General features: G+C 45.0%; 18 protein-coding genes and 3 long non-coding RNA genes across 42 annotated transcripts in view; 11 read left to right on the top strand and 10 right to left on the bottom strand.

Moving 5' to 3' along the window:
• Window positions 1-6,954, bottom strand: part of LOC101286953 (uncharacterized) — a 16,462-nt gene extending 9,508 nt beyond the window's left edge. For 2 of the 4 annotated variants that reach the window (XR_007474075.1, XR_007474074.1), the window contains exon 1: window positions 6,442-6,954. Coding sequence is in view for 2 of the 4 variants with exons in the window: in XM_049702802.1 (XP_049558759.1) it covers window positions 1,452-1,521; window positions 6,442-6,548; window positions 6,844-6,903 (237 nt within the window). In the remaining 2 variants the exon portion in view is untranslated. Of the gene's footprint in view, window positions 1-1,339; window positions 1,522-5,347; window positions 5,831-6,441 lie in introns of those variants that run through there. The other 2 variants (XM_049702802.1, XM_049702801.1) reach the window with 2 other exon arrangements.
• LOC117199103 (uncharacterized) lies at window positions 6,693-17,770 on the top strand. The gene is made up of 3 exons (XR_004480290.2): window positions 6,693-6,831; window positions 15,108-15,249; window positions 16,736-17,770. It is a non-coding gene; the product is annotated as an uncharacterized LOC117199103 (long non-coding RNA).
• On the bottom strand, window positions 11,381-12,320 carry LOC101286687 (metallothionein-2). Its single transcript, XM_004286376.4, has 3 exons — window positions 12,162-12,320; window positions 11,801-11,866; window positions 11,381-11,584 (listed from the first exon to the last, which is right to left on the bottom strand). The coding sequence occupies exons 1-3, from the start codon at window positions 12,187-12,189 to the stop codon at window positions 11,493-11,495; spliced, it is 186 nt and encodes a 61-aa protein (XP_004286424.1). The 5' UTR covers window positions 12,190-12,320; the 3' UTR covers window positions 11,381-11,492.
• A 37,164-nt stretch (window positions 17,771-54,934) lies between the features above and the next one.
• On the bottom strand, window positions 54,935-57,233 carry MT4 (metallothionein 4). The gene is made up of 3 exons (XM_004286374.3): window positions 57,094-57,233; window positions 55,719-55,784; window positions 54,935-55,192 (listed from the first exon to the last, which is right to left on the bottom strand). Exons 1-3 carry the CDS (start codon window positions 57,122-57,124, stop codon window positions 55,101-55,103), a joined length of 189 nt encoding a protein of 62 aa, XP_004286422.1. The 5' UTR covers window positions 57,125-57,233; the 3' UTR covers window positions 54,935-55,100.
• Window positions 57,234-87,830: 30,597 nt separating this feature from the next.
• BBS2 (Bardet-Biedl syndrome 2) lies at window positions 87,831-119,527 on the top strand. 4 transcript variants are annotated; one of them, XM_033417574.2, is made up of 17 exons: window positions 87,831-88,247; window positions 93,111-93,338; window positions 97,751-97,876; window positions 98,367-98,429; window positions 99,242-99,319; window positions 102,626-102,730; window positions 102,814-102,900; window positions 105,586-105,721; window positions 105,953-106,092; window positions 107,004-107,148; window positions 107,234-107,405; window positions 108,168-108,231; window positions 109,464-109,595; window positions 110,083-110,220; window positions 111,584-111,696; window positions 118,204-118,352; window positions 119,081-119,527. In XM_033417574.2, exons 1-17 carry the CDS (start codon window positions 88,131-88,133, stop codon window positions 119,185-119,187), a joined length of 2,100 nt encoding a protein of 699 aa, XP_033273465.1. In that variant the 5' UTR covers window positions 87,831-88,130; the 3' UTR covers window positions 119,188-119,527. The 4 variants fall into 4 exon arrangements, with proteins under 4 accessions (XP_033273465.1, XP_049558757.1, XP_033273466.1 ...); XM_049702800.1 differs by having other exon boundaries at window positions 87,836-88,247; window positions 93,111-93,342; window positions 97,755-97,876; window positions 108,102-108,231; XM_004286373.4 differs by having other exon boundaries at window positions 87,846-88,247; window positions 108,102-108,231.
• Window positions 119,528-125,600: 6,073 nt separating this feature from the next.
• Window positions 125,601-155,997, bottom strand: OGFOD1 (2-oxoglutarate and iron dependent oxygenase domain containing 1). The gene is made up of 13 exons (XM_004286372.4): window positions 155,735-155,997; window positions 153,839-153,984; window positions 149,742-149,788; window positions 146,472-146,572; window positions 132,376-132,492; window positions 131,698-131,789; window positions 131,364-131,492; window positions 130,950-131,063; window positions 128,921-129,000; window positions 128,331-128,641; window positions 127,083-127,205; window positions 126,584-126,642; window positions 125,601-126,091 (listed from the first exon to the last, which is right to left on the bottom strand). Exons 1-13 carry the CDS (start codon window positions 155,886-155,888, stop codon window positions 125,930-125,932), a joined length of 1,635 nt encoding a protein of 544 aa, XP_004286420.1. The 5' UTR covers window positions 155,889-155,997; the 3' UTR covers window positions 125,601-125,929.
• A 145-nt stretch (window positions 155,998-156,142) lies between these two features.
• NUDT21 (nudix hydrolase 21) lies at window positions 156,143-174,369 on the top strand. Of its 3 annotated transcripts, none has more exons than XM_004286371.4 (7): window positions 156,143-156,415; window positions 159,374-159,574; window positions 160,432-160,495; window positions 162,854-162,943; window positions 167,307-167,382; window positions 168,044-168,158; window positions 169,435-169,714. In XM_004286371.4, the coding sequence occupies exons 1-7, from the start codon at window positions 156,300-156,302 to the stop codon at window positions 169,454-169,456; spliced, it is 684 nt and encodes a 227-aa protein (XP_004286419.1). In that variant the 5' UTR covers window positions 156,143-156,299; the 3' UTR covers window positions 169,457-169,714. The 3 variants fall into 3 exon arrangements, with proteins under 3 accessions (XP_004286419.1, XP_033273458.1, XP_033273459.1); XM_033417567.2 differs by lacking the exon at window positions 169,435-169,714 and adding an exon at window positions 169,018-169,413 and having other exon boundaries at window positions 156,166-156,415; XM_033417568.2 differs by lacking the exon at window positions 169,435-169,714 and adding an exon at window positions 174,116-174,369 and having other exon boundaries at window positions 156,167-156,415.
• A 2,673-nt stretch (window positions 174,370-177,042) lies between these two features.
• AMFR (autocrine motility factor receptor) lies at window positions 177,043-218,911 on the top strand. Its single transcript, XM_004286370.4, has 14 exons — window positions 177,043-177,517; window positions 184,810-184,902; window positions 188,204-188,368; window positions 189,730-189,882; window positions 192,609-192,649; window positions 192,815-192,947; window positions 195,021-195,154; window positions 196,000-196,110; window positions 203,309-203,499; window positions 205,306-205,409; window positions 211,217-211,351; window positions 213,038-213,121; window positions 216,339-216,523; window positions 217,296-218,911. Exons 1-14 carry the CDS (start codon window positions 177,251-177,253, stop codon window positions 217,441-217,443), a joined length of 1,944 nt encoding a protein of 647 aa, XP_004286418.1. The 5' UTR covers window positions 177,043-177,250; the 3' UTR covers window positions 217,444-218,911.
• Window positions 218,912-221,319: 2,408 nt separating this feature from the next.
• Window positions 221,320-240,714, bottom strand: LOC117199106 (guanine nucleotide-binding protein G(o) subunit alpha-like). The gene is made up of 4 exons (XM_049703804.1): window positions 239,838-240,714; window positions 226,930-227,083; window positions 223,612-223,827; window positions 221,320-222,577 (listed from the first exon to the last, which is right to left on the bottom strand). Exons 2-3 carry the CDS (start codon window positions 227,075-227,077, stop codon window positions 223,640-223,642), a joined length of 336 nt encoding a protein of 111 aa, XP_049559761.1. The 5' UTR covers window positions 227,078-227,083; window positions 239,838-240,714; the 3' UTR covers window positions 221,320-222,577; window positions 223,612-223,639.
• LOC101284566 (guanine nucleotide-binding protein G(o) subunit alpha) lies at window positions 230,088-389,559 on the bottom strand. 2 transcript variants are annotated; one of them, XM_033417566.2, is made up of 9 exons: window positions 388,719-389,559; window positions 388,458-388,500; window positions 304,676-304,817; window positions 247,674-247,834; window positions 242,765-242,893; window positions 240,749-240,878; window positions 236,701-236,854; window positions 234,759-234,855; window positions 234,391-234,530 (listed from the first exon to the last, which is right to left on the bottom strand). In XM_033417566.2, the coding sequence occupies exons 1-8, from the start codon at window positions 388,834-388,836 to the stop codon at window positions 234,803-234,805; spliced, it is 930 nt and encodes a 309-aa protein (XP_033273457.1). In that variant the 5' UTR covers window positions 388,837-389,559; the 3' UTR covers window positions 234,391-234,530; window positions 234,759-234,802. The 2 variants fall into 2 exon arrangements, with proteins under 2 accessions (XP_004286415.1, XP_033273457.1); XM_004286367.4 differs by lacking the exon at window positions 234,759-234,855 and having other exon boundaries at window positions 230,088-234,530; window positions 388,719-389,555.
• Window positions 300,887-311,811, top strand: LOC117199109 (uncharacterized). 2 transcript variants are annotated; one of them, XR_004480294.2, is made up of 4 exons: window positions 300,887-301,654; window positions 304,152-304,280; window positions 308,980-309,031; window positions 310,649-311,811. It is a non-coding gene; the product is annotated as an uncharacterized LOC117199109 (long non-coding RNA). The 2 variants fall into 2 exon arrangements; XR_007474441.1 differs by having other exon boundaries at window positions 300,887-304,280.
• A 186-nt stretch (window positions 389,560-389,745) lies between the features above and the next one.
• On the top strand, window positions 389,746-624,174 carry LOC117199107 (peroxisomal membrane protein 11A-like). Of its 4 annotated transcripts, XR_007474439.1 has the most exons (5): window positions 389,746-390,015; window positions 391,428-391,531; window positions 563,460-563,590; window positions 618,358-618,617; window positions 623,057-624,174. XR_007474439.1 is itself a non-coding variant. In XM_049703805.1 (3 exons), exon 3 carries the CDS (start codon window positions 407,023-407,025, stop codon window positions 407,329-407,331), a length of 309 nt encoding a protein of 102 aa, XP_049559762.1. In that variant the 5' UTR covers window positions 389,746-390,015; window positions 391,428-391,531; window positions 405,019-407,022; the 3' UTR covers window positions 407,332-408,776. The 4 variants fall into 4 exon arrangements, 1 of the variants encoding a protein (XP_049559762.1); XR_007474438.1 differs by lacking the exon at window positions 618,358-618,617 and having other exon boundaries at window positions 623,057-623,412; XR_007474440.1 differs by lacking the exons at window positions 563,460-563,590; window positions 618,358-618,617; window positions 623,057-624,174 and adding an exon at window positions 473,703-474,430.
• Window positions 624,175-630,339: 6,165 nt separating this feature from the next.
• CES5A (carboxylesterase 5A) lies at window positions 630,340-688,700 on the top strand. Its single transcript, XM_049703640.1, has 14 exons — window positions 630,340-630,356; window positions 634,557-634,695; window positions 636,146-636,279; window positions 639,711-639,864; window positions 640,322-640,426; window positions 642,078-642,182; window positions 643,526-643,681; window positions 646,394-646,462; window positions 649,415-649,562; window positions 659,437-659,597; window positions 661,540-661,586; window positions 661,651-662,843; window positions 686,713-686,917; window positions 687,023-688,700. Exons 1-12 carry the CDS (start codon window positions 630,340-630,342, stop codon window positions 661,889-661,891), a joined length of 1,476 nt encoding a protein of 491 aa, XP_049559597.1. The 3' UTR covers window positions 661,892-662,843; window positions 686,713-686,917; window positions 687,023-688,700.
• Window positions 668,460-669,078, bottom strand: LOC101284064 (60S ribosomal protein L21-like). The gene has a single exon (XM_033417573.2). The coding sequence runs from the start codon at window positions 669,073-669,075 to the stop codon at window positions 668,593-668,595; it is 483 nt and encodes a 160-aa protein (XP_033273464.1). The 5' UTR covers window positions 669,076-669,078; the 3' UTR covers window positions 668,460-668,592.
• A 1,911-nt stretch (window positions 688,701-690,611) lies between the features above and the next one.
• LOC101287207 (liver carboxylesterase-like) lies at window positions 690,612-729,571 on the top strand. The gene is made up of 14 exons (XM_049703639.1): window positions 690,612-690,663; window positions 693,589-693,793; window positions 697,190-697,334; window positions 699,764-699,897; window positions 701,868-702,021; window positions 709,143-709,247; window positions 711,107-711,215; window positions 714,456-714,493; window positions 719,674-719,814; window positions 721,426-721,506; window positions 721,779-721,926; window positions 727,771-727,902; window positions 728,844-728,916; window positions 729,194-729,571. The coding sequence occupies exons 1-14, from the start codon at window positions 690,612-690,614 to the stop codon at window positions 729,375-729,377; spliced, it is 1,701 nt and encodes a 566-aa protein (XP_049559596.1). The 3' UTR covers window positions 729,378-729,571.
• A 19,935-nt stretch (window positions 729,572-749,506) lies between these two features.
• Window positions 749,507-872,165, top strand: NUP93 (nucleoporin 93). 8 transcript variants are annotated; one of them, XM_049703794.1, is made up of 23 exons: window positions 749,702-749,716; window positions 766,673-766,779; window positions 783,782-783,974; window positions 795,927-796,044; window positions 833,112-833,174; window positions 838,792-838,920; window positions 849,842-849,916; window positions 852,576-852,665; window positions 854,394-854,533; window positions 858,038-858,170; window positions 859,598-859,755; window positions 860,841-861,006; window positions 861,277-861,370; window positions 862,186-862,377; window positions 863,099-863,225; window positions 863,338-863,410; window positions 863,704-863,748; window positions 865,302-865,418; window positions 866,174-866,292; window positions 867,059-867,176; window positions 867,617-867,700; window positions 869,156-869,284; window positions 871,889-872,165. In XM_049703794.1, the coding sequence occupies exons 2-23, from the start codon at window positions 766,722-766,724 to the stop codon at window positions 871,997-871,999; spliced, it is 2,532 nt and encodes an 843-aa protein (XP_049559751.1). In that variant the 5' UTR covers window positions 749,702-749,716; window positions 766,673-766,721; the 3' UTR covers window positions 872,000-872,165. The 8 variants fall into 8 exon arrangements, with proteins under 8 accessions (XP_049559750.1, XP_049559753.1, XP_049559751.1 ...); XM_049703793.1 differs by lacking the exon at window positions 871,889-872,165 and having other exon boundaries at window positions 749,507-749,716; window positions 869,156-871,804; XM_049703796.1 differs by lacking the exons at window positions 863,704-863,748; window positions 871,889-872,165 and having other exon boundaries at window positions 749,562-749,716; window positions 869,156-871,804.
• LOC101277317 (39S ribosomal protein L34, mitochondrial-like) lies at window positions 778,391-779,101 on the bottom strand. The gene has a single exon (XM_033418985.2). The coding sequence runs from the start codon at window positions 779,091-779,093 to the stop codon at window positions 778,806-778,808; it is 288 nt and encodes a 95-aa protein (XP_033274876.1). The 5' UTR covers window positions 779,094-779,101; the 3' UTR covers window positions 778,391-778,805.
• An 11,558-nt stretch (window positions 872,166-883,723) lies between the features above and the next one.
• SLC12A3 (solute carrier family 12 member 3) lies at window positions 883,724-925,296 on the top strand. The gene is made up of 26 exons (XM_004264913.3): window positions 883,724-888,779; window positions 889,217-889,363; window positions 890,852-890,927; window positions 891,633-891,728; window positions 892,045-892,184; window positions 892,577-892,687; window positions 893,681-893,792; window positions 894,611-894,741; window positions 899,304-899,388; window positions 900,319-900,473; window positions 900,756-900,863; window positions 901,330-901,453; window positions 903,091-903,192; window positions 904,113-904,268; window positions 904,941-905,040; window positions 906,247-906,358; window positions 906,699-906,839; window positions 907,909-908,015; window positions 909,472-909,554; window positions 910,689-910,766; window positions 911,456-911,557; window positions 912,456-912,567; window positions 914,891-914,977; window positions 917,514-917,649; window positions 919,138-919,205; window positions 924,352-925,296. The coding sequence occupies exons 1-26, from the start codon at window positions 888,498-888,500 to the stop codon at window positions 924,491-924,493; spliced, it is 3,093 nt and encodes a 1,030-aa protein (XP_004264961.1). The 5' UTR covers window positions 883,724-888,497; the 3' UTR covers window positions 924,494-925,296.
• Window positions 914,752-919,617, bottom strand: LOC125962749 (uncharacterized). Of its 2 annotated transcripts, XR_007474444.1 has the most exons (4): window positions 919,489-919,617; window positions 919,099-919,217; window positions 917,256-917,321; window positions 914,752-915,074 (listed from the first exon to the last, which is right to left on the bottom strand). It is a non-coding gene; the product is annotated as an uncharacterized LOC125962749 (long non-coding RNA). The 2 variants fall into 2 exon arrangements; XR_007474443.1 differs by lacking the exon at window positions 914,752-915,074 and having other exon boundaries at window positions 917,185-917,321.
• A 16,201-nt stretch (window positions 925,297-941,497) lies between the features above and the next one.
• On the top strand, window positions 941,498-953,128 carry HERPUD1 (homocysteine inducible ER protein with ubiquitin like domain 1). The gene is made up of 8 exons (XM_004264915.3): window positions 941,498-942,004; window positions 945,041-945,118; window positions 945,206-945,280; window positions 946,628-946,758; window positions 948,874-948,996; window positions 949,553-949,903; window positions 951,244-951,346; window positions 952,365-953,128. Exons 1-8 carry the CDS (start codon window positions 941,870-941,872, stop codon window positions 952,527-952,529), a joined length of 1,161 nt encoding a protein of 386 aa, XP_004264963.1. The 5' UTR covers window positions 941,498-941,869; the 3' UTR covers window positions 952,530-953,128.
• A 28,164-nt stretch (window positions 953,129-981,292) lies between these two features.
• LOC117199441 (uncharacterized) lies at window positions 981,293-988,116 on the bottom strand. Its single transcript, XM_049703638.1, has 4 exons — window positions 987,397-988,116; window positions 986,475-986,631; window positions 985,390-985,551; window positions 981,293-984,210 (listed from the first exon to the last, which is right to left on the bottom strand). The coding sequence occupies exons 1-4, from the start codon at window positions 988,114-988,116 to the stop codon at window positions 983,576-983,578; spliced, it is 1,674 nt and encodes a 557-aa protein (XP_049559595.1). The 3' UTR covers window positions 981,293-983,575.
• Window positions 988,117-1,008,758: the final 20,642 nt, after the last annotated feature.

Raw genomic sequence — 1,008,758 nt, 5'->3', positions numbered from 1 at the left:
TCCTTTGACGTGTTTTCTTCGCGATCCGTTTTACTGACCAGGGTGAAAACTGTGGCAGAAAATACAAAGAGGTCTTTCCAGGGTGTTTTAGACGCAAGCCCCGTGCAGAAGTCACACGAGAGGGGTGTGGGATTCCATCCCCTGTGGGTACTTTTCTAGGCTCTCATCACCGAGCGCTGAGTTTGGCAGGGGCCCCCAGAGAAGGAAAATGAGAAATGGGCAAGTTTCTCTGCAATCCGTACTCCTAAGGGGAATAGAGGGAGTGTGTCCTCTGTGTGTCCAATGCCCTATGTCATCTGGCGAGGGTATCCTTTGGAGCTGAGAAACGGAAGCTCAAATGAACCTAAGCGGCTAAGACGCTTAGTGTGTGTGTTTTGGGGGTGTGGGGTGTGTGTGGGGGGTACTCTTTGGTCCAGAGCCGAGGTCTCTGCACGTCCAGTCCAGTTCCCCACGCCAGCCCTGATGGGCACGGAGTCTCTTTGTCCAAGACAGACCAAGGAAGACAGAGCCAGAATAAAGTCAACAGCTTTTATTACAAGTCACAGATTTCATAGAAAAAGGAATGTAGCGTCAGGTCCGGTTGTACGAAAAACGGTAAAATGCAGGTTTGTCCTGGTTGCTCTGTGGACACCCGGGGCAGGCTCTCCGCGACATCAGGCACAGCAGCTGCACTTGTCCGAGGCCCCTTTGCAGACGCAGCCCTGGCCACACTTGGCGCAGCCCACGGGGCAGCAGGAGCAGCAGCCTGGGGAGGCAAGGGCAGCGTGCGGTCGGACCACGCGTTGTCCGGAACCACCCTTCCCAGCAGCAGGCCTGGCCCCAGCCGCTCTCGGGCCCAGACCCTGAGTTTACGATGGTGTCCTCTGTCCTGAGGTAATTGCTCTCAGACACTAGGTTCAGGTTGCCCGGCCCATCTGTGCCCAGGACAGGGCACAGCGCCTTGGAGAGACAGTGAGCAGGGCCTCTGGGGACAGGAGAAAGCCAGCCCCCAGCACCACCAGTGATGTGAGCCAAGTCCTCAGGATCAAAGTGGAGGCAAAGCCCGCACAGAGCAGCTCCCGCTCGGGATAGGGAAGCTCTGGGCTGCTTCGACAGGAAGGGGCTGTACCAGGTCCGAGAAGCCACGCACGGCCACTGGTTCCTGTCCCGAAAGTGCTTCAGTCCCTGAGAGGATTCGGAAGCGGGACTCAGGAGGCAGGAGGACTAGTTCTAGTGACAGGTCTGAGGTTGTTTGTCGGTGACCCGTCTGGGCCTCAGTCTCCCTGGTCTCTAGTGCGCGCCTGGGTCTCGGTCATGCCGAAGGTGATTCCAGCTCTGACTGTGAATCCCTTCCTGGTGAGGGGGGTGCCGGGAAGTCTGGTCACTGTCCTGCTCCTGCCTGCCTGCTGAGCTCTGGGCCCCCTCCTCGCACTCAGCCCAGACCCCGCATTCCCAGAGAAGGCCCCGCACACTCACTCTTCTTGCAGGAGGTGCATCTGCAGGCTTTGCAGGTGCAGGAGCCAGCGCAGCCGCAGGAGCCGCCTGCCGGGAAGGGAAAGGAGGCCAGCAGTGAGCAGGGACGGGGATGCAGGAGCCACAGCAGACGGTCAGCAATGCCTCCCTGAGCCCTCCTCCTCTGTCAGGACCCAGCCCTGGGAGCTCGTGTCCACTCGGGCGGATAGAGAAGCCCCAGCTCCTCTCTTCTGGTCCAAGGAGAGTAGGTCCCCTCCTGATGGGACTCCACAGGGAAGGTCCCGGGCTCCAGACGCAGCCCAGGCCGACTGGGGCCGGGGGCCGGGGCCCATGGCCTGAACCCCAAAGAGGCAGCGTCCCCTCCTCCCATCAAGTCCTGGCAGCTCCGAGGCCTCCTCCAAACGCTGCGTCCCGGTCTAGGAATCACCTGACCTGCTTAGTGACCTAAAGAAAGACAGTCTTGAGCCTCTTTACTCTCAAAAATAGAGGCTGGAAATCTTTGTCGGTCTAGTGGTTTGGAGTCAGCGCTCTCACTTCCTAATGTCTGGGTTGAATCCCTGGTCAGGGAACTAAGCTCCGACAAGCCGAGTGGTACGGCGAAGAAAAAGAAAAAGAAAAAATAGATTGAAAATATCCTGTCGCTGCCCTGGCTAGGAAGAAAGCACTGGGTGAACCGTGGGCGTCCACTTGTGCTCAAATTCAAAATTCTTCCTCATGTAACCCCAGGGCCACTCTGTCTTGTGCCTGAGAAGCGGGCATCCAAGACCCAGAGCCAGGGGTTCGTTACCAGTGGCGCAGGAACAGTTGGGATCCATTTGGAGGCGACGTGAGGCCGGGGATCGAAAGCAAGCGGGCAAGAGGCACCTGAGCTGGTGGAAGGCGTGTCGTGCCTAGGAGCCTGCTTGCAGTGTTTGTTCCCAGAGGAGGCGGCCCGGGCGCAGAGGTCCCACCCACTCCTTGCACCCTCCCCGCGTCTGCGCCGCCCGCCCGCAGCGCCCGGGGCCGGGCTGTGAGCAACACTTGGGGCCGAGCGCAGGATTCTCCCAGTGCGCATGGGTCCGCTCTGCGCACGGGAGAGCCGAGTTTGGTGCCTGCTCGCGTGTAGGGACTGTTTGCCAGGAAGTACGCGGTGTCCTAGCCTCCCTGTCCGCCCCTCCCGATTTTCCCGAGGGCGGCAGCCACCTTGTTCCCGGATTTTCCAGCAACCCAGTCTCTGCGTCTCGCTGTCTTCCCCACCCCCGGCCCCCGCGCTGTTGTCTTCAGGTTCACCCTTTCCGGAGCCCGTGTGCAACCCTAGTCTCGCGCTCACGTCCCAGGCGTGGCAGGATCCTGGGAGTTGTGTGCAGAGACTGGTGGTGGATGTGACCTTCACCACCAATCCTCCGACTCCCTCTTCCCCCACCATTTCCTGTCGTGGTCCCCACGATGGTCCTTAGGCAGCGTTTCTCTAACGTTTCTCCGAAAGAGCACCACGGCCAACTCAGGCCTCTGCCTCCCATCCTTCCTTCTGTTCTCCACTACTGAATGGATGGATGGGCACATTTGTCCCTATGCTCCTGGCCTGAACTTGCCAGGGGTTTTCCTGATCCTAGCCAGTCCACCCTGCTCCGGGATGGAGGTTCCCAAAGCATGAGATCCCACCCCATGGAAGGGATCATTGTAAGTGATGGGCAGACCTGGCATTAAATAACAAAGCATGAAAAGTGGTTATTTCCCTTTCAGTGTTCAGCAGTGGGGAGAGCACTGAGCAGGCAGTCAGATCCCTCTGCACAGCTCTGTGACCTCTCTGGACTTCAGTCTCCCATCTCTGCCGCCAGAAGCACAGCTAGACTGTCTCAGAGGACCCTTCCAGCTGTGAATAATGATAGGCAGGACTCAGCATTCAGTGACCTCATAATCAGCGACCTTTGGCAAGGAGGTGAGACAGCCTTGCTATAGGTTCAGACCTCTGGATATGATCTGTGTGCCCTTAGGCAGGTTGCTTAAACTGGGTAGCTGGCACAATCATTCCAGCCCCTGCAGGTTCACTCTGTTACTGGTTCATTGTAGATCAAGTGATATGAAGGGTGGGCATTGATTTTGTGTTTCTCCAAATGGTGTGGCAGCATCTTATCCTAGGGGGGCTATTGCAGGGCATCCACACTCCCCCCTGCCAGTGGATCAGTAAATTTGCAATCAAACTTTAACCTCCAGCCTGGAGTAATGCTTGCAAAACCATGAGCCTTTTCCCCAAGAGCTTGTTGGAATTAAACAAGATTCTGTCCCAGTAAAGTCACTGTGAACAGAAGCATCATAATAGACACTGTTTATTAAGCCCTAGTGAGGAGCTAGGCCACTCTCAATACCACATAGGGATATAATCTCCTTTTTATAGGAAATGGAGACTTAGAGAGGTTGAGCGACTCATTTAGGATATGCGGCTGGTAAGTGCCACTGTGGTCTGTGAACCAAGACTGCCTGACACCAGCACCCATGCACCCAGCACAGGCTGGCTCCTGAAATCCCCTCTGCACACAGGACACCTGTGGGTGAGTGTGGGCCTGACACTTGGGCCACGTGACTCCTCGTTCTCTTTGACTTTACATCAAACAGCAAATCCATCCAAAAGTTGTCAGGAGGACTAGCTATGGCCATTATTTACAAGTCACTGAGCGCCTCACTCCTTCCTAATAAATACCACCACAACTTTGTAAATGCAGAATCTGACGCTACCCTGCACAGGCAGACGTGAAGTCCTTCATCTGGAACCAGTTTCCAGGTACTCTGCCTCTTGTTGGGAAATGGCTGGGTATTACCTGCAAATTCCTAGTCAGTTTGCTGGTTTCAAGTAACCAAGGGCTGGATTTTGAAGGTAGAGTTCAGCCTGACCTTAAGGAACTTCCAAAGATTCAGAGCCAACTCACCGCAGGGAGCTCTCAGGGGTAGCAGGTGTCCTGTCACTGGCACTGGGCCAGCCAAGACACATGTTCCCTGTGGGGATGGGGGGGAAGAGCTACTCCAGGTGTGGGTGGTCCACACAGTGGGGTGTTTGAAAGTGTTTTCAGCGTTCAACATACTCCTTTGATGAACACGTGGGTTTTTTTAATAATTGAAGTATAGCTGATTTACAGTATTGCGTTAGTTTCAAGTGAACAAACATGTTTTTACTTTTTAAATTTTTCCTGTATTACTCTGTTCTTCATATATTTATTCAAATTTATTGAATCAAAAATTGGGTTTTGTATCCTTTTAACTTTTTCTTAGTAGTTCACTTAATTTTATTTTACCACAGTTTAGGTTTGTGAAGTTGGAAAATAAAAACCACAGCTAGAAAATTCACACGTCTTTCAGTGCAGGGAGTTTGAGACTTCCGGGTAACTGGAGGTGTGATTCCAACTTCTTTAGAGTCTATCAAGCCTAAAATCTATGAGGAAGTGAAGTTAGCCAGGGAAATCAGAGGATGGGAAATGAGGCATTGAGAAGCCACCAACCCTTGCCATGTCACCAACCCTTGACATGAGAATGGAGGGGACCTTGTATCTGCTCGACACCCTTAGAGCATCTGGTCTAATGCTGTTCCGTGTTACGCAGATGAACCCAGTGAGAGAGTGTGTCTTGTCTTAGGCACTCAGTTTGCTAGGGACTCACATTTTGTTCCAGTACCCAAGTCTCTGCACTTCTCACCCAGTCTCCTACACCAGCCCTGGATGGCACAAAAGCCCTTATTCCCAATGCACAGAAAAGAAAGGCGAGTCGGAATAGTGTCAACAACTTTTATTACCACTTACATATTTCATAGGAAAGGGAATGTAGCAATCAAGTCAGAGCGGTATAAAAACGCAGGTCGGCCCGTGTTCCTCCATTTACACCCGGGGCAGGCTCTCCGTGACATCAGGCACAGCAGCTGCACTTGTCCGAGGCCCCTTTGCAGAGGCAGCCCTGGGCACACTTGGCGCAGCCCACGGGGCAGCAGGAGCAGCAGCCTGGGGAGAGAGGGGCGAAAGCAGATGTCAGCGATGACTTTCCCAGGCTCCTCCTTGCCCACCAGCAGCCCTGCCACAAGCCCTCAGATCCAAAGGACCCCGAGTACAGAAAAACATGCTCTGTTCCAAGACAGTTGGGAGGACCTTGGGGCTTGGCTTCCACTATGAAGTGGCTGCCCTGCCCCAACTAAGCCCAGGACAGGCAGAAAGTCAGAAGCAGCAGTGACAGGTGCCGAAGGGCAAAGGAAGACCAGCCCCCCCGCCAGAGCCATACACTCAGAGCCCGCTCTGGGTTCCCTCCCTCACCGTAGCTGCAGCCCCCAGGTTCCCAGAGAAAGCCCTACACTCACTCTTCTTGCAGGAGGTGCATCTGCAGGCTTTGCAGGTGCAGGAGCCAGCGCAGCCGCAGGAGCCGCCTGCCGGGAAGGGAAAAGCCAGCAGTGAGCAGGGAGGGGGATGCAGGAGGTACAGCAGATGGTCAGTAATCCCTCCCTGCAACCTCTTCCTGGGTGCAGGGCCCAGTGCTAGGGACTCCTGTCCAGCATAGAACAGACAGAAGTCTCACCCCTCCTTCTCTGCCCTTCTATGCAAAGGGCTGTGTACTGTCTTGTATTTACCCCACAGGTATGGTCCCAGGCTCCAGAGCCCATTCAGGATGCCTGGGTCTGGTGGCCAGGACCTTTTGTCTGAGCCCATAACAGGCAATGTCCCCTCGCACCCGGCACAGGGAATGCAGAGGCCTGGACAGAGCACTGCGGCCGACCCAGAAGCCCCCTGACACCTGCATGATGTGGCGCAGAACAGCCCTGAGCCTCAGGCCTCTCGCCTCTGAAATGGAAGCCCCAGTTGGATGGAAACACTCTAATGGGGGATGAAGGCGCTTGTCCAGGGAGAAAGCACGTGCCGGGTTAACTACAGACGCCTACTTCAGCTCAAGCTCAAAATGTTCCTCCCTCCTCCAAACCCAGGGATGCTTCTTGGTATTGGGGAAGGGGCATCCTAAGTTCCAGAGCCAGGGGTTCCTCACCAGTGGGGCAGGAGCAGTTGGGGTCCATTTGGAGGCGAGGTGAGGCCGGGGGTCCAAAGCAAGTGGCGAAGAAGAGGGTCTTGGGCCGGTTGGGAGCGTGTTGGAACCTAGCAGCCGGCGGGTTCAGTTTATGCCCAGAGGAGGCGGCCCGGGCGCAGAGGCCCCGCCCCGCCTTGCACGCGGCGCGCGGATCTGCGCCTGTGCAGCCGGCAGCCCCCGTTCCGGCTGTGCGCAGCCGGGCGGGCCGAGCGCAGGGTTCCGTGAGCAAGGATTGGGTCGGTGTGCAGCGCTGCGGTCGCCCCTTTGGCGCTAGAACTCGCGGAGGGACGGTGTGCTGGGCGGTTCTCGGTTTCCCAGCTTCCCTGCCCGCCCCTTCCCAAATTTCCCAAGGTAGGCAGTCACCTTTGTTCCGGGATCTTCCAGGAACCCAGTCCCCCCTCTCTTTGCCACCCCAGGCCCCATTGCCTTGGTGCTCAAGTTCGTCTTTTCCGGAACCCGTGTGCGCCGCGCCCGGCCCTCCTCCCCCTCCCCCCCGGCCCCCCCCCCCCGGCCCCCGGCATGTGCTCACGGGCGGTGGAAAGAGCCGAGGGAGTTGTGTGCAGCGTCCCAGCTGCGGATGTGACGTTTGCCTCCCAGTACTTTTCCTTTCCCTGTTCCCAGAGGGACTTAGGCCCTATTTTTCTGTCTCAGTTTCAAGGCGGACGCTGGCCTCTGTCTGCTCCATCTTTCCTCCACTCTCTAAGTTTGAAAGGATGTATGGGCACATATGTCTGGATCCTTTGCACAAAACTCTCCAGAGACTCTCCACAGCCTAGCCAGCCCACCTCACTCCAGGGAAGTTGTTCAGAAAGTGGGATGCCCCCAGGGGAGGGGTCATTTTAGGTGATAGGCAGATCTGGCATCTGCATATCAAGAAAAATAATTGTTTCCCTTTCAATATTACTGACCATTAGACAGCATTGTGTGTGTGTCCCACCTGGTTAATTGTTTATCTTTCAACCCTCACAAAGACTCAAAAAGAGGAATACTGTTATTTATGAGCCCATTTGGCTGGTGGGAAAGGTAAGTCACAAGGATGTTAAATAACTTGCCCAGGGTCACAGAGCTGGGAAGTAGTGCCACCGGGTCTGAATCCAGTCAGCTTCCCAAGGGAAGAAGGTCAAAGATAAAGTTTTCCTTTGGCCCAAAGTTTTCTTTTGATGTATCTTCAACATCAGTGTACTGCTTGAAATCTTTTAAACAGAGAGAAGCCTCAAGCTTATCAACTCTCCAGGCCCATATCATGATTTTGTTTTCAAGGACCTAGATTGCCTTTTCCTTCTGCAAGACATCATACTGGTCCAGTACACTGATGATATTATGCTGCTCGGAGCTAGTTGCAAGAAGTAGCAACTACTCTAGGCTTATTGGTTAAGACTCTGTAATGGCTATAAAAAAAAGCCTGTGGAATAGAGAAGATCCCTTAGGGCATCTCTTAGTACTACCCTGCTCTGTGATTAAAGTCAGTGAAAAACTACTATAACAACCCAATCAAGGCAGGACTGATAAAGGCTCAGACCTTTCAAAAATGAAGGTTTGGGTCACCCCAGCATCGTAAAGAACCATGACCAACTGAGATGCTTGCAGGGAGCAAAGGGGATACAGAATAGGTAGTGTAAGAAGATGTTTATAAATGTCAGCTATAACCACATGACCAGTTCCAGAAACAGAAATGACAACTGTAATTGTTAGGAGTACTGCTTCATTATTTTGTTATAAATATGTTTATATATATATGGCAAATATCTTTGTTTTCTTCCCTCTTTTATCCCCTTCTCATATAACATAGAAGGTATTGACTTTACATTGTAGTGTTTACGTGTTGTTAACATCACAGTATTTGTTACGTGATATCAAGTACAAAAGTGACCATCACCCAAGGACTTTGCATCCTCCTCTGGGGATGGTGTTATACATTTTCAGTTGTAGGTATGATAGTTGTGTCATGTTAGGCAGAAGTATGACCTTGTTATTGTCTTTGTTGGGAGATTAAGTGCGGTTTACGAAGTTGTGTGGGTGCTAGTTTGATAAGTGGTGGTCTATAACGGTTAGTTTTATGTACCCACGTGTTTTAGGCTGTCATACCCAATCCTTGGTCACACGCTAGCCTGATGTTGCTGTGAAGGTATTTTTCAGATGTGATTAACATTTAAATCAGTAGACTTTGAGAAAAGCAGATTACCCTTCATAATGTGGAAGCAGATTACCCAGTCAGTGAAGGCCTTAGAGAAAAACTGAGGTCTCTTGAAGAGGAGGGAATTGGGCCTCCAGACGGCCTTTAGACTCAAGATTGCAACCAACATCAACTCCTACTGGAATTTCCAGGCTGCTGGCTAGCCCTATAAACTTCAGTTGTGCCAGCTTCCACAGTTGCATGAGCCAATTTCTTAAATCTCTCACTCTCTTTATCTGTCTCTCTATCTACCTACCTACCTACATCCTGCTGGTTCTGTTTCTCTGGAGAATGCTAATACAAATATATTTTAAAACATATAAGTCATTAAAGGAAAAATGTTAAGTAAAATACTGGTGCAAGTGGTAGCAAAGGGCACAGACTGTTTTGCTCAGGGTTATAAATCCCCAGTGCTGTTCAGTTGATGAGGACAACATAGGACACACAGCTAGGCACACCACCACTGCTTCTGTGTCTAGAGGTAAATAAATACGCTCTATGTTAACAATAATAATAAATGGCTAACATTGTAGCCACTCACCACGTGCCAAGCACCATACTAAATTCTTTACATGAACTAGTTCTTTAATCTTCTGAATCATATGCTTTTATTTTGCCCCTTTAAAAGTGGGGGAGACCGGGCTTCCCTGGTGGCGCAGTGGTTGGGAGTCTGCCTGCCGATGCAGGGGACACGGGTTCGTGCCCCGGTCCGGGAGGATCCCACATGCCGCGGAACGGCTGGACCCGTGAGCCATGGCCGCTGAGCCTGCGCGTCTGGAGCCTGTGCTCCGCGGCGGGAGAGGCCGCAGCAGCGAGAGGCCCGCGTACCGCAAAAAAAAACAAAAACAAAACAAAACAAAAAGTGGAAGAGACTGAGCCACAGAGAGATTATGTCCTGTGGCTGTAAGTGATGCAGGTGAGATTGGCACTCATGCAGGCGGACTGCAGCATCATGCCCTCACCCACGATCTTACACCAGGACTTCATATGACAGATGAGGATGTTGAAAGCTGGCACAGGGGCAGCTCAGGAAGAGCACTGAGCAGGCAGTCTGTATAGTTCTGTGACCTCTCTGGAATTCAGTTTTCCATGTGTCAAGCCAGGAGCACAATCTGTCCATTTCGAGAGGTCCTTCTAACTCTGAATAGTGAGAGGCAGGATTTAGCATTCAGTGACATCATTATCTGCCAGCTGTGGCCAGGGCGTGAGGTCAGCTGTAGTGTGGGTTCAGACCTCTGCCCTCTGAGCTGTGTGACCTTGGGCGGGTTGCTTAACCTCTCTGGAATCAGCACAATCACTCCAGCCCCTGCACATTCACTCTCTCACTGGTTCCTGTGCAGATCAAACGACATGAAGCATGGGAATGGCTTCTGAGTCTGTCCAAATGCTGTGGCAGCATCTTGTCCTGGGGGTCTCTTTGGAGGTCATCCGTACTCCCTTTGGCACCGGATCAGCAAATTTCCAATCCCATCCTTAACCTCCAACCCAGAATAATGCTTCTAAACCAGTGAGCTTTTCCCCAAGAGCTTGTTGGGAGCTAAAAGGATTCTCTCTTCATGAATGTCAGTGTGGACATAATGATCATAACGGCCACTGTTTATTAAGCCAGGACACTATCATTTAATCCCCACATAGAGATATCATCTCTTTTTCACAAATGGGAAAATAGAGACTCAGATGTTGAGTAACATGCCCAGGCCATACCACCTGTGGCAAAACAGGCTGTGAACTGAGACGCCCATGCACTCAGCACAGGCTGGTTTCTGAAACCCCCTCTTCACACAGGGCACCTGTGGGCAAGCATGGTCTTGACCCTTGGGCCACGTGACTTGTCTTTCTCTTTTATTTTACATCCAATAGCCATTCCCTCCACAAACAGCCAGGGGGACTAACTGCTGGCATTAGTTACAAGTCACAGGGCACCTCACTCCTGCCTAATAAACACCACCGTACCCTCCGAACTGCAGAATCTGCCATCACCCAGCATGGGCAGACGTGAAATAGTCCATCTGGAACCAATTCTCAGGCACACACCCTCTTCATGGGAAATGACTGTGTAATTCCCTCCACAGCCCTAGTTATTTTGCGGCTTTCAAGTAGCCCAGGGCTGGATTTTGGAAGGACAGATTGCAACGGTGCTCAATGGACACCTTCGATGAACACGTGTGCGACGTTTTTAAATCTCTGATTTTGTTTGTTTTTCATATATTGACTGAAATTACGTGTGTGGAATCTGAAAACATGGGCTTTGTATTGTTCTGTGGCATTTTTATATATTTTTTTGTTTCTCTTTTTTACCAAGGTTTAGGTCTGCAATGGATGGGAAATGAAATCTGTTCCTTCACCACAGGGATTTTTTAGACACCCCATTTAGATTCAAGCAGGTGAGGGAGTTTTCCACCCCTTTAGTCACTGAAGACTAAAATCCAGCGAGGAACTGCAGTTGAACAGGGAAACCATGGAGAATGAGGATTCTGGATTGAGAAGTTTCTGTGCCACCAACCCTTGACTTGAAAACAGAGGGGACCCTGTATGTGCCCAGTGTCCTTATAGCATCTGGCCTAAGGCTCTTCCATTTTACAAAAGATGAAGCCCAGTGGGCTAATGTGGCTTGAACAAGGCACTGGGTTTGTTAAGGGCTAACATTTTGGTCCAGAAACCAAGTCTGTGTACTGCTACTCCAGTCCCTCACCCCAGCTCTGGTCAAGTTAAGGAAAACAGCCAGAATAAAGCCAACCACTTTTATTATCATTCTTGTATTTTATAGGACAAAAAAAAAAGAGGGATGTAGGTTTGTCCTGGTTGCTCTATTTACACCCGGGGCAGGCTCTCCGCGACATCAGGCACAGCAGCTGCACTTGTCTGAGGTCCCTTTGCAGATGCAGCCCTGGGCACACTTGGCGCAGCCCGGAGGGCAGCAGGAGCAGCAGCCTGGGGAAGGGAAGGAGGCGGCAGAGATGAGCGCTTGGAACAGAGGATTAATAAGGCTTCCGGTCCTCTCCAGTGGAGGCGCCACCGTTCCTAGGGAAGGGGTACCTACTGCCCTATTTAAATTCCCTCCATGGTGTAGAGGGCTGGAGGCGTGAGGGGCGGGCCTGGCGGAGGGGTGGGCGCGTTAGGGGTAGATGTAGAGGAAATTCCACTTACTCTTCTTGCAGGAGGTGCATTTGCAGTCTTTGCATTTGCAGGAGCCGGGACACGCGCAGGATCCGCCTGCAAAGAGAACGGCCGACATAAAAACGGTTCCCGGAGACTCGAACGCGGGCATGGGTGCTAGGAGCCCGAGTTTGAGTCCCAGTTCCACAACCAACTCGTGGGAACCTGGGCAAGCCACGAACTCTGATCTCCTTATCGGTCAAACGGGATCTCCTAGTTTAACTTAGAATAGAGGCGGGTACACCAAAACGCTTTCGAAAGGGGCAATTTGTGCCCGGAAAGTGAGTGACGAGTCAGAAATTGCTTCTCTAGTTTTACAATTGACACCCAATCCCGAACCAGATCTCCTTACCCGCGGTGCAGGAGCAGTTGGGATCCATGGCGAGACGAAGCGGAGGCTGGGGTCCGGAGACTGCGTCACGAAGTATGGCAAGGAAGTCGAGGGGGCGTGCTGGAGCGGAGGGCGCTGTGGGCTGCCTTTATAGCGGGAAGGAGCCGGGGCGAGTGCAAAAGCCCTCCGGGGCGGGCGTCGCCTGCACACGCCCCGCGCTGAGTCACTGGCGGCCCGCGCGGCGCCCCGAGCTGTGCACACGGACCACCCGGCACCAGTTCTCAGTAGCCGCCCTAGGTGCGCCTCGGCGAGGGAGGGCCGGGTGCAGAGCGCGGACCGCGCATGCAGGGCTGTGCTGGGCTGTGCGCGGAGCACCCTGACCCCTGTGTGCGCAGTTCCCGCCACCGCCTTCGCCCTACCCCAGCACGCCCCACCCCAACCCTCCCCACCGCGTCCGGTACCCTGTGCTTGAACCTAAGAGAGTGGGTCTTGCGGATCCTGCTCCGGGGGAAAACCGGTGGGAAGTCAGGACAGATTTAAAAAAAAAACTCTTTGCACCCGTCAGGGCTTAAAAATTGTGTAGCATCATATTAAACCCGTGGGCTGGTTATTGATGACATATGCTGTATATCGAGTGCTTTAGCATGCGATAGGCAAAGTGTAAGCGTGTTATGTGCGAGCTCTCATTTAATCCTCTAACAACCCTGTGAGGTAAGGACTAGTCATCATTCCCATTTTAGAGTATGGAGGCCCAGAGAAGTTAAGTAACTTGCCCGAGGTCGCAGAGCTAGTGAGTGGCAGAGCCTGGTTAGAATCAGTGGGCCCAGCAGATGCTGAAGTCACTCTAAGGGTAGACATCACCCACAGGGGAGAATAAAGATCAAGAAGCCATAAGCCTTGTACCCAGGAAACTCATAGTCATTGGGGCAGCCTCATAGGTGCGTGGGGAAAAGTAATACCAGGGTCATGGCTAGGATGGAGGCAGGGGGAACAGAGGGGAGACCCAGTCCAGCCTGAGAGGAGGTGGGCCAGTCAGGTGGGCCCTTGCCTTGGGCCTGAGGGTGAGAAAGTCTTCGCCAGGCAGGGGAAGAGGAAGGAGTTGCATTCCAGCCCGTGGAAGAAGCAGCCGGGTGGAAAGTTGGCATTCCCATGGAACATTTGGAAGGGAAAACCTCACAAGAACTTTCTTCCCCAGTGGATGCAGAGAAGAGTAGAAGTGCGGTCCAAATTCCTTTCTGGGGAGGTACATCCTGCTTCCCTGCTGGCACATGTCTGGCTGCTGTGAAATGGATCTTAGATCGTTATCCTGGGATTGTCCAGAGTGTGTCATCAGATGAGCAGGTTACTGGAAGGTTGGTGGCAGGTTTAGGGAATGCTGGTTGCTGCAGTAGGGAGTTTAGTGAGGGGGTGGGCGGAGGACAGGCCGTCCTCACAGCATTTACTGTAAAGTCCTGTGGAAATGCCTTCACAGCTCAGCTCAGACGTCACTTTCTCCTGGGAGCCCGTCCTGACCCCTGTGCTAGGTCAGGATGCCTGTGGAATGCACTGGTAAACAGCTTGTCCTTTCCTTCCTGGCACTGCCCATGTCTGTAATACATAGGAAAGTGTGTGATTTTGCGACCTTTGTCCCTCCATAGCTACCTACCACTGAAAACACCAAGAGCGCTCACTGCCCCTGAAATGTGCTTCCAGCCCTCCGCCCAGGGCCAAGTTTACAGTTGGCGCTTAATAAATATTTGTCGAATCAATTAATAGGGGTAAATCCCCTGATGTGTCCTCCCTTCCCAGCCCTGCCTCCCGGCATTAGGGCCGATTACAAAATGAAAGTAAAAAACTTGTTTTTCACCACTCTGGGATCTGTGTGGTCATGTGGTCACTCAGAAACTCCAAGCAGGGCAGGAGAGTTGAACTGTCAGAAGGACTAAATTCTAATGGTCACTCTGCCACTCACTTGCTGAGCGACCTTGGGGCTGTTATGGGCCAGGGCTCCCCTGAGCATCAGTTTACTCATTTGTCAAATGATCAGATTGTACTAGAATTTGAGGGTCACATGCAAACACGCTCTGATGTTAGAGCCAAGGTCTCAGAAATCTCGCTGTGTCTGGCAGCCCCGTGGACTGAGAGCATGGGAGGGCTGCTCTTTGGATGGTGGGCAGATTTTGCTGTTGTTGTTACATACGCACCCACACTGTATGCAAAATTCCTGGTTTCTTATAAACCAGATGGTCCCTTGTCCACTCAGGGGAAACAGTCCAACTCACTGAGGAGACAATAACGCTTATTTTTGCCCTGTAAAGTATTGAATCAAGCCCTGGGTTTGGGCCATCTGTGTTGGCAGTAAAATTTGTTTTCAGGTCTAAGCTGTCTCCCTTAAGTCATTTTGACTCTGAGAGGAGAGGGAGGACCAATCGGCAAAGGTGAAGGGCAGCCCAGGCCCAGGTTTGCTTATCTCTGTACCCATGTAAGCCTTGCGGGACAGAGGTGGAGAGTGAGGCCTTTCTAACGCCTGCAGTCCTCATGTGGTAGGAAGTGAGGAAAATGAAGCCAAGCAGCATAAGATGAGGAAAAACACCCCTCTACAGTGTGGTGTGAGCTATCAGTATGAGGCAATGATGTGGCCCTAGTCTGCATTACTAGAAGTATGCCATCCAGAATGAGGGAGGTGACTTTTCGTCTCTTTTTAACTGCTAATGGGGGTATTTTTAGTTCTGCTGCTGAGTCATCCATTCATCCTTACCCTGTGACAGTACCCTTAGGTTTCCTTTGTAGAACCACTCTTCCCTACTCCTAATCCACGTGGACTAAGGTGGATGGATGGAGTAGGCCCCATTCGTGGGCTCCCAGGAAATTCCATCTTCCTGGACATAGTGATTGGCTCTGATTGAGTCACCTAGCCATGAACCAGAGAGAATCAATGGAACTCCTCCTGGAAATGCTAGGAGAATGACAGATACTCTTTCCATCTAGACTTCAACCTGAAAGCGTGTGAAGCTGAGTTCCTAGAGCCTTTGTCTCCATGAGAAAGAGCCTGAGAATAAATTTATTGTAAAGGAAATGGAGCCTGACAATATCATTGGAGCACCTGGAGCCAGCCAAGCCTGAAGCCACTGTGAGTCCAAAATTTCCTTTTTTGTTTAAATCATTCTGGATAGATTCTTAACTGGCACAGCTGGGCAGACCACCCTGAGGGCTGTGTTCATTATTGGGCTTCAACAGTCCAGAAGACAGTTGATCACAATAGTCCTAAGACTCAAAACCCCATCATGTGAGCAACAACTGAGAGGGGTGGGCAGGCTCAATCTGCAAGAAAACAGTTACCTTCGGATATGTGGACAGTGGTAGCTCCTGTAGCCGTGCAACAAATCACCCAAAACTGCAGTTTAAACAACAACCAGTTTATTGTCGCTCCTGGTTTTGTGGGTCAGGAATTTGAGAAGCACTCATTTGGGTGATTCTTTTGTTTCATGTGTCACTGTCTGAGGTCACTTGGTGGCATTCAGTTGGTGGATGGGCTGGTCTGGAGGATCTGAGACAGTTTCACTCACGTGTCTGGCACCCTAGCAGGCGTGGCTGGATGGCTGAGCTCAGCTGGAACTAAAGACCAGAGCTCCCTCCTGTGGCCTCTTCGGCATGGTGGCCTCAGGGTAATTACATTTGGCACAGGGCGCCAAGGGTGAGAGTCCCAAGAGACAGGAGTGGTAGCTGTGTCTCTTAAGCCCTGGGCCCTGAAACTAGCACAGGTCACTTTCACCACTTTTGATTGGTCAAGAAGCCACAGAGCCTGCCCAGTTTCGAGGGGAAAGGATGAAGACCCCAGGTCTTGATGGAAGGAGTCAACATGTTTGCAATTATCTCTCATCTGCCGTAGTAGTCGTGGGGCGTAATATGGAGCACGTACTAGGCATCAGGCCGTTCTGAGTGTATTTCACTTAGACCTCGGCACAGCCCTACAAGGCAGATGCTGTTAGTATCTCAGTTTTACAGATGAGGCACTGAAGAGCTACATGGCCTGTTCAGGGTCACACAGCTGTAAGTGGCAGTGTGGGGATTTGAACCCAGGACTTTCTGATGCCACAACTACATGTTTATGCCATGCTGAAAAGAAGAGAATAGACTTGTGCTCTGTGGTCCCAAGGGCAGTACCAGGAATAAAGATTCTGCTCTGGGTGGGAAGGGCCTTTCTTGCAATTAGAGCTGGTGACGACTGGAAGGGACTGCCTTGGGAGATAGTTTCCTGTCACCATGGCAATAGGAACAGAGGCTGGTGGATTCTGGCATTAGATGGTGGGATAGAAAGAATAGATATATTTATTGTGAGAAGATCATCAACATTGTGGAGGTGATGAACTAGCCTACCTCTGCAAGATCTCCTTCCAAATCACGACGCCCTGAGCCCCTCTGTCACCACCATCATGCACACGTTCATCAAAGACACCCTTGCCCATACACACACACACACACACACACACACACATACACACACACATACACACATATATAAATTTCTCTTTTAATGTGATTAGCATTATACTATACATATACCTTGGGTTTTCTTCCCCGCTGAATGGTAAGATGCGGTGGTCTTTCCATTGCAGATGTGTTTTTATCAGATGTTCATTATGACCACTTTTATACTTCACTCCTGAAGGATATTTAGCTTGTTTTGAGGCTTCTGCTGATACCAACGATGGGACAGTGAACTTCCTGGTTGAAGGTATGTATGTTTTAAATTTGAGTAACTACTGCTAAAATACCCTCCAAATTTCTCTTCAAGACCCTGCTTTCAATTCTTTTGGGTATATACCCAGGAGTGGAATTGCTGGATCATAAGGTAATTCTACTTTTAATTTTTGGAGGAATCACCATTTTACATTTCCTCCAATAGTGCACAAAGGTTCCAATTTCTCCACATCCTTGCCAACACTTATTTGTTTTTTTGTTATTTTTGTCTTCCTGATACTGGTCATCTGCTACGGTCTGAATATTTGTGTCCTTTGGGGCCGTTGAGAGGTGCTTAGGTCATGAGGGTAGAGCTCTCATGAATGGGATTAGTGCTTTTATAAAAGAAACCCCACAGAGCCCCTAGTCCTTTCCACCATGTGAGGATGCAATGAGAAGTCTCTGACCCAGAAAAGGGGCTTCACCCAACCATGCTGGCACCCTAAACTCAGACATCTAGTCTCTCAAACTGTGAGAAATAAATTTCTGTTGTTTATAAGCTGCCCAATCTCTGGTATTTTTTTACAGCAGCCCAAAGGGACAGACACTATCCTAATGGGTGTGAGGTAATTTAGCTTTGTTTTGATGCTTTTTGTAACACAAGGCAAGCCAGAAACAAACAGAGAAGACAAGCATGGTTAGATTTAAGAGCCTAGACTTTAGTCAGACAGCCTGGGTTCAAATCCTGGCTCTACCACATTCTAGCTTTGTTGCCTGTTAAGCACAAGACAGCAGGCTCAAAATGGAGTTGCTTATGCTAAGCCCCATGTCACCAGGGACTTCGGCCCGCCCAGAAATCATTAACCAATCAGGAATCACCTGATCAGCACTAGTTAGGTAATCTGCCTGAGAGGCCCCTGCCAGCCCTTGAAGGAAAGTAACTGCAATAACCAACCTGCTTTTTTGCCTGTTATGACTTCCTTGTTCCCTTCTAGCTATAAAAGTCTTTCATTCTGTGCAGCTCCTCTGAGTTCCTTTCTATCTGCTCCATCGGATGCTGCCCAATTTGAATAGATATTTGCTCAAATCAACTCTTAAAACATTGTAATATGCCTCAGTTTATCTTTCAGTAGACTGCATGCAGATTACCCTAAGCCCTATTGCCCCATCTGTAAAATGGGTTTACTAATCATACCATTCTTCTAGAGTTGTAAGGATCACGTAAGATAATGTACTTAAGAGAACTTTGTACAAGATAATCTCACATTTATCAACCTTTTTGGCGTCTTAGTTAAAAGAGGTATCTCTACCCCAAAGTAATAAGCATTCTCCTATTTTCCTCTTCCAAATTCTCTTACAGCTTTGATTTTGCTCCTGGGTGTTTAAGTCAATTGGAAATTATTTTTTATCTGATATGCAAAGGGGTAGCCCATTGTTTCAGCACTTTTCACTAACTAGTGTATCCTTTCGCTGATGATTTCATGTCTCTTACTTGCAGCTGCACTGGGGTCTATTTTTGAACTATCCTCTCTGTCCAACTGATCTATTCCTGAGCCGACACCACTTCCTAGAGCTTTAGAACAAGTACTGGTATGCGGTTAGAACAAGCCTTTTTTGTTGTTCCTTTCCAACACTGGCTTGGCTTTTCTGGCACTGTTTTTTGAAACTCAGCCTGTTGGGTTAAAAAACAAAATCCTGGTGGGCTTTTGAATGGACTGTCCTGATAAAGCAACTTGGAGGAAAACTGACATGTTTGCAGCACTGTGTTCTCTTAACTGGGAAACTTTTCTCTGCCAAAATTCTATTTTTCTTTTCCATTCAACCCAGGTAGAATCTGCGTGTTCCCTTTTATCAAGGACTGTACCACAACTCCTGTGGATTGAAGCACTCATTACCCTACTTCCCCTTGAAGAGGGAAGGAGCTGGACACAAACTACCAAATGAGAAGGTTTGAAAAGGAGCTGAACGATCTGTTCGGGGAGACAGGCTGCTCAGGGCGGTGACCTTGGAAACGCAGCTGAACGGTTTCCCAAGACAGGCCTCCTGGCCTCTCCTCTAATGACCCTGAAAACAGGCAGCTTTGCAGGAGCAGCTAGAAAATTTCAGAAACTGCAGGCCTTTGGGGCTGGGGGCTGGTTTTAACTTCCCCCAACCCCATTGTACAGATGCAGAGAGTGAGGCTGAGAGGCAGGAGAAAGAGACAGACCCATATGGGTCTGGTCTCCCCTCTTTCCCCAGAGTTAAGCTTGACTTGGCAAGAGGGTCAAGTGGCATATGAAGGTGCGGGAGGATGTCCTCAGCCCCCGAAGTTCCATCCGAGTCCCAGAAAGACCAGTGGCCAATCTCAGGATTTTATATTTCAACTGAGCTGTCCCCTCAGATGAGGCTCCTTCTACCCTCCATGTCCTGCCCCTTTAAGAAGAGACCAATCCTTGCTTTATGTCATTCATAGGATTTATTGTCACTTGCCAGTGGCTAGCAGGGGAAGGGGACACGCTGCCGAGCCTCACCACGGGGACAGGTGGCGCTGGGCCACCCAGCACTATTTACACACATTTCGCACGGGGCACGTCCTCACTGGCAGCAGCTGCACTTCTCCTCAGCTTCGGCGCCCTCTCCGCCTTTACACACACAATCCTTGGCGCATTTCTCACACTCTGCGGGGCAGCAGGAGCAGCAGCCTGCAGATAAAATAGGGGCACCCAGTCTGATGGCCTCGCCTCCCCCATCTGTCCCCATCAAGAGGGAGGGGGGAAAAGGAGGGAGGCCAGAAGTCACTGCCCCCTTCCTAGTCTCACACCTGGGTTGACTCAGCATCTCTGTTGTGTCAGCTATGCTCTGGGCTACCCTGGGAGAGGGGTACCTAGTAACTAGCCCACAGCCCCTTCTGTGAGCACAGGACTCCCCGGGATGGAGGTATTAGGCCCACGCTGGGGAGTTGTAAGCCTGGAGGAGAAAACATCCAGGGTAAATGGCCTTGAAGGATAAAGCTGCAGGAGCAGAGATGGTACAGGTGTAGGGAGTCCAGAAGATTCATGGCCAGGGGGTGGGGTGGGGGTGCTCCACACCTAGTCTAACACGCAAAGAAGAAGGGCGCCTTCCCCCCACCTCCTTCTCCCCCTGCGTGTTCAACTGCTTTGGGGAGATTCAGGGGAGGTAAAATCGAGGGGATCCACAAAGGCCTGAGAGAGCCCAAGGGACCCCAACTCCAGAGCTAACCCCCAGCCTCACTAATGGCTCCCCAGGCACTGGAGGTTTTGAGGGGAGGAATTGGACCAGGACAGCAGTTCTCAATCCCAACTGCCCATTAGAATCTTCCGGGAATTTACAAAAACATCTTGCCACCATAGGGCCTAAGGTTACAATCACTGAGGGAGGGGCCCCTGCAACTGAGTCTTAAGGCCTCCCGCGTGGTTCTGTTAGTCAAAGCAATGTTAACAGGGGGCCTAGGAGTCGCTCTGTATTGCGTGGACAGGCCTTGTGCTCTGGGGAGCTCAGCAGGGAGGGGAAGGGCAGAGGGGTCCCCACACTCACTCTTCTTGCAGGAGGTGCATTTGCATCCCTCACACTTGCAGGAGTCAGCGCAGGTGCAGGAGCCGCCTAGAGAGGGAGGTACCACAGGAAGGGTTAAAGTGGCAAAACTTGGGGTGGGGCCAGGCCCCTTGGGGGAAGTGACTCCCTTTCCCCAAATGTCCTTGAGCAAAGGCGTAGGGCACGGGGTTCTTTGCAAGTAAAGGGGCGCGCTGTGCCGCAGGATGGGGGCGGGGGCTCACCAGTAGGGCATGGGCAGGTCTCAGGATCCATGTCGAGAGGAGCTGCCGCCGGAGGAGGTTGAGTTGGCTTCTCGGGCAATTGGACGCACTAGCGGCAGCAGGTGGCTAGGCTTTTATAGCCCCAGGCGGGGGCGCGTAGGCACAGCGCTCCAGGCGCGCGCGCCTCCTCTTCGCCTGGGAGCACGAGCTTGGGCGGAAGCGCGCACTGCGGCAGCCGTTCCCCCCTCCCCCGCCGTGTGCACGTTCGGGCGCTGCCCCCGCCCCCCACCCCCACCCCCGCTGCCTCGCGCACAGCCGGGTGCGCGCAGCCACGCACTTCCCACCGTGTGCAGGGGGAGACACTGCCCCACCCGCCTGCCTGCCAGTGTGTACCGCCGCAGATGCCTACCCGCAGACAGTGCACACTTCCCGCCTCTGAAAGCCGAGGGAGAGAAAAAGGCTTTGTTATTCCCCAGCCCTTCCCTGCCTCTTATCCCTTCCACCCCCCTTATCCCTTATTCTAGGATTCCTCATCCAAGTGGGCTGCTGAGCCACCATGCTGCTTTAGGACTCCGTTCCCTGTGTGTCTCATGGGGAGAGAACACCACCGGAAGGGCCCTCGCAAACTGGCTTCGGGAGAGGCCTGCTCTGGGAGGCCTAGAGGGCAGGTCTGGGGTGACTAGTGGGAGTTTGGGGACGGAGGAAGGGTAGCGGTGCCAGGTGGCTGCATCTCAGATTCAAAGGCAAGCGGATCTCCTTTCATCTGTTCCTTCTGCTGGGTTTCTGAGTCCCTTGTACTTGTGGTAGGCTGAAAAATGGCCCCTCAAGAGCTATCCATGTCAAATCCTGGGATCTGCGACTATTACCTTATTTGGAAAAGGGGACTCGGCAGATGTAATTAAATTAAGGATCTTAAGGTGAGATCATCCTGGATTATCCAGATAGGCCCTAAATCCAGCGAGGAGCATCCTTAGAAGATCCACAGAGAATAGAAGAGGAGGAGACAACGTGACCACAGAGGCAGAGATTGACGTGATGTGGCCGGCAGCCGCAGAAGCTGGACACAGAACAGTTCATGTCCTTTGCTAATAAGTCTGTGTCCTCACTCAGCAAATCAAGACACTTAGTCCCTAGGAAACAGAGGAACAAAGGACAGCATTAGACAACTGGTCAAGGGTTAAAGAAGCAGGAGAAAGGATTGCTAATGGCATTTCAGACAGGGCAGTCACATGGCGACCCCCATGGGGAAGCTTCACTTTTCCTGCTTGTAGTGCAAGTACCTTTCTCATGGTTGTATTGGGCTTCACAGGGGCAAGGCTCATCTAGAGACAGTGAAAAAAAAAATTATCCCAGGACTCCTGCAATAAAATATTTGAAAGGTGAAGGTGGGAGAGGTTAGCATCCGGCATTTGGTTGGAACACCTATTGCCTTGCCAAGAATGGAAGTTCCTCCACAAGCCCTCCCAAAGGGATCTTATCACCTCTCACACCCAATTTCCACTTTTTTAAAAGAGATACTGAGATAGGCTGGGACCTGGGACTCTCTACCAGAGTGCTTGCACTTGAACCTGGACAAACGTCTCTTCATTTACAAAGAAACTATAAGAGGGACTTCCTGGCTGTCCAGTGGTTAAGACACTGCACTTCCAGTGCAGGAGGCACAGGATCGATCCCTGGTCGGGGAACTAAGATCCCACATGCCGCACTGCGTGGCCAAAAAAAAAAAAAAAAGAAACTGAGAGACGAAAAATAACCTCGCATGCGCAGTCGGGGCAATTGTGAACAGCAGGATACTTTGAAAGGGCCACAAACCAACCGCCATTTCTGAAGTGCCGAGAGTAAAGTCAGGGTACTGCGCATGATCTCTGCACACAGCACCACCCTGGGAGTGGGCAGACCACCTAAGCCACCCCTCCGGCCCAACCCACCAAACGGCCCCTACCCTCACCCCATTTAAGGAACCAGCCCACCCTCCTTGGAGAGCGAGCAGGGGCACCTGTTTCTCGTTTTCACTCCCTTGTGCTATAGCACTAGCCCCAGTAAAAGCTTGCCTGAATTTCTCATCTGGCCTCTTGTCAATTTCTCTTGATTAAAGAGTCAATACCTGTGTAGGATTTGCAGCCCTCCCTCTTTGGAGGTGGTCCCAAGGCTGCTCCCCAAGGAAGGCGGGTCTGGTGAGTCCCCGGGCTTTGGTTCTGCTGAGTGGGGGAGACTGAAACTTGCTAGGAGAGAGTGGACCTTGCTCCGAATCTCCCACATGCAAAGCTGAGCCTCTTCCAAATCTGAGCTGGACAAAGCAGTTTAAAATGTTGGTTGGAAACTCCCCACCCCCAAAATATTAGCTTCCAAGTGGCCTCCAATAAGGGATTGAGCTAGCTTTCTCCAGGCTTTTGCAAGCTTGCTACGTGTTGCTCCACAAGTCTTAAGCTTCAGTAAAGTCGAAGGAAGGGAAAAAGGGAAGAAAGAAGAGTCCAAAGAAGAGACGATATAATCTTATATCCCGAGGTATTTAACGTGAAGCCCGGGTTGGTTCTCAACAGTGGCTTCCTGCAGTTTCAGATCGCAGAGCTCACCATCTCTAGCACTACTGTTTATTTCTTGCTTGTTTGTTTTTGTTTTGCCTGAGGGCACTCCAGCCTCAGACTTGCCTGGCCTAGGCCCTAGCCTTGACCCCACTCAAGGCCTCACATTCTCAGGCTTTCAGTACCAGGTGAGATGTGTATCCCAACACACTCAGCTAAAGCTGCCTCCCGGCCATTTCCCTTCGGGGCTCTCAGATTTCCTCGGGATTTAGACTTGAGCTGGGAGAACAATCTCTGCCCCCCACCCACCGTGATGGGTAATTTTTTGCCTCAACCTGACCAGGCTCAGGGATGCCCAGATAGCTGATTAAACATTACTTCTGAGCACGTCTGTGAGGATATTTCCAAAAGAGATAAGCGTTTGAATCAGAAGACTGAGTAAAGAAGATCACCCTTACCATTGTGCGTGGACGTCATCCAATCTACTGAGGGTGCAAGTAGAACAAAAAGGCAGAGGAAGGGTCAATTCGCGCTCTGCCTGAGCCGAGATATCCATCTTCTCCTGCCCTCCGACTCCTGGCTTTCCGGCCTTTGGACTTGGACTGGGATTTCCACCATCGGCTCCTCTGTTCCCAGGCTTCCAGACTCGGGTTGAATTACACCACCGGTTTTCCTGGGCCTCCAGCTTACGTGTGACTAATTGTGGGACTTCTCAGCCTCCATAACGATGTAAGTCGATTCCTAACATCTCTCTCTCTCTCTGTGTATATGTATATCTCTCACTGTTCTGTTTCTCTACATCACCCCACACCTAAGGGTGGCCAGGATATTGAGAGATCTGAAAACCGCAACATCCTTCGGAGACACCCTCCCCCCAATTCTTCACATGGCCAGGCTCCTCATCCTTCAGTTCTCAGCTTCTGTGACCTCTGAAAAGCATTTCATGTAGATGTGTCACTCCAGAGGGTTCCCCATCACCCCCCCCTTTATTTCCCTCTGACCCCTTGTTAATTCTCACAATGTAAACTGATTTTATGCTCCCTCCGCCAGTGATGCTTCTTCCCCAGGTATCCACATGGCTCATTCCCTTCTTTCTTTATCCTACACTGTTGCTCAAATCTTGCTGTCTCCATGAAGCCCACCATGATCACCCTGTTTAAAATTGCAACACATACCTCAAACCCACAGGACTCCTGATCCCCCATACTTTGCTCTATCTTTTCTTTTTTCATAGCATTTAACACCTTCTAATGAAGTAAATTACTTATTTGGAAAGCTTATGTGCTGTCACCCCCTGCTAGAATTTAAGCACCGTGATCCGATAAGGAATCATTTCTTTTGTTCACTGACATATGAAGTGCCTGGAACAGTGTCCTGTACATGGGAGACATTCAGGAGATATTTAGTGAATGAATGAATGAATGAATGGCTCTGAAGTCAAGTTGTTGCCTTTGTTACCTACCAGGATTCCTGGCCTCCTTAATCAATAGAAATTGATAAGAGGCCAGACAAGAAATTCAGGCAAGGCTTTTATTTTTATTTTTTAATATTTATTTATTTGGTTGCACCAGGTCTTAGTTGTGGCTCGAGGGCTCTCCTTAGTTGTGGTATGAGAACTCATAGTTGCGGCATGCATGTGGGAATCTAGTTCCCTGATGTGGGATCTAGTTCCCTGACCAGGGATCGAACCTGTGCCCCCTCAATTGGGAGCACGGAGTCTCATCCACTGCGCCACCAGGCAAGTCCCCAGGAAAGACTTTATTGGGGCTCCTGCTGCAGCAGGAGGGGGGTTCCCTTGCTCGCTCCCTGAAGGGGGGGTGAGCTAGTTCCTTATATAGGGTGAGGGTAGGGGTGGGTCCGGGGGTCGGCCCAAGGGGTGGCTTAGGTGGTCTGCCCACCCCTTTGCTGGTGCTGTGTGGGCTTTTGGTCTCTTTGTATCTTGTTCATAATTTGCCCCAACTGTGCATGCACGCAGTTATTTTTAGTCCCCTATAGTTTCTTTGTATTTTGTTGCTGGAAGAGAGGTTTGTTCAGTTGCAAGCACTGCAGCAAAGGGTCCCAGGTCTCAGCCTGTCTCACGTTCACAGTCTGACTCTGCCACTTACTAGTAATGTGACAAGTTACTAGCAAGTTGCTAACATTTCGTGTCTTGGGGTGCTCCAGGGTAAAATGGGAGGTTTGTCAAGGGCTTAAATCGATGGCACTTGGAAAGCTCTCAGAGCAGGGTCCTAACCATGTTGGCTCTTACCAACCATGCAACTAAATCTGAGACTCAGGAGGTCAGGGGAGGACTCTGCAGGAGCCTGGGATCCCTACAGCTCCTACCTGACACCCAGCTTCAGTGTTGGCCTCAGTTCTGTGCTTCTTGAATTGCAGCTGCCTGTGATTAACATGGGTTCCAGGTGTCGGCTTGGACCAGCTAGGTCACAAACATCAGTCCTCACCCTGGGCCCTGCAGCCAATCTCAGTGCTTCCTGGGAGAAGGGAGCTCACTGAGATGCTTATCTTTTTAATTAGATTGGGGCCAGGAGGCAGGATCAGGTATGTTGAGGGGTGGAGATCATTCAGGGTCACACCAACTAATGGATGGAAAATCCCCAGGTGATCTCAGAAGAAAGCAAGGAGTCCAGCAAGTCCCACCCCTGGCTGAAACTCTTTCAGTGCAGGATTAAGACAGTTGGCGTTGCTCTTACAAAGACTTCCCCAGTTTATTATCCTGGGACTGAAAATTGGGCAATAGTTTAGAAGGCTGGGTAAACGGTAGTGTACCAAACGAGTTTACAAACTTGCTCATCTGCAAATAAAGTCATTTCTTGGAGAGATCTGGACACTTATTAGTAGAATCATTGTTGAATGAGCAATGTTATTCACAGGAGCAGCCGAAGCAGGGGAAGAGGCACTGGTCTAAGAGCCCCATGTTTCTTAGTTCCAGCTCTTCCCATAACTAGCTTTCTGAACTCACGAAAGTGTCTCTTCAGTTTTCACATAGGTTGACCAGATGACCACTAGTGGCTAATATGGATAACGTCCACCACTTGCTGGGTGATTACTATGCATATTGAGGCACCATATTGAGCACCATGTGGAGCTAAACACTCCACATATTATATCACTGACTCTTTCCAATAACCCTGTGGTAGGCATTGTTAACCCATTTTGTAGATGAGGAAACTGAGGCTGGGGAGAGTAGGTGATTTGCCCTGGAGGCAGAGCCAGGACTTGAATCTAAGCACAATGCTATTCAGCCTGCCCTGATATCTTTAATTCAATTTGCCATGAGTTCCACTTTTTAAGTGCCTATTATGTGCCAGGCTTGTGAATAGCCAACTACGGTTTTTTTTTTTTTTTTTTTTTTTTGCCGAATACGTTTTTATATTCCAAGCAAATTTTGTGGAATTGCAGAATCTTCAGGTCTGCAACAAAGAAAGTCATCCTGCCTCTTTACCCACAAGGCATGTCTGAGGCCCCTGAAAATGCCCCTTATAGGCCGTCCATGATGTGCAGTGCCCTGAGTCAACCCAGCCCGTCCAACGATACAAGTGGTTTTCCACACCTGAGAGCGGCAGGAGGCCATCAACGCCCTGACTTAGACCTCCCAGTGGAGAGGGACCCTCCACTCTAAGCCAACCCTAGCCTGGACCAGGTCCCACCCCTACAATGTCAGGGGCCCAGTTCTCATCTCCAGGGGACCACATCTCTGAGCCGGGGGCTGTCGTGAGCTGCAATAACTAGGTGGAGGGGACCCAATTCTAGCCTTTTGTGACATTAGCTTCCCAATTGCCACCAGATTATTGATGCACCTGGGGTCTTACCTTCGATTTGGCAAAGTGCCCTTCCCGTCCCTGTCTCATCCTTGCCCCACTCGCCTCAGGGTTTGAGCAGTGGTTGAGGCTTCTCCCAATAACCCATGCCATGGGTACCATCTGCCTTATTATTATTTTTTTTCCATCTGCCCTGTTTTAACAGATGAGGAGACCCAGTGACAGCAAGGGTCTTTTCCAAACTCACACAGCAAGGATGTAGTGAAGCCAGAACTTGAACCCCATTTCTTGACTCCAAGTCTAATTCCAGTGGTCCAGCTTCCCAAAGTGAGATGAATTTATAAAACAACCTGGACACATAAACACAAGGTTATTCCCCTTTCAGTTCTCCCTCAGTCTTCCTAATTACCTCAAGGAGATGCAATTTAGTGCTAGGATGTCTTCAGTGCTCGTCCCACACTTGCCCTGTTCTTCTTTTGAACAGAGAGATAGGGTAAGGAGTCAGGGAAGGGATGCGGAGGGAGCCTCAGCCTGCTACAGAGCCTGGCTAGAAATGGCATAACTTTGCTTCATTTCTTCTCTGTCTCCATGGTTACGCCTGTTTATGGCACACGATGCAATTTCTCGTCTATAATAGCGATACAAGATTTCCTTTTCAGATGAATTTAAGTGTAATAATAGACCAGGCGATATGTGATGACTAAAATAGTGCAGGTGGTTCTCAAAGGACTGTAGTTGGGGAAATACTGCCCTACACCAGGCTGACCCCGAGTGCTCAAAGCCAACCCGGCTGCTGGTTCTGTCTCCTCTCCCCTCCTGCGTCCTCCCTAGCTGAGCAATGGCACCTTTGTGTGGGGTCGAAACGCCACAAGGAAAGCCTGCGCTTCTCTTTGGTTGTTGATGGGATGGGGGTGTTGGAGGAAGGAGGTGAGGAAGGGCTGTCTCCATGCTTTCAGGTTTCATAAGGTGGCCAGGGTGACCCCAGCATATGTGCCAATATCTTGGTGCTCAGTGTGTACGCCCGGCTCTGCGGACTGTAACTCGGAGTGTTCCCTAGAGGCTGAACCTCCTCAGTAGAGTAAGGACAGAGGGGGCCTGCCATCCCCTCTCGGTGGGGGCCTGGGCGAGTAGCTATTAAACCCTGAGAGAGTTAGAGGCTCAGGCTGAGCTGATCTTGAGGCTTGGTGGGTTGGGATTCAAGGGCCACCCTATCGCGGAAGTTCTTGTTCGGGGCTCTGGCTGCTCCTGTGTGGCTCAGAGGGAGGGCGCTACGATGGGGGAAGGGTCCCCTTTAGCCGGGGCTCCTGAACTGCAGGGGCTGCTCTTGGGTGTCTGCTGGGCTCCCGCAGCAGAAGCACAAGGGGGTTTCTGCACTGCCCACATAACCCAGAGCACCCTGACACCGCTTCCGGAATCTTCGAACTGCAGTGAGTGAAGACTGCAGTTGTTCAGAGCGACTGGCTTTGGTGTCAGACAGACCTGAGTTTGAATCTCCCTAGTTCCCCTCAGCTATTCAATGGGGATAATAACACTCCTTACCTCTTGGGTTATGGTGAGCATTCAATGAGAGTTTAAAAACATTTTATTAAAGTATAGTTGATTTGCAATATTGTTTAAATTTCTGCTGTACAGCAAAGAGACTCAGTTATACATATATATATTCTTTTTCATATTCTTTTCCATCATGGTTTGTCACAGGATACTGAATATTGTTCCCTGTGCTCTACAGTAAGACCTTGTGTTTTATCCATCCTGTATGTAATAGTTTGCCTCTGCTAATCTCAAACTCCCAATCCTTCTCTCCCTTACCCTCCTTCCCCCTTGGCAACCACAAGTCCGTTCTCTATATTTGTGAGTCTGTTTTTGTTTCGTAGATATGTTCATTTGTGTTGTATTTTAGATACCACATATAAGTGATATGGTATTTGTATTTCTCTTTCTGACTTTGCTTAGTATGATAATCTCTAGGTCCATACATGTTGCTGCAAATGGCATTATTTCATTCTTTTTAATGGCTGAGGAATATCCCTTTGTATGTTTATATATATTTATATACCACATCTGTTTTATTAGTTTATCTGTTGATGGACATTTAGGATGTTTCCATGTCTTGGCTACTGTAAATAGTGCTGCTGTGAACATAGGTGTGCATGTGTCTTTTTGAAGTATGGTGTTGTCTGGGTATATGCCCAGGAGTGGGGTTGCTGGATTATATGGCAACTCTGTTTCGAGTTTTTTGAGGAACCTCCATACTGTTTTCCATAGTAGCTGCACCAATTTACATTTCCACCAACGGTGTAAGAGGGTTTCCCGTTCTCCACACCCTCTCCAGCACATTAAGTGAGGTTCGTCCAGCTGATGGCCTAACACGTAATATATGCTCAATAAACAGTGCTCAGTGAACACTGTTCAGAAATCTTCTAGGATCTAGAACTTGCAAATGATGGATGCCGGTTCCCCTTAGCCTACTTTTCCAATCTCTTCATTGTCTGGCCCCCACCTCCCCTAGCAACCAAATGTAATCCATGCTAACCCAGAAATATGCCCCAAGCTCTCCTGCCTCCATGCTTCTGCTTCTGCTGTTGCCTCTTTTTGGAATTTCCTGCCCACAGTTTCTACCTGTTTAAAATCCTTCGAGGCCACCTCCTTCAGGAAGTCTTCAGTCTTGCCTACAGCCAGACGTAATTGCCGTGTTTGGAACTTCTATGGGGGTTTGTCTAGATACTTTCTACCCTGTAGGATAGGAGACAAGTTAGTCTGACAGTCTCCCTAGCGGACTCTGAGGTCCCGGAAGGCCGAGGCTGAAAGAGGCGATTCCTTCCTCTCTTCTTGATTCTGTGCTTTAGCAAAGCTCCCTGCACACCTGAAATGTCCTTTGATTGTTTTGGATTTTTTTAAAATTTTATTTAATTATGTTTGGCTGCTTTGGGTCTTCATTGCTGCGTGCAGCCTTTCTCTAGTTGTGGCGAGCGGGGACTCCGTTGTGGTGTGCAGTTTTCTCACTGCGATGGCTTCTCTTGTTGTGGAGCACGGGCTCTAGGCCCACGGGCTTCAGTAGTTGTGGCACGTGGGCTCTAGAGCTCAGGCTCAGTTGTGGCGCACGGGCTTAGTTGCTCCACGGCATGTGGGATCTTCCCAGATGAGGGCTCGAACCCGTGTCCCCTGCATTGGCAGGCCGATTCTTAACCTCTGTGCCACCAGGGAAGCCCTGTCCTTTGATTGTTGAGTGAATGAATCAATGTGAGAACCAAGAGAGCTCGACTTTGGGCTCCGTTTTTGTGGGACACTGTTGAAGGCTGGGTCAGGAAAAGACTCAGGTGGAATTAAATATGTATTAATGACGTTATCCTATGGTCCCCAGCATCCTGCTTTGCCTAGTGAATGTGGTGGTGAGTTCTTTCACTTCATACCACAAATATTTATTGAGCTCTGGCTTAATGCAGACATTATTCTAGAACAGCAGACACAAAGCTGAGTAGGACAGTGTCCGTCTTCTCCAAGAACCCACCGTGTGGGTAAGGAGCTGTTTAATAAAAAGTCAACATAAGATGAGCACTGTGTAGAGTAGTAGCTTTTTACACAAACCAGTCTCCACTCTCTTCCTTCCTTATTGGACCCCCTCCCCGTCCTACCCCAGTCTGGGGACAAGTGGCATCGCCTAATCCAAGGAATGACCCTGGGGACATTCTATTTCACATCTCATCTTACTTCAGTGTTTCTAACCTGTGGACGATTTTGCCTCCCAGGGGACATTTGGCAATGTCCAGAAACATTTTTGGTGGTCACAACCTATCCGGGTGGGGAGAAGCAGCTATTCCACTGGCATCTAATGGGTAGAGGCCAGGCATGCTGCTAAAGATCCCACAATGCATAGGAGAACCTCCCACAACCAAGGAGTGCCCGGCTCCAAATGTCAATAGTGCCGAGGTTGAGAATCCCTGCTTTACGTTTACCCTATAAAACTGTGAGATGAGTGTTAGCAGCTCAGACATATAGGGAAGGGAGCCAGGGGAATCAGAAAGCCTGCTTTCCAACCCCTGCCTTATCACAAACTTGTATCGGACCTCTGGTTCATCCTCCATCAAATGTGGATGGTCAGGGCTAGCCCTGCCTCCTTGATGGAGATATTTGGGGGCTGAAATATGCGCAAGCAATTGAGAGCACCTGCCAGGGAAGGTGGATGATGAGGCTGGGCTTGGAGGGGGTGGGAGGCCCCCATCTAGCTAATGTCTATTGCAGACACTTGGCCCAAATTTTCTAAGAGAGTTTCAATTTCAAATACTCTGCCCTTCCCCTGTCTTCAAAAATAAATTGTACAAATCAAGCCATCTGTGCCTCAGATTAAAAGACACCTGGATCTAGCTCCCTTTCCCTTCTTTTCCCTTTTTTGTTTATTGTAGAAAATTTTCAAAAATTAAAAAAATACATACGTAATCCTTTCAAATATAAAAATAGAAGCCTAAAGTAAACACTGCTTTACAAATGACTTTTCCCTTGCTTCTCTGTAGATTATGAACATCTGTCCATGAAAGTAGTTTGACTTCTACAATTTTATTTTAGTAGATTCATTCCACAATCTATTTAACCGATCCCGAACTTTGAAACATTTTTGTTGTTTCCAAATCTTCACTATTATACTCCGTGCTGTGATAAACATCTTGGTATCTTTTGTGTGTGTCCATTCATAATTATTTCATTAGGACACAACATGCCTTGAAGTAGAATTTCTGGCTCAAAGTACACATATTTTTTTCCTTTTCAAACAGTATTTATTTACTTTTAAAAATGCTACTTCAGTAAAATTTGTAAAATTCAGAAAAATAGAAAGAAGGAAAAGTAAAGAATTATCTTTATCTACCATCTGACCACAACCACTGTTGACATTTTAGTATATTTCATTTCCATATTTTGTATGGCTTCCTTTTTCTTTTCTATTCTTCGGTTTTTTTTTTTTTCTTTTTTTTTGCGGTACGCGGGCCTCTCCCTGTTGTGGCCTCTCCCGTCGCGGAGCACAGGCTCCTGACGCGCAGGCTCACCGGCCATGGCTCACGGGCCCAGCCGCTCCGTGGCATGTGGGATCCTCCCGGACCGGGGAACGAACCCATGTCCCCTGCATCGGCAGGCGGACTCTGAACCACTGTGCCACCAGGGAAGCCCTGGCTTCTTTTTTCAAAAAAAATTCCTGCATAATGAATTTGTAGCCTAATATTTATTTAAGATTGTTACCGTAATCATTTCCTGTGTTTTTGCATTTTTCATGGTTGTATCATATCCTGTTGTGTGCACAGACCATGGCTTAGTTGAGCAGGTTCATGGACTTAAAGTTATTTCCAGTTGTTCACAATTGTAAATAGTGAAAATGAACCTTTTTGTGAGTGAGTGAGGCTTTTTTTTTTTTTTTCCCCTCTGAATTTGTGGTGAACGCCTTAGAATAGATTTCCAGAAGTGAAACTACTGGGACAAATGGGAACGATTTTAGTGTTTGACGTACATTGCCAAATTATTTTAAAAGCCTTATGCCCTGTGAATCTGGGTGGTTTGCACCTTGTTGAGGCCTTTTCCACCTAAGGCCTAATTGGCCCTTGGAGAACTTGTCCCGATTTATCCTCCGGCGGCGGTGTCTGAGAGTTCTAGTTCCTTCCTGGGATCTTTTGGGCTCCAAACCCAGCCAGACTGAGGTGGGAACAGATATTCAAACACTCCTCCCCGCTCCCAACCCCAGGTACAATTCCTTGGGTCTCAGGGATTACCCAGGCCGCCCTTGCCTCTGTGTCTGGAGCGCCCCCTGCAGTCCACGTGAGGAACTTCCCTCCCCGTCCTGGGACCTGGGCTCCATTCCTTTCCCACCAAACCCTCTTCTGGTCTCCATCCAAGTTGGAGTGTGGCCTGAGCAGGTGCAGCGTCTTGTCACAGCCTCTCTGAGGTCTCCATTGTCCCTTAGGCAACACAGGAGCACAATCCATGATGTGTCAGCCTGCTGACACAGTGCTTTCCTACTCCACATGGCTCTGCCATGAGAAAGCTCTTCTTTTTCTTGACCTAAAATCGCTTTCCTTGGTGGTTTCCTTGCACTGCTCAAGTGTTACCCATTCAGGGCCACGTGTAACCAGTCTGCTCCCTTTTCACTTCGGCCTTTTCCCCAGCTCATTTTCCCTTACGATCTTCAACCTTCCCTCTCAGCTGGTCCTGCCTGAGTGAGGGGAAATGTCCTTAACTTCTCTGAGTCTAGTTTCTTCACCTGTAGAATGAAGATAATAATCCGTATCCTGCAGGGTTGTTGCAGACATTCAAATAATACCAATAAAAAGCCGAGCCCGGATGTTTGGTTCAGGATAGAAGGCTGAGCATGTGCGTTTACCTGTCCTTCCTCCTGAAAATCCATGGAAAGAAACTAAAGAAAGACAGAGAGAAAAACGCCGAACAGCAGAGAATTGGTGTGGGGGAGGATGCCTTGGATCAATGAATCAGATTTTAACATTTTTCTGGAATACCGGAAGGGGTCGATTCACATTTATGGGTAAATGGGATCAGAGGAAGCCACAGCTGAGATCAAGAAGTAGAGAAGCCTACGGGGTAGGGGTGGGTGTTTTGTTCTGTTTTAGCTGGGGAGTCAAAGTGGGAGAGAAGAAGAGGAAGGAGGTGCAGGAACCAGGGTGGTGACTGACGGGAGAAGAGGCTGTCGTACTGCCACATGGCTTCCTTCACTTCTACTTGTTTGGGTCCACCATTTTCCCCCAGGCTGAGACCGTGCGATATTCTCCAAAGAAATGAAGTAACCAGTCTAACAGGGGCCAAGCTCCCACGTGAGGGACAGAAGAGGGCCCTTCTTGTTTTGACGCTGAGGCACAGGCAAGAACTTGCTGTCAGCTGCCTACCTGGGCACGCTAGAAGCAAGTCCGCCAGCCAAGAAGTCTAACTCGCATGCACAGAGCCTGCTTTCAGCTCAAAGAAGCAGAAATAGCTCAAGAAACTATCAGAAAACTTAATAATGAAAGTAAAAAACCTTTAACTCATCAGGGAGATTCAGGAAATGTCTCCATTCAGGAAAAATAAAACCTGGGTATTATAATGAACATTCAGAGAAGGAGTTCTTATATATTAAAAATATGATTGACAACATTTTTAAAGATCAATAAAAGTATTGCAAAAAGGCTGAGAAATTTCTCAAAAACAGACTTACGGTGAGAAATAAAGGTCATGTTAGTGTTCATAGCCGCAACACTGAATGTTGGAAAACAATGGAGCAATACCTTCAAAAGGGCTAAGAGAAAATGATATTGGACTTAAAATGTGACATCCACCCAAATTATCAGTCAGGCATGAGAGAAAAATTAAGGTGTTTTCCAACATTTAGGGATTCTGAAAGTTTCCCCTAATTCATCCTTTTGGTAAAAGATTGCTTGAGGATGTACTACAGCAAATAAAAGTCCAAGATAGAGGATGACAGGGTATCCAAGAAGCAGTGAATCCAACCCAGGAGAGCAATGTAAAGGGAACCCAGAATGACAGTCAGACAGACGATCAGGAAGGAAGGTAATGGATATTAGATCATTTACCAAATAGAAAATTCCTGGCAATTAGAAATGCCAGGAATAACAGAAGCCCTGTAAGAAAATGGTAGTCCAAATATGAAGCAAACTAAATGTAGCCTGTATCCTGATTCTGAGCATGTCTCAGAAGAGAGTATCCTTCTTATCTCCTTTCTCCTTCAAGTAGCTCAATTTCAGTGACATCAAGTTACATATCGTTCTCTGTGGATCCATTCACCCTTAGTTCTCCAGTAAAGAGTATTTATTTATTCATAATATCATAAGAACTGTTTATTTCAAGGTCATAATCAGTCTACAGGCAGAGCATGAAGGGCTTAATCATCCTTACATGATGTATCAAATTGCTTTCAGCTGCACAGTGGCTTAGGCAAATGAGGTTATTCTCCCCGTGTTCAAAGAGGACCAGAAATGGTCGAACTTGCTGAAGGAGGCTACCAAGGACATCTAGTTTTTTCCATCTAGCTTCACTGTCCTATATTATTTAATTTTATAAAGAGTTAATGAAATTTTAATAAGAATTTTTATAAAATTGTTCATAGTTCTAGAGTTCAATGTGTATCTAACTGACAATTTATAAATATGTGTAGATATATAAATTTAAGAGTAGTATGAAATGTTTAATATTACAAAATATTCCTCAGTTGCATTGTGAAACTTCTACAAATAGCATAAACTCATGAATGTCCTGGAAACACAATTTAGAACACAAGGAAAACTAAGAGCAATTCATGTGTCACACCAATGGGAAATTATATTTTATTACATGAGAATCTATTGCGTTCATGCTTTTTGAGGAGAAAGATTTATTAGTTAATTTGTCATTTCATCTGTTCCACTCAGACCCACCCTGCACTTTTTTTTTGTTTGTTTTAATTTATTTTTATTTTTGACTGCGTTGGGTCCTCGTTGCTGCGCATAGGCCTTCTCCAGTTGCGGTGAGCGAGGGCTACTCTTCGTTGCGGCACGTGGGCCTCTCATTGCGGAGGCTTGTCTTTGTTTCAGAGCACAGGCTCTAAGCACGTGGGCTTCAGGTGTTGTGGTATGTGGGCTCAGTAGTTGTGGCACACGTACTTAGTTGCTCCGCAGCATGTGGGATCTTCCCGACCAAGGCTTGAACCTGTGTCCCCTGCATTGGCAGGTGGATTCCTAACCAGTGCACCACCAGGGAAGTCCCCAGGCAAGGCTTTATTGGGGCTCCTGCTGCAGCAGGAGGGGGGTTCCCTTGCTCGCTCCCTGAAGGGGGGTGAGCTGGTTTCTTATATAGGGTGAGGGTAGGGGTGGGTCCGGGGGTCGGCCCAAGGGGTGGCTTAGGTGGTCTGCCCACCCCTTTGCTGGTGCTGTGTGGGTTTTTGGTCTCTTTGTATCTTGTTCATAATTTGCCCCAACTGTGCATGCACGCAGTTATTTTTAGTCCCCTATAGTTTCTTTGTATTTTGTTGCTGGAAGAGAGGTTTGTTCAGTTGCAAGCACTGCAGCAAAGGGTCCCAGGTCCCAGCCTGTCTCACGTTCACAGTCTGACTCTGCCACTTACTAGTAATGTGACAAGTTACTAGCAAGTTGCTAACATTTCGTGTCTTGGGGTGCTCCAGGGTAAAATGGGAGGTTTGTCAAGGGCTTAAATCGATGGCACTTGGAAAGCTCTCAGAGCAGGGCCCTAACCATGTTGGCTCTTACCAACCATGCAACTAAGTCTGAGACTCAGGAGGTCAGGGGAGGACTCTGCAGGAGCCTGGGATCCCTACAGCTCCTACCTGACACCCAGCTTCAGTGTTGGCCTCAGTTCTGTGCTTCTTGAATTGCAGCTGCCTGTGATTAACATGGGTTCCAGGTGTCGGCTTGGACCAGCTAGGTCACAATCATCAATCCTCACCCTGGGCCCTGCAGCCAATCTCAGTGCTTGCTGGGAGAAGGGAGCTCATGGAGATGCTTATCTTTTTAATTAGATTGGGGCCAGGAGGCAGGATCAGGTATGTTGAGGGGTGGAGATCATTCAGGGTCACACCAACTAATGGATGGAAAATCCCCAGGTGATCTCAGAAGAAAGCAAGGAGTCCAGCAAGTCCCACCCCTGGCTGAAACTCTTTCAGTGCAGGATTAAGACTGTTGGCGTTGCTCTTACAAAGACTTTCCCAGTTTATTATCCTGGGACTGAAAATTGGGCAATAGTTTAGAAGGCTGGGTAAACGGTAGTGTACCAAACGAGTTTACAAACTTGCTCATCTGCAAATAAAGTCATTTCTTGGAGAGATCTGGACACTTATTAGTAGAATCATTGTTGAATGAGCAATGTTATTCACAAAGCCGCTGAAACAGGGGAAGAGGCACTGGTCTAAGAGCCCCATGGTTCCTAGTTCCAGCTCCTCCCATAACTAGCTTTCTGAACTCACGAAAGTGTCTCTTCAGTTTTCACATAGGTTGACCAGATGACCACTAGTGGCTAATATGGATAACGTCCACCACTTGCTGGGTGATTACTATGCATATTGAGGCACCATATTGAGCACCATGTGGAGCTAAACACTCCACATATTATATCACTGACTCTTTCCAATAACCCTGTGGTAGGCATTGTTAACCCATTTTGTAGATGAGGAAACTGAGGCTGGGGAGAGTAGGTGATTTGCCCTGGAGGCAGAGCTAGGACTTGAATCTAAGCACAATGCTATTCAGCCTGCCCTGATATCTTTAATTCAATTTGCCATGAGTTCCACTTTTTAAGTGCCTATTATGTGCCAGGCTCGTGAATAGCCAACTACGGTTTTTTTTTTTCTTTTTTTTTCTGCCAAGTATGTTTTGATATCCCAAGCAAACTTTGTGGAATTGCAGAATCTTCAGGTCTGCAACAAAGAAAGTCATCCTGCCTCTTTACCCACAAGGCATGTCTGAGGCCCCTGAAAATGCCCCTTATAGGCCCTCCATGATGTGCAGTGCCCTGAGTCAGCCCAGCCTGTCCAACGATACAAGTGGTTTTCCACACCTGAGAGCGGCAGGAGGCCATCAAAGCCCTGACTTAGACCTCCCAGTGGAGATGGACTCTCCGCTCTAAGCCAACCCTAGCCTGGACCAGGTCCCACCCCTACAATGTCAGGGGCCCAGTTCTCATCTCCAGGGGACCACATCTCTGAGCCTGGGGCTGTCGTGAGCTGCAATAACTAGGTGGAGGGGACCCAATTCTAGCCTTTTGTGACATTAGCTTCCCAATTGCCACCAGATTATTGATGCACCTGGGGTCTTACCTTCGATTTGGCAAAGTGCCCTTCCCGTCCCTGTCTCATCCTTGCCCCACTCGCCTCAGGGTTTGAGCAGTGGTTGAGGCTTCTCCCAATAACCCATGCCATGGGTACCATCTGCCTTATTATTATTTTTTTTCCATCTGCCCTGTTTTAACAGATGAGGAGACCCAGTGACAGCAAGGGTCTTTTCCAATGTCACACAGCAAGGATGTAGTGAAGCCAGAACTTGAACCCCATTTCTTGACTCCAAGTCTAATTCCAGTGGTCCAGCTTCCCAAAGTGAGATGAATTTATAAAACAACCTGGACACATATAAACACAAGGTTATTCCCCTTTCAGTTCTCCCTCAGTCTTCCTAATTACCTCAAGGAGATGCAATTTAGTGCTAGGATGTCTTCAGTGCTCATCCCACACTTGCCCTGTTCCTCTTTTGAACAGAGAGAGAGGGTAAGGAGTCAGGGAAGGGATGCGGAGGGAGCCTCAGCCTGCTACAGAGCCTGGCTAGAAATGGCATAACTTTGCTTCATTTCTTCTCTGTCTCCATGGTTACGCCTGTTTATGGCACACGATGCAATTTCTCGTCTATAATAGCGATACAAGATTTCCTTTTCAGATGAATTTAAGTGTAATAATAGACCAGGCGATATGTGATGACTAAAATAGTGCAGGTGGTTCTCAAAGGACTGCAGTTGGGGAAATACTGCCCTACACCAGGCTGACCCCGAGTGCTCAAAGCCAACCAGGCTGCTGGTTCTGTCTCCTCTCCCCTCCTGCGTCCTCCCTAGCTGAGCAATGGCACCTTTGTGTGGTGTCGAAACGCCACGAGGAAAGTCTGCGCTTCTCTTTGGTTGTTGATGGGATGGGGGTGTTGGAGGAAGGAGGTGAGGAAGGGCTGTCTCCACGCTTTCAGGTTTCATAAGGTGGCCAGGGTGACCCCAGCATAGGTGCCAATATCTTGGTGCTCAGTGTGTACGTCCGGCTCTGCGGACTGTAACTCGGAGTGTTCCCTAGAGGCTGAACCTCCTCAGTAGAGTAAGGACAGAGGGGGCCTGCCATCCCCTCTCGGTGGGGGGCCTGGGCGAGTAGCTATTAAACCCTGAGAGAGTTAGAGGCTCAGGCTGAGCTGATCTTGAGGCTTGGTGGGTTGGGATTCAAGGGCCACCCTATCGCGGAAGTTCTTGTTCGGGGCTCTGGCTGCTCCTGTGTGGCTCAGAGGGAGGGCGCTACGATGGGGGAAGGGTCCCCTTTAGCCGGGGCTCCTGAACTGCAGGGGCCGCTCTTGGGTGTCTGCTGGGCTCCCGCAGCAGAAGCACAAGGGGGTTTCTGCACTGCCCACATAACCCAGACCACCGTGACACCACTTCCCGAATCTTCGAACTGCAGTGAGTGAAGACTGCAGTTGTGAAGAGCGACTGGCTTTGGTGTCAGACAGACCTGAGTTTGCATCTCCCTAGTTCCCCTCAGCTATTCAATGGGGATAATAACACTCCTTACCTCCTGGGTTATGGTGAGCATTCAATGAGATTTTTAAAAACATTTTATTAAAGTATAGTTGATTTGCAATATTGTTTAAATTTCTGCTGTACAGCAAAGTGACTCAGTTATACATATATATATTCTTTTTCATATTCTTTTCCATTATGGTTGTCACGGGATACTGAATATTGTTCCCTGTGCTATACAGTAAGACCTTGTGTTTTGTCCATCCTGTATGTGATAGTTTGCCTCTGCTAATTTCAAACTCCCAATCCTTCTCTCCCTCACCCTCCTTCCCCCTTGGCAACCACAAATCTGTTCTCTATATTTGTGAGTCTGTTTTGTTTCGTAGATATGTTCATTTGTGTTGCATTTTAGATACCACATATAAGTGATATGGTATTTGTATTTCTCTTTCTGACTTTGCTTAGTATGATAATCTCTAGGTCCATACATGTTGCTGCAAATGGCATTATTTAATTCTTTACTATGGCTGAGTAATATCCCTTTGTATATTTTTATATATATATATATACACATATATATATATATATATATATATATATATACACACCACATCTGTTTTATCCATTTGTCTGTTGATGGACATTTAGGATGTTTCCATGTCTTGGCTACTGTAAACAGTGCTGCTATGAACATAGGTGTGCATGTGTCTTTTTGAAGTATGGTGTTGTCTGGGTATATGCCCAGGAGTGGGGTTGCTGGATTATACGGCAACTCTGTTTCTAGTTTTTTGAGGAACCTCCATACTGTTTCCCATAGTGGCTGCACCAATTTACATTTCCACCAACGGTGTAAGAGGGTTTCCCGTTCTCCACACCCTCTACAGCACATTAAGTGAGGTTCGTCAAGCTGATTGCCTAACACGTAATATGTGCTCAATAAACAGTGCTCAGTGAACACTTCTCTGTTCAGAAATCTAGGATCTGGAACTTGCAAATGATGGATGCCGGTTCCCCTTAGCCTACTTTTCCAATCTCTTCATTGTCTGGCCCCCACCTCCCCTAGCAACCAAATGTAATCCATGCTAACCCAGAAATATGCCCCAAGCTGTCCTGCCTCCATGCTTCTGCTTCTGCTGTTGCCTCTTTTTGGAATTTCCTGCCCACAATTTCTACCTGTTTAAAATCCTTCGAGGCCACCTCCTTCAGGAAGTCTTCAGTCTTGCCTACAGCCAGATGTAATTGCCCTCTTTGGAACTTCTATGGGGGTTTGTCTAGATACTTTCTACCATGTAGGAGAGGAGACAAGTTAGTCTGACAGTCTCCCTAGCAGACTCTGAGGTCCCAGAAGGCCGAGGCTGAAAGAGGCGATTCCTTCCTCTCTTCTTGATTCTGTGCTTTAGCAAAGCTCCCTGCACACCTGAAATGTCCTTTGATTGTCTTGGATTTTTTTAAAAATTTATTTTATTTATTTATTTTTGGCTGCTTTGGGTCTTCATTGCTGCACGCAGCCTTTCTCTTGTGGCGAGTGGGGACTCCGTTGTGGTGTGTAGGCTTCTCATTGCGGTGGCTTCTCTTGTTGTGGAGCACGGGCTCTAGGCCTGTGGGCTTCAGTAGTTGTGGCACGTGGGTTCTAGAGCTCAGGCTCAGTTGTGGCGCACGTGCTTAGTTGCACAGGCAGGAACTTGCTGTCAGCTGCCTACCTGGGCACGCTAGAAGCAAGTCCGCCAGCCAACAAGTCTAACTCGCATGCACAGAGCCTGCTTTCAGCTCAAAGAAGCAGAAATAGCTCAAGAAACTACCAGAAAACTTAATAATAAAAGCAAAAAACCTTTAACTCACCAGGGAGATTCAGGAAATGTCTCCATTCAGCAAAAATAAACCTGGGTATTATGATGAACATTCAGAGAAGGAGTTCTTATATATTAAAAATATGATTGACAACATTTTTAAAGATCAATAAAAGTATTGCAAAAAGACTGAGAAAAAATCTCAAAAACAGACTTACAGTGAGAAATAAAAGTCATGTTAGTGTTCATAGCCGCAACACTGAATGTTGGAAAACAATGGAGCAATACCTTCAAAAGGGCTAAGAGAAAATGATATTGAACTTAAAATGTAACATCCAGCCAAATTATCAGTCTGGCATGAGAGAAAAATTAAGGTGTTTTCCAACATTTAGGGATTCTGAAAGTTTCCCCTAATTCATCCTTTTGGTAAAAGATTGCTTGAGGATGTACTCCAGCAAATAAAAGTCCAAGATAGAGGATGACAGGGTATCCAAGAAGCAGTGACTCCAACCCAGGAGAGCAATGTAAAGGGAACCCAGAATGACAGACAGACGATCAGGAAAGAAGGTAATGGATATTAGATCATTTACCAAATAGCAGGAGAGAAATTTCCTGGCAATTAGAAATGCCAGGAAAAACAGAAGCCCTGTAAGAAAATGGTAGTCCAAATATGAAGCAAACTAAATGTAGCCTGTATCCTGATTCTGAGCATGTCTCAGAAGAGAGTATCCTTCTTATCTCCTTCCTCCTTGAAATAGCTCAATTTAAGTGACATCGTGTTACATATCGTTCTCTGTGGATCCATTCACCCTTAGTTCTCCAGTAAAGAGTATTTATTTATTCATAACATCATAAGAACTGTTTATTTCAAGTATCATAATCAGTCTACAGAGCATGAAGGACTTAATCATCCTTACATGATGTATCAAATTGCTTTCAGCTGCACAGTGGCTTAGGCAAATGAGGTTATTCTCCCCGTGTTCCAAGAGGACCAGAAATGGTCGAACTTGCTGAAGGAGGCTACCAAGGTCATCTAGTTTTTTCCATCTAGCTTCACTGTCCTATATTATTTAATTTTATGAAGAGTTAATGAAATTTTAATAAGAATTTTTATAAAATTGTTCATAGTTCTAGAGTTCAATGTGTATCTAACTGACAATTTATAAATATGTGTAGATATATAAATTTAAGAGTAGTATGAAATGTTTAATATTACAAAATATTCCTCAGTTGCCTTGTGAAACTTCTACAAATAGCATAAACTCATGAATGTTCTGGAACACAATTTAGAACACAAGGAAAACTAAGAGCAATTCATGTGTCACACTAATGGGAAATGATACTTTATGACATGAGAATCTATTGCATTCATGCTTTTTGAGGAGAAAGATTTATGAGTTAATTTGTCCTTTCATCTCTTCCACTCAGACCCACCCTGCACTTTTTTTTTGTTTGTTTTAATTTATTTTTATTTTTGACTGCGTTGGGTCCTCGTTGCTGCGCATAGGCCTTCACCAGTTGCTGTGAGCGAGGGCTACTCTTTGTTGCGGTGCGCGGGCCTCTTATTGCAGAGGCTTCTCTTTGTTTCAGAGCACAGGCTCTAGGCAGGTGGGCTTCAAGTGTTGTGGTATGTGGGCTCAGTAGTTGTGTCTCGCGGGCTCTAGAGCACTGGCTCAGTATTCGTGGCACACGGACTTACTTGCTCCGCGGCATGTGGGATCTTCCCGGACCAGGGCTTGAACCTGAGTCCCCTGCATTGGCAGGTGGATTCCTAACCACTGCACCACCAGGGAAGTCCCCAGGCAAGGCTTTATTGGGGCTCCTGCTGCAGCAGGAGGGGTGTTCCCTTGCTTGCTCCTTGAACGGGGGTGAGCTGGTTCCTTATATAGGGTGAGGGTAGGGGTGGGTCCGGGGGTCGGCCCAAGGGGTGGCTTAGGTGGCCTGCCCACCCCCTGCTGGTGCTATGTGGGTTTTTGGTCTCTGTATCTTGTTCATAATATGCCCCAACTGTGCATGCACTCAGTTATTTCTAGTCCCCTATAGTTTCTTTGTATTTTGTTGCTGGAGGAGAGGTTTGTTCAGTTGCAAGCACTGCAGCAAAGGGTCCCAGGTCCCAGCCTGCCTCACGTTCACAGTCTGACTCTGCCACTTACTAGTAATGTGACAAGTTACAAGCAAGTTGCTAACATTTCGTGTCTTGGGGTGCTCCAGGGTAAAATGGGAGGTTTGTCAAGGGCTTAAATCGATGGCACTTGGAAAGCTCTCAGAGCAGGGCCCTAACCATGTTGGCTCTTACCAACCATGCAACTAAGTCTGAGACTCAGGAGGTCAGGGGAGGACTCTGCAGGAGCCTGGGATCCCTACAGCTCCTACCTGACACCCAGCTTCAGTGTTGGCCTCAGTTCTGTGCTTCTTGAATTGCAGCTGCCTGTGATTAACATGGGTTCCAGGTGTGGTTGGACCAGCTAGGTCACAAACATCAATCCTCACCCTGGGCCCTGCAGCCAATCGCAGTGCTTCCTGGGAGAAGGGAGCTCATGGAGATGCTTATCTTTTTAATTAGATTGGGGCCAGGAGGCAGGATCAGGTATGTTGAGGGGTGGAGATCATTCAGGGTCACACCAACTAATGGATGGAAAATCCCCAGGTGATCTCAGAAGAAAGCAAGGAGTCCAGCAAGTCCCACCCCTGGCTGAAACTCGTTCAGTGCAGGATTAAGACAGTTGGCATTGCTCTTACAAAGACTTTCCCAGTTTATTATCCTGGGACTGAAAATTGGGCAATAGTTTAGAAGCCTGGGTAAACGGTAGTGTACCAAACGAGTTTACAAACTTGCTCATCTGCAAATAAAGTCATTTCTTGGAGAGATCTGGAGACTTATTAGTAGAATCATTGTTGAATGAGCAATGTTATTCACAGGAGCAGCTGAAGCAGGGGAAGAGGCACTGGTCTAAGAGCCCCATGGTTCCTAGTTCCAGCTCTTCCAATAACTAGCTTTCTGAACTCACGAAAGTGTCTCTTCAGTTTTCACATAGGTTGACCAGATGACCACTAGTGGCTAATATGGATAACGTCCACCACTTGCTGGGTGATTACTATGCATATTGAGCACCATGTGGAGCTAAACACTCCACATATTATATCACTGACTCTTTCCAATAACCCTGTGGTAGGCATTGTTAACCCATTTTGTAGATGAGGAAACTAGGCTGGGGAGAGTAGGTGATTTGCCCTGGAGGCAGAGCCAGGACTTGAATCTAAGCACAATGCTATTCAGCCTGCCCTGATATCTTTAATTCAATTTGCCATGAGTTCCACTTTTTAAGTGTCTATTATGTGCCAGGCTCGTGAATAGCCAACTACGGTTTTTTTGTTTTGTTTTGTTTTGTTTGCCGACTACGTTTTGATATCCCAAGCAAACTTTGTGGAATTGCAGAATCTTCAGGTCTGCAACAAAGAAAGTCATCCTGCCTCTTTACCCACAAGGCATGTCTGAGGCCCCTGAAAATGCCCCTTATAGGCCCTCCATGATGTGCAGTGCCCTGAGTCAGCCCAGCCTGTCCAACGATACAAGTGGTTTTCCACACCTGAGAGCGGCAGGAGGCCATCAAAGCCCTGACTTAGACCTCCCAGTGGAGAGGGACCCTCCACTCTAAGCCAAACCTAGCCTGGACCAGGTCCCACCCCTACAATGTCAGGGGCCCAGTTCTCATCTCCAGGGGACCACATCTCTGAGCCTGGGGCTGTCGTGAGCTGCAATAACTAGGTGGAGGGGACCCAATTCTAGCCTTTTGTGACATTAGCTTCCCAATTGCCACCAGATTATTGATGCACCTGGGGTCTTACCTTCGATTTGGGAAAGTGCCCTTCCCCTCCCTGTCTTATCCTTGCCCCACTCGCCTCAGGGTTTGAGCAGTGGTTGAGGCTTCTCCCAATAACCCATGCCATGGGTACCATCTGCCTTATTATTATTTTTTTTCCATCTGCCCTGTTTTAACAGATGAGGAGACCCAGTGACAGCAAGGGTCTTTTCCAAAGTCACACAGCAAGGATGTAGTGAAGCCAGAACTTGAACCCCATTTCTTGACTCCAAGTCTAATTCCAGTGGTCCAGCTTCCCAAAGTGAGATGAATTTATAAAACAACCTGGACACATATAAACACAAGGTTATTCCCTTTTCAGTTCTCCATCAGTCTTCCTAATTACCTCAAGGAGATGCAGTTTAGTGCTAGGATGTCTTCAGTGCTCATCCCACACTTGCCCTGTTCCTCTTTTGAAGAGAGAGAGAGAGAGAGTAAGGAGTCAGGGAAGGGATGCGGAGGGAGCCTCAGCCTGCTACAGAGCCTGGCTAGAAATGGCATAACTTCGCTTCATTTCTTCTCTGTCTCCATGGTTACCCCTGTTTATGGCACACGATGCAATTTCTCGTCTATAATAGCGATACAAGGTTTCCTTTTCAGATGAATTTAAGTGTAATAATAGACCAGGCGATATGTGATGACTAAAATAGTGCAGGTGGTTGCTTCTCAAAGGACTGCAGTTGGGGAAATACTGCCCTACACCAGGCTGACCCCGAGTGCTCAAAGCCAACCGGGCTGCTGGTTCTGTCTCCTCTCCCCTCCTGCGTCCTCCCTAGCTGAGCAATGGCACCTTTGTGTGGGGTCGAAACGCCACGAGGAAAGTCTGCGCTTCTCTTTGGTTGTTGATGGGATGGGGGTGTTGGAGGAAGGAGGTGAGGAAGGGCTGTCTCCACGCTTTCAGGTTTCATAAGGTGGCCAGGGTGACCCCAGCATATGTGCCAATATCTTGGTGCTCAGTGTGTACGCCCGGCTCTGCGGATTGTAACTCGGAGTGTTCCCTAGAGGCTGAACCTCCTCAGTAGAGTAAGGACAGAGGGGGCCTGCCATCCCCTCTCGGTGGGGGGCCTGGGCGAGTAGCTATTAAACCCTGAGAGAGTTAGAGGCTCAGGCTGAGCTGATCTTGAGGCTTGGTGGGTTGGGATTCAAGGGCCACCCTATCGCGGAAGTTCTTGTTCGGGGCTCTGGCTGCTCCTGTGTGGCTCAGAGGGAGGGCGCTACGATGGGGGAAGGGTCCCCTTTAGCCGGGGCTCCTGAACTGCAGGGGCTGCTCTTGGGTGTCTGCTGGGCTCCCGCAGCAGAAGCACAAGGGGGTTTCTGCACTGCCCACATAACCCAGAGCACCGTGACACCACTTCCCGAATCTTCGAACTTCAGTGAGTGAAGACTGCAGTTGTTAGGAGCGACTGGCTTTGGTGTCAGACAGACCTGAGTGTGAATCTCCCTAGTTCCCCTCAGCTATTCAATGGGGATAATAACACTCCTTACCTCCTGGGTTATGGTGAGCATTCAATGAGATTTTTAAAACATTTTATTAAAGTATAGTTGATTTGCAATATTGTTTAAATTTCTGCTGTACAGCAAAGTGACTCAGTTATACATATATATATTCTTTTTCATATTCTTTTCCATTATGGTTTGTCACAGGATACTGAATATTGTTCCCTGTGCTCTACAGTAAGACCTTGTGTTTTGTCCATCCTGTATGTAATAGTTTGCCTCTGCTAATCTCAAACTCCCAATCCTTCTCTCCCTTACCCTCCTTCCCCCTTGGCAACCACAAGTCCGTTCTCTATATTTGTGAGTCTGTTTTTGTTTCGTAGATATGTTCGTTTCTGTTGTATTTTAGATACCACATATAAGTGATATGGTATTTGTATTTCTCTTTCTGACTTGGCTTAGGATGATAATCTTTAGGTCCATACATGTTGCTGCAAATGGCATTATTTCATTCTTTTTAATGGTTGAGTAATATCCCATTGTTTCCATTGTCTGTATGTGTATATATGCATGCATATATATATATATATATATATATATATATATATACACCACATCTGTTTTATCCATTTGTCTGTTGATGGACATTTAGGTTGTTTCCATGTCTTGGCTATTGTGAATAGTGCTGCTGTGAACATAGGTGTGCATGTGTCTTTTTGAAGTATGGTGTTGTCTGGGTATATGCCCAGGAGTGGGGTTGCTGGATCATATGGCAACTCTGTTTCTAGTTTTTTGAGGAACCTCCATACTGTTTCCCATAGTGGCTGCACCAATTTACATTTCCACCAATGGTGTAAGAGGGTTTCCTGTTCTCCACACCCTCTACAGCACATTAAGTGAGGTTCGTCAAGCTGATTGCCTAACACGTAATATGTGCTCAATAAACAGTGCTCAGTGAACACTTCTCTGTTCAGAAATCTAGGATCTGGAACTTGCAAATGATGGATGCCGGTTTCCCTTAGCCTACTTTTCCAATCTCTTCATTGTCTGGCCCCCACCTCCCCTAGCAACCAAATGTAATCCATGCTAACCCAGAAATATGCCCCAAGCTCTCCTGCCTCCATGCTTCTGCTTCTGCTGTTGCCTCTTTTTGGAATTTCCTGCCCACAATTTCTACCTGTTTAAAATCCTTCGAGGCCACCTCCTTCAGGAAGTCTTCAGTCTTGCCTACAGCCAGATGTAATTGCCCTCTTTTGAACTTCTATGGGGGTTTGTCTAGATACTTTCTACCCTGCAGGAGAGGAGACAAGTTAGTCTGACAGTCTCCCTAGCGGACTCTGAGGTCCCAGAAGGCCGAGGCTGAAAGAGGCGATTCCTTCCTCTCTTCTTGATTCCGTGCTTTAGCAAAGCTCCCTGCACACCTGAAATGTCCTTTGATTGTCTTGGATTTTTTAAAAAATTTATTTTATTTATTTATTTTTGACTGCTTTGGTTCTTCATTGCTGCACGCAGCCTTTCTCTTGTTGTGGCGAGTGGGGACTCCGTTGTGGTGTGTAGGCTTCTCATTGCGGTGGCTTCTCTTGTTGTGGAGCACGGGCTCTAGGCCTGTGGGCTTCAGTAGTTGTGGCACGTGGGTTCTAGAGCTCAGGCTCAGTTGTGGCACACGGGCTTAGTTGCACAGGCAGGAACTTGCTGTCAGCTGCCTACCTGGGCACGCTAGAAGCAAGTCCGCCAGCCAACAAGTCTAACTCGCATGCACAGAGCCTGCTTTCAGCTCAAAGAAGCAGAAATAGCTCAAGAAACTATCAGAAAACTTAATAATAAAAGCAAAAAACCTTTAACTCACCAGGGAGATTCAGGAAATGTCTCCATTCAAGAAAAATAAATCCTGGGTATTATGATGAACATTCAGAAAAGGAGTTCTTATATATTAAAAATATGGTTGACAACACTTTTAAAGATCAATAAAAGTATTGCAAAAAGACTGAGAAATTTCTCAAAAACAGACTTACAGTGAGAAATAAAGGTCATGTTAGTGTTCATAGCCGCAACACTGAATGTTGGAAAACAATGGAGCAATACCTTCAAAAGGGCTAAGAGAAAATGATATTGAACTTAAAATGTGACATCCAGCCAAATTATCAGTCTGGCATGAGAGAAAAATTAAGGTGTTTTCCAACATTTAGGGATTCTGAAAGTTTCCCCTAATTCATCCTTTTGGTAAAAGATTGCTTGAGGATGTACTCCAGCAAATAAAAGTCCAAGATAGAGGATGACAGGGTATCCAAGAAGCAGTGACTCCAACCCAGGAGAGCAATGTAAAGGGAACCCAGAATGACAGACAGACGATCAGGAAAGAAGGTAATGGATATTAGATCATTTACCAAATAGCAGGAGAGAAATTTCCTGGCAATTAGAAATGCCAGGAAAAACAGAAGCCCTGTAAGAAAATGGTAGTCCAAATATGAAGCAAACTAAATGTAGCCTGTATCCTGATTCTGAGCATGTCTCAGAAGAGAGTATCCTTCTTATCTCCTTCCTCCTTGAAGTAGCTCAATTTCAGTGACATCGTGTTACATATCGTTCTCTGTGGATCCATTCACCCTTAGTTCTCCAGTAAAGAGTATTTATTTATTCATAACATCATAAGAACTGTTTATTTCAAGTATCATAATCAGTCTACAGAGCATGAAGGACTTAATCATCCTTACATGATGTATCAAATTGCTTTCAGCTGCACAGAGGCTTAGGTAAATGAGGTTATTTTCTCCTTGTTCCAAGAGGACCAGAAATGGTCGAACTTGCTGAAGGAGGCTACCAAGGACATCTAGTTTTTTCCATCTAGCTTCACTGTCCTATATTATTTAATTTTATAAAGAGTTAATGAAATTTTAATAAGAATTTTTATAAAATTGTTCATAGTTCTAGAGTTCAATGTGTATCTAACTGACAATTTATGAATATGTGTAGATATATACATTTAAGAGTAGTATGAAATGTTTAATATTACAAAATATTCCTCAGTTGCATTGTGAAACTTCTACAAATAGCATAAACTCATGAATGTCCTGGAAACACAATTTAGAACACAAGGAAAACTAAGAGCAATTCATGTGTCACACTAATGGGAAATGATACTTTATGACATGAGAATCTATTGCATTCATGCTTTTTGAGGAGAAAGATTTATGAGTTAATTTGTCCTTTCATCTCTTCCACTCAGACCCACCCTGCACTCTTTTGTTGTTTGTTTTAATTAATTTATTTTTATTTTTGACTGCGTTGGGTCCTCGTTGCTGTGTGCAGGCCTTTCCAGTTGCGGTGAGCGAGGGCTACTCTTTGTTGTGGTGCACGGGCCTCTCATTGCAGAGGCTTCTCTTTGTTTCAGAGCACAGGCTCTAGGCACGTGGGCTTCAAGTGTTGTGGTATGTGGGCTCAGTAGTTGTGTCTCGCCGGCTCTAGAGCACAGGCTCAGTCGTTGTGGCACACGGGCTTAGTTGCTCCGCGGCATGTGGGATCTTTCCGGACCAGGGCTTGAAGCTGTGTCCCCTGCATTGGCAGGTGGGTTCCTAACCACTGCACCACCAGGGAAGTCCCCATCCTGCACTTTGAAAGCAGTTTCCGTCTCTGACATTGGCATTGGGACCATCCATAAACTCTCTTGGCATACAGTCACTTTTTTAAAGTAGGCTTTATTTTTTAGAGCCATTTTAGGTTCAGAGCAAAACTGAAAGAAAAGTATAGAGATTTGCCATGTGCTCTCTGCCCCCACACATGCATAGGCTCCCCCATTATCAACATCCCTCACCAGAGTGTGCATTTGCTAAAACTGGTGAATTTGCATCGACACATCATAATCACCTGAAGGCGATAGTTTACATTAGGGTTCACTCTTGGTGTTGTACATTCTATGGGTTTGGATAAATGTTTAGTGACATACAGTCACCATCAGAGTATCATACAGAGTAGTTTCACTGCCTTAAGAATCCTCTGTGCTCTGCCTATTCATCCCTCCCTCCACCAACCCCTGGCAACCACTGATTTTTTTAATGTCTCCATAGTTTTGCCTTTTCTAGAATGTCATCTAGTTGGAATTATACAGTACGTAGCCTTTTCGTATTGGCTTCTTTCACTTAGTGATATGCATTTATCTCCTCCGTGCCTTTTCATGGCTTGATCGCTCATTTATTTTATTTTATTTTTATTTATTTATTTATTTTTTTTTTTTGCTCATTTATTTTTAATGTTGAATAATATTCCATTCACACTGTGGGTGTCCCACAGTTTATCCATTCATCTACTGGAGGACATCTTGGTTACTTTTAGATTTTGACAATTATGAATAAAGCGGCTATAAAACATTCATGTACTGGCTTTTGCGTGGACGTAAGGTTTCAACTCCTTTGGGTAAATACAAAGGAGCACAATTGCTGGATTATATAAGAGTATGTTTAGTTTTGTAAAAACTGCCAAACTATCTTCCAGAGTGGCTGGACCATTTTGCATCCCACCAGCAATAGATGAGAGTTCCTGTTGCTCCACGTCCTCGCCAGCATTTGGTGTTGTCAGTCTTCTGGATTTTGGCCATTCTAATGGGTGTGTAGTGGTATCTCCTTGTTGGTTTAATTTGCATTTCCCTGAAGACATATGATGTGGAGCATCTTTTCATATGCTTCTTTGGCGTCTGTATATCTTCTTTAGTGAGGCATCTGTTAAGGTCTTTGACTCACTTTTTGTTGATTTGAGGACATAGGACAAGAGCTGGAGGAGTATTTTCTTAGGGAACAGTGTTAGACACAAGAACAGACCAGGGTTTAGGGTTCATTGATCACATTGTGCCAAATAAGTACTAGCTCGTGAGTGACAGAGGCCCCCAGGTATTCTTTAATAAATTTGTGTTTTGAGTGTTTGGATATGTAGGCTCTCTAAAGCACAAGGCCCAGGACAGGGACCTCTTATGCCTGAGTGTGGGGCAGGATTACCTGCAGCCTTCTCTCGGCCCCATCCATCTAGTATAGGCCTGAGCACAGCCTCTATGTCATGCAGCCCTAAATTCAGGTCCTGGGTCTGCCCCTTATTAGCCTTATAACTCTGAGCAAACCATTGAATCTCTTGAGCCTCGGCTTTGTCATCTGTAAAGTGGGGTCATAACAGGATTCTTCTCCAGGGTTGTTAGTGGAGGCCTCCCCCGAACACTTGCTGGGCTTGGGGCAAAAGCAAAGGTGGAGGATTGTCCTGTAGTTCATCTCTTCTCTTCCCACCCCTGCCTCCGTTCCACACTGTAAACATCAAAGTGCAAGCGCTCGGTCCCTATCCACACATCTCCCATCCTTGAATACCGCTGCCCCTTGGCCATCCCTCAGCCCTAGGAGTACACAGACTGATGGCATGGTCTACCCTCAGGCAGGACCAACCTGGGGAGGAGGCCCACACAGACTCTGGAATTGGTCCCAGGTACCCAAAGCCTTGTCTAGTTGGTGGGATGGGGACAGTGGGGGAGGGACAGGTATGAGAGTTCCAGGTGGATGTGTCTCCTTGGACCCTCAGACTCCTCACCTGTGGGGAGGGGGACCAGAGACAGACCCTCTAAGGCAGGGGGTCCATAGCAGGGCCCTGACTGTCCAGCTCTAAAGTGGTCCTGATGGTGCAGGGTCCATGAGATGATGTTCAGAAACTGCTTAGCCCAGTGCTTGGCACTTGTGAAGTGTTCAGCACTCAATAAATATTAGTTGTTGGTATTATTATTATTATTATTATTATTATTATTATTATTAAAGTGAGACACTGAGGGCTGATTCTCCCTTCAAGATGTGGTAGAAATAAAAGAGATTCTTCAGGTGAAGCATTTGGGTGAGATGAGACGGCAGTCCTGTGTGCACCGGGGCTGAGGTTGCACAGGGAGTGGCCAGCCTGCTTGTTGGAGACACAGGGGACCTCTCTGCCCCCTGGAAGGTGTCATTACCAGCACCGTGTCCTTCCCAAGGGGCGTCAGAGCTCTGCAGTCACAGAGAAGGACTTGGCAGGGGCCTTCTCAGAGATTCACAAACAGAAGCCTAAGAAAGGCTGTAGCCCTATGACTCCCTGTTTACGGAGCACCTGCTATGGGCATAGACCCTATGCTATGGTTTTTCCCTATGAGGGAGGGACACTTTGCAGATGTGGAAACTGAGCCGCAAGAGGTAAGTGATTTGGTCAAAGTCATGCAGCCAGGGAGGGTAGAGCATCTGACTCCCAAGGCCGAGCCCTTTCCATTGCACTGTGGTGCTGCATCTGAAGCACAATTCATGGACGGAGGGGGAAACCCTCCCAGGGAGGCCGCAGATGATTTCCAAACAGAGAGGGTGACAGTGTGGATTATGGAAGTGCCCAGTGCCAGGAAGCACACAGTAAGTCCTGCTCCTTGTTTGGCCCACGGAGCCCAGCCCCACAGGGCACCCTTGGAGAAGGCTCCATTCTCACCCGCTCCTGCTTCTGGGCCACCTTGACCTAGGCCGGGGGTGGAGAAGGCTGCTCCTGGCCTCTTCTGGGTCCTGGTGTCAGGCCCTTGGCAGCATGAATGAACAATCCCCCAGAGCTTGAGTTTACCTCCCGCTCTGCTGAGGGTGGTGGTGTGGGTGAGTGTGGGCTGCGTCTCCGCCTCCTCACCAGGGCCAGCCTCAGGGACTTCAGCCTTGACCGCCTTCCATCCTGGAAGTTGTTTCTGCACTCTCAGGGCATGGCTTTGGAGTCTGTTGGACCTGGGTTCAGATCTCAGTTCTACAAAACTAGATGAGTGGCCTTGGGCAAGTCATTTAACCTCTGCGTGCCTTGGTTTCCTCATCTGTAAAATGGGGTTGATAACGGTACTGACCTCGTGAGGTCGTGTTGTGACAATCAAATGAAGTAATGTGTAGGCAGTGCTGGACCCAGTGCCTGGCAGGTCTTAAGTGCTCAGTATTTTAATCTATTATTAGACTACTTTATTCTTTTAAGTAACAGATCACATGGACCTTAGGTTCTTAATCAGGGTCTTCTGGGGGTTCCAGAGATGGCTTTGGGACAGCCTGTGAATTCCCTGAGATCATATGTAAGATTGACTGAGGTTGTTCATACGGGTATTTTTAGGGAGAGGAAGGTTTATAGCTGTCAGTGAATTTTTAGGGGTGTTTATGAGCCCTGCTCTGAGGGGTCCCAGGCACAGTGCTAGGCTTGGCGGGTCGGAAAAAGACCAAAAGATGTAGTCACAGCCTCAGCTGCCTTGGGCAGCGCCACCATGGCAGAGTTGTGTGTGGAGTTTTCTCTTTGTCTCCCATATTTTCTTTAACCCTTTTGTTTCATCTATTTTTTCTTTTGTCCCCTTATTTTTTGGTTGTTTAAGCTCTTAATTTTTTCCATCTACCTATTCTTTTCTCTTAAATGGAAAAAAGGACCTGGCAGAGAGTTTACTATATGAGAGAAAACACTTGCCAAGTTTTCAAGGTAAATAGTGTGTGCTTCGGGGTGGGGCAGATGCTGTGTATCATCGGTGCTCGTGCAGCCCCAGAATATCCCTGGGAGGGCACACCAGTAAGTGGTGACAGTTGACTTGGGGAGGGGGGGACTGGGGCGCAAATGTGGGAAGGAGTCTTACTCTCTTTGTATCTTTTATGTTTTGTATATTGTGTATGGAGACCTAGTTAAAAATAGGTTTGTTTTTTTGGGGGGGGCTTCCCTGGTGGCACAGCGCTTAACTTAAGAATCCGCCTGCCAACGCAGGGGACACGGGTTCGCGCCCTGGTCCGGGAAGATCCCACATGTTGAGGAGCAACTAAGCCTGTGCACCACAACTACTGAGCCTGCACTGTAGAACCCACGAGCCACAACTACTGAGCCCGTGTGCCAAAACTACTGAAGCCCACGTGCCTAGAGCCTGTGCTCCGCAACAAGAGAAGCCACCGCAGTGAGAAGCCCGCGCACCACAATGAAGAGTAGTCCCCGCTCGCCTCAACTTGAGAAAGCCCACACGCAGCAACGAAGACCCAACACAGCCAAAAATAAATAAATAAATAAAAGAATCTCCCAGCCAATTCAGGGGACACAGGTTCAAGCCCTGGTCTGGGAAGATCCCACGTGCCGCAGAGCAACTAAGCCCATGCGCCACGACTACTGAGCCTGCCGTGTAGACTGAAGCCCATGTGCCTAGAGCCCATGCTGAGAAGCCACCGCAACGAGAAGGCTGTGCACTGCAACGAAGAGTAGCCCCTGCTCGCTGCAACTAGAGAAAGCCCGTGCGCAGCAATGAAGACCCAATGCAGCCAAAAAATAAATTAAAAATAAATAAATAAAACCTTACTTAAAAAAAAAAGATTAGGTTACCCCGAAAGCGGACCCTGTACAAGTAGTTTCTTTGCGTGGGGATCCCAGGAAGCCCTGGAAAGAGGATGGAGAAGTGAAGCAGAGAAGGAAGGAAGCCAATACGGAGTATGTTTACGTCTGTGGGCTATCGGAGTTCATTGCTGCTGAGGACTTCTGGAGGACGGTGTAGAACATGACTCAGATTTGTCCCATTGTAAGGGTAAAAACGCTGATGTTATGAATTCACTAACTCCTGTTTGTCATCTGTTAAGGGCTGTTCCCAGGGACGGCCTGCCCTGTGCATGCGTCAGGCAAGCTCGTGCTGCACGAGAAAACCCTCAGGCAGAGCAGTAGGACCTCGGGGTTAGCACCCATCTGCAGAATGGGTACAGGCTGGCGCCTCCTGTATCTTCATGGGACCAGCCCTTCTTGGTCCTGCTGGGCTAGGGTAAAACATTGCTCTGAGCCACCAGACAACCACGAGTGAAAACTTTATTGCTCCAAGCACTTTATATGAATGTCACCACCACCTGACCTGGGCAAATATATAAAAAGCACAACCTATTGTACAGTCATTCCAACTCCTCGACTAATGCACTGTACAGGTGCTTCCCAGGCCTTGTCCCCAGCACGATGGATGCATTTCAGTGGCAGCAGCTGCACTTGTCCGAAGCCCCTTTGCAGATGCAGCCCTTGGCACACTTGGCGCAGCCCGGGGGGCAGCAAGGACAGCAGCCTGGAAGGGGCAGGAGATGGACAGATCAGCTTTGGGTCAACACTCTTATCTGACCACTTCCCCCTTCACCACTTAGAAGGAAGTAGAAAAACAAGAGCATGCTACACACAGGTTCCGATCCACATGAGCAAAAACCCTGGGACAGGAAGTGGTGGGATGTTAGAGCTGGAAGGGACCTCAGGGGTCACCAGAGTCCATCAGAGGCCAGGGAGGGGAAGGGGTTGGCCCACCGCCGTTGGACAGTGGCAGAGCCAAGGGCTCCTGACGCCAGGCCATTCCCTTCACTACCGGGCAGGCTGGAACCTCCCCTCGGCCCTCTTCTTATCCAAACCCCTGAAACACTGAGGATGCCCTCACCCCCAGGTCAGCTGCAGCCCGCGGGACTCAGCTTTCATTTCAGATCCCTCCCAAATGGGTAAAGGCATCCAGGACCCCCTCAATCCCACCGTGGCTGGAGGGTTGAGGATGACAGAAACGGACTCCCAGCTCCCCGCCAGCAGTGCATGGCCCTGGTCACTAGACTCACTTTTTTGACATGTTTTACAGCTGCAGGTTTTGCATTTGCAGTTGTCTCCGCAGCTGCAGGTTCCTCCTAGGAGAAAGGACAGAGCCACAAGCATGAGCATCGAGGTGGAGCGGGCACACAGGCGCGCCACAGGCCATCTAGGCGGCCGGGGGTCTGGGCTGCCCTTGGTCAGTGGATGGACAGGAGGTTGAAGATGCTGGTTCCCAGTCACAGTCCATGGAGAGAAACTGGGGGGGACTACATCAGAATCCCTGGGGGTACTCATTAAAATGCAGATTCCTAGGGCCAGCCTTTGAGATATTATGATTCATAGGTCTGGGTGGAGAAAGGGAATCAGTATTCTTTAAAAAGCAACCCAGGGACTTCCCTGGTGGTCCAGTGGTTAAGACTCCTCGCTTCCACTGCAGGGGGCATGGATTGGATCCCTGGTCAAGGAACTAAGATCCTATGTGCTGCTCAGTGTGGCAAAAAAATAGAAAAAAAAAAAGCAACCCAGATGATTCTGATGTACAATCAGGTTTGAGAACCACTGAGTTAGGCCAAGCCCAAGGTCCCCTGGGGACTGTCGAAAACTTTAGGGTATCAGGCAACATGGAGATCCTGAATGTGTAGGAGGAAGGGCAAAGGATATAAACAAGCCCAAAGTGAGAGTCACAGCTACCACTTGTTTCCATATCATAAAACCATCTATATTTAAAAAAAGAAAATCACCCGCTTCTTGTTTTGAGTTTCAAGATGCTGGAAGCTTCTGTCTTTTTGGCAAATTTTGGGGACAGACATGTCCTGTTAGGAACCAGGGAGGCTTGTGAGACTTCTTGATGCCGTTTCCAAAGGTCATAAAAACCAAGATGGCTCTGAACCCTGACTCACTTCTCCTGGCCAACATGCTTCCATGGAATTAAGCAGTTTCAGACTTGGAGATCCGCATATGCTTCTAATAACTCCCCGGACATCTGCAAATGCTTTATGATTTTAACCCTTTCACAGCAACCCTAGGAGGTGGGCAGCTGGGGATAAGTAACCCTATTTTTCAGATGAAGAAACAGGCTTGGAAATAATAAGTGTCAGGAGTGGATGGGAGCAATGGACCAGAAGCAGGTTGGTCTGGGCCAGAGCTCTTCCCCCGCCCTGGTGGCTGCTCCCAGAGGCTTGCCGCTAGGTCCCACCACAGTCATTCCTAAGCCAGGTTATTAATTCTAGCAAATCAAGCTGGTATCCAACAGAGAGCGGGAGCCGCCGCAGAGGTGGCCAGTCTGACACAAACCCCATTGGTGCTTCTAATTGGAAGAAGAGAAGCATTAATCGCAGTCCTGCAGGCTCCCTGTGGGAAGCTGGCGAGAGGTCACAGCATCCCAGGGTGGGCATCCTTACTCACCAGACATGCAGGTGCATTTCCCAGGGTCCATGGTCCAGTTGTCTGAGAGGCTGTGGTGCTATCACAGCTGGTGAAGTGAGGCTGAGTGAGCCGTCACCAGAGGCTCCTTTTTATGGCTGTGTGGGTGTAGACCTGGGCTCGCCTCGCCTCTCCCTGGGGCTAGACGCTGTGCACACAGCCCAGCCATGGGCTGGGTGTCGGCAGAGGAGGGCAGAGGAGAGGACAAGCAGTACAGTCATTTAGGTGGCTTTTCACAAAGGGTGCAGGTGGCTGTACCTGCCACCTGCTGAGGTGTCAGGGAGCCAGGCTTAGGCTCAAATTGCAGTCACATCATGCAGATTGGGAGCTACCTGTGTCCCCCCCAACTCCTACACATACTGTTATCTGCCATTTCTGTTCCTTCCTTCACAGGGGCTGCTCCTGTCCTGGCCCGGGGTCTCATCTGTCTCCCCTGGTTGACTATGAAAGCCCTTTACCATGTGCAGGCGGGGGCCCCTATTCTGTACCCTGGCTTTAGAAGGCCCCCAAAAGTCAGGGGCAGGTGCCCACTCAGAGCCTGTAACCTCTCTTTCTAGACCACATGTGGAGCACCCTGGGTGCTGGAATCTTCTGTCTTCCCAAGCCTGCTTGCTTCTAAGGATTTGCTCAGTCCTCTTCCCCAGGCTCCCAAGGACAGGTGTGCAGCCAGTGTGCGTCTCTCTAGGCCTGAGAGGTGGCCGCGGGTGGCTGTTTGCTGGGGGTACAGACAGAGTTTGGATGTGTGGGCTGGTGCCCACAGGGGTGTGTGAAGGAAGGAGCTGGGGTGGGGAGAGAAGGGAGGGGGGCCGCAGATTGGGGGTTGGGGCCATGGGGCAGATCGCCAGGCACCTCTGCATTCTAGGTTGCAATGTTAAGGTAGGAGGGTAGAGAGTATTTTATTTGTTTATCTGATTTATAACTTTAAAATATTTTAGCCGGGGGGCTTTCCTGGTGGCGCAGTGGTTGAGAGTCCGCCTGCCAATGCAGGGGACACGGTTTCAAGCCCTGGTCCAGGAAGATCCCACGTGCCGCAGAGCAATGAAGCTCGTGCGCCACAACTACTGAGCCTGCACTCTAGAGCCTGTGCACCACAACTACTGAGCCCTCATGCCACAACTACTGAAGCCCTTGCGTCTAGGGCCCGTGCTCCCCAACAAGAAAAGCCACTGCAATGAGAAGCCCGCGCACCACAACAAAGAGTAGCCCCTGCTCGCCACAACTAGAGAAAGCCTGCATGCAGCAACAAAGACCCAACGCAGCCAAAAATAAATAAATTAAACAAATTTATTAAAAAACCCAAAAAAACCATAAAACAGCTAATGGTACAGAAGGGCTGGAGGATATCTCAGCCCAGGAAACCCATGACCTGGCAGGGCTGTTCTCAAAGCCCAAAGGCTGGATCTGCCTTCCCATGCTTGCATTTACAGCCCAGTCCCAGCCCATCTCTTGGAAGGTCCAGCTTCTTCCCCCTTGCCCTCCACTCTTGAGTGTGCGCTGTAGCAGATATGAATGCCTTGGAAGGTCTGGCCCAACTAAGTGAGGCCAGAGAAAGGAAAGGATTTCCCTTCCCCCTTATCTAAGCCATCTCTCCTCCCTGCTCACTCTCTGAGCCAGAAGTTGCTTCTTCCTTGGATGGCTGACACTGCAGTGTTGCTTAAGGCCTCAACTGAATGATAGTATCAAAATCCAATCCCCAAGCTTTTTCCGTTTCTGGGCTGTGTGGATTGAAACAACCATGTGTAGCATCAGGTGGTAGAGTCCATGTTGACTGCACCCGGGCTGTCCAGTTCCTGTTACATGATGTCCCCTAGGGCCTGGGGAGGCGTATCCACAGACCCCGTCTGCCCCTTTTGGCCACCTTCTGGGTCTCAGCTCCTGATCTCTGCATGGCAGCAGGAAAACAAGAACACACACGCCACCCCGGGAACATGGAATGGCTGGGGGACACAGCTTAAATGGGCGCTTAGAAGATAAACATCAGTGCCACTGGCCCTCCATTCCCACGGCGGTGGGACCCGCAGCTGCAGAGGGTGGACTGCTCGCTGTCTTCTGTACGGGACTTCGCTATCCGTGGATTTTGGTATCTGCTGGGGTCCTGGAACCCATACGCTGTGGCTACTGAGGTATGACTGTGTTTCTTCTCAGGGGATTCAAGGGGCCCTTGAAAATCTGATGAAAGCTCTACCTAGGAAAAAAAATGCACAAATACATGACGTTTTCCTGCCGCAAGTTCAAGCGATTTGTGGATCTCTGAAATCCCGTTGCTGGGCCTCCTCCCACTCTCCCCAGGGGCTCTGAGGTAAGAGCTCCTCTGCAAAGCAGCAGTCCTGCTTGAGCAGCTTTTCTGTGGCCACACAGCAGTTGTAGCTCCTCTGAGCCACTCAGCCCTAAATATCTCCTTCTCCACTTACGGCCTCTCCATACGAAAAGTCAGGTGGTTTTTCTCAGAACAATGAAATGGCTGTTCCAGAGGAGAAGCTAACGCTCCACCTCTTAACCTAAATGACTGCGTTGTCATCTGCTCCCCCTCCCACAAAGGTCAAAGCTAGACACCCGCCGTTCCTACGTCCAGCAGTTTCTGCCAGAAGTTCTGGGACTCGTGGCCTGGGAATGGAGGTTCAGCCACGATGACGGCAGAGAAAGGTCCTGTGCTGTCACTCCACACCCTGGTCCACGTTTTGCGCTTGGGTCACCACCCTTCCCCATACAGGGCCCCTCTGGACATAGGTGTCTCCCCAGGAGCAGCCTGGAGCCATTGGTTTTTATAACGCCAGTTTATAAATTGGCCTCTCTCTACACCACAGTCTTCTCACAAACAGAGGCTGTGCTTCTTCATCTCAGCAGCCGTGTGGCCAGGCACACTGAGTGCTGCCACACAGTGGGTGCTCAATAAATATTGATGAGCTGACGATGAATAAATGACTCAATAGAGTTCCATGTAGGCTGTCTTCTCCAGCTCTTGCTGAAGAGATTTAGAGGATCTTGTCGCTCACCAAGAGCAGTCTAGAGCTGGGGATCTGGAATCGTGCTGCCTGGGTCCTGATCCCGGTTCTGCTGCCTGACTGGGGGCAAGTTGCTTAACCCTTCTGAGCCCCAGTTTCCTCATCTGCAAAGTGTGCCTCATGAAATGATAACCCCATGGCACTGTCGTGGTGAGGGTTAAATGAGAGAATGCATATTCAGCACTGAGTTCAGAATCTGACACATAAATATTATTATTTCGCTATTAATATTATTATCTGTGCTTAATACAGCTGACAGATTGGTTCAGCCACTCACCCATTTGTATGTTTCAGGCTCACAAACTATTCTACAACTGGTCCCAGGGTCCTGAGTGGGATGCGTTCATCAGCAGTAAATATCGTAAAGAGTTTTAGTCTCTGGGTTCCCAGCTTTTAAGCTCAGCCTAGTTGCTTTCGGGTCCCAGGGCCTGGGGACCATGGAGCACTGCCCTTCCTTTCTGACGTCCCTTGCTGCAATTTGCATCTGTTTGGAGTCAGAGTTGACCTTCCACCTACAAGGCCCACTTATAGGGTATTTTGGGGCTTCCTCTGTAGGACTAGGCATAAGATATGGGTGGACAAAATCAAAGCAGGTCGGGGCCCCAGGGGACACCAGCTTGAATCAAGATGGTCAGTGCTGGAAGAACCCTGAGAAGTCATGGGCCAACTTCTTGTCCAAATGGGGACACAGAGGCCCAGAGAGACAGGGTTAAGCCCTGGTCACCCAGCTTAGGTTCGTGGTGGGGCGATTTGAACCCGGCTCCTTGACTCACTGCCCGCACCCACTCTTGAGTTCTAAGGCAGGACTGTTCAGCCATTTGGAACCTTGTGGCTTTCTCTACTGTTTATTCATTAATTTTATTACAAAAGTTCAAACATACTAAAAAGTACAAAGAACAGTATTACAAACAGCACGTTATCTACCACCTGGAATTAACAGATGTCAACTTGGTCATGTTTGCTTCAGCTCTTTTATTTATAAGACATAAAAAATTATCAGGATCATGGCTTTAAATACCACCTATGTGCTAGAGACTCCCCATTTACACCCCCAACCTGGGCCTCTCTTTTGAACTCCAGGCTCATGTTTCTGACTGCTACTCAACATCTCCACGTAGACGTCAGACAGCATTTCAGACTCCCCAGATGAGCTTCTGCTCCGGGCATTGCCTCCAAGCACACCAACGTCTTGTCTGCCTCCATCTCTGTCACCTAGTTTGAGCCACCGTCACCTCCCGTGAAGATTCAGGACTCGTTTCCTAACTGGCTTTCTTGCATCTGCCCTTTCCCTGGGCCCTTTATACCACATTTTCTTTATTATAAAAATGCTGCTTTGGGCTTCCCTGGTGGCGCAGCGGTTGAGAGTCCCCCTGCCGATGCAGGGGACGTGGGTTCGTGCCCTGGTCCGGGAGGATCCCACATGCCGCGGAGCGGCTGAGCCTGCCCGTCCGGAACCTGTGCTCCGCAACGGGAGGGGCCACAACAGTGAGAGGTCCGCGTACCGAAAAAAAAGAAAAAAAAAATGCTGCTGGGGAATACCCTGGTGGGCCAGTGGTTAGGACTCTGCGCTTTTGCTGCGGAGGGCCCGGGGTTCGATCCCGGGTTGGGGAACTAAGATCCTACAAGCTGCGTGGTGTGGCTTTGGAGAGGGGGCAGGAGGCGCGGGTCGTCCATCCTTCCTTATTTCATCCTCTCCTTCCTTTCTCCTTCCCTCCTTCCTTTCCTCCCTTCCCCCTCCCCCTTTCTTCTTTCCTTCCTCCCTCCATCCCTCCCTCCCTCCCCTCCTTAATCAATTACTCAGCAAACATATTTGGGGCCTACTGTGTGCCTGGCTTTGGGTTAGCCCTCTGGATGGAGTAAGAGAGCCAGACACAGGGCCTGGTTCTCACAAGCGTGCTTTCCAGGAGGGGTGGTGAGCATGTCCATAGCTATCAGAAAGGAGAAAGCAAGCAGGGTTTCTGTGAGGACACACAAATGCAGGGCGGCCTTTGAACGGCCCTGAGAGTGAGTGTCTCCCTAAACGTTGGCCCCGAGGTGCCTCCCTTGCCTCACCCTAGTCTCAGCCCTTCATTTCTCCCCGTCTAGGTAACCTCTGGGTTCCTCATGGAATATTGGGGCTGGACTGGAGGTTTTTGCACTGTGCAGGCTCAGAGCCCCAGGGCTTCACAGAGGTGTGTTGCAGGGGCTTCTGTGGATGGGAGGCTAGGTCCCATCCCTCTCCCCTCCCCCTATTTAAATAGGGCAGCTCCTCTTTCTAAAATCTGTTTTGTCTTATGAAACCCACCCTCTCAATCCCTCTTATAATGATTTTATCTGGGGGCTGGGGGGAGCATGGTTTGCTGCTGCTAGGACCAGTTGGAAAACCACTGAACACAAGCCATGCCTTCCAGGTTAGGGGCCTTGCCCAGGGGAACAGTGGGAACTTCCAGATCTGCCCCTGGAATCCCAATTGGAACTCAGACCCAGTGTGCTTTCCTTTTTTTTTCTCAAAAAATTTATTTATTAATTCTTTAAAGTAACAATAATAAACCTATTACATGTGAATCTAAATAACATTAAAAAATTTATATTATAGTTGATTTACAGTGTTGTGTTAGTTGCAGGTGTACAGCAAAGTGATTCAGTTATATATATATATCCATTCTTTTTCAGATTCTTTTCCCATATAGGTTATTACAGAATATTGAGTAGAGTTCCCTTTGCTATACAGTAGGTCCTTATTGATTATCTATTTTATAAATAGTAGTATGTATATGTTAATCCCAAACTCCTAATTTATCCCTCCCCACCAATGTTTCCCCTTTGGTAAGCATAAGTTTGTTTTTGAAGTCTGTGAGTCTGTTTCTGTTTTGTAAATAAGTTCATTAGTATCAACATTTTTTAAAGATTCTGCATATGTCATATCGTATGATATTTGTTTTTCTCTATCTGACTTACTTCACTTAGTATGATAATCTCTAGGCCCATCCATGTAGGTGCAAATGGCATTATTTCTTTTTTATGACTGAGTAATATTCCATTATATATGTATACTTCATCTTCTTTATTTGTATGCTGATGGACATTTAGGTTGCTTCCATGTGTTGGCTATTGTAAATAGTGCTGCAATGAACATAGGGGGTGCATATATCTTTTTTTTTTTTTTTTTTTTTGCGGTACGCGGGCCTCTCACTGTTGTGGCCTCTCCCGTTGCGGAGCACAGGCTCCGGGCGTGCAGGCTCAGCGGCCCTGGCTCACGGGCCTAGCCGCTCCGCAGCATGTGGGATCTTCCCGGACCGGGGCACAAACCCGCGTCTCCTGCATCGGCAGGCGGACTCTCAACCACTGAACCACTAGGGAAGCCCTATCTTTTTGAATTATGGTTTTCTCTGGGTATATGCCCAGGAGTGGGATTGCTGAATCATATGGTAGTTCTATTTTTAGTTTTTAAGGAACCTCCATATTGTTCTCCATAGTGGTGTTTTCTCTTTTTAAAATTATTTTTTAAACTCGGGATGATTTCAAAAACAGATAAGAATAGAAAATTAAATACAGAACATTCCGGTGTTATCAGATATTAACATTGTCCTGTTCATTTCAATCGTTAAAGGAACAAAATAATCAGAGTGGAAACCCTCCGTGTTAACTTTCCAAACCTCATTCTTACTCCATCACCAAATCCGGGAACCAATTTCATGAAGTGTTTATCATGCCCATGCATGTTCTTCTAGTTTTATTACATATGTATCTATAAAAATTACACACCCTTGTTTTACAGGTTTATAAACCGTTTATAAAATGGCATCATTCTCTTTGTAGCCTCTTACAATGTTTTTTTTTTTTTTGCTTTTTTGGCTCAGCGTTTTATGATTTTAACTGCTTTATATTATTGTGACTACTTTGCAATTTATCCAGTTGATGGGCATGTAGGTGTTTCTTTCCACTTTTTTGTTGTTATAAGCACTGCTGCCGTGGATATCCACATATAGTGTTTCTGTATGTGACATGTGCCAGGGTTTCTGTAGGGGGTATACCTAGGAGTAGACTTGCTGGATTGAAGGGGACATGCTTGTTCTGCTTTACTAGATCTTTCCAAATTGCTCACCACAGGGGTTTACACTCCCATGACCAATGTACTCAAGTGCCCAGTTCTCCACGGCCTTGTTAATACTTGGTACCGCCAGCCTTCATTTTCGCCAGTGTGACAGATGTGAAGCGGCATGTCCTTGACTGTTGATTTGCATTTCCCTAATTACTACCAAGGTTGAGCTACTATCATAAGACTTTTGGTCCCTCACGTCTTCTCTACGTGGTCTGCTCTTCTTCCTAAAATGCTGCATTCCTCCATCATTCGGTAGGACGTAGCGCTAAGCAGTCCCACTTTGGCATCAGTCTGTATATTATTTTCTCAGACATGTGGCAAGTCTCTGTCTTCCCACATTGCTGGTTTTTAATCCCCTGTTGGAGGCTCAAAGTGACCTTGGTTGATAAAGATGAACATCCGGTGTAAACCCAGGAAAACCACTCAAGGTGTCGGGGGGCAGGAGGTGAGAGTCGAGGGGGCTGCATCTTCAGCCTTAAGTCCTCTGCAAGCCCACTGGGGCCCAGTCGGCAAAGCTCATTTCAGGCTTCTGCACTTTATCCCCTTTGTTTAGAAACCCTTCCTTCAGGTTGAAATTGATTCCTAGCAAGGCGTTCTGGATTTGCTCTGTAATGTTTCTGGAGAATTCTTGAAAAAGAAGGAGGGAAACAGAAGAATTCCTGGAATTAACATAATTCTAGAGTACCAGAGCTGTAAGGGCAATAATGTGGTGCAGACCTTGTCTCAGTGCCAACCCCATTTACAGATTGGGAGCCTGAGGCCCCAGAGGGGAAGTGTCCCGGCCACCAGTCCATCCACAGTGCGAATCATCTGGGCCATGTGATGAATTGAGGAAGGAAACTTCCCAGGGCCTTCGAAACCTCTTAGGTGACTGTGGAGTGAGGCCATTCGCAGAACCACCTGCTTGGGTTAAGCAACCGGCGAGGGCCTCACACGGTGCCACCTGCCTTACCCAAGGGTACAAAGAAGAATTGTGTAATTGGGGAGCTGAGACACCGGAGAAGAAACCATTGGTGAGCATCATAGACGTGTGTGCTCAGATGGTGAAATAAATGCGGCTGCCTCTGTGCCCATCTATCCCTCTGCCTCTTCTGCTTGCCTTTCTTCTTTCTCCTCCTCTTTCCTCCTTCTTTTCTCTCATTCCCCCTTTACCTTTGCACATCTCACTTTTTCTCTTGTTTCTTCTTTTCTCTCTCCTGGGGCAAGAAGCCCAGCCCGGGAGTCAGGGCAACTGAGTGCTCTAAACTCACTCACTGGGATTGCTCACTCACAAGTTCACTTCCCTGCCCTGGGCCACAGTTTCCCCGAAACAGCGACGAGGTGTCAGAGCTGGTGGTCTGTTCCGGGTGCAGGTAAAGAGACAGCTGTTTAGAAGATGCCTGTCTCTAAGATTTCTAAAGGAGTAACCCCTCAGCCAGCACCAAAGCAGTCTGTAAATGTCTACAGCATTGGGATCAAAGCCACATTTAGGAGAAAATTCCCTAATTGTTAATTGTCCTCAGGCACTTTTAGCTGTGCTTTCCTTCTAAAGATGTGGGAGCCAATTCAGCAGCCCAGGCCCTGCAGCCCCTGCAGTGTGTTCTGGGCTCGCCAGATCACTGTTTTCTCCAGTTCCAAAATCCTTGGGGTCTGGGGACTTCTGTTTGAACAGGCCCCTTAGATAGAGGAACCAAGGCTCAACCCACAGAGCGCCCCCCACACACCTGGCAGGGATTTCACTAACAACTCAGAACCATAGTGCACTAGTTATTGAATTTGTTGGTTTCTCCAGTATAAATACATAGTTCTCTGAAAATAATCGGCTCATCCCCAATTAATGTTAGGGAGAAAAACCAAAGACAACAGTTTGAGGGTTGTATAGAGGAGAATAATTATCCACTGCAGTCATTTCCTGCATTGTAAGGGGTTGATGACCGAGCTTGTTACCTCTCCTCAGCACCTGTGGGGTTACTGCTGTCTTTGTGAAGTTTGGGTCTGGGAAACCCAGCGTGAGAACCGGGAGGCATGGCCGTGACAACCCAGCTGGGCAGGAGTGCCTAGGTGTGCTTGAACTCCTGGGCCAGATGCGGGTCTGAGTGAGCCTTAGATGGACATAGACTTACGCTGCCACTGCTCTAATTCCGTCTCCCTCTTTCTCTGTATGGCCTTGGACAAGCCATTCGGTCTCAGTTTCCCTGCTAATACAACGGGGATAATAACACACTTTTCTAAGGGTGCCTCTTAAGAATAATTGGCCAGTCTTTGCAGTGCACTTTGAAGAAAATTGCTGTGAAGATGTTCTGCTGGCCCTGGAATTTTCCTTGGTGCAAATATCAAACAGACGAGGATGATTCTGGCACTCCCAGCGGAACCATTTTCCCCGGTTCAGTTGGAAGAGAGCAAGATGGGGAGGGGCTGGGATCCCAGCCTGGGCCTGCCTGGAATATTAAAGGCACAACCCTGCCTTTGATGCCTGCCTGCAACGCTTGTTAATTTTAATAGGAAGCCAGCAGAGGCAGGAAGGTTCTGCTTGGCAGAAGAAAAGAGGTCAAGACTGAAGAGGATTAGTGCCAGTTCAACTTGCATCTTGTTTGGCTTTGAAGTCCTTGGCCCCAGCGCTGGAGTGACAGGACAACTCCTAGATGTCAGCAGGGTGGAAGGCAGGGGGCTGGGGAAAGTGTGGACCCAAGGCCCCTCAAGCCCAGCTCCGCCAGGAGCAGACGGCCCCTGTCTCAATTGGGGAATCACCGCAGGATCTCCCAAGCTGGTGATTTTCTGGGGAAACCTCAAATAGGGGTCTCAAACTGAAGTGACTTTGGGAGCTAGGTAGTTAATGCATGAGAGCAAAGTCAACTGATTCTAGTAATAGACAGTTCTGGGGGCTGTGGCTAATCGTCTAAGCTCCAGTTGAATATTGGGATTTGGGAATGAGGCTCAAATTTTGCCATCTGTTCTAATTTTTTAGGAGAAATGGAAAACTGGATTTTGTGTACGTGTGTGAAATATTGCAATTTTTAAACAGGAATCAAAGTTGTTTGTTTATTGTTTTAAAATACTCTCCTCATCATTTGTGTACAAACACATCCATAGGCCAGAGCAGCCCATAGGCCTATTTTGTGATCTCTGTCTCAGAATTCTAAAGCTTCAGGAGTGCAGAGTCCCTTAAAATTCACTAAGACTTTTGGTTACTATTTTCTAGAGACTTCAGACCAGTCCCTGGTTGAGGGTATCAGAATTATCCAGAGAAAGCTTTTTTAAAAAAACGAATATTTAGGGATTCTGATTCAGTGGGCTTGGAGTGGGATCTGGGGAGGGTCTCCTATTTTTTTTTTTTAACTCCTCAGATGTTCTGATGTGCAGCCAGGTTTGGGAAATGGTGACCTCATCAGTTCTTAGTGTTTAAATTTTTTTAAGTCATAAACACTTTTGAGAAGCTGAAGAAAGTTATCAACACTTTCCCTAGGGAAAAAAAGATGCTCACCCAGAAAAAATTTTGCATACAATGTCAGGGAGTCTGAATACCCTCCCTCTGAAGGCCATCCAAGACCACCCATTAAAGAACCTTGTCAGTACTTGATGCTGGAATCCCATCTACAAGTGCCATGAAAATAGCCTCTGGGGTCTCCCTTGTACTCCTCCAGTGACAGGGAGCTCATTACCTTTGGAGAAGTTCTGTCCCCTTTTGGGGGGGAGCATTAGTCTTCAGTAAAGTCCTTTTTGTGGTGAGCAGAAACTGGCTGTCTCTTCTCAGAGCAGCCTTCTCCAGCGCCCCTAGCTTTCACCTGCAAGTCCCACATTCGTCCTCTGGCTCATCTTTCTGGTTTTACTGGGGTTTAGAGGGGAGAGCTGCCGCAGGAGGCCAGGAGAAGCTGAGGGGTGGCCCAGGATGAGGAGCTCTTCCTCTTGGGATTTGAGACTTCAGGAGCAGATTATTGACCAGATCCTGGTGATTCCTGTTCCTGACACTTCATCCCTTTGTCCTTTTTAGAGACCCCTCTCCGTGAATCCAGCACGAAATGTCAAACCTACTTCATCATCACAATCCTCTCCCTGAAGCTTTCCCTGTGGCTCTCTCTCTTGGAGTGGCTGACGCCCAAGCTTGGGAGATGAACTTTTTCCACATGAGTCAGGTACAGCTTGGAGATACCAGAAGCATCAAATATGCGATCACTTGAATCCCTTTCGCCCAGTACTCTTGCTTTGATCAGGGTCTAGTGGGCACTTGCAGGAGAGGAATGATGCTGTGACATTCATGCCATCCCATTCATTCAACATTGGCCAAACATTGACCACACGGTTGTAAAAGGGCCTCCAACCTAGCCTCAGATCTGTCACCTATTGACAGATTTGAAGCAATTTGAAGCCTTCTTAAACCTGTTTTTATTCTTGGCCCATCCTACCTCTGCCTTGGGGTAGGAAACATCATAAGGTCCTTCTGAGCAAAATAGGTTGGGGTGTGTGTGTGGCTTTTCTTTGCCTTAAACTCTTTTAAACTTCAAGGTGGAACCTCTCCTTCTTCTAACAGTTGAGGTTGGGTGTCCATCATCCCTCCCTCTGCATCCAGTTGGGATTTTATAGATTTAATTTAAGTCTCCTTTTCTCTATCTGGAAGAAGCCTCGTTTTGAAGCTCTGTCATCTCATCATCCCTTTGATCACTTTAGTCCTCTGTACTTGCCTGACAAATGTACCCGGGTTTGAATGCAAATGCCCCTAAGTGCTTTCACTCACCTTCCATCCCAGAGCTTCTGGAAAAAGGGAACACATGGGCCTGCCCAACATGGGCTTGAGTGAATCCCACAGGGAGGCTGGAAAAATGCTATCCTCTTACTAACCCTGCCGGAAGACAGGGAGGATTGGCCCCTTGTCATTGAACGGATGCTCATGGAGCTGGCAGAGTCCCACTCATGCATTCCAGCATTCGTTCATGCATTCATACCACAAATATTTACCAAATTCATAAGATGGGCCAGGTTCTGGGCTGCATGCTGCAAATGCAGCAATCAATAACACCAAGCAATCCTTGCCCTCCTTGGGTTTCTATTTTAGTAGGGGCGACAGAGACAAATAAATAAGCACACACATGAATAATTATAAGTTGTCATATGTGATATGAGAGATAATCACAGCTCCATTAAGGGGAACCCAATTCAGACAGAGGAGGTAACCTTCAGCTGAGACTGGTGGAGGGAAGTGTGTTGCAGGCAGAGAGAACAGATTATGCAAAGGCCCTGTGACTGAAAAGAGCTTGACTTTTTTGAGAAACCCAGAGAAGGCCAGTGTAGCTAGCAGGTAGTGACTAAAGGGGAGGAGATACTTCAAGAACTGTGATTCGAATGCCTACAGGGTTCAGCAGGTTTCATGAATGAGAGAAGTGAGCCAGATGGGAGACAAGACGGAGCAGTGGGGACTGTGGCAAATTGGTGAACACACCCCCCCCTGTGTAAAGGAGGCAGTTACTGCTCAGCTCTAGCCAGCCTTGCACATGTGAAAATGGAATCCTGGCCAGTATTGCAAGACCTTTTGATTTTTCAAGAGAACTCTCAGATCTAGATTTTTATTAAAATATCTTTTATCTTTAAAAAACATTGAGGGGACTTCCCTGATGGTCCAGTGGTTAAGACTCTGTGCTCCCAATGCAGGGGGCCTGGGTTTGATCCCTGGTCAGGGAATTAGATCCTGCATGCATGCTGCAAGGAAGAGCCTGCATGCTGCAACTAAAGATCCCGCACAGGACTTCCCTGGTGGTCCAAGAATCCTCCTTGCAATGCAGGGGACGCGGGTTCGATTCCTGGTCAGGGAACTAACATGCCCCGGGGCAGCTAAGCCCGTGCACCACAACTACTGAGCTCACCCGCCTCAACTAGAGCCTGTGTGCTGCAAAACACAGAGCCCATGCACCCTGGAGCCTGCGCGCCACAACTAGAGAAGAGAAAACCCACACGCCACACCTAGAGAGATGCCCGCGCGCCACAATGAAAGATCCCACATGCCTCAGTGAAGATGCCGCCTGCCGCAACTAAGACCCAACACAGCCAAAAATAAATAAGATAAATAAATATTAAAAAAAAAAAGATCCCCCACGTGGCAATGAAGATCCCACGTCCCTCAAAGACCCAACGCAGCCAAATAAATAAATAAATAAATATTTTTAAAAAAATAAAAAACACTGAGATCTTCACAACACGTTTGAGGGCCGAATGTGACCTGCCTGAGTGCTGCCTCTCGGCAGCCCCTGAGCTAAGTAAATCCACAGTAGCGAATTAAGGAATTATAGAGTGCAGGGTGTCTCCTCACCCAGGGAAGTAAACTGAGGCCCCTAGTAGTCTCTGCTTCCAGTTCTTGCTCCACCCAGTGGTTTCCTGAGGAATGAGCCGCCTTTTAGGCTGATTTCCTTTTTGGCTCCAGGCAAGCTTTGAACTGTGAGGCTCAGTTTTTCTAATTTGCAAATGGGAGGATTGAGGCCAAGTTTGGTGGCTCCCTGGGGCTCTAATGTGTGGGGTAATTAGGGTTTGAAAATGACTTTGAAGCTTCCAAGGGTGAAATACCCACCAAAGTTCAGAATGGGACTGTTCCTTAACGTGCCACCAAGTTGTGTATCCACCCGCCCCATCTCCAGGCCTTCCCCAGATAGCAATGCTGTGGGATTCCAGGGAACCCCCAGTACCTCCCTGTCTTCCCCACCAGCCTGTCCTTTCTTTCCCTCCCTTCTGTTCCCTTTCTGTCCTTGCCCAGAGACTCAGTGGGTCCAGTCACAGGGAGTCACAGTGTCGGCTCTAGGAATGCATCCTCGCGGAACTTGCAGCCCAGCAAGGAAAACGGAGAGTCAGAAATGACGTATGCAGTGCACGTTACAAGATGGAAATTGCAGGGGGTCTAAGGAGCCAATAATCCACTCTGGGTTTCAGGAACCCCACCCCTGATCCCAAATGAGTGATGGTTCAGTTGAAAGCTGAGTGTTGAGCAAGGGTTAGCCAGAGTGGAGACAAGAGTGGGGCAATATTCCAGGTCGAGGGAGCTTCCAGGATCAGGAGGCTGGAGGAGGGGTGAGGGTGCTCTAAATTTTCCTAGACCTGAATTGAGGCCCACACTTCTGGGACCTCAAAGCCCAAGGCCAAGTGGTAGATTGGTGGTTAGGAGGGTACAGGGTCCTGCTTACATGGGTCTTAGGAGGCAGGGCAAGGATTTTTTTTTTTTTTTTTTTTTTTACCTTGAGAATAATAGGGTTATAAGAAGTTGATGAGTTTCAGCCCCCCCAAAAATAGGATTTGATTGTATCATTCCAGAACTCAGTGGTTACTCCCTTGGTCTCATCTCCTTCGAGGAAAGCCTGGCCAATGAATACCTCTTCTGTGATCTCCAAACACCCTTTCTGCATCTTTTCTTCGAACCAAGACACCAGCATCTCACCTGCTAAGTAGGTACTATATTGTAGATGCATATGGGGATGAAAACACACTTGCTCAGAGAGGTCATCCGCCAAGGTCATCCAGCCAGGAAGGGGCAGAGCAAGGATTTGAACCCCTGTCTATCTGTTCGGAACCCCGGGCTTTGTCCACCAGGTGTGCATGGTCAAGATAATGACTGACACCTGGAAATAACCACCCTCAGCCACGTCCCCAGGTAGAAAAAGCCCTGGTCTGTGGAACTCTCCTTGCAAATGCTGGAGGGAAAACAGTCCCCCTCTAAAATCAACATCTGCACAGAGCTGGGTTGAGTGGGAGCTCCAGGAGCAGAAGCTCTGTTTGCATATTAAGGAGGCAAAGATGCCAGTGGCTCATTAATGATGACCTGGCCTCCAGGGTTCTTAGGATGCCAGCTTCTGTCCAAGTCTTTTCTCTTTCAGAGAATACTGAGCTGGTTCCTGGAATTGATGCAGCACAAAAGGGCAATTCAGGGCCTCCTTTGAATGCAGTGTTCTGTTCCCACCACAGCTTTCTAAAGACGTGGGGAGAAAATAGAAACCCAGAAGGACTAAGAAGTTCTGTTTCTTGGGGTAAGCGGCAGGAGTGCTGCAGAGACCGAGGACAGGCCTGCCAGTGGGACAGGCACCTGCAGCCTGCTGGTTGGAGAGCTGGGGGCTGCCCTGGGCCTGGGCTGAGTCACCTTCCTGGTACCCGTGGTAAATTATCACCCTTGGTTTACAGCTAGAAAACCCAAAAGGAGACTTGAGTCATTGAGCATGACTGTGATCTGGACGTCCCAGAAGATATGGGTCCTCTTCTTTTCAGTCCTCTGAGGGGTCCAAAGAGGGCTCAGCCTGGGTTTCCCTGTGGGAGGGCTAGATCTGTGTGAGAAAACTTAGACCACTCATACAAGTATAGAAAAAATAATACAAATGGCTCTTGGAGCAAATGATAAGATACTCATCTACACTTATACTAATAGAAATGCAAATTCAAACTACAACCAGATAACATTTTTTTAAAAAAAAAATCTATCTGATTGGCAGGGATCCCAAAATGTGAAGTATGCTGTGTGGGAGGGCAGTGAGGAAACAGGTGTGCTCTGTCATGGATGGTGACATGCAAACTGCAGGATAATCACAATAGCTCCCCAAATTTAAAAAGCACATGCGTGTCTAGGTGCTTGGGATATATCAGTGAACAAAACTAATGAATATTCCATCTCTCAGGGAATTTACATTCTCAGGGAAAAGCAGGAGGAAAATAAACATGGGACTTCCCTGGCAGTCCAGTGGTTAAGACTCTGCCCTTCCACTGCAGGGGGCATGGGTTGGATTCCCGGTCGGGGAACTAAGATCCCACATGCGAATAAACATAATCAATCAATCGATCCTACAGTTTGTTCGGAGGTAATAACTGCTATGGAGAAAAGGACAAGTAGAGAAGAATAAGAGGGATCAGGAGTTGCTGGGGGCAGGGGACACGTGGCATATGCAATAAGGTGGTCAGAGTAGGGTCCTTAGAGAAGGTCCCTCAACAGCCCTGTGCAGTAGTCCCCATTTCACAGATGGTGCAACTGAGCCAGAGGTGAGTTTAGTGACTTGCCTGGAGTCACACTGCCAAGAAAGGAAAGGCAGGAATTCTAACCCGGGCTTGAATCTGTGCATTTCACCACCTCATTATGTAAGAGCTATTAGGAACCTGGAGATGGGGAAACGGAGGCCCAGAGAAATCAAAGGGACTTGCTCAAGGTCATGGAGCAAGAGGAGGAGTGGGGTTAGTGAATCCTCTGCTCACCAGGGAGAGTGGTGCTCTAGCCTGGGGTTCCCGAAAGGGAGAGGCTTTAAGATGGTGTGCTGAAAAACGTCGTTGTTTTAGTAGTTTTAATTGACATTAATGTGTATTAGAAAGAAATGCAACGAACACATGGAATTTGTAATTGCACAAGGTTTGTGCTTAGGATGAATAATTAATTAATTAGGTTGCTCCGGGTCTTTTATTTTCCAGATTAAATCAAAGCCTTTATTAAACATCTCTCCTTCAAACCACCTGCATTTAAACCTATACCCCTCTCCCAACTTGCGAACTGCTAGGGCTATGTGTGTGTCATTGTCACCTGGAGGGTCAGATCCAGTTGGGCTGCACAATGCTGAAAAGCCACACCAAGACACACCACGCCGGGCAGACCGCGACGGTTCTGTGCCCCTCAGGATCTAGGCAAAGGTTGGCAGCACTGGCCCTGGAACCAGAGCTCAAGCACAGGAGACCAGGAAGCTGCAGTCTGAGCCTCCTTGTTCCAGACCTAGCCATGCAGAGCGGACAAGCAGCTCTTGGCTACCACTGTGCACCGGGTCTTAGTTGTGGCAGGTGGGCTTCTTAGTTTCGGCTCACCGGCTCCTTAGTCGCGACACGCAGTCTCCTTAGTTGTGACATGTGAACTCTCAGTTGCAGCATGCATGTGGCATCTAGTTCCCTGACCAGGGATCGAACCTGGGCCCCCTGCACTGGGGGCGCGGAGCCTGGATAAGACTTCCTGCGCCACCAAGGAAGTCCCAGGATGAGTAATTTTTAACTGAATCAATGTAATGGAAAGACTAAGTAAATTATAGCACAGGCAGAATGCAGTTATGGCAAAATTTGGGGGGAGTATTCACGGAAGACTGAAGTTTGGACAACTCTGCCTTAGATTGTGGCTACCTCTGGGGCCATAGAAGAAAATTTGGGGAACAGCCTGGAAGCTGAGCCTCCTGGCTCAAGGCTGCTCTGACTAGGAAACCCTACCCTGTTCCTGCATTGTCATCACCGCAGCCTCCCCCCAGACCGTCTCTGCACTGTGGGAACCAGCCCTTCGTTCGGGCAATGTCATCTTCAAATTGCTTTTGGCTTGTTAATTGGCTGTGATTCACACCAAGCTGACTCAAGATCCCACATAGCCCTACAGAGGAGGGCTGATGTCAGTGGCATCGGGAACACCCTGCCAGGCTGGTGGCCAGACCCCACCCCAGAGACCAGCCTGGGAGAGGATCCTGGCTTCACCCCCACTGTTTCAAAAATAATATTTATCACCTTGGAAGAAAATCCCCAAACAGTCAGCTCCTCTAAGTATTTATTTATTTAAATTATTTGGCTGCACTGCACGGCATGTGGGATCTTAGTTCCCCCACCAGGGATTGAACCTGTGCCCCCTGCATTGGAATCGCGGAGTCTTAACCACTGGACAGCCAGGGAAGTCCCTTCACCCCTTTAAAGCATCTCTGGGAGCCTCAGGTTTTTTCACCTATGAAATGCGGGTGATAGTAAGGTTGTTGGAAGCACTCAGCGTATCAAGCATCTGGTGTGGGACAGCTGCTCCATAAACATTGCTTCCTTTCATAGCCAGACACCACTTCCTTCATGGGGCATTTCGAGGTTCCTCATCATCCCCCCTCTAACTTCCAGAACATTCCATAGGTTCTTCTCTTTTAACACCGATTAGTTCTCTGTTTTGCATTAGGGTGAACTGTGCCCCTGTTTCAATTAACTCTCTGAACTTGGGGCTTTTGTCAAAGGCATCGTTACATCTCTCTGGGGAGGAAGCCCAGGGCCTGGTGAGAAATTCCATAAATGTTTGAGTGCCTGAGAGGCAGCAGGGCAGCGGGCCGTAGTGAACAAGAACAAGGGCCCTGGAGCCCACTCTGTGGGTGCAGTCCCAGTTCTGTCTTTCATTAGCTATGTGATCTTAGGCAAGTCACTTACCTCTTCATGCCTGGGAGTACTGACCTGAAAGATGGAAATCATTGATAATAGCACCTACATCATAAGGTTGAGGATTAGATAAGTTAATGTGTGTAGGACAGAAGCTGCCACGTGTTAGGAGTTTCATAGCTGTTGACTATTATTATACCAGCATCTCATAAAGGACCTTTTTCCTGGTGTGGCCTCCACAAATATTTGTGGGGTTTTTTGTTTGTTTGTTTTTTTGCGGGGGGAAGGTTTTTTTGGCTGCGCTGCGTGGCATGCAGGACCTTAGTTCCCTGATCAGGGTTTGAACCCAGGCCCTTGGCAGTGAAAGCGTGGAGTCCTAACTACTGGACCATCAGGGAATTCCCCATAAATATTTGTTAAGCTGAACTGAAAAGACTATATCCTCACCTCTCATTATATGCTCAGCAGGTTTCTCAAATTCTCTCATTCCTAATTCATTCTCTGGAGTGAAGACATTGTGCCTTATTAAAACGCAAATGTTGTCCTCTTCAAATGTTATGTGAACACTTTCTGTGTAAAAGGACTTGCACAGGAATACCCTCTGTGGTCTTAAAAGGAAAATGAGGATGCTCTCCAAAGCATATTGTTAAGTGCAAAGAGCAAAATATAAAACCCTGAGTCTAGTATGCTACCATTTATGGAGAAAACAAAAGCTAGGGAGAGGGGTATACATAGGAAGAGAGGACTTACCTATGTAGTCACAGACCCTCTTCAGGAGCCCCAGGAAATTGGTCTCAGGGAGGTCTCCAGGGAGTGGATTTTGGTGGCGAGGATGGGGGGTGGGAGGGGGACTTCCTTTTATTGTATGACATTTTTAAAAAATATATATATTTTTTATTATGGTAAAATATACATAACATAAATGTTATCACTTTTAGCATACAATTCAGTAGCATTAAGCACATTCACGGTGCTATGTAATTCTCACCACTTTTTAAGAGCTTTTTCATCATTCCAAAGAGAAACTATACCCATTAAACTCTTAACTCCCCGGGACTTCCCTGGTGGTCCAGCAGTTAAGACTCTGTGCTCCCAATGCAGGGGGTCTGAGTTCGATCCCTGGTTGGGGAACTAGATCACACATGCATGCTGCAACTAAGAGTCCGCGTGTAGCAACTAAGAAGCCCGCATGCTGCAACTAAAGATCCCATGTGCCACAACTAAGACCTGGTGCAGCCAAAATAAATAAATAAATAATAAAGAAAATAAAATTAAAAAAATAAAGAGCAAAAGTGTTAATTTAAAAAATAAATAAATAAACACTAACTCCTCATTCTTTCCTCCCCTCCAGCCCCTGGTAACCTTTATTCTATTATACTTTCTTTATGAATCTGTCTATTCTAGTACCTTATGTAAATGGAATCATATAATATTTGTCTTTTTGGGTCTGGCTTATTTCACTTAGCATAATGTCTTCAGGGTTCCTCCATGTTGTAGCAGGTTTCGGTACTTCATTCTTTTTTATGGCCGAATAATGTTCAGACGTCTATTATCGCATATAGCCATACTTATCACATCTTAGTTATGCATTCATCTATTGGTAGACACTTGGGTTGTTGCCACTTTCGGCTATTGTGAATAATGCTGCTATTAAACATGAACATTCATGTTTAAGTACCTGTTTTCAAACCTTTTGGATATATACCTAGGGGAGGAATTGCTGGGTCATATGGTAATTCTATGATTAATTTTTTGAGGAATCATCAAACTGTTTTCCATAGTGGCTACATCACTTTACATTTCCATCAGCAGTGCACAAGGATTCCAATTTGTCCACGTCTTTCTGCATATGCTTTGATAGATTTTAATTTGTTATGATATCAAAGTATTACATATTCAAATCAGAAATAAGCATTTTAAAAAAGACATTGTGCTAAAGAGGTTAGGGTATGCGAGTCAAAGGACAAGACAACAGCAATAAAACCAAAAGCAGCCCTGATATTCAGAAGGACTGCATGACTCAGAATCCAGAGGGTTGAATTTTAGTCTTTGCATTTAATTAGCAGCATTGCTACACCCCTCTTTGGCACTTGGTTTCCTTGGGGGTCAAATAAAAGCGTTGGATTAGGTACCCCTGAGTTCCCTTCCTGCTCTATGAGCTGAGGATCCCACATAGATAGGTCCCAAGAGAAGTGTGGACAACGCCCACCGGTAGGTGGATTCTCCATGTGTATCTCCCACCGCCCTTACCCGAGGGCTTCCACTGGCTTAGGCGCTACAGGAGACTTGGTGGATGGGGCGAGAGCAGTGGGGCTCCTTATTGCTTGGCTCCCTGATGGCATTGCCATCTCTATGAATACAGCTCCTGCCAGGCGCACCCTCAACTGGGCTCCTGAGACGTAGTTTCCTTCCCTTGTGTCTTTAGGCCTAGAGGTGGTGTATTCATTTTCCAGGGCTGCCGTAACAAAGTAGCACAAACTGGGGGGCTTAAACAACTGAAACACATTGTCTCATAGTTCTGGAGGCTAGAAGTCTGGGACTGAGGTGTTGGCGGGGTTGGTTCCTTCTGAGGTCTGAGAGAGGCATCTGTTCGCTGCTTCTCTCCTAGTTTCTGGTGGTTTGCTGCCCAGTTTTGGTGCCTCTTGGTTTGTCGAAGCATCACCCTGATCTCTGCCTTCACCTTCACATGGCGTCTCTCTGGATGTGTCTGTGTCCAGATTTCCCCCTCTTCCTAGGACACTAGTCATACTGTATTATGATATCCTAATGACCTCTTTTTTTTTTTTTTTTTTTGCGGTACGCGGGCCTCTCACTGTTGTGGCCTCTACCGTTGTGGAGAACAGGCTCCGGACGCGCAGGCTCAGCGGCCATGGCTCATGGACCCAGCCGCTCCGCAGCATGTGGGATCTTCCCGGACCGGGGCACAAACCCGCGTCCCCTGCATCGTCTGGCGGACTCTCAACCACTGCGACACCAGGGAAGCCCCTAATGACCTCTTTTAATTTGATTATCTATGCAAAGACCCCAGCTCCAAATAAGGTCACATTCTGAGGCACTGGGGGTTAGAAATCCAGCATATCTTTTTTGGTGGGGCAGGGAGGATACAATTCAGCCCATAACAGGTGCCTCCTTTTCCCGTGTTGGTTTCCCAAGTCCTGTCCACACCGTCATTCAGTTTCTCGCCATCCCAGCTGAACATGTCTTCTGTGTCTTGCAGGGACCCATCAAGCCTTAGCACTCTGGTCATTTGCTCTTGTCTAGTTTTCAAAAAAATAGCCCTGATCTTTATTTCCTGGTGTTGCTGTTGGAGAATTTCACGGCTGCCTGACACCCCTGTTCTCTGTGTGGTACTGCTGTCATCACCTTGGCCTTGTCCCTGGGAGCTTGAGGCACGTGGAGGGAAAGGACGTCTGTGTGTGTAGGAGGAGAGGGTTCACAATGTGTCACATATGCTTTAAAGTTCCTCTCAAAGCAGCCTCCTTAAGGAAGAAGTAATGGTTAAGTGTGTCCAGGTAGGTAAAGGAACTAGGAATTTCATCCCCCCAAACTCCCAAACCCTTGAAGGATCCACCTGGGGGTGTTCAGTATAAAGAAGCCATGGAGGGAAGTTGATAAATCTTCAAACTCCTGAGGGTCCCACATGGGTATAGTGATGAGGTCAATCTGTCTATTTCTATAGAGAGACGGATACATGACCCAATATAAGTAAGAGATTTCTGAGAAACGTGTTCAAATGTAATGGCTTCCATGTGAGTCATAAGCCCTTCAATCACGGGAAGTATTCAAATAGGGGCTGGATGGTGATTCTTGCCTTGGTTAGAAGCCCGGGCTGGCAATCTCTCGGGCCTCTTCCTACTGGGAAATGCCATGATTGTAGAAATGGAACTTGGAGTTCCCTTCAGCTTGCTCTGCTCCCTGAAGATAGAATGCTCAGATATGGGGTCTTCCCTGGTGGTCCAGTGGTTCAGAATCCACCTGCCAACGCAGGGGATGCGGGTTTGATCCCTGGTCGGGGAACTAGGATCCCACTTGCCGTGGGGCAACTAAGCCTGCGTGCTGCAACTACTAGCCCGCGCACACTCTGGAGCCCGCGCACCACAACTAGAGAGAAGGCTGCGCGCCACAAGGAAAGATCCCACCTGCCGCAGCTAAGACCTGACGCAGCCAAATAAATAAATAAATATTAAAAAAAAGAATGCTCAGATCTGCAAGGCTGCACACTGCTTTCAGCTACAGGAGCTCCTAAGAAGGTAGAAAAACTCAAACTTTCCAGACCAGTTGCCCCAGAGGTTGTCTTCCTGCCCAAATAGGTGGTTATGAAAGCTGAGACAAGCCTTAGCCAGCGTCCAGTGCCCACACCCATGCCCACACCCATGTATGGCTCCAGGAGGCTATAAAGAGCACACTCCTTGGAAACTGTGACAGACTCCAGCTATCAGCTTTGATCTGAACCCTGGGGGTGGTCTGGGCCACTTCCTCTGCTCCTTGGATTCTGGGCTTCCTGCATCCTGTGTGGCCTCCTCTAATTTCAAAGTAACTTGAAGACTCTTGGGTCTTCGTTGCCCTGGCAGAGCCGACTTGTCACTGTCAGCTCACCTCTGGTCACGCCTCCCCATCAATCAATACCATTTACCACCATGGGCTTGGCAGGTGGAGATGAAAGTGGGAGTAGTTTTTCATCAATCACAACAACAAAAAGATTAAGGAGAGTAGATTTGCAGATTAAAAAAAAATCACAACTCATGTAAGTTACATAAGGATTTCAAAATCAGGAGCTTATGCTTAAAGCCAGAGAGTATTAGAAGAACATCAACAAAAATTAATCAAAATCTGTTTCTTTGAGCGAATTGTTTGACAAGGCTGTTATAATATTTGAATCCTGCTAGACAAAAATCTTTACTTTCTTAAAGGGTCTTTAAATGTAACTTACTAAGTCTTTGAATAACTGAGAATGTGATGCATTAAAGCATTGCTTTATTGTTGTTTCTCTACAAAATAATAACTCTGGTCCTCATATGTGTGCAAATGGTAATCATTCCCTCATGGCTTCCCTTCTTCGCTTCAGGAGGCTCTGGCTCACCCAGAATCATGAATCGTGCTCAGATCATGCCCAGAATGTCAAGCATGGTCTTGTGGGTGTCATGGCACAAAATAAGAAAAAGGAAGAGGCGTCAGTTCTCAATTCCCAGTAATACAAAACCATACAATCTGCTTTGAAATTTTCAGTGGGGAGAAGTTATGTCAGCCGGTCCTAGAGAGTGGACCAGGGTCATGAGAGAAAGAGATGGGGGCTCCGGGCAGGCCTCTCTGAGGAGGGAAGCGTTGAGCTGAGATCTGATTGACACATGGGAGTCAGGCTTGCAATGCTTTGGGGGCTGAGCATTCCGGGTGGAAGGAACTGTAAGGTGGTTTAGTAAGTCCTGACAAGTGAGTTATTTAAGACGTGAATGTTGACATATTTATATAGACATCATTCATTCACCAAATATTATCCATCATGTGCCAGGAACTGTTGAAGACACTTGGACGACGTTAGGCTGGAGTATCCTTTGCGGAGGCAGCAAGAACATTGCATGACAGTCCTGGTGTCTTTTGTTCCTGCTGCTCTGCCCTGTCTCCTGGGGTGTGCAGCTCAGCCGCCCCCTGGGAGCTGGCCTGCCTATTCCCCCAAGGGTGGTGAAAGAGGCTTGCCTCCCAGGACTTGGCCTGTAGTTTTCCAGTGATGAACAAATCTCCTGATTCTGGTGTTCAGGATTAGGAAACCCATTTTCTGGCAAATAGAAGTCACATTCTCCATTATCATTTCTTTTTTTTTTTCTTAATAAATTTATTTATTTATTTTTGGCTGTGTTGGGTCTTCATTGCTGCGCATGGGCTTTCTCTAATTGCGGCGAGTGGGGGCTACTCTTTGTTGTGGAGCATGGGCTCTAGGTGCGCGGGCTTCAGTAGTTGTGGCACGCAGGCTCAGTAGTTGTGGCTCGAGGGCTCTAGAGCTCAGGCTCAGTAGTTGTGGCACTCGGGCTTAGTTGCTCCGCGACCTGTGGGATACTCCCGGACCAGGGATTGAACCTGTGTCCCCCGCATTGGCAGGCGGATTCTTAACCACTGTGCCACCAGGGAAGTCCCTCCATTATCACTTCTCACAAAGGAAAAAGTAATACACTGACCTCCATCTGCCTGATTTCTCTTTCTTTCTCTTGAGGTGGGGGTCGGGAGGTACTGGGCTCCCCTACCAAAAGTGGGCAAGACACTTGAATTCTAGTGTGGAGAGACAAAAAAAACAAGTAAAGAAATAAATAAAGAAGATCATCTCAGAAAGAGAGAAACACTTTGAAGAAAATAAAGCAGAATGATGTGAGAGTGAGAGAGATGGAGCAAGCGAGGGCTGGGGCACTGGGCAGGTCTCTCTGAGGAGGGGAGCTTTGAGCTGAGATCTGATTGACACATAGGAGCCAGGCTTGACAAGCTCTGGGGGCTGAGCGTTCCAGGCAGAGGGAACTGTAAGTGCAAAAGCCCATGAGGGGGCTTCCCTGGTGGCGCAGTGGTTGAGAGTCCGCCTGCCGATGCAGGGGACACGGGTTCGTGCCCCGGTCCGGGAAGATCCCACATGCCGCGGAGCGGCTGGGCCCGTGAGCCATGGCCGCTGAGCCTGCGCGTCCGGAGCCTGTGCTCCGCAGCGGGAGAGGCCACAACAGTGAGAGGCCCGCGTACCGCAAAAAAAAAAAAAAAAAAAAAGAGCCCATAAGGTGTGTTGGGATGATTCACAGACGCCAGAGTTCTGTAGGCCAAGTTAAAAGTTTGGATTTTGTTCAGCTTGTAATGGGAAGCCGTTGGAGGATTTTATGTAAGGGAGTGACATGATCTTATATTTTGATTTCAAAACGTAAAAAAAAAAAATCTACTTCCTAGAGGCATAATTCACATACCATAAAATTACTTATTTTAAGTGGACAGCTGATGAATTTTGATGAAAATGTTCCATTTTAATATGTGTTTCTCATTTAGTCTGACTTTCAGCATCTCTTCCTGAGGTTATTCACAGACTTAAGCTACAAGCATCTGAGCACCATTGTGGACCCCGGCCTCACCTGGGGATGTGGCAAGAGCCCCAAGAAGAAGGCAATGATGCTTCGAGGGATATGGGACCCTGGGCGCTGGGATTTTTGGCCTCTCCAAGACGTTTCAAGTCCTATGGAAGTATCAGAGAACCCCCCATAACAAGAAACCACTGAGACCTTGGACAAGGATATTGGCAGCAACCACAGGAGACTGGGGGTCGGAGACCCCTCCCCCCATTTTCTGGCATCAGTAGGCCTCCCTAGTTCTGATGGGTCTCTGAGGTTGGGGTGTGGTAAAGTGGGTGATGGGGGGGGTACCTAACACTGATGGATGGCATTTCCTACCAGTTCAGTGAAATGTGCAGGTTGGGGTGGAATAAGGTGGGGAGTAGAGGAAAATTGGAGTTGAAATTAGTCTGTGCAAAGTGTAAAATGGGGATAATAATATTACCTCTCTCATAGAGTTATTATGAGGATTAAGTGAGATAAAAATACAAGTAAATAATTTAGAGTCTGACACATAGTAAGTGTCCAACAGATGTTAGCTCCTATTATTATTATTTAGCTTTTCCCTGTCTGCTGACCAGAGGTTAGCTGTTCCTGTTTTGTGTAAGTGACATGCTGTGAAGTGGCTTTGCATGTGAGTCTTCTGCTTCTCATTTCACATGTGTGAAATGGGCTGACAGAAGAGACCAACATGAACGGCCTCACCTTCACGGCCCCCAGCAGTCGCATCCCAGAGTTACCAGGGAGTCATGTGATGAAAGATTGAAGGATGGAGCGTCCGGGAGGGCTACTTGTGAACCGTTCTCACAGAGCCAGGCTCTGTGCCGTCTGCTCTGCCCAGTGGTCCCCAGCCCCTGCCCCTCCATGGCCTAATGGTCACTCGCTTTAAGTTTGGGGAAACTTAAAGCTGGGGTCCTTTATCGGCAGGTTCTGGGGCAATGGGTGGGGAGAGGCTGTGGATCTCTGAAGTTCACAGACAGTCCCCACCCTCGCACTCCTTTATTTTCAAGTTGTGCTTATGTGTTAATTACAAAAGTAAACCAAACTCACTATAAAAACAGCCAACACCACGGTGCGTAAAGATAAAGGCAAAAATTCTCCTCCAGCTGCTCCCCTGCCCCAGTCCACTTCCCAGACGTCAACTCTGTGACTAGACTAGTGGAGGCCACAGGTCCTGGGGGCCCTCTCACCCCGCTTCTGTCTAGGCCTTTAATCCTGAGTCCTAAAGAGCCTCCGTTCTTTACACCTGCACACCCTCTAGTGTGGGTGCTTTGCATAGGCGAGGTGAGGACACAGAGATAGAGGCAGGTGGCAGGCATGGCCCCTGTAAGTCAGGATCTAAATTCTTGGTCTCAACTAGGTCCACCTGCTTGACTGGTGAGGTTGGCTTTTCTAATCCCAGTGCTGAGAGGATATTTGGAACAAAGCTACCTGCTAAAAAAAAAAAAAAAAAAGAAAGAAAAGAAAAAAGACACCAACTTTATTACAATAGCAGCCCTAACAAGTCAAAAGCAGCCTTTTCAGCTATAGGTAATAATAATAACCTTATAATAACGACGATAATGACCATTTATGGGGTCCCTTATTAAGTGCCAGGCGTTGCTTCAAGTCGTTTATTTATATCCGTTGGTCTAATTCTCACAGCAACATTCCCCAGAAGTAGTGCTATTAATCTTTCTCTTTTCTAGAGAAAAGTGCTTGGGGTGTTGACTGAAGGAGACAGGACGTGCAGTGGTTAGCGGCTCAGGCTCTGGATCCCAGACCACCTGGGCGAGCCCTCCTGGTTCTGCCACTTCCCAGCTGTGTGACCTTGGACTGAGGTTATAAAACAGCCCGTGACTCAGTTTCCTCTCTTGTACAATGGGAGGATGACAGAATCTCCCTCACAGGGTGGCTGCGAGGATTCAGTGAGTTAGTGTGTCCAGTGCCTGGCACAGAGAAGGCATTCAATACGTGTGGGCGTGAGGACTAAATGATGGGCCCCAGTCTCAACTAGTGATTGACCGAGGAGGAATTTAAACCCAGGTCTGCAGGTTCTCAAGGCTTGTGGGCTCACCTGCTATGGAATGCTGCCAACCTGGAGCCCACAGGCTCCTCCCCTCCAAGTCTTGGGTTCTCAGGAGCCTCAGATCTCCCTGATGTGAAGATGTGTCCCCTCTGAAAAGCCAGTGATTCCTAGTGGGTGGTGAGAGGTAGAGAAGACTGTTAGGCCAGCCTCTCCTGGCCATGGTTGGAAGGCCTCCAAGTCCCTGCCCTGATCAGCGCTTGGCAGGGAGGACGGGGATTCTCTACCCTTCTGGGGAATCCATTGCTGTTCCTAATTAGGGTTGTGATGCAAAGACTCAAATACCCCCAATAAGGCGAATGATAGACTGCTGGGGGACCCATGAAAGCACAGAGAGGAAGGGAGGCTACCTCCCAAGTGTGGTAGCTGCTGTAAGAGAGACCGTCAGACACGACTCCCTGGAGTGGTGCTGTCCAACCTATGAGGTGAGGGTGAGGACATTCCAGGCAGAGGGCTAGTGTGAGCAAAGGCGGAGAGGCTAAGAAAGCAGCTGAGAAGGGACTGGGCTTGAGGCAGGAGGCAGCAAACGCAGAGGCTGCAGCGGCCAGCAGTGGTCAGAACTTGGAGATCTTTGTGTAATCTGTCAAAGGGCTTCAACTTACTTTGGCCGCAAATGGGGAACCAGTGAAGAGCTATGAAGGGAGGAGGTGACTCTGGGAAGGTTTTGTCATCTGTCAAACGGGATAACAGTGGTATCTGCCTCATAGGGAGGATTAAGAGAGATGATCCGTATAAAGTACTCAGAATGGCACCTAGAAAATGCTCATTAAATGTCAGTGATGGCTGCCACTGCTGCTGGTACTGTCCTGTTGGGAAGAGCGAAAGCAAAGTTGCAGGCCCCCAAGGCAGTACACTGAGTGAGCGAGGCTTCACCGGGTGGATGGAGGCCAAGACCAGCCTTACGTGGATATCCAGCAGGCCATGGACTTGTCTGCCTGCTAGAGACTAAAACCCAAGCTCCTTGGTGTGGCTCACAGACCTGTGTGTTGTGGCCCCTCCTGGCCTCTCTTTCTCACTCGCTAGGCTCCCGCCACCTTGTCTTCTTCCTGATCTTCAAACGTGCCCAGCCTGGGCCTTTGCTCTTGCTGTTCCCTCTGTCTGGAATGCCCTTCCCTCACATCTTCTAATGGCTGACACTTTCTTGTCATAAAGCTCTTGGTTCAAATGTCACTTCCTCTGAAAAGCCTTTTCTGAGCCTCAGCACATCAGCCATATCAGAGAAAGTGATCTTATTTGCTTTCCTGTTCAGTGTCTGTTTCTCCCTGTCCCCTCGATACAGGCTGAATTGTGTACCCCTCCATCCAAATTCATTTGTTGAAGTCCTAACACCCAGTACTCAGAACGGGCCTATCTGGAGTTAGGACCTTTAAAGAGGTGATTACGTTAAAATGAGGCCCTTAGGGCAGGCCCTGATCCAATCAGACTGGTGTCCTTACCAGAAGAGGAAATTTGGACACACAGAGAAGGGTGCATGCACAGAGGGACAACCATGGGACGAGGCAGCAAGCCAAGGAGAGAGGTTTCAGGAGAAATCAATTGTTTCGGCATCTTAATCTTGGACTTCCAGCCTCTACAACTGTGATTGCATAAATTTCTGTGTTTAAGCTACCCAGTTTGTGGTATTTTGTTATGGTGGTGTATTAGCAAATGAATGCACTCTTAGATGTAAATTCCATGAGGGCACAGATTATGTCTTCCTTGTATACCATGGTGTCCCTAACTACTTGAACACTGACTAGCACCCTTGATACATGTTTGTCAGAAAAATGAAGACTGTGAGATGAGCTTTATTAGAGATTTATTCCTTATAAGCTGTTCCTGGGAGGGGTGGCCTGTCAGCCTTGTGATCAGCTATTAGCAAAATGGAGTGGATTCAGTGAGCTGATGCCTCCCTGGAGGCAGAGTCTAGGGGCTGAGGGGAAGGGTAACTCACAAAGTTCTAATGGTAAAAGGCAGGAGGACAGACCCAGGGCAATTTCCATTACAGGGCTGGTTGGGTAAGTGCTACAGGACTGTGGGGTCTAGGCAGTGAAGCAGAGACACTGGGGCAGAAAGGAGCTGGGAGAAGTCAGAGGCAGGGCCTATCAGACGGGGCTTATCGGGCTATTGGCTCAGGCCTTACATTCCATCGAGGCCCTCAAATTTAGTCTTTTATAAATTTACTTATTGAATTTATTTATTTTATTTTTGGCTGCATTGGGTCTTCATTGCTGTGTGTGGGCTCTCTCCAGTTGCAGTGAGTGGGGGCCACTCCTCGCTGTGGCACGCGGGCCTCTCAGTGCGGTGGCCTCTCTTGTTGTGGAGCACAGGCTCCAGGCACGCGGACTTCAGTAGTTGTGGCACGCGGGCTTCAGTAGTTGTGGCTTGCAGGCTCTAGAGCACAGGCTCAATAGTTGTGGTGCATGGGCTTAGTTGCTCCGTGGCATGTGGGATCTTCCCAGACCAGGGCTCGAACCTGTGTCTCCTGCATTGGCAGGCGGATTCTTAACCACTGCGCCACCAGGGAAGCCCAAATTTAGTCTTTTGACATTATCTCCAGAAGAGAATACAACTAGTCACAGACCACCCCCAGTACGCTTGAAAAAAGATGCTCATTTGTACGGCTGTAATTACAAAATGCAAATATCAAGAATATTCTAGAACCCATCTTTCAAAACCCACCTACAGCATCTGACACTCCTGGCAACACTGTCTTCACTTGGCTTCCTTCTCAGTCTCCTCTGTTGCTTCCCATTCATCTCGTCCCTCATCCCTAACCGTTTATTTCCAGAAGGCAGCCAGAGCAAGCCCTCGGTACCTTTGCACCTGAATTTCCTCTGCTGGAACCCTCTTCCTCAAAACTGACTCCCTTACTTCTTTCAAATTCTTGCCTGGACGTGACTTTCTCAGTGAGGTCTCTTACCCACCACCTTATTTAAAACTGCACTACCTCCAAACTTCTATCCCTCTTCCCTCCTTACCACTTACTACCAAAAGACCTCCCACATGTATTTCTCAGTTAGTGTTTGTCTCCCCCGAAATGGAGGTCAGCTCCAGGAGGGCAGAGGTTTGTCTCATGTTAACTACCATACCTCTGTTGTCTAGAACAGTGCCTGACACATAGTGAACCCTCGTAAATTATCTGAATGAATGTCGAGAAGTTTAATGACTTTTCAATTTTTCGTGTTCGCATTTAAAATTTATAGAGCATCTTACAAAGGAGCATGGACCATTTAAAGGTGAGAGTTTAAAACATTTTTTTTAAAGAGTCTATATATTTAGTAACTACTGTGGGCATCAACATAACAGCTAAACTAAGGGGAAGAGTAGTCATTCAAGGCATGTTTCTTTAATTAATGACCCTTTGGAGTGTGGTTGACGTGCGCGTAGTCTGCAACGGTGCAGCAGCTTGGTTGTAGTGCTAGAAGAAGCCCCAGGTGTGCGCTGGCTCAGATACCACCACTGCAGACCTGTTAGTTGAGTCGAATCCAACGCGGATAAGTTACAGCTGCGAAAAGACACGACTCCACCACCGAGACCCAGCTTCAGCCTCAGCCGCGCCTGAGGCCCGACCGCGCAGCCGCAGAACTAGGTGGGCGGGCCTGCGCAACCGCAGAAAAAGCCGGTGGCCGGGGGTCCAGCTCAGTCTCGCTCAGTTTCCCGCCCGGCCTGGTCACCGCTTTCTTCGCCGCCGCGGGTGAGGCCGGCTTCGCTGCACCGGTATCGGACCGCTAGCCCTCTTCTCCTGCGCTGTCGCCATCATGCTGCTGCCTGTGTTCACCCTGAAACTGCGCCACAAAATCAGCCCCCGCATGGTGGCCGTAGGGCGCTACGACGGGACTCACCCGTGCCTGGCGGCCGCTACCCAAGCAGGCAAGGTAACCGCTCCCCCAAGTTCCCACCCGCACGGGGCCCGGGCCCCTGGAGTCCCCACGACCTCTGCCCGCTAGGTCCCTGCAGTCCAGCTCCTCATTCTCAGGCTCCTCCCCCAGCCAGGGTTGCCCGGCAACCGCCGTAGCTCTCCATCCTGCGCACACATGAATAATCACGCAGAACGGCTTTTCTGAGCAGTTAACTTGTCTTCAGGCACTTAGACTCGGACAATGTTGGTGTCTCTCTACAGACAGGGAGCTTACGGAAGAGAAGACCCCAGAGGGGGAATGGCTTAGGGTTAGCAGTAATGGCAGACCCCAGATTAGAGCCCAGGGCCTCTGCCCTTCGCTCTGGAACTCCTGCTATCTCAGACTGCCTCTCAGAGCCAACAACTTTACGGGGGGCGGGGGGGGGGGATCACAAAGACCCTTAATTTAAGTGATTAAAATTGCACTTTCGGTCTTTATCCACGTACAGTCACGTCTCTCCCTATAATTTATTTACTAAGTACCTTTTAGGGGCTTACTATGTGCCGGGTGCTGGGCAAGGTGTGGGAATCACAGAGATGAAAAAGATATGGTCATTCAGCATTCACCAGACTTACTGGACACCTCCTTCGTGCTAGATCTTGGGGATTCAGAGATAAAGTTGGAGTCCTGACTTTCAGAAAGCTTATAGTCCAGAAGGACAGCAGACAAGGCAAATCAAGAAACTGTGTGTTGACGGAGGCATGCCCCCAAAACGTGGAATACTATGACGCCAAGCGTAATAACTTCTAACAGGTGCAAAGCCTTATTACGTTAATCATCTCAGTATCCTTGCTAAATTGCCAACCGCTGCCATATAGCACAGGTGTTGTAGATTGTGGCTCCAGTACCTACTAAGTTCATGACCTTGAGCAAGGTACTTAGTATCTACCGCATAGGGTTGCTAAGAGGATTAAGTAAGTTACTACTGATACATGTCATGCGCTTATAGGCAGTGGTCACTAACTGTTAGCTGTTATTTTCTTCTTATTACTCCCACTTTACTGATTAGAAATAATGGTTCAGAGAGGTTCAAAGCAATGTTTGAGGCTGTTCAACTGGAAAGCGGTAGAAATGAGATTAGAGTGCATGTTCTCTGACCCAGTGTGGATTTAATAAGCTAACATTTATATAATGATTTACAGTTTTCGAGACACTGCCACCTATGTTGTATGTTTTCTCATATGCCATGCCTTGGGATACATAAGTAAAAAGTAATGATTCATTTTCATTAAGTTGTGTGATGGAGGAAAGCATTTAGCACAGAGCCTCGTACGTAATGATGTTAGTAGGCACTGACAAATACCAAAAATTCATATTGGTTCTGCTGTAGGTGCACAGCAGCTACAGAAGTGGGTTGAAAAGATCCCATTGATATTAGCTCAGCCCCTGATTTATTGAGGGCTTGCTATGTGCTGGGCACTGTTCTTAGCTCTGCAGTTACAAGGGTGAAGGTGACAGACAAGTCTCATCCCCTTGGAGGTTACTTTGAGAGGGGGAGCCAGATAGTTAACAGAAACACACACACTGTCTCCATGGGAGAAAAACAGAGTAAGGGGTTGGGGGTGATGGGAGATTGCTATTTTAGACAGGGTGATCAGATAGGCCTCTGATAACTGTGGATCAGAGGTTTGAAGCAAATGAGGAAACCAGCCCTGCAGATAGGTGGAGTAAGTGTATCAGCAAGTACAAAGGCTCTGAGGTAGAGATATACTTGGTGTGTTCCAGAAACACAAGAAAGTTGCTGGGGCTGGAATGGATTGAGGGAAGCAGTGGGGTAGCCAGCGGCTGGATCATATAGGGCCTTGTAGGCCACTGTAAAGACCTTGGTTTTAATAAAGTGCGTGATGGGATTCGGTTTATGTTTTAGATAAAGGATTACTGGCTGGTGCTGCAACAGAGCTGCAGGGAGGGGAGTATAGGAGTGGAAGCGGGAAGATCAGGCAGAGGTTTCTATGGAAGCACTTTCATTAGAATGTGACCTGGAGTGGGAGGCAGGGACGCTTGACTCTAAGTCTCTTTCTGAAGATGGGGGGAAAAAAAGGAGAGAGAGAGAAGTTCCTGTGTCCTGTGTAGTTGGACACTTTACATTCAGAACTTCAAAAACAAATCTGAAGTTCTGACCTGATCTTTTATCTTTAGACTTAAAGAAAAAATTGGTACTATTTTATGATCCAAATAGTACACAAATATATTTTCCTTTAAAAACAAACATTGCAGGTAAGGCTAAAGCCCTCCTTGACTGTTGGGGTCCGTGTCTCTAAAAACAGGATTTTGTCATTTTCAGTGGGACTCTGTTGTGAATGGGGGGCTGACTTATTTGGATCTGGTCTCTGAACCTGAGCAAGGATGTTTTAAAAAGGGGTTTCTTGCAGGATGAACATTAGTTCATCGGGGGACAGGTTTCCTCTCACCATGGAATTGGAGGGCCTAGTTGGAATTTATATTGTCAGCAACACTCCCTCAGCCAGAACAGATACGTGAACTTCAGCCAGTCCTTTGGCTGAAGGCACTGGGAGTGATCTATTTGTTGTGTGACTGAGCCTGAGGGACAGGTGAGTCTCCAGGGCACTGATTGCTGTATGCAGAGAACAAACAGCAGGAGGGGAACTAGGGAGAAACTAGACTCCTGGGACTCTTGTTGATGACAGCAACCTCCAAACTCTTTTCATCCCAATAACAGTGAACATGAAGTCCACAGGTTATTTTTCCTCCAGTTCTTTCTCAGCCTGTCTAATTACTAGAAGACTCTGTAAGAATTCTTTTGTTCAGAACTGTTATAAAAGGAAGGAAGATGTGGCTAGAGATTACTGGAGCCAGACACCAGGCTTGCATCTTAGCCCTGTCACTTATCAGTGGTGAGACCTTGGGAAAGGGCCTTAACCCTTCTGACCTCCTCTGTATATCAGGAGGACCAAATGTTGTTGTGAGGACCAAATGCAGTAATGTTGATAAAAGCATGTTGTAAAGTATTACACAAATGAGAACATGAACACAGTATTCAGTAGCTACACACACTATCTCTATGTTTCTAACCAATCTTTTAAAAATTATTTTTTGTCGAATAGGTTACCTTGTTTAGATAATAATTTAAAACTAATCCTGCTTGGATTTAAAACCGAGTCTCCTAAAACTGAGTTCCTCTGCAGGAGTTTCTAATTAACTTCTCTATCCCAAACTTTGTTTCCTTTCTTGTTCCACACCTGTTCCTCCTCAGGATTGAGGATTATCAAAGAAAAGCAGGCATTGTAACCAAGCTGGACCCTATGGGGCCTTCCTGGGACAGACCCCTCCCCTCCATGTCCTCTACCTGCCTCTTGTTTGTAGAAAAGCTTTAGTCTCCCAGGCCTGTCCTGAGTCTCAGAAGGCTGGCTCAAGAGTTAATTATTAGGAATGGGAAGATGGAGAAACAAGCTGTTGAGCTGGGAAACTGGCAACAATTTAGACTCTAAACCAGCCATAAAGAGTCACGGGGAGCTCCCAGCTCCCAGTTCCCCGAAAGCTATAAAAGTCTGACACACATTCCTAAGCTGTTTTTACAGGGAGCAGACTCCTACCAGATGAAAACTGCTGATCACAAGCACATAGACCCCAGACCAGTTGAAGCCAGAAGATAGGTGATGCTTGAAACTTCAGCTTGTTGCCAACCAATCCAGGAATTGTGCATGAGCTGCTCATGCACCCTGCGGATCCCCCCCTCACACCGCCTTTAAAACCTTTGTCTCCTAACTGGCAACTTGGAGGTGGTCTTAGGACATTAGTGCACCATCTTCCCAGGTTGCTGGCCTCTTGAGTAAAGCAAAGTTTCCTTTTCCACCAACGCTTGTCTCTCGAGTATTGGCCGTTTGAGTGGAGCAACCATTCTGGCCTCACCTGGTTACAGGTTTATACCAAGGGGTGAAATGCTCATTTAACATTAGCAAATTTTAGAACTAGAAGGGGCTTAAGGCATCTCTAGTGCGGTTTCTCATCCTTTTCTTTTTTTCCATATTGCCTCCCATGGAGCTTTTTTCAGAAAATTAAAATTTCCCTAATGAAATTTTAATACCACAGATGTGCAGTGTATCAGTTTTTATAGAGACCCTTTGGAGGCTACAAGCCATTCTAATGTATAAGATCCCCCCCACCCCAAACCCAGCCACGCGTCTTGAGAGCAATATCTGAGAATGCATGTGTTAGTCTAAACCTCCTTTTACAGAAGCCCAAGGAAATTTAAAGATTTGTAGGGATACTCAGATGATTGTTTATGACAGCTGAAACTGCTAAATTCATTACCTTTGAGCTAATAATTTAATTCTGTCTTACTAGTATACACTATGAAAGCCTTCAAGAAGCTTGCTTTGTGTGACTCAGTTTAGGTTTGTAAGAAAAATCTACTACCTACGAGTTTTAAGGGTTAGGAAGTGAACTAGTTAGGTGCTTGGATGGAAGATACTAAAGGAAGTGTTTATTATTCTATTTTCTCTGATCTTCGTGTGTAGCAATCACATGGTAGCTGGTAGCAGCTTCCTACAGGTTGACCAGGAAAAGGATGGTTTGTAAGAGTGCTTTAACACTCTACTGGTGGGTAGTATATAAGCTGCCCTGGGAAGCAACAACTAGATCTTGGCTATTACCTTGTTCTTTATAAGGCTAAGAACCACTGGGTTTCCACAGTTTGCAGTGACTGAAAGCCAGCCATGCACAGAACTGTGTATGGGCGTTTTAAGTTTTGTAGATGATTAAAGTCACTTCTTGTTAATGTTGATATCTGTTAATAACCTGAGTCTTTTTTAAAAAGATGTATGTTAATTTTACATTTTTGGTATTTTAAGGGGATGTAATTAACTGTTTTTGTTTTAGGTTTTTATTCACAACCCTCATACCCGGAGCCAGCATTTCAGTGCATCCAGGGTCTTCCAGAGTCCCCTGGAGTCTGATGTTTCACTTCTCAACATTAACCAGGCAGTCAGCTGCCTGACTGCAGGAGTACTGAACCCTGAACTTGGCTATGATGCTCTTTTAGTGGGGACACAGACTAATCTTCTGGCTTATGATGTCTACAATAATTCAGATTTGTTCTACAGAGAGGCAAGTATACCCCTTTATAACCATAAAACTTCCGTTACCCATTAGTGTCCACTTTTTCTTTTTTATGATTAAAAGAGATCAGACATTTATTTTGGATTTTTATGTGGTTGTTGTAGTTGAAAAACATGCGGATTTTGCCATTTACATCTCCTTTGTGTACTTGACATTTTTTTGGTCATGGTTGGTAACCACTTTTTGACACTCCAGTTTATCTCTCAGGAGGTATATCTGTGCTACTACCATCTGTCAAGATTTGCCATTGAGAGTTCTGCCAACAGCCAGGGAGCCAGCAAACAGGACTCCTGATGGCTTTGCATTAAAGTTTAGTATAGTAGTTTCTAGGAGGAGCACTTACTGTAGCCTGCCATCTACAGGCTACTGCAACTTTAATACTCAGATAATCCAAATTTATTATAGAAAACATATAGAAGCAAAATAAAAATAATTACGCATGGTTTCTTCATTTGGAAATAGCACTTAACTCTTGAATTGAGTTATCCCGACTTTTTACTAAGTATTTGTGAGTGATTTTTTTTTTTTTTTACAAAATGGGATCATACTATATACATGTAGCCTTTTACTTTTTTTCTATAATAGCTTTATTAAGATATAATTCATATACCATACAATTCACCTATTTAAAGTATACAATTCAGTGGTTTATTCAGAGAGTTGTGTAACTGCACCACAATCAATTATAGCACATTTTCATTATTCCAGAAAAAAACCCATACCCATTAGTAGTCACTCCCCATTTTCCCCCAACCTCTCATCCTTAAGCAACCACCAGTCTACTTTCTGTCTCCATAGATTTGCCTATTCTGGACATTTTCTTTTATAAATTTATTTATTTATTTTTGGCTGTGTTGGGTCTTCGTTGCTGCGCGCAGGCTTTTCTCTAGTTGCGGGGAAGGGGGGATACTCTTTGTTGCAGTGCATGGGCTTCTCATTGCAGTGGCTTCTCTTGTTGCGGAGCACGGGCTCTAGGCGCGTGGGCTTCAGTAGTTGTGGTGCGCAGGCTCAGTAATTGTGACGCATGGGTTTAGTTGCTCCGCGGCATGTGGGATCTTCCTGGACCAGGGCTCAAACCCGTGTCCCCTGCATTGGCAGGAGGATTCTTAACCACTGCGCCACCAGGGAAGCCCTATTCTGGACATTTTGTTACATGTATCATACTTCATTCTTTTTATGGCTGAATTATTTTCCATCGTATGTATAAACAACATTTTATTTATCCATTCATCATTTAATAGACATTTGGGTTGCTTCTACTCCCTGGATATTACATGTGGCCTTTTTATTCAGAAATATGTGTACTGTATTGAACTTTATATTGAAGTTACTATATATCTATGCTTTATTCTGATTGGCTCTATAGTATTTCATTGTGTTAAAATATATCATAATTTGTTTAACCCTTTCCATATTGTTTCATATTTATGTTATTTCCATAGTTTCTCTATTACAATTGATAATTTCATAAGCATATATCTTTGCCAACTTCTCTGATTATTTCCTAAGGGTAAGTTCTTAGAAATGAAGTTTTTTTCCTTTGGTATTTTTTAATTGAGGTAAAATGTACATACAGTGAGATACACAAACCTTAAGTGTTCAGTTCAATGAGTTTTGATCCCTGTAATCAACACCCCCCAATAAAAATATATCGGGGGTGTTATGGAAGCATCTTATGGAAAAACCGGAACGAACAACTTTTTGGCCAACCCAGTAGAACATTTTCATCACTTCAGAAAATTTTGCTGTGCCCCATTCCAGTCAATTCCTATTCCCTGTAGATACTCACTGTTTTGATTTCTGTCACCTTAGACTAGTTTTCCCTGTTCTTGAACTTCATACAAATGGAATCATACAGAATGTACTCTTTGGTGTGTGGCTTCTTTCACTTAACGTCTGTGAGAATCATACTTGCTGTTGCATTTAGCAGTAGTTCTTTTTTTTTTTTTAATATTTATTGTGGCTGCGCCGGGTCTTAGTTGTAGCATGCGGGCTCTTAGTTGCAGCATGTGGGCTCTTAGTTGCGGCATGCTGACTCTTAGTTGCTACATGCGTGTGTGCTATAGTTCCCCAAGCAGGGATCGAACCCGGGCCCACTGCATTGGGAGCATGGCATCTTACCCACTGGACAACCAGGGAAGTCCCTACCAGTAGTTCTTTTTTGTTGCCGAATAGTAATTCCATTGTGTGAACATGCCACAATTTGTTTATTCTTCTGTTGATGGACATGTGGCATGGACATCCGGGTTGTTTCCAGTTTGGGGCAATTATGGATAAAATTGCCGTAAACATTTTTGTCCTAGTCTTTTTGTGGACGTATGTTTTAGTTCATCTTGGGTAAATACCTAGGAGTAGTTGTACCGTTTTACACTTCCATCAGCAATGTGTGAGAGTTCCATTTGCTCCACATTTCTTGTCAGCATTTGGTGTTGCCAGTCTTTGTAATTTGAGTCATTTTAGTAGGTGTGAAGCGGTATCTTACTGTGGTTTCATTTTGCATTTTCCTTGTGACCAGTGATGTAGAACACTTTTTCTTGTGCTTTTTTTTTATTGGTATGTCTTCTTTTGTGAATCATCTGTCTTTTGCCTATTTTTTATTGGTAGTTTGGGTGTATTATTGATTCGTAGATGGTCTTTGGATATACTGGGTACAAGTTCTCTGTCAGATTCATGTGAAATAAATATTTTCTCTCAATACGTGTCTCATTCCAATAGGTAGGTATCTTCTGATGAGCAAAAGTTTTCAATTTTGATGAAGTCTTGCTGATCAATTTTTTCTTTAATGGTTAGTGCTCTTTCTGTCCTAAGAAATCTTTGCCTATTTCAGTGTGACAAAGATACTGTTGTATTTTTGTATAAGACTGAAATTGAGTTTAGGACTGTATTAGGATTCTTCAGACAAACAGAACCAATAGGATGTGTAGATATATAGAGAGAGGGAGTCGAGATGGATTTATTTTAAGGAATTGGCTCATGCACTTGTGGAGGCTGGCAAGTCCAAAATTTGCAGGGTATGCCAGCAGGATAGAGACAGGAAAGAGCTGATGCTGAAGCTCAAGTCCAAAGGCAGTCTGGTGGCAGGATCCTTCCTTCCTCAAGGCAGGTCAATCTTTTTTCTATTTACGCCTTCAACTGATTGGATGAGGCTCACCCACATTCTACAGGGTAATCTGCTTTACTCAGTCTACAGATTTAAATGTTAATCTCATCTAAAAAGTACTTTAACAGAAACGTCTAGAATAATGTTTGACCAAATATCTGGGTACCATGGCCTGGCCAAGTTGACACATAAAATTAATGATCACAAGAATTCAGCTTTACAATTGCTGAGTTAAAAACCTTTTCTAAGTGAAATTTTTGTTAGATATTGCTAAACTGCTCTCTAGAAAGACTACTGTTTTCCCACCTCCCCCTCAGAATATGAGAGTGCTTGTTTTATCACACCCTAACGAACAATAGGTCTCATCTTTGCTAATCTGAAAAGTGATGTAGAATGAACATTTTTTCATACTTGTTGGCTATTTGTATTTCTTGTGAATTTCCTGTTTATTTATTTAGTTTTGCTTGGGGTGTGTTTACCCATTTCTTATTTATTTACTTTGTATTAACTCTCTTATTAACAAGAAATATTAACTCTTTGTCCTATGTATTGCAGTTATTTTTCCCAGTTTATTTTTTTTACCTTTTAACTTGATTGATTGATTGACCAGTTAGTAGTTTTGGCTTATGAATTCTTTTCTTTCTTTTATAGCCAATCTATTTTCTATAGTTTTCCTACTTAAAGATTATGTAAGTAAGGACTATTTTCCTATACAATAAACAGTGTTTACAAAGATGTCCTCGAATCTTCCAAAAATAAATTAAATTGTGCTTATGTACTTTATTCAAGAAGTCAAGACACTTATTATTTCTGGATGGTGGGTCTATAGGTGTTTGTAGTTTTTAGTACTTTACAATTTACTGTACAATTAAAAAGAGCAGTAGTAAGAGAACTGATTAATAAGTATTAAAAAGATTTCCATCTCAAATAGTTAAAATAGGTTACAAAAGTTTGGGTGTTTAAAGGCATAAGTCTTGATTCTCTGGGGAATTTGGCCTTTAGAACCTGGTGTGGTCCAAGAGAGCCTGGGATTTTGTAGTAGGTTATCGTAGCAGGTTAGTGTGAGAGACCAAGGGCCTGAGTTTATCCTGGGTCTGTGCTCATCCTTGCATGAGCACGCATAAGCCACAGACGCGGTCCTCAGTGGACAGCCCTGGCCTGCCTCTCAGGAGACCATGTGGCTTCTCAGAAATGATGACAGACGACTCTGAGTATCTAAATAAAAAGAGGGATATATGTTATCTCCAGTGTGCCCGTGCAGCATTGTGTTTGAGAGTTTCTGTCTTTTTTCCCTTCTTAGGTAGCAGATGGGGCCAATGCAATTGTGCTGGGGACATTGGGAGACATTTCCTCTCCTCTTGCAATTATTGGTGGAAATTGTGCTCTGCAGGGTTTCGATCATGAAGGAAATGATCTCTTTTGGACGGTATGAAGAACGAAATACTCTCTTTAGTACTCTTAAATGTTTTTACTTTTAATATTCTTTATGTCTTGTTTGTTTTTTACCACTAACTGTAATGAATAATAGAAACAAAATAGAACAATGTTTATAATTCTGTACATTTTAAAAAAGGATATGAGGGCTTCCCTGGTGGTGCAGTGGTTGAGAGTCTGCGTGCCGATGCAGGGGACACGGGTTCGTGCCCCGGTCCGGGAAGATCCCACATGCCGCGGAGCGGCTGGCCCATGAGCCATGGCTGCTGAGCCTGCGCGTCCGTAGCCTGTTCTCCGCCACGGGAGAGGCCACAACAGTGAGAGGCCACGTACCGCAAAAAAAAAAAAAAAAAAAAAGGACATGAGTAATTAGAATTAGAATTTTAAATTAGTGGTTTGTATCATCCTCTCTTTCATGTAGCTCCTGTGTTTGGATTAAGTGAAAAAAGATGGTATAGTAATGATTTTGGTTCTATTTTCAGGTTACTGGAGATAATGTTCATTCCTTGGCCTTGTGTGACTTTGATGGTGATGGGAAGAAAGAGGTATGTGCGGGAGGAGATACTTCACTTGTGTATACTTCTCAGCTGAGTACAGACATTTTCCCATGATGGTGACATTAGTGTTGAGAGAGCTGTTAGCTTCTCACAGGTGATTTTGGTGCTCTGTTGCCTAAATGATGAGCTAACTGGCCTCATTCGTCTTTCTCCTCTCTTTTCAACAATAATTTACTTGTGTTTGTCTAATACAGAGATCAAGACCATGATGTTTCAAAGACACCTGACAGGGAGAGAAGGCAGAACATTTGATGGGATCGCAGTCACATTCACAGTCTCATAACTTGATTCCAATGCTTTTAAATTGTACCTAGTTCTCAGTTTTAGCCAACTCTTTCAGGAATCTGAAAGTTTTAGAGATTGGCTCTTAGCCTTTTTAAACTATTCTAATGGTTTCTCTAGAAATTAACTTCTTGAGCAGCCCGTGAAGTACTGTGTTGGGCATTGACTTACCCTCCACTTGTCCACGGATACTGGGCTCTGGCTTTTAAACAAGGCTTCCACCTGCAGGCAGACAGACACCAAACGAAGAACATTTTCAGGTGCCTGGTGAAAGAACTTGTTCTGGGTAGGAGGTGCAGCCCACATGGCAGGGTCTATAGTAACCACTTTTTCTTCACTGACTGAATCTTAACCTTCTCAATGGAAGGAACCTTTCTGAGCATCACATTGCTGGGAAGTTGGAACTCCTGGGTGGCTGTAGGAACATACAAAGCATCATGCGATTTTTTGGTTTTATTTTTGGAAATTTTGCTGTGTTCACTCGCTGAACTAAACATGTATGATTTTTTTCCTTTCAGCTTCTTGTTGGATCTGAGGATTTTGATATCCGAGTTTTTAAAGAAGATGAGATTGTGGCAGAAATGACAGAAACAGAGGTAAGAAGTGTAAGAAGGTATCAGAGTTATGATGACCTTGACAGATTAGCATGGTCAAATGTAACATTAAAGGAGAGTGCTGGCACATCTTCTCACAACCCAGACAGTTTTAGGGTAAAAACTCTGGGGATTAAACAGAGTTGTGCAATACAGAGAAAGAAGCATTTTAAATATCATTTATCAAGATATATCTTGAAAAGACTGATTAAATAGAGAAAAACTATTGAGCACATAAAGGTATTTCTTTTAATGAGCTAATACATACTACTGATAATAATAGCAACCATTTATTGTGCACCTGAAATATGCCAGGCACTGAACTTACTCATCCTACAACAACCCTGTTATGAAGGTATTATTAGTTCTCATTTTACAGATGAGGGAACACGTTAAGTTTCTCTCACAAGCTCATGGCTGTTAAGTGGCATATGGTCAGGATTTGAAGCTTTGTGCCTTCTCCTCCTCATGTGTCTTAAATGGGGTTGAATATTGAATAAAGTGTGTAAATGAGATTTTTATACTTTTTCTCTTAATTCAAATTAAGTACTTCTTAGGCACATTTCTATAGGTAAACTTAGAAATCAGATGTTAGAGAACTTGACTAGTTTCTTTGTGATTAGAATTACTCATGTAATTGAACCTGAGATGTTTCTTAAAGAGTTTTTTTTTTTTTAAAACAGTGAAGATTACTCTCATCCTTTGTAGTTTTGGTATTCTTAGGATATTTATTTGCTGCTGGTTTTCCAGGATTGGGCAAGATGGAAACAGAAAAAAGAATTAGGATATTCTGAATTAAGGAAGGAGAAAGGGATAAAGGAGCAATGGCTGTGACCATTGTAAATGGACAGAAAAAAAAAAAAAAAACAGAAGGAAGTCTTGGAGATCAAAATGATGGGATTGTGCAAAATTGAATCAGGTGGTGCTTGGGAATCTGTATCAGAAAAGCTTGAGGGCACCAGCCTCAGAACTCACCCTGGCTACTCATCCTCGCTTCTCGCCACTTACAAAGCTGTCTAGGGACGTTAGGCTTCTATTTCCCTGACTACAGAAGGGAGACCACAAAGCAAAACCTGCATATTGATATATAAAAGTGTTATCAATCAGTTTTAACTGGTTTACCTTTATTATAGATTTTTACTTCGACTTACTATACTTTTTATGCAGTCTTAGTTATGGTTGTAAACTAATAGCTTTGGATGGAGGAAAATGAAGGGGAGAAGTGAGTGCCAAAAGCAACAGTCTGAAGATGTGTGTCCATATGGGGGCGGTTTTGTTTATGTGTATGTGTTTAATGTGTGCTTTTCTAGAGAGAAGATCCTTAGCTTTCATTAGATTCTTGAAGGGGGTTGCCACCACCCTGTTAAAAAAACAACTTGAGAATCACTGGCCTGTAGGTGCTGTGTCCTGCATTACCATTTCCCTTTCATTCAAATTTGTAGTAAATTGGGACTTCCCTGGTGGCGCAGTGGATAAGAATCCGCCTGCCAATGCAGGGGACACGGGTTCGAGCCCTGGTCCGGGAAAATCCTACATGCCATGGAGCAACTAAGCCCGTGCGCCACAACTACTGAGCCTGTGCTCTAGAGCCACAAGCCACAACTACTGAGCCCACGTGCCAAAACTACTGAAGCCCGCGTGCCTAGAGTCTGTGCTCCGCAACAAGAGAAGCCGCCGCAACGAGAAGCCTGTGCACCGCAACGAAGAGTAGCCCCTGCTCGCTGCAACTAGAGGAAGCCTGCGAGGAGCAACGAGTACCCAACGCAGGCAAAAATGAATAAATTAAAAAAAACTTTTTTGTTTAAAAAAATTTTTGTATTAAATCTTTTCTCTTTTAGGGAATCATTGAGGTGTTGTTGGAATTCTGTTTATTGTCAATACTAGATGTGAGGGGAGTGCATTCTTTGAAACACCTCTTTCCTAAATCCCGGAAAAGGACAGAAGAACATGAAATAGAGCAAGGGATTTGAGGTGCCTCTTGATCCTCTAGTCCGCAAAAGAAGAAACTAGTGAGCTAATGAAGGACTAAGGGACCGAGGGAAACTGGGGCTAAATTTACGAAAATGTGGACTTCATAAGATTGTGCATTTCAGGGCTGTTTTCCTGTCCTCTTGGTTTAATTTTGCTCCTAGTTCAAATGTCTTTTCACACATCAGCAAAATTATAATTTATTTGGCAATTGAACAGCACTGCCAAAAGAATGCCTTGAGCTAAATAATTCTGGAGTCCTACCCAGCACTTTGTATTCAGTTAAGTGAAGTGGGTGGTTTTATAGAAAAGCTGTAGGTGTAGAAGAAATTACATAACTATTCTCTGCTTTACACAATTTATTTCTTTATATCTCTTGTATTAGTGTCAGAATTAGGAAGTAGATCTGCAGGATCATAGATATCATTAAACTTTGGTTTTAAATTTTAAGGATAATTTTTTTCAGTATCTAAAATTTTATCCTCTTAAGTATGTTAAATCCTCTAATAATTCTATAAATATTTCAGTATAATATATACATTATATATATTGTTAGATACATACCGAAATCCACGTGCTGGGTTTTTGCTTTTCAAAGGATTATGTTTTCTTCTAAAAAATGTCTTTCATCTCTAGCAAACAATAAATTATGTCATAGAAAATTATACACTTAAAAGATGTTTAATTGTGGATTTTACAAGTCCTTTTAAAATTTAGACTGTAGGGTATCATAAGTTAAGGAAACTGGAATAATTAAAACATTTTGGGTTAGTGTGTATAACATCTATTGTACATATTCCAGATCTTGTGTACGTGGCTTATTCCCTCCTTAATTCCTTAATTTTATTATTTAAAAAATACTAATTTGTTGAAACTTGCTACATATGCTCAGTCTAAAACAGTAAATTTTGTGAGTTTATTTAATTCTGATTATCCAACTCTGAAATAGATGACACGGCTCATAGAGAAGGGGAATGCATTCCCCTCTAATGGTTTGGAAGTGCATTTAAATCTAATTTTAACATACTTATAGCAAGGCATGCAGTTTTTGTTTTTGTTTTTGTTTTCGGTATGCGGGGCCTCTCACTGTTGTGGCCTCTCCCGTTGCGGAGCACAGGCTCGGGACACACAGGCTCAGCGGCCATGGCTCACGGGTCCAGCCGCTCCGCGGCATGTGGGATCTTCCCGGACCGGGGCACGAACCCGTGTCCCCAGCATCGGCAGGCGGACTCTCAACCACTGCGCCACCAGGGAAGCCCCCAAGGCATGCAGTTTTATAAAGCCACACTTTGCACTAAATTGAGCCTTAATGAACTCTGTGTTTATCATTATTTTTTGCAGATAATCACGTCTCTTTGTCCCATGTATGGCAGTCGATTTGGTTATGCCCTTTCCAATGGCACAGTTGGAGTTTATGACAAAACAGCCCGATACTGGAGAATTAAAGTTAGTATGATTAAGCCTCTGAGATTCGGGGATTTTATACTTATTGAGAGACTTATGTACTAATTGTTGAAATTCCTTTTCAGTCCAAAAACCATGCCATGAGCATTCATGCTTTTGACCTTAATTCTGATGGAGTGTGTGAACTGATAACCGGTTGGTCCAATGGGAAAGTAAGTTTAAACAGAGTTCAAGTATGATTTAAAGTAATAATTGTCTGAGTTACATTGGCTGTATGACTCAGCAGTAACACGAGAATATAAACTTGAGTTCCTTGGCTGTGCTTTCAAATGTAACTTTATAATCTTCCCATGTATTTTTATTCTTGCTCTAGTTATCAACACTGCAGTGTGAGTGAGTGTCCTTTCCGTCTCATAAGCGCTATTTGGGGGAAAATCTCTAGGAAGGTTCTTTCTAAATCTCTTCCTTGAAGGAATGAGAATCAATTTAATCAGGTTGATCCTAAGCATAAGCACATTAAAAAAAAAAAGGATTTTTAATAAGCTAATAGTGAACTGTGTATAGCTCTTTTCTAGTAAATCTTCAAGTCTGACTAAAAACAGAATTAATGGGAAGAATTATGTTAGCATATTGTTTTCTGAGCTAGAACTTCAAAATGGAATTTTTTTGCTTCTCTCCTTTTTTAACTTCAAATCAGAATTTTCTACAGTCTTTTGGCAAGTCAGGATTATCTTGTTAGCAACTGCTTCAGTAGCTGTCAGATCTCCATGGATACCATTTGCCCTAGCTCTTTCATCTGTCAGTGCCGATTGCCTGGAGGAGATCAGCTAATTCTATCTTTTCTTCTTTGCTTTTTCTTTACTTTTGGCCAGTGCCTTGTAACCTTCCTTTGGTGTTGTGTGAAAAACAGATCCTAAAAAACTGTTACGTTGGTTGCTACTTCTCCACTTGGTTTTGTCTTTGGTAGTGGATGTTAAAAATGATAAAAGAAGACCATGTAGTTGCTTATTAAGAAACTTGAAAATCCATAAAGGGGACCCTGTTCTGGAGGAATATAAATTATTATGGTTGATTCGAGAATTAGAAACTACTTGGCTTGAGAAGTTATCAAAAGTAACCTTCAGATCTGACTCTGGACCTAGATGTTTTTCTCGTTAAATGCTTTCAAAATTTTAAGAAATTTCTATTATATAATCTGTTGTACGGCACAAAAAAGATAAGAAAACTATACAGTTCATTATATAAGTAGAAAAGTTGATATCTGCACTTAACAGAAATAGCACTGAAAGGAAACTATACAGATCCAACAGGTGAATATAGGTACAAAATTACTAAATTAACTGCGACTAGTCAACTGACTTTTTCTTTAGTAGGTCATTTGTTGAGTTGGAGGCTCATCTTCTCTTCCAAGGCAAATCCTTCATGTTGGATAAAGCAAAAGAATAGAAAATCCACAGAAATATAGATGCGTAGTCCTGTTTCTTAGTTAGCAAATGAACCCCTTGTTTGCTAAATATTGTGGAAATGCAATGCTGAAGGCCATGGAGTAGGAGAAAGAAGCAAGTTCAGTTCAATCTGAGTTCGCGCGTTGTCGCTGTGCGAAGAGCTTTGGTTGATACGGGCCATTCATTACCTTACAGGCTTTAGCACCCATAATTTTCAGCCTTAACTGATGTTGTTATTAAGAGCATGGTATTCTTCAGACAAGGGGTAGGAACTAGTAGTAAGCGATGACCTAAATTAGTGTTTTTCATTGCAAAGTTTTGCCCAGAAGGATGTTTATGAAAAGACAGAAATAGTGGTCACTGAGATGCTTGCCCTATTAGATTTTCTGTAGCTAGGCTTTTATTAATATAATGCATATGTTCTTGCTTAGAACAAAGTCATCATTTTAAGTGGTTATCCTTCATTGTCGTTCTGAGATGCTTTTGTTTCTGATGGGTTGGTTATTTGCCTCCCTTGGGAAGAGGAGACTCAGAGGATAGTAGGGCTCTCCGAGGTGTCTCAGTAGTGTATGTGGGAGAGGGACTCTTTTTTAAAAAAAATATTTATTTATTTATTTATTTGGCTGCACCACATCTTAGTTGCAGCATGCGGGCTCTTAGTTGCGGCATGTGGGATCTTAGTTCCCTGACCAGGGATCGAACCCGGGCCCCCTGCATTGAGACCACCAGACCACCAGAGAAGTCCCGGAAGAGGGACTCTTAAACAGGGCTATTACAAAAGGTTATATGGTGGAAGATTGGGCTAGGTTGGCATTTTTCAAACTTTAGCTATAACTATATTGTATACATTTACATATAGTAAAGATAAAATTTGTATATAGAGCTAACATGTCTTGTATGCCTCTATGTGCCAGGCCCTGTTCTGAGTGCTTCCCACGTGTTAATTCCTTTAGGCCTCATTACACCTCTGAGGTGTGGATACAGTTATTTTCCTCATGTTCTTATTATTGATCTCCAGATCAATCAGTCATTGACCTCCAGATGAGGAGGCCAAGCACAGAATGGTTAAGAGACTTGTCCAAGATCCCACAGGCAAAAAAAGCCCCCAGTGGCAAAGCTGGAATTCAGACCCACGCAGTTTGGACTTTTGCACTGTCCTGTATATTCTAAATGTACTGCCTCTCAGGCAACCCACTTCTTCAAAGGAAGTACTATGTGCAGGCCAGTATGTAAAACAGCTTTTACTTAATAAGAAAAAGAAAACAGAGCTGATTGTGGCCCCTTGGCCCTGATGGTCGTAGGTACGTCCTGAGAAGCCACAGGGCCCCATGGAATACTCTTGAAAACTTCTAGACCATAGCTGACTTTAAAGCTGATTCAACTTTAAAATTTTGTGTTATTTTTAAAAAACTGTAGCATAAGCTATTTTTCAAGTTCTTGTTTTATTTTTAGGTCGATGCTCGAAGTGACCGAACTGGGGAGGTCATCTTTAAGGACAACTTTTCTTCTGCAGTTGCTGGTGTGGTGGAGGGAGATTACCGGATGGATGGCCACATACAGTTAATCTGCTGCTCGGTGGATGGGGAAAGTAAATCGGGACAGGAAAAATCCTTGAAAAGTCAGATTTTGATTTGGGTCCGAATACCGGGAAATTCCACTATAAAGTGTTTGTGTTGATATCCTTTCATCCTAATAAGTTCACCCATGTTGGGGAAATGAAAACTTAGCTTTTAAGAACAGGTAATTGATGACTTAAAAGTAGACCTGGCTGTACCTGGGCTTATCCCTCAGTCTGGTGAGTGTTGTTTCCTCTTGTCAGTCCGGGGCTACCTGCCAGGCACGGCGGAGATGAGAGGGAACCTCATGGACACCAGCGTAGAGCAGGACCTGATCCGAGAGCTGAGTCAGAAAAAGCAGAACCTGTTGCTGGAGCTCCGTAACTATGAGGACAATGCCAAGGTAGGTCCTAATGTGGAGGGCCCATGGGAGTCTGAGAAGTTGAGAATGACCAGGAGGATTGGCAGCTGTGAAAGAAGAGTTTCAGCGTCTGCCACGGTGTGGGCTCCCCCTCCCCGCTGGTGGAAGCCCAGATGGTTTGCCTTTTTGCTAGTGTCAGAATGAAGAGGGTGTGTATCCTTTAACCTAGAAATTCCACTGCTGGGCAGCTAAACTATGGAAATATTTGCATGAGTGTTCAGAGACATTTACTGCAGCACTATTTGTAGCAGGGAACAGTTGGAAGCAACTTAACTTTTGATCAGTAGTAGGGACTGTGGGCTGGGGAATATTAAGCAGCCCAAAAGAATGAAGTATATATATGGGGACTGATATGGAAGGGTATCTGTGGTATTACTGAATGAAAGGAAGCGAGAACGATATGTATAGAGTAACTTATCTTTTTCAACAACAAATAACATAAAAATTGACAACTGCAGAAGCTCTGTGTGTGTGTGCATGCGTGTGTGTGCACGCGTGCGCGCGCATGTGTGTATATGTACATGTATGTGCCAAACTGGCTGGAGGATGAGCTGGGGAGTAGGATTTTAATTCGTCCCATGATGCATAACTGTATTTGAATTTGCTATACTAAGTGAATTTCTTTAGTTACTAAAAGAAATGCAGACAAATGTAAAAGACATGCTGGGGGACACTGGACCCTAACCACAGGAAGGGATGAGAGTATTTTCCTTTGGGGAAAAAGCCAGGTTAGAGTGAGAGCACTAATGAGGTGAGTCCTCTGAAGTCTAAAGAATCAGGTGAATAAGATGATGGGGGATCTGTCTTCTGAAGCTAAGTAGCCATGTTATTTAAAATTAACATGAGTTCACTGTTCCGATGACTGATCTGGAGGTGGGTGGGGCGTTTTGCAGGCCGAGCTGAGCAGTCCACTGAATGAGGCTGATGGGCATCGGGGCATCATCCCGGCCAACACCAAGCTCCACACTGCCCTCTCCGTCAATCTGGGGAGCGAGGCGCAGGCTGCCCATGCAGAGTTGTGCATTTCCACTTCTAATGGTAAGTCGTTACTTGGAGCTGGTGTGTTGGCACCTGTGCCATCTTGGAGTGGTTCTTGGACTGCTGTCTTCTCTCTTCCCTGCAGACACCATCATCCGAGCAGTATTGATTTTTGCAGAGGGAATTTTTCTAGGTGAAAGCCACGTGGTGCATCCCAGCATTCACAACCTTTCCAGCTCCATCCGCATCCCAATTACACCTCCCAAAGATGTCCCTGTGGATCTGCACTTGAAAACCTTCGTGGGCTACAGGAGCAGGTGACCCTTTGCAAGTCACAGTTCATTTCCAGAGAGCAGTTAGAGAGCAAAATGTGTAGATTTCCCATTATGTCATGGATTCTGTGGGGCCGGAGAAGCCGTTTAATGGTTCTTCCCACCCAGGCAAGGTTTCCTGTGACCTCTTATTTCTCTAATTTGAAATCTTTCAAAAAAAATAACGAGTATATAAGTTTAAGATGGTTATTTCTGGTTTTAGTCAGATGATCTCATATTCACAAAAGTTCCAAAAATACATTTAAAGGATGATTTAGTTTTGGCCACTAAGACTACAAGGTTAGGTTGCACCTTTACATGAGAGTCATATGTAACCTCAGCTAGTGAAAGAAAACCACTAGATTTTTGGAAGATAAAAAACCTTTTCACGTTCCTTTTAGTGTTTTAAACCCTTGGTGCAGGCATGCATTGGGTTGGCCAAAAAGTTCGTTCGGGGTTTTCCGTAACATCTTACGGAATGAACTTTTTGGCCACAGACTCACGATGTCACTAAACCCCAAACACCATTACATATGGGACTTTAACCCTCAAGTCTTTTTTGGGCAGGGGGAGTTTCTTTATTGAAACCCTTAAATGTCAGCTTGATGACCTGGTAGTGACGTTACATTTATTTTCTGGGCCTTGCCCTTTGAAATAAATTCTACATAAACAGTTCTCTTGTGTTCCGTTGGTTGGCCACAGCACCCAGTTTCATGTGTTCGAGTTGACAAGACAACTCCCCCGTTTCTCCATGTATGCGCTGACCAGCCCGGACTCTGCCAGTGAGCCGCTCAGTTATGTCAACTTTATCATCGCAGAACGGGCACAGAGGGTGAGTATCTGGCTTTTCTCTTTCAACACTTTTGCACTTTAGAATCCTTTGGATGTTTTTTTGTAGAAAGGGGGAAATTACATGAATGTGTTATTTGGTAGCAGTAAATATGACATGAAAGGGTTATGTAGCCTGGTGTTGGATTGTTTATAACCTGTACCAAAAATGTTGCTAAAATATCTTCTCCCATTTTGAAAAATTATTCAAAAATATTTATTTTTGATAATCAATTCAGAAATATTTATTTCGAATAATTTATTAGTAATAATTAATAATTATTAATAATTTATTACCTAAGCAATCCTTAGTCACAGGTGAATTCTTCCCAGTTTTCAATTCCTCTCTTTCTTATAGTCTTAGTGTGGTTGGATCTAGTGTTCCAAGAGGAGTGTGCATCAGAATGGAAAGAGAGTGGAGACTTGGAAACGGGAACATTTTTGGGGTTCAAGTGCTACCTTAACTAGTAAATTCTTAGCGATCTTATGGAATTCCCAACAGTCTGAGCCCCAGTTTTCTTATCTGTAGGTGAGGATAGTCTTACCTCACAAGGGGGCCCCTGAGGATTACATAATTGGTATAATAGCATTTCGTAAAGTTTAAAGGACTAATTAATACCTGTGGATTTTAACATTGGCTGGACTTTGGAATTCTCAGTGAGGCTTTCAATCATGTAGATTCTCAGGCCCCTTCCTGGCCTATGAAACTCTACAGGTGGCCCCTTCCAAAAGGCCTCACAGGTGGATCTTATGTGGAACCTGTGTTGCAAACCACTGTAAAGTATTATTATTTATATTAAAATTAATTCTTTACTTATAGTGTGGATGTATCTCTGTGTTTGTGCTGTATGTGTGCAAACTTCATTTAAATTTTTTAAAGAGTGGAATGGAATGATTTTAAGCAGGATATAGCCACAGAAGAGCTACCATGTAAACGGAATTACCCTCATACCTGAATCATTTCCACATTGCATATAAGATTATGTCTAAGTAGAAAATGCTATAAAATTACGCATGCTGTGGGACCAGACATAATTATGAACGTTACTTAAGAACATGCATGGGGTGGGAAAAAGGAGTGTGAATAGTGTTTTCTTGGTGGGGGTGAAGTATAATTCTTTGTTTTTTGTTTGTTTTGTTTTGTTTTTCCAAGGAGTAAAACTAGAAAGCAGGATAACTCTTAATAATGACTGTACTTTAAAAATGGAAATTCATTTCATCCTGTTCATCTTTAAGGTTTTTATGTGGCTCAACCAGAACTTTCTGTTACCAGAGGACACTAACATTCAGAATGTTCCATTTCAAGTGTGTTTCACATCCTTACGGAATGGTGGCCAGCTGTGTATAAAAATAAAACTTAGCGGAGAGGTAATTTTTACTGTCACGGGCACAGATTTCTCACATAACATTTAACGTTCAGTGTAAAGTGAGGCAGGTGAAAACAATCTGAAGATCATAAAACCACGTGTTTCAGCCTAGTCTGTTAGTGTTATCATCTCTGACACGGGCGTATAATCTAGAACAGTGGTTTTCTGCCTCTCTCCCCGCTTCCCTTCACCCATTCCTTGCCTTATTTGGGACGGTTAGGAATACAGAGGAGGACAAAACATTTTCCCTGTCTGAATGACCTTGTTGTTCAGTTTATAAGGCAAGAGGATTGATTTTTTTTTTGCCTGCTGCTAGAAATAATTAATGTGGTTTGTAATTTCCTTGAGGGCTAGACCTTATCTTTATTTATCACCACATATACATTTATGTTCAATAAATGTGCTAGATATGGGGAATTTCAGGTAGTTCCAGCCAAGTTTGTCTTTAATGTCCAAGGATGCTAACTTGTCTTTTTTTCTCTGGATAGATCACTATAAATACTGATGACATTGATTTGGCTGGTGATATCATCCAGTCGATGGCATCGTTTTTTGCTATTGAGGACCTTCAGGTAGAAGCCGATTTCCCTGTCTATTTCGAGGAATTACGAAAGGTGCTAGTTAAGGTGAGGGCACCTGGTGGGTGCATTTCAGAGAACATTGTGGTCTAATAATGTTTGAAATATTTCTTTTAAATTAGTGGTACTACAAATGTACATATGTTACATGATAGTCATGTTTTAAAGAACTTTTGAAAATTCTTAAAATAAAAATTTAGCTAGTATTGGAGAGTTCATGAGTTAAAAAGATACCTTTTATAAAAGTGAGTGGTTAGCTCTTGCACCCTGCTTTCTGTTTGGTTTGGAGGGACACTTTAAAAACAATAAATGAACATTTTCCTTTGCTAGCCTTTCATCTCATCTGTTGTATCTACTTTGCTTTTTGGTTCAGTGCTTTCCAAGAACCCAAAATCAAAAAAGAAAAGGATTGTGATTTGTCCCCACTTATAACAACATCCCTACCCCAGATCTCTAAAATGTTAATATTTGTGTTGTTTGGGCTCACGCTGCTAAGACGTGGGTAAGATTCACATCGAATGTCATTTTGAGTGTTGGGGGCAGCACAGGAGGAGATGAAACCCGGGAGATAGTTAAGATGGGGCAAGTGAACGGCAGAAAGAAAAGGGCGGGGCTCCCCTGGTGGCACAGTGGTTAAGAATTCGCCTGCCAGTGCAGGGGACATGGGTTCAAGCCCTGGTCCGGGAAGATCCCACATGCTGCGGAGCAACTAAGCCCGTGCGCCACAACTGCTGAGCCTGCGCTCTAGAGCCGCGAGCCACAACTACTGAGCCCATGTGCCACAACTACTGAAGATTGCCCGCTTAGAGCCCGTGCTCCACAGCAAGAGAAGCCACCACAATGAGAAGCCCATGCACCGCAGCGAGGAGTGGCCTCCGCTCGCTGCAACTAGAGAAAGCCTGCGTGCAGCAATAAAGACCCAACACAGCCAAAAATAAAATTAATTAATTAATTAAATAAAAAAGAAATAAAAGGGCCTCGGTATATAATACATAGGGTCTTTTCAATTTATCTAGCTTTCAAGACGCTTGTGAGGCTTTTTTTTTTTGTGGCCATACGTGGGCCTCTCACTGTTGTGGCCTCTCCCATTGCGGAGCACAGCCTCCGGACACGCAGGCTCAGCGGCCATGGCTCACGGGCCCAGCCGCTCCACGGCATGTGGGATCTTCCCAGACCGGGGCACGAACCCGTGTCCCCTGCAGCGGCAGGTGGACTCTCAACCACTGCGCCACCAGGGAAGGCCTGTGAGGTTTTTTTTTTTTTTGGCCACCATGCGGCATGCGGGATCTTAGTTCCCTGATCAGGGCTCAAACCTATGGCTCCTGCAGTGGAAGCTCAGAGTCTTAGCCACTGGACTGCCAGGGAAGTCCCTGTGAGGTCTTTCTAATTCCTGGCTGTTCATGGTCTCCAGGTGGATGAATATCACTCAGTGCATCAGAAGCTCAGTGCTGACATGGCTGATAATTCTAATCTGATCCGAAGTTTGCTGGTTCGAGCTGAGGATGCTCGTCTGATGAGGGACATGTGAGTATTTACCATGGCTAGGACAGGTACGTGGTTGAAAGCATCAGCGATATGGAGTAACATCTCTCAGATGCTACTAGTAGGAGTGTAAATAGGTACAGAGACTTTGGAAGGTAACTTGGCATCATCAGTAAAGTTGAAAATGTGCACACCCTATGACCCAGCAATTCTCCTGGTTTATAACCTCGAGAAACTTGTGCATATAAACCAGGATATTAGTTCAAGAATGTTCATAAAGGCGTCGTTCATACGAACCCCAAAGTGGAAACAATTCATACTAATATAACTGATAAATTATGATATATCTGTACAGTGGAATACTACATGCAATGAGAATGCACGTATCTGGATGACATGTAACAACATGGACAAATCTTACAAACATAATGGAGATTGAAACAAGTAAGACTCAAAAGAATATGTACAAAATGCTTTCATTTATTTAGTTTGGAAACAGACAAAACTAAGCTATATCATTTGGGAAGCATGCATAGATGATAAAAATATAAAGAAATACAGGGAAGAGATTATCATTTAAGATAGTATATTCTCCTTGGGAAGGAGGGGACTCTATTCAGAGAGAACACATTGGGAAGCTTCTTGAATGTTGGCAATGTCCTATTTCTTGACCTAGTTAACAAGCATTTGTTTTGTGAGTTTTTCTGAATGTGTATTAAAATATTTATATATTTTTAAATTTTTTTAAACTTTGGCTGCATCAGGTCTTAATTGCGGCACGCAGGATCTTCGTTGAAGCATGCGGGATCTTTCGTTGTGGCGCTCGGGCTTCTCTCTAGTTGTGGTGCGTGGGCTCCAGAGCACGTGGGCTCTGTAGTTTGCAGCATGCGGGCTCTCTAGTTGAGACGCGCGGGTTCAGTAGTTGTGGTGTGCGGGCTTAGTTGCCCCGTGGCATGTGGCATCTTAGTTACCTGACCAGGGGTCAAACCCATGTCCCCTACATTGGAAGGCAGATTCTTTACCACTGGATCACTGGGGAAGTCCCTGAATATGTATTATATTTTAGAATAAAAAGTTAAAAACAGGGGCTTCCCTGGTGGCGCAGTGGTTGAGAGTCCGCCTGCCGATGCAGGGGACACGGGTTCGTGCCCCGGTCCGGGAGGATCCCACATGCCACGGAGCGGCTGGGACCGTGAGCCATGGCCGCTGAGCCTGCGCGTCCGGAGCCTGTGTTCCACAATGGGAGAGGCCACAACAGTGAGAGGCCTGCGTACCGCAAAAAAAAAAAAAAAAAAAAAAGTTAAAAACAAATTTGTGCACGTCTGGCTTCTTGCTAAGATGCAAAATTTATCTCGGCAATAAAATGTACTGAGGTGGATTCAGTAAAATAGTTCACCAATGATAGGTGGAGTTTATGTGTGCATTTTAGAGGCAAGAGTTCGCCTAAGGGGCTGCTTGTTTTTTCTGAAAGGCCTGAATCATTAGCAGATAGTTAAAATGGTCTTGCTCAGAAGTAAGTGATTTCTGAAAGTTATATTGTTGAAGATTTCAAACACAAAAGTAGATTGAATTATATAATGATTTCCTCTATAGCAGCTACTTAGCTTCAGTAGTCATCAACTAAGGGCTCATCTTGTTTCATCTCCACATTCACCTTCTTCCTCTTCTAGGTACTGTATTATTTTGAAGCAAATTCCAGACATCATATAATTTTAGCCACAGATATTTCAATGAACCTTTAAAAAACAATAACCACAATACCATTATCACACTTAGAAAAATGTAAAATAATTTCTTAATATCACAAAATATCTAGTCGGTGTTTAAAATTACCGCAGTTGTCTCAAATGTATGTGTGTGTTTGGTGTTTTGTTTTGTTCAAATCAAGATTCAAAGACCAAAGACCATGCATTGAATTTGGTTGATAAATCTCTTTTAATCCATATGTTTGCTTGCTCACTTTTTCTCCTCTCTCCTTCTTCTGTAGTTTCCCACCTTGGATTTTGTTGATTGTATCCTGTGGTAATGTTTAGTATTATTCTTCTGTCCCCTATATTTCTGTGAAAATGGTAGTTAGATATAGAGGATTGATCAGATTCAGGTTCAGTTTTTTAGCAAGAATGCTTCATAAGTGGTGCTGTGTACTTCTGTGAGGATGCATGTAACGTCTGGCTGTCTCTTTTTATTATGTTATCAGCTGTTGATGATCACTGCTGAAATATTTCTTCTGGGGTTTGCAAAATAGTGATGTTTTAATTGTTATTTTTTCTTTGTAAATTGGCTGAAGTACTTCTATAAAGAGTAACATTCCCTCATGAATTAATTATTTGGTTCCCTGAGGTACAGTTTGTACTGGAATGACACACTCTCAGCTTTAAAATAATGAGTTGGTTCCCTAGCATCTCTAAGTTGACCAATGAGATTTTTAAAATCCTATTAACATTTTTAATGTGCTTCAGGCCATTTCAGTTATTCTTTATGGTGGCTCAGTTGTCCTGTCTTTGGCCAGTAGAAGCCTTTTCAGGTTGGCTGCAGTTATCAATACCTTTGGACAGACCTATTAGTTTCATTAGTTTGTTTTCTTGTACAAGATTTTTTAGGCTTATCTGGTATATATCCTCTTCTGAATCTGGAATCAGCTATTGCTTCAATCCTGGTCCTTTATAGTGGGAAATGGAGATCACAGTCTGAGCATTAGAGATGCTCATTGCTACTGGGTTGGATATTGATTTGAGACCTTTTCCACAGATAAAGCTAGGTAATGTATATATTTTTTTCAGTGAGCAAATATATCATGAATTCATACTATTTCCAATTCAAATTTATGAATACAGGCTCTTAATTTTGATGTTAATGGTGTATCTCTTCTCTCTCACAGTGGAAATCATGTCTCTAACCACTGTCAACATAACTATTGGCTTTATCTTATGGTACACACACAACATTTAAGGATAGTACCAACATTACTGTCAACAATATGACTGCCGAAAATGGTGTAAGACTTTTTTCTAGTTCTTTGTGTCTTTAGAGTGTGTTCTAGTAGGGAGTTTTAGTCAAATGACTATATTTTAAAGTCATTTGAAATAATTCCTCTTTTTTTGGTCATACTACAAGTGTGATACACAGTTAGATTCATTTGGTTCATTTTGCTGTCAATCTTAGGGGACTGACATTTTTTCCTTTTTGGTTTGATTTTATTACATATTTATTAAAACCTTATATGGGGGCTTCCCTGGTGGTGCCGTGATTGAGAGCCCGCCTGCCGATGCAGGGGACACGGGTTCGTGCCGCAGTCCAGGAAGATCCCACATGCTGCGGAGCAGCTGGGCCTGTAAGCCATGGCCGCTGAGCCTGCGCATCCGGAGCCTGTGCTCCGCAACGGGAGAGGCCACAATAGTGAGAGGCCCACGTACCGCAAAAAAAACACACAAAACAAACAAAACCTTATATGGGTCCAAAGTCGGCCCTAAAAAACATGTGCAGAAAAGTCTAACTTCTCTTTCCCGTCACCTCCATCCTGTTTCCTCCCTTTCACTATAAATAACCAATCAAAAATTTAAATATACATACACACATCTCCTCACATGGTAAGTAAATCATAGCAAATTACTCTTCTCCACCTTGGTTTTTTTTTTTTTTTTTTTTGGTACGCAGGCCTCTCACTGTTGTGGCCTCTCCCGTTGTGGTGCACAGGCTCCAGACGCGCAGGCTCAGCGGCCATGGCTCACGGGCCCAGCCGCTCCGCGACATGTGGGATCTTCCCGGACCGGGGCACGAACCCGTGTCCCCTGCATTGGCAGGCGGAATCTCAACCACTGCGCCACCAGGGAAGCCCTCCACCTTAATTTTTACACTTAAAAATATATCTTGGAGTTCATTCCACAGTAGTACACAGAGATACTTCTCATTTGTTTTTACAGCTGCACAGTACTCTATTCTCTGGATATTTATTCAGCTAGTTCTCCACATTTGGGTTGCTCTTCTGCTATTATATTGCAGTGAATAATTTCGTTACATAAATCTTTTCATATTTTTACTCAGGTATCTTTGGGGAAAAGTTCTAAAATGGGATTGCTGGGGAAAATGATAAAATGTGTATACAGTTTTGCAAGATTTTGCCAAATTCCCCTCCATAGCTGTCAAATCATTTTGCATTCTCCTCTGAGAGTGCCTGTTTCCCTTAGTCTTGTCAATGGAGTATGTTGGCAAACTCTTGGATACTTACCAATTCAGTGGGTGAGAAATGGTCTCATTGTTGTTTTAATTTTCATTTATTATGAGCAGTATTGAGCATCTTTTCATTATTTTAAGCGCTTATTTGCGTTTCTTTTGGTGTGTAAATTCTTTCTTTTTTTTTTGGCCATAGCAGGCAGCATGAGGGATCTTAGTTCCCCAACCAAGGATCAACCCGTGCCCCCTGCAGTGGACGCTTGGAGTCCTAACCACTGGACTGCCAGGGAATTCCTTGTAAATTGTTTATTTCTTTAGCCTATTTAGATTTTTGGTTTTGCTTATGAAAGCTTTTAAAATTTTTTATGTAGTCAGATTGATCCATCTTTTCCTTGGTACTTCTACATTTTGAGTTCTAGTTACAAAAGTTTCCTTACTTCCCATTTGTAGAGAAATTCTTTTAGTATTTTGTATATTTACATTTAAGTCTGTTACAGTTGGAGTTTATCGTGGTGTTCAGTGTAAGTTATAAATTCAGTTTTATCTTTTTCTATGTGACTGTCACATTGTTTCAGTAATACTACTTTAAAAGCCTGTTTTCCCACTGATTTGAGATGCTGCCTTTATAATAATATAATGTATTTCCATATGCAGTGGGTCTATTTCTGGATTTTCTATATTGCTCTATCCGTCCGACTTGTCTCTTCATTTGACAGTGCGATTCTTTTCTTAAAAATGCCTTGTGTGTTTTAATGTCTGGTATGGCTAGGTGCCCCTCTCCCAACCCTTTTGCTCTTCTTTTTCATGGTTTTCCGGGCTACTCATGCTTGTTTGTTCTGTGAACTTTATCAGTTATTTTAGCTCCAGAAAAAAGTAGGTAGTTTTACTGGGATCACATTAAATTTATTAACTTAGGAAGAATTGACATTGTTACAGTGATGTTCAGTCTTACTAAGAATGTGGTATGTCTTTATATTTTGTTCAAGGCATGTTTATGTGTTTCCGGAGTTTTATGGTTTTGTTCATGTACTTGTCCAGTTTAGGTGTAGGTATTTTCTTTTTGCGGTTGTAAATAGGCTCGCTCTTCCACATTGTATCTTCTAACTGGTTTTCGTTTGTCTGTATGAACACTTGATTTTTCTATGTCGATTTTGTAGTCTACTACTGTACTGAATTATCTTATAGTTTAGTTTTTCCAGAGATACACTGTATTATTTGTAAATTGAGATAGTTTTACCTCTTTCCAGTTCATTTTCTTCCCGTTGTTTTCTCTGAGGTATATAAGATTTTTGCTTTTTTTGCCAACTTTATCTATAGAGCTCCTTTTTTTCTCTCTCTGGCTTTTTTTTTTTTTAAGTCAAAGAGATGTTGCTGGCTTTAGGCATTTGACTGTGCTAAACTGGAGAGAGGTGACCAGCAACCTCTAAATTCCTTTTTTCTTGATTTATTTATATTTCATTTAGAGACTATCAAATATACATTGTATTTTTTAAAGCCAGGTTAGTTGATATATAATTTATAATATACATGTAGATAATTCACCCTTTTTAGGTTTACAGTTCAATAAAATTGGGGAAATTTATACTACCAGAATCAAGTACCTCTCCTAACCTCCAGGCCCTGGCAGCCACTGATCTGATTTCTCTTCCTATAGTTTTACCTTTTCCTAAATGTCATATAAATGGAATCATACAAATATATAGCCTTTTGGGTCTGCCTTCTTTCACTTACCATAATGCCTTTGAGATTCATCCATATCGTCGCAAGTTATCAGTAGTTCATTCCTTATTATTGCTGAATAGTATTCTATTGTATGGATATCCATACTTTGTGTATCCATTCACCAATTAATTGACATTTGGGTTGTTTCCAGACTTTGGTGATTGAGAATAAAGCTGCTATAAACGTTTGCATACAGGTTTTTTGCAGACATATTTTCATTTCTTTTGGGTGAAATGTGGCATAATGTGATTGCTGTGTTGTATAGTAAGTATATGTTTAACTTTACAAGAAACTGTCAGTATTAATCTGAAGCTTGGAAGATAGCCTATCACCTTACTCACTTCTCCCCACCCCTCATATCATGGGCATGATAATTCTTGGTTCCTAAGTTCAAACAAACCATGGATCAATAACCAAGGAAGGCCACTTGTCTTCCATTTATTTGGAAGAAGCAGAGTATTTCATAGAAAATTCTCAATGTTTTCAAAGCAGACTTTAGCAGTTACCCTGTTTTAATGACAGTACAGCTAAAAATCTGGTTTGTTCCTTTTTTTTTTTTTTTTTCCTTTTTTTAATGTCTAAGAAGTTTGCAGGTCTTTTCATTTAAGCCTGCCATACTGAGGTACAGTGGTGTTAAATTTCTCTTGATGTACACAGGAGAACAATGAAGAATCGCTATATGGAACTATATGACCTTAATAAAGACTTGCTCAATGGATATAAAATTCGCTCTAACAATCACACAGAGCTGTTGGGAAGCCTCAAAGCAGTAAATCAAGCGATTCAAAGAGCAGGTCGTCTACGTGGTAAGTCTCTGTTTGTAGCACTGTATTTCGTCTGTAATTTTGGGGTGAGAACCATTGAAGATGGTGGTAGCTTCAAGAATTCGTATCAGGGCTTGTATCTATAAAGATGCCTTTCATACTGAAGTTAGCACCGTTCACTTGAGTTGCAGTCAGCCTATTGTTTGGCTTAGTCTGCAGACTTCAGAGGGAAAGAACACTTTCAGCTCCTTTTCTTAGATCTTGCTGCATCCTCTAAAGAAAAACCTAGTGACATATACTCAAGAGGAAAGCCTTAAATACTCCTATTAGAAAAAATAAAAAAGACTGAAGATTAATGAGTTAAGTGTCCAACTTAAAAATTACAAAAAGAACAACAGAATAAACCAAAGGAAGCAGAAATATCAGCCAGAGATTTATACTTGGAATCTGCTGTTTTGGGTCAGTGCTTTGACCTCCTTTTATAGAAAAGGATCAAAGCTCATATCCACTTAGCAAAGATTATTTCTAAAACTGACTCTTGGTTTCTAGGTGTGAGATAGTTTCTAAGCTTGGTTTGTGTTTGTGATAAAGTCCCTTACAAGGGTATGTATCTTTTTTAGGGAATGGTAAGATAAATCTGTTAAATTTGTACTTACCTATAACTCTTTTCTACCCTAGTTTTATGTTGTCTTTATAGATAGCCTCTGATTCATAATCTCACTTTTAATAATCTTTTGGCTCATATGGATTTGATGTTTCTTCTCTTACAGTTGGAAAACCAAAGAACCAGGTGATCACTGCTTGTCGGGATGCGATTCGAAGCAACAACATCAACACGCTGTTCCGAATCATGCGGGTGGGGACAGCTTCTTCATAGGAGAGGAAAGAATAGGTAACTAGGTTGCTAGAAGGGGTTTCTCCTTAAACTTCTAGGCTGGTTTGCTTTGGATCACATCCCGGTGAACCCAAGGTTCTGGGAGCGAAAACCACCTTGGTGAGTTGTACAAATGAAAGACAAAGCATTGCATCTGAAAAGTGTATTCACTTTCTTTTTTTTTAAAATCAGTAGTACTGTTGCAGAATACACTACGTTTGTATGGAGGGAAATGGATACTTTTGAAACATTAGGGCTTCAAAGTCCAGTTTTTCTGTACATATGTAAAGTCAGTGTGTAGATGCATCTTTTTTCTTGAAATTGTAATTAAAGTAGATTATCTTTTTCATTAAAATTTAAAGGTGTTGCACTATGTGTTTACTGATTGTAAAATCACCACATCAGAATTGCATAAAGCCATTTGTGTTATGTGGAGAAAAACAAAAATTTGGATATTCAATTTGTGCCCCCTTTTTTTTAAACCTCACGTCATTTTATTGAATATATACTTATTAAGAACTTATTTACAGTAGGAATGTTCTAGACTTTGGTCCAAAGATGGGCCATATATATAATTCTCTGTATAACAAAAAAATGTTTGGAATTTTCAGAGCTGAATGTGGAGAAGTGAGTGAAGTCTAATGCAATTATGGAGGTTTCGCTCAGAATATCTGTTCCAATTTTCTTCTAGTGTGACTTCCCTTTCCTGTGAAGAGCAGGAAGCTAAAACAGAAGTTTCTCCAATTCGTTTTCAGCTGGTGATCCAGGTTTGATTCAGCTTGCATTTCAGATGCAGTCACATGAGACTTGAAATTTGAACTGAGATAAAGGGATATCGGGCATGTATTTGATCAGTGTGGATTATAGCAAATGTAGCATGGTTCTGGAGCCAAACTCTGTCTCTGAGGCTTGCCGGTGTAGCAGAAATAGATTCTGGGTAGTAGAAAAGCTGGCATGACTGGGGGACCTTGAAGCTGGAGTGGCAGCTTCCTGGTTTTGCACATGAGGTCTCCTGAATGGAGCACTGTGATGCTGTTCTGGAACTGTAAATGGTAGCTGATTTAGTGGCTCAGCCTGAGGCAGTCCTATGTTTATCTATGCAATAAAGGGTGCCTCCTGGTTTCACAAGCAGCTTCCTGATCTGGCAGGAGCAGCTGCTTTGGCAGCCTGGTTCTGCAGTACAGACTTGAGCAAAGATTCTGGAATTGCATCCTACAGGTTTTTATTCGACAGCCTTAATAATTCTGTAAACTATCTGGCAGGCTGTAATCCTTTTATTCAAATTGTCTAGTGAGGAATCTGTTCTCTGCATCAGAATACTGACCTGTATGAAACCCCAAAGAGACTATACAGAACACAGGCCTTTCCTCTGTGGTAAGTTAACTTCATAGTTTCCTCCGTTTGGCCACTTAGGATTACCTCTTCTATTTCTGAAATGTGAGCTTTAAGGAGCCCTAATTTTTATGAGACTGTTAGGCCCCTCTAATACCTTTGTTTTGCATTTTCAACCTGTAAGCTCAAAAGACATCCACATATACTACATTATCTTCAGTAATCTCCAAAGTAGTAATCTTTTATACCTGCTTCAGAGATGAAGAAACTGAAGCGCAGGGATCAATTACTTGCCAGAGCCACAGAGCTACTGGCAAGACGCAAGTCCCACCGTGGGGTCTTTTTCTGTTTTAGCCATAGTCTAACTTACACCCTTTGAGATTAAAATCTCTAGTTGGTGCTGGTTTTAAATTGTATGGCATTATTCATTTTTAGGGACCCTTAAAGAATCATCTCATTAAAGGTCATTCTGTTGTACTTCAGCCCCAAAACTTCCTTCTTACACCTAAAAATATTCATGGACAAGGCTTGAAGGAGTCGACCTGCAGCAAGATTATTTTTTTAAGAACTTTCTTTTTTTTTTCTTTTTTTTTTTTTTTGCGGTACGCGGGCCTCTCACCGTTGTGGCCTCTCCCGCCGCGGAGCACAGGCTCCGGACGCGCAGGCTCAGCGGCCATGGCTCACGGGCACAGCCGCTCCGCGGCATGTGGGATCCTCCCGAACCGGGGCACGAACCCGTGTCCCCTGCATCGGCAGGCGGACCCTCAACCACTGCGCCACCAGGGAAGCCCGAGATTATTTTTTATAGCCCTGACTTACAGATTACAAATAGGTTATTTTCACATTAATTTAATCCTCTTGGTATTAGTGTCTCTGAGCTCAGACAGGCAGAATGTTTTCTACAGGGTCCTACAGCTTGGTTAAGTCGCAGTGTAGAAGTTGGAAACCAAGTAGTCATGGCCCTTTCTGCTATTTCAGACTGCTCCCAAGTGAGTGAAGACTAGATGAGATGAAAATGTTCATAGTATTCATCCTTTTTATCCTCTTAGAAGTCATGTTCAGCTTAGGGAAGAGAACAACTGTTTGGTTATCAGCTACTTCTCTATTTTGTTGCCGTATTTTTCTGTCCTGATAGAATCTGAGTGCCTTCTACAAGCTACAGCTTAAGCTCTATTTTGTTGCTGAATTTTGTTGAAGCTTTAAGTGAACACTCTGCCTTCATTTAAAAGCTGATCTTGAGGATTCTGGTATCTGGGAGAAAGCTTTTTAGTCATTTTTAAAGCATCCCTTTTAAAGTCACCCCCCTTATCCCTAGATTCAGGTATTCAATATTTTAGAGAGAGTATGGTCTTTATTCTTTCCCACCATGTCTGCCTGTTCAAATACTACATCAAGGCTCAGTTCAAATGCTCTCTCAGGAGACCTTTCCTCTCCCATGTCTATTTTTAACCCTTATTACATTTTGTGTTTATATATATCTCAATCCCCGATTGAGAGCAGGGGCTACATCTTAACCAGCTTTGTCCTCCCCATGGTGCTAAGCCAGTGCCTTGAGCATAGAGAAGCATCTGCTGCCCCCCATGGAAGTGTTTGTCCTCAGTAAGCCTGTCAGTGGCTTCAGAAATCAAAGAACTAGGAACTTTACAACTATTAAGCAACCCTAGAAGTACTTCACAAGAATGATTTTCAACATTAACATTTCAAATTTTATAATTAGCAGTTATAAATCTGCCAGTGCAGAGTCCTGTGATCACAAAACTAAATTATCTCGTTTCACTTTGCCACTAAAGTACAGTAAGACACCCACTGCAGCCTGGTGTTTTGCATTTTTGCCTCTTCCCCATCCGACCCCTGCCCACACTATATGCTCCAGCTCATGAGTCATCTTTTTATTTGTGTGGTAAAGAAATGTACTATTCCTGACATGAAGCTACATGGACAATTTCCAAGTAGTTTTCAAAATTGGCTATGTGGACTGATTTTTTGTCAGTCAGAGAAGGAATTATCTGTTTTTGTAGGAATGTCCAGTTCACGCAGGCTGGAGAGCCTGCCGCTATCATTTCTCTCTATCAAGGACTCTTTTAACAGGGTTTGATTTTCTCATTCAGTTGCAGTAGTGGCCAGTATGTAATGGTACTGAAGAGGTACCGCAGCCAAAACTTACTTGCTGAGGAAATGCTGGTCTGGGAGAGGCAGCCCAAGCATTGATTTTTTTTTCAGTATTCTATGGGAAAGAAACACCACATTCAGAGGAGTTTGAGGCAGTCAGTGAGCTGTAGAAAAGCCAGGTTCAAAACGTAACAGCCTCTTTCTCTCGTAGGTTTCGTTTCATTTTTCTACATCTTTAAGTGAGGGACTGAAATTAGATTTATAGGGTTCTTCCTTAAATATTTTATTTTTCCTTTGCTTAACAGAAATACTAATATGCTTTCAAAGTAACTTTCTGAAAATGTTCTTATTTACATAATGGTTAACATAAGGGGAATGTGTCATGGGGACTTGACCTTACACAATTGTAGGAAGTGGCAAAGTGTAGTCTGTCAGTTTTCTAGTCTGATGCTGGAACTTGAAGCCCACAGGACAGGCAGTCAGAAAGGATGTAGAGTTGGGAAGAACAGGAACAAGCTGGAACCCAGAGGCCATGAGCTGGAGCCCACAAGGACACATTAAAATCTCAGTTCTTGCCTCTGACCTTGATGGTGTGGGGAGACCCTTCATCAGAGAAGCTGAAGGAAGAGCCAGGGACGGTGGAGCAGTTGGAGGCGCAGACGTGGAATCACACTGAGAAGGTGAGCCAGCAGGTAAGCTACAGTGTGTGTGAGCTACAAAATGGCTACTGCTTCATTCTGGCCCTCCATATCTCGCACAAGGATGTGTGGCTCATCCTAACTGGAAAGAGAGGGAAGGGAGTCCTGGGAAATGTAGTTCAGTCTAGCCAAGTTGATATATCACATAGCACACAGTGGCTATCACAGTATGGTGGGATTCCAGGTGACCTTTACTTCATATTTTTTCATGTTGTGTTCTTCACAACAAACATGTATTATATAGATAATCTAAAAAAAATATATAAAGCTATTTGGGAAAAAAAATCTTCCTTTATTAAAAGGAATTATAAGAATTAAGAGATGACATATTTTACAGGTGAATATCATAGCTTTTCTCTGCAAGAAGTATAAAAAGGATGCCCATGTTTTAATTCCTCTGTTGCTACTTAACAGTTGTCAGCATCGGCTCTAGACCCTAAAAGTCAAGATGAAGAATGAAATGCTGAGGAAAAGCAACTTCTTCATCACTGGGTACCTTCAGTGGAGAAAACTGACCTGCGAGTTACACCATCCTTCACAGTCTAAGAGGTACCACTGTAAATGATGTAACTAACAGCAGCACCACAGTCTGGCTCTCAGGGATTCTTTCCCCTTGGGCACCAGAATCCTTTTTTGTAGTGTGTAGACGATTCTGCTATGTTGACAGACCATAAACACACTGAGATTAAGGAGAATGTAATAAACACATTTTCATGCTTGTGTAGGATGCTACGACTTAGACTCAGTGCTCCAGAACTCTTAGATGTTACCTACAACCATGAGTCTCAAACTGTTTTCTAAGCTTGGCACACGTGGTGGTTTCACCTGCTCAGCCCTATTCCCCGGGGCTTCCTGGGGTTATGCCGCTAAGACGGTGTTAACTATCTGCAGGAACTTAAAAGAAAAGGCAAGCTTTGAAATTTAAACCATTAGCAACAGAGTAGTACTTGTAATCCCACTTGAGTGTCACCACACTATGGTTAAAAAACTGTGCTCCCCAAAACAGTATGCATGTAAATGCTCCCCCCCATGTTGGTGAGGAAAGACAATATGAGAACTAGTGCTAGGTATTTCTTTTTAGCTCACGTTTTAAAAATTAGTGTTTGTTTTATAACAACTAATACTGAATATTAGTACATGTGTAAAATTTATAGCTAAATATCCATATAATGAGCATACGTGCTACAACTTTTTTTTACTGATTGGGTACAAGATCAAAATTTTGAAACCATCAACCTAAAAGAAAGTGCAACTCATTTTCTTCATTTAAGTTCAAATTTTAGTACTCAAAGTTTTAGGAGATTAAAAAAAAGATAAAGCCAAATGCTTTTCCTATTAATGAGTAAAATCCAAAATAAAAGCTACTGCAATACCTAATAATACACGTAAGAGAAGAGGAAGTTAACAGGGAGACAGCACTGGAATGGAATGAGAATAGCATCTTTCTACTAAAGATGCAGTGACACCTTACACCTATCCATGCACGCCCATGCACATGGGTAGCAGTTATTATATAATCCCCTTGAACAGTTCAGGGGAAAAAGAATGTAACAAAATGGACAGCTTCTTGGCATTTTGCCATGGTCTTTAGTATTTGGTCTCTTCAAGAAAGGCAACTAGTTTGATAGTTGACCCTACAATATTTAGGAAATGAAAGCCATATGTGAGATTAGAAAATCATATAGTCATAGTGGAGGCACAACTCCAGGATGGAAGAGCAGTGGGCACCTGAAAACTACTGCACATCTTCTTTACTGACCAGAAGTTTCTTGTGGCCATGTGGTTTTAGGCCAGGCTTTTTCCAAGGGAACAGACTACACATCGCCTAGTCCATACAGTCCACAGAGAGTCACAGTGGAACAAAGCCACAGGCAGTGGGAGGAAGTGCAATGGGCCCAGAATGAACAGGGTGTAAGGTTCTGTAATCTTCTAAACCTGTGAAATTAGGAAGGACAGAATCTGCAGTCATAAATTCATGAGTCCATATTTTTTAAAAAAAGTCACTGGAAACATGGATGAACCTTGAAGATTTTATGCGGAGTGAAATAAGCCAGTCACAAAAGGACAGACATTCTATTATTTGTCTTATGAGGAATATGAGTTGTCAGATTCATAGAGACAGAAAGTAGAATGGTGGCTGCCAGAGGCTGGGGGGAGGGGAAAATAGAGTTACTATTTAATGGGGACAGAGGTACAGCTGGGTAAGATGGAAGAGTTCTGGAGATGGATGGTGGTGAAGGCTGCACAACAATGTGAATGTACTTAATGCCACTGAACTGGACACTTGAAAAAGATACATTTTATGTCACGTATATTTTACCACATATTGTTTTTTAATCACTGAAGAAGCCAATATGGAAAATGAACTGAATGTTAAAGAAAAAGACAAAACCCCTTTTTATTTTACATCAAGAGATGAGTACCTAGCTCCAAGCTCAAGGTCTAGGTTGAGGATGATCATCATGAGCCCTACTAAAGGACAACCACACACAGCTTTAAGAACGCTGTCACACAGCTCACCTTGTAGCTCTCCTTCACTCGATGCCTAACTCTTCCAGACGTCCCAGTACTGAGGAAGGGTCTCCTCTTTCCAGCTTTGCCCAACCTTATTCATAATAGACAAATGAAAAGTCCCAGAAACCTGTTCTGTTTGGGAAAGTTTTCTTTTGTTCTAGGCTTCGGTGGTTAATATGCTTGACGAATTTCAGAGTTTCCCTATCTCTGTAGACCAAGGCCAAAGAATTGTTTTCTGGATTCACTGTTAGCAGCTGAAATAGGCAAATACAGTGATACATCAGAACACGGAGATTATATTCTCACCTCTTTTCTTAAACAGACGGTTCCATATCAAATACTCAGCCTCCGGCAATAGAGGATCCTTTAAAGTATCCTTTACTAGGAGGAGCTATTGATCTTGCTGTCCAGACATTTTCCAATAGGCCCCATTCCAGTACATACCCAGAAAAGTTTTACCTAATGCATTGATTTCTTACTACATTGAAAGATTCATGGGAATGCACCATCTGACTCTTAATTTATTTGGAATTTCTTTTAGCTGGGTAGAATGCTTAGTGATTATCCTTTAGCCTCTTTATTCCATGCTGAATACTTTCTACTAGAAATTAGAACCACTGCCAGCCAGACCAATGTGGATTTATCAGCTAAAGACACTGGCAGAAGGTCGTAAAAGTTGCGTCTCTGAAGAATGAAAGTGTCTTCAAGAACTAAAAAAGGATGGTTTGCTATCAGAAGCAACTTACCTCTTCATCTTCTCCTTTGGCAATGTAGGAGGTAAAGCCACCATACTCTGGCTCCCAGCCTTATGAAGGGAAAACAAAGAGCATTCAGAAAGCTCTCACTGCAAGAGTTACATTGATCTGTTTGAATCACTGATCCCATGCTGCTTAAAACGGGGATCTGGGAGTTGAGTAGAACTAACTCTGACTTATGAGCCTGAATTTATCATTCAACCAACACTGAATAAGAACTGAAAACTAAGAACTAAATACAAAATACACCTAGAAGGACAATTACATAAAAGTGCTGGGGGGTTCATTAGATGGAAATTATGATTTAGTTCATCTCCTATACCTTGGTCACAGATACAAATAGTACTTTGAGTTGGGAGATGACTGAAATTCATGACCCCTAAGATCCCTTCCAGCAGAGCTCCTGTGATCTGAGATCCTGGCCAAGGCGAATTACTTGTGATCTTGGTTCAGTTAGAGAGGGTCACTCAGGAGAGACTGTCCCTCTTACCTTCACAGCCACAGTAGAGAAGTAAGTCCAGGGCAAATTCAGTCTTGCTGTTGTCATGGATTAAAGTGTAGTGACCAGTCTTCCAATGCCTCAGTTCCCCCTGGCATGTGGGAACACTTGATTCTAAGAAAAAAAACAACAGAAGGCCAGAAAAAAATAACCTTGATACCAAAGAATGATAATTAGGAATAGTTATAGCACTAAAGAGAAACTATTTCCATAAACCTTCAGCTGACCTATTGCTCCATTATATTATTAAGTATGTAAGCCTTATAATGAAAAAAAGTTGACTTTCTATTTCTCTTTACCATGATTTTCAGATGGAGTATATATTTAGCTGCCAGAAATTTTCTCTAAAATAACATGAATATTATTGTTAACTAAACTTTACTTTTTAGAGCAGTTTACAGAAAAGTTAAGTTTCCCAGAAAGTACAGTTCCTCTACTCCTGCCACACACAACCCCTGCCCCTCCCCATCAGTTTCCTCTATTATTAACATCTTGCCTTAGTGTGATTTATTTGTTACAACTGACCAATATTGATGCATTATTAACTGAAGTCCACAGTTTACGTTAGGGTTTGCTCTTGGTGTTGTACATTCTACTAGTTTAATGTCATGTGTCCATTCCATCTTGTTTGGAGATGATTAAACGTCCTCTGCTTTTAATAATTTCCTTCTACCTATCTGTCCAAATTCAAGCAAGTTTTTCTTAGGCTGATATTGGTTCTTAGCAGAAAGAAGCCACTCACCTTCCTCTTTATGTTCTTGTGTTTCAAAGTAGGTTTAGGTAACGCCAGTCATATTTCTCTCCACCATTTGTACTACTGTTAGCCTAATAAAATGTACTAGCTGTTCTTCCTACCCGGAATGCTGTCCTAGCAGATCCTTCTTGTCATTCAGATCTGAGCTTGGATGACAGCTCCTCAGACAGGCTGGTCCAGATTGCCCATTCACCTAAGAGGCCACCCAGTCATTCCTCAGCACATACCCCTATTCAGATTTCCTGCAGAGCACCTAGCCTTATTTGATGTTTTCTTGTTGTTCGTGTATCATTTAATCTCTGTCTTCTCCTACTATCAATAGACTGTAAGCCAGGGAGAGCAGAGACCTTGTCTGTCTTCTTCTCCAGTTCCAGAAATGGGGCCTAGCATATAGTAGGTGCTTAAGAAATGTTTGTTGAATGAATAAATGACTGAATTGTGAATACCTAATAGTAAAAGAAGGACAGAACGTAACAGCAGCTTACCTTTCTTTGCATCGTTTTCCTCTGGCTCTGGGTCCATCTGTTCATTGCTCTGCTGACTGCTGTTGCTGATGGCCACCTGCCTGCTCTCTGGCTCAGAACTGTGGCTAGGCCCTTCTTCAGTGTTCTCAGCAGCAGAGGCTGCTTCTCCCTCCTTTTTGTCCTCAAGCTCACCTTCTTCTGAAGGGGCCAAGAAGTGAAGTTTCAGGCCTGTGAAGTTGGAGAGCAGCAAGAACATTGCCTCGGAGCGAAATAATGCCATGCAGTCCTTCAAGATGTCAGGAAGTTTGCTCTCCTCAGCCTTCTCGTAAAACCTGGAAAGCAGCGATGCCAAGGTGTTCATCAAAGCCACAGATGTAATATTACTCATGGGATGAAAGCTGATCATTAGCTTTGTATCTCTCTCCCTAAACCTTGCATAGCTTACTAATGTCCAAGTTGTTACAATAATGAGGTTTTGTTAGGGCCTGCTACTGGATGTCCCTGGGAACAAAACATCATTAGGGCAAATGCCCTATTATTGGAGGTGAGCCTTGCAGACAAACAGGCAGGTGTTGAATGCAGAAGCAAATGTCTTGGATGATGGGTTCTACCTTTTGTTAGGGGGACCTCGGCTGCTCCATTCCACATCTCCTTTCTCCAAAGCCTCACACACCTCTGCAAATTTCTCAGGCTGGAAAAGGAGCAAATGAAGCAGCAGTTAGCAGATCTCCCTATGATCCCACACTGGTCTTGCAGGTACAGCAGCTCTGCGGAATCATGCTGGCTGATTCCTAAAAGGGCCGGGTGACTCTCATCCCTTTCACACAACCTCCCCCAGTCCTGATACGCTGAAGCCAGAGCAAAGACTGGATAAATCGTCAGCATGCTTTAGCCAAGTCACCTGAGTGTCAATTTGGGCCATTTCCTTAAGTAGTAGTATGTCTTACGTCAAATTGGTAAACCTCTCAAATTCCTGCATTTATTATAATGAAAATGTCTATATAATAATACAGATTCTTTAGGCCTCAGCTCATTCCCTTGATTTAATCAGCATTCTAAACTTAAAAAGTCCAGTGTAGTACAAGAAGCTGATTAATCTGTTAAAATATTCTCCATAAGAGCCTTTATAAGTACTTGTTTAATGCAGTTTCCCAAGAGTATTCTACAAACAGTAATCCTATCAGTTATAAAACAGGAAAGAGGATCCCGAAGGATGGTTTAGGTGAGCTGAATTAAATAGGGTTAAACAAGTTTATTTACTATTAATACTTCTCAAATTCCTTAATATGCTATGTCAGCTATATAATTCAGAGACAGAGGCAGTATGTAGTGTCTCTCAACCTTTTTTTCAAGGAGGCACCAACTCTTGGGACTGATTCCATGGGACCCAGGGTCACCTGGGAAAAACCACACTCGCATATGTGATCTCATTTGGCCCTCACAACAACTCTTCAAGACAGGCAGGGCAAGTATTATCCCAGTTTAACTGATGATGAAATAAAACTGAGACCTTAGTAATTTGCTCAGGTCAGTAAAACCACGGAGCTAAGATGTGAATATAAAGTCTTCTAGGGCTTCCGTGATGGTGCAGTGGTTAGAAATCTGCCTGCCAATGCAGGGGACACGGGTTCAATCCCTGGTCCGGGAAGATCCCACATGCCACTGAGCAACTGAGCCCATGTGCGCCACAGCTACTGAGTCTGCACTCTAGAGCCCACGAGCCACAACTACTGAGCCCATGCCCCTAGAGCCCGTGCTCCGCAACACGAGAGGCCACCATGGTGAGAGGCCCACGTACTGCAGGGAAGAGTGGCCCTCGCTCTCTGCAACTAGAGAAAAGCCCACGCACGGCAATGAAGACCCAACGCAGCCAAAAATAAATTAAAAAAAAATAAAGTCTTCTAACTTCTAACCTGGTTCTCTCTCCACTATAATGTGCTACCTCATCATTCTCAAAACATTTGTTACTAATTTGTTAATCAGCAATCTTTCTGTTATTTAAAAGTAATTGGTAAGTACCATAGTCATCAAATGACTAGGATGGGAACTACACACCACTCATCCCCAATATAGAAGTGTGTGTGTGGGACTTCCCTGGTGGCGCAGTGGTTAAGAATCCACCTGCCAATGCATGGGACACGGTCGAGCCCTGGTCCAGGAAGATCCCACATGCTGCGGAGCAACTAAGCCCGTGCACCACAACTACTGAGCCTGTGCTCTACAGCCTGCGTGTCTAGAGCCCGTGCTCCGCAACAAGAGAAGCCACCGCAATAAGATGCCCATGCACCGCAACAAAGAGTAGTCCCCACTCACCGCAACTAGACAAAGCCCCCATACAGCAGTGAAGACCCAGTGCAGCCAAAAATAAATAAATAAAATAATTTTTAAAAAAAGTGTGCGTGATTAAGATTCTAGAGAACTGGGGAATACCCAAGGGACTCGACCCACTAACATACGACTGATACCAATGTTAGCTATTATCATCATTTCTATACTTAATTTGAAGAAGAGGATGACGTAAACATGCTAACCAGGAACAAAACAAAAAGCAACAAAAGCTCTTAGTGATGCCTCTTCACCCACCCAGGAAGCAAGGCTGCACGCCAAATGTGGTATATCGGACAGGATTTGCTGGCCTACCTTAAGGAACTCTTTTAGGAGAATTTCAGAGCTTTCTTCAAATTCTTCTTGAATTTGAACTTGGTACTCCATGTCGAGATAAGTAGGGTTGATCCAATCATACAAAATTTCATGCTACAAAGAAGCAGCAGATGCAAAGGGTGAGTTAATAATTCCTACTGCTTTTGTTCTGAATCATTTTACACTAGTAAAATATATGCAAATCTTCACTTTATAATTTTCTCCTTGTTAAATAAAGTTCTGGAAAGCTCTGCCTTAGACAGACACTATCAAAAGTGTATCTAAGAAGGGTGGAAAGGCAAGCTCAAAGCCTAGTTCTGTTAGCAGGATGAGCCACTTTTAAAACCAGAAAAGCAAATGATACGCCACAGCTTTTCTAAGACAAGAATCCCAGCAACAGGAATTTATCCTTACATCTTGTGGGACGTGAGGGCTCCGAGGTATGAGAGGTTCAAAGTAGGTGGGAGGCCTGGTCAGTAAAGGACCATGAAACCAGCCGCTGATGGACAAACGCGACTTTTCTTCAGACAGGACTTCAGAAACCTGAAAGGACAAGACCAGTAGCACATCAATGCAAAGACCAGCAGGGAAGATTACCAGCCAAGGCTGACTAATTTCAGGACCCTTCACACTAGGTGTGAAAACAACCTGGCCGGACAGTCCAACCGGAAGCCGTCACATTTAGAGAACGGGCGACTGAAAAGCATGCTCTTTGGCCCTCTATGTATTTGTGGTTCACAGTCTTTACCTGGTGAAAGGATACTGGAGACACTTCAAAGAAAACCAGTGTGTTCCACGAAGGGATAAGAGACTTGACAATCTGCTTCGGCTGAAAGTGTTCTGCGTGGGGCGAGAACACATCTGTAAATGTGCTTCATCGTCATTAACCACTTCCCGGCCGCCTCGTTTCACCTTGACAATTTGCCAATTTCTAAGGGTAGCTAAATGTCCCCTCCAGATCCCCATATGCCACCCGTTCCATCTGTTTTATATAGTTCTGCTAGGTGATATCTGTTCTTACTCCACCATCCTCTATTACTGATGAAGGCTGGAAAAGGTTCTGAACGTTTTCTGGAGTCGAGCTCTGGTGTCAGTCATTAAAAAAATAAAAAAGACCCTGACCTCCTATCAGAGGCACTGGTCCTGGCAGATTCATAGCCACGGGTGGCTGCACATGTTCTCTACCCTCCCACAGCCAGCATTCAGAAGCAGGGTCTGACTATTCCTCATCTTAACTCGGCTCTAACTTATCTCTGGAGTAATGATTATTTCAGGCACAACTCAGGAGAGGTGGCTGTCAGGGCTGGTAATTATTCCCCTGCAGTCACCACTGTAATGAAGAGCTTCCATCTCCCGAGGCGCACAGACAGAGCGCCTAAGGACCCGGAAGTGGCTGCTGGTGTTGAAGAGCACGCCTTTGTCTTACCGTCAACGTTGTACAGGTCCAGGGTGCCCCCCAAGCTCCTGTCCCAGGGAGGAACCAGGTAAAGAATGAAGGCAATCCGGCGTCCTTCCAGCTCGTCGTCATGGCAGAGCAGGGCATCTGCAATAGTTCAGCGCACACCGTAATGTCCCTGTGCGGCAATGAGCAGCGGACATCTGACTCTGTGCTCACTATCAGTCCACCTGCTATTCCTCCATAACGTCAGCTCCTCCAGCTTTAAAATGACACTTACTTCTCCTCTTTTATAATTACAGAAATAAAACTGTCAATATAGAAAACTCTTAAAAACGCTGAAGAACATATATGTAGACTCAGAGACAATCACTACTAAAATTTTTACATATATTCTTCCAGTATTTTTCAACATACATGTATTTGCTTTTTAAAAAATTGCATCCTACAGTGGTTGTTTTGTGGCTTTTTCTTTTATTACATGGCAAATGTCTTTTCTGTCATCTCTTTTAATGGCTGCATAGTTATTCTAGGACTGAGCAAGATAGGCATCCGGGCAAGGTGGGAGAGGGGAGGGGATGCTATGGGTGAAGTGAGATCATTCCACACGGAGGGGTTGTTTTAATAAACAAACATATTGAAAATAATGGAAGGCAGATTTCTCAGGGTTGAAGAATGGCATTGCAAATATGGAAAAGGAGAAATCTAGAATGAACCCTGTGGTGTGGAAATGAAACCAGAGGAATCAATGTGACTTGTCTAGAGCACAGGAAATACAAGATAACCCTGGAAAATCTTGTTTTGCTAGGAAGTAAGATATAATAAGAATGATGAGTGAAAGTGAGTGAAACCCACGTAGGGGCCTTCTCGGTGACAGACCTCTTGGTGTTCCCTGCTTATTGCTGATTGGAAAAAGAGGCTATGGAAATAAGCTGTGACTTCCTAGGCCCTCCATGAGAAGCAAAGAGCAGGCCCCAGCAGCTAATGACTGAGGAATAAAGAATGCAGAAACAAAGACAGGGCAGGCAGATGAGAGTAGCCATAACTTAATAAGTCAGTCACAAGGAATCCCAGTTCTGCTTCAATGGTAAAGGTAAGTCTGACACACATTCCTAAGCTGTTTTATAGAAACCAGACCCCCCACACCAGATAAGAAGAGCTGACCACGAGCATGTAGCCCCCAGACCGGCTGGAACCTGAAGATTGAGGATGCTGACCCCTGTGACCTCACCTTGTTACTTCACCATGCACCAATCAGAACTGTGCACGAGCTGATCACACACCCTGTGACCCTCTCCCTTACCTTGCCTTTAAAAACCCTTCCCTAAAACCCATCAGGGAGCCTGGGTCTTTTGGGCATGAGCAGCCCGTTCTCCTTGTCTGGTGCCCTGGAATAAACTACTTTCCCTCACCACAACCTGGTTTCAGGAGATTGGCTTTGCTGTGCATTGTGAGCAAACCGAGTTTGTTTCAGTTAACATGAGGACATGCTAAAAGGATACAGAAGTCAGCTTAAAGGGGCTCCTCTTGATCAAATCAGGGACAATATGAGCATCAACATAATGACAGTAACCATTACATAAACAGTAATCCTTAAATTCACACTGACATAAATGAGTGGGGAGAGGGAAAGGTTTTCTTTACAGTAGAATGACAACTAATAAAGAAATGATTTTATTAGGAAAGAAATCACCATTTGGCAACCTGCATAGTAATACTGTAGTAAGAAATATCAGTGGGGGCACGAGGGGAAGATGGCGGAAGAGTAAGACGCGGAGATCACCTTCCTCCCCACAGATACACCAGAAATACATCTACACGTGGAACAACTCCTACAAAACACCTACTGAACGCTGGCAGAAGACCTCAGACCTCCCAAAAGGCAAGAAACTCCCCACGTACCTGGGTAGGGCAAAAGAAAAAACAGAGACAAAAGAATAGGGACAGGACCTGCACCAGTGGGAGGGAGCTGTGAAGGAGGAAAGGTTTCCACACACTAGGAAGCCCCTTCGTGGGTGGCGGAGGGGGGGAGCTTCGGAGCCGCAGAGGAGAGCACAGCAACAGGGGTGCGGAGGGCAAAGCGGGGAGATTCCCACACAGAAGATTGGTGCCGACCGGCACTCACCAGCCCGAGAGGCTTGTCTGCTCACCGGCCGGGGCGGGCGGGGCTGTGAGCTGAGGCTAGGGCTTTGGTCCGAGAGCAGGGAGAGGACTGGGGTTGGCGGCGTGAACACAGCCTGAAGGGGTTAGTGCACCACGGCTAGCCGGGAGGGAGTCCGGGGAAAAGTCTGGACCTGCCAAAGAGGCAAGAGACTTTTTCTTCCTTCTTTGTTTCCTGGTGCGTGAGGAGAGGGGATTGAGAGCGCTGCTTAAAGGAACTCCGGAGACGGGCGCGAGCCGCGGCTAAAAGCGCGGACCCCAGAGACGGGCGGGAGACGCTAAGGCTGCTGCTGCCGCCACCAAGGGGCCTGTGTGCGAGCACAGGTTACTATCCACACCCCTCTTCCGGGGAGCCTGTGCATCCCGCCACTGCCAGGTTCCCGGGATCCAGGGACAACTTCCCCGGGAGAACGCACGGGGGGCCTCAGGCTGGTGCAACGTCATGCTGGTCTCTGCCGCCTCAGGCTCGCCCCACACTCCGTGCCCCTCCCTACCCCCGGCCTGAGTGGGCCAGAGCCCCCGAAGCACCGGCTCCTTTAACCCCGTCCTGTCTGGGCGAAGAACAGATGCCCTCAGGTGACCTACACGCAGAGGCGGGGCCAAATCCAAAGCTGAGCCCCTGGGAGCTGTGAGAACAAAGAAGAGAAAGGGAAATCTCTCCCAGCAGCCTCAGAAGCAGCGGATTAAAGCTCCTCAATCAACTTGATGTACCCTGCATCTGACATGAATAGACAACGAATCATCCCAAATTGAGGAGGTGGACTTTGAGAGCAAGATTTATGATTTTTTCCCCTTTTCCTCTTTTTGTGAGTGTGTATGTGTATGCTTCTATATGAGCTTTTGTCTGTATAGCTTTGCTTCCACCATTTGTCCTAAGGTTCTATCCGTCTGTTTTTTTTAAAATTTTTTTCTTAATAATTATTTTTTAATTTAATAACTTTAATATATTTTATTTTACTTTAGCTTTTTTCTTTTTTCCTTCCTTCCCTCCTTCCTTCCTTCCTTCCTCCCACCATCCCTCTCTCCCTCCTTTCTTTCCTTCTTTTACTTCTTTTTCTCCCTTCCTTCCTTTTCTTCCTTCCTTCCTTCCTTTCTTCTTCTACTAATTCTTTCTCTCTACTTTTTCTCCCTTTTATTCTGAGCCGTGTGGACGAAAGGCTCTTGGTGCTGTAGCCAGGAGTCAGTGCTGTGCCTCTGAGGTGGGAGAGCCAACTTCAGGACACTGGTCCACAAGAGACCTCCCAGCTCCACATAATATCAAACGGCGAAAATCTCCCAGAGATCTCCATTTCAACACCAGCACCCAGCTTCACTCAACGACCAGCAAGCTACAGTGCTGGACACCCTATGCCAAACAACTAGCAAAACAGGAACACAACCCCACCCATTAGCAGAGAGGCTGCCTAAAATCATAATAAGTCTACAGAGACCCCAAAACACACCACCAGATGTGGAGCTGCCCACCAGAGAGACAAGATCCAGCCTCATCCACCAGAACACAGGCACTAGTCCGCTCCACCAGGAAGCCTACACAACCCACTGAACCAACCTTAGCCACTGGGGACAGACACCAAAAACAACAGGAACTACGAACCTGCAGCCTGCAAAAAGGAGACCCCAAACACAGTAAAATAAGCAAAATGAGAAGACAGAAAAACACACCGCAGATGAAGGAGCAAGATAACCCACCAGACGTAACAAATGCAGAGGAAATAGTCAGTCTACCTGAAAAAGAATTCAGAATAATGATAGTAAAGATCATTCAAAATCTTGGAAATAGAATAGACAAAATGCAAGAAACATTTAACAAGGACCCAGAAGAACTAAAGATGTAACAATGATGAACAACACAATAAATGAAATGAAAAATACTCTAAATGGGATCAATAGCAGAATAACTGAGGCAGAAGAACGGGTAAGTGACCTGGAAGATAAAATAGTGGAAATAACTACTGCAGAGCAGAATAAAGAAAAAAGAATGAAAAGAACTGAGGACAGTCTCAGAGACCTCTGGGACAACATTAAACGCACCAACATTCGAATTATAGGGGTTCCAGAAGAAGAAGAGAAAAAGAAAGGGACTGAGAAAATATTTGAAGAGATTATAGTTGAAAACTTCCCTAATATGGGAAAGGAAATAGTTAATCAAGTCCAGGAAGCACAGAGAGTCCCATACAGGATAAATCCAAGGAGAAATACGCCAAGACACATATTAATCAAACTGTCAAAAATTAAATACAAAGAAAGCATATTAAAAGCAGCAAGGGAAAAACAACAAATAACACACAAGGGAATCCCCATAAGGTTAATAGCTGATCTCTCAGCAGAAACCCTGCAAGCCAGAAGGGAGTGGCAGGACATACTGAAAGTGATGAAGGAGAAAAACCTGCAACCAAGATTACTCTACCCAGCAAGGATCTCATTCAGATTTGATGGAGAAATTAAAACCTTTACAGGCAAGCAAAAGTTGAGAGAGTTCAGCACCACCAAACCAGCTTTACAACAAATGCTACAGGAACTTCTCTAAGCAAGAAACACAAGAGAAGGAAAAGACCTACAGTAACGAACCCAAAACAATTTACAAAATGGGAATAGGAACATACATATAGATAATTATCTTAAATGTAAATGGACTAAATGCTCCCACCAAAAGACACAGATTGGCTGAATGGATACAAAAACAAGACACATATATATGCTGTCTACAAGAGACCCACTTCAGACCTAGAGACACATACAGACTGAAAGTAAGGAGATGGAAAAAGATATTTCATGCAAATGGAAACCAAAAGAAAGCTGGAGTAGCAATTCTCATATCAGACAAAATAGACTTTAAAATAAAGACTATTAGAAGAGACAAAGAAGGACACTAGATAATAATCAAGGGATCGATCCAAAAAGAAGATATAACAACTGTAAATATTTATGCACCCAACATAGGAGCACCTCAATACATAAGGCAAATACTAACAGCTATAAAAGGGGAAACTGACAGTAACACATTCATACTAGGGGACTTTAACACCCCACTTTCACCAATGGACAGATCATCCAAAATGAAAATAAATAAGGAAACACAAGCTTTAAACGATACATTGAACAAGATGGATTTAATTGATATTTATAGGACACTCCATCCAAAAACAACAGAATACACATTTTTCTCAAGTGCTCATGGAACATTCTCCAGGAGAGATCATATCTTGGGTCACAAATCAAGCCTTGGTAAATTTAAGAAAATTGAAATTGTATCAAGTATCTTTTCCGACCACAACGCCATGAGACGAGATATCAATTACAGGAAAAGATCTGTAAAAAATACAAACACATGGAGGCGAAACAATACACTACTTAATAAAGAAGTGATCACTGAAGAAATGAACGAGGAAATAAAAAAATACCTACAAACAAATGACAATGGAGACACGACAACCCAAAACCTATGGGATGCAGCAAAAGCAGTTCTAAGAGTGAAGTATATAGCAATACAAGCCCACCTTAAGAAACAGGAAACATCTCGAATAAACAACCTAACCTTGCACCTAAAGCAATTACAGAAAGAAGAACAAAAAAACCCGAAAGTTAGCAGAAGGAAAGAAATCATAAAAATCAGATCAGAAATAAATGAAAAAGAAATGAAGGAAACAATAGCAAAGATCAATGAAACTAAAAGCTGGTTCTTTGAGAAGATAAACAAAATAGATAAACCATTACCCAGACTCATCAAGAGAAAAAGGGAGAAGACTCAAATCAAAAGAATTAGAAATGAAAAAGGAGAAGTAACAACTGACACTGCCGAAATACAAAAGATAATGAGAGATTACTACAAGCAACTCTATGCCAGTAAAATGGACAACCTGGAAGAAATAGACAAATTCTTAGAAATGCACAACGTGCCAAGACTGAATCAGGAAGAAATAGAAAATATGAACAGACCAATCACAAGCACTGAAATTGAAACTGTGATTAAAAATCTTCCAACAAACAAAAGCCCAGGACCAGATGGCTTCACAGGCAAATTCTATCAAACATTTAGAGAAGAGCTAACACCTATGCTTCCCAACTCTTCGAAAATATAGCAGAGGGAGGAACACTCCAAATTGATTCTACGAGGCCACCATCACCTTGATACAAAAACCAGACAGGATGTCACAAAGAAAGAAAACTACACGCCAATATCACTGATGAACAGAGATGCAAAAATCCTCAACAAAATACTAGCAAACAGAATCCAACAGCACATTAAATGGATCATACACCATGATCAAGTGGGGTTTATTCCAGAACTGCAAAGATTCTTCAATATACACAAATCAATCAATGGGATACACCATATTAACAAATTGAAGGAGAAAAACCATATGATCATCCCAATAGATGCAGAGAAAGCTTTTGACACAATTCAACACCCATTTAAGATAAAAACCCAGCAGAAACTAGGCATAGAGGGAACTTTCCGCAACATAATAAACACCATATATGACAAACCAACAGCCAACATCATCCTCAATGGTGAAAAACTTGAAGAATTTCCACTAAGATCGAGAACAACACAAGCTTGCCCACTCTCACCACTCTTACTCAACATAGATTTGGAAGTTTTCGCCACAGCAATCAGAGAAGAAAAGGAAATAAAAGGAATCCAAATTGGAAAAGAAAAAGTGAAGCTGTCACTGTTTGCAGATGACATGATACTATACATAGAGAATCCTAAAGATGCTACCAGAAAACGACTAGAGCTAATCAATGAATTTGGAAAAGTTGCAGGATACAAAATTAATGCACAGAAATGTCTTGCATTCCTATACACTAATGATGAAAAATCAGAAAGTGAAATCAAGAAAACACTCCCATTTACCACTGCAACAAAAAGAATAAAATTTCTAGGAATAAACCTACCTAAGGAGACAAAAGACCTGTATGCAGACAATTGTAAGACACTGATGAAAGAAATTAAAGATGATACAAGTAGATGGAGAGATATACCATGTTCCTGGATTGCAAGAATCAACATTGTGAAAATGACTCTACTACCCAAAGCAATCTACAGATTCAATGCAATCCCTATCAAACTAGCACTGGCATTCTTCACAGAACTAGAACAAAAAATTTCACAATTTGTATGGAAACACAAGAGACCCCGAGTAGCCAAAGCAATCTTGAGAACGAAAAACGGAGCTGGAGGAATCAGGCTCCCTGACTTCAGACTATACTACAAAGCTACAGTAATCAAGACAGTATGGTAGTGGCACAAAAACAGAAAGACAGATCAAAGGAACGGGATAGAAAGCCCAGAGATAAACCCACGCACATATGGTCACCTAATCGTTGATAAAGGAGGCAGGAATGTACAGTGGAGAAAGGACAGCCTCTTCAATAAGTGGTGCTGGGAAAACTGGACAGGTACATTTAAAAGTATGAGATTAGATCACTCCCTAACACCATACACAAAAATGAGCTCAAAATGGATTAAAGACCTAAATGTAAGGCCAGGAACTATCAAACCCTTACAGGAAAACATAGGCAGAACACTCTATGACATAAATCACAGCAAGATCCTTTTTGACCCATCTCCTAGATAAATGGAAAAAAAAAAAAAAGATAAACAAATGGGACCTAATGAAACTTCAAAGCTTTTGCACAGCAAAGGAAACCATAAACAAGACCAAAAGACAACCCTCAGAATGGGAGAAAATATTTGCAAATGAAGCAACTGACAAAGGATTAATTTCCAAAATTTATAAGCAGCTCATGCAGCTCACTAACAAAAGAACAAACAACCCAATCCAAAAATGGGCAGAAGATCGAAATAGACATTTCTCCAAAGAAGATATACAGACTGCCAACAAACACATGAAAGAATGCTCAACATCATTAATCATTAGAGAAATGCAAATCAAAACTACAATGAGATATCATCTCACACCAGTCAGAATGGCCATCATCAAAAAATCTAGAAACAATAAATGTGGGAGAGGGTGTGTAGAAAAGGAAGCACTCCTGCACTGCTGGTGGGAATGTGAATTGGTACAGTCACTATGAGAACAGTACGGAGGGTCCTTAAAAAACGGAAAATAGAACTAAGGTATGACGCAGCAATCCCACTACTGGGTATATACCCTGAGAAAACCATAATTCAAAAAAAGTCACGTACCAAAATGTTCACTGCAGCTGTATTTACAATCGTCCGGAGATGGAAACAACCAAAGTGCCCATCATCGGATGTATGGATAAAGAAGATGTGGCACATATATACAATGGAATATTAGCCATAAAAAGAAAGGAAATTGAGCTATTTGTAATGAGGTGGATAGACCTAGAGTCTGTCATACAGAGTGAAGGAAGTCAGAAAGAGAAAGACAAATACCGAATGCTAACACATATATATGGAATTTAAGAAAAAAAAATGTCATGAAGAACCTAGAGGTAAGACAGGAATAAAGACACAGACCTACTGGAGAACGGACTTGAGAATATGGGGAGGGGGAAGGGTGAGCTGTGACAAAGCGAGAGAGAGGCATGGATGTATATACACTACCAAACGTAAGGTAGATAGCTAGTGGGAAACAGCCACATAGCACAGGGATATCAGCTTGGTGCTTTGTGACCGCCTGGAGGGGTGGGATAGGGCGGGTGGGAGGGAGAGAGACGCAAGAGGGAAGAGATATGGGAACATATGTATATGTATAAATGATTCACTTTGTTATGAAGCAGAAACAAACACACCGTCGTACAGCAATTATACCCCAACACAGATGTTGAAAAAAATAAAGTATGTTTTTTAACACGTAACATCAATAAAGAAGGGGAGAAAATTGAGGGTAGTGAAGTTATGATATTAAACATAGTAGAAAGAGTCTACAGCAATATAAGACTGTGAACTTGTATTTGACAAATAGATGCAATAATGAGATAAGTTGTAAAAAAAATTAATGCACAGAAATCTCCTGCATTCCTATACACTAATGATGAAAAATCTGAAAGTGAAATCAAGAAAACACTCCCATTTACCACTGCAACAAAAAGAATAAAATTTCTAGGAATAAACCTACCTAAGGAGACAAAAGACCTGTATGCAGACAATTGTAAGACACTGATGAAAGAAATTAAAGATGATACAAGTAGATGGAGAGATATACCATGTTCCTGGATTGCAAGAATCAACATTGTGAAAATGACTCTACTACCCAAAGCAATCTACAGATTCAATGCAAGCCCTATCAAACTACCACTGGCATTCTTCACAGAACTAGAACAAAAAATTTCACAATATGTATGGAAACACAAGAGACCCCGAGTAGCCAAAGCAATCTTGAGAACGAAAAACGGAGCTGGAGGAATCAGGCTCCCTGACTTCAGACTATACTACAAAGCTACAGTAATCACGGCAGTATGGTAGTGGCACAAAAACAGAAAGACAGATCAAAGGAACGGGATAGAAAGCCCAGAGATAAACCCACGCACATATGGTCACCTAATCTTTGATAAAGGAGGCAGGAATGTACAGTGGAGAAAGGACAGCCTCTTCAATAAGTGGTGCTGGGAAAACTGGACAGGTACATTTCAAAGTATGAGATTAGATCACTCCCTAACACCATACACAAAATTGAGCTCAAAATGGATTAAAGACCTAAATGTAAGGCCAGAAACTATCAAACCCTTACAGGAAAACATAGGCAGAACACTCTATGACATAAATCACAGCAAGATCCTTTTTAACCCACCTCCTAGAGAAATGGAAAAAAAAAAAAAAAAAAGATAAACAAATGGGACCTAATGAAACTTCAAAGCTTTTGCACAGCAAAGGAAACCATAAACAAGACCAAAAGACAACCCTCAGAATGGGAGAAAATATTTGCAAATGAAGCAACTGACAAAGGATTAATTTCCAAAATTTATAAGCAGCTCATGCAGTTCACTAACAAAAGAACAAACAACCCAATCCAAAAATGGGCAGAAGATCGAAACAGACATTTCTCCAAAGAAGATATACAGACTGCCAACAAACACATGAAAGAATGCTCAACATCATTAATCATTAGAGAAATGCAAATCAAAACTACAATGAGATATCATCTCACACTAGTCAGAATGGCCATCATCAACAAATCTAGAATCAATAAATGCTGGAGAGGGTGTGGAGAAAAGGGAACACTCTTGCACTGCTGGTGGGAATGTGAATTAGTTCAGCCACTATGGAGAACAGTATGGAGGTTCCTTAAAAAACAACAAATAGAACTACCATATGACCCAGCAATCCCACTACTGGGCATATACCCTGAGAAAACCAAAATTCAAAAAGGGTCATGTACCAAAATGTTCATTGCAGCTCTATTTACAATAGCCCGGAGAGGGAAAGAACCTAAGTGCCCATCATCGGATGAATGGATAAAGAAGATGTGGCACATATATACAATGGAATATTACTCAGCCATAAAAAGAAACGAAATTGACCTATTTGTAATGAGGTGGATAGACCTAGAGTCTGTCATACAGAGTGAAGTAAGTCAGACAGAGAAAGACAAATACCGTATCCTAACACATATATATGGAATTTAAGGAAAAATGTCATGAAGAACCTAGGGGTAAGACAGGAGTAAAGACACAGATCTACTGGAGAATGGACTTAAGGATATGGGGAGGGGGAAGGATGAGCCGTGACAAAGCGAGAGATTGGCATGGACATATAGACACTAACAAACGTAAGGTAGATAGCTAGTGGGAAGCAGCCGCATAGCACAGGTATATCAGCTCCGTGCTCTGTGACCGCCTGGAGGGGTGGGATAGGGAGGGTGGGAGGGAGGGAGACGCAAGAGGGAGGAGATATGGGAACATATGTATATGTATAACTGATTCACTTTGTTATAAAGCAGAAACTAACATACCATTGTAAAGCAATTATACCCCAATAAAGATGTTAAAAAAAAAAAAGCAAAAAAAAAAAAAAAATCTAGAAACAATAAATGTGGGAGAGGGTGTGTAGAAAAGGAAGCACTCCTGCACTGCTCGTGGGAATGTGAATTGGTACAGCCACTATGAGAACAGTATGGAGGTTCCTTAAAAAACTGCAAATAGAACTACGGTATGATGCAGCAATCACACTACCGGGCATATACCCTGAGAAAACCATAATTCAAAAAGACTCATGTACCAAAATGTTCACTGCAGCTGTATTTACAATCGTCCGGACATGGAAACAACCTAAGTGCCCATCATCGGATGAATGGATAAAGTAGATGTGGCACATATATACAATGGAATATTACTCAGCCATAAAAAGAAAGGAAATTGAGCTATTTGTAATGAGGTGGATGGACCTAGAGTCTGTCATACAGAGTGAAGGAAGTCAGAAAGAGAAAGACAAATACCGAATGCTAACACATATATATGGAATTTAAGAAAAAAAAATGTCATGAAGAACCTAGGGGTAAGACAGGAATAAAGACACAGACCTACTGGAGAACGGACTTGAGGATATGGGGAGGGGGAAGGGTGAGCTGTGACAAAGCGAGAGAGAGGCATGGACGTATATACACTACCAAATGTAAGGTAGATAGCTAGTGGGAAGCAGCCACATAGCATAGGGATATCAGCTCCGTGCTTTGTGACCGCCTGGAGGGGTGGGATAGGGTGGGTGGGAGGGAGAGAGACGCAAGAGGGAAGAGATATGGGAACATATGTATATGTATAAATGATTCACTTTGTTATAAAGCAGAAACTAACACACCATTGCAAAGCAATTATACCCCAATAAAGATGTTAAAAAAAAAAAAAGAAATATCAGTGGATGTTAAAAGAAGTGAATCAAAGTTTGATGAGAAATGGAATATTTACATAATCTTAAAGTGTCTCCCCACAAAATACTTATTAAATAGAGGAAAAGAACAAGTTTACAGTGGAAAAACTTGATGTCAGCCACCAGCTTAATTAATTGATCAAACTTAGTATCAGTAGTAATAGAAGACACCATCTACCACTTGATAAGATGCAGTAAAAAGAACCCATATCTGGGCTTCCCTGGTGGCGCAGTGGTTGAGAGTCTGCCTGCCGATGCAGGGGACACGGGTTCGTGCCCCGGTCTGGGAAGATCCCACATGCCGTGGAGCGGCTAGGCCCATGAGCCATGGCTGCTGAGCCTGCGCGTCCGGAGCCTGTGCTCCGCAATGGGAGAGGCCGCAACGGTGAGAGGCCCGCGTACCGCAAAAAAAAAAAAAAAAGAACACATATGTAATCATGAGAAAGCAGCAGACAAACCCAAAATGAGGAAAGTTCTTCAAAATAACTCATCTGTAAATCTTCAGAAGCATCAAGATCATGAAGGTCAAAGAAAGACTGCGGAACTTTTCTAGACTGAAGGCAGATGACAACTAAATGCTATGTGCAACCCTGGACCAGATCCCTTTGCTATAAAAGACCAAATCATAGAATTTGAATGGAGCCTGCAGATTAGATGGGAATAATGTATTAATCGTAGTTCCTGATTCTGATGGCTTCTTACTGTCACATAGCAGAAGTGTCCTTGTTGTAGGAGTTACTGAAGTACTCAGGGGTCACGGAGCATCCTAAGGGCAACCTACTCTCAGGTAAAATGGAAAAAAACTTATTTAATGTACTATGCTTGCCAGTTGTCTGTCAGTTTGAAATTACTTCAAATTAAAAAAAAAGTTAAAGAAAAGGGCATATGGTATGACTCTTCATGTGTCTAAGTTATTCTCAAAATGCTGTTACCAATTTGTACTTCCCTAGGACAATGTGGGAGAGTAAACCCAAAGCAGAATTTTGTTTAGTAAAACAAAACAACACAAAACACTTTTCCTTCCAGATGAAAACCAAACATGTTATCAAAAGGACATTTATATGCTCAGAAAGGTAACAAGAAGGATGCACCCCAAACTGGTGACAGTGGACACATCTGAAGATAAAGAGGGACAAGGAGAAGGTGAAGGGGACTATTGTGAATTACACTGTATTCTATATTGTTTGATGTTTTTTCCTTAAGAATATATTCACTCATTACCTTCAAAAGAAAAAAAAGACATTGAGGGAAATATGTGTTTCCTGGGAAGTTTAAGAGTAGTTTACACCATCACCTCTGAATTTCCAGATACTGTATGCAAAGTTGGTGTGTATGTGCATTATTGGCCTTTTTCTGAATATACTGAAACCAAGCAGGACCCTGCAAGGCCTTCCTGGGCACAAAAGCCCCTCTGTGTCCCTTATTTCTTGTTTATAGAAAAAAAGACTTCAGTCTCCTGGGCCTCCCCCAGGTTACAAAGAGCAGGCTCAAGCAGTTAATGATTAGGAAACGAGAGTCACAGGACTCCTAGTTCCTCCTGAAGGGAGAGAGATAAGAATCTGATGCATATTTTTGAGTTGTTCTGCAGAAACTAAGAAACCCCCTCACCACCCAGGTGGAGGATGGCAATTATGTGCTGACCACAAGCACACAGACCCCAGACTTCCGGCTGGAACCAGAAGGTCAGTGATTGAGATTCCTGAAACATCATTCTGTTCCCTCACCACCAACCAATCAGAAGGAAGTCCACAAGCTGATCATGCATCCAAAAGCCCTCTCCCCTGTCTTTAAAGACCCCTCCCTGAAAGCCACTGGGGAGTTCACATTTTTTGAGCGTGAGCTGCCCATTCTCCTTGCTTGGCATCCTTATTTTGCTACAAACACCGCTGTCAAGAGCTTGGCTTTGTGTGCCTTGGGCACACAAGCCCTTGCTTGGTTACAATATGTTCATAGCTTTCAACATACTCCCAAAGAGAACCACTGCCTTATACCTTCCAATAAGATGGGCATTTCTATACATGAGCTGGGTCAGACTGTACTCATCAAGAAGATCCTCATGCTATGCAGTGACACGAAGTCTAGGATTTTGGAACACTGACAACTGTCTTCCCATCATCATTTAGTTAAAGCCTTGAAATCTTAGCGACAGCAAGATTTTAATCTTTCTTACCTGAGAATTCATATTTAGCACAGGACATGTCAATGGTTGATTCCAGGTCAATCTTTGAAATGTCTGAAAGCCAAGCCCGGAAGTGTTCAAAGAGAATTTTCCTAGAAATGTAAACAAAAGATAACTTGTTACACCATAATGTGGGCTCCATTTGGATCTATGCCACAACTATTTTTTCCTGGAGGTTTTGGTTTATTTAAGATCTATTCTTGAGAACGTTCCTCACTTTAAACTTGCAAAGTTTAGGAGTAACAGTCCCAGAGAAATAAATGTAAATCTCTCTACTGCAATATATTTTTGCTCTACTGTTTTCTTTTTTTTTTTTTTTTTTTGCGGTACGCGGGCCTCTCACTGTTGTGGCCTCTCCCGTTGTGGAGCACAGGCTCCGGAAGCGCAGGCTCAGCAGACATGGCTCACGGGCCCAGCCGCTCCGCGGCATGTGGGATCTTCCCAGACCGGGGCACGAACCCGTGTCCCCTGCATCGGCAGGTGGACTCCCAACCACTGCGCCACCAGGGAGGCCCGTTTTCTTTTCTTTTCTTTTTTTGGCTGCGCCATGTGGCATGAGGGATCTTGGTTCCCCAACAGGGATCGAACCAGTGCCCCCTGCAGTGGAAGCGCAGAGTCCTATCCACTGGACCGCTAGGGAAGTCCCTCATCTTATTTTTCTTACTCTTAAATTTATAGTATTGCCTTATTGTGACAGTGGTCTGGCCTTTGTCATAGGAACACCAATGTTGCAGCCCGAAGTCACTGATTTTTAGAGCTGTTTTTCAGCACCAATACTAGCACTGTTGTTTAATGAACACTTGGGTGGGTGACACTGTTGTAGATTAAAATAATGGTGACTATTATGCTAATTGTGTAATAATAAACTCTTTCACAGAAGTTCTGATATTAACAGGATACCAAAAAAACAAAGATGGTTGAACATTTCCATTTACCAGCTAAAGTGGCTCTGTATAGAACTCTAACACAATTTAAAACTTACTCAGTTGGCAGTCAACTTTGAAATTATGTTAACTTTGATGAATTAACATTTTTATGTCAATTATATCTCAATAAAACTGGAAAAACATTTTAAAAAACATTTTTGAAGGGTTTATGTTAGTTCAAATTTTGCACATGAAGAGACAGTATTTTTTGGATCATTCTAGTCCAAATGTACATCACTGAAATCCCCATAAAATGCAATTATACTGCTAATAACTAGATACCAAGTCTCCAGGTTGATGCCCTGAAATTTTATTACCAAATATCTTTTTACACTGTATGCTACCCAATCCGAAAAATTCCATAAAATATTGTGCTTGGTTAGTCCAAACAAAAGTGCCATGTAACTTTTATAGGCAGAGTTGCAAATTAGACATAATAGGTCAGCATAGCAAACTGCTAAACCAGGCTTCAGGTAATGTAGGTGGTCAACATTTTCACAAAATCTTGAATCTTGATGTTTTATGTAACTAGTATTATCAAAGCCTTCACTCCCTCTGTTACTGGTAACATCAGCTTCCACAAATTTATTCCATAGAAAGCTCTTTCTCTAGTTACCCTATGAAAGTGTCACGACAGGGTTATTTTCTGCCGTCATTCTCATTTGTTAATTGTATTCATGAGAGAAATCACAGAACCCAATTGGGAAATAAAAAGATCACCTTTCGGTAAAGACCAAGGAATTACATCTCTCATACCATCTGGCTGTTATGTGTTGGATACAGAATGTAACTCAGTCCCATAGGAAAGAAATACTTACCAGAGGTGTGGTATGAACTAATGAGATAGTGCTTTAAAGCATGGTCTTGGGGGAAAAAAGGTCTAAAATAAATATGAAATATTATGAGTTACAGTTAACACGTGAGCAATACTTCAGGATTTAGAAGAAATAAACTCTGCAGACTGCTACCATTTATGGAAATATTGCAGAGAAGAAAAGAATGAGAAAATATAACGTATACTGTATAGATGAAAAACAGACAGCTATTACAAAGTAACATGGGCTTACTGTAGCAAAACTAGGAAAAAACCCTATTATAGGTAAAAAGAAACTTTAAAAAACCTGTAGTCCTACTAGCCAGATTTAAACATTCCATCCTTCCAAGTCTTTTCCTTTGTACACACGCAGGTATCCAAATATACGTCTCTTTTTTCATATGGGATCCACCATGTGTGCTATTTTAACTTTTCTCTTGATAAGTTTATTTCATCTAGCCTAATATGCCTTTGCCTGCAAGAAGTATCATCATTTTATACATCACTTCAAAAAATAGGATACAACAATAATTGTGTGAGACACTGAGTCTCAGAGAGGTTAAAATACACACACAAAAAGCACCTTAGAATGATGAAATAACTTTACCATACTCATGTGTTAAAAGTCACACACATTGGGACTTCCCTGGTGGCACAGTGGTTAACAATCCACCTGCCAATACAGGAAACACAGGTTCAATCCCTGGTCCGGGAAGATCCCACATGCCGCTGAGCAACAAAGCCTGTGCACCACAACTACTGAGCCTGCGCTCTAGAGCCTGCGAGCCACAATTACTGAAGCCCGTGTGCCTAGAGCCCGTGCTCCGCAACAAGAGAAGCCACCGCAATGAGAAGCCTGTGCACTGCAACAAAGACCCAATGCAGCCAAATAAAAAAAAAAAGACACATCATACTCAACGATTGTATAGTTTTTCACTTTGTTTTGTACCAGTAGCTATATATATCTTGATGGGTGGGCATTTAATTTGTGATTTTTCAGTGTTAGAAACACCATCAAAATAAACAATCTTGTATAGAATTTTTGAGCACACCCTTAATTATTTTCTCAGGATAAATTCTTATAAGTGGAATTACACTACAAAAAGACAAGCATCATTTTAAGGGTTTTGATACACCTTTCAAAACCATCTTCAAGATTGCGGCACTGTATAAAGGTATCTACCCCTCTGTCAACACTGGAGTTTTTGTTTTAAATACTTGCAAACTAACATGTGAAAGATGGTATCTCCAGCATCAATTTGTTTCCTTAATTACTAACGGTTGAACATTTTATCATTGAGAACTTGGGCCCTGGAATCAGACAGACTTAGGTTTATATCTTAATTCCCTCAATTTTTACCTAGTTAACTTTGAAGACGTTACTTAATTTCTCAGCGTCTGTTTCCTCCTCTACAAAAGGGGACAATAACGCCAACAAAGGTTGTATGACATAACATTTAAAACATTTACTCCTCTGTCTGGCACATATTATGCACCCAACAAATATGAGCGCTTGTTTACCTTAAAGCACAGATGTGAGGCTCTCTTCTCTTCTTCAGATCATCAGACTTGATCATGAAAAAAAGAAAAAAAAGGATTTCCTTCATAAATCAGACACACAGAGGAGACTAGTTTAGGGAACACTCTGGCAGTAAAGCATTGTCGTTAAGAGCCTGGACTCTGAAGCCAAACTCCCTGGGTTTCAGGTATGGCCCCTCCATTTGGCAGCTCTGTGACTCAGGCAAGTTACCTAGCCTCTCTGTGCCTTATTCATTCAACAAATACTTACATAGTTATTACAGTGGGACTTATATTCTTGACGGAGAGGGACAACAAACATAAAAAGTCGATTATCAGTATAAAAAAAGGTGACAAATGTCGAGGGAAAATAAAGCAGAGTACGAGGGACCAGAAGTGCTGAGAGTGGGGAAAGGTTTGCAATTATAAATTTGGTGGCCAGGTTAGACTTCACTGAGGTGAAGCAAAGGCTTGAAGGAGGTTGGGAGGTGTACCAAGGGAATATCTCAGCAAAGTGGATTCAAGATCCTGAGTGTGAAGAATGCCTGGCCTGTTCAAGAAATTGCAGGAGCCTGTGCAGCTGCAACAGCGATTTGGGGGAGAGCAGCAGGAGAAGGGGCCAAAGATGCAATGGGAGCCTTAGAACCACTCTGGCTTTTACTCAGAGAAATGAGAACCTTTGGAGATTTGGGGCAAAGGAATAATATGATCCCATTTAATTTTTAAAAACTGAGATAAAATTCACATAAAATTTACCATTTTAACCACCTGAAAGTGTGTATTCAGTGGATTTTTAGCATACTCACCTGCTGTGCAACTATCACCACTAATTCCAGAATATTTTCATCACACTAAAAAGAAACCCTGTACCTATCAGGCAGTCACCCCCCATCCCACCCTCCCTCCCCCCAGCTCCTGGCAACCACTAATCTACTCTCTGTCTCTATATGTTTTGCTGGTCATCACATATAAAAGGAATCACACTATATGTGGCCTTCTGTGTCTAGCTTCTTTCACTGAGTACGCTTTCAAGGTTCATCCATGTTGCAGCAGTACTTAGTACTTCATCCCTTCTTCTGGCTGAATAATATTCCATTGTATAGACACACCACATTTGGTCTATCCATTCATTAGTTGACAGACGTTGGGTGTTTCTACTTTTTGGCTATTATAGATAATGCTGCTACAAACATCTATGTACGAGCTTCTATGTGAACAAATGTTTTCAATTCTCTTGGGTCCATTAACTTTTTTTTTTTTTTTTACTTTATTAATTTTTATTTTTGGCTGCATTGGGTCTTCATTGCTGCACACAGGCTTTCTCTAGCTGTGGTGAGCGGGAGCTACTCTTCATTGTGGTGCGCGGGCTTCTCATTGCAGTGGCTTCTCTTGTTGTGTTGCGCTCTAGGCGCGTGGACTTCAGTAGTTGCTGCATGCTGCTCAGCAGTTGTGGCTTGCTGCTCAGCAGTTGTGGCTTGTGGGCTCTAGAGCTCAGGCTCAGTAGTTGTGGCACATGGGCTTAGTTGCTCCACGGCATGTGGGATCTTCCTGGACCAGGGATTGAACCTGAGTCCTCTAAATTGACAGGTGGATTCTTAACCACTGTGGCACCAGGGAAGTCCCTCCATTAACATTTTAAAAGAACACAATAGCTATAGGTGGGCAAGGGTGGAAGTAAGGAGACTGGTTAATATGCTAAGAGGATAATCCTGGTGAGAGAAAAAGATGGCTTGGATCAGGTGTTGGCAGTGGAAGTGTAACGAAGTGGGCTTTTCTGAATATATTCTGAAGGTAGAGCCCACAGGATTTCCCAATGGACTGGAGATGAGGTATGAGAGAGGAATCAAGGATAACCTCAGCCACTGGAAAGATTGTCGTGAACTGAGATGGGGAAAACTGCAGGTGGAGCAGATTTAGGGGGAGAAGATCAGGAGTTTAGTTTTGGTAAGTGTGAGACACTTCATAAATATCCTAGAGTAGAGGCAAAGCCATGAGACTCTCTGCAATCTGTTTGGAAGTGATCCAAAGGCTAAGCCCTAGAGTACTCTGTCATTAAGAAGCCAGGTACAAAAGGAAAACCTACCGAAGGGAACTAAGAAGGACTCACCTGTGAGGTAGAAGGAAAATGAAGAGAGGATGGTTTACTGAAAGTAAGGGGGGGGGTCGGGGGAGAGTCTCCAGGAAGGAGGAGAAACAAGGTAGGTCAAATGTTGCCGAGAGTCAAGTAAAACCAGGCCTGAAGACTGATGACTGGATTTACTAATGTGGAAGTTGTGAGTGACCTTAACAAGTACAGTTTCAGTGGCGTGTAACAGGTGAAAGCCTAATAAAGTGGGCTTAACAGAGAACAGAAGAGGAATTTGAGACACTATACACAACTCAGAAGGAATGCTACTGTCAAGGCAAGCAGAGGAATGGGGTGATAGCTGAAGGGGAAAGTTAGGTCAACAGCATTTTTTTCCTTAAGAAAAGAAGAACTAACAGCTTTCTTTCTTTCTTTCTTTTTTTTTTGGTATGTTGAAGGGAATGATCCAGAAAAGAAGGAAAACCTGATGTAGTTTATCTGTGAAACAGGAACCAGTAATGTATCATTATAAGGATTTAATGAATTAATAAATATAAAGCACTTAGCGTGGCATAAAGCATGCACTCAGTAATGCTTGCTTTAAAATACAGAGTATCAGGCTACTCCTAATGACAAACTTGGTTAGGAGGACTGGAAGTTGTTATAGACCCAATTATCAAGTCAATTCACAACACAAGCAAAGAAAAAGGGATATAAGTGAAGTTTTACGGGACAGGAGACTGAAAGCAGGTTTTATATTTACTGTCTTAGGATGAAGAAGTTCAGTCCCAAAGTGAGCATAGTAAAAATTATTCACAGCAGAGTTTCACCAAGCACCCATGGGGATCTAAAGTAATGGCTGCTTCTTTTTCCTCTCATTACCCGGGGCCCTTTCTACTATTTTGCCTCTTACCGACTTCACAATTAGAAGTATTTTCATCTACCAAATTGCATTAAGTAAAAACCACTTTGATTTCTCAATTTCAGTAATCAGATGCATATAGCCCCAAATCAACAAAAGAGGCCTAGTGTTATCAAAGCTGATATAATTACAAAGGCAGACAACCATGGTTTTTAATTAACCTATAGGTTAATTAAAATCTTACAACTTTACTATGGACAAAAGTTATTTTTCATTAGATTTTCTGAATTATTAAGAGTAACATCATTTGTGTATTTAACCTAACTTGGTTAATTCAATCATATGTATAAGGCCCAAAGATAGACCAGGGGACACAACCAGCTCTAGTGTAAAAGAATAAATGCAAAACAGAGAATTGCTACTCTTTTATCCCAGATAAAAAGAAATCAGTGGGAAATGGAAAGAAAACAAAATACTTCTTAATCTTCATTTTTATTTTATTTTTTGTGATTTTAAAGGCTGATGTCCTTGAGGTTCTATAACAATTTCTAAGAGTGATGTACGCCATGTACTAAAAGATATTCCCCACAAACTGGGGAAACCAATGACCTATATGTTTTTATTCCTAGACTGGGCCTGTCTCCTAAGAGTAGGAAAACCAGCCTTGATTTTGAAACAGTCTTTTCTGCCAAATTCAACTGTCCACCGATTTAAAAAGAATAGATCTAACTCTCTGCAGGACATACTGCAATACAGAAAGCCACCTAAAACAAAGACATGAACTCAAAAATTTAAATGGTTATTACCTTCCAACGTACTACTCTCTTCATTATACCACTCCCCAAAATGTACTTATTTTTTTGTTTATAATGTATTTACTTACTGGCTTACTGTATTTTCTGACTATCTTTCACCATCACTATCACCTCTATTATTTTAGATTTTAAAGGCTTTCAGGGTAGGAACTGGCAAAGACTGCCATATAATAATTAAAGCACCAAACACATAGTTAACACTCAGCTTATGTTAAATAAATGAATGCTTTTAACAACGTCAAGGCAAGGACCCTCAATGGCAAACCCAAACTAAAACCTCAAGTCTAAAGGTATTCAATGATTTTATAGAAAATGAATTTCTGAAGTGGAAAAGCTAATGTGAAAGGGCCATAAATACCTGCTGGAACTTATATAAATCATTATACTTTTCATGGAAGTCCAAGTTCAAAAGTTCCTTCTGAAGTCCTTCCAAGAAGTTTTCGCTTTGGATGAAGTTTGGGATCACACAGTGAAGAAAGGGGTCCATGTCCATGACAATGGCTTCTGTGGGGAGGAAAGCATTATCTGTGACTTTTCCCTTTTGTGTATATATATATTTTTTTGCGGTACACAGGCCTCTCACTATTGTGGCCTCTCCCGTTGTGGAGCACAGGCTCCGGATGCGTAGGCTCAGCGGCCATGGCTCACGGGCCTAGCCGCTCTGCGGCATGTGGGATCTTCCCAGACCGGGGCACGAACCCATGTCCCCTGCATCGGCAGGCGGACTCTCAACCACTGCGCCACCAGGGAAGCCCCCTTTTGTATTTTTGACCTGTGAGCAGCACAGTAGAGAGAATACAAAAGGGATGGTCGTGAATTTTCAGAAATCTAGTACCTAAAATTTAAGATTTTGGGCAAGAATTATAGGCTCTTCCTTTTTTTTTTTCCTCCACTTAATACTACTTTTTAAAGGTACTGTGCTTAAAAATATTAGTCCTTAAGATGAGTACAAACGATGTCACTAAATTAAGATTTCTGCTCTTTTTGGGGTTTTTTAGTTCAACGATTACTTATTCAACTGAATGTATTTTACAGTCTTAGTTCATTTCCCCCCAAACTTCAAATGAGAGTAGCAAATTAAAAATTAGAATAACAATACTGGTAGCCAATTTTTCTTCAACCCTTTTTCTTTGCCTAAGTTACTGCTAGAGGAAGTTAAAAAAATACATACTTCTTAAAAAAAAAAAAATCAGGTCAGGCATAACCTCCTCTAACTCTTTGAGTTTTACCTCAACGTTTTACCCACTGCTTCTGGTGGGACAGATTACGTACCCCTCTAATACAAACCACCACCACCTCCCACCAGCTGCCAGGCACTGTGGTGCTTTAACATGCATTATCTCATTTAATCTTCTCAACAGTTCTAAGGTAGATGTCATCACTATCTCCATCCCACACATAAGGAAACTGAAAAGGTCCCTGAGTGTCCAGAGCTTACACTCCAAACACTAAGCTACCACTTTCTATGTGCATCCGGGACACCAAGGACTCATCTCTTAAAGCACTCAACCACTGAAACAAAAATCATGGCAAACTTTAGAAGAGAAAGCACGATGCATTAAGCAGAGTTCTTATCCTATCAGGTGATATTTGAAGCTGAGGCTGGAATCATTTGATGAAGGTTCCTTCCTTTGGTCAAAACCATGTTTACCTTCATGGGTCACGTTGCTGAACTACAGACCGGCAAAACTGAGTAAGCTCAGGTGCCTGCTATTTGGCAGCTCCCAACAAATGCTCTGGCTACGCTATCATGGGACAAACGAGCGTTACCTTCGGAGGAAAACCGCAAAAGCCCTCGACTATGTGTCCAAATGTTTACTGGTCCTTACTCAGAAAAATATGTACTGATGCATACATAATTAGCTTATTAATCACACTCAACATCTTTCTGAGGGAAATACTATTAGCTATCCTACTTTACATAGTAAGGAGCTGAACCCATTGCCCAACGACGCACAATCAGTGAAGAAGATTCTACCTCACCTTTAATTCCAGAATTTCCATGAACTTGCATGCCCTGTACTTCCCGAAATTCCCTGGCCTTCATTTCTTCCTCTTCTAGGTTTCTAAATCCAAACTGAACTTGGAAAAGGGACAGCAGGCCAGGCAGGAGAGTCGGAGGTGGCAAAGTCACGCTCTCTCCAAGAGCCTCTTCCCCTGTGGCCTCGCTGCTCAGGAATCGGCTAGAGTGCCAGGACTTTTTCAGAGGCCCCCGACCCGGCGCTGCGCCTCCCCCTTCACAGCACCCGCTTACCGTGGCGGAACGGCGTCCTGCGACTCCAGGCCTCAGCCACCTGCTTTTTCAAGGTTTCCTCCGTGACAGCATCCGAAAACTTCGCCATCACCTCCTTCTTTCCCTTTTTCCCAGCCCGGCCCGTGACGGGCTCAGCAGGCCTCTTACCACTCATCTCCTCGCAAGCCGCAAGACCCACGTCACGCTAACCTAGCGGCTTTTTTCCTACGGAGACTGCAATTCCCAGAATGCCTCATTTCCCGTGTTTCTCCACCGCTATCTAATAGGAAGTACCCAAGTAAAGGGAGGCGGACCCCATACCCGACTTACCATTGGGAGCTCCAGATATTGCGGCCATCCCAGCAGCGATTGGATCGATGTTGCTCGGTCGGGCAGGCCACCGCCTCTCTACTTCCTGCCGCCAGAGGCTCTGGCTGCACTTCCGGCGTACGTACGCCTCCTCGGGCGCTTTCTTGTTAATGGCGGGCGGCGGTTGCTGAGTGGGTTGCAGATAACGGCTGCCCGCACAGGGAACGTCTCCCTGCCACTCCTTTTCCGCTCGCCGCTAGTGCCCGAGCTCGCCAGCATGTCCGTGGTGCCGCCCAATCGCTCGCAGACCGGCTGGCCCCGCGGGGTCAACCAGTTCGGCAACAAGTACATCCAACAGACCAAGCCCCTCACCCTGGAGCGCACCATCAACCTGTAAGTGCGGCCTGGCCCTCGCGCGCTGTCCTGTCGGCATCCCCTTCGTAGTGAGCGCCCCTAAAGACTCCAGTCCTCTCTTTCTGGCGCGCCCTCGGGGGATTCCGCTTCTTCGACCTCCAGCACCACGGGGCTAGAGTCCTAGTTGAGAGGGTTTTCCCTTTTCTGGAAAGATAGCTTGTTCCCATGCCCCTGCATTCAGTCATTGTAGGAAAACCCCCTTTGCTGTGAACTCATTCTTTCCTCATCTCTCCGGAGATAAGCGGCCGCAAACCGTGGTGTTTATCCTTCAGCATCGCGTGTATGGTATCGTATTGTGTGTTTTTATTTGGCATGAGTGGTATAACGTAGCATCGCTTTTGCAGTTTTCGCTTTGCTCTAATAGACTTCGAGATCTAGCTATAATGCGCGGGTTTAGTTTTTTTCCTCTGTTGCTTTATTGCGTTTCAGCTCCTGAATACACATTTTATTCGTCTGCTCAGGGCTATCTGGCTTCCCCCTATGCATTCACGTGTCTTCCCTGCCGCAGCGACAGAATCCAAGCGCCCAGGAGGGCCCATCTTGGGAGGGGGCTGCGGCTTTCATTGTGGTTGGGCTTTCAGACCGTGGCGAGGACCACAATGAAGCTCCAGAGATCCCATTGCGGGCTGCGTTTATTTTCAGCATCTTTCTGTTTAAGCTCTTCAAGCCATTGCATTTCGAAGCCGCTCTCAAAAGTAACCTCGCTGTGACAGGGAATTGACATTCGGGCTGTGTCTTGCTCAAGAAATTATGTGTGCTTTTTTTTTTTTTTTTTAATAACCTCTGAAAGTTTGTGAGGCACCGTGGTGCTGACTCTAATGGAAGAAAACGGCCAGTTTATGCTGGTCAGTATTTAAAGGGTGCAAGGATTTACTGATACTGGTGTTTCGGTAGGACACTTTAGGTGTTTCTCTATTTTATATTCAAATAAATGAACTTTCTTTCCTCAAAAGCGATTTGAAATTGAAAAGATGGTTATTGTTGTTTTATTTGACAAAACAGGTACTGGAAATTTAGGTAATAAAAATGTTGGGTTTATGAAATCTGGAACTAGTAGATATTGTACAAGTTAATATCTTTAGTTATTACACTAACATAATAGCATTTTAATTTCCTATGATGTCTTTAGAAAAATCCTCGTAATATTCCCATGAAATGGGAAAGGCTAAATGTTTTTCTAAAAAATGTGAAAGCACAGCTTCTGGATTACTTTCACTGGTAATTAGAACTAGGACTCACAATTTTCCCTTGATTTACCTTGATTATTGGATCAATTTGCATCAAGCCATTATATGGAACTAACGGTGAAAATGTTCTAATTTTTGCTCCATTAAAGTTATGGGTTAATGGATTTGCAGTAGTTTTCCTCTCCTATATAAACACAGTATTCAGAAATGATTGTGTTGTGAACTCAGTTCACGTGGGTGAGTGATGGTCTGAATTGAAAACAAGTTCTCTCTTCTCCAATATATTTTATTAGGAAGTATTGCATGAGATATTGCATGAATGCTTACTTTGTAGCCAGCACTGGGAATAATGCTGGGTATACAGGGGTGAGGAAGTAAGGTGTAGTCTCTGCTTTACAAAGCTCACAGTATGATGGGAATACTACAGATGTATCTGGGCTGGCACTCATTTCACAGCTGAAAATTCTTATATTTCATCTTGATGGCATCTCGTGATGGGAGAGCTGGCTTTTACAGTAGAGATGTGTTATAGCTGTCTTTAATTCTTTCTAACTCAGGTTGTGAGAACTAAATGTTAATATATATAAAGCATTTTCTTTTTAATTGCAGGGCACACAGTGCTGTGTGGGATTGCTGCTGCTAGTGATGAAGATGTTAGATTTAGCACTGAGTCTACTGGGGAAATTCTTAAAATCTTTAAAGCATCTTGGAAATAGTTCATTTTAGTTATTTTAGAGCTGCTTCACTTATGCCTAGAATTTGGCTTCTGGGATTAAAGTAATTTTATAAGTTTTGGCAACCTTGATTTGTTCCCCTTTCAAGAATAACTAAGTGGATTAGTTATGCTGTTGTTGATTTCTAATGCAAGGTGTTTTGGTAGACTAAATGCATTGGGGACAGACAGGTGTGGCCAAAGCATTCTTACTCAAAGGCTTATAACCAAAGGCTTCTTACTGTAAGTCTTATGATCGAGGGGTTACAAGGTAGTACCTGTGATGAAATATAAATATGAGTTTTTAAACTATCTTTAAGGAAAAAATCTTACTAGGCAAGAAGAAAACTGTCTTCAATATAAGTCATATTTTGAATTCTTGATAAAGGAGGAGAGAATATTCAGATTACATCTAGTGGGCAAAAGATTCAAATGAGGGGAAAGGAAGAATAGGGATACTGAATAGAATAAATGCAGAAGGCTAAAAGGCTTAGAAGGGAAAGAAAAGTTCATCTGAAAAAGAAAGGTATGAGAAAAGTCTGAAGATTGTTGACTGGGAGAAATAGAAAATAACTGGGGAGATGATGGAAAGTGGTGACTCAGCTTGTAGAAAAAGAGAGATTAACCATTAGCGCCCATAATTAATAGAATTTATGATTAGATTAGTAGAGGAACCCAAGGGCGCATTAGCCAGGTTGGCAGTGTTAGTGTAGCATCCATGATCTAAAACCAGAAGATTACCAGTTATTCAGATAGCCACTCCTCTAAGCATTTAAGGACTTTAAGGATACTGTCATCTGTGCTTGAAAGTTCAAGTATGAAGTAGCAGCTTGTTCTAATGAAAACTCTGGCCTTAGAGTCCAAAGAGCTAGATTCTAGTCTCCGCTGTTTTATTAACTAGTTGTTTAATTTTGGACATATCCTATTGTCTCTGAGTGTAATATATAAACTTTTTACCATGGTTTCCTTATATGTGATTGGTATCTGTCCTGCTAAGTTATGTTCTACAGTTCTCTGATGTTTGTCTTTGGATCACAGGTACCCTCTAACCAATTACACTTTTGGTACAAAAGAGCCCCTCTATGAGAAGGACAGCTCCGTTGCAGCCAGATTTCAGCGCATGAGGGAGGAATTTGATAAAATTGGCATGAGGAGGACTGTAGAAGGGGTTTTGATTGTCCATGAGCACCGGCTACCCCATGTGTTACTGCTACAGCTGGGAACAACTTTCTTTAAACTGTAAGTGTCATTGGAAATTAACAACTTTTAATAGGATTGCTGTCTCTGCAGCTTTGGAATACAGTTTTAGCTTTTAGTCATTTATCTCAACAAACACTGCTGTTAATGGAGTCTTTAGAAAGAGAAAAAGCATTTTTTTCTCCAGTGCAGTGCTCATTTATTGCCTAAGTACAAATCTGCATGTTTCTGTGTATTGTTGATGTTAGTGACTGAGCTTGATAGGAGCCCTATGAAACAAATGAGTCTGAGTTCAATTTCTAGGTGTCTTTGTATCATTACTAAGAACAATTGATATTATTTTCTGCTTAAGATGAATAGTGTTTCCTATTCTTAAAATGGGTTACATTTTTATAGATAATTGTTTAGTTTTCTCATTTAAGCTCATAAATCTCTCAATACGTGTTTAGTCCACAACTATTTGACCAGATTGTACCAAAAAGAGAGTTCTCAAATACCTAGTTTGGAAATTTTGAAAAATGCCCCATTCTTAAGATCTAGAGAATGTGGGTCCACTGCTTTCTGGGCGTTTATCGACTCCATTATCACCAGATAACGTCCAGAGAGAAAAGAGTGGGATGGACTGGTTTCCAGCAATTATGTGATATTTATGTAGCGGTACCTATTTTGTTTATTTAAAACTAAGGTTTGTGTACTGTAAGTCAGGCGACTTAACATTATGAATTCAGTTTTCTAGCACATTCTCCCCCTCCATTTGACATTAGTTTGCTTTGATTGCCTTATCATGTGATACTGAAATGTGTTATGCAGTTACTTGATAGAAATAATTATTATTGTGTTTTTTCTGTTATCCCCAAATTGTATTAAGTTGAAAGCTGAAATTCTTAACCTTTATACAGACCTGGTGGTGAGCTTAACCCAGGAGAAGATGAAGTTGAAGGACTAAAACGCTTAATGACAGAGGTATTTTTCTATTTAACCACTTTGAGGGTTTCATTAATGCTCATTTAAATACCATCAACTTAATGCATAATCAGGTTTTTTTATGTCTTGAAAGGGATGAGTTTGTTTTAACTATTTAGTTTTCAATAAATATAACTTAAACCTGAGAATCTTAGTACAATGTTTATTGTACTAAGCAAGTTGCAAGTTATACTTATACTTCCTTTATCTTAACATTATTTTACATTGATATTGTATATACAGCAATAATGGTTAATGAAACAACATTTACTGAGTACTGACTGCTAAGCACTTTAAGTGCTTTACATGCGATAATTCCTTTACTCATCATAACAGCACTAGGAAGTGGGTACTATTATTAATCCTGTTTTACCGATAAGGAAATTAGAGCACAGAGAGTTCAAGTAACTTGCTTGATGTTATACAACTAATGTGTCGTGAAGCTGGAGATTTGAATGCAGGTAGTTTTATTCCAGAATAGGTGTCAATAGAATTTTGACAAGGGAATGATTCCTGTTATATACCTGTTTTCATTTTTGCCCATATCTTTTAGGCTTTGCCCAAGTTGTGCTACTTCTTAGAAGTTGTTCTAATGTCTGTCTCTAAAGACTTGGGGCCAAATGCATATAGATGCTGGAGGTTTTTGAGATTGTAAGCTGTTTTCATTATTAAATATTTTTCTTTTTTAGCATGCAATCCCCCCACCCCCTTAGTTACAAAACTAATACATATTCTGTACAACAGGTTTGTCAAATACAGAAAGTAGGAGAGACAAAACTAAAATCACCTGTAATTCTACCACTTTGACCTATTGGTTTGTCTTTTTTGTATTTTTTAAATGCATTACAACTCTTAAATATTGTGCTGTGTTTGGACTTTCATTTACATATGGTAGATTGAACCTACCTGCTTACCTCAGCTTTTTCTCAGAACTCTACCGACAAGTAGTAAAGGGGTTTTAGAAAGGTAAAAATCCAGTAGGATTGAGGGAGTGCAAAATGAGATAGCAGCAAGAAAAAACTGTTAGAAGCTAGAAAGCAGATGAGCAAATCATAACTGACTTAGCCAGAACCTCAGCCCAGCAGAAGGGCAAGTCCAGGACCCAGCACTGTAGAACACCAGAAAGGCCAAGAAATTGGGAGTGCCTAGTGCCAGTGAAAGAGGGGGCATGCATGGACTGAAAACTGAATTGACTGGCAGTCTGTATAGGATTATTTATATACCTAGATCGTCTTCCCCACTCTGTACATTTAGGCAAATACTGGCTGCTGATTAATTCTCTATAGAGATTGAATCAGAAAACACAAAACAATGAAAAAGTTGAGGAGGTAGGGAGAATACATGAAAGTTTACATCCTGAATAGGGAAACTTACAGACTTCTACCAGTTTAATGGAGGGACATTCTACAAAATACCTAACTAGTACTCCTCACAACTGTCAAGGTTATAAAAAATAAGGAAAGTTTGAGAAACTGTCACAGTCTAGAGGAGCCTGAGGAGAAATGCAAATATAATGTGATATCCTAGATGGGATTCTGGAAACTGAAAAAAGGACATTGGGTAAAAACTAAGGTCATCTGATTAAAATACAGACTTCAGTTAATAAGGAGGTATCAGTATTGGTTCATCAGTTGTGGCAAATGTGCTATCCTTATGTAAGATGTTAAAAGTAGGGAAAACTGGGTATGGGATATATGGGAAGTCTCTGTACCATCTTTTCAACTTTTCTGTAAATGTAAAACTGAGATAAACTGTCTATTTGAAAACAAGAAGAATGCTTTTAAAAATAGAGGCAAATATTGGGGGAAAACAGCTAAAAGTTGAAAGTTATAGCCAGTGGGAGTGGTGAAGTGGGACAGGGAACTGTTCTTTCTCATTACGAATTTTTGACCAATTAAAATATATAGAATATAGCTTTGATTAACCTTAATCCTATGTTATACATATTTATAGAAATGAAAATTGTGAATTTTGCACACTTATTTCTATAGGTTGGTTAGATGGGTGATTTACAAAAGCTACAGTTGATTCTAGAAAAAACTATTGTATGCCGTTGGCTGGTGTAGGTAATTGATCACCTTTGGTTTTCCATGCATAGCAAGGACATAGAGCAGATGTGTTGGTCCTCCATGGTTATGTTGATGCTAGACTGCTAATTTTGAACTAATAGTGTGTCTTGGGCAGAGTGACACAGATAATAAATAATAAACAAATTATAGAAAGGAAATCCATGTGGGAGGCATATTAGCCATTAGTCTCCATTAGGAGTGCTGCCAAAGATATTTTCTTCACTGAAGACGGATATTCATGGCTATGTATATTTAGTTGTTTACTGCCTCTATCATTTCTTTTTGACAGATATTGGGTCGTCAAGATGGAGTCCTGCAAGACTGGGTTATTGATGACTGCATTGGTAACTGGTGGAGACCAAATTTTGAACCTCCTCAGGTTAGTGTTCAGTTACATTTGCTGGGCATTTGGGGAAGTAGGAAGCTGATTTAATTCCAGCCATTTAAAAAGATCATAGTAGAATTTGACTTGAAATTTCCTTTCTTCCCTACTTAATTTAAATTTAAAAAGCCAAGTGTTTTTTTCTTTTAAAGGAAAATTTCAAATATATACAAAAATAGAATAGTAAAAGTAAACAAACCTCATTACCTCTCATCCACCCTCAGCAGTTAGCAACTCATGGTTAAACTTCACCAACCCTATCCTTCCCCTGACTGCTCCATTCCTGCTGCCCTCATCTTGGGTTATTTTGAAGCAAATCCTAGATATAATTTCAGTTGTAAATATTTTAATGTGCATCTCTAAAAAGTAAGGATCTTTTTAAAAACATAACCACAGTGCTACCATTATCATACTAAAAATAAATAATTTCATAATATCATTAAATGTGTAGTCACTGTTCAAATATCCCTGATAGTTTCAAATTTTATTTTTATAATTTGTTTGAATTAGGATAGTCTCTTTTTTAAAACTTATTTATTTATTTTGGCTGCGTTGGATCTTCATTGTGGTGCGTGGGCTTCTCATTGCGGTGGCTTCTCTTGTTGTGGAGCATGGGCTCTAGGTGCGTGGGCTTCAGTAGTTGCAGCACACGGTAGTTGTGGCTCACGGGCTCTAGGGTGTACCGGCTTCAGTAGTTGTGGCGCACGGGCTTAGTTGCTCTGTGGCATGTGGGATCTTCCTGGACCAGGGTTCGAACCTGTGTTCCCTGCATTGGCAGGTGGATTGTTAACCACTGCACCACCAGGGAAGTCCCTAGGATAGTCTCTTAAGTCTCTTTTTCTTCTGTAGGTTGGCTCCCTGTTTTTCTTTTTTTCCTTGTAATTTATTTGTTAATGGAGACAGGCCATTTAAAGTCCTTAGTGTTTTCATTGCTGATTGCATTCCCCTGGTATTATTTAACACATAGCTTTCTCCTCCGTGTCCTATATAAATTGCTTAGTTAGATCACGAGACTGGATTTGGGTTCAGTTTTTTTGCGAAGTGGGTACAAGGCTTGTCATAGGTGGTATATTATTTATCTATTGCTGTATACGTATTTTCCCAGAACTTAGCAGCCTAAAACAACAGACATTTATTATCTTAGTTTCTCAGGGTAAGGCATCTGGGAGCTGCTTAGCTGGGTGGTTCTGTCACCCAGCTAAGTTACGGTCAAGTTCTTGGCCGGGATTACATTATCTGAAGGCTGGACTGAGGCTGAATTATCTGATCCGAAGCTCACACATGTATTTGTGAGCATACCTCTCATTTCCTCCTGGGCTATTGAACTGAAGGCTTCAGTTCCTTGTTGGCTGCTGACCGAAGGCCTCCCTCAGTTGTTGTGAGAGCATCTCCATAGGGCAACTCCTAGTAAGACAGCTGGCGTCCCAGTCTGTTATAACCTAGTCTTCGCAGTGACATACCATCACTTCTGCTGTATGCTACTGGTCACACAGACCAACATAGTACATTGTGGGAGGAGATACCATGAGACAGGAATCATTGAGGGTGATCTTGGAGCCTGGCTACCACAGGTGGTATTGTTTACTTCCATCAGGAATTTTCTAATGTCTGGTTGTTTCTTTTCATAATGTTAGTAGCTCATGGGTAATAGTTTCCTAGATCTATTAATTAATCAGGATTGTGTTCCTTATGTAAAGAAAAACTTACCAATTATTTGTTACCCTGAGGTATAGTTTGTGTAGGAAGAAACAGATGCTTCTTTTCCTCTACTTACTGGTGTTCAGAAGAATGAGTTAATTTCTTAGCATCCTCCAAAGTCATGACTTTATTCAAAAAGAGAGTGAGACAAAGACTTGGGTGCAGGTAGTTTGTTTGGGATGTGATCCCAGGAAGCAGCAGAGTGCAGGGAAAGGGAGACCAGAAGCAGCAGAAGTTGTTTTTTTTTTTTTTTTTTTAAAAGGTACATAATTGATCTTATTACACCTGTGAGTAACTGGATTGATCCTGCTAAGGACCATGAGGGATGCACCTCAGAATTGTCTGTTGGAAGGATGGAAGGCCAGGGACTTCCATCTCCCATTGGATGAGGGTTGTAATAACTCCCTTGCCCTTTCATGTTGAGACCTATCACTGGTTGAGAGAATTTCCAGGGCTTTGGAAATGCTTTGAGGCTGAAAAGCAAGAGTGGGATGTTGGAAGCAAGCAAGGGAGCTTTTTGACACTTTAAAGCACAGCCTCCCTGAAATTTGAGGTGGGATGAGAAACCGATGAGAAGCACAAAAAGCATCTCTTTTGGTGACCTTTTAAAGTGTCGTTTGACCTAAAGGGTTTCAATATATTTGATGTATTTTAATCCATTATAATGATTGCTAATGTTACTAATGCTCAAATTTTCCTATCTTTTGACTAATGGGAGCCTTAGTAAGTTGGAGCCTGAATTCTTCTGACAAGGCTCTATGCCTTTGATAACTTCTTTGCATGATAAGATGTTCCAGGTCAAGAATTGCACAGAATATTAGCCAAGCAGAGGACTGTTCTGTTTGTTGTCTTCTGACTCTGGTGTAGCTGCAGGATAGAAAGAGAAGGTGCTGTGGAAGCTGGTGCTCATGCTCACTACCTGAGAATTGTCTTGGCGTTAGGAAAGTATAATTTCATCTGGAAATAGTGAAGTTTCTGGTCCAAAGATAAATAGAACAATTATTATAAACTTTGTTTGGTTTCTTGAACATTCCTTGATCTAACTGGCAAATGCTCAGTAATAATACCAACATTTTCCAGGCTACTTTTCTGAATACCTTCATTCACCTCCCCTACCATGGTTCTAGGACAGTTCTCTTAATTCACTGAACCCTAAGCTTGGCTCTGTTAGTACAAGATATGACATAAGGATTGTGTGTTTATTTAGTAAATTTAGGGTATTGGTTAGGTGTCAGTGGGAAAAGAGCATCACACCATGTCCCTGGTCTTTTTGTGTAAAGTGCAGTTGGCTTAAACACCAAGATGAGGAATGGAAAAGAAAGGCTTAAACAAAAAGGAACATATAGCCTCGAGTAGAAGAAAACTGGGGTAATGCTGGTCACTGGTTTGGCCATGGTTTGGGAACTTTTGTTGTATGTGAACCATAGGTCTCACTGTGCTGTTCAGGCTCTTCTCACTTCTTTGTCTCTGTTGCTGCCAATGTGCCTGTTTTTCATGATTGTGTAGGGTACCTCCAAAGTCTAGGATAACTGTCTTGATTCATTATACCCTAGGGATGGCTCTGGTACATAATTATTCTAGCCAGAGTACTGGTTGGGTGCCATTGGGACAGCATAGTGGGAAATAACATAGGCTTTTATAGTTAGATGAGAGTTGGATAGATTCAATTGAATCCTGGCATTGCTGCTTAGCTGTATCATCATGGGAAAGATACTTAGGCTCTCTGCACAAGTTCCTTACATAAAATGGGGGTGATAATACCTCCTTTTGGCAGCCACTGTTTTTATCCTCCTTTCTCATTACGCCTATTTTCAGCACTTGTTAATTCCCCTGCCCTCAAATACTCCAAAAGAAAAGTAGATTTTTCTGAATGTATTATGGGGAGATGTAGGAGAGGTTTTCATTATACGCACACAGAACAAAAAGAAGTCTCTATCTTAGACTTGTAAAATTCTCTGTGTTAAAATTCTTCTTTCTCAGGTAGCAACCTTCTCTCTCTGATTCTCTTCATCCCTTTAAATTCTTCAAAATATTTTCTCATTTTTCACAAGCAATTTGACTTTGTCCAGCTGACAAAGACGGCTCACCTGGTGTTCCTGCAGCATGTGTCCCATATGCGTGTGTGGTTGTTGTGGGGAGGAATGTCCTGTTAAATACCTCACGGGCTGTATTTAAACTTTTAATATAGTAAACATGTCCACATCAAGATTCTAGAAAATTTAACTTAGTGATATATTTTTAAAAGACAACTTTTATTAAAAACATTAATATCAGACTTCATTGTGTTTAAACTTCTCAAGCAATAAATCCTATGTGTACATATTTAATTGTCTTGAACAGTTGAATGGTTTACTGCTTGATATTTTATATTTATTAAAGCATTTATTTATTAGTACATCTGTTAGGTACCAGATCCTGGTAAAGGGAAGACTAGAAAGGATTCTTCTTCTCCAAGCAGTTTACAGTATATTGGGGAGTAAACATGTAAGAAATAAATGAAGCCATGGTATACATGTTAATATTTTGTTGGGGTTATGAGTAACTTGGTCTCAGAGGGCTGATATTTGAGCTTAATGTCTGAAACAGGAGAAGTTGGTCAGTGGAGGCATGGGAGGTATCAGGGATGTCTTGGCAACTACAAATTATTTTCTTGTTATTTTAGTATCCATATATTCCTGCACATATTACAAAACCTAAGGAACATAAGAAGTTGTTTTTGGTTCAGCTTCAAGAGAAGGGTAAGTTATTTTGTTTTTGAAGGCAGCCATCTAAAAACTTTTGCAGTGTAATTTCAAGGATACTTCTATTTGTGTTTTTCCCAAGTTCCTTGAATTTGGGGATTTATCATTAAACTAAAAGCACATACCGTTTTTATACAGAATTACCTACTTTTTCTTGGATCTGCCAGTCATGTTACAGGGAAAAGTAAGTAACTAGAGCCTAAAATACCAGATTATAGTATTGTTAATAACTGTTTAGCTGTTTGTATTGATTTTCACATTGTGATAAACTGAAAATTTTAGGAGACAGATGAATTGATTTTTTTAATATAGTCTTTAGCTCTGTTGTGTATATTAACAAATAATTACTTCATTTTTTGTTACTTTTAAAATGGAATACAAAATGAATTAGAAGCTCAGGGGTCTTCTCCCCCTTCTCCCAGGGCCAGCACTCATAAGGTGCTCGTGGTTGTTAACAGCATAGATCTCTTTGGAGAGTCAGTTTCAAAGCTGTGACTATGAACTTTGCTTAAAAGACACAACCAAAGTGTGTTAATGAGAGTTAACTTTTTCCTCAAAAGTTTCTCAAATGTAAAATTGGTTATACTTTACTAGCGAAGTAGAAGCAGTGATTATATAAGAAAATACAGAAAATGAATACTGTTTTATCTTATTTTAGCCTTGTTTGCAGTCCCTAAAAATTACAAGCTGGTAGCTGCACCACTTTTTGAACTGTATGACAATGCACCTGGATATGGACCCATCATTTCTAGTCTCCCCCAGCTTTTGAGCAGGTATGGAAAGTTGGATGTTTTGTGGTTGATAAGTCTAAACTGCCAGATTTAAAATAATCCAAGCCACTTGAGGAGGAACAGTTCATAAATTTTGGTCTTCAAGGAAACTAAGACAGTAGATGGATCCTTAGGTCTTGTGCAGATTAAGCCAAAGATTAAATATGACTGTGTCCTCAGACCCTAAGTTGCAGCATGACATTCTGGTGTTTGTGCATCTGTTCTTCCCCAAATCTGATATTCTCTACAGTTAAGTTTGAAGTCTTCATTCAAAGAAGAGATGGTAAAATAGTAGTCAGAAATGTATAATAAATATGAGGATAATAAATATGATGGGAGTTACGTATATAAAAATGTGGAGAATTGAATCTCTAGGTATAATACATATTCTTTTTCCATTTGGAAATCTATTCAGGCCCAAGTTGGGGCATGTGGGATTAAGTCCTGAATTTTTACATGGAATTTGATTTTTTTTTTTTAAGGCAGATGGAGTGATGAGAAATGTGTGTTGTTTTGTTTTTTAAATTGACTTGTACTGGTTGAGGTCCTTGAGTCAATCAGAATAACATAGTGGTTAATAATATGGATTCTACATGGATTTGAATTCCATCTTCACTGCCTCCTGGCAATGTGACCTTTGACAAATTATTATACCTGTTTCTTTATCTGTAAATGCGGATGGTAGTCCCAGCTTCATAGAATTGTTAGGACTAAATGAAATAATACATATAAAGCGCTTAGAATAATGCCAGGCACCTGGTAAGTGCTTAATAAATGTTAGTTTAAAAAAATTTTCAGTAGTGATTTTGGCCTTCTATGAAAGCTTGTTTAGTATGAAATTGGTCTTTCTATTTTGGCACAGAAATCAGACTTCATCTTTTGCTCCTCTGCTTTGGTCTGCTGATGGGTTACACGGTGAAGTATGGGATATGAAAAAAGAGTCATATTATTCATTTATTTAAACACTACTTATCAGGTAACAGGAATTGTGCTGAGTGGTCAGAATACAATGAGGTATAATAACTTTTCCTTCCCTCAAGGAAAGTGGATAATTAATCAAATTTACACTCTTAAAAGTTTTTAAATTGTAAGTATTCAGCGATACCGTTATATAATGTGTAAGATGTGACAGGTGGAAGAAAAGGGTGTCTCTGTGTAGAAAATGCCCAAAATGTCAAGGGAGGGTTGAAATGTCCAAATAAATTTCTTTATCAACTAAGGTAGAAACTATGTAAATAATACTGTTTTTAATAAAGATATTGTTCTTTTTAAAATTCAGGTTCAATTTTATATACAACTGAACTCCTGCGCAGCAGAGAAGTAAGGGAAGCCATCTCTGTGAGCACAGCTATACACAGTGTAGAGTAAACATGCTAGAAAAGTTTTTTTGGTTTTATCTCTTCCCCAGTCCCTAATTACCACCTACTTTCTGTTGTTTGAATGGTAAAGTTAATATGAAAAATTTGATTGTGGTATAAACAAATGTGATAATGTTTAATTTACTTTTGGTTCTACTTATACTTTTTTGTACAACATTAAAGAAAGTGGACTTCTTTCTATTTGTTTTTCTGTTGTTGTTTTGTTTTTTAATTTCACATTAAACTTGTAAAATTCTTACAGGCAAGGATTGCTTTTCCCCCACTAGGCAGGTGAATGTTAAGAGACAATGGCAGGTTTAGGTCAATAAAGTTTGTGGGACCCTTGCTCTGATACCATTCTTGGGGGTATACTCCAAAACCGTGTTGCAGATCTTTGTGATGAGGATCTTCTGTTACTTTTGGGAGCTAGATTTGCTTGAGTGAGTCCAAGGTACAACTCCTGTACCAGTTTTACACTCTTAATGAGTTGTATTAGAGCAGAACTCCCAGTGTATTACTGACTAGTACATTTTATACCAGTATCACCAGATCTTACTTCACAAACAACAGATCCTAATTAAACAGACGGGAAACTATTAAAATTGACTAGGCTGGGGAAAGTTTTGGGCATTGGTATAAAAAGAGAGAGATCCAGCACTCATTAGAACCCTCCCCCATAATGCACAAATTCCAACATTTGTGCTGTTGGAATTTATGTATCTTAGTTATTCTTACAACCGTGGTAAAATGGTGATCTGTGAAGGTGAAAGAAGTTTCTAAAAGTGGGTCTGTTACGTTTTGAACTCTTGGATTGTAAAGTTAGTTATTTCAATTGACGTGAAGTTACAGTGAAAGAGATGAAAATTTGGTTTTAACAAGTGACACAAAGCCTTTTCAAAAATATTTTGGAATGATCTGAATCAGAATTAGATTTTGTCAGCCTAAGAGAAAAATACCAAATTAAAAAATCTTTTAAAAACACTGCTAAATTAGGATCAAATTTGAGGGAATTAAAAAATAAATCTTAAGGCAAAAGAGTTTGCTGGTCATGTTATTGCTTAATGGTATATTGTGTATGCCTTATTACAAATGATTGACTGTAGGTTTAATGTAGAGGAAATCTTATAAGATGCAGCTACTTAAAGAGATTGACACAGTTAATGTTTTTAATAGATAGAAATGACCTTTTGGTTAGTTGTATGTCTTTATGGTACTGACCACAGGGCTGTTCTCCTGAATATTGGGTGATGTGAAAGATACATCATACATTATTCCCTATTTAGACTTGAGAAAATCAGACCAAGAGCAGTTGAGCAATTATGTTTATAAACATTCAAGTTTATTTAGTTGAGGTCCTGTCAGATCTTCACACAATTACGTATCTAATAGTGACTATAACTGTGCCCATGCTTAGTAGTAGGTGAGCACCGGTCTCCAGGACCAAAAATGACCAGGGATCTCCTTTGAAAAAGCCCCTAGTTTTGTGGACAGTCATCCTCCTTCAAGTGTAACAGTCCAGCCCTTCTGGTTTACATTCACTTGTTTCTAACTTAACTGTAATTTTACTGGTGAGCTCACTGATGAATCCTACAAGATTGGGGAAGGCAGAGATGGAGATGGCTCGATCTAGCCCACCTTCCATGATTGTTTCTGGAATCCAAGTGAAAAGCTGCAGTGATGACTTGCAGGTGTGTTAGCTCCTGCCATTTGGGGAGAGTGAGGAGAGGCAGACTTTTTCTTGGTGTGATTTATAAAGTGCTGTCAGTAAGGAGTGTTTGAGTTGAAGAGTCATCTGATTCGAGGCCACTTGTGTCCTTTTGTAACTTAAGCTTTGACCTAGAAATTCTTTCTTGAGCATTACTTCCCAGTTGTATAAGTGCTTGAGTCAGTCATCCATACCCTGGGGCTTAAGTGAGAAAAACAGTAAGTTGGCTGAGTTAGTAACTTTGGAATATAATAGATCTGGTTTTGAGTGTAAAATTCATAACACAAACACAAATTTTTAAAACTTGTATTTGAACTGGTTAGTTATAGTCGTATCCCAATGCTCTCTTGTTAAGTTTCCTGATGAAAATAGTAGAACTAGGGAAGTTCAAATTTGATGTATTCCATTAGAAAGAGGGTACAAGGGTACTGTTTAACACTTGCATTAGGTAAGTTCTTATCACACTTCTTCAAGAACCAACAGTCTTAAAATGTGCATTCCAATTTTCTAAATAATAAATACTGACTAGTTTTTAAATGAGCTCTTGATTAACTTATATTTTTGAATGCCTTCTATATTCCAGGTTTGTTTGTAAATGAGAGCCCACTTTTGCATTGTATAATTACAATATATGCCGTGTTCTTTTCCCTGAGTAATCTGAGTAGTGAATACTCTATATAAGACTACTAAATGGCATTGGAAAATACTCAGTAGGTTGAGGGAAAAACTAAAAAGTTTTACTCAAATGTTTTAAATCATATTTAGGATTGACATCCCTTTGAAGAAAAGTGAAATCTATTTTTTTCTATGTGATGAAGACTTGTGATTTTTTAAAACTAGATAATACTTAAAATAGCATTATGATAATTCTGTGTATGAATTTGTACTTTTAACAGTAGTTAAGACTTCTTACTTTTTATCATTGTCTTCCCTTGTAATTAGCATTGTATGGTTCAGTTATTATTATTATTTTTTATTTTTTTTTTTTTGCGGTACGCGGGCCTCTCACTGTTGTGGCCTCTCCTGTTGCGGAGCACAGGCTCCAGACGCGCAGGCTCAGCAGCCATGGCTCACAGGCCCAGCCGCTCCGCGGCATGTGGGATCTTCCCGGACCGGGGCACGAACCCGTGTCCCCTGCATCGGCAGGCGGACTCTCCCCACCAGGGAAGCCCTATTTTGTATATTTAAGGGTTCTGTTAAGTTAGCATTTTATTTGGATAAAACATACCCAAACTAGCCAGTCTGTTTTCTTACATGGTTAATTAGAAGTGAGAGGTAGAGGTCCTCCTTTAAGGCAATCAGCTTAAAATTCCCTTTCTTAAATGGTGCGACTCTTACACTCTCAGGTTTTTAATGACTTCATTTTTTGAGATGAAATTCGTGGAGTACCTTTTCCATGTTTGAGTTCTTCAAACCTGATGTTTTCACTAGTTCATAGTGTTTGGAACAGTATGTGCCCATCACTAAGACTGCTTCAGAGAGTGCAAAATTTTGTATGTCCCATTGTCAGAGAAGGCCTAGTGGGTTTTACTTATATAAGCTGACTGTAATACAAGTCAGCTTATATAAGCATGAGGTTTGATTTCCTATAATTATTCCACATGTTTTACATTACTCATTATTTGGGTTAAACTGGACTCATTTGAAGCAGTTTGCCTTTGCTAAATATGTAATGACAAGTATAATACTGTAATTTGACTTGAGCCATAAAACACATTTTAATATTAGCTTGTATTTATCTAGCTTGTTTTTGTGAAAAAACTGACTAAAACCTAAGTAAATCTAGATTAAGCCAGTTTAGATGTAATTTGTATTTTAGTGATAGATTGTATTGTTAAGACTAGAGCTAAATTGAGAAAATGTATTATGTTCTGTTAAGGGAAAGATCAGCGCATTTAAAAACTTAAACTTTGGTTGCTGTGTTCACATCATAATGTACAAGCATCATTTATAATTTGGCTTTGAGAATTTCTCTGGCATTAAGTTTATAGAAAAATGTATAAAAGAAACAAGTTTTGGTTATATTTTTATATTTGTAAAGTAAAAGTTTGATTAAAATGGTCACTGTTCTTTTTTTATTTTATTGTCATTTCAATAAAAAAAATTAGAATGACTCTGTGATTTTGTGTGTGGCTACTAATCTTAGCGTGCCATTAGAAATCCTGCACGGTTCTTTTTCAGTATCATTGGCCAGAGGCCATTACATTAGGTAAGAGACAACTTGAATAACAGCAAGGGCTTGAAGACCTGGGACATCCATGTTGCCCTCCCCTTGCATTCCTCCATTGTGTGTTGGCAGTTGTCTTAGGCAGATGCGGTTTCCTGCAATGTGAAAGGGTCATTGGATTTGGAACCTGAAGACTGGCATTTAGAAGTTGCCATGCAATTTTGTTAACTGTGTTATATCATTGGGGACTCAGTTTCCAAAGAGAGTATTGACTTTAGTTTTTTTTTAATCAAACTTGCTTGGTGGTCATGATGTGCTGTGACACCATGCTTGCTACTTTTGTAATATTGGGTTGGCCAAAAAGTTCACTTGGTTTTAAGTAAAAATTTTTCATTTTCACCAAGAAATTTATTGAACAATGTATTCGTTAACCTTATGAACTTTTTGGCCAACCCAGTACTTTGCAATTTAATTTCATTATTGTAATAGAAATGGTTTACTCAAAACGTGAGAATATATGTGTAATAAAACCATAGCCTTGAGACTTTATATCTGAACAAAAGTTGAACAAAACCTGATACAGTTATTGCAGAGTTTTTCTGAAAATTTTACTAGTTTATAGCAGGCACCAAAGAGCTATGAAAAATTATGAAAGAAAAGCTAAAAACTGAAATGTTCCCATTAACTTACTTTTTTCCCTATGAACTTGATAATTTTTCCCCTCTGCTAGATTTAGTAATGGAATACATTGGTCCAGCTAATGAAAACACAAGCAGAATTCCATGGGAGCACAATGAAGGCTACTGGATTAGATGATGAAGTTCAGTTCCTAGGCTGCTGAGAACCTTAAACAACACCCAGACTACTCAGCATTTCTCACGGGATGGTGAAAATCAAATGAGGTCATGAATATAGAAGGCTTTTGGATATTTTTAAAAATGAAAAGAGCAATAATGTATCTAGATATGAATCTTCACAACTCTGGTTTGTCTGAAATGTTATATTTATTTCCTTTAAATCAAACCAAATCAGAGCCCCCGTCTCACAAAATGGCAGGGAATTCAGTCTCAGTCATTATTGGGAATAGGGGACCTACCCAAAGTCATACGAATCCAGAAAGCGTAAATGGTACTCTGAAATGAAGGTGGGGGTGGGGAGACCTCTAGCTTCCATCATGGACTCCATGGATATTTGTCCAAGCTGAACTAGCTTCTTAAGTCTGGATCCATTGCCTCCCTGCCACACTTGGGCCTTAGGATGCAAATGATGCAGGTGGCCCCTATGCCTATGGTCCAGCCTTCCTGGCCACACTAGTAGTTATCTCCCTGAGTCTGGTCTCCTTTCCCACTCCTATCATGATGTAGGATGCAGTACAAAGAACCAGGAGCATTGGTTGACTTTAGAAGGTGGGTTCTGTCCTTGAAAAAAAAATCCTTGAGGGAAGGATGTGCAAAAGCCTGGCTACCTTCTTGGAATGGGTGAGGACAAAATGTTGGCAGAACAAATACTAATTATCCCAGTGAGATGTCCAGATGCAAACCTTTAAGATCTTTTAAAATGCAAATAAAAAATAACCTTATATAGTTAGGTTAATGTCACCTATTCTCATATTGAATCTTCAGAAATTACAAGCTTCTAAAAGTATAATATTTAGACTATAGTTTTTATGTAGTCAGAATCAAATGTTAAAAGTTGCTATTAAACACAAAGTCATTCCAGGAAACAGGTTGCCTGAAGTTTTAACACTTAGAAAGTAGTGGTTCTCTCAAAATATAACTCAGAGTATAACACTTTGAATTCAAGATGGTGGAATACTGTACCTTAATAAGGACAGATTTATTAACAGTAGCCTCTTATGGTGACAGGACAAGTTTGGTATATGATATTTTATGACTATTGTGGCTTGGATTGAATTTGGATAGTTGGATAGTGTGGTTTAAAATTTATGGGGGCTTGGATAAAGTAGAACAGTTACTTGTGGAAAATCACTATCCTTTTTTTCCATATAAAACTTAATTTACCAATAAAGTTGAAAGTTTAGCATTTTAATCAAATGTCTGCAGGTAGAGAACCAAAGGGAACTGAAAGTTTAATCATATAGATCTCATATAAAAAAGTGTGTGTGTGTGTGTGTGTGTGTGTGTGTACGCTTATCCTCCCTCCCCAGTAAAAGCCAAACTGTTGTGTTCATCACAGGCCCTTTAATAGGATGTTTCTAAAAATTACAAATTGGATAGTAATAACGTTAAGCTGAGCGATCTTTTGTTTTCTAACAAACTTTTAGAATTAGAATATTAGGTATGAAAGAGACCTTGAATATATTTTAGTCCTTTTCTTTTGAAAGTTTGTAAGATTCAACAAATATTTGCTGAATACCTACTCTGCATCAGGCACTAGTACAGGCCTTGGGGATACAATGAGGAATAAGACCTCCAAGATAGCACTTTTCTTTGGTAGTGCTTTTCTTTCTTTCTTTCTTTTTTTAACAGCCTTATTGAGCTATACTTTACATGTTTCACCATATATACAATTAAAGATTTTTTAGTATATTCAGAGTTGTGCCACAGTCACCACAATTTTAGAACACTTTCATCACCTCAAAAAGAAATCCATGTTTAGCTTTTATACTTCAGTTCCCTCATCTCCCTAAGCAACCAAATAATCTACTTTCTCTGTCTACCTATGTTTTTGCTTGTGCTGGACATTTCGAATAAATGGAATCACGCTGTGTGGCATTTGTGTGGCTGCTGTCACTTAGCATGTTGTCAAGGTTTGTCCATGTTGCAGCATGTATCAGTACTTCATTTTCATGGCTGAATACTATTCCATTGTAGGGGGTATAACTTAGGTATCCATTCATCGCTTGAGGGACATTAGGGTTGTTTCTACCTTTGGCTATTAAGAATAACGTTGCTACTGACATTTGTGTGCACATTTTGTGTGGTGGTGTGTTTTCATTTCTCTTGGTTATTTACCTAGGAGTGGAATTGCAAGGTCAAATGGTCACTCTTCGGTTTAAACTTTTTGAGGAGCTGACAGACCACTTTCCAAAATAGTTGCACCATTTTACGTTCCTACCTGCTGTATGAGGGAACACATTTTTATTTCCTGCTTAATCAGATTCGTTTTAGACTCTGCTGGAGGTTAGGAGTAAACAGCAGAAACTTTATTTGCGAGGAATTTAAGACCGTTGGTTAATTTTCTTTCTATGGGGTCAGGGCCTCTATTATTCCCTAAGCACCATCTCCTCTTTCAGCCACCTAGGAAGCTCCTAGGCCCGCAGGGGGTGCTCCGGGGTAACCTGCTTAAGGGGGCGTTTAAGGAAGCAAGGGAAGGGACAAGTGGCCGGACGCCCGGTGGTGGGGGTCCCCGAGTCCCGCGGATCGGCCACGCGGCCAGGGCTTGACCGCTTGTCAGCGCCGTCGGGCCTGAGTGACGCTTGGGCTCGGCCCCGTTCGGGTGCCCCGTGCGTCCGCGGGCCAGACCGAGCTGGGGTTTCGGCGGAGGATAATGCTGGGTTCTGGGCTTCAGGGCCTGCGGCCGTGGCCTTCGCCAGCCAGGCGGCGGTGCGACCGATGGGGGCGGGGGACGGAGGCCGCGCCCCCGCGCCCGTCCCGCCCGCACCCTGCTGGGGGCGGCGGCCCGCCCCTAGCCAGCCAAGGCTCTTCCGCGCCGGCAGGGGCAGCAGCGGGAGCGGCGCGGGGCGGAGCGGCGCGAGCGGCCAGGAGCGGCCCGGCCCGGCGAGGAGGCGGCGGCAGCGGCGACGGCAACGGCGACGCCAGAGCCCGTGGGCGCCGTTAGCGAGGCCGTCGTGGCCCGGCCGCAGCGCGGGGAGGCTTGGGGGCTGGAAGCCGCCGCTGCCGCCATGCCGCTGCTCTTCCTCGAGCGCTTCCCCTGGCCCAGCCTCCGCACCTACACGGGCCTCAGCGGCCTGGCCCTGCTCGGCACCATCGTCAGCGCCTACCGCGCTCTCAGCCAGCCTGAGGCCAGGCCCGGGCCTGGGCCCGCCGAGGCGGAGCCGGTAAGGGCCCCGGTGCAGCCAGACCCGGCCGCGCTCGTCCGGCCGAGCACCGGAGGACCCCGTGCCCGCGACGTGGCCCAGTACCTGCTCTCGGACAGCCTATTCGTGTGGGTGAGCGAGGCTGCCGGGCCCGCCGAGGAGGAGCGGAGAGGAGCCGGGCGGGGGATTGTGGGGACCGCCATGTCACCCATTATCTGTGGGGGGCGTGGCTGGGGCCGGGGTCCCCTCCCCCCGGGACCCCTGAGTGCGAGGCCCGGGGGGCGGGGCCCCGCCCGCGTGCGCGCCACTGAAGGACCCGGTGAGGGGTTGGGGTGGGGTGGCTTTGGGGTCGTGAGGAGGGGCGGGTCCCGAGGGCGGGGTCGCCTTTGAGGGCCTGAGGAAGGGACTTCGGGACGCGGTTGGGGAGGTGCAGGGGGCGGGGCGCGAGGGGACGCGGCCGGCCGGGGAGGGTCAGGGCCGGGGTGTAGTGGGGAGGTGCTGGGGTGGGTTGGGGGGAGAAGTAAACGATGGCGGAGCAGAGTTGGGGTTCTGAGGGACCACCGGGAAGGAAACAAGGAGCCCTCAAAGAGCGGCTTGACCTGGCTGGGACCGGCCAGTCAATTACCCCGGCTATTTTATTAAACTGTGGAGGGAAGTTGGAAGGCTTTTCGGACTCTGTCAGACCCGGAAATGTTAACAGGTTTCCCACGAAGAGAGGGAAGAGACAATTCGGATGTTGAGAATAGGAGAATTTTAGGCATCTGGGTGTGTTCGGACATTCCTGTTTGGAGAGAGGCCTTTTTTTTTTTTCTATTTATTATGTGATTGTCCTGTTTGGGTAGAACAAACACACAAACTGTGCTTCCTTTCCTGCTGCTTTTACCTGGTGATTCATGAAAGTTTCCTTTGATGTCTGAAGGCAGCCAAAACATTCGGAGTCAAGAGGTGTCTCTCCATTTGAACTCAGGATTTTTCCTTTTAGTGATCCATTTTAAAACACGGTTTCCAGTTTGTCTGCCAGTGTAAGATAAGAAGCATTTACAAGGCATAAATGCTGGTTTCACTTATTAGAACAGATAATTTCAGGCGGGTAGATCAACAGTATTTTGGCTTAGGAGCTTGGCTTATACCTTAGCCTTTGAATGCCTCACGGAAACGCCACGGCGATCAGAAAAGTTGTTCCAGGACTGAAGTCTGTCCCTTGGATTTGCTGTGGTGTCTTGGGTCCAGAGTCTTGTCTTCTGTAAATTCCCGTTTTGGGGTGAGAGCCGGCTGTAAGTGACTGGGATTAATATTCCAAGTATACAGAATGATACACAACTCATTTGTTATAATTAATCCCACTGTGCTTCATCAGGAAGCAGTGGGATTTATGAATTGCAGGTGTGGGTCAAGTCTCTTGGTCCTTCTGACGAAGAGGTGAGTAGAAGGCAGTGAAGGGTGAAGTTCCATTCCTCCACTGCTGTGTAAAGCTGAACCTTACAGTACAGAAGAAGGGAGAAGAGAAAGAACTCAGCCACACGTCTCTTGTTTAATTTCTATTACACATAGATTTAAAAAATCTATTTTTGCATTTCAGTTGGCAGGTAAACTGATGTGGAGAGTGATTTTGCCAAATGTTGAGAATATAATGTAATCTTTTATATAAGTATATGATACAAGTAAGCCTTTGAAATGGAACTGCTGTAGTATTTAACAACTACTAGTATTGTTTAATGATCTCCCTACCCCTCCCCAGAGTTTCTTTTTACAAAACTCATGTTCAAATTCCAAGGTTAACATCTCTTCATAAAACATTACATAAAGCCTGTTGATTTTCTGTGAAAATTATTACTTTTTTTTTGAAAATTATTACTTTTAAGAAAATTTCCTTTTCTTCCCAGAGGTCTTGCCTCATGCGAGTTTGTAATTTCTTCCTATCTGCTGATGATTTTTTTCCTTTCTCAGTTGATCTTGCTGTTTTTCTTCCATCTTTCCTCTGTGGTTTTCACACTTATCTTGGTCTTCCTTGGTTCCTCAGACCCTCCATGTATGCATTGTCAGTTTTCCTCATCACTCATTACTTAAGTTTCTGCTTTAGTAGACTAGTGGGAGTCAAAATCTCAGATGCCTTCCTCTGAGGCCTGACAGATCGCATTATTAGGTGAATATATGGCGGGGCCTTTGTCAGAATGGATCCTTTCTTGCCCTGCCCAAGGACACTCAGATTCAATTTTTTAAAAACCAAACAAAGGACTTCCCTAGTGACGCAGTGGATAAGACTCCTTGCTCCCAGTGCAGGGGGCCCGGGTTCGATCCCTGGTCGGGAAACTAGATCCCACATGTGTGCCGCAACTAAGAGTTCACCTGCCACAACTAAGGAGCCCAACTAAGGAGCCCGCCTGCTGCAACGAGGACCCGGTGCAACCAAATAAATATTAAAAAATAAAAAAGGCAAGACGAAACAATCAATTGATCTTTCTGCCAGTTTGCAAATCCTGCTAGCTATTATTTTGCATATTGGAATCTCTAAAACTTATCTTTGTAGGGCACAGTTTAGATGAATATAGATACTGATATAATGTCTTCATTTTGATTAATGTCCTAGGTGATTTTAGGCATGTTAATGGTTGAGAAACTGATGAGGGAGAGGATGGGGTATGGGGTGAAGGTCAGATGCTGTAAACCTTGCCTGCTCTGTTAAGGAGTGTGAACATTATTTCATGGGCCAGAGGGTTTAAGTGGGAGTGAAGGGGAGGAGGGGCTGTCATGACGAGATGATCTTTTCAGGGGCAGACCTATAACTGCAGTGGGGAAGGTGGATTTATGTAGACAGGGAAGAGGCCAGGAGATGTAGTGACCTAAGCCTCCAGTCCCCAAAGGAAGTTCTCCAGGTGGCCCTCTGGCACTGACATTGAGAACAGGTGTGAGGGGAGGTTCCCAGGGTTGTTGCACTAACAAATACCCAGCTTTGTCATGATTATTTGTTTCTTCATGTCTTTCTGGAACTTTCATTCCAGATTAGGTTTTATTTTGTTACTCATTTCTCGGGTAATTTTACATTGTTCAGATGTCACTTCCATTAAAGTACCTCCTGATCAGTTTCCATCATTGTTTTGAATTGTTCAGGTGTTTTTGGCTTTTCAACTTCAATTAATCTTACTCATTAGTTTCATTACTTTCTCCTGGTTTTTTTTCAGTTCTGGTTTTTTCTTTTTCTTTTTTATGTATTTGCTTTTAAAACTGTAAGAGCTGGACATGGTAAAATGGAGAAATAGACATATGAAACAAGTTTTAAGGTTCTGGTGACTTAATTATATGCAAATGAAGTCGTTTAAGAAGTGTCAAGGGAAAAAGTCACCAAAAACGAAAATGGATAAAAGTGAACTGACCGTTGAGAGCAGGGATTGGCAAACCGTGTTGCCAATTTGGCCTATTAGCTAATAATGTTTTTTACATTTTTAAAGTTTTTTTTTTTTTCCGAAAGGAAGAATATGTGACTGAGAGCATGTGGCCTACAGAGTCTAAAAATATATACTGTCTGATAGCCCATTAGAGAAAAAGTTTCTGACTCCTGCTTCAAAGAGCCCATCTTCACATAATTATACAACTTGAGAACTGAAAGTAATTTACTCGGTTTGAGTCTTTATGAGATGAATATTCCAAAGATGATTAGAGAAAAATGTTAGCTCCAGAAATGTTGGGGCAGCTGAAGAAAAAGACTAAACTTGTAAATAATAGGATATAAACCTAGATAAACAACTTAAAAATATAGGAAAAATCTTTATAGTGGGGGGGGGAAGGAGATTGCTATTTGATTGCTCGCTAGATGTATGCTGCATGCTTTGTATACGTAATCTCATTTATTTCCCTAATGTTGTGCAAAGAGGAGCACAAGCATCAGTATAATAAGGGGGAGTTTGCATTACTGGCATTTTATACTTGTCACTGGGAGCCTACAGAAAAGTAACATTCCAGTTGTCCTTAAAGGAGGAGACTGATAAAAGGTGTGTTTGCGGGGGGAGGGGATAGTTAGTGCTGGTGTTAAGTAGAAGACTAAGAAATACCCAGATTGATCAAGTAGACACAGTTCACATCTACATATTATACAAATATATATGGTATGTATATATATTCTTTCTTTTTCATACACAGAAGGTAGCGTAGTAATCACATTTCTACACTTTGCTTTTTTTTCAGTGAGCAAGTTATCTTGAAGGTTCTGTATAATGCTAGTAAATGCAGAACTGCTGACTTAGTTTTCCTGGCTTCATTGTATTCTGTTGAATGGCTGTTTTACGGTTTATTGAACTAACCTCACTGATGGACATTTAATTGGTTTTCATTTTTCTGCTATTATGAACAGTGCTCTAGTGAACCCCTTGTACTTAGATTTACTTACATTTAAGTTTGGATTCTGCTCACAAAGAAAGATTAGTTAGCTGTGTAGAGCAGAATGAGGTTAGTACTTTTACTGTGGTCTGCAAGGATAAAGTGAGGTGAGAAAGTTTGTCCCAATTCCGTTGGTTTAAATATGGACTGAAGTGTTGTTTCTGTAAGGATATCACTGATGACCTAGTGGGATCTGATTTGGAAATTTATTTTAATTTTTATTTTATAATGGAGTATAGTTGATTTACAGTGTTGTGTTAGTTTCACATGTACGGCTAAGTGATTCAGTTATACATATACATATAGCCATTCTTTTTCAGATTCTTTTCCCATATAGGTTATTACAGAATATTGAGTAGAGTTCCCTGTGCTATACAATAGGTCCTTATTGATTATCTATTTTATATATAGTAACGTGTATATGGTAATCCTGGGATTTGCTTTTAAATGAGGAATGGTACAATTATGTTTCTTTCTGTATCTGCAATTTTTCAACCCTTTGTCAATTTTAAAATTGAGAATTTATTGGAATGATGATATTTGTGAAATTAAGACATTTTTCTGTAAGTAGAATAGAATAAATAGTTAATAATTATTGAGATGTTTTTAAAAACACTTCATTCATGATCTTAAAATAATTTAGTTGCTTCCAATCCTGTATAGCTTTCACTTTCATTAAGTTCACAAAAGGTTATCTCTTTCCTTTTACATAAAATCCCTTTCTCATATCAGTTTACTTTCTCAATCTCTTTTTCCATTCTTAGCTGTGCTGATTTTTAAATCTTCCATTTATATTACAATAGGAAATGTTTATCTACTGGTGATGGAATTATGAGGGACTTCCACTTGTTTTTTTTTTGGTAAATCAAAGATACAAAATTTTTATACCTCTTTTTTTTTTTTTCTTGCGGTACGCGGGCCTCACTGTTGTGGCCTTTCCCGTTGCGGAGCACAGGCTCTGGATGCGCAGGCTCAGTGGCCATGGCTCACGGGCCCAGCCGATCTTCCTGGACCGGGGCACAAACCCGTGTCGCCTGCATTGGCAGGCGGACTCTCAACCACTGCGCCGCCAGGGAAGCCCTATACCTCATTTTTGAACTTAGAAAAACTTAAAAGTTTTACCTGAGAAGTAATACTTTATTTCTTATTTTGTAACCCAAGGTGTATGAGAATGCTGTTTAAGGTGGAGAAATGATTAAGCAACCCTAAATTTGATTTCTCCTCTGTTGTTCTCACAGCAGCTGGCTTGGTCTGTTAGATGCTTACCAAGTTCTGTGTCTTGTAGATCCTAAAAGTTCTTTGAGTGCAGGGTCCAGATCACCCTCATTTCTCTTAATGTCCCACATGCCTTGAGCAAGTAGGTGCTAAATGTGTTGAATTTATTTCTTTACTTTGTAAGCCTACCTGCAAAAACAGGAAGAATTTTAAAAAACTGCTTTGTAATTAGGCTTGGAATGTTTGGCTGATTTTAAAAATCCTCTTCAGCTGGGGGATATGGCATGAAGGATCGGGGCTGTAGTTTTGTCTTATGACATTTTTTCTTAATTAACATGATTGGGGTTCCCATTAACTGGTTTAGAGCACAATGAAGATTAGCCTTTTAAACGTCTATTTCATCTCCTTAAAATTTAGTATTCTACACTATTTGTTGGAATGTTTTGAAGAGGGCTGCTCCACAGGGAGTCATGTTAGGGAGGTGGGATGTTTTGGATAACTAATTTGGGTTTTTTCCTGGCTATTTGAAGGATTTAATTACCAGAAGAGTTTCATTTTTCAGCACTATTTTTGTTTCAGTTCTTTGAAAATACATCACATACTTCCTTGCCCCATTAGACAGGCAGAATGTAACTAAACATAATTTAATGAATCAGGGCTACCATTCATTGTATGTAATGTGTCAGGGCTACCACAGGGCTGGATGGTGTGAAGCACTAAGGGGAACCTGAAGAGATCTTAGGGAGTTTGCTTTCTTATCTTACTCTCTTCCGTCACCTTCCTTTTATTTACTTATTCTTAAAATATCATTTGCTTCTTTTAAAAGTAGATGGAAGAATGACCTGGAAAGAGGAATATGGCCACCTTCCTGTAAACTTAGTGAATCAAAGATTGAAGCAGCCTTTACGTTGTTGGTGTTTGTTTTCATTTGCTCTTAATAAAAGTCCTCTTTACCGTCTTCATCAAGGCCCTTTTGGCTTTTTCAGGTTCTGTGGTTTTAGAAATCATTTGAACATCAGTAATGTGATGTGCCACACTAGCCTTTGAGTCAGGGGCGGCCCACGTTTTCATTTTGTAAGCATTACATTTGTTGTTTAGGTGTAAGGCGATCCCTCTCTTAATTACCAAGAAAGTTTTCCACTTGCTGGTGAAGAAGGCTTTGGATTGTCATTGCTGTTTCATGGTTGCCTTTCAGTTCTCAGCTCTTCCTGCTTTCTTGATTCCACTCCCCTCGAATGCCCCAGAACCTTTACTTTAAGGCCAACACCAACCACAGATATCTTTTGTCCCATTGCAATACATTTGAAAATGTGTATGTTTTTGATTCTCAGTTCTTCATGATCTTGTGAATTTTTTATGACCATCCACACTCTTCTCCACGTGTCCTATTTTTCTGACAGGGCAGGGCAGGATGTTTGGGTGCTGGACTTCACTGTTCACGATAACTGCATTTTCTGGAAAAGTTTTCTTCTAGGCTGTCAAAATCTTAATGTGGGAAATGATGTACCTAGGAAACACTTATGGTTTTTTAAGGTGCATACAGTACAAAGTTTACACACAATTCAGTTAAGACTGAAGGGGAAGATGGCCTTCTGGGGGGTACATGTTGGGACAGGGCTCTGTGAATTAACTGCTGAGTTGGTACCTTCCTCCCCACTCCTCATCCGTACCCTGCCACCCATAAAATGTGCCCCTTCAAATATTACTTATCTTGTACTGGTAGAAAACTGGAAAGTCTCAGTTATTAGAAATGTTGGCTGAATTCCTAATATAAAATTTTTAGAGCTGCTTTTATTTTTCAACTGGAAATAAACTTCCTTTCTTTGGTTTGTGTACAGGTTCTAGTAAATACTGCTTGCTGTGTTTTGATGTTGGTGGCTAAGCTAATCCAGTGTATTGTGTTTGGCCCTCTTCGAGTGAGCGAAAGACAGGTAAGTCCAGATAGCAAGGATGCATTCTTGTGACCAGATTAAAGAAAAAAAATTTTGGTATAATTTCAAACTTACAGAAGAGTTGTACAAATAATATGAAGAACTCCTATATAGACTTCATCCAGATTCAGAGTTATTAACATTTTTCCCCATTTACTCTAACAGTTGCCTTTTATTTATATATACATATTTTTTGTGATCCTTTTGAGAGTAAACTGGGGACATCATACCCCTTTAACCTCAAGTGCTTTAATATGTGTTTCCTAAGAGCAAGGACATTTTCTTATGTAACCATAGCACAGTGATCAAAATCAGGAAATTCAGCATTGATGAAATACTTTATATAGCCCACAATCCATATTTAATGTATCCAGGTTGTCCCAATATTGTTCTTTATAGCTATTTCCTCATGAATTTTATGATGTAGTTTTAAAAGAATCTCAGACTTGTTTTAGTTTGAGTAATTGTATATATCATTCTTTAGAATATGGGTTCTTTTCCAAAGGAATTTACCGAGAGATTTTGGTTTTTCCCTTTGGAAAAGTGTATTAAGAGTCATCATTCTACAAGCAGCGTTCAGGTGAGATAGTCTGACATTTGAATATTACTCTCAGAATGCGTGTATGAGCAGGAGGTGCTTTCATTAAAGAATTAATGTCACAAGCATACTGTACAGATTGGCAGTTCCCCAAGGATTTTAGTGGATGGAGTGTAGAATAGTGTGTTTTACAGTAAGAATTTAGAACTGGCCTTTAAAACAATAACATAGAAACAGAACTATATTGTACTTTATCTTATCCCAGTGGTAAGACACAGGAACCTACTACATTAAAAGTACAACAGTGGCCTCACCCCTTACGTATCCTTTTCAACCCAAATCTCTTGTTATTAAATCAGCTGAGGTCCTAGTTTAGAGTTGAAATGCATTTACTGTGTGATTGAGCCCTTGGATGCTATTAAGGGCAGGACTCTTTGTTTTCCCAGAAATTTTTCATTAGTGAGTATTCAGTACTTTCTCCAAAATATCGACTCCAGAGGTCTCCCAGATGGGATCAGTAGAACATAGAGGGTTTTTTGGTAGGATACAGAAGCTTTTTTTTGATGCTTCTTTCGTTTTCAAGAAAAACTTTTGACTTGTGGGCCAGAAATTGGTCAGGCCAGGCAAGCAACCTAATTGCTGGTGGATTGATCTGGCACCAGTGGGCCTTACATACTGCTTTCTTTTTCCTAAAATGTTAAATATCAGTTCAAAATTTACAGAAAACATAACCTTGGAGTATTATAGAGATTTTTCAAATACCTGGAGGTAATCATAATGGGCACATTTGTCACTCAACTCTACTTTAAGTTTTTTCAGTATAGATCACGTCTTTCATGTTGTTCAGTGATGGCAGTTTTTTGACCAGTGTCATCCAGTAGCATTTATTAAGCGCCGTTTTTTTTTTTTTTTTTTTTTTTTTTGGCGGTACACGGGCCTCTCACTGTTGTGGCCTCTCCCGTTGTGGAGCACAGGCTCCGGACGCGCAGGCTCAGCGGCCACGGCTCACGGGCCCAGCCGCTCCGCGGCACATGGGATCTTCCCGGACCGGGGCACGAACCCATGTCTCCTGCATTGGCAGGCGGACTCTCAACCACTGCATCACCAGGGAAGCCCTTAAGCACCGTTTTGAGTTAGAATGCTACAGAATTGACATGGGTTTACTCTCTGGGTGCTTAAACTTGAAGAAATAGAGTAATGCTAGAGGCAAAGACATTGACTACCTAAAATTGGACAAATATTCAACAGTTAAGTGGCAGTGTAGAACAAAGAATTTTTTAAATGCACTTAATGCCTACTATGGCACTTATCTAAGCACCGTACATATATTAACTTACTGAGTTACCCCAGCTATTTTATGAGATATACGCTGTTGTTATAAGACCCATCTTATAGATGGGGAAACCAAAGCCTGGGGATTGTAAGTAACTTGCCCAAAGCCACACAGCAGATAGATGGTGGAGTGAAGGTTCAGAACCAGGACACAAAATGTTCTAGGTTCACTTCATGCTTTCCTGCCCCAGATCTGGAAACAGACATTCACCAAGGATTCCTAGTTCATTTTGTTCTCTGAACAAAGGGTGTACAGTCAGAGTACAGTGTTTTAAAGTTCTCAAAATAACTCTTATCTTTAAATAGTCACATTATCAATATGTTCCACATGTAGGTTCAATTATTTCTGTTTTTATTCAATTTTGCTTTTCTTTCTAAGTTTTTGAATTTGTGAAACATTCACATGGTTCAAAACTATACATAAAAATATACTTAGGAGCCATATTTTCATCCTTATCCTCTGCACTCAGTTGCCACCACTCCCACAGATGGCTTGAGGTATCTTTTAATATCTGTTGGCTAGATGCCCCTCATTGCCCTTTTTTTCAGGATAGTAAAGATTTTTAAAACTGGACATCCTCAGTGTAAGAAAGAGTACAGTGAAGCAGATATACTTCTGTGGGAGTGTACATTTATATAACTTCTTTGGAAATCAGATGGATGTTACTTATTAGAAACCATAACAATATCCGTAAGCTTTGATTCTGTAATGCTGAAAAAATAGAAACTTGTACAAAGATAATCATTGTAACATTTTCTGAATGGTGAAAAAAACATTTCGGTGTCCATGTGTAACCACTAAAGTGGTCTTATTCAGACAGTATTCATTGGCACTGGTAAGGTTCTCACAATGTAAGTGAAATAAAAGTATACAAAATCAATGTTTTACATTTAGGAAGAAAAATGCATAAAAATGTTAAAGCATCATTTTTGTTTTAATTTTCTTTGTACTTTTTCATACATTATTGATTATGGCTGGCAAATGAGCATATGTTATTTTTGAATCTGAAGGATGTTTAAAAAAAAAATGGAAGAAGAATGTCCAGTCTTTTGTTTGTTTTAAAAATCTAGAGAGTAGAAGTATTAAAAATGATACTTGTAGCTCTCACCATTCTTTTTTATTTTGTGTTAGAAGTATATGTATTATTAATACATAAGGTACTAAACTAATATCACTCCCCTTTTAATGGCTAAAATTTCATAACTAAGGAATTCAATCCTAAATCTGTAGATTACTTTCTAGGTGTCTTCCCTTTATTCTTCAGAGGGCTCATTTTTTCTTTGCCTTCTATGGATATTTTCTTGTGGACAAGTGTTAGAAAGCTGAGAATAGACTATTTTCTCCTTAGAAGCCAGCTTTTGTTATGTTACCTTCTCCTTGAATGGGTTAGGTATAATGGTAATCACCTTTATAAATATTTTTCTTTTTAGCACCTCAAAGACAAGTTTTGGAATTTCATTTTCTACAAGTTCATTTTCATTTTTGGTGTGCTGAATGTCCAGACAGTGGAAGAAGTGGTCATGTGGTGCCTCTGGTTTGCTGGACTGGTATTTCTGCATCTGATGGTTCAGCTCTGCAAGGACCGGTTTGAATATGTAAGTTTTTAGCCAAGCTCTTTTCCTGCTTAGGCACACATTTGCCAGGTCTGAATTGTGTAATGTGAATGAGCCGTGACACACGTGTGCAGGATAGCTCTCCCAGGGAAGGCTCCTGGATCAGGTACCTCCTACCTGTTTCTTGAGGAACTTTCTGCAGCAGCCAAGGAATGCAGGAGCAGTGTCCCCTAGGGAGGTTTCCTTCCCCTCCCCAGTAGTGTTGCATTACAGCCCCCGTGAGGTCAAATCACCTACACAAACTGTTTTGATCACAGTGCAAGGAAACTTTAATATATAAACTGAAAAAAAGCTGGTCTGTTCCAGACGTTTTCTGTTCTAATCTCCTTCCATTTTCCCCCTTCTTACTCTGGTTCTTGGAGCCCTTCTTTCTGACTAGCTTGCATTGTTTTCACCCTGGGCCAGGACTGAATTAGCTCTCTTGGCTTCCTTGGTCCCTGGAGAAGTGAACCTTTTCTGTCTGGGTACAAGATCTGCCTCTTGGCTTCAGAGTTGTGTGGGTGAATCTTCATTTGTTAGTAGTCCCGAACTAATCTCGTGGATCCCCAGTAAATGGACGCCTACAATCCTGCCCCTCCATTAAACCCACTCCACAACCCTGCTTGCCCCTTTCTTTACCCAGTCCTCATGGACCATGGTGGTCCTTGCACGTCTGTGTGAGTTAATCTCAGTTCCAAAGCCTTCAGCTGTTTCATAATTCAGCCCCCATCCCAAGCCATGGACAGGCGCTTCTGACCTCCCCGACTGGTTTGGTATCTACACCTTCCTGCTCAGGAGTCACAGCTCCAGGCCTTCCTTGCCAAGCTGTATACTGTTAACATAGCATTATGGTGGTAGTCAGTCTGCACCTGGATTACGCTTCAGTTGTCCTAGCCGTGAGCGGGCTAGGAATGTCCTCCCAAGTGACTTTGAGGGATTAGGGCTAGAACAAAATTGTGAAAGAACACAACAGAATGTGGTGCTGCCCTGTTGAAGTTGAGTCCTGTTGAAGCCAGAAGAGAGAATTACATTCCTTTGGCAAATTGTTTCTAGAGGTTTATAATCCCACTGGTAGGAGGATCCTTGAGAATTTGAGATGCAAATATAATGTATATTCCATAAATTAAATGATAAAGATCTCAAAATATCAGCTCATACTCATATTTAGGTTGGTTGGAGAATTTTGACCATCTGGTAATGGGATACTTTTTTGGCTTCCATTTGGCCGTGTGGCTACGCACAGATCTCCAAGCAAAGACACCAAGGTTAACCTTGAGTTTAATTAACACTGCCATGCTTAGTCAGGTTTAATTAACACTGCCATGCTGAAGAGTGAGCTTCCTTCTCCTGTTTTGCATTTTTAGCTTTCCTTTTCTCCCACCACACCAATGAGTAGCCATGGTCGAGTTCTGTCTCTACTGATTGCTATGCTGCTTTCCTGCTGTGGATTAGCAGTTGTCTGTTGTGTCACAGGCTACACCCATGGGATGCACACATTGGCTTTCATGGCTGCAGAGGTAAGATGCAGAGACGGGCTTTTGCTCTGATTATGTTCCTATGTGTTTTCAAGGAAGCTAGAGGATTATTGACAGATTATTTTCACCCAGGGTGGATATCTGGTCTTCATTTTAACAAGCATTTTTTGAGTTCCTTCGTTTGGGGTTGGGTATTGGTACTGATTGCTTTTACATATGTTATTTCACGTAATCCTTGCTACAACATAATAAAAAGTACAGTTGACCCTTGAACAACGTGAGTTTGAACTTTGTGGGTCCACTTATACATGGATATTTTTCAGTAGTAAATTCTACAGTACTACATGGTCCCTGGTTGGTTGAATCCACAGATGCAAAGGAACTGGATACGGAGGCCCGACTATAAATCATATGGGGATGAACTCCCATATTGCCCAAGGGTCAACTGTAATTATTTTTGCCGACATTTATATAGTGCTTACTATATGCTGGGGATTGTTCTAAATACCTTACATATATTGACTCATTTTATTATTCCTGTTTATTAATGGGGAAACGGGCATGGAGGGTGAAGTGAATTGCTTAAAGTTCCAAAGTGGCAAAAGTAGCACAATCCAAGTTCTGTGACTTCCAAGTGGGAAGGGTTTTCTCCTTAAGATACTGTAAACAATGATTGGTAACAATTAGTAAGGAAATATCCTGTAATTGGTTATTTTAGATAGGCCATAAATTAAGATTTTATAGAATAATACAATGTATATGCAAACTGTATTCATTGTTTTGAAAGAATAATCTGAGATATTCATGTATATTTTAAAATTTACTTTTAAACCCTTTCTGAAAATACTAATTTCTGTTCAATAGAAATCAAATTTTTTGTATGTTCTTTATATTCAGTGGCTATATTTGCTTTTTTCCTCAGGCCAAAGGCAAAGTACTTTTATCTTGTCCATAATTGCTATTATTAATGGAAAAAATGAAATAATAGATATCTAATATCAATATCAGTAGATAGCTAATATCAAAATACTGAGTTTGAACTACTAATTGGGAATTGTTAGAATAGGGTTAAAATTTATTTTGCTTAATAGCATTCACTTCAGAGTATAATATAGTAGTGTAAGAAAAATAAGGAAAGAACATTTAAGTACTTAATAAAAACATATGCAATCCTAGTTGAATACTTTCTGTATGTGAAAGGTATACAAATGTAAAAAAATATGTTTAAAATTTTATTTACTCTGACATTAATTAGTTTGCTTTAGATATATTTTACTATAAATCACCATTTGAATGATACTGGGTTTTCCTTTTTTGTTTCTCTAACTTTTAATTAGTATTAGGCCAAAGTTTGAAAAAAGGTATACCTAAAATTAAAGACATTTGAAATAGGTCTGTTGGGTCATAGGGCATATTTTAATTTTAGCTCATTAATTTTTTTAAGATAATTTATGTTACAGGTTTGATATTTTGAACTAAATCATATTTTTATGTTTATAGTGTTTCTCTTCTATGTAAAATATTTTCCATTTGTAAACGGGAGTTTCCTGATCTCAAACGTAAAGAATGTTAACAGTTTTATTCTGCTAGATTAAGAAGAAATTTTTCTTAGTATCAGTTTCTTTAATACAGAATACTATGAGGGTCTTATTTTGTTATTGATTTCCTTCATCTGTTTTCTTCTGTGTGGGTGAAGGGGGTGCAGAAAGCATTATATAGAGAGCAGGGATTCATATCTAGGATAGTAGTACCTAAGCTGTACCTTGGGTATAGGGTCACCAAGTATTCAGACACCCTCTTAGGATAATCAATTATGGTGACTTAATGCAGTATAAAATATAAGTGATTGTCAAACTCAGTGACCTCAAGATTGTAGAAGGCATGCCCAGGAGATGGACAGGTGTAATTGGTTGCCACCTATTAACAGGAAAATGCTCAATATAAGTTGTTTCTAGGTCATGAAAATATTCCATGGAAATTTGAAGCACATGAAATAAAATGGTCGGTAACTTGCTTTTTTTTTCTTTCAGTTTTAATGAGATATAATTGACATACAGCACTGTGTAAGTTTAAGGTGTACAGCATAATGACTTGACTTACATTTGTTGTGAAATGATTACCATGATAAGTATCATCGCATATTCATACCCCCAAAAATGTTTTTTACCCTGTGATGGAAACTCTTAGGATTTACTCTCTTCACAACTTTGAATTATACCATACAGCACGGTTAACTAGAGTCATCATGTTGTACATTACATCCCCAGGACTTATTTATCTTATAACTGGTACCTTGTGACTACCCTCCTTCAAGTCCCCGACTTCCAACCTGATTTTTTTTTTTTAAAGAAGATGTTGGGAGTAGGAGTTTATTAATTAATTTATTTATTTTTGCTGTGTTGGGTCTTCGTTTCTGTGCGAGGGCTTTCTCTACTTGTGGCAAGCGGGGGCCACTCTTCATTGCGATGCGTGGGCCTCTCACTGTCGCGGCCTCTCTTGTTGCAGAGTACAGGCTCTAGACACTCAGGCTCAGTAGTTGTGGCTCACGGGCCTAGTTGCTCCGCGGGACGTGGGATCCTCCCAGACCAGGGCTTGAACCCGTGTCCCCTGCATTAGCAGGCAGACTCTCAACCACTGTGCCACCAGGGAAGCCCCCCAACCTGATTTTTAATTGAACTAAGAACTTTTATCACTTTGTAAAAGTAAATTTGGTCTGAGCAATCCTAAATTTTACTAAAAAGAAAAAAAATCTCTCTTTTTTTAAATAGTCTCTTCTTGTGACAGTGAGGACTGCTCATGTGATTTTACGGTGAGTAGAAATTTGGGAGGGTGGTGATGGAGGTCTACTCATACAGTTGATTTTAAGATACAGCATATAAAAAATTTATAAAAATGTGACTGTAGTATATCATGTTTAAAACAAATTCAATTGTAACAGTAAATCGTTAACATGATTCTTCTCTATTCACTGCAGATATGTAATTCACCTCTGGGACCTCAACCACGAAGGAACGTGGGAAGGAAAGGGAACGTATGTCTATTACACAGATTTTGTCATGGAGCTCACTCTGTTGTCCCTGGACCTCATGCATCATATTCACATGTTGGTAAGTTTCCCAGAGGGAGCTCTAACAGACAGCTAAGTTTTTTAGAATCAGGAACCCTGTTTAGTACAGAGTTTAACAGGTGAAACATTTGTGGATGACCCACTTAAAGACTGTAAAAACGACGCAGCTGTTCCCCTCCCTTTTTTTTCCCTTTTTTTTTTTTTTCTGGCCAACAGGTATAAAGCAGTGTGGAATGAGTTTGGTGCCCAGCTCAGGAGGTGTTTGCTGTCTAGGAGACGTAGGTGACTCTGCTGACCAAGTCAGTAGATAATGCTTTTAGCATGAAATTAAGGGAATTCCTCTCCTCATAGTTTCTGTGGCTTCTGATATTAACAGTACTTTGTAGGTGGTAAAGGGAATTCCCACAGTGTTAGCTACTTCATGGATTCATAAATTTTCTATCTTTGTAATTAAAAACAAAGTCTTTATTCTTAATTCCTCCTACTTCATTGTTTACATTTTACTTTGGTGTGCAAGAAATCACCATGCTGAAAACCTGCTTCATTGGTTTAGCACTTCAGTGATCTGTGAATGGCGAGAATCAACATATTTGGTGGGCAATTTATTTAAATTGTAAGCCTATCAAAGTAGAATTTAAAAATTTTGGGGTTAAACGTAGAGCATTTCTATAAGTCTACTTTTTAAAAGTAACTTTCAGGGCTTCCCTGGTGGCGCAGTGGTTGAGAGTCCGCCTGCCGATGCAGGGAACACGGGTTCGTGCCCCGGTGTGGGAAGATCCCACATGCCGCGGAGCGGCTGCGCCCGTGAGCCATGGCCGCTGGGCCTGCGCCTCCGGAGCCTGTGCTCCGCAACGGGAGACGCCGCAACAGTGAGAGGCCCGTATTCCGCAAAAAAATAAAAAATTTAAAAAAATAAAAAATAAAATAAAAGTAACTTTCAAAACATGTTAAAAAAAAAAAAAGTCCCCCCCCCAAACAAATATCCAGAGGTAACTGTTGACATTTTGTTGTGTTTACTGCTTCTTTATATATTCAAATCCATACATTCATCAATGGAGATTGTGTATTGGGCATATAGTTTTGGCTTTTTGTAGCTAGTATATTATGTACATCTTCCTATGCTAGCAACAATTCTTTTTTTTTTTTTTGCGGTACGCGGGCCTCTCACTGTTGTGGCCTCTCCCGTAGCGGAGCACAGGCTCTGGACGCGCAGGCTCAGCGGCCATGGCTCACGGGCCCAGCCGCTCCACGGCATGTGGGATCTTCCCGGACCGGGGCACAAACCCATGTCCCCTGCATTGGCAGGCGGACTCTCAACCACTGCGCCACCAGGGAAGCCCTAGCAACAAAATTCTTCTAAATCATTTTAATACCTTTAAGATAAAACTTCCACGGCATAGAGGTGCGATGATTTAATTGGAATAGACCATACAGCACTGTTAAAACTATAGTCATCATGTTGTACGTCTATCCCCACTATGTATTTATCTTATAACTGGAAGTTTGTACCTTTTGACCACCTTCCTCCTATTCCTCCACCCCCAGCCATTGAACAGCCTGCTCCCATAATAGAATATTTAGATTGTATTCAGTTGTTTGCTACTTCACATCTTTGCATACCTTTTTTTGTCACATATTAGTTTTTTTAAAGTACTTTTATCCTTTTTCACTTAAATATTATTTTCCCATGTAATTAATCTTCAAAATGTTATATATAAAATATAATAATAGGATATAATTATATTTTATAATAAATATAATGAGTATATAATGTTACATTATATGAGTTTACAGTATAATTATTCCCCTACTGGGCATTGTGTCCATTTCCTGATTTTCTGTTTTATAATTGCATGGAGGGGCATCATTTTCATAAAACTTTAAAATTTCTGATTAGTTCCTCAGGAAAGATTGCTGTTGATGGAATGACTAGGCCAAAGAGCTTGTACATTGTTCAGGGTAGTGAGAGAAATATGCGCATTTGCTTTCTGAATGACTGCTCCAATTCACCTTCGCCCACAATTCAGAGCGTCTGTTGCATACCTCACTCTCAGCAGTAGCAAGTTCACATTAACTTTTATTGTATATTTTATTCTCTTTCCCTCTTGTTAAGTTATTTGGCAACATCTGGTTATCCATGGCCAGCTTGGTCATCTTTATGCAGCTGCGTTACCTGTTTCATGAGGTACAACGTCGAATCCGCCGGCACAAGAACTATTTGCGAGTGGTTGGAAACATGGAAGCCAGGTAAGTAAGCACAAGTTGACGTTGCTCATGTTGACTCATTTGAGATCTTTAATAATAATAGATCCCAGATTATACGAGAACCTGCTTTTGTAAACTGTTAACGGAATGGTGAAGAGTATAGGCTCTGGAGTCAGACTGCCTGGGTTTGAAGCCCCACTTAGTTGCCGTGTGATTTTGGGCAATTTACTTACCTCCCTGTGCCTCAGTTGCTTAAGTCTAGGGATGAGAGCAGAACCTTCTTCCTGGAACTGTTGGGAGGATTCAATGGGATAATGAAAGTAATATTACTTAGAACAGTACTGGGTACGTAGTACGTGCTCAGTAAAGATTAGGTTCTTTTATTAGGTCATTATTTTTATCATCATTATTATTAAATGGATGTTTCCTTTGGCTTCTGCCCTTTTTCTTCCTTACGCATGCGTGCTCACACACACATACTCCCTCTCATACTCTTAACCTCAGTGGAGGAGGTACTCACTTGCCATCCTGAGGCTAAACCAAGCCTGAAAGTGTGAGATCAATGGGTATCTTTTTTGTGTCCAAGGGAACAGTTTGGCTCTCTGAGGGGTCTTAACTCCTCTGATTTACCCAGAAATGTTCGCTTAAGTCATCACTAACAGGAGCCATTGTTAAGACAGAGTCAGTTTCTGTGTATAGATTTCTTGCTCTTTGGTGGGCTATGAAGAGAATGCAGGTGTAGTGTTTTTCGTGGGTGGAGAATTTTTACTGAACACGATTCCTCTGTAACTGTGCTGTTAAAGGTGAAGTCTATGAAGTAAGTGGTGCTCGGTATTTGTGCGTGGAATTGACGGAGATCCCTGCCAGTTGCTCTTTGTTTTTTGCAGGTTTGCGGTTGCAACTCCAGAGGAGCTGGCTGTCAATAACGATGACTGTGCCATCTGCTGGGACTCCATGCAGGCTGCGAGGAAACTGCCCTGTGGACATCTTTTCCACAAGTAGGAGCTTTGCAAAGGGTCACATGGGACTGGTGTTCTGTCCAGGGGCATGTGGGTGCTTTTTGTGCTGGGGCTTAAGACCAGCCTTAGCCAAGGAGTGGGGACGTTCCCTCAGACTGGCCGTGGTGCTGGTACTGAGTGGGATGGGGAGCCTGGGTGTGTCTTCCTTATTCCTCAGCCTCTTCCCTACACGGCAGGACTGTTCCCCACTCACAGGTTGCCATCTTAGTTTCTGGGTGTGTTAGCTATCTTCATATTCCTTCTCCATTTAAGTTCTGCGATATAGCAAATACGCCTGTAAGACTTAAAGGGGTGGGGGGATCCTTGCTTTCTAACAGCTTATTCCCTATTCTTACCCTGGTGAGAATATATATCTCTGCATTTTGCACATGCCCTAAGGCAACATAAAAAAACACACCAGGGAAGTGTGCTGAGATGGGGATCAGATGAGAAGCACTAAGCAGTCCAGAACTGTGACTGTTTTATCAGGAATTAGAAAATGGGATCTTCTGCAAACCTTCATGACTGGACTAGATCTGTGTGTGGTACAGGCTGTTCCGTTCTCACAGAGTCCTGTTGTCTCTGTTGTAGTCCTCACTGCCTTATATTATTCATTTTTAGAGATCTCACAGGAACTGTGTCTGTCTAACCTAGATCATTCTGTTTATAGATTGGATGTTTTTGGTTTTGATGGACCTTGAGGTATCTTTTGGCCTTTTGTATCTGTGGTCAATTTTGCATATTGAGAAAGTATAATCTTTACATCTTTAATCTTCCTTTCCTTATTTTGTATTCCCTCCTTTTTAATATTACAAGGACTTTGGAGCTGGAGTATCAGTAACTCAACACATTTCTTTCTTTCTTTCTTTCTTTTTTAATGTGCTGGGTGCTGTGTTGGGTTCTGGGGAATTAAATTAAAATGACAGATGTGGTCTTTGCTTTCACGAAGCTTTCAGCCTAATGGAGGAGACTGACATGAATTAACCACACGCGTTTATGAGCATGTAATGATGAATTGAGATAAGTGCTCTAAAGAAAAGGAACGTGGTCCTTGAGAGCTTGTAACAAAGGAACCTGACTCCCACCTGGAGAAAGTGACTCTTGATGATGAGTAGGAGTTAAGTCAGCAGAAGAAGGGATCAGGTGGAAGAGCAGTTGAGACAGAGGGAACATGTCTGTAGCAGGAGGGAGTGTGGCGTATCCAAGGAATTAAAGACAACCCATGTGGCTGGAGCTCAGAATGTCAGAGGAGGAGTGGTGTTTGCTGAGGCAGGAGAAGCAGGCATGAGCGACCCTGCAGGGGCTTGAGGGCCACTTGATGGGGTTAAAGTGGGGGCTCGGGGTCAGGGATGCAGTTTGAAAAGATCAGGGGGACTAGTTAGTAAGGGCTGCAGTGGTTCGGGTATGTGCTGAGAGGAGTGTGGATTGGTGTGGTGGAAGTGGAGCTGGAGGAGGGTGGACAGACGTGAGAAGGATTAGGAAGCACGTGGTGCTAGATTGGCTGTGAGAAAACGAGGAATATGAGGCGTTGGGGATTCTCCTAGTTTTGCAGCTGTGCGACTGGATGGGTAGTGGTGCTGATTGATGAGGTTGGAAGACCAGAGAATTCACACACATTTCTGAAAAAACTTTCAGGTAGTTCCTAAGGAGCTTGGGGACAGTTTGGAAGACTAACTCAGAAGAGAGTGTATTTCACCCCAGAAGAAATGTTTTTAATCACATGATTAGATTAATTTTAGGATTTAATGTTTTTGGTTGAGGCAGAATTCACATGACATACAATTAACCATCTTAAAGTATACAATTCAGTGGCATTTCGTGCAGTCACAGTGTGGTGCAGGCCACCGCTCTTCTCTAGTTTCGAAACCTTTTCATCACTCCAGAGTAGTACCTCATAGTCGTTAAAGTAAGTCACTACCCACTCCTCCCTCCCCGTGTTACCTGGCAGTCACTAATCTGCTTTCTGTCTCTGTGGATTTGCCTCTTCTGGACAGTTCATGTGAAGGAAATCATATAATATGTGACTTTTTTGTGACTGGCTTCTTTTACTGAGCATAGAGTTTTCAAAGTCATCCAAGTTGTAGCATGTATCAGTACTTCATTTCTTTTTATGGCTGAATTTAAATTTTTTAAAATAATAAACAATTTGTTTATCCATTCTTCCATTGATGGACATTTGGGTTATTTACACTTTTTAGCTATTGCAAATAATGCTGCTATAAACATTTGTGAACGGGTATCCGTTTGAGTACCTGATTTTCTTTTAGGTATATACTTAGGAGTGGAATTGCTGAGTCACAGGGTAATTCTATGTTTAACTTCTTGAAGAACCACCAGGCTTAGCCACAGCAGCTGCACCATTTTATATCCCATCAACAATGTAGGAAGGTTCCAATTTCTTCACATCCTCACCAATATGTATTTCTGTTTTTCTTATTATAGCCAACCTAGTTGGTAGGAAGTGGTGTTTCATTATGGTGGATTTTTTATTTTATTTTTTTAAATTAATTAATTTATTTTTGGCTGCGTTGGGTCTTCGTTGCTGCGCGTGGGCTTTCTCTAGTTACGGCGATTGGGAGCTTCTCTTCGTTGTGGTGCGTGGGCTTCTCATTGCGGTGGCTTCTCTTGTGGAGCACGGGCTCTAGACGTGCAAGCGTCGGTAGTTGTGGCTCATGGGCTTTGTTGCTCCGCGGCATGTGGGATCTTCCTGGACCAGGGCTCGAACCCGTGTCCCTTGCATTGGCAGGTGGATTCTTAACCACTGTGCCACCAGGGAAGCCCTATGGTGGGTTTTTTAAAATGATAATTCTCAAATGTTATGCTTTCATTGTGGTAAAAAAATACATACATAACATAAAATACATAACATAAAATTTAGCTTTTAACCATTTTTTTAACCATTTTAAAGTGTGCAGTTCAGTGGCGTTAAGTACATTCACATTGTTGTACAACCTTCACCACCATCCATTTCCAGAACTTTTTCATCTTCTGAAACTGAAACTCTGTACCCATATAACACTAACTCCTCAATCTCCCCTTCTCCCCAGCCCTTAGCAGCTACATTCTATTTTCTATGAATTTGACTGCTCTCACACAGTAGCACATCGTACAATATTTGTCCTTTTATGTCTGGCTATTTCATTTAGTATGATGTCTTCAAGGTCCATCCATGTTGTAGCATGTGTCAGAATTTCATTCCTTTCTAAAGCTGAAAAATATTCCATTGTGTGTATATATCACATTTTGTTTATCCATTCCTCTGTTGATGGACACTTGGGTGGTTTCTACCTTATGACTATCGTGAATAATACTGCTGCGAACGTGGATGTACAAATTTCTTTTCAAGACCCTGCTTTCAATTCTTTTGGGTATATACCCAGAGGTGGAATTGCTGGATCATATGGTAATTCTATGTTTAATTTTTTGAGGAACCATCATATGGTTTTCCATAGCGAGTACACCATTTTACATTTTACACTAGATAATAGCCATCCTGAGGTGTAAAATGGTCTCTCATTGTGTTTTGATTTGCATTTCTTTAATGACCAGTAATGCTGATCATTTTTTCACATGCTTGTTGACCATTTGTGTATCATCTTTGGAGAATATCTATTCAAGCCAAATTATCCTATTTTAATTGGGTTGTCTTTCTGTTGATGAGTTGTAAGAGTTCTTTATGTATTCTGGTTACTAAACCCTTATCAGATGTATGATTTGTGAATATTTTGTCCCATTCTATAAAGTCCTTTCACTTTTTTCTTGGTAATGTCCTCTGATGCACACGTTTTAAATTTTTAATGAAATCCGGTTTACCTATTCTTTCTTTGGTAGGTCATACTTTCAGTGTCAAATCTAAATCCATTGCCAAATCTGGGGTCATGATAGTTTTTTTCTAATAGTTTTATGGTGTTAGCTCTTACATTTAGGTCATTGATCCATTTTGAGTTAAATTTTGTACATGAAGTGAGGGTAAGGGTCCAACTTCATTATTTTGCTTGTGGCTGTCCAGTTGTCCCAGCACCATCTGTTGAAGAATTTCTTTTTTCCCCCATTGAATGGTCTTGGTATCCTTGGCAAAATCATTTGGCCATAGACGTTTGAGTTTATTTCTGGACTCTCAATTCTGTTCCATTGGTCTATATGTCTATCTTTATTCCAGTACTATGCTGTTTTGATTACTGTAGCTTTGTAGTAAGTTGAAATTGGGAAATGGTGCATCTTCCAACTTTTTCTTTTTTTATATGTTTTGGTTATTTGGGGCTCTTTGCAATTCTATATGAATTTGAGGAGCCGCTTTTCCATTTTTGCAAAAAAGGCCATTGAAATTGAATAGGGATTGCATTGAAACTGTAGATTACTTGGGGGGAAGATTGCTATCTTAACAATATTGTTTTCCAGTTCATGAACATGGGATTCCTTTCCTTTTATGTAGGTCTTCTTTAATTTCTTTCAGCAATCTTTTATAGTTTTTAGTGTCAAGCCTTTCATCTTCTTGGTTACATTTATTCCTAGGCATTTTATTCTTTTGGATACTATTGTACATGGAATTGTTTTCTTAATTTATATATTTTTTTGCGGTACGCGGGCCTCTCACTGTTGTGGCCTCTCCTGTTGCGGAGCACAGGCTCCGGACGCGCAGGCTCAGCGGCCATGGTTCATGGGCCCAGCCGCTCTGCGGCGCGTGGGATCTTCCCGGACCGGGGCACAAACCCGTGTCCCCTGCATCAGCAGGCAGACTCTCAACCACTGCGCCACCAGGGAAGCCCCATGTTGCTCTTTTACTGTGCTGCTTTACTGAATTTGTTTATTAGTTTTATGGTAGTTTTTTTTGTGTGTGTGTATTGTTTAGGGTTTGTGTTGCTTAGGAATTTGTCCGTTTTATCTGTATTATCCAATTTGTTGGAGTACAATTATTTCTAGTATTCTGTTTTAATCCTTTAAATTTCTGTAAGGTTGGTAGTAGTAGTCACACTTTCATTTCTGATTTTAGTTATTTATATCTTGTCTCTTAGTCTAGCTAAAATTTGTCAGTTTAGCTTTGATGTTTTCAAAGAACCAACTTTTGGTTTCATTGATTTGCTCTATTGTTTTTCTATTCTCTATTTCATTTATTGCTGCTTGAATCTTTATTATTTGCTTCCTTCTGCTGGCTTTGGGTTTCATTTGCTCTTTTTCTAGTTCCATAAGTTATAAAGTTAGGTTGTCGTTTTGAAATCTGTTTTCTTTTTAGGCGTTTTTAGCTATAAATTTGCCTCTGAGCATTGCTTTTGCTGTATCTCATAAGTTTTGGTATATTGTGCTTTTGCTTCTGTTTTCTTTTGTCTCAAAATATTTTCTAACTGCCCAAGTGATTTTCTCTTGACCTAGTGGTTGTTTAAGAGTTAGGATTTAATTTTTAAAACACCTGTCTGCCTGGGGTTTAGTGAGCAAACAATTGTTAGGATCTCTTCTTGGTTTGCTTTACTTTATAGCTTTGGTTAATAGATTGGGGCAGGATTGTATGATAATAATCTATGACAGATTCATTTGTCATAAAGCTAAATGTCTAATTTCAACAGATTATAGCTAGATAATTTGTTGCTGTAGGAGATGTCTTTGCAAGATTTCAGAGTCCAGTAAATATTTAATTACATTGAAGTGTCATACTTAGAGAAGAAAGAATCCTTCAATAGAATATTATAATTATGTAGAAATACAACTGTTTTCTCTGAAGTTTGGTTTCTTTAGCTGTGGAAGTTTGGCATTTTTTTTTTTTTTCCAAGGAAGGCAACTATATCTGACCAGTTGTACTCACTTGGAGTTTTTAGGCTATTGTACATAATGTGGGAGGTTTTTGCAGAGTATGAAGTAAAATTAGATTTGCTTAAGAAAAGTGTGTCACAGGTAGCATTATTGGAAGGCAAGGATTTTACACATTTTGGTAGTCTCCCACAAGGCTGATTTTACTAGAGGTGTGATTTAAGGGTGTTCATTAAGGGGAAATGAACTTTAAAAAATATAATCATTTATTTGGCTAATAGTTACATGATCACAAACAGAAATTACAGGTACTTTGTTGTTTCAAAATGTGATAGAGTTGAATGTACACATTCATTATTTTGGAACATTACTGTCATACATTTTTCCAGCAGAGAGATAGTAAGAAGTAGCTTCATCTTGGCCTCTGGGAAAGTTTTGGTACTTAAGTACCATTTGGTTGCTAGAGACGCTGAGGATCATCACGTTTTAGTGAGGTTCTCCTGTGTAACCTTATGTGTGCACATGTTCCCAGATACTAAAAAAAAAAAAAAGGCACAGAGGAAGTAAGCATTTTTATTCAGTGCCTTGTTGAACTCTTAGAAGAAAGATAATATATTATTATGGAACGGAAGGCCCCTTGAAATCTTAGGAGAAAGATAAGTATTATTATAAATTGGGAAGGGACCTTGGAGATCACTTCATCCAACCTTCTCATTTTTTTTTTTTTTTAGTATACTTCCTTTAATGGGCAGTATTTATTGAGAGACTACCTTAAATAGGGCATTATCATCTCCTGAAAAAGGGCACAAGCAGCTTTTCAGCCTGGTTGGGAAAGCAGAATACAAATATAAGAGGGTTGAAGAAGTTGGGATTATGGACGTAAGGTTGTAGGTATGCTGGGTGAAGACAGAAGTAAGGCTCTGGGGGGGTGTGATGCTTGATGAAAAATGGATGGGGAGGTCTTAGCAAATAAGAGGCAAGCTGGAAGGAGAGGAGCTTTAGTTGGAGAGTGAGATCTTTGAAGTCGTGATTTTGAAGAGAAGGCCAAGGTTAGTGGAGGCTAAAGTAGAGTGAGAGAACAGATCATTGGAAGAGAGGATTCAAAGACATGAGAGGCAACGGTGTTGGATGGTTCAGCCACATGGATCTTAAGTTAGTCAAATAGAGCTGGAGAGGAGGATGGTGAGCCAGGTGACGAAGTCTTACTGAAGAAGGGTCATGCCCAGGAGCTTGGTAGATGACCACGTATGTTAACAAATTAACGTTCAGAGCAAGATACACCAGGAGTACATTAGAGTGAAGCAGGACAAAGAGGTAATGTCAGCAAGTGTTTCTCAACGTTTAAATCTTGCTAGTGGTAAATAGAAAGTAAAATTGCAACTCATTGATACATTCAGAGTACTTCTGGTGAATTCTCACAAAATATGCTAAGGATATCTTATTTTGGACTTTTTGGTAGCTCCTGTCTTCGTTCCTGGCTAGAACAAGACACCTCCTGCCCAACATGCAGAATGTCTCTTAATATTGCCGACAATAATCGTGTCAGGGAAGAGCATCAAGGAGAGAATTTGGATGAGAATTTGGTTCCTGTAGCAGCAGCTGAAGGCAGACCTCGCTTAAACCAACACAATCACTTCTTCCACTTCGATGGTTAGTTGGTTTCAACCTCTAAAACCATCCGCCAGGGGTTTTCTCCCCTTAGGGGATGATGTTTTAATTATAACTTGCCCTGTATGGGCGAGTTCAATGTTATATTTCAGTTTTAATTGAAAATGTTCGGTAAGTATAGACAGCACCGAGGGGTTATTCTGTGCCAGGCATTTTGCTAGATTCTGTGTGAATTGGGGGGACGGGGGGTGCGAGGAGGTGAAAGTAGTTGCAGTTGAATCAGTCGTGACCGCAAGGAGCATGCTGAATCAGCTTAGTAGTTAAACCGCTGCTAGTAATTTATTGAATCCGTGTGATACTTAAGCATATAATGAAGGGTCATTGAGCAGCCTTTCCAGTGGGTACCAGAAGGAGAATCAGAACTAGAACCCTGTTTCTTTGCCCATAAAATACGAATATTCCATCTTCCAGAATATTGAAAGGAGTTGTAATAAAAACCACACTTAAAATTCTAAGGTCATGGGCACCATGTCAGGGGCTGGTTGATCATCCTTTGATTCACATTACATCAGGCTGTTGTCGATTTTCATTAATTCCAATACCATTAAATTCTGTGGGTTCATATTTCCTACTCTGAAGTAGGTATCCCTGGACTATTTAAGAGGAGTGCTCTTCAGGTCTCTGATTTGAGTTTCTAAGGGTAGAGCATGGTGGGAGTGGCAACACATTGAAATCCCTGATAGGAAGGACCGAAGGAGTATAGTGGAGTCTCTGAGAGGAGGGGATGATGGCTGCTTGGCTGGCTGGGCAGGGATGCTGGGCAGGTGTAGAGGGGCTGCTTTGTGGCTTTGTGGCTGCTAATTACGGCCTCTACCACGTAAGACTTCTGAAATAGACTAGCAGATCTTGGACATGGTTATGTAAGCTATTATTTTATGAATTATTACTGAAAACTTAGTCAAAATAGATAAAGGTAACTTTATTTCTCCCTAGTAAGTACATGAACTAAGTACCCAGCTTTTTATTGGGTACAGTCTATCCAGGCAAGATCTTTGGGGTGGCCATTGAACTTGTTTTACATTCCAGGCCTCAGTGCTTCTTTGTGAAGGAAAGGGAAATCCTCCTTAAATGTGTGCTTGATAATGGAGTTGTTTACTGCTGACACCTGGTGGTGGTATATCTTAGGATCCCCTTTCCTTAGTGAAATGACAGAAGCAGCAGACTTCTTGGTACCATTAGTCCGCAAACCTATGTTATAGAACTCTTTGAAAAGAATTTCGAATCAGAAAACTAAAGTCTTTAAATCAGATTATTAAGTAAAAAATACTTAATGAAAATGATGTCTCCAAACGCGTAGTATTTGTGTGTAGCGTGAAAGAGAGGGGCAAATTCTCATCTACTGTAGCAGCTTTAGAGCCCTGAAAACCTTCCTTATAGTGTAGCCTGAGAGAGGGATTGAGTTCGTGTGGATCCAGGGCCACTGGAAAGTAGGAAAGCCCCCTGGTGAAGTGTTCTGGAACCTGACTGGCTTCAAGTCCTGGTCACCATAATTAAATGCTTTGATCTTGGGCAAGTTACCTCAGTTCCGAGTGCCTTGGGGAACCAACAAGAGCACTAGAGTCAAATCTCTGAGAAGAGTAAAATGGGAATAATAATAATAATAATAAACCCATGTGGGGTTTTAGTGGGGATTGAATGAGCTAATCCATATGGGACAGTTGGTCAAAAGGCCTGGTGTAAAGTAAGCCCTCAGTGAGTACCGGCTGGTACCATAGAGTGGCCGACTGCAGAGCAACTGACAGGGGAAAGAGGTCTCTAAGACTTGTGCTGGCTTCTTGTTTGTTTTAGGGTCCCGGATTGCGAGTTGGCTGCCAAGTTTTTCAGTCGAAGTGATGCACACCACCAACATTCTAGGAATTACTCAGGCAAGCAACTCCCAGCTTAATGCAATGGTAAGGACCGCTCACTGCTTTGAAAAGGTGATTAATAATCGGGAGGGAAGGAAAAGCTGGAGAATGTGTGCAGTGTGCATGACTCAGTTGGTCTCACTCTGCTCTGGCAGAACGGTGGGATTTAAAAAAAAATGCGGCAGGATTTTCAGGAGCATCTTATTCACTGGGATGACTTCAATCCCTGCGCTTTAAAATTTGAAACTGGTTTGGAAACCAGCTTTCATTTTAGTTGTGTGGCAGATAATCTAACCTTTTCTGAGCACTACTAAGTTCACTCTCATGATCTAGGCTAGTGTTGGGACACCTCTTGATTTTCACCAAAAAATATTTCGGGAGTTACTAGCTGGAGTGAATGATGTGACTTTTATTAAAAATTGTCGTAGGCCTACTGAATGTGTTAAAATTTTAACCCCCTCTCCCCCCTTCCCAAAGTAAATAAATGAGTATACCTTCACATACACACTTATACATACATACATGCCTGTGGATATACATATATAAATATAAATATATACACACACACCCCTTGAGATATTCAAGCATGCTCTTGGTTCAAGGATATTGTCCACATACTTCAAGATTCTTCGTATTTTTCTAAAGCTTTGTCATATGGTGTATATTTTTATTTTACAGTGTTGGAGAAACATGGTTCACCGTTTTTGAAATGTAGTGTTCATTGTGATGATAAATGCAGGGGTCTTAAAAATGCAACCTGTGTTAGTCCAACAAACGTGTACTGAAAGCCTGTTCCCAAGACGGGCACTGTGCAGTGTCAACAAATTGCGTAGCACCTGTAGTGTCAACAAGGTGGACAGGAGCCCTTCTCTTAAGAAGTGTGAATTCTACATGGGGTGGGGGGGGAGGAGGCTGATTATAAACACCAACAGATAAGATCGTTGCGGATGGGGATGAGGACTCTGCAGGCAGTAGGGCAGGTGATGTGGTGGAGGGGTGGGTAAAGGCTGTTCCAGAGGAGACATTCAGAGAAGTCTCAAGAGGTCATATTTAAGCTGAGACATGAAGGCTGAGAAGAGAAGGAGGCAGATCGGGGGAAAGAGGCAGTGGAAACAGTAGGTACAAAGGCCATGAGGTGAGAATGTTCTGAAAACAGAGAGGTGATTGTGGTTGGAGCCTGCGAGTCGGAACCAAGATTGTGACATAAATTGAGGTTGCAGGGCCCGGTCATGCAGGGATTTGTAGGCTACAGTCCAGTTTAGATACTGTAATGAAAGTATGAGAAGACCATTCAGGGCTTTTTTTTCCCTCCCCCAGGGGACTGACAGGACAGTTAATAGAGAATAATTTACTTCTGAGAGAATGAATTTTAGAGGGGCAAAAATGGAACCAGTGAGACCAGTTAGGAGACTGTTGCAGTAGTTCAGGCAAAAAAAAAGATGGTGGCTTGGACCAGGGCATTGGAAATAAAGATGAAAAGAAGTGGCGGATTTCAGATGCCTTTCGAAGATGAACTGATGGACTTGACAGTGCTTTGATTTGGATGTGGGGTAGTGGGGTGAGGGGAGTGCTGGTTTTCAGTCAGGCAGATGAGCAGTGGTATCATGTATGAGATGGGCAGGACGGGAGGAGGAACAGATGAAGGACAGGGACTCAGCCTTCTGTTTGGCTGGGGAAGTTGGGGTGTCTATGAGACATCCAAGTAGAGATGTCATGTAGACAGTTCTGGACCTCAGCAAAGAGATCCAGCTGGAGAGAGACATTTGGGAGCTTTAGTCTGTAGGGGACTGGATCTCTTCGAGGGAAAGAAGGTAGCTCAGAAGGAGAAGAGGGCTCAGGACTGAGGTCTGGCTGAATGGGAGGAGCCATGGCAGCGATTGAGAAGGAGGGAAACCAGGAGAAGCGTCAAGTCAGCCATGTGGGAATTCTTAGAAGATGAGGTCAGAGAAGTGCATGTTGGGTTTGGCAGAGTGGAGGTGGTTAATCAGCTGGAGAGGAGCAAGAAGTTTCATTGCTCGAGGTGCTGAGTACTAGATTGTTGGATTGGAAAATGAGTGGGAGCTGAAGACACCCAGTAGCTGGCAGTGTGTTATAAGAGGGAGTGGAGAAGTAAGGAGGTGGCTTGGTAGGGGTGTGCCGTCAGAGGAATTTGTTAACATGTTTTTTTAAAGATTTTTGGGCAGGCCATTTATCCACAAATTTCAAAACCTGTAGAGAGTATCCAGTGAAGTCTTTTCCTCCATCCGCCCAGACACCCTCCTCTCTTGCAATAACAACTTCAATTAGTTTCTTCTGTGTTGTGCTTTTCCAGAATGTTTACATACACATATAAGCAAATGCTAAGTATGTATTCTTTTTCTTTTCTCCACGGGTCTTCTTTTTTTCTATTCTTTAAAGTGTGATAAAATACACGTACCACAAAATTTATGATCTTAACCATTTTTAAGTGTACAGTTCAGTGGTATTAAGTATATTCATATTCTTGTGCAACTATCAGCCACAATCCATCTCCAGAACTCTTTTCATCTTGCAAAACTGAAGCCCTATATACCCAGTAAACAATAACTCCGCATCCCCTCCTCCCTAGCCCCTGGCAGCCACCATTCTCCTTTCTTTCTCTGTGGATTTGACTACTTTAGGTACCTCATATAAGCAGAATCATACGGTATTTATCTTTTTGTGACTGGCTTATTTTACTGAGCTTAATGTCCTCAGGGTTCAAGTATGTTGTAGCATGTGTCAGAATTTCCTTCCTTCTTAAGGCTAGATAATATCCCATTGTATGTATAAACCACATTTTGCTTATCCGTTTATCTGTCGGTGGACACTTGGGTTGCTTCCATGTTTTAGCTATCGTGAGTAATGGCGCTATGAACATGGGTGTACAAATATCTCTTGGAGACCCTGCTTTCAGTTCTTTTGAGTACCCAAGAGTCTTCTTAAAAAGATTCTAAAACATGCTTGGTGTGCGAATAGGAATGATTACTGGAGGGGGAGAGATTGATGGTACAGAACAAACAGAAAAGTTAACTGAAGGCAAAGACCTGAGGTGGAGGGTGGGCTTGGGAGCCGGAGCCAGGAGAGGAGCATTCTCACCTTTGTTGGGAGGCGGGATGGACGTAGCTACAGGCGTGTCGTTTTGAGATACGGTTTAAAAAGAAGGCATGGCTCATAATAACCATTTAGGTAGAAGCAGCCTAAGTGTCCATCAGAGATGAATAGATTATGAAAATGCTCTGTCCACACAGTGGGATATTATTCAGCCTGAAAAAGAAGCACTCTGAGGGTACTATGCTAAGTGAAATAAGCTAGTCACACAAAGACAAGTACTGTGTGACTCCGCTTACACGGGCCATCTAAATTACCCAGACTCCCAGACAGCAGAACGGTGGTTGCCAGGGGCTGGGGGGCTCGCTGTTCAGTGGGTGTAGAGTTTCGGTTTTGCAAGATGAAAGCGTTCTGGAGACCTGTTGCACAGCAGTGTGTGTATAGTTAACATTGCTGTACACTTAAAAATGGTTAAGATGGGCAATTTTATGTTATATGATTTTGACCATTAAAAAAAAAAAAAGACCTGGCTTCCCGCGGGCTTCTGCTTCCTCAGTGAAGCACTCAGCCAGGTCATCAGCAGAGAGTGAGAGTGACGTTGTGAGGGCGGATGGACTGGGAGTGCGCAGCCCTGCGTGGCCGACGACGGGCTCGGGTCAGGCTCTGCGTCGGTACTTCAGGGTCGGGCAGCTGTTGAAGCTCTTCAGGTGGATCACCTCACCTGCCCCCTTAAAAAAATCAGAATTCATGGACATGTAACCCTCCCAGGAATGAGAATTACCTTCTTGGAGTTGGTGTGTTTAGAATTCTCAGGCAGGCCCTGGTGTTCTTCCTCCCGTTGCATGGTGGATTGGGATAGGCTATTTTTAGCACAACTAATTTACTGTCACAATACTTTTTTTTTTTTTTTTTTGGCGGTACGCTGGCCTCTCACTGTTGTGGCCTCTCCCATTGCAGAGCACAGGCTCCGGACGCGCAGGCTCAGCGGCCATGGCTCACGGGCCCAGCCGCTCCGCGGCATGTGGGATCTTCCCGGACCGGGGCACGAACCCATGTCCCCTGCATCAGCAGGCAGACTCCCAACCACTGCGCCACCAGGGAAGCCCTGTCACAATACATTTTTTATAAAAGTCTAATATATAACTTGCTGGATTTTCAGGAAGAAAAGCTTTGGCCCAGTGAACTGAATCTTGGACTTATTTTATTTGGGAAATGAGAGGGGACCTTTTTAAGAAGAGAGGAGAATGTTATCTGATTATTGAGGTTGTTTTGGACTCTTGCCCAGTTAGCTTTGACTTGACCTGGGTTTTTAAAAATGATCAACTCACCTTCATAGAAACAAAGAGGGGATCCCAGGTCCATGGAGCTCCGGGTCCTTCTGTCCTACACACTTGTCTTGTCCTCCCTGCCCCAACGATGACCCAAAGCGAAGCTTTGCACAGGTTTCACCCCGGTCTTTTCTCTCTAGGCCTGACACTGGGACACGTTCCTCTTTTTCTACATGACAACATATTCCTTGGGAGCCACTATCCCAACAGTAGACTTTATTGTGCCCCCAAAGGAATTATATGTTTCCTTGTCGTTTTTTCTTTTGATCATTGGGACTTTTCCACAAATAAAACCTTGAACATAAGCATTTGCAAAATAAATATACACGTATGAGAAAAAAGTCTGGAGCTGCTCGGATGAACGTACCGGTGGTGGTGCGCCGAGATCTCTGCCTGCTCCCCTCTGTACACGCACCCACCGTAGAGCCCTGATGGCCTCCGAGATGTTTCTAGAGTACAGTTTGAAAACTGCAGCTCCAGAGCAACATTAGCAATTACATTTATTTTTTTATTTTTTACTTTTATTTATTTATTTAATTTATTTGGCTGCATCGGGTCTTAGTTGCAGCATGCAGGATCTTCGCTGCGGCGCATGGCCTTCTCTAGTTGTGGCGTGTGGGCTGCAGAGCGCACCGGCTCAGTAGCTGCAGCATGCAGGCTCTCTGGTTGTGGCACGACTAGGGATCGAACCTGCGTCCCCTGCATTGGAAGGCAGATTCTTAACCACTGGATCACCAGGGAAGTCCTAGCAATTACATTTTTTGTAGTCTTTTTTTTTTTTTTTTACGTTGAAGTAAAATTTATATACAATAAATTCACCTTTTTTAGTTTCCATCTCTGAGTTTTGTCAAACTCATTCAGTCATGTGACCACCACGATAATCAAAATATAGGACAGTTCCTTTCCGCCTCCCCCCAGATTCCATTATGCCCCTTTGTAATCACTTCCTCTCCCACCCCCAGCCTGTAGCAACCACTTATCAGTTTTCTGTCTCTGTAATTTTGCTTATTCTAGAATGTCATATAAATGGAATCATAGGGTACATAGCCTTTTGAGTTGAGCTTCTTTCACTTAATGCATTTGAATTTCACCCATGTAGTGTGTATCAGAAGTTTGTTCCTTTTAGGAATTAAATCTTTAAGCAGAACACGTTTATATACCTGAATTTTACTGAGCTTTAAAATGAATGCTTTTTAAAACTGGAATATTCTAGTTCAGCCTGTCTCAGGCTTCAGTGGATTTCAGGGCTTTTTTATTTGAAGTTGATGTTGTCCCCAAGTTTTCTGTTTGGCATTCTGGAAAAATACTAAAAAAACCTGCAGTTTGACGGTGATCTGTGGCATAGAGGTGGCCCCTTACTTGTGTTTTCAAGGCAGGTCACCAGGTTCAGTGCCCAGAGGCTGCCTTACCCCATGACCTCAGTGAGTAACTGTTGAGAGTGAACATTTCATGGCTTCTTTGTTTGTATTCCTATAGGCTCATCAGATTCAAGAGATGTTTCCCCAGGTTCCATACCACCTAGTACTGCAGGACCTCCAGCTGACACGCTCAGTCGAAATAACAACAGACAACATTTTAGAAGGACGGATTCAAGTACCTTTTCCCACACAGGTAAACTGAGGTTTCAGACGTGACAAATGAATTCTGTCCTCACAAAGGTTTTATCTTCTAGATTAACGTTCTAGTTACTTAACAGCTGAATATCATTTATGATTTGATGAAGGGTTTCTGTGAATTCCCTAACTTTCCAGATTATGACTGAGAACAGACCCATCCAAGAGGCTTGGATTAAGACAAGGACAAAACTATTTGCCTAATTTTTTGTGCAGATATACACCCCAAACCAGCCTGCCCTTGCCAGTCCAGGAGGTCCTAGCATCGGTTCCTTTCGGAAAAGGATTGGCAGTCTTTCCCTATAAAGAACAGATTGAAATATTTTAGGCCCTGCAAGCCATGCATATCTGTTGTAACTTCTCAATTCCTGCAGTAGCACTGAAGGAGCCATGGACAATATGTAAATGAATGTGCATGACTGTGTTCCAGTAAAACTTTGTTTACAAAAACTGTTGGAGTGCTTGGCCCACAGGCTCTAGTTTGCTAACCCCGGCTATAGGAGGTATCGCCCTCTGTCCCTGGCTTTGCACATTGGTGTGGCTTTCCATTGGGTATAATTCCTATCTGTGAGGCTTATATTTTTGACTTTTTTTTTTTTTTTTTAAAGATCCTATTTCCTGGCCCATCATGTAACCTCTTTGATAGGTACAAAAGTATTGACATTTTAAAGAAAGTTTTCTGGCAGGACTAAAGGATATATGTGATTAGGGAATCATATACCAAGAAATTACTCAACTTAGGTATGCAAAAACATGGAAATCTGTTAATAAAATCTTCAAGCGTGAGAATCTTGGAAGAGGGAATGAGCCTCAACTTGGGAGTCAAAGGGGCTGAGGTATTAGAGGTGGCTCAGTGGTCCTTACCTGTTTGACCTGGCTGTGACTTTGGGTTTCCCCAGGAGCAGACCCTGAGACAGGGATCCAGTTGCCAGTAGTTAATTTGGGAGGTGTTCCAGGAGACATGGGAAGTATTCCAGGAAACACAGGCAGCAGGTGGGGCTGTAAAGTGGATAAAGGGTTTGTTATCCAGCAGTTACCATCGTGGGCAGCTAGAGCTTGAGCCCACTGGAGGCCTCTGGGGTCCAGTGTAGAATGCATTGTTCCTCCTGAGCGGGGAGGAGCTGGGGTGCTTATACACCAGTTCCCATCAGTTGTTGGTTGAGGGCTGCCTCCAGCGGGGACCAGGTTCTTTCACACAGCCAGAGTGTGTCCTTGGGTGATGCAATACAGAAACTGGGCAGCCAGCATGCAGCGGGCAGACCTTCAGGGACAGGCGCAGGGCCCCGAGGTGTCTGCAGCGTGGGCCGGGATCTCAGCCTGGACGAAAGTGAGAACAGCAGTACCTAGTTCACAGGATGTTAAGGAGATGAATGCGATGATGGTGTCAGTGCTTTTCCAAAGTGTCCTGTCGGTGTTAACTGCTGTTGTCGTTTTGTTATTGTTGTGCAGTTACTGTTACTGAAAAGGAAATTAAACGTGGGCCCACTGATGACTCTCAGATTTAGGCCTCAGGCTCCTTTGCTGTGTCTTTAAGCTCAGTAGCACTCTCATGTCTTCGATGCTGTGGGATTTGCTGAACTCAGACGGTTGGGGTCATAGCTCCCCCATGCTCCAGGTCCCCCCCGTACCCGTTCGCCGAGCTCAGAACGGCTCTGCACCGTCGGTGCTGCTGTCTCTCTTTCAGCGGTCAGAGAGCATTAGGCCTGCATTGAACGGTCCTATGGAGAGGCCAAACGGCGAGCAGGAGGACGGAGAAGCTTCCACCCAGGTAAGGCCTGCATACTAGAGAGAGCGCGTCCGGGATGGGGAGCAGCGGGGGACCTGGCGGGGGTCTGCACCCTGCCTCTGACGTTTGTACGGCTGAGGGTGAGAGTAGGGAGGAGGCCGTATGCCAGCGTCGTCTCAGTGTCCAAGGGTAACAGACCTTGCTGTGCCTGGGCGTGGCCTGCAGCCCCCTCCCTGGGGACTGGCCTCAGGACCTGGAGGAGAAAAGAGTCATGCTCTGCCGGGCTGGCCCTGCCGCTGTGGACTTGAGTGGCGGCGCTAGGCAGGGCGGCGTGAGGCTGGGCCCAGGACCCGGGGTGATTGCGCTGGGCTCCGCTCTCTAGGGCCGAAATCCTCAGCTTATTCTCCCCCCACGCCTCGCTTGTCCACCTCAGCATTTGCAGGGACTTCATGCATTTCACAAAAACGAGACCCCTGGGGTGGGGGGAAGTGTGGTTCTCCTGGGAACCAGGTTTGCCTAGATAGCCACGCTGGGTGACCCGGGGTAGCTGCGTGCACCCGGAGGAAGCTCCCGGGTCTGGCTTCCAGGGCAGAGGTGCCTCAGCCCCACCCCATGCTCTGCCCCACGCAGCCTGGGGTTCCGGTTCGTGTCCCTTTTCTGGAATTCCCATTTGCTTATTCAATTACCGTGCTTTGCAGAAGTTTTCTTAAGAGACTGAAGAAGCCCCAGGCAGCCCTATTTTTGTGTTTCCTTGTTGGTGTGACACGTGGGGCTTCCCACACAGGAGCTGGGGCCTGAGGATGGCGCCGCCGTCTCTGCCAGCGTTGGTCAGGGCTCTGCTGGAAGCAGCTGCTTTCACTGACGAGTGACATGCAGGCTGCTTTCACCTCACGTGCCTTTCCCTGCAAATAGGAAACAGTAAAAACTCCTAAGAATTCTTCAGATCTGTTGCTGAGTTAAAATTTTCGTATCCAAATCTGTAATTGGGTCGTGCAGCATTTGTAAAATGGCATCTGGCTTCTGAAGAAGGGGCTCATTGTGTTTCCAGTTTTCGTAGCTGGCTTAGCTCAGATTTGGATACTAGGCTGGCTTGGGGGCCTTTTGGGTACAGCACGTTCGATTTCTGTCTTGATTCCCCATCTCTATTTTTAGAGTGAGCATGAAGGTTTCTGAATTTTTTTTAACATAGTGGAAGGAAAGCACTTGCTTCACAAAGAAGCTTGCTATATAACACTTTTGGCCGTTCTCAGGAAATAAAAAGTTCTTGGATAACAGTTAATAAACAGTTTATCCCAGTCATCAGATCAGATCTGCCCGTTGCTTAATTCGGGGTCTCCCCTCTGCCCAAGCTCAGGCCTACATGAATCAGGCTTTGAGGGTGGCCTTCCATTCCCTTCCTTCCACCTCCACCTCCACCTCCACCTCCACTCACCAGCTCTTCTTTCTAACTTCCTCTAGGGTCGGACTCAGGGTTAAGATGGGCCATGTGACCCCAGCGTGTGTGTGTGTGTGTGTGTGTGTGTGTGTGTGTGCGCGTGTGTGCGCATGTGCACAGCTGTATATATATGTGTTACAGCTGTTATTGTAGAGCTCTCCCTGTCCTGTCTAGCGCCAGAAGCCTCGACTATACTTAGTTTGAGCTTGGGCTGGCTTTTTATGACCACCCCTTCCTTCATGAGGCTCCCTTCACCCCTCCCAGTGGTCCTCTTGGGCAAAGTCAATTTCAACAGCCTCAGGCTGGTTCTCCCGCAGGACCTATGTCCCCTCCCCCAGGACACACACAGCAGTGCCTTACAGTCAGTGGAAGTTGAACTGGCTCCCAGCAAAGCGTTTTTAAAATCTGCTACAAGCCAGTTTCTTCCTCTTAGATTTCTCAGGTGTGTGTTAGTCACCACCAGTCTGTGTGTCCCCCAAACTCTAGGGCACATGAGTCAGGCCACATGGTTCTCTTTTTTTAAATTATTATTATTTTTTAAATTTTTTGGCTATTGGGTGTTCGTTGCTGAGCGCGGGCGTTCTCTAGTTGCGGCGAGTGGAGGCTACTCTTCGTTGTGGTGCACAGATTTCTCATTGCGGTGGCTTCTCTTGTTGCGGAGCATGGGCTCTAGGCACGCAGGCTTCAGTAGTTGTGGCGCGCAGGCTCAGTAGTTGTGGTGCACGGGCTTAGTTGTTCTGTGACATGTGGGATCTTCCCCGACCAGGACTCGAATCCATGTCCCCTGCATTGGCAGGCGGATTCTTAACCACTGCGCCACCAGGAAAGTCCCCACATGGTTCTCTTGAAGTCCCTCACTCGCTTGCCTGAGGGCAAGGAGAGGTGGCGAGGGTGGGGAGAGAAAAGCGCACACACCAGGAACTCTTAAAAATAGCCTCTCAGCCTCTTCCTCCTCAACTCTGCTGTCGCCTGGAGGTGGGTGCTGGACTGACGCTGGCCAGCCTGGGTCTGGGCCTGAGTCTGGGAGCGTGAGCAGTAGATGGCCAGGCAGCTGCCTGAGCCTTTGGGGGCTCCTGGGCATCATGTTGGCCTTCACAGCTGCAGCCAGGACAGAGACAGTCCCATTATTATATCCTGCTACGTGAGGAACCACATGATATTATATCGGTTTTAACAAAGATACTTAGAATTTACTTTTTTTTTTTTTTTTTGCGGTACGCGGGCCTCTCACTGTTGTGGCCTCTCCCGTTGTGGAGCACAGGCTCCGGAAGCGCAGGCTCAGCAGCCATGGCTCACGGGCCCAGCCGCTCCGCGGCATGTGGGATCCTCCCGGAGCGGGGCACGAGCCCGCGTCCCCTGCATCGGCAGGCGGACTCTCAAACACTGCACCACCAGGGAAGCCCAGAATTTACCATTTTTTATCTGCCTAACTGTTCTCAGAGTCAAGTGAGGGTATAAAATTAGTGCAGTATATGTGATAAGACTTGTTTAAATTTTAGAGCAATAAGTAGCATTGAACAGAAAATTCCCAGAATGCAAATAAGCAGTTAACTTTGTTATCTTCTGAGAGTACAGTTTCGAGGTGCTTCTGTTTTCATAATGGTAATCATTCACTTATTCCGTAATGTTGAACATGCCATGTGAGTCAGGTCCTGCCCTTCAGGAGCCCATGTCTGCCGTTACACATGTGCCCGCGGTTCCCTGCCGGGCAGCCCGCCTCCTTTGGGGTCCAGAAGAGCATTATTTGGGGCACCGGTCAGATGGGGAATCTGCCTGGCAGGGCAGCCCGTGCTCACGGTGGTCCCTTGCTTCCTGCGTGTCCAGACCGAGCGGGTGCCGCTGGACCTCAGTCCTCGGCTGGAGGAGGCACTGGACTTTGGCGAGCTGGAAGCGGAGCCCAGTGAAGGGGAGGACTTTGAGGCCCGGGGGAGCCGCTTCTCCAAGTCTGCTGACGAGAGACAGCGCATGCTGGTGCAGCGCAAGGATGACCTCCTGCAGCAGGCGCGGAGGTGAGCGGGTTCCACAGCCCCCGCCAGGCCTGAAGGCCCTTGTCATGGATGCCAACGCTGAAAACCTATCACCTGTCAGCTAAAACTTCAGGTTTCAAACCTCTGTTGAAAAACCTGAGGATCTGGTAATACTGGGCCCAGGTAGTAACCTCTGGCTGGTGCTGCTGGCGTCTCCTTGTGGACGCTCTCCGCCACACTTACACGGTTAGCACTTCTGTGCCAGTGTGTTCTAGACCCTTTATGTTAATTACTCTAATTCCCTTAACTCTAAGAGGGAGCATGGTAATTACACCCATTAGACAGACTTAAAGCTGAAGAAACTGAGGCCTAGAGAGGCTAACACTGGCCTGATGTCCAGCTCTTGAGTCCTCCGTCTTGGCCACTCTGCGTGCAGCCGGCCTCGAAGTGCCGACCCCCAGCCCCAGGCGGGAGCCGCTGGAGCGGGACTGTTCTGTCGCTGCGCAGGTGCTCGTTACTTAAACTCTCGGGGACGGGGCCGGTGTTCTGTTCCCGTGGGTGGGTTCCGTGCCCAGCACAGGCCTTGTGAGTGGGGACTTCGCACTGTGTGTGTAAGTGGAGCGGCCGCCTGATGCGGAGAACTTCTGCCCCTCTGTTCAGGGACAGGTGTCTTTTTCACGGGGTGGTGCTGAGTGACAGCTTCATGACGGTGCCGGGAAAGTGGGGGAATTAAAGAAGCACATTGTATGTTTCTCTGTGTGTGCATGTTCCAGAGCTTCCCTGATTCCTCATTCAAGTCCTTTGTTTTTTGTAGGCGTTTCTTGAACAGAAGTTCTGAAGATGACTCAGCCTCGGACAGCTGCCTCCCCTCGGAAGGCACGACCTCTGACCCCATGACCCTGCGTCGAAGGATGCTGGCTGCTGCCGCGGAGCGGAGACTTCAGAAGCAGCAGAGCTCCTAGCGCCTCCTCCCGAGCCGAAGAGGCCTGTCCCCAGCTCTGCCTGCTGAGTGAAGGAGTGGGCTCAACTGCATTGCGCTGTGTAAAGCACGTGGTCTTAATAGTGTGTGGACAGCTGACAGATTTAATCCTTTTTTGTAATACTTTCTATGTGACATTTCTCTTCTCTTTAGAAACACTGCACATTTTAACTCTAAGCATGATCTCTTGTGCGTTGACTGGACTTCGTAGGGGTGGGGGAGGATCAAGAGGAAGTGGGCAGCCAGAGACCCTGAAGGGGGCCGCTTCCATGACGGCTTTATGCAGAAGTCATAACAAATGCTGGTGTCTTTAGCTCCAAATGTGGCAGGAAGTGGGCGTGGGGGGGTCGGGGGGGGGGGAATCGGGAGGCGCAGGGGGCGGGATCCATAAAAAGCGGTGTGGAGGTGTACAGCCTGAGCCTGACTCCACGCCACTGGGTAATTTATGTTGTCACACTGCTGTTCTTGGTGCGGAGGCATTCAGAATGTCACAGAGGCCAGACCTATGGGCTCCTGGACCCCTGGGCCGGCAGGGCATCTTGGAAGAACAGTGCTTGGTTTGATACCTGCAGCAGAGGGGAGGAAAGCCCAGGGACGTAGCGTGAGGAGGTGATCCATCGTGTCCCAGTACATCCGGGACTAGCTTTCTGAGCCCCCTATCCAAAGCTGGCTTTATTTCCGTTAACACTGGTGCTCCCGCATCTCACGAGTACACGCTGTGTCCTCTCCTCTCTGCATTTCATTATCCCCCCCACACCCCCAGACACGGGGAAAGGGTTGAGCAGCAAGCCTTGGTTCATGAACGTTTTAATTCCTTGTTAAAGTAAATTAGGCAATGCCAAAGGCTGTGGGTTTGGTCCTTGGAAAAAAAGTGGGCCTTAAAGATGGGAGAGTAAATTTTGGAGGGCTTTATTGAAGAAATAAAAGACATCTTTTGTATCTTTCTTCCCCGGAGCCCTTCATTTTTGTAACTGTGTTCCTGTTGGTTTAATTAAACATAGAAAGGTAAGATGTTGAGTCCACCTGCCTTGGAGCAGACCCAGGTCTGAACTTTTTCAAATCCTTGACACATTTAACTTGAAGGATTTGAAACACACAATCATAGGTTACCTAGTTCAGTTTTATGTCCTACTGGATTGAGTTTTTTTTTTAATGTTTGAAAGCATAGTTTTATGGTAGTCCTTCTGGGAAGAATCCAGTATTAACTAAAATTATTGGCAAAGTTAAATGTATTTTACGTAACAAAGTTTTTAGAATGTTGAGAAGTAACTGAAAATAGAGTGATGTTTAGGCTGAGGTAATTTATTTCAATACATCTTTCAAAAGCCTTATCTTGAAACGCTGTTAGTAAATTTCTGTGATTATTTTTCTTTTTAAATTGGTTTTGCTGAGAGCATAGCTATTTGTTTTTATTGTAAAACAATAATAATGATAATAAAAAGCAAACTCTCCTAGTGTGTTGTGTGTGGCTGGGAGGTAAGGCAGTTTTTTTCGGAGGTGCGGAGATTAGAGCGCGTTTTGATTTTGTGTGTTCCGTTCTGGTTGGAGGGTTTTTTCATCCTTATAATTATATATGTGTGCATGTTGTGCACATTTAAAGATGATACCAATTCCATGTGTTCTTATGTTTCAGATGTGTGAAAAGAGAAAATGTTTTGGAGTCAATTTTAGAGGGTCCTGAGACATTGGAATACAGCAATATGACAGTGATCAAAGTGGAGCCATGCCTTTAAAATGACCCCAAAAGAGAAGTCCTAAATTCACCCATAGATTTTACACCTGGATAGTAAAGGGTTCTGGGCACTAATTGTATTGTCTCTTGAGTTTGGGCACTTCTTGAGGGCATCTGCGACAGATGCCAAGGGCAAGGGCAGGAGGCTAGACCAGTGTCCCGTTCCATCAGGTGGTCCCCATCCCATGGCCCCTTCACTGTGCTGGCCATCTCCAGGAAGGGAGCCTGTCCTCGTGCTCCGCCACGTAGCCCAAAGCGGAGGCCAGGCTGCTGGTTCACGTTTGTAAACTGAGTGTTTGGGTGCTCTGTGAATGGTGGTGGAGGTGCCCTTGCCCTCTCTGGGCTCTTTTGGAAGTGCTCTCCCTCACTCCCTCCATTTTCTTTTGGCTCTGCTGACATCTTGGGTTCTTGCTTTGTTTTTTTTTCTCCCCCTAATTTTGAGGCTTTTATGTACTGTAGAGATCGATGGTCCTTGTGGATGTATTTCTTGTGTTGATATAAATCCAGGGTGCCCAGGTGGCCACTTGGACCTGGTTTCCCACTTGAGCTGTGCAGACAATATGCTTTTTTATCTTTAGCCGGCAGACGTGGTCCTCTCTGGGTGCGCCTTTCCCCACTACGGGGAGGAAGCGGAGAGCTCTGTGGAGCAGGGCCTCACCTGCAGGAGGAGCCGTGGCCCTGCCGCCAAGCTGGTCAGGGAACAACGCCTGCCTGCCCTGAAGGCCCTCCGTCACCTGAATGTCTCCATCTCTCGGTGCCCCTGACTGCAGCTTAGACTCGCTTGTGGAGTCCCTAGAGACTATGATGCGTAGGCTGTGCCGCCACGTGTCTCATCTAATTGAATTGGTCTTTCCCTGCACCCTTTCCCAAGAAAATGCTTCTGGATCCCATTTTAAGGAAGATAAGGCAAAGAAGCTTCCGTTGTTTTTATCTACAAAATTCATATGCAAGAACAGTTATTCTATGGCTCATTTTTTTTAAGAGAAGTTCAGGTACGCCATATGTAGAAGTCACGGCATCCTGCAGCCTTTCGTCTGCATCCCCCCAGACCAGTGTCCTGAAGTCAAGCTGTGGCCAGGAGCGCAGGCTTCCCATCAACAGAGATGGCTGTGAGCCTCCCTCTGCAGATAAGTTGGGGCGAGGGGAGCTGGTGGGAGCAGTGCTGGGGGAGGGGTGGGCCTGGCTGGCTCACCAGCAGGCTTGTCCTGGCTGAGGAGCTCCCGGATCTGTTCTTTGTTAACAGGAGGGGACTAGCCTCTTGTTATGCCATGGTCTCTGCAGCAGTATCAACCCCCACTTTCCATCCTCACTAGATTCAAAAGGCCACTGGAATTGCCAAGGAGAGGACTTCCTGGGCTCTTGGTGTGCGGAGGATTACAATTAACTGCCCTTGCCCAGACCCCGCCATCTCCTAGGTGGAGCACTCGACTGCTTGGCTAGTAAGCGATCCATGGACATGATGCAAGGATTTTGATGAGCTGTGTTACCTCCAGGTCTCAGTCTCAACTGATGTGCAACTAACTGCAGTAGAAACCTGGCAACCCAGTGGAGAGGTAGTGAGACCTGCCACCTGGAGGAATTGAGAACCAGATTCCGTACACCAGGCTGTGCTCAGCTGCTCCGTGTGTGTTCAGCCTGCCGGGGACTTCTGGCATCCAGGTGCAACAGGAGAGGCTTTTAAAGCTGTCCAAGTGAGTGCACGTGACCCCTTGGGTACAGAGGGCTGGGGCAATTTGGCCTCATTCTCGGGACCACCCATTCTGCTGTGGTGGAGCAACTGGGTACAGGATCCCGTATTAGCAGGAGATTTGGGATCACCTGCCCTCCCCCCCTTCCCCATGCTCCATTCCATCCTACCCTCGAAAACCAAACCAGCCGAGCATGAGGAGATGCCGGAGCTGGGAGGAAGAGGGCACCTGCAGGCCCGAGAGACCCATTCCTCTGCCCGCCCTGCTCCCAGGTGGCTGCACCCAGCTGGCTCCCCTTGATGGCGGGTGGGGGTGGGGGTGCGGGGGATCCTTATCCGGCACCTACAGCCCTACCCACCAGCCTCCCAGCATCTGCGACCCAGTCAAATCCCTCCTTCCCTTTCCTGTCAGAATGAAGCCCGAGGGCGAGACTCAGCAATACAGACAAACATTCTCTTTATTGAGCTACACATGAATTTTCCATTAGTCAGAGAAGTAGACTGGCAGTGTGTAAGATATCACAGAAACCTCACCGATTGGGAATAGAAAGGCTTAGAAAGACCCGTGGGCTATTTTTTTTCCCAAGTTTTTTTTTTCCTGCATTTTAAATATTTTGTGTTTTGTCTTTTTGCCTCTTTATCTGAAATGGCTGTGACTGGTCTTCAGCAAATATTAAGTCTTAAAAGTGAAACCGTGAAGGAGTTTGGATACTAGTCAAAGTAGAAATGACATTGGACTGATCATGAGAACTGTGGCTTTCTTGTAAACATTACATTCCATCTTTTTAATTTTTTTTTTGTTTTTTCCATCTTGTAGTATTTAAAAATTTTTGTTTTTATCTGCAGCACAAACATCCCCACATGAGAAAGAGCGAACACAGGTTACTGAAACAAAGGAAAAGGTGGAGGGGCGCACGCACACAAAGGGAGCATCCATCTGAGAGACGGAGAAGCAGAATGTCAGCGGGAAAAACCACAACCCGGTTCCCAAAGACTATGAAAGCTGATCTGGTATGTAATACATAGTGCTCATCAGGACAAAAATAAAACCAAAATCTAAAACTAAAAAAAAATGATAAAGGTACTCTGTAGAAAGGGAGCTGGGGGAAACTGTTTCCTATAGGGCTCTATTTATATATATATATATATATATATATATATATGTTCCATATTCTTTTGGGGCAGCTACTGGCCCGTGAGAGCTGTGCTTTTTCTATGCAAACCTGGAGTGAGCGTGTGGTTGGAGTGGCTCGGGCCTGGGCGGGGGGAGGGCTGTGGACGGTGAGGCCGCGTCTGGAAAGCGTGGCCTGAGCACACTCCCGGGAACCGGCGCCCCGGGTGCGGACAGGCGGCACCTCTGCAGGTAGGATGGGGTGGGCATGGGTGCAGCTGTGGGTGTTTATTTCAGAAAGAAAAAAAGATGGATGAGATGCTGAGTTTTCCTTTATCCTTTCCTTTTTTTTTTTTTTTTAAGCTACAAAGCACATGGGAAATGTTCTTCTTTTCCTTTCAAATTCTAGATGTAAAGACTCAACTAAAACCGGATTCTACAGCATTCTACAGAAATACACAGCCGTCAGTCACTCTGGGTTGTAGGTTAGACAGGGGCTTGATACAGAAAGGCTGTGTGTCTTACAAAGGCCAAAAGGTCATGCTACCAGGAGATCAACGTCAACAGCAAAGAGTCCGTGAAGCAGTCTGTAGAGAGAGAGATAAGGGGTCCAGTCTGACCATTTTCCTTGATTTAAAACACCAACCACCCACCCACCCAACCAACCCTCCAACATGTTTAATAATGTTGAGGTGGGGCAAGATGGGGCAGCATCGCAGGGGGATCAGGAATCCAGGGGAAGTCTAGCCTGGGTCTCCTGGGAGGCCTCACCCCTCAGGACCCTGACCCAGCCAGTCTGCAGATCTGCCCTCCCCTCAGCCACTCCTGCCCGTTCTCCACATCACTCCCCTTCTCTTGCCAGCCCTCTTGGAGGGGGAGCCGTTTTGGAGGGAGGAGCAGCTTCAGCTCTGCAGGTGACCTTGTGCTTTGCACGGCCGCCCCCTCAGCTGCTTGCAGAAAGCAGCCAGAGTCTCCCTTTTCTCTGACTCTTGCCTTGTTAACATGAATAAAGAAAACTCAGGAGACAGAGAGTGGATTGGGCAGAGCAGTGACTCTTCTAAATTCTTGAAGTTAACCACCTCTACCACCCAAAAGAGAAGCATCCTTAATTTTTCTGTCGGGAGTATAGGGCAGGGAGACATTTGGGATGCTGGCCATTTTTTAAAGGGTTTTGGAATTCGCACAAGAGCAGGACAGAACTGACAGCACACAGCCTCAGCGTGTGGATGCAGAGGAAAAGGCTGGACTAAGGCCAGGCCTTTCCTTGCCCTCTCCCTGCTCACAGAAATGGGTCTCAGAGTGTAAAATCATGTGGCTGTTCTTAAAAGGATGGACTCCCAAATCAGGACTGCCATCGTGACGTACGTGTGTGTGTGTGCGCACGCGCGCATGTAAGTGCATGCTCAGGTGCTGTCCCAGGAAAACCTTAATGATCAATGGAATGTTGGTCAGTTCTGTCTGAAGCTCCTTCTAGTACAAACTAAAAAAAAACTTAATATATATTTGTCTGTCTATATATAAGGTTTGTTATGCCTTTTTGAAGTTAATTTACCAACTTGCATTTGTTTGTTAGTGGAGTGTGTATGTGTGCAAGCTTTTCTGTGAATGCTGGAATCATTACCAAATAGGTTGCTATACAGGACAAGAGGTCAGTACAAGCCGCAGCCCCGGAGGTTGTTGGCAATGATGATGTCAGTGACGGCGTCGAATACCACCTGGATATTATTCGTGTCTGTGGCACAAGTCATGTGACAATAAATTTCTTTGTTGGGTGAGCGGTTTTTGCTTTCAAATTGTGCTTGGATGTAGGCGGCGGCATCTTCATAGGTGTTGGGGCCTGTAACGAAACAGAGCAGAAGAGTTGGGGGGAGGCCCTGGTGAGAGGGGGTGGGTGGGCTGGAGATGTGGGCCGTGACCTTCTCCAGGAGGCTGCCTGGGGCCCTTCTCCAAGGTGGAGTCGCATCTTACACTGGAAACCACATGCAGCTGAGCACTGGCCTGGCTTCTGACTTGCCCAGGTCTTTCCTTCTGTGTTCACACAGGGTCCCCCCAGGAGCCCTGGGCGGACAGCAGCCACAGGCTGTCCGTTTTGCTTTCTAGATGAGCACACTGAGGCTGGCCAGTCCGCCATTCACAACACTCACCCCTGGTCTAAACCGGTCCTACTGCTTCTGATGCATGAGTTCCCTGCGGGGTGGTGGCCGCGGGGGCGGGGGGGGGGGGGGGCGCTGCGCCTACACTCCTTCCTGGATGCTTCCTCTTAATGAGAAGGGCTGGGACTGTCTCTAAGCCGTCCCCGTTCTTGGGTGAGTGGCCAGGACAGGGGGCATTGGGAACCTCCAGGTGGGCCGTTTAAGGGGCTGGCAGTGTTGTAATGCCAACTGGAGCCCCGCTGCCCCCCCCGCAATTCCTTGAGTGTTCCCTTGATCCTGGCCGGGGGCTGGTGGGGGTATCTGTGAATGATGTAAGGACAGTTTGCCCACCAGCTGTAACCCAAACCCTGTGGCTCTGTCCTGTAGTTTTCAATTATCATAAAACGTGGACCAACAGAGAACTGCCTAAAAGCCCATCCAAGTTAGGCTGCCCCATTTTCTGCAGTGCCCCTGGGAGCTGGCCAATATGGAAATGACACGGTCTTATGCTGAGGGGGTGGGCCATGCCCCCTCCCTGCCTGCGCCATCCTCCAGCCATCCTCCAACGGCTGGGTGTGAGCCACAGTGGGGCTGGGGCTTGGGTGCCGGAAGGCGTCCGCAGCCAGATAAGTGTGCGGGGTCAGGGCTACTGGGTGGGGGGGGACAGGGCGGAGAGCAGCTCTGACAGCCCACGGGGCAGAGCCTCCTCCATGCCACCGTTGGCTGGCCACCAACACGGTGAAGCCATCAAGTTAGTGGCAGCTCGCAGACTAGACACAACCCCACAGTGGACTCCATCAAGGAGCTTCTTGCCCAGAGGGTGCTAAGACGGCACCGACGGGGGTGAAAAGCGCCCAGGAGTAACTCGGGACGTCCAGTTCCCGCCTTCTCAGCGTCTGCTCAGTCCGCGCCCTTACACGGCCTGGCGGTCCTGCAGAGCTCCCCGTGGACGTCCAGACAGCCACCTGCACGCCCCAGCCCCTCCAGCCTGTTCTGTCCCCACAAGCCTAGGTACCCCCAGGGGCCACCTCACTGGTGACCATTTGTCATCCAGCGTGTTCTCTGAACTCAAACTGGATCCCTCTGGAGGCCCTGAAGAATGCAAATGTTTCCCAATCTCAGACCGACTTTCCCTGGGTGCATCTGGCGCGCCATACAACACGACAATGAGACTGACCGCTCCTTGGGCCACATCCCAAATCGGGCTCCAGTGAGGCCAGGTCCCTGGGGACAAGGAAGAGCCCTAGGCTCAGGCCGGCCCCCTGAGGTGGCACTGGCCTGAGGGCCTGCTGGAGCTTGCAGACTTCCGAGCCCCATCCGGTCACCGCAACTTTATCTAAAGACCCGAATTGTTCCTGAAGGGCCTCTGCTGAGGCTGGGAGAGATGGCTGCCAAGGGGGCTAACGCCCGGCTCCACCCACAGGCAGGGCCCTCCCTGGCCTGTCCTGTGCCTGCATGGACTCGCTCCACCCCACCCGCAGAGGGCGCCTCCTCCACGGCCAATCCCCCTTGCTTGGTTTCCATCCTCTGGATGGTACGAGGGCAGTGATGGCACCTATGGTGCAGACCTGGCACCAGGCACCATTCTCTCCGTTCATTCCCCCACCTCCAGCCCCGCAAGCAGTGGGCATCATTATCTGCTGTGGTGCCCGGATGACAAACAAGGCACAGGCGATTAACTTGTCCCAAGTTGCAGAGTCTGGGTCCAGAAGCTGCTTTAGCCTGCCTGTCTGCCTGTCTGCCCGCCTGCCTGCACCATGCTCCTAACGCCTGTCAGCCCCGAGAGCCTGCCCTGTCTCCCTCTCTGCACCCTGGGGAGGGCAGGAAGCTGGCAGATTCACACAGTGGAGACAGGCTGCGCTCAGAACAAGCCAATGCGCCCTCCACACCCAAGGGTGAGGGCAGACTCCCCCCCTCCCCAGGAGTGGAGGAGGGCGGAGGGGCCAGCATCCATCTCTTCTGGAATCTGGCTGGGTTTGGGGACCCATGTCACCCTGGGAGCTGAGCCTAAGCCCTGATCTTTCACTGGGGCTGTCAGGGAGTGGGTTCCAGACTGAGCCCACCTGTGACACATTCTCTACCGCCACGCCCCAGGGGCCTCTAGAAGCTTCCCAGTCCCCAGAGCGACAAAGGCTGGGCTCCGGCCTCCCGTCAGCGCTGCCCTAGCCTTCAGCAGCAGCCCAGAGCCGGGCCACCCTACACAGCCAGCCTCCATCCGCTGCCAGAGACAGCTTCCCATGGGGGGGGGGGGGCACACTCCCCTGGAGCCAGAAGGAGAGGAAAAGCCCTGGAGAAGGCAGAAAAGAGGCAAGCGGAGATGGAGAAGGCCTGCAGAAAGTAGGGGTGGTTTGGGGGAAAAGCGCAGGGGCGGAGAAGAGCAGGGAAAGAGCAGGCGGGATGGGGGTGGAGGTGGGGAGAGCAGGCCCCATGCCGTGGGGCGGGGGAACTGCTCTGCTGGCACCAGCAGGGCTACCGAAGCAGGAGCAGAGAAAGCGGGCGGGGCTGAGGCAGCCCAGGCAGGGGTTGAGAGGGGGGAGACCAGGGAGGCAGGGGACCAGGACGGAAGAAGAGGGGGAAGCTGTGCGCCTGTCCTGCCTCCTGATCCTGCCACGTCTCTCCGGAGTCACCTGCTCACAACCCACACGCGTCACGAGGGTCCATTCCCCACCACGCCCAGGGCAGTGCCCTGGGAGGGGCCAGACCTGGTCACTCCCTCGCCTCTTCCTCTACCCTCTGCCAGCTGCCTGCAGGGGTACCCGTGCCCGCAGGGGAGACACAGGTCCCTGGCAGGTCCGCGCGACACCTACCTGTGTACTCAGGAAAGCAGATGGTCAGAGGTGACTTCTTGATCTTCTCACCAAAGAGATCTTTCTTGTTGAGGAAGAGAATGATGGAGGTATCGATGAAGAACTTGTTGTTACAGATGGAGTCGAAGAGCATGAGAGACTCGTGCATGCGGTTCTGCAGCCCCAGGCGGGGAGGGAGAGAGCCAGACAGACAGCGAGAGGGACAGACACGGAGACAGGGAAAGAGAAGATGGAAGTTAGGCTTGAGAGGGAGGAAGTGGTCTACTCGGCAGCTCAGGCAGGGCTCCCTGGCCCCCACGGCTCCTCAGCTCCTCGGAAGGCTGACAGAACGTTCTCGCACAGCATGGAGCTTCGCATCTCCAGCGTTCAGAGCAACCAACACCCCTGTCTCAGGGCTGGTGGCAGAGACTGGACTGGGAGCCAACCCGGGCTCCCTGAGTGAGGCTGAGGACGAGCTCTCCAGTCTGCAGTCTCCAGCCACGGGAAGGTCTCCGTGCGTGTTGGCGGGGGGTGGGGGTTGCTGGATGGGAGCCTGAGAGCCGGGCTTTGGCCCTTCCTGTCCAGACCTGTCCTGTTGGGCCTAACCTGTGGGTTGGGGTGTACTCTGGGAGTGGTGAGGGCCTCTAGGCCCCTCCTGTGGTCTGAGGGGAAGTCACGCCAGGCTCCTGCAGGAGTGCCTGGGGCTCTGGCCATACCCCCTCGGGCCGGGTCAAACTCAACCACGACTGGTCACGCGAGGAGCTTTAAGCACCGCAGACGTGGAGAACTGCTTTGCGCACAGGAGTTCATTTAGCAAATGAGTGAACACAATGGGCACTCCAAATCAAGCAGGATCCCAGGGGACAGCCCTCTGTCCGGGGCAAGGACGGACTTTTCCTACTGTGGGATGCCAGGCACATGAACTTGGGCGGTCTGTTCCTTGGCAGTTTGTTCTCTGTGTACAAACCCGTTTCTGCACAGGAAGGTGGCTCCCTCGTGATATAGCTCTCTGGGGGAAGGGAGAGCTGTTCATTTCCCGCAAGAACCCTGTCCTAACCCTGGAAACTTGTCTGCCCCAAACCTAGCTCCATGGGTCTGCAGGTCAAGTTCAGGAGTAATTCCAGGCTACACGCTCCCTCTGAAGTAAGAAGACTGAAGCAAATCATAGGAGAGAGCAGAGCAGTGGTGTGGGCATCACTGGGCGCTCATCACTGAGATGGACGAGCAAGCAGTGGCGCTGAGTAAACTGCTTTCCGACATCTCCCTCCAGCTGAGTGGGAGCGGGAAGCAGATGAAGCGACCACCACCCATCACCAAGCCCCGCTCTGCCAGCTCTTCCCCTGCCTTGTGTCATTTAACCTCATCGATCCTTAGGGGACAATGAGAGGTGACAAGGCTGGGATGAGGAAGAGCAGAGACCTGCACCCGGCTCTGGGCCAGACCAGAGCTTCTGCAATGCAATGGGTTGGTTTCTCCAGCCAGAGTGAGGAGCCTGTGGGCTTTAGAATAAATGATCAGAAAGTCATGGCTAGCTCCGCGTGCCTTCCATCATCTTTTCCATGACTGGTGACCTGGAAAGGGTATTGGTGCCAAAACCTTGTCCTTATGGTCAAGACCAGTTGGTGGAGAGGGCAGTCTAGGTTCTCAGCTGCCTCTCGGGAGCCCCTAGACAACCGCACGGATTTACGACGCCCTCTGGGATCTGTAGTAAATAAATGGCATCGTCCTCTCACTCTGCCGCGCATATTCAGCAAACTCCTATGATCTTATTACCCTCCTAGCCTCAACCAGTCAATTTCATTCTCAGTCTCTGCAATTTCTACTGGTCCGTCACTGCATAGTCACGCTTAGGGAGGCATGAGACACTTCCGCCCGGTGCCGTCTCAATGGAGGCTGTTCAGAAAAGGGCAGGCGGAGGTTTCCTGGGAGGCCAGGTGGATCCACGCGCAGGGGGGTGGGGGCTGGGAACGCCCAGGGTCCCCGAGCCACCAGGGAGCAGAGGAGAGCCAACGATTCGATAGGAAAAGCCTCACCAACACACGACACCACCTTGTCCTATCGCTGCTCAACCAACAGCTGGAAGGCCTCAACCAGAGGCAAGATCCCAACTCACTGCCCAACTATCTCGACTTGATCTAGACGTTGGGGGACACGGTGGAGACATATGCCCAGGGCACTCCCAGGACCAGAAGGGGCCACTAGGGAGACCCAGGCTGAGAGTGCGGACTGTGCCCATTTGGCATGTGGGCTGAGCTGAAGGTCTGGAGGCCGCCAAGCTTAGGTCCGAAGGAAAAATCCAGGCCAGCTGCCTGGGCTCCAGAGTTCCACTCGGCTAAGGCTCGGCCCCTCCACGCCCCAGGGCTGCACAGCGGGCACTCTTTCCACCAATACCAGCTGGATCTGTGTGCAAGGCCCTCCGTGGGGCAGCTACGGGGCTGTAGGAACGACCGGCACAGTCTCCTGCTCTCCGAGAGCTCACAGTCTAGTTGGGGAGAGAAAATGCACACACATGAAAAAGTCCCGGTTCCGAGCAAGCGAGCGAGCGGCACAGAGCAGGGGCGGGGCCGGGGAGGCAGCGACGCTCCCCAGTCAGACCTGGTCCGGTGGGGAGGGCATTGGAGTGAGCCTGGAAGGAGGGGCTGAGCCTGGAGATGCAGGGAGGGCAGTGGGGAGGGGAGCCGCTGCAGGGAGGGGAGGCGCCGGCACCGAGAACCCCTCCACACCCCACAGGCCTCACCGCCATCCCTCCAAACACACTGGAACCCATCACCAAGGAGCCAAGAGCCCAGCTTGTCCATCCAAGCTTCCCCGGAGAACACGGATGCAAGAACACATTCACAAGAGGAGTTGTCAGCATGTGAGAAAAGAGAAGGGAGCCAGGGGCCACAGCCAGGCGACAGCACCCACCCCTGCTGTCGTCACCACCCTGTCTCTCCAGTCTCCAGCAGAGCGTGGCCAGCGGCCTGGCTGCCGCCACTGGAGCAGAGGCGTGGCCGGCACCAAGCACAAGGGATGGGACAGACCAGCTTCTGCCCTCACGACAATCCCGGTCACCTGGAATCCTGCCCCAGCAGGCTGTGCCCCTCTGCCAGGTGGCCCACAGTCCGGCCCCAGGACACGTGTCGTGCGGGGGGCGCCGGTGGAAGCAACTTGGGCACTGACGCAACACACCACACTCGTGCTAGGAAAAGCTGGCACATTTTATTAATGGTGGGTGACTAATAAATACATTACGGCAGCCAATAAATTATTACAATGACTAGAGATTAAACCGACGAGTCACTCTTCTTACAAAATTACAGTTAATATGGGGTGGGTGGCGCTGGGGTCAGGAAGTGGGACCACGGCACCTAAGAGGGGTTTGCTAAGAAAGGAGAGGGGCGCCCAAGCCCACCTCTGCCGGGGACGGGGAGGGGAAGAGGCACAGGGCACAGAGGACGCAGGGACTAAGACAGAGGGGACCAGGAGGTGAAGGGCCTGGCTGCTCAGGGAGGCCACGGGCACGGGGCGGGGTGGGGGGGCAGGGGAGGAAAGGATGGGCCACAGGAGGGGTGGTGCCTCCGAGCGGCTGGCTTTGCCGGGGACGGGCGGTGGGTTCACGCTGGTGCCCTGGGCACCCTGGGCCTGGATGGGCCTCCCTTCTGTCTCTGCCCTGAGCAGGCCCTCCCTTGACAGGGGCCTTCATCTGGTTGGGGGTGCAGCGTGTCTGAAGCCCCCAAGGGAAGGCCCCACTTGGCTCCTGGGAAAGAGGGCTGAGGACTCACCTCGCTGGGGGCGGGCGGTGGGGGGCAGCAGCTCACACCCGGGCCCTGATCCTGGTCTGGATGCTGTGTCCTGTCTCACTGCTCTGGGCTGCTGGACCCTCCACTCTGTAGGCGCTGTCTGGAGGGTGCTGGCCTTTGGCACCCAAGACTGAATCTCTGATGGCCACGGAGCCAGAGCCTCAAGCCTCAGTTCCTGAGAACTGCCAGGCTGTGCCTGAAGGCTTCTGGAAGGCTTGGGGAGGCCAGAGGCCACCCGAAGAGGCCTTGTGCACCAGACTTCTCAAAAAGGGGGCTGGGCAGGACACTACCTGGTCTGGAGGGAAGAGGCTGAGGCCCGGATTGCGGTGGATTTACTCACCAAGAGGGCTGAAGAGTGTACTAGGTCAGGCCAAGGGAAGGGGGAAGGAGCCAGGAATGATGCAGGCCAGAGAGGAGAACCTGCAGAATCAGCCAGTGGGGCAGAGACTGTCACAGGGTTAGGTGGAAGCAGTGGGATATTCTCTCCCCTTGCAGGACTCTCCCTGGCAGAGGTGAGCTAGGTGAGCCGACTCCTGGGTGTTCCGTGTTGGGGGTTTAAGGACCCTGGTCATGGGGGCTCTGGGTAGGGAGGGCAGTCGTGGAGGACAGGGGTGCCTCCAGCTCCCATCAGTGGGGCGGAGCTGGACTCGGGGGAGAGGCTGGGAGGAGAGCTGCCTCCTGGCACCATATCCGGTGCTGGCCTTCTGCCCGGGCTGCGCCCACCGCCCCATGGTAGGAGCATGTGCCCATGGGTCCTCAGGTTCTGCTGGGACCAGAGAGGAGAAAAAGGGCCAGGGCACCAGGCGTCTAGAGCTCCAGGCAAGGGGGCCATAGAACCAGAATGTCAGAACTGTTGGTGCGCTGTCTGCTCAGGGCTGGAGCAGACCCTGCACCTTCCTCAGGCCAGAGTCCACAGGCTCCACAGAGCCCTTCCTTGGGCCTCGGGCACTGCCCCCTCCAGGCAGGCCGGAGAGCCTTGGGGGCCTCTCTCAGTTCTTGGTGGGAAGGCTAAGACCTGGCTCTTGTGAGGGCAACTGGTGCAGGGCACAGAACCTGCCCACAGGCATCTAGACGGCAGGCATAAGTTTCACGGGTCTGGTAAAGGCGCCCCTCCTAGAGATCAGTTTCCCTTTGCCCTGATAAACTAGAGGCATGCAGAGAGTCGAAGCATAGCCTCTTTGGGGCACACACGGGGCCACTGTGGATAAGAGAATCACCCACGTCCGGTCACTCATAACATCTCCCCCACACCCACGACGGAGCCAAAACTCATCTGTCCCCTCAGTCGTTCCTCCCCATGGTGGAGCTACCTGTGACGACGTGGATGGGAGACGCAGAGGACAGGGAAGGAATTTCACCCTGGATACCTGCTCCTTGGGGGCTTCAACTAGACAGCCAAGGACCCCCTGGGCAGGCCAGGGTCAGAGGACAAGAGTAGCATAAGCAGCTGAGCAGGGCAGAGCATCTGAGAGCGAAAAGGCCCCCAGGGCACGGAGGGGCAGGAAGGCTCCAAGCACCCCGCTCCCCAGCCTCCTAACATGGCAGACGGGGTGGGCTACGGCCCGGGGCCCTCAGCCTGGCTGCTGCCCTGGGCCTGGAGAGCAGGTGACTCCCACCTCCAAGACAATGGCCTTAGAGGTGGGGCTTGGCCAGTATACCCTTCTTAGCAGTTGCTTTTGAGTCTGGGTCACAGGGCGGCGTTAGGGGCACAGCTGCCCACACCCAGGGTGGTGCTGCCAGGAAGTAACTGCTACGCCTTCAGTGTCGGGCAACATGGCCCGACTGGCCCTGGCTGCCCGTGCGGGACACTGCGGCTGTCGGCTCCAGGGGCCTGTCCTCTGCCACGACCCAGCACCCTGTACGAGGCGCAGCACACAACGAGGCAAGCAAAACCGAAATGGAGCTGGGCTGCCTGCTGATCTCCCATGAGGCCAGGGGCAGCAGCAAGACAGCCAGGCAGGGATGGGGCTCACCCCAGCAGCGCCCACCCCTGCAGGCGTCTGGCACTAGGGAAGGTGCCCTGGGTCTCCCGTGCACTACCCAGAGCTCCGGGTCTGTTGGAAGCGAGAAGCCCAGAGCTCCTGGCTGCGGGGCAGTCAGCGGCTGCGCTGGGAGGGCAGGGGTCCTGCCTGGCCCGGGACTGAGCAGAGCCCAGAGCGGGTGCTGGAGGAGCAGAGGGCTTGAGGAGGGAGCCAGAGGCCCCTCAGGGGTGGCCCCTCTCCTCCTGTGGGCACATCTGGCTCCCCAGGCAAAGCTGCCATCCAAGCACACAGGGTCTGCCTGGGGTGTTGACTGGTGGCATCCGCCAACAGGAGGCGCCCAGGAGAGAGAGAAAGAGGTGTGTTCATTGTCCAAGGTCAGCCAGGGCCTGGGTCACCAGGAGGAGTCACCCCACCCTTTTCTCCTCAGGGATCTCTACAGCAAAGCCCCTCCAAGGGGTCTCAAGTCTCTCTGTCTGGGGAGGGGGCTGGGGCTGTGTGTGTGTGTGTGTGTGTGTGTGTGTGAGCCAGGCTGTGCCCCTCACAGCACACACAGTATGATGGGCCCGTACGTCTGCCCTCCTCTGCCCCCGGGGGCTGGCGGGACCCCAAGGGCTGTGGACAAACTCTCCGATTTCTTCACCAAAACAGAAGGAAGCTGGGACACCGGCTACAGGGGCCATGCCCACACCTCCCCTGGGCCTGCTCAACTACAGAACCTCCAGTCCCCAGGCCCCCTGCTGCCCCAGCTGGTTTGTGTTGGATTCGCCGTGAATTTGCAAAGAAAAAGCACATCTGCTCACACTCCAGAGCGGCCTCCCAAGCCCCGGGTGACTGACGGGAGAAGCAGATAAGCCACCCTGGGGCCTACAAAGACCGGGTGGGAGGCCCCCATCCCAGTCAACGCAAGAACCACTTCCTCCGGCCTCCCCTCCCCCACCGTCTCTTCCCCACCTCGTCCAGGCACCGCAGGACTCAACCCCGCTGACCATCTACCACGTGCCTTTGCAAGAAGTCGGTCTCAGAAGCATTTCCAGGCCTGTGAGGAGTCGGGGTGGGGGTTCCCCAGCAGGGCACTGGGGAGCCCCAGAGGTGTGAAGGGAGGGAGGCCCAGAGAAGGAAGGACTGGCGTCCGGGACTGAGGTCCAGGGGGAGGAGGAGGGAGGCATTGCCGAGGCCTGAGCCCCCGGACCCACACGCGGTTGGTGGCCTGGTCCCACCCTGGCCTTTGGTGACAGAGCTGCCCTCGACCAGAGGGACCCCAAGAAAAGCTGAGCAGCAGCTCCCACTGCCCCCGCTCCGGCCAGCACGCCGCCCCACCACCTGCACAGCTTCGAAGACAGGAGGGGACCCTGGGACCTCAAGCCCGAACCACTGCATGCAGAGCGCGCCCATTCTGGCCCGGACGGCGGCGTGGGCCCCATACACCTCTCTCCCAGGGAGACACCCAGCGATGGCGCGGAGGCCAGCGGGCCGTCTGTCTCGGCAGGTGTGGGCACTCGGCGCCCCCGCCAACCCCGTTACCACGTGTTCTGGTGTCTGGGGCAGGGGAGGCCGTGGAGGGCGCCTCCTCTTCCCCACTCAGTGCCATCTGCTGGTGCTCCCTTGTCCAGGGCAGGGGTGGGGCGGCAGGCTGGGCAGGGTGGTGGGCAGCTGGGTGGCGAGGCCAGGGCTCAGTAGAGGCCACAGCCCCGAAGGTTTTTGGCGATGATGACGTCCGTCACGGCGTCAAAGACAAACTGGATGTTGTTGGTGTCAGTGGCACAGGTGATGTGGGTGTAGATTTCCTTGTGGGCCGACTTGTTCTTGCTCTCGTACTGCGCCTGGATATGAGCCACGGCTTCCGTGAAGGTGTTGGGGCCTGCGGGAGAGACCAGGTCGGGAGCTGGTGAGACGAGGCCCCCACCTGGGTGCCGGTCAGGCCACGGGCTGGGGAGCGGACACCAAGGGCCTCTCAGTGACAACCCTGCAGGAGAAACCTGACGACAGCTCAGCTCGATCAACAGTGGGTCATGAAACCAAGTCCATGGTCCACATCCAGTTTAAAACCAATGATGGAAACAAGAGATCAAACCTCACCAGGCCTCACCTGTGCTAAGGGTGAACACTGTTTCATGGAACTCCTGTTTCTTTTCACAGATGCATGTACGGGCTCCTGAAGCAAACATTCTCTCTTCCTGCGGGTCCTGCCCAAAGAAATCTGAACCAGCCCTCACACAGGTGCAGAAGTCTGCGCCAGCCCCTGCGGGCTGTCCTCTCCTGGCTGTGACTCCTCGGAGTGGGCAGGGACACCACCTCCCTTGACTGCTGCTGGGCAAGGTGGGTGGAAACTGCCGCACCTGGGAGCCGCCCTGGCCTCCTTCCTCTCATCGCCCCGCCCTCCTTCCTTCCCCCTTCCTCCTCCTCACGTTCACCCTCCAGGGATTAAGAACTGTCTGGCTTGCTGACTTGCTGCCTTCTTTGCTGCCACATCACTCTGTCCCTGGTGAGTCCAGGGAGAGGCGCTTCCAGGAGAGCAGATGCCGTTTAGGGAGGAACAGAACAGGACTCCTGGCTTTGCCCTGAAGCCTCCACTGGCTCCAGGAACCCCGGCCCAGGCCCAGGTCCAGGCAGGGCTGTCACAACCCACTGAGGGAGCGGGGGGGCGGGCTGGACTTCGGAGCCACAGCAGGACGGACCCAGCCCCTCGGCACATGGGCACAGGCCACCGGGCCTGGCCTTGAGGGTCTACCTAAATCTGGGCCGGAGGTGAGGGAGAGGGTCCCTGGGACCTCGTCAGCACCAAACGGCCTTGGTGACTGACTCACCTTGCTTCTTTCTGCTGCACCAGGGGCCACAGCCCAGGTCACCTAGGGTGGGATCCACAGACCCCCCAATTCAGATATGACTAAAAGGAGGCTGATGGCGTGTGTGAGGGGTGCTGAGCCCGGCCCACCTCTGGCTGCATGCTGCTGGGGCCTGACCCACGGGGCAGGCAGCCTGATCTCGAGGAAGGGGAGACAGAGTGAGCTGTGCTGCTTGTCCGGCTCCAAGCCACGGCCCCCACGTCCACTCTCGGGGAGCTGGGGTTCAGCCCGGAGGCTTACCTAGCAGGCTCACCTTGTTGGGACCCTGTCTACCCTTGGCTCTCCAGGCTGGGGGGCTGGTCAGGCTGGGGATGCCCGCTTTTGCTTCCATTCGCCTCTCTGACCAGTCTCTGGCCATCCTGAAGAGCCAGTGAGCCCGTGGGCTATTCCAGGCACCCTGCTGCACCATGAGGGCCCTGGCCAGGCTGCCCACCCACCCACAGTCAGGTAAACCCATGGCAACATGAACAGAGGTGGCCTCCGGCACCCTCAGCACCCTCCGCAGGACGGCCCTGGTCTCTGCTGCTCGCGAAGCTCTCTCATGTTCAACAGGCCATTTGAATGGGGGTGCTGTCACGATACTTTTTAGCATCACAGTCATAAGAGCAATAGCGAATGTTTAGTGAGCACTTACTATGCAACGACTGCCATGCTAAGCCCTCCATGCTTCTTAGCTCACTTTGTCCTCTGGCAACTCTGGGAGGGAGGGTGGATAATCACAGTGATTGTTCCCATCTCACAGACACAGAAACGGAGGCTCCGAGAGGTTATGTAACCTGCTGTGAGTGGCAGAGTGGGGGCACGAGCCTTGGGCTGTCTGACTCGAAGCCCCGACCTTCAACCCCATCATCATCTTGGTATTGCCATTTTACTGATAAGCTCTATTTACAGATGACCAAGCTGATGTCCAGAGGTTGCCGAGATCACACAGCTCGGAAGTGGCAGAGCTGGGATTCCAGCCCTGCTTCCCCTGACCAGGATGCCCCAGTTGGCTGCCCCACCCCCTCGCAACAGCATGTTGTGGGGAAGGGAGGGGACCCGCCTTCGGTTTTGTGTTGGATTCTCCAGGGCAGAATCTGGTGTGTCCGCAGAGCATGGTGAGGGGGAATGAGCTCCCTCAGGAGCTGGTGTGGCCCGAGCGGCTGCGTGGCCCCCGCGGTCCCCGTGGGGAGTGGCAGTCTCTACCTGTGTACTCAGGAAAGCAGATGGTGAGCGGGGACTTCTTGATCTTCTCTTCGAATATGTCCTTCTTGTTAAGAAACAGGATGATGGATGTGTCCGTGAACCACTTGTTGTTGCAGATGCTGTCGAAGAGCTTCAGCGATTCGTGCATGCGGTTCTGCAACAGAGTGGAGAGGCAAGTGAGGGCTGGCGGTGCCCGGGGCCCTGACCCACCGCGGCCAGTGACAAAGCGGGACAAGCGAAGGGAAGGTCCACCAACACGGCTGAATGCACCACCAGGGACGGAGACAGGAGGATCCACAAGGACAAGGACATGGTCCCTGCTGCATTCCACACGCAGGTGGGGGGGCAGGTGGAGCAGGGCACAGGGTGGGGAACGCCACCCCCCCACTGAAGAGGGCTGACCCGGGCCAGGGCAGTGGGGTCACCAGAGGGACTCTAGCCCATGGAGAGGACATGCACCATGCATGCAGGGGCAGGGGCCACGCCACCATCCACACGTCCACACGGGACCTCGGGCATGCAGATTTCTCTACTGGGGTCTCATTTGGTTTCGCCAGCAGGGGTGGGAGGGTGCACGCATTCAGTTGGGAAACATTAACCGAGGACCAAGAGATCCTCAAATTAATCCAGAGTTGGAAGCAGACACCAGGGGGACAGCGTCGGGGGAGTGATCTTGCTGTGGCCTTGGTGTGGTTGGAGACTGGGTGGGTTAGCTGGGCCGTGGGGTGGCTCTGGATGAGCTGCTTTTGAGGCTGGTTTCCTGGTAGAGGGGCCAGAAGAACCCCAAGATGAAAGCCAGCAAAACAGACGAAAACAGAGAGGAAGATAAAAACCCAGCAGAAAACATGAGAGAAAGAAAGAGAAAAAAAAAGCAAAAAACAAAATTGGTTCAACCGGTCTCGGGCCAGGAAGTCGAAGCCGGTCCCTCCGGAGGCCCCCGTGCAGGCTCTGGAGGCCACGGCCACCCTGGGGCTGTGGACTGCGTGGCTGGAGATGGAAGGCGAGGGTGGGGAAGACCAGCCTAAGCCCAGTGGCTGGTGAGGAGTGTGGACGCGGGAGTGGGGGGCAGGCTTCACAGCAAAGTCACCCGGCGGTGCCCTGGGAACCTGCTGCTTTCAACTCTTAGCTGATGGTGTCAACTGGAAGGAGGCGCTTCATACCTGCCCGACTTGGAGCGTCTCAGAATCTGCTCATGGTTTTGGCCTTGGTTTGGCAAGTTAAGGCCCTGCAGGTGGCGGTGACGGCACTGGCGCTGAGAAGTTGTGGCAGGTGAGGCCCGGGGCCGCTGGGGTCTGGGCCACAGTGGGCAGGGTGGCCGGCCGGTGGGCGGGCAGCCACTAGCCCCAGGGGTCCTGGCTGAGCTCCAGGAGCCTCCAGACACCTTTCTCTCAGGCAGTCCCAATTTTTACCCCAGGCTTGGGAGGGAGGGGCAGGGCCGACCGGAGAGGAAGGTGGAGGACCAAGGACTGGTCAGCAGGGTGGAGCTCTTGCCTCGCGGGGGCAGAGCGTCCTCGTCCCATAGCTTGTCCTTGAGCCGTGTGCCTGGACAGAGCCATCCCACAGCTGCCGCCTGCTGAGTGGAGAGTCCTGAGGGCAGGCACTCTTGCAGCTCCGAGCCTGCTGGTCCTCACAGCCGCCCAGAGGCTGCTCTGCCACGGGCTCCATTTTACAGAGGAGCAGGTGGAGCAGCTGCCACACTCACCGGCGGGAGGGGGCGGGGCTAGACCGCGGGCCACATCTGCCCAGACCCCCAGCTGCCCAACGCTGCCACCTGGCCCTGGACACACAGGCGTTTTGCTCAGCTCTACGGCGCTGTTCTTGCTGTCACCGTGGCAATGAGCTGCCTTTGTGGGCTCTTGTTAAGTGGTAAAGCCAACTCCCGTGCCCTGGAGGGGCTGCTGGTCTTTCCTGGGTGGACAGAGCCCCAGGAAGAGCCTGCTCCTGGCTGTGGCCCCATGTGCTGTTGCTTCCCCAAGGTCCTCTGCTCCAGCCCTTGTGAAGAAGGGCGGGGAAATGGGGGAGAAGGAGGGAGGTGGGAGAGAGACAGTAAAGGCAGGAAGGCGAGAAGGAAGGTGCCCCAGGACAGGCCCTGCTCCGGAGCGAGGGCTGCCTGGGCGAGCAGACCAGAGAGGCCATCCGAGGGTGAGGCTTGGCACCTGCCCGTGTTTACTGGAGACCCGAGGGCCATGGAGCTTGGGACCCCGTGGCTGCCAGACCCGCCCAGACGTCCCTCTGCTCTGCCTTGTGCTCCAGAGGTGAGTGCGAGCCCCCTGCCCCAGGGCTGATGGGCCTGGGACTTGGGATTGAGCTGAGCGGGTCCCCAGGGAGAGGCCTGGGGCCCTTGACACCCCAGTGCTTCAGTTTGTTTGAAACCCACGGCAGGATCAGCTCTTTGCTCACTGCACCAGCCCTGCTTCCCACTCCCAGGCGCTGCAGGAAGAAAAGATGAGCCACCTGGATCTCAGACCACGTGAGTGGCCAAGTGGACCGTGAACAGTGGGTCCAAAAGCAGAGTCAACAACGGACCAGTGAGAGACGTGCTGGGGCAGTCCCTGCACGCGGGTGCCTTGTGGGGGCAGCAGGAGCCGACCTTTGGGGCTTTGGGGTGGTCAGTGGGTCCAGGTCTGGTGATCTTAGACGCCACAGCCAGCTGAGGCCACTGAGAATGATTACGGCGTTACCAGAAAGAACTGCACAGCTGGGGCCCCAGAGACTCGCCCTGGAACAAGGCAGGGCTTGGGGGGCTTTGCTGATGCCTAACTCAGGAGTGTACCTGGGACTGAAGGAGAAAGGGCAAGAGGCACAAGCCAGCACGTGGCGCGAGTCCAGATCGCCCACCCGGCCAGCGGCCCTGGCCCCAATCTTCCCACGGCCTCATTGTTGCATAAGTCCTGTAGGACGGCGGCTCCTCCTCCCCACAGCACTGCACCCCAAAGTTCAGCAGATGTTCGCAGCAGTCCCAAGGGACCAGCAGGCAGGACTGATGAGGAGACAGGCCCAGAGAGAAGACAGGCCTTGCTCAAGGCCCACCGTGACGAGCCCAGCCCCAAACCCTCAGTGCCAGGGCTCTGTGCCTGCTTCACACAGCAGGAGCTAATGATCGCCAAAGGTGTGACCCCACAGCCCAGGAGCCCTACCGCGGCAGGCGCTTGTCTCCGGAGAACCCGTGGTGTGCCAGGCCAGTGCTCGGCTTTCCCTGCAGGCTCTGCAGCAGGCCCACCTCTCCACGGGCAGCTCAGTGGGCCCCCAGCTCAGCACAATCCCCAGTGATAACACAACCACCCGCTCGGCGCTGCTGTGCCAGAAACGGTTCCAAGTACTTCTCGCGGATTCTCACTCCATTGCCAACGCCCCACCAGGCAGGTACTACGGTTACACCCCTTAGACAGCAGACAGTAACCGAGGCAGAGAGGGTGTTGCCTGAATTCCGCAGCAAACCAGGCCCAGGCCCAGCCCAGGCCCAGAGAAAGGCCACGCCCTCTCCAGGTGAGGGCCCCCCTCTGAAGCCAGCCTGGCAGGTCTCTGAGGCCCCAGACTGAAGACGCATTGACGGGAGGCGGGAACCTGGGCTGGCGTCCTCCAGGGGAGCGGCCCGCGCCACCGCTGTCACTCGCCTACATGCCACGTCCCGTTGCCCTTCCGGCTACCAGCCCCGTCCACTGCTCAGGGAGGGCCGTGAGGGCTAAGAACTGCTATTTCTGTCTTACGTACATTCTTGCTCGACTGCACCCTGATTTCGTTTAGGATTTGCTTAATTTGGTTCTGGCCTGACGGCCTCTGTGACTCTGCTGAATTCATTAAAGAGGCACGTACTGCCCGAGACCCAGAGTCCGCAGAGACGTTTGTCACCAGTCTGCATGCAGCCTCTGAGCAGGGCGGCCTGTGGCTGCCTTTGCTGCATTGGCATCACGAGGCGTTTGCCCCGCAACGAAGTCAGAAGAGGGAGCCCGGGCATGGCCTGGCCGACAACGGAACCCCCGACCACCGCAGCCAGCCCCACCTGAGAGCCGCCTTGGTCCATGAGGCCAGGCGGCCCAGGGCCACTCACCGTGGTCTCGTCTTCGTGGAGCACCTGGTCATAGCCGCTGAGCGCGACGCAGAAGATGATGGCCGTGACGTCCTCGAAGCAGTGAATCCACTTCTTGCGTTCAGATCGTTGGCCCCCGACGTCGAACAGCCTGCAGGGGAGACAGGGAAGCTGGACGTGGTGGGTGGTGGGGCCCCGGTCAAGCAGGCGGCGGGGTGGAGGGGGCTGTACACGCAACGAGCCTCCCAAGGAGCCTCACTCCGGGTGCTCAGGGCTGACTGCCGCGTCCCTGGGGCAGGGTGGCCGTCACTGCTTCTGCCCCATGACTGGGCTGTGCTCCCACAGAGACTCAAAGACCTGCCCTTGCATCTCAGGACTTTTACTAACGCCTCTGCAAGGTTCCCGAGAAACACCTCTGCGAGGTCCTCTCAGGGTAACACGCACATCCTGTCCCTGGCTTTCTGAGCGTGTCTGTTCACGTCTGTGGGCTGTGAAAACTCCAGAGCAGCCCAGGAGGGAAGGAGGGAGGCAGGGAGCGTCACCTGCTACATGGAGGGACAGTGAGGCACCAAGGGGTTAAGTGCCCAGGGTCCCGGCAGGAGTTGGTGTGGTAGAGGTGGGGTGAGACCCAGGTCTGTCTGCAGACAAAGCCTCTGCTCTGTGCCTCCCCTCCCTCTCCCCCTCTCAGACACCATCCCCCAGGGGGCAGGAGGGCCGTGGGGGTTGACTGTGGCAGGTGCGGCTTGGTTCCTGGAAGGAAGAGGTCAACCTCACACCTAACGCCCTGAATGAAGGTCCACTGCCTCCTAGGCCTGGGAGGTCTGCTGGCACACAGCTGCCGGGGTGGGCTGGGCCCTGACCTCCCGACAGAGGAGAGTAACTGCAGGCAGAGCCCAGAGTGGGCCTGCAACAAGGAAACAGGCCTTGTACTCGTCCCATCACCACCTCCCTTGGATCCTGCTTCCCCATCTGAAATGCTAGGCACAGGCTGATGGTCTCTGCGGCCCCTCCATAGCGCTTATGCTCAGACTCTGCAGGCCGGGCAGCCCCGAGCCCAGCCCCGCACCCTCTGCCCCCGAGGGCTGAGGGGGGAGAGACTGGAGAGAGTAGGGGGCAAGAGGCACCTTGTGGGGCCTCCGTGCCCATCACTGTGCTCCCCAGGTTCAGGGGAGGCCTAGGGGTCCGTGTGCCCAGTGAGGCTCGTGCGGCCCTGCGGAGATAGAGACAGAACTTCAACGCCCTCTGTCTCAGTGAGAGCGGGCAGGGGCTGGGCCGTGGGCTGGCCAGAGGTCCTGGAGTCCAGCCCTCCCAGGGTGGGCAGGGGGCCAAGAAGCGGCCTTACACAGGCCACTCCTCCTGTTCTACCTGACACCTGGAAACCACACATGGAGGCAGGGAGGGGCAGGATGGTGGCTCCCAGGCCTCAGTGCCTGGAGGCTGCCCCAGGTGGTGCCACAAGCCTCCAGCAGGGCCTGTTCTGAGGCGCTCAGACCCCTGGACTTGAGCTGTGTTCTGTGCTTGGGGACCGCCTTACTCCTCCCAGGCCTCGGTTTCCCCAAGTGTACCCGGAGAGGGTGGGTCAGCTGATCTCCAAACCCTCTCCAGCTCTGAGATGACATGGGTCCTGGGGTTGCACACATGTCGCTTGGGTTCACCCACCTTATTCCCCACCCCTCTCTTGGCCTAGGTGGCCAAGGGGCCACCTAGTTGATCCCCCCCCCTCCTCCTCCTCCTCCTCCTCAGAAATCACCCAGTGACAGGACTCCCCTCCCTTGTCCGCTTAAATCTTCCCTGTTCCTCAGAGCCCCACTCCAGGACCCCTCTTCCAGGAAGCCTCCCCGCTCACCCCAGCCCCCGAACTTGGTGCAGGAGAGGTACACAGATAGGCCCCTTCTCGTATCTAACTGCCTGTCCCAACTCGAACGCTCCCCGAGGCAGGGCGACATCTGGGTGCTCCAGACGAGGCGAGGCCGAGAGGCAGGCTTTGCCCATCTCTTGGCACCCTCGCCAGGGCTCGGGAGCCTCCCTGGGCCTCACCTGAAGTGGAGGTTCTTGAATGTGAAGTGGGTTTCTACGATGCCAGTGGTTTTGACCCTGGTTCGGAGGATGTCCTGCTCGGTGGGCTGGTAGTCGGCAGCCCCGATCCGATCCAGGCTGTCCAGGTAGCTGGGGATGGCAACACACAGGGGACCATAGACCAGGTACTGGGCACCGCCCTCCCCGAGAGCCAGTCCTGACTGGGGCTGTGGAATGATGGCTCCACGCCGTCCAGGGCCAGGTGTTGGGGGGGGGGGGGGCAGCTGAGAAAGAGAAGCTCACGTCCCCACCGCACGCGCTCAGAGCCTCTGGCTCAGACCGACGGCTACGCACACGGCTCCAGGCACACTCAGACAAGGCCGAATCTTTAAATGAGACTAACGTGTTTATAATAGTGTTTGTCGTTTCTTCATCTTAAAATAATAATAGGCAACAGTTAGGTTCTAGTCTTTATATGCATCATCATGTTTCATCCTTAATTTCCTAAGTTAGATGTACTATTTCACAGATTAGAAAACTGAGGTTTTCTAATGAAGGTGAGTGCCTCACCCAGCTGTGAGCCAGGCATTGGGATTCCACCTCTTAACAGTTCCCTATGGTGCTTCCCAGAGGCCCTCTGAACCTCCGCCTGCCTCTTCCATGTTCCTTAGGGTTTATCAAGGGGGCCATCGTATCGTCCCATATGGTGCTCCTGGGAGGCTCAGAGGTCACACAGCCAGGCAGGGGTGGGGCCTTGCTGGGACCCAGGTCTTTGGCCTCAGAGCCCCTCCCACACCAACACTTGCCCTGTAGACAGACCAGGCCTCTGCACTTCGCCCGCCCAGGCCACGCACTGGGAAGGGCTTTAGGGGTCGGTATGGGCTAGGTTTGAACCCCAAGCCAGGTTGGGATCCAGGAAACCAGAAAGGGGGGAGCTCAGTCAGGCTGGCAGGAAGATTCAAGGACCCAAAGGGCCAGCCGGGCTACCCATCCCTGTGCGGGGAGAGCCCCACACACAGCCCACGGGAAGCGGCCCTGAGGGCCTGAGTCATGGCATGACGTGGGGTCCCAGGCTGCGCGTGGAGGGGCTGTGCTTTATTGGCACCTGCCCTGGGACCCACTGGGGGGCTGGCTCCCCAGCTTGTGGATGTCCACAGGGCTGGGAAGGGTAGACGCCCTCACCGAGGAGGGTGTCCCTTGGTAAACCAATAACCCAGGCTGCCTCAAATCCTTGTGAGAGTTCTCCCTAAGGAAATAAAGCCGACGGTGTGTTCCCAGGCTCAGGGAAGGCAAGCTTGAAGCCACACTCTTAGAAAGAGGACACTGCTGGGACTCGAGCGCGGGTCTGCCTGACTCCAAAGCCCATGCTCTTAAACTGGCCTGCAGGCCTCCTCTCCCCTGTGGAAGGAGAGAGGCAGAGGCAGCAGAGCAGACCTGAAAGCTCTGGCTGCTGCAGAGCCTCCTCTCCAGGCCTGTGGGCATCTGGGCAGTCTCTGATCTCAGCCTGGAGGCCCCTTCCCGCCCTTCCCAATCCTCCCAAACCCTCTGTGCATGCCCCTCCCCACGCTCCCACTGCCTCTGCTTAGAAGCTGTGTTGGTTTCAAATCGAGCCTCCTCCTGTCGTCTCCAGCTGGAGACCAGGGCTGGGAGCCTCTGGTCTTGGCCCCCATCCCAGCTGGGGAACCTCCTTTAGACAGACAACCTGGCCCTCTGTCTCTCGGTGCTGGCTGAGCCTCACGCAGGGAGGAGGCCATGGCGGGGGTAGGGTGAGCACAGTGGACCGTGCACCTGCTGTGTGTACTGTCTGCCGACTGTCCTGGGTTCCCCGGAGCCTGTGTTCCTGTGTGTGTGTGTTCCTGTGTGTGTGTGTTCCTGTGTGTGTGTGTGTGTGTGTGTGTGTGTGTGGTAAATAACAGATGAGTGAGCTGTACAACATGTCAGGAGGTGATAAGTGCCAGGAGGAAAGAATCAGGCTACCAGTAAGTGGGGAGGCTGGCTGGGGGCGGCGATTTGATATCAGGTGGCTGGGGAAGGCTTGTCGAGCAGGATGACATTCGAGTGCAGACTGAGGAGGTGAGGGGATGAGCCTCTCATGCCCCAGTAGCAGGACCAGGGGGCACAGAGGCCACGACCTCAGTGGAGGAGGAGCCCAGGCTGCAGGCGCTGGACGGGAGGTGGTGGGGAGGCTGAACACGGGGCAGGTGCAGGTAGCGGCGAGACTGGAGGGGTGATGGAGGTGAGGGGGACACAGCACGTAGGCCCCTGTGGTCACTGTAAGGACTTGGAATTTCACTCTGGAAGGCTCTGACCAGAAGAGCGTTGGAATGATGGCTCTGCGGCTTAAGGAGAGCAGATGGGGAGGGGGGCAGGAAGACCCGAGAGGAGGGAAGGAGAGGACGCTTTGCCAGCCAGTGCTGACCTTTAGTGGGGACCTCAGTCTGGGAAAAAATAATCCTACCAAACCACAGAACTACGTCTTACAGCTCCTGCTGGGATGTGCTCAGGTTTCTGGGTTTCCAGGACCTGTCTCAGAGCCATCATTCAGAAGGGAAAGGGGAGGGCCAGCCGTGTTCACCCGCCCCCGGCTCATGACACAGAGAGACCCGGGTGCCCTGTCTCCCCGAGAGCCCTGGAGCCTCACCAGTAACATGAGAGGACGGGCCAGCTCCCCAGGGCTGGAAGGGGACATGTGGTGACTGAGGCTCTGGGCCTTGGAGAGACACTCACACAGTCTAGGATGTGACTGGTGCCCCCCGGAACTGTGCCAGGCGACAGCCCTACTGGGCCTCTCCTTTCTGTCACAACAAATCTACGTTGAACTGTTTCACATTTTGGGCCTCATCTCTTGTCAAAAGACGAGATTTAGCAGCTGAAACTACAACAGCAAAGCAACCCTAGACCAGAAAGTGTTTAAGGTCCTTCCAAACCTGACTGCCTGTGGGTCCCGCCCTTGCCCGCCTCGGAGTCCCGTCCCAGAGACGACAGAGAGAGGAGGGTGGGTCTCCTCAGCTTAGCTGGGGGGGAGTTGACAAGTACTGACTCAAGTCGTTCATTTCAAGTTATAAAGGTAACCACCAGAAGAACTAAAAATAATCCTGTAAAACTAGCAAAAAACTGGTGGTGGAAGTGGGGAACAGCAAAGGAAGGTCTGACTCCCTCAGCTTTCACAGCTGGAGGTCATTAAATACTATTTATAGTTGGAGGGTCAGGTTTTTCTGGACAAGTAAATGGAGATAGTTAACAGCAGGAGGGGAACAGGCCTGGGAAGAGGATTCACTATCAATTTTATACCTTTCTGTATTGTTTTAAAATTTTATTGCCATGGGTTCAAATTATAATTAGTTAAGTGGTAACAATTTAAGTGGGGGTCACGATTTGATGCCCTGAGGAGCCCCTGAGGGTGGTGGGGAGATGGGAAGGGCCTGGACTTGGGCAGAGCAGTGGGCACAGAGGGGGAGACGAAGGGGGGGACTCTCTCCAGGCCTGAATGGCTGTGCGTTGAGGGGGCGACCTGGGTTGAGGTCTGTGACCTGAGTGTACAGAGAGAGGTGTGGACTTGAACCTTTGGGCTCGCACCCCTGGTCCACCAAGGTGTCCTGGGGGCTCATCAGTGGCTGGGGCCTGCGTCACTACCACCTGGGACTCACGGGACCCAGGCACCTGCCCCGTGGACAATCTAGGTGTGCAGAGATGGGAAGACAAGTCCCTGGTTTGTTAGCTCTCGTCACAGCCAATGGCAATGTCCCAGCATCCACTAGTGAGTGCTGTTTTCTTGGAGTTAGCCTCCGCTACATCGGCACCGTGGAGACCAGTGTTTCTTAATCTTGGCGATACTGACATTTTAGGTCAGGTAATTCTTTGCTATGGAGAACTGTACAGTGTGTCTGTAGGAAGGCAGCAGCATCCCTGGCCTCTACCCCACTAGACATCTGTCGCACCACCCTAGTCAGGACCATCGAAAATGTCTCCAAACATTGCCAATGTCTCCTGGGGGCAAAGTGGCCCCAGATGAGAAGCGCTGGTGAGGAAGCTGAGCAGATCCGTGTCGGAGCACAGGTGTCCTAAGATAGTGGGGTTTAAGCCCAGAGGCTCCCACTGAAAACCTGGACATGAGACTGTAAAAGTGGGTGCGTTTCCTGAAAGCTGGAGTGCAGGGACAATGTCTTCAAAACAGAAGGCGTGTCCCCGACCACCACAGATCATTCCCAGAGGCCTGGAGCCCCCGATCTAGGGGCCAAGGGCATGTAAACTTCCAGACGCCCGGAGTGACAAGGCTGCAGCAGGCAGTCCTGTGATCCCCTGTCACTCCCTCTGCCTTCCCCTCTCCTACCCCTCCAGCCCTCTCTGGCTTTCAGCTGCTTCACCACCTCTCCTCGCCTGCCCCACCGGGCCCCTCTCTCTCCTCTGTCCTTTTCTTCCCCTTATTAGTTATAACACAGTATTAAAGTGTATGTTTGATTATTTATTTTACTTATCTGATGGGTTACATATTCCTTATTTTTAATTTTAAAGATAGAGGAATGGAAAGGGTATTATTTTCTCAAAAAGAAGACAAAAGGGCACCATGTAAGTTATTTTCTATGTTGCCCTTGATTTGTACTTATGGGGTCAAGGGTTCTCCAGGGGCAAAAACACTGCTACACTGACAATCTTCCTTCTGGAGGGCCAGGCCCCCTCCAGAGCAAGCAGGTGATGGCCCCTGGGCCTCTGGGAGCCCTGTTGTCGGCTTGTGCCCCCCACCTCCCTGGCCTCCTTCTCATCCCGGGGGCAGGAGGAGAAGCCCCTTCTCCTTCCTTCCTGACGCCCGAGGCAGAACACCTCACAGCGGTTCCCACCTCAGCAAGGGCGCCTCCTTGCCCCACTGACCCCAGCCCTTCCACGCCCGCACTGCTGCCCCACTCTCGGCCTCCCGCCTGCCTGGGACACTCACTATTTGGCGGAGTCGTTGAGCTGATACTCCCGGGACCTGTTGAAGCACTCCTGGATCCCTGAGTCGCCCCAGAGTCGCACCATGGCAGAGAGCAGCTCTGGAGAGAAGGGCTCCGTGTCTTCCATTCGACTCACCACATCACACACCATCTTGGCATCGGCCTGTGAGGAGACATGGACGGCGGCTTTGAGGCCTCGGTGGGGACAGAAGCCCCGGCCGGGCACCTGCTAGGGCACCGGGACAAGGGCTCAGCCCTAGGCCTGGTCAGGGAGAGGGGAAGCAACAGAGGGTCCTTTACTCAAGGGCACGGTAATCGTCACTAGACCACTGCTCCACTCTCGAGCCCTTTCAACCCTGCCGCCCTCCAAGTAAGCCAGAGACCCAGGCTCCCCAGCCTGCCGCACGCGGCTCAGGAAGCGAGCGGAGGTGCTGGAAATCTGCAGGTGTCCTTCGCGGTGGGAGAGACACGAAGGAGACAAGGTCAACGCCTGGAAGACTTGTAGCCAACAAAACATTCTGCACCAAGGTACGTGGGGCCAAAGCCTTCTGTGGAGACTTCCGGAATCAAGCTGTCCGGCTAAGTAGCTACTTATGTCTCAGAGCCTGTCTACTGCACAAGGTCAATGGGAAAACGCTGGCACTGTGTCCCCTTCTGCCTGCCGGCCCTGGGAAGGAAGCCACAACTGGCCTGGAGGCCAGCAGGCCATGCCCATGATGTTGGCCCGGACCTAGCTCCCTAGGGACTAGTTGTCCCGAAGACATCAGCCCTCGGATTCCCAAAGTCACCCTCAGCTGACAGGGAGGGCTGCCCACCAGGAGAGCGTGGGTCCCCGTCCGTCTAGGAGATGAGTTTCTTCAGCACCGCAGCCTCCCCTGGGGGCAGCCACCTGCAAAGCTGGCCCTGGGACTGAGGCGTTGGGTGCCTTAGGCAGGCGGTGACTCAGGGATGCAGGCGTGGGTGAGCAGGGTTGGTGCCTCCACCTGGGGCTAAAAACAGGCCTGTGAGTCAGGGCCTATGTGCTGATGCTGCTCCTGTGTGCCTGCGTGACCTCGGGAAATCTCAGCCTGCTTTCCCACCTGTGGGATGACTGTGACAAACCGGGCCAGTTTCCCAGACTTCCTCCTGTGGACCCCTCCTTCCAGGTTCCTGCCTGATCTGTGAGAAGGGAGTCGGGACCTGAGGGATGGGTAGGGCAAGACTTCCTGCTGGGGGAGAGACACCCTCCCACCTAGAGCCGCACTGTGCCTCAGCCAGGCCACTCAAGGGTGTGGTGTAGAAACCATGGGCCTCCACAAAGCCACTTCGTGCTCCTCTGTGTGTGGTCTGGAATCTTGGGACTCCCACTCCAGTGGGATGCAGTGCATGGTTTGGGGAAGGCTGGCCTGGCGCTGTCCTCCCAGCTCCATCTCCTCACCGAGGTGTGGCAGAGGCGGGGGTGGGGCAAGGTCCTGTGCTGGCGACACCTCTGTCTGCCCTTCTGTTTCTCTCCCATCGTCCCCAGCTCAGTGCACGCCACAACCATCGGCCCAACTGCTCAGACTCAAAGACTAGGAGCCATCCTTGATCTTGCCACCTCCCTCCCAATGTCCACTTCTCCCCATCTCCTCCTGCACAGCCCTGAGTCCGAGCCACCACCATCTTTCCCTGGCTGCCCCGAGCCCCCTCCCAAGGGTTCTTTGCCTCCCTCTTGCTTCTCTTCAGTCTGTCTGCCACATAGCAGCCAGCAGGAGACCGTAGAGAAAGAACCCACAATTTTTTTAACTGGGCACACTGATATCCGACTTAAAGACTTCTTTTCCTAATTTTGCTTGTGGCAAAGATGTGACCATGTGACCCGTCCTACCCATGGGGAGGTAAGCCAAAGTGTAGTGAGGTCTTTGGAGAAGTCTTTGTAAAGGGAAGATGCACCCTTTTTCTCTCACTTCCTCCTTCCTGAAGCCTGTGATGGCTGGAACTCTAGCAGCCAACTTGGATCATGAAGACAGGTCTACACCCTAGGGACAGTGGACAGGTGATCTAAAAACAGGTCCTTGACGACTTTTTTTTTTTTACATTGAAATTAAACTTATACCTCATTTAAATCACTATTTTCTAGGTCTCGGATATTCACAGTCAAACCTGATCCTAATGGACACAATAACTCTCCCTGTTTAAACTCTTTCAATAGCTTCCCATTATCCCTAAATTCCAAACTCCTTACCTTGGCCTCCAAAGCCCCTGCCTACTTCTCGGTCCTAACCACCCACCCTTTCCCCTTTCCTGGGCCTCCAAGCACACAGCCTTTCCTTCTGTTCCCCAGGTAGCCAGGGTCACCTCACCTCAGGGTGCTCCACCGCCCAGATCATCCTTCCCCTGGCTCTTCCCCATCTCAAGTGTCACTGCCTCAGGGAAGCCCTCCTCCACGCCCCAGGCAGAGTCTGCCCCCACGCACACCAACCACTCCAGTCACAGCTGGTGCTGTGTGTGCCTGTTCCTCAGGGCAGGGATAATCTCCTGGCTTTTCACGGCACCCCCACCTCACAACGCTCTGTACATAGCTGTTGGTGCTCAGCAGCATTTGTGAGATGAATGGGTCCTTGGCATTTTACTGTCAGGCACAGCCTCGATTTCTCACTCCACCCTCTCTATCTCCCAACTCCTCTCATCTTGTCCATTTCAACAGCACTGTGTCTCGTTCAACCATGACAGCAGCTCTGCCCGGTAGCCATCCTGTTTAACAGATGGGGAGAGACTGAGGCTCAGAGGTGAGGTAACTTGCTCAAGGTCACACAGCTAGTAAATGGGAGAGCCTGGACCCAAGGTTAACCTCTACTGTGCTCCAGCCAACAGCCCTGGACTTGCATCTCAGACATTGGTGTCCAGCCCCACCCCCTGATCAAAGGTAGGGGAGATGGGTAAGGAGGAAGGTAGGAAGGGTCAGGCATGGCGGGAGGAAGGGGCCTTGCCGATGCACCCTGGAGGACAGTGGCAGCTGTCTGGCTGGGCCAGCCCTGTGGGGGTCAAGCTTAACAAGCAATTAATAGAGCCAGAGGGGGGCCTTGCCCCTTTGTCTTCCTGCCTTTGGGGCCCTGGGGGATGCGGCTCACACTGGGCCTGACCTTCCTGTCCAGGTCCCCTCCTGGGCCGGTGGCGGGGTGGGGGGAGGCATTTTCCAGCACCTTGCCCTCTGCTACAGCCCCCATGGCGCTGCCACCTCTTGCTGGTCAGAGCACGCCCAGCTGTCCCGGCAGCATGAGGCGTGACAAAGCAGACACATGTACCGGGGCAGACCCGCTATGTCTGACCTGTGCAGTGTTACTCAGTGGAGGATGCCGGGGCAGTGACCAGCTTCAAGGTGGCAGGGAACGGCCCATCCCCTCTGATCTGCTCCATCCTTTTCTGCTGGATGGCTGCCCCCTCTACCTATGTGGCTTCCATTCCCTCCTTTTGGGGCACCAGAACCTCTGCTTGCCTGAAGGAAAGCACTCTTTCCCCCGACTCAGTCTGAGCAGTTTGGGTGGGACTTCCTCTGTCCCACGGCTCCAGCGTGGACACAGGGTCTGGCCCTGGCCGGTCCATCCTGCTGGCCTTAGTGAACAGTCTGGGGTGGACAAAGAATCCAAATTTGTCAAATGAGACTAACCCTACCAGCTCCAGGACACCTGTATAAACTATTAGGAGAGAGAGACCCTCAAAGGAAGGGCCCACCTGAGTGTGGAGCCATCACTGAGGCAGAGCTGAGAGAGGGAGGCACGCCGGGTCCCCATAACATGTCAAAACACCTGGGTCCAGCTGTGCCTGCGGCCACACATACCTCTGGCTTTCCAGCTACCTCAATCAATCCTCTGACTTGTTCTTAACCTAGTTAAAGACTTGGTTTATTTTTGCACGTGCACCCCGAAGAGTCCTGACAATACACTGCCTGGTGTGCCGAGGCCAATACCAGGCTTACCTCCTCCAGGCAGACCCAACCCGTTACTGCGGCCAACACAGTTCCTCTGGCATCGGACTCCCCTCCCCTCTTCCTGTCATGCCTGGGCACACGTCCATGCCCTGGGCACACGTCCGCGCCCATGTGCTGCACTATGTTTCCTGTGTCGGGGGGCACTAAGATGCCCTGTGGGCACTGGCCACGTATTGGACACTAGAGGCCATCTGGTGGGCTTCTGGAGACAGTCCTGCAAGGAGCTGAGGGAGGCTGTTCACTGACACCGTGCCCGGCAGGGCCCTGCACGGTTGGGCTGAGTGGGTGCAGGACATTCGTCACTGTGTGCCGCTGTCACACACCAGCATGCCTGGCCCCCAGCCACTAAGTGCCTGTAGTGCCCCAATTACTGCCACTGCCACAGACACCTCACAAATGTCTAACATGCCCCTGCGGGGCACCGTTTCCACTGAGGGTCAGTTAGGGAGCCATCTGCCAGCCCGGGGCTAGGGAAGTGGGCCCCGCCTTCTCGCACTGCCCCCAGCGGCAGAGAGCAAGGGAGGGGCGCTCCCTGCACGTGACAGAGAACGTGACCACTGCCCTTCCTCAGACGCACGGGCCTGGGTGGCTTGGGTCTGGCACTTACAAAGTACCCAGTATGCCCACCCCTCCCCGGCCGCCATTCTCTATGGGCTGGGGCTGCCCGTGCTGTAACGTCCAGTTCCCATGCCACCCCCCGCCAAGACTCACTCCTTTCCCGACAGCACCCTTTGGTCACCCCTGCCTCGGGGCTCCAGTCCTGCTCCATGTGGCTTTCTAGGGGCTCCGGCCACAGGCTCAAGGCACCACCCAGAACTGGGGTCCTGGCTTGAGCAGGGCCTTAACGTCTCTGGGCTCAGCATCCTACCCTGAAAAATGGGGTGACAGTATCATCATTCTCTTCATAGAGCTGTCGTGTGAGCCAACAGAGCACTAGCACAGGGAGGACCTGAGGGGCGGGCCGTGCTGCCGCCCCAGCTCCCCGGGGACCAGAAAGAGAAGAGGAGGCCAATCTGCCTGCCCTCGGGATGCCTAGGGGTGGGGGCGTGGGAAGGGGTGAGACATTTAAGGACATGCTGAGACCCTGCATTTCTGAATGTGAACCACAGGCAAGATGCCATTTTTTGTTGTTTTATTTATTTTTTATACAGCAAGCTCTCATTAGTTATCTATTTTATACATATTAGTGTATACATGTCAATCCCAATCTCCCAGTTCATCCCACAACCACCACCACCCAGTTTTCCCCCCTGGGTGTCCATACGTTTGCCTCTATTTTTGTGTCTGTGTCTCTATTTCTGCCTTGCAAACCGGTTCATCTGTACCATTTTTCTAGGTTCCACACATATGCGTTAATATACGATATTTGTTTTTCTCTTTCTGACTTACTTCACTCTGTAAGATGTGGATGGACCTACAGACTGTCATACAAGATGCCATTCTTCTGGGTTTTGGATCAGGAGGCTCCAGAGAGCCTCTCAGGGACACCTGCAGGATTCTTCTCACCATATCAATGATTTAAAATCAGCGTTAACATTTCTTTTCATCAGAGCCAGTGTTACCTTTCTGGTTAAATGACATCTTAACGGTGACATGCAGATGTCCTGAAGCTGCTCTAGAAAGAGGTGAGATACTTTTGGAAAGCCCTGCAACACTAGAGAACCCCACAGAAACCCTACCCATGAGCATCTGGAGAAAGGGGTGGGCAGGGAGAGGAAGCGGCACACGGAGATGGGGGCATCTCCAGCATTTGGTGGGGTGGGGAGCTCAGCACAGGGTGCCTCCCAGAAGTGGGCTGCCCTGGGCCAACGCTGGGGAGCAGGGTGCCCAGGGTGGTGATGGGAGCAGCTGCCCCCGTGAACTGACAGTACACAGGGGTCCCTCACTGTGACATGCAGCCCAGGGCCCCCTGCCACGGGGACATGGACTACTGGGGACTGGCCATGAGTGTGCTTGGGAAGCAGCACCTGCGATCCAGGGGCCTGTCAGTGGGGCTGCCTGCTGGTGTCCAGGGGTGAGGGGTTCTACTTCCAGAAAGCTATCTCTAGTCAGCCAGCTGGTCCTGAGAGCCGGAACCCATACTATGAGGAGGGGTGTGGGCTTCCATGGCCCACAGGCCCCTTCCCGCCTGCCCACTCTGGGCCACAGAGAGCCCCCCTGCACCAGCTTCTCTTGCCCAGTGTCTCCTGGTCACCCTTCTCAGAGACGCAGCAGGTGCCAGCCTGTGCTGTGCCACACCAGGGGTGATGGTGGGATGAGTGGTGACACAGGGAAGCTGGCATTGGCCTGGCTGAGCCACTGGCAATGAATACCACACATCTCTGTGCATACGCCAGGCACTGCAGGGCCTTGCAAGTGCCCTGGTGTATTCACCATCTGAAGCTGGGACTGCCAAGTGCATGTTAAACACTTGGGTCTGCAAAACTCTTCCCCTCTCCTCTGAGCAAAGGGGCTTGGAACTAAAGTTTGAGAGAGAGCCTTTTCTCTCTCAAGAGAGGAAACGCAAAGGATATGGTGGGGAAGCGAATAGGAATTTTCAGTCAGGTGACCCAGGTTCAAATCCTGGCTCTGCAGCTTTTTTTTAGCTTTGTGACCTTGGACAGACCACTTAACCTCTCTGAGCCTCTGCTCTCTTATTAGTTCCCACCTCACAAGGTTGTTTGTGCAGATGAAAGAGGCTAAATCGACGTGACACAGCTTTGCAACATAAAGAGCCCCACAAATGCTAGTTACTATAAGCAAAGGTGAGGTCTCTGAGACACAAACAACAAGCTGACATAAAATAAGCCTACTTTGTACAAGATTTCTCAGGTAAGCATGATAATCTTGATAACAATAATCATAGTAATTATAACCGTTTCTGTTTGAAGAGCTGCTTTGGATCTTTCAGAGTTTTCCTCCTTCTCTCATCTTTTAGACCAACTAAAGTGTGACTGTGTGCATGTACACACACACACACACACACACACATACACAGACACACACACACACCAGTCCTCTACCTGCGGGGAAGTCTCCATTCTGCCCAGCCCTGCCGCGTGCACTGCGGTAGCCCCAGCTCCCACCAGGGGGCAGGAGTGCACAGGCCAACAGGAGAAAGAGGGCAAGCTGGACAAGCCCAACCCAACAGACCAGGCAGGCCAGGCCCAGTGGGCACAGCTGCCTTGGGAAAGAGACAAACAGACTCCTGATGTTGGAGGCCCAGCCTGAGTACTGCAATGTCAGCAGATGGAGAATGGCAGCGTGCACATTCTGGGCACTTCGTACATGCTACCCAGGGCCCTGCATCTGAGAAAATGCGGCAGTCACATTCTCTCTTGCACGTGCAAGGGAGTGACCCTCCCTTCCCATCTGCCGCTGGGGGAAGTGCGGGAGAGAGGGGCCCCCTCCCTCACCCCTGCTTCCCTGGTCTGAGCTGGCACATGGCTCCCTAACTGTGACTCTCAGTGGAAGTGGTGGTCCCCAGGGTATTTTAGACATCTATGAGGTTTTTTTGTTAGTGGCAAAACTTGAGGCACTACAGGCACTTAGCAGTTCAGGGCTGGGCATGCTTGGGGCTCTTTCTTCACTTGGACTTAGGAGTACTTCACAAGGCCTGTGCCTAGAGCACACTGTCAGGCACAGGGTCTCTGGGGGGGAGAGGGGGGCACCTCACAGGCCTACCACTTGCCTTAGCGAAGGGAACCTTCCTGGCTCTCCAGAAAGATGCTACAGCAGAACCAAGGGTTGGGTGCTATTTCTAATCTTGCCTCCTTTCAGCTGTGCCGTCCCTTCTCAAGCCATCCATCCACACATCCCTCACCCCCTATCTAGGGTACCTACCCATCCAACATCAGGCGTCCACCCACCCATTACATCATCACCCATCAGCCACCCTTGTTCATCCATCAACCAACTCACTCCCACAACCACCCGCCCATCCCTGCACCTCCCTTCTATCCTTCCACAGCGTCTGCCCATCCCTTCAGTCTTCATTTGTGCACCCTTTTCATTCCTTTCACTCCTCTTTGATCTATGTAGCCACACACCCATTCACTCACTTATCCATAGTACACCCACTACCGAGTGGGGTCCCCACCTTAGGAACTTTCACGTTTGCCAGAAAGAGAAATATTTAGGCATAAGGAGAGACTGTCTGCATCTCCCCAGCCCTGAACACATCATGGGACAACTGCCCCCTTGACGTCCCCTCCCTCTGTCCCATGGTCCCATCTTTGTCAGGAGCCTGGGGCCTTGTAAAAGGAAGACTCTCCTAAGACCTCCAGCTGGGTTCAGAGGATTCCTCAGGGATTGATTTGTCCTAAGCCCTTCTGGAAACCTTCTCTGTTTTGAGCCCAGGCTGCCTCCTGAGGAGGGAGGAAAGACTTGGGTTTTCTGAAGAACCTCATTTTCTGAAGGATCACACCCTTTTCCGTCTCAAAACCATTGGATCTTCCAGTTGTTTAGAAGCAGCTTTTCCTTCTGGCTTGCTATGTATCTTCAAGAACCAGGGGGTTGTGGGGATGACTTTGGCCCGGGTTCCAGCGCTCACTGGTTCTAGCGCTTGACACCTAAAAGCTTCCACTCAGAAACCATCTGCCAGACCCTGTAATTGGTGTGGGTCCCACCCCTGGCCCTGGCCCAAGTTAAGCAGAAGGAGCCAGTGCTAGACCAGCGAATGTTTGCTCACCACAGGCTGGCTGAGCCCAGGGCTGGGTGCCGGGGATACGGCAGCCAGCAGGATCTGGAAACTGCCCACCCAAGCCTGCTGTCCAGTGAGGGCGTCAGACACATCAACCAAGCTGTGGAGTCCGGGAAGGCTCCTCCAAGGAGGCAGCCACTAAGTAAGGGCCACAGCTCAAGGAGAAACTGGTGCGGACGGGGGATGCGAGGGGGGTATGACTGGGAGCAGGCAGTCGTGGGTCAGCTGTGCCCACAAGGCAGGCACAGTCCAGAGACTGCTCTTCCCTCACGGGGGAATTAAAGGGGAAGCCGAGGGCCTTGCCAGGAAGCAGTGGATCCTGGAGGGCATCAGACACCCCTCCAGCTATCAACAGGACCTTTGGACAATGGTGGGCTCAGAGGTCCACACAGCCCACGGACATTAAATGAAGAACAGTACCCAGCCCGCACAGATGGTCCAGGAGCTCTCACACAGACCGAGTGCAGTGCGAACTGTGTACCCCCAACCCAGGGAGAGCGCTGGCAGCAGCCTGGGCCCCACTGTGGGCAGCTCCAGGATGGAGCCTTACGGAGCAGATGCTAACACTCCCTGAGTGTGGGTCTGGGGACATTCTCAGGCCCCCGGCCCTTCTCAGGAGGCATGGCTTTTGGCCTTCTCCCCAGCTGTGCTGTTCATAGGTGAAGCCACTGCGTGTGTCTCCTAAAACCACCCTGGCAGGGGTTTCAGGGCCAGAGGTGGGTAGGGAGACTGTCGGGTATGGGGCGGGAAACGCTGAGGCCAGTGTAGAAGGGGGCGAGCAGGGCCTGCAGAGGAGGCCAGTGCCCCAGCCAGCGATAGCCGGCGAGAGTGCAGAGGGGTGTCCTAGGTGGGTGACTGGCAGAGATGGGGGGTGCAGGACAGCAGCTGTCCTGGGCCCTCTGGGGCAGTGGTGTGTTTATGTCGCCACGGCTTCCGATTGCTTCAGATCCCAAGGATGGAGTGGGGAAGCATGCTTGCCTAAAACCCCAATCAGCAACCCCTCTGGAACAGCCTCGCGTGGTGCCACTTTCTCTTGTTGCCCTTCTCCCCTTGCTGGGTCCAGACCTACCAGTCTATACCTCCTGGGAGGCTCTCCTAGACGGCGCCGGGGAGGACAGCTGAACCACCAGGCAGGCACTATTCAGTCCAAAATAAACTTTAAGATGAAAGGGACAGAAATTTCCAAATCCTCTGCCTCCTTTCCCCTGAGCTCATTGTCCTGAGATGGGAGAAAGAACTAAAATTGGATAGGCTAAATTTCTAAGAAACGAACAACGGCAGAATGAAATTACCCACACAGAGCTCAGTCAAAGGGAAAGAAAAGTGATAATGGACAACCTCTTCTCTTCAGAACACAAAGTGATGGTGGTGAATAGATTAATTAGAGCCGCCTCAGCTGGGAGACATCAGTGACACAATATGGAAGAGAAAAGATGGAAGCTGAAACAGCACGTACATGATGGGAGGCCGGCAGGTTCTGGAGATGACAGGTTTGACTGATGGTGCCTCTCCTTGGGCTTATTCGCTGACACCCCTTCCCTCCTCGTCTCCTCGCTGGAGACATCAGTTCCCGCACCATCCATTAAAGTGACCGGGGGCTTCCCTGGTGGCGCAGTGGTTGAGAGTCCGCCTGCTGATGCAGGGGACACGGGTTCGTGCCCTGGTCCGGGAAGATCCCACATGCCGTGGAGCGGCTGGGCCCATGAGCCATGGCCGCTGAGCCTGCGCGTCCGGAGCCTATGCTCCGCAACGGGAGAGGCCACAACAGTGAGAGGCCCACGTACCGCAAAAAAAAAAAAAAAAAAAAAAAAAAAGTGATTGGATGATGTTTTTGTTTGAAAAGGAGCGTGTCACTTGTTTCTTGGACCTCAGGGACACAGCCTGGGGCAGTGCACCAGGTGTCCACGTTCTGCCTGACTGACCCTGCTACCCTGGGCAAGTCTCATCTGTTTTCGGAGTCTCTGTCCTCAAAGGCACAAGGAAGAGGTTGGCTGGATCAGTGATTCTCAAAGGGTGGCCCGCACACCCCTGGGGGTCTCTGAGGGGTCCACAAGATCAAAACTGTTTTCCTAACTCTATAACGATGTTATTGGCTTCTCTGCCTGCACTGATGGTACAAAAGCAACGGGAGACAAAACCGCAGTCCCTTCGCAGGAAGCAGTGGCACCTAACTGTACCAGCTGCCATTCTGTTCTCTGCCACTGTTCAGTCACAATAAAACCAATGCCAGTTCTACTTAAGAATGTCCTTGAGGAAGTGGCCAAAATTATGAATTAAAAGAATCTCTAGGGACCTCCCTGGTGGCGCAGTGGTTAAGAATCCACCCGCCGATGCAGGGGACATGGGTTCAAGCCCGGTCTGGGAAGATCCCACATGCTGCGGAGCAACTAAGCCCATGGGCCACAACTACTGAGCCTGCGCTCTAGAGCCCGCGAGCCACAACTACTGAGCCCTCGTGCCACAACTACTGAAGCCCACACGCCTAGAGCCCGCGCTCCGCAATGAGAAGACCGCACACTGCAACGAAGAGTAGCCCCCGTTTGCTGCAACTAGAGAAAGCCCATGTGCAGCAATGAAGACCCAACGCCAAAAATAAATTTAAAAAATAAATTTATTTAAAAAAAAAAAAGAATCTCTACCCTGCACGCACGTCTTTTTCATATTCTGTGTGATAAAACACGAAGTGTGGGGCAAACGCAGATGATGGTTTTCTGGAGGGAAGGCACTTTTAAGACTGCCCTGCCAGCCCAAATGGTCCCTTTTTTTTCACACGACACCACTTTTACTTGAAAGAATGCCTGACAGACAAACAATGGTAATTCAGACTTGGTCTTTGGAAGACATTTTCTAAAAGACCAAGCGAGCCTATCACTTCAAGGAAAGCAACTAACAAATTTGTTACCAAAATGAAAACATTCCAACTTTCAAGCAAAAAATCAGAATTCTGGAAATTTGTATTTAACACCATAACTTGACAGCTTCCCAATATCTGAAGACTTTTCTGATAAGATAGATGTTGTTAACAAATGTGAGTTCTTCACATTCTCCACTGAAATACGTCAACATTTGGAAGATGTGCATAACTTTGAACCAGTATTTTCCAAATGATCAAAATGACGTTAAGAATCATGCACAGTTGACCCATTCAAAGTGCAAAGTAGACCAATGGATTTTTAAAAGGAGACTTAGCTGAGAGGACGGTACAGAGGTTTCCCATAAAACCCCTGACCCATGCATGCAGAGCCTCCCCCATTATTGACATCACTCACCAGAATGGTACACCTTATTTATTTTTAAACCAAAGATGAACCTACATTGACACATTATAATCACCTAAAGTCTGTAGCTAACCTTTGGGTTCACTCTTGGTGTAGTACATTCCATGGGTTTAGACAAATGTATAATGACATACATCCATAACTGTGGTATCATACAGAGTATTCTCACTGTCCTAAAAAATCCTCTATGCTCTGCCTATTCATCCCTCCCTCCCCCAGCCCCTGGCGACCACTGATCTTTTTACTGTCTCCATAGCTTTGCCTTTCCCAGAAGGTCATATATTTGGAATCATACAGTACGTAGCCTTTTAAGATTGGGTTCTTTCACTTAGTGATATGCATTTAAGGTTCCTCCTTGTCTTTTCATGGCTTGATCACTCATTTTTTTTTTTAATGCTGAATAATATTTCACTGTCTGGGTGTTGCCCAGTTTACTTACCCATTGGCCTACTGAAGGACCTTTCGGTTGCTTCTAAGTTTTGACAATTATGAATAAATCTGCTATAAACATCTGTGCGGACATAAGTTTTCACACCTTTTGGGTAAATATGAAGGAGCATGATTGCTGGATTGTATGGTAGGAGTATGTTTAGTTTTGTAAGAAACCACCAAACTCTTCCAAAGTGGCTGGACCATCTGGCATCCTATCAGCAACGCCTGAGAGCTGCTGTTGCTCCACATCCTCACCAGCATCTGGGGTTGTCAGTGTTCCAGGTTTTGGCCATTCTCAAAGGTGTGTACTGGTGTCTCGTTCTAATTTGCATTTCCCTGATAACGTGTGATGTGGAGCATCTTTTCATATGCTTGTTGGCTATCCATGTATCTTCTTTGATGAGGTGTCTGTTAAGGTTTTTGGCCCATCTTAAAATCAGATTGTTTGCTTTCTTACTGTTGAATTTTAAGTGTTCTTTGTATATTTTGGATAACAGTTCTTTACTGAACCTTTCTTTTGCAAATATTGTGTCCGAGTCCAAGGCTGGTCTTCTTATTCTCTTGAGAGTGTCTTTCACATAACAGTTTTTAATTTTTATGAAGCCCAGTTTATCAATTCTTTCTTTCATGGACTGTGCCTTTGGTGTTGTATCTAAAGAGTCATGGTCACAACCAAGGCCATCTAGATTGCCTCCTAAATCATCTTCTAGGAGTTTTATACGTTCACACTTTACATTAGGTCTGTGATCCACTTTGAGTTAACTTTTGTGAAAAGTATAAGGTCTGTGTCCAGATTCACGTTTTTGCATGTGGATGTCCAGTTGTTCCCGTACTGTTTGTTGAAGAGACCAATGGATTTTAACGTAACAGAGTAGGAAATGGTCACTGATATAGTTTCAGATTCTACCCTTTAAGAAACTACTGCTTGGGGGCTTCCCTGGTGGCGCAGTGGTTGAGAGTCCGCCTGCCGATGCAGGGGACACGGGTTCGTGCCCCGGTCCGGGAAGATTCCACATGCCGCGGAGCTGCTAGGCCCGTGAGCCTAGCCTGCTGAGCCTGCGTGTCCGGAGCCTGTGCTCCGCAACGGGAGAGGCCACAACAGTGAGAGGCCCGCAAAACGCAAAAACAAAAAAAAACAAAAAAAAAAACAAAACACAAACTACTGCTTGGGACTTCCCTGGTGGCGAAGTGGTTAATCCACCTGCCAATGCAGGGGACATGGGTTTAAGCCCTGGTCCGGGGTCCGGGAATATGCCACATGCTGCGGAGCAACTAAGCCCGTGCGCCACAACTACTGAGCCCATGTACCACAACTACTGAAGCCCTAGGGCCCGTGCTCCACAACAAGAGAAGCCACTGCAATGAGAAGCCTGTGCACCGCAACGAAGAGTAGCCCCCGCTCACCGCAACTAGAGAAAAGCCCGCGCGCAGCAACAAAGACCCAACGCAGCCAAAACTAACTAAATAAAATAATTTTAGTGAATTTCAAAGAAGGACTATTTGAAAAGGCTGGTAAAATACTCCCTTTTCTACCATGTGTTTGTGTGGGGCCAAATGTGATTCAGACTCTCCGACCTAACAACACATCACAATGAACTAAACACAGATGCATGTGTGAGAAACGCACTTGTCTTCCATTAAGCCCGACATTAAAGAGATGTGTAAAAATGTGAGACAACGATATTCTGCTTACTGAAGTATTTTTAGACAATATATTGAGATTAATTTTCATAAAAATGTTATTTGTATTAATATGTAATGGGTTTATTATAGTTACTTTTAAATGAATAAATACTGAAAAATTTGTCTTATTTTTAATTTCTAATGCAATAAAGATTGATAGCTATAACCTACATAAACAAAATGTTTACTGGGGTCCTCAGTAATTTTTTAAAAATTATAATGTGTAGTGTAAAGGTGTTCTCAAGCCAAAAAGTTTGAAAACCACTAGACCAGATCATTCTTTCCCAAACATTAACCCTTGAACACCTTCTAACTTCTGCCCAAGTTCTGTTCCACCTGATGCCCATCACTTTTCTTAGACACATCTTTGTACTTACGAACTTCATATCTTTATGGTAAACGGAAACCCTGCATGAAGTGATTTAAATAGAAGACACCCAGCAGAATAACTACAAGGAAAGCTCAACACTAATGTGAAATTCTAGCAGGACCCTGCTCCCTATCTCCCTTTGTTAGCAAGGGGGACCATGCAGACGGAGGCTCCCAGCTGCACACGTTGAGGGCCAGCTGATGAGGTGGAACTGACTCACACCAGACCTTCTCATGGGCTGAGAGGCGGGGCTTTGAGCTACAGACAAGACGTCTCAGGTAGAAAATCAGGAATTATGAGTTTTTGCCAAAGGCTAGTAGTGGTGGAAGGGTTGGGGTTGAGGAGGGACCTCTAGGGTCAGGGGCCAGGGTAGGCCGAGCCAACCAGCCCAGAGGACCAGCAAGCCTAGGGCTGCAGCCTCCCTGGGGTCTCCTGTGAGCCTAGGAGCTGATGACTTAGTCACAAAGACACACAGAGACACACAGATACACACACAGAGAGACACACCTGCTCAGAACTCTGGTGGTCAAGGAGTCCTAAGAGATAATAGCAGTAGCTTATATTTAGTGAGAGCTTCCCAATGGCTTTATTTCATTTAACGTTCACCAGTATTATCGTTTTCCCCCCTTCTATAATTGGAGAAACCACAGCTCAGACGGGTTACGAGACCAGCCCGAGCTCACTCAGCTGGCGGCGGGGGCAGACTGGGATGTGCGCCCCAGCTGCCTGCCTCCAGGGCACACGCTCTGTCAGCACCACGCAGCATTGCTTCCCCTGGTTGCTGGATGACCACCCCCGGGCAGCGCCGGGCCCAGAGCCCTGGTCTTTTGACGTCTCTGTGAGGGTAGGGTCTGGAGAGCTGGCACACTCTCTTGCTGCCATCGCCTGCTCTGCTTGGTCCCGCTGCTAAGGGGCTGGAGCTCCCCAGGGGCCCGCTGGTGCCCATCCTGGGGACCAGTGTCAGCATGCTGATGCTGCAGTATTTACAGTGAGGCAGGTGGGATGGCGAAAGGTGTAAAAAACAAGGGTGACGGATACGCGGGTTAACCAAAAAACAGGTGAGGCAGAGTGGCACCTGCGGCTGTGCACCAGCTGGGCCAGGCAGAGGTCCCAGCGGGCCACCCTGGCAGACAGGAGGGGGAAGGCACAGTGGGGCCAGGCTGGCTGCCAACTCCCTGGACTCCCAGCACCTGGCCACAAGAGGAGCGCGGGGCTGGGGGAGGCTCGGGGCTGAGCGAAGCCTCCAGGGGCCTGTCTCTCATGTGATGTTGGCAGGGACGGGGCTGCAGCAGCCTGGGGGCTGCCACCTGAGCAGCCTTCTCTGAGGCCTGGGATCAGGGCGCATGGTCTCCCCTCTCCACTTATTCCCAGCCATTCTCATCTCCCCGACATTGACACTGGGTGATCTCAGGTACCACGGACACGGGGTGGAACAAGTCTGTACAGACCTGGGCGTGGGACGGTGGTCAACTGCCCCACCGGGCAGCATCCCAGGCCTCAGCTCGGCCCTATGCTGAGGAAGAGCTGCAGGTGGCACATGGTGCCACCTGGGCTCAGGTTCCCCTCTCTCTCTCTCTCTCTCTCTGTCTCTCTCCCCTCTCAGCCCTTTCCATGCCCTGCTCCCCTAGCCCTGGCCAGGGTAGAGGCCAGTCCACACAGCATCTTCATTGGGGTTAGAAAAAGGGAGTTTTTCCTCAGGCCACATGGTTCGGTGAGAGGAAGGTGGGCTGCATTTCAGCCCTCTCGTGGCCCCTGGGTTCGGGATTCTCCTGCAGGCTACAACCTGCCACGTAACTGAGCTGCAGTCCGTGGAGTGTGAATGTGCAGTGCGCTGCTCTTGGACCAAGGCTCTTCAGGTGTAGGTGTGCTCCCCGCCCCCTGAATGTAGAGGATGACAAAGTCCGTAAGACAGAAGATCCAGTGTCATGAATCACCATGTGGAGGAGAGCCACACACCCACCCAGAGCACCTGCCTAGACTATTAGCTGAGCAAGAAATAACCTGTTGCATTTGAACCATGAAACCCTTGGGGTATGTTTTTTGTAGCAGCTGGTGGTACCCTGATCGATACAACCTGTTAGTGTTCTTCCTCTTCTGGTTTTTGTTCCCTATGTGACATCTGGCCTCTGTTTAGCCCTAGGTTATGGAGTATCTGGGACTGTTCCTCTTCTATTGCTTCACTGAGCAAGACGCTGCCCTCTCCAGAAGACTGTAAGCTGGTGAAGTTTTCTGGAGTATCAGAGAATCTGGGTCTCCCCCTCCGCTCCCGTCTACTCTCCTGGAAAAAGGAGAAAGTTGTGCCCTGAAGCAGTGTTTCTCAAGCCTCAGTCACACACCGACCACTGGCATAATTTTGTTCCATAGGACAATGCATGGCACATAATAGAAGCTTGATAAATGATGGTAAATTTTTGTTGTGTTTCTATACCATCTACTATAATTTACTTAATATCTTTCTTTAGACTTTTATCCACTTAAAACTTATTGTACAAGAAAGTAAATTTAGTATCACTAACAAAAATATCTGCAAAATGATATTTGATATGCTAGTTTTAATTTTTTTCTAAAATGCATTAAAATGAATTACTAGCTACTGAGATAAACATCAACATGTTTGTCCATCATGCTAGCTCAAACCTGCCCACTCCCTCAACTGGGAAGCGCCGTCCCACGATAAGCAGCATGAGACAGGTACACGGCTAGTGCGTCCCCGGGACGCAGAACAGAAGGAGTACGCCCAGGAGTGGTGAGGCTGGTTCTGGGCCCTGGGCAGGGAGGCTGGAAACAACCTGCTTCACACTTACAGTTCTGCACGGCCCTGACCCTCCTCTCACCATCAGGGCCTCTGCTGCAGGTTCTGTGAAGCCTGGAGGACCACCCTGATTTACTGGACATGTACACTGCTTGCTGGTGGGCAGCATAGGACAGGGGGCAGGCCATGGGCTCCAGTTTTCACCAGCTGCAGACCTCCTATTTCCTTCTCTGTCCTTGCCTCCCTCCGTGGTTCTCTGGCTTTGGCTTCCAGAGGGAATGAGCTCACTGTCGGTTCCAGCTCCCAAGGAGCACGTGGCATTCTCATGGGAAAGGAGGGGCATCTATGCCTTCCTTGCCTTGGGTAGGGGGATGGCAATGGCGAGTCTGCCCAACTCGCCCCATCTCGCCACTGTCAACAGCCAACTCGAGGGCTCACCTTTGTTAAGAGACAACTGCCCCAAGTTGCCTGGATGCAGATGCAGGAGATCCAGGGGCTCTGGCCTGTTAAGGAGCTTTGTTGTCATGACTTCTGGTCTCCTAGCTGCCAAAGTCCTCTTGGAAGGGAGCGGGAAGGTAAGTGCCCAACCCCCAGCCCAGCAGGGAGGACAGAAGGAAGGAGGGAGGGACCCGCCCTGCTCACCTGTCCCCAGCAGCCCTGCGGCTGAGTGGGCACTTGCCCTCCAGTGAGGTGGCCGGTCCTCTCGGCCTGCCTGTGGGGAGGCCAGAACAACCTAGTCCTGGGGGCCACTGAATCCAAACCTAGGACTGCCCCCTCTCAGGCCTACTGGACCACCCCCCAGCCACCAGATGAACTTCAGCCAAACCCTGAAAGGAAAGTCACTGTGCCCTGCATCCCACGTCAGGCTTGACCTGCTGAAAAGGCGGGGATGGAGGTCTGGTCCCACTCCATTTCTGTTGACTCTTCATCCTTGCCCCACCGCACCCCCATCTACTCCTTCTCTCCTCACCTTCTCTCTGCACTCATGCTCTGGCCTCCTCAAACTAAGCCCCTCCTCTGCCCCTGTTCCCCCTTCAAGCCACTGTCCTCCTCTTCCTCCTTTCGTCCTGTTACCTCCGTCCCCACTCCCGCCAGGGGTCTCAGTGTCCTCTCCATCTCCGGCCTGCCCTCTGCTCACCTGTCTTCTCTCCGGGCTCTGGGCCCCATGGGTGCTGCTTCCTGGACAGTGAGCTCCTCTGTCTCCCTTGTGGGCCCCATTCCTCCACCAGACTTTTAAGTTCCTCAGTCCTCAAAACCCTTCTTGCTTTCTCAAGCCACCTTCTTGGTGGGTGGGATGTCACCAGATCCTCCTCTGTACAGACTCTCTGTGTAGTGACCCCGGGTTCCTGGCTCCTCCACTCAACTCAGCATGTTCCCGGTCAGTCCCACCCTCCCCCCGCCCCTGGTTTCCCATCCCACAGTCTCCGTCACCGCCTTCCTTCCCATCTCAGTCTCAAGATTTCTGCCGTACCAGCAAATGACCGTTGCTATTTTCTTAATTTTTAAAAACGACATTAAATAAACTCATTTAAAAAAATCAGCTTATCTAGGACTTCCCTGGTGGTGCAGTGGTTAAGAATCCACCTGCCAATGCAGGGGGCACGGCTTCGAGCCCTGGTCCAGGTAGATCCCACATGCTGTGGAGCAACTAAGCTCGTGTGCCACAACTACTGAGCCTGAGCTCTAGAGCCCACGAGCCTCAACTGCTGAGCCCGCGTGCCGCAACTACTGAAGCCCACACGCCCTAGGGCCCGCACTCCGCAACAAGAGAAGCCACTGCAATGAGAAGCCCGTGCACCACAACGAAGCGTAGCCCCTGTTCGCTGCAACTAAAGAAAGGCCGCACGCAGCAACAGAGAGCCGATGCAGTCCAAAAAAAAAAAAAAATCAGCTTATCCTATAAAAGAGTTGTAGTACATATATACAATGGAATATTACTCAGCCACAAAAAAGAATGAAATAATGCCGTTTGCAGCAATGGATGGACCTAGAGATTATCATACCAAGTGAAGTAAGTCAGACAGAGAGAAACAAATATATGATATCACTTACATGTGGAATCTAAAATATGACACAAATGAACTTATTTACAAAACAGAAACAGACTCACAGACGTAGAAAACAAACTTATGGTTACCAAAGGGGGATGGTGGGGGAGGGAAAAGTTAGGAGTTTGGGATGAAAATATCACACTACTATACATAAAATAGATAACCAACAAGGACCTACTGTATAGTACATGGAACTATACTCAATACCTTGTTAAAAACCTATAATGGAAGAGAATGTAAAAAAAGAATATATACATTTATATGTATATATATACATGTATAACTGACTCACTCTGCTGTACACCTGAAACTAACACAACATTGTAAATCAACTATATTTCAATAAAATTAAAGGGGCTTCCCTGGTGGTGCAGTGGTTGAGAATCCGCCTGCCAATGCAGGGGACACGGGTTCGATCCCTGGTCCAGGAAGATCCCACATGCCGTGGAGCAATTATGCCCGTGTGCCACAACTACTGAGCCTGTGCTCTAGAGCCCACGAGCCACAACTACTGAACCCACGCGCCTAGAGCCCGTGCTCCACAACGAGAGAAGCCACCACAATGAGAAGCCCGCGCACCGCAACAAAGAGTAACCCCCGCTCGCCGCAACTAGAGAAAGCCCGCGCACAGCAACGAAGACCCAACACAGCCAAAGATAAGTTTAAAAAAAAAAAAAATCATCTTATCCTAAACAATAATATCAGTGAAATCAGAGGTCAGTGTGCTAATTTTTCTAATATACACTAAAATACACAAAACTACTCAAACAGAAGATACTGGTCCATGTGAACTGCCAGGTCAACTTGTGTGACCCCAGGAGCGCCTGAACCACTCTGGGGACATGCTGCCTTTCCAAAGGCAACTCTGTGTTTCCCATCACACAAACTAGAGACCCCAAGGCCAACTCCATTCTCTTCTTCTGTCCCTGCAGCCAACTGATTCCCAAGAACTGACATTTGCCCACAGAAAGGTCTGACTCCCCTGCAAGGCCACCCCTGCCTCCCCTGCATGGATGACAGCAGGGGTCCGACCAGCCTCCCAGCCTCCAGGCTCTCTCCCTTTAAGTAGGCTACTGCCGAGAGAGCATTTAATCACCCCCGCGAAACCCCACTACGCTGGAACCAAGGCCTCGTCACCTGCCCGCTACCTGCTAGAAGTTCTTCCAGGCCCTCGCTAGTCAGCCACCCCGCCATGCAGCCTGCCTCCCTGCGAAGGCCCTGGAGAAAGACCTTCGCTGAGAGAGTGAGATGGAGACCAGAGGGAGGGAGGGAGACAGAGACCTGGGTGACTGATCAGGAGCCAGGTGGGTCGGGGAGAGTCCAGTGGAGCAAGAGACAGAGTCCACGTAAGATTCATGGAAAACGCAAGGATTTGGCCTCCAAAGATATGGGCATGTCATTTCAACGGTTTGTGGCTTAGTTTCCTCAGCTCTAAGCGGTGGTGCTCTTCACGCCATGTTCCCCTCCCAGGGTTTCTGTGAGAACCCGGGGTCTGGGGGAGTTCACAGCTCTCTGAACTGTGAAATGCTTCAATCATGGCGTGCATGCGTGTGCGTGAGTGTGCCTGAGCGTGGGTGCATATGTGCAGATCAGTGTTAGTAGTCTGAGTTGTCCTAACAATAAAAGTAAGTCTGCCTAGTTGAGCCACCTTTGTGAGATAACTTGGGGTGGACAAAAGCAGGCAGGATACGCAGGAGCCCCTGAGGGCAGCTGGCACTGCACACACCTGTGGCCGCTTGTCTGGAGAGCCCGGAGAGAACTATCTTGCACCCTGGGGGGATGGGCCAGTCCTCCAACTCCCTCCAACTCAGAGACCCATCCACCCGCCTTCCAAGTTGAGAGGGACTGGGCCTGCCTCTCCCAGGATTCTGGGAGGGAGGCAGCCGGCCTTCTCCACCTGGTGGGCCTTAGAGGCTGGCAGGAGGAAGTCCCCTGGAGGGAGTAGCCCCTCCCCAAGAGGGTGCTAGGGGCTGTTACTTGAGAACCAGGCCTGTTTCTATGGCACCAGGGAGAGACCCGGGTAGGGGGGAGGCCTGCAGCCAGCCCAGGCCAGAGCTCTGCCTGGTGAGTGCTCCCACAATGGCCCAGGCTGGACAAAAGCTCACTCTCCAAGGACAAGGCCACTGCCTCAATTAGCTCTCCTCCCAGGAGCGGCTCCACTGATCCCCTAAAAGGCACAGCAGGCTCTCGAGGGCTGCGTGCACCTCCCCCCCCACACCCCCACCCCCACCCGCCTGCCAGCCTTTGCTGAGTCCTGGCCACATTGTGCCCAGAGGCCCCCTGCTGATCTTTTCACTCTCTTTCCCCAACCGGCGCTGCCTTTGAAGTCAGGTCCTCTGTTCCAATTGGAAACTTTGCTCAGAACCAAAATTAGAGGCTGCACAATCAGCTTGCAATTTAAAATGCCACCCAGGTGTCCCCCTACCCCGCTACCCCCTTTTAAAATGTCATCTTAATTAGACGAAGCTTGGCTTCATGTTTTCTGAAGTTCAAGGTAATTTCTCTAGGACATTTCCCTCCTTTTAGTTATTTTTATCTGTGGCATAAGGGTGGGGTGGGGGGGAACCACCCAAGGCTAATCTGTGGGTCTGCAGACACCTTGATCCTCCAGCAGCTGGGGGTCGGCTGCCCCCTGGCTCTGGAAGCTGAGAACACACTGCCCTGAGGGGTTTGGAGAAGGCAGGTGCTGAGGTCTGACATGGATTCTTTCCTCCAGTTAATTCAGCACAGGGCTGTCTGGGCTTCTCTCTTGGGCAAGGGGCTATGCTAGGGGTTGGGAGAAAACATGAAGGAGCCTGGGTGGGCTTGGCCAGCCCCAGCCCCCCTTCCTTACCCAGCTTGTCACCCACTTCCCTGCCTAGACTCTGCCCTGCCTGGCAATGTTGAAGGAGGGTGTCCCAAAGTGTAGGCCACTGGGGACCGGCTGTAAAAACCAATGAATCACTCAGGGAGGTTTCCAACTCTCAAGGATTCTGATTAATCGTGGGTAAGAAAGTCTCAGTTTGGTGCCATTAAGTCTTTGACACTCTTAAACATTTGTTAATTAGCTCTTTCAACAAAGAGGGAGCAGGGCTGGTTAGGACTAGGACTGTCTCCCCTGGCCTCCCAGGGCATTTGAATATGCTGATCCAAAACCACAACCCTATCCTCAAAGAGGATGTCAGGAAAGACCCTGGTTACGGGCTGCATTATGTCCCCCTCAAATTCATACATTTAAGTCCTAACCACCCAGTCCCTCAGAAAGTGACTGTATGTGGAGACAGGTCTTTAAAGAGGTGATTAAGTTAAAATGAGGCCATCAGAGTGGGCCCTAATCCATTTTGACTGGTGTCCTTATAAGGAGACTGGGACATACAAACAGGGAAGACCATGTGAAGACACAGGGAGAAGACAGACTTCTACAAAGCCGAGGAGAGAGGCCACAGAAGAAACCAACTCTGCTGGTATCTTGATCTCAGACTTCCAGCCTACAGAGCAGCAAGAAAATTTCCCGTTGCTTAAGCCACCGAGTTTGTGGTACTTTGTTGCGACAGCCCTAGCAAACAAATACAGCCCAAGATGGGGCTCTCCTGGGGCTGGGAGTGGGGGTTCTCCCTCCACCTTCCCAGATTCTACCTACAAGGCCACGGCAGGGTCTGGGTCCTGCTTCGCCTTGAACCTCATCCTGAGGCTCCCTTGCCCTCATTTACCTGAATCTGCCGGCCACCCAACCCCACCCCCCCCAGGCTTGGCAACACACCTGCCAAGCTCATTTCCACCTCAGGGCCTTTGCACGCCTCCTCCTGCTACCTCAAGACTTTGAGAGATTGGCTCTTCTTAGTTTCCAGTCTCAGTTTAAATGTAACACCTCCGCTCCCCTCAAAGCTTTCCCTGATGTCCGCCCCTATCTAAAGCAGGTGCTTCCTGTTGTTCCCACCAGCATTCTTTCCTTTAACAGAACTTATCACAGTGTGTAATTAGATATATTTGTTTCCTCACTATTTATCTTCCTAGGGAGGCTGTGAGTTCCATACAGGCAGGGCCTGCACCCGCTTTGTTGACTAGTTTGTTCACTTATGGAATGAAGAAATGAATGAATTCTGGGACATAAGCTGAGCTGGGTACCAGGTGCCATCTCCTTGTCCTTGGAAGGCCTGGCAGCACCAGGGTGAGCCAAAGACAGGGTCAGGAAGCAGAGAAGGGAGTGCCCAGTCTCAAGGTCTCTCCTCACCTCGACAGGAAATGCAGGAGAGCCAGGTTATAGGGCAGACTAGTCTTGAGAGGAGCTGAAATGTCACAGGTCTGAACACAAACCCCCCTCTGTCCTGGATGCCTCCAGAGCAACTGGAGGGGAATGTGCTGGCTCTGCTCTAGGAGAGGTGGACCGCATCCCTCCTAGGTGCCCACCTATGCCAGCTGAACACTGACACAACCACATATGTGTGGGACACACATGCAGGGATGGGCCAGCTCACCGACTCTTGGCCAGGCCGAGACAGGTGGTCAGTGGAATTCTGGAACTGAACTGTGCATGGGATAGGGCTGTTTTCAGGGGTGAAGGGATTTGTTTTATTGTCTAAATTTCAAATCCTCTAATATTCCTCCCAAGAAGTTGTCTGGTTGGAAGTACTGCAAATGAAAACCGAAGAAAGAACACGAACTGCAGAAAAGTGGAGAATGTTTGCCAACATTTAAAAAAGAGAGAAAAACAAAATGGAACTTGTAAACTGACTTTGGAGCCTACCTGTGTAATCACATCCACCTGGGCCCCTTCTCCCCTCAGGGATTGTGAGGGACCAGTGTTCTCTTGTTACAGATGATGGACACGGAAGCCAGCTACCCAAAGTTAAAACGCGAGGTTATGCTCGGTGTATCTAATATATCTCTGATTTTGAACAATACAGGAAAAATGCCCATTAACAGAAAACCAGGGTTTCCATGGACCCACTGAATAAATGATAAAAGACACCCCAAAAATACTGGCTTGAAGAGGGACCAGGGATCTGCCTGCCTGGGATGCCATGGGTCTTAGTCAGCCCTGGAGACAAGACTGGAATTTGGGGCAAGGATTTCAGCAAGGAGTGGCAGAACACAGGCAAAGCCCCTGAGTGGGGCAGAGACAAGGGGCCCACTGAAGCCTGGGGTTGCAAGGTCTTGCTCCCCTGATGAGGGTGGCACCGAGTGTGGCTCTCACCACGGTCTAGGGTATGTGTTTCCAGGCCTCCTCCCCTTGGACCCTGAGCTCTTAAGTCAGGCGCTTTCTTGCATTCAGGACCTACCACTGAGTGGGGCACACACCAGGTACTCAGTAAACACTGGATGAACAAATGAACTTGCTAGGGAAGGAACCAACGAGCACTGCACCAGGGGCTTACAAGACTTGGGGTGCAAGATGGGTGTTCTCCCATATGGCCTTCCAGCTCATTCTCCCCTGCCGGCCTCTAAAAACAGGGAGCTGAACTGGGCAGACCAGAGGCAGGAAGCTGGTTTCAACTTGAAGGCCAACTCTGACCAACTCAGTGGCCGCCTGGGGCACAGCCACCATGACAGGACTCTGAGGCCAGGCTCAGTGCTGTGACTGATGGGCAGTGACTGCCAGGCATGAGGGCTGGGGGTCAATGGCAGCACACGAGCCACCTCTGTGCATCTCCTTGGATGTCACCATCTCTGAGGTGGCCGATACCATCACACCGTGTGACGCTGCACAAGCGTGCGAGTATCTAAGGGGCTCTCCTCCCCCAGAAGGTGAAATCTCTACCCAAGGCCTTGCCATCTAAGATACCCACTCAAGCTTTGCCTCCTGTAGGCTGGTCCCCTCAACCTTTCCCAAGTCAGGGTCCAGCAGAGAATGATGGCATCTGTACAGCACCTTCCGTACACATAGGAGGGGATCCCTTGGGCACACCTGTAACCCACCTTGTGCTCCAGGACACGCGGCAGGAGAGCCTCTGCTCTGGGAAGGCTCTGCGCCAGCTCCCATGCCTGCCTCTCCTCTGAGTGCCTACACTTGGCTCTGAATCGCACCAGTTAGTTGCCGAATGGGCTTCTGTGTGTCGGTCTTGAAAAACAAGACTTTGATCCCTCTGGGGGCAGTTTCAATGTCTGGAAGTGGCAGGATTAGCACTTGAAGGCTGCTTACGACTCCTGTGTCCCTTCTCCACCAACTCTCCACCTTGCCTGACCCTGGAGGTCCTGTTTCAGGCCAGGGGGAGTTCCAGTGACGTCTGGACATTCATGAGCTGAGTCTGGGAGCACCATGGCACTCATCAGATATGTGCTGGGGGCTTGTCACAGCACTTCATCCTCCCAGAAAAATTTTAGGGGTAATTATTTATGGATAGGAAAAAATGTTCTTCCCATGATTCATTCAACTAACCATAAAGCAACTGTTTTTAATAATTTGGGACATGTAAGAAAAGGAAAATGTCAGGGCAAGCCATAAATATAAGACTGAGGGCACGGGCTGGGTGAGAAATCAAGACACACAGTGATGATACCAGTAATGTGGGTAACGGGGCCTTACAGCAGGTAGGTTGGTGTGCTGGCTGTGCTCGAGGCGCCTTCTGAGCGCAGCCAGTGTGTGAGCCCCCAGCCCCCATCGGGGCACTGCCGACCACGGAAAGGGGTTCGACTTTTATTCCAGGTGTGGTGGGAAACCACTGGAGGGTTTAATGGAGGGCTGAGAAATGCTATTCTGGTTCTGAAAGCTCACTCTGGCTGCTGTGTGCAGCCAGACTGGGTGTGGGAGGGCTGGGATGGTGGCCACGGAGAGAACACCAAGGAGGCCACTGCAGTCAGCAGACGAGGGATGGCGGAGGTTTGCAACGTCGGAGCTGGAAGGGCCCTTAGAAATGATGCTGTCTACACTCCCTCATCATACAAGTTGGCAAACTGAGGCACAGAGAGGAGGGATTACAGGGTCTCTGAAGGTTCAGCTGGTGGCTCCCAGCAAGGAGATAGGACTAAGCTCAGGCTGGCTGGGAAGTGGGGCACGTCAGGGGGAAGGGGCGGATGCTGGTGGAAACCCTTTAGGGAGAGGCCACAGTTTGAACTGCCAAGTAGCTGGGGCCCGGGAACTTCAGTCTGCCTGGGCTGGCACTGGGGTCCCTGAGAATTGAACGTTGCAGGTGGGAAGGGGCTGTCCGTGGGGCTAGAAGGAGCAGATTCTGAGCTGCACATTGAGAAGACTGCTCACATCAAAGTGAGATGGGACACAGGTGCCACTGTCTGGATAAGGCAGGGGAGGACCCTCGGGTAGGGGCACTCAGGGCCCCAGGCCTCTTGGCTACACCCACGTTTCCAGACAGCAACACGGAGAGAGTAACTGGACCCTGGAACCATGCCTACTTAGCCTCTCTGGGTCTCAGTATCCACATCCGTAACATGGAGGTGATAACAGCATAGGATGCTGGGTGCTTTCAATGTTAGCGCAGTCAGGCGCTCAGCGTGACAAAGAGTAAAAACGTAACATAACGGCCACTGTGGTCTATGAGTCACACAGGACTGCTGTGACTGAACCCCTCAATCAAGCAGAACAGTGGAGCTGTGTCCTACTTGGAAGAAATGCACAGTGAAATAAGTACAAGTCAGGTGGTTGGTTAAAAATAACTCACCAAAACAAAACAAAAAACCCACAAACAAATATGTAAAAAACCCCGATCTCCCTGTGCACATAAGCACACACATAGCAATAATGAACAAAATTAGCTACTCTTGTGATAAGTGCTTAGAGGGTTAAGCGCAGAACAACCCTACCTCCTACAGCCCTGGATAAATGAGAACAAGGCAGAAGAAAATGAAGTCAAGAGACAAATGAATGACGCAAGGTCCCAGAGCTGGAAGCTAGAGCTGGGGTGTGTCTAGATCTTTCTCACCCCCAAAACCTGTGCTCTTGGCTCTACCACACCCCTTCTGTAAGAGCCTTCATCTTTAAAAGCACATCCAAGTCACCCCAAGGTACTTAATGAAGTGTGTTACCGCTTCCATTAATACTCTCAGAGGGGTGACATCAAAAACCCTCCATCAACGGTAAAGGCTAAAGTGGCCCAGGCTCTGTTTTCTAGACCACTGTAGCTATCTGATGCTGTCAGCCTAAGTGTAACCATCAACCACTGTCAGCATCAGTCAGCCTGTGTTCACACTGGCCACACAGGCTAACGTCGGAGCTCCCAAAGGTCTGAGGAACGAGGCCTGGCACTGGCTGAGAGATGTGAGCCTGTGGCCACTTGGCAACGAGCAGGTGGTGAGAACCACCACCTCAGGGACCGGTGGCCGTGAGTGTCAGGCTTCTGGAACTAAAGCTGTCGTTCCCTGGAACTCTGACAGGAGAGTGGGAGACAAGGCAAACTCTCCAAGTAGTAAAATGAGGTTCAGGTAAAATTCCTCACATTGGTGGTTCCCCTGGAAGCCCTGAAGGGGTCTGAGAAAACTCGGGAACCTCTGTGGGCCCACAGACACACCATCAGCTCCACCTGGGGCTCCTTCACGCCTATCTGTATAAAAGTTTATATTTGAAAAACTATTCTCTTTGCTTCTCAGGGATAAGCTGCTGAGTACAGAAGCATCCCATTTTTACAGATGAGAAAAATGAGGTCTGGAGAGGGAAGCGTTTTACCCAGGGAGGCATTTGGGCAACCCTAGATTTCGGTCTGGCTCTCTCACTAGCCGTCTGTGTGACCTCGCCAAGCCTTACCACCTGAATCTGTGAAACAGTCCCAACTTCTCAGGGTGCTGGGATGCTTAAAGGAAATAATATAAGCCCTTTAGGACAGAGCCTGGCACACGGTGAGCTGTCAGTAGATGTCAGCTGTGGCCATGTCACACGGTCGGCCACAGCGTGAGCTGCGGCTGGAAGCTGGCTGGTTACCACCTTGACTTCAAGCAGCCACCCATTCGTGGAATCTGCTTATTTAAATCCTCTGCACTGCTTGGCCACTATCTAGCTTTTCTTGTTTATTTGTACGTTTCTCACCTCTAAAGTCTAAGCTCAGTGAGAATTACTCTCCTCAGAGGCCTCAGCTAGCAGCTTACATGGCTGGCACATGGTAGGTCTTTAGCGTAACCTTTTTAGGATTGTAGGAGGCCCCTTTGAGAGCTGACAAAAGCTACAGGCCCTTTCCTTAGAGAAGGCACATGGTCAAACACACACAAACTACACAGCCAAATACACAAGTGTGTACACACGTGCACGCACCAACTGCCTTGTATTTCTGGGGTTGCAACCCCCAGAATCTGTGGTTAGGTATCCGGCCAACTATAAAACACAGGGACCCAAATGGTTTCTAAGCCACAAGATTTGCTCTGATTGTCTGACTGCTGCTCCCCCATTCCTAGGTAAACTGGGCTGATTTCTCCCAGTAGAGTAATAGGCCTGGAAAAGCTGCTTGTTTGACTATTTCTGTCCTGCTGAAGATGCTGTTTCCTCACCGTCTATACTGTGTGGAAGAGGTTACTCTGTCAGCCTCCATGCAAATTTAATACTGCTCTGAAATCTCAGCCCCACATAAATATAAATGTGTTTCCAACTCTGAGGTTTCAGTCCCCAGAAGGAGTCTTTCAGAAATCATTCAGGGAGTTACTTGATATACTGAGTTGACAGCTTATTGGAAAAAGTGATTCAGAGACAAGAAAGGAAGAAGAAAAGGAAGGGCTGGGAGAGGCCAGGGAAGAAAGGAAGGGAGACCAGGAGGGCCCTGGGGGTGGGTGGAGCTGGGCCGGGGCCTCCGCACACAGAATCCTGGGCATCGAAGCTCTGCCAGGCGCTTTCTGAAAAGGCTTTTATTTGAGGGAATTAGACGCGGCTGATTAGAGAAAGCAAGCCCAGAGCCCCCCTCCCTAGAGTGGGACTCACCTCCATCAACCCTTCAGTGAGGAGCTGGAAAAGCCTTCTTTCCTCAGCGGACAGCCCCAGGAAGGCTGGCCGGTAGGCCAGCATTGGGCCCTTCACCTGGAGCATGAAGGCGAGAATGTTCACCTGGGCTCTGGGCTCTGAGCCTTGCTGGGGCAGCTGATCTGCCTTTGGAGTCAGGCAGGCCTGAGTCCTAGTCCTGGCTCTACCACCTATCAGCTGTGTGACTGTGGGCAAGTCACTCAACCTTCCTCAGCCTCAGTTTCCTGTCTGTAAAATGAGCATAACCATATTACTTACCTAGCTCACATGGCTAAGGCAAGCTTTCCCAAACTTCAGTCCTTTCTGTCCTGCTTCCGTAATTTCTGCCCGTTCTGTGTAATACCCCTGGCCTTATGTGTATAATATGTTTCTTTTACTTGACTCACTTTTTAAAAAAGTTAAGCCCCTACACTGGCCTTACTCTAATATCTGGGCAATCATGAGCTAGATGGGCTACATACTTTTTGGATTCATATTAAAATAAACATGTCATTATTAAAATGAAGAATGAAAATGAAGAACATCAAAAACAACGGTGTCTGGCACAGGGCCTGCCTGAGTGTGCCCCTTACACGGGGTAGCTGTTACTCCCTTGTTGGCATCACTGTCACTCAGAAGTACAAGTGGAGTGGGGGTGACTGTGGGGTCTATCCAGGCACCTGTTCAAGAACCCTTCCCCCATCTGGGGCTCCAATCCCTTCCTGTCAAAGCCTAGACCCCAACCTGGGTTCCTCCCTCACCTGCTCCCCCTACCCTTCCCATAATACCTCATGTCTGCACATATAAAAAAAAAATCATGCTACACAAAGATAACTAATTTTGTTGTTGTTGTCTAGTTCTACATAAAGGAGGGAGTCCATCCTCTCTGGCCCAGCCCAGCTGCACAAAATTTTCCCATCTTCACAACTTCCTGAACTTCAAAGGAGGGGAAAGAGTACTCTATCCAGCACTGCCTGGTTATTTGTCAATTCTGCCTAGCTGACTAATCCAGAATTTCCTAATTACAACTCCACCAGGAAGCTGTAACAGTTTCATTAAAAAAAAAAGAGAGAGAGAGAGAAAAGAACCCAAATTCAAGCCTTACAAAAAATTCTCACCTTATAAAAACATACACACACACACACACAAAACAAGCCAATCGAACAAAGCAGGTGCACTGTGTCTGTGGCCTCAATGCAGTTGGAAGCTGTGTGTGCAGAGGAAACAGGCTTGGGCTGGACTCAGAAGTCCCAGGGCCAAGTCCAGAATCTGCATTCACCGGCAGTGTGGCACTGGACCAGGCACTTGACCCCTCTGAGCCCCAGCTGCCTCGACCGACTGGGGGTAGCGGTAGCTGGCCGGTGAGGCTGCTGGGTGGCCGAGGGCAGGGTGTGAGTGCTTTGTGAGGTGTGGAGCACCACGTAGACGTCAGAGGTGCAAGTATTTTCTAGTCTGAGGGGTCACTTTTGGGTCTAGCCTTGACTGAGCTGAGAGGCAGGTGGAGTTCATCTGACCCTACTCTGGGCACAGGGAATCCCACATCCTACTCCCAGAGGGCCATTTTCTCAGTTAGCTGATGGCTAGTCCCCACTGGTAGATGCTTTTCCCTCCAGGGGTATTAGTACTTTACCAGGACTCCTAGAGACTTAAAGGCTTTTAAAATCCAGAAGGCTCCATCTCTACTTGGGGCACTTTAGGCACGGGGGAGATGCTTTTGAGTGGGGCCTCATCCCCACTCTTGGATAATATGCCTCCCGTAGGAAGAGTTCTGGGATGGCTACAGCTTCCAAACAACTGGAATCCTCTCATTTTATTCCTAGGGAAGGAACCTGGGTTCTGGAACCAACTCAGACTCTGACCTAGAGACCCGGTCAGCTCCCGTCACAGGCTTTGTTCAGTTTCCCAGAAGTACCTGAGAAAGCAAAGCACTCTGGCCAGAGACAAAGGTCTGCTCTCCAATCCCCTCCTGCCCGAGGCCCTGGCTGTTGGGGCCCAGCAGCTTGTCATTGCCGGCCAGCGCTGTAGGTTCTGGGGAGAGAGGACCACCTGGGCAGAAGCACCTCAGGGGCTCCAGTCTTTTGACCCCTTGATCCTTGGCCTCTGTGTGCTCCCTGGGCTGGAAGCAGTGAGAGCCCAGACACCCTGCTGAAGCTACTCCAAAGTGACCAGTGAGAGAGCCCCTTCTGTGTCCCTGTTCATTCAGGTGGCCCTGAACGCAGCCTTGTGGAGGGCCACTATAACCCGACTCTGCATGGGAACAAATGCTTCAGCCTTCAAAGCTGAAGGACGTTGTTTAGTTGAGCTCAATTCTGGAGCCTGTCACCCTGGCAACGGGTCTTTGGGGGGATTTACATCTCATGCATCACAACAGGGGAAAAGCCATTCAGCAAGTTGGAGGGGTGGTAAAAACGCCGCAACACAAAACCAGTGTGCCCCCTCTTCCCAAGAGCGCGGCCACAAAACAAAACAGAATCAACAAAAAAACTTCCCACAAGCCCATTTGGCCTTGGCTGGCAATCAGCCAAACAGGAATTCAAATTTAATCAAACTTTCATGTCTTCCTTGTAAAGCTCAGGAAATCAGTAACTGGTTTTATAATTGAATTTTCTGATCACGTATCAAAGGAATGGGTCCTGCCAAAGGCCAAGGAATGGCCTGTCTCCAGTAAGGACGCTAAGGTCCTTTATGGAGGCTCTGCACTGTAGGGGACAAGAACTAACTACCGGTGGCCTAAGAATAGAGCCTGTTATTTATAACCAGAGAAGCCAGTGACAGCCGAGCCCTGCCCTTATGAAGTGGTCTCCCGCCAAACATCCACCCCAGGGCCGCAGGGTTCTGATTCAGAAAGGAAGCCTTTGGCAACGCAGGATGGAAGACGGGGGAGGCCGAAGGCAGGCAGACCATCTTGCTAAGGAGCTTTTCCAAAAGCATTGCAGAGGGAAGGAGGCCTGACCCGGGGCAGAGGCCTGGGCAGAGAGAGGAAGGGGCTGGTGCAAGAGCCATTCTGGAAAAGGAAGTGGGACACAGGAGGGGAGGGAGGAGTCCAAGGTTTTCGGCCTGAGTAACTGGGAGGAGGGTGGAGCTTTCAACATAAAGAAGGAAGGTAGTGTATATATGTCCATGCCACTCTCTCACTTTGTCCCAGCTTACCCTTCCCCCTCCCCGTATCCTCAAGTCCATTCTCTAGTAGGTCTGCGTCTTTTTTATTTTTTTTGCGGTACGCAGGCCTCTCACTGCTGTGGCCTCTCCCGTTGCGGAGCACAGGCTCTGGATGCGCAGGCACAGCGGCCATGGCTCACCGGCCCAGCCGCTCCACGGCATGTGGGATCTTCCCGGACCGGGGCACGATCCCGTGTCCCCTGCTTCGGCAGGCGGACTCTCAACCACTGCGCCACCAGGGAAGCCCGGTCTGTGTCTTTATCCCCGTCTTGCCCCTAGGTTCTTCATGACCATTTATTTATTTATTTTATTTTTTTAGATTCCATATATATATGTGTTAGCATACGGTATTTGTTTTTCTCTTTCTGACTTACTTCACTCTGTATGACAGACTCACCAAATGTAAAACATATAGCTAGTGGGAGGCAGACGCATAGCACAGGTAGATCAGCTACGTGCTTTGTGACCACCTAGAGGGGTGGGATAGGGAGGGTGGGAGGGAGGGAGACGCAAGAGGGAAGAGATATGGGGATATATATACGTCTATGTATAACTGATTCACTTTGTTATAAAGCAGAAATTAATACACCATTGTAAAGCAATTATACTCCAATAAAGATGTTAAAAAAAAAAAAAAAGGAGGAAGGTAGAAGCAGCCGGCTCTGTGCTCTGTGCGGCCTGGTCTGGCCTGGGCCGGGGTGCTGAGGGGCCTTGGCAACGGGAGTGCTAACAGGTACAGCTCAGCTCTTCTGTGCCCTCGCTGGTTGCTTTACAATCATCCTCTCATTTAATCGTCACGACAGCCCAAGAAGATGATCATTTATTGTCCCCATTTTACAAAGCAGGAAAGCAAGCCTCAGAGAGCAGAGGTGAAGATCTGCCTGCTCATGAGTCCTGGAGCTGGGACTTGGACCCAGGACGGTCTGATCCCAGAGTCCACAGTTCAAGCCCTAATGCCACGCCGCCTCTTTACCTGCAGATAAAGGTATCTCACAGCCAAAGAGAAAGAATCAGAAAAGGATTCCGAACACTCAAAAGAGAGGTGTGAGCTAGAGATGGAAGCTTGAGAGTCAACAAAGCAACGTTCATTCATTAATCCACTTAAAAATGTTCATGGTAAAGGCAAGCCACAGACTGGAGAAAATATTCACAACACATATCCAGGATATATTTTTTAAAAACTCTTACAACTCATTAATAAGAAGACTAACAACCCACTAAAAGGGAAGAATAAAAAGGTGTGAACAGATACTTTACAAAAGAAGATACACAAATGACCAAAATGGTGCCAAATATCATTAGTCATCAGGGAAATGCAAATTAAAAGGCACAGTGAAATACTACTATATACGAACTAGAACAGCTAAAATATAAAGGACTGACAATTCCAAGTGTCGCTGACAGTGCAGGACGATAGGAACTCTTTCATACACTGCTGGTGGAGTTTTAAATAGTACAACCACTTTGGAAAGCAGTTTGGAACTTTCTTATAAAGTTAACATACTCTTACCATATGACCTAGCAGTTCCACTCCTAGGTATATACCCAGAGAAGTAAAAATATATGTCTACACAAAAACCTGTACATCAGGGCTTTCCTGGTGGCACAGTGGTTGAGAGTCCGCCTGCCGATGCAGGGGACACGGGTTCGTGCCCCGGTCCGGGAAGATCCCACATGCCGTGGTGCGGCTACGCCCATGAGCCATGGCCGCTGAGCCTGCGCGTCCGGAGCCTGTGCTCCGCAACTGGAGAGGCCACAACAGTGAGAGGCCCGCGTACCGCAAAAAAAAAACAAAAAACAAAAAAACCCCTGTACATCAGTGTTCTAGCAGTATTATATATATTAGCACTAGAAAGGAAATAACTTAAATATCCATCAACAGATAATTAGGCAGACAAATGATGGTCTATACTTGGGTTAAGTCTGAAGTTAAGTTGGTCACAATAAAGCACCCAGGTGTTATGGAGAGAGACAGCAGCAAGAATCCACAGCCAGGCAAGGGGTTGGGGAGAGGCAAAGTTTGTAGGCATCTGACATCTGGTCCAGTTCTGTTTTTATTTTTGTTTTAAGCAAAGGCGTCTGCTGTGGTTGAAGTGAGAATACCAGCCCCTACGCTCTGCAAGCCTGGTCCTACACAAACCACTAAGCTGATCCCCTGCCCCTGCATGTAGGAGGCTCGGAGAAGGATGGGGCCTGCCCAACTTGGCCTCCTAAGTTAGTGCCAGAGCCAGGACTGCAACAGGACTCCCCCGGCAGAGCCCAGCCTGGAAGTCAGGCACACCGGGGGCCTGGCCCTGCTACTAGTTGGGCAGGTGACTTAACCTTTCTTTGCTCATCTGTAAAATGGCAGTAATAACACCTACCACAGGATTGTTGGCACAGTTAAATGACAGGATGCCGTGTTTCCTAATAACTAACATGTAGCGAGCACATAACATGTGCCAGATACTGCTGTCCATCATCTGACACCCTAACCACCCTACGCTCTATCTGCATTATGGGAACAGGCTACTGAGGAGAAAAGTCGGTGCAGAGGGGTCACACGGCTGGCAAGCACTGGAACCACGGTTCCTTAAGGCAGTCTAGCATCTGAGCCTTTTCACCCAATGCCATGTTCCCAAGCTCAGTCATTCAGGTGTCACTTTTTCTTCCATATCAATAGAGCCCTGAAATTAGCCTCATCATAAATGGTAATTTAGGTGAAATTATGAGTTTGATGTGTTAAGTGGTTTTTTTTCTAACACTCATGACAATAGACATATAACAAATTAAAAAAAAAAAAAAAGGTTTAGGGCTTCCCTGGTGGCGCAGTGGTTAAGAATCCAACTGCCAATGCAGGGGACACGGTTTCAAGCCCTGGTCCGGGAAGATCCCACATGCCGCGGAGCAACTAAGCCCGTGCGCCGCAACTATTGAGCCTGTGCTCTAGAGCCCATGCTCCGCAACAAGAGAAGCCACCGCAATGAGAAGCCTGCGCACTGCAACGAAGAGTAGCCCCTGCTCGCCGCAACTAGAGAAAGCCCGTGCACAGCAACGAAGACCCAACGCAGCCAAAAATAAATAAATAAATTTATAAAACAAAAACTACCAGATGGTTAGTTTGTTTTTTTTTTAAAAAAAGGGTTTACATGTGTCTCGCATCCACCAAAGTATGTGCATCAGGCTAGAGAAACAATGACTTAACATAGAAGCTCCTAGAACACAGCACCTGGAATCAAAGTTCCAGGGCCATCACGCATATCAGTGTCAGAAGGCGGTCCATCTTCACAGAGCTGGGACAGAGGAGATGGGGGGCGGGGAGGCTCTGCCACAGCTGCCACCAGCAAGTGACCTCAGGTTTGCTCCATCATGTCACAGAGCAGCGACGCTCTTTCACTGCTCAGCCCCCACAACTTCGCTGGGTCCCCATGAGAAGCAGGGGACAGACAGGCCCGGAGGAGCCACGAACATGGACCTCTCGCCACGCTCGAGGTGGGGCTTCAAGGAGCAGGAGGCGATTTGGCTAAAATTCCCACCTGCGCCCTGTGCCAGGCACTGCCTTCCTGCAACGACAGCATTTTGACTTTTCTTCCCGAGGTCACAGCTAGACACTTTCCAGACCCCCTTGCAGTTGGGTGTGACCAAGTGACCAAGTTCTGGCCAATGGAATGTGGCCTGGCCCTCCCCAAACTTTCCTTACAACCTTCCATGCATTTCCTTTCCCTGTCTGCTGGCCTGATGTCAGGAGTCCAGCAGAAGACCCTGAGGCTGAGGGGTTGGCAAAGCCACAGAGCAGAGAGGAACTGCCTCCTGGTTGCATGGGCCAGAGCACCCCTCACCTTTCACATCACACTGTGATGTGAACAAGAAACATTCCTTTACTGTGTTGAACCGCTGAGATTTGGGGGTTGTCTGTTACACCAGGTAAGGTCAGGCGTTTTCTGGAATGTCAAGGGAATTCCGTTGCTACTATCCTGGAACTTAGTCCTAGGGAGGTACCAATACATTCTCTAGAATTTCTGAGCAACACTGGGCTCCTCCCAGAATAGACATTTACCAAATAAGACAGCAGAGGCAAACTTGTTGCCCGTGAGCCATATACATGCTGTGTACTCCGACACCCCGGACAGCAAATCCTGGCTCCATTTTATACCCAGGAAAGACAAAATACTAGCATCTTTCGAGATTGTTCTGGGAATGTGATGGGAGAGCACGTGCAGAGCATCGAGGGCTGAGCGGATGCTCAGTGTATGGTGGTCACCTCTCCACTCTGCCACACTCGTCCCACGGGGCTGTGGGCACAGCTCATCACACAGACTCAGAGCCCCCAAACCCAAGGCAACCGCAGTCTGGGTGCAGTTCAGGCTGCTGGCTGGGCAAGAACCTGTTGGGAACGTTGTCCACGAAGCAAGAAAGAGCCAGTTCCTGTAGCTCCAGGAGGGTGCAAGTCCCCAAGGGAGAGCTGGTAAGAAAGATGAGTAGGACCAGAAAAGAAGGAGGCCCAAGTAAGGTGGCAGGGGAAGAAGTGGGTGAGACTTCAAGGGACACTATCCAGGAAGGGGAAAGATAACCCACAGAAGGGGAGAAAAATATTTTCAAATCATATGTCTATATAGGACTGGTGTCCAGAATGTATAAAGAACTCTTACGACTCAATAGTAAGACAAATAACCCAATTAAAAAGTGGGCAAAGGTTCTGAACAGACAATTCTCCCAGGAAGATATACAGATAGTTAATAACATATGAAAAGATGCTCAACATCCTTAGTCATTAGGGAAACACAAATTAAAACCACGCTGAGATACCACTTCACACCCACTAGGATGGCTATGATAAAAAAGATGGACAGTAACAAATATAAGCGAGAATGTGGAGAAATTGGAACACTTCTATATTGCTTACGGTAATGTAAAATGGTACAGCCGCTTTGGAAAACAGGTGGATACTTCCTCAGAAAGTTAAAACAGACTTAGAATATGACCCATGAGTTCCACTCCTAGGTATACACCCAAGAGAAACAAAAACATGAGTCCACACAAAAACCTATGCATGAATGTTTACAGCAGCATTATTACCAAGGTAGCCAAAAAGTGGGGACAACCCAAATGTTCATCAACTGATGAATGCATGAGCAAAGTCTGGTGTTTCCAAATTCCAATACAATGGAACACTATTTGGCTACAACCTGGATGAGCCTTGCAAACGTCATGCCGGATGAAAGAAGCCAGACACAGAAGAGTACATATTGTATGATTTCATTCATATTAAATGTCCAGAACAGGCAAATCCACAAGGACAGAAAGTAGATTGGGGTTGCCAGGGGCTGGGGGGGGGGGAGTGGGGAGTGACTGCTAGTGCGTATGGGGTTTCTTTTTGGGGTGCCTGCCCTCTGTGTCCTGCCTGAAGAGGGGGCCTTGTTCCAGGGGAAGATGCACAGAGCCAGCTTCCAGTCGGTATCACCTCCCGCATGTGTGACCCTGCTCCCCTTCCTACACAGTACTAGGGCAAGGGGTGTGGTTTCCATTCAGTAGCTGAGAAAACTCAGGCCTGGGAGATGGCCTATGAACAAGATGGCTCTACAGTACAGGATCCAAACTCATTCTGGTCCTCCACAATCTGATTTTTGACTCTGATCTCACAGGGGGTCATACCAGTGGCAGAAAGGGCAATGGGCCAGGTTCTGAGATATCTGGGCCCAAGAACAACCCTGCCACTGACTAGCTGCTTGACTGTGGCCCAGTCATTTGAATTCTCTGAGCCTCAGTTTCCTCAAGTGTAGATACCAGTTATGCCTGCCCCACAGGTGGGAAGTCCAGAGCTCAAAAAAGATGGCAGAAGTAAAAGGGATTTACTTTTGCGCCAAACCCAGGGCTCAGAGCTGGGAAACAAAGGGTGCCTGCCCTCACAGGGGCTCATCACAGAGCTGTGTAATTGGTAGAGGCCTCAGACATGCCAGGCAAGTTCACTACCAAGGGCCAAATCAGGGTAGTAGATCATAAAGGCTAAATCCTCTCAGTAAGAGTGTTCTAGACGGAACATACGTGTCGGCCAAAAATTCGCACGTTGAAGCCCCAACCCCAGTGTGGCTGCATTTGGAGTAAGGAGGTAATTAAGGTTAAGTGAGATTATACGGGTGGGGCCCTGATCTGACAGCACTGGCATCCTTATTAGAGACCTCACAGGGCTCTCCCTCCCCCTCTCTGCAGTCACGTGCCTAGGGAAGGCCAGGTGGGGACGCAGTAAGAAGGCGGCCATCAGCAAGCCAGGAGGAGAGCTCTCACCAGAAACTATCTGAGCCAGAACCTCGATAGTGGGCTTCCTGCCTCCAGAACTGTGAGAAAATAAATTTCTGTTGTTTAATCTATCCAGTCTACGTTTAGTTAAGGCAGCCCAAGCCGACTACTACAAAGAGCTCACGCATACTGTTCAAGCCCTTTACGTTGTCCCAAGCATGAGATAAGAACCATTACTATCCCCATTTTACAGATTTAAAAAGAGAAGCACAGAGCAGATCGGTAACTTCCCCCAGGTCACACCTCTGACAGAAAGCAGCATCGGGCTCAGCAGGGGGCAGGCTGGCTGCAGAGCGTGAGCCTGAGCACCGCTCAGTGCGGGAGGGAGACAAGTCTGTGAGCTCCTCATGCGCATGGGTTGTGAGGGCTTGTCCGCTGCCAGCCTGGCACTTACCAGGTGCCCCGTAAATGCTAGAGAGAACGTCCAGGCCCAGGACAACGATGGGCACGGAGTCTGAGGGCCACCAGGGCCTTCTGGCTCCCACAGAGGAAGCACAGTCTCCATCCTCTCACCTCATCTTCTGGGGGGTGGGGTGGGTGTTGAAATCCCAACTCAGGGCCTGTGAGTGATGTAGGGAGTCCAGGTCAGTGGGTTGAGCTTCTCAAAGTTATTCTGGCTGGTTCTTTTGGTGACTCTCTCTGCTACACCCACGGGAAGCCATCTCCCTGCATATCTGAGGATGCTGTGTTCCCCCGGACCTCAGCATCTACACAGTCAGCTGGCCAAGATCCAGTACGAGCGTGCATTCTGGGGTTTTCAAAGGATCACACAGCGAGCTACAAACAAAGCTGGGCCTGAAACCCAGAATTCATACTGTCACCAGATTCTTCTCAGGCCAAGGCCTGGGGAAAAGGAAAGAGCCTGGCGAGATGTCTGAGCCCCTGTCTCTGCCAGGCCCACAGGCCTCACAGTGCAGAGGCGTCCAGAGGGCTGCTGGGCTCCATGGTGGCTGCTTCTCGAGGCTAGAGCACCAGAGAGGTAGCCAGACCTGTAGGCTGAGAGGCTGGGCAGGGCAGAGCCTGCCAGTGGCTGTTTCCTGAACAGCGACAGTAGCAAGAGGGAGCTCTCAGTTTTGGATGGTTGGGCCAGAGATATGTACATTCTGACCCCAGCAGACAACTCGGCACACTGTGGCCATGGAGCAGAGTTTAGCTGAGCTCCCCTTCCCTCTGGGTCAGGCACTGTGCTGGGTGCTCAGCACTGATTCCAGTTGGAATCAGATAGGCCCTGCCCCTTCCCCTTACAGTCTAGCAGGGGGACAGACATTGAGGGAATATTCATACACACATACAGTTACAAACATGACAAGGCCCTGAAGTAAGCTCCCAGGGATCTGAGAGTGTCAGGACAAAAGGCCCAGCCTGGGCTGGGGGGGCGGGAGAGGCTTCGCAGAGGAGGTGACAATAGAGCCCAGTTCTGTGGGGGGAACAGCGGTGGAGAATGCCTCCTGCAGAGGCCGTGGCTCACACAAAAGCCCTGAATCAGAAGCAGACGCTGTGGCAGGAGCAGAGACCCGTGGCAGGCAGGGCTCTACCTGAGGGCCGAGGTTGCTGCTGAGGGCTTCTAAGCAGGGGGTTAGACGTTCACTTATAAGAGCTCACGTGGGTTGCTGCGGGCAGCAGACAGGTGGGGGTGGGGGCAGGAGAGGCAACCGTTGCAACTGCCTGGGGCTTACCCACTCAGGAGCAGCAGTTCCCACTGCTCGGCACTCCAGGTGCCCTGACGCTGCTGTGGGATGCTGGCCCACATGCTCTGGGTTTAGGGCACGGGTCAGTCAATGAAAATGTGGGCACGACATTTGTGACGATGCCCAAAGGCATCCCTGGCCTCATGCCCCTCCCCGAACCTGCTCCGTCTGCTCTGCCATCTCATTCTTGTCAAGTAAACGGCTCCTGAAATCCACCTTCCCCTGCCCTGCCGCCCAGGGAGCCTTCCAGAGTGATCAGAGGGAAGCTGACAGCTTCACATGGCCATTCATGTTCATCTCCCCCTGCAGCCCTGCGACACGGTTACCCTTGACACAGATGCAGTGACGGTAACACCTGACAGTGTTTTTCTACCTTAGCGGCTTTATCCCTGTGGCTTGGCGGCCTGCATGTGCCAGTCCACACCAGAGCGCCCCTAAGGCTGGGATGGTGCCCATATCTACAGCCTCAGGCTCCAACCCCAAGCTGCGTGCCCTGGGTGCCCATGGGGGGCTGTGTCCCCTGCTGACAACAGTCTGCTGGCCACCTTACACCAACTCCCTCCCTGAGAGAAGTCGGTCTTTAACTTGCGCTGACTTTGAAACACGGAGGATTCTTTCTCTTTTGGATTCAAGGGAAGAGCCTTGTGCTTGGCAATCACCCGAGCTTAGCATTTAAGTTTTGCCAGGAGAATTTATAGAACTTTTTAGAAGTTACAGAACTGAGATGGGGGGTGGGGTGTAGGGGAGATCTAGAGGCCAGCTGGTTCTTCTGTAGGAGCCTGTAGGACAAGGGACTTGTCTGAGGTCACAGAGTAAGATGGGGCAGGGCCTGGAGCCCAGCTTTTCTGTGAAGGATCAGTGTTCTTCTGTCGTGAGCTGAGGCCTGGCACGCCTCCAGTTCAAGATGGACCCTCATCTAACAAAGACCCCAGCCCCTCCCTGCTGAGTTCCTGGGGGGCCCAGGCACACTGGGCTCCTGCCTCTCCAGGTGACAGAGAGTCACAGTGAGGGAAGACTGGTCCCCACGCTGGCTGTTCTCCCCATCTGGCTGGGTGGCTGGTAAGAGAAGGGCTGGGGGGGCTGCATTTTCCACCTCCCCAAGTTCTCCCAGGAGGAAACAGCCTCCTCGCAGAGGCTAGACCCGATTCTCCTGTCGTGCCCAGCTTTGAAATGTCTAGGACTTGGAGCCCAAGGACGTGTTCGGGGCTTGCTTCCTGGCACGCTCCAGATGGTGACACCTGGAGCAGTCTTTCCACTCACTCACCCCTGTGGCTGCCAAGCCCCCAGCAGCCGGCCAAGGGGTCCGAATCAGCCTCTCCAGAGCAGACGAGGCCTTCATTGGCCTCATCTGCCAGCAGGCTAGCGATCCTGGCCTGGCCGCAGAGTCGAGGTACCTGGTTTCCTGGTACTCACCTACCCGGCACACAGCTCAGGGCCTGGTCCCAGGCTGGGGCTCCCAGTGCTTTTCCAGGCGGCAAAGCCAAGGTGGAGGTCATGGGCCAGCACCCTCATTAGACTGGTTAAAAGTCTGGAGTCAGACTGCCTAGGTTTGCACCCAGTCCCAGGGGTGTGACCTTGGCCTTACTACTTCCTCTCTCTCTCTCTGAACTTCGGTTTTGTCATCTGTAGTATGAGGGCAATAATGGAGTCTATGTAACAATCATGGTCCTGTCAAGAAACAGGGGGCCCTGAAAGGGACAAGAGAAGAGAGCAAATGAGCTAACATGTGGACAGTGCTCAGAACAGTGCAGGGCACGGGGTGTGATCAGATCACACGGAAGCACCCAGGGCTGCCCTTGTCTGCACTCCTGGAGGCATGCAGAGTGCAAGTCAGGGCGAAAGTCTCAGAGGGATAACCCAGAATCCACTCTAACTCATGTGTGGCAAAAAATAAACAAAGAGGTCCCTGACCCAATCTCTGTACTTTACCCTTAGTCCCAGGCTGATCCCCCCACCTGTAAAAGCAAGAGAAGCAGAAGGCAGTGGCCCTGCCCTCGAATGCTCGGGGAGACCAGATGCTTAGCGGGGGCAAGGGACAGGGACTCTAGAGCAGGGAAGGCACACCTTCAACGGTTACTGGAATGTGGGAGTGTGATTCTTGCCGCCTGCGGGGCCAGGAGAGAGGAAGCCTAGGGGAAAAAATCCTCCATTTTTTTCTCCAATCCACAGAGACCTGGTTCTCGTGCCAGCTCTGCTGGGCCTGCGGCATGATCCCGTGCAAGCCTCTCCTTGCCCTGTGCCTCAGCATCCCCTTCTGTAAAAGGAAGGACCTGGATGAGAGTGGCAGGTCCCAGATAACGGTTATACAAGTTAATAGCATTACTCCAAAAAAAAAAAAAAAAAAAGTTTAGGAAACTCTGGATGAGACACACATCAACAAGCTTCCTTTCTGTAGGGCTCTGAGTGCCTTGGATAGGTAATGCACACTGTGGTTCCCCAAGAGGAGATATAGCCCGTGTCCCCAGACGTACTCAACAAGAAAAGAGAGTGTTGCTGCATCACATCGAGGGACTAATGTCTGAGGAATCCTGGCCTAGAAGAGTGTCAACGATTCCTCTGGCACAAAACTGTACGTTCACAGCAAAGGGCTCACTAAGAAAGCTGTGATTAAACTCCAATAAGGCTGCTGTAGACTGCAAGGGATGTGGACGCACAAAGAAGGGAAGCATCGTCGGAAGAGGAGGGGGCAGGGCCTGGGCCTCCAGGGACGAGGACAGCACTGGGCAAGGTGGGACTCTCATCCTGCAGGGAGGCTTGCCCCTGAGTGGCTGGTGGGAGGGGGTCTGAGATTCTGATGCCCTGGGCCAGGGGAGACCCACTGGGCCTTGGATAAGAAGTAAATCTGAAGCACACTGACATGACGCAACAAGTTCCAGGGAGGAGATTGCGACTCTCCTGCCCACCACGCAGTCTCTGTGGAGCACTGCTGGTCAGGGGTTCTTCCCCCAACTTAGACATCCCCAGTCCAGGCCATGAGCATCTATTACTTGACCTGACACTCAAGGCTTTCTATAAGCCAGTTCCCTTCCCTTACTCCCATGCTGCTGGCTAGAAGGGGTAGCAAGGGCAGCATCTTGGGCCTGGAACGGAAGCAGAGACCCTAAGTGTGACAGAGCAACAGGACAGAAGGGCCTGACTGGTGTCACATCTGGGTTGCTCAGGCAGGAGAGAAATGCATATCTATCTTACTTATGTCACTGTTATTTAGGGGGTCTTTGTTACAGCAGGGAAGCCTGCATCCTGACTGATATACAGTGGTATTATTTCCATTTTACAGAGGAGGAAACCGAGGTTCAGGGTACTTAAGGAACCTGCCTGAGGTCACAAAGCTAAAAAAGGAGGATCCAGTTTTGACCTTGTCAGACCTTTGGCCTGACTCCTGAACATGTGCTCTTTGCCCCACCACACACAGAGCTTCACTTCAAGGATGTGCACTGTGGCTCCATATAGGAAGATACAAGAGGCTGAGACCTTATCATCATGCTCCTTGCTGCAGAGGGAAACTCTTGGACGTGGTCCTGGCGAGGGTGGTATCCTGGAATCAAGGTACTGCACCACTCAGGTGCAGAACTGCAGACGCTGAGAACAGCGGTGGAGCCCCCAGACCGGCCCAGGCCCCCAGCAGGCAACCTGGCCTGCAAAAGCTCAGCACGCAGAGCCGCCCTGGGCTGGGAGAGCTGCCTTCCTCTCCTTGGCCAGTTGTCATCAGGGGAACCAGCTGGTCGTGGCACCAGGCAGGGAAGTGCAGCAGGAAGGAGAAAGGAAGGAAGACAGAGGGCTGGGCGAGAAGGGGGAGGGTGCCCACGGAGCTGGAAAAGCGGGACCTAATTTGGCAGTGAGCTATTTCAGGACTGTGCCCTGGGGACCTCAGACGAGAAATACTGGGGGAGGGGAGTCTGGTTGTGCAAATGCTCCTAATCCACGGCTTCTCTAGGGCAGTCAACTGCTCCTGGGCTCACTTGGGAGAGAGGAAGGAGAGAAGCCGACTGTCAGCACTTGTGCTGGGCGATGCGAGCTTGCTGTCTGAGCCATAAGGGTCTGTCTGTGCACATCAGAGCTAGGAACACGTTCATACTGTGTCTGGAGGAGCACGCTGCCTTGCAAGGAGTCCCCGTCTGTGGCGTTTGTTGTCATAAGTATAGAATCATCCCTATTTTACAGATGAGGAGACTGAGGCCAGGGGTGGGGGTTGAGGGAGAAGAGGTCAGAATATCCAGAAGGGGCTGAGGTCAGGGGCTGGAGGGGAGGTCGGGGAGGCTGGAGGAGGTTCCCACTGAGGACTCCCAGAGCAGGGAGGCCAGGGCTGCTATGGTACTGAGGGCCTGGGGTACACTGTCTGTCGGTTGAGTTGGCGGGGGGGACCTCTGTGGGCCCACCCGCAGGACTCTGCAGGGTTTGGCAGGCCCTGTGCAGGCAGTACACCCAGAGGAGCTCGTGGTCCCGTGGGGGATGTGGCAGCTGCACCAGGTTCCATGTCAGGTGGGCAGTGGGCAGGCCCAGAAAGAGGCCCACCCCCTCTCGGGGCAGACTACCTCTCCACCCCACTGGGGCCTGCAGTAGCCTCTCAGCTCTTCTCTGGCCGCCCATCTATCCATTCACCACAGGGCAACCATAGCAAGCCTCTCAGAGGCTAGCCGGGTCTTGGCCTTGCTTAAAACTTTCGGTGCCTTCCTGCTGAGCCAGGAACAAAGCCAAAATTCCTTTCATGGCCTGGAAGCTCTCCTCACCTGGCTGGCCCCTGTCTCCCTCTTCAGACTCATCTCTTCCCACTCTCCCCACTTGACCTTTCAGCTCCGGTCACACTGGCCTTCCTTCAGACCCTGATTCCCCACTTCAGAGCCTTTGCACGTGCTCTTGCACAGGCTGTTCCATGTACCTTCTCTCCCGCTGCTGCCGGCCCCACCATGCCAGCTCCTTCCTGCTCTCCGTCAGACACCTCGTCAGCAGCAGAGCCCAGGCCAGGCCTGCTCTTGGGATGCTCACAGCTCTCTGGAGTTACCGAGGGGCGCCCATCTTCCCCCACACTGAGCTCTGTGAAGGCGGCATTGCTGCTCGTTTCTGCTCACCTCTGTGCGCCCAGGGCCTGGCACACCGCTAGTGCACAGGAGGCCACTACACGTTTCTCAAATGAACGAGTGAGTGAACAAATGAAAGAAAGAGAGATGCTGTAGGTGCCCAGGAGAGGGAAAAGACACTTCCAGCCGCAGGGACTGGGGAGGGGTTTACGGCGGGAATGACATTCACGGAGCCAGGGACAGCCTTAACACAAAGGAACAAAGTAGCTGCCATTTAAGGAACACTTGCTCTGTGCCAGGCACCCCACTGACACTGGGACATATGGTCGCCCTTCCTACTCATGAAGAAACCATCTCAAGTGTTTCCAGGGGACTGTCACCCAGCACTGTCTGCCTCTCTCCTTTTCTCTGGGATCCTGCTTTTGCTCTCCTTAGCTCCACTTCTTTTGGTCTCTGTCTCAGGCCTTGCCAGACCCTGGTTCAGGAGTAGCCTTCCTCACCTCCACTCCAGCAAAGCCAGGAAGAGGGACAGAGGCCGGGACACACACCCTGCTTCCCAGCCTGGAACCAGAACCGATAGGGAATTTTGGGGAGGGGCTGAGGCCACCTCTTTGACTTGTGGTAGTTCGGAGGCCTTGGCACTAGCTCTTCACCCTGGTTTGAAACAACTGTCACAGACAGGCTTCTAGTCCTGGCACTCTCTCCGCCAGACAGGCAGTGAAGTGTGGGTGAGAGGAAGATGCAAGCAAGAGCTGTTTACTGAGCACTTACTAGGTGCCAGGCCCCATGCTTAGCCCTCAACACACATTAATTCTTCAACCATTAACAACCCTGTGAGTAGGTCATATTATTATCATCTTCAGTTTTCAGATGAGGAATCTGAGGTTGAGTGAACCAAATGACCACCCTGAAGTCCAGTGCTGGTGACAGGCAGGGTGAGGATTCAAGGTTGTTTCTCTGACTCCAGAGCCTGGCTCTAACCCCTGTTGAGCTGCCTCTCTTGGGCACAGCCCTTTGCAGCTGCACTTGCCCAGCTCTAAAATGAAGTCTTGACTGGCACATGGCTAAGGTCCCTGCTGGCTCAGGTGGGCTGGCAAAGACCCAAGTCTCCCCAGGAGACATCCCCAAACATGGGCCCGTATCCCCCGCCTGGCTTCATCTCCAATTCTGCCATCACCCCTGCCACAGCCCCAGTGGAAAGGTGAGATGGGAAAGGGGAGGGGTGGGCTGGGGGCTGTGTGTCCACGCGCCCTACACCTGGGATCCTGGGGGAGAGGCCACCATGGGAACAGCAGCTCTAGCTCCAGCCACACTGGGTTATCTCATAATCCTGCTGTGCTAGCTTGGGCCTGGCTAGCCATCCGCTGATACAATATGAACCAGGCACAGCTGGCAGCGCTGAACTCAAGAAGAGATTTAGGATGGCTATGGTGGCCTCCCCAGCATTTGCTTCTTTTGCTTCCATTTCCTTTTTCATGAGCTGATTTTACCTGCCACCAACCACTTTCTTGTCTCCGGTGCCCCTCGGGACAACATTCTAGCTTCTGAGCCTATGTGGGTGCTGTAGACTGAACATCTGTGTCCTCTCAAACTTCATATGTAGAAACCTAATCCCCAACATCATGATATTGGGATGGGGATTAGGGGATTAGTGCCTTTATAAGAGACTCCAGAGATCAACCCCATTCCTTCCGTCGTGAGAGGACACAGTGAGAAGACGGCTGTCCATGAACCAGGAAGTGGCCCTCACCAGACATCTAATCTGCTGGCACCTTGATCTTGGACTTCCCAGCATCCAGAACTGTGAGAAATAAGTTTCTGTTGTTTAAGCCACTCAGTCTATGGTATTTCTGTTATATCGGCCAGAAAAGACTAAGACAGTGGGAAAACAAAGGCAAAAACTGGAGAAGAAACGAGGACCCATCTCTGCTCCAGCCTGGAGGAGCACCCATCCACCAGAGTACCTCCCCCATTCCTGGCCGCTGGACTGGACTTCCCATTGACTCAGTACATCTGCTTTCATGTTCTTACTAATTCCCGTGACAGTCCACAGGCAGGGTGGCAGGTGGTGACTGGTGCTGTCCCCCAGCCCCTCTTGCCTCTGTGTCCTACTAGAGTGGCCAAAAAACCCACATTTTTGCTTTCCTCGGATCCCTTGCTGCTAGGCCGATGTGGAGTAAAAAGTCAGGCCGCCCTGCTTCTTCCTCCTGCCTCTGGAGTCCTTGTGAGAGGGTGTCACCTGCCATCCTGGAGCCATGAGCGCCCAGAGAGCCACCGAGGTGCTGACCCAGGCCCTGATGCTGCACAGCTGCAGAGCAGCCCCGGGCTGCCGACCCTCAGGAGTCCCTGTCCTTACCGTCAAGGACACTGCTGGTTGTGTGGTTTTTACGTGCAGCCCAATATATCCTAACTTGCACAGGGAGACTCAGAGGAGCTTTGTGACTTGCCCAAGTGAAAGTGCTTACCATTTAAAACTAAGGCTGTGACTACCCCTACCCAACACAGGGAATACCTCCATAATCCTTCCGTAACTCTAATGGCAGCCCACACCCTGCTTCTCGAGGAACAAGGCCAGGGAGCGTGTCCATGCTTGGCCGGGTGCCTGTGGATCAAAGGCCTCAAGGCAGGAAGGAACGTCGGCTTTTCTCCTAGGTGAACTGTTTTTCCGACAATTTAGTCCCAAAGGTAACTTCTTCAGAATGTCCTGGGGCAGCATACTAGGCCCAGCCTCCTCCTGGAATGTCCTTCATCTTTGGGCCTGGACCACAGCCCCTGAAGTCCACGGAGAGGACCTTGAGGCCCAGTGTGACCCTCCATCAACAAGGAAACACCCTCGTGCGTTCTCAACACTTGACTTACTAAGGCAGGGAATGGCTCAGCATTTTATCAAGATTCAGAAAAATGGTTTTCTATTTAGCCCTCAGTAAACTCCAAAACTCAGTGGAGGAGAACGCTCCATCTTCCCCTCATCAGCACCTCTTCATTAAATGCCAATCATGCAAGAGGTCCAAGCCTGCTGCGGCTTTCCAGATTCTCTAGGGTGGGCAGTTGACAGCAGGATGGAACCCAAGCAAAGGCAGGGCTCCTCCTATGAGCGCTCAGACCCCGACACTCACCTTTACTCAGCTCAGGCTGCCCTCAGCCAGGGGGGCCTGCTTCCCTGCTACCACTGTTCATCTGTAAGGCCTAATGAACCTTTGAAAACTAGAGTAGTTGTTACTCTGCTTCAAGGCACATGATGCTAATAACCGCTAAGCTTTCCTGAGTACCTACTGCATGCCGGGTCCTGCTCTAAGAGCTTCTACCTATTAGTCCTTTAATCCTCAAGACAACCCAGTGAGATATGTCATTATCACTGCACTTTCACGAGAATAAAAAACACTATCTACTGAAGCATCTGCCCTCCTTGCCTGCGCCCTGGGGGCAGGAACTGAGTCTTGCCCACCACTGCAGGAACACCAATGTGGACAAATGGACGGGTGAACGCTCAGGTGGACAAGACCGTCCTGGCCCTCCAGACTCACTGTCTAGCTGCAGAGGGGAGGCATCCTGAGGCAGAGGGCCGGGGAGAGCTGGGGCTGGAGCTCCAAAATGACAAGCGTTCAGAGGAGGGGGCAACCATTTGCAGCTGAGGAAACCCAAGAATACTCTAAGGAGGAGAGGAACTGGAGGGACATCTCAAAAACCTGAAATTTTAATCCCTCCTCTTCCTTTCCCACCTTGAAACCTGCTGTTCCTTTGAGTTGGTTCTTCCTTTTGGAGTAAGGCCAGGAAGAGCCACTTGTGCCGCCAACCTGGGCCAAGGTACTAGCAGCCAGGTCTGGAACTCCTTATGGCAGGGCTTAAAATAAAGACGCCTGCACCAAACCCAGAGCCTGGGGCCTGATCCAGCCTTAGACCACAGGGAGCAAGCCGACCTGGCTGCACTGAGCCCTGCAGAGCTGGGGAGGCCTTGGAAATCAAAGGATGGGATCCCTCATCTTTTCATTTTTGCATGTAAACCCACGTCCCTATGCACTGTCTGCCAGGGATGTGACTGCTTACAAAGTTTCTGCGGGATGAGTGACTAACCAACTAAATGAAAGAAAACAAGGCCCCAAGTTGGCTGAGTGATTTGGGGCAGACTGCTGAGATGGAAAGAGAAGTGAACAGTGATTCAGAAAACCTGAAGTTCTAGTCCTGGGCCTGCCAGGTCATCCCTTGTGTAAGTCTCTTTCCTGTTGGGCCCAGGTGGGGCCTATTTTTTGCCACCATCTGCAAAATGGAGCAGCAGACTCAGGTGGCCTTGAATGGAGGAGTTTCAAACTCTATTAACCTGGGCAGCAGGGGATCAGAGCCAGGCCAGGCCTGGTCCGATACAGCTGAGGAGCGGCGCGGTACCTAGCGTGCGGCAGTGTACATGCTGCTGCCCAGAGGAAGCCTCTTCTTGGCCTCAGGTTTGGGCCTTCATCTGTCACCTCCCCAGCCCCCGTCAGATCTGACAACCACCACTGAGGACCGCTGCGGTTTCTCCAGACTCCAGGAACTCAGGCAGACACAGACCAGAGAGCATCCTTGCTTTTGTCTGTTTCAGAATTCGTGTAAACCACAGGGTGAACGGCACTGTGCCGTGGAGATGGCGCCACCACATTCCCCTGATTAAAAAGAAGTTAGGGGCTTCCCTGGTGGCGCAGTGGTTGAGAGTCCGCCTGCCGATGCAGGGGACACGGGTTCGTGCCCTAGTCCGGGAAGATCCCACATGCCACGGAGCGGCTGGGCCCGTGAGCCATGGCCACTGAGCCTGCGCGTCCGGAGCCTGTGCTCCGCAAAGGGAGAGGCCACAGCAGTGAGAGGCCCGCGTACCGCAAAAAAAAAAAAAAAAAAAAAAAAAAAAGAAGTTAGTGTTCAGCGCTCCACTGTGTGACTTAAATGTCAAGATTTCTTTTACCAGAGGAGATCCAATGACATTCTGGAATCTAAGTATGAAATTTGATTCTGCCTCCCCAAATAGTGCCATTATCTCTAAGGAGGGGGTGTTCTAATGAAGCCTCCTGGTGGAACATTAGAGGCTGGGCAGCAATTCCAGAAACAGCACTGATCTTTAGTCCTGCTTGAGTCACTGACCCTGGGCCGCCCAGTAAGTGCTGTATGTGTCAGGCACTGTCCTAAGCGCTTCACATGCATCACCTCATTTAGTCTTACAACAGAGGAAAGGGGACAGTATTAGAATTATGCCTGTTTTACATACAGAAACACTGAGGGTTAAGGAAGTTAAATAATTAACGCAGGGCCAAACTCTTCCAAAATATAGCAGAGGGAGGAATACTCCCAAACTCATTCTACGAGGCCACCATCACCTTGATACCAAAACCAGACAAGGATGTCACAAAGAAAGAAAACTACAGGCCAATATCACTGATGAACATAGATGCAAAAATCCTCAACAAAATACTAGCAAACAGAATCCAACAGCACATTAAAAGGAACATACACCATGATCAAGTGGGGTTTATTCCAGGAATGCAAGGATTCTTCAATATATGCAAATCAATCAACGTGATACACCATATTAACAAACTGAAGGAGAAAAACCATATGATCATCTCAATAGATGCAGAGAAAGCTTTCGACAAAATTCAACACCCATTTATGATAAAAGCCCAGCTGGGATTTGATTGAATGCAGTATCCAATACTTCTTGTGTCAGGCATTGTACTAGATAGATAAGATCTATATTCTGTCCTCAGAGAGTTTATAATTTAATGGGAGAAATAGGCATATGCACAAACGAAAAAAACGAAAATGAGAGTATTTTCAACTGAATAAAGCCTTATACAAGTTCAAAGCATTATCTCTTCGCTATTGTCCCATTATAATGTACTTTACATATGCAAGTATACATGTATATGCACATAAATTTTATGTATATTTTTATATACACATGGGTGTGATAAAATTTATAACATGGGATTGTTCACAGACTTTCCCCATCTCCCACGGTGGTCCAAGTGAACCTCCTAAACCTGTAATTGTCCAGTCTCCCCCAGACTTTCTTCCAGTGTCTGAGTTTAGGTCAGTTCTGCCACACAAGTTTCTCTGCTTTTGTGATGCAGATGCAGGCCCTGGGCTGAGGACGGAGGAAGGGGGAGGGAGAGGGACTCCACTCAAAAAGTTAAGAGAATTTACATGATAATGAACTGGGGGTAAGGAGGGAGACGGAGATGGAGAGAGAGACAGGGAGAAGAAGAAAGAGAGAAACTGAGGAACAGTTGGAGAAAGGGAAAGAGGGAGAAGAGGAGACGGGACCCCGTCTAGGCATAGAGCAGGAGAGGGAGGAAGAAAGCAGGAGGAAAAGAGGCAGAATAGCAAGAAGGAGAAAGAGGACAGGAGGGGAAAAGCCTGGCAGGCTGGCGGTAGAGAGATGGTCTCTTGGGGAACTTAGAGAGAAAGCAGCTAAAGAGAGTGGGGTTGGGACAGACATGAGGAAGACAGAAAACGACTTGTGAGAAAAGCAGTGGATGTTGCCCTTTGAGTCCCTTTTCATATTTCTGGAGAAACTCAGAAGAAAGAATGGGATTCTGAAGATTTGTTTTGCCTGGTTGTACTGTGCCTATTTAAATGGGACTCTGCTCTGGACCTGAGCCATATGAATTATAGCTTCCTTGGGGTTACAAATCTGTATTATATATGTATATATTTTGTGCTGAATGTCCCTGGGTAAGTCACTTTGCCTCTCTGTGCCTCTTTTTTTTTTTTTTCACTTGTAAAATGGGGATAACAATAGCACCCACTGCACAGGTAGCTGTTAGGATTAAATTTTTTAATTAATATAAATGGTTTAATGCAAGCCCTAGAACATAAAAATTGAAAGCAACTATTATCATCATCTTCAATTCTTGGAGCTGCAGTTCTCTGAGTCCATCTACTACTTGCTGATTCCAGCTGGAGCCCATGAGGTTGAGACCATATTTGGCCCAGCCCAGCCTGTCTCCTGACTTTCTGCCAGAGGTGTCACCTTGTTTCCAGTCATCCAGGCCAGTAACACTAGAGTCCCAGTTTCCTGATCCTTACACTTTTTTTTTCTTTTGCGGTACGCGGGCCTCTCACTGTTGTGGCCTCTCCCGTTGCGGAGCACAGGCTCCAGACGCGCAGGCTCAGCGGCCATGGCTCACGGGCCCAGCCGCTCCGCGGCATGTGGGATCTTCCCAGACCGGGGCACGAACCCGCGTCCCCTGCATTGGCAGGAGGACTCTCAACCACTGTGCCACCAGGGAAGCCCCTGATCCTTACACTTTTGCCCCAGTAGCCAAGTAACTACCAGGTCCCTTTCTTTCATCACCACACATCACTTTGCTGCCCTTCCTTTCCAACTCCCATCGAGACCCTTACTGTAGCTCCCAACCAGCCTCCTGACCTTCAGTCTCTCCCACCACTAGCCCACCATGCACATGCCATCATGATAATCTCCTAAAACTCGCTTTCATCCCACCCTTCCCCAGCTCAAACTTTATCAATGGCTGCCTACTGCCAACAGGATAAAACCCAAACCCCTTGACATACTTTCCAAGGCCTACCCAATCTGGACCTAACTGTATCTTCTAACTTTCCCACACCTTCCCATATCCTAATCCTCTGTCCTGGCCACTGGCCTCCTCCGTCAGTCAAATCTCCTCTGGTCACCACTAACCCATGGCCTTTATTCATGCTCTTCTCTGCTTCAAGTCCCTTTCCTCACCTACATCTGTGCCTGTGAAGCCATACCTCTGCTTCAAGGACAGTTCCAGCCTCACTTCCTCTAAGAAGCTTTCCCTGACCACTTCACGGAATGAGCCTATGAGCCCTGTCCTCCCAAGAAGATGACCAGCCCCTTCAAGGCCCCATCCCACATTCCTCTCTTTCTCCAGAGTTTAGCACAAACTAAACATATAGTAGGTACTCAGTCAACATCTGTTCAGTAGTGATAACATTACAGGTTCTTTTCCTTTTTTCTCTGAGTACCGAGAAAGTTAGAAATGTCTTTCTACTCAAGAGATTTTTTTGGGTGGGTCTACTATGTGCTGAGCACTGTGCTGGTTGTTGGGGTGGGGAGGTGACCCAAAGATGAATGACACAGGCCTTGAGCAGAAAGACCTTAGACATAATGGAGTTCTTATTCTAGGCTCCACTGGTGGGCTTTATGAGTTCCAGAGCCCCCTGAAATGGTATGAAAAATTTCCTGGACATGTGAGTGAGTGCACGGCTCTGGAGAGAAGGCTCATGGCTTTCATTAGTTGCTCAAATGGGTTTTGATCACCCTGAAGCACAAGGGTCACTGCTCTAAGGAAAGAGCGGACACACTGCATGAGATACATGCTCAACAGAGAAAGCATTGAGCTGAGCTGAGCTGAGCTGAGCTGAGCTGAGCTGAGCTGAGCTGGGCTGAGCTGGGCTGGGCTGTCAGGGGAAGGAGAGGAAGTCTTCATGCAAAGACGGGAGCTCAGCTGGTCCTTGCTGAGCAGGAAGAGCTCCAGGGGGAAGAGAGGGGAGAAGGCACAAGAGGCAGAAGGTGTGGTCTGAGCCGAGGCCTGGAGGTGTGGGAGTGTGTGGTATCTTTGGGGAGCAGTCTGTGGCCTGGGGGTGCTGGGGCGTGGAGTGTATAAGGAGATCCCTGCCGTTTGCCCAACAAAGAGGCTCTTTCAGGCTTGGGCTCATGCACTGTCATATGGCCTCAGGTGAGTCCACACCCCAGAGAGGCTGCAGGAGAAACCAGTCAGTCCTCCCTCCACTGGGGGGCCAGGGCAGGGGGGCAAGCCAGCTGCCAGGAGAAGTCAAGGACGTTGTTCTAATGAGGTATGGCAAGGAAGCTTCTAGATGCTTCTCTGTATGGAGAGTATAAAGCTGGTTGGCCCAAGCAGGTGCTGGGTGTGGGGCTGTTTTCCTCCAGATATGGCATTATGGGTGGGGGGACGATGTCGGACGTGCGGAAGCCAAGAGAGAGAAGGAGGTCTTTTCTTTACACACCAAAACACTAATCTGGGTCGGCTCTGCATGGGACGGTTCTCCCAACATCCAAACAGCAGATCCCCCAGGTGGGCAGCCCCTGGGAACCCGAGAGAGGAAAGAGTTTGGAGACCCAGCCTTGGGGTCAGGGCATCTGGTCACCAACAACTGGCCAGCTGCAGGCAGACCTGACTGGAGGGCGTCCAACACCCCAGGGCCCACCTCTGCCCCCGGAAGCAGTTCAGGCTGAACAAGAGCTTCTCGTTCCCAACTTGCCAGGCTCACTTCTCACTCAGGGCCCTGGGAGCGTCCGCTTAGAACCTCTGTCCCTCCTCCTCTTCCCACGGCTGGCTCCTCCTTAGAGTCGAGTTTCATCACAAATATCCCTTCCAGGTTCAGGGGAACCTTCCCTGGCCACCCAGTCTGAAGTGGCTGCCCCCTTCCACCTCAAGCCCCTGACAACTGATATGCAGGCAGGCGGGGGATCCTTGCACCCCGCTGCCCAAACAGCAAATCCAGAGCAGCCCACTCCCAGGAAACACCTTCTCCAGCTGCCTGGCTCACTTTAGCCTAAGGTGAAATAACACAGGAGGAGGTGCCCCAGGGCCTGGAGGCCTTTGCCAGCCAGAAGGACTGTGCCTGACAAACCTGTGCTGCCCCGCAGACCGGTCAGGCGTCTGCCACGGTGCCACCTGCTGGAAGAGGACTGGGCTCCAGCTCCTCTCTGTGTCCAGTGGACGCTCCAGGGAGTCCCCACTCTGCTCTTGGTCTCCCTTCCCAGAGGAGCCTTTCCTGATCTCCTTCTTGAGGGTTGTCTCAACCAGGAATCCCACAGAAGCCAAGGGGTCCCACAGTATAGTCCTTAATATATCATCTTCCTAGCAATTCCCAAGCAATCATCTCTCTATTCAGGATAATAAAATGGGAGGAAAAAAAAATCCCCCCGTGAACAACAAACGTTTTCCAAAACTGAAGGAGAAAAGCATTCTGAAGTCACACTGACTGTCTGGGTTATAATCCGGGCAGGAGGTTTTGGGGAAAGAAGACTGGTTGGGAGGTGGGCATGGCGGTGAACACACATACTCTTGGAAGATCTCGCAGGCTGTGGTTGTGTGTGCCTGCGTGCATGTGTGTTTGTGTGGGTGTTTGTGTAACGTGTGAGCTGCGGACACGTGAGCTTTTGCACTGGGCCTGTCGTCTGGTTAACTGAGATTCAGGCTCCATGCTCTCTCTTTGGCCAAAAGGCAGACAGAAAGACCAAAGGCCTGTGGCCTGTCCCATGTCTGAAGATCATACCAGGCATTTCCTGCTCTGGGCTTTAATGACTGAGTTGAGTAAAGTGAGTTAGTACTTGTAAGGTGCTTAGCACAGTGCCTGGCAGCTAGCAGGTGTTCAATACAAGAGAGCTATTTGTATAAGCACTGTGGCCATTATCATTAACAATGAATGAAGCCCTGTAACTTGTCTGGCTACTTGTAACCTGTCTTGGCTACTTCTGATGATCTGAGTTGCTCTTTGCTGACTGGTTTCTCCAGCTCCACTCCTACTGTGCTCGTTCCTGTATCCCCAGCAAGGCCTGGTACACTGTACTCTCAGTGAATACTTAGTGGAAACAAGACTGAAGAACTCAGTGCCCCTGGTTCCGCAGGCCCTGGCTCTATGACCAAATCCAAAGCTAGTCCCTGGGGAGAAGTACTTCCTTTGCAGAGCCAGCTTCCAGACTCAGCCTTGCAGAGGGGCAGCGCCCGGCTTCCCCACCCCAGGCTGGTCTTGGACACACTCTCAGTCACCCAGTTCCCATCTTCCGGGAGGAGGCAATGCCTGAGCTGGGATGACTCTGTCGCATGGAATTAGGATTTTGTGCATAAAATATTGAATTTTACATTTAAAGCTATCTGTCGCAGATGATTTATCAGACCCAGAGAAGGTGAAGATAGTTTTCCTCTGTAAGGGAGGTGATGTTTTAGCCAAGACAGGATATATACACTATGTATAACCAAACCACGCAGTAATCGGAGATTAACGCTCTCCGTCCAGAGCCTCCAAGGAGGGGCCCAGGCGCTCGGAGGCCTCCACCTGCTCCCCTCCTCACACTCCAGGTCACAGGAGGGGGATCGCTGGGATTCAGGGTCCCACCAGGAGACGAAGAGTCACTTTTAGATAGACTTATCTGAGGCTGTTTTCCCTCCCTCCCCGCCACCTTTTATTTGGCTTTGCCAGTATAGCTGTGTAAGGTTCAGTCTTACAGTTAACGCAAATGTTTGCAAAAAAGAGGCTTTTACAACTTATTCCATTCACCACTTATCAGATGCCTGGAAACTCAACTGAAAAACTGTCCCTGTTCTAGGATGTCGACCTCCTACAGGAAGGAGAGCCTCTTCGGTCCTCAGACACACCTCGGAGGGGCAGAAAACACAACCCATGGGGCAAAGGAGGGAAGAGACTGAATTCAAATGGCTGCCCCACCCCCAACAAGGTAAGGAAAGCTCTCCTAAGGAGGGAAGATGGTGGCTAGGTGGGGCTTGTTTTGTCTAAGAAATATTTTTTCTGTTCAGGTTAATTGCCCAAGGGCATGTACTTGGACAATGTTGTGAGAGTCCCAGTTTAGGGCAGTCACCAACCCTTTCTCATCTGCAAAATAAACCCTGGAATTCTGTGGCTGTTGTCTCCTTCCTTGGCGATTGTGCTGTGGCGGTCTGCTTGTCACCAGAGCCCCTGTTTAACTGTATTGGCCAGGTCGACTGGTACACTGGCGGGTGACACAGCACAGTCTCGTCCTGTCCCTGCACGGCAGCCTGGCCTCATAAAGAGGACGCAGCGGGTACCAGAGACGGCCCTCTCCTCCCCGTGCGCATGGGCGCAGCAGCCTACCTTTCTCTCCTTGTCACCGTATTCGATGCCCAAAGTGTCCATGGCCCGGACGATGGCTGCCAGGGACTGGATGGTGTTGCTGTAGACAACGGGCTTGTACTGTTTCACGTCTTCTCCAGAGAAGCCATCTTCGTGGATGATCCTAGAGCAAAACCACACACAGCATGCCTGATGAGTGCACTGTCCACACCTGGCACCGAGCATGCCGGGCATGTGAAGCCCCACCCCAGCCAACCTCCCGGCTGAGGGCCGGGCCCAGCTCGGATGCTGAATTACTGAGCTGCTGTGATAAAACCACAAAATCTGAAGGAAAAATCGACCTAAATTACTGACAATTAATCTGAAAAACAGAACAGTGGAAAAAAGAAACGCAGTCTTTTTACATTCCCTAGGTACAGTGAAAGAAAGATCAGTCAAGGGGTTGACAATACTTGAAAGCACTTAGAACACACACTAAGCACTCGATAAATGTTCACCATTAGTATTTTTAAGCAAAGCTCAGGGTTTTAACTTAAATATCCACTTAGGAGTAAACTGCTGAAGACCCCTGCGAGAAGCCTGCACACGAAGAATACATTTTTTCTTTCACAGAAAACTTACACTGCTTTTAATGAAGGGAAGAGCACTCACTTAAAACCTTCCTCTTTGACAAGAGAAAAGCCTACTCCCCCATCCTCAGCTGGGACGTGACCACTGTGTCACCCTTATTCTGATGGCTCTGAACATGACATGGAGGACACGAAGGCGACACTGCAGTTCTCAGAGGCCATGCGACACTCCCCGCCCTCCTGTTCTCAGGTTCCTCTGGGGTCAGGGCTGAGGCTGGACATGCCCTGAGGTCCCTGTTCCCTGCAGATGGCGGCCGCTCAGTGAACGCCCACTGCCGACAAGGGTCTGGGGAGGAGAGAGAACTAGAGAGGGGGTAAAGCCAAGACTTTGCAAGAATTCTCTCATGGTTAAGGTAATTAAGAAAGGACAAATGGATTTCAAGACTAACATCCAACATTAGTCATGCCCCGTGCAAACTCTCCTGTGGTCATGTTTTTCAGTCCAAGACTCAATGCTACCTGTAACATGTACATCCAACTGTATAGTAGCTCAGACCTCCATTTCCACCTCCACAGCCCCTCTCCAGCCCTTCACATCCTTCAGTACAGGAGAAAACTGCTAACAAGTTTTCTTTCTTTGTATAAACAGTTTTACTGAGATATAGTTCACAGACCATACAATCCACCCATGGAAAGCGTGTGATTCAGTACTTCTTAGTATATTCACAAGGTTGGGCAATGGTCACCACAGGCTAATTTTAGACCATTTCTGTCCTCTCCAAAAGAAATCCTGTACCCATTAGCAGTCCCTCCCCATCCCCTACCCCAGCAGTAAGCAACCACTCATCTGATCTGCCTTCTGTTTTTATAAATTTGCCTATTCTGGACATTTCACATAAAGGCAATCACACGAGGTGTCGTCTTTTGTGACTAGTTTCTTTCACTTGGCATGTTCATCCCTGTTGTAGCATGCATCAGTACTCCCTTTCTTTTTATTGCCAAACTAGATTCCATGTACAGATATACCACGTTTTACTTATCCATTCGTCAGCTGATTGACACTAATGATTCCTGTTATAAAATGTGACTTGGTGCTGGGTTGTGAGTCTTTATCCTGAGTTTCTCTAAGAAGCAGATCAAAATGACCCTATTGCCTTTTCACTGGCTTTTATTAGCCCTAACTCCGTTTTTGCACAAGTTTCTTGAGTGTACACCCAGTCTGAGGCGTTGGTGCACAACCCCAGGGGGATCTCAAAGGGAATTGTTAGTTTCCACTGTAAACAGCCAGAAAACTGGACAAAATACATTAAACAAGTGGTTTCAGACACTGGAGAACAGGCAGCACAGGACCATGATCTGGAACAGAAAGGAAGCAAAGCGTGGTGAGTCCTATGATTGCCTTGGCTTTCTGCCTGGAGGCGTCTACCAGACCTCAGTGCAGGGAGGGAGGACCCAAGCAGAGCACAGGGGTCTTACTGAGCTGATGGGATAAAGATAAAAGTTCAGGAAAGCTGTGGGGACTGGGAACTGAAGGGCAGAGTACCAGAGAGAAAAGTGCAGAGAGAGGGAAAGCTCCAGATATCTGAACAGGGGTCTCCTTGAGTCTTTGGCTGAATAGAGTGAGACTCTACGAGCTCAAGAAACAAGTGTCAGGGAGCTTATAAGGTGGACACCTCCCAGAGCTGGCCCAAGGCTGGGAGATGCTCAAGTTCTGACTAACCAGAGTGGAGAGCTGACACCTCGGGCATTTGGCAGAAACCCCAGAAGGCTCATGCCATGGTAGTAGGGCTAAACTAGCCCTAGAGTAAAGGCTACATTAGACCTGCCCGGACAAAACTGAAAAATGGGCCTCAAAAAACCAAACTGACCCACAAGTAACTTAACTGCATGACAGAATAAAATCTAACACTCTTTAAATGAGGACAACAAAACCCAGACACTTAATAATATCCAGCATCCAATAAAAAAATTCTGGATATGCAAAGGAGGAGGAAAGTGTGACCCATAACCAGGAGAAAAATCAGTCAACAGAAGCAGACCCAGAAGTGACAGAGATGATGGGATTAACAAATAAGACCTCACAAACACCTATTTAAAATATTTTCAAGAAATTAAAGGAAAACATGAGTATAATGAGTAAAGAAATGGAAGATAAAAAAGAACAAAACGAAGTATCTAAAGATGAAAATATAATATCCGAGACAAAAATTTCACTGTAGGGGATTAACAGCAGATTTAGACACACAGAAGATTAGTGAACTTGAATACACCAATATAGAAACCATCCAAACTGAAGCAAAGAGAGGAAAAAGGCTGGAAATGTATTACATAGAAGTAAAATTTATATAATAGCACAAAGGATGGGAGGGGTAAAATGGAAAAATACTGTTGAAAAATTCTTGTATTATACATGAAGTAGCATAATATTACTTTAAAGTAAAGCATAAGTTAAGATACATATTGTAAACTCTAGAACCATCACTAAAAAAGTCTCCGAGACCAGACTCCCCTCAGAGGGTGACCTCTGGGTGACCTGAGAGGTGCAGTCTGGATTTACTGGTCCTCATGACACACCCTCCCAAGAAGCCAGTGCAATGAGTTTCTCATGCTTTGTTCTGGACCAGCAGGCCTTGCCACTCTCCTGGGAATACTCTCTAGACCCTCAGCTGCCTACAGGACTTCCTTCCACTAGGGGATGGGACTGTCATTTTTCCCACCTGTTAGTATTAATTCTTTACACCACCTAACAAGGTAGAGAGGGTAGGATTTCATTATACCCATCTCTAGAAAAGGAGACTGAGTGAGATTGAGTAACTGGCCTAATGGCTGTCAGCAGGCAGGGTGAGAGCCACAGGCAGGAGCAGAACCCGGGTCTCTGGGTACACAGTCCTTTCTGCCACCCCTCAAGCCTCAGACTGGACTAGGCAGAATACTGCCTGGAAGGTCTCACTGGTGCCTGGGGTGGCCCAAGATAGAGAAGCTTCATTCGGAGTTTACAAAAATGAAGCAGTTTGGCCAAAAATTGCTCAAATCATGATTATTAGTTGCAAAACTTGTTCAAACTGGCTTATATTAGCTTAAAATCGGGCTTCCTGCTTCAGGGTAGAATTTTACACCTTCCCTTCCCTCTGACTACAAAGTAGTAAGTACTCCAACATAGAAAAGTTGCACCATACAGAACAACACCAAAAATAAATAAATGTTCATAATTCTACCATTCAGAGAAAAAGGATGGATTTTTTTAGTGTAAGTCCTTCAGTATTTCTTTCATGCCCCATTCTTCTCTGCTCCCTACCCCCTCGCCCCAGCATTGACTTCAGTCACATATCCTTAAAAGTATCACTTAGGGCCCCTTTATTTTCTATTTCCCATCTCATTCCGGAGAGTGGTCAGAGCTTAGGAGTCAGAAAGATGGGGTCGCCAGCTCCATCACTGATGAGCTGTGCGTTCCTGGCAAAGGATTTAACCCCTCGGGCCTTGGTTTCCTCAGCCGCAAGGAACTGCTGTGAGGAATAAATGTAAAGTGCCTATTGTATAGTAAGTATATAATATATAGTAGCTGTTAGTGATAATATCTTCATCCTAAAGTCAAAATCCCCCCCAAATAGAATTTCCTTCACTGGTGGTACAAAAGAAGCAGAATCATAACAGCCGCTAATGTTTGAGGGTTAAGTCTTTGTGTTAAGTGCTTTACATGCACGATCTTGTCTAATCTTCAAAACAAACCTAGGAGATAATTTTATCTTCTCTTGACAGAGGAAACTGAGGCTCAAAGAGGTTAACCCAGTTACGCGAGGTCACGCAGCTGGTAAGTGTGACAGTGGCATTCGGGGCTGTGCTTGTGCCCACCAAGTGGATGCTGACAGGCAGGACTGCTGCTTCTTTTGGGATCCCTATATCTTAGTTCCCAGAGAACCCAGAGATTTCCCATACAAAGTGAGCATCAAAACATCTCCTATAATATCAGCCCAAGGAGTATGGGGCAAGGAAAGGAGGTGTTTGGTTAGGGGTTGGAGAGGCAGCCCAGGAGAGTCTGGTTTCTGGTTTCTTGTGACAGCCCAGGTTTGAGCCCTGGAGGAGACCAGGCCAGGATTTGGAAAGCAGGAGTGAGGCTGCATGTGGCACCTCTGACATCTCACACTGCAGCAGCCCCAGACAAACCAAACTTCATCTACATAGTTGAGTGACAGAGTGCAGAATCAAGTCCCAGAGACATCATCTGAGCCACTGGATCCAGCTATTCCTGAAGCTAACCCTATCCCTACACTTCTGAGTGATATGAGTCAAACCACTCCCTCTTATTTCTGCATAAGCTAATCTGATTTGGGTTTCTGTCACTTACAACCAATACAGTCATGACTAAAACATGTTTTGTACCTTGGGAGACCATTTCCTAGTGCACTTGTTTATTAACTTTCTGTCTTTACCACCAGCCTGTCAGTCCCTGGAGGTCAGGTACCACATCTCATCCATCTCAGTTCCTCCTCTCCATAACAACTGGCACAGGGCTAGGCTCTGAATAGTACTCAGGGGAAGTGGGACACAACTACATGAACCAGGACGACACTGATGCACAAGACCCACCCCTCTCCAAGGAGCTCACTAGAGGAGGCAGACGTGTGTGTGTGTGTGTGTGTGTGTGTGTGTGTGTGTGTGTGTGTGTGTGTGTGTTGGGGTGGGAACTCACCAGATTTCCTATGTCTTCAGAGCCAGGGTAGCAAAGGAGGGTCAAGCTAGATGCTGTGTTGGTGCCCATCCCAAACTCAGGGACTCTGAGGGGTGTGGGGTTTTCCAAGCTACCAAACCAGAAGAAACCTGGGGAGCAAGCAAGGGCTGATTCTGCAGCCTTGTGTTTGATTTTGGACAGGAGCCACCAGCTGGACTCTGGAAACCCGGCAACACAACTGAGGGAGAAGATCCCAAGTGGAAATGAGGAGAGAGAGGGAGGGTAGCAGCCGAGCCGGCTGGAGCAGGTCTGAGCTTTCTGGGAAGAGGCGATCAAGGAGGGACTCCACTCCCCGCCCCGCCACCACCACCTCTCCTATCCCAGCTCCTCTCTCTGCTGCCTTGGAGACCCTGCAGGGGGCCTGGGCTGGGGCTCCCTTTGCTCTCTGCTTCCCCCTCTCAGTGCAGGACTGCACTCTGCTGCAGTGAGACTCCCCAGGCACAGTGGCCTTATATGGTCACAGAACCACAGGCTTAGGAGCTGGAAGGGACCCTGGAGGATCATCCGGCCCAGCAGCCATTCTCCCTCTCTGAATCACAGATGCTTCTGACACTGTGACAAACGCACCAACACACACACAGTTTTACCCCCCATTTCTGGAGGTTCACAAACGCACAGACTCTAAGCTGCTGGAACACATGATTTTTCACTCCATCTCCACGGTGGATTAAATGCCCCTCCTCTGCTTCCTTTTATCAGCACCCTTTCCCCGGCACCAGGACCATCTCTCCATCCTCCACAATAATCCCTTTAAGAGTTCAGATTAAGGGGGTGCTTTTGGAGCCAGACTTGAGACGTGTGACTGGGCAATTTCCTTAACTGCTTGATGCTTCAGTTTCCTCAACTTTCCATGGAGATGGGCCTAGTAATTAACAGTGGCTACCCTCACTGGGCCACGGCATGTAAAGAAGAGGGCCTGGCACAGGAAGCACTCAATCAGCTCAGCTGTTATGATGACTGTTATTGACATTATTGCATTTGCTAAGTGGAGCTGGGGGAGAAAGTACAGGGTGCTGGGTGTCCGGTGTCTGTCCTCTTGAGGACAGGAAGTGACCCAGGGCCAAGGGGCAGCAGGGAGGCCGGACACCATGGGAAGACCCCTTCCGCCCCCCGCAGGAGGAGAAGCAGGGCTCACAGCCACAGGAAGGAAGACAGGACAGCAAGAGGGCGCACGGTCCAGACTGGAGCACAGGATCTGCGAATTTACCTAATGAACATCACAGGAGCAGCAGTGGGTCGAAAAGCTAAATTTCCTGATTTGGGAGCCGCTTAATGAGGTTATAAAATGTGTTTCTCATCACATGTGGGCTGCCTGGGTTAGGGTCAGTGCTCAGGGCTTCACTCGTGTGACCACTGACAACAGTTTCCAGTCGTCGGGGAGACCTGATCAGCAATGTGGCTCTGGCCCTAGAGCTACAGCCCTCCCCAGCGGGGGAAAAAGACCACCCTGGCTTCAGAGAACACAGTTTTAATCAAACAGGCAACAGTGAGATACCAGTGAGTTAATGAGCCACATACCAGCAATTAGGGGCTCCACAGAACCTACCAGAGCAACGGACCCGGACAGGATTGTAAAATGAAAACACCGGTTAGAGTACAACGTGTGCCCCGCGCAGCCATTTGTATAAAACTAGATTTGTGTGTGATGGTATTGGTAAGAGGTTGGGGGTGTGGAGGGAGAAGGTGGGAGAGAGAAAAGATGACGTGGGAGGATGCTTAACAAAATATCATCAAGATCACTTTTGGATGGTAGCATTCAGTGATTTTTTTTTTTTTTTACTCTCTTATCATGTTTGTTTTGTTTCATTTAAAAAAACCTCGCATTTGTTATTTGAAAGGACAATAAATCATGTTCAATGGGAGACAGACGCTGGTGTTTATTAACAGGAGGACCATTTTGGCCGTGAGAGAAGAATCGAGTAACAAGGGGTAAAGCCGCCAATCAATAGGAATTTCCTGACATGTTTCACTTGGGTTCAGCCTGGTCCCTGCCTTCCCAGGGCTCTTGTTCCAGGTGAGAAAGCTAGTGCTGAGAACACGAGAGTTAACAGTATAAAGTGGCAGCTGCCAAGGGCCAACTGAAGGGTATGTGCGTCAGACATGCTGGCTGCTGCCCAACAGCCATTCTCACCATGGTGCGTTCCCTTCCCTGTCTCCCTTGCAGCTAAGAGTGACCATGTGATCCAGCTCAAGCAAGTAAGACTGAAGGGGAGTTGGCTAGAAATGCCTCTGAGAAAGACTTTCTCTTCTTGTTCCAGTGACAGACCTTTGAGAACAGCTTTCCGGTCCCCTCATTTCTCCACTGCCCCCGGGTCCCTGGCTGTCCCTCTGCCAGCCATTCCTTGGCTTCTTGCCTTAACATGTGGTTGCATGACGAAGTCAATACTGGAGCCATGGCAGCCATATTGTGACCAAGAGGTTAAAGGCTACCACCCTAAGGATGGCAGGTCAAAGGGGTATAGGGCATTCCTAGTGACACTGTGCAACTGCCAAATCAGCCGTGATATTATCTGATGACAAAGGTCACGCTCCTACCGTGATACCCCCTGCCTGGGTAGGTAACTGTGACTTAGAGAGGACAGACTTGCCTACAGTCACATGGTTAGCTTGTGGCAGAGCAGGGACAAAATTTCCAGAGGCCCTTCCACTGTGTCATAGGCCTCTCACCTACCTTAGTGCACCCCTGAGATGGGGGGGGGGGTGATGGGTGATACCAGGTAAGAAAAACATCTAACAATTGCAAAACAGAAAAAAATTTTTTCCACTTCTGTCTTAAAAGCTCTAGTTCCCAATAACTTGGGGGGCTTCTCTGAGGGTATTCTGTAAGCTCCTTCATTCAGCCCCTAATTCAGTCTTCATATATTGTTCAGGTACTGACCATGTACCAGTTAAGTGCTGGGGATATAAGAGTAAACCGACAGATATGAGCCCTGCCCTCATGGAGCTTGAATATGAAGATAGATATCAAAGAAGTACTTTTACAAATGGTTAAATTGTAAGTGGAGTAGGTGCTACCCAAGAAGAAAAACCCAACCAGAAAGAGCTACAAGAGAAGGACCTACAGCAGGGGCGCAGGGTGGGTACAGGGCCCACCTCTCAGGAGGCAGCATTCCAAGTGGAGTGGGTGCAGGCCAGAGAGACAGGGAGGAAGACGGGACTCCAGACTGGGGGGCGGGGCGAGGGCACTGTGGAGAGCCTGCGTGGTCTCTGCGTGTCTTCCAGAGCCCCCAGCTGGCACACGGGGTGCTGGGAAATGTGTGCTAAATGAACAGAAGGCACTTCATAGGCTGGCACGTGGGACTGGAAGCCAGAGAGCCCAGTCAGGGAGGCTGCTCTGGATCTGGTGCTGGTGCAGGTCTGATGTTCCCTCCAGAGAGAGGATTCCACTGAGTCTCGTGGAGAAGTACAAATAGTGAGTTAATTCAATGGGGGAAGCATCACAAACACCAGCCAGGCTACAGGAGCTGGCAGAACAGCAGACCAGCTTGAGGCGGGCACAGCAAAGGGGAGGTACCTGAGGATAATGTGTGCGTGGCAGCGGAGACTGGCCCTGGTGAAACCCCCCCTCCTCTCCCGGTTGGAGCCCCCCCGCTGACTCTGTTCTTGTACATATTCTCACTTGATGAAGTCTTGTGCGCAGTGGGGTTTGACCTGCAGGAGAGACCCCGGTCCCTGGTTTGCTGGATGCCACCAAGGGTGAAGACAAGCAGGGCAGTCAACAGTGGTCCAGAGGGCACTGTGTGGGCAGGGACAGGGGGTCGGTGAGAGGTGGGCACTGCCACCCCCGCAGCAGCCCAAATCCCCTAGGGGACGCTATTCATCCACTTAGTTCATTCTACAAACGGACACTGAATACCTATTAGGAGCCGGATACACCCTGAATCTCCTACTCACTAACCCTGTGGACCAAGGCCACGTTAACCTTCCTGGGCCCAGGTCTCTCCTCTAGAAAGCAGGGATAATGACGGTCCCTCACAGGGCTCTCTGCAGTATTAAAGAATGTGTGCGGAGGGCCTGGCACACAGCTGGGCCCGATAACTGCCAGTCCCTAGTATTAAAGTCACAGACTAATCACAGACTAATCAGTGCCAAAGCAGGGCTAGACCACTCGCCTTGTCTCCCAGGCCACGGGTCCCCCGCGCACCCAGTGCAGCAGTGCCTTGACCTAAATGAGTGAGAGGCTGGGGGCCAGAGGGTACTATGTTTTGAATGGCTGGCTCAGAGACCACCAGCTGCAGGTGTCTTACTAAGTAATCATGCTGGGCCTTTGTTTCTGATTTCCCAGAGTCCCAAGCGAGCAGAGGGACTGAGACCTGGAGGCCCCTGTTGAGAGGTCAGAAGCTTTGCTCTTTTCTAGGCATAAAGGCTGTTTCCTTGACTGGCAGAGCTGGAGCCATCCTCAAGATTACTGCCTCCAATCCCCACCGATGGCTTCCTCCTCCTCTCACCCACGAAGATGACCACTACATGCCAGGTGCCATTCATATAGCACCCACGAGGCAGTGGGGAACAGAACAGACATAGCCCTGATTTCAAGGGGTGCACAGTCTAGTAAACAAACAAGCAAATAATCATACAGTAATAAACACAAAAAGGGGGTGTAGAGTTAGGAGCCTGAAAAGCAGGTAACATGTGAAGCTGAGACCTGAATGATGAGATGGAGTGGATCTTGGATATATGTGAGGAAGAGCATTTCAGGCACAAAGAACAGCTCGTGCAAAGGTCCTGGGGCACCTTGTGTGTGAGAAGGATGGTGAGAAGCCAGCTGGGCTGGAATGGAGTAAATAACCAGGAGAGTGGAGGGGATGAGGTCAGAGAGAGCAGCGGGGACTTGATCACATAGGACTAGTGCACTACTTATATTTTTTCTTAATACACATTATACAGTCACCTATTAAAATTAAAAAAATGTTCATCTGTGTACCACCCTGAACCATCTTGACTTCCAACAGTTCTGCTCTAAGCACGGATCACTCTAAAATAGCAGCTTTCCCTCCTCTTTCCCTGATTTCTCCAGCCCTGCCTGAAAGGACTATTCTTGGAACGCTCATAGATTCCAACTCACACAGCTAAGGAAAAAAGAAAAAGAAGAAGAAAAAAAAATCAGCCATCATCCTGTCACCTAGAGGGAAGCACCATCCTCATGCTGGTGTAAATTTCAGTTCTTTCACCTGCGAGTCCATATTGTTTCTCCAGAGACGGAATTACACTGTGTGGCTCTGTGTCACCCAGGAGTTGTCACCAGCTGTTTGGGGTCCCATCATCTGAATGGGCCCTGAGTCATGCAGCCAAACCCCTACCAGTGGACGTTCAGGTTGCTTGTGGATGGGAGCTCTTCCCAGCTTCAACTAAGAGCCTACTCCACCCAGTGAAGGCAGAAAGCTACGAAACCTGCACAGAACAAGCCAGAAGCTGGACGACTCCTGCCTCACAGGCCGGGCTAGAGTGAAGCACATGGGCACAAATGGGATCTTTCGGCTATTTGAAAAGAAGACATGAAAGACTCGATTTGAAACCCAGCTGTTTAATTGTGGGGTGAAGTTGTATGGTATGAGAAAAGTAATTTAAAAAATAAGATCCCTTAGTGATTCATACTATATTTAGAACCTGATATTCTGATGTAGAATAATATAGAACAGGAGGGTATTTAAAAAGAATAGTGTCAGGCAGACCAATCCCCCAGGGGAATGACTGGTACGAAACAAGGGGTATGTCCTATTGACAGTGACTTGCAGAAATCTGTTATAAAGATGCCATTTTTAATGAGGGGAAACTCAGGCCAGAAGCAAAGATGTCAGCTGCCAACTGTCACCAGATGGAGCCAGGGGCAAGGCCAGGACTTGTTGTGATTCCAGTACACAGCCTCTGCTGCCATTATCTGGAAAACAATGTGGACCTTGCCCTTTCTCAAGACTCCCAGTGCTGGGGGGTGGGCGCACGCCGGCTCTCATTCCACGGGGGCATGATGCTCTGAGCACTGCCTTCTCAGGCTCTGTTCCTTTTTCTCTTCTCAGTAGCGTGCGTGGTCTGATCCCTGGGACCCCAGCCTTGGATTAGAGACATCATGCCTTGGACTTGGAGACAGAAGACCTAGGCTCTTGTGCAGTTTGGCCACTGACAAGCATTGGAATCCCAAGTGAAGTGGGCAGGAAAAGGCCCCCGAGAGCCGGGGCCTCTGGCCAGCCCTTCTTAGGTCAGCAGCACTGGCCCTGGCCTGGGGCTCCACCTTGGGGTTAGAGGAAATCCTTCGAGGCAGCTCTGCCAGCCTCCTGTGAGGATACCCTCGGCCTCCTAATCCACCCTCAGATTTCAGCCCCTGGCTCTTCCCATGCTAGTGTTTTGAGAAAAATACTGGCATTTCCTGTGGCAGCTTCTACCCGTTTTGTCACTCAGGAGACCTGGGGTCTGGCCTTGTCTCTGCCACCGAGCAGCTGCAGTGAGTCACTGGGACTTTGGATTCATTTCCTGTGTGTTTTGCCCAGCCTCTCGGACGGGTCAGGTGCCAGCTTCGGGCCTGGGTTGTGTCAGCTCCCTGTGGTCACCCTGCTTCACTCAGCTTAACCAAGCTCTGTGGTCATCTTTACGTCTTTTTGGGGTATAACACATCACAAAACATGGGGGCAAGCTTGAAATCAAAGGAGCTCTTGGCGGACCAAGGATTGAGGAGATCTGAAATAGAGGCCTGCATCCCTCACTGAATTCAAGGTCTGCTCAGATGTCACCTCCTCAGACCACTCTAGCTAAAAGAGGCCCTCCATCATCCCCTGTCTTTATCTTGCTTTATTTTCCTTCAAAAGAGTTATCACCGCCTGACATAAATATATGTATTTACTTGTATACTGTTTTTCCTTCAAAACAGTTATCACCACCTAATATAAATATACAGTTACGTGTATCTTATCTGTTTCCCCACATACCAATGAGCTCCGTGAGGGCAGGGCCCCTGTCTGTCTCACTGACCACAGCACCCTAAGCAGTGCCGGGCACACGGTGAAGGATCAATAAATGCTGGTTGAACAGCTGAACAAAACAGGTGATTGCTCAGGATCTCATCAGCTCTAAAATGGTGGTTCCACACATGACTCGCTTCTGCAAAGGTAGGCAGCTTTTAAATTGTGAGCCTGGAAACATGGGTCCCTCCCCGGCCCGACAGCACCTCACATCCCGGGCTGCTGATCCCACATCCACCAAGGGCGCTGAACAGCCTCCTGCCTGAAGGCCCAGGATCTGTGGCCTTTTCCTTAGGGGTTTACCAGGATCCCCCCCACCTTACCAGCACCGGTCCACCCGCAAACCCCCTCCCCCTTAACCCTAACATCCTGCTTCTCGTAGGTTTTCGAAGGGTGAGGACATGCAGACACCTTATATTGCCCACTCCATGTCACTTCTGGGAAAATCCAAAGCTGTTTTTTGAAATCCAACTGTTAAAGTCATTGGTTGTGTTGCAAAGACACGACAGAGAGCTTTATGGCTCCCAAGCCCGTTTTACGATGCCTTATGTAAAGACGTGAGCTTTCGTTAAACACAGTAAAAGCCGGTGAGGCAAATTGGTTCAATGTCGATTTTCCTGACTGAATCTAAGTAACATTTCTGGTTTCCCATCTGCCCGATTAGGGCAGCTGCTAGATTGCCCTTTCTTCCTCCACTGACATAATGAAATGAAGTATTCTTATTAGTGTGTTATGTTTAATATATGGATAATATTATACACCAGGGGGCAGTTTGCACAGCTTTTTTATTCTATTTTGTGGAGAAAGCATGAGTGAGCCTGCAGCGCTTTGCTCCTCTTGTTCAATCCTTGGGAAAACAACGCTTCCTGCCTCCAGTATGTTTGTTCATTATTTATGACCCCGCTCATTAGCCCCTGGGTATGTTCTCATGAACCCCAGGAAACAGAGCAAAGACCACTAGAGCCTGCTATTGCTGGCAGACAGCTCACAGAACAGAAAGTCACCAACGTGAGCCACCTAAAACATCTCCCTTTCTGACCCCAGATTGACAAGTCCAAAAGGCTCTGTCATCTAAGCAGACCAGGTGGGACTCAGACAGTCTGTGGGAGGGCTCCTCTCTGGGTTCTTCCTGGCTCCCTCACCACTCTCTGCGGGGTGCAGTGGTGACTCACTGCGGAATACGCCTATGAGGGATGATGAGCTTTGTAAACAGCAAATGAGGGCTGGAGTAGTATCTGCTGTTTTTGCTTGCCCAGTTCCTATTCTCCCTTCCTTTGGAGAACCATCCTTCCCTCCCACTTTGGGGCATCTCCCTATCCCTAGCCTAAGTTCCAGAGGTGAGTCCCTGATCCACACCTGGCCAGTCAGTGCAGCACACACCTGGATCCAGCTATGCCTGATGCTAGTATATTCCTAGGCTACTCAGTCACATGAGCCAACGTGTTTCCTTCTGTGCTTCAGTCACTCTGAGGCAGGTTTCTGTTCTCAGCAACCAGGAATTTTAATGACTACAGATACACTGCACAGCCCTTGGGATTCTGTTTGGAAGGATGGCAGCAGGACACTGGACTAGCCACAAAGACTTGCTGATGTGAAAGACGGTGCAGTTACTGCATACAACTGGTACTGTGTAACTCCTGAGGGCTCTGAGGGCTACAGTACTTCAGGAAAGCCCCTGCTCCAGCCCTACTTCACAGTGACCAAGTCAAGCTGGAGATCACTTTCTCTTATACACGTTCCAGGGACCAGCGACTCCCAAAGCACTCTCTGCTGCCCCTCAACACCCCTCCCTGCCCCCCAAATCGGGAACTTCACTCTCCTTGCTTCCCTTCTCGATTACAGATGCGGGCAGCCTGGAAAACACCTATCACAGGCTCTTGGTTTGTCTCTTCCTGTTCTTTTAAAATGAGGACTTGTTTTGCTTTCCCTTCTTACCAGTGATTGAGCAGGAAGGACACCAAACCACCACCACCACCAACTGGCAGAGACAAAGGGGCATGAAAAGAATCCCCCGTTCCCTGGTTTAGGCTGCTGGGCACGCACGCAGGGGGCAGCTTCAGGATTTCCCACAGAGCCTCCCAAGCACTGCCCCAGATGGTGGACCGTTCTAGGTGAACATTTGTTCTCAAACTCTGTCCTGCCGAGGACAGAGTTCAAGGCAAAAGGTACAGGTCACTGAGACAGGGCAGGGTTCCTTGGGGAAACCACATTTCTCATGCCCTCCGGGGAAATGCTTGTGATGAAGTCTGCCAAAAGCAAGTCTGAATCCACGTTCCTCTCCAGAGTAACGCTCGTCTCCCCCAGACTGAATGGCAGTGGTCAGTTGCCACGCCAGCTCTGCCAGACAAAGGGGCCACGTCTGCACTCAGGCCCCTGAACCTCTCCGACGGTACCATGTAAGCCGCATTCTTCTGGTTCCCCGTGTCACCCGTTTGTTGAGTCTTTGAAAGAAAGTGAGGGAGAATTCCAGGTGAGGGCATGTCTTGCCAGACTGAGAGAAATACAGTCACAGAAACATGCAGCAGAGTCCAGCCCAGCCAGCCTTCCTTCCCCGGCAGTGCATGTGGCCCAGAAAGGATGCCAGTCTCCGTGCGGTGGATTTAAATAGCCCCGCCGTGGCCTCCCGGGTTTCCCATCCCAGACTTTCTCAGGCAGATGCAAGCTCCTCATTCATAAGCACTATAAGTATGATCACGACCCAAAACAGAGAGTCCACAAAAATCACTTTGCGGGCTTCCACATCCACTCTCCTCTCCAGGGATGTTGGAGTTGGGGTAGCGTGTTCTGCTCTTGAGGCCAAAAGCATCCACTAGGGCTGAAGGTGGTGCGGAGGCCACTGACAGCCCAGCTGCGGCCTCTCGGCCTGTCTTTGTGATGGCCGGGGCTGGCGGGTCATGGAATCGGGGCTCAGTTGGTGGTTCTGCTGCTCGTCTGTGAGGCCAGCAGGAGGCTAAGTAGAGTCTGGTCCCTCATCATGAACTCCGAGCCGCTGCTGAGGAGCAGACCTGCTCCTGGTCCAGTGGCTGGCAGCGGAGGGATTTCAAATGTGAATCAAGTCTGAAATTGGCTCACATGGAAATCAAGCAGTTCACGGAGGCGCCTCTCCAGCTGCCATCCTGAGAATCTGTCCACTTGGTCAGGCTCTCCTCATTGGGATTTCAGGTAAAGACAAAAGAAAAACACAAAATGCCTATCATCCAAGTCTGCTCGAATGCATACCGCTCAGCCACACGAGGAGCAGGGAGAGCTGGGTCCTAGGGAAGAGTAAGGATGGCCGGCACCTGTTGACCCCCTAGTTGCCAGCACTGTGCCCAGGGGTGGACATTCATGCATTCAATCCTCCCAACGCCCCTGGGACCTCAGCTCCTGGCATCCAGCTCAGCGCAGCTATGTGAGTGTGAGTGCCAGCTCCATCTTAAAGATGAGGAAACTGGCTCACAGAGAGGTTTTAATGCACTTTCTCAAGGTCAGGCAGCAAGTAAACACGGGTATTCCCAAGAGCCCAAGCTCCTAACTACTGTACAGACAGCGCGCAGACCACAATTTCCAAGGAATACTGATGATATCAAGCACATTTGGAGGAAGGAGACCGGGCTGGCGAGGGGCAAGACTTCTGACCAACTGCAAAGGAGGGGAAAGGCATTAGGAAGCGGTCCCAACAATCAGGAGGTTGCTATTACCACACCGGCCCCTTAATCGGTAAGTCTTTAATACCTTTCCAGTGTCACAGCTTAATCCTCATCAAATGAATGCCCTGCTCTGCCCCTTCTGCTGACCTTCACAGCACTGCCTCTGCTCCACTCACCGCTCTCTACCTGATATTCCTATTCCTCAGGATGCGTCTCAGCCCTCTCGCTGGACGGAAAGCCCGTTGAAGGCAGAATCCAGCTCAGATTCCTCCTCCTGCCCCAGAGCCAAACCCATGGTTGCTGAAGGAGTGAACAATGAATGAATGAATGGGGCCTGTCCTGGAAGACCCCTGACACTGTGTGTCCCCACCAAATTCACTTCTGCTTATTAGCACCATTGCCAACTGCTGAGACAGCTGTTCTAAGACACTTCCACATCAAATGCGCTTTAAGCTCCAACATGCAGGATGATCAGCGTGGTCTAGGTGCAGGGATGGCTAGAGCCCGGGAAGGATGGTGGGAAGGGGAAGAGAACACACATGGTTTTCCAGCATCGAATGTGGACACAAACAGGGGCTCCCAAGAATGGACTTCAGTTCAATGAACACTTCGCCAACATCTACTCAGTGCAAGGCACAGCCTTTGCCTCTTTGAAGCAGATCACGCCCCACTACAAGGAGGCAGCATTCCCACCATGTGTGAGGCTGACGGCGTACCAAGTCCTATTTTGGTGCGATGGCTGCAGTGCCCGAGGGTGGTGCTGCCCGCGCCCTCGGAAGCCAGGCTGTTCCTCTTGCACCGGCTCCAGCATCCCCAGCTCCAACACGGACTGGCCAGCTCACACGGATCACAAAACGTCCCTGGGGCTCTTTGGCTGATCATGCAAGAATGTGTAAGCAAATATCCTGCTTCCCAGTGTGGGGTCTGTTGTTTCAAGCCCGTCACCGTCACTGTGCTCTGAGGCTCAGATCATGGACCATCTGAAGCCAAGCATGTGTGCCTGGTGGCACTTTTCACAAAGAACAAAGTGCCCTGTGCAGGAGCGGCCTGGACTGCGATGTCCACATCCAAAGGAGAAGCGCCAACAGGGCTGTGGAGTCCAGGGCTGCACAGGGCTCCTCTGCGCAGCTTCAGACTAAACCTTCACCACATCCTGCCCCAATCCCTCATTTCTCCCAAAACAGATGACAGAAATTCTCCCTCTGTGTCCTCAGCACCCCCTGACCCTATGGCAGGAGGGGCCGCTCAGAGGCTACGAGTGTGTCAGGGCCAGAGTGTGGAGGGCAGCGAGCCTGACACCAGTTCCAGGGAAGCTGTGGGGATGTGGAGCTGGGCCTTCCTAGACAGCAAGTCTCAGGACTTCAGGAATATTATCATTACCATCGTGTCCCTGAGCAAAATAAAGGGGAGGGGGCTGGACAAGGCCATTCTCAGGCTGGCCCTGCTGCCTCCCTCTGCTGTAGAGACACAGCAAGGGGCCTTTCTGAGCCGGCTAGTGTGCCACTACCCAGAACAGTGACAAGTACCCAACACTCCCTTTTGGGTTTTCCAAGCATTTTCACAGATATTACTTGAACAATAATAACAGTTCCTACTGATTAAACACTAACTTTGTGCTAGGCATCTCTGTATATTATCTCATTTAATCCTCACAACAAGATCTCAGGGATAAGGAACACAGTTATCCCCATTTTACAGATAAGGAAACTGAGGCTTAGGGAGGTTAACATACTGCTTGGCTAAAGTCTCAGAGCCGGTTAGCAGCAGAACTGCAGGTGGAAGCAGGGTCCCCTTCATAACCTCCATCCCAACAGCCCTGGTAGTGGCCCCGTTTCACAGTAATGGGGGAGGTATGAGAATCAAAGCGACTGTCTGGCCCACCGTCCCAGAGCACAGGCTTCATACTAGCCATCTGCAGCCTGGAGTTGGGCCAGAGAGAGATGTGTTTTGTTTGGCCTGCAGCGGTTTCGTTTTTGTTTAGCTTTTTTTTCATTGGAGCAAACATTTATAAATCAGGAGAATTCTCACAAAGGGATACTAATTTCTGGCTTCTCCTGAAAAAATCGGACATTCTAATCTGCCTTCTCAGGTAGGACCTGAGTTTGGCTGCCTGCTATGGGCAGGCCAGTGCTCTCCAGTGATCCACTGGCCCCACTGATCTGCAGCCCTCAGTCTACTGCCTGCTGGCCCTGTTGGCACTGTGACCCCTTCAAAGAGCCAGCTAGTGGCATTAGCCATGTTCCCGTTAGACTAAATGTTTCCAGCATGTTGGTAGGAAGGAAAAGTGCTAAACTAATGGCAGATTTTTGTTCTTGTTTTTGTTATTCTAATAAATATGGGTGGGAATAATAGTAACAAATATAGCCAGGAATTTGACAGGTCCAATGAAACTGGAGTATTTAGTGGGAACCATGTTCTAACTTATGAAACAGATCCAGTTTGCTTCCATCTTTTAATGCAGCCTCATTGGAGGATGTGACACACCCCATGGATCTGACAAGAAGCACAGCCAACCAAAAGTCTCTGCACAGCTGGAAGTTTGGCCACAGGCCACGTCTGCACTTAAGTGCTGCTTGGTCCGACACAGGGAACACTAATGACAATCATGTGGCCTCGGCTGCCAAGAAGTGGCCCAGAAGTGATGGGAAGCAAACCTCTTGAGCTAGCCAATGCAAAGGCACTTAGCCAACCAGCAGGAAAGGTATCTATGCATGGGTTGGCAAGGAGGAAGGAATCCAATCTCTAAACACTGGAGTGACCCAGGCTCAGACCTTGGATTGCCTACTCAACATCTCCACTTAGATATGCACTAGGCATTACAGACTAAATGGGTTGGCCACTGAACTACTGATTTTCCCACCAAACCTCCTCCTCGGTCAGCCTTCCTGTCCCGGCTAAAGGCAAATACTGTTGCCTACCGAAGACTCTGAGTGTGATACCTGCTCTCTTTTTTGCTAAAAGGGAGATTCATAAGTGTTAAAGAGGTGTCAAAGACATAGTAACACCAAACTCAAGAGGAACTGAAAGAGAACTGAAAAAAGAACTTTCCCATCATGGGATTCAATGTTATAGAATTCCGGGTCCTTGTTACCATCACAAATCATCTTGGGGGTCATCAGCAGTGCCCAGCCCACACAGCAAGGGACCCTGGAGCACATGATTCTGGAATCCAGTCCAGTGTCTAATCTGATTCAAGCAGATGAAAGAGTGGAGGGGGCTTTAGGGCATGGGGGGATGTTAGGGTCCCGGGTGCCAGTCACGATAATAGCCTGCCCAGAGGAAGGGAAGGGTAGGGGGTTATCCAGTCTCAGCAGATCCACTGGAAACTGAGAGCGGATGACAAGAATTCTGGGAACACAGCAACCTGAAAGAGATTAGCACCTCTAATCCATCTGCCCATCCTGAATCAGAGAGTTGCCGAGGCCTCTGGGTAGACGGGGGTACATATGCGAGATAAGAGTGAAACACTAGTGTGAGGATTTCTCCCTTTTACTTGAAGAGCAGCTTCAAAGAGCTCTGGAGCAAGAATCAAAAGCTGCGGATACCCGGAAGAGACTGGCCAAGAGAGACCTGTGGACCCCAGTGTGTGTGTGGGAATCTGGGGAGGAGGGATGGGGAGTTTGAAATTGGCTTTGCCTGGTTGGCCTTGGTCTCCCTGGACCTCAGGAGGCCAAGAAGGAGCTGAACAAGTGGGCTGCATTTCCCCTGCCCCTGGGACTGAAGGAGAAAGGGGAAGCCAGGGAGAAAAAAACTCCTCCTAGACATCCCAGGAGCAAACCAGTGGCTCACCTACCTTGACACCACTGGCCCAGAGGGCGAGGGCAGCTCCACTCCACAGTGGAGACCTGCCACTCTGGACTCCACAACCAGAAGCAACGAAAAACTCACAACATGCTTCAAAGTCCCAGCAGAAGAAGATCAGTCAGTATAAACAGTGCACATGTTCTAGGAAACAAATGACAAGTCAAACAGAAAATCACATGGGCCCTAAAGCAAGTCAGGAAAGACACAGAAGACTTTCTGCATATTAAAAAAAAGTCTTCCCAACTATAGCAGGTGAGTCCCTGTTGAAATGTGAATTAGTGGTCTGGAAGACCAAAAGGAAAAATCATCTCCAAGTAGAGAGCAAAAGTATAGAGAGACAGAATTCATGAGGGAAAAGACAAAAGACCTGGAGGAAAGACCTAGGGCTAGGGGGATCTAACTTGAGAATGTTGGTTGTTCTAGAAGAAGGAAAGGGAACTGATGGAGGAGAGCCAGTAATTAAGTAACAAATAGAAGATAATTCCAAGTAGCTAATAGAAGATAATTCCAAAAAAAGACCCGAGTCTGCAGATTGAAAGGGCCCACAAAGTTCCAGGAAGGGTGGCAAGGACATATATACACAGGTTATCCTGGTAAAATTCCTCAACTTTGAGGATGAACACAAAACCCTAAAAGCTTCTAGACAGAAAGAACCTATAAAGAAAGAAAAAAAAAAGACTGATACCGGACTTCTCATCTGAAATACTACAGGCTAAACGAGAGTAGAATACCATCTACAGACCACTCATAAAAGAGAACCGAAATCCCTCAAATACTGATACTTTGTATTTTGCCCATCGTTTTTGCCCATCAGGGCAAAAGATATTTGCCAATATGCAAGAATCCACAGTTTTACCACCCACACATCCCATCTATGGAAAATACTTAAAGCAACAAACAACAAATGCACCAGAACAGAAACTTCAACATAGGCGGGGGTGGGGGTGGGGGTTGGGGGGGGAAGGGCGTGGGGACCGAACAGGTCAGGAAAGCACAATAAATATGGATGTCACACACTTGCTCCCTCCCCTTTCTCCTAAATCTAAACAGAGAAAGGTGGACTCTCTGGGAACAGAACTGATAAATAAGGACTCTGAAAATAGAAAGGACATATTATCAGGGAAAGTCCAACCACAGTCCAAAGCTAAAAATATTAAATTATCCTAACAAAATCAAGGAGTTGAAAAGGAAGGGAGTAAAATTCTTCCAAGGTCTCATCTTAAATAGGGGACAGGGAAATAATTCTAAAGGTCTCATCCCACTGAAGTAAAGAAAAGTATAGAGGAAACAGAGCAACTTGGAGGGAGAAACAGTTATTTTGTGTTATCTTGCTTTCAAATAATCAGAGAGCAATATGTATTTGATTATGAATTAAGGGGGAAAGAATGTAACCTTTAATAAGATGGAAAAGTAGAGAACTTCCAAACTGACAAGGGAAATGCAAAGCAACTACATCAAACCAGCACAAACAAGAGGAAAGAAAAACATGAAAATAGTGATGGAAGGAAATTAAAAACATACCATAATATGGAAGGAATAAAGTCAAGTACATCAGTTAATGAAGAAGATGTCAGATTGGGATTAACAATTAGAACAGAAAACAAAACCCATGTACACAATGTTTTTTAGAATCTAACTAAAATAAAGGTATGTAGAAATGTTGAAAATAAATGCATAGACAAATAGATACCAGGCAAATGCAAACAGAAGGAAAGCATGAGTGCCAAAATTAATTAGATAAAGGAGAATTTTAGTTGAAAACTACTGCAGAGGATGAAGATATTTGTAATGATTAGAGGAACACTTTATGAAAAAGTTACAACCATCAGAAACTTGTACACATTAGACACCAGAGAAGCTAAATATACAAAGCAAGTATTAGAAATGGAATAAATAAAATATTGATGTGAAATTTCAAAGATGGCTATTTCAGAAATGGACAAATCTTACAGGCAAGTATTAATTAAGATAACAAAGAAAATGAATAATATAATTTGAATTTCTAGAAATATGCAGGACCTTACATTCCTTGAACACAAAATAAACTATTTTTAGGGACTGGATCATTTACATAAACTGATTACATGTTGGGTTGCAGAGATAAAACCTTAACAAATTTTACAAAGGAGAGCTTTTATATACCACAATATCTAATCACAATTAATAAAATTAGAAATTAAAAAAAGTGAGAAGAAAAATATTGACTTAGAAATTAAGAAGCCCGCTCCTAGATAAATCTAGGATTGAAGAGGAAATCAAAAGGGAAATGACAAACTAGCTAGAAGGCAGTTAAAGAGACTACTTCATACCAATTCCCATGGGGCAGAGCAAAAGTCATGCTCAGAGGAAATTCAAAGGCTCTATGATTAAAGAAGGAATATGAAAAATAAAGAAACTTAGCCCTCTTCTTAAGAGATTACCAAAAGATTACAAAAAGAACAAACCAAAATGAAAGGAACATGACTGCAAATTAATAAAGTTAAAAGCTGGAATTAATAAGATTAAAAAATAGTAGAAGAGTGGAGAGTATAAATACAAAAACTGAAAATAAGTAAAATAAGACTTTAATGAGACTAAGAGGAAAAGAGCAAATTTACAAAGATCAGAAATGAGAAAGAAGACCCAACCACAGCTGCAGAAGAGAAAAGCAAAATCATAAAAGACCGCCACATGCAGCCCTATGGCCACAAACCTGAAAACCTGATAATTCCATAGACAAACATAAATTACTAAAATTGATCCAAGAGGTAGAGGAACATTTGCAAAAACAAATTACCATAGAAAAATTGCAAAGATGATCAAAGATCTACTATCAAAAATGGCACTAGGTGTTTAGTGCCAGATAGATTCAATGAATTTTATCCAACCTTTAAATGACAGATAATTCCAACATCACTTCAAGGATTCTAGATCATACTAAAAGATGGAGAGTTCCCCAATTAATGCTATGAAGCCACTATAACTTTAATTATTAAAACATGAAGAAGATAGCACAAGAAAACTATAAACCATTCTCATTTATTAAAATTGATGCAAAAATTATTTGCATAATTGAATCTAGCTAAGTATCAAAAGAAAAAAACATGTTACAACTAAACCTGTTCATCCTAGAAATGTGAAGTAGTTCAACATCATTATCCATAACAACTACAAAGATGGGAAAGTCATATGCTCACATTAACAGATGCCGGAAAGGTCCCTGGTAAAATTTAGATCATTTCTCATTAAAAACCAAGAATAGAAGCTAATTGCTTATACAAAATAGAAACTATTCACCAAAACTCAATAGCAAATATGATTTTAAACAGGGACATTCTAAAATCATTTTCACTAAAATGTAGAACGAGATAAGGATGAGTGTAATCACCACTATTATTTATCATGACCTACTACTACTACCTAATGTAGCAAAGCAAGAAAACGGTATCAGTGTTGTAAAATAAGAGCTAAAATAACCTTTTTGATGATATTTGGATATCCAGAAAACCTAAGAGACCACTGTAAAAAAGAAAAAAAAAGTCTACTATAATTAATAAGAGAATTGGTAAGGTAGCTGGATCCACAAAAATTAATATTTTTTCTAGTAATAAACACCTAAAAGAGAAAATTAAAAAATAGCCTATCCACAACAAAATTATAAATATCTAGGGATAAATTATACAAGAAACTTACAGAACCTATGTGAAGAAAACTATAAAAATCTTACTGCCCACCAGTTCTATTCCTAGGTACATACACAAGAGAAATGTGTGCTTAAGTTCACCAAAAGCTATGAACACAACTGATCCTAGCAGCACTACTGCTGATAGCTCAAAGCCAGAAGTCACCCCCATCACTTGGAGAAGAAGTGAATAGAAATGAATAGAACTGAGGTTAGTCACGCAATGTAATACTATACAGCAGTGAAAAGAAACGACGACATCTATACCCAACGGTGTGGATAAACCTGAATGTCAGGTAAAAGACAAAAACAAAAGAGTACATACCGAATGACTCCATTTGTAGAAAATACAAAAATGGGCAAAACGGATCTATGCTGTTGGAAGTCAGGAGAGTAGGGGTGATGACAAAAAGAGATCAGTGCAGGCCATGTTGAGTATCCAGGTGTGTTCATGTTGTGAAAATTCATCGAGCTGTACATTAGGATTTGTGTATTTTTACTAGGTATATTTAAAAAAAAAATTTACTGAAGGATATAAAACCAGATTTGAAGAAAAGATACATGTTCTCGAATGAGAACACAGTATTATTTTTAAAATCTCCCCCTTTGTATAATGGAATTTAATACAAATTTTAGTTAGAATTTCAACAAGGTTGTTTTGTTTTGCGTTTTTAATTGGAAGCTCAATCCCAGGAAGACTTGACATCTCCCTCCCACCCCCAGGCTGGGGAGGAGGTAGAGGCTCAATGCTGGATCCCCCATCACACTCAGCCGCCTATGCATGCCTCAGCTCTGCTGCCACAAGAGAACAGAAGCATGTAGCCCACGAGGTCAGAGCCAGGCCTCCGAGACCTTCCATGTCTGTGCAGACCTCCTGCTGGGGGTCGAACCTGAGTGGGACCCAACAATTGTAGTTTCAGCCTTGAAACTAGCAGGGTGGTCCAGTGAGAGTGCCTGCTTTCACTCTAAATAGATGAAAAGAGTGGCCAATATCTGCTCCACTGGGCTGGAAAGAAAGAATCTCTTCATTTCTCAAATTCACCTCTGACTTTCTTTAAAATCTTCTCAAGCAGCTAAGCATTGCCTTATGGTTAGCTTAGGTGACATTCATGCATCCCCTATTAAGGAGAAAGGAGCTGTTCTCTTCTACCCCTCTTCTTCCAGGCAACGAAGCAAGTTTGGAAAAGACATGTGACTTGCTCAAGGTTACCAGTGGGCAAGCGGCCAGTGCTGGGGCTCACCTTCGGCCTTCTGCCTCCACTTGCAGGCTTCCTCCCCGCTAATCTCTGTGATAAGACGAGTCACACACTGCTGCGGGTGAGATGGAGGGAGGGTGGGGGTGATGGGTCCTGGCACCAGACCCAGGGTCCTCGAGGGAGTCTTTCGGGAGAGCTGGCCAAAATCTGGGCCAGGCTAGAGGGGCCCCAAGGGGGGTGACGCTGTTCCCTGCTCCAACACTTGGCTCCAGACACAGCTGCTGCTGCTGCTATCTCGTCGGACACTCAGAGGTCAGTCAAGAGCAACTCCCCCGCTGAACTCCTGGAATGAGGCAAGTGAGGCAAGCAGGTGAGCCCATCACCAGAAGCCCCACTGCAGCCTCAGAACCCGGCTCTGGCACAGCGCCTCTTCGGGGGCCACAGGGGCTCCCCCAACCAGATGGGCCCTGTGAGCTGCGGGAGGGCAGCTCAGCAAAGCCGTGGGGTGTCTCCCTCCCTGTGAACACAGGGCCCACCCAGCTGCTCCTGAGAAGGTACAGCATGATGGGGCCAGGAGAAAAGTGGGGAGGGCATCTGGGAGTCTGCCTGAGTATCTCTGATGACGGCATGTGGATGAGCTGCTCCTGGTCTGATGGCTCGGTGAGGCCACGGGTCCTCGGAATGGGCTGGTACCGAGACAACACCCCCGAGACCCAGGGCAGGACTCAGACCTCAGACATGGGTTGGAAGAGGTCAACGGCCTCACTACCCAAACACACTGAGGAATTACTCTGCGCCAACATCGTGCTCAGTGCTTTACACATACCATCTCATTTCATCCTCACAACAACTCTCTGAAGAAGGTACTATTGTTATCTCCATGTCACAGAGGAGGAAGTAGAGGCTTAGAGGGATGAACTTGCTAGCTCAAGGTTACACAGGTAGTAGGTGGCAGGTGTGGGCTTCTGTTTAACTCCACAGCTTGTGCTCTTACCAAGGTGCTCCGAGACCCAGCTCACCCTGACTCCCTCCTGGGCTGGCCCTGCTCTCCCTGTGCCTAGCGGCCTGCTGAGGCTGCCAGTACAGCCCAGGACTCACTGCTTCCCCTGAACCTCAATATGAGGGGGTCCTTCCAGCAGCCTGGCATCTGGGGCCAACCTGGGGGACGTGGAGTCAGAAGACCTGGGTTCACAGAGGCTGTACCCAACCAGCCCTGCTACTGCTCTGTCATCCAGAGACTAATAACCAATGGGGAGACGGTAGAGTGCCTATAATTACCTTGTACCTTCACTTATGTTCTCAATGAATCATAAACACATTTCTGGCCTGATCAGCTCATCGGAGGTGAGAATTCCCTCTATGCTTCTGAGCGTGGCCCTACTTTGCTGGTGGGAAGATGATTTCTTGCCCTCCTTGTAATTTATCTGCCCACTGCTCCTTCTGTAGGGAACAAGTCTAACTTGTCTGTACAACAGGGCCTCAGAGAATTGGAGACTGTAGCTGATGCCTTCCGGCCTGAAGCCTTCTAGTTCCATCGAAGACCCCAGAAAAAGTACTTCCAAACACCCCGAAATCTAACAAGATGCTTCAGAATCCACCCTGGAGCCAACTGTTCATCAGAGAAAAAGGCGGCCTGACTGACAGACTGGAGTTGGAGTTCAGGGAGAGGTGGGGGTGGGCAGATAATCCCACTTGGTACAGAATCGGCTCCTGCAGGGGAAAGCTTGGTGTGCCAACCTTGGGGGCAGACTGAATTCTGCCACATGATCTGCAGGACCCTCAGCTGACAATGGTTGCGTGTTGGCCAGGGGAGGGCGAGGCTGGGGAGGGCGAGGAGACTCATCCACAGCAAGCTCTTCTTTACGAAGGAGGCTGTGAGGAAAATCCTACTGGTACTTGACCACCTGGGGGTATTACAATCCTTCTTCCTAGGACCCATCTCAGCAGAAGGGGAATATATTTGCTATTCTGTAAAAGTTAATTAACTATTATTAAAACATGCCCTTGAACTTAATGACATTCTTTATTTTTTCATTTACGTATCACAAGCCTTCAACTGATGGTAACTCCTTGAGCTGACTCTTCAACTTGATTTCATTTGTGCAGGTTTAAGAACTTCTTTCGTCAAATACGCATGCAGATTCACAGCGAGTCTTAAATGTAACAGGCAATTTTGCTGGCTGAGTAGGCTAGAACATTGGACTTGGGGTCAGAAGACCTGGGTTCAAAGGCCAGACCTGCTATCTACTACCTGGAGGATCCAGAATAAGTCATTTAATTTCTCTGACTCTCATCTGTAAAGTGGAATAATCCCCACCCAGACACCTTTACAGAGTTATTGTGAGGACTGAGTGAGGTGTCTGTGATAGCCTGTTGTAGACTGTAAAACACATAAGGGGATGTTGAAACAAAAGCAAAATATGTTGGATAGTTCTTGGACTTGGAGGTAGAACCTTGGGTTGGACATCCGTGACTTGGGACTACCAACTGTTCTTTCACCTCTCTGCCAGCATCAGCAGTTTGGCGCACCCCCTCACCCTGACTCTTGTTCAGTGTCATTAAGGTGGGGTCTGGGCACACTGGACTCCCCAGAGCCACAGTGATTGTTTCAGGGATGGGAATGCAAGCCGGTCAGAAGGAATGAGAATCAGTAAGCCCTCTCCTGGGATATCCAGTAAGGAAACTCACACTTTCCACGGGGATTCAAAGCTGAGGCATGTATGGCCTGAGGCTGAGGCCACATCTCGTGGGCCTGACAGGCGAGCCCATCTGAGAGCAAAGTTAAGAGAGGGGAAGGCAGAGAAGAGAGACGCAAGTGCTGAGGGTATCTTTGGAGCCTCTGGATCCACACTTTTCAGTGCTGGGTACTGCCAAGTTTCTTTTTTATTAAAGCTGATATGGGCAAGATTTCTATCATTTGCAGCCGACAGGGTCTAATACACAACCTGAATGAAGGTGGGAATGACAAAGAATCAGGATCAGTTTCCGGTTTTGTTTCCCAAGGGAAGACACTGTCCTCTGTGCTCTGCTTTCTACCCAAGAGCCATCAGCTACACCTGGCCTCCACACAGGGCTTATGCTGAGGGCAGTCTAACTTCTGCACAAGTGCAACTGCTCAGGGGAATATTAGCAGTGGCCTTTCCTATTCTAACTGCCCAGGCCTCTGAGTTCTTCAAGAATTCCTTCCTTGGGATGCCCTTGGACTTAGGTGTGTGAAGCCAGGATGCCTGGAGCTGCGACAGCGAGGAGCCAGCTAAGTGCTGAGGCTGGTGGAAAAAAAAAGACAGAAAGACCTGGGTCCCTGACAGCTGTACTGGGCAACCTCGGGACTGCTTAATCTCCTTGATACCTTCTTGACATGTGAGCTACTAATTTCCGGTATGGTTTAAGCCATTTTGATTTGGGTTTTCTGGCACTTGCAACCAAGAGCCCCCTAACTGACAGGAAGCTCACTTCAAGCTTCTCTCTCCTCCTTGCAGCTTTCCCAGCTCATGCCACCTCCGCAGCACTGCCCTCCCCAGTACACACTCACTGGATTCTCTGTCAATAGCAGGAAAGTGAAAGCTTTCTTCCGAAGTGTGGGTTTCTGAAGTGTTGAGGAGATGTTGAGGCCACATTTGGGTTGAGCAGGGAACAGCGTCGTGGCGGTGTCTGCCACGAACTTAGGAGGCGGCTTATCCAGCTTCATGCGACCAAACAAAACTCCTGATTTTGCTGCCCAAACCTGCTCCTCCTGTGCTCTTCTAGGGCTCAGCAGCATCTCCATCTTATCAGTTACTCAGGCCAAAAACCTGGAATTCGCCCTCGACTCCTCTTTCTCTCACACTCACATTCAGCGTGAAAGGACATGCAGAAAAAGATGTTCTTTCTCCCAAGAAACTCTTTCCTCATTCCCAGACTTCTTTCAAATCTCTGCTTCAAAGTTACCTTGGAGGGGATGTCCCTGACCACCCACCTAGAATAGCAGCTCCTTCTATCCCTCTTACTCGGCTTTATCTTTCTTCATAGCCCATCTGCCCTGATACATTTTTTTTTAAATCTCTTTAGGTGTCTGCTTCCCTATCCCAGAGAGCTGGGGCTCTGCCTTATTTGCTAATGCACCTCGAGACCCAGAGCAGCTCCAGGCACAGAGCAGGCACCTAGTAAACATCTGTTCAGTGGACAAACTCTTTTTTGCATCCTCCACCGCTCTCGGCACAGGATTTTGTACATACTAGGTGCTCACAAAGTCTGTCTATAATATGATCATGTCAGCACTTCAATTTCATTTCCGGCAGAAATGGAAGTTTCCTTGCTACATATGGACAAGGACTGGAAAGTAGCACAGAAAAACAGAAATAGCAGTTAAGGGTGGAAACTTTTGTATGCTATATTCTCTAAACATTGTAATGACATTACAATTAAAAGGCACAGGTATGTTATACTATCTAAGAACCATTTCAAAGAATTGTACATGTTCTTCTTAGCAGTGTCGGTTAAAGTAAAGCAGTCTGTGTTTTGTTAAAGGCACTGAAAAGTGAGACATGCAGACAAAATCTCCCTCAGAACCCCTTATCCCCAGAGACATCTACAGAGAGACTTCAAACCTTTATGAACGGGAACCCTCCTACACTGTTGGTGGGAATGTAAGTTGGTGCAGCCACTAAGGAAAACAGTATGGAGGCTCCTCATAAAACTAAAAATAGAATTACCATATGATCCAGCAATCCCATTCCTGGGCATATATCCAGACAAAACTATAATTCAAAAAGACACATGCACCCCTGTATTCATAGCAGTGCTATACACAATAGCCAAGACATGGAAACAACCTAAACGCCCATCGACAGATGAATGGATAAAGAAGGTATGGTATATATATATATACAATGGAATACTACTCAGCCATAAAAATAGTGAAATAATGCCATTTGCAGAAACATGGATGCAACTAGAGATTATCATACTAAGTGAAGTCAGAAAGAGAAAGACAAATACCATATGATATCACTTAATTGTGGAATCTAAAATATGACACAAATGATCCTATCTATGAAACGGAAACAGACGTAGAGAGCAGGCTGGTGGTTGCCAAGGGGGAGGGGCTTGGGGGAGGGATGGAGTGGGATGCTGGGTTTAGCAGATGTAAGCTTTTATACACAGACTGGATAAACAACAAGGTTCTACTGTACAGCACAGAGAATGATATTCAATATCTTATGATAAACCATAATGGAAAAGAATATTTTTTAAATGTATATATAACTGAATCACTTTTCTGTAGAGCAGTAGTTAACACAACATTGTAAGTCAACTATACTTCAATAAAAAAAAAGAAAAAGAAAAAAAACCTTTATGAATGACTTTCTGAGAGCCACAATCTTCAAGAGGTATTTGTGAAAATGCACAGTCGATATCACAATTGCTCTGTCTTTATGTGATATTTAATTTCCAATTCCAAGTATCATTTCATGGGGGTTAATTATCAAGAAGCAATACAGGTTAAACAATTTTTGCCTTAGAAAGCACTGAGTCTAATCCTCCATCTCGGGCAGAATGTTTGCAAATATTCATACATCCAGCCAGTACTTTTCAAGAACTAACCACATCCCTGCTCAAGGAGCCCCTATTTCCCTAGGGAGACAAAGGGGTACCTATTTTTATAGGATTTCAGGGAAGAGGATGTGAGTTGGGCTTTGGAGGAGCACTGTTCAAGTCACTATTGTCCAGTTATGCACTAAGTATCTATTATGTGCAAGGTGCTCTACCAGGCCCTGCAAATTCAGACACAGGGCTGTCCACAAGAAGCTTATAATCCACTATGTGAGATAAGATCTGGAAAAAACTAACCTTAATAAAAAGCAGCAAAATGTCAGATGCCTGAAGAGAAAAGAAAAACCACCCATGTTCTAAAGGGGTTCAGAGGAGGAGGAAGCACAGCTGACTGGAGGAATCAGGTGCGGCTTCGGGAAAACCATGACACTCTGTGGCCTAGAAGGAAAGGTGGGCGTGACAGGCAGAGATGTGGGACGTGTGGGTGGGGGTTATTCCAGGTAAGGGAAACCATGCACCCAAGGCAGGGAGGCTGCAGGGTGCAGGGCGCAGGTGGTTCCGATCTGCTCAGGACGGCCAGTCCCAGCCTGTGTGCTCTGGGCAGCGCAGTCAGGGGTGTGTGTGTGTGAGAGAGAGAGAGAGAGAGAGGGAAAGAGGGAGAGAGGGAGAGAGGGAGAGAAGGAGAGATGGAGAGATGGAGAGAGGGAGAGAGGGAGAGAGGGAGGGGGGGGGGGAGGGAGGGATGGTGACTGCAGGGAGCTGAGCTGGGCAAAGACTGCTTCAGCAGGCATGTGGACCTTGGATTAGACTGGGGAGAAAACAGGAAAAATGGCCAGTCAGAGGCTGTTACTCTAGGGGTGGGGCGCAAGGAGATTTAACTCGGCAAAATGGGCATTTTATTCACACCTCATATTGATGTCATATATTCTTTTTATGGACAGAATATTACATAATAAAAAGGCCTATTTGATTAATTCATTTAGTTAACAAACATAAATTACAGTTTTGCTCTTTAAAAAACCTTTTTGAAGAGGCTGATGTCAGGGAAGAGAGATGTGAGGGCTGTAACTAGGCGAAAGGGCCGTGGGCCAGGAAAGGAGGGCAAGCAGGGGAGAAAGGACAGCCTACTGGCCACAGAAGTACTGTCGTGTGGGGAGGGCACATGAGGGAGAACACGGAAGCACAGAGAACAAGGTCCGTGGCAGGATGCTGGGGGGCTGTGGTGCCGAGAGCTCTCCCCTGAGGACAATCCTGGCAGAGAAAAGGACCTTTGGTTCATGAACACATCGGCCCCCTGTCCTCCTCAGCCCCCAGCTGGGAAGAGTCCTGGAGCTGCTATTGGCCAGAGACACTGAACTTGAACATCCAGCATCCTCTAGTGCAGGGCCCCGGAACGCCTGCAACAAGATCCTTGCTTCTGTGTACAGGGCTCCAATGTCACACTGTGACCTCGGCACGTTACCATGAACACAGACACTCTCCGGAAGAGGTTTTCTCACTGATGCCCTTTGTGATTGCAGCTGGCAGATTTAAGCAGGGGTTTTCCATAACATGACCTTTGAGGAAAGCTTACCAACTGTTTTAGGAGGACCTGAGACTTGTGAGCCCCAAGAAGGTGGATGGAAAGGAGAGTTTGGGTGTTAGGGCTGACCCTGACCTCCCCTCAACGAGGGCACTGCAGGAGTCAGCTGTGTTTTCCCATCAGCCATGCAGACAGGCACATGCCCTGAGGTAGTAACCTGAGTGGAAGGTAGCCTGTGAGGAAAGAAGGCGGACCCAAGGGGTTGGGAGACCTGACTCCTGTCCCTGAAAACCCAGGGGCCCTGCAGAGATCTCAGCTGGGAAGAGGCTGGGCAGTCCTTATGGAAGGGGCTCTGAACATGGTACGACCTGGGTTTGAATCCCGCTGCCCCTTACCAGAACATGCCAAATCTAAATTACATACCTCCCGTTGGTCTCTCTCCTAAGATGCCTGCATGTTCCGCAGTTTATAGTAAGATTCATATTATGTGCGTTTAGTGTCCCTCTCCTCCACGAAACTTTATAAGCCCCACGAGGGCACAGGCTGTGTTTGCACTGCTTATCATTTTATGCCCAGGGCAGTAGCTGGCACACAGACGTATCCACTATTTGCTACGTGAACGGATGGACCTGGTGAGCAAGTGGCTTGACCTCTAAGCGTCACTGGGTGTTTCTGGTACAAACAAAGCACTCAGCACAGTGTGTGGTCATGCTCAGCACCTAATGGATATAGCTGCACATTAGTACTTCTAAAAAATGAGGAGAGCTTGGACTAGATTTTCAGAAGTCAGAGCAGAAAGCGGCTGATCATCTATCTTACCAACCCCACCATTTCGAGGATGGGAAACCCAGGACAGAGAGGGGAAGAGGGGAAGTGACTACCCTGGTGATTTTCAAGGACCCCCCTCCTCCCCGCCACCGCCCAGCTCCAGCCTCCAGACTCGGTACTGGGAATGTCTCAACTGCTTTGTTTTTTGTTCCCAGTGGGCCATGTTTTGACAGAGAAAGTACATCATATCAGTTCCCAAATCTTACTTATTCCTCAGGGGCAGCTCAAATGCTATCTCCTCCAGAAAACCTCCTGTGGGCCTCTACTATTCAAGTGCCCCAGCCCTCCAACTGGTCCAAATATTTTCTGCCCTGATTAGTACACAGATTTATCTTCCTCCGTACACCCGTCAGCTCCTTCTGGGTCAGGAACATATCCGCATCAAATGCTTTCACACTTCCCCAATTCCTGGGGCAATGCCTCCTATGTTCATGAGTTAACGAATGATGTCAGTGAGCAAGATTTTCTGGCCGCTGTAGGGCAGGCCACCCTTTAACTGGCCAGGGCCATGGACTCGTCTACAAAAGACCTGAGCATTGCCCCAGCCAAGCTGAATCAAGTGGAACACTGAGGCTGTGACCCCAAGGCAAATCCACACAAACTGAATTTAGCATAGAACAGAAGCAGCCGTCACGGACTTGTGCGAATGGATAAATGATCCTGATGATCAGAACAGCAGCACAGCTGACGGCAGACCACCGCTTTCTGGACCAACAGGGGCAGCCGAGACAGCTCCTTGGACAAACCAACAGGGTTTTCTCACCTATAAAATAAATGTTGTTTGACAGCTTCTTCCGGCTCAGTTGTCCTAAGACTCTAGCACAGGCTGATCCTAGAGGCACTATTTTGCTCAGTGGAACACATTTTAGTAGAACGTGCTTTGAAAATTAGTGCCAGAGAATACTAGTGCTGGAGTAGACCCGAGGGGCCATTATTCCTAATCTGCCTCCAGGCACAACTGAGGACGGTGCTGATGAGCGGGACCCAGGCCTTGCCTCCTGCCTATAGAAAGAGAAAAACTGATGGCTCAGAGCACAGAGGGCCCTGCCTTTTTTTCTGACAGTACACAGTGCTTGCCCAGCCTGGCTGTGGTGGCCACCACCCACCCACTGCCCACCTGGGCTCCAGCCTTCAACAGGGAACCCCTGGGTAGTAAGAGAAAGCTTCCTTAGCTGGGATCTGAGTGACCAGAAAGACGGGGTTCCAGGGCAGGGTAAATCCTGTGGGGGTCAAATGACCTCAGAGAATCATAGTCTGACAGAGGGGTGGAAGCCCCCAGACTTGCAGTTGGCCTTCCCTACCCAGTGGCCCAAAAACAGGCTATGAAGGTTTATCCTACCACACAGCACTTCTCAAGCAGTGAAGGATTCAATTTCTTATTCTTGCTAAGCAGAGTCAGATACGTAATTGCTAATCAGAGCTTCTCATCAGCCTGAGGTAACCAGGGTTACTGCCCTGGTTGGATGTAATTCCAGCCAAGAGCAAAGACGCTCTGCGGTCTCGTTAGCCTGCAAGGCCTGATAACAGATAGGATCCTGCTACATTTTTTTCTTTTTAATGCTAAAGGTCATCCACAGACCCGCATTACTACCTTCAAGAACCCGGGAATGGGGCCCTCTTGCATCTAGCCTAAGACATGGTTGAAAGCATGAGGGAACGGAGGCCCAGTAATGCTGTCCGTAACTAAAGTCCCAGAGTGAATTAGTGTGGATGGTCATTCAGACAGAGTTTCTGGGGCTTCTTTCTCTCTTATGAACACGTGTTCAAGTAGATGGTAACTCCACCGGGACAGGGACCCCTCCTTTACCTCTAGTACAGCGCGGTAAGTGGCTGAGAGCAGGGGTCTGGTACCAGACTGCGATTCTGCCTCCATTGTGTACTCCCTGCATCACTGGAGATGCAGCACTTAAACTCTGTGCCCTGGCTTCCTCATGTGCTAAGGTGAGAAGAGTACCTTGGGCAACTCTGCCTCAGTTTCTTCAGCTGCAAAATGGGGGATAAATACATATAATAGGGCTTACCTCACTGGGTAACTGTGAAAATAAACTGAGTTAATATAGGTAAAAATGCTCAGAACTCTGCTTGGCACTTAGTAAGTACTTAATAAATATTTTTAACAGCTGTATTGAGATGTAATTAACGTACCATACAATTCACCAATTTAAGTGCAATTCAAGGATTGTTGGTATGTTCACAGATATGTGCAACCATCACCACAGTCAATTTTGGAACATTTTTATTACTTCAAAAAGAAATCCTGGGGACTTCCCTGGTGGTACAGTGGTTAAGAATCCGCCTGCCAATGCAGGGGACACGGGTTCGAGCCCTGGTCCGGGAAGATCCCACATGCCGCGGAGCAACTAAGCCCGTGCACCACAACTACTGAGCCTGCGCTCTAGAGCCCGCGAGCCACAACTACTGAGCCCACATGCCACCACTACTGAAGCCTGTGCACCTAGAGCCCATGCTCCGCAACAAGAGAAGCCACCGCAGTGAGAAGCCACCGCAGTGAGAAGCCCACGCACCGCAACAAAGTAGCCCCTGCTCTCCGCAACTAGAGAAAGCCCACGCGCAGCAATGAAGACCCAACACGGCCCCCAAAATAAATAAATTAAAAAAAAAAAAAGAGAAACCCTGAAGCCTTTAGTTATCACCTCTCTTCCCCTCTCCCCTGCACCCCTTCCCACACCTAAGCAACCAGTAACCTACCTTCTGTCTCTATCAATTTCTCTATTCTGGACTTTCATATGAATGGAATCATACAGTACATGGTCTTTTATGACTGGCTTTTTCACTTAGCATAATGCTTTCAAGGTTCATCCACATCATACCATGTGTAAGTACCTCATTCCTTTTTATAGTCGAATAATAGTCCATTGTATGGATATACCACATTTTGATTATCCAGTTGTCTATTTGGGTTGTTTTCCAACCATGAAATCATAAAGTCAGACCACAGAGCCATGAGGTAACTCTATGTTGAATCGTTGTAGGAACTGCCAGATTGTTTTCCAAAGCAGCTGCATCACTTTACATTCCCACCAGTAGTGTAGGAGGGTTCCGATTTCTCCACAACCTTGACTAAAACTAGTTGTCATCTGACTTTTTGATTCTTGCCATCATACTGCGTGTTCAGGTTTGCATTTCCCTGATGGCTAATGATGTTAAGCATCTTTTCATGTGCTTATTGGCTACTTGTATATCATCTTTGGAGAAGTGTCTATTCAGATCCTTTGCCCATTTTTTAAAATTGGGGTATCTGTCTTTTCATGACTGAGTTTTAAGAGTTCTTTATATACTCTGGATACAAATCCCTTATTGGATTTATGAGTTGCAAGTATGCTCTCCCACTCTTTAGGTTGTCTTTGCACTTTCTTGTTGATGTCCTTTGAAGCACAAAAGTTTAAATTTTTTTGAAGTCCAATCTATTTTTTTCTTTCATTCCTCATGTTTTGGTGTCATATCTAAGAACCCTTTACCAAACTCATGAAGATTTATCCCTATGTTTTATGGTTTTTGCTTTTACATTTAGGTCTTTGATTCATTTTGAGATAATTTTTATATATGGTGTGAGATAAGGGTCCAACTTCATTCTTTTGCATGTGGCTATTCAGTTGTCCCAGCACCATTTGCTGAAAATACTATTCTTTCCTCATTGAATGGTTTTGACACCCTTGTAAAAATCAGCTGACCACATATGCATGTGTTTATTTCTGGACTCTCGATTCTATTCCATTGATCTGTATGTCTGTCCTGTGCCAGTACTATGCTGTCTTGATTACTGTTGCTTTGTAGTTAGTTTTGAAATTGGGAGGTATAGGCCATACTCTATTTTTCTTTTTTCCAGATTGTTTTGGCTATCCTGGGTCCCTTGAAATTCTACATGAATTTTAGAATCAGCTTGTTCATTTCTACAAAGAAGGCATCTGAGATTCTGAAAGGCCTGCACTGAATCTGTTGATCATTTTGGGAAGAGTTCTCAATAAATATTAGCCTTTTTTCCATCTTTTTCTTCCTCCTCCTCTTCTTATTACTACCACTATAACTATTACCTTTTAAGCATTATAAGTAAATAAGATAACCCATGTGAAGGGCCAGCATGTAGTAAGAGTTCAATACACGTTTACTATTAGTATTTTTGGCTGGGCTCCAGAGGCTGTCCTAGACTGGCAGGAGAGTGGGCTGAGTGACCTTCACAGTACCCCCTAACTCTGGTGGTGACCACACTGGAATGCAGGCTGTTGTCAGGTATGCTACAGGAACTCCCAAGTCAAGGACTTTTCTTTATCCCAAGCATGGTTTCCTACTGAGGGTCAAGGTCAAAGTCTCTGCCAGCGGACAGCACAACCTCTACTCATGTTCAGTCCCACAGGCCTGTAATCAGGAGCTCCCGTGAGTGACATAAACCACACACACTCAAATCAAAACACCTCCTCAGCTGCCTTGGCAAGAAGGGTCGTTGGATGGCGTGGTAAGGAAAAGAGCAAGTTTGATTTAGCACTTCTCAAACCTTAGTCACTCAAGGACCACCCTCATGATTTTTGGCCATAATACGTACCACGCTTCTTGATTAGTTTAGTAGTTTAATTTAATTCCACATGCTAGGAACAAATATATCTTATTATTTAAAAAAGAAATTTTATATTACTGCCTTAAATGAAAAACCCTTATCACATGCTTTAAGTAGGAGATAACCATGAAAGCAAATACAATAGAAACAGAACCTTACAGTAAGACCATATAATAAAATGCTCTTTGTTAAAAAAGGAAGATTAGCAAGGCTTAGAGGGATTTAAAGACATCCTAGTGCCCAACTGAAACTCTCTCCTTGACTTGATCAGAAGGACTGAAAGAGAACAGAAAAGGGACTCACTTCCCTCCACTTAGTGATGGAGGGGTGTGCTATGTATAGTTACCCTTGCACCCCAATGCTGCACACTAGGCTGAGGAAGGGGCTTGAGAAATGATGCTTCAACCCCCAGCTCTACTGCTCAACCATACTGGCATTCTCTGATGGCGGGAATCACATCACAGGCTCTGGGCAATGTCACCCACCCAAAGTGCTTTGAACTCATCATGAAAAATTCCATAGGAGCAGCATCAGAGCACTGTAGGGTCAGAGCAGAGTCCTGCATGGCTCGTCGGGATGTAGCCACGAGACTGCTTGGTTCTCAAGGTCTGCCCCTGCTCCATGAAGCCACCAAACACACAGAGCACGGAACCCTAGAGAGAGCTGGATGATACCAATGCCACCCCCTGGAAGGAGCACTCAGGCCCTGGAGGCACCACGGCCTTGGCTGTCACCTACCTTCTTCCTCTGCAAAAGGGTGGCCTTCCTGAGCTGAGATGAATCAAACCAGAGACCACAGAGAACTTGTCCTATTACAGTTTCCAAATACCTCTCTAACACCTGGGTTGTGAAGGACGACCCCACTTCAGGAGAACACCCTGGCTTGCTTCACAGCTCACAACTGTGTCAACCTTAGCACCTGGCCATGAGTAGCCCTGAGCCTGGAGAGAGAGGAAATCACAATCTAAGACCAACCAATTAAACCAAGATCAAGTCATGGAGCTCCATTTAGGACCCTGCATAGGGATTCCATGGAGGAAACAGGAAGTCTACAGAAATGGGAAAAATTAGATTCTGATATGAGATTCAGATAAAAGTTCAGGACAACAGAAAAAATGTCACCAAACTGACACGCTCAAATGTATACACATATGGGACCCACCACCCCGTAAAAGCATTATACAGAGCCATGATGGATTGATGGGACACTTCAAGGAAGTGGCTGAAAACTGATACTGCCCCGGGGAGTGAAGTTACAGGGGTTCGCATCTGTAGCAACCTGGAGACGAGGCCACAGAGGGGGCACCCAAAGACGATTTGCTAAACCGAATTTGGATATGGGGGGCAGCACAACGCCTTCCATAACTCGACGACAAACAGGATCCAGGGAATGGTGTCCACAAGGAGGCGTCTCCAACCTTGCCTCTTGCTACTCTTGAGGCCTGCAGAGACTGAGCTGAAACCAATGAGAGGACACTTCCCCAGGGGCTACTGAGGTGGCTTTCAGACGCACTTGAAGAAAAGTCCCCATCCCTTCCTCAGACACCAGGGGCTGGCCAAGCCCGTGCCCTGAATCCATGCTGTATTGTATGAAGCCTCCTGCTGTGCTTTCTAGAACCACCCACCTATTCACCTTCTGCGGTCCCAGGGGACAATGACAAGTTGTTCTTCTGATTTAAAAGCTTGACCTGTGAGCACCTTTGTGGAGACAGGACTCCTTTTCTGAATGGCTCAAGGACAGTTACTGAGACCCCCTCACCCCTCAACGGTACTACCATAGCCTCTGCTGAGTCGCCTACCCTAAGATGCTGTATGCTGTTTCTATCCTTCAGTGAACAAATGGCAATCTTATTCATCCACTTTGGGAAAGAGATCCAGAGCTGAAGGCTCCAGTGATAATTAACAATGACATTTACAAGGGTCCCCCACCTGGATTATTTGTAGTTGTTCCCACATTAGCCAATCTGCTCTAAATACCGAAGTTCTTAACTTTTTTCCCCCCAGAGTAACAAACCCTCAGCAGTCATCTGTAGAACTCATCACTGAAACAATTCTTCATTAAAAGCTGAAGAATGGGGCTTCCCTGGTGGCACAGTGGTTGAGAGTCCGCCTGCCGATGCAGGGGACACGGGTTCGTGCCCCGGTCCGGGAAGATCCCACATGCAGCGGAGTGGCTGGGCCCGTGAGCCATGGCCGCTGAGCCTGCGCGTCCGGAGCCTGTGCTCCGCAACGGGAGAGGCCATAACAGTGAGAGGCCCGCGTACCGCAAAAAAAAACCAAAAACAAAACCTGAAGGATGTGATGCCTCAGCACCTCTGGATTTAGGCTCCAAAAGGTGACAAGATATTTTTATCTGGTGGTGCCTTACCAGTCCCTGTGGGCTCAGCAGCTAAGAATGGCCTGTCCAGTGTGTCCCTAGGACCCACTCTGTCCATGGAAGGTGTTTTCAGCTGCAGGAAGCCTAGGCTGGGGAGGGGAATGCTGACTTGGCTCCTTTTTATAAGTATCTAATTACCAAAGAGAGTTCTATTAAAATTTAGTCCCAGACTTCCCTGGTGGCTCAGTGATTAAGAATCCACCTGCCAATGCAGGGGACACGGGTTCGATCCCTGGTCCAGGAAGATCCCACATGCCACGGAGCAACTAAGTCCGTGTGCCACAACTACTGAGCCAGTGCTCTAGGGCCCGTGAGCCACAACTACTAAGCCTGTGTGCTACAACTACTGAAGCCCGCGCGCCTAGAGCCCATGTTCTGCAACAAGAGAAGCCACTGCAATGAGAAGCCTGCGCACCGCCACCAAGAGTAGCCCCTGCTTGCCGCAACTAGAGAAAGCCCGCGCACAGCAACGAAGACCCAACATAGCCTAAATAAATAAATAAATAAAATGTTGTCCCTTTTTCTTCGCGAAGAAAACCTACTTAGTGCTTCTAAGGCAACTTCCCACAGCCCCCATGGTGCCAAAGCTGGTGGTGCATTTTACAGAGCTGGCCTTCACCCTGGCAATGGTGGGTATACTTATAATCACAACTCGGAGTGGGAAGGGTCTTAGGTGGAGTATTTGTGATGGGCCAGTGCAAAACTTTCAGAGGTGCCCAAGATGTGAGTCTGTGATACAATGGTAAAGTGCATTTTCTATTGTCTCTGTCTCTGATAGCAAGAAGACAGAAACGAAAGGAAAGATCTTCCAAGACATAAGCAGAGCATACAAAGTGATATGCAATCATATTTGTTGATATGGGTAAATGTTCAGAGTGTATATTGAGTGTGAGGAGGGGTAAAAAAGTCAGGTGTTCAGTTTGACACTAATTTTTTTTTAAATAAATTTATTTACTTATTTATTTTATTTTTGGCTGTGTTGGGTCTTTGTTGCTGCACGTGGGCTTTCTCTAGTTGTGGCGAGCAGGGGCTACTCTTCATTGCAGTGCACGGGCTTCTCATTGCCGTGGCTTCTCTTGTTGCGGTGCGCAGGCTCTAGGCACGCAGGCTCAGTAGTTGTGGCACACAAGCTTAGTTGCTCCGCGGCATGTGGGATCTTCCCGGACCAGGGCTCGAACCCGTGTCCCCTGCATTGGCAGGCAGATTCTTAACCACTGCGCCACCTGGGAAGCCCTGACACTAATTTTTGTTTAAAAACATGTACCCATACATTGAAAGAAGTCTGGAAATACATACACCAAAATGCCAACTGTAGCTTTCTTGAGTAGTGAGAATACAGGTTATATTTATTTTCTTCCATTTTAAAGTATGTATACTTGGGACTTCCCTGGTGGTCCAGTGGTTAAGAATCTGCCTTCCAATGCAGGGGACACTGGTTTGATCCCTGGTTGCGGAACTAAGATCCCACATGCCGCGGGGCGACTAAGCCCACGTGCCGCAACTACTGAGCCCATGTGCTCTAGAGCCTGCAAACCACAACTAGAGATCTTGTGCGCCACAACTAGCTAGAGAAGCCAGCATGCTGCAACTAGAGAAGCCCGCGTGCCACAGTGAAAGATCCCACATGCCACAACTAAGACCCGACGCAGCCAAATAAATAAATATTTAAAAATAAATGTCTGTATACTTTATCTATGATAAACAAGTATTAATTGTGTAACAAAAAGGTTATTAAGAATAAATGTGTGTGTGTTAGGGCATGCTATGCCAATGCGTCTGAGTCTCCTGCTGTCTGTTTTGTACCCTCCAGGGTGGAAAAAGACCAGGAGTGGAAGCAGAGTTGGCTTCCCTGAGCCTGTTTTCCAAAAGAAGTACCTTTTCAACAAATTTTTATAGCATGTAACATTACTAACTTAAAAAAGAATGTCAATACAATGGGAGGCAAGATTCAGATACTGTGACACATCACGTTTTTGTCCCCACTCTCCATCTGGTCTCAGCTCTGAGATATTAGAACCCAGCTGTGCCTCTGAATGTATGCATGGGCAAAGGCATCCGGGTGTCGATGGCCAAAATGCATCTTTTTTTTAAGAAGGGATGCACCTTTCTCGATTAAGAGGGAAGAGGAGGAGCTGTCAGCCTGTATCTCAAATACCAGGCCCTGTTGGCACCTCATAGGCTATCACACATTGGGAAAGCCTGACCCTCATAATCCCACCTTTAGAAAACTTCATCTTGTGGCCAGGTATCAGGAGGATCCAACAAGTATGCTGGAAAGAGTGGTCCCACCTAAGGGTGTATGTGCATATGGGTATCTGTGACAGGGATCCATGATGGAGATTGTTTGTCACATAAGCCTCAGCCCATGTATCTCCTTTTACCCTCACTTCCTTAGAACGTGGTAAAATGTATGAAATAATGCTTCTGGCTCAAAGCTTTGAGAAAGATGGAGAAAGGAAGTTATGGATAGCCAGTTACAGATTACACAGATGAGACTGTTCAAGGGGTACCCCAGGTACCTAGACACTAAACTGGCCTTTTTATCCATTGCCAGCTGGACTTGCAATGTGCAGCTGTTAAATAAACAAACAAAAAAGAATTCACGTTTTAATTAGACGAATTTGTGCTCCATAACTTGTCCATTTTTTTTCTAGAGCCAGAGTGTTTGTTATTTCTTTGCAATTTCAGAAGTTATGAAATGATTCATGGTTTTGTTGGAGCTGAAGTCAACCAATACCATTCATAATTGTGAACAATCTCTGTTATTGTTAGAGGGAAACGCCAAGGCATCTGTGCTTCCCAAAAACACATGGGGGAGAATTCCAGTTTGGAAATGGAACGGCTGTGTTTTTCCCCCTAGAGTTAAATTTACACAGATGGATTTCCAGGGAGATCTTGGCATTCTTCTGGTTGGAAGAGCGGGGTAGCCACCAGGATGTATGATTTCTCCTCTCTCCCTCCTCTGTCAGACAGAGGGCATCCATGTTGTAACACTCTGCACACTGGTAAGTAACCGTTAAATGCCTGTCTCCCCTCCAAGAGGACAGGATTCATGAAAGTAGGACCACATCTGTCTTATTCACCCCAATGCGCAGCTCTATGTCTTGCATACAGTAAGTGCTTAATAAATGTCTGTTGAAAGGCTGCACAAATCCCACTAACCTAATGTCACTACTCTTTAGTTCTTTGATTCTTTATATTTATCTGCATTGGGTGATAACATCTACAGCTATACGAGAGACCAATCCAAACACAAATGAGAGAGAAGAATAAAATGACGATGATGATGATAGCAAATATTCTGTGAGTGCTTGTTATGTGCCAGCAATAAGCTAATAAGCACTTTATGTACAGCATGCCACTTAATCCTCACAACAACTTTATAAATTAGGTCCTATTATTATTCCCATCTTTTAGATGAAGTAACTGAGGCCCAGATAAACTTACCCAAGATCACCCAGCAGTAAGTGATGGAACTAGACACAGACACCCAAATGCACAAACCCACACACTCCACTAACACTGCCACTGGCTAAAGCACTTCTCACTGCCTTTTCCAGAATGTGTTCAAAATCTGAAAATATTTAATGGTGGTAAAACTTGATTCGCTATTGATGACACTGACTTTGTGAAATAAAAGTCATTCAAAGCCATAAGATGTGTGATGATCACAGAGGATCACTGAGTTTGGGAACAAAGCTGCTGGTGTGACTACAATGCCATGACACCAGTTTGCTCTGGTGAATCACGGACCAGCTTGGAAAGGTCACTCCAGGAGAGAAGTAGCACACTATAGTGAAACACAGCCCTTGACTGGAAGTTAAGAGGTTTGTTTGCAGGATAAACAAAGACTGGTACTTCATTTCTCTGACCTTGGCCAATTAAAGTGACTGGGCTGGCCTGAACCAATGCAGTTCACACCTATTTGGAAGTCATCACTGGGAATCTCTAAAGTCCCTAAGAAGGGCACCTCTACTTGCCCTTCCTTTCTTCCAATTTACCTCAGACAGTAAATTCTGAGTGTGTGTGGGGCGGGGAGGGGGGGGAATAGAAAAGATACAATTTACCAAAGGCTCCCTTTTCTCCAACATGATCTATTTTGCAAGTCTTACCTAAGGTTAGATTCTTTGAATTAAACTACAGTGAGTATCGCCCATACCATTAATTTCTTCTCCTTAAAGTAGATCAATGTTGATTTGCCATCAAAGGTCAACCAGTTCGGCAGCTTCAGGAAAGATCTAGGAAGCAATGATGGGAGAACACTGTTTTCGTTTTAACTAATAAGAAGTAGAATCAAGAATCATGCCTGAACTCAAAGGGAGACCTGGGCTGACGAAGTCTTTATCTTAAGACTGATGCTGAGACTTCCCTGGTGGTGCACTGGTTAAGAATCTGCCTGCCAATGCAGGGGACACGGGTTCGATCCCTGGTCCAGGAAGATCCCACATGCCCTGGAGCAACTAAGCCTGTGTGCCACAACTACTGAAGCCCGCATACCCTAGAGCCTGCGCACCGCAACTACTGAGCCCGCGTGCTGCAACTACTGGAGCCCGCGTGCCTAGAGCCTGTGCTCCACAACAAGAGAAGCCGCTGCAATGAGAAGCCAGCGCACCGCAACGAAGAGTAGCCCCTGCTCACCGCAACTAGAGAAAGCCTGCGCACAGCAACAAAGACCCAACGCAGCCAAAAATAAGTAAATTTTTTTTAATTAAAAAAAAAGACTGATGCTTAGCTTCCTTGTGTCAAAATGCACTGACTCAAAAGAGTCACCATCTCAGGTAAAAACAGGGCAGGCTTGATCCCCCTTTGTGATGATTTCCAATGACAGAGACTCACCCAAGTCATGTACATAAAGTGCCACTCCATTTCTCCTCCTATTTTACACATGGTCATGAGATCCACACAGGTCAAATGATGAAGATAAATATCTTACCTCCCGCCAGAATCAATGCACATTCATCTTACTCCAACAGGCAAGTGGCTAGCTACAAGGTGGGGTTACTCTTTCTTAGCCCCAGCAGAGAGCTGGGTGATGGGGGCAGACGGTGAAGGACAAAGAGACTGCAGTCTACACAGCAGGACAGCCAGGGAGGCCAGAGGAGGGCTAGGCATACTCCACAAATCCATCAAAATCCCATGGAAAATGGAAGGTTCTCTCTTAGCAAGCATTCCACCATAAGCACCACCTTTGGAAACAAGTTTTAGATTGGTGTGTGCTCTAAAGGAGCCAAGGGGAAACGGTGGATGGGCAGAGGCTGCAGGAGTGGAGGATGCTCACCTGGGCTGCCCTCCAGGTGCACTAGCACTCTCTACGTCCTTGTGGTCTCTGCAGGCATCAGCTTCCTCATCTGTAAATGTGCCGGGCTGCATGCTCTTCTAAGCTCCCGTCTTCTCTAAGAGTCTAAATCTCTATCAAGTCGTCGGATGATCTGTATGGACTGAGCCTTTTATTAATATCCTAAAGCCCCCTGCAATCAGAGGGAAGTACTGAATTTCTTTGAGGGAGCCAAATGCTAGAGGAAATATTGCACCTCAGTCATTAGCCCTCAAGAGAGCATGACCTTAACACCCTTTCCCCCACCTCCAACAGCACCCTGAGAGCTGTAAGCTGTGGCTAAGTATGTCTGCCCAGTCAGAGAAGAGGTGTCATTTCTAGAACTCAAGCACTGGAGCTACATTTAAACTCTCTGATGAGTCGGTGGGGAGAGAGACATGGATAACATTTTCCGGGCAAGCAGGTGGCTGAACATTAACTAGCCAGGTGCAGGGCAGCTGCAGATGGCCGTGTGCTTGCCACTCCAAGGCAAACAGGTTTCTGACACAGACAGATGACCATGGGGAGAGAGGCAGACTGGTTTCCTCAATTCCTAGGGCTAAAATGTGCTCTCCTGGAGAATCTTTGAGTTAGAAGGGGCCCCCTGCACACCCACTGTGGTCATTAGACCAGGCGCGTTGCAGGGAGGGTAGAAGGGAGTGCTGGTCCTATTTGGACCTCAAGAACTCCTATCCCCTCACGGAACACCCTCTGGGTATAGCAAACGAGCCCGGGAGTGGGGAAAATGGGAGCTGCAGAACTGAGAACTACTTCAGCTTTGAAACAGCTCACAGGCTCATCCAGGCTTTTGCCTTTGGTGAGATCTCCCCAAACTGGCTATCAGAACCCCATGGGAGAGCCTGAGGAACTGCAGGCCTGGCTGAATCACAGTAACCTCTCTTTCCAGCCATACTTCCTGAAAGACAGCATTCAGCGGCAGGCCACCCCTCCCCAGAGATCTGCCCCCCTCCCCAGCCATAAGTATCCCCAGCCTAAGGACATTCTGGGCCAGGGGGCCAAGGTCATGAACCTGATTGGTCACAAAAGTTCTGCTCAGGCCTTTGCTGCTCCCTAGACTGGTTGCTATTGAGTCCTCCAGCCAGAGAGGGTAGGACAGGGGTGTGACAGCTCACCTCCAGCCAGAGACCAGGTGGGTTGGGCCACTCACAGTCCTTAAAAGTCCCTAACTCTAGGTAACCCCGGACTCCTTCAAGAATAAAAACAATGCGGGTGTGGGTGTCTGGAGGGAATGTAGTGGAGTCAACCTCCCAGCTTAGCAGACCTTAGCTTACTGAAGGCAAAGAGAGGCCGGGGCAAATCAATATCAGGCTTCCCGGCAGAGCCGGGTTAGCACAGTGTCTGGGCTGCTTATTTTGGTCCAGTGCCTTGGTCTTGTTTTCTCAAGAGAGGGTAAAGTCAACATCAGCAGGCCAAGGGTTCGCATGCCATTTTGTGGTGCCAACTCGCAGAGGAGGGAATGTGGAGCGTTTGTGGGGCAAGGGTGTCAAGGTGGCCAAGGGACTCTCGGTCCCCCTTGAACAGCCGGGGGCACTTCCCCTTCCAAAGCAGCTCCCCAGGCAGCAAATTTCCTGTGGCACTCCCAAGGTAAGCAGTTCTGCTGGCCACTCTCTGGTTGGGACAAACACAGACCTTGCACAGTAACCAGGAACAGAAATCCGCAAGGCTTGGAACCTCAAGGCCCGAAATGTTCAGATGACACTGTCACCTTCCAGGAGATCACCTCACGCTCTACTTCTGAGTTCCACGCCAAGACTTGCATCCTCTCGGGTGCTGGCTCCTCATTCACGTGCAGGGAGGACAAGGCAGAGGAAACAACAGCCTCGCCCTGCGGAAAGCCGCTCACTTTTACCCTGGCACCTACTCTGCTGGAATCTGACTCTCAGAAATGTGCTTTGCTCTCCATACAGGGAAGGCCATCCATTCATTTTCTCAGTCATTCAATCAGTCTTTACTAAGCATCAACTATGTGCCAGCCCCTGTTCTAGACACCGGGGGTACAGAAGCAAACAAAACAAAGTTGTTGCCTACACACAGCTCTCACTGCGGTGATAGTGATATTAATAGGTGAGCTCTCAGTAAGCACTGGCTTTGCACCGGACACCACTGTAAATGCTCAACATGGATCTTGTGTAATCCTCAAGACAACCTTAGGCTCACAGGCCCTTCTATGAGCACCCCACGTAAGAGAGGAGGAAACAGAAAGACAGAGGAAGTAACATTTCATGGTGATGGCAGGATTCAAACCCACTTAAACACTCTGATACTCTGCCTCCCAAGCTATGCGACAGTGACTGATACCATTTCCTGATGGGGAATTCTTTTTGGCCTGTCTTGAAAGCCATTTCTGTAGAGGACGTGTTTTACTCACAAAATGGCAAGTGCCGGTAGGCTTTCTGAGGACAATAAAAACAGAATCACGAGGATATAAAGAAGAGGAGATAATCCTTGTGAAACTTTCTTCTGTCCTTCTAGTTAGAAGAAGCTGGTGGGAGGGCACTCCACCCTCACCCCTTTTGTAAAGTCCTTTATGACCTATTTTTTAAAATATATTTTATGATTAAAGTTTTAAAAAAAACAGGAGTGTATCAAATAAAGAGTAAAAGTTGGGTATTACCTTGCGTGAGCGATCTAGTTGGTCTGTGGCTGGGGCAAGACCAGCTCTGTGAGAGGCCAACAGTTTTTCATGAGTTCTGAGGTCAAACAAGTGTGGGAAACTCTGAATTATGTAAAAAGAGCTGCTGGGTTTGTTGTTCTTTTTAACTACAGAACTTCTCAGAGCATTTAATACGCTAAAGACCATTGTGTCTCTCCAAGATGGGGATACAGGAGGTAGCATTTTCTTACTTGACCGTACAACGATTTTAGGGGGAGATGTAGAACAAATATTAAAAGCTCGTGAAACCAGAAATCCAAGGAATATGAACCTGGGAAACGCTTGACTCACTGGAACCACTTTCTCTGCCAGAAGCACCGTTTTTCTTACTGGGCACATTTTTGAAGATGCATGAATTTCTCCAGCAACACCTCAGAGTTACGAGGCTTCAGAGGGTCAAGCATGTCAGAGTAGGCATCAGGAGGTCCTTCCGTCAGGGTTTCAGGGATTTTTTTTTTTTTTTTTTTTAGGGGAGGCTGTAGAAAGGAGGACCACCAAAAGATAAGCAATAGTAAAGTAAGAACAAAAAAAAGAAGGTTCTAGACTGGGTTCTTCCACTGTCTTGCTGTGTGCCCTTAGGTAGGTCCTTTACCCTCTCTGGGCATCAGTCCGGTCCACACTCACCCTTCTGCAATAGATGGGAATGGACCAAATGGTCTGGGGGCCCCTCCAGCTCCCACATTGTATTTCTCACTCTGCCCTGCCACCTAAATGGGGGAAGTGCTGATGGGCAGCCCTGGGGACGACACTGTAACTGAGACACATCTGTCTTCTGAGACCAGGTGCCACCTTGCCAGGGGCCCTGCCCTGCAGAACGGGAAGGGTATCAAGCCTCAAAGGAGCAGAGGACCCTGCAGAAATATAGGTTGGGCCACCAAGGAATCAAAAACACTTGACCTCAGATGCCAGTACCTAGTATCAAGCCTGGTGACTTTGGAAAGAATCACAGATGAGCCCCCTGAAGCAGCTCTGTGCACAGTCTGTGTTCAGGTTTGTTTAGGTGGTTCAGAGGGTAGGCTGTGTCCACTCTCTTCCCTGATCCAGTCCCAATCCCCACTCCCGTCACTGCCTCTCCTTCCCAGTTCTCCGTGCTCCCTAGTCCATAAGCACCTCCAGGTGCTCCGTGTCCTGCAAGGCCCCTAGGCCCACACACTTCCTTCCTGTCCGTTCCACGTCTTCCCAGTATCCTCACATTGTACCCAGTTCTTCCTATTCCCCATGAGCCCCCAGTCCTCCTTTTATTCAGTCAACAAGTATTTATTAAGCACACAAAACATGTCAGGTGCTCTTCTATGTTCTGGGGATACGGCAGTGAACAAAACAGACCTGGACTGGGCTCTCAGGGGATGTATATTCTAGAAAGGGAAAACAGAAAATGAACAAAAAAGCACACGAGAGGTAGTCATAAGTGAAGAATTAAAGCAGAGTATGGGAACAGTGAGTGATGAGGAATGCTATTTTAAAAGGCAGGGAATCGTGGAAGGCCTCTTGGAGGAGGTGGCACTTGGGCAGAGACCTGAACGAAGGGAGTCCCTTCCCTGGGTAAGGGTGAGTCTGCTCTGAGCCCATTCCAAATGGCTCTCAAAGCCAGCCACCCTGGGTTTCAGAGTGTCAGGACCTGAACATGGAGCTGGGTCTGAGCAGGAACCAGCCAAGCCCTTCACAGAGAGAGTAAGCCAAACTGCCCAGGTCACGGCAGCATCCTCTTTGTGGACCTGAACACCCTCATTCTTCTCACCTCTTGCTGTCTTTGGGACCTGGCTTTGTGATGTATCCGTGGGGTGGAGGTTAACAAGACAAGGAAAGTGAACAAAGCATCAGCTGTTTCCCTACAGAGACAGACATCCAGGGCCCCAACTCCACAGCCCCGGACTGTGAGGGTGCAGACTGGCAGATTACGGTGGGGCTGGGCCTCCCTTTCTATCTCTGGGCCTCAGTTTCCCATCTGTGAAATGCGAGGGCTGGATGGTCTCTAAGAGCCCTTCCAGTTCTAAACCACTGTACGACTCTGGACTGGCACAAACTGGGTTTCCGGGAAGAGGCAAACAAAGACACAGAGAGTGAAGAAACCTTATGGTTTCTGTGGGAGTGAAGTGAAACACCTTCACTCCCACACTGGAGAGAATAACTGCAAACGCAGTCGCTGAAGCGTTAGCCCAAAAAGAGGTCCTTCTGGGAGGCCCTTGGCTCTCTGACACCAAAGTCTTGTGGGCCGAGTCTCAGTGGTCCATTTCACACACCACACTGGACCTCTGGTTTATATAAAACAGACCATAAAGATTATTCCGACAGTTTCAGGGATATCTTATACTCTCCCTGCCCACTCTCTGACTGGGGATGAAGGGCAGAGCTATAAAATCTGCTTGGGAGGCAACCCCTTATCAGGGGGCCGGCAAGGCACTGTTTGCTGAAGGCCCCGTTTGCCCAGGTGCAGCCACCATCCAGGTCTGAAACAACAGATGGCCCAGGCTTGGAAGCGAACATCCCGTTTCCTCTGGACAAGCCATGTTTACACAGGGACAAGCAGCATGAGATCCTGCTGAGGGCCGTGGAAGAGACCAGGTCCCACACCAGGCTCCACTGGGGCCCCTGCACACTGGGCTGAACGACTCCTGGGTGTATAAAACTCACACCAGGAGCATACCACCCACGAGCTAAACGCAGAGCAGCAGTTTCAATTGGAGTGTTTGAAGAAATTATGTAAGTTGCTAAATAATCGAAAGCGTCGTTTTTATAGTATAAAGAGGGGTTTGTTTTATAATATAAAGGAAATGCAAAAATTCACATTAATTTTTAAAATAAAAAGCCAGATATCAAAGAATCTCTGAGCTTGAGGTGGGCTGCTTCAGGTGATGCCCTTTGACCTTCCTGGGCGCACACTTACCAGCCTCTTCCACAAGGGCTACTTAGTACAAAAGCTTGAGAAGCTTTAGGGGTATATATACTTGGGCTTTCTTTCATTCCACACATACTCACTGGGTGTCTGACCTGTGCCAGCCATGGTTTTAGGCACTTTGGGGTTAGATGCACTTGAGTTTCTGGGCCTCAAGTTTGTTTTTGTTTGTTTGTTTGGTTGGTTTGTTTTGTTTAAATCTGTAAAATGGAGATAATGAATTTACCTCATTGGGTTATTGTGAAGAGTAAATTCTTTCTTTTTAACTACCTACCTACCTACCTAGCTATCATCTCCTAGAACATGGACATAGAACTCCTAGAACATCTCCTAGAACTCCTGGTAGTCAGCAGAGATCCAATTACTTGTAGCTCCTGTCCCCCAACCATGGGTAAAGGCAACAGTGATGTCTTCCAACAAAGCAGACATCCCTTAAAACAATTCCACTTCTACCCTCTAAATCCTCCTTTCAACCACTAAAGTCATTTGTCATTTCTCCTCCAACACAAAAGTTCACTGAGCAGCATTACCTTATACAGAGAAGGTTAATTCGTTCAACCAACAAATATTTATTGAGTTCCTACTCTGTGCCAGGCATACCACAGAGAACAGAAAACCCCTGCTCCCCTGGAGCATACATGGGGGAAGACAGACAACAAACAAACAAAAATATATAAACACACCAGGTAGCAGTAAGTACTTTCAGGAAACACAAAGCACAGTAAGGGAGTGGGCTGGGATGTTAATTTACATAGGGTGGGGTGGGGTGAAAAGACCTAAGAAAGTGACATTTACACAGACCTGAAGGAAGCAAGGCGGTGAGGCGAGGAGACAGCGTGCAGCAGATTAATAAGCAGACCTGGGACTCGGCACCCAGGTTTCTGAGCCCCTGGTGCTCTTCCCACTGCACTAGCCCTAGGCCAGCAGAAGGGAGGGAGGACACCGCCGTGACCCATGGGCGCATGGGAGAAAGTGTTATTTCCAGTTATAATTTTTAGTTAACTTTTCTATTTTTCTTTTTGTCCTTATGCATTTTAATATACATAATATAAAAATACATGTATTGGGGTTACAGACTTAAATATCTTTTACTAAAGACGTGCAAAGTCCGAAATGCCTGCAAAGCCCTGCTGCTCCCTAGGTGAGTCTCTACCTACCCTATTCCAGCCTGGCAGGGGCCCTGACCAAGCCCGGGGGGAACTCTCCTCGCCAGTTGCACTTGGAATGCGAGAACCTGCCCAGATGTAGGAAGGCTGGCCTCCCTCCCTGGCTCAGGAAAGTGCCATCAGCTCCAGAGCAGTGCTCAGGGCCGACTGGTCATGCCAACTCTGGGTGACACCTTCCAGCCAATCCTGCTATGCTGCTTCGGGTAACACAGCCCAGCACGGCCCTCTTGGTCCAGGGGAGCCAGGCAGATGCAGCCACCACAGCGGGCTGTGCACTCCCCTCGGCCTCCCTGACCGCAGATTTCACTCAGCTCCAGCCACGCCTGGCGATGCTGAAGTGTACCATTTCATTGATTGTATCACCAGCGAGAAAGGTCAAAAGGCTGCTGATGGAGACAAACAATGCCCCCATGTCTCATTTTGTTAGCAAATTAATAGTAATACAGCCAGGGAAAGAGGTGGGATAGGTTCAGTACTTACTGAGTCAGAACAATCACAGTTCTCGCCGCTCAAGTACAGTGGTGCCTCCAGTGGATGGTGCTGGCCAAGAAGGGAGCAGCTGAGGGTGCAGATCAAACACTCCTCAAGCCCCAGGCCAGGCTCAGGCCTGGGAGTCGGGACAGAAGCCTCACAGCTCACTCCCTGATGTGCGAGGACCAAGCCGAGAGCTAGCCTGCGGAGGCCACCACAGCTGCGTTCCTCCCAAGCAAGGGAAACCTCAATGCTTCCTGGGCCGAGCAAGTAACACGCGTGTAAAGCGGGAAGGTGGTGAGACAGGAGGGAATGGAGGAGCCTGAGGGTGGCAGCCAGAGAATACACTCTCGTCTAAGGCGAGATGAATTACATGTCTGTCTTTCTTCTCCTTCTATTTTTTTTTAACACTGTACAGGCCAATAAAACAAAATGATTCCAACAAGAAAAGGTCCCCCTCATCGAAAAAGCCCACCCCATACAACACAGCTGAGGGTGGGTGAGGTCTGTGGGTAACCATACCGTAATCTCTGGTCTGAAGACTGTTCCAAAACTTTCTAAAGACCCACTTTTAACATCCTAAGAACAGTAGCGTGGCGCTGAGGATGGGGTGGTTTCTGGAGGGCAGTGTGTGCAGTGGTTAGACTCTTGGGGTGACATCAAACCAACTAAGTTCAAACTCAGCTCTGCCATTCACTGGCTGTACAACTTCAGTTCAATTTCTTGGCCTCTTTTATTGTTCCATAAATGGAGAAACCACCAAACTCATAGATAGGTATCGGAGGGACTAGCATTAAAATGAGGTAAAGCATGCAATTGCCCAGAACTTACAAAAAAGGCTGTTTAATACATGCATCTAAAATTTAACATGGCCAGAACAGAACTGTTTTCCCCAGCCCCAGCCTCTTTCTCTCGACCTCTGATCTTTCCCACCTCAGTGGACAGCATCACTACCACCCAGATGCGCAGACCAAAGACCCAGGGATCCCACAGCCGAACCGGGGAGTGCACTGGAGCTGGCTCAGTCGTGCTCACAAGAGCTAACTGCATCATCCACTGCGAGGTTGGTAGCCTGGAATCAGCCATGATGGGAATATTACACCACAGAAACTGGCACACTACACCCTGGCTAGCTTACCAGCATTCCACTGTCCTAATTATATGTAAGCCCTATTGACTCTACCTCCAAAATAGCCTGATTCCAGTAATTTCTCACAGTCCACTACCAGGTCCCAGTTGCCACTACCTGTCACCCACCTGGAAGACCACGATGGCCTTCTTCCTGTCACCCTGCTTCCTTTCTTGCCCCTCCACTGCCATCCTCCCCAGAGCAGCCAGAGTGAACTTTCCAAGTAAAAATCAGAGCATAGCTTTCTTCTAATTAACTCCCTCCAAGGGCTTCTCAACACGCTCAGAAAGACTTCCTGAGGCCCTACCGGCCCCTCCCAGAGCTCCCTCCCCTCCCCCTTCTCCCTCACTCGCCTGGCTTCAGCCACCCTGGCAGCCCGTCTCCGGGTTATCACATGCTCACCACTATCCTGTTCCTTCTGTTTGGAAAGTTCTTTCCCCAGGTCTCTGCATGGCTGCCCCTTTCTCACCACTGGAGTCTACGCTCAGATTTCATTCCTTAAGGAAGATGTCCCCTGACCACCTTAGCTAAAGCAGCCCCCCAGCTAGCCTCCATCACACTTCCCTCTTTTACTCTCTGGATGGCCTTCAGTACCTGCAGTTTATTATTTGTGTGTTTGTAGGTCTTCCTGAAACTAGAATGGCAGCTCCCTGAGGGCAAAGACTCCGGCTCTTCCTTTTACAGCCACATTACCAGTGCTAGAACAGTACACACAGCAGACATGTCATTACTGATAAATGGGGCTATGATTATTAGGCCACTGATTAACCCATTCCCTCTCTGCTAGAGTGGACTCCATCCTCCCATTAGAAGGCAGGGAAGATGCTCCGGCCCCATCAGAAAGCACATACCTCGGTGCTAACCTGACAACCAAGTAAAGCTCAGATTCAACTAGTTACAGGCCAAATAATTCCTGTTAGTACCCTCCAGGTGACCAGGGAGTCAGCACTTCCAAACCTTCATTTCCTCATCTGTAAAGCTAGCAAAATCATACCTGCCTCAAGGGATTACTGTGAATCAAAGTAAGTGCCGAGCCCAGGCCTGGCATACAGTAGGAACACATTAGTATCCTTTTCATGGTACCACCCACCATACCTTCCATTCCTCCATGAGTTACCTGGTACCCCTGACATTGTAACACCTGACATTTCTTGCCCAGAAAAGAACAATTGTGACTTTGCTCAACTCTCCTCAAACAACCAGATACAACGACAAAGCCCTCATTCCAATGAGACAGCATAAACGCTACATTCTGCTCTACAGTGATATAACGCTTTCCCTGTGGCTGCCTCGTGTCAGGGACAGCCTGGCACAGCGCAGGGCCCAGAGATATGGGGCACCACCCCATCCCGCTTTAGCCGGCTCTTGTGAAGAGAGGGGACACTACCAGCTGCCCAGAAAGATCTCATTGGCTGCCGAGCTGCACTCAGCCTAAGCAGAGCCAGGGAGCCCTGGAGACGACAGTGCATCTCTGTCCCTGAGTGTGATGTGAATGTTTTCCAGCCATCTCTCTGAAAGGGTCTTGAAATGCAGGGTTCACTTGGGAGCCTGGAGGTGTCCAAATGGGTTAGAGATGGGGCAACCGAGTCCCAAGGAGCCAAATGGTCCCTGGTTCCATCACACTGTAAGTGTAAGTGAGCAGACTACCCCCAGGTCCCCTGACGATGCCATGCAGCCTTATGTCAAAGCAGAGGGGCACTGATGTGGGCAAGAGTGAGTCAGGCATCTGCTTGCTGTCCTACTGGGTCGCTGCCGCCGGAAATCTACAGAAGCCTGAGGAACAAACTACAGAAAGGCCTTGCCAAAGGCCACCTCCAGGAAGAAAGAATGGGAGCTCTCACTTGTCTGTTAGTTCCTCTCTCCAAGGCTGGGCCAGGGTCAGGTTCAACACCTCTATCCCATGGGACTGGCCTCCAGCTTAGCTGAGACCACAGGGTCTAGAAAGCCCGACAGAAGTGAATACAGCTTGATGCAGAGGAAGACTTACTAGTCAGGGAGTCACAGGCTACATTTTGGGCTCTACCATTCCCTGAGGCATCACCGGAGGCAGCGTCCTTCCCCACTGAGCCTCGGATTCTCAGCTGTGAAACGAGGGGCTGGGACTGGTGACCTCTCAGAGTCCCTCCATCTCTAATGGTGCTCACACAATTCATTCATTCTTTCTGGTCCTCAGTCATTCATCCAACATACATTCCCTGAGCATCTTTTCTGGGCCAGGCACTGTGTTAGGTACTACAGGGGATGAAAGAGATGGATAAAATGCAGTCCTTTCCCTCAAGGAGTTTTGAATCTTATCCCTTGTCAAGTTACTTAACATCTCCAAGTCTCAGTTTCCTCAAAATAAAACAGGTTTGGTAACAATTCCCACAGCTAACACCAAATAAGCATTTACCAATGTGCCAGGACTGATCCTCATAACCCAAAGGCGGGTACCATCGTCTTCCTCACTTAACAAAACCAAAAATTCAAGCACTTTTCCCTAGGTCACTGTGATAGGCAGAATAATGCCCTTCCCAAAGATGGCCACACCCTAATCCCTGGAACCTTGCAAAAGAGGCTTTGCAGATGCCATCAAGGTTATGGACACTGAGAAGAGGAGATTATCCTGGATTATCCAGATAGGCCCAATCTAATCACACGAGTCCTTAAAAGCAGAGGACCTCTCCCAATTGGGTCAGAGAGAGATGCAAATCTAGAAGAGGGATCAGAGAGGCGTGATGAAGCAGGACTCGACTCACCACTTCTGGCACTAAGATGGAGGAAAGGGGCCACAAGCCAAGGAATGTGGTGGCCTCCAGAAGTTGGGGACAGCCCTCGGTTTACAACCAAGAAGAAGAGGGGGACTCCTACAACTGCAAGGAACTGAATTCCACCAACAATCCCTAAGATTAAGAAACAAATTCTCCCTACGGACTCCAGAAAGGAACACAGACTGCCAATACCTTGATTTTAGTCTGATGAGACCTGTACCAGACTTCTGACCTAAAGCACGCTAAGAGAATAAATGTGTATTGTTTTAAGCCATGAAACTTGTGGTAATATGGAACAGCAGCAAGAGAAAACTAATATAGTTTCTATACACCCAGGTGTTGGAGCTGGGTGCTGGGGCTCCAGGGCCCACATTCTATGTAGGACCTTTGTGCATAACATGGACACTCAACCATGCTGTGATGCTCATCTCATGGAGAGTGCCTGAGATAACTCTCACGACGCCTGGTGCACAGCAAGTGCTCAAAATATGGTACTACTATTGTCACCCTCCTCATCAGCTGTTACAATCTAGCAGCAAAGATATGTTGCACTGTTTCCCCATGTATCAAATGAAGGGACTGGACTACACGCTCTCTTGCTCTCCCGGACCTGGCTCTTCTGGGTTTATCCTCTGCTCACTCCATTTCTGCATTTCCACCTAAGATGGAAGCACAGGTTGCCAGGCTCCAGGGTGAGCCTCAAGCCTTCAGCGGGGCTGACAGAATTCCCTGCACCTGGTGAGCACACATGAAAGGAATAAGATCTCACAGGGGCAACGGCTTTCATGCTCTTTTGGAGGCCACCAATCCAGGGAATTCCAGGGCTCCAGAGTTTGGTGGGGGATGGGGGGTGGGGGAGGGCGCATTCTAATCTAGATTGTCACATCACCCTGGCTGTAGAGGGGCAAACCCCAGGCCCAATTAAGGGCTTATTTTATTTTATTATTTTTTAAGGGTTTATTTTAAGGATACCTTTAGACGGGCAGCCTACTACGTCCTGCGCTAACAACCCTAGTGTTCTACAATTTCTAGGGAGCAAGGGGGTCCTCTACCAACCCCATGGTCTGTTGCAGAAATAATGGAAAAGGACTGCAAAGCTTGTTGCAAATAGAGGAGGCTGCCTCACTTGCCCTCCAGAGCTGTGAACACGTTGCTGCTCCCTCCCACTGACATGCTCTGTTCTTAATAAGGCTCCCAGAAAGATCTCTCCTTCGAGATAATCATAGACTCTCAGGGGCATGCCACTCTTAGCTGTCAGCATCACTTAGGAAGACCTTATAAAGGCTTTCTAAACCTCCTGTTCATCTCAAAGTTGAGCTCTCTTTAAAACCCTGTTAAATCCCATTGCAAAACTTCTGTGCTTGACTCCTGGCTTTTTTCCTAAGTTTCTCCCACACCCCACCTGGCCTACTTCTCCCCACCCCCAGAAGCAGAGGCTTGGGTCCAATGGCTACATTCTCTCTGAGCATCATCGCTGCCTCTGGTGCTGGTCACCCTTCCCTCTGCCTTGGTTTCCTCTCACACCCTGGGCGGGATGAAAAATTAAAGACCACAGGACACTGGCGCATGTACACCTTTGCCAAAATAATAACGATGACCACAAAGTCAGACCCGTGCTTCCATCCTCTGTTCACTATGACAAGCTGCCTTTGGAGAATTAACAACTGTTCTCAAAGAACAAGGCTATAATCTCATTATCTGGTCCGGACCTTCTTAATCTGCCATCAAGCCCAGGTGTGGCGGATCCACGGACTGCCTTTGGGAGACTATTAACCCCCATATACAAATACTGTTTTTACAAATGCAAAAAAATGCAGGAGCATTTTTCTGAGGAGACTCTTCATAGCTTCCATCAGTTTCTCAAAGGAGTCTGTGACCCAAAAGACATTAAGAATGCTGGTTTTAGGAACTACACTCCTCCAGGAGGCTCTGATGAACACTTACAGGACAAAGTTCAAGTATCATTCTGTTCTGGTAGCCTGGAACTGTCATGGAACCTGGCCACAGTAGGCTCTTAGTAAATGATTTTTTTTTAAATAAATTTATTTATTTTATTTATTTATTTTTGGCTGCATTGGGTCTTCGTTGCTGCACACGAGCTTTCTCTAGTTGCGGCGAGCGGGGGCTACTCTTTGTTGCGGTGCACGGGCTTCTCATTGCGGTGGCTTCTCTTGTCGCGGAGCACGGGCTCTAGGTGCGCAGGCTTCAGCAGTTGTGGCACGAGGGCTCAGTAGTTGTGGTGCACGGGCTTAGTTTCTCCGCGGCATGTGGGATCTTCCCGGACCAGAGACCGAACCTGTGTCCCCTGCATTGGCAGGCAGATTCTTAACCACTGCGCCACCAGGGAAGTCCCAGTAAATGATTTTTAAAAGAATGATTTTGAAAGCACCCTCCGAGGTGATTTCTTCATGGGGGGAGGAAAGGGTGCCTGGGGGAGGTGAGGGTGAATTTTTGCAGGCAGGTGGATATGACGGCAGACCCCCAGGCTAGGAGGCCTACAGTTCTGGTCCCAGGTCTGCCTCCAACTTCAGTTTACTGGCAAAAAGAGGCCAGAGCCATTTGTCCTGCATGGCTGTCCAAGGAGCTATGGGGAGCTTTGTCATCTTCTGCCTTTCCTGTTGTGTTTCTGGGGCTACCATTCCAGTCCTATTGTTTCTCAGCATCAGGATGACATAAATGTTTCCTCTGTTCTATTGGATATCTGGACTGACCAGGGCCTCCTCTAGTTCCAGAAACTCAAATTCTCAGGCCTTGGAGGGCCCAAGGCACCAAGGCCTACCCTACTGACAGGAGCCATGCGGTAGGTTTTCCTGCTGCTCTGGGTCCTTTGGTACACACCTCCAGATGCTTCTCTCTCAGGGGCTATTTCACAGGCTGGGGGCTTCAGGATTCTTCCAGAGAACAGAGGAAGTCAGAGCCATGACAGAGCCACACAAAAAGCAGAACGTGGCAATGGACAAGGGCCTGCATCAATGGTCAAGAGATGTTGGTTCAAGTCTTAGCTTGTGGTATGTTCCTTGACCTAGGAAAAGTTAAGTTTCCTCTTTGTGTATTAGTATCTTTATCTGGGGGATGGGGGATGGGGGATGGGGCATAGGGTGGGAGAAGGAAAGATCTCTTATTATCTGACACACAAAAAAGTCTTTAAAGACCTCTGGTTTTCTGGAATGCAACTGCAGTCACGATGCTCTGACCAACTCAAGGGCCCCTCAGGAAGCCTTTTGCTGTGAGAAAGTGGAAGCAAGAACAGAGATGCGATGGGGCACCTCAGCTTTCCAAGACTGACTGGCTTCCGAACCACACAAGAGCCTCCTCCCTAAGTTGGGGTCTTGCCAGAGAGGGGAAGGTTAGGTGAGAACTCACTGCCAGAAGGTCTCTGGAGCTCCAGGAAGGCAGGGGAATAGGAAGGATAAATCATAGCAGATCTTAACCCAATGTGGTGTTTCAACTCAAGATCCCATGGGATGGGAATGCTGTGGTGATCGGGCACCAGTACCCTCCCCGAGTCCACCACATCTCCACCAGCAACTGAGGCCTTGACATTAGGTGGTCATGGCCCACAGTGACCCAAGGGTTGAGTGACTGCTCTCTGGAGTGGGTCAGCTCAGAGGTGTGGCTGGGGGTGGACGCAAGGAATGGCTCCAACTCTGCACATTCCCTCAAAGCGGTGTCTTTCACATTTTAAAAATGGTGTGGGTGCACACCAACCATGGAAAGATAACAGAAGGAGCAGTGGGTCAGTCTGTTCAATGTGCAATGGAAATGCCAGTGGCCTAGGGTTCAGAGAAGGCTTCTGTGACGTGTCATCTCAGGTGAGGCCTGGATGGTGAGTGGGATTTTGGCAGGCAAAGAGTGGGGTAAAAAGGGCTCCATGAATAGGGCCCAGCATGGACAAAGGCCTGGAGATAAAAGATAGCACACAGAGTCTGTTTCAGAAACTGAAGAAAGATCAGTGTGGTTCAAGCACAGAAGGCAAGGCGACCGGCAAGGGAAGAGCCTGGAGGGGTAGGCAGGGGCCAGATCATGCAGAACCTGGAGGCTGTCCTAGGGAATCAGGCCACAGGGAGTCGGCAAGTCGCTGCTGAGCTGTCTTGGGAGCAAAGCAAATGCCCTTCTTAAGCTGGCTCGTGGATCCAGTTATCACGGTGGATAGCATGGCTGGGCCCCTAGTTCACCATCAGGTCTCATCATCTCTCATTTTGTGCAGTTTTATGCTGGGACCTTTCTTGCCAAACTTAACTGCCGTAGAACATTAATGCTCTGCTTCTGATTTCTCCACTCACGTTGGTACCTCATTTCCTACCCTTCCCTACCACTCACACCCCTGGAAGAACCCAAAGGGTGGGTGATGGTCCATCCCCACCAACCAGGAAAGACATTTGAGGCCCACATACAAATCACCTCCTTGCTCAAGAAAGTGTGTGCCAGTCGGGCATCCAGTTTCAGGGGAGAGCGGCTCTACTCAGTACAGCGGGGCATCTTCCATCTCCGGCAAAGGGCAGGGAGGAAATGAAGGGGTGGAACATTTGAGAGGACTTCCTAGCCCACCTGGGGCCAGGCACAGCTTGATAATTGTTTTTGGCAATTCCGAAAATATCAGAAATACACACCTGAACAAAATGCAAAGCACAACAGAACTGATTTCAGATTACGAGTTTTTTGGCACCCACCCTGCCTCCACCTCAGTAAGGGCCTCTTCCCTCCACGGAACATACAGAGCTCGTTCTCTGCTCCTTATCGAACTTCATCATGTGTTGTTAACTTCCTTGTATGTTGTATCTCTCCTACTTGATTTTTAAGCTACTCAGGAATAAGGTCCTGGGGTGTCAGTCATACATAACACAATGGGAATGGAACCCCTAGAACAGTGCAACCAAGGGTCCTAGGAAAGCTCTCGAGATCACCTCCTGGCTACACCCCAAGACAGTGACCCTGGACAGCTGACTTAACCTTGCTTTAGTTTTTTTGTCTGTAAAAAGGGAGTCATAATACCTAACTCCCGGTGTAATGTCTGATGACTAAATAATATTAATGCATATAAAACACCTGGCACTTGGCAAGCCTTCAATGAATCGGCCTTCTTACTCCTTCTCTGCATTTTCCTACAGTTTCCAGCCCGGGGCTTTACAAATACTCACTTCAAAACTGAGTGAAGGAAGGGTCAATGCTTGACTCTAATGACAGAGGTCTCTTGCCCCTCAGGCGACACAGAAACCATTATGTCAGCTGTGTATGAGTTTTTAGAATCCGGGCTCACGACAAAAAGCCACAGAGGCTCAAGCCTGTATAGGCAGCATACTGAACTGAATATTCATACTACCTTACTGCAAGTGTTTAGCTAAATCTGGTGTCCTGTTAAAAATGACTATGCAGCAATCACTTTGAATTGAACAAGAATATCCAGTCTGTCACTTTTTCGCTGAATCGTAAATCAGAGAGCTCACAATTGATGCTGCAGAAAAACTCCTAAAGGCAAGGACATGTCACAGGGGACCTCTATGTATTAGGTAAACTCGAAAGATTAAAGGTTTCAGGATGGAAAACTTCCCAAATACAGCAAATAATCAATCTCAAGCCCCCGGTCATGGAAAATATAGCTAGTTCATGAAGCAGTTATATTCAAATAAGACCTGTTCTGTTTTTGCTTTTGTTTTTTTCCGGTTTCTCTCCAGTAAAGATGTCCTCTCAAGGTTTAGCAGAGAGCCTTGCCCATGGTAACACAAGCTGCATAACTGAGCCCTGAGCCAAGTGCTTTTACCTGGACTTCCTCATCCAATCCCTAGTTCAAAGCTGTGGAGCAAGTGCTGCCATCATTCCCATTTCGCAACTGAGGAAACTGAGGCAACAGGAGGGTAAACAGCTTGCCATGGTCATGCAGCTAGTAAGTGGCAGGGCCAGGCAGGCCAGTCTGCCTCTAGCGCCTGCACACTGAACCACTGGGCTTTACTGCCCTCAAAACCCGGGGGAAGAAGCTGGGCTTGGGAGTCCACTTTGTTGATAGTTTATATGAGACTTTCACTTCCATGATCTCATCTGCTACTCCTGGCAACCATATGAGACTGATAACACAGGTCTTATCACCATTTTACAGGGGATAACCCGCCATCCCCCGTGAGGCTCAGAGAAGGTTAGGACTTGCTGATTCCTCACCTGGCAAGCATCAGAGATAGGACTTGAGCGCCTGCACTTCACAATGGCAGGCAGGTTTGTGCAGGCGAGAGGACTGTGGCTGTGAACTCACATGCTGGCAGTTCAGGGCATCTAAAGTGGGTGCTGGGGCATCTCCTGCCAGTCCTGTACCCCCAGCTGCAAATGTGGGGGATGAGGGAGGTTCACAGATGGCTGATGCTAGCAGCTAAGTAGGGAAAACTAGGCTGTGTGGGGCATGCCTTTCTCTTCTGAGGACTCGAATATCTCCCCACGGATCACTGTTCCCTGCTCCCCACAGAATCAGACTCTCCTGAGGCTCATAGACTCAGAGGAGCGTTGCTTAATTTTCTGGACCTTCCTTTGCTTAACAAAACACACTATTATTACCTTTTAAGAAACTGAAATATAACTTACACATAGTAAGACATATAAATCTTAGGTGTACAGCTCAATAGATTTTTATAGATGTATAACCTGTGTAACCGCTGCCTAGATCAAGATGTTATTTCTCTTAGATTTTTTGCCCCTAGTGTAGGAAGGAAGGGCTTAGCACTGCAGCCCTGCCGCGAACTCCTCTACTGCTTGGACCTGGCCCTAGCACCCGTGGGAAGGAATTGAAAATTCCAAGATCTGTAGGAAAAGGGAGAAGAGGGACAGGCCTAGGCTATGGAGAGAGGAGGTGGGACAACCAGAGATGGAAGTCTCCCGCACAGGAGCACGGGCAGCAAGGCCCTTCCCTCTCAACAGCGCTCAATAAAAAGCTGTGGTTTCATACGCTCAGCCATTCTTAATCCACTGGGGACCCACATACACAAATAATACATATCAAACACGTATAGTGGAGTTTCACATAAGCCCTGCGAAAACTTCTTCCCCACCCAACAGTCAATTTATGAGTAAACCCATGACAGTGTAAATGGTTTGCTCTACTTATGGTGTAAGTTTGCCCCGCATTATCACTGTGTACCATGGACCTATTTGGCTTGTGGCGTAGAACAGAATAGGAATTGGGATTCCCTCCACAGGAGGGTTACAGCCTAGATGAGGAAACAAGTCCTACACATATCAAATGTTTGCCAACTGGTAAAGAATAACAACCATAATTATTATTACGTGCCTAGTGCTGGGCCAACTATTTTCTACTCTGCTTCATACATTCCTCAAACCTACTCACTGGAAGGTGGCACAGCCAGGATTCCAACCAGGCAGGGCTGACACCAAGGCAGGCGTGGCACCCTCCAGCCCAAGCTGCTTCTCTGTAAACAGCCCACGCGCAGCATGCTCTGCTAGGCTCACGGGAGCAGGACTTCGCGCCTTCATGCTTTCTGTTCCCTCTGCCTACCAGACTCTTTCCCCACTGTACACAGCTGGCTCCTTCACCTCCATCAAGTCTTTGCTCCAATTTCATCTTCTGGTGTGGCCTTCCCTGACCACTTTGAAAAACTGTAGCATCCCCTCTGCATTCTTTAATCCCCCTTTCCTACACGGTAGGACCTCAATAAATACCTGAAGAGTGAAAAAATGAATGAACAATAATGTTGGTGGAAAGCTTTTTAACCAAAGGGTTTCAAACACTTCAGTGCAAAGACTATAAACATCTGAAAATAGCCAAATTCACATTCCCTCTTCCCTGGAAGAATTGCTAGTGCAGGTCTTGACCAAAAAGTAGCAAGTGCATCCAGCCTGGCTTTGCTGAGTGACCTTAAGTTCATGTGCAGGTGAGCAGACATCCTTGGTGCCCACCATTGGGGAGGGCTCCCCAGGAACCCTGTCATGCAGCCTGACCATGTGTGGTACACCCATGCCATTTTACAGAAAGGGCCAAGCAGAGCCCTTCTGCTACAGAGATTCTTCATACCAGCCTCCTTGCTGCTAAAGTCAGGCCAACAACATTTGTAACAAATGACAGTACATCACTCTTATCTGGAAGCCACATGTCCAGCAATTTCTGTGAATCGAAACCTTGCCAGGAGTCATGAAGGACAACGAAGAACTCTGAGCAGCAGATTGCACAACAAGAGCAACCTTGTCACCATCACTTACATTTATAGAGCATTTCACGGTTGCCAATTCATTTTTACATACTTAATCCCATGTCATAAGTAAGCAGAAACGCAGAAAGTCCAGGTACAGGCACCAAAGCACAAGTACTCTACTTTACAAGAGTTCCTCAGGTCCTCGCTTATATCCTATTTATTCTTGCCCTACACACTATTGTGACAAAGCCAGTCATTTTGTTTTCCAGGCCACTGCAGATTCAGAGTAGAAGAAGAGAAGGGGAATAACGTATGAGGTAGGAACACTGAAAGAGCAAGATGTGACAGATGACAGCAAGTGAAGAGACCGGAAAGTTACATAAAGCATATCAAAGCAGAATGAATTGCATTCCAGGACCACTGGGGGGCGGGGGGGGCTAGGGCAGAAACAGTCTGCACATCAATTACCCTTTGGGGAACTGCTGATTTTTAGCATCAAAGCAATAACAAAAAATGATGACTTGGGGTCACCAGGACAAAGGTTAAATACTGTGTTCAGCACTCAATTACTTTTGGTAACACCATATGACTACTTTCTTTTGTAAACATCTCTCCTAGTTTCTAAAAGTCTCCTTGAATTGATAAACAGAGTTTGAAAAGAACATTTACATTTTTAAAAAAGTAAAACCCACTTTCACAAGTAGCACTGTGACAGGACTTCCTGGCTTTTCTCAACTGCTAAAGACCTTCCTCCCATCAATCGCCAAGTAGCCTAAGTCCGCACACTCACATTTCAGATCCAGGCTAAAATCCAGCTTGTCCCTTCCTTTTCCCCCCTACTCCTCATTGTTTAGCTCTGGGGTTGCATAATTTACAGTCACCCTGCGAAGGGCCGTGTGTTCCAGAGTAGGAAGCTGTCACACTGAATAGAACACTGCTGGGCTGCATTCACAAACAGAGCATTGCACAACTCCTCTGCACAGCCAGCAACAGCAAACCTCCTCCTTGAGTGCAGGCAGCTCCTGACAATCAGAGAGATTGGGGGAAAGGGGTGCCGGGAAGGACGGCAACCATAAATTCGCTCTAATTCATTGTATAACAAAGCAGGGTGGTAAAACCGCAACCATATTTTCAAGTCAGGACTGAAACGAGAGGCCCAGGGCAACACCTAATTTGGTTCCTAGAACCCAACACGTTGTGAACTCATTTTCTCGGTGGAGAGGGAACTATGTAGGGGGGCAGGGGTAGAAACTGATCTTGGGACTTTGGGTGAACGTAACCCAAGAGCTGACAATAAGCAGGCCTTCCTGAGTCCAAAATGCTAGGACAGCTTTATTAGCGGCAGCCCAGATCTGCAAGGGCTGGGGCCCTGGGAGACAGCATGGCGGGGACAGGAGTTCCCAGAGAGTTCAAAACCTGAATGCAGAAGGTGTGCTGACTGGTATATGTATGACAGAGCAACAGGACTCCTCCAACTCTGGAATGTCCACTCAGCGATGAACCAAGGTGTGACGCTGAACAAGTCTTTCAGATAACCTGAGTCTCACTTTCTTCATCTCTAAAATGGGGATAACCAGTAACCTGCCACCAGTAAGAGTTAAGCTGATCATGTATATTAAACATTTTTAAATAATAAGTGTTCAATAAATGTTATTTCCTTCTCCTCAACTGGCTTCCCCCAGCCCTTCCTGAACATTCTCCCTTGAGAAGTCAAGGGAGAAATAGGAGCACATTCATTCTTGCTCTGGTACTAGCTAGCCATGGGAACCTGGACAGTTCACCCCCTTCTCTAGGCCTCACAATCTACAATTAACCATTAGAATTTATATAAAAATTAAATAAGGTTGATGAATACAAAATCAACACACAAAATCAACTGTATTTCTATATACCAGCAACAGATACAAAATGCAATTCAAATGCTTATACCATCACCTTAGGAAGGCTTTCCAGTCAAAAGACCTGAATTGCTATAGTTGCTGCTAAAAGCATGTCAGTTGAGCTGTATTCCTGCCTGGAGTGGGGCAGAGTAGGGGGAGTTTGGGATTCAGGAAAGGGAAGAGGATAAAGAGAATAGTTCTATGTCAAAGGAAGGGAGGGAGGGAGGGAGGAGGCAAACAAGCTAGATATTCTGTACACTGTACAGATTCTGGGTGCTGGCAATGTTTAATGAGAACACCCTTCAGAGCGTTCTGTTTTTAGCACAAGTCAATTTAGATGATAACACTAAAATTGAGTATCTGTCTAAATTAGAAGAGTAATCTAATATCAAGACCAAGAAATACCAACAACGGTAGAACAGTTAAATTAGTATCTGAAATGTTGTGACAAATACCATACGATCTCACTTACACATGGACTCTCTAAAAACAAAACCCCAACCCAGCTCACAGACACAGAAAACAGACTGGTGGCCGCCAGGGGCAGGGGGGCAAAATGGGTGAAGAGGGTCAAAAGGTACAAACTTCCAATCATAAAATAAATAAGTCATGGGGACATTTATTTTATAGGGACATATAGTACAGAATGGTGGCTATAGTTAGTAATACTTCATTATTGCATATTTGAAAGTTACTGAGAGTAGATCTTAAAAGATCTCATCACAAGAAAAAAAATTTTTGCAACTATGTATGGTGACGAATGTTAACTAGACTTATTGTGGTGATCATTTCACAATGTATACAAAGATCAAATTATTATGTTGTACACCTGAAACTAATATAATGTTAAAGTCAACTGTCCCACAATTAAAAAAATAAACTATTAGTGTCAACAAAAAATAAAAATTTTAAAAATGCTATTCATTAAAAGGAGCAACTATAAGACCATTGTAAATATCAAGTATCCAGCTATAAATTTAACAGAAAGTATATAAGCCCTCTATGGGAAACATTATAAATATTTTTAGGAAAAATTATGATAACCTAAATAGGTGGTGAAACGTAACATGCTCATAGATCAGGAGGACTCAAGATGTAAAGATATCAATTCTACCCAAACAGATTAGAAAGAAAGAAATACTACTCAAAATCCCAATAGCAGTGTGTGTGTGTGTGTGTGTGTGTGTGTGTGTGTGTGTGTGTGTGTGTGTGTGTGTGTCACAAACTGATTTTTACATTTACATGCAAACACAAAGGACTGAGAACAGCCAAAACACTCATGAAGATGCCAAGATGCCCAAGGTGGGGGGGATTTACTAAACCAAATATCCAGACCTGTTATAAAGCTACAGTAATCAAGATAGTGTGGCAATGAGCTAGGAGTCAAGAGTCCGATGGAATGGAACACAGAGTCAAAAGACAGGTCCCTGTGTATATAAACATTTGATTTATGACAGAGGTGGTTCTACAGAACAGTGACCGAAAAAAAATCTCTTTTTCAACAAGTGGTGCTGGGACAAATGGGTATCCATTTAGGAAAAAAAATGAAACTGGAACCCTATCTTAACACCATATACAAGAATCAACTGCAGGTGAATTAAGCACCTAAATATGAAAGGGAAAAGCTTCAAAGCTTTTTGAAGAAGGAAAAAAAGGATAACCTTTGCCATCTCAAAGTAAAACACAGATCTCTTAAACAGGACACAAAAAACACTAACCAAGAAGGGGAAGACTGAAAAATCTAACATAAAAATAAGAACTTTTTAAAATCACAGTGTATCATTAACAAAGTGAAAGGACAAAGGACGGTAATATTTATAATGAATAAAACTGGAAAAGGACTATTGTCCAGAACATATAAAGAACTCCTACAAATTAATGAGGAAAAAACCCCTAATTGTAAAAAAGTAACAAAAGAACAGGTGCCTCACAGAAAAGGAAATCCAAAATGTCCAATCAATATATGAAAAGCTGTTCAGCCTCATTAGCAGAGCATGTAAAGTAAAACCACAATGAGATACACCATCAATTTGGCAAAAATTTAAAAGTTTCACAACACCAAATATCGGCAAGGATTTAGAACAACCCAGGAATTCTCTCTGCTAGTGCAGAGTGTAACATGGAAAAACCACTGTGGAAAACAATGTGGCATTATCTAATATAATTGAAGATTCCCAGCAATTCTACTCCAAAGAACCATTTACAAATGTATGTGCCTCAGGATATAAATCTACATGGGTATTCATAGCAGCATCCTTCATAATTGTCCCAAACTCAAAATAACCCAAAGGCACATCAACAGTAGAATGGATAAATAAATTGCAGGGTAGTCAGAGCTGGTATATAATGCTGTATAGCTATATAGCAGTGAACTGAATAATGTATGGCAAATTCATGAGTAAACACAAATATTTGTGAATGCTCCATAGAAAAATTATAAATATTCAGAAGAGAATGCTATAAAATACTATATAGCAATAAAAATGAACTACAGCTATGTACAACAACTTGAATAAATATTACAAATACAATGTTGAAGGAAAGATGCAACTTAATACATAACAGTATGATTCCAATTAGGTCAAGACCAGGTAAGAATAAACTGTTTGATAAGAAGATGCATGTATAGGTGACAAACTCTAAAGAAAAGCAAGGAAACACCATGAAAATCAAGGTAGTGGGGAGTGAGGGAAAGAGCTACGATCAAGAAGGGATATTTAGGGACCTTCTTTACATGAGTGCATGCTTTTTAAACACCTGCTAAACATGTAAGAGTAATGCACATTTTGCATATGTATTAATCTATGTCACAAAAATGCTTTTTTGCTACAAAAGAAAAGTTTCAATGTTACCTCTTCCAGAAGTCTTTCTATACCCCAAACCTAGGTAGATGCTCCCTCGGCATCCTCCACCTCTCAGCTGGCTGTAATGCCTATTAACTTAAGGGCATCTCTGCCCTCAAGGGCAGCCATGGAGCTGTCTTGGCTCACCATTGTATCCTGTGTCTACACAGTGTTGAGCACATGGTGAGTGCTCAACAAATATAAATTAATCAACGACTGCACTGAAGGATCTGAGTTGGTAAAAAAGTAATTAGCTCCAGACCAATCAACTGACAACCAGCAGAACGTACTGAGTGATTTATGGAAGGAGAGACCCACCTGGAGTCAGAAAAACTAGGCTCTGGTTCCATCATGTACTGGCCATATTGCCTTAAATACATCACTTTTTTCACTGATAGTAAAAATACTACAAATAGCTACCATTTAGGGAACTTCAACATTATGCTAAGTGCTTTTAGCTGTGTTACCACATTTAATCCTCACAGTGTATCTGCAATGAGTTTAATTTTTTTTCAATCTCTTTTTAATGATTAGGAAACCGAGGTTCAGAGCGATGAAGTGATTTTTCCCAAAGCACACGACAGCCAACAAATGGCAAAGCCAAGATCTCCAAAATTCATGCTTTCCTGATAGTACTACACTGATTTTCACCTCAGTTTTTCATCTATAAAATGGGGATACAGGAATGTCTGTGTGGCCTGACAAGGCTGTTGTAAGTAAAGCTCCAATGCAATTAACGAATGTAGAAGCAGCCTGTAAACTCTAGAGCACCATTCAAAGGTAAGGAAAATAATATGTAATAAGCATCTACCATGGGCCCACACAAAACAAGCAGATGGTTTCTACCCACATTGAGCTTTCAAGCCAATTGTAAAGGAAAGCTATGTGAACAGGAAAACTAGGAACACACATCAATAAACTGATTTAAGGAAGCCTTTAGGAAGAGCACACAACACAGGCTCAACTGTCAGACCAGCAGTGGGTGTACTGCTTGGGCTGTGCAAGGCTGGCTCTTTCGTCCACCAGCCACGCAGCAACACAGCCAGAGGTATTTTGTTAAGGCATACTGCAATTTTTTTTCTTAATTAAAAAATGTACTTTTTTTTTTTTTGGCCGTGCTGCGTGGCATGTAGAATCTTAGTTCCCTGACCATGGATCGAACCCGTGCCTCTTGCAGTGGAAGTGCAGAGTCCTAACCACTGGACCACCAGGGAACTCCTAAAAAACGGACATCTTACAAGTCAGATTTACTGAAGTATAATTTACTTACAGTAAATTCACTCTTTTTGGGTATACAGCTTGATGAGTTTTGATAAACATATATAGTTGTGTAACCACCAATTAAGAGACAGAATATTTTCTATCACCTCCAAAAGTTCCCTTGTTACCCCCTTGTAGTCAATCTCTCTCTCCTACCATCCCTAGAAACCAGTGATGTGATTTCTGTCCCTATCGTTTTGCTTTTTCCAGAATGCAGAGGAATCTTTTTAATACATAAGCCAGGTCAAGTCATCCTGTGTTTTAAGCCCCCATGGCATTCAGAATGAAACCCAAATGCCTCTCCGTGGGTTGCACGGTGGCTCCTCCCTGCCCCTTTAATCCCGTTTCGCATTACTTTTCCTTCCCTGTGGTCCGGCCTCCCTGGCTGCCTTTTTGCTCATTTCTGCCTTAGGAGGCTTTGCATCTGCTCTTCCCTCTTCCTCAGCTCTTTCCTGACCAGCTTTCTTTCCCTCATCGCCTCTCACCACTCCCCACTGTTTGAGCCCTATTTCTTCCTTTAGAACATGAAATGACCTTGCTCATTCATTTACTTGTTTACTGTCTATCCCCCTTCTCTAAAGCTGTAAGGTCCCTAAAATAAGCAGGGAGCTTGTAGGTCTTATTAAGAGCTCCGTTCCTAGAAACTTAGAATAACGCCAACCCATGGTTGGGCTTCCATTGGGAGTCACAGAATGAACACACGTGTGCCAAAGAAGTAGGGACTAGTGAGGTCCACGTAGTTGAAACTCTAAGAAGATTCAAAGAAGAAACAGGCCTTACATTGCATGCACATGGGGGAAAAAAAAGGGTAGGAGGACTGGCCACAACTCCGAACCAGGGTCTCCCTACTGCCATTCTACCATCCCTTCCCCAAAGTCCCCAATGATGGGGCCACAGAGTGCCTGGGACACAGAGCCGGGGCCTCTCCCATCCTGGCCCTCTGGAGCCATCAGGCTTGTTTCTCTCCTGAGGCCTGGGTCCCTTCAACTCTTCTTTGCCCACCTAGCTGGAGCTCCCACACACAGCCAGCTCAGGCTCACGGGCCTTCTTTCTCCTATCCATGTGAATTCAGAGAGGCAGGGGGAACCCAGGGGTTATTCTGTCTTGCACTCTTCCCCAGGGAAGAGCCACACAGGACGCTGGTCTTGTAAATCCTGAGAGATTATGAGACAAATTCCTGCCTCGCAGGGCCCCACGCGCTCAGCGAAGGGTACACGTGGACACGACATGCACTTGTGTCCACAGTTCCCTGAGCTGATGTCCCAGTTTTCTCTCTCAATTAGCACTAGAGTTCTGAAAGCTTAATTTTTTTATAATTTATTATCTCAGTTGGGGGTGGCCAAGGGAGAAGGCGGGGAATTCCTTTGCCACGAGAACATCTGTTTTGCTGGATAGCAAAACTTAAATTATGACCTCAAGACTTGAGCAGAAGCTTATAGCTCCTTCGGTCCAGTCTCCTAATTTTATATGTAAAGATACTAAATCCTAGAGAAGTTAAGGAACTTGCCTGGGGCCACCAAGCTAAATAGGGACAGAGCTGGGGTAGAACTCAAGTTTCCTTAATCCCAGTTCAGCCTTATCTCCACCTTAAAATGTTCTTGAATTTGGCTTTTATCCCTTCCCCTCCACTGAAACTGCTCTTTTAAAGGCCACTAATAACCTCAATCACCAAAATACAATAGCCTTTTCTTAGTCCTCATCTAACTGGACAATGCCACGGAACAGAACCCTGCTCGCCACACAAAACTTCCTGAAGCACACGTGGCAGGGCCTCCTCTTGTGCCTCTGACCTCCAGCCCCTTTTCCCAGTTGGAGCTACCTCTGGGTCTATCGAAGGCAGGCTCCCCTGCCTCACCTCCACAATGTGGGGGTGGAATCCTTCCTTGAGACCCCTTCTCCTCTTCATCTGCATTCCCACCCCAGGGGCACTGCATCCACTGACTCTCATGGTCTTACCACACAGGGCAGCCAAGAGTCCCTACTCTCCTTCCAGCCCCGACCTCTCTTCCCCAAGAAAACCACTGAACATTGTGAACACGGAAGTTATCCTACAAGGACCGGAAATTCGTGCTTGCGGTCTGACTTGCCATCTTCCCTCTGCTACTCCTCTCCCTGCTCTTATGCTTCCTAACTTGACGGCATAACTAAACTCCAAAATCCAGGTTCAAAACTGGGAGGACTCTTCTGATCTACTCTTTTCTCCCCATATTCAACTAGACACCAGGTCTCACTTATTCTGCCTCTAAAATCTCTCCCCCATCCAATTCCTCATTGCCTTTCGTAGCAATCCTCTAGTGCAGACTACAGAAATCTCTCTCTGCTCTTGAGCCTCTTCTCTGGTCTCCCTCTTCAAGCTCTCCTGACTTGGCACTCTACTACCCTACCATGTAGGGAGGAGGTTAGTGCACCCTACCATGTATTCACAGTGTGTACCCCGTAGCGAAATGCTCAGGGAAGGCTACAATCCAGCTCCACTCTTCCTTTCCACACTTCTCATATTCCCACAAACCCCAACTCTTCAGTTACATAAGACTGTCCACTACCCCATGACGGTGCCCTGCATGTTTGAGTCTTGCTTTTGTGCTTCAGCTCATACTGTTTCATCTTCCTGGAAGGCCTTACCCATTTTTAAGATGATTTTGGTTGTAAAGGAGAGAATTCCAGCTCAAATTAGTTTATGTGAAAGAAGGGATTTATTGGTTCATGTAACTGTTCAGTGCATAGAGCCAGCTTCAGAGAATACAATAATTATCATCAAAGGTCTTTCTGGAAACCCCTCTCTCTCCTCTCTTCCCCCCATTCCCTCATCCCCCGAAGTCTCTCCCACAATAGGTAAACTTCCTTCCTGCACAGAGTAATGGAGATGTGGAAACATGGCCACAGACAGCTCCGGGCTTTCATCAATCCAACCCAGTGAGGACCTTTCTGGGATCCCAGATGAAGAGCTCCTTTCTCATAGTAACTATAAAATCCCAGAGAAGGACTCTGCTCGACCTGGACTGAGTCACACCACATCCCCTGGAAAGATCACTATGGCCAGGGGAATGGGAATTTGTGAATGGCAAGGCCTGGGTCACATGCCCATTTCTATTTTCAAGCAGCAGGGGTAGTCATGGCAGCCCCACGGGGAAAGCCTGGAATGAGGGAATCTGGGCAGAGTAGAACAACACAGTTCCACTGAACTCTCATTTCTCCACCTGCTGCCTCCAGGCTTAATCCTGAGCCCTTGTCCAAATCAAATTCCAGTTTTGCCTCTTCTGTGCACTGATTGTCTCCCCCAACTGATCCAACTCTCTGAGGGCAGGAATTGGATTCCTATGGGATCAGTATAAGTCTTCACGCAAAGGTGTGTCTCCAGAAAAATTTTCAGTCTGCAATTACTATGTCCAATTATTTCTTTGTGAAGTCATTGCCTGATTCCCCTGGGACTGACTTGCCCACCACCGAATCTCCAAGCACCTAGAACAGTGCCTAACACATAACAGGTGCTAGATAAATACTGAGTAAATGAATGAGTGGTTTGAATAGAACAAAGGTTACCAGCCTTTGGTGTTTGGTAAACGAGCTCAGCTGCTTTTTAATTCTTCCCACTTCACAGAGAAGAATAAACGATAAGGCAAGAACTCCAACTTCTTGTCCCCACCATCCCACCCCCAAATTTCTGTACACACACCCCATGCTTATGGCCTTCCTGTCAGTCTCAGGGGAGGAGATGCACATTCATGTCCAGATTAAGCTGCCCATCCATACTCTGCACCCCCTCCTCCCTGCCCATCCTCTTGGGGCTCTGCTCTTTCTACCACTTCCTCTTTCCTATACCTTCCGCATCTCCCTCGGTCTGGACTCTTTCTTTACGGCTTCTCAGTGGATCCAAGTCCCCGCATGGGAGCCAAATGAGGTCAAATAAATCCTCCCTGAGCCCTCCCCTCTTCCTTCTACAGTTCCAGTTTCTTTTCCAGGAGACTCCATTTGTGGCCTCAACTTCCTCCCCTCTTCCTTCTACAGTTCCAGTTTCTTTTCCAGGAGACTCCATTTGTGGCCTCAACTTCCTCCCCTCTTCCTTCTACAGTTCCAGTTTCTTTTCCAGGAGACTCCATTTGTGGCCTCAACTTCCTCAATCCCACATGCTTAACCCCACTGCAGTTTGGCTTTTCTCCCGTCCCTCTATTGAAACTGCTCTTGCCAAGGTTGCCAACAAGTTTCCAGACCCAGTGGTCACCTGCCAGTCTTCATCTTATTTGACTCTTGCAGTATCCGACTCAACTACTTCCTCGCCTTCTTGAAATTCTTTCCTTCCTTGGCTCCCATGATGCTGCTCTGCCTTGGATTTTCTTTTCCGCCTCTTAGCTCACTCCTTCTTGGTTTCCATCACAGGCTCCCCTCCCTAGATGTTCCTCAGTTCCTGGAGCTGTGGGGCGGGGGGGGGGGGGGGGGGATGCATCCTCTGCCTTCTCTCCCCTTCTCACTTAGCCTGGTGAGATTCCCAGCTTTCAAGGCTCTCACTGCCCATGAGCACCAAAGAATTCCAAGTTGACCCTTCTCCCCAGGTGCATCCTATCTCCTCATCCACATATCCAACTGCCTGCCAGGGATATCCACTTGGGTGATCCACAAGAATCATGACCAAACATGACCAAAATAAGTCAGCATTCTTCTCCTCAAGCCTTCCCTCTTCCTCCTGCATTTCTCTATCTCAGGGAACGGCACTACCATCCCACCAGTGGCCCAAACCAGGAATCCTGGACTCATTTTTGTCTACATCCTTTAAAATGTAGTTCCTCCTCAATGCCATTCCAGTTGATCATCAAAAAAATTCAATTATTGCACCACCCAAATAGCTCTTAAATCTATCTCCTTTTCCCACCTCCCACTACCACCACTTTAGTTTAGTTCTTAATCTTTTCCCACCTGGATCACAGAAATAACTTTCCATCTAGTCGCCCAACCTCAGAACCTGACTCCTCCAGTCCACATAGGTGATCTTTCTAATGCACAAAGTGATCCTGCCAACCCATTTCCTTAAAATTCTCTGGTTCTTGAAAGTTCTCATCACAAGGTAAAAAATTTTAACTATGTATGGTGATGGATGTTAACTAGACTTTCTGTGGTGATCATTTTGCAATATATACAAATACCGGATCATCTCACTGTACACCTGAAACTAATATAATGTTATGTCAGTTATACTTGAATTTTAAAAAAACCGTTTGGTGGCATCTCATTATACTCAGAATAAAATCCAAAGTCTTTGGCACAATAACAAGGCCCTTCACGACCGGGTCTCTGCCTCATCTTTTATCCTCCATCTCTTGACACTCCTTTTATATACTGTGTTCTAATCAAACCAAATTACTTCACATTCCCAGCATGTTCCATGTGGTGACATATCTCAGTGCCTTCTTACATGTGGGTTCCTCTGTCTGGCATTCCTTTTCTCCACCTGCTAACTACCATTCACTTTTAAGACTCAGCCCATGTGCCATTTCTCTTGGCCAATGTTCCTGCCTAGAGAAGGTGCCCTCTGTTCTCCCACAGCCCCGTGGCACTTCCTGCTCTGAGGTGTAAGTGTCTTTTACACATACCTCCCATTAGGCTGAGTGCCTCAAGAGCAGGGACTAAGACCTTCCTCCCTACTTCCATGGCATCATGTATATGTCTAGCTCACACTAGGTGCTCAGTAAATGCTTATGGGTGAGCAGATGGATTAATGGATGGATGGCTGAATGGATGGATATCCTACTATCCTGTCTTTCCCAAGTCTTCTCCGACCACTTCCTTCCACCAAAGCCTGAACCTTCAGTGGCAGCTCCTCTCTGTTGCCACCTACTAATGGCCCACACTTCTGAGGCAGGAATGGAAAATGATTCCAGGAGCTGTCCGGATGGTGATTAGGGACCACTCCGGCGTCAGAATCAATGTGATACACGATGGTGACCACCACCTCCACCTCCAGAAGGAACCCGGCCCCAACCAACCACTTGCTATTCTCTCAGCCACTGACCTCAATCAAGGCTTGTGCCATACTGTTTGCTGATGGGTACTGGGTCCTGGCCTGCCAGCTCTCTATTGCCCACACTAGTGGTGGTCTAGTAAGAACTGTGTGGTGTTAGAATGGAAAGGACATAGGTTTTGGAATTAGGCAATCATGATCTCAATACATTGCTGTCACTTACTAAGCTGTGTGACGTTAAGTTACACAGTTAACCTAACTTCTCTGAGCCTCACTTCCTCATCTGTAAGATGGAATTGATGACTGTATTTCCTCATAGGTTAATGAGAAGAAACAAATGAGGATAACAGATGGGATTGAAAATGATGAACACAGTCTATGACCATCAAAGACTTTCAATATTATTATTCCATCTTTTGTAGAAATGAGTTTGCATTCTTTGTGCACCTCAGTTCTTTCTCTCTTTTCTTCAATGAACATTTATTAAGCACCTCCTTTGTGCCAGACATTGGACTCAGTGCTGTATGATGAGCAAAAATAAGCCACCATTCCTGCTTTAGGGAGACCTGGTAGGGAGGGGGCACCCAGACTAGCAAGAGAGACAGATACATAAACACCTAATTAATTTACACTGTGTAATAAATATTAGTGCTCTAAGACTCTGGAGGCAGGTGGCCCAGGTTGATTTTACAGCATGGGGAAGTTGTTCCCGTAAGTAACAATTTTCCACAGAAAACCTGTCTGTTGGCTAAGTCATCAGCAGGGAATCCAGGGTAAATTCTTGGTGATGCAGTCCTATCCTTAAATATATTATCTCCCTTTCCTCTATTTTTGGTTGAGAAATCAAGCGAGCAGGGGGACAAATTCAAGGCACCAACTATTAGCCTTGCAGGATTTTATTTTACTTTAATTTTTTGGTGCTATGAAAAGCACAATGTTTTTCCTCTTTTCTGTAAAGAAAATTAGAACTAAAGATGGCTCAGCAGATAAAAGCTGTGGGCGGTAAATACTCCCACTATTCCCCCCTGCATTTCAGGCTTCTAGGTTTCTCTTTGCATTTACTGAGCTAGAATCCTGAAAGAGGCCTGAGGAATTCTAGCTCATATCCTAAGTAAGAGATGAAAAGACTGAGGCTCAGAGGGGCTAAACGACTTGCCCAAAGTCAAGTTAGAGAAGGAGCCAAAATTAAAACACAGCTCTCCTGAGCCTCCCCTTTAACTATTCTGCAAATCTCCCAACTCCCTGGATCTTATGCACCTGAACCCGGGCAAGCGCCTTCCTGTCTATGTAGCCATCCCATCCAGGGGGGAAGTCAGGGCTGTCTCCATTTCTAAGCATCCTGGAAGCCACAGACAAACCACTTCTTCCTTTAACATGTCACTGGATCCCTCCTCCCAGAAACATCCTGTTTCTCAATCACAGGATACTTTCAGATCCTCCTCTTTGGTTTGAGAAGCACATCTGCATGAAAAGTTTGGTTAGAGGTGGTTTTCTCTAAATGCCTCTCAGGACTTTCCTGGCTGAGAAAGCTTTGTGGTTGAGGTTGCTATTCTGCAATTATCTTGGCCTTAAAAGGGCTTTCATGGGTACCCCCTACCCCCTCAGGAGGGAGCCAGAATTGATTCTTCTATGTTTAAAACCTCGCATCAAAGACCTCAAGAATCTGAACATGAAGGTAATTCCCAATTTCACAGCTCACTTAGAACACTTAGAACAGCTTGGGGTAGCCCTGGGCCAACTACTCCAGGAAACGGAGCCCCCAGAGCAGCAGGGGCAGAGCCACCTATCTCGACTCCTGGTCCAGTGCTCTCTCCCACTCTCTGTAATATCACTCCAACCTCCTGGGCTGAAGCAGCTGCGCCATCAAAAATGTCATATCACTTATGACAACACAGTTGGTTATATAACTGATGCTGCAGAGCAGGCAAGGGGAAGAAGCCCTGAGCGTGAACCACAGCGCCCCGCTTCTGGCTCTCAGGCAACCTAAGGCCCACATACTTGAGAACTCCATATGGGAAGGGAACACCCACTAATCAATCAAAGGAATCACAACTGTAGCTGACATGTGTAAAATGATTTCTAGAAAACTGTTAAAAGGGCATTGCATATATTACATCACTTAATATTCACAAGCCTGTTAGGTATTTTTATTATCAGCCCCATTTTACAGGTAAGGAAACTGAGGCACAAGAAAGTAACTTGTTTAAGGGCACACTTCTAGTTAGTGGTAGAGTCAAGATTTAAAGCCAAGCAGCCTGTTACAGAGCCCAAGCTGCTAACTGCCTCTCAGTTTTAAAAGCACGCTAAACGGCTTCTCCCAATAGGAATCCACCTATCTCTTTGAACCAGTAACAGGTCACTGCTCCTTTCTCTCCTTCCTCCGCTATGCTAATGACTGATTTCTCAGGAGGTTTCTTTCCTAACCAGTATCGTGCATAAATGAGAAACATAGAATAATATAAGAATGTGATACCGGTTTGAACAAATTCTTAGAATGCAGTTTGAGCACCTTCAAGCTTTTTATGATGATGCAGTCAATAAAGTGAGGTGAAGTGCTCTTCTTACAGCATCTGCTAACCATTTTAAAATCCATGTAGTATGTACGTAAACATACACATACGTGCACATCTTAAAAATTTTTTCAAAATCAAAAGTTGTTCTTTGCTAGTGTCATATTTTGGGGTAATTCTTTCCAAAATGTTTTTTTCAGTTTGAAATCACCTCCTCACCAAGCTTGTCTACTGTCTTTCAGATCAAAATGTGCTCTTGCGATAATGGTCCGTCTAGCTTTGTAAGACATGAGAGACTTAGAACACCCTGGGAGAGAGGGAACCAAGTCCCTGCATCCAGATTGACTGAGCACATGTCAGAAAAATATGACCTTATTCTACTCATATTAAATCTCCAGTATTAACAGTGAGAAGCTGAAAAACATAAGTGATCCTGTCCTATCTTTAGCAGGTGTGGCTAAGATGCATGATATAATCTGGGGAGTTCCAAGTGCTAAAAAAACAAGACAGTCCTCTGACTCTGGGCACTATAAATCTAATCTAGCCCCACACAGAGACTAGAAATTCTGGATTCCTCTGGAGTTTTGTCAATCCTGCATGAAGCTTCATCCATTTAATCTCATCAGCAACAACCCTTTCAATAAGCACACGGGTTCGATTTCAGAATCCAACAGGTGACTGAGGTTCAAGAATTCCACAGCTGATTCCTGAGGCGATCAGGTGGACTGTTTGCTACTCTTCTGGCAGGAAGGTCTGCTGGTATTTACAGCTCAGTGAACAGTAAGGAGGGAGAGAGCACCATCCATCAGCAAAGGAGAACTCATCTGCTACTTGATCTGACATTCTGTTTGCGCTCACACTGTCTCCAGAGAGCAAGGTGCATCCCTTTGAATAAACATGGAGACAGGAGGAAAGGGAGGGGGAGCAAAGCAGCCAAAGAGATGACTGCAGAAACAAGAAGTCCACAGATCGAGGAGCTCTCAGTGGAGCGCTGCCCCAACATGGGACCATTTGGGGATGTGCAGGAAACGCCCTTTCAGACGACTGTACTTTTACTGAGTAATGGCTGCAAGTTGCTGTTCAACTCCTCTCACGCCTGCCAAACAGCAGTGTGCTGAATGAACACAGGCTTGCCCTGAACCTAAGCCAAAGACTAAACACCCTAATTACAAAGTCAGGGTCAGCTGGTAGGAGGAAACCACCAGCTTTTGGCAATCTTAAGATTGTCTTCCCTGTCTGGTAGGGTCTCTCCTTGGACTCCAATCCTACTGGAAGGGCTGGGATATTTGTATGAGCAATGGTGTCTTCACCAAATCCTTAAATTTTGTTTTACCAGTGGCACTGAGCAAGAACCTTGGAAAGGAACACACATCCAAAGTGCTCCACTTTACTGTGTTCACTTATATAAAGCCTACCAGCTAGCAAGCCATGCCACAATTGCCACCTTCGGACTCTCTAGCTCCTTAAAAATTCACTTAATGCTCCAGAGACAACAGATAGCCTGAATATGACATCACAGAAAACTCAACATCTCAAATGAGGACAAACTGTGGTGTCCATAGCAACTCCACAGTTCATTTTACATTTTCATCAGGTAGACGGTCCAAGTAGTTGTGACTATTTGCTCAGAATGGGAAGTCACTTAAAGTGATTCTGTTGATTCCATATATAATGCCTTAAGAGATTTCTTTGAGAGGGTTTTGGTGATTAAATAAAATTAACACTTGCTGTTAAAATTTTGATTAATTGGAATAAAAGAATCCCCTGATTGACTGCAAAAATGATGAGGCTGTATCACAGGTGAGGTCAGGAGCTCCTAACAACCAAAATTATTTAAAATGTCACACATAAAACGTCACTGATTACTCATGGTATGTGTAAAATTATATTCTGCCGTCTCAATGATCATTGTTTATTTCTCAGTACGGAAATGTTCTGGATTGTCTGACACAGAGCTCCCAAACACTAGTTCACAATCCATACACAAAGGAAAAAAAACCTAGCAAGCTATTTTCAAATGAAAATTTTAATAAAGTATTAAGAATCGCGCTTTTCAAATGACAGTCTAACATGTAGCCCTCTTAATGGATGCAAGTTTCCCACTGCAACATGTTTCAAGCAAAAGAATGTCAAAGGTCAGTTTCCCTGCAATGTTCCTAGGCTGGTATGGGTGTTAACACTTTGTTCTAAACAGCATCTGCCAGCCAGGCCTTTGTAATATAATTTCAGTTACTACAGGCATATATGGAAGCCCCGTCCGTCTTCTAATCAGCACGCCATAATGTGGATAAGAATGTATGCTGAATGGAGTGGCTCTTTGCTCTTCTGGAAATGCTGATTAAAAAGGATCTGGAGATGTCTCAATATCAATATTCTTCCTCTCAATGCAACAGGCTGGGCTATTAAACCCCAGTCCCCATTAGGAAGTCATCAAGTTCTCACAGGACATCACTCACAGAGAACGCTCTAATTTCATCTGCCTGGGTGAAATAAAAGAGCATCCTGATTAACTCGTAAGTATGGTCTGATAGGTTGTTAACCAATTGTACTGGCCAGGCAAGTCCAAAATTGCGTTCTGTAAATGCCACCTAGATTTTCAGGGCCAGCCCCACCCATAGTACAGTTCGCCTGATTCAAGTGACTCTCACCCAAGTGGCAATCTGGAAAATCACCTCTTCAAGGGAAGGCTCAAAAGAATTTGTCACTAGGATACAGTGACACCAATCCCACATTTTGTGGTTAATAAAACAAGTCCTGCATCCAGCTTGGCACAAGGCCCTGATCTGATTTATTTCAAGCCAAGCTGGAGGGCTCACAGGAAAAGCTGCTATTCATGAATGCTTCAGGATAGGACACTAGGGTCCCTTGTGGCAAAATTAACATGGGCCAGAAATCTTTCTGTCTCACCTTTTGAGCAAACTTAACTCATTTCCTAAAGAGAACTGGTGTATTTTTTAAAATATACTAACAGTTTTACCTACAAAATCTCAATTTTGCCTGTTATTTTTCTCCAAAAAGGCGTCCTGTCAGGTGATAAAGGGAGGAGTGCAGGGAAAAGAGAGGAAGTGCCAGGACGTCTGATTTAACCATCTGAAATATCTAACGCTTGATTTCCCCCCCCCCTCCTCTGTGTAACCAAATATGAGACGCAGAAGACTTTCCCGGAGAAGTCTAAATACAGCCTTCATTTAAGATTTTCTGCCCCAGTACATAATTAGGAAATTTCATTCTAAAATGGCACGCCTATCTCCTTGGAGAGCGTGCCTCTGTTTGAATAAAAAAGGCGAGGTATCCTTCAGGGTACTCAGTATATATTTTTAAACTTCTTATTAAATCAACCTAAGTTATGGAGCTTGTTCAGGAAAAGCAGGTAAGGAGGTGCTTTGGCAGATGCAAAGTTAATTTCCAGACTCTAGCATACACCCCGCTTCCATCCCCGCTTCCCTCAACCGAGCGTTTCCGAATGCCTTCGGCCTCCTTCGAAGAGGCTCGGCTCTCTCCGCCGAGGTCCCGGCTCGGCTCCGAACACTGCCGAGTCCCTCCGAGCCTCGCGCCCAGCCTGCGCCGAGCCGAGCCGAGCGCCACCAAGCTGAGCCTCCTCGACTTTTCCAGCCTCGGCTGGGCGCTGTCCACCACTCGCAGCGCCTGAAACCTCACCCAGCTCCGGTGCCTGGGGCTTCTACTGGGCTGCAAGCCTGCCACTGCAGATTACAGAGTTCTGAAGTTTTGAAACGTCCCCTTTAGGGAGAAAGGGGTGGTGCTGCTTGCACTTACCGACCTGCAAGGGCTCCAGGCAGATGCAACATGCACCTTGTTGCAACGAGCAATTCCCCAGGCCCCGCCTTCCCATCCATTTGGGTTGCACAAGCTTCAAAGAAGCCCCAGGCCAAATTACCCGTGGATAATTTGGGTGCGGCAAGCCAAGGGGCCTCTGCACAGAAAGCCCCAGGGAGCTCTCGAACAAAAATAAGAACACGTCAAGCAGACGGGAGAAATTGTCTCCGAGTCGCTACTCCCTACCATCATGGCGCCGCCTAGAACCCGCTTGTCATGCCTGTTACACATGCAAGATTTTTTTGCATCTTGGTTCTGAAACCGCAAGCATGCTTCGTCTCCCACCCACCTTTCTGCGAAATGGGTTTTTACTTTCCATTGTTTTCCTACGGGATGCAATAACTTCGGCTATTCTGTCAAGTTGAAAAATAATCATTTTTGTTTACTGCACAGCAACCCCTAATTAGGAGCTGTGTGTGCACGAAGGTGTCACAGCAAAGCGACGTGGAATCCTCGCTAAAAGGTCTTAACGAACTCCTCCGTCCCGAACCGAGAGGCCAACGGAAGCAGCGGGGCTAGGAGGCCCAAGGGCGCGCACCCCTTTCCTAAGGTCACCCCCTCCCCAAGGAAAGCTGCCTGTGGGCTCACCAGGAACTGCTAACCAGGAGTGGATGGGGCAAGGCTCCTTACTGAGAAAGTGAGGAAGGGAAGCAATATCCCATTTTGTTTTAATTTTCAACCATCACTCAAATCCACCCCCAGCTAATTAGGAGGGGAAACTGATACCTAAGGCAGAAGGGGGTGGTGCAGCAAGTGGGGCCTGAAATCCGCATTGTGGGTAGATTACATGGAACACAGCCTATGCAGAGTATAAATAAATACATTGATAAAGGCCATAGAGTGAACGAAAACTGCCAGTGTCAGGAGAGCAAAGGCTGGGAGGATGGGGGAGAAAGGCGGGGGAGCAGCAAGGAGCGGGCATTCAGCCTCACAGCCAGCGTCCTCCTTCCACCTCTACCTTGGATACACCTGTGCCAGCCACATTCGCTTGAACACCCACCCCCTCCCCTACCACACGCCCCTTCCCCTAACCTCCGTCCTTTGGGGGTGGGGAGGAGGGGCAGAAACCACAGCCTCTAATTCAGCACCAAATCCATGAACAGCAGACACTTGATACTCCACCCCAGCCTAGGGCTGGGTCCCCTCCATGTTTTAGCCAAGTTCAAAAATCACTGCCCCAGGAGAAGAGTAGGGGGAAGTGGGATTATGGATATGGAGTAGGGGGTGGAGGAAGGAGAAGAGAGAAATAGAGACAGAATGATACAGAGACACAGAGATAGAAATAGACGCAGCGACACACAGGAAACACCACACAATCAAGAGTAATGATCATAATCATGCCAATAATGTGATGTTCTGATCAATATGGCGGACACTGTCATTCATACAACTACAGGCGCTCCCCTTCCCTCCACCCCAGCCCGGAGAAAAAAACACCCACCCTGGGAGTTGGGGTGGAGGACCCAGAACCAACGTAGGGCCTGGGGGAGGGGAGTCAAATCAGGTGTGTGTATGCGTGTGCGTGTGTGCACTAATTAAAAACCGGGCCTGGAGAGCAATGTGAAGTGAGCAAGGTAATAAAAATTATTAAAAAATTATACTTAATAAAAGTACAAATCCCAATGCCACAGGGACTTACTTCATCTGCTTCACAATGGTGCTTTTTCCAGATTCTCCAGCCCCTGTTGGGACAGACAGGGGGGAAAATTTGGTGAGTGTCAGCTTAGGGGACCGGGGTGGGGGGTTGGGGGGTAAGGCATGCGAGGGAGTGGGCGATCCTGGGCACATGGTGGTGCCAACTCGGGGACCAGGTCTCCCCAGGAGCGAGTGGAGGGGGGACTGGTGGGGGGGTGCAGAGTGGCCAGGGTCGGGGGATGGGGGTGGCAGTCCCGGTCCTTACCCAGCAGGAGTAATTTCACGTCTTTGGCGGCGCTGATGCCATCCTCTTTGAGGTTTTTCTCAATCGCCTTGCTCCGCTCGAGGGCAGCTCGCTCCTCTGCGCTCAGAGTACATCCCATGGTGGCCCCTTCCCTGCCACAGCCCGCACGACTCGGCTGGCACGGCTCCCCGGCTCGGCGCGCCCCCCACCCCCCCAGAAAGCAGAGCCTGGGCTCAAAGAGGAAAAAATCACGATAGCCTCCCCTTGGCTGAAAACAAAAATGTCGGGAAAGCAGAACCCCCAAAAAAGACAGCCTCTAACAAGATTCCAGCCGCGGAGACTCGCGGCAGCTGGCGGGGCTCTGGGGGTGTCGAGGCGAGGGTGTCCGGGGTCTGGGGTTCCGGAGCCGAGGGAGGAGGCGCCCGCGGTCCGAGGAGGCGCGAGCTGCAGGCACTGAGGCTTGTGCACGACCCAAAATAAATAAAATAATAGTCGAGGCAGGAATCGCAGCCGGAGCCGGCGGAGGGTGGGGTGGGGGGCAGGGTGGGTCCTTCTGCCGCTGCTGCCGGAGGAGGAGGCGGCGCGGGGTGTGGAGGGAGTGAGTTAGGGGGTGCTGCTAGTGTATTTGCATCGCTGTTCCTCAGCCGTCGGTGCGTCCGCGGCGCCTTCGCCGACCCCCGCGCGCTGGGCAGGGCTGGGCAAGGGGCCGGGCCGGGGGGCAGGTCTCTAGCGGGAGACGGCGTCGCTGTTTCCCAGAGCTAGCATCGCTCGGTGGAGCCTACCGAAGAGAAAGGGAGAGCGCGACGGAGCCGCGGGCAGCCGGGAGCTCGAGGGGGAGCGAGAGAGGAGAGAGGCTGGGAGGGAGGGGAGAAAAAAAATGAAGGGAGAGCGAGCGAGCGAGCGCGCGCGCTCCACAGACCGGGCGGGGGAGGGGGCGAGCGCAGCGCGCGAGTGCGCCAGCTGCTCTGCGCACCCCGCACGGCCAGCCGCCCGCTGACGTCAGCAGGGCCGCGCGCCGGGCCCCCGAGACGGGGAGGGGCCGGGGGGCGGGGGAGGTGCGCGCGCCGAGGTCCGCGTAACTAGCGGGGGCGCGCGCGCGGCGCGGCCTCCCCTCCCCCACCCTCCCTCCACTCCCCTCAGGGCCCGCGGCTCCCCGAGGTGGGCTCTTGCGAGGCCTAGCGGGGGCGGGGCCTGGGGCCGGGCTCGAGCCGGGGCGCCCCTCCCCGCCTCCGCCTCCGCCTCCGCCCTCGCCCAGTGCTCTGGCGGCTCGGGCCTGGTCAACGCGAGCTCGGGGCAGGGTAGCCCGCGCCACCGTCAGGTGGGTCTACTGGGTCGCGGCCGGCGCCGCCTCCCTCGCTCCCTGCCTCCTCTCCATCTTGGCTCCAACAGCGCGCCTTCTTGGTTGCTCTCCGGCTGCTAGGGCCGTAGCAGCCGAGGTCAGGTGGCCTCGGTTAACTCGAGGAGACCGTGGTTCTGAGGGAACCTGCGTTCCCAATCATTCGCCCTTGGGGCGTAGGGGCAGATTCGGATTTTTCGCTTCCTGCGTCCCACAAACATTTATTGAGCACCTAGTATGTGAGAAAGGAGGCTGTGAGGAGAGGAACACAGCAGGATGAGACAAAGCCAGGGCCTGTTCTCAAGGAGCCTCTGCCTCCCTTTGCCATCGCGGACCCTGCTCCAAGATTGCCGGCCAAAAGGGCAGCGCAGGAGACAGTTCCCACACTGGGCAGCTTTTGGATGGGAGGGACAGGTTTTCATGCAAGTGCTGCTTACTTTCTCAACACAGAGCTTAAATGCTTTTCGCTCATTTTGAAAGGTTTAGTTTGGTTGAGATTTTTGCACTGAGCCCTCTTGTTCTGCCTCTTCCCAAAACACAAATACATTAAATGAATAGATTTTGAGAGACAAGAGCTTCTTCCTCTAAATCTTTTAAAACACTCCCCCGCCCCATCTCTTTTTAAAATAAAGACCCAGCAACCCTGGGTCAGTTACTCAGCGTACAGCTCGTCAGATACTGAGGAAACACGTACACTTCTGCCAAAGATCGGGCATGTTCTAGGCGGTCTCTGAGATTTTGAAGAAATTAGTTCTCACTGCGCAAAATGGTTTTACAATCAGTTCCATCAGACAGCCTCAGGGGCCCTCCTAGAAAAAGGGGCCAATGGGAAAGATTGCATGGGGATAGGAGAGGCAACCGGCCAGTGGAAAACGTTTTTTCTAATAGTTGGGCATTTTTGTGGCTCTGAAGGCAAACTTGTTTGTTTCATTTCAACAATAGAAAAAACACCCCTGTTTTTGGTAATGTTACCCAGCATAAAAATACATTTGCAATGCGGGGGGGAGGCAATTAAAGCCCATGCAGAAGAAAACATTTTTTTCCCCTGTATTTTTCAATTTGTTGTTTCCTAGTTTGGGTTTGCCTCATTCCACAAATAGCTGTCTATGTCAAAAGTTGTATGTAATTTGAATATTTAAACTTAGATCACATTTAAATATTATAGAAAACTGACAAAGGACTCTTATAAAGAATTGTTTTATAAAGTAAATAACTTCTTCCCCACTTGCCCCTCCACCCCTACCCAGTCTCCTTTTGTGTGTGTATTGAGGAGGGGAGCTTAGGGGATGAATCTGGTTTGCTTAAAATCTGGCTGTCACTAAAAATCAGCCTCCCAGATCCAAAACAGAGCTTAGGTAACCAATATTCTATAGAATTTGTTATTTCTTTTAAAGGTTGCTAGGATGATTATGCAGATCTCTCAGATATAGGGAAAAAATTCAGCCACCTCGCCCAGATTCTGCAATCCCTACGAGGCTGCATCTGAAATACTGAAGAGGTAAGACCATAACCATTTCTTTGTAAATGGTGGGTCATATTTTACATTTTAATGCTCTTTCATATGAAGTAATTTTTAATTGAAGATCTTAGACTCTTGGGGCATTGTGGTTTACATGGTTGAATCAAACTATCTTTGATTTTGGGTATATTTATTCCTTCTTGGTATCATACCTAGTATGGTGGAGGCACAAACCTATGTTTTGTGTTTTTCTTTACTCAATAGTTACTAAGCACCTACCAGCCATGAACAGGGTAATGTTCTAGGCACTATAGGTGTTGTATTTCAGGTTTGTCTACCCTGTTTTCTTTTTCTGGGTCACTTTGCATCTTTATAGCTCGGCTTCATAAAAGACTAATAATAATCCGCTTCACCTGTAGAGTGCTTTACAGCTTACGGAGCACTTTTATGAAAATTATCTCTAGTGATCCTCCCACATAAACCTCAGTTAGGGATTGTGGTGTGAGGAGCATCATGGCTAAATGGAAAGAGCCTGGGCCCATATCAACCTGGGTACCCATTTTACAGCTGAGAAAACTGAGCCTCTGAGGGGCTGAATAAATTGTTCAAGGTCATGCAGTCATTTAGTACTAATGCAGGGCTCCTTTTACAGGTTTGTGGACTATTTGAGAGATAACATGTTATAGGTATTTATTTTATGTTTAAATATATATATATTTATGTCTGCGTATATATATATATCATATTTCCTAGACTCACAGAAAGCTTACAACTCCAGAAACCAGTCATATTCTGGTCCCCCCCACCAAAAGAAGTAAGGATAACATCTCAGTTCTCTGTGAGTTATTAGTAATTAGATAATACGACAAGTGTTTAATTTGTCCATAGTTAATTCCTGTGGGAATGAGGAAATTATAGTCCTAACATCAGGAGTAATCAGGGACAGATTCAATTTGGTTTTATTTTATATGATCCTCAGAATTATATTTCTCTAATTGTTCCTGCTGACCAAAAGAATAATTCTCCTTTACCCCACCTTAGGTCAACTATAGCCCTTACCACACATGGTTCAGCATACTTTTAATTTTAAAAGTAGGTGATCAGAATATTTTATATACTTTCTAAAAGGAACAACAAAAGCCTACATTGAGCTGCTTTTGTACCACATGTGCCTCCTATTCTGGAGGACAGTAATTTACCATATAAGCAAGATCCTCCAGGTCTAACTTACAGAATGTGGGCTCTGATTTGATGAACTGAATTTCCATATTTGTTCCCTTTTGAGGGTACTTTAATTAAATATGCATGTATTGACCATCTACCATGTTTCATGTATTGACTTAGACTCAAAGGGAGGTTTAGACATGAGCTTGGCTTCCTGAAATCTTGAAATCCCTGGAATGTTTCAAAACAATTCACATCAGAATCAGCTGGGGTGCTTGTTAAAAATTCAGTCAGCCATCTTACTTCTACCAAATCAGACTATTCTAAAATCTGCATTGGTATCCACTCCCCAGGTGATTTTTCTGTACAAAGTGCTAGGTCTTGTAGAGAATCTGTGCCAATTAATTCTACTAGTAGCTTATATTCTTAAAGTCCAAATATCTCTCCTGTTTCTGAATTCAAATTTTCTTTATGTTTAGTAGTTTTTGTATTTCTGTCAAAGGAAAAACTTATGAGAATTACTATTCCTTATGGACGTTACTCTCCTCGTGGGAAGAAAATAGGCTAAAATGTGTGGTTCATGAGCTAAGTGAAATCAAACTAAATGTCAAACGTATTAGATATTTTGGGGAGAATGGTAGATCACTAGAGGTTTTTAAGTTTCTGCACTAAGGGTTTTTATTATAAAATTGATAGCTCACACTCTAACTTAGTGGTGAATATAATTTAGAAGAATGTCTGGGTAAGGCTAAGAAATGACTTAGAGTTTTCTGATAAATATCTGGCATTAATGAGGGAAGATGCTGATCTAATTTTTTTTATGTCCCTAGAAGATATTATTATCCTTATCCTATTGTCCTTGTTAGCTGTTATTCAGTGCTTCTCTGACTGGTATTAATATTATTTTGTGCACGTCTCTCATACTTACCAGAACAGTGGTTATCAAATGTTATTGTGCATAAGAATTACGTAGGATGCTTTTTAAAATGCAGATTCCTGGGTGAATATCTAGAATTTCTGAGTCAGTGAGTCTGAGGTGGAGCCTGATATTGTTCATTTTTACAATCATATGTTCTCACCCAAGTGATGTGCTCAGGAAATATATCACTGGACTATAAACTCCTTTGAGGTGAGGGAGTTACCACTTTGTATATATCCCAAAAGGTCAAGCATGGCCCATTGTCCACAGGTCATCAATTTTAATGCTATTAACCAAATTCACCTGTCTATAGACAAGGGCTAAATCAGATCATATATCAAAGTTCTTTGCAGTTCTGAGACTTTTTGATTTTTCTAGTAGAAATTTTGTGACTTGATTCTGGAAAACTTTTAAGATTGGGTGAGTTCAAAGAGGTAATGACTTATTTTCAAGTAAGATTCTGAAAAATGAAATGATACTGATTTTAAACAAACAAATGGGAGATTTGTTGGTATTTACGAACTTGTGAGAAGAACATATGCCAAACGTTTTTGAAGTTTCCATCAGAATATTCTTTTCTAAATTTCTTCTCTCATTTGTTATTTTGCAGACTTCATGAAAAAAATCAGTTTATCATTGTTAGGAATAAAAGATGACATGGGAAGAAATAAAGGTTTTGTGTACTTTTAAACGAAGGAACTTGCTTGAAGCCTTGTAGATAATTGAGTTGAGCTCTTAGGTTATTGAAGTCCATTATGTGGTCGGTGTTGAGAACATTATTTGCTGAGTGTATTTTGATGGTTCAAGAACCCCAGAGAGAGTGTGCTTTGTGATTTTTCTCAATTTAGGATAGCAAGAGAATCCCACAGGGATGCATTTGGCTTGAATTGAGTGGAAAGTTGGAGGGGGCTAGGACTGGTGATTTCACATTGATAAGACTGACCAAGAGCTGAAATTGAAGTTGGAAGCTTGGCTTAAAATGAAAGCATTTCCTAACAGCCGTGATTCCTGTTGGCATTTTCTTGGAAAACCTTTAATCGGAAACCAAGGTTCTTATTTGTTATAATAGGGATAATAGGACTTTTTAACCTACCTGGGCTAGAGTTGACAGATGTGGTTAGCTGGTACATGTTTGTAAAGTATTATTTAATACTCTTGTCCTCCAGAAGACAAGAGATTTCCTAACACAAAGATTTCTTGCATTATTTATCATATTCTCTATCTCCATAAGCCTTTCACATATGCAGCTCAAACACATTTAGATTATCTCATTAGTCTTCTGTAAGCTTCAAGGTCCAAAGTCTTATTACCGCATTGCTCCTTAAAGATAGAAATGTTTCTGTTTGCTCCTGTCAGTTGTGTTTGTGAAGGCAAAAAGTAGGTGAATTTATCTGAATTCAGTTAAAACCAGTTTGGATTGTCTGTAACAAGTGTGACTGGGGGAGGGGGAGGCTATCAATTAATTCAAACTTATTAGAAGTAGGTTGAGGGTGTTTGGCCAGATTAGAATGATTTAATTTTGTGACCTGTCTGCATCCTCTAAAGTACATGTGGTTTGGGGTGTTCCCAAAGTCTGCCAAGTACCAAGAACATAGTGTTCCAGTGGGGAAACATGGTTCTTCAGTTGAGCTAACATTTGGGTGTATTACCTGTTCCCCAAAGGCCTGTAAAACCCTGACCTCTGTGGCAGAGAAAAACATTTTTATAAAATTCCTGTGTGTGTGTGATGGAGCACATCTATAAAATTGAAGAAGGGTAATTCAGAGTGAGATGTATTTTCGACCAGACACCTATCCCATAGGACTTTTAGCTAGGATCATTCAGAGCTTGAAATAGAAAGGAAAGAACTGAACTGATTTTCGTCTCAAGGAACACATGCAGTTGGCTGTCTTTCCCCTTGGCCACTGTAACCTTTGGAGAGGGCTAAGAGAAGAGGAAAGAAAAAGGAGGAGGGAGGACTCTGAATTAGTTACATCCAATATAAATTAAAAACAGCACTGTTCCTAATGACCAAAGAGAGGACATATACAGATTTCAATAAAAACATTGAATGTAATGGCTTAAAATGACCAAAATTAAAGAGATGGATGCCCAAAAGCAATCTTAAAAAAATTAATACTGGGATTAATTTTCATGGATTGAGAGGTGGGATGAATGGGGCAGGGAAAGAAAAAGGGTAAATTTTGGGATTGTTCAATTTGATCATCCTTTCTTTGATTCTACCACCTCTGCTTCTGTTTTAGGAAAGATGTGACACCAATCCTTCTTTCCTTCTTTTTTGCTTCTCTCACTTCTGCTCTACTCTGATACTTGGCTTTATCCTACCATAAACATTTCTCCAGTAAGAAAATAGTGATAAGAATGAAATTTTTCCTATCATTGCCTTCATTTATTTAATACATACTTATTGTGTTTACTATGCCAGACTCTGTTCTAGGAATACACTGGGAATACACTGTTGAAAACAACACACTAGGTTCCCTGCCATCATGCGGCATATAGTCCCTGATCTTTGAATTATAGCATTCTCTCATACATTATTTAATTTGATCCTTTTAAGAACTCTTTGAAATAGCCCAGATTTCTATTTACATTTTATGCATAATAAAATTAAGCTTAGGGAAGTTCAACTGATTTACCTAAGATCATGCAGCTGGTAAATTACGTAATCAGATGGTCACCCAAATTTTCTGAATTCGAAGACAGTGTCCTTTCTGCCACATTATGCCACTTCCCTAAGATCCAAGGTTCAAAGATTATATCTAAGTTGCTGTTTTTTAAATTGAAGTATAGTTGATTTACAGTGTTGTGTTAGGTTCTGGTGTACAGCAGTGGTTCTGGTGTACAGCAAAGTGTTTCAATTATACATATGTGTGGGTATATATATATGCACATATATATATGCATATATACACATATATATATTCTTTTTCAGATTCTTTTTAAGTTTCTCTTTTAAACAGTACCTAGACCAATTATATTATTTATATTTTAGTGAGTTATTACTTTACTCAATACTCCTTCCCCCCTTTGTCAGACATTATTGATCATCGTAAATGAACTTTATCTAAACAATTCATGATCCAATGATATTTATTCTAATAAATTATTCCTAGTTCTTAATACAAAATAGATTATCTTTGTAGTGTATAATTATCAGAATATTCTCCATGTTTTGCAACACCCTCTCCCTCATAAAGGTAACAACCAGAAATGGGGAGTAGATGATATACAACAATTAAAGGAAGATATTGAAAAACTTTAGTCCCAGTAGGTTGGAAAAGTAATTTTCAAAACTAAAAAAAAAGTAACATCAAGAAGGGCAACAGAGTGAAAAAGCACTGGACTAGGAATCAAGAGACAAAACTTTCAGTCTTGGTTTGGGAAATTCTGTTCTCTTTCCAGACCTCAATTTCCTCAATTAAGGAATGGAATTTTAGGCATCTTCTGTATTCTGCATCCATAATTCTAAATCTGAGTTAAGTGAACAGAAACCTTGGAGAGTGACATTTAGGAAACTATTGAAGGCAGAGCAATAGACCCCTCCACAGGGCAAAGCAAGAAAACGTTACAGATCCATTCAGTTCTTGAATCCAAGTCCATTTGTTCCACTATTGAAATGGTTCCTGTTTCTTTTTTCCTCCCTTCAGATCGAGTAAACCTTTCATACTTCTTATGGCATTTGCTTTAGAAATATAACACCTTTGTAAACAAAACAAGCCAATATTATGAAAGGATTGTAGCTTGACTTTGATTTTTCAACTTAGAAGTGACACCACTCCTAGATATACTGGAATTTTTTTTAAAGCCTATCTTGAAAGGTTTTCTCCAAATTGCCTTATATCCGTTTTAGCACAGCAGGCACATGATGGCTCATAATCACCACCCAATTGATTTTGAGAGTATTTCTTTGTGGGTGAATAGGATGAGTGGGGAACATCCCACAGGGCTGGGGAAGGAGTGTCAAGGGAGTCGCATAGATCCAGGAGTGAGACAGCCAGTGGTAAGTAACCAAAGGGGCAGATGAGCTTGACAAGGGGTTGGCCTTCTCTCAACAGCCTCTACTAGATCTATTCAGTCCTGCCCTTCTTGTGATTTTCTCTGGCATTTGTTCTGACAGTTATCTCAATTCTTCACTCACTTCCCACACCCCTAGAGTGTATCTGCCAGATTAGTAATCGCTTGGTTAGTGATTACTAGTTGCTTCCTGCCTACTTGCTGAAAAGGTTTCATCGAGGGAGTGGAGGAATTCAGCATATGCTTCTACCACCTTACAGATATCAGTCTCTAAGCATGAAGGAACTTAAGCATGAAAGAAAGGATTTATGAGTTCATCCAATAGTGAGCTAAAAATTAGTTGTTCTTGGGGGCTTCCCTGGTGGTGCAGTGGTTGAGAGTCTGCCTGCTGATGCAGGGGACACGGGTTCGTGCCCCAGTCTGGGAAGATCCCACATGCCGCGGAGCGGCTGGGCCCGTGAGCCATGGCCGCTGAGCCTGCGCGTCCAGAGCCTGTGCTCCGCAATGGGAGAGGCCACAACAGTGAGAGGCCCGCATACTGCAAAAAAAAAAAAAGTTGTTCTTTCAGTGAAAAAGTGATCTGTTATTTTAAAGAAAAGTAGAGTTGAACACAGGACACCTGGGTTCTCAACCCTAGGCTGTGACATTTCAGAATTTCTTGGGGGTGAAGACAACCTGCTGTTGGCTCCAGAATCCAGTTGCCCCTTGCTCACCTCAGGGAGCTATTCTATTTAGGAATCAGCCTGTTTCACAGCTGACTGCCATCATTATAACTACTGAGAAAAACTACTGTTATCTCTGTGACAACATCCTGAGGCTATGCCTGAAAGAGAATTCAAGTAGGGGATGAGAAGTTGGGTCAGATAGGTCTTTTCCAGTCCTTTCAGCAGGGCCACTTAGTTGCCTGGGGCAAGCTAACCTTTGTATGAGCTCCTGGACTGATACAGGCCATGAGCAGTTAAATCCAAGAGCCCCTAGTTGTGCTGCTTGGTGGCTGTGCATCAAATTAGTCTCTGTGCTGGTCCTTCTTTGAGCTAACCTTGTCCCTAAGGAGTAGGCTCTCACCTTGGTCCTTGTGGCTGGTTCCAGTAACAGGCATTTTTTAGGTTCTTGTATCTGACTCTGACCCTGCTTTGGGATTGGAGTTCTATTTTGATCTCCTCAACTTCATGGAAATTAGAACCCAATCCTTAAACCCAAGTCTGCACAACTGGATCCTTACTACAAACTGCTACATCTCTGATGCCCATCATCAGTTTGTTTGAAACTTTACCTATTGCCAATGCCTGACTCCTAACAAATCACTCTGCTTCTGGATTTCCATGTGTTGACATTGTAGAACCTTCCTCCCACTCCTATAATTGTCTACATGAACCCTCTACTTACTGTCAGATTCCCTTGATAGCATGTCTTGCCTGCATTTTGGATTTTTTCTTTTTGGTGCCTATTGAGTGGACCTGATGTCCTGCCTTGTTCCAATGGGATTACTTATAGTCATTCTCAAACTTTAATGTTCATGAAAGTCACCAAGAGTGCTTAGTAAAAGTGCAGGTTCTGGGGTTCCACCCTTAGAGACTGTGATTCAGTAACTCTGTGAAACAGGGCTTAGACATCTGCATTTAAACGTATATCCCTAAATAATTTTGAGGTAGATAGTACAAAAACCACAGTTTAAGACCCCTATTCTAGTTTCTGGGACTTGATCCTTCCTTAGGCTCATCCCATTACTAACCAAACTTGATTTTGACAGTCAGAAAGATTTTGACTTTTCCATAAGGAATTTCTGGATATCATAATCATTGTTACATTTTAGAATATTATTTTTGTTTCTGTTTTTCTGCTCATTAGAAACTTTACAGAGGTTCTAATACCTAGCTATTAAGTCATCCAAGCATATACCACAATTTAAAGAGTCCAGAGTTTGCTCATGCTTTGGGCTCTAATTTCTTGTGGTAAAGATAACAGGGTGTTTTAGAAATGCATGAATCATTGTCTCCGTCAGCACCCTGCATTTATTTTAGGGCAATAGAGGAAAGTTCTTCCTCTTGGGTTTGGATTCATGCTTAAATATTGCCTCATCAATGTGCCTATGTATGCCATTATAGGAGTAACATAAATTCATGTATAGATGGCATAAAGATAATGGAGCTGGACACAAGAATTCTGGAGACAGGAGGAATCCAGGTGCAGAAGAACTGCTCTCTGTTGTAAGGTATTGGCTTATATGAGGACCACCCTGGCTCAGATGCAGTATTCCTCAGATTCAGGTTAAACACTTTTGGAAAGAATACTTCATAGGGCATGTTGTGTACCTCCTATTCCATTGTATCAATGTGTGATAAGGTATATTCCCAGTGCCCAGAATTTGAAAAAATTCTGAGCAATTTTTTAACCCCTGGGTGTCATCAAGAAACTCAGGAAAAGATATATGTTTCTGGCTAAGATGGAGTAACAGGTACTGCCTGTTTACCCTCTCACCTGAAACAACTGGAAAATAAAACAAAGCAAAATACACAAGATAATGTTTTTTAGACCTTGGACATCAGGCAGTAAAGGACATTGATTCTTGAGAGACAAGAAACAAATGAGGTAACCCTATGATTGCCAAAGCTTACTGCTTTGAGGGAGTTTCCAGGTTGTGGAGCAGGAAGGGGAAATCTAGGTGGAGCTCAGCAGAATCCCTGGGTTGAGGAGATGGAGCTGAGAATCGAGGGGACCCAAGGAAGCTGGAGTTCTCATGACAGAGTATTGAAGAGGAGAGAACTGCACAGAGAGAGAACTCTGGATATTTCCAGAGGTCCTCTTGAGTATTCAGATTACTGATTGGTACATGCATGTGAGGAAACTGCCCAAGACTGGGGAAAAAGCCATCAGAGGATTAGAGGGAGCAGTGGCAGCATTCACAGAGGTCCAATAATAGTGCCTGTTCTTGTTAGCCAGACCAGAACATCTATAATTCATAGAGTATTGGAGAGAGTATTTAGGATCTTGTTCAGTAGTGGGGAGTAATCAGTAGTCAGGGACTAATCATTGATCCTGCCTAACAAGCAAGATCTAAAATGATCGAGTGGTTTCTGAGGAACTTAACTATGTCATGGAATAAAACTCAAGAATATATAAGGAAATACAAAAATACTCATCTCCCAGCAAGGGAACAGTCACAATGTCTAACATGCAAATGAATATTCCCATGCATTCAAATAAGCAAGAAAATCTTACGCATAATGTGGAGAGCAGTCCATCAATAAAAACCAAGTTAGAACTGACACAGATATTAGAATTAGTAAAGAAGGACATTAAAAATTATTATAATTGCATCCTATCTATAGGTAGATACTTAGAATATGGTTTTATTTGTTTGTTTTTTGTGGTACACGGGCCTCTCACTGTTGTGGCTTCTCCCGTTGTGGAGCACAGGCTCCGGACGCGCAGGCTGCAGACACGCAGGCTCAGCGGCCATGGCTCACAGGCCTAGCCGCTCCGCGGCATGTGGGATCTTCCCGGACCAGGCACCAACCCATATCCCCTGCATTGGCAGGCAGACTCTCAACCACTGCACCACCAGGGAAGCCCAGAATATGTTTTTTAAAAGGCACAAATTAAATGTCTAGAGGTGAAAACTATGTCTTAAATAAAAAATACACTAACAGCATATTAAATGTTAAAGAAGAAAAGATTCATGAACTTGACTGCACAAAATACAAGCTATCAAAAATGAAACACAGAGAAAAAAGAATTTATAAAAATGAGTCAGACATAAATGATACCTTACAGTAATTACATTAAATGTAAATGGATTAAATGCTCCAAGTGAAAGGCAGAGGTATGATTCAATTATATGCTGTTTACAAGAGACGCACTTTAGATTCAAAGGCACAAATACATTGAAAGTAAGAGGATGGATAAAAGATACACCAAGAAAATAGTAACTAAAAAAGAGCTGTAGTGGTTATACTAATATCAGACAAAATAGACTTTAAGACAAAAGTGTTACTAGAGACAAAGACGAATATTTTATGATGATAAAAGGAAGATATCAGGAAGATATAATAATTTATAACATTTAGATATATAACAATTATAAACATATATGCACCTAACAACAAAGTCTGAAAATACATGAAATAAAACATACAAAACAGAATTGAATGGAGAAATAGGTGATTCAGCAGTAATAACTGGAGACTTCAATATCCTGTTCTCAATAATGAATGAATAGGGATTCCCTGGTGGTGCAGTGGTTGAGAGTCCGCCTGCCGATGCAGGGGACACAGGTTCGTGCCCCGGTCCAGGAAGATCCCACATGCCGCGGAGCGGCTGGGCCTGTGAGCCATGGCCGCTGAGCCTGCGCGTCCAGAGCCTGTGCTCCGCAATGGGAGAGACCACAACAGTGAGAGGCCTGCGTACCTCAAAAAAAAAAAAAAAAAAGAATGAATGAATAACTAGGCAGAAGATCAACAAGGAAATAGAAGACTTGAACAACATATAAATCAATCAGGCCTAACAGGCATCTGTAGAATAGTCCACCCCCAAAACAGCAGAATACATGTTCTTCTCAAGCCGACATTGAATATTCTCCAGGCTAGACCAATGATAGGCCACAAAACAAGCCTCAATAAACTTAAAAGGGTTGAAATCAACAAAGAGCATTTCCAACCACAATGGAATTAAATTAGAAATTAATACCAGGAGGAAATTTGGGAAATTCACAAATGTGTGGAAAATAAATAACACATTCCTAAATAATGAATGGGCCAAAGAAGAAATGACAAGGGATATTAAAACATATTATGAAATAAATGAATGTGAAAGCACAACATGCCAACACTTAAGGGTCAGCTAAAGTCATGCTTAGAGGGAAAGTTATGGCTGTAAGTGCCTATATTATAAAAGTAGAAAATCTAAAATCAATATTCTAATTTTCCATCATAAGAGAAGAGCAAACTAAACTCAAAGCTAGCAGAAGAATAAATAATAAGATAAAAGTGGAAATAAATGAAATAGAGAATAGAAAAACAATAGAGAAAATCAATGAAACCAAGATTTTGTTCTTTGAAAAGATCAATAAAATACAAACCTTTAGTAGACTGATAAAGAAAAATAGAGAGAAGCCTCAAATTACTAAAATCAGAAGTTAAAGAGGGAATATTACCATTAACCTTAGAGAAAAAAAAGATTACAAAGGAGTACTATGAATAATTGTATGTCAACTAATTAGGTAACTTAAATGAAATGGACAAACTGAAAGTGATTCAAGAAGAAGTAAAAAATCTGAATAGACCTATAACAAGTAAAGAGATTGGATTAGTAATTTAAAATTTCCCACAAATCCCAGGCCCAAACAGCTTCACTGGTAAATTCTACCTAACATTTAAAGAATCAATTCCAGTCTTTTACAAATGATTTCAAAAAATAGAAGAACTTAATCTGTAACACTAGTATTATTCTGATACCAAAACCAAAGATATTGTAAGAAAGTAAATTTTCAGATCAGTATCCCCTGTGAATATACACATAAAAATCCTTTAAAAATACTAGCAAACTGAATCCAGTCATGGAATAAAGGGGTACACCACGAGAAAGCAGTGTTTATCCTGGGAATATATCCAAATTTGGTTTAATATCTGAAAATCAATGTAATACACCATCTTAATAGAATGAAGCACAAAAACACATGATCATCTCAGTTGATGCAGAAAAGGCATTTGACAAAATCCAGCAGTCTTTCATGGTAAAAACAGTGAAAAAAGTAGGAATAGAAGAGAACGTCCTCAGTCTGATAAATAAAGGGCATCCATGAAAATCCCACAGATAAATAGCACCATATTTAATGGTGAAAGACTGAATGCTTTCTTCCTAAGATCAAAAATGAGGTAAGGATGTCAGCTGTCACTACTGCTATTTATCATTTTACTAGAGATACTGGCCAGGGTAATTAGGCAAGAAAAAGAAATAAAAGGCATCCAGATTGGAAAGAAAGAAAGAAGTAAAATTATTTCTATTTGTAGTTGACAAGACCTAGCAAGGTTGCAGGATATAAATGAAATCCTGCAATTTTTTTTTTCTTTCTTTTGTCTGTGTTCGGTCTTTGTTGCTGTGCGCGGGCTTTCTCTAGTTGTGGTGCACGGGGGCTACTCTTCATTGTGGTGCGCAGGCTTCTCATTGTCGTGGCTTCTCTTGCGGCACACGGGCTCTAGGTGCATAGGCTTCAGTAGCTGTGGCACATGGGCTCAGTAGTTGTGGCTTGTGGGCTCTAGAGCTCAGGCTCAGTAGTTGTGGCGCACGGGCTTAGTTTCTCCACGGCATGTGGGATCTTTCCGGGCCAGGGCTCAAATCCGTGTCCCCTGCATTGGCAGGCAGATTCCTAACCACTGGAAGTGACAATATGCAAGTCAGTTGTACTTCAACGCACAAGCAATAAACAATCTGAAAATGAAATTAAGGAAACAAATTTACAATAACATCAAAAACAATAAAATAGTTAAGAATAAATTTTTAAAAAAGAAGTGCAAGACTTTTTCATTGAAAACTACAAAGAAGATCCAAATAAATGAGAAGACATCCCATGTTCCTGGGTTGGAATACAATATTATTAAGATGGAAATACTCCCCAAATTGATCTACAAGTTCAATATAATGCCTATCAAAGTCTCAGTTGGCTTCTTTTGAAGAAATTGTCAAGCTGATCCTAAATTTCATATGGAAATGCAAGGGACCCAGAATAGCTAAAATAATTCTGAACAAGAATAAGAAAGTTGGAGGACTACACATCTTGGCTTTAAAACTTACTAGAAAGCTATGGTAATGAAGACAGTGTAATATTGGTACAAGGACAGACATATAGATTAATGGAATAGGGTTAAGAGTCTAGAAGTAAACCCGTACATTTATGGTCAACTGATTTTTGACAAGGATGCCAAGATAATCTAATAGAGAAAGAACACTCTAGATACTCACACTTGAAAGAATAAAACTGGATCTTTACCCCATACCCACACAGAAATTATCTCAAAATTGGTCATAGACCTAAATGTCAGAGCTAAAATGATAAAACTCTTAAAAGAAACTATAGGAGTAAATCTTTGTGATACTGAGGCAATGGTTTCTTAAATACAACACCAGAAGTACAAGTAACAAAAGGAAACTAGATAAGTTGAATCTTTCATGCTTCAAAGGACACCATCAAGGAAGTGCAAGACAGAATTATCTGGCTGTCCAGTGGTTAGGACTCCATGCTTTCACTGCCGAGGGCCTGGGTTCAGTCCCTCGTCGGGGAACTAAAATCCCGCAAGCTGTGTGGTGCGGCCTAAAAAAGTAAGGATGAGAGTGATAAGATAGTACTAAAATAAAAATACTGCCAACATAGAATTTGCTACCCAGAAAAAAATCTCTTTAAAAAACAGAGGCAAAATAATAACTTTTTCAGAAATATAAAAGCTGGAAGTATTTATCACCAGTAAACCTACACTACTAGAAAGAAAGTCTAAAGGAAGTCATTCAAGCAGAAGGAAAATGGCACCAAGTGGAAATATGGATCTACACAAAGAAGTAAAGAACACCAGAAATAGTAATTACCTGGGTAAATATATAAGATTTTTTCTTATTATGTAAATCTCTAAAAGAACTGACTGTCTAACAATGTGTTGTGGGGTTTATAGCATAGTTATAAGTAAAATACATGACAAAAAAAGGTAGGAGCAAAGAAATGGAAGTGTACAATTTAAGGCTCTTTTATGTAAACTGATATCACTGGAAAGTACTCTGTAATTAAAGATGTATACTATAAACACTAAAGCAACTACTAGTAAAACAAGAGTTTAGCTAGTAAGCCAACAAAGAAGATAAAATGGAGTAATAAAAAATATTCAGTACAAAAATAGGCTGAGGGCTTCCCTGGTGGCGCAGTGGTTGAGAGTCCGCCTGCCGACTCTCAACCCAGGGGATGCGGGTTCGTGCCCCGGTCTGGGAGGATCCCACATGCTGCGGAGCAGCTGGGCCCATGAGCCATGGCCACTGAGCCTGTGCGTCCGGAGCCTGTGCTCCTCAATGGGAGACGCCACAGCTGTGAGAGGCCCGCGTACCGCAAATAGAAAATAAATAGCATTCATTAATTACTGTGGTGGTTTTAATGTATGTCCAAAAATTTTTCAGTATTCCTTTCTCCAGAAAGTGAAGCTCAATTCTCCTCCCCTTAAGTGTGAGCTAGACTTTGTGATTCACTTCTACCCAAGAGGGTATGAAAAGGGAAAAAAAAAAAGTAACTTTGCAGTGGAGAAACATGGCAGACACCACCTCAACCAAATGATCAAGATTTACATCAGCAGTAAGTCATGATGACACAATGCACCTCTAACATGATGTGATGGGAAGAGTACTTCACTTTTGTGGTAGACTTCCTCACGATCCATAATCCCAATCTAATCATGAAAAACATCAACCAAACCCAAATTGAGGGGCATTCTACAAAACACCTGATCAGTGACCTTCAAAAGTGTCAGAGCCATGGGAAATAAGGAAAGACTGTGAAACACAGAAAGACAGATTGGAGGAGACTAAGGGGTCATGACAACTAAATGCAAGGTGATAGTGGATTGGATCTTGGAAAAAAGGACATTCGTGGAAAAACTGGTGAAACCCAAATAAAGTCTGTTGTTTAACTTAAAAAAAGAAAAGAAATGGCAAGATGATAGACTTAAACTTAACCACGTCAGTCATTAAAATGAAAATAGTCTAAACACCCCAATTAAAAGGCAGTGATGGTCAGATCAGATTAAAAAACTGTGACCAAAGTATATATGCTGTTTACAAGAAATACAAATGAAATATAAAGCCACAATTAGGTTTAAAAGTAAAAGGATGGGCACCCGCCCCCACAGGGGTGGGGAGACTCAGCCCCTCAGGTGGGCAGAGACCAACCCTCCCGCGGGGACCTGTAGGCCGCCCCTGAGGACTCGCAACAGAGCCCAGTGCAACTCTTGTCCTTGGACTGGGTGCCATGGACGCCTTTATCAGCTTCACCAACCAGACCCAGGGCCGGGACCAACTCTTCAGAGCCGCTAAGTATACATGCATGTTGCTTAGATATTTGTTAGAGCCTAAAGCTGACAAAGAGGAGGCTGTTATGAAGCTCAAGAAACTGGAGTCCAGTGTGAGCTCTGGCCGTAAATGGTTCAGACTAGGCAATGTGGTACATGCTGTACAGGCGACTCAGCAGAGCCTTCATGCCACTGACCTGGTGCCCCGCGTATGCCTAACATTAGCCAGCCTGAACCTTGTGATTTATTTCATCTGTGACCCCATCATCTTTGTGAGGAGTGCAGGGCTTGCCTCTGGCATTAACAAAGAGAAATGGTGAACGTGGGCTGCACGCCATTACTACTATTCTCTTCTGCTGAGCCTGGTCAGGGATCTGTATGAAATCTCCCTGCAGATGGAACAGGTTGCACACGACAGGGCAAAGAGGGAGAAATCGCCATCCCAGGATCGTCTTGGGTATAGCGTGGCTAATGAGGAAACAGAATGGCTCCAGTTCTTTCTTCTTCTCTTATTCCGATCTCTGAAGAAACATCTTCCCTTGCTCCTGGACACAGTGAAGAACTTCTGTGATATCTTGAACCCTTTGGACCAGCTGGGGATCTATAAGTCCAATCCAGGCATCATAGGCCTTGGAGGTCTCGTGTCCTCTATAGCAGGCATCATCACTGTGGCGTATCCTCAGATGAAACTGAAGACCCACTGAGGTGGTTTCGGGCTGAAGACTAGTACCTGCTTTCAAGACAACCTGTTAGTGAAATGGACATTTGCACTAGGCACAGCCATGTCATGCTGTGCTTACGGACTTATTCACATGAGGACTGAGTGACCTGCGATGTGAACAGAGGGGCCAAGAACGGTGGAGGGGAGAACGTGAAGGCTTATGTGTTTTCTAGAGCGCTGGAGTGACTTATGAATTTCTGAGTATTTTTCCTTCATCTAACATTTATTGAACATCTCTTACGTGCATATTAGGAACTTACTGGTTGCTGAACGGATAAAAATTGAAAGAGAAAAATTGAAAAAGATCCAAACTAACAAGTGGACACTAATATAAGCGACTTTTGGGCCATGTGCCTCACTACTTTTGCCCAACTACAGTAGGACTGATACACACCCTCTCTCAGATCTAGTAGAGGCCCCTTATTCTCTGATCAGTTACCCCACTTCCTCCATAGCTGCCAGTGCCAGGATAGAGGAGAGCTGGGCTTATAGCCTCTTAACTTGACTTTTACATCACTGTGCTCCTGTCCTTCCTCTGTCCAGTAGTAAAATCAGAAGTACATCAGGCACCTTCATAGTATAAATTGTGTCTTTAGGTAATGCAGTGAGGAAACAAAAAATCTGAAGCAGATAGAAAGGACTTGAGGTAAAAATAATGTGGTAAGTCACAATTGATGCCTGCGGGTTTCCCTGTGACAGATGAGGAGACTGAGGTTAAAACTGAGGACAGAACTGACTCCCAATCCAGTGCTTTTTCCGTATTTCACTGCCTTCCTGATTGAGTGGAAGTGCAAGACTCTCCAGAATACTGTGCGAAAATCCTTTTTTAGAACCTTTCTTGGTCAGTGGTTTATATTCTGTTCTACAAAAATTAAAACTATATCTAGATCTACCAGTAGGATTGTTTATTTAAAACCATATAACAGTTTGGGCACTTATGCATTAATTTTCATCAAAATTTGTGCAGTTGAGAAATTTCACAAAAACGATGAAAATCTACTATATTCTACAATAAATCAGAGTTCATATTTGTAGGGTGGTTGGGGGAGGTAGAGAAGAGCAGTAAGGGGCTAGTGAAGAGGACAGTAGAACGATGAGTCAATTCCACTTACTCGTGTTTCTACTTCTCATCTTGGATGTTGGGTTCTTATTTGTGATTACAGATCCTCTTAATTTGAGGCAAGTGAGGTAGAGAAATAGGGTACCATCAGGTAAGAGGTCAGTGTCAGTCCTGCCAGTAAAGCCATCACATTGATCCGAACGGAAATGAGAAAAGAAATGTGCACTAAGTAAATTTCCCATAAATGTGATTGAGATTCTTAAAAAGTAGACTCACGTTCTTGGCTCTCTATTTTTAAAGTGACCAATCAAGATACAGGATTTGAGAAAGAACATTTTGGGCATTTTAAGAGAAATAAAAGCTGCTAGATCAGGGCAAATAAAAAATTTAACTATTTTTACTTTGTCCAGATCTTCTACTGTAATAAATTATGCCTAATAAATTTATAGACAAAAAAGAGTAAAAGGATGGAAAAAGATAACAATAATCAAAAGTAAACTAGAGGGACTAACTAATATCAAAGTAGATTTCAGAGCAAAGAATATTACCAGGGAGAAAAAAATATCATTTCATAGTGATGAACGGATAATTCATCCAGAAAAAAAATTCAAAAATGTTATACACATCAAAATACAACCTTAAAAATATATGAAAAAAACTGACATAAATAAAAGGAGAAATCCAGAACTATAGTTGGAATTTTCAACACTCCTTTCTCAGTGACTCATAAGTAGGTAGAAAATCAATAAAAGTATAAATGACTTTAAAACCACTGTCAACCAGCCTGACCTAATGACATTTATAGAACACTTCACGCCCCAAGTGCAGAATGCAAATTCTTTTCAAGCACATATTCTAGGCCAAAAAACATTTTTTCATTCATTTAAAAAGATTCAGACCATGTAAAGTATGTTCTTTATCCACAGTGATATCAAATTAGAAATCAGTAATAGAAAGATGTCTAGAAAAATCCTCAAATATATGGAAGCTAAATAATACACTTCTAACTCACTATGGGTCAGAAGAAGTCAGAAGGGAATTTAGGAAATATTTTGAACTGAATTAAAATGAAAATGTAACACATAGGATGCTGCTAGGGCAGTACTTAAGGGAAATTTATAGTGCTAAATACCTAAGTGAGAAAAGAAGAAAAGTTTCAAATCAGTAACCTAACCTTCCACCTTAAGAAACTAGAAGAGCAAATTAAATCCAAAGTATACAGAAGAAAGGAAATAGTAAAGATTAGAACAAAAATCAATGAAATATAGCACAGAAAAATAGAGAAAAATAAATGAAACCAAAAGTTGGTTATTTGAGAAGATCAATATAATTGATAAACCTCTAGGCAGACTGATAAGGAAAAAGAGATTTAGGACACAAATTACTAATACCAAGAATGAGAGAAGTGGCATCACTACAGATTATGCTGGTATTAATAAGGATAATGAGGGACTATTATGAACAACTTAGATACTAATAAATTCAACAACTTAGATGAAATAAGCAAATTCATTTTGAAAGACACAAACTATCAAAGCTTACTCAAGAAGAAATAGATAACCTGAATAATCCTATCTGTTAAAGAAATTAAATTTGTATTTTAAAATATTCCCGTGAAAAAATGACAGGCCCAAATAGCTTCACTTGGGAATTCTGCTAAACTTTTAAGAAGAAAAAAATACCAATTCTCACAGACACTTCTAGAAAATTGAAGAGAAGCGAACACTTTCCAACTTATTCTATAAGGCCAGCATCACCCTGATACCAGAACCAGACAGACATTACAATAAAAGAAAATTACAGACCAATATTCCTCATGAACATAGATGCAAACATTCTAAAGAAAAAAGAACTCATAATTCTTTACTAAAAGCAAAACCCCAGTGCTTCTCTTAATTCAGTTGAGGTTTCTGGTAGAAAGCCACATGCATTTATATTTCTAATAAGTATGTAGTATAGATGTACACTTTGGTATTTGGTATTCCTAAAAAACTGATTCTAGTGAGGAAGCACTAGAACATAAAAAAGCCACAAACAGAAATGGGTTTGCCCTCTGGGGGACTTTATAGCTGCCTTCACTACATAAAGGTAGTACACTGGCCACCTCTGGTTATACATCATTTAATTTTTTTGACACTCTGGATAGGATTTAACTTTAAGGTGAGCTTCTTCTTTGTTTCCTTTGGCAATCACTTTAACATTTTAAAAATTCAGCAGCAATTACCACTTGTAATTTCAGGGTTTTAAAACTCCTCCTATGACTTCTAGAATATTTAAAATTTATAGTATTTAGATAATATTTCACCCACCATTGTCTCATTTCTCCTGAAATTTATCAAGGTTTGAAGTAATGAATGTAAAAGAAATATACTGTATGTATATTTTAAAAGTTCAATTTTTCAATGCTTCATTTCCTTCAGTGCTTTGTATTTGTTATGTGTATTTTTTCATGATAATCTTAACAGATAATAATCTTTACTCATAAAATTAAGAACCAAATATGTTTTACTCATATATTGTTTTATTAGAAATATCTTGGTTAACTTTTGCATTCATGTCTATCATAAATCCTCAATTAATTGGGTTACTTAAAGGGTGTATACAGTGCTATCCTTGGTCCACAGAGGGCTAACCAGCTTTGTTATTTTTTTAATCTTTACGTTTGTTTTAACTCTTGTTCCTAACCACATAATGTGCTTTTTAACAAGTAAAGATTCTAGCAACATTAGTAAGTTCTTGTTGATACGTTTATTATTATAATCACTACTTTTAATTTTGAAACTCTAAACAGTAAATTAACCCACAAGATCATATGGGTTCTACAAAAAATACATTGCAATTTATTGTAAATATAGCATTACTATAAATACTAACACTATTGTTGCATAATTATTTAGATTAAATTATGTTATGATAAAACTGTGTCACTTAAGAATGAATCAAAAACGTATTTGGTGAGACACTGAAAATTTTATTGTGGTAATTGAGTGCCTGGATTATGCATGGATGATAAACAAATTAAGGATATAATCGAAGGAATTGCTACCTTGGCTTAATGACTCTCCAAAGGTTATATTCAAATAATTATCCATCATTTCTAGGTTGATAAAATAATTAAGTTAAAAATGTGACCCTAAAACTGTTTTAGAAAACCACTGCTATAACAACAACAACAACCATCATGTTAACAAATAATAATAGCAATTATTACTACCACTAGTAGAGTACCACCATTTGGTGAGCACTTGCTTTGAGCCATTCACTGGGTCAGTCAGGGTCATTTAATCCTCACCACAATCCTCTAATGTAAGACTTACTATCCTCATTATACATACAAGGAACACTCCCTCAGTTTTCTTTTGTGGAACCACATCTCTTCCATTGTTAATTCATACAGTTTAGGTAGATTTGCTCCAGCCCCAGTTTCTAGAGGGGGCAACAAAGCTTAGGCCTGGCCAATTTGAGATTCTCATCCCAGTGGCCACAATGTTCGCTTTAAAGAGGCAAGTGATGCAAGCTGAGTCAGTGAAGACTTCCCCAAGACCATTTCTGGAGCTACTGTTTTCAGTAATAGTATGGCCTATGTCAGATAAGATTGCTGCAATACATGTGGACATTCAGGATGCGAAATTCAATCCACTTGTACTTCTTCCTGTGTCTCTAAAGTTATGATGGAAGATTGGAAACATTCATGGGCCCACCTGAGCCCTGCTCCTATGATTCATGGGGGCTCTTAACCTCATATTAAGCCCAAATATCAGTGAAATCATGGTTTTGATGTGCTATGTCTTTTCTGATATAAATTAAAGTAGACACATTATCATTAAGAAAATTTTATCTGTGTACTACCTAAAATGATTTCATGTCTTGCAGTGGTCTGCATACCACATTTTGGGAAATTCTGGACTAGAAAAGAAGTCACACTGTCCTGTGTTGTTTAGAATGCTATTTTTGTTTATGCATTTGTATTTAAAGTTATGACACCTACCTTCAAAAAAAAAAAGCCACTATGAGCGATTATTGGGGGAAAAAAACACACCTAAAGGAAGAAACATTTTGGATTGTATTTTAACTCATATTTTGTGTCAATATAGAAATGAAGCAGTTATGAGATGGTCCGTTTTTGCATATTTGATAAAGTTTTTCTCTTGTAATCCACACCATTTCTCTGGAGCCTCACCTGTAGCTCTGGGCAAAAAGAGGCTAGAGTCTAATGGCTCCAAAGTTAGGATATCTTTCTCTCACTTTCCTGTTCAAATAAGACCTTTCACTTTAATTTCCTTCTGTGAATAGTTATAGATTAAGCTCGTGAGGCTGGGCCATGTCTGTTTGGTTTACTACCATATCTGTAGCACCATGCCAGTGCTCAGCAAAGAGTAGGGGCTCAATGAATATCTGTTGAATGAAAGAATGAATGAATGAACGGATGAGCATTTTCATACACAGGCTTGTCAAGTGAGCAAGTCTGGTATTATTATTATTGATGGTGGAACTGAGGCTAGGAGAAGTTATGAGGGGTCTTTAATGTCGTATAATCAGTGACAGAATTGGGATTTGTATCTTTTACCCTTTGTGTAGATCCCTGAACTACGTTTGTTGAATAAATAAGTTAATGAAACAATAATATGTATTGTTTTCTTAAAACATATTCTTAACATATTTCTTAAAGTATATTTATACTTCATTGGTTATAAAAGGAACATTTTAAAGAGAGACAAACTACTTTTGTGGCTTAGTGTTGTTAGGAACCAAGGGAGGGTGGGGTAGGAATGAGGAGATAGAATGGGCAGATTTAAAATAACTTGAATATCTTAAAAGTAACTGAACATATTGTCTGTTAATAAGAGTAACTTAATGATGAAATGACAGTGAATGCCTTAAAGTAGCTCACACCAGTTTTTGTCTTTGTCCTAAAGATATGATTAATAAGAAAATTGTTTCTTGCTGGAAAATGCTTTTTGTGAGATCTGTATTTTGGTACACAATGCACCAAAACATTTGTTTCTATTTACCTTGAAATAAAATCCCCTTCAGAGATAGCATGTGGAGAGCAGCCATCTGTTCAGGATTACACTTCTGAATTGCTGTTTCTCTGAACTCACTGGACTCTGTATACATTAATTTTAAAAATAAGGACCGTTTTCCCCCTTTATCAAGTTTGTTTATCAACACTATCATAAAGATGTACTTATATTCTAGTGTGCATTAGTAACTGTCAATTGACTACTGAATAACAAATTAAATTGGGAATCCTGGAGTCTCTGAATTCGGTTGACTGTTTTTACTCTGCTATCAGACTTTGGAACAAGTCATTATATACGTCTTATCTTTCCCCCAAATAAATAGCTTTGAATGTTCATGAAATTAGGGGCAACTGAGATGCTTTTTAGCTGATTAGCACTCTGGTAGAGCCGAGCCGAAGTGCAGGAGAAGGTAAAAGGGAAGTATGCGTGGCAGTGATCTTAATTCTCACACCCACTACTACAATTTGACCCCTAAAACTCTGATATTGCGCAAGTGACCCAACTATCACCAGGTAGAATCTCTTCTGGATGAAACTATATTGTCTTAACACTGATAGAGACTTTTAAAAGGCTCTTTTCATGTGCATAATCTCATGTAAACCTCATTTCAACCATGGAGGGTAATAGGGCAGGTTTTATTACCCCGGTTTTACTGGTGACAAAATAGAGGTTCAGATTGGCTAGGTGATTTGATCAAAGGCACACAATTATTGGATGGTAGAGCCAGGACTTGAATTCATACTTTCAAATCTCTCTTTACATTATGCAAAATCTTTGATTTTTCTGGGGAAAGACATTGTAAGGGGGAATATTCCATTTATAGTTCGTAGAGTGTTAACTGCTTTGACCCCTTGCAAAATTTTGTCTTTCTGTAATATCTTTTTACTTAAGCAAAAACTACACCAAACAAAACAATCCTTACAATATATAGCATACATATAAAGAACTAAAGAGCAACAATTCCAGCTGAAAGAAAACATTTTGTGTTTCATTACAGAGCAGTGTTAACAGCACAAATAGAAGTGATTATGAATCAGCTAAAAGGTTCTTCCTGTTACCTTATTTGATGAAGTTTCTTTACTGAACCTCCAAGGTCACCCTCACATAAAGAAAGCAGACTAACATCTGGATTTCAAAGAAAATTAATCACTTCTTCTTAAAGCTGTCCAAATACTTTGTTAGAAGGTATCATTATTAAGAAATTAAAATAGAGGTACCAGTGCCCCCTTCCTAAGATTTGATTGGGTTCTAATCTGTAGTTTGGCTTTTGTGACCTTGGATACATCTTTTTAACCTTTATTAACTCATCTAAAACATGTCTCATAGAGGTTTGTTTTGGTTTTAGAAATGCTTTAACATTTTTGGATTAAGTGGTGAAGTGGATGGAAATGCTATTCCTAAAAAAGCTTGGAGGCAAATAAAATATTTTTATTGTTCTGTTCAACTGGCTCCTCAGAAGATCAAGGAGCATTTTATTCTTGGATCATTTACTTATTCACCAAACATTTATTGAGTGCCATGTACCAGACCATGACCAGCACTCTCCTCTTTTCTCCTGTTATTGTGCCATCAGGTGATGCTTCTAAGAACACAGCAGAAGGCTTTTATTTCCCTTATAAAATGTGAGTGCATGGTGGCCACTTGCAAGGCCTTCCAGCCTGCTATATAAGCAAGAGTGGAATTTTCTGTCCCTCTATGTATGATGAGTACTTTACCATATATTGCCTCATGGCTATGAAATGTTTCACAAGCATTTGCTATTAAAAAGTAAGCTCCTTGAAGGAGGAAACCATGGCTTATTTCTCCTCTATGTCTCTACTCAGGACAAAACAGTAGTGAGGAATTCTTTGCCAGGGAGTCCATGGATGGATGGGCTTCACAGAACTTGTGAGCTCCCTGAAATTGGAAGAAAAATTATTTTTGCATGTGCAATTTTTGAAGTGGGTCCAACATTTTCATTAGATTCTCAAGGGGGTCACTGGCTCAGTGGCTAACCACTATAGGTTAACCACTTTAATGGGCTTTTGATGAATACTTGAATGGGAGCAACAACAGGAAGACAGATGTGACCTTGATGTACAAGAGAGTGTTGTCATGATCGGAAAGCATGTTTGGGGATGGCTCTCAGTTCCCCAACACTGGAGATGTTAATAGCTGGATGACCCAACAGTGATAATGTCGTTGGGATGTTGATCTATTCTTTCTGCCTTATGATTCTATGATAATATCCATCTTCACTAAAGAATACTTCTCATTCTTCACACCTTCCCCTGACACCCATACCATTTTTGTGTGATTCACTCTTTGGACTATTTATACACCTAAAGAATCTTTTTGACAGATAACCAGAGGCATACAAATCAAGCTTTGAGAACTATGACCCTAAGAATGTGTGTGAAATACCAAATAACAGGTAGGGTACTTGGCATGAACTCTAGAAAATGAAGAGAATGTAGAATGATTTTTGAGTTAAGGATAGAAGATAAGAAGATAGTAGTTGACAAGCAGGTCGACACAGTTGCTAATAGATTAAACAGAATAGGATTTAATTGAGTACTAAATTGGGCTAGTTACCTGTAAATTGAGGCCTCTGGGCAATTTTAGTTTGGGCTGCAATTTTGCTACTTTCATTCAAAGAAATTAGGACAATGCAACTCAAGATGAGTTTCAGAAGTGCAAAGTGGTAAAAACACATTCATTTTCAAGTACATACATATACAAATTTGTGCATGAATATATGCATGTATAAAACAACATGTTCATGCCTTGATACCCATGGAGATAAGAATCGATCCACACGAATATATTCATTCACACATATGCCAGATATAAGGAGGATTAAATATGGTATCTAATAGAAAATTTTCACATGCAGGGAAATAAGAGTATTTCAAAGCAAATATCCAATGGATGAGAAGAATACTTTAGGTAATATACTGATGCTTCTTTCAGGGTTAATGTCACAAAACTTCACAGGGTGTCTAAGGAACTGAGTACAGGCAGAACCCAAGCTGACAGTATCATACCAGGAGCTAGTCTAGGTGAGAGAAGTCCTAAAGATATCCATTATAGTCTACAGGAAACAGGCCACATTACATGTTCCAGTTTTCTTTGGAGAAGTGTGTTTGTTAAATGCTGATCATAAACAGCTCCAGTCCCAGTTTGCTGGATTGGGCATAGGGCCCTTTAATCAAATGTTTCCTCATCATGCTTTCTGATGATCTTCTGAGCTGGCTGTTTTAGTTACTCTTCAGCATTCTGCAAAGTCTCACTTAGCATCCTTTAGCTTGTGCATTTTTGATGAGTATGGTATTGCTATTTTTATATGTTTTGTAAACTCCTTTGAGGAATGCAGGGGTACATGGAGAGAAAGAGATGGTGGTGAGCTTCTTCCTTTATTTAATCCATCCATGCCCCAATCTCTCAGACACCAGTATAAAGCTGTACCTATTAAAGCTAGCTGATTTGCCAAGTGTTTTTGCTCCGAAGGGACATCACCTATTTTGGGCAACAAAGAAGTGTTAGGAAGGGGAGGAAGACATACCTCAGAAGGACAGATCTGAAATGAAGTCCAGAATACTGAAGAGAGTGGAGTGGAAAAGCAAAAGAGTGCCTAGTGAAAGGTCACTGAAGCAGTGAGTGCAGAGCTAATGTTCTGGATGGTTGTAGGAAAGCCTCAATTAAGAATTCTGTTAATAGAGAAATTAAGAAATGTTATTAAAAAGTTCTCTAAGCCAATCTAATAAAGGAAATCAGGACATGGCAAACTAGGCTGGTTGTTTAATTTATTCAGTAATCTGTATTTTTTTAGATTGATGCAAATTATTAACACATTTATTGAGCAACTATACATATACAAAGCATTCTGTTAGGAAATGTGTGTGAAGGGTGGGAGGATGGTATTTAAAAAATACAAGATGAGTACATGTTCTCCAAAAATATATGGGAGGCTATGTGTTAAGAACTGTGTTGGGTGCTTTCTGTATATTATCCCATTTAATCATTAAAACAACTATTAGGAATGAAAATTATCCCTATTTTACAGATGAACAGCCTGGAACTCAGAAATTTAAGTTGTTTCCTCCCTCCCTCTCTCTCTTCCTTCCTCTTTCTTTCAACAAGCTTGAACTCAAAAGCCTTATAGAACATGGTGCCTTTTTCCAAGGTTTCACTTTTTCTGAGGGTAGCAGAATTATACTTACGTAGTAAGTGCTATAGTAGAGGTATGAACCCAGTAATATGGGAGCTCAGAGGATGAAGCAGTCTATTTTGCTTTGTGATATCAGAGAAGGCTTCCTGGAAGAGCTATTATTTGAGGTGAATCTTAAAAAATGAGAAGGAGTCCATCTAGTAGACAAGAAAGATAAGAAAACAATAACAGTGTGGCGGCCACTACTGGCTGCCCACTCAGCACTCATTACCTTCTTTCTTTCTGGAAGTGCCGAGATTTTGCTCAGGTGTCCCCTCCCCTACTTGACCCAAGGGAGAGTGACCTTATTGCTACCTTCAGGAGGAAGTGCTGATTGTTTTCAAACAATTTTGGTAAGTTCACTCTTGCTTGATTATCCTAGGTCTGGGCATATGAACCAGTTCTGGCCAATGAGATATAAAAGGAAATCTGCTAGGAGGGCTTTAGGAAATGCTTCTTTCCCTTAAGAGGGAAACACTGGAAGAGATACCCCCCCATTTTTTTCTCTAGATATTGCTGTGCTTGGAAGGGATGCTTAGAACTACCACAACCATCTTGTGACTGTGAGGGGAGCCAATCTGAGGGCAAATTAAAATTTCTGAGGATGGCAAAGCAAAGAGATAATAAAAAGAACCAGCATCTTTAATGACATTGTTGAGTTCTGAACCGTCCCTGCTTTTCAACTTCCTGTTACATGATGTTATAATTGTTTTTGTTCTATCAGCCAGTTTGAAGAGTCTTCTGCAGTGGCATCCTCACTGATAACAGAGCAGATGCAAAGGCATAAGGCTCAGAAAGGTCACAGGCCACCTAGAAATTGCCAGTAGTTCTTCATGACTGAAGTGCAGGATACTGTGGAGTTGAGAGTGGGGTGATGGCTAGAGACAAGGTGAAATAGTAGCCAAGGGTCAGATCATGAAGGGCCTCATATGTTAGAATCAGATATTTGGACTTTATTTTGTAAATAGTGGGGAGGCGTTGAAGAGTTTTAAGCAAGGTAATGGTATAATTAGATTTGCAGTTTAGAAGCATTCCTCTGACTACAGTGTGGAAGATTGAAGAGAGGGTAAGATAGCAGTTGGTGAGATACCAAGGTCATTCAGCTCAGGAGCACATGGAGTCACATGTAGGTTGGTCTCTCTCCATTAACATTCCATTTTAGCTTGGAAAGACAGAGGTTAAGAAAATATATGCAAAGTGGAAGATTAGAGGGGCAGACAGTAAGTGCTTCAAGATTTTATTGAAGAAGAATATGTTGGGGGTCATGGAGAATTTCAAAGAGCAGATTGGATATGAGCTGAACACTGAAGGACTTGGAAAACTTGGGAGTTGAGTGGAGTGTAAAATAACATAAGGGTAGGACAAGTCAAGCTGAAATGGAGAGTTTTATGTGGGGACGATAAAGCTGGAATGGTCACTTGCAACCAAAATGGCAGAGAAAAGAAATGAAACTTAACCCTAATTCCATCACTTAGCAGTTGTGGAACACTGAGCTTGATAAAATTTTGTTTCCTAATCGGTTGAGTTGGGGTTACAAACATATACTTTATTAACATCACCAAGTGATGTCACATGGATATCATATATCCCATGTTACATGATGAGAAAGACACTTCCCCTTTGTGGTATTCTTTCAAAAAACCCATAACCCTAGTCTCATCGTGAGAGAAACATCAGACACACCCAATTTGAGGAACACTCTGCAAAATACCTGACCAGTACTTCTTGAAACTATCAAGGTCATGAAAAACAAAGACAAACTGTCACAGACCAGAGGAGACACAACAACTGAATGCAATGTAGTATCCTAGACTAGATCCTAGAAAAGAAAAAGACATTAATGAAAGAACTGGTGAAATCTGAATAAAATTTAGAGTTTAGTTGATACTAACTTACCAGTGTTGGTTTCTTAATTTTGACAAACTAACCACAGTAATATAAATAATAGCAATAGGAGCCACTGAAACTGGGGGAGGTGAATACTATCACCGTTATCTTTGCAACTTTTCCATAACTATAAAATTATTCCAAAATAAAAAGTTTATTTAAAAACAATATATCCTTCACTGAGTTGTTATGAGGACTGAATGAAAGAATATATGCAAAGCAGCTAGTATAGTGCCTGACGTGTAATAGGGCCTCAAATGTTTTTCTGTAAACTAGTGATTCTTAAATTCAGGGTGTATAAAAATCACCTAGAGGTATTATGTCAGAAAAGTGAACAAATCCCAGGGCCTCAATCTCAGAGATTCTCATTTAGTAGCTCTAGAGTAGGGCCCAGGAATAAGAATTTGTGATAGGTACCCTCTGGAGAGTTGCTGCTATAGACTATGGCGACTATGGAGATAGAATGTCTGCCCCACTTACCACAAATGGGTTGAAAGGAGAGAAAGGGGGAAATGTAGAAGCAAACACTTCAAAACCTGTAAGTTACAATTTAAATCATTACAGATTAATTTGGGATGAAAGAGAGGTCTGATTAGGTAGCCATTTAATAATAACAGCAGTGTGGTTGAAATCTAATTTTTATTCATTTGAGCCACCTAAAAATGTTTAGCTGTTTTTTCTGCTGAAGCACACAGATGACCCATAGAACAAAGGCACAGTTCAACCCCTTCAATTACAAATGAGCTAACTGAAGCTGAGAGAAGAGATGTGACGGTTTAAGGTCACAGAGCTAGCTGCTGAGAAAATAGATTAGAACCCACTCTTTTTTCAGCTTTATTGGGGTATAATTGACAAATAGAAGTGTATCAGGTGGAGAACATGATGTTTTGATATACAAATATATTATGAAATGATCACTACAATCAAGCTAATTAACATATCCATCACCCCACATAGTTAGCATCTTTTTTGTGTATTATGAGAACACTTAAGATTTACTCTTTTAGTAAATTTCAAGTATACAATACAGTACTGTTAACTGTAGTCACCATGCTGTACATTAGATCTCCAGAACTTATTATATTGAATAATTGAAACTTAGTACCCTTTGCCCAGTATCTCCCCATTTCTCCCTCTCCTCAGCCCCTGGCAACCCCCATTCTATCCCCTGCTTCTATGAGTGCGACTATTTTAGGTTCCACATATAAGTGAGATCATGTGGTACTTGTCTTTCTGTGTCTTGCTTATTTCACTTAGCATAATGCCCTCTCGGTTCATCCGTGTTGTCACAAATGGCAGGATTTCCTTCTTTTTCAAAAAAAGGCTGAATAATATTCTATTATTATTATATATAGCTTTCACATTTTCTTTATCCATTCATCAGTTGATGAATACTTAGGTTGTTTTCACATCTTGGCTATTGTGAATAATGCTGCAATGAACACGGGAGTTCAGATATCTCTTTGAGATAGTGATTTCTTTTCCTTTGAATATATACCCAGAAATGGGATTGCTGGATCAGATGATAGAATTCTTTTTAGCTTTTTTGTGGAACTTCCATATTGTTTTCCATCATGGCTATACCAGTTTACATTCCCACCAATACAGTACATAAGGGTAGAAGCCACTCTTGCAAGCTCCAGTCTAGGTGTTCTTTCTGCTACTAGACAATCATTGCATGCCTCACTCAGAATCTCACATGGGCTTTCATATGGGCTCTGGAAAAAAGAGATAGGGTGTCTGACTTATTGAGGGGAATGCCAAAAGTTTGTTTACTTAATTCTCACTGACAAGTTTGTTCTTGGCCTACTGTATTCTCGAATAACTCAGTTTTCCCTTCAACTAGATAGAGTAAAAAGGGATCATCTGAATAGGAAAATGGCCCTTTGTAAACAGTCTTCAGTCACGCTCAGCTTCCACATCCTCAGCCATGTCAGCAATTTGTCATCAACCTGAAAAGGCTCACCAGAGTTTCAGATCGTTGACTGACAAAGCAGGCACCCCTGCCCTGGCTCAAGCCTAACCACGCTACCATAAGATACATTGATTATAACTATACTGTTCCAAGGTGGTATGGAACCCAAAGCTACTTCTAGGAGGAATAGAAGCTAAGGCATATCACTGTCTGTTTCCCCCATCACTCTAGCTTGGTATAAGTGAAATCAGATTTAAATTAAGGGTATCTTCTCAGTACATTTGGCCCCACCCCTCTGCTCATATTGCAGTTTCCTGGGCTATGCTCTGCCCAACCATGTTTCCTAAGGCCTGAGAGTCTCCATCATCCCTTGGGGTTTTGATTCTAAACTGACAAGGCAGAAAGTAGGCTTTTTCTGAATCTCCACTTCCTTGCTTTTTTCCTCTTAGATACCTACCCCACCCCCACCCTCACCCCCAGCCCAGGAAGGCCTTTTCCTTCTACCCCATGTACCCCATGCACTGGGAAATGCCCTTACATCATAAATTATATCCTTCCTGCTCTGTGACTTAGAGTAAAGATGCTTTATTCCACATACTCCAAGCTTTTAACCTATAAATCCTTTTTTTTTTTTCCCCTGCCACAAATCCTGGCTCTTACAAATGAAATAAAACTTTAGCTTTAACAGTTGCTTTCTCTGAAATACTTTTTATTTAAGAACCTATTATGAAAGTCAGAAGTTAAAAACTGAGGAAGAGGGGCAGGGAGTGAGGTCCTAGACTGAAAACAGGGAGATTAGGTTAAAATGTACACAAGAATAGTGAGATCCCTCAGCTTCCTTCCTTATCCGTTTATCTTTTCTCAGGAAGCAGCAGGAAGATGTACTCCATCACAATGAGGGATTAAACCAAGAAAGAGAAGGTGTGGGATTCAGGAAGCAGAAACAATGTGTAGGGAATTCTCAGGATGGTCCTGAAGGAAAATCCCAGGATGACAGCTGTGCATTAGTTCTAGAGAGCAACCAGTCCAGACTGACAGGGAGTATGGAGGGCTCCAGGAGACGATGATCATCTGCTTGCTTTCGCCATATGGAAAGTTGAATTATTGCTGTTAAAGGGCATGGGAAGATCTAGCCACTAGAAAAATGCAACAACAACAAAAAAGCTCAACAAATTCTAAGGAGCAACAATTACTGACTCCAGAAAAAAAAAATTGCCAGAAAAAGGAGAGGTAATCATAGTCAACTGCTTAACTCAGCAGTGAACAGTATTTAAATGTCCAATTAATGTAAACTCTATTGCTTTGATTTAAAAAGAAAATGTGGGATATATCAATATTTATGATGGGAAAACAGAGAGAAGAATATGGATGGAAGTAAGCTACATTCTCACCAAAATAGTATGGTAAGTCAGTGTCCAAAACTGATGAATTAAGATGTAGCCATTTAAGCACATTATTTAGAAATATGAAGATAACCACAGAGAGAAACAGCTAAAATATTTGCTCCTGGGGAGTGGAATATAACCCCCAATTTTTTGGTGGTTCTTTTGAATGACACTCTCTCCAACAGAAACAAAAACTAAACTCCATCTAACAAATCAATTTGTTTAGAAACAAATTGTATATTTAAAGGCTTAAACCAGAAAAAAAAAAAAAAAAACCGAGACACTTCAAACTGTACCTGCACCAACCAATATTCTCCTTGGCTTAAGGCCCCTCACATTTGCTTCCCATCTAATCTTGGAAGAACCTCAGGGAGTGGTTTTTTTTGTTTTTTTGTTTTTAATGTGCCACAGGCAACACCCTCAGTTAAGAGGACATACCAATCTTTTTAGGGCCGAAAATCAACTACTGATAGACATTGATTGTAAGCTTGTGATGATACCATCTTCTTCGTACTTTAAAATTTGGGGAAGTTTTTCTGTTTTGATCTCAAGTTTTCCTGTTTCAAACCTGTGATTCTTTGTGGAAGTTTACATTATGATTCTTGTTATTTCAAAAGATTCATGACATAAACTACTGAACATATGTAGTTCTAGAAGCTCTTAATTATAATTGATAAAAGAGCAACACATTTTATTTATTCTTCTTTACTTATATTGTCTGATAAACACAATAAACTATCTTAAATACATACTTAATTGGTATAATTGTTAAACTCGAGGAAGCTATACGGTTTGTGACTAAATACAGTGATTCCATCTCGATGCCCTCTTGTATATACGTTGTCCACATTTTTTTGCTTCTCATGTGTGCAACGAAAACAGCTCTCATGGCCGAGTACATATTGCAGTGAAATATTCCACCATGACCACATTTAATGAATTTATTTGATGCACTTAACTTTCATCCCAGTATCATGAAATGCAGTCTGCCGAGTAGTACTTCTCATTTTTTATGTTACCCTTCTACTTGTTTACAGCTAGTTAAAGATTTGAATCTGGAACTTCTCTTTAATGATTCCTGCTACAGTGCTTCACTCTTGTCATATTCAGAAGTTGCCTTTCTTCAACTTTCTGTGCCTTCTTTTTTTCCTAGCCCTTTGTTTCAATCTCCTAGTCTTTGTGATTTCTCCTCTCATGTCTCATGAGCATTTTTCCTACCATTTTTCAGAGTTCTTCACACTTCAGCAATTTTCTTCAAAGACTATAAATATTTGATTAGGTAGCTAAATGTTAACAATACATAAATATTTCATACAATAAGATTAGTAAAAACAATTTTGTGCATTCTATTAAGTTCACATGGGTGATACATTTCAATGTTACCTAGTAGAAATTCTAAGCTGATTTTGTAAGATTAAGTAAGTAAAATCCTAGAAACATATACAATTCTTATAAATAGTTACACATTACCCGTCAATGTAGTATTTAAAAACTAACAGTCATGGATTTTTCATAAATACTAAATGCTGGCACAGTCTGGAATGAGTGTGTGATAGCCATGTCAGATGAGTACCTGAGCATATGATGGATGGATGGATGGATGGATGGGGGAAAAAAACATAGATGAATAAGTAGATAGATAGTAGATAGATAGATAGATAGATAGATTAGTCTCATGCTTTGACTTTCTTCCCCCAAGGTGTTCTTGAATTACCCTTTCAGTGATATAGGAGTTTAACAATGATAGAAAGCTGAGTTTTCCAATTTATACGTTTTTATAGGTGTGTAATATTTCAGGAAAATAAAACATTTGAAAATGGGAACTTACAAATGGATTCAAGAATAATTATTTATTTTACAAAATGATTTACCCAGACTCCTTATTTAAGAAACATTAGATCTCATGTAATATGTAAGGCAAGCCAGTCCCATATATGTGTTACTCCTGTAGTTTTCATTTAGGATTGGTATATTTGTCCTCCCTAAATTGTTGGCTGCCAGCAATTCCAGCAATCAAGTTGAATACAAACTGAACTTAAAATACATGTTTACTGAGGTGCTTGGTATAACATTTTACTTTTGAATGTGGACTGAGCTTCTGTCTGACAATAGGTCCCTGGAATTTAAACACAGCAGCATTACTGGATGTTTTATAAAACCATTTTATCAAGTGAAAGTTAACTTAAAAAATAACAAACATGTATTTTAACTATGATTTTTCTAAATATGAAGGAAAGTATAGGAAGCATAACAAAAATTAATGAACCCATCACTCAGTTTTAATAAATACTAAAATGCTGTCATATTTTCCTATAAAACATTAAAGGGGGGCTTCCCTGGTGGCACAGTGGTTGAGAGTCCACCTGCCGATGCAGGGTACATGGGTTCGTGCCCTGGTCCGGGAAGGTCCCACATGCCGCGGAGTGGCTAGGCCCGTGAGCCATGGCCACTGAGCCTGCGCGTCTGGAGCCTGTGCTCCGCAACGGGAGAGGCCACAACAGTGAGAGGCCCGCGTACCACCAAAACAAAACAAAACAAAACAAACAAACAAAAAAAACATTAAAGGATGCCCTTAAACCGTATTCTTCCTTTCCTCCTTAGAAGTAACCACTGTCCTGAAATTGGTGTGTGAGATTCACTTAATGGTTTTCTGTTTTTAAAATATTGTGTAAATATCATAAAATATTCCATGGTTTTATGTGTTTCAAAATTTTAAACAAACGGCATCATTCCATGTAAATCCTTTTGCAACTTGGTTTTTCCATTCAGAATTAGATTTTTGAGATTTATCCATACTTCTTTCATAAATAAAGCCAGTTATTTACCCCTTCTCTTACTGAAGCTAAGGTTGTTTCCACTTCTTTTAATATTACAAATAATGCTTTAGTAAACATCCTATGTATTTCTCCTTGTGCAAATGGACAAGAATTCATTGAGAGCAGTGGCTCTCAAACTTGGGCATGTATCAGAATCACCTCGAATGCATATTAAAACACCAGTTGCTTGCCTCTGGAACTGTATACTCTCCACCATAATACAAAAGCTGCTAAATCCAGACTTCCATAGCTAAGGGCTCTAGATCCATGTCATGATTTGTACTAGCCAAACAGATCTCTACATGTTGCTTTTTTGCCCATGTAATTGAGATAAATGTACAATTTATCATCCAAATCAGAACTTTTTTTTTTTTTTTTTTGCGGTACACGGGCCTCTCACTGTTGCAGCCCCTTCCATTGCGGAGCACAGGCTCCGGACGCGCAGGCCCAGTGGCCATGGCTCACAGGCCCAGCCGCTCCGTGGCACGTGGGATCCTCCCGGACCGGGGCAGGAACCCATGTCCCCTGCATCGGCAGGCAGACTCCCAACCACTGTGCCACCAGGGAAGCCCCCAAATCAGAACTCTTTTGAGTGTGAAAGGAAGCATTATTAATAATTATAACATGACACCCTACTCATCACCCAGTTCTATACGTAACAGCAAAAGAGTCTGGGAAATGTAGTTGGGGATTCTAGTTTAGGAAGATTTACTCTGTACAGAAATATCAAAATCAGCCCAAGGCCTTCAAAAAATTTTGGACAGGCCTACATAACAATGATTACTTTGTAATTATTTGAAGTTCTATTTACTTATTTTCCCATCTTACTCCACTGGCTAGGACTACCAGAACAGTGTTGAATAATTGTGGTGACAACAATCATTTTTCTCTTCCTCCTTGTCTCAAAGGAAATGCTTCTAAAGTTTCATTATTTTTATTTATTTATTTATTGAATTTATTTATTTTGGGCTGCATTGGGTCTTCGTTGCTGTGCACGGGCTTTCTCTAGTTGCGGCGAGTGGGGACGACTCTTTGTTGCGGTGTGTGGGCTTCTCATTGTGATGGCTTCTCTTGTTGTGGAGCATGGGCTCTAGGTGCCCGGGCTTCAGTAATTGTGCCACACAGGCTCAGTAGTTGTGGCGCATGGGCTTAGTTGCTCCGCCACATGTGGGATCTTCCCAGACCAGGGCTCAAACCCCTGTCCCCTGCATTAGCAGGTGATTCTTAACCACTGCGCCACCAGGGAAGTCCCTAAAGTTTCATTATTAATTGTGATGTTTTCTGTAGAGTTTTAAAATATGCTTTTGTCAGGTTTAAGAAATTTGCTTGTATTCCTGATTTTCTGAGGATTTTTCTTTTTATTATGATGATGTGCTAAACTTAATAATGCTTTTTTCTACATATAGGAAGATAATTAATGGTTTTTCTCCTTTAGTCTATAAATGTGTTAAAATACATTAAAGATTTTCTAGTGTTAAACCATCCTTGAATTCTTAGGATAAGTTTTACTTGGTAATATTATATATATATATATATATATATATGTTTATGGTATAAATTATTGGTTTTTGTATGTTAATATCTTATTTAGATTGTTGCAAATATGTTCAGAAATGAGCTGAGTTACAAATTTCCTTTCTAATATCGTAATTTTTCAGTCTTGGTGTCAAGTTATGTCATCCTCATTAAAATTGGATAGGAAGTTTTCCATGTTTTTGTATTCTCTTGAAAAACATTAAGATAATGATCATTGGAGGTTTGTCTGTGTTTTCCTAAAAAACCGTCTGGCTTGGTGTGATTTTTATTTTGTACCCATAGACTATATTATTTCACAAACTGCTATCTTTGCTATTTCTATTTAAACATATCTGCGTCCTCTAAGAACTCAGTGTCAAATCTCATGGACTTTGATGTGAATAAAAACTGAAAATTGGGGAGGGATCAAGATAGCAACATAGGACTTCTCTCCTCCCATGGATACACCTAATGAATGGAGCAATTCCCTCTGAAAGAAACCTAGAAACTAGCTGAGTAACTTCTACACATCAGGAAACTGAGAAAATACCCACATCGAAATGAGTAGGAAAGGCTAAAACACACTCTCACTTTATGGCCAGGCCCCACCGCAGCACAGCACCGTACAATTGGGAGGGAACCTGAAACTCCCAACTTCTCCATGAGGTGCAGATATAGGGCCCCAACTTTTTTAACATTCCCACTCAAGAGATGGGCCTCTAAAACATCTATCTCTGAAAGCCAGTAGGGCTTTTATCCACAAGACCCACAGGACTATGGGAAACAAAGAAGTAGTTTTTAATGGGTGATTGAGCATTCACTGTGGCTAGCCTTCCAGGGCTCAGTGCATATGGAGCAAGCAAAGATGCCCATCTTCCAGTCTTTCTTTGGAAGTGCATGGACTGCATACTTTATAACCTGCTGCCTGAGGGTCTGGCTTCTAATTTGCATACATCCAGGGGCTAACTGAAATCCTCCACAAAGCCTGGGAGAGCTGGTGGGTATTTCTATCACCTTCTTCTGGCTCAGTCCAATGATAAAACCAGGTTGCCAACATCTCTCTGGAAGGAGCTTGTGCCACGCCTGGCACCTCAGCTTTTGCAGCTGTAAACTGAGGGATGGGGCTCTGGATCACCTGGCTCTGATAGCCAGTGGGTCCCATAGGACTGTAGCAAGCAAACTGTTTTTAAACAGGTGTGGGAACGCTCCTCTATGATGTACAGTCAGGTTCAGTCCAGAGGGAACAGGCAAAAATGCTCATCTCCCATATTCTCCCTGGAGCATCCTAACTACATATTTTCCCAGCTGCTATCTGAGGGTCTAGCTTCTAATCAGCTGGCATCTATGTGATGACCACAGTCCTCCCCTTTGGGACACTGATGAGTCTTGGCATATCCTCTAATGGAGCCACATAAGAACAAAGACAGTGGTTGGGACAATGACAAAAATTTGAGAGAAAATCAGAAGGTCGGGCCAGGCTGATTGATGATGTTCATCTTATACATACAACCAATCTGTTCTGACTCAGAGAGATGGCTGTTTTATCTAATCTGCAGAAGACAACACAGAGAGTCAAGGAAAATGAAGAAACAGGGGAATATATTAAACAAACAAACAAACAAAATCCATGATAAATCTCCAGAAACCAATCTTAATGAAATGGAGATGAATGATTTACCTGATAGGAAGTTAAAATAACAATCATAAAGATGCTCACCAAGGTCAGGAGGGCAATGCATTTAAAAAGTGAGAATATCAACAAAGAGAAGATATTAAAAACTGCCAAACAGAAATCATATTGCTGAAGAGTACAATGACTAAACTGAAAAATTCAATAGAGGAGTTCAACAGCAGACAAACCAACTGGAAGAAAGGATCAATGTACTCAAAGGCAGTGCAGTCAAATTCATCCCTTAAGAGGAGCAAAAAGAAAAAAGAATGAAAAAGAGTGAAGACAGCTTAAGGGACTTACGGAACACCAATAAGTGGACCAATATACTCATTATAAGGGTCTGAGAAGGAGAAGAGAGAGAAAGGAGCAGAAAGCTTATTCAAAGAAATAATGGATGAAAATTTCCCTAACCTGGGGAAGGAAACAGACATCCAGATCCAGGAAGCCCAATGAATCCCAAATAAGACGAATCTAAAGAGATCCACATCAAGACATATTATAATTAAATTGTCAAAAGCTAAATACAAAGAATTTTAAAAGCAGCAAGAGAAAAGCAACTTGTTATGTACAAGGGAACCTGGTAAAACTATCAGCAGATTTTTCTTTTTAAAAAAAATTTATTTATTTTTTCCTATGCTGGGTCTTTGTTGCTGCGCGTGGGCTTTCTCTAGTTGTGGTGAGCATGGGGCTACTCTGTTGCGGTGCGCGGGCTTCTGATTGCAGTGGCTTCTCTTGTTGTGGAGCATGGGCTCTAGGCTCACGGGCTTCAGTAGTTGTGCTGCATGGGCTCAGTAGTTGTGGCTCGTGGGCTCTAGAGCGCAGGCTCAGTAGTTGTGACGCATGGGCTTAGTTGCTCCACAGCATGTGGGATCTTTTCAGACAAGGGCTCGAACCTGTGTCCCCTGCATTGGCAGGCAGATTCTTAACCACTGCGCTACCAGAGAAGCCTTATCAGCGGATTTTTCAGCAGAGACTTTGCAGGCCAGAATGGAGTGGGATGATATATCCAAAGTACTGAAAGAAAAGAAACTGTCAAACAAGAATACCCTATCCAGCAAAACTGTCCTTCAGAATTGAAGGAGAGATACAGAATTTTCCAGACAAAGAAAAGCTGAAAGAGTTCATTACCACTAGGCCAGCCTTACAAGAAATGTTAAAGGGAGTTCTTCAAGCTGAAATGGAAGGATGCTAGTTAGTAACACAAAAGCATATGAAAGTATGAAACTCACTGGTAATGGTAAATATGCAGTTAAATTCAATATACTCTAATGTTGTAATGGTGATGGGTAAATCACTTATAACTCTAGTATAAAGGTTAAAAGATGAAAGTATTAAAAAATTATAACTACATTAATTTGATAATGGAGAGACAATATACAAAGATGTAAATTGTCATATCAAAAACATAAAATGTAGGGGGAATATAAAAAGGTAGAGCTTTTGTATGCATTTGAAGTTAAGTTTTTATCAGCTTAAAATAGACTGTTACAACTATAAGATATTTTATATAACCTCATGGTAACCACAAAGCAAAAGCCTATAGTAAATACAAAATATAAAGAGAAAAGACTCAAAACATACAAGTACAGAAAGTCGTTAAATAACAATGGAAGAGAGCAAGAGAGGAAGAAAGGAACTACAAAACAGCCAGAACATAATTAACTAAATGGCCAAACCTATCAATAATCACTTTAAATGTAAGTAGACTAAATTCTCCAGTCAAAAAACAGAGTCGGGGCTTCCCTGGTGGTGCAGTGGTTGAGAGTCCACTTGCCAAGGCAGGGGACACGGGTTCGAGTCCTGGTCTGGGAAGATCCCACATGCTGCGTAGTAACAAAGCCCGTGCGCCACAACTACTGAGCCTGTGCTCCACAACAAGAGGGGCCACGACAGTGAGAGGCCCGCGCACCGCGAGGAAGAGTGGCCCCCACTCGCCGCCACTAGAGAAAGCCCTCACACAGAAACGAAGACCCAACACAGCCAAAAATAAATAAATAAACAAATTCATTTTTTAAAAAAAAGCAAAAAAAACATAGAGTCATTGAATGGATAAAAAAGAAAACCCAACTATATGCCACCTACAAGAGACTCACTTCAGCTTTAAAGAAACACATAGACTGAAAGTGAAGGGATGAAAAAATATTCCATGCAAATGGAAACCAAAAGAAAGCAGGGGTAGCGATACATATATCAGAGAAGATAGACTTTAAGTCAAAAACTATAGCAAAAGACAAAAATGGTCATTATATAATGGTAAAGGAATCATTTCAACAACAGTAACAGTTGTAACAGTAACAGGATGTAACAGTTGTAAATATTTATGCACCCAACATCAAAACACCTAAATATATAAAGTAAATATTAATAGATCTGGAGGGAGAAACAGACAGCAATACCATAATAGTAGAGGACTTCAGTACTCCTTTCAACCATGAATAGATCATCCAGACATAAAACCAATAAGGAAACATTGGACTTAAACTATAAATTAAACCAGATGGATGTAACAGAAAAATATAGAACATTTCATCCAACAGAAGCATTCTTTTCAAGCATACATAGAACATTCTCCAGGAGAGATTATATATTAGGCCACAAAACAAGTCTTAATGAATTTAAGAAGATTGAAATCATATCAAGCATCTTTTCTGACCATAATGGTATGGAACTAGATATCAATTACAAGAAGAAAATTGGAAAATATACAAATAGCTGAAGATTAAACAACATGCTTCTAGACAATCAGTGGATCAAAGAAGAAATCAAAGCAGAAATTCTAAAAATCTCAGACAAATTGAAATGGAAACACAATATACCAAAGCTTATGGGATGCAGTAAAAGCAATTCTAAGAGGGACGTTTATAGCAATAAATGCCTAAATTAAACAAGAAAGATTTCCAATAAACAAACTAACTTTACACCTTAATGAACTAGTTATAAGTCACTATAAGTTATATAGTGATTCAGTTATATATATAACTGTATATATACAAAATACTGGTTATTAGAAAATATTGAGTAGAATTCCCTGTGCTATACAGTAGGTCCTTGTTGATTATCTATTTTACGTATAGTAGTGTGTATATGTTAATCCCAACCTCCTAATTTATCCTTCCCCCCACCCCCCTTTCCCCTTTGCTAACAATAACTTTGTTTTCTATGTCTGTGAGTCTCTTTCTGTTTGGTCAATAAATTCATTTGTATCATTTTTTTTAAGATTGCACATATAAGCTATATCATATGATATTTGGCTTTATCTGACTTACTTCACTTAGTATGATAATCTCTAGGTCCATCCGTGTTGCTGCAAATGGCATTATTTCATTCTTTTTTATGGCTGAGTAATATTCCATTGCATATATATACCACATCTTTTTAATCCATTCACCTCTAGATAGACATGTAGGTTGCTTCCATGTCTTGGTTATTGTAAATAGTGCTGCAGTGAACACTGAAGTGCATGTTTCTTTTTGAATTATGGTTTTCTCTGGATATGTGCCAAGCAGAGGGATTGCAGAATTATATGGTAGCTCTAATTTTAGTTTTTTAAGGAATCTCCATAATGTTCTCTGTAGTGGCTATACCAATTTACATTCCCACCAACAGTGTAGGAGGGTTCCTTTTTCTCCATACCCTCTCCAGAATTTATTTATAGACTTTTTCATGATGGCCATTCTGACTGGTGTGAGGTGATACCTCATTGTAGTTTTGATTTGCATTTCTCTGATAATTAGTGATGTTGAGCATCTTTTCATGGGCCCTTTGACCATCTCTATGTCTTCTTTGGAGAAGAGTATATTTAGATCTTCTGCCCATTTTTTTTTTTTTTAACATCTTTATTGGGGTATAATTGCTTTACAATGGTGTGTTAGTTTCTGCTTTATAACAAAGTGAATCAGTTATACATATACATATGTTCCCATATGTCTTCCCTCTTGCGTCTCCCTCCCTCCCACCCTCCCTATCCCACCCCTCCAGGCTGTCACAAAGCACCAAGCCAATATCCCTGTGCCATGCGGCTGCTTCCCACTAGCTATCTACCTTATGTTTGTTAGTGTGTATATGTCCATGACTCTCTCTCTCTGCCCATTTTTTGATTGGGTTGTTTGGTTTTTTGATATTGAGCTGTAAGATCTATTTGTGTATTTTGTAGATTAATCTCTTGTTGGTTGCATCATTTCCAAGTATTTTCTCCCATTCTGTAGGTTGTCTTTTGGTTTTGTTTATGGTTTCTTTTGCTCTGCAAAAGCTTTTAAGTTTCATTAGGTCCCATTTGTTTGTTTTTATTTCCATTACTCTAGGAGGTGGATCAAAAAAGATCTTGCTGTGATTTATGTCAGAGTGTTCTTCCTATGTTTTTCTCTGAGTTTTATAGTGTCCGGTCTTCCATTTAGGTCTCTAATCCATTGTGAGTTTATTTTTGTGTATGGTGTTAGGGAGTGTTCTAATTTCATTCTTTTACATGTAGCTGTCCAGTTTTCCCAGCACCACTTATTGAAGAGACTGTCTTTCCTCCATTGTATATTCTTGCCTCCTTTGTCATCAGTTAATTGACCATAGGTGCATGGGAGAGACATTACAACTTATAGCACAGAAATATTGAAGATCATAAGAAACCACTTTGAACAATTATATGCCAACAAATTAGATAACCTAGAAGGAAACGATAAATTTCTGGAAACATACAACTTACAAAGACTGAATCATGATGAAACAGAAAATCTGAACAGACCAATTATTAGTAAGGAGACTTAATCAGTAATCAAAACTTCTCAACAAATAAAAGTCCAGGACAAAATGGCTTCACTGGTGAATTCTACCAAATATTTAAAGAAGGATTAATACCAATCCTTTTCAATATTTCTCAAACCCTTCCAAAAAATAGATGGGAAGGGGACACTTTCAAACTCATTTCATGAGGCCAGCATTACCCTTGTACCAAAGTTGGATAAGGACACTATAAGAAAAGAAAACTACAGACTAATATATCTGATGAACATAAATGCAAAAATCCTCAACAAAATATTAGCCAACCAAGTTCAACAGTACATTAAAAAGATTATACACCAAGATCAAATGGTATTTATCCCAGGAATGCAAGGATGGTTGAATGTTTGTAACTCAATAGATTAGACACATCACATTAAAAAAATGAAGGATAAAAATCACATGATTATTCCAATAGATGCAGAAAAAACATTTGACAAAATTCAACATCTTTTTTATGATAAAAACTCACTCTCAATAAATTTAGTGTAGAAGGAACACACTTTAACATAATCAAGGAGGTATATTACATGCTCACAGCTAACATCATACTCAATGGTGAAAAGCTGAAAGCTTTTTCTCTAAGATCAGGAACAAGACTAAGCATGCCCACTCTTGCTACTTTTATTCAATATAGTACTGGAAATCCTAACCAGACCAATTAGGCAAGAAAAAGAAATGAAAGGCATCCAAACTGGAAAGGAAGAAGTAAAATTGTCTCTGTTTGCTGATAGTGTGATAATACATTAGAAAATCTTAAAGACTCCCCCAAAAAACTATTAGAACTAACAAATGAATTCAGTAAAGCTGTAGGGTATAAAATCAATATACAAAAATCAGTTGTGTTTCTAAACACTTAACAATGGATTACTGGAAAGAAAAATGAGTTGGACAATGACAAATACTGCATGGCATCACTTATATTGGAATATTAAAAAAAGTCAAAGTCATAGGAACAGAGGATAGAATGGTGGTTGCCAGGGCTGGGAGTTGGGGTAATTGGGGGAGACTCGTAAAAGGGTACAATCTTTCAGTTATAAGATGAATAGGGGGACTTCCCTGGTGGTGCAGTGGTTAAGACTCCACACTCCCAATGCAGGGGGCCTGGGTTTGAACCCTGGTCAGGGAACTAGATCCCACATGCATGCCACAACTAAGAGTTCACATGCCACAACTAAGGAGCCCACGTGCCACAACTAAGGAGCTGGGAAGCTGCAACTAAGGAGCCATCAAGCCGCAACTAGGGAGCCCACCTGCCGCAACTGAGGAGCCCACATGCTGCAACTAAGGAACAGGTGAGCTGTAACTAAGGAGCCCACCTGCCACAACTAAGACCCAGTGCAATCAAATAAATAAATAAATATTAAAAAAGAAAAGATGAATAGGGTCTTAGGATCTAATGTATAGCATGCTGACTATATCTGATAACACTGTTAGTGTATAAATGAAATTTACTAAGAGTAGAACTTGTGTTATCATCAAAAAATAAAAAAAGAGGTAAATACGTAAGGTGATGGATGTGTTAACTCAATGGTGGAAACCTTTCACAATGTATACATATATCAAATAATCACATTGTACACTTTAAATGTATTACAGTTTTACTTGTCAGTTATACTTCAGTAAAGCTGAAATCAAATCACGTCAGGACCTATTACCTGGAAAAAAAAGAAGGTGTGGGAGAAATAACACCCTCACGAAAAATATGAACCAATGGGGACCGAGCCCTGTATTAATGCCCTTAGGAGAGACAATTCTCAGAGGATCCAGTGGAGTCGAGCCCTTTTGCCTAAAACAGTGACTTCAGTAACACTTCCTTTCCTGGCTTTCTCCTCCTCTGTCTCACTCTCCCTCCTCCTTCACTCCTACTCCCTGGGATCACCCCTCAGTAAACGCCCTGCACCCAATCCTGGTCTAAGGCTTTGCTGAGGGGAACCGAATCGAAGGCACAGATCTCCTGCAGTTTTACACTGTTTATAGGTAGGTGTGGTTTTAGCACTGATTTGTATGCTTGTGCCCAGAGACAATGTATAGTGCTCTTTTGCATATTTTTAAACTCTATTTAACGAGTATCATACTAATAAGAAAAACTCAAAAGGGAAATAATCATCCTCCTAAAAGGAAAATTTCTCTCTTTTTCTAATCTTTTTCTCCATTATTTCTCAAAACAAAACAAACTTTAAAAAACCAAAACAATAAAACAATCCTCCCATAATCAAAACAACCTATTTCCACAAAAATATTTTAAACATATAATTCATGACATAGCATTACAAAATGGTGAAAATTGTAGTCCAGATGTAGAATAATACCTGGGCCAGCTTTCATCATAGCACTAATATGAAGCCTAGTTCAAGGATGATGAAAAAGGAAGTAGCATTTAAACATTTTAATTAATTAATTTATTTATGGCTGCATTGGGTGTTCGTTGCTGCATGTGGGCTTTCATTGCCGTGGCTTCTCTTTTTGCGGGGCACGGCCTCTAGGCGCACAGGCTTCAGTAGTTGTGGCTTGCGGGCTCTAGAGCGCAGGCTCAGTAGCTGTGGTGCACAGGCTTAGTTGCTCTGCGGCATGTGGGATCTTCGTGGACCAGGACTTGAACCCGTGTCACCTGCATTGGCAGGTGGATTCCTAACCACTGCGCCAGCAGGGAAGCCTGGAAGTAGCATTTTAGTATATGAAAGTCTAGGTAAAATTACATGGGCTGTGTCATAGTATTTGTGTGTCTAAATTTAAGAGAAATTAAGTAACTCTGAAGCTGTGCACTGTCATCTCCAGGAGTTCATCACGTGAAAGAACGAAGCCATTCAAAGGAAAACCTTCAGGCTCATGCCAGAAGATGTTTCCAGCTGCATAAATGCCTAACTCAGCTACTAGTCCTTACAAATTAAGGAGCTCATTGAAAATTCAAGCTCTAGCCAGAAGCTACATCTGGGCTCAGATTTTGAAATCAGTATCTCCTGCTGATCAAACTGTGACACAGTCAAAGTAATAGGCCTGGTTTCTCACTTAACCCTCAATGAGGCCTTCCTTTCCCTCTGCAGTGGTGTGGCATTTAAAATCTAAGTCCTTCATGTACACTGCAAACCATTCCTTCTCAGGGCAGATGGGAGTAAGAAATCTATCTATTTCAGTGTATACCATTATATGAAGAGCATTAGGTAATGAGTGGCCTTGTAAAGTCAGCAAAGGACAACCAGATTACTTGGAATAATAATTGACAGGTAACGGACAGGTAAGGAATGGCAGACAGGTAGTGGATGTTGTGCAGTGATAAGCTGCACAACATTTTGGAGAGAAGGACTTTATTTTCAGATGCCTCTAGTAACACTGCTGATGATAGTAAAGCAGTAAGGAGTTGATATTAATAAATGGCTAAAAAATCATTTTAAATTAGCATATTTGTCATTTAGAAGCAATGTTTGTATAACAATGGTTCAATTCCATTCCCTAGAGAAGAAACTACTGTTAACAGTTAATTATGCATCTTTTCAGAAACTTTTAATGACTATGTAAACACATATATACCTTGTATTTTTTACACAAAGAAGTCGTGCAACTTGCATCATAAACATCTTTCCATATCAGGTCATATGGATATTTTAAATTCTTTTTAACTATTGCAGAATATTGTGGGAAATACTTTATTCAACCAGTCTCCTAATGATGGACATTTAGGGTGTTTACAATCTTCAATCTTTCACTAAACCTGCTGAAACAAATAATATTATTCATGTGGCATTTTATTCAAGTATGAGTATATATATATTTTTTCTAGGATAAATTCCTAATAAGTAGAATAGCTGGATTAAAATTTATGTATATTTTAAACTTTGATAGATATTGCCAAATTTCTATCCAAAGAATAAATTCCTTGAAGTAGAATTGCTGGGTCAAGTTGTATATACCTCTCACCTTTCAGAAATGTTATACCAATTTATATTCCTGGACAATATGGCAAACTAGATAATCTGAAAACCTTCTCAAAAAGACACCTGGGATATTGATATATAACAAATATCTCATCTGTAGAGCTAGGCTTGCAAAAAAGTAAGGCAAATCCCCAGGGACCAAAAATGAAGAAGCTGAAAACCAAGGGAGGAAGCAGTCATTGAAGTCACAGATGTCCAGGGGCATTTGCTGTTCCAGGTAACCAGGATGCTGAGTGTTTAACAGCCACATGAAGATAAAACCTTGGTCATAGCAAAGTGGAGAACCGAGGTGAAACCAAGACCCTCACATGAAACTGGAATCCTCAAGCACTACATCTGCCATGAAAAGATGGACTAGAAAAAAATAACCTGCAAAAAGAAATAATAAAGCAAATTCTCTGGCTTGGCCTGGTGATACAGTTGGAAAAAAAGTTTCTGCTGAGGATTTATAACCACAGGCCTGCCCTCAAGTCAATTAGGGGTTCTAATATATACTACTTTGGGCACCTTGGGTGCCTAACAGAAGCAAATGTAAGTCCTCTCCAAAGATTTGTGTCTTCAACCCAGGCTTCATAAGATTCCTGTAGCTAAAAGGTTTGATTGAATATAAACTCACAATCCAAAGTTGCATCATATAGGAAAAAACAAATTTTTATGCATGAATGTAAGCAGAGAAAACAGCAGTATTAGCAGGATTTTCAGATAACTGAGTAATCAGATAGTGAATATTAAATGAGTTTTATATTTTTAAAAGGTTTATGGAAATAATATCAGAAGTAAGATATAACTCAGAATATACACAAGACCTGACAGATTTTAAAAAGAAACAAAGTAGGACTTCTAAAAAAAAATATGACAAATTTTGGAATTGCAATAGAAGGGCTAATTAAGAAGATTAGGCTCAGTTGTGAAAAGAATTAGCAAACTGGGAAGATCTGAGGGAAGTTTCCAAAGTGCAGAACAAAGTTACAAGGATGGAAAATATGAAAGATGTTGAACATGTGAGCATGAAAAGGACAAACATACATTGTATTGGTATTCTAGATGGAGAAGAGAATGGAGGGAAATAGGAAATGTTTGATGAGGTGAGAATTTTACGGAATAGGTAAAAGACATGACTCATCAGATTCAGGAAGCACAATAAATTCTAAATTCTCCCATTGCATTTTGACATAAATAACATGTTTTTTTGAAATGTAACTATATTTTCCGAAAATTAGATTGTTTTACATTTTGCAAATATCTTTAATGTTTGGCTCAAGAGGACAACTGGATTCTCATATCTGCTTCCACATTCAATTTGTTCCCATATCACATATCATGTAGCCTCTGGAAAACTCCAAGTTTTGAGTGTATGAAAAGGAAAAAGACAAATCATGTCTTATTATTATTACAAATGTAGTTTTGACCTTGTGGAGCTTTTGAAAGTTTCTCCAGTTTCCTCAAAGGTCTCTAGAGCACACTTTGAGAACCCCTAATTTATAGTAAGTTTCCTGTATGGGTCATGGTTGGTGGACTGGGTGTTACAAACAAATATTCTACACATACATACACACTTCATGTACGCTTTATGAGAATTGTGATTTTTTCAGGAAATTAGAATAAAGTAATGTACACTTGGATTTGAAAGAAAACTTAAGGGATTAATTTCATTTCTCTTCCTTGATTCAAAGGGTACTTCTGGGTCCTGCAGTGCCATTTTTGTGAACATCGAGTACGTTATGTTCATATGTACAGAAGTCTTGGATTATACCAGATAGTTTTTGGTTAATAAGATGGTAGGTGAGCTACTTGTCACTGTAGTATGATTGAATGATATATGTCAAAGATAAATATGATTCTCTACTACACAATTTAAAAACTGCCCCAGAAGTGAAAGACAAAAATCATCTACCAATACAGTGGAGAAAAGACAGCCTCTTCAATAAGTGGTGCTGGGAAAACTGGACAGCTACATGTAAAAGAATGAAATTAGAACACTCCCTAACACCATACACAAAAATAATCTCAAAATGGATTCAGGACCTAAATGTAAGGCCAGACACCATCAAACTCTTAGAGGAAAACATAGGCAGAACACTCTATGACATAAATCACAGCAAGATCCTTTTTGACCTACCTCCTAAAGAAATGGAAATTAAAACAAAAATAAACAAATGGGACCTAATGAAACTTAAAAGCTTTTGCACAGCAAAGAAAACCATAAACAAGACCAAAAGACAACCCTCAGAATGGGAGAAAGTATTTGCAAATGAAGCAACTGACAAAGGATTAATCTCCAAAATTTATAAGCAGCTCATGCAGCTCAATATCAAAAAAACAAACAACCCAATCCAAAAATGGGCAGAAGACCTAAACAGACATTTCTCCAAAGAAGATATACAAATTGCCAACAAACACATGAAAGAATGCTCAACATCATTAATCATTAGAGAAATGCAAATCAAAACTACAGTGAGATATCTCACACCGATCAGAATGGCCATCATCAAAAAATCTACAAACAATAAAAGCTGGAGAGGGTATGGAGAAAAGGGAACCCTCTTGCACTGTTGGTGGGAATGGAAACTGATACAGCCACTATGGAGAACAGTATGGAGGTTCCTTAAAAAACTACAAATAGAACTACTATACAACTTAGCAATCCCACTACTGGGCATATACCCTGAGAAAACCATAATTCAAAAAGAGTCATGTACCACAATGTTCTTTGCAGCTCTATTTACAATAGGCAGAACATGGAAGCAACCTAAGTGTCCATCGACAGATGAATGAATAAAGAAGATGTGGCACATATATACAATGGAATATTACTCAGCCATAAAAAGAAACGAAATTGAGTTACTTGTAGTGAGGTGGACGGACCTAGAGTTTGTCATACAGAGTGAAGTAAGTCAGAAAGAGAAAAACAAATACCGTATGCTAACACATATATATGGAATCTAAAAAACAACAAGAAATGGTCATGGCCAGAGGGAAGAGATATGGGAACATATGTATATGTATAACTGATTCACTTTGTTATAAAGCAGAAACTAACACACCATTGTAAAGCAATTATACCCCAATAATGATGTTAAAAAAAAAAATGGTCATGAAGAACCTAGGGGCAAGACGGGAATAAAGACACAGACGTACTAGAGAATGGACTTGAGGATACAGGGAGGGGGAAGGGTAAGCTGGGACAAAGAGAGTGGCGTGGACATATATACACTACCAAATGTAAAATGGATAGCTGGTAGGAGGTGGCCGCATGGTGCAGGGAGATCGCCTTGGTGTTTTGTGACCACCTAGAGGGGTGGGATGTGGAGGGTGGGAGGGAGGGAGTTGCAAAAGGGAGGAGATGTGGGGATGTATGTGTATGTATGGCTGATTCACTTTGTTGTAGAGCAGAGGCTAACACGCCATTGTGGAGCAATTATACTCCAATAAAGATGTTTAAAAAAAAAAAATCCAATTTAAGGAAACAACCTAAATGTCAAAAAGAATCATCTGCCAGGAGACCAACACATTGATATTTCAGAATCATGAGGAAACTAATACAAGAACTGATGCAGAAACACTGACTCTGGAGACCAATGGAGGAGAATTAGATAGTTTTTCATTGCTTGGGAAAAGACTCATTTACATAGCTTAAATTTTGCTATCAAATTTTCTTAATTTGCATCTGATACTTCTCATTTCCTATTTTATATCATTAAAGAGATGGTCCTCATCTGAATCTGTTAAGGGATCAGATTCCTTTGCTCTGTTGATCTCATCCACATTGAACAAATATGATCCACATGTTTTTCCTGTCTTGTTTATTTCATTGTCTAAAATCTAAGATGCACATTATTTCAATAGTGCCCAAGAGAAGGACAGTTATAATAACCCATTAGATCTCAGACATCTCATTTTCAATTAAAACGACTAATATTCTAAATATTTACGTGAGTCCATAAGGCTTAATCACAACTCATTTCTGTTGAAACATAGATAGAAGAAGATTAGCTGCCCAGTTTTTAACATGGTACAAAATGATGTGACTTGCAAAATGATAGAAAGGATTAAAAACTGTTTATTCTCCACCTCATTACAAAAAGGATATGAACTAAAATAATGATTGGTTCCGGTAGAATTTTGTTTATTAATGCAAACATGTATTGAGTAACTCCTGGGTACTGGGCACCTTGCTTGGCCCTGGGTTATAAAGATAAATCAGAAACAATTCTTGCCTTCATAGTTAAGTAGAGGAGATATGTCTATAAATAAAAATTGATTTATTTAGAGTGTGATAGGTTTATAATAAAGATAGGTAGGTATGAGATGTATTTATGGCACAAAGGGAGTGATACATTCTGCTTATGGAATCAGAAAAGGCTTTATCTTTGAGCTGGTCTTGAGGAATAAGTTGGAGTTTTCAAGGATGTCAAGGAGGGTAGGAGTACGCTAGGCAGAAAGAACTATACGTGCAAAGCCCTTGCACGTCCAGGCATGGCTGGAGTAAAGGGTGAAGATGGAGAGCAGTTGGAAATAATGTTGGAGAGTGGGTAGAAATCAGTTTGTCCAGGGTCTGTAGCCAAGCTAGAAAGCTTGGGTCTCTGGTTTTCTAGGTATGCCCTAGCATGCCAGAGGATTCACAGAGGCACCCAGAGGTGTTTGTGGGAATGTGATCCGACCTAACAGGTAGGGAGTTGCTCCTACTCCTGCTTCAGCAGGAACCACTCAGATTTCACATGTGTGCATGTTTTAAGCTGGACTTTATTTTACTCAACCAATGTTTACTGAGCATATACTAGGTGCAAGGCATTTGGCTGACATACACAATTCCTAGTCACCCAGTGCATAAAATATTGCCTTAAAAATGTTAGAAATGGGCTTCCCTGGTGGCGCACTGGTTGAGAGTCCGCCTGCCGATGCAGGGGACACAGGTTCGTGCCCCGGTCTGGGAAGATCCCACATGCCGTGGAGTGGCTGGGCCCGTGAGCCATGGCTGCTGAGCCTGCGCGTCCGGAGCCTGTGCTCCGCAACGGGAGAGACCACAACAGTGAGAGGCCTGCATACCGCAAAAAAAAAAAAGTTAGAAATCCACAGCTATAATTGATGGGGAACCTGACACTGTAGGGTGTCAGGCAAGAGAGTGATATGATCAGATTTGCTTCTTGGAAATCTCACTCGTTGCAGTTTGGACAGAAGGTGAGAGAGCAGAGAGGCTGGGCAGAAAATGAAGGTATGAAATCAGTAGGACTTGAGGTACATTGAATGTAGAGAAGAGGACGATGGCATAGTAGTGTAAGTCCCAGGCTTCTGGCTTAGATGGATGTATCTATCATAAGGAATCTAGGAGAAAGAGAAGGGGACTGAAGTAGAACTCTGGGGCTCTCAACTTTTAGGGAGATGTTGGAAGAGGAAGAGCCAGTGAAAGAGACTAAGGGAGAGAAAGAAAGAGAGAGAGAATGAGAAAGAGAAAACAGGAAAAAATGTTACCAGGGAAGGCTTGGTTACAGAATTTCAAGAAGGGAGAGATCAGTATTGTCCAGCGCTGTCAGGAAGACGTTGTAAGATAGACCGAGAAGTCTTCTCTTGATTTGGCAAATGCAGAGGCTTGGGTGACTTTCGCAGAATCATTTTCAGTGGAAGCCAGATTGCAGTGGGCTGAGAAGTGAGGAAGTGGTGAGGAAGTGGAGACAGTACGACTAGATATCTTTATGAGAATGGCTGTGAAGGCAGAAGGGGAGAGAGCATGATTGCTAGAGAAAATGCTGGAGTGGGAGGCATGAGTTTATCAATATGCACAGTAGAGAAATCCAGAAGGATGGAAAATTGAAGATAATGCTGTGTGTGTGTGTGTGTGTGTGTGTGTGTGTGTAACTGCTGAGGGAGGTCCCTGAGCAGGTGGGCAGGTGGGAGGAAACTAGTCTCCAGCACAGGTCTTTATTGAGAAGCCCTAAATATACGAGAATTTAATTGGAATGTATTCAGCACATATGTGTACATGTATCTGCGTATCCACATATTTAGGATATTTTAGGAGGCAAGTTTATTGAAGAATGTTTGAAAATAAATTTGTTTTTTCAGGGTATTGGAGGATTTGGGGTATCAAGGAATTGTGGAATTCAAATCATGCCTTTTTAGTTATTAAGTTTCTCTATGTAGGACATTCACATTTCTGAATGACAGAGCCACATTTGTTTAAGCCTGACTGATAATAATCTGTTCTGGAGTGCTCAGGAACTGCATAGGTTTTTTTTCTAAATCATTGGAGATTCCTTAAGAAACTCTTCCCTTTTTTACCTTTTTCCATTCCTTTATTCTTGTTGGCTCTGAGTTTTCCATGGGTCACTCAAAGCTGTTTTCCCCCTTCCTTTAAATGTACCTTACAGCATTCAACAGTGGTTTTTCATTTGCCACCTATGGATCATCCACTTCTTAGATGAAATATTATTTTCTATTCCACAGCTGGATTCTTTCAGAGATGCTGGTGATCCTCTGAGACAAACCAGATGTGTGAAGTTATTAGCCTTTGGGGATGACTTTAAAATGAGAAATGGCATCATATTCTGTAAACAGTTACTGTTTTGTGCTTTTAAAACATCGTAGATGTCACTTGCTATCCTCTTGCCTGTAGGGCTGATGGCAAGAGGAATGGATGGGAAGATCTGGTTGACACCTATCTCTTCATGGGGCTAAAAGCCTATATTTGTTCTTGAATTTGCTACTAATGTCCAGTGTGGCATGGGAGAAGTATGTTAAATCCCACTATGTGTCAGGTTCTCACTCTAGAGAAAGGAGAGTAATACAGCATCCACAAGGTGGTTCATAGGGAAACATAACATCTGTTTAGCAAGTAAGAGGAAGTTCAACCTAATATCATAAAATGTTCCTGACAGTTGGGCTTGTTAAAAGTGTGCAGTGGCCCTCAGGGAGAGCTGCACTTGGCACAGGCTTCACCGGGCCATGGTATTTACTAGTGAGTATGAGAGTCAGGCTACGTCTCCCAGACAGGGACAAGCCTGGTTTCTGTGGTGTTATATAGGTTTTGACATTGACTTTGGGGCAAAGACTTATAAATATCTGACTATCCTCATCTTTTCAGCTTAATTTACCAAGAGATACATGTTCCTGGTTTATTCAGCATACCAACTCTCTCCACCCCTGGGAACAACTCCTGAACATGTGCTATTACAATTTCTAGTCTGTATTCACTGATTTTATGGTGCCAACAGTTGCTGATTTATCTTCCACAGCTAGACCACCTTTATTGTCACCTGTCTTGATTTTTATTTTCCCCCAAACATATAGAATATATTTTCTCTAAACAGTACCCAAATGCTAGGTTGTCAAAAGGAAGTTGACAAAAGTATGCTGTGCTACACACTGTGAAAGGAGCTAATCAAAGCAGCTTTTTAATTGCTATAGTAATGATTTAGATGTGCAAAATATACTAAATTTAAATTTGCATGAGTAATTAATTAAGCAGAGCTCACAGTTGACAGACATAATTGGCACATCCAAAATTGAAACCACATCCTGGTCCTCTTAACTTGGAGCCAAAAAAGACGACATGAAGCACTCCAAATCCCCTTCTTTACACTATCTGCTGGTCTGGTTGCCAATTCGCATATTTAGGTTTGTTATGCATGGAGCATAGTTAATTGCAAAACATTCCTAAGGATCTTACTTTTTTTTTTTTTAATAAAGAAGTCTTATGAGTTTTGGTATATTTGCTCAATCTTTTGGCAGCTACATTTTCTCTAAGAGTGGAAATCTTCTCAAATAGAGGGAAAGATATCTCTATATCTATTATCTCAATCTGTCTATTACTATCTTTCATCTATCTATTTGTCTTCCTATAAATTGTTGTTTGATCAGCTTTTATGCTACATAAATATTTTATATGGGGAAGAGACACTGAAAACTATGTAATGTCAGGTCAAGTTACCATGAAGTTCTATCAGTAGAGATACATGCAGCTTTCTGTGGCAAATTCTTGAAGGACCAAAGTAGTTAAGAGTCTCCTGGAGTCCTTTCTGAGTCAATACCATGCTGGGTCTGAGAAAGTAGGGAAAATATCCTTTCTGCAACTCACTCATGCTCATCCAGTGGGTGACACACTTTGTCACTTGGCTACCAAAGGAGAATTGCTGTGTTCAGAGTAACACGGGGAAAAGTCACTTCCCCTATAGTCACTTCCTCTTTCCAAAAAGCAATGACCTCAATTGGACTAGAGACCAATATCTGGGTCAGGCACCGTATTCTGTTCCCCATGGTGAACCCTCAAATGTACCTGCAAAAGCAAATTCTCATTCTTAAGCAATCACAGCACAACAGTGGTAAACCTCTCTTCATGCAAGTTGACTCCTTGAAGGTCCCACCCACCAGCACAACACACTTCGTGCATTCACTGAACCATGCTAATGGAGTGTCTTTTATGTGCCAGACACAATTCTGGACACAGGCCATGGCATGTCTGATACCAGACTGGACTTCTGCCACTTACATGTATGCGTCCATATGCAGGTGTACATGCAGATCTTCATGTGTAGAATTTCATTTCCTTTAAGTTTCATTTTAATAGCAGATGTCCTGATTCTGTGTAGTTAGTATGAAATATTCATCCCTAATACACAGATGGCAAGGACTGTATGATTACTATTATGAAAACTTTCAAAAATACAGAAAAGTGCTGAGGACAATACTGTGAAATACCAGTGTAGCCATCAAGCAGAATTTCCAAGGGACATTTGTTATGTTTGCTTCAGTTTTAATCAAAGAAGTAATGTTTACTGATAAATCTTTGATATCTTCATTTCTCATACTCATTTCTCTCTCTCTCTTTCTTCCTAGAGGCACCACTGTTATGATTCTGCTGGGTAACCATCCCTATATTGTTTATATTTTTACTAGGCATAGAATCTGCCTAAAATATACGTATTATTATTATTATTTTGTGGTATGCAGGCTTCTCACTGCTGTGGCCTCTCCCGCCGTGGAGCACAGGCTCCGGACACGCAGGCCCAGCGGCCACGGCTCACGGGCCCAGCCGCTCCGTGGCACGCAGGACCCTCCCGGACCGGGGCACGAACCCGCGTCCCCTCATCGGCAGGCGGACGGACTCTCAACCACTGCACCACCAGGGAAGCCCCGTAGTATTATTTTTATACATTTGGTAAATTCTACAGAAATACTATCATGCTGTATACATTGTTCTATTATTATTTTGGAGCTTGACCCATTTTAGTGCGTATACATCTAGTTTGTTTTAACTGCTATGTATTATTCCATTGTGTGAGCATACCTCAGTTTGTCTCTTTTTCTACCTATGATTATTTAGAGCATTTCCATTTTTTTTCCTATTACAAATAATACTGAAGAGAACATCCTTGAAAAATATTCATTTACACACTTAGGGGAGAATTTTCCTAAAGTATATATCTAGAAGTGGACTCATTGGGATGAATATTATTCACATTTTCAAATATTAGATATTGTTCTCCAAATGGTAGAACATTTTACCAGCAATGTATGAGTCCTCCATATCCTTGCCAATACTTGTCATTGTCAGACCTTTAAATTTTGTCAGTCTGGTGAGTTTTCCTGATTACATGTGTGGTTTAGCACCTTTTCCCTTGTGCCTATTGAGCATTTGAAACGTGGCTAGTCTGCATTGCACTGAAAGAGTAAAATACGCACCAGATTTTGAAGATTTAATATGAGAAAAGAATGTAAAATGTCTCATTAATAATTATTATATTGGACTTCCCTGGTGGTGCAGTGGTTAAGAATCCGCCTGCCAATGCAGGGGACACGGGTTCGAGACCTGGTCTGGGAAGATCCCACATGCTGCGGAACAGCTAAGCCCGTGCGCCACAGCTACTGAGCCTGCGCTCTAGAGCCCACGAGCCACAACTACTGAGCCCGTGTGCCACAACCACTGAAGCCTGTGCGCCTAGAGGCCATGCTCTGCAGCAAGAGAAGCCACCGCAATGAGAAGCCCGTGTACCGCAACTAGAGAAAGCCCGCACGCAGCAACAAAAACGCAACCTAACCAAAAATAAATTAATTAATTAAAAAAATAATATAATTATATTGATTACATGTTGAAATGATAATAATTTGGATATACTAGCTTAAATAAAATATATTATTAAAGTTAATTTCTCCTGGTTTTTTTTCTCCTGTTTCTTTTTACTTTTTGAAATGTGCCTACTAGAAAATTTAAAAATGCATATGTAGATTTCAGTACGTTTCTATTGGACAGCAGAGGTCTAGAAACTCCAGTATAATATTAAATAATCATGGTGAAAGTAGACTTCTTTGTTTTATTTGTAACTTCAGTGGAAACCCTTCTTTCTGATGTTTGCTTTTGGTATTTTGTAGCTGTCTTTTTTTTTTTTTTTTTTGCCGTACTTGGGCCTCTCACTGTTGTGGCCTCTCCCGTTGTGGAACACAGGCTCCGGACGTGCAGGCTCAGCGGCCATGGCTCACGGACCCAGCCGCTCCGCGGCATGTGGGATCCTCCCAGACCGGGGCACGCACCCGTGTCCCCTGCATCAGCAGGCGGACGGACTCTCAACCACTGCGCCACCAGGGAAGCCTGTAGCTGTCTATTGAATTAAGGAAATTCTTTTCTATTCCTACTTTGTTGAGAGTAATTATAATGAATGAAGATTAAATTCTATTGTTTTGACTGCATCTGTTAGGATAGGCATGTAGATTCTTCCTTTAATCTTTTAGTGTGGTCAACTATATTGGTTAATCACTTTTTTTAGTGTAAAGCCACCAGAGATAAACCTACCTGGCTATTTTGTACTCTTTTATACCCTGTTGGATTTAATTTGCTTAACTTTTGTTTTTACTTGGGAATTTTCCATGTAAAAATATTTTTTCGTAGGTGAGATTGCTCTATGATATTCTTTTTTTTTTTTTTTTTTTGGTACTCTCCTTATTGGTACCAAGTTCACACTACAATTGCTGCTGGTAATAGTCAGCAATTTTTGAGCACTTACTAGTGCCAGAGGCTTTCCATACATTCCTTATTGATTCTCCACAACAAATTTATAAAATATATTATATTATTAGCCCCATTTAATAGAAGAGGAAGCTAAGATGCAGAGGGGGTTGGTAACTTTACTAATGGTGGCACTCCATTTTGGGCAAAATGGTAGACTGGATATCGCAAGAAGCCCTTCTAATACAAACATCTAAAATGCTGAATAAAACATTTTTGAAAATCTTAAGATGAATTGTGGAAAGAAAGTAAGAAAAACCTTAGATTCCCTTTTGTTTTTATCCTTTGTGCTTCCATTGTAATAGACCCTTAATGGGGAGCAGGAGAGAAAGCTAAGGTTTCAAGCAAGATGAGGAGTTGGATTTAAGACCTCCAGAATGAGTCCAGGACCTGAAAAGTGACTCATTCGGTGATTAAATTGTAAAAAAAAATACACTCGTCTCACATTCTCAAGGTAGTCAGAAAGGAAATTTGCCTGTTTCAGCCTTGACTCTAGGTGAATGGGCTGGGCGGGTAGAGGTGAGAAGGTTCAGGGTTGGTGTTGCTCACCCATCCTATGAGTTTTGAAAGAGCACTTTCAGAGAGCAAGTATTTTCACTGTCATTCAGTGTAAGTCTTTTATAATTCCCATTGTAATTTCCTCCTTAACCTTTGATTATTTAAAAGTGCAATTTCATTTCTAAATATAGGGTGTTTTATTTTTACTTTCTTTTCTGCTTGATCCTAATTTAATTGCATTGCGGTCAGAGTATGCAAAAATGTGCTATTGATTTTTTGAATTTTGTTGAAACTTTCTTTGTGACTTAACAGTTTTTTTTTTGGTAAATATGCCACATATACATCAAAAAAATGTATAATCTCTATTTTGGGGGGTTTCGTTTTCTTTTAATGTAGCTGTCAAACATATCATGTTTGTTAATGGTATTGTCTGATTCTTTGTCTGATTTATCTATCAGTGTCCGAGAAAGTTGTGTTAAAATCTCTCCCACTATAAATGTGGATTTATCCAATTTACTTTGTAATTCTGTCAGTTTTTCATTTATGTATGCCTGAACTATATTAGTAGATGCATACAAGTTCATGATAGTTATATTTTCTTGTAGACTTAAAAAAAACTCATTTTAAAGTGAAGATCTTTATTTCTGTTAATGCATTTAGCCTTAATTTCCATTTTATCTGCTATCAGTATTGCTCACTAGAATTCTTTTGTTAAGTATTTGCCTTTTCTCATCTCTTTTTTTTTAAGCTTTCTGTATTTGCTTTAGGTCTGTTTCTTGGAAGTAGCCAATTGCTAATTTTGCTTCTTTATCCCCAGCTATGGCAACTTTCTTGATTAGCTGAGTTTAATGTGTTTCCATTGATTGTGATTATGGCACAGTTGGACCTATGTCTACCATTTTATGTTATTTTCTATTTAATAAGCTTTTTACCTACTTCTTTTTTTATCCTTTCTTGTTCTATTTAAGATTTATACATTTTTATTATTCGTTTCTCCACCTCATCCCCAGCAGTTGGAAAATTTTAGATTCTGGGTTCTTAAAAATAATTTCTTCACATTTTTAACATACACATTAAGCTTTCTATCACTCTTTAGTTTCTCTGTTCTCCTTCTGAGCAAGACAAGGAATTTAGCAGACTTTAATTACCCACAGAATCCTTCCTTCAATCTTCCATTTTATTGTCACATAGAATTTTAGTTTTACCAGTATTTAAAGGTAAAAAATTAGTTGTTGTTGTCATTATGATTATTATCATTAGCAACCAATACCTAAATAGATCTAACAATTCATTTTGTTACTTTCTTTGCTAATTATGCTCCTTATATCTCACTTCTCCCTTCTGGGTTCATTTTTCTTTTTGCTGAAGTATATCCTTTCGTGACCTACTTCAGTTGTAGCAGCACTGGTTTTGCTCCGTATACAATTATCATTATTTTCCCTCATCATTTGGAAGCTATTTCCCCACTGTCTGCTGGCGTCAATTCACCGATGAGAAGCCTGCTTTCATTTTAATGACTGCTTCTTTGTAGGTAATCTGTCTTCTCTCCTGGTAGCATTTAGGATTTTCTCTGTCCCTGCTGTTCTGAATTTTCACTATGGTATGCTTAGATGTGGATTTATTTTTGTTTTTCTGGCTCAGCAGTTGATGTAAACATTCACTCTAGGGATTCACGTCTTTCTTTACTCTTCAGCCTGAAAAATTCCTAGCCATTCTCAGCTCATAGTTTCTTCCAATCATGCCTGTCTGCCACTTCCTTTATTCTCCGCTTGTGGAATTACATGAGATATACATTGGAACTTCTGCCACTCTTTCATGTTTTCCAGCCCTTTATCTCTTTATAATAGTGATTATCTTTTTATTTTGAAAAGATCACAAATTTGTATGTGCAAATTAAGGACAAGTAACTTCCTTTTCACCAAACAAGTTGAAAATGTGTTGCTGACCTGATGTCCTGTTACTCCTGCGTACTTTAGTGTATATTTCCTACACATAAGGACTTTTTCCTGTATGAGTGTAATGCAACCATCAAAATCAGGAAATTAACACTGACATATTAACCACCATCTAATCGTTAGACCTCATTCCATTTTCTTTGAATGTCCCAATAATATCCTTTATAGGAAATGATTCCAGTTCAGAAATGTGTTGCGTTTAGTTGTCATGTCTCTTTAGGTCTCCATCATTCTCAGACTGTTCCTCAGTCTTTCCTTGACTTTAATGATCTTGATTCTTTGAATATTTAGAGACCAGTTATTTTGTAGAATGTCCCTCATTTGGGTTTGTCTGATGTTTCCTCATGATTGGGTTTAGGGTATGAATTTTGGCAGGAATATCACAGAATCGATGCTATGTTCCTCATATCAATATGTCTTATTAGTGATGGTGTTAACTTTGATCACATAGCCAAGATGGTGTCTGCCAAGTTTCTACACTTTAAAGTTACTGTTTTTCCCTTTGTAATTAATAAGTATCTTTGGGGAAGATACTCTGACTATGCAGATATTCTGTTTCTCATCATGCATTTGCCCCATAATTTTAACATTTATCCATAATTCTTGCTGTAGCAATTAGTATGCTAATGTTTGTCTGCTGGAGATTTTCTTATTTTCCCTTATTTCTTCTGCATTTATTAATTGGATTTCTACTGTAAGAAAGAGCTGGACTGGGACTTCCCTGGCAGTCCAGTGGTTAAGACTCCACACTCCCAATGCAGGGGGCACTGGTTCAATCGCTGGTTGGGGAACTAAGAATCCCGCGTGCCGCACAGCATGGCCTAAAAATAAATAAATAAATAAAGAGCTGGACCTTTCCCCCTGTTTATTATTTATTTTTATTTTTGCTTTTTAAATGCATTTACAATTTTTTATTGTGGTAAAATATATATTACACAAAATTTACCATTTTAACCATATTTAGGTGTACAATTCTGTGGCATAAAGTACATTCGCATTGTTGTGCAAGCATCACCACCATCCATCTTCAGAAATTTTTTTATCTTCCCCAACTGAAACTCTGTACCCATTAAACACTAACTCCCCACTCCTGCCTCCACCATTCTACTTTCTGTCCCTATCAATTTGATTACTCCAGAAATGTCATATAAAAGGAATATTACAATGTTTGTCTTTCTGTGACCGGCTTATCCCCTGTTTAGTTTTGCTCAATTATTTATTTAGATTAATATTGAATCATGGATATTTATTGTATATTCTATGGATTATAATCTAATATTATTATTATATTATCTTTTTTTTGCTCCCATCGTCCCAACTTTGGCCATTGGGAACTCCTTCAAGCTGGCTTCTGTGTCACTTTTTTGAGTACTTCTCTACTCCCTCTCACCACAAGGTGTTCCAGGCTTGTACCGTTTCCCGTCCCAGGTCTGGAACCAGCCACTTCTCCAGGGAGCCCTGGTCCCTTTCAAAATATTATTTAGAAACCTGGATCTGGGCGCTAGGTGTTAGGTGTTCTTATTGCTACTGGGTATAAGTTTTTTCCAGGCTCTCTCAAGTGGACAGAACTAGGAAATGTATGTATGTAGACAAACACACTTATACACATATATTTATTTATTTTTATATGTACCCATCTGTATATGTATTATAATCCACAAATTTATACCTCCAATTCCAATTTAACACCACAGGGTGTGTTCTAGCCTTTTTCTTTTCCTGAGTTGTAACTTCTTCTCTGACAGTAGGAAAGCTGGCTCTCATTATCCACACACTATATAGTACTGTGAAACTGTACCATGGTTTTAAGAGTCAGTTGTACGAAAAGGTGTATTCAGAAAAATGTTGCTCCTTCCATCCTTACTACCCTTTCTCTGCCCTCTTTTCCTCCCTATTCCCACCAAATACCAGAAAGTAACCACACTCATTAGTTACTGGTTAATCTTTCCTGTATTATTCCTTTTGCACAAATGACCAGATATGTTTTCTTTCATTCCCTTTTTTCTTATTTGAAGTGTATCATATTATAGATACTCTTTTTGTACTTTACTTTTTTTTGTTTTTTGCTTAACGATATATCCTGGAAATCCCTCCATATCAGTTTGTAGAGATTTTCCTTATTCTTGTTTGCAGCTACACATAATGCAGTACTCCACTGTGTGGATGTACTGTAGTTTTTTCAACTACTGTCCTATATATGGGCATTTAGATTGTCTCCAAAATTCTGCAATTACAATGTTGCAATGAATAATCTTGTGAACCTGTATTTTCATACTGTTGGAGATATATCATCAGGCTAGATTCCCAGAAATGGAATTGCTGGGTCAAAAGGTACATGCATATGTGGTTTTTTTAGATATGGCCAAATTCTTCTCAAGAAAGGTTATATCAGTTTGCCTTCCCATCAGCAATATATGAGAGTGCTTGTTTCCCCACAGCCTTGCCAAGAGAATGTGTTGTCATACTTTAAAATTTTCACCAATCTAATAAATGAGAAACAGTATCTCAGTGTTTTAATCTGCATTTCTGTAACTATGAGTGAGTTTGATCATTTTTTATATGTTTAAGGGTCACATTAGATCGTGTGTGTGTGTATGTGTTCATTTTTAGAACATTATGTCTCAATTTTTAAGAATTCTTTATATATTAAAAATATTAGCCCATTGTATGTGGCATATGTTGCAAATATTTTCTCCTAGTTTGTCAAAGTCTTTTGACTTTGTTCATGGTGTTTTTCTTTTGCCACATAAAAATTTTTTATGTAGTCAGTTTTATTAATCTTTTTTCTTATCACCTCTGGGTCTTGGACCATGGTTAAAAGCCTTTAGCTAACCTAAATAGACTAAATAGGAACTTGCAGTCTTTCTAGTATGTGTTAATGTCTGGTAAGGTTATTTCCCCCTGCCACCATGGCCTCATGGGTTTTTTTTTTAAGACATTCTCTATTTATTTTTTTTTAGTTTTTATTTTATTTATTTATTTTTTATACAGCAGGTTCTTATTAGTTATCTATTTTATACATATTAGTGTATATATGTCCATCCCAATCTCCCAATTCATCCGACCACCACCACCACTGCCCCGCTTTCCCCCCTTTGTGTCCATACATTTGTTCTCTACATCCGTGTCTCTATTTTATTTTGCTTATTTTTATTTTTTAATTTTTTTGACTGTGTCAGGTCTTAGTTGCAGCACGTGCGATCTTTTTTTTGTTTTGTTTTGTTTTGTTTTTGCAGTACACGGGCCTCACACCGTTGTGGCCTCTCCCGTTGCGGAGCACAGGCTCCGGACGCACAGGCTCAGCGGCCATGGCTCACGGGCCCAGCCGCTCCACAGCATGTGGGATCTTCCCAGACTGGGGCATGAACCCGTGTCCCCTGCATCGGCAGGCGGACTCTCAACCACTGCACCACCAGGGAAGCCCCGCACGTGCGATCTTCATTGAGGCACGCAGGGTCTTTCGTTGGGACACACGGGCTCTTTGTTGTGGCACACGGGTTTCTCTCTAGTTGTGGTGCACGGGATTCTCTTTAGTTGTGGTGCGCAGGGTTCTCTCTAGTTGTGGTGAGCGGGTTTTCTCTTCTCTGCTTGTGGCACACAGGCTCCAGGGCACGTGGGCTCTGTAGTTGTGGTGCACGGGCTCTTTAGTTGAGGCACATGAGCTCAGTAGTTGTGGCACATGGGCTTAGCTGCCCAACCAGGAATAGAGCCCGTGTCCCCTGCATTGGAAGGCGGATTCTTTACCACTGGACCACCAGGGAAATTCTGGCCTCATGGTTTTTGTTTTACATTATTTTTTTGGCTATTTTTGCATGCTTGTTTTTCCATATGAACTTTAGTTTCAGGTTGTCAAATTCCATAGAAAATCTTGGTATTTTTATTGGGATTGAGTTACATTTATAAATAAACTTAGGAAGAGCCAACATATTTATGATGTTGCATCATCCTATCCAAGAATAGAAAAAATCTTTCCATGTGTTCAAGTCTACCCGATGTCTTTCAGAAATGTATATAATATTTTATTTTACTTATTTTGATTGCTGTATCAATTGCTGCTATATATATATATATACATATATATATATGTATATATATATATATATATATTTTTTTGTTTGTTTGTTTAGCGGTACGCGGGCCTCTTTCTGTTGTGGCCTCTCCCGTTGTGGAGCACAGGCTCCGGACGCGCAGGCTCAGCGGCCATGGCTCACGGGCCCAGCCGCTCCGCAGCATGTGGGATCTTCCCGGACCGGGGCACGAACCTGTGTCCCCTGCATCGGCAGGCGGACTCTCAACCACTGCGCCACCGGGGAAGCCCTGCTGCTATATTTTATTACTCACTGGCATCTTGCTGTTGGTGTCAACTTTCTGGATGTTTTAAACCTTATTTCTATTTCTTTGTCATCTATGCTTCCATATGCCATTTACATTTCTGTAGTTAATACCATTTTATAATCTTGCCCCTTGCTCTTCATGGTAGGCTTTGTAAAAAGACCACCTGGAAAAGAGTCTTATTAATGGGAACCTAGGCCTGGGTTGGAGAATCCTGGGAAGAGCTATAACCTATGTGGCGGAGCCTGGGTGGAGTTAGAGTGGTCTTAAGTGATCAGTTACACAGAAATGATGGCTTATTTATAGACTGACTCCAATAAGATTTGGCTGGTGGCAGCTTGAGCTATGGGAAAAATGGGAGAGTAAGACTAGATAAGTGGGCAGAAAGCCCAGGGTTAGGCTAAGGAATAATAATGTAATAGAATAAGCATGGGCTTTGGAGTCAGATGATCTGGGTTTGAAGCCAGTTCTGTTATTTCCTGGTTAAGCTGAGCTTCAGTTTCTCATGCGTGATAGATATAATTTTTAAAATTTTTATTTATTTATTTTTGGCTGCATTGGGTCTTTGTTGCTGCGTGTGGGCTTTCTCTAGTTGGGGTGAGCAGGGGCTACTTTTCGCTGCAGTGTGCGGACTTCTCATTGTGGTGGCTTCTCTTTGTTGTGGAGCATGGGCTCTAGGCGCGTAGGCTTTAGTAGTTGTGGCACACGGGCTTAGCTGCTCCGCAGCATGTGGGATCTTCCCGGACCAGGGATCGAACCAGGGATCAAACCTGTGTCCCCTGCATTAGCAGGCAGATTCTTAGCCACTGCGCCAACAGGGAAGTCCCTGTTATAGATATTAATAGTACCTATCTCAGAGTTGCTGTGATGATTAGAGATGATGCACATAAACCATTTAGTATCTGTTAGATATAAACCATTTAGTATCTGTTAAATATATAGCTATGTGAGTCATCACATCACATCACATAGACCAGACTAGAGTAAACTATGATAAGAATATGAACCTGTTACCTGTAACCTGAATTCTTCTGCTCTTCCCTCATTATTCTGGAACTATGATATACCTTTTAGGATTTGGAGGTGTGGAGAACGGTAGTTCGTTACCCTTCAGGTTTGGGGCTGTGTTTAGCAGACTGTGGTTTCTAATGTTGGACATAAAATTACAGGCTTAATAAGAGTTTTGGTGCCCATATACAGCTAATGGAAGATGAATCTGATGAGTTTGGGGGATCTTATTCATAGGCATATTCTTCTCTGGGGATCCATTCTCCCTGTGGTCTGAGCTTTTGTTGAATCCTTGACAATTTGAGCCTCACGAAACTACTGTGGCTTTGGCTGGTGAACAATCAATGGTGGGGAGGCAGGAATGGAAGAATTAATGCTTTGTTTTATGTTCAGTTGACTAAGGATTTTGCCATTTGCAGAGGTACATAGTGGGAATGGGGGTTAGGGGAGAGTTGGATAGTGGGTCATCTTAAATATCTATATGAATAGCTAAAGTGACAAGACTTCAGATAGGGGATTGAAGACATGATAAAACTTGCAGCTCAGGGAGGGTTTAAAGGGCTGTACCCCATTCTCTGCTAGGGGTAGCATATAAGCATAAAGAGTTGAGGGTCTAGCTTAGCAAAGCTAGTAGAGTTAAGAGTGTGTTGGGAAAGGCCTGGAAATCCTAGGGATTCCCCTTCAAAGTCAGAAGTAAAAGGACTGTCATTTAGTAAATGAATGTAACTCCTGCTGACAGTGAGAAAGGAAAGGGAGAAGGAAGGACAAAGGGAAGAAGAACTGGCATCTGAGGGACAAAATTAATCAATAAAGTGAAACAATAGGAAGGTCAAAGAGTCAATATCAAGTGTCATTTTGCTTAATTCAAGATATCTGGTCAGTTTATCATTGGATAAAGAGAACACTATGAATAAATCAAATACATGGAGAACTTTAATTGTCATGTTAACTGTCCCTCCTCTAGCCCATCATTTTTAGTAGATCATGTGAAAAGTTAAAATTTGCTGATTTGAGTTTCTTTTATTTCCTCTGCCCATGTGAAGAGGCCAGTGAACCTTAAAATAACCAAATGGCAGAAAACCAAGGGAATAGGGACAAGCTTAAGTGCCTGACCTAGGTAATTAGTCTTTGAATAATCAAGAATGAGGTGCATTATAATCTTAATACTGGCACGGTAATTAGACTTAGAAGCTTTGAACTATGATGTTATAATTTGTGTGTGTGAATGTGGAGTTGGATAGTTTGGGGACACTTTAGTTTTCAATTTAGCAACAAAATAATTGATCCTGCATTTTCTAAACACATGAACATCTTGGTTCATATTTCTGGGAACTCTAGAAAGATAAAACAAAAACTTACAAACACCGATCCAGTGACCACAGGTGCTCTGTTGTTTTACTAAGGAGGTCCTTCTCCCCTATTATTTTAAATGCATACAGTGTGTCATTCCCAGAGCAGCTTTCAGACTCACTGTGTTTTGAGACACAGCTGACTCCCAATTATAAAAGTAAAAGCAATTATCTGTATTCTCACCATGCATTTAAGATTATAGTTTTATGTTTATTTATAAAAAATAACACAAACCAGGCAAATGACTTAATTAAAATGCAGCATGTGCTAGAACTGATTTAGAGCAAAAACAACAGTCATATCCCTCACAGTTCTCTAAAATGTTCCTTTTCCTCTGCAATTTGAATGCAAATGTTCAGCTTTGATTTTTGAGGTCTCATCTAAGTTTTGCACCTTTCTGGGCTCTTTGCATGTTAGAGATGAAGGGAGAGAGAGAGAGAACTAAGAATCCCAAACTATGACATTTTAAAACTCAAGTTTAAGAGTTATTTTGGTTAACAATTAAGATTTCTGTTTTGTTTGAACTGAAGTTACAAGCTCAGTTGTTAATTAAATCACCCACAAAATGGAATTGCTACTTCTCCAAAACAGCATCCTTACCCTATTAAGCACTGAATGGGTTTGTGATTGTGTAGCTCCTACTACTTTAGAGAACCCAGAGAAGGTAATACTCCCTTCAAGAATTCTTAAAATAAAAGAGACCAAATGAAATATGATTCGAACAATATGAGTATTCTCTAATTAATTGACACTCTGTTTAAAAATAATCATCTTTAGGGATGGGATGGCAAAGAATATTTACAATATTAAAAAATGTCATGCTGTATTTAGCATAAACCATAAAATTAAAAATACCAAAAACAGAGCTGAATACCAAAAACTGAAACTCTTGGCAAATGCTTTACCCTGTCTCACAAAGTAAGTCTAACTGAAAAGTAGAAATTCCTAAAGGCTTGGTGATTTTCCACCAACTCCAAGCTCTTTTGAAATGAAGTTTAACATTTACACTCATGTTTTTCCATCCCTTAAACTTTCAGGACTTAGACGTCTTGGTACTTTTTAAATATTTAATTCTTATATTTAATTTGTATATATTTTTAAACTTGTCTTCCTAACTAGATTATGTTTCTTGAAAAAGAGGTCATATATTCAACTTTAAAAAAAATCTTACATGTCATCTAGTAACATACCTTGATAGATTAAAAACCCAAGAGATAGATACTTCTTCATTGATTTAATTGCTGATATTTTTAATACTGTCATATGCTTGAAAATCTTCATTTTTTAAAATATGTGAACTTAAGAGGTTTGCTCCATTCTGAAATGTGACTTTATTACACATAGCAACTCGATTCCCAGTTAAATGCGTTCTATTAATTGAGAGACATGTATAAATATGCCCCTCCCTCCACTAAACACCCAGAGAAAAAGTAAATGTATGGTGGAAATGATGGAGAACAGAGTAAGTCTATCTATTTGCATTAATTAAAGAGGTTAATTAGTTAAAGACATTGATAACTGCAAAGGTAGCGTGTTTCCTATGTCAGAGCACAGAGAGAGAGAGAAGAAGGCTTTGTATCTTAAGTAGCAAACGAAAAATCCTTTTTCTATACCTGGTTTCCTTGGAGTATCTTACTTTGAGGGTATGGAAATTTCATATTCCCAAGGACATTGATCTCTCAAGCCCTATTACAGTATCAGTGCTTTCCCCCTTGACCTCTGGTTATGAGGGTTGGAGAGAGCTGGCAGCTCTGCAAGCAGAATTAATCTGCTAAATCCAGTGTGTACCTTTGGTGTGGGATAGGGCAAGGGAGGACAGAGTTTTTGGTATTAATATAGTAAATGGCTTCTGTAATCTGACTTAGTTTGAAACAGGACGTTAGCTACTTCATCCTGACAATGAGCCTGATTTTTATTCCCCTCCATTAAAGAGTATTTTAGAGCATGGCTCTTTTACTTTGTAGCAGTTGTAAGAGAAACCAAAGTGCCTAGAAGGCAAAGACCGCAGAAACACTGGCGGGTCTCACTTAAAAGCTCACTCTCCCTTCTACTTTCTGCCATCATAAAAAAAAAATTCCATCTTGTTAATATTCGCTATTGATAATAGGTCCAGAGTTCAGCCCCATGCAGAAACTTCCCAGATTCCATTTGCCACTACAAACTGCTGATCAATATCAGCCACGGGCTCTGGGCATGAGTGGAATTGTTGGTTAGTAAAATCACAATGACCATCACTGTCCAGGTTAAGCCTTAAAATGAATGAGGTTAATAAAAATAGATCTTATGTATATGATTTTTTGACATAATATCCTCTAAATATGTGTAGGATATTTCTGTAACACTTTATCTGCTCCTTTATTGTGGCTTTTATTACTTTGTGTCCTGTGCTATAGATAATGTCCATATCTCATTTCATCTACCAGGCAGTAAGTCACTTGAGGTCAGTATACATATCTCATCTTTGATATTGCTCCCAGTTGCTAGCATGGTGCCTTGCATTTAGCTGGTTTGCAGCAAATACTCACTAAATGCGTGAACAAAATGATATTTGTTACTAGTATTTAAGTCTCATTGCTGTGTGCAAAATACTATATGTGATTTTGCTGAGTCTGGTGGACAAACAGGAGATGTGTAAATATGCCATCAGGTTCTGTTCTCTATTTCTTGGTGCATAGCCATAAAGCCACACAGCATTTCCGGAGCAGATGTGCCTCCATTTTGGTTGAGAGGGCTGAAGAATGGTGGTTTTCTTTCTCTTCTGCTTTCAGCCCTCTCCTTGATGATACCTCAACTTTTCTGGCTTCAGTAGTCTAACAGGGGCCACACCGTAATTCCAACTGTCATTTTTGGGTTCTAACTGGTAGTTCATCCTTTTACAAGGAGGATTTAGATATACACTTGCATCACATCTGCCACTCTCTTGCCCGCTCCCCCTACAAATGGTCCATTGCACCTTGGCATTAAACTAACCAGAAGCACTTAAGGTTGTCTGAATTAGAGATTTATTGCTTACTTCTTCTTCCAGATCATTTATGAGTATTGAGTGATGTCAGTCCTTACATCCATCCCTTTTGGACTTCAGTCTAATGCTTATTCATCCCGAGAAGCTATGGTTTGTTCTTATTAGTTTTCCTTGGAGGTCAGGTTTAAAGCAATGGGAAGTGCAGGAGAAGTGTGTATCTTGCATCCCATGTTACACAAGGCTTTGCAGCTGTGATCTATGCTTGCTTTTCCTCTGCTAGGAAAAAAGAGATCTACATTCTACAAAACTCCAGCCAGAGCAGGGCTAGTTGTCTGGGATTTTCTGTAATCTAATAGAGCAAGTTTAATAACTCAAGAGAAGCCTGATGTATTTGCAGCTCATGGCTCATGAATAGATATACTATGGTAATTTTCTGAACTCGGTCTCTTAGGCTAAATTACATTATTTTGGTAATGCCTCTCCTGAATTAACTGCAGTTATTTGAGAATCCAGCATCTCCAACTTACCAAGGGAAGGGAATCCTTGGATGTTAGTGAGCTATTGAATTCCAACTGGACCTCATCCTCTGTAGAGGAAAATGGCTAGTGGATGCAGACTTTTCAGTGCTTTGGGGTAAAATAAATATTTTTTATGTGGGCAGCACACTTCTCCTCTACTGATAAATGTGGATAGTGAATATCATGAGCCTCTCTTTTTAGAACACTTCAGTGCTCCTCATTCCTCCAGGATGAACTCCAAACTCCTTAACACAACCCACAGGGCCTTTTGCCTGCTGGTACCTGCTTTCCTCATCTCATTGCCTCCTCCCTCTCTTCTTTCCAGCTGGACTGGACTAATCTCGGGACACCACGTGGCCAAATTCTTTGTCCCCTCTGGGCCAATCTATGCACAGGCATTCTGCTGTCCCTTCCCCACATATGTCTCACTATTATTATGTCAGTAGTAGTAGTTAGGCTCTGTCTTAGTCGGGCTTACATGGATTCTCTCACTTAATCCTTACAACAACCCATGAGTGCTATTATTATTTTCATTTTGCAGATAAGGAAAATGAGGCTTAGTGTGCATGTCAGAGACCTACCCAGGCTCACACAGCTATTAAGTGGTAGCACAGGGAGTTGAAACTAAGTAGTCTGACTCCTGAGCCCATTCTCGGCTGTACTGCCTCTCAGCTGTACTGCCTCTCAGCATGTGATTTAAACATAGTTATGTGGCTAACTCCTACTCATTACTTAGACATCACTTGCTCCAGAAAACCTCCCTGATATCCCCCTACCTCAGCCCCCAGTGGGTTATGTGCCCTTCCTGTGCTTGCTCACATTGCACCTTCCATTTCTCCCTTTACAGCACTTACCTTACAGATACCCCTGCAATTACTTGTTTACTTGTCTGTGTCCCCCACAAGCTCCTGAGACTCATGGGGCAGTATCCCATTGGCTTCTCTTGCTATTTTATCCCCAGCAGCTACCAGGAAGCTTGGCATTCAGCAGGAGCTCAATAAATGTTTATGAAATGAGTGGTCCTTTGACTAAACTTAGCTCCACTGAAAACCGTGCACAATTCTTTTGGCAGGAAAAGGTTAATCCTCATCTTAACTGAATTTTCAGACTTTAATGGAGGAAATACTCAGCAGCTTCTCCTTTCATTGGGATTCCAGAATTATGTGACTAGACAGAGGCTTTCTTGTGGTTAACAGAGCCTAGTCATATGTGTCAAGACTATCACTTCAATCAGGTTTTTGCTCACTCCAGCTGTCTCTGCCCCGTTAAATCCTTGTTTACAAAAGAGGTAAACCAGGAAGTGGCTTGTTGCTTTACAGAAAGATTCACCAAAGGATTCTTACTTCTCATTTGGCCCGTTACTGTGTATCATGTAACACTGAAGCTGGGAAGTAACACTGGACCGTTGCTCATCCAACCCTTTTTAAATGAGAGAAAAATAAGGCACAGAGAAGCTCAAATTCAACCACTAGTTAGTGGCCAAGCCAGAGCTATAATCTACATCTTTTATTTAAATAGTGAATTTATGTGGTGCATTTAAAATATGATTACTTTACAAAAATTTTTTTCACATTTATAGCAATAAATGTTTTAGCTGTAAAGCAACATATAATTATTTGTATACTTCAGCAGTGCAGACACGAGAAAAGGTTTTTAGAAAACTTTGCTCAAGTCTTACATTCAGAAAATTGTGTAGAGCTTGATGAATTTTCATAAAGTTAATGCATTGATGTAACCAGCACCCAGATAAAAAAATAGGACATTAACAATGGAAGATTTTTTACTATAAATAATATATGATTACTTTAATATTATCACCTACATATGTTCTATAAAATATATTACAGGCTTAATCATAACAGGAGGTTTTTATGGGAGGTGGGTAGAGAGGGGAAGGGACTTTAAGACAACTTATCCTTATGTGCAACTCTCAGAATTCCATAATGCAGTATTTGAAAAATATATCCCTTTGCTTTTGTAATGAAGATGCATTTACTTATTTGCCTATTTGTTTGCAGAATTAACGTACGTCCTGGCTGATTGTAAAGTCATGAAGACCAGTCTGTGTGAATCCGACTCATATTCTATAGTGCTTAAATATCTACTTAGACCACTTTGGGGGGATCATTTGTTACATGGGATTTGTAAGCATTGGTGTGTGTGTGCTTCATTCTTTTTAAAAGAAGGTGAAATCTTGAATCTATCATTAGCAGTAAACACACGTACTCTGAGCCCTGATGGGTTTGCATGGAGCTCATTACATGTTTTTACTTATGCTTTTTGGCAAACTTGGATGTATTTCTGAATGGTCTGACTGGCGTTAGGGTGTCGGATTGAAGAGCTGACCTGTGGCCCAGTTCATTAGTACCAGGCTTTAAACGTCCAATTCAATACTACCTGACAAAGAACTTTATTCCCCACGTAGGCATTGCCCAGAACTTTAGACAAATTATTTAACCTGAAATAGTCTTGTCACTCCAACTCTTGGAGTAACCAATTCTGTCACATAATTATAATAAACATTTTGGGGAATAAAACTTCTGCCTAATATTGGATCAGAATGTTACACTTATCTGCAAGGCCAGTATATTACATGAACATTATCATTGTACAGTTCACTTAATAGAACAGTGACTGGGCAATTTCTGGAAAATCTTTCATGATCTAAAAGTTGCTTAGCCCAGTGGATTTTTAATAACATCTAACATCTTAAGAAAGGTGTTTTTTTTTTCTTTTCCCCATTCCCTATCTCCATCCAAGGATAAAATTCATCCAGTTATTCAGAGCAATGGCTCAACTAACCTTAGTCCAGAAAAAAAAAGGTCTTACCTGTTTTTTTGTTTTGTTTTGTTTTGTTTTTGTGGTACACGGGCCTCTCACTGTTGTGGCCTCTCCTGTTGCGGAGCACAGGCTCCGGACGTGCAGGCTCAGCGGCCATGGCTCACGGGCCCAGCTGCTCCACAGCATGTGGGATCTCCCCAGACTGGGGCACGAACCCACGTGCCCTGCATTGGCAGGCGGACTCTCAACCACTGCGCCACCAGGGACGCCCAGGTCTTACCTGTTTTAAACTTACTTCCTGCTGTCTAGAATAGCCCCTTCAGCAAGCAACGTATTAATCTACTTAATTAACATGTATTGTGCCTTCTTCAAGGCCAAGCAGGGTCCAATTATGTGCTATAGCTAATTTTACCTTCTTCCTTTTGTACCTCATTCTGCTTCCCCTCAGCTCCCCCCTTAGCCTTATAGGCTTACAACAAAAGCTCAACAGGAGCTAGCAGTAGCGTGATAAAATTAAATAGAATGTCACAGAAAGGCCTGGGAGTTTGAAAGATGCCTTTTAACTTTAGCAGGGAGACAGAATAACATAGCCCTTGTCCTTGGCTTGGAGAAGTTTATATGGCAATTACATGATGGTTATTCTGTTTATTTGCCCTTTTTGGACACTGTTTTTCTTTACGTGAGAAAAATATGTCAGCGGAATTGCTATTGAGAGTACACATCCCCTAGTAAAGGCAAGTGTTGTCATCCTGTTGACGCCACCAAAGCCTGTTAGGACTATTAATTTTGTTGTTCATTTAGGCATGCATGGTTGCCACAGCAACAACAATCTCATAGTTCCTTCAAGCCCTCTGTACAGTGAGCATCTGTTGAGAGTCCTATGAAGGTTCCATAGTTTCTGTCCTTCCTGTCACAGATTGAACCCCTTGCTTGCTCTCCTTATGAGCTACATATTTATCAAGAATCCCTAGAGAGAGAAGAGTCTCTTTGCTGGAGCCAGTCAAAGGAGAAATCGAAATGAAAATGAAGGTTTTTGTTTCCCATGGGCTGTTGCAGAAGACCTCAGAATAGGTGGTTTGGAAGTCAGACAATTATTAAAAATCTTGGTCAGCTGAAATGTGAATAAGTCCTTGGCAAAATTCACAGCCAATCTTTTATAGAGGGTGGCCAAGACACTTAGTGTCCTGCTTAAAGCCAAAATTGTAAATTCTAGCCTAAACTCCCAGTGGTATGCAGTAATAGGGTGCAGTCTCTTGCCAACTATTTTTCATAGTCCAAGACATTCTCCTAAAGAACTATATTGTTTTCAGAAAATATGTGTCTTGAAAGGACACATTTCCTCTTTTAATTTCCTCCTAACCACGGGCTGGTAGCTTACATGTTTTCAAAAGCCATCTCCTAAGACAGCCATCTTCTATGACACTATTTAACATGAGTCCTTGTCTTTGATGCTGTCCTAATTCATCTCATCTGCAATTTATACAGCCAGAACTGGAGGAGAGTAACAATTTACAGATAAAGTACATGCTACCAAGTGAAAGGAGCTGAGACAGGGGCAGTCTGTCTTTTTACAGCTGTTAAGTCCTTGCAGAATCCTTAGTTGAAACTTACATGTAAATATTAGGGCACCTGACTGAGTAAGTTTATCAAAACATCTTTATAGGTTTCCTACTCCTTCTGTCATTACTCTGATCAAGATGATCAAGAACAAATTTCTGTATTCATTTCTGCAGAGAAGCTTACTCATCCCTCTTCAAAATTCTCTTACCTAATGATACCTATTGTTCAATCATAAGTAATATTTAGCAATAAAATCTTTTACTTGGAGGAAATTATCTTTGAGAAGAATTCAACTTGGAATTCTCTACTGATGAAGTAATTGTCATTTCCACCTTTCAGTTTAGAGAAGAAACTTCTAAGCTGAATACCATTCTTAGGTAAGAAGGTTGGGTCTGGGTTACTCTGGCTTCCATAAGACAGTGAGCATGTTCTGGGGGCTTCTTTTTTGCAGATTTTTGTGGGGACCCCTGGGACCAATTTTTGTAGGACTCTCCCATTCTAAGCACACTTTCTGGACCATTTTTACTTTTTATTCCCATTTTATCAGCAAAGAAGTCTTCTCTTCATTTTATATTTTACTTCTACAGGATCATAAGATCGTAGTATTTTTGAGCTGGAAAACAACCCCCGTGCCGCCTCCACTGATCCTCTCTTATGCATTTCTGTCCTCAAAACTTGCAAGGTCTAACTATGCTCATATTGATCACTTTTAAAAACTTATATACATGGGGCTTCCCTGGTGGCGCAGTGGTTGAGAGTCCGCCTGCCGATGCAGGGGATACGGGTTCGTGCCCCGGTCCGGGAAGATCCCACATGCCGCGGAGTGGCTGGGCCCGTGAGCCATGGCCGCTGAGCCTGCGCGTCCGGAGCCTGTGCTCTGCAACGGGAGAGGCCACAACAGAAAGAGGCCCGCGTACCGCAAAAGAAAAAAAAAAACAAACAAAAAAACTTATATACATGGATTCATTGGCAGCTGAGCACAAACCAAACATTTTGTTATATACAATTTATTATACAAGTGTGGGTTTAAGGGAAATAGCCCTAAATTACAAATGAGATTTTTTTTTCTAGTTCCAGCTCTGATTTTATTCACGGAATGACCCTGGACAAGTCTCTCAATTTTGCTAGGTGTCAGTTTCTTTATCTGTAAAATGAGAATAGCATTCTATCATAACTTATTATAAAGATAAATGAGATAATATATTTAAAGACTCCTTGGAAAGTGTGAGGTACTATATATAAGTATCAGGTATGTGGACACCCATCCATAATGCCTGTCTCTGGAGTCCACATCAGGCTAGTGACTTTAACTGTGCCCTTAGCCAAGGTCACAAAACCCGATTATAAATCCACTTACAAAAATGTGGTTTACCTTGACCAAACAATTTCACCAATAGCAATCTATATTGCAGAAATTTTCATTCATGTGTGATTATTGGCAAATGACAACTTTTCTGTACTTCATTTTCTCACCTCTAAAATGGATTTGACAATTTACCAAACACAAATAATTTTAAATGTATAGAATAAATCTAGAAGAACACGTTTGGTTACCCTGAGACACAGGATAGTGTCAAATGCTTTTGTGAAGTTAGAATATATTGCAGTCTAGTTGTTTTCCCACTTCAACTGTAACTCCCGACTGTGGGGTCTCTATTAATAGTTTCCCTTTAGCCCCTACAATGGCCAGCATAGAGCTAGGAACATGGCAGACACTGAAGATATGTGTTTTCAAAGAATAATGACATCTTGTGTATATTAAAAAACAGGGTTTTAACTTGAAATTTTCTATTAAGTTATTCATTCATTAGTTTATTAATAAATTATTCATTAATTCAACAAGCAGTTGTTGAACATCCATTAGAGGCCAAGCGTAATAGGTGTTGGTATACAGTCATGATAAAAGGCTTATGTAAATATCTAATTAGACTAAGTTCTCTCTACCAGTAGGTCTGAACTGTACAAGGTTTGGTACCTGGACTTGAATAAATTTTATGCTCTTGCTTGCAATCCTTCTACTTTAAGGAATACTCTTCAGTGACTCAGATGAAAACTCAGAGGAAGCTAGTAGAGCCTTGGAGAGCCTGATGGAGCATGAAGTGCTCTAGATGATTCTGAAGGCCTACAGACCTTGAGCATCCTCTCCTTTGGTTGAGAGATCTGTAATCAATTCTCCAGTTATGAGCAGGGCTGAAGCTGACACAGCAAGCCTGGGGGTTGAGGGCATGGAGCCACTGCCTGAGTTTGAAGCTAAGCCCTACCACTTACCAAGTGGGTAGTCTTGGGCAAACCATATACCCTCTCTGCCTCAGTTTCCTCATCTGTTGAATGGAAGTAATAATATGACCTCCTTGGGTTGTTTTGTAGATGAAAAGAGATGATACACTTAAAGTAACTAGCATAGCGATTAATATATTTAAGGATCCAGCACATGATAGCTATTGTTATTATTTTAAAATTAATCTTATCAAGAAATAAAGCAGGGACTTCCCTGGTGGCACAGTGGTTAAGAGTCCGCCTGCCAATGCAGGGACACGGGTTCGAGCCCTGGTCTGGGAAGATCCCACATGCCGTGGAGCAGCTAAGCCTGTGTGCTACAACTACTGAGCCCACGCACCACAACTACTGAAGCCCTCATGCCCTAGAGCCCACATGCCACAACTACTGAGCCCATGCGCCACAACCACTAAAGCCCGTACACTCTAGGGCCTGCGTGCCACAACTACTGAGCCTGCGTGCTGCAACTCCCGAAGCCCGTGCACCTAGAGCCTGTGCTCCACAAACAAGAGAAGCCACCGCAATGAGAAGCCCGCGCACTGTGACGAAGAGTAGCCCCCGCTCACCACATCTACAGAAAGACCATGCGCAGCAACGAAGACCCAACGCAGCCAAAGACAGAAAAAAAGAAGAAAGAAAGAAAGAAAGAAAGCAGCCAGTCCATCGGTATGGGGGGGGGGTGCCCTGGGACCAGATGAACGTGGAGATGAGATGAGCACAAGAGATTAGGAGATGGTAAATAAATAATGAGAATCAGCGACAGGGTGAGAGTACAATTGATAGAGGCCAAAGAATCAGAGAATCCTAGGATTTTAGAGTCAGAATTCATTTATTCATTTATTCATTCATTCATCCACTCATCGATTCCATAAATATTTACTGAGCACCTACTATGTGCCAGAAGCTGTTCTAGTTGCTGGGTCTATGCATTGACTAAAATATTGCTGCCCTTGTGGGCTTTATATTTTAGTGACAGAAACTGGACCATTTGGTCCCCTTCTTATCACATGCAAAAACCCTGCTACAGTGCACTGAATGCTGATCCTCTATCCTCTTGGTTTTTTAAAAATAATATATGTATTTTAAAATATTTACTTCACTGCGTGGGGTCTTTAGTTGCAGCATGTGGGATCTTTTCACTGCAGCTCTAAGGCTCTTCATTGCGGTGTGTGGGCTTCTCTCTAGTTATGGCATGTGGGCTCCAGAGTGTGAGGGTTTAGTTGCCCCATTGCATGTGAGATCTTAGTTCCCCGACCAGGGCTTGAACCCACATCCCCTGCATTGCAAGGCAGATTCTTAAACTCTGGACCACCAGGGAAGTCCCTATCCTCTGTTTTTATATGTCTAGGAAAGTACATTAATGAATAGGAACAGCGCCTTCCACTCTTGGCCAGCTGGAAGTGTGAGGTTCTTTTTAAAGTGCCGGGCTTCCCTGGTGGCACAGTGGTTGAGAGTCCGCCTGCTTGTGCAGGGGACACGGGTTCATGCCCCAGTCCGGGAAGATCCCACATGCCACAGAGCAGCTAGGCCCGTGAGCCATGGCCGCTGAGCCTGCGCGTCTGGAGCCTGTGCTCCACAACGGGAGAGGCCACAACAGTGAGAGGCCTGCATACCGCAAAAAAAAATAAATAAAAAAAATAAAGTGCCTAAGTATAACTCTATGCTTATTGTATTGTATTGAAAATAGTACTGAACTCTGAATAAAGCTAACCTGCTTTTATAGAACAGCATTTGAAAAATCCTAGAGCTGGAAATACAAATTTCCAGGTATTCCAGAGCTGAGGAATACAAATTTTGGTAAACACAATCCAGAATTGGGAAGGGTAGGGAGAAAGGCCAGAGATCATTCAAGTGTGTGGCCATCAAGAATGCAGCAGAGGGTTTTTCTGGCAGAACTATGGGAAAACCTATAGTCTGATGAGGCAGATTCATGAAGAGTGGTGAGGGGGCTCCTGTTCCCACCCCAGAAAGGTTCACTGGTCTCATATGTGGCTTCCCTTGCAGCCATGTTTTCCCAGCTCATTACCTCAGGTACTCTATATGTACTGCTGAAGTCTCCCTGAGAAGGAAGCAAAACCTTCCCTCTAAGGAGGTCACCTAGGATTGCAGTGCTTTGCTTCAGGCAAACATCCCTCCAGGGAAGGAGCCTTCACTCTCCCTGCTGTGTGCATAGATTGAGGAGCCCCCAAGTCTTGACAACAGGTCAGTGGCAAGCCAAGCTTCTAGACCCAGACAGCGGCACAGATTTTTATCTGAACTTAATTCCTTTTTCAGAAGAGCTTTCATGGCCTTTCGTCTCTTATTTGAATTTAATCCCCATGGATCACAGTTTTGTTCTGTGGATCCATCTAGCAAAACATGATTCAAGGGTTCTTGGTCCTTGGCTGGCTCACAGAACTACAGAACTCTGAAGAGATCAGCCCTCTTACTTACAGGTGAGGAACCAGGGCTCGAGAAAGTCAAGTGAGCAGCCACGGTCAAGTGGCAAGTTGGTGCCGCGGACTAGCCCTGTGCCAAGCTCCAACTGACCAGGGTGTTGAGAAGGACGAGGGATAAGAGAATGAACTGCACTGAGATGGGATCAGGAGGACCAAGACAGCTGATGGCTGCAAGGCGGGTTTATTGAAACATAGCAAGGGTTATATACATGTGCAAAAGGAAAGTACCCAGACATATCATTCTTGGAAATCTCTGAACTTTCGCCAGTTCTCATATCAAAGGTACAGTCCCTCGGGAAGAACCTGTTGAACCGAGACCACATGGAACAACCAGGGCTTTTCGACCTCTTTGATCTCAATGCCCGGGATGAGGTGGCCTTGCCAACCTCTTTTACGTCACCCTTTGATCTCTGATTCATAGCATTCCTCCTTCAGGCAGGGACATGCCGGGATAGTCCTGCTAGACTGCCCCTGTGCCGGGACAGTCACACCAGACTGCCTCCAACAAGTTGGTAGAAGCACTGGACTACAAGAAAGGTTACAAGTCTTCATCCAGGGTTCTTGTAATTTTTTTTTATTAGCAATAGGAAAATCTGCTCAAAAACAACTCATAAACCTCCTAGAATAGAGATCTTAGATGTCATAGGTAAAAGAGAGTATAGAGATCGTGTAGCATAGTCCTCTGAAAGAAATTTTAGAGTTTTAAAGTACCTTCTCCCTTTATTTTATTTAAAGCAATGTCTGGCTTGCCACAGCCAGGAGTTTGAGATGTGTTCTATGGCGTGTGCACCTGTGCACCTAGGGATGATATCAGTGTGGCTCCCTGAAGATTTCAAGACAATGCCTCCTCTCAGGTTTTATTTTGTAGTAAAAATAATTTGTGGTGGTTTTGGTTTTTCTTGTCTTATGAGCTGGGGGTGACAGCCAGAAGGCCACTGTCTCCTAATTTTCTGTGTGGTCATTATCCGTACTCCATTCAGACCACAGTGAAGACCACTGGATTGTAAATGATACCCCAGGGACTGTTCATGTGGTCATCTGTGGGGAGGAAAAGGGGAGGTATGTAGGCAAGCAACGCTGACCAAAATATTTCTCCTGAAAGCTCTCATACTTGCAGTATGAGTTCACCACTGGAAGACTGCCATGTTTTCTATTTTAAGGTCCCATGTCCTTTATGTCGCTCTGCTGCTCCTAGTTCTACCCTGTAGTGTGGAGAGTAGAGATGAAGATAATGCGTCCTGGAATTGGACTTCCTGACTTCAAATGTTGACTTTGCACTGACTAATTTTGTGATTATAGGCAAATGTCTTAATCTTTCTGGGTTTGTCTCCTATCTGTAAAGTGATTTGACAACTTTATCTAACTCAGATGATTGATGTGAGGACTAACTGGATAGAGTATTGACACACTGGCCTGCAGTGGCCACTTAGTGAATGCTAACTGTTACCATTAACATCTCAGCTTGTGCAGCCCAGCATTGTGGAAGGAACACTGGATCAATGGGACAGTAGACACAGGATTTGGTCCAGGCTCTCACTTTTACTTAGCTGTATGAACTTGGGACAGTCACTTGATCCCAGGTCACAGAATGCAAGACATGGAAGCAAGCATTTGGTCCAACCTCCTCATCTAATGAATGAAACTGAGGAAGAGGCTCACCCAGAGTCCACAGGGAGTTAATGCCCAGGCAAGGATCAGCCAGTACCTACTCTCTTGACTTCTAGCCCAGAGCTCTTTCTATCATTACTTTGGGGACCAAAATCCTGCCAAGTGTTCCCAACTTTGCTGAAGACCTGAGGACTTTGGGGTTGGCAGGCAAATGGTTCCTAACAAGCTGTCTTGGGGTTGTGGCCATCCCAGAAGCAACAGCCAATGCATTCTAATATGTCATGGTTGGTATAAGTGTTGGAAGCATAGTGATGCCTTTAAGAAGCTACTGGGTGAATGCCGCTGCACTTTTGGGGGGCCCAGAAAAACTCATTCCAGACCAACAGGACAAACTTGGGCAGGTTCTTATGGCCCAGTGGCTTAGTGATCAACCACATTTCTTCTTTCACTTTCTTGGCTCCTGCCTGAGAAGCTCACAGTGACTGTGTCTCTCTACCTTAAGCTGTGGATGTCTCCTTTAGAGCTCTTACTAGAGGCTCTTGCCACACATTTCCTTCTCTCCTCTCTCACTCAGATCCTAGGAGTATAGGTTGACCATATTATCCACTCTTGCATATATGGCTTGATCTGCAAGGTCCTCTTTCTGTTCTGCACCCTGCCCACAATGGACGCTCAACAAAGCCAGTCCTCTGCTCATTGTTCTAAATACATCTCAGGCTTCTGGCTCTGGTTCATTGCATGTATTATGTCTTTCCATTGATTCTTGCTGAGTCCTCTCAGATTAACTATTACATTTCTATGAAGCCCACAATGGTCCCCCTACTCAGAAGTGGTCTCCTGTTCCTTAGAACTTTCAAAGGACATATTGACTGTAACTGATGGTTTACACATGTCAGTAGAGGTCCTATCTCTCTTAAGAAGCTCCTTCAGAACCAGGTACTGACATCTTTTTAATCCTCCAAAGCATTTAGCAGAGCTCCTTGCCCATTGTAGGAGCTCAGTTAGACCTGCTTGAACAAGTGTTGACTGGTTAGCAGGGTTGCTAACCACGGGCTCCAGCCTTAATAAAAAGATTATTCCTTCACAATGAAAAGTGCTTTCTCCTTGGGCGCCATTGTGAGTCTGTGATAAGTCAGTCATAGCCATTTAAAGTTTCCTTGAAGCTGTGGCAATGCCCAGTTGTGTTGAGAATTCTACTTTTTAGAAATCCGGAGTGACACATTTTTGAAATTAATATCAATTAAAATAAATTTTGCTCTTCTTTTTCTGTTGGCAGAAACTGACCACCCAAGATGGACAAGCAAAACAAACTAACATACTTTAAAAATGCAAATAGAAGTTCAAGGACATCAAAGGTGTGATGAGTGATGGAGTTCTGAAGCTTTCATTTACTCACCCACTCATTCACTCAATCAGCAAACAGATTCATGCAATTTGATTTCCTGCATTTCAGAAGGAAACAGTTGTGTTATTCTATTTATGCAGAGTTCTACGCAGAGTTCTATATAGCCCTCTGCTAGAGCCCTGTGCTTCTGAAATTGTTTGCTAAAATAATAGTCAGAAGTAGTTTGTGTTCACAAAGTCGAACTCAGTGTTTCCCTAAGATCAAACACTCGATGACAAATTTTATCCCCAAATTCGGTAAAAAAATGAGACGAATGCAAAGATTAATCCTTGAAAGCCCTTGAATAAGCCTTTCCTCCTCCATTTTGTTTGCTTTTTAAATATTGTAATCAGAGAATAATAGGTGAGTCCTTCTGTGGATAATTAAAACACATGTAAATTGAAATTCTCAGGCCAGTAATTAAATTGAGGAGTTCACTGGGTAATGTTTACTTTTTAGCTCCCAGATTGTGTGTTCAGTTCCTCTTTAAGCTGTACTTTTTCCTTCTTTTTTTGTCTTTTTCTTCAGTCTGGGAGATCAAAGCAACCTGAATTTTACAATAGCATCTTGTGAAAGAAGAGGCGGAGGGAAAGCCACAGTAGTTTCAGTAAATAATGGGCTTTGATGTCTCCAACTTGAAATCCATATTTTGAGAGCCCTGATGTATCTAATAGTATTTGGAATAAAATTTTAAGTCCCAACGCTGGGGCCTTTTGCAGGGAAACATGCGTGTGAAAAGTGGATGTTAACATTCATCTCATATCTTACCCCTGCCTTACAACAAAATGCTTCCATTCTTTGTGAAGTTTGTGTGGTGTCCATGTCACATGTGAGTAGTTTGTCCACTTCTTTTTGGCTGCTGTTCACAAAATTAAGAACTGTTAACCTTGGCTTGAGGCTTTGGGCAATTCATGGGGGGGGGGGAGGTAGTTAAGAAAAAGTAGAAGGAAAAAAACGCTTTCCAGGAATACATCGTTTTCTCTAAAACCGTAGAATCATTCCAAGAGCCCCTCTTTGACCGTGAGAAATACCTGTGAGATCTAACCATTGTTAGGGATTTATGTCTTTAGGCTAAAATCTGTTGGTCCCATTAGTTTGTTTTTGGGTGCAGGTACTGTGGTGCCATTTTAAAAATGTCCTGGCCCTTTGACCATGTTCACAGGCTCCTGGGCAGCAAGAAACTTTGAAGTCCAATAGATATCAAAATACAAGAATAGATTTCAAGAATGACTTTTCTGTTAAAATCTCAAGACAAAATTCCCTTTGCTCTTGCCTTGGAGTCCCTTAGATCATACAGGCCATATGCCTCCAGCAGGGTCTCAGTAGTTCTTCTTTCTCCTGCGGTCACATTGTGTCTGTGATGTCCTGAGTGGTTACCATGGAGGTAATTGTCATGGTGTGAGAGATGTGTGAATTCAGGTGTGGAGAAACTCAGCAGTGAGAGATGGGTCTTTGAGAAAAAGAGACAAATCCCCTTTCATTCCAACTTCCTTGGTAACAAAAGGATGAAGCAGGAAGAAAAGGGGGAGATGTAAATATAATAACGGAAAATTATCATATTTTGAACAGCATGCTTTTTATGCTTTGCATGACATACTGAAAAATCTTCCATTTATTTATTTATTTATGTTTTGCTCACATAGAGTATGGCGTTAAAAACAACTTTCATGTTCTTTCTTGAAGAAAAAACAAATATGGCTTGTGATGCCTAAGAGAATAGCATACTATGAAGTCCAAGTTCAACAGAGAAATCTTTTGAAAGATACACCAGGAAGCTCAAAGGTGATATGTTTTTGCCCAGTTGGGGAAAAGAAAAAGACTGCTGCAATCTGCAAAACATTAAAGAATGAGAGAGAGCCAAGTTAACAATGCAGCCAGACTGGCTTGCTGCTGGCATTTGACAAGCTAGGAAAATGAGACTGCAAAAATCCACAGGGAATTATTTTCCCTTCATGTTAATGAAGTACCATACATTTCTTTCTTGGGATGAGGGGTGGTGGGGGTGAGGGCAGGGGTGCTGCTGAGCAGGTATTTTAAGGAAATGATCCAGAATCCCTGCCTCTGGCTTGTCATAATCAGTGTCATTACTGCTTGTTTGGAAGCTTTGTCTTTTCTTGGAAAGGACCCAGGTCTGGCAGACTCAAGTAGTCAGTGTGGTGGCTGGTGAAGAGGGACCCTGCCGAGGCAAGTGCAGGAAGGCTGAGCGCCCTTGAGCTTTGGATTCTGAGTAAGAGACTTGAGCTCCAGTCCCAGCTTTGCCTCTGTGGATTTTCTCTGACCTTCGCCAAAGCCCTTAACTGCTCTGTTTTCTCATTCTATTATTTACATGAGGCTGTTGTGAAAATAAATATATTAGTATAAAATATATATATTGGTATAAAATATATATTTTCAGGCATTCTACAAATGCAAGGGGTGAGACCTTATTATTTTGGGGTTCCATGTCAGCATAAAGATATTTAGCTGTTTTCTTGTCCAGTGTCATCTTTCATAGACCTACAGATGCAAGTGAGTACTTTGGTGAGTACTAATGCTGGAACCCTACTCTCCATGGCGTTCCTTTGGGGAAAAGAAGGTGTATTAGGATTCTCCACAGAAATAGAACCAATAGGATCTCTCTCTCTCTCTCTCTCTCTCTGTGTTTAATCTTTCTGTCTATTATCTATCTGTCTATTTTTCTTTCTGTCTAAAATGAGATTTATTATGAGGAATTGGCTCATGTGGTTATGGAGGCTGAGACGTCTCATGATCTGCTGTCTGCAAGCTAGAGACCCAAAAAAGCCAATGGTATAATTCAGTCTGATTCTGAAGGCCTGAGAACCAGGGAAGCTGATGATATAAGTCTCAGCCTGAAAGCAGGAGAAGATGAGATGAGATGTACTAGATTAAGTAGTGAGGCAAGAAAAAAGGGGCAAATTCCTTCTTCCTCCACCTTTTGTTCTATTCATGTGCTCGATGGATTGGATGACGCCTACCTGCATTGGGGAGGGCAACCTACTTTACTGAGTTCACTGATTCTAGTGCTAATCTCATCTGGAGACACCCTCACAGACACCCATAAATAATGTTTAATCTGGGTGCCCTGAAGACCACTCAAGTTGACACATAAACTTAACCATCACAGAAGGTGATGTCCCTAGGCAGTGCTCAGCTACCACAGGGTCAAGTATAAACTCTTTAGCCTGGTGTTTGGGTCCTTCCATAATCATTCCCCAACCAAACCTCCCAATTTCATTTCCTTACTCCTCGGGTGCACCCTTTGCTTTGGTCAAGGCTGATTTGTCACTGTAAATGCCTCTGGCCTTCTTTGCAGGTATTTCTTCTTTCCTTACCCAGCCAATTTTACCTATTCGCTGGCTTGCCCATCCTATATTGATCCCTCCCTGTGAACAGCACCTGTTAACTGGTGTCACACATACATTGTGCAGGGTGGGCACTGCACAAGGACATCTGGTCAGGACGGGGGGACATGGGCTTAAACCCAGCCAAGTCATACAACCCACTAAGGGGCTGTGTCTACTTGGAAGAAGGGTACCTTTTCCTAATTTGAAAAAAGGCACTGGAGAGCCACTGCAGGGTGGCTCTGTGTGTATTGATGAAGATAACTTTTCATCTGTGTTAGTCATATCTACTTGAGATTATAAGCACCTTGAGGACTCAAGCTTTGATTTTCTTATAGATACTCACATGAAATAATGCAAAAGTTTTTTCTTTTTTTCTGTTGCCATCCTAAATTTTATTTTTTTCTTCCAGTTTTATTGAGATATAATTGACATATAGCACTGTATAAGTTTAAGGTGTACAGCATAATGATTAGACTTACAAACATCATGAAATGATTATCACAATAAGTTTAGTGAATATCCATCATCTCATACAGATACAAAATTAAATAACTAGGAAAAAAATTTTTTGTGATAACTCTTGGGATTTACTCTCTTTAATAATTTTGTTTTGAATTATAATCAGAGCACTAGGTGCTGAGTAAGGGATTGTGCTAAATGCTCTTTGAATACAGAGCTTACTCACTTCTTTACTTGTCAGTGTCTTCTATATAAGAAGAGAAAATACATCCCCAATAAATACCTGATTGCTTGCTTGTCTATAGTAACAGTAGGAAAACATCAATACCGTTCTCTTTTAAAAATTCTTCAGTACTTATCTTGGTCTCTTGGAAGCAGAGGTAAGGAGTGGGACCATTTCCACTCTGAGGACTCTGAGACTGGTTTTTAGATGAGGCTCTTGGGTGTGGCCTGTGTTCCCTCCCACTTCCAGAGCGACACTGCACTGGGGCTTTGTGGTGGGCAAGAAAAGCGGGCCTGTGGCCTACTGCTCACTCAGGGGCCAGGATCTGCTCCATGTACTGAGGACAGCAGGAAGAGAGCCATGTGTCTCTGTCCCCAAGGTGTTGCTGGACCATTAGTGGCGAAGACATGTAAGGGAGTGGCCACAATGTGATACAAGGAACCCTATAGCAGCCAGGAGCAGGTACAGAGAGAGGCCTGAGGGGTCACTATGAACCAGCAGAGACCTGCTCTCCTTGCATGGGACAGGCACAGCTGGAGCGACTAGAGGGAGAAGATGACCATGAGTGGCTGACGTAAAGCAATCTCATTCATGTCCACATCTTCCATTACAGTCTGGGTGCAGATGGCTCTGGAAATGTACATCTGCGTCCCAGACCCATCTATCACTCGTCTTTCCACTTGGAGGCCTCAAAGGCTCCCTAAACCCATTATGTCCCAAACTGATCTCAGGATCTTTTTACCCAAATCTGGTCACCTCCTGATGTTCAGTTTTTCCAGATAGTACTGCCCATCCATCTGGCTGGGTAAACTCGGGTTTGGTAAATTCATTTGCTCGGCTCACTCACCACTCCCAGCTCCCAGTCCAAGTTTACATCTGTATCTCTTGCTGGAGATGGACGCAATTCCCTCCTCACTGGGCCCCCATCCCCTCCTCCTCACAGCAGCTGGAGTGAGCATTTCAAAATGCAAATCTGATTATGCCCCATGCTCCCCTCACTCCCCTCCTCCCCTCCTTAAAACCTCTTAACGCCTTCTCATTTCCCTTAGGACAAAGACCCATATCCTCAGCAGAGCCTCTAAGACCCTTCATAAACTGATCCCTGGCGACTTCCCTGGCCGCATCTTGGACCAGCACCCCCGCCTCTGTCCTCAGTGGCACCGGCCTTCTTTCCATTCCTCACAGACCCCAGGCCTGGGCAGCTCTCTCTGCCAGGAGTCCTCTCTTCTGTTGCTGCTGTCACTCCCACCCCGTTAGCCTAAGTCATCCCTTCTCACTTTTCAGATATCCGCTCAAGTATCACTTCCTCAGGGAAACCTTCTCTGATCCCCCAGACTACTTCAGTCCTTCCACCTTGTACATCTCTGAGCACATCTCCTTATCAAATATCAGTTTGTAATCATACATGTATTTTTGTGGTTATTTGATTGATGTTTGTTTTCCCTGGAAGGTTGTAAGCTCTGGGATGCCTGGCTGGGTTTGCCCTCTACTACATTGCTAGTACCCAGCACACTGCCTGATATACCTGACACTCTCCATTAATTGTGCAGTGGACGAATGAACGCAACAAGGTTGTTCAGGAATGGAGGGCCACCCCTGGGACTGCAGTGTAGGCTACGTGGGAGGAAGTAGCCAAAGGTGAGGTTGGTCCAGGATCTTGTCCCCTAGGCACAGGGGTGCTGAGCAGCCTGGGAAACAAGGATGTGACCAGCCAAGAGCTGTGTTTTAGAGTAGTAGCTCTGAGAGGGGTGTAGCATGGAGGGCAGAACATCTTAGAACCAGGGCGACATATTAGGAAGTATCTGATTAAGATGACCTGCATTGGAGCTGTGAAAGGAAAAATGGAGAGGTGGGAACAGATGCTTTTAGTATTTCCCATTTCTATTTCCCCCCCATAGGGAAGGAAGTAGTGGATTAAGGGGCTTTACATGGTTTAATGTTTTTAACCTGCCTGACCCGAAGGTCACCAATGTATGGGGAAGACTTGGTGGGGGGGGTTGGAATTGATGGGGTAGTGGGCAGTGTAGCAGAGTCATAAATCTGTCTTTCTCTTTTCCCAGGCAATTGTGGCCCATGGAAGGTTGAGAGGAGTGGGTCCTCTTAGACCTGCTGCCCTGAGCTGATGGTGAATTGCTGTGTGAGGGGGAGTAAAATCTAGGGAACCTCCTTTTGGGCTAGACATATCTGATCCCCACCTTCCTGTCCTGATCTGAGAAGTCTATCAATGGAGACCTGTCTTAACTGAGACCCCGGGTGTCTTATAATGAAGGGTATTTTGAGACAGGCATAGTGTGGAGGGCAGAGTGGTCTTGGGACCCCCAGACCTGGGCTTGGGGCCACACCTCTTATTTTGCTTATTCTTTTCGTTTCTTTCTTTTCTTTTCTTTTTTTCTTTTTCTTGGCTGTGCCATGCAGCTTGCAGGATCTTAGTTCCCTGACCAGGAATTGAACCCAGGCCCCAGCATTGGAAGTGTGGGGTCCTAACCACAGGACCGCCAGGGAGTTCCCTGCTTATTCTTTTCTATGGCTCCTGTGGGCCTGAATCACAGTGACAGCACTAGGATCATATCATGGGTTGCTCCACTGTTCCACCATTGTTGAATTGGATAGAATGCAAAGCTTGATGCCACTAAATTTTAACTTTATGTGAATCTTTTATGGATCTAGCATCCCCTTCTAGAATGCGACCAACATAATAACACTGTTGTCTTAATAGTGTTGATGGCTAATGTATCATTTGTCATTTGATATTTTTTAACTACAAGCAGGGCTGCAACATTTGGTTGTGCCAGTTGTGCATTGCCCAGTTCTGGCTGGTGCCACTCATGTAGACTCCCATGGGGTGGCACGCCCTGGAGGTGTGCACGGTAGCGACGCTGACCATGAAGTGTGCAAGGCAGGCACCTGCCTTATTTTGCTGGCTCAGAATGGTGACGTGCCTTGTTCAGTGTCACGTGACAAGTAAATGCTGGCACTTCAGCTAGGGCCCAGCTTCTGAATCTAAGTCCACTCTTAACTTTGCTATACCTTGTGGCCTCCTGAATGAGCAGTGCTTGAGTAAATGAGTGAATGGGGAAAGATAAAGACTCCACTCAGGAACCAAATGGGCACACAAGGTCCGTGATTTGCTCTGAAGGTCCCTGAGACCTGCCATCAGTGGAGCCAGCTGCCCTAACATCAGTCCATCTGCCTAGACCTCATCCATTCTCGTGTGGACTTTGCCCACACAGTGGGCCTCAGATGACATGGCCTTGGGTATTTTTCTGACTCCTTTCCTGAACCCCTTGCATCTTCCAGGAACACAATGCCACACCTCCCCTGCCTGTCCTGCTTCCTCAGGGCCTCACTTCCAGCTTCTACTAGGTTGTCTTCTCCTGTAAGGCATTCATTAGTAACATGGAAGATTATAATTTCAAGGGAGGTGTAAAAGATAAAACAGCCTTTAAAACACGAAGGAATTACTCTGTAAGGGTGGAATTCATGGCTGGCTGGGAGAGTCATGAACCTGTGGGTCTTTTACGTGGCAGAAGCAGGAAAGGACAATCGAGTAATGCCGATGATAAAACTGAGAAATCACATAATGCAGTTGAGGAAACCGAGGACTCAAGAGTTAGGGGGTTGGCTGAGGCTAGAACCCAGAGGTTTTTCCATTATACCATGTTTCCTCAAGCCATTTTAAGTTGGGGTCTTTCCTGATACCTTTTTCACCTTATGTAACTGAGGGAAGCCCCACTTTCGGACCATCTGTGCCCCTTCAGTGGTTGGGGGAGCAGGAGGGCAGAGCCAAGGGGACATGGAGCTTGGTCAGCAGTGACCTGGACCCTGGTGTGACCCCAGGATCTGTGCTTTTAAATGCCGTTATAGAATGCAGTCCGTCTAGAGCTCAGTGCCTCTTCCCATCAGCCTAATGCAGCTGTGGTGGAGGGTGGGTGGCGACTGGCTGCCTGGCAATCTCCCCCGGAGCCCGGGAGAGGGATTACCCTCGCTCAGGCAGCCTCATCACAGTAATAAAAATGGGAGTTATGTTTATCAACTCATCAGGACTGCCCATTTAGACGATTACCCCATTTCCAATCCCATTTCTAGAGGAAAGAGGATTGCTGGACACTTCCTCCCACCCCCACCCCTAGCACGGCCCTGTTTGTGGGTGGTTTCATGGGGGGATGTGTTGGAGGAGGCACGCTGCAGGCTGAGAGCTTTGTCCTCTTTGTCTTTCCCGGCTGGCAAGCCACAGTGGGATGGCCATCCCCTGAGAGATAGGAGAGGAGGAGAAACAGCCCAGCAGGGGCCTGGAGACGCTGGCTGGCGTCAGTAATTTCCTGCAGGAGATTTTGCCGGCCGAGTGCATGCCACCCTTCTCTTCACCCTTTGTCTTCTCCCATGTGCTGCTAAAATACACTAACGCAACCCTTGGGCTTTGCTCATCCAAATGAAGTTATTTAACCTAATCCCTATGGAACTCAGGTATGAAGCAGGATCATCTATTTGGAACAAGAAGGGGAGGAGATGAGATAGATCCCTGAGCAGCTGGATTACACGTTAGAAAGTTTCTCTTTCCCCACAGAGGAGCCTTTTGGGCCTTTGCTCAGAGACCATTGACTCTTACTTAACACATAGCTCTAATTAGCTTGGTAAAGTGCTTTCTGACACCTGAGCAAATTGGTAGTGGAAGTTAAAGTCACAGGCTGGAGCCAACTCTTAAGAGCTGGACAGAGGAGGTGGCATCTGTGTGGACAACTGTGGCTGGGTTTCCTGCTCAAAGTGGGATGCTGGGCAAATGGCTCCGAAGGTCCCTTCCAACTTTCAGTTCATGGCTTTGAATGTACCTGGTTTGACTATGACAGTGAGGGGCGGAGAGGAGGAGAAAGGGGACATCAGTGGGGAGCTGGTATCCAGCAGGAAACGTGGCCTTGTGTTTTGGGGAGGCCCTGAGTTTTGGTGCATGAAATTAGTCGCCCGCTTTTGCTAGAGTCCTCCAGACACAATGTCTGCTCTTGATTGTCCTTTATTCTTTGCCAGCAAGAGTGGATTCTTGTGGTTGTTTCTAGGTAGAGTTCTGTGGGGCGTCGGAGTGTAATGGATAGACTTGGGCTTGGGGTAAAACAGGCCTGTGTTAAGATCCTGCTCTGTACAAGGCTAGCTGGGCGACTCTGCTAAAATCATCCAGCCTCAGTTGCCTCACCTGTATATCTACTATATAAAGTATGGGTCATGTGCTTTCCTGTCTGTGGTCTTTCACTAGCTCCTGCTTTCCAGGCAAGAGTCTCCAGGAAGCCCAGTACAATTTGAGTTTCAGACAAACAACGAATTATCGTTTAGTGTTAATTACGCTCCAAATACTGAAAACAAAAACTGATTGTTTATCTGAAATTCAGATTTAACTGGGCATCCTGTATTTTCAAATAAACTTTTTATTTTAGAATCATTTTAGATTTCTAGAAAAATTATAAAGGCAGTAAGAGAGTTACCATATACATTAACATCTTACATCAGTATGATACATTTGTCACAATTAATGAACACAATATCACAAATAATGTTAATATATTATAATTAACTGAAGTCCATACTTCATTAGATTTCCTCAGCTACCACCTAATGTCCTCTTCTGTTCCAGGATCCCATCCAGGATAGCACATCCCATTTAGTTGTCATGCTTCCTTAGGCTCCTCCTGGCTGTGACAGTTTGTCAGACATTCCTTGTTTTTGACAGGACAAAGAATCCTTTGATCTTGACAGTTTTGAGGAGTACTGGCCAGGTGTTTTATAGCATGTCCCTCAATTTGGGTATGTCTGATGTTTTTCTTATGATTAGACTGTGCTAATATGTTTTTGGGAGGAGGACCACAGAGGTCAAGTGCCATTCTTGTTCCATTATGTTAAGGGTACATACGATCCACATGACTTATCGCTGTTGATGTTGACCTTGATCGCCTGGCTGAGGTCATGTTCATCAGGTTTAGCATCCTGCATTTTTATTTGCTATACCTGGTAGCTCTATTCCAGGCATATGTGTTCTTCCTTACTAGGCTGGTGGCTTACTGCTGCTGACTTTTTCTGCTTCAACCTTGGAAACTGCTGACAGTTCCCCTAATGAATGACTTCTCTCCATCTCTCTCCCTGCCAGGCCTTAGAGCTTACTCTTTCCTCTGCCTGGAGTGTTCTACTCACACACAGAGCCCCCTTCCCAGCTAGGACTAGGGTAGGTGCTGGCCTTCTGCTCTGGACCCACTCTCAGGTGGTTCTTGTCCCTCAGTGGTTATGATCTGTTTACTTATCTGTCTCTCTGATCCCATAGCATCCCTAGCATCCCGCACAGTGTCTGCTGGAAGTTAATAAATAATTATTGAATGAGTGAATGGTTATTCTAGACAATCCAGATAAAGCCTCTTAGCACAGTGCTTGCCTTATAAACACTAGATATCAGTAAATGCCTGTCTCTGTCTCTTTCAACATAGAGAAAATAATCTTCCCTAAAACACAGCAACTACATTAAGTTTGTGCTTGCCTGACATCCCCAACACATGCCCCTCCCTGGAGATGAGATTCTGGAGCAGTGGTCTCCTAGGATTCCCTGAGAGCCAGATGCCTACGTCAAAGCATCAAGGGGGCCACTTAATGACAGAGATGTTGGGCTAAGTAGGCTATTCTCGGTCAATTTGCAAATTAAAAAGGCATTCTTCTCCCAACAGAGACATTTCAAATTATGAACCCCTTGGCCCAAATTTCCATAGTCAGACCCCCGGCCCTTTGTTAGTGAAAGGGACCTTGCTCTCTTTTTGCGGCCCCCACACAGCACATATGTGAATGATGTTTACACCTAGTGTTGTTTGTCCTTGGTGACTAGTATACTGGTATGTTTCTGTGCATGTTAATTTTTTTCTTTTCCCTCATCCAGTGTAGTTGTGGCCCCACCCCTGAGACCCGCAGGAAGGAGACACCTTGTGTGGTGGTCCCAGGAATCTCTGATCAACCAGAGGGCTCATCATAATGTCTATCATTTATTATCTCCTTTGCACGAGGTGCTCCACCTACCTTACCTCTAATCCTCTCAATAACCCCACAAGTTAAGAATTATTATTCCCATATTACACAAAAGGGAACTTTGGGATTTTGGGTGCTTTAAAAATTTCCCCAAGTTTGTTTGTAATAGAGCCAGGCTTGGAGCTAAGTGTGTGGACTTCAGAGTCTGAGTTCCATCCACTGAGGTTGGCTGCCCCTCCATGGTTTAGAAAGTTCTGTAAGACAGAGTCAGCATCTCCCAAAGGCTTGTGCTCATCAGAATGGTTCTCGGGTCTACTCCTCCCTTTGTTTCCCCAGGTCCACGCTCTAGAGCATGCCCTCATCGTTCCATGTCTACACACCTGCAAGAGCGTCCTTCATGGATTCCCAGTCTCAGATATCCCACCCACAGCCAGATCACTCCCATCTGCCATTGTCCTGCTCAGAACTCACAAGAATGCCCATTTTCAGCCTTATGTATTTTTTGCCCTGCTTCCAAGACTGTATATGCTATTCCTTTCCCATATTTAACTTCATCTGAATTAGCTACAGTCTTCTGCATGACCACAATGGAGACCATCCATATTTCCACTTCAGTGTGTGGAATCTATCCTTGGAGACCCCAAGCCTTTCCCCATGCCTCCGATTCTCCCTTTCCTTTCAGATCCTGGGATACGTTCTCCCTGAAAGGTATACTGACTCACCACCTACCTCTCCTCAAATCTCCATAGCATGTAGGTATGCAAGGTATAAATTAGTACCGAATGCACTTCTGGCTTGTGAGTGATTGTAGGGGTTTCTCTGTATTTCTAATCCAGTTCTCCCATCTGAATTGCAGTCTCCTGAGGGACAAAAACCTCTTTATTAAAATTTACTGAAGTGTAACACATACGTAATAAAATGCACCTGCTTAAAATTTTCTCTTTATTAAGTTTTGACAAATGTACATACCCATGTAACCACCACCACAACCAAGATATAGAACATTTCCATCACCCCAGAAGTCCTTCTGTGCCACTATGCAGTCAGTCTCTCCACCCCCCGACTCATTATTCCAGATGGGTTTTGCGTGTTTTTGAACTCTGCATAAACGTAGTCACAAAGAGTGTACTCTTATGTCTGGCTCCTTTTTGCTCAGCAAATGTTTTAGAGATTCTTCCATGTTGTGTGTATCAATAGTTCATGATTTTTTGTTGCTGAGTAATATTCCACTGTATAGCTGTACCAGAACTTCTTTATAATTTCACCTGTTGATGGCTATTAGGGTTGTTTCCAATGTTTGACTGTTGTGAATATAGTAGCTATAAGTGTTCATGCACAAGTCTTTGTGTGGACATGCTTTTATTCTCTTGGGTGTGTACCTAGAAGTGAAATTTCTAGGTCATATAGTAAGTGCATGTTTAATTTTATTTTGAAACTGACAAATTGTTTCCCAAAGTGATTACTCTATTTTACACCCCCACCAGTAGTATGAAAGTTCCAGTTGCTCCATGTCCTCTCTAATACTTGGCATCGTCAGTCTTTTAAATTTTAGTGAGTATGTAGTCACATCTCATTATAGTTATAATTTGAATTTTCCTGATGATTTAAACACATTTTAATCTGCTTATTGATCATTCATAGATTTTCTTTTGTGAAGTGTCTGTTGAAAATTTTACCTTTAAAAAATGTTTGATTGTCTTTTCTTTTTTTTTTTTTTTTTGCGGTACGCGGGCCTCTTACTGTTGTGGCCTCTCCCATTGCGGATCACAGGCTCCGGACGCGCAGGCTCAGCGGCCATGGCTCACGGGCCTAGCCGCTCCGCAGCATCTGGGAGGATCCCGCAGGTGGACTCTCAACCACTGCACCACCAGGGAAGCCCTGATTGTCTTTTTAATTGTTAAGTTATAAGAGTTATTTCTATATATTTATGTAAGTCCTATCATATGTATTGTATTGTACAATATTTTGTACAATACAGTGTATGTATTGTAAATATTTTCTCACAGACTGTGGCCTGCCTTTCCACTTTCTTAATGTTGTCTTTTAAAGACCAGAAGTTTTAAATTTTGATAAAATTAAAATTTATCAATTTAAATCATTTCCCTCTTACATGGTTAATGTGTTTTCTATCCTATGAAACCTTTATCTGCCACAGGGTTGTGAAGATTTTCTCCTACGTTTTCCTTTAGAAGTTTTATACTTTTGTTTTTTACATTTAGTCTAGCATCTGGTCTATCTTGTTGAATGTTCCAGGTGCATTTGAAAAGAATGTGTATTTTGTACTTGGTGAGTGAATGTCATTTAGGTCAGGTTGGTTGATAGTGATGTTCAAGTCATCTATATTTTTTCTGTCTCCTTATCCTATGAATTATTGAAAGAATAGTTGAGAACTATACTTTAAATTTAAATTTGTCTGTTTCTCCCTTCATTTCTGTCAAATTTTTGTTTCATGTATGTTAAAGCTCTATTATTAGGTGACTGCCCATTCAGCTTGGTTATATCTTCTGGACTTATTGAATTGACCCCTTTATCATTATACAGTGTCTCTGGTAATATTCCTTGCCCTGAAGTCTGCTTTGTCTGATATGAATATAGCGTCTCCATCTATTGTGTTTGCATGGTATATCATTTTCCCATACTTTTAAATTGTGTGTGTTTATATATATAGGGTGAATTTCTTGAAGAATATAGCTGAGTCTTACTTCTTGTCCAGTCTGACAATTTCTGCATTATAATTGCTATGTTTAGTCTATTTACATTTAACGCAACTATTCAAATGGCTGGTTTAAGTCTACCATCTAGCTATTTGTCTTGTTTTCTGTTCTTTTTTTCCTGTCTTCTCTTGGATTAACTGAATATTTTTGTATCCCACTTTATTTTATTATTTCTTCACTTTGTCCATTGTATTTTGTTATTATTCCACTTTATTTCTTCTTTTTCTATGTGTGTGGATATTCCAAGAATTACAATATGAGTCTTTAACTACCAAAGTCTACCTTCAAAAAATATACTGCTTCACATACAATGTAGGACCCTTAAAACAGTAGACTTCCATTGCTCTTCCAATGCCATATGCTATGATTGTCATACATTTCATTTCTACATATGTTATGAACCTACAATACATTGTTATTATTTTTGCTTTGGATAATTATCTTTTAGAGGAATTTTTTAAATGAGAAAAACATTTATTTTTGCTGACGTATTTGTCATTTTCTCTGTTCTTCATTGTCTTGCACAGACCTGAGCTTTCGTTTGGAATCATTTTCTTTCATCCAGAAAATACTCATTTAACATTTGTTAAATGTAGTGCTGGTTTGCTGGCAATGCATTTTCTCAGCATTTTGATCTTAATTTTTGAAGAATATTTTCATTGGCCATTGAAACCTATGTTGTCACCTCCTTCCCCAACATTTAAAAAATATCATTCCATTATCTTATTACTTGCATTATCTATGATAAGAAGTCAGAGATATTTCTCATCTTTCCCCCTCTAAGTACTGTATCTTCTTTCTCTGGCTGCTTTGAAGATTCCCCCTTTATGATTAGTTCTTAGCAGCACAGTTATGATGTGTATTGGTGTAGTCTTCTTGATATTTTTCCTGCTTGATGTTAATTGAACTTCTAGGATCTGTGGGTATATAGTTTTCATCAAATTTGTAAAATTTGTATCCATTTTTTCTTCAAATATTTGTCTGCCTCCCCCTTACCTACTTCTAAGATACCAATTATACATATGCTAGACTGGTAGTCTCTCACAAATTACTTAGGCTCTCTTCATTTTTTCAGTCTTCCCTCCTCCACTCCACCCCCAGGTGTCAGCTTAAATATCAATAGTTTTCATTGTCCTGTCTTCAAGTTCACTGATCATTTCTTCTGTAGTGTCTAATCTGATCTTAATCCCATCCTTTTTTTTTTTTTTTTTTTTTTTGCAGATACTGTATTTTGAGCTCTAGAAATTCTATTTGGATTTTAAAAAATAGTTTCCATTTCTCTTCTCATTTGGTACATGTTTTCATCTAACTCCTTGAAAATATAGCTGTCTTAAATGGCTTGTCTGCTGAGTCCATTTCTGGTCTGTTTCCATAGTCTGATTTTTCTCAGTTATGATTCACATTTTCCTAGTTATTTTCATGTCTAATAATTTTTAGTGGACTGCAGAACATTGTGAATTTTATTTATTTTTATTTTTTTATCTTTTATTGAAATATAGTTGATTTACAATATTGTGTTAGTGTCAGATGTACAGCAACATGGTGAATTTTAAATTGTTGATTGAATTTTGTTGTGGTCTTCTAATGAGTGTTGAGTTTTGCTCTGGCAGGCAGTTGATTTACTATCACTAGTTGAATACCCATTTAGTTTGTTAATAGTGCTAATTTAGCACTACTTCTAAGACTTGGCTTTTTTAGGGTATCTGCTGAATTCCCTGGGTGTTCAAGAAGTTTCCTTCATTCTGCTTGGTTGGAACTTGAATGCTTCCCAATCACATGTAAGTTCTGGTAGTTGTTCAGCTTAAAGCTCTCCAGTAGTTGTTCTTTCTCTGGTAGTTGTTCTCTGTATGGCCTTAGAGTCATACCCTACATAAGCAATTTATTATTTAGACAAACAAGGGCACTCAATGAAAATGTCTGGAGCTCCTTCTTCTTGTAGCTCCTTCTTCTCTGGCACCCTGCCCCTCAAATTCCAACCACCTCAACCTCCCTTAACTTTAATCCCAGTCCCTTAGGCTCAGGAACCCTCCTATCCTCTGACTGGCTTCCTCCTCCCTGTCCAAGAGTTTGGTAAATGTGTTTAGGCAGAAAGCCAGGATGATCTAGGACTCATCTTAATTATTTCCTTTTTCTCAGGCATCACAGTCCTATGTACTTGTTATTCAATATCTGAGGAGTTGTTTCATACATTTTGTTCAGTATTATAAAGGTGTATAGTGGCAGGGCTAGTTAGCAGCAGTTATTCCATCATGGCCAAAAGCAGAGTTCTAGGAGCCACTTTATAAACTTCTTCTTTTGTTATCACAGAGTGACCTAAGTGCTGAGCACAAAGCAGGATTAGAGAAATCCCATGGGTCTGCTCACCTGGGATGTTTTGCTGGTTTTCTGGGATAGAAAATGACATTGGGACAGGGGTTCCTTGAAGGATCAAAGTCCCTGGTGAGGTCCAAAGCCTTGGACTTCCTTCTTTGGGAATAGGATATCATGACTATAAGGTGTTGGAGATCATTCTTCCTTTCCTCTGTGAGCTCCATGGCCACACAGACTCAATTGTCATGTCTAGGAACCATCATAAAGATTCACACAAGGCCAAGTTAATGAGAAACCCAGTCACTGTCATGTGGCTGACTCTCTCCAGGAGTAAGCAGTGATTGTGCAGCCTCTGAATTTATTCTATCTACAGGTCACAAATGACTCAGCAGTCCAGCAGAAAGGTTGGCCAAGGGAGCTTCATAGCTGAGCCATTATATTCACAGGAATAAATAAAACATTCTGGACTTGGAAAGATAAGGGAAAAGGAGGCCCAAGAGGTGGGAGATGACTGGCAAACCCAGGAAGACTTCACAGCTGAAGAATCAAAGATAAGAAAATGGGACAAGGCAGTACCATCGTGATTTCCCTCATGTGCAGGAAAATGGGGAAATCTCTCAGGTTTAGACAACATGAGAGGGAGAAAGAAAGGGAGGATGAGCATATTGATCCATTAATTAAATACTATAAGTGCCTATAGTGTATCAGACATTGAAAATTTAGTGTCTTCACTGAAATATCTGTTGAGACACATACATTGTAATTAGCAAGGAAGGAAACAATCCATACCTCCCTTTGTAGTTTCCATGGTTACATCATCCTATTCTCTCTCTGCATCTTGGTGAGTTTCATTTTCCTATCCCCACTCTGCTTTCACCTTCCTGTGGTCTGAATGATGTGAACGTCTGGGATTTCCAGTTGCCTCTCGAGAAACAGTAAAAGTGTGTTTAGGATTAGGGTGGGGAGAAGTTGGGTTGAATCAAGGAAGGAATTACAGGAGCTAGGTTAAATTATTTCTTTTTAACTGGTAGAGAAAAATTATATATTCTTATACTGGTTGTTGCCTTTTGGGAGGGGGTCTCTGGGGCCCAGTAACATTTTATGACATCACCAGGGAGGATTTTCTAGACCCAAGCAGGGATGAGTATGATATAGTGGAAAGCCCATGGGCTTATGTGATGGTTAATTTTATGTGTCAACTTGACTGGGTCATGGGGTGCCAAGATACATGGTTAAATGTTATTCTGGGTATTTCTGTGAGGATGTTTTTGGATGAGTTTAACATTTAAATCAATAGTCTGAGTAAAGCAGATTGCCCTCCCTAATGTGGGTGGGCCTCATTCAATCAATAGAAGGCTTGAATTGAGCAAAAAGGCTGACCTTCTCTTGAATAAGAGGGAATTCCTCCTGCCTTTCTTCAAGCTGGAACGTCATTTTTTTCCCGCCTTTGAACTAAAACATTGGTTCTTCCGGGATCCCAGGTCTGCTCTTCTTTGGACTGGAGCTACTCCATCAGCTTTTCTGGGTCTCCAACTTGCCCACTCACCCTGCAGATCTTAGGACTTGTTGGCCTCCAAAATTGTGTACACACACATACACACACCCTATTGGTTCTGTTTCTCTGGAGAATTCTGACTAAGGCAGCTTAGGAACCACATAGACATTCCTAATTTTGAATCCCCCCTCTGCTACTTATTAGCTGTATGATCTTGGACAAGGTACTTCATCTCTCCAGGACCCAGAGTCCTCACCTGTAAAGTGAGGGTATTTCACTTGACTTATAGTTGTTAGGAAAGTCAAAAGTGGAATTTTAAAAGGCCCAATTGCTAGATTTGTCGATATCTAGAGGCTTCTTCCTGCTGTGTTTTTGTTTCTCTAGCTCCTAACCCACGCAAGAGAGAAGATTCTTGGAGGCGGGGGCGCAGGGCGGGTAGCCGTGATACCGTGCAGTCTCCGCTTTCCCAGTTCTTCCCAGGTGAGGCAGGTGAAACGGGGAAAGTGGCATTCACTAGCAACTTGAATTCACCTACTAGCAGGCTTTTCAAGAAATTGTACCCAAGGATACTGTATTAGAGTTCTCCAGAACCAATAGGATAAATACAGATATACAGAAAGAGATTTATTATGAGGGATTGGCTCACACAATTATGAAGGCTGAGAAGTCCCATGATCTGCCATCTGCATCTTTACATAGGCCAGAACTACAGCCTAGCAATCTTATGTTTCTCCCGCAGCTATTTCTCTCAGCTGTTTCAAGCTTTCAGACTCTTCCAATCCCTTACCTTACCCACCATCTCTGCTGAGCCCCACATCTACCTGTCCACCTTGCGTTGTCACTTGGCTGTCCCCAGGCACCTCAGACATGGCAAGTCCCCCATACCTACTCCACTTCCTGTGCTTCCTGTCTCCAGAAATGATATCACCATCCACCCAGTTGCCCTAAAATTCAAGTTTTACCTTTGTTTTTTCCCACTCCTTTACCATACTTCCCTTATCCAAATAGTTACTACAATGATATATGTACTGAGCACTTAGCATGTCATAGGCACTGCTCCAAGCACCTTGTATCCTACTATTTTGTCTTATTTAATCCTTGCAACTCTGAATGGTAGAGTCTCACTGTCCCCATTTTACTGACGAGGAAACTAAAGCCAGGAGAGTATAAATGAGCCACAGATACCCTGCCAGTAAATGGTAGAGCCAGGATAGAACCAAGCGGCCTGGCTCCAGAATCTGTTCTCTTAGTCATTACACCAAAGTGGTTCCCAGTCTAGAGGGAGAGACAGACAGTAAACCAAGAATTCTACAAATAGTTATTTCACTACCATGGCGATAAATGCTGTAATGGAGAAGTGCAAGGAGCTTTGTTTAAGCTGGCTGGGAGACTCAGTTGGGGAAGGGAAGGAAAATGTTTCCCTGAAGAAGGGTCCTTTATGCTGAGCTCTGTGGGTGTCTGTTCATGACATCAGCAAGTTGGGGGGGGGGGCTGGTGGGGGAGGGACAAATGTCCTTCATAGACCCAGAGATATCAGACTGCTGCCCCTCCACACCCCACAAATGGCCAGCCACCTGTTTCCCTTAATGCACAGTGTGATCTGGTCCCCTTTAGCTTGATATTTTTCCATAAGGTTGGCCGTCAAGAAATTGCTTTGATTGCTCTCCTATGGCTTTGGCTAAGGATTGGCCAGATAGTCAACGTTTTAGGCTGCGAGGGCCAATCAGCCTCTTGCAACTATTTAACTCCATGGCAGTGGCACAAAAGCAGCCTTAGATGGTATGTATATGAATGAGTGTGGCTATAAGCTAATTCCAATAAAACTTCTTTTACAGACACTGAAATTTCAACTTCATGTTCGTTTTACATGTCATGAAATATTATTCTCTGGACTTCCCTGGCAGTCCAGTGGTTAAGACTCTGCGCTCCCAGTGCAGGGGGCACAGGTTCGATCCCTGGTTGGGGAACTAAGTCCTGCATGCCGCATGGCATGGCCAAAAAAAAGAAAAAGAAATATTATTCTCCTTTTGATTTTTCAACTGCTTAAAAATGTAAAAACCATTCTTGGCTCATGGGCTGGCCATATTAAAAACAAGTGAGAGACTAGATTTGGTGGCTGCAGTTTGCCAGCACTGACCCAAACCGTATTTCCAGCTACCCTACAGACATCGCTCTCCCCTGCCTGCTCCATAAGCCCCCCAAAATTAACATCTCCAAAACTCAAGCTCATCACCCCAATGAAATCAACTCCTTCTCCTGATATTCTGATTTTTCTGTTAATAACCCGGAGTGTCTGTTCCTCCGGAGATGTTAGGACAGAAAAAAAGGTACGGGGACTACTGTTCCAGAGCCATGCTACGCTGTTGTAACTTCTAAAACCCACTGGGCACATTCGCGTTTGCTCAGCTTCCACCCCGCCTTTTTCCTCCTCTTCACCGCCAAACTTCTCCTAAGACTTGTGTCTACTCCCTGTCGCTGTTTCATCACCTCCCACTCCTCACCCCCTCCAATCTGGCTTCCACCTCATCACTCCACAAAAAACAGCTCCCACAAAGGTCACCGATGACCTCAGTGCTGCTAAATCCAAAGGACATTCTTCAGTTCTCATCTTACTTGCAACTGACACCGTGGACCACTCTCTCCTTCTGGAAATACTCCTTCTGAGTCTGACTGCCCATTCTCTTTCTCCTTTGTACACCTTCCCTCTGCTACCTAGCCCTGACCTGTTGGAATTTCTGAAGGCTGAATCCAGGGCCTGTTCATCTCCCTTGAGCTACCCTCCTTGGACGATCATGAATCTATAGCTCCCATCCCCACCTCTCTCCTGAGCTGCAGACCAACCATCTAGCTTTCTACCCAACATCCCCTCTCAGATGTCTTAAAGCACCTCAAAAAATCATCCACTCATCCAACTACCCCCACTCAATTAATAAGAGACTACTGAGCACTTGATGTCTGTCAGATACCATACTGGTTGCCAAAGACACAATGTTGAGTAAAAAGAGACAGAGTCCTGCCCTTGGGGGGCTTACAGTCTACTGGGGGAGATACATAATGACCACACCTTCACACCTCAGGTTCCCCACAGCTAGTCTGTCTACCGCACTGGCTCTTTCCCATTGCCCTTTCCTAGGATCAGCGCTTCCATCTGTCTAGTTTTGAAAGCCAGAGGTAACCTTGACACCTCCCTCTCCCTTGCCAAAGCCCCACAGCCTACCTTCCAGTCTTGAAGGTAGACATCATTTCTCCCCATCCCCACTGCTGCTCTCCTAGTCCTGGCCACCACCATACCTCTTGCTGAACCACTGGTACATCCACTGTGGCCCTAATCCAGTCTCCACATTTCAGCCAAATGATCTGTCCAAAGTAAAACTCAACCATGCCACCTCTTACCTCCCCTTCCTGTAATGGCACCAATTAAAATATTTCTAAGTCTGTCTAATTAAAGTATTCTAAGAATATTACGTAGAGTAAAGGTTGAGAGCTGCTCACCAAGACCCCACATGCCCCCGCTCACCCCTCTGGCCTTGTCTCCACACACAATTCATCCCACACCACACTCCAGCCTCCCTGGACTGCTTCAGCCCCTTGTTGTCATCATGCTTCTTTCCCACCTTGAAATGCACTCCCTCAGTTGGGAATGCTGCTATCCCCTCTCTCTGCCTGGGTGTCTCTGACCGCCCCCCCCACCTCCCTTCAGATCTCAAGTCCACCAATTGCTTCACAGCAAAGCCTTCCCTAATTTCTCTGCCTTGGTCAAATGTTCCTGTTAGAGCCTCAGACAGAACCTTGGACCACCCCTCATGGCATTGTCACACTGCAATGTACATCTGAAGGTTTACTACTTTCATTAATATTTGCCTCCCCAGGAGCTCCCAAGGGTAGGGATTCTGTCTCTTTTTATTAAAAATTCTGTTGTCAACAACTAGCACGGTGCCTGACAGAAAGTAAGTGTCCAGTAATTATTCGTTAATTGGATGCATAGTTGGATGGATGGATGGACAGGTGGACGGATGATTGAATGAATGCCATTATACTGCCTGAAGCATTTTTCCTATCCACCCTTCAAGGTCAGGTCAAATGCCACCTCCTGCAGGAAGCCTTCCCTGATATTCTTGGTGGAAATTCACCTCCCTCTTGTTTATATGTATGTGCTGTGTGTTAACTCTGCTACAGTATTGATTGCCTTTTACCTTGTGCTCCTGTGTTCACAGCTATTGTCCCTGTGGTCTGGGTGTTTCCGGAGATCCAGGACCAGGCTTGTTCATCTTTGCATCTCTCACTTGGCATGGTGCCTTAGGCATGAGAGGCGCTCAATAAATACTCAGGGAATTGATGTCTTTATACAGTCCAGGTTATTCTAACTCTGACAGTGATCCATCCTTGAAACATGATGTTGTAACCACAGAGGGAGGCCGAGCAAGGGAAACTCCCTGCCACTTCCACCCTTGTCATTTCACGGCTCCTCTTTCCCTGGAAGTTACTAGCCACCCAAAAGGCTTCTCTTTCCCAAGCTCACTTCAAGACTTAATGCAAAATTTCCATCCTTGCTCACTATTACTTTTGTGAGTTGTTAGTGGTTCAGCAAGTTTATTAACAAGTTTCTTCACTGTCTAAGGATCCATTTTATTCTGCCTGCTGATTTATTACATTTAATTTTTCTAAGAATTCCCTTACCTGTGTTTTTTATCAACAGCTGTGTTTACATGGTCTTAATTACTTCCTAACTGTATATATCCATCTCTCTCCCTTAATTTTTCTTGCTAAACTCTGACGACTAAAATAGAAAGACAGTAACTCAGCTTCCTTTCTTCCCTATTGTGATGAAAAGGGTTTTTAAAAGTTGGAATAGCTCATATGGTATACCTGTCCCTGAAGTTATAACTTCATTTAAAAAATTTAAAACATGATATTTAGCACCTTTGGTATTTTGTGATCCCGATTAAATTCACTTATTACCTATCCCTACTTGGTTTCTATTCCCTTCAGCACTTTCATATGTACCATGAGCTCCAATCTGTCTGGCATATTGGGAGAGTAGGGTGTTCTGTTTAATTGAATATTCTGGTGAGTTGAGCTACCATAAATGGTACGTATGGACCCCCAATTTTTATAAAATTAAAAGTATGGTAAAATTTCCTTCACTGTATTGCTGGGGTAATTATTTAAAACACAAGTGATGCTTTCTACATGCCAGATACTGTCTCAAGGGCTTAACACTTGTTTTCTCACTTAATCCTTTGAACTGATTTGGCTGAGGAAACCACTGCACAGAGATGCTGAGTAACCTGCCTAAGGCCACAAGGCTAGGAGTGATAGAATCAGGATTCCTGACTCTAAAGCTCTCAGCTATTATGATGGAGTTCTTGGTTTACTTTTCTCTGATGATCCAGAGGGCGCCTCTCTGAGGTCCTCCAGGCTGTCACAAGGGCACCACTTATCACTGTGCCGTGGCCCAGATGGTGTAGGGGCTTTTACTAGATTGTCCTGCGTTCCTTCTTGCCCTCTGGTCCCCACAGGGGCTTTGAAACTCATGCATCATAAATAGGTTCTAAGATCCTGGGCCCAAAGGACTGTGGGAATGGAGAGATTGGTGCATTAAGACTTGGTTGTAAATCTTAGTTCAAATCCCTTCAAAAAAAATCTAAGAAATTCAGACTACACCTGATATGGGAGACCCGGATCAATCAGTCCATCAACAAATCTTTATTAAATGCCAGGCCCCATGCTCAGTGCTGTGGGCAGCTATCCGAGCAGCTCTGGTTTTTACAGTAGAATTGTGATTTGCGGCTTCTGATGAAAAGAACTATTTATGGCATGCCAGAGCTTATGGGGCTTATGGCTGTTAAGTCTGTTTAAGCCTGCAACTGAGATTGAGGCTTTTTCTTGAGGAAAGATGAAAACAAAACCGAGGACCCATCCCTCTGTTTGGAAGTATGTAAGTTGAGCTCTCGTGTTATGAAACAGTGGGAACTGAACTGAAATTGGCTTCCCTGGGAAAAACAATAAACAGGAGGCCACTTGAGCTCACTGTTTCTTCAGGGAGAGTAAGGACAAGATTTTTTTTTTTAAGCCCAACATTTTCATGGTATGCCTATTTTTCCTTTAAATGACTCTGAACTTATCTTGCCATTTGGAAATGTTAACTTTGGAAAGGGCAATTAGCATAGGGACATGTGGACTGATCGGGCATGTGAGGATTGTGGGGCGGGGAGGAGAAGGAGGTAATGGATTATCAAAACTCACAGGGCTGCCTGGAAACACGATGTTGGATGTACAGACCACGTTTCAAAGATGAATAGGTGAGAGTAAAGGTCTGGGGGGCATTGTACCCACAGAGGGAGCTGGGGCAGGCCAGAGGGACATTTCACTAGAGAACCACTTTGCAGAGCTGCTGGCCTGGCTAGCAGCAGAGTGGCACCACGGGGGAAGGACACAGTGAGATGCAGGACTTCTTTTTCTTTGAGACACCACATCTCTAAAGAGGGATCTGTAGATAAACATGAGGAGCTGTGCATTGCTTAGCCTCCTGCTTAGCTGAGCAATGGCTGTTCATACAGGTTCCTGGTGTTGTTGGAGCTTAGCCTGTGTGCTCTGGAGCTAGACTGCTCAGGTCCGAATCCTTACCAGCCGTGTGACCTGGGTGAAATGACTCAATCTTTTGTGCTTCAGTTTCTCCATCTGTAAAATGGGGATATTTATGATATCTACTGCAGAGGGATTTCAGGAGGATTAAATGAGAAAGGAGGTGCAGTCTGTTTAGAACAGTGCTTAGCACATATCAAGAGCTTAAACAAGTGAGCCGTTGTTGTTATTATTATTACTATTACAAAGTACTCCACAGTGTGGCTGTGAGGGACAGATTTAGGGGACGAGAGCTAGGCAGGTTTCAGGACTTTTACTTATCTGAAAGAAGTTATCAGACACTGGAGAGGACTGGCCAAAAATGATGCAAAGGCTCACTGCAAAGGGATCATGGTAAATGATGATGATGATGATGATTTTCATTTTCACTTGTCTTTGGGGGAAGTATCACATGATCTTTGATCATGAAAGACAACTATATCTAACACTGTATTTATACACAGAGAAATCAAGAAGAAAAACAAAGAGATTTCAACTTCCAACAGAGTGGTCTAAATGTAGGTAATTTCAACTACTCATTTCAAACTGCTTTTATCTTCATAAAAACAAAGATGGGGTAAGGAAAATGGAATACCACAGGTAACATTGCTGAAGAGTGATTATGAGCAAGAAGAATAGAGATTGGAATCTGAAAGACTTTTATTCGAATACTTCAAACTCACATGTCTTGGTGCCCAAGGCTTGGATAAATAAAGTGATGTGCTGTCAATGTAAATCTATATTTTAATGGTCATCATTCACATCTACATGGAGTGTGCTGGGTTTGTGAGTGCTCAGTGTCCATAAAGCCCCTCAGTGCTTAAGGGAGAGGTTTGAGGAGCAGCTGCATTGGTCTGTTATTGCATGGAGAATGGGGTGTACTTCTCTGAGGACAAATTTCCTATGACTTGGCTGACAGGTCAGGATGAATATCAGGCAGGACAAGGTTAGTCCATGTATTTAATTCTTGGAGCCAGAAGTACTGGCTGACTTCAGCTGAGGGGTAGAGAAAAGCTACAAGGAGACTCCAGGCTCTTCTTCCAGGGTCTTTAGAGCCCAGGTGTGGTTGACTGTACCCTTGCAGAGGCAGAGAGCTCTGTGAAGCCAGAGAGCTGTGTTGCACTAGGAAGAGAAATTTGTAGCCTTCTTGGGGGCTTAGAACATATGCTAGCCAGATCAGAAAGGAAGCATCAAGATTCTGACAAGGCTGTCCTCATAGAGGCCAGGGGGAGCTGCAGCGTCGGGAAGAAGTGGAGGCTAATATGGAAACAGGCCTGCCAGGAGATGACCCTGCAACATCCACAGCACCCACATCTCTACTTCTGGCAATAGAACCTGGTCTAGAATGATGGTTATTCAGAGACCCTGAGAGTGGAGCCTCAGATCATAGTTAGTCCTGACAGTAATTGGTGCAATCTGTTTGTTCATTGTGTAACTTTTATATGGTGCTTTGTGACCACGGCATCTGGAAATGGGAAACATCTTTGATCATGCTTCATTTCTAGCCACTACCTATGATGTGAGGTTGCCCTGGAGTTGTTCAGTGCACAACCTGCACATCCTTCCATGGTGGTGGCCCAGGTCCTATATTTTGGGTGGAAGTTTAATAAATTAAACCTAAATATAGAAAAGAGAAATATAACACCCATTATTTTCTCTCCTTCTTCAGAAAGATTCTGAAATTTACCAAAAGCAACCAGTTCTGCTTTCTATTCACATCAGTGAGTGAAAACCCACTATTTGTGTAGTCTACGTTTAGAGTAAATTTCTTGGGTGGGGGAATTTTATAATCATCTAGCCTGTAATCGATATCTCAAGGGAGATACTTTACCCCTGTGGAAATTTCCACCTCTGACTGCTGCTCTGTCCACAGTGCTCACTGACTCTTCCCACAGATTGGCAGGGTTCTGGGGGCCTCTCCATTTGGACCTGTCTACTGTGGGGGCACAGAAGCCTCAGAATGGCCCTGATGTGGCGGCCTGTGGTCAGGTAGTTCACTGTGGCCTTTCTCTATGGCAGTGTTGCCAGTTCTACTTATTTTTACTCCACTAAAATGTGTAGTAAGCCTATGGCTCAGATGAAATTTGGCCAGCACTGGACTTTCTCATCAGTACAGTAGGAGGCTGTGGCCAGGACATTTTCCTTTTTTAATCTTAGACTTTAAGCTATTAGGCTATTATTTATAAAAATGTCCTCAGGGCTTCCCTGGTGGCGCAGTGGTTGAGAGTCCGCCTGCCGATGCAGGGGACACGAGTTCGTGCCCCGGTCCGGGAAGATCCCACATGCTGCGTAGCGGCTGGGCCCATGACCCATGGCTGCTGAGCCTGCGCGTCTGGAGCCTGTGCTCCGCAACGGGAGAGGCCACAACAGAGAGAGGCCCGCATACCGCAAAAAAAAAAAAAAAAAAAAATGTCCACAAACCAAAAACTCACCTCTGATTTTTCATCAGATCCCAGAAAGCAGCCCCCATTACTACAATGCCTATTATAGAAAATCCATCCAGTTAGAGTTCTGGAAAATTCAAAATACTCTGTTTTTTTCTGTCATAATGGGAACCACAGCTGGGCTCAGTCCCTCTCACCTTGTTTTTCTTGGTCCATCTTTCACCTCTCAAACCCCAGCATCAGGTGGAGGCTGAGGAGGCTTGTGGCAGTACCCGTGGGGCCAGTGTTTCCAAGCTTCTCAGCAGTTAATGGGGGGACCACAGGGCTTTGGAAGGAATCATCAGTCCCCTCCTAGCCCCAGCTTTTGAAGTGAACTCAGCTCCAGTCTGTCCAGGGATCTGCATTTTCATGTCTTTAAATAATAACATGGGCTTGCTGCACAGACACTGAAACATTCATATCTGGTGCCTTTGCTTTCTTTTGTATAATTTTAAAGAGCTTTGATGCCCTCTGAAGAAAAGTGCTGTAGAAATCCAAGTCTTTCCTCTTACTTTCAGGAAATATGTACAAGATTCTAGACACAATATTTCAGATGCTTGCATTTTTCTTCTTCTTCTTCTTTTTTTTTTTAATAAACAAGGACAGCTGTCAGATATCTTTCCTGTCCTTCTCAACCTAATTTGCTCTCCTCATCAAAAAACTTTTATATTGAAAATTAAAAAAAAAAAAAGGCGTTGAGGGCAAGATCTCTTGGGAGCCTAATGGGCAAGGCTGAGTTTGTACTTACATCCTTATGCAGTGGGGAGCCAACAAAGGTCTTTGAGCAAGGGCACAGATCGAGATCTCTCCAGGAAAAAAAGCATAATAGCTACAGAGGAGGGGAGTGAACAGGGAAAACAGGAGAGAAGTTTTGGGCAGCTGAGAAGGTGCTGGGTAAAGAGAACAGATGAAGGACATGGGGTGCTGGTGGTGGTACTACCAAGAGTGCTGACGAGCCAGGGCCACCAGGAGAGATGAGGACTTCAGCTTGAGTTGCTCTCTGTGAAGACGTCCTTCACGCAACTAGAAATAAAAAATTAATAAAAGTGGAAGCAGTAACAATCACTCACATGTGTACAGACTACATAGTAAAGAAAACACTTTAACTAAAAAAAAAAAAATTATTACTTTAAGTCTGGTGCTACAGGAGTTTGTGCTTGAATTGAGACAACTTGGGTAGCCATTCAGTAAACACACAAACTGCCCCAGGAGGATACATTGTCAACAGAATAGCAACCATAGAACCAATATATAAACAGAAAAGTGAAAACCTTGTTGTCATATTGAAGTACAGGGCAGTACTTTTGGGAAGCAATCATGAGGTGGATATTAGGTGGGCTGTCAGGTGTGTATAGTGTTTGGGGCAGAGAGGGGAATTTCTACCTCTGTTTCCTCAGCTTGGGCAGTCTGCCTGGAAGAGCTGGACATTCCCCACTTGATCTGAAGATTGCCATTTTGGACGTTGGGTTTCTCTCCTTCCTTTATAATTTTGTAGTTCAGTTCTTATAGTTTCAGGTTAATCATTGTTGAGTTGGGAGCTGACATTCTGGTTACTGGGTGCCAGCCAAAGCTCTAGACAGCTGTTTCTTCACTGTCAGGTCCTGTTGCAGCCACACCGAGTTGGATATCAGAGTCCCAACAAGTATCAATATAAGGCTGATGGTGTCTTTGTTTTTGTTTTCTTTGGGCTAAAGTGAGAAATGGGCAGGCCGAAGACTTGTGGATAAACGTGGCAGATTATGCCCTATAATCTCTGCTCCCTCCCCAAGCCCCACTAAAATGAAGGCAAAGAAAAGGTATAAGCCTACAAAGACAAAGAAAAAATGGAGAGAAAGTGACACCAGACAAGAAATATCAACAATACATGAAGAGTGGGGGGATTGAGTGCTGTCTTGGCAGAGTGGATAATGCCCACAGAGGGGAAAGCTAAGAAGAAGCAGGCCAGCTTGCATCCAAAGATAGTTGGACGGCTCAGGAATTGGAGACACCAATCAACTCTCAAAGCTGGGAGCGGGTGGGAAGGAACATAGGAGGAAAGGCTGAAGATTTATCTCAGGAGGTCTCTTTTCCCAGTCCAAACATCCAGACAGCTGTTCCTCTTCTGTTCCAGCAGGAAATAGGAAACTTAGTACCCAGGTAATTGAACCAGAGAGAATTCAGATTGAGGGAATAGCAGGAAACCGCAGAGAACAACCCTGAGCTGGATGGAAAATGGGGGATAAGGTCTAAGTGTCCTTACTGGGTGGCTCCTAGGATATTGACCCATAAATGCCCACTCCCTCCAAGCATGGGATTAGAGCATTCCTCTAGATATACAGACTTCCCCAAGAGGAAAGTCACAGATTCTGACATGTGGGGAATCCCATGATGAAATGGTTGGTTCCTGCTTACAAACCCCACAGTGAAGCCACCATCCAATAAGCCCTTCACTTGGGTTCAGAAATCCCAATCACTTTGTAGTGCATTTTCCATATGTGAACGGACAGCTAAGATCAGCAGGAATAAATTACACCCTAGAATTGATAGCCTAAGAGATGAGAAGATAGAATAGCTATGGAATAAGACCAGGATGTTATCAAGGGGAACGCAGCAGAAACAAAATAGAGAATGGGATCAGAAGATAAAATTGGGGAAATTTTGCAGAAAATAGAACAAAAAGACAAAAATCCAGAAAATAGAGAAAATGCTGCAAAAATTAGAGGATTAAACCAAGCAGTCCAGCATCTGACAGTCAACTAAAACGGGGGTTCGTAGCCCTTTTTTTTTCCACAGACCGCTCTGGCAATCTGGTGAAGCTTACAGACCCCTTCTCAGAATAATGTTTTGAAGTGCATAGAATACATAGAAGTAGAAAGGAAGCCAATTACATTGATATACAGTTGTTAAATTGTTAGAAAGTGACATGGTGATATAGTAATATATGCTTTTTATGAACACACTAAAAACAAGACCTAGAGGTGGATGTACTGTAATTTTGAGTTAGTGATGAGCATAAAAGATACTTCACAATACCTGTGTTGACATCATGTGAGTTACTGGGCTGAGATCATTTTAGACAGGGCATCCCGAGGAGACAAGAGTCCAGAAAGTTTTGGTGGGCCTCTGTTTTGCTTCCTGGTTATCCCTAGTCTTGATATATCACCCCTGCCTGAAGTTGTTTACAAGTCCTCTCCTTCATCCCTTCCAAGAGCTCTTTACCAGTCCCTTGCTTCTGCTAGCAAAGCGAGCTGCTGATGTTCTTGTTTCCCCTCTATGTGGTCCTGGTGCAGCCGTCAGTCATGCTGCCTGGACTCTCTCATCACACCACTGAGCCAAGAATGGTGTCACATCCCTGGACACAGAGACTCATCCAAAGGGTGGACACATAGAATCCAGGCTTATTGGAGACCTCCCATGGAATCTTCTGATTGGAGGTGGAAGGCTAGTTTTCCTTAATTTTAATTCATTAAGGGTTTATGTCTAGTGTTGCTAAGAACAATTTTCTCTGATATGTGGAGAGAAATTCTCTGATATAAAAGAGAAAGGGAGGGCTTCCCTGGTGGCGCAGTGGTTGAGAGTCCGCCTGCCGATGCAGGGGACACGGGTTCATGCCCCGGTCCGGGAAGATCCCACATGCCACGGAGCGGCTGGGCCTGTGAGCCATGGCCGCTGAGCCTGTGCGTCCGGAGCCTGTGCTCCGCAACGGGAGAGGCCACAACAGTGAGAGGCTCGCGTACCTCAAAAAAAAAAAAAAAAAGAGAAAGGGATTATAATAGAGGCACAATGAGATTGAGATGGAGAGAGAGCAAAAGAAGGAAGAGAGAGAGTGAAAAGAGGTGTCAAGTGAGATGAACACATCTGAGATTCAGATATAGGGAGGGGAGGGAAGAGAGAGGAGAGGAAAAGAGAAAGGCATTTTCTAGGTCTTTAGTGGGTTTGCACTTTCTGTCCTAGAGTTTTGGTTCCTGGAACTCTTCTTTCCATTCTGTGAGTCACTCCAGTATCCTTCTCATCCATGATAGCCAATAATTCCCTTCTTGCTTAAGCCAATTTGAGTTGACTTTTTGTGACTTGCAAACCAAAGGGTCCTGACTACGCATCAGGTGTCTGCACCGCATTCTCAGGTGTCAGGATTTGCTTTCAGAACCCCTCTTTCTCCCTGTTGAGGCCTCTGCTGCCCTAGAGCACACAGCACCCGCCTCAGGCACCCTCCAAGCTTCCCAGCATCCTTCCTGGGGCCCTCCTCAGGCACACTCTCCACAGAGCTATGCCTGGACCATCTACTCTGATTCCAAATTGTCATTTGTTCATTTATTTAGCAAGTGTTTATTGAGCATAAACATTGGTGGAAACACAGCAACCAGTAGAGTGGAAATAAGACATATCTAAGAATCAATGTAAAAAGTAATTCATTTCTTAAACTAAAAGCTATGAGAGGTCAGAGGAAGGAGTGACCATTGGAAAGGCTCTGTGGGTGTTGTGGGTGGGCTGAGAGGTGGGATTGGGACAATGGAATTGAAGGAAAACGTGTGAGCTCAGTGGAGAGCATGAAGCTCTGGGAGGAAGAGGCCCAAGCAATCACAGTGGAAGCTGGACATGCACAGAGCTGTGGGGAGGCTCAAACAAGGTGCTGAAGATGCCCATCCTCTCCAGTTAGGTCATCAGATAGTCTACTTTCAGCCTGAATGTTAATGACTGGAGGAGAGCTTTACATATCAGTATCTTAACAGTATGAGGAGTCTTCAACCCTCTACCCTGGGGATTGGCTAAGGGAGTAGTTTCAGGCCTGGGAGGATGGGGGAGCTTATTGCTCTGGGAACCTGGGAGGCTTGTCGCCACCCTGCACAGTGCCCTTCCACACAGGGCTGGCATCACCTCTGCAGTGGTGCTTGGCCAGGTCTGGGTGAGGGCAGAGAGGCTGCTGAAGGAGGTGGTTGCCAGTGTGCCTGCCTTCCTGGGCAAAACCCTGCCTCTTGCCCCTCCCCTTCCTCCAACTGGAATTTTCCACGGGAAGGTGGAAGCATGGCTTTTCCCCTCTTTGATACCACTTCATGGCACCAATAAAATGGGCTAAGATGGGTTGGCTCCCCATGAGATAAGGAAGATAACTTTGTTTTTATCTGGCTCTGGGGAGGAAAGATTCAACCTGTTTCTCTGTGTATATATCTCCCCAGAAAGCTTTTCTCTGTAGGATAACTTGATGCAAGTAGATCAGATCACTTTTCCAGCTTCTCTTGAAACTAAATCATCCTGGAAAAACAGAGTATTGAGGTTCTATGTTGTTGTTACTCTTTTTTTTAAACCTCTGTTACTCTTAGGGTTTCAACAACATAATTAAAGCAGTTTTAAAATAACTTGAATAATCAAACCCTCTTCCTTCGGTCCAGACTGAAACTGTAGCAAATAAGAACCTGTCAAATATCCTCTGCCCCCATCTGGATTTTCAGGTCCTGGAAATTGGTTATTATATTTCTTTGCCTGAAAAGACTTAACACTTGTAGGTGTTAAAAGTAAAAGGAGTGGCTTTAAGACCCAGCAGAAGGCCCTTCTCCTCCAGAAAGCTTCCTGACCATACCAGTCTTTCTTCAGACCTTCTTGAAAATCAAGTACAGTGGTGATGATGATGATGATGACAATGACTATAATAGATACAATCATTTGACAGCCTGTTATTGTCCAGGAGCTCTGTGTGTATTATCTCATTGAAATGCCCACAGAGGCCCCATGATGCTTTCCAGATACTGAGGTTCCTGCACACAGAGCATACATTTAAAGGAAAACAGTAGAATGAGTTATCAAAAAATCTTCTCTTCCATTATCAATCACTGAAAATTCTTATATTAGAAGGTTTCTTGGTTTTCAGAGTAAACTCTCTTAAAACATGAATGCCTTTGAGAGGGGTCTACCTTTGTTATTAAATTAAATAGTTTTCTCCAAGATCTTCCAAGATGTCTTTCAGCTAAATAGTCTTCTTCCCCTAGTTCAGAGACAAGATGAAGTTGACAGAAATTTTAACTTTTCCCTGATAAATTTTTCTTACAAGTTTAGCAGTGGCAAATGCTCAAACATTAAGAGAGAAAATAGGAACTGGGAATTTCTACCTGTTTTTCCCCATTGCCTCATTGTGACCCTCTACCCAATTGGAATCACAGTCCAGTTCTCTAGAAAATATGAGAAAGATGAGATTTCTCCCCAGTCCCATCTTCCCCTAACTCCTAGGTCTGTGTCACCAGTGAATAAATGACCCTTTTCATTTTTAATGACTAAAGGTATGAATGAATGACTGTATGTGGTCAGACTGAAACATCTAGAATAAGCACACATCAAATAAATATCCAGAACCCCCTGAATGGGCAAATTTCAGATAGACAGACCACCACAACTTAAAGTTTTCATAATTGACTGGGTCTGCTGAGGTGAAGGGCATGTGAAACAGGAATGCCATGGCCATGAAGAAGCCCTTTTCCTCTCTACAGAGAGGAACTCATAAAGAGGTATCATAAAGTGGTTGAGAGCATGTACTCCTAACCAGATAATCAGTCATTTAACTGATTAGTGTTTGTCTTAAGAAAATTGCCTTTCTGTGACTCAATTTTCTTATCCCTGTAATGGGTATGGTAAGACTGCTAGTTTGTTCTCAGATGCATCCCTGCACTTCCTCTGCTCTCTTCCGTATCATAGGAGAACTTGTTTCCCAGATCTTTTGCCCTCTAGCTTCTGTGAAGTTTCAGTCAATAGGAGGCCTTGAAAGAAAATTGCTTGAAATGAGGGCAGGAAGAAGAGAGAAGCCAGGCTGTTCTCCCTCTTTCCATCTCTGCTTCTTGTGGAGTGCTGGTAGTAAGTAGTTGTGTCTCCTCTGTGGTTCCAGTGCCCACCAGTCAGCCCCTCCCTCCATGGTCTCAACTCCTACATGCAGTCATCATGATATTTCTTATTCCTGACAGTTGGTCCCAACTTTCAGGCACTGGAAACACTATGTTCTCCTATTGTCTCTCTAGCATCAGAATTGGTGCTGCTTCCTATTTTTGCTACTCTCTGAGCTGCCTCACAGCCCCCGGTTTGGCCTCTCAGCAATTCTGTCACATGCGTAACTAACTCCTTGTATTCAATTCCTTCCATTTGAGATACTTAGAGTGGTTTGCATTTTCCTGGATGGACAAACAGTTACAGATACCAAACCCACAAGACTATTGGGAGGATTAAGTGAGTTAAGGTCTATAACTGTTTAGTGTACGCCCTGGAACATAGCAAGTGCTCAATAGTGGTAGCTATCAACATTGACCTTCTCAGCAGTGATTCTGAGAGTACAGTGTATGGATTATTATTATTTTACTCTTAGTAGTTACAACAGGATATCACTTAAAGCAGAGAAATCTGAAATGGACATGCCTGCCAGGGAAGACTATTGAGTGTCTCTGGCTCATGTGCAGTTTCCAGTTTCCATAGAAACCAAGCAGAGAAGATTTGCTAAAGGAAGCCTAGAAAATAAGTACACTCAGGTCTGTATGATTATGTCTCAAACCCTTTAACACACAAACTGACTCTTATTACTATTATCTTATTGTCTCTTGATAGCTTTTTTTTCTTATAAGATGCAATAGACACAGATTCTTTCTCTATGTAGAGGATGGCACAAAGTATAGGATTTCTTTGCCACAGCACAGTTTCTATCACATCCCCAATAGTAGTGCCTCCGAGGCCACTATTATTGTGTTTATCTGCCAGATTGCCACCTAAACCCAGCTCTTGCCATTCTGTGAATATTTAGAGGTTGTTTGTTGTCTGCTGTCAAGATACAGGAGAAAAGAACCAAAAATACTAGTTTAAGCAAAATCCCAGAATGGAGAGAGACAAACTGAAATTCCAGTTAACATCCTGGCAATGAGACCTCAGGTAGAATGGAAATATTAAATTCCCCTACACAGAGAGGAGATGGGGATTCTTGGGTCATTTGATTACAGCCCAAATCCTTAGAATCCCTCTTTAGAGCCATCAGAATTGGTGGCAGGAATGAGAGAGACAGCTCTGAGTCAGACCTGCCAGAATTTGAATCAATAACTAGGCAATCTTGCTTCAATTTCTAAGCAATTTTAAATCTTTTCTTTAAAATGCCTTTGACGAGAGAGGAACTGAAGTGTTGGGAGGGAGATGCAAGCAACTAGAATACCAAAGTGAACTTCACCACTTTTCTGTGCAAAAGCAGGCTCGCAGTTGTCCACCAGAGGACTCTTTGGCGTGCTGGGGAGACTGGGCTCAGTTATGGCTGCTCCTAGCATGCTGGCCTCCCTGGAGTGGTTCACCATTGGTAAGTGCATACTTAGCTCAGCTAAGTCTCTAGTACACAGAGAAAATAAAAACAAGCACAGGGAACAAGTCCCTGTGAAATAATAAGAAATATATATATTGGTCTTTGTCCCCAGTTCTTGACACAGAGCCCCTAAAACCCTTCTAAATAGAGGTGCTAGGAGAATCTTTTGTTCTGACATTTAGTCTCTGACCCCAGTTCCTGACATAGAGCTCCTAAAACCCTTCTAATTTCCTGAGCGATAGGAGTGTCTAAAACTGAGCTCCTAAATCCCTTGGAATTTCCTGGGTGATAAGAATGTCTTTCTTTCTTTCTTTCTTTTTTTGGCTGCATGTGGGCTTTCTCTAGTTGCGGCGAGCGTGGTCTACTCTTGGTTGTGGTGCGGTGGCTTCTCTTGCGGTGGAACACGGACTTTAGACGCGCGGATTCAGTTGTTGTGGCGTATGGGCTTAGTTGCTCTGTGGCATGTGGGATCTTCCCAGACCAGACCAAGGATGGAACCAGTGTCCCCTGTATTGGCAGGCGAATTTCTTAACCCCTGTACCACCAGGGAAGTCCCAAGAATGTCTTCTGTTTTAAAGTGGTGATTCCTGGTGGGCTCCTGCAGGGGACTGGTCACCAGAAAGACCAAGCTATGATTAGAAGCTTGGAACTTTTAGCCCTACTCCTCCCACCTCCCCATTCTCTTGAGAAGGGAGAAGGAGAGGGGTTAGAAATGGAGTTAATAATTGATAGTACTTATATGATGAAGCCTATAGAAAAATTGCAATAGTATGGGTTTAGAGAGCTTCTGGATTGGTACACATCCATGTTCTGGGACGGTGATGCATCCAAACTCCAGACAGACAGAAGCTCTTGCACTCAGGACCCTCTCAGACTATGCCCTATGTATCTCTTCATCTGGTTATTCACCTGTATCCTTTGTCACATCCTTTATTATATAATAAACTAGTACACATAAGTAACTATTTCCCTGAGTTCTGTGAGCTGTTCTAGCAAATAATCGAATCCTAGGCGGGGGGTCATGGCAACCTCTGATTTGTAGCCAAGTCAGACAGAAGTTGTGGGTAACCTGGGGACCTAACTCTTGTAATTGTAATTGGTATCTGAAGTAGGGGCAGTCTTGTGGGTCTGCACTAACTCCAGTTAGTATCAGAACTGAATTGAATTGTAGGCTACCCCATTTAGTGTCACAGAGAATTGCTTGGTGTGGGGAAAAAAACCCCACACATCTGGTGTCAGGAGCGTTGTGACCGTGGTAGTAGTGTGAGAGTTAAGAAGAAACCCAGGAGTGTGGTTTTTCCATTACAGCCCTCTGGAAGGCATGTGAATGGATTGCAACCTGGCTATGGATGACTGGGTGGCAGAGTGGAAGGAGTCTAGGCTTGGTGTTGGAAACTCTGGGGCCGTCTTGGTTCAGCCATTTTTGAGCCACGTGACCCTGAGCTAATCACCTCATTCATTCATGTATTTTTCACAAGGGGCTTGGGACAGAGTATATGGCTCAGTGCAAAGCATTTGCCAAAATAGGAAGAGCTTGCTTGTGAGGAAGCACATGATATACGTAAAAACACCAGAACATCCATCAATCAGCATTTATTGAACACCTACTCTGAAACCAGTAGTACTATAATAATGACATTGTAAAAACAACCCGGAGTAGCTTTTCCACATGGGCTAGCTATAGAAGTGGGTGAGAGAGAGCTAATGTTTCTCTGATGGCAGAAAAGAGGAACTCCACATCAGAACCACAAACTCAAAGCCTCCTATCAACCTCTCTTGAGCCCCCACTTGGCAGAGCCCCTCCCAGCCATCTCTGATTGCTCTTCTAAGGGTCACTCTTCCACCCATGGCTTTTGTGACCACAGACAAGAGTGTTGTCTGTAGTTAGAGTTCTTAAAAGCATCCAGCGTTTCCCCTATGCCTCTGCTTCTCACCAGGAGCCTAAAAGTCAAATGCTTTCTTGCTGCACTTCGTTTTTAAAGAAGGGCAAATCCTCTCCTTATGGTTGAGGTAAGGAATATGGAATTGCAGAGGTAATATAGGAATGAAAGTTTCCATCAGGCAGGCCTTGGTTGCTATGGCATCCCACGACCACTTAAATCACTAAGGGGGAGTCATCCCAAAAGGGACAAGGAGACTCTCAAACGTGCTGTCATTTATGTTCCTTCATTGCAAAGTTCTTCCCAATTGCCAGTGAGCTAATCCTCCCAACAGGCCTGATGAGGTGGATCAATGTTATTATCCCTTGTAGAGCTCAATATTATTATCCACTTTAGGGCTCATTATCTTATCAGCCCAATTACTCTATCTTTAAAGTCTCATCAGTGTCCTCTTACAGCAATACCTCATTTTGTGATTGTGAGTCTGTGTTACCTGTGAAACACTGGATCTGCTCCTCCAAGAGAGGCCAGAGCCAGGGTAGGTGGTACAAAAGATGCCATGGGGCTGTATAGCATCAGCATTTAGTGTTACTCAAATGCGAGGACTCTAAGTTGCTGGGCAACAACTCAGAGGCCAGGACCACCTGCCCACTCAGTTGGTGCCCTCAAGAAAGTCACTTCTTTCTGGGATTCTGTTTGTGCATCTCTTGAATGGGGATCAGGATAATTCCCATCTCTCTTTGACCTACCATTTCTCTTTCACAGAGTTGTTAAGATAAAATGAGACCATAGCTGTGAATATCCTTTGGAAGGAAATGCTGTATAGAAATACAAGAAGTAATAATGATGGCACGTATCAAAGCAATGATATAATCAACTTTGTTTCTTTTAAATATTTGGGCTCCAGAGTACAAAGAAATGGGCCTAATAGCATGTCTAGCTGTCTGGTTTCAACAGGATGAGAAAGTCTGCCCATGTGGTACATGATGAAATTAGGACTTGCTTGAAGTCACCCAGTAGGGCAAATGACAAGGTCTAGAAGGCAGAATCTCATAAGGTAACCAACTTGTCCCAGTTGGGTTCACCCAAAAGTGGGACAGAGACTTTTGGTCAATGTCTAGTGGATGATGCCTGAACATCAGAGTCCCTGGTGGTCACCGAGCCCATCTTCCCATCACCAAGACCATTCTGGGAGATTTTCCTTTTCATAATAATTTCATAGCCTCTGTGAGATGTCCTGAGGAATGAAGGGGTCATGGAGTTCACCTTTATTAATGACCTACTTTCCTCAGTTTGTCAGTCTCTGCCTTCAAATACCTGCTTCAGGGCCCTGGCCCCACCCAGCCACCTTGTCACATCTACACTAGCTCTGAAAATCTACCTGGACCACACACACATAATTATATGATCATGTTCTCTCACTGGGAAAGTTCAGGTACTTTATCAGAAGAAAAATAAGTATTTAGGACCTTAACCACTTTGCCAATTTGAGCACAGTATGCAATTATTGATGTCCTCCATATTTCTTCTAGAGGTTTCCATATGTATACAGTTTAGTCCAAAGTCATGTGACCTTTTCAGGGTTGTATCTTGACTTCTATAGTCTCAAGTGGGAACTTGAAGTCCAATACCTGCATCATAGATGGAGGGACTTTAGGGGCAGTAAAAGTAGCCCTCATATGAAGTCTCTGTGGCACTTCCTATGTAAAGTAAAACAAGCTCCCCACCTTTCTCAGGTGTGCAGGGAAAATGAATTTCCTCTTATGGGAAACAGCTTTGAGAAAGAGCCAAGGGGTCCTGTTGCTTTATCAGTCCCTGGGCCTTGGCATTGTCAACCATCCCTGACCTCCATCCTGGGAGAGAGCTTGTAGGGTTCCTAGTACAAAGTCCTTGGGCCTCAATGTTAAAGCCCTCCGGAAGCCAGCTGGGAAGTTCAAGAGGTAGGGTCCTAAAGGCATGACAAAAACAGCTGGTACTGAGAATCAATGACACATACAATATAAAGTTTTTCTCTTAAAAGAAGCATAACCTGAAATCATTTTTTCCTTGCTGTAAAAAGAAAAAGAAATACAAGTAAGCTGAAGTGAGACTAGACTGGATTAGATATATTGAGAAGATCTCTTTGATAAGAATTATTGTGATTGGGATTTAAGAGGCAAAGAATTGAGATATGGGAAAAGACTAAGGTTTACTGGAAAACTTTTTTTAATGTGTTTGTGCATGATACATTCTTATTTATACAACATTTTCATCTCCTTGATCTTATTTGACCCTAACAACAACTGTGTAATGCAAAGGTTACTGGTATCTCCGTTTTACACCCAAGACAATTTGGCTCAATGATATTAAGTGACTTCAATATCTCATTGCTAGTAAGTGATGTGGCGAGGATTTGAACCTATCTCCAAAAGTTCTGCTCTTTCTGTGATGCCAAATTTATCTCAATACACTTAGAAAAGTACAACAACAGTTACAGGGAGTGTATCTATTAATTTCAGGTCTCTCCCCAGTCACCCAACTGAAGAGTAGTTAATGAATTAAACACCTGGGCCCAGAAGCACCAAGGTAGCCTGACGTGGTGTTCCCGAGGGAATGACATCATCCTATTGTTGTTTCCCCAAGATACTGCACTCTGGCTACTGAATCTAATTCCTAACAGGTGCCCCATAGGCAGGAGAGATTAGTAAATAACATTTGACCTCATGATAGAGGCAGGGTAACTGAAACAAAAGACTATCAAGGCAAAATATCTTCATTGTACTTATACTATATATCCAACATAGAGACTCAGGTTCATCCACAGTGAATGGTGAAGAAACAATATAGCAGAATATAATGTGTCATAAAGTGTGGATGAGACTGTAGTTGCTGTAGGGGCTGTGATACCTGTGTGCCCTAGCTATCAAGGAAGGAATAAAAGAATTGATTAGGTCTTTTGACCTCAGTAGTAATACTATGGTGGTTCTTGCTGTGTGGCAACTGCAGGCCCTCATTTATCTTTAGACTTTTGTTTTCTAGCAAAGAATCATCCTACCTGGATCAAAGACTGAAGATAAATAGCCATGTCTTGTGACCCAAGGAAGAAATGTTAGGAATTGATAGCCCAACATGGCTCAATCAATACCACCAAGCAATGTCCATTGATGGATTTTCATCTACTTTCTTCTCAGAGTCAAAGCTCTCACAGTAGAGAAGCAGTTAATACATCCTCAGTCTGTTCTCTCCTCCATTGCAACTTCTGCTGCTTCAGTTCATGCTCTTGTCATTTCGTGAATGAATTATAACCGTAATCTAAAACTAGTTTCGTAACTTCTCTTTCTTCCTTCCATCCACTCTTTATATTGTTGACAGAGTTGTCTTTTTTTTGGCAGTACGCGGGCCTCTCACTGTTGTGGCCTCTCCTGTTGCAGAGCACAGGCTCTGGATGCGCAGGCTCAGCGGCCATGCTCACGGGTCTAGCCGCTCCGCGGCATGTGGGATCTTCCTGGACTGGGGCACGAACCCGTGTCCCCTGCATCGGCAGGCAGACTCTCAACCACTGCGCCACCAGGGAAGCCCTAGAGTTGTCTTTTTAAGACCCATCTTAGTGTGGAAGATTGCATTCATCTCCTCAACTTCTCACTCCTCCCTGCACCTGCACCCTTTACCTCAGACTTTGTATTTCCTCCCACAAAGTGTGAGGAGAATATTTCCCCCCACCGCCCTTGATTTGGGGTTTGACCATGTGGCTTGTTTCAGCCAATGGAATGAGGTGAAAGGGATGATATGCTAGTTCCCAGCCCAGGCTTTAAGAAGACAGGGGCATTTCCTCTTACTTATTTGTGCTTCTGCCATTACTATGAGAGAGGCATTCCCACTGGGTCCAGGAAAAAGATGAGAGACACATGGAACAGAACTTCCTTAAGTTACCTTAACTAAGCCTGGCCTAGAACAGATTTCCAGCCAAACTGCAGACATGTGAATTAACCCAGCCAAGATCAGATGGGCCAGTGTAGCCTAGGGCAGAGCCCTAGCTGATTTTCAGACTCAAGTATATTACATTTTTGCTTTAAGCTACTGAGATTTTGGGATGGTTTGTTATTCAGCAATAGCTAACTGATACGTTTATCGTCTCATCACCTTCCTTAAAAAACATTCTAGGCCTCTTTATTGTATGCAGGATAAAGGTAAAAAACCCTCAGCATGGCAAATTCCTCTCCATCCTTACCTGCCACAGCCTCTATCCCCTCTTATCATCCTATATTTGCCATTCACGAAATCTGCCAAGTATTTCCCCACCTTCAGTGCTCATCCTGGTTCCAAATCCCTGGATCATCCTCTTCTGTACCTGATAAAAGCCTGGTCATTTTTAAAGCCCAACTCTATTGTCATTTCTGCTGTAAAAAAAAAAAATATTATTCCATATTATAATTAATCCTTCCTTTCTTTATGCTTCTACATCACTTGATTTCTATTCTTGGTATAGCCCCCAAATACTGTATTAGAGTTGGTTGTTGTGTCAGACTAGCTAGTTGCCCATCTAAATCTATATACCCCCAATCTTCTTTAATGCTCCAAATCCTGATTTTGTTCAGGATGGCCATGTTCCCAACTAGCCCTGAATGTCTCTCCCTATTTTTCAGGGCTCTGTTGCATGAAGATGAATGCAATTGTGATAGATGCAGTTATTTTTATTTCTGCCTCATCCAAAAAGCATGGGCTCCATAAAGGGCAGGAACTAAATCGTAACCATTTCTGTTTCTTGAACACTGAGCAGAGTGGTGGGCACAGTAGATCCTGATAAATGCTTGTTGAATTGAGTTGAAATATTCACGACCTGAGAGCTAAAACTTTGAGGGTTCTAGGTCTGAGTTTCATCATGTTAGTGGATGGTAGCAACACCTACCCACCTGACTGCCCCCAACCTGACTTCCTTTCTTCTTCCTTTTCTCTGCCTCTGAGACCAGACCCTCATCGCACCCTAGAAAGAATTGAAAACATTGAACATTGCTAACAAGCGAGCAAGAACCATTAAGAACAGTATTTTACTATCTATACATACTAGAGTTGTGTTCTCAGCCACCTTCCTAGTCTGGAGGACAGGGTTCCAAACCAAAGATGTTTTTACAAGTTGCAGTTCATGAGCATCATCTGTTCTCCAGCTTTTCTAATGTTGCCCTTTCCTCTGATGTTTTTTTCCCTCTTTCATTTATGATCAGGTTTCTCTTCTCTTAAAACAAAACAACCCCCTACTTCTTTTTCTGACCTGTCACTCTTCCTGATGGTGATCCCTTTTTATTTTTCTTCCCTTCTCTTTTTCTATGCCTCCAGTTCTTACCCATCCATTACCTTCTCAACTTGCTGAAACCTGGCTCCTGTCTCATTGCTCTGTTGTAACTGTTCTGGGTAAGGTTTCCAGTGAGCTCCGTCTTACCAAGCCTGTTGGCCCTTTCTTACTCTTCATCCTCAGCCCCACCCGCACCTGGCTGTTTGAAATAGTGGATGATGATCCACTCATAGCCCACCTCTTCTAGTATGACTGCCCTGACTATAGCTCTTGCTGAGCTCTCCTTTCCCTGTGGAAAGTATTGGGCAGTATTCACCATCTTATGGACTTATCCTTCTTCTTCTAATTCATCATAAGCTTCTTCAGATAGAGACGAAGTGTTGAGGTCTCCCTACAGATGGAAGAGCCTAACACAAATATGAGCTCATAAGTGATGCTTAATACAAGACTACTTGATTATTTTCACTCTTTTTTTTTTTTTTTTTTTTTTTTGCGGTACGCGGGCCTCTCACTGTTGTGGCCTCTCCCGTTGCGGAGCACAGGCTCCGGACGCGCAGGCTCAGCGGCCATGGCTCACGGGCCCAGCTGCTCCGTGGCATGTGGGATCTTCCCGGACCGGGGCACGAACCCGCGTCCCCTGCATCGGCAGGCGGACTCTCAACCACTGTGCCACCAGGGAAGCCCCACTCTTATTATTAATCAATTTATTGCTCTTCCTTCTTTCTTGATCAAATTCCATCCAAGTTTAAATTTATCTTAAGTCTGTTTTTGTTAAGTCATTTCTCCTGGCCAAAGCTAATTTATCCACCTCCAGACCACTGATGCTATTGAGGACTGTGGTAACTTAAATAATGGTCCCCCTAAATATCTATGGTCTAATCCCTCAAACCTGTGAGTGTTACCTTATATGGCATAAGAGATTGCAAATGTGATTAAGTTAAGGATCTTGAGATGGTGAGATTATTCTGGATAATTTGGGTGGGCTCTAAATGGTATCACAAATGTCCTTATAAGAGGGAGGTGGAGGGAGATTTGACTACAAAAGAGGAGAAAGACAATGTGACCAGGGAAGCAGAAATTGGAGTCATGTGGCCACAAGCCGAGGAATGCCAGCAGACACTAGAAGCTGAAAGAGGCAAGGAATAGATTCTCTTATGAAGCCTACAGAAGAAACCAACCCTGCCAACAACTTGACTTTAATCTAGTGAAACATATTTTAGATTTCTGGCATCTAAAACTGTAAGAGAATAAGTTTGTGTTTTAAACCACCAAGCTTGTGGCAATTTGTTACAACAGCCCTAGAAAATGAATATAAGGACTCTTACATACCTTCTGGTGTTTGGCTTAAATACTACCTTATTTATTTATTTTTTGATTGACTCAAATATGAGAATTTTACTTCTCCAACCATACTGAAAACTCAAAGAGAGCAGGGCTTTCTCTCATAATTTCTAGCCCAAATCTGGGCACAAAAGACTTGTTGGATTGAATTTAGTTGAATCTCTTTGATGGGTAAATCAAGTTGAAAAATGGTGCTTCAGTTGATCAGAACACAAAACCGATGGATCTGACTCAGTTATTTGTCAGGATAGTTGTGGAGAAGATTCAGATATCAGTAAGGTCTTCTACTAAATAGATGCTTTCTAAGTTTCTGTTGATTTCAAAACCCTTTGATTCCAAGAGGCTATGGTTTTTCTGAACACCAATGGGTCTTCCCCATGTTGCAGTGATGTGGCCTCCATAATATCACAGATATTCTCAGGCCTGAAAGTTAATGCTCTCCAGCCACTGCTACCACTGTTTCAAGATGGAGATTAGTTGCAACAGACCTTCTCATGTGAAAGGTATTTTATAGCTTTTAAAGTAAATATTTCCCATCCACCATCTCACTTGATTTGCAGAACAAGCCTCCAAGGAAGCATGGTGGGAACTATTTTCCTGCTGAGCAGTTGAGCTCAACCAAAGTCAAGCCAGCTGCTCAAGGGCTTGCAGGTACAGTTCGGTAGCACCAATGGCACCAAATAGCAATGGCAATCTGAAAGCAATCCTGCCAAGGAATCAGGGAGCCACAGTGAAGACAGAACCTTTGCTCTGAGAGGCAAATTGAACACTTTGTCCCTGACTCAGGGAAGTGCGAAGAGAAAAATCCTGAAGTTCTAAGACACTCACTTTGCCTCCTGGCAGACAAGCAGCTAACAATCCAGGATAGAATATTGTCTCCTGTCTTCTGCTGTTCTTTGGGGTGAAACTTCTATAGCCGATTTAAATTTCTGTTTTCTCATATCACATTAAAAATAAAGAAATCCTTCAATATATCCAATTTCCATCATTCTTGGTTTTGGCTAGAGAAATATCCTTTTCTTGGGGCCTCTATCATAAAAGTATCTGATTTACATCTGTTTGAGATTGAAATTTGAGGTGAAAGGCGTTAGGCAATTATTTCCCACTTTTGTGAGAACATCTCTCTGCAGTGAGAAAAGGAAGAAAGAGGTAATAGAAAATTTCACTTCCATTTTCTCTAAGGCTGTGCAAAAATGTAATGCACTCAGATATCCTGTAAGCTTTATTATAGTGCATTGCAAGGTATATTTAAGTAGTGTATTCATTTTAAGACAGATTTATTGAGCTATGATTCATATACCATATAATTCACCCATTTAAAGTGTATGGCTCCTTTTTTCAGTGTTTCACAGGGTTGTGCAACAATCACCACAATCTAACTTTAGCACAGTTTTGTCTCCTTTAAAAGAAACCCCATACTCATTAGCAGTCACCCCACCCGTAAGCAACCACTAACCTACTTCTGCCTCTATAGATTTCCCTCTTCTGGACATTTCATACAAATGGAATTGTACAGTTTGTGGTCTTTTGTAACTGGCTTCTTTCATTTAGCATAATGTTTTTGAGGTTTATCCACGTTGTAACATGTAAGTGCCATTCCTTTTTATGGCCAAATAATACACCATTGTATGGATTTACCACATTTTGTTTATTCATTCGTCCATAGAACATTTGGGTTGTTTCCACTTTTTGGCTTTTGTGAATAATACTGCTATGGACATTCATGTACAGGTATTTGTGTGGCCATGTGTTTTCAGTTCTCTTGGGTAGACACCTAGGAGAAGAATTGCTGCTGTGTCATAGGGTAACACTATATTTACCTTTTTGAGGAACTTCCAAACTGTTTTCGCTGTATTCATTTTGAAGGAGTTCCTGATAGCTATATGAGAGGAAGACAGACAGGGAGATAGAGAGAGAGAAGAGAAGAGGAAAGGAGAAGCAGGAGGCGAGGGAGAGGGGGATATTGGATATTCATGGTGGTGGTGCCTCCGGGACCTGAGGATTATGTTCAGCCCAGAGCATCAGGTCCCAGGCCGATTGCCGTCATGGGAACCGACCCAAGTTAATCTACAGAAGTGCAGCACATCTTGAAGGGTGTTGGTTGTGCTTTGCCAAGCCAAAATTGTGGCCTAGAATTAGATCTTTCGATGGGAATAAAGATGGAACAGAGGGTTCATTTGTGACCTTGGAGCAAGATAGATGAACACATTTTGTTTGTTAGCCGAGGAGACTGCTGTAAACAAGGGACTCGTTGCCAAGGCTCTTCTCATACTAGCCGGCCCCACTCAATGGCAGGACCGGCTGGGGTGATGTTTTCTGGCCACCTTTGTCCTTTCATCTGCTTAAGCTAGTTACACTGTCACTTTGAGCTCTGGCTCTGCTTTCTCTGGCTCTGATTCCTCTGGAAAGGCTGCTGTCCAGATGTTTAGGTATTTAGCAAATGCACTTTTCTGATGCCTTGGCAGGGTTACTTTCAGATGGGGATGAATATTTGATGCTGTTTGCTGTTGGGAACATGTACACTAAAATGACCAGCAAAGTCCTTGCCTTAAACTCCCTGCATCTCTAGTTCCTTTTATAGTGACAGTTGATACATCATTTAATGGAAACTCACCAGAAGGTGGAGGGAGAGCGGCTCCTGTTTTTTTCCCTTTGCCCTTTCTCATGGGTGTTTCATGAACCTCCCAGATTTTAAAGAAGGGTATTAGATGTGGGTTCCCTCAGATTATAAAGAAGGACAGAGTGCCTATTTACATCTTTTTCTGGGGTGGCATCCCCACTTTATACCACTCCTTCCCCATACATATAAAAAGTTCTACTCACTGTGTTTCTACTGCCTAGCCCACTACTTTATGTTTTTTTATCTTTATTGAGCTAAGAAGATCTTAGAGAATATTTAGACCAGCTCACATTTTACAGGGAGATAAACTGAAGCTAGGGAGAGGAAGAAACTTTCTCAAAGCCCACAGTGTATCAAGGAGGGTTCTACCTCCCATAATCCTTCCCACTGCCTCTCTGGCCTCAAACTTAACCCTTCACCATCCTGGGACTCTGTAGTGTTCTCCACCATTATATTCCCAACTGTCTGGCTCAGTGTCTGGCACATGTTTCAGGAGCCAGGCTTCCTGGGTTTGAATCCTGGCTCCACCATGTGCGTTCTTATGGAACTGATTTAGCCGTCTGTGTTTCAGTTTCCTTCTCTGTGAAATGTAGCTAATGATGATACTTATCTTAAAGGATACTTGTGAAAGGTAAATTAATTAGTACATTTAAAGTGATTAGAACAGTGCCTTTTACAGAGTAGGGGCTCAATAAATGTTGCCTCTTACCATTATTGTTGAATGAATGAATGAATGATTCTATGCTCATCCCCTCAGGGGTCAGTTCAGTATCCTCGATTATGTCATTCCTTTTCCTAAACAGCCGTTTCCTAACCCTGGGCTGGGAGGCTGGGCTAAGAAGGACAGATTTGTGGGGCTGATGTTTTTGGTTGGAGGCCTTTTGAGTGTAGCAACTCTCTCTTGGGTGTTGGTTCAACCCTGGGTACTCTCATGAGAATTTCACGGGGATTTGGAGCCAAAGGCACAGTCTTTGAGCTCTGGGTACAATTCCGTGCTTTCATTTATCACTGGTCTGTTTTATAGTAAATTTTGTCTCAACCACTTCATTCATGCAAAAGCCTTTTGGACCCTTAATATAATTTTGTGAAGGTTTCCAACTCCTTTGGGCTTTGCTTAGGAACATAGCAAACAAAGTTCTCAGCATCTCAAAGGGAGGCTTAAGCTGACAAAAATATGAATTGTAGACAACCAGAGCTTTGCTGAACCTTTCACTTCTGGGTATGCAGAGCAAGTAGTCTAACATGCTGTCATTGGGAAGTTATCTTGACCCGTCATGGCCAGTGGCCTGGTTGTGTCGTACATGGGGATTAGGGAGTCTGTGTAGTAGAGTATGTGGATGGTCTGCATCACAGCCCCAACTCCTGAAAAGCAGTTCAAATATATGACACACCCAGGGCCAGGCAGGGCAAAGGAGTGAGCAGAGAAATCTTTTCTGGCACTTTCTCATCTCTTCCTGCATCACCTGCCCATTCCTCCTCCAATTCCACGAATTCAGAGATGTCTGGAATGAAAGGGATTGGATGAAGTCATTGACCTCCTGGACAGAGGCATTCCTAAGGCAGGTGCTATGGGCAATGAATGGATCCTAAATGTTGACATTTCAAATGTTACCTTTATGTCAGAAATATGCATGGAGGAGCAGTGAGCCTTCCAGAGACTCCTCAGCTTTTAACATGTAACAGGTACCTGTAATTAATATCAGTCTGGGGTCTGGCTACAATGGTCTTACTTGGAAAGCTTTTGAAAACAAAGATTCCTTGAGCTCCAGAGTTTCTTCTGATTTAGTAAATCCGGAGTGGAGGCTAGGAATCTGAATTTTTATGAACGTGCTCCCAAGTAATTCTATTATACAGTCAGGTCTGCGAATGCCTCTGTCCGTGGTTCTCATTCCTGGCTTCACATCAGCCGTACTGCCTGGGGAGCTTTTAACAAAGTCCCCTTGCCTTGGCCTCGCTCCCAGGGACTCTGATTTAATTGATTTGGGGGAGAGGGAGCCCTGGGGATTCAATATTTTTTAAAGGCTGCCTTGTGAATCTAAGTGCAGCCACAGTTGAGGACCATAAAAAAATAGACAAACAGCTACTCCTTTTCTTAGTAAGGGCAGTGCTGAGTTTACCACGACCCGGTGTGGCAATCAGCCACAAGTGAGCTTAGAGACCATTCAATCTAGTGGTCTCTGTCCTCTCAATCTGGTGGTCCAGTACAGCTCAGAAGATATTTTGAGGACTGACAAAAAGTTGCAGTTTTGTTTTTCATTTTACTGACTTAAGACAGTAAAAACAAAACTCAACTGTTGTTCATTTGTACCATAATCTAATTTTTTAAAATGAAGTTTTAACATTATATGTAGGAAAGACCCAGGGTCAAGATTGAGGACTGTCTTTTAGACTAAATACATCTGGCTTTAAGAGGAACTCACTGCATAGTCCTCATCTTGCCTCACTTCAGCAAAAACTTTGTTATGAACCAGGACTGGTTCAAGAGAAACCCGTTTCCAAGCTAAAGCCATAATTTTACAGATGAGGAAATTGAGACCTGGAGAAGGGAAGGTACCTGGCTCAGGTCTTTGCCAAGGTAGCAGCAGGACTGGGGCCAGAACCCACTCTCCTCGTTCCTCATTGCATCCCTTCTGTGGGTTTCTGATGAAAAGCCTGGCATGCCAAGCACTTCCCACTTGCCATCCATGGAGCAGAGCTGCTGGGCATGACTGCCTAGTCCTCCCAGCCATACCCAGTGTACTAAGAGCAATACCATGCTAATGCTCAAAGACATGAGCTCTGTTAGGAGGGCTCCATCCTCAAACCTCCAGAAATGATGGAGAATGATTACCCAGGTCTTCCAACTGACAGAAGGGAAGCTTCAGTTGCCTAACTTGCAAAACTGGGGGAGCATATTATTTCTCCATTACACTGATACTTTGTGCTTTGAAAGTTAAAAATCTGTGAATTAATTTTCTAATGGTCTCCTGCAGAGCCCAAGCCATCTCTTCCTCTATTATGCTGTTATTTTGCTGACACTGTCCCTAACTAAGGCCCTGACACTACTCCTAACTCAGGCCCTCACACAATTCCTAACAAGGGCTCTGATGCTAGTCCTAACTAAGGCCCTGACACTGGCACTAAGTAAGGCCTTGACACTACTCCTAACTCAGGCCTTGACACAGACCCTAACTAAGTCCTTGATGCTACGACTAACTCAACAAATTGGCTAATTCTCTCGGAAATGCTTTGATCTGAAGAAATGGACATTTTACACAATTCCCATGGAGAAGGAAGGAAACAGGTCCAAATGCGTTATCAATAAGCAGGACATTTGGACCCTATGATCGGAAATGGAGAAGACACAGTGAGCTCTTGGGTTCAGATGTTCAATTCAATATGTGAAGGAGATGATGAATGGGCCCTGGCAGAACGCTCGCTCCTTCTAGATGACTGTAGGACTGTAGAAGGGCAGGCTTAGAGCCAAGTTGGATCTCAAGTCCACCTGAAGTGGTCAAGTTCACTGCCTGTGATTGTCAGGGAACAGAGGTAGAAAGGAGCATTCTTAAGTGTCACCCTTGGAGCTGCCCCTTGTGGAAAGGGCCATGTCCTATTTTTGTCTCCTAGCACAGGTCTGGCCCCTCGAAGATAGGAATACCTATTTGTTGAAATGAAGTGGCTTTTATGGACCCAAAGGCATTTCCCTACATTGAAATCAGGTGACATCTAGAGAACTAGACTTAACCAGGACAGTTTTGCGGGGATGGGAAGAGAGTGCCTGGGAGCAGTCAGGAGGGAGTTGTGTCTGTCACAAAGCCATTGGATGGCTGTCCCGAAAATGGGTCATGAAGGTGCCCTCAATGGGAGGGAGGAACACGGAACAGAAATGTCACTGACCTCATAATTTTGTTGAAATCTGGCCCTGCTTTCCTCAGCCCATCCTTCTAAAGCCTATTTCCTAGAGCAAAAACTGCAGGTTTAATACCCCAACTCCAAATCCCTCGATTAACTCGGGCTCCTATGGGATCCCACCTATCAGAGGTAAAAGACAGAATGAATTCAGTTTTCTTTAAAATCATCATCTGACTTCCTTTTGACCTGTTTCCTGATTTCTAATTTAGTCAAATAAACCCACATACCTTAAAACCATGCCCTGCATCCCACAGGTGCCTAAACTCATTTTAAGTACCTTTGGAAGTGGGGAAAGGAGCTCCCCTGGCCTGGCTGGCTTCCTGCACATGGGCACCTTTTTTTCTTCAGGACTGGAGAGGGAGCATCTCCCCTGTCTGCCATTAGGAAGATGAAGGAAGCGGGAGGAACATAAAGCCAAGGAAGTTTGACCGACAGCCTCATTTCAGGTAGAGGCACCTGTAGCACAGGGAGAGAAGGGCCTCAGATCACATCAAACAGTGGCAATGTTGGGGTTAGACAGGGTTCTTTGACCCCTGGACAGCAGCACACTGGTTGCATCAACTCCTGGCTGCCTGGTAGAATGGGCTTATGTCTTTCCTTGGTTAAAGAAAAACTCCAGGCTTCCCAACCTTAAGCAGTAATCTTTTTTTTTGGGGGGGGGGTTCAATATAGATGTTAAATGGTTTAAGTTACAGTAGTTTGTAGGGATTAATTTGGAAGATCCCCTCTGTGTGTGTGTTTGTGTGTATATGTATGTGTATGCATGTCTGCCTCTATGCCTGCGTGTGTGTGCGCACGCACGCGTGTGTGTGTGTGTGTGTGTGTGTGTGTGTGTGTATTTTGGCCAGGGTTGGGAGGTCACTGGGGTTGGGGAGGAAGGAGGTTCAGCAGGGTTAATCTCTAGTATCAGAGGGCCAGGCCCATCCTCCTGAGCAGCTGCCCTGCGCACACACCCAGGAGGACCCGCCCAGCCCCTCCAGACTGGCTGGGGTGTGGACTGCAGCGAGATCACCACTGCCCTCTGCTGTACTGAGAGGTGAATGCTGCTGACGTGCCCGCCTCACCTTGTCCCCAAGGGGGATAGGGACGTGGAGATAAAATAAAAGGCCCCACCACTCGTGAGGCTCAGCTGATCCATCCATCTTGGGGTCATTCCACCTTTGCAGTTCTTAGCTGCAGGAGGTGAAGCCAAAGCACCTGGTGCTTGGATGTAGGTGCCTGATTGTGAGTCAGAGGTGGTCATTGTCCCAAGGCTTTCCCAGGCAGGGTCTGCAGATGCGGGGATTGTTCTAGCAAAGCTTGCATTGCATTTGTTATCATCCTGGCTCCACTGGGGTCAACATTCAGAATTCTTCCAGTGCTACTCAGGTTGGATACTCTTGGGTCAATCCTTTCACCTCTGCAAACACTGTGCCCTGGGGAAGAAGCTCAAGTACTGCTTCCAGATAAGAATACCCCACAGTTGCATAGCGCATTATAGTTTGTCAACTGTGTTCCCATTAGCTGTCTCAGTTGATTCCACAAACCTGAGAGTTAAATAGAGCAGCAATTATTATTCTTATTTAACAGATGGGGAAACTGAGGTACAGAAGGTTTGTCACTCTTTGACTGACTTGGAGGTGATTAGCTAAGACATAAGATGTATCTCCAGATGGAATGAAATCTACCAGGCTTTAGATTAAAACAAATTGAGCTACAGGATAGTTAATGCCAAGTAAAACATGCAGTAATCAATCAGCTGTTACAAGGGGAAAATTCATAGTAGTGCTCTCTAGCCACTTTCTAACAGCTCTGGAACCTCAGTTTACAGCTTAGCCCCTGAGTTCTGGATCATATCCATTTTTAATAGGATCACCACAGTCTTATGGCTGGTAACTAATGGCTAACAGCTTTCCTTTCAATAATTAAATTGATTATAGCTTTTCAGTCTTAAGTTTTAAAAATAACTTCTCTACCTTGTTTTTTCCTCCTAATATGTTTGTAATGCAGTAGTTGCTATTGCTTGCATTTTGCTGGTGCAGAAACTAAGGTCTGAAGAACTTTCATACCTTTATGCAATCAATGTTTGCTCAGGTGTTTACTCTGTGCCAGTCATTCTGTGTCAGTCACTCTGTTAGTTCAGCGATTACAGTAAACAAAATGGCTATGGTCCTGGGTTTCATGAAACTCGCAGCCAAGTTGAGGGGGAGACAAATAGATAAATATCTCCTGTAGTAGATGATGCTGTGCATGGGATGAGTGCCATGAAATTGAACCCGATACTATGAGCACAAATGGCTGGGAACCTCACCTAGCTGAGGTTTAGGGAAGCTTTCCTTAGGTCGGCTGGTTAAGTGGAGTTGGCCCAGCATGTGGGAGTGAAACCTGGGGTGCACAGTGGTCCAGGCAGTGTGAAGAAGGAAGTTGCTTGGGACATCCATGGACCTGAGAGAAAGCCAACCTAGCTAGACCCCAGAGAGCAAAGGGTAGAATGGTCCAAGGTGAGGTTTGGTGAGGCCTGTAGAGCAGAGGTTAATCTCTGAGCCCAGTCCCACAGCTAGTTAGAGGCAAAGTGAGGACTAGAATTGTGTGTCCTTTCTGCCAAGGCTTTAATCTCTACCTTGCTTTTCTTCCCCGATTCTTCTCCCACTGTCTATGCAAACCTAATTGCCTTGATTTTCCAGGACCCCAGCTCCTCCTCCTCTGTGTCATTGCTCCTGCTGTGCTCTCCATCTGGTTTGCCTGTATCTGTATCTCCACAAGTCAAAAATTCTACTGATTCTTTAAGCCAAGGATTATAAACACAAATTTGTCAGCAGGTGAGCTCTGATGGCCTAATATATTATCAAGTGGTGGGGAGTTGGCAAACCGGAGCAGGCATGCCCCCATCATGTGTGAGCCCAGTGCTATACAGTAGAAGTTTTTATAATGATGGAAATGTTCTCTATCTGCACTGTCCAACATGGTAGCCAGTAGTCATATGTGGATAGTGTGACTGAGCAATTTTTAATTTATTAAATTTTAATTAATTTAAATTTAAACTTAAATAATACCCACATGTGCCTAGTGGGCTATCATATTGGACAATGCACCTCTAGCCACTTGTTTCCATTCTGGAGTGAGGGCCCAATATTGCCAGATTATTCCAAGTATTCCAATTTTTTAAGAGAAGCCAGATCTCTGGATTGTTATTTGAAACCTTCTGGTTTTTAAATGTTGGCAATAAATTTAAATATTAAAGATACTCTGTGGGTGACTCCCACCTCGGGGAAGATGGAATAGATAGACTCTTCACTATTGCTCCTGCAAAGTACAGCTAAAAACCTGGACACTATATATAACACAAGCATAAGAAGGTTTTGAAAAGTGGAAGAAGACAGATGGGCTAGGGATGTTGGGACCCAAGGAGAGACACAGTGGTGAGGTTTTTGGTTTTCTTTATATGTCATACGTCCCAGGTTTGAAACTGAAGAATTCAGCAACCCAGAAACACCAGTGAGCACAAACAAAGCCCCAACAAAAGCTTGCTCTCTGTGGCTAACATACAGGGAAAAAGACAGCCTAACAAAAAGAAATATTTTTAGACAATAACCAACCTACACTTCAGCCAACACCATGGAAAAAACTATGGCCCAACCCCAACACAGGCCAAGTGAGGAGCCTTGACTATCACCCTTGTCAGGTGGTAATGAGGCACCCAACTTCCCTGCTGGGGTGGTGTCAGAGAGAGCTGAAATGGTGTCAGAGTAGAGGAGTGAAATGTTCATCGCTGTCATCTGGTAACCAGCTGTTACTCCTCTTCCCTTCTGCAACCATGGTGTCAGTGCAGAGCACTTAGGAAGTGTGGGAGCTTGGACTTCCAGTTATACCTGGCAGTAATGAGGCTTCCCTTCCCTCCCCGCTGGAGTGGTACCAGAGGAGTTTTAGTGGAGATTCAGGACTTCCACCATCACCCAGCAGTAATGAGGCCATGCCACCATGGTGTTAGTGGGGACCATCTGCGGAGCCAGAGCTCCTGCCACTGCCCAGTTGTCACCATAGCTCCCTCATCACCAGCATCACTTTGGCTGTCAACAAGGGCTGAGTGGGAAACCTGGCTTTTTACCTCTGTCTGGCAGTAACAAACAGGCACCATCCCTTTTCCTGCTGGGGTGGTGTCAGAGAAAGCCAGATAAAACATAAGGTTTTAATAAGATCCAGACTCTCATAACTTACTACAAAATTGTCCAGGTTTCAATACAAAATCACTTGTCACACTTGTCACTTGTCACACCAGGAAGATCTCAAACTGAGCGAAAATCTTGAAAGGAGCTAGAGAATGTTACCTTACTTAGGGGAAAACAAATGAAATGATGGCAGATTTCTCATTTTAAACCATGGATTCCAGAAGAAAGTGGCACAGTATTTTCTTTCCCCAAATAATGAAAGAAAAGAACTCTCAACCTAGAATCTGATACCCAGTGAAAATATCCTTCAGGACTGAAGGGGAAAATCAAGACATTCTCAAATGAAGGAAATTTAAGAGAATCTGTTGCCAGTGGATTGAAGAGGAAATCTCAAGTGGCATAAGTGCTCTGGGAGGGTGTTCAGAGCAAAAATACCCAGGAATACTTTTTTTTTTTGCGGTACGCGGGCCTCTCCTGTCGCGGAGCGCAGGCTCTGGACGCGCAGGCTCAGCAGCCATGGCTCACCGGACCAGCCGCTCCGTGGCACGTGGGATCCTCGCGGACCGGGGCATGAACGCATGAACCCACGTCCCCTGCATTGGCAGGCGGACTCTCAACCACTGCGCCACCAGGGAAGCCCCTACCCAGGGATACTTTAAGCAGCCAAGACTGCTTCCCTTAGAAATGATACTTAAAAAGAAGTTGAGAAATAATTTCATCTTGGTGAGGAGCAAGGAAAATTCTAGGAAGCTGAAAACACAACTTATGAGGAAAAACTATAAAGTAAGGTTAGACATGTTAAATAAATGGCTGTGTGGTAGGAAGTATTTAATGGTCATCTTCAAGGATATCTGAGAAATTTTATTTTATTTTACGATATATGATGTAATCATGAAAAAATTTTCCGTAGTATAAGTGTGATTTTTTTTTCTAGTCCACTTAAAAAGCAGTAATTTTCTTCTGGTGAAATACCCAAAGTCTAAGAGAAGCATAGAGTGATTAAATGATTTGCCTCAGGTACCACTGACAGCAGAAGAGTGAAGACTGGAATACATCTTTTCATCCTTAATCCACTGTGCTTTTCATTAGCAGTGGAGTCACCATGTTTCAGCTCCTTGGACAAGCTTAACATGCAGCAAAATGGGCTTAAATTAGATGAGAAGATTTTTTCCTATAAGTGACAGTTGTGATGTGAGAGAATGAATCTAGCTGGACAACCTCTCTAAATATTTAAGATTGGGGTTCTGGGCTTTCAGGATTGTATGTAATATTTTACTTGGAGGCAGGAAGAGGAGCTGGTCTTTAGAAGAATCTTTAACTTTGAATATGATTGCAAGACAGTTTTAGAGATAGAATGTTGGAGTAAATTGTACTGAAAATCTTCCCTTTACCTCTCCAGGTGCATTACGCATCATTCTCTGACTCAGGAGAGTGGTCTGCTTGGACTAACTCTCAGAGCTTCCTTGTCCTCTGGCCAATGGGGAACCTTGGTGGGAAATGTTGAAGGAGGGAGAAAAGCAAAGTCAGAGTATCTATTCCTGCATTTCTCTCTCTCTGGTTTCACCATAGATTGGCTGCTACCTTCCACTGAAAACCACAGCTCCTGTCATGTGGTTGTTTCTGCATAGTGGTTCTCTGCTTCTGTGACCCATGACTGGACCCCCTTCCCACACCTGAAGGCCTGGGGGTGGCAATTGCCCTGCTACTACTGGCTCTGGGGTACTGCACTATTCCTTATGGTTTCTCTACACCTTGGTTGCAACTGTGTAAATAGTTCCGTTATGAAACTATCTCCAACTTATCATGACATGTGTGGGTATGCCATCTATTTGCCTTCAGTACTCTGACTGATACACTTGTCCAAATAGGTGAAAGTGCCCAGTGACTGTACTGGAAAGGCTAGAAATTTTAGTGAGGGGATCACCAACTGCAAAGTAAGTTTAATGCTCTTCCCTTTGTGAAGCTGAGAACTTCTGGAGAAGACACCTTTCAAGATGGCAGAGTATAATGTTCTAAAACAAAAATTGGCCAACTTTTGGGCAGAAAATTTCTTCACTAGAAAAACTCTCAAAACAAATCTCAGGGCTTCCCTGGTGGTGCAGTGGTTGAGAATCCGCCTGCCAATGCAGGGGACACGGGTTCGAGCCCTGGTCTGGGAAGATCCCACATGCCGTGGAGCAACTGGGCCCATGAGCCACACTACTGAGCCTGCGCGTCTGGAGCCTGTGCGCCGCAACAAGAGAGGCCGCGATAGTGAGAGGCCCACACACCGCGATGAAGAGTGGCCCCCGCTCGCCGCAACTAGAGAAGGCCCTTGCATAGAAACGAAGACCCAACACAGCCAAAAATAAATTTATAAAAACAAAAAAACTCAGTCATCTGAACTCCATTGTCAAGGTTTACCAATCAGACTATAAATCAACAACCAATAACTGCCCTTATCACTCCTAAACACTTAGCAATAGTCAGTAAGGAGATTGATAAGAACCTCCTCCATATTTGGGGGGAATTTGGAAGACTAGAACTACTCTAGAATCAGGATCCTGAGCTCTGCCTGGACATATGTGGTCCCAGCAAATAAGCTTCTTAATTTCTCTGAACCTTCACTCACGCATTTGTGAAATATGGGGATTGGGCAAATGATTCTTAAACTCTCTTTTAGCTCTTACGGTCTGTGTGATTATGAGGAGGTGGAAGGTAGGATAGAGTGTGGTGTGTGGATGGGGAGGAAGGAGGAGTGTAGCATGTGGACAGGGAGGACTGGAGAGTGTGGTGGATAAGGACTTTGTCTTTAGGTCTAGACATTGAGGTAAAGAATGGTGCTGAAAACTCAGTGTTAAAAAGGATACATTCGGGATGTAACTTGGGATAGTCCTTGATGAGGCAGAGCCAAGAATTGATGACATCTCAAAGGGGAAAATGGCGGCACTTTCATTTCAACTAATACTGGGACCAGAAGTAAGTAATAATTATTTACTAATCCATGTAGGAGATATAACGAAGAGTTTAGTGACTCAAGGATTGGGGACCTGGCTCCTGCCAGTATAGTTATTTAAACTTGGCAAGTCTTTTTCCTCTTTAAATTCTTGGGTTGGACTAAATAATACTAAATAACCTGTAAGGCCACTTTCAGATCTAAAATCCTAAAAGCCCATAATACAAAGTATATGTTCCCAAGTAGTTTGTGACCTAACAGAGTGGTAAGACTCGGATTCATATAACACAAGAGGTGGCAAGAGGGATTGGGACCAAGGGAAGAATATGGGTAGTGGTACAATAGTCTCCATCATTCTATCCCTCAGCCTTATTTTTAGGGTCAGATGCTATCCTCCTCCAGTTCTCCATCACTTTGGGAGAACAGAGTTGGCCTCCCCTGGGGACTTGAGAGGGACCTGTGCAAATGAGGGGACTGAAACTAAGCTTCACTAGTTTCATGAACAAAGGTACTTCCATCTTTGATCCAGGCTCATGGAAGAACTGCACTTCTTCTATCTTTTGAAGTTAGGTGTGGCATATGACTTGATTAGAGAATGAAATGTGAGCAGAAGTGAAGTGTGTCACTTCCAAGTAGAAGATTTAAGAGCCTGTGCACACGTCACCACATCCCTTTCCCACTGGCCCGGGGACTATGGAAGCAGCTGTCAGCACAGAGCCCCATCACCTGGGGCCCCACTCCTATGACTGCCATGGAGAATGCCCTACAAATTAAATAGACTTTATGGCATTAAACTGAGATTTTGGGGGATTGTTTGTTACTACAGCATACCCTAGTGAAACTTGACAGAAACAATGCTTTATGAAGTGCTTTCACAGGCAAAGCCTCAATTCTTTCTGGGAGGAACATGGGCACTTCTCATCCCCATTTTTCAGGTGAAAGTCTGAGGCTCAGAAAGGTAGGTACCTTCAAGGAAGGTCAGTAAGTAAGTAGGTGGCAGACCTGAACTGGAGCCCAGACATTTATTTTTTTAACATCTTTATTGGAGTATAGAACCCAGACATTTTGACTCTCAGGCTTTATTCTGTCCACGATGGGACATTGTCTCCACAGTGGTTGATGCAGTTCATTTCTGTGGCATCTACATTCTTCATTTTCTCCATTCCTCCTCCTGTAAACCCTGCAGAAGCCAAGGCTTCCACTGGAGGCAAATGCCTCAGATCCTTCTTGTTCTGGTCTCTGTAGGGCTACATTCTCATCAAAGTCAGATGAAAACTCCTAGAGAAGGGTCACAAGAGAAGAAAACCCTTTCTAGAGTGCAGATAGATTAGAAATGTGTGCATTTTGAATATAGAAAAATCTTGATAGTCACAAAGACGTTTATCTATTTACAGAGTGTAACTTATACTTGCATATAGTACCGTATCAACCCTTTTCTAAAACACACACACACACACACACACACACACACACACACATGCACGCACACACACACTTACATGGGAAATTGGATTTAGGTAAACTGTAATAATTTAACTGGGTTTAAGGGAACAGGCCTTGGTTTGAACTCTTAGTGGTCACTAAAACATCTGTTAAGTGAGTGAATGGGATCGTTTTGACTTGGGAGAAGAGGTATGTCTTAGTCCATTCAGGCTGCTATAACAAGATACCACAGACTGGGAGGGTTATAGACAGAAAATTATTTATCACAGTTGTAGAGGCTGGATGTCCAAGATCAGGGTACTAGCATGGTTGTGTTCTAGTGAAGTCCCTTCGCCGGGTTGCAGATTGCCTGCTTCTGGCTGTGTCCTCACATGGTGGAAGGGACAAGGGAGCCTTCTTGGGCAGCTTTCATAAGGGCAGTAACCCCATTCATGGCCTCTCCCCTCATGACCTAATCATCTCCCAAAGGCCTTGTCTCATAATACCATGACCTTGGGAATTGGGTTTCAACATATCAGTTTGGGGGGGACACAAACATTCAGACCATTGCAACATAATTTAGGACAAGAGTCACTTCCCTGGAAGTGTAATACAAGCCTTCAGGTGTACATCCTGTTCTAATGACAAGGTAAGGGGGAACCAGAGAGGGGAGAAGAAACAGGACCCCCATTTGGCTGAAGGGTGGTTAATACAGGGCACCGATCGAAACACCTCAGTAAACAGCACACATAGCTGCCTGGATCATTTGGCAGGAGATCAACAGGCTTGAGCTGAAATGAGAACCATGTGAAAAGCCAAGAAATATTGCCTGGAGAATTGCGTTAGACAGCACTACACTCAATAAAGTTTAGTCTTGTCAGCTACTTGCCCTGCCTTTGCTTCAGGAAGATTCTTTCTTAGATTGGAATTGGTGTGGCTGGGGAAGGCTATTAGCTGTATGTAGACTTCTGCTTTGTGAGCATTGGATGGAACCCTGTAAACTCTCAGGGGGATCTTAGAAATCCCTTCGCTCACAGGTGGGAGCTTGATGGTCCAGGACTTACTGGAAGAGGTATTACTGTTGGCTCAGTTTCCCTCTCTCTTTCCCTTCCTCTCTCTCTCCATTCTCTCTGTCCCTGTATCTGTCTGTCACACACATGTGTGCACATGTGCATGCACACACACACACACACACACACACACACACACACACAATTTTTTTTTCCTTTTTCCTGTTTTTCTCTTTTATCCCTGGAACCCTATAATTAGGTGAGACTTGCCACACCCAGTCTTGTTAAAGCATTGTCCATGGCAACCTATGTAATATGAAACACAAAACTAGACCAAAAGTTAAAACCCAGGGAAAATTGAATTTTTCTCCCCACTACACTACCCCACTCAAAAAACTCAACAACAAATCCAAATAACTTTTCAGTAATAGAATAACATCCCCATCATCCAGAATAATTAGAAAAAATATAATGTTCTGTTAAAAGAGGACTGTCATATATACTGCACACAGATTGCCAATGTCCAGATAATTATACTACAGTGAAATCTGATGTATAAAAAATCCTAGGACTGCTTCTCATGATTCAGAAGGCCCGTCACATAGGACCTCGTTACATTATTATGAGTAATTCTCATTATTTAGGACTCCAACTGGGCAAATATAGGGGGCTGAGCTGAACCTTTGCTGACACTGGGCTCCCGGGGAAAATTTATGTATAATCTGTCTGATGTAAGCTTGATTTCTTTGACATTTATCTCTTTCATGAAAGTAAAAGGCTGAGAAAAAATGTCTGTTTATTTTAGCTTTATTTTTGTTTGGGTTCTGAGAAGCAGGAGACTTATAATCCTTTGAGCTTCCTACCATCTTCCCAATGATTTTATCATCCATGATTTCATTCTATTGTTCTAGTCTGTCTGTGTGCCTGGAAAGAGACAATTAACATCATCCCTACACTACGAATTGGAAAGCAGAACTCCTGTCATAAGGGAAAAGTGTTTCCCAGGTCCCCCCTCCCCCCTTCCCCCTCCCCCCTTCCCCCTCCCCCCTCCCTCCATGCTCCCCTTGGTCCTCTAAGCTGGGACTCCTTTGTGTCCTCACCCATTGCTTTGCCATCAGGAGCACAGTGGTCCAGAGACATCCTTCCTTCTTCCAGGTTCTGTATCATGTCTCCCAACCCTCTGCCACTTGGGCAAATGGTTTGCAACCTTGGGAGCTCTTTCTAAAGAGGCAACACAGTGTAAGTGGAAGAAGCACTAAGCCAGGAGTTGGGAAATCAAGACTCAAATCCTGGCTTCACCTGGAACTTCTCAGCCTTTACCAAGGACAATTTATCTAAATCCCCTGAGCTTTAGTTTCCTCATCTGTAAAATGGGCTTAGTAATCCTGCCTACCATTCTCACCAAGTTCTGATGCAGAATGAATGAGCTACTTGGCAGGGAAGCCTGTGCAGGGCCATCTGGATGAGAGACCTTGGTCTTCATCTGTCCCTTGGACCCCCTTTATGGAGTTTCAGTGAGTGTCAGGCCCTGGTGAAGAGGTGTTGAGAGCTTAGTCTGAAGTTTGGCATTTTGCAGGCACTCAGCTGCCTGAGTAATGAAGGGTTTGTGAAGAACTCCCTCTCAGTTGAGGTTCAAGTTCATCTCTAGATGGGGGGCTGGTGAGGCATGGAGGTCAGTCAGTATCCCTGAGAAACTGACCTGAACCTCTTGCCACTCACTCCCGTCAGTCACTCTGACTCTGCAAGTGTCCAGGCCTCGCTTATAGATGCAGCATCTGGAAACACAAGAGGTGTGATTTCAGAGCCTTCAAAGAGCGCTTCTGTTTATGTTTATCTCTGTCTTATCTGAATTCTATCATCAACCTCACCACTGTCCTAAAGAACTTTCTGAGATGGTGGAAATGTTCTCCAGCTGAGCTGTCCAGTACAGCAACCACTAGCTGCATGTAGCTACCGAATACTTGAAATGTGGCTAGTATGACTGAAGAACGGAATTTTTAACTTTATTTAATTTTAATTAATTTAAATAGCCACATGTGGACATGCAGATTAAAATGTTTCTCCTTTTCATTAAGGCACTGTGTCCAGAAGACCCCTGTTAAATTGCTTATATATTATTTTTTTTAAGTGAGGCCATATGGCCAAAGATGAGGTTCTGGTATGTGTATGGGGACAGAGGAAGGGAGAGGAGAGGAAACTTGCCAGGAAGGCCAGCTTGCTGGGCTCCCAAGAGGCCTCCAGAGGAACATCTGGCTCTCAGTCTTACAGCCTCAGAAACTAGATTTTTCAGGGCACGGAGAATCAGACTGATCTTCAGAGGTGTGAGCCCTTTAATCAATCTCCCCAAACTGATGCACTCGATCAGAAAACGAGCCTGTGGAAGTGCAAGGAAACCGGTACCCACCCATCCCTGGGGGCGTTAAGAGGAGCTAGTAATTTTCTACATGGGAACAGGAGTCTAAAGAGGAGGTGGTTTGGTGAGCATGAACCCAGAGCAGGCAGCATAAGATGATTCAAATGGTTGACGGGCTATTTCCTCATTGCATGGTGGATCTTATCTGTCCTGGGAATGTTTCTGACATTCTCCCTTCCTGCATGGTGCTTGGTGATTATCGGCAGTTTTTGCTTCTGACTCTATTTTCTAAGCTTTTATGATTGACCAGCCCCACACCTATTCACACCTTCTTTCTTCAGTTGTGTCACACATACGGTCAGGTTCCTGTCCTGTATGGCACACCTGAGGGACATTTATCTCTTTCAGACAACTTAGCCTAACTCTGCTCTGCACAACTGTGGGCTAACTTCCGAGTTTAACTCTTAGAGGACAGTCTTATTTCCCTTATTTCCAAATTCTCAACTGACTGTATGTATTTCCTGTGAGGTGCAGCATACTGATTAGTTATTGATATCCATGTGTGTTCCTTTTGAAAAATAGCTTGATGTGGTCAGAGGCTAATAACAGAATTTGCTTATTGGGGCCAGACAGAAACTAAATGAGTGAAGCAGGCGTGATGGTGGGCTGGTTGGTCTGGATGCCTTAGAAGTAGAGTGATGTAGCTTAGTTCAGGCTCTTTATATCCATGCTAGAATGTGGGCCCAGAGTTGCTGGATCTTCTGATGTTTAAAGAGAGGTTGAATATCTGGATACTAATGTGAAATCTCCTGATTTTTCAAAGTTGGAAGCTAATTCAGTTAAAACCCAACACTGGATATAAGCCTAACAAAATACATAACCAAATTGGATTTCACTCATGATCCCTATCTTGGAGTTTCTGGGTGTTGTGGGAAGTCCTGGCCTAGGAGTCCCCCCAGTTGGGTTCTAGCCTAAACCCTGCCTCTAAGTGACCATAAGGTTTTAGGGAAGGCACAGCTCCTTGTTGCTCAGACTCCTCCTCTGTGATGTAAGAGTGTCAGGTGGGACGATATTTAAGGTTCCCTCTTGCTTTGTCTTAATCGGCTAGAGCTGCCATAACAAAATACGACAGGCTAGTGGCTTAAACAGCAGAAATTAATTTTCTTGCAGTTCTGGAGGCTAGAAGTCCAAGATCAAGGTGTTGGAAGGTTGGTTTCTCCTGAGGCCTTTCTTCTTGGCTTGCATATGGCAGCCTTTACATTGTGTTCTCTTCTCACATGGCCTTTCCTCTGTGCGTGTTCATCACCGGTGTCTCTTCTTCTTCTTATGAGGTCACCAGTCCTGTTGGTTTAAGGCCCCATCCTTATGACCTCATTTAGCCTTAATTACCTCTCTACAGGCTCTATTTCCAAATACAGTCACTCTGAGGGTTGAGGCTTCATCATATGAATTTAGCAGTGGGGAGGCACAATTCAATCCATAACATGCTCTGAGAGTCTGTACTTTGTTGACAAGGTCACTGAGGCTAGGCCATGACTCTGATTCACCTGTCTTTCTTTTGCCCCTCCAGATCCACCCTCCAGCTCTGTACCTAGGGAGGCTGACCTCTGTGGATGACATCAGTGGGCTTCCTTGCTCTCTGACTATGGTTAGGCTCAACTGATGGGGAGGTTAAGAAGTAGATTCGAGGGAGATAGAAGAATGAAGTTGAGGTATTTCCCCCCCAGCAACCTTACACTGAGGTTGCCATGGGCTGGCTGTGTCCCTTGACTGAAGGTCACTGCTCTTATCAGCCAGCTTCTCTGTCTCCAGGTTCCCCACTCCTTCCCTGGCCCTCAGACCTAAGGGTGGTAATACCCCTACTGTTACATACTCCAGGCCATAGCACCACCCCTGTGGCTTCCCTACAGCTTACCATACTCTTGAGAATAGTCCCTTCTTCACACTTTTCTTAAATCACCCAATTTGTGGGTGCTGGGACTCTGATACAACCAGAGTATGAAAGAAGTTCATCAGTGGATCATCTGTCCACCCCCTCCTTTGGCATCCTTACTCTCCTTGCTTCAGTTTCTGGACAGCTCAGCCTCAGCCAGAGGCTTGGCTGGCTTCCCAGGCCACACATTTATTCTCTAAGGTGAACCACATCATGACTCTTGCTCTCTGAGTGGGTTTGCTATTATCCCATCACAGTCCCTTTGGACAAGGAAATAAAGGAAGGGTGGAAAATGCAGCCCCCTGCAGCTGGGCTCTGGGCTCTGCCTGGCTGAAGTGACATTAGCTCCTTGACCACTTGCCCCAAGCAGGTAGGCATTTCTTCAAGGGTTGTAGAATGTGTTTAGAATGAAATTTACCCTGTTTCCTCTCATGATCACAGACCTCTGGGAATAGATTAGGTTCCCTCTTTCATCTAAAATACCCACATTGACAACCTCCTCCCCGGTTTCAAAGTTCTTTCCACTAAAGTTTCAGGCATTGTGCTGGTTAGAGATATAGATAAATAGGACCAAGTTGGTAATACGTTCGCTATCCAGAGTAAAGGAAAGGAAGACAAATACACAGATGATAATTATAATACAAGATAGAGGTGGAGTAGAGTAAGCAGCATAAAAATTAGTCAAGGGACTTCCCTGGTGGTGCAGTGGTTAAGAACATGCCTTCCAATGCAGGGGACACAGGTTTGAGCCCTGGTCCAGGAAGATCCCACATGCCACGGAGCAACTAAGCCTGTGCACCACAGCTACTGAGCCTGCGAGCCTAGAGCCCGTACTCTGCACCAAGAGAAGCCACCGCAATGAGAAGACCATGCACTGCATCGAAGAATAGCTCCCTCTCACAGCAACTAGAGAAAGCCCGCACACAGCAATGAAGACCCAACACAGCCAAAAATAAATAAATAAAATAAATAAATTTATTTAAAAAAAAAAAAGAATTAGTCAAGTGTTAGAGGTTGGGTGTACAAGGACAGGAGAGTCGTTTAAAGCTGAGGGCCCCAGACTCAGGCTACCTGGGTTCAAAGCCTGCTTCACTACTCAATAGTTCTAACACACTGAGCAAGAAGCCCAACTTCTTAAACTTTGGTTTCCTAATATGCAAAATATGGGCTGTAAAAGATTTATTTTGCTGGGAATAAATGATGTATAATGCCTATAATGTGCTTAGCCCAGTGCCTGGCATGTCCTAAGTGCTTGCTAAATGTTAGCTTTTACTGTTACTTAGCAAAGATTGTACAAAGGAATGGGGTATGTGGTGACCTTGAAGAATGGGAGAATTTTATAAGAAGGGGGAGATCGTTCCAGAATGACAAGGAACATGGATAAAGTTACAAGGATATCCTTGTTTAGAAATTATTAATGAATCCAGATGGCATATGGCAGGGGTAATTGTTAGAAAAAAGAGCAGGAAAAGCTTGCTGAAGCCATATCAAGAAGAATAACAGGATGAGGAGTTTGTATGTAACTTTGTAGCCAGTGAAGAGCCATTAAAAACAAGTATTTGAAGCAGGGCTCTGTTACGCTTAGGTAAAATTTAAGAAAATTAATCTGGCAGCTTTGTATAATCTGGGTTGAAAGTGGAGAAAAAAGGTGGAAAAGTAGGCATGAGGCTATTACTGTTGTCCAGGGAAATAGTAATAATATACGTCTTAGGGAAAGTTGATAAATGATGGTCAAACTCCTAACAACTAACAGAACTAGTTTTGCAGGAGACAGAGTGGCTGGAATCTGAAGTGCCTAGAGACACTCACAGTCAGGGGACAATTGGAAATTAACAGGAGGCACTGAACAATCTTAATGTCAATCAATGTCAAAGTGACACTCACTTTACAAAATTCTGATTTTAACACATATTTTTTTCAGGAGCAAAACTATAGAACCCACATGTATTGCCAACAAGTAGCACCTGCACTGAGGAGTCAAGAACTCTTAGAGAATGGGGTGGGGGGATGGGGAGTAGATGCGCATGCTCTTGCGTGGGCAACCACGTGGAGCAGCATGTGGCAGGAACCCAGGCAGCTGACGACTGCCAGCAAAGAGCACATCCACATGTTTGTTCAGTCCCCCTCACAGCTCCTGCCCTGTTCTGACGAAGAAGCCTGCTAACATTTAGTCAGTGTTTTATTTAGAAAGATAGTGCCTTGGCTGGTATTTTCACTTGTAGGAGCTGGCTGTCCTAATGTAGTAGGAAATTGCCCTTGAAACCCACACACCAGGCCAAGGAAGGTATAGGGTAGGGCCAGACTATTTTTCCTGAGAAATGGATGGTTAGTCAAGAAATACAGTCTTTAGGGTGGAGTCAGAACAAAGAGCCCTAAGCCCCTGTACTCACGGAGGGAAGAAGGATCTATGAAGACTAATCAGCTGGGGACTTGACAATGTGACACCGAAAGGAAACCCAAGTCTCTAATCCAGCAAAACCTCTGAACACTTAGATCCCTTTGATGAGCCTCCCGTCTGGTGGGGTGCACCTTCACGCAGAGTTGGAGAAGAGGATGATTTCCTTGTCATAGAAAGCCAGAGGTTGTCTAAGTGGTCAAGGTCCTTTTAAGAACTGTAGAGCCTTGCTCCGTAGAGCAGGGCCACCTGGTGAGGCAGCTGTCAGCTAGTCTGGGAAGACCTTCTCCTAAATGGCCGACCACAGGAGCTGTCCATGGTGCTGTAGTTTCCCTTGCTAGAGCCCATTGGACAGTTTCTATTAGCTGCTGTATAATAGGGGTTGTGCCAGGTACTTTACAAACATTGTGTCCTTTAATCCTCCTGGCCACCCTACAGGGTTAGTATTGTAATCAGCAGCCTTGTTTCTATAGACGAGGAAACTAATGCTCTGAGCTTCACTTTCTGCCTTGTCTAATTTGAATGGCCTGAATAACCATTTCAGACGTCAGATTTGAGGACTTCTAGCCTAACAAAGAGAACATATCTGTTTAATACCCTGTCTCTGGTCTGTGTCAAGATGGTGGTGGAGGAGCTCTACAACAAAGGCAACAGAATTTATGTCACAGAGTATTCTTTAATGAGAAAGATTAAGAATCATAACCATATTTTAGACTGTTGATTAGAAAAGAGTATAGGAACTTGAAACATGTTTGTCAAAAGAGAGAAAAAACTAACTACTAATCAGAGGAAAGCCAAACATGGGTTTTGTGAAGATTAGCAAGTCCTTGTTACTCTTCAACAATTTCTCTTTTCTTTTCTCTTTTATTTCACCTTATAGGTGAAAAAAAAAAAAAAAAGTTTCCAAGACAGACAAGTTAGAGGGAAAATAAAGGCACATCCTTTATTATTGAAAGAAATCTTTGCTAGCACAATTGAAACCATAATAAGGAAAATGCACATGACCTTTTTATGCCAAACATCTCTAAATCTCAGGACCTGGAACAGTCTTTGGGTTAGAGAAGGGGTTTTGCTCAAACTCTTAGTGCCATAAAAACTCAAGGAGAGAGAAGCACAGCATTTGAGCTAGGACTAGGACTGAAAACCAAGTCAGAGGTCCTTGACCTGAGTCCATAGACCCTGGGGGTGGGGGGAAAGAGGAAGGTTTATAAATGGGCTCCAGGGAATCTATGCATACCTTCAAAATGTAGGCAAAATGTTGTAATGGATGCATTTTACAGGGAGGGGTTGAAAACTTCCAAGAGATTCTCAAAATGTCCAGGAATATCCATAAGGTAAAGAGCCACCAGTTTAGTCACTCCAGAAAGTTAAGCCTCGGTGAGCAAAGCATCTAATTATACCTACATATTTATGTATCTGAGTTTGAAATATGCAGCACATTTAAGTATGGCATTTATGCTAATTCGAATTAATGCCTATGTTTGTATATTTTAGTAAAGACTTTTAGTTTTCTGGGAAACATGTCTAATTAAGTACAAATGGTGTGTCGTTCTTTTCAATTGGATTTATTCCTTAAGGGAGCCTATAAAGTGAGAGAAAATATCAATCAGTCAGGATACATTTGACGAGAGCTTATGATGCGGGAAGGCTATCACTCACCTGCCTAAAATTCAATAAAGCTCCCTACACAAGACATTCACATTCTAGTACAAATGCTGGAGGTCACTCTATGTCTCCGTTTGTCACCAAGTGTCCCATTAACGTTACCAAGACAAGAGAGCAGGGCAAGCACCAAGTGTGGCTCGCTCTCCTTTTGTGCCCACTCAGCTAAGTTGCTTCTTAAACTCTGATTGCCATATATTTTACTTAGCTTGAGTCAGGTAAGAATCAGGACTCAGTTGGATTTTTAAAGCCCACAGATTCAACCTGGAGGAAGAATGCTTGAGTTCATATAAAATTCTCCTCTTCCTGCACTCCAATCCTCCATCTTTTCTTGACTCTTACTATATGGGGATTTAAAAAACACAGTGTGTGTGTGTTATGTGTGAGGTGTGTGGCAACACCGTCCACGAAGAACATTTGATTTCTGTCAAGTGTCTTTGACAGCTCAGTGAGCTGACATAACCCAGAAAACATATGCAGTTATTTTGGGCAGGGCTGCAAAGCAAGTCTAGTTTAGTTATCTCAGAGTTTCTTCTGCAAAGAGCTAACCTTAGTGAAGGCGAAAAGGATTTCATTAATGTCCTGTGGTCCATGAGGTCCCAAAAGATTTGGATACCTAGAAAGGTGGCAGGTGTAAAGGACCCAAACCCTCCAGCAGCATCATTTCATGTTAGGACAGAGGGAGGTATGAACTGGAGGCAGCTAGGACCTGAAATGAGCCCAGTCCTGTGGAATGAAGCAGGCTGGAGGGCTGCAGATCAGGATTTTCAAAAGGCATGGGAGCCATGGTGGCCAGAGTCTCAATGGGCCCCAGGGTGTCAGAGTCTTAGCACTGGGAGGGACCATGGAGGCCGCCCAGGTCAGCCACCACAGGGATCATGTGTATAATCCAAGCCGGAACCGGCACTGGAACCAAATGTCTTGATTGTCTAGTCATTGCTTTTGTCAGTGCGCTGCACATATCAATCAGGTCCTACTCCCAACTCTCCCACTTTTTACTCCCCTTCCTCAACCCAGGCGGATGAGGCCAGGAGATGTTCATGACTTGTGTAGTTCCACAGTGGGAAGGACCTGGAAAGGTTATTCTTTTTGGCTGCGCACAGGCTACTAGGAGGCCAGCAGGTGTGAAACCAGCTCAATTTTATGGTTATCCTGGTGCCCACAGAAACTCCGACAGCAATAAAATAGCAAACTTGGAGCATATGCCAGGAACTGCTCTAGTGCTTCATATGTGTGATATCATTTAGTCATCCCAACATCCCCATGTGGTGAGAACTGTTACTCTGCCTGTTTTGTAGATGAGGAAACCTGTGAACAGAGAGGTTAAGTAATGTGCCTCTCGTTAAGTAATAGCAAGAGGCAGAGGGGGGATTTGAACCCAGACAGTCAGGCTTCAGTGTCTTGGCCATTATTTCTTGACTCTCAGCCACTACTTCTTTCTCTTTTTTTTTTTTTTTTAACATCTTTATTGGAGTATAATTGCTTTACAATGGTGTGTTAGTTTCTGCTTTATAACAAAGTGAATCAGCTATACATATACATATATCCCCATATCTCTTACCTCTTGTGTCTCCCTCCCTCCCACCCTCCCTATCCCATCCTTCTAGGTGGTCACAAAGCACCGAGCTGATCTCCCTGTGCTATGCAGCTGCTTCCCACTAGCTATCGATTTTACATTTGGTGGTGTATATATGTCTATGTCACTCTCTCACCCTGTCCCAGCTTACCCTTCCCCCTCCCCGTGTCCTCAAGCCCATTCTCTAGTAGGTCTGCGTCGTTGTTCCCATCCTGCCCCTAGGTTCTTCATGACCTTTTTTTTTTAGATTCCATATATATGTGTTAGCATATGGTATTTGTTTTTCTCTTTCTGACTTACTTCACTCTGTATGACAGACTCTGGATCCCTCCACCTCACTACAAATAACTCAGTTTCATTTCTTTTTATGGCTGAGTAATATTCCATTGTATATATGTGCCACATCTTCTTTATCCATTCATCTGTCAATGGACACATAGGTTGCTTCCATGTCCTGGCTATTGTACATAGAGCTGCAATGAACATTGTGGTACATGACTCTTTTTGAATTATGGCTTCTCAGGGTATATGCCCAGTAGTGGGATTGCTGGGTTGTATGGTAGTTCTATTTGTAGTTTTTTAAGGAACCTCCATACTGTTCTCCATAGTGGCTGTATCAATTTACATTCCCACCAACAGTGCAAGAGGGTTGCCTTTTCTCCACACCCTCCCCAGCATTTATTGTTTGTAGATTTTTTTGATGATGGCCATTCTGACTGGTGTGAGGTGATACCTCACTGTAGTTTTGATTTGCATTTCTCTAATGATTAATGATGTTGAGCATTCTTCATGTGTTTGTTGGCAATCTGTATATCTTCTTTGGAGAAATGTCTATTTAGGTGTTCTGCCCATTTTTTGATTGGGTTGTCTGTTTTTTTGACATTGAGCTGTATGAGCTGCTTGTAAATTTTGGAGATTAATCCTTTGTCAGTTGCTTCATTTGCAAATGTTTTCTCCCATTCTGAGGGTTGTCTTTTCATCTTGTTTATGGTTTCCTTTGCTGTGCAAAAGCTTTTAAGTGTCATTAGGTCCCATTTGTTTATTTTTGTTTTTATTTCCATTTCTCTAGCAGGTGGGTCAAAAAGGATCTTGCTGTGATTTATGTCAAAGAGTATTCTGCCTATATTTTCCTCTATGAGTTTTATAGTGTCTGGCTTTACATTTAGGTTTTTAATCCATTTTGAGTTTATTTTTGTGTATGGTGTGAGGGAGTGTTCTAATTTCATTCTTTTACATGTAACTGTCCAGTTTTCCCAGCACCACTTATTGAAGAGGCTGTCTTTTCTCCATTGTATATTCTTGCCTCGTTTATCAAAGATAAGGTGACCATATGTGTGTGGGTTTATCTCTGAGCTTTCTGTCCTGTTCGATTGATCTATATTTCTGTTTTTGTGCCTGTACCATACTGTCTTGATCACTGTAGCTTTGTAGTGTAGTCTGAAGTCCGGGAGCCTGATTCCTCCAGCTCCGCTTTTCTTTCTCAATATTGCTTTGGCTGTTCAGGGTCTTTTGTGTTTCCATACAAATTGTGAAATTTTTTGTTCTAGTTCTGTTAAAAAATGCCAGTGGTAGATTGATAGGGATTGCATTGAATCTTTAGAGTGCTTTGGGTAGTATAGTCATTTGCAGAATGTTGATTCTTCCAATCCAAGAATGTGATATATCTCTCCATCTGTTTGTATCATCTTTAATTTCTTTCATCAGTGTCTTACAGTTTTCTGCATATAGGTCTTTTGTCTCCTTAGGTTGGTTTATTCCTCGGTATTTTATTCTTTTTGTTGCAATGGTAAATGGGAGTGTTTCCTCAATTTCTCTTTGAGATTTTTCATCATTAGTGTATAGAAATGCAAGATATTTCTATGCATTAATTTTGTATCCTGCTACTTTACCAAATTCATTGATTAGCTCTAGTAGTTTTCCGGTAGCATCTTTAGGATTCTCTATGTATAGTATCATGTCATCTGCAAACAGTGACAGCTTTACTTCTTCTTTTTGATTTGGATTCCTTTTATTTCTTTTTCTTCTCTGGTTGCTGTGGCTAAACCTTCCAAAACTATGTTGAATAATAGTGGTGAGAGTGGGCAACATTGTCTTATTCCTGATCTTAGTGGAAATGGTTTCAGTTTTTCACCATTGAGGATGATGTTGGCTGTGGGTTTGTCATATATGGCCTTTATTATGTTGAGGTAAGTTCCCTCTATGCCTACTTTCTGGAGGGTTTTTATCATAAATGGGTGTTGAATTTTGTCGAAAGCTTTTTCTGCATCTATTGAGGTGATCATATGGTTTTTATTCTTCAATCTGTTAATATGGTGTATCACATTGACTGATTTGCATATATTGAAGAATCCTTGCATTCCTGGGATAAACCCCATTTGATCATGATCTGTGATCTTTTTAATTTGCTGTTGGATTCTGTTTGCTAGTATTTTGTTGAGGATTTTTGCATCTGTGTTCATCAGTGATATTGGCCTGTAGCTTTCTTTCTTTGTGACGTCTTTGTCTGGTTTTGGTATCAGGGTGATGGTGGCCTCTTAGTATGAGTTTCAGAGTGTTCCTCGCTCTGCTATATTTTGGAAGAGTTTGAGAAGGATGGGTGCTAGCTCTTCTCTAAATGTTTGATAGAATTCTCCTGTGAAGCCATCTGGTCCTGGGCTTTTGTTTGTTGGAAGATTTTTAATCATGGTTTCAATTTCAGTGCTTGTGATTGGTCTGTTTATATTTCCTATTTCTTCCTGGTTCAGTCTTGGAAGGTTGTGCTTTTCTAAGAATTTGTCCATTTCTTCCAGGTTGTCCATTTTATTGGCATATAGTTGCTTGCAGTAATCTCTCATGATCCTTTGTATTTCTGCAGTGTCAGTTGTTACTTCTCCTTTTTCATTTCTAATTCTAATGATTTGAGTCTTCTCCCTTTTTTTCTTGGTGAGTCTGGCTAATGGTTTATCAATTTTGTTTATCTTCTCAAAGAACCAGCTTTTAGTTTTACTGATCTTTGCTATTGTTTCCTTCATTTCTTTTTCATTTATTTCTGATCTGATCTTTATGATTTCTTTCCTTCTGCTTACTTGGGTTTTTTTTTGTTCTTTCTCTAATTGCTTTAGGTGTAAGGTTAGGTTGTCTATTTGAGATGTTTCTTGTTTCTTAAGGTAGGATTGTATTGCTGTAAACCTTCCTCTTAGAACTACTTTTGCTGCATCCCATAGGTTTTGGGTCATCGTGTTTTCATTGTCATTTGTTTCTAGGTTTTCTTATTTTTTCGGTACGCGGGCCTCTCACTGTTGTGGCCTCTCCCATTGTGGAGCACAGGCTCCGGACGCGCAGGCTCAGTGGCCATGGCTCACGGGCCTAGCCGCTCCATGGCATGTGGGATCTTCCCGGACCGGGGCACAAACCCGTGTCCCCTGCATCGGCAGGTGGACTCTAAACCACTGCGCCACCAGGAAGCCCTGTTTCTAGGTATTTTTTGATTTCCTCTTTGATTTCTTCAGTGATCTCTTAGTTATTAAGTAATGTATTGTTTAACCTCCATGTGTTTGTATTTTTTACAGATTTTTTCCTGTAATTTATATCTAGTCTCATAGCATTGTGATCAGAAAAGATACTTGATACCATTTCAATTTTCTTAAATTTACCAAGGCTTGATTTGTGACCCAAGATATGATCTATCTTGGAGAATGTTCCATGAGCACTTGAGAAGAAAGTGTATTCTGTTGTTTTTGGGTGGAATGTCCTATAAATATCAACTAAGTCCATCTTGTTTAATGTATCATTTAAAGCTTGTGTTTCCTTATTTATTTTCTTTTTGGATGATCTGTCGATTGGTGATAGTGGGGTGTTAAAGTCCCGTACTATGATTGTGTTACTGTTGATTTCCCCTTTTATGGCTGTTAGCATTTGCCTTATGTATTGAGGTGCTCCTATGTTGGGTGCATAAATATTTACAATTGTTATATCTTCTTCTTGGATCGATCCCTTGATCATTATGTAGTGTCCTTCTTTGTCTCTTATAATAGTCTTTGTTTTAAAGTCTATTTTGTCTGATATGAGAATTGCTACTCCAGCTTTCTTTTGATTTCCATTTGCATGGAATATCTTTTCCCATCCCCTTACTTTCAGTCTGTATGTGTCCCTAGGTCTGAAGTGGACCTCTTGTAGACAGCATACATACAGGTCTTGTTTTTGTATCCATTCAACCAGTCCATGTCTTTTGGTGGGAGCATTTAATCCATTTACATTTAAGGTAATTATTCATATGTATGTTCCTATTACCATTTTCTTAATTGTTTTGGGTTTGTTCTTGCTAGGTCTTTTCCTTCTCTTGTGTCTCCTGCCGAGAGAAGTTCCTTTAGCATTTGGTGTAATGCTGGTTTGGTGGTGCTGAGTTCTCTTAGCTTTTGCTTGTCTGTAAAGGTTTTAATTTCTCCGTCAAATCTGAATGAGATCCCTGCTGGGTAGAGTAATCTTGATTGTAGCTTTTTCTCCTTCATCAATTTAAATATGTCCTGCCACTCCTTTCTGGCTTGCAGTGTTTCTGCTGAAAGATCAGCTGTTAACCTTATGGGGGATTCCCTTCTATGTTATTTGTTGTTTTTCCCTTGCTGCTTTTAATATTTTTTCTTTGTATTTAATTTTTGATAGTTTGATTAATATGTGTCTTGGTGTGTTTCTCCTTGGATTTTTCCTGTATGGACTCTCTGTGCTTTGTGGACTTGATTAACTATTTCCTTTCCCATATTAGGGAAGTTTTCAACTATAATCTCTTCAAATATTTCCTCAGTCCCTTTCTTTTTCTCTTCTTCTTCTGGAACCCCTATAATTCGAATGTTGGTACATTTAATGTTGTCCCAGAGGTCTCTGAGACTATCTTCAATTCTTTTCATTCTTTGTTCTTTATTCTGCTCTGCAGTAGTTATTTCTACTATTTTATCTTCCAGGTCACTTATCCCTTCTTCTGCCTCAGTTATTCTGCTATTGATTCCTTCTAGAGAATTTTTTTGTGTGTGTGGTACACGGGCCTCTCACTGTTGTGGCCTCTCCCGTTGTGGAGCACAGGCTCCAGGTGCGCAGGCTCAGCAGCCATGGCTCACAGGCCCAGCTGCTCCGCGGCATGTGGGACCTTCCCGGACCGGGGCACGAACCCGTGTCCCCTGCATCGGCAGGCGGATTCTCAACCACTGCGCCGCCAGGGAAGCCCCTTCTAGAGAATTTTTAATTTCATTTATTGTTTTGTTCATCACTGTTCATTTGCTCTTTATTTCTTCTAGGTCCTTGTTAAATGTTTCTTGTATTTTCTCCATTCTATTTCCAAGATTTTGGATCATCTTTACTGTCATTACTCTGAATTCTTTTTCAGGTAGACTGCCTATTTCCTCTTCATTTGTTTGGTCTGGTGGGTTTTTACCTTGCTCCTTCATCTGCTGTGTGTTTCCCTGTCTTATCATTTTGCTTAACTTACTGTGTTTGGGGTCTCCTTTTCACAGGCTGCAGGTTCGTAGTTCCCATTGTTTTTGGTGTCTGCCCCCTGTGGCTAAGGTTGGTTCAGTGGGTTGTGTAGGCTTCCCAGTGGAGGGGACCAGTGCCTGTGTTCTGGTGGATGAGGCTGGATCTTTTCTTTCTGGTGGGCAGGTCCATGTCTGGTGGTGTGTTTTGGGGTCTCTGTAGACTTATTATGATTTTAGGCAGCCTTTCTGCTAATGGGTGGGGTTGTGTTCCTGTCTTGCTAGCTGTTTGGCCTAGGGTGTCCAGCACTGTAACTTGCTGGTCATTGAGTGGAGCTAGGTCTTGGCGTTGAGATGGCGATCCCTGGGAGACTTTTTCCATTTGATATTACATGGAGCTGGGAGGTCTTTTGTGAACCAATGGCCTGAACTCGGCTCTCCCACCTCAGAGGCACAGGCCTGACACCTGGCTGGAGCACCAAGACCCCGTCATCCACACGGCCAGGTATGTGGGGAGTTTCTTGCCTTTTGGGAGGTCTGAGGTCTTTTGCCAGCGTTCAGTAGGTGTTCTGTAGGACTTGTTCCACATGTAGATGTATTTCTGATGTATTTGTGGGGAGGAAGGTGATCTCCATGTCTTAATCTTCCGCCATCTTGAAGGTTTCCCTTAGCCACTATTTCTTGATTCTTGGAACTCTCTCTTGATTTTTGGGACAAGGCATTAGGCTGTCCTTCTTCTACATAGTTGTCTTTCCTCCAAACAAAGCCCTACCCTTGCTTACCCAAGGTCTCACCCATTCAAAGGAGAAAGGAAGAGACAGCTTTTGGACATACATCAGGGAATACATCAAAGTGAGGAATCCAAAGTAAACTTTGCTTGGATGACCCATTTCACCACTATTTCCCGCATGTCAGAACTGGTGAGGAGTGGGGGTCCTAGTTACACCCTTCATTTTTTTATTTTTTTCGGTACGTGGGCATCTCACTGTTGTGGCCCCTCCCGTTGTGGAGCACAGGCTCCGGACGCGCAGGCTCAGCGGCCATGGCTCACGGGCCCAGCTGCTCCACGGCATGTGGGATCTACCTGGACCGGGGCCCGAACCCGTGTCCCCTGCATCGGCAGGCGGACTCTCAACCACTGCGCCACCAGGGAAGCCCACACCCTTCATTTTTTCCTCTGAATCCTACCTGGTTACTTGGAAAGAGAAGAATGTGGTACGTGGTGCTAACTCTGCTGACACAGGTGAGGATGGCAACCCACAAAGATGGTGAAGGGAGCATCACTTCTGAAGCAGCCTGGGTAGACCATATCCTAGTGCTAACAAATGGTGCCCCTCTATTTTCACCTCAGCCCCTGAGGATTCCTTGTTGGTGTATAGGAAAGTGCATCTCAGTTTTGAAACCTGGGGATATTGGGACCTGTGTTGTTGTGAAGTTTCATGTGATCTTAAATAAAACTGCTACTGTTTCCTCAAATTAAAGAACTGAGAGTGCTCATTTTGTAAGTCAGTGAACTAGTAATTCATTTTATCAAGAACTTCATGACTTCTTGCTTATACATATGTTACTGGACTTAATATGGGGTTACATCCTGATAAATCCATTGTAAGTTAAATATATCTTAAGTCAAAAATGCATTTAATACACCTCGGCTACCTTAAACGTGTTCAGAATGCTTACGTTAGCCTACAGTTGGGCAAAATCATCTAACACAAGCCTATTTCAAAATAAAGTGTTGACTAGCTCATGTAATTTATTGAACAATGTACTGAAAGTGGAAAGCAGAATGGTTGTCTGGGTGCAGAATGGTTGTAAGCAGGTGGATCATTTACCCTCATGATTGCGTGGCTGACTGGGAGCTGTGGCTTGCTGCCTCTGCCCAGCATTACGAGAAAGCATCCTACAGCATACCACTAGCCTGGGAAAAGATCAAAATTCAAAATTCGCCATCTGGTTTCTACTGAATGTGTATTGCTTTTGCAACCAATGTAAAGTCAAAAAACTCACAGGTTGGACCATCATAAATTGGGGATTGTCTGTAGTAAAACATAAGCTCTTAGTGAACCACTTAAATATTGACAAGAAGCTGCTTTTTCAACTCACTGAAGTAAGTTTATGGTGCAGTGAAAAGAAGTTACATTACATTCCTGAGAAGGCAGAGAAGAAAATCTGATGAGAATGTCCCCTCTACTAGTGAATTGTGACAGTGTTTTATTCATTAGGCTAAATCTAAATGCATTACCTTTAAGCATGCAATAATGGAGCTTGACCTCCAGAATGAGATGTACAGGGAGAAACTTGGGATCATGGTCTCCACATGCCCTGGGGAAAAGTCAACTGTCTGGAAATCTGAGGTTTAATCTTACTCTCAGCCAAGCACTAAGTCATGCACTGCACCAGCCAAACACTGATGCCATTAGGACTTGGTCAGAATTCCATGGATGTGTTTAGAGTTGATGGCAGAAGTGTGAGTGTCAGATCCTACTTCACCCCTTTTCTCCCTTTCATGTAACTTGTCTCTCTCCCTTAGAATCATGAAATATCATGACTAAAGCAACCTCAGAGATACTCTGCATTGTGCAGGTGGAGAAACTGAGGTTCAGTGAGGAATAGTGACTTACATGAGATTGCATTGCAAGTTACCAGAGGAGTTAGGAATCCAGGTCAGCTAATACTTTGGGGGCAATGCCTGTAATCCTTGTCTAGCTCCAACTTCAGCCCTTCCCTAGAGGCTGAAATGGGATTGATTCTTTCAGTCATTAACTCTGAGCTATTATCATGTTCTCCCACCTAATAGCATCTTCATGGGCCCATCATCAGTATTAATGGATGGTGAATGTGTGGACTTTGCTACAGCTCATAAATGCAATGGGGGCCACACTTTTTACATAGAAAGATGGGCAGTTTGAATTCTTTGGGGATTTGTTTAGAGTTGATTCTTGCATTCTTAGGCTCTAGTCTCTCAGCAAAGCAATCAGTGACTGATCTGTGGCAGAGAACATAGATCACATTGACCTTGGCCTTCAGGAACATATTGATAGTGTGGCTCAGAGGGCAGCCACCCTGGGAGACCTGCTCAAGGTCCAGGTCCCAAACTTCCCAACCAGCCCTATTGACCACCATCCTCATTAGGGCTCCTTACCTTGTAATCAAACTGGAGGGCTTTCTTTTGCATCCCTTGCTTACTCCCTGCTGTCTTGATTCAGTGGCCTTGATCATATTATTCTCATTTTCTTATGCCCTTGCACCAGATATGCAAATATTCAAATCTTATCCACCTGGCCCATCTAAATTCAAGTAACTGTACCACTTTTATATAACATGTCAATGCCTTTGATGAAATACAGTTTTTACATGGCTGTTTCTGATGCCTTTGCTGTGCTCCTTGACACCTGGCACAGTGCTGTATACAGACATGTTCTTCATTATGTGTAAGTTGGGTGAATGAATGAATGAATGATTAAAGAAATGATTGAGCAGAAAAGCAATCCTTCTGAGAATCTTTCACCAAATCGAGGACGACAGAAACTGAAGTTTTGTCATCCCACCTAAAAAAAACTATTTAAAAATGTGCTCCTTACCTATTGCTACATTAAAAAACCACCGTCAAAATTGGTGTCTTAAAGCATCAAGTTATTATCTCTGTTGGTTATGTGGGCTGAGTGATATCAGCTGGGTGTTTTTTACTTGAGGTCTCACACAGTTTTAGTCCTATGCAGGCTGAGGTTGCAGTCATCTGCAGTCATCTGAAGGCTTGACAGGGCTGGATGTCCAGAATGGTGCACTCATCACGGCTGGCAGTTGGTGCTAGGTGCTAGACCATCTATACTTATTGAGTAGGCTGGACCATCTGCACTTAGCCTCTCCATGTGGCTTGGACTTCTTACAACATGGCAGCTGATTGCCAGAAGACAGCATCCTAAGACTGAGAATTCTAAGAGAGCCAGGAGGAAGCTGCAAGGTTTCTTATGACCTGGTCTCAGAAACCCAGAATGTTATTTCCACTTTATTTTATTGGTCAAGCAAGTCAGTAAGTCCAGCCCAATTATAAGGAGCGGGAGTAGTGTGTGTGCAGAGAGGGAAAGCACTGACAGTGTCTGTCTTTGGAGACTATCCAGCTATTAAGCAAATATATTAGCCCAGAGAGCAACCTACCTCTATGAGCACCTTCCTTCATCAGGTTAACTACCGCACTGCTAAACTCTGGGGACAGCTTCAATACTAGGAAATATTTTGGAAAGGTAGGTGGCAGGAAGAATGAGAGGGAGAAGTCAGGAATTTGTGATAATGGTTAAGGAATCAGTCCTGGGAGAGATAATACAGGGTATAAAATGAGGATATTAGGGAGAGGGTATTGGGGGGGCGGTGAGTGCTGAAGAAAAATGTTGCCTACTTCCTTTACTGGCTCCATGTATGCTGGGGGTGGGTTGGAGAGAAATGCAAGCACAGTTGATAAAAGTATTGCAAAATGTATTTATTTATTATTTAAATCACATGTAATTATAATGAAGATTATTTTAAAAGATTTATAAAAGCACCCATAATCCCACCAACTGGACACAATGGTGTTCGTTTTTCTTTCCAGTCTTAATTCCTCCTTATGTATGTTTTACATCGCTGTTGTCATCCTGCTTTGGGAATGGGTTCTATACTTTTCATCCAGACTCATTGTATAAATGCTTCTCCATGTTAGCTGCTGTCTTTGCCTGCATTGTTTTTGGTTGTGGTTTTTTTAAATTTTTATTGGAGTATAGTTGATTTACAATGTTGTGTTAGTTTCAGGTGTACAGCAAAGTGAATCAGTTATACATATACGTATATCCACTCTTTTTTAGATTCTTTTCCCATACAGGCTATTAAAGAGTATTGAGTAGAGTTCCCTGTGCTATTGTTTTAGAGGCTGTATCCCATTCCAGCTGAGGGAGATTTGTTATGGGCCAATGAACTGAACATGATTAGCAAGGGTGACTCAGGTCTCTTGTGGTCCTGTCACCCATTGGTGAATAGATAAGGCTCCAGGGAAGCTGAACCTGGCACCTCCAGGCTCTGGGGGGCTATCTGTTACCTGGCTTCCCTACTTGGGATGAAGCCCTAGGGGTGCTTCATAAATGTTTGTAGCTGCCAGCAGGAAATACCCTTCCTTCAAGTGGGGACGCAAGCCAAGTATTTTCCTCCTTCTCTCTTCAGCCTTGCAAGGAGCTGCTGGTTTCTTAAATCAGTTAAGCTAGAGCACAAAAGTTTAGATTTCTCATCTCTTACAAAGGTTTCCATTTCTCCCGGAAAGGGGATTTAATTTTACTGCTGTAACAATTTTTCGTCACAAGAATCTGCTTACTTCTCTTCCTGATACTGAGATGCCAGGCTTGGCACATTCTGGGCAGGTAGAGGGCATCCCCCTCCAGCTACAATGCCCTCTGCTCTCCACCCATTTAAATCCCATTTCACATCATTTCATGTCCTCCTTGAAGCCATCCTTGGCCTTTCACACCCACACCCAGGTTTCTGACATCTTAAAACATTTACTATTTACTCATAGTCACATTCTTCTAGAGGGCAGCATGATGTCATAAACAGACCCTGGACTGGAAAGCAAGATACTTCAAATCTTGTCCCATTGCTAACCATCTGTGTGACCTCAGCTAAGTCTTTGCACCTCCCCCAACCCCACCCCCGGGCTGTAGCTGCTCCAATTTTAAAATGAGGGGGCTGATCCTCATTCTTCCTTCCAGCTATGATTCTAATCTGAGTCTTTTGACCTTTGAGGTCTCTCTTGTGTGGAAATTTGGTCAATTCATGCTCATTCTTCCCAATGACCCTGAGTCTTCCTGATCATCAGACATCATCTGAACATCATCTGCTGAAATGGGTATTGTTATTGAAAATATGAGTCTCTTCCACAATTTGCCCTTCTCCTTGCTTATCTCCTTTTTATCCAGTAAGTAGAATTCAGGCCCTTTTCTTTCTTTCGTTTGAAGCTATCAGTCTGATTATGATAAAGTACAACAAATGGAAACATACTTTTTGAAGGCGGTACTTGAAACACTAATGCAACATGCCACAGACCAATCCCAACAGAATGCCCACAAACCAATTCCATTCTCCTTTGATGACGCAGAGATGCAAGGCAAGAACTACTTCTCTAAGAGGGAGAAGTGATTAGCTGGAGGGCAGCCAAGTCCCAGCCTTCTCTGTCACCAGAGCATGAAGGCCCATTGCAAGGACAAATGATCCATCCTGGAAGCCCATGTTTGCTTCGCCCAAAATTGCTGAAGATTTAGTTGTGATAAAAACGGTTATAGGAACAATGCTGAAGGAGATGGACATGATTTGGCTTAAAATCAGAAAAAGTCAGAGAGCTTTCTGAGGCTGTTTTTATGTCCTAAAGTATGATGTTCTGTGGAGAAGCCACCATCTGGTTAGCCAGAAGCCACCGAGTGATAGAACCTTCATAATATCCAGTCTAAACCACAACCTGCCTTTATGATTTACATCCACTGTATTCCCTCATCCTTCCACCCGAGGCACATACCTTACAGTCCTCTGCCTCTGGGCTCTCCCTCATATTCTTCTCTCTGCTTGGGATGCACTGGCCATATCATCCTTATTAACATTCTATTCACTGTTTGGGGCAAAAAGGCGCTTAAACAGTGCCTCTGCTATGGGCTTTGGAGTCTGAATGACTTGGGTTTAAATCCCAGCTCTTCTACTTCTAGGGCAGGCTACTTCTCTTAGCCTCAATTTTCTCGGTTGTAAAATGGGGCTAATAATATACCAGCCTTGCAGGGCTATTGTGAAGATTGTTTGAGATATCAGAAGGCTTGCAGCACTGAACATAGTTCCTGACATACCGCAGGGGCCCAATGAGTAGCATTACCTATTATTTCCCATATGTATACCTTTTGGGGGCAGTAATGTAGTACTATATTTATGTAGCTATATAACTCATCCCACTGCTCGATAGAAACTTCTTGAAGGTAGGAATTATTTGGCACTCCTGTGTATCACATTCTGTGCCGAGCACAAAGCTTTGGACAGAGTAGATTCTTAATATGTTTTGTTCAGATGAATTAAATATGCCACTTTACCTGCCTTTTCCTCTTGGCAATACCCAACAAAGACAGGTGAAAGTCAAAATTGAAAAAACAGGGCAAGAAATAATTCCTATCTACATTTTTAGGCCACATCCTCTGAGGTTCAGCTTTGGGGTCTTGCCTCTTCAACTGTAAATTCCTGGGAGTGGGGAGGGGATTGAGACCATGACCTTTTATGTGTGTTTTTGGTATTTAGTGCTCTGCAGGGCACTTGCTGAATATTTAAGTGTTGCTATTCATGATAAAAGCTTGAAGAGTGACAGATTGAGGAGCAGAAAGACAATTTGGTAATGGATTTTATCTCAGATAAATGCAGGAGAAAGTCTGCTTAAGGGTTGTAATTGTCCTAACAATTCTAGCCAATTCTGAAATCCTGTTCTCTCACAAATGAAGCTCTGGGGTTTCTGGGTTTAATTTTTGTCATGAGCCCCTAGGCACCATTCCTGACAGTGGAGGGAGAGGCCTGGTGTTTGGGCAGCCCTTCTCCTGGAGTACCAATGTAAGATCCTTTGGGCAAGAATTATCTACATTTTTCTTAGGAATCATTCAGGCTGTAAGGAAGCTGTCACCCAGACTGACTTCGGGTTCCATGTTGGTGACCCTGGCAAGATAAATAAAGCTTTGGGCTCAGCAGAGGCAGTGTAACACAGTGGTTAAGAGCATGGACACTGGAGCCAGACTTTCTGGGTTTACATCCCCGCTCCTACCCTTGCTTGCTTGTGACCTTACACAAGTTATTCAATTTCATCAAGCCTCAGTGTCCCCATCTGTCAGATGGGTATGTGATAGTAAAAGTGTCTACCTCATAGGGTTGTTATGTGGATCAAAGGTGTTGGAGTACATAAATTACCTAGAACGGCACCTAAAATGTAGTAAGTGCTCTGTAAGTGTTGGCTATTGTTATTTTTGAACCATAAGGGTTGTTCTCCCAAATCATATGAAAAGTTGTGTATCATGTGCTTCTTTTGTACCTCAGCTTGGCTGATCCTCATCCCTGTGTTGTGAGGTGAGCCCAGGGGTGGGCAGGGGAAACTTCTGCTCCAGACAGGAGACAAAGGGAGCTGTGGCAGCAAGGATGACATAAGGGGGACAGATATGGAGATATATAGGAGGAGTCATGGTAGTTACATGTGAAGCTAAGGGACAGGGAGGATCCAGGAGTGGCTCCCAGGTGACTGAGACACAGGATCTGTTGGTGGTGACACCATAGGAAGAGAGGTTCACATGGGGAGGCTGGGCTTGAGAAACCAGTAGAATATTGGGATAGCAGGTGGTGATGTCTAAAAAGTGTTGCAAATGTGACTCTGGGAGTTGGGAGAGAGGTCCAAATAGAGCTATAGATTTAGGAGTCACCAGTGTTTGCAGTAAATGCCACAAGAACCAGTAAGATCCTTCAGACAGCTTGCAGCCAACTGTCCAGTGTCTAGATCAGGGCTGGATAATAAATATTTTAGGCTTTGCAGGCTATATGATCTTTATTGTAAGTACTTAACTCTGCCATTTTGGCTTGAAAGCCACCATGGACGATACATAAGTGAATGGATGTGGCTGTGTTCCAACACAACTTTATTTCCAAAAACCCATGGGTCATAATTTGCCCCCAACCTGCTCCAGACCATCATCTCACACATAGTAAGTATACAACAAATATTTGTTGGCTTAATCTACCTGCTCCAGAAATTGTCTGAAGTCAAGATTTTTTAAAATAATTAAATTTCTAAGAATTTAAACTCTTGTTAGTAATACATCAAGATACTCACAAAATCAAGTAGAAGAGAGGATGTTTGGATTTCTGCTGCCATCCATAAAATAAGACACCCTGAATCAGAGATGTGCCATTGAATTTCAAAGTATACAGCCGGAAACCTGCTCTGAACCTAGGTCCTAGGCCCTCAGCCAAGTATGATAAATCAGACTGGTGAATTATAGGGCCAGGTGATGAGAGAACCATTGGATGTTAAACCCCTGAGGACCAGGGCTGGTGGGGAAGGTGAGAGTCCTGACTTCTCGGAGAGCTCTCAGGTATCCTGGGTGGCACGCTCATCAGGCCCAGGAAATTGATTGCAAATGTGTTAAATAATTAAGAAACTGCCCACAAGTATTTGTAGCTAAATTACAAAGAAGCAGATGTAGGAGGAAATGAGAGGAAATCAAAAAGAAGATGAAGAATTGAAGCCATGTAAGTGAGTAGGCATTTTGCACTCAGGGAAATAGTCATAGAAAACTTGCGGGAGAGAGAGAGAGAGAGATTGAGACCCCAACCCTTCCCTCCAAACAATAGGGAGATATAGCAGGTTATAAGTAGTAGTCAAAACAGACAACACAAGGGCTGAGGGGTTCAGCCACTAAATCATGGCTGAAGCATACAGAAGGTGTTCTGCCTCCTTCGTGTCTTATACTTTTGGCTGTTGGATCAAACTCCCAAAGTCCGTCTCTTGCTTTTGAAGACTGAAGCTGCGCAACTCAATTCCCTGGCCACCTTCCTGGGGACGATTCTGGGGTCTTGGATATCAAGTAAAGGGAGAAAGCCTAGAGAAGAGGCTAGTATTTGACCACAGGTTGTGAATGGCTCCTTTATCTGTTTCCAAAAAAGAATGTGTGAGAGTGAAGAAACCCACAGCTCCTGGGCAGTCGGTGTGGCTCTTAGCTAGAGTGTGGTCTGTGGCTGTAGTGATGGAAGCAGCTGTGTGCCAAATTTGATGCATATGTGCATATATGCACACATGCATTTGTAGACACATTCACATGCATGTGTACATGTGTGTGTGTATATACACATGTATATATGTATAGTGTGTGTGTGTGTGTATACATGGACAAGTATTTTTTAAATGCGTAAATGGGTTGCTAACACAAATGTCCTGCACTACCTGAATCTGTCCATCTCTGATTTCAGGCAATGAGAGTTCAAGTACAGTGAGTGCAGGGGAGCCAGGGATTCTGCATTTGGTTCCTGAGTGTGAATAGTTAGTGCTTGTATGGCAAGGGGTCGAAAGGAATACCAGATTTTAAAAATCAAGATCTATATATTTTTAATTTAGAGATTAAAAACATCTGTATTTCTGAACCCACTCTCCCGCATGGCAGCATCTTCTGGAGCTGAGCAGGGGTAGCTAGCTCCACTTCAGCCTCAGCCTGCACTCTCCAGTCTGCATGGGCCTGTCTGGCCTGCTTCTTGGGGTGGCAGTATCTGCTTGCCCTGAAGGCTTTGTGATTAGTCCCTTGGCTTCCATGCTCAAGCCTATCTTCTCCACTTTGCCTTCAAACTGTTCTTTCTGGAACTCAATTTCAATCAGACCACATCTTGCCCAAGGCTCCCCAGTCCCTAAGGCAAAGCCAGAGCTCCTGCCTGGTATACAGAGCTCTCCTCTCCATCACCCACCACAGCCTCCTCCTTCCCTTTCATTTCTCACACTTCCTACCACCGTCTCTACACTCCAACAACACACAGCCCTCAACTCTTCAAGAAAGTGCCCTGCTCTCTCATCAGACCATTGCACATGCTTTCCACCAACCCAAACTCCTGGTGGATTTCTGCTTATGCTTCAAGACCCAGCTCATTTGCTACCTTCTGTGTGAAAGCTCACCTGATCTCTGCCCCCTCCCCCTTGCTCCCACAGTCCTCTGCTGATGCATCTTTAGTATGCTACTTATTGCGACATTGTAATCGTCTGGGCATGGATTTGGGGGTTATATCTAGATTCAAATCCTAGCTCTTCGGCTTTCTACTGTGTGGCTTTTAACAAGTTATATTAACTTCTTTGGGCCTCAGTCTTATGATCTGCAAAATATGGCTTTTAAGACCTATCACAGGATTGTTGGGAGGTCTGTGTGTAATTTAAGTGTGTCAAAGGTCTTACTTAGCACAGTGCCTAGGACACAGTAAGTACTGAATGAATTTTAGCTTTTCTTTTCTTTCTTCTCCTCTTAACCTTGAGCTCGCAGGGATCAGGAACATGACTTGAATATTTTGGTAACCCAGGTGCCTAACTTGTGTCTATAGTGTGGTTCCAATATTTTATGTTGTTGATGAAAACACAACCCAGTGGATAGTAGGAGATCAGTGCCTGTTTGGTTGAACGGTGTGGTGGTTTGAATTATTGGTCCCAAATTTTTACACCCCTGTAGCAGACATCCATACCTTTGCCATGGCTTCATGATGGACAGAGTGAAATTCTCCATTTCTTGACTCTGGGATTGTCCACCTAACTTTTTGGCCATTGGGAAGTTAGAGGATGTGATTCAAGAAGAGGCTTGAAATGTCTTGGGTGACTGGGCTTACCCTCTTTTGTGCTTCCTCCATTGCCATAAGGAAGACATGCCCCAGAGGCTGGTCCCAGAAGAGTGAGAACTATGTGAAACAGACCTGAATCTAATCCATGGCCTGGAGTCAAACCTAGCTGAACCTAGTCTAGAACAGCCAAACTCTAGCCACTCTCTTACCTACTAAGTTATATGGTGGTCTTTTACATAGGAAAAGCTGGAGTTACACATGCTCAGAAAGAGGAAAAGAACTGATTACTACCGTCTAGCTTTTCTGATCTGGTTTTAAGGACTAGTCATACAAACATGAAACAATACATCATGAAAATTTAGGGAGCGGCATTGCCGAAATATGGGAGTGAGGTTGATGATGAAAAAAATACGTTGAAACTCAAGTCATATGAAGGGTTATGGCTGAGCTCTTCTGCTTGAATTTTATATCCAGACCTGAATGAAGAAAAGTCCTCTAACAGCCGGAGTAAGGAGGGACCCTCGTCTGATTGCCCATTTCATGGGCATGGACTCTTAGAATCCTCTCACTGGGAGAGATTTCCAGAGTTCATCTGGCCCAGCTTCTTGTCCCCTGCACAAATGTATTCTGTGGCATCCTGATGGAAGCTGATCCAAATTTAGTCACTTACGTGCTGTGTGATCTTAGATAACTACAAAAAAATGTTGGAGTCAGACAGACTTGGTTTTAAATCCTAGCATTGTGACCTTAAGAATTTACTCATTTTTGGATCTTTCATCTCCACTTGAAAATAGAGATAATGAGAATGCCTACCTCACAGAGCTATTGGGAGAGTTAACTAGACAAAAAATGGCACATTCATCACAGCACCTGGCATCAAATGCAATGGCTCCCTTCCTGCTTTGGACCAGAACAGAATACACCAACCTTCTGCTATACGAAAGCCTTCTGACGTCTCTATAAAGAGGGGGTGGGGGAGAACCAAGCTGAGCTCCAACTGGGCCCTACCATGGTCCAATCCAGATGCTGAGCCTGCTGGCCTGAATCAGTTGTCCCCTTCCCAACTCACTTGATGGGGCATTTCAATTTTAAATTGTCAGTTGTCAGCACATTTGAATGTCCTGGGACTAGCAAAACATCAGAGGCAATTATTGACTGTTTCATTGATTTAATCAGATAGTTTTGCACAAATTGTAATCCATAAAATTCCGGGCTTCTTGTAGTCATCCATAAGCAGAGTTCCATTGTAACTTAAAATGGAAATTACCCGTCATCCCTATAAGGTGGGATCTAGAAAAGCAGAGATGGATCAGTGTGAGCTACGATGCATGTAGAAAATGGGGGAGGGGATGGTTCAGAGACCAGAGAGCAAGTTCTAAATGAGCTGGACTGTGCATCTGAATGAGAAGAGAAGACAGAAAAGGAGGTTGGGGACAGGTCAGGAACACCTTGAATAACAAGGAGTTTGACCTTTGTAGGCATTAGGAAACCATTGAAAGTTTTTGAGCAAGAAAATGACATGGCCAGAGCTTTGCTTCAGGGAGATAACTCTGGCAAGAAGGAGGGAATGGATTGGTTTGGTAGGGGGCGGTAAAACTAGAGACGGAAGAATATTTAGGAGTCTATTGCAAGAGTCAACTGGACAAGAGGTGATAAAAGTTGTGCTTGGGTCCTGGAAAATAGAGAACAAATATGAGACATATTGCAGTGAAAAATCTACAGGGCTTATTGACTGACCAGGAAAGGCAAAGAGAGAGGGAAAGATGACTCAGGTTTTAAGCCCAGGGAAAGTGACTGAGTTATCTAATTTAACATGCAGGATGTGGAGCATACCTAGCGTCACCAGGTTTTTCTCATTTATGCTTAATGCGTATATATGTGTATATATAGTTCCATGTATATATAGAACAGTATAAAATAAATCAATAGCCCGTTACACACACACACACACACACACACACACACACACACACACACTCTATTCCAATTCAATATTCATTTGCTTTAAGTGTATGTAATTATGGATATTGTGAAATCAGGGTATAAGGCTTTCTAACTTCATCTGAGAAATTACAGTTTTCATACTGACAGTGTAGGGATTATATTTTAGGATTTTGAAACTATTGTTAGTCCTACTGATAATAGTAGCTTGCAGTTGACTGAGTACTTATGTGCCAATGCTTTTCACACATCACTTCACTTGTCCTTGCAACAGTCTGTGAAATGGACTCTGTTAAGGGTCTCCCCAAGCCACACCCAACTCCATCTCTCCTTGCTTCCCACAGTAAAGGCTGGCCTCCTTTGCAATAGGAGTAGCCACATAATGCAGGTCTACACAAGGAAAACGTAAATGACATCTGCTTGGAATGTTCTAGGTCAGACAGTGGCCTCCTGATAGCAGTATAAAAGGAGACTGAGTTGGCACTTCCTCTGTCCCCATATTACCAGCTTGAACATGGTATATATGCTTAAAACAGACAGCCATTTGTAACCATAGGTGACACACATGTAGATGAAAAGCCAGTGGCTCAGGAGATCAGAAGACAAAACTGTGTGACCTCAGTGGTACTGTTGAGCCACCAAATCAGCCTTGGAACCACTATATCTAGGCTTCTTGATAAGTGAGACAGTGGATATCTGCAATGTTCAAGCCACCATTGATTGTTTTTCTGTTATTTACAGACATATGCACCCTGATGTTCAGTACTTGTCTGGGCCCAAGCCAGGAAATGGTGGAGCTGGAAATCAAACCCAGGTCCTTCTGACTCCAAAGCCATACTATTAGCTGTCACACATCCTCCCTTCCAATACCCATACGGAACAACGTGAAGGGCTTATTTTGTTGTATGTGATGGATACATCTGCCGTCTTTTCCATGGTCTCCATTGCTTACTTCTTCCTCCACAGTTTTCGCTGTCTCTTAAGTGTCAGACACTGAGTGAAACCATAGGAGTTAGTAAGATGATTATGATTGAATCCCTGTCCTCAAGTTCATGATATAGAGGAGGGGTTGGCAAGCTATGGCCCACGGGCCCAGTTTGGCCCACTCCCTGTTCTTGTACAACCTGCAAGCTAGGAGTGGTTTTTATATTGCCAAACGGTTGAAAGAAAATCAAAAGAAGAGTATTTCATGACCTGTAAAAATTACATGAAACTCAAATTCAAGTTTAGTGTTCATAAATACAATTATATTAAAATACAGCCAGGCCCATTTGTTTAGGTATTACCTATGGCTTCAGCTGCAGAGTTGAATAGTTGCAACAGAGATCATATGGCCTGCAAAACCTAAAATATTTAGTATCTGGCCCTTTACAGAAAAACTTTGCTGATCCTTGGTCTGGAGGAGTGGGGGCATCTAGAGAGGGATTAGGTAAATGAACAACTCATTCCAGGTAAGGGAAAGGGAAGAGATGTGTACTTGAAGTACTTAGAAAAATTTCCCAAAGTAACAGAAGAATTCAAAGCTCTGAGTCTTATTGCTAGACTTTTCCCATTTAAAGATAGATTCTAAAAGAGGTTGGAGGTGGGGGTAGACCAGGATGTCTGTCAGGGTAACTTACCTTTGTCTAATGTCTTTCGTTACTTGTCATTCCTTAGACACAGGACCCTGTGCTCCAGTAGGTTTGAACTCCACCCAAATGGAGAGAACGATGATGAATTCTTTTAATACACACTATAAAATTACCTTGGAAAAAATTAATTTAATTAAAAAAAATTTTAAAAATTTTAATTAATTTAAAAAATTAATTTAAAAAAATTTAATTAAGGCCCTCAGAGCCTCCACATATTGGCTTTTGCCTGAAACTCTTATGCTGGAGATTTTTGTGAGCACGTGAGCCATTCCTCTTGAATCCTAGTTCCTGTCAAGCAGGTCCTGCTAACCTCAGGGACACCACATACCTTGGACACCTCCCTGCGTTGGTGGAAAAAGACCTTTCCATGAACCTAACTCTAAAAATCAATAGAACTGTTTAATTTTCCTTCTTTTTTTTCCTCAAAGAAAGTGGCAGGACATCTCTTGCAATAATAATGGTGCTTGTTGTTGGCACATAATCACACAACTGATCACTTTTCTGTCCATTTTGATTCTGACTCTGAAAATAGCCGTGACCCAAATAATTTGATCATAATGAAAATTGGTGAAACTATGTAAAAGTACACTTCTGATGTACTAACAAAAGAGACTTTTGAGCTCAATGAACTCATACCCTTTTCGTCTTTATTTTACAGATGAGGACACTGAACTTAGCGAGAAAGGCAGCTAATCAATGGCAGATCATGTATGCTTTCCAGTTATCATGAAAATGAAGACCGAGGCTACCTGGCACCTTCGTCAATCACATGTGTGGTTTAGAGGCGGGGTGAGTCTATAATTTGTTATCAAAACTGAAATACTTTGGCTCAACAGGCATAAAGCAAAACTGTTCACCAAGACCAACAGTCACCCTATATGTAGGTAAGGCAGGTGCAGTAGGTCATGTAGACCTTTGGACTCATTCTTTTTTTTAAATTTTTATTTTATATTGGAGTATAGTTGATTTACAATGTTGTGTTCATTGTAGGTGTATAGCAAAGTGATTCAATTATGCATATACATATATCCATTCTTTTTCAGATTCTTTTCCCGTATAGGTTGTTACAGAATATTGAGTAGAGTTCCCTGTGCTATACAGTAGGTCCTTGTTGATTATCTATTTTACATATAATAGTGTGTATGTGTTAATCCCAAACTCCTAATTTATCCCTCCCCTCACCTTTCCCCTTTGGTAACCATAAGTTTGTTTTCAAAGTCTGTAAGTCTGTTTCTGTTTTGTAAATTAGTTCATTTGTATCATATTTTTTAGATTCTACATATAAGTGATATATTAGTCTTTCTCTCTCTTACTTAGTATGATAATCTCTAGGTCCATCCATGTTGCTGCAAATGGCATTATTTCATTCTTTTTTATGGCTGAGTGATATTCCATTGTATATATGTACCACATCTTCTTTATCCATTCCTCTGTTGATGGACATTTAGGTTGCTTCCGTGTCTTGGCTATTGTAAATAGTGCTGCAATGAACACTGGGGTGCATGTATCTTTTCAAATAATGTTTTTCTCCAGATATATGCCCAGGAGTAGGATTGCTGGATCGTATGGCAACTCTATTTTTAGTTTTTTAAGGAACCTCCATACTGTTCTCCATAGTGGTTGTACCAATTTACATTCCAACCAATAGGAGGAGGGTTCCCTTTTCTCCACACCCTTTCCAGCGTTTATTGTTTGTGGACTCATTCTGATAATCAGGTGTGTCTCTAAAATTTACATCTGTTTCCTGACTTGTATCTCTAGTCCTTTGGATCTTGTAACCTTTGCACTCGATGAGGGCCAGGCCCCTGGAACAGCTTCTTAGTAGAGATCCAGTCCTGGTTTCTCCCACTGATTACTGGTTTTATGTGTATCCAGAGCTTCGGCAATGGAGAAGTCAGGAGCTGGATCAAAGAGGAGAATGTGGGTGTGACAGGTGCTCCTACAATGACACAACGATTCTCTCTTTCCAAGGTTCAGATTCCTGTCTTCATGTTCTGGTAGAATGTTTTCAAACAGGACTAGTGGTTGGTTCTAGACAAACCAGCATAGGATATCCAGGCAGAGGAAGAAAGAGAATGAAGATTTTTTTCTTGACATTGAGTGTGTGTTTTGTTGGGTTTTGTTTTTAGAAAAGAGTAGCAGTTAATCAATGCTTATTGATTATCAATGGTGGCCTCATCTCTGAGCTATGTGGAAAAGCTAAGAAACGTGACAGGGAAAGGAAGAGAAAATACAATTATTCCATTATTGCTTATGGTGAAGAACTAATTAAGGAAAAAGAGAGCTAAGGGCATTAAAATAATACTGTACTTGTAAAGGCAGCTGTTAGAACAAAAATACAAATCTTCCTAAATATCAGAATAAGAAGACACAAAATAACTATAGACTACATAATGAAATATTTAAAAAAATAGAACTATTCAACAGCAACATAGTGCAAATAATATGATAATACAAAGACCAAGCATATTTGACCTGTTATTAGAGTAATTTTTAAAAATAAATTTATTTATTTATTTTTATTTTTGGCTGCGTTGGGTCTTCATTGCTGTGCGTGGGCTTTCTCTAATTGCGGTGAACGGGGGCTACACTTCATTGCGGTGCGCAGGCTTCTCAATGTGGTGGCTTCTTTTGTTGCGGAGCATGGGCTCTAGGCACGTGGGCTTCAGTAGTTGTGGCGCATGGGCTTTGTTGCTTTGCAGCATGTGGGATCTTCCCAGATCAGGGCTTGAACCTGTGTCCACTGCACTGGCAGGCAGATTCTTTTTTTTTTTTTTACCTTTTTTGTTTTCCCTATTTTAAAGTCTTTTTTTTTTTAACATCTTTATTGGAGTATAATTGCTTTACAATGGTGTGTTAGTTTCTGCTTTATAACAAAGTGAATCAGCTATACATATATATATATATATATATATATATATATATATATATCCCCATATCTCTTCCCTCTTGTGTCTCCCTGCCTCCTACCCTCCCTATCCCACCCCTCTAGGTGGTCACAAAGCACCGAGCTGATCTCCTTGTGCTATGTGGCTGCTTCCCACTAGCTATTGGTTTTACATTTGGTAGTGTATATATGTACATGCCACTCTCTCACTTTGTCCCAGCTTACCCTTCCCCTACCCGTGTCCTCAAGTCCATTCTCTAGTAGGTCTGTGTCTTTATTCCCATCCTGCCCCTAGGTTCTTCATGACCATTTTTTTTTTTAGATTCCATATATATGTGTTAGCATATGGTATTTGTTTTTCTCTTTCTGACTTACTTCATTCTGTATGACAGACTCCGGGTCCATCCACCTCACTACAAATAACTCAATTTCGTTTCCTTTTATGGCTGAGTAATATTCCATTGTATATATGTGCCACATCTTCTTTATCCATTCATCTGTCGATGGACACTTAAGTTGCTTCCATGTCCTGGCTATTGTACATAGAGCTGCATGAGCATTGTGGTACATGACTCTTTTTGAATTATGGTTTTCTCAGGGTATATGCCCAGTAGTGGGATTTCTGGGTCATATGGTAGTTCTGTTTTTAATTTTTTAAGGAACCTCCATACTGTTCTCCATAGTGGCTGTATCAATTTACATTCCCACCAACAGTGCAAGAGGGTTCCCTTTTCTCCACACCCTCCCCAGCATTTGTTGTTTGTAGATTTTCTGATGATGCCCATTCTGACTGGTATGAGGTGATATCTCATTGTAGTTTTGATTTGCATTTCTCTAATGATTAATGATGTTGAGCATCCTTTCATGTGTTTGTTGGCAATCTGTATATCTTCTTTGGAGAAACGTCTATTTAGGTCTTCTGCCCATTTTTGGATTGGGTTGTTTGTTTTTATGATATTGAGCTGCATGAGCTGCTTGTAAATTTTGGAGATTAATCCTTTGTCAGTTGGCAGGCAGATTCTTCACCGCTGTACCACCAGGGAAGTCCCTAGAGTAAATTTTTATTGAGATAAATGATTTTCAGAATGGATCACAAAGCGAACCCAACTCTATGTTATATGTAAGAGATACATCTAAAACCCAACTCTATGTTATATGTAAGAGATACATCTAAAACAAAGACACAGAAAAACAAATATATACCAGAGAAATATAAACACAAAGAAAAACAAAGGTTGCTATCTTAATATCAGATAAGGTGGAGTTCAGGACAGATAAGGTGGCATTCAGGACAAAGATCATTAAATGAAAAAGAAGGGTATACTGTAATCTAAGGGGTATAATTCAGTAAAGACAATATTTTTTCCAGCTTTACTGAGATATAATTGACAAATAACATTGTGTAAGTTTAAGGTATATGGCATGATGATTGATATGCATATATAATGTGAAATGGTTATTTCAGTAAGGTTAATTAACACGTCTATCACTTCACATAGTTACTTTTTTGTGCTGAGAACATTTAATATCTACTCTCTTAGCAAATTTCAAGTATGCAATATAGTATTGTTAACTATAGTCACCATGCTGTTCATTAGAACTCCAGAACTTATTCGTTTTATACCAAAAAATTCTACCTTTGATCTCCCCATCCCCCCCCCCCGCTAGTGCCTGGTAATCACCAATCTACTCTGTTTTTATGAATTTGACTAAGACATTTGTAAATATTGATACACCAAATAATATGGTATCCATATTTATAAAGCAGAAGTTACAATAGATTCAAGAAATAGGCAGTCATACATAAGTAGAAGCGGAGTATAATTTACTTCTGTAAGAATAGACCAAGAGAACACAAATAAAGATATAGAATACTTAAATAACTAACTAATGAGGTAGACCTGACTAAACCATGTAACAAAAGAATAAACTTTTTGTTTCCCCCAAAATCTGTGAGAATTTTCATGGAAACTGACCGTATATTAACCCATAAATAAATCTTCAATAAATTCTAAAAGTTAGATGTAGTTTGGATAACATTTTGTAACTATTTTATTACATATTATATAATTCATTAAACACCGATAACAAAATAGAAAGTAGAAAAGCTCCTTCAATGTGGAAATTTTTAAAGGCTCTCTTAAACTCTCAAAGAGGAAATAAAAACTGAAATGGAAGACTCTCTTAGGAAACAACAATAGTGAAAGTACTTTTTATCAGAATTGGTGGGATATAGTTTGTTATGTGTTAAATCGTGTCCCACCCTCCAATCATATGTTGAAGTCCTAACTCCCGGTACCTCAGAATGTGACCTTATTTGGAGATTGGATCTTTACAGAGGTAATCAAGTTAAAATGAGTTCGTTAAGGTGGGCCCTAAATCAATATGACTAGTGTCCTTATAAAAAGGGGAACTTTGGTCACAAAGACATGCACAGGGAGGAAGTTATGTGAAAATAAAGGCAGAGATTGGGGTGATGCTCCCACAAGCCAAGGAATACCAAAGATTGCCAGCAAACTACCAGAAGCTAGGGCAGAAGCATAGAACTATTCTCTCTCACAGCGTCAGAAGGAACTAATCCTACCAACACCTTGATCTTCAACTTCTTGCCTGCAGAGCTGTGAGACAATATACTCCTGTTGTTTAAGCCACCCAGTTTATGGTATTCTGTTACGGCAGCCCTGGGAAACTAATACACAGGTAAATCAATGTACAGAGGAAAATCATAGCCTTAAATAACGAAAGAAAGAACAAAAAACAAGTGAGTTAAGCATCATGCTCAATAAGTTATAAAAAGTATACCAAAATAAATTGAAGGATACCAGAAATAAGTCATGAGTAATGATAAAAGTAGAAAGTAATGAATTAGAAAACAGATAAATAGTACTAATAAATTAATCCCGAATCTAGTTTTTTTAACCAATAAAATAGATAAATCATTAGATAACATAATCAGAAAAGAAGGATCAATATACAAACATAAAATAAGAACCTGAAAGGGATAGGAAAACTTATAAATAAAATGTCAATTCTCAAAAAAAAGTCTCAATTCTCCCTAAGTTCATTTATATATTTAATATGATCATAATACGATATACAGGGTTTTGTTGTTAATCAAATGAGCTTATTCCAAAGTTCACTTGAAAAAATAAACAAACTAGAATAGTAAGAAAAATATTCACAAATAAGAGAAATGACTAACCTTACCACTTATGAAAACATATAAAGCCTCAATAAGTAAAGCAAGGTAGTTGCAGTCAATGAAACATGCCCATGAAATAAAACTGAAAATCTGGAAATAGATATAAATACTGTGGCAATTCGGAATCTGATAAAGAAGATATACCAAAGTATAGGGTGAAGGACGGACAATTCAGGAAATGATGTTGGAATAACTGGATAGCCATTTAGAAAAATTTCAAAGGTATCACAGGCTTTATGAAACTATAAAAGTACACAAAGAAAACATAGAAGAATTCCCTATAGCATTAGAGAGGGAGAGGCCTTTCAAACTCCAGCTCAAAATCTAGAAGCCACACAAGAAAAGATTGATAAATTAAATTTCATTAAAAACTCAAAAACTCTGAATGGGGGAAAAGTAAGGAAACAAAAAACTGGGAAAAAATACTTGCAACTCTTAACAAAGATATAGTGGTAATTTCTGTTATTTTAAAAATCCTTCCCGCTCTTACAACTCAATAATAAAAAGACAAAATATGGGCAAAGGACCTGAACAGATATTTCTACAAGGAAGATATATGAATGGTCAATATGTACATGAAAAGCTGTCCAATGTCATTAGCCGTAAGGGAAATGCAAATGAAAACCACAATGAAATGCTACCTTATACTAACCAGGATGACTATAATAAAAAAGACAGCTAATAAGTGTTGGTGAGGATGTGGAGAAATTGGATCTCTCATACAGTGCTGATGGGAATATAAAATGGTTTGGCCACTGTGGAAAACAGTCTGGTGGTTCCTCTAAAGATTAAACTTAGAGTTACTATATGACCCAGCAAATCTATTCTAGGTATATATCCAAGAAAAATGAAAACATGTTCATGCAAAAACTTGTACACACATGTTCATAGCAGCATTATTCATAATATCCAAAAAGTGACAACAACCCAAATGTCCATCAACTGATGAATGGATAAATAAAGTGTCTATACAATACAATATTACCTCTATACAATACAATATTACTCAACAATAAAGGGAAATAAAGTAGACACATGGTACAACATGCATGAACCTTGAGAACATTATGCTAAGTGAAAGAAGCCAATCACAAAAGGCCACGTATGGTATGGTTCATTTATATTAAAATATCCTGAATAGGCAAATGCATATCCAAATGGCCAATAAACACATGACAAGGTGCTCAGTTTCATTAGTCATCTGGAAAGGACAATTAAAAATACAATGAGATACTGTTCTACACCCTTCAACATGGCTGAAATAATAAGACTTATAACTACCATATGATCCAACTATTCCACTTCTGGGTATTTACCTGTAGAACATGAAAACACTAATTGGAAAAGATATACGCACCCCCATATTCCTTGCAGCATTATTTATAATAGCCAAGATATGGAAACAACCTAAGTGCTCATTGATGGATGAATGGATAAAGAAGATATGATATACACACACACACACACACACACAATAGAATACTACCCAACCATAAAAAAGATGAAATCTTGCCATTTACGACAACATGGATGGACCTCTCCCAGATAAAGAAAGAGAAATACCATATGATTTCACTATGTAGAATATTAGAAAATAAATAAATAAATAAATGAACAAATAAAACAAAAGCAAACACATAGATACAGAGAACAGAGTAGGGGTTACCAGAGTGGAAGTGGGGGTGGGGAGAGGGCAAAATGGGTAAAGGGGGTCAATTGTACAGCGATGGATGGAAACTAAACCTTTGGTGGTACGTAATAGTGTATACAGAAGTTGAAATATAATGTTACATAACGTTATAAACCAATTTTACCTCAATTTAAAAAAATCAAGTGCTGGTAAGGATGCAGAGCAACTGAAACTCTCATATGCTTCTGGTCTGAGTACAGATTAGAACAATTACTTTAGAAAACGGTTGCCAATATATGATCAAGTTGAACACTCACTACTCTATGATGCAGCATTCCTCTTCCAGTTATATCTACAACAAAAATCTATATACCTGTGAACCATCATTTGTATTAATCCCAAACTGAGAACAGTGCACATGTCCATCAACAGTAGAATGGATAAATAAAGGTCTTTTCACATAATGCAATACTATACAACAATGAAAATGAATAAGCTACTGCTGTACAAAACAGTGTGATGAATTCCACCAACAAAATGTTGAAAGAAGCCAGACCCCAAAGAGTAAATAATATGTGATCAAAGTTCAAACACTGTCAAATTTAGTCCATAATATTAGAAGTCAGAGTAATGGCAACTTCGGGGGAAGAAGAGGCAGTAGTGAGTGAGAGGGAGTATAAGGGGGGCTTCTGAGGGGCTGATAATATTCTAATTGTTGATCTGGGTGCTGATGGTGAGTATGTTCACTTTGGAAAATTAATCAGATATTTTCTATATGATATGTTATACTTCAATGAAAATTTATTAAAACAAAACAAAAAAATGGAGGTTTAAAGATTCTTTCCCTTCTATTGGATCTCACAGGATTAGTTACATCAGGGATGTGAAAAGGCAATATATTTTATTTTGAATTTCACACTTCTAACATGCATCCAAATTACTTAGGTGCATAATTATTTTGAGTGTACATGATGCATAATGCATAATTAATAATGTGTGGAACAGTTGCAATTTCCTATTCATTTTCTTATTTAATTCTCACACAAAAATCCGTAGTGTAGCAAGGAGGTCAGATATTGTCTCAGTTTTACAGATGAGAAAATTGAGGCCCAAAGAGGTTGAGGGACATACCCAAAGTTGCCCAACTAGAATTTGTATGTAATTAAAAAAATATAAAGGCAACTGGCTGTAGGTGTGTAATGCACCATATACATTTTTATCTTCCCAGGCAGCAGGGATTTAAGAGCTGAAATCCTTGGGTGCAGCTCTTCCCCTTTCCTTACCCAGCCAGATTGTACAATCTTTCCATGTTGCAATTGATACCCACTAATAGACTGGCTGGAATGTGACATTTATCTCCTCATTTGTACCACACAAATGAAGTTAAAGTAATGACACTTCGTTGGCACAGAGGAAAGCCAGTTCTGAAGTGTCCCACTTTTTCTCTTCTACTGAGTGTTCAGAGTTAATGTGAAATAAATGTTCTGACGCAGTTTGAGAACATAGCCTGGTTGTGTTGTAAAGATCAGGACTTACCCTTCCAGCAAGTGCTTAGTCACGGGACCTCCGATCCTGCATGGACCCACTGAGTCCCAGCTCCTGTGAGACCGTCCTGGAGTGACCACCTATGAGGGTGACGCAAAAGGGGGAGACTGAGTTAGTGACTGGGTGAAAGTTCTCACTGAGGAGGCAGTGGGAAGGAGGCTGGACCAGAAGTTGGAAGACCTGGTTGAAGTCTTCACTCCAATACCCACTAACTGTGGGAACCTGAGCAAACCACAGACCAAATCATCGCACAGTTGTCATGTAAAGAGCACTGGACTTGGAACCAGACAAATTTAGGTTTGAATTCCAGCTGGGCATCTTACTAGTTGTGTAACCTTGGTTCAATGTGTCACCGTTTCTGGATCATATTTTCCTCATCTGTAAACCAGACAGGCTGTTTGGATGCTGTTAAGAAGCCATTTCCTGCTAGTTCATATTACGATCTCCAAGGATCCACATCTCCATCTGAAGTGGGGAGACTGATTCCTGCCAGTTTATTGGGTCGTTGAGAGATGCAACAGGAGCAGGCACTAATAGGTGCCTGGGAGGTTTTCTTAGTGTTAAATTGGGAGCTGCTCCCTAGATCCTTAGCAGCATAACCATTAACCATTAACCCCACTTTCATTTATGGTCCCTTTGATAGACAGCATTTTCTTGAAACCATTATCTTACTTTAGCTGCCTTTTCAAGGTCTGTTCATCCCTCAGTGAAAAGGCAATTCAGTCATCACATGGAACCAGCAGAACAGCATTCCACTGGCTACCAGGGGGAGGGAGAAGTCCTTTTGTGTTCCAATTCCACCCACTCTCTCCTCTTCCATTTCAGGCCTAAGCGGCAGGGGGGTAGCCCTGCTCCATGACACCCAGACACTGAGGTTTACTGGATTGTCCATGGAGACAGGCAAGAACAAAACCATGCCCACCGTGGGGAGGAGCCAGGACTCCACAGTAGGAACGGCTAGAACACTCAGGAAGGTGGGAAGAAGGGATGCTGTTCTCAGTGGTCTCCCTCTCTTAGGTTCATATGACTTCAGGTGTTTTCATGCCCTGTGGTCACTCTGGGTGGTGGGAGTCTTATAGGATCTCCACCCTGTGGCAATGGCCAGGTGCAAGGCAGACCCTCCCTCTGAACTTGAGGGAACCATCTGTAACTCTGGGGAGGAGGAGGGGAGGATTAAAGTAGGCACAGCGCCCCCCAGAGGCCAGCATGTTAGTTGCAGAAGAGGTCAGAGAGAGCCCCAGGAGGGCAGACACTGCAGTGATGGAGAGGCTAGGCTATGAGGTCCATGCTCCATGCATGGAGAGTGTCCCATTGGAGTCCTCAGAGGCTGTGTTGAGTCGAATAGTGTCCCCTCAAACTTCATGTCCCCCTGGATCCTCAGAATGCGACCTTATTTGGAAATGGGGTCTTTGCAAATATAATTTGTTAAGATAAGGTCATACTGGATTAGGGTGAGTCCTAATCCCATGACCGGTGTCCTCTCAACAAGAGGGAAATTTGGACAGAGAAACACAGAGACACAGAGAAAAAGGCCACGTGAAGTCAGAGGCAGGGATTGGCGCGTTACAGCTGCAAGTAGCGCCAAGGATTGCTGGCAACCACCAGCAGCTGGGAAGAGGCAAGAAGGATTCTTCCCTGGATCCGTCAGAGGGAGCATGGCCCTGCCAACACCTTGATTTTAGACTTTTAGCCTCTTATAAATGTGAGAGAGCAAATTTCTGTTGTTTTAAGCCATCCAGTTGTGGTGCTTTGTTATGGCAGTCCTGGGAAACTAATATAGGGTCCAAGCTTTGATTCTTCTTCTGACCCTGCCTATAGCTTCTCCCACCCTATGCTGAATTCTGTGATTCATTTCACCAGCAGCTCAGACAGATGTAAATTTGTCTCCCAAAGTCCCTCTTCCAGAGGAGAAAGGCACCCAGCCAGATGTGGACCAGCCAACACCATAATCATGTCTCTTTGAACCTATATGAAAAGAGGGGCTGTCTTGTCTCCCATCTGCTGTCCATTTTGCACACACCCCTGCAGGTCTAGGTAGAATCTCAGGGTTCATATAGACCATAAAGATTCCTGGTCCCCACTGAATGTATGACTCCTCTGGGCAATATCCCCTGCTTGGGTCCTCCTGGAATCTTCTTAAAGTCTTATTGCTCCTTACTTCTTCCATTCCACAAATATCATTGATGACCTGTGTGCCCAGCTCTACGCAGTGAGCAAACAGACTCAGTCCCTGCCCCCATGAAGCTCACATTCCAGTGGAGATTTGACCCTGGAAAACTCTTCCTTTGTTGGCCCCAGATCTGCCACCAAAGCAAGGCTGTTCTTGGTCTAGCTACATGCGGGTCGTGGTGGTGAACCTGCAACACTCCCTTTGAGACTGGGCGCATGCTGCTCTCACAGCTAGACTGATGCAGGCATCAGGAAAGGGAAATATTGTTGAAATGGCATCTTCTTCCCCTCTGGTCGGCCTGGATTGCTGTAATATTCCCCAAATCCATTTTACAAGGCAATTGGTATTTAAAACACTGTAACCTCGAGAGAGTGGCAAGTTCCATGCTTTATTTATCTCCAAATCAAATTAAGTCTCTGAGGTGTGTACTGAAGAGAATCATTGCCTTATTATGTGGGGCATGCATTATAATTTTGAGGTGTATTAGCACACTTGTATTTGAAAAAAATGCAGTATATATATATATATATATATATATATATATATAGTAATTATACAATATGGTCTACTAATTAAAATGGTGCTTCTAATATGCTGTATATTTTATTGTATAAGAAAATCTTTGGTAGGTTTATCAAATTAATTGAACACTCTGATGACATTTCATGGTTGTTTAGAGCTGGCAACCTTAATAATTAACTAGCATTCTCATTTTTATAATAGAGGAAATTAAAGTAGAAAGAGCTACTTGTTACAGAAATAGAGATTGACTAAAGGCTCAAACTCAGATCTCTGGGCAACTTCCCAGCAGCCTGGTGAGACTGATTCCCATTTTGTAGATGAAGCTCTTAAGAAGTGAAGGCTTAGCTGGTTGGCCAAGTCACATGGCTGATGTTTCTCTATGTGTGAAGTGGACTATTCTCATAGCATGAGAGGTACATGAATAATGGCATAATAGACCTTAATGGAGAGAGGACCAAGGATGGCTCTAGGGGACCTTCTCCCCTCTGCCTGGGTTGGTCAAGATGGGTCTTCATCTGCTCTCAATAAGATGGGCCTGGGACAATGCAAAGCCATGTATTTCTGTTCTCAGGGAAACTCTCAGGGTTAACAGGGTCCCTTAGCAAGAGACTGTAGGGGACCCACACCAAGTAGGACACTGGTTCAAGGAAGCCATCCCCATGAAGGAGGCCCCAGAGCATCATGAGGAATCCAATCTGTTTCATGCTCCTGGACTAGATGCCAGTTTTCAGGGCTTTGTCCCAAGACCTCTGCTCCAGGGACACAAGATGGCGCCTCCTCCTGATCCCCGGTTTGGCACCGTCAAGCCTCTGTTCCAGGCTTGTGATCATACAAGGTTGTCAGAGCAGCCACTGAGAGGGTATGAAATGGGGCCAGGCCATTGTTGATGGTGTCTTGGGGCTCAACTCTTCTTGAAGGATGCATGAGCCCATGAACAGTTCTAGGAAAGTTTCGTACCTCCCACAGGTGAGGTGGTGAAGTAGGTTGTAGCTGGAGGAGAAAGAGCTAACCAGTTCATTAATTTATTTGACTCATCTGTTCAACAAATATTTACTGAACATTTGCCATATACCATTCATGCTTCAGGGAGCTGCTAGATAAGGCAGTGCACAGACAAGTTCCCTGCTCTCATGGAGCTTCTGTTCCAGGAGAGACAGACAGTAAGGAAGCAAACATCTTCATGTACAGTATATTATCACAAAGTGATAGATGCAATGAAGAAAAGCAAAATACAGTGAAAATATAGAGAGTGATGAGATGTGGAATTTTAGGTGGGGTGTTCAGACACCTCCAAAGAGGGCACAATCAGGCGGAGAACTGGATCAGGTGAGAAGGTGAACCATAGGTATATTGGGAGGCATGGCATTCTAAGTAGAGGGAATTGAAAGTGCAAAGACCCTGAGAGAGAAGGATGCTTGCTGTGCTCAAGGAGAAGCACAGAGGTGGGTGAGGCTGGTGAGGAGAGAGGCAGTAGGAGGGGCGACAGAGAGAAAGCATATGGGTAGGCCAGAGAGCCTTATTGTGAGCAAGTTGGGGGGCCATTGGAGGGTTTTGTGCAGACTCTCTGGCTATTGCATGGAGAAGAGACCTCTGGGGGCAAGACGGGAAATGGAGCATCAGCCTAGGGGGCTGCTTAAGGCATTCTATGGGCTAGTGGCTAGATGAGTAGAGGTAGTTGTAAGGTTTTTGGATGATCTTGTTTTGTGTGAAGGTATAAAAACATTTCCCCTGTGCCATTCTGACAGCTTCCTTCCAATAGCTTTTGACACCTACCTCTTCCCTGAGGTCTTCCTGGATTGCCCAGGAGAGAATCAATGGCTTCCCACTCTCAGTGCTTCCTTTGTTCTTCCTCAGAGGGGAGGGGAGGGAGTACTGGGCAAGGAGTTAGAAAATCTTAAGTCTGTTCCAGCTCTTTAATACTTGGCCTTTGAACTTGGTCACATCCCCACCATTTCTGAGCCTTCATATCAGCACTTTTTTTTTTTTTTTTTTTTTTTTTTTTTGCGCGGTATGTGGGCCTCTCACTGTTGTGGCCTCTCCCGTTGCGGAGCACAGGCTCTGGACGCGCAGGCTCAGCGGCCATGGCTCACGGGCCCAGCCGCTCCGCCTGTGGGATCCTCCCAGACCGGGGCACGAACCCGTGTCCCCTGCATCGGCAGGCGGACTCCCAACCACTGCGCCACCAGGGAAGCCCCATATCAGCACTTTTAAAGTAGGTCTTATATTGTCTTTGTTCTCACTTCACAGGATGGTTGATTGTGTCAAAGGAGCTAATGTGAGTATAAACATTTTGTAAACAGTCAAGAAGTAAGCACGTGAACAGGACTATAGCCTTTTGTTTATTTTATCATTATCCTGGCTATTCAGAAGTAACACCACTTGCTAAGTGGGTAGTAAAAACACAAGATATAATCTCTGGGGACTTCCCTGGTGGTCCAATGGTAAAGAATCCGCCTTACAATGCAGGGGACCCGGGTTTGATCCCTGGTCGGGAACTAAGATCCCACATGCCATGGGGCAACTAAGCCTGCATGCCACAATTACTGAGCTCGCACGCCTCAGCTAGAGCCTGCATGCCACAAACTACAGAGCCCACGTGCCCCGGAGCCTGTGTGCCACAACTAGAAAAGAGAAAACCCGCATGCCACAGCTAGAGAGAAGCCTGCGCACCACAACAAAGAGCCCGCATGCTGCAACGAAAGATCCTGCGTGCCTCAATGAAAAACCTGCGTGCCAAAACCAAGACCTGATGCAGCCAAAAATAAATAAAATAAATAAATAATTAATAAATGTTAAAAAAAGATATAATCTCGGTAAACTGGAAGCCAATTAACCAGAGTTAACCAGTTAAACAGAATCCTGCAAGAAGGTGGAGATAGGAGAAAATGTATTCATGTGGGCTTGATGGTTTTTCTTTACGTTTTAGAGGACTCAGCTTCACCTTCCATAAACCTCCCTATCTCCAGGGGTAGATGGGACCCATGGTACTCAGACAATGGTCCACACCACCCATGTCCTCCATCATCAAACCAAGATTCCTGCACAGTCCTCGAGCTCTAAGTGAGAAAGAAAATGGATCTTGACTTTCTTATAGTTTCAGCAAAGCTCGGGAAGTAAAGGCACTTCAGGTCACCCCTGTGTTAGGTTGTGTTATTTGTCCATGATTCTTCCTTCCCTTTATGTGCTGGCCATGGCTTCTCCATGGCTCTGATATACCTCCACGTCCCATTGATTTTGGACTTGGTCATATGACTTGCTTTGACCAACGAGATGTACGAGGAGGTATTGTGCAAGTTCCAAGCTGAGACTTAAAGAGGCTTAGTGAGTTTCTGCAGCCCTCTTGGAGCTTCTGTTCTGCATTATGAGAATAACATGCCCCAGCCCTAATGGAAGATGCAGAGAGTAGATCTGAAACATCCCAAAGCATGAGTCCAATCTAGTTTATTGGACCCCACTAAGCCTAGCTGAGAATGGCCAACTACAGTTGACCCGTGATTAGGAAATGAATGCTTATTGTTGTAAGGCGCTAAGATTTTGGGATTGTTTGTTACATGGCATTATTACAGTAAAACCTGACTCATACCTTCTGAGATGACAGAAAATTTTGTTAATCACATCAACCTGTTCTCCAGCTATTTTGATTCCCTGAGGTTATTCTAAGCCTGCTGGGGCTTCTGTTTGCTCCGCCTGTGGCTTTACTTTATTTGTTCACCTGAAAGAACCTTTCCTAGGTAGAATAATTTTAAAGAGCAGACTCGGTGCCTGTACCCAGGACAGTGCCTCAATCAGAAGCAGGCCCATGTTTATACCAAACCGAGAGCTTTCAAGTTAAGATGGCTAGTAGGACCTTTTAAGATGCAAGGTCAGACTGCAGGTATATCAGGCCCTTATGACTTCAGATGAGAAATAGATCAATATGGTTCAATAGAAAAAGGCCACAGAAGATCATATATAACTGCAGCATCAGTTTTTGTTGGAAGAGTGACTCATAACAAAAGCTTTGAGACTTGGTGAATCAGAAATAACTTTTCTTGTCAGTAATTGCCGTCAGCTATTGGTTTAAAGAATAAAATTTGAATCTTCAGCCTCATGTGTATCTAGCTAAGCTTACTTGATGGATAGATGCATTCATCAGTGGGTTCTCTAGCTTATTGGCACCAGAAAAGCTTCCCACAGAACTGGTGGTGCAGAGAGAATGTAATGTGAGAGCCTGAAGGCATCAGAGACCCCTGGACCAGAGTCACCTTGGAATTCTCTGGCCTTGAGGGCATCTCAGGGGTAGAAGGGGCTTAAAGATCATCTGCTAACTCCCTGTCCTAATGCTTGAAATCCCTAAAAATATCTCAGAAGTAGGTATCCATCGGAGTGAGAACAAATGTCCCTTTTCAAGGCCACATATATCCTCTTTGGATAACTCTGTGCAATAGACTGAATGTTTGTGTTCCCCCCAAATTTATATTGAAGCCCTAATCCCCAGTGTGATGGTATTTGGAAATGGGGCCTTTGAGGGGTAACTAGGTTTACATGAGGTCCTGAGAGTGGGGTCTTCATGGTGGGATTAGCGCCCCAATAAGAAGAGACAGGAGAGAGCTGGTTCTCCCTCTCTGCTCTCTGCCGTGTGTGGATACAGTAGGAAGATGGCCATCTGCAAACCACAGACCAGATCTGTCAACACCTTGATATTGGACTGTTCAGCCTCCAGAACTGTGAGAAATAAATGTTTTTGTTTAAACCACCCAGTCCATGGCAGTTAGTTATAGCTGCCCAAATGGACTAAGACACACTCAGGTGAGCCGTAGTTTGCTCTTCTACCAAGCTACTCCCTTTTTCTCTCTCCTTCTCTTTCTCTCACTCCCTCTCAGCTCTTTACATATTTTAAAGGTTTAGAACAGGAGCTAGCAAACGTTTTCTGTAAAGGGCTTAATAATAAATATTTTAGGCTTTGGGGCCATATGGTCTCTGTCACTACTACTCAGCTCTTCCACTGGGACATGCAAAAGCAGCTATCAACAATACATAAATGAATGGATGTAGCTGTGTTCCAAGAACACTTTATTTATGGATGCAGAAATTTGAATTTCATCTGATATTTTACTTTGCACAAAATATTATTCTTCTGATTTTTCCCCAACTATTTAAAAGTGTAAAAATCGTTTTTACCTTGTGGGCTGTGCAGAAACAGATGGGAACTGATTTGGCCTACAGTTTGTAGTTTGCCTGTCCCTGGCAAAGTGTCTACCTCTTCTTCAAGACACTCTTTCAATTATGAGTCATTTCTAGACCATCCTGGATACTCATCCAACAAGTATTGAGCACCCGCTATGGGTCAGGGAACAAGTTTACATAAACTGCCGGTGATAAGAACCTGAAGATGACATGGTCCTGACCCCAAGGAGCCTGGGCAGAGATAGAGCTCATTTCAAGGCCCCCTCTCTTTCATAAATCCCCAGCAGCCCTTAGGGTCAGAGAGATGTCTCCTTCCATCTAGACCTTTCCTGAATCCATTTATTTTGCTCCTGCCTCATACTCAGTGCACAGTGGAGAAAACCAATTGACCACATTTCTTTTGATTACCTACAAGTCTTTGGCTTTTATGGATCTATATGACCTTCTGTTCTTCTAAAGGAGGAGATAAGGAGGTAGACAAAATAATCTTTTACTAAGAAAGGAGACCTGTTCATTCAAGAGTCACGCGTTTCTGTTCATTTGCAACCTAGTGTACTCTGAAATCACTCCAAAGCATTGCATTCCAACCCATCCATCCTCCTGGTGTAAGGCTTCTCTTGGTTGCTCTCCTGATCTGTGGAGTGCTGGGACCGCCTGAAGTGGTAGGAGGGACCTTATGTTGCCCACTTGGGGAAATAGGTGGATTGGAACTCAGCACCACTGCTATGGTGGAGGAGCCACCACATTAAAATATTAAATTGCAGTTTAGTGGAAATTCAAGATTTCATATGACAGGAAATGACCAACAGAGTAAAATGGCAGCATTCATTCTGCCCCTTAAGCTCTAACCAGGTGCTCTGGGGCCTGGAGGCTCCCAGTTCAGGCAGTCAGTCTGGGAAGAGTCAACCTTCCTAAGCCCTCCCCTGACTTTCCTTCCAGGAACCCTTCTCCACAGTTTACATACCCTGTTCTAAGAGCCCTGGAGAAAGTTCCTTGGTCCAGACATAGAGTTAGAGAATTTTGTCAGCAAAATCCTCTATCATGTGGCTCCTTCCTTTCCCTAAGTGCCCCTGTCCCAGACGGCTGGCCGTCCTGAGATGAGTGGGTCCCTGCCCTTTGTTAGCGGAATTCCTGTCCTGTGTTCCCTCTGTTGTGTTCCCAAGAACCTCATGGCTCAACCCAACATCCCTAGGACTACTGAGTTCAGCAGATTTTTCTAGCATGAATTCATTTATTCATTCATTCATTTACCTGGTGAATATTATTGAGAGCCTACCGTATCCCAGGATTCAAAAGGGACACATGTAAGAAAAAGGTCTGGCCTCTGGGGTTTTGGTCAGAGGGTAAGACAGTGATTGACTTGAATGTCATGAGCATCCTGCTAGAGGCATGGACAGCCTCCATGGGGTAACAGAGGAGGATGCCCCCCTGTTATGGGAAGGGCGCTGTGTCCCAGCTGCCCTGAAGACTTGGGCCACCTGCTAGGGTTGCTGTAAATCCAGCTGGCTTCTCTCTCGCTCACGGCCACACTTTGTAATCCTCACCCAGCCAAATGAGTGTGTGCCTCTTTGCTAAGGTGGAGAGTTCCATGTAAGGTCCTCCACCACTGGGGATAGGACTCCCAGCATTTGCTGTGCTAACTGTGAAGGAGGCTGGGGTCAGCAGTAATAATAATAGCTAATGCTTATTGAGTGCTTACCATGTGCTAAGTGCTCTAGATGTACTTTCTAATTTAACCTTCACAACAATCCTTTGTGGCACTTGCTGTTATCATACAGAAGAGGAAGTCAAGGTCAGAAAGGTTAAGGTCTAAGAAGTGGTACAGACTGAATTGGAACCCAGGCTCTCCAAGTTCAGCATCTCCCTTGATGTGCCATCTCTGTATAGAAATTGAGATAGTCACCTACATTTCATACATCCCTTCTGGGCTTGGCACTTTACTTCTGGTGTTTCACTGAATCTAAATGATGTCCTAGGAAGTGAGTGTTAGCATTCAGATTTTACAGATGAGACTCCTGCAAGGAAGTGACTTGCCCAAGGCCACGTGGAGCCTTTTCTATCTGGCGGTCCTTAGCCCCAAACCAAGGAATACAGGAGAAGGGGGCTCAGAGCTGCCCTCAAAGCACTCACAGGCTGGGCAGGAAACAGATTTCCTGAATCTACCATTTACTTATGACACTTAGGACCCCTCGCTAAGGTGCAGAAGACAGTGTGCTCATTTCCATGGCTTCATTCTGTGCAGAGACTGACGAGAGCTAGGGGTTGATGTCTGATGGGTGAGTGCTGGGATTCAAAAGGAAGGAGGAGGCATTATAAAAGGGGTCTGGACTCAAAACGTGTGGTTTCCAGATCAGCAGCACTGACACCATTTAGGTGCATGATCTTCTGAAGGATCATCTCCTGCAGGGTGGCTGTCATTTCAGGGCATCGAGCTTTCCTGGGTGACACTGGCCATGTTCCTTACCCTCACATATCACAGGATGCACAGAGAGCTCACGATAGACTGGCAAACGCCTGGATTCTATACAGCTCTCTCTCTTACTTGCTGTGGGATGTGGGGCAAGTTTTAACCACTCTCTGGGCCATAGTATCTTTTCTGTAAGATGCCCAGATCAGTCGTTTTCAATCCTGATGGCCCATTATAATCACCTGGAGAGCTTTTCAATAATTCTGATATCCTGGGCCTATAGCCAGAAGTTCTGATTTAACTGGTATGGGGTGAGGCCTAGGAATTGGTACTTTTAAAACTTCCCAGGTCATTATATTGTATAGACAATGTTGAGAACCAGTAAACCAGATCACCTCTGGTTGCATTAGCATTACCTGGGCTTTCCTTGAAGATTCAGATATCTCTCAAGGTGATGCCGACATACAGCAGAGCTTGAGAACTCCTGGAATCAATGGCCTCTGAGGTCTCTTTCAGCTCTGACTCCAAGGTTCCCCAATCAATGATTCTCTTCTTCCTCCCATGCTGGAGCCGCCCTTTGGTAATGAGCAGAGGTGCCATCAGCTTGTAAGCTAAGCTTCAGTGCCCCCTGAGAATGCAGCCAAGCTGGCAACGGTGGAGGAAAGTGGGAAACACATTTGACTTTTCTTTATCAGCTGTGCCGTGTGCACGATGTGCTGGAGGACTGGGGATCTGTGTCAAGGCCAGCTGGGTGGCTGAGGCCTTGTATTAAGCCCAAGGGCAGTCCTGGCCGCTGCTCTGTTTGCCTGCTCCCTTCCTTGGCCCCAGGGTGGTCACTAGCCACAGGCTCCTATTGCCTGGACCCCAGCCCCAAACCTTCTGGAATGACAAAGATGAGCCTTAGAGCAGATGTGTGTACCCATCCCACTTTGTCTTTCTGGGTCAGCCTCCAGGTTGGCTAGATCAATACCTTGACTCCCAGAGAATCCAGAGATGGAATAAGGAACCCAGAGGCAGGCTTGGAGCAGGCTCTGGGGCTGAGCTCCAACGCTGCCCTGGCTCGGCAAGGACATCCAAGAGTCTCCTTTCCTCCATGTGGTATGTGGCTATTTAATGGCAGTGAAATTTATTGTGGGTAATGGAGTGTCAGACTCATTGCTAATGGATGAGTTCAAATGTGAAGGATTTATTAAATAAGTCAAGCATACGTCTCCGAGAGACGATTACTGTGAGTGAAAACAATTATATAGTTAAACAAGGGGGAAAGAAATTTTAAATGCATCTTTAAAGTTCTCTAAATCAGTTTAAATGTGTAATTTCAAAAGGTTTGGGGTGGAGCAGAGATTAGTTTCAGCAAATTACTCATCAAGTTTTTTTTTTTTTTCCTTCCTTATTTTGATTCAGCAAGAAACCAACTGCCCTATTTGGCTGTCATTTAAAGAGGTTACTGATGGGTGTTTGGAGACGGAAAAAAATGCTAAAGCAACAGAACCTAGTTTGGTAGCTTCCTCCAGTTCCCAGGTTCTGATTTCCTTGGTGTGTAAGTGGGCTCTCTGGAGCGGAAGGAAGGATTCAGAGAGGCAGCAGGAGCTGTCATTCAGAGAGAAGGATAAGTGCTGTCTTCCTGATACTAAGCAGTGGTCTAGAGCCATTGAGTTGGAAGGACTTTGGAGGATCTTTGGTCGATTCCATTTTGCAGTGGGGAAGCTGAGGCCCAGAGAGGGAAAGGGCATTTTCTAAGGTCACACAGCTTGAAAGCCTGGAAGCCAGGCTTCCCCATTGTTCTCCCTTTGAAATGGAAATAATATTGACCTCACAGGGGTGTCTGGAAGGAGACAAGGAAATAGAGGGAAAGTGCTTTGGGAAGTACATATGTTTCTACCTGGAAAGGGCTACTGTGGGGGAAGGATTGGCTATGGACCTCCTTGGTGGGTTCATTTTGGTGAGGGGCCCACCCCTCAGCCGCTTCACAAGTTCTGCAGCCAGGACGACAGCGAGCTGAGGTCCCTGCGACCCTCTCCCCTACTGAGCTGAGGAGAGGCACAGGCAGCCACAAACCCCTGACATTTTCTTTGAGACAGTGACAGCTGGTGGAACTTTTGACTAGAGGAATAAAGAGCAAGCAGGCAAAAAAAGTGACTGTGTTAAAAAGTGGTTTAAAAATGTGCTGTGCCATCTGTTTGGCCACCACGGCTTTGTGGGGTATATGTGGGGACAGAGACCTCCCCCTCTCCCACTCCTGGGTCTCACCTTGGTCAGGGTCCACAATGGTGAACTTTATTAATTCTGCAAGTTTTATTTTCCATGTCCCCCAGTCTTTCTTTCTGCTCCCTTCTGTTCCCAGTGCACACCCTCATTTTGCTTCCTGAAAAGACATTTTCTTAATTTCCCCGATTGCTAACAAAGTCTTCAATCTACAAAGCCCTGCACGCTTGACTTAAAAGGCAAGTTTTTGGTTTTGGCCTTTGCTCTATGAGTCTGGTCCTAGTGTTAGAGAAATGGGGCTTTAAAAGACAGGTGTTTAAGATCTACTCTACCTAGCAATATTGCAGGCTTCACATTTATTCAGGTTTTCCTTCATGTCCTAAAGCTTTATACCTTTCTTCTGCTGGTATTTTTAATTAAGTTTGTCTGAGATATTTTTCAGGTTCTTTTTTTCCCTTTTGTGAATAGGGTTATAAAGTGCATATTCTAATTAGTTATTGCTATGGAATATGAAAGTTATTAATTTTGCGTGTTTATATCTGTCACCTTGATGAATTCATATTCGATTATAAATAGGCTTTTGGTTCTTGTGGATTTCCCAGGTAGATGGTTATATTGACTGAAAATACTAACCATTTTGTCTCTTTCTGTTCAGCAGTATATTTATTTCCTTTTCTTCTTGTCTTTCTCCACAAGCAAGCCCTCGGTACAGTACTGAAAAGTAGCAGAGATTATGGGCATCCTTGCCTTGATCCTGACTGTAATGGGATTGTTTCTGGTAATTTATCATTAACTTTGATGTGTGCTGTGGGTCTATAGTAGAAAACATTATTAAGTCAGGTTGTTGTTTTTTTAATTAATCGGAAATGGATGCTAAATTTTATTAAATTTCAACATCAATTGAAATGATCTGTTGAGATGATTTCAGTCTAGTCAGAAACATGGATGATGTTCTAGTGTTTCATTCTTATATACCTGCTCACAATGCAATTCTGGTTTTGATATTATAATATTTTGTTTAGGATTTTTGCATCTTCACTCATAAATGATATTGGCTTCTGGTTTTTCCCCTTCTGTATTTGTTTTCCCTGTCCAGTTTTGGAATTGGGTTATAGAATAGAATTGCATGGAATTCTGGGTTTCTTGAATGTTTTGCAGGACATTCAAAACTGTAAACTTTCTCACTTTGGTGCACTTTAAAAGGGTAAAGTTTTAATGACTATTCCATTTCTTCTATGATTATTGGTCTTTCATGATTTTTTTTTCTTTTTGAGCCAATTTTTGTGATTTATTGTTTTCCAGAAAATTATCCTATTCATCTGGATTTTCAAATGCTTTGGTGTAAATTAGCATATACTTTCTCTTTAATTTAAAATATGCTTTGTCTAGTATGTTTCTTTTCTCACTCTTGATGTTGTACTTTTCTGTCATTCTTCCCTACCCTACCCACAAGTCTCAGTCTTGCCATAGATTATTCTAGTTCATTGGTCTTTTCAAAGAGCCAGCTTTTAGTTTTATTAATCTATACTGTTGATTTGTTTTCTAGTTTATTAATGTTTGCATTTTGTCTCTATTAATATCTTCCTCAAATGTCATTGTATTTATTTTGTTTTTCTTCTTCTAACTTCTTGAGCTGAAAAGCTTAGTTATTTTGTTTTCCTTTTTTTCTCTTTTCTGAGAACTTCATTTTAAGACTAAATTTTCCAGAGTTAGGTATATACCTCAGGTTTTGATATATGGCCTCTCCTTGTCATTCATTTCTAAATAATAATATTACCTTTTCTTTGTTAACCTAAGAATTATTTAAAAGATATTTAACATTTTTCAGATACATAGAACTTTTTGGCCATTTCTTTGTTATTAATTTCTAATTTTATTGCATTTTAACTAGAAGGTAACCTGTCTGACTTCCTTCTTGTGGGATTTGTTGAGATTTCCTTTGTGACCTAATACATGAGTTCCTTTTCTTGAATGTTCCCTGCATAACTGATATAATGAGCAGTCTCTTTTAATTAACATCTTATCTGTTAAACCACACTTCAAATTATAATATATATGTTATTCAGATCCTCTTTATCTGTACTTGATCTACAGCTTCTTGATCTGGTGATTTCTGAGAGGTGAGTAACAAAGTCTCTTACCATGATAGTTGATTATCACTTTTTCCTTGTATAACTTTTATTTTTCCTTTATGTATTGAAACTATATTATTGGGTGCATAAAGTTCATGGCTGATATATCAATCTACAAATATATTTTTGTAGATATATCATATATTTTTGATATATCTTTTCTGTAAATGTTATATTTTATCAATATGAATTATCTCTTGCCCCTAGTTCCTTTTCTTATTTTTTTCCCTTGAGCTCTATTTTGTTTGATATTATTACAACTCTGCCTACTTTGTTTTTATTGGTATTTGCATGCCATAGCTATTCTCATCCTTTAACTTTTAATCTCCCCCTGTCATTTTGCTTTAGGTGTATTTTACAAGCAGCATATAGGCTTTTATTTTTTAAACTTAATTTAACAGTCTCTGTCATCCAGTAGGCATTTAAACCACTCATACTTATTGATATTACTGATATATTTGAGCTTATTCCTGACTTTTTTTTGTGCTTTTTATTTATCATAAATTCTTGGTTTTTTTAATCCCTATCTCTCCTGTCCTTTTTAAAAAAATTATTGAATACATTTTAATTTTATTTTTTCTTCTGTAATGTTTGGAAGTTATTCATCCCATTTGTATACTTTCAATCAGTTGTAATAGATTGGGTGCATTTTTGAGAGGCCTAATGACATCTGGAATTAATCACTACCTACCATCCTTTCAGTGAAAAATACTAAAACCTTTTACTACTTCCCTTCTCCTACTATTCTTTCTTTTCTCTTCCCCAAAACTACCATGTTGATATAGTTTGGGATTTTAGTTACAAAATATTAATCATTTTGTTTTAACATCATCATGTATTTCAATTAGTAAAATTTGTTAATTTCTTTGGGTTCCTTTTTTTGGGGGGGGTTCCTTTTCTTAACATGACTTGAATCCCATATTTGGATACAATATATGGTAATCCCTCTTTGATTCCTTTTTTTTAATTTTATATGGTTCCATCCTGTCTAAGAATTCTTTGGGGCATGTTTGACAATATCTCTATTTTTCCCTTTTACTTCAAAGATAGTTCTACTGAACATCAAATTCTAGGTTAAAAGTAAATTCCCTTAGATCTCTGGGACTACTGTTCTATTGCCTGTTGCATTCGGTGGTGCCAGTAAGAATTTTGATGACACTTGATTCTCATTCCTTTGTAAGGAATCAGTTTTGTCTGTATGGAGAATTTTTCTCATCTTGTAAAAATGTCCATAAGATACCTAGATGTAGATCTTTTTCAAATTTAACTTGCTCAGCACTTGATGGCCCTGTCAATCTGGAGACTTCCATTTTTTTTTTTTTCAGCATTTCCCCCTCACTTCTTATTTGAATACGTCTTCATTCTAACTAGTCCCTCTTTCTAGAACTCTTATTAGATGGATTTTGTTGCTGTTGGATTCATTCTCCATTTCTCTACTTTTTTCTTACTTTCTATCTATGTTGCTTTCCATGCTTTGTTCTGGGAGAAATCCTTGCTTCCATATCCTAGTTTAGTAATTTGCTCTTTACTTTTATCTATTCTGATATTCAGCCCATATGTTGAGTTTTTTATTTCAACACTCAAATTTGTTATTTCTAAGACTTCTAGTTGATTACTTTGTATATATGCAATATTCCCTCACATGAGAATACCAATTAGACTTTTCTAAAATCTCTTTTCATTCATTTTATTGATTCCTTCCATGGGTTTTTAGTTCTTCAGTTTGTTGACTTTAGTTCTTCATCTTCAATTTAGCTCTTCAGATTGTTAAATTTAGTATTTTATGGTATTGATTTGCTTCTGTAACGGTCACCCCATTGATCATCCATGAGCCCGCCTGCTGCCTCTGACTTTGGTGCCTCTAGCGCTGCTTCCCCCACTTTTTGCAGAAGGTTTCTCCTTTGTACAACTGAGGTATGGTTTCCTGTTTCAGTCCTCCCTATCTTACTTTGTCCTTTCAGGGATTCCTAACACTTTTTGGTCCATTGGGGGCACCCCTTCTTTTTTCCAATACTGTTATGGATTTTTATTATATGCGAATATATTTTTAAACATGTATATAGTCTATTTATATTGTATTTTATTTGTTTATATAATCATCAATGTTTATGATTCTTTTAATGTTTTTTTTTTCTAAGCGTTTAGGATAAGAAGGACAATATGGAGATTGTGCTTGGTTCACAATTTTTACCTAACTTCCTGAGTTTTTCACATACTAAAAACTGATGTTTTAAATCAAGACTCCAAAAGATGTGACTAGATGTTACCAGGGGTCTGGGTTGACAGCTGCATGATAGCCCATAGCTCCACGGTGGCATACTTCCACCAGGAATTCCCTCTGAGTTCATTTCCATTGTTAAGATACTCTCCTGTTTCACCACCGGTTGGAAAGTCTGTGAACTCAGATGGGTTTGCCACTTGCTCACCAGCCAGGAGTTAGTACCGAAGAACTGGACGTAAAGAAACTAGCTTGCCTCCTTGTGTTTGACATGAGGAAATGTGGTGGACATTTTGATTCACCGGCCAGATCCTCTTTCCGGAATAAAGAATGTATTTCCCCAGCTGCTGGCCATGTCTTGGGAATACAGATGTCAGCAACAGCCCTTTTAGGGTTGCCTCGATGAAGAGAGTGACTTTTTCTCAGAGTGGGCTTCTCACCCAGCTCTGGCACTTCTGAAGGATTTTCTCATTTTCAGAACTCCCCACACTTCCATTGACACTGCATCTCAGCTCAACATCTTCCTCTGCCCAATCTGCTTCCTTCCCTTCATTCCACAGGTATTGATCCCAAGAGTACTTTCTAAAAAAAACCTCTGCATGCTAAACTTCATCTCAGAGTCTGCTTCCTGGAGATCCCAAACTGGACCAAGAATTTACTGGAAATCACAACATCTATCAGAGGAAAGTGCGACCGTGGGTGTATTTGGCTACAGAAACCCTTTAAACTGCCCTGGGTATGGGTAGCTGAGTTGTGTAAGGCCAAACACAGGCAATCAGAAAGCAAAGGAAGTAACTGCCTTTTCTACATGCATTCGGATTTGTCTACTCAAGTCTGCTTCTCCTGCAACTTTCCCCAACTCAGAAAATGGTGACTACCATTTCCAGTTGCTCACCATAAAAATCTTGGAGTCTTTTCTGACCTTGATCTCTAATACTACACTTCTGATCTGTCAGGAAATCCTCTTAGCTTCACCACCAAAATAATCCCAAATATGACCCTTTCTCATCGCCAAGAATGCCAACCCCTGGTCCCAGCCACTACTACCACTGCTGGCTTGGATTACTGAAATTTCCACCCAGTCAGACTCTTAGCCTCCACCCTTACAATCTGTTCTTGACACAGCAGCCAAAGTGATCTTTTAAAACTAAAGTCCAATCATGTGTCTCCTTGGCTGGGAACCCTCCAGTGCTTTCTATCCTGTTTGGAGCAAAGTCTTCAGTGCTTTTATGGCTCCTGTCAGGGTTCTCCAGAGAACCAGAACCAATAGGATACAGGTGGATATAGATATAGAGATAGAGATAGACAGAGACAGAGATATGGAAATAAAGAGGAGATTTATTATAGGAATTGGCTTACGTGGTTATGGAGGCTGAGAAGTCTGCAGTCTGATGTCTGCAAGCTGGAGAACCAGAAAAGCAGTAGTATGATTTAGTCCAAGGCTGAAGGTCACAGGGTTGGTGGGCCACTGGTGTAAGTCCCGAAGGCCTGAGAACAGGAGCACCAGTGTCCGAGGGTAAGAGAAGACGGAGGTCTCAGTTCAAGAAAAGAGAGAGGGAATTTGCCTTTCTTTTCCTTTTTATTCTATTTGGTCCCTTAAGAGATTGGCTGATGCTCACCCCCATTGGTGACTGCGAATCTTCCTTACTTAGTCTACTGAATCAAATGCGAATCTTTTCCAGAAATACCCTCACAGTTGCACCAGAAATAATGTTTTACCTGCTATCTGGGCATCCCGTAGTCCAATCAAGTTGACACATAAATTAACCATCACAGCCCCCAAGGCCCTCTGTGACCTGGTCCTACCCCCATTGCTGTCTTGCTGACCTTTTTGACCACTACTTCCCCTTGCTCACCTTGCTCCATGCCAAGCTCATTCCTGACTCTTTGCACTTGTGGATCCCTCTGCTGAAAAGGCCCAGATATTTTCTCAACTGCCTCCTTGGTTCTTTCAACTCCCTGATTGTCTTAGTCTGTTCAGGCTGCTATAACAAAACACCACAGACTGGGTATCTTATAAACAGCAAAAATTTATTTTTCACAGTTCTGGAGGCTGGAAGTCCAAGATCAGGGTGCTGGCATGGTCAGGTGAGGGCCCTCTTCCAGGTTGCAGACTTCTCATTGTATCCTCACATGGCAGAAGGGGTGAGGAGACGCTGTGGGGTCCCTTTTTTTTTTTTTTTTTTTTTAATGCGGTACGCGGGCCTCTCACTGTTGCGGCCTCTCCCGCTGCGGAACACAGGCTCCGGACGCGCAGGCTCAGCGGCCATGGCTCACAGGCCCAGCCGCTCCGCAGCATGTGGGATCTTCCCGGACCGGGGCACAAACCCGTGTCCCCTGCATTGGCAGGCGGACTCTCAACCACTGCGCCACCAGGGAAGCCCGTGGGGTCCCTTTTTAAGGGCACCAATCCCAATCTTGAGGGCTCCGCCGCATGACCTAATCACCTCCAAAGGCCACACCTCTTAATACTATTACCTTAAAGATTAGGATTTCAGCATATAAATTTTGAGGGGACCCATTCAGACCATAGCACTTATCAAATGTCGTCTCATTTACGAGAACTTCCTTAACCACCAGTATAAGACACCAGCCTCCTCTCACTACAACCCCAGTGTTGACACTTAAATCCCCTTACTCTGCTTATTGTTATCATCACACTTATCACCACACAGTGGATTTACTTTTTACCTATTTATTGTCTGTGCCCCCTCCCTCAGTAGAATGGAAGCCTCAGGAGAAGTGTTTTGTTCACTTCTTTATCCCTAACACCTAGAACAGTGCTTGGCACAGAGTAGGTGCTAAGTAAGTGTTTGTTGAATTCATGAAATCTTAATCACCTGGCTGTTTGGAGGTGTATCGAATGGGAAAATTGCTCAAGCACAGGCAGTGATCCTCACTCTGCTTCTTTCTTGCCTAATGACCTTCCACAGGGCCCTTTTCCTCTCTGGAAGCTGAGGGGGTGGGATAAGATGGTTATCCAGAGTACCTTCCCAGCCTGATCTTTTATAAAGTGATTTGTCTAAAGCAAACAACCAATTGTGACAAAGAAGAGGTCAGGCACCTCTCATGTGGGTTTTTGCCCTGGGAGATGGGGAGAAAAGGCACTGAGAAAGTCGGAGTCCAGGCAGTGGTGTGTTGCATACTTGGAGATTGTTGTTTTATTTTTTGGGTTTTTTTTGCTTTACATTTTCTCCTTCCTTACCACCCCTCTCCCCATGGAGACATTACTGCAGCCATGCCTTTATTGCTTGAGTGAATTCCACATAAAGATTGGTTCCAGCTTCTCCAGAATCCCTCTCCTGTGTTGTTTCACCTGCAGGGAGTAACCCCTGTGTACTCAACATTTTTCTTCCATTTTTACCTTCCGACACCCTGCCTGTGTTCTGACTCACTCTGGCCTCATGTTGAGCAGACTGTATGTCCTTACCTTTTGCTCTACTCAATGGGATGTGAGCCACTGTGATGCCAGCAGTGGCTTGAGGTTAGCTTGAGCTGTGGACTTGCCTTCTTGGACTTCTGCCATCACCATGAGAGAAACATGCCCCAGTTAGCCTTCTGGTCCTAGAAGAATTGAGGGATACCTGGAACAGACCTGGACCAAACCCAAGGCCAGAGCCAAACTCCACTGAGCTGAGATCAACTGAATGAGACCAGCAGAGCTGTCCAGGCAACACACACATGCGTGAGTGAGAATAAATGATTGTTTTAAACCACTGAGTGTTGGGGTGGCTTGTTACATAGCACTATCATGGCCACAGCTGACTGATACACCAGTCTTCTGAAACCCAGCCCAAGGTACTCACTCCCCCAGAGAACACTTCCTTAACTCAAAGACTTGGCCTAACAGTAAGAATTTCGGGTATGTTTTAAGTCAGTGGTATCAGTGTTTTGTGGAGACTGAGATAGGGACTGTAGCAGAAAGAAGGAAAAACGAGAAGCCAGTATTGCTCAACTGTACCATTTGAAGACTCTGCAAACAGGAATAGCAAGGACTGAAGGGATTTACAGCAGAATCTGGTTTTATGAGGCTGGGGTTGGCTTTATGCATCTTTCTCAGTCTTTCCACAAGGCCTTCGACCAGGACATGGGGCTAGTAACCCTGTCCTTGGCCTAAAATGTTGTCTGGCCTAGGGCTCCCAGGTATATCAGTCTGGGGCAGCAGGGTATTGCTGTTCTGGCAGTGGAAATGACACCTTCCAAGGGACATTGTGGACATTTAGAATCAAGTCTTGTCAAAATATCCTGATTTGCATGTTAGGGAAGTCAAGAGAGAAGCTATCTTTATTCCTTCTTACCCAATGAAAAGATTTTTGAGGAGACGTCACTGCAACTGTGTTTCCAGTGCTTAAGTGAATTCCAAATGCTACTGTAAATTCCATTTATTATTTATACAGCTTCAGCTCCCTTGAGAAGCTGGGTGCCTTACAGGAAGGAAGGAGTAATCAAATCCATGCAGGGTGGGATGCTCAGGGAACTGGATGGTAGGGCAAAGGGAGAGGGTCTGTGGTGTTCGTGGTGACAGATCAGGAGCCCAAATGAGTAGTAGTGAAGCAATATGGACAGAGCTGGGAAAACTTCTAAGATCATCTGGACCTAGGATTTTTTTTCTAACTTCCCTGGTCCTGAGAATCATGAGTCACTTGTTAAAAATACAGAAGTTCAGATCCCTCCCCTGGAGATTCTATTTTAGCATCTCTGAAGTGGGGTCCAAAAATCCATACTTTTAAGAAGGACCCCAGGTGATTTTGACAACTAGGCACGTGCAGAAAAGTGATCTATCAAGCTGCCTTGTTTTATAGATGAAAAAATTTGCAGCCCAAAGAGGGGTCTTGCCCCAGTTCTCAAAGCCCCAGGGAGTGCTAGGGATGATCCAGACAAGATCTCTGAGACCTGAATGGCACATTTCAGGATGGCTGATTTGCGGGTACCCTGGGACTGACAGTGTAGTTTGCTGATTCACTCATCTCTCCATTTCCTATGTTTGGCTGCTTGTTTTCTCCCTTTAAGAGCAGCAGAAGGCAGGGCTCCTGGAGTCAGATAGAACCTGGTTCAAATCCTGTCTTTACTTCAGAGTTGCTGTGCAACCTTAGGCAAATTGTTTAACTTCTCTGAGCCATTGATATGGGCATTAAATCAGATAATGTACCCAATAGGTGCTCAATGAATCATTATTATTGCCTACAACGTGCCAAATCCTATTCCAAGAGCTGTAAAAACCAGGATTAGTGATTTTAAAAAGAATATTATTAATCCCATTTTAAAATTAAGGAAAGTGAAGAACAGAATTAGAATGACGTGTTCAAAATCATGCATTTAGCAAGTGAGGGGCAAAGGTGGATTTGAACTCAAGCTGTCTGTAGCTCTCCTTTTTTCCTTTGAGGTCAGGGTCTGGGTCGCACTTATGCTGTGTGGCCCCAGCTATAAGTAGACGTTGAGTGCTCAAAGAACTAAATTGAGATTTAAAGGCAGGACAGAAATGCACTTCAAGCATGGGGCTGAGAGTGGGACATGGGGCTGAGAGTGGGGCATGGGGCAGATGGAGAGCGGGACAAGAGACCTTCGAGGAGAAAGGCCTGTACCCAGGGAAGGTGGGGCAGAGACTTGGACCTATCCCTGGGAGATAAAGAGTGATTTCAGCCCAAATAATTAGCATTGAAATGCGCAGGAACCAGGAAGTTTCTCTGCACTGTTGCCTGCAATAAAGAAAGATCCAGACTGAACTGGCTGCTTCCATTAGAAGTGATGTAACGAGCCTGCTTTGGCCTAGTTTTCTTAAAGCAGGCGGTCCCCTGGCTCTCCCACACCCTTCCTTCTGAATCTGCAAGTGATAGCTACCGCCATCTAGTGGTCATAGTGGCGCTACACAGGCACGGGGGAAAAAAGGATTGGTTCCGGACTACGTGGATTTCGAAGGTAAAATGGCTCTAGCTTTCCTCCCCCAAAGATAAGAGCCCCTTGTCTTGGTAGGGAGTTTTATTCTGCTCAAAGTATGCCTGTCTATTTTACTTTCTTAGGTCCTTTCAATTACCCAGGGAGGTAAGCTGGGGCCATAAACTCCATTTTATTGGTGAGGCAACAAGGGGAGGGGTCTTGCTTAAGAGTTGCATTGTCAACTATTAATGGAACTAGGACTGCGACCCAAGTGCTCATAATACCAATTTCTTGGCCCAGAAATGACACATAGAAGGTGTCAGGTCCTTTGAAATTTCCCTGGGCGAGAGAATGGGAGATGATTTATCCTGGAGCTCCTGTACTGCTGTACATGGAGGAGGGTCCATCTCAGCTTAATGACTTGTGAGATTTTTCTCTGGAATGAAAATCCTCAGGTGCGGTGTCTGGACTGAGAGTGTTCATGTGGGAGGTTTTGGAGTAAGATGAATACTACCCTTCCAGCTCTAGACCCTAGGATAGGATACTTACTTAGAACTTACCTAGTCCAGGTCTCTTGTATTAAAGATTGGGAAACCAAGACTCGGGAGTGGGTGACTGGGCTGACAGCACACAGTGGCAGAACCATGGTTAAAGACTTTCTTCTCCAGCTGGTCTTTCTGTTTTATACACTCTGATGTAATAGCTGGTGCCTGGAGGCTGCACTATTTCAGGCAGATATCACTGTTTTAGCCCAGAGTGAAAATCAGATTCTAGTGTCTTGCAAGTCATACCACAGAGGCTGCCAAGGAAGTGGGGAGCCCCTGGACATTTACGGTTGTTTTAGCATCTATAATATCAGCAATTCTCAAACTTTTCAGATGAAATCTAAAGCAAAAGAAGGGATGAAAGTGGTGAGAGTTGTGGAGGCTGACAGTCACCTGCCCGTGGTCGTCTCTGCAATGCTTGAGAGCAAGGGAGAACAGAGATTGAAAACCAAGGCATTGCATAAGGAGCACTGGACGTGGAGTCCTAACACCTGGGCTCTGGTCCTTGCTCTGGCACATGCTGTATGCTCCTGGGACACACTTCCTCACTCTGATCCTCTCCTAGTTTCCTCATCCATAAAATAAGCCAATCTTCCTACTTCCTAAGGTTGTTGGGAAGCTCAAATGGAGGGCATAGGGGAATGGGGGTGAAAATGTTTCATAGAAAGTTAAGTGCTATATTCTTAAAGGGTTTCTTTTCTTCTTACTAAATTGAGGTAATTTATATACAGTAGAAATGCACGACTTTTAAATGTTCGGTTCTATAAGTTTGGACAATTGTAATCAGCTGTGAAATCAGGACCCCCAAACAAAATATAAAGCATTTCCATCACTCCAGAAAATTCCCTTGGGCCCATTTCTAGTCAACCTTCTCACCCCCCAGGCAACTGCTGTTCTGATTTCTATCATCTTAGTTTAGTTTTGCCTGCTCTAGAACTTTGCATAGATGAAATCACACAGTGTGTACTATTTTGTGCCAGGCTTCTTTGGCCTGCCGTAATGTTACTGAAATTCATCTAGGTTGTTCTTTCCTTTACTGCCAACTAGTATCCTATTGTATGAACATATCACTGTTTGTTTATCTGTTTTCCTGTTGAAAAAATTTGAGTTATTTTTGGATTTTGGTTATTATGATTAAGGTTTCAGTGAGTAATCTTGTACATATTTTAGGTGCACATATGTATGCATTTCTGTTGAATTGGAAGTGGCATGTTGGAGCACATGAAAGACGTATGTTTAACTTTATTAGAAATTGCCAAACACATATCCAAAATGGTTGTACCGTTTTATATTCCCAACAGCAGTGCATGCGAGTTCCAGGTGGTCCATTGACTCAACATTCTGTATTGTCAGTCTCTTTTGATTATAACCATCTGTGGGGCATCCATGCCTTGTTCCTGATCTGAGGGAAATGTACTTAGACCTTCACCATTAAATGTAACGTTAGCTGTAGGGTTTTGTTTTGTTTTTTTAATACATGTCATTTATCAGATTGAGAAAATTCCCTTCTATTTCAGTCTTACTGAGAGTTTTATCATGAATTGGAGTTGAATTTTGTTAAATCCTTTTTTTGAATCAATTACATGGTAGTGTGTAATTGATAGTGTGTAATTCCCTTTAAAGTTTTTATATGGTGATAACATTGATTGATTTTCTAATATTGAACCAGGTTTATATTTCTGCTCTAAATCTCACTTGGTTATGTGTTTTATTCTTTTTAATATATTGCTAGATTTGCTTGCTATTATTTTGTTGAGAAATTTTGCTTCTATATTCATGAAGGATATTATCTGTAGTTTTCTTTTTGTCACCATCTTTGTATGCTTTTGATATCAGGGTGATGCTGGCCTCATAAAATGAATGGGGATATGTTCCCTTCAGTCCAATTTTCTGGAAGAGATTGTGTAGAATTAGTGTTATTTCTTCTTTGAATATTTTTTAGAATCTGCCAGTGAAACCACTGAGCCTGGAAATTTCTTTTTTGGAAGGTTTTTAACTACAGATTCAATTTCTTTAATATTTATAAGACTATTTAGGTTGTCTGTTTTATCTTGAGTGATTTTTGGTTGTTTGTGGTTTTCCAGGAATTGTTTAATTTCATCTAAATTGTTGAATTTACGTGAATTGACATGTTTATAGTATTTCCTTATTACTCTTTTAATGTACTGTAGTGATATCCCCTCTTTCATTCCTGATACTAATATTTGTGTCTCCTGTCTTTTTTCCTTGTGAATCTTCCTAGACACATTTCAATTTTATCAATCATCTAAGAAAAGAGCAACTTTGGGCTTGATTCGTTTTTTCTATTATTTTTCTCTTTTGAATTTTCTTCACTCTGCATCACCTTTATTGTTTTCTTTCTTCTGGTTGCTTTGGTTTTATTTTGCTCTTCCTTCTCTAGTTTCTTGTGGAAGTTTAGACTGCTGATATGAGACTTTTCTTCTTTACTAATGTAAGCACTTAACATAAATTTCTCTCTAAGCCCTGCTTTACATGCATCCCACAATTTTTGATAAGTTGTATTTTCATTTTCATTCAGTTTAAATATTTTCTTATTTCTCTTGAGACTTCTTCTTTGACCCATGTATTATTTAAAAGTGTATTGTTTCATATGCTAGTGCTTGGAAAGTTTCCTCTTATCTTATTATTATTATTTTTTTTTTTTGCGGTACGCGGGCCTCTCACCGCTGTGGCCTCTCCCGTTGCAGAGCACAGGCTCCGAACGCGCAGGCCCAGCGGCCATGGCTCACAGGCCCAGCCGCCCCGCGGCATGCGGGATCCTCCCGGACCGGGGCACAAACCCGTGTCCCCTGCATTGGCAGGCGAACTCTCAACCACTGCGCCACCAGGGAAGCCCTCCTCTTATCTTTATCTTATTGTTTTACAGTTTAATTCCATTATAGCTTGAGAACATACTTCATATGATTTCAATTACTTTAAATTTGTTAAAGTTTGTTTTATGTCCAGGAGATGGTCTATCTTGGTAAATATTTAATGTTCCCTTGAAAAGGATGTGTATGCTGCTTTTGATTGGGAAAGACAGGGAATCGATAAACGTCAATAAGATGTAATTTGGTTTTGGTGGTATTCAGTTCATCTGTATCTGAGAATTCGGAGTTTTCCTTTCTATTCCTTGAGCCAGAATTATAGAGTTCTCCTAGAGCTCTCTGTTCATGGTGCCCACTTGGGTTTCAGGCTGAACTGTGTTCAGGTGCAGGAATACCAGAGGGGAAAAAAAGGTAATTCACAACTGGTTCAGTAGTACTGAACCAGTCTTATTCTCCTATCCACCTGTTACTATTTATTTTACAGAGTCCTCTGAATGCTCCATGCATTCTGTCCAGGTCTTGAAGTTGTCTTTTCTTTGGGAAACTATACCTTTGTACTCAGTTTGTGCAATGTGAATGGGGTGGCTACAGTGACTGGTTGAGAAAAGCGCGTGTGATTCAAATTATGCAACGAGTCATTTCTGAGACTTTAGTTGGAACCAGTGGCAAGCAGAATCTCTTTTCACTGAGGTTGTTTAACTGAACTGCTAGGATAGAATCTTGTCAAGCTTGGAAAGAGTTTGCCTGAGAGTGAAAGGGTGCATTGAGGAAAGTAGGTTAGAGAGGGAGAGAGAGAAGCTCCAAATGATCTTGCTCAAGCACCTAGATCCAGTCATTCCCGAAGCTAGTAGGCACCCCCCACATTCTGGACTGTTCAGGTACACGAGCAAAAAAAAAAAATTACCTTTTCTGCTTTAGTCAGTATCAGCTAGTGTTTCTGTCACTTAATACTAAAAGAATGTTAGTACATACCTTAAGTTTCCTTTCAAATCTCTTAAGTTCCTTAGTCAAGATTTTAGGGACCCATTGCCCTCTTAAACCCTAGGGTAGCAACGTTTCCTTGAGAGGACAAATGGATGATTTCATAGTTGCCCAAACAGAAATGGCTGTCCTTAGAGAATCTCAGCATGAGAACTGGCCAGAGAAGCTGGGGCTCAGCACAGAGCCAGAGACTGTGTGTGCAAGTCTGCATCTGTTGGTAAGATTAATGTGCAAGGTAGGCTGTGGGCCAGAGTTTATTGTTAATAATCAGAAGCCAGTCTTACTTTTGAAATGTGCTGCAGTTTCCTGTGATGACAAGGAAGAGATGCTTCATCCTTCCTTTCCCTCACCCCATGAAATCTAAATTTCTCTGAATTTGGAGATGACAAAACTTATTCACCCCTGGGACTCAATCTTCAAGAAGGAAACAAAATAGGTGAGGGTCGGAAAAAAGACAGCCTTTTTAAAGATGGGAAAGAAATATCTGTTTCTCTGCAGTGTTTTGCTGCATTTGCTAAAATCCATCAGGCTCCCGAACTATGGGATAGATAATATTTTGGGCATGTCGATGAGGCATATTCCTTGGTTGTCAGGATCATGTAACCTTATAACCATGGAGACCATGAACTTGTAGCCCAAGATTATACTGATGGAGAGGAAGAGGACCCTTGAGGGAAAGGGCTGTGCCCAAGGTCATACAGAGAATTAACAGCAGGATAGGAATATGCCCTTGTGTAGGCTCCTCCATCTGTGTCCAGAATCCTCCGCTTCATACCAACCTCATTTGCAACTTTCCCACATTTCCAGAAGTACCCCTTTTGTGAAGGGGGTTCCCAAGGTGTGGATATGTTGACTTGGTTTGGCCACTCTCCACCTGTCTGGCACTGATCCATCTGGCAGTCCCTGTGGAGGTCTGTTTGGCACAGCTGAATTCGGCCAGGCAAGGCCTGAGGTGTGGAAAGTGCAGCCAGAAGCGTGTAACTTGCTTTGGGCCATGGAATGTGAGTGGAAGTGACATGGGTCACTGCAGGATGGAGGCCTTTAAGTAAGCCTGACTCACTGCCGTATCATTCAACAGAATTTATTCTGTGCCATGCTTTGTGCTGGGGAGGCCCTGGGAGCGCAGTCTGCCCCTGCCCTCCAGGAGCTCACAGCCTGGGAGGGGAGAAGGTATGGAAGCAGTCGTCACGTGGGGTGATCAGGCTGGGCAATGCTGTGACCCAGGCAGGATGCACCAGCCAAGCGCGTGTTCATCTCTTCTGGCGGTAAGGGTTAGAGAAGGCTTTACCAAAGAGTGCACCCCTAGGGCCGAATCTTGAGGAACATGTCAAGTTCTCCAGGAAGGAAAGGCACAAGAGGGGATTCTAGCAAGGGAACTGCCCTCTCCGTTTTCCTCTCTTGTGACGTTTATCTTACTCTGCCCTTCTTGATACCACTCGTGTCTGCTTGGACTCCTGCAGCCCATTTGCTGCCATGCTTAACATCTCTGTGCCGCAGTTTCCTCATCTGTAAAGTGAGTGTAATAACACCGCTCCCTTAAATTGAGGATTAAATTGTTTAACAGATATGAATATGTATGAAACATATGGAGAGTGCTCTGTGCATGGTAAGTACTCAGTAAAAGTTAAAGTACAATACTTTATATATAATACATGCTCAAAAATATTTCCTACATTAAAGTGCTCTTTAACTTCAAGTAACCCCTTATCTAAAATAAAAACTGTATTCTAACTGTTGAGAGCCTCTCGTAGCCTCATGCCTATTCTCAAAAGGCATCTCTTCCTTGAATTTGTTAATTCTCTGATCCATATTGATGTCACTCTGTGATCAGCCAAGATTGAAGGAACACCTACCACTAAAAGTCAAAGAGACACAAAAGAAGGTCTCCCAGGCCTGCCTGGCTCTCTGACTTTGAGACCAGTTGGAGAAACACAACATATGTTTGGATGCAACTGTAAAGAGACACCATAGGACAGCCCTGCTTTCCGGCTTGCAGGTGCTTTCACATAGCATCACTGCCAGGAAGGTGGGTGTGGGGGAGTTATCTGATTTGGCAGAGAGACCCCAGCAGATTCTCAGCAAGTACTGCAAACAAACCCACTAAGAAAGGGAAGACATTGGCATGCAGAGCTGCAAAGATGACATTGTGAAAGCAAACGCCAGGTCTCTCCTTTCCTATTCTCTTCTCTTGGTTCTTTGAGGCACAGGATGTAGATTTCCAAATATCACGGGAAGTTAGGCATGCTACAGCGCCTGGTCCAGAAGTAACAGCCCAGGTACCAGAGGTTCTGGAAGACTGGAGATGACAGAGGCCCCAAGGAGGCATGAGAGTTGAAGTGCTACATCAGAGAATTCTGACTGAAGTCAGGAGTAAAGAAGACCCAAGAACGTGGGCTCTCCTCATCGCCAACCGTAAAGGACCATCTACAGGCTGGAATTTTGGCAGCAAAGGCAGTTTCAGCATTTGTGTGTCATTTCTCTGACTCGGTGTTTTTATATGTTGCGTCCTGTTTATTAAGTTCTATTCCCGATAACTTTGTGGTGAGAGCATTGGCAGGCATGCCTGTCTCATATTTCATGTGGTCTCAGGAGGACTAGGTGGAGTGTGTATGGAAGGGAGGATATACCAAGAAAAGGCATTAATCGTTGAAACAGATTACTAGGAGAATACATGGGAAGATGCACTGACACAGCAGCTACACACAGACATCTATTCAGAGGGAACCTGAGGCTGCCTGAATTTTTTAAAAAAATACTGGTGTAGAATTCAGAGCTGGGAGACAGTGAACTGGAAGACTTCTAGGAAGAGGTGATTCTTGACTGAGCCTTGAAGGATGGATGGATTTTCTTTGGATGTATGGAAAGAGAAGGGATGGTATTCCCAGATTCCCATAATTTTTGAAGCAAAATTGTAGTAAATGAATACTTATTCAGACTCTACTATGGCTCAAGCACAGTGCTGGTCAGTTTCTACTTGATCTCATTTAAGCACTAAGCTCATGCTCTGGGACACATTTCTAAGTCTGGCCTGTGGATCAATATTGTACCAATATTTAATTCACAGATATTTATTGAGCACCTACTATGGGGCGAGAGTTTTCTCCATACCACGTAATAATGACACATTTTGCATATTCACTTATTTAATCAACAAATATTTACTTAGTGTCCACTAAATGCTTGGAACACATCAGAGAACAAAATAATGATTCATATCCTCTTGAAATTTACTTTTTAGTAGGGGGTGAGGCAGAACAATAAACAATAGATATGGCAAATAAGTGAGTAATATAGTATATTAGAAGATGATAAATGCTATAAAATGTTGAATATTGAAAAAAGGATTAAACATACTGGGGTTGGTCTGCAATTTTACATAGGATAGTCAGTGATGCCTGGTGAAGGAGTGAGCCCTGCAGATATCTGACGGATTACAAACCAGGCAGGAGGAGTAGCTAGTGCAAAGGCCCTGAGGTGAGAACATGTCTGGTACATGTGAAGAATGGTAAGGAGGCTGGTATGGCTGGCTACGAGTGAGTGGGGAGGAGGGTAGAGGTGGTGAGGCCACGGGTAAAGAAGGAGAGGTCAGAGTGTGTAGGGCTTTGTAGCCATTGTAAAGAATGTAGCTTTACAAATCAAAAACTTACAATAGATTCACAAAACCCAAAAAGAACGGAACTCAAGAATACTACAAAAGAAAATCATCAAACCACCAAAGGAAAAACCAAAAAAAGAAGATAGGAACAAAGAAGAGCTAGAAAAACAACTGGAAAATGAGGATTAAAATGGCAATAAGTACATACCTATCAATAATTACTTTAACTGTCAATGGACTAAACACTCTGATCAAAAGAATGTGGTTTTGGGCTTCCCTGGTGGTGCAGTGGTTAAGAATCTGCCTGCCAATGCAGAGGACACGAGTTCGAGCCCTGGTCTGGGAAGATCCCACAAGCCGCGGAGCAACTAAGCCAGTGCGCCACAACTACTGAGCCTGCGCTCTAGAGCCCGTGAGCCACAACTACTGAAACCCATGCACCTAGAGCCTATGCTCTGCAACAAGAGAAGCCACCACAATGAGAAGCCCACGCACCGCAACGAAGAGTAGCCGCCGCTCGCCGCAGCTAGAGAAAGCCCGCGCGCAGCAACGAAGACCCAACGCAGACAAAAAGAAAGGAAGGAAGGAAGGAAGGAAGAAAGAAAGAAAGAAAGAAAAGAAAGAAAGAAAGAATGTGGTTTTAATGAGGAGATAGGAGCCCTTGCGGGGCTTTGAGCAGAAGAATCACCTAATCTGCTTGACATTGTAACAGAATCCCTCTGGCCGCTGTGTTGCAGTGGTTCAGGTGAGAGATGGTGGTGGCTTGGACCAGGGTAGTAGCAGTGGAGGTGAAGGAAATGATCAGGTTCTTGATATATGTCTATATCCCATAAGTGTATAGGTAATATATGTATATAAACAGCTTTATTGAGATATCAATATAATTCATATACCATTTAATTTACCCATTTAAAGTGTACGATTCAAGAAAGACAAGGTTTTTGAACTGCACAACCGGAAACATGGAATTGGCATCTATTACAGTGGAGGGGGAGCAGTAGTTTAGTTTGGGATGTGTTAAATCTACAGTTGCCAATGCCAGTTAAATCTACAGTTGCCAGTGCCAGAAACCCGGGAATTATCCCTGACTCCTCCCATTCCCTTACCACCCCCAAACCCTATATGTGATCCATCAGCAAGTTAGATCACTTCACTCTCCAAAATATATCTTGAATAAGTCCATGGAAGTAACACACAGCATGAAGAGAGTCTGTTGTAGGGGGTCAGAAAGGTCTGGGACAGCTTCCCTGCAGAAGTGACACTTGGGGTGAGGCCTGAAGGATGTGTCAGAGAGAAATGGGCAAAGAAGGGAAGGTAGCAGGTGCCAGGCAGAGGGAACACACGTGCAGAGAGACAGGGAGAAGGCAGTGTGTCTGGAACCGAGCACAGGAGAGCTTGGCGTAGGATGAGGCTGGAGAGGCGACTATTGAAAACATTGCTTGGGCAGGATCTGGGGGTCCCCAGTTGGTCAGACATTGGTCCTTTGGTTGCTGGGTTGTGGGGAATTCTGATAGTGTCCTGGGGGAGGAGCCAGGATGGCAGGGGACACTTGGGGTGCGGGTGCTGGTGCTCGGGATGAGGAAGTATTCCAATATTTAAACAAGCTTTATGGCCATGCAGGTATGTTCCAGCTGACTACCAGGGTTAGGGTGGAGACGGGCAGGGGCCCAACCAGGAGGACTTAGAGGGCACACAGAGAGTTTTGCTTGCATCCTGACAATATTGGGGAGCCACTGCTGGGGCTGAGGGACAGGACACAAGTGGGTTTTACCAGGACCTGGGTGAGGGTAGTGAGGCATTGCCATGGGCACAGAATTTAAGTGGAGGCCAAAAATCAGTAACTAAGATAACTAATAATGCAATATTTTAAAATTTAAAGGTAATGCAAAATATCTACTGTACATGAAATACCAAAATTTTTAATAAAGACATCTAACGCTGTATTTATACAATGTGACTTCCTTCACCTCAGTCCAATCCTCGCCCTGTCAGAGACTGTCTTTATGTAAATTTTTGATATTTTGCTCATTGTGGACTTTTTTTGCATTAATTTGGATTTTTAAAAATATCACACAAAAGTATTATTTATCTTGATTGCTGAGTAATTTTGATGCCGCCATAAATATTGTGCCTCACCTGCCTCACCCTAGGCCCAGCCCTGACTTTGAGGTGATAACTTGGGCTTGTGGGGAGTGGAGGCCTGTAGGGCTAGGGTGGGTGGGGGAGATGAGTTGAGGTGGGGTTCACGTGAGAGATGCAGCCAGATTGTGTGAATGTGGGCCGGAGGAGATGTGCGGGCAGGCCTGCTGCTCACTCCCCCTTCGGAGTATTCTGAGGAGGGGGCAAGAGGGGGATGCTGTCCTACATGCCTGCCAACCAGGCTTATGGGCTAGGCACCCACTTCCCTCAGTGAGTCTGCTGGAAAACCATTTTCCCAGGAGGTGGAAAGTAACTTACGGTTGAACTAGGCCTTGCTTTGGGTCTGATCCAAGATGGTCCCCAGGAGTTGATGGACCCCTATCTGCTCCCTTCCAGTGCCCACTCTGAGCCACTCCCCTCTTCAGTTACAGCCTCCGTGAGCCCTGGTCCCAGCTATGATTTCTCTCGTGTGGCCTGTACAGAGACCACCAGCCACATGACCTGAGACTGACCCCATGAGCTTGTTGGCCTGCCTGTGTCACTTATGTCTCAGATTGTGCCCAGACCTTGATCATAACCTACCTCTGTGCTTCTGCAGGCTGTGGCTGGGAAGTAGATCCTGGATATCCATTAAGGGCCTCAAGCTCTAAGGCCATCCCATGATGTAAAGTTGTAGTCAAGTGGGACCTCTGAGTCTTGAGACATGATTGTCAAGACATTGTCAGGTCAGGACCATGTTGTCTCAGGCTCTGAATAAAGAAGTAAGAGGGGCAGAGGGTATGGGGGAAAGGCACTGGCTCAGAAGTCAGCATACCTGGGTTCTAGTACTGGCTACTGGGCTACCTACTTAGTGTGACCTTAAACTAATCCTTTTGTCCCTTTGAGCCTCAGCTTCCTGGTCTGACAGATTAGGAAATTAGACTAGAGGGGCCCCGGTGTTTCTGTTACCTGAGCATGTACTGGGTACTGTGGGGGAGCTCAAGAGGAATTTATGGTCCTGTTCTTGAGGGTAAATCATTAAGCTGATATATCAGCTATCACCACAATGATGCTGTGTGACAAGTCCACCCCATGCTCAGCCTCAGTGCCCTAACACAACAGTTATTTATCCTCATGCTCTCAGTTCTGCAGGTCAGCTGCCACTCAGCTGGGCTAGCTGGACCCTGGACTCTAGGCTGCAGGTTGGGTACAGGTTCATTCCACGTAACTCTCCTCCTCCATGGGCCAGCAGCTACTCCATGGTCACCATGACACAGACAGTAAGCCAAACTGGGCAAGCAGGTGTCCAGCCTCTGCTCAATTCACATCTTCTAATGTCCATTGACCAAAGCAAGTCACATGGCCAATCCCCAAATCAAGAGGTAGGGAAGTTTACTTACCCACCCAGCTATGGCAAAGGTGTGGATGTATAATACTACCACAGGAGAGTGAAGGATTGCGACCAGTAATCCACCTGGCACAGTTGGGGAAGACAAGAGTAACCCAGGGAATATGAAAAGGTGCTACACATCAGGGTGTGGCCAGTCCACCTCTACCTGCTCCTTAGCTGTGAGTCTCCAATCTGCCCAGTGGCACTGGCATCACTGGCCAGCTCAGACTTCAAGGACACCCAGGTCAGGTGTGGGGTGATGGGGTCCTTGGAGCTTCCCATATTGGCGACAGCACTAAGAGGGACTCAGCAGCTGCCTTTAACTGGCTCTTTTGTTTATTCCAGCAGGGATGTGAGCTCACCAGCCTGAGCTTCAGCTTGTTAAGACCATGCCACTGTGCCTTCATTCCCCTGGCAGTCTTTGTATCACACTGTGGAGCTTGGGAATGAAGCCAACAGCAAGTACAAAACTGAGAAGCTTTAAGGGACCAGGTCCTGAAATATCATCAGAACCCCTAGATGCAGCCATACTCGAAGCCATGCCTTCTCAGTTACATGAATCAATAAATTCCTTTTCTGTTTTAAACCAACATTCAAATTGGGTTTTCTGCCACTTGCAACAGCATGAGTGGGCTGGGCTTAATATAAGAGCTTGCCTACCCAAGAGGATCTCACGTGGGAGGGAGGGTGGCAGGTACTTCCCGGGCACAGTGTGATGTGGAGCCTTGCTGCTCAAAGTGAGGTCTTTGCATCAGCAGTATTAGCATCACTTAGAGGCTTATTAGAGATGCAGAATCTTGGGCCCCCGCCCCCAGATCTTCAGAATCAAACTATTCATTTTCATACATTTTAACTAGAGCTCTCTTCATTTGTACATTAAAATTTGAGAAGCATTTGTGTTGGGGATCAGGACAAGCCTCCCCCACCCCCTCCTTTGTGACTGGGTACAGGTTAGCAGTTGACTGGAGTTGGGACCAGGGTTCAAATTCTGGCTTCATTACTTACGAGTGGAAGGGTCATGACAGTTGTGTTTTTAAATATCTCTGAGCCTCAGTTTCTCTCCTGGAGAACAGGGGTAATAACAGTAACTACCTCCCACTGCTTTTGAAAGGAAATCAGTGTATTTAACTCATGGAAAGTGCTTGGCAAAGAGGAAGGGCTCAAAATGCACCAGCTATGATTATTTCCACAATTCTATAGTGGGGCTGCTTTATGTTAAACCCACCTAATAACTTCTGATAGACAGAATGAGAAAACATTTTGGGAATGTTTAAATTAATGAAAAAGTAGTGATTTTTCCAAATTTTAAATAAAGCCATTCACAGGGGTTGTTTCAGCTGCGTGTGGTTAGTAGTTGGTTGGTTTTGACCTGTACACCAGGTGAAGAGGCAAAGTGAGGTCACCAAGAGGGGGCAGTGCTCTGAGCTGAGAGTCAAAGGGTCAAAAGGGCCTTGTCTTACAGGGAGAGGGAGGATCAGAGCAGTTGGGCAGGGAGTCCTGGCTGAAGACAGAGCCCAGATAAAACCACTCTGAGCTTTGTCCATGATGAAACAAATCATAGTGACATTGGCTTCTCTGTAGCCCTTTGACCTGCTGGAGTACAAGACTGTTTCTCCAACTCTGTGGCTTCACTTGTTGAACAAACCTCAGAAGAGCTCCAAGTGGGGCTTGAAAGCCTGACACAGCCCAGATCCTCTGTAGAGGAACACAGGGTGGAATCGCCAGAAGCTGGCAAAGGCCATGAAGGAGGGGAGCCCTGCCACCTGGGAGTCACTCAGCCTCTGCAGATAAACACAGCCCAGTGAGACATTTGATTCGAGGTCTGGGGACTTCTGTTATTGATTCTGTGTGTGGCTGAGAGTTGAGCTACCCGTCCAACAGAGACCATTAGCTGAGGTAAGAGTGGGGTAGGAAGGGGCTCCGGCAGGGTGCCGCCAAGGCTCCAGAATGAAGTCTTCCACCTTGTCTTGGAATCCTGGGCATCCTTGATTCCACTCTGGGAATCCACTCTGCGGGAGAGACTGACCTTGGCTTTTGAGATCTGTAGCAGGGGAAGTGGGAAGGGATAAAAGTTTCCTAGATATCTTTAGTGCTCACAGTCAGTCTCTGAAGTATGATCTGTGGATTATAAACGAAGATACTGAGATTGAGAGATGGAGAAACTCCCAACTCTGGCTTCAGGTAAGGAGAGGTGAAGGAGAGAACAGACTGGAAGTCAAGCAGAACTGGGTTCCGATTCCCCTCGTACTATGTGTTTTGTTAGTTCTCTGTGAGATCATGGGCAAATCACCTCTTTGTGCATTCATTTCCTTATCAAAAGGTAGGGATAAATACACCTTTTTTGAAGGACTGATGTTAAAATGATCCATGGTAGCACAATTAAAGTATTGATACATAGAGCAGTACATGGGACACAGGAAGGAAGTAAAGATTGTTGCTTATTAGTTCATTTAGAACCTAAAGGTCTAGGGGGATTAACATGGACAGGGTGGTGAATTCAGGAAGGTCCCCTCTGAGGAGGTGATACTTCAATTGAGATAAAAGGGAGGCAGCATTATGAGCATTAAGGGATAAGGGATTCATTACAGGAATTCATTGTAGTCTTATAGTGAGAGGAACCAGGGAAGTGAAGTCTGGAAGGGGAAGGGGAGTTGGAGGGTCAGAGAAAGAGCCAGTAACAGTCCTGCAGGCCTGGTGTAGGTGGATAAGTTAAAGCACACCCAAGAAATCAAGCACATCCAACAAGCAAGGTGAGGCCATGAGGGGAGTTCATGGAGAGGGCTTTGAGGTACTGTTGTCTCTGTTCCTCTTCTGCCTCTCTGGGCTTGCAGCCACACATCTGGAGGTGGGCCTTGGGTAGCTGTTGGTCAGCAAGGCCAGCAGTTGGGAAGATAATCTGGACAGAGAGCAGAGTGAGGACAACCTGGGATGCTCCAGCTACCTCTGTGTCTGCCCATCAGCATATCTGACTGCCATGATCTTTTGAAAATAATGGCTGATGCTTCATTTCCTCCTTCCACATCTGGTTCAAGCTCCCAGTCTGGCCAACTCTTTCCCAGAACCATGCAATAGGGAGATTCTGGGAGATGTAGTCCCAGCTTATCCCAGTTGATAGTACATTCCATTCCAATGCTGCTGCACTCGTTACAAGATAGAGAAAACCTGGAGATGAGAAAGTTTGGGATGGGAAAAATCAGGAGTTCTCTCATGGACATGTTTAATTTGAGATGCCTGTTTAAAATGGCCCCCAATATTCCTGTGTCCTTCTGTTCATGCCCTGAGTAATCCTTTCCCTTTGAGTGTGGTCTGAATTTAGTGACTCACTTCCAGCAAACAGAATTGGGGAGAGGTGGTGGAAGGTCCCTTCTGTGATTGATTACAAAAAGACCATGGTTTCTGTGTTGGGTACTCTTTCTTATTCTCCTGCTCACTTTCTGTGAAGCAAGGCAGCCACCGTGCTGTGGGCAGTCTACAGAGAGGTTTTCATGGCAAGGAACTGAGGGAGACACCTGGTCAACAGCCAGTGAGAGACAGGGGCTCTCAGTCCAGTGACCTGCAAGGAACTGAATCCTGCCCACAGCCACAAGAGTGAGCTTGGAAGAAGATCCTCTCTTAATCACACCTTCAGATGAGACCACAGCCCCAGCCAACAGCCTGACTACAACCTCATGAGAGAACCCGAGCCAGAGGCACCCAGATAAGTGGCACACGGATTCCTCACTCACAAAAACTCTGAGGCAATACATCTTTATTGTTTTATGCTGCTAAATTTGGGGATAGGTTTGTTACTTGGCAATAGAGAACTAATACACTCAAGTGGATACTTGTGCTTAGAGCTTAAGGGAGAGGTCAAGGGTGGACATATATATTTAGGAACCATTAGCGTTTGATGGCATTTGAAGCCATGGAACTGAGTAATATTATTTAAGTAGAAACAGTAGCCCGAGAAGAGCAAAGTTCTGAAGAGTGAACCTTGGGGCTTCCCAACATTCAGAGGTTGAGTAAATGAGAGAGATTCAGCAAAGCAAGTGGGCACAAAGTGGCTAAGGTGAAAGAGGAAAGGCAGAAGTGTGTGGTGTTGAGAGTCAAGATAAGGTCATGTGTCAAGGGGGTGGTTGGGGTCAAGGCTGCTGATAGGTCAGTCAGGGTGAAGATAGGAGTGCCCTTTGGCTTTGACCACAGGGAGTTGGTTGGTGACCTGGACAAGAGCAGTTTGAGCCAAGTGGAAGCCCACCTGGAGAGGACTGAGGAAAGCGTGGAGGGGAGGTGATTTGTGCGCTTGACTGTGTAGCATGAGGCATGCCCAGAGAAATACGGACTTTCCCTTTCAGTTCCAGTATAACAGTGTTTGCTTTTCTATGTGGTCCCTGGCCTTCGGAGGTGGCTGGCAGGAGAAGGAGGCCGGACAGAATGAAGGGTGGCTTTCGGGAACAGGACACGGCTGGGGCAAGTTTGGTGGCAGAGCCAAGGAGCTCAAGTTAAGACAGTTTCTTTGTATGTCCTGAGCTAGAATCTACCTTTCAGTCATTCAACAAACACTCACTGTGTGCCAGGACTCTGCCAGACTGGGGTGACCTGTCATCAGGTCAGATATCACCCCCAAGGGAGAGGATTCAAGGTCTAGGGGAGGCAGACTTTTAAGTAAACATCATAGGACCTTCCAATTAGTTAAGTGTAACAGAGATGTGTCCTGTGCTATGGGCAACCAAGGGAAGGAGGGCCTGAGTCTTGCAAATGAAGACCTCCTGGAGGAGGTGGCCCTGAAGCAGAGCCTGAAAGACTGAGTGGCTAGTAGTGTGCCAGGTCCCTTCTCTCTCCTCCCCTCCAGCCCTACTTGCTCTCTTTCCTTTTCTAACTCCTCCCCCTTCCTCTCTTTCTTGCCTTCTCCCCCTCCTCCTTCCCTGGCCCATGATGAAAGGCCTTCCTGGCCTCCCAGCTGATGAATTATGCATGCCCTTCAGCAGTGTGCCTGGCATCCAATTAGGACCTGGCCAGGTTGATAACAGAGACAGATTAAAATGTAATTCATTGAGGTTGACATTTAAGCCCCAGTGTGAATGGCAGGGAAGAAAAGCAGTGCTCTCCCAGAACCTTGGGGTAGGGGCTCTCAGCTACCCACACTTGCTTAACTCAAGCCGGTTTAGCATGCGGGCTGGGCCTTCTGCTGCACCACCGGTCTGGGGAAGAGTCCACAGCAGGCTTTGAGCTAAAGCAGTTTTTTTTTTAACCTTTTATTTGGAAATAATTTGAGATTTACACAGGAGTTGTGACGATAGTACAGAGAGTTCCCATATACCCTTCACTGAGATTTCCCTAATGTTAACATCTTATGTAACTATGGTATAATGATCAAAACTAAGAAATTTACATGGGTACAATACCATTAACTAAACTACTGATGTTTTTTGGATTTCAGCCAATTTCCTACTAATGTCCTTTTTCTGTTCTAGGATCCAATCAAGGATCCCAATCGCAAAACAGGCTGCTGTGGCCTTGCCTCTACAGGGACAGCATCTCTCCCCACACCCCAGACCAGTGGTTCTCAAACTTTAGAGTCCAGAGTGTTACCAGGGATTTTGCTTAAAAGGCACATTCTTCCCTAGAATCTTGATTCAGTAAAACTTGGGTAGAACCCTGGCATCTGTATTTTTAACAAGCACCCCAGGCAATGGAGAACTGCTGGCCCTGACCAGCACTCCAAGCAAAGCCAGGTGGGTTCCTAGTTCTTTGGCAAGTCATTGTCCACCAGCAGGTTTCCCTCATCCCAGCTCAGCCTTAGGACAGAGCAGGGTTACCCCTACCCATCACTTATTGCCAGATCCTGAGGGGGAGGAGAGCTGGGCTAATAAGCTGGCCAGGGCAAAACCCCAGGGAAGCCCTGCTTGGAGAGGAGAGGAAATAACTTTTATCTGTCAGTCACAGATGTATATATGTTTTCTCATTTAATCTGCAAAATAACCCCTATAAGTAGATACTATTTTTCCCATTGTATAGATGAGAAAACTTAACACTAGTGATATTCAGTGTAGGGTTGCCACGTATAGCACATAAAATTATAGGAGGCCCAGTTAAAGTTGAACCTCAGATAATACAATACCGGCGACACACTAATCTTAAAAAATAATTATTGTTCATCTGAAATTCATATTTCACTGGGTCCCCTGTATTTTATCTTGCAACCCTAAGTGATATGCTTTGGTTGCAGAGCTGGTAAGTAGGCCTCGACCCAAATCTGCCTCGATGTCTGTAGCATGGCATACCCTGTGCCTACCTGCTCGGTGCCAGCCTCACCTGCTGGACCACAAGCAACAGGAGGTGGGGACCATGTATATGGGTCCCCTGCTGTATCTACAGGGCTTGGCACAATATGGCAGTAGGTGCTTAATAAATATTTGTTGAATTAATGAATGCACAAATGCACTTACTACTCTCTTTGTACAAAAGAAAGCTGCAAATGATGGTGATGAAATGGAAAGGCTAAGCTGGTGAGGGGTGGTGTGACAAACTTGCCAACAGGAATGCAAGAGGAGTTCGAGGGTCCGAGGTCTCATGTCCACACCTGGGAACCCCAGCCCTTGCACCCCGAGCAAGGGCAAAGAGCCAACTCTTCTCATTTCAATCTCTCAGGGCCTCTGCCTTCCCAACTGGGAAATGGGATTGGGTCCCTTGCAGCGCTAAGCTTCTGTGATTCTATGGTTTTTCTTCCTAACTCCACCCTCCTGAGCAGGGAAAGAATATGACCAAATTACAGGGTTTGCTCTCAACTATGGTATCTACCTCCCACACCACTATTTCCTCGTGCTCCTCTTCTTCCTCTCCCTCATCCTCCTCCATGACAATTTTCTAAGCACCCCTGTGGTGCCTGGCCTTGAGTTCCTTTCCTAGAATACTCCCTTCCACACCGTCAGACCAAATCAGAAGCCCAGAGAGACCCAGCACAGCACAGTTCTTTGCAGACAAGGGAAGATGTTGGGAGCACATTGTATCTTTTAAAATAGACCCGTTGTCGTCGGAATGTATTTTTAGCTGTGGGAGAGATTGGCATGCTCTCAGTGCCACCATCTGCCAAAGGCAGTTGCTAGGCAACTGATACTGACGACAGCAAGGGGATGACTTCATGGAGGATCTGGGGACCCTTATGGCCCAATCCCTCTCCACTGTCTAATTCCTGCATGCCGACAGCGAGACCCAAGGGAACCAGCATCCCTCTCCTTCTGGGAGAGGGCAGGGAGCTGGTTTAAGGCCTGTGAGTTGAGCACAGAGGATGCTGTTCATGTAACAAGGGATACTGGGCCATCACTGCCACCTTGATTGGTAAATTTTCTATTTAGAAACTTTAGATACTACTGTGGTTTAAGGCTGGGCTCTGGACTCAGTGAGTCCAAAGGATACACATCCCTCTCCCCAGCAGCCCCATAGGCACTGGTCTGAATCAGAGCAGGAGCTGTTTGGAAGTTGCCAGCCCAGAGCAGGCTCTATGGATAAGGCAGCCAGCTGGTAGCCAGGACCCCTTGGTTCTGGCTCAATTCTGCTTTTTGCTCTCTAGGTGATTTGTGGTGAGTCTCTGCCTTTTTCTGGCCCCCAATTTTGTCACCTTCAAAGTAAGGATATGGAACCAAATAAAATGCATTTCTAGGGATAAAAAGCAGAATAACCACAGAGAAGAAAAAAGCCAGTCAGACCTGGGTTCAGATCCTGACTTTGCCCCTTACTGCTCCTGTGTGACTTCAGGTAAGATACTGAACTCCTCAGTTTCTCAATCTGTAAATGACAACAGTGACACTCATTGTATTGTACAGATTCAACAAAGCAGCACATGGAAGATAAGCAGAGCACCTTTATTTTGGAGTCCAGTAAATGGTTAGGTATTTTTTCATTTCTGTAGCAGAGACTATATAAGGTGCCCACTGCAACCATTTCTCCTATCCAGAGTAATATTTTAAGCTGGGCACATTTCCAGCCTCCCTTGCAGCTAAGTTGTCACTAAGGACACATGAAAAGAAGGGATGGGTACAACTTCTACCTCACTCACTTGTAGCAAATTGCTTCCCTGGTTGTCCTCTCTTTTCCTTCCTACAAGCCAGGGCATGGATATGCCCGTGACACCTCTTTGACTATGCAGAGCAGGACAACATGTTGGGGTTGGGGAGGGGTGGCAGAACAACAGATTGGAAGGAACCTGGATCCCTGTGTTAAGAATAGGACTGAATGCATGTGGTTTGCTTCGGAGGGCTCAGAGCACTGCAGGTGAGTAGGGAGGTGACAAAGGGAAGAGAAGGCAGCCAATAAAGGCCAACTACCACAGTGGATGACCAGGGCTTAATTCCATGGGGAAGTTCTGAAAAACAGTGTAAAACTCAGCCTTCAGAGCTAGCCAAGCGTAAGGGAACTGGACAATGTTTATCCCCACACCCATCAGTCTCAGGGTGGTGGAGAGGGGGGGGATTAGTTCCCAGGCACTTCCCAGTCTTCTCTGTGCTGGTGGGTAGAGTGAATGTCAGCAGCCCGAAAGCAGCCCTCTGTCAAAGATGCAGGTGCTGGCACTGGAAGCCAAGCTGTTGGGCATGGTCCCGGTAAAGGGACCTGAGGGAATGTGAGCCCAGCACCAGCAGCATCAGCTATGGTTCTTCAGAAAGAGAAATAAACTCCTGTGTTCTTCAAGTCACTATATATTGAGGATTCTTTTGCAGCATAACTTTTACCCTAATTTAATTTCTGAATGCTATGTATATGGGAAGTTTTGGTTTTATGTAATCTCTCCAAGCTCCTGGACTCCATGTGATACTCATGGAGGTTATGTCATGATTGAGGAAACAAGGTTCATGCTAAGGAGCAGACGTGTCTCGACAGAGCATACATCACTTGGTATTTCTGGGGCTCAGGTACTACATGGTGTAGGCCCTCAGAGAAGGGACAGATGAGTGTGGACAGGCATAGTCAGAGAAGCTGAAACTTTATCTGCCAGAGATGACTTGGAGAGATGAGGTGGAGGGCTTCCTCACTGAGGCATGGGGTAGCTCCTCTGGCAGGTGTGGGGTAAGCAGGTACCTTGGCTCACGTGACTGTAGTGTGTGGTCTTGGGCTGGTAGATGTTGGATTTAGTTGCATTGTGCATTTAGAGGAGTGGGCTGCAGGGTGCCTTTTAGCTGAGAGTGACTTGGTAGAGGGGGCCCAGCTGCAGGGCACATGGCTATTGCTCCCTGTATTCTGAGGTGGGGTAGCTGGTGGCAGGTGCCCCCCATCCCACGCCTGATGCCACTGCTGTCCAGCTGGTGTGTCAGAGCTCACTGAGGCTGTGGCCTGCCCACAGTGAGGGAGCAGAGGTGAGGGTCCTGTAGTGCACTGGGTGACCAGCAGAGGCTGGGCACTCATGTGGGCAGCGTGTCCCACCATCTCAGCACACAGCAAGCCCTCAAACTGTCTTGGAAGGCAGAGCTGGGGGCCCCTTAGAGATCATCTATTCTAGCCTCTCATTTTGAGGATGATGGCACTGAGCCCAGAGAAGGGAATGAACTTCCAAGGCCAGCAGAGTAACCTGAATCCAGATTTCTTGACTTCCCAGGATGGGGGAATGCAGCTGACATAAAGATAGGGGGTGCATGCCTCAAATCTGCTGCCAGCCACCTCTGAGCCATTTGCTCCACCTGTAAGACCCTTTTACTTATTCATGAATCTCAGAACTAGAAGAGAACTCAAGAGATGATCAGATCAGGTCCCTCAGTCTCCAGGCATGTGTGCATCCTCAGCTATAGCAGCTGGCTTGAGGTCACCTTTCTCTGCCCTTCAGACACCAGAGCTCCTCTCTGCCACCTCTGTGTGTTCCACCACAGTGGTCTGCCAGTTCTCCCTGGTGTCTTACTGCAGTCATTCCTGTTTCACATTTGGTTTGATTTATTTTAACCTCTAGATACAGGTTGGCTTTGCTGCATTATGCATTATGACGGTGAGGAGTGGGTTGGAATCAGTGAATTCGCCCTCATTCTCTGTCCTATTTCTATGGGAAAGGGGGTGGAGGGAAGGCTCCAGCCCTCCACCCCCCACCCCCATGGATTGAGGACAAGTACATGAGAATGAGACTGTCTACCCAGGCTCCCCAAGTCCTAGTCAACCCCAAGGCTCTGGAGGGAAGAGTGAATGCAGTGTCCTTCAGAGGGCAGTGGGCTATACAGCCTTGACCCAAACCCAGGCAAATGAAAGTCGCCCTTTGCTGCTTTGTTACAAATCCCATCACCTCTCCTCCCTCCTCATATCTATAAATGTGGAACATTTTTTTCCCTGTTCTAGATTCTCTTTGCATTTCATTCGCTTTGGGAAAATATGAGCATCTTTCTTTGTTCTCTTTGAGCAGTTTGTGTCTGGAATGGAGAGAAAGAGAAAAACGGGTGTAGCCTTCGTCCCTCAAGGGAGAAGGGGAATCTCTCTGTAGCCAGTGCTAAGTGCCTGTGCCCCATGCGGGTGGGGAGGTGGAGAGGCCTCTGTGGGGCGCCCTGTCGATTTGGGGAAATCAGACTACAAGTCAAGGTGCTTGTGGCCAATACAAGATATAAGATGGACTAAACTGTGTGTGTGTGTATAGGGGGGGCATCCTGAATATACACATAGCAAGAAGGGAAAGATCAGTGTGGACTCTAGTAGTTAGAGAGGGCATTATTGGAACAAGAAGTCTCCAATGGGAGGCTGACAGATAGGATTTGGGCAAGATGAGAAGAGAAGCAGAAACGGGAAGCGCCAGTGTTCAGGGGGAAAGGGGGGCCCCGTGCTTGAAGGAGTAGGGGCCCCGTGCTTGAAGGAGTAGGAACAAGGCTGGAGAGTTAGGGTAATTTCAGGGGTAGATGGACAAGGGCTGTGGGAGGGGGCAAACTGGCAAAGAACCAGGCAGGGCAGGGTGAAGGAGGGACGTTTATCCAAAGCCAAGTCCAGACAGGAGGCCAGCTAGTCAGCACCAGACCTCTGATGACCTGGGAAGGTTTCATGGGACAGTGGAACATCCGTGTCCATTTTCCAAGAGCTGTTCGGGGATGGTGGGTGGGGATGCTCAGTGAGTGGAGCAGAAAGAGGGAGGAGGGGCAGTTCTTGTGGAGTGTGATATATCTCAAACCCCAGGAGGCCTGGAGATGTCCTCACAAATCCCGCAGACCTTCTACACAGCACATCCATGAAGAACAGGGCTAGATGGCAGGGGCAGGGAGGGAGGCTTGTCGTGTCATCTCTCCCCCTGCCCCCACCCTAGGAATCCATGGGATGAACGAGCCAGCCTTGCCACACTCCGGGGGAGTGTCCTTGTCAAAGCGATGGCAGCAGCCTCACCTGAAAGTAACAATTGTGAAAGCACTTTGTGCAGAAATCTTCTGTCTCCTGCAGTTTCATTCTGAAACAGAATTACCTCTTGCCCACGGGATGGAATTCTCCATTCCTTCCCATAGCATTTGAAGCTCTCAATAACTTGGCCCTGACCTAATATCCTATTCTCATTTCTCATCATTGTTCTGTATCATCATTGTTGTCATCATCACATGAGTAATTAAAATTAACTAGCTTTTATTAAGCATCTATATGTGCCAGGAGTTCTTCTAGGCATTAAAAATGTAATAACATTTCATCTTTTCCACAACCATCTGGGTAGAAACTATTATTCTGTCCATCTCACAGAAGAGGCAGATGAGGCACAAAGAAATGACTTGACCTAAGGTCTCTCCACCAGCATGTGGCTGGACAGTGGAGGCATCAGACACTGAACTTCTTGTGTTCCATGCTTGCCCGTGCCCAGCAGCCTTTCCCCAGGCTGTCCCCCCCCGGCCTGGACTGCCTCCCCACCCCTCAGCTTCTCTGCACCTGATGGACAGCCACACAAGACCTACCTGCAAGACCTAGCTTAAAAGTCACCTCTGTGGAAACTCTTCTCCAGCTCCCTGGGGAGCAACTTTCTCTAGGCCTCCCCAGCACACCCTGATTATGATGTCAATCAAATCATGCTTCTGGTTTTTGTTCATGTGCCTGTTATTTCCCTCAAAGGAAGAGACTACTCTTTTTAAAAATGTTTGCATTTTTAAGGAAACGTTTAATTGACATACAGAGGAACTAAAGGAAATACATTTTGTTCAACTTCATGCCTTTCCTCTTCCTCCCCTCCCACCCCCCCAGGTCTGGTATGGAGCAGAGGTGCAATTAATATTCATTAAATGGAGATGTCTTTCTGGCCCCACTCAGCCTTTTTCCGGACCACCCACTTCCCGACTCTTTGCTGTGTGGGAGAATCCAGACATCTTGTACAGCTGCAGCTCAGTGTGTCCCATTTTGGCTGGAATTCAAGGAGCAACTATAGACAAATAAGTATTATTACAACTGCATCAATCAACATCTCTCTCCTCAAATGCTCTCACGAGGAAACAAGAATGATCTCAGTAAGACGCTGTCTTGTTTAAGCCCAAGTGTCTTTTTTGGTGCCTAGGGAGTGTGTGATCCTTGGAGGGACCCCACCATTGACCGTCTATAACAGAGTCTGTATAGTCTGAGGCTGCACGCCCCTAGAGGCAGACAGTCCTGAATTCAAATCCAGACTGTCACTTCTTCTCTCTGTGAACTTGGACAAGGGTCTTAACTTCACTGAATTTCAATGTTCTCATAGGTCACATGGAATCAATAATACTTCTCGGGAGTGTTGTTGCAATGATTAAATGAAATAGCACATTTAAAGTGTCAAAAGATTTCCCAGGCAATTAATATATAAAAACTTCCCTTTCCTCTTACTTCTCAATTAATTGTTGCATTCTCTCCTCTGTATTGAGGGTATGGTTTGTAATCACAAAGCTTTGTATCAGCAGCTAGATGGTAAATCCCAACCTTACCTACAGTTTGAAGCCTTCTTGCAGAGCACAGAGGAACCAGTATAGAGAAGCTTTCCTGGAGAATCGAGGCTTGGTCTGGGCACAGGAGGAAGAATCACATTTAACATCAGATTTTCAGATCTTTTGTGGGGCACTAAAGTATCCTGGAGAAAAGGAAAACTGGGAATTAGAAGACCCCAACCACAAAACTCCCCTTGCTTCATGACACCACCTTGGGAACCATCCATGATTTGTCTGCAGGGGAAGTTGCCTGTGTGATGGAGGCCTGGATGCGGGGCTTGGGGACTGCCATGCATGGGCAGGGCAGAACTTTGCTGCTGTAGTAAGAAGAACTTCTTGTCCAGGGCAACTGGCTCACTTGGCAAACTGTTTAGAAAGAAAGCTTATGAAACTTCAGACTCAAGTGACCAGGTGCCTCCATTTGTGTGGAGCTTAGGTATGACAGAATTTGGCGTTTTTGGCCAGTCCGTTCAATTCAGTTTAATCAAATATCCTGATACCCTCTTTAGGTCAGATGTAGTGGTAGCAGTGGGGATCCAGGGAAGGACAAGATAAATTGCCACTCTTGCAGTGCTCACTGTTTCTAGAATGATGTATGGGGAGGTATGAACTAGAAACATGGGGTGCTAACTTCCGCTTAGGACCAAAGGGAGGCCTGACTTGAGACTTGAAGGATGAGGGATTTGTTGCTATTATGTTGTGTCAGGTGAGTATTTTCACTTTAACAGCCAAGAAAGTGTCATGTAATGGTTAAGGACAGTCAGACATACCTGGGTTCAATCCCAACTCTGTCACTTATTAGCTGTGTTACTGTAGGAAAGTCACTGAATTTTTCTAAGCCTCAGTTTCCTTTTCTGTATAATGGGAATAGTGATAAAAAACTTCTACTTGAAATGGTTTTTTGTGAAGATTAAGAGAGACAATGCATATAGCACACTTACACAGTGCCTGTGTAATCATCTAGTAGCTGTTGGTGGTGAGAGCATAATTAATTTCCTCTAAGAGGCCTGGGAATGGAGGAGTTATCATCTCAGAGTGAATATACACTTGGTGCTTTATGATCCTCGTCTCTTGGCCTTCTCACATTTTCTACAAAGCTCATAAATTCCCTCCCCACTCTGCCATCAGGAAAGACTGGTTCTACCAGACCTCAATTCAGTTCTTCACTCATCCTGGTGCCCTTCCTCTTCCAGGACTGGTAGGAAATAGGTTAACAGAGAGAAAACACAAGCACAGCCACATTTCATTGCTAGCTTGGACTTTGGCTTCAAATTCCAATGAAACCACAGTGAGTTGGATTGGACCCTTCTCATGATCAAGTCAATCCTTCATCCCATAGAGAAATTAAAGACCGAAACCTCCTATTCTTCAGGGTTTTTTTTTTTTTTAATTTATTAATTATACCTTCAAGTTTTTTTTAAACAAATGATCTTTTTTTTTTTTTTCCTCTGGCACGCGGGCCTCTCACTGTTGTGGCCTCTCCCGTTGCAGAGCACAGGCTCCGGACGCGCAGGCTCAGCGGCCATGGCTCACGGGCCCCGCTGCTCCGCGGCATGTGGGATCTTCCCGGACCGGGGCACGAACCCGTGTCCCCTGCATCGGCAGGCGTACTCTCAACCATCTGCGCCACCAGGGAAGCCCCAGGGTTTGTTTTGTTTTGTTTTGTTTTTTTAATTCTCCTCAGTCTCAGCCATGAGAGACCTCACTCTGGGGTGAGTGAGTTCCTTATTTAGCAGGTGCTGTGTTCAAATTATCTCACTATGAGTATAGATTTTTCAATTTCCCCATAGTTTTCTATCAGAAAACTTGTTTCCCCCTGATTTTTCTGTCAGGTTGTACTTTATATATTTTGAAGCTATGTTATTGGGTGTGTACAAGTTCATGGTTACATTAACTTCTTGCTGGATTTTTTTTTTTTTTTTTTTTTTTTTTTGCGGTACGCGGGCCTCTCACTGTTGTGGCCTCTCCCGTTGCGGAGCACAGGCTCCGGACGCGCAGGCTCAGCGGCCATGGCTCACGGGCCCAGCCGCTCCGCGGCATGTGGGATCTTCCCAGACCGGGGCACGAACCCGTGTCCCCTGCATCGGCAGGCGGACTCTCAACCACTGCGCCACCAGGGAAGCCCCCTTGCTGGATTTTTTAATCATAGAGCGTCCATCCTTATCCCTTTCATGGTTTTCAGCATAAATGCCATATTTCTCTACACTTTCACTTTCATTCTTTTAAAATTTTGTTTCAGGTATGTCTTTTATAAACTACATATAGCTAGATTTAAGTCCAATCTGATAACCCCCAACTTTTAATAAGTGGGTTTAAGCCATTTCCATTTATTAAGATTACTGTTAAATTGGTTTTATTTCTGCAGTCTTATTTTATATTTCCTACTTTACATGCTTTTCCTTTTTCCCCCTCTTTTACTGCCTTTGGTTTGATTGTCATTGTTTTCTTTGTTCTCCCCTTCTTCCTTCTTCTGTTAATATGTATTCTCAGATTTGGTGAGGTTGTTGGCTACCTTTCTGTGATGCTGTTTGTGTGTGTGTGAGTTTTTGGTTTTTTTCTCTCTGTGCTCATCACTCTTTAGTTGGCGTGTGTCTGTGTATGTGTGTATGTGCTGCTTTTATTCAGCTCCCTGGGCCCCCAGTTCATATCCAGACCTTATGTTTGTCTGTGTCTGTGTGAAGTTTCATTCTGTATGGATATTGCAAATTTAAGTGACTGAGTTAGCAGATCACAAGTCCTGGTTGCCAGAGTGTCCCATGCCTGTCCAGACCCATCTCAGGTAAGCAGTTTAAGATGGGCCACAGCCCCAGACAGGAGAATAGCTTTCCTTAGCTCAGATTCCGGTCTGGGAGCCTGACTTTGGTCTCCTACCTGCATGAGGAGTTCACTGACCCTCCTAGGCTTCAGGAGTTGAACTTAGTTCTTGCTTCAGGTCTGAAAGTACAGTAGGTCTGCAACTTCTCTGTGTACCTTTAAAACAGGTCCTGGTCTAGGGCTCTGTGTCCTAAGGGGTCTTAGTTCAGACTGATGACTAGATAGATGTAAAATGACCCTTCCCCAGGCTGACCCTGTCATAATTGTGAAAGAGGCAGAGTTAGTCTTTGTTGCATTCTCTTCCTTATCTTTCTTTCATCGCTCCTCTCCCATCTTTCCCTCTCCTCCCACTACTTCCATCTTGACCTGGACTCTTCTGGTCTGAAAAACCTGTCTCCTCATCTGAGGGTCTTGAGCTTTACCACCCCTTACTCTCTCTGGCACATTTGTGTTGTAAAGAAGGAATCACCAAGGGTGGCATTTCAGGAACAGGTAAAGATGGAGTTTTGGATGATGCCCTCTATGTTTTCCTGTAAATCAGAGGGTGTGAGGTTATATCTGGCAAGGACCACACTTTTTTCTCCTGAGTCCCCTTCAAACCCCACTAAGTCCAGGCCTCTGACATCTGTGGATGGTGCCTCTGATAACCCCACTCCATTGTGAATATCTTCTCAGGAAGGTTTAAATAAACAATGATTTCGTAGGATGTTAGTCAGAACTAAGAGGTAAAACCAAAGTGATCTCTTCTTTCATTTGCCTTCATGTGTCCTATGGGAAGGTCCTCAGGAGGTCAGTTCTGATGGCCAGTGAAGTTGTGCCATCACTTCCCACCTGAGGGTGGAAGACAGCCCCCCTGGGGACTTGGCCAAACTGGACAGAAGGCAGCATGTAAGAAAATTTTCTACTGCCCATTCCATGTCCCGTTGATCCTCACCTCCCAAAGTGTCCAGTCACCACTGCAGAGCTCACATTTCTCATTCCCTGCCACTGGTGCCCTGGCCTGCCAGGTGATGAAGCTTCTGTTTCATTCTAAATAGAGCAGAGGATGTTGAAAATCTTCCATGGCTTCTGGCAGGTGAAGGATCAAAGTGGTGCTTGGCAGCCACAGGCACAATCAAAAAGGTTAAGATCAAAGGGCATGGGCTCCATCTGAAAGTGAACTCTCCTGTTCCTCATTACAGTCCTCACCAAGGCGCCTATCGTCCTCTGCTGCAAGGAACAAGGATGAGGAATTTGGGCTGCGGCTGGCTGCTGAAGCCACGTGCTGACAGACAATCCCGGAACAGCTGCAATGTCATTGTAAGCCTTGAAATTAAAATAAAATCCATTGATTTATAAGAGGAAAACAGGGTCAACACTAGTGGGGTCAGAAGAACCAATTCCGAAAGCCCTTGGGTTGGCCTAAATCCTACATATAAAATGGGTGGTGGAAGTGTTTGCCATGGAAACCATCAGAGGGAAGCTGAGGGAATCCAGGTCTTGGCAGGTGATTGCAGCCGTTGTTGCTGGCACACAGCACACCAGGGGAAATAACTGAGGCCTCAGTAAATAGGAAATCTGGAGAGGCCAGAGCCTAGGCTCAATGTATTTTGTAAGGGGAAGGCTTCCTCACTGAGGGTGGGGAATCTGCTTTCCAAACTGTATGGTCAGCAACTTTGTGTATTTTGTGTCTGTAGGAGTTTATTTTAGCTCTGTGGTGAAGCTTTTTTTTTTTTTTTAATAAAACTTTGAATAGGGTGCCCACAAGGTATTTGCTTGCTGGCTTTATTTCCCTCCCTGCCTGGGTATGGAGAGATGAGCAGCACTTCCCCTGACTCAAGCAAACCCCTTCCTCTCTTTGTGCCTCAATTTCCCCATCACACAATGAGGATGCGAGATTAAATGAGCACTTCCCAGATGCACTTTTTAGAGAAGTGTTTGAACAAAACTTGGGTGAGGTATTGGGCGGATGGGATTTAAGTGTCCTAGTACTAAGATGACTGTGTGCAGGTTAAATTCAAGTTGGCGTGCAAACTGCCTCGGCTTTTGGCTGCAGAGTGAGGGCAAGCTTGACTCCTGTTCCTCACCCCAAATCTGCACAACTTGGCTTGCTTCTTCCCCCCGGATGTTCTCCAAGGTTCTTCCCAGCTCTGACAAGGAGAGCGCTGCTGTAGGCTATGTGTCCTTAGCCCTCAGAGGTAGCTGTGGCATTGCAATTTCATTTTTCCTGGAGGACAAGTTCCCCTGGACTATTGCAGACCGCTGCACAGGCTTTATTATGGAATGGCGCTGGGCTCCTTCTTTCAGAGTGAAAGCCTCCTTGTCCATCTGAGGCAACGTTCTTATTCCTTGAGAGCAAAGCCTTGTCCCTCCCAATGTGCTTCGTATCTGCCTTTTCTCTCTTGATCAATGTGAGTGAGTATTAATCTCACTTAATTCCCTGCAGCTGGCCTTACTTTGCATGGCTGTTTGGGAATAAGGCTCTTTTTATTATTTTTTAAATAGATCTTTATTGGAGTATAATTGCTTCACAATACTGTGTTAGTTTCTGTTGTGCACCAAAGCGAATCAGCCATGTGCATACATGTGTCCCCATATCCCCTCCCTCTTGCACCTCCCTCCCACCCTCCCTATCCCACCCCTCTAGGTGGTCACAAAGCACCGAGCTGATCTCCCTGTGCTATGCTGCTGCTTCCCACTAGCTATTTTACATTCGGTAGTGTATATATGTTGATACTATTCTCACTTCTCCCCAGCTTCCCCCTCCCACCCTGTGTCCTCAAGTCCATTCTCTATGTCTGCATCTTTATTCCTGCCCTGCACCTAGGTGCATCAGTACCATTTTTTTTTTTTTTTAGATTCCATATGTATGCATTAGCATACAGTATTTGTTTTTCTCTTTCTGACCTACTTCACTCTGTATGACAGACTCTAGGTCCATACACCTCACTACAAATAACTCAATATCGTTTCTTTTTATGGCTGAGTAGTATTCCACTGTATATATGTGCCACATCTTCTTTATCCATTCATCTGTCAATGGACATTTAGGTTGGTAATAAGGTTATTTTTTTCCCCCTTTTCTTTCTTTTTAAGCAAACAGATTTTCTTTTGAGTTCTGGATGAATGTCATTCCAAGTTTTCGGTGGGAAGCAGCTCTCTCTAAAACATTCTCCTGGAGCAGGGCATTAGAGCAGTAAATAGGAAAGAAGCCATTTCCTGTGGTTGGAGAAATGAGTCTGGTTGGAGGCTTCTGTGTTGACAGGAAAGGTTATAGGGACGCAGGGGGTCTGTGTTTCAGGTCTGGATCCATGCTTACTTGCAGTGTGACCTTGGAAAATCCCCTTATCCTCTCTGGGCCACATTCTTGCCATCTGTGCAATCAGGAGTTTGGATTTGATTAATGATTTGCAATACTTAAGAATACTTTGGAATTCTCTCTTAAATTTAAATCTATAGAAACCCAATATGAATCATGTGAAATCGCTATAGGCTATATCATGTGGTTTGGTTCAGGCTTTCTCAGCCTCCACACTATTGACCTTGGGGGAGGATAATTGTGTGAGGCTGTCTTGCAGGTTGGATAGCAGCATCCCTGGCCTCTACTCACTGGATGCCAGTAGCACTCCTCAAGTTGTGACCACCAAAAACCTCTTCAGATATTTTCACATGTCCCCTGGGGAGAGGGGCAGAATTGCCCCTGGTTGAGACCCACTGCTTTAATCTAATAAAACAATTAAAAAGTGAGAGTCTCTGTTGAAGGGGAATGGGAGGGAGTGTGACATAGATACATTCTCTGTGGCCCCAGAGGCTCTTCTGACACACCAGTGTTTCAGGAGACACAGTTTAAAAACTTACAGACTCAGAGTCCTGATTGTCTCTTAGCTCAAAACCACTATGTGAGTCCAGGGTCCTCTTTCCAAGTCAGATTTTTAATTGGAAAGGCAGAGGAGGGGGCTAGTCAGCAACTTTCTCAGTGCTCCCAGCTCCCATTTCATAAGGATGTGTAGCAGTACAAGCTGCTTTTTCTAGGCATCCTCATTTGGACACCTTCTCCAGGAAACCTTCCATCATAATGCCAACGAAAGAACATACTCTCAACTCCTGTATCTGTTCTGAAAAGGACCTGTCTATTCTGTTCCGCCTAACTGAGCTGTCTTTTCCCTACAACAGGCTCAGGTGCTCAGGCTCTTTGAGATGCTGGCGTCTGGACCTAGGGTGGGTACTTGAGTATGAGGATCTTCAGAAAGGCAGGCCAAGCCTGTTCTGTGCTTGACCAGCCTTGGGGCTTGGCAGCAAGTAAATCTGGTGTATTTGGATCCACACTGAGTCATATGAGGTGCCTCCAAGGCCCTCACCACAGAACCTCCGTCTCAGCCTTCATCTGGTTCTGTCACACCGGTTATGGGACCTTGGTCAAACCTCTACTTCCTCATTTACAAAATGCAGCCATTAAGATGTCCTTATAGGATGGCTGAGAAGAGGAAATTAGATTACCTACTTAAGTACCTACACAGTGCCAGGTGCACAGTGTTCTCTTGGAACGTGGTTATGAGTGTGACGATTTCAATGTTGGCACCCCGCCCCCAGTCTCCTTGCTCAGACGCTCTTCCCAGGAAGCCCCCAGCCTCTCCCATGGTGGTGGAGACCTGGCTAGACTGGGGCAGGGGCTCCTGGGCCCTGGGTACCCCCCAAGGACATATCTCATTATGAGGGTAAAACCTTTCCTCCATAATTAGAGATGAGGCTTCAGAGAACTTCTCACTGAATTTCAATTTGCTGGTCTATTGAAACAACCTCCTGGGGTTATACATTCATTCCACTGATTTTTTTTTTTTTTGAGTGTTTACCATGAGCCGTTATACTTTATTTGGAGGCTTCTTCCTTTATTCTCAAGTGTTATTTGCCATTATTTTGCTTCAATTATGTCTTTCCCCAAATAAAAATAACCATTTTTTTCTGATTATAAAAATACTACCTGCTCATTACAAATAAAGTTTCAAACAATACAGAAAAGTATGAATAAAAACGACTCCAATTCCTGTTTTGAAGGTCTACCCACTTTCAACATCTTGTGGCCCACCTTTCAGAGTTCCTGGGTGTATCTACACATGATTTTACATGCATGCACTCAGGAAATATCCACTATTTGCTTTTACATTTTTATTGACGTATAACCTATAACATGTATGTGGAAAAGTGCACAAATCCTAAGTATACAAATCAAACTTTGACAAATTTTTGCTCATGCAACCACATCACACAGATCAAAATATAGAGCATCCCTAGCACCCCAAAGCCTTGCAGTCATTGCCCATCTCACCAAGGCAACCACTATTCTGACTTCTGCCACCATAGATTGATTAGCTTGACTGTATTTGAACTTTACATCATGGGACTACTGCAGTGTGTAATCTTTTGTGTCTGACTTTTTAAGTTTGACATTGGGAGAGATTTATTTCGTGGCATATAGTAGCAGTTCACTCTTTTTTATTGCTGTATGGTATTCCATTGTATGGCTAGACCACATTTATTTATCCTACTAATACATTTATTTATTCTACTCATGTCAGAATTTTGAGTTGATTTCAGCTTTTTACTTTTACAAATAATGCTGCTATGCACAGTAAATTAACTTTCTAAAGCCTAATGGTAAAGACACATTATCATCTGTAAGTACCTCTTAAACCAAAAGGAAACACAGAGGTAACTACCCCATGCTGGGTCTTGATTCCCCTGTTGTACATTGAGAGGCTCAGAGGAAATGCTCTGTTAGGATCCTTCCATCAGGGAAATGAGAGGATTCTGGGAGCGCATCGCTACATCCAAGACCTGCCTGGTCCCTCTTCAGTTTAAGGCAGATGTATTAGTCACAGTTCTCCAAAGAAACAGAAACAATAGGATAGATATAGAGAGATATATAAGAGGAGAGTAATTGTAAGAATTGGTTCACATGGTTATGGAGGACAAGAAGTCCCACGATCTGCTGTCTGCTGGTGGTGTAATTCAGTCTGGGTCTGAAGGTCTGAGAACCAGGGGAGCTGATGGCATAAGTCCCAGTTCTAGTCCAAAGGCCAGAAGCTCAGATGTCTGAGGGCAAGAGAAAATGGATGTCTTAGCTCATACAAAAAGTAAATTTGACCTTTCTCCACTTCTAAGATGCCCACCCACACTGGTGAGGGTGATCATCTCTACTTAGTCTACCGATGCATATGCTAATCTCTTCCAGAAACACCCTCACAGACACACCCAGAAATAATGTCTTACCAGCTTATCCGGGTATCCCTTACCCCAGGCAAGCTGACACGTAAAATTAATCATCACAGCTGGCTTCCATAGGACACATCCCTTCAGTTTGAGTGTTGATGGACATCTCCTAAGAAAGACAAAGCAAACCTTCATCTTGGACCCCCTCTAAGACCCTGAGTCACCTAAAGGGTCCCAGGACCATTTCTTCCACTTCCCTGAAAACTCCTGCCCCCCCCCCCCCAGCCTTGGAGGTGTCTTGGCCTTTGGTCAGAATAAAGAAGAGATCACTTCCTCCGTGTCCCACTTCCTGCTGGTTCTCCCCTCCCCTGCTTCCAAGCAAAGTGCTTTGTTTCCCACAGAGGACAGCAGGGAGTAGTCTGTGGCAGGTAGATGCTCTCGGCATGGGCTTCAGACAAGCAGAACACTTAGCAGTCCCCTGGAGACACAAGCTGGAGAAGAGCAGAATGAGAGCTCTTTGCACATGAGTGAGCAGGCCGGGCCTTACACAGGGATGTGGGAATGCTCCCGTGACCCCAACCCACAGAAAACCCACCTCTGTGAATCCATCCCTTGGGATGGGTACCACCCACCCTGGGCAGGCAGATTAGGAATTGAAACACAAGCTTTCTAATAGAGTTTTACTTTCAAATGCTGGCTCTGCCATTCAGCATCCAGGACCTTGGGCAAGATAATAACTTTTTGAAACCACAGTTTTGTCAGATTTAAAATGAAGATAAACCCTATCTCCCAGGGTTGTCATGAGTATTAAATGAGACAATGCATGCCACCCTTTTGGTCCACAGTGCTTGCATATTGTAAGATTGGCACCCTGGATCTGCATGGAGAACAGTGGTCAGCAGTCAGGAACCTGGGTTCTGGTCTCAGCCTACCCCCTATAATCCTGTGTGGCCCCATTGCTCTGTTGAGAAGGTTGGCTTTGGTCATCTCTAGATCCCTTCTAGTTGTAATTCTCTTGGAATCTGTGCAGCCATAGTCATTGCCTCCAAAACCAAATTGCAATGTAAGATAGGGGGTGAAACCCAGGCTTAGAAGTCAGGGAACTAAATACTTAGCTCCCCTAAGCCTTAATTCTCTCCTGTATAAAATGGAAGTAATAATACCCATTTCATATAATTGTAGGAATATTAAATAAAGCAATGTATGTAAAACACTTTACACAGTGAAAGCCATGATAATAACAAAACCAGTAAATATTACATAATGGTTGTATAATATTAATATGATCACTGATAAATAATTTGAATAATTAATTTCCTCCAGTGGCAAGAAGCTGAACTTCTAAAGTTTGACTTCCACAGCAGTCATTGAGAGTAAAAGAGAATGTTGCTATGTAACTACCTCACACTTAGTACAAAAATATAATGTTCTTTATTGTTTATAATGCTAAGTTAGCATGCAGAGACCTCACTCTACACAAATGGTGAGAGAATTTAGCCTGAACTGTTTCTCGGTTCCCTAACCCCCTACCCAGTTCTGGAGATTGGGTGATAATCCCTGGAATTCAGGGCCAGGGAATGGGTTGCGGTAAGAGACTTGCAGGGCCATCTACTTCTCAATCATTGGTTCACATAGGGTTCAACATCCATCATCCAGTGGCCCTACAGGCCCAGAAGATCCATGCCCTCTGTGGGTTATATTTGGGGCATGGGATTCGGTTTGTGGGGTCTTGTGCCTGGGTGCACATTACCATTCCACCTTGGGGCCCAGGTCACTGCCTCCAGCTGGGAAGCACGATGCAGACCCCCTCTGTTTAGGACTCATAGATTTCTCCTCTCCACTCTTCTCCACTCTTCTCTGCTCCCTCTGAGGCCTGGCCTTCTGGAAACAATAGTCTGGAACTGAAATGCTTGGCAGGAATCGATTCTTTTTCTGCCTTGCCACATACTTCCTTTATCTTATCATACGCAATAAGAGCATGCTAATGACACAACATTCTGTCTCATGAATTTTAGGTTTTGGTTATGGTAGCCTCCAACTTCTACATAAAAACTTATGTCTCAGTTATATATTTTTGTGTGACAAACCATCCCAGAACATAGTGGCTTAAAAAAATAACCATTTTTTCAGCTCGTGTTTCTGTGGGTCAGCAATTTGGGCTGGGCTTACTGAGGCAGTTCTGCTGGTTTTAGCTAGACTTAACTCATGCATCTGTGGTCAACTGCCAGTCATCTAGGAGACTCTGACTGTGTGGGTTGGGTGGCTGTCAGTTGGCGCAATGGGGACTCTGGGCCTGTGAGGCTTATTGTCCAGCAGGCTAGCCTGACTGTTTCACACATGGGGATGGCAGGGTCTCAAAGGGCAGCAAGAAAAGGAAAATCCCAATATATAAACACTTTTCAAATCTCTGCTTGTGTTATATTTGCTGTTGTTTCGTTGCCCAAAGCAAATCACATTGCCAAGTTCCGAGTCACTGTAGAAGAAGACTTAATGCCAAAGTTGTGGATATAGGTAGGTATGGACAAAATCTACCAAGGGCTCCTTCCTGATCCTTACCCCCTCCTTCTGATAGGGGCTGAAACACTTATTCTCCCTTGACATGGCCCTGCAACTTCCTGGGGTTAGATGTCATGGTTTGAAGCTCAAAGTGGGAGCATAGGACGGAAAGTACCCACTCTCAAGGCTAGGGGAAAATCAGACTAGGGGCTGCAAGCTCCCTGCTCCCTTCCCTGTTGAAGCCATTGGTCCAACAACTATGAGTACAATCATTTAACTTTATTAGAAACTGCCATGCAGTTTTACAAAATGGTTTTTACCATTTTAACTCCTCCCAGCAATGTATACTTGGCATTCTTGCCAATACTTTGTATAGTTGGATTTTTTATTTTTAACCTTTTTGGTGGTAAGTAATGATACTGTGGTTTTAATCACATTACTCTGATGGCTAATGATATTGAGTGCCCTTTCATGTGCTTATTAACTATCTGGATAGATTCTTTCATGAAATGAAAGAAGAAGACTGTTCAAGTCTTTTGTCTATTTTTAATTAGGTAATCTTTCTTTTTCTCATTGAGGTGTGGGAATTTTTATACATTCCAGATATTATTTCTTTGTCAGATATATATATTGTGAATATTTTCTTCCAGTCTGTGGGTTGTCTTCTCACTTTCTTAATGGTATCTCTTGATGAGCAGAAGTTTTAAATTTTGATGAAGTCCAATTTGTCCACTTTTTTCTTTTCTGATGTGTACCTTTTTGTATCCTCTCTCAGGAACGTTTTGCCTATTCTAAGACCATAAGACTATTCTCCTACATTTTCTTCTAGAAGCTTTATAGTTTAGTTTTCACATTTATGTTTTGATCTGTCCTAAATTAATTTTTGTGTGTGATGAGGTAGGGACCAAGTTAACTTTATAGTAAGTCTTGATTTCTAGTAGTGTAAGTCCTCCAACATTTTTAAAGGTCCTTTGGTTTTACATATAAGTTTTAGAATTAGCTTTTCAATTTACACCAAAAAAAAAAAAAAAAGACTGCTGGAGTTTTCACTTAGATTGAATTCACTCTATAGATCAGTTTGGGGAGAAATGACATCTTAATAATATTGAATCCTTGAATTCATGAATATGATTTACCTCTCCATTTCTTTAAATCTTTAATTCCTCTTAGCAATGTTTTGTAGTTTTAAGTCAGATGTCTTTCAAATCTTCCATTAAATATATTCTTGAGTATTTGATTTTTTTGATGCTATTATAATTAGCGTTTTAAGTTTTCATTTTCTGATTTTCATTAGTAGAAAAAGATTGATTTTTCATATTGAAAATGAACATGTTCTAACAGACTTACTAACAGACTGATTTTTGTGTAGCTATGGTAACAAGTCACCACCAGAACTGGTTTTAAACTTGTTCAATTGATCAATGACAACTTGCTTCAGGGAACGTGCTTTTGCAAATCAACAAATTGTTGTTAGCTCCTAGCTTCTGAAAATCAGCCCATCAGGGGCAAACTTACTTTAATAAACACACTTCTGAGTGCCAACCAATCAACAACAGTCTCACTCAAGTAAGCATGCTCCTATAGATGATGTCAATACACTTATGTTATCTAAAACCCACCAACCCCTGAGCTCCATTGTCTAATTGGTCCTTGTGATTTTTTCTTTTGACCCATGGGTAATTTGGAAGTGTATTCCTTGATTTCCAAGTGTTTGGGAATTTTCTAATTATATTTTTGTTATTGATTTCTGCATTATGGTCAGGGAATGTATTCTGTATTATTTTAACACTTTGCAATTTATTAAGACTTGCTTTTGGGCCCAGCATGTGGTCTATGTTGGTAAATGTTCCATGTGCACCTGAAAATAATAATCTGTGGTTGTCCATCTAATATATGTCAATTAGGTCAAATTGCTTAATACTGTTGTTCAAATCTATATCTTTACTGATTTTTTCTGATTATTTTATTAATTATATAGATAGAGCTGTGTTAAAACTTCTAATTATGATTGTAACATTTTTCCATTTCTTCCTTTAGTTCAATTTTTTCTTTATGTATCTTGAGACTCTGTTGTTAGGTACATACACAATTAGGATTTTTATATCTTTCTGATCACTGTATTTTTTTTTTCATCCACTAAAAAAATGATATTCTTTATCTCTGGTGATATTCTCATCTTGAAATCTACTGTACTGAATGTACTGAAAATCAGTCTTAAATTGCAGTGCTTAGTCTCTTTTCATTAAGCATGTTTACTAATATGGGTAGGCTGAAGTCTATCATCTGACTATTGGGTTTCTATATATTTTTTTCCCATCAGTTCTTTTGCTGTTTTTGTGGTTTCCCCTTTCCTATTTTCTTTTAGATTAATTGAGTATTTTCTATGATTCTTATTTATTTATTTATTTATTTGGTCTCTGCTATTGAGTTTTTTAACTACACTGTATAAGAAACTTAATATAACATAATTATCTTTACCTCCCCCATTTGTGCTATTTTGTCACATCTTTTACTTTTGTACATCTTAGAACTCCATAATACATTTGCATTATATTTGATTTATCATTTTCTTTCAGCCTGAATAATATACTGTAAGGTTGGTAGTAATGTTTCCACTTTCATTACCAATTTTAGTATTTTGAGTCTTTTCTCTTTTTGTCTTGATTAATCTAGGAAAAGGTTTTTCTTGTTTTGTTTTGTTTATTAGTTTTCAATTTGCTTGGTCTTTTCAAACAACTAGCTTTTGGTTTCATTGATTCTCTTTATTGCTTTTCTATTCTCTATTTTGTTTATCTCCACCCTGATATTTGTTACTTTCTTCCTTCTGCTTGCTTTAGATTTAGTTTGCTCTTCTTTTTCTAGTCCCTTAAAGTGGAATATTAAATGATCTATTTTGGATCTTTCTTCTTTTTCGATGTAGGCATTTATAGCTATAAATTTCCCTCTGAAAACTGCTTTCACTGCACCCCATAAGTTGTGATATGTTGTACTTTGGTTTCATTCATCTCAAAGTATTTTTTAATTCCCTTGTGATTTCTTCTTTGACCTATTGGTTGTTTAAGAGTATCTTGTTTAGATTTCACATATTTGTGAATTTTCTGAATTTCCTTTTGTTATTGATTTCTACGTTCATTTCATTGTGGTAGGAGAAGATACTTTGTATGACTTCAAACCTTTTTATTTTATTGAGACTTGTTTTGTGGCCTAACAAATGGTATACCTTGGAGAATGTGCCATGGGCACTTGAGAAAAATGTGCATTCTGCTGTGTTACGTAGAATTTGCTATATATGTTTTTTGTTAAGGGATGGGCCCTTGGAATTCCCTAGTCCGTTTTCTCTGATGTCACTCCATAACTCCTGAAGAACATCCTTCAGTCCTTCTTGCAGTGTGGGTCTGCCAGTAGCATATTCTCTCCTGAATATGTACTTATTTCTTTTTCATTCTTGAAGGATATTTTCCCTATGTAAAGAATTTTACAGTGACAATGCTCTTTTTTTCATCATTTTGTTATCTTTTGCCTTCCATTCTTTCTAATGAAACTAGCCATCATTCTTATTGTTTTCATCTGGAATCCAATATGTATTTTATTCTTTGGCTGCTGGCAAGATTTTTTTAAGCTTTGGTTTTTAGCAATCGATTGTGATGTGCTAAGGTGTAATTTTTGTGCATGTGTTTATACTGTTTTGGATATGTTGGGATTCTTAGATATGTGGGTTGATGTTTTTCATCAGTTTTTCAACCAATATCACTTTGAATATTTCTTCTGGGTTTGGATTATTCCAGGCCACATTTGAGTAAAACTCCCCTTTAACTATCAAATTAGATAGAAAAGCACATTCATAATTTTAAACTTAACATTTATTAAAGACTTGCTCTGTCAGGCTCTAAGCTGGTCATTGATGGTAAAAGGTAAATCTGATGTGTGTCACAAGAACTGGTCCCTCCCAGGGAAGTTTGCTGACAGCAACTCTGGGGGTTTCTCCTTCCCTTTTTCAAGGTGCCTCCAGAACTCAGAGTGGCTGTTCTCAGATCAACACATTCTCAAGGTGCATTATCCCAAACTCAGCGTGTCGGAAGACTGCCTGTACCTTAACATCTATGCACTGGCCCATGCGGACACTGGCTCCAAGTTCCCTGTAAGGAGACCTGCCTTGCTGGGGGCTCCAGTTGGCAGGTTCTGGGCCTGGGACCCAGGCTGAGTGGCAGGATGTCTGGAATCAGATCTAGGCCCCCACTGGGTAAAAGGGAAATGCAATCACTTGACATGTCAATAACTTTCTTAAAAAATCATTCTAATGACAGATTTACTTTATCTCCTTTTCTGATTTCTTCCTTATTGGCAGTGACTTGATCTTTGATTTTGTTTTGTTTTGTTTTTCCCCTCTGTTGGATATTTAATGGTCTGTAAACATGTAGAAAAGACTCTGCTTCAAAGGACTCTGATTTTTCAGCTCGGGAAATCCTCTTTTAAAGAGGAGAAATGCCTTTTTCAAATTTTCTGTTTTCAATGAAGAAAGTCAGGTAAGAATGTGAAATGTTTCACTTAAGAATGTGAAAGATCACTGTACAAGTGTGGAGAAGGTAATTCTACCATCTAATTTTGAACCACAACCTCTATCACCCTCTCTCCCCTTGCCACTGCAATGGAGACTCGCTCTATTGTATCGTAACAGCAACACCTATTGAGGGCTGACTATGTGCCAGGCACAGTTCATTATCTCATCTAACCCCCACAATAACCCAGTGGGTGAGGATTATTGGACCTATTCTACAGATGAAGAAGCTGAGGTACAGGAAGGGCATAAGTGACTTGGTCCATTTTATATACACAGTAAGTGGCAGATCCGGGTGTCAAAGCCAATGCTTTGTCCGGCTCTCCTTTTTCCTCCGTGGCTTTCTTCTCTTTTCCTGCCCCAAGAGTTGTAGTCACTAATATGACCTTAAAAAAGAGAAGGGGAGGGATTTATTATTAAGTATATAAATTGTGATAATACCATTTGAATGTTTGATGTTTCCTGGTCCCAGTTTTTCTAATCAGTATAGTAAAGTTTCCATACTTCTCTTCCCATTTTTCCCTCCTCTCTTCTCTTTTCTCTGTAAGTAGGGAAAAGTCTTAGAAAAGCAGCTTTTCCTCTCATATATGGCTTACAGTGATTTCCATCCTCCTGTGGGTCAACAAGTTCAAAGACATTTAGTTAACATTTTCTGAGCACTTGAAATATACCAACATTGTTCTATGGACTTTGGATGAAGAATTTTATTTAAACTTAATGATAACCTCATAAACGAGATACTTTCATTCTTCACATCTTACAGATGAGAAAAACAAACCTCAGAGAAGTTAAGGAAGCTGCTCAAAGTCACACAGCTAGTCAGTGGCAGAGCTGGGAATCAAACCCAGGCACTCGTATGCCAGAAGCCACATGCTTAATCCTGGGCCTTCTTCAAAAGACAAAAACCTCTGATGCTGTTTGGAAAGGAAAGTGAGACATTCATATTTCCCTAAAGAAAGAATGTCCCAACATGCATGGGGAGCGGATATGAGTGCCTGGTGGGCTGACCGGAGAGCTCCTCTCCCCTCCTTAGGTCATGGTGTGGCTCCCTGGGGGTGCCTTCGAGACTGGCTCAGCATCCATCTTCGATGGGTCTGCCCTGACTTCCTACGAGGACGTGCTTGTTGTGGCTATCCAGTACCGGCTAGGAATATTCGGCTTCTTCAAGTGAGTCTCCCCAAGTGATTGACACCCCTGATCCCCAAGGGGCAGCTGGATAGCAGCCACAGGGGGTTCAGTGCCCAGCAACCTAAGGAGAAATGAGCCTCTAATGACATTGAACAAATTTGGCCCAAATTAGTTAGGTAATTTTAGCGGCTATAACATGTAAACCCCCAAGTCTTAGTGGCTTAAAACAATAAAAATCTCCTTCTTACTCAACTAAAATCCAATCAAATGTTTCTGACTGACAGATGTTCTTCTGTGTGGTCAATCAGGGACCCAGGCTCCTTCCATCTTGTGGCTCTGCCCTCCTCAAGGGCCCCAGATCCTCTTGGATCTGCTGTACTTGGACAGCAGATGGAGAAAGAGCATGAAGAGGATGGTCTTTCTGGGCCAGCCTGGAGGTGGCGATTATCACTGTGTTCACATACAACTGGTAGAACTCAGTCATAATAGCCACACCCAACTGCAAGGGGGATGTGTGCCCTAGAAGGTGAGGAAACAGGGTGTGTGAGCAGTTCATAGTCTCTGCCTTAAGGCCCATATCAAGGCTCCTCAGGTGCTCACCTGAGAGTAATCACTCCATTGCATGGCTTCCCTTCCCCCAGTAACGTCGAACACGTTTCAGGTGCTCACTATGAGCCAGGCATGGTGTTATGCACTTGCTATGCATCCATTATAGCTCACCCTCAGAATAATTCTATGAGAAACATACTGTTGTTATTCCCATTTTACAGTTGAAAAATAGAGACACAGAGAGGTGAAGCAACTTCCCAAAGGTCACAGAATAGAGCTGGGGCTCTTGGCCACTTTCATTATCCTACTTAGAACATGGCAGAACCTAAGCCCTGGCCAGGATGCAGTGTGAGCCAAAGGAGTAGCGAGAGGCCACGGTCAGAAACTACGGGGAAGGTGGCAAGGAGTCCAGCGTGAATCCTACCCTCGAGAGACTCTCAGTGTCATGGGGGAGATAACACAGGGACACAAATACCCTACCAGGCAGGGCATGAGTAATGCTCTGAGGGTGAGAGGCGACGGAGCTGTACAAACAGAGGGAGCTGCCAGAAACCAGCAAGGCTTCCTGAGAGAGGTGGAATTTGAATTGCACCTAAAAGATGAGGTTGGGTTTGGGGAGGAGGGGTTGGGAGAAAGCACACTTGGCAAAAGGAGCTGTCTGAGCAAAGGCTGGGAAGTTGGAAAGAAATGTAGCAGCATCTGGGCCTGGAGCAATATTTGCAAACTGGGCTTTGAGCACATAGCACGGGGAGGTGGCTATGGGGCTGCAGTGGAGGCAAGAAGGCCTGAGAGGGGTGCCCTGATTACACTTTTAGCAGGTCTGTACATTGGGATTCTGCCTAAGATTCCTTCGACAGAAAGTTTTCCAAAAATTGCTTATAACGTCTGGGTTCTAGTAGACAGGTAGGTGAGGATATAACCGGAGATGGATATGAAAAGGTAGGGACAGGCCTGATTGGGAAAGACCTTGAATATTAGGTTGTGCACAGTGACTGGTTTTTATTGGATAAAGAAGGAGGGACAAGCGACTTCCCTGGTGGCACAGTGGTTAAGAATCCGCCTGCCAGTGCAGGGAAGATGGGTTCGAGCCCTGGTCCGGGAAGATCCCACATGCTGCGGAGCAACTAAGCCCGTGCGCCACAACTGCTGAGCCCACGTGCCACAACTACTGAAGCCTACATTCCTAGAGCCCATGCGCTGCAACAAGAGAAGCCACCACAATGAGAAGCCCGCGCACCACAGCGAAGAGTAGCCCCCGCTTGCTGCAACTAAAGAAAGCCCACGTACAGCAATGAAGACCCAACGCAGCCAAAAATAAATAAATTAATTAATTAAAAAAAACTTTTTTAAAGAAGGAGGGACCCAGGAGTGCCCTGCAGAGCAGTATAATAGGAAGGTCACTCCAGAGCAGAGCGCAGGCTGGGCTAGGGGCGCCTGGCCTTCAGATGGGGAGTCCGGTAGGGAGGCTGCTGTACAGCATAGGTGCGGCTCATGGGGTGAAGCAGGCCGGAGGATTGCTAACATGTACATGGCACTTGCTGTGTGCCTGCACCGTCAGTCTTCACAACAACCATGTGAAGCAGGCACCGTTATTAGCCCCATTCAGACATGAGAACATTGAGGCAAAGCAAGTTAAGTGACTTGCTCAAGGTCACCCAGATCATAAGTGACCAGATTATGAATCAGGATAAACAGAAATGGAGGAATGGGGACCAATGTGGGGCCTATGATGGAATGGAGGTAAAACTGGCAGGGCCTACGTGGCTCCTGACCAGATGCGGAGCAGATGCGGAGGCTGTGGGAGAGAGAAGGCGGAGTTAGGGCCAGCCCAGGGGTCATGGACAGAGGAAGAGAACAAAGGGGAGGAGCGGTGTGGGGGACTGGAGGACAGAGGAGGAGTAGACTATGATCCCGGGGTTACTCTCATACATGGTGGGTACCACACGAATGTTTTGGTCTAGGCGTTTCTTTGATTCTGTGTTTTTCCCCTTGTTTCCCCATTAATTGTCCACTCATCCTGGGAAACAGGCTATTCTGCAGGGACAGCAGCATGGAACATGGTTAGGAGCATGGTCCAAATCTGCAACTTTCTAGCTCCTGGGCAAGGGATTTAACCTCTTTGTGCCTCATTTCCTGTCTGTGAGAAGGAAACGATGAATCCATCAATATCCTTAGAACATGCTTGCAGATATCATTGATGGGTGTGGGAGTGACGTGAGCTGTGGCTGCAGAGAAATGCAGCCAGTGCCCAAACCACTTCCCAGCAGAGGGTGGTGGGGCATGGGGTGCCAGAATAAACTTCCCAGTCCCTCAGTATCCCACCCTGAACCCCCGCTGGTGTCTCCCACTGGCCGCAGTTCATAAAGGTCAGTCTTTTGAGAACAGCGTGGAGAAGGGTGAAGAGAGGACCCAGAGGGATAAAGGAGAAAGACCAGCACCACCTACCTCACAGTGTGAGAGGATTATAGGAGCATCAGCTGTAAAGCCCTTGGGACAGCATTGTGCACGATGCTGCAGCAGCTGCTATTATTATCATTATTATTCATTTAGTCATTCATTGGAACCCCTGTGCCCAGGGAGGTCTTGCTTCCTGGTGCAGACCAACTCTCAGGAGCAGGACTTTTCTGGAAACTATGGATTCAGGGGATCCTATGACTACCCTGAATTGCACATATAAGATCGTCTGTGCATTTTTCTGGAGTGTGGAGCTATCATCAGATTCTCAAAGAAACCCAAATCCCAGCAGAGGGTGAGAATTAAGCCTGGTTTTCCCAGCTGCCCCAGGTCTCTGACTCTCAGCTCCTTTCCAGCTGAGGTGGCGATGCCCTGACACCAGCCCACGGCCTCTGCAACCCACTCCCTGGGCTGTGAGAAGCAGACAACGGCCAACTGAGCATTCTCACCCTGCCTCTTGTCCACAGCACAGGGGACAAGCGCGCAGTGGGGAACTGGGCCTTCATGGACCAGGTGGCTGCCCTGACCTGGGTCCAGGAGAACATCGGGTTCTTTGGTGGGGACCCACACTGCGTGACCATGTTCGGGGAGTCAGCAGGAGCTATAAGTGTTTCCAGCCTTGTGAGTTCTTCTCTTTGGGACTTGAAGGAACCTCGGTGTCACCTCATTTTTGAGGTGACAAAAATGAGGACAAGGAGTCATACACGTCTAATGGCTGCTTTCATGTTGAACAAACACTTATAAACACATTGCCTCCCTCGAGCCTCACAAATACATCGTGAGTTGGGGGCTCAGTCTCATTTCAAGGACGGGGGCGTGAAGGAGCTAGCACTCCCATGGCAGAATGCTTGACCTCCAAGTTCATGAGGAACCTGGGGCTCGGAGAGGTTAGAAAACTTGCCCAAACCTTCGCAGCTAGTCCTTGAAACCCCCAAACCAGGACTTTTTCCCCTCTAAGTTTAGAGCTCTTAAGAAGGCTTCCTGTGAAGTTTTCTTTAAAGAAGGGCTGGGTTTTGTGTGTGATAGGTGGGGAGCCCCCTGAATAACTTTTCCTGGGTCTCCTGTGTTCTCTCTCCAGATTCTGTCCCCCATGGCCAAAGGCTTATTCCACAGAGCCATCATGGAGAGTGGGGTGGCCATCATCCCTTACCTGAAGGCCCCTGATTACGAGAGGAATGATGATGTAGGTATATTGTTAACTCTTCTCCAGCTTCCTCTCCTTGGTCAGGAGAGAAATGTGCTCAGGTGTCCATAGACCATGTGCTTGGCTGTCCTTACTGACCATGACCAAAGGATCTGATGTTGGCCCAAGGTGACCCTTGTTGCTCCATGGAAGGGCTGGTTCAATAGGAAATGGGTCCAGGTACGCAATTCACTACTGCTGGTGTGCATGACTGTGTATGTGTGTGTGCATGTGTGTGTGTGTATAAGCATATGTGTAATAGTTCTTACATCTTATCCATTACTCTTTGCTTGTGATATATAATTCAGTCCTCTGTATTATGTACGGCTTTTCTCCTGTACTAAATCTACTCCACCTAGAGTACTATGTTAAGAAAGATTCTGAGGTTGTTTCCAGCTCAGTGTGAAATAATGCTGTGACTGATAAATGCTGTCTGGCATGAGATTGTGAGGGGGAAGTGAGGCATATGCCCTAGATATTTGTCATCTATCATCTTGTCTTAGTGCTGTACCAGATAAGAGGACCTAGAGACCAAGGTCTCTATATCTTTCATGTCCCAGCATAATGTCTGGTGTATATTAGGTGATTATAAATGTTTGCTGAATGAATGAGTTCACGAATGAGCTGATTCATTCAATGAATATTAATTATGCCCTGGACTGTGGAGCCATCTCCTGGGTATTATTCACTTTAGTGGTGCATTTTCTTAAACACCTTGTAGAAAATAACAACTTACACCAAGAGTGGGAACATGGAGTTATAATATGGTAAAAAAAAAAAATACCCTCAATACACAGGGAATATTGATTTTGGTAACATGAAATATCAAGCTTTTTTTAGTTTGTGCATTCGCCACACACATATTGAGTGTTCATTGTTTTCCCTGTTCTATTTTAAGACCCATGGGTTTATAAGTGGAGAAGACATATACTACCTTGAGAAGACTATAACCTTTTTATGGCAAGGATTTTTAACCTGGAATCCATGGAGAGTTTGAGAGGTGGTCCTAGAACTCCTACAGTTGTATGGAGACTCTATGTTTGTGCATTTTCCAGAGAGAAGGTCTGTAGCTTCCATTGGATTCTCAGAGCATCCGTGACTCCCAGAAGAGTAAGGACCACCACTCTCAAGGGACAAGTTCTACACATGTGGGAAGTCCAATGACAGGGCAAGAAGGAGTTTAGCGAAGAGCTGGGTAGAGGAGGTGAGGACACTTGGAGTAACAGGAGATTAGAAGAGGAAGGGGCTCATGGGGGCTGCAATCGTCTAAAAGAATATCCTGGAAAAGATGGGACTTGGGCCTCAAAGAATGAATGGGATTGGTGTAGAGATAGAAAAAGGATGCTCAGGGCATGTTCAGATGTTCCAGGCTGGGGTGGGGCTGGAGCAGAGCTGATAAGCTGAGATCGATCCAGCTCTGGTGATTGCTAAAGATGACAAGGAGGGTCAGGCAAGAGCATAAGGATGATGCAGTGCCAACCTGTCCTCAGTGTGTGCATTCCATTATGGGCACATGGGGGTGGGGAGAGGCAGCAGGGTGGACTTCATATAGAAAGCACCAGCCTGGGGCTGGATTGAGGACATTTTCCAACTTTCATTTTCCTGGAGGCTTTCAGTCCTGTGCGCTGACCTGTTCCTTCTCTGGAAATAGTTGCAGATGGTTGCAGATACTTGTGCTTGCAACGTGTCAGACTCCGTGGCCCTGCTACAGTGCCTGTGGGCAAAATCCTCCAAGGAGTTGCTGAGCATCAACAAGGTGAAGAGGGAGGGGAGAGTTTGGGGACAGTGTTACCCTTTGAATGGAGTGGTAGACAAATCCTACCACTCTCTTATTTAGTTTGATTTGGGACTTGGACAGATGGGGTTTGGGGATTCATAATAACGGCTGTAAAAAAGCAATGTGGCGTATAGAACCCTTATAGGTAATTTAAGGACATTGACAAGCCAGGGTGCTGCTTAGCTTGGATAAGACCCAACAAAACACAAAGGTTGTCTCTATATCATTGAAGGCATCTCACTGGGAAGAGAGACCACAGTTTCTCCACAGGCCACTAGAAACTAAAGTCCAGATCAAGAGCTGGAAGCTGGGAAGCCATTTTGGCTTGAGATGACCAAGAACTTTCTAAAAACTCAGCTGTCTGAAAAAGGACCGGCTCCTTTAGAAGGCAGTGAGATACCCACCTCTGTAGGTATGCAAGCAGGGTCTCCATGACTGCTGACAAATTTCAATCACTGGATGATTCATTGGACTGGATGATCTTTTATGTCTAATCTTCCAATCTTGAGACCCTCTGGTAGTCCTTGAGAGAATGAGGTCCTTACCTGTTCGATTCTAACATTTGTTAGATAGTTATTTGGCATGGATTGAGAATCTGCTGTGAGTTTTACTAGGGTCCAGGAAATGGGTAATAAGTTCTTGACCCAGTGTAGTGTGAAAGCTCTCTTGTGTGCTCCCTTCTACACCCAGTCCCAGAACAGAGACCTAAAAAGAAATCATGAATAGAGCCAGGTGTTGCTTCCTAAGACCCAAGAAATATCCGTCCAGACCCAAGGCCCAGGGCTGAGGAAGACGCCTCAGGAAGATGCTCACACCAACCCACACTACCCTGGCCATCCCCTCCCCTCACCACTCTGCCCATTGCATTTGGCCGCTGGTTCCACACTTGAGCATGCATCAGACTCACCTGGAGGGCTGTTTGCTGGGCTGCACCCCCCAGAGTTTTGTATTCAGCAGGTCTGGGATGGGACATGAGAATTTGCATTTCTAACAAGTTCCCAGGCGATGCTGACGCTGCTGGTCCAGGAGCCATGCTCTGAGAACCGTTGTGCAGGGGTGTTATATTTCTTAGGTTATTACTGTTATTATCCCTATTTAGCAGATGAGGAAATTAAGGCCCAGAAAAGGTGAGCCCCTTTGCCTAAATGAATGGCAGAGCTGGCCAGGCAGCACTGATGTGTTGGGATGGGCCAAGAGTGGCTTATTTTTCCCTTCTTAATGCCCTTTGCTATAGTGGGTTGGCCCAGCTCGGCTAGGGTGTGGGGACAGCAGATTTTGTGAAGAGAAACAGCTGCCGATTTTTCTCTTCTTCCTTATTTCAGAAAACCAAGTCTTTCACTCGAGTGGTTGATGGCTTTTTCTTTCCTCATGACCCTTTACACCTATTGGCTCAAAAATCATTTAAGCCAGTTCCTTCTATCATCGGAGTCAATAACCCCGAGTGTGGCTTCCTGCTGCCCATGATAAGAATTCCTGCTGTGCCTCCTTCTGCTCCCTCAGCAGTGAGGCAGCTGTTTGCTTCACACTGGGTACTCCCAGAGATTTCACCCAGTTATGAGGGCTGGAGCCCATCACCCAAGTACGCAGCTTGGGTGTACTTCTCATCTTTCCTCTCTCTGAAGGAAGAGAACTGTGGATTGGGGGCAGCTGTAGCAAGTGTCCACCCTGCTCCTCGTATAGGTTTAAAGAAACAACTCTACAAAAAAATAAGAGAGGATTGGACCCATTTGAACTTTGTTCAAAACATTACAAATGATTGTTTCAAATAAGCACTGCTACTACCTCAAAGGTGAAACTCATACAGGTTTAGAAAACTTCAGTCCTTTACACTCTCATGTCCAGCCTTGGTTCTGGTATTTGATTTCCAAGAACACTCTCTAAGGCAGTGCAAGTTGCAAAATTATTGAATTGTTTCATTCATTCAACAAGTATGAACCAAGCATTTACTGTGTGCCCTGCACTCATAAAAAACCAGCATTCGGCAGTGAGCAAGTCACATGGTTCCTGCTTTTTTCCAGCTTACATTCTCAAGGGGAGAGACGGGTGACATGTAAGAGTGAAAGGATGGTTTCAGAGAGTCTAAGTGCTAGGAAGGACATAGACTGGGAAGAGGAGGCTTCTTTAGGGAGGGAAGCAGGGGTCAGGAAAGGCTTCTCTGAGGAGGGATCATTTGAGCTGAGGCCTGAATGCTGAGTAGGAGCCATGATTTCTTGACCCTGTAGTTTGAGAAGACCCTCCCCTTTCAAAATAAGCTTTTCGTCTGTCCTCAGAAGAGCAGAGTGCTCAATTCTTAATATATCAAAGCTCATTTCTGCAGACCAACCTCTACCTTGCAAGCTGGGGGAAGTGCGGTTATGAAATACTGAAGTTTGTCGAGTTACAAGGCTAGTTGGTGACACGTTAGAATCAGAATCAGAACCCTGAGTTCACTGAGCTGTTAAAGGCATGTTCTGGTAATTATTAATTTGACACATAGAACAATGTTTTGGGGTAAATAGGGTTGGGGATTTTTTCCCTCGTTGTAAATGAGGCAACTGAGTCACAGGCTGTGGCTTAAGTTAGGTCTTTTAATGCTTTCTGGATCTGTGCTAGAAAAAGGAAGGCAGCTACTACTGATAATAGCCATGCCACCATAACCACTGTGACTGAGTGCCTTCCATAAGCCAAGTGCATGTTGTCTGTGCAACTTGCAAACAGGCATTATTATCCCCATTTTGCAGCTAAAGAAACTGAGACTAATGTGACTCTTAGCTAGAGAGGAGACAGCAGTGTATAGATTTTGTGTATTTAGGCTCTGCCTGTAAATGCTGAGTTCTCTGTTTATCTGCTGTGTGACCTTTAGGGAGCTCCCTAACCTCTCTGAACCTCAGTTCCCTCATCTATGAAATAGGGCTAATGTTATTACCCACCTCACAGGTACACATCAGGTAGCCTGGCATATAGTCTAAGTGCTCAGTAAATGTTAGATATTGGAATTATTCAAGTGGGAGACCAGAACTTGGTGCCCAGGTCTGCATGCACAAGAGGCTGCATGGGTACTGTCATTCTGTGTGACCATTGCTGGTTGTTTGAGACCATAGGAAATCTCCAAAAACCAATCCTAGCTCCTGAACGTACATAAAGGGTTCTTGTAGTTAAAATGTACTTGTGGATTATTTCAATGACTCTGGGAGAAGACAGATATGTTTAAATATCTGTCATGACTCGTTACCCCAAGATTTTCAGCAGAAAATATACCAGAGAAATTCATTTGACAAGTGAATACTACTTCTGCCCCCTCATGTTTTTAAGCTGTGATATTGGCTAGGGAAGGGTCATTTTAAAAACAATTGCTCGTAGCTCTTACTCTGTACCAAGCAGCCCCTGTGGTTTTAACCATCCTCTCTGCAGCCTCACTAAGCTGCCTGCCCCTGACAACTGCTGGCTTCTGAGACTCTAATGACAGAGGTCTTTAGAAAGAGAGCAATAAATAAACCACTAGTTTTGAGATTTTCAACCTCTCTTTTAACTTGCTGTTGAAGCCAAGTGGTGGCCTGTATTAGTTTCCTAGGGCTGCCATAACAAAATAACACAGACTAGTGGCTTAAACGACAGAAATTTATTTTCTCAATGTTCTAGAGGCTAGAAGTCCAAGATCAAGGTGCTAGCAGGTTTGGTTTCCTCTGAGGCCGCCCTCCTTGGCTTGCGGGTGGCCGCCTTCTTGCTGTGTCCTCACAAGGTCTTTCCTATGCGTGCGCACCCCTGGAGTCTGCACGTCCAAATTTCCTCTTCTTATAAGGACATCAGTCGGACTGGATTAGGGCCTACCCTACCGTCCTCATTTTAGCTTAAAGACCTCTTTAAAGACCCTCTCTCCATATACAGTCACATTCTGGGTGTTCAACATAGGAATTTGGTAGGGGACGCACTCAGTCCATAACATGGCCTTCCACAGGGCAGCCACTCAGCTCCCACAAGACTGCAGGTATGACAGGGAATGGCTGCCTCTTATCAAATGTGAGGAGAAGGAACTTCGTTGCTCAACCAACCCACTGAGGCAGCTCCTTACACATGGACCCCTGGGGGCTGAAAGGGTTCCTGCTCTTGCCAGCCTCCCCTCTGAAAGGTGGGTGTCTGGGCCCTCAGGGAGACCAGTTTCCCTTCTGATGACCTGCTGTGCTCACAGAGGGGCCACCTGCTTCTTTCCACAGAAGGAGTTTCCTGAGATCCTCGGGGGCTCCAACAAGTCCCTCGCCCTGCAGTTGATACACTCAATCCTGGTAAGTGAGCCTGACTCTCCAAGATCCATTCATTTCACAAACCTCCTTGGGTCACACACAGGGGTAGCTCTGGGGGTACAGATCTTCCTCATTCGTTCATTTAGTAGATCTTTACTAAGCAGAGTTCTGCAATCCCTTATCCACAATCTCAACATCCAAATCGCGCTGACAACCCAAAGGTTTCTTGTAACTCATGGCAGCCAAAATTGACCTAGACCGATACGTAGCCATTGGTCTTTATTGTTGCTATATGTTCATTCACTTTATCCCACCATATGTTTCTCTGTGGGCATATTAATGTGGGGGCTGGGGTGCTGCCCCGTCCCCCCACCCCTGAACATATCACATAATATGCAGCATATGTACTGAATTATCTGTCTACGAACGGAAAAGCTCTGAATTCTGAAAACCACCTGGGACTAGGGACCCATATTCACTACATACCTGCATACCAGCCAGGCACTGTACTAGGTTCTAGCAATACCAAGGACCATTACTCACTTACTCCCTGCACTAGGGATATAGAGACATATTTATCCTAGACACTAGGATATAGAGATGGATTTCTTTCCTTCCTTCCTTTCTTCTTTCCATAAACATTTATTCAGTGTGTATTTTGTGGCAGATTCATTTCATTCATTTTTTATTGAACAAATGTTTCTTATGCATCCACATGCCCCAGAACTTCCTGAGGCACTGGGTGCAGTGATAAGCAGGCACTCCCCCTGCACTTGAGGGACTTAGAGACTGTTACGGTGGATGGACATGACCGGGCACTTTGGTACGGTGCTGTACACACCAGAGCAGAGATGTGTTCGAGGCCCTGTGGTGTCCGCAGGAGGGAGCAGGTGGCTTCCTCGGGGAGGAAGGCTTTGGAGGATGAATTAAGTTTGTCTGGTTAATGGAGGAGCAGGACTCAGGGGAGCCAGAGGAGCTGAGAGGACCAGTTAGGAGCAGAGAAGTGTAAGGAGATCAGTGGAAGAGGCTGGCTGCAGCAGGGGAGGATGCTGGCAGCTGTTTCATGCTATGGAAGGAATAGAAAGTTTATTCTGGGGGCTGGAAACAGAAAAAGAGAAGCATGCTTTGACTTCCACTTTAGAAATAGCCCTATGGCTGCAGAGTGGCCCAGACTGAAGGCAAGGGATCCATCAGGTACTAAGGCTTAGAGGGGATGTTTGGTGAGTCTTGGTTGTCTGGTGATGAGAGTTGAGATGAAGATTTCAGATATTTAAAATATGTTAGACAGAGGAATTTCTCAGGCTGGATTGGAGATGGCCTCATGGAGGAGGAGGCCATTGATCTGGGCCTTAGCGAAGGGGAACATTTGAGCAGGAGGGCATTTCAAGAGGAGAAGGTATCTTGAGCTAGGTCCTAGCAGGTGGGAAGTAGGGTGTGTGGGAAGCTGCAGGAGGACCAGAAAGGCATGCAGTCTCTCTTCCTCCCAGTAGCAAGGCAGGAAGTACTTTCCAAATGGTAAGTAGTTTTCTCATGCAGAAGCCATAGTTTTGCTCCAGAACCCTAGGGATCTGCACTGTGACTGCCCAGCTGGGGCTCGCCAGAGGCTCCACATGGCATATGTACCCCCCTTGGATACCTCAAGCACCAAGGTGTCTGCTGGTCCTATGGGCCACGCAGGGGAACTTGCACCAGAACCTGGACCTGCTGCAGAGCCCTCACTTGCTCTGGGCCTGATTAAAAGCAGTCGGCCTTCAGAGGACCCAGTGAATGTGTCCCAGCAGCATTCCCTGGCGTGGTATACGCTGCCTCCAAATCCCAAAGAAACCTACGAAGGGCTGTGCCTCTGTCTTAGTGTTAGGGGGTTGAGGTTCAGTAACTTTTCCCCGTGTTCCCCAGAGCACCAGACTCCCAAGAACATCACCAATGTGGCAGACCTTGAACCTTTATGATGTTTCCCTTCCATCCTCTGGCATTTGTGCTGGGGCCACATTGAAGGACTGAAGACTGGGAGGCAGCCTGGTGTCAGGTCAAAAAAGCATGGGATGGGGCTTCCCTGGTAGCGCAGTGGTTGAGAGTCCACCTGCTGATGCAGGGGACGTGGGTTCGTGCCCCGGTCCGGGAAGATCCCACATGCCGCAGAGCGGCTGGGCCCGTGAGCCATGGCCGCTGAGCCTGCGCGTCTGGAGCCTGTGCTCCGCAACGGGAGAGGCCACAATGGTGAGAAGCCCACGTACCGCAAAAAAAAAAAAAAAGCATGGGATGCTCTGTTAAAGGACTTGGCAATGGGTTTCAGAACAGAACTGAAGGCCTGCTCTGTGCCAGGCAGCATGCTTTTCTTTTTGTATCTTGTGTGATCCTCTGAACAACAATTGTTGTTGAACAACAACAACAATAAATAAACAACAATTTTTTTTTTCATAGAAGAGGTAACTCCAAGAGACCAACTCGCTTAGATCAAAGAGTAAAGGTCTGGAGACAGTACTGGTACCAGGAGCAGGGCCAGCCTCAGGAGTGTGCAACCTGTGTAGTTCAAAGGGCCTCATGCTTAGAAGAGTCCTTTACTTGGTTGAATGTTCTGTTGTCACTACCTTGAAATTCTTAGAGTTTTTGAACAAGGACCTCACATTTTTCACTTTGCACTGGGCCGCACAAACAACTTAGCCAGATCTGCCCAGGGGTGGCTGTTTCTGAAATATTTCAGAGAGGCGTGCATACTGTGATTAGAGAATGAGATTTGGATGCAGATAGACTTGTGAAGGAATCATGGTTCCACCACTTTGGACAAACCACTTAACCTCTCTAAACCTCAGTTCCCTCACCTGTCAAATGGGGCTGATTTTGATACTTGCATCATAGGGTCACTGCATGGATTAAATGAGACAATGCATGTAAAGCACTTAGAATTTTGCCTGCAAAGGCAAATGTTTGACTGTTGTTGCTGTGTGTTGGCTATTGCTGTTGACCTAGATCTCTTGCAACCATGATGTTTTACAGCACATCCCTGTCCAGTATTTATACCTTGTGGCTAATGAATATTTCTACAACAAACACTCTCTGATTGATATACGAAATCGCTTCCTGGATTTGCTTGGAGATGTGTTCTTTGTGATCCCTGAGCTGGTCACAGCTCAATATCACAGAGGTGAGTCTCCTAGCACCGCTCCTCCTGCAAGGCTGGTGGCTGCAGGGATCCCTGTTGCCTGCTGACTGTCTACCTGCTCTGCCCTTCTGTTCCTTTGATGAGAGGGAGTTCCCAAGGCTGTCTGGGATATAGCCCTGCATGCTGACCTTTGCAGTTCCCCTGCCTTTCAGAGTTCAGGAATGTTGATCAGTCCTTGTTGTTTATATTCCTTCCCCTTCTTCAGGACCATGTAGAAAAGTTCTACCCCTCCATATTTTCTGGGGCCTGGACCCCACTTTCCTTCCTCTTCGGAAGTGTCTTCCCAAATATCTTAACTCTAAGCAGTAGTGGAGCAATCAGAAAGAGAAGATTACTCGTAGGGAAGCAAACCTGCCCTTCTTTCTTTTTAAACAATTTTTATTTTTATTTATTTTTAAAATTGAAGTGTAGTTGATTTACAAAGTTGTGCAAATTTCTGCTGTACAGCAAAGTGATTCAGATATATATATGTGTATATATATATTCTTTTTAATATTCTCTTCCATTATGGTTTATCACAGGATATTGAATATACTTCCCTGTGCTATACAGTAGGACCTTGTTGTTTATCTGTTCTATATATAATAGTTTGCATCTGCTAACCCCAAACTCCCACTCCATCCCTCCCCACCCCCCTCCCACTTGGCAACCACATGTCTATTCTCTATGTCTGAGTCTGTTTGTTTCATAGATAAGTTCATTTGTTGTCATATTTTAGATACCACATATAAGTAGAATCTCATATGGTATTTGTCTTTCTCTTTCTGACTTTCTTTACTTAGTATGATAATATCTAGGTCCATTCATGTTGCTGAAAATGGCATTATTTCATTCTTTTTATGGCTGAGTAATATATATATATATATATATATATATATATATATATATATATACCCCCTACATCTTGTTTATCCATTCATCTGTCGATGGACATTTAGGTTGTTTCCATGTTTTGGCTATTGTGAATAGTGCTGCTATGAACATAGGGGTGCATGTATCTTTTTGAATTATAGTTTTGTCCAGATATAAGCCCAGGTGTGGGATTGCTGGATCATATGCCAACTTTATTTTTAGGTTTTGTTTTGTTTTGTTTTTTTGCGGTACACGTGCCTCTCACTGTTGTGGCCTCTCCCGTTGTGGAGCACAGGCTCCAGACACGCAGGCTCAGTGGCCATGGTTCATGGGCCCAGCCGCTTCGTGGCATGTGGGATCCTCCAGGACCGGGACACAAACCTGCGTCCCCTGCATCGGCAGGCGGACTCTCAACCACTGCGCCACCAGGGAAGACCTATTTTTAGTTTTTTGAGGAAATTCCATACTGTTTTCCATAGTGGCTGCACCAACTTATATTCTCACCAACAGTGTAGGAGGGTTCCCTTTTCTCCACACCCTTTCCAGCATTTGTTATTTGTAGACTTTTTAATGATGGCCATTCTGACCGGTGTGAAATGGTATCCCATTGTAGTTTTGATTTGCATTTCTTTAATAATTAGTGATGCTGAGCATCTTTTCATGTGCCTGTTGGCCATGAGTATGTCTTTTTGGAGAAATGTCTATTTAGGTCTTCTACCCATTTTTTGATTGGGTTGTTTGTTTTTTTGTTGTTGTTGTTGAATTATATTAACTGTTTGTTTATTTTGGAAATTAAGCCCTTGTCAGTCGCATCATTTGCAAACATTTTATCCAAGTCCATAGGTAGTCTTCTTGTTTTGTTTATGGTTTCCTTTGCTGTACAAAAGCTTGTAAGTTTGATTAGGTCCCATTCGTTTATTTTTGCTTTTATTTCCATTCCCTTGGGAGACTGACCTAAGAAAACATTGTTTCAATTTATGTCAGAGAATGTTTTGCCTATGTTGTCTTCTAGAAGTTTTATGGTGTCATGTCTTATATTTAAATCTTTAAGCCATTTTGAGTTTATTTTTTTGTATGGTGTGAGGGTGTGTTCTAACTTCTTTGATTTACGTGTGGCTGTCCAGCTTTCTCAATGCCACTTGCTGAAGAGACTGTCTTTAAGATCTCAGAATGCAGGGATTGCAGAACGAATGGATTAAAAAAAAGTAATCCAACTATATGCTTTCTACAAGACACTCACTTTAGAATCAAAGATACAAATAGGTTGGAAGTGAAAGGATGGCAAAAGATACATTCCATGCAAACAGTAACCAAAAGAGAGTTGTAGTAGCAATACTTAAATCAGACAAAATAGACTTTAAGGCTAAATAGTTACAGAGAAATTGTTACAGACTAAAAGAGACAGAGAAGCACATTATATAAGGATAAAATAGTGAATCCATCAAGAAGATATAGCAATTAAAAACCCAGATGTACCTTACAACAGAGCCCCAAAATATATGAAGCAAAAAATGACAGAATCAAAGGGAGAAACAGACAGTTTTACATTAATGGTTGGAGACTTCAACCCCACTTTCAATACTAGAACAACTATACAAAAGATAGACAAGGAAATACAAAACTTGAACAATACTATAAACCAACTACATCAAACAGAAACATAAAGAACACTTCACCTAACAACAGCAGATTGCATATTCTTCTCAAGTACACATGGAACATCCTCAGCTATAGACCATATACTGGACCACAAAACAAGTCTCAGTAACTTTTAAAAAGATGTAAATCATACAGAGTGTCTTTTCCAACCACAGTGGAATGAAGTTAGAAATCAATAACGAAAGGAAATCTGGAGAATTCACAAATGTTTATAAATTAAATGGCACTTTTTTATAGTTTAGAAAATTGTGGCAAAATATGCATAACAAAAATTTTTACCATTTTAATAATTTTTAAGTGTACAGTTCAGTGGAATTAAAGTTCATTCACATTATTGTGCAACCATACCACTGTCCATCCATCTCCAGAACATTTTCATCATCCCAAATTGAAACTCTGTACCCATTAAAAAATAACTCCACACTCCTTCTGTCTCTATGAATTTGACTATTCTAGGCACTTCATATAAGTTGAATCATATAATATTTGTCCTTCTGTATCTGGCTTAATTCACTTGGCGTAATGCCTTTAAAGTTCATCCATGTTGTATCATGTATCAGAATTTCATTCTTTTCTAAGACTGAATAATATTCTATGGTATGTATATAACACATTTTGTTTATCCTTTCGGCCATCAATGGACATTTGGGCTGTTTCCACCTTTGGTTGTTGTGAATAATGCTTCCATGAACATTGGTATACAAATATCAGTTCAAGTTGTGGCTTTCACTTCTTGGGGTGCATACCCAGAGGTGTAATTGCTGGATCATATGGTTATTCTATGTTTAATTTTTTGAGGAACTGTTCTATTGTTTTCCACAGTGGCTGTACCATTTTACATTGTGCATTTATAATGCACAGGGTTCCAAGTTTTCCACATTTTTTTTTTCACATTTTTACCAACACTTGTTATTATCATTTTTAAGTAATAGCCATTGTAATAGGTGTGAAATGGTATCTTATTGTGGTTATGATTTGCATTTCCCTAAGAATTAGTGATGTTGATATCGAATATCTTTTCATGTGCTTATTACCCATTTGTATATATTCTTTGGAGAAATGTTTATTCAAGTTCTTTGCCTATTTTTGAATTTAGCTGGTTTTTGTGTTGTTGTTACTGAGTTTTAGGAGTTCTTTACATACTCTAGATATATTAATCTTTTATCAGATAAATGATTTGCAAACATTTTCTCCCATTCTGTGGATTGCCTTATTATTTTGTTGATAGTGTGCTTTGCTACAAAATAGTTTTTAACAATAAACTCTTAAATAATCAATAGGTCAAAGAAGAAATCACAGGGAAAATCAGAACATACTTTGAGATGAATGAAAACAAAACCACAAGATTCTGAAACTTATGGGGCATGGTGAAAGCAGTGCTTAGAGAGAAATTTATAGCTGTAAGTGCATACATTAAAAAGCAAAAAAGGGCTTCCCTGGTGGCACAGTAGTTGAGAATATGCCTGCTAATGCAGGGGACACGGGTTTGAGCCCTGGTCTGGGAGGATCCCACATGCCATGGAGCAACTGGGCCCATGAGCCACAACTACTGAGCCTGCGTGTCTGGAGCCTGCGCTCCCCAACAAGAGAAGCCACGATAGTGAGAGGCCCGCGCACCACGATGAAGAGTGGCCCCCGCTTGCCACAACTAGAGATAGCCCTCGCACAGAAGCGAAGACCCAACACTGCAAAAATAAAAATAAATAAATAATAAACTCCTACCCCTAACATCTTAAAAAAAAAAAAAAAAGCAAAAACAATCTCAAATCAATAACCCAACCTTCCACCTTAAGTAACTAGAAAAATAAGAGCAAAGTAAATCCAACCAGAAGGAAGAATATAATAAAGATAAGAGCAGAGATAAATGAAATAGAGTATAAAATCAATAGAGAGAATGGATGAATATAAAATTTGGTTCTTTGAAAAACAACAGAGACTTCCCTGGTGGCGCAGTGGTTAGGAATCTGCCTGCCAATGCAGGGGACACAGGTTTGATCCCTGGTCCAGGAAGATCCCACGTGCTGTGGAGCAGCTAAGCCCGTGTGCCACAACTACTGAAGCCTGCACACCTAGAGCCCATGCTCTGCAATGAGAAGCCACCACAATGAAAAGCCCACGCACCACAACGAAGAGTAGCCCTTGCTCGCTGCCACAACTAGAGAAAGCCTGCGCGCAGCAATAAATACCCAATGCAGCCAAAGATAAAAGTAAGTTAATTAATTTAAAAAATAAAAATAAAAGAGTGTTTATTGAAAAAAAAGAAAAACAACAAAATTGACAAACTTTTAATCAGACTGACCAAGAAAGAAGACTCAAATTAGAAATGAAAGTGGGTGCATTACTACAGACGTTACAGAAATAAAAAGGATTATTATGAACAGGTGTATGGCAACAAATTAGGTAGATGAAATTGAGAAATTCCTAGAAACACAAAAACTACAAAAACCAATTCAAGAAGAAATAGAAAGTCTGAATATACCTATGACAAAAGAAATTATTGAATCAGTAAGCAAAACCCTACCAACAAAGGAAATCCCAGGACCAGTTGTCTTCACTGGTGAATTCTAGCAAACATTTAAAGAATTAAAACCAATCCTTCTCAACCCTTTCAAAAAAGTGAAAGAGGAGGGAATACTTCGTAACTCGTCCTGTGAGACCAGTAGTACCCTGATAGTAAAGCCAGACAAAGACATCACAAGAAAAGAAAACTATAGACCAATATCCCATATGAGCCTAGTTGCAAAAATCCTCAACAAAATCCTAGCTACTGAATCTAGCATATTAAAAGGATTGTATACCATAATCAATTGGGATTTATCCCAGGAATATAAGCATGGTTCAATATATGAAAATCAATCAATATAATATACCTGGCCTTCCCTGGTGGCGCAGTGGTTGGGAGTCCGCCTGCCGATGCAGGGGACACGGGTTCGTGCCCCGGTCCGGGAAGATCCCACATGCCGAGGAGCGGCTGGGCCCGTGAGCCATGGCCGCTGAGCCTGCGCGTCCAGAGCCTGTGCTCTGCAACGTGAGAGGCCACAACAGAGAGAGGCCCGTGTACCGCAAAAAAAATATATATATATACCTTATTAATAGAATACAGGAAAAAACACACAATTATCTTATTAGATGCTGAAAAAGCATTTGACAAAATTCAACACACATTCATGATGAAGACACTCAACAAACTAAGAATACACAGGACCTTGTTCAAACTGATAAAGGACTTATGTGAAAAACCCACAGCTGATATCTTACTTAGTGGTGAAAGACTGAAATCTTTCCCTAAGATCAGGAACAAGATAAAGATGTTTTCTCCCACCATTTCTATTCAAGTTCTAGCGAGGACAAATTAAAAGGAATCTAAATTGGAAAGAAAGAAGCAAAACTGTCTCTATTCACAGATGGCATGATATTATGTGTAGAAAATTCTAAAGAATCCACAAAAAACCATGAGAGTTAATAAATTCAAAGTTTCAGGATACAAGATCAGCATACAAAAGTCAGTTTTATTTCTACACACTAGCAGTGAACAATCAAAAAATGAAATTAAGAGAACAACTTCATTTAGAATAGCATTAGCATCAAAAAGAATAAATTACTTAGAAATTAATATAACCAAGGAGGTACAAGATACGTGCACTGAAAATTATAAAACATTGCTGAAAGAAATGAAAGAATAAATGGTTTGGAAGATTTAGATTTAAGATGGCAATACTCCCAAATTTAATGCAATTCCCATCAAAATTCTGACTTCCTTTTTTGCAGAAATGGACAAGCTGATCCTAAAATTCATATGGAATTTCAGGGGACCCAGAATAGCCAAAATAATCTTGAAAAAGAACAAAGCTGGAAGACTCATATTTACTGATTTTAAAACTCACTTACTACAAGGCAATGGTAATCAAGGTGGTGTGCTACTGGCATAAGAATAGACAAACAGATCAATGTCCAGAAATAAACCTATATATATCTATGGTCAATTGATTTACACAAGGCTGCCAAGACTATTCAATGGGGAAAAAATAGTCTTTTCAACAAATTGTGCTGGGACAACTGAATAACACATGCAAAAGAAGGAAATTGAGCCCTACCCTCACACCATAATCAAAAATTAACTCAAAATGGTTATTTGTAGTGAGGTGGATGGACCTAGAGACTGTCATACAGAGTGAAGTTAAGTCAGAAAGAGAAAAACAAATACTGTATGCTAAAACATATATATGGAATCTAAAAAAAATGGTTCTGAAGAACCTAGGGGCAGGACAGGAATAAAGACACAGACATAGAGAATGGACTTGAGGACATGGGGAGGGGGAAGGGTAAGCTGGGACGAAGTGAGAGTATGGCATGGACTTATATATACTACCAAATGTAAAATAGATAGCTAGTGGGAAGCAGCAGCATAGCACAGGGAGATCAGCTCGGTGCTTTGTGACCACCTAGAAGGGTGGGATAGGGAGGGTGGGAGGGAGACGCAAGAGGAAGGAGATATGGGAATATATGTGTATGTATAGCTGATTCACTTTGTTATAAAGCAGAAACTAACACACCATTGTAAAGCAATTATACTCCAATAAAGATGTTAAAAAAATAATTAACTCAAAATGGATCAGAGACCTAAATGTAAGAGGTGAAACTGTAAACCTCTTAGAAGAAAACAGGGTACATTTCTATGACCTCAGATTTGGCAATGGATTCTTAGATATAACACCAAAAATATAAACAAAAAAGAAAAAAATTGGACTTTATCAAAATTAAAAATTATTGTGCATTAAAGGACAATATAAAGAAAGTGAAAAGACAACCCACAGAATGGGAGAAAATATTTGCAAATCATATATCTGATAAGGGTCTATTATTCAGAATATATAAAGAACTCTTACAAGTAAACAAACAAACAAACAAAAGGCCCAAACAACTCAAATAAAAAGTGGGCAAAGGATTGAATGGACATTTTTCCAAAGAAGATATACAAATGGCTAATAAGCACATGAAAAGATGATCAACATTATTATTAAAGAAATGAACATCATAACTACGAGATACCACTTCACATCCACTAGAGTAGCTACAATAAGCAAACAAACAAAAATCAACAACAACAAATCCAGAAAATAACATGTTGTTGAGAATGTGGAGAAATTGGAACACTCATATACTGCTGATGGGAATGTAAAATGGTGCACCCGTTGTAGAAAACAGTTCGGCTGTTCCTCAAAAAGTTAAACGTAGAAGTATCAACAATCCAGCAAATACACTCCTAAGCAACTATACTCCAATAAAAATTTTTTTAAAATAGGTGGTCAAACAAAAATCTTACATGAGTGTTCATAGCAGCCTTATTGTAACCAAAAAGAAGTAACAACCCAAATGTCCATAATTGGTGAATAGATAAACAAAAGGTGGTGTATATATATACAATGGATTATAATTTAGCCATGAAATATTGATACGTGCTACAATACGGATGAACCCTGGAAAAACTGCTAAGTGGAAGAAGCCCATAAAAGGCTATATGTTGTGTGATTCTATTTATGTGAAATGTCCAGAGTAGGCAAATCTATAGCACCATAAAATTCCCAAGGGTAAGGGGAGGGGTGAGTGAGGGAATGACTGCTTGAATGGGTCTGGGTTTCTGTCTGAGGTGATGAAAATGTTCTGGACCTAGATAGTGGTGATGGTTGCACAACATTCTGCACGTACTAAAAGCCACTGAATTATACACTTTGAAATTGTTAAAATGCTGACTTTTATGTTGGTGGATTTTTAAAAATTACTGTGAAGAAAATGCAAAAGCAAGCCACAAACTGGAAGAAAATATTCACAATACAAATCTGACAAAAAAATCATATCCAGAATAGAAGAACTCTTACAGTTCAGTAGTGAAAAGACAAATAATCCAATTACAAATGTGTAAAAGGCTTGAAAAGACACTTCACTAAAGAGGATGAATGAAAGCAAAATGCACATGAAAAGGTGCTCGACATTGTCATCAGGGAAATGCAAAATGAAACCAAAATGAGGCAACCATTTACACCTGCTAAAATGGCTAATATTAAAAACTCAAACCATATACCAAAAAGTATTGCCAAGGATGTGGAATGTTCAGAACTTCTGGTGGGAATGTGAAGTGGTTACAATCACCCTGGAAAACTGTAAGTTTCTTATAGACATACACCTACCCTGTTACTCAACCACAGAAAAGACTTGTATATGGATATCCACAGCAGCTTTAATCATAATAGCCCAAAATTGGAAAGAGCCCAAAATGTCTATTGTCAGATGAATGGATAAGTAATTTATGGTATATTCATGCAGTAGCTTACTACTTGGTGATTAGGAGTCAATTACTGATACAGGCAAAACATGGATGAACCTCAAAAGCATTATGCTGAGCAAAAGAAGCCAGATACAAAAGAGTACATTTTGTGTTATTCCATACAGAGTTCAAGAACAAGCAAAATTAATCAATTGTGATAGGAATAAAAACTTTGGTTTTCTCTTGGTAGAGTGACTAGAAGGAGATACAAGGGAACTTCTGGGGTGATGGAAATGCTCTGTATCCTGCTTGGGGTGGTGTTTACATGAACGTGCATGCATTTGTAAAAACTCATCAAAATGTACACTTAAAATCTGTGCTTTTTATGATCCATACATGATACTTCTATTAAATGAGAAAATGAGAGGAAAGGAAGCAGAGATAATAAGGCAACTTCACTGTAAGGCTTGCTAGAAGGAATTTAGAGAAATAAGCCAGTAACTGGAGGGGAAGTTGAGACCAAGAGTATGTATTGATATGTTTGTGTGTGCTTCTGTGTGTGTGTGCCCATATGTGTGTGCATATGTGTGTGCACACGTGTGTGTGCTTTAATGAGAGACTTTGTAAGCATGTTTGCTACTGATGGTGATGATCCAATAGAGAAAAACTGATGATGCAGAGAAAGAGGGGAAATTACAGAGCAAAGACCTTTAGAAGAGAGGTGAAGAAACATAGGATGCAGCAGAGCATCTTGGTAGCAGGAAATAATTTTGTTCTGTTTTCCCCAGACAGTTGAACCAGGGTCAAACAAAGGAAGTCACAAGGAGGTAGATCTCGGATCAGTATAAAGGGTTTTTTTTTGAGATGTAGTACTGTTGCCCTCTCAGGCCACCCTGAGGGGTAGTGAGTTCTGTCTCCAGGGGCACGAGGGCCACTGTAGCAGGAAACACTAGCCTCACATTGTCTCTGGGCTGTTCCACCCACGAGTCTGTGGATCCCAGACTAGATGGACGGAAATGCAGGGCCAGCCCCTACTGCCCCCTGCATGCATGCCTGCCACAAACCCTTCCTACCTTTCTGCAGATGCTGGTGCACCTGTCTACTTCTATGAGTTTCAGCATCGGCCCCAGTGCTTAAAGGATAAGAAGCCACCTTTTGTCAAAGCTGATCACACTGATGAAATCCGCTTTGTCTTTGGACGTGCCTTCCTGAAGGGCGACATTGTCATGTCTGGTAAGAAACTGGCTTCAGGGGCTCCTGCTCTTGCAGGAGCACGAGCTTGGGACGAGTTGGGGAGAAGATGAGAATCTCCATTGTTAGCGCGAAGCCTCACCAACCGCAACACTATGCAGGGGCTGGGAGGACCGGCATGGTGGTTTACAGACACAACCTTTCGCTGGAGAATGTCTCCACTCGTAGTTTTAGAAAAAGAGGCCATGAAAAAGAGGGGCCAACATTTGCTTGATGAGTGTTTTTCTCTGGACTAAAGCCTATAGGGGTGGGCACTTGGGGGCACTCATGCAATCTGATTTTTTTTGAAAAAAAAAAAAACCCACTTACTTCCTTCTCTTTGACATCTGGTCTCACCCTCCCTGCCCTTCCCAGAGCTCCCGTGAGGCTACCACTCAGGGCTTTCAAAGGCAAGAACCACATTTTTCATAATTGCAGCTGAAAGTTGTCTGGATCCAGGTGATCTAATGTAAATGCTTGTGAACTGTTTCTGGTGAGGTTAGCTCATTTATTCCTGAATTTATGACCTGTTCAGTGCCTAAAATAATAAGCCAATCAGATGAGGTGATCAAAATTTAAAAAACCATAAGAACTACACACAGGAGTTATGACTAAACTATTTAGTTAAAAAATTGCACAGTGTAGGCTCTTAACCAGTTCATGCTAGCCTCTCCGTGAAAAGGACAGAACCTCTCCTCTAGAGTGTGTCTGTGCAGTGCGGTTTGTTCATTGTTTTATTTATTCTTTCTTATCTTATAATGCCAATACTAACAGAACTACCTCCTAGGTTGTCATAAGGATTAAATGAAACAATTCTCATAAATCATATGGTGAGTGCTTAAGAAATATTACTATTATTATTACTCAGTAACCATCACTGAACCTGTACTATGTGATGGGCACATGGACTCTCAAAAATGGAAAAAATGAACAACATATGTATGTATCAAAGGGTTAAATTCCTTGGTATCTAAAGAACTCATAAAATCAATGAGAAAAACACAACCCAGTCAAAAACTGGGTAACAGATATAAATAGTTTATGGAAAGGGAAACATGTGGCTTTTAAACATAAAAATCCATTCAACCTCGCTCATAGCAAAGAGGATTAAAAACTAACCTTGACCAAGGACTCATTTTTCATAGATCAAGGTTGAGAAGAACATTTTACATAATGTATTTGAGCAGGTGGGGGAAAATTGATAACCTCATATGTCAATGGAAAACTCTATCAAAATTTAAAATGCGTGTAGTTTTTAGCCCAGCAATTCAACTTCTGGAATTTTTTATGCAATTAGACTTCCACATGTGCAAAAATATACACACACAAACACACACTAAAACATTGCTTTTACGAGCAAAAGATTGAAAAAAATGTCAAGACCCATCAATACAGTACTGGATACATGAATTATATACTTACATATATATATTTATGTATTGTATATTTATAGAGCAACAAAGAACAGTAAATGGAAGGTTTATAGGCAGCAATATGGAACTAACTCCTGGATACAATTTTAGTGAAAGAGAAAGATGTATAATGTGTGTCCACTGTAGCATCAAGTGTGTTAAAAGTGTCTGCTTAAACCCTCATGCACGTCTAGACTCCTTCGGAAGTTCCCTCAAGAATGTGGTAACAATGGTTGCCTCTGAGGCTGGTAACTGGGTGACTAGAGGGAAGAGATGGAGAAACTTACTTTCATTAGATATACTTCCTGCATTTTGAACTTTGTGCTTTAAGCAGTGTTACATTTTCAAATAAAGAAGTACAATAATTGATTGATTGATCGAGAGAGAGAGGTGTCTCTGTCCCCAAGGAACTTGCAGTCCCATGGAAAGGGCAGGAAGAGTGTTGGATGGTCAGGGAAGATGTGTGTTCAGCCTCCACCATTTGGAACCATGATTCTTCAGGCAAGTCAGTATCTGCAAATACGCAATGAGTGCAGTGAAACAGCTGAGCAGGAACATGATGCTATATTGGGCTAACTTTGCTCGGAATGGGTAAGTGAACTTCCCAGCATCCTCCGTAACCAGGTGTTTGAGGCTGAAAATCTCTCACTTCCAGGAATCCTAATGGGGAAGGCCTGCCCCTGTGGCCGGCCTACGATCAGACCGAGGAATACTTACAGCTGGACTTGAACATGAGCATGGGACAGAGACTGAAAGAGCTGGAGCTGGAGTTTTGGACGGACACCCTCCCCCTGATGATGTCCTCTTCCAGAACGCTCCTTGCTTCTCTTTCTTTCTTAACCTTCCTTTCTCTGCTCCTGCCTTTCATTTTCTCTTTTGCTCCTATCTTTGTGTGATTCTGGTTTTCCTTCTCCTTCTGCGGTTTCTCCCACAATCATTAGCTTCATCTGTGTTTAGCTACTTTACGGAGTCAACTGCTTTAGCTGATGTTTTGGGAACTTGGGGATGATCCTTAAAGAATTATTTTCAACGTCAAAAAATGCAATTTGGGGCTTCCCTGTGGCGCAGTGGTTGAGAGTCCGCCTGCCTATGCAGGGTACATGGGTTCATGCCCCGGTCCGGGAAGATCCCACATGCCGCGGAGCGGCTGAGCCCGTGAGCCATGGCCGCTGAGCCTGCGCATCCGGAGCCTGTGCTCCACAACGGGAGAGGCCACAACACTGAGAGGCCCAAGTACCAAAAAAAAAAAAAAAAAAAAAAAAAAAACAACGCAATTTGCCTTGGAAAGCTACCAGATTTCTTCAATAAATCTGCAGGAGGGCTGGCCTATTAGTTGGCATCATAATGATCTTGTTACTCATATAAAATAAAATAAGAATGCAAAATATGTACAGGGAGCAGAATTTAATTATGGGCTGAAAACTCTCCCCCTCTACCCCAGCATCCAAGATGAAGTGAACTTTCTAACATGTCTTGGTGTGTGTTACCTGAATTATGTGTCCTCCAACCCCCATCTAGGTGGGTTTTAGCCACGAACCAAGCATGGATGTCCTGAACATCACTGCCTTGAACTGGCTCTCTTCTCTGGCTCAGGAGTTATGTCGGGGAGAGGGACACACCAGAGACCCTGCTCAGAAATGGAAAACAGATGTCCTCCAAGTTCTGGAATGCAGAAGTCAAACACCAGGCAGCAAGTTCAGTCAGAGATTTCCAAGAAGAAGGGATGTTTTACTGATGGGGTGGAGACTAATCCATCATTCAATAAATCTACATTGGGTGCCTGATATGTACCAGCAATAGCCCTACTGGGGTTACAACAGTTAACAAAGACATACTCTCCATCAAATGGTGAGCAAACAGACAGTAAGCAAACATTCACACAAGTGACTATCTTAAGATACAAAGTTGAAGAATTCATTTAGTAAAGGAAGGTGTTTTAAGAAAGTGTAAGAGGGGAACCTCATTGAGGTGAAAGTCTTAGGAAGCTCTCTCTGGAGAAATAACATTTGTAATAAGAAAGGATGAATTAAAGTTAACCAGATGATAAGTAGGGAGAATGTTATACATACCATCATTCAAAGGATGCACTTTTACTTTTTATATCCATATAATTCCTGTTACATCCATACAATTTACCCAGGTAATTACTATTTATTTCTGATTCCTTCAAAATTACACGAGGTACATAGAATAGGAGGGTCTCTGAAGTGTCAGTAACTTACAGTTCTTCTGGGTCAGAGATCTTCAACTTATAGCCTGAATCTGACCTCCAGAAGAGTTTTGGTTAGCTCACACAATGTCAAATATGTTTTGGAATTAGTTTCCACCTAATTTTAAATTAGGGACATTTTACATTAAAAGCCATATTTCCAGCTTCTCAAAAACAACAACAACAGATCCGGCAACATTAGAACTGTATTACCACATGTTAACTAGGGCTTCTGAAAGCCCATATAACACCTTCGTGCAAATTATAAGGTATCCTTTCCTCAAAACCCTCTACAGAAAATATCTACATCTATGATATGAATGACATGTCCTCTGAAATAGTGTCCTTGTGCAGTGCACAACCTTCATAACTGTTCTCAGCAACCCTGATAAAACAATCTGCAGGAGCTGAGGAGTGGCTATCCCTTTACAAAGGCATGAACTCTCAACTTTCCCCAGTCTTCACTATTCTCCATTGTCTTGGTCCTGGCCCATTTCACTCACTGGTATTACCTGCCCCCTGAAGGTGTTTAAGTTTGGACCCCTTACCTCTCATTTTACAGTAATCTGCAAGGGGGAAGGGACTCACCCAAGATGACTTGTGAGTTAGCAGCAAGTCAACACCAGGCCTTGAGTCTCTTGTCTCTCCAGCACAAGACTCTTCCTGCCATGCTGCCTGCCTCCCTCAGCAGATGGTCCAAAGCTGTTGGATTATCTCTAGTTTAGGTGATTTTGAGAGTTGTGGGTCAGTGATGTTCGGGCCATTTTATGGTTGTTAAAAGAAGGACTGAGCCGCATACAAGCAAGCTGGAAATTCAGTTGCCTCTGCAGCTGCAGAAGGCTAATTTCTACCTTGGTATTTGGCAAAACTAACAGCTAGAAAAATATCACTCAACTCATATTTTTAAATATTATTATATTAAATGAAATTACACATTATTTATATACTGCTTGCAGTCCTAGTGTCATCAAATATGGTTCTTATTTTGGTTGGTACCTTGCAGGAGGGAGCATATATCCACTTCATCCAGATACAGGGCCCTCTTCCTTCCTTGTTCCTGTCCACATGCAATTAAATGTTTTATCAAATTAAAGTTGAAATATAAATGACAGTTGGAGGGCTTCCCTGGTGGCGCAATGGTTGAGAGTCTGCCTGCCGATGCAGAGGACACGGATTCATGCCCTGGTCCGGGAAGATCCCACATGCCATGGAGCGGCTAAGCCCGTGAGCCATGGCCGCTGAGCCTGTGCGTCTGGAGCCTGTGCTCCGCAACGGGAGAGGCCACAACAGTGAGAGGCCCATGTACCGCAAAAAAAAAAAAAAAAAAAAAAATGACAGTTGACATCCAGGTTTTTTTCATTTAATTTAGAATTTTATATGGGGTGTAAGTAGAAGATACACTTGGAGGGTTTTTCCAAAATCCAGTGCCCTTCCACACCCAGTCCAACTTAGGCATAATCTTCTTGGCTAGGACTTGGGACTCTGTATTTTCAGTTTTTACGTGTTCAGTGCACACCCTGAATAAGAACTGCTGAGCCTTAAGCATGTGTCATATGTATTTTCCAAGTTGCCAGAGGGTCTTTAAAAAATCAGCTTTTATGGGGCATGGCCAAGATGGCAGAGTAGGAAGATCCCAATTTCACCTATTTTCATGGGCACACCTAAATTACACCTATTTACAGACCAACTATCAATGAGAATGTCCTGAAGACTAGCAGAAAAGATCTTGTATAATTAAAGATAATAATTTTAAAAGGAACTACAATGAGATGGGTAGGAGGTGCAGAGATGTCATATAGTCAAGATCCATACCCCTGCATAGGCAACCCACAAACAGGATTATAATTACAATTGCAGAGGTTCCCCTCAAGAGTGAGGGGTCAAAGCCCCACACTGGGCTCCCCAGTCCAGGGGTCCTGCACTGGGAAGATGAGCCCCCAGAACATTTGGCTTGGAAGGCCAGTGGGTCTAACTTTCATGAGAGACAGAGGGCTGTAGAAAATAGAGTCTCCGTTCTTAAGGGCACACACAAAATTTCACATGCTTGGAGAACCAGGGCAGAAGGAGGAATTTGAAATGACCTGGGTCAGACTCATTACAGAAGGCAAACATCACCCTGATACTGAAACCAGGCAAAGATATCACAAAAAAGAAAATTGCAGGTCAATATCACTAATGAACATAGATGCCAATTCCTTAACAAAATATTAGCAAATTGAATTCAACAATGCATTAAAAGGAACATATACCATGATCAAGAAGAATTTATGCCAGACATGCAAGGATAGTTCAATATCTGCAAATTGATCACTGTGAAACACCACATCAACAAATTGAAGACTAAAAATCATATGATAATCTCAATAGATATAGAAAAATCTTTTGACAAATTTGGACACCCATTTATGATAAAAACTCTCAAAAAAGTGGATGTAGAGGGAACAAATCTCAACATAATATAGGCCATATATGACAAACCCACAGGTAACATCATACTCAATAGTGAAAAGCTGAAAGCATTTCCTCTAAGGTCAGGAACAAGATAAGGATGCCCACTTTCACCACTTTTATTCAACTTAGTACTGGAAGTCTTAGCCACAGAACTTTGAAAAGAAAAAGAAATTAAAGGAATCCAGATTGGAAGAAAGAAGTAAAACTGTTACTGTTTGCAGATGACATGATACTATATATAGAAAATCCTAAAGACACCACTGAAAAAAAAATTAGAACTCATCAATGAATTCAGTAAAATTGCAGGATACAAAATTAATATACAGAAATCTGTTGTGTTTTTATACACTAGCAATGAGCTACCAGAAAGAGAAATTTAGAAAACGATTCCATTCACAATCACATCAAAAAGAATAAAATACCTAGAAATAAGTCTAACTAAGGTGATAAAAGACGTGTACTCAGAAAACTGTAAGACACTGATGAAAAAATTGAACATGACACAAACAAATGGAAAGATATACCATGTTCATGGATTGGAAAAATTGACATTGTTAAAATGACCCTACTACCCAAGGCAATCTACAGATTCAACACAATTCCTATCAATATACCTATGGAATTTTTCACAGAACTAGAACTAGTATTTCCAAAATTTGTATGGAAATACAAAAGACCCAGAATAGCCAAAACAATATTGAGAAAGAAGAACAAAACTGGAGGTATCATGTTTCTTGATTTCAAACTCTGGTACAAAGCCACAGTAATCGAAACAGTGTGATACTGGCATACACACACGCACACACACACACACACAAAGACACATAGATCAGTGGAATAGAAGAGAGAGTCCAGAAGTGAACTCACACTTATATGGCCAATTAATGTAGGACAAAGTTAGCAAGAGTATCTAATGGGGTAAAGACAGCCTCTTCAATAAATTGTGCTGGGAAAACTGGACAGCAACATGCAAAAGAATCAAACGACTGCTTTCTCACACCATATACAAAAATACATTCAAAATGGATTAAAGACTTGAATGTAGGACCTGAAACCATAAAATTTGTAGAAGAAAACAGCCAGTACATTATTTGACATCAGTCTTAGCAATATTTTTTTTTTTGGATCTGTCTCCCCAGGTAAGGGAAACAAAAGCCAAAACAAACAAATGGGGCTACATCAAACTAAAAAGGTTTTACACAGCAAAGGACGCTATCAACAAAACAAAAAGGCCATCTATTGAATGGGCGAAGATATTTGCAAATGATATATATGATAAGGGGTTAATATCCAAAATATACAAAGAACTCAGAACTCAACATCGATAAAACAAACAACCTGATTTTAAAATGGTCAGAGGACCTGAACAGACATTTTTCCAAAGAAGATATACAAAGGCCAACAGGCACATGAAAAGATGTTCAGCATCACTAATCATCAGGGAAATGAAAATCAAAACCACAATGAGATATCACTCACACCTGTTAGAATGGCTGTCATCAAAAAGACAACAAATAGCAAGTGTTGGGGATGTGGAGGAAAGGGAACCCTTGGCATTGTTGGTGGGAATGTAAATTTGGTGCAGTTACTATGCAAAACAGTATGGAGAATTCTCAAAAAAATGAAAATAGAACTGCCATATGATCCACCAGTTTTACTCCTGGGTATTTTTCCAAAGGAGACCTAAACACTAATTTGAAAAGGTATATGTATCCCTATGTCCATTGCAGAATTATTTACAATAGGTAAGTTATGGAAGCAAACTAAGTGCCCATCAATAGATGGACATAGAAGATGTGGGGGGTGTGTGTGTGTGTGTGTGTATGGCTGAGTGTGTGTATATATATATATATATATATATATGTATATATATATATATATATATATACACACACTCAGCCATAAAAAAAGAATGAAATCTTGCCATTTTTGACAATATGGATGGACCTAGAGGTTATTACGCTAAGCAAAATAAGTCAGACAAAGAAAGACAAATATCATGATTTCACTTATATGTGGAATCTAAAACACAAAACAAATGAACAAACAATGAAACAGGAACATAGTCGTAGATGCAGAGAACAAACAGGTGGTTGTCAGAGGAGAGGGGGTTGGGGAGAAGAGAAAAACAGGGGAGGGAGATTAAGAAATACAAACTTCCAGCTGTAAGAAAATGAGTCATGATGTGAAATACCCAGTGTGTGGAATATAGTCAATAATTATGTGTTATTGTATGGTGAGAGATGGTAACTAGACTTATCATGGTGCTTTTTTTGAAATATATAGAGATAACAGATCACTATGTTGTGTAACAGGAGCTAACAGTGTTGCAGGGCAATTATACTTCAAAAACAAACAAACGAGTGAACAAAAACTAGCAAACTTATATAAAAAGAGATTGTATTTGTGGTTACTAGAGGCAGGGGTGAGGGAGGGGAAATTGTATGAATGTTGTCAAAAGGTACAAACTTCCAGTTATCAGATAAATAAGTACTAGAGATATAATGTACAGCATAATAACTATAATTAACACTGCCATATGTTACAAAGAAAGTTGTTAGGAGAGTAAATTCTAAGAGTTTTCATCACAAGGAGAAAAAGGTTTTCTGTTTCTTTAATTTTGTATCTGTATGAGATGATGGCTGTTCACTAAACTTATTGTGGTCATCATTTCATGGTACATATATGTCAAATCATTATGCTGTACACCTTCAACTTACGCAGTGCTATATGTCAATTGTATCTCAACAAAACTAGAAGAAAAAAATCAGCTTTCATATCTGACTGATGTGGGTATATCACAATCTCTTTAGCCAATAGTGTGCTCCTGGATATTTATGGGCATAATTTGATGAGTAACTTTGGGAATGAGTACTTTTACTTTTTTACTTCTTTTTTTTTTTTTACAGTCCAGGTCTTTTATTTTCTTCACACCCATCATGCCATGAATTCATAGGGAATGGGCTGCAACAGTTCAGGCTCCTTTCCGTTGGTTCTCATGAAGTGTGCTTCTCTGGGTGGAGCAGGCTGGCGCTTCAGTTGACCCCAAGTACCTTTCTCTTTGGCTTCCTTCTTCTTCTGACCATTTTCCTTCACCGGTTTCAGGAAGCTATCTCGGCTCTTAGAGTGCTTAATATGCTCGATAGGCACATTAATTCTCTTGGTAAGAATCTTGCCCTTAACTTGTTTGTTTATAATGATGCCAACAGCATGCTGGGTAACATTGTAGACTCTCCCAGTTTTACCATGGTAACGTTTGTGGGGCATTCCTTTTTGAACAGTGCCCATTCCCTTGATATCTACAGTATCACCTTTCTTGTAGATTCGCATGTATGGGGCCAAAGGAACAACTCCATGTTTTCTAAAAGGCCTAGAGAACATGTAGCAGGTGTTCCTCCTCTTTCCCTTTGTGTTGGTCATTTTGGAGAATTACTGGAAGATGGCAGTTCCGGCCAAAAGGTGAGTACTTTTACTTTTTAAAATTACTTATGGCTTCTGGATTTGCAGAAGATCAACTGGATCAAAGGCCCTTTGATTTGATTTGATTTTTTAATTTTTTATAAATTTATTTATTTTGGGCTGCGTTGGGTCTTCATTGCTGTGCCTGGGCTTTCTCTAGTTGCGGAGAGCGGGGGCTACTCTTCATTGCAGTGGGTGGGCTTTTCACTGCGGTGGCTTCTCTTATTGCAGAGCACAGACTCTAGGCACGTGGGCTTCAGTAGTTGTGGATCGCAGGCTCCAGAGCACAGGCTGAGTTGTTGTGGCGCACAGGGTTTAGTTGCTCCATGGCATGTGGGATCTTCCCGGACCAGGTCTCGAACCTGTGTCCCCTGCATTGGCAGGCAGATTCTTAACCACTGCGCCACCAGGGACACCCCAAGGGCCCTTTTAAAATTACTCTCCTTACGTTCTACAAATTCAATTCCATAGGGTCACATCACTTCACACTCATCAACAATACAGGTACATGTATTTCACAATCACTTCTGCTTTTTCATCATTGTAAAAACATAAAATATTTAACACTTTCTTGTTGTAAATTTTAAAAATTATTTATTTACAGAAAAATCCTTTATTTTTTTCAAACAATCTTGAATTTGAATTAAATCAAACCCAAACAAAACTTTAGAGAAATATCAGCCTTCGCCTGTGAATTTCCTCTCATCCAGCAGAGGTCAGCAATGTAAAAGGGGAAAAAAAATTCCCTTCCCTCAGGGATCCTGGGATGCAGGTGATATGATACCCTAGAACTTAGAAGGAAAAGAAAACCATACAAAATAGTTAAGTTACAAACCTATACCATTAATCATTGTCCCTTTTCCCTGTAAGATTTGGAAAGGGGAAAAGTACAGTTCATTACCTCAAAAGACTGAAATGACTCACAGGCGGAAAAGAGTTTGGGGCCAGCAGTTTTCTTCTTTCCTGTTTTTTCTACTTTCCCATCAAGTCCCTAGGAGCCTGCCTCAGATGGGCAGAAAGTAGTTCCTTCCCCTGTGTGTACCTGTTCTTTCTACTCTTGCCTCAGTGGCCCTTTGGGCTCTGGACCTTTCTGCGTGACCCTCAAAGCCCGATTCTTCTCCCTCTCAGCCTCTGGTCTTGGCTGAAAGTCACGGGTTTTCCCTCCTGGCAGAGGTGGAACAAGGTGCAAGGTGGGCTCAGGACCTGTACCTGGGAAGCTGCCATGCCTGGCACTGCCCCAGGTAACAAATCTACAAGATGAACCCCCTTCCCACAGCTGAGACTGACCCAGCCCGCCATAGCCCTTCTGCTCTGCTAAAAGTTTGTAAGTGTGCACCTCATTTTATTCCCTGGGAAGGGAGGAGTGGGGAGAGAAAAACCTGTCACTTGATTATGTCCAAATACAAAGGAATTCCTGGGCAAAGAAGTTGCTGTGCTCCATGGATGAGTTGGGTCTCAAATTGGGACCTAAAGAATGGATGGGGGGATAAAGGCCAGCAAAGGTGTGTGGAAGCTCGACCATAAATGTGCAGGGCGGACATATATACACTACCAAACGTAAAATAGATAGCTAGTGGGAAGCAGCCGCATAGCACAGGGAGATCAGCTCGGTGCTTTGTGACCACCTAGAGGGGTGGGATAGGGAGGGTGGGAGGGAGGGAGATGTAAGAGGGAAGAGATATGGAAACATATGTATATGTATAACTGATTCACTTTGTTATAAAGCAGAAACTAACACACCATTGTAAAGCAATTATACTCCAATAAAGATGTAAAAAAAAAAAAATGTGCAGGGCCGGGAGAGGGCCAGCCCAGTCGGCAGCATGGCTGGTATTGTCACAGTTGCTAGAGCACAACTTTGAGGCTTAGGGAACAGCTTTTATACCTTGACCTGTAGGAAACAGATTTCTTTGTTTAGAGTGGGATGATTGATAAGAGGTGAATTTATCTACCCATCCATCCATTCATCCACTATCTATCATCTATATCTATCTATCTATCTATCTATCTATCTATCTATCTATCTATCTGGGCTCCTTTATAGGCATACCTCATTTTATTTCACTTGACTTTATTATGCTTTACAGATATGGCATTTTTTACAAATTAAAAGTCTGTGGCAACCCTGTGTGGAGCAAAACTATCGGTGCTATTTTTCCAAAAGAATTTGCTCACTTTGTGTCTCTATGTCACATTTTGGTAATTCTCACAATATTTCAAACATTCTTCATTATTATATGTGTTATGGTGATCTGTGATGAGTGATCTTTGATCTATTGTAATTGTTTTGCGGTGCCAGAAATCATGCTCATATAAGATGGCAAACTTAATAAATGTTTTGTGTGTTCTGACTACTCCATCTATGGACCATTCCCCTCTGACTCTCCGTCTCCTCAGGCCTCCCTATTCCCCAGGACAAAACTATATTGAAATTTGGCCAGTTAAAAACCCTACAATGGCCTCTCAATATTCGAGAGAAAGAAAGAGTTGCACGTCCCTTATTTCAAATCAAAAGCTAGAAATGAGTAAGCTTACTAAGGAAGGCATGTTGAAAGCTGAGATAGACTGAAAGCTTAGGCCTCTTGTGCCAAACGGTTAGCCTCATTGTGAGTGCAAAGGGAAAGTTCTTGAAGGAAATTAGAAGTGCTGCTCCAGCGAACACACTAATGATAAGAAAGCAAAACAGCCTTATTGCTGATATGGAGAAAGTTTTAGTGGTCAGATAGAAGATCAAACCAGTCACAACATTCTCTTAAGCCAAAATCTAGTCTAGGGCTTCCCTGGTGGCGCAGTGGTTGAGAGTCCGCCTGCCGATGCAGGGGACATGGGTTCGTGCCCCGGTCCGGGAAGATCCCACATGCCGCGGGGCAGCTACGCCCGTGAGCCATGGCTGCTGAGCCTGCGCGTCTGGAGCCTGTGCTCTGCAATGGGAGAGACCACAACAGTGAGAGGCCCACGTACTGCAAAAAATAAAATAAAATCTAATCTAGAGCAAGGCCCTGACTTCCTTTAATTCTGTGACAGCTGAGAGAGGTGAGGAAGCTGCAGAAGAAAAGTTTGAAGCTAGCTGAGCTTGGTTCATGAGGTTTAAGGAAAGAAGCTGTCACCATAACATAGAAGTACAAGGTGATACAGCAAGTGCCAAAGTAGAAACTGCAGCAAATCATCCAGATTATCTAGCTAAAATCATTAGTGAAGGTGGCTACACTAAACAACAGATTTTCAATGTCGATTAAACAGCCTTATATTGGAAGAAGATGCCATTCTAGAATTTTCATAGATAGAGAGGAGAAGTCAATGTCTGGCTTCAAAGCTTCAAAGGACAGGCTGACTCTCTTGTTAGGGGCTAAAGCAGCTGGTGACTTTCAGCTGAAGTCAATGCTCATTTACCATACTGAAAATCCTAGGGCCCTTAAGGATTATTCTAAATCTACTCTGCCTGTGCTCTATAAATGGAACAACAAGGCCTGGATGACAACACATTTGTTTGCAACATGGTTTGCTGAATATTTTAAGCCCATTGTTCAGACCTATTGCTCAGGAAAAAAAGATTCCTTTCAAAACATTACTGCTCATTGACAGTGCACCTGGTCACCCAAGAGCTCTGATGGAGATGTACAAGATTGTTACTGTTTTCATGCTGCTAACACAACATCCATTCTGCAGCCCATGGATCAAGGACTAATTTCAACTTTCAGGTCTTGTTATTTAAGAAATACATTTCATAAGGCTATAGCTGCCACAGATAGTGGTGATTCCTCTGATGGATCTGGGCAAAGCACATTGAAAACCTTCTGGAAAGTATTCATCATTCTAGATGCCATTAAGAACATTCATGATTCATGGGAAGAGGTCAAAATATCAACACCAGCAACAGTTTAGAAGTTGATTCCAGCCCTCATGGATGACTTTGAAGGGCTCAAGACTTCACTGGAGGAAGTAACTGCAGATGTGATGGAAATAGCAAGAAGCTAGAATTAGAAGTGAAGACTTAAGATGTGACTGAATTGCTGCCATCTCGTGATAGAACTTTAACGGATGAGGAGTTGCTTCTTATGGATGAGCAAAAGAGTGACTTCTTGAGATGGACTCTACTCCTGGTAAAGATGTTGTGAAGATTGTTAAAATGACAACAAGGATTTATGATACTATTGTACATAAATTTAATTGGTAAAGCAGCAGCAGGGTTTGGGAGAATTGACTCCAATTTTGAAAGAAGTCAAACTGTGGGTAAAATGCCATCAAACAGAATTGCACGCTACAGAGAAATCATTCGATCAGTCAGTACACAGACTGCATTGTTGTCTTATCTTTAAAAATTGCTGTAGTCAATCCAGAGTTCAGCAACCACCACCCTGATCAGTCAGCAGCCATCAACATCGAGGCAAGACGCTCCACCAGCAAAAAGGTTATGACTTGCTGAAGGCTCAGATGATTGTTAGTGTATTTTTAGCAATAAAGCATTTTTAAATTAAGGTATATACATTGGTTTTCTAGACATAATGCTATTGAAGACTTAATAGACTGTTGTAAGATGTAAATATAACTTTTTTTAAACATCTTTATTAGAGTATAATTGCTTTACAATGGTGTGTTAGTTTCTGCTTTATAACAAAGTGAATCACTTATACATACACATATGTCCCCATATCTCTTCCCTCTTGCATCTCCCTCCCTCCCACTCTCCCTATCCCACCCCTCCAGGCAGTCACAAAGCACCGAGCTGATCTCCATGTGGTGGGAAACCAAAAAATACAGAGATTGCCCATCTCCTCACTTTCAGTCTGTGTGCATCTTTAGATGTGAAGTGAGTCTCTTTTTCTCTTCACCCCTATAATGTGGATGTTATTATGCATGCTGTTGTCCTATAGGTCCCTTAAGTTATCTTCACTTTTTTTAATTTTTTAATGTTTTTATGGTACACGAGGCTCTCACTGTTGTGGCCTCTCCCGTTGCGGAGCACAGGCTCCAGACACGCAGGCCCAGTGGCCATGGCTCACGGGCCCAGCTGCTCTGCAGCATGTGGGATCTTCCCAGACCGGGGCACAAACCCGTGTCCCCCGCATCAGCAGGCGGACTCTCAACTCAAGCCACCAGGGAAGCCCCTATCTTCACTTTTTAAAGTTCTTTTTTTCTCTTTGCTGCTCTGTTTTGTTGAGTTCCACTGCCCTGTCTTCCAGATCACTGATTCTTTTCAGTGCTTCTTCTATTCTGCTGTTGAACCCCTCCAGTGTATTTTTCAGTTCAGTTATTGTATTCTGCAGCTCTGTGATTTGTGTGGTACTTTCTCCTATTTACTCTTTGTTGAAGTTCTGCTGTGTTCATCCATCCTCTCCCAAGTTTCATGAGCATCTTCATGATCATTACTTCTACATTTTTATCAGGTAAATTACCCATCTCTGTTTCATTAAGGTTTTTTCTGGGGTTTTATCTTGTTCTTTCATTTGGAAAATATTCTTCTGTCTCCTCATTTTGCTTGGCTCTCTGTGTTTGTTTCTATGTATTAGGCAAAACAGTCTTGAAGGAGCAGACTTGAGTAGGAGATCAAGACTTATCATTAACCTTGACCTAGCTCTTGGTCATCTCTTAATCATTTGTGATTGTCTAAGCAGCCTGATTTTTTCTAGCTAGGTCCCAGTTTTTGAGGGTGTCAAGAACTTTCTGATTTTTTTGGATCCCTGGGATCCAGAAATATAATACCCCTTGCCACCAGAGTAAACCACTCAGTGGGTATCCCCATTATGGGCTGCATGTGTGTGCTGGCTTTGGTGGGGCCACAGGAGTAATGCAGGGGCAGTGTATTTGCCTGGTCAGGTTTGGTGAGACCGTGGGAACAGTACAGGTGCAGGGCACTCACCCAACTGGCTTTGGTGGAGCTGTAGAAGTGGTAGGGCTGAGGTACTTGCTTGGCCAGCTTTGATTGGGGCCAAGAGAGAGTCTCAGATGCCAGACATGCCCCCTGGTGCTAACAGGTCAGAGGGAGAGTGCAAAAAAGGTATCTGCCAAGCCCGTGCTAGCAAGGTAGAAGGAGAAGCAGAAAGGGTGCCCACCAGTGCCGGTGTCCCCAGAGAGTGTCCTAATAGGTTCCTGCCCCTCCAGCAGATGCTTTAGGATTAACGAATAAATCTTCTTCACATATGGTCTAGGCAGTTTTCAAACTGCTGCTTTTGTGCTTGGTCCCAGGGCAAATGAGTCTGTGTACAAGCTCTTAAAGAAAGAAATCTCCATTCCCTATAGGCCTGTGGTTCTCCTGAACATAAGCCCTGTTGGTTTTCAAAACCAGGCATCCTGGGAGCTGTCTCTCCAGTGCAGGTCCCAAGAGTTAGCATGCCTGATGTGGGGCACAAACCCCTGACTCCTCAGGGATAAGCAGTACATTTGTGAGATCCCTCCTGCTTGTGGGCCACCATACTGGGGATGGGGTTTGGGGAAGACTGCAACTCTGCCTCTCCTACCCATCTCAATGTGACCCTTTGTTGTGGAGGAGCTGATCTACTACTGTGAGTATATATTTACCTTTAGCAGTGAGATTTTTTCTTTTGTAATTTTCATATCTCTAGCTGTGGTCTTTTCATTTCTTCTTAGAGAAGTCCCTTTAGCATTTATTGTAAAGCCAGTTTTCTGGTGCTGAACTCTTTTAGGTTTTGCTTATCTATAAAACTCTTTGTCTTGCCTTCAAACCTGAATGATAGCCTTGCCAGGTAGAGTATTCTTGACTGTAGGTTCTTCCTTTCATGACGTTAAATATATCATGCCACTCCCTTCTGGCATGCAGAGTTTCTGCTGAAAAGTCAGCTGATAGACTTATGGAAATTTCCTTGTACATAACTAGTTGCTTTATCCTTGGTGCTTTTAATAGTCTCTATCATTAACTTTTGCAATTTTAATTACAGTGTGTCTTGGTGTGGACCACTTTGATTTGATCTTGTTTGGGACACTCTGTACTTCCTAGACCCGGATGTCTGTTTCCTTTCCCATGTTAGGAAAGTTTTCAGCTATCATTTCTTCAAATAAGTTTTCTGCCCCTTTCTCTCTCTCTTTTCCTTCTGGGACCCCTGTATTGCAAATGTTAGTATACTTGATGCTGTCCCAGAGGTCTTTAAAACTATTGTAATTTTTTTTAATTCTTTTTTTTTCCTGTTGTGCTTCAATGAGCCCCACTGCTCTGTCCTGCGGTTCACTGATTTGTTCCTCTGTATCACCTATTTTACTGCTGATTCCTTCTAGCGTATTTTTAATTTCAGTTATTATATTCTTCAGTTCTACTTTTCTTTATATTTTCTAACTCTTTGTTATACTTCTCACTGTGTTCATCCATTCCTCTCCTGAGTTTGTTGAGCATCTTTATATTCATTACCTTGAAGTCTTTATTGAGTAGATTGCTTGTCTCCACTTTGCTTAGTTCTTCTTCCAGGGTTTTATCTTGTTCCTTCATTGTGACATATTTTTCCATTGCCTTATTTTGCCTAACTCAGTTTTTATTTCTGTGTATTGGATAGGTCCGTTACATTTCCCAATCTTGGAGGAGTGGCCTCATGTAGGGGTTGTCCTATGGGGCCCAGCAGCACACTCCCCTCTGATCACCAAAATTATAGGCTCTAGTGGTGCCACCTGTGGTGGGTGCATGGGTCCTTCTATTTTGGCAGGGCCAACTACTGTGAGTCCACGGGTAGGTGGGGCTGGTCCCGGCCCCGGTGGCTGCCAGTGGGTCCTGGGGGCAGAGCCGTCCCAGGGCTGGTCCCAGCCCATTGGTGGCAGGGCCATGTGCTAGTGTGGCTGGCTGCTGAGGCTGGGTGGTTTCATGGCTGGTGCTGTCCTGTTGGTGGGTGAGGCTGGGTCCTCGGCCTGCTGATGGTCAGGGCTATGTCCCAGAGTGGCTGGCGGCTCAGCCTAGGGGGTCCTTGGACTAGGGGCCAGTTAAGATTCAGTGCTAATAGACTAGAGGAAGTGCTCCAAAATGGCACTTGCCAGCGCCCGGGTCCTTGTGGTAGAACAAGCTCCCATAAATGGCTTACGCTGTCATCTTTTTCTGTAGGGGGAATCCCTGTTGCCTCCTGCCTCTTCAGGAGGCTCTCCAAGATTAGCTAGTGGGTCAGATCCAGGCTCCTTTCAAGTTACTGCCTCTGTGCTGGGTCTAGGAGTATGTGATATTTTATGTGCACCCTTTCCCACAGCCCTCCAGCTCTCCTGTATGCTGGCCTTCAAAGCCAGAGATTCTGGGGGCTGGTCTTCCTTGTGCAGATTCCCCAGGTTGGGGGGCCTGATACGGGGCTCAGACTCCTCACTCCTTGGGGAGAACCTCTTCAACTGTGATTATCCTCCCATTTGTGGGTCACCTACAAAGGGGGTGTGGGTCTTCTCTGTCCGTCCTCTCATATTGTGTTTCCTTCTCTGTATCTTAGCTGTGGAAGACCTTTTCTGCTAGTCTGCAGGTCATTCTCATTGATAGTCGCTCTATTTGGTGTGCCTGTTGGAGGAGGTGAGCTCAGGGTCTTCCTACTCTGCCATCTTGGCCACTCCCTTACAAAATGGTTTTCCTGAAAATAAGTTACTCAGTGGGAAAAGCTGACCACTGATGGTCAGCTAGTAACATAAGGGTGGGGCAACCTTGTCCACCGTCATGACCACTAGGTAGGTGACCAGGCGTTGTCTTCATCACTGTTACTACAGCCACTTCCTTGAACTTCAGGAAAATTTTCCTTTTGACACTCAGATCTCTGGATAGAAATCACGTTGTGTTGATGCTGCCACAGGCCTTCTGGTGCTCTGTTGTGATCAGGTGATTGGATTCCCCAGATTCAATCCAATTCTGGGACTGGCAGAAGCAGAGCACATGTGGGGAACTTTAGCCGGGGTGGATCTTGGAGGGGAGAGCTGCACTCTTTTTTTTTTTTGCGGTACGCGGGCCTCTCACCACTGTGGCCTCTCCCGTTGCGGAGCACAGGCTCCGGACGCGCAGGCTCAGCGGCCATGGCTCACGGGCCCAGCCGCTCCGCGGCATGTGGGATCCTCCCAGACTGGGGCACGAACCCGTGTCCCCTGCATCGGCAGGCGGACTCTCAACCACTGCGCCACCAGGGAAGCCCGAGAGCTGCACTCTTGATGTGCATAAGTTGGGGGTATCTGCATCCCCCACTTTCACAGCTACCTGGCACCTCTAATCCAGAGTGTTGTCTACTGTCTCCATTCTTCATCCATCTTTCGGGGCCTCCCTCCTCCCCATGCATCAACTTTCACTCTCTCTGCCCTAAAAGCAGTGGTCATTGTTCTGTCATCTTTCAGCTTCCAGAGTGCTGTTGCCATCGTCTCCTCTTCCACTTTGGACACATGGGCTTGTGCCTTTACAGACTTTATTTTACTGTCCTTTTAGAAAAACTGGGGGAGGGAGTGAAAATTCAGGTTTTTATCCTCCTTCTTTAATAGCAAATGCCAAACTGCTTTTTTGAATGAACACTTAAAAACAATATTATGTATGTTTCTACACTTTTGACTGCTACCTAGCATCCCGTAGTAGAAATACTTAATAACTTATTTAACCATTTACTACCATTGGTCATAGGTTATTTCATACTTTTTACTACTATCAATATCATTGAGGTGAACAATCAGTCTGATACAGACATCTTAGGGCTCATTCAGAATTACTCCTCAATAGAAAATAGGTAGGGCAATGAAGATACCCTTCTTAAGTATTTGGATAGATTTTGCCAAATTGCCCCCAAGAAAGGCTGTACTAATTTATTTCCCACATCAGTGGTGAAAGTTCCTGTTTTTCTACACTCTTGTCAATACTGGCACAACCATTAAAATAGTAGTGAGATGATTCCTTGCCAACTTGACAGGTACAGTTTGAGTATCTGGTTTTGCACGTCTTGATGTTCATGCTTATTGTATATTGAAATGACATTTTATATGTGTGTAGCTTGAAGGGTACTTGAAACCTGGGTGATGCGTTGGGGGAACCGTGGACTGACTCAGCCAGTCATACACACTTGTGCCCACCCCTCAATGTGCTCCCAACCTGCTACCATAGAAGGACAAGTAGACACAGAACAGACAATGATTCAGGGGATCTCCGGCGGTTACAACTTCCCCGTGGCTCCTGTGACCTTTCAGAGTGAGAACTGAGAGCTCACATCAATAGGTCCTGGGATTTGGCAAAACTTTTTGCCATCTAGCGTTTTGGAAACGCTTATGTCATTATTCTTGCTGAGGCCTGTGGGAGCCCCAAAGGCCAAGCTTTCACCTGCAGAGAACTTATCTGTCTTTGGAAAGGAGAGCTCCCCCTCCACCCTCCCAGTGAGTGTTTGGGAGGTTCCTTTTCAGAGTAACCCTCTTGGCCTCTCCAGTGGCTTACCTGCTTCTGCCAGATTCTACTTTTGGAAACACCCTTGTTATCTTGTCATTACCATTGCAATGGCTCCCCATTGTCTGTCCAGGGTGAAACCCAGTTCTCCTTAGCTTGGCACTCGTGCCCTCTGTCCTTTATTCACCTTTCAGCCCCTGCTGACCTCCCCCAGGAAGCCTTCAAATCCACCTTGCACTGCTGCTAATGTCCTTTCTTCTCTGTCCTCCAAAATCTGTTCACCTCTTAATGCCCAGTATGATCAGAAGTCATGGAAAGTTTTGAGCATTTATATATGTGTATATATTTTGACAATTCCAGGATAAAAAAAACACACAAAACACTTCTGTAGTTGGAGGTCACTGTATTTGCCCAGATGTCTATAAAAAATCTATAATAATAATTTGAACTTTTTCCAGAATATAATTCAATCTTAACTTTTCTAGGTCTAAATTTTTACATGTCTTTCTGATTCACCCTTTTTCCTTTTTGACTCTTAAAAGGCTGAAGGAAAGCTTTATAGAGTAGTCCTAGCAAGTAGGGACTGGATTTACAATCAGGCTACTGTAATTTAAATCAAAGAAACAGGGCTTCCCTGGTGGCGCAGTGGTTGAGAGTCCGCCTGCCAATGCAGGGGACATGGGTTCGTGCCCCAGTCCGGGAAGATCCCACATGTCGCAGAGTGGCTAGGCCCGTGAGCCATGGCCGCTGAGCCTGCGCATCCGGAGCCTGTGTTCCACAACGGGAGAGGCCACAGCAGTGAGAGGCCCATGTACCGCAAAAAAAAAAAAAAAAAAGAAACAGAAAAACTCAGTGTTTACCAAAGTGTAGTACTTATTCCCAGAGTTATGTAAGGTCATTTTAGATGGTGTACAAACAAACTTTAAATGGTTTATATAATGATTACATGTTTATTTTGCTATGAATTAGGAAAAAAATCTCTAATATCAAATCCATGATTTAATGGCTATTAATTGTGGCAGGAATTGCTAGCTGTCCATTAAAATCCATCCTGCTTTGTTTGGTGCACAACCAGACCACGTTTCCCAGCCTTCCTTGCAATTAGACTGACCGTGTGCCTAAGTTCTTCCCAGTAGAACCTGAGTGGAAGTGAGGACTGTCACGTCCAGGCCTGGCCCAATTTTCCCCAATATTCACTCCTTCCTGCTCCTCCCCACTCCAGCTGGACTAGATTTAACACCAACTACAACATTAGAAGCCATGAATTAAAGATAGCAAAGCCACCATTGTCTAGATCAGGGGTCAGCAAACTGTGGCCCATGGGCCAAATCTGGTCCACCACCTGTTTTTTTTTGTTTTTTGTTTTTTTAACATCTTTATTGGAGTATAACCGCTTTACAATGGTGTGTTAGTTTCTGCTATATAACAAAGTGAATCAGTTATACATATACGTATATCCCCATATCCCCTCCCTCTTGCGTCTCCCTCCCACCCTCCCTATCCCACCCTTCTAGGTGGTCACAAAGCACCGAGCTGGTCTCCCTGTGCTATGCGGCTGCTTCCCACTAGCTATCTATTTCACATTTGGTAATATATACAAGTCCATGCCACTCTCTCACTTCATCCCAGCTTACCCTTCCCCCTCCCCGTGTCCTCAAGTCCATTCTCAATGTCTGTGACTTTATTTCTGTCCTGCCCACCACCTGTTTTTAAAGTAAAGTTTTACTGAAACACAGTCATGCCCATTTGCCTAGGTATTGTCCATGCTGCTTTTGCTACAACAGTAGAGATGAGTAGTTCCATGGAGACCATATAACCTGCGGAGCCTAAAATATTTACTATCTGGTCCTTTATAGCAAATGTCTGCTGACCCCCTGGTTTGATCCCTGAATGGAGGAGAGCCACCTTGTTGACCTGAACCACACCCAAGTTCTTTATATAACAAGAAATAAGCCACTAAATTCTGAGCCTATTTGTAACCATAATTTACTCCCCTCTCTCAAAACATTCTCACTCAACAGGAGCTAAACTAGGCAGTCCCACATGATTGCCCGATGGAGACAGCATGACCACCAGTTGTTTGTACCATGTAGGGTGACCACTTGTGCCCATGGTGAGTGACTCTCCCCACTGGGAACCACCCCCAGGCCAAAATTTCCACAGGTACTCTGCCTCAGTCAGTCCTAGGACTGGACTGACCCCAGGGTGTCTAGCAACAGAATTACAACAGAGCATCAAAGGCCTTGAGAGGTGTGAACATAATGTGATTTCTGCCCAGTGATCTAAGTATCAAAAGGAAGAAGGTCCCTGAAGCTCGAGGAAATGGCTACAGTAATGATGACCCTTGATGAAGCCAATGCCTGGTCACCTAACAGGTGGTCATATGGTGGACAAGTTTGTCCCTGCCCTTATACTACTAACTGACCATCAATGGTCCACTTTTCCCATTGAGTATTTATTTTCAGGTGTACACTTCTGTAAATCAGTTAGAGGTGTTATTACCTATATACTTATTCACTTTTTATTTTTACCATTATTTTAATTTTTAAAAATACAATGACACATTTCCATGCTTACTATTAGTACATAGTAAGTTATACAGGTCTTCCCTTTATGGAAATGGTGTAAAAATTTTTTTGAATAAGTTTGTTAAAGTAAAAAATTAATCTAAAGAAAACTGGTAATAGTAATACAGATGGTATACTGATATGGCAAAAAAAACATGATGCTATTATGAGAATAACTGAGGTTCCGGAAACACTGCCTATGTCTAGGCTGCATTGGAAAATGCCATATAATTCTAGATTCACAGAATGTTGATCCAGGGTAGGTGGTGCATGAGAGATCACCTCACCCATAGCCACCCCTGCCTCTCACCACTCCCTTTCCAGAACAGACGCCCGAATGTCACCCAGTGAGGTTCCCAGATTTCTGGTCTCCCAGTGCAGTGTTCTCCATCATAGACAAAGTCCAGTAATGGGCCTAGTAGGACACAAGCTCATACTTGTCCAGTGCTTGTTTTGGTGCATATGCTCCAAAACATGGTGTATATGCTTTCCATGTATCTTTTGAGTAAATTGATGGAGATGGAAAGGTTTGGGGGTAGCTAATTTGGAGGCCCCACAGGTGTCTTCTCTCCTAAGACCTGCCCAGCTGCTTAGGAGTTAGGGTTAGTTCCTAGGATTTTACTTTCCAGATCATTTAGTTTCATATGGGAAACCTTAGGGAGTTCCCCAAAAGAAAAGTGATAATCCCAATCAACTGCCACTGAAACCTAAGAGCTGTATTACTTATAGCTAATGTGATGCCAAAAGATTGTACACATTAAGTGAAACTGAGGTTTGGCTTCAGGTTTGGTAGGCTGCACCCACTTCTGCAGAGTCCTTTTGAGCCAGGAAGGGGCAACCAGACTGCAGCCATTCACAGCAAGGTTTGGAAGGGGCTGCCTCTGGTTTTGAAATTATGGGTGTCACAATTGCGTATGTGATTGAACAGTGAGAGTAGGAGAATAATTCATCCCTTTCTTTATATTTTGCTAAGACAGCATCCTACAGTCTTCATAGGCTAAGAACTAGGGCTGTGTTCCTAGGTTAGAAAGGCCAGATGGCCAGGGCAAAAGGCTGGATGGTTATTCCTTGACAGGTGTGTGAATTTTTGTGTTTGAGTGTATATGTGGTGTGGTAAGTGATTAGAAACAGCGCTGTTTTCTGCTTAGGAGGACCACCTGGATTGTCCCATGTGGATAGAATTAGGGGTGCTCTTTATTAGGGTGCTCCTATGACCCATGATTCTTTCCCAGGTAGAAGGGAAGAATCCCAGACAAAGTCAAATTTCATAGAAGCAATCTTCTCTAAGGGCTAACTCTAATGCTGTCACAAAGTCCCCGTCCCTAACACAGGGCTCCCCCTTACGGGCCTGCCATAGTGGCTAGAATGAGTGAAAATGAGCATCCTTTATAGAAGTTTGGTCTCCAGAAGCTTCATTTCAGCTATATCCTATGCCCTTAGCCAAGAACTCACGAGCTTTTCTGGGATTGTCATGTGTTTTATAGATGCTGGTTGCTTAACTCTCTCTATATCAATATTGGTCTGACCTGGACAAAAGCAGGCTTGCTAAATGAAACTGTGAAAGCAGTGTGAGCATAGGGAAGATACAGCTGCTTCTTACTGTGCTGGCCTGACTTAAATTTTAAAATGAAACTATAAAGTCTCTTTGCATCTGTCTGTATGTTTATGTGTGTAAATATGCTTGTTGTAGATGTGTGTGTATTTTCTACCTTCTAGATGGCATTTCCAAAATTAATTTGTAAAAAGAGCTCTCTCTATTTAATTGGTTTAAGAAAAATTAAGTGCTTATATAAGTCAAACTCTCAGAAATATAATAGAAACTAGACCAAATGTTTCTCAAGTTCATATGATCTAAAATAATCTTTAGTAAATAAAAGCTAGTTTAAGTTTATTGGGGTTGTTAGTAAACATAACTTGTGCCACACTGAGAAATTTACTATGAAAATTTATGTTCCTAAAAAATATATTAAATGTATATTAAAATTTTTAAATAAGTTGAATGAGTTTTAATATCAAAAGTAAGCCGGTACAAAATTAAAATTTGGTTTTCTCACTGTTAAAAGGACAGTCTTATTGGACTATTGGTCTGTTCTTCATAAGAGATTGTGAAAGGTTTTTCTTTACCTTTTAAAATAATCTGCCTAGAAAACAAAGATCTTGAGACTTGTTAAAATAATTTACCTATGTTTCTGTGTTGTCTTTGATTACTTAGGTAAAACTAGTCCTCTTAGTAGTAAAAGAGCTAAGTTTTGCTCAGAGTATATCACCTTCTATATTTGCCTGCGAAGTCTTTAATTGTCACTTTGGTTAAGTAGATAACTAAGTATTGTTTCACAGTGACCTGTGATCCTATTTGACTGAGTGTTTTTAAACCTTTTGTTATTTTTGACAAGCTTCCCCAAAATCAAATTCTAAATGAAATCTTTTGACCTCAAACTAACTTTGGGATTTTTTGAAGGGTTCCTGGAACACCTTAAAAAATTTATTCTTTCTCCTTTAAAAAAAGAAAGGTGTTAAACTAATTAGGTTTATTTAATATATTAAGTTATATGGGAAGCATTGTCAGAAAAGAAGTAATACTAAACTTTTTTTTTTTTTTTTTTAGGTATGCAGGCCTCTCACTGTTGTGGCCTCTCCCGTTGCGGAGCACAGGCTCCGGACGCAGAGGCTCAGCGGCCATGGCTCACGGGCCCAGCCGCTCTGCGGCATGTGGGATCCTCCCGGACCAGGGCACGAACCCGTGTCCCCTGCATCGGCAGGCAGACTCCCAACCACTGCGCCACCAGGGAAGCCCCTAAACTTTTTAATGTTGCATTTATGTTGGTATGTATTATAAGTGTTCCAGAAATTGCATGAAATTCCTAAAATCTGAGATGTCCTAGTATGTTATCACTTGTAATTCCAGTTATTATCTTAAAATGTTGTGTGTGTCACAGAAATAACCAAATTTCCTTATCAATTGCATTGTAATGAACTCTAATCAGATCTTTAACCATGGCTATTTTAAGTCTTTTGTTATTTACATATAGTTATTGTTTTACTCTGATGCTTTTGCAAAAGCGTTCCTACAAAAGTGTTTCATCTTCAGAGAAATTCATAGAAAGGATTCTGACAGGTACTCTAGAATACAGATTCCTGATAACTTTCAGATCATACCACAAAACTGGGTAAGCATTTTCAGAACTCTAAGGAAAAACTAGATTCATAGAATTGCTAACAAAATATCGAGAGCAACAATAATTAATTACATAGGACTAAATGAACTGATAAAGATCATTATAATTTTTGGTGATGACTTTTTGTTTGAAACGTTGCTGGTTCTCTTACGTTTTGTTTTTCCAGATTTAAGGAAACCTGTTTTCTTTCTCTTGAAGCTATTGACAAGTTAAATCAGTTATACCTTAGTGAACAAAGACGAAACCTTTACTTTTTCTCCCTACCCAATCCCTTCAAATTTCAGAAACTCTTGAGTATTCTTTTCATGCCAATATAGTTTGCTGTTTCAGTAAGCTCAATAAGAGTCTGCTCTCCTTGTAACAGAACACAATAACATTGGATAGATTATCAAAGTTTTTTTATTAATTAATTTACTTATTTATTTTGACTGCACCAGGTCTTAGTTGAGGCATGCAGGCTTCTTAGTTGCAGCATGTGGACTCTTAGTTGAGGCATGCCTGCAGGATCTAGTTCCCCAATCAGAGATCGAACCTGGGCCCTCTGCCTTGAGAGCGTGGAGTTTTACCCACCGGACCACCAGGGAAGTCATATATTACCAAAGTTTTGACTAGAATGTCATATTTAAAAGAGATGTAGGGACTTCCCTGGTGGCACAGTGGTTAAGAATCCACCTTCCAATGCAGGGGACGTGGGTTCGATCCCTGGTCAGGGAACTAGATCCCACATGCATGCCACAACTAAGAGTTTGCATGCCACACTAAGGAGCCTGCTGGCCACAACTAAGGAGCACACGTGCTGCAACTAAGGAGCCCTCAAGCTGCAATTAAAGAGCACATGTGCTGCAACTGAGCCAGTGAGCTGCAACTAAGGAGCCCGCGGGTTGCAACTAAGGAGTCCACCTGCCACAACTAAGAGCCGGTGCAACAAAAATAAATAATAAAATAAAATAAATAAAAAATTAAAAAAAAAATTCCCAGCTCCGTTTTAAAAAAAAAGAGAGATGTATAAAGGCTCAAATTGACCAGACAACTTTAAGGAACTGCTTGAAAAAATCAGCCTGGTACCTTGCTTACAGGGTTCCCAGCAACCTTACCAGGTGAGTAAGGCAGGTAACTTCCTGGCAGACCCAGGAACCTCAAGAAGAGAGGAATTTACCCAAACTATAGGTATTGCAAGTAAAAACTGATGGTGAGTTCTTGGCCTTAGAGACTTTTTAAGAGTTCAGTCTGAGATTCCTTATGAAAAGTGCCAATGAAGCAGTCTCAAAAAGAACGTATATGGTCAACTATTCTTGCTGCACTTATGTAAATAATCAAGCCAAATTTGATACAAACAAATTAAGTTTTACTGTGATTATCCTTGGAAAATAAGAAATGTGGATGGTTGTAGAGAGAAAAATTACTTTTGCATAATCCTGATAATTGCCTTTGAGGTTTTGCTATATACCTGTTAATTGGACTGGATCTTGAATTCTTCTAGTTTCCTCAAATATCTGGCTACAAATCTCCAAACTAATGTTTCTAATTATATCCCACCCTTCTGATTTAGAATCACTAAGAACAAAGACTGCCCTTGGATCTCCTTGGAAGGATCCAGGTCTTCCTCCTACTACCCAGACGGCAGCCAAACTTCAGGAACTTGAACCTTAGATATATAACTCACAGCTGAAAAAGGCTCCACCTGTCATCTGGTCCTGTACAAATGCTGGAGGCCACCACATCAAATTGACTGGAGAGAAGCAGCTGACATCAAGGTAGACTTCTTCCACCAAAGATGTCGGATCGGGACTTCATACTTTAACTAAATATGAAACCTTTTTTTTCTTCTCTTTCTTTCCTTTACTCTGGCATTGGCCTAGAAAGATGATGCCATTATCCATATCTCCAAGACCATTGCTAAAGGGGGTAAGTTTTCAGACTGCTGGATTTGTCGTTTAAAAAACTCTTATCTGTCCATGATGCCAGGGTCACCCTGGTCCATTTCCTTATCTCTGGTTAACAGCCCCAAACTTGGGAAACCTTGTGTCCAGGCTCTATGCAAAGAAAAGTACATGAGGAAAGGGTAACCAGAATAAAACTGCCTGTGTGGTCTACAGACCCTTTTACTGGCCTCCATGGCTGTCACCTTTCCAATCCTGAGCCAAAAACTTAAATGGGAATTACCAGGAGGCATTCAATTTTCAAGATTCGCTTCCTTTGAAGGAAGGCCCTACTTCCCTGGTTAGGAGTAAATGTAAATGAGGCTGTGATCAGGAAGCTCTTCTTAACTCTTGAAAGTATTATGGAATCTGCCACTAAAGCAATAGCTCAGAAAAATTCTGAGACTCTGGCCAAAGTTGTTTTTGATAATACCCTTGATTATCTTTTAGCTGAGCAAGGAGGTAACTGTGCTTTGGCCAACACCACTTGCTGCACTTGGATTAATATTTCTGAGGAAGTAACTTAGTTACATAAGAACAGTTATATAAGATCACTGAGCAAGCCACTTGGCTTAAAAAAGTGACTTCTTCAATAAGTCTTTCTTGGACTTATTTGATTTTGATTGGTTTGGGTCTTAGGGACCATGGCTCTAGAGTGCACTCCAAACATTGAGAATTATCTTGCTAATTACAATCATAATCATTTCTGTGGTGCATTGTATTCTCTCAAAGGTTTTAAATACGCGTTCCCAGCTGCTAACGACCACGCAAATGATCTCACTAAGATAAAGACACAGACCTACTAGAGAATAGACTTGAGGATATGGGGAGGGGGAAGGGTAAACTGTGACAAAGTGAGAGAGTGGCATGGATATATATACACTACCAAACGTAAAATAGATAGCTAGTGGGAAGCAGCCGCATAGCACAGGGAGATCAGCTCGGTGCTTTGTGACCACCTAGGGGGTGGGATAGGGAGGGTGGGAGGGAGGGAGACGCAAGAGGGAAGAGATATGGGAACATATGTATATGTATAACTGATTCACTTTGTTATAAAGCAGAAATTAACACATCATTGTAAAGCAATTATACTCCAATAAAGATGTTAAAAAAAAGAAAAGAAGGAAAGAGAATAACCACTTAAGTATTATGAACCTGAAGCCAGGACCTGTGACCATCACGGGGATTAGACAAAAACATGATGAGCTATGGACGCCACACAAAGGATCCACAAAAGTGACCGGTAGCTGAGAGTGGTGCTGATGCCTTAGATTTTGATCGCATCTCTCAGTTAAGCCAAGAATTTGATCAAAAGAGGGAAAATGTTAAAAAAAAAAGAAACAACAGACCCCAAATGCAGCCACTTGTGCTAAGCTCTTGTCACCAAATGAAGATTTAGTACCTAACTTAATTGTAGTTTCAACCTTCCCCAGGAATGTAATCTTAACCAGTCAGTCTGGAATTTCCTGGTCAGCACCAGTGAGGTAGTATGCCTAATAGACCCTCTTATCCCCTCAAAGAAGGTAACCCTGCCTGAAATCATCATTTTTGTTTGTTTATGACTTCCTTGTCCTACTTCTTCTCTGCCTTTAAAACCTTTTCTTTTCTGCTTGCTAGATGGGATGCCGCTTGGTTCGTGAATCATTTAAAAAGCCAATTAGATCTTCAAATCTATGAAGTAAAACTTTGTTTTTTAACATGGGATATTATACATGATGGGATTTTTAAAATATTTATTTTTTTGAAATACAATACACATACCATAACATTCACCTTTTTAAAGTGTAAAGTTTAGTGATATTAGTATATTCACAAAGTTGTTTAACCATCACCAGTATCCAATCTCAGAAAATTTTCATCACACCTAAAAGAAACCTTATACCCATTAGGAGTCATTCCTTATTCCCCTCGTCCCCAGCCCATAGAAACCTCTAATCTACGTTCTGTCTCTATGGATTTGCTTATTGTGAACATCTCATAAATAGAATCATACAATATCTGGCCTTTTGTGTCTGGCTTTTTCCATTAGCATACTGTTTTTAAGGTTCCTCCACATTGTAGCAAGTATCCGTACTTCATTTCTTTTTATGTCTGAATAATATTCCATTGTGTGGTTAGATCATATCTCTTTGTCCATTCATCAGTTGATGGACATTTTGGTTGTTTCCACTTTCGACTTTTTTGAAGAATGCTGCTATTTGAGTACAAGTTTTTGTGTGGACATATTTTCAGTTAGCTTGGGTATATACCTAGGAGTGAAATTGCTATGAAATATGGTAATTCTAAGTTTAATTTTTTCTGAGTTTAATTTTTGACGAACTGCCGAACTGTGTCCCGAAGCAGCCATAGCTATTTTATAACCTGTTTTATTTTCCTTCACAATGGATCATGACTGTATTCCCTTGTCCACATGTAGAGGTATGCATCTCTAGTTTGAGTGAATGTGTAGTATTGTCTTAGCCAGCTAAGTATCAATATCACAGTGTATTTGGAGAATTCTCTTTTATTGGACACTTAATGATTCAATGACACAGGCTTTAAGCATCCTCCTTGCATCCCCATCAGGTAAATGACACTCTTCCAGGTATACCCAGAGCACTTTGTGTCCCTTTATTTTGGTGCTTTCACATTGCATAGCAAGCCACCCCTTCCCCCATCTATCTTATCTATTACATGGTGAACTCCTCTGGGCACTAGAACATGTCTTAAATTTATCTTTGTATCCATACTACCTAGCACAGAGGCAGGCATTTGATAAATGTTTGAAGAATGAATAAATAAAGGGAATAATGACTAAATGGAAGGATGGATGGTTAGAGCGAGGGATTATGAAGAGATGGAGTTCCTTTACTATAAGAACATTCTGTCCAAAGATCCCTGCGTGGAGAGGTAATGAATTCCCTGACCCTGGAGGTGTGCAACAGGAGGCTGAGTTAATTGGCAGGAATATTGAAAAGTTAATCCAGGCATCAAAAGGGAAATGGGATGAAATTTAAGATGCTTCCAAAGTGGAAAGCATGGAACTCTATGAAATAGAAACTCAGGGAAGCTAAGGGATTTGCCCTAAGTTCTCCAGCTGGGCAGCTGTGGAGCTAGGAGTCACTCTGAAAGTTTTCAAGTTGTTCTGAGGACCCCAGGCCAAAGCCTCCCCTTGTCTAAAGGCCTCTGTCTGCTTGTGTCTGCCTTGGGTAGCCCACAGCACACTAAGGTTAGAGTCCAGGAAGGGAAAAACACTTATGAAACAAATTGTTGAATGAGTAGGTGGCTATCTGTAATCAGAGAGTTTAATCCAGACTCTTTTGATAAAAGAGGGTAAACTCTGGGAGGGCAGGGCTTGGAGGCGCCAACAGCCGCCCATTGCATCTTTGGGAAGGGGAAGAGCTTTTCTGTTGTCTCTTCATCAGGCTATTGGGTGGCGGGGGCAGAGCTGGGGGTGGGAGCTGGAGGGGGGCGGGAACTGGGGAGTGGACTCCTAAGGCCCTCTATGGGCACAGAGACCTGCAGGCCCAGAAGTTGCTGTCCTTCCACGATGTGGCTTCTTCTTCTGGTCCTGACCTCCCTCGCCACTTCCACGGCTTGGGGTGAGTCCTTCTGAAATGCAAATAGCGGGGGCATCTTTGGAAATCTTCCTGGGGGATAAGGTAGAGGAGATGCGTACAGGGCAAAGGAGTGACAGGCTGGGTTCTGCAGTAGCACGTGCTGTCAGGACTCTGAGTCTCTGCCCAGCCAGCCCCAGTGACAGGAGACAGAGAGGAAGGTAACCGGGCTATGCCACGTGCAGGAGGGCAGCCAGCTAACCTCGCCACTGGCAGTTGAGGACTTTGGCAAGCCCCATGTATCAAGGCAACCCCTTGATTATTAGTCCAGATATTGCCAAAAGTGGGTTAGCAGAATATTGATATCCACTCTGGAGTCAGAGTGTGTGAGTTCGCATCCAGCTCAGCACTTAGTAGCTGTGTGTTCTTTGGCGAAGGATGTCCCTTTTCTGTGCCTCAGTTTTGCATTTCTAAAATGGGGGTGACAACTGTATCTACCTCACTGGGCTGTTGTAAGGTTGAAATGGGTTGTTGTTTCTAAAGAGTGCCTGGAATGGAGAAAGAAAAATAAAGTAATTCATAAATAAAGGGGTTGTTTTAAGATATAGTATATTAATAGACAGTCTGAGGTGTGGTAAGGCCACGGATCAGGAGCCAACTGCCACTGAAGAGACAGTTTGTTACTCACAGCTCCCCAGAGGAGGGGGCGTGACACCACCATGGTGGGCCACAGGTGAGGCACCGGGTGCATCAGGAGGCAGAGGAAGGAATGAGGAATTGGGCGCAAGAACCTTTATCTTGGTTGCTGGGGGCAAGGTCGAGGTGAAGCAGAATAAGCAGGTTTGGAATTGGCAAACTAGCCAATTGCAGTGGGCTCTGGGGCTTAGGGAGTTCCCACAGTTGTCAGGTACTTGGCCTAGAGTGATTAGGGCAGGATGATAGTGGCCAGATGTGGAGGGCCTGGTAGAGAAGGTAGTTGGGGTACAGGCTCTGGCATGCTTGAAGGGGAAGTTCATTCCTATCATTAGGGATTGGCAAACTCTGGGAGGAGCAGTCCCTCCAGAATCAGCAAGGCCCCAGATGTCAAGGCATCAGAATACAGAACATAAAAGACCTGGTTAATACAAGGGTGCAGCAAGGGACCTCAGAATGCATCTGTGCCATTTTATAGGTGGGGAAACTGAGACTCAGAGAGGGAAATGTACATGCCCAAGGTCAACCGGAAAATCATGCTCTGAATTCTATCTCTAACTCCTGAGTCCAGAGCCAGTGCTCTGGCTGTCAGTGCACTGACAGCCCAGGCTCCACTGGGTTTTCTCTTCTTCCTGGGCCTATGACACTGTGAGAGGCCTGGAACTGAGGGTAAGAGCAGAGTAAGAACCAAATTAGGGGCAGATTATTCCCTTACTGCTGTTTACCCCCTGGCAGGGCCATGCCAGTTCTACCTTTAGAAAGTCCATACTGGCTGCCTCCATTTCCTCAGTTACCTCATCTGTAAAATGGACATATTAATGTCTACCTAGCAAGGCTTTTGTGAAGATTAGTTTAAAGGAACTGGAATGCCCATGTAGCACATAGTAAGTGCTCAGTATACAAACATTACATATAACACAAGTGGTAACTGCTGCTGTTACCAGTATTGCCTATACCTCTCAGCCAATCACCCACTTTTTCACCCTTGCCATTTGGACATCTGTCTACTTCATCTCTCTTGAAGGTTATCATCAGATTTGTCCATAAGACCAAATCTGGGTTATTCTTTTCTATTCTGGCCACATACTTTGAGAGAGAGGTTGACCTTGTGTCTATATATAAAGGGGAACAATTGGGAGGATGAGAGGCTGGAAATCATTTCCTGTTAGGATGCTTAAACAAACTGAAGCTGTTGAGGACGGACAAGAGAAGAAGAGAAGACTTGAGGGATGAGTATGAGCATGGGTCACTAAGGCTGCCTGTCACATGAAGGTGCAGGATGTCCCAGAGCAGGTAGGACCAGGACTGATGTGGCAGCTTCAGGGAGATGCATTTCAGCTCAGTGAGAAAGAACTGTCTGCTCCATGAGAAGGGGACAGATGGAATCTGAGCCCGTCTCACTCCCTCTGGATGACCGTGCTCAGAGCCAGCAGAAGGGACCTCTTCAAGCTGATTGTGTCACTCTCTTTTACTCCAGGATGGTTCACTGCTGCTCATTTACCCACTAAATAAAGGCCGAATCACTGGCCTGGCGTTTGAGACCCTCCCAGACATGAACCTGTCTCATCCAGGGTTATGTTCCTCCCCCATTACTCTTCCTGACCCAAATGGGCCAATCGCTCTTCCTCAAGCAGGTCTTGCACTTTGCTGTCGCAGAGCCTCACCTCTGCACAATCTCATCTCTGTTTATACCTTTAAGCACCCTCTTCCACCTCCCCTTGTCACTCCTTCCACTACTGCAAGTCCCAGCTCCAAGGTCACTGCCTCCATGAAGCCACCAGTCAGAAGGCCTCGCTCCCTCTTCTGTCTCCTATGGCACCTTACTTGGTACATCTCTCAGGACACGGACCACTTTCTTCCCAGCAGTAGGGTCAGGTATGTATGTGGCTCATCCTCCACATAAGGCCAGATTTCTGAGAAGAGCAGCCTGCTCTTGTTCATCCTCTCATCCAGCGTGCAGCTCGGCACCAGCGTCCAGGGATTTCTAGATGCTCCTAAGTGTGGAAACTGAATGCCTTCTTCATTCCCAGTGGCTCTTCTTTTTGCATTTATGTCTTATTTGATGCTGTTATACCTCCAATTCCAATTCGCTCCTTCAGATAGCACTGTGAGTTAGGAAGGACAGTTAGCTTCGCTCTCTCTTACATAAGAAGAAACTGAGGCTTAGAGAGTTGAGGGGACATTCAAGATCACGTGGCAAAAGTAACAAAATTCACCCAGAATCCAGTTCACACCTTCACCACTGACATGTTCTCATTTCCTCTCAATGTCCGGCAGGGCAACCGCCCTCACCGCCTGTTGTGGACACTGCGCAGGGCAGAGTCCTGGGGAAATATGTCAGCTTAGAAGGTTTTGCACAGCCTGTGGCTGTTTTCCTGGGAGTCCCTTTTGCCAGGCCCCCTCTTGGATCCTTGAGGTTTGCTCCGCCGCAGCCTGCAGAACCATGGATCTTCGTGAAGAATACCACCTCTTACCCTCCCATGTAAGTCAAGGTGTGACTCTGGCATCTTCCAGTGGGGATGTTAGCCTCAAAGGGACACAGGAAGGAGCCAAGGCGATCCTCTGAGTGGCTCATACTTTGTTCTGGAATCCTAAGATATTGTAGATCCTTACAAACATTTCAGAACTCTCACAGCATTCTAGAGCCATTTATTCAACAAATATTTATGGAGCACCTCCTGTGTGCCAGGCGTGTTCTAGTTTCCTGGGATCCATTAGTGAACAGAACAAAGATCCCACCCTCATGCAGCTTGCATTCTAGCAGGGAGAGACACACTGAACAATATGCAAAGCAATAGGTTATGTAATATGTTAGAGTAGGATAAGTGCTTTGGAATAAAATAAAGAGTTGAGCAGGTGAGGGGGATCAGAAGTAATGATTCTATTTATTCTCCTGTCTTGAACTTTGTTGTAGTTGGGGAGTGAGGTGGACCAGATGTGTAGGTGGGGAGTCTTTGGGGTGTTGACCAGTCAAGTTCCCAACTCCCAGGTGTGACTGTTACCTAGTAAGGAGCAGAGCACTGGTTGGTGTATCCTGGTCACTCTGGCCGTGTTGGACAAAGATGTTGAAGTCATCCCCCAGGACACCTGGGATATCTACATGCATGGATTCAGACCTTTTTCATCTCAGCAAGGCATTTCTGGGAATTTCCAGGGGCCCGCCTCTTCCTGCTTTTTTCTTTTCTTTTCTTTTCTTGTCCTTTCCTTTCCTCTTCTCTCCTCTCCTCTCCTTTTCTTTCTTTTCTCTCCTCTACTCTTGCCATCCTCCCTTCCTCCCTCCAACTCTCCCTTCTTTCTTTTCTTTATAATATTCACTGTTTTTATTTCCTGATTGCAAGTGTAATACATACTTATTACAGAAAAGTGAGGAAGTAAAGGTAAGAAAATGAAAATTATATACACTTCTACCACCTAGAGAGAACTGCCATTCATATTTTAGATTCTGTTTTTGTAGTCTCTTACCTATTGCATATTTTATCCCTTAAAATGTAACCACATAAGATTCTGCACACAATTCCAATGTTTATTTTCTTTTTTCCACACCAACACGCAATTCTCTGACACCAGCTGGGTGTCCTACAATTCAACTCAATTCTGACACTAACCACCTGGAGACAGCATCATATTATATGGGTTAAAGGCTCAGTCCCACAATACTGCCCTCCGTTTCAGATGATATCTCAAGTCCAAGTTGTTACCTCTGCTTCTGATCAAATGGCTGTAAGTCACAGGTTCCCATGACCCCCTCCCTGGGTTCCATTAATTTGCTAAAGCAACTCATAAAACTCAGGATGCTAGTTTACTCACTAGATTACTGGTTTATTATGAAGAATATTAAAGGATATGAATCACCAGCCAGATGAAGAGATACATAACATGAGGCACAAAGGAGCTCCTGTCCTGTGGAGTTTTGGTCCCAGCACGTTGGCACTTGGAAGAGTTCTGGTTCACCAACCTGGAGGCTCTCTTAACTCTAGCCTTTTGGGCTTCGGTACATGGGCAGGATTGATGAAATCATTGACCGCTGGTGATTGATTCAACCTCCAGCCCCTTTCCCTTCCCCAGAGGTCAGGGGGGTGGATCTGAACGTTCCAAACCTGGAATCACATGTGGTTCTCTTGATAATCAGCTCCCATCCTTAGGTAAGGTCCAGAATCACCTCATTAACACAACAAAAGACACATTTATCACTCTCATCACTTAGGAAATTCCAAAGGTTTTAAGAGCTCTTTGCCAGAAATGGGAAGAAGACCAAAAATATATTTCTTATTATATCACAGGATACAGATACTTTGAATGCCTGCTTTGCTCATTTATAAATGTATCATGAACATCGTTATATGTCATTAAATATCACAGCCTGACATGATATTACACTGGGTACTGAATAATAATTTATTTACCCAATCTCTTATTTGGGATCGTTAAGTTGTTCTTGATGTTTCTGATAATATAATTAGCACCGTGATGAACATCATGCAGCCAAACCTTTATGCACATTCACAGTATTTTGGGATAAGTTCCAAGAAATGACATTTCTGAGGAAAAGAGTATAACCTTTTGTTAAATTTCCTTCCAGAAATGTTCTAACTACACTCCTTCCATTAATATATGAAAACTTTCATTCACCAGACCCTTGCCAATGCTTGGGATTATTAAAAAATTGTTTTGACTATTGGATAGGCAAAATAATAATAATTATCATCATAATTATATAATTTTAAAATTTATTCTGCAATTATCTGAATACTAGGGATGTTGAACTCTCTTTCCCTTTTTTAATTTTTGAATTTCTTCTTTTATGAATAATATGCCCTTTGCCTTGGTGATCTGGGGAAAGTTCCCCCACGATGGAAATCAAGAGGCTGTCTTTGCAGCTCTGACTCTGCCACTTGACAGCTGTTTCATCCAAACACCTCAGTGCCCCAGTTACCTCATTGACATACTGGGAGCAGTCATGCCTGCTTTCTGGAAATCTGAAAATGTTGCTTATAATGTCCTCAGAAACATAAACACTACATAGTATGGCTCTTCCTGGCTGTGTGACCTTGGGCAGGTTCTGTAACCTCTCTGTGGCTCAGTTTTCTCAAATGTAAAATGGGGATAATAGTAGAACCTATATCATGGAGCTGATCTGAAGATTAAATATTACCAATTATCTCTGTTGGATCTTTAAGATCCATTATTTGGGCAACAAATAGCACTTGACCAGATGGGTTGATGATAGAATCTTAGCATGTCAGTGCTGCAAGACCCTTACAGAAATCACTCCCCTCACTTAGACATGGCAGACTGGGGCCCAGAGCCGAGAAGGAATTCACCCAAGGTCACCCAGCACATAAGTGGCTGAGGCACGACTAGAATAAAATTCTCCTAATGTTGCACCACAAATATTTTGTCCTTGACCTGTTGCATGCCTTAAATGTCTACCAATAGAGTGACTTCTCATGGTTTTTGGAAGTATCCCATGGACTGGAACACCTGGTTTACCTGGTAGAGGAACGTGGTCACCCCACACTCACTATGCAGAGCCCAGCAGAGAGTCAGCCGCGACCAGGACATGCAGAAAATGATCCTTTCCCAGGCATGTAAGCAGCATCCTCTTCTTGACACAAGGCATCCTGAAGGCTCCTGGAAGGGGACGGTGCCAGGCCTTCTCACTATTCACTCTCCCGGGAGACCTTGGTGAGCCCCAGGTCCCTCCATCGTGATCCCCCAGGTAGCCTCCTACGCATTCCAGTGTCTGGAATCTGGTAAGAACAACTCTATTTACAGGCTTAATTCTCCCGGTCCAAGACCTGGCCTGACCACAGGAGACATCTCCTTGGTCAGCTCTGATTGAACTTCAAGAAATCATTTCTCTCCTTGCCTCTCCCAGGTGCTCCCAAGACCCAGTGGTGGGGCAAGTGATCTCAGAGCTCTTTACCAACAGAAAGGAGAACATTAATCTCAGGTTTTCCGAAGACTGTCTTTACCTAAATATTTACACTCCTGCTGACTTGAGGAAGAGAAGCAGGCTGCCGGTAAGCAGTGGGAACACATGGTCAAGGCTGGTGTAGACTGGAGGGGGATGAAGGCAGTGTTGGGTTGGGGCGTCTTGGACCAAGGCTGTTCCAGGGGCCCCAGGCTGTTCCCCAGGGGCTCCAGGGCTTTCTTTACCACCACAGCCAAACCTGACATCAGGAAACACAGGTTTTCCACACCTCAGTTTCCCATAGTGACAGACATAGGGCCTCTGGGGGAGTTTGCTATACATCTGTAATGAACATTTTAATTTTTCTAAGGTCTCTCATGCTAATAGATGGACAAGAAGGATTACTCTTAATTGTTAGATTAGGAATCTGGTACCCAGGGTGGCTAAGACATAATTTCCAATAAAGTCAGAGCTGGAAGGAATCTTGGAGATAAGCCAACAACCCAACCATTCCGTTACAGATAGAGAAACTGAAGCCCAGTGAGGGGAAGGCGAGGTCGCAGAGTAGGGTTGCAGGACTAGAGCACGGGTCTCCTGATCTCAAGTCACGCTCTTTGACACACACACACACACTAGCAAGTGGAGCCTGTGTGTGGCCTTTCCTCAGCACACAGAGACCTTCTCTGACAAACTTTCAGTGTCTCAGTGTCACAGGTGGAGGATGCAGAGCCTGGAGCAACAGAGAAGTCCTTTCCTTTGCCTTTGCCAACTATCAAGATTTTACTGTAGATAATTTCACTTCCTAATTTACTTTGACACAAGCTGATGACCCAGTGAGTCAGCATTTGCAGAATAAATGGAAGCCCAGAGATGGGGCAGCCTTCCAGACTCAGGCTGGAGGGTGGGGCTGGTCTGCTGGGAAAGGAGGGGTCAGTGGGGTAGAGACAGGAGGGGTGTGAGCACACAGCCATCTCCCAGGAACACCCCTGGCATGGTGCCCAGATGTGGAGGAGGGCATCTGTGAACTTGTGACTAGAAGGTGGCCCTGCATATGCTGGGCTCAAAGAGGTGGGGACAATTGTTAATTCATTCATTCATGCATTCATTCATTCCCCTAGTACATACTCAGCACCCCCATATGCATAGCTAGAATTGGGGGTTAAGAGAAAGGAGGAACATAAAACCATGACCACACAGCCCCTGCCTTCGAGGATCTTAGCATCTGGGTTGCACAGAGCTGGACTAGCTTCTTCAGCAAATCACTGCTGGCCAGCCCTTGGCTCAGCCTGGACTCAGAGGTGACTGCACACTCAGTCCCTCTGCCCGGAGGTAGGCAGGGATCAGAGATGTAGGAGGAGCAGGGGCTCCAGGAACCTGAAGCTGGAGAACCTCTACTATGGACACAGGCTCTGGAACTGCAGGATCTGGGTGTAAATCCTGGTTCTGCCTTTTACTAGCTGAGAGACCTGGCTCTGTTTCCTCAAATCAGGGATAATCACACACAAGTGTTCAATGATGAATATCAAGATTTATGTCAGTGTCTGACACAGCACACGAGGCAAGTCTTGCTGATGCATTAGTTAGAGTTGAAGGGAAGAAATTACTCCTGCCCCAACAGCCGGCCTACTGCACCGTGGCCATTGGCTGCCGTGTGCTGGGCAGCTCGACGTGTGGAGTCTGGAGCCAGACTGCCTGGGTTCAAGTCCTGCCTCCACCACCTATTAGCTGCATGACTTCAGCGTGGTTAAGTGCCTCGGTTTTCCTGTCTGTGAAATGGGACAATAGTAGTCCCTATCTTGTGGATGGTTTATTTTTAAATGCTTAGAGCAGTACTTGACACATAGTTCATGTATGAGTTCTTTGATTTTTTTATTAACAAAATCATTATACTATTATTTTAGCCATTCTCACTTTCTTGCTATGTGAACTCTTTAAATTCAGGGCCATGCATTATGAATTGTCATGTCCACTCTCATCCTTAATCCTTACCACAGTCCCTGGCACCTAGTAGGTTTTCAAATCATATTCATCAGATGATTGAAGACTTCTTAGAGGAGGTGGCTTTTAGGCTGGGCTTTGGAGGATGGGTGAGATTTGGGGAGCAGAGGAGGCAGTGGAAAGGCCTATTAAGAAGAGGTACCACCCAGGGCATGTGCTTCTTGACATGGTCATCATTCACGTGAGAAGTTTATTTCACCTCACAAAAGGTAACTAAGGTGAAGCTGAAATAAGCTTCTAACCAAGGGCTGTTGCATGCGGAGTGTGCTGAGCTGCGTGAGGGGTCCGGGAGTGAGGACTGTGGGAGTGTTGGGGAGAAAATGACGCTCTTAGCCTTGGCTGTTCCCATGATGATGTTCTCAGCATGAAGAGCACTGGCAGGAGGTGGCACTGAGGCAGGGGAGACAGGCAGGGGCAGCCAGGGTGCCCTGAGTTGGGCCACAGCTGGGAGGACGGGTAGATGACCAAACCAGACAGCCTCTTGAGGTCTTTCCCAGCTCTGCTTCCTGTGCCCTGTATGGTTGCTTCCTCCCCATCCAGGTGATGGTGTGGATCCACGGAGGAGGTGTGATGTTGGGCGGGGCATCAACCTATGATGGGCTGGCCCTCTCTGCCCATGAAAACGTGGTGGTGGTGACCGTTCAGTACCGCCTGGGCATCTGGGGATTCTTCAGGTAGGACACTGGACTCTCCTCACGGCACATTGACCCTCAGTGTGGGAGTGCTAGGACCCCACTCTGGTCATGCAAGCCCTCAAAGGGATCTTTGCTAGGTTCCCTACTAAGACATGCAAGTCCCCTCATAATTGGGCTCTACCTACCTTCTCCTTCCCCAGCCACCCTGGTCCACTTACTTGCATGTAAAATGCCTAATCTGCCTGACAAACTCCTATTATTCCTGCAAAACCCAACACAAATGTTACCTCGTCTGAAATGCTCATCTGTTTTTCACCTGTGCTGCCCAGCATGTTGCATACCTGTAAGGTGACAGTTAACATGCAGCGCAGCAGTTAGAGGCTTATACATCTTACCTCATGGGGAAGGAAAGAAGGAGCAGACTCACGTGGGAGCTCCGTAAAGTCTTGTAGGTGGAGGAACGGGTGGCTGGAACTTGGAGGCTGTAACGAGCACCTGACTCCAGTGGACACGTCTACTGAGAGGAGTGTAGGGCCCACTCACCCCATTTCCTTCATGGAGTTTGGCACATGCGTGAACGAAGGCTCGAGTCTCCTCCATGGAGTGTCCGTGTGGACAGGAACCGGACTTGCTGCAGGCACAGTTACTGAGCCTTTTCTGAATGCACCAGCCCCAGGACCGCTTACCCTCAGATGGCTGGTGGGTGGGCTGAGGGGGGGGGTGGTCATCTCACTGGAAAGACCTATGGGCTGGAGGAGGGCTGTCCCAGGTGAGTCATGTCCCGGGATGTGTCACCTTCACTGAGACTCCTCATGTCCTTCCCCCGCGGCCCACGGCTGCTCCCAGTTACAGTATAACTGCGTACACTCCCCCCTCCCTCTCCCCCAGGCTCTCCTCTACCACGTCAGTCAGGGTTTCACCCCGACCAGACACCACACTGCTCTGGTCCAGGTCACCAGTGGCCCAGCCTTGGCAGCAACCGCACGTCACCCCTCAAACCTTTTTGAAAAATTTCCTGCTCTTGGCTCCTGGCCACCTCCTCCCTCATGGCAGCTCCTTCTCGGCCCCTCCCGGACCCTCCCCTCCCCGTCTCAGCCTCTGTGTGCATCTTCTTCTCTGTCCCACTGGTTCCCTGAGTGACCTCAGGGGGCACTTCCAGGCTCCCTATTTTTAGCCCATTTCTCCTTTGAAACCAGCAGGTACATCATTAACTACCTCCTGCCATCCCCACGGGACACCTGAGGGCACCTCTCCCTTCCTCAGGACAAACTTAACCCTTGACTCCCCATGCCCCTGCCCCAAACCCTCCTCCTTTCTCCACAGGGCCTCCGGCTCAGCTGCAGGCAGCTCCACCCTTCCAGTTACTCAGGATAAAAGCCTGGGGGCACTTGGATTCTTTTCTTTTTCTCACACCCCACATCCAGTCACCAGCAAATCCTCTTGGCTCCACTTTTACAATATGTTCAGAATCCAGCCACTTCTCACCTCCTCCCTTGTAGTCACCCTGTTCAAAGCACTCTCTGTCTCTCCCCTGGATTGTTGTAATAACACCTACTTTTATAACCCTGCTATTTTACACCGTGTCTGATCCACACAGTAGCCAAAGTGATCATTTAAGACATAAATGGAATCATGTCATCCCTGCAGTGGCTTCCTAACTTACTCAAGATGACATTGACATCCTTACTGAGGCCCTCAGGGCCCTCTGTAGCTGTAGGTCCTAGACTCACACTTTTTTTCACGGGACGCTGGGGCCTTTGCATGTGCTGTTTCTTCTGCCTTGAATTCCCTTTGGAACTGTAGAATAGTAGATGCTCAATAAATAGATGTGGGATGGATGTATAGAGTGCTACAATGCTGCAGAATGGGAGGCAGCTAAAGACCCCAGTGTCAGGGCTCTGGAAGCCCAGTCTCTTGCAGAAGGCTCACCCAGACCCCCAGCCCCATCTGTGGTCCTGAGAGCCCTGCTGTGACGTGTCTGCTCTCAACCCCACCCTGTTCTCTTACAGCACAGGGGATGAACACAGCCGGGGGAACTGGGGTCACTTGGACCAATTGGCCGCACTGCACTGGGTCCAGGAGAACATTGCCGACTTTGGAGGGTATCCAGGCTCTGTGACCATCTGTGGAGGGTCAGCAGGAGGGGAAAGTGTCTCTATTCTTGTAAGTGTTCCTGGCCCTGATGTGGCTACCGATGGGACCCCTTGCAGACCAGCCAGTCTAGTCATGGGACCTGGTTCAAGGCTGACCCTACTCTGTGCAGCATCAGATGGTGGAAAGTTATGGCCAAACTCTCCTTGGACTGCAGGAAGCTCAGAGCTCAGCTTAGCATCCTGGGGCCATATCTCCAGCCACGGCTGCAACGGAGACATTCCTCCTGTCCTGTGTTGGTTGAGCTCTTACTCTCCTTCCTAATCATTTTACTATTAGTACTCACCTCACTCCTCTTGGGAAGTAGGGGTGGGTGTAAATTCTGGATAAGAGGAGGCAACCATGAAGTTGGGTGCAATGTCATTTGGCTTGAAGCCAGATCTACAATTCAAGGGGACACGAACCCTAAGAACAGGTCAGAGACCTCCTCTGGGGAGGTCTGATGGCTTGTTCATCTCACGAAGGAGAGCAGCAGCGTCTGGGGCTGAGGATGGAGCTGGGCTGGGGGAGGAGAGGTAGAGAGAGGAAGGAGGATGGAAGGGGGGATGGGACCCGGGAAATGGAACACAGACACGACCTGGGAGCCTGATGTGGGAATGGCAGTTGGGAGACACCGAGGGAAGCAAAGGTGGAAAACCAGATTAGAAGGCGCTGGGAGCTGTTAGAAACCCTCCAGCTGCCTCACAGTTGAGCAGAGGGTCAGTGCTATTACTGCATTTTAAAAGCATATCTTGGTTTCATAGTGGAACACTCAGAGGAAAATGATTTTATATTTTGTAAAGTGGAGAAAAGGAAAAGTACAGATAATCTCAAAGAAACAAAAAGTCTTTCACAGTCCCATTATCCTTGGATACTCACCATGAACATTTTTTTTTTTTTTTTTCCCGGTACGTGGGCCTCTCACGGTTGTGGCCTCTCCTGTTGCGGAGCACAGGCTCCAGACGCATAGGCTCAGCAGCCATAGCTCACGGGCTTAGCCGCTCTGCAGCATGTGGGATCTTCCTGGACTGGGGCACGAACCCACGTCCCCTGCATCAGCAGGCGGACTCTCAACCATTGCGCCACCAGGGAAGCCCATGAACACTTTTTTTAATGTTTATTTTTTAATTATTTTTTTTCTTATTAGTTATCCATTTTATACACATCAGTGTATACATGTCAGTCCCAATCGCCCAATTCATCACACACACACCCCACCCCCCGCCACTTCCCCCCTTGGTGTCCATACGTTTGTTCTCTACTTCAGTGTCTCAATTTCTGCTCTGTAAACTGGTTCATCTGTACCATTTTTCTAGGTTCCACATACATGCATTAATATATGATATTTGTTTTTCTCTTTCTGACTTACTTCACTCTGTATGACAGTCTCTACAGGCATCCACGTCTCTACAAATGACCCACATCTCTACAAATGACCCAAGTTCATTCCTTTTTATGGCTGAGTAATATTCCATTGTATATATGTACCACATCTTCTTTATCCATTCATCTGTCAATGGGCATATAGGTTGCTTCCATGACCTGGCTATTGTAAATAGTGCTGCAATGAACATTGGGGTGCATGTGTCTATTTGAATTACGGTTTTCTGTGAGTATATGCCCAGTAGTGGGATTGCTGGGTCATATGGTAATTCTATTTTTAGTTCTTTAAGGAACCTCCATACTGTTCTCCATGGTGGCTATATTAATTTACATTTCCACCAACAGTGCAAGAGGGTTCCCTTTTCTCCACACCCTCTCCAGCATTTGCTGTTTGTAGATTTTCTGATGATGCCCATTCTAACTGGTGTGAGATGATACCTCATTGTAGTTTTGATTTGCATGTCTCTAATAATTAGTGATGTTGAGCAGCTTTTCATGTGCTTGTTGGCCATCTGTATGTCTTCTTTGGAGAAATGTCTGTTTAGGTCTTCTGCCCATTTTTGTAATGGGTCTTTTTTTTTTTAATATTGAGCTGCCTGAGCTGTTTATATATTTTGGAGATTAATCCTTTGTCCGATGATTCATTTGCAAATATTTTCTCCCATTCTGAGAGTTGTCTTTTCATCTTGTTTATGGTTTCCTTTGCTGTGCAAAAGCTTTGAAGTTTCATTAGGTCCCGTTTGTTTATTTTTGTGTTTATTTCCATTACTCTAGGAGGTGGATCAAAAAAAATCTTGCTGCAATTTATGTCAGAGTGTTCTTCCTCTGTTTTCCTCTAAGAGTTTTATAGTGTCCGGTCTTACATTTAGGTCTCTAATCCATTTTGAGTTTATTTTTGTGTATGGTGTTAGGGAGTGTTCTAATTTCATTCTTTTACATGTAGCTGTCCAGTTTTCCCAGCACCACTTATTGAAGAGACTGTCTTTTCTCCATTCTATATCCTTGCCTCCTTTGTCATAGATTAGTTGACCATAAGTGTGTGGGTTTATCTCTGGGCTTTCTATCCTGTTCCATTGATCTATATTTCTGTTTTTGTGCCAGTACCATATTGTCTTGATTACTGTAGCTTTGTAGTATAGTCTGAATTCAGGGAGTCTGATTTGTCCAGCTCTGTTTTTTTCCTCAAGACTGCTTTGGCTGTTTGGGGTCTTTTGTGTCTCCATACAAATTTTAAGAGTTTTTGTTCTAGTTCTGTAAAACATGCCATTGGTAATTTGATAGGGATTGCATTGAATCTGTAGATTGCTTTGGGTAGGATAGTCATTTTCACAATATTGATTCTTCCAATCCAAGAACATGGTATATCTCTCCATCTGTTGGTATCACCTTTAATTTCTTTCATCAGTGTCTTAAGTTTTCTGCATACAGGTCTTTTGTCTCCCTAGGTAGTTTTATTCCTAGGTATTTTATTCCTTTTGCTGCAATGGTAAATGGGAGTGTTTCCTTAATTTTTCTTTCAGATTTTTCATCATTAGTGTATAGGAATGCAAGAGATTTCTGTGCATTAATTTTGTATCCTGCAAGTTTACCAAATTCATTGATTAGCTCTAGTAGTTTTCTGGTGGCATTTTTAGGATTCTCTATGTATATAGTATCATGTCATCTGCAAACAGTAGCAGTTTTACTTCTTCTTTTCCAATTTGTATTCCTTTTATTTCTTTACTTCTCTGATTGCCATGGCTAGGACTTCCAAAGCTATGTTGAATAATAGTGGTGAGAGTGGACATCCTTGTCTTGTTCCTGATCTTGGAGGAAATGCTTTCAGTTTTTCACCATAGAGAATGATGTTTGCTGTGGGTTTCTCATATATGACCTTTATTATGTTGAAGTAGGTTCCCTCTATGCCCACTTTCTGGAGAGTTTTTATCATAAATGGTGTTGAATTTTGTCAAAAGCTTTTTCTGCATCTATTGAGATTATCGTATGGTTTTTATTCTTCAGTTTGTTAATATGGTGTATCACATTGATTGATTTGCATATATTGAAGAACCCTTGCATCTCTGGGATAAATCCCACTTGATCATGGTATATGATCCTTTTAATGTGTTGTTGGATTCTGTTTGCTAGTATTTTGTTGAGGATTTTTACATCTATATTCATCTGTGATATTGGTCTGTAATTTTCTTTTTTTGTAGTATTATCTTTGTCTGGTTTTGATATCAGGGTGATGGTGGCCTCATAGAATGAGTTTGGGAGTTTTCCTTCCTCTACAATTTTTTGGAAGAGTTTGAGAAAGATGGGTGTTAGCTCTTCTCTAAATGTTTGATAGAATTCACCTGTGAAGCCATCTGGTCCTGGACTTCTGTTTGTTGGAAGATTTTTAGTCACAGTTTCAATTTCATGACTTGTGATTGGTCTGTTCATATCTTCTATTTCTTCCTGGTTCAGTCTTGGAAGGTTATACCTTTCTAAGAATTTGTCCATTTCTTCCAGGTTGTCCATTTTATTGGCATAGAGTTGCTTGTAGTAGTCTCTTAGGTTGCTTTGTATTTCTGCGTTGTCTGTTGTAGCTTCTCCTTTTTCATTTCTAATTTTATTGATTTGAGTCCTCTCCCTCTTTTTCTTGATGAGTCTGGCTAATGGTTTATCAATTTTGTTTATCTTCTCAAAGAACCAGCTTTTAGTTTTATTGATCTTTGCTATTGTTTTCTTTGTTTCTATTTCATTTATTTCTGCTCTGATCTTTATGATTTCTTTCCTTCTGCTAACTTTGGGTTTTGTTTGTTTTTCTTTCTCTAGTTCCTTTAGGTGTAACGTTAGATTGTTTATTTGAGATTTTTCTTGTTTCTTGAGGTAGGCCTGTATAGCTATAAACTTCCCTCTTAGAACTGCTTTTGCTGCATCCCATAGGTTTTGGATCGTTATGTTTTCATTGTCATTTGTCTCTAGGTATTTTTTTATTTCCTCTTTGATTTCTTCAGTGATCTCTTGGTTACACAGTAACGTATTGTTTAGCTTCCATGTGTTTGTGCTTTTTACGTTTTTTTCCCTGTAATTGTTTTCTAATCTCATAGTATTGTGGTCAGAAAAGATGGTTGATATGATTTCAATTTTCTTAAACTTACTTAGCCTTCATTTGTGACCCAAGATGTGATCTATCCTGGAGAATGTTCCGTGAGCACTTGAGAAGAAAGTGTATCTGTTTTTGGATGGAATGTCTTATAAATATCAATTAAATCTATCTGGTCTATTGTGTCATTTAAAGCTTGTGTTTCCTTATTAATTTTCTGTTTGGATGATCTGTTCATTGGTGTAAGTGAGGTGTTAAAGTCCCCACTATTATTGTGTTACTATCAATTTCCTCTTTTAGAACTATTAGCAGTTGCCTTTTGTATTGAGGTGCTCCTGTGTTGGGTGCATATATATTTATAATTGTTATATCTTCTTCTTGGATTGATCCCTTGATCATTATGTAGTGTCCTTCCTTGTCTCTTGTAACATTCTTTATTTAAAAGTCTATTTTATCTGATATGAGTATTGCTACTCCAGCTTTCTTTTGATTTCCATTTGCATGGAATATCTTTTTCCATCCCCTCACTTTCAATCTGTATGTGTCCCTAGGTCTGAAGTGGGTCTCTTGTAGACAGCATATATATGGGTCTTCTTTTTGTATCCATTCAACGAGCCTGTGTCTTTTGGTTGGAGCATTTAATCCATTCACGCTTAAGGTAATTATCAATATGTATGTTCCTATTACCATTTTCTTAATTGTTTTGGGGTTTTTTTTGTAGGTCCTTTTCTTCTCTTGTGTTTCCCACTTAGAGAAGTTCCTTTAGCATTTTTTGTAGAGCTGGTTTGGTGGTGCTGAATTCTCTTAGCTTTTGCTTGTCTCTAAAGCTTTTGATTTCTCCATCGAATCTGAATGAGATCCTTGCTGGGTAGAGTAATCTTGGTTGTAGTTTTTTCCCTTTCATCACTTTAAGTATATCATGCCACTCCCTCTGGCTTGTAGGGTTTCTGCTGAGAAATCAGCTGTTAACCTTATGGGAGTTCCCTTGTATGTTGTCATTTTTCCCTTGCTGCTTTCAATAATTTTTCTTTGTCTTTAATTTTTGCCCATTTGATTACTATGTGTCTCAGCATCTTTCTCCTTGGGTTTATCCTGTATGGGACTCTCTGCGCTTCCTGGACTTGGGTGGCTATTTCCTTTCCCATGTTATGGAAGTTTTTGACTATAATCTCTTCAAATATCTTCTCGGGTCCTTTCTCTCTCTCTTCTTCTTCTGGGACCCCTATAATGCGAATGTTGTTGCATTTAATGTTGTCCCAGAGGTCTCTTAGACTGTCTTCATTGCTTTTCATTCTTTTTTCTTTATTCTGTTCCACAGCAGTGAATTCCACCATTCTGTCTTCCAGGTCACTTATCCGTTCTTCTACCTCAGTTATTCTGCTACTGATTCCTTCTAGTGTATTTTTCATTTCAGTTATTGTATTGTTCATCTCTGTTTGTTTGTTCTTTAATTCTTCTATATCTTTGTTAAACATTTCTTGCATCTTCTCGATCTTTGCCTCCATTCTCTTTCTGTGGTCCTGGATCATCTTCACTATCATTATTCTGAATTCTTTTTCTGGAAGATTGCCTATCTCCATTTCATTTAGCTGTTTTTCTGGTGTTTTATCTTGTTCCTTCATCTGGTACATAGCCCTCTGCCTTTTCATCTTGTCTATCTTTCTGTGAATGTGGTTTTTGTTCCATAGGCTGCAGGATTGAAGTTCTTCTTGCTTCTGCTCTCACCATGAACATTTTGATCTGTATTTTTCTAGTGTTTTTTTCCATGACCCACCCTATCTATCTGTGTATCTATCCATCTATCTACGTATTTATCAATCTAGCTAGAATTTTTAAACACAAACTTTCCTTAGCATTATAAAACAACATAAATATTTCTCTAACCATTAAGCACTCTTTCATATTTTTTATGTGTATAGTCAAGAAGTATTCCATTGTAAGAATGAAAAATAGTTTATTTACCAAATCTCATAATATTGGAACCTTGGGTTATTTCCAACTTTTACTACTATAAAAAACATGAGCATTCTTAGAAACTGTTGTGTACCTCCGTGTTCATTTTCCATAGGATAAATTCTTTTTTTTAAAATTAATTAATTAATTTATTTATTTTGGCTGCGTTGGGTCTTTGTTGCTGTGCGCGGGCTTTTCTCTTGTTGCAGCAAGCAGGGGCTACTCTTCGTTGGGGTGTGCAGGCTTCTCATTGCGGTGGCTTCTCTTGTTGTGGAGCACAGGCTCTAGGTGTGCATGTCAGTAGTTGTGGCTCACGGGCTCTAGAGGGCAGGCTCAGTAGTTGTGGCACACGGACTTAGTTGCTCCACGGCATGTGGGATCTTCCCGGAATAGGGCTCGAACGCATGTCTCCTGCATTGGCAGGCAGATTCTTAACCACTGCACCACCAGGGAAGTCCAGGATAAATTCTGAGTAATGGAAATGGGGAATCAGAACTGTGCTTTAAAGTGTTGCTAGGAATTGCTGAGCTGCCTTTCAGATACTTTGATTGTTATAATCAGTGTGTGCCACACACTTCCTGTTTTGTCCTTCACTCTGCTCCTGGCTCCTTCCAGTTGAGGTTTTCTTGCAGAAGCCAGGCCCCATGGTCTCCAGGGGAACAGCCCAGGACAGGGCTGTGGATGGGGGTAGCTCTTGAAGACCCCTCCCCATGAGCATAAACTCCCTTTCTCGCCACCTTCCTCCCAGGTGTTATCTCCCCTGGCCAAGAATCTCTTCCACCGGGCCACCTCTGAGAGTGGTGTGGCCCTCGCTTCTATCCTGGTCAAGAAGGACATGAAGGCTGCAGCTAAGGTAGGTCTCACACTGGACTGTCCCCACACCCTTTGCTCTGCTCTCCTGGAGTTGTCAGGGGTCTTTCTTGCTGTGGGAGCCAGTTGACATCCTCAAAGAATCACAGAAGTGAGGGTGGCTGATCAGGGAGGGCAAGGACACACCTCATCCCACCTCCACCTTCTACTGCTGAGCAAACTGGGGCAGAGAGCAGAAGCACTTGCCAGGGTCAGCAAGTGATCAGAGCAGAGCCGGACTCAGGCTCATGACTCTGGACTGCCAGCCCCATGCACGGTCCACTGACCATATTTCCTAAGGGAGGGGTGCTAGGCTGGATGTGTCTGGTGGACTATCATTGTGTCTTGCCTCTCTCAGGGTCTGAGGTCTGGTGAACTCATTTGTACCATGTGGGCCTGGAGTGGTTCCTCCCTGGGGGCTTGTGACTGGGGTGGGTTCCTGAGAATTCATTCATTGCTTCATTCATTCATTCAACAGATAGTTTTGGTACAGCCTGACATCTAGCTTCTATTCTCATGGAAGAGATTAATGATTACATAATTGCACAACTTATAAAATATCAATTGTGACAATAGCAATAGAGGAGAGATACCTGATGTCATAACAGAATCCAAAAGGAGCGCTTAGTCCAGTGGACAGGGGGAGGTTTTCAGGAAAGGCTTCATGAAAAAAAGTGATCAACGAGTTGAGATGAGAAGGATGAGCAGTAAATTACTTGGTAAGAAAAGAATATCCAGGAAGAGGGAACAGCCTGTGCAAATGTCCTGTGGCAGGAGCAGGTATCTCAACTGAGAGAGAGCGAGAAAGGCTGCCGTGGCGAGAGCAGAAAGAGCAGACGGAACCTGGAGTGAAGTGAGGATGGAGCCATCGGCAGGGCCATGCTGCAGAGGACCTGGTGAGGACTTTGTCTTTATTTGGAGAGTGTTAGGAAGCCAAGGAAGGGTGAGCAACAGGGAGGCTCTGCTGAGGAGTGTGCGCTGGAGTCACTGATGTGGAGCGATTTCGTCGGGCTGTGAGAGCTGGTTAGGTGGACGGTTGGAGGCAGCAGCCAGACTTAAAGGGACTGACTGGTAAGCAGGAGGGGAGGAGATAAGACACCAAGAATTTTAAAAATTGTTGAGACTGTTTTTCAGAATTCTTTGGCTATTAACAGCAGAAGCCCATTGATCAGGCTTAAGTCAAGAAGGGGGAGTTTATTTAAAGGAAACAAAGGTGGCAGAAATGGTGCTGGATTTTGCTGTCACACAGGACCAGAGATTGGCAGAATGAAGAATCCAAGACTTATATTCTTGCTCGCTCTCGCTCGCTCTCGCTCTCTCTCTCTCTCTCTCTCCCTCTCTCTCCCTCTCTCTCTCCACTCTACTTCTTCATGTGCCTTTTTATTTAATTTTTCGCCAAATACATACTGAGCATTGATTGTATGTCCGACACTGGACCAGGCTCTGGGCAGCCCATGTGCGCTCTCCGTGGTCCCGCCATCATGGAGCCTGACTTTCCTCCTTCTGCATCTTCCCCTCTGGCTGCACTTTGCAAGTGTCTAGCCTGAGGCCAAAAGGCTATTAACTGGATGAGCTGAGATTTGAAATTAGTGGGATTCTGGATTCCATGCTCTCAAGCCCCACTCCATGCTGCCTCTCTTTAGATGCTCAGCTTTGAGATCATTATGTCCACTTGAACAGAGATAAGGCAGCAGAGGCTGAGGAGTATAATTGGCACATCTGGGATCCAGGACATAATGATCTAGAGTATCTTCTGCTACCATGTGTTGACTTTAGAAATTGAGGTTGGAACGGAACACTTGGTTATTGATGGAGGGAAGAGACAGGGCTCTTGAATTCTGCTGTCACCTGTGATCTCTGCAGAAAATTGCTGTCTTTGCTGGGTGTAAAACCACCACCTCAGCTGTCCTTGTTCACTGCCTGCGCCAGAAGACAGAGGACGAGCTCTTGGAGATAACGCTGAAGATGGTGAGTACATCCACTCTCATGGCCACACAAGCTCCCCGTCCTGTAAACATGGCCCCAGGCTTCATCATTTCAGCTGTCCCCTTGCCCTGGAAAAACTACCTGGGACAGTTTCTCACCTCTCAAGAGCAGTGTCAGAGCTCTGGATCTGAATGGGGAATTTCCTTCTTTCTTTTTTATTATGGAATATCTCAGATGTTAGCAAAGACAAAAAATAACGTAATGGGGCTTCCCTGGTGGCACAGTGGTTAAGAATCCGCCTGCCAATGCAGGGGACATGGGTTCGAGCCCTGGTCCAGGAAGATCCCACATGCCACGGAGCAACTAAGCCCATGCACCACAACTACTGAGCCTGCGCTCTAGAGCTCGTGAGCCATAACTACTGAGCCCGCGTGCCACAACTACTGAAGCCCGCACGCCTAGAGCCCGTGCTCCACAGCAAGAGAAGCCACCGCAATAAGAAGCCCATGCACTGCAAGGAAGAGTAGCCCCTGCTCACAGCAACTAGAGAAAGCCCGTGCTCAACAACGAAGACACAACGCAGCCAAAAATAAATAAATTTATTTTAAAAATAGTAATAATAGGGCTTCCCTGGTGGCGCAGTGGTTGAGAGTCCGCCTGCCGATGCAGGGGACACGGGTTCATGCCCCGGTCTGGGAGGATCCCACATGCCGCGGAGCGGCTGGGCCCGTGAGCCATGGCCACTGAGCCTGCGCGTCCGGAGCCTGTGCCCCGCAACAGGAGAGGCCACAGAGGTGAGAGGCCCACGTACCACACACACACACACAAAAAAATAGTAATAATAACGTAATGAACAACTGTGTAATAGCTCCTCATATCTATCAAAACTTACTTTTTCCAATATTGTTTTCTGATAGCTTTTTTATATATAACTATTTTCTTTATTGTAAATATATGTGTCACATACAATTTACCATTTTAATCATTTTAAGTGTACAATTCAATGGCATTAATTGCATTCATAGTACTGTGCAACCATCACCACTATTTCCAAAAATTTTCATCATCCCAAACAAAAAATCCCTACCTCTTTAAACATAACTCTACCTTCTCCCCTTCCCCCCAGTCTCTGGAAGCCTCTAATGTACTTTCTGTGTATGAATTTGCCCATCCTAGATTCATTCATGTAAGTGGAATCTGATAGATTTTTAAGAAATTAAACATTACACATTCTCAGAGGTGATTACCATCCTGAATTTTGGGGAATGGGGTTATTTAGAACAAAGCTTTTCAGAAAGGTTGTCACAATTGTCTTGGTTAATTTAGAAACCACCTCAATTATAATCCAGTGGTGGCCCAATTTTCTAGATTTTCTGCACGTCTGCCTCAGTAGTGATTCTCACATAATCGTATATCTCCCCATTCATCCATCCAACCATCCATCCGCCTATTCATCCATCCATTCATTCATCATCTTATTATACATCTGTCCATCCACCAGTGAATCCAATTCATCAGTATCTTTTCATCAATCTAATATCAATTTATCTATAACATTCATTCATCTGTTATCAATCATTCATATATCTGTATTTCATCATCCATCTCTCTAAAGTCAATGATCCATCCATCACCTAATCTGCTAGCTATCATCCATCTATCCACTTATCCCCCCAATTCAATACTCCAAGTATTGACTAATTCCATCCACCCAACCATCTCTCTTGCTAAGTGTATGGGGGTGGGTAACAGCGTGGGTGATGCAGACATAACTGGATATAGTCCCTGCTCATAAGGAACTATTCAAGGAGAAACACGCCCATATACTTAGTGGATTAAGTGTGGTGGAAATACAGAGAGGGGACGCATTCATTATAGTAAGCAGGGATGCTTCACAGAGAAGGTGACATTTCAGGATTGGTGGATGGCTATGGTAGTGGGTCATCACAGGAAGCTACAGCACAACAGATACCCAGAGATCACCACTTATAAGATCCGCTTATAAGGGGAGAGTCTGGACCCTGGACCCCTGAGGATGCTCCTGGACCCCCAGCGGCCAGCCTCCAGCACTGGACTCTGCTCTATTTCCATGGGTTAAGTCCAACGTAGCCTTGGATCCTGGTTTCTCAGGCTCAAATAAGGTGACCAATGTGCTCAAAGATAAAAACACAACTGTTTTCTGATGCCTGGAAAGAGGTAAATTTATTTCAGCAATTCTCCGTGTGGCACAAGAGATCCGCTTATAAGGGGAGAGTCGGTAACTTTGGGAGAATCCAGAGAACCTAAGAGCCCATGTTATCCTTCTGAGATCTTCTGAGATCATGTGGAAGTGTTTCCATGATTATTCTCTCTCCCCAATAACACACGTGGGTGTGCACGTGCACACACACACACCTGGATTGCGGGGCTACAACCCATAACGGAGGGACCCTTACTGGGACTTCCTGCATACTGGTCAGGACTGTTAGCTGCAGTGTCACAATAAAATTAGCACAATCTTGGTGAACTCACAACAAAGAGAAGCGTGGAGTGGGGTGAATTTCAGTGAGCTTGTATGAGTCAGGAATTTCTAATGCAGGAGGAGAAAACTCATCTCGAAGTGACTTGAGAAGAGAAAGGTGTATGTTGTAACAGAATCTTCAGGTAACTAACTGAAAAGTCCAGGAGTTGATGGTTTCAGGCATGTCCGGATCCAGATGCACATATGATATCATCAAGACTCTGTCTCTATCCCTCAGCTTTTTACCTCTCTGCGTTGGCTTCACTCTCAAGCAGATTTGTCCCCTGGGGAGGTTAGACAACAGCAGTATTCTAGACTTACATCCTATCTGCTTAGAAACCCTCTTTCCCAATAATTCCAGCAACAGTTTTGGGTAAACTCTATTGAACTGACATGGGCACATGTCCATCCCTGAAGTTATCCCTGTCTTCAGGGAGATGGTGCACCTCAGGTCACTTGTAGATGCCTGGAATCGTGGAGTGAGACTGGGGAAGAGGGAGTCCCCCAAAGGAAAATAGGGATGTTTTCGCCTGGAGGAACAAGAAGAGGAAATGGGTGCAGGGCAGGGCAGGCACAAGCAGCAGTCCTCTCCAGAGCTCCCCTCCCCCGTCCCATACCTGCACCCTGTGCTCATGCCCAGGGGAGCTGGTGCCCTGCCCACTTCCTTTCAGCCCAGCCAGGGTGGCACCAGGAGGGAGGACTTGATACCTTTGACGCACAGCTCACAGGATCAGCTTTGCTCTCAGGAAGCCTTTTCACCCACAGCCTCTGCCTTTGTCTTCACAGAAATTTTCCCTCTTGATTTACATGGAGACCCCAGAGAGGTAAGGACCTTTGGTTTCTTGATTATAGGTTTTAAGTCTTTAAGCTCCAGTTGCATATGAATGAAAGAATTCTCTCTTGTGAAATCATAGTAACTCCTTGCATTTACCCTGCTGAGGCCAGGAGAGGGACAGAGTATTGCCTGGATAGCACAGGGAGGAAGACCAATCATAGCACACAGAACCTGTTCCCCCAACTCCCAGTCCAGTGCTCTCTGTCATCAACCCTGTGTCCCCTGGACCCACCTACCCCCTCATCTTGTTTACATTCCTAAAAATGCCCTGTTAGGGGAAGGCTGGACTAGAAACGTCCACTGTGAGGAGTGGAGAGAACTGGACAATGGGGGCTCTTCAGGAGCCGTCACGAGGAGCTCAGATCTCCTGGGAGGCTGCAGGGGTGACTGGCTGTGCAAATTGCACTATTTGCAGGGCTGTGAGGAAAGGAGTCATGAATCTCAGTCCTGAGGACGCTACCCTCCTCCCAGCCACGCAGAAAGCTCAAACAGCAGCCTCCCATCTCCTTCCTCCCCTCCCACCTTCCAATGCTTTGCCAGGTTCTGATGCAACATCTTATGTCCTGCCCTCTCTGCTCTCTCCCTGGGGAGAGTAACACTTACCTTAAAAGGTGTAGAGAGGATTAAATGAGATTCATTCAGTCATTCAACAAAGACTTTTCTTTTGAAGTATAGCTGATTTACAATATTGTGTTGGTTTCTGGTGTACAGAAAAGTGATTCAGTTATACATACATATACATATTCTTCTTCATATTCTTTTCCATTATGGATATTGAATATAGCTCCCTCTGCTATACAGTAGGACCTTGTTGTTTATCTAGTTTATATATGGTAGCTTGTATCTGCTAATCCCAAACTCCTAATATATCCCTCCCCCACCCCCTTTTCCCTTTGGTAAACATAAGTTTGTTTCCTATGTCTCTATTTCTGTTTTGTAAATAAGTTTATCTGTGTCATATTTTAGATTCCACATATAAGTGATATCATATAGTATTTGTCTTTCTCTTTCTGACGTCACTTAGTATGATAACCTCTGGGTCCATCCATGTTGCTGCAAATGGCATTATTTCATTCTTTTTAATGGCTGAGTAATATCCCTTTGTATGTTTATATATATATATATATATATATATATATATATATACCACATCTTCTTTATCCATTCCTCTGTCAATGGATATTTAGGTTGCTTCCATGCCTTGGCTATTGTAAATAGTGCTGCATGAACATTGAGGTGCATGTATCTTTTCAAATTAGAGTTTTCTCTGGATATATGCCCAGGAGTGGGATTGCTGGATCATATGGCAATACTATTTCTAGTTTTTTAAGGAAATGTTCTCCATAGTAGCTGCACCAATTTACATCCCTACCAACAGTGTAGGAGGGTTCCCTTTTCTCCATACCCTCTCCAGCGCTTGTTATTTGTAGACTTTTTAATGATGGCCATTCTGACCAGTGTGAAGTGGTACCCTACTGTAGTTTTGATTTGCATTTCTTTAATAATTAGCGATGTTGAGCCTCTTTTCATGTGCCTATTGGCCATCTGTATGTCTTCTTTGGAGGAATGTCTATTTGGGTCTTCTGCCCATTTTTTTTTTTTTTTTGATTGGGTTTTTTTTGTTGTTGTTATTGAGTTGTATGAGCTGTTTGTATATTTTGGAAATTAAGCCCTTGTTGGTCACATCGTTTGCAAATATTTTCTCCCAGTCCATAGGTTGTCTTCTTGTTTTGTTTATGGTTTCCTTTGCAGTACAAAAGCTTATAAGTTTGATTAGGTCCCATTTGTTCATTTTTGCTTTTATTTCTATTGCCTTGGGAGACTGACCTAAGAAATTTTGTTTCACTTTACATCAGAGAATGTTTTACCTATGTTCTTTTTTAGGAGTTTTATCGTGTCATGTCTTATATTTAGGTCTTTAAGCCATTTTGAGTTTATTTTTGTGTATGGGGTGAGAGTGTATTCCAACTTCACTGATTTACATGCAGCTCTCCAGCTTTCCCAGCACCACTTGCTGAAGAGACTGTCTTTTCTCCATTGTATTTTCTTGCCTCCTTTGTCAAAGAGGATCAACTGTAGGTGTATGGGTTTATTTCTGGGCTCTCTATTTTGTTCCATTGATCCATATGTCTGTTTTTGTGCCAATACCTCACTGTTTTGATTAGAGTAGCTTTGTAGTATTGTCTGAAGTCTGGGATGGTTATACTCCAGCTTTTCCAACAAAGATTTGTTCTTTTTCCAACAAAGATTTAATTAGCACTTTACTGTGCCAGGACCTGATTTATAAGCTGGGGATATAGCAGTGGAGGCCATGCAGACACAATCCCCTGCCCCCTTGTAGTGAGGGTGGCAGACAATAGACAAGCAAACAAAATATGTAGTATGTTTGATGATGGTGTGTTTGGTGAAGGGAAATGGGGATAATTTGCCAGTGGTTTGAATTTGCAGAGCAGGGTCAGGGAATAGCTGGATGCAGAGGTGACATTTGAGCCAAGTTCTGGAGGAGGGGAGGAAGCCAGTTGTCAGGAAATTGGAGGAAGAGTGTTCCAGGCAGAGGAAACAGCAAGGGACATGAGACTGGTGTGGACAGCCACACCAGTGTGGCTGGTGTGAGGGGAGAGAACAGGATTGAGGCTAAAAAAAGAGTGGAAGGTGGGGGTGGTCCTTTAAAGGACTTGGATTTTGATTCCAAGTGAGATAGGAAGTCTTGGGAGGGTTTTGAATAGAGGAGTGACAGGATCTTAGATTTTGCAAAGGGCACTTTGCTGTGTTGAGGATGATGTAGGGAAGGGGCAGGGCAGGCACAGGGAGACCAGCTGGGGAGCCTCTGTGCTGGAATAATCCAGGCCCGGGATCATGGCAGCTTGGACTAAGGCTATAGCAGAGTGGGTGGAGAGAAGAGGTTTGGGCCTGGAGATAGATAGATAGATAGATAGATAGATAGATAGATAGATATAGATATAGATATAGATATATAGAGATATATTTTATGGAAGTATAGTTGATTTACAATATTGTGTTAGTTTCAGGTGTACAGCAACGTGATTCAGTGATATATATAAATATTCTTTTTCAGATTATTTTCCATTATAGGTAATTACAAGATATTGAATATAGTTCTCTGTGCTATACAGTAAATCCTTGTTGTATATCTATTTTATATGCAGTAATGTGTATCTGTTAATCCCAAACTCCTAATTTTCCCCCACCCTTTCCCCTTTGGTAACCATAAGTTTGTTTTCTATGTCTGTGAGTCTGTTTCTGTTTCATAAATAAGTTAATTTGTATCATTTTTTAGATTCCACATATAAGCAATATCATATGGTATTTGTCTTTCTCTATGTGACTTACTTCATTTAGTATGAGAACCTCCAGGTCCATGGATGTTGTTGAAGTAATAGCTGACGGGATGTGCTGATGCACAGCGTGTGGGGCGTGAGGAGAAGAGGAGTGAAGCAGGCCCGAGTTTTTTGTTTGTTGGTTTGGTTTGGTTTTGGTTTCAGCCGCGCTGCGCGTCTTGTGGGATCTTAGTTCCCCAGCCGGGATCGAACCCTCGCCCTCGGCAGTGAAAGCGTGGAGTCCCAACCACTGGATGGCCAGGGAATTCCCTCCTCTGGGTTTTTTGACCTGAGCAAGGTGATACATGAGGCCCACACAGAGCAGCCACTAGCAGCCCCTCTGGACAGCAGTGTTTACTGTCCCTCTTACTGTTGCTGGTATCAGTCAGTCCCCACTGGACACTGCCCTGGACGCCACCTTGATCAACTTGGACCCTTGTTGTCTCTCTACTGCCCCTCCCCATCCCATGTCCCACGGTCCTGACAGATTTCCCCTTGTAAACACATGCCGCCTCTGTCTTAAAAGACAGACCTTCCTTACAAGACAAATCCCCTCACTCATGGAGTTATTCATTCAAAATACATCTGAGTCCCTACTGTGTGCAGGCATGTGCAGAACACGTGCTCCAACATGTGACCATGTCTCTAGTGCACACCCCCAACATTCCTCCAAGCCCAGGACCCTTGGGGTTTGAGGTTCCTAGGATGAGCACTAAAGTGACACCTTTGTCACTTTGCTTATGCTGTTCCCACTCTTTAGAAAACTGTTTATTCCCCAAAGCCCACTGCCAACGGTAGGCACCTCCTCTGTGTGGCCTTCCTGGGTCCTCCTTCCAGAATGAGTTGCTACTCTTGCTGGCCTCCTGCAGCAGCCCTTCCTGAACTGTGCAGCCTTTGGAAGTGAGCAGTAGTGGCACCCCAGTCCCTTCTCCCCTATCGTCAGCCATAGTGGATTAGGATTCAGGGCCTTGTCCTGCTGCATCAGAATCATGCGACAGAACCTCTCTTGCTGGCAACTAGAGCTGGCCTGTCATTCACTGGTCCTTGCAGAGCAGAAGCAGGTCCCGGGAGCCATAGGGTCTCAGAGCCTAGGAATTGTCCACTTCTACCTGCCATCCAGGTAGGGGAATATGCACGTGGGGCCGGTGTCCAGTGCAGGACCTGTAACAGCACTGCTAATGAATCATATCTAATGTTATTCAGCCCTTTCCAGGTTCCAGGTACTGTGCTCAGCATTTTGCATGTGTTCAGTAATTTAATCCCCACAACAACCCATCTTATAGATGAGGAAACGGAGGCACACACAGGTGAAACTACTTTCCCAAGTGACCAGCTAGTAAATGACAAAGCCAGATTTCAAATCCAGTCTGGCTCCAAAAACCCTGCTCCTAATGACCACTGTGACCAAATATGAACTATAACTATACCGGAAACCAGCTTCCCAGGTGGTGACATGTGAGTCGGTTGCTAATAATCTGTGGCCATGTCAATACAGTAGTCCCTCATTATCCTCGAGGAATAAGTTCCAAGACCCCCAGTGGATGCCCAAAACCTCAGAGAGTACCAAACCCTATATATCCTATGTTTCAGTTCCTACGCATACATACCTATGATAAAGTTTAATTCATAAATTAGGTACCCTAAAAGAATATCCAAATGCTAGCATCACTACTCTTGGGCTTTGGAGCCATTATCAAGTAAATAAGGGTCACCTGAACACAAGCCCTGCAATACCATGAGAGTTGATCTGGTAACCAAGAGGGCTACTAAGTGACTAGCGGGCAGGAGACCCTGGCAACCATAATAGACACAACACTGCCCTCTTCCCCAGAGCTTTCCTTTCCTGCCCACCGTGCTTGACGGAGTGCTGCTGCCAAAGACGCCCGAAGAGATTCTGGCTGAAAAGAATTTCCACCCCGTTCCCTACGTCGTGGGAATCAACGAGCAGGAGTGTGGCTGGATTCTGCCGATGGTGAGAAAGTGCAGGCCTCTTAGACTCGCCTCCCTTGCCCGTCACATCACCCCTCCCATCTCTGGTCACAGGATCCCTCCTTCTACGCACCCCCCTCTGGGACCTTCATACACCTTGACGTTTCCGTGGAGACCTTCTCCACGATGGCCCAGCTGTCATCTGGGTGGTGCGGCCCTGGGGACCCACATCCCCACACACTCTCTGCTTGTCCTCCCATCCAAGAATCCTGAAATGTCAGTGCCAGGAGGGCTGGTAGAGATAATCATTGGGCAGATGAGAAACCCAAGGCCTGGAAAGGGGAAGGGGCTTGGGAGTTAAGGAGAGTGAAGCCTGGGACCTGCAGCCTCTTCCCTGGGCTTGGTGCTTTCATAGTTTCTCCATAAATTCCACCCACCCACACCTCACACTCTCATTCATCTAACTGGAAAGATTCAAAGGAGCCTGCTTCCTCCTGAGTTAAAATTGACTTCTAAAAGTTAGGAAGTACTTTCCCTTCTGCCAAAGATAAACAAAGCCGGACACCAGTTGAAGTGGTAACAGATTTGATTCAGATACACCCTTGCTGTAGGAAAAAGATCAATTGTGAACTGAACCCAAGGCCGGGGGCTCGGGGAGGATTATCCGTGTAACTGGGCCACCTAGATTTGTTGGCTGGCATTTATCTGGAGAAGAAACAAACTTCTTCTCTCTTTATGACAGGAGGCCGTGGTGTAAGTAGAAGCAAGGCTCCTGCTGAAATTAGGCCTTTATCTTTCCACAGGGACTGGAAGAGAGAGCAAGAATTACCCCCTGAATGTTTGCTTTTCATAGAGATGGCTCTCAGGTCCTGAGGAAACAGTTTTGTGTGGTAGATTTACATCTCAAAGGGCAGAGAAAGGATTTATAATAACAAGGTTTTAAAGTAACTGTTCTAAGAATGGGTTCAGGGACCTACCTGCCTATCACCAGGTTTTGGCTAGAGCAAACGGTAAATTTTCCTGGCAGCACAGAGCTTTTTAAGGGGGCCTGGGGTCATCCTGGGGACATGGCCTTAAGCTGCTTGTGGCTGTGCTAGAGTTTGGTGAAGTCACTTAGTGCAGAGTTTTGATGCAGTTGTTATGTGCAGAGTTCTGCAGTTCTTCAGAATGATTTCAAAGATTATACCGAAAGACCAAAACCATAATGGCAGGATTTGGGGCTTTCTCAGTTATCTGACACAGGTGGGGTATTTGTGAGGTCTGTGTCATCTGCCCCAGAGCCCTCTACTTCAACACTTGGCTGGCTGAAACCTTCCCTCTCTGTCTTGATGACCACTGTGGAGACTCTAGCCTAAATATACATATATATATGTACGCATATACATACACACACACATATGTATATACATACATACACATACACACAAAGACTGGGGCAGCTTCCCTTAACAATTACTTTATCTTCTTTGTACTCCTTGATTTCTAAATATAAAAGTCCATTTGATTCATTGATTTTGCCCAACTCCTCAAAGACCCATGCCCATCAAGACATGACAAAGTGACCTTCAGCCTGCATTGGTTTGGTGTGTTGGTCACTTCGGTTTTTCTTGCCATTACCGGATGATTCACAATTGCTTAACCTTTGTTTTAACAGTTCATGGGCTACTCATTCTCTGAAGGCAAGCTAGACCAGAAGACGGCCACGTCACTCGTGTGGAAGTCCTACCCCATCCTTGTAAGAGTCTAGGAATCACAGGAACTGGCTGAGCCCTAAAGAGGGGAAGAGGCTTGTCCCCAACTGCAGAGCAACTAATGGCAGAATGAAGACTGGGGCTGGGGGGTTTCTACTCCCATTTTTATGCCTTTCCACCTCACCACCAGGAATGGGCGGAAGTGGTTGCGCAGAACTTGAGAGGTTCGCCATTAATGCAAGCCTTCCTCCCTGGCTGGAGAAGCCATGCTGTTCACTAGGGCTGGGTGGTCACTTTCACTCTTGATCTATTTCAGAACATCCCTGAGGAACTGACCACGGTGGCCGCTGACAAGTATTTAGGAGGGACGGACGACCCTGCCAGAAGGAAAGACCTGTTCCTGGACCTGATTGCAGATGGGATGTTTGGTGTCCCATCTGTGAATGTGGCCCGTCACCACAGAGGTGAGTCATGGAAAGTGGACAGGAGAAGGACACTGACTGCACCAGCTTCACACTGTATTCTCTCCTAATGCTCAGCATAGAAAGATATGTGGAGGGACTTCCCTGGTGGCACAGTGGTTAAGAATCCGCCTGCCAATGCAGGGGGCACGGGTTCGAGCCCTGGTCCGGGAAGATCCCACATGCCATGGAGCAACTAAGTTCGTGTGCCACAACTACTGAGCCTGCACTCGAGAGCCCATGAGCCACAACTACTGAGCCCACGTGCCACGACTACTGAGGCCTGCGTGCCTAAGGCCTGTGCTCCGCAACAGGAGAGGCCACTGCAATGAGAGGCCTGCACACCACAACGCCCCTGCTCGCCACAGCTAGAGAGAGCCCACGCGCAGCAGCAAAGACCCAACGCAGCCAAAAAATATTAAATAAATAAATAAATTTATTTTTTAAAAAAAGATATGTGGAAACTCCAAGGTCCATTCTATATGGCCTGGGGACAGTCAGGGGGCACTGTCCTATTTTGGTTTCCACCAGGAGCGACTCCAAGGAAAGGATCCAAATACAAATATTTTATTTGGGGGGTGATCCCAGGAAACACCAGTAGAGGAGTGGAGAAGTGACATGAATGGAGAGGAAGCCAGTCCACCCTGCACTGTCAAGAAAGCATCCACTGTGGACAACTGGAGCTGGGGAGTTCTGAGAAAGACATATCTTAGGGTTATCCCAAGAGAGTGGCAAGAGAGCTGGGGTATTTATCCTCCAACTTTGTCAAGACATTGGTTGAAGGCTGTTCCCAAGGGCAGTTAATTCCCTGGTGCTTTGACCTGCTACACACATGGGCAGAGTGGTCTCTGGCTGCCAAAGACCTCAGGCAAAGAGCTGTGGATGCAGGAGGTGGAACTCAGGCTGACGTGCCCGGAAGCAGGGGATATGGGGAGGCACCGACAGCCTCTGCCACAGGGCTCCTTACTTGAATTGCGGTGGTCTGTGGGGCTAGAGGGGAAATCTTGGAAGATAGGTCTTGGAAGGTTTCCAAGATCAGAGCTAGTTGCAAACTAGTTTGTTAACCAGTGGAGCTGGGGGTAGAGTGAGGCCAAGAGTAAGACCAGGAGTGTTGTCTGGGACCAAGAAAGCTGAAAGGAGTGAGAAGGGGGAGGTGTAGGGCAGGTGGTCTGGAGAATGTTGATGTCTGCAGCTGGCCTTGTTCCATCCCAGTGTGTGCTGGGTCTATCACAGGACCTTTCAACATATCCCAAGACTGTGTAGGGGGGATGTGAGGTAAAGGATGGATGAGCTCACCCGAACAGGAGGTGTCCCTTTGGGGCGCCTTGTTGAGGTCCTCACCAGACCCTTCCTTTTCTAGGAGCTATCCTTCACCTAGTCTGCAAGGCAGGAAATGGTTCTCTGATCCAGACCACTCTCTCTAACTGTGCTAGAAGGGTTTTAGAATTGGGGACTTTAAAAGCATAATAAAAATTAGCTACAGTTCACCTACCATGTCCCCAAAATTCAGGACAGTCATGTACAGGTGCTGGTTACCACTCCCTCCTCCATAGGGTCCTGATGAAACTCTTCAGCCAGGGGCTGCCTGGGGTCAAATTTGTTCTTTCACAAACTTGGCTTTGTCTCTCGATACATGTGGTTTCCTCTTCCTCACTGTCTGTTGACCCAGCCGTCCTGGACTTGTGTTTTATCTGAATCTCATGACTGCATTCAGGATCTTTTTTCCCTGGACTTCCCAGATTTTATCAACATTATTATTTCCTTTTTAAATTTTTGTACTTGTCTTACCCTTTTTTTTATAGAAGAGAACTTTTCTGAATATAAAATTAACATCTTACAGTTGTAAAACATTTTGAAAATATGGAAACACATAAAGAAGAAACTAGATATCACTCATAATTCCTCCACCTAGAAGAATCTGCTATAAATTTTTGCCATATTTTCTTCTATTAATCTTTCCATATCTTACATATAATTTAAATATTAATTTTATCTTATGTTTTTGTTCACAGAATCCTATATTTAAGCATTTCCTCAATGTCAACAAAAACTCATAAAAAACATCCATTATTTCATGGAATAATACATTAAAATTTACTTTAGTCTTCCTGTCCTATTGGATATTTAGGCAGGGTGCCCATACTTTGGTGCTACAAAAACATTATGCTCAGCCTCATGTGCATAAATCTTTAACCAAATCTCTGATGATTTTCTTAGAATTGGTTATTAGAGGTTTAATTACTAGCCTGGGCCTGTAGGAGCATTTTAAATTTCTTGATACATATTGTGAAATTGCTTTCCAGTGTATAAGAGTGTGGATTTCTTTTTTTTTGATTAATTAATTTTTTTATCTTTATTGGAGTATAATTGCTTTACAATGGTGTGTTAGTTTCTGCTGTATAACAAAGTGAATCAGCTATACGTATACATATATCCCCATATCCCCTCCCTCTTGAACCTCCCTCCCACCCTCCCTACCCCACCCCTCTAGGTCATCACAAAGCATGGAGCTGATTTCCCAGTGCTATGCAGCAGCTTCCCACTAGCTATCTATTTTACATTTGGTAGTGTATATATGTCAGTGCTACTCTCTCACTTCATCCCAGCTTCCCCTTCCCCACCCCGTGTCCTCAAGTCCATTCTCTACGTCTGTGTCTTTATTCCTGCCCTGCCACTAGGTTCATCAGTACTGTTTTTTCTTAGATTCCATATATGTGCATTAGCATGCGGTATTTGTTTTTCTCTTTCTGACTTACTTCACTCTGTATGACAGACTCTAGGTCCATCCACCTCACTACAAATAACTCAATTTCGGGTTTTTTTATGGCTGAGTAATATTCCATTGTATATGTGTGCCACATCTTCTTTATCCATTCATCTATCGATGGACATTTAGGTTGCTTCCATGTCCTGGCTATTGTAAATGGTGCTGCAATGAACATTCTGGTACATGACTCTTTTTGAATTATGGTTTCTGAGGGTATGTGCCCAGTAGTGGAATAGCTGGGTGATATGGTAGTTCTATTTTTAGTCTTTTTTTTTTTAATACAGCAGGTTCTTATTAGTCATCAATTTTATGCACATCAGTGTATACATGTCAATCCCAATCACCCAATTCATCAGACCCCCACCCCCACCCCCTACCCCAGCTTTCCCCCCTTAGTGTCCATACGTTTGTTCTCTACATCTGTGTCTCAATTTCTGCCCTGCAAACTGGTTCATCTGTACCATTTTTCTAGGTTCCACATATATGCGTTAATATACAATATTTGTTTTTCTCTTTCTGACTTACTTCACTCTGTATGACAGTCTCTAGATCCATCCACGTCTCAACAAATGACCCAATTTCGTTCCTTTTTATGGCTGAGTAATATTCCATTTTATATATGTACCACATCTTCTTTATCCATTCGTCTGTCGATGGGCATTTAGGTTGCTTCCATGACCTGGCTATTGTAAATAGTGCTGCAGTCAACATTGGGGTGCATGTGTCTTTTTGAATTGTGGTTTTCTCTGGGTATATGCCCAATAGTGGGATTGCTGGGTCATATGGTAGTTCTGTTTTTAGTTTTTTAAGGAACCTCCATACTGTTCTCCATAGTGGCTGTATCAGTTTACATTCCCACCACAGTGCAGGGGGTTCCCTTTTCTAAGAGTGTGGATTTCTTAATTCTCTCAGTTGAGATACTCAGATTAAAAAATAAAAATAGGGACTTCCCCAGTGGTGCAGTGGTTAAGAATCTGCCTGGTAATGCAGGGGACACAGGTTCGAGCCCTGGTCTGGGAGGATCCCACCTGCTGCAGAGTAACTAAGCTCATGCCCCACAACTACTGAGCCTGTGCTCTAGAGCCTGTGAGCCACAACTCCTGAGCCCACGTGCCACAACTACTGAGGTCCTTGCACCTAGAGCCCATGCTCCACAACAGGAGAAGCCACTGCAATGAGAAGCCCGCGCACCACAACAAAGAGTAGCCCCCACTCGCCACAACTAAAGAAAACCCACACACAGCAACAAAGACACAATGCAGCCAAAAATAAATTAGTTAATTAATTAAAAAAATAATGCTGCTAATTTCATAAGCCCCTCCTAACCAAAAAAAAAAAAATCACACTTTTAATTTGCGTATTTTTTATTGCTAGCTTTCCTTCCCTCTGCTTTTCTTATTGTTCTTAAATGTTATTATTCAATTCTGTGCCTACTTTATTTTGAAGACTTGTGGTTGCAGGAATTTAATAAATCTCAGAGGTTTAAGGCAGAAGGCTTAAAAAAAAACAAAAAGAAACAAAGAAGGAGAATATATTTTGGGCAGCATGCTGCCATAATTAAGTTCTCTCATTCACAAAAGGTCTTTCCTCTCTGGCTGGGTTGTGAGTTCCATTCTAAAACTTCTGAGTGGCAGAGCCAAGGATAAAACCCCTCCTTACAGCAATTTCTGCTTGACCTTGAAACAACTGTTTAATAAGTGGATTATGGGACCACAGAAGGATTGCTTCTTCCAAAAACACCTCTTGCTAAACCACAGTGCAATGATGGGGGGTGAGAGAGGCAATTAAATAGATTATTCTGCATCCTCCTGTGGGGATAGCATATATTGTTAAGCTACTTTGTGGGCAAATATTTAATGATATGAAGCAATTATTATAGCCATATGAAAGAACATATATAATAGTATCCTAATTTTATATACATAAGTCGGATAAGTGCTAAAATATTAACAGGTTTCTCTGAGTGGTGGGATTAGATGTGATCATTTTGTTCTTATTCCTTTTTTCTGCATTTTCCAAATGTGATTCTGTCCCCAGGAAGGGAAAAAGTGTGACATTTCCCTGCCAGTCTGACTTGTGGCCTGACCCTTCCCGGGTAGAGTCACTCGCTCTGGGCATAATGATCAATGCAGAGCACAGAGCTTCCCGGGCGGGTGGCCCATGAGTTAGCCCTGAAGGAGCAAGATGGGCAACGCTGCTGAAGCATCAGCAGGAAAACTGACATCTTCCTGGGGCTTAGAGAGGGGGTGGTGAGCATAGGGGCAGGGGAGAGGAGGAGGGAGGAACTGTACCCTTCCTCGGCCCCTTCTTCCTTCTGCCACTACCTTAACATTCCCTGGGCCAAGCAGGAAGCAAGACCTGTGAGATGACAGAGAAAAAGGAAATGCTGAATTGTGGTTTCCTGAGACACAAGGAATAGACTCTCCCCTTTCTGCATAGGCTTGTATTTAAATATCTGCACTTTCAGGCCAGCAACTTGGATTTACTTCACTCTTCTTGGAATACATGTGAAAAACACCAGAAATGCTCAAAAATGGGCATAATAGAAGACACCTGTCAGGCTGCAGGTATTCTCCAAGGGAATGAAGACTAACCTGTTAGCAATGAAATACGGTAGTGTAAAGTGTGTGCATATAGACGTCCTGTGTGTATGAATGCATCAGAAGGGGCTTGTGTGAGTTGACCTAGTGCCCCTGTAGTTATTTTGAATGGATCTACCCAAGGTTTCAACATTCATTGATTTATTCAATCAATCTTCACTTATTCGTTCAATGAATACCTGGCTCAAATCCTATTCTACCTCCCCCAACTATGCACCCTTAATCAAATCATGAAATTTTTCCAAAAGTCTTTTTCTCTATTATGCTGATAACCAGGGGCTTCCTGCAGGGACACACAGGATCTGGCACACAGTTGCTTCTCACAACGGGCAGCTGCTGTTAATATTGTTCACTCAGGACCAGGCATGCCCCCAATTTCCTGATTGCTCACAGCGCCCCTCCCACCCACCTCTGGAGCCCTTGATACCATCCAGGTGTGCGTCTGCTGAAGTGAACTGTGCATGAATCCATGTCTTCCAGATGTTGGTGCCCCCACTTACATGTATGAGTTCCAGTATCGCCCAAGCTTCTCATCAGCCATGAAACCCAAGACGGTGATGGGGGACCATGGGGATGAGCTCTTCTCGGTCTTCGGGGCTCCATTTGTGAAAGGTGATGGCCCTTTGGTGACTACAGACTTGGAGTTAGGGGATCTGGGTTCAAGTCTTGGTTTGGTGGCCTTGGGCAAGTTCCTCCTTCTCTCCAGTTCTTAGTTTCCTGAATTCACCATAACAGGGTTGAAGGACAAAGGGTCCTAACCTTTCTCTTGCTCTAATGTGCATGGTGGAGAATGTGTATCCTTGCGCCCTCCTCCATGGTCACTCTAAGAATCCAGACCTGGGCATCAGTAAGACAGGAGGTGGGTCACCTGCAGGGCCCTGCTCAGGGCTAGAATGCCACCACTCACTTCGCACTCACAAGAGCATATCAGAAGGTACGTGAGAGTAAGGTTAGAATTGCTCTTAACCTTGAATCAGGACTAATATGTGTCTGTCTATCCAACCATCTATCTATCTAAAAGTCATATCTTTTAATATTTTAATACTTAAGAGTATAATATTTTAAAGAAAGACTTTTCACAGATGTCTTCAATGTCTTAACCCTCAGCAGTTACCGACAACTTGTGTGTGACACAACCCAGGGCTGTACATGGCAGTGCCTCTGGGCATTTTCTGGTTGGGTGACTCTTTGGGGGCCTTGCAGCTTGGTTATTTTTCAGATTCAATGAAAATGTGTGTGGGTGTAGGAGATTGAAAAAAGACCCAAAGGAGAGTATCCTGGGAGGTGGGGTTACTGTAGCAGAAACGCTGGGGTGTGGCCCTGTGACCCAGCCAGTTTATGGATTGACTACAGCCCTTCACTGAGCCCGACCTAGGTCAGTAACTGTCAAGCTTAAAGTGCACTTGAATTACCCAAGATCTTCTTAAAATGTGGTTTTGACTCAGTAGGTCTGGAGTAAGGGCTCCATTTCTGAATTTCTAACAAGTTCTCAAGGGCTGCTGCTGCCCCTGAACCACACTTTGAGTAGCAATGGCTTTGTCTCCTCCCCACAGATGGTGCCTCAGAAGAGGAGACCAATCTCAGCAAGATGGTGATGAAATTTGGGGCCAACTTTGCTCGGAACGGGTGAGCTGGTGGCACAGACGGAGCAGGGCTGGGAAGGGGCAGGGCGTGTCTGCTGGGTGGGAGGAGCTTCAACGTGTGCTGGGTAAACTCCCCGCCCTGTGGCCCCTGACGTGAGAGCTCCCTCAGTGGACAGGCTGCCCAGGAGATGGTCAGCCTCCTGTCTCTGGAGGCATATGAGCCTTTGGCAGAGATGAAGCCAAGGGGTCCCTGACAATCTCTGAGGGTTGTTGGGGCCACACAGTAGCTTTGGGGAATTTCTATGTGATTCTGTTCCCAGGAATCCCAACGGGGAGGGGCTTCCCCCTTGGCCAGTATATGACCAGAAAGAAGGGTACCTTCAGATTGGTGTCACCACCCAGGCAGCCGAGAAGCTGAAAGACAAGGAAGTGGCTTTCTGGAACGAGCTCCTGTCCAAGGAGGCGGCAAAGAAGCCACCCCAGTTAAAACATGCTGAGCTGTGAACGGGAGGCTCAGCTGGCCTTGGGGGCTTGTGGGACCCCAGACAGGAGTATTCTATAGAAGGTGTTTGTGGGCCTAAGAGGCATCTTATTGTGGAGGCTGGGGAATTATCTGATGGGAGTAGCAGAGGTCAGGGAGGGGGAATTTCTGTTTCTGTGGCCTCAATTTTGGAAATAAATGTTCTTTTGGAGACCAAGTCAGTGTCTTTGTCTTGGGCTGGAACTAAGTCATCCTCATTAGCGAGAGAAGGATGAGAGAGGGCACCACTGGCAGGAAGGTGACTCAGGCAGCTCTGGCTTGGCCTCTGGACGGGAAGAGTCCAGTAGGCTGGGCCCTGGGAGAGGCTGAGGGGGACACTGCATCTGCTCCATGTCTCTGGGCCGTCAACAACTCCAGTAAGTGGATGTGAGGGAACCAGAGGGCAGTGTCCCTCTCCTCCATGTGGAGCTGCCTGTAGACATGGAGGGGGCACAGACCGAGGATGTACCTGGAGTGGGAAGGAGGGGAACTTGCCATGGTGACACTGTGGCACTGTTGTGTGGCCCTTACTGACCCTCCCACAGGTCTACAATTCTTTCTTCAACTTACACAGTATCCTCCCAGGCCCCTCCCTGAGGCCGTCTCTTCCAGCAATTCCTCTGAACCCTTTCTGCAGCCTGGACCACATCAGGTCCAAGCAGTGACCACCTTGAAGTGAGTCCCTGAAGTGTCACGTGAAAACTGACTCTTTCAGAATCCCTGGGGTGACTTCTGGCTCCTGGATTATAGAAAGCTCTAAGGAATGCCACTCCCACCTTAACAGAAAGAAAAAAGTGGATTATCCTCAAAATCATGACTTTCTCTGACTCATTCAAAGAGGTTGCAAGGCAAACAATTACCCTGAAATCTCGGGGAAGACAGGCATTTTGAAGGAGAGATGGGAAGTGAACACTGGCTTACTGTCTGGAGACAGATGGAAGATGGAGTCACCATATGTGTGAGTACAATTACTCTTAAAATTCGAATCGAGGGCTAAAGGCCAAACATAGGTGAGTATGAGAGTATAAAATCGTCAGGAGCCATGGACCCACAGGAGAGTACAGGGCCTCATTACAGGCCCTTCTCCATGGACCTCTATCAGGGACCTGTGAGAAATATTGGGAACAGGTAGTAAGACCAGAGGATGCAGGCTTGAAGCCCTGCCCAGACACTTCTCCCCCTAAGAAACAAAATCCCTTAACCACTGGGAAAAGGCAACAAACCCATTCCCCTTTGGGCCCTGGGGAAGACCTGTTGAAGCTGAGGGAAAGGAAAATTTAAAAACCCTCTACTACTGGGAAAGGGACAGGAAACTAACCTGGGTCCCAATCATTAAAGGTCTTTTACTGCAGGGGAGGGGAGAATCACTGAGAAAACCCCGTGTCCATGACCAAGGGACTGCCTAAGATTGCGGCTGGACCAGGACACAAGAACCCGCCCCTGGATTCCACCACCAAGTTATCAAGCAGTAAGTACTGAGCAGCAGAAATCCACCACTGGGGGAGGAAGAACGTGCGGAGAGAGACTCCCTGAGGGGCAGGAGCACAGGGCAGGCCCAAAACTGAGGGCAAAACAGGAACACTGAGTGAAACCTTTCAGCAAGCCCTCCCCCTCAGCACAAGGTAGTACAAAAAGAATTTGAAGCAGGTGGTGCACTTAAGAGAACCATAGCAAAACCCAAGCTCTGCTCAACTCCTGACTAAATTGCCTCAAGTCCCCCAACACACAGTCACATGCACACACACACACACACGCACGCACAAGCCCCAGTCTAGTAGAAGAGGCATGTCCATCCCCAGTCATAAACACTATTTACTTCAGTTTCTTCCCCCCTGCACAGGGTGTTAAGCATTTCATCTAAAATTATAAACACACACAAAAAAAGGAGAGAGGAAAAAACACACTAAAAGGGCAAAGCAGTCAGTAGTACCAGATTCAGAGATAACCCAGGTGTTAGAACTACAAAAGTAGGAATCTAAATAACTCTATGAAAAACTTACAAGAGCAGATGGGTAATTTCTGGAGAGAGAGAGAAGCTCTAAGAAAGAAACAAATGGAAATATTAGAAATTAAAAAGAATAGTAAGATATGAAGAATACCTCCAACGGGAACAGATTTTTGGTTGCCAAGGGGGAGGGGCAGTGGGGGAGGGATGGATTGGGAGTTTGGGATTAACAGATGCAAACTATTATATATAGGATGGATAAACAACAAGGTCCTACTGTATAGCACAGGGAACTATATTCAATATACTGTGACAAACCATAATGGAAAGGAATATGAAAAAGAATATATATATGTATAACTGAGTCATTTTGCTGTACAGCAGAAATTAACACAACATTGTAAATCAACTATACTTTAATAAAATTTTTTAAAATAAATAAATAAAAATAGGACTGTCCAAAAAAAGAATAACTCCAATGGGTTCCTCAGTAGATTTGAGGCAGTTGAGGAGAGAATGAGTGAACTTTAAGAGAGGGCCATATAAATTACCCAAGTTAAATAAGAAGAAAAAGTAGTGGAGAAAAAAGAACAGTACAGAGGATCCAAGAGATGTGTGACAATATCTCATGTCCAATATATGTGTACCTGGAATCCCAGAAGGAGAAGAGAGAAAAAAAATGGATAGGAAAGATATTTGAAAAAAAGATAGCTGAGAATTTTCCAAAATAATGGAAGACAAAGATCCAAGGAGATCAGACAGTCAGGCAGCGATGGGATCTATTTTCCAGTGTCCTCACACAATTCAGTGCTGCAGCATCACTGAGTGATTCCTCCCTGGACAGGGGGCCAGGCTACAGAAAAGTAGAGACCCAGGGAGGCCAGTCTCACTTCATCAGAAGCAGGACTTTGTTATGTAATCCAGGGTGTCTCAAGCTCAGTACTGACATTTCGGGTCAGATAATTCTTCGTTGTGGGAGCCGTCCTGTGCATTGCAGGGTGTTTAGCAGCATCCCTGGCCTCCACCTACCCTATGCCAGTAGCACTCCCCTAGTGTGACAACCAAAAATATTTTCAGATATTGCCAAACGTCCCCTTGGGTGCAAAATAATCCCCATTTGAGAACTGGTTCATTTATCTAGTAAGTCCCCAGGGGAAGGGGTTGGGGGGCAGGGGATCATAGGTACATTGAAAGCTGGATACGTTTTTTAAAAATCAGCAACATAATTTAGCTATGGTTACCCAGAATTCTAAGCACTCCCCCTCGCAATGCCATAGATCTCAGCTCTTTGGTTCACATCTGCAAGTCTGAGGACTACTGTTTAAAAAGGGATTGACTTTTAATGGATGTCTGCTGCCACCTGGTGGTAATTTAGTTCATTGCACTCTGTGGGAAATCCCAATTTAGTCTTACTGGTCAACCAACCAGCGCATCAAAAAGTTAAGACAATCAGATTTGCTTTGCTCAGATTTTAGAAAGTAGTTCTAAGTTCACAGATGACAGGCCCCTGGGAAAACAATTCGGAGTTAGCATAAACTGCTATAAGCAGTGACCCCCCCTTTTTTCTAAAGCCTTAGTTTGAATTTTTAGGACATTAACTTTGTCCCCAATTTCCCTACTACCAAAAGTCCTATTTGCAATGCATTTATAAGTTATAGTCAGGCACAGTTAAATTCATCTTGTGAAGATTTTTTTGAGAATTTCATAGTACAATTGGAGATAATTAGACATATTTAGGATGCCATAAAATGGGAACATCTTGTATTAAAGCAGTATTTTCCAAATTTGTCTGACAGAAAAAACAAAGCGATACACTAAGCCCAAGGCAGGACCCTCCAGCGACTGTTAGCAGCAAGGAGGGCTGTGGACCTCAGTGTCAGGAAGTGTCGAAGCTGTTGCTATGGTGACTTTGAATGCTGGCTGACCTTGAGGATGGTGAATAATCCCAAAACTCGGTTTCCAGGTTTGTGCCACCTCCCTGTCCCTCTGGGCCCAGGTAAAATGGTTATTCAGAGCTCAGTCTTGGACAGAAGCCAAGTTCCACAACTGTTATTAATATGAATAATACTTAATAGCAATAACAACAATGTTTCAAGAGGCTTCAAGAGAATTCAAGTGAGTGCAGCTAGAACCTTGGTCTGTTCCTAACACAGCGGCCGGACTAATCCTGGTAGAACATGTCATCTTCTGTTCCAAACCCTCCAATAGCTCACCACTTCTCTTGGAGTAGAAACCAAAGTACTTATGTTGGCTTACAAGGCCCTACATGACTCCCTCCCACCAGTTCCATTTGCCTAGTCCTGTACCTCAGGACTGTCAAAAATGTTCTGCCTCAGGGCCTTTGCACTTCTGGTCCCCTGTGCCTGGGATGCTTTGTCAGTGGCTCCCTCCATCATCTCCTTCAAGTCTCATCGTCCCCCCCTCAGAAACTTACCCCATTCCCCTTCCCAGCTTTATTTTTTTCCTGAGCACCTGTCATTTTCTAACTTCCCCTAACAGAATGCACATTCCATGGGGCCAGGGACTTTACTAACGGAAAAATCCTTGCTTTCTGCAGATGTTAATTGGCAGGGTGTGTACATTAGAAAGTCAGACAAACAAACTTGTGAATTAAAGTTCTATCTCTTTGGAAACAGGGACATTATTTGAAGGAAACCATTCATAAGCCATTATATATTTATCATGAAAGATGTCTTATAATTATAGTTTAAAATGCATAATTTTTTTTACTTAGCCCATGAAGTAATATAATAATCCCCTTATTGGCTTTATAGGTTCAGATGAGATCTGACCTACATTCCCTCATTTCTTCTGCTTGTTACCTTAAGTGTTTATTCGGTCAAGGAAGAACCAAGAACAGTGAATGGTGGCTGTGAAGTAAATTGCTGTAGACTTTAGAATAACCACATTGGAGAAATTAACTGTGAGTGCTGTGGGGACTCTAACAAAACCATGAATTTAATCACTGATGGGTCTGGGGTCTGAGGATCTGGGGTCAGTATCAGATATGGCATCTGAAGGCTGGGGTCAATCCTTGTCTTTGCCATTTACTGGGCATGTCACTGTGGGCCAATCCCAGTGTCAAGAACAGTGTCTGGCACATAGTAGGTGCTCAGTGGACTTGGCAATGCACCCTTGGAGGCACATGGGGGTGGGACGGGTAGTCAGAAGACCCTTGGAACTCAGAGGGGGTCCCAGGTGGGGAGGGAAAGGTGGACATGAAGGATCCTCTCCTCTTCTATTTTGAAGGACTCTGAACAATGTAAATTCCATCAACACTGATTGATGCCCATGGACCAGGGCTTGGAGTGAAGCCTGCAGGGAGGTCAGAGGCCAGCACGGAGGGCCCACCCTGGAGAAGTTCATGGCCAAGCCCACATATCCATCCAAAATGGGGCAATGTAGTCTGCACCACTGTGGGGCTCAGAGAGCAGTGAGTGGGGAGTAAGCTGTTCTGGGGGAAGGGGCTGGGGACCAGGACATCCTGGTGGGTCTGGGAGAACGAACTGGAGACGACCAGGAGGAGAAGGTGGGGGCATCATCTTGGGGCAATAATGATACATTTGTTTCTTTTTGCTCCCTTCCTTCATCCCCCGCCTTGATTTCTGAAGTCATATATTTTCTCTTGGTAGAAAATTTATAAATTATAGAAAAGAACTAAGAAAATCTCACCACCCAGAGTTGGTCCTTGGTACCATTTTAGTATATGTCCATGTAGACTATTCGGGGCATTATTAATTTTTAATTATGCATAATACACGAATATACTCTTCTTGTAAAAAGAATTAGAACATTACAGATAGGTCTCAAGTCCCCTTAGACAGCCAGCCCCACTCCTGGAGCTGGCTCCAGCCCTTGCCTTCCAGATGACGACTCATCAGGGTAATAAATATCATTCCAGACAGTTCTCTATGTATGTGGAGATGCAGAGACCTGGTTTTCTTTAAGTTAGTATATATTTTATATCACAAATTCAGCTTTGTGGTTGCATTTTTCTACTTCACATTGAGTACTTATTCTAATATATGCTTACACATGTACTTCTAGAAAACACATTATTTTGTGGGTTTTTTAATTTGTTTGAACTGTATTTCTCATACTGTTGTGATTTATTGACTTAGGGCAGAGGGGTTGAGAGCACGGGCTCTGGAACCTGATTACATAGGTTTGAATCTTGTCTCTACTGCTTCTTAGCTGTGTGACCTTGGGCAGGTTACTTAACTTCTCAGTGCTTTGATTGTCTCCTTTGTAAAAGGGAGATTTTAGAAGTTAGTATCTCCCTTCCTAAAAAAGTTGCCATGAGGACAAAATGAGATAACACATGTCACCTATTAAAAACAGTGCCTGCCATGTGAAAGGCTGCAATTAAATGTTAGGTCTGATAAATTTGTTGGTATTTATAGGACCATCTTATCATCAAGTGGTGAAATAGCATAATGACTTAGAGCATGGGCTCTGCAGCCAGGATGACTGCTCCCTGGGTTCAAGTCCCAGGATCACCATTGGCCCAATGAACTTTGGGCAAGTTTCTTAATTTTTCTATTCTTTATCTATAAAATGGCTTGACGATAATACCTTCTTTATAGGGTGAGAATTACGTAAATGTGCCTAAGTATTTAGAAGGGTACCTGCACTTAAGTGTTCTGATAATTTTCTTTTTGTCTGCTGCCAAATATTTCAAAGAATGATTATAGTACCATTTTTTTATTAATTAATTTTTATTGGAGTATAGTTCCTTTACAATGTTGTGTTAGCTTCTACTGCACAGCAAAATGAATCAACCATACATATACATATATTCCCTCCATTTAGGACACAACAGTGCGTTAAGTAGAGTTCCCTGTGTTTTACGGTATGTTCCCATCAGTTGTCTACTTTATACATAGTATCAATAGTGTATATATGTCAGTCCTAATCTCCCAATTCCTCCCACCCGACCCCTTTCCCCCTTGGTGTCCATACATTTGTTCTCTACATCTGTGTCTCTATTTCTGCTTCGCAGTTAAGGTCATCTATACCATTTTTCTAGATCCCACATATATGTGATAATATACAATATTTGTTTTTCTCTTTCTGACTTACTTCACTCTGTATGACAGTCTCTAGGTCCATCCACGTCTCTACAAATGACCTAATTTCATTCCTTTTTATGGCTGAGTAATATTCCATTGTGTAGATATACCACATCTTCTTTATCCATTCCTCTGTTGATGGATATGTAGGTTGCTTCCATGAGCTGGCTATTGTAAATAGTGCTGCTGTGAACATTGGGGTGCATGTGTCTTTTAGAATTATGGTTTTTCTCTGGGTATATGTCCAGTAGTGGGATTGCTGTGTCATATGGTAGTTCTATTTTTAGGTTGTTTTTTTTTAACATCTTTATTGGAGTATAATTGCTTTACAATGGTGTGTTAGTTTCTGCTTTATAACAAAGTGAATCAGTTATACATATACATATGTCCCCATATCTCCTCCCTCTTGTATCTCCCTCCCACCCTCCCCATCCCACCCCTCCAGGCAGTCACAAAGCACAGAGCTGATCTCCCTGTGCTATGCGGCTGCTTCCCACTAGCTATCTACCTTACATTTGGTAGTGTATATATGTCCATGCCACTCCCTCACTTTGTCACAGCTTACCCTTCCCCCTCCCCATATCCTCAAGTCCATTCTCTAGCAGGTCTGCATCCTTATTCCCATCTTACCCCTAGGTTCTTCATGACCTTTTTTTTTTCCTTAGATTCCATATATATGTGTTAGCATACGGTATTTGTTTTTCTCTTTCTGACTTACTTCACTCTGTATGACAGACTCTAGGTCCATCCACCTCACTACAAATAACTCAATTTCGGTTTTTTTTATGGCTGAGTAATATTCCATTGTATATATGTGCCACGTCTTCTTTAGCCATTCATCTGTTGATGGACACTTAGGTTGCTTCCATGTCCTGGCTATTGTAAATAGAGCTGCAATGAACATTTTGGTACATGACTCTTTTTGAATTATGGTTTTTCTCTGGGTATATGCCCAATAGTGGGATTGCTGTGTCATATGGTAGTCCTATTTTTAGTTTTTTAAGGAACCTTCATACTGTTCTCCATAGTGGCTGTATCAATTTACATTCCCACCAACAGTGTAGGAGGGCTCCCTTTTCTCTGCACCCTCTCCAGCGTTTGTTGTTTGCAGATTTTCTGATGATGCCCATTCTAACTGGTGTGAGGTGATACCTCATTGTAGTTTTGATTTGCATTTCTCTAATAATTAGTGATGTTGAGCAGCTTTTCATGTGCTTCTTGGACATCTGTATGTCTTCTTTGGAGAAATGTCTATTTAGGTCTTCTGCCCAATTTTTGATCGGGTTGTTTGCTTTTATGGTGTTGAACTGCATGAGCTGCTTGTATATTTTGGACATTAATCCTTTGTCAGTTGCTTCGTTTGCAAATATAGTACCATTTTAAAAGGCATTTTTCTATTAATAGACACTTAGGCTGTTTACCCATTTCCTTTCTCATGTGTGTTTCTCTACCCAGAAGTGGAATTGCTGGGTCATTGGGTATGTACATTTCAATTTCTTTTTTAAATATAATTCTCTTAATTATCAATTTCTTAATATTTCAAAATGTATGTATAGATTTATCGTTTTAAATAGTTGGATTAGCAGTTGTAGCCAGTTTTTTTTTTCACTTAACTACATAGTGAATAATTTCCAAGTACAACAGCATTTTCTTTATCCACCTTTTTATAAGCGTTTTATTATGGAAAATTTCAAACATACATAAAAGTAGAGAGTATAGTAAAATGAAATGTACCCATCCCCCAGCTTCAACAAATGTCAGCATTTTGCCAGACTCTGTATGACACTGCTAACAATGGCGTAATATGCATTGTAAGTGTGTGCTGTAATTTATCAAGCCTAGTCTCTATTGTTGGACAATTAAGACTGTTTTTTCACCATGATAATGGGATTTTAGTATCTTGAATTTAGTGCTGGGAGTAGAGGGGTTTCTTGTCATCCTGTTTTAGGCATTGCCCTTCTCCTTGCTCAGTCCAGCCCTGACCCTCTTCTGCCCACAGGCTTCTCTGATTAAAAGCTGGAGACAAGAATTCTGTGCCTGTGACTTTTTGAAGGCGAGAGGGAAACAGAACAGGGAAGGAGGGGGCCCAGCACTGATGTGTTGTCAGGGACTCTCTATCCTTGACCTCTCCCCCTGGGGTGCTCTGGGGCAAAGCTCATACCACTGAATTGTCCTGCTATGAGCAAGGAGATGGGCTTTTTCCCCTCACATCTGCCCAGGGGTGGGGTGCAATGTGCCAGGCATCTGAGGGGGAGGCAGAGGCCCCAGGGTCAGGTGGAGGATGGTGACAGCCTGTAGGGGGGTCTGGAACACCCACACGCCCACGTCCTGCATCGTGAGACCCCGGCTCACACCTACTGATGAGCGAGGTTTTATAAGAAGCATGTGTGAGGTTAAAGCAAATCTAACCCCCAATACCTCAGAAGGTGATTGTATTTGGAGATAGTCTTCAAAGAGATAATTCAGTTAACATGAAGTCATGAAGGTGGGCCCTCATCCAATACGACCGGTGTCCTTATAAGACAAGATTAGGACACAGACACGCACAGAGAAGACAGCCATCGACAAACGAAGGAGAAAGGAGTCAGAAAAAAATCAACCCTGCCAACACCTTGATTTTGGACTTGTGGCCTCCAGAACAGTGAGAAAATAAATTTCTGTTGTTTACGCCAGAAAGAAAAAAGTCTCCAGAGCTCTTGGATTAAACTGGAAGGCTTGGGGTTGGAGAGGCAGTGGGCAAGAAATGTATGTGGAGATGCAGAGACCTGGTTTTCTTTAAGTTAGTATATAATCTAAACTGCTACTAAACTCTCCTCTTTTCATATGTGGCTGCAAAGCCCACAGACGCCCAAGCTCAGGCTGCAGCTAGATATGGAACGAGGTGAAAGATTGGGCCACGCGATGGCGCAAATGGAATTTAAGAAAGGAACAAAAAAAAGTATCAGCCAATAAATGGAGCAGGAGGCAGCGGGGGACATGGGGGGACAAAGTGGGAGGCAGATAATCCTAAGATTTGGCAGACGTGCGGGCCTTTGGAAAAGCTGGCGGGGGGCAAAGGAGTACTGAGGAGGGGGTGGTTAGATCCTGGGATGGAGCTACTGACTGTCAGGAAGGAAGGGTGCACGCAGACAGGAGGGCAGTGTGGGACTCTCCTGGCTGCCTCAGAAAGTTCAGGTTCAGTATGCAGGCGAGGGTGGGCTTTTAGGGAGTTAAATATCCTCATCCTTAGAAGACCGAGGCCTGACCTTCTGAAGGTCACTGGCCTGCCATCCATCCTGCTCCAGGAGACCCAGGAGGCAGGGGAGAGCAGACGTTGCAGTCCTCACCCCCAGGGCTGCATCACACCCACACACATTTCACTTGAATGTGAATGATCAAAATCTTTAAAACTCTGGGTCTCCAGGGACCAGTGCTCCTGCATGGCCCCGATGGGACCATCTCAGTAATGGCTGCCCCCTTTAAAGTGGTCGTGCCACCATCCCCACCACTCCCTAATGTGTCAACCTGCCCCTTTCACTCATTTGCAAGACCTGCCTGGCCCTACAGCGGCTTGTGGCTTCCCACTCACCAAGGCTTTGAGGAGTCCAACCTCAGTTATCTTTTTCTTTTCCTCAGTCGTTTTTTGAGGCTCCATATTTCTACCTATGACTACAGCAATTTATCTGATGCCCAGGAAAGCAATGATACAGAGGTGGGGTGGGGGTGGGGGTCAGTGGAAGGCGGAGACCAGCACGGAGGGTCAGGATGTGAGCCCTGGAACCAGGTTATCTGGGTTCAAATCCTGACTCCCCTGATGTCTCAGTTTTCTCATCTATAATATGGGGAAAACAAAATGAATAGATGCATATAAAGCTCTTAGCACTTGTAAAGCGCTCAGTATATCTTAACTATTACTGTGATTCCTAGTGAAACGGAGTCTCCCTAAAACTGAGTTCCTCTATCGAGTTTATGATTAACCTCTCTATTATTTATTTATTTAAAACGTTATTCCCCTTCTTATTCCACACCTGTTCCTCCTCAGGATTGAGGAGTAATTTTTCCTCCTCAATTGAGGAAACTGTAACCAAGCAGGACTCTATGGGGCCTTCCTGGGACAGAACCCCCATGTCCTCTACCTGCCTCCTGTTTGTAGAAAAACTTTAGCCTCCTTGGCCTCCCCCGAGCTCCAAAGAATAATTTTTTTTTTTTTCGGTACGCGGGCCTCTCACTGTTGTGGCCTCTCCGGTTGTGGAGCACAGGCTCCGGACGCGCAGGCCCAGCGGCCATGGCTCACGGGCCCAGCCGCTCCGCGGCATGTGGGATCCTCCCAGACCGGGGCACAAACCCGCGTCCCCTGCATCGGCAGGCGGACTCCCAACCACTGCACCACCAGGGAAGCCCCAAAGAATAAATTTAATCAGAGAAGTGAGAAAATGCAGAAACAAAGCAAGCAAGACAAAATAATCGTTTAGCCATTAAAGTCAAGGACCTTCAATTCCTCTTCAAGGGCTATAGATAATCTTCTGAGCCAAATCCTTTGAGCTGTTTTGTAGATACTGAAACCCCCCATCAGGTGGGAATAGTTAACTGCGTGCTGCCCACAAGCACTGTAGACCCCAGACCAGCTGGAACCAGAAGATTGATGATGCTGACTCCTGATTACCTCACCACCAGCCAATCAGAAGAATGTCCATGAGCTGATCACACACTCCACAACTCCCTCTCCCTCACCCTGTCTTTAAACACCTTTCCCTGAAAGCCATGGGGAGTTTGGGTCTTTTAAGCACTTGCTGCCCTGGACTCCTTGCTTGACCCTGAAATAAACGCTGCACTTTCCTTCACCACAGCCTGGTGTCAGTAGATGGGCTTTACTGCGTGCAGGTGAGCAGACCCAAGTTTGGTTTGGTAACACTAGCCCTGGGTTGTGCTTCCACTGGCCATCAGCTACAAAGATGTTCTCCCAGCTACCCTCACCCCTGACCACAGGCCTCTGTGATGGGGCCCTGCCTGCTCCCCCGGAGCCCCTGCAGTAGGCACCAACGTCCCGAGCATTCTTGCACCTACCCACCCGAGGGCCCCCCCGGCAGGGCACTGTGTGCAGTGGACCCAGGCCCCTCTTCCCACCTCCACCCCACACCTTATGGTCCTCTGGAACTCAGGGAGCCAATCCCTTCCAAGCCACACGGCCTTCATGCCTCCCTCTCCAGTTCCAGAACTCACATCTATCCTGTCCACCGGCATCAGGACACCCTGAGGAAGGGGGGTAATAAAAATGCCAATTCCTAAGCTGAAAAGTGTCAATTTCCTAGATCCCATGAATCAAAATCTCTGAGACTAGGGCTGGCAATTCATAAACACACTCAGTTTTTGAGATTAAATTACATTTACATTCAGTAAAATGAGCAAAACCTCAACTGCAGAGTTTGATGAGTTTTGACAGATGTACAACCCCATGTAACCCACACCCCAGTCAAGACACAGAACATGTACATCACCCTAGCAGTTCCCGGCCCCCCCAAGTCCGTACCTCTCACCCACCCACAACCACTGTTTGATTTCTATCCCATGTTGGTTTCATCTATTCATGAACTTCGTTTAAATGGAATCCTATAGTAAATATCAATACTTTGTTCTGGCTTCTTTTACTCAGCCCACTGTTTTTGAAATTCATTCGTATTGTTGTGTATATCAATAGTTTATTCCTTCACATCTCTGACTAGTATTCCATTGTATGCATGCCCCACAGTTGGGTTATCCATTCTTCTTGGATGGACATTCAGGTTGTTCCCAGTTTGGGGCTGCTATGGGCATTCTTACATAAGTCTTTTTGTGGACAATATGCTTTCATCTCTCTTGGTTAGATACCTAGCAGTGGAATTGCTGGGTCTTTATTAGAGTCCACCAAACTTTTCTAAAATGGTTGTAGCCTTTAAGATTCCATCCAGCAGAATACGAGAGTTCCAGTTGCTTCACATTTCTGTCAACACTTGGTATTATCAGGCTTTTAAACTGTAGTCATTCTAGTGGGTATGAAGAAGTGGATCATTGTGATTTAAATTTAGATTTCCCTGATGACTAAGGATATTGACTGTTTTTTCATGTTTATTGGTATTTTTATATGCTCTTTCATGAAGTGCCTATTGAAGTCTTTTGACCATTTAGAAACATTGGATTATCTTTTTAATTATTATTCATAATTATTAATTTTCAGAAGTTCTTTTATATATTCTTGTAGTGTAAGCCCTGACACTTTTTTCTTTTTTGTAACACAGTGCCTGACAAACTTTGATCGCTGAGGCATCCGTTTCAAAGAGGTATCCTCGGCTTCCCTGGTGGTGCAGTGGTTAAGAAGCCACCTGCCAATGCAGAGGACACGGGTTCAAGCCCTGGTCCAGGAAGATCCCACATGCCACGGAGCAACTAAGCCCGTGCACCACAACTACTGAGCCTGCGCTCTAGAGCCTGCAAGCCACAACTACTGACCCATGTGCCACAACTACTGAAGTCCGCACGCCTAGAGTCCACGCTCCGCAAACAAAAGAAGCCAACTCAGTGAGAAGCCCGCGCACTGCAATGAAGAGTAGCCCCCGCTCACCACAACCAGAGAAAAGCCCGTGCGCAGCAACGAAGACCCAACACAGCCAAAAAAAAAAAAAAAAATTAAATTAAATAAATTAAAAAAAAGACGCAACCTCTTCGAAGGCAACTATTTAGAGTAAACACACTGCCAGCCCCACGGCAAGATAAACGGCCAGGCTGCCTCCCCCCACCAAGGTGCCTTTATATTTAGAGATCTTGGTTGATTTCAACAACTGACCTTTGGGTTACTTGTTTTTTTTCTCTTCTTGTGCTTTAACATTCCCGCCTGCATATTTTAAATTCACTAATAAAGAGTGAGTTCAAGAAAACCTAGATCCCCCAACCCCCAAGCCCAGTAAAAGCAGAACCCCAGGCCCATGCATGCTCTCTCTCTCTCTAACCTTGATCTTAGATGTGCTGTGTAATTTCTGGGTGGCCCCAGATGTGCTGTGTAATTTCTAGATCTTGTAAGTAAAAAAACCCTCTTTTTTTCAAAGTTTTCTGACGCTTATAGCTGAAGGGTGTCTTCAATCATAATAAGAACCATAAGGGCTGGTCCATCCACAGCACTGGTTATTGATAGTCTGAGACCAGTGCACAATTCTGGACATATGTCCTTTGTCCTAAATAACTATTAGGAAAATTTCCTTTCAGTCTATGGCTTGCCTTTACATTTTCTTATGGTATCTTTTGATGATCAGAAATTTTAATTTTTGACGAAAACCAGTTTGTTTTGTCCTTTTTGATCAGTGCTAGTTTTCTACCCGAGAATCTTTGCCTACTGACTAGTTTTAACAAATTTCTCAGGTGGTTCTGTTTTGCACTAAAATTTGAGGTCCACTGGTCTCAGATAATGGTACACTGTTGGGTGTTTTCCCCTGCTGGCACCCTTCCTCCTAATACATGCATGCATGTACACACACACACACACACACACACACACACACCTGACACCTGGACAAGGAATCTGGAACTTAAGAACCCAAGATATGATGGGTCAGAGACAATGGGTTTGCCCCCAATATCCACCCTCTTCCTCTTAGTAATAAGAACCCAGCAATTATCTGGGACATGGACATCCAGCTAAGACATTTCCCAGCCTACTTTGCAGCCAGTGGTGGCCAGGTAACCAAATTTTGTCCAATGACTGTAAGTGGAAGTGGATATAAAACTGTAGGAATATATCTTTAAAGGGAATGAGGAGCTGCTTCAGGTCCCTGACTTCCTTTCTGCTAGCTGGAACCTGGGCATAACAGCTGGATCTTAAGCAACCACCTTGAACAGTGAGGCAGGGTGCTAAGGATGGTGGAGCAACAGTGTAGAAGGAGCCTGGGTCCTTGATGACTCAGGAACCACTACCTTGTCTGGATGGGCTCCCTTCAGACTTCTCTTACGTGACAGAGAAATAATGTCTTAGCTTGTTCAGGCCACTAGGTGTTGGTGTTGTTATCATTACTGGCTTTTGTTTGTTTTATGCAGCTGAATTGAATACAAACTTCTACACGTCGCTGTTTTCCTTTGAGGGAGAAGGAACAAATCATCTTTTCATCCTTTGTTAGTGGATGCTGACAAATTTAAAAAAAAAAAAAGCAAAGCAAAACAACAAAAAAAAAACAGACACGAATTAATTTCTCAGGAACTCACCCTATCACATCTTGTTTGGAAAGAAGTTGAGGAATCTGGAACATTTCTACGGCCTCTGATGTTTTCGAAGCACTTCCATGCACATCTTTCCATGGAGTCTCATCGCATCCTGCCAGGTGGGTTGGACTTAGACAAGCATTATTGACTGCCCTGACACGTGATGGGGCTCAGATTCAGAAGGCAAGTGATTTGCCCACCCCCGCTTCATGACCCAAACAGGCCACAGGCAGCATTGGGATCCCCTGACTTTTTGCCCAGGGCACTGTGGGAATGTCTGAGAACCATGATGGTACAGGGAGGCCAGGACATGAAGCATCTCAGAGGGCAGGGTGAAATCCTGTTCCCCCAGTGACAGTGGGGTATGCCAGGGCTAGGGCTCGGGTGAAGCAAGGGGGTGCCCACTTCAGGTGCCACAGGCATGACGCTCCATCCCTCTCTTGCCTCCTCTGAGTCCCTGCTGTGGGATGTGCAGCTCAATTCTTTCTCTCTAAACAGCAGCCCCTTGTTCCTCTACAAAGAGAATGGTACAGTGGCAAGACTCTGGGCTGTGGCATTAGACCAACCTGGGTTCAAATCCTTTTCTGGTTCCTTAGCTACATGACCTTAGACAATTTCCTCTGCTCAGCTTCCTGTCTGCTCTAAAACACAAGGATACTTTGAAAGAGTTGTTGGAAGGATTAAATTAAACAGCATAACTCAAGTGTCTGTCATATGAGTTCCTTTCCCCTAAACTTCCCCTTATGATAATTGGGTTCCCCGGCTTCATAGTCCCAGAGAATCGAGAAACTGTTAATTCATTATAATGATAATTGATATCATTATCAATTACACACCTTCTGGGTATAAAGTATGGTGCTAAGATTATTCATCAGGTAGAGATAAAGCAACCCTGATCCAGCTATCAAGTAAGGAGTTTTCTGGTTTTCAAACACCCATTCCTGGCTTGCTGAATGGAAGACAGAGAACAAAGAGCCCTCTTTGCCAACAGATCCTGATAGATCTTTGTGGGTAAAATGAAACAATGTGCTGAGTCCTGCCCAGTCAAATCCACAACACAGAAGTTATCCCGCTTCTTCTCAGGTCATTGTATTTCTTTCATTCACTTGACACATTTATTACGTACTTATTCTATACAAAGCCTTGCATTGAAATGAACATATTTTAATTTTACTTGCAGGAATTAATTTCAGAAAAAAACAAACAGAAACGTTGATTCTTGCCAGGATAGATTTTTACAAAAACATCATAGAAATTGATGGATGATTTTAAAAACTGAGACCATATTGGATAAAAACTCTCCCTTCAAATCTTCCAGTTTAAACTGAACCGTGAAACTGAAGAGCAGCCTTCTCATCATTTAAAATCAAATGTATTACAAAAAGTAAATGCTGTGAAGACACAGATTAGAAAGGTAAACAAACATATTTTCCATTAAAATTACATTACCAACCAGATGGATAAAGAAAGTTTTGTTCTTCCCTAAATGCCCTCTTCCCTGACTTTTTGAGAACTAACTTTTATTTTCTGCTCTAAAAAGAATGAGACATCTAAGACAGACTTCAGTCAGGGGCTGTAGCCTGGTGAGTGTGTGTGAAATGGTTTTAATAAGGGTAAACTCTAGCATTGCGTCACTGAAGTCTAAGTGTTCAGCACTCTTCTGTCTCAAGGCAAGATAAGGTCTGGCCACGTCGCTGCTTCAGGAAATGCTTCCAGTGCCCAAGAATGTTACAGAACCACAGACCACCAAGATAGGGCCACAGGTAGGAGCTGGCTCTGCCTCACTATGCCACAGATGCCACTGTTAGCCCTAGTTTGGACCAAATGCTGAGGATGCCCGTTCTATTTGAGAAATTCAGACTCTGTGAGTTCCGGCAGAGTTGATCAGTTGTGAGTGCTGGAGCCTCCATTCTGAGAGTCCGGACTCTGGGGGGTCAGGCTGGTCCTTTTTCAACTAACATTCGCTGAGCGCCCCCTGGTGGACATAAAGAGGAACATGTCATGCCGCTGCCCTCGGTGAAAGTTATGGACAGTTGCTATGTCCTGTGATGCGTAGCGTGGGGTGAGGGCAGAGGGTAGCTTTGTCCTGGTGAGTCGGAGAAACCTCTACTCAATTGTAGAGCATTGTGGCAACAGGCCCTGCGAGAAATAAAAACAGTTAACCTTTATTGAGCACTTACTCTATGTAAGACTCTGCTCTAAGCCCTTAACATGTATTAACGAATTTAATCCTTAGAACAACCCTTCACGGTAGATTGTTATTATCCCTATGAGAATAGTCACAATGTGAAAAAGGTAATTCCCCCCCAAAGTTAACCTGCACGTTCTTGGGTATAGTTACCAAAGAAGGGAGAAGGTGTGGTGGAAAGCCCCAATGCCACCCAATATCCACTATTGTCCACCATGCTCGTTTGCTGATGTTAATTTACTCCTGGGTTTTCAAAGAAGGATTAAGTCTTCTGATGTCTAAGAGTGGTAATAGCTAGAAGTCTGTTTCTGTTTTCTAGTTCATTCTTGGGGACAATTTTCTTTTGTCATTTAAGGCTTTTTTTCTCCTGAACCTCCATCTGCAAATGCACTTAATAATCAACCACAACAGAGCCCCTGACAGATGGGCCTCAAAGCAGATGGCTTCATTGAAAGGCAGCAATTGAAAATGGAGGGTAATTTGAACCAATCAAGAAGATGGGGTCTCTAGGAGGCAAAGTTTCTACAGAAACTGTAACCATATCCCCCAAGTTCCTTTGGTGCATTTTTCACCGGCAGATGAGCTTTCCTGGGGGTGGATCCAACTTTTTTTTTTTTTGACATCTGGAACGTTGAAAAGGAAGAGAGAGAAGCCCTGGGGCCTTGTCAATCAAATTCACTTTTCTTTTGGCAAATTCAGCATCAGTGACAAATTGCGCAGTTTGATATAAACAAAGTTGATAGATGTCGGCAAAGCTGTTTTGAAACAGCAGCAACGAAGAGATGTGTAGGATTTTTTTTTCACTCAACAGTTTGTTTAATAACAAATAAAACAACCAGGTGTTTAAAAAATGCTACCACCTTCACAATGTCATCAGAGTGTTAGCTGCTGATTAATGAGAATGTGGGATTTATTCCCTTCCCAATTCAGAAACTTGGCAGGAAAGTCCATTTAATAGTCCAGTGGATAGCTCTTATAGTTCACGAAGTCTTCTAAGTTCACCTCTGAGTCTTTTGTGGACTAGAAAACACTGACCGTGATATCAGAAGACTTGAGTGTAGGCTCTGGTCTGCCACTACCTCCCTCTGTAACCTTGGATAAATCATTTAATTCTCCCAGAGTTTAGGTTCCCACAGGATGCACAATGATAATCAGCCCTGCCCTGCCCTGCCCTGGATTGTTGCAAGGTTCAAGGCCGATATTAGATGTGAATCACATTTTCTGTAATTTGAAAATTATTAATCTTTTCATTGAGAGATCATTTCATCTGGTAAAGTGCACAAATCTTAAATGTACAGTTCAATAAATTTTTACATATGTGTACACCTGTATTGCCACTCAGATCAAGATAGGATATTCTGGGGCTTCCCTGGTGGCGCAGTGGTTGAGAGTCCGCCTGCCAATGCAGGGGACATGGGTTCGTGCCCCGGTCTGGGAAGATCCCACATGCCGTGGAGCGGCTGGGCCCGTGAGCCATGGCCGCTGTGCCTGCGCATCCGGAGCCTGTGCTCCGCAACGGGAGAGGCCACAGCAGTGAGAGGCGTGCATACCGAAAAAAAAAAAAAAAGATAGTATATTCTGGCACCCCGAAAAGTTCTCTGTGCCTTTGCCAGTCAATACTTCCAAGGAAAAATTACTGTCACCTCTATCACCATAGATTAGCTTTACCTGTTCTTGAACTTAATACAAGTAGAATGGCATAGTATGTATCCTTTTATATCTGGCTTTTAGCTGGCAATGGTTTCTGAGATCCATTTATATCAATTCAGGAATCGTAGTTTCTTCCCTTTTTTTGCTGAATAGTATCCCATTCTACAGCCATACCCCAGGTGTGTCATTCACTGATGGACACATGGCTGGTTTCCAGTTTGGGGTTATTATGAATAAAGCCACTATGAGCATTTTTGTAAAAGTGTTTTTGTGTAAATGTTTCCATTTTTCTTGGGTAAATACCTAGGAGTAGCATGCCTGGGTCATAGGGTAGGTGTGTGTTTAACTTTTTTTAGAAATTGTTAGTTTTACAAAGTGGTTGTATAGTTTATATTCCCTCTAACAATGTATGGAACTCTGGTTGCTTTACATCTTCCCCATGCTTGTCACCTTTAAACTATGGTGTCTTTTACAGGGATGGGGGTGTTATTACTATGAGAGAAGAGATAAGTGTAGGAATTAATATGGAATATAGAGTCTGGAGTCATGTTTGAATCATTGTTCTGTGCTGGGCTGACCATATGGCCTTGAGTAAGCCACTTAACTCTAGCCTCATTTTCTGCATCTTAAATGAGGCTGTCAATAGCATCTCTCTCAAAGGGTTGCTGTGAGGATTAACTGAGAAAAGTCTTGCAGAGACCCTTAGCACAGTTATTGCATACAGCTCAGTTAATGATTGCTGTGGTCTTAAGTTCCTTTGTTTACTCTTTAACAGATCCCAGTTGTAGAGAACGTCTTTCAATGTCCTGTGTCTCTCAGGAGCTCTGACAGAGGCCAAGGATTATGAGCCATCTTATAGGGTAAGAACTGTCTGTCCTGTCTGATCAGCAACATCTTTACTGCCCCCAAGATGGAGTTCACACCGAGGATGACACAGCAGAGAGATGGAAAGTCCCTGGAGACTGTGAGCTGCTGAATCAACCAATCTACTGCCAAACTTCCAATTAGATTAATAACACATTTCCTTATTGTTCAGGCCAAATTCAATTGGTTATTTGGAGCTCAAACATCTTGACTGATACACCAAATGATCTCAACGCTCCTCCGCTGAGCCTGGACCTGCTCTCAGCATCCTTAGCACAGGATTTCTGGATAGACCCAACCAATTGTGAACACACAGGAGCTAGTGTTCTAGTCAAAGCCTGTTTGCCATGTCTGATGTCAAGTCACCTTTTGTGCAGCTGAAATTAAATTCATCTGAAGAGCAAAGTAAGAAGCTTCCCTTTTAAGCTTTTAATGACTTTTAAAGAATACTGCTAATCACTCAGCCACAGATCACAAAGCATTATGCAATTTGCTGCCACCCACTAAGAACCCATCTCTGGCAGCAGCAGCTCAAGTTAGGGGGCAATTGTGGAGCTGAATTCTGTCATTTAAGAAATATTTCTAGCTTTCTTTCCATGAACCGCATGCTAGGGTTTGGGGGGGAATACCAAAGAAGTAAAACAAGGTTCTAAACTGCAAATAGTTGAGGGAAGGGAAAGTGATATGAATTCTGGGTAGCAAAAATATCGAATATTCTACAGTGGAGAGAATATTTTACTTTTTTTTTTACTTTTATTATAGTATAATGGATAATATATGTGCGGTAAAGTACACAAATCTTAAATATTCAGCTCAATGAATTTTTAAAAGTGAATGTATCCATCCACTCAGCATCCAGATTGAGAAACAGAATGTTAACAGACCTCAGAAGATTGTCTCATTTCCCTTCCTAGTCAACAGTCCTTCCTCCCTTCAAAATAACTACTGATCTGACAATGTGTCACCATAGATTAGTTTTGTCTCATTTGAACTTTATATAAATGGAGTCATACATTTGGGTCTGGCTTCTTTTGCTTACCATGATGGCTGTGAAATTCATTCATGTTGCTTTATGTGGTTGTAGTTCATTCTTTTATTTACTGCAGTATTTTCTTCTGTGACCACACCATAATTTATTTATCTATTATTCTTTTAATGGACATTTGGGTAGTTTCCACTTCTGGGCTAGTACAAATAATGCTGCTATGAACATTGATGTGCATGGCCTTGGTGAAAATATGTATACATTTATGCAAAAGATAGATAAAACGTACATACATACATATATACATACATAGAACTGTTGAATCACAGAGTATGTGTATATTTAGCTTTAATATATTTTGCCAGTTTTCCAAAGTGTATGTTCCTATTTACAATTCCTCTGCAGTCTATGATGGTCTCAGTTGCTCCACAACCTTAAAAACTTTTTTTTTTTTTTTTTTTTTTTTTTTTTTGCGGTACGCGGGCCTCTCACTGTTGTGGCCTCTCCCGTTGCGGAGCACAGGCTCCGGACGCGCAGGCTCAGCGGCCATGGCTCACGGGCCCAGCTGCTCCGCGGCATGTGGGATCCTCCCGGACCGGGGCACGAACCCGTGTCCCCTGCATCGGCAGGCGGACTCTCAACCACTGCGCCACCAGGGAAGCCCAAAAACTTTTTTTTTTAAATTTTGGTAATATAGACATAACGTAAAATTAACCATCTTAATTTTCAAGTGTATAGTTCAGTGGTGCTAAATACTTTCATAGTGTGCAATCAACATTACCATCCATCTCCATAACACTTTTCACCTTGTGAAACTGAAATTCTGTACCCATTAAAAAATAACTCCATTACCATCCCCACTCCCCAGCTCCTGGCAACTACCATTCTACTTTATGTCTCTATGATTTTGGCTACTCTAAGTGAAATCATACAGTATTTGTCTTTTTGTTACTGGCTTATTTCATTTAGTAAATGTCCTCAAGGTTCATCCATGTTGTAGTATATGTCATAATTTCCTTCCTTTTTAAAATTTTTTAAATTTTTAATTAATTTATTTATTTTTCTTATTAGTCATCCACTTTATACACATCAGTGTATACATGTCAATCCCAATCTCCCAGTTCATCCCGCCACCACCATCAACCCCCGCTGCTTTCCCCACTTGGTGTCCATACGTTTTTCCTCTACTTGTTTGTCTCAATTTCTGCTCTGCAAACCGGTTCATCTCTACCATTTTCTAGGTTCCACATACATGCGTTAATATCTGATATTTGTTTTCCTCTTTCTGACTTACTTCACTCTGTATGACAGTCTCTAGATGCAGCCACGTCTCTACAAATGACCCAATTTCGTTCCTTTTTATGGCTGAGTAATATTCCATTGTATATATGTACCACATCTTCTTTATCCATTCGTCTGTCGATGGACATTTAGGTTGCTTCCATGACGTGGCTATTGTAAATAGTGCTACAATGAACATTGGGGTGCATGTGTCTTTTTGAATTATGGTTTACTCTGGGTATATGCCCAGTAGTGGGATTGCTGGGTCATAGGGTAATTCTATTTTTAGTTTTTGAAGGAACCTCCATACTGTTCTCCACAGTGGCTGTATCAATTTACATTCCCACCAACAGTGCAAGAGGGTTCCCTTTTCTCCACACCCTCTCCAGTATTTGTTGTTTGTAGATTTTCTGATGATGCCCATTCTGACCGGTGTGAGGTGATACCTCATTTTAGTTTTGATTTGCATTTCTCTAATAATTAGTGATGTTGAGCAGCTTTTCATGTGCCTCTTGCCCACCTGCATGTCTTCTTTGGAGAAATGTCTGTTTAGGTCTTCTGCCCATTTTTTGATTGGGTTGTTTGTTTTTATAATATTGAGCTACCTGAGCTGTTTATATATTTTGGAGAGTAATCCTTTGTCAGATACTTCATCATTAGTGTATAGGAATGCAAGAGATTTCTGTGCATTAATTTTGTATCCTGCAAGTTTACCAAATTCATTGATTAGCTCTAGTAGTTTTCTGGTGGCATCTTTAGGATTCTCTATGTATATAGTATCATGTCATCTGCAAACAGTAGCAGTTTTACTTCTTCTTTTCCAATTTGTATTCCTTTTATATCTTTTTCTTCTCTGATTGCCGTGGCTAGGACTTCCAATACTATGTTAAATAATAGTGGTGACAGTGGGCATCCTTGTCTTCTTCCTGATCTTAGAGGAAATGCTTTCAGTTTTTCACCATTGAGAATGATGTTTGCTGTGGGTTTGTCATACCTGGCCTTTATTATGTTGAAGTAGATTCCCTCTATGCCCACTTTCTGGAGAGTTTTTATCATAAATGGGTGTTGAATTTTGTCAAAAGATTTTTCTGCATCTATTGAGATGATCATATGGTTTTTATTCTTCAATTTGTTAATATGGTGTACCACATTGATCAATTTGCATATATTGAAGAATCCTTGCATCCTTGGGGTAAATCCCACTTGATCATGGTGTATGATCCTTTTAATGTGTTGTTGGATTCTGTTTGCTAGTATTCTGTTGAGGATTTTTGCATCTATATTCATCAGTGATATTGTTCTGTAATTTTCTTTTTTGTATTATCTTTGTCTGGTTTTGGTATCAGGGTGATGGTGGCCTCATAGAATGAGTTTGGGAGTTTTCCTTCCTCTACAATTTTTTGGAAGAGTTTGAGAAAGATGGGTGTTAGCGCTTCTCTAAATGTTTGATAGAATTCACCTGTGAAGCCATCTGGTCCTGGACTTCTGTTTGTTGGAAGATTTTTAGTCACAGTTTCAATTTCATGACTTGTGATTGGTCTGTTCATATCTTCTATTTCTTCCTGGTTCAGTCTTGGAAGGTTATACCTTTCTAAGAATTTGTCCATTTCTTCCAGGTTGTCCATTTTATTGGCATAGAGTTTGCTTGTAGTAGTCTCTTAGGTTGCTTTGTATTTCTGCGGTGTCTGTTGTAACTTCTCCTTTTTCATTTCTAATTTTATTGATTTGAGTCCTCTCCCTCTTTTTCTTGATGAGTCTGGCTAATGGTTTATCAATTTTGTTTATCTTTTCAAAGAACCAGCTTTTAGTTTTATTGATCTTTGCTATTGTTTTCTTTGTTTCTATTTCATTTATTTCTGCTCTGATCTTTATGATTTCTTTCCTTCTGCTAACTTTGGTTTTGTTTGTTCTTCTTTCTCTAGTTCCTTTAGGTGTAAGGTTAGATTGTTTATTTGAGATTTTTCTTGTTTCTTGAGGTAGGCTTGTATAGCTATAAACTTCCCTCTTAGAACTGCTTTTGCTGCATCCCATAGGTTTTGGATCGTTATGTTTTCATTGTCATTTGTCTCTAGGTATTTTTTTATTTCCTCTTTGATTTCTTCAGTGATCTCTTGGCTATTTAGTAACATATTGTTTAGCCTCCATGTGTTTGTGTTTTTTATGTTTTTTTCCCCTGTAATTGATTTCTAATCTCATAGCGTTGTGGTCAGAAAAGATGCATGATATGATTTCAATTTTCTTAAATTTACTGAGGCTTGATTTGTGACCCAAGACATGATCTATCCTGGAGAATGTTCTGTGCGCACTTGAAAGGAAAGTGTAATCTGCTGTTTTTGGATGGAATGTCCTATAAATATCAATAAATCTATCTGGTCTGTTGTGTCTTCTAAAGCTTGTGTTTCCTTATTAATTTTCTGTTCGGTTGATCTGTCCATTGGTGTAAGTGAGGTGTTAAAGTCCCCCACTATTAATGTGTTACTGTCAATTTCCTCTTTTAGAGCTGTTAGCAGTTGCCTTATGTGTTGAGGTGCTCCTATGTTGGGTGCATATATATTTGTAATTGTTATATCTTCTTCTTGGATTGATCCCTTGATCATTATGTAGTGTCCTTCCTTGTCTCTTGTAACATTCTTTATTTTAAAGTCTATTTTATCTGATATGAGTATTGCTACTCCAGCTTTCTTTTGATTTCCATTTGCATGGAATATCTTTTTCCATCCCCTCACTTTCAATCTGTATGTGTCCCTAGGTCTGAAGTGGGTCTCTTGTAGACAGCATATATATGGGTCTTGTTTTTGTATCCATTCAGCAAGCCTGTGTCTTTTGCTTGGAGCATTTAATCCATTCACGCTTAAGGTAATTATCAATATGTATGTTTCTATTACCATTTTCTTAATTGTTTTGGGGTTTTTTTTGAGGTCCTTTTCTTCTCTTGTGTTTCCCACTTAGAGAAGTTCCTTTAGCATTTGTTGTAGAGCTGGTTTGGTGGTGCTGAATTCTCTTAGCTTTTGCTTGTCTCCAAAGCTTTTGATTTCTCCATCGAATCTGAATGAGATCCTTGCTGGGTAGAGTAATCTTGGTTGTAGTTTCTTCCCTTTCATCACTTTAAGTATATCATGCCACTCCCTCTGGCTTGTAGGGTTTCTGCTGAGAAATCAGCTGTTAACCTTATGGGAGTTCCCTTGAATGTTATTTGTCATTTTTCCCTTGCTGCTTTCAATAATTTTTCTTTGTCTTTAATTTTTGCCAATTTGCTTACTATGTGTCTCAGCGTCTTTCTCCTTGGGTTTATCCTGTATGGGACTCTCTGCGCTTCCTGGACTTGGGTGGCTATTTCCTTTCCCATGTTATGGAAGTTTTTGACTATAATCTCTTCAAATATCTTCTCGGGTCCTTTCTCTCTCTCTTCTCCTTCTGGGGCCCCTATAATGCGAGTGTTGTTGCATTTAATGTTGTCCCAGAGGTCTCTTAGACTGTCTTCATTTCTTTTCATTCTTTTTTCTTTATTCTGTTCTGCAGCAGTGAATTCCACCATTCTGTCTTCCAGGTCACTTATCCATTCTTCTGCCTCAGTTATTCTGCTACTGATTCCTTCTAGTGTATTCTTCATTTCAGTTATTGTATTGTTCATCTCTGTTTGTTTGTTCTTTAATTCTTCTATATCTTTGTTAAACATTTCTTGCATCTTCTCGATCTTTGCCTCCATTCTTTTTCTGTGGTCCTGGATCATCTTCACTATCATTATTCTGAATTCTTTTTCTGGAAGATTGCCTATCTCCATTTCATTTAGCTGTTTTTCTGGTGTTTTATCTTGTTCCTTCATCTGGTACATAGCCCTCTGCCTTTTCATCTTGTCTATCTGTGAATGTGGTTTTTGTTCCACGGGCTGCAGGATTGTCCTCTTATTCTTAACTTTTACCCTCTAATCACTCTTATTTCTCCTTGATGGGAGCTTGATGTATCTTCTTGTATCTGTAGCTGCTGATTGATTTTGTAAGCAGATAGGGTAGGGGGAGTCTTCAGAGAAAGAGAACCAGACATGGCTTTCTTGACATCATAATTTCCTTCCTTTTTAAGGCTGAATAATATTCCATTGTCTTTATATACCACATTTGCTTATCCATTCATCCATCATTGGACACTTGGATTGCTTCCATGGTTTGGATATTGTAAATAATGCTATGTACATGGGTGTACAAATGTCACTTTGTGACCCTGCTTTCAATTCTTTGGAGTGTGTACCCAGGAGTGGAATTGATGGATCATACAGAAATTCTATTTTTAGTTTTTGAGGCTCCTCCATAAAGAATGGGTTTTTCTACTTCTGCAAAAATGTCGTAAGGATTTTTATAGGGATTGCATTGAATCTGTAGATCTCTTTGAGAAATGTTGACATCTTAACAATATTGTCTTCTAATCCATGAACATGGGATGTGTTTCCTTTTATTTATGTCTTCTTTAAATTGTTTCAGCTATGTTTTGTAGTTTTAATTGTGCAAGTTTTTCACCTCCTTGGTTAAGTTAATTTCTAAATTATTTTTTCATGCTATTGTAAATGGAGTTGTTTTTGTATTTTCTTTTCAGATTTTTCATTGTTAGTGTATAGAAACGTGACTGATTTTTGTGTGTTGACTTTGTGTTCTGCTACTTTGTTGAATACATTTGTTCATTCTAACAGGTTTTTTTGGTGTGGAATCTTTAGGATTTTCTACATATAAGATCCTATCATGTGTGAACAGAGATAATTTACTTCTTCCTTTTTTATTTGAATGCCTTTTTTTTTTTTTTTTTTTTTGGCGGTACGCGGGCCTCTCACTCTTGTGCCTTCTCCCTTTGCGGAGAGCAGGCTCCAGACGCGCAGGCTGAGTGGCCATGGCTCACGGGCCCAGCCACTCCACAGCATGTGGGATCTTCCTGGACCGGGGCACAAACCTGCGTCCCCTGCATCGGCAGGCGGACTCCCAACCACTGTGCCACAAGGGAAGCCCTTGAATGCCTTTTATTTCTCTTTCTTGACTAATTGCTCTTCCAGTACTATGTTGAAAAGAGGTAGCAAAAGCAGGCATCCCTGCCTTGTTTCTAATCTTAGAGGAAAAGCTTTCAGCTCTTTGCCATTGAGTATGATGTTTGCTGTGGGGTTTTCATATATGGCTTGTATTATGTTGAAGTACTTTCCTTCTGTTCCTAGTTTGTAAAGTGTTTTTATAATGACAGGGTGTTGAATTTTGTCAAATGTATTTATGCATCAATTCAGATGATCATGTGATTTCTCTCCTTCATTCTGTTAATGTGGTGTATTACCTTGATCAATTTTCATATGTTGAACCATCCTTGCATTCCAGAAATAAATCCATCTTGGTCATGGTGTGTAATCTTTTAAATATGCTGCTGCAGCTGGTTTGCTAGTATTTTGTTGAGAACTTTTACTTGTGGTATCTTTGGCTGGCTTTGGTATCAGGGTAATACTGGCCTCATAGAATGACTTGGAAAGTATTCCCTCTCCTTCAATTTTTTGGAAAAGTTTGAGAAGGATTGGTAGTAGTTCTTTAAATGTTTGGTGGAATTTACCAGTGAAGCCATTGGATCCAAAGCTTTTATTTGTTGAGAGATTTTCTATTACTGATTCGATCTCATTAGTAATTACAGGTCTACTCAAATTTTCTATTTTTCTTGATTTAGTCTTTGTAGGTTTTATATTTCTAAGAACTTGTCCATTTCATCCATCATTTTTGGGGGTACAGTTGTTCATAGTACTCTTATCTTTATTTCTGTAGATCAGTAGTAATGTTCCCACTTTCATATCTGACTTTAGTAATTTGATATTTCTCTCTTTTTTTCTTAGCATATATAGCTAAAGTTTTGTCAATTTTGTTGATCTTTTCAATCAATCAGTTTCTGGTTTCATAGATTTTTCTCTATTTTTTTTCTATTCTCTATTTTATTTACTCTCTGCCCTAATATTTATCATTTCTTTCCTTCTGCTAATTTTTTTTTTTTTTTTTTTTTTTTTTTTTGCGGTACGCTGGCCTCTCACTGTTGTGGCCTCTCCCTTTGCGGAGCACAGGCTCCAGACGCACAGGCTCAGCGGCCATGGCTCACGGGCCCAGCTGCTCCGCGGCATGTGGGATCTTCCTGGACCAGGGCACGAACCCGTGTCCCCTGCATCGGCAGGTGGACTCTCAACCACTGCGCCACCAGGGAAGCCCCCTTCTGCTAATTTTTGGTTCTTCCTTTTCTAGTTTCTTAACATATACAGTTAAGTTGTTGATTTGAGATATCACTTGTTTTGTTTGTTTGTTTGTTTTAAGCAAGGTCTTCTTAGAAGCCCATATGATTTAAATTTATTTATTTATTTATCGCACCACTCTTCATCGCAGTGCGCGGGACTCTCACTATCGCGGCCTCTCTTGTTGCGGAGCACAGGCTCCAGATGCGCAGGCTCAGTAATTGTGGCTCACGGGCCTAGCTGCTCCACGGCATGTGAGATCTTCCCAGACCAGGGCTCGAACCCGTGTCCCCTGCATTGGCAGGCAGACTCTCAACCACTGTGCCACCAGGGAAGCCCCACTTGTTTTTTTAATATAAGTATTTATAGCTATAAATTTCCCCTTTACTGCTTTCACTACATTCCATATGTTTTGGTATGTTGTGTTTTCATTTTCATTCATCTCTAGAAAATTCAAGTATTTTAAAATTTTCCTTGTAATTTCTTCTTTGATCCATTAGTTGTTCAATAGTGTGTTGTTTAATTTCCACAAACTAAAAAAAATTTTTTAATTTTTGTGTTGTTGATTTCTAATTTCATCCTACTTTGTTTAGAGAAGACACTTTGTATAATATCTATCCCTTAAAATCTACTGAGACTTAATCTGTGGCCTAACATGTAGTCTATCCCAGGAAACGTCCCATGGACACTAGAGAAGAATTCTGTTGTTGTTCTGTACATGTCTGTTATATCTAGTTGATCTATTGTGTTAAGTCCTCTGTTTCCTTACTTATCTTCTGTCTTGTTGTACTATCCTTTATTGAGAGTGGGACATTGAAGTCTTCAACTATTATTGTAGAGCTATTTATTTCTCCCTTCATTCTGTCAGTTTTTGTTTCATATATTTTGCTGGTTTGTTATTATGTATGCAAATGTTTGTAATTGTTATATATTCTTGCTATGTTGAAACTTTTATTAATATATAATGTCCTTCTTTGTCTCTTGTCATCTTTCTTGATTTGAAGTCAATTGTGTCTGATAATAGTATAGCCATTCCCACTCTGTTTTGGTTACTATTTACATGGAATGTTTTTTTCCATCTTTTCACTTTCAATCTATTTCTGCTTTTGGGTCTAAAGTGAATCTCTTTTAGATGGTATATACTTGGATCCATTCTGCAAATCTCTGTCTTTTGATTGGAGAATTTAATCCATTTCTGTTTAAAGTAATTGCTGGTAAGGAGAGACTTCTGTCACCTTACCATCTGTTTTCTGTATGACTTACACTTTTTTTTGTCCCTCATTTCTTACATTACTGTCTTCTTTTGTGTTTAGTTGAATTTCTGTAGTCAAATATTAAAATTCCTTTCTCATTTCCTTTTGTGTATATTCTATGGCAATCTTCTCTGTGGTTACCATGGGAATTGCATTTAACATCCTACAGTTATAATACTCTAATTTAAATTTACACCAGCTTAATTTGAATAGCATACAAAAGCTCTGCTCCTTTATAGCTCCATCCTCACCCCTTTCTGTTGTTGATGTCACAGAATTACTCTTTATGTACTGTGGGCCCCAAAAACTAATAATTCTTTTAAATGCATTAGTCTCTTAAATTATGTAGAAAACAACATGTGGAGTTATAAATCAAAGCTACCATAATGGTAAATTTTAGACTAATAATTTAAAAATATATATTAGTCTCTTAAATCATGTAGAAGACAAAATGTGGAGTTACATTGTTACAATAATATTTGTTTTTATAAGTGCACATGTATTTACCTTTTGTGATCTTTATTTCTTTATACAACTTCAAGTTACTGTCTATTGTCCTTTCGTTTCACCCTGCAGGGCTCCCTTGAGCTTTTCTTGCAGGGCATGTCTAGTGGTAGCAAATTTCCTCGGCTTTTAACCTGGAAATGTCTTAATTTCTCCCTCATTCTTTTGGGTTTTTTTGCGGTACGCGGGCCTCTCACTGTTTTGGCCTCTCCTGTTGTGGAGCACAGGCTCCGGACGCACAGGCTCAGCAGCTATGGCTCACGGGCCCAGCCGCTCCGCGGCATGTGGGATCTTCCCAGACCAGGGCACGAACCCGTGTCCCCTGCATTGGCAGGCGGACTCTCAACCACTGCGCCACCAGGGAAGCCCTCTCCCTCATTCCTGAAGGACAGTTTGCCAGGCATAGTATTCTTGGTCGATTTTTTTTTGTCCTTTTAGCATTTTGAATATATTGGCCTACTGCTTTCTGGCCTCCAAAGCTCCTAATGAGAAATCTGCTGATAATTTTATTGAGGATCCTTTGTATGTGACAAGTTGCTTCTCTCTTGCTGCTCTCAAGATTCTCTCTTTGTCTTTTGAAAGTTTGATTATAATGTACCATGTTGTGTGTCTCTAACTTCATCTTACTTGGAGTTCATTTAACTTCTTGGATGTTTTTCATACCTTCATCAAATTTGAAAAGTTTTCAGTCATTATTTCTTCAAATAGTCTTTCACCCCTTTCTTTCTTTCTCTTCTCCTTCTGGAATTCCTACAATGCATATGTTGTTGGTCCACTTACTCATGTCCCACAGGTACCTTAGGCTCTGCTCACTTTTCTTCAGTTTTTTTTTTTCCTGTTCCTCAGACTCCATAATTTCCATTGTCCTAGGTTCAACCTCACTGATTCTTTCTTCTGCTTCCTCAAATCTGCCTTTGAATCCCTCTAGTGAATTTTTCATTTCAGTTATTGTACTTTTCAGAATTTCTGGATTCAGAGCTTCAGAGTAAGCACCAGGATTTCTTTTTGGTTTCTTATAGGTTTTCTGTGTCTTTACCGATATTTCCATTTTGTTCATACATCATTTTTTTGACTTTTCCCACATCTTCCTTTAGTTCTTTGAGTATCTTTAAGGCTTTTGCTTTAAAGTCTTTGTCTAGTAGATCTGCCATTAAGTTTTTTTCAGGGGCATTTTCTGTTGGCCTATTTGTTCTTTTGAATGGGCCCTACTTTACTGTTTCATTTGTTTGTATGCTTTATGATTTTTCTTGTGAAAACAGGACACTTGAATCTAGTAAGGTAGTAACTCTGGAAATCAGATTCTCTCCCTTCCCAAAGGTTTGCTAGGTTTTTGTTTTTATGATCGTTGTAGACTATCTTTGTGCCAAGGGTCAGCCTGAGGTGTGAACTTAAGGTCTTCTCAGGTCTTATCTGAGCCTATGCTTTTCCTTGGGTGCAGGTGGTCATTTTCTAATTTCACCCATGTATGTAGTTGTTTTTGAATACTCTAGTCTTTAACGTCTGAGGAAAAGAGAAAAATGAAGGGGGGAAATAGGGCACTGGCCCTTCAAATAGGCTGGGAATGACCTCTGCTGGAGTGGAGGGGGAGGGACTTGCAACAATGGGAGAAGGTGTTAACAACAATGACTGCCTTCTCTTTGTCTGCACCTCTGAGATCAGAAGCAGCAATCAGTGATCAGAGCACAGATCCCCAAGATTTGGAGGATCTTGGAGGACAGGGCCTTTTTTACCCACGCCGGCTCCTGCAACTGTGTGCAAGCTGCCCCAGGAATATGTGCACAGCTGTCTGTCACATGGCTGGGGGTGGGGGATGGGTGTCTGAGCTTAAATACACGGAAATTAACTTCAATTTACCACCCAAGCCTTCCCCTGGAAGTTGCAAGCTTCAATAGATCCATAGTTCCAAAATAGTTACATCAAACAGATTCTGCCAGTGCAATTGTTGTCCAGGTGTGGACAGATTCCTGATGCTTCTTAGAATCCTCACTTTTCAACCTTTTTAACACTTGGTTTTGTCAATTTTTTAATTTAGCCATTTTGTCAACATTATCAGTAGTCAGAGAAATAAAAATTAGAACTATAATCATATATTCTATACATCTATTAAAGGGGCTCAAATAAAGAAAAATATCTGATAATACCAAGTGTTAGTCAAGTTTGGAGCAACAGGAACTCTTATACGTTGCTAGTGGGAAGGTAACATGGTACAACCATTTGGAAAACATTTTGGCAGCTTCTTATAAAGTTAAACGTATAAATACCATACAACCCAGAAATTCCATTTTTAGGTATTTACAGAAGAGAAATGAAAGCATATGTTCACACAAAAACATGTACAGGAATGTTCCTAGCCAAAAACTGGAAAAAAATCCAAACATTTATCAGAATGAATGGATAAATAAAATGGAGTATATCTACGTAGTAAATACTTATCAATTAAAATGAATGAACTACTGATACAGGTATCAACATGGATGAATATAAAAAAACATTATGCTGAGCTAAAGAAGCTAGACACAAAAGATATGGCATGATTCTATTTACACACAGTTCTAGAACAGGCAAAAATAAGTTATAGTGACAGGAAGCAGATCAGTAGTTTCCTGGGATGTGTGTTAGGGGATAGAGAGGAGGTTGACTGTAAAGGGACAGAAAGAAACTTTTTAGAATGATGGAAATCTTCTATACCTTGATTGTAGTGATGGTCATGCATTTATTAAATACACCTAAGTATACTTTTAAAACAGGTCCATTTTTTGGAAGGAGACTGTACTTCATGAAAAATGTAATCATTCTGGCCTGGTGGTTGTTTAACGGTTATTCATTGCAGATTTAATTTGCATTACCCTATGACTAATTATGTTGAGTACCTTCCATATACTTACTGCTATTTTGATATTTTACTAGTCAGGTTTCTCCACAGAAGGCAAACTAGAGACCCAGGAGAGTCTGTAGTAGTTCCAGTCCAGTCCAACAGGCTCAAGGCCCAGGAAAAGTCAATGTTTCAGTTCATGTCTGAAAGCAAGAGGAAAAAACAGTTGAAAGCAGTCACGCAGAAGGAATTCTCTCTTACTCAGCATTTTTGTACTATTTAAGCCTTCAACTGATTGGATGGGGCCCATCCACATTGGGAAGGGCAATCTTCTTTACTCAGTCTACTGATTCAAATGTTAGTCTCTCCAAAAACACCCTCACAGACACACCCAGAATAATATTTGACCAAATATCTGGGCATCCTGTGGCCCAGTCAAGTTAATACATAAAATTAACCATTAACCATTAACCATTATAAATATCCTCTTTTGTAAAATACTTATTCAAGTCTTTTGCCCATTTCTAATTGGGTTATCTGTCTTTTCCTTATTGATTTATATATATTCTGGATATGTCATAGTTCGAGAAATGTATTGCAAATTTCTTCAGTCTCTCAGTGGGGTCAAATTTATCAGTCTTTTCCTTGTAGTTAATGATTGTTGTGTGTTATTTAAGAAATGCTTGCCAACCCCAGGTCATGAATTCTACTATCTTATCTTTTAGAAGATTTATTGTGCTTTCTTTTCACATTCAGGTCTATAATCCATGTGAAATTTATTTTGGGTATACGGTGTAATGTAGGGATACATTTTTTTTTTCCCTATAGCTAATAGGCTCATACTACTTACTGAAAGCCCTATCTTTTCCCCCTCTGAGTCACTTTTGCCATAAATCAGGTAACCATATCAGGTCCACTTCTGGACTCTCTGTTTCATTGGTTTATTTATTTATTCTTTATTTATTCTTGTGCCAATTCTTTTAAAATTATTATAGCTTTAAATAAGTCTTGATATTTGACAGTATAAGTTCCCCTCCCACTTTGTTTTTCTTCTTTAAGAAAGTCTAGGGACTTCTCTGGTGGCACAGTGGTTAAGAATTCTCCTGCCAATGCAGGGGACACAGGTTTGATCCCTGGTCCAGGAAGATCCCACATGCCAAGGAGCAGCTAAGCCTGTGTGTCACAACTACTGAGCCTGCACCCTAGAGCCCGTGAGCTACAACTACAACTACAACTACTGAGCCCACGTGCCACAACTACTGAAGCCCACGTGCCTAGAGCCTGTGCTCCACAACAAGAGAAGCCCCCACTCGCCACAACTAGGGAAAGCCCGTGCACAGGCTTGGGGACCCAAAACAGCCAAAAATAAATTAATTAATTAATTTTAAGAAAAAAAGAATGTCTAGAAGGAACATTCTTGGCCTTTTACATTTTCAGGTAAAATTTACAATCAGCTTGTTAATTTCCTTTAAAATTTTTTCTGGGATTATAACTTGAGGTATTTGAACCTAAATCACCTTGGGGAGAATTGACATCTTTATAATACTGTCTTCAATCCAAAAACATGGCATATTCCTATGTTTATTTAGGTCTTCTTTTGTTGCTCTCAGCAGTACTGCGTAGTTTTTAGTGTCAAGATCTTGCACATTTTTTTTGTCAAGTTTACTCCTCATTGTATTATTTTTATGCTAATGTAATTTATATCATTAACATTTTTAATTTTCTATTTATTTTTGCTAATATATAGAAATACAATTAGTGTTTTTTGTTTTCGGTACGCGGGCCTCTCACTGTCGTGGCCTCTCCCGTTGCGGAGCACAGGCTCCGGACGTGCAGGCTCAGCGGCCATGGCTCACGGGCCCAGCCACTCCACGGCACATGGGATCTTCCCAGACCGGGGCACAAACCCGTGTCCCCTGTATCGGCAGGCGGACTCTCAACCACTGCGCCACCAGGGAAGCCCCTCCAATTTTTATACCTAGTATTTCTCTTTCCTGTCATAATGCACTGGTTAAGCCTTCCTGTACAATGTCAAATATAAATGGTAACAACTGACATCTTTTTCTCAGGGGAAATATTTATATTTCATCATTAAGTGTGATGTTTGAGGAAGGCTTTTTAAAACCAAATTAAGTTCCCATCTATTCCTAGTTTGCTAAAAATTTTTTTTATCAAATGAGTGTTGTATAAAATGCTTTTTTAATGTGTTTATTAAGATACACATTTTTTTCCGTACACATTTATGCTGTTAGTGTGGAGAATTACATTATTTTCTAATGCTAAATTAACCTTGCATTTTTGGCAAAAAAAAATCCCTTTTAATTATGGTGTATTATCTTTTGCTGTATTGCTGTATTTGGTTTTCTAATATTTTATTTTGAATTTTTGCCTTATGTTTACTCAGGCTGTTGTCCTATTTCTTTTCTTGTAAGGTTTCTGCCAGGTTTTGAATTCAAGGTTATAAAGTTCTCATTTAACAAATTGTAAAGTGTTCTTATTTTTTCTATTCTCTGGAAGAGTTTGTGTAAGATTAGTGTTATTTCATCCTTAAACATTTGAAACAATTTGCCAGTGAAGTCATCTGGACTTGGAATTTTTTGTTTTGGGGTATGTTTATTTTATTTCAGTGGAAGTAAAGGGTGTGTTTTGAAATCCTGTCTGTCCCAGAGACCATGACACTTGCTTGTCCTTCATGTCTCCACATGGCTGCTCCTTCAGCGATTCAGTTCTTTGCTCAAATACCACCTCCTCAGAAATGTCCTCCATGACTGCCCCAGCTAAAGTAGCACCCACTCCTTTCAGCTACAATTTCCATTTTTTTGTAGACTTGTGTTCCCTAAAATTAACCTTTCCAAAAAATTGTTTATTTACTCTCTTTCTCTCCTGTTAGATTTTGAGCTCTGTGGGGCAGGAACCTTGTCAATCTCGTTCCCCTCTGAATCTTTACACTCAGAACATAGCAGTTGCCCAACAATTATTTTTCAAGTGACTAAATGAATAAAAGGAAGCCAGATAGAGATCCTTTCCCCCCAAAATCGCCAGAAGGCAAGAGCAATGATGAGGATGTTCATCATCAAGTCTTACATTTTTAACAATAAATATCGCCTAGGGTCTCCATCAGACTTAATATAGAAACAAAAATCTGCTATATAATTCTGTAGTCTCTGCCAAATTATGATGTCATTTTGAAACAAAATGTAATGAACATAAAAATAAGACTTCTTGGGCTTCCCTGGTGGCGCGGTGGTTGAGAGTCCGCCTGCCGATTCAGGGGACACGGGTTTGTGCCCTGGTCCGGGAAGATCCCACATGCCGCAGAGCGGCTGGACCCGTGAGCCATGGCCGCTGAGCCTGCACATCCAGAGCCTGTGCTCCGCAACGGGAGAGGCCACAACAGTGAGAGGCCCGCGTACAGCAAAAAAAAAAAAAAAAAAAAAAAGACTTCTTCAGTTTCTTTCTTTGAAAATGGAGCTGTTTAATACTTTTTTTGTTTAATGTTATTTTTTAAATGTATAGAACAAAATGTAACATGATGGTGAAAACATTCTTCTTAACATTGTTGAAAGCACCTCCTTACATAGCATGTGAGGGACAACCACATTCAGTTGGGAAAAGCTTACTGAATTCTGGCCTGCTGACTTTGTAACAAGCATGTTAGATGAGCTGCTGCAAGGGTTCAAGTAATCTTGCATCCTTCAGGATTATTTTGATTATAAGTGACAGAAAACCCAACTGAAAGTGAATTTTTTTTTCTCATGCAACAGAACATTCCAGGGGTAGGGTTAGCTTTAGTTTGATCTAGAAGCTCACATAATGTCATTGGATTCTGCCTCTCTTTCCATCACTACATTGTTCTCTTTTGTAATGGCTTCATTCCTAGGTAGGTTCTTCCCTCATGGCTAATAACTAAAGTTCTAAAAGCTTAATTTCAGGGAGTGAGGACTTCTATGAAAACTCCTTCACAGTTCCAATTCCAGTGGTAAAGAGAGCAACTGTGTGAGCAGAACATCTTGAGAATAAATTTTTTTGACTCTGTTGAGTCATAGGCCCATCCCTGAACCAGCCACTCTAGCCAGGGTAGAGCTCATACTATACTAGTAGTCTTCTGCTACTTGTTTTTCACACTTAAAATTATGTTTCCAAGATCCACCTGTGTTGTGTTTGTAGCTATAGCACACTCATTTTCACTGCTGAATAATATTCCATTGTTATAATACCCACAATTTATTTATTTAGTTAGTTAATGGACATTTGTTTTTTGTTTTTGTTTTTTCCTGTTATGAACTGTGCTGCTGTGAAGATTCTTGCAAATATCTCCTGGTGCACATGTGTAAGAGTTTTTCCTGGGCATGTATCAAGGAGTGGAATTGCTGGGTTTTACAATATGGAAGTATTCAGCTCCAAAAGGTAAACGTCCTGATTTTCCGTTTGGCAATGTTTCATGAGTATTTGTCTATGGTATTAAAAATTCTTCTTTACATAATAGAAAAAAGCAAGGTAAAAGGATAAAACATTATTCAGATGCAAGATGCTGTTATATTTGTGGATATTGTCTGACCACAGCAGGATCTGGTTATATTTAATAGCTTTAAGACAAAGGCCACACCCATATATATTGTCAATCAGCATCAATCATTTATACAGAACCCACAATATGCTTGTGTGAGCTGTTAAAGACAAACGAAGCTGGACATTAGTTAAAGTGGTAAGGACATATTTTAATCAGCAATATTCTATTGCAGTAAAGAACAGAGCCCAGCATGAATGGAACTCAACTTTGATTTGTACAGAGGTGACTGGGCGTTTCAAAGGGAGAATCAGAGAATAGGGAGGGGGTTGAGCTCTGCTGAGTTAGGGAAAAATTACCAAAAGTGGGAAGGAGGTGTCAGTCCATGTGAAACTCATCTGGATTTGCTAACTGGTGCTCACTGAAGTTAGGCTGCTGCCCTCGCACAGAGGCTGGGAGACAGGGACCCTATCTTCAGGTGTTGGCTGGAAAAAATGGTAAATTCTTTTGGCAGCCTTGAGTTTTCTCTGGCAGGTACTTTAAGAGGGGCTAGGGTCACCTAAGGATGTGGCCCTGAGCTGTTAGAAACTATGTTGGTTGTTTTGCTCAAGTTGTTACAGGCTGAGGTTGAGGCCCTAGAAGAGAACAGGGCTCAGAGGAGCCTGGCTAGAGTTCTGTCAAGGAGAGAATCTGTCAGAAGTGAGAGGAAAGGTGTGGTGAGGGTGGGAATAGCACTATTTCTCTCCTCTTTACCTTTGCTTACACCATTCCCTAGGCCAGGAAAAACCTCCTCTCTCTCTGCCATTCTAAGCCCTATTCATCCTTATGGCTCAGTTAAGGTGTCACTTCCCCTGAGAAGGCCTCCTTGACTTTCAACCCACCAGACCGGGTTAAACACCCTTAGCATCCTTATATAGCTTTGTCATGCACTTAGCACATTACATTGAAATACACTCTGCTTCCTCACCAGATCGTAAGGACTGGGTCTCATTCATTTTGGGCATATTGTGGGCACTAATGTATGTTGCATGAGTGGGCACTGTGACAATCAAAGGTCCACTCTCCTTATGTCTTGGACACAGAAATAGCCTCCCAGCTCCTCTCTGCTTCCCTCTTCTCTACCCAGAGGGCTAGAGAGATCGTCTATAAAGGTAAGTCAGCTCATGTCACAGTTTGGCTTCAGATCCTCCGGTGGCTTCCATTTGCATGAGGAATAACTTCAACTTTCTTGCTGTGGCCAGAAGGACCTGCAAAGTCTGGCCCCAGCCAACTGTGAGTCTTATCCCACCTGAGCTGGATCATCCTCTAGCAGTCATACTCCCCTTCTTTCTATTCTTCAAACACCAGGCTTGTTTCCCGGTGAAGCCTTCAGATTTGTTCCCTCTACTTAGAATGTTCTGCAGCCAAGACTCTGCAAGGCTGACCCTTTCTCATCATTCATGTTTCAGCTCAGCCAGCACCTCCTCAGAGAGGCCCTCCCTGACCACATTCTCTTTCCCATCACACTGCTTTTCTCGTCATTGCCCTCCTTACAAACTGGAGGTGATTTATTATATTTTGTTTCCCCCACCAGCTTGAGAACTCCATTAGGGCAGGGATCTTGTCTGCCGTGGCTGCCACTATGCCCCCAGTACCTGGAATAGTGCCTGGCACTCGGATGGTGTTCAATGAAGGGTAAGAAATCCGCGCAGGCAATTGTGGGATCGCTTTCTCCGGCAGGAGCCGACTCTAACCACGTGGGAGGGGTGAGGGCGGTGGCTGGGTGCGTGTGGGGAGGGACAGCTCAGTCGAAGGCCCCGCCCAAGCCCCGCCCAAGCCCCGCCCATGTCCGTGTCCTCCTCCTCGGGTCTCCATAAAGTTCATTTGGCGGCGCGCCGCGCGGGGTCTTCTGGGAAGGCCGGTCTCGGCCAATCAGGAAGCGCGGGCGAGCGGCGCGAGACGCGGCCGACGCGTTTTCTAACCCGGACCTGAGCGGCTGACGCGGCTGCAACGCCAGGTAAGGGTGTTTGTGGCTCCGTCCTTTCGACACGGGGCAGGTCCTTGAACCTAAGGTCCAGAGGCTGGGCGGAGCCCGGTCCCCGTGCTCGGAGCCGTGCTGCTCACACTTCCCGTTCGCCTCATGGCAGCCGGCACGCCTGACGCCTGCGACACAGCGCCCTGTCGAACCGCCCCCCATTATAGCGTCGGGCTGCGCTCCGGGAGTGCTTTCTATCTGCTCTCTTTCTGAATGCGGAGCCTCGGCCCCCTGGCGACCCTCCTGTCCCACTACGGCGCTCTGCCGGCGCGCCACGCCCACCCCTGCCCTGCGAGTCCACCCTTGGCTGTATCGGTGCCCCTCCCCGCCACCACACTCCGCCTGGTATCTTCCTGACCGCGCCCTGTCAGCTCCCTCGCTCGCTCCTCGGGGATACTCTATCGGGAGGCGTTTCCCTCCCGGGAAAGGGACTACCCTGTGAGCCTTGGCCTATCTCCTCTGTCTGCATCCAGCGGAATGCGCCATCCCATGCAGGGAGATGCTAGTGATTAGAACCTGGAGGTGGCCCGCACTTTTCTCTGGGCCCACAGCACCCCATCCTCTGCAAAGGCAATGCCTGCATTTATTGGGTCTCTTTTTTAAAAATTACGGGGCCGACCGCAGGGGTCTTTGTTCCAAGTTTGGACGACCCATTGACAGAGTTGCTGGTCCAGGTTTGCCCCTCTGTCGGGTGTGAGAAGAGGTTATGATTTGTTTAGACCAAAATGTTTTTCAGCAAGGGTCACCTTTCTGTTCTGTTTGGGGGCTGTGAGAGGGTGCCCTTGGGCATCGTATTCTTTTTTCTTTCTTTCAGTTATTCTTCTTTGTGAATTTGTGTTTGGGACATTTTCATTTTTTATTCGTGGTGATCTCACTCGAGGCTCATGGTTCTTAATACCTGTTTATTAGGTTAACAGATCCCACATGAATATCTCCAGCCTGGGCCTCTCCCTTGACCTATATCCAGCTGCCTACTTTAATATCTCCACTGTGATGATTTGTAGGGAACTCAACCTGAACATTTCAAGATAAGGGCTAGCAAGGTTCCCTCCACTTCTCTTCCCAGACTGCTTTTCTTGCTGTTTTTTTTTTTTTCTCAGTAATGTAAAAGGCTCTGACCGTTAACCTTTGAGTCATCCTTAACTGCTCTTTTTCTTTCTTACTTCACATCCAATGCTTGGCATCCTGGGCGAGGTCACCATCACCTCTCCTGGATTATTGAAATAGTCTCTCACCTGGTCTCCTGGCTTCTGCCCTGGCCCCTATTTTCAGCACAGCAGATAGAAGGACCCTCCAGTGGGTCCCCATCTCATTTAAAGATGAACTCCTTACAGTGAGTTATATGGCTTTACATAATCTGACCCACTGTTATTTTCCCACTTTCGTTTTCTGCTACCCTCTCCTTCCACATGGCAGACATGCTTCGACCTCAGGACCTTTGTGCTTGCGATTCAATATTCATGTGGTTCGCTCCCTCACTTCTTTCAGGTTTTTATTCAAGGGTCACCTAGTAAGACATTCCCCACTTCCTATCTTCCTTTATTGCTTTAGTCGTTCTTATATTTTACTCATTTATCTGTGTATTGTTTGTTTTCCCCCTCTAGAACATTATCTGTTTTGTTCCCTGATGTATCCCCAGCACCTAGACCTGGCACACAGTAGGTGCTCAACAAATAGAAAATAAATCCATGTTCCTGACACTGTTAGAGGCTTGGGGATCCAGTGGTGACTGAGATAGGCCTGTGCTCACTGAGCTGCTGTTTCTGTGGAGCACATCATCAGCAATAAGCCCGCAGGGGTAGCATGTAGTGGCAGGGCCTTTTTAAAAAGAGGGCAAGGATGTCTGAACAGAGACCTGTTTGAAATCAGAGAGGGGAGTATCTCGGGCAAGAGCATTCCTGGAATGGGAACAGCAAGTGCAAATACCCTGAGGTGGGAACATTAGAGATGTGGTGAACTTGAGTGTCTAAACCTGCTTCCTGATGGGCTGAGGTAGAAAATAAGGTAGAGAAAGATAGATATGCCAAGGAGAAGGAGGGGTCAGAGCAAAGACCTGGAGGTGAGGACCTGAGGTATGTTCAGGGAACAGGTCACTTTAAGTCAGCAGACATTTTATTCGGTAACTTTTTAAAGTTTGTACCAAACTTAGCAGCTGAGAATTCAAAGCTGAGCAGTCTGTGGACCTCACCCTACAGGAATTCTCCATGTAGAGAGAGAAACAGACTTGGGAATAAAATCATCACAACTCTTCACCTGGCCAGGGAAGAACAGTAATAGATGGTTGAGAATAGTGTGGGAGGGGTTTGAGGTAGGTAGGACTGTCCCAGCTGACTTTGCAAGGTACACAAGAGTTCCCATGTGCCAGGGTATGTTTGTGTTCTAGCAGAGTGTACACCTGTATGTGCCAGTGTGTGAAGGGAGGAAACAGTATGAGGCATCCCAAGGAATAGAGAATTGCTAGGGTATCTTTGCTGGGAGGCAGTAAGAGATGAGGATGGTAAGGGTGGCAGTGCCCATTCTTTGGAGGGTGCCCCTATTGGCCGTGTCAACGCATGAGCACTTCCTTCTGTAGGAGATGGAAGGTGTTCCTGAGGGTATAAAGCCAGGGGAACGTTTCAGAAAGACCTCTCTAGCCAAGGGGAGTGTAGGTTAGAGGAACAAGAAGGCTTAGACTGTTGAGGTAATCAGGAGAAGAGCGTGAGGTTAGAGTGGGGGCAAAAGAGATGAGGGTTCGACTTTCCGAAAGGTTTGGGAGATAGACCTGGAGATTGGATGTTTGGAGAGGAAAGGGAGCCTGAGGTGGTTTCTGGCTGAATTGACTGGTGCTAATTGTTTTATCAAGAGAGACTGGAAATGCAGGAGGAGGAAGTGGTGCTGGTGGTGGTGGCAGTGGCAGCTAAGAGGGGAGAGAAGTGAAGCGTTTGGGATAATATGTAGTTTGAGGCATCCACTGGTCAGCCAGCTGTAGATGTCAGGTGAACAGTTGGAAATATTGACCCTGGGAGAGAGCTGGGCTGGACATAGAGATACGGAAGTCACCTTTGTTTTGATAGGTCAGTGTCCTTGCCTGGGCCCAGATAGGCGTCCGAGGTCCATGGAAAGGCAGCCTTGAGCCTCCTGGCACTGCCTGCTTAGGAGTGTGTGTGTGGCTCTCTTGGATGCACATGTGAATGTGAACGGATTCAGAGAGGTCTGTAGCCATCTGGGAGATGAATGGCTGTGGTAGGAATTGTAGTTGAAGTTCAAGTGGATGTTATCCAGAGAAATATATAGTGTGAGAAGAGGAGGTCCAAGGATAGAAGCTTGGCATTTGAGGGGTGGGTAGGTGAAGGAGGCATAGCAGAGGAGGCTGAGAGAGGGAGGAGGAGGAGGAGACCCAGGAGAAGGTGGAGTCTCCACGTCTTGGGAAGAGAGAGTTTCAGGAAGGAAGGAGTGGTTAGGATGTCAAAGGCTGTGAGAAGGGAAGGATTGAAGAGTCCATTGGATTTGGCAGTTGGGTCAGCAAAAGTTAGATGGCAGTGGTGATGAATGAATGACGCGTGACAGGGGATGGCCGTCTCTTTATGAAGGGAGTGGGAGCCAGAGGAGGACACGGGGTCGAGGAAGTTTTTAAAAATAAACTTCTTATTTTAGATTTGTTTTAGATTTATAGAACACATGCAGGATAGTACGGAGTTCTCTGTACCCCTCACCCAGTTTCCCCTACTGATGAGGAATTATTTTAGGGAAGGAGAGACCTAAATCCTAGAAGGAACCAATGACAGTGGAAAGAAAGGACAACCATCACTTCCTGAGCTCTGGCTGTGCGCAGGTCTCTGCCATGGGCTTTACTTCTATAATCTAATGCCATCCTCACGGCAACCCTGTGATGTCAGGCTTACTCCCTTCCCTGTCTCCCTCGTTTCAGTAAATGGCACCTTCATGGTCTGAGTTACTCAGGCTTAAAACCTTGGCATTGTCCTTGACTTCTTTTCTCCTCTCACACTCTACATCAGCAATTCATGTCTACACTAAATCTACTCTTAAAATATAGTATCCATGAATCAGACCCACTTTTTGTCTCTTCCACCACTATCACCCTGGTCCACGCGGGTCTCAGGTATCACATCTGGGTGATGGAGTAGCCTCCTGACTGGTCTCCCTGTTCTTACTTTGTCCCCTCAAGCCCCCTGTCTGTTCTCCACACAGCAGTGGGAATGAGCCTTAGAGAAGGCTCAACCCTTCACTGGCTCCTGTCATAAGTAGGCTGAAATCCAGAGTCCTTGGTGCTGGGAAGCCGACATGATCTGACCCTGTCCCAACCCCTTCTCCCACCACCCTTCCCCATGATTATGTGCTTCAGCCACGTGGCCTCCTGCTCTTCACCTATGCAAACTACACTTCTGCCTCCTTGTTTCCTTGGCAAGAACATTCTTCCCCCAAATATCTACATAGCTCACCCCCTTACTTCAATCAGGTCTCTGCTCAAAGGTTTCCTTTTAAAAGAAGCTTCTCAGAACACCCCAGCTAAAGCAGTCCTACCATCCACTCTGCTGCATTTCCCTGTTTTACCTCCCTCATAGCATTTATCAATACTTGGCATCATGTGTCTATATGTTTATGCATTTTTATTGTCTGTCTCCTAATAGACATAAGCTCCCTGAGGCTGGGGAACTTTGTCTGGTTTTTCCATAGCTCCATCCCCATTGCTTTGAACAAACAGTACCTAGCATGTGGTAGATGCTCAATAAGTATTTGTTAAATGAATGAAGGAAAGCTGCCATATAAATCACCATGACCTGAGTGGCTTAAACAACAGAAGTTTGTTTTTCTACAGTTCTGGAGGCTAGAAGTCCAAGACCAGGGTGCCACATGGTTGGGTTCTGGTGAAGACCCTCTCTCTTTTTGGCTCGTAGGTGGCCACCATCTCAAGTGTGTTCACATGTACTTTCCTGGGTGAATGTGTGTGTGGAGTAGGGGTGGGAGATAGAGGAAGCAGTTTTCTGGTGTCTCTTTTTAGGAGGGTACTGATCCTGTCATGAGGGCCCCCTCTTCATGACCTCATCTAAACCTAATTACCTCCCAAAGGTCCCTTCTCCAAATTCCTTCACATTGGGGGTTAGAACTTCAACATATGAATTTTAGAGGGACACATTTCAGTCTGTAGTACCAGAAAAGTTCTGTTGTGCTTCCTCCCAGTCATTCCCCATCCCCACCAACCCCCCGGATAACCAGTGTTCTGATTTCTAGCACCACAGATTAGTTTTTTCTCTTCTTAAAATCCATATAAATCGAATCATGCAGTATCTTTTTTTGGTGTCTGGTGCTTTAGTTCATTCTTATGTCTGTGAAATTTATCCCTATTGTTCCATGTAGCTTTAGTTTGATCTTTTCCATTGCTGTGTGGTATACCGGGGAATGACTACCACCATTAAAAACTCAAATGGTATAATTCTGTATATACAGTGTTTTAAGATTATTTGGGGTCGGTGGGGGGGGGCAGGGGACTCAGACTTTAGAATCTGATAACAACTATAGTGCTTCTCTTATATTTTTAAAAAAATGTATGCATATATTTCCCAGGGTTCCTGGTGCCTGTGATGCTGGTGTCATGGCTTTCAGGACAAGAAGCCTTCCTTAGTTTACAGCAGGGTTTCTCAACCTTGACACAATTGATGTTTTAGGCTGAATAATTCTTTGTTGTGGAGGTTGTGCTGTGCATCATAGGATGTTTAGCAGCATCCCTGGCCTCTGCCATCTAGATGTCAGTAGCACGTCACCTCTCTCTCTCAGTTGTGACAACCAAAAATGCCTCTATATATTGCCGGTGCTCCCTGGGGAGCAAAACTGCCCCCAGCTGAGAACCGTTGGTTTCGAGAGACGAGCCAGAGCCTTTTGGAGGTAGACTTGGTGATCTGCCCCCGATTATGCCAGCTGTAATATGGGGCCTGTATCATTCCTCAGGTTCTTTATACAGATACTTTTCATCACCGCTAAAATGGGGCTGCTCCTTCCAAGGACACATTCATTAAGTGAGTTTAAAGACTGAATTAAAATATCCCACGTCTGTAGATTCTTCACGGCAGCAGGACCTTAGAAATCACCTGAGCCAACCCCTTCCTCTCACCGGTGGTGAAACTGGGATCCAGAGATGAGGAAGGGCCGGTCCCAGGGTCAGAGAGATGATGCGGGGCAAAGCCAGGAAGGGGTGCACAGTTCTACTCCAAGAATTTGTCAGAAGGTAGGCTGTGTGGTTACTTTATGTTTCTGTGTGATGCCAGATTGCTTCTCTTTGCTCATTGAAGATGAAATAATACAAGTGTTATGTATCAAGAAAGCTGATACTACACACTCCTTACTGCAAACACTGAGTCATCCAGGCCCATACTTGTACTGAATCACTCAGGTCTTTAATTTCTCTTCTGTCTAGGGTAATTTATTTTAATTCTTTGTTTTTTTGTGTTTTTTTAGATTTATTTTATTTTATTTATTTATTTTATTTTTTTCAACCAATAGCATTTATTTACAACATGTTTACAAATAAATCTATTACTTAAAATAGAGAACAGCTATTAAGAAAATTTTTTTTCACACACACACACAGACACACACACTGTATTTTATTTTTACAAGAGATAAATAAACTGACACCAAGCATTGTAAATGGATGACCACAACAAAAGCAATAATGACTGCATTTACCAAACATGAAACACACTCATACTATGTCATAATATTGACATTCAGTCCAGTAATCCTCCACTGTAACAGCTCCTTTATTTTTCAGTAAAAATTGATTTGTATATTTTTCGCCTCTGAGTCCTTGTGGGATTTTTTATTTTTTTATTCAAACAGAAAGTCACAAAAATTATAATCATCCTCATCAGTTCACTCAGTCCCATGTAATTAATTTTTTTTCATCTTGATCTTTTGTTAGCACTTTTATGAATTCATGAGTTTTCCATTAGAGTTCTGAAAATGCTTTTTCATTCAGTTCAGCAGTATAGTCAGTTACCAGAAACCTGTACTTGTCAGAGTCTTTTCCATGAATTCCTTGAAGATGAAACCCTTTTATAGGAACATATTTGCAAAAGTAGTTCTTTGTTTTCTCCAGAAGTCTACCTTCTGAATAATGATTAGGTCTAACTCTTTTACTTAGTTTCACAGGACTATGAAGAGTTAATCCAACAGCACTTTTTTTGTTGTTGTTAATCATTGTTTTTGTCTTCTAGAGGCATCTGAAACAATAGTATCTGTTAGGATGTAATTTTCTTTTGGTTGTTGTAATTGACAGCTGACAGATATAGTACAAAGTAGAATGATGCTGTCATTTAACCATAGTTTATGTATTCAGAAGAAGAGAGGAGAGCAGAACCAGTCTTCAGCTTTTGACACCTCCTGTGAGGCTTTCCTCATTGATCTTGGTGTTGGACATTGAACACTGTTCTTGTGTTTTAATCCTGTTGCAGTCTAATTAATAATAAGTTTGAGGGCAAGATTTCCACTTGAAATTCAATGCTAAATTTCTTTTGAATCACACCTTCATTGTGGAAATTTGTATTTATAATTAAAACCATATTTGATAGTGGGGAATGTAAAAATTGTACATTTAAAAATTGCAGGTGTCTCCCAGAAGTTCTTACTGAATGATATGAAGCTGTGATTAAATGTCATAATTTAGTATCATATATTTGCTAGAAGATTTTTTTGAAGCAGAGACGTTTATAATTGACAAAGTGTTGCCAAGTTGGCAACTTTGGGAAAAAGCTAAAATAGCATTTTACAGTGATATAAATCAGGAGAGTTAATAATACTTTCTGTGTATCATCAACCCCTTGAAGGAGGTAAGCATTATCATCTCCTCTTTAGAGATGAGGAAATTATTTGGGTTTTATCCCTGAGGTAAATCAACTGATTTATTATGAAGGATGAATGGCCAGGTAAAGAGGTACATAGGACTGGGTCCGGAAGAGTCCTTAGCACAGGAGCTTCTGTCTTTGTGGAACCGGGGTGCACCATTCTCGCAGTGTGTGGATGCATTCACCAACTGAGAAACTCAACAAATCTCATTGTTCAAGAGTTGTTTTTTTTTTAAGAGACAGGTGAATATATGATCCAATTTTTAAAAAATTTTATTTATTTATTTATGGCTGTGTTGGGTCTTCGTTTCTGTGAGAGGGCTTCCTCTAGTTGCGGTGAGCGGGGGCCACTCTTCATTGCAGTGTGCAGGTCTCTCACTGTTGCAGCCTCTCGTTGCGGAGCACAAGCTCGAGACGCGCAGGCTCAGTAGTTGTGGCTCACGGGCCTAGTTGCTCCGCGGCATGTGGGATCTTCCCAGACCAGGGCTCGAACCCGTGTCCCCTGCGTTGGCAGGCAGATTCTCAACCACTGTGCCACCAGGGAAGCCCCCAAGAGTTTTTATAGAGCTTAATCTGCAGCCCTTGCTTCCCTTTCCCAGAGGTTGGTGGGTGAGGCTGAAAGTTCCAACTCTCTAATCACTTGGTCTTTCTGGTGACCAGCCCCATCCTGAGGCCACCTAGCTTAGCCTTTCCAATTTACCTCAATTGCATACATTCAGGTGTGCTTAAAAGGGGTTCCTTGTGAGTTACAAAAGACTCAGAACTTCAGGACATTCCAAGGGTTTTAGAAGCTGTGTGCCAGGAACTTGGGGACAAAGACCAGATATATTTCTTATTATACTACACTACTCTTTTTTGGCTTGATTAAATATTTAACATGGTTATATTGGGAATGTGGAAATGACCATATTTTTCATAATTAAGACACATGTTAATAGCAAGTGAACCAAAATTATTTGATGCATTTTTGCTCTGCCCTTTTTTTAAGTTCATTTCATCCTATATGCCATTTGGAGATTTTTTTTTTTCTCTTTGTTAAGAATGTTTATGTGCCTGGAAGGGACATTTTTTTGGACACTGAATGACAGGTGAGTGCTGACTAATTTGAAGAAATGGAAGTCTACCCAGTCCTTGGTTTTAGCTCTAGGTGAGAGCTGCCTCTCTAAAGCCGTGGCTTTAATTTTTTCCCCTAGTTAATTTCTCATCATCCTCTAGGTGTGGTGAAGAGGTCTGGATCTTGGGAACTTCCCACTAAGAGCATTCGCCATTTCTGTTTATTTATTATTATTATTTATATATATTTAAAATTTATTTATTTATTTTTGGCTGTGTTGGGTCTTCGTTTCTGTGGGAGGGCTTTCTCCAGTTGCGGCGAGCAGGGGCCACTCTTAATCGCGGCGCGCAGGCCTCTCACTATCGTGGCCTCTCGTTGCGGAGCACAGGCTCCAGACGCACAGGTTCAGTAGTTGTGGCTCACGGGCCCAGTTGCTCCGTGGCATGTGGGATCCTCCCAGACCAGGGCTCGAACCCGTGTGCCCTGCATTGGCAGGCAGACTGTCAACCACTGCGCCACCAGGGAAGCCCTGTTATTTATTTATTTATTTATTTATTTATTTATTTATTTAGAACATTTATTAGATTTTTAATGACATGAAGGAATTGTTGGCCTTTTTTTTTTTAGCTTTGAAAAGATTTGTGAATATGTATTAAAGGGCTATTATCTTAGAGAAGTGAGTTCTGAAATATTTACAGAAGAAATAACCTACTGCCCGAGATTTGCACCTCAGGAGAGGGCAGGATAGGTTGTGGGTAGAGCTGTGTACCGGGTTACAAGGGCGTTCACTGTACCATTCTGTGGACTGGTGCACATGTTCGAAATTCTTCCTAATTCAAAAGCGTAAAAAGGCACTTGGCAAGGTCTGACTTCCCACTCCCTCTTCCAGTCCAATCCCACAATTCTTCCCCTGGGCCAACCCCGAAATCTGAGAATTCATGTCCGTCCGAGTCCCAGTCGTCAGCGAGGAAAAATGCTTTAATGGGGGGGGAGGGGGTCCAGCGGGCAGCATCGCGCTGCTCAGTGGCTCAATGATTTTCGACCCTTGTGCATGCGGCGAAGAATGACCTGGATGCCGCTTGGCTTGCTCAAGCGCCGGATCCAACCATGCTTGTTCTTGCGCTTGATGTTGCTCGGCTGATACTCGTTCCCGCGCGCCTTGCCCCGGGTCTGCTGCACGGCGGGGAGTCCCCAGGCGTCGGGGAGCCCCAGCCAGGCCTGGGGCTGGAGCCACCTGCCACCCAAAAGCGCCGCTGACCTACTGACTGGCCCCAACAGGCGCCCCACCGATCTGGTCGAGAAAGCCATGTCCGCCGCCGGCCTTATTTATTTTTAATTTTAAAAATTTTTTGGCTATACCGTGGAGCATGTGGGATCTTAGTTCCCAGACCAGGGATCGAACCTGCACCCCCTGCATTGGAAGCACAGTCTTAACCACTGGACCGCCAGGGAAGTCCCACCATTTCTAATATAGCAGGGTGTCTGCAACCTCTGAAAAACAGTGGGTCATTGTCCTTCATTTTGATGGGGTACTTTTTATTGAAGTGCAATACACAGTCAGAAAAGTACATAAATCACGAGTCTATCTCAGTGAATGTTCTCAAAATGAACACACTATTAAGCAGCACCCAGAATAAAAAAACAAAGTTACCAGCCCCCCAGAAGCCTCCTTTCTGCCTCCTCCTGCTCCCCCCCACCCCACCACCCCACCACGCCACCACCAAAGGATAACCAGTCTTGCCTTCTAACAGCAGTGATAAGTTTGCCCTTCATTTTAAGGCTTACCCGGGTGTTTGAGGAGGTCTGTGGAGGCTCAGTAGGACTTCTGCCAAGAGGCACGGAGAGCAGTTTGTTGCTCAGGGCCCTTGTACCCTGCCATGCTCTCTGAAGCACCTTTCGGTGTTTCCAGAGGCCACTCAACAATCAGGCTCAGAGTCATGCTGACAGAGAGGAGCCTTAGTGCTGTCTGTCGTTGCTGGCTTTTTCCGGTCCAGCCCCAGTTTTGCTGCATTGACTGTTCCACATCCCACTTCTGTGGGTTCTCAGTGTGGCTTCTTCCTGGCTCCCTCCTCCATAGCTCCCCAGGGGTGCAGCTGGCATCCAGTCTCTGCGTGTGTCTTGGCCAGATTTTTTTCCCAACACAGAGCTTGGACTTCACCCTCTCACCTCCGCTCCAGCTAATCATTCTGGTTCTCACTATTGGACAAAGCTAGTGAGGTTATTTTCATGATCAGTTTTCAGTATCTTGGGTCAAAATTGATATTCAGTTTGTTTAACCCCTATATTTTGTGGCTAAATTGATATTTATTTTGCAGAAGGGTTAAAAATCATCTTTAAATGTGTAAAATTAACCATATGTTTAAAAATTTTAATGAGATGATGACTACATCAAAGTATACATTTGGAAACTTTGATAACTTTTTTGTAAATCAGTTTCCACTGGTTGAGTTATAATGCAGGACAGATCCAGTTTTTCCCAAATATGGTATCATATACATTTCTCTCTTCTCTCAGACAGACATGGAACAAGCTTATTTTCTACTCTAAACTTATATAGCACAGTTCTTCCTGTATGTATATTTGTTCTTTTAGTTTGGAATTTGTTCACCTGAAAACTGGGCTGTTTCTTCTAAAATATCACTGGGTTTTTGTCTGGGTATTTAGAGGGAAAGCACTAGTCTGGACCAAGTGTGATCTGAATTCATGCCATTTATACTGTCTCTGCCTTATGCTGTGCAGCCTCAGAAATGTTAAGTATCAGTTGGTAGTCGGAAGGGAATGTTTTTGCTTTGGTCTCTGCTTGCCAGTGGGTGCTGATTTGGCAAGAGTGTGTAGGAAGCCTTCAAGAAGAACAGTCTCCACAAACGGAAGAATAAAACTCCCATTCATTCAACAGATGAGAACCTACTATGTGCCAGGCACTGTTCTAAGAACCTGGGGTACCTCAGTGAACAAAACAGGCAAAAAACCCTATCCTTGTGCAGTTTACATTCTAGCTGGGGGTGGGGGGGAGTGCTGAGGGTGGTTGCAGGTTGCACTCGTAAATATTTTGTTATAGGTCGGCATCAGAGGCAAGCTGACAGTTTAGCTGAGAGAGATAGGGAATCAGCCATGAGCATATCTGGGAGAAGTGCATTCCAGGTAGAGGAAGTAAGGAGTACAAAGAAAGCCTCTATGGCAGGAATGTGCTTGACCCACTGGGGGACCAGCAAGGAGGCCCCAGGGTGGCTGGAGCCCAGGAAAGGAAGCGGGACAGGACTGGAGATGAGTCTAGGAGGTAAGAAGAGATGGCTTGCTTCTGTAGGACTTCACTCTGTACAGGAAGTTTAAACAGAGGATGGATGTGATCAGACTTTCAAAGGATCACTGATCGCTGGATTGAGAAGACACTGTAGGAGACAAGGGCTGAAACCGGGAAGCCAGGAAGAGGTGAGAGTGACTTGGGTGGGGGAATGTGGTGGGAAGAGGTGGATTCTGGGTGCATTTTGACGGTAGATTTGAAAGGCTTTGTTGGCCTATTTGAATGTGGGATGTGAGTCAGGGAGGCCCTTAAGGATTTTGGCCCAAGCAACTGACTGGAGCAGGCCAAGGAGCAGGTTTTGTAGATGAAAGGTTAAAGCTCAGTTTGGGGCATATTAAGTTTAGGATGTTGTTTAGAGATTCAGCCTTTATTTTACTATGGTCAAAATAATTCTATTTAGTTAACTTTTAAAAATCATTTATTGGACCATATTAAAGTAAATCATGACTTTTATTTTGCATTTTTACCCTCAGATCCATCACTTTAAATCTTTGTATGGGCAAGTCATTTGAGAAGTTGAGCATTTACTTTGTCTGAATTTGTCTGACATGGAAATGTTACGTGAAATGATAGATATATTTTTTTCCTTTATTTTTCTTCTTTTTTTGAACATAAAAAAGTTTTGTTTTATTCAGGGAGTTCCAGAATTTTCCTTATGAAGGAAAAAAAGTATTTCCTTCTCCTTGGCTCTGTTAGACAAATTATTTTTATCTTAGAGTAAAAAAAAAAGTGTGGGGAGGGCTTCCCTGGTGGCGCAGTGGTTGAGAGTCCACCTGCTGATGCAGGGGATGCGGGTTCGTGCCCCGGTCCGGGAAGGTCCCACATGCCGTGGAGCGGCTGGGCCCCTGAGCCATGGCCGCTTAGCCTGTGCGTCCGGAGCCTGTGCTCCGCAATGGGAGAGGCCACAACAGTGAGAGGCCCATGTACCGCAAAAAAAAAAAAAAAAAAAAAAAAAGTGTGGTGGTAAGAGGCAGCATATTTCTTTTTTTTTCCTCTTTCTGGTGAGTGACCATGTTTCTGGTAGTTCATAGAACATCACTGGCCCTATAGGTTTCTGAGGAAAAACATATCTCCATCAAGCAGGAGCCATCGTTTAATTATACTCTCTGCTTCTTTCTCCTTCTGTCCCTGAGAATACCTTCTCAATCTGTGATCCACATTTTCTCACAGGTAGAGGTGGCCAGTTACAGCTTGATTCTATTAGGTAAAAAAAAAAAAAATGACAATGATTATCTAGAAACTTTAGGTAAAGAGTTGTAGTGTATATGACTTTTTCTCTAAAGATTAAAGTCAGCTTGGCACTTCATAAAGAATACCAAAATGTCTTCATGTTTACTCCAGCTGAGCTATTTTTGTTTTAACCTTGTGCCCTTGCCTTTAAAGTTAATGTCCTTTAATGTTCATTTTTAAAAGTCCTTATTCTGCTGCTGTGGATTTATGGTGGAAACCATGCTCTTTTAACATTAACCTGAGCTTCATAGCTGAGATATAATTATATATTACATTAACATTGTAACTACAATTCTAGACCCCAGGGATTTCTAAAGTACAATAGAAGCCATGGGTTTAAAACAAAGGGGAAAAATATAATCAAGAGCTACTATTTAAAGAATATTGTTCTTTTTTTAATAAATAATAATTTTGTTAACCTTTTAGCGATGTAATTTTTTAAAATGATGTTGATACTATTTATCTTCTGTTGACTTAAATAGTGGTAGGAGTTAAAAACTCCTTCTCTTAGTTGTGAACCTTATACAAGGATGGTACAGTATATAGAAGATTCATAAATGCATTAATATCATATATGCATTAAATACCAACATTGTTCACAGAGCTTTTCTCAGTTGTTGGAGAAACAGGTGATCTTGCTAATATTCATGGTCTAGAAGCCAGCTGCTACTTAAATTAATATAATTATTAGTTGCAACAGTATCTCTAAAAGTAGTAGGTATATTAAGTCATATTCTGAATGTCATATATAATAAGCAGACATGGATCTCTGCTCTCAGAGATAAAGCTGAAGAATGAGTGAATGGAGACTTGGACATGAATTTAAAAAGACTGTCTTTTATGTTAGCGAAGGAGACTAATGGGATTAGTCAGAAGACCTGTGTTCTTCTGGTTTCAGTTCAGCCTCATTGCAGCAGAGAGTATTCTAGGCACAGAACTGAGCTCTGTGGACTGGAGTTCCTTCTCTGTCTTCGCAGGGTCCTCATGGAGTTCTTTGGGAATCATATGAGATGAGATGGCCATATAAATTGCCAGCCGTCTGCGGGTGGAGGTGTTTTTCTGTCTAAGACAGGTGGAGGGAGAGGAAGTTTTGAGTGAAGGTTCTTTACGCCTCCCAGAGGTTGCCACCATGGCTTCTGTTGCCTTGTCGGCTTTGAGTCTGAAGTGAGGCAGGAATTCTGATCTGTGCTTTAATATCTTTGCGTTTGTTCTGGTGGCAGAAATCAATCTTGGGGCTGTCAGTATGGACAGAAATGATCTATTTCTTCTCAGTCTGACTCATTTTCTCTGTCAGGACTGTTGTTCTTGGGCTATGTTCAGGAACAAATCCTGCTTGTTGACGAGCTGTCTCCTTGTCTGTTTACAAAAAGTCCTAGTGTTTGTTAAGTTTGTGACAGGTTCAGGCAGTGTTTGAAGCCTATCTTTCCTCTTGATTTGGGTCTCTTCCTTTTTCTCCCCCACCTAGGATCTGCATCTCCAATGGATACTGAGGGGTTTGGTGAGCTCCTTCAGCAAGCTGAACAGCTTGCCGCTGAGACCGAGGGCATCTCAGAGCTTCCCCATGTGGAACGGAACCTACAGGAGATCCAGCAGGCAGGCGAGCGCCTGCGTTCCCGTACCCTCACACGCACATCCCAGGAGACAGCAGATGTCAAGGCGTGAGTACTGGTGGGGAGGCAGCACTGGTGCTGGGTGGCTCGGGGGCAGGATCTGCTTCTTTCCTGCCTTGAATTTGGATGTAGTCTGTAAAAGACAGATACAAGCCAGAGTCTCAGGAATTCAAGAGAGGTTTTATAAACAGGTCAGCAGCCTTGCTTTGTCTCCCTGCCTCCTGGGTTTTCCAGCCTGTCTGCCTGACCAAGCTGCGAGTCCCTATCACAGGCAGAGATGATGAGGGTGAGAAAGGGCGAAGGGCTTTGTCATACAGAAACCGTCCCAGTCGTTCCTGCTTGGGTTCACTGACTGTTGGTGATAAATGGCTCACGTAGTATATTGGTAAATGTGGGTCACACAGATAAATGTTACCCTCCAAGCCAGAGAGGGCCCAGTGATGAGCAGAGTTTTTAAGAGTACTTGGAAGAAACTGATGAGCAGTTAGTGATGAGAAGCCATCCAAGTGAGGAGTGATCCTGTCTGCTTACTGTCAGCGACCCCAGAGGCTGCTTCTAAAAGGCCTTGGAAATGCAGTGGCTGCCAGTTGATTGTAGAAGAGGAAAGTGGGTGAGCCTCAAGAGAGTGCAGCAGGAGAAAAGTGCAGGTTGACTGGCCAGTGGCTGCTGCCGCCTCACAACATGCTTTGGGTTGTTGATTCCACAGACATGTGTTTGGGATCCCCACTGTGCCAGGCCTGGGCTGTCTCTGGGACTACAACCATGAATTAGACATGGTCCTTGCCCTCAAGAAGCTTATTATTTGGTGAGGCAGGAAAAAATCTCGCCTCTTTCCATAAGAAATGTGATTTACTGGTTACTTACTCTGCATCAGTAAGATTTTGCTTAATCCTCACAACAAATAGTAGGACTGTGGTCCCTGTATTACAGATGAGCAGCTAAGGCTCAGAAAGGGCAAGTAACTCTCTCAGATCACACAGCTGGTGAGTAGTGAGTCAGGATTCAAACCCAGTGAGGTTGACTCCAGAGTGTATGCTCCTTTAGCCCTGATGGAAGGGTCATGGGAGGATGCAGAGGTGCTGTTACTGGTGACCTTGCTGGGTCTGGAAAGTGGCTGAGATTCTCTGTGGGAAATACTGTATGGGAAATCGTCAGTCATCTGCTCAGTCTTCATTCCTTAAACTTGATAAGACCTAAGTGCTGGTGTTAAGGTGGGGACATTGTTTTGGATACATAGTAAATGTCACAGGGGGTGAGTATAAGGGCTACATTTTTTTTTTCCCAACTAATCTTGAGAGCTGAATGTTTTGGCTGCTCTGCTGAGTCAGTAAGGATGTTGTAGAAATTCTTATGTAGGCCTCCCCAGAATTTTATTTATTAAAATACTAGTTAGTTTGTGTTCTGTTGGTATTGGTAAAGGCAAATCAGGGGAACCCTGGCAGGGGTTTTTCACTATCCAGCCTTGTAGCTAAATGCAGCCAACTACTCCACTACACTTTTCCTCAGCACCCCATCCAGCCTTTAGACATTTCTGCTAACTTGCCCTCCGTGCAGGCTCCTACTGCTGCTGCTGCTGGTTGCCTGCAGTTACCCCGGGTCTTTAGCGTGCAGGCTTTTGCTTGTGTGAAAGGATGCTGCTGGAGCGAAAGGACTGTGATGCCAGCTGAGTTGCTATAGTTATAATTTAATTGCATTAGCTTTACAGCCTATTAAGAGCAAAAAGGGAAAATGTTTTCTTGGGAACAATTATCAGTCATGCTCTCTTTCTTGTAAATTTCCATTCTTCCTCATATCTTTCTACCTTAAATTCATCATTTTAGGGAGGAGGAAGTTGGAACATTGAAAGAATGGGTATAGGGTGGGGCAGGTGCTCAAAAAGAAACCAAAGGGCTGATGACTGTATTTTTCCATCTCCTTGATAGGCAGAGACATAAAGTGTGATGTGAATATTTCAGTACAGGATGAGGGCAGAGGAGAGAAGTGAATAGGGAAAATTTTCTTACACGAAATAAATTTTGAAAAAAATTTCTGTCTTCAAGATTTTATTTAAGATTAGCTTGTAGACCTAAGAGTGAATTGTTTTGTGTTGAAATTCATTTGTTTAAATAGACTTTGTTGGATTTTTCATTTTAGGGAACAGATTTGCTGGCTTTTTTGCATGTGTGATATTCTTAAATTGTAAAATACCTTCACACATAAAGAAGCATATGTATAACATATATAAAGGTATAAATCAGGGGTTGGCCGACTAAGACCCAGGAGCCAAATCCAACCTGCTGCCTGTTAAAGTTTTATTGGAACACAGGCACACTTACTTGTTTATGTATTGTCTATGCTGCTTTTGTGCTACAGTAGCAGAGTTGAGTAGTGATGACAGAGACTGTATGGCCGGCAAAGCCTGAGGCACTTAACTGTCTGCCTTTTACAGAATAAGTTTGCTGACTCCTGGTGTAAATAATAGGAAAATGAATGAATACTCCTGTGCACATGTCACAGTTAAGACATGGAATATTATCACTAGCTGTGAAGCCCTCCCTGGGTACACATCGTCAATTGCATCCCCCCTTTTTCTCATTGGAGATGCCTCATTGGATTTTTCCATTCAGCTCAGAAGCCAAACAACCTAGAGGTGTACAAAGAAAAATGCAGCAATCATTCTCTCTCCCTAACTTTACCCTCCAAGGTAATCAGTGTTATTAATTTACTTATTCTTTCACACTTTTCTTCATGTTCAAGCAAAGCATGTATAAACATTTATTTGCCCAAAGTTAAACAGCAGATTATAACTTTACTATGCTCGTACTAACTTACCTTTTAAAGCACTTACTGTTTGTCAGACATTGTGCCAAGTACTTTACATGCATTTTATACTTTCCTCTTAAAATAACCCTGTGAAATAAGTGTTACTGTCTCTGTTTTATAATTGAGGAGAGTCAGATAGCAAGTGGTCGGTCACACCAGAACTCAAATCCAGCTTGGGCAGTGAGAATCCCTCACGTTTGTAAGGCACTTTCAGTTCCCATAGGCTTATAATAGGTGCTCTCTTGACTGGTCTTCACAAGCCTGAGAGGTGAGAGGGGTAGGGTTTTCCTTCACATGTTAGCAGGAGAAAAAGGAAGCTTGGAAAAGTGATGCACCCAGGATTTTCAGTCAGTAAGTGACTGGTGGGACTAACTCAAGCCTCTTGACTTTTTTTCTGCTCCCCATGTATACTGACTGAGAACAGCTTTTGTCCTTCTGTTCTCCTGGGACTGGACTGTTTGACTCCAACCTCTCTGGCTCTGTGCTCAAGAGAAGCTGCCTGGCGTACAAAAATTGGGGCAGGTTGGGGGCAGGGAACCTTTGGATTTTTCCACCCTTAGAAGCTGAAAGTTTCTGGTACAGCCTTTATTTGTAAAACCATCCCTACCCTAGATTCCCTGCCTCCCCCATCAGGACTTCTGCATATGCACTGCACAGGCCCACAGTTCCTCCAGGCACCAGCCACTTGGATGACCTTTCTCTTCTCATAATTCTAATAGTTAATTTTTAAATGCCAAGGTTCCCAGTCCTGGTATGCCTTAAAATCACTAGGCACTGGATACGTTCTCATGTATCTCTGGTGGAGATAGAGTGCCTGCGGCACAGAATTTGGCAATAGCTAGTGCATTTACTCTTGACCCAGCAGTCCCGCTTCCAGGGAATCTCTCCCAAAGATACACTGGCAAAAGTACGAAAAGATGTGTGCACAAGGTTATTCTTCGCAGCATTATTTGGAATAGCAAAAGTTGGAAACAACTCTGACATCCATCAATATGGGACTGGTTGAATATTGGTACATGTGCATAGCTTTTCAGTAGCACAAAGGAACGAGAATATACACTGCCATGGATGGAGCGACTCCAGGCCATATCGTTAAGTAAAATAAACATGCAAGGTGGAGGAAAGGCTATAGTACTTTATCATTTATTTAAGAAAGCAGGTGAAAGAAAGTCCATATTCATGGATTGGAAGACTTTATATTATTAAGATGGTAACACTCCCCAAATTGATCTATAGATTACATGCAATTCGTATCAAAATCCCAGCTGGCTTTTTTGCAGCAATTTGTAAATTGATCCTAAAATTCATATGGAAATTCAAGGAACCTAGAATGACCGAAACAATTCCTTTTTTTTTTTTTTTTTTGTTAGTTGAGTATAATTGACCTTCAACACTATGTTAGTTTCAGGTGCACAGCATAGTGACTCGATATTTCTGTACATTACAAAATGGTCACCACAATAAGTCTAGTTACCATCTGTCACCGTACAACTTTATTACAATATTATTGACGATATTCCCCATGCTGTGCATTTCATTCCAGTGACGCATTTATTTTGTAATTAGAAGTTTGTACCTCTTAATCTCCCTCACCTGTTTCACTCATTCCCCCACCTCCCTCCCCTCTGGCAACCACCTGTTTGTTCTTTGAATCTATGAGTCTGTTTTGTTATGTTTGTTCATTTGATTTGGTTTTTAGATTCTCCGTATAAGTGAAATCATATGGTATTTGTCTTCAAAGCTTTAAAACTCTTAAAAGTAGGTGTAAATCTTCTGACCTTCTTGGATGTGAAACCAAAAGCATAAGTGACAGAATCAAAAATAGATAAACTGAACTTCATCAAAATTAAAAAACTTTTGTGCTTTAAAGGACACTATCAGGAGAGAAAACAACCCACAGAATGGGGAGAAAATATTTGCATATTACAATATATGTTGAATAAGGGGCTTATACCCAGAACATATTAAAACTCTTACAACTCAATAATAAAAAGACAACCCAATTTATTTTGAAGTATAGTTGATTTACAATATTATATTAGTTTCAGGTGTACAGCATTGTGATTCAATATTTTTACAGATTATAGTCCGTTAAAAGTTGTCATAAGATAATGGATATAATAATTCCCTGTGCTATACAATATATCCTCGTTGCTTATCTATTTTATATATAGTAGTTTGTATCTCTTAATCCCATACCCCTAATTTGCCCCTCCCCCTTTCCCTCCCCCTTTTGGTAACCATTAGTTTGTTTTCTATATCTGTGAGTCTGTTTCTGTTTTGCGTATACGTTGGTTTGCATTATTTTTTAGATTCCACATGTAAGTGATATCATACAGTATCAGACTCTGTCTGACTTATTTCATTAAGCGTAATGTTCTCTCAGCCCATCCACATTGCTGCAAATGGCAGATTTTCATTCTTTTTTGTTTGTTTTTTGTTTTTGGCTGCATTGGGTCTTCGTTGCTGCACGGGCTTTCTCTACCTGTTGTGAGCGGGTGCTACTCTTCGTTGCAGTGCGTGGGCTTCTAATTTTGGTGACTTCTCTTATTGTGGAGCACGAGCTCTAGGCACACGGGCTTCAGTAGTTGTGGCGTGTGGGCTCTAGGGCATGCAGGCTTCAGTAGTTGTGGCGTGTGGGCTCAGTAGTTGTGATGTGTGGGCTCTAGAGCGCAGGCTCAGTAGTTGCGGCGCATGGGCTTAGTTGCTCTGTGGCATGTGGGATCTTCCTGGACCAGGGATCAAACCTGTGTCCCCTGCATTGGCAGGTGGATTCTTAACCACTGCGCCACCAGGGAAGTCCCTCATTCTTTTTTATGGCTGAGTAACAGTCTACCATACGTGTGTATCACATCTTCTTTATCATCTGTGGATGGGCACTTGGGTTGTTTTCATATCTTGGCTATTGTAAATAGTGCTGCTGTGAACATTGGATGCATGTATCTTTTTGGTTTAGTGTTTTCATTTTTGCCAAGTACATACCCTGGAGTGGAATCGCTGGATTATATAGTAGTTCTATTTTTAGTTTTTTGAGAAGCCTCCATATTGTTTTACTTAGTGGCTGGACCAAAAGACAACCCAATTTTAAAATGAGCAAAAGATCTGAATAGGCATTTCTCCAAAGGAGGTATATTAATGTCCAATAAGCAAATGAAAATATGCTCAACATCACTAACCATCAGGGAAATGCAAATCAAAACCGCAGTAAGATACCACTTCACCCCCACTAGGATGGCTGTAATCAAAAAAGACGGATAATAACAAATGTTGGTGAGAATGTGGAAAATATTGAAACCCTCGTAAACTGTCAGTAGGAATGTAAAGTGGTGCAGCCACTTTGGAAAACATCCAGCAGTTTCTCAAAAGGTTAAATATAGAGTTAACATATGACTGAGCAGTTCCACTCCCAGGTTTATACCCAGGAGGAATGAAAACGGTTGTCCACACAAAAACCTGTACATGAGCGTTCATAGCAGCATAACTCATAATCACCAAAAAGTAGAAACAATCGAAATGTCTAACAGCTGATGAATTGATAAATAAAAGTGGCATATCCATATAATGGAATACTATTTGGCAATAAAGAAGAATGAACTACTAATACATGCTCCAACATGGATGAACCTTGAAAACATTATGCTAAGTGAAAGAAGCCAGTCACAAAAGACTACATATTGTATAGTTCCATTTATAGAAAATGTCCAGAATAGGCAAATCTGTAGAAACAGAAAGTAGATTAGAGGTTGCCAAGGGAGTGGGTAGATTAGGGGACATAGGGAGTGACTGCTGGTGGGTAGGGTGGTTTCTTTTCTGGGTGATGAAAATATTCTAAAATCGATTGTAGTGGTGGTTGCACAAATCTGTGGCTATACTAAAACCCACTGAATTATACTTTTTTTTTTGAGATTCTTTTTTCCCCTCTTATTGCACTTACTTTTAACACTTTTATTATGGAAATATTAAAACATACACAATAGTAGAGAAAACAGTATAATAAACTCCCAGGTACCCATCACCTATCATATCAACATTCTGCCATTTTTTAAAATTCTTTTTAATTTTTATTTTATATTGGAGTATAGTTGATTAACAATGTTGTGTTAGTTTCAGGTGTACAACAAAGTGATTCATTTATAAATGTATCTATGAATTATACATTTTAAGTGGGTGATTGTATAGTATGTGAATTATAGCTCAATAAAGCTGTTTTTAAAAAGTACGTAACACAAACTTATATACATAACTGCTAATAAAAAAAGAAGGAAGGTGTTTAAAAATAGCTGAGATTTACTATAATCAGGTATGGTAAGACATGCAAACATGGATATGACATGACTGTCATGAAGGAAGAAGTTTCTACTCACATTTCTTTTTTTTCTTTTTTTGGCTGCATTGGGTCTTCATGGCTGTGTGCGGGCTTCCTCTAGCTGATGCAAGCGGGGGCTACTCTTCGTTGCGGTGCACATGCTTCTCATTGCTGTAGCTACTCTTATTGCAGAGCTCGGGCTCTAGAGCGCAGGCTCAGTAGTTGTGGTGCACGGGCTTAGTTGCTCCACGGCATGTGGGATCTTCCCGGACCAGGGCTCGAACCCGTGTCTCCTGCATTGGCAGGCTGATTCTTAACCACTGCGCCACCAGGGAAGCCCTCTACTCACATTTCTCTGGAAACAGGAGGCAGGGCATGCCATGCAGGGCCACTGAGGGAGCACTGAGGTCAGTCAGGGGGCAGAGGAAGCAAGGGGAAAACCTGGGCGAGAGCCTTTACTGAGGTTTCTCTGGGAAGGCAGAGTGAGCAGGCTTAGGATTGGCTAGTTTGAATAGCCTCAGTGGGCTCTAGGGTAAAGGCTTAGGATTGGCTAGTTTGAATAGCCTCAGTGGGCTCTAGGGTAAAGTTGTCTGGTACCTCACCCTGAGATGATTAGAGCAGGGGATAGTGACCCATTGAAGGAGGTGGTTGAGGTATGGGCTCTGGATTGATTAGTGTGCATATGTTCTTATATGTGCTTACAGGCCTCTAGGAATTAGCTAACTCTGGGAGAGGCAGTTGCTCCAGTGCCAACAAGGCCCCAGATGTCAAAGCAACAAATACAGGCAATTAAAAGGTGTGATTAGGGCTTCCCTGGTGGCGCAGTGGTTGAGAGTCTGCCTGCTGACGCAGGGGACGTGGGTTCGTGCCCCAGTCCGGGAGGATCCCACAGGCCGCGGAGCGGCTGGGCCCGTGAGCCATGGCTGCTGAGCCTGCGCGTCCGGAGCCTGTGCTCTGCAACGGGAGAGGCCACAACAGTGAGAGGCTTGCGTACCACAAAAAAAAAAAAAAAAAAAAAAAAAAAAGTTGTGATTAATATAAATGGTCTAAAGAAACAAAGGGTTACCTATAGGAAAAGGGAAAAAATAAGGTGAAGATGGACTTTTTTATAGATTTGACTTTGGAATTGTATAAATATTTTGTGTAATTATAAAACAAAACTAAATTTCAAAAAAGGAATTCCTAAAGAAGGAAAATAAATGCTCATTCAGTTGGTGACATAATCATTCAGAGAGGAACATTTCCAAGTAATATCTTAATCGGTCTTCAATAATGATATCGTTGGTAGAGGGATTGATACTGCTGTTTTGAGACTATTGTGTGTATAGTGTAGGATAACGCAAATAAGTAGTTAAGGTGGTGATGCTGAGAACTAGGACTTTGGGTATGAGAGAAAGGAGATACAGATAGAAAATCTATGAGGTTAACCCCAAACTTCACGTTTTTAATTTTGAATTGGAAGTGTCAGTATGAACTCATGATGTAATTTATCTTAAGGAAACTGAAACAAAAGTAAAAACTCTATTTCTAGCTCTGCCTACTGAAAGGCTTAGAAACAGTGTAGCAATGAGCACATCTTAGTGCCCAGATAGTGGTCTCTAAAAATCCATTTCTTAATAAAAAGTAACTGGGGCTCTTTGGAGAGTTGACCGATTCCAGGTCTGGGGCAAGATGAACTTGTCTTGTCATACCAGATGGCAAGGAAGTTATGTAGGTCAACTTGAATCATGTCAAAAGAACTGAGAAACCAACTTGAAAAGGCTTCTACTGGCCAAAGATGAGATGATTTTGAGCATGATAAGGATAATAACTGCAGTGGATTGAAATACATCAAATATGTTTAAATTCATGAGTTCATAATGACACAAAACTCATCAGTCACCTTTGGAGAATGCTAGAGAATCAACTCATTATTCAGAGTAACCATGTAGTTGATGAAGAGTGTCTCTGAGGGGAAATATTCCAGCTAATAGAGACAGAATACCACCATTTTGCAACCTCTAAGGAATTAATGCATCTAAGCAATGATCATCAGTGTCTGGTAACATTCCAAAAAGAGGTAATCAGATATTACATACCTCTTGATAAAAGTCTGAAGTAATTGAACCAAAAAAATGCCACCTGAATCTGATCAAACCATTAGCACTTACTTTCAATTTACAGGAAATTGGATAGGAGAGGCAGGAGGAACATGTTAAATTACATCATGGGGATGCAATCAGTAAAACCTGTTATGTGGGAAACTACATCCTTGCTACTTTGAGTCTGGTCTATAGATCAACAGCATAAGCATCAGCTGTGAGCTTTTTAGAAATGGAGACCCTCAGGCCCTATCCCAGACCTGCTGAAACAGAATATGCTTATTAACAAGCTTCCCAGGTGATTCACATGCACATTTCAAGTTTGAGTAGCACTGCTCTATGGAACAAATAATCTAGAGTCTCCAACAAAGAAATTGTAAGAAAAAAAAAAGATGGAGGGACAACTCAAAGATTAAAAGACATTTGGAGGCATATCAATTATTTGCAGGTAGAGAACTTACTTGTATTCCATTCAAACAAACACATTTTAATGTTATGAAATAATTAAGAGAATATTTTGGATTTACTTCGAAATAATCTGGGTGGTAGAGAGAGGAAAGTAGGTAGGGATGTAGGTGAAAATAGAGTTTGCTACGACATGCTAGTTTTTGAAGCTGGGTGATAGGTACAGGGTTTATTATTTTAATTTCATATTAAGATTTTTTTCTATAATAGTTTAAAAAGGAGTTGGCTAAAATGGCTATAATCAAAAAGGTAGTAACAGGTATTGGCAAGAGTGTGGAAAAAATTAGAACCTTTGGTCATTGCTCATGGGAATGTAAAATAGTGTAGCTGCTTTGGAAAATAGTCTGGCAGTTCTTCAGAAGGTTAAACAGGGAGTCAATATATAATCTAGCAGTTCCACTCCGAGGTGTATACCCAAGAGAAATGAAAACATAGTTCACTCAAAAACTTACACATGAATGTTCATGGCAGCATTTTTTATAATAACCAAAAAGTGGAAACAACCCAAATGTCCTTCAAATGATGATATGTTCATTAATATAAAATGTAGCATATCCATATGATGGAGTACTATTCAGTAATAAAAAGAAATGAAGTACTGATACATACTACAACATGGATGAACCTTGAAAACGTTATTCTCAGTGAGAGAAATCAGTCATGGAAGACCACATATTGTATGATTCCATTTATAGAAAATGTCCAGAGTAGGCAAATTTATAGAGACAGAAAATAAATGAGTGGTTAGGGGGAGATTTGTGGAGACATGAGCATTTTATTGATACATTCCCATGACTGCTTATGGAGTGGGGGAAATTTTGGCAGGGAGGGGTGATGAAAATATTCTAAAATAGATTGTGGCGATGATTGTACAACTCTGTGAATATACTAAAACCCATGGAATTCTACACTTTAAATGGGTGAATTGTATGATATGTTAATAATATCTCAGTAAAGCTGTTATAAAAAAGGGAAGGAGAGCCTAATACTGATACCCGTGCTCCAGGCTTACCCAACACTAATCAGAATCATTGGGAGGAAAGTTGTCTAGACGATTCTAATGTGCAACCAGGACTGGGAACCACTGTACTAGAAAGTTAGCCATCAAGGATTGTTAGAAGAGAGAGGCAAGATTATCTATTTGAAATGATAGCCTGGAGGGGAAGCCTCAGGGATGGCATCATAGCTGACCAGTCTGCACGGAAGAGACAAAAATCTACAGTGCGGAGCCCTCTGGGTGCACATTATCTATTCCTGTGGTACTAAGTAGAATGGAAATAAGCATGAGATGTCTTTTCTTTTTTCCAGTAAGTATGTTAGTTCAGAATTGGTCATCTTCAGTGTAACACCCAGGGTTAGGGTTATTTGTGCCACCAGGTGGTCTAGCTTCTTCTAAGTTACTAAGAATGAGCACAGACTTTGTCGATGGGATTTGGAGGTACTAAATCATAATCCAAAAGCAACAGTCTAAACAATTAATTTCCTTAAGTTTCTTTCTTCCAGAGAGTGTTCTAGATATTAGTGAGAATCTATAATTTTTTTTTTTTGCTCTCCCATTGTTACATTGCTCCAGATGAGTAGACATAAAGCCAGCTGTAGTGTTCCCATCTCTCTTCAAAAGCATTTATTAGTCAGGTGACAGCTTCCTCTACTGTTGGACTGGGCAGCAGAGAGGGAATTTGAAGATGTACTGCACATGGTGTTTGGCTTTTGAAGAGAAGCTTTGGAGAACTGGCCTTGGATTCTGGTTTCCCTGCCCTTTGCAAGTTATTGATTGCCCTGGACTTTCAGTTTCCTTAATTAAAGAATGAAGTTTAGACTAGGTTCTCCTGAAGCTTCTAAAATTTTGTGGTTTACTACATCTGTCTTTATAGAGGCTGTAAATATAGGATGGTGGTTAAGAGTTCGTGCTGTGGAGCTTGGTGACCTGGCTCTGCTGTTTCCTGGCTCTGTGACTTTTGATAAGTTGGTTAACCTCTTTGCACATTGGTTCCCCCATCTGTAAAACGGGGATTGAGAATAATATCTACCTCACTATTTTCTGCACTATAAAGTGTTTGGAGCAGTCTAGCCTGTAATTTTATTGATATGCTATCAATTTATCTAGACAGGTCCCTCACTCTAATTTAGGCATGATCAGAACTCTCTCTTACTACCAAATGCAACGTTGTGTCTGTTATCCCAGGTGGTAGATCTTTTTGGAAAGGTATGAAACAACCATACAAAAGTGTTTGGGCAGTATATAAGAAGTTTTAGTTTCATACTAAAAATACTCTCTAGTATTTTAGGAAGCATATTAGATGTTCTAATTCTACTTTTTTCTCCCTGCCCTATATCCTCATATAGGTCAGTTCTCCTCGGGTCTCGGGGACTTGACATATCCCACATCTCCCAGCGATTGGAGAGTCTGAGTGCAGCCACCACCTTTGAGCCTCTTGAGCCTGTGAAGGACACAGACATTCAGGTAAGGGCTGCCAGGTACCAGGACTGGTGCAGGTGCAACCCTGAGCATGCAACCCAGGCTGAAGGCCCTGGCCTTTTGTTCACCAGCTGGTTTAGGAATACCACATTTCTTTGTTAATTCTCTTCTTCCTCAGATATTAAGAGAATGGGAGGCTCAGCTTTGAAGGAACATTGGATTATTTTCAGAGTGCTCTGTAAGGCTGAATTTAGGAAAGCATTTCCAACCTGCACTTTTTAAATTATTGTAATTATGAGCACAGATTTCTCTTCCTTCTTTGGGCTTAATCCAAGGCACGGAGACATTAGTTGTAAGTTTCTCTTGCTTTCTTTGCTAGATCTCAAATAATTTTACTATTCGTCTTCCACATTTCTTTTCTACATCTTGCTTGTGTGGCTTGGCAAAGAGCTGGGGAAACTAAATAGCTTTACTATTTACTGAAACCTACTCATCGATTTCTAGGAAGTATTTGGCTCCATTAGTGGCACCAGGAAATGGTCTAATAGAGCACTCCTGTCTCATTTAACCTAGCATGCCACTGGCACAATTGATTGCTATTTTAATCTAATCAGAAACTGGGTTTGTGTGTGTATGTGTGTGTGTGTGTGTGTGTGTTCAAAATTGTTAAGGAAAAATCTTGTGATCCATTTAGTTGTTCGGTTTTTTTTTATATTTGTTTATTCATTTATTCATTCATTCATTCCTTCAGGCTGCACCAGGCCTTAATTATGGCATGCAGATTCTTTAGTTGTGGCACATGGACTCTTAGTTGCGGCATGCATGTGGGATCTAGTACCCCAACCGGGGATTAAACCCAGGCCCCCTGCATTGGGAGCACAGAGTCTTAACCGCTGGACCACCAGGGAAGTCCCATGATCCATTTAGTTCTGAGGAATTGGACCACTGACTTGTGTTAGAGTGAAGGGATAGTGGGATACCATTTTTATCATCGATTTACCTTTGAGATGAAAAGATGCAGGTCCTACAAAGGCAAATCTTAGTACAGATGAATCTGTTATTTATTATTTGGGCTCAATTTGAATTAATACTCTTTACCCCACCCTTCCGAGAACTGTTTTAATCCATCTACAGTAATGGCCATAATTCTACTGCATTTATTCCACTTGAGAAACCTAAAACCCTCAACTTTGAGTTGAGAGTTCAGTAACTATAGATATTCATTATTTTCCCTGTTATTGATATGTTCCCAGAGTATGAAAATCCAGTTTTTTCCAGTTTTATATACTAAATTATATTTGCCTGTCACCTTATAGATGCCTTCTTATTTCCATGCAATCTTCTTTTAAAAAAATTAATTAATTTATTTTTAGCTGCATTGGGTCTTCGTTACTGTGCGTGGGTTTTCTCTAGTTGCTGCGAGCAGGAGCTACTCGTTGTTGCGGTGCGCGGGCTTCTCATTGTGGTGGGTTCTCTTGTTGCGGAGCACGGACTCTAGGCACGCTGGCTTCAGTAGTTGCAGCACGCAGGCTCAGTAGTTGTGGCTCATGGGCTCTAGAGCGCAGGCTCAGTAGTTGTGGTCCACGGGCTTAGTTGCTCCACGGCACGTGGGATCTTCCCAGACCAGGGCTGGAACCCGTGTCCCCTGCATTGGCAAGCGGATGATTCTCAACCACTGTGCCACCAGGGAAGCCCTTTCCATGTAATCTTAAAATGGCATGTATACTTGCCTCTTTTTTTTTTTTTTTTTGAAGTTTTAGCTGTTGCTCTCCCCACCTTCTATTTCAACTGCTTGATGCTCTAGAAACAAATACTTACTCCCATAACAGGTGAGTGAATGAGATACAGCTCAGATAATTTGAATAATCACCATATACGTGCAGAAGTATTCCTAATAGTGTGGAAAGAAATGACATTTGCTGAAAGGTTATTTGTTTGTGTTGTTTTTAATGTTTAAAATGCCAAATAAGTTGTTTATTTTAAAAACTGCTTTTTAGATTTTCTTTGGCATATTGGTAATACATATTTGGAATACTCAGCAACATTTAGTGATGCACTTCATGAATTCCAGCTGATGTGGTACAACATTTTTTGCTTTGAGATATTAATGACAGGTTTATAAATGTATTGAGTCATAATGATCATTTATTCTAACCTTCTACTTTATGCATGAACACTGTCCTTCAATAGCCCCATTAGGTGGCTTCCTAGCAATGCATGCTTGGTCACATCAAAGAGAGTTTCTTAATTTGGAATGAGCACGGCTAAGAGCTTTGGTCCTGCACCACTGGGAAGTCTTTGAACTTTGAGAGGAAGGATGCCTCCATTTCAAAATTTTACCTCTCAGTTGAGCTTTTCTGGAATAGCTTAAAAAATGTGAAATGGTCACTCCAAGGTAAGTTTTGATTAATTGGGAATGGATCATCTAGACCTGAAGTAAAGATTTAAGACTAACTAGTTTCAAAATAAAATCGTCTATTGACTTCATCTTCTTGCCAGCAAAGGCTTAAAGGAGAAAATTTAACTTCTAAAGGGCTGAGTCTTTGGCCTAATCTGAGATAGCTCTAGTGATTGTATTGTGTGGCTCAGCTGATCTATGCCTAAACTTCCTGTACACATAGTAGTATCATGTCCTTTCCTGACTTCCTGTGTAGTAGTCAAATATAGGAGCCAAGCCAGCTTTCACCCTTAGCATGGAGTGGTCCTCCTTTTAATTCTTCTCTTAATGTGTTAGTTGTCCAGGACGAGTTAATTGGGATATTTTCAATTTTTTGCTTTTAAAAAGGCCAGATATACTTTTTTTTTTTTTTCTTCCAGTACGTGGGCCTCTCACTGTTGTGGCCTCTCCCACTGCAGAGCACAAGCTCCGGATGCGCAGGCTCAGCAGCCATGACTCAACGGGCCCAGCCGCTCTGCGGCATGTGGTATCTTCCCGGACTGGGGCACAAACCCGCGTCCCCTGCATCGGCAGGTGGACTCTGAACCACTGCACCACCAGGGAAGCCCCAGATATACTTTTTGATGGACTTTTTTTTCTCATTTATTTTTACCAGCTTTACTGAAATATAATTCACATACCATAAATCTGATAGATTTTTGTGTATGAGCTTTTGTTTTCCAATCAGTGCAGTTTTTGAGATGAGAACGTACCCTAATCCCACTGAGTATCAGTCAGAGTGAATTTATGTCAGCTTATAAATTCATAAAAGGAAATGCTGAAGGATCCTTTGACAGGTGCTGTCCAAGACTTTGTACCATCCATTGTTTGCATTACCTATAAGCTTGGAAAGGCATTTTCCCATGAATAGGTTGTCCTTTTCTGTTTGGTAAACATTGATTGTATTTGCTTCTTTTTCTAATGGAGCTTGAAATTAATACAGGTTTTTTGTTGTTTGTCATAAACAGTGATGTTGGCATGCATTGATAATGCATTTTTGAAAGACTGCTGTGGCCAGCAAAGGTAACATATTTAAATAAACCCACTTAAATATATGTATGGCTGATGCTAGTGGAATTTTTTTTAATGTTTATTGATTTAATTTTTGGAAATGGTCATAAAGAAGGCCTGCACATTTTTGTAATGGAACTGAAGAGCCATAACTGTTAAGAGGACATGGTACTAAAACAACTGTACTGCTCTATTCTGAGTGACTTTGTGGTGCTTGCAAGTATGGTTCCTCTCACAGAGATCCACTTGCTCACTTCTGTCTTTGGAAAAAAATATAGAGGGCAGACTGCACATTTTTACTGTGGTCTGAACAGACCTAATGTACCATGGATGATGTGTATTATATAGTAATAAAGTGCACAGTTACACAGCTTAGTTATATCCTGGGCTTTTTCACTAGATTACATGTATTTTTCAAGAAGGCTCTGCAGAAATAGCCTGGGTTGGCCATAAAAAATGGGAGCTGCAGTTTCTCGGCATTAGGCTGTAATATTTCCAAATGGCATTAAACCAAAATATAATAATATTATTGCTGAACTTACTGTATTAGATTCCTATGGCTGCCACAGCAAATTGCCACAAACTTAGTGGCCTAAAGCATTAGAAATGCATTCTCTCACAGTCTGGAGGTCAGAACTTTGAAATCAGGGTGTTGGCAGTGCCCTCCGAAGGCACGAGAGGAGACTTTGTCCTCTTTTAGCTTCTGGTGGCTCCTGACATTCCTTGATCTGTGGCAGCATAAGTCCAGTCTGCCTCCATCTTCATAGGTTTTGTTGTCAGGTGTGTCAAATCCACTTCTCCCTTCTCTTATAAGGACACCAGCCATTGGATTTAGGGCCCACTCTAACTCCAAGGTGGTCTCATCTTGAGATGCTTACCTTAATTACATTTGCAGAGACCCCATTTCCAAATAAGATCACATTCACTGGTACCAGGAGTTAGGACTTAGACATATATTTTTGGCAGTACCCACTTCAACCCACTATACTTACAGTGCCAGAAAATTTAAAACTGTCAATTAACTGTAATAAATGAAACATCTTCAAATCTAACTCTGTTTCATGGAGGAGTTTCAGGATAAGACATCTATTTCTAGTTGTTCCAGGGACTGCAAACCTCAACCAAGTATCTGATCTCATCCTCAGCACTCTCTTTCAGGCCTTGGAAAGTGAGGCTGACTACCCTTGTCGGATTCCAGAGTTTAGTCATAGTCATTTTCTCCAAACAGGTTAATGTTCTATAATATGTTTAAGAGATTTCTCAAGAGACATTTTCCAACTAGAAACAGTCTGATTTTTTTTTAAAGTATTTTTAAGTACTCTAGTTTACAGGGTAAGTATAGGTAGGATTAAATTGTGGGGGGGGGGAGGGCGTGTGAGAAAGAGATTTCTACTTCAGCTAACCAGGTTACCAAACTCTTTGATTTTCCTTTTATACTTTAGGCCTTTGCTCACCCCCTTCCTTTAGCGTGGAGTAGCACCTCTGAAAATGTCTGAGCCATAATTTCAGTCTGACCCTCTTAAAGGCTTTCCTAGATGCCACCTCTTTCATAGTCTCAGATCTCTCTTGCCATGGCCTCCAAATATAGCATGTTGGCTTTACTGCTTAGGAAAAAACAAAACTTTCTGAATGTTCCCCCACAAAGTAAACAACTTTAGATTATGTTGTTGGAATTGACTTAGCAACCAATTTAAATCATGATAAATGAAAATGTAGCCCCTTCTACACACAAAAAAACTCTATATGGAACTAAACATCTTCATAATATGCTCAATTTCCAGATGGAAATCTGTCCTGTATGAATAAAGAGAAAAAGAAGTCTTAAAAAGAGGATAAAATATAAGAAAATGGTGCAATAATAATTGACTTGTTAAAAACTCGTTCTACTTACCACACTATATCTATAATAAAATTTTCATTATTTCCTTCCTTTTTCTGTCCTTGGAAATGTAGAGTATACTCAAACCACTCTTAGCTTATCTTTTAAATAATCAGAAGAAACTAAATGGCTTTGGTAAGCATAAAAATGAATCACCGGTGGTATAATCCCATATCACCTAAATTGTTATTTTCATGGTTTATCTTTTAATTTTATACCTTCAGAATTAAGGTACTGCTGATTAAATGCAGCTGTGTATTACAGCTAAGAGGAAAAGTAGTTGTCTTGAGTGCTAATTGTGTGTGTGTAGTACTGGCAAGTTGTTGGTAGGGAATTGGTTCCAGAAATCCTGTGGCAGTTTGTTGAAAAGAAGTTCAGACTTTCTTAGAATGATTAGTATGCTAATAGCAGCTCTTCAGGATTAGTACTGGCAAAGTATTAATATTGAGGGAAAGGTGCAGTAAGCTTTCCCTAGCTCAAATTAGTTGAGGGAGGGTGCATTCTGAATGGGTGAACAATATCTTAATTCTGGAATTATTTTTAAAGAAATGTAGTTGTCATTTTCATCTATTCCTAGAAACTGAAACTGCTAAGTGTGTGTACTAAGGAGAGGTCTTACCAAAGCTGCTTTAGTAAATTAAGGAAGAGATGAGGTTCTTTCATAAGAGTTGCATCTATTTGCATACTGATAATTTGTATAGCAATTCTGAGAAATGGTTTAAGTAGGCAAAACATACTTATCTTCCTTATTGTTTCTGCTCTTAATATGCTTGAGCAGTCTTTTCTGCAAATAATAGTGATCTAGCCCAAATTGGATGATTAGAAATTTTGAATTGATGGACTCTGAAGGAATAAAACTTTGCTCTTCAAATGTTTTCACATAATATAAAAATGTAAGAGACTTGCATGGAATCTAACAGTGTGAAGATTTTTAGTTAAGCATTTGATCTATTGACCTCCTTTGTTATATTCCTCTTGCTCCTAAGAGAGTCAGTGGGAAGTTCATGGTAACCTTTCTTATGAATTTTTAGAGGACTTTAATGGATATTTGAATCTTGCCCTTTCCCAGCTTATAACAGCTGCCTATCCTGGACTTGAAACAACCTATAGGTAATGCTCTTGGGTTCACTAGCAAATGAATCCAATTCCCACTGGATCCAAAGCCCGTTAGTTAGAGAGAAACCCTTTTCTAGAACAAATACCAGGTACGTTTTAGGCCAGAATTCAGTTGTAGTGGCTGAGGTGCATGTGGAAAAGACACACATCACACTGTGTCCTGTGTTCTTGTTCAGGGCAGTAGCTGTGCTAGGCTTCGTCTGCTGTGTAAACACTGCGGTGCCCACATCACCCCCACTTAATGAGTATATTTGCTGTTCCTTGTCATTAAACCCTGACCCAGAGTAAATCTCAGAACTGGTAAAAACCAGTAAACATGTAAAAAGGAAAAAATAGTGTCTTCACAGAGGCAGGTTAATGTGCCATCCTATTTTGTGTTTATAATTAGGTAGTCTAATGCTGATTGCTGTGGTTAAGTACTGAAATGATTTAATTTTTCTGCCTGTTTGTGATAAGAGGAAAGGTAGACATTGTGGTATGGTGGCAAAGTATGCAGTTGCATTAAAGTGTCCTCTGAATGGAATTAGAAATGGTAACTTTGGAATAAAAATGGTTGTTAAAGGCATCGTCTGTGGAAAATGTGAAAAACTGCTTTTATGTGAGCCAAGGATATAAGATTTCAGCTTTTTTACTTAACCATTCACACTTACTCCTGAATGCAGGGCTTTCAGAACAAGCAAGGAAATGGATGCTGAATGCATTCTGTGCAGGCAGGAAATGACAGGCTTTTTTGTCTTCTCAGAGGTTTCTTATATCCTGTAGTGAGCAGGGGAATATCAATTACCAACTTAAGAAAGAAGTGGGAATGGTTCTGTAAGAGTATTTTGGAAGAAGCCCACGGCTAAAATATTTATCTAACAATTTAATAGAGCACTTCAAGTATTGGCCAGGCCCTGGTGCCTTTGAACTGGAGTTGAGTCATCCCCTCCCTCTTTACCAGCTTCTCTTAACCTGCCGATATCTATTGATGCCCCAGTACTCCGGAGATGGGGAACATATATTGTTATCTTCACTCTGGTATCTTTAAATTGCTTGGTTTCAGGAATCAGAAATGGGCTAAACTGTTTGATTTAAATGGGGGTTAAAACCTTGTCAAATATTGAATGCACTACTGTAGACCAGTCTGTCATTCTCAGATGGCAGCCCTTGACCCTGTGCGCCACTTTGATCTGCTTGCCACAGCGCCCTGTGATCTCTTATTTCTGTTTCGGAGTGTTCAGTCCAAGGCTTTCCAGGCCAGCAGCCTGATGCGGCTCCTTCCATTGGTGGTGGTTACAAAGTGTGGCTCCGTAGTCATAAAACTTTGGGGCCCAGGTTCTCCTTGTCTCCACTAAAAATCCATGTTCTGTGAAGGAACTGAGAGAGGGGCTCAGACAGGAGATACTCTTGGTTTTGCTTTTTTCTGTTTGTTGTTTGGCAGGGCCAGGAAAAGAAGCTGGGAGGTAGGATGAACAACATCCTCTACTGACAAGACCAGTACTATAATTTCTTTTGCTGCAGGGCTCCCAGAACCAGTGTGTATTGCTTCCTTTTTGAGCATTTTCCTGTCTCGCAAATGGTTGGCTTCCATCTTGCACATCAGATATGGAGAGGTTGAATGAGTCCCATGCTCAGGGTGAAGGCAGCTCCTGGTCTCCAACACTAATGATGAGCAGCGGTGCACGCGCTGCTTCAGTTATCCTGGAGGGCAGAAGGACTAGTCCCCGCTTCTCACCATGGAGTGGCTGTGAGGCCGAGATGCCATCAGCAAAATCCCGCCTGTGCTTTACAGAAAACCACAGCACTTGAAGCACTGCAGCAGAATCTGCTGAGCAGGGCTGGGCGTGACACAGCTTCCAAGAAACTGTACAAAAAGAACCTTTGTCTTATAAAACACATTTACAACTAGAGCCAGGCTATTCGTTTAGTTCATAACACAAACGGGAGGATTAGGTCAGCAGAACATAAGTGGGAGTGTGGATTCACTGGCTGATTTTTATTACTACCTGATTTGATTTATTTCTTTAAATGACACGAGCACAAGGATGTGGGGCAGAGTTTTCTCCATTCCTCCTTTATCTATTAAAAAAATATTGTCTAATTAAAAAAAGCTGTTACTATCTTAGGGACAGGTAGACACAGCCATGGAAGGTTATAATATGCTTGATTTGCTCAAGGTACCAAAGTATACTTGTATGATATTATCTGGGAGTGCTTTCTCATTTCTTACTCGGTTCTCTGTTATCTACAGTGCATATGAGCCTGTCTCAGCAGAAGCAGTCTCTAAATGAGCAGGGCCTGGTGAATCCTTGAAGGTTTAAGGCATTCACAGTAGCACTTGGCTCTGTGATAAGGCCCCACACTGCCCCACATGTCTTCCTGTTGAAGGAATATGGTGATGGGTGTTGTATTCAGAAGGTGCTTACATAATCCGTGCTTCTCAAATTTCTTTTTTCCCAATTTATCTCAGACTGAGAGATACTTTTATAAAATACAGCAAAAAAGAATTACTAGAAAAAAATGAAATAAAAGACATGCAGAATATAAGCCTTAGGTTTTGTTTTTTGTTTGTTTGTTTGTTTTTGGCCATGCCATGAGGCTTGTGGGATCTTATTTCCCCAACCAGGGATTGATCCTGGGCCCCAGCGGTGAAAGCATGGATCCTAACGACTGCCAGGGCCAGGGAATTCCTGTAAGCCTTAGTTTTTTAAATTAAATTCAGTGGACATAAAATTACTCTGTCAGATTGCTATAAAAGTTTCTAAATGCTGATTCTCAGATTTTGTACTTACCTGCTGCAGACTGGGAACAAACTACTTGTGGACGGGTGCTTCTTCAGCTGTACTTTGGGTAGTACTAGTTTCAGTAGCTATGTTTTCTTCCTTTCTCCTTTCCCCCCATTCTTCCCTCCCCTCCTCCCCTCCACTTTCCCTCCTCATCTCTCTCCCCTTCCTTTCCTGTCTCCCTTCCTTTCTTTTGTTTAGTTTACTTGTTGGTACAGTGAAACATGGCACCAAAGACAATTTTGAATTCCGGTTTTCTGTTTTACCCCAGCTAAAATAGGGAAGGCAAAGCTAAGGTTTACTGAACATTTATTGTGTCCAGACACTGTACTGAGCACTTTGTGGGTTTCCTCATTCAGTCCTTCCAGTAACCCTCTGAGGCAGTTACTACTGTTAACTCCATTTCACCAAGGAGGAGCCTAAGGCCTAAAAGGCTATTATGCCAGACTTGAAGTCCCTTCTGTGGGTGTGAGTTCAGTACTGTGCCCTTATTCCCCTAGGTTTTAAATTTCATTGTAGACTAATTTTCAGGTTATATTTGAAGGAGAAAGATGGTAGAAATAGGAAATAGAAGTATAATTGATCACTCATTTAGAGCAAAATAAAGAGTATAAAGCCCACAGAGAATGGATGTGGTGGGCATCGCTCTTATTTGTATAAGCTTAGTAGTAAAATAATGTTGATTGAGGGAGAAGCTGGAATGTGCTTTCTAAACCTTAATACAAACACTGCTGGTTTGGGGGGAAGATGAGTTTTGCAAGAAGGCCAAATGTGCTTCCTCCGTTTATCTCCAGGTGCTGGTTTTTTTGCCGTAGTTTTCTGCTTGCTGAGCTGTCAGTTTAATTTACTGTCTAAAGCCCAGCCTATTATTTCTCAGTTTTGCTGCCCTACAGGTACACTGTAAAGGATTTCTGTGAAATCCTGGAGCAGCTTTTAGTTTTGAAATGCCAAGGCTTTGTGCTTGTAAAAATAGGTTGGGTTCAGCTTCTTGCTTGATCATCTTTGTTTTGTTTTGCTTCTGAAGCTGAGCTGGAGTTAGAAGGATGATGCTAGAAGCAATTTAAAGGGCACATCAAATTTTTACTGTAATCCTGAACTATTGATTGTTGACTTATTTGTAGGTTTAATGCAGACCCATTTCCTTACTTATTAGTGTCTGACTGGCCATTAAGCTCTGGCAGTGTGCCGGAATGTTGAAATCTTGCATCTTATAATATGATTTGGCTGCCTATGGGTATTATTGTGTTTGGCTTTTAAAGACACAGGCAGAGCCCTCAACTTGGTGTGTGCTCCAGAATACAGGAAAGAATTTCTGCACAGCAAAATTACTCACTTCTAGGAGACAGCACAAAAGTGAGGAGTTGACATTCAGCAGAACATTAATACCTGAAGTCATGCAAATTGGTACTCTTTGGTCTAACTGGCTCTTAGAAATAAATGCAAACTAACATAACAGAATCTTGAAGAGAAGACCAGCAGGGAACTAACTGGGCAGGGGTGATGGTGTGCAAAGAGTAGGTCCCAGCTAAGCAAGCACTCCCACGTAAGTGGTCCTCAGCGTGTGCCTGGTGCCACTCTCCCAGTGTGAAGTTGAAATTAGAATCTAGTTGAGGGGCAGGTACAGTGGCCTGCTTATGGAGGGAGCTGGGCTCAGAGTGATTGGAAGGGAAGCAGTCACTGCCTATGAAAGACTTTTACCCTCCTTTTCACAACCTGGACACCTCTTGACTGGAATTGACGGTAAGTGAGGGCTGAGGGAGTTAGATGACAAGAAAACATTAAATTTGGGATTTTAAGGGTGTGAATGAGGGAAAATTCACTTTTCCCTCTAATTACAAAAGCAAGATGTCCTTAGTTCACAGAACTTGGAAAATGGCTCCATAGTGTACTTTCTTGACTGCCACCATTTTGAGAGTGTTGAATTGTTTGGACCAGGTACTTGAAGCTGTAGAACATCTTTGAAATGACAAGGGAAATTGATTTATTTTAACAGGGCAGTGAGGAATTAGTCCATGAAGCATGTGTTAGAGGTAGACTGTAAGAATGGCCCTCATAGTTCAGAATTGGTCAATTCCTATAAAGTAATATACAGTCTTTTCCTTTATTCTGTAATGGAAAAAACTTCCTAATGTGTGAAAAGGGATCTGAGATGTGCAGATTTCGTGAGCAACCATTATGTCATTTCACTCTCCCCCTCAAACAGTTGGGAAAGGACTTCCCTGGTGGCACACTGATTAAGAATCCGCCTGCCAATGCAGGGAACACGGGTTTGATCCCTGGTCCGGGAAGATCCCACATGCCGCAGAGCAGCTAAGCCCGTGTGCCACAACTACTGAGCCTGTGCTCTAGACCCCGCGAGCCACAACTACTGAGCCCACGCGCCTCAGCTACTGAAGCCGATGCGCTTAGGGCCCGTGCTCTGCAACAGGAAAAGCTACCGCAATGAGAAGCCCTCGCACCGCAATGAAAAGTAGTCCCCATTCACCACAACTGGAGAAAGCATGTGCGCAGCAACAAAGACCCAACGCAGTCAAAAAAAAATAAATAAAAATTTAAAAAATTATTTTAAAAAAACTGTTGGGAAAAATAGTTATTGAGAAGCTCTATGACTTTGTCCTAATTTAGAAGTTTTAGGGGAGAAGTAACAGGTTAGTAATTTTATGTGAACTTTGAGGGACACACCATAGTAATCTTTCCATTCATATAATACTTTGCAGTAGGCTTTGTCCATCACCGTCTTGTTCCTTACTGCAGTGTTTGAGGTGAGGTGAATGGGTGTTAGCATCATCTTTATTTAGAAGCAGAAGAAACCGAAATCAAGATAGATTAGTTATTATCAAAGGTGGAACTTGAACCCAGATGCTTCTTAATACCTTGCCCTGTATCCTTATTATCATGCCTTGCTGAGGAAGGCATCAAGGGGTGGACTGCTTGAATAAATTCCTCCTCCTCCTCCTCATCACCACCACCACAAAGATGCTAAGCTAGTTCTTTTGCCACTGGTCAAATTTCTTGATGTTTTGGTTCTGTCTTTCCCCTTAGACCTTTTCTTACTTGTTTTCTTTGAAATGACATTTCCATTTATTCCTTTCCATGTGAAAGATTTGCTGGTTAACTAAATCAGTCGTAGGTATGAAAATGCTACTTAGAAGGGTAATACTGTAGTCTGAATGGGGACAAACCTCACTTTTTCCATCGGGGATATACTTTGGAACAAAAAGTGATACTGAACAAAAGTGCTGCTGCTGCTGATATATTTTACAGATGCCCTTTATGTGAAGGGGCCCAGGGTTTCTTGAGATTTGTCACACTAGAGCCTATCAGCCTTGTTTGTGCTGAGTAGGTCACTGGTGCCAAGCAAATGCAAAGTGGCAAACCAGAACAAATATCATATTTGAAACTTTAGGTGGACTAGGCTGTCAGGGTTCAGAGCAGGTTAGGGGGAAGATTTTTTGTTTTTGTTTTTGCCAGTTTTTTGCTTTCTGTTTCACTCTCCCTGATTCCTTTCTTCCTTTGGACTATCCTCCCTTCTTTCATTCTTTTCGTCTGTTCTTTTTGTCTTTTCTCCTTTTTTCCTTTCATTCTTGCTTTCCTTCTGTCTTTTGCATCCCTCTTTCTTCCCCCACCCCCCCAGTCCCTCCCAGCCTTTTAGACTGGCTGGCATCCAGAGCAGCCATTGCTAATGGGAGTGTACCTCCTTTTTTGCAATCAAGTGGCAGCTGTGAAATCATGGCTGGCTTCAAGAATTGGCTTCAGAAGCCAATCAAGAATGGCTTCTGCAGCCTGGCAGCGTGCAGCCACCAGCGCTGTCTTGCTCTGTAGAGTGAGTCTAGGTGTGGGGTTGGGGCTGGGCCTGGTGGAGAGGCTGGATCTACTGGCTGCCAGAGGTGGGCCTCTTCCTCACGTGCTCTTGTTACTTGTGTTTTCTGCTTTTGCAAACCCCGAAGAGGTGGAATTTAGTTTATCCATCTGGCTAACCTGCTCATGCTTTGCTCTTTTGATGGGTACTCTGAAGTGCATTTCCTTATTTTTGGCCCTTGCCTAAAGCCTCTGCTAATATTCTACTTTTTTGGTGCCTGACTCAGCTTGATATTGAGGGTGTATAAGACTTTTCTGTTATATAGTACGTAGCTGTTTTGGGTGAGGCTGTTTCAACTTATTTGTTTTTTGAGGATTGATCATACACTAAAGCCAAATCCTAAGTAGAGAAGATGATGGGGAAGAAAATGACCAAGGAAAAGGGCACATTTGATTTTGTTTTTCATGTTTTAGGAATGAAGTTATAAATTAATCTAGCTCTCAACTTCATATATGTTCTTCACCATTTGTTAACTATTCATCCTACTAGCTCATATTTTGGGGAAAGGGGGAGTGTTATGGAATAGGGTTTGTTTTGGAGCAGCAAACATTGCAGAGCCCTTGAGGCCTCCAGGATTTTCTTTGGGGGTTAGGAGGGGAAAGGAGCTACAAATCTCACCTTTGTCTTTGTATTAACTTTCTACTTCAGGTTGGTTTTAATTTCCTTCTCCATTCCTCTCATGCCCTGAATGCATTTGACAACAGGAAAGAAGCTCTTTATCAGTGATTCTAAAGTGTGGTGCACAGATCAGCAGCATCAGTATCACCTGGGAGCTTGTTAGAAATGCAAATTCTCAGGCCCCACCCCAAAGCTACGGAATCCAAATCTCTGGAGGTGGGGCCCAGAATGTGTGTTTGAACAAGCCCTCCAGCATGAGGTCCACTGGGTTAAGTTATTACAGAAGTCTAGTTAGTATAAGTAAACCCTTTTCTAGCCATCTCTGCCAACTTCTATACTTAGTCCACCTGTGGACCAACCCTGAACTTTCAGCCTGCAAAGCAGTGTATTTATCTTCTAAGTGTTTGAGTCCATAAAGAATTTGTAACCACTCATGAAGGACACAGTGGTCAATAAAATATGTTAAAAACTTACATATATTAAAAACCTATGACTTATAATTGGTCATTGATTATTTTTTTTTACCATGGAGGTATTGACTCTGATACCGAGGCTGTAGCTTAAAATACACTGCCTAAAAAGCAGTCAGAGCCCAGTGGGGAATGAAGAAGAGAGGGGGACGGAGGAAAGGGAAGTGGAGGGATTAATAATCCCATTTTAGTTAATCATCACTTTCCTCTCTGATCACTGTGAGCGGATGTGCTGTTGCTTCTGCAAATGTTAATAATTCATGGATGGACTGTGCCAAAAGAAGGCCTTAAATCTGGTCTCTCAGCAGATTAAATACACCGTCTGCCATCATTAGGAGCCAGGAGAGATGAAAGATGGACTTATTGTTTTTATTCATTAACCTGATTTTCTCTGCCTTTCTCCTCAGCTCCTCTCATCCTCATTTTGTTTACCTTTTCATTTGCTTCTCTCTGTAACTCCCTCCTGCATTGAGTGAGCGCTAAAGATCTTGGGTCTTACTGTTAATGACATTAGATTTTACTTTTCCTTACCTGCTAGTAACAACAGATGCCATGAGAGAAAGCAGAGAGGCAGAATAAGTATTTCCTTGGAAATGTCTAAATCAGTCTGAATATTTTAAAAATGTATTAAAATGTGCAGCCTGTGTGTCTTAGAAATCATTTGAAATGGCTTCTCTTTGCTTTGAAGAGTAATCCTGTTGTATAGGCAGTTGAAGATATACATAGTGTTCTTCATATAGGTGTAGCATTTTCCCATTTTACAGATGAGGAAACTGAGGCATGGTGTGAATAACTTGGGTAGGGTTACCTAGAACCCAGTTCTTTTGACTCCCAACTTCAGCATGCTTTCCACTAGGTTTAATAACCTCTTGCCTTTAGAAATCATATGTAGGTGGCTTAACATGGTTTTTCACCCATAAGGCTTAAATAGAACTTAATTAGATTAAGTGTGACTAATATATAGGTAGCTTCACAGGAACACTTCAGGTTAAATTCTAAATGTGAGTTTGCCCAGAAGCACCACAGTTGGAGAAGGCTGACAGCAAGCTACAGTTATGTAGACATTTCTCGAGCATCTGCATAATAACCTTCAACAACTCATAGGTTAATCAATAAATATATTTGAGCACTTAACCCTGTGCATGATGCTTTGTTAAGCACTGTAAGTGGATATAATATAGTCCCCATCTTTATTAGATCTGCAGTGTTTTAGGTCTACCGAAGGGGATTCAGCTACTTGAAATGTCCCAGTACCGACTTAAGGATGTGAGATGGCAAAATAGTAGAACTGGAAATGTTTTAATCACCTCAGTAGTTTGCTGGAGGATTTAGTATGTAAGAAGCATGTTAGTAAAACTGGACCATTGTTTTTTAAATGATTTTCACCTGTGTCACTGCTGGAAGGATGGTGGAGAGAATGGTGTGGGAAGAGCAGATTTTAAAATCAGCCTAGTTTTCAAAAAACTGTCTTAGAATTGCAGATCGTCATGTTCCTGTTGTAGAGATGTGGAGGGTACAGTACTGAGATGGAAACCTGAGCCGAGGTTCTTACAGGGAAGCATAAGCTCCTGGGGCCTAGACCAGGCCATCTGTCCAACTTGCCTTGGTTGTCTGTCCTGACCTGAAAGTGGTGGGTGATGAAAGGCAGGGCCTTCTCTCACCTCTCCCACCCCATCATGTAGGACCAACATCCCATGGGACCTCAGTCACCATGCTTTCTGTTGCAAATTCATTTTGTTGTTATTTTGCATATAATTTTTAACTCTTTTTTTTCTTATAAAATTTTTCTTAGAAAAATTTCAGGAACTTATATTTTATATGTCAGTGAATTTGAAATTCTGACCAGATAATGAAATATATACAGGTTTTCCCTTGTTTAAATTACATTGAGGATTGAGTAAGTTTAGTAATCCTTTTCTATTGAGGAGTCTTTTTTTTTTAAATCAATTTCTGGCCTCATCAGTGTTTTCTAGTTAATAACAGAAATGGTAAATAATATGCAGCAAAAAAATTGCATGAAAATTGGGGTTTTAGTGTCTTTTCTCTAAAATAATAGTAATAATATGATAGACCTTGCTTTAGGAAGCAAATCCAAACTCTGGATATCTGCATTTATTAAAGAAATCGTGGGGCGATATTTAGCTTTAGTATTCCTTCAGATAACAGCTTCCCTACTGAATTTAAAATAGAAGTTGTTTAAAAGAGTTCTATTTACAATCAACCTGGTAAGAAATACATCTGTTGTGTAAAGTACATTGGTAACAAAACTAGCAAGCCAGAAGCTGTTCTTTTCTATCCACCATCATCCTCCATGTAAGAACTTCAGATTCCATGAAATAGAGTCCATCAAGCACACACCCGGCCAGGTTTTGTTGGTACAGTGTCCTATAGTGCTGTGCAGAGAACTCAGGCCCTGAACCCAGGACCTGGAGCTGTGAGAATCTGAGTTTCTCTGTGCCTTATTTTCTTAATCTATGCCACAAGGGAAATGAGTCACCCCTGAAATTTTATGGCTACAACGAAAATGAGTCTGTATTTACTGTATTATTTCATTTATTATTATTGAGGTAGAAGTTCTTCATATAGTCTACACGTTCTTGCCAAAATCTCTTGTTCCCTTTATCTAAATACTAAGGCTTGATTAGATGCTGTGAGTGTGTGTGTGTGTGTGTGTGTGTGAGAGTGTGTGTGTGTGTGAGAGAGAGAGAGAGAGAGAGAGAGAGAGAGACTCAGACCCAGACCCAGACCCAGACCCAGACCCAGACTGACAGAGAGCTCTCATTCTGAATTTCTGAAACTTGGGATTGCAGTAAATTGCCCTGGAGGAATATTTGAGGAGAGCTGCTTCCTCCTCCCATTTTAGCCCATTCCCATTAGTAACTGCACTTACTGAGGAACTACTTCCCAAAAACATGTTTAAAGTGGAAATCTTACTTCTGAAATTACCTTCACCTACCTGCCTTAAAGTTTCTGGCCCACTTCTAAACTGTGTTCCCACCCCTTTTGGCTTATAGGCTTACCAAAGCAGAACCCTGCGCTGGGCAGCAGGAACTCATCAGCTTCTCAGGCAGAGAGCTTTCTTTTTCCCTGTTGTTTCTTGACCCCTGAGCAGACAAGTTTGCATTTGAGCAACAGAGAGTGGGCCTTAATTTGTTTTATTGCTAAAAAAGATGTGCAGACATCCTCTGACTCTTTAGTGACTGCGTAAATCTAGTGGTCCTCACTTAATACTCAAGGCGAAATGTCATTGATAAAATTAGCAGGTTGCTTTTTCATTCTCAGCTGATTTGTCAAGACAGATCAGCTGTGAATGCCACACCACTGACTTTGGCTAGGACCATCTCATTTTCCCGGAACCTCCTTGGCTCTAGATGCAACTGAGAAGGAAGCCGACTTTGGGAATTGAATACTGTTGGTAATATTGCTTAGTCACAAAGAAGAATTTGGTGCCTCTGCACATTGGCCAAGAACCACCTCAGCATTTGTCTTAGTACCTAAGGTTGCAATCATCTCAAGGAGCTGAAGAGATTTGAAAGAACAAACAATAAGCGAAAGTAATATTTAGCTCCCCTTTAAGTAGACGCTTCCATCTCCCTGGGTGGGGCCTAGTGAACACTAATGAAAATCAATGAAGTGGTTTTGTTGCATGCGCATTAAGGACAGCACTGTGGTAGGCACTGATGACAATTAGAATAAACATAAATTCTGGATACTGCCCCCTAGAAGCTCATTGTTTTCTACCTGGAGAGCCCAGACTAACATTCCTATATAATAGGGTCAAACTGTCCAAAACAGTGTAAAGTGACTGGCAAAACTGAATGGGAATGACATGAGATTCTACATGCCATACGGAGTTCAGAGGAGAGGAAGGGGGTAATGACGAATGACTTCAAGGGTGATTGGGGAAGATCCCCTGGAATAGTCAGGATCCCAATAGGCCTTGAAAGATTAAATGGGCTTAGCTTGCAGGAAGTGAAAGAAGATATGAGAGTAATAACCTGAACAAGGTCAGGGAGATGAGAATAGAAGTTATGTGCTAAGAAATAAAGTCTGTCAGTGAGAGGGGGATCAAATGTGAAAGGAGTGACTGCCAAGCAGTGGAGTGTAGGCAGTACATGCTGTTAAAAGTTTTGGAGTAGGTAAATGTCAACACGGAAGGAGGGAGGGTGTGGAAACACTTATGGAAGTTATTAGCATGGCCAGTGGAAGGATACCTGCTGCGGTGTTGTTCAGAGGCAATTGCAGTAATCCAGGCACAGTGATGATGGCCAGGACCAGGTTGGTGGCCGAGAAAACGGAGAGGAAAAGATGTGTGAGAGACATTTGGAATAAAACATCTGCCGCACTTGGTGCCTGATGGGCTTAAGAAGGATGTTCAGAAATAACTCAAGGTTTGTGGCAAGAGAAGGATTGGTGCTATTGGTCGAAGCTGAGGAATTAGGAAGGTTAACTAGATTGAGAGTTGAGATTTTGTTTTAGTTTCTGATGTTCTGGCAAGACATCACCATGGAAATGCCCCTCAAACACTTAAAAGTAGGATAAGAAACACTGCTCAGAAAATAGCTCCAGACAGAATTTTCCAGAGCCACTGGTCTAGAGGTAAGAGTTGTGGCAGTGCAAATGACTGTACAGGACAGGAAACATATAGCATGGGGCAAGGGACCAAGGTCTCAGCAAGGAGAGAGGAGCCAGGAGGAGGTTGGTGATGGAGGCTGGGAAGGGAACTGGGAGCCAGCTGTGCCTCAGAAGACTAGCAAGTAGGGGACAGTGACTGCCCGACCTCATGTGGCCTCTCATTTTTAACTCTTAAAAGCACTTAGCCACCAGTGATATTACTTGATCTTCCCAGCAGCCCAGTGAGCCTGGCAGTAGGCAGAACACAGGTAACCAGCGTTCTGTAAAAGCTTGATTTCTGGGTAGAGCCCTGCATATTGTTAATGTACTTTAGAGCTTTACAGTTGTGCACTTGAACTTCACCTAGTGATTTTTTATTTATTTTATTTTATTTAGTTAGTTTTGGCCGCACCGCGCAGTATGCGGGATCTTAAGTTTCCTGACCAGGGATTGATGCCGTGCTCCCTGCAGTGGAAGCATGGATTCTTAACCATTGGACTGCCAGGGAAGTCCCCACCTAGTGATTATTATAAGAACCATAGAATTTCAGTGGCTTCCTTTTTCTACTCTATAATCTTATTTGTTAATGGTAACAGGTTTGTTTGTTTTTTTAAAGGAGTACTAATGCCACCCCTTAAAAAATGTCTCCTCATCCTTGGTGTGTTTCAAGCATGGGCCTAAGGAAATTGGAACTGTTTTCCCCCCGTCCTTTTTTTTTTTTTTTTTACCTTCTCAGATCTTTCAAACCAGTTAACTACATGAGGGAGAAAGTCTGAGAGTCTTTGGAACCTGGATATCTTAAGTTGGAGGAAGTGTTCCTACTATTTTCGGAATATTTTTTCTTTCTTTCTTGGTCCTATACCTGTACTTTGCTAAGAAGTTCTTTAATGGACTAACTGGGAGAATCTGTAGAGAGATGGAAATAAAAACAACAAACTTGAAACTTCTATTAAAGATTCTCATTACAGTGAATTCTAGGGAACTATCTAAAGGCATACTTTGTTGGAATTTTATATGGAATACTGTTTAAAAATTCAAGCCCTCACCTGAAATTTGGAGATCTTTCAAATACACAAAGACCTAATACACTTTGGTCATTGTGATAGTAAGATCCATCTGTCTTTACACTTGGGTGTCTACGTTTTTTACATAGAGTGTGTGTGTATCTGATGTACAAATTAGCTGCCGTTGTAGTTCAGAATGGTGCAGTGTACAGAGGATTTTGAAAAGATTGTATCGATCCCCTTTGGTAGAAAGAATCAGACATCATCTTTGCATTTGTATAAGCAGGCACATTTATGTCCCTTATATTAATAAGTGCTGAGTCCACTACTTGTCTGTCCTTTTCTCTTTGTTTTAGTTTTTGGTGATTAGGGCTATATAAAGGCAAAACACAGAATTAAACAATGGACTACCAAATAGGCATTTAGGAATGGATTAACTCATCTAGTGATAAATCAATTGGAAAAGTACCTCCTTTGTAAGGTGGCTTCTGTCCAGCGTTTTAGTGATCTCCACATACTTATTCGGGCTTGGAGTCTGAGGCAGGTTAGTTAACACTTCTCAGTAGTCTCTGCTCCGATGTCCTTTGCAGTCAGAATATTCTCCAGTTCATCTGGTCTCCTTGGGATATTCATAGATTAGGGAAGACTGAGGCTGAGCTTGTTTATGGTTTATTCTAGCATAAAGATCTATCCTCTGAATGTATTTCTTTGGCCATAGTGGCATGGAAAAATGTGGTTCCATGACATGGGTTTTTTAAGTAATTGAAGGGGGTTTTCTCAGTCCCCTGTAGTGAACTTCAGATGTCTCCCTCAGGAATAGGTTTTAACCGTCAGTGAAGTGGTTTGACTGTAACCAGACTGAGGTCTTTGAGTTCTTTTTTTTCTTGCCCCTTCCATCCCCAGGCAGAGACTCCTATTGCTGCATATCCGCTGTGTTCCAATGCTGTATTTATTTGATCAGAAACAAAAGAGTTTGCTTCTTGCACTGGTTCAGAGAGAGGTCCCCCAGGATTGTCTTTTGTTCAGTAATTGGAGCATAGGCTGAGCCTGGTTAATTTCAAAGCTACCCCCAACAAGATCCCCTCTCCCTCCTTGTGCGGTTTTGAGTGCTAGTGCTATCTTGTATTGGGTCTGGAACAAAAAAGCTTGAGTTGTTGAATGTTAGCTACAACTACTGTGACATCTGCTGTGGCACCAAATAGCACTGTTGGTGCAGTTAATTTTAAGTTAGGAGAAGAAACAAAACTAGAAAGCTCTTCAGCCTTACAGCTCTTGTTAACACATGCACCTCCAAATTATGCATTTGGTGCTATCACAATGAATTAAACAAAGGAAATCATGGGTTGATTTTTATGTTAGTAACATAAGTTCTTTCATTGTTATTCACTGTTCAGACACCAGTGTGTTCTTATGTTCATTCTTTTTCCCTTTAGTTTTATTTTTTCAGGGCAGAAACGTCTGAAACATCTCAACTATGAACATTTAATTGGCAAAAGTTCTGATATAAGAAATACAAGTTGATTATATTAGTTATTTATCTTTTAAAGCAGCAAAGCCTGCAACCTGGTTCTGCTTCTTTAAATACCAGAATGATTATTATAGATGAATAAGAACCTTAAGTAGCCAAATTCTAGATACTAAGTAGCCAAGTTAATATTTGTATAAAAATGTGTTGTGAAATTGGCAAATCATGTGTCCTTCAGGTTCCGCAGTATAGGTATTGGTTTTGCAGCCAACACATTGCATCGTAGGGTTTGTGGGTTTTGTTTTTGAAGATGCAAGGGTCTTTTTCTCGATTTTTCTTTTGCAATCTGCACCATAATGACCGTCCACTACCTTACTGGCCTGACTTTAATCATCTGGTGCCTGGTTCTCAGTGCAGTTTCATCTCTGCTTTTGCACAAGCTTTCCTGTAATTGCACAGTTGTTTGCTGCATTGAATTTCTTTTAGTGACAATAAAAAACACGTTAGTATTTTGATGTAGTCTTTAATTTTCAGGTTATACATTAAAACACGGAGGGAAAAAAATCCTTTCTGAGGAACATTTTAAAAAACCATTACGGTAGTATGGGAATATTCATTATTTACACATCATATATTTTTCCCTAAATGTTATACAGAGAAGTGACAGTTGAGCTGAGCATATGTTAATAAAAGGTCTGCATTTTCCTGTGTCACTGACAGTTTCATTGGCTGTATATTCCTGAAATGCAAATAACCTCGGTTCTGTTCAAAGCTGTAATTAATCTGAATAGTTATTTAAACAGTATCGAAATATTTTAACTACTGAGAGGCCAAACATATAAGATGGTGAATTTACTGTTCTGTTTGAAGGACAGTGCACTTGATGAGGGTACAGTGATCTGAGATGCTTGTGGATGTTGGATCTACAAATTCTGTAGGCTAAAATGGCAGAATCTGCCTGCTGCTGTATAAAATCTTTTAACCACCATTTATTTTAGCATCATGGCATGTGCAAATTCCTGCTGCTCAGTTAAGGGACCAGCTTCACAACTGGTGTTAAAATCTGTGGCCACAGCACTGCATCACAATGCAGCAAATGCATTTTCCACATTAACCAAACATGACAGCTGAAGCGATTATTAACCATGCAAGATGTCGGAAGTCATCAAAAATTCACATCAGAGTAATTGCAGTGGCTTGGGTCAAAAAAAAAAGTATCATAGCATTCCTTGCCTACATGTTGTCTCTCCCCCTCTTAAATCTTAACTTGGTACAGTCCGTTAACAATAAAATACCCTTCTGTAACCTATAAACTGTTACTCCCATCAGTTTGTGCTTTCAAACTGATGGCTGACTTCTCTGAATTTGTGTGGAGCAGCACAAATAATGATGCTGCACCCAGGGGCTGTGTGCACCCTTTTTAAGGGGACCCTGCAATCTCATTGTCTAATTAGACTCTTTAGTGCTTCAGTCATATCAGCATTTGCAGGGTGTTCTCTTTTCCTTTTTCTTCTTTCTCTCTCTTCTTTCTCTCTTTCCTCTCTCTCCTCTCCCCTCCTCCCCGCTGTCAATTCTGGCTGTTCGAAGTGGGAAAAACTTGAGCTCTGGTTCCAACAGAGCTCATCCCACACAGAAGGTATGGAAGAGCTGCGTGACCAACAGCGTCGACCGGTCTGTAACTCCTTAAATTTGAGAGCTGCAGGTAGGATTGCCTATGTTTCGTAAAGAAATTAAGATTATTGCGCCCTAGTAAATACATTGATAGCATGTAGTTGCAGTACCTCTGAAAGACAAAGTCTCGGTTTGCCTAAAATTTTGAGATGAATTCAGAAGCATTTAACTCATTCAGTAGAAAAAGTACTTGATTCTTCTGATAATTATTCAGATTTGTGCCCTGTCATTCTACATTTTTCTTAAAAAAAAAAAATCTGTTGGGTGGGGCAGGGAAGCATTTGCTTAAAGATTTAAATAGTTGGTTATTTAGGATTTTTGCAGGCTTCATCTTTAAGTAGTAAGTAGTGTGGTCTTTCTTTAGGATTTTTTTTGAAAAGATGCATACGAAGTGCAGAATTCTTACAAGAGGTAAAATATTAAAATAGAATTTTTCTTTGCTAAAATTAGATCCTTCTTTGGGATTGTAGGTGAGTGTGTGTGTGTGCGTAGATGCTTTACCAAGGAATTCAGTCATTTATATTTTGTTATAGGGAAAAATTACTATTTGATATATCTGGAATTATTTCACAAGAAATGCTTTAGCACAAGGCTTTAAAATGTGGATTCTTAAGTATTATCAAATGTAGGTGATTTGAATTAAGATAGTTACTTTTCCTATCCTAAATTCATCCTCAAAAGAGTATGATATGAATGCTTTAAGTATACTTCCAGTTTTTGGTGCAGAGAATGTGATTTGTGTAAGTGAAATGAAAAACTTCCCAAGTCACGTAAGCATTATCTGGAGGGTGGTAAAATTATAAATGTTGCCTATACCACTTTTAATACCTTGATTAATATCAGAGATAAAATACTTTTAATTCAGCATTAAAAAGCAGCTTGATAGTTGTCTTCCCTTAAAAACAAGCCCCCCCCCCAAAAAAAGACAATGATGTATATAGCTTTTTACCCCAAGGAATGTATTTGTATCATGGGACCTGTAGGGTCTGGACTTCTTTCCAAAGCGTGTACTTGGAAACTGCTCACCTAGTTGAGAGATTTAGCTCCCTTCAGAGGTGTGGGACTTTCTGTACTCTTAACAATAGGAAGACTTGAGGAGCTGTCAAGTGGGGAATAGAAGAGAGCTGCCCAGGGAAGGGAGAGGAACTGTGAGAATTTCACTTGTCTCGGCGTTGGAGGTCTGGATTTACCCATGACTAAGATTCCTTTAAAACTCTGACCCAGTGCAGCATTACAGAGAATTGATTTCTGGGATGAGACAATGAGCTGTGGTTTGCATTTTGTAAAGATGGAGGAAACCTCTAACACTGACCCTGTATGGGAGATGACTCAGTTATCCGTGCCTTGGTACAGTCGCAAATTATTTTCCTTTGTCTGAAGTGGGAGGATGCCAGTGCCTTCATCAGAGCTCCTTAATTTAATGTATGGAAAATGTCTCAGCCACCATTTTTAACAATTAGCTGTATCATGGTTGAGGTGAGCTGGGTTCTGAAGGCAGCTGCAGGGCCATTTCATTTACATTAGATTCTGTGGCACGAGAGCTTTGTTACTGTAAAACTCAGAAAATGAAATTGCACACTGCATAAAAGAGTTCTGTAGGAGGGTGGAGAGCATTCCCAGAAAGAAAATGGAATCCTTTTGTCTACAGTAAGTATTTCTCATACTCATAAAGTGGTGGGAGGTTGAAAATTTGTCTTTGGTTGAATGGGCAAAATAGACTTTAAAATGAACGCTGCAAATATTAAAGGTATAATACAGAGATTGTTAGATGTATTTTTTTAATGTATGTGTTAGAAACCAGGTGTGATATATATTGGTGTGTGTGTATATATATATGTATATATACTTGAAATATAGGTTTTGTGAGTGGTTTTAATACATGCTTTTAATTAAATATTCATTGGTAATTTAAGTTAATGAGAGGTATGAATTTATCAGTAGTCAAAGATGAAAATGACACTTGAGAGAAAAAAGAAATCTAAATATGGTATATTTAAGAGAGTCCAGGCTTCTTTTCACTGTCTTTTATAGTTTATTTTCCATTTATGAAGAAAATTGCTGGATTTTATTGTTTTTGTTTTTTTTTAAGAAAATGCTTCCATGTTAATGATCTATAATAGCTGATTAAAATATATAAGAAAAATGTTTTAACAAAAGAAGATTTTATCTTAAAAGATCAGTAGATTGAGGGCTTTCACTCTCATTAATGGGGATAATTTTTAGTGCCTTCTGTTTAATTAATAGTTGTGACTTCAAAGCTACTTGTGGAAAACTCTTGTTTGTGATTGTAAGCTTAGAAAATCTTGATTCTTAAAATTAATTGGATTTGACTCAGCTTATTCCTTTGTTCCTTTATGCTGTTACTAAGAGGAAACAAGTGGATTTTAACTTTGATTTGTGTGTTTATCTTTTTAAAGGCACTTAACCCTGAGGAATTTATAGTAAGTGTATTTTACAGTAAACTGTACCATGAAGAATTTGCTCAAAATGCTCTAGTAGCTGTTTCAGGAGTTGAATCTTCACAGAACTAGATACCTTTTAACTTGATATCAAATTGATAAAGCCAGCTGTTCTTCCAAGTCTTGTTGCACTAGCTGTTGTTCATCCTGCTCACTGAATGCTGTTTTCTCTAATTAGGAGATGTCTTTGAAACTAGGGGAGAGGAGGATTTTCACATCAGTCTTTTCATTGAAATAAGAAGGCTCAGTTTTCCTAAGCTCTGTTTAGAATCCCACAAAGATTCCGTAAATCTTGCATTAATCTTACGCTTGTAGCATAAGAGCCTAGATCTCCATATAATTTTGTTAATCCTGAGAAGGACATTTAATATATTAATTGTTTACTATATAATGGAATGCAAAGGGATTCTTTTCCTTTGGTTTTTTACAAGGCTTGCACTTTGAAATAAGACTTTTAGGGCAGCAAATTAGAACTCCATTTTAACTGCATCTTTGCTTGCATAAATGTTTGGTTGGATGACATAAAGGGTATCACAGAGGCTTCCTTTGAAATTTTTAAAGTAAAACTTGGTTGAAGATTCTGGTCTTATTTTCTTTCTCTGGCTTTCTGTAAGCTGTGTACCAGGTACTCTGAGGACATAGCAGAGACCCAGTTGCTTCCCATTTTCTTTGCCCCCATCATGGTCTACTCAAGTTTGGCTACTCGGAAGAGGCTCTCCTTTCTGGTACTTGTAGGGGATTCCTAAACCTCTTCAATCTGAAATTTTAGCCTGGCTGGTAGTAAAGAGTCAGAGGTTGGTTCTTTTTGCTGCAAAAAATATATTCATACCAAACCTTTGAATGCTCTGGCAGTGCCAAAATGTAGATAAGCAAGCCTGTTGGCCAGCCCGCTAGGAGACGTTCGTGGCACTAAGATGGCAGTGAGGAAGGAGTAAAATGGCGTCACCAGGAACACTGTGATAAGAGGTGGACCGCACGGGTCATTTTCCTTCAATCAAATTTGAAGATACCTCTAGCAGCACTGCCTGCCAATTTACAATTACTTTTTATTCTGTTAGAAGATAGAAATTTTGAGGTTTTCCTGAACTAAAGACTTAATTAGCACTTATATCTAGATAGCTTCTGATTGTTGCTTTCAAGAACTTGGTGAAAAATATGGATAAAATAAAATTTTAAATAGCTATTTTCTATTAATACTTCTGAATTTCCTTGCTTTGTGCTGTCTTCTTTTTTTAATTGTGAAAATGTACTTTCAATATAGGATGAATTTTCAGAAAACAGGACAGTATGCTTCTGCTTTATGGCAAGATGAAACTAGCATTCCTATAAAAATACTTTGTCTTTGATTCTGATTTTTGTTCTAGCTCTCTGTGGGCTTTGGTTATTTTAAATATTAAATATATGTTGGCTGCCTTCAAAAACAAAGTTTATTGTATTTCTTGTGTGGTTTTAAGGTATGGATTATTTCAGAAGTGAACTATATAGTCATGACAATGCTAATTTCTTACCTGTTCCCACTTCTCATGGAGTTGGAATTTCTGGAGCTGGCCTTAGAGTTTATGTAGTGCAGTCAGCTCATCTTACAGTCAAGTAAAGCAAGGTTTACTGTCATTAAACAGCTTTCTCAAGGTCATACATCTGGAAAGCAGTCAATTTTGCCTAAATCTAGGCCATCAGACTCGTAATCTGTGCTGTGCCTCTGCTTGCATTTGACTCTTTCTCTTTGTGGGCTTACTGGTTGGTGATGGATCTAATGGATTGAGCTTACAGCAAAGTCTGTCTTTGCTTTAGCAACCTACTCACAGAGATAGATGTTCCTTCGCAGTCTTACCGGAAATGGCTTATCGAGCTGTGCTTGGAGTCCTCCTGGTCCTTTTTGTAGATGATATGCATTTATAACCAAACAATTAAAACAAGATATATCCTGCAAGTCAAGCTTTTTAGGTTCACTGTGTTGCTCCACATGAAGGGCGAAGTGCTTGTCTTCCGGGATGGGCACAGGCATTCTGACATGTCCTCCCAGCAGATCACTCCTTTATCTCTCGGTCCCACAGTGCAGGGTTGCCCCTTCTCCTCCGAGTGTGCATGAGCTGGGTGAAAGGTTTTAGCTCCCTGTAAGTTTGGGGCAATTTGTGTTTGAAAAGTGGTCTTGCCCTCTCCTTTCCTGTTGCTTGTATTTGCCATTTTAGCTAAGCAGTGTTTTATGTTTTCTGTACCCGTGGTGACAGTGGTAGTGCATCCTGCAGTATTCCCTCAGCTCTGACAAGGCAAAGTCAAAACGCTTCCAAACTTAATTAAGAGAGTGTGAAATCCCAAGTACTGTTAGCAAAGGGGTACCATGACATTCCATTTAAGGCAACGGGAAGTTATAAAAGAGAAAGTCTGTTGTTTTAGTGGTCTCCAGACAAATGAATTTTTGAAAAACAATTTCTGAATAAGAAGAAACTGCAGCAAAACCAAAGCTCCGTTTTCTGTGACAGCCATGATGATCAGTGCTCCAATCCCATCAGCATAAACAGTGCTGCATAGCGGGAGGAGCTGTGATTTTCGACTGCAGTGTAAATGACTGACACCGTGTACCAGCAGGGAATTAATATGACACGTGGTTCCCAAACATTGTCTTGACTAACGGCGTTCCTTATGCTTGCTAAGTAGAACTCAGGCTTAATCTGAGTGCTGTGGAAACCAGCCTGGCAAAAACCACTCAGCTCCCACCTGAGTGCCTCAGAGACACACACTCTGCTGTCTGTCTTTCTCATGGCCCCCAAATCTTGCTTTTGTCTCCTGTTTCCAAAGGGAAAAGACACTAGATCTGACAAAGCAGGCAACCTATATATTTTTTTAAATAACATGGGGTTCTTTTAATAAGTTCTTTTAGAGTGGTTTTTGGGGGCAGTGGGAGGGGGCTTTGGCCATGATAAGGGCCGTGATTGATGCATTCCCATTTTATATTGCAGTGTGGTTTTAGTACTCAAAGTTCTTTGAACGTGGACTAATTCATCTCCAAGATGGAAATCAGTTCCCCAAAGACATATTAAAACATTTATCATCCCTTAATGTATCCTCCTTATCTTTCCATCACCTAAGAGTGGCTATGGGATTAATATTTTTTAGATCTGTTCATACCTTTGGGTAAGGACAGGGTTCTTCAGCTGATTTTTGAAGCCACACATACTTTGGCACACTGTTTATTCCATTTGCAAAGCTAGATTGAAAAGTTTTCTCTTCAGAATCCTCCCTGTTCTTGTGTCCTCAAAGGGTGGCTCTAGCAAGTATGCTAGTTTGGGGCAGGGTGGGGCAGGGGTACGGGTTTGGGGGGCAGGGAGAGGAGATAAAATGCTCAGAGTTGCTGTCCTTGCTTTCTCCTGTGGGGCCACCTCAGCATTCTGAGAGCAGTTGGCTGGCTGCTCTCCCTCCCTCTCTCCCTCCCTCTCTTGGTTTCTAGTTTTCTTGCTCCTCTGCCCCCCCTTCCCAGGAGTGGAGAGAGAGGATGGCCAGCAGAGGTCCAGCGACTGCAGCATGGCACATCCTGCTGCATCACTAGGGTGCAGGCTCTGGCTAGTTTTCTGGAAGTGGTGAGGTATCAGTGCTGAGCAAGTTACATCCTCCCCAGACCTCTTGTGACCAGCAGGGAAAAGTTGCTTACACAACCCTGAAAGGTTATTGAAGGGCTCTGCTGGATTTGAGAGGAGGGGGCATTTCTGCTGAAAAGCATTTTCCCTCCCTAGTTGACTAAATGGCCATCATTTTTTATTTTACTCATTTATATTATGCCCTTACTACTTGCTCCCCCTCTCCATAGAGTCTCCCAATAACTGAGCTGGACAGATGCTTTCCTTTCCTTGATGGCCAGAGATAGATAGCAGGGATGCCCTGGGCCCTCTAAAAGAGACAGAACTGGCTTTGCAGTACAAGAGACTTAAATGGCCCTCACAGGATTGCAGACCTTAACCTTGGCCTTATTCTCCAAGTGCAGCAACCAGATGTGCTAAGCAGCCCCAGTTTGATGCCTTGGTGTAGGAGTAGGAAGAGGCATCTAGTAGTTATATGCCTACATTGTGTTGGCAGGGGAGGTGTGCTGCACATCCTTGCACCCCTCACCAGTGCCCTACAGAAATGACATGTCCCCATTCTCAAAGCTGACCTTCTCCTTCTGGGTCATAGTGAGTCCTACTTCTTATATTCTTTCTTTACCCAGTGATGAAAATCTTGGAAGTTTGGGTGTTTGTTATATGATAGTTATTTCCTCCTCCCCCTCCTCCTCCTTCCCTTCCCCTTTCTTTCCTCCCCCACCTCCCCTTCTCTTCCTCCCCTTCCTCCTCTTCCCCCTCCTCCATCTTCCCTCCTCCCCCATCACCCCTTCTCCCTCTCCTAAGATGGGAAGGCTAATTCTTGAAGCTGTAGGCCTGAGGTCCTTGCTCCTTTTCCTCTCCCAACTCCCCTTCCTCTTCTCTCTCCCTCTCCACTCCCCCCCCCCCTTCTTTTTGTTCTTTTGTGGGATGGAGAGGATAATAGGTAGGGATCCACAAAGGCTATTAGACGGACTTACATGAGTGGCTCTCTCAAAGGCTTGTGGCTTTTCCAGAAGGCACAGGGGAGATGGAATTGTGTCACAGTTGTGTTGGCATGGCTGCAGGAGATCAGGCAAGCCAGTACACTTGAGTCGGAATGCTGCCGGTAAGGTCCTAGGTGGGCCCAGGAGGAAGCACTGCTCAGAGCTCTGTATTCTTGGGTTTAGAATCTCTTTGCACACGTTGAGTTCTCTTCAGCCTGTGAGAATTTGTAGACCATCTTGTAAACCAATTTGGATTATATGGGAGCAAGTGATTTGCTTTGCCTTAATGGGCCCAAATCCATCATGTAATTGTGTGACCCTTTGTTTAGGCCAGTAGCAGAAACCATGTATGAAATGGGACCCTGCAGCCTAACAGTGACAGATGGCCTGGTGTTCACACAGCACCAAGGTCTGCCACCTGTGACTCCAGAGCTGCCTGTAGGCCAATGGGTCTGCTGAACTGGCAAATGATGGGACAAACTCCACAGCCACTCTTGCAGGGTCTGCTGCCACCTGCTGAATGAGGGTGGCTAGGCTTTTGCATAAATGCACAGTGAGAAATCATACAACAGCATTAAAAATGTATTACAATTGACAATGTCAGATCTACCAGCTTAGCACTGCTTTCTGCAGGGGTATTTTTTGAAGAGATATATATATATATACACATATATATATATATATGTGTGTATATATATATAAAAAAATTAAATTTTAAAGAGATATATATTTTTAAATTTAATGCAGTCTGAAAAAATATTTTATTTAATGCAATCTGTGAACAAACAATTTAAAATATTAAAATTTTGGTAGAAAACAAGCAGTAGAACTTATTCTGAATATCTGAGTTGGAGAATAAAGCTTGGATTTGCTATTTAGTCTGTATTTCTTACAAAGGGAGATTCAGTCTCTCTTGGGCCTTTTAAGCTGACATTTTATATACTCTTATTTTAATGCATTAAATATTGATCTAATAAAATAACCAGGCATGCTATAAAACCATTTGAATGTTCCCCAAATTTTGAAAATGCCCCAAATTTTAAATTTCTCTGTTCATCTTTTGGGCTTTCAGTAAAGAATATCTCTTTGCACCTGAAAAATTCCTTGAGGGTTCTCTGTAGGCACCACAAAGGGAGCTAATGAAAAGCATGTCCACACCATCTGATAAGCCCAGCAGCTCGAGTGCTGGCAGGATTTCTGTTGTGCTCATCTGAAAACAGTATCTTGCTTTGTCCTTCCTCACTTTCTCCTTTAGTAGTAGTTTTACCTTTGTAAAAATTTTACCCAAGAGAAGACTTCAGAAGAGGTCATTCGTTCAGAAATTGGGAAGAAGGTTTGAGAGAGGTTAAGGGAGTGGTATTTTATTCAGAATGAGCTCGAGCAAAATAATGGCTACAGCTCATATTCCTGTCTTGACAGAAAGCGGACACTTCTCCATTTCACTATCTAAAGTTCTAAGGAATACTTGTAATGCTTATTGGAATTCTTGTTTCATCTTGGAACAGACCCTCTTGATTATTCTGTTTTTTAAGTTTATTTTTTGCCCTGCTTATTTTTCTTTCCTTTTTCATTGCCCTCCTAGTTCCTGCTTGTGTCTTGGCAATGTTTTTTCAAACCACAGTGACCATTAACTACGGTCACTGCTTACTTGTGTTAATATTATTTGGATTTGGAATGTTGGTTATTGACTGCCTATAAATTTGTATATATTTTATGTATTAAATGAGAGAAGAGACAAGATTTTTTATAGCACTCACCATGTGTTTTTGTCTCATGTCAGATACCTTCTGATAGAAAGTCAGGCCTGCTATGGCTGCCTCACTTTAAATTTTGACAGGGTGGATTGCCAGTTGGTCTGTTGAAGGGGAAGAGACCTAGAACGGTCTTTTGTGTTTTGAGGGCCATGTAAAATATGGCTTTTGTTTTGTGGGGACAACTTAGACTAATTATTTTATCTTTTTTGTTTTATTTTTTAATGGTTGGGAAGTCTGTATGCTTCAATTCAAACTGTTTACGTAACTGTTCAATAAATCACTTGTTTGTTGGTGGAAAGCAAAGAACTGTGAAAGAATCAATGCAGGCTCTTTTTGCCATCATACTTTCCTAGCTAAAGTGGGGACTAAAATTTTTCTCACAGAGACCCTTCTTTCTTACAGCTTTCACTTTTGGAAGGCAAATAAGTGAAGAGAATTTGGCCATTTGACAAAAACAAACATCCTTTGCCCACTCACTTTTTCTACAGTCATTTATATTCTGAAACCCAGAGTCTTCATGGTGATTAAAATAAGGCAGTTTTTCATACTTGTCTTTCTAAACCCGAGCCATTTAAAAGCCAGTTTGGCTGCCAGGTCCCTGAGATGTGACTACAGTTTTGATAGGAGACTTGGCTTACCTTGCAGTTACATTCTGGGTTATTCTCAGACTGCATACATTGCAAGGCAGCCCACTTCCTCTGTTAAAGATGGAACATGTGGCTGGAGATATTGCTTGTGCAGGAGTACAGTGTTTATTGTTCCACAGCAATAAATAATAATAATATTTTGGAACACTATAGAGTTGGCAGGCTAGAACAGTGATTTCTCCAGCCTTTTTGTCTGTGATCCATAGTAAGAAATACATTTAACACCATGACCCACTTCATACATACAAATAAGTATATATAATTGAAAGAAAGTTTCACAAAACAGTATTTACCCATACCACATATCTGTATTACATTTTATTTCATTTAAAAAATGCTGGTTGATTTCATAATCCAATTATGGGTTCTGGCACACATTTTGAAAAACACCATTCTAAAGGAATGCCCCAAACTTGTTTCATTCCTCACCTATGTGAAGTAGGGGAGGAAAGGAATAAATATGCAAGCGTAAAATAGCTGTCTGGCTCATCTTGACTTGCACGGTAGAGTGGAAAAAGGTAGAAAAGGGGTCAGAAAATTTGTATTCTAAGTCTGAACTTGGCTACTTACGAACCAGGTGGTCTTAATATGAAACCACAGTGTTTTAGGGTTGATAGAAGCTCTGGAAACCATCTCACACAGCCCTTTAAGAACATACTTTAAAGGATCATCCAGTTAAGTCCTATTGAGAGACAGTTTAGCATTGGGTTAAAAGCAAGCCAATGAACCAAATGTGTGTAACACACTTAGCACAAGGTAATCACCATATCCATATAAGTGTTAGCTCGTACTAGTACTGATATAAGAATTAGTATTCTCTGAGCCTTCAACTTCATCATAAACTAATAACTAAAGGGGAACTAATAACTGATGAAGAAAACAAATTTAAGGATATTTTGCTCCCCTCCTGGACTCCCATCCTTTTAGAGATAAAAGGAAATTTATGTTTATTTTCTAAATTTAGAAGTTTACTATTCCCTAAGTATTTCAGAAACAGTTGGTCTTTTGAGAGTTAGAGCTGAATTCTGCCTCTGCCTCTTCCTGGTCAGAAACTCTTGTCATGTTAGTTGAATGCTGAAATCTGTTTCTTACCTGTAAAGTGGGATTGGCGGGGGAGGGAGGAGAATGGAGTGATCATGTCTACTCTTTCATATTGTTAAAAGATTAGCAATAATGTCTTTGAATTGCTTGGAGCAATGTCTGGCCCTTAATTGCTTCTCGAATGGGAGCTATTATATGTTACAGAGAGCTTGAAACCAAAACCCATTCAAGGAGTCAGTTAGAAGAGGGTCTGTTTCCAGGACTCTGGCAGAGAGGAGCGGTATACAGATGGTAAGTCAGGGGTAGTTATCTTACTTAGCAGGCCTGCAGATGTTTATGGAATGTTCTTTATTGAGTGGGCCAGCAGTAGAAGGGCTGGGTGGGAGCACTTATTGGCAAAAAGAGGAGGTATTAATGATGAGTGTCTCTGAGGGTCAGTTAGATGGCTGGCATCTCCAAGTAGGAAGTGAGCTGTTGGGCCTTTGCTTTGACCAAGAGTCTTCAGTGTGGCAGGGAGCCCCACCCAATGAGTGAGGGCACCTCCTAGTACACTGTTCACACCCCAGCTCACCGCTGTAGAAAACCCATTTTCTGATAAACTATAAAAATATATCTCTGAGATGAGGGGGCTGAGAGGTGCCTCACAGGAGGAGCTGGAAGGAAAGGAAACACACACATGGAAAAGGGAAGTAGAAGAGATCCATGGGAAACTTGGGCTGAGGCAGGTATTTTCTTGCCCAACTTATTAGTTCTTTAATTTGTTGTTCTTCCTTAAGGTATATATTCTTTACAAGAAACTAACTGCCACTAGATGGCACACGGATCCCAGCACTATCCTGACTGTATATTATTTAAGATTCTTTTCAAAAGATAGGTCACTAATACGTTGTTTTTAAAAACAAAATATGATAGGAGGGGACTATTTTACATAGGTTACATAAGGAATAAATGATGAAAGAAGGAACAAAGGATGAAAAATTAAAATTCAAAATCTATATATTTTGTGGGCTTGGTTTGTGCTATAGAGAAAGCCCAGTTGTAGAGGTGCATAGTGGCTCATGATCTTTGTTCATATGTAGGTGATGTCTGTAATTTGATTCTCATGCACAAATGCTTCATTTAATTTATTAAGTGAGATTTTTGGAAGGTAGGTTTATAAAGAAGAGAGTAATCTGCCCCCCAAAGCAGTGCCTTTTTTTCTTCTTTTTCTTTCTTAACCACTACTTGAAATTTCATTTCTTAGAAATTTCGAAATTGTGTTTCTTACAGAATATTATGTTGCTTTTAAACAAATGTGTCTGATTATTGCTTTGCATTTGTGTTTGAATTGTGTTTATGTGTATATGGGTTATACGCAGACACGGATGCAGGTAAAAGAATGGGATGGGCTGGTCACTGGGACGAGCAGAGAAGCCCAGAGAGGGGGTGGGGCACTTGGCACACTCCTTGCCACCCCAGCCGAAAAGAAAAAAATGAGACCAGGCCTTGTCAGGCAGTGGTTATTACCACCACTCTGGCCATCAGCAGCAGCCATGAAAGGGTGCAACAAAGCACAATCTATGCCCTTTGTTCAGGAACAGCAGTCGAAGATAAAAGTTCTATAGCTTTGTTTATAAACTGTGACACTGTAAACTGCCTTTAGCTTTAGCCACTGAAGACCCGCTCAGAAAAAGGGAAATCATAATAAAGATTTGTTGACTTGATGTAATCATTTGCTGAGAAGGGTATGAACAAGGTCCATTAAAATCCTTCCCATGATTTCTTGTCTGGCTCCCTTGCAATGGCCAGAAACAGGCACGTGGTGAGAAGCTGCCCCCTTCTGATTGGATTACGTGGGGTCCTAGCTTTATGTGCTCTGGTTTATTGAGGCCATTATTTTAGAAGCAAGTGGCCGATGCTTCCCTCCACCCCCGCGTCCCCACCACCGAATATCAGTAGAGGTGTTTGGAGCAGCCTCTGAGTCGTGTCCTCAGAGCTGCCTGAGAGCTGCCTCAGGGACTGCCCTGGAGGAGCCGATGAGGGAACTGTTCCCCGAGCTGCTGGCCATTGTCTCTGTCCATTCCAGTGCACTGCCCAGGTTGGGATGTAACAACGGATGTGGAGAATCCTGTGAAGATTAGTAATATTTTATTTAAATATATGTCCCCACTCTTATCCAGCCCCCTACCCCTGTTTTGTTTTGTTTTGTTTTGTTTTGTTTTAAGAATCACAGACTTATATCTGCGACTGTTTGAACAAAATACACTAAAATGTTACAATTGTTGAAATATAAATAAGTGATCCATAAATTAATCAATTAACCATGAAAGTAAGCTTTCAAGAAAACTGTCAGATGTTTTACAATTTAGCATGTCACTTTAAAAACTTTAGCTTAGGGGCTTCCCTGGTGGCGCAGTGGTTGAGAGTCCGCCTGCCGATGCAGGGGACACGGGTTCGTGCCCCGGTCCAGGAGGATCCCACATGCTGCGGAGCGGCTGGGCCCGTGAGCCATGGCGGCTGAGCCTGCGTGTCCGGAGCCTGTGCTCCACAACGGGAGAGGCCACAACAGTGAGAGGCCTGCGTACCGCAAAAAAAACCCAAAGAAAACAAACAAAAAAAAAACTTTAGCTTAATTCTACTTTGTATTATATTCCCCCAAAGAGTTCCTAAAAGAAAAAGAGCAAAAACATGATTCTGAAAAAACAGATGATTTGGGACATGTATAAATACACCCATAGTGTGCTTGACACGCAGGTACCTTGCATTCCATAGTGTAGGTGGATCTAATGTATAGGGTGACTCAGAATCTTTTGTATTACAACCAAGAGTTTGATCTCTACTTATTAGTTAATGGATCATCTTCCTTTCCTACTTGGCCCCCACATCCCAGGCTGTGGGGAGAAAGCTTCACCCCTGTGTGAATGGCAAGGCATCAGCATGGAAGCCCACTCTGTCTGCATCTGTCCCTTGTCCTCCTCCCCAGGATCTCAGGTTGAGCAATGAGGACAATGAATAGCAACTAGGAAGTCACCCTGGGCATCTTTCTTTAATGTCGCCAACAGATCTAGATCTAATCAATACTAATGCTAGAGCTACATGTATTGAGCCTTGGGCCAAGCACTTGATTACATTGTCTCATTTAATATTCATTTTACATATGAATAAACTAAGGTTTAGAGAATCTGGGTGACTTGTCTAAAATCGTCACCCATGCAAGTAGTAAATGGGGGACCATGATGTAAAACTAGGTCTGTTGTGTTATCATGAAGTTGCATTTTGCAGACATTTAACCCTGTGTGTATTAAACCAGCCTTGTGGGCCAGTTCCTCTTCACCCCACCTGTATTAAATAAGCAGCAGGTGTCATCAGGCCTGAAATAGGGAGTGCACGTAGCACAACCCCAGAAGAAAAGCATAAATAAATGATTTTTCAGGTATCCCAGCCATTGACAAACAAGTGAAAAACACCCAAACAAAGGGATGGCTGATGCCTTCCTCAGTGTTAGTAAGAAATTGAAGAATTAACTGAAAACAACAGAGAAATATAGACTGAGGAACAGTTACAGGCACTGTGACTGGCTGCATAGCCAAAGGTGTATCTATAACATGGGCCATATTCAACTTGAGAGAGTTTTGTGAGGGTGAAGGTAGGCAGGGTAGCAGTTATCCTTACGGGTGTTTTCTTCTTTTTCCTACAGTGTGTTTTTGATTATTTGAAGGTTAATTTTGTTAATTTTAACCTAAATTGTGTCATTTCTCTCCTCCTTCCTAGGGCTTCCTAAAGAATGAAAAGGACAATGCCCTGCTGTCTGCCATCGAAGAGTCCCGGAAGAGGGTAAGAAATGAACCCAAATGTATATGTATACTGTTGTGAGAGCAGCAGTGTATACTGGGGCGTGGAGGTTCTAGAAACTGGATTCTGTGTTCCAGGCCCAGCTCTCTTGATAGTTCACCAGAGGGAGTTCTACAGGAACCATTTTTGAGGAAAATACCATGCTCGTAACTCTACGTGTATTTAGTGACTGCATCTGAAACACTGGGCTGGTCAGTTAATTATTAAGTTAATCATAAAATGGAAGGGCCAGACAATTCTTTGGTTTCATTGTTACAGTATAAATGGTATTTTGGTTTCTACTGAATCAGCAGTTCAGAAAAGCAATTATGATATTGATAATTTTCCTCAATTTCTTTTCCTTTTATCACACAATTTGACTTTCTACACCACCTTTTAAATTAACAATTTCTCCAAGCTCTTTGAAACAAACAAACAAAAAACATCTTGATATTTGAGAGGATAGTAAATAAGTCAGCCAGAACAGCCATTATATGTGCAGCAATATTTCACAGCAAGCATTCCCTCAAGATAGTCAAAGATCATTTACTTTACTAACGTGAGTTATCTCCATTTGTTTGACAAGGACTAAAAGATCAAAACCTTTAGAATACATTCCATTATGGAGTAAGATTTTCAGGCCCCGGGGGTCTTTTGGGGAGGGAGGGAGGAGGAAGGTTAGTGGTCATGTGGAGTTGGTTCTAAAAATGCAGCTTTTCCCAGGAAGGAGGCTAGAGGGTTCACATTAGTCTGGAAGCAGTAGCTGTCTCTGCAAGGGAGTAGGGGTGAAGGGAATCTCTGTTTTGCTGTTTACTTATGTAAGCCTTAGATCAAGTGAAATGTATTTGTGTATTATTTAAGTGGTTCAAAAAATAAGAAAGTAAAAAAAAAAAAATGCTGCTTCTCAGTGTGCTTTATTAAAATATTCCATACAGGTGGAATTGTCTAAGTAGGGCTGATATGAGTGAGATAGGGCCTCAGGGGGGCTTGCCAGCTCTAATTTATAAGAATATGTTTCAGAGACATTATTTAAATGACTGATATGTTTAATTATCAGAGTAAAATTCCCTAAAATTTAATTAATTATATTTTTGGCAATAGTACTTATTCCTAGAAATAGAGAAATTCACTTGATCCAGATCTGAAAATATTTTTTTAAGGTTTTTTTTGGTTCACACTTGGAGTGAGTTACTCACCAACATTGATTCTCCTGCTGTAAAGGACTGATGAAATTAAATTAGGATTGTCGAATGCCACCGAGCCTTATTAATCCATTTACCCTGCGGAATGTGTTTCTGAAATTGGCAGTCTCTGAACGTTTTGCCATATTGAGGCTAAATGTGCAGCCAGCCAAAACATTTAAGTGACATACCACAGTGCAAAATGTGTGCATATGTGTTTGTGAGGGAGATGTTCCGGTGTTGGGAGCTGGCCCTGGTGGGGAACCTTTCACCTGTCTGGACACCAGAGGCTGCTGCTGAACAAGAATCATTTTCAAACAAAAAGGTGAGCAGCTTTTTGGCATTATTGGTGGTAATTTCACGTTTGAATAACTTGCCAATATCCTGCTGAAATGCCAAGAAAACAAGCTACAAAACCACAAATGTGTACTATCTTTTCCCATTTGGTGCATCCTAGCAAAAACAGAACAACATTATCAGAACATATGTAGAGTTTCTAAACGCCAGCAACAGCTCAATAATAAGTGGGTGTGAAGTGAAAGCAGGTTGCCCTCTTCCCTTTATGAAAATGGGGTTCGAGTGCTCCCCACCTGTTCTTAATTCAGTTGCCCAGTTCTTTCCCTGCCTTCCTTTCTTAACTATGTTCAAAGAGATATAGTTCCCCACATAACTTGAAAGATTCGGATTTAATTTTTTTTTTTAATATATCTGAGGTCTGCCTGTCTTGACAATGACAATTTTTTTTTTTTTTTTTGGTTGCACTGGGTCTTAGTTGTGGTATGCAAACTCTTAGTTGCAGCATGCCTGTGGGATCTAGTTCCCTGACCAGGGATCGAACCGGGACCCCCTGAATTGGGAGCACAGAGTCTTTACCACTGTGCCACCAGGGAAGTCCCCGGATTTAATTTATAATAGTTTCTCCACTGCTTTGTCATTTTCTGTGGTTTGTCTTTCCTTATCCCTGCTATTCCTGTCTCTCACCTTGTCTCAGACCCTCACTGTCCTCCTTTTCTCTTAGTTCTTAGCTCTTTTGAGTAGCTCTGTTGATTCTCTCTCATTAGCTCCTCTGGTTGACATTCTTCTTTGCACCTGATCTGGTGGTTCAGATGTGGGTCTAAAGGGAATAGACTGGAAGAGGGCAGATGGGTGGCTGATCATCCCTGATTAGCCCACAAATTGGATGTTTTCCATTATCTCTAATGTAATTAAGATAAGCTGGGGGTGGCATGGTGATGGGAAGAGAATTTTAATGTTGGGCCATTTATTTTTATTTGAAGCTCCTTATCACACTAATGATGAATGGAACGACAGTGCCGTTTGTTCAGGTTGTGGAGCCGTTTCTAAATGAGTAGCCTGGCATATTTCTCAGATACATCTGAGGATTTGAGCCCAGAAAGCTGCCAGTTTTCAGAGTATTTCCTGTGTTCTTGAAGCAGGAGTTCTTGGCACAGAGGTGGGCAGCTTGATTAACAGGGGATGGTTAATTCCCACTGTTGTCGCCCTGACCCTTACGTGATGCTGGAAGTCTGCCCCTGCCATCCTCATCAACAGTGTCTCTGAGACAGATTGTGTTTTCTTCAATTGCCTTTAGTGCTCTGCTATTCTTTATCAGCCAGAGGACTTACCCTTAAGAAAAATTCTTGTGACACTGTGGTGTCCTGGGTCAGTGGCAGCGCTTAGTCAGTGCCTCACTTCCTATTACAAGTTTGCAAAGCTGTATGGTATGCCAGCCCTCCACCTCCTTATTTCAGCCCTCCCTGGTCCTCCTGCCCCATGACCCTCTTATTTTCCCTTTCTGGGACAGGTTCAAGGTTAAGGAGGTGGATGCCCACTAAATGGGAGAGTTTTAGAAGAAATGTGGTTCAACATGTGCACTATTTCTGGATAGCTTCTAGGGAAATTACCTTTTCCCCTCACCTCTACCCCACCTCTCTATTCCAGCATACTTTTCTCTGTTCAAAATGCATAGCTTTCATGTTTAAGGTCACTAATGTAGCAAGAGAAAATGATTTTTCTCCGGGTATATTTTTCAATCCAGGCGACTTGGAGTGGTCCATTCTGCCTGACCTTCAGTGGGAAGAAAACCAGATGAAAGACTGTTTTTAAAGTTTTTGATAGCCATTTCTTTTTTTGTCTTTACAATACATGTTAGAAAAGGGATCCATTGATAGATGGACCAAATCAAATTTGCAAGATGTGCCAACCTTCTTCCTAATCATTTTTGTGGGTTTCTGTTCTCTTTTTCACATTTTAATAAATATTGGTCCACACTCAAACATCCCATTTGTAGAAAGGGTATATGATTTTTCTGATAGTTTCCCAGAGCTCATATATATGAATATTATCAGTATAAATTATCTGCATTGCCAAAATAAAGCAGGCATTACTAATACTCATACTCTTGGTGCTGCCTAATTAGATGCCAATCTGATTGTAAATGAAATGGCTTTTTGAGAAGTGGGCTTAAGCTGATGGGAAACCTGGTCTGCCAATTGAAGAATAATAGGCTAAGAATGGTTATGATTCAGTATGTCTCTATAAGTTGCTTTAATCTCCTCAGAGGGGTTTTGGTTTTGCTTTTGTTTGGGGTTTTTTTTTTTTCCTGTTTTTTTGGGGGGTGTGTGTGTGTGTGTGTGTGTATTTTCTGCCTTCCTTCTTCCCTTCCTCTTTTCTTTAACCACTCTCCTAGATTTTTTTTTTTTTTTTAGTTATTTTTGGCTGTGTTGGGTCTTTGTTGCTGCGTGCAACGGAGGGCTTTCTCTAGTTGTGGTGAGCGGGGCTACTCTTCGTTGCGGTGCACGGGCTTCTCACTGCAGTGGCTTCTCTTGTTATGGAGCACGGGCTCTAGGCACATGGGCTTCAGTAGTTGTGGCACGCAGGCTCTAGAGTACAGGCTCAGTAGTTGTGGTGCACAGGCTTAGTTGCTCCTAGGCATGGGAGATCTTCCCGGACCAGCGCTTGAACCCATATCCCCTGCATTGGCAGGCAGATTCCTAACCACTGCACCACCAGGGAAGCCCCCCTTCCTCTTTTCTTTGTTTTCCTTCTTTCTCTTTTTTTCTTTTCCTTCTGAGTGCCTTTGTTTTGGCAACCTGCTGTGTCACCAGCAGATAGAAGTGAGGTTTGCCAGACATTTCAGTAGTGACTTTGAGAAGACTGATAGGAAACCTAATTGCAAAAGGCTCTGTTTTTTCTTTTACTGATTTGCTTCCTCATATGAAGATATTACTGTTTCTTAAAAGAATAGACACTCGGAGAATCTTACTTTTTGTCTTATCTTAGAGGCTCGTTAAATCTTAAGATACCATTGACTTTATAATCCGTCATTATTTTATGTACTACAAAGAAAAAGTACTTCAATTTAAGCTTTTGACATGCTATCAATTGTAATACGTAGCCTAATTTCAGAGGTTTTAAGAAGATATTTATCTTAATAAGCACATGAAAAGATGTTCAGCATCACTACTTATTAGAGAAATGCAAATCAAAACCATGAGTTATCACCTCACACCCATTAGCATGGCTGCAATCAAAAAAACCCAGAGAATAGTGAGTATTGGAGAGAATGTAGAGAAATTGGAACCTTTGTGCACTGTTGATGAGAATGAAAAATGGTACAGCCTCTTTGGAAACATATGCAATCACTCAAAAAATTAAACAGTATGACCATCTGATCCAGCAATTCCATTTCTGGGTATGTATCCCAAAGAATTGAAAGCAGGAATTTGAAGAGATATTTGTACACCCATGTTCACAGTAGCACGATTCACAATTACCAAAAATTGGAAGCAACTCAAGTGTCCATGGATAGATGAATGGATAAACAAAATGTGGTGTGTACATACGGTGGAGTATTATTCAGCCTGAAAAAGGAACGAGACTGTATATGCTATAACATGGATGAATCTTGAGGACGTTTTGCTGAGTGAAATAAGCCAGACATAAGAAGACAAATACTGTATGATTGCACTTCCATGAGGTACCTAGAAGTGGTCAAAATCATAGAGACAGAAGTAGAATGGTGGTTGCCTGTTACTGGGGGAGGGTGGGAATGAAGATATTGTTTAATGGGTGCAGAATTTCATTTTTGCACGATGAAAAGAGTTCTGGAGATGTATGGTGGTGATGTTTGCACAGCCGTGTGAATGAACTTAATACCACTGAACTGTACACTTAAAAAGGGTTAACATGGTAAGTTTTATTGTTAAGTGCATTTTGCCACAATTAAAAAAAAATGTAATGTGTTAGACTTGATGAAATAGGGCATGTTGCAAACAGTTATCAGTAAATTCTTTAAGGATAATTTAAAATAGATTGCTTTTGCTCCACTTATGGAAAGATGGCAGATCTGGAGGGCTTTGGATTTCTGTTGCGCTTCAAGGGAAACCGTGTTCTTTGTCTTCTCATTTGGGTCATCTCTCTCTGCTCCTCTCCAACAGACTTTTGGCATGGCTGAGGAGTACCATCGAGAGTCAATGCTGGTTGAGTGGGAGCAAGTGAAACAGCGGATTCTCCACACCCTGCTGGCATCGGGAGAAGATGCCCTTGACTTTACTCAAGAAAGCGAGGTAGGTTGAGTCCAGAAGGTAAACCGCGATGAAAACTGTGAGGTCAGAGAATGCTTGTCTGCTTGACTACTGACAGTCCTGGCACGGTTGATCACTGTCTCCTCCTTGAAACCCTCTTTTCATTGCCTTCCAGATGCCCACATTTGCCTGGATTTCCTCCAACATGTCTGGCTGCTTCTGCTCAGCCTCTTTTGCTGAATTTTCCTCAAATTCCTTGACTCCTAGGTGTTTGTGTGTCCCAGGACTCAGTCCTTGACCTGTTCTTGTTTCTTCCTCAGTCACTGCCCCATTGATCTCATCTGGGCTTGTGGTATTAAATACCATCTATGTACTTGAAGACTTAAATTTATATCACAGCCCCAAACACCCCCAGACTCATTTTTCTAGTGGCCTTCTTGGCTGTACTCAGATGTCTCAGAGCCATCAAGCTAAACATGTTTAGAATTGAGTCATGGTAGCAACTGCCCTCAACTCCCTCCTGGCATCAACCTTCTTTTCTCAGAGTTTATCCTCTTCATAAAGGGCAGTTGCAGTTTTTCACTTGCTCAGATCAAACACCTCAGATTCATTTATGTCCTCCCTTTCTCTCACCTAGACTCTCTTACGAGTTGGCAAATTTACTTAACCCTGCTCTCAAAATATACCCAGAATCCAACCACTTCTTACCACCGCTGCTGTTAGCACTCTGGTCCAAGTCACCATCATCTCTTGTTCACATTATTGGACTAACCTCCTAACTGGTTTTTCCATTATCTATTGCTATGTAACCAATCACTCCAAACCGTAGTGGCTGAAAACAATCATTTAGCTTAGCTGCATTTACCAGAAATAGTTCAGGGTCTCTTGGGGCTGTGGTCAAGATGTTGGCTGAGGCAACACTCATTGCAGGGCTAAACTCGGGGAGGATCCACTCCCAGGCTCACTCACATTCCTCTTGGCAAGCCTCAGGTCCCCTCTGGCTCTTGGCTAGGGACGTCAGTTCCTTGCCATGTGGGTCTCTCTTGTGTTGCTCACAGCATGGTAGTTTGCTTCCCCTGGAGCAAGAGTGAGGGATCCAAGGAAGAGCTAAAGGGCCCCCAAGACAGAAACCACGGTCTTTCCGTGACTTAATCTTGAAAGTAATATCCTGTCGCTTTGCTTTGATCAAGGTAAGTCACTAAATTCAGCCTGTGCTCAAGGAGAGAGGATTAAACGAGGGCTCGGATCCCAGGAAGTGGGGATTATTGGGAGCCATCTTAGAGGTTGTCAGCCACACTGGTCTCCCTGCTTTTGCCCTTGTACAGTCTTTTCAACACAACAGCCAGAGTGACGCTATTAAGACACAGGCTAGATCGTGTCACTCCTCCGTTCGGGATCCTCCAGTGACACCCATCTCACTTGGAGTGAAAGCCAGAGTCTTTACCATGATCTCTAAGTCCCTACCTGACCTGGTCTTGTTGCCTCTCGCAGCTCAAGTTATTCTGCTCTCCCTGTTGCTCTTGCTGCTCCAGCCAAAGAAGCTCGTTGCAGGTTCCTTGAACGAACCGGGTAGGCTTGCTCCTGCCTCAGGTCCTCTGGGCTTCCTGTTGCTTGTGCCTAGAAGGCTCTTCCCCCAAATAACTGCATGGCTGTCTCCCTCACTTTCTTCACATATTACCCAGTGCCATCTCAGTGAGGCCTTCCAGGGCCTTGATATCTGAAATCCAAACCAACCTTTCCCCATTCAGCACTTTCTATATCCCCTTTTCTGGCTATATTTTTCTTTTTTCTTTTTTTTTTTTTTTTTTTTGCGGTACGCGGGCCTCTCACTGCTGTGGCCTCTCCCGTTGCGGAGCACAGGCTCCACATGCGCAGGCTCAGCGGCCATGGCTCATGGGCCCAGCTGCTTCGCGGCAGGTGCGATCTTCCCGGAGCGGGGCACGAACCCACGTCCCCTGCATCGGCAGGCGGACTCTCAACCAGTGCGCCACCAGGGAAGCCCTATATTTTTCTTTTTAGCACTTCTTCACTTTAAACCATTGTATGTGTTTTATGTCTTTGTATTGCTTACTGTCTGTTTCTCACAGTAGAATGTAAGCTCCATGAAGGTAAGGATTTTTATTGTTGTGTTTACTCATATCTCCAGTGCCTAGAAGAGTCCCTGGAACATATTAGATGCTCTAGAAATATTTGTTGAATAAATCATTTGGCCTTAGCTAACTTTGTGCTAACCAGAGTATTAGGGATATGTTGAAACAGTGTGATTTTAGAGTGGGTATGTTTAATAGGGTTTATTTTAATTGCCAGTGTTCATTGATTGGTGGTGGTGCTAAGTTGAGGGGTTTCTCCTCTTTAAAATCTAATTCTTTTTTTAAAAAATAAATTTATTTATTTATTTATTTTTTGGCTGTGTTGGGTGTTCATTTCTGTGCGAGGGCTTTCTCCAGTTGCAGTGAGCGGGACCCACTCTTCATCGCGGTGCGTGAGCCTCTCACTGTCGCGGCTTCTCCTGTTGCAGAGCACAGGCTCCAGATGTGCAGGCTCAGTAGTTGTGGCTCAGTAGTTGGGCTTAAGCCCAACTAAGTAGGGCTTAGTTGCTCCACGGCATGTGGGATCTTCCCAGACCAGGGCTCGAACCTGTGTTCCCTGCATTGGCAGGCAGATTCTTAACCACTGCGCCACCAGGGAAGCCCTAAAATCTAATTTTTTTAAAGGCAATGTATTCATATGACTCAAGAACTAAAGAACCCTGTCCCCAGAAGCTCATTCCCTCCCCACTTTGCCTCTCCCTGGAAGTAATCACTATTATTACTTTCTTGTGTAATATTTCGAGTCTCTTTATATGAATACAAGGCAATATATTATCTTCCCTCCTTCTTAAACAAAAGTTATTTTACTATATGCTCTGTTCTATATCATGTTTTTGTCACTTATTTATCCTGGAGATCTTTCCTGAGAGGGATTTGAGGCTGCATCTTGGGATCAGCAGGAAAGTGTGTCGTGCTTGATTAGTGATGTCTGCCCTTGTGCCAGTGGGAGCTGTGACTTAACCACACATTTACCACGCTGGTGCTGGGGAGAGAACAGCTCTGGGGTTCAGATCCTAGCTTCACCACTGACTAGTTCTGAGACCTCATCCAAGTTATTTAATCCTGCAGACATTTAATGTCTTCATTGGTGAAATGGGATTATTGGGAAGATTAGTGATAACATAAAGCACCTGACTCATAATGGGCGTCCCTTACTATTGTTTTAAAGTAAGTAGTTTCAGATAATTTGGAGGTGCAAGTTAAAAATTATAATGTCACAAAAATTATAGCGTTAGACATTTCAAGTAATATTGCCAGTGCTTCCTGATAAATCTTTTTACCAGAAGTTGTTTCTTAACTAGCTAGCATTCTTTTCTCATGGGAGATAGGACAACTAAGGCTCAGAGAGATGTGTAATATGCTGGTGAGATCCAGGACTGTTGGCTTCTAGGCCATCGTTCTGTTGAAGTCTGGGTCAAAGGTGGGTAGCTTGGCAGTGTGTCATGCCTGCAGGGTAACTTCACACATCCTGTATCTACAAATTTGCTCCTGATTTAAAAACCCAGTTTTTCTATTAAATTAGCCCCCCAAATAAATAGATGCTAAAGTCATTTATCTTAGGAAATTACTCATTAATGACCCTGTTCCACATTTCTTAGACTCAAAGATTTCAAAGAAGAGTAGAGTCTTTGGGAAAAAAGAGCTAATGTATAAAATCCTTGGCTAGCCTAATGTTTCTTTCTCAATTTCTTGTGAGTCTGGGCAGATAAGTAGAACAGCTCATGGTTTTATAAACTTCATTTTTTAAAATTGTGTTAATAGGTTGTAGTCTGTATTGGGATTTGGAAGTAATTATAAGCTGCTAATGAGATATTCTTTCTTGATTGCTCTTGTCTTAAAATAGACTAATCTATTTAGTAGACTCTGCTTCCTTGACCTCGAGTCCTCCCTCTTGGAAGGGAGTTATTGATACTTTTGCTGTTGTCTGTTGTGACACCTAGCGGAGTGGATAGCTTTGCTGAAAAAGCTGGCAAATGATGCAGATGGTTCTTCAGATAATCCAGGGAACTGCCATTTCTGGAACCTTGTAGGGTTTTGTTGTTTGTTGCTGTTTTGAACTTTTTTCCTGAAGTATAACATATATACAGAAAAGAATGCACTTCTTAAGTATACAGCTCAATGAATATACCAAAAGGGAACACACCTAGATGAAGAAACAACATTGTTGGCATCCCAGCATCCCCTGTTCTGTGCCTTTTCATTCACCACCCCTCACCACCACCACCAAAAGAAACACTGTCCTAACTTCTGATGTCATAGATTTTTGCCTGTTTTTAAACTCTGTGTAAATGGAGTCATATGGTATGTACTCTTGTTTCTGGCTTTTGCTTAACATTCTGTATATTGTTACATGTAGTTGAAGACTATTCATTTTCATGGCCGAATAGTATGACTGCAATATGTTTATCCATTCCGATGTTGATGGACATTTGGATAGTTACCAGTTCTTAGCTTTTATAAAGAGTGCTATTGAGAGCATTCTTGTACCTGTCTTTTGGTGAACATACGTTTGCACATCCATTGGGCACATCTAAGCGGGCAATTGCTGGGACAGAGGGTACACATATGTTCAACACTGTTCCAAAACAGTTTCTTGGTGTACCCTCCCACCAGCACTATGAGAATTCTCTTTGTTCCATACCTTTGCCACACTTGGTATTTTTTGTCTTTTTCAGTTCAACCATTCTGGTGGATATGTGGAAGAACCATGTTTTTACAGGGTTTTTCCATGTAATTTTCTTCAAAATGATGGAAAGGTGGTATCATCTCCACTTGGGCAGGCACCTTCTCTGCCCTCTTTGTAAGAAACCGCAGAGTGTGAAGGCCTGAGACAGGCTTTGGAATTCTGCAGGCCTAAGTTCCCGGGGCTCTCCCGGGAACCTCCCTGTTCTCATCCTCATTGTAAAAGGCCTCTCTTGAAGAACCGTTGGAAGGAACGTAGAACGTGTGTAAGGTGCCTGGCCCAGAGCTGGTATAGAGTGCACGCTCAGCATATCGCAGCACTGTTTATGGTGGTGGCTGGTATTTGGTAAGCTACACACTATTAAGTTTATTTTTATCATTTTAATATGGATCTATCCCTTTTTAAGTGTCCCTTGACCTATAAAGTCACTAAGAATGAAAAAAAATCTCAGGACATAAGTAGAAGAAATAATTAAAGTATGACTTGCCATCTAAACCATTCTTTCCTGGGCACTTTATTGTCAAGAATAAGGTTGTTGGAATCCAAAGAGTCATTAGCTAGGAAAGAGGCTTCCAGTCATTTTGAGCTGACCTTATATTTGAAGGAAAATGTCCAAATTTGGTTAATTTAATATGAAGAGAGGCTTGAGGCTTTTATTTTTAAGCAAAAATGAAGTAGGAGATGGTGGTTCCTGAATCATTTTTCCCCCAAGCCTTCCAATAACAGAAGAGCAACAACGCATTAGTAATATCTATTCCTGGCAAGTTTTAATAAGGGAAATGATGCTTCAGTAGCATAAATTCAATTTGGGAAGTTAATTTCCTTAGGATATCATTGAAGAAAAAGGTATAATTTTTAAAGAAAGGTAGGAATCGAAAGATTGTTAATAACTTTCCAGGTTGTAGTCTGAATAAAAATGATGTGCTTTGAAGCAAGAAAGAGACTCCTGGCTAAGAACTCCCATACCCTAGTCCTTGCGTCTGGCCTGTGGGGAAGAACACCCCCCGTCTGCGCTCCTTGCATGACACTACGGGCTTTGAGCATTGTTGAGAATCCTTGATATATCTTAGGCAACATTTAAAAGTAAATTTTTACCTAGCCTCAGTGTGTCGTGGCTGTATTGATATTAGACATAGTCAGTGGACGTTGCTTTAATGCATTGCTTTAATGTATTGTCTGGAAAATGGCTCAGCCTAGCAAGCAATAGGCTCAGTAGAGAAGCTAAATTGTAGCTTAGTCATTACAGATAATGATGTGATGTGTGAACAGTGTGTGTTGAATGTAGTCTCTAATTTTGATCACTGACTTAATACCATATTTCACCAATTCCCAGTTACACATCTTTTCTATATTTTAACATCTCTGAAATCAGGATACGCCTTAAATTCAGTGGTGTGTCATAGTTTGTCCGCATTTTTCTTTCCTAATGGTACATAAATAACATGATGCCTTGCAGTTGATGGTGTATTAGATGTGATGGAATACAGTAAAAATATAGACTGACAGTATGAGTTTGAAAACCCCAGACTAGACGATTCCAAGCTGTATTTTATGGCTCCCTGGTAGTTTCCTAATTTGTTTCATGTATTGGAATTTGAGTAGGATTTCAAGTATAGAAAGTGCTCAGCTGCTCTTTCAAAAAGAAGTTTAAAGAACCCAACTCAACGGGCCCTTCATTTTGACATCAGGATATATCACATGAACACCTTCTTCTTGCACAGCGTTCTACTGGTAGAGATAGAGATAGAGATTGTGAAAATTCAGCTGCTCTCCTCTACCCCCAACCCAAACATAACCTCTGACATTCTATCCTTCCAATTCCCTCTCAGGTATTTATGTGCACATTTATACGTATATGTCCATCTGATCAGTTTATTATCAATTTACTCCATAAACGGCACCATTTTATATAATAAATGATACTACTTAGCATTATGTTTTGTTTTTTTTAACTTATTTTGGAGCTTTTTCTAGGTTAGTACATGTAGGTGTCTGTCATTTTTTAGTGGCTGTAATAGATTTCATTGTATAAATGACCCAAGTATTCTTCCCGTTTTATCCATGGAGAATGATGCTCCAGAAAAGTTAGATGTCATTACCCAAGGTCACACAGTTGGGTTGCGTTTAGAACCTGGGTCTTCTGGTGCCCAGTCAGTGTTTTTTCTGGTAGTACTGGGCTTCTGTGTACAGATACTGTAGCCAACTATTGTACATTAATTACTTTGGTTCTGTTTTGCTTACATAAAGCCAAAACATTCCACTTGGAAATTAAAAACTCTCTTCCTTCTGTAGTATCATCACATTTTCTTTTTACTCTGTACTTGTTTTGCTAGAAGTGAGTGCTACATTCCTTTTTCCCTGCCTAGAATGTGCTCTCCTTGGGAAAAGAGATTTATTCATCCCTGGATATGTTATGTACAAAAGTAGTTGCTTGATAAAAGCTTGCAGTTCCCTCCTGCCACTCTCCAACCACATCCTGCCTGTTCAGGAATGTTCACTTAGAAAATGGCTGTTTGGGGAACACCAGGTACACTGAGAAGACCCTTCTCATGTCTGTGCTCCCAGAGACTGCTGTTTCTTCACATTATCTCCAGACTCCTGGGTGAGTCCCTTGTTGTTCTCTCTGGCCCTGCCTACCCATCTTCCCTGCCTTTCTGGTCTCTGATTCTGTGCTTCTGTTATCCCCACTGTGCTCCGATCAGGCCCCAATACAGAGAAAACCTGAAGAGTTTGGAACGTTATTCCCACACAGCATACCGGCGTCTCCTTTCCCAGCCCTCTAGCAGCTCCTGGCTTTGAAATTCCATTGAATGTTTGCTGGTTCCTCTGCTCAGGAATGTGCATGTACACATCCTGTTGATGGATAACTGACTTTGTGTGTGGTGAAATAGAGGCTCAGCCAAGGGCAAATGAAGGAAAGGTACGTTTGAAAACAAGGGCATTAGGCAAAATTAATTTAAATGGAAATTTGAAGGCCAAAAAACCAACTACTTTTTAAAATTAGGTTTTTAGTAGTACTGGAAAATATTTCTCAAGGCTGTTTATGTATGTTTAGCTGGAACAACTGTGTCCTTGCAGAAGTGTTTAGTGCCGTTCCCCCTCTCCTCCCCATTTATTCCCCCCAGTTAGGTTACTGGAATTAACAGGCTTAGTGCTCTGTTCTTTCAAGAGACTCGGGGATCATCAACTTTCAGAGAGTTCTGTTCCAGAAAGATGGCCACATTATAGAACAGTCCTCAAATGCAGTGTTACTGGGAACACTCAGAATTAGTCCAGAAATAGAAAATGAGCTGGTGGGGGATTCTTTTCCTACAAGGAATGTGTTTTCATTGTAGAGGAGTGAGATGAGAATTTCCAGCCAGCACAAAGAAAATATCTTAGATTATGTTTCTGTAGTGTCTATATCTATCCACTGTTCAACACCTGATTTAGTCCCATGTTCATTATGGTTTATTTTTTATTTAAAAAGTGGTAACAGCTAGTGTTTACTGGTCAAATGTTGGACAGTGAGCTCTTTCTACTTATTCCTACTTACTCCTTGTGAAATAAGTACTGTTTTCTTCCCATTTAATTTAAGATTATTTCACAAATCTATGAGGGAGATACCATTGCTGCATCTGTGTTACAGCTAAAGAAACCCAGGCTCAAAAGAAGCAATATACTCAATCAAGATCACATAGCTAGTGAGTAGTGGAGCCAGGATTTCTAACTGCTACTCTCTCTTGTTCTTCGATGGCCATCCTTGGACAGTTGCCCCAGGCTGCCCTGGCTGGCAGTGTGGCCCCAGGCTGTGGGCACAAACCACGGCTCCACTACTTCCTATTAGAGTGACCTCTGGCAAGGTGCTTTCTGTGCGCTTTGGTGTCTTCATCTGTAAAATTGTTATAATAAAAGTATGTATCTCATAGGGTTGTGGAGTTAATACACAGAAATTAAGACAGTGCTTGGCATATAGTAGTTGCTCAGTAAGCGTGTCTGTTGTTACTATAACCTGATGGTTTTCAATCATTTCAGATAGGAATGCTTTCAGCTGTGAGTAACAGAAAACTTGAGTTTCTGTAGGTTGAATAGCGATTTATTTTTCTCACCTAACAAGTCTGCAGGTGTGGAGAGTATAGGCCTTAATTCAGTAGCTCTGCAGTGCCATCAGAGGCACCTCCTTGTCTCTGTATACCACCATCTTTAGCACGGACACTTACTTTGGGCTCACAAGCTGATTGCTGCAGCTCTAGACAGCCTGTTTGCATTCAGGGGAGAAAGCTGAAAGGCCATGCCAGGCTCTTTTTTCTCCCTTTATCAGGAAAAGCAGAAACTGCACTAAGCCAGAATGTACTACCAGGCTTGTGCTTTCATCCGGTTGGCTAGAACCAGGGTTCATGGCCACTCCTAGCTGCAGTAGAGGCTGGGAAAGGGTAGTGTGTAGGGGTCAGCTCATGAGGACCTATTGTTAGAGTTTCAGAAAATTTGCCATCTAGTTGATACTACTTGGAATAGCTTGATTTCTGCCATGGTGGGAATATTTACACCAGAAACCAGCAAACGCTACAAGTCAAGTTCCCTTTCCCAAGCCAGTTGTTAAACATTTACCATATTTAACTCCATATGCCAGAGTGGGAAGTGGCAGTGAGTAGAAGTGAGAGGTAGGGATGTGAAATGGTCATTGGGTCAGCCAAGCAGCAGCATCTTCCAAGCTTACCATTTGATGGAGAGAGTAAGATGCCAACATATGGAAAAGTTTATTAGTCCATTTTTTAGAAAGACTAAAGTTAACCTTTAGCTAAGCTTATTCCCTACTATAAACAAGTATGGATCAAAATTAGGTGTATTCTACTAGGTATATTAGTTATATTCTTAAATTTCCAATACATTGGTTTTTACTGTACTGTAGTGAGATCAAATTCGATATTTTGAACAGTAAACTGTTTAAAGCTCTTTTAATACCAATGATTGCAGAAAATCAGAGCTGGGGAGGACCTCTCGAGATTGTCTAGGACAGCCCCTTCATCAACCAAAGGGAACCTGAGGCTCCAAGGATATGTGCTTTGCCCAGACGCCAAAGCAAGGGAGTGGAGCAGTCCTCCTGGAACCCAGGTGTCCTGACAGTCCAGTGTTCATTCCAGAACCTGAGGGTTTACAACCCACCTTTCTGCTTCCTGCTTCTTCCTATTCTCTGTCCTGCCCCAATGCATGCTCATGTTGGTATCCCTTTTACCAGCTTTGGTGGTGCTAGGAAGTTTTGCTGCTATCTGTCATGTGTCTCCCAGGAAACCTACTTTAAACTGCTTTGTTTTAGATTTTAGAGAATAGAGCATTGCTTTTTTTTTTTTTTTTTTCAAATGAGAGAAGCTTGAAGAATTTGATCTTTGCTGCAGTACAGTACGAACTAATATTGGAAATTTAAGAATATGCCTAATATACCTAATTGGAACATACCTGATTTTGGTCCATATTTTTTTTACAGTAGGGAATAAACTTAGCTAAAAATTATCTTTAGTCTTTCTTAAAAAAGACTAATAATTTTTTCCATATGTTGGTGTCTAACTCTCCCCATCAGATGGTAAGCTCTTTGGAAACAGCCTCTGTGGGCTGTCTTGTCATCCTGTGGGGATGGATGTGTACACACTGTGCATGTGGCAGGCAGGCACTTGGCAGATGTTTGCTGAATGAATGAATGCCCAACTTAGGCTGGCTTCATATCTTCAGATGCATAAAGTTCATCAGTAGCTGTTGTCTTAGTGTGGACTCTAGATAGGAAATGTCTGAATCCTGGTATTGTGACCCTATAAACTCCATTTCGTCAGCTATCTGATATGAGTGATGGAAACAGGAGACCCACATACACCACAGCCTCACTGGTGTAAAGACATGGAGGGGGAAGATGAGGTGGACTGGGGGATTGAAACCGAATGTTACAAAGAGGTGCCTTTCCAGAAACAGTTACTGAGATATCCTTACAGCTTCTCCAGCCTCCTGTTATTTTTGAGTTGAGTCCCATGCCTGCTCCCTTCTCATGTGATCATGGTAAGAGAGTTGCCTTCTATTGAAGCCCCTAAAAATCATCGTTTTGAGGAAGTCTGACTAGGAAACAGAAACAGCTTTGTTAAAGACAAACATATGTTTATAGTTTTTTTTTTTCTTTACATGACTGAATGCTGTTCTGAACCAATTCTGAATGTGTATTTCTGTACAGCCAAGTTACATCAGTGATGCGGGACCCCCTGGTCGAAGCTCTCTGGACAGCATTGAGATGGCCTATGCCCGGCAGGTGAGTGTGTTCTCAAGGAAGATCGAATCCAGGAAAATCCTCTATGAGCCCGCTGGGAAGTAAAAGAGAACACAGACTTCATGTGAAAGTCCAACCCTGAAAACAAGTTGGGTTTTCATTCAGAGGATGCGTTAATATTTTACCATCTAGGTCCCTGGAGAAGTCTATCAAATTGGGTAATAGAATGACTCAGGTTTGATTTAAGGAAATTGAAATCTGCCTCACACACTGACCAAGGCATCTCATTTTGCATTTGGCAACAGCCCATGTACAGTAAAGCTTTGAGTAACTGCACTGCTAAGTAAATGGAGTTCTGTATTAACTATCACCTGGTCGGTGAATGGTATTATCAGAAATGCTTCTTCACCCCGTTGTAGAGAGAAATTTTCTGAATGCTTTTCTGCCTTGGTAAGCATAATGTACTCACCATTACCTGATATTACTGTCCTGGAGAAGCTTATGATATTTGGGGGCTTGTGGTATATCATGACCATGCGATAGTTTGAGTATGGATTGAGACACTTTGTGGTAAAGCTCTGGGACTCTGTTGACTGAAACTGCCCTTAGGACAGTACATACCTGGAATTGACTTTTTGAATAAAGCAGTGCTGGCCACCTGTGTATTTTATTCTAATTTGCTGCTTTGCTGCACAAAGTATCAAGAAGGGGAAACAGTCTTGTTTCTTGAATTGAGGGTGGTGGGCTTCCATCCCCTTTAAATTGTCCTGCACCAGCAGTGACCAAGGAACATCTGTTCTGTCGTGACCAACTCCCGCGATTCTTTTTCTTTTTTAATAAATTTATTTATTCATTTGTTTTTTATTTTTTTATTTTGGCTGTGTTGGGTCTTCATTGCTGTGCATGGCTTTCTCTAGTTGAGGCAAGCAGGGGCTACTCTTCTTGCAGTGCACGGGCTTCTCATTGCGGTGGCTTCTCTTGTTGCGGAGCACAAGCTCTAGAGCGCAGGCTCAGTAGTTGTGACGCACGGGCTTAGTTGCTCCACAGCATGTGGAATCTTCCCGGGCCAGGGATCAAACCCTTGTCCCCTGCACTGGCAGGTGGATTCTTAACCACTGCGCCACCAGGGAAGCCCTCCTGCAATCGGTGCCACTGTGGCCCTCAGCATCACCCAATTCCTTTCTTCCGTCCAACCTGGGCTGGGGTGGGGTGGGGTAGGTGGAGACAAAAACACGTGGTGGCTATAGAGGTGAACAGGGGGAGGGGAGAAACTGCTAGACCCTGTGCCTTTGACAGAGGGATGCCGTAACTGAATTATTTGGTGAGCTGATGGTATTATCAGAGATCCGTCTTGTACCCCTTGTTGAGAAAAATGTTCTAAATGCTCTTTTTAAGCCTCTCTCCTTCAGCGTACCACTGCCAGTTCTAACTCTAGGCATCTGAAACCAGCCACATCAGCTTCCCTCACATAAGTCCCCCTCCTTCCAACTCCCTCATGTTTTACTACTGGGCCTTCATTTATTTTTTTCTTCAGTTTTTAGATCTCTCTTTTTCTCCCACACTACATCTACATTTTTTAAAATTTCACTTTCATTATGTGACTGACTTCCATTGCCACAGGCACCGTCAGAATTCAGGCCTAATGAAATTACAAGCTTTTGAGGAGAGAAACCATGTATCTTCTGTGTCTGTGAAGACTAAAACTTCATAAAACTAAGGTTTACTAGCACTCAGGACACTGGAATGTCATGTATCTGTTTACATGGCTATCCCCTCCAGTGGAGAGCGAATCTTTATATCCCATGTTGAACACAGTACCCCATGGAAGGCTCCTCATAAATGCTCATGAGTGAATAAACACCACGTTCTGGTTTAAAAACCGTTTCATTTAATCTTTATAACACTCCTGGAGGCTGCATGATGCTCTCCCCCATTTAGAGTAGAGGGAGGTAAGGTTTGACAGGGTCCTGACTTGTCTAACATCACTACCTTGTTCAGTCCTCGGTAGAGCAAGGACTTCAGATGCAAAGAGTAGAACTTAATAGTTTTTACCATCATTATGTTGGTTTTTAAAAAATAAAATCCAAAGTAATATTGACTTTTCCATTTGTTGAACGTCACATAGTTCCTTTTTCTTGAGAAAATTTTACTAAGGAGCTGGGATTCTTTCCCGAGAAACGGGTACTGCAGATGGGCAGCAACTGCTCTTATAAAACATGTGGAGGGCTGCGACCTGACAGTCCTTACTAAGTCCACAAGCCCTGGGCCTGGGGCCATTCAGTCCTTTTGCCAGAAAGATTACCAAATGTTTCCCTGGGTTCCTAGGAAGCAGCAGCAGGAGACCTTCCACTTTGGTCCTTGCTCTCTGGGACTGATGGTCTGCTGGGCAGAGCAATGCAGACCTGCCCGTGGGACTACCCCCCCACCCCCAGGACCACCCTGCTCCCACTCCGCAGATGTTAGGAAGGCTGGGCTAGCGGCTAGCTTTCGTGGGTGTCGATGCTGCTGTCTGAAGCTTAGGCACAGAACTGGGAAGCTGGCCGGAGGCCTTGCCCTCCAGGCAGTGTGGATAGCTCAGCCACTCTGAGGAAGGAAAGCTTCTGACCATTGGGCAGAAGCTGGTTTCAGAACTGCTTCAAGGGGTTCTAAAAAGAAAAGGTGAAAATAGAATTTGTGCGATTTACTTTGCTTTTCCTTTCAGATTTATATCTATAACGAGAAGATTGTCAACGGACACCTGCAGCCTAACCTTGTGGACCTCTGTGCTTCCGTCACAGAGCTGGATGATAAGGTAGCGCCCAGAGCTGACCCGAGGAGACATGTGGGGTCTGGTGTTCCAATGGGATTAGCAGCTTGCTGACTTGGCAGAAATGTGCTGAAGAGAAACTCTATGCCCTGGAAGAAGATGTTAACTGTTCTTCAGAGTTTTATTTTAAATAATTTTGAGGTGGTGTTTTTGTTTTTGTTTTTGTTTTTTGCGGTACGCGGGCCTCTCACTGCCGTGGCCTCCCCCGTTGCTGGGCACAGGCTCCGGACGCACAGCCTCAGCGGCCATGGCTCACGGGCCCAGCCGCTCCGCGGCATGTGGGATCCTCCCGGACCGGGGCACGAACCCGCGTCCCCTGCATCGGCAGGCAGACTCCCAACCACTGCACCACCAGGGAAGCCCTTGGGGTGGTTTTTTGATGATGATCCTATATATATATATAGATATATGTATCTTTATGCATCTGCAAAAGGCCCAGCAAAGCTGTGTTTGCTTTGAAGTTCTGTCAGGCTCCAGCTCCTCCCTGCCAGTTTCCCTCCTTAGACAGACTAACAGGCTCATGAGATGTGAATTGTAAAGGTGATGCGGTTTTCACACCAGTGAGCCCCTTGAACTTGACTCAGGTGGGGTCTTTAAAAGCCACTTGGTTCTGTTCCTCTCTGACTCCCCATCTTTATTCCTGTCCCTCAGTTCTTATCCTTGGCCAATTTTCTCCCACTGGGGGAAAAAAATTAAAAAAGGGATGGATAGATTGGTAGGTGGCCAGGAGGAGGGGAGAAAGGAGGAAAGGCTGTAACGGAAGCAAGCACTCGTACACACTTTTTTTTTCCTTCAAAAATGCTTTATTTTTTTTTAATAGTAAATATAAGGCAATACAAACCAATCTAAAGAAAATAAGAATTTATCTACCATCTCACCACCTAAAAAGGGTCACATTTAGGGTGGATTTTCTACAGTTTTTAATTTTTGAGGGAAACAGTGAAAACAGGATTTTCTCTTTTCCTTTGGAAAAGGTGTAAACCTGCTTTTTCTCTAATCGCTACTGTCTTCCAAGGATTCTTTATATTTTGCAAAGCATTCAGGGAACACATTTTTAGGAGAGGTTTACAGCCAGGAGGATTCTGGGAAGAGGGAGTCCAGCTGTGTGGTGGTAACACACAGGAGAGATCACCAGTGCCTTTCCTGGGAGGCCACAGGAAGCCATCTTTTGAAGGGAGTGAATAGGCAGGAGAAAAGGAGGCTGTGCCACTCACACGGTGGGGTAAGAGCAGTGGACCCTGGAGAGCCTCTGGGAGGACAGAACCTATATTATTTAGGTTAAACTCTTATTTTAAGCCTTAAAAAACTCCAGTGACCTTGTAAGGACTGAAATGCAGCTACTTGAGTTTAAACTCCTAGAGCTTTGGATGATTATAAATGTATTCACTCTCTCTTAAGGGATAACCCACTGAGATTCAGTGTTCTTGTTAGTTTTATGTGGTCTTAGTTATGTAGGTGGTTATGTCAGACCTGGAATAGTAATTGATCTGAAAACCAGCTCGAGACGGGGGCTGCTCGCAGGGAAGACGGGAGCTGGCAGCTGGCTGGGAAGAGGTGCGTCTTCTGTACTGGGCTTGAGCCTGAGGACCTCAGACAGGACGTTAACCTCTTCCCGCTCCATGTCCCGCCTGCCTTTGAGTCAGATTGCCGTGAAGAACGAGGCAATTTCCCCGGCCCCACAGCATTGTCACATGCAGTCTCATTTATGTGCAGAACATCTCTGACATGTGGACCATGGTAAAACAAATGACAGACGTGTTGTTGACACCTGCGACTGATGCCCTGAAGAGCCGCAACAGCGTGGAAGTGCGCATGGAGTTCGTCAGGCAGGCCTTGGGATACCTCGAGCAGAGGTAAGGCAACGGCAGCACAGAGGCTGGCTTTAAAATCCCCCGAAGGCAGCCATTCTTGGGTTTCAAGTAGTCCTCAAGCTAAGTGCTGTGTAGCTGGTATAATTTAAACAAGGTTGAGCAAGTCTGAGAGGTGTTAGGCTGTTTTCAGAAACACTTCTCTACCAGAACTATTTATGCACCGATATAAAATCATTTTGAGTGGGAGCATTGAGCACTGTTAGGCTTTTCTTTTTCTCTTTGTCCACTCTCTGTCCCTCAGTACAGAGTCATGATTATTAGAGCACGATGCCTTGGGTCAGGATCCTTGTCTCTCCTGTGGTTCAGCCATTACTGCTTAGGCTCTTTGTTTTCTCTAGGCATTTTAATTTTCCCACCCAGCATTACCACCTTCAAACCTTAGGAAGGCCCCTTGATCCTTTGTTTTCCTTCTGGCTCTACTTGGTTAATCCTTGTGAGTCCAGATCCTTCCCGGCTGCTAATGCCTCTGATTTGTGCCTGGGTTTTTTTTGCCGTCTCCTCACTAATTGGAGTTGGTCACCAAGGGGTTTGTGGCTGTGCCCTTGTGCCCTAACTATTGTCCCCCTCGTTGGTAGGGCCCGTGCCATTCATCCACTCCCTGTGGACACTTCTTCTTCTGAATTGGCCAGCAGGGGTTGTCGTGAGCGTGCAACAGACCCTCTTTATTTCAGAGACAGGGTGCTGGGCCTCTCTCTGTTAGCTCGAGAAGAGAAAGCCAAGCTGAATATACTTGCTCAATTGCAGTTCTTTGCTGCTGAGCCCATGCAGCTGCCAGTGGCCTTGTAGTGTGGTCACCCTCTGTCAACAAAATAATAGTTCATTAGGAAGTCAAGGTAATTCAGACCTGGTACAGCAGTGAGAGAACAGGTTTTTCTACCAAATACTAAATTAACTATATAATGGCTACACGAGATGAACACCATCAGACATATTAAACTCGCTAGCCTCCATTCTGTTGTTAAGAAAAATCTGGAACTCCAAATGGTTTTTTATTGCTTCTAGCACAGGGCACAAAGAGTTCATAAAGTATTATATCAGGCTTTCACTAAATTTTTGTAATGTAAATTTCTAAGTCTTCAGCCATAAAGAACCTAATGTATATAGTGGTATTTATTTGCTACAAGTCAGCAAAATATGAGTCAGAAGTTATTACAGTATATAAAAAACATGAGGATTTTAGTTTTTAACGTGTGTACATATATGACTGCTCGTGACTGCTTTTTCTTCAGTAAACCTCATCCTTAACGTTGTGGCTTGACTTCACCAGTGGTACCAGGCTGCAGTTTTTGGTTTTATATATGTAAGCTATCCCATTTCTTTTATTATTCTTTTCATTTAGTTTTTTTGGAATTATGTTGTTCCATTAATTCCTTTAGCAGCACTTGGAGCTATTTGGGAGTTTCCTGTGAACAACTATTGTATGCTGATTTTTTCACTCTAGTAGCATCACTCTCGGATGGCATCCTTTTTAAGATTTGTTGTCCCTTTTGATAAAGGGAATATTTCAGATAATTGTACTCACTAAAAAAAATATTTTTTCTAATGCTAATCCACCGACAGTGTAACGTACGTACAGTATTTCAAGTGATATAATACACCAGGTGGCAAAGTAGACCTGGTCCCAAATTATTTTTGGGGTATAAGGCTGAAAATGTTGAGAAAACATAGCATTGTTTTGTTTCCTGCCACATTCCAAATTTGAAGCGAGGTACACATTTCTTAGCTCTCAAGGAATTTAGGCTCTGAGGCCCTTTCCAGCATGTGAGTTGTCTTCATTCGAGTTTGAAGAGACCATAGTGGGCATCTGTTTGTCCTGGTTGCTACAGGACTGTTCTGTAATCTCTTTTCCAACCTCTGCTTTTAACTACTTCCAGTGATGGCGAACTCATTACATTTGCTAAATTGAATTGTGTTCATTTTTCATTATGAAAATACTACATGACTGTTACAGAAATTTTGGAAGATGCCAAAAAGAGGACCTGAAAAAGGGAGCAGTCCCCTCTCCCCCGCCCAGAGGCCCCTGGCACCTTGTTGTATTTCCTTACCCCCACACCACCCCTGCCGCCTTTTTGGACATATGAATATTTTGTTTGATATGTATCTTTTACACAGCTTATGATCCAAATGTGTACAATATATGGTTTTATATAGTTTGCTTTTAAAATTTTTTGTCAGTATCATTTTTTATGACTACATCAATTTCCATTGAGTCTGTTTTCTGTAATTGACAGTTAGGTGTTTTTCTCTGTGTGTGTCTCTCTCTTTTTCTCTCTCTCACTCTCACCCTGTCTCTCAGTTGGTTATTATACTTAATGTGGTATAATATTAATATTATTATGTGGTTGAACATATGAAGCACCTGACTTTTTGAGGCAGTCTGTTTTGTTTTGGACAAGAAACATATTTAGAAAGTTCTTCAATGTATTAACCCCATGTTTGGGTATCTATAACTTGAACCATTTAATCTTAATATAAAAGCAATTTTAAAACACTGTAAAGGATTTTAAGAAACCTGCTAGCAAATAAATAAACAGGAAATGATAGAAAATCATTTGCAACCACCAGTGTGACAATGGGTTCAGCAAGGACCACCAGTGGAAACTATTGGGTGAAAGATTATTGGTGAACAGATTATTCACATGACCTCCAAGTATTACCCCATAGAGTACTTATTAATTACAAAGGGGGAAGGAGGTGCTTTTACAGTGGTGAAATCTGGTGGACAACACCTTTAACCAAGTGATCAAATTAAATGTTACCAAGAAGGGCAAAATGGTATTACCTGCCTCATTGTGGCAGTACCAGCAGCAGCTGTGTAGGTAGGGTTCTTGGCAAAAAAGTTGAACCTGAATCAAGTCATGAGAAACTATTCAGCTTGTGGGACATTTTACCAGGTAGCTAGTAGCCTGGATTCTTTTTAAAAGGTCAGTGAAGTATTTACAGATGAGGTAGCCCCTGATTTCTATATTTCTATAACATTTTCAAATGGTTCAGAAAAAAAGTATGTGTGTTTGTATATGTGTGTATATCTACGTATATATAGAGAGAAAAAAACATCATACAAATATTAACAATTGGCGAATCTAAGTAAAGGATATATGAGCATTCTTTGGACTATTCATTTTTTTAGGTTTAAAATTTTTTGAAATGAAAAATTTGAAAAGATCCCACTAGAGCATTAGGCTGTGAGCTGGAGCAGTTATTATTCTGCACATTAGCCCTTAATGCATTTGAAGTCCACTATTATATTGCTCAAGGGATTCTTTTGAGTATCCGCAGTGATGAGAAATCTTCACAGTGGTCCACTGCCCAATGAATAAATAACGTAGTTTGCTTCATTAAGCATGCACTGTTTCCTCTTCTATGTTAGGTTGAAATCCAGGCCCTTCCCTGTGGAGTTCACAGTCTAATGTTTGTGGGTATGGACATAGATACATGTAATATGTGTTTTCAACCTCCCTTTTTTTGCCTTTAAATTTTTTCCAGTTATAAAAATTATACCCTTGTGACTGTCTTTGGCAACTTGCATCAGGCCCAGCTGGGCGGGGTGCCTGGGACTTACCAGTTGGTTCGAAGTTTCCTGAACATTAAACTTCCGGCTCCCTTGCCTGGACTTCAGGTATTGGCATCTTTCTCTATGTGATGAGTTACCTTCCCAGAGCAGTCTCTTTCGGATAGGCGTTTTCAGTTTAAATGAGGTTATGTGTGGGACCTACTATATGGAGAAGAGACCAGAGGGGGCAGGGAGAGAAGCTAGGAGACCTTGGGAGACTGGTGGTGCAGGAGTCCAGGTGATAATGGTGGTCGCTCAGCTTAGGGTGGAGGAGGGTGCAGGGGGATGATGTCATTGGGTTCTGGACATGTTTTGAAAGTAGACCCAATAGGACTGTGGAAGAACTTGGATGTGGCAGAGTCAGGGCTGACTTCTGAGATTGTTGGCTCAAACAGCTAGAAGAACAGAGTTAGATATGGGTCCTAGAACGTGCCTTTCTTCTCAGCTCACAGTCTAGTTACAGTCAGATACAGACCCTGTGCAAAGTGCTGAACCGGAGCTGTGTACCAAGGGTGGTGGGCTGCAGGCTCCTGGCTTCATACAGGAGGTGAGGCCCACATTTGTGCTTAAAGAGTAGGGGCTTGCCAGCCAGGGGTCTGGGAAAAGGGTATTCCAGGAGGAGGGAGGAGCGTGAACAAACGCGTGGAGGCAGGAAAGAGTATCTGGTGTATCGGGTGTGTGGTAGGGCTGGACCAGCTTGGGGCCAGCTGGTGACGGCCTTGAGCACCAGGCTAAGCACTTAGGATGTAAATTGCTCAAAGGGGTTTAAGTGAGGAAGTGACACGATCAGATCTGGACTTAAGAAAGAGTCCTGCTGAGGGAAGGGTGGAGGGGCCAAGAAAGGAAGTCTGAGGTCCACTTTTCTGGAGGAGTTGGGGAGAAGGAGAGAGAGGAGTAACCACAGGGCTGCTGCGCAGGTGATGACAAAGCCACTTTTAGGAGAGAGAAGCTCTAGTGCTGGGAGAGTGGGAACAGAGCTGCTTTCTTAGATTCCCCAGTGCATAACGTAGCACGGTGTCCAAAACAAAGATACTAAGTGAGTGAACAACTAACAGGTGAATGGAAGTGCCAGAATCCATTTAGCTGATCATTAATGGTTAACATTTTATAAACTCAAATATGATGATAGTCTCTTATTGGTCAGTGAACGTCCTTAGCCTGAGTGCACATCTGTAAATTATCACAGAAGAACATGTCACCTGATTGCTGTGGGTACTGGGGTTCCACGGAGAACCCACTGGCTGTCTTTGAAGCCTGTGTACACAGTGCTGTAGAGGAAAGGCTCTCGAGCCAGACTGCCGCTTACCAGCTTACCTTGGAAAAATTATTTAACATCCCCATGCCTCAGGTTCCTAGTTTGTAAAACAGAGAGGAGGAGGCCATTCATGGTCCCTGCCTAGTGGAGTTGTGAGATTAAGTGACTTAATACAAGAAGAGGGCTTAGCTGAGGGCCAGCACATCAAAAGTCGTCAGTTAAACCTTTCCTCTTTTAGGATGGAGAGGTGGAAGGCCATCCTGTGTGGGCGTTAATTTATTACTGCCTGCGCTGTGGAGACCTGCTTGCCGCTTCACAGGTGGTCAACCGAGCCCAGCACCAGCTGGGAGAGTTTAAAACTTGGTTCCAGGAGTACATGAACAGCAAGGACAGAAGGTACAGTGAATGAGATGGTGCATCCAGAAGAAGCCACGTGGAATCAGCAGGGTGGCCCCCACTGGCGTTGCTCTCTTTTCCTTGTGCATGGCTCCAAATAAGTTTCTGCTTGGGAGAAAAATGAAGTTTAGGAAGCAAGTAGAACTCTGTAGAATAACAGTTGAGAACATTAAAAGAGCCCCATTCTGACACCATGTGTACACTTACAAAGTCCCAGGCACATCAAGGATGCTTTAGTAAATGAAACTTTGTTGTATTACACTTCACTTGTTCACATTTAGTGCTTTTCCGGTTGACCCAAATGACAATATACGCTTCATGCTCAAAGGCCAGAGTTAGAAGTTAGCAAACTTGAGATATAATCATTGAATTAATTCAGTAAGTTTTTTTTTTTTTTAGTTCTCTTGCATTAAGGAACTGCTAAGCATTCATTTTTCTCTGGTTTTTGTTAATGTAATAGGACTTAAGTTCATATTCAAACCCAGTTTCAATATGCATACATGTATGTAGAAGAAATAATGGTGGTTACCCCAGTTATACATGTGGAAAACCAGGGTTACTTTTTTGGCAGTGTCAATAATGCCGTGTCCAGAGATTGTCTTAAACCATAAGCCCTGTCTTGCTCATGTTAGAGAGTGTAAAGTAGGGACAGTGCTTTAGGGTTCCCCCAGATGCAGACTCTTCCCCCAGATGCAAGGGTTTGAGTGCATGGAGTTTATTTGGGAGGTGATCTCACAGGGATAAGGGAGTGGAGAAGCCAGAGCGGGGCTGAGGCACTTAAGGGACTGACTCTCTCTTGCCCATCACTGCTTGAGGGCTGCCAGGGAGGTGGGTGGAGGATTAATTCCCCAGACCTTTTCACGTGCCTCTGACAGCCACTACTTGAGGAAGCCAGTGGGTGGAGATGCAGGTGTCGGTAGCTGCAAGTCTGGTTAAAGTGATGGTGCCCGTGGGTATGGGTGGGACAGTGTTACCCTCCATGAAGGAAGGCTTTGTGACTTTGCTGTGTGGTTGGGACCTGGGTACTTTCAGATGCCCGTGAGGGTCTTTAGCATATGTGTCTGTGTGTTCCCTTGTGTCTCTAGATTGTCCCCAGCTACGGAGAACAAGCTCCGACTGCATTACCGCAGGGCCCTCAGGAACAACACGGACCCCTACAAACGGGCTGTGTACTGTATCATTGGCAGATGTGACATCACTGACAACCAGAGCGAGGTGGCCGACAAAACTGAGGACTACCTGTGGCTGAAGGCAGGCGCTGCTTCCCTTGCCCAGTAGGGCATTCTCCCCTTCCCCCTGCTCACACACTGCACACAGATGTTACTGCTTAATGTATAATGCCAATAGGGTGACTGGACTAGTGGATTTCCTGTCTCCTGGCCCATTTTTTATTGTGTGATATTCGCAACCAGTAACACAGCCATTAGCGTAGCCTTGAGCATGGCAGCTAATCAGCTACAAGTCTGCACCCGGCACAGGAAGTAGCTTGTACCAATGCCTGTATTTTTCTTGGGCGTTTAGTTGAACCAGGTGTGTTTCGATGATGACGGCACCAGCTCCCCACAAGACAGGCTCACTCTCTCTCAGTTCCAGAAACAGTTGTTGGAAGACTACGGTAAGATACCCAGAACATAACTACCTTTCCTCTTTTGTCCACCTAAGGTCACTGCTTAGCTTTTTTCTGGGAAAATCCATCTCTGAACTCTGTGTCTCCTTCAGAACCCTCTGGATCTTCAAAACACAACACAACAAAACAATGAGTTCAAATTTGGGTAGAGTCCACGCACGTGGCCGTAAACAGAGTATGTGACTTACATGGTCGTTGACAGTAAACTCCACTAGTTCTTTGAACTGCTTTGGCAGACACTGGCTCAGGGAGAGACATAAGAGGACTTGGTTACTGCTTCCTCAGAGACCTCGCAGTGACTATATCTGAGCACAAACAAGGGAGAAATAGCTTTTAATTTTTTCTTTCTCTCACTGTTTAAAAATTGGGGGAAGAAAAGGAAATTCCAACTAGTGGTCCGCAGTGTTGAACGCAGATATCTGTGAATCTGAGTATACCGAAGCTTTGAAATCATTCCTGTCCTTATTCAGTGACTTTTATCAGGATAAAGGAGAGAAACAGCCCCTTTTGTATTCTGTTTTAAGGTCCTGTGCTCTGTTTCTCTCCCAACTAATGCAAGCAGTTTGGGTTTTACAACACAGCCCCCGCTCGCCAGTTGTTTTGTGAGGTCCGGAGGCTGTGGAAACAGGCCACGGCTGGAGTGGCGTCCACTGTGTCCAGAGCCCCCGCATCCGTTCAGGCTCAGGCTGGTGCTTTTGTCCCGCCCAGCAAGTCCTTTGAGCACATAGGGCTTCTTCTGGGCTCGGGGCTGCCGGCAGAGGCCAGCTCCTTCTGAGTCAGCTTGACCTCCTCTCCCTGGACAGGCGAGTCCCACTTCACGGTGAACCATCAGCCCTTCCTCTACTTCCAAGTGCTGTTCCTGACCGCGCAGTTCGAAGCTGCCATTGCCTTTCTCTTCCGCATGGAGCGGCTGCGCTGCCATGCTGTCCATGTGGCGCTAGTGCTCTTTGAGCTAAAGCTGCTTTTAAAATCCTCGGGACAGAGTGCTCAGCTCCGTGAGTATTTGTTGGCAGTGGCACATCCATAACACATCCCCCCATCAGATGGCAGTGGACACATAGCTGCAGCCAGCAGGGATTTGGGCAAGTGGTACCAATCATTTTAGAGTGTTGTAGGCGGTTGGGCTTATGAGATGATTAGTATGACGGTTCTTGCCTTTCCCGCCTCCATTAGTATTCCCTGAGGTGTTTAATAGATAAAATGCTGTGCTAAGTGCTAGTTTTGTGGCCAGTGAGTCAGGTCGCCTGGAGGGTGGTGCAGGAGGAACAGTCCCGAGAGTCGTGAGACTGGTTCCCATTAGGGCTCTAACTGGAGACATTGGAAGGCGCAGCCAGCCATCTTGTGTGCCTACCTGCATGGGGTGAGAGTCCGGGGAGGGAGAGAAGATACCTGTGCATGAATGGCTGCAGCTTCCTTAGTAGCACAGCAGACTCACTCCAGAGCACATGCCGTAATGGTCAGTTGTCACCATCTTTTCACTCAGAGACCAGCATACCTAGTGATTTACTAAAAATGCCACTTTCTCCAATCTGTACTTGGGACGAAATTGAGGACAGGGTGGTGAAGGGGATTGGCCTAAGCTCACAGTGGCAGACATTGGCTGGGCTGCAGGAGTAGGTGCCACCACTGGGTCTTTGGACTCAGTTCCCATAGCTCTCCGTTGCATGGGTCAGAAGGGCAGTGTGGTTGTGACCAGTTCTGTCCCCGTCGGTGCAGTCAGCCATGAGCCTGGCGACCCTCCCTGCATGCGGAGGCTGAACTTCGTGCGGCTACTCATTCTCTACACCCGGAAGTTTGAATCCACGGACCCGAGAGAGGCCCTCCAATACTTCTACTTCCTCAGGTTAGACTGGCTTTTGACTATTTACTTCATCTGGTTTTGATTTCTGCCACTGTGAGAATGACAGAGACCTTGGGGCCACACCGGAAACCAGGTTGATTTTGTCCCCTTCTAGAGACGAGAAAGACAGTCAAGGAGAAAACATGTTTCTGCGTTGTGTGAGCGAGCTGGTGATAGAAAGTCGAGAGGTATGTCTGTTAACTTTTCTCCATGCCCCCATGATTTCCAGTGTACAAGTTCTCATGCTGATGTGATACTGGATGGTCACCTCAATATGAGTTTGGTGGATGTGGCTGGGGGCAGGGGGGTGTTAGAGTTTTCTTTGGTTTCTGACAATGAAAACATTGATTCAGTCTCACTGTTCTCTAGTTTGTGCAAGACTTCTCCCACCTCCCCTATTCCTCTCTTGTCTTCAAAGAATTGTGGATTATGTATATATCCTCATCCAATAAACTGAGTAAACTTTTTTTTGTCTCTGCAGTTCGATATGATTCTTGGGAAACTAGAGAACGATGGAAGTAGAAAGGTGGGTTAAGTGTACCCCAGAGGTGTGTTAGTTTGCAGTTGGGGATTTATAATTGTCCAAAGAATACAGTTAGATTTTAGGATTCAAGGTACTGAAGATGCAAATCTGAATGAAGTTGCTTAGTTTTAAAAACAAAGAATGAAAATTACAGGCCCCAAATGATGACCTTGATTTTACATACATTTACATTTCTCCTTAAAATATGTAAATTTGTGGTTAGATAGTTTTTTTATTATGTTCAGAATACTCATCTGTTCACACCTGCCATATTTTCAGCTGAGAAGGCTACATTTCTGCCATTCTTGGCTCAGAAAATATGCAAGAAAGAAATTGGTTACTGCACTTACGCTCCCCAGAGGGGAAAGTTACAAATGCACTTGACCTCTCTCAAAAGATAGTTTCTGAGGGCTCAGAACTCTACACTGACCCCAGAGATGCAGCTGCTCCCGTGAGCCTTAGCAGTTCCCTAAAACCCATCATGGCTATTGGGCAGTGTAGAAGGGGCAGAGGCCCTAGTGTCAGAGACCCCTCCTGACCCACTCGGGCACTCTCCACATGCCTCTCTTAGGGACTCACTTTCCTCATTTGTAAAAATGGGTGGTTTAGAGCCAGCAGTCTCAAGATGACCTCCCACAGCTCACACCATCCAGAAGAAGAACAGTGGCAGTGCTGGTGACAGTGGCCATGCTTATGGAGCAGTGACAACTGCCAGGCCCCTGTGCTGAATGCTTGACATGTATTTTCTCACTTAATCATCACAAGAACCCAACACAGTGGGAACCGTCATCTGTTTTTCAAGGGAGGAAGTGGAGACAAGAGAGGTTATTTTCCTCAAGATCACACAGCTAGTAAGGAAGTGAGCTGGAATTTGAGCCCAGTCCTTCTTGACCCCAGAGCCCATGCTCTTCACTGATCTCCTGTGCTGCCAGGGTGGCAGAGCAGGTCACCCGACTTGGTCCAGGGCTGATGGAGAATCAGATGGCCAGTCAGACGTCACATAGTCTGCCCTCTCTCTTCACGGTACCTCAGGCCTCTCCCATACTTTCTTGACCATTTGGTTGCTGTTGAGTGATGATGCAGATTTTTTTTGTTTGTTTTTAGTATCCTGACACCACTTGCCATATATTTTTTCAGGACTGGATTTCTTTTGCCATCTGTCTTAGACAACAAATTCAGAATCTTTCAGATACTTTCTCTGAGCCTCCTGGTTTTTTCCCCCCTAGTGCCTACTCATCAGCAAAATTAAAATCATTGATGATTTCACCGATTCTCTAGGTCATTTTGGAAAATTAGAAAGCACAGTCTTACTGGTGACTCCTGTGCTGCCTTTGAGTCTGCCTCTTCATGGGTAGTTTCCTTGGTCCTTTTCATATGTTTAGTACAACCATATATCTTCAAGAAAGCCAGAGTCTAGCTGATGAAATATGTGCATTGCCCAGGGCAAGTATTTTCAGTTAAAGTAGTTTTCGGATCTCAGTTGCTTCTCTGTGTTTAAAATAACAGCTCTGTCCCCCCATTTCTCTCTTCCTCCCCTCCATGATTTGTCTTGTCAGCCTGGAGTCATAGATAAGTTTACTAGTGACACAAAGCCTATTATCAACAAAGTTGCTTCCGTGGCAGAAAATAAAGGACTGTTTGAAGAAGCAGCAAAGCTTTATGACCTTGCCAAGGTAAAATGTGCTCTTTTCTTTCTTCTGCACTTAATAGATCTGTCATCGGCCTTTTGGCATTAAATGCACAAACATTTCGATGGTGCCATTGTTGTACCCCTCTCCCTGCTGAGGCATTTTCTCCTAGTGCTTAGGCAGTTAATAGTCCAGTCAGGGTGAAATTCCCATTTTACAGAATTATTTCTGCCCATAAGGTCTTTCTGGCCAAACAAGAGTGACATATTGAAAGGCTGTCCCACGGGCACTGAGCAAAGCCTCCCTTGGCAGCAGAGGAAGCGCCCATCACGCTTGGGTGGTGAAGCTGCTGGTGAAGATGCCTGGTGCTCACCCTCCGGGCAGCCGCACAAACACTGACCGGTGTGTGTCAGGGAACAAAACCACAGCTGAGGGGTTCTGAGAGAACTGGAGGAAGTAGCTCGTTGTGAGAACATGCGGGGAATACCGATGACTGTTAGGGCCTGAAGAAGAGTACATTCTCTCCTTTTATCAGCTGACCAACGTGGGCAAAAAGAGGGTTATAATTCATTTTTCCTTTCATTTAAAAGTGTTCTGATTGAGGTCTAATTAAAAAGTAGAAAAATGTACACATATTCAGTGAACAGCTTGATGAGTTTCCCACAGGTATGTATCTGTGTCATCACCACCCAGATCAAGATACAGAACAAGAGTTCCCTCTTTGGTTTCGGTTATTTAGTTTTTTTCCTCTTATTGATTATTTTTAATTGATTCCTTTCTTAATTTAAAAAACCGAACAGAATGCTGACAAGGTGCTGGAGCTGATGAACAAACTGCTCAGCCCCGTCGTCCCCCAGATCAGTGCCCCGCAGTCCAACAAGGAGAGGCTGAAGAACATGGCACTCTCTGTCGCGGAGCGGTAAGGCCGGGGCTGGCTCCGGGGGGTCCCGGGGCTCCCAGCGCCCACCCAGACGCATCTTCAGCTTTACCGTAGCATCAGAGAGTTCCCCAGCATGGCTCTACTCACTCACCCTCCCACCAGCACTGACAGTTTGACAGTTCCTGTTCCCCCACGTCATAACCAACTGTCACTTGGCAATGTCACTTGGTAAACATTCTTGCGAAAAGGAAGGGTATGAAAGGGTATCTCAACATTTTAATCCTGTACATGAGGTTTAATTCTAGGCATTATACTCATCTATATGTCATTAGCAGCCATCTCAAAAACATTTTGGAACAAAGCTAGTGATGGATGGATGGATGGGGAAATTCTTAGAGATGTAGTGGCCAGTGTTTCAGAAGCTACCTTCCTCCCCGTGAGTTCGAGGAGTTATCATACTTTAACCAGTGTAACTCCCAGGCTGGGGCAATAGTTGTCACTTTCTGTGCCCTCTGCAGATACGCCCAATAAAGTGACCCAGTGAAAACTGGGTTGGAGATGCTTGCTGAGATGGGGGCTGAGGCAAGAGAACTGTGCTTCACACAGAACATTTATAGGTGGATTTCTGTCAAACCCGCCATCAAATGCTTGGCCATTTCAAAAGAAACACTATTTTCCACTCCTTAGTTCACTTCATCTAGAGAGTTTAAGAGGTTTTGTTTGACATTTTTTAGATGCTATCCTCAAGTTATAGATTGCACAGAAATTCCTAATATACCCCCCTTACTTCTTTTTTGTCCTTCAGGTATAGGGCTCAGGGAATCAGTGCAAATAAATTTGTGGACTCCACGTTCTATCTTCTGTTGGACTTGATCACCTTTTTTGACGAGTATCACAGTGGGCATATTGACAGAGCCTTTGATGTAAGTTTCAGGAGGGGTGTTTGAAGTGCAGGTTAATGTATGCCCTTGAAAAATCAAAACACTTCGTGAGATTCATTTAAAACAAAGGAAATGTCACCAGTATGCCTGTTAAGTGAAGAAGGACAAGTATGATCCTGTGAATATAAAAGGGATTTCTGTGTTGCTCTTTTTTTCCTTTTTCTCTTCCTTTCTTCTTTAGTCTAAAAACAGAGAGGTTTCTCAGAGTAATTTGAAATCTCTGAATTGTAAAACTGCCTCAGAAAACGAGGATAGGAATTGAGTCAGTCAGCAAGTTAGAATCAAAGCCTTTGAATGAGGGGATTAGCATTTCCTATTAAGAAGCCCACTATGAATGTGTTAGATGCTGACTATGTGTTTGAGGAGATGAAATGACTGTGATGGTTGTATCATATGGGACCGATGGGTTTTGTTTCAAATAGATAATTGATCGGTTGAAGCTGGTGCCCCTGAATCAGGAAAGTGTGGAAGAGAGAGTGGCTGCCTTCAGAAATTTCAGTGATGAGGTGAGTCCTTTTCTTCCTGAATTATAAAATTCTTTTTTCCCCCACTTCTAACTGAAAGCTTTTGTTCTAACATAGCCAATAACTTTAACAGTCCTACTACAGTCACCGTCCAGACTGAGTTTTCTAAGACAAGTCCAATTTCAGGTATCCTGGGCTGGTTTTTCTGTGAGTACACGTGTCCCCATCAGATTATAGTCTGAGTTCCTGACTCAGAAAATACACTCGCTTTAGAGACCAGACATATTCTTGGGAGAAACAGGTTTCTTGTTGATCTGTGGGATCTGGTTTGATTCTTTATTATGCACTTGTTCTAGAGGGTGTGTCAGTGCTTAACTCTGATCTTGTCTAAGTAGTTCCATTGGGTACATGAAATACGCATCATGGTTCACGTCCTTCTTTCCCTTCTCTGAACCATTTTGTCTCAAAGAAGCAGATGCAGTGACCACGGACTCAGTTATCAGCCCAGGAGCCCCAGAGCTACTGTCTCTCTGCAGGGTTTCTAGCATGTTGCCACTGCTTAGCCCAAGGGTGCTCAACTGGGCTGCATACTGGAATTGCTAGGAGACCTTTAAAAAAATCTGTGTGCCCAGCCCCAGAAATTCTGGTTTCCCTGATCTGAGCTGCAGCCCAGAACTCCCCTGGTTATTCCCATGTGCAGCTAAGGGTAAGACTCTTCTCTAGAACCACAGGCACTGAGGGCCAGCTGCCTGGTTCCAGGATGTTCCTAACAGTGTTTCAATTTAAAACCATTAGTAAGCACATTCCTTTTATGAAAGCATGTTTCTGTTCTAGAGGAAGAAGAAAGGCCGGCTTCTGCACATGTGGTGAGGCAGCTGCCTGCTGTGGTACACACAGTTCAGGAGGTCTTACCTCTTGCCGACCATCCCTTCACACCTGCTGCAGTTCTACCCCTAGCCACTCCTTCTGTTGATTCTTGCCCTCCCCTGGTTACATCATTCAGTGTTTCATGGACTGAAGTGTTGTACCAGGGCCTGTCCTCATAGACACTCCCAAGGACTCTGCTCGGGCTGTGCTGGTCCCATGGAGACAGTCTGGTGGGTCTGAGACAGTGGGGAGTGGTAGGGACTGGAGAACCAGTGTATGCGTCCCTGCCTGCTGACATTCAAATGCAGGCTTGTGCTAATCACTCTTGCTGGCCAGACGTAGTGGGCATGCGTTTTGCTCACTGCCCCTGCCTAGGAGGACTGGCATAAACAAGGGATCAGAAGAGTGACCTACCTGACCTTCTGAGTAGCATTGCCTGAGCTTTGCTTTCACGCTTGACATTTCAATGCCATCAGCTCCTTTTTGGTGGCTGTGTGGCGCTCCACCTGGCAGCTGTGGAGATGTGATGTGACCAGGCCTTCCTGGAGCACTGCTCCCCCCTTCCCCAACCTGTGGTTGGCCCCAGGGCTGGGCTCTTTCTCCTTACTTCATGTGTGTCCCTCTGTGCAGGTCAGGCACAACCTCTCAGAAGTGCTTCTCGCCACCATGAACATCTTGTTCACACAGTTTAAGAGGCTCAAGGGGACAAGTCCATCATCGGCATCCAGGCCCCAGCGAGTCATCGAGGACCGTGATTCTGTAAGATCCCAGCCAGATGGTTGGCCAGAGCCATCGCTGAGAACCACCTTTCTGGTTTGCTGTCCATTGCACCTCATGAGACCACTGCTCATGACCCTAAATTGCTCGTTTCTTTACTACCTGGCAGCTGGGTAAAGTTTGTGTCAGGGGCTCCCGGAAGAAATCGAACATTAATGGGGTTGCTACTCTTCTCAAGCTAAAAAACAAAGATGTGCTAAGTCAGCGAATATCACCTTTTAAAAAATCAAAATGCTAATTTATACGGATTCCACAAGAATTCCAGCCCTTTTTTTTAAAATATATATTTTTTTAAATATTTTTAAATAGAAGGTCATTTTATGAGTCTCAGTTCAGCACTTTCATGAAAACCATACTTACTTTTGGTCAACAATTTGATGCAAACCTTGTTTCTGCTGTCATCTCACAGTGACTCCAGAGAGGTACCTAGGACAGTCGTTATCCCCATTTTACAGTTGAGGGATCTGAGGCCTGGGTCAGGAGGTGTCTTGCTTTTGTGGGCCCCTCAGGTGGTAGGTGAAGGAGCCACGTCTGGAAGCCGGGTCTGTCTGATACCAAGGCCAGTGCCCTTTCCATTGCCTGTGGGGCCTCCAGCATTGCTTGGGTCACGCAGAGTCCAGGTAGATAGAACCCTGGGATTCCAACAGTGTATGGTGTACAGTTGATTTGACAAAAGGGGAAAGAAAGGTGTTTGACCCAATTAAACCATTAATTCCGTCGCGCAATGGATAGCGCATTGGACTTCCAATTAAACCATTAAAACAGGCAGTGTTTTAGAATTACCTTTCCCTTAACATTTCCACTTAATGTTTGGTGAGTCTCTCAGTATGGTGTACAACAGCCATACCTGATTTTGGCAATCAAGAAACTAGAGCCTTGAAAATCTATCTCCCGCCTCCATGGATATCTGAGGGCTCTCTCTGCTATGACCCCTACAGGCATTGTCACTGTCAGAACCTCTGCCTCGTGAGTGACGGTGGGAATTTTCACCTTTAGCAGCATACATAGCAGTGCTCAGAAGTGGTCCTCTGACGTGGTAGGCCCATCCGTGTGTGCATGAGAGGCAGCTGCAGGTCTGCCATCTGCCCTTGGACAGGCAAGAGCCTACATAGGAGATGTGCCAGCAGTGGGCTCGCTGTGCTGGGGCCTTGGCAGCAGTGCTGTTGTGAATACAACTACTGAAGTGGTGGGCGTTTCTGATACTCTCTACTGCTTACAGGTCAGAGCAGGGCTTGCTCACAGAGAGCAGAGCTGGTGGCCTGGCAGGTCCATTTTCCACATCTGAAGGGAACTGATTTAAGACTAGCTGGACTCACACGCTGTGTGTTTTAGTCTCTCTTTTTTAGGCACTTAGTTTTTACATATGATGGATAAAGCCATTCTCCTGTCTTCCTTTTACCCACCGCTCTCCTTTGTAATGAAAGGAAGGGATGGGTGGAGTCGAGGAAAGACTTATGTGTAAAAGCTGCCTGCCCAAGAATTGGCCTCATGGTTTAAGCTGCAGTGTTGCCAGGGAGTGGATGGGTCGCTTGGCCTGCATACCCCTAGAGCTTACGTAAAGTAGCTGCAAGTTAGGCAGGAGAACCCATGCACATTTTCGCACTTTTAAAGAAAATCTGATGGATACTCTCATCATAAAGTAAATTTCTTTTGGTTTGGACATTCATTAGGACCTTTACTTGCCAATTTACTTCACATATCAGGTAAAAGGCACTTACCTTTCAGTTTTCTTCTTGAATGGTCCTTAAGAAGCCTAGTAAGTGACCCTTGAATTTTTCTTAAAAATCTCATTACTGATCCAAAAGATGTGTGTAGACCCTCCTTTTCTGTTCCAGATATGGTTTCCTTTCCTGCTGGTATAAGCATCCAACACACCTCAATGTGGGGCAACCTGAAGCTGTTCAAGGTTTAAAGCTGTTTCTTTATTCAGTAATTTATCAGTTGGAAATTGGAGTGAAGGTTCCTATTTTTGTTGTTGGAAACACCTGAGTTTAAATCTTTTTCCTTCCTGGAGCAATCCAGGAATCTCATAAATATTGTTGCCTGAGAAAAGAGGACCAAGCACTTCTGTCAGGAAGGAAGGAATGTAAGGAGTGAAAGGAAGGAAAGGGGAAGATGCAGGAGAGGAAAGAGCTGGAATGGGCCTCACTTATGCACGACTGTTGCCTCTGGTAGCGCAGGTGCTTCACGAGGGTCCTAGAAAGAAACTCAGGACCCCATGGTAACAGTTGGACAGCAACCAGCCAGGAGAGAGAGAGAGGCTCAGAGAAGTAGAGCAGGCAGTCTGAAGCACAGGGCCGTGTCAGCAGCTGGTCAGACGTGTCAGGTGAGGCAGCTTGCCCGGCACACCCATCCATCTTTTGTTAAGCAGAAGGGCTTTGGAACTGAGGCCCCAGCAGCCGAGCTTTGCTAACTCTGCACCATGCTGGAGGAACATGATGGTGGAGGGTGAGACTGTCATCCACCCACCGGGAATCTGCCCTGACCCCAAGGGGTAGAAAATGGAAGGCCGGGGTGGTGGTTCTCAGGACAGTGCCCTGACCCAGAAGTTAACTGGATTTCTTCTCTTCTTCCCCTTTCTCTCAGCAACTCCGCAGCCAAGCCCGAGCCCTGATTACCTTTGCTGGGATGATACCCTACCGGACATCTGGGGACACCAACGCGAGGCTGGTGCAGATGGAGGTCCTCATGAATTAAGTGCGATGCTCCAAGGGGCTCCTGGGGCTGCTCGCTGTCAGTACCTCAGGCCTGTGGGCCTGCCAGGGTGGGGGGAGTTTCTGGTTTTGTTTCTGTTGTGTTAGTTTTGTTTTGTTTTTTTGTATTATGTATATTTGTCAACACCAATAAATTTCTTTGATTTGTATTTCTTTTCACATTCTTTTATTTTCATTGTTTTGTTTTGTTTTTCCTTTGAAATTTTGTTCAAATTTTTATTTGTGTGGGAGGAAATGTCTTCACTAGTGCTTGGGCCAGAAAATTATAGGCTTATATAGGCATCTGTGATTTGGTTAAAGTTGACCTTAAATGATTAAAAATTCACCCAAAATGAGCAAGGAAATGAAGCCTTTGGGAGTTGCTTTTATTTAGATATAACATTCCCTGTAGCAGGGTCACAGTTTGCTTTTCACATTTTTATTTGAATGTGAAAGCCAGTCTCAGCCTTGGTAAGTTAAGATTTGTGTGTGAAATACCAAGCACTCCATGTCCTCTTCCCTCTTACCTCACCAAGGTGGGCCTTGGCGTCCGGGGGTCCAAGACCATCCTCCAAATTATTTGGTTTGCTGTTCTGTTGAAATCCCACTGGAGATGAAAACATAGGCCTAGGAAACGATAGCCTAGTAAATGAACCTTGCCGGGGTCTCAGCTGGAGCTCAAGGGAAGGCAAACCTGGGAGCCCTCTGTAGCTGCAGCACTGCGAGGCGACTGCTTGGCCTTGTGTGCTCTCCTCTTCAAGAGGACTCCTAAGCCCCTCTTTTCCCTTCTCTGGTGCTTGGTTCTTCTGCTTGGACAGCTTCCCCTCTCCTTCCCTTTCCCACTCATGAAGCCAGTTGGCCGGGCCGGCTCATGGGTCTCATTACATTGGGCATCAGCACCGTGGATGTGTGGTCCCTGAGCAGAGGTTGTCCCCCATCATTGGCCCTGTTTCTCCCGAAGCCTTGGACTAAACTAGAGAGGACGTGAGGACGAGTGTTTGTTCCTGAATGGACCAGCTGGGGCTACGAGAAATTGGGTATGGTCGGCTCTACCGGTTTTATGGACTGCTCCTGAGGCGGGCTCTCCCAGGAGGATGTTAAGATCCCCAGAGTCTCCAAAGGTACTTTTTTGCTTCTAGGGAGGAAACTCTCTCTTGTCACAGGGCATGGTTACCCTCACAATCCTCTGGTTATAAAAATACTAATTGTTGCCTTTCCTTGTAGTAAAGAGCTAATAGATAGATAATGGGGCCATCTGCTGTTCATCAGTTGGGTCCCCTTATATCTATCAAGGATGTAGCCTAAGGGGCTGTCTCCCTCCTCTAGTCCCATCTATTCACCTTCGATTGGGCTTTACTAAGAAAGTCTCAGAACGCAAGCACGGCAGGGGACTTGATTTAGCAAGTTGTGCCCAATTTATATGTGTTGATTATATTTTAAACAAAGCAAACAGTTTGCTTTAACAGTGCCTTAAAAAGAGTATTCTGAGGACTTTTCATAAAGTTTGATTTAGGGTTCTTTTCTTTTTTGATACTAGGTCTTGTAGATAGAAATATAACAGTGTCATAAAGGAGAGAAGGCGCAAGGTGTTTAAATATGTATTTGCTCCCTGGCTCACCTCTTGTTCATCATTCTCATTGTGAGAATTAATTGTGAATTTGCCTTTCCTTGCGTCATGCAGTTCTGCCAGCTCCAAATAGGAGAGCTGCACGTGAGCCCTGCAGAGGGGGATGAGGTCCTCTACCCTTGGACAGAAGGGAGAGGAAAGCTGCCCTGAAGGGGGAGCTGGGTGGAGTTGAGAGGAATGCAGTCCCTGGTTGGCATTTGAGAACTTGCGTAGCGAGAGACATTTATAGGAGAAATAAGGTAACTTGGTTCATACCAGAAGGGCTGGGCCAGGCTCATGGAGCAAACCCAGGGCTTGTCCTGTCGACGGATTCTGTGGTAAAGCAAGGCCTGCTGGGTGCAGAGATGCAGGAGACATGAGGCCGAGTTTAGAAGGCCACAGCATCTAACAGGTTCCCGTGTACTCATGGTTACAGCTTGTGGCCAGAAATCATGGTCCTGTGATAGATTATTAGGTTAAAAGTCATCCTTAGCTCACTCGGTCAGGGAGCTAAATCCTTTCCCTTGATACTGGTCCATGATTTCACCATTTACCCAGAGAAACTGAGAGAAAGTGGTCCTGGTAGTCTTTCATCTTCCCAGGATGAGATTCCAATCTTTCTAACAAAATCAAGGGTACTTGGAGGCTGACAGGGTCAGTGCCTGCCTCCGAGTGGCTCATAATAAACTCACTGAGACACTCAGAGGGATGTACTGACTTGATCTGAGTCCCTTTCAGAGGCCTAGGGATTTGATTGCATGGACTCTGTTCCTTTGATTTTTTTTTTTTTTTTAAAACAACCGTGGCCGCCTAACTTCTAAGGGAAAACAAGTGGAACTAGTGAGCTCTCAGAGCGCGAATCCTTTGGTTTTATCACTCCTGAGCTGGACGCGTTCATCAAAGAGCAGGAGATGCCCACGCACACTGAAGCCAGAATGTAGGCCCTGCTCCTGCCCTCCAATAACTTACAGTCTAATTAGGGACTTGTAATGGCAGTAGAGCAGCCACTATTGTTATTCTTTTGATGAATCATTTAAATTCTAGGGTTTAGGTTACTTGAAGAACAGTACTATAGACTTTCCCACAGAATCCCGCACTTGCTGATATAGAGGGGAAAAAAATTGAGGAGCATTTACTCTTTGGATTCTCACCCCTGCCCGCTCTGTTTGAGTGAACTGTTTTGGCCAAAGCTTTAATACTTAATTTAACTATAACGTGCAGATGTGCCAACGTCCTACTGCTTTACACTGATCCCCACAATCATTGTTTCTCCATTAGGCATCTGAACCTTTGTCTAGCTCATTAGGTAGTTCACATCACTGCCACATTTCCATTATGTCACTCAGAAAGTGACTCGGGCATGCCAAACGCTGAATAAAACCCCAAGCTGGGGCATTGTCCCAGGCCCACCAGAGTGCTGGCAGTCACCAGCCTGCCTGGACTCTCACTTAGCCTCAGTCAGTCATAGAGATTGACTGAGCCCTGTGTCCAGCAAATTGGGAGAAAACGTTATAAAATTCCTAATGGAGATGTGCACTTTATGGTATTGTTCAAGATGCTCATTTTATATCAGTAAAAAAAAGGCTTTTGTGCCTGCATTTCAGGAATATCAGGAGGAAGTCAGCAACTCATTAAGCGGAAATTGTGTAGCTCCCTGCAGGAAAATGAGGCTGTTTTGAGGTCCTGGATGGTCCCCTGTTCTTCATCCTTTGTAGGTTGAATTCAGAAGTCACCTATCTCCGGCCCATCTTTTGACAGCTTCATAGTATACTAGTATCCCTCACAGGACAGGGACAGGAGGGAAATAAATGTCTTGCCACTTGTTTCTAACTAAAAAGGGTTGGTGGAAAAAAGCTTAAAACCACTAACTAAAATGTTTCCAAAATTATTTTCAAGTGATCTGTGCTTCTCCTTGCCTTGTTATACATGTAACTGTTGTGACTGGCTATAGCTCAGGGAGGGCCTGCCTAAACAGGCCTGTGTGTTGATGTGTCAGCCTAAGTTCAGTTCAGCAGTTACAGTCCTGCATGTGCTGGGCTGTGCTAGGTAGCTGGGGATAGCCAGGTCATCAAGTCCCCATCCCAGAGTTGTTCAGATGTCTAAGTGGGCTCTTTCTTTCCTTTTTTTGCCAGGATCATCTAAGTGGAAATACTGTTGGTTATAAGTGGCTAACCCAGGAAGGGAGGAAAATTCTTTGTCCTAATCTCGATTTTTGAAATAGCTTCCGTGTGCCCTCTCCTAGATATTTAGCCCACGATGGCTCGCTCAGCAAAGGTTTGAATGAGCAGATTCTTTGCTTCAGCCTCCTGTGCCAGCCCCCTCCCCACGTCCTCTGTACCAGCTCCACATGCCTGGATTCAGACTTAGGGGCCTTTAACAGGCATTCAGTCTGAAAGAAGGTAGAGGGGAGTGTCTCCTGGGGTTAGATAAAACAGGGCTGATCCTTCAAAGAAGGAAACTTGCAGAGCTGCACAGTCTGTAGGGAAACATTGAGAAGAAGGGGTGGACATTTGATTTACTGTTAACAATGATAAAGGCCAGACCTTTAAAAAAATAAAAGGTTGTGGGGCTGGCAGAAGCCCAGCATTGCATATTGGCATACTCTATATGCCCTGTTGCCTTTGCCCTTGGGGTCCTTGAGAATCTGTTTCTTAGGATGGGGAGGGCAAAAGAGTTTGCCTCAGACAGTAGCTTCTGTTTGAACAGGAAAGAGGGGAGCCCGTGATCCCAGAGGCGACTTCTAACAGAGAAACAGACATACTGTAGCCTCTTGGCTGGCCGCAGCAGAGCTGACCTAGGCAGGCTCTCAGGTGGCATCCAGGGCTGGCACGGCCTGCAGCTAAGGCCCCTTCATCTGCCCCAGATTTAGCAAATAAAAGTACAGGACACCTGGTTAAATTTGAATTTCAGATAAACAGTGAATAAGTTCTTAGTATAAGTTTGTCCCAGTTTTTTCTGACTGCCTTATTCAGGCTGGCCTCTGCTGGCATCTGCTGCGTAGAGGCTTCCAGGCTTGGTGCAGGCTGCCAGTAGCTCTCCAGCTACATTGGATTACCCTGATTTGTTGCACTGTTTGTGCCTCTGTGGGCAGCGGAAATGACAGTGAGATATGAAGTCACTGGAGAGAGGGCAGTAAGGGGAATTCAGTTCTGAAGAGCCAGGCAGGCTGACTGAGTTGCATGAGTGTGGGCCCCCGTTGACCTCAGCTGCTAGCTTCTACTGGGTATTTTTCCGTCAGGAATTTCAAATGTGTATCTTATAAAAAAAGCAAGGAAGCAAAGTACAGCCTTTCCTCACTTGATCAGTAACTTTGATTAGAGATGTGGGGGGGGAGAATTCTTTGCTTTGTTTGGTTGACTGATTATTTTCCTTTCATCTTTGCTTTGCTGACGTTGTCGCTCTGTGTGCTATTTGTGGGGAGAAGGGGCAGGGTGGGAGAGAGTCGGTATATGTTTTCTCACGTTCCTTCCTGTACAGTAACTTCTGCATTTACTCTGTTTAGGATGGTTCCTTCACCACCACCCCTGTCCGTAGCCAGTAAATTTCCGGAATGTTCTCCCTAAGTGTCATGTGCCCCCTTTGTTCAGTCCTTCAGTGGAGCAGAAACCTCTCTCAGGCCTCCTTTCCTGGGAATGTCCTTAACTGAGGCACAGCCTGGGGCTCCTTGGAAGGCAGCAGAAGTGCCTCTTCCCAGCCTCTGGGGGTGACTGGGCCTGGCCCCTTCTCCACTCCCTGCAAGGAAGGCTAAGGCCTGCCGAGCCCCTGGGTCCTCGAAGTCCCCACAGGTTTCTGTAAGTACAGGACTCCCATCCCAGCTCCGAAGTCTTGCTCTCCCCTCACCAGCCTCAGAGTTCAGTCCCCTGGCTAGGGATCTGAGGGAGGTCGGTCTGGCTGGAGGTGTGGTGGGACAATAGATCCAGAGTATTTTGATGGTGACCCAGCATGTGGCATACATTCTGGGGCTAGGAGCTGTTGGAGCTCTGTGACCATTGACACTGGGCTCTCAGTGGAAAGCATTTTAAATGGGGGTCAATAGCCAGTTATTGGCCTTGGGAAGGGGATGCAAGATTGTTTCAATGGTGGGAGAGACTTGGGCCTGGTCACAGGACAGTTGTCCCCTGCTCTCTTGGGCAGTATCTGCCTGTGTTTCTGACCAGGAAGGGTTTTCAGGGTCTGGGGTTTGGGCTTCTGCCTGGGGATGTGCAAATGGCTGAGGAGGTAGGGGGTCTTCATTTCTCTCCACCTGGGAGACCTGGCCCTAACGAAGAGACAGGCTCTAGCTGCCTGGTGGCAGGATACTCTTTCCTTGAAGGAGCCACAGGGAAGCGCTTCAGCCCATTCCCTTTGCCTGGGGGCCCTCAGCTTGTTTTGGCCCCTGCGACCTATGTGAGGCCACTTCCTGATGAATCACCTGGAAATCTGGGCCTCAGACAAGTGCCCATGTAGGGCCCACCCCATGTAGGGCTTAGTGGTCTCTTCCACGCTCTGCAGCACCTCCTGGAGCAGGGGCTGGCAAGAGCCGGTGGCTGGAGAGGGGAATCTGTCAAGGGGCTGGGGGCAGGTGGAGAGCTGGCTGCTGCAGTAAAGCGTAGCCCCATTTACCCAGATCTCAGAGCTAGAAGCTTTTCAGCGGAGTCCTAGTTAAAACCTTTAAAATGCCACCCACGAGGAAAGAGGACAAGGTTAGGGCCACTGGTCACCCCAAATGAGGGGTGCTTTAGCCATTCCCTTGGAACAGCCAGATTTCCATAGAAGCCCCGGGAAGCACACAGCCACAGAGAAGTATGAGGACTGATGGTGGGCAGTGAGGCCCCAGAGCCCAGGAGAGCTGCATGCCGGCGGTGCTGTTGCTGGGGTAAGACATTTTCCTCAGGGAGGTCGGCTGGAGAGCCCCTCTGCCCAGTTGCTGCAAATGCCTCCCCCCAAATAGTGCCGGCCCAGAGGCATCACCCTCACCACCCGGCTGACCCTCTTGCACTCAGAGTGGGTCCCTGGGTGAGCTTTCATACTGGTCAGCCACACACATCAGCTGGCTTGTATTTTTAGGAAAATTAAACCAAACCCAAAAGGGCATTTTGATTCCCTAAATATGAATGTTTGGGATGTGGCCCTCTGGTGGCTGGCAGCGATTATTAGCTTTAGAAAGCACAAAAGGCCTAAGAAAGATTTCGAGACTTCTTTTTTTTTTTTTTGCGGTATGTGGGCCTCTCCTGTTGCGGAGCACAGGCTCTGGACGCGCAGGCTCAGTGGCCATGGCTCACGGGCCCAGCCAGTCCGCGGCATGTGGGATCTTCCCGGACCGCGGCACGAACCCGTGTCCCCTGCATCGGCAGGCGGACTCTCAACCACTGCACCATCAGGGAAGCCCCATTCGAGACTTCTTTGAAAACTAAATTCTGAAAGGAAAGAGCTCAGCAACAGTGGGGGGCGAGGGGAGGAAAAGGAAATGAATATTGAGGGGCCAGCCCAAGACTGAAGGCTCTCCAAGCACAGAGCCCTGAATGGAACAAGCCCACCAGGCCTCAGGGCCTGGCATTTTCAAGAGACGCCACAAGCCTTGGAGCTGGCCTGAAAGTTGGGCTAAAATCACTATTTCACCATCTGGTAATCATGTGACTGAGGGCAAGTCGTTTGACTGCTTAGAACTAGATTGCTCAGATGTAAAGCAGGGATACCAATCATATTCCATCAGGCTAATGGGAATATGAGGTTAATTTATAGAAATCACCTACCTATTGCCTGACATACTGTGGGCCCTCAATAAAGGTTAATTTTGGCCACCCTACTCCCAGCGTTGTTTAGATGGGTCTCTAGGGCTATAGGTATGTCCTCTACCATTTGGCTTCTGCACTTCACAACAGGTTTTTCACATGGGTGCAGGGTGGACTCAATTACCCCCACCCCAGGGATGGCAATCTTTTTGTTTTTTGCAAGAGACAAATTTAGGTTAAAATTAGTAAGCCAAAAATTTGCTACAAGGGGACCAACGTTGGCATGTCAAGTTCAAGTTGTGATTCCTGTTGATTCAGTGACCGCTGATTGAAGAATGCAGTTCAAGAAATGTTTGAGCATCTATCCTGTGCCAGGCATTGTTCTAGGACACAGTGGTGAAATGAATTGACATCCCTGCCTTCAAGAAGCTTACCTTTTACTGAGGTGAGACCAACAGCAAAAGGCTTCTTCCTAGGTGAGACCGAGTTGCATTTCCTGCTTTTGTAAGCTCATGGTGTGGTGTGGTAGGCGGGGAGAAGGGATAAGCAGGTGTGTGCGTGCGCACAGACACTATAATAAAATAGGAAGCCTTAGGAAATGTCACAAGGAAGGGCTAGATAAAGAAGATCAGATTTCCTGTGGCTGGGGGATGCAGGAGCCATCTGCACTTGACCAGGATCCAGACCGCAGAGGGGTGGGTGGGGTGGGGGGCCAGCGTGGTTTGGGTGTGGCCACCCAGCCATCCCAGAATGATACAGTGAGCTCCACTCCAGCTCCCCACTAGACCCCAGCAGTCTCATGCAGCTGTTAATCTCTCCTATGACCTTGAAGCTGGGGAAACAGCAGGACTCAGGTGAGTTGAGGGGCCTTGGAACCAGGTGGAGAACTGCCGGAGGTCACAGGCCTCATGTGCAGCCCTTCCTGGCTGAGCAGAAACCTGATTGTGGGGCATCCACCTTGTCCAAGAGGTGAGTATGTGGGGTTTGCACCTGGGGTGTGTGGTCCATCAGGCAGAGTGATGAGGGGTGGTCTCATTTGGGGACACACACTTGTCTTACAAATCAATAACTGTAAAGCTGTCTGTTGTCCTTAGGCAGTGAATTCAAGCAAAGGGCTGATAACCTGCTTATATATTCATGAGTCTACCCAGGATAAAAAAGCTCTTTAAAATCCTTTTACAACATGAAAGATTATTTTTAAGAACCCTAAATCAGCATTACCTTTATCAAGAAAAGCCAGATTTTGTGCTGTGCACAGCCTTAATCAACACATCTTTCTCAAGCTTATAGCCCCAGCTCTGCCATTCTCAACCCTGGATAGCGATTAGGATCACCTGGGGAGCTCTTAAAACTACTGGCTTCCAAGCCCCTGCCCCCTGAGTTTCTGACTTAATTGGTCTGGGGAGGGGCCTAGGCGCTGACTGGTTTTTTAAAGTTCCCCAGGTGATTTTCATGTCCTGGGTCAAGAACAGGGTCAAGACCATTGTTCTGAAGAAGAAGGGAGTGAAGTAGGCCCCTCTAAATGTGGACTCCCCCCACCTTCCTCAACGGGGACTTTCAATAAATCATAGATTGTCAGAGATACACTAAATAGGAAGATGAAAATTCTAACTAGTTAGGGCCCATTGGGTCAACTTGCCCATTGTGTACCCACCAAGGTCAAAGCTAGTTGTCTAGGATGGTTTTTGATGTTGATGGTTAATCAGTAAAAATGACACCAGTTGAAATGCATTACTGAGGGGGCGGGGGGGGGGGGGTGGCAGGGACCGCAGTGTCCATTTCCCAGGAAATCACAAGTGAATGACCATCTGACAACTCTGGCCGAATCCCTGGGCCCTCATCAGAGGTGTTCTTTCCTAGTGTCCACCTGCCCCCAGCCTTCCCGCATCCACCTTTGGCAGGTACAGGCCTTGCCGGGCTTGTCCTGAGCCTCTCCAGCACTCAGTGCTGCTGCTAACGAAGCTTGCTGGGAGTGAGGACTCGATTCCCGCTCCACATGAAGCCCCTCGGACTTCCTGCTGTAGGGCTCCATACCCTGGGGACTCGCACCCAGCCAGAGGGACCGCGTCTGGAGGGCAGACTCCCTTTGGATCCAGCCCCTTCCCCACTTTAGCACAAATGCATTCCGGATGGCAAGTGTCATCTTGCAGCTGAACCCTTGGTGACCACCGGCAGAAGATCGTTTGGGATATATATTAAGGAGGTCAGTAGCTTATTTCAAGTGTCTGGTAAAGGGGCAACAAGATGATGGGGGAGACCCTCTCTCTGGGCTTCTGGGATCCTCTGGACATTTGCCCTGTCGAAGCCCAAGTTGTGATGAATGCAAATGACCAAATCCAACTCCCTTTGGGTTTCCACCTTCTGATCCCAAGCAACCCTTCCCCGCGACTCCTCCTAATGCCCTAACTTTTTTGTTTGTTTGTTAATAAATTTTAGTGCCTGCCCTTACTAAAAAGCATTGCCTTAAATAGTCAAGAATGAGTTGGTTTCTTCCCCCACCCCCACCTTTCTTTTCTGGTAGCTAAAGAGCTGGGGGAAGGGTGGGGGGCGGAATACACACACACACACACACACACACACATATTTGCAGAGCAATATTAATGTCCTCTGAAATGCTTCTTTCACAAGTTCCCTCTCTCGATCATCAAAACACTCATTGAGAAGAATTATCCATTTGGCAGATGTTGAAACTAAGGCACACAGGCCTGAGGTCATGAGGTAGGTGGTGCAGAGCCAGGTCCAGGCCTCCTTTGACTCTTATCCTTCCCACTCCCTCCATGTGTCTAGGGCTGGACCCAATTTGGGCGATGGGGTGGGGGAAGCTGAGCTTTTAAAGCAGTTCCTTGATTCTAGGTCCCCTGGCCCCAGCTCCAGTATCAGGTCAGAGGCTCCTGAGCTCCAAAAGCTGCCATTAAGGAGTATTCTGATTAGGAATGCACTGTGGAGTTCAAAATCGAGCAGAATGACCATGTTTTTCCTCTATTTTTTTCAAGAAAGACAAAAAGGTTTACAGGAAAGTTAGAAAAACTGAAGGTGTATTTAAAAGTGAAAAGCTGGGGCTAGGAGAAACAATGGGTTTGGCTCCTTGGTCTCTTGGAGAGCACATAGGCTGAGTCATCAGGGGGAAGAGCACATGGTCATGCCTGTGACTATAGGACCGAATTTCTGTTAGAATCACTGCTTCAGTTTGTGTTGATGCAGCAGGAATGAGCTCAAGCCACCCTTGTTTTGGGATCTTTTCCAAGTTTGGGTGGAGGGGTCAAGGGTTGATGGAGATTTATTTTCTTTATGAGAAGAGGAAGAGGGGGAAAAAAAAGTGAAATCTCTTTTTATCAGATAGTGACTACTGATTATAATTCTACTTTTTGCCTTGGCTGCCAGGAAGCTCCAAGCTAACACATGGCACTCTCCTGCCTTAAATGTTTGTTTATCTCTTTTTGCCGTTATTCTAACTGTGCTACTTCATACATCCCACTCCATCATTACCCCAGCCAGAGGAAGTCATCCCTTCTCTGAACCCATGTAGCATTTTATCAGGGATTTCTGCCTTTGGGCCTTGGGTTGTGGCTGTTGTGGTCGTTACCTCCTCTGAGGAACTGTATGCTACTTGAGGACATTGTGCCCTGTCCTTCTGTGTATCCTCCAAAACAGCCAGGCTGTGTCTAATACATTATTAATACCTACAATTACTGTGGAATGAATGTTGGCTAAAAAGACTTTTTTAAAAAAGCAAGTCTAACCGTGAAGAAAAAGGAACCAGGAGTTGTTCCTTTAACAATGAAAATATCTTAATCATCAAACATGTTTCCCTTTTGCTTTAGCTGCCAGTAGCTTCAAGGTACTTCAGTGTTCAACTGCTGTAACACTGTCCGGATAGAAGGACCAGGATTGCAATAGACACACTTATGTGGTTTGCAAGGCTCAAGAGGAATCTCAGTTTTCTTGGTCCTGATTGCTTGCAGAGGTTGCAGTCAGCCTCTGGCTTCCCAGACCTCTCCAGTGCCAGACACCTCCATTGTTGCCCTTCCCCCTACACTGTATACAGGGTTTTGTGTCTGCTCCCCACTTCCTCACTACCATCAAGTCTGTGCGCCCCCCCTGTGGGCAGGGACCCAGCCTCCATCATTTGCAGCCCTGGGCCTCTGCATGGTGCTGGCCCAGGGCAGCCATCGGTCGGGGAGGATGTTTGCCCAGGCTTGTCATCACTGCCTCAAACCCTTGGAGCCACATCCAGAGGAGGAAGCTCGCCGAGTTCTGGTATCGTTGCTGCAGCTGGTGTTGTGAATCAGGCCGACGAGCAGCGCATCCTCTTACCCGGCTATTTCACGACACCAGGGTTGCATCATACCCATCCTCTCCAGGCGAGCCTCGTGGGACCGGGGCGGATGTGGACGTGGGGATGGGGCGGGGGTTGGTGTGGGGGTGGGCAGTCTGCGTGTGAAAGATTGTTCTCTTTAGCCCACTGGGTCTCAGCCTGACTGCCCAGTTCCACCTGGGGAGATTTCTAAGAATACTGATGCCGGCCCCTCACCCCCCTTTTGGCCCCAGGCCCATAGCATCTCCAGTGGGGGAGTCAGCATTTGTCAGAGGCCCCAGTGAGATGGTTGAGTGTTGTGTGTAGTCAGGGATGAGCCCGAGGGCTCAGAGCTGTGCAGTTGTCTGTTCTGCCTGACTGTCACCAGAGCCCCTCCTGGCCCTCCCTGGCCCTGTTCTTTTTTCCTGGCACTGCTCACCACCCCACTATGCTCCCCACCAGCTTTCCAGAAACAGATGAGATCTGATCCCCCAGGACAAAGGCCAGTCTCCTACCCTGGCATTCAAGGCCCTCCTTGCCAGGTGTCCCTACTCAAAAATGACACCACATTTCCCCCATAGAGTCCTCCTTGTTCCCCTCTTCTCTCCAACTCCTGTCCTACATGAATCCGTGTGCTGGTTCTATCGGCTCTGCCTTCAGAATATATCTCAACTCCCAACACTTCTCACCACCCTGCCATCCACATCTACTCCCCGGCCCGGCCACCACCTTCATGCACCCACAGTGGCCCCACTAGTCGTGCTTTGCCCTTGCCTCCCTCCATCCAATCTCCACACAATGACCAAAGTGAACTTTGAAAAATATAAATCTGACCATCATATAATAGAACGTGCAACTTCTAACCCTGGCTTATAAGGCCTGGTGTCCCCCCTTCCATGTCTCAAACCCATCTCCTCAGTCCCTCGGCTCCTGCCATCCTGGCCTCCTTGCCATCTTGAATCCCCAGCCACACTCCTACCCCAGAGCCTTTGCACATGCTCTCTCCTCTTTCTGGAACCCCTGTGCTCACACCTGCTCACTTATGGGTGTCTCCTCCTTATTGTTGGATCTCAGCTCAAAATTCTCATTCTCAGAGAGGCCTAAATGCCCCTCCTTTAAAAAAAAAAAAAAAAAGCGTTGTTTTCCTCATAGCACTTATCACTGAATGTACCATGATGATTGCTTGTTTACTGCTTGTCTGTCTCTTCCACTAGAATGTGAGCTCCAGGAGGGCAGGGCCTTTGTCTTGTTCCCCGTGGTGCCTTCCTTACCTAGCACAGGGTATGGTATGCAGTAGGCACTCAATAAATGCGAGTGACTGAAGAAACAATCGGACCACTTTCAGCCTCATCTCCCACCATTTCTTCCCTCCCCCGCCCACCATGGCACTGTGAGCTCCAGTCCCACCACCTGGTCCCTCCCACTGACCACGCCTTCCCAAGCCCCCATGACCCAGAACCCCCTCCATCCTTGCCTACGTCTCCCCTCAAGGCTCCCCCTCCTCCAGGGCAGCCTCCCTCCTCTGCTAGCCAGTTGCTGCGATCTCCTTGCTGGTTAGTCTGCCAGGCTAGGCTGTGAGTTCCAGTCCTGGTGCATAAAGGCTTAGGTGCCTCAGTGGCTGTGAAGACAGCAGGCCCTTCTGTCCTCACCATTTCAGCCCCCTGTGCCTGGGGTTTTCCCTTCCAGGGAGTTTCCTGAGTCTTTCTGTTCCTTTAATACCCCATTCTTCCTCCTCCGAGATCCGGGAGAGTCCAGGGGCCCTAAGTCACCCAGCCAGGGGCCCTTGAGTGAGTGAGAGCCAGCCTGATGTAGGTGTCATTTCCATTTGGCTTTTAAGTGGTGGCAGAGGGGGCTGAGGGAACGACTTGCTCAGAGCCCTGGAGAAACTGACAACTGAGACGGGAGCCTGACAGCCCCTGAGGCCAAATCCCAGGGTTTCACTCAGGGTTCCTCCAACTTCCACTCCTGGTCTCAGACCTGACAGGCTCTGGGCAACCTGGCAGCTGAAGCCCTGGAAGGCAGGAGTCGTGTGTGACCCACATGGTGCTCCCATCAAGAAGAGTGCCTCTGTGAGCATTTCTCAAAGGGATGGACTTCCATCCAAGGGCAGGAAGCCCCTTTCTTTGGCGTCTGTGCTTTGGGACAAGGAGTTCCAACAGTCCCTTCAACTGTCCTATTGATAAGCCTTTTGAGGGGTCCTGCTTAAATCCCCCCACCCAGAGACATACAGGTATGGGGGGCACAGGAAAGGCTTCTCGAAAAAGCAAATGCTCCCCTCCAGGGCTGGAAGGGACCTTGGAGCTGACCCAGGCCTGGGAATTGTAGAGGGGGAGGAAGTGGCTTGCTCAAGGTCATCCAGCAAAGCTGTGGGCCCTCATTCTGCCGGGGCCCCAGTGCTGCTGGAAACCAGCCTTGGTCCCTCTGACCACTTCCTCGCCTGAGATCTTAATCACGAATTTTCCACAGCTGCTCCGGGTACAGGGTATGTAGGGACAGCATAAGGGGGTGTTGGGCAGCTGTGATTTTCACCAGTCAAGTGGCAGTTAAAGATGGAGAGGGCGATAAGGTCTGTAAGCTCTACCCTGAGGCCCCGTGGGAGGGAAGGAGTAATTGGCAGATGGGGCAGGGCGCTGCAGGGAAGGCGGAAAACTGACCACAGCTGTGGTCCTGGCCCTGGAGTCCTCACCTTGGAGCCTTCCCCCGTGCTGGCAGCTGGCTTGGGACTGGGGACACCCTCCTACAGAAGCCTCTCTGAGGAGGGGCCAGACGTCCTGGAGAGGGAGTAGGCGAGTCTGGGGGTCTGGGGAGCCCCGAGAAGAGTCTTTTAAAGCATTGAACACATAGTAAATATATCAACTTTGCAAAACAGTGCACAGTGATCATAATCTTTGGGGTTTGTCATCGAGGACCAGCCGTCCTCAGCTCACCTCTGTGCCTGGTTGAGCTGGGAGGACCCCGAGGACCTACCCTTTGTCCCCATCCCCACCCCCGGGGTAGTTCTGTCGGCCAAGGGTTTCTGTGGCAGCCTCTCTTTGGTTCTGGCTTCCCTTCGTTACTCATTCAACAAGCGTTTAATGAGGACCTGCTCTGTGCTGTTCTAACTGCTTGGGAATGTCAGTGAACAAGATGGGCCCAGATCCCTGCCCCCGTGGACTGGTCTTCTAGCAAGTTGGATGAACTTTATGCCCCCCTTTCCAGGAAAATGCACTTAGGTATGAAAACTTGTCTACAAATTTGTGGGGCTCCTGGACCCCAATTGAAGCACTTCATCTTAGAGGGGTGATTCCCTAACGCAGGTTGCTACCCTAACACAGTCTGAGCATTTCCTCCTGTCCTGGGCCCCTCTGAACCAGGAGTGAGGGGGCAGCAGAAGCCAGCCAGGCCCCCCGCAAGTTCTCAGTCCACTGGTGCTGACTTGCTGATGGACGTCATGGAGCCCCGGGGGGCTCTGAGCATCTCAGAGCTGGTCTCTGGGGACGTAGGTGAGCTTTGAGAGCCCAGCTCAGGTCTGAGAGGCAGGGCAGGGAGGTAGAGAAAGTGTGTCCCTCATGAGGAGGGCCAGAGCCTGGGCATAAGCCAAGCTTAGAGGCCTGTGGCTGGTGGTGGCCTTGAGGCCTCCATCCATCCCCTGCCTTCAGAAGAGCAGCTTGTCCTCCAAGACTCCGGTCAGGGGTCTGTCCTGTCCCTGGTTGTCCCCACCCTGACCCTCCTCCATGTGCATCTCTCCCATCGCCGCCCTCTTCACACAGCGGGGCTGGTCTCTTTCCAGGTCCGTTTCCCCCACTAACTCAGCAGCCCTGTGAACGTAGGCCTGTGCCCGCCGTCTGCGTTCCTGCCTCCTGTCTCCACCCATGACATGGTCGATGGTCAATAAGGTTTGTTAGTTGAACGGCTGAAAGATGCAAAACGCAGCAGGGATAACAAAGAGATGAGTGGTTTTCCTGTGAGCTTTAGGCCACCCACCCCCAGGAAGCAGACTCTGAGACAAAGGTGAGCCTGCAGGGCACTCACCAGTAGAGCTCTTGGGGTCAGTACCTCTGGCGAGAGGAGAAGGAAGCAGGACGGGACAGAGGGAGGAGTGGGCTGCTGTGTAGACAAAGCCTCAGCTGACCCTGGGGACTTCTGGAGGTGGGGTGGCTCCTCAGATCTGGGGGCAGGGCATCAGGCCTTTGCATCCCGCACCTATCATTGGATGAGAGCTCCATGGGGGACCTCAGCCGTAGGCAAGGCCATTGCCATAGGAGCTGACACTGAGACCCCTCGCAGCAGCTGGGGGTTGTCCTTCTTTTCTGGTGGCACATCAGGTGGCCACCACACTACCTCTCTCATAGTAAGAGAGACTAACCTTTTATATATATGTGTGTGTGTGTGTGTGTGTGTGTGTGTGTATCTTTTTAAATGTCATATGGTTCATCTATTCGAACATACTAAATAAACAAAATATAAAACTAAATACCATATACTGAAACAAGAGGTTTTTGAACCTGCGTGGAGTGGGTCCTCAGGCCATCAGGCTGTCTCTGGGGACCCTCGTAGGGTCCCTAAGGATCCTCTTGGTGAACACTCCTTCCTAGGGTCCGGCTGCTGATGTCCACTGCCCCCAAACTCAGAAGAGCCTCTCTAGGACCCAGGGGCTGGGCATGCCCCCCTTCTCGGCTGACCCAGCCCCGGCTCCCAGTCCAAGGCCATGTTGCTATCTCCAAGATCTGATGGTGGGTAGGACAGCATCAGGCACGTGCTCTGCCTCCCACCCTGTCCAGGGACCTTGCTCGCCAGCTGTGGGCGGTTTGGACCAACCTCTCCGCCTCCTCCCTGCTGTGGCCCCAGCCTATAAAGCCACCCTGCGTGTCCCCGCCGACCCTGGCCCCCTCCCCCGACACCCAGAGCCACAATGGCAGAGCTGCCGGTGTCGGAGATGCCCAGGGACCCTGCTCTGTGCAATGGGCGCTTCACCATCAGCACGTTGCTGGGGGGCGATGAGCCCCCCCCACCGGCCGCCTATGAGAGCAGCCACCCCAGCCATCTGACCCACGGCAGCACCTTCTACATGCGCACCTTTGGCTACAACACTATCGATGTGGTGCCTGCCTACGAGCACTATGCCAACAGCACCCTGCCCGGCGAGCCCCGAAAGGCCCGGCCCACGCTGGCCGACCTGCACTCCTTCCTCAAGGTAAACACCATCCCAGAGGAGTGGCCCTTCCTGCTGTGTGACCTTGACCAGTTACCTAACCTCTCTGAGCCTTGGCTCTGTCATCTGTGTCATGGGGACAAACAGGTGTCTTCCTCATGGGTTGAGAGGCCCACATGGAATGCTGGTATGGGAGCTGTAATACATGTAATAACATGTAATATTCATTGCCCAGTCATTGGCGACCCAGTCAAGCAATCTAGGGTTGCCCAGAGAGGTAATGAGCTCCCGGTCAGTGGAAGTTTACAGAGTTTACACTCACCTAAAGGAGATGGGGAGAGGAGGGTAAGAAAGGTCTGCAGCAGAGACGGGGCTTGCTGGTTTGCTACTTGGGAGGCTGGACGGTGGAGGGTGGGGAGGCGGGGGAGCTGGATTGTCATGACCCCTGCCTGCCTGACCCACGGTCTCTGCGCTCCCAGCAGGAAGGCAACCACCTGCATGCCCTGGCCTTTGACAGCCGGCCCAGCCATGAGATGACCGATGGGCTGGTGGAGGATGAGGCAGGTACCAACGGCGAGAAGAACCCTGAGGAGCCTGTGCGCTTTGGCTGGGTCAAGGGGGTGATGGTGAGTGGGGCGTGGATGGGATGTTCAGGGATGGGGGTAGGGTGACAGAGCTCCATTCAGGCTCAGCTTGGACTCTCGGGCCTTAGTAGTCAAGGCAGACCCAAGACTCAGCCCGGGCCTCAGTTTCCCCTTCTGCCTAGTGACCTCAAATTTTCTCTGCTTTTGTACTTCCTGACCTCCGTTTACCTCCCAGACTGAGACCTAACCCTGGGGAAGATCTCTGTTTGTCTGCTCAGTCATCATGTGACCTTAGACAAGTTACTTAACCTGTCTATGCCTCACTTTCATCGTCTATGAAACGATGAGCATTCAATGAATTAATAGATGTAAAGCGCTTGGATGAATGCCCACCTTGGAGTTGAGAGAAACTGTGTTTCCCCAAAGAGCCACCAGAGGGCAGTACTAAACACAAATCCACAACATTGTTTTCTCATTCTCCACGATGGGAAGGAGAAGGTTTGCTGTTTTAGACCCCAAGATAGCAAACAATCTAATGTACTTGGCTTTGGAAGACATTATGGCACTTTACAGAGGGGATCGCATGAGATCTAGGAGAACGCTTCCCGCTCTGGGAGGCAGGAAGCCTGGGTTCTTCCAACTGCCTGCTTGGCTGTGCCTCTTTCTCCATCTGAACAGTCAACCCCCCTCTAGCTCCAGAGGCCCGTAATCCGGAGTCTGGGTCTCCCTCCCTCACTGTGGTGGCCAGAGCCTGGTGTGGGCCCATTCAGTACCTCAGAGCATATGGAGGGCCTTCGAAATTTCCCAGGCCTAAAATTTTGAATCACTGTTATATACCTGAAGCTAATATAATATTGTAAATCAACTATACCTCAATTTTTTAAAATAAATTACATTCAAAAAAATTTTAAAGGCTTAAAAAAAAAAAGAAAAAGAAAAGAGGAAGAAAAAAGAAATCCCCCTGGGCTTCTAAATGCCACATGTCCCCCACCCCAAGACGTGGCTGGGGCCAAAGACCACACCAGCCCCTCCCACATGGGATTCCAGCCTCAGCTGTGGCGTCTGGCTTTGCTTTAAATTCGGAAGCTGAAGTCAAAGCCACCTGAGCCCTGATTTCTGCTTGTATGTAGGGCATTGGCTCAGCTGGCGTTTGCTGAGTTCCCCCTGAATGCCAGGCTCTGGGCCAACAGCTGGCCACTGGGCCATGAATGGGGCTGGCAGACACAGGACCCTGGGCTTGGAGCAGGGTGAGGGGTGATAATGCTTGCTGCCCATCCTCAGGCCTCGATGGAAGGAGGGTAGGAGAGTGGTGGGAGGGACAGGTGGGTCTCTGGATACCCCTCCCCTCCCTGCCCCACAGAACCAGAGAGGCACTGAAGTGGGCACCCACTAAAGTGGGTGAAGCAAGGAAAGAACCCAGGTGTCCCCTAGGTGCCTGATGCCATGCCAAGACTGGGGACAGGGACTTATGTGCTTGACCTTGGGGTACTCAGCCCCCCCAGGTGGCCTCTGACCCCCCTCTCCTCCCAGATCCGTTGCATGCTCAATATCTGGGGTGTGATCCTCTATCTGCGGCTCCCCTGGATTACCGCCCAGGCAGGCATTGGTGAGTGCTGCCTCTGGGGGGCAGGGGGACGGTGCGCCCGGGTCCTGGTCCTCCCAGGCTCCACGGGAGCAATTTTGAACTTGGGTTACAGAGGTCAGGGCAGTGTGGCCAAGGAGCACTGGACGTGGAGTCAGCAGGCCTGGGGGCTCTCCCTGGCTCGGTTTGCCCTCAGTAAGTCACTTAACCTCTTGGAGCCAAGTTTCTTCTGCAGAGCATCTGGGTTAGGAACTCACACTGTGGACAGACCAGCTGCTAGCTCTGTACCATGCTGTGTGACCTTGGACAAGTTTTTAACCTCTCTGAGCTTTGGTTTCCTCATCAGTTAAATGGGGGCAATAACTGTCCCCACCTCACAGATCTATTGTGGGGTTCCTCTGATGCACATAAAACAGCACAGGGTTTGGCACCCAGAGGTGCTCATCAAGTGGTAACTATTACTTTATTTTTTATTATTAAGAGAGGATACCTACCCTTCCTTATGTAATGATTCTTTACATGTTGGCTTATCAGCTCCCTGGCTATTTAGAATATACCAGGAGGTAGACAGAGACCCATTTTTCAGATGAGAAAAGTGAGGATCAGAGAAGGAAAGTGACTTAAGTCATGTGGTGAATCAGTTGGCTGATTCAGGTTCCTCAAATGGCTCCTTCTGAGAAATGCCCTGACTGAGTTTTGGGGCGATCACCTCCCCGCCCACCCCCACAGTCCTGACCTGGATCATCATCCTGCTCTCGGTCACGGTGACCTCCATCACGGGCCTCTCCATCTCGGCCATCTCCACCAACGGCAAGGTCAAGTCAGGTGGGCCCCTCCCCAGCCCCAAGGTCCTCCTCGTGTAGGTCCCCGAGTATTCACCCTGGGAACGGGTCTCTGAACCACTCCCTACCCTCCACCCCCACCCAGACAGGGACACCCCAGGCTGCCCCTGTTGATTCCAGATGTAGGCTTCGGGCAGGCTCTCCACACCTATGGGATGGGATGGCCTTGGTTGCCTCCTGCTCCATGAACCCCCTGGGCCCCATGCTCACCCCCTCCCAGCCTCAGCTCTGCCTGCCCCAAGTCCACCCCAGCCAGGTGACTCCTCTGGTTTCATGGCTCCTGGCTCTGTTCCCAATAGGCGGCACCTACTTCCTCATCTCCCGGAGTCTTGGCCCAGAGCTAGGGGGCTCCATCGGCCTCATCTTTGCCTTCGCCAACGCTGTGGGTGTGGCCATGCACACTGTGGGCTTCGCAGAGACCGTGCAGGACTTGCTCCAGGTGAGGTAGGGGCTGGACCCCGGGCAGACAGAGCCCCGGCCGCCTGCCACATTCTCCTCCACACCTTCTGGGCCGGGCCTTCCTGCCCCTCTACCCAATTTGGCCTTTAGGGACCAAAGCCACAGTCCGATCATTGTGGGTGACTCTGATGATCTCTTCAAATAAAGACCGTCCCCAGAAGTCTCCTTCAGGGTTGCGTGTTGCCTTTAGGGCCAAATTGTCCAGACCCATGCAGTAGCTGCTTTGGAGGACTTGTGGGCAGGGGAGGAGTTTGAGTTTGTGTTTTCCTATGAGAGGGCAACCATAAATGAGGTAAATCACGGTGGAGGAGCCTGGGGGGTGGGGTGGGCTGTTCAGAGGCAGCACGCAGCCTAGCCTGTCACCTCCCCCAGGAGTACGGCTCGCCCATCGTGGACCCCACCAACGACATCCGCATCGTTGGCGTGGTCACCGTCACTGTGCTGCTGGCCATCTCCCTGGCTGGCATGGAGTGGGAGTCCAAGGTGAGGACAGGATGTTGGGGAGGGATGTGGGCATGGTCGAGTGCGGAAGCGGGAATCGCAGGACCTGGTCCCAGTCTTGGTTCTGCCTCTTGTGTGTGTCAGATGAGCTTTAAGTTCTGCTGCTGTGACACAGACCCTAAGGAAGGGGGCCTTAAGCCAGAATCGTTCATTTCTCTCTCATGGAACAGTCCAGGTGTGTGTGTGTGTGGCCCCTGGGGACCAGGTATTCAGGCGCCTTCCATCCTGTGGCCTCTCTACCCCTGGGGTGTGGCCCTCATCCACCTGGCCCATGACGGCCCCCACCTCCATGTCCACAGCCCAGTCAGCAGGAAGGGGAAAGAGGGTGGAAAGGAGAGAATCCCCTTCCCCTTTCCTTTTCTGTCCCAGCCTGGAAGTTGTACATATTCCTTCTGCTCACTTCCCGTTGGCCGGAACATGGTCCATGGCCACACCTCACTGTAAGGGGGGCTGGGGAAACGTGGTCTTCATCTGAACCTATCCCAAGCCCCGAGTCAGAGGTTCAGCATGAAATAAGGGAAGAGATGTTGGGCCACAGCCGGCAGCCTTGACCAGCACAGCCCAGGCGCCGGCTGCCCCGCCTCTCGCCCCCTGGCTCTGACCTCCAGCTCCACCACCTCCCCACTGTTCCTTGAATGCACCAAGCTTATGCCCCCATCATTCTGCTGCTCCATTATCCTCCTCCTTTAGGACCCTTGAAGACACCTTCTCAGGCCACCCTGCTAAAGTAGCCTCAACCCAGTCCCCGGGACACCCCCTGTTCTTACTCTAGATTCATCCTCCTTATTTATCAGCAAGACAGGAGCCTTGCTATGTCGCCAGCTCCTAGAACAGAGCCTGTGGAGTAATGGGTGTTGAATGAGTGCATGAATGAATGAATGAGAGAGTAAGGGACCTGGAGCAAGCTCTTCCCTGCTGGGGCTCCCTGAACAGGTGGGGCCAGACCGTCTGACCTCCAGGCTCCCTTCCTCCCAGGCCCAGGTGCTCTTCTTCCTCGTCATCATGGTCTCTTTTGCCAACTACCTGGTTGGGACACTGATCCCCCCCTCTGAGGACAAGGCCTCCAAAGGCTTCTTCAGCTACCGGGGTACGTGCGGGTTGGGGCCACTGCCCGTGGCTCTGGGGACAGGGACAGTCTGCCCACCAATCTGGCCCATTATGTGGGCACCGGTGTTACCGAACCAAACTTGGGTCCGCTTACCCGTGTGCAGTAAAGCCAATCTACTGACACTGGGTTGTGGTGAAGGAAAGTGCAGCGTTTATTTCAGGGTCAAGCAAGGAGTCCAGGGCAGCAAGTGCTTAAAAGACCCAAACTCCCTGAAAGCTTTCAGGGAAGGTTTATAAAGATAGAGTGAGGGAGGGGGGGTGTGGGGTGTGTGATCAGCTGGTGGACATTCTTCTGATTGGCTGGTGGTGAGGTAATCGGGAGTCAACATCATCAGCCTTCTGGTTCCAGCTGGTCTGGGATCTACGTGCTTGTGGGCAGCACGCAGTTAACTTCTCCCACCTGATGGGGGTTTCAGTAGCTGCAAAACAGCTCAAAGGATCTGGCCCAGAATATTATCTATAGCCCTTGAGGAGGAACTAAAAGTCCTTGACTTTGTTTAATGGTTAAGCTACTATTATTTTGTCTTGCTTGACTGTTTTCTTCCTGCATGTTCTCACTTCTCTGATTAAATGTATTCTTTGACTAAAGCTTATCTACAGACAAAAGGCAGGCAGAGGACATGGGTGGGGGTCAATTCTGGGAAGGCCCCGTAGGGTCCTGCTCGGTTACATGGGGAGGCTGGCACCCCTGACCCCCACAGCCAGGAGCTGCCATGGGAACCTCCTGCCCGCCCGGCTGGGCCCAGAGAGGGTGCCCAGGCCTTCCAGGAGGCCCTGACTCAGGCCTTGTTTTTCCAGCGGACATTTTTGCCCAGAACTTGGTGCCTGACTGGCGGGGCGTGGACGGCAGCTTCTTCGGAATGTTTTCCATCTTCTTCCCTTCAGCCACGGGCATCCTGGCGGGAGCCAACATCTCCGGGGACCTCAAGGTGAGCAAGACGCCCAGCCCTCCTGCCTCCTGGCCCTATCCTACCAGGATGTCCCACTGGGCACTGAGCGGAGCCCTGAGACCCCAGGGCCACAGCTTCTAAACTTCTGTGCGACGCAATCCAAGCCAACCCAAATCCATCCCATTCATCCCACTCCATCCTGAGGCTGTTGATTGGCACCACTGCACTCTAGGCCTTGAGGGCCACCCCCACATGGGCTAGTCTCCTCCCTCGATCCTGGGACTCCCAGCCTAAGGGGAAGACTGACCCAGCTTGACCTTCCAAAACTCAGACGGGATCGGGCACATCCTCCCAGGGCTCTCCATCGTCTTGATGCGGGCAGGCTCCTTGGCACGGCATGTGAGGCCCCAGCCCCATGGGAACTGTTGCTGTTCCCATGACCCCTGCCCCAGCCCTGAGGATCTACTGCTTTGCCCCTGTTGCCCTGTCCCTCCTCCACACCTTTGCCTCTGCTGTGCTCTCTACCTGGGACTCGCTCTCCTCATTTCTTTACCTTGTAAAGTTCTGTTCCTCCTGCAAATTAAAGCCTCCATCCTTACACCTCTCCCAGCCCTTCTGTCAGAGTCTTGGTTCCTCTAATTTAGTGATGTCAGGCCACTTATGCCTCTGCCCCACCGCATCTGGAGAACTGGGGCCTACCTCTATGTCCCTATTCCCAGCTCAGGGTCTGACGCGTCCTAGGTGCTTGGTGCCTGTGTGCTGAGTGAACAGTGGTGGGATGTGGCAAATGGGAAGTGTTAGAGCAGAAGTACAATGCGCACAAGTGGGGGAGAAGTGCAGACTGAGGTGGCAGGGGCTCCAGCAAAACTTCTGGCTGAAGGTGGGGCTGAAGCTGGGCTCTGAGAGACGAGAAAGCCAGCGGCATCTTTGCCAGAGGGAGGTTATCAAAGGAGCTGGTACACGAGTGGGGATGAACAGTGAGAAGCCTGGCTTTGTGCTGGGGACCTTCACCCTCCATCTCAGTCCCGCTCGAAAGGTGCTCCCTGATGCATTTTCTTAAATGAATCAAGAATTGTGCACTGGAGGCAATCTCGATTTGCAGCGTGGCTCTAGCAGGACCTGGAAATCGGAGGGAGGCTGTGTTTGCCCGGCTCCTCTCCCTTCTCTGGGGAGCAGCCAGCAGGGGCCTGGTCTGCCTGCCCCGAGTTCTCTGCAGAGCTCGGGCTTGTGCTCAGGTGGCCTGGTTCCCCTCCCAGCCCCGTTATAGATCATCATAGCCTGGGGATTTATCTAGATGCTTTATCAAGCTTCTTAGGTTACCAACCGGCCCAGTGTGCAGGCATCAGGGTCAGGCAGCTGTCTCCGAGCTGGGGGCAGGGCCAGGCATCTTCTTCTGTCTTAAATGCCCTCAAGCCCTAAAGGGACACTTTTCTCCTAGATCTGGCCCCTTGCCCATCCAGTGGGACAGTAAGTCCTCAGCGAAGAGCAGCTCCCGTTCATGGGGACTTTATGCAAGTCCCTTAAAACCTCTCTGGACCTCAGCTTCCCCAGCTGTAAACTGGGACTCACGCAGCCCTGGCTTCCCAGGGCAGGGAGCAAGGATTCAACGTGCTAATTTACGTAAAGTGCTTACAACAGTGCCCAGCCCAGAGGAAGTGCTAAAGGCTGGTTGTCAAGGTCAATGTCATTTTTACCATGTGGCCGGCACGGTGCCTCCTTCTTTAAAAATAGTATCTGTGGGACAGCTGTAAGCTTCTACCATCATCACTCCCATGTTACAGACGAGCAAACCAAGCTTAGAGAGGGTTAGGGGCTTGCCCATGGTCCCACACACAGGTGTCAGAGGATCTGGAATTCAAGTTTCTAAAACAAAGAGACCTCAACTTTATCACAACAACTCCATCATTCAACCAATATTTTTTGAGCACCTGCTTTGAGGCCAGTGTCTTGTGGATGCAGCAGTAAACAAAAGAGACACAAATTCCTGCCCTCATGGAGCTGACATGCTAGTGAGAGAGACAATCAACAAATAAATAAGTAAAATCTGTATTTTGCCTGATGGTGGTTGAGCGATGGGGAGAGAAATCAAGCAGAGAAGTGGGGAGGCAATCCCTGGGTCAGGGGTGCAGAAGCATGGTGTGAATTTACACAAGGTGACCAGAGACTCCTGAGAAGGTGACATGTGAGCCGAGACCTAAAGGGGTGATGACAAAGTTGTCATTGTTACTATTAATCCTTTACGTCCCCCAACCCTTTAGTGCTTACAGAGCAGTCTCGTGACCATGATCTCATGTTGGTTTAATCTTCACAACCACCCTGTGCTAAGGCCAAGAAAATCATTATTAACTCAATTTGCTGATGCGGGGGATGGGTGCTCAGAGACAAGGGACTTCCTAGTGACTGCCGTGGGATCTGTGCCAGGCTGGTGTTGTCCCAGGTTGTGCCGCGTTACAGTCCCCACCCCAACCGCTTATGTTTACAGGTGCTGGCTACATGCCAGGCTACTTTCTTAGTTCACAGACAGCGGGGGAGAGACACTGAGGCTCAGAGAGGTTAAAGGGTTTGTTCCCAGGCACACAGCCAGGAAGAGATAAGCAAGATGTGGACCCAGATACGCCTGATTTGTGAGTTGGGCTCTGAGATTTCATGCCGAGACATGAGGGTAGGATGGAAGCCTGGTGTATTCATTTCCTGTGGCTGCTATAACACGTTACCACAAACTTGGTGGCTGACGACAATGGAAATTTATTCTCACACAGTTCTAGAAGCCAGAAGTCCAAAAAAAGGTGTCAGTAGAGCCATGCTCCCTCTGAAGGCTCTAGGGAAGAATCCTTCCTTGCCTCTTCCAGCTTCTGGTAGCTTCCAACAATCCCGAGCATTCCTTGGCTTGTAGCTTCATCCCTCCAATCTCTACCTCTGTCTTCATGTGGCCTTCTTTCCTCTGTGTGTCTCTGTGTGTCCTCTCCTCTCCAAGGACACCAGTCATTGGATTTAGGGCCCACCTAATCCAGTGTGACCTCATCTTAGCTAATTACATTTGCAAAGATGCTATTCCCAAATGAGGTCATATTCTGAGGTTCTGGATAAATGTGAATTTTGGGAGACACTATTCCACCCACCATAGGAGATCTGGGAGGTTGACCTGGTCTGTTGGCCTTGGGACCAGGGACTCAGGGCAGGGCTGGCTGGCCCATAGTCGCAGGGCCCCCAGAGCAGAGACCTCAGCAGCCTGGGGTGCTCCAGAGCCTCCAGCCTCTCTCCAGCTCTGCTCCCACTTCTCTCTGACCCGCCGCGCCCTTCCTGCCACCCCAGTGCCTTCAGAGCCACGTAAATCGTCCCCTCCACCCTGAGGCTTTCCAGCGTTCCTGGCAGTGTCTCCCCCACCTTGTTTCCCAGTGTACTGTGATCCTCTCTGTGGCGGGCACCATCTGCCCTGTGTTGGCAGGATCCCACCTGTACCTCCTCCACTTGGGCCAGGGCTCCTTAAGGGCAGGTTCAGGGCCTGGTCATCACAGATTGACCATGGGTTCCAGCACAGGGCTCCGAGTGTCTGAGGCAGAGAGCTGGACCATGGCCAGCTTTGCTTCGACTTGCCAGTGAATTTGAACAGTGTCATGGTCCCTCCAAGCTCTGTCACCTGTGATTCTTCCTGCCAGCTGAGCGGTGAGCAGAACGGCCCAGAAAAGCCTGGCAGGTTTACGAATTTACTTCCTATGACTGACGTGACCTTCGCCTCCAAGCTAGGGTCTGTGCCTGGATGCGAAACTTGCCATAAAAATCCCAGCCTGCGTTACTCCACCCAGGATCAGCACCCCCGGGGGGCCTGAGGCTGTGGACCTTGGCGTGGTCAGGACCAAGCCGCTGGGGCTCAGTGAGCTGGGCCTTGCTCACAGCTCCCTGGCCTCAGTTTCGCCACCAGCCACTTCTCAGGAAGCTATGTTTGAGAAAGTGTCTGGAAGAATGAAACACATGACGTGGATGTGAAGGTCGGCTACTACTGCCAGGAAAGCACCAGCAGAGTTCTTTCTCGAAGGGGAAGGAGAGAGTTTGGGGCTTGTCTATATATTGATTGCTGTGGAACCAGACAAATCAACTGGTGCATAATAGTGACTGCACGCAGTGAGCCCAGCTGGTGAGCTGGGCCCTGGTCTAGGAGCTTGACAAGGATTAATTGGTTTCACCAGCATCCCTGTGAGGCTGGAGGGGCTGAAGCACGGGAGGACATGCACGCTGCCCAGCGATCACCTGGATTTGACCCCAGGCAGGCTGACTCGGGAGCCCTCCACCTCACCCCACCCTTCACAGCCCCCAGAGCAAGCGTCAGCCAGGTGTCCTCGGGGACCAGGCCTGGGGCTGCTTGGAGTTCCTCTCTCTGCCTTGGGCTCCCAGGGCCCTGAATGTGGTCTCAGCCGTCCCCTTGGTTCTGTCCTGTCCCCCTCTGTGGGTCCTCAATCTCGAGGTGCCTTCCTCTCAGTGCCCCGGGGAAGGGGGTTCTGGTGGGTCAAGGTCAGTGTTTGCTGCCCCACCCTCAGCCTGACAAGGACAGGGCCTGGGAGGAGGCCCAGGGGCTGCTTGATGCCCTCTCTCCCTCCCTCCTCCAGGACCCTGCTGTAGCCATCCCCAAGGGAACGCTCATGGCCATTTTCTGGACCACCATTTCCTACCTAGCCATCTCGGCCACCATTGGTAAGCTGCCGACCCAGACCCTGGAGGGGTCACAGGGTGCCTCCTGGCTCTCTAACAAGGATGGCTGGGCCAGGAGGACATGGCACCCCAGGAAGTGGAGCCTCGAACTTTATTTGGGGGGCCCCTTGGGGGGTAGTTTGTGGTGGAGATGGGGGATCACCCCAGGCTCCTCTGGTCCCTTCAAACCTCAGGTTACAGATTCCATGGTATGAAAATCCTATAGGAAAAGTCATGTTCCAACTCCAGGAATAATGATCAAAACAATGAGGAGGAGGAGGAGGAAGATGACTCTAGCAACTGACTTATCACCACGTGCCCAGCCCTTTACATGCCTTATTGCATTTAATCTGGGCACTATCATTTCTGCCACTTGACGGAGGAGAAAACAAGGGCTTAGCGAGGTTAAGCGACCTGCCCAAGGTCACAGGGCCTGAGTGGTAGAGGTGGGCTGTGGACCAGGCCTGGGCTGCTGACACTCGCCTCTCACTGAGATCCTCACACATGCTCTTGCTCCCAATAGCCACATCGTGGGGAGAGCTGCTCGCAGGTGGCCAAGGGACGTGGCCCAGGTCCTAGCCACTTAGGGCCTGAGATCCGGTTCTCCATTTTAAGGAGGGCACTGTGACCTCAGGTCACTTAAGCTCCCTGTGCCTCTGTAGAATGGCAATGACAATAAAAGTAGTAGTAATACCTGTTTCCCCAGAGCGTTTAAAGTCCTTAACACAGGACCTGGCACATCGGAGGTGCTCCTGCATGGTAGCTAAACTCATTGTCGTCGTCATCATCATCATCATTATTATCATAAAGTAAAGGAAGAGCTGACCCATCAGCAGCATGTCGCCCTCTGCAGAAGCGTCTGGCATTTTCGGGGTGGGGAGGGGAGGGGAGGGGAGGGAAAGGAGGCCTCCCCACGCCCTCCTTCCTCCTCAGGCTCCTGTGTGGTTCGAGATGCCTCCGGGATCCTGAATGACACGGTGACCCCCGGCTCAGGCGCCTGCGAGGGGCTGGCCTGTGGCTACGGCTGGAACTTTACTGAGTGCTCCCAGCAGCACAGCTGCCGCTACGGCCTCATCAACCACTACCAGGTACGCGCGGCCCTGCCAGAGGCAGGGAGGGCCAGGTGGAGGCTGGACTGGGCTGGGGTAGACAAGGTTTGGGGGGCTGGCCCCAGGCTTGGGAAAAGAGCTTCAGGTAGGGGCCTGGGCCCAGTTTTTGCCGTGGCGGGCACTGGGTCCCCAGTGAGGGTTGCAGACTCAGGTGGCAGCTCCCAGACTCAACCCCTGCCTGCAGCGGGGACTGGGGTGCCCGGGGTGGGGGCTCTGGACCCCACTCCTCACCATGGGGGCCCGAACCCCATGTCCTTGCAGACCATGAGCATGGTGTCGGGCTTCGCACCCCTGATCACGGCCGGCATCTTTGGGGCCACCCTCTCCTCAGCCCTGGCCTGTCTCGTCTCTGCCGCCAAAGTTTTCCAGGTGAGGCTGTGGAAAGGGGCGGGAGTGTCTAGGAGGCCAGGTGCAGGGGGCCCCAGGTGACTGCCACAAAGGCCTGGAGGAGTCATATGACCCGGTGTCTAGACTGAAGGAAAAGGAGCTAGTAAAGCAAACGCTTGCAGGAAGCAGCCCCTTCCTGTGCCGAGCTTTGAAGAGCAGCTGCCTTTCCCACCCCTCACTCCCTCTGTGCAGCCTGGCACCCCGTTTGCAACCCCCTCCCAGTTTCCCTCTGATGTGATCAGCCCCTTTTGCCCTTTCAGTCTTCGTGGTGAGGTGGGGAGGGCAGGAGATCTGTCCCCTTTCAAAAGACAGAAGCCGGGACCCAGTTCAGGAAGTGCCCTGCTGAGGTCACGGAGAGAGCAAGCAGGGCCTGGGGTCCAGGTGGCCACAGGGGAGGGGGTGGGGCAGGTCCCGGCCAGGGGGTGAGCCCGTCGTCCTGTGCCCACAGTGCCTGTGCAGAGACCAGCTGTACCCGCTGATCGGCTTCTTCGGCAAAGGCTATGGCAAGAACAATGAGCCAGTGCGTGGCTACCTGCTGGCCTATGCCATTGCTGTGGCCTTCATCATCATCGGTGAGTGGCCACAGGGTACGCAGGGCTGCCACCTCTCCCGGCCAGCCGTGAGGGCCATGGGGACAGGGCCCGACATGCTTTCCCTGGCTCTGCATTCCTGTGTCCTGGCAGCCGGGACCTCCCTCCCCAGGTCTGAACTAGCCCCCAGGAGCACATTGGGAGCACAGGACAAGCTGACTGACTCCTCCTCGGGAGCTGGTACAAACAGCTGGATCACTATCTCTGTAGGTATAGAACCTAGACCAACCTCATTTCTCAGACCTTGAGCTGCTGGATCCCTTGGGCTCCAAGGTAGGGGTTGCCTTAGGAGAAAGATTCCAGTGAATCAGTTAGTTAGATTGACTTTCTATCCTGGCTTTGCCATATGCCAATTGTGTGACCTTGGAAAAAATCACTTCACCTCCTAGAGCCTCTGTTTCCTCATCTGAAAAATGGGAGTAATGATGCATAGAGGGTGTGTCACAGATGGGCAGGAAGAGACCATGTGTATATATCACACACACACACACATACACACACATGCATTCACATACGCACACACTCATGTGTGCACACTCCCCAGTACTTCCTGATTTACTTAGCCAACGAGGCAGAACTTGCTAGGAGAGAGGTGGCCCTACCAAGCAAGGGCAATCGCCGTGCCTTGGCATGATGACCCCTGGTTCCTGCTCCCTATGCAGGAATGGGGTCAGGATCAGCTGTTGGTGAACCTTCCCAGGCTGGGGGGGCACCTTCCTGCCACAGCTGAATCCCTGCTCTAATACTTAGGCTGGCGTCACCAAGCCATGAGACATAACCCAATGGTCTAGCCACTTCCACTCAAGGGAACCTTTCTGGACACTAGATACTCCTGGATCCTGCACCAGATGAAGAGGCAGCAGGGCCACAAGCAAGGAATGGAAACACCTAGTCAGGCCTGGCATTCCCAGATGTTCCTGGATGTTTTCTGCTCACCCTGCCGTCCACCCCTGCCTCGGGTTCGATGTCATTTTATCTGGGTGGTTCTGACTGTACCTCAGATGGAGGATCACGATCTCAAATGCTCTGGGGCAAGGCTCTTGTGCTAATTCAAAGGACTCATGTACAGAAGGCCTGGCACATAAGAGTTGTTTTTCTTGTTTTGGGATCCACAGAAGCAGGCCCTGAGACAAGGATTCACATGCAAAAGTGTGTCTAGGGATGCCAGGGGTTGCAGCAGGGCAGGGGCTCGTGAGACAGGGAAGGGAAGGAGCCGGTTCTTGAGTGGGTTTCCATTGTGGGTGGAACTGCGATACAGTCTCAAGGTTTCAGAAAACAGAGAACATGTGTCTTGGGTCACACTGTAAAATGTATTTCTTACTGTAATTTGTGGTCACACAAAGAAGCGTGATAGCCACTGTCCTTGGCCATCGCGTAGCCTGATGGGATCTACCCTCACACTGCTCTCCATCCTCTTTAGAGCCGGCAGTTTACAGTTTACAAAACACTGGACTTTGAGATTCACAAAATGACGGACCCATTTCACAGATGAGAAAGTTGAGACTCACTGAGCCTCGGTGGCCCATTTGGGGTCCCCTTATCCTGAGAGGGAGGGTACCAAGGACTCCTTGGTGGAGTTGCCCAGTAGACTGTTTCCTCTCTCCCTTGGGTCCCTGAAGCTGAGCTCAACACCATCGCCCCCATCATCTCCAACTTCTTCCTGTGCTCCTATGCCCTCATCAACTTCAGCTGCTTCCACGCCTCCATCACCAACTCACCCGGTAAGCAAGACCCTCCCCCTTCATGGGGGGAGGCACCTGGGGCTGGAGTATGGAGCGGGGAGTGGAAGGCATGGATGCAGGTGGGCAAACCAAGGTCACCTCTCAAATTGAAATCAATTAAAGGGACCATTCATATAATAACAGTAATAACAGCTATCCTTTATCAAGCACTTACAGTATACACTATACATGGATTCATGCACTGTTTACAGTATGCAGAGACTTTACTAGTTAGTGCCTTCTTACACCAGTTTTAAGGGAGTCAGGAGGCTGATTCCCCAGAGAGGGAACAAAATCGTCAGTCACAGACGGGGTGGCTGCAGGTTGCACGTTGCCCAACTCCAGGGGACGCCACTCATAGATGTTATAGATTTTTATGTTTATTACGAAAATTTTCTGGCAGATGGCAGTAAAGAGTCTCAAGGAAGACTTTTTCTAGTTAGCCCCAAATCGCCGATGGGCTGGTGCTGGGGCCACCTTTTCCCTAGACCATGGACCATGGTGCCCTGGAGCTGTGCCGTGGAGCGGCTGTCACTAGTGGCGGCCCTGGCATGGCCTGCAGGTGTGGGGCTAGGCAGAATCATGTCCTTCCCCTCCATCTCACCCCCTCGGCTCTGTGTGAGCCCTGGAAACCAGCACTGCTGTGACGTTGGATGTCCTGTGGCCGTATTTGGCCAGAGCTGGACACCTCCCCCTTGGTGTAGCCTGTTCACATGGCAGGATGCCAGCCAAGGCAGGTGTGTGGCCCTACCAGAGCCTCCAAGCCCAGCTCCAGGAAGCAGGGTGGGGGGGCGGGCACAGACTGGGACCCCAGCCCTGGGCACTGCGGGCATTGCCACCCAGGCCCTGCCCAGCTATGCTGGCCCAGGAGGAGGCTCCGGAGTACTGAGCGTACGTCCTGCCCTGTGCCCCCCGCCCAGGGTGGAGACCCTCATTCCGATACTACAGCAAGTGGGCGGCGCTGTTTGGGGCGATCATCTCCGTGGTCATCATGTTCCTTCTCACCTGGTGGGCGGCCCTCATCGCCATCGGTGTGGTCCTCTTCCTCCTGCTCTATGTGATCTACAAGAAGCCAGGTGTGCGGTCACAGGCTGCCCAGGGGGTCACGCGTCCCTTCTCGCCCTGAGGCTGCCAAGCCGTCCTGCCTGTCAGCTCAGCCGGAGGGCCTGCCTCAGGCGCTGTGCTCTCAAGGGCCCCCCTCTGGTGCTCCAGCCTCATCCCTTCCCACGGGTTGAGGAGCCCCCGGGAGTGTGCCCACTCAGAGCCCACACCTCTACTAATAGACCACCCCCCCGGACACGCAGGGCCTGACATTGCCTGCCCAGGTCCATCCTCCTGAGAGTGGCCGGCCCACTGGTGTGCACACCAGACCGAGGGCTGCCTGACTGAAGGGCAGCCAGCCCAAGCCTGGACGTGTGGGCAGGGATGTCTACACGCATGCAGGCAAGGATCCCAGGGTGACAGCAATCTGGGGGTGGGATGCAGAATGCCGGGAAAGCCTAGCGCTCTAAAGTAGAACCTGGCCTTCCAGGTCATTGTGAAGATCTTTTTGTCAAGGGAGGAGAATGTTTTGTAGAGTCATTAGCTTGATGCATAACTTTTAAACGTGTAGCCATATTGCATGTGCAAACGTTAGGAACAGATCTACAGGCTGTCTACCTGCTCCCACGGTGCTCGGTTCCTGAAGAAGGTCAACATATGTATGTCTGGTTTCTCCCATGACTTCTAACCTTGCACACGCCCCTCAGAGGTGAACTGGGGCTCCTCGGTACAGGCTGGCTCCTACAACCTGGCCCTGAGCTACTCGGTGGGTCTCAACGAGGTGGAGGACCACATCAAGAACTATCGGTGAGTGCAGCCTTGCGGATGCCTGGGAGGCAGGGCTGGCCGTGACCGTGCTCCGGGACGCTCCAGGCCAAGGCCTGTCACCTGACCGGCAGACTCATGGTGGGCACGGCCCCCTCACAGAGAGGAAACAGCGTGGAGGAGCACTGCCCAGCAGTCAGGAGACCGGGGCTGACACTGCCCAATGGGGACCAAGCAAGTCTAGTGACTTCTCTGTACCTAAGTTTCCACAGCGGAATATGCTCTGGGCAATACAAATGCGAAGGACAATACAGTCGTCCCTCGGTATCTGCGGGGAATTAGTTCCAGCCCCACCTCCCCACCCCCACCCCCCAGATACCAGTATCCTCGGATGCTGAAGTCCGTTACATAAAAAGCCTAGCAGAGCTGGCCCTCAGTACCCATGGTTCCACATCCACAGATTCAACCACCACCCTTGGTTGAATCTGTGGGTGTGGATACACAGGGCCACCTGTGTCTGTAAGGGTGCTCTGGTGTTGTGATCATGAGACTGACTGGGATGAGCCTCTCCCGAGTATCCTTCGAAGCTGATTCCCCTCTTTAGTGAGGAAAAGTGTGCACCCAGGACCCCCTTTCCATCAGATCACCATGTTAATAATCGGATGTATCTATGTTGCATTACCGCTCAAAGCGCCTTACATAGCCTCACCACAGCCTCTGAGGTACATGAAGTTACTAACCACATTCACAGGTGAGAACACTGAGGCCCAGAGAGGTTAAATAACTGGTGCCAGGTCACACAGCTGGTGAGTGGCCCATTTTGTCTGGCTCCAGCTGAGTCTGGTAGTGACCCTTGACCATGGCCCTGGGCTGCCTCTTGACCCAGAGGCTGACTCACCCACCCAGTGGCGCAGTGATCTCATAAGTGATGGGCCTCCCCACTCCCAGTCTTTATTCTTTTCACATCCTGCTGGGCTGGGCGGGGCAGGAGCACAAGATGGAGCAGCAAGATGGTGGTTTGCCCACATGCGGCATTTGGTGGCCTGAGCAGGAAGGAAAAGGGGCACCCGGTGTGGTGGCCACCAAGAGAGCTGGAAAGGAATCATAGACGGGAAGACCACAGGGTGGTTCACCTGTCCTAGGGAGGGAGTCCTGGGAGGTGGTGGAACTCCAGGGGCACCTGTATTTGGCATCCAGACCCCCAGCTCTGTCCTGACGGCTCACACCCTTTTCCCTTCCCCTCCTCAGCCCCCAGTGCCTGGTGCTCACGGGGCCCCCCAACTTCCGCCCGGCCCTGGTGGACTTTGTGGGCACCTTCACCCGGAATCTCAGCTTGATGATCTGCGGCCACGTGCTCATCGTGAGTGCCCCCTGCAGGGGGGCGGGGCTGTACTCCTGGAGGAGCCCCTGGGCACCAGGTCCACCCCCGGGGGCAGCAGGAGGGGCTGTGGTGTCCAGAGCAGGTTCTCTCCCTCTCCCATCCCTCTCCCTGGCTTGCGCACACTGTCCTGCCTCTCACCTGCTCCTTCCGTCTTCCTTCCACCCCTCCCTCTCCCTCCTCCTCTGCTTTTCCTCCCCTAATTCCATAAAGGAGAACCAGCAATGAGCTCAGGGGACAGCCTCCAGGGCAGGAGAGGGGCTGAGTCCCAGGCCAGAGGGTGAAGGCCACCCCTGATGTCACCTGCCCCTGTCACCCACAGGGACCCCGCAAACAGAGGATGCCTGAGCTCCGGCTCATTGCCAACGGGCACACCAAGTGGCTGAACAAGAGGAAGATCAAGGCCTTCTACTCCGACGTCATCGCTGAGGACCTCCGCAGTGGTGTCCAGATTCTCATGCAGGTGCGCGGGCCCGGGGCTTCCTCACAGAACTTAGTTGGTGTGACGACCTGGAAGGCGGGATGCCGTGAGGGGCTAGTTGAAGCCCCTTTTGCTGCAACAGGAGTACCGCCTTTCTTGCCTTTCCAGATGTGCTGATTCAGGGCACTTTCTCAAAGTGCCCAGGGCCTGGGGAAACTGCTTTGGAGGCCTGTGGGAGCTGATGACACATTTTGTGATTTTGTTTTTTTTGAGATATAATTTTACACAGCAAACTGAAATAGTGTATAGTTTGATAAATGTTTACATATGCAGACACTGCTCAGTGCTGTGAAACCACCAGTCAGATCAAGTTCTAGAACATTCCACTGGGCAATTCATTTTACTGTTCAGTTTTTTCATTTGTTTTTTTTTTTTTTTTTTTTTGGTTCAGTTTTTTCATTTGTAATGGGATGCATGAATAAAATAACAGTTGTTAATTCTGAGTCAACATAGGGGAATCCTTTTCAGTATTTCTCAAAATTAGAAAAAAGAGCATACGAGGTCTCCTTTTGGGATTATAAAAATATTTGGAGAGTAGGTCGAAGTTATGATTGCACAATATTTTAAGTATACTAAGCGCCACTGAATTATACACTTTTAAATGGTTGATTTTCTGTTACGTAAGTTTCACCTCAAAAAGTAAAAAAAAAATTTTAACATGAAAAAAAAGAGAAATATAAAATATGTAAGAATTAGATGACCCAGGAATACTCCAAGCTTGACATCCAAATTCAAGTCCCTTGTTATAAGAAATAATTTACTAGAAAAGCTGGAGCTGGGATAATCCAGAACTTATGGGACAGTCCAGCCGCTGGCCCCGGCTTGGAGAGGCCGCAGGGGAATAACTCTGGCTGTAGCTTCACCTTTCTCGTGGGTGTGTCCAGGCAGACAGGACCCTGAACTGGCAGATGTGTTTCCTAAGCCCCCATGACATGGCAGAGAGGACAGCTGGGGCTGAGACGGAGCCCCACCCTAGTTACAGAACAGAGCCCCGTGGGGCCTGAGGCCTGGTTCCTCACCTCATCCCCTCCCCCCCCCCCCCCCACGGCAGGCTGCAGGTCTCGGGAGGATGAAGCCCAACATTCTGGTGGTCGGGTTCAAGAAGAACTGGCAGTCAGCTCACCCGGCCACAGTGGAAGACTACATCGGCATCCTGCAGTGAGTGAGGGCATGAGGGAGGCAGAGCCTGTGGTCTCTCAATTTGGGCCTTTGGAGTTTCCTGGGCCTTGGGAAGTAGAGGGGGAAACAGTGGGTGCTGTAAGAAGCTGAGTCCACTGGTTTGAAGCTGAGGAAGAAAAAGACAGTCTGAGGGTTCCCCACTCTGACCTGTGAGTCATAGACACCAAGATCAGCAGAAACAGGCAGGTAACACAGTGAAGTGGGCCCAGAATGGGCATTAGGGAACAGTGGGGATTGTGGCAAACTGGAGAGAACAGCTGCTATTTGGCTCCAGCTAATCGTGCCCAGGCAGAAATGTGGGCCCGGTGTTGCTAGATCTAGTTTTTCAGAGAAGATGAAAATGTGGGTTTTTAGGTGAAAATCTTGTGTCCACCTGGAGGCTTCAGAAGACCTGCAGATGGCCAGCTCTCAAGCTGTGAGGTGGTACCTCTGAAACCAGGCCTCCGAGGAGGCGACAAGCTTGGGAAATGGGACCAGGGGGATAAACTCCCTCGGGATTTTAGGGTTAACTCCAAACTCTTTCTCCTTCAGCTCTTGCTGTGCAAGGTCCAGAAAATGCCTACCTGAGTTGTTTTCTGCATTGACGTGGTACAGAGAGGCAGTGTGCAGGAGCATTTAAAGAACGTGAGGCTGAGTGTTGGGGACCTGGGCCCTGCTTCCAGGTCTGCTGTGAACCAGCTATATGACTCTGAGCAGTGCATCTCACTGCCTCTAACAAAATTACAATAGGAGGCGGTGTATACCTGCTTTTCAGGAACCCGCAGCTTCAACACGCCGAAACTCCAAATTGCTGGGGCCTGAAAGGCCCCTGTCCCAGTGATGTGTAGTTAAAGGAGTCCAGAGAGGGCAGTGCTTAGCCTATTAGATTAGCCCTAGTGGTGGGCTCTTGGGCACTGTGTCAACCAGGCAGTAAATATACTTGTGGGGTAGGAGCCTTGTAGACATTTATATAGACAACCTATTGATGTCTTCATGAGCGAGGCCATTCTTGTGTGCATACCTGTCCTCAGGGTTTCCAGCCTCAGCTATTTAATTCTAATCCCAGTTGGCCACTTCCTTAGTGTGTGTCATGGGCAAGTTACTCCCTAAAACTCAGGTTTTGCATCTGTCAAATGGAGAGAGTAATTCCCATCCCCACCTCTGCTGGCAGAGTTGTGAGGAGTAGCTGCATGTATCAGGAGGACAGGGCCTGGCCCTAAGACTGGCCTGCCTCAGCTTTCCCCAAGTACAGGGTCTGTAGGATCCATAGTGCCACAGACGGTAGAGCTAGACAGGTCCTGGGGGCCTTTCCAGTCCTGCCTGCACATTATACAGATGGGGAGACTGAGGCCCAGAGAGGAGGAAGGGTATGGGGGGAGGCAGGGTCAGCTCTAGACACCTGGCCTGCTGGGGGCTGGGGCCAAGGGGAGGCTGACCCCACCTCCTCTCTTTGCAGTGACGCTTTTGATTTCAACTACAGTGTGTGTGTCATGAGGATGCGTGAGGGGCTCAACATCTCGAAGGTGATGCAGGCGCACAGTGAGTACACACCCCACCTTCTTGACACCCCATCAAAATCAGAGCAGGATATCAGGAAGTTCTAGAACACATTTTTTTAAAGTGGTACAGGGAAGACAGGGGGAAATTAGTAAATAAAAGGTCACAGACTCCTAGAAAGTCAGCTTTTGATGTAGATCATCAGGTTTCTAAATGGAGAAACCGAGGTCCAGAAAGGGGATGTGACGAGCTCAGGGTCTTACTTCCAGCTGGGGCCAGAACCAGAACTGGACCTCAGAGGTCCCCGAATCACGATAAGAACTTTTGTAACCAGTGGGATAAAGAGGATTTAATAGCCAGGAAAAAGGAAAAGAGGGGTGAGAGAGGGTCACGTAAAGACAACAGAGTATGAAAACACACCCGGAAAGGCCATGAAAACTGGGTGTTTTGGTCTCCAAAACCAGGATTGGGGCACTGAGTAGGGATGTGTTACATGTAAAGTCACATGTAAACAGGCAGATCTGAATGAGTAACTTTTAGAGGTGTGAAAGAAAGAACGCATATGAAGACAAACGGGGAGGCAGTGCTGAGGGAACCGGGAGGTGTGAACGCCGCAGGCTGGCCTGAGTCTTGTTCATCCAGGTCACCGAGGGCATGCCTGGCACCCAGCAGTAGTTCACTGAATATTTATGCAACCAGAATTTACAGAGCAGTGGCCACACTCCTGACCGAGGCTGCTCTAGGCGCTGGGCGTGCAGCAGGGAGCAAAACAAAGTCTGCCCTTGAGGAGCTGACATTCAGGCGGGAAACACACGGACACTGGACTCACTTCAGGCAGCGACAGCATCCTGAGGAGGTGTCCTGAGGAGGCCAACACAGGGCACGCGGGCAGGAGGGCCTCTCTGGGGAGGGGGCTTGTGGCTAGAAGGGGAGGGCTGGGGAAAGAGGGCTCCCGGCCCAGGGACCATTCACCACGCCACCCACCACTGAGGCCTGGTGGGAAGGAGCGTAGCCTGTCTGAGCAGCAGAAGGAAGCCGGGTGGGGCCGAAGCATGAAAGGAGGCAGAGGCCAGATCTGTGGAAGCTGAGAGTCAGGACCTTCTTCCCAGGGTAAGGGGGAGCCCGGAAGAGCCCCAGGCAGGAGAGCCTGGGAACAGAGCTCCCCCTTTTTTGCAGTTAACCCCGTGTTTGACCCAGCGGAGGATGGCAAGGAAGCCAGAGCCAGTGGAGCCAGGCCGTCTGTCTCCGGCACGGGTCAGTCCCACCCACTCAGAGGCTCAGGGCGCTCTCACCCTGGGAGCAGCTAGTGACGGGCCATCGGGGAACTTGGGCAAGGGCAGGAGGTTTTTACTCGTGACAGTGGTGCCTGAGACCCCTGGGATTAAGCAACAGGGAGTCAGGGGGTGGGGCGGGGAGCAGGATAAAGACTGCCAGCCCTGCTGGAGAATTCAGTGCCCAGGCATCATGGGACCCCCACCCAGTGAGCTCTGGAGCCCAAGTCCCAACCCCTCCGAGGCCCCCCTGGCCAGGCTCCAACCGGGAGGGGCAGCGATTCTCTGGCAGGCAGGGGAACCTGCAGTGCAGAAGCTGGGGGCATCCTGTGCGCATCTGTGAGGGGCACAGTGGAGTTGTTAAGAGAATGACCCCAACCCCCCAGTGCCAACCAGAATCTCAGGAGAGAGAAGCTGGGGGCAGGGGAGGGGTGCATCCCAGCCCTGCCCATCCCGGGTCCCTGCTCCTTGAGTCTCGGCATCAGGAGGGCCCATTGGTGGTGCTCTGGGCCAGTCCCCCAGTGCATGCCTGCAGCAGGGGCTTCCGGCCACCACGTGCACAGCCCCAGTGACGGCAAGCCCACCTCCCAGGGCAGCTCGCTCTGTTTTCAGACACACTCGGGTATTTGGATGGGCTCTGCTCCCATGTGACCTGCCCCTCTGCTCCCGCAGTGGACCCCGAGGGCCTGGTGCAGGAAGAGCAGGCCAGCACCATCTTCCAGTCGGAGCAGGGAAAGAAGACCATTGACATCTACTGGCTATTCGACGATGGAGGTCAGCGCCCCCAGGATGCCAGATCCCCCCAGCCGTCTCCCCTCTATAACTTACTCTCTCAGCATGCCCCTCCTGGTCACTCTCGACAAGGCTTCTGGTGGGACCTTGGAGCCCAGCAAAGGGAAATAGGGGCCCCTGGGCTCACAGGAGCCTGGCTGGGCTCCTCTCTTGGCCCCATGCTTTTCAACTATAAAATGGGAGACTTAGGGGAGCAGCTGAGGTCAACATGAGGTGGAACCTTCAGACTGGACAGGCCCTTGGGGTCACAGGCACATGACATAAATGGGAGAGATGGCCTGGTGCACAGGAAAGCTGTAGGGATATCCTTCACTTCCCAAAGAAAAACACTCTCTCCCATTTTTCTTAAAGCATATCATTCTCAGCTTTATTGTTCCCACCCTGATTGAGTCCTAGATACAGAGAAAATGTTCTGTTCCAGTAAGATATATCCTATTGTATATAGGATGTGATAGATAGTATTGAATGAGCACTTACTGTATGCTTGACACTAAGTGCTTGCATGGGTTAACCTAATGCAATCCCCAGGTAGGAACGATTATTAACCCCATTTACAAATAAGGAAACTGAGGCACAGAGTAGTGAGGTCATTTGTGGATTACACAGTGATAAGTGACAGCGATCTAGATTTACGTGTGAAATATCCCAATTGTTAAATGCCAGCTCACTTGTTTAAAAGCATCGTGCAGGCCACATAAACCCCAGCCCACAGAGCCTCGCGTTTCACCCTTGGTTTCGTCTGACACACTCGTTACAGAGGTGGGTACACTGAGGTCCAGAGAGGGGAAGCGGTTTGCTAGTGGCAGAGCAGGGCAGGAACTCAGAGAGGGCTGGATCCTGAGAGCATTTTCCTCTTGACTCATGAGACCCTCCTTGCCAGGCCTCACCCTCCTCATCCCCTATCTCCTCGGCCGCAAGAGGAGATGGAATAAATGCAGGACCCGCGTGTTCGTGGGGGGCCAGATCAACAGGCTGGACCAGGAGAGAAAGGCGTAAGTGGGGGGCACTGTGTGGGTCACGCGGGAGCGGTAGGTGTCACCCCAGCACTGCCCCAGCCTGCCTCCCCCACTCCACTGCCCCCGGGGGCTTGCCCCTCTCAGGTCACAGCCGTGGTGAGGAAGCTCTGGGCAGGAGCAGGTTTCTCTCCATTTCAGAGGTGGTTTTGGTGTCCTGTCCCCCTTTAATAAGATGCACATGCCCTAGTCCTGGCCATGACAGGGAGAGCTGTTAAATTTTAAACCCACAAACCTCAAGGAGATTTGTGTGAAATGAAGGATGGAGAAGGTCCCTCCTCCTCAGAAATGAGGCGGAGCTTAGAATCTTTCAGGGCAAAGTCCCCCCAAGCTTGGGTTGCTGCCTGTGGTGAGACCAGAGGTGACTTCAGTGGCCAGGATAAGGGGCGGAAAATCCTGAAGAATCTCTTGGTGAGAAGTGACTTAATTCTCCAGTTCTGTGGCTGATTCTCTGTCTAAACAAGAGGAAGCAGGCCTGGCTGGAGTGCTCGGCAGGAAATGGGATCCACCAGAATTTAGTGACATTGGTTTACTGGCTTTATTGGTCATGTCTTTCTGGCAAGAGATGCTGGTTTTCCGTTTAAATTGTGATGACAATTTCCTTTCAGGATGTATCTAAGTAAGAATGTGAGTTGACTTAAGCTGAGAAGGAAGTAAATAGTAGGCAGGTACACAGGTGTGGAGGTGGCAGGAATTGGGCAGGTGGCACATATGTGCCTAGATTTGGGCACCTGATTCTTTAGAGCAAGGTCAAGTGAGGTCTAAGGTCGTAGGATGGAGGACTGCTGGAGGGTGCAGCCGGGCTAGGAAGGACGGGGTGGGTGGCTTGCCTCAAATCATGCAGTTAATTAACCAGAGAGAAAACCCTGCCCAGCCTTTAGTGCCCGCCATGACGCCCCAGGGTCAGGACCCCGTGGCTTGTGCCACTTTAGTCCTATGCCAGGACCACATCCCCACGACCCCTTCTGAATCACCCACTGCGTGAGTTAAGGGTGACCAGCAATCCCATCGCGTTGTCCTCATCCCCCACTGAGAACTTCTATACCGGAGGGCCCTTCTCAGCAATGCAGAGGAGAGCACTGCCTGGGAGACGCAGCATCAGCTTCCCTGTGCTCTCCAAAAGGTAAACACACCTCGAAGGCTGCTTTGCCCTCTCGGCTTCCTGTTCCAGCTCCAACTGAAAGCTGGGTTCAGCAGGTTTAGTTTAGTTCAAGGCTGCAGCACTGTGGGGTCACAGGATGTCTTTCAAGCAAAGGGTGTGAAATCTCCTCTGTCCCCCAGCTGACTCTTGACCAGGCCACGTCCTCTGCCTTCCTCATGACTGCCTCCACCCAGGCCCTGCCCAGGCCTGCCAACCAGCACCGCACCCCAAGATGTTTGCCCACAGCTCTGCGTTCCTAAGTTCACTCCCAAGTTCAGGGACCAGCAGTGGCTTGACAGATGGGCCCCAGCCTGCTCCTTCGGGCTTATCTCCTTTTTGTCCCCTAGCATGCTCCACACCATCCCCTGCACCCCCATGTCTTTGGTCATTTGGACTCCCCTCCTGGGGTGCTCACTCCCCACCACCTAGTCCTGGGGCATCACCAACGCTGTGTCCTGCCCCGGGATTCTGATGCAATGTGGGGGCTAGGGCCGAGGCACGTGTACTGTTTGGAAGGCTCCTTGAGTGATTCCAGTGCAGACACCCTCTTTGGCCTATAAGTCTTGCCCACCATTCACCATCCAGCCAGATCACCAACTCCTCTGTGAAGCCTTCCCTGACTGCCGCAAACCACAGTTGGCGTCTCCTCCTTGTGGATGCAAAGTCAGGGCCGTCTGGCTTGCTGCTCCTGGTTCTGTACTTAGTTCATGTGTGTTCTCTGTTTCCTCAGCCACCTGAGGAGTTTCCTGCAGTTCGCCTCCCGTCCCTTAGACCCTTCCTTCTCAAAGTGTGGCCGGTGAAACAGCAGGCCTCACATAACCTGGGAGCTGGTGAGAAATGCAGAATCCCAGGTCCCAGCCCAGACCAGCTGGATCAGAATCTGCACTGTAACACCCCAGCAGGTGCTCAGACATTAAAATGTGAGGCGCCCTAGTCCAGAGGTGGCCACCAGATACTCAGGACAACTCCCTTCCCATGTCACTCATCATCACCTGACCTGCTTTATCAATATTTATTTATTGTCTGCCCTCCTCCCAGGTTAGAATGTAAACTCCCCGAGGGCAGGGTTTGTTTTGCTTGCTGCTATATCCTCCACAGGAGCTCAATAAAAACTCATTGAATGAATGAATACATTAAAGAAAAAAAATCTCCATCTCCCAGGATCATTTCTCTGCTGAGCAAGTTCCGGCTGGGATTCCACGAAGTTCACATCCTTCCCGACATCAACCAGAAGCCGCAGGCTGAGCAGTGAGTTTTCTGTGCTGGGGGTTCCAGGCAGAAGGGTCGGCCCTTTCTCTCTGGTGAGCCAAGTGCAAGGACATGGTCCTTCCTGCCCCCACCTAGACTGGGCTCATGGAAAGAAAGAGGAAGGGTCGAGTGTGCAGCCGTTAATTTCTGTTTGTGTTTCTTCCCCCTGCCTGCTGGTCCTTTGCATATCAGAGCTGTGGTCTTTGCCAGAAACACACCTGGGCGGGAGGCCAAAGAATGTTCACATTTACGCTTTATCACACACCAAGTGTTTTTGAAGCTCTTACTGGTACAAATCATGGCTATCCTGCCCCTCCAGCAGAAGCCGGTGTTTCGTCTGCCAGGGACCCCCCCCCAACCTACCCCACAGACCTGGGGGCTGAGGGAGTCTCCAGCTTCACACTTCAGGAACCCAGACTGCTTGCTATTCACAAAAGGCTGATTTTACCTCCACTGGTTTTCTTCAGATTTGTGGCTTCTGCCTGCTTGTAGCTTCCGAGCTCTTTCTGCGTCTCGAACTTTCCCTGCAGTCCCAGTCCGCTACAAGCTGCCTCCTTCCTTCTCTGGGCATTGCTTAATTTAAGTGCCTAAAAAAGGGACTGTGACTGGCCCAGCTCATCCCTTCCTGCCAAGCTAAGGTAAAGTCCACTGGAAGGCCTATTTCTTGGCTACCTTTGGTCCAGTTAGCTGTGGCCAGGAATGGCAGAATCATATGCCCCGAAATACACAGCTAAAGGGTAGCTCCTTCTGCAGGGGCCATGTCAGAGGTACGTCCCCTCCACGGGGCTGAGGGATGCTGGAGCAAACAGAACGGAAGGTGCAAAGGCCCTGAGGCAGAAACATGGCAGCTGCGGCCCCTGATGTTATGTTAACCCACTGGCACTTGGAGGGGGGAAGATGTCTAATGGTCTGAGGGACCACTCCCCCTGCCTGCCCATGCAATGGCAAGTTGGTGGACTTTAAGCAAACTCCTGTGTGAATTTGTATCAGGGCTCAATTGTGGGGCCAGAAGGGATGATTTACTCTCCTAATGGTTCAATTTTATATTCTTAAAAGAAGACATTTACAATAGGATTGTTTTATCTCAATCTGTCTATGTGAGGTTTTCCAGGACTCTATCTTCTCAATAAAGTAAGGTCTGTCCTGACCTCTTTAGCCCTTGTTTACCTGGAGAGGGAAGGAAATCAAGAAAAGAAGAAAGGAACTATTTAATAGTGATGGGTATACTGACTCTCCCATTCTCTCAGGGCTGTGCTTGAGCTGCAGGGGCAGAGATGAGTAAATTGCAGCCCTGTCCTGCAGGGTTTACCCCGGCTTAGGTGTAGGGAGGATATCAAGAGCCATCAGAATGCTGCAGACAGGGACCAGAATGCACAGGAGGATATAGGGTCGTCTCTGCTGGTGGAGGAGCAGAGCCTTGAGAAAGGCCGTGAACAGAGATGGGGGAAGACCTTCCTCAGTGCAGAGGATAGCGCAAGCCAGCGTGCAGACCCCATCCAGCACATATTATATTTAAGCCCCCCTTTGCCCCTACATCTGCCTCCACCTCCTGGACCATTTCTCTCCTCCCTTGCACAGCCAACCTTCTCCAAAGTGATGCTACATTCTTTGTGGCCGCTTCCTCCCCATCCCTCATTCTCCAGCTCACTCCAGTCTAGCTGCCCTCCCACTGCTCCACTGAAATCATTCTCTCCAGCCTCGGCTGTGACCTCCGCACCACCAGATCCGCAGAGCCCACTGCTGTCCTCATCTTTCTCTGCCTCTCAGTGGCATTTGACACAGTGATCCTTCTTGAAACAGTCCTTCTTTTGGCTTCTAAGACACCACCCTCTCCTGGTTCCCACCTACCTCTGTGGTCCTCCTTTCAGTATCCTTTGCTGGCTCTTTCTCCTTTACCTGACTTCCACTGGTTGGCATCCCATTCTCCCCCGCACTTGCCTTGCTCCGGACTCATGGGCTCCTTCGCTGCTCCTCAAACAGCCCAAGCATGCTTCTGCCTCAGGGCCTTTGCACCTTCAGTTCTGTTTGCTCCAGCACCCCCTGCCCTGTGCATAGCTGGTTTCAGAAGGACGGGCATCCTTGGGTCCAGGGAGGTCTTCCTGCCCAATTAGTCCCCATCCCGGTACTCAGTTTGTGCCTTCATAATACTTCCAATCTGTATTTATTTGCTTATTTGTTGCCCAGCAGACCGTGAGCTCTGTGAGGATGGGGTATGTTGTCTGGTTTGTTCACTGTTGTGTAGCACAGAGCCTGGCACAGAATAGTGCTCAGTAAATACCTGGGGGATGGACAGGTGGATGGAGGTGGATCACAGGTTGGTCTTCGTGGACGACTTGTGGAAGTTCTGTTGAAAGTCAGACCCACCCGTCAGTGCTGAATTCAACACAGAGGCTGCTTTGATGTAAGAGGCAATGTCAGAATGGGTTTTAGCCTGAAATGTATGTCCCCGTGGCACCCACTTCCATCTCCCTCTGAGGACCTGATTCCCCTGGAAACGGGCATCTCACCCGGTCTCACTTGCTCTCTCTGTCCCCAGCACCAAGCGGTTTGAGGACATGATTGCGCCCTTCCGCCTGAATGATGGTTTCAAAGACGAGGCCACGGTCACCGAGATGAGGCGGGACTGCCCCTGGAAGATCTCGGATGAGGAGATTAACAAGAATAGAATCAAGGTGCAGGAGAGAGAAGGGCCTTGCTGGTGTGGGGTGGGGGTCCAGGGGCTCCCCAGGGTCAGCACCTGTGCCCCATCTGTCCTGGGCTTCCTTAACCCCCTCCCCAACCCAGGATTCTACTCTCCCTGCCCCAAGCCTCTGAGGTGTCCTCAAGCCATACATGCTCGGGCTGACGGGTGACCCAGTGGTTGATCTCGGAGCCTCCTTGGCGTGGGAGCCTGGTCCCCCTGCCCATTTTGAGTCACCGCCCCCTGGCCGTGGCAATGGACTGCCTGGAGTCCTTCTCCCTCCCCTCCCCTGTTCCTCCATGTGTGCAGGAAGGGATGCATAAGGCAGGTGGTGAAGGTCAAGGCACAATTTGTCCTGTGTGCCAGCAAAGCTGGCTGATCTTCTCCCCTTAGCTGTAGACCCCACCCCGCTTCCCAGGCAGCATCTGCAGGACGCTGATAGGGCCTAAAGGAGAATGGTGGCTGCCAAGGCCATTTTTAGGTAGGGTGAGCAGTTGGGGGCCTGGGGACCACAGTTCTGCTCCCCGTGTGCTCTGCGTCAGTGGTTCTGAGGGGCAGCGTGACATCTGGTGACTTCTGGAGACATTTTTGGCTGTCACCTCCGGTGGGGGGGGACGGGATTGCTACTGTCATTTAGCGAGTAGAGGCCTGGATGCTACTAAACACCCTGCACCCCACCGGACGGGTCCACAACGAAGAATGATTCCACCCAAATGCCGACCTTGGGACGTTTACGTGAACTCACTTCCCCTCGGTTTTCCATTCTCTCACGTGGGGTGGCCGTCCACTATGAGACCCTGAGTGTTAGTCGTTTCTGAACAATTTGGAGACAGGCCTTGGTATGGGAGGGAGCCCCACACAACCCAGCGCCCACCCCAGCTTTGGGGAATTCCCTGACCCAGCAGCCCTGAGACCCCAGACCCTCCCACAGCTGCCCAGCTCCTGGAAAATGCTGAGTAAAGCATCAGTGTCCACAGAAGGCTCTTGCCTACTCTGTTCTGGAGTAGGTGGAGCAGCTCCACCCCTGCTCCAAGTCCGCCTGATCAAGTGCTTCCCCTCGGCCTGGAGCTTTTGCATAGATTATCTCCCTCAGGCCTCCCCAAATTCCCCGGGAGAGGGCACTGTTGTACCCATTGCACAGCTGTGGACAGTGACGCTCAGGGAGGTGAGTTACCTGCTCAGGCTCTCTGCCAGGAACCCTCAGGGCTGAGATTTGAACCCAGCTTTCCCAGCCATGTGAGGGGTTCTTCCCTGCCATGATCCTGCTGGTCATGGTAATAAAGTCAGGAGGGAAACAACCAGGGGGCTTCTCCAGGAGGTGAGCTTGGCATTCACTTACCTTCTTGGGGGTGGGAGAGTCTATAATAATTTAGGGGCAACAATTCACACACCTGGTTTGAGATGTTCAAAGAGGCCACTGGGCTTGGCCGGGACCACTCACCAGACATGGGAAGTGACCACGTGGCTTTTCCTCGCCCAGTCCCTTCGGCAGGTGAGGCTGAACGAGATTCTGCTGGATTACTCCCGGGATGCCGCTCTGGTCATCATGTAAGTAGCGCCCTGCAGAAGGAGAAGTCTGTCGCCGAGCCCAAAGGTGTCAGCTCTGCAGGGGTGGCCACTGGCTGAGGACCCAAGCCTTCCCCTGTGAGGATGCAGGGCCCCAAGCTCCTGTAAACACAGCCCGGGTGGGTTCTCAGCACGTGGCCGGGCCTGCATCTGCCCCATGCCCCTCGCCTGAGCGCCAGCTGGCAGAGGTCTTGAGGCCCCAGTGTCCTGGATCTCACCGACTCCCCTCACCACCGCTTTTCCCTTATCCACTGCTTTTTCCTACCAAACTTGGCTTGACAAAGGGGACCCAGCTCATTCCAGAAGAAAATCGATTCCTAGTTGTTTGGGAACCACCCAGCCCTCCTTGGCCACCGGCCACCCCCAATTGATGTTGGTGCCAGGTCTAGGCAGTGGAAGCAGAGCCCGGCCCCAGCCCTGGCTGTTCCAGTCTCCGTGCCTGTCAGCTCCTCGAGCTTCCGTTGCTGCTGCTTGTGTCTGGTTAGGAGCTGCCTCGCTAGGGCAGGTATTGGCTGAGGCTGAGTGGAAGATGAGGGGAAGGTAACAGTGGCACAGGGAGGCTCAGGGTGGCAGACCATGGCTGGGAAAGGCCCAGCTCAAGAGGCGATGTGGGCATTTGCCAAGCGGAGTACCTGACATTTCCTGGGGTGAGCCACCTGCGGATTCCGGATTCCGCAGGACAGCAGGGAAGCCTGTGGAACCTGTTTGTTCGTACCCAGAAATCAAGATGGAGCACGCGATTTCTAGGGCCCCGCGTGCAATGAAAAGGTGGGGCCCCTTGTTCAAAAGGGATTAAGAATGTCAAGATAGTGACAGCAGAGCATGAAGCCCAGCCTGGGACCCTTCTCAGTGGGGGATTTTGTGAATGCACAGGTGGCTGCCCACGAAGATGGCTCTATGAAGCCATGCTTCCTGGAGCTTTTAGGAAGATCATTTTTTGTACAAAGAAAGTGCTTCGTGTTGCCTTTGATGTGGGGACTGTGGTATAAGGAAAGTGGGTTTATCTCCAAGCCTCTGGCTAACATCTTGCAGAAAATGTTTTGAGGGCCAGGTTAGCCTGGCCATTGACTGGGTCAGACGGCAAGACGGTGGCAATGGCTTCATCCTGGGATGGCTCTCCGACTTTCCCTGGGTGTGGTACCTGTTGTGTGCCAGCCAGGGGGTGTGGGTGTGCCAAACCACCTCTTCCTGAGTGCCACCTCCAAAACAGATTTGCGTTTTGTCTCTGCCATCGACCAGCACGCTGTGTGGCCTTGGGCAGGTAACCCTCCTTCTCTGAGACTCAGTTTCCCTGATTATAGAGAAGAGTTAAACTAAATTATTTCCAAGATTCTTTTTCACGCTAACATGCTATGATTCTAAGTTTATTCGCCGCTAAAATGAGTCCATCTCTCAAGCAGTAAGATGAGGAATTTCATCCAAGGAGGTGACTACCTGCTGTCACCTCTCCCTTCCCACTCCTCCACGCCCTGGATCTCATAGGGAAAACCAGTCCCCCACCCACCAGTCTTTGTGGGATTGGCTGATACAAATAATCAGGAGTCCAGTCACCTTAGAGAAGAGGCCTGCACACAGCGTCCCACCGCATGGCGGCAGCCGCAGCTGTTGCCCAAAGGGGCCCTGGCTGTCAAGCCAGATCCACTGGGAGGGCGCAGCAGCTGCGCTGCTCAGTCTCCAGCCCGGAGACGTGCCCGTAAAAGTTCACTCTGAGGGTCACCTTCATCAGAAGCACCGGGAGACCGTGGAAAACGGCAAATTCCTCAATTCCTTCCAGATCAGGGCCTGGGGTGGGGCCCAGGAGCCTGCATTTCCCAGAAATTCTAAGGATGAAAAAACCCTCCCAAGCCTCCATGAAATGACAAAAATCACATTTTCCAGCACGTCAGCGCACTTGGACTCTTTTCTAGAGCAGCTTTGAGGCAGAACTGGCTCGTTTGCCGTCTGCTAATCAGCGGTTTATCTGATTAACGGCCCACATTTGAGCTCAACTTAACCTGCACTGCTGATAAAGCAGCCTTGTAACCAGCCCAACAAACTTTGACCACACTAACATTCTACTTCTGGCATAACTTTTGGGTCTAGACCCCTCTTTCTTCTATAAAGGCTCCCTCCTCAAAGCCAAATAGTAGTGGTCAAAATAACAGTGATCGACATTGCATTTTATCGGTTGGGCCTCTATGACACTCAAGGCATTGGGCCTTATTAATTTTATTTTTTTATTTTTAAACATTTATTTTGAGGTATAGTTGATTTACAATGTTGTGTTAATTTCTGCTCTACAGCAAAGTGATTACGTTATACATATATATATACATTCTTTTTCATATTCTTTTCCATTATGGTTTATCATAGGCTTTTTTTTAAGTTTTTTTTTTTTGATGTGGACCATTTTTAAAGTCTTTATTGAATTTGTTACAGTATTGCTTCTGTTTTATGTTTAGCTTTTTGGCCACGAGACGGGTGGGATCTTAGCTCCCCAACCAAAGATCGAACCCACACCCCCTGCACTGGAAGGCAAAGCCTTAACCACTGGACCGCCAGGGAAGTTCCTATCACAGGATATTGAATATAGCTCCCTGTGCTATATACAGTAGGACCTTGTTGTTTATCCATTCTACATATAATAGTTTGTATCTGCTAATCCCCAAATCCCAACCCACTGGGCCTTATTAATTTTCAAAACGCTATGAAGTGGTTCTATTTTACCCCCATCCCCTCCGCAGCGCACACACTTAGGAGATGAGGAAACTGAGTCTCAGAGAAATTCAGCACCTGCCGGGATCTCACAGCTGTCAAGTGGCAACTGGGTTTTGAAGCCTGAGATGCTGATTCTGAAGCACGGTTATATTTCCGCATCTAGGTTTGATCCAAGGCTGCCTTTCTTTGTGGCTAAGAGATGCAGTTCTAAACAAGAAGCTCCTTTGTTCTGGAGCAGTTTTATTTCTAAAGATTAGTCGCTTACAGCACACACATCCTGTGAACATAAATAGAGCGTGTCATTGGCTGGCACTGGGGGAGATTGCCGAGGGAATCAGTAGCATGGACAGGTGCACAGGGTCCACTCCGGGAGGGAAAGGCCACAGCAGGAGCTATGGGAGTCCCCTGCCCTGGATAACGCAGCCACCAGTCCCCTCGTGGCCTTTGAAGTTTTTGAATTCAGTCCCGGAAAATGATGTAGAAGTTCCGGGAGGGCATTTCCAGCCTTTAGCGTAACTGTTAAATCAGGAAAGTTTGCTTTCCGTGTTCCCACTTCCCGTTTCCCTGGAAAGGCACCAGACAAACATAAACACAGTCTACTAACTAAAGTGACACTGGCTTAATGGAATGTCCTTGTTCCCACCGGGTTCCCCCATCCTGGGGACCTTGCTTTTTAAGGGAAGATAGTGTTTGTGGCAAGTGAAGCTTTGAGGATGGAATTTTAAATAAGGGACAGCTGTTTAGGGACCTCAATTCACCTTCTCAGTGGAGGTGGGAGTTGCAGTGAGCAGGGGCCGCTGGGATGGAAAGATCCCAGGACCTCGGGTCAAGTCCCAGCTCTGCCACTCACTGGCTGGTCATCTCGAGCTGGTAAATAGTAATACGTGGTGACAGTACTGCTGACACCGTGAAGTGCTTACTCTGTGCGAGCATTGTTGTGCAGCACCCTTCCTAAGTTGGGTTTTCGTTAGAGCTTACAAGCGTCCATGAAGGAGGCATGTGTGTTCTCACTTCGGGGAAGAGAAAACCGAGGCTCAGGGCCAGTGAGCCATTTGTCAAAGCCACGTGGCTGAGGGAGTGGCAAAGCCATGACTCCTACAGCTTCTCTGACCCCAGAGCCAGGCTCTGAAGCCCAGTGTCGCACAGCACCCTCCTGGCTGCCCTGTTGCCCAGGGTGGTTCTGAGGTTCAGATGAAATAGTACCTGTGGATGTACTTTGGGAAAACAAAATGCAGTCCCACGTAAGGTGCTGGTGCCCCAGCTTCACGTAGCGCCAGCTGGCAGCTGCGATGCTGCCACCTCCAAGAGCCAAGAGCAGGACGGCTGCAGGCATCACCACGTGTCTTTGGAATCTCAGTGTGGTAGAAAAGTCACTTCCCAACATAGCCGTGAAAATGTGGCTGAAGAGCATTCCCAGGGCATGTTGTTATTTGCACAGCATTGCAGTTCGGACAAGGGGCCCTCCCCAGGCGACAACGGAGTCCTGCTCCCAGGGCCTTACCTACGGGGCAGGGAGCAGGACCAGGCCGCTCAGCTGAAACACGTGAACATATCACTTTGTTGTGGCCACAGGCAGGTGTGTAGCTGGAGAGGCGAGGCTGGCATGACCTGAGTGGTCGGATGAGTGGCATACAGCCTCACTGTGTCAGACTGTGTTCTAGGCACAGGCGGATAAGACAGACCCAGCCTGCTCGTGAGCGAACATACATCTAGTGGGGGGGAGACAGACAACACACAAATAAATAAAAATAGGATTTGAGAGTGTGAAGTGCTATGAAGATAATGAAACAGGGTGACATGATGAAGAGAGATGGGAAGATGTTATCGAAGAGGGTGATCAGAGAAGGAGGTGCCCTTGAGCCAAGACCTGAGGGAATCGAAGGAGCCAACCCGGTGAAGAGCTGGGGCCACTGCCTTCTGGGTGGAAAGAACATCACATGCCAAGGCCCTGGGGCAGGAGCAAGCTTGCCATTTTTTTCAGGAGTGGAAAGGAAGCTTCTGTGACTGTAGCGGTGTGAGCAAGGCTGCGGGTGGTGGGAGGTGAGGTTGTGGAGGCTGGTGGGGACCAGATCATGGGGACCTTGCAGGCCATGGCTTTGTGTAGAAATGCATTGTGGGAGTTCCCTGGCGGTCCAGTGGTTAGGACTCAGCGCTTTCACTGCCGGGGCTCAGGTTCGATATCTGGTCGTGGAACTAAGATCCTACAAACTGTGGGGCGCGGCCAAAAAAAAAAGAAATGCTTTGCGGCTGAAGGTACGTTTCAGGTCATGCTTTCAAGGAGAGCAGCAGGTCATTCTTAGGGTGGCTGAGAAGAAAGAGCTCTGAAGGGGCCAATACACAGAGACACTGTTCAGAAAGCAAACCAGGAACTGGGCCGTGTGGGGAAGGCCCCTTGGTAATTCCCCATCTGCTGCTTCTTCCTGCCCCACAGCACCTTGCCCATAGGGAGGAAGGGGAAGTGCCCGAGCTCGCTCTACATGGCCTGGCTGGAGACGCTGTCCCAGGACCTCAGACCTCCGGTCGTCCTGATCCGAGGAAACCAGGAAAACGTGCTCACCTTTTACTGCCAGTAACCCTGGGCTTGTCTGCGCCTGCCCAAATCCAGGATGCAGGGGGTGCCCGCCTGTCCACGGGGACAGGACACACGCCCCAACGTACTTGAAGTGGTAGCATCTGATGATCTCATGGAAGAAGCTGGTAGATTTCCAAATTTCATCTGGACCCCACTCCCATCAGACAAGTCCTCTGGGCTTTGTTTTTCTGGGCTGGAGAAGTAGCAGGTGGAGCTGTCTGGAAAACTCTCTGGTGGCTTCATATTCCTTTTAAGTTCTCTTTTGCTCTTGATTACAACAAATTAAGATTTCAATCTTTGATTTGTATACAAATTTTAGTCAGAGTGCTGAGTGTGAATTTGGGCCGTTTCTACAGACCTTTCCTGGGAGCACCCCCTAAACACGCCTCCCCCCTCCGATATCAGGAGAGTGGGCACCCCACCCACAGCACTTACAGGGGGAATACAGGGGCTCGTTGAGCCTCCATAGCAATGCAAATTTTTTTAACCACCTCTCACTTCCTTTGCTTTCAATAGCATGTCTTCAGTGTTTTGGTTGGTTCTTTGGTAGACCGGGACTTTCAAACATTTTCAGACTGCAACCCACAGTAAGAAATCTATTTTACATTGAGGTTTGGAACAAACAGAGTGAAACTGAAGTGTCACAAAACAATCCTTATCCTTACTATGAGTGATGCACTTTGGTATTTTCTGTTCTTTCTACTTCTTGTTCTCCTTTTAATGTTGGTTGCAATCCACTAAAATGAGTTTGGGATCCACTAATGGGTGCTGACTCATGATTTGAAAAATACAGCTTAGACTTTCCTCTGTGCCCTGTGTTTTTCTATACAACAGGGAGTTCATCTTGTTGGAGAAAGGCCATGGTGGGCATCACTGCCATTTTCCCCAGCTCATCCCACAGGGAAGGAAAGGGAACCAACAAAAACACCAGGAGGAGGGGTATGGATGGTGGGTGTGTCAGGAAAGAGCTTCAAAGAAGGGGCATGGTTTAGGGAGTCTCATGCAGGAGTGTTAAATTTCAGGTTTGGTTGGGGGTGCAGGTTTGGTGGGTCAGGAATGGGGAAGCAGAGAGGTGGGTGTAAAGATGGCAACGTTGGGCAAAGAATCAGAAAGGTCCAAACCCAGCCCAAGGCTGGGGGGAAGGACAGGGAGGAGGAACCACCAGTAAGAGATGGAAACAGAGTAAGTAGCAGAGGGGCTGCAGTGCGGGGAACGTAAGATGGGGCTCAGAGAAGAGAGAGAACCTGGGGGAGACGAACCTTGCTCAGGTAAGTGTGTTCAGGTTACTGTGGATGGAACCCCCCCAGAGTGTTTGCACCACCACCTGGGATGCAGGAGCAGGATGTACATTAAGATATGTCCAATGCTGGTGCGTGAGGCTCTCTGAAAGGGCATTTCAGCTCAGACGTACCCAAGCAGCATAAAGGTGAGCTGTTGGGGGATTCCACTGGCTGAGCCTTCTTCCAATTGCACTGGGGTGGCCAAGGAACCAGGCATCTTTGGGTCTGGTTGACCCCCTCCAAGTGCACTGAAGCACCCACTTAGTTATGAAGGCGAAAGTCTCTTTCTTGGGGTTGGGACTCAAAGGACTTTAGTGTTCGTCCCACTACAGAGGCCAAGGCCCTGGGTTCCCAGGCTGTGATAAGCCCCACTGTCCTGTTACTACATCAGGCCTTTGCTGAGGGAGCCAGAGCGCCTGGCTGAGCTCCTGAAGGACGGAGAGGGGGCTGCCTCTGAGCCGTTCAGTGGACCTGGACCAACTCTAACTCCAGATAAGGCAAAGGCTCCATCAGGGAATGCTTGCCTTTCTAGAGCCGCATGGAAAACCATTTCCTGGCAAACAGGTGCTCCCTCTTCTGACCTCAGGGAGTCACTGATCCAAGAACAGAGAATGCTTTGCTTTTGGGAATTAAAAAAAAAAAATTCACCATGTTGGAAACCAAATTTTGAACAATGATAATAGCTTTGTTTAAAAAAAACAAAGGCTTTGGGGACTTCCCTGGTGGTGCAGTGGTTAAGAATCCACCTGCCCATGCAGGGGACACGGGTTCGATGCCTGGTCTGGGAAGATCCCACACGCCGCGGAGCAACTAAGCTTGTGAGCTACAACTACTGAGCCTGCGTGCCACAACTACTGAAGCCCGTGCACCTAGAGCCCGTGCTCCACAACAAGAGAAGCCACCGCAATGAGAAGCCCATGCACCACAGTGAAGAGTAGCCCCCCACTCTCCACAATTAGAGAAAAGCGCACACACAGCAACGAAGACCCAATGCAGCCAAAAATAAATAAATAAATAAATAAATTTTAAAAAGCCTTGGACTTCCCTGGTGGCGCAGTGGTTAAGAATCTGCCTGCCAATGCAGGGGACATGGGTTCGAGCCCTGGTCCGGGACGATCCCACATGCCACAGAGCAACTAAGCCCCTGTGCCACAACTACTGAGCCTGCGCTCTAGAGCCTGTGAGCCACAACTACTGAGTCCATGTGTCACAACTACTGAAGCCCGCGTGCCTAGAGCCCATGCTCCACAACAAGAGAAGCCACGGCAATGAGAAGCCCATGCACCACAATGAAGAGCAGCCCCCGCTTACCGCAACTAGAGAAAGCCCGCGCACAGCAACAAAGACCCAACACAGCCAAAAATAAATTTAATTAATTAATTAATTAAAAAAAATTTTTTTAAAGCCTTGAGTTAACAGTAAGGTGAAAAACAATGAAATGAATAAAAATACATTTATTCAGTCAACAGAATTCATTTGTTTTGGAACACACTGTGTTTCAACTAGGCTGAGTGTTATGAAAAAACTGTGTTGTTTTTTCAACCCTGGATTGAACTTTGTGCTGAGCTTCCACTGGTTCTACAGGTCATATTACCAGATTTCCACATGGACATTTACAGGAGCCACTTATTTTCCCTTTGCTTCTCTTACATGTCTTTGCAGACACACAGGGAACCTGTTTTCTTCAGTCTTTTTTTTTGGTGGCCGTGCCGCGCGGCATGCAAGGTCTTAGTTTCCCAACCAGGGATCGAACCCGTGACCGCTGCAGTGGGAGCACAGAGCCTTAATCACTGGACCACCAGGGAAGTCCCTTTAGTCTTTTAAAAAGTCTCCCAGAATTTTCAATCTTGCCTCAAACCGAGGGGCAGAGAGATTGAGTGGAAAGAGCCACAGCGTGGCCACCAAGGAACCTGGACTTGAGTTTCTGTCTCCCCCCAAAACTGGCTTGTGACCTCAGCTATGCCCCCTTAACCTCTCTGAGCTTCGGTCTGTGAAATGAGAGAATTGGACCAAAGCATGTGTCACCAGCCAGCTGGCCTGCTGCTGACTGTGGTTTGGCCCACGCGTGATTGATCAAAGTTGTGGAAGTGAGGGGAGGGGTCGGAGGGAGGACACATTCTTCAGTCCCCCCAACTTGGCCCACCACTTCCTGCTGCCCTACTGTGTGCTCAGAGGCTCTGAAGGCCCTCCAAGTCATTGTTGGGCATATTGGGCCCTGAGAGGGTACGAGATTTTGGTCTACAGTGTGTGTGTGTCTTTCTCTGCTTCTGGACGAGTAGATACTCCACATCAGTGAGTAGTCTACCCTTGCACTGTGCATGGAAAGCCACAGAGAGCTGGGTCATCAGAGCTGGGACCCAGCCCCCACCAGCAGCCACAACGGCCACTGCAGAAGGAATTCCTCATTTATCTCCCCCAGGATCCGCTGCTCAGATAGCTCCTGATTTTCCCCTTGGCATTTCAGCCTCCAGACTTCACATCCTCTTTCAGTTCCTGCCCAGACTTGTCATGGCTTTGATGTAAGTACAGCAGCGCCTGTTTTCCACCAGATAGGCTCTCTGAGCTCTGCCTCCCAGGTCTCATTAGAGCATGCAGAGCCCCATTTGGACTGAATTCCCTTTTACACACCTACCTAGCCTCTCGTGTGGCTAGGAGGGAGAGGTGGGTTTCACAGGGAAGAGAATAGCTGGAACGTTCCAGAAGAACCACCTGGCTGGGAGGCCCCCAAGCACATGCAAAACAGCCAGGTTTCACTTGTAGATGTGTATAGCTCAGGGTATCAGAAAATACATACCGCCCACTTCAAAAGTGTTTACAGAAACGGGGCCCAGGAAAGCCCAGCCACCGGCTTCACTGTTAATTGGCCACTTGAAGTGAGGGTCAACCTTATGACTAAAAACACAAGCATGACATGAGCGCCGCTTCCTGAAAGGGAGCCACAACAAACTCAATTTCTAAAAATACCATGTGGTAGAGCGTTAAGAAGAACCACCTGGCTGGGAGGCTGAAGAGCAGAACATCACACGGACAAAAGATGGTGGCAAGAAAGGACAAGTGTTTTCATTTTCTCATAGGAGAGTTACAAAATAAAACACTCTAAGGATGCAAAAGAGGGAGCAAACACTAAGGTCAAGGGAATTAAGAAGCTCTCTCTAGAGAAAATGGTATTTAAAATAGGTTTGAACAGTTGATAGGATTCTATAGACAGAGATGGGAGCTGGGATTGGGAGAAGGTAACCCAAGTGGCAGGATGCCTTGAGCAAGGACCAACTTACTAGGTGTGTTTGGAGAACAAGAAATAAACCAGTCTTCCTGGTGTATGAGGGATGCATACCCGGGGAGAATAAGACTGAGAAGGTTGTAGTGTGCAAGGCCCCCACTGAGAGGCTGAGGAGCTCAGGACTGACTCAGGGGCGCTGGAGAGCCACTGAAGGGGAAGGGGCAATGGGAGCCTGAGGAAGCTTGGCCAGACAGGAGATGAAGGAGGCTGGAGGAGAAAAGGCAGGTCACCCAGAGAGGAGGCTGTGCAGAATTGCAAAGGCAAGTCAGCAAGTCTCAACACTCTAAGAGTGGCGAAGAGCCGGGAAAAGAGGAGGAAGAATAGTATCTTCCAGAACTGGGAATTGCCTGGATGTATGTGTGGGAGGAACAGGGCCCCAGGAGTTAAGCCTGGGCAGCTGTAAGAATGAACAAACCATGTAATATGGAGGGCGAGGTAACAGGCTTTCTGCTGTAGAAAATGAGCAAGTAGGTGGGTTTGGTTTTGGACACTTTAAGTATGAAGACATCCCAGTGGTCAGAATTGTGGTCCCGGAGCTCAGGAAGAGCTCAGGGTGTCCACTGTTAGCCTGACACTGTAAGAACAGAGACCATCCATAGATTTGGGAGTCAACACTAAAAGACAGGAAATCGAAGTCATACCTTGGGTGAGATCACCAAGAAAGAAAGTAAAGAGAATGGAGAGGGCTAGAGGCTGGACCTTGGCAAGGGCTACATTTAGGGGTAGGAGGAAGAATAGGCAGCCAGCAAAGCAGCCTAGAAAAGATCATTGGTGAGGTAGGAGGAGAACCCAGGTAACCAAGGGCCTTAGAAGGTACCAGAGAAGAGGTCGAAAAAGCATAGAATCGTCGACCCTCATGGCAGCCGACTGCAGAAGTGAAGGCGCTGCTGAACTGCAGTTCTGGGAATCCCTGGGAGCCTTACAGAGAATAATTTGGTAAGGTGGTGGTTCAGGTACCAGAGATTGCGGAAGGGAAAGAGGGGAAAGGAAAGCAGCAGCCATGCACGTTGACCTGTGCTTCAGTAACCCAGCAATGGAGAGAAAAATAAGGAAAATAAGGGGAGAAAAAATAAGGTGGAAACTTGGAGGAGACTCCAAGGGAAAGGAGACTCCAGGGAAAGCGTTGTTACCTTAGGGGGTGTATCAGTCAGGATCAGGATCATGGTATGCTCTGCTGCAGTAATAAATTACCCACTAAATGTTAGTGGCTTACATGACAAAGATTGATTGATTACCCACTAAATGTTAGTGGCTTACATGACAAAGATTGATTTCTCTCCTACAAATATTCCTGTGCTGGGTAAGCCCTCTTCTCCACCTCAGGACTCAGTGATCCAAACTATTCCCATCTTGGGAGGCTATCACATCAGCCAGTAGCTTCTAACTCACTGAGGAACGGAAAAGAGAGTAGGAGGGTCATGCCCTGGCTTTCCAATGCTTCAGCTCAGAAGCGACCTGTTACTTCTACTCAAAGTCCGTTAGCCAAGTAAGTCACATGGCACCACCTCCCTGCAAGCGTCTGGAAAACTGGGGGGGACATGAGAGTATTCATCGAGCAATCCATGTCTCTGTTACAGGTGGGAGTGATAAAGAGAGACCTGGGTGTATGTATAGGTCTGAGGGGAAAGATTTAAGATGCAATGAAGAGAATAATTGATGAAGAGGTAGTAATGGTGAATCACTAAAATGTGGCGGAAACTTTGCCAAGCAGCAGGGAAGGCATAGCTGATCTCTGCTAGTCCAAGGGTGCAAAATTCTCAGGACACCTGCCCTGGTGCCTTTCTCTGGCAGGTCTCCCGAGCACCAAGTCAGAAAGCAAATGTGTAGAATGCAGGGGACACGCTCCCCAGTGATGGGACTGGCCAAGCAAGAAGGATGGAAGGCCAAGGCACGAGGAATTCAAGGAGAATGACCAAAGTACATGAAAATGGCCGACCACGAGCTCCAAGATGGATGGAGACACCGGAAGTGAGCTGCAAGAGTTGAGAAGACTTGAGGGGCTGGTAGCAGGAGGACAAAAAGTATGCTCAGTGGGAATGGGAGAGAGGGAGACAGAGAAGAATACAGGGTAGTTTGTGGTCAGTATGTGTGCATTTCAAAGTTTGAGATTCTGCAGGAGGTAAACTTTATTTTATTTTTTTTTTTTAAATTTTGGGCTGCATCGGGTCTTCGTTGCTGTGCACAGGCTTTCTCTAGTTGTGGCGAGCGGGGGCTATTCTTCGTTGCGGTGCACAGGCTTCTCATTGTGGTGGCTTCTCTTGTTGTGGAGCGTGGGCTGTAGGCGCACGGGCTTCAGTAGTTGCCGCACGGGTTCAGTAGTTGTGCCCCGCAAGCTCTAGAGCACAGGCTCAGTAGTTGTGGCGCACGGGCTTAGTTGCTCCGCAGCATGTGGGATCTTCCCAGACCAGGGCTCCAACCCGTGTCCCCTGCATTGGCAGGCGGATTCTTAACCACTGCGCCACCAGGGAAGTCCCAGGAGGTAAACATTTTTGAGCAAAATCTAGGGTGTCTATCATTTGACTGTGAGCTCTATGAAGGTGGCAGTTGGGATGAAACTTTTAGTTACTGGATGGTAGGAAGACCTGGTGGTCTCAGGGCTGGGGCAGCTGGATGGTATTCACGGCATGCTTACCAGCTGGCATAGTGGTATTTCAATATCTTAACTGCTGAAATGGCTGAGTGAGTGCATATCAGCCCTGATTGTGACCACATCAACTCATCTTTGCAAACCAGCACCCATCACAGGGCTTGGCACAGAGTAGGCACTCAATAAATGTTTGTCGAATGAATGAATGAATGGCAAAAGAATGGATTATGTCAGTGAGCAGTGGGAGCAGAGCAGAGATAAATGTAAGTAGAACTGAATGAAAGGGAGTATGATCTGGAAGCTGGAATTATTAAGATGGGGAAGGGATGGGAGGGAAGCTTGTGAGCTTGGAAGAGAGCCCTAGAGGTCAAGAGATTATACCTGCAGTCAGGTAAGCCTTCCGGTGACAAGTGGCTGCTAAGATGCACACCAGCCTAGAAGCAACAATGGGGAGGAGGAGGGGGAGACAGGACTGCCTGCAACGGGAGATGTTCGAGGGTCCTGTCTTGGAGAAAGGTAGGGTTGGTTAACATTAGAGGTTTGGGGAATTAGGGCAAGGTGCAGGGGGAGGGGGCCAGAGCTTGTTTACAAAGAACCAGACCCGCAAGTGGAATCTTGCTGACCTGAGTGATTGATGTAGGCCTTGGGCAGGGAAAGCTGATGGAACCAGGGCAGAGATAAGAGGGGAATGAGTGGAGATGTTTGTTATGGGCTGGGAAAGGAAAAGTCCAGAGTTGAATGGGAGGGCTGAGCAAGGAAATTCATGGAGGAAAGTATCAAGTCCCACCATTTTTTTTTTTTTTTTTTTTTTGCAGTACGTGGGCCTCTCACTCTTGTGGTCTCTCCCGTTGCGGAGCACAGGCTCCGGACGCACAGGCTCAGCGGCCATGGCCCACAGGCCCAGCCGCTCCGCGGCATGTGGGATCTTCTCGGACCAGTGCACAAACCCGCGTCCCCCACATCGGCAGGCGGACTCTCAACCACTGCACCACCAGGGAAGCCCAGTCCCACCATTTTGACAAGAATATTGCTGTATTGCTATAGCTATCTCTGTAGTCTTATGCATCTTTGCCTAAGTGCTAGGTCTAGTCTGAAACCAGCTTGGGGAAGCTGGGGGTTTTGCTAGAGAAAAAAGAAAGAAACTAACACACAGTCAAAATTTTACTTAGAGTACAGGAAAGATTCTGTATTTATGAAAAGGTACTATAAAACTTAAGATGAATAAATATGGGTTTTTTTCTTTTCTTTTTAAAGTAAAATGCTGGACTACGATCAGAATATTTAGAAGAGGGCTGGACTGGCACCTGTGATGGGGAAGTGAGGGCTTTTGAGGTTTCCTGGGCCTCAGAGTTCAGCCATGATCCTGCCCAGGATGCAGGCCTGGAGGGCAGGGCTCACCTGAGTGGTGTTTGCCCTGGAACCAAACCCAAGCAGCCAGGAGAGTCATAAACCTGGAGCTGGCTGCGCCTGCAGCCTAGAGAAGAGCCAAGCATGTGCTCTGTGAGAGAGATTATTGAATCAAGCAGACACCACCCATTCATCTACCCCGTCCTTCCTGCGGTAATCGGAAGGATTTTTGTTGTCCAGTGGCGGTTATTTTATTTGGGTTCCTCCCTCCATTGGAGGAAACGCTGTGAGATAGCATTCAACAGGAAAGAGGGAACCAAGTAGGACTTCTGATTTTTTCAACTGTATAATATAAAATTCACCTCATAGTATCAATAGCACTATTTACAATAGCCAAGACATGGAAGCAACCTAAATGTCCGTCGACAGATGAATGGATAAAGAAGATGTGGCAAACATATACAATGGGGGAATTCCCTGGTGGTCCAGTGGTTAGGACTCTGCTGTCACTGCTGAGGACCCGGGTTTAATCCCTGGTTGGAGAACTAAGGTCCTACAAGCTGTGCGGTGTGGCTAAAAAAAAAAAGAAACATATACAATGGAATATTACTTAGCCATAAAATAGAATGAAGTAATGCCACTTGCAGTAACATAGATGGGATGGACCTAGAGATTATCATACTAAATGATAAAAAAGAATATATATATACACATATATATGTACATTTATATAGTAGGTATAACTGAATCATTTTGCTATATACCTTGTAAATCAAGGTATATATACATTGTAAATCAAGGTATATATACATTGTAAATCAACTATACTTCAATTAAAACATAAAAGGAATTAATGTCTACTCCAAATATATGTGTGTATGTGTGTGTATATATATATATAATTCACCATGTTAACTATTTTATGTGTGTGTATATATATATATAATTCACCATGTTAACTATTTTAAAGTTAACTATTTAATTCAGTGACAATTAGCACATTCACAATGTTGTGCGACCATCACCACTATCTAGCTCCAAAAAATTTCCATCATCCCGAGAGGAAATCATGGACCCATTAAGCAATCATCCTCCATTAACCGCTGGCAACCACTAATCTGCTTTATGTCTCTATGGATTTCCTTATTCTAGATATTTCATATGAATAAAAACCATACAATATGTGGCCTTTTGGGTCTGCCTTCTTTCACTTAGTACAGTGTTTTCAATGTTCATCCATGTTATAGCAAGTATCAGTATTTCATTCCTTTCCATGGCTTCATTCCTTTCCATTCCTTTCCAGTATTATTCCATGGCTGAATAATATTCCATTGCATGGATAGACCGCATTTTGTTTATCCATTCATCAGTTCTTGGACATTTCAGTTATTTCTACGTTTTGGCTATTATGAATGTTGCCACTGTGAATATTCATAAACAAGTTTTTGTTTAAATTCCTGATTTCAATTCCTTTAGATATAACCCTAGGAGTGGAATTGCTGGGTCATATGATAACTCTGTTTAGGGCTGAGTTTAGAAGTGCACCATGCATGGACTTCCCTGGTGGCGCAGTGGTTAAGAATTCGCCTGCCAATACAGGGGACATGGGTTTGATCCTTGGTCCGGGAAGATCCCACATGCTGCAGAGCAACTAAGCCCGTGAGCCACAACTACTGAAGCCCACGTGCCTAGAGCCCATGCTCCGCAACAAGAGAAGCCACCGCAATGAGAAGCACGTGCACTGTGATGAAGAGTAGCCCCCGCTCGTCTCAACAAGAGAAAGCCCACGAGCAGCAACGAAGACCCAACGCAGCCAAAAATAAGTAAATAAAAATAAATAAATCTATTTTTAAAAATTATTTAAAAAAAAAGAAGTGCACCCTGAATTTAACTACCAGGCCCACTGTTGCCCCCAGTGGTCAGTCTTGACTGACCTCAGTGTCTCCCATTCAAGAGATACTTGGGGTTCTCAAAGCCAAATCAGTTTTCATTCTCTTTGATTATAAAAATGTATGTAACATGCACTTTTAAGAAACAGATATAAGAAGGTAACAGGGAAGTGGGTGTCACACTCGAAGTTTGGGCATCCCAGTCCGAGATACCTCCTTCCTTTATCGAACAAAAACACTTCCCGATCACTGACCACATTGTTTGGGAGGATTTACTGTGGGCGCTACTTCTGGTGAGGAAAGAAAGCTGCTTCCGGCTTAGCGTGGGCATGGGTCACCATGGGATGGATTTCATGAGTACAGAACAGGATGTCCATTTCCTGGCCTAAAGGAGATGGCTCGTGTGTGTGGCCAAATTAGGATTTCAGAAATGACCATAAAAGGCAAGGTTTCTGGTTGGAGCTTGAATTATTTGGGAGAATCTCTAGAAACCAAGTAAAAACAAGAATTCCAAGAACAAAGTACAGAAGTTCAGCAGGGCCTAAGACACCAGATTGTTTGAAATAAAGCACGTGCACTGTCAGTGACCTTTTGCCTGCTCAGGTTCTGCAAAGGATTCTAGACCCTCACAGCCTGAGTACAAAATAAAACAGGTCTCGGCTCCTTCCCTCTCCCCCCTCAGAATTTAAAGATGAATTAGGTCACAGCAGAGACATAGCACCACAGAGGTGCTTCTAACCATCAAGTTTTAAGTTTTAAAATTGCCATAGTCTTTCATTTCCACATTTCCAGAAATCTCATTTAAGAATATGGATTTTCCGAGACTTCCCGGGCTGTCCAGGGATTAAGACTCTGCACTTCCACTGCAGGGGGCATGGGTTCTATCCCTGGTGGGGGAACTATAGATCCTACATGTCGCATGGCACGGCCAAAAAAGAAAAACAAAACAAAGAGTATGGATTTTCCTTGAACTCACTATCTTTCTTTCCCTGAGCCGCTTTACTTTCTATTCTTGAGAGGCACAAAGGAATATATGTTGTATGATTTCACTTATATGAACTTCTAGAACAGGCCCGACGAAACTGGAGTGACAGAAAGCAGACCAGTAATGTCTGGGACCAGGATTGGTGGGGGGGTGAGCAGGTTGGCTGGGAGGGGGCACTGGGGAACTCTCTAGAATGATAGGAATGTATCTGGAATGATAGGAATTCACACAGGTGAAGACACCTACCAAAACTCTTTGAACTGTACATTTAAGATCCATGTATCTTACTATATGTAAATTATACCTCAGTACCAGTTAAGTAAAAAATAAAAATTTCATAGAGTTACTAGCTCTGTAGCCGAGTTACTTAAACTCCCCGTGCCTCAGTTTCCCCAGCTGTGAGATGGCAATAATAAAAGCATTCTACTTCAAAGGTTGCTGTGAGGATTAAATGCAAGTTTCTTGAAGTTGTGCGTCTGGCACGTAGTAAGCACTCCCCCGTTAGCCATTAGCTCTGTTCCTGAACCCATCTTTGTCCCCAGGCCTCTTTCCCTCCTGCTTTATTTCTGCGGTGTCTTTTTCTTTTTCCAATTTTTTTTTTCACATTTCCTTTTTCGCTCGATCCTAGCACTGATCTACATTTTCTCTTGAACGCACCACTCAGGTCTCGTGGCCAAGTCTCTCCCCCTCGAACCCAGCCTTCGTAATGATGAGGATCCGTACTGATTCTGATCACGTCCTACTACTCAAAAACCTTATTGCCCACGAAATAAAGCCAACTCTCAAGGGTGAGCATGCAAAGTCTTCCCTGAACTGGTCCCAAGAATTCTTTCCAGTCTTACCTCTTGCTGACATCATCATTGTTATTTTTTTTAATTTTACTTTATTTATTTTTTATTTTTGGCTGCTCGGCATGGCATGTGGGATCTTAGTTCCCCGACCAGGGATCAAACCCACATCCCCTGCACTGGGAGCTTGGAGTCCTAACCACTGGACTGCCAGAGAAGTCCAGACATCATCATTATTAGTATTTTAAAATAAACTCTGTCCTTACTGCCACACTTGACCAGTGGTTTCCAAAGCTGGCCCTTGAATCAGTACCGACTTAGATGCCTCAGGTCCCATTTGGTAGGCCTGACATGGGACCAGACACCCATCCTATTGTTTTTACATGTTTAGTTGCGGGCATAATGTCCATGCAGTGAAATGCACATATCTTAAGTATACAGCTAGGTCCATTTTGAAAAATGTCTGTGCCTGCCTACCCCACACCCTACCAAGACAGAACTTTTCACTACCCTAGAAATTTCCTTCATGCCCAGTGGTGTATTAGTAGAGGTGAACAACTGCTTCCCGGGGGGAAAAAGGCTCTGCTTTATTGCGTTTCCTGATCTCTGTGGTGTGAATATTCCCGCCATGGCCAATTTCAGGTTGTCAGTGTGATGACACTGAAAGCAGAGTCAGGAAGATAAGCTCACATTTGGTTCTTGAAAACAAGCACCAGCCGACTTCAGCACAGCCCCTTCCAAGTCCGTCTCTGCCACCCCATCCCCAGGCAACCATGCATCTGTTCTCCGTCACCATAGATTCATTTTGCTTATTCTAGAGTTTCATACGAATGGAAGCATTTAATATGTACTCCTTTTGTCTGGTTCTTTCACTCAGCACGGTTTTGAGATTCATCCATGTTGCTACATGTATGGTAGTTCATTTCTTTTTATTACTGAGTAGTATTCCATTGTATGGATGGATATACAGTAGTGTTTATCTGGTCTCCTGGTGATGGACACCTCGACTGTTCCCAGTGTTTGATGCTACGAATAAAGCTGCCATCAACATTCTTGTACAAGTCTTTAATTTCTTTCGGGTAAATCCCTGGGAGTGTAATAGCTGGGTTGTAAGTTAGGTGTATGTTTAACTTTATGAAAACTGCCAGACTGATTTCCACAGTGGTTGTACAATTTTATACTCCTACCAGCCAAGTATGAGAGTCCTGATTGCTCCGTATCTTTGTCAATACTTGGTGTTGTAAGACTTCACTTTAAAAACAAAAAAAAAGAGTTCCTCAGGTGATTCTGTTTCACAGCCAGGCTTGGGAACCTGTGGACTGGACTCCTTGCAGTTTCCTAAATATTAATGGCTAATATTAATTGAGCACTTGCTAAGTGTCTGGCTCTTCCCCAAGACCTTTAACGATGCTATATCATTGAAATATCACAACAACCCCCTGAAATAGACACGATTATTCTTCCTATTTTACAGATGAGGACAATTAGGTACAGAGAGTTTGAGTAACTTGCCTAAGGTCATGCTCATAAGTGACACAAGTTGGCTTAGAAACAGGCAGTCTGGCTCTGGGCCCATCAGTTGAACCACTGAACTATACTTGCCCATACAAATTGTGTATACAGGTCCCCTGTTGGGCTTATCAATAATTGCTGCCATTATTATTTTCATTCATTATTTTCATTCAAATCCTACTCATCCTTCAAAGTTCAGCTCAAATTCCACCTCTTCCATCCAGTTTTCTCTGTCTCCCCCTCTCCTCCTGCCTCTGTGTAATTCCTCAGTGTAATCATAAGTCCTTCAGAAATGTATGAGACTTTTGGGCTGTCTTTTATTTCTGTTTTTGACTGTCTTATCATGCTCGCTGTATTTGTAAGATCACTGAGAACAGGGTCACTCCGTTTATCTCTCTATTCCTGGCATGTTGACCTGAATTCAATGTTTTTATAAATATGGTCGGCCCTCTACATCCACGGGTTCCACATCCACGTATTCAGAGGCCTTTTTGTCCCGAAAATATTCTGAAGAAAAAAATTCCAGAAAGTTCCAAAAAACAAAACTTAAATTTGCCCCACTCTGGAAACTTTACATAGTGTTTACATTGTATTTACAATTATTTACATAACATTTACATTGTATTTAGTAATATAAGTAATCTAGAGATGATTTAAAGTAGATGGGAGGATGGGACTTCCCTGGCCGTCCAGTGGTTAAGAAAGACTCCACGCTTCCACTGCAGGGGGCGTGGTTTCAATCCCTGGTCAGGGAACTAGGATTGTACATGCCATGCAGCGCGGCCAAAAAGTTAAAAAACAAAAAGTATATGGGAGGATGTTGCATTGGTTATATGCAAATACTACGCCATTTTATAGAAGGGACTTGCGCATCCAAGGATTTTTCTATGGGGGAGGGGGTGGCGGGGGGGAGTCCTGGACCCAATCCCCCATGTATATGAGGAACAATTCTGTACTATAGGCAGAATCACAAAAGTCCTTTCCAAGGAGCTGTCTCGTTGAGAGATGACTCAAGAGGGAATCACAGAAATTGGATTGCCTTTTCCCTAGGGAAAAGCACACCTCTTTACTTTCTTACTACTGAGCGAAAATGGATGTGCTGTTTTAAGGGGACCTGACGCTTGTCACAGCAGGCTACAGGAAACCATGTTATGTGGCCTCCTTAATTACCCAATGAAGCTGTTATCTCCTGTCTGGCTGCCTGCTCTAAGGCTTCTGCTTGTTTTATCTGGCCTGGCTCCACTGGTTAGCTTCTAGCTAGTTGGAAGACTATCAGATTATAATCAGTCATTTCTTCCATACTGATGTATGAAAAACAGGACCAGCTACATAATTTGTGAGACCTGGTGAAAAATGAAAATGCAGGACTTCTTGTTCAAAATTTATTAAGAATTTTCAGAAGAGCATTAAACAAAGAGTAGAGCCCCAGAGGTGCCACACCCACGAAGCCAGCCTGGATGAAAAGGGACTGAGCCCTTCTCAGCCAACAAAAACCAATCACAGAAAGCTGAGCATGGGGACAATTATCTCCAAAGCGCTTCACCTCCCTTCTTAGTACAAACACTGCTGAAAAGGAAACCACCCATGTTCTGTGTTATATTATGGCTGATTGTTATGGATTGAACTGTGTCCTCCAAAAAGATGAATTCCTAAGCCCCCAGTATGTGTACGTGACACTGTTTGGAAATGGGGTCTTTGCAGATGATCAAGTTGAGGTCATTAGGGTAAAACCCTAATCCAATATGACTGGTGTCCTTATAAAAAAAAGTGGGGGGCGGGAATTGGGACACAAAGACAGGCATGCATAGAGAAGATGACGTGAGGGCACGCACACAGGGGGAGCACACTATGAACACGAAGGCAGAGATGGGGGTGATGAAGCTACACACCAAGGAATGCCAAAGATTGCCAGCACGGAACAGATTCTCCCTATAGCCCTCAGAAGGAACCAACCCTGCCTGACACCTTGATCTTGAAACCAGGCGGGGCCCTGTGGGGCTCCTGGACACAGAGGCCTTTTTGTCCCGCATTTCTTGTAGGCAAGACTCCAGCTTCCATGACCTTCCCTGAGTTCCAAAGGGCAGATTCGAACAGTTGCTAATCAAGGGGGGAGCAGCCACGAAGCTACCTGAGGCAAGATTACAGGGACCAGAGAAGCTCCTCAAGATTAGGAGACCCTGCACACACCCTAATCTTGTCAGCACCCCCACCCTTTAGAAACTCCGCAGAAGAAAGAAGAATGTAAGACTATTACCGCCTTGATCCTTATTGAATACCCCTGACCACAAGCCCCGAATATGAGACCTCTCCCTATTCCCCAGGGAGGGGGGGGGGACAGTTCTTGAGGTGCTGGCCTGCTGTGGTCCCTCTTTGCCTGACAAAGAATAAAGCCACCCTTTCTTTCTCCTCCAAGACTCTGTCTCTGTATCTCATTTTGGCATCGGTGTACAGGGAGCCAATATTTTGGCATCAATCTCAGACTTCCAGCCTCTAGAGCTGTGAGACAATACATTTCTGTCCTTTAAGCCACCCAGTCTGTGGTACTACACCCACCAACCACACCAGGTTCCTCCTGTTACCCTCCTTAAATTTGCCCCACTCTGGAAACTATTTACATAGTGTTTACATTGTATGTACAATTGCCAATGCCCTGACACACCTGGCAAAACAGATGTCCCAACAGGATTAGAACAAGGACGGGCCGGCACAATGTCAGTTTTGTTTTTCAAGACTTTTTTTTTCCTACAGAGGGAGGGAGTGTCTACATCAGCCAGGCCTCTGTGGTCACATTTTAGGAAAACTGAGAAACGTGCCTTCTGTGCCTCAGCCCCAATTTCAAGGAAGTATGTGTTAGTATCCTATAAAGTGAGGCCTTTTTCGAGCGTCTCCCAGCCTAAGCTGGACTGTGGCCTGCTTGCCACTCATTAGGATGACGTCCCACAGTTAGGGGTACAACGATCAATTCTGAGGTCACAGGTGAAGGGGCAACATTGGCTCAGATTCCTGCATCCTGAACCCCAGGAAGAATCTCCCTTCTTCCTGGCCCTTCTAAGGCTTGTCGGGTCGCCCTTCCATGTGGGTTCGCAAACGGGGCTCCCCCAGCAGTTCTTTGAGCTGAGGCCGGGGTGGGGGTGGGGAAGCCTCCCCTGGGGGGGCCTGACGTCCCGGGCCACCCGGGGAAGGGAAAGGGGAAATGGGGCTGGTGTCAAAAGGGCGGAGCTGCTTCTTTGTGAGGAAACAATTTGCAGAGGCTGCCAAACCGGAGAGTCGGCAGGGTCTGCCCTCCCTAAAGTGCCGTGAGCAACTCGAGCCGGGGAGCAAGCCAGTGTCTCAGGGCCGAGGGGCCCCGCGTGGGCCGCGCGCACCCCACCACAGCCGCCGAAACCAGGGTCCCGGGCCGCAGCCGCGCCTGTGGGTGACGCCACGGCGGCGGGTTGCATCAGCCTGCTCCCACGTGCTCCGCCCGCCCTTCCGCCCACGGAGCCGGGCGCCGATTGGGCCACGTTAGGGCAGTGCTCTCCGCCCCAGCCAATGGGTGGCAGCCACAGAGGGTTCTGTCCGCAGAGTCCGGGCGCGGGGTTCCTATTAAAGGTCCCCGAGACGGGCGCGCGCGCTCCAGAAAAGCGAACCGTTTTTGTGGAGGTTGTGGCGGCGGCGGCACTTCCTGCCTGGCATCTGGGAGCGCCGCCGAGCCCGCAGCACCGTCGACATGGAGCCCGAGCCCGTCACGCTCCTGGTGAAGAGCCCCAACCAGCGCCACCGCGACTTGGAGCTGAGCGTCGACCGCAGCTGGAGCGTGAGCCGCCTCAAGGCCCATCTGAGCCGCGTCTACCCCGAGCGCCCGGTGAGAGGAGCCCCCGGCTCCAGCTGCCAACACTCCCCTAACCCCGGCTGTCATCCTCGCAGCCCTCCTCGCGTGCCCCTTGGGATGCCACGTCCTCCTCCCCTTTCCCTGTAACTTCTCGCTTCGCCGGCCTTCCCCTGGTGCTCCCCAGGTCCCCTCTCCCAGGCCTGTGGTCTCCCCCTTTCTGCCCTGCCGCCGTAGGCGCTCTCTGACGTGGCCCAGAGGCTGTCACTTCCTCGTTCTAGGCCGCCATCGTCCCGCCTTCCTGACGGGCCGCCTTCCCCTGTCACCTCGCGTCCTAGGTCCCCAAACTCTAACGGCTGTCACACTCCCGCCATACCTCTTCAGACCCCTTCCCGGTCCCCTAGATCTGGCTTCCAGCCTTAGCCAAGCCGCTGAAACAGCAGTTTGACCTTGAGTGAGTCATTTCACCCTCCAAGCCTCAATTTTCCCAAAACGTCTGAGTGACTGGGTGTTCCTCGTTAGGATTGCATCCGATGGGTAGGAATAAGGAAACATAAGTGCTGCGAAATGAGTTTTCTGAATGTAGCCTCTCATTGCAGAGAGGTGAGGGCAGGGGCCAAGGCCTTGCCAGTGGCTAGAGAAACCTGGTGAGCGCCCAGGCAGCGTGTACTCAAGGCCCCACACCCAGGAACAGGACGTGGCGCTTCCCCTCCCTGTGAGCTGGACTCCACAGCCTTTGCTTAGTCCCAGGGAGGAGCCCGGGGCACTTTCCGGTAGAAGATGATTTAGAAGGAAAATAGGTGGAAGGAATCTCCTGGAGTCTGGGTTTTAAGACTCTGGTCCCTCAATTGCAGAGACTTCCTTGCTTTGTTTTGGTTGACATATCTGTCAACATCACCCTTAGGGCCACCCTCCCTCCCCACCACGTGATGGAGGCTATGAGCTGGACCTTCCTATGTTTACTTTCTACTCTGATATTATGTAAGTGTCAACAGTGTTTTTTACTGCCCACAACTGTAATTCTGCATCAGACAGGAGAGGGCATCAGGACAGGACAAGATTGTGAAATTGTTCTTTCTTATCTGAAGTGTTGCAACGTGTCAGGTTGTAGCTCATGGGTCAGGTTGTTTTTGTTTCATATTGTCAAGAATGTGGTAGTGAGTTTCCCTTCTGAGTCGTTCTTTTGAAATGTGCTTATTTATTTAATAAGCTCCCATTCCTCTAGCATTCGCCTTGGCACTATTTGCAGTTTCACCATAGCTGCTCCCAAGAAACAGGTGGCAGTGCTGCTGCAAGAATGGCTATTAGGTACGCAAATTGGCGAAGCACGTGCAGCCTCTAGTTGCGTCATTTGGTAAAAGGCGGTGTTTTGGAGGAGGGCTTTCCTTTAGGGCTTCCTTGGGTGAGGAACATCATTCCTATTAAGTCCAAGGATCCAAAGTTGTAAATAAAAGGTCTCTCAGGTCTGTATATTTGTGTTTAAAAATTTTGGTTGGAGCACATTCGTCATTTGCTTTCTAATATGAGAAGCCTTACTTTATAATAGTTGTTTGCTTAATATATATATTTTTAAATCAGTCTCTGGATAAAGACGCAGAGTGTCGGTTCAGGCCTTTAACAGGCCTCAAATCACGGGCACCCGTGGTTTTCAAACCTTTTCTAGTGTGAAACTCTTTAATATAATGCAGGACCCCACCTATACAATAATATTTATAAGTTCAGGTTTATAGCATTTACATATGAAGTTCAGTCAGTGAGAACAATGATGAACACGGCATCCAGTATATTTCTGCAGTTTGTTATAGTTGCCCAGTGTCCAAAAAAAAAAACCTCCTGATTTATGCAGATAAATAGGTATGGTTATTTTTTGTTAGTTTTAAACAGCTTTTGCTTTATAATCATGGGCTACTTGGCAGGAGCAGCTTTGTTCCAAATCTTGCATAATTGGTTATTTTGGCAAGAGTAGATTGAGAAGTTGCTGGTGAGGTCCGGTGTACTGACTTTGGTATGTATCACTTGAAGCCATTATTTAAGTCCAGTTTTAAATTTTATTTATTTATGTTTGGCTGTGTTGGGTCTTTGTTGCTGTGTGCAGGCTTTCTCTAGTTGCAGCGAGTGGGGGCTACTCTTCGTTGCAGTGCGTGGGCTTCTCATCGCGGTGGCTTCTCTTGTTGCCTAGCACGGGCTCTAGGCGCGCGGGCTTCAGTAGTTGTGGCATGTGGGCTCAGTAGTTGTGGTTCTCAGGCTCTAGAGTGCAGGCTCAGTAGTGGGGGCGCACGAGCTTAGTTGCTCTGCGGCTTGTGGGATCTTCCTGGACCAGGGCTTGAACCTGTGTCCCCTGCATTGGCAGGCGGCTTCTGAACCACTGTGCCACCAGGGAAGTCCCTTAAGTCCAGTTTTTAAGGGAATTAAAAATGGATTTTAAAAGTGAGATTTGTATAAAAGTGTGTGGCACGACTGTGGTTTTAAAATCACTGGAATGGAGTAGAGGGTTCGGAATCTTGACTCTTTAGCAGCAGGTGACCTTGGACAAGTGAATTTTAGACTTTCCCCCTTAAAATAAGCATGGTAAATATAGGGTTGTGGTGTGGAATGTTACCACACACCATCTCTTTAGCTACATTTGTATGTTGGGAAAAGTCTCTTTGAGGGCTTAAGTTTAGAATTGCTTCATGTTATCTTGGGACAATGCTAGGTGGTTTTAGGGAAGGCTGACTTTGAGTTTTCTCTGAGACCAAACTTTGAGTTTTGAAGTTCGTTGCTGTAGGAGCCCCAGATTTGTGCTTTTTGTGGCAGAAAGCAATTTCCCTGGGAGTTAAGAAGTCAGGTAGCCTGCCATAGGTTTTGTGGACTGGAGGTAGTTTGCCGTCCTAAATTTGTTTGCATGTTAGAGATCAGTTTAAAGTTAAGTACTTCCTAAGTAAAAGTTTTGTATATGGAGCCTTTGGAAAAATGTTTTCCTATGATGCTGGGAAAAACACACGTTTAAATTATTTGTATACAACAGTTTCTTCAATGTTGGGAACTTGAGGGGGCGAAATGCTGATCTGTGCTGCTCTTTCTTTCCACAAGCATCCAGAAGACCAGAGGTTAATTTATTCTGGGAAGCTGTTGTTGGATCACCAGTGTCTCAGGGACTTGCTTCCAAAGGTATCACTAAATATATTAACTTTTGAATGTTTTTGAGCACTAACAAGGTTGAATTCAGGTCCTAAAGTACCTCCTTATTACTTTCAGCAGGAAACCCGGCATGTTTTGCATCTGGTGTGCAGTGTGAAGAGTCCTTCCAAAATGCCAGAAGCCAGCGCAAAGGTATGTCTGCTTTTTCATGATGATAGCAGTTCGTGTCATTCAGACTCTCAAGGTCAAAATAAAGGAAGTTGGATAAAACTCTTAAGTCTTTTTATCATATAATATTTTGTCTCTTCCCCAGTGAGAATCAGGAATAAGAAACTGTTATCAATACAAGTGAGAGTTCACTATAATAGTAGTAGACTATTCCATTAGTGTTGTAGTGGACAAGTGGAGTTCTGCAGTACACTCTTTTCTGGAATTTGATTTGATCTGTAGTGGCTGTGTATCCAGATCACCGAACTAGCAAGGCAGTCATGAATTTAGCACATAATAAATTTCTTCTAAGGCAACATTGATTTTTATAAAGAGTAAAAAATGACTATATTTCCTTTGGAAATTTTCATTGTGATTATTTGTTTGGATAGGAAAAGGCCGCAGTCTTAATCAAGTGATCTCTTAAGACTTGCTTATGTTAGATGGTCAAAATCCCTCATTTTTCATTTCACAGTGTTAGTTCAAATATACGGTATTAAGGGACTTCCCTGGTGGCACAGTGGTTAAGAATCCACCTGCCAATGCAGGGGACACGGGTTCAATCCCTGGTCCGGGAAGATCCCACATGCCGCGGAGCAACTAAGCCCCCCCGCGCCACAACTACTGAGCCTGCGCTTTAGAACCCGAGAGCCACAGCTCCTGAGCCCATGTGCCACAACTACTGAAGCCCTCCCATCTAGAGCCCGTGCTCTGCAACAAGAGTAGCCACGACAATAAGAAGCCGGCACACTGCAACGAAGAGTAGCCCCTGCTTTCCTCAGCTAGAGAAAGCCCGCGCGCCGCAACAAAGACCCAATGCAGCCAAACAAAAATAAATTTATTTTAAATATATATATACAGTATTAATATTCTAATGTGATACATTCTAAATTTGCATTACAACTGTACATCCTGAAACATCTGAATATAGTGTAAGAAATTCTTTAGGTTGCTGGCTGGGTTGTGTTTATAAATCTTATTGGTCAAATTTAATTTCTTAGTAAATTTAACACCATAAGATGTATAGGAAAAAAAAGACGTATAGAGCATTAACAGGAAGCTTTCTCACCAATGATAACTTCATTGGGAGATTTTAGTGAAACTACAGCATAGCTATTCTAGGAAAAATATGGATTTTTTTTTAGTATCTGTATTGATACTGTGTTGAACAAATTTTAGAATATTCATGTAACATTGCATCTGTTTGATTTTGTCAAGTTCAGAGGTCAGGGTTGGGGACATAAGCCATTCACAGAGAAAGAATCCTTGAATCTTGATTTCACACAGTTGGATCAGGCCTTTTGTTCTCATGTTCATGTTACACTTATCTAGGTTGCTGAATCCATAGAGCAGCCCGCTGGTCTTAATCAGGGACAGTCTCCTGGGGATTCCTCAAGTGACGGTTTAAGGCAAAGGGAGGTTGTTCGGAACCCTTCTCCCTCTGGATGGGAGAATATCTCGAGGTGAGTGTTGTAATAAAGAAGCAGGTTGTACAACATGAATGTGCATTATTTGCATCAACTTAAGAATAAGCTCTGTTTATACTATATAGTCATAGAATTTTTAAATGGACAAAATTTTGCTTTATAAGGGCTTCACTTTAAAGATCTCTTCTGTATTTAACTTTTCTTAATACATAGCCTTTTAGGAACATCTAAAAAGTGGAGATGCATGTCCTGAAAATCTGGGCATTTCTCCTCCTACGTGGGTGTGCTTCACATTGCGCTGACCTCATGGTAGGGAATTAGTGCTGGTGCAGAAAAGCAGCTGTTGTAAGCACTGTGCAGCTGCTTTGCCGAGTGGCTTTGTGCTTTGTCTGTCGTAACAGTGGGTGACAAAAGGTGAAGGGATTGTTTGAGAAATGCTCTGCCAAGTGCCGTGGCGGTGGTGCTAGGAGAAAAGGAGCAATTAGAGCTTTCCTTTAGCGCAAAAGCCAGAAGCGACTAAATGCCGTGATGTTCGGATTTCACAGCTCTTGGAACACCTTACTATGAAAGATCCTATGGGAAAAAACAGTTTATTAACTACAAGTTGAAACTCTGTTACTCCCCGAGTCCTCTGCCCACCATTTCCTAGTAGTTTTTAATATCTGATTGTTGATAAAGTCAGGTGTTTGAGGTATGAAGAGTTGGTTTTTTTCTTAATGGAGGTTTTCAAATATACACAAAAGTAGAGGGAACTGTATAATGAATCTCCATATAATGATCAGAGTTTTGCCGTACTTGCTTTATCTATTCCTGCTTCCGATTTTTTCGTGAAGTATTTAAAAGTAATTCCCAGACATTATGTCAGTTCACTTCTACATACTTCAGGATATAACTCTAAAAACCTGTTAGTTATTTTGCGTATCTACAGTGTCATCATCATCAGAGCTAGCAAAAGCACTTTGGTATTTTCTCATTTCCATGTACTGTATCTTTTTTAAATGATCAAAAACAGTATCGTACCAAGACCTATTTGTATTAGAATACAATTTTAGAAATACTCTGGGTATGGAATTTGGTTTAAGTTCCATACCTACCATATAAAGTGGATAATTGAATTCATTATTGGATAGAAACGCTTAAAACTGTTTCCCTTTTTCTGGCTATACGATTTGAGAATTTAGGCTCATATCTGACTATGAATTTTACCATAATAAAACTTGATTTTGTCCAACAAATATTTATTGGACAGCTGGTGCATATTAGTTTGTTTAAGGATAGGAGTTGACCAGCAGAGATGACCACATAACAACTCCTGATCTTTCTGCAGTTCTGTTAGTTTGAATTTTGTGAAGTGATGCCAAAGAAGTTCACTGTGTAGAGTTCACAAAACCAGAGATGACTCCCACACACACCCTGCCCCAGGCTGCGCTAGATGATAGAGGCATGAGTTTGGTGTCAAACAGGTCTCAAATTCAGCCCTACTACTTACAGGTTCAGTGACCACGTGCAGATCCTTTGTCTTCCCTGAGCTGCACTCGGGCTCCCCCCTGTAAAATGGCGGGGTGGAGAGCTCCCTCCCCACAAGGTTGTTGGGGATCCCGTGAGATAACAGCCCGGAGGCCTTACCAGGCACAAGTGGTCAGTGAGCATGCATGGGTGGTGCCACACATAACTCTGCTCCCCATATAGTTCAGATCTAGGGGTGAGGGAGAAATGGGTATTGGGAGGAAAGGAGTATTTCCTGCAGAAAAGACTTTGGGAGAGGTGTGACTTTTTAGAGCTGCTCCCTAAAGAATGAATAGTGGGGTTTAGACCTTCAGTGAGACTCAGCAAGTCTAAAATAAGGGTGGGGATCCACTTAGACTGAAAAGGTCTAGCTTGTTTGTACATCATGGTGATGACATCATGAGACCCCAGTGCTGGACAGAGGGCTCTTGTTTTCCCACGGGATCCAGGCCATGGGAGGGGGGCTTTGTCAGTACTTCCTGTGATTGTATCACACAGGTGCCTCACCCAGAAATCTACAGGTAACTGTCATAAAGCTCAATCTTCTGTCTCTTTGTTTTGAATTCCTGATTGTAATTTAAACTTAATTTTCATTTATTCATACTAAACCAACTCAAAAAGAGCATTTTTTGAAATCTTTCATAGGCCTGAAGCTGCCCAGCCGGCGTTCCAAGGCTTGGGGCCTGGTTTCTCAGGCTACACAACCTATGGGTGGCTGCAGCTCTCCTGGTTCCAGCAGATATACGCACGGCAGTACTACATGCAGTAGTGAGTCTTTCCTCATGTGCTGGGTGTGGCCAGGGCTCCCAGAAATTGAGGGAACTCCCATCCCTCAAAAATGCCTAACTTACCCATAAAGTTAGGAAGGGTGGGATGAGTGTTTTCATCACTTATCTGCAGAGTCCTTTCTGTGGGTGGAATAGAGTATAAATGATAACTGCTGATTTGTGTATTGATGCATAGTTTGCTGACTGATCCGTAGTTTGATGACTTTATTTAGAATATGTTATTTCCTCTTTTTTTCTTTTCAATTTGTGATATCTTTAGCATTTTATGAAAATCTTAATTTGCTACTGCACCATACTTTCATGGTGGCCTTGGTGTTTAATTCCAGATGAAATTTACCAAGCACCTTCTCTTAGGAGTAGAAAAGACATTTATGGATATGACTGTTAGTAAAGAAGTTCTTCACTAAGTTAAAGAAAAATCAGGGTTGTGTATGCCTGCTTAATAGTAGAAGATCCCTGCGTAAACGAGCTTATGAGAACAAGTCTTCATGGTGCCTCGCTCTCAACAGTATTTGCCTCTGTCATTTTTATTTTAGCTTAGCAGCCACTGCTGCGTCAGGGGCTTTTGTCCCCTCGCCAAGTGCACAAGAGATACCTGTGGTCTCTGCGCCTGCTCCAGCCCCTATCCACAACCAGTTTCCAGCTGAAAACCAGCCCGCCAATCAGAACGCTGCTCCTCAAGTGGTGGTTAATCCTGGGGCCAATCAGAATTTGCGGATGAATGCACAGGGTGGCCCTATTGTGGAAGAAGATGATGAGATAAATCGAGATTGGTTGGATTGGACCTATTCAGCAGCTACGTTTTCCGTTTTTCTTAGTATCCTCTACTTCTACTCTTCCCTGAGCAGATTCCTCATGGTCATGGGGGCCACCGTCGTTATGTACCTGTAAGCAGATGATTTCGCTTTCCCTTTTTTCCCTTTACTACAGATTACACTATGTGGTGACTCAAACCAAGTGCAGATTTTCCTCTTTTTTGAGCAGTCTCAGTCAATATTTAAGGAGGTGTATTTAAATAGTATGTCATTCTAGGATTTTCGATGCAAAGAATTGATGGCTTGGTTACGCATTGCCAAAAACACAACTAATTCTGTGTTAATACAGGAACAACATTCTCTTCTTTTCCTCTAGTTAAGTTACCTGCCAGGCTCATGAACCACAATAAAAGCCATACTGAGGCATGGAAAGGAAAATTGTATTTGTGTTGAATAAGAACATATTTGTCTTTTATCAGGCTCCAGCTGCCTTCTAGGATAAAGGTCAGGCAATGGCTGTGGCATAGTCCTGAAGGGCCAGAGATCCGTCACAGACCTGGCATTTGGCTTTATCCATGGCTTAGAGCAGTGGTTCTCAACCAGGGTAGTTTTGCATCTGCCTCTACCCCCGTCCCCAAGACGTTTGGTGGTGTTTGGAGACATTTTTGACTGTCACAGCGAGGGGGGTGGTCCTGCTGGCATCTGGTTGGTAGCTGTTAAACATCCTCTGGTGCCCAGGACAGCCCCACAGTAAATATCCAGCCCGGTATGTCAGCAGTACCAAAGTTCAGAAACCCTGGCCTAGAGTTATATGTCCTTGTATGTGGTGAAAACTGACAGAAGAAATTTTTCCTCTATAGGAAAAATGGATTTTTATTTTAGTTTTTAAAAATCTTAAAAAAGAAATATTTAGAATAATGCATTAAGTACTCATATCCAGTATTAATCACTGTTATATTTTGTCATATTTTCTTCAAGACTTGGGTTTAATTGGATTTTTCAGATGCAACTTTTAGTTAATTCTTTAAATTCTATAGTCTCTAGAATCATATATGTAGGTGACCAAGTCTAGGTCTTATTAGTATGTTATTACATATAGTCACAGCTGTGTATGTATTTCCCCTTCCCCCTCTGTTCAGGTTTTCGTGTCTAAGGTTTAGGTCAGACGAAGAAGTATTTATTGAGCACATACTATGTGTCAGGTGCTGTTTATGTTGCTGGGCACATGATAATGAATAAAGCCTAGTTTCCATAGTGCCTGTCAAGAACCTGACAGGCCAGTGAGAAAGTCTAGGAGCTGGTGTGGTGGAATGTCTCTGTAGATGGGCCTGGCTGCGAGCTTCTAATCAGGTTCTGCTCTGATGAGAGGAGGGGAGCAAGGGGGACCTCATCTCACTTAGAGGACCCTTAAATTCTTGAGTACATGTCACTCTGATGTTCACTAAGATGGACTTTATATGCTTCCTTTGAAGGCATCATGTCGGGTGGTTTCCATTTCGACAGAGGCCAGTTCAGAACTTCCCAAATGATGGTCCTCAGGAAGCTGCAAATCAGGACCCCAACAATAACTTCCAGGTATAGAGCTTCTGCTGGAGCCCGGCGATCTTGGTGTGAAACACCGGGCTCTCGAGTCCTTAATCTTTAGACACCTTGTGGTGTACCATTTTATTAGGCTCAGTATTTCAAGATTTTTTTCAAATTTATTCTTATAGCATTAGCTGTTTTTAAAACATTGTGTCATAAAATCCAGCAGGTATTTTGGTCATGTGGCAATTTGCATTTTGGCATATATATGTAATTTTTTTTTAAACTCTTTTTAGTGTTCATTCTCAATAATATGTTATACCATGGAAACTGCTAATGGAGAGTTATTCTAATTAAGGATTAGGAACATAAGCCTGTCTCACAGAATAGATTTCCTGGAAAATAACATACAGAAGTAGAATTTTTAGGGACTTCCCTGGTGGTCCAGTGGCTAAGACTCTGTGCTGCCAGTACAGGGGGCCTGGGTTCGATCCCCGGTCAGGGAACTAGATCCCACATGCTGCAACTAAAATATCCTGCATGCAGCAACAAAGATCCTGTGTGCTGCAACTAACACCCATCACTGCCAAATAAATAAATATTTAAAAAAGAAATAGAATTTTTATAAGGCAGTTTAATGCATAATCCTAAAGGATATTCTTTTTAATATAAAGTGTCACCCTCGAATCTGTTTTTAGAATCCTGTGTTTTCGTTTTTTTTAGTTTTAGTTTTCTTTAACTCGGGACACTGCCAGAATTAGAAAAATACCCACATTTAATGAAGTGGCTAACTTAATTACTAGTTTAATAATAGTTGAAGATCTAGTTACAGTACTTCATTTGATCTGATACTTGCTGCCAGGAATATCGAAAACTATGAGAATGTTCCAGCACAGTTGTGCTACGGAGGCTGGAGAAGGAGCTCCGTCCAGCCGGGGTGTCGTCCCCGGGGTCCTGCCTGCCTGGCTTGGCTTATGGGGCAAGGGTCCAGGGAGCCACTCTGCCCTTTACTGACATTATTGGGTGTTTGTCACTGTCCTCTTTTCTCCTTGTGTTTTATTACCTGTAGGAAGACCCTGATCCTGAAATTGCAGACCCCAACCGCCTCCCTCCAGACAGAGACGTAGTGGATGAGGAGCAGACCAGTCCTTCATTTATGAGCACAGCCTGGCTCGTCTTCAAGACTTTCTTTGCCTCTCTTCTTCCAGAAGGTCCCCCAGCCATAGCAAACTGATGTTGTTTGCTCTCTGGCTGCTAGAGGCTTTGGCAGGCGTGGACTGGATCATCTGGTTCTGGCTAGATTTCCTTACCTGGATGTGGCGACAGCACAGAATTAGTAAAAGAATCAACAAAGAGGATGATATGCTTTTGCGATTCTGCAAAGGCAGAAAGTAAGACGTGAAGCCATGATACAAATTGATGAACAAAAAATGCCTAAGGCTTCTCATATCTTTATTCTGAAGAGCTTTAATATATATTGTTGTAGTTTAATAGACATTGTAAGTAGAAGGCATTAGTGTCGCATGTTTATGCCTGAGGAACTTTTCCAGATGTGTGTGTCTGCATGTGTGTTTGTACATAGATGTCATAGATGCAGAAACGGTTCTGCTGGTACGATTTGATTCCTGTTGGAATGTTTAAATTACACTAAGTGTACTACTTTATATAATCAATGAAATTGCTAGACATGTTTTAGCAGGACTTTTCTAGGAAAGACTTATGTATAATTGCTTTTTAAAATGCGTGCTTTACTTTAAACCAAGAGGAGCTTTGCAGAGGTGAAAACCTTTGCTGGGTTTTCTGTTCAATAAAGTTTTACTATGAATGACCCTGGCAGAGACTCCTGTCATCTTACCAGTTTACTCCGTTTCCATCATCCCTGGATGGTCAACAGCTGAGTTGCTGATTTTTGAGTAACCTGAATATTGTGCTTCTTTTTATTAAAGGACTGTTTGTACTGATGAAGAAGATAGGGTAAGGCCACGAAAGTTTTAATTTACTAAGATTATGCTTGTGTTTGCCCCCCATTTCCTGATTTAAACAGTACTAGCTTATGTTGTAACCCATCAGAGTTAAATTCCCACGATTTAAAGTTAATGGTATTAAGTACCTTTCACCTGCTCACGTGTCATGCTGAGCTTACTTTTGGACTTTAATCCTTCTTTTAAGTATTATTTTTGAGACTAATCTGAAAAGCAAAGTGCTGTGTACTTTTTTTTTTTTTTTTTTTTTTTTTTTTTTTTGCGGTGTGCGGGCCTCTCATTGTTGTGACCTCTCCCGTTGCAGAGCACAGGCTCCGGACGCGCAGGCTCAGCAGCCATGGCTCACGGGCCCAGCCGCTCCGCGGCATGTGGGATCTTCCCGGACCGGGGCACGAACCTGTGTCCACTGCATCGGCAGGCAGACTCTCAACCACTGCACCACCAGGGAAGCCCTGTGTAATTTTTAACATGAGTGATGCTGTAAGTAGAATGCTGAAGGCCTGGGAGTGTTGTTTTGGGCAAAGTATAATGAGCTTCTTGTGTCATGGTCATGATCATTTGAATGAATTGTGACTGGACACATTGACATCAAATAAACATTCACTGAACAATTCATAGCCAGGTGCTGGGTAGATACAAAGCTGTTTTATGTATGGTCGTGCTTTAAAAAGCCAACTAAGATAATTACGTAAGGCGTGAAATGGCATAGAGTTTCAGATAACACCAGACCTCCAGAACAGAGGAATGGTAAGTCAGGAGGCAGTGATTATTGATGAGTTATGAAGGCAATGTTTGCTTGAAGGAAGAAGTGACTTGAGACTAGAGGTTTTGTAGTTTTACAAGTGAGGAAGTAGGTGACAGAAAAAGCCTGAGGAGCTGGAAAGAGAAGCGTCACAGCAGAAGCAAGAGTGCAGAGATGAGACTTCCCTCCTACCATGAAGCTGGATTGATGAAAGTGGTCATTAAGAGTTGATACGAAGGCCTTTTAAAACTGTTGGGTGGAAAATCCTATCGTTTTGCAGAGCAAGGGGCGTCATCCTTTGGAAGAGGGGCCTGGAGCCCCAGGCAGCTGGCAGTGCCCAGCTCCTGTTTCTGAAGGAGTGGGGCCTCTCTCCCTGTGGTGTCAGATTGCATCGATTCAACTCCAGATTCCACCAGCCCAAAATAGTTCCAGGATGGTTGGTGCTCCTGAGGACAGCTGACAAGGGTTCAGATTGTCCCAAGCCCCACTAATACAAGAGAAGAACCTTCAGACAAGAGCCAAGGCTTAAGAGCGCTGTTGGGTGGGTGACATGGCAGAAATAACAGTGCTTCCACAACAGTTACTAAATATAGCATAAGGATGTACTATGTATCACTGTTAATACTTAGGAAATTATTGGTTGGGGTCTCTTTTGTTAAGTAGCAATTAAAAAGCTAAAAGCACAAACCAAAAAATTTCCAAATGTTAGCTCAAGCCATAGTAGCTTTTTAAGTTTGCATTTTCCAAGGTGTGTTTTCTTGAATCCTAGTTCTGTAGAAGAAACACTCCCGAAAATGAGCCCATGGTAAAGTAAATTTGGAAACCAGGTTGATTCCAGTTGGTGGGTTTCTTCACTGCAGGATTCCCGGGGCCTTTAATATGCTGATGTACTTTTGAAGGAGGGTGTGTGGTCTGCGGGCCCCTCTGTTCTGTGAACCTGCCCATGACTGAACGGTGTGCCACGGTTGGGGAAATGCAGTTGTTACTATCAATCAACACCTTGTTTGGCATTCTAAGCAGCAAACAGATGCATGGTGAGAAGTGATGGCATACATCCATAATGAACAATGGAGATAAATATTCTTTATGTGGCCAGGGAGGGGATCAGAAGCCATGCGGATCTATAGTCTGACTGAGAGGGAGAGATTACAGGTCATCTTTGTCAGAAGTAGCTCTTTTACCCATTTCTAAGGAAGTTAGCCCTTTGTCAGAAGAAACTGTAGTGGCCTCCCCGAGGTAGTTACCTTGAGAGATGCCACTGATTCTTCTCAGGACCTATGCCCACCCCACCTCTCTTTGCTTCTAGACCTATAACCAGACTCAGGTCCCAGCAGGCCTCAAGGAGTGAACAGCTTTCTGCTACACACTGAAAGAGCTGCATGATTTTTCCAATTTATACAGACAGATCTCGGGGGGTGCGTGGGAATGGGTATTAATGGGTGTGAGTTAGTGGTGGAAGCAACATTGAGTTGGGTCAGGCTGAATTTATTAACGTGGATGCACTAAGCAGAGATTCTGCGTTTACTGTTTTAGCATGAAGAGTGAGGAAGGACACTGATAGTTTAGTTGGCTGAAACATAGTCTAACAGGTGGCCTACACTCAATGAAGTTGAAGTGCCAGGATTGCTTTAGGGAACTGTAGCGGAAGGTATTCTGAATCTTAGGAAGATTGGAATGTTAGAGTGGATTTTTTTTTTTTTAATATTTATTTCGGCTGCGCCGGTTCTTAGTTATGGCACGGGGGATCTTCATTGCAACACACGCGATCTTTTAGTTGCAGCATGAGGATTCTTACATATGGCATGGCTGTGGGATCTAGTTCCCCCACCAGGGATCGAACCCGGGCCCCCTGCATTGGTAGCGCGGCGTCTTACCCACTGGACCACCAGGGAAGTCCATCGGAGCGGATTTATCATGTCAGACCTGCTCACCCACCCTGCGAGGGTCCAGAGACACACCTTTCACCACGACTGAGAAATAAATTTGTGAGGGGAGCCCAGCGTCATTGCAGAGCTCTGTGGTCATTCTTCTCTGTAGGTCAGAAATTACAGTGGGAACCACAGGTACTGAACTAGGATCCTTAAATGCAATAGGGATAATTGGATTCCTGGGTGGCAGGGGCCAAGTGGTAGAACTTAAATCACCAGAGATAAGGTGGCTGTGGATACCATTATGGTACCAGCAGAGTCTAAAAAGAAATAGAATCGTTGGACTTGCAGAGACCTAGGGCATTGGCCAGTTGATCATGGTATCCCTTGGAAAGAAAGAAATGGGGGCAGGCTAACTGAATTCTTGATCTGTGTAAGCATAAGTGAACAGAAGTCTCAGTTGAATCACCCAAACGGAATCAGCTTCTCCATTAGTACCCGGACTTGAGACAATTTCCAGACCCAGAAACCCTCGAATGAAGGGGGGCAAGTCTCCTTGAGGAAGGACCCTGCAACACTGAAAAAATTTACACTGTTTTGCCCAGCCTTCCCCTAAAGGAACCTGAAGCTTTTTATCAAGGTGACTGTGCATTGGGGAAAAGGAAATAATCAGACTTTGGGGGGATGGCTGGACACAGCCTCTAAACTAAAACTAATTCAAGGAGACCCCAAACGTGACTGTGGTCCGCCAGTAAAGAGTAGAAACTTATGGGGCTTCCCTGGTGGAGCAGTCGTTGAGAATCTGCCTGCCAATGTAGGGGACACGGGTTCGAGCCCTGGTCCAGGAGGATCCCACATGCCATGGAGCAACTAACCCCGTGCACCACAACTACTGAGCCTGCGCTCTAGGGCCTGCGAGCCACAACTACTGAAGCCCTCCCACCTAGAGCCCGATCTCCGCAACAAGAGAAGCCACCGCAATGAGAAGCACGCGCACCTCAACGAAGAGTAGCCCCCGCTCGCCGCAACTAGAGAAAGCCCGCACTCAGTAACAAAGACCCAAGGCAGCCAAAAATAAATTTTTTAAAAAATACTCAATTTAAAAAAAAAAAAAAGAGTAGAAACTTAATTGGAGGTCAGGTCCATCTCACAGTAGGTCCAGTGGGTCCCTGAACCCATCTTGTGGTTATGTCCCCAGTTCCAGGATGTATAGTTGAAATAGACACACAGGCACATCTTGTTTTACTGTGCTTCACTTTATTGTACTTCGCAGATAACTGTGTTTTTTTTGCAGATTGAAGGTTTGTGGCAACCCTGTGCTGAGCAAGTCTATCAGGACCATTCTTCCAGCAGCATTTGCTCACTTCGTGTCTCTGTGTCAGATTTTGGTGAATCTCTCAATATTTCAAATCCTCCACCAGCAAAAAGATGACTCGCTGAAGGCTCAGATGATGATTAGCATTCTTTAGCAATACAGTATTTTTAAATTAAGGTACGTACATTGTTCTATTAGACATAATGTTATTCCACACTTAATAGACTATGGTATAGTGTAAACATAACTTTTACAGGCACTGGGAAACCAAAAAAAGTTCATATGACTCACTTTATTGCGATATTCGCTTTATTGCAGTGGACTGTGACCAAACCCGCGGTATCTCCGGGGTGTGCCTGTACTTAGCAACGGGCAGAATCCCCACATTGGTTCCCTCACGTGTGGAGTGAGGGCTATTACGGTAGGAAAGGCCAAGTGCAAGCTATTAGGGCTGCCTCTACCTAGGAAAATGGTAAATGAAAAGCAATACCGCATCCCTGGAGGGACTGCAGAGATCAGCGCCACCATCAAGGACTTGAGAGATGCAGGGGTGGCGACTCCCACATCTCCATTCAACCCCCGTTCTGTCTGGGCAGAAGACAGATGGATCGTGGAAGATGACAGTGGATGATCATAAACTGATGATTGGAGGTGGTGGCTCTTCCAGATGTGGTTTCATTACTTGAGCAAATTAACACATCCCCTGGTTCCTGGTTTGCAGCTATTGATTTGGCAAATACATTTCCCTCCATCCCTGTCCATAAGGACCAGAAGCAGTTTGCTTTCAGCTGGCCAGACCAGCAGTACACCTTCACTGTCCTGCCTCGGGTAGATCAGCTCTCCAGCTTGATGTCATTATAATTTGGTCTGCAGGTATCTTGATCACCTTTCCCTTCCACAAAATATCCCACAGGTTTAACATCGATGATATATGCAGATTCCATCTAGAGAACAAGAAGTAGTAACTATAGATATACTGGTAAGACATTTGCATTGTCGATGGTCGGAAATAAATTTCACCAAAAGTCAGGGGCCTTCCATCTCAGTGAAATTTCTAGCGATGCACTGGTTGGGTGCGTGTCAAGATATCTGTTTTTTCAGTGAAGGATAAGTTATTGCATCTGGCCCCTCCTGCAGCCAAAAAACCAGGCACAACACCTAGTTGGCCTCTCTGGATATTGGACCTCTCTGGGTGTGTCACTCTGACCCATTTACCAAGTGACCTGAAAAGCTGCCTATTTTGAGTGGGGCCCAGAACAAGAGAAAGATTTGCACCAGGTCCAGGCTGCTGTGTGTGCTGCTCTGCCACTTGGGCCACAGGATCCAGCAGCTCTCCTGGTGCTTGAAGAGACGGGGGCAGCCAGGGATGCTGTCTGGAGCTTGCGAAAGGTCCCTACAGATGAATCACAGTGGAGGCCCTTAGGATTTGGGGGCAAAGTGCCATCCTCTGCAGATAATCCCTTTCCTTTTGAGTAACTACTGAGCCATTGGATTTACATCTGCAAAGACTCTATTTCCAAATAAGGTCATCCCAGGGTTCTGGATAGACATGAACCTGGGGGGACGCAATTCACCCCACAACAGGGAGAAGTGCTTTCAGGAGACACAACATTGATGTCATTGAACTGGAAGTTCAGACAGCTACCAGCCACTTTGGGCTCCTTAAGCCTCCAAGTCATCAGGCAGAGAAGGGAGTCATCCTATTGGCTGGGGTGACTGACCCCGACTACCAAGAGGAAATCGGGCTGCTACTATACAATTAAGGAAGAAGATGTGCGGAATACAGGAGATCCCTAAGGCTACCCTGCCTTAAAGTCGATGGAAAATGCAATTAAGGCAGAACTACTAATGGCCCTGACTCTTCAGGAATGAAGGTTTGGGACACCCCAGCAACCATGACCAGCTGAGGTGCTTCCTGAGGGTGTGGAATGGGTAGTGGAAGAAAGTAGTTGTAAAGACCCCTACATCTATGTGACCAGTTGCAGAAATGAGGCCTGTAATTATCATGAATCATCTTGTAATTTGCATGTAATTCATCATCTTGTGCTGTTTGTATCTTCATACACAAACTTGTATAGATATATAGTAAGTATAAAGTGGATCTTTTTGTCTTCTTCCCTTGTGTCCTTATCATGTAACATAAGATGAATTAATAATAGTTAACTTTACATAACAGGATCTTTCTTCTTTGGCCACGCAGCCTGCGGGATCATATTTCCCCGACCCCTGCCGCCTGCAGTGGAAGCACAGAGTCTTAACCACTGGACCACCAGGGAAGTCCCTACATCACAGGATTTAGGTTACAGGATCTCATAGAGAAGAGTAACTGTCACCCAAGGACTTGGCATTCTCTTCTGGGGAGAGGATCTGTGTGTTTTGGGTTATAGACAGGACAGTTGCATCACATTAGATGGAAGCAAGGCTTTGTTATTTTCTTTATCTGGAGATTAAGTGTGGTTTAAGGACGTGTGCCTGGGTAGCAAGCTGATAAAAGGTGAACTGGGCTAGGCCTAGTCATTCAATCAAACACTAATCTAGGTGTTGCCGGGAGGTTATTTTGCAGATGTGATTAACATCTACAATCCGTAGACTTTAAGTAAAGGAGATTATCCTCTGCATCTGAGTTGGCCTCATCCAGCTAGCTGAAAGGTCTGAAGAGACAAATTGAGGTTTCCAGAGGACGAAGCCGTTAAGGCCGCGGGTGGCAGTATCAGCTTCTTCTCAAGAGTTTCCAGCCTGCCAGCCTGCCCTGCAATGTCAGACTCACCTAGCCAGCCTCTACAATCATGTAAGCCCATTTCTTGAAAGACAGAGACAAGCAAATAATCTCCTATGGGTTCTGTTTCTCTGCTAGAGCCCTGACTGCTAAAGGGCCCCAGCTCTGGAGGTTAGGAGTCCTGCTCCTCAGCCTGGTGCACCACACTGACCAGTGGGGTTGCTGCCAGGCAGGCTGTGTCCCTTGTTCAGAATCAGGCGCCCCCCGGCTCTGCTTGAGACCAGAGGCATATGGGGGCAGCTCCAGAGAAGGTATAAGGCTTTGCTCTGTGCCTCACAAAGAAGGTTTCCCGTTCCAGAAGGGAGCTGGGCAGCCTTGGGGAAATGGGAAGAGGCAGCCTCCGCTGGAAGCACGTCCTTAGGGTGGCAGGGGTGGGATATAACGGTGCAGGGAGCAGGAAGTGAGGTGGGGCTAGCTGTCTCCGACGTGACACATCCGAGAGTGGCTTTGCCCGCAGTGGTACCCAGTGGCCCGGCAGCAGCCGACTCGGACGCTCTGATGCCTGTGGTACTCAGGCATGGCAGGAGCTTGCGTTCCCTGCCACACAGCTGGCTGAAGAGCACACAGGCAGGCACGTGTCACGGGGTCGACACTCACAGTTACGCACTCAGGACCTTCCTGGTGCCGGGTGTTCCTGCCCTCATGGAGCTTACATCCTGGCAGGATGACAGAGACTAAAGAAGGAAACAAGTGGACATAAAATGACAAGTACTGGGGAAAAAGCATAGAAAGAAAAGAGAATAATGGGATGGGGGACACTAGTTAGCAGTGGGTTTGGGGGAGGACAAGTGGTTAGACAGTGGTCAGGGAAGGCCTCTGAGGAGGTGACACGGGAATGATGAGCTGAAGCAAACCAAGCAAAGATTTGGGGAAGGGTCTTCCAAGTAGAAAGGCGAGTGCAAAGGTCCTGAGGTAGGAACAAGGTCAGCATAGCCAATGCCTTAGAAGGTGGCAGGCGGCTGAAGTTGAGTGAAGGGGGTGGTGGGTGAAGGGATCCAAAAGTGGGGGGACAGATCATATAGGGCCTTCTAGGCCATTGTAAGGAATGTGGGTTCTAGTCAAAGTGAGATGGGATCCATTGGAGGAGTCATAAGGGAGGGAACACTATGGTCTGATGGATTATAGTTCAAGGAGCTGGAGTTTTCTGGGATGAGGGGGAGGGAGGAGAAACGATTTACACACAAGGGGTATAGGAGGGAGGACTGCTCACTGAGAACCTGCGGGGAAAGCCTCAAATCCAGGGTCAGAGCAAGGAGCTGAGGGCATGGAGGAGAGTGCCAGTAATGACAGAAGGCAGGTGGGAGGATTTGGGGTCAGGGAGGACTAGGGGGTGGGTTGGCTGAGGGCTGCAGGGAGCTGCAGAGGGTAAGAGTCCTGGTGTGGGCTGACTGGGAGACCCGCATCTAGGTGGTGCTGGAGACAGACAGGGAGGTGTTGGCAGGATGAGGCCAGAGAGGTCATCCCTAGGGAAGGGCAGAGGGTGCAAGGGCAGGAGAGCTGGTTTGAGCCCTGGGGCCCCTCCAGGCTGAGCTCCTGCTCCCTCATCCAAGACATAGACCCCTAGGACATAAAAAACTGCTCTGTCCACCCCACAGGGGCCATGAGGCTCAAAATAACGCAGTGTTCTCCAAAGGTGGCAAACGTGCCCTGGGGTGGGTGTGCAGAACCAAATCTAGAGGGTCTGTCCCTTATTTTAATAACCGTGTTACTTTTCAGTGTATTAGATAAGCGTATTTTTCTACTTAAAGTGGAGATATGGAGTTCCCTTTTAAAATACATTTAAGTAAAAAAAGCGAGTCGGTTTAAAAGGTTAAGTAAGTAACAGTCTAAAGCATGTGCAGAGAAGGCAGAAATCATGGCAGTAGTTTTTGAATGATGGAGGTCAGGAAACACTAAAAGCTTTGTGAACATATAGCCCATGAAAATGTTTTAAAAAAAAAAGACACGAATCTCATCGCGATCGTTTGTGTTTGGGTGGCTCTCGTGGGTTCATGTGCACACGTGTGGGCGTGTACGTCTCATAGGCAGATGTAGCTGGGGTTGGTGTGTAGGGGACCTGTGTGTGTACGTGGGATGTGCACATCCGTGCACACACGCACGCAAGGTTATTTGCATGTGCACGTGGATTGCTTTATCTGGGCAGGTGTGTGGATACAGGTACACCAGGTATGCGAGCATTTTGGGTTACAGCCGCTTCCCCCTCCCAGCCCTCAGCGCTACCCAGTGGCACTGGGCTGGGCCGGAAGCCTGGGGCCAGCTGGTCTCCAGCCACCAGGGGGCAGCAGAGGCCGAGCAGGGCCTTCTTCAGGACGGGTCTCCTCTGAGTTGGGCATGCGAGGCCCTCGGAAGTCTCCCTCTGTTCTGTCCCCACTTCCCCAGATCGCCCCAGGCCTCTGCCAGATTAGCCAGCGGCCCGTGGCTGAGGCTTGCTGGAAGACCTAGGACTCAGAAAATGGACCTGTGGTCGTAGGTGGTGTGGGACTCCTGGGGTCATGGGGGGAAGGGACCCGGGTCCCTGAGGTGCTGGCATCTGGAATTCTGGGGGTGTGTACAGCTGGCTGGCCACTTCTGACTCTTCTGCAGGCTGGGCTCTGGGTCTCAGGGGTGCTCTGTAGCTGTCTGTCTCCCCTACTCTCAGCCCCACGCCTGTTCAGAATACAGCTGAACCCTTGGGCTCACCCCTGGCTTGTGGCGAGTAGGCCCCTCCGAGGCTCCCAGGTTGGCATCACAGGGGCAACTGGATCCTAGAGCCCTTCGGCTCTGTCCCCGCATCCAGGGCCACCACCTGCGCTAACAGGGAGGAGCACCCCCAGGTCAGCCCAGTGGCGGCAGTGACTCACCCAAATCCCGGAAGCCCCCACGGTCTTTCCATCCACAAATATGTAACGAGGTCCTACTGTGTGCCGGGCACTGCTGCAGAAACTCACCTTCTAGTGATGGGCGACCCTTCTTCCCCGCCAGCCTTGAGGACCGAGGCCTCGCTAGAGCAGAGTATATTAACACCCAGCAGCTTTCCTCCCAGCCTGGAGAAGAGGATGAGCCATGATGATAAGACAGCCGACTGTGGGCCAGGCAAGCAATACCCCCTTTAATTCTCCCTCCAACCCTAGGAGATGTGTAAAATGCGCCCATTTTATGCTTGAAGAAACTGAGGCTCTGAGAGGTTAAGTGGCTTCACCCAAGTTGCGCAGCCGGTGTGCGGCCCGCGCTGGGAGCCGCGTGTAGCCTGCTCACATTCATCAGTTCTCTTCCTTTAGAGACCCCTGGGCACGACGTAGACACAGCCGCCTACTCTTTGTTGTGACTGAAGATGAAGGAGCAAGTCAGTCCCCCGGGGCCTCAAGGGTGACTTTATCTCCCCCATCCTTGCCCTCACCCCCACCCCAGGTGACCAAGTTACCAATCTAGTGTGTGTCCTTCCAAATAATCCGATATGGCCCTACATAGACGTAATCAGGGTCTGGGGCTGTCATCACTATCTGCGTTAGAGACATTTTTCTCCCCCAGTGAAACTGTGGCAAACTGAATACTGCCCCCCTCCCCCCTCCCCCCACTAAAAAGATATCCCCGCCCTAATCCCTAGCTGACTTTCTGCACTTTTACGATCATCGTGATGTAGGATTCCACGTACACAAAAGGTCCAGAGCAGATTTGTGGTTGCCAGGGGCTGGGGGGTTGGGAGGAGTGACTGCTTATTGGGTATGGAGTTTCCCTTTAGGGTGACGAAGTTGTTCTGGAATTTGACGCTTGCGCACAGCGCTGTGAATATATTAAATGTCACTGAACTGTACCTTTTAAAATGGTAAACTTTAAGGTATGTGTATTTTACCACGATAAAAGTAAAAGAGGATTAAATGAGATGATGTAAACAGCATATAGCTCAGAAATATCGCTGAGATTATGGTTATTAAGTTTTAAGAATTTAAGATGAAGGGTGTTTGCATCTAAGTTTGAAGGGATAGATTTTTTTATTGAAATATAGTTGATTTAAAATGTTGTATTAGTTTCTGGTGTACAGCCAAGTGATTGTTTTATATATATATATATATATATATATATATATATATATATATTCTTTTTCAGATTCTTTTCCCATACAGGTTATTACAAAATATTGAGTATAGTTCCCTGTGCTATACAGTAGGTCCTTGTTGTTTATCTGTTTTATGTATAGTAATGTGTATCTGTTAAGCCCAACCTCTTAACTTATCCCTCCCGGCCAGGGATAGATTTTTTTTTTGGTTTTGGTTTTTGGTTTTGGTTGGTTGCTTGGTTGGTTCTATTTGTTTTATTTTGCCTTTTAAACCTTTTTTTTAAAAATTAATTTATTTTATTTATTTATTTTTGGCTGCGTTGGGTCTTTGTTGCTGCGTGCGGGCTTTCTCTAGTTGTGGTGAGCGGGGGCTGCTCTTCGTTGCGGTGCGCGGGCCTCTCATGTCGTGGCTTCTCTTTGTTGCAGAGCACAGGCTCTAGGCACGCAGGCTTCAGTAGTTGTGGTGTGTGGGCTTCAGTAGTTGTGGCCCACGGGCTCAGTAGTTGTGGCTCGCAGGCTCTAGAGTGCAGGCTCAGTAGTTGTGGCGCATGGGCTTAGTTGCTCTGCGGCGTGTGATATCTTCCCAGACCAGGGCTCGAACCCATGTCCCCTGCATTGGCAGGTGGATTCTTAACCACTGCGCCACAAGTGAAGCCCTTATTTTGCTTTTTAATCCATTACCCCCTGGGCCTCTCACACTCCCATGCCAGGCCCCCCAGCAGCCAGCTGCACTAAAGGATGGGCATGCCTCCCTCTCTGCTGTGGGTACAGCCGCGACCACCAGAACTCTGGCCAGGGCACCCTCAGTCACTGCCCTCCACGACCCCAGGAGTGGAATATGAACAGCAGCCAGGAGGACAGTAGCCCGCCAGGGAGTCTTCCCGTTCCTGGGAAATGGAGCCCATTAACGAGGCTCCCGAGCCCCAGCCTGTGGATGGGGGTGTTGGGGATTCCTGGGCGAACTCTCTGCCCTCCAGCCTCCACCCTGGTGTGGCCAATGGGCACATGCCTGCTCATCATACCCTCACGATGACTGTGGGTATGTACCCCCCCAGGGGCTGGGTGCCCAGGGGAAATAGGCCCCCCCTAGCTGGGCCTTGGGAATCAGTGAGGCTCACCCAGCTCTGTGAGTGGGTGTATCACGTGGGGCTAGGGAGGGACCTGCCCGGGAGCAGTCTGGGCAAGCCCTCCCTTTGTGGATAGCATCCTGTCACATCCTTGCGGCCCTGGCTCCCTGCCTGAGGACTCTTGAGAAGGAGAAATCGGCTGTTTGATCTCAGCTGCTAAGGGGAATTCTTGGCCCCAGCTGTGAGTAAAACACCATATGTCATAGTTTTTGAAAAATAATACATTCATGTGACCCAAAATTCAAAAGGTGTGGAATTCCCCCACCCCTTTCTCCCAGACACCCAGTTCCTCCCAGAGGTAGCCCATGTTTTCAGGATCTTGTGTACCCACCCAGAGATACTTTGTGCTGATGAAGCCAAAGCCTATATATAGGACTCTTTTTTTTTTACTGGAGTATAATTGCTTTACAATGTTGTTAGCTTCTGCTGTACAGCAAAGTGAATCAGCTATATGTATACATATTGGGTCCACTGCCTTTATCTCCTTGGATGCAAAGGGCAACGGTCAACATTTTCCCATTTTACAGATGAGGCAACTGAGGTTCAGAGAGAGCCAGTGACCAATCCACGGTGACACAGTGAGTGAGTCAAGGGCCAACTAGACCCGATCCCTGACTCCCAGTGTGTGCTCCTACCCACCCCGACTCGGGGCTCGGGGACTTGTGAAAGCCCTCTGCACAGAATACAGACCTTATAGTTTAGGTCCTCCTTCTAATGTCTATCAGCTTCATCATCTAGAATATGTTAGTGCACCTCTCTGAGCTCAGATCCCTCACCTATGAAATGAAGATAATAACTGATAGCTCCTTATGAGGTTATCATAAGAACCAAATAAGATAAAGCATGTAAAGAGCTCAGCACAGCACCTGGCTTTTCTACGCCATTCAACACGCTTTTATTGCGGGCCTACTATGTGCTGAGCACCTACTGTGTGAGGATCCAGGCAACCATGATCCTGGCTCAGGGAGCTCACAGCCTAGCAGGCTCACAATAAGAGCTCAATGAACGGTGGATGTTATTATTCAGCAAATAGTCATCTTGCCTCCTGGTTCTGGGAAGCGGAGGTGAGACCACCGTACCTGAGTCTCCACCCAAGTCTAGAATGTGGGACTGTGAGAGGAGGGGCTGGCATCTTGTTCCCCACCCTCTGTGTCCCTGACTGGGGTCACATTAGTTGAGCAGGTGCTCAGTAAATATTTGTGGAATGAATGTGCAGAGGCAAAAACCTTCGTGAAGGAAAGTCCCTCACCCCCCCGCCACACACACACACGCATGCACGGACACACACACAGATTGCTCCAGGACGGGAGGACTGACAAGTGACTTGATTTCCTTTTCTCTGTGACTTTTGACTATGCAGATACCAGTGTTATATTTTAAAACTTAATTGATTAATATTTGAAAATGGAATGGCACAAGAGCTCATCCATGGTGAACCATGCTATGTGTCCTGTGACTGGTACTGAATTCAGAATGGGAGGGGGTGGCAAGGACGAGGTACGTACTCCAGGAAGGCGTCCTATAGAGGGTGGCCACAGAGACAGACCGTGGCGCTAGGAGCCATGATCATTGTCAGCCTGGCTCCTGTTACCATCTTAGGACGTGGGGTTAAGTTCAGTGTGGCAGAACGCCATTCTCTCGGTGTGTCCCCAGGCCTCCTGCCCCGCCGGACCTAGGCATCCCAGACCTCCGGAGCTGCAACTGTGAGGTGCCAGGTGAGTGCCAGCACGTCCCTCTGTGTGTTCGCCTGTCGGTAGAGCTCCTGGCGGTGCGGGAGGGAGACACTGACGGTGAGTGCGCTGCTCGGTCCTGGGTGTGGCAGGCGTTCACTCAGAGTTGTTCCCTTCCTACCTCTCAATCCTCTGGAAGCCAAGGACATGGGAACCCAGCTGGCAGGAGTGGTCCCGACACCCCCAAAATTCTGATTCCAGGCTACTGTAATCGCAAAGAGACCTTGAAGGGTACCAGCATGGGGCCGGAGGTGTACTCCAAGATAGCCCTTTGCCTCATTCTGCCCCAGAGACAGGCTGTCGGTGAGGGAGGGGGTTTGGGAAGCTCCAAGGAGGGCAAAAGGTCTGGGGAGACAGCAGGTCAATGGGGGCAAAGAAAGAACCCAAGGTGGGGAGGCCCTCTCACTGACTGCTGTGTGGCCTCAAGCAGCTCGCTTCCTGTCTCTGGGCCTCAGCCTCTTGCGCAGTTCAATAAGGGAGGCTAAGGGCAATGATCTCTAAACCAGAGTACGGAAGTGTGGGGCACGTATCCCTGGGGGCGTGCAAGATGTTGCTGCGCGGTACACAGATGCAGCGTTAAGTACCCTGGTACCAAATTCCAGCGAGGGAAAACCCACAAAGCTGTCTCCCTCTTTGAACTGAGTTTTGATTTACATGCAACAGCATGCCTTAAACCTAGGGTCATTGTCAAGCGAGAGTATCTGGCAACAATGAAATGTCTTCATTTTATTGTCATTATATGTTAGCCTCTTTCTATTTATGGCAAAAGAGATAACGTTTATTTTTACATACATTTGTTTAAGTAAAAAAAAGAATAAATTTTGTTGTAAGTATTAAGCAATTATCCAGATACATAGGAGAGGGCAAACATGGTGCCAGGTGGTAGAGGGGAGACAAGCAGAAGGTGGGAATCCTGGCTGGATGCCTGGCTCTGAACCTGAGAGAAGGCCGGAAGGGCAGCGAATTAGGCAAGACCCTCTGCCCCGGAAGTGCCTCCTGTCCCGTGGGAGCTGTGCAGACATGAGCTCCGCGTGGGCCCGCCCACAGCTGCCCGAGAACCACGCTCGCTGCCTCTCTCCTGCCCCAAGCCCTGCTGGGCAGTGACCGCGCCTGCCCCGCAGTGACCGCGCCTGCCCCAAAGGCATTTTGTACCAGGCGTTGTGTACCGAGTTACCAAGCCTGCCCTCCTGGGGTGTAAGTACCACCACCACTGCTCTGTGCATGCATCTGTCTGTCCACCCATTTGTCTGTCGGTCCAGGGCTCCTCTGGGGGGCACCCACTGAGAAGGAGACTCCCTGGCCAGAAGCCAGCTCTGATGCAGGGGCTGCCACACTGTAGCCCAGAGAGAGGACAGCCCTGGGCCGAGTGGAGCAATCCTCACTCTCTCCTGTCCTCACCTTCAAGTCGAGCTCTTTGGTGAGAAGGTCCCTGAGGGGCTGCAAACAGCCTGATGTGGGAGTTTGTGTTTGCCTGGGACCCAGGATCATTCTGGGGTTCGAGTTAAGTTTCAGAGCAGAGCCAGGTTGAGGGTCAGGTTAGAAGGTGAAGGTTAGGAGGTCCGTGTGTATTTGGTGTTGGGGACCCTTCCATGGCTGGAGTCGGGTTAGCATGAGCCCAGGATGGGGAGGCTCTGTCACTCACTCACTGCTGTGTGACCTTGGTCAGCTCCCCTACCTTCTCTGGGCCCCAGCCTCTTAAGGGCATAGGGAGGCTGAATGCAATGATCTCTAAAATGGAGGATCTCAAAGGTTGAGTCCCAGGACTAAACACTCAGTTTGTATTTAGGGGAGGAGGTGTCCCAGCACAGTGACGGGTGACGCTGGGCTTAGTGTGTGGCTGGGTTCAGAGGCTGCCATTTGACTAGGATCATGGGGTTCCTGTGTGTTGGGATCCAGAGGCTAGGGTATGACTGGGATCTCTGGCCAGGGTCAGGGGTCAGAGCTCTCTCTCTATGTGCCCTGAGCGTAGCCATCTAACTTATGCCAGAGTGAGGCCAAGTCCAACCCCTCACCCCAAAGAGGCTGAGCCACAGCTGAGGCCAGGGGACAGGGCACTGGTCCTGGTCCTGCAGCCCCTCACCACTGCCCTCCCTTCTCATGAGCCAGGAGACCACCAAGGTGATCCAGACAGCCTCCAGCGATATCAAGGGCAAAGGGCCATGGTGATCCTTGGCCAAGTCAAGTAAGGTCTGCACAAGTGAGTCAGGCCTGGGGTGTGAACAGTTGGGGATTGGTGGGGAGTAGCCTGAAACTTGCCCCCAGCCCGCAGAGAGCAAGGGCAGCCAGGAGAACTCAGACCTCCCCACCTGACTTGACACCAGGGCCAGAAGCCTGGTATTGCACGACCTGCCCCCACCATGCTGCTTCAACCCACTCACCATCCCCCAGTGCCCCTGTGGGGATTTATTGGAAGATATCAGTCTCTCCAACAGCCCCAGTAAGATTCGGGCCTTAGAACAGCCCTTTCTCTCCCCTACTGATGGGGTCTTTTTTGGGTAGAGGGAGGCAGGGTAGTAAGATCTCTTGGCAAACTGGGCTGAGGCTGTGCTATAGGCCAGGCGCCTTTACAAACAGTACCTCATTTTACCTTCAGCGCATCCCTCTACTGGCCCTGCTTACTGAACAAGGAAACAGGAGCTCGGAGAGGCTAAGCAGCTTGGAGGTCACACAGCGAGGCTAGCAGCGGCAAGCTCGGGTTCCAACCCAGGTCTGAGCAGTAGGCTTGGCCCCTGGAACACGACACATCCACCTTCCGGGCCCCTCAGGCTGCAAGGGAACAGATTCTGAGTCTGTATATCTGTGTGAGGCCTCAGGGATGGGGAAGACACTGCTCAGGGACCTAATCTTTGTCCTAAAACCTCATCTTCCCCAACCCCCCTCCCCCTCCCAAGGACAAGCTCAATAAATGTGGGCTCTGATATGCACAGGTAACCAACCTGGTGCTGGAGTCGGTGTAAACATTTTACTACCACTAGGGGGCGCTGGCGATGCTGAATGCCACCGTTACCTCTTGGGAGGAAAGCACCTGCCGCCAGCAGCTGGAGTGGGGATATCCCAGGTCTAGTGGGGCGTCCAACGGGGCTGCCCCAGCCCCGCACTCTCTGTGTGACATTAGGCTTCAGTTTCCCTTCTATAAAATGAGGATAAAGCCATCTTAGACCTACATCACAAGAGGTCGGAGATGGCAAAGTTGCCTGGAGAAGTTAAAAGAGATATTACCCTGAATAAATCATCAACAATTCAATAAGACCAAACTTCCATAGAATAAATTTCATTAATATATAACTTTTCCAAAATAAACATGGGTGGAGTAGAGATTAAATGTGATTGACCATGACTGATACTAGGTGAAGCTGGACTCAGCTCCAGGAGGATAGGGCAGGGCTTTGCCCACTGCATCCCTGGGCAGTGCAGGATGACAAGAAGTGGAGCTGTGACAAAAACACCCCCTTGCCTCTTCCCAGGCCCCCGACGCCCTTCCTTATTTCCCTTTGTTCTCCCAGCGTCCAGATCAGCCACCTGTCCGTCTCCAGCAGCCAGGTAGAGTTGGTGGAAGACAAGTCCACCAATGTCTCCATTCAGAATGCGCCTGTGATCTTCAAGGGGACGCTGGGGCGCCTGGAGATAAGCATTCCCATTCAGCTGACATGCCTCTCCCTGGCCCTCTCTGGGCTGAGGGTGGAGAGAGGGTCTTGGGCCGTGGCCTCCTTGCAGGTTGAGGGTTGATCAGCCTGTCGACTTTGAAATCGACTCTACTGACCTTCAGGTCAACACACACAGCTGAATATGTGTCCTACGCCCTCTGGGGAGGCAGAGAGGCTGGACTCCAGGAATCGGCCGCAGCGGAGAGGGAAGGCTAGGCAGACCGAGGATTCTGAGGCTGCCAAAGACAGTCCAGCCCGGGAAGTTTGCTGGCTGGGGGAGCCCAAAGCTAGCCTAGCTCCTGGCTGGCCTGGGCAGCACATGGGCTCTGCCTGGAGGCCGAGGCTGCCCTGATGTGGTGTCAGGGGACTCTGCAGCCTGTGATTCTGTCAGTGTGTGGACCAATGCCCCTGAATGCTACCTGTCTTTCCACAGGCTGCTCCTGCATCTCCAAGGGGAGTGCAAGTAAGTATGCTGCCTCTGTGGCCCCCATTTCTACTTGTGCCCCTTCGTGTTAGCATGAGCCCCAGGAGTATGGAAGGGTGGTGTGTCCACTGCCCCTCCGAGGGTCAACCCCAGACCATGCCTGTGGCAGCCAAACCTGGGGGATCAGTCTTTTCAGTGGGGTCATTACTTACCTCTCCCCATCAACGCCCCCTTAAAGGCTGGAAAAAAATAATCGCTTACAGTTACTGAGAACTTGCTATGAGCCAAGCACTTTTCCAAGCCATTTGCGTGGATTAGTTAATTACATCCTCACAACCCAACCCTGGAAGGTAGACTGTGTTATTAACCCCATTCTTACATATGGGCAAACTGAGGCACAGAGAGCTTAGGAAGGAAAGAAAAACTCATATCTGCTGGCATCCCAGGCATCACACAAGTTCGCAGCTACAATTCCTAGCCAAGCTAAGTAACTGGCTGAGGACACACAGCTCGCCACTAGGGGATGGGGGCAGGATTTGAACCCAGCAGCCCCCCGACTCTGGAACCTGAGATCCTGAGTACTCTACTCAGATCTTTGTCTTGGCCAACCCTCTGTCAAATTGCTGTGAGCATCCCTGATTCAGGCCCCTCTCTGCCCATGGAGCAGATGGACACGTGTGTGAATCTGGATTCAGGCATATCCGTATGTGTGAGTGTAACAGGTATGAACATCACAGGCAATGGGGCCTCCCGAGGGACTCTGGGCTGGTTAACACTCAGGTCTGAGGCTCCTTCTGAGGCTCAGTGTTCTTAGCTGTGAAATGGGGTTATAGCTGGGTTATGGGAGGATTTCAAGGCTGGCAGAGCCCTGAGCAGTGCCTGGCACACAGCAGGTGCTCAATGCATGCACAGGACTGGAGCACCGCAGCACTTGCTCCCTTCAGGCCCAGGTGGACCAAGCAGCTGTTCACAGACTTCATCTCCTTCACCCTGAAGCTGGTCCTAAAAGGACAGGTGAGTGGGGCTCGCCTACCCCTCTGGCCCGACCATTCATGGGGAGCAGTCCAGGGTTATGCCCCGAGGTTGGGTCCTCCTCCCGCCACTGCCCTTCCCTGAGAAACAGCCACCACTTCCCAGTGTGGTCAGCCCCCTGTGCCTATTCCCAGCACTGCCACCTCCACGTGGCCCTGCCCCTCTTCTGGTCTCCTTTCCAGCCTGGTGAGCCGCCTGCCCTGTCCGCCCCAGATCTGCGAAGAGATCTGCATCATCTCCAACATCATAGCCAACTTAGTCCAGACAAGGGCTGGTGAGTGTGCTTTGGTCTGCATGCCTTGGAAGGCAGTGGTGGGAACCAGGAGGCCACCTTTGGTCACTGTGAACCTTGGGACAGTCATTGCCCCTATCTGGGTCTCACAGCCCCTGTGTGGCTCTACCGTTTGGTGATTAGTTATGGTCAGGCTATGGCAAGTCACTTCCCTCAGGGCTGCAGCCTGTCAGGCTGTGACCTTGGGCAAGTCACGTAACCTCTCTGAACCTCAGTTTTCTCATCTGCAAGATGGGGGTGATAATAGCAACTACCCCATATGGTGGTTGTGAGAATTGAGTGGAAAAAAATGTATATAAAATGCTTAAGATGGTACCTGGCCCAGTTGGTCCCTATTATTACTACTGCTGTTACTAGCCTGGTACCCCCAGCATGAGCATACTGTCAAGTACTTCTCAAGCAGCAGCAAACAACAGGTGAAAGCTAAGAGGAAGAAAGTGGTTTGGAGATCTAAGACTCCCTGAGTCTCTTCCCTCCCTTCCCATACAGCTTTGGGCTAAGGGGGAACTCCCAAAAGGCTGTGCAGGGAAGAAAAAACTACTCAGGACTCAGTTTTCTCATCTGTCTAATGGGGACATCACCGGGCCTTTGAGAGAGACCCAGGACAAGAGGAGAAGGTGATCTGAGAGGTAAGAAGCACTGTCCTGTCCCAGTCCTAACACGAATACAAGCCAATGTTTGCAGAACGTGCTACCAACCAAATACTTGACTTAGATTAACTGTGGAATGCTCACAATCACCCCATTTTATGGATGGAGAAACTGAAATTTAGGGAGTCAAGGGGAACCCGTCCCCCCTCCCCCAAGCTGGGAAGCAGAAGAGCAGAATTTGAGCCTGGGCCATCTAAAAATTCCAAGTCCCTGTTCTTGCTACGTCATAACTGCTCCCACTGTGGTTGGCCAGCGGAGGGGGAGGTGGCCAGGCTGAGGGATGCGCCCGGCTCTTTGGGCCCTGGCACGTGGTAGGTACTCAGTGAACAGAGGCAATAAAGGACAGTGAAACCCACTGGGTAGACCCTCTGGGCTCCTGTGGGGGCCTTAGGAGGGGAGACCCCTGGTGGCACCAGGTCCGGGGCAGTGTGGACTGGCAGTGGAGGGGTGGAGGAGGGGGTGGAGTGAGCATAACTGCGTCTTCCTGTGTGCTAGGTCCTTTCCCCCGACCCCACTCCCATCACTGCCCAAGCCTGGAACGGGAACCTTGCTGGTCTCTCTGGGAGCACCACGCCAGGGCTGTGCCATCAGAGTGCATGTAGGCAAAGCTAATGCGAGGGTGAGGCCAGCCTCCCTGGACAGGCCCAGGCAGCTGCCAGAACACAGACAGGGCCAGGGGCCAGGGGGCCTCACCAAGGGCGTGGCTCTGGGTGCAGTACCACTACACTCCCCCGCCACCCTCCAGCCCCCGTGCTGGTTCTGCACCAGGAGTTGGAAACTACCTCCCGAGGGCCAAGTTCGTCCTGCTGTCTGCTTTTATAAATAAAGTTTTATTGGCTCATGGCCACGCCCACTCATGTAGATGCTCTTGCCTGTGACTGCTTTTGCCCTGCAGTAGCAAAGTGGAGTCGTTGCACAGAGACTGCATGGCTCGCAAAGCCTAAGATATTTACTATGTGGCCCTTTACAGATAAAGTTTGCCGACTCCTGGTCTGGCCTGTTGAACTCCATGACGCAGACCAGAGCTGGCGGTGGGGGCGATCTCCAGGTTTCTCTTGGGAGAAGATTAGGAGGAAAATCAGAGTAGCTCATGTTACTGGGCGCTCACCCACTTTTACCAGATTGTTCCATTAAATACATAGCTCTGAGGTGGATGCTCTCATTGGAGACGAGGACACCGAGGGTGCTGGGGGTGAGGCTTGGTCCCTGCCCACGGATCACCCAGCAGTAGAGGGCTGGGATTACAGCCCACGTCTCCGACTCAGAGTCCCACACTCTGAACCACTCTTCTAGAAGGGCTCCTGCAGGGCAGGGCCACCCAGACAGACAGAAGTTGAGAAGAGGGAGAATGACAAAGTGCACCCTGGGCACCCCAGGACCCATTTTACAGATGGGAGCCCTGAGGCTGGAGACTGGGGGCACCTGTGAGTGTTGGGCAGGGCCAGGAGGAGCAGGTGACTCAGGGCAGGCGCCCCATCCTGAGGCTCCACCCTGATCTCTCCCTCCCCACAGCCAACATCCCCTCGGATGGAGACGTCGGGTGGACGTTTCCCTGACAGGATTGCCTGTCATCAAAACCACCCACCTAGGGTCCCATCACGAGGTGGGAGTGGTGGGAGGGCAGCCTCCACGCCCTCTCCAGCATCTGTTATTTGTAGACTTTTTAAAGATGGCCATTCTGACCAGTGTGAGGTGGTACCTCACTGCAGTTTTGATTTGCATTTCTCTAATAATTAGCAATGTTGAGCACATTTCCATGTGTCTATGGGCCATCTGTTTGTCTTCTTTGGAGAAATGTCTGTTTAGGTCTTTGCAGCTCAGAATCTTAAGCTTGCCCTTGACTTGCTCTTCTCATCATTCCCATTACGGAGTCCCTATTATGTCCTCAGTATTTCTGGATCCTGTCCACTTTTTTCTGTTTCCATCTCCACCTGGGCCAGGCTACCATTATCACTTGTGGGGACCCATCTACAGCCTCCTGCATCCTGACATCTCCTGAATCTGTTCCCCACAGTAGCCTCCAGAAGCAAAGCTGATTGTTCACTTGTCTGCTTAAAACTCATCAAGAATAAAAGTCTTAGGATAAAAGCAAAATTCTCTGACATGGGCTCCAGGGTCATGTATTTTCTGGCCCCTGTTTACCTCTCAATCTAGTTGTTTTGGACTCAGCATAAGCATTCAGTTTAAGGGATGGTGTCTTTCATCAGCTTTGGAAATTTCTCAGCCACTCTTTCTCCAATTATTGTCTCTCCTCTATTTTTTCTATTCTTAACGTCTCGAATTTCCACTAGACGTATGTTGGGCCTTCTCATTCCATTCTATGTCTCTTAGTTGCTCTGTCATAGTTTCCATCTCTATCTCTATGCTAAACTCTGAATCATTTCTTCAATTATCTCTTTCAATTCACTCATTCTTTTTATAGCTGTGGCTCATCCGTTTACTCATTCACTGAGTTTTTCATTTTAAAATTAATAATTTTCATTTCTAGAAATTCTATTAAGTTCATTTTTTAAAATTGAAGTATAATTGACCTTCAACACTATGTTAGTTCCAGGTGCACAACATAGCAATTCAGTATTTCTATAAATTACAGAATGATCACCATGATAAGTCTAAGTACCATCTATCACCTGAGTTATTACAATATTATTGACTATATTCCCCATGCTGTACATTTCATTCATGTGACTCATTATTTTATTCTATTTTTAGCTTATTTATTTTTGGCTGCGTTAGGTCTTTGTTGCTGAGCGCAGGCTTTCTCTAGTTGTGTTGAGCGGGGGTTACTCTTCGTTGTGGTGCGCGGGCTTCTCATTGCAGTGGCTTCTCTTGTTTCAGACCACGGGCTCTAGGCACATGAGCTTCAGTAGTTGTGGACCGTGGGCTCAGTAGTTGTAGCCCACGGGCTTATTGCTCCGCAGCATGTGGGATCCTCCCAGACCAGGACTTGAACCCGTGTCCCCTGCATTGGCAGGCAGATTCTTAACCACTGCGCCACCAGGGAAGTCCCCATTTATTTTATAACTGGAAGTTTGTACCTCAGTCTCCCTCACCTATTTCATTCATCCCTCCAGCCCCCTGCCCTCTGGCGACCACCTGTTTGTTCTGGGTATCTACGAGTCTGTTTCTGTTTTGTTATGTTTGTTCATCTGTTTTGTTTTTAGACTCCACGTATAAGTGAAATCATACTGTGTTTGCCTTTCTCTGTTAGACTTATTTCACTTAGCACAGTACCCTCCGGGTCCATCCATGTTGTTGCACATGGCAAGATTTCACTATTTTTCATGGCTGAGTAATATTTGTTACACCACATCTTCTTTATCCATTCAACTATTGATGGACACTTAGGTTGCTCCCACATCTTGGCTTTTGCAAATAACGCTGCAGTGCACATGGGGGTGCATATCTTTTTGAATCAGTGTTTTTGTTTTCTTTGGAAAGATACCCAGAGGTGGAATTGCTGGATCACGTGGTGGTTCTATTTTTAATTTTTGAGGAATCTCCATACTGTCTTCCATAGTGGCTGCATGAATACGCATGCCCACCAACAGTGCACAAGGGTTCCCTTTTCTCCACATCTTCTTGAGTTTATTTTCAAGTTTTCCTTTTCAAATCTATCTTTTGTTTTTTCCCCCTGGAGTCCTATGCTTTCATTATGGCTCTATTTCTTTAATCATTGAAAAATTAGTTCCTTTGTAGTCTCTTCCATGTTCTCTCATGTCAGAGCCTTGAGGTGCTTATCCTCTTGCTGGTTGTGTTTGCTAGCTCTCTCTCGTGATTTCCTTGTGTGGCTTGTAATATTTATTTTCTTAGAAGCTCACCTTTAGTGGAATTTGGTTTTTCTGTGGACAGACTCTGCTCCCTGAATCACCCACATTTCCTTAGAGAATAATTTTGCACTTATTACTGCCAGGGACCCCAAAGTTTACATCATTCATTCCTTCCTGGCTTTGTAGGTCCATTTCTCAGTTCAGGAAGTCCTGCACCATGCTGGCAGTATAAATACATACATAATTCAGAGCTGCACATCTGAATTATGCTGAACCCGAGCTGCAGGCTTGGGTTCTCAAATTATAGCCTCCCAGACCCACCTTGACGTTTCTTGTGGCTTCCTTTGGTGGGTGAAGTCATTTGGTCTCCTTTTCACTGAGAGGAGGTATTTCCATCCCCCCTCCTCTCACTTCTCTCCCTCTGATAGTGTTAAAACCCCATTTTAGTGTGGTCTGAACCCACATCCAGTGCCTGTCTCTCTGGGCCACCTTACTTATGGTTTTAGTTCTCATTTCCCTCTTCATCTTTAGTATCTGGGATTGTCCCTTTCTTTTGTTTGAGCTCAGCTGTGTATTAAATAAAACATTTCGTTGCAAGGTACCTATTGGTTCAATGTTTTGATGGAGAGAGGTCTCCCTGAGCCTAGCCCAACAGTCTGCAAATCGGAGGTCCTGCCCTCCTGCCCAGGCCACCTCGGGCCGTACTTCCCAGCCCCTGGCTGCCTGTGCACTCTGTGCATTGACCATGTTCCCCACCCACCACAGGGCTTTTGCACATGCTGTGCCCCCTGCCCAGAGGTGTCCCCTCTTCCTTGCCCCATCTGATTACTCCTTAGCCTCAGAGAGGGCCTCCCCATTCCCTAACTAGGTGAGATTTGCTCTCCAGGGCTCTCAAACCACAGCCCGGTGGATCCATCCTTTAAGACGCTCCTCAGGTGCCATTTTACATTTAGTTCTGGGATTATCTGATAAGTGTTGAGCCTCCTGAAGGTAGAGACCAGGTCTGTTGAGCTCTGCGCTGCCCCGCATATCCTCACCCAGGGCTGAAGCATAGTCAGCGTTTCGTGACTATTGTTACACAAAAGCAACAGCGGCTTCTTTTGGAGGGTGACCGTGCGCAGGTCCTTCTGCAAGTTCTTTATGTTGATTCTCTCATTTAATCCTTGCGACAACCCTCGGAGGTAGGTACTATTATTATCCCCATTTTACAGCTGAAGAAAGTGAGACACAGAAGGCCTTTCCACACACTAAGAGGTGGGCAGGGCAAGGGATTACTTCACTATCACACAGGTGAGAAAGCCAAGGGCCAGAGAGGGCAAGAGTGATGCCCAGGTCACTGGCAAATTAGTGATGGGGTGGCCTGGGCCCCAGCCACTACCCTAGCTGCTTCCTTTTTTTCTCAGCCCTGGGAACCCCGAGTCAGCTTTGTCCCTTTTGTCTCCAGAGGCAGTGGCCACAGCTGTTCTGATGGGCCCCCATCCTAGCCATGGGACCCCCTCTGTGTCTCCCACTGCTTTCCCATAGCTTCCCCGCCAACCAGGCCCAGGTAACTGTCTACAGCCTCAGGATGTGCAAGCTCTGCTGTCAGAACAAGGGTATCATGGTTCTCCACTGATGGTATAATTCCCCTCCCTACGCCCAGGCAGCCAACTTTTTGTGGCTTACACTGCAGCAGCAGCATGTGGCATCTTAGTTCCCCGACCTGGGATTGAACCCACGCCCCCTGCATTGGAAGCACAGATTCTTAAGCACTGGACCACCAGGGAAGTCCCTGAGGCTTACACTTGAAGAGGTGAAGTGGGTACAGACAGAGGAAGGCAGGGAGATGGGGAGGCTGGTAGTTGGCAACCCCTCCACAGATGGACCTCTGAAACCTCCAAGTTCTTCTCACTGCTTCTGCTGTGACTGGTTGTTTCTAAAACATGGCTGTCCTCCTGATCATCAAAATCACACAATACAAGTTATGAATGGGGTACACATGGGAGTTTTGACAGTTTTAGTAATATCTTAACCTGGGTGGTGGGACGTGGGTGTTTGGAACATAGGTCCCCAAACCACTGTCCATCTCCATTAGGGCCACATGACTTTCCAAATCCAGAATTTTGTGTATTTTAGAAAGTAGTACAGGTACATGCACACTGGATATATTGCAGGACACCCGCATGGGGTCTGGGGTGGCACCCCACAGTCAAGTCCACTGACATTTCTCTGCATATGAATTTTCACATAAAGCAAGATAAGTACTATAAACAGCCTTCCATCCAAATGGCCAGGTTTGCTGACAAACTTAAGAAAGAAACTTGTAGTCTTCAGAGCGTGTTTGATTTTGTCATTGTAGGTAAGGAATTGATGATCAGTACTACTCCTAATGCCCCTCTGCATGTCTTCAATATTTCTTCATACATGAAAATGGCAGACAAAAGTAATGTAGGCAAAAAAAAAAAAAAAAAAAGTAATGTAGGCACAGAGTGGAAAACAGAGAAAAGTATAAGGGAAAAAAACCACCACGGTCATTCACAACCATGGCACATTTGTTGTAACTTAAGAGATTAATGTTGGTATATTGCTATTAACCAAACTCAGACTTTGTTTGAATTTCACCAGTTTTTCCACTGATAGACTTTTTCTGTCCCAGGATCCAATCCAGGTTAGCACACTGCATTTAGGTTGTTTTTTTTTAATCTTTTTAAATTTTGTATTATTTACTTTTTTTTTAATCTAGGAATCTGAAAAGTTTAGAGTACTCTTAACACCCAGCTGTAAACTCCACCTCCCAGAATATCCCATTTCATTTCCCCTCCCCTGACTTTTCTCAGAGTCCCCTGTTGTTTCTGCGTCCTGAGGATTTCCCTTCTTGCTTTTGAGTCTGACTGTGGACATACATGCTTTTTAGGAATCTATTAACCAAGACTTCTATGTGCTGGAGTGCTTCCAGAAGGCAGTTTGGACTGGCTCTTAAGGGGCAGGGAGAGAGCCAAGCGCAGGTGTCCTGCCTGGGGAACAGCAGTGACAGGACCGGGGGAGGAAGGAAGCCCAGCGTGTCTGAGGGAAGGGTTGTTGGGGGTAAAGGAGTTGCAGATCAGGCCAGGAGTTAGGTTGAGATCATGTCAAGGAGACTTAAAGGCCAGAAGGAAGCAGTAGAAGCTCCAGAAGGCTTTGGGGTGGGGTGTGGGAGCAGATGCCTTGGTTGGCGCTGGTGCGGGATGGCTGGATTGGGGAGGCGTCAAACTGAGCCTCTGCTAAAATGGTAGAGAGTGGCGTGGCCCTCAAGGGTCAGCTGGACCCACCCCTTCACTGTACAAAGGGAGTTCCAGAGGCTGAGAACTAGAAGGACATTTGTTCAAGGTCACACGTCACATTCATATCAGAGTCAACAGTTTCTGTGGCCCCAGCATTTTTATGTATGGATGGATGGATTTTCAACAATATCTGTTGAGTTCTTACTCTGAGCCAGGCCCATATGGTCATGACTTTGTGAAGCTTATAGTCTAGGGGACATAGGCAGAGATAGATAATATCTAGCCAAACAAAAGACTATATAACCACTAATTGTGCCTGGAGCTATGAAGCAAAAAGGGGTGGGTGGTTGGGTGCTTATACAACTCCTAACCCCAAATCAAGAGGCTATTTGAAAGTTATCTAGTGCTATGGGTCTCAAACTTTGGCCTGTATCAGAATCACCTGCAGGGGTTGTTAAAACACAGATTCCTGGGCTCATCCTCAGAGTTTCTGGTTTGGTGAGCCTGGGGTAGGGCCTGTGAGTCTACATTTCTAACAAGCTCTCTCCCAGGTGGTAAAGCTAATGCTCCTGGTTGAGGATCCATACTTGGTCTCTGGAATGTAAAAATGCAGCTAAATCCAACTGCCAGCAGATGAAGTGTCACCTTGTTTTGCTGATGGTTTCATTTCGAAGGTGGAGGAAGTGAGCCACGCGGGAAAGTCCTGGTGCAGGTTCAAACCAGGAAGAAGCTGTTGGGAATGTGGATGAGTGAGAATCCAGGAGAGGACGTGCCACAGAATCCCCACGCGGCAGGTGCTGGGGAACTCCCTTTTGTTTGTAGAATATCAGTGCTAGGCTGACCCCAAGAGTCCCCAGGGTCCACCTCTCTCCACACCTCTCCCATCACTCAGCATAGAGAGTTGAGGGTCCTGGGCTTGGGGGTTGCTCTCTGCTCTGAGGAGGGCCCCTGCTCACAGGGAACCTGGTTTCTCTCCCCAGGATACCACCTGTGGGCTGCAGTGTGCAGGCCTGGGAGCCTTGTAGTTGCCCAACCTCAAGACCATTGGGGATCTTGGACAGGGGATCTTAAGCAAAAGGTTCTGGAGCGACACCTCACTGGTTAATGCCGGACAGGGCGGGGGTGGGGCGGGGAGAAGGAGGCTACCATTCATAGCGTAATTGACATCAGGTGGGGTCATCAGTTACCAGGGGAACCAGCAGCTGGGGCGTGTCCCTCACTGACCCTCAGGTTAAGGACCATCAGGAGGGCAGTTGTTTCCCTTTAATAAACTAGCAGGTGGAGCCACTCTGGCCTAAGGATTAAAACAAGCACTAGCTGGGCGGGGCGGGGCGTGGGGGGCGTGGAGGGCGGGGCAAATGCGTTAACGTGAGTGGGGTGGAGGTGAAGCGGGATCTGGTCGAGCACGGGATGTACAAAAAACAAGAGAACTTCTCGAGTGGCCTGACCACACACCATCACTACCACCCAGGCCTCCTGCTCCAGGAAGGAGAACTTAAGCCTCTTGGATTCCCAGTATGTCTGCAGAGAGGGGTGAGTGGTTGACTCAGCAAATCCCTCCCTTGTCCCTCTTATGTCAGGCACAGGATATTGGTGGGGAAATATGGCTCCTTCCCTCCAGGACTTAGGACCTGACTTCTGGGGGGAGAAGACTCCTCCTAGAGTCTTAATTCAGAGGAAGAGGCACCATGAAGGAGGGAGGGAGGGCATAGCCAGAGGAAGGGCCTGCCTGAGCAAAGGCCTGGTGGCTGGAACGGCAAATCTCATGAGAGAGCTCAAAAGGGCTCTCTGTGGAGGGCCCTAAATATAGACGGAAACACTTGAAATAATTCCTAGAGTTTCTTTTCTGGGTGATTGGGAGCACAATGGAGGGCCAAATTCTCATCTTTTTGACTTCAGGATTAAACTGACTTTTTCCACATTGACCAAGGTAGGTGGTCTTGGGTGCACCTGGAGAAATGAGCGCCGTAGCGGGACTTCCCAGGCCGGCCAGCGGTCAAAGCTCCGCACTTCCACTGTAGGGGGCAAGGGTTCTCGGGGTGCGGCCAAAAAATAAGCCCCGTGTACCTCATGTCTTAAAGAAAGTGGACACAGAGTCCTAAAGGAAATCAGGCAACGGGACCAGATGATCCCTCCCTTATCTTGTGACCCTTCTGCCTGTGTGTCTGTTGGGACGACGCTGAGATTGCAGAAATGGAACCCTGGTGGTGTGGATTAAGGGGGTGGGGAGGGCAGGAGAGCACTGGCCAGCTGGCCGCTCGCCGGGCCTTGGTTCCTCGGATGGGATGCAGTCACAGCCCTCCCCAGGGCCTAGGAGGGACCACTCGGGAGAGGTACCATTTGGGGGGTGGGGACAGGAAGAGAGGGTGGGTTGAGATGGAGTTTTTCATGGGCATATAGATGAAGGCCCTGCAGGCTGTGGGGCCGTCTGCCCCATGGGTCACCTCTGTGCCCCAGGGAGCACTCACAGTGGGCTTGTCATCTGAGGAGCAGTGTTGAGTCTGCCCAGAACCTCCTGTGGACAAGGGTCACCACAGTGGGCACCCCTGAGGTCATGTCTCGAAAGTCTGGGCTGGAGGAGGCTTTGGGGACACATGCCTGACAGGGAGGCTCTCATTCATCTTCTAGGCCCTTCCCAGGCGGAGCTGCAAGTGCCCCTGGTTCTCCAGTCATCGAAGCTTAGCAGTCCTGGGTCCCCTTCCCTCAAGGTGCCTCCTCCTGTGGGTGGCAATGCACACCCATGACTTGGCCAGAGCGTGGATCCCTGTTTCTGCTTCACTGGAGAATATTGTCTCTGCCACCCCACGGATAGCTCAGCCCCCCTTAAGGGCACGGGTCTCCTAATGGCACCTGATGTGGCAGGAAGAGCCCTGGGCTGGGAGGCTCGTTCACGCCCGGCCCCGAGCCTCAGTTTCCCTTCCTATAAAATGAGAGAGTTAGACTTGATGATCCCCAAATTCCCTTTCCATGCTGACCTTGTAGGATATTTGTCCACATGAGATGACTCTAATGGCGGAGTCTCAGGCTCCATTACTGGGGTGTGCAGGGGGTATTCTGGAGAAGGCCCTGCCCAGAGCTTTCTGTTTCCCCACAGGATACGCTGAGCTGACCCTGCTGTCTTTTTGAATATCTGCCTGTGCGTGTGGCTTTGGTAGAGAGAAAGGGAGCAGGAGCTGGCTGGGTTTCTTTCTTTTTCTTTTTCTTTAAGGAGAGGTTTTTAAAATTAATTTATTTATTTATTTATTTTTGCCTGCATTGGGTCTTCCTTGCTGCGCGTGGGCTTTCTCTAGTTGCGGCAAGTGGGGGCTACTCTTTTTTTTTTTTTTTTTTTTGCGGTAAACGCTGGCTTCTCACTGTTGTGGCCTCTCCCGTTGCGGAGCACAGGCTCTGGACGTGTAGGCTCAGCAGCCATGGCTCACGGGCCCAGGCTCTCCGCAGCATGTGGGATCTTCCCAGACCGGGGCACGAACCCGTGTCCCCTCCATCGGCAGGCGGACTCTCAAACACTGCGCCACCAGGGAAGCCCGGGGGCCTACTCTTTGTTGCAGTGCACGGGCTTCTCATGGCGGTGGCTTCTCTTGTTGCAGAGCACGGTCTCTAGGCGCACGGGCTTCAGTAGTTGTAGCACGCGGGCTCAGTAGTTGTGGTGCACGGGCTTAGTTGCTCCGCGGCATGTGGGACCTTCCTGGACCAGGGCTCGAACCCGTGTCCCCTGCATTGGTAGGCAGATTCTTAACCACTGCGCCACCAGGGAAGCCCTGGCCGGGTTTCTTAACCTCCCCATCGGTCAGCAGAGAGCGTCTCTCAGACCATCTCTCTTCCCTCCCCCACAGCACTGGGCCCTCTTCCCCACCCACCCACCGAGGTCCCATCTCCTGTTCTGACCAGCTTTCTGTATGAGGTGTCACCCATTCTGTGTTCCATGTGGTTCCAGTGCTGGATAGGAAATATGGGACCATAGGGGCTTCAGATCCGGAGGATGGCAGGGAGGGTAGGGGGCCCTCACAGAGGTCTGGTTTCTGGTAGAAGAGGACGAGGATGGAGCCTCTAAAAAGCAAATCAGACTTTAACATGGAAGAGTAACCTCTTATGAGCACCAGCCAGACCACCTTATGATGCGCAAAGCGTGTCTTCTTCCCACTCAGGCTAGAATACAGAAGGCTTCTTTCTGCCATCTCAGTCTTGGGAGGTACCAGGCTCCAGGGAAGGTGTGTGAAGAAAATCCCTCGCTGCCACATTGGCCAAATGGAAGGGGGAAAAGCATAGGAAGACACTGGCATGTGCAGAGTCCCTAGGAGGAACCATAAGAGAGTCAAGAAGCTTAAAGGAGGCCGGAGTAGCACAGAGAGCAAAGAGGAGAGGGAGAGAGAGGAGGTCAGGGCCCACACCTTGAAGGTGCAGAGGGGGCCTGGCCTTTATTTTGACGGGCAGGAGAGACGGCCAGGAGGGAGGATCTGGGGTGGAGCTTCGCAGAGGGACACCTTTTCAGGTTTGGGAAGACTTGAGGGGAAGGCACCATCTTCTGAGCCTGGTTCCTTCCTCCTTGGTCCCCTCTAAATGCTCTCTTGGGCCTGTTTCTCTTCCTCCCTCAGGGTCCAAAGAAAGGGTCTGACCCACTAAGCTGACCAGGAGTGCTCCTGGGGGCTGGAAGGCAGGGCCCCTGGCACAAAGAGTCAGAGTGGTTTCACCAGTCCCTAAGTCCTGAGTCCAACGTGGAAATTCCAGGCCTTGGGATGTAAGCCTCCAGGATAGTGACACCAGTTGGGAGACTCACTCCACTCAAGAGAGCACCCCCAAAAGGGTTGGGAAGCCCAGGCCCCCAACTTGATGCCCCAAGGACAGTATCAGGATGACCTGGCAGCCCCGGGCAGCTCCTTCCCCAAAATGAAAACTTTCACCATCACAAGGGGCAGACAGAGAGCTTGCTTGGAGTCTTGCCCCTTGCGGACCCCAGCCCAGCTGGGACCCTAGAAGGCCCTGGGGCTCATTTCTGCTCCAGAAAGGTGCAGCCCCTCAGCTTCCTTTGCCACCCCAGGCGCAGGAGAGCGTCTCAGCCAGGTCTGCACAGGAGGACTTACAGACGTGGAACCCCAGAGCTTGCCAGGACAGCACCAACTTGCTGGACCCCTCCCAGTCCTGGCCCTTCCATCCAAGCCCAGAAACTCAGACCTAGGCCTACGACAAAAGACCAGGAAGTCCCCCAGCATGGGTGGGGGCATTTGCTGTTTCCTCCAGGGAGGAAACAAGGGCTGCCCAAGGCCAGGTCCTGTGGAAGCACATCCTGCCCCCTGGGCTGCTGACCCAGGACGGGATAGGCCCCTGGTATTCTGGACCAACCTTGGGCAATGGGGAACGCAGAGGGAAGGCTTGGCCTTCAAATCTGGGTCCAAAGCCCAGTATCCTGAAATACTAATTTTGGGTCCCTCTGTGCCTCAGTTTCCTCGTCTGTTAAATGGGATGATAATAATACCTTCCACATAGGGTTCTGGTAAGAACTGTGTTAGCCTAGAGGGAGTATCACATGGTGACCAAGAGCAGGGGTTCTGGAGCTGCCCTGCCTGGGTCCAAATCCCGGCTCCTGTGCTGCTAGCTGTGTAATCTCGGCATGTTACCCTCTCTGTCTCTGTTTCACCTGTAAAAATGGAGATAAAAGGGCTGCCGTGAGGATTAAAGGAGCAAGCCCATGTACCCAGAACACTCTCTGGTATGTCCGAAGTGCTCACAAATGCCACCTATTGGCTATACTCCACAGAGATGGTACTTGGCACACAGAGGTGCCCAGTAAATGTGGGCTCCATCCTCTGGTCCCCGTGACTCTCACATCTTGTGTTTCCTACCCCCAAATCCAAACACCCAAGATTCCCTTTGATCTCCCACCAATAAAATCTTATTAGCTTGTTCACACTCAAGTGTAAATGATGGATGGCCATTTAATTTATACCAGAGGAGCATATGCACACCTTCAGCCAAAGGAGCAATGTGCTGATAGTGGACTCCAGGCCACCGGCCGGGCTGGGGGTAGGGAGCATTTGGGAAGGTAGCTCTCCCAGAGTGCTTCAGTGATAACCACCTCAGCAGGCCAGGTATCTCCAGGCTGGAAAGGGTATTGGGTTTAAGACCCAGCTCTGCTCCTGACTGCTGTGTGACTTTCAGCAACTCACTTGACCTGTCTGAATCTCAGCTTCCTCATCTGCCTAATGGGATAACTTGTCTTCTTCTGCCATCCTCAAGGGGCTGTCCAAAATTAAATGCATCTGAAAATGGTCTGCCTTTGTCTCTCAGGATTGTGGTTATTTGTCCACGTGTCCATCTGCTCTTCTCAGCCTGGATAGGGAGCAGGGGTTCAGGCCAATAACACAGCAGGTGTTCAATGAACATGAGCTGAACTGCAGTGCACATCCTGATCTTGGGGCATAATCCCTCCTGTGCACCCAGTCACAGCCACATTCGCATTCTCATCCATTCCCCACCATGCCCCGCAGTGGCCCGGGGAAGCTTGGAATACCCCATTTAGCAGATGAGGAAACTGAGACCTGGGGAAGTCAGGGCATTTACCTGAAATGGTGGAGCTGGTCATCACCCACAAGCACTTGACTGCAAAATCCGTGCTGTCACGTGATTTCTGGATATCAGAGTTGGTGCTGGAAGGGGAGCAGTTTCCCTTCTCACAGGGACATGGGACCAGCAGAAGGAGACAAAAATACAAGGACACCTATTGGCTTCAGGCACAGCCTACATTAGCCTGAACTTTAGGTCATCAGATTCTCGTGACCTCTCTGCGTGGAGGGGTTCTTATCCTACAGATGGCAAACTTCAGGCTCAGCGAAGTAAAGGCATTTGGCCAGTAAGCTGAAGAGGAGGACTTGAAGCCAGGGGTGTCTGACACTGATGGTTGTGCCTGTGACCATCACCATGCAGTGCCCTCACCCACACTCACACACACCCGGCTGGCTTGAGAGGCAGGGGGATAGAAGAGCTGGGAGTGGAAGCTGCTGCACTCTGGGGATGTCGTGGGAAGGTGGGCGGATGATCTTCCTAGAGGGCAGACCTATCCACGGGGATGGATGTATCCTCTGCAGGACAGGAGCTCCTGTCCCCGGAGGAATGCAAAAAGCCAGGGAGGTTGTAGTCAGCTCTGAAAGGGTAGTGGACTAGTGGCCACTCAGGACTGCTGCTGACCCCCGCCTGGGGGAGGCTTCTCACCCTCCTTCTGCTTCTCCTGTCCTCTTTGTCCCATCTCTTCCTCATCTCTGCCTGTGTCCCTTGTGTGACTTGGACAAGTTCCTTCACCTCTGTCCTAAATTCATAGCGTTTAACACCGTCCAAAGGGCCAAGGGCTCAGTAAAGGCAATTATGGTCATTTTTCTTTTCTCCCCTCCCTCCATCCTGGAGAGCACTGAGGAAAAGGAGGCTGGACCCCCTGGGTTCTAAGTCTCCTCCTGCACAGCGAGCATCTCCTTCCTACCCTGTCCCATACCGTCTTAGTCTCCAGAGAGGCAGGGAGAGCCGAACTCAGCCCGGGGTCTACTGGCGCGACCCGGGTGTGCCAACCCTCATCCCTTCGCCTCAGTATCGCATCCAGGAAAGGGGCGAGCGCTCCCCGCGTCCCTTGGTGCCGTCTCTGGGTGTCCTCCGTACAGGTGGCTGAGCTCCAAGAGGCGCGGGACGCGGGCCCTGCAGGAGGGCGTGTGCTGCCCCCGCCCATCCCGCGCTCGCGCCCTCGCCGGGGCACCGAGAACCCACGTGATTTCCCGGCAGAGGCAGCCAGCTCCCCGCGCCCGTCGCCAGGCTGCTCTCCGCGCCTACTTTCAGTTTCGTGCTCAGCGCGGCGAAGCCGGGAGCGCAGCCGGGAGCGTAGCCGGTGAGTGCCCACCACTTCGCGGGGCAGCGGGACTCGGCTGGGGCGAGCTGCGCAGGGAGGTTCGGGGTGCAGACGCCGCGCGGAGCGGGGAGGAGGGTATGCCAGAGGACTCTGGAGCTGGACGTACCCATGGCCAGGTAGCTGACCTGATGGATGGTCGGGCCGACGGACGGCTGGACTGATGAACGGGTGGGCAGATGGGGCGCCGATGGCGGGGGAGCGCTCAGCCTGCCACCCTGCAGAGTTTGGGGGATGAGTTTCGAGCCGCAGAGGAAAGCAGGTCTGGGTTACCCGGTTTGGGTTTCGGGACGCGGCTGCGTTCCCGCTCCCTCCCATTCCTCCCCACCTTCGCACCGCTCCTGTCACCTCCTGGAGCTTCACCTTCTAATTGTCTTTTAAAGAATTCAGAAGTCCCCGCTGCTCATTGAGTGGGACTTTTTAGCCTAAAAGAGCTTTTTATGATGGACAGTTCCAAACATGTGCAAAAGTAGAAGGAATAGGGGCTCCCTGGAGGCGCAGTGGTTAAGAATCCGCCTGCCAATGCAGGGGACACGGGTACGAGCCCTGGTCGGGGAGGATCCCACATGCGGTGGAGCAACTAAGCCCGTGCGCCACAACTACTGAGCTTGTGCTCTAGAGCCCGTGCTCCGCAACAAGAGGAGCCACCGCAGTGAGAAGCCCATGCACCGCAACGAAGAGTAGCCCCCACTCACCGCAACTAGAGAAAGCCCGCGTGCAGCAACAAACGCAGCCAAAATAAATAAATAAATAAAAATAATAAATAAAAGTAGAAGGAATAGAATTAGGTTGAGCTGTACAAATATGTCAGTTTTGATATAACCAAGCCCCACGTAACCGCCACTTAGGCTTCAACAGTCATCACCCCAGACCAGCCCAGTTTCGTCCCTACCACACTTCATTTTGAAACAAATGGCAAACAGACACAGCAGCATCTCAACTGAACTTTCCCACAATGTACTAAAGTAAGAAGATTTTAAAAAGACATAACCACAATACCATCAGCATAACTTTAAACATTTTAACAGTAATTCCTTAATGTCAAATCTCCACAGGCTATTCCTGATGAGCGTTTTAACCTCATAAGTAATAGGTGAACACATGGGTGCCCTTTTGTTTACATGGGTGTCGTTTTGCTACTTGCTTTTTGCGTTTCCAAGTCGTTTTCAGCCATTTTCTCACCCAGGGGGCCAGGACCTGGAGTTTGCTGGGATGGCCATTTGGGGAGGTGCAGGGAGGCCCCCCACCTTCAGCACCGTTTGCATCCATTTTATACGTTGGGGTTCTTATGTTTCCTTTTTAAGAGGTTGGGGGTTCTGCAGGCTTCAAAAGCAGTTTGAAACCCAGCACTTCCAAGCCTCCCAAACCTGGGGATGGCAGGAGGTAGGGTGTACCTGGGGCCAGTACATGGAGCCCCATCCCTCCAAATTGCTTTTCTTTCTAAGAAGCAGTAAGCTCGGAAAGCACTAGGCTTGATCTCTTACCAGAGAACAGAGCAGGGGTGAATCTGATGATTTCATGGTGCATGCAGGCCCCCCATCCAGCGTGCTTTCCTCAAAACTTACCGATAGCACCGAGTGGTCATTGATTATGCCCACCTGCCTCCCCTCCAAAGCACAGCACCAGGACTTCCCTGGTGGCACAGTAGTTAAGAATCCGCCTACTAATGCAGGGGACACGGGTTTGATCCCTGGTCCGGGAAGATCCCACATGCCACGGAGCAACTAAGCCTGTGTACCACAGCTACTGAGCCTGTGTTCCGGAGCCCGTGCTCCGCAACAAGAGAAGCCACCACAATGAGAAGTCCACGCACCCCAATGAAGAGTAGCCCCCGCTCGCTGCAACTAGAGAAAGCCTGCGCAGCAACGAAGACCCAACGCAGCCAAAAACAGAAACAAAAACAAAAAAACAAAGCACAGCACCAGCTAGATTGGAGCCTGGCATGGGAGGCAGAAGGACCAGGGCTCTCAGCACCTTGAATTTGCTTGGTGACCATGGACTGTTTTATCTCTCAGAACCTCAGTTTCTCCTCTGTAAAATGGGGATGATAACATGTCCTTCAAGGTACTGCACCAGCATGAGGAGTGATGGGTCCTTGATGAAAGCAGACAAGCGGAAGGGAAAGTTCCTTGGAAGAGTTTCCCAATACGCTTGGCCATATTCCTCCACCAGTTACAGAGGTGCCTGGATATTTGTAGGGCCAAGTCAGTCTCCTTACACCCAACACATATACCCACCTCCCCTCTGAGAAAAATTCAGCCAAATTACTTAGTGTGTCTTCCCCTGTCTGTTACGGATTGAATTGTGTCCCTGAAAAGGATACGTTGAAGTCCTAACCCCTCTACCTCAGAATGTGGCTTTATTTCAAACAAAGGTCGTAGCAGATGTAATTAATTAAGATGAGGTCATACTACAGTAGGTGGGTCCTTAATTCAGTATGAATGGTGTCCTTATAAGAGAGGAGGCCAGCACAGGAAAATCGAGATACACGGGGAGAAGACAGCCATGTGACACAGGCAGAGATTGGAATGAGGTATCTACAAATTAAGCAGGTCCAAGAACTGCCCAGAAACCACCAGAAGCTAAAAGAGGCATGGCAGGGCCCACCCCTAGAGGCTCCAGAGGGAGCATGGCCCTGCCCACACCTTGGTTTCAGGCTTCTGGCCTCCAGAACTGTGAGAGTATAAATTTCTTACATTTTAATCCACCCAGTTTGTGGTTCTTTGTAGCAAAGCTAGGAAACTAATTTGCCATCCCAGAATCTCTCCTCTGCTTTCCACAGAGTCCCACTAAGGATTAAGCAAATTAAATACAGGTGCAAATACTTTGTAAAAACTTTTTGGAGGCCTTCTAAGGATGTAAACTACGGGTTTTCTTTACCGGATCTATTTTCTGAGTGCTGCTGGTAGCCCAAAGTCTATCTTGGATGAAACTCAGTCTGCAAGGCAAACACCCAAATGATTTGAGAAGGAAACAAACAAACAAAAAGTGAAAAATTGATCAGTCTGATGGTTAGTGCAGGCTGTCTGGAGAAGGGAAGGCTTTTGGTCCCTCACACCACCCTGAAGATCGTATCTCTGCCATCCACTGTCCTTAAAACTAGGAGGAAGTGGTGAGGCAGGCAAGCACTTGGTTATATGTGGGACTTGTTACCCATAAAATAAGCATGCTTATGTAACCTGTATGTCATCTGGGGTTTCCTGGATCCTTGAGAGCTGGGTGAAATTGCCATGAACCCCCATTATGCTCCTTTGGGGGTCCCTAAGTATTTTCAAGCTCTCTGTGGATCTGGAAGGTGGAGATGAATGTCAGAGTAGTGCTTCTGGCCATCTCTGACCCCAGACTCTTCTTCTGCTCTGCAGTCATCCTCTCTCACTAGTAGAGCAGGGCATGAAACCAGTAGGTTTCCTGGGGTGAAAAGATGGGAGACCTGCGGAAACCTGAGTTCACTCATTTACCCTGCCTGTTTCAACCCTGATTCTCTGTGATGGGACTCCTGCTACATCCTGTGAGTCACTCCAAAGTCTTCTGATAAATTCCCAGACACAGGAGTCTTTCCCAGAAAGGTATTTAGCAGCCCTTCCAGCTGGGATGCCTCTGACATTTGGCAAAGGAGAACCTCAATGAACTTGAGGGAACGTTGAGTTCACACTCAGATGACCTCTATTCTCAGTTTGCTTTTCTTCCTTCCAGACTTTTTTCTATATGTGTATATTCCTATATGTGTATATTCCTATCTTTTTTAGTGGACTCATAACATAAAAACCAAAATGGAATTAACACTTTTTAACATGGAATTATGTATTAAAGGAAGATTAAATGCTATGATATCCTTTTTTTAATTGTTTAGTTTTTAGTAGCTAGTACATTCACATAGTACAATAATATAAAACAAATAAAAAGGTATGTAATGAAGAGTAAGTCTCCCTCCCTCCCCAGTCTCCTGGACACCTGATAACCCTTCCTGAAAACAACCAATGTTATCAGGTTCTTATGTCTCCTTCCAAACACAGTCCAGGTGGGCTCATGGAGATATATATATATATGTGTGTGTGTGTGTGTATATATATATATATATATATATATATATCCCCTTCTCACAAGTGGTAATATACTGTATATAGTGTTTTTTATCTTGTTTTTTTTAATTTAATGTAATTTGGAAATCTTTCCACATCAAAACAAAAAAATCTGCCTTTTTTCTTTTTCTTTTTAACAGCTACATAGTATTTCAGTGCGTGGCATAATTGATATAACTGTTGTTGGGCATTTACGTTGTTTCTCATCTCTTGTTATTTCAATCAGTGCTGTAACAAATATCCTTGTTCAAGCATCGTTTTTGTCTACGTGAGAATAAATCTTTAGGGAAAGCATCCAGGAGTGTGTTTGCAAGGTCAAGGGGAAAATATGCAGTTTGAACTTTGATAAATCTGGCAAATTACCCTCCTTAAGTGTTGTACTAATTTTCACTCCCACCAACATGTAGGAGGAGGCCAGCTTCCCACCCATTCCCCAACACATGTTATCAAACTTCTCCATATTTGCAGATCTGGTAGACAAGTAATGGTGTCCTATTTTTTTTTCATTTCTCTTATTATGAATGATTTTGGGCATCCTTTCAAATATTTAAGGCTCACTTATAGTTCCTTTTCCATAAACTGTTCATATCCTTTGCATACTTTTCCATTGAGTTGTTGGTGTTTTTCCTATTGAGCTGTAAAAGCACTTTACATATTAAGGAAATTAGCTCTTTGTAGTATGAGTATACTGTCATCTTAAGTGGCTGCATAGTTGTCCAAAGAATGGCTGAACCGTAATCTTTGTTAAACATTTAATTGGATCTTGTTTTCTCCTACTACATATGGACCGTTTCCTCTGTTTTATATAAAAAAAACAAGAGGTAACATTTTAATTCTTTCCATAGCCCTTCCCAGAATTCCTCTCAGGGAAGGAAGTATTTCTGGAAAAATACCTTGATAGGATTGGGGTGGGTGGGGCCTGTGTGCAAAGAGGTCAGCAGGGACCGGGACATGTCGGGGCAGGGCAGACTCGTGGCATGGAGCATGTGTATGTGCTGGGAGTGCAATATTTGCCCCTGAAAAGAAGGAAGAAGGAGAGAGGAGAGAAGGGAGGATGAAGAGAAGGTGGAGAGAAGGTAGGCCACACAGGAAGAAGACCCCCAGAAACTTCTTGGGGATAGGATAGCCAAAGGGCATTTTCGCTAGGGTGATGCCCCTACTTCCTGCGAGGTGGGTAACTGACAGCACAGACTCCAGCACAGGCTCCATTCTGCAACCGTTAACCCGCTCAGCACACATTTGCTGAGTTTCTACATGCCAGGCCCTGCACTAGGTACTGGGCTACAGCTAGGAGTACGACAGAGTCCCTGCCCCGGGGAGCTGATGTGCCAGTAGAAACAGACAGTACACAAGTACACAAAGATGTGCGGTAGACATCAGGTAGTGGTGACTATGGTGCAGGAAGACAACGCAAGCGAAGGGGCAGGCATGCTGGGGGCAGAGGGAGAGTTGTGTTTGGAACAGAGAGGCCAGGCATGACCTTTTCATAAGGGGCTCTTGGGACAATTGAGGGGAGTGAGGCAAGGAGTCATGAACCATGATGGTGCCTGGAGAGGAGAAGGGAGGGGAGGAGGGAAGGGAAGGAGGAGTTGTTAAACTCACAGTTGTTTAAGACTCTTATGAGTGAATTTTTTACCTGTAATTTAACAAAGGGCTGGACCTGGATCAGGAGCCCTCTGTCCGAGGAGCTCTGCCTGTGGGGAGGCCGTAAGCTGCCCCAGGCCATGGTATTTCAGGTGGCTGTCTGAGCCAGTTCATCTGTAGCAGGAAAGATGGGACTGCCCAGGTTGACATCCAGCCTTGCGGTGAACATCCTGGTGACCAGAGCTCTGCGCGCAGTCTGGATGGTTTCCTTCAGCTCCACTCCCATATTCTAAAGCGATAGATGGACTTTAGTTTTATTTTTATTTTTTTTATTGTGTTAAAATACACATAAAATTTCCTATCTTAACCATTTTTAAGTGTACTACAGTTCAGTGCTTTTAAGGACATTTACGTTGTTGTGACTCCATCACCACCGTCCATCCCCATGACTCTTTTCATCTTGTAAAACTGAAATCCTATGCCCATTACCCAGTAACTCCCCATTCTTCCCTCCCCCCTGCCCCTAGCAACCATCATTCTACTATCTATCTCTATGGATTTGACTACTCTACGTATCTCCTATAGGTGGAATCATACATTATTTGTCTTTGGGGGACTGGCTTATTTCACTTAGCTTAGATGTCCTCAAGGTCCATCTATACTGCAGAATTTCCTTCCTTTGAAACACTGAATAATACTCCATTGTGTGTATAATCACATTTTGCTTATTCATTCACCCATCAATGGACACTGGGTTGCTTCCATGTTTTACCTATTATGATCAATGCTGCTATGAACATGGGTGTACAAATATCTCTTCAAGGCCCTGCTTTTAACTTTCTTGAATATATATCCAGGATCCAGGGTCATAGGATAATTCTATTTTGAATTTTTTGAAGCACCTCCATACTGTTTTCCACAGCACCTACACCATTTTACATTCCTACGAAAAGTGTACAAGGGTTCCAGTTTCTCCACATCCTCACCAACACTTTTTGTTTTCTGGTTTTTTGATAGTTGCCATCCTAATGGGTGCGAGGTGGCATCTCATAGTTTTGATTAGCATTTCCCTAATGATTAGTGATGTTGAGCATCTTTTCATGTGCTTATTGGCCATTTGTATATCTTTGGAGAAATGTCTGTTCAAGTCCTTTTCCCATTTTTGAATTAGGTTGTTTTGTTGTTGTTGAGTTTTAGGAGTTCTCTCTATATTCTGGATATTAATTCTTATCAGATTTATGTTTTGCAAATATTTTTTCCCATTCTATGGGTTGCCGTTTTACTCTGTGGGTAGAGTCTTTTGATGTATGATTTTTAAAATTTTCATGAAGTCCAATTTTTCTGCTTATTCTTTTGATGTCTGTGCCTTTGGTGTCATCTCCAAGGAATCACTGCCAAACCCAGTGTCACAGCTTTCATCCTATGTTTGCTTCTAATAGTTTTATTATTTTAAGTCTTACATTTGGGGCCTTGATCCATTTTTGGTTTTTTTTGTTTGCTTGTTTAAATTTTTATTTATTCATTTATTTTTGGCAACGTTGGGTCTTCATTGCTGCATGTGGGCTTTCTCTAGTTGCGGTGAGCAGGCTTCTCATTGTGGTGGCTTCTCTTGTTGTGGAGCCCGCCTTCTCTAGGCGCGTGGGCTTCAGTAGTTGTGGCACTTGGGCTCAGTAGTTGTGGCTCGTGGGCTCTAGAACACAGGCTCAGTAGTTGTGGTGCATGGGCTTAGTTGCTCTGCAGCATGTGGGATCTTCCCAGACCAGGGATTGAACCCGTGCCCCCTGCATTGAAAGGCGGATTCTTAACCACTGTGCCACCAGGGAAGTCTCCCTTGATCCATTTTGATTTAGTTTTTATATATGGTGTGAGGTAAGGGTCCAACCTCATTCCTTTGCATGTGGATATCCAGTTTTCCCAGTACCATTTTGTTGAAAAGACTGTCCTTTCCCCATTGAATGGTCTTGGCATTCTTGTCAAAAATCATTTGACTATATATGTGAGGATTTATTTCTGGGCTCCCTATTCTGTTCCATTGGTCTGTATGTCTGCCTTTATGCCAATACCACACTGTTCTGATTACTGTAGCAAGTTTTGAAATCAGGAAATGTGAGTCCTCCAGTTTTATTTTTTTTTCAGGATTGTTTTGACTATTTGGGGTCCCTTGAGATTCCATATGAATTTTAGGATGTGTTCTTTAATCTCTGCCAAAAAGAAGTCATTGGGATTTTGATAGGAATTGCATTGAATCTGTAGATCACTTTGGGTAATATTGACTTCTTTTTTTAAGAAAAATACATTTTTATTTTTAGTTTTAGTTTTTTAATATTTACTTATTTATTTGGTTGCTCCAGGTCTTAGTTGCAGCTCTCCAGCTCCTTAGTTGTGGCACGTGGGCTCCTTAGTTGCGGCAGGTAGGCTCCTTAGTTGCCGCTCACCAGCTCCTTAGTTGCAGCTCGCCAGCTCCCTAGTTGCAGTATGCGGACTCCTTAGTTGTGGCATACGAACTCTCAGTTGTGGCATGCATGTGGGATCTAGTTCCCTGACCAGGGATTGAACCTGGGTCCCCTGCATTGGGAGCATGGAGTCTTAACCACTGCGCCACCAGGGAAGTCCCAATATTGACATTTTAACAATAGTGAGTCTTCCAATCCATAAACATGAGATATGTTTCCATTTATTTATGTCTTATTTAATTTCTTTCAGCAACATTTTGTAGTTACATTGTACAGATCTTCCACCTCCTTGGTTAAGTTAACTTCTAAGTATTTTATTCTTTTTGATGCTATTATAAATGGAATTGTTTTGGTTATTTCCTTTTCAGATTGTTATCTTTCATATTTAGAAACACAACTGATTTGTTTGTGTTGACTTTGTATCCTGCTGCCTTGCTGAATTCATTTATTAGTTCTAACAGGTTTTTTGTGGAGTCTTTAGGGTTTTCTACATAGAAGATCCTGTCATCTGCAAACAGATTATTTTACTTCTTCCTTTGCAATTTGGATGTCTTTTATTTCTTTTTCTTGCCTAATCTGACTAGAACTGCCAGTTCTGTGTTGAATAGAAGTGGTGAAAGCAGGCATCCTTGCCTTTTCCTGATCTTAAAGCAAAAGCTTTCAGTCTTTCAACATTGAGTATGATGTTTGCTATGGGTTTTTCATATATGACTTTTATTATGTGGAGTAGTTTCCTTCTATTCCTGGTTTGTTGAATTTTTTTTTTATCGTAAAAGGGTGTATAATTTTGTCACATGGTTTTTTCTGCATCAATTGAAATGATTGTGTGGGTTTTTTCCCTTCATTTTGTTTTGGTTTTTGGTTTTTGGTTTTTTTTGCGGTACGCAGGCCTCTCACTGTTGTGGCCTCTCCCATTGCGGAGCACAGACTCCGGACGCACAGGCTCAGCGGCCATGGCTCACGGGCCCAGCAGCTCCACGGCATGTGGGATCTTCCCAGACCAGGGCATGAACCCGTGTCCCCTGCATCAGCAGGCGGACTCTCAACCACTGCGCCACCAGGGAAGCCCTCCCTTCATTTTGTTGATGTGGCATATTACATTGATCAATTTTCATATGTTGAACCATCCTTGCATTCCAGGAATAAATCTCACTTGGTCATGGTGTATAATCTTTTAAATTTGATGTGCTGAATTTGGTTTGCTAGTATTTTGTTGGGGATATTTGCATCATTGTTCATAAGGGATATTAGTCTCGAGTTTTCTTTTAGTGTCTTTGTCTGGCTTTGGTATCAGGGCAGTGCTGGCCTCCTAGAATGAGTTAGGAAGTGTTCTTCCTCATCAGTTTTTGGGAAAACTTTTGGGAAAAGTTTGAGAAGGATTGGTATTAGTTCTTTTCTAACTTTCTGGTAGAATTCACCAGTGAAGCCGTCAGCTCCAAGACTTTTCTTTGTTGGGAGATTTGTTTTATTGCTGATATATCTCCTGACTAGTTATAGGTCTATTCAGATTTTCTACTTCTTTGTGATTTAATGTTGGAAGGTTTTGTGTTCCTAGGAATTTGTCCATTTCATCTAGGTTATCCAGTTTGTTGACATACAGTTGTTCGTAGTATTCTCTTACAATTCTCTTTATTTCTTTAGAATTGGCAGTGATGTCCCCACTTTCTGCTTTTAGTAATTTGATTCTTCTTTTTTCCTTAGTCCAAAAGGCTTGTCAATTTCGTTGACGTTTTTGAAGAACCAACTTTTGATTTTATTGATATTCTCTATTATTTTTCAGTTCTCCTGTTCCTTTATCTACACTCTAATTGTTATTATTTCCTTTCTTCTGTTAACTTTGAGTTTAATTTGCTTTTCTTTTCTAGTTCCTTAGGTTGTAAAGTTAGGTTGTTGATTTGAGATCTCTCTTGTTTTTTTTTGTTGTTGTTTTTTTTTTTTTTGCGGTATGCGGGCCTCTCACTGCTGTGGCCTCTCCCGCTGCGGAGCCCAGGCTCCAGACGCGCAGGCCCAGCGGCCATGGCTCACGGGCGCAGCCGCTCTGCGGCATGCGGGACCCTCCCGGACTGGGGCACGAACCCGTGTCCCCTGCATTGGCAGGCGGACTCCCAACCACTGCACCACCAGGGAAGCCCTCTCTTGTTTTTTAATGTAACATTTATAGCTATAATATTTCCCCTTAGCACTGCTTTTGCTGTGTCCCATAAGGTTTGGTATGTCGTGTTTTTGTTTCCATTCATCTCTAAGCATTTTCTAATTTCCGTTGTGATTTCTTCTTTGATCCATTGGTTGTTTAAATGTGGGCTGTTTTGTTTCCACAATTTTGTGAATTTTCCAGTTTTCTTTATGTTATTGATTTCTAACACCATTGTGGTCAGAGCCTATACTTTGTATGATATCTATTTTTTAAAATCTATTGAGACTTAATTTGTGCCCTACATATGGTCTATCGTGGGAAATACCCCGTGTGCAATCAAGAATGTGTATTCTGTTGTCATTGGGTGGAGTATTCTGAATGTATCTGTCAGATCTTATTGATTTATTGTATTGTTTAAGTCCTCTATTTCCTCACTTATCTTCTGCTTGATTATTCTATCCATTATTGTGAGTGGGTATTAAAGTCTCCAACTATTATTGTTAAACTGCCTATTTCTCCCTTCAGTTCTGTCAGTTTTTGCCTTGTATGTTTTGGTGGTCTGTCATTAGGTATGTAAATGTTTATAATTGGTATATCTTCTTGCTGAATTTAACTTTTTATTAACATATAAAGTCCTTCTTTGCCTCTTGTAAACTTTTTTTGATTTAAAGCCTACTTTATCCTATATTAGTACAACTACTCCTGCTCTCCTTTGGTTACTATTTTCATGGAATATCTTTTTCCATCCCCTTACTTTCAATCTGTTTTTGTCCTTGAATCTCAAGTGAGTCTCTTGTAGACAGCATATAGTTAGATCATGTGTTTTTATCCAGCCAGTCTCTGTCTTTTGATTGGAGAGTTTAATCCATTTACATTTAGGTTATTACTGATAAGGAGAGACTTATTTCTGTCATTTTGCTGTTTGTTTTTTATATGCCCTATAGCTTTTTTGTGCCGTATTTTTTGCATTCCTCTCTTTTTTTGTGTTTAGTTAACTTTGTGTAGTGAAATGTTTAAATTCTTTCTTAATTTTGTGTATATTCTATGGCTATTTTCTTTGTGGTTAACATGGGGATTACATTTAACATCTTAAAGTTATAACACTCTGATTTGAATATAGTGGCTTAACTTCAATAACATACGAAAACTCTGCTACTTTACAGCTCCATCCCCACTGCTTTCTGTTGCTGATGTTACAAAATTACATCTTTATACATTATGTGCCCCAAATATAAAATAATAATTTTTAAAAAACACATTAGTCTCCCAGTTTATGTAGAAAGCAAGATTTGGAATTACAAACCAAAGTTACAGTACTGTATACTAGCCTTTACACTAATAATTGTTTTTCTTTACATGTAATAGTCTCTTAAATCCTGTAGAAAACCAAAAGTACAGTTACAAACTATTGCTACAATAATACTAGCTTTTATAATTGTCCATGTACTTACCGTTATTTATATCTTTATTTTTCCTTATGACATTGAGGTACTGTCTAGTATCCTTTCATTTCACCCTGCGGGACTCCCTTGAGCATTTCTTGCTGGGCACATCTAGCGGTCTAGTGGTCATGAATTTTTTGTTTATCTGGGAATGTCTCGATTTCTCCCTTTTTGGTTTTTTTTTTTTTTTTTTTTTTGGCTGTATCAGGTCTTAGTTGCGGCACGCAGGATCTTCTCTGAGGCATGCGGCATCTTTCGTTGTGGTGAGCAGGCTCTTTGTTGCGGCGTGTGGGCTTCTCTCTAGTTGTGGTGTGCAGGTTTGTTTTCTTTCTCCTCTCTGGTTGTGGCACACAGGCTTCAGGGCGTGTGGGCTCTGTAGTTGTGGCACGCAGGTTCAAGAGTGGGTGGGCTCTGTAGTTTGCAGCACGTGGGCTCTAGTTGAGGCACACGAGCTCAGTAGTTGTGGCATGCAGGCTTAGTTGCCCCACGGCATGTGGGATCTTAGTTCCCTGACCAGGGATCTAACCCATGTCCCCTGTATTGTAAGGTGGATTCTTTACCACTGGACCACCAGGGAAGTCCCTCTCCCTTACTTTTGAAGGACACTTTTGCCGGATATAGCATTCTTGGTTGACAGTTATTTTCTTTTTGCAGTTTGAATGTATGGACCTACTGTCCTCAGGCCTCCAAAGTTTCTGAGGAGAAATTTGCAGATAGTCTTATTGAGGAGCCCTTGTATTTGATGATTCACTTCTCTCTTGCTGCTTTCAAGACTCACCCATTGTCTTTGGTTTTTGAAAGTCTGCTCATAATGTGTCTTGGTGTGGGTCTCTTTGAGTTAATTTTACTTGGAATTTATTGAGCTTCTTGAATGTTTATATTCAGCTTTTTCATCAAATTTGGGAAGTTTTTAGCCATTATTTCTTCAATTTTTCTCTCTGTCCTTTTCTGTCTCTTCTTCTGGGGCTCCCATAATGTGTATGGTGGTCCACTTAATCATGTCTCACACATCCCTTAAGCTCTGTTCACTTTTCTTCATTCCTTTTCTTTCTGTTTCTCAGCCTCGATAATTTCCTTTGTCCTATCCTGAAGTTCCCTGTTTCTTTCTTCTCCCTGCTTAGATCTGCCTTTGAATCCCTCTATGAATTTTTCATTTTAGATACTGCATTTTTTCAGCTCCAGAATCTCTTTTTGGTTTCTTTTTAGGTTTTCTATCTCTTTATTGATATTTGCATTTTGTTAACACATAATTTTTTTGACTTTCTTAGTTCTTTAGGCATCTTTAAGGCAGTTGTCTCAAAGTCTTTAATATATCTGTCGTTACATTTTTTTAAGAGACAGAGTCTTTTGAATTGATCTTTTCCTTTCAGTGGGCCATTGTTTCTTTTGCATGCTTTGTGATTTTTCTGTTGTTGTTGCTGAACACTGGACATTTGAATCTAATAATGTGGTAACTCTGGAAATCAGATTCTCCCCCTTGCCAGGGTTGCTGTTTTTTGGTTTTTGGTTTTTGTTTATCATTTTTGGTTTTTTGTATCGTTGTGAACTGTCTCTGTGCCCAAGATCAACCTGAGGTGTTAACTTAATGCCTTCTTAGGTCTTTTCATCTCCTTATGTCTTTGCTGAGCCTTTCCTTGGGCATGTGCAGTCACTTTGTAATGTTCCTCATATGTGCAGTTGTTTCTGAATGTCCTAGTCTTTAATGTCTGGCTTCCAAAAGGGGAAAAGCAAAATTGAAGGAGGGAACAAAAGGCAGAGGCCCTTTAAATCGCCCGGAGGTCAGTTCAGCTGGAAGGGGAGGGGCTTGCCACCACGGAGCGAGCGGTGGTGGAGTGACAACAACGGCTGCCTGCTTCTGTCTGCACCTCTGAGATCAGAAACAGCAGTCAACAATTATGGTACAAATCTCCGGGATCTGGAGGACAGGGTCCTTTTTACCCACCCTCGCTCCTGCAAACTGCGTGCAAGCTGCTCAAGGAACATGTGCACAGCTGCCTGCCACAAGACCAAGGGGTGGGGGGTGGCTACCTACTACTGTACTAAGAGCTGAAATTGACCAAAATGAACCCCCCAAATTTTTTTTATTGGAGTAAAGTTGCTTTACAATGTTGTGTTAGTTTCTGCTGTACGATGAAGTGAATCAGCTATATGTGTACCTACATCCCCTCCCTCTTGGACCTCCCTCCCACCCTCCCATCCAACCCATCTAGGTCATCACAGAGCACCAAGCTGAGCTCCCTGTGCTATACACTAGCTGTCTATTTTACACATGGTATTGTATTTATGTCAAACCTAATCTCCCAATTTAAAGTTAACCGAAATTTAAGAGTCCAGATTAACCCTGGAAGCCGTAAGCTTTCAACAGACTCCGGAGTTCCAAAACAGTTATACCAGATTCTGCTCGTATGATTTTTGTCTAAGTGAGGAGACAGATTCCTGGTGCTTCCTACTCTGCCGTCTTCCCCGAATCCTCACTGGAACCATTATTTTCAAAATATTTGAGACCGTGTTGCTAAATTTCTCTCCTAGAAGACTGTGTGGATATAGAGGTTTCAGGCAGCTGGAAAACTGCCTGATCCCTCAACACCCATCTCCTGTGGGGAGGGATGGAGCTTGTACCATCACGAAACCCCAAACCCCCATCAACCCCTTGCCAGGGCGGTTCCTTCTGCCCCTCATGCCAAATGGAGGGAGGACTCAAATCATGGTGAGCTGGTACTCTGAGGTATTCAGATCTCGTCACTGCATCTTGTTTGAAGAGAGAAATAGCGTGCCGTTTTATTGGTCTCACAGTAGTCTTTTCCCTAAGTTCTTGAAGGTGTCCTGTGAATTTCTCAGCCTCAGAATTCTCTTCTTGAAATGGGCAGGTAAAGGTTTGCCTCATTAGAGACTTACACGGTGGAGTCAGCAGGATGATGTTTAGGAGGTGCATGGACGAGGCAGTGGGCTGAATCATAAAGTGAGAGCAGCTGTCCTGTTTGCACTTCTCTTTAATCCTTCCTGTTGAGTCAAGGAGAAAGTCTCAGTTGGCTGCTAATGTCTGTAAGGCCTCTTACATTCCTGATCACCTTTTCCACAATGCGAGGCCAGGCCTCAGGCCATAGGCAGCCACGCCCAGGTCCTGTTCAACGGGCATCATTTTGGTTTTGTTTCCCTTGGGTTTCTCTTTTAGGGGTTACCTTCCATGCAGGGCAAATGATACTTTAGAAAATCAAGTTCAAAGTGAAATGATTTCTAGAAAATTTTTAAGGAAACGCTACTCAGATTCTCAGATAAGGCAAAAATGTCCTCCAACATGGGTAAAAAAGTCTTGGAAATTGTATTTCTATCCCTAAAGGGTAAGATTGTGGAAAGTTCACGTTATATATTTCCGCAATGATTAGAACTTTTCAAATGAGTGCAGATTATATTTTATAGCAGAAAAATAATCAAGAGCTATGGGAATGATCATTTCGTTTGGAAAGAACTCGTTGGTTGAAGGTAGTATGGTGCTTCAGTTAGGAAAGCACCTCTGGGTTCAGCAGAGGTTTTAAATCCACTCTTTGCTTCTTGACTTCCCAGAGTCCATTTCTTCATCTGTAAAATGAAGGCAATATCTGCCTTGAAAGGTTGACTGAGGATCCACTGAGGAAATGCAGGTGGAATACTGTAGCATGATGCCCAACCTGTGCTGAGAACCCAATATATGAGATTAGCATCAACTAGCATCAGCTGCGGGTGGGCAGTCCCCTCATTGTGCTGTAATCTTTGTATGAAGTATTGTCCGCCATCCTCAGAATGACCCTATGAAGAAGATGCAAAATCATCACCGCATTTGCAGATGAGGAACACGTGGTACAGGGATGTTAGGAAACTTGCCCTAGGTTGGGCAGCACAACATGTTGAAAACCGGATTTGCACCCAAGCCTCCTGACCCCAAAGGCTCTTTTATCAGCTCCACAGACCCCTGTGAGATGGGCTGATATTAACCCTGCTTGACATACAAGGGAACCATGGTCCAGAGAGGGCAGGGACTTGCCTGCTGTCACATAACAAGTCAGTTTGGGGCAGTGGGGCTCAGAACTGAGGCTCCAACCAACCAATCCCCTAACCCCCAGTCCCAGCCCCAAGCCTTTCCCCTACCCGTGTTTTGTGTGTCTGGTCACTGTCGGCTGGCATGGGACAACATCGGTCAGATGATCCGTCCCGGAAGCAGAATTCCTCTTCTAACTTCAAAGAGTCCAGCTTTCTGGTCACTGATCTTCGGTCTTCTTTCACTGTCAAAAAACTGTATTCAGTTGAAACCATACAGGTAATACATGACTAAATTCTCTTTGCAGAAAGCTAAACACCTTATACATCATGCTAAAATCTCCATTACTCACTGCTTCCCGCCCCAGGTCTGTCCTCTCCCAGTTTGAGGTAACCAGTTGGGTGTGTTGCCTTCCAGAACTTTATCTAAGCCTTCGCATTAAAGAAAACAAGCAAGGTAATTCCCTGGCCGTCCAGTGCTTAGGACTCTGCACTCTCACTGCCGTCGGGGAACTAAGATCCCACAAGCTGTGCTGCGCGGCCAGAAAAAAAAACCAAAACCCCAAAACACTTAAATTGGGCTCACTCACTGCAAGGCCCTGTTTTAAGTGCTTTATGTGTATTAACTCATTCACACCCCTGTGAGGAAGGTACCGTTATTATCCTTGTTTTATAGATGAGAACATTGAGGCTCAGAGAAGCTATACAACCTGCCTGAAGCCTCACAGCCTGAAAATGGTGAAAAGTTTAGTCCCAAACTTAGACAGCCTGGCTCCAAAATTCATGCTCTTACCCTCTAAGTTATAAAAACATGTTATTATAGAACTGGAGTATTGGTGTTTTGTTTTATATGTATTCTTCAGACAAATGATGTCATATTATGCATATCATTATACGTGTGTCTTGTCTATTCAGTAATACATATGGAGGATCCAGCCGCATCAGTGGCCTTCATGCCCATGACCCAGAGGCGTGGTAAACCAAACTATATTAGGTTATGAGTTGTTCAAACGCAGCTGCAGGATTTTCTTATGTCGTGCACTCTGTGCCTTGCAGGCCGTGTGGCTCTCCCTGTAGATTTCTGCCAAGCAGTTTGGTTGTAGAGTCAAAGGGCGGACACATTTTTTTTTTTTTTTTGGCTGTGTTGGGTCTTCATTGCTGCACACGGGCTTTCTCTAGTTGCGGCGAGCGGGGGCTACTCTTCGTTGTGGTGTGCGGGCTTCTCATTGGGTGGCTTCTCTTTTTGTGGAGCACGGGCTTGAGGCGTGCGGGCTTCAGTAGTTGTGGCTCACAGGCTGAGTAGTTGTGACACGCGGGCTTCAGTAGTTGTGGCTGTCAGGCTCTAGAGCGCAGGCTCAGTAGTTGTTGCAACGGGCTTAGTTGCTCTGCGGCATGTGGGATCTTCCCGGACTAGGGCTCGAACCCGTGTTCCCTGCATTGGCAGGTGGATTCTTAACCACTGCACCACCAAGGAAGCCCAAAGGCCGGACACATTTTAAGTTTTAGAAATCATTGCCAATTTGCCTTTGAAAGCGGGCAGACCAATTTCCAGGCTGTGAATTCGAACCTCAGGATCTAACTTCTCTCCTTTACATCCCGAGCCTTCTTCATCCCCTCCTTGTCACTGGAAACCAGCTTCCTGGTTTCCAGTGACAAGGAGAGAGAAGCCTTGTTGGATTTGGAACAGGGACCTCCCAGGCCCAGGCCTGAGGCCCAGAGTGCAGGCTTGTGCCACCTCCACAAGGGCTCTGAGGCAAGAAGATGTTTGTCCAACTGTCACCTCTGCGACTGTCTAGCTAGTGACCTGGGGAGGCCCCCTCCCTGCTGGGAGCCTCGGTTTGTGCTTTGGTAAAGCATGTGACTGCATTTTAGGTCCTGTCATTGTGAGGGACAATAAAGATGATTGTTTTCAGAGGAACAGTATTCTCCTATGTCATCATCACCCCATGGAAATATGCTGTGTCAAGGACCCCTCTTGCCCGCTATGCCAGCTTTTGTGGGTGAGGGAGGAGATGGCCGCTGACGTCCCCCTGAAGATAACTCCCAGGGGGCCTCATGAGAAGAGGGTGATTCCTGGGGTGGGGCTGTATCAGTCCCCCAGAAAGAGCCCACTGGGTCAGTCTGGTCCCACTTCTGCTTCTTATTTGCTGTGAGTGTCAGCAGGGCCTTCCTTTCTCGGGACCTCTGTTTCCCAATCTATAAAATGGGCCTGGCATGGACCCCACTGCCAGGATTCTTCCAGCTCTCTTCCCCTTTGCATCTGGGCTCAGGCATCCTCTGAAGCCTCGGACTACGATCAGCCGCCCTGGGGGAAGCAGAGGCCCTGGGTTCCCGGTCATCAGCCCTGCAGGGCTTGGCGTGGAGGATTCCCAGAGGGCCGGAGGGCCTCTGTGGACTCTGGTCCACCCTGGGGTCCCCAGGCCTGACCTGTCCACTCAGTCCTGAGAAACCAACTTCAGTAGCACTTTCTTTTCTCAATTTCGGTGATATTTTGGTCCAAATGTCTTGAGTGGATGTCGTGGCCGGGGGTGCTGACCCCGCCAACCGCATCCTTCCTGACCCTGCCGTTAGCATTGGCAGCCTTCTTAGTTCTGTCCCTCTCTTCCCGCTGCCTGGCCTCAGTCGCCCCCTTCTGTCCTCTTTTCTCCCCACCCGGACCCAGGAGCTGGGGCAGAACCCCAGGGTCTGCCAGTGCCCGGGGGGGACAGTGTTTCCAGCCTCCCCCAGACCCTGATCCTCGGCCTGACCCTCCCAGACAGCCTCGGGAACAGGGACAGCAGGTGGTGTTGCCCTTGTAGAGATGAGGAAACAGATCCCAGCAAGTGGGAGGGGTGCTGCCAGCACCTGTTACTCCTGAGCCCCGGCCTCAGGTGGGCTTCCTCTCCATCCAAGCAGGGAGAGGGAAGAAGCAAAAGGACAGCAGCCGGAAGTATGTGACTCAAACCATATCCTCTCCTCCCTCCCGCCCTCCCTTCCTTCTACCCTGTGCTAGGGGCTGGGGCTACACAGGAAATAACAAGAACAACAACACTGGTAATAATAGCTAATGGGCCAGATGCCGTGTCAGGGGTTTTGCCTGCTTCATCTCCCAGCGACCTTGCCAGGTAGCTATTAATACCCCCAAGGCTGACCCGGCTGGGGTTCCCTCTCACCAGTCTCCTGGACCCCCTCATAGGCCAGTCCCCCTTCCCCCACCCATTGTGGGTGTAGGCCCACTAACACCTGCACCCCGCCCTGAAGGACTGCCCGTGTCTGATAGGAATGCCCCTCCTCCACCCCATAGGCATGGCCCGTAGCCAATGAGTGGCAGATGTGACGGATATGGGCGGGGGAACAGCGCCGCCCCCTTGCCTCTTGGCAGGACAAGCTCTGGAGTGTTGTTCACATTCCCAGAGTTCCCTGTGGTCAGGCTAAAGCTAGACTGCTCCTGAAACCACATCTGTGCTTCACTTCTCCCCCCACCCCATCCTGCTTCCCTTCCCACCTTAATAAATAACTTGGACAGACACCCCTGTCTTGGGCTCTGCTTTTAGCAGCCTGACCTAGAACATCGCCATTTTACAGATGAGGACGCTGAGGTACCAAGCCATGGAGTAACCAGACCATAGCCACACAGCTGGTAACTGTGTAGTAGAGACTCAAATCCAGGGCCCTGGTGCCAAGGCATTTGCCCTTATCCACAATCAGGCAGTGTCCCTGCCCTGGAGGTGTACCCAGCTGCTGAAGGAAGGGCGGGCCAAGAGGAAATGATGATGCAGAGTGACAAGCCCTGCTGTGGAGGAGAAAGGAGAGATTGCTAGGGGGGGAAGCCCAATACTGGGGGTGCCACTCGGTCTGGGAAGGCAGCAAAAGTCGATTGGAGCTGGGTCCAGAGGAGAAGGAAGAGTTTGCAAGATGGAAAAAAAGGGCAGGGCGTTCAAGGCAGAGCAGGGCACGTGTGCAAGGCAAGGGGTTGTGAAAGAGGATGCGGGGTGGGCATGGGAAGATCACACCCATGGAAGCATGGTCACATGGCAGGGCAGCACGGGTGGTGTGAGGGGGCCCGGAGATGGCCAGGACCCAGACGGTGAAGGACCATTCGTTTATTCATCCTTTGAGCCTTTCTTCGGCACCTGAGGTGGACCGGCTTTGTGGAAGTCATGCTAACGTGGTGCCACTTCGTCTTGCAGGTGGTGGGAAAGTACAAGAGGTTTAGACAGAAATGAGGCCAGACCAGAGCTGAGTTGTTTGTTTGGTTTTTTTTTTTGCGGTACGCGGACCTCTCACTGTTGTGGCCTCTCCCGTTGCGGAGCACAGGCTCCGGACGCGCAGGCTCAGCGGCCGTGGCTCACGGGCCCAGCCGCTCCGCGGCATGTGGGATCTTCCCGGACCGGGACACGAACCCATGTCCCCTGCATCGGCAGGCGGACTCCCAACCACTGCGCCACCAGGGAAGCCCCAGAACTGAGTTTTAGAGACAACTCTGGCCAGAGGCGTGTGTGCTGGCGTGCGTGCACGTGTGCATGCCTGTGGACTGGAGGTGGGGGGTGTCTCCAGGTGCAGAGAGCAGCCAGGGCAAAGGCCCTGGGACTGGGCAAAGGAACTGGCTGTGATTTCTCCACTCCACCCCCTAACCTCCACAGCAGTGGCATTTCCTGGATGGCAGGAGATTCCCCAAGGGCACAGCGATGCAGGCAACGGAAGGGGCTCTCTGCTTAAAATTGAAGCCAGGATGGAGTGATCTTTCCATGCCCTCCCCTCAGTGAGACTAGCACCCCAGCAAGGTCCCCTGCCCTTTTCCCTCTTGCTGTCTGGACCTGGGGTGGCAGGAGCACCGGACTGCAAACCCACATGCCTGGATTCCCTTGGTGTGCTGACTGTTTCTGATTGTGTGATGCTGGGCGTTTCACTGCCTCTCTCTGAGCCCCATGTTTGATCGCCCTATCCCAGGGATGCATTGGTGACTCTTAGAAGTAACACTTTTTTTTAGCCGGAGATCCCGGTGCTAAAAATGCAAATATGAAGGCTTGAGAGTTTATTTTCTTTGTTCTATTAGCAGCGCTGTGCTATCTTGCTTTCTGTAGAGCAGTAATAAAATTTTATGCATTTGGGTAATATGAACCCATAAACTTAACATCATTTAAAATTTGTTATTTAAATTCATATTTAAATTTAAAAACTGCTAGCCATGCATGGAGAAATTGATAGAAGCACAGTGACTAAGAATGTCTCTCTCATTCTTTGATGGCTACCCCAAACCACATAGATACCACCATAG

The sequence above is a fragment of the Orcinus orca genome, chromosome 20 (assembly GCF_937001465.1).
Source record: "Orcinus orca chromosome 20, mOrcOrc1.1, whole genome shotgun sequence".
Classification (NCBI taxonomy): Eukaryota; Metazoa; Chordata; class Mammalia; order Artiodactyla; family Delphinidae; genus Orcinus; species Orcinus orca.
This window is presented reverse-complemented; position numbering and strand designations above follow the sequence as displayed.

Bases quoted from the DNA above. Each gene is read 5' to 3' on its own strand.
- LOC101286687 (XM_004286376.4), bottom strand. From the start codon at position 12,189: ATGGATCCCAACTGCTCCTGCACCGCGG. The intron at 11,867-12,161 runs GTAAGGAGATCT...TTCTCTTTGCAG, and splicing joins CAACTGCTCCTGCACCGCGG to GCGGATCCTGCGCGTGTCCC. The intron at 11,585-11,800 runs GTAAGTGGAATT...TCCCTTCCCCAG, and splicing joins ATGCACCTCCTGCAAGAAGA to GCTGCTGCTCCTGCTGCCCT.
- MT4 (XM_004286374.3), bottom strand. From the start codon at position 57,124: ATGGACCCTGGGAAATGCACCTGCATGTCTG. The intron at 55,785-57,093 runs GTGAGTAAGGAT...CCTTTCTCCTAG, and splicing joins GAAATGCACCTGCATGTCTG to GAGGAACCTGCAGCTGCGGA. The intron at 55,193-55,718 runs GTGAGTCTAGTG...TGCCCCTTCCAG, and splicing joins CTGTAAAACATGTCAAAAAA to GCTGCTGTCCTTGCTGCCCC.
- BBS2 (XM_049702800.1), top strand. From the start codon at position 88,131: ATGCTGCTGCCTGTGTTCACCCTGAAACTGCGCCACAAAATCAGCCCC. The intron at 97,877-98,366 runs GTATGAAGAACG...TTCTATTTTCAG, and splicing joins GAAATGATCTCTTTTGGACG to GTTACTGGAGATAATGTTCA. The intron at 99,320-102,625 runs GTAAGAAGTGTA...TATTTTTTGCAG, and splicing joins CAGAAATGACAGAAACAGAG to ATAATCACGTCTCTTTGTCC.
- OGFOD1 (XM_004286372.4), bottom strand. From the start codon at position 155,888: ATGAGTGGTAAGAGGCCTGCTGAGCCCGTCACGGGCCGGGCTGGGAAA. The intron at 149,789-153,838 runs GTATTTATGGCC...TTCATGATCAAG, and splicing joins ATTTATATAAGTTCCAGCAG to TCTGATGATCTGAAGAAGAG. The intron at 126,092-126,583 runs GTAAGTTGCTTC...TGCCTATTTCAG, and splicing joins CCAAAGGAGAAGATGAAGAG to CTGCTAACAGTGAATCCAGA.
- NUDT21 (XM_033417567.2), top strand. From the start codon at position 156,300: ATGTCCGTGGTGCCGCCCAATCGCTCGCAGACCGGCTGGCCCCGCGGG. The intron at 156,416-159,373 runs GTAAGTGCGGCC...TTTGGATCACAG, and splicing joins CTGGAGCGCACCATCAACCT to GTACCCTCTAACCAATTACA. The intron at 159,575-160,431 runs GTAAGTGTCATT...ACCTTTATACAG, and splicing joins GGAACAACTTTCTTTAAACT to ACCTGGTGGTGAGCTTAACC.
- AMFR (XM_004286370.4), top strand. From the start codon at position 177,251: ATGCCGCTGCTCTTCCTCGAGCGCTTCCCCTGGCCCAGCCTCCGCACC. The intron at 177,518-184,809 runs GTGAGCGAGGCT...GTTTGTGTACAG, and splicing joins CGGACAGCCTATTCGTGTGG to GTTCTAGTAAATACTGCTTG. The intron at 192,650-192,814 runs GTGAGTAGAAAT...TATTCACTGCAG, and splicing joins ACTGCTCATGTGATTTTACG to ATATGTAATTCACCTCTGGG.
- LOC117199106 (XM_049703804.1), bottom strand. From the start codon at position 227,077: ATGCACGAGTCTCTCATGCTCTTCGACTCCATCTGTAACAACAAGTTC. The intron at 223,828-226,929 runs GTAGGTGTCGCG...GTTTCGTTACAG, and splicing joins CTGCTTTCCTGAGTACACAG to GCCCCAACACCTATGAAGAT.
- LOC101284566 (XM_004286367.4), bottom strand. From the start codon at position 388,836: ATGGGATGTACTCTGAGCGCAGAGGAGCGAGCTGCCCTCGAGCGGAGC. The intron at 236,855-240,748 runs GTGAGTGGCCCT...ACTCTGTTGCAG, and splicing joins TCCACGAAGACGAGACCACG to AACCGCATGCACGAATCGCT. The intron at 234,531-236,700 runs GTAGAGACTGCC...TCTCTCCCGCAG, and splicing joins CTGCTTTCCTGAGTACACAG to GCCCCAACACCTTCACGGAA.
- LOC117199107 (XM_049703805.1), top strand. From the start codon at position 407,023: ATGGAACAGGTTGCACACGACAGGGCAAAGAGGGAGAAATCGCCATCC.
- CES5A (XM_049703640.1), top strand. The intron at 640,427-642,077 runs GTAGGTATATTG...CTCTGGAAATAG, and splicing joins ATTACGAGAGGAATGATGAT to TTGCAGATGGTTGCAGATAC. The intron at 649,563-659,436 runs GTGAGTCTCCTA...ACCTTTCTGCAG, and splicing joins CACAGCTCAATATCACAGAG to ATGCTGGTGCACCTGTCTAC.
- LOC101284064 (XM_033417573.2), bottom strand. From the start codon at position 669,075: ATGACCAACACAAAGGGAAAGAGGAGGAACACCTGCTACATGTTCTCT.
- LOC101287207 (XM_049703639.1), top strand. From the start codon at position 690,612: ATGTGGCTTCTTCTTCTGGTCCTGACCTCCCTCGCCACTTCCACGGCT. The intron at 711,216-714,455 runs GTACATCCACTC...TTGTCTTCACAG, and splicing joins GATAACGCTGAAGATGGTGA to AAATTTTCCCTCTTGATTTA. The intron at 719,815-721,425 runs GTGAGAAAGTGC...TTGTTTTAACAG, and splicing joins GTGGCTGGATTCTGCCGATG to TTCATGGGCTACTCATTCTC.
- NUP93 (XM_049703793.1), top strand. From the start codon at position 766,722: ATGTATCAAGGAGTGGAATTGCTGGGTTTTACAATATGGAAGTATTCA. The intron at 858,171-859,597 runs GTATTGGCATCT...TTCCTCTTTTAG, and splicing joins CTCCCTTGCCTGGACTTCAG to GATGGAGAGGTGGAAGGCCA. The intron at 867,177-867,616 runs GTAAGTTTCAGG...TGTTTCAAATAG, and splicing joins ATATTGACAGAGCCTTTGAT to ATAATTGATCGGTTGAAGCT.
- LOC101277317 (XM_033418985.2), bottom strand. From the start codon at position 779,093: ATGGCTTTCTCGACCAGATCGGTGGGGCGCCTGTTGGGGCCAGTCAGT.
- SLC12A3 (XM_004264913.3), top strand. From the start codon at position 888,498: ATGGCAGAGCTGCCGGTGTCGGAGATGCCCAGGGACCCTGCTCTGTGC. The intron at 893,793-894,610 runs GTACGTGCGGGT...TTGTTTTTCCAG, and splicing joins AGGCTTCTTCAGCTACCGGG to CGGACATTTTTGCCCAGAAC. The intron at 899,389-900,318 runs GTAAGCTGCCGA...CTTCCTCCTCAG, and splicing joins AGCCATCTCGGCCACCATTG to GCTCCTGTGTGGTTCGAGAT.
- HERPUD1 (XM_004264915.3), top strand. From the start codon at position 941,870: ATGGAGCCCGAGCCCGTCACGCTCCTGGTGAAGAGCCCCAACCAGCGC. The intron at 945,119-945,205 runs GTATCACTAAAT...TATTACTTTCAG, and splicing joins TCAGGGACTTGCTTCCAAAG to CAGGAAACCCGGCATGTTTT. The intron at 951,347-952,364 runs GTATAGAGCTTC...TATTACCTGTAG, and splicing joins ACCCCAACAATAACTTCCAG to GAAGACCCTGATCCTGAAAT.
- LOC117199441 (XM_049703638.1), bottom strand. From the start codon at position 988,116: ATGGGAGGGAGCGGGAACGCAGCCGCGTCCCGAAACCCAAACCGGGTA. The intron at 985,552-986,474 runs GTAAATGCCCTG...CCATTTTTACAG, and splicing joins GACCAGCTCCACCATTTCAG to GTGAAACAGAGACAGAGAGG. The intron at 984,211-985,389 runs GTATTATTATCA...GGTTCCTCCTAG, and splicing joins ACCAGAACCCTATGTGGAAG to GGACTCTGCACATGCCAGTG.